The following is a 1065358-nucleotide window of genomic DNA, read 5'->3' on the forward strand; positions in this document are numbered from 1 at the left end:
CAAACTGAAAAGGATAAAGAACATAATGGAAATTCTATTTGCAGCAGACATGGGCATCATGAAAACAACCCAATAATTTTTAGCAATTCTATCAGCTGCAAAACTTTCCTTCTTTACCCAATATTTCCCTCCAATAAGAAATATTAATCTGCATGCCTACTTTGGATATTTTTAAATTTCTTTTTGTTGTTAACAAGTACATACTAATAAATGAAAAAATTAAGTGTTAAAATCCACATACACCATGATAATCAACAAAGGTGAAGAGAATCTGAACAGAGAACCAACTCTTCCTGATTCTTTAATTGGCTTTTTGTTTCTGTGTTAACACACATGGGGAAAAGGGAATGGCGCAGACTGGAACTTTTATTAAAAAAAGAAAAGATTTCAAAATAGAACCTATACATTTAATTAACTCTACATATTATATATGAAATAATACACATTATGATTTCCATATACATGGAATGTAAAGATAACTTTACAAGACATATACACAATCTCATTTTTACCAACATGTACTTTATAGGATACTGTGAATGCGAAGTGATTTTTATGTATACATTGTCTCAGTTTAAAGACTAAAATAATAAACCAGCAAAATGAAGACAAGAAATTTACCATTAAAGATTTCAATACCCAAATCAGCAAGTAACAAGGCACCAAAGTTTCCCTTTGTTAATGGATACAAAAATGACTATGCTCCCTTTCCTGATGCTTATATTTGGAAGGGAAAAGAAACTGCTAACAGGCAAACTGAACAAGCAGTATTTTTTGCTAGAGTTTATAAAGAAGTACTTGTGTTATGTAATGTGCTCTGGAAAGACATTTAGGGATTGATTACATAATAAACTTCTATAAAATAAGGCTTTTTTCCTTTTGAAAAACTTAAATACATGTGAAAGGCCAAAACTCATCAAACAGATTCAGGAGTAGGAGAAAGCATGAGATTTCTTATACAGCTTTCCCAACACCCCTCAATCTTAAATTGTGCCACCTGTGTTACTTCGATTTTGAGCATCTTAATTAGCTGAGGGTGGCAATTGTATGTGATCGTGCTTCCTTGAAGCGGTGAAATCAATCAGTAATAGTGGACAGCTGATAATTCAAACTATCTTTTCCACATCATGAGAAGGTACACACTTGTGAGAACCCTAACAGGTCCTAATTTTTGTGCTTAAACTACTACTCAAAATAAGGCATCCACCACTTGTTAGCAGCACAGTTTTGAAAACTGCTTTTCCCTTCTACTTGGAAAACATACAGTGATGATTCTATGAAGCATGTAAAGGCTAGGAATACGGGAGAATAAAGGAAAATTTTATTTTAGCTATGAATGCGTTCTTACTAAAACTTACTAAAGAAACCTTTCAAAATCTGTTCTTATTAAGTCTTTTCCTACTGTTTTCCCTCTTCTCATTAAAAAGAGAAGGAAAAAATATCCTATACACAAGTGAATTATTTTTTGAAAACCATGCTTTTCAGCAAAAAAACTAAGCTGCCTTTACCTCTTGTTTTATTGTTAAAAGTTTTTATTTTAACTCGAAGCTAGACAAGCCAAGAAGAGCAAAACACTGAGGGAGAAGGCCTTTTCTCAATGAAAGTCTATAATGTGCTTTTCGTTATTTCTTTAAAGAAGAAAATGTATTATAGGGCATTGTTTTTATTGTTTTGATCTTTATACCTCACACATTGTTACTAAAGGCAGAAAATTCACCACAGCAAGCTGATAATTCATGAAATGCAATAATTGATATATACAAGCCAGTCTTAAATATCCTGGCACATGCACTTGAAACCAATAATTTATAACATATAAATGCTCTAAAATGTTAATATAGAAAATAAGAGAAATGGAAGAATTTTTCAATTTTTACCAATTTTAGATTTAATGTATTTGTAATTCTTAAACTGCTCAGGCTATGAACTTCTTACAGTATTCTATATTTACATGGAAGTTCTTAAGAAAAAAACATGGCTCCCATTGCCCCTCACTCTCACAAAAAAGTACAGAGTGTGTGAGTGTGTGTGTGAGTGTGTGTGTGAGTGTGTGTGTGTGTGTGTGTGTGTGTGTGTGTTTTAGCTATGAAAATTAAAGGGGAAGGCAAAGTTAAAAACTTGTATTAAGGCCCTGTTCAGAATATTTAACATGGCACTTCAGCATTAAACATTAATAGTTGACAAATTCTGTAGGAATCTATTTTTGTGGACAAGTATATGTGTCACTTCAGTTGCAGAGTAAATAAAAGATCATTTTGTTGATTTTTCCCTCAATTAAAATTAAGGTTATTCATGTTCACAGGAACATAGGATCATCCAGCTATAATGAACATATACATCATAAACTAACATCAATTTTCAAGGCTACTGTGCAAACTGCATTTTTATTAATATCCCCCAAATACCTCTCATTTCTTTCTATCATAAATGTTATCCCTTCCTAAAAATGAAATCAGACTGAATTATTCCCCTCAAGAGAGTTATTTGCATGCTGTTCTACTCTAAAACCTAACATAAGATAAATTAGTTTTTGGTCATGCAATACAGACCATCCTTACAATAATCTATCTCTTGTATGTCAGTCTGTCCAAAAAGAAATATATTTCACTGTGATAATTAACAGGTCATCCTTGCTACTCCATACTCTAAACTGACAACTGCAGGTTCAGTTTTGGAAAACTCTTCTGCATATTCACTATAGCGATTGTCTGCTGTGTTGCTGCCCTCTATAGTTCGAATAGTATCATTCACAGGTAACAGGGTCTGCTCCTTCTTAAAACACACAGAAGGTTTGAGGGCTGAAGACTCAGCATGGAGAGAACGCAAAGACTCCTTGGTGAAAACCGTACCGGGGTGCCTGTTTTTCTGGTGTTTGATTTTCTAAAACAAATCCAAATTTTAAAAATTATGGTTAGTGAGAGTCTTTTAGGCTTATGTATTTATTATTAAATTAAAACCTTTTGTTAACATTAATAAAAACAAGTTCAAGTAAATAATATGTGGTTATAAATACCAGCTGTTTAAACGCATTTTCATTAAGTTACAGTTTTAAAGTTTCTTTTTAATCAATTCAGATGGAGAGGACATGAAGGAAATCACTTAATTTTACCCTCATTTATGATGCAGATATGCATCAATTACCCAGAAAAATGTGCCTCTCTACCTATATATTGTAGATATTACATTTCTCATACCTGATTTTTCATGGAAAAAAGTTTATAACAGAGAAATTAAGTTATTTATTAAATAATAAAAAATTCTCTGCAATGTTTCCTGATTTCTCCAACTGCTATTGCCCTCAATTACTTAGTCTCTCTCTCTCTATCCTACATATATCTACATATGTATGTATACCCACATACACATACACACACACACACACACACACACACACGTCCCTGTCTCCACTGTTAAAATACAATCTTCTTAAGAGTAGAGATTGTTTCATTCTCCATATTTGTATCCTCAGCAGCTGGCACACTGTCTGACAAATAGTAAGTGCTTAATAAACACCTGTTCATTGATTGATACTTCTTATGTAAAAAAGAATAAAAGAAAACATAAAAGCTGGTTGTGGTTTAATTTCAGTCAGTTTGGTTATGAACTATAATATAAAAGGTCATTTCTAACACTTATTCCAATACATATTTGATGGTACAAAATACATTCATCCCAAATCCATAACTCTCATGTGATATGACTTGATAAACATGTACTAAGTGCCAGGCACTAGGAATACAAAGATGAAAGCAGAACTGTCCTTCCCCTCAAAGAGTTTATGTTCTACTAGGGTAATGCAACATACACACAAAGTAAGTTCATACAAAATAGTTTAAGAGCAAGAGAGTAAGTATGAGAAAAAAGCTTAAGGTAGGAGCGGACACCCAAGCTGTACTTTGAAGGAAGCTGGACATGTTACAAGACAGAGGTGAGAATCTTTGGAAATATGCTTACCTAAATTATTCTTAATGTATATAAAGACTCAATCATGGCCTTTCCTATTACTGTTCACTGTGTTTACATATGATGGACTTAAAAGTCTTCAAAACTTAAGACCAATAAACTTGACTGATTCCTGACAAAACTCTGACAGCAAATCATTTGACAAAGAATATCATACTATTTTTGTAGAAAATGTAGAAAGAAATGGGCTAGACAATAACATAATTAGATAAATTTAGACTTGGCTGAATGTCTGGACTCAAACAGCAGACATTAGTGGTTCAATGTCACTTTAGGAGGAAGTCTCTGGTTCAGTCCACAACAGATCAGACTGTACAGCATTTTTATCTACAACCTAAAGAGATGACATGCTCATCAAATTTTCAGTTGATATAAAGCTGTAAGAGAGAGTTAATACATTCTATGAGAGAGTCAGGATCCAAAAAGATCATGACAGGCTAGAGCACTGGCTGAAACCAATAAATCTAAATTCACTAAGAACAGACATAACTTCTTGTTCTTGAGTTAAAAAAAAAATCACCTTCACATGTCCCAGGATGGGCAATATTAGAGAGTAGTCTGTCCGAAAGAGATCCTAGGATTTTAATGCCCAAATTCAATGATTCAACAACGGTACGTGGCAGCCAAAAGGAGAAGACAAAGAAACTAATATGCTCCAGGGCTGCATTAAGAAAAGTCTCGTTTCCAGAAATAAGGAAGTGATAGACCAAATTGGGACTATAGTCAGTGCTAGGTGACACAGTTTAAGAAGGAAATTGATAAAATGAAGAATGTCCCAGAGGAGAGAAATCAGAATAGTAAAGAGCCTAGAATCTGTGTCATATAGGAAAAGGCAAAGGAACTAGGAATATTTAGCCTGGATAAAACCGATAGGAGACATAATAGTTACTTCCCAGTATCTGCTGTCATGTGGACCAAGGACTGGATTTTTTCTGTTTGGCATCACAGAGCAAAACAAGGAAAAATGGATGGAAGCTTCTTGGAGGCAAATTTTGGCTTGTCCTCATGAAAAAGTTCCTGTAATACTTGGAACCTGTAAGAACTGGAATGAAATGCCTTTGGAGATTTGGATCCTCTCTTCATTAGAGGTCTTTAAACAGAGCCAATATAAGTGGATGATTTCTTTAAGATATATACATATACATACATATACATACAACCATATGTATATATATATATATGTATATATAGATACAGATATAAATATATAGATATATTCAGAGACTGGAACAGTTGGCCAATATGGGATCCCTTCCAATTAAAATTCTATGAACTTTTCTTAGAGTGGAATAAGGGAAGAGAAAAAAAATATTCCTCAGTAGATAAATTGTGCTTTTCAATGCCTTCAATTCCTCTCTAGACTCACCCTTTGTTGTACTGACATCTTCCCTTTGCTATCTTTTGATGCCCTCACACTGCGAATCATTAACTATCACTGTGGCATCATCCCCTGGGGAAAAATTTTAAGACTGGTATACAGACTAATCTATGTGCGATAGTCTCCTAAGGATACTGCCTGGGAAAAGTCCTCCTTGCTGAGTGGTAGGTCAAGTCCTAAAAGTTTTTTCTGATTTCAACAATCTACTTTCTCCTTTGGGATTATAGAAGGCACAAATGATAAAATAACTATAAAAATGATATACACTACTTTCTTTAAAGAAAGGAAATAGAGGTTGGTTTATAGTAATGCTACTGACTTAAAAGACTTGTTGCAATGATTGATTACAAGAATGAAGAACTGAAGTTACTTAACAGTTCAAACTAATACTTTGTATTTCAGAATACTCACAGATTCTAGTTCTTTAATTTCCTTTTCTAGTTGTTTATTTTGATCATTCATGTTCATAATCAGCTTAAACACAGACTGCCTAGGATGCATTGTTCGATCAAACTGATGGTACATATTTCTCCAAAACCTCAAAGGAAAGAAAACACAACTATTTTAATGGATCATCTTCATAGGAGAAGAATATGTAGATGCTTAGGTATATCTACTTACTTAAAGTTGAAAGGCACTGTATTAGGCTCCAGTACTGTAAATTTCTGAGAATTGGGACTGTAGAAAGGATTTAAGTACTTTTCTTGGTCATCCAAAAGAAAGGGCCATAAGGAGTAAGTCTTCTCTTTCAACCTTAACATAATCAGAATGAGAAAGTTCTCAAATGTAAGATATACCATTCAAACTCCCATTTTAGTTCAACATTGTGATTCCTGCCTTTTACTCTTCTTCTATGCTCATTACATATCATACACAAAGCAAACCCTATATATGTATGACTTAAATGCATTGACTGAAAATGAGAACCCTCTTAAACCCTGGGACTGAGATCTAACTAACTTGGTAGATTAGAAATCCTGGAGTTGAGATTCTGTCCTCTAGATCTCTATGAACCAATCTGTCATCAAATAATATAAATTACCTTTTAAATATTTTAGTTTCTATTTAAATATTTAACTTTCACCTTAATCTCCATTCCCACTGCCACAAACTTAGGTTTGTCATTTCACACCTAGATTTACTGCAGATTCCTTGCTAGCTATTGGTAACTGTTTTTTCCTTTCCTCCAATTATTCATTTAACAGACAGTAATTCAACATTTTTTATACGTGAATCACTGTGCTGAGCATAAAGAATGAGATGCTAGGATACTGCCACCAGACTAACCTTCCTTAAACTCTGCTTTCATCACAGTACTTCCCCACTCAAGAACTTCTAATCATTCCCTACTGCTTACATGGAGGTTAAAGTATTTCTGTATGATTTTCAAGGTTCTTCATTGGCCTCTTTGTATAACTCTCAGATTCTACCACTAACTTCATTAGTTAAGTTACTATACCTAAAATATTATTTAAGAACAGGCGATTTACACTGGAGAAGAAACAAGCTCCCAAAAGGTGACAAATTAAGGTGGTGAGAAAGAACTCAAGGTGGTGGAGTAAGAAAAGTGAATTAAAAAAACAAATTTCTAGTTTCAACTTTACCACTACGTAGGGGTATAAAAGTCTCTGTGCCTGTTTTCAAGTGAAAAATGTAAGAATCAAACTGGATAAACTGTCAGATCTAAAATTACATATTTCTACACAGAGTGACCCTGAACCAATCTGTGACTATTATGGTTAAACATCCTCAAACATTTCTAATTTTATTTATATTCAACGAAACTATTCATTTGAAACTATGAGAAATGTGCTTATTTCCTTATACTTTAAAGTACCCTATAGATCAATGCTGTATCAAATTTTTTTCCCCCTCAGTATAGTCCAGTGATTTCATCAACGTAGAGAACTCCCAGTAGGAAAACCCTACTGACTCATGAAGATCAGTGACTCATCTATATAAAGAAGATGCCTCAGACAGTTGAGAAATGACTTGCCCTTGGTCACTCAGAGAAAGGACTTGAAACCAGATCTTCACAAATCCAAATTCAGGGCTCTTTCCACTACCTCACAGCAACTTTATAGCTATTAGTTCTCAGTTTGTTAGAATTTTTTAAAAAACCCATTCTAAATACATCATCTTACTTGAGATCTTCTCTTTCTTTTTGACAATTCCCAAGGAAGTTTCCAAACTGGCATGAATGGACATGCTCATGGATCTGAAGAAGAAACGCTTCATTGTACTCAAAAGCTTGTGGAAATTGTTCTGTCAAATGCCACACACATTCCAAAAACTGAGTAAACACTGGTGAAATTTCCTTTGGATCACCATCCAAATGGCCACACCTATATATGTCCCCCCAAATGAAAAGTTTTTAAAATGTACGTGAAATTCATCAATTAAGTTTGTATAAATAAAATACATGCATGAAAAAAATCCAAACATTTTTTGTTATACTGGCATCTGAAAACTGGAATTAATTCACTTATATTTAATAGCCAGCCTTACAAATAAAATTCAACCATAACAGACCAAACTATCTGCTGCATTCAAATGCTAAATACTAAAACTTGTATTCAATAATCAAGTTACTTTTATTTACATATCATCCAACTAGCCATTAAAATAAAAACATCTAGAGACCTAAGAGCAATTTATTCTGACAGGAAAAAAATTAGCTTTCATGTAAATGATATAATTTATATTAGTACTGATACTTCAAGATATTAGTGCTCTCTGCCATTAGGCACAATTCAGATCAAATAAACTGTACAATGTTGTAAAAGACTAAGGTTGTCAATTATACAAATTTTACAACTATTCTGTACCTATCTGAAAATTTATGTCCAAAGGAGATCCAGTCCTTTTCTATCAAAACCTAGAAGAAAAATAAATTACCAAGTCATTTCAAAAAACTGCCTTTCAATTTACTCTGAATGATCAAAACACATTATCCTAAATAAAGCATTAAGCATTTTTCCTTAATAGCTATAAAAAACATCAAATTCTAGCATTTTCCTGTGACATTATCTTTTCCCATATTTTACAATCTTGTTAGCTTCATTTAACATAATATAAAAAAACATTGACAAGAAAGATAGTTGTTTCCTGTTGCTCTTTAATATAGCAGCTACCATGCACACCACAAAGGCAGCTTAGAAAATAAAGTTAAGAAATAATTTTAACAGTTAAACTGAAGTACAATTTAAAAATGAATCCAAATATCACTATCAACTAACTTATTGAGTTCCTATTGTGTTGACTATAGACCTAAAAAGATTTTACAGAATAAAAATAAAGTACAGTCTCTGCTTAAGGTATTTCTCAGATTAAAAAATGAATACAAAGAAGAAATTCAAGTTTATACAAAGTTGTATCAAAGTGGGTTTTTCTAACTATTATGAATAAGAGGTTTTTATCAGAGGATTCATTGAGCAGGTGGGTCTGAAACAGTTTTAAAGGATATAAGGAATGAGGATAGTAAAAGGACAATTTGCTTCCTTCAATGAATTCAAATCACTTGGCTGAGGTACACTACAAATTCTGATTCTGAAAAAATTGGCCAGTGTCACTGATGAATTACTGTTAGTGATATCTGAAAGACCATGAAAAATGGAAGCAAAATCACAAGACTGGAAAAATGCACATATTGTCCCAATTTTTAAAAAAAAGTAAGAATATATAACTGGTATATTATAAACCAGTAAGTCTGACTTTTGATTTCCTGGGTGAGAGAAAAGATTATTAATTACTGATACCCTGGAGAGATTTAGAACTCTTCCCACCTCCTTCCAAAGTCCTGAGTCTAAGTTCCGTTTTCTTGAAGGACTTTACTGATAATGAGATTGAATTAACTCTAAGATCTGATCTTAGTCACACCCCACTCAACCTCCAAAAATTAAATCTTGGGTGGGAAAGCCCGTTGGTTCTACTCAAGCTTGGGTGAACGCAGATTCTTTTGTTTAGATGGTCCAAGGCTGCAGGTGGTCAGAGTAGAGAAAATTTTTCTGTCCAAGGGTCATTCTCAGCCCCTCATTGAACACCAAAGGATATATAAACTATAAGCCCCACCACCATGGCTGTCTTTGGTCTACAAGAGACAGCCAAATGACCATTATTAAAAATATGCCAGCCTTACTAATAAAATGATTAAATTACCCAGAAACTATGTCTCTCTAACCTCTTTAATCATCACATGGGAAAATTCTGAAACAGATTATTAAAGACATGGTTGGTGAACATCTAAAAAGGAAAGTGGACAATTACAAAGAACCAAAAAGGCTTTATCAATAACAAACTGTGCCAGGCTCAACACATCTCTGTTTTGGACAATATTACTGAATTGATGGATGAAGATAATGGTGTTGACAGAGTTTACATAGATTTTAGTAAAGTTTTTTATAAAGTGTGGCATATTTATGGAGAAGATGGAGAGATAATGATTAGATGATAATACAATCAGATTCAGAACTGTTTGTATGGCATGGTTCAAAGAGTAGGTGGCAATGGTTCAGTGTTAACATGGTAGGTCCTTAAGGAATACCTTAGGCATCTGGGCTTGGGCCTGGGCTGTTCACCATTTTTATCAGTGACCTTGGATAAAGGCATAGATGGCATGCTCACCCAATCTGTGGATAACACAAAGTCTGGAGGGTGGAGGAGGAGATGGAGTATGACAGAAAGGATCTCAAAAGGTTAGCATTGGGCCAAATCTAGTAAGATGAAAGCAAGAGACTATTACTCTTGGGCAGAAAAAAAATCAACTTCTCAATGGATGGAAGAGAAATGGTCAGACAGAAATTGTTCTGAAAAATATATGGGGATTTTAGTGGACTGAAAATTCAGTATGTTAGCAGTGTGATGTATCAGTCAAAGAAGCTAAAAAGGCTTAAAACAACAGAGTTTATACTATCATTCTATTCTTCCCTCAGGAGAGCACATCTGGACTTTTGTGCTCAGATCTGGGCTCCACACTTTAAGAAGGACACCAATAAGCTGAGGAACACCCAGAAAGGACAACCATGACAGTGAAGGGCCTTGACCTATATACCATATGAGGATCAGTTGATGGAATGTGGGGTGCTTAACCTAGATTAAAAAAAAAAGACTTGGCAGCATGTGGAGATTGTTTTCAAGAATTTAAAGGTTATAGTCAAAGGACACGAACAGACAGTTTTCAAAGAAATCAAAGCTATCTTTATAATCATATAAGAAGGTGGTCTAAATCACAATTGATTAGAAGAATACAAATTGAAACAATTCTGAGGTACTACCTCATTCCTATTTAGATTGATTTAAGAGGAAAATGACAAATGTTAGAGGGGATGTGGGAAAAATGAAACAACGCACTATTGGTGGAGTTGTGAAGTGATTCAACTACTCTGGCAAGCAATTTAGAACTATGTCCAAGAGGTTATAAATGTATACCACTACTAGGTCTGTATCCCACTCCTAGGTCTGTATCCCAAAGAGATTTTTTTAAAAACGGAGTGGGTATATGTGTGTGTGTGAAGGATCTACAAAAATATTTATAGTAGCTCTTTCTGTGGTGGTGAAGAACTAGAAATGAGGGGATACCCATCAACTAGGAAATGGCTGAATAAGTTACAGTATATGACTGTGCTATAAGAAATGATGAGCAGGATGCTTTCAGAAAAACCTGGAAAGACTTACTTAACCTCATGCAGAGTGAACTGAGCAGAACCAGGAGAACAACAGAAACAGCAATATTGGATGATGATCGACTAAATGACTTAGCTATTCTGGCAATACAGTGATCAAAGGACATTTGATGAAAAATACTATCCACCACTAGACAAAGAACTGATGGAGTCTGAATGCAGATTGAAGTATACTATTTTTTATTTTCTTTATTTTTGTGTGTTTAGGGTTTTTTTTGTTTTGGTGTTTTCTTTCACAACATGACTAATATGGAAATATGTTTTGCATGACTGCAAATGTAAAACCCGTATCAAACTGCTTGCCATCTCAGGGAGGGGGGAGGAAGAAAGGGAAGGACAGAATTTGGAACTGAAAATTTTAAAAAACAAATGTTAAAAATTATTTTTAGATTAATTTGAAAAAAATAAAATATTTTTTTAAAAAAGGAATTTAAAGTACTGTCATGTCAAAGAGAGGTTTATATGTTCTGTTTAGCCCTAGAAAATGGAAGCACAAGTAAATAGGTGGAAGACCAATTTATCCTCAATGTCAGGAAAAAGTTTCTTCCAATTAGAACTCCAGCTCTAAAGTGAAATAGGCTGCCTTAGGAAACAGTGAGTTTCCCTCCTTGAAGGTCTTCAAGTAGACACTGTATAATGCTTTTGTGCATCACTTGCACTAGATTAGCTGCTGAGGACTGGACAGCTGGATGATACAGCAGATAAAATACTAGGTGGGGAGTCTACTCCCTAATAATCAGGGGAGTATCTAAAAAGTTCAAATTCCTTCTCAGATAATTCCTAGCTAGAGACCCTGGGCAAGTCACTTAATCTCTGTCTGCCTCAGTATCCTCACCTGTAAAATGGGGATAATAATAGTACCCACTTCAGAGAGTTGCTGTTTACAAAGCATTCAGAACACTGTTTTGCACATAGTAGGCACTTAATTAATGCTTATTCCCTTCCCTGCTGAAGTCCTCTTCAACTCTCAGATTCTATAATTTTTTAATTATTAGTGCAAGACAGATCGGCTAACTCTGAACAACGTAACTGTCACAAATTGTGAGGCTGAGACATTAAGACATTTATTTACTCAACATCACAAAGGAGGCAAGTAGCACAGCCAAGACTCAAACCCAAGTTTTCTACCACACAACTTTCTAAACAGTAGAACTTTCAAGTTAACCAGACACAAACCTGTCATGCCAAGAAACACCGGCTTCTGGAATTCTCAAGTATAAATGATGGGAGGCTCACTCTGAATTTTTTAGACAAATTTTTCAATGTCACATAATAATAACAGCTCATGTTTAAATAATTCAAGATCATAATGATATCTACAGAATCACAAAATCTCAGAGATACGAAAGACCCCAGAAGCCATTCAATCCATTTATACTTGAACAAGAATTGCCCTATGCCATACTTAACAGTGGGTCATCTAGGTTCCCAACGAACTCCTCAAGAAAGAAGGAACTCATTATCTCCTAGTGCAACCCATTTCATTTTTGGATAATTCTCATAATTAGGAAGTTTGTCTTTAAAGGGACCTCAAATCTGCTTTGAAGCTCCCACAATTTGCTCTAGTACCACTCTCTAGGCCAACCACAAAGTCCAATCGTCTTCCACATGACAGTCCTCCAAATACCTGAATGCAGTTTACATATCATCCCCTTCTTTTGTTTTTCTCCAGGAAAATAACCCCAGTTCCTTCAAACAATTTTCATATGGCATGATCTCAAGGTACTTAACTATCCTGACTTTCTTTCAACTTAATCAATTTAACTACTAAAATGTGGAACACAAAATGAAACACAATATTTGTGGTGTGATCTGACCAGGGCAAAGCACAACAGGACTATTACAATCTTATCTCACCTCCCTGACATGAAGCTAAGTATAGAAGATCACTAGACAAAAAAGTTACTTTAATTCGGGTCAGCTGTTGTCAGGTTTAATCATTTTTAGATGGCAATGTATGCAAGCAATTCTAACCTAATCTGGTATAAGAAAAATAATTTTCAAAATACAGTACTTTTAAAATATTCAAAAAGAAAATTCCAGTACACTTTCAATTAATTTTACAAAGTCACAAAATAGCATTTTGTATAGATTATGCTAGTAATTGAAAACCTTCAAACTGAATGTCAAATAAATCCTCACCACAAATCCTTTGATTGTTCTGTAATAGGAATCCAATAAGAGAGCACCAAGGGAACAAACTTGAGAGGTCCTGTCCCAACCATCAGAGCAATGGACCAGCACGCTTGCACTTTCAACCACTATTGCCTGAAAATAGAAAACATATATGTATACACCAGGGGAAAGCACTTTAGTTGAATCAGTAAGCTCTACTAATTATAAACCTATATAAACTCATTTAACAAGGTCAACTGAAAAGGTAATATCTTTCACAGTGTTCTATGTTGAATTTATTAAGAAAATGTCACTTGCTGGGAAAATATAAATTAAAGTCCTAAGAAAAGGTAATCTCTAGGTAACATACTATAATCTGTGCTTCTAAAAATGGAATAAAAGTGAATTTCCCTTTAAAAATGGGGCTTATTAAAAGCTATGCTAGAAAGAAAAGGAAGTACTGAAAAGGATAGCTAGTGAAATACAGGAGTCAAGTAACAGACATAACCCCACTTTCCAAAAATTAAAGTAATTCTGAAAACAAATACCTTCACATTTTCTGTTTATGACTATACTCCCAAAAGGCCAAAAATATTCAGGAAAGCTAATGAGTCATTTAACCAATGAATACTGATTAAATTGCTTATTATGTGGCATGAAATATGCTGAATGCTAGAGATACAAAGACAGAAGTGAAACAGTGCCTGACCTCAAGCAGCTTACAATCTAGCCAAGGAAGACACCGTGTACATACATAAAGTGGTGGGAGGAAGCACCATAGGGAGATGAAAGGATTCATGTGGAAGATGGTGCTTGAGCTATTTCTTGAAGGAAGCTGGAGATTTTAAGGCTTAGAGATGAGTACCATTACAAGTATGGAAGACAGGCATGGAAATGGGAGGTAGAATACTATGGAAGAGGAAAAGTAAGAAAGCCCAGCAGGAAGGCTGGGCAATAACATGCATGAAAGGAAGTAACGCACAATAAGGCTGGAAAGGTACATTGAAGGCCAGACTATGATGAGTTTTAAATGCCAAAAAGGAGTTTTTATTTGATGCTAGGGATATCAGGGAGCCAATGGACTTTATTAAAGTAGGGAATGATATGGTTTCATCTTGTTGTTCAGTTGTTTCAGTCATGTCTGATTCTTCTTGACCCCATTTAGGGTTTTCTTAGCAAAGTTACTGGAATGGTTTGCCATTTCCTTCTCCAGCTCATTTTACAGATGAAGAAACTGAGGCAAACAGGGTTAAGTGATTTGCCCAGGGTCACACAGCTAGTAAACATATGAGGCCATATTTGAACTTTGGAAGGTGAGTTTTTCTGATTCCAAGTCCAGTACTCTTTCCACTGCACCACCTAGCTGCCCATGTTATATGTCTACTTAAGGAAAACCATTCACAGCTGTATGGAAGATGAATTGGAATGCAGAGAAATGTGAGGCAGGGAGACCAATTAGCAAGCTATTAAAATAGTCCAGAGAACAGGTGAGGAGGACCAGAACTGGAGTGGTGGCTAGGTAAATTTTAAATACAAGCAATACTGTAGAGATAGAAACAAGATTGGAAACTGAAAGAAATAGGGGGTGAATAAAAATGAAGAATCAAAGTTGGTATTGAGGTTGGGAACCTGAGTATCTAGAAAGACAATACCATCAACAGAAATAGGGAATTTTGGAAGAAGAGTGGGATTAAGATGAAAAATAATGAGTTACCTTTTGCTTGAGACGTCTATAGGACATCCAGTTCAGAATTTCCAAAAGGTAATGCAGGACTAGAGCTCAGAAAGAGACTAGGTTTGAACATAGAGTGATCTCAGACCCATCAGCCTAGAGTTGATGATTAAACACCTAGGAAGTGATGAGTTATCAAGAAAGTACAGAGAAAAAGAAAAGGAGAGGGCCCAGGACAATGCCTTGAGATATATCCATATATGGCTTTTATTGTTCAGTCGTTTCCATTGTGACCCCATTTGAGGTGGTTTGCCATTTCCTTCTCCAGATCATTTTACAGTTGATGAAAGTGAGTCAAACAGGGTTAAGTGACTTCCCTAGGGTCACAGAGTAGGAAGCGTCTGAAGCTGGATTTGAACTCAGGTCTTCCTGACTCTAGGCCCAGTATTCTATCCACTGCACCACCCAGCTACCCTCTTATTTGGCTGAGAGGCTATAAAATGGATAACCCAGTTAAGGAAATCAAGACAGAGTAATAAAACTATGAAGGGGCAGTGTCACAAAAACCCAGAGAGAAAAGAGCATGCAGGAGAGAAAAACAGTGATCAGCATATGCTGCAGAGAGGTCGAGAAGTGTAATGATTAAGAGTACGTCATCAGCTCTGCTATTTAAGAGATTCTGTGGAAATATATAAAGAACAGTTTGAATGGAATTTACTAAGGGACAGCTGATGGTAAGTGGGCTGTTCTGGGCTCTAGGTACTAAGGGATGTTCCAGGAAAAGCCAGCCAATTGTAGAAAGGGCATAGAAGTCTAAGGAAAGTTATGATTAGAGCTAGGAGGAGAATGATTACATGTTAAACTAGCATTTGTAGCAGAGAGAGGAAAAGAAGAAAGCAAGTCTATGCTCCAAATTTATATGTTCAAAAAGAGATTTATTAGAAGACATTCCCTACAGTAACCTAGAGATGGATAGAGATGTGGAGTACAGCAATCTTCCAAACTGGCATCCATAACAGGGTGTATGGTATGATAACTGCAAAGATGAATTTTTGACTTTCCCTTTTTGTATGAGAAAAGTCCTAACTGGAGTGGTAGAGGGGCTTCCCACTTTTTGAGAGGTAGCATGGTGATAGGGCATAGGACTTGGAGTCAAGAAGACCTGGGTTCAAATTCAGTCTCCCCAGCTGTGTGATCCTGGGTTTACTTTGATGGGTCTTAGTTTTTCCTATATAAAATTAGGGAGTTGGACCTGATGACTTTTAAGGTCCCTTCCAAATTCCCCATTTTTTCCATTTCAAGAATTTACTTTGAGGGAATAACATCAAATTCTGTATGAAAGGGAAAAAAACCAACTAAGTATTAAACTTGGTATATTAAAAGGATACTTTCGCATACAAATTAACAAGAAGACTAGAGGATTTGTTTGGTTTTTTTAACATGGAATACATAAAACAGTTAAGGAAGATATCTATGACTATACAAAATATTACCTAAATAGTTATTAGATTTACATAAATAGGTTAAAAGGGTCAGCGACTAGTATAGCTCTTGATAAATACATGATACATTTATTCATTCATTTAATAGAATTACGGTGATGAAATTCTTTAGTTTTTGATTAAGTTTATATGAAGAGTAACTTTAGCCCAATGAATCTTTTCTTCACTATACCAGTATTTTAGGTCACTGAACATTTATATTAGCTAGTCTCATAAACCACCTTACTGAGCAAACTTCATTCTGGTCACTTTCAGCTATTTCTAAAAGTGAAATTCACCCTCATAACACACAGATCTGACACTATCAAGGATATTTTTTTTTAATGCCATAAGTTCTGAAGGCAATTAGCAATTATTGAAATAAGCAAATAACTTTACGAGGTAAATACTTTCTTAAGGACAACACTCATTTGAACATAAATATTCTGACATTTATTTTTAAAAATCAGCTTCATTCTTTAGAATCTCAATTTAGTATCTCAATCTTAATAAAGTTAGAAGGTAACTAGACTATCTAAAGTTTAAGTATTTAGTACAGTTTTACTCCAAGCAACTAAATGGTAATTAGATTATAAAAAGAAATCAGGTAGATATCAAAGCACCTTTATTATATACCCACAAAAACACAAAGTAAGGTAACAGCTCCCCTCCTTGTTTTAACGACAAAAGTAAAAAGTTACTTTGGCTAAGAAGATAGCAGCGTCCAAGACAGCTTTGATGTGGCGAAGCCATCCAGAGCTCTCCAAACCCGAAAAGAAATCGTTTACAGAAAGACCTTTTGTCCCGTTGACTGGAAAAAATAAAAGGCATTTTTATTAGAAAAATTATAGGATTTCTGCTTCTGGTAAGAAAGTAAAAAAACACAGTGGAAAATGCAAGATAATAGAGGCACAACTACAACACCAAATCATATCAAATAAACAGATAGGGTTTTCTGAGGAAAAAAGACAGTGTCATTCCTTTATTTCCATTTTAAAAACAAGCAAGATCATTGAATCACAGGTCTCTGAAGCTAAAAGTTCACAAGATTTGTAGTTAAAAGGGACTTAGAAATCATTTGGTCTAATCTCTCAGATACAGGTAAGGAAGCTACTTATAATTTTTTTTTAGAGTTTCTAATATTCCTTATTAACTGAAACATGCCTAACTTGATTTTCCTACCAATACATAATACTTATGAAAGTAGTCTAATATTAAAAAGGAATAAACTGTAATTACAGGTTTTTACTATGTTACACTGATTACTTTTAGCATAACTGTAGAAAAAGCTGTAAAAGAACATTACTGTAGAACAGTAATAAATCATACCTTCTAATAGTTTCTGCAAACTAGATCTCATTACATGAATATTTTCAATTCCAACAAACTGGAATCTAATGTTAGAATAATTGTCTTCATTTTCATAACCTTTTCCAGCTGCTCTGTTAGCCATAGCATTCAGCTAAAATATAAAAGAAAACAAAAAATTTTTGAACCAAAGTTTATTTTTAAGTTATTTCGTCTGCTTTCTTTTTAAAATTTTCTTAGTACAAATTTTCATGAAAAGATGTAAGTATGCCATTTTAACCTAGCTGATACTTAAACTATTCTATTGCTAAATTTAATATAATCGATCAATTAAAAAAACAAAGAACTTTTTTAAACAAATGGAAATTCATATAGTTTTTTTCTTAATAATGAAGAAAAATGATGCTAGAAAAATATAAATCTTTTTAACAGGAAATGCCAGTTAAATATCCCATATGTTAAAGAGAAAGCAAACACCTCATCACTGAGGACTGGAGTTCAGATTTGTGCTTTTGTGTTTGTCCTTCATTGCCAAAGAAGACCATGCCATCAGAGAAATAAGGACATGACTTGTACTTGACTTTGTTTAGAGTGAGGGAGGGCTGTGCAGGTCACCAGCCTCACTTCTCCAGAGCCATCTGAATCCAGTGACCAGATATTCATCAGGATGACTGGAGATGACCCAGGATGAGGCAATTGGGGTTAAGTGACTTGCCCAAGGTCACACAGCTAGTGAGTGTCAAGTGTCTGAGGAGAGATTTGAACTCAGGTCCTCCTGACTCTTGCACTGGTGCTCTATCCACTGCACCACCTAGCTGCCCCTCAGATTTGAGCTGCCCTATTGCTTAATATACCAATCAAATTTTTGTAATGCATAATTTTCATATATAGAACAATTTTCACTTATGAGAGTCAAATAATTAAATTGCTATACCTGAACACAAAGGCATAAATATATTTTTAACTCTTCCAAGTCTTTTGGATATTCCATGATACAAAAGAAAATAATATTATTAAATTTACCTATAATGTTTATAAGATGCAGTTTAATGGGCCAAAAAAAGAAGGTAGCTTAATCAATTATTTGATCTGGCCCATAGGCTGACAATCACTATTGTTATGTGTGGCAGAGCTACTCATTCACTAATTCACTGCATATGATAGCTACATTATTTTTAAAATGGAACCAAATACAAAAAATGCTTCCAAAATTATCACTACCTGACTTCAAGTCTGACTAGTAAAACATTCAAAGGAAAGTGTACTTTTTCTCTTTAAAAACAGACACACAAAGAAGAGAGAATTGATAAAGAAATTTACATGCATAATGAATAAATCATCCTCAAGCCTGCTTTTCTAAGTGTCTTACATTATCATCAATTGCTATATCTACTAACTAAATGAGAACTAGTTCTAACCAATGACTCCACCCCATTAAACTAAGCCAAAAGTATAAAAGACTTTCTTATTGGAAATGTCACTAACACTTTTGGTTCTAAAACAACAATTTTTAAAAGTCATGTTCACAAATTAGAAGCTTTATAAATGTATGCATTTTCTTCCCTTGAAATACTTCATAATATTAAGTCATTAAGTTCAACTCATCTTCCTTTACACCACTTCTTTTTCATATGCGACTGTAGGATGAGGTAAATTATGTCTAAAACAACTATCATTCCCCTCAAAAGCTGCCTAAGAATAAATAGTCTTGGGCTCTAGATCGCTCACTCGCGCTTTCTCATCGCTTTCTCTTATTTTCTCATCTCTCCAGATTTTTGAAGAAATCCTCACTACAATTCTGCCAATGTCCTTTTTTGAAGCCCACCAGCTCTGCATGCGATGCTATAATAAAAATTAAAAGTAATGTTAGGTATAACGATCTAATTGGAAAGTTAAAATTAGTTCAATGTTCAGCACCCTATGTGAATTGATTTTAATTTTGCTTATTATAATCAAGAAAAGTTATTTAGGTGCTGAGAATATGTATCAAAATTTAACCTTAAAAGTCAGCCAAATGAGAATTTACTGTACAATATTTTTATTCCTCATCTCAGTGTTTCCTAAAATAACTCTCAATCTTTTTTCCTAAGTCTTTTATACACACTTATTTTTCTCTAATTAAAGCTGACTATTCCATTAGGTTAGGGAATTTCTCCAATTAGCACCACCAAAATGGAAGACATGTAGATAGCCCCATCTTCCAAAAAGTGCTTTGTCCTGTATGGCAATACACTGAAATTACACAAATGCACATCATTAGCAAAATTCATCTTACATGGAAATTTAGCCTCTTAATTCAAATAAGCATAAATTTTTTTCATGTTGAAATATAACTTAATCATTACTGTGTAAATGTCTATGTTTGGACCAATCTATATTATTCAAACTGCCCTACAATTAAAAAAAATTAGATAAATATATCTGGTATTGTGGAAATTACTACCTAACAGAATAAATCGTTGCTTATATTGCTTAATAGATAAGGCAACTTTTTACAATGCATAATTTTTACACATCAGACAACTTTTACTTATCACAATCACAATTATTAAATTGCTACATCAATTAATCATACAAACGTACAAAATAGAGTTCCTGGAACCTCACAAACCAAATAATAACTCATCATACAAAATTTCCATGAAACACACAAAGAACACTGGAAATAACCAAGCTTTGAAGGTTCATTACATACACATACACCAAAATATACTAAAGATGATCATTGTGCACTGCTAGGCCAATTGTTTTTATCCTGTGGTGCTACTCTGGACTGATGTCCTGCAATAATATTTAATATACTGTGATGTATATAATTTTAGTCCTTATGAGGGGAAAAAGGAAATATAATTTGAAAGAGGATATGGTTACCCTCTTTTTATAATTCCAAAGGAAGTATACTGTCTGACTTTTCTTATTATCTGAAGTAAAAGAAAAAAATGCCTCACCACTTGTCAAAAAAAAGGATTAATGGGACTATGTTCTGAATTCAAGCAAATAAAAAGCCACAGATAGAATACCCTACTCTATGACACCTTTAAAAATCAAATAAACAGTTATTTTAAAAATTCTTAAGCTCTGATATGTGATTACTGCACCATTTTATAAGAATTACCCATTAATCCAATCAAGCAACCAGATAGCGCACTAAATTTGACACCTTTGATTGAATTTTCCATAATTTTTATTTTGTCATGCAAATAATTTTAGCTTAACCCTCCATGTAAGCTAAGACCTGAATCATAAAACCTTATGATAAGCTCCATCTCAAGCATATTCTAATTTTATGATGGATATATGCAATTAATATAGTATGTAATATAGTAAATGTAAGGTAGATTTAACAAATTTTTTAAACAAACAGAAAAATAGTTTTTAGAAGTTTGAAGACCTTATTTTTTTTTAACATGTCATAGTATAGTAATCCTAAATTCATACTCTCTAGTGAGATACTTAAGAAAGAGTTGAAAGTATTCAAAACTCTTAGAAATTTAATCAAGATTGCCTAATGGCAATTGTATTTCACAAAGAATCCCCAAAAGAAGAAAACAAATTATCTTTGCCCACTATAATAAACTTTACCTACAACTATGACAAAGACTACAATTAACATAGGTTATAGCCAATTCTGAATTTGATAAGGCTTCTTTACAGGTTTATTATGGGTCTCCACATTAGAGATATATACAATAAAAGAAGTGGCTTTGAATATTTCTCCATTTTGGACTGCTTCTATATTTTTTCCCGTTTTCAGAAAAAACATCTTTAAAATAAGAGAAGGTAAATGTCCCCTATATATGATAACAATGTAATACTGTCCTTTTGTAGCTAGTATCCACTCAAATGCCGGCTATGGGATCATAACCAGAAACAAGGCCAAAAGCTACAATTCACATTCAAGGAAGATTATAACAAGATTATAACAACTTTACTGGCACTACAAGTATGAGCTTTAAATTGAGATCTAAAGATAAAAATGTGCACCCTTGTCATAACTTAAAATAACAGTAATATTTTATTTAAAAAATAAATAGTACCCCACACTTTTAGACATACATACTTTAGGTCTTGTGTCCATGACATACATATACCGATTGCTTGGGTTGGATTTACTGATGGCTTGCAACATGTGTTCATCCTCCAGACACCTGGCACTGAAACCTGAGAGAGGTTGACTGCATCTGCAAATGGCAGCCTAGTTTAAAAAAAAAAAAAAAAAAGGAGGGAAAAAATACAAATTAATTTTAGAAATGCGGAAAAGGTAAAAGAAAAAAATTACTTAATTTAAAAATGAGTTTGTAATACCAACTGAATGACAGTTTCAAGATACTATCTCAAAGATAATTTCCAATATTTTGGCCTTCCCAGAGTCACTTTCTTAGGTGCCCAAAATATCCACTTCTCTATTTTTTATAAGACTTATCAAAGATCTGAAGAGTATATAAAAATAATATGTGCCCCAATCTAATGACCCTCTCTCATTTTGGAGATAATTCTACTTTATAGCATTCAATCAAATAAAATGATGCACATAAAATACCATTACAAACCTTCAAGTCCTATGTAAATGTGATCTGGTATCACTGTTTTTGTCATCGCTGTTATTATTATTCTCTAAGTGAAGTCTGCCATTTCAAATATGGGTAAAGGATTAACCAATGAATCAACAAACATTCATTAAGATCCTACTATGTGTGTTGACTAATATCCCTAGTGAATATCAACGCAAAAATTTTAAATAAAACATCAAGAAGGAAACTACAGCAACATATTACAAAGATTATACGCTGTGAATGAACTGGATTTATATCAGAAACATATTTATATCAGGACTGGTCCAACATTGGGAAACTATAAACATAAATGACCATATTAATAACAACAAAAATTATATGATTAACAGATGCATAAAAAACTTCTGACAAGATACAATACTCAATCCTGTTACAAACACAAGAAAGCATAGGAATAAGCAGATCTTCCTTTAACATGATTAGATCTATCTAAAACCAAGTATCAGCATTTTATGTAATGGGACAAACTAGAAGACTTTCCGTTATGATTAGGGATTAAAAAAGCAAGGTTGTCCATGTTCCCCATTATGATTCAATAAAGTATACTATATATAGATATGCTAGCTATAGCAGTAAGACAAGAAAGAAGAAATTGAAGCACAGGGACAGAGGAAATGAAGATGACAGTTTGCAGGTGATAGTTTATTTAGAGAACCCTAGAGAATCAACTAAAAAACTAAATGAAATAATTAACTTCAGCAAAGTCACAGGATTTAAAATAAACCAACAAAAATCATAAGCATTTCTGTATTACCAATAAAATCCAGCAGGAAGAGAAAGATAAAATATATTTAAAATAATTACAGACAACATAAAACACTTGGTAGTCCACCTGCCAAGATTATACACAGTAATTATATATGAAACTATATATGAACATAATAATAAAGCACCTTTTATTCAAATAACGACAACTCTAAATAATTGGAGAAATAATAATTGCTCATAGACAAGTCAATATAATAAAATGACAATTATACCTAAATTAATATACTTATTCAATGTCATACCAATCAAACTACCCAAAATTTATTTTATAGAGCTAGAAAAAAATCTGAACAAAATTCCTATGTTAGAACAAAAGGTCAAAACTATCAAGGGAATTAATGAAAAAAAAAAGTAAAGGAAGTGGCCTACCCCTATCAGATCTCAAACTTTATTATAAAGAAATAATCATCAAAACAATCTGGTACTGAGAAACAGAATGGCAGATCAGTGGACTATTTTAGGTACACAAGACACAGTAGTAAACAACCATAGAAATCTAATGTTTGATAAACCCAAAGACCCAAACTTTTGGTACAAGAACTCACTATCTGACAAAACTGCTGGGAAAACTAAAAAAGAGTATGGCAGAAACTAGGTATAAGCCAACACCTCACAGGTACACCAAGATAAGACCAAAATGTGTACATGACTTAAACATAAACAAGGATACTATAAGCAAACCAGGAAAGCAAAGAATAATTTACCTGTCGGGTCTAGGGAGAAGGGAAGAATTTATGACAAAGAAGACAAGGACAGCATTACTAGATGTAAAATGGATAATTACGATTCTGTTAAATAAAAAGATTTTGTACAAGTAAAATTAATGTAACCAAGATTAGAAGGAAAGTAAAAAGCTAGGAAACAATTTTTACAGGAAGTGTCTCTGATAAAGTCCTCGTTTCTCAAATAAAAAGAACTAAGTCAAATTTATAAGAATGTTTTGCATGTATAACTTATATCAAATTGTTTATCATCTCCAGAAGAGGAAGGTGAGGGAAAGAATTTGGAACACAAAATTGTTAAAAATGAATGTTAACAATTGTCTTTACATGCAAGTGGGAAAAAAATCATATAGTAATGTGATATAATATGTATATATATGTAACACACATATATGTATGTATGTATGTGTATATATATAGATATATATAAAGATCTATAAAATGATGAGGATGATTTCAGAGAAACACAGGAAGACTTGTATGAACTGATGGTGAGTGGAGAAAGCAGAACCAGCAGAAAAGTTTATATAATGACACCAATATTGTAAAGACAAATAACTGAAAAATTTGGGAACTCTGTCAACACAACTGCAGAAGATTCATGAAGAAACATGCTACTCACTTTCTGATAAAGAGGTGATAGATTCAGAGTACAGTTTGAGATATATAGATATAATGTAAAATTTTTCTGTACATAAGTCAATGCCAGAAATGTTTTGCCTGACTAGACATATTTGTGTCAGAGATTTGTCTTTTTTACTCTCTCAAGGGGGAAGAGAGGAGAAAAAGTACATGTTCATAGGAAGGATAAAACCTATTACGTGCCAGGCATTATGCTCGGAGCTTGTGATAAAAAGACAAAAACAAAAGTCCCTGTTCTCAAGGAACTTACATCATATTAGGGAAGATAAACATGTATAAATATAAGTAAATGCAAAATAAACAGAAAATAAACAGAAGACAGTTTAGAGATTACACTGGCAGCTAGGAAGAATAAGAAAGGCTTTTTGTAGGAGGAGTGCTTGGGCAAGGAAAGTATTCCAAACGTGGAGCATGACCAGCACTGGAAACAGGAGATTGGAATGCTGTATTTCAGAAACAGCAAGAGTGCCAGTTTGGGTGAACCACAGAATGGGATGAGTGGTAGTATAAAATTAGGCTGGAAAGGTAAGTTTGGGCCAAATTGTTAAGGATTTTAGAAGCCAAAAAGAGGAGTCGATATTTAATAGGAGTCATTGAAGTGTACTGAGTTAGGACATAGCCAGATCTACACTTAAGGAAAAATCACTTTGGCAGCACTGAAAAGAATGAATTGGACTAGGGGAGAGACTTGAAGCAGAAAATCTAGTTAAGAAGCTATTGCAATATTCCAGGAAAGAAATGATTAAGGGCCTGAACTAATGTGGTGGTTTGATTGAGTAGTGAAAAGGGAACAGATGAGAGATTTTGTGGAGGTAGCAAGATTTAGCAACTGATGAGATATCTGGGATGAGGGAGAGTGAGGAGCAGAATATGACAATGAGGATGTATATCTGGGCATTTCCTAGTTTGCCTCTTACCTATCTGACCACTCCTCACTTTTCTTTACTGGATCATCATCCATATAATGATATGGCTCCTAACTAGCTGCTGGTCCTCCTCAAGACTGAGCATTAGAGCTCTCCACTTTGCATCTGTTGCCCTACCTGGTTTCAACCCCAAGGAACAACATGCCCCTCTCAGAATAACCTCATCACTTCTAAACCCACAATCATGTTGCTAACTCAAGCCCTGATTGACCACAACTCCCTCAGTCTCCTCTCCCTTCATTTGGAGGGCAGAGTACCCAAATTCCTCTCCATTCCTTCCTTTATAGAGGCCAGAAACTGAATTATCAGATCAGATCACTCCACTTTGCATCTGCTGCCCTGCCTGCTTTCAACTCCAAGAACAAGATGCTCATGCACTGGGTACCCCCTGGTTCCCCATCCCATCTGCCCTTCTCCCCTCAACCCCCCTTTTCCTGTCTTCTTTTGTGTGTTGTCTTCCCTTTTAGAATGTAAACTTGTTGAAGGCAGGGACTGTTTTTCTTTTTATTAGATGCATTCCCAACGCTTAGCACAGTGCCTCATATGCCAAAGGCACTTTATGTTTATTGAACTGGATGAATTTATTGGAAAACCTCTTCTCCTCCCCCTCTACAATCTCTTGGTAACCTCATCAGTCCCCATTGATTTAACTATTATCTATGCAAATGACCCAGATGACTCTCAGATCGATCTATCTATCTATCTATATATCCAGACTTTTTCTCCCCCTTGAGCTTCAGTCCTGCATTATCAATCGTCTACTGGATGTTTCAAACTGTGTGTCCCAGAGATATAATATATTCAACATGTCCAAAGCTGAATTCACCATCTTTCCCCAAAAAGCTTTCCCTCTTATAAACTTCCCCTATGTCTGAAGAAGACATCACCACTTTCTAGTTATGGTTCCTAATGTTGCCATTTCTACTTCTACCACATCTCTCACATCCAATCCTTCTCTGTACTCAGTTACCATCTTAATTCAGGCTCTCATCACCTCTTGCCTAGATTATTGTGACAGTCTCTACATTGGTCTCCCTCTTCTGTTTAACCTGTACCTAACCTCTCTTTTCAGGTTTATCAGACATTACCTTTCCCTCTCTTATTCCTCAATACAGCCAAACTGACTTTGTCTCTGTTCCTCACTCACAGCACTCTGTCTCTCATCGCTGTTACTTTACAATGGCCATCCTACATGCACTGTCTCTTTACCTTCACCTTGGTTAATTCCTCTTATTTTAAGAAGCAGCTCAACATCTTCTGCATGAAGTAACCCTGTCCTGAGACCCCACAAAAGCTATTGCCCTCCTTCCAAAACTGCTTTGCATTTACTACTTTGTATATAATGAACTTTATGTTTATGCTGTATGTATATTTTTATAAATACCTATTGTCTCCCATATTAGAATATAAACTCCTTGAGAGTAGGAATTGTTTCATTCTTAGTATTTGTATCCACAGAACTTACCACAATATCTGACATATTATAAGTGCCTAATAAAGTACTTGTTTATTAAATGACTGGCAGAAATAGAAAAGTTTGGAAGAGATGTAAATTTGAGAGGAAAGATAATGAGTTCTAATGAGATGTTCCTGGGACAGTCAGTAAGAAATAACCAACTGGCAGTTGATATTGCAAAAGCATATGGACATTTCAAAATCTATAACTACTCAAAAGGGATATGTGAGCTCATTGATTTGCAAGTCCATCCAATGAAGCAGATAAAAACCCAGAAAGGCTTGCCTATCCTCGATATCTCTTGTCCATGTCCCCTCAGAAGTTCACCAGAGGGGGTCCTTAAATCTCCTCTGGAAACCTAAATTTCCTCACCTGTAAAATAAAAGGGTGAAACCACATGACCTTTGAGGTAACTCCCAGTTCTAAATTTATGATCTTAGACACTACAAATTACTAGATATCTAATCTGTCTGTTTTACTTAAAAGTTTTAAAAATTTAATAAAGATGAAACATGATTTCTCTTGCCAGCAAAGATAAAGTTTTTACACCTGGTTTCTGTCGCTTTAGGTCACTGAACTTTAAATACAGATTGTAATACAACCAAAAGAAAAGCAAAGAATTTGTACCTCTTTATCCTGATAATAATATGACAGTACTGGAAATCTTCCTTTGCTCCGGAACTTGGAACTACCAACAATGATTGGTTTACTTGCTATCCTAGGAACATAAAGGTCCCTAGGATAGGTTTCACAAATCTGTAATAGAGCAACTAAATTTAAACATTTAATTGATATTCCATAAATGATCTATATGAAAGCTACCAAAAGAAAACTCTGCACATAGATTTTACTTTTACAAGTTATCTAATATCCCCCGAAAAAATGTCCCAAAACACTAATGATCAGGAAAAAAAACATCAAAATACCCCAAGGCATCACTTTATATTTATCAAACTAGCAAAGTTCTAAAAAATAGAAAAACTTTTGGAAAAGCTGTGGAAAGATAGTTGTGCTAATTTACTCCCAGTAGAGGTATAAATTGGTTTAACTTTCCTGAAAAACAATTTGGAATTATGTAAGAAGTTACTAAATTGTTTATTCCCCTTATCCCAGAGATTCTACTGTTGGAACTATATTCCAAGAAGGTCACTCACAGCAAGCAAAGACCCATCTGTCCAAAAATGTTCCCAGCATTACATATGCCCAAACAAAATATGTGCCCCACAATTAAGGGAAGGCTGCACAAATGATAAATATGAAGAATTCCGAGAGACGTGGGAAGATTTCTATGAAGTGATGAGAAAAGCCACCCCCCAAAATCTCAATACATATAACTTACAATGATGTAAATAAAGTCAGCATAGAGATAATAACACTCCAAACAAATAAAATGATCCATCTCATTACCGTACTGTCAAAATTATAGAATATTTTCCTCCTTTTCTATTACTGATAAATTAATTTGGGGGTAGGAAGGCATCTTAGGAATGTATAATATTTTTAATTTTAAAAATAAAGATATTAGGTGAAGTGTTATAGGAGGCAGTTAGTTCCACAATGATAATATTAGGCTATAAATGGGTAATCAGTCAGACAGCCTTACAGTTAGGCTTCTTGATTTTACAGTGGAATTTTAGTTACAATACATTTACAATTTACAAAACGTTAAAAATACAATTGCATTTGCAATGTAATGCAAAAATGTGACTGGTGGAAACAATTCTACATAGTGGATGCAATACTTAAAACATCAACCTTACCATACCATTCACTGATCCTTTCCCCTCTCCCTCCCTAATCTCTGCCCTTCTCTCCCAAACACAGGTGACTTTGGATTCTCTCAGGGAAAGTGCCAAACCCAGATTTACCTTGTAGTCTCTATTTGCATCAGATAACTGCCAGTTTAAATTGGGAACTCCCATTCTTCTATATTCTTCAGCCAAGTCAATGAGTTGCCAACCCTGCACCCGTTCAGATTCATTTTGTTTGGGATTATAAGAAAATGCATAGAGGTCTTCATATTTTGCTATTTAAAAAAATAACACATAAATGTTTACTAGAACAATCTTCAGAAAAATAAATAGATTTTAAAATGAGTAAGATGGTTTTGAGGGGGTTCTCATATTTTAAAAATATCCAAAGATATATCCATTACCTGCAAACATTTAAACACAATCTTAAGTTTTTATTTGATTCAAGTATATTCATATAATTGACTATATATATAATTCATATATATGACAACTTATAAATTGTTTTAAAATATCATCTAACAATAAGATTTAGCAAACCAAAAAACTTTAGATAAATTAATACTGTAGTATATTGTAAGTTCAACTTCTCTACTAAAACATTTTAGAATTTAAAAATATTTTAAGCAACTAAGAGCACTGGCAGCTACTTATCTGCCCATCCATCATCTCTCCCAAATGAGGTAAAATGTATTCATGCAACAGGGACAGTAGGACTGTAAGCAAAAGAGCCTGCCCATCCAGTCAGCAGCCACTAAGTGCTACCAGAACCAGATTTAATATGAAATAAATGAGGCAATGTCATAGCTCCCATGACTTGTAGGGGAAAGGGAAAGGAAGGAAACAGATCAGAGAACATAGGCATATAAAACTGTTCCCAGCACATCCTGAAAAGTTAGATCTGATCAGTTTAAAAAGCAAAAAGTACCTGAGTACGGGACATCTTTCTCTGTTAAGTATATTATTACTTATAGTAAGATTCCTCCTTTCTTGATGTTCATCACATTTCAAAGAACCACTCCCTGTCTCTCTCCCCACACTTCCCCCAGCAGATACATACACAGCCAGAATAGCCCATTCCCTTTGCTATCAGGAACTGTCCACAAAGCATGCTAACTAACCCACCTTGCCCTAAGTTTCATGCCTTCTAATGTCAATCACGATGCTATTCACCCTAGTCATATAATGCCCATTTAAAATTTGTTATTGCTTTACTAGCTCCCCATATCCTCTCAAAACATTCAACAGAATCTGCAAAAAAGTGTTATTTCCCTATGTCTTGGTTATTTAGATCATTTCTTTGGGCTTTACTCTAACAATTCAGATTAGTACTTATCTGACCATCCCTACATTTTAATGATTTTCTAAGACAGAATATTAAGGAACCTGAACTTAAAGTTATTCATAAAGTCAAACTAGTAATAAATATCGAGAAATTAAATATCCTATTCCAAAAGTGACTCAGTAATGTCTTGGATGGAAGGAAGAATCATACCTTGTTTTGAGAGTTGTAGCAAAGAGTTATAAATATCATGGCAATCTCTTTCTCGTGGAACAATGAAGTGCACTATCCTGAAGTTCTTACACTGAATCACAAGGGGACATCCAGAAGTGGTCAAGGCAAGTTTCTCTACTGCAGCAATGTGATGATGCAATATCTACAGCATACAAGAAACATTTAGATTACCAGTGTGAAAAGGTCCAAGCAATCTATCTTTGTAATCATGTATAAATTAATATTGTTTAAAATGTTATCTTAAAATAAAAGGGTAAAAATATCATTTGATATATCATAATTCAAAAGCAAAAAAAGTAATATTTTAATCACTCAAATGCCATTTAAGTCAGTAACCATCAGAACTTTGTTTTGTAATTCTCTAATGTACTTAGCATTTCAGTTGTCAGTGTTTATATATTATCCCTTCCTATACAGTAAACCCTATAAGGGCAAGGGCCTTGCTTTATCTAACCTTTGCATCTCCTCCAGAGACTAGCACAGTGCTCTGCACACAGTGACTCCTTAAATGTCAGTTACATAACTGAATGCTGCTAACAAGTATAAATTAAATATAAGTACACAAGAGAAAAGTCTTATAGACAAAAGATACAAATGTGCATCAGACCCACTGCTTCTTGTTTGGATTCCTAGAACCAGGCAGGACAGGTCTAATTCTTTTGACACACGAGAGATGTTCTACTTGAACAAAAATAGCATGCTCTTCCTTTAATTTTGTCTTAAGGCTAAACATCCCCATTTATTTCAACCAACCCTTATGACATGCTCTCAAGACCCTTGCCCATTCTAGCTGACTTTAGAGGCTACTCAGTTTCACAATGTCCTTCTCAAGATGTGATATTCAGAATTCAACACAATATTCTAAATGTGGTCTGCTTAGGACAGCATATATTGATTTTGCACACTTCATCTCTCTTAATGCAAGCTACAATTAGCATTTTACATAAGTCATATAGAGGCTAAGTTATGAATAGTTAGAAAAAAAGGAAATAATGATCACTTTAGAGAAAATATAAATTTATTATAATATTATAAAATATTATACATATATATTTATATATAAGTATCAGTTCATAAAAAGGCAGTGTATTAGAAATTTACCCATCACCAGGAGATTTTTCAAATCAGAATAGCTAACTGAAATGAGTTAACCTGGACATATATTGTTATATGGTAAGATCAGAACTAAAAGGAAGCATTGCATAGTGGTCAGTGTTTTTAAACTCTTAAGTAAAAAAAAAGTGTTCAAATCAAGCCTCTGACACTAGCTAAATGGTAGTAGGCAGGTCACTTATACTCTCAGTAACTCGAACGTATCTATAAAATTATAAGTTACAGATGAGTTCTGACCTACAGTTCTCCACAATAGTAGTTTCTTCAAAAATAAAGTCACAGACCCAGATATAACCCAGTTCCCTAAAAAATGACCAGAAGCATCTAAGGGTTGAAAAATGACAGTCATAATGATAAGAGCAAACAAATATACTGTACTTTAGAGTTCACAACGTGTTCTTCTCACAACAACTTTACGAACTGGAAACAATTCCTAAAGCTTGATATATGCTTTATTTAGCTCTTTAAGTTTACAAAGAACAATCTTCAAAACAACCCAGTGAAGTTTTAACTTACACTTATAGAGACCTCAAATTTAGAAAGCACTTCCTTCATAACAACCTTAGGAAGTAAGTAGGTCATACAATTATTATTTTCACTTTACGTAGGATGAATCTGAGATTAAGTGACTTGCCTGTGTTCCCACAATTATTATTGGAGCCACAATCTGCAGCCAGAGCTCCTAAATGCAAGTCTAACACTTCTTCTACAATACATCCCTCTGCCTCCCACATGCTCCTCATAACACTAATATAGGTAGCAAAATTTATTAATATCTCTATTTTAGAGCTTAATGAAACTGAGTTTCAGGAGTGCTAAAGTGACTTTTCCACTGATACAATGCTGGTAAGAATCAGAGCAGGGAATGATATTTAAGTCTGGACTTCAAACATAGTTCTTTTTCCACTACAAAAAAAATCAACTAGCATTTATTAAGTTACTACCAAGCCCAGGTATGGTTCCAAGCAATAGAAATACAAAGACAAAAAAGCAAAGCAATTTGTATCCTTAAGGAGCTTATATTCTTATACGTATGCAAATGACATCTGTATACGTATAAGTAGATACAAAATACGTAGAAAGTAATTTACAGAACTAGATTTGCAAAGTGCTGTACATGTTACCTCATATGACCCTCGCAACAATCCTGTATCCCCACTTTTCAGATGAGGAAACTGAGGAAGTCAGAGGTTAAGTGACTTGCCAGGGCCACAGAGCTAGTAAGTGTCTGAGGCTAGATTTGAACTCAGGTTTTCAAGGCTCTAAGTCCAACACTCTACTGACCACAATGCCTACCGAGGCAATAAGAGCAAAGTAACATAAATTTGAGGGGAATCAAGAAAATTTCATGTAGAAGATGATCCCTGAGCTAATAATAATATTAGCTAACATTTAACATGCTTTTTATGTATCAGGCACTGTGCTAAGTACTTTATAATTATTACTGTATCTAATCCTCACAAGTCTGGGAAGAAGGTACAGTTATTATTGAGCTTTTCCTAATTCTAGTTCTGATGGTCTATCTACAGCATCACCTAGCAGCCCCCCAAAACTCCAAAATTAACTAACAATAACTCCAAGTCCAGCTTTCTTCCCACCATGTCACATGACAGAAGCTCTGGCTTTCCCACTGATGATGTTCAAGCAATATGTTCCTGCTCTTAATTACATTTTACATTGTGATAACCAGATTCTCCTTGAAGATGAGTTTCTGCATTGATAATAAGCTTTATGACAAAAACATAGTAAAGGAACTACACACAGAATCAGAAATTCTGATTCTAAGGAGACCTTAAAAATCACTAGATTTGAAGTCAGTACATGTGGGTTCAGATTCCTGCATCCACTCACTACATACTAGCAGAAAAAGTCATTCAGTTACAAAGGACTCATGATGGAAAATGCTCTTCACATCCAGATAAAGAATTGATGGACTCTGAATGCAGACAGAAGCATACTACTTTCAATTTTATTTTTTTCATGTTTTTTTTTCCTTTTGGTTTGTTTCTTCTTTTGTAACTATGGCTAATATGGAATTATGTTTTACATGATTGCCCACTGCCCATATATGAGCTATACCAAATTGCTTATTGTTTTAGGAAGAAGGGAAGAGAGAGAGGGGGAAGGGAGAAAAATGTAGAACTCAAAATTTTGTAAAAATGAATGAAAAAATTATTTTTACATATAATTTGGAAAAACCACCATTAGAAATGGGTAAGTCAAGACACAGACTGATTATCAAGACATTCCAAAGGAATTTAAATCATTTAAACCATAAACTACTTCAGTCATCAATTATAAATTCATTTATAAAACATTACAGAAAATGGTGAAATGAATTAATGTTAATTCAGCTTATTAAACTGTTTAGCAGTAGTTTTTATAATACATCTTAACAACTTTAAACATTTGATCTTTTTTCACGTTGCTGAAAAATTTTATAAATGAAATATCATAGCATATGCACTTTTAAACATGTACTTTGCTCACACAATTCACTTTTAAACATCATTTTATTAAAAAGTGCCATTATAAAATTCATCCAAAAAAAGTAATTTTCAATTCAATAAATTTAATTTAAAAAATATCTATTAAGTATCTACTATGTTTCAGGGACTGGGCTAAGCACTGGAGATACAATAAACAGTCAAAAGAGAGTCCCTGCCTAAAAGGAAGTCATGCCCACTTCTGTGGGTCTCTTTGCTCATCAGTAAAATAAGACAACTAGATTGTATTAAAACCCCTTCTAGCTCAAAATATGTGATAAGTAATAGAGAAAAACATTTTTCAAAAGACTGCTTCTATATACATGACATAAAATTTCCTGCTACAAGAAGTCCCATATTTATTATGAAATAAGCTAGAATTCCATATGCTATTAGTATATTTTTTATTATAAAAAGAAAAGTTTTTTTTAAGGAAAACATCAATCATTAAAATTTTCAAATAATCAAAGGACAAAATGATGTCAGGGCATGATGGTTGTTATTATTCAGCTAAACAGTACAACTAAAATTCTTACCCAAGTTTCTTTCTGAAGAGAATCTATAAATAATAGATGAGTCGCTGTAAGGTAGAGTGTTCCTGTTAATGACTTGTTGCTCGTGCTGAACCGGTCCAGTACTTTCACCTGTTCAACCTAAAAAGAAACACCATATAATTTTAATTTCAAAAATTATACAAACATTTTCCATTATTCAATTTAACAAACATTTTCTCATTTCAGTCAAGTGTTTGTTATAAGCACAGCATAGTACAGGGCTCAAAAAATATAAACATGACAAGAGTCCTCAATCTTCACAGGGAAAATATGACAGATACACACAAAAGTTTGATAAAATACAAAGTGTCTCCAAAGTCTTAAAGCATTAAGCTATTAACACTTCAAACTGCACTAAGATTCTGGGGACACACCATATTAAAATGTGATGGGGCAAAGAAGAATCACAGACAAAATGTTCCAAGAAAACTTCAGGAAAAAATAGTTTCAGCTGAGCTGATCAGGAAGGCTTCACTCACAAGGAAGAAGCTAATCTGGGCCCTAAAGTAAGAGAAAGATTTCAACAAATGAAGAAGAATAGGGTGTGTGGATCACAGTCATGCAGTTTGAAAAATACAAGCTGAGACTGGAATAATTAGTGCAATTTGCCAACATGTAAAGTAACTAAAATGAAGTTGGGAAGGAAGGTTTAAAACTAGGCTGTTGAGGTCAAGTGCTTGGCTAAGTAGTTTGGAATTTGCCCTATAATCAATTAATAAAGAACTACTAAAGGTTTTTTGAGCAAGTGAATGATGCATCTTACACACTAGAAAGATTATTTTAGCAACTGTACAACCAAAAATAGGAGAGGACGGAGCCAGGGAAACTTTTTGAGAGACTATTATAATAGCTGCTACAAGAGAAGATGAAATCTTGAATTATAGTGGCGGCAGTATAAGTGGATAGGAGAGAGAAGGATGGATTCTGTATGCATAGAATCACCAAAATTTGGCAAGTATTTAAACTTAGTGGAAAAAGAAGAGGGAGGAGTCAAGGATGACTCCAAGGCTTTGAACCCGGAAAGCTCAGAAGTCAATGTTACCTGCCATCAACAGAAATAGACAAATTAGGGTGAATAGTTAGTGAGGAAGTGGAAGCACCAAGTGTAGACCACTCTTTCTAGAGGTTTGTAAAGAGAAACACACACAAACATTAAATGATTCCTGTTGTGAGTTACTGGGAGAGATAACACAGTTTAGATAACACCCCATCAAAACCCCATTTAGATAACACCTACCTCATGGGATTTGTAGTAGGAACTTAATATATCATAGCTTTAATACACAATGTTACATGATAAACATACTACAGTGTTACCAAAAAAAAAAAGTACATTGTATAATCTGAGAGGTAAAGTTTTTATCAATTAGGGGAGCACAGGAAAGCTTCCTCAAAGAAATGACATTTGAGTTGAGATGAGGAGAAATTCAAGCAAAGAATAAGAGGGAAGTCATTCCAGTCACAGTAAATAACCTGAACTAATAATAATCCAAATTTAGACAGCACTTCTCGGTTTGCAAAGCACTTTACATATGTTACCTAATTTTGATCTTCTCAACAATTCTAAGAGGGTACTAAAGTTGTCATTCCCATTTCACAGAGAAGGAAGCTGAGGCAGAGAAAGGTTAAGTGACTCGTGCAAGACTTCAAAAGTAGGCATTTATGCAGGATTAAAATCCTGGTCTTTCTGACTCCAATTTCTGTAGGTACTCCACCCACTGTGCCATAATACCTCTCCAAAGACATGAGTGCACTACCAATTCAGGTCAAAAAGCCTCCTGGAGTAGGTGGAGCCAAGTCGGAGGAGAAAAGGCAATGAATGCCCTGAGCTTACCTCCAAATGCCTTTAAATAATGCCATAAAACAATCCCAGAAGCAGCAGAACCCACAAAAAGACAAGGTGAAATAATTTTCCAGCCAAAGACAACTTAGAAAATCAGCAGGAAAGGTCTGCTGCAACTGTATGAGAGTGGAGCACAGTCCAGCACAAGCCACACCAGCACAGGCTGGGCCCCAGCAAACCAGAAGCAGACTTTGGGAGCCACTGAATCCTATAGCAGCAGCAACTTCTTCCAGAGCTCTCAGTCCACAGATGGTAACGTGGTTCAACAACTAATCAGAAGGAGATTATAGGGGATTCTGCTGGCATTGGGGGCAGGACTCTATTGCTTTGCCCATACTCAGATCTGGGTCACAGTCCTGGGTGGCAGTCCCAGAGAGATGAAGAACACTAGCATATCAGAGCTTGTGTCAGTGGACCAGGGACCCTCATCACAGTTCCAGGGCAGAAAACAGTGCTTGTGGTCACTCAGAGCACAGGCCAGGAGAGTAGCAACACCTCTAAAGAGATCATACCACCTTGGAAGAACCGAAAATTTACAAGACCCTAGAAATATCTCTGGTAACAGCTGCATAAAACCCCTGAAGTTTGGAACTGTGCACCCTCCAATCTAGAAGCAGAGCCCCACTTTAACAAAGAGCTAAAAGTCAAGAAATAGACTGGGAAAATGAACAAACAACAGAAAAATGCTGACCGTAGAAAGTTACTATGGTGACAAGAAAGATCAAAACACACACTCAGAAGAAGGTAACAAAGTCAAAGCTGCAACATCCAAAGCCTCCAAGAAAACTATTAATTGGTCTCAAGCCATGAAAGAGCTCAAAAAGGATTTTGAAAATCAAGTAAGAAAGGTAGAAGAAAAATTGAGAAGAGAAATGAGAGTGATGCAAGAAAATTATGAAAAAAGAGGCAACAGCTTGGTAAAGGAGACAAAAAAATACTGAAGAAAATAGCACCTTAAAAAACAGACAAGGCCAAATAGTTAAAGAGGTACAAAAATTCACTGAATGAAAAAACTTCTTAAAAAGTAGAATTGACCAAATTGAAATAGAGATATAAAAGCTCACTGAAGAAAATAATTTCTTAAAAACTACAATTGAGCAAATGGAAATGAATAACTTTATGAAAAATTAAGAAACAAAAAAATAAAACTAAAAGAATGAAAAAAACAGAAAATGTGAAATATCTCATTGGAAAAACAACTGACCAGGAAAATAGATCCAGGAAAGACAATTTAAAAATCATTGGACTATATGAAAGCTATGATCAAAAAAGAGCCTAGGCATTATCTTTCAAGAAATTATCAAAGAAAACTGCCCTGACATTCTAGAAGCAGACAGCATAATAGAAAGGTATAAGACACTATAATGTCACATTATTCATAATGAACTCATAGTATCTTAAAAAAAACTCAGATCTATTTTACACAAACTGTTATCTGGCTCCCCTAATCTACACCTGTAAGTTGATTTTTTTTTAACCAAAGTATACATTTATTCCCTACTTAAATTTCATCTAATTAGATTAGACCTACCTTTCTGATCTGTTGAGATCTTTTTCAATCCTATCATCCAAACTGAAACCTGTTCCTCCTAATTTTGTATCATCTACAAATTTGATAGGTATGCCATCTATACTTTCATCAAGACATGAATAAAAATGTTAAATGGCTCAGGACCAAGAAAAGTTTCCTGAGGGGACACTCTACTAGACTTCCTCACAATAAGACATTCAATCAACAAGCATTTATTATGTACTTACTAGGTGCCAGGGAACGTGCTAAGTGTTGGGAGATACAAAAACAAAAAATAAAACAGTCCCTGCTCTCAAAGAGCTTACATTCTATCAGAAAGACTATTTGTAGAAATACATATGAAACAAAAATGAGGTTTAGGCAAAGAGGACCCCAGCATTTAGGGGAAAGAAGAATGTCTTAGAGGTTCTTGAATGAAAAGAAACCATGACGTAGAGGTGAAGAAAAAGAACTTTTCAAACATGGGGAACAGGCAATAAAAATGCACAGAGACAGTGGGGTAATGTGCAAGAAACAACAAGGAAGATAGTTTGGCTCAACTATGGCATGTACAAAGGATAGTGACATATAATAACCTTGGACAAACCAGTAGGGTCCAGGTTGTGAAGAGCTCTAAAAACCAAAGAGTAGAGTTTATATCTGATCTAATAGCAATCAGAAGCTGTTGGGTTTTACTAAGCAGAGGAGTAACAGGATCAACCTTACTTTAGGAAGATCTCTGACAGCTGTGTGGAGGACAGGCTGGCATGCGCATATTTACTCATAAATTATATACACCTACTACCATATATATCATTATTATTTAACACCTATACAAAAAATAGACATTAAAAAGAGTGAGGAAAAAGATGAAATAATATTTGATCCCAGAAACTACCTGTATCACTTACCAGCTAGGTAATCAGGAACAAATCACCACCTCTCTGAGCCTGTCTGCTGATCTCTAAAACTAGAATACTTGTATAAAACTGGAATACCTGTAGTATCTCAAGGGGTTCTTGAGAGAAGAAAAATAAATGTCTACTAAGAGCTCTGCAAGCCTTAAAGCACTACACAAATGAAGATGCTGTTAATAATAATAATACTATTGTCATCATTGAGGGGATTAAAGTGAATAAGGTTGACAGTGAATAAAGTCCCAAAATGTTAAATATCCTGTTAAATCTTTTAAGGGCAACAAGGTGGTGCAATGGTTAGAGTGCCAGGCCTGAAGTAAAGGATACGCAATTTCCTGAGTTCAAATCTGACCTCAGACAACTAGCTGTGTGACCCTGGGACTTAATCCTGTTTGTCTCAGTTTTCTCATCTGTAAAATGAGCTGGAAAAGGAAATGACAAGCTTTCCAGCATCTTTTGCCAAGAAAACCTCAAATGGGGTCACAAAGAGTGAGACAACCAAAAGACTGAACAACAAATAAATCTAAGATGAAATTTATCAGGAATAAATGTAAAGTCTTATGCTACAGTTAACAAATCAATTTCACCTGATTAAAAAATAGAAAAGTATATCAATGGAACAGAGTGGTCAAGGAAGAACCAAAAATAATGGAAGTCGATAACCCAGTGTTGAATAAACCTGAAAACAAATTACTTAGGAAAGAACACTTTACTTGACAAGAATTAATGGGAAAACCAGAAAGTCTGGTAGAAATTAAGCTAAAATCAACATTAAATGCCATATACCATAATAAATTCAAAATGGATACATGACCTGAATGGTAAAAATAATATCATAAAAAATTAGAAGGGAAGTAGATCATTTAACCTTTCACAGATATGTGTAAAAGAAGAATTACTAACTATACAAGATAAAGAGTCAATTACAAAGGATAAAATTGATTACATGAAATGGAAAAGTTTTTGCACAAACAAAACATATGCATCTAGAATAAAAAAAAAGCAGAAGAATGGGAAAATATAATAAATCACTGATAAGGGCTTGGTATCATATATAGACAGCTAACAGAAATACATAAAACCAAAATCCTTTCTTCAATAGACATGTGCATAGTCAAAGGAACTGAAAGAGTTCTCAAAAAAGAACTACAAAATATTAATAACCATACAAAAATTCTGTAAATCATTAATCATAAAAGAAATGAAAATCAAAACAACTATGAGGGTTCACCTCACACCTAGCAAATGGGTAGATGGGAATATTCAATGTTGGAGTATATTTTGAGAGACAAGAATTCTAATGCATAATTGGGGAAGCTATGAATTGATATAAGCATCCTGGAAAAAATTTGGAATTATGCAAATCAAAGTATCTGTATCTTCTGATCTAGAAATTCCACTGCTAGGCATATAAGAGAAAGTTTCCATATATATACCAAAAACATTTATAGCAGCATTTTTTATGCTGCTAAAGAACTGGAAAGGAATACATGCCAATTGACTGGAAAATGGCTCAATAAACTGTAGTACATGAATATAATGGAATATTACTAGGCTAGAAGAAATAGTATTTATAATAGATACAGAGAACCATGATAAGACTTAAATGAAAAAACAAAGTAAGCAGAGGTAGGAAAACAATATACATAATGTTAGCAATATGAATGGAAAGAATCACAAAGCAATTGAAACTGATTGTTGTGAAATTATAAACAAGGCTGCCTCCAAAGAAGAAATATGAGAAGATGCCTCCCACCAACTCCTTACTGAGATTGGGGATGAAGGGAGAATCCACAGGCATGGAACACAAGATAAGATATTACATTTTTTTTTGATGTATTGATCAGTTTTATCAAATTTTCTCCCTCCTCATCACTGCCTCTTCCTTGAAGAAGAAATTTCAAAAACCATGTGCTACATCAAGCTTCCCCTACCCCAACTATTATATTAATAATCTTGTTGTTATTTGAATTTTTTTAATTTACTCTCTATATACTTATAAATGTACTTGTCTCCCCAACAAAATGAAATTCCTTAAGAGTGGGGAGTTGTTTCATTCTTTTTATTTTTGTACCCAACATATAGTAGGGTTAATAAATGCTTGCAATTGATTCAATTAAATGTTCATTACACATGCTAATCCAGAGCATGTGTAATGCTACTTTTTGGATAGTATGATAAAGTGCATGATAGACTACTAAAGTAAATTTTTTAATACTATAGTAATTTTTTGGATACTTACAAGTAAGACAGATTTTTAGTGTAAGTAAGATGGATTTTCGTGAGTGTGAAGTGGATTTTTGTTAGGATCCATGGCCATAACAATCTCTTGTTCCCAGGTATTAGATATGAGTTCTCACAAAGATGGTTCAAAACCCCTCCACCACACTTGTGCAGCATTACATAATGATACAAACATTTGTGCTTAAATTGTAAACATACACTGCGAATGAGCAGTGAGATACAGGGATGAGGTGATGTAAACTTGTGAGGCTAATGCTGGCAATATGCCTTCTTGTTGCCCTATAAAGCAGGAACTGGTCAGTGAATGGGGAACCTTAGGGTTGAATGCACAAGCTGGAATGCTATGTGTGCTTTGACTGGCCTCCATCAAGGTGTGGGGGAAATCCGTGTTTGCCTCAACTAGCCCCCATTGAGGCCTGAGGGAATTTAGGGAAATTCACAAGCTGTGTCTCTCTCAACTGACCCCATGGAGATGTAGAGATTGTTGTTGCTCATCCTTCCTGTCAGCCTCTGCAAAACGGGTGATTAGGGAAGCTGTAAGAGTTTGTTCTCTCATTATCAGCACTCCTCTTATGAGAAAACTAGACTAGAATAAAGTAAAATTATTAACCCTTCTTAGTGTTTTTTTCCTCTCTGACAAGATCAAGAGTGAATCTGTGCTAACAAGCCCTCCTGTGTGCTGTTTATGTGTCTTACAATACTACAGAAAACTGCATTCCAAAGTGTTCAGGGCTAGGATGGAGTGCAGTGGCAAGTTCAGGACAGAACTTCAGGAAAGCCGTTCACTAAGACTGTGCTCATTATCATCCAGAATTGCTCTCCAGGTCCCCCTGGATGTTGCTGTCTCCTCGAGATAAAGAAGAGAACTATAGTATACAAGGGATATGTAAAATAGACGATGCCCTTTAGGCTAACATTCTTTAAGACAATAAGACTGGCCAAATTACTAGGACCGGGTCAACATAAGACTTGCAGTTTCTGTATTTAAGTACCCTGACCCTCGGATCAATAAATGGAGTTGCCCTATCTTCTCCCACCTGCCCCGGTGTCTTTCTTCTTCACCGCTGTCACCAAGTCACGTGGGGGCATTGGCCGACCGCCACACCAAAAGACATTTACTAATTCTTTCAAGTCCCTACAAAACCATAAGGCACTACAGAAATAATTCATTAAATCAACGACTGAGTGCATTATTTTATACAACTCAAAGTGCATAAAGGTCTAAAATTGCCCACAGGTATCATTAGCAGATCTAAGGCAAATGAGGAGAAAAACAGATAGAGAGGTTAAAGACAAAAAAGAAAACAAAGGAAAAAGGAAAAAGAAATGGAGATGAGGGAAAAGAAAGGTCATTATTTGGGAGAGGAGAAATTAACACAAGTACCACTTAATGACATTACTGTCATATGAGACTGGTTACATTACGTAATAACATAACAGTGAAAGATACATAATAATATAACAACACTAAGGGTCAAAGATCAAAATTTGGTCCTCCAAACAATCAAATACGGGGATGGGCTGATATGAGAAACAATCATCCAATGCCTTTTTTCAGAAACATCCTCCTGGAAGCTGGGTGGTAGTGTTTCAAGCTTCTCAACTCTCCAAATCATTTGATCTCAGTTTTCCTGTCCACCATTCCTCTCAATGAGATGTAGCTGCTGTTGACAGTGAGTAAAAAACTGCACTGTGGCAGTGACTATGGCTGGCTGCACTTCCCATAATTAGTCCCTGTATATTCAGGGCTGCCAGAATCACTACTCTGCACACTCCATCACCATAGCATCCCTCCTGAACAGGATGAAAAAAGTAATACATATAACAATCCCCTACAATAGACTATCAGCAACCTTCTAGTCATATTTTTTTTTCTACACAGTAAAAATCATAGAAGTTCAAAGAACTTCAAAGAAGAATAACTGGAAAGGATGGAAGCAAAAGACTGACCTAGGGACCTATTATATCTGTCACCATGTCCTAGTAGTTGCTGGTGCCCTGGCCTTTACTTTTCTAGCCCCCATCCTTTAGAGCTCCTTATTTCTGCAGGTCTCTCAAATTGCAGAACTTCTGGGAAAGCATTTTAAAATAATAGCATTTAAAATTATTTGTACAGTGCTTTACACGACACAAAACACTTTTAACATGTTTTTCTCATTTGATACCTATGGCAACCCTGAAAGGAAAGTAGAGTAGTGGTATTATTTCCATTTCACAAATTACAAAACTGAGTCTTAGGTTAACTTGCTCCAAATTCACAAAGCTATTTAAAAAAACAGGAGTACTCAGATCTTTTCACTGCAGGACCAGTGCTCTCTCTACTAGCCTTAATCACTGAATGGGCACTGCCTCAGTCAAACTGAGATCTGTTAAAAAAAAAAAAAACCTTAGCTTAAAAAGACTAAGGTCTCCCACTGCATCCAAGGCCATCTCTGGCTGTCCTAATCAATATCGGGCCACTGGACCCAGATGACTACAGAGGAGAAAGTCAGGCTGGTGACTTTGCACAGTTCTCCCTCACTTAAATCCAATTCACTTGCATGTCATGGCATCACCTCCCTGATGTCATGGTCCTCCTCAAGAAACAACAACAGTGTGTTCTCTATCCATACTGCTAGCACTAGGGAATGAGTCAGGAAATATAAAGCCTTTTATCATTTAAGTGACAACAACATCTCAGCAAAAATGTATCAAATGCATGCTATCAGTTAATAGATGTGATAGGAGGGAGGCCTCTCATTTATAATTCAGCATACTGGGCAAAGAGCTCTTAATCAATGCTTTTTCATGGTAATGCTTTTTTTTTGACCTACTACATGATCTCCAAAACCAGATAGGTGTACCCGGATCACTAAGTAAAATTATTCACCAGGTTGTAAGAAGAAATTGCTGGAACTATTAATATTTATCTTGTATCTAAAAAATAAACTTGGCTTTACTATTACCCTTGGTCTGTATATCAGCTGGTCGTGTATCCTGAGTCAAGCGCTGAATTCCACAGCGCAAGAAGGGTTGACAATAGCACCTCACTCATTTGTTTGCTTTCAGTGTATTGTTTAACAGTGCCCAGTTGGGTGAATTATATATGTTAACTAGTTTTAACTACAATTAATCCTCACAAATTGAACAAGTGGCTTAAAAAGAGTCTTTCAAACACACTTTAGATTCAAGTGGGTAGTAAGCACAAAAAGCCACAAGAAAATGGCAAAGCTAACACTTCTCTACTACTAAATATAACCTCTTCATCAGTCACATGACAATATAAAGATAATGACAATCTAATCAGATCTGACAAGTCAACCAAAAAATTCCATATGATTAAGCTTAGGTGAAATATAGCTAGATCCATTGCCATTAGTAATGAACCGCATCCTAAAATATTTATTGTTCTTTGAAATATTTTACTTAGTAAGGCATTTAAAAACTAAGCTTTGCTACTGAAAATTATGTCACCTAAAAAACACCTCATCTTCACGCCTCAAAAACTTGGGAAAAGAATTTTCTGACCCATATAAGTTTTCCAAATGAGAGGTTTCAGTGGGTCTCAAGTCCATTCTTCAAAAATATAAAAATGTAACATCTGAATTGCTTGCAAGAATAATTAATTAACATTAGGGAGATAAAAAATTACTAGCAGAATTTCAACAAAAATCCATTAAGTAGTGGATGGGATTGAAAAATGAAAAATTTTTCCCAATGGTTTTCTAAGGCAAAATGCCTTCCACACTCAGAGAAAGAACTATGGAATTCATTCACAGAATGTAGCAGATCATGTGTGTGTATGTGTATTATGTTTTGATTTGTTATATGATTTTTTCCATTTATTTTAGTTCGTGTACATAGCATGACTATAGTGAAAATGTATTCAACAGGAAAGTATACATAGATCTTATATAGAATTGTGTCGTCTTGGGGAGAGAAGGAGGTGGTGGGGGGTAAGTGTGCGGGGGGGGGGTAAAAATCTAAATTTTATGGTAGTGATTGTAGAACATTAAAAAAATAAATAAAATAAATGAAAAATTTGTCAGATATCTTTTTCACCCATGATAGTCACAAAAATCAAGTATCAAAATAAACAACTTAGAACTAGACTTTCAAAAGGCTGTATCTCAAAGTGTTACACCCAGATTTTCCCAAATAAAACATATAAGGAATTATATTGCTCTCACTAAGAAAATATTGCTAATTATGATTTTAGAGAGTAAAAAGATTTTTATTGTTGAAATGAAAAATTATTTTAAAAATTTTTGTTTCACCTTCATCTTATTATAAATTTCTATTTTCTATTTTACGATATAGTATATTAGTACAAGAAATAAGAGGCAAAAAATAAGAAAATTAGAGGGGAGAACAAGAAGTAGTGAGTGACAAAAGGAAGAACTAAAAGTAGGACAGAATACTAAATGAGAGACGAGTTAGAACTATAAAAACAGACACAGTAATTCAAGAGGTATTTTTATTATGTGGGTCTATTTTAGTATAGGACCAACAGGTGAATAGCGCCTTAAGTATTATATAATACTTGCATAGCATAATAACTGAAAATAAATATATAGTCCCCTAACCCTAAATTATATGAAGCATATTCTTTAAGAAGGCAGTTATGCACTCAACAGATTTTTAAAATTTTTCCATAGATAAAAAAAATCAAATTTTTTAAAAGCTTTGACCTTTAAAGAATAAGCTTCAATAGAAAATTCACTTTTGTGGAAGACCTCCTGAAGTAAATTCTAGATAAATGTGGTGTTATTTTAGTACTTCAAATCTGTGAAGTGTTTTCAGAAAAATGATCACAACAACCCAAATAAATCAACAGACCCATTTTCCAAAGAAAAAAGAGGGGAATGTTTTTATCAGATTCAAAGTTCATTAACTGTACTATCCTTTACAACTAAATAACTATATACAAAAATGAAGTTGTTTTATTATCTTCTTTAACTAGGCTTTGTTTCCCATTTTATTCGTAGTTGTCTATTTTTAAAAACAGAATAAGGGAAAAACTACAACTTAAAATTAATAAAACCCCAAGAAATGACAAAATAATAAATTATGCTCTGAATTACCAGCTAATATTACCATATCCTTACTCCTGAGGAGGTCTATGTGTCTTAGCTTCATATTCTCATTTAGTTGTCTAATGAAATGTGGCCTTATATTCTACTGGAAGAAAGAGAAAAAAAAGCTGAAGGACAAGCTATTGAACACTGCTTTTGGAATGTATACCTGTAATTGAAGGTTCAGATTTTGAAGGGAAAGAGAACATTCCTTAATGAATCCTAATGAGCAATATTTCACAAGGTTTGTAGAATTATATAATTATATTTGAAAGGAACCTTGGAGAAGTTCTTACTCTCTGCTATCACTACCATCACTATTTCTTCTATTAAATTCTACATAGATATCAGTTTAATTTGAAAATAGTATGGCAGGATCCATGTGTTAGAGAAGAAGAGAGTCTGTACAATGAAGAATTGTTTGCGTTTCTTGAATTTCTCATTGTTTCTCGGCATGATTACCTCACTAGGGCTAAATTAGGACTCAGTAAACAGAGATGGCTCTGAAAAGCATGTGTGTCTAGTTAAGCAAAGCTCTTTCGGAGATCTAATCAGGCTGTTATAGATTTCTGGATCTTGCATAGATACCAGAAACCACACCTGAAATAAGTTAGCATATTTATTCTTAAATGTATATAAGTATCTCATAATTAATCCTTTTAGAATAATTCAGCTTAAACGTATTTATAGTACCATCAATAAACAAAATAATAAACTAACAGTAAAAGTATATAGGGATGCCAGGAGATTTGGGAAACAGAAACAACTCTGAAAAACAATTATTAAGCTTTGCTGATGAATAAGCAAACCAAGCTAGAAGTGATGAAAACCATGCTGACTGCTTGGCCAAAAACACTAGGAGGAAAGGGAATGGTCTGAACAGTTCTACTACATTTCTGTTATATCACTTTCATTGTTGGGGTCCATTAGAATTTATTTCCGATATTTGTATTACTGGATCAAGTCTCTTAATAATCATTTTTATTTACTTGGAAAATAAATTTGACTGGTAAAATGATTACAACACCACAGAACTTGAGTTTGAAGGGACATCAGGAACAATCCAGTCCAACTCATACACAAAAGAAACTCCGATTGATGATAAAAACCTGTGATGTAGTCATCCAGTAGAGGCTGGAAACCTTGTGAGATATCAAAGAAATAATCTGAGAAACAGACCAAGAAATGAGATTAGAATCCAGAAGTCGGTAGGTTTAAATCCTAGGGACTTGACCACAAATCTCTTTCAACTTCTTCATCTATAAAATGGAGACAACAAATACTACCTGTTGTAAGGAAAGAGCATTTAAATAATTCATAGCCTTGTAGTACTTTTAAAAGATTTAAAAACTAAAAGTGTTAGGGAAATTAAATTTTTCTAAAGTAGTTTTGTATATTTAACAGTATTCCTTCACAGATGCCAAAGTGAACTTTCCTAAAGTAAATCTGACCATTTCACTCCCCTCTTTAAGAAGTTCCAGAAATTCCCTATAACCTCTAGGATGAATGCCTCTGTTTAGCATTTAAAACTCCAGGCTGCATTTTCAGACTTACAGCACATTACCCCACCACACACAATCAAATGAGAGCTTACTTACAGTTAACTGACAGGCAACCTTATCTCCTAAAACTGCCCCCACTCCCAGTTCCTAGAATGACTTCCCCCTCACCTATCTGCCCTAGGAATCACAATCTTCACTCAAGATAGAACTAAAGTGCCACTTACTACATAAAGCCTTTTCCAATCCTTTCCACCACTTTCTCCTCTCCCCACTCCTCTGAAAATTTCCTTTTATTTACTCTGTATATGTTCTGTATCAAATGACAGCTATACATGTTGTGTACCAAGATTCTACATTATTAGCTGTGTCCCTGAGGACGTCACTTAACCTTTGTCTGCTGGCTATTATTACTGTTTATAGAATCCAAGTTTCTTAAGAGCCAATTCTACCATAGCAATCAAAGATTACTTCAACATCTTAATAGTTCAGTTGTTTACTACGCCACCAAACACATTCAAATCTTAAATGCAAATTCTGATATAATGCTTCATTTAAAAATAAGAACTCCAGACAAAATCCGAACAAGTTCTAAAAACGGGAATTTATTATTGTTGATTTCATTATATATTTTATACACAACGACAAAATATTGATCATTTTGAAACCTACATAGACTTCAAAGATTTGCAAACTAGCTTGAAACAAAGTTGCACTTGAAAAACATGAAGGTAACAATGTTTATTACCACCACTTCCCTAAACGAATGGTACTTTTTAAATGGGCAGAGCTGGATTGATGATTTCAGCAAAACGTAGGAAGTTAGGAATCATGGGTGGATTTATCTTTCCTGATTGTGCATTCTATGATTTTGAGTCCGATACTTAAAAAAAAAAAGTGGATCAATCCCCACCCTTTTCTGTCTCCCCCTTTTTTCCCCCTCCCAGCACCGCGGCCCAATTTACAAGCATAAAAGAGGAAGATCAGATAGCACACGCCCGCATCCCGGGATGTTTCCGACGAGGAAGGAGCAGGTGTCTGGCGGCTCCAGGGCGTCCGGACTGCGAGGGCTGCAAATGTGAACTGCCCCAGTCCTACATCTCCCCACATCATCCCCGTCTCAAGGGCGGAAGGGAGGGTGCACGCAGAAGGCCTCCCTCCTGGGCCAAGGCCGGCGGCGGCCCCCTGGAGCCCCAATGGTAAGGTAGGCAAGACGCATCTGTCTCAGGAGCAGGGGATATCAGGACGACCCCCGCCCCCTCAAGCCAGTCGGAGACCTCAGGCGGCCGCCGGCCTGGCCCTCCCCCCGCCCGGAGCCAGGAGGGCGGCGGGGGCACCCCGCGGCTCGTCCGCGATCTACCTTGGTCGTGCGAATATGCTCCATCCCGAGGTCGCTTCGGAAGGAAGGCCCCAGAGCCGGCCTCACGGGCGCACCATGAACCTGAGAGAGAAGGGACGGCGGCAGCGACAGACGTGCAAGTCCCAGCGACCGAAGTTACGGCACCCGGCACGGCGCGACCCCGCCCATCAGTCGGCCCCGACCTAGCGTACCCGCGCAGCCGCGCCCGTCTCCTAGAAACCCTCCGAAACCGAGGCGAGGAGGGGCGAACGAGCGGGCCGAGAGTGCAAAACAGAAGAGAGCGGGGCCGGCTACGTTTCGCTAGGTCGCGCTCTTCACAGCGCCCCCTCTAGGTCGGAGGGAAGACAAGCTCACTTAGTATTGACTGGAAACCAGATGGGACTTTTTAAAGAAGGGGAGGGGTGGGAGCCGGGGCGGAGAGGGTTATTGAGATTGAATGCCTTGATCAGTGAGAACTCCCCTAAATTCTGGAACCCTTTTCCCTCAGGTCTATTATTAAGAAATAAACTGTAAAAACTGTAGGATCATGCGGAAAAGCATATTACATCACCTTTGAAAAATGTAAATCAGAATTTTAAAATATATCTTTATTTGAATATTATTTTAAGGTTTTAATTTTTTTCAGTTGAAATATACAAAAACTGCATCTCTAGTTTGATTTTAACTGAAGTATTGTGAATTTGGCTTTTTAATTATTCATTTTTAACTCTCTTTTTTATTTCTTTTACTTCCAAATTCTCATCCTCTCTCCAACTCTCCCCCACCCACTGAGAAGGCAAGCAATCTATCAAGAATACATATGAAATCATGTAAAACATTTCCATATTAGTCAAAAAAGCAAGAAAAGTAAGAAAATTATACTTCACTTTTCATTCAATTCATCAGTTCGCTTTCTGGAGATGGAGAGCTTTTTTTCATCATGAGTTCTTTGGAATTGTCTTGGACCATGGTATTAGTCAGAGTAGCTAAATCTTTCATAGTTGATCATCCTTAAAATATTGCTGTTACTGCATATAATGATCTGCTGGCTCTGCTTACTTCACTTTACATCAGTTCTTATATGTCTTCCCATGTTTTTCTGAAACCATTCTCCCCATCATTTCTTATAGCACAATAGTGCTCCATTACAATCATGTTCCATAACTTAATCAGTTCTTCCCCAAATGATTAGCATCCCATCCATTTCCAATTTTTTGTCGCAACAAAAAGAACTGCTATAGATATTTTTGTACAGATGGGTCCTTTTCCTTTTTCTTTGAGCTCTTTGGGGTACAAACCTAGTAGTGGTATTACTGAATGAAAGGACATGCACAGTTTTGTAGCCCTTTGGACATAGTTCCTGATTTTTTTCTAGAATTGTTGGATCAGTTCACAACTCCACCAACAATTCTTTAGTGTCCCAATTTTTCCTTCATTACCTCCAGGATTTGTCATTTCTGATAGGTGTAAGATAGTACCTCAGGGTTGTTTTAATTTACATTTCTCTAATCAATAGTGATTTAGAGCATTTTCCACATACTACAGAAAGCTTTAATATCTTCTGAAAACTCTGTTCATATCCTTTGACCATTTGTCAATTGGGGAATCATTTGAATTTGTTAAAGAAAAATAATTTAAAAAATACAAGTTATGCAAATAATAAGTTGAATGAAATTATAATAAATATAAAAATCAAAGAAAATAGGATAATTAATAGCACTAAGCAATTTCTCAGTGACAATACTGATGACCCTTCTTTTCAGTTCTGGGTCCAGCTTACTGCCCATTTGCAGTGTCAGTCCAAGATATTTATACTCAAAGACCAGTCCTATTAGTGGGCCATCCAAATGTATGTTATAGAATAGGGATTAGACCTATGATTTCATTGACATAGTAAATTCTCAGATCAAGTCGCTCCCCTTTGCCTATTGAGAAGGCAAGAAAAACAAAACTCATTATAAATAAGTACACTCATGCAAAATAAATTCCCTACTAGCCATGTCCAAAAACAAGACATGCTTCAATCGTTATGCCGAGTCCATCATTCTCTTTCTGGACATATACAGCATGTTTCATCATGAGTCCTTTGGTTGGTCATTATGTTCATCAGAGTTGCTAAGTCTTTCAAAATTGTTTATCTTCTATGTTGCTGTTAATGTATAAACTATTCTCCTGGTTCTGCTCACTTCATTTTGGATTAGTTCATACAAATCTTCCCAGGTTTTTCTGAAACTATCACCTTCATCAGCACAAGAGTATTTCATCACATTCATAACTTGCCTAGTCATTGTTCAATTTGTTAGGCACACTCTCAGTTTCCAATTCTTTGCCATACAAAAAAGAACAGCTATAAATGTTTGTGTATATATGGGTCCTTTTTTTCTTGATCTCTTTGGGGATATAGGTCTTGTAGTGGTTTTTCTGGGACAAAGAGTTTGCATAGCTTAATAACTTTGGGAGCATAATTCCAAATTGCTTTCCAGAATGGCTGACTTGTTCATAATGTGGGTGATTCATGTGTGGTGGTTCACACTTTCTTGGATTGTTTGAACCTAGCCTTGCAAGGCAAAGAGACCAAACCTGTTGCTTAGAGATCAGATTTATTTAATGTTTAACTCAGGACTTCTGTTATGCTGACTAGAAACCCTTGCAGGGGATTCAAACATTGATGCAAAGAATATGAGGAGTTTTCTCCTGATGTACCTCTCAAGAAACCCACATATCTTATGTGCTTTCATATTGGCCAATCAGATGTTTCCTTGATCCTTTATTTGAACTCTATATAAGGTAAAACTTACAGAGGCTCAAGGGTGGGCCTATTTCAGCTCTCCCTTCTGCCAGATGACATAATAAACTTTTTAATAAATGTTTCCAGTTTTGGGTTTTGTTCTCCACTGAAAATTAAGTGATGATAGGTCCACCAAGAGTTCATTAGTATACCTGTTGCCCCACAATCCCACCAGCATTTATCAATTTCCTTTTTTTTTTTTTGGTGAATTTTGCCAGTCTTATCAATGTGAGGCAGTACTTCAGAGTTGTTATAATTTGCATTTCGTTAATTATTAGTAATTTAGAGCATTTAAAAATATGGTTATTGACAACTTGGATTTCTTCCTCTGAAAATTGCCTATTTATATCCTTTAACTATTAATTGGAGAATGGCTCCTATTCTTGCAATTCTTGTAACTTCTAAAGTGAAACCTTTATCAGAAAAACGTATTACAATGATTTTTTCCTGTTTGCCTGCTTCCTTTCTAATTTTAGTTGCCTTTTAGTTTTGCTTTTGCAAAAACTTTTTTATTATAATCAAAATTATCTGTTTTAACCTTGTGAACCTCTGTATCTTTTGTTTGATCTTGAACTCTTCCCTTATCTATAGATTTGACAGGTAATTTGAATAAAGAAAACAACACAAATCCCACCTTGCTTGGGCTAATACCCTGTTCAGAGGACGACCAGAATGCAGCTGAGTGAACATGCAGTCAGTGCATGTACACAGCTCCTTCTCTCCCAGGAAAATGATAATAACTATAAGACTTAGCTCACCTCCTTCAGGTGACCTTTCCAGTCCCTTCTCTCCCTTCCCCCTCTAGTTGCTGGTATTATCCCATAAAGTTGCCTTCCCTCTACTTTGTATTTATCTTGTATGTACTGATTCACGTATGTTGTATCCTCTATTAGAATGTACACTTCTTTTTTTTTTTTTATGAACCTTTTTTTTTTATTTAACTTTTAACATTTATTTTCACAACATTTTGGGTTACAAATTTTCTCCCCTTTTATCCCCTCCCCCCCCCCCAAACCCAAGCATTCTAATTGCCCCTGTGACCAATCTGCTCTTTCTTCTATCCTCCCTCCCTGCCCTTGTCTCCGTCTTCTCTTTTATCCTATAGGGCCAGATAGCTTTCTTGACCCCTTAACCTGTATTTCTTATTTCCCAGTGGTAAGAACAATACTTTTGATCCTAACACTTTGAGTTCCAACTTCTTTAGCTCCCTCCCTCCCCACCCCTTCCCTTTGGAAGGCAAGCAATTCAATATAGGCCAAATCTGTGTAGTTTTGCAAAAGATTTCCATACTAGTTGTGTTGTATAGGACTAATTATATTTCCCTCCATCCTCTCCTGACCCCCATTACTTCTATTCTCTTATGATCCTTTCCCTCCCCATGAGTGTCGACCTTGGATTGCATTCTCCTCTCCATGCCCTCCCCTCCATCCTCCCCCCCACCCTGCTTGTGCCCCTGTCCCCCACTCTCCTGTATTGTGAGATAGGTTTTCCTGTCAAAATGAGTGTGAATTTTATTCTTTCCTTTAGTGGAATGTGATGAGAGTAGACCTCATGTTTTTCTCTTGCCTCCTCCCTTTATCCCTCCACTAATAAGTCTTTTGCTTGCCTCTTTTATGAGAGATAATTTGCCCCATTCAACTTCTCCCTTTCTCCTCCCAATACTTCTCTCTCACTGCTTGATTTCATTTTTTTTTTAAAGATATGATCCCATCCTCTTCAATTCACTCTGTGCACTCTGTCTCTATGTATGTGTGCATGTGTGCATGTGTGTGTGTGTGTGTGTGTGTACTCCCACCCAGTACCCAGATACTGAAATGTTTCAAGAGTTACAAATATTGTCTTTCCATGTAGGAATGTAAACAGTTCAACTTTAGTAAGTCCCTTATGACTTCTCTTTGCTGTTCACCTTTTCATGGTTCTCTTCATTCTTGTGTTAGAAAGTCAAATTTTCTTTTTAGCTCTGGTCTTTTCATCAAGAAAATTTGAAAATCCTCTATTTCATTGAAAGACCATTTTTTCTCCTGAAGTATTATACTCAGTTTTGCTGGGTAGGTGATTCTTGGTTTTAGTCCTAGTTCCTTTGACTTCTGGAATATCCTATTCCATTCCCTTCGATCCCTTAATGTAGAGGGTGCTAGATCTTGTGTTATCCTGATTGTATTTCCACAATACTTGAATTGTTTCTTTCTAGCTGCTTGCAATATTTTCTCTTTCATCTGGGAGTTCTGGAATTTGGCCACAATGTTCCTAGGAGTTTCCTTTTTGGATCTCTTTCATGCGGTGTTCTGCGGATTCCTTGAATATTTATTTTGCCCTCTGGTTCTAGAATCTCAGGGCAGTTTTCCTTGATAATTTCATGGAAGATGATGTCTAGGCTCTTCTCTTGATCATGGTTTTCAGGTAGTCCCAGAATTTTTACATTGTCTCTCCTGATTCTATTTTCCAGGTCAGTTGCTTTTCCAATAAGATATTTCACATTATCTTCCATTTTTCGAATCTTCACGCTATGTTCTGTGATATCTGTCTTTCTCATAAAGTCCTTAGCGTCCATCTGTACCATTCCAGTTTTGAAAGATCTATTTTCTTCAGTGAGCTTTTGAATCTCTTTTTCCATTTGGCTAATTCTGCTTTTGAAAGCATTCTTCTCCTCATTGGCCTTTTGAACCTCTTTTGCCAATTGAGTTAGGCTAGTTTTCAAGGTGTTAATTTCTTCAACATTTTTTTGATTCTCCTTTAGCAGGGAGCTGATCTGCCTTTCATGCTTCTCTTTCATCCCTCTCATTTCTCTTCCCAGTTTTTCCTCCACCTCTCCAACCTGACTTTCAAAATTCTTTTTGAGTTCTTCCATGGCCTGAGCCCATTGGGTGGGCTGGGACACAGAATCCTTGATTTCTGTGTCTTTGCCTGATGGTAAGCATTGTTCTTCCTCGTCAGAAAGGAAGGGAGGAGGTGTCTTTTCTCCGAGAAAGTACCCTTCAATAGTTTTATTTCTTTTCCCTTTTCTTGGCATTCTCCCCAGCCAGTGGCATGACCTCTGAATATTCTCCTCACACCCACCTCCAGAATGTACACTTCTTGAGGGCATATGGTAAATGCTTGATGATTGATAATGAGGGCATTAGCAGTTGGAAGGATAAAGACTTTTCATAGTAGGTGTTGGTTGAGCTGAGTTTAGGGAAGGTAGTAAGGAATTCATTTAATCACAGGTAAGCAGGGGATGCATTCAAAACATAGGAGACAGCCAGTGCTGTCCTTTGCACAATGGAAGAAGAATTGTCATGTGTTGAAAAACAGTAGTTGTGTCATTTTTCAGTCATGTCAGACTCTTTGTAAAGATACTGGAAGGGTTTGCCATTTCCTTCTCCGGCTCATTTTACTGATGAGGAAACTGAGGCAAACAGGGTTAAGTGTGACTTGCCCAGGTGTGCTAGCCACACAGCTAGCAAGTGTCTGAGGCCAGATTTGAAATCAGGAACATGAGTCGTCCTGACTCCAGGTCCAGCCTTCTATCCACTTCAACACATAAGCTGCTTGGTGAAAAACAAAGAGAAGGTCTTTTTTGGCTGGATGATTGTTTTTCCTTCTTTCTGGAAGACAACCATGACATCAGGGAGGTGATACCATGAGATGCAAGTGAACTGGATTTAAGTGAGGGAGGGCTGTACAAAGTCACAAGCCTCACTATCTCCTCCTGAGTCATCTGGGTCCAGTGACAAGATATAGATCAGGACTATTGGAGATGGCCCTGGATGAAGTGGGAGACCTTGACCTTTTTAAGCTAAGATCTTTCCCAGGTCTGTTTAACTAAGGCAACACCCATTCAGTGATTAAGGCTAGGTAAGAAATGAGGCAAAGAATGGCCTCTTTCATGTAATCAAAAAAAAAAAAATCTATCTTGGGAGGGGAAGACCCTGAGGTTTTCTGGCCAAAACAGAAACAATTACTATTTACATTCACTCTGAGACAATCAGGGTCCAAACAATAACCAAGTGGGGCTTGGCCTGGGACCTATTCCTTGACAATCAATGAGAGCCAGAGTGAATTACGTTTAAGGCATTGTCCTTAAGCAAGAATTCTAGCCCTTAAATCCCAAGATATCTTGCTAGGTTTCAACCATCAAAATTTACATACTTTGGGCAAAGCACTAGCATATAAGGATATGATAACCCTAAGTGGACAGAGGGAAGGGAAAAAGGAAGGGAAAGGTTTAGGGAAGAGTAGAGGGAAAGCAAGGTGTGGAGGGAATTCTGGTTTTTATAATAATCAATATATGTGTAATGAATACACCAATAGATTTGATTTTGCAGAATTACCTTTTCTAGCTTGTGGGTCATTCACAATGCAGTTTGAACTCATAAATCAAACCTTGACAAGACTCAATCACTGGCATCCTTCTGCCTTCAGACCAAGCCTGTAGAACCTGTGACCCACTAAGTAATGACCCCCTGTAGCGTGGGTGAGATACCTACAGCAGGATATGCATATGCAGGTGTATTTTGAGGGTAAATTCGCAAAATATAAACTCTCTTCCTCAAAGATGAAACAAAGATAATTTATTCAGATACCAGAAAGCCAATTCCACCATAGTAACAATGAACTTTATACACATTACCAATAGAGAGCACAGCCATCCCCAAGCATTCCCTTGGTCAGGCCTCCCCACAAACAAGGCCCCTTAGGCAAAATGCCCCTCTCCCACCTAGGCTAGCTGCTCTGCTCTGACTGTTGTTGCCTCTCAGCTCCACCTTCCTCTCTTCCTGCTGTATCCTTCTTGCTCCACCCATTCAGCAAGCTCCTTCCACCATCAGCTCTATGAGACTCAAATTGTGGACTGGGCCAAAGCTCAAAGCAGGTCACATGGGCCTATTAAGGGGCAGGGAAGATTTTCAAATTCCCTTACCATTACACTCCCAAGACTTGGGCAGTGTTGCTCTTATAGGACTCCAAAATTGTGGGTTTATCCTGGGAAACTACTCTGGCCCTGGGAATGACTGTAATCCACCTTCTACTCTTCTACTCTTCCATCCCATTGGTGTTTTATGTATAGAATTTCTGTCATCACTTCAGCAAGGTGGAATTCTGATCAGGAGAATTCCTGATTTGCAAATCTACTCCTCATAATGAAACTAATTAATTAAATGGCTACCTGATTACTTGCACTTTGTCTCTAGTCTGCAGTTGCATCATTCTCAGATTAAAAAATGACTCAGTAAAATCCTGCTAACAAGGGAAAGGATGAAAGAAGGAAGGAGTTGCATTGTCCAACTGGAACCGGCCAGTTGGATCCCCAGTGAAGCAGCTTGGACTACTCACAAGTCACTGTTTATCCTTCATTCTCAAAGAGAACCATGACATCAGGAAGATGATGCTAGGACATGCAAATGAACTGGATTTAAGGGCTGTGCAAGGTCACCAGTCTCACTTTCTCCTCTGGAGCCATCTAGCCAGTGGCAAGATATAATCAAAATGACTGGAGATAGCCCTGAGGCTGGATGGGATAGTACAACAAAGGAAGTAATGTATAATCAGAGTGGACTGGTAGGTTGGGGTCAGGTTGTGAAGGACTTTAAAAAACCAAACAGAAGAGTTTATATTTTATCCTACTTACAATAGGGACCACTTAAGTTTATTGAGTAAGGGAATTACATCATTAGCTCTGCACTTAAGGATGATCAGTGGCATCTGAGGGAAAGAGGAACTGGATGGGTAAAGACTTGAAGCAGGGATAGCAATAAGGCAGTTTTTGCAATTGTTTAGCTGAGTAGTGATGAGGGCTGTTGACCTGAAAACTTGGTTAAAGAAAGGCAGCAGGCTAAATGCATACATTTTATGATTTAATTAATTAATTAATCAATTCCCTATTAAAGAAAACAGTTACATAATGCATTATGGAGCCAGAAATGTTCTGGCTACCCAGTGCAGAAATCTTCTGGCTTATATACATTTTGCCGTGAGAAAGGAACTCTCCTAGTTGAACAAATCATAAATTTAGTAAGACAAGACAATTAACAAAGTAATGTCAATCAAATGTTGAGATTCCAAGCTGGGTAAACATATGTCTTGGTGACAAGGAAGGAAATCCCACCCCAGATAACTGACACAGGAAGGGGCAAACAATGTTCAATAGAAATTATGACCTAAGATGTCTATATTTTCTTTACCATTAATATGCCATAACATAGTATGTGTCTATAGATAATAAGATACAAAGGAAAGACCCATTATTCAAGATATGTCATAGGTTAAAGGTCTCCAAGGAATGCAGAGTCAGCTTTGGCTGGCTTTTGCTGACATAGGAAGAGGCATTCTCTGAGTTTGCTTCAGAGAGAACAAAGAGATTATTCCAAAATTTTATATTAAACATTATCAGGGCCTAGACTAAGGTGGTGATTAAGAGTAGAGAGAAAAGGTTAGATGTGAGAAAAATGTTATAAAGGTAGAAATGGAAAGATCAAGCAACTCAATGGATATATGGGATGTGGGAGAGTGAGAAGCATTTCAACAGAAACAGTGAAGTTTGGAAGAAAGGTTGGTTTGGGGGAAAAGAGAATGACTACTATTTGGCACTAGAATTTAAGATGCCTACAAGATGCCTACATTTAAGATGCCTATCCAAGTTCAAAATGTCTAACAGGTAGTTGGTGATGTGGGACTAGAGATCCAGAGACTGCCTAGGGCTAGAACAGGGAGTTATCTGCATGGATGTTAAGGCCACTTGAGGAGCAAGAAGCTCCCTTTTCAATGGCTGTCCTCCAGGCAAGTAATGCTCTTCTACTTGATGTCCTCTATTAACTTATAAGCTTTTTTCTAGTCCCGGCTGAAATCCCATTTTCTTCAGAATGGCTTTCCTCTCTTAATTATCTCCAATTTATCTTGTATGTATCTGTTGCATATATAGTTGTATATATAACGTATATGTATGTGTATATATACATACATACACATACATGTATGTGTATGTATGCATGCATATATACATTTATATGTGTGTGTATATATATATATATATATATATATATATATATATATATATATATATATGTATATGGTTGTCTCCTCTATTAGACTGTGAGCACCAATAAAGCAGAGAATTTAATTGGTTTTGCCTTTCTTTGTATTCCCTGCACTTAGCAAGTGCTTAATCAATGAGAATTTTTTTTCTGGCCGTCCCCCAGGCATGGAACTCTCTCCTTCCTCCCCTCCCCCAATGGCCTCCTTGGCCATTAAAAGCTCCTCTTTTGCTGGAAGTCCTCCCCAGCCCTTCTTAATTCTAGCCACTCCCTTCTGGTATTTCCCATTCCTAGGCTTTGGATTAAGGGTTATGGAGCACCTTTCATTTTAGAACTGTCAAAAGGAGGATTCAGAAGGGCCAGATCCATAACGGAGGCCAGGCTTTCTATCCTAGCGAGTTTTTAAATTACCATTACCTCGCTCCTCAAAATCTTGGTAATTGTGCAAAAGTTCACTTACAGCCATTTTGACTCACTTTGTCCCCTCCTTTTTTTGTTTTAATAGGGACTGAAGTGGGCAACACCCACTAATTTATGACTTTGCCTCTTTTACTATCCCTGGCCGTAACACAACGTCTGGCACAGTGGGCGCTTAATCTTGATCGATGATTGATTGATTGGACCGCTCTGGGTCACAGCTTCCTCATCCGTAAAATGAGGTTTGAGTCAATGACACATAAAGTCCCTTCTTGTCTCTAAACCTGTGGTCCAACATTCTACCTGGGGCCCCGATGCCACATGTGCCCACGAAATCAATCACATTAAGGCGAAGGACAGGGCACTCATCGGAAGGGTGGCTCCGGACCGGCCCCTGTCCCTTTAAGACGCGCGCTGCTGACGTCGCCCGGCTTCCATCCCATGGTGCACCGCGGTGGCTCGGCCGGCTCCCGCGCGGCGGCGTGCGCGGGCCCAGGGGTTGCGGCCGCTCGCTCGCTCCTCTTTCCCGCCCCCTGGTTTGGACCGAAGTTCCCGCCCGTCCGCTAGCCCGGCCGGCCACTGTAGGGGGGATGCTGCGGGTTCCCCTTCGGCGCTGAGACGAGACACGAGGCCCAGGCCGCGGCTGGCCGGCTTCAACCATGTCCACGGGCTTCTCCTTCGGGACGGGGACGCTGGGCTCCGTGGGTACCGCCACGGGGGGCACCGGGACCACAGGAGGAGGGTTCTCCTTCGGGACGGGCACCTCCAGGTAAGCTATCTCCTCCCCGCCGCAGCCGCGCGCCCCTCGGCCCCGGCCCAGCTCGAACGCGGGAGCGTCTCGCGGGCCGGCCTCCCCACCTCCTCGGCCTGACGTCCGGCTCCTTTCTCGCCCCTCCTCCCAGGGCGGAGCCGGCGCCGCCCCTCCTTCCCCTCCCCCCTCGGAGGAGCCGCACTGTCCCCGCAGGGTTCCGCATCACCCAGGGGAGCTTCGCTCTTCTTCCTCGGCGGTCTTCACCTTGGGCTCTGGCGGCGCAGTGTGAGACCTCTGCGGGCTGCCGAGGGCTTGCGGGCGTGGAGGCCTAGGGATGGGGGCGAGGGGACTGAGCGCCGGATTAGAACGGCGGCTCTTTGTGTTTGCTTTTCTTTGTGAGCCCAGCGTTTGGGTAACACTTAGCCCGGTGCCCGGCCCGGAGAGAGCGCTTCTTCATCGTGGGCAGCGCCGGGGATACCGAGAAAGGGCAAAAAGTGGTCCCCAGAGACAGGTTCTTGGTGGTTCCAGGGGCTAGGGCCAGGATGCGTAGCCTTTTTTGTGCCCTTGGGCAGACTGGGGAAAGCTGTCGATTTCTTCTCAGAATGGTTTTACATGTGTAAAGTAAAATACACAGGAATGAATTTTTTCCACTCTCCAAGTTCACTTACACTTTGAAATCTGTCCTCAGATCCCAGGTGAAAAGCCTCTTCACTAGCAGATTGGATAGGGATTTGAATCCAGACTCTTTGGTTCTATATCAGATTCTGAAATTCTTAATATTAATGAAACTATTCTCTTAGTGGGTTTCATCGATGACTTCCAGGGCCCAGGAGCTTAGACTTCTTATTTGTACGGTGATCTTTCTAATTTGATAGATGTGTATAGAGAACTTCAAGCTTTGGAATTTTGAATACTTGAGTCCCAAGACCTACTGCTGACAGAGACTGGCGTTTTGACAAGTCACTTAACATCTCAGTGCCCTAGGCAGCTCTCCAGGAGTTTAAATTGAAGGGTAGGGTCTGAGTTTCCTATACCAATGAAATCATAGGTCCAGTCCCTACCCCTATATTAGGTGTAAGACAAAAAATAAAAAGGTATTATAATAATGACAATAGTTATCATTTATGCAGCATCTACTTTGGGCCAGTCACTATACTAAGGACCTTACAATTATTGCTTCATTTGATCCCCACAACAACCTTGGGAGGTAGGGCTGTTATTATTATCATTTGCATTTTACGGGCAAATAGAGGCTAAATAACTTGCACAGAATCCTCAGGGCTAGATTTGAACTCAGGTGTTCCTGACTCCAGGCTCACTGCTTTATTCACTGCTCCACTCTAGCTGCCTCCCATGAATAAATTGTTTAATATTTATCATTCATATTTTGCATGGCATAATGTTAATTTTACAGCATTTGGTATTTGTGATCCTTCTTTGTTTTTTGATGTTGTTTATAATATGTCACCACTGTATTCACACTTAGCTCAAACCTTAGACTTTGGAGTCATCTTTCACTCCCTGTCCAATCCATGATTTCCTGCTTCCCCACCACCAGATCCCATGCCATACCTTGTATATGCTTCTTGTATATCACTTATATTCTGCTTTATATTACATTTTAGACATGATTCAGGATCAATTTATATGTTGTAAGGCCTTGTCTAAACCAGTTGATCTACTATATTACATTTATTTGTTTAGGTGTCTTAATATGCCCTGTGAGATTATAGTTAGTTCCTTGGGGCCAGAGACTTAATACAACTTCTTCCATGAAGCCATGAGGTCTTATCTGATCTACCAGCTAGAAGTAGCTCCTTCATTTCCAGCTTCCTTTCTCTCTGATCTTTACTATGTATAGAGATTTCATAGAATACTAGAGCAGGAAGGGAGCTTAGTGATCTTCTAGTCTATTCTCATCCCTCTCCATAAAAAAACAGGCTCATTGAGGTTAAGTGACTCTCCCAAAGAGGTCACATAACCAGCAAGTACAGAACAGGTTTCCACATGCTTAGGCTAGTGCTGTATCCATTTGGTCTCTTTATTACATTCTAACCTGTTTTAGAGTTATCCTCCACGATCAGAATCTTAAGAGGGCATAGATTCATTTTTTTTCTTCCTTGTATCTCCAGCATTTACTGCCATTACTATTCTACATTTTGTTGCTCCTTGTTTTCAGTCAGATCTGACTCTTTGTGACCCTATATGGAGTTTTCTTGGCAAAGATACTGGAGTGGTTTGCCATTTACTTCTCTAGTTCATTTTACAAATGAAGAAACTGAGGCCAACAAGGTTAGGTAACTTTCCCAGGGCCACACAGCTAATAAGTGTATGAGGCCAGATTTCAGCTTGGGAAGATGAGTTTTCCTGACTTCAAATAGAACTCTGAATGCCTAGGTGTCCTTTTCTACTATATTCTGCAGAGCAAGTGCATAATACGTGTTCTTGAATTATCCCCTTTTGTTTTCTCCATAATGATTTGCCCATAGATATTCACTGAATAGATTTTGGTTGAATAAATACTAGAATTTTACCCAAGTTTAGACTGGAATTATTTACATTGTCTTTAGAATGCAAAATGTAAATTATTGGTTTAGCACCTATATTGAGACCACAACTAGACCTATGATTTCACTGGTATAAAGAACTGTCAGATGAAGAAATACGTACCAATGTAGGTCAACATTTTCTTTGCAACTTACGGCCTTGAGAGAGTTACCTGGAGCAGGGCTTCTTAAATTTTTTCCACTCAAGACCCCTTCAGTGCTTCTTAAAGCGCATGATATGGGACCACAGTTTAAGAAACACTGGCCTAGAGCATTGAGAGGCCAAATGATTTATCAAAGGTCACACAGCCAGAGGCAGCATATAAACTCAGGTCTTCCTCTCCAATTACATCTGTGATGCCATCTATTTAATAATTTTGTTCAGTGAGTTCTGGTTGCTTCAGATAGAGAGCCAGAAAAGGACCATAGTCAACTGAAATCAAAGTGATGGTCCCTAAAGTTAGAATTCTGAATCCTAATAAGGTTTTGACAGAGAGGGCTATTGTATATAAAATAAGAAAGAATATATAGATTGGATGAACACTGATATTTATCAAGTCTAAATGTTTTGGAGAGCTTGGGAAGGTGAGAAGAAAGAGTTTGTATGTGACTATCTTTGATGGGAATCAGCTTGTTCTTAATTGTAGGTATATTATATGTAAATTGAGGAATTTTGGAGCCATATTTGAAGGAAACTGATTTAGTGCTATATTCTTATTGTACAGAGGTTTCATTATACACACACTCTCTCTCTGCGTGTATACACACACACATTCTCTTCAGTTGACTGAAGAGAATATATATATAATGAAATACATCAGTGAATATGTGTTCTCATCAATGTGAGTCCTCCACTACTGGGAATCATAACTTATCCAAGCCTTATCCTTATCCTGTATGATTCTTGTTTACATCCTCCCCTAAATTCTTCATAGCCCATCCAGCTTGAGTCTTTCTTGATTTTAGGTCTTGTGACAGCATGTAGCTGCAAGTATAGCAAGAGGGGACTGATGAACGGTAGATGCCTCATATACTATTAAAGAAAATTTGTGATGTAGAAAATTTGGGGTATCAACAACAAGGGCAATCATACTTTCCTACAGAACATCCTTTGGGTAACTATTGTCAGCAAGTACTGCACTAGGTGGTAGGTACTACGTAATCTAATTTAGTAGAATCTAATCCCTCTTCCTCTGAAGAATACTTAGATATTTGAAGACATCGATCACGTACCCTCCAAATGTCTTTTTCAGACTGACCATCTCAATAAATGACATGATTTCAAGTATTCTTGTCCTCTTTTTCTCCTCACTTTGGTCACTGTAGCTTAACTTACTTTATATGTTGTGCTCAGAGCTAGGCATCATATTCTAGATGTGACCTCTGAGTTTGTTTCAGAGTAAAGGAACTTCACTGAATGGTCTTTAAGGTCCCTTCCAGCCTTAAATCTTCACTGAAGACATAGTAGGGAAACTGATTCTAGGACTGTTCCATTATAATAATAGTTTACTTTTTTACGGTTCTTTAAAGTTTGCAAATCACTTTACACACTTTATCTTATACTGCTGAGAAAATGGAAAGAAATGAACATGATTGATTGGATTAAATGAAGTTGCATTTATTGTTTCTGCCCTATATGCCCCATTTTTTTCCCTGCTCCTGCTCCAAGCCCCTTATTCCAGTCCCTAAGTGGATTGCCCTCTCTACCTATAAAGCTCTGAAACTTTGAAATCTTGGTAAGAGTATTTTAATAAGTGTGAATATTGTTTACCTGTGCCTTGTCTGTCTAAAATAAATGGCAAAGTTTACCTCTTTAGCTCTTTGCTTTTAATAAGCTTGCAAAGAATACTGCTACTCATAATCATAACAACCTGATAGAATGATTAAACTTGGACCTTCATTCTTGGGATAGGAGAAATAATTATCACTGAGTTTCATTCTTGCTAAGACTGCTTAATTTAAATTAGGGGTTCATAGGGACTTGCAAAAGGGTTGCAGGGATGATAAGACTCGCCTGTTTACTTTCCTTGTCATTTATTAGCAAATATTTTCTAAATGGATACTTTTGTGGTAAGCCTTCTGCCATACCACAGAAGTGAAAGACCATCCATTCACAAATCTTAGGTATTTGGAGCCAGATTTATCAAAGGACATTTAGGGTTCCCTAATTCTTTTCCTTTTTGTTGTTCCCAGGTTTTAGGATAACTGCTGACTCCGCTCCCTTGAAGCACAATATGTGGCCCTAGCTCATAGGATGAAAGCAGCAAAATGGTTTTCCATCTTTCTCCTTTTATATATAAAAAAATTTCCTCAATGACTCAGGTGGTTGTTTTATTGCTTTATCCATTTTTAAAAATCTGTACCATATGTAGGGCTCAGAAGTCATAGGCCAAACTTTGGCCTATGAATCCACAGGCGTTGAGAAAAAGTGTTTTATTTGGACATTTAAAAGAAAAGGTATTAAATTCATCTAATAAAAGTAATTTCTAATCTTAAAGTAACAACATGTAAAAGAAATACAGAAGTTTGTTCACTCAAGATCTTTGCTAAGTTTCTGTATATACTTTCACATTTCCTTACTGAGTAGATCTTGAACAGAAAACAGGGCCTTTCCTTGTCCCTCATATTTAAAAAAATTATTTCATCAGGAAGAGAAGAAATGATACTTTGTACAAGTTATTTATCAACAGGAGTAAATAAAAGCAGTTCCAGAAAGTTAAAAGAATATATTTATATATGTATAAATATATACACACAAATAAATATAATTTCAGCCTACCACAGATGTCAAGTTCTAATGCCCCCATTTTGTCTTTTAAAAGCTAGTCACGAAGTAGACTTGTAAAACTTTGTTCTTTCAGGAAAGTGTCTTTTCCATGCGCGCCGCCCCCCCAAGCAGATATGTTCAAATATTCAAATCCCCTTCTTGTAATGAAGGGGAAGAGTGGTAATAGGGAGTGGCTTTAACAAAGTTTAAAAATCTGTTTCTGTAATAAGCTTGAGGACTTGTAATAAACTTGGGACTACTTGAGAAGGCAAAATATGTAGCTGTATATTGACTTAATAGCTTTTAGTAGTAACACTGTATGTAAGAAGGATATTGTTATCCTTCTTAGAGTTGGTTTCTTAGGATCCATGGCCATGGGAATGACTACTGGAATTCCAGGTGTTTGATAATAACCAGAATAGTTCTAAGGATTCTAAATAGTAGTTCTTAGAATTATAGTGACAGGCAGTCCTACTGAGGCTGTGCCATGAGATAAGAGAGTGACATAATTGATACTTATTAGGCTAGCACAGAATGATGATATTGCTAAAGTTAACCTATGAGCTTAATTGTTGGCAAGATGACTTTTTTTGTCTGTTGCACTGTAAAAGCAAATGGGCATTGGTCAGTGAGGGGCGGTTCCGTAAGGGAAACCATGGGGAACCCATCAGGGAAAACCACGGGGAACCCATAGGGGAATCTGTGTGTGCCTCAACCTGCTTGCATTGAAGCTTGAAGGGATTTAGGGGAGTTCACAAGTGTGCCTGTCATCAAGACATGAGGGTAGTTGTCCCCCCTTCCCCTGAGAGAAAGGTGATTAGGGAATTCTGTAAGAGTTAGTGCTTCCGTTATCAGTAACCTTTCTGAAAAGACTAGACTAGAATAAAGTAAGATTATTAATCTCTCTGAAACTGTCCTTCCTGTCTAAACAGATCAAGAGTGAACCGATTAGAGGCTGGAGACTGAAGCTTCCAGTGCCTCTTGTGTGTTATCTGTGAAGCAAACAAATAATATTTTGAGAACTTATTCCCTCTGTATGCAAGATCACAGAACTTAATCCTACATACAAGTCACAGCTGTAGAAACAAAGGCTTCATCATAGAACAGGGCATTGGAAATTTAGCAAATGATAAGATTTATATGGAATTATTGCTATACTTATTTCTTATAATGAAAAGGATACCTGACTAGAGTGCTCATTTGCATTATTTTCAGGTAGGAAATAGTATATATGTGTATACATCTACATATAGACACACATGAGAAGGCAGATACAAGATATAGGCTGCTGAAGTAAGATTTTTAGTCCAGTGGCCCCTTGAACAATGAGACCCTATCTATTACTTTCCTGGTCAGCATATTTGCCTTTGTCACTGATTCCCCTAAAATAATTTCTGAGCTTTGAGACATTTGGGAGCAAGCTTTATTCATTACTAGGAAGTATAATTTTTCACATTAAAGTACCTAGCATTTTAATGTGGATCAAGAAAACATAAAACAAGATCGATGGTTCAGTCAGGAAGGCCTGAGTTCAAATCTTGATGAAGGCATCTATTAGATGTGTGACCCTGGGCCAACAATAGGTCCCAGCCTAAGCCTCACTAGGTCATTATTTGGGTTCTCATGGCTTAGAGTTAGTGCAAATAGCAGTTGTTTCTGTTTTGGCCAGAAACTCTTAAAGAGTCTCCCCCTCCCAGATTGATTTTTTTTTTTTTAAACTAGGTAAAAGAGGCCGTTCTTTGCCTCATTTCTTATCCAGCCTTAAGCACTGAATGGATGTTGCCTCAGTCAAACTGAGACCTGTTCAGGACCTTAGCTTAAAAAGATCAAGGTCTTCCAGTGCATTCCCAGTTGTTCTGACCTATGTCTTACCACGGAACCCAGATGACTGGAGGAGAAACTGAGGCTATGACTTAGCACAGCCCTGCCTCACTTAAATCCAATTCATTTGCAAATCATGGCATCATGATGCTTCCTGATGTCATGGTCCTCTTTGAGAAGGAAGGACAGACAGTAATCCTGGGCAAAGCACTTAACGTGTTCCAACCTCAATTTGACCTCAGTTTTCTTATCTGTAAAATAATAATTAATAGTAGCTACCTTACAGGGTTATTGTAAGTCTTAAATGAGATTATATATGTAAAGTATTATATACATGCTGTTTTTAGTAACAGTATAAGGACCCTGATAAACAAAATTGCTACATGTATTTCCTCTCTATACTTTTTAGTAGAAAATCTTTCCCATCCTCCCTCCCCAAAGCATATATGTGGGTAGATTATAGGAATGAATATGATTATATAGCAATAGACAGAGAAGACAGTGTAGAAATTTGTTTCTGGCCTATCGTAAGAACCATTTTCTTTGTTTTTAATATAATGAAAGCTGACAAATTGAATGAAGGAACTAATAAGAGGATGAATATTTACATAATCAGTTCATACCATCTTCAGAAAAATTGATTCACAAAACTACCACGTAGGCTGTTATAAATGTGATTTTTCAATCAGAAAAAGAATTAGATGTAGGAAGAGTATTATGTGATAGGCACTTTTGTGATAACCTTCTTTGAAATCTGAAATCTTAATTGCTAGAGACATTTTCTTTTATTGAATATAACATTTGTACTGCCCTTCCCTCCATTGATTATATCTTACATTCATTCTTTCTTTTCCATTGTCACTGTTCGTAACCTAGTTCAGGCTATTTTCAGCCCTTTCATTTGGACTGCTTCAGTATTCTAATAAGTGGTTTCCCTGCTTTCTTTCTTATCCTGTTCTTGCTGATATTATAGCTGTTGGTGTAATCCTTGTTCAACCAGTCTTTGGCCAAAATGAAAGAACACATTGGAAATTACAAAGCTCAGTTTCCCTTTCATTTCTGATAGTTTGTTATTCTGTCCTGTTGTATTAACTAATCACCTTTCTTTTGTATTTTTGTTTTTTTTATTATTCAGCAGTAGCACCCCATCAGTAGGACTCAATTTTGGATCTCTTGGAAGCACAACAAATCCAACAACTACAACTGCTCCTTCTGTGGGTTTTGGAACTGGACTTTTTGGTTCAAAATCTGCCACAGGGTTCACTTTAGGAGGCACTAATACTGGTAGGGAATAATTAATTTTTAACTATATTAACTGTTGTATTATATATTAACTGTAAAATAAAAATTAAATTTCCAGCCTTTATGCATGCTAATTCTGATCCCCTTTCCCTACTCTGTAGTATGTATTTCGGTTCACAGATTTTGTGGTTGATTAATGATTGCTCTTATATACTGCACCAAGAGGTATATTGGGGGAATGGCATTAATAGTCTCTGGAGGTTGGGAGGGCTTGAAGCAAGAAAAGGGAAGAGGAAAAGAATCTGGTTAGCCTAGACCTGCTAAAAAGACCCAGATATTCGTGAGTGCTATCATAACAGTTAGTAAATTGTTGGAGTTAAAACCCAAGATTAGACAATTTATCCCTAATTTAAGATTAGGCACTGCACTGCAGTAGAGTTCAGAGGTCATTAGTCTCACTCACAGAAATAAATGACACACAAGATATGTCTATTCTTAGCTGGTAGATGTGGTAATTAATTGGTCATGATACCTCAACAATATTGGAAGTTACTACTGACATAGTTGTTCTCAATAATAGCATAAAGGGATGTCTTCTTGTACATCGAAGGATTATTGCCCATCCAGTAGATCAGAAGTGGAATTTTCTTTAGATCCTGGTATGCATGAGAGAGGTTTAACTTCTGACTTAAGATAAAAGTATCTTTTATAGTTAATGAAGTTTGTAAGTAGCTTTTTCCTTCTGTTATAGTGGTATTTATGGAAAACTAATGGGAAATTCTGGCACTACTTGGCTGGTTTAGTGCTTAATGTTTATATTGAATTTTACATTTCATCTCAACAGTTTGGTGAGGCTATTTTTTTTTTTTACTTATCTAGGTTTAACATCATATCACAATTTCTAAATAATTAAAGTCTCAAGAAATAGGTACAGAATACAAGACTATAGTGAAAGGGGACTTTAGTTCATTTTTGGGCTTTGACATGTTGGGGCTATTAGCTCGTGTGTGTGTGTGTGTGTGTGTGTGTGTGTGTGTGTGCGTGTGTGTGCGTGTGTGTGCGTGCGCATGTGTGTGTTCGTTCATCCTTCGTTGCCGAAAGAAGACCATGCCATCAGAGAAATAATGACATGACCTACACTTGACTTTTTTTGAGTGAGGGAGGGCTGTGCAGGTCACCAGCCTCACTTCTCCTCCAGAGCCATCTGAATCCAGGGACCAGATATTCATCAGAATGACTGAAGATGACCTAGGATGAGGCAATTGGGGTTAAGTGACTTGCCCAAGGTCACACAGCTAGTGAGTGTCAAGTGTCTGAGGTGAGATTTAAACTCAGGTCCTCCTGACTTCTGCACTGGTGCTCTATCCGCTGCACCACCTAGCTGCCCCTAGCTCATGACAGTGAAGGTGATTGAAGATCTGAACCCCAGAGTGTGAAGAGACTTATCCAAGGTCACGACAGTAAAACAGCAGAGCCTGAATTGGAACCAAAATTCCCCAACTTTTTCCAATTTAAAGCTGCCTACTCTTCCAGAACAAATGAGAATATTTATTTTGTCCTTTATGCTTTCAATTATTAATTTGGAATAAAATTTAATGCTACATATTTGAAATGTTCAGAAACTTGCAGTTAGTTTCTAACTATGGGTATACACTTCACTTCTCTTGCTGTACTTTCACGATAAACTTATTAGTCCTTTGTGTTTAATTATCCTCTCTATGCAGATGACTCCCAGATTCATAAATCCAGGCCTAATCTCTCCTGAATTCTAGGCATGTATCACCAGTGATCTTTTAGACATTTTAAATTGAATGTTCTTGTTAGCGTCTCAAACTCTTTCTGTTTCTCTCTTCTAAACATCTATATTTTTGTTAACTATCTTTGCAATTTAAAACCCCAGTTATCCTTGACGTCTGTCTCCTACCCCCTACATTCAGTAAGTTTTCAGATTCTAATTCTACCACCACAGTATCCCCCAAGTGTTTCCCCTTTTACTTCATATGGCCATGCTTAATTCAGACCCTCAGCCCCTTTGCCCGGATTATTGCAATAAATTCCTAATTAGTCTCTTTGCCCCAAGTCTCTTCTGTCATCTCCACACAACCACCAAAATGGTATTAAAACATGATTTGATAACATTTTTATCGTAACTATATGCTCTAGGTGCTTTTATCTTAAGGATAACCACACCTCCATTTTGTATCTAAATTCTTTTATAAACCATGAGCCTTTCTTAACTTTCCACCCTTATTAGACACTACTCCCCTCTTTTCAGTTTGTATTTATGCCAAATTGGCCTTTTTGAAGTTCCTTAAACATGCATAGCACTACATTTCCTGTCTCCGAGGCAGAAATGCCCCCTCTTAGACTTCAGAGCTTAGCTCAAGCTCTGCTTTTTTTACATGCAGCCTCAGCTTCTAGGGTCTTCCCTCCAAAATTACACAGTATACAAATTACCTTGTATGTTTTATAAATGCTTAGATGTGTATATGTTGTCTCCTCCAATTGAATGTAAGCCCCTGGAAGAGAACTATTTTACTTCTCTCTTTGTATCCCTAGTGCTTAGCACAGTGCCTGATTTGTAGTGAATACTTAAGAAGTACTTAGTGATTCCTGTTGATTCTGAGTCTGCTTAATGGTTGTAGTAAAGAAGGGTTTTGTATAATGTTCAGTCAGTATATATTCAAATCAAGCACTTTGCTAGTTACTGGGAATACAAATTTTTTAAAATGAGCAGTCTGTGCTCTTAAGGAGCTTACTTATGTTCCAGTCAGGAGATATTAGTAAGATACTATTTTTCTTGTAGATCATTCCAAATCTTTTACTGGAGCGTTATAAGTGGAGTGTGAGACTGACAGATAGAATTCCTGGGTTCTCATCCTTCTCAGACACTCCGAATTGTGTGGCTAGGCAACACATCACTCAGTCTTAGTTTACTCATCTGTAAAAGGAGGATAGCAATGTCTGTTGCACTAATGTCAAGGGTTGCCATGAAGCTCAAGGAAGATTAAAATGTTTCACAAGTTTTAAAACAGTGTGTAAATGTCACTAGTCATTATTACGGATAGTTGTTTAATTCTTTTTTTTTTTTTTTATCCCTAGGAACAGCAACGACTCTAGGTACAGGATTAACCCTGGGTAAGAGCATTTTGGCAGTAGATCTGAAATGACTGATTTTATTGCGTTTAATCCCTTGGGCATGATTGGCATGACTTTCCTGCAGCCCTGCTAACTGCCACTCTCAGAGCTGGGTGTGTCGAATGAAGAAAATGCAGAAATAACTGAACGTAATAAGTCTTTTGAATGTTCTGAGAATGTAAGGATTGTTTTTTCCTGTTTTAATTGCCTTTTGTAGTTTTTAAAGTGAAACATTTTTTAATATGCTACTGCTTTTCATGAGTTACTTCAGAGACATAACTTTAATGGGAAAAACTTCACTTCTAAAAATCACAAAACTTGGCACTGGCAACTAATTAGGGATGGTCATTTGAAGTTCATTTTCTCATTTGTAAAATAAATGTGCCTGATTTCTGACTTGCAACCCTCCCTCTTTCTACTAGGGGATTCAACTAGATGATTTCTAGGTTTGCTTGAGGAACCTGTGAATTTTCAAGTGTGGTCAGTTTTTAATTTAGTATCATTAGATATACTTTGGGAAATAATGTATAGTGGATATACATCTGGGTTTGATGATGATAATCTGAGTTCAGATCTCTGAAACTTATATTATTCTCTCTTGACCTTAGTTTCTCTATCTGTGAAATGGGATCGTAATACCTGTAGTTCTACCTTACAGGTTTGTTGAGAGGCTCAAATAAGATCAAGTATGTAAAGTGTTTTGCAAAATTTTAAATACTATGTAAGGATTAGCTGTTATTATTTTCCCCATGTTGCAGTCCAGTTTTTAGGTGTAGACATAAGCAGCATAGAGTTACTGTTTTGAGTGATAATTTGTGATAATTCAGGTAGACTCTTAGTGACATTTCTACTGTTCACCCATGAAAATAGACCTTTTCCTCCTCTCCCACCTATTTCTTAGACCTTTCAGTGTTACCTTTTCTTACCATAGCCCCCAGGACTGAAAAAGTTATTAAAACTTAGTTACAATATAGTCACAACTGTTTTGATCAACAGGAGCATTTGCGAAGATCCTTTTAAATAACAAGTCTGTTTCTTTCTATCTCAATCCATATTAATATATTTCTCTGATCTTTCTAACAAAACGCTTTGGACCTTTTCTTCCTGCTTACCATTTTCCTTGCTGGTTTTCACTAGACTTTCACTGGTCTTCTTAGTTAAAATTATTAGGTGACTACTGTTGAGGGAGTTTGATCTGATATACAAGTATGCTGCTTGTTGTGTATACATAGGTTGTTGATCTTTCAGTAATAATTGTTTGTTTATGTAGGACTTAAAGGTTCACAGAATGTTTTATGTGGCTAGATAGAATGGGTATAATTTCTCCCATTTTGCAGATAAGGAAAGAGGTTCATAGAAATAAAATGACTTTCTTCGAGGTCACTTAGCAATGAAGGTTAAAGCCAGCGTTCAGATTCAGATCTTCTGACTCCAAGATCCTTATTGTTTTGACTACCTTGCAGAGATAATGGCTGCAATAGTTGAGATTTCTGTTCTTTTTGAAAGCTTACAAAGCGCTTTGTATGCATTATCTCATTTAATGCCCGGCCCATGACTGGCACTTGATATGCTATTGGTCATATCAATCTATGAAGAAGTACTAGAGGTAGTATTGTTATATCCATTTTACAAATGAGAAAAATGACAGTTACAAATGTAAAATATTTATATAACATTATGAAATATTTTTATTACAGGAACACCTGCCACTACATCTGCAACAACAACAGGTTTCAGTTTAGGATTTAGTAAACCTGCAGCATCTGCTACACCATTTGCTTTACCTATTACTTCTACCTCAAGTGGTCCTCTCTCTCTTTCATCTGCCCTTACATCAACTCCAGCAGCAGGTAAACTCATGGTGGAAACATAAGTTGCATTAAATTAGAATGTTTTGTTTTTATTTGTTTGAGGACTATAAATACTCCTCATCTTAAGAAAATTATGTGAAAACTAGATTTTATGAAATATGTTAAGTAGGAGATAAATTTGGTCCTTAACATTGGTGTGTGTGTGTGTGTGTGTGTGTGCGTGTAAAAATATATATTTATGTATGTAAAATTTTGCATCTCTAAATTAACCTTTTTTGAAGAGGAAAAATCACCATTTAATTTTAAGTGGCGGTAGTAGACTTGAAAGTTTGTCTTTTGTTCCCAGGGACATGGATAGTAATTAGTGTGTGTATATGGCATATAAATTCACTAGTAACAAAAATGTTAATTACACAGCAGCGCTGGATAACTTTTCTGTATTTTGGATTTTATGGGCAACTTGTTATTCTAATCATTGTAGTATAAATACATAAGTGCTGATATTCTGAATGTTACCTACCAAGGAACAAATACTTTTTTTTTAGCTTAACTTGAAAACTATTTCCCAGAGAGAAATCTGTGGCCATTTTAATATGATTTTATTCATTTAGGTGTAGGTTACATTTGCATTCAAGAAAAATCTCTGGTTTATGAAGTAGAGTTTCTTTTTCGTTGCAGCTTCCACAGGCTTTTCTTTAAATTTGGGTGCAGCACCTACTACAACTACAACTTCATCAGCGGGGCTTTCTCTAGGAGGATCCTTACCTGGTTTGGGAACCTCTCTTTTCCAGAATACAAACACAGCTACGACAGGTGATTAGTTACTTTTGTTTAAAAATTTATTTCCTTTACAAATGTTAAAGATTCAGTATTGAAATAAATAATTTTTTTCTTGTCCTCAATTGCTGTTTTGAGCAGGTTTATTTTCTGAGAGCGTTAAGGTCTGTATTTACTTTTTAGTAAAAACCTTGAAAATAATTTTATTTGTAAATTTATTTTTATTTGTAGCATTTTTTATTATTGAGCAAATTGGCCTAATTTTTTAAAAGTATTTTTTTCTGTTTCTCAGCATTTGTTGAACAGCTAGTGGTATGCCAGCTACTAAATGGAGTACTGATCTATTAAAAACTCTGAGGTGATTCCTGACACCATAGAAAAGTGATGTTTAAGTCAAATGACTAAGCTCTAGTTTCACTTTAAATTGGGACATTGAATTTTAATGCTTTATGGCTTTTGTTACCTCATTCCATATTATTCTTAAAATCTCTCTAGTGTTAGAGAGCTGAATTCACTGGGCATTTGTGTGTGGGGTTTTTTGGATTTTTTTTAGTTTTTTGGTTTTTTTATTGATTATTATTTGAAATGGCCTCCTTTTGTAGGTTGACTATAAACCAATAACTGTAGACTTAGTACGTTTTGTAGAAGAAACACTTTGAAGTGGTGGTGATGCTGACCAAATCATTTTCGCGTTGTTCATATTGGTCTTGCAACAACTCCATTATCCTCACAAAACTTTCCTACCTATTCTTTTTTTTAAATTTAATTAATTTGTTTTTCACTTTTCAACAATCACTTCCATAAGTTTTAAATTTTCTCCCCCTCCTCTCCTCCCTCCTGTCTATTCTTAATAACATATACTCTACATCATTAAGACACACAAATCTGTTTGGTAGATAATTCATTCTAAAGTTATCTTAGATACATTTGAAAAAAATTCAGACAAAATAGGAATAGAAAAGATAGATAAATTATGCTTCATTCATTTCAGGTCTATTTCCTAATTTTTCTTCTGGTCTTTCCTAAGTTTTCTTGGATTCTTGAGTTTACCATTATGATTGTGCTAGTCTAGAGATACCCCTTAATCTTTTCAGTCAGTACTTGAAAGGTCTTGACAGTATTTGATCAGAAAGGGACGATAGCCATGTACCTTAGTGATGTAGCCTGGAATGTACTATATATATACACATGTATAACATGCATGTATATGTACAGCCTAGGTTTAAGTAGAGAGAGGTAAAAGTCAGCATAATGCCTTAAATTTTTTTCTATTTTGGTAGCAATTCTTCATTGATCTCAGTATTAAAAATAAAAAATACCAATTGTAAGAATTTGAACTTGGAGGTCTTAGGTTTCAATTCAGGTTCTGTCATTAACCACTTGTGTAATTTTGTCTCTGAACCTTGCTAGGCCTCAATTTCCTTATCTATAAGTTGATTGGGTTGGACTAGATGACCTTTAACATTTTCTTTAGCCACTAAAGCTATAATTTTATGATAAAGTGAATTAAATTTTCAGAAAATTATTTTAGAAGGTCCAGAATGCTATTTATAACATTGAAATATAGGCTTACTGAATTACTGTACATCATAAGAAAATTAAGTAAATTTTTTTTTGTCAATAACAAATGAAATAGTTTTATATTCATTGATTTGTGAACTTACTGATGGGGATATTACCTTCCACATTTTGCACTGTGCCTTGAAGTTGGGAAGACCCGTGTCAAAGTCCTGCTTATGACAAATCCTTGTGTTACCATAGCCAAGTTGTTTCTTCTCATTGCCCCAGGAAAAACTGAGAAAGTCATAGACAGTTGCTAATCTGCATACATGAAAGGAGTTTCCATGTAGACCATCCAGCACATTGAAGAAATCAATAGTCTGAAACAGACAAAAAATTTGAAGTAACTTCAGTTCTACAAGAAGTTGCTTCATTCCTTTGTAGTGAAATTGCTGGATAATTTAAACCTACTTTGTTGAAATTTCATTTTTCCTGAACATATTCTCTAAAGTGTTTATCTTACCCGTAATTGTAGCTGGTTTCTTTGTCTTTTGTTTGTTTCTCCTTAAAGTCAAGTGCAGAAAAATAATTCTTTGTTCAGGTTAATAAATGCTTTACTTTGCAATATTCATATGGTATTTTTAGGACATCTTTTCCTTTACATATCATTTTGTAGGACTTGGACAGAATGCGCTGGGCTTAACAGTGGGAACTACTGCAGCTCCTTCTACTACTGGTAATGAAGGTCTTGGTGGTATAGATTTTAGCAGCTCTTCAGATAAAAAGAGTAAGTCTTGTCTTCTTACGTCATTTGCATTCATATTAGGGGAAAGTAACATAATAAATTTGGAACCTAAATCACAAAACCAATCGGTGCAAGTGCTCTATAGGTATAAAGTAGACTATGAGTTACAATTTTAGGCTTAGTTATGCTATTTTTATTTTTTAAATTTTCCCCGATTTCATTATTATTGAAATTGATGTCACAGTTTTGAGTTTGAATGTACAATCAGTGAAAAAAATCAGATCTTAAATATTAGGAAAGTACTTTATTATACATTATAAGTTTAGTAATTAATGACCAAACTCAGAGCCTGAGACATAGAGGTAAATAAAGTCAGCATCTGACTAGATACTAGAGTGTATCACGTAAGGAGTTATAGTGTGGGATATTTTTTAATGGTATTTTTATAGTGAACATACTTTGATAGAAAATTTTACTTTCTGGGGTATACAAATTTCAGTTCTGTGATGAGTCACGTCACATGTATGCTATGGACATTGAGTCTTCATTATAACACTTATTTTGGAGGGTGGGACCAGAGTAAAGACAAGCAGATTTTCAAACCTTGCTTTGGACATGCCTTATCTCAGAAATAATCTAACCAAATTATTTAAATTCATAAAATCTAATAATATTGGGCATTTATAAATTTCAATGGTGTCAGGACTTTAGTTTCTTTACTTTAAAGTATTTATATTCAGATTGCTAGCATTTTTTAAAAGTTCTAATACTTGTGTTATTCTTACATAATCTTTAATTTTTTAGGTGATAAAGCAGGAACAAGACCAGAGTAAGTAGTTTTTTTCAGAAAGAAAAAAAAATCTAAAAAAAATTATTTCTTAAATTAAAAACAATTTAGCACTTAGATCATAAGGTTTGGAATAAGATGAATATTTTCCATTCACTTTGAAAAGTTATTTCACTTTCATTTTCTTTCTAAAACTGCATAATAATCAGAGCTGGCATAAACAAGCTTAATGCGATAATAAATTCTGTAATTATATGTTATTGCTCTCTTTAAGAATTTTCATTTGCTCTTCCTTGCCTTATGAATAAACTCCAAACTTAGTCTTTCTTTCAAGGTCCTTCATACTCTGTCTCCAGACTGTCTTTATGTACAAATTTATAGCTCCACCATCAAAGTATTAATGTGCCTGGCTTTTCACAATCCCTCCAACATTTACTATTCTTATGCTTTTTCTTTTTGCCAGTTCTCTTGGTCTGAGTTGAGATCTCAGAATTGTTTTGGTTTTCATTTTAGTAATTTGGAGCATTCTTTCATATAGTTATTAATAGTTTGCAATTCTTTTTTTTCCAGTTCTTCTTTTGAGAATTGTTTATCTCCTTTCTTTATTGGGCAATTGTCCTGCCTTTTATTGGTTCTTATGAACACCCCTTGCTCCACTTTTCTGCTCTTGCCCCCAAAATACATATATTTTAAGAGTTTAGATAACACATTATGTTTGTAATATAGCAGGATAGAAGATAAATCCATGAAAATCATCTACATTTCAATATTTTTGTTTTGTTTTAAAGGGGGTAAGGCAAGGCAACTGGGGTTAAGTGACTTGCCCAAGGTCACACAGCTAGTAGGTGTCAAGTGTCTGAGGCTTGATTTGAATTCAGGTCTTCCTGACTCCAGGGCTGGTGCCCTATTCACTGTGCTACCTAACTGTCCCCTGAATTTCAATATTATTACCAATAAAACAACAAACAAAGCAGGATAGAGAAAGAACATTACAATAGCAACACAGCATGTTAAATATTTGAGCTCTAATTTTAAAAAACTGCATGCATCCTACATATTACATGGCTGAGGCAAGGACCTGAGTTCAAAATCTAAATCTGTCGCTCAATATCATGTGAAAAATGAGACAGACCAAATGGCCTCCAAATCCCTTCTGACTAATAATCCCTCCAACATTGACCATTCTTATGTTTTTTCTTTTTGCCAATTCTTTTGATATGAGTTGAGACTTCATTTTTCAGTTTAGTAATTTGGAGCATTCTTTCATATGGTTGTTAATAGTTTCCATTTTTTTAAAAAATTCTTTTGAGAATGGTTTATCTCCTTTATTGGGGAATTGTTCTGTGGAAATGTCCAATCTTGTGGCTTACACAGTAAAAACCTTAAGATAATTTTGACGAAATTAGGAAAGAACTGAACAAATAGAGAATTTTTTTTCCCTGTATTGGTTATTTCAAGTGAATATATAATATCATTGCCAATGCTTTTCAAATTAAATTACAGCTTTAATGAAAATATCAATAGACTACTTTACAGAATTAGAGAAAAAAGCAAAATTCACGTAGAAGCGTAAATGAGCAGGTACGTCCAGAGGAATTTGAGGGGGAAAAAGCGATGGTTACCTTGCTAAATTTCAAAATAGTCTTTAGAATGGTAATAACAAATATTATAAAAACAGGAGAACAGTTTTCTGCAGTAGTATAGAGAATCCAGATATAGAACCATTGTATGTAAATAACTGGTGTTTAATCATCTCAGATCTGGGGAAAACAAAACATTGGGGAAAAGAATAAAAATTGTTGGAAAAATTGGATAGGGTGTTGAAAAACAGGTTTGGATTCACATTGTATTAAGTTCAACTTTGATCATTGATATAAATATGAAAAAAATGATATGTTTATTGCCAAAATTAGTTTGAGAAATTGGCCTATTAAGTTAAATCAGAACACTTTATCCTGGCATTCAAATGGTCCTCCCAAGCCTGGCTCTGCCTCATTTATTCAGCTTTATCTCCCTCAATATTCTTATTAGATATTTTATTCAAGCCTTGCTTATCTATTTCATATAAAAATAGATCATTTTTGATCATATCTTAAAAAAAAAATGAAATCAAGCAGTGAGAGAGAAATATTGGGAGGAGAAAGGGAGAAGTTGAATGCGGCAAATTATCTCTCATAAAAGAGGCAAGCAAAAGACTTATTAGTGGAGGGATAAAGAGGGGAGGCAAGAGAAAAACTTGAGGTCTACTCTCATCACATTCCACTAAAGGAAAGAATAAAATGCACACTCATTTTGATAGGAAAACCTATCTCATAATACAGGAGAGTGGGGGACAGGGGCACAAGCAGGGTGGGGGGGAGGATGGAGGGGAGGGCATGGGGAGGAGAATGCAATCCAAGGTCGACACTCATGGGGAGGGAAAGGATCATAAGAGAATAGAAGTAATGGGGGTCAGGATAGGATGGAGGGAAATATAATTAGTCCTATACAACACAACTAGTATGGAAATCATTTGCAAAACTACACAGATTTGTCCTGTATTGAATTGCTTGCCTTCCAAAGGGAAGGGGTGGGGAGGGAGGGAGCTAAAGAAGTTGGAACTCAAAGTGTTAGGATCAAAAGTAATGTTCTTACCACTGGGAAATAAGAAATACAGGTTAAGGGGTCAAGAAAGCTATCTGGCCCTATAGGATAAAAGAGAAGACGGAGACAAGGGCAGGGAGGAAGGATAGAGGAGAGAGCAGATTGGTCACAGGGGCAATTAGAATGCTTGGGTTTGGGGGGGGGGAGGGGATAAAAGGGGAGAAAAATTTGTAACCCAAAATGTTGTGAAAATAAATGTTAAAAGTTAAATAAAAAAAAAAAGATAAAAATAAAAGAATCTGAAATGTTAAAAAAAAATAGATCATTTTTATTTTGAAGCTTTAAAAAGTGTTTTCTCCTATAACCATTTTTGTGATTTTTTTTTTTTTTTTTTTTGCTAAGGGGCATCGAAAGAGCTATTGATACTCTTGCATGCCAACAACAAAGAACTTATTGATGAAATACTGATTTTAAAGTTATTTAAAATTCTTCCAGGAAAATTGAGTAGGTTTGTCCTAATTTTATGGCTGCTAATGGTTTAAATAGGGGATTAGCCAAGGGGACCCCCTTTTCCCAGGTTACACTACTTGCTGGGAACTGTCTTAACTGGCATACTTTTGTTAGGGTCCCTGTCATTCAAATGTTGTCAACCTAAAACCATATTAAAGCTTTTTAACTAGAAATGTAAAAGGATGTCATTTATACTCCCAATTCCTGAAATATTTGCACATATTAAAAACTTCACATACTAATGAAAAAAATTATTCTAGGAAAGGTACTATGTAAATGGAAAGTATTGTGATCATGAGCAATACATAAACTGTTCTCTTGCATTATATTTGCTATTGTTTTACTTGTTTTCAAAAAAATTTCAAGTTTTATTTATCTTTTGGGTTAAAATTAATATGTGTTGTTTTTCTTAGGGATAGTAAAGCACTGAAGGATGAAAATCTACCTCCCGTAATTTGCCAAGATGTTGAAAATCTCCAGTAAGTATCTAATAAAATTAAAAATGTTGAACTTCAAAGATAAGCATTCAAGTCCCAATTTTGAACATTATTATAAGTTGAATATATGTTTTTTCTGAAAATTTGCAGTTGAATAAAATCTTAAAACTTAAAAGAAATTTAAGCAATGGAGAATAGGAAGCAAAATATGCTTTGAGATTTTATGGCAACAGAGAGCTTTATATCCAGTTGCTCTAAATCTAGAGTTTATCAGTAATATACAAATTAGCCTCATAGATGAAAGTTATTGAGAATTCAAGCTCACTGGCTGCCTTACTGTTATCTGAGCTTCCATATTGGTTCCTGATCTGAAAAATGAAATAGCATAAACATTGGTCCTAACTTTTCATGCCACTAAATGGCTTGGGTTGTATTTTTAACTCCAGAGCACAAAAAAGAAGTGTCACTTTCACAAATGCTCTAATTTTGAGTAAGTAGATTCTAGCAACCTTGGAATACACTAGTAATGAATAAGTCAGAGTAGGTTAGATTTAGGAGTTGGTAAGGTTTGTTTTTTTCCTGGTGCCAGGGGCTGTATTTATCTGGTCATCCTATCTATCTTTCCCTCCACCTCTTTGGGGAAGTGGTCCAGATAGGTAGACTGCATTGTGTGTATTTCTGCAGTAGGACATATGCACTTTAGGTGAATCTTTTTAGTATATTTCTAGCACTTGGATTTTGACTTGGTAGTCATCCTCTTATTTCTGATTGTAAGTGGTTTAGAAAATGGTTTTTAAAATTGCATTTTCTTGAAACTTTTACAGGAAATTTGTGAAGGAACAAAAACAGGTTCAAGAAGAAATTAGTCGAATGTCTTCTAAAGCAATGCTTAAAGTTCAAGAGGATATTAAAGCCCTGAAACAACTTCTGTCATTGACTGCCAGTGGGTTACAGAGAAATACTCTCAATATTGACAAGTTGAAAATAGAAACTGCCCAGGTATTATATAGTCATTTTAAAATGATACTACTTAATTGAAACATTGTGAACTAGAATGCCATCTCTCTTCATTGATCAGAATAAGGACTACATAAAATGTTGAATCATAATAATAGAAAATAGAAAAATAAGTAGCCATAACCATAGTCTTCTTGGTAGCTCAAGTCTTCCAGAGTCATTTAATTTGCAGTTGATAAGGAGATACATTTTAACTGATGTATTTTCTGTATTTAGAATTGGATAAGACTTTAGAGGTCATCTTATCCAACACCTTCATTTTACTGATGAGAAAACTGAGACCCAAAGAGGTGATATAATTCAAGTTTGCATCAGCAAAAACAGGGATATTTGGTGCTAGAAATTGAGTTGTCTGCTCCCAAATCAGTGTGGTTTTTTTTTTTAAACTATGCCATGCTCCTTCACTTTACATTTTATGAAATAGAGATAGGATTTATTTAAATATGATTCAAAAATACCTACCTGGCCCCCGTATATATTGGCAGATTCCACATGAGTGGGAGAGAAGTTATAGGTGATTGTTGTTGTTCAGTAGTGTCTAACTCCTCATGACACTATGGACCATTTTGTCCGTGGAGTTTTCATGCAAAGATTCTGGAGTGGTTTGCTATTTCTTTCTCCAGTAAATAACTAAAGCAAACAGGGTTAAGTAACTTGCCCAGGGTCACACAAGTAAGTGTCTGAGGCAGGTTTTGAACTCAGGTCTTCCTGACTCCAGGCCTAGTCCTCTATGCACTAAGCCTTCTAGCTGCCTCCTGTGATAGATGATTGGTTTGACCTCTTATGTCAAGGTATTACAAGATGTATTTGTGGAATGTTGTCCATTCGTGGCAATCTAAATTCTTCCCAAAATGTTAAGTGGTTTTTTTGCTTAAGAAACTCATGTAATCTTATAAGGAAACTATGGTTTACTGGACAGAGTGCTGGATTTGGAGTCCTTAAGAACTGGGTTCAAAACTTACCTTGAACCCTAGGCAAATCACTTAATCTCTCTTGGGCCGATTTCCTCTTCTAATGAATGAAGGAGCATGACTTGATGACTACTAAAGTCCCTTACAGCTATAAATCTGTTACCCTATAAAATTAGCTCATATAAATATGATGCTGTTCATATTTGATCTATACTTTTAAATGTTCATATATGTCTTTAAGCCAGATAATTATCAAGCACTATTTGTGATAAGTCTATTAAAAATTAAAATCCTATATTAGGAACATAACATTTGGCTTCTAAAGTTTTAATGTGCCTTCAGGGGAATTATGGAATATGACATCCACTTCTAGGTTCTGTAATGCCCACTTCAGCTTCTATGATAGCTGCTAGTAAGCCACTTAGCACTACAAAAGTATCAGCACTCACCCTCCTGTTATTTTTCTCCCAGTCATACCTTCTCTGCCACCAGATACTGACTACCTAAATTTACAAGAAATGCTATTTATACTGAAGCTGAGAAGCCCATGTATTTGAGAAAAGTTTTCTGAATTCACTGGGAAAAGGACTTTGTGGATGGGGGTAGGAATAGTCCTAAGAAAGAGATATCTTAAGAGGCAAATTGGAAAGAGTTAGAGATAAGTAATTTATCAGTAGTAGAATCAAGTTTCTAATGCAGTTTAAATCCTCTTATAAATTTACAAGTCCATGGAAACGGCCCTGGTTTTTTGGGAATGGGACCTGAGAAAAATTGGTACATTGTTAGAATTATGATGGCAGTCTAAAATAATTTCAACAAAGTTTTGTAGCCTTTCACTTTAAGTGATGTAGGGAGGGTAGAATTTATTATAAGGCTGGCCCATATTTAACACATTGTAAGGAATTCAGAATACTGAAAAGGCCTTATTAAATTAGTGTTTTTTCCTATAAAGCATTCATATCATATGAACTTCTAAGGATTGCATTGTATTATGAAATAGTATAGTAAAAATGTATGTGGGGGAAAGAAATAATGTAAATAGGATTGTATATTATGCAGAAATCCATAAACTATAGATGGAAAAACATAGTAGTAGCAAGCATTTGAATGAAGATCAGTGAAGCCAAAGACATGGGTGATTGTCATTGGAGTAATTTGATCATCTGGGCAGAGAAAATAAATGAGTTGGGAAAGAGATCACAAGCTTTTTAGCACAGAGTCATGTTTTTGTAGTGATAGAAGATTTTAATTATCTGAGTATCCATAGCTTGATTTCTGTGCCAAAAGCCATAGAACTATTTATGTCTTGACTTGAATTGATGATAAGTTCACCTTTCAAAAGACAGAACTAAGAAAGGGCAATTTTATTCTGGATTTAACTCTTTCCAAGGAAGAACTGGCTGCTAGAATGGAAATGTTAGGAAGCTTTGGAGGAAATGATCACATCATCTTAGAATTTTGGGAAGTGAGAAAAGCTGATAATAATCTTATATACTTTATAGATTCAAGGAGAACGTATTTCAGAGTTTCTAAAGAAAGGCAAGGTAGTATCCTATGAACTAAAAATTTCTGAGGGAAGTCACCCTAAAAAAAATGGGAATTTCTCAAGAATTAAATTATTTAGATACAAAGAAACAATTCTCATAAAGAACAGAAAGATAAATTTTCTAAGGACATTGATATACATGCAAAGAGAATTGCTAATCTATATATCCTGCCTTCAAGGAATTACATTCTTACAGGGAGAGATACCAAATTTAGGAAGATGTACTTGTGGGTTAGATAAGAAGTCCTAGTGATATAGCAGCCTCAGTTGTAGAGTAAATGATAATAATGAACATTCAGACAAGGAAATGGTGAATCAGTAGTCATTCATCAAGTGCCTGCTCTGTATCAAGAGCTTAGTTTACTAGTAGAAAAGTAGATAGTCCCTTCTCTCAAGGTATTTGCATTAGATTCTATGGGATAGTTAGAAAGTGTTAGCAGAGCTTCATTAAGAGCAAATCTTGCTTGACTAGTCTAATTTACTTTTTTGATAGGGTTATTACACCGGGTAGTCATTGGGACAGCCAGCCAAATTAAAAAGTCAGTTTAGAACATAAATTATTTTGTGAAATCTTATTAAAAAAGGATGAAAGAAACCTATGAGCAACATCATATCATAAAACAGAAGCAGTGGAAAGTTAAACCAGTTTGAAAAAAGTTTAATGAAATATCCAGATAAGCAAAATAATTTTGAGACTATTTAAGGACAATAGCAAACAAAAGAAAAAATAGAAAAGTGGAAAAGATCTGTAAATATTTTAATAATAAACTATTTCCAGTTTTAAGGACAGTAGATCCACTGCACTTGGCATCTAACATTCATTCCCACCCACGCTTATTACAGGGGAGATAAAAATGCCACTAGACAGAACAGAGATGGGAAATGCAGCTGGATTGGACCAGGTATACAAGGATTTCCCTCCTGCATGTTACATAGTTGTGAGGGTATTGAGGGATAGTAGAGAGAGGGGAAGATACCAAAGGTTTGACAAAGAATCTCAACTTTTGCTAATACTCAAATAAAGTAGCTGAGATAGCATTGACAACCACTAGCCTATATGTCTTCTTTTCTAGCTAGGTAAGATTCTTGGGAGAATCATCTCCATGCAAGATAGAGGGCATCATTGAGGGAGTTATAATTAATAGGAAACAGACTTTCACAAGTGAACCCCTTCTTTACCATCACATATTTGACTGATAACTGTATTGAATACGTTCCCACTGCCTTTAATGTTTGATTTAGTAGAGCAAAACATTGCCTTCATGGCTCTCTTCTGATAAGGGGTTAGCACTTTCATGCTGTAATCTATTTGTAACAATCTATAAATCTTTTCCAAAAGGTTCTTTTGCTTAAGAAACTCATGTTTCTTTCATGAGGGATTAATGTGACATAGTACTGGACTTGGAGTCATCAAGACCCAAGTTTAAAACCTGCCTTGGACACTTAATTTTATATTATTAACCCTAGGCAAGTCTTTTAACCTTTTTGGGATTCATTTGTACATCACAGTCATTCAAGATTTCTTGAAAGTTATCAATTAGAGGTTGTACAACCTTGTACAATGACCTCCTGATCATGAATGTGATGAAGTATAAAATAGTGAGATATATTCTCCACTGTAAAGGAGAAATCCTTCAAAGACCGTAATTAGAAGAGGGATTCTCTGTGGATGCTTTTGTCCCCTGCATGTTCCAGTTTGTAGGTGACTACAGTGGTTGCATTAAGCTCCAGAACATTACAGAGCATCCCAGGTAAGATCCTTAACAATTCAAAAGATATACTCAGCCTCATAGGAAAACCAGGTGAATGAAGAATGTCCTGTGTAGATGATGACAGACTGTTGGATAGACAACTCATACAGATTGTCCATCATTTTGTATATCTGGGACACAGTACAAATGGACATCAAGTTGGGTCCAAAGAAAGAAAAGAAAAGTTTGAGTTGTATTGAGGAAGTTGCAAGGAACTTTAACGACCCCAAACTTCTTCCAGATGCAAAGGTGTTTTTTAATACTACTATAGCTATGAGGCATGCACCACAGTTTCTGAAAAAGTTCATAGTAAATACATAGAAACATTGGAGGGATGTGTGGTAATATAACCAATGGGGAACTTTGAAGAACAGGAGTAAAAAAATATCAAATAAATCTTTAACGGAAAAAGGTTACCTGGTCATGTGTGACAGAGAGGAATGACAGGTAGATAGTTCTGTTATACACTGGATGTCAGGAGGAAGGCCTCCAGCAGGTTGGGTAATGCACTCCCAAGGGGAAACTTATGGAAAGGCATGGAGAAGGGTAAATGTAAGTAGGTTATGATTTACAACGTTAGAAGGAGTATCCAAATTTATGATATGCTTTTGCTACTGGATTGGTAAATCAAGGGAGTGCTCTAGATACAGTTTATGTAGATATTAATAAAGACTTTGACAAAAATCTCTTCACACCAGTCTGATGGGAAAGATGGATAAACATGGGCTAAACAATAGTTTAATTAGATGAATTCATTGACTAGCCAGATTCAAAAAGTAATTACAAATTATTTCCTGTCAGTTTAGAAGGTCTTTGGTGAATTGTCCCAGAGTTCGTGCTTGGTCTTATGTTGTTGAACATTTTTCTTAATGCTGACATGTAGCTATTACATTGTATGACAAGATTCAAAAAGATCTTGACAAGCTAGTCTCTCTCCACAGCTTCAGTACTCTTATCACCAACTAATTATTAGACGTTTCGGACCGTATGTCCCAGAGACATCTAAAACTCAAAATGTCCAAAACCGAATCTTTCCCTATGAACCCACTTCTCTTTTGAATTTATTTCTATTGAGGGTACTACTATTATGCTTCATTTTTGCAGTTGTGTTGTTTTTCTCTGACTCTTCATTGTCTTTCATATCCAGGCAGTTGCCAATCTTGTTGCTTCTCCACATCTGTCTTTCATCCATCCTTTCCTCTCTACTCTTGTGACCACTCCCCCAATTGAATATCTCATTACTTCTGATGTAGTCCATCCTAATTGCAGCTTGCTAGCTCAGTGAAGAGTGTCTTGGCCTTGGAGTCAAGAAAAACTCAGTTTGAATTCTGCCTTGGACACTTATTAGGTCTGTCATCCTGGGCAATTTACTTATCTCACGCAGCCTCAGTTTCCTCATCTGTAAAATGAGGATGATAGTAGCCTCTGCCTCATAAACGGTCGAGAAGATCAAATAAGGTAGCGTGTAAAGTGCTTTGCGGACTTTAAAGTGCTATGTAAATGCTAAGGCTTGCCCACTCCCTTTTATTCTCTTCACAGCTGATAAAGTGACTTCACTAAAGTACGAATCTGAATATGTTACTCCCCTATTCAGTACCTATTACCTCTGAGATCAAATATGCACTCCTTTGGTTGGCAGTGAGAGCTATTTAAACCCTGAGTCTAACTTAACTTTTCCAGCCTTAATACACGTTGCTTCCTTTCACGTGTTCCCAGATTTAGCCAAATTGACCTTCTTAACATTCCTCATAAATGACTGTCCCTGTCCTCTGCATCTTTGCATGGCTCTCTCATATCTGGAGTGCTCATTCTCCTCATCTGCCCCTTCCTACTTTCCTTCAAGACTCACCTCAACAAAAGTAAGTTTAGAAAATAAAAGAACCAAGATTTACTAGAATTACCATAGCATATGTATTTTATACTTATGATTCATGGTTTCATGTACAATTCTCTTGTTTCTTTGTATGTGGAAATAAATCATTATGTTATTGATATCTGCCAAGTTCTATAAAATATGCTTTTAAAGATGCAACTCAATGTTGCCTTTTACATGAAGCTTTTCCTGATCATCCCTGTTCCTAGTACTTCCTTCTCCATCCAAATAGCAGTGTATCTGTTTTGGAAGTACCTATATGTACCATATGTTTGACTCCCCTTGTAGAATGTAAGCTTTTGAGGGCTTGTTTTGAGGGCTCAGTTCTTGTCATCCAATCTTCAGTAACTGGCAGATAGCAGAAGCTTAATAAATGCTTGTTTATTGATTGATAAAACCTTGGGTTCTGTCGAGTATGAAGAAGTTAAATAGGTATACATATAAAGTCTTATGTATGGGTTCACACTTCATAATTGTAATATGGAGAAGGCTTAGGTGGGTCTATAAGAAAAAGATCTAGGGTTTTTTTTTAAATAAAAGATAAATCATATACATATATATGTATGTGTGTGTGTGTGTGTGTGTGTGCATGTGTATGTGTATGTATATTGCCTGAATTTCCCCTTGTATCCTTCCTCCTTCTTACCAGAGAGCCATTCCACATAACAAGAAAAAGGAAGAAAGGAGGGGGAATGAATAAAACGAATCAATACCTAGGGAAAAAATTGAAAATATGTTGAGTTTCACACCTTGGGACCTTCTCCTTCTGCAAAGGAAGTGGAGAAGGTGTAAGGTGTCTTCTCATTTCTCTTGTCTGGGACCATGCTAATAATTTTGCAGCCTTCATTTTCAGTTGTTTTGTGGTGGTTCTTTCCAGTTGCATTTTGGGTAGTCCTTGTGAGTCCCATTTTCTTGGCTCTACTTTCTTTACTTTATATCAGACACCAAGTGAAGAAAGCTAAGGTTTAAGGAATCATAAAGAAGTCTGTAGTGTTCAGGACTGGAGAAATGACATATTTGGTGAACTTTGCCACGGTCATACTGTATCTTCAGTATTGTGGTCTATTCTAGCCACACATTTTAGGAAGAATATTTTGTTTTGGGAGGGGCGGAGCCAAGATGACAGAGTAGAAAGACGCACCTACTCTAGCTCTTCCTCCAGAGCCTACAAAATACCTGTAAAAAATGACTCTAAAAATATTCTAGACCAGCAGAAGCCACAAAACAACAGAATGAAAGAGATTTCCAGCCCACAGTAGCCTGGAAGGCTGACAAGAAAGGTCTGTTGCACAGGGTGCAGAGTGGAGCTCAGCCCATGGAGGAACACAACCGGAACAGGCCTCGGGGGCAGAATCCCAGGAGCAGCTGTGGTTCTCAGATCCCTCAATCCACAAAAGCCAAAGACAGCTTCAAGGATCAGTGAAAAAACTTTTCAGTGGAGGCGGCAGCAGCAACAGCATTCATTTTTGGAGCCCTCGGCCTAAAGCCCCTGGGGGAATTCAGACACTGATCTGAGTCTCAGCCCTGAGTGGTGGCCCTGGGGTGGGGAAAAGTGCTGGCTGGCATGGTGGAGCTGGTGGAGGCTCTGGAAAGGGAATTTTTCTTGAAGGTCCTGGGCAGAAAAGCTCTGGCAGCTCCCAAATCAGAGCTCAGGCCAGGAGAGGAATAAACTCCTCTCCCTTGATTGTGCCACCTTGGACGAACTGAGAACTTATTGGTCCCCAGAGTTTACCCCACTCTTGACAAAGGACTAAAAGTCAAATTAACTGACTGGAAAAATGCCTAAAAAGGGGGAAAAAAATAAGACTGTAGGTTACTTTCTTGGTGAACAGGCATTTTCTGCCATTCTTTCGGATGAGGAATAACAATGCTGACCATCAAAGGAAGACATAAAAGTCAAGGCTTCTTCATGCAAAATCTCCAAAATAAATATGCAGTGGTCTCAGGCCAAGGAAGAGCTCAAAAAGATTTTGAAAATCAAGTAACAGAGGTGGAGGATCTGGGAAGAGAAATGAGAGCGATGCAAGAAAATCATGAAAAGCAAGTCAACAGCTTGCTAAAGGAGACCCAAAAAAATACTGAAGAAAATAGCCCTTTTAAAAATAGGCTAGCTCAGTTGGCAAAAGAGGTTCAAAAAGCCAGTGAGGAGAAGAATGCTTTAAAAAGCAAAATTAGCCAAATGGAAAAGGAGGTTCAAAAGCTCCCTGAAGAAAATAGTTCTTTAAAAATTAGAATGGAGCAGATGGAAGCTAATGACTTTATGAGAAACCAAGAAATTACAAAACAAAACCAAAAGAATGATAAAATAGAAGATAATGTGAAATATCACATTGGAAAAACAACTGACCTGGAATATAGATCCAGGAGAGACAATTTAAAAATTATAGAACTGCTTGAAAGCCATGATCAAAGAAAGAGCCTAGACATCATCTTTCATGAAATTATCAAGGAAAATTGCTCATATTCTAGAACCACAGGGAAAAATAAATATTGAAAGCATCCACTAATCATCACCTCCTGACAGAGATCCAAAAAGAGAAACTCCTAGGAATATTGTAGCCAAATTCCAGAGTTCCCAGGTCAAGGACAAAATATTGCAAGCAGCTAAAACGAAACAATTCAAGTATTGTGGAAATACAATCAGGATAACACAAGATCTAGCAGCTTCTACATTAAGGGATCGAAGGGCATGGAATAGGATATTCCAGAAGTCAAAGGAACTAGGACTAATACCAAGAATCACCTACCCAGCAAAACTGAGTATAATACTTAAAGGGAATAAATGGTCATTCAGTGATATAGAGGACTTTCAAGCGTTCGTGATGAAAAGACCAGAGGTGAAAAGAAAATTTGACTTTCAAACACAAGAATCAAGAGAAGCATGAAAAGGTAAACAGCAAAGAGAAATCACAACTAAAGTTGAACTGTTTACATTCCTACATGGAAAGGCAATATTTGTAACTCTTGAAACTTTTCTCAGTATCTGGGTAGTTGGAGGAATCATACACACACACACACACACACACACACACACACTAACACACTAACACATATAGACAGAGAGCACAGAGTGAGTTGAATAGGAAGGTATATCTAAAAAAGTAAAATTAAGGGATGAGAGAGGAATATGTTTCTTCTCTTATTGCTAAAGCTACCATTTCTAATACAGCGTTGAATAATTGTTGTGATAATGGACATCCTTGTTTCACCCCTGATCTTATTGGAAATGCTTGCTATCCCCATTACATATAATTCTTGTGGGTAGGTGGTATTTATGATTTTAAGCATTTTTAATAGGAATGGGTGTTACTTTGTCAAAAAGCTTTTTCTGTATCTATGTAATATTTCTGTTAGTTTTGTTGGTGATATGTTTAATTACACTGATAGTTTTTCTAATATTGAAGCATCCCTGCATTCTTGGTATTAGTCCTACCTAGTCATAGTGTATTATCTTTGTGATAAGTTGCTAATATTTTATTTAAATTTTTTGTATCTATATTCATTAGGGAAATTGGTCTATATTCTTTCTGTTTTGGTTTTTCCCAGTTGAGGTATCAGCACCATATTTGTATCATAAAAAGAATTTGGTAGGACTCCTTCACCTATTTTTCCAATAGTTTGTATGGAATTAATTGCTCTTTAAATATTTGGTAGAATTAGCTTGTAAATCCAACTAGCCATGGAGGTTTTTTGTTAGGGGTTCATTGATGGCTTATACAGTTTGTTTTTCTGAAATGGTGTTATTTAAGCATTTTATTTCTTCTTCTGTTAATCTGGGCAATTTATGTTTTTGTAAATATTCATCTGTTTTACTAAGATTGTCAAATTATTGGCATACAGTTGGGCAAAAGATCTCCCAATTATTGTTTTAATTTCCTTTTCATTGGTGGTGAATTCACCTTTTTCATTTTTGATACTGATAATTTGGTGTTTTTTAAAAATTTATTTATTTAAGTTTTCAACATTCATTTCCACAAAATTTTGAGTTCCAAACCCTATCACCAATGTGCCCTCCCTTCTAACATCCCTCCCTTCCCTTATCCCCATCTTCTCTTTTGTCCTGTAGGGCAAGATAAATTTCTATACCCCATTACCAGTTTTTTTTCTTTCCTAGTTGTATGCAAGAACAATACTCAACAGTTGTTCCTAAAACTTTTGAGTTCCAACTTCTCTTCCTCCCTCCCTCTCCATCTATCCCCATTGGGAAGGCAAGCAATTCAATATAGACCATATCTCTGTAGTTTTGCAAATGACTTCCATAATAGTCGTGTTGTGTAAGACTAACTATATTTCCCTCCATCCTATCCTGCCGCCCCATTGCTTCCATTCTCTTTTTTGATCCTGTCCCTCCCCAAGAGTGTTGACTTCAAATTGCTCCCTCTTCCCACTGCGCTCCCTTCCATCCTCTCCCCCACCCTGCTTATCCCCTTCTCCCCCACTTTCCTGTATTGTAAGATAGGTTTTCATACCAAAATGAGTGTGCATTTTATTCCTTCCTTTAGTTGATTGTGATGAGAGTAAGTTTCATGTTTTTTCTTTTACCTCCCCTCTTTTTCCCTCCACTAAAAAGTCTTTTGCTTGCCTCTTTTCTGAGAGATAATTTGCCCCATTCCATTTCTCCCTTTCTCCTCCCAATATATTTCTCTCTCATCCCTTAATTTAATTTTTTTAAGATATGATTCCATCCTATTCAACTCACCTTGTGCTCTCTCTCTCTCTCTCTCTGTCATCTCACCAACTACCCAGATACTGAAAAAAGTTTCAAGAGTTACAAATATTGTTTTTCCATGTAGGAATGTAAACAGTTCAGCTTCAGTAAGTCCCTTATGATTTCTCTTTGTTGTTTGCCTTTTCATGCTTCTCGTGATTCTTGTGTTTGAAAGTCAAATTTTCTTTTCAGCTCTGGTCTTTTCATCAAGAATGCTTGAAAGTCCTCTATTTCATTGAAAGACCATTTTTTCCCCTGAGGTGTTATACTCAGTTTTGCTGGGTAGGTGATTCTTGGTTTTAGTCCTAGTTCCTTTGACTTGTGGAATATCATATTCCACACCCTTCGATCCCTTAATGTAGAAGCTGCTAGATCTTGTGTTATCCTGATTGTATTTCCACAATACTTGAATTGTTTCTTTCTAGCTGCTTACAATATTTTGTCCTTGACCTGGGAACTCTGGAATTTGGCCACAATGTTCCTAGAATCTTTTCTTGGATGTCTTTCAGGAGGTGATGATCAGTGAATTCTTCCAATATTTATTTTTCCCTGTGGTTCTAGAATATCAGGGTAGTTTTCCTTGATAATTTCATGAAATATGTTGTCTAGGCTCTTTTTTTTGATCATGGCTTTCAGGTAGTCCCAGAATTTTTAAATTGTCTCTCCTGGATCTATTTTCCAGGTCAGTTGTTTTTCCAATGAGATATTTCACATTATCTTCCATTTTTTCATTCTTGGGTTTTGTTTTGTGATTTCTTGGTTTCTCATAAAGTCATTAGCCTCCATCTGTTCCATTCTAATTTTTAAAGAACTATTTTCTTCAATGAGCTTTTGAACTTCCTTTTCCATTTGGCTAATTTTTAAAGCATTCTTCTCCTCATTGGCTTTTTGAACCTCTTTTGCCACTTGACTTAGCCTATTTTTCAAGGTGTTATTTTCTTCAGAATTTTTTTGGGTCTCCTTCAGCAAGGTGTTGACCTGCTTTTCATGCTTTTCTTGCATATCTCTCATTTCTCTTCCTAGTTTTTCCTCCACCTCTCTAACTTGATTTTCAAAATCCTTTTTGAGCTCTTCCATGGCCTGAGCCCATTGAATATTTATTTTTGATGTTTGGGATACAGAAGCCTTGACTTTTATGCCTTTCCCTGATAGGAAGCATTGTTCTTCCTCATCCAAAAGGATGGGAGAAGATATCTGTTCACCAAGAAAGTAACCTTCTGTAGTCTTATTTTTTTCCCCTTTTTTGTGCATTTTCCCAACCTGTTACTTGACTTTTGGGTCCGTTGTCAAGAGTAGAGTATACTCTGGGGATCTGTAAGGTCTCAGTTCCTCTAAGGTGGTACAATCACGTGTGTACACTGGTGTGGGAGGTGGAAGAGATTTTTGTGCCCAGAATCTTAGCAGTTTCCTCTTCACAACCACCTGGCCTCCAGTTCCACCCAGTCAGCCCTGAGGGCTGAGATTCAGAGAAGCTGCAGGGGCAGGGCCCCCATTCAGCATGAGAAAAAGATCAGCTTCTTCAGGGCCTCTACACTGGGCTGAGGTAAGAATCAGCTGCTCAGTGCCCCCAGGGGTTTTATAATCCAACAATGGATGCTGGCTACTGTAGGGGCTGCTGTGGGAACTGCTGCCACCTGCCCTCTGCTGGCCGCAGCCTGAGGTGGAGCTATGGGAAGGCACTTCTCCCTTCCTGGCCAGCTGAAAAAACCATCTCACTGACCTTTGGGGCCTGTGGGTTCAGGGATCTGCGAAGGGCTGCTACTGCGACTGGAGATTCCACTGCTGGGCCAAGGGTGGGCTGGGCTCTGCTACGAGTCCCGTGTGACAGACGTTTCCCATCGCCCTTTCAGGTTACCCTGGGCTGGAAATCTCCACTCTGTTGTTCTGTGGCTTCTGCTGCACTAGAATTTGTTGAGAGTCTTTCTTTATAGGTATTTTGTGGACTGTGGGGGGAAAGCTAGCATATGTGTGTCTTTCTACCCACCATCTTGGCCCTGCCCCCTGTTGTTTTTTTCAGTCAGATTAACCAAAGATTTATCTGTTTTATTGGTTTTTTTCCAGCTTTTAGTTTTAAAACCAGCTTTTAGTTTTATTTATTAGTTCAATAATTTTCTTAATTTCAGTTTTCTTAATTTTTCCTTTGGTTTTCTGAATTTCTAATTTGGTATTTAATTGGAGTTTTTTAATTTGTTCTTTTTCTAACTTTTTTAGTTGTATGCCCAATTCATTGATCTCTTCTTTCTATGTTTTTTTCATGTAAGCATTGAGAGGTATAAAATTTTCCCTAAGTACTGCTTTGGCTGCATCCCATAAGTTTTAGTATGTTGTCTCATTATTGTCATTCTCTGGATGAATTTATTGATGGAGTCTATGATTTGTTGTTTGACCTACTCATTAGTTAGGATTAAATTATTTATTTTCCAATTAATTTTTAGTTTGTTTTTCCATGGCTCTTTTTTACATGTAATTTTTATTGCATTGTGGTCTGAAAAGAACACATATAGTATTTCTGCCTTTCTGTATTGGATTGTGAGATTTTTATGCACTAGTACATTGTCAGTTTTTGCATAGATCCTATGTACTGTTGAGAAAAAGGTATATTCCTTTCTATCCCCATTCAGTTTTCTCCAGATGTCTACCATATCTAACTTTTCTAAGTTAGATTTCTAAGATTCTATTCAGCTCCTTAATTTCTTTCTTGTTTATTTTGTGGTTAGATTTATCTAATTCTGAGAGGGGGAGGTTAGGGTCTCCCATTAATACAGTTTTGCTCTCTATTTCTTCCTATAACTCCCAGTGATTCCTCTAAGAATTTGAATGCTATACCACTTGGTGCATATATATTTAGTATTGATATTACTTCATTGTGTATAGTTCCTTTTAGTGGGATGGAGTTTCCTTCCTTATCTCTTTTTTCAAATCTGTTATTGCTTTTGCTTTGTCGGAGATCAGAATTGCTGCCGCTGCTTTTTTTATTTCAGCTGAAGTATAATATGTTCTTCTCTAGCCTTTTATCTTTATTCTTTGTGTATCTCTCTGCTTCATGTTTCTTGTATATAACATATTATAAGATTCTAATTCTTAATCCACTCTGCTATCCACTTCTGTTTTATGGGAAAGTTCATCCTATTTACATCCAGGGTTATAGATTACTAACTGTGTTATTCTTTCCATCTTATTCCCCTCCCCCATTTATGTTTTTTCTCTCTTCTTTCTCTCCTTTTGTCCTCACCTGTGTTTGGCTTTTGACCACTGCCTCCTTCAGTCTACTCTCCCTTCTATCAGCCCCACCTCCTTGTTCTTTCCCTTTTTCCCTCCTCCTTCTTCCCTTTCATCTGTCTACCCCCTCCCTTTTTTTCCCCCTTTCCCTTTCTGTTTCCTGTAGGGTAAGATACTCAATACCCAATTGAGTGTGTATGGTATTCCCTCTTTGAGCCAAATCCAATGACAGTAAGGTTCAAACACTACTTGTCTCTGTCCTTTCTTTCCTGTAATAAGTCTTTGTACCATTTCTTGTGATGTAGTTTACCCTTTTCTGCCTCCTCCTTTCCTTTTCTCCTAACACAATCTTTTTTTATCCCTTATTTTTTTTTATTATCACATCAAAGTCCACTTATATCCACACCCTATGTATACCCCTTCTAAATGTCGTAATAAAGATACAGTTCTCAAGTGTTGGAAGTATTCTCTTCCTCTGTAAATATATAAACAGTTTAGCCTTATTGAATAACATGGTTTTTTTTTCCTTTTCCTGTTTACCTTTTTATGTTTTTCTTGTCTTGTATTTAAAGATCAAATTTTCTGTTCAGCTCTGGATTTTTCATCAGGAAAATTTGGAAGTCCCCTATTTCGTTGAATGTCCGTTTCTTCTCCTGAAAGATTACACTCAGTTTTGCTGGGTACTTGATCCTTAGTTGTATTCCAAGCTCCTTTGCCTTGCAGAATATCATTTTCCAAGCCTTCCAGTCTGTTAATGTAGAAGCTGCAAGGTCCTGCATAATCCTGACTATGGTTCCATGATATTTGCATTGTTTCTCTCTAGCTGCTTGCTGTATTTTCTCTTTGACCTGATGATTCTGGAATTTGGCTATAATATTCCTGGGAGTTTTCATTTTGGGATCTGTTTCAGGAGGTGATCAATGGATTCTTTTGATGACTGTATTACCCTATGGTTCTAGGACCTCTAGGCAGTTTTCCTTGATAATTTCTTGAAAGATGCTGTCCAGGCTCTTTTTTTTTTTTTTAATGGCTTTCAGGCAGACCAGTAATTCTTTAAATTCTCTCTCCTGGATCTATTTTCCAGGTCAGTTGTTTTTCCATTTAAGTATTATACATTTTCTTCTTGCCTGCTTGCTTGCCTTCTCTACCACCCTTGGGGCTCAGGATCTCTCACTAGTTTGCTGAGGTGGGACTCACCCCTGACTTGCTGGGATGCCTCCAGTCCTAGACTGTGCTGCCCTTCCACCAGAGCTAGAGGATCTTTCCTACAGATCCCCCAAGCCTCCTGGGCAAATAGAATGCTCCATCTTATTTTCTTGCTAGCTCAGCTACTGCAGGATTTTTCCTGGGGTAATATCTTCTGGGTTTTTGGAGATCAATAAAGGAGAGTGAGAGCGACTTACTGCTTACTCCTGGAAGTCCAGGAAGAATATTAATAAGCTGAAGATTGCTTAGGATAGGATGACTAGGATGCCTGAAGACCTCAGGTTCATACTATATCAAGAGAATTGGTTGGTGGAAGTAGGGATTGCCCTAGGGAAGAAAAACTTGATAGTTCTTTTTAAGTATTTGAAGGAATGTCACGTTGAAGAAAGTTTAGACTTATTTGTTTTAACAACAAAGGACAGAACTAGAAATAATAGTAGGGAACTGTAAAGGGGACAGTAGCTAGAAACTGTGGGTGGGAAAAGTGGCAGTGTAGGTTTGACATTAAGTATTTTCCAAGATTTGCAGCTATTCAAAATTATGGGCTACTTTGGGAGGCCATCAGGCAAATGGCAGATAAGAACATTAATGGTATTATTTAGAAAGGATTCTTGTTCAGTTAGGTTCCTTCCTGTCTGAGATTCTATGGAATAATTGAATAGAGTCTGTATTTTGTATAACTATATATAACTTTAACATATATTCTCCCCTCTTTCCCTACATCTTTAGGAGTTAAAGAATGCAGAAATTGCCTTAAGAACACAGAAAACTCCACCTGGACTTCAACATGAAAATACAGCTCCTGCAGAGTAAGTGAATTGGAGTTTGATACTAAAGCATTTCTCTCTTAGCCAGTGCCAGTGTTATTTGCTTAATTTGGCAGACATTTTTAGATACTTACTGTATGCAAGACATTATGTTCATTTGCCTTTTAATGTAAGATAACAATTCTTTTCACCTAAATGTATTTTCCAGATAATTGAAGCTTCTTCCTTCAGATGGTAGCAATGTAAAAATCATTGCAAGTTTTTCAGCATTACATATTTGTAACATGTTCATTGAAAATCTTTCTCTAGTATGTTATACTTCACATATTCATGTTTATATTTCTAGTACATTATTATACTTCATATACTTATTAAACAGAAGAGGCAACATAATTTCCTCCTTTTTTTGATAACTGAGGATCATAATTATGAATATCAATCTTATTGTGCTTGATGATTGTACAAGGCTGATATTTCTCACCCTTAGAGTAAATGGAGATGCCTGCTCTTGGTGGATATGGTATTCCCTTCACTATTCATATGTCAGTTTGTGAATCTTGTGGTACACCTTCTCTTTTAACAGCTGTTCACCTTCACCCTTCAAGTTTGTCATCTCTCTTTTGCTATGGACTCTGAAGTCATATGACCAAGGCTTGAGAAACTTTGTGTTCAGTAACTGGCTCTAAATCATTGTCATTCTGTTTGGGACACTCAGAAAATTGTTTTACTTGCTTCTCTTTGTGTAGAAGGTTGAGATACTTAGAATGCTGATTCTTAGAATTTGCTTTATTAAATAGCTTTTTAAATGCCAGTTGTTCTAATGCATTTAAAATATGGTTCAGTTGCCAAATTCTTTTGATTTTCCTTCAGTAGCATCTCACACCTTTTTGCTCTTCTATTTCTCCTTCTCCTATCTTGGGTACTGTAAGCCTCTTCCATCCTACCACTTCAGGTAGGACCTAGGACAGCTAGGTGGTACAGTGGACAAGAGTGCTAGTCAGAAAGACCTGAGTTCAAGCGTGGCCTCAGATACTTTCTAGCTGTGTGACTCTTTTCTCCAATTTATTTATTTTTAGTTTTCAACATGAAATCTATAAGTTTTAAATTTTTTCCCCCTCACTCCCCAAGATGGCATGCAGTCTAATGTGGGCTCTACACATATATTCCTATTAAACATATTTTCACATTAGTCATGTTGCATAGAAGAATTATAACGAATGGGAGAAACCCTGAGAAAGAAAAATAAAACAGAAAAGAAATATCTGCTTCTCTCTGTATTCAAACTCCATAGCTCTTTCTCTCAATGTGGATGGCATTTTCCATCATGAGTCCTTTGGAATTATTTTAGGTCTGTGAATTGCTGAGAAGGGCTAAGTCTGTCAAAATCAGTCATTGCACACTGTGCCTGTTACTTTGTACAATGTTCTCCTGGCTCTGCTCTTTTCACTTGGTATCAGTTCATATAATTCTTTGCAAATTTTTCTGAAGTCTACCTCATTTCTTATAGCACAGTAGTATTCCATTATATTCATGTACCACAACTTGTTCAGCCATTCTCCAGTTGACAGAATCCCCCCAATTTCCAATTCTTGGCCACCACGAAAAGAGCTGCTATAAGTATTTTTGTACATGTAGGTCCTTTTCTCTTTTTTATGATCTCTTTGGGATATAGCCCTAGAAGTATGACCCTGAGTCATAGGGTATGCACATTTTTATAACCCTTTAAGCATAGTTCCAAAGTGCCCTCCAGAATGGTTGGATCAGCTCCCAGCTCCACCAACAAAGAATTAATTTTCCAGCTTTCCCACATCTTCTCTAACATTGATCATTTCCTGTTTTGCCATATTAGCCAGTCTGATAGGTGTGATGTGATACCTCAGAGTTGTTTTGGTTTGCATCTCTCTAATCAGTAATGATTTAGAGCATCTTTTCCTATGACTAGATCAGCTGTATTACTCTTGCATAGTCACTTAACCTCTATGTGCCTTGGTTTCCTTAACTGGAAAATGGGAATAATAATAGCACTTACCTCCCAGGATTGTTGTAAGAATGAAATGAGATATTTGTTTTTATAAATTTTCCTTTTGTAAAATATATGAAAGCCCCTAGCATACTGTATACCTGGCACATAGTAGGTGCTTAATAAATGCTTGTTCTTTTCCCTTCCCATGAGACCAGGAACTATCTCTCCTAATTCTTAACACATACACATACAGTAAATATTTGATAATATGTCTTGAATAAATGAATGAATTATTAATATAGGCCATCCTGACTACCATCTTAGATTTGTAGCAACCTAACTGCTCTTTCTGCTTTGTTCCCTCTCCAACTCATCTGTCATATTTCTCTCACATTTTTCCACATGGAAATGTTAAACTAACTAAATGACCTCGTAGGTCTCTTCCAATGCTAAAAATTTTTGTAAGGTGTCAGTTTTTTACACAGAATCTTTCAGTAGTTTCCTTTTGATAAAGTTCATACGATAACAAATATTTATTAAGCATCTAATACTTTCCAGGTAATATGCAGGGCACTGGGGAAATAAAAAAATGAGAATAAGCTCAAGGAGGATGGGAGAGAAATGACGCATATGTAGAAAATTAAGTGTAAAATATCTCTGGGAGCAAAGCACTAACAACTGTATGAGCTGTCTGTAGGAGGTGGCACTTGAGTTCAGTTCATAAAGAAGCTGGGAGTCCTATGAGGAGGTGTAAGAGCACTTTATAGTTGGGAGAGGCAGCTTATACACAGACACAGAAACTAAAATGAAATATTGTAGGAAATGTAAGGAACAGCAAAAAGGCTAATTGTGTTGGACTGTAGTGTGTGTGTAAATCCTGTGTAGTGATCCTGGAAGGTGGACTGCAACCAGTTTATGAAGCTTAAGTGTCAAACTTAGTGTCAAAAACAAAGTGTCAAAAAGTTTTTGTTGTATCCTAGTGGTCACAGGCTACACTGCAGGGCATAAATGGAACAGTTAACCTTGGAAATAAGAAGAACTTCTTCCATTGTTACGGTGGGAAAGAGGGCTAGATAGTTAAAGATACAGAAGAAATGTTGCAGGAAAGAGGATTTAAGATAATGGTGCTCACATCAGATGACTTCAGTCTACAGGAAAGTTGGAATAAGTATCTGAGAGAATGAAAAGGGTGGGCATGCAGTTAGAAACTTGAGACCAAAATTCTGAAATCATCACCTAAGCATGGGTATCTATGAAAGGTGAATAAAAAGTCAACAGAATGCAGGCTAGATAATTAGAATTGGTAATGGAATCAGTTAGCAGGTTTCATGATTTTTTTCCAGTGACATATGGTACCCTAGAAACAGGAATAACAAAACTGGTTAGAAGGATTCTGTGAGACAGTCATTGAAATGTATAGCTAGTCATGGGATATAGGCTGGATAGAGAAGGAAATGAAGTAGATGGGAGCTTATAGTCTGGAGGAATAGAGAAGGTTTCAAGACTAGAGAGAGTGATATGGGAAAAGATCTTCTCTACACAAAGTGCAACATTTCTTAAATGTTTCATTTTCCAGTTGTTAGAATATGACAAAATCTAAGGTTTTTTTTTAACTATAAGAATTGGGGGAGGATGACAGATGTGTGACTTAATTGGGGTGGGGCACTACTAATATGACAGTTCCCTCCACTAATGTAGATCAGCAGATATGTAACATAAACACTTAACGGAGTTAAGTGAGGCACTGAGAGGGTAAGTGATTTGACAGTGAGGTGGCATAGAAGAAAAGGTCTGAGTTTAAATTGTGCCCTACACTAGCTGTGTGCCTGTGTGCAAGTTATTTAACCTCTCAACTTGTTTTCTAATGTAAAATGTGGATAGTAATAACACCTATTTTCCAGGGTTGTTGAAGATCAAATGAGATTTTTTTTAAAACTGTATAAATGGTAGCTCTCATAATTATTACTATTATTATTAGTCACACTAATAGTATGGGTATGAGGTAGAACAAGTCTTTTTGACGCCAAGGCTAGTTGACTATACATTAGCTACCTTCTGAATATAGGAATGCATCTTTCCTTTTTTCTATTTGATGTTTAGTATGTTATTGTTTTAAAATTAACCAGTACTTGGATAATGGTATAAGACTACTCATATTTGATGCTAATGCCTTTGTTATTGAGATGGAAAGAAATCTTAGAAATCATCTAGTACAATTCCTTTATTTTACAGATGAGAAAAGTGAAGGTCAGAGAGTATAGTGACATGCTTGAATCACATAGATATGTAGAGGCAGAGAGAGCTAGGACTTAAACCCACATCTAACTGAGTTCAGTGCTTTTTCACTGCACCTTTAAGCTTCTCATTTACTTTTAATTATTGTGCTTTAAGGGTTGTCATATAGAATCATCTCTTAATATTACTTAAGGTAGCATTTTTTTGTATGAACCTTCATTGATAAAGCCAACTCCCTTTACTAATGCAGATTGCCAACTTTTTGCAAATTGGAGTCTTAAAGAGTAGCTTAGGTCACCGAACATCACAGTTGGGACCTGAATTCACATCTTTCTCTTTCTGGTTATCTTTCCATTACCCCATAATACCATAGCATTATATATTTTCTGTTAACATATAGGAAAATAAATGTCTCCTTTACCCTTGCTCTTGCCCCAAGATAGTATAAGTGATCTGATAATTTTTAAATACATTCATATAGCTACTTCAGAATCTTGGTTGGACAATTTGAAGTACAGCTACAACAGTACAGACAACAGATCGAAGAACTGGAAAATCACCTTGCCACTCAAGCAAACAATTCACATATCACTCCACAAGGTAACATGCTCTCTATAATAATTCCTTAGTGTAATACTTTTTTAAAATTGGAAATTGAACTATACTATGTCAATAAAATACTAGATAGCAAAGTAGCTGTTTTTGAAATGCTAATGGAAATTTGCTTTCAAGGTTTTTGTTTGGATTTGATATAATTTTTCTGATTTGTTAAGTACAATGGATGGGAGAATTTGGTGGTAATAAAAAGTAGCTCGGTAACAAATGTGTTATTCTACTAGTTTTAGAAATTAGCCTGTTCGGGCACTTCTTTATACATAGTCTGGCATCTGATTCTTTGTTTTTGTTTATGGAAATGTTAATATGGTTTTCTCCTTACCACACAGTACTCAGATTCTATTTTGAAGAGTAAAGATAAATTGATCTTATTTCTTCTCCTGTTTTTGCAATTAGTAAATTTTTTGCTAATATAAATTTTGTCTTATAGATTTGTCAATGGCTATGCAGAAAATTTACCAAACATTTGTAGCTTTAGCTGCACAGCTTCAGTCTATCCATGAAAATGTAAAGGTATGTTTTAATCTACAGTATATATTTAATAAATATGGGATCCCATATATAAACCTTAGTTTTAACATCCATACTTGTAATATTGAGAACTGTTTGATTTTATCAGACTAGTTTAAATCACAGAGTAGTTTCTCACTTTTGTTTAGTTAAAAAGAATTTATTTTGATGATCAGTTTTCAAGTAAAATGACTAAGTTTAAGAAAGACAAACTTCATTAAATGAAGAAAAGTAAGCAAGTACTTTTAAGAAAATGTTCTAAATTCAAAAATTTTATTATTTTTGACATTCTTTTAAAAGTTTTTTTTATTCCAAATTCTTTCTCTCCATCCTACCCCTCACCCTACCCACAAGAAGGCAAACAATGTTAGTTATACATATGAAATCATGCTAAATATATTTCCCTATTAGCCATATCACAAGAAAAAATTAAAAGTAAAGGAAAATGAAGAAAATGAGAAAATTATACTTCACTTTGTACTCAAGTTCATCAGTTCTGTTTCTAGAAGTGGGTAGCATTTTTTTCATCATGAAGACCATCCTTTGGAATGGTCTTGAATCATTGTGTTGATCAGAACAGCTAAGTCTTTCCCAGTTGATCTTCCTTAAAATATTGCTGTTACTGTGTACAGTGATCTCCTGGTTCTGCTCACTTCACTTTATATAAATTCCTATAGGTCTTCCTAGGTTTTTCTGAAACCATTCCCTTCACCATTTCTTATAGCACAGTATTACTACCATTGCAATCATATGCCATAACTTGACCAGCTGTTCCCCAGTTGATGAATATCCTCTCAATTTCCAATTCTTTGCCAACACAGAAAAACTGCTTATAAATATTTTTGCATGTCCTTTTTCTTCAATCTCTTTGGGGTACAGACCTAGTAGTGTTATTACTGGATCAAAGGGTGTGCATAGCTCTGTATCCCTCTGGGCATAGTTCCAAATTGTTCTCCAGAGTAGTTGAATCAGTTCACAATTCCACCAACATTAGTGTACCTATCTTCCCTCCTCCCCACCAACATTTGTCATTAGATGTGAGGTGATATCTCACAGTTGTTTTAATTTGCATTTCTTTAATCAGTAGTGATATAGAGCATTTTTTTCCATATGACTATAGATGGCTTTGGATTATTCTTCTGAAAACTGCTTGTTCATCCCTTGGTCATTTATCAGTTGGAGAATGGCTTATTTTTATAAATTTGACTCATTTCTCTATTTATTTGAGGAATAAGGCCATTTTCAGAGAAAATAGCTGTAAAAATTTTTGATATTACTTCATTGTCTGTGGAACCATTTAGCAAAATGTAATTGCCTTGATTATCTCTTGTAATTAGGTTTGTTTTTGCTTTTGTCTAAGATCAAGATTGCTACTCATGCCTTTTTTTTACTTCCACTGAAACATAAGAGTTTCTGCTCCAGCCCCTTATTTTTAATTCTCTGTATTTTGTATTCAAGTGTGTCTCCTGAAAACAATATAGTATTGAATTCTAGTTTCTAATCCATTTTGCTATCTGCTTCCATTTTATGGACAAGCTCATCCTATTCACATTCACAGTTATGATTACTGTGTATTTTCCTCAGTCTTCTTTTCTTCTATTTATCTTTCTCTCTCTTTTTATCCTGTCCCTCCTCAGAAGTCTTTTGCTTATGACCACTGCTTCTGTTTATCTGCCCTCCCTTTTTATCATCCCTCCTCATCCCAAGCCCATTGCTGTTTCTGTTAGCCCATTTCTCTTTGGGTAAGATAGATTTCTGTACCCAAATAAGTGTGTGTAAATCTTCTTCACTCCAGTTCTGATGAAAGTGAGATTCGAGTGTTACCCACCAAATCCCTCCTCTCAATTTCCCCTCCTCTGTAAAAGTTTTTCCTTGAATGCCTTTTTTATGTAAGAAAATTATTCCCATTCTTCCCTTCTCTTCCCCCTTCTCCTAGAACATTGCTCTTTCACATTGTAGCACTAACGTGATATTCACAGCACCTATGGCACCCATGAATATCCTGGCACAATTCTGAATCATGAAGTACAGCAGACTCTCCACATGGAAGACAGAACCAAAACATTGATTCAGACACCAGAAAAACAAATCCATCATAGTAACAGAAATCTATACACAATAACAATAACACCATCCCCAAGCCTTCCCCCTGCTAGGGCCTTCCCACAAACAAAGGCTCAGGAGCCTAGCTGTCTGCCTCCTCTGTCTCCCTCAGTTCTAACTGCTTTGACCAATTTCCTCTTAGCTCTGCTCCAGCTCTGCCTCTTCCTGTTCCACCCTTCAGCATACTCCTCCCACCACCAGCTTCTTGGGACTCAAACTCATGTGACTTAGGCTTCCATGTGACTTAAGCAGATCCACGTGACTTAAGCAGGCCTATTAATGAATGAAAAAGATCTCCATTTAAATTACCATTACACATACTATTTTTTCTTTTTTTTTATTGAGATCATCCCAACAAATCAGCCTACACCACATACTTCTAACTTGATAAAGTTCTACGTCATCCTCCCATATAGGAATGTAAACAAAGTCCTTTATTGATTTCTCTTTCTTGTTTGCCTATTTATGCTTCCCTTAAGTCTTGTGTTTGAATATCAGTCACATTTTCTATTTAGCACTGGTATTTTCATCAGGAATGCTTGAAAATCCTCTATTTCATTAAACTTCCATTTTTTTCACCTGAAGGTTATACTCAGTTTTTCTGAGTAGATTATTCTTGATTGGAATCCTAGCTCTTTTGTCTTCTGGGATATCATATTCCAAGCCTTCCATTTTTCTAATGTGGCAACTGCTAATCTTGGGTGATCTTGAATGTAATTTCACAATAACTGAATTTTTTCTTTCTGTCTTCTTGCAATATTTTCTCCTTGACCTGGGAGCTCTGAAATTTGGCTATAATATTCCTGGGATTTTTTTTTGTTTTGTTTTGGGATCTCTTTTAGGAGGTGATCATTGGATTCTTTCAGTTTCTATTTTATCCTTTGGATCTAAGATATCAAGGCAGTTTTCCTTTATAGTGTCTTGAAATATTTTTTGATCATGGCTTTCAAGTAGTCTAGTAATTCTTAAATTGTCTTTTTTTCTGCTGTCCAAGTTAGTTGTTTTTATGATGAAATATTTCACATTTTCTTCTATTTTTTCATTCTATTTAACTTTGTTTTATTGTTTCTTGATGTCTCATGAAAACATTAGCTTCCACTTGCCCAATTCTAATTTTTAAGGAATTATTTTCTTTAGTGAGACCTGGAGTTAGGAAGACCTGAGTTAAAATCTGGCCTCACATCTTGTCTGTCTAACCTTGTGCAGGTTTCTTAATGTCCATTTGCCCTTGTTTACTCATCTGTAAAAAGCTGAGGCTTTAAAAAAATGTGATACCATGAATTTGACACAATAGTCCAAAAGTAGTCTAAGGGCAACATATAGTATAATGATGATCCTCTCCCTCAGGATAATTGCTATATCATTACATTCTAGGCTTATCAAGCTTGATGTAAATAGAAGATGGTTACTTCCCTTGAGTTTTGTTTCCCATTTTTGTTTTGTTTTTCCTGATCTGCAGACTATTCACTGTGGTAGAGAAAACAAGCAAAATGGGGGTTGAGTAGTTCTTTCTGTTGTCCATTATTATACAGGTCAGGACCCTCTTCCTTTCTGAGCTTTCTCTTGTCTTCAGCATTGAATTTTTTTAAGCCCTCTTTCAACCTTTAGCATCTATCTTAAAGCCTCAGTAGGGTAACAAAAGAGTGTTGGACTTAAACCCAGAAGACCTGGATTCATATTTCATCTCTGACATTATTATCCTGGGCAAGTAATTTAACATCTCTGAGATGATATACTTCACAATTTTTTAATGAGAAAATTGTTTTGTAAATCTTAAAGTACTACTTAAATACGAGTTATTATTCTGGATTTTAATCTTTCTAACATTCAATCAGCCAACATTTATTAACCACATACTATGTTCCAGGTATTGTGCTAAGTGCTAGAAATACAAAAAAGAGGCAAATGATAGTCCCTGAGCTCAAGGAGCTTGTAATCCAATGAGAGATAAAACATGCAAACAAAACACATCTTGTATAGAATAAATAGGAAGAAATTAATAAACAAAAGGCACTAGAATGAAGAGGAATTAGGAAGGGCTTCCTCTGAAAGATAGGATTTTAGTTGGGAATTAGAAGAAGCCAGTCAGGTCAGTAGTTGGAGTGGAAGAAGGAAAGCATTCCAGGGATGGGGGAAAGCCAGGCACCTCAAGAGCAGGATTAGCTGAAGGAATTGAGGGTGTTTAACATGAAGAAAAGAATACTTATAGGGGCCATAACAACCATCTTCAGTCAGGATACAAAGAAGGACAAAAACCAGTTCCTCTCTCAAGTAGCTTACATTCTAATTGAGGAGACAGTCTGTAAATAACAAGGTGTATAAAAAATTGTGCACAGTAGATGGAAGGTGATCTGAAATGCATTAGTAGCTATGTGGTTCAGGAAAGGCTTCCTGCAGAAGATGGATTTGGACTGAGTCAGGAAGAAACTAGGGAAAGGTAAGAAGGCAGAAAATTCAAGTGTGGGATCAACCATAGCAAAGCTGCAAAACCAGGAAAAGTGTCGTGGTTGAAGTCCTGCAAATAGCTCTTGAGGTATTCAGAGGGCTGTCGTGTAGTTGGGATATTGTACTTTGCCACAGGAAAAACTAGGAGCAATGAGTGGTTTTCTAAGAGGCAAATCTAGGCTTAATATTAGGAATAACTTAGCACTATTATCTTAAAATGTAATGGGCTGCTTTGAGAGGTAATCAGTTACCTCTTCCTAGAAGTCTTTAAGTCAGTGAAAAAATATCGAATGAAAGCTGATGGCTACTTTGCTGTCAGGTGTCTGAGACCCTTCCCACTGAGATTTTATGACTGACTTCTTCAAAGTTATACAGATAGTAAGTTATAGACTATGGTTTGAACTCAGATCTGAATCCAAATCTAGTGATCTTTTTGCTCCTATACCAAACGTTTTCCCTGGTCCATATCATTTCACTGCTTTAAAACCTTCAGTGGTTCCCTTATTTTCTATAGGATTAAATGTAATACTACTCCTATTTAACTTGCCTATAGTCACACACAGGTGGTAGGAGTTGATAATTGAACCCAGGACTCCTGACTCTAGCATTCTTCACATTGCATCATACTGTGTTTCATAAAAGATGATTACAGTCATGTGGAGCTGACATTGACATATCAGTGGCCACTTACTGATGCTTTTTCACTTACTGTTGGGATTGGAATCAAAAGTCTGAGTAGTGCAGGAGCACTATTTCGTGTTCCTTCTTTAGGTTTCACAGTGAGAGAGAGTAGTGGTAGAATTGAAAGATAAAAAGCCTGGTTTAGAGTAGAAATGGAGAGGGAAATGGGGTTTTGGTCTGGTGCTTTTGGTTGCTTTGTTGTCTGTAAATCTTTATTTGTAGTTGAAGAAACTATACAAGAAAATTTGACAGTTTTTCAGTAGTTACCATAACATGACGACTAATTGAAATTTTCATGTTAAAGTTTTTAAATTTTTAGGAATGTGGCAGATGCTTGATAGTTCAGCCAGAAATTTAGGACCCTCAAGTTTCTTTTTTGTTTCCTAATTATTTCCCTACAAGTATCACAGAATAGCTCAATTTCAAAAGATCTGATTTGAACAGATAATTTATAATAGGTGGAACTAGATATGACTTGTCAATAAGTATTTATTAAGCTCTTACTTACTGTGTGTCAGGCACCCTTTTCTCATTGTTCCTTGTTTAATGTTGCACATAGGGTATCTAATTATTGAAACAAGCTAAGTGACGTTATCCACCTAGGACCCACTGATAATTAACCAAGTTAGCAGAGCAGTTCTCAAAGGGCTAATGATTTCATCATTGTGTATGCTTTCCATGAATGTAGATCATCTCTCATCTAGTTTCTATGATTGTTTAATTTACAAAGGTTTCAAGCGCTTAGTAATAAATGTTGTTAATCTGAGATGTTTCCGGTTTTATCGACTCCTTTACGTTAAAAAAATGAAGTTTAAGGTGGGTGACTTAATAGTGATTTGTAATGCACCAAAAAAGGAAGTTTATAAAAGATGTGAATATTAAACTTTGTGCCTTAAGTCAGTATCTGTATCATTCCATATCTTGCTTCTAGGTCCCTGCACTTCTTCCGATTTCCAGCTTAGAAAAGGTTCCCTTCAGTTAGTTTCACAGGCAGCAGAAAGTTGAAACTGTTAAAGACCTGATCCTCTTTTATTCTTTCATTAAGAAAGACTATGTAACATGACTTATGAATATGTTTTGCACAACTTCACATGTATAGCCTACATGGAATTGCTTGCCTTCTCAGTGGGGAAGGAGAAAAGGAGAGAATTTGCAACTCATAAGTTTTAAAAACGAATGATAAAAATTGTTTTTACATGTAACTGGGGAAAATTTTTTAAAATACTAAATAAGATGTCTGTAGAAAATACACGAATTGTTCTTACATTTTAATTCTATTCTTAAAGGTAATAAAATCCTACTTGATTATACATTTTATTTACTGATGTCCTTAAAGCAGAAGTCATAATTTGCACAATTATTTCTAATAGTATATGGGCAAATACAATCATGATTTGATGGCAATTCAGCATTTTGCTTCTAGTACTTCTATTCGGTAGGCATGCATTCAAACTTATTTTTCATCTTTTCGATGAAAACTTTTCGTTCTGCTCTGAGCAGGAAATAAGGGTCTACCCCATTCCTCTACCAAAGAAGTTGACCAGTTGGGAAGGGACTTGCCAGGAAGAGAAGAATGTGTGAAGTAGGATTTAAAGTTTATATCTACTTATCCTAAAGTTTAGCTGGATTCTCTTAGATTTTATTTATATAACTGTTCACTGTACTCTGTTCACTTTCACTATGGCAAACATAGATAAGTAACATATAAAATGAATGAAGGTAAGTTTTAAAAAGAAATTCAGAAGAGTGCACCCTCATAAACACTATTTCCCTTTGCAAAAATTCATCTGTACTAACATTACCATCAGTTTAGAAGGAAGATGGTTAGTGGGTAGTAGCTATGGACTTTAGGATAATTTGTTGGTAATATAGTTCACAATTTATATTACTATAAAATACAGTATTGGAGCTTTTTGGGAAACTTTTTGTTGTTTATTCTTTTAGATGCTCAAAGAACAGTATCTTGGTTATAGAAAAATGTTCCTGGGAGATGCCATGGATGTTTTTGAGGCAAGACGAGCAGAAGCCAAGAAGTGGCAGAGTGCTCCAAGAGTTACTACTGGCCCCACCCCTTTCAGCAACATACCAAATGCAGCAGCCGTTGCGATGGCTGCAACACTCACACAGCAGCAACAGCCTGCTACAGGTCTGAATGCATTCAAGTTATAGCTTATTAGTGTTACAACTGCAGTCAGTTTGTGTACATTTTTATATAAGGTCTTACTTTGTGTTCTTAGTTTCTACGAGTAGCTGTTATCTAGAGAAATCTGATTATTGTGACAAAGTTATAAAAATATCTATGTTAGAAATGCAGGGTAGACTTAGCAATAATAATAAATCAGTTAGATATTTAATGTTGTCAGTATTCCTAATGGTATTTGCTGAATCACTCAGTACCTTATGGGACTTAATCTTTTGCTATTAAATTTCCCTAAAGAATATACTATTAAAATCTAAAATTGTAATTATGTAGTACATAACTTCAGAGTCAGAAATAAGCAGTCCAGCTACACATTATATTTTCCTATGTAAAGCAGTTGATTCATTTTCATCTTAAAACATTGTATTTGGCAACCCTCATGTACATCCAAATGAAGTTTGCTGTTACTGAAGGTATGTTAAAGGTTACGCAGGTGTTGTGTGTGTGTTTGTGTTGACTGGAAGGCATATGTACTGACTCACCAAACCAATTTCTGAAAAAGAAGTATATTAGACCAGCTTTTGGTCTAGTGCCTTGAAAATGAGTAGGAATGATGATGAAAGAAAAGAAAGCTGCATGTGTGTTGAAATTGCTTAGGTTAGGTTGAACATAAAAAGATACTTGAATAGGGGAAAACTAAACATTATAAAATAATGATTGAGAAGGATATAATCAGATTATTTTAAAATGTATTTCTAGGCAAATCTGCATTTTAGGGTCAAAATAAGTTTTGTTACGTTTACTCCAACCCTTATTTCTAGTCTTATTACTTGCCTGCTATCACAGACTTGTTTAATCTGTGATTGGCTGCACTAGATTTTGGTATGCAGAAGTCATGTACTTTATTTAAATGAAGGTATTTTTTTTTCATAGAAATAGATTTTTACACGTTAAAAAACTTGAGTTATTTCTTCCACAGCACCTTAGTTTGTTCTGGCATGTATACCAAGAGGCTAGGTCTAACAGTAAGTTAAAGTAGTGCAAGAAATCAAAAAAAAATGTCAAATGAAATCTTGACTTGTTCTATGGCCTTTCAATTTATATTTAGCCTCCATGCTAAGAATGACATGGATTAAACATTTAACACCTGCCCTGTGTAAGGCACCATGAGGAGTATAAGGATGAGTAATGTGATCCCTGCCTTCAATGAGCTTGCAGTCTTGTATGTTCTTTGGTGTTTGCTGCTTGGTAGGATTATTATTCTCACTTAACTTCGTAAATGAAAATGATACTGCTGACCACTGTCATTAGAGCACCTTGAATTTTTTCCATCAGTGGTGATGGATTTGCACTGACCCGTAGACACTTTCTACTTCCTGGTCCTTTTGTGACCAGTGGTATGTGTACATATACATAATAGATGACTGTTATTGATGTGTGATCTCTGGTCATGAAACAGAAGAATGCATTGGTCCCTACAGAAAGTAAACCCATAACTAGGGAATCATTAGCTCTCTGATCACTGAGTTAACTGAACTACAGAATTAGAATAGTACTAATTTCTCTCCTACTTATGAAAGCTCTTGTCAGTTTCTAAACGAAGCAGAAAAACTTGAGAAAAGTCTGAATTATTAAAGTGTCTTGCCAAAAATGAATTCCTCTGGTGTAGACAACCAAGATAAACTACAATAAGCTGCTCTGTCAGAGGGAATTAAAACTTCTAAATGAGACATAATATTACCATGAAAATTCTTCAGTTTTTCCTCTAGAGTTTTGATACTTTTCATATATATTAGAGGCTTAAATTAGAGTGCCTGTTAATTACCTTGAGAAATAGTTTTCCTGTTTGCCCATATGCTTTCATTTTAAGATGATTTCCTTAGACTTTGGGGAAAATCAACTGTACCTTACTTTTCATCACTGCAGAAACTCATCCTATAAGTTTATGAAGGACTTTTATGAAGTCTGTGACTTTCCACCTTGAGACAGGCATACCCCCAGCCTTGTCAGCCTTGTCAGTATTAAAAATAAATGGTAATGGGGCTCTCTTTTATAGAATGAGTTTTAACTTAGAGTTGTATGGGTGTCAGACCTGAGCAGCTGAGCAGTTTTGATAACCAAATTATTGTGTTAGAATTTTGCTGTGTCCTCTTCATTCTTTCCCTCCTGTAGCAGTACTCTGTGCCCATGATGCAGCCATTCTGTTGGGCCTCTGCTCAGTGGAAGCTTGAATGATCTTGGCATACTGATTGTCAGTATTAACATTTAACAGGAACAAGGTTTACGCATCCTTCTGAGTGCATGTACAGAGCAATATTCTGATGAGCCTGTTGACTGCTTGGCTGGAAACTGAGTTCATTATTGATTCGTTTACTCTGTTGTACATACTACAGAGGTAACTTATTCTTTTGTCCATGACTCTGTGGATCTGTTTTAAAGTGTTTTAAATAAAGAGGAAATTTTTCTCTAATAACATACCAGTGAAAAGTTTTAAAAATCATCTATGAGCAGCTAGGGTATTTTTTACTGTTTTCAGATGCCACTACTGACCTGTGCAAGATTTGAGCCAGTTTCTAAGTTGTCAGGTGCTTTTTTGGTTTTTAAGAATAGACCCACTCCTTGCCCATTGGTAATGTAAATATATGGGCACAGAGCTGACTTTTTAGACAACTATCTCTTGCAGGTGGTCCATATGTCTTTCCCAGAGACAGAAGAATCAAATAGATGATCTATTGAGGTCCTTTCTTAGTCTTGGTTTTTATTTTCTTTGTGTAGATATATATTTGTACTTCTTAGGCAAGTGTATACTATGGCTGCTGTTTTTCTGGAGGTTGAGGAGTTTTGGAGATGCCAGAGAGCTGCTTGTAAGTTAGCATATACATATGAGACAAATATGAGAAGAGTTCTTGGATAAGTTAAAGGACAATGGGAAAGGACTCTCAGTTTGCTCCTCAAGAGCTCCCTTAGCCTTTTCATAAATTGATGTGTAGTAATTTAAATGTAATGTTTGTGGTATATTTGTTGTTAACTGAATAGAAATGAAGAAAACCCTGAGTGTTTTGTTATTATCATTTGCTTTTTTGAAAGTATTTGATGTTTACATAATATGAGACTTTTTCTCATACTTGGCTGCTGTTCTTAAGGAGAGCTGAGACCATTTTGTTAGGGATTCATATTTTCTAGGTTTGGAAATCTTAGGCTTAGTGTTAACCAAGAAAAACTAAGTCTTCCATCCAGAAATTTTAGGAGTTTGTGATTTTATTATTATTTATTAACCAAAGGAACATTCCCCATTAAATCAGTAAGTATGAAAATTTACATCTGGGGGGGGGGGGGGTTGTATTTGATTTTTTTAAAAATAGAATTTGGTAACAGTAAAGTAGCATCTTTAGGTATTTTGGCTGATCCTTGAACATCTTAAAGAGGTTTTAAGCACTTGCCTTTTCCTGTAAACCAGCTGTAGATGGTAGAATTTATTGATAGAAAATAGGAATTATAATGCCAAGCTTGATTGTATTGTGTGTGAATGTTATGTGGTAACTTTGGTAAAATGTTCCTATAAGTAAAGTTTCTCTTTGGGCAATCATGATGACTTACTACTACTTAAATGGTTTCTCAGTGGAAAATAAATTTATTAAACTAACAGTCCTTCAGGTCATAACTATTAAGATTTTGAAGTATACTTTTAGACTTGTTAGAATAACTCTTGTCTGAAGGAGTTGTCTCTCACATCCTGAAAATGAAACCAATTTATGATAGTAGCCAAAGAATGCATTATTTGCTAGTACTTTGGCACAGGACAAAGTTTTCACTATTTGAAAATGATGTACATTTGCCTACTAGGTTATAAATGATGTTGCCTTCGGAATTTTATGTTAAAGTACAAAATGAACTGAAGTATCATATCTGTTGTACAGTGGAAAATCTTGTCAGCTTTAGGGATGGATTCTGAGTTTTTTCTATAGCTTGACTGTTGGTGTTTCGAATAACAATGTTCTGTTGGTCTTAAAATATACACACAAAACAACAAAAACAGCATGTTATATTTGATAAATATCTTGATTTGGAGGGCTGAGGGATGTGGTGTTTTTATTAATCTTCTTGGTCTTCCACCAGCAGTGCCTCCTATTAATGTGTAACTTGAGGCCTTCCCTTAAACTTGAAGAAACTGGACGTATGTTTTCTGCATATTTTGTTCAAATTATAAATTGTCTTTAGTTTATTTGTACTGTGATTAACAGTTTTTTAAAAGAACTACTAAGCAGATATTTGAATCTCAAAAATGGATGTAAAAATTAATTTTTTAACTTATTTTTAAAAAAAAAATAATAGTGTAAGGGCCCTGGCTGCTATCAGTTATGTTACTTTTTGTTTTATGTTTACAATCTATTTGGAAAATCCAATTTATCTCATTATTTAGACAGAACAAAGTTTCTCAGCTACGGTTACCCATAAGTACTTTATAATTTAACACTACTTTTTGAATACACAAAACCTTATTCTGCATTGGACAACTTGAAGATTTTGATTTCTTTTAAAAATTCAGTTTTTTAATGTGTGTTTTGCTTTGGTGACCCCCACCCCCACACTTTTCAGATGCACTGATCACTGTGTTTGAAAATGACAAGACAATGAAGATTGTACTGTGCAGAAAACCTGTCGAATCATTTTCATGAATCATTTATTAAAGAGAGATTTTTAGACTTTTGTATTCTGGGTCACTAACACTGTTCAAAGGAGAGGCGGTTAGTTTGTTTCTGTCCTCGCCACACTCAGCCTAAACTATAATCTCACAGATAGGAAAGGAGTTTCTGATGAATCTTGATCTGAGATATTTCCAAAATTATGGGGAAAAGTTTCTGAATTGAAATCTTGAATGTATTTATTGAATTGGTCAAGGTACACAGCTGTGCCTTTGTAAATGTTTATTAATCTATCATATTTATTAATCAGGTGATTTGAATAATTTATGGAATGGTGTAATGTAGCAGAACTTAACAACAGAACTCGGTTATCACTTTTTGTGAACAAGTTTGAATTGTCGTGTTACTTGTGTAATTGATTTGCTTTAAAATGACCAATAAATTTAATAAAATAAAATATTGTCTTGTTTTTTATCCATTTATTGTACATGCAAAATTTGATCTTTCAAATGCAAAATCGTACCAAGTTTTCAGTTTTCACTCTTAGTAAGTAACATGATGGTTTTACAGTGATAGCATTAGTCTGTTGACTAAAGTAAGAGCTGACACTAACAGGAATGAAAGTTTCTATAAGTAAGAAACAAAAACCATGAAATCCTACACTTCATTCACTGTTTAGTTTTACCAAAAGGTGAGTAAGAGAGTTAAGATTATTTAAGAAATAAACCAATAAGATTTGAATTGATAATACATTAAATATTTTTGTTATTTTGGTGTATAATTTGTTAGATTAGATGGCTTATATTTATATACTTTATAAGTTCCTTTCCATGTGGTAATACTGTCTTGATTTTCTAGTTTTGATTTTAAAATTTTCATCTTAGGTTTATCAAGGTGGAAAAGATAAGTTAGATATGGGAAAATTTTTGAGACTTAGGTTTTAAAATTTTTAATGAAATCTGTCTAAAATCAATTAATGTTCACTCTTAAAATAAAGAAATTTAAATATTGAAAGAGTAAGGCAAGCTTTTTTTTTCCCCATTTTCTTTTTTTTTTTGTACCAGGGCCACAGCCATCTCTGGGAGTTAGTTTTGGAACACCATTCGGCTCAGGTATTGGCACTGGCTTGCAATCAAGTGGCTTAGGTTCTTCAAATCTTGGAGGTACACTTTAACTTTTCTAATGTTTCCTTTAACCTTTATATATCTGAACTGGTAATAGCAAAAATTTTATAAGAGGATCTTCTGATGTTTCGGAACTTAAAATTAGCTCTGGCAAGCAAGATTCTCCAAACTTAATAATGCCTTATAGTGGCAGCTTCACAGAGAGCAAATAGATGATTATTAAGGCTATGAAAATTTAATACAAAAAAGTGAGAGGAGGCCAACATAAAGTAACACTTAAAATTATATTAATTTAATTAGTCTTATAGTGTTAATACCACTTTGGAGCCCTACCTATTTTCTCTTAGTATTAAGCTTTTAAAAAAATTCTCATTTGTAGAAAAGGGAACATTTTAAACAATGAAACACATTTTAGTACAGGAAGTAAGAACTGAACAGTTCATACAAACTCAATTATTTATTTATACTACACTGAGTAATTCCTGGTTACCAGCTTTGCAGATTATCTTTGGCCATTTTTGCATTGTAGCTTGACTTCTGCCCTTCCGTGAAGCACAGTTCTTTGCTTTTTGCCTGGTTATGCACCTGCATGCTTAAACATTGCAGTATAATTTTAATGTTGCCATAAGAAAATCCAGTGTAAAAAAAAAAAAAACAATGTATTTCAATACCTTTGGCATGGTGAGCTGAGAGAGTTGATTGTACTGTGAATAAACTGTGTTTCTGTATAGCATAGTTCCCTCATGTTATGGTTCACAAATTTTTCCTCAGGGAATGAAATTCTAAGTTGTAACTAATGAAAATACAGAATTTTTCTGATTTTGTATATTATTTCTGAAGCATTTAGCTGTACAAATTAATGTTTAACACTAAGCTTCAGAGTCAGTATTTGAAGAAAATTCTGTTCCAGAAAGTTTTGTGAACCAATAAAAGTTTTTTAAATACTGTAAAAATTTCAAATTGTTATGTAGTTGTTAGGTTTGTTGAACAACTAGTTTTCTCATATGTGGTCTTAAAGGAATCATCTATGATTCTATGTGCAATTTGTATGGTTTGGGAAAAAATAAAATTTGTTTTTGCATTTGTGAAAATAGTTTTACTGTATACATAGAAATACCCCTTTTCTATTTTGCATTTAGGTCTATTTAAACAGAACAGATGAAAGCTAATTGAATTTCATGAAGAAATGGGAATTATAGTACAGACTTCCTATTGTAATTTTTGAATATTGAAAGCAAAATAAAATGAGATTTTAATATATAAAAATATCTATAAGTACTGAATTCTTAATAGTGATATGTGCTATGCTTATGACATAGAGAATCTTCTTTCATTAAGTGAAATAATTTAACAGAAGGAGATACTTTTGTGCCTAGTAAGCTGGAGTTAGCCCATGGGATTCATTAAAAATCTCTGGCCCATTTGATAAATAAGCTAATGAATGACATGTTCTTGTTCCTGTTCTTGATCAGTTTTCTTATCTAAAATGTGAATGGATTATTAATATAAATTCTAAACAGGTGCATATTTGCTTAATTCAAAATTCGTTTCCTTATGACATCTTCTAATTAAAGTTTACATGTCTGTTCAGCACTGATTTGAGCAAATGATAACTCCTAGATTAACTCTTCATATGTGCTCATTTTAACAATTCCACACAGATTGCCAAAACAGGTTTTGAAATAAGCTTATATTTATTTAATTTATATTTATATACTTATACAAGATCATATTTGTAAAACTGACAATTTTAGATTTTATTTGGTAGCTTTTGACCTATCTTTTATGTGCCATTGTATGTTTCTCTACCACCCTTCCACTAGGATTTGGAACTAGCTCTGGTTTTGGAAGCAGCACCACAGGGGCCTCCACATTTGGATTTGGAACAACAAATAAACCCTCAGGAAGTCTTAGTGCAGGTTTGTTTGTGTCTGAATTTTAGAAAAATGTAAAGAATTTTATTTAAAAATATAAATATTGCTTTTGTTCCACATATCCAAAAAAACTCAGTTTCACCCTATATTATGGTATACAAAAATATATCGTATAGATCTTAATTTTTGTCCTACCTCTTCTAAATATGTCAGATTTTTCAGACTTCTTAATTTAATCCCCTAATTATGCTCATCTTTAATAATGGTAGCTGTAATAATAGTAGCTAGAATTTATGGTTTGCCAAGCATTATTTTATACATATTTATACATATTTTATATGTATTATCTCCTTTTAATCTCATAACAACCTTGGATGAGGAAACTGAAGCTAAAAGAAGTTTAGTGATTTGCCCATGGTCAAAAAAGATAGGAACTGGAACTCTAATGTCCCTGACACTAGATCTGGTCGTTCCTCCAGTATATTACATCCTGACCTCCTTACCTAAGCAGCCTCATCATCTAAATGTCTTTTGGACACTGGTAGCCTTTGTCATTTGAAACAGTTTAGCTTAGCTTAACAAATTTACCGTAAATTGCAGCCAAATACTTAATAATATTCACCCATGGAACATTCTGGAAAAGGCTTTCTATTCCAAAGATATGACATTTAGCAGCTTTTAGCAGTTCCATTCAGCTTTACTTCACATGAAACCATAAGTAGTCCATAAGTAATGCCTAAAAGAACAGAATTTCCCTCTGTTGACACTTAGCTATTTACTTTTGGAATATAAATTTTGACAGCCACTAATACAAGGCCTCAAGTTACGTGTAACTTTGAAACAATTTGATTTGTAACTAATAATTGATGTCATGTGATCCTTAATTGTTCAGTGTTTGATAAGAAATAACATGCCCCTAAAATAATTTGTACTGATACATGTTAACTTTGAAAGAAGTTTAGTGTGTGATTGGGTAATCTTTCCAATGTATATGTCCAGCTAGCTTACTAAGCTAGTCGTAATGCTTTTCACTTTTGAGGGCTGTGAGGATTGCTGTTCTGAAGATGATAGTGGTGGTATGATTAACTCATCTAGAATGTCATGTCATCTTAATTACCCAAAGGTAATTATATCAAGCCAGGCTTGCAAAATTATTTGTATTTTCAGTTTACTCCTTGAAGCTAGACATTGTGTGTGGTGGTGGGCTACTTGGTTGTAGAAGGGGAGGTGTGTGAGGATTGAATGGTTAAGATAAATTTCACTTCTTTCACACAGAGTCGAAATGGTTGTGGTAGGCCTTTTGAAACAAGGCCCTTGGCCTAGTCTGCATGCTTAAGCTCTGGTACTAGAAAGATTTTTCTTTCCTAATGCCACATGTTAGAAGTGTAGCCTGGGATTACTGAGCTATTTAAATTTCTCTCAGTTCTTTCAGATACCAATTGCTTTTTTCCAAGAAATATATGAAGTTGTTGTTGTGATTTAACTTCTGATATAAATATTTTCTCCCCTACACACAAGGCTTTGGCAGCTCAAGTACAACTGGGTTTAACTTCAGCAATCCCGGCATCACAGCATCAGCTGGCCTGACATTCGGGGTGTCCAATCCTGCCTCTGCAGGATTTGGAACAGGAGGACAACTCCTTCAGCTGAAGAAACCGCCAGCTGGAAACAAAAGAGGAAAAAGATAAACACTTGGGTGGGCGGGGCAGTAAAAGCTGCAGCCGCTCTATTCATTCTATAAATCTATTTTTCTAGAAACTGATGCAGCAATTAAATTGCATCCCAAGAGATTTATAAGGTTTTGATATTTTTCCCTACTCTGAAATTTAAATTGTATCCACACCGGTCATGATGAACAGCTATTTTCTTGTTAATATCAGCCCACTTGTGTGTTTTTATTATTTTACTTTCTAGCTTTAGAAATGTTTTGATGATATCACTGAGAAAACTTGTAAAACCATTTACTTAGCCTAATGTCAGCAGTGTTTTTGTTAGTATCACTTATTCATAGAAGTTGATGCATATTTGTTCCTTGTACATATATAAAGTATATTCTAGTATAGATATGAAAACGTTCATAATTTCTGTTCTTTGAAAAGGCCTTTTGGAATCTACTGCAGGGCATTTCTGTGAATATGTATGTAAATATATACACCATAATGCACACATGTGTGTACATATTAAAATATATATTTACACACGTTACAAACCTTGCCTCAATGTCATCTCTATCCCTTTTTGAGTATTTCCTTTTCCATGTTTTTGTCTTGAGAGCCTCACTGCTTGTTAGGATGTTATGTTGCAATCCATTGCTAACAAATCTTTGCCAGTCTGCTTCATTGCTGAGTTGTCTCTTCCCTCTCCGTTTCAGCCTTCATTTTCCATAGCCACTCCAAAGAAAGGACTCACAGCATCTGATCCTGTGGCATATGCAGATGGCTTTTAAAACCTTATCTGTTCCTATATGATCAGCATCCTGGGTAATAATGAGGTTTTAAAAGTTTTTTTTTCTTTCATTTTTTTCTAAGACTGACCTTCAGGAGAATATTTAAAATTCTAGACCATTGGTTTAGGGTCAAAGAACTGTGAAGCCAAAGTTCCCTATTCTATGCAGGTGATGGATGCACTGACTATTACTCTGATGGCTAGTGTTCTAACCATTCCAATATGGAGTTTTTTCACATAGGGCTATTGACATCAACACCAAAAGAAGTAGCTTTTTATCAGCCCTCAGTGTCTTAAGTAACTGCTTAATATGAAATAGAGAAATAGTATATTTTGAGAGTAAAAATTCGTTCTTGCCAGCATCTCTGAACTCCCCTTAGTCTTTCTAACATAGGGAACTCCATGTTATAAAATGCTAATAATGTCACTTCACATCTCTGTAGTTAATATTTCTAAAGTAAAATGGTGGAGGTTGGAGGGGAAACCCTTTTAAGGAGTGAGCTGCCTTATCTTAGATTTATTACAAAAATAATAGCTTCCACCACCAAACATTGAGTTATTTGTCTTGCAAGTACAGGTATCCGATGGAATGTGAGCATGGAACTTCATTGACAGTAATGTACCTTTTTTATATAGAGGGGTTTTGTATATAACATGCATCCAATCAAATATGTACAGAATCATTTTCAGCAAGGCAACTTTTTTTCTAAAACAAGTATCGCGTATATATATATTTTTTCTAGTATGACGTCAGTTGCTTCTGATTGTAGCAGTGTTGTCAAGTACCATTTTGTAGGTTTGGAATGGTTCCACATAGAATAATTAATCTTCATTAAATTGGAATATCTGTTCCTTGATACATTAAAAAAAGGATATATTTGGATTTTAGTACTAAAATGACTTTCACTTTTGTTACTGAATCTGAGGTTAAGGGGAAGGGAGATAAAGAAAAAGAGTGTGATTGTTTTTTGAATATTGGTCATAATTAAACATTACGTTCAAACCAAACTTTTCTTTAAAAGATATATTGCATTGGGCTGCAAAAAAAAATAATCTGGGTATTTGCATTGCTTTGTTACTGCTTCATTTATATTTTAAAAGTGTTAAATTTTAAAATGTTGAACCACTGGAATTCTTGTACCATTTGTGAAAATTTTAAATGTGCTGCCATTGTCCACATTGTCTGCACTTTGTCTGCAATCTACCATTGTGTAAACAATAAAATTTATTGCATCACTGCTTCAAACCCTTATAGCTATCACTTGCCCATTAATATGAAAATTTACTGGTGGTTTGTAGAATTTTAATCTCTTAGTTAGATGGATTGTCTTGATGTGTTTTATTAATTGGTTTGTATTCTTTTGAATCCCCTGGCAACATCTAGGTGAACTTCTCTTTTGTATTTTCCACATCTGTTTGTTGGTTGCTCATAATACAATGAGCACCATGTCAGTTTTTTTTTTTTCTGAGCATAAATGTTGCCTTTTTGTTGAAAAAAAATAAGTCCCATTACGTGAATACTATAATAGTGGGCCACATTTTGCTCTGTGGATATTCATTTTTAGAACAAGACAGATTTGTTCATTTGTACTTTTTAGTATGTGCATCAGAGAATGGCATCCTCAAATGGCATTTCCCAGATCACACAAATGCAAAATTGCTTGAACAAAAATGTCCCTCAGGCTTAAGAATCCAAAGTGTATTTTGGTCAGGAGGCTCCAGAACTTCCTTCCTCAGTGGCATATATTGCAGCTTTCCTTGGTTCAAGGAGGGATTCAGATAAACCTGCTACCACATTGATTTCGATATTCCTTGTTTTGGGCAGCATGACTGGCAATTGATTTCCTGTTGCTGTTCTAAAGCAAGAAACTTAGTACCCAGCTTTCATGTCCTATTACATTCTGTATTAGGGAAGTCTGTATCAAGGTGGGTAACAGGTTGTTCCTGGCTTATGCGCTTGGCTGATTGGGGGCCCCTTTGGCATAGTGAGCAGACAAAAGGTATAATACCACTGTAGACTGTTAGATTCCCTAATATACTAAATGTCAAATGTTTTACATATTTGTTCCAAAGGTGACCATTCCCCAGTGGAAGTAATACAGCTTTGAGGGGGTGGGGCAATGGACAGATTTTAATATGGTTTGCTCTCCAGGGGCTCTTTGTTTTCTTAGTAAGACCAAAAAAAATAATAACCAAAAGCTACTTAGACAATCATGTGACAAGGAAGTATTTTGTCATGAACTATATTTGCACTCTAGTTCATGGTTCCAGTTTTGCTTAAATTTTTCCTTTTCACCTTGTAGATTATCTTTTACCTGGAGGCCAATAATATATTAAGTTTGCCAGGAATTTTAAAACATTTGTCTGGTTGACTTTGAGAGTGCTTTAGTTAGGGATGGAGAACATGTAGATTCTGCAATGGTACCAGACTCTTAAACAACTACATCTGGGAGGTACTTAGATCTGTCATAGACATACCCAGTTAATTTGTTACATGTTAGAAGCCATCTGGAATCCAGCCATGGGAGAACTAGCAGGAAAAGGATTATGATCAACCGCTAGACACGACAATTGATAATTGAATTTGGCAAAAACATAAGCACTCTGTGCAAGTCCCTGAGATACAGGGGTATGTCATGAAAAATGGCAGTCCCTTGCCTTTTCAAGGCAGATATGTACACAAGTTAATACAGAGAATGTGACAGGGTCAAATTAAATGTGCTCTACTTTAGGACCCAAAGGGACCTTAGAAATTTTCTAGTTTACCACCTTCTTCATTTTACAGATGAACAAACCAGTTCCAGGTTAGGTGATTGGGCTAAGATCACACAGGTAGTAAATAGAAGAATTGAGATTCCAACTGGTATCCTCTGACTCCCAATACAAATACCTATATATTGCTCTGTTCAAGTAAGAATTTACTTACACTTTATTAGCTAAGGGAATTGGGACTTAGTGGAAGTGGTGGCACCTGAGTTAAGGCTTGCAGGATTTTAGCAGACATTGAGAGGAGCGTATTTCAAGCATGAGGGAGTATCATGCATTTGAGTATTGTTAGTATCAGGTAGTTGTACTGACACTGACAGTACCAGTGTGATGTTGGCCAGGTCATTTGTCATCAGGTTCCTTTTCTGTAAGATGAAAGAATTGGGAAATAGACAAGATGAGAATGGAAGCAGCTAATAGTCCAATTTGTCAATGTGTATATTCAAGCATACATGCTAAGGTGGTTTTGTTATTCATCTGAAACACTGTGGAAGAAAACAAGTCATTATCAGATGTGATAGAGTAGTCCCAAAGATTCTTAGATTTTGAAGATTTCACTTACTGGCCTAACCCTGTTTCAAATTTACATGAATTATCTGAAAATTACCTTGTTTTACTATGGTAGTATATCTGTGTATTCATAATGACTTGCATATAGTATTTAATAATTATTTATTGGATTGGATTTTCTGAAGTTCTAAGAGAATTGTAAATCTTAAATTGGCAGAAACTTGTGGTCCATGTGGTACAATGGGAAAGTGACTAAATTTAGACAGAAAATGATTCAGATTTCTACTCTCCCACTCAACTGTGTGACTTTGGGTAATTTAGCGTTTCTGAATATCAGTTTCCTCACCTGTAAAACAAAGGGAAAATTGAACTTGATGACCTCTATGTAAGGTCCTTCATCTGACCCTATGATCTTTTATGACTTCTTTGTTTTAGATGAGGAACCCCCGATTTCCACACAGGTAGGCATTCACAGTGGGAAAACCAGAATTTTTGCTCAGTTCCTCTGACTCCAGTCTATAGTGATTCCATTTTGAGTACTAGAATATTTCCTTATATAAGCCTGAATGATTTATGGTGTCGGAAAAAGAAGTAGATTTATAGTTTTAACAGTGTCAAGTATGATGACCACTTTTTAAAAATGAATAGTCCAGTATTTTTAATCAGTAAAAGCTTTTTTTTTACACTAGTGACCTCTTTACCCTTTTCTATTGAATAGTGCCATTGTGGAAAATATACCCAGATAAAAATAATTTGTAGATACTAACAAAAGTTAAATATTTTTAGATTGGATTTATTCATTTGGATGTGGTATTAGAATTATAGATGTAGTAGAAGAATCTGATACTTCTGCAAGTTCTCATAGCTCTAGCTTGGATTAACATCTTTACTTGCATGCAATTTGTATGTTTTTACATAGACTGGGGTCTACTCTCAGATAATTTTCAAGGTAATTTTTTCCGTAATCATTTCTTGATCTATTTTTTATTGTTGTTCCCAATCATTTATACTATTGACCCAGATCCGCAGAATCAGAATTATATAACAGAGATGAGTGTGGGGAGGAACACTAGGAGTTGAGATATCAAATGGCACCAGAAATCTTTGTTTCTTGTACACAGTTTGCTCTCAGAAAAAAAAATTCAGAGCTGGGGAGTAGCTCAAAGACTGTATGGTCTAACCCATGCCTATGAACAGTCCCCTTTACAATGCCTAAATTGTCATCCAGCCTTTGCCTGAAGATTTCTAGTGAGGAGAAAGCCATCCTCTCCCTGCCATTTCACCTCAGCACCATCACACTTACATTAGAATGGGCACCACTAATTAGAATTTTTTTTTCATAAATTGTAGCTTTCACCTATTGTTCATAGTTCTGACCTATGAGGGCAAGAAGAACAAATTTAATACTTTTATGTGATAGATTTTCCAAATACTTGAGACAGTTATCATGTCCTTCCTAAGTTTTTTTCTATACATTAATTTTCTTTTCCTGAGTAAATAACTCACTTTATACTCTAAAAAATACCCTAACACTTGCAAACAAAAAGTACATTATGCTCTGCCTCTGAGATTTCATTTTTAGAAAGCTATTAGAACTATAAACTAGATTATACACTAGTAGGTAGAGTGCTACGCCTAGAGTGAGGAAGACTCATCTTTCTGGATTCAAATATGGCCTCAGACACTTATGTGACTGAGCAAATTGCTTAACCCTCTTTGCCTCAGTCATCTGTAAAATGAGCTGGAGAAGGAAATGGCAAACCACTCCATTATCTTTGCCAAGAAAATTCCAAATGGGGTCATGAAGAGTTGGTCACAACCAAAAAAAAATTGAACAACACACTATTAAAAAATTAAGTTTGATGTATTTTGTTTTTATATCACAGATATTTCTGGATCTCTTTCCTCCTGGTCCTAGTAAGCCAGCCATCATAAAAATGAATAAAAAAGAAGGGAAAACAGTTCGGTATAAGTTAACCAATATATTGAAAATGATAGAACTTGGAATTTCATTGGTATAGGGAGTTGGCATTTGGCAGTTTCTAGTTTTAGAGCATTGCCCAGAGCACTGAGAAGTTATAACTGATTTGCCAATACACCTCAGAGGTAATACTTAAACCCAGGTATTCTTGGCTCTAAGATTTGCTCTGTCTGCTATACCAGGCTTCCTTGAAAAAGGCTTGACATTCTGCATTATTCCACACCTGTAACTCCCCACCCTTGCAAAGAAAGGAGAGGGGAGATGCCTTCTCATACATTTTCTTTGAGGTCAAACTTACTCATTATGTTTTTACTGCATTCTTTCTATTGATTCTTTTTTTTAATGTTGTAATTTTGTATATTGTTTTTTCTGGTTCTGTTTACTTTGCATCAGGTCATGAGTAGACATTTCTAAATTAGTTTGGGTTTTTTTTTTTCAGATTAATTTTACACATGGACACTTCTGGATCTTCCTTTTCTTTACTAATTGTTGTTTACTAATCAAATTTAGCTAATCAGTTGTTTTGCTGATTCTACCTCTGTAACCTCTCTTAGCTTTTGTTGGTTGAACTTACCATCTCTATGCAAATGACTCTCAAATCTGCCAAACCCTCATCTCTCTCGAGTGTCAATTCCCTAGGTCTAACTGACTGCCAGCCATCTTGTCTGAAACAGAACTCACTATCTTTCCTCACAAACCCTCCCTTCCACTTTATTTCTCTTAAGGGTGTCAACCATTCTTCCAATCATCCAGGTTTGAAATCTAGGAGTCATCTTCAACTCTTCACTGGGACAAGACCGCTCTTCTTCCATCCAGTCAATTTAGTGTTTAGAGTCCTTCATAAGCTGCCCCACTCCACTCCACTCCCCATCCAACCCCTGCATACTCTTCAATCCAGTGGCACTAGCCTCCTGACTGATCCGGGAAAAAGATGCTCAATCCCTTGGTTCCAGATTTTTCCTCTGGCTGTCCACCAAGTCTGGAACACTCATCATCTCTGCCACCTGGCTTCCTTTTAAGTCCCACTTAAAATCCTGTCTCTGAGAGGAAGCCTTTCCCAACCTTTCTTAATTCTAGTGCCTTCTCTCTGTCATTTATTTATTTGTTTGTTTGTCTTACATATAGTTTGTGCTGTCTGTTGTTTTCCCTCGTTTGGTGGTGAGCTCCTTGAGGACAGGCACTATCTTTTGCCTCTTCTTGTGTCAGTGTTTTGCACAGTGCCTTGCACACAGTAGGTGCTTAATAAATGTTTATTGACTGCCCCGTCTTACTGATTTTACCTCTACAATTTGTCTCTGTACTCACCTCTCCTCTCACACAGCTGCTACTCCAAGTCCTTTTTGTGATAACCTCCCAACTGAACTCCCTGCCCTTGGCCTCACCTCTCTGTTTTTCGTGTAGCTTCCATATGGAAACTCTAACAACTCATTTCTGATTGTATTATGCCCAAGAAGCAGATCAGTGTCTCACTACCTACCTCTAGGACAAAATACAAACTCCTTTATTTGTCATAACCTTTCATAATCTGATTCCAACCTATCTGGTAAGCCAGGCTGATTTCCAATAATTCTTAGGTCCTCCAAATTCGAGCCAAATTCACCTACTTGTCCTCAAATATGCCATTCCATCTCTAATGTATGTTCTTGTAGATGATGCCTGTCCCTCATGACTACAATGCTCTCCCTCCATAACTACAAGTCTTGTCTCAAGGGCTATCTCCTATGAGATCATTTCTGATTCCCCCAGTTATCAATGTTCCTCACCTCCCTGATCCCTTCCCCTAATTGCATTATATTTATTTTATACTTATCTATGTACATGCTATTTTCCTCCACTGTACAGTGTAAGATCCTTGGGTGCAGACACTTGTTTTTTCATTTGTATCTCTAGGATCTAGCCTGGTGCTTGATTTTTGTTACCTTTGGGTACAAATTAATGATATGTCTCCCTTGTCCTCTCCTCTCACCACATATATATTGTATCATTTGCAAATACAATAAGTAAAAGTTTCCATGTTTTTATCCAAGTCATAGGCAAAAGAAAATGTTGAATGGGACAAATTTAAGGTTAGCACTATAGTCCATTTTACCAGCGTTAACCTTCTTGAAACTTTGTACTTCATAGGCAGAGAGATAAGGACTGTGTACTTGCAAAGACCCAGTTGAATTCAATCGAACCCAATGTAGAGGTGACCTTTCTGGAGACGTAAATTCACATCTTGAGAGTTAAAGCTAGGCACCTTTTTCTTTTTTGGAATAAAATCTTCCCAGAGATGTCAAACTCAAGGCTGATGGACCAAATGCAGCTTACAAAACTAATAAAATGAATAGGGAAATGTTTAACAGAAATAAATTAAAATGCAATAAAACATAACGTTAATTTGTGAGGTTTTTTTTAATCAAAGTCAATAGTGGCTCTGTTTCTATCTGAGTTTGACACCACTCTTCTAGGCTGATTAAGCATTGATTCCCAGTGAATACAGTGATTTCCTTTCTTCTCTTTAAATCTATAGAGGTGCTACTGGGTACTACATAATATTGTGCCTCTTGATATTCCTGGAGGAGAGGTAGCGTATCATAGTGGCAATCCTTGGATTCAGGGAGAAGTCTTGCCTGCATTTACTCTGTAACCTTGGGCAAATCACAGCTTCTTGGCACCCCAGATAGCTCTCAGAGATTATAAGTGACTCCTGAATCACCTAGGCATATCCATGGGGCTTGGGAATTTCTGCACTGAAAGTATCCTACACTGCTGAACTCGTGGGTCTGCACCAAAAACCAGTATTAATCCACTGCAGTATTGTTGATGTGTGCTCTCTGATTTGTAGCCTAGCTGACCTAGTTACAAACATGTCCTTAAAATGCAGATGAATCATCTCAAGTAACTTATAATTGTAAGTCACTTTGAGCGTTATGCAAAACTGCATAGAGGTATTGGTTGGTTTTTACAAAAAGCATTTTGACAAGGAAATATTTGGCTGAGTTAACTGTGTTAAGTAGATAACTGCTTAAAAGGCTACCTTATATATATATGTATGTGGTATAAAGTATCTTAATTCAAATAAATTTGGATTTATTGTCTCAATTCTACTAAAAAGGTTTTATTAAAATTATTTTCTGGGTGTTATGTACAAATTACATTATGTACAAAAATCTGTTTTTTTAAAATTTCTGTTATTGATAGACTGTTAAAGAACTGAATTCCATTCATTTGGAAATACCCAATTTTAGAACTGCTAGCATTAAAGATAAGTGAGCATAAATATTGCTTTTAGTCCTTCCTTCACTTGGCTCCATTTATTTCTCATTTCCTTGTAAGTTGAAGATTTCCCATCCTAATTTTCTCAGTTATTTCACTATTTCAGAGAGGCACCTACCTTTTTGAGTGTCGTTTCTAAAATGGAACATGGGGCTGCCTTCATGGTGTAGTGAATAGAGAGCCATCCTTGACTCCTCAGGCACACATTGACTGGGTGACTCTGGGCTTAACCTCTCAGTGCTGTAAGTGACAGAATGGGCAGAGCGAACTTCCCAACCTAGGAGCCTCTTCTGCAAGTGATGGGTCCAGTCTCCGGTCCCTGTCACTACTCCCATAATACTTGAAATCTTCCTTACCTGGATTTGTTTTTCTAATATTCTATGAGATTATTTTACATTAGTTCTCCCTTATTTTCCATTTTTTTCTTTACCCTTTTTTCGTTCTGGCTCCTTTTCTGTGATTCCTATGAGAAAGAATCTACAGTTATGGTCTTTATAACTTCATATTTTCCTTCTTCTCAATCACTTTCTCTCATTACTACAGGAATACTTTCTATCCCCTGGATCTCCTAATATCTTTGCGTAGAAGAGAGAGGGAAATGCTATTCCCAATTAACAGATGGAGAAAGAGATGCAGAACTTTAGTGATTTACTCAAGACCATTAGGTGCTATACTGAGGTGTCCTGACTCTCATGCCTCCTTGTTTATCTATTTTTGAGATTTGTTGAGGCCTTTTGTCTTTTCGTATCACAGACGTTTCTAGTACCTTTCTCCTTCCCTTGAAATCTTGAAATCTTCCCTTGTCACAAAGAAAAACAGCTAAGCCAAAACCAACAAGACAAATTCATCCGACGGTCTATAACAACACTTCATTCTTATGATACCCCACCTCCCTATTGAAATAAGGCTACAGGGGTGGGGAACAAGTGGTCTTGATGCCACATGTGGCCCTCTAGGCCCTCAAGTGCAGCCCTTTTATTGAATCCAAACTTCACAGAACAAATCCCCTTAATTTATTCTATAAAACTTGGGCTCAGTCAAAGAGCTGCATTTGAGGACCTAGAGAACCACATATGGCCTTAAGGTCACAGGTTCCCCATCCCCAAATTAGAGGAAGATATTTCAGCATCTATTCCCTAGGACCAGGGGTGGTCATTGCCTGCTTTGTTATATTTAGATAGATATTTGAGTTATTAAAAAGTTAATTGGAAAAAGTAAAAAAAAAAAACAACCAAGGTTCAGATTTGAGAATTAATTCATAAACATGAAAATTAGAATACATTAAAGGAGAGCTAAGGACCATCTCTATCCCCTAACAGTGAACCAAAATTATTCTAATACCCTGCATGCAATTCTGCTGAGTTGTCACCAGATGGCAGGAGACACCATTCTTCATTCTGTAGAGTTGGTTAAGGGTTTCCTCCCTGAAAGTCATGAGGGAGCACTTTATTTTCAGTGTTGTGTGTGAGCTTCTCAGAATGTTGGGATTTTTTTTCTTTCCATTTTAATTCTGTTTTGTCAATTGTAGATCCTATTAGTTTTCTCCTGTAGACATGTGAATAGTCACAAAAATAGTGGGGAAAGCACTTTACAAACCTTATAACCTCTATTGGCAAGGGCTCTTACTGTCATTTTTATGGCAAGGTGGATTTGAGAGGAGGCTTTTCTCAAATGTATGTTTGCCTCTTCTGCTGAAGCTGAAAAAAGGGAACTGAATTTTTAAAGCAATACTATAGGAAAGGAATATCTGAGGCAGGGGGGGAGAACCTGTGGCCTTAAGGCCACATGTGGCCCTCTAGGTCCTCAAGCATAGCCCTTTGACTGAATCCAAACTTCACAGAACAAATCCCCTTAATAAAAGGATTTTTCCATAAAACTTGGACTCAGTCAAAAGGCTACACCTAAGGACCAAAAGGCCACATGTAGCCTTAAAGCCACCAGTTCCCCACCCCTGGACTCTGAGGATTTTCAAATGTTTTGTCAAAGAGCAAAGAGTAACTGTGGCTTGACTGTAAAGCAGTATTCTTTTCTCTGGCAGGATCTCTTCCAGCCCTAAGTTGTATGATTTTGGAGACAGACAACGATACACACGTATGTGTATATGTGTGCAAATATACACATATATGAAACTTATGATTCCAATCTCAGATCAAGTTTCACATGTGGCTTCTCAGGGACCTAAATAATCAGCCAGTCTCCAATGTATTTCTGGGAGGTGTGGAGAGACTAATATCCTGAAGAACTACTTAATTTTTACTTGGAATTGGATATTTTTTAAACTGTTATTTTCCTCTTTCTCTTAGATGTTCTCCCAGCAATAGCAACTGAAATTCATCAGCCCAGTGTCATAGAAAGTAATGAAGTTGGAAGAAAAATTCAGTTCTGAACAGTCATTTGCACCCAGGTCTACTTTGCAAAGAAGTTCTGACTCAATGTATTCCAAGCAAAATTTCTAGATGTGATTACCATGTTCTCTAGAGACTTTTCATCTTATCATGAAAACAATTGCACTGGAAAGTAGACTGACTGATGCAATGGTCTTTTTCTTAGTTTTATGATAGCTTGAGTAACTTTTTGATAAATTTGATAGCTTTCTACAGGCTTTAGGAAAAAGTTGCTCTAAATTATGAAATAAAATAATGCCATGTTTATTCATGTCCATATTCCCCCAGGATCTATCCTTCGCACCTATTTTGAGAATATAAAGAAAAATGTTCTCTTAATCACAACCACTCACTCCCCACTCTTCTTCAGCACAACATGCACACCTTGTTTTTCCCCCCTTTCCTATCCTGAAATAGCAATTACAGTTGCCTGCGGAGGCTCTTGGGGGCTTTCAGACCATTAATCAATTTCACAGCTGGAGGCAAAGTATTTTCCATAGGGAACACTTTTTACATGAAACATGAGCTGCTTTTACCTTTTCAGGGTAGACAGAGGGTTAAATTAAAGGAACAGTATGCGCCACCTGGCTATCTGACAATGACTGGGGTGGAAGGAGAGAAAGTCAATCACCTTCTACCTCAGCATAGCTGCCTCCTCTTCCTTTTCTTCTTCTATTTTCCTACCAGGACTATATCACTCTCACTACCTCCAACCCCATCAGAAGACACTGGAGCATTGCATTGGGAATGCAACAGCTGCCTGGTCCTTCTTCCCTTGAAGAAAGGACTTAGACCTATACCTGAAATGGGAAAAAAAAAAAAGGAACAGAAATCTTAGATAGAAATGACACATTCCATCACTTTAAAAATCAAGTTATATTCAAACAAATCATTTCTCCTTTCCCTCCTTTTGTGTGCTCTTATGGATGCATTAACATGCACACATGATAAATCTTCACAGATAAATTTGTGTGTACATATATGTGTAAAATTACATATGCACTACATATATAAATGTGCAATTATTATACACATTCATTATATGTACAAAATATGAACATATAAGTATTTTATATGCTACATATGTAGAATCTTACATATATTATTAATAAATGTATATGTATGATTATACAGATTAATTAAAAGTATTGGGACCGAAGCCTAAATGTTCAAATAATGTTAATGAATTTGGTTTAGAATGAAAATATTAAAGTGAAAATAGGGGAGGAATTATGCAGGTGATCATTTTAAGATAAGGGAACTACAGAAGCTCTCTTTCAACAGAGGCGATAGATATTATTGAACAGAAACATCAGTTGAATATAGCCTTCTTGCTGCTGACATTTCCCTTTGCCTGCATGAACAGATAATAAAAAATTGACTATGTATGTGTGTAGAAATATACATATATATTATACATGATGTGCATTTTTTTTAATGGAAGCACTATTCTTTAATTCTCAACCAGTACGGATGATTACTTATCTGTTTCTAAGGCTTATTTGTACACATATAGAGACATGTACTGGTAAATGTTAAGCAACCAGTTCTTAGAATGCACAACATACTTTGAAGCTTAATTTGCATTATTAATATTTTTCCCATCACTTTCTTTAGTCTGAACAATCAAAATAAATCAAGCACTGATTTGTAGCATTTGCTAATTTCAGAGGTATAAATCCACTGAAAATTTAATAATTGGTTCTTATTACTATGACTTCTTTAATAATTCAAAGATAAATAATCTTGTCAGTATGAGTATTGCCTCAGTCAATTCAGAGTATAAGCCTTCTATGACTTAGAAGACAGTCTTCAGGGATAGTTGTAGCCAAAGTATTCATCAGCCCAAGGCCAACTCTGTGATGGGCCTCACCATACTTAAATTGACTTGTCCTTGGAGGGCACAGTTGTTGCCTATCTAGACTTGAAGCTTTTCCAGCTGGGTGGGTCCTACCAGAGCATATATTGTATTAGGATAGCCCTTCAAGAACCACAGTTAACCACACCACAATTAGGCATCAAAGTAGGACCTTGGGGGAGGATTTTAAAATTTTCTTAATACTAATACCATCTGCAGCTTGATAACACACATCTAAAATCTCAGTTAACTAGGGAGGTTGAGTCTGCCAGACCTCTTGAGCTCAGGAGTTCTGAGCAGTGGTGGGCTAAGCCAATCCGGTATCTGCGCTAAGTTTGGCATTAATATGGTGAACAGGGGCCAGTGAGAACCAGCTTGCCAAAAGAGAGGTGAGCTAACTCAGATTGGAAATGGAGCATATTGAGTCTCCTGAGCCAATCACAGTGGGACCAAGCCCATGAGTTGTCCTTGTGGGATTGAGAGACCCACAGCAACAAGCTAGAAAGAAACATGAAAGTTGTTGGCAGCAATAATAACCTTCCACAGTTTTAAACATTAAAAATATTCTCCCTTTTAACCCATTTCATAGTAAACAATGCTTCACAACCACACTGGATGTGCAAGGAAACTGACTTCATTCACTATTTGATCACTAGGTGGTGGGGCTTGTCAATCACCTGATTCTAGTCACCACAAGAACTCTACCCTGGGAAGTTCTTAGTTTCCCTGGAGGTTTAGTACTTTGCCCTATTAGAAAGGTAGTTCTTAGGAAATGCCAAGCTCTGGCTTGTTCTCAGATATAGGGCCCAGTCTGTCCCTTAGTTCTGCCCCTCTCTGGGTAGTTGTACCATCTTGTTAGCCCAAGGCAGGAGTTCTTAACCTTTTTTTGTGTTGTGGACTCATTGGAAGTCTGGTGGAGCCTATGGACCCTTCTCAGAATAACATTTTTAAATGCATAAAATAAGCCAGAGTTCAAAAGAAATCAATTATATTTAATGCAATCATCAAACCATAAAAAAATAAAACCCCAGATTAGTAACCCCAGTTCTAAGGGTAATGGTCAATGTAGAAATTGTTCCCATCTCCTGGAAATCCTCCCTTTTCCCTGTATCTGTTATTACTTCTCAGAGCCCTAGTGATAGTGACCTTGCTATAAAAGAATCATCAGTCCCCCTTTCCCCTATGCAAACAGACAGACATGCCCAATTACTATATAAAATGCTTTATACTTTCGGCAGAGTCAACAAATGGGATTTAAAAAGATACACAAAATAACACGTACCATGCAGCTGCATACCAACGACTTGTGGATTAGTACATGCTCCAAACCCAGAGGTTTGAGGAAAGACACATTTTGTTCAATTGTTTTGTCCTCACCATGGTGGCTGGGAGTAGGCAAAGCCTAGGGCAGGGGTAGGGAACCTGCGGCCTCTAGACCTTCTAGGTCCTTGGGTGTAGCCTTTTGACTAAGTCCAAGTTTTACAGAACAAATCCTTTTATTATAGCGATTTATTTTGTGAAGTTTAGATTCAGTCAAAGGGCCAACCTTGAGGACCTAGAGGGACCCATATGGCCTCGAGGGTGTAGGTTCCCCACCCTTGGACTAGGAAATACAATGGAGGCCCCAAGTGTTATTAAATTCACAGTCTTCCTTCATGTTCTGGCACTGGGAAGAAGGATCTTCAAAGGCTCTCATTCTGTCACAAGGCAGCAATCTCCAGGACTATCTACATTTCTTCCTAGTTTGCTGTAGCTGGGCTGTATATATAGATCTACAGCTATACTCCCAACTCATTCTTCCTCACTAAGGAAACTGAATGTAGGTAAGGGCAGACCACACAGGAAAAAAGTCTCTCCACCCCAGACACCTGGCCTTATCTGTGCTTCTGTATCCTGGAACTTCCTTCCTGCCCAAAATGTATGTCACTGGCCTCTGGGACTCTTCCAACTGACACACTGAGGAGTAGTACCCCCCAAAAGCAAAGGGTGTTGTGCAATGAAAATTATGGTATGGGTCACTGAACAAGGTAAGAGAAGCAAAGTTAACTATAATTTAGCAACTTTGATAATAACTATAATTTAACAACATTTTATTATCTTTTTAAAAAAATGTTCTTATTCAGACCCATGATTTTACCAGCATCAGGAACTCCTGGTAAGAGATCTACCAAAATCCATTAGAAGCTATTTTGCATTTTATAGCCTGAGACATTGAAAAAGGAGTCACACACACACACACACACACACACACACACACACACACACTCCAAGGTAGCCCTTGATTCTAGATATTCTTGACTTCAAAACTAGATCTCTTTAACTTCTAAGCCAAGCTGCCTCTCAACAGTTTATTAGTAAAACAAACTACTTTTGCATCCAAAAGACTCATCTTTACCTAGTATAATTTTGTCACTTTATAGGTGAGGAAACTAAATCCCAAAGAAGTTTAGTGATTTATCCAAGGTCCCACAGCTTATTGGCCAGCAGTAGAGTCAAGTCCCAAGTGTCCTGGCTTTCACCCCAACATTTTTTCTGTCACACTGGTCTCCTTGTAGTTGATGCCCAGGAAAATCGCTTTTCAAAAGATCAATACTCAGTCCCAATCATAAACTAAGAAGAATCATGGTTCTAAAGTCAGTCCTCTCTGATCCAGTCCCACTCAGCAGGGACCAAGCAGGAGTTCACTATGTCTTCCCAGCATGTTACATGCCCCCACATCAAGGAGCCATAGGGAATGTTGACAGATGGGACGTCCCTCTTCCTGACAAAGATCCATACGTGGCCTGTAATCTCATCAAATGATCTCTGTGGAGAGAATCCTATTGATCGAACATTTTTCTGATGGACCCTTTACTCTCCTTAATTTCACTGAAATGGGTACTATTTCAGCCAACACAGAGAATTACCCTTCCACACCTCATTCTATGTGATTTTTATTCATGTTTTCCCATAAATCTCCCATAGAGTAGCTACCCAAATCTTTGCTATGTCTTCTTATTCTTAATAACAGCAGCAATGACAACAGTAATAGATATTTTCATCTCCGTTAGATTCTGAATCTCTTGAGGACAGGGACTGTCTTTTACCTTTCTGTGTATCCCTAGCACTTGGCATACTAGCTGCTGCGTTGAAGGCATTTAAAAATCTAACACTTATTGACAGATTGACTTTTGACTGATTTCAGCAAGAAGGCATTTTGGTGTATTAGGCATCGTCTATAACTAGGGCATTTAGACAATTTCTCCATCCAAAGGAAATCTTTCAGTGCTTGGAACTTAGCAAACACATCTTCCACAGACTAGAAAATTCCTTTTGCAGGCATGTTGAATACCTTGCTTGATGTCAATACTCAGGTATTTATTGAACAAAATTATCTTTGCATTCACTCCTGTCATGAGGTCCTACACGATTTTAATGTATTTGTCACAGAAAATAACTGAAAAACCTATGGTATATGAATGTCACTGAATGTTATTATGCAAGTAGAAATGACAGAAGGGTCAATGTGGATCACTGGAAGGAGATATCTGACCTCTAATTCAAGAAGACCTTAAATAAAATACTGCTTCTGACACATCCTGACAATGTAGCCTTGAGCAAATTGGGCTCCTCTTTTTAAAAATTTTATTTTATTTTTAATTTACGGAATAACACAAGCATTCCCATAACATGATACAACAAAAAAAGATGATTGCACACGAAACTGCAAATCTACTATGTACAAATTGCTATTCCTCTCAAATATACAGCAAAATTATCATTTAAAATAACTCAACGTTATAAAATACATGGGCATATACCTGCCAAAACAAACCCAGGAACTATATAAATAAGATTAGAAAAACCTTTTTATATAAATAAAGTGCGATTTAAATAACTGGAGAAATGTTCATTGTTCATGGGTAGGCAGGCTCCTCTTTAAAACTCTAACTTATGTCCCTGTCTCAGTTTTAAACAAATCTAATACAAAGATAATCAAAAGGGAAAATACAAAATTGAATGAGCTGCTGGAAAAACTAGTGCTAAAAGACATATCTATTTCTACTGAAGAATATATTTCTCGACACCACACAGGTTTGTTACAAAAACTGACCAAATTTTTACAACACTTTATAAAAATATTATATGTTAGAGACCATAATGCAATAAAACTAGCAGTAAGTTCAGGCAGTACATATAAGACATAGACCCAAATAGAGACATAACAATGAAATTCTTAATAATCAGTGAGTCAAATAGCAAATTATACAGCAATAAATAATTATGTGAAAGAATGATAATGAAAGAACATACCAAATTTTCTGAGATAGCAATCCTTAAGGGAAAATTATGTCCCTAAAATACACACATTAACAAGATAGAAAAGGGAAGGATTAATTAATTGAAGACGCATTTTTAAAACTAGAAAGTCAACAAATTGAAAAAAAACACAGAAGAGGAAATATGAAAATTAGAGGAAAAAATAGATATTTTAGAAACCAAAAGGATTATAAAAATGATAAATTAAACTAAGTGAATGATAAATAAAACTAAAAGTTTTGAAAAGACAAAAAGACTTGACAGAAAGGCAACCCAAAATTGATTAAAAAGAAAAGGAAATCCAAAAATAGCAAAGGAGATGAAATCACAATAAAACAAGATGAAATTTTAAAATCACTAGAACCTACTATGCACTGTTACATGCTGGAAAACTAAAAAGACAAAATAAATAAAAGAATCCCTTCAAAAATATTGTTGCTGAGTAGTTTCAGTCATGTCTAACTCTTTGTGACTCAATTAAGGGTTTTCTTGGCAAAGATACTGGAGTGGTTTTCTATTTCCTTTTTTGGCTTATCTTACAGATGAGGAAACTGAGGCGAACAGGGTTGAGTGACTTGTCCAAGGTCACAACGCTCCAGGCCCTGTGCTCTCTCTACTGCCCCATCTAACCTTCCTCTTTCAAAAATATAAAATACCCAAATTATCAAAATACCAAATAGAGATTAAATAACCCAAACTATCTGTAAAGAAACTTCCGAAGAAGGAAAATAAGTTCTGGTCCTGGTGGATTCACAGGAAAATTCTCCTAACAAACTTTTATAGAACTATTAGCACCAATACTGTGCAAATTATTCACCAAAATTAAGAAAAAGCACTCCAGACTTTTTATGAGACAAATATAGTCCCAATATCTAAATCAGAGAGGATTACAGACCAACATTATTAATGAATATTGATTCAAAAATTTTAAATAAAATCCTAATTATAGCAATTCATCCAAGAAATCATTCATTATGGTCAAATTGGATCAATATGAGGAAAACAATTAACATAATCAAATTAAAAACCAACACCAAAACCACATGATCATCTCAATAGATGCATAAAAGCTTATGCAAAAATACAGCTCTCATTTACACTAAACCCTCTAAAAATATAAGAATGAGGGAAACTTTTTGAAAAAAATCATACATGTATCTACTTAAAACCAAAAGCAAACATCATATTCATTGGGCATGCATTATAAGCTTTCCCAATAAATTCAGTGGTAAAGCATGTATGCCCACCTTCCCCACTATTATTTTATATGATTCTAAAATTGTCAGCAAAAGCAATAAGATAAGAAAATAATAGGAACAAGGAAAGAATAAGACAAGAAAAGGAGATTAAAGGTTTTTATAGGTAAAGAAGAGATCAAACTGTGCCTATTTGTTGATGATATGATGGTTTACTTAGAAAATCCTAGGGCATCAGCAAGGACACTAATGGAGACAATCACTAGCAAAACTGCAGGGTTCAAAATACATCCTCAAAATCAACATTTTTATAGAATGATAACAAAATCTAGGAGGAAAGAATAGAAATGGAAATATTCAAAATAACTACAAATGTATAAAATACTTGGGGATCAATCTAACAAAGGATACAAAATACTTAGATAGGTTCAATTATAAAAGTACTCCTTAAAAAATATTTTAGTGTATATGGGTACTTAACATTTGCAAAATTTCAAATTGCTTTCCAAAATGGCCATACTGATTCATAGTTCTCCCAACAGTATACTACTATGCCTATCTTCCCACAATTCCTTTGACATTAACTATGCCCATCTTTTATCATCTTTGCCAATTTCCAAGGTATGAAGTGAAACCTGGGGGTTCTTTTTATTTGAATTTCTCTTATTGTTAGAGATATGTAGCATTCTTTCACATGGTTGTCAAGAATTTGTGATTCTTTTTTTTAAGAAACATTTATTCATATCTTTTGACCAACTTATCTATTGGGAAAGGGCTTTTGTTGTTACATACACATGCATATACATGTGTGTGTATATATGTACGTATATATTTATATACACGTAGATAGCTTTTAAGTAGAGTGTGTATATATACGTGTATATATGTATATATATATATACACACATATGATATGAACCATTTACTGAGAAATTTCATAACAAAGACATGGAAACAAAGCAGATACCCATAAATTGGGGAATGACTAAACAAAATGTGGTACATGAATATAATGGAATATTTGCTGGGCTATAAGAAAGGATGAATATGATAAAACGGATAATTATAGAAACATTTGTATGCTCTAATACAGGCTAAAGTAAGCAGAGTCAAGAAAGTCATCCAGTTACACTTAGAGCTTAATTTGTATGGCTTGATTAAGTAATATCAACTGTAATTAACCAGTTTGCAAGCATTTATTAAGTACCTACTATGTACCAGTCACTGTTAAGCTCCGGTGACACAAAGACAAAAATTACAGTCCCTGCCCTCAAAATGCTTACATTTTAATGGTAATCTATTTACTCAGGTCAAGTAATCTATCACTTGGGTTAGTAGACAAGGCTTGGGCTAATGCCTGGAACAGCTGGATGGATCATGAACCCTATCCTAATGTATTTGGAGCCTGAAGTTAGAAATGTTAGTTTCTTATTTTGTGTCTGCACTGAAAGTTTGAATTAAAAGGGCTATTTTGACTGTTAAATGAATGCCACAGTCTAGGCTTGCTGCTGCTTTACAATGTGTTAATTTCATTAACCTAGAACCAAAGGAAGCTGCGTGGCCAATCCATTAAAATGTATCATAAACTTAATAACCACCAACAAGAACCTTCTGCTTATTACTTCTAAGGGAAAAGATTGTGGGGGAGGAGAAGCAGGAGCCAGAGGAGCATGCCAGCTGAAGGAGAAAGAAAAGTAGAGGTGACTAGGGAGGTTTTTGAATTGGGAAGAAGACCAGAGGTTGGATCTTGGGAGGAAGAACTTGGGAGAACTTGAGAAGAAATTGAAGGAGAAGGAAGTAAAAAAAAAAAAGAGAAAATCTAGAGCTGAAGGAAGAGAGAAAAAAGAGGCATCAGTTCACAAGATATCCTTTTAAAGAAAACCAAACGATCACATGTCCTTGCCTAGTCCTCTCCACCTACAGGGGATCTGGGATCTCACTGACTTTGGAGTTCTCCCCAGTGATGCAGGTTACAAATGATCTGTGCCTGGCCATCCTTGATGGCTTTCTTTCCTGTTCTCCATAAATTCAATGCAGGGTTTCCATTCAAGATTGTTGAATGAGACATTGATTCAATTTTGGAGGCCCTTCTCAATTTCTTCTGACATCACTTACCAATGGAACACTCTAGCTGCATATCTGTAATCCCAAATCCTCACCAAATAAATGGTCGGGCCATCTTCTCTACTTATTGTACAGAAAACTGATGACATCATTTACTCATCTTGATTGAAGATCCTCATTGGTTTTATGTTGCAAGCTGCTCATACCCACCCACCCTATACCTTTCCATTATTCTTTGGCTATTCCATGTCTTGCAGCAAAACTAGTAGAATGTTGGCATTAAAAAGAGTAGACGCTGGAGGGTATGCAATCATTAAAGAAGCTTTGTAATATTCAGAAGCAGTCCAGCTTTCTTTCCTTCTCCTGTTAAATTCTGGGCTTATTTTGTGGATCCATTTATATGTTCTATTCCAGATTTTATAGATACACACATACACACACACATATATGTATCTGGATGGTCATTCTCTTTTTAAAAATTTATTTATCTTATCCCAGTAATATGAAAAAACAATTTTATAACATTTGTTTATAAAACTTTGAGTTTCAAATTCTCTCCCTTGCTCCCCGCTCCATGTTGAGCAGGCAAACAGTTCAATATAGATTATACATGAGTGGTCATGCAAAACAGTGGATGGTCTCTATATTTACATAGGTATATGCATATATGTTATGTGTATTTATACACATACATACATACAACTCTTCTATAGGTTGTCTCCCAATGCACAATGTAATTTGGACAATAGATATTCTTCACCTATTTGGTCTTTCCTGTGTGGATGGCTAGGCCAAATTCTTTTGACTAATTAGAGATATTGTCCATGAAGCTCTGCAGTGATCCCAGTTTGATGCAACCAGTGTAATGTCATCCACAAACAAGGACATCTGAAGGACCTCACCAGCTACATGAAATCCCTCTTCAACTTGGTCTCTGTGCTGCGTCTCCTCCATCCATCACAATGATGCATGCCTTTGCTGGACCTAATAAGCCCTTTTTACCCCCCAACCATATGAAAATAAACATTTAGTTTCTTATTCTTTCATCATTTCTACCTGAAAGTATTTAACATTCTGCCTCTTTGGTCACTTTGCATGTTGCATATTAAATACCTATTTATTTTCTTTGATATTTTGGCTCATATTTGCAGGAGATATTATTTTTGGGGTATCAACTGAAGTCCTTTGCCAAAATATCATATTTCAATTTTTCCTTTGATTTCTTATAACCACTAAACAATGCTGTACTATTTTCATGCTTTCTTCTTGGAATGTAAAGTAGTTTTTCCTTGTTGAAAAGATGTGTTCTGTGATGTTTGTAGTTCTAAAATTAGATTACAATGTTTCTTGATAATTCAAATGTGGGGTGGACTTTCTATTGGTGTTCTATGGGTTTTCTTAATCTGAAATATCACCTGCTTCCAATATTTCTGGACAAATTTTCAGAAAAATTTCTTAGAGTTTGATGCTCAGTTTTCTTTTTTCATTATTCTTTTTTGTAAGGTCTATATTCCTTAGGTTATTTCTTATTGGCCCATCTTTAAGTTCAGTATTTTTGTTTTATAGAGCTCAGTCTCTTCCAGTTTTGCTTTTACTACATTATGTTTCTTCCTTTTTTCTGTATTTTCACATTCTACTTGCCATTGTCTTTTTCAATAAATCTTCTTATATGAAGAATGTTTTCTCTTTAATTTTGCCTCCTCTTATTGGCTAGAGATTGCTGGTTTGCTGATTTGTTACTTAAGAACTCTATTTTCTGTCTTTATTTTTATATTTTAAGTGAAAATTAGGTTAATTAAATTTGATTTTAGTTAAAGTCAAATTTAATCTAACTTTAATTATAAATTGAATTTTAATAAATAATTAAGCTAATTAGTTCTTTGCTCTTAAACATTCTGAATATTCCTGGAGTTTTCCATCTTTGTTTCAAGGGACTTTGAAAAATTTGTTTCATTATTCTCATATTCCCCAGTTAATTTTGGTTCTGTTTCCTTTGTTCTGAGGTACTCATCTTCTGGGGAAGAAGTAGGTAGTGCAGTAGATAGAGCACTGGACTTGGAGTCAGGAAAATCTGAGTTCAAATCTAGCCTCAATCATTTATTAACAAGGTGACCCTGGGCAAGTCACTTTACCCTCTTTTCTTCAGTTTCCTCATCTGTAAAATGAGCTGGAGAAAGAAATGGCAAACCACTGAAGTATCTTTGCCAAGAAAACCCCTCATGGAATCACAAAGAGTCAGACGCTACTGAAAACTATTTTTTTTTTGTCTTTTGCCTCTTTATTTTTGTATTTTTTTTAAAATTTAATTAATTTATTTCAGTTCTCAACATTAGTCATGTTGCATACAAGAATTATAACAAATGGGAGAAGTCATGGGAAAGAAAACAAAACAAAAGAGAAAAGAATCTGCTTCACTCCACAATCCAACTCCATAGCTCTTTCTCTGTTTGTGGATGCACTTTTCATCATGAGTCCTCTGGAAAAGTTTTAGGTCCTTGCCTTGCTGAGAAGGGCTAAGTCTATCACAGTCAGTCCTCACACACTGTGGCTGTTACTGTGTACAGTGTTCTCCTGGTTCTGCTCACTGCATTCAGCTCATATAAGTTTTTCCAGGTTTTCCCAAGGTCCATCATTTCTCACATTACAATAGTGTTCCATTACATTCATACACCACGACTTGTTCAGTCACTCCCCAAGGCATTCCCATGATTTCCAGTTCTTGGCCATCACAAAAAGAGCTGCTATAAATATTTTTGTACATGTGGGTCCTTTTCCCATTTTTATGATCTCTTTGGGATACAGTCCTAGTAGCTATATTGCTGGGTCAAAGAGTATGCACATTTTTGTAGCCCTTTGGGCATAGTTCCAAATTGCTCTCCAGAATGGTTGGATCAGCTCACAGTTTCACCAACAATGCATTAGTATTCCAACTTTCCCATATATTCTCCAACATTTATCATTTTCATGTTTTGTCATGTTAGCTAGTCTGATAGGTGTGATGTGGTACCTCAGAGTTGTTTTGATTTGTCTCTCTAATCAATAATGATGTAGAGCATTTTTTCATATGAGTATATAGCTTTAATTTCTTCCTCTGAAAACTGCCTGTTCATATCCTTTGACCACTGTTAATTGGGGAATTACTAAAAACTATTTAAGAAATAATAACTTATCTATTGTGGTGGATCTTATATTTGAATGCCTTTTCATTTCTTTTTCTTTGTCACTCTTTGTCTTTATTAATCAGTCACTGAGTTTTATTATTATTGCTGAAAATATACATATCACCTGTTCTCTCCCTTCAGAATGTCTAACATTATTACAACTCTTTTCTAGCCTTTGTTGTTTGTTTTCCAGTCTTTCAGTTTCCAGTATTCCAGTCTATTGTTGGATGAGATATATTCTACTCAGAAGGTAAGGGCAGCCACTTGGGACCACTGCTACTAAAGGGAATCACCAAGTACCTACTGAAGTAGGTTCTATTTTTCTCCTTAACCAGTTCCATTCTTTTGGGTTCCATGCCCTTCTCTTTATGCAGCTGGTTGTGAAGGTGGCAGGGGAATCTCTTAGGAAATAGCCATGAGGAGTGCTACAGTGCAGCCGGATTTCTTCTTCACCTTCCTCTCCTTCCCTTTCCGGGCTGCCACTTTCTTCCTGTGTTTTATTAATTGTTTTTAAAAAGGGTTTGTTTCTGGTTTGTTCCACTTTCTTATTTCTCTGGCTGAACACTCTACAACCACCTCCTTTCCTTCTTCTTGGACCTCAGGGATGGTCTGGTTCATGAGTTTCAACTTGTTCTAAGACGCTGATTTGGTTTAAACTAAAAAGCCTGGTGCCTCCCATTGCAACAAGTACTAGAGATAAGGAGAGAAGACTGAAGTAGCCTCCTGGGGGGAAATATTACCAGCTATTCTGGGAGCAGAGAACCTTCCCCCAGTCCTCCATCAGAGGCATGCTGAAGCCAGCTCATATTAAGAAAGCCAACTGTAAATTTTTTTTCTTTTTCTTCTCTCTCTCTCTTTTAGCATTTACACCTTGAAAAATAGGCAAACACTACAAATAAGGACTTGAAATAGTTGTGATGATTGTCTGGACTTAAGAAAATAATAGAAAAATACTAGTAATTCAGATTAAATTTAAAAAGACATGTAAAGGGATTAATTCTAAAATCTTTCCCAAAATCGAAATTGTTCAATTTTCCTGCGTTTCATTTTCCTGTAAGAATGACCTTGTGGCAAAGTATTTTACTTTTCTTTTTTCTTAACATAGATGATTTTTTTTTCAAACTGGGGGCTTTTATTTATATTATTTAGTGTGATGGGAGGAAGGTGCCACAGGAAACTTCTCATTCTGCCATCTTCTGAGGAGGAGAAATCAAGCTGAGAAAAAAGGAGCAGGGAAGGAAAAGAACCCAAAGAAAAAAGGAGCTTAATGTGGCAAGAAGGCATCTAAGAGACACAGTTGATAGGGTATTAGCCTTGGCATCAGAAAGACTCATTTTCATGAGTTCAAATCTGACCTCAGACACTTACTAGCTGTGTGACTCTGGTTAAACACTTCACCCTGTTTGCCTCAGTTGCCTCATTTATAAAATGAGCTGGGGAAGAAATGGTTACCACTCTAGTATCTTTGCCAAGAAAACCCCAAAATGAGGTCATGAAGAATCAGACACAACTGAAACTACTTAAAAACAAAGATGTGGCAAGACCAAATAAGTCAAGTTGGTAAGAAGTAAATGAGAGATGAGATGAGAAGTTGAATGTGATTGTCAGACTACTAAAGAGATGATAAACGGGAGAAACAAGTTCAGAGGTGAAGACTCCTACAAACACTTCACTGCAGTAGTTTTCTAGGAGAGTTACTGTGTGTGTTCGTCCTTCATTGCCAAAGAAGACCATGCCATCAGAGAAATAATGACATGACTTGCATTTGACTTTGTTTTGAGTGAGGGAAGGCTGTGCAGGTCACCAGCCTCAATTTTCCTCCAGAGCCATCTGAATCCAGTGACCAGATATTCATCAGGATGGCTGGTGATGACCCAGGATGAGGCAATTGGGGTTAAGTGACTTGCCCAAGGTCACATAGCTAGTGAATGTCAAGTGTCTGAGGTCAGATTTGAACTTGGGTCCTCCTGACTCCTGCACTGGTGCTCTATCCACTGCACCATCTAGCTGAGCAGGAGAGTTACTAGCAAGAAAGTCAAAGGCTGAGAGCCTTACTTCCAGTAATTATGGAGGTCAGGGTTTGCACTGATTGTCCTAAGCAGGCAATATTGATATTTTGGCAGCCAGGCAGCTAACATATCTGTTCACATTCAGGCTGATGTCCATCCTAGAAAGAAAGGAACATCTCTCCATGCTTCTAGAGATCAGAGGGAACTGATATTCCTTTAAAAGTGGGAAGAAGGGTCACAATGTTAAAAAATAATCATTCAGTAAGTAATTAGGTGTCAGGCACTGTGTTAAGTGTTAAAGAGAGGTACAAGCCTGTGCTCTTGAGGAGCTCACAATCTAATAGTGGTGACAGCAAGCAAACAAATATGTCTAAACAAGCTATAATGGGATAAATATGAAACAATTAATTGAGGGAAGGAACTAGAGTTCAGAGGGTTTGGGAAAGCCTTGGTGGGATTTTAGTTGAGTCTTGAAAGAAGCCAAAGAAACCAATAGGTAGAGATGAGAAACAAGAGCACTCCAGAGAAAATTCCTGGAGCATAGACATGGAGTGTCTTCTTTGAGGAGACCAGTGTCATTGGATCAAAAAGTACATGGGGGAGGAGTGTAAGGGGTGAGAAGGCTGGAAAGGGAGAGATAGGGAGGACTATGTTATGAAGGGCTTTAAATATCAGAGGAATTTTTTTATTTGATCCTGGAGATGATAGGGGGCTATTGAAGATTATTGAATAGGGAGGTGACATGGTTCAGGAAAATGACTGATGACTGAATGGAATGGAAAGAGATTTGAGTCAGACAGACCCACCAGTAGATTACTGCAATAGTCCAGGTGTGAGGGTCTGTACTAGAGGGATGGTAGTGTCAGAACAGGGAATGGAGAGAATACAAGAGATGTCACAGAGTTATCTGTGTTACTATCCAAAGGCTTTAGCAACAGATTGGCTAAGTGGGGTGAGATGCAGTGGGGGGTTGAGAATGACACCTGCTTTGACAGCCTGGGGCTCTGAGAGAGTTGTGGTGGCTTCAACAACAATAGGGAAGTTTGAGAGAAGGGAATGTTTAAGGGAAAATATAGCGAGCTCAGTTTTGGACATCTTTAAGATATCCACCAGACATCCATTCGAAGTGTCTGAAAGGTGACTGGGAAAAATAAGGAAATGAATTATAAGAAATGGAAGATAACAGAAGGTTGAAGAGTTAGAAAAATGTCACATAGAGAAGAAAGAGGAGAAGGACCTCTGAACACTGAAGCTAAGAGACAAATATCAAGCTCTTATCATACTATACAACTGTATATTCTGAAGAAGAGGCATTTGGTTTTCCCTCTAAGGAAAGATGTTTGTCGATCTATAGCTATCAAGTGAGAGATGAACAGCAAAAGAAGAAAAGGACAGAAATGATGCTCCCTTAAAGAATATGGATATTGGCTCTCCTGGGGAGGGGTAGGCTGTCTGGCCAATCTTTTGAGCTCAGGAATTCTGAGCTGCACTGGAGTGGTCTGCACTGAGTTTACCATGAATATGGTGAGTTTCTAGGAGCAGAAAGCCCCAGGTTTCCTATAGAATTATGCATATGTACAGTTACAGCCACATTGTGTGATGGCTAACTTTGATAGACTTGGCTCTTCTCAGCAATGTGAGGTTCTAAGGCAACTCCAGAAGGCTCATGATGGAAAATGCTATCCACGTCCTGAGAAAGAAGTACAGAATCTGAATGCAGATCGAAACATACTATTTGTTCTCTCTCTTTTTTGTTTTGTTTCTTCTTTCTCATGGTTCATTCCATTGGTTATAATTCTTCTTTACAACATGACTAATGTGAAAATATATTTACTATGAATGTAAATGTAGAATCTATATCAAATTGCACACCATTTTGGGGAGAGGGAATGGGAGGGAGGCAGAGAAAATTTAAAACTCTAAAGCTTATGGAACTGAATGTTGTACACTAAAAATAAATAAATAAATATTTTTAAAAAGAGTTATGAATAGACTCAGGTTAGAAATAGTAAGTCAAAATTTCTGTGCTAATCAAAGAAGGATCCAGCCTGTGCACTTCCAGCCTGACTGACGTAGGGAAACCTATTTCTTTAAAAAAGAATTCCTAAAGATCTTAAAGTTTGGGGTAAAAAACTAAAGACCTAAGGAACACACAGGTGGTGTTCCACTATTGCTGATTGAAGGAAAGGGCTTCACCAGAGAATGGCAGCTGGAAGAGGTCTTCATGACTCCAGACCAGTGTGCTTCCTCTAGCTGCCTCAGTGATGCAGGGTGATGGACCCTTCTACATGTCCTCCCATAATTTCACTAAAGAGCATCCACATGGTGTGCTGACTGCTCTCCTCAAGTAATCTCGATGCTGCAGAGACCCTCAAGGAGCACGTAGTGTCCATCACTATTCCTACTTCTTACTATGTGGCTACCCCCCGTTTTTTGTTATACATTTTCTTGATGAAATCCCTTACATCATGTTGTTTAGTTATGTTACTCTTCATGACCCTATTTAAGGTTTTCTTGGCAAAGATACTGGAGTGGTTTTCCATTTTCTTCTCCAGTTCATTTTACAGATGAGGAAACTGAGGCAAACAGGGTTAAGTGACTTGCCCAGAGTCACACAGTTAGTAAGCATCTGAGGCCAGATTTGAACTCAGGAAGAGGAGTCTTCCTGACTCCAGGCCCAGTTCTCTATGCGCTGTGCTACCAGCTATCCCCTTCATGTTATGCCACTTTTATGATTCCTCATTTATGATGTGTTATGGCTGGCTGAAACTTACTGTGTTCCTTTTCATTGACTTTTAGATAATCTTCAACTTCAGTTTATCATGGATTGTTGTTTTCAATGACTTGTAGTCAACACTAGGAAAACGTTGGCATTAAAACAATGGGCCTTGTGCATACCCTTAGACCCAGCAATAGCACTATTAAGTCTGTATCTCAAAGAGATCATAAAAATGGGAAAAGGATCCACATGTGCAAAAATATTTATAGAAGTTCTTTTGTGGTGGCAAAGAATTGGAAACTGAGGAAATGTCCATCAATTGGGGAATGACTGAACAAGCTGTGGTATATAAATGTAATGGAATTTGTGCTATAAGAAATGACAAGGAAGCAGATCGCAATGCAAAGTGAAGTGAGTAGAACCAGGAGAACATTGTACACAGTAACAGAAACTTTGTTCAACTTAGCTCTTCTTAGCAATATAATGATCCAAGATAGTTCCAAAAGACTCATGATAGACCATGCTATCCACATCCAGAGAAAGGACTGATGGAGTCTGAATGCAGATCAAAGCATACTATTTTCACTTTTTTTGGTGTGTTTTTTTCCTTTTGTAAATTGCAATTTTTCTTTTGCAAACTGTTTCTTCTTTCACAATATGAATAATATGAAAATATATTTTACATGATTGCAAATATAAATATATATACCTATACCATACCTATATTTACATACCTCTCTATATAAATATATGTACCTCTATCATATGTATGTATACACATATATGTATATATATACATCTATATTAAATTTCTTACTGATTTAGGGAGGGAAGAGGGGAGGAGTGAGGGACAAAATTTGGAACTCAAAATTTTATAAAAAGATAAATGTTAAAAGTTGTTTTTACATGGAATTAGGGAAAAAATGAAGTATTATTAAAAATAAATAAAAAGGTGGGCCTTTATTTAACCCTTGGGGGTAGCTAGGTGACATGGTGGGTAGAGATAACACCAACCTTGGAGTCAGGAGGACCCGAGTTCAAATCTGGCCTCAGACACTTACTAGCTGTGTGACTTTGGGCAAATGACTTAACCCCAGTTGCCTCTAAAAAAAAAAAAGATGGGCCTTTGTTCCAGGTAGAATCTCAAGATCATTAAGAGAACTTGATGATTTCTCAAAGGCAATCAAGCTCAATCTTCTACTAAATTCAGGGTCTAGATAACAGTTCATTTGCAATACTAATAGGTATTCTTCATCCATTTAGTTTTTTCTTTGTAGAAAATTAGGACACTCTTTTGAATGATTGTACTTCTCATTTGGGACACTGCAAAGTTCCAGAGACTCGACGAAATCATCATGATGTCATATAGTAATAGGAGTATATGGAGGATCTCATCACCTATAAAAAAATTCCTCTTCAGCTTGGAATCTGTGCTGGATAGCATCCATGACAATGTTAAGTACCTTTGGCAAACATATATATATCCCTGTTTTTTACCCAGAGAATTTTCAAATAAAGCTCTATCTGTTGTATGTCCACTAAAGAATCTTGTTTAATTTTGACATGTATATGGGGTGATACTTTATTTGAAGAACTTCTCTATTTGGACTTTCAATTTTACAAAGTTGAATGTTTTTATTGTAGCCAACAAATATTAAATACAGTAGGATTTTCTATTCTTTACTGCTGTAAATCACTTATATAATAATAAATATATGACTTATTAGGGAATAACTTTTGTGAAAGCCTGCCCATTCCTTTCCAGTATGGTCATCAAGGAAGCTTTCAATATACATATAGATTATTCTCAGAAAAATGTTTTATAGGTGGAAAAGTAGGGGCTTCATGTCCCCAAATTTTTTTTATATGAAATCTAGCTATACCTCACCCCCTATATGGTACTTGTGAAGTTGAATTTTTAAACCCCAAAATAAGACTTTATATTTATCTCTATTAGGTTTCATTTTATTTGATTCTACCTAATTGGAAACAAAGTAGGTGCCCATAAATTGAAGAATGGGTTAACATGAAACTAATAGAATATTACCATGATGTAAAAAAAATGACAAAGAAGATAAATACAGAAAAGTATGCAAAGATCTACATGAACTGATACAGAGTGAAGTAATCGTTCTTATTTCTCTCTGGACTACCTCGGGAAGAAATGAGTTCCCTGACCTTACAAGAACAAAGTATATTCAATAACTACAACTATACAAAATGTAAAGAACAACCATACATGCAAAATAAAGTGAAAGTTACAAAATTATAAAAAAGAAACATGGCTCCAAAGAAGAGATGTGGAAAATTCTCCCATTCCTTTGGGAAGGAGGGAAGGCCATAAATATTTTACATTGTACATATTTTTTAACGTTTTCAATGTATTGATTAGTTATATTGATTTTTCCCTCTTTTTTTCTTTATAAAATATTGTTTGTTGTATAGGATGGCTCTCTGGAAAGTGGAGGGAAAAATAGTAAGGGAGATTATGGTAATTTAAAAAAATCAATGAAAACTTCTTTTAATAAAAAACAGATTATATCTGCTTTCCACAGACCAATTTTTAGAGAGAATCCATTACCAGTAGGCTGACCACTTGATAAATTCTTAGCTAGTGCAATCCAAGAACCAAAGAAAAATGCAAAACAGCTAATCTTAGTGGTCTCCTTCCATTTCTACAGTGATAGTAGCGCAATGGAATAAAAGGGGGCAAAGAGTCCTAAGACCTGCACAAGTTATAGACCATGTTAGACATGCTCACTATAAACAAAACCAGAAGGTAAAAGGAAATTTCAAATAATAAGAATGGCTGACAGGGTCTCTTTGAAGAGAAGTTGGGAGAAATTATTGTTATCATGCATTCAAAGTTAACAAGATATACCTTCTTATGGGATGTTTGATCATCTCATGTTGAAGTGGTCATGATAAATATTGGCAAAAAAACCATTACGAAAATAATTGCATGTTATGAACAAATATATTCCATTACTGAGGATGAGAATGAAAAGTTCTGCGAAGAACTCAATAATGCCTTCAATTTAAAAAAAATATGTAATTTGATATTCAGTGCAAAGAGGGGTATTGAAGAGCATGGTAAAAAATATGTGGGAAAATATTGTTCAGAAGTAAGGAACAAAAGTGGCTAATTATTTCTAGCTTACATGGAAACCTTAAGCCTATGTGTTGTGAATTCTTTCTTTAAAAAAAAAAAGAATTAGGAAGTACTAGATATAGTGAGCAACAAATAATGTAACAAAAGTGGAATTGCCTACATTTTAAAGGACAGAAAATGACTAACCACTGATGTGAGGATTGTTACTGAAGCTTTATGCTTTCAGAATATCACTTTGAGTAAAAAGATCAAAATTAATATAAAATTGGAAGAAAAGATAAATGAAGAAAGAATAGAATGTGATGTGTTTTGATTTCATTCTATTCTTTTTTCATTTATGTCTTTTCTTCCAATTTTATATTTAATTTTGATTTTTTTTGCTCAAACAAGATGATGTACAGAAACCTCCAACCTGACCTATGTAAACAAGTGACTAATGCTAAAAACAGGGAAATGGATTGAGGAAAGGACATTGACACCAAATCATACCAATTTGATATAGAAGTTTAACCATTTGCCATAATAAGGAGACCAAAAAAACATTAAAAAACCATATTTATCAGAAAGTGCTCAACTTTGTCAAACAGAGGAAAATGGCTGCCTAAAACAACACCAGTTCACACTCTACAACCATCCATACAGTCTTACAGAGAAAGATGTTAAAATACTACTAGCAATATTAACTCATATAAAGAGCAAAAAGCACTTGAAGGAAAAACAACAAAAAAAAAATGTTAAAAAAAACTTAACAAGAACCCTAAGCAAAGTAATGTTGAAGGTAACTAAAAAATGAAACTGGAAGGACAAAAAAGCAATGAAAAATGGAAAACATCTGTAAAGATTGTTATAATCAGCCCTTTTTGATGTTAAGGAGAGTGGAGCCACCACAAAACATCTCAGATGTGCATTTTGAGGAAGTACAAGGATTCTAGACCAGTTAGATAGAGAGAAACATTGTGCTGGAGGCAACGCAGTGTGGATACACTGAATGCTCAGTTCTCAAGGTATCTGAAAGAAGGAAATATACCAAAGGCCTGGGGGGAAAAAAGTCTTTAATCTTATTACGGAAAAAAAGATGTTGACCGAGAGAACAATGACTACTTATCTATATGCCCATCTTTGAGTATTCGAAGGGCTATTGTGTATAAGATGGATTTGATATGTTCTTCTTGGATCCACAAGGGCAGAGCTAGAAGACATGGGTGGAAGTTACAAATCAAGGTCTGAAGTAAGGAAAAACTTCCTTCCATTTGGAACTATTCAAAAATGGAATGAGCTTCCTTGAGAGGAAATATGTTCCTCTCTCTCCCTCATATATAGAAACACAGAATTTCTTTACTTTTAAATTTTTTAAAATTTAAATTAAATTTTAATTTTTAATTCCACGTTCTCTTCCTCCCTTCACCCCTAACCAAAAAAAAAAAATGTGTTTGCTCTGTATCTCCAACTGAATTCACTTTGGCTTTATTTTACTTTGTAATATAGAGTTGTCATGTGTGTAGGTACCTTTCTGGTTCTGATGATTTGCATCTCTTGGTTAGTATCACTTCTCGTCAGAACCTTGAGGAGCAATTTTGATACCGAGAAGAACACCATAAAACCCACTCCAGGCATGTAACATCACTGGAATTAACAGTGACTTTGGAGTCAGAGAGCCTGAATTTGAATGCTACTACTACAGTTCACTACCCATGAGACCTTTAGCAAGTCACTTAATCACCATCAACCTCGGTTTCCTCATCTGTAAAATTAGAATATTGGATCAGATCCCACATGAAGTCCCTTCAAGCCTAGCCTTCTATGAAATCAACTTTTAAGGAAATATTCAGATAGTTGAAGGGAGAGATCTTAAATAGAAGACATTTTTGATCTTGGGATAGAAGGCTATCAAAGATGAGATATCCCAAGATACCATGTTTTGTTGAGGACATAGAGACCTTGGCAAGTACCCATGAAGAAGAGCAGGGTGGGTCCAGGCCATGGGAGAGCTCACCTAGAGTATGGCATTCCAGAGCAGGAAGAATATCATTTGGTATTTTCCAGCTAATCCATTCATGAAAACTGGGTGCTAAATTCAATTGCTAAGTTCAGTAGAAACCTGCTTTAGGAGTAAAAGTATTGCCAGTATCTTCTAAATTTTGGAGCCCTGGAAAAAAGCCCTAATCATCCCACCCTAGTTATATTTCTACATGCTTCCTTTCCATGTTTCCTTGTACTCTTTATATTTCTCATTTTTATACAATATTTTTAGTTATCCACTTTCTAATTATTGGTCGTTCCTGAGGAAAAATCAGCATAACTGATCTGTACTATGGTTTTGAATCTTAATGCAATTAACAATCCAGTTCTGCTCAGGAAGAGGTTGATGGCATAGGGAAAGAAGCCCTGGATTTGGAATTAGAAGACCTAAGGTGGGATACTATCTGCTACTTATTAGTCAGTCAATAAATATTTGTTGTTAGTTGGTATCCAACTCTTTGTGACTCCATTTGTGGTTTTCTTGTCAAAGATACTGGTTTGCCATTACGTTCTTCAGATCATTCTACAGGTAAGGAAACTGAGCCAAACAACTAAAGTGACTTGCTGCTCCCACTGGATTCCTTTAAGTCCCAGCAAAAATAGAACATTTCTAACCCCACTTAATTCTAGTGCCTTTCTCTCTTTTGATTATTTCCTATTTATTCTGTGAAAGAGGCCTATTCACTGAATGGACATTTCCTTACTTTAAGTGAGTACCTGTGAACACCTTAGCCTAAAAGGCCAATGTCTCCCATTTCATCTTGAGCTGTTTCCAGTCATCCTGATGAATATCTGGTCACTGGATCCAGATGGCTCAGGAGGAGAAAGTGAGGCTGGTGACCTTGTACAGCCCTCCCTCACTCAAAACAAAGTCAAGCACAAGTTATATCATTTCTCAGATGTCATGGTCCTCTTCGAAAATGAAAGGCAAACACAATTGGTCATTTCTAGTTTCTTTTCTTTTTTTTTTTAATCAGATTTTTTAAATTTTTTTAAAATTAATTTACTCATTTAACTTTTAACATTCATTTTCACAAAATTTTGGGTTCCACATTTTCTCCCCTTTTGTCCCCTCCCCCCACCCCAAAACACCAAGCATTCTAATTTCCCCTATCACCAATCTGCTCTCTCTTCTATCATCCCTCTCTGCCCTTGTCTCCATTTTCTCTTTTGTCCTGTAGCGCCAAATAACTTTCTATACCCCTTTACCTGTATTTATTTCCTATTAGCAAGAACAGTACTCAACAGTTGTTCCTAAAACTTTGAGTTCCAACTTCTCTTCCTCCCTCCCTCCCCACCCCTTCCCTTTGGAAGGTAAGCAATTCAATATAGGCCATATCTGTGTAGTTTTGCAAATGACTTCCATAATAGTCATGTTGTGTAAGACTAACTATATTTCCCTCCATCCTATCCTGTCCCCCATTACTTCTATTCTCTCTTTTGATCCTGTCCCTCCCCATGAGTGTTGACCTCAAATTGCTCCCTCCTCCCCATGCTCTCCCTTCCATCATCCCCTCCACCCTGCTTATCCCCTTCTCTCCCACTTTCCTGTATTGTAAGATAGGTTTTCATACCAAAATGAGTGTGCATTTTATTCCTTCTTTTAGTGGAATGTGATGAGAGATAATTTGTCCCATTCCATTTCTCCCTTTCTCCTCTCAGTATATTTCTCTCTCACTGCTTGATTTCATTTTTTTAAGATATGATCGCATCCTCTTCAATTCCTCTGTGCACTCTGTCTCTATGTGTGTGTGCATGTGCGTGTGCATGTGTGTGTGTGTGTGTAATCCCACCCAGTACCCAGATACTGAAAAGTTTCAAGAGTTACAAATATTGTCTTTCCATGTAAGAATGTAAACAGTTCAACTTTAGTAAGTCCCTTATGACTTCTCTTTGCTGTTTACCTTTTCACGCTTCGCTTCATTATAGTCATGTTGTGTAAGACTAACTATATTTCCCTCCATCCTATCCTGTCCCCCATTACTTCTATTCTCTCTTTTGATCCTGTCCCTCCCCATGAGTGTTGACCTCAAATTGCTCCCTCCTCCCCATGCTCTCCCTTCCATCATCCCCTCCACCCTGCTTATCCCCTTCTCTCCCACTTTCCTGTATTGTAAGATAGGTTTTCATACCAAAATGAGTGTGCATTTTATTCCTTCTTTTAGTGGAATGTGATGAGAGATAATTTGTCCCATTCCATTTCTCCCTTTCTCCTCTCAGTATATTTCTCTCTCACTGCTTGATTTCATTTTTTTAAGATATGATCGCATCCTCTTCAATTCCTCTGTGCACTCTGTCTCTATGTGTGTGTGCATGTGCGTGTGCATGTGTGTGTGTGTGTGTAATCCCACCCAGTACCCAGATACTGAAAAGTTTCAAGAGTTACAAATATTGTCTTTCCATGTAAGAATGTAAACAGTTCAACTTTAGTAAGTCCCTTATGAATTCTCTTTGCTGTTTACCTTTTCACGCTTCGCTTCATTCTTGTGTTTGAAAGTCAACTTTTCTTTTCAGCTCTGGTCTTTTCATCAAGAATGCTTGAAAATCCTCTATTTCATTGAAAGACCAATTTTTCCCCTGAAGTATTATACTCAGTTTTGCTGGGTAGGTGATTCTTGGTTTTAGTCCTAGTTCCTTTGACTTCTGGAATATCCTATTCCATGCCCTTTGATCCCTTAATGTAGAAGCTGCTAGGTCTTGTGTTATCCTGATTGTATTTCCACAATACTTGAATTGTTTCTTTCTAGCTGCTTGCAATATTTTCTCCTTGACCTGGGAACTCTGGAATTTGGCCACAATGTTCCTAGGAGTTTCTCTTTTTGGATCTCTTTCAGGTGGTGATCTGTGGATTCCTTGAATACTTATTTTGCCCTCTGGTTCTAGAATCTCAGGGCAGTTTTCCTTTATAATTTCATGAAAGATGATGTCTAGGCTTTTTTTTTTTGATCATGGCTTTCAGGTAGGCCCATAATTTTTAAATTGTCTCTCCTGGATCTATTTTCCAGGTCAGTTGTTTTTCCAATGAGATATTTCACGTTATCTTCCATTTTTTCATTCTTTTGGTTTTGTTTTATGATTTCTTGGTTTCTCATAAAGTCATTGGCCTCCATCTGTTCCATTCTAATTTTGAAAGAACTATTTTCTTCAGTGAGCTTTTGAACCTCCTTTTCCATTTGGCTAATTCTGCTTTTGAAAGCATTCTTCTCCTCATTGGCTTTTTGAACCTCTTTTGCCAATTTAGTTAGCCTATTTTTCAAGGTGTTATTTTCTTCAGCATTTTTTGGGGTCTCCTTTAGCAAGGTGTTGACCTGCTTTTCATGCTTTTCTTTCGTCTCTCTCATTTCTCTTCCCAGTTTTTCCTCCACCTCTCTAACTTGATTTTCAAAATCCTTTTTGAGCTCTTTCATGGCCTGAGCCCATTGAGTGGGCTGGGATACAGAAGCCTTGACTTCTGTGTCTTTGCCTGATGGTAAGCATTGTTCTTCCTCATCAGAAAGGAAGGGAGGAAATACTTGTTCATCAAGAAAGTAACCTTCTACAATCTTATTTTTTTTCCCTTTTCTGGGCATTTTCCCAGCCAGTGACTTGACTTCTGAATATTCTCTTCACACCCACTTTGCCTCCAGATCTGCCCAGCCAGCACTTGGGGTCTGAGATTCAAATACTGCACCCCAGCCTCAGGGCTTCTGTGGGGGCAGGGCTGCTATTCACTGTGAGATAAAGTTCAGGTGCTCAGGTGGGGGCAGGGCTGCCTCACGGGGCTCAGTTCCCTCAGGGGGCTTATGCAGAGACCTTCAACAATGGATCCGAGCTCCTGCCTGCTTGGGGAGCCTGGGTCTGCTCCCGCGGCTGCTGCCTCCCAAAGGGGCCTGAGTTATGAGGGTACCCCACTCCCCTCTTGGCAAGCCGAGAAGACCTTCTCACCAACCTTTAGGGCCTGTGGGTGGAGGGACCCACGTGGCGGCTGGAGATTCCGTCCCTGAAGCCTGCTCGGATCTGCTCCCCTCGGTGCAGCATGGCCAAGGCAAGGCTGGGCTCGGCTCTGGGTCCACAGTGCGACGGACCTTTGGTGTCTGTTTTCAGGGCTCTCTGGAACAGAAATATCGTCTGTTCCATTGTTCTGTGGCTTCTGCTGCTCCAGTATTTGTCGGGAGTTCTTTTTTACAGATATTTTTATGGGCTGTGGGTTTGGAGCTAGCATATGTGTGTCTTTCTACTCCACCATCTTGGCTCTGCCCCCATTTCTAGTTTCTTGCTAACCCAAACAAAAGAGTTATGAATATTTTTTACAGAGCCGTGAATATCTTTCCTCAGCTATGTCCTTTTTAATTTTCATGATATTTTTAGAATAATATTCTAACAAAGGTGAAAGTACATAGTTAATTTGGGGTCAATCCAATTTTTAAATTAATTTCATGGAAATCAACTGTACTAATTAATTCTGTTAGATATAACTTTGTCCTATAAAAAAATTGCTCATTGCCTGTCTGAAGCACTAATATCATCTCTTTAACTTTCTTCCTAAGAGATCAGTGAATTGAACTTCATAAAGAGCTTTGAGATCCACAGTTAAAGAAAATAGAACAAAAATTAATTTTTTTGATTTGGTAGAAGTATAAACTACATTTCAAAACTTTAGGAGACTTAGTAGTGATTCTAGAAAGTGAGCTGTTGCTAGAGGAATTTGCAAGGAAAACCATCCCATTGGCATATAACGTTCTCTCACTAATCCAGTCATGTCCAACTCTTAGTGACCCATTTCGGGTTTCCTTGGCAGAGATACAGAAGTGGTTTGCCATTTCCTTCTCCAGCTCATTTTACAGATGAGAAAATTGAGGCAAACAAGAGTTAAGCAACTTGCCCAGGGTCACACAGCCAGTGTCTGAGGTAATTTTTGAACTCACAAAAATGAATCTTCCTAACTGAAAAACAATTCAACAACACCACTAATCCAGAGGGCCTTGAGGAAAGATCTTCCTAGACTTTTTTTCTCTTTGGGAAGGAATCTTCTTGCTCCAGCTTCCCTGTGCCAAGATAGAATATTATATCTTATCAAAGCACACAGCTCTTTTTCTGAGTACTGAGCAATGAGAAGACTGCTTTTTCTAAATTTGGTAAGATAAATCTCCAGCACATTGACTTTAAATTAAGCCAGATCTTTGCTGTCCAGTTCATTTCCCCAGATTATCAAAATGAGTCCCTTGAACAATGATGAAAATAGCAGTTAGCCATGCCCTGGAGCTGCCTGCTCATCATGTATAACTTGGAATCTGGTTTAATCCCTCTCTTCCCACTAGGCAACATCTGGATTATATTTTCTCAAAAATGAGTCTAGGTTCAGCAGCTCAGCATAGAGCTTGGAAAAAACCTGAAGGAGTTCAAAAGGAAGTAGTTTGTTTCTCAGCACCTATTATCCATCCTCTACTGAGGGAATATTGAATATTTAGGCACATCTGAAATAGTATTATGGAGGCTGGGAGTTCTTTGAAGACGTATTCCTCTCTCTTTTTCCTGTGGTTTCAGCACTCAGTAGTGTGTCCAGTGCAGTCAGTCTCTCTCTAGACAGACCTTTCCAAGTGGAGTGAGAAATATTGGCTTTGCTACACCTCATAAATATAATTGCTCATTGGCCTCAGCATATTGATGTTACCGTTTATTCAGATTGTACTTAAATTATCCAGTTGGCTCAACTAAGACCATAAATGTAAATTGCCTAAGTCTGAAACTGATGGGGCCCAGAGGTTTTAGATGCAGAGTCAAGGTTAGACCACCTCTACCAGGTGTGTGAGAAGGGTTTCCAGGTGGCACAGGTCAGTTGCTGCTCTCTGCCCCCCATTTTGGAAGGAATGGGAGGATGTGGGGAGTGAGAGAAGACTTTATTTTCAAGTAAACTATAAGTGTAAATACTCAAGGAATATGCTATCCCCATCTCACACTACCTGAGCCCCAAACTCCTGTGGAATGTACAACCTGTGCTCTCAAGAAAGAGGAGGGAACGGGGGGGGAAGTAATCTGATTCCTTTTCTCTGGGTTCCCAATGAAAATGGGTTATAAGAGGGACCAAAAGACACAAGCTAAAGAAATCTAGGATCATCTTCATCATATTTATCTCTCGCTCTTGTCCAAGTTAAAGACCCTCCACAGGTCTCCACAGGACTTTAAGTGGGGGAGCAGACATGTAGAAAGATTGGAAGTTATAGACATCTAGGGGAAGCTGACTCCTGAAGACATCCAGCTTGCCTCTCTAGAGACTTTTCTTATGTGAGCTCCATGCTGCTGCTTGGATTTGAGTTGAGATTACATCTCATTTACTCTTGTGTATTTTCTACTATATTTCTATTTCTTTTTGCTCTGTTGCTTGGATAAATGAGTTTACTAGTTATTCACTATTTGTGATAGAGTCTTACATAGCTAGCATTTGGTTAAACTTATGTAAACTAAGCAAGGAGCTAAACTCATGTAAACTAATGACTAACAATAAGGTAAGCAGCTCTTATGGTCCACACTTAGACTCCAAGACCAGCAATATATAAGGGAAACAAACAAATATAATTCTAGTCCAAGGTTCCCCTTGGAGACTGGAGAAGAGCATGCCCAGTTCTTGGTACTCTTGGAAGTGGTTTTTCCTTCCCTCTTCCCCACCACAATCTCTATCCCACTATCATGGTGAAAGCTCTTTCCCAGGCTTTCTTCCTTTCCTTGGAGGCAGATGACACCTGTGGTCATATCTACCTAAGCCCCTGGTCATATCTATCCAAGAGGAGCATCTAGACAAACCATGTGGAATACACATCTTATATGAGTTTGAATATATCTTATACTTAAAAACTGGTGGTATTGGATGGAATGGTTTGGAATCAGTTATCTGATGGAGAAAAGGGGGAGAAAGAGGATGGGCTGGAATACCTTTGGAAAATTACAAAGTTATTTGCATAATTCCAGACTTCCCCCTGAAACAAAGACCTGGTAGACAGCCAACATGCTCCAATGGTAAACTCAAGCAGTCAAGGAGAAAGACCCTTCATCCATTAAGCAAACTCCCTATGGTGAATTATCGGAAGCTATGCATTAGAGTTGTGCAGGATGGGTGGGAATGGATGAGTTGTGATCTGCACTGTTGGAGAGAATACCCACATTGATGAGATCATGCATCCATTAGAGTATTGGTGTATCTGTTACATTAATAATCAACCACAGGAAAGGCAGTGTGCCACGAGGGATAGAAAACTTACTTTACAATCAATAAGGCCCGGATTTAAGTTCCATCCCTGACACATACTGACTGTGTGAACAAGTAACTTAACCTTTCAATATCCCAGGCAACTCTATAAGACTCTTAATTTGCAGAGCAGATGCTCACCTGCATTGGTAGAGGGAGTTTCCTTATTGGAGTTTCCCAATACCAAGAAATCACAACTTCTCACCAAAAAAAAAGCAATAATGTTGTCTGGTTTGAAAACAACCAACCAACCAACCAACATCGTTTAGAAAGTTTGGCCAGTGTTTACAGAACTAACATTGAATCTGTTCACAGTTTCCATCCAAGAATGTTAAAATGTTCTATATTTGTCTAGGGGTAGAAGGATTGGAAGAGAGTTGAGGATAGAAAGGAATCTCAAGAGGTCATCTAGTCCGGACCTCTGCCTCCAGGCATTAATACACTTAAACTATCCAAGACTGGAGATTACCTGGACTGTTTAACGGCTCTGGGGATGGGGATTTCATGACCTCTCTCAGTAACCTGTTTTAGTGCTTAATCATCCACAACGTTCGGAAATTCTTCCTTCTCTTTGGCTGCAATTTAAACCCATTTCCTCTAGATCTGTCTTCTGTAGAGCTGGACAGAAACTGTCTAATGCCCTCCTTAAAATTACCCTTTAAAGAGTGGAAGTCAGTTATTAAAGAGCTTGCAATATTTTGGCAGACTAAATATTTAACACTTTAATTTTTTCTTCACTGGATCTCTTTTCTATTTCTCTATTATTGTGACTGATTTTGTTCCCCTGCCCTTTCCCCTTTCTCTCCCCAGTCTCGTGTTACAGAAATGAGATGATTCTCCTTCTACAGGAAGTGTTTGTAATCAGAATTTTAAAAAAAGGATTGCCACCTTACAGAGTTAAGCCCCTTTGTACACAAAAACCATTGAGTGACTGAAGCTGGCATTCAACATGCCAATGAGTTATTTATATGATTTACTTTGGCAGGATGCCTGAAGTTATCTGCCCAGAATTATGAGCCAAGATAATCATTAACCTAGAAGAAGGAAATAGGAAAACAATATTAATTGACTTCCTTTGATAATGGAGAGATCTGACAACACACTACTACACCTTTTTCCTTACTTTATTAAGGAATGGATGGGAAAAAGGTACACTGATGAAACAAGTCATCACTCAGATTTAAATTACATTTCTTTCAATTTCATAACGCTTCAAGCCTACTTTGAAGTTAAAAGAAAAATTTTTTTTTCCTTCTCATCAAGTAATAAAGGTAACATATACCAAAGCTCTACAAATAGTTATGTTGCAAAGGGTGAAAATTTACTCTAAAGTTGAAAAATATCTTAACTTCTGTAATGAATCTAATTGTTAAAAAGTCTTTGGGCACTGCTACGGCACTGAAGGTTTCTGGATGAGTGATTTGTTATATAATTTAACCTCAAGTTTAATGTTTTCACTTTAATAAGTGCTACATGACATATAGAAGTCCCTCTTTCTCGTTCGATGGAGAGGTTTTGAAGTGACTCAGAGAAGTCGGGAGTATAATGATAACTATTACTTAGGTAGCACTTTTAAATTTGCAAATGTTACTTACAAATTAAATTTACAATTATTTTCTTGTTTTATCCTCCCAATAACCTGGGGAACTATGTGTCCGTTTTGCAAATGAGGAAACTGAGACTGAGAGAAGTTAAGTATCTTGCCCAAGCTAAAAAGTGTCTGAGGTTAGCTTGAAATTTAGGTCTTCCTAACTCCAGGTGCAACTAGAGGTCAAACCAGACTACTAAGCTTGTCCCAGACTTAATCTTTCTCTGGCCTGGTTGCATTCACATATTCTCTAGGCCCTGGATAGAGACAGCTTGCCTGGAGTCAAGAAGACCTGAGTTTAACATACCAGTTCAAGGGCTGATTCTTCGACTTGGAACTTATCTATGCTGTTTTATTCTTGCCTAGGCAGCTAGATGGTACGGTGGATAGAGTGCTGGCCTAAAGTCAAGAAGGCCTGAGTTCAAATCTGACCTCAGACACTAGCTGTGTGACCCTGGGCAAGTCACTTAACCCTATTTACCTCAGTTTTCTCATCTGTAAAATGAGCTGGAAAAGGAAATGAGAAACCATTCCAGTATCTTTGCCTAGAAAACCCCCAGTGGGGTCACAAAGAGTCAGAGATGATTAAACAACAGACCTTGAATGCAGTCTTTCTTATCTTTTACAATTCTTGTCTTTGTTCAAGGCTCAACTCAGGTACTTGCCTTCCAAGAAGTTTCCTCTTATTCCCCCAAGCATTAGTGTTCTCTCTCTGCCTCTGTCTCTCTGTCTCTGTCTCTGTCTCTGTCTCTCTCTTTTTTCTCTCTCTCTCAATATTCCTTATAAGGCACTTCTGGGCCTACATAATGGATTCTCTAAGAGGAATATAAGCTCTCTGAACTCAAGGAGGTTTTTAACTCTAGCAAGGTGCTTTCCAATGGAACCAGATAGGTGATTTTGTCAGTATTAGAAACCCTCAGATGAGAATTTCTGCATCTACCAATGCAGATATGCATCTGCTCTGAAGCTTTTATTCTGAGAGAGTTACCTAGGGCACTGAGATATTATATGACTTGCCCAGGGTCACATAGCCTATGTGTGTCATAGGCAGGGCTTGTACCCAAGACTTCCTGATTCTGAAGTTGACTTTCCATTCACTTGTCTCCTCTGTCATCCCTCCTCTCTCATTTATTTTTATTATCTTGTTGCTTCCCTACTGCCTGTATAAATGCCCCTGAGACCCTATCCTCAAGAAGTGCGACCCTATCCTCAAGAAGCTCGACCCATCCGTTGTGCTCTAGTTCCATATCTCTCCTACCTTTGGTGGCTACATTCCTTGGGAAGGAATTCTTTCTAGATTCCCTCTTCTTTTCCTATCAGTCTTCTGAAGTTGATAGCCTGGCTTCCAACCTCATCATTCAACCAAAACTGCCCTTTCCAAAATTACCATTGATGTCTTAATTGATAAATTGAATGACATTTTCTCAATTCTCATTGTTTGTGACCCTCCATAGTCTTTGACGCTGTGGATCACTCTCATCTCTTTGGTAATCTTGTCTCTGAGACTTTTGTGGCATTGCTTCCTCTTTGTTTTCTCCTGTCTGATAGCTCCTTCTCTATCTCCTTTGCTGGGTTCTCATCCACATCAATCCTGCTAATCAGGGTCTTTCCCTCAGGGCTTTGTTCTGGACCATCATCTCTTTTTATACTTTTCACCCAGCCTCTGTGCAGATCACTTTCAGATCTACTTGGTTAACCCTACCCTCTCTTCTGATCTCCAGTCTCTGCATTTCCTACTGCCTATTGTACATCTTAAACTAGAAAATCCTGTCCACAGATTTAACTCAATCTGTCCAAAATCAAGCTCATTATCTTTGTATCAAACCTCTCTCACCCCATCCACCCCTCTTTCTAACTTCCATATTACTGTTGAGTATACCACCATCCTCCTGGGTTTGCAGCCTCGGTGTCATCCTCACTCTTTCCTCATCACTCCTCAAATCTGATCTGTTGATTTTTACCTTTGTGACTTCTCTTGCATACACCCCTTTCTCTCCTCTGACATTGTTACCTACCTGATACAGGCCCTCATTATCTCATGCCTGATGCTGGTTCTGCCTGCCTCAAGTCTCTCTCCATTCCAGCCTACCTTCCACTCAGTTGTCAAAGTGATCTTCTGAAAACACAGGTCTGACCATATCACCTTTTACTTAATAACTTCTAGTGGCTGCCTGTCATCTCCATGGTCAAATGTAAGACCCTCTGTTTGGCTTTTAAAGCCCTTTGCTATCAATCTCCTCTCCCCTTTCAGTCTTTACACCTTCTTCTCCCCTCCGTCATGTACTCTGTGATCCAGTGATTTCATTCTCTTAGCTGTTCTTCACACAATAAACTCCTACTTGCTACACCTGATGCGCATCATGCCTAGAATGCTCTTCCTTCTCATCCCCACCTCCTGACTTCCCTGACTTTCTTCAAATGCTTGCCAAAAGCCTTTCTTCTACAGGAAGCCTTTCCCCACCCCCACCCCTTATTCTAGTGCCTTCCCTCTGTGGATCCCTTCTGATTTATGTAGGATATATGTTATTTTGAACATCATTGTTCACATGTTTTCTCTCCCATTATATTATGAGCTTCTTGAAAGCAATTGTCTTTTGTTTTTCTTTGAATCCTTATTGTTGACTGCATTGTTGACTTAATAAATGTTCATCAGTTGGATTCACCCTTCTGTCCCTATATTATGAACATGTGTTCTATTATCCAACTCTATATCTACATAACTGTATCCATAAGGTTGCACTGGTGAATCAGTCACTTAAGCATAGTTCACCTGAAAAAAGATTTGGGATTTTTAGTAGACTAGAAACTTGATACAAGCCAACATTGTAAAATCAATGCCAAAATGGTCTCAAGATTACCTGAGATCAGAATTTCTGAACTAAAGTGGGGTGAAGTCAATCTGGTGTTCACATTAAGTGTGACATCAATATGGTAAGTTCCCAGGAGAAGGCAGTCATCAGGCTGTCTAAGGAGGGACAAACAAGTCCAGGTGAGAAATGGAGCAGGTCAGAGTTTCTCTTTTGATCAGTAGTGGGGTCAGGCCCTCTGCTAGGTGGCATAGTGGATAAAGGTCTGGGCCTGGACTTAGGAAGACCTGAGTTCAAATTTAGCCCCAGATACTTATTACCTGTGTGACCTAGAGCAAGTTACTTAACCTCTATCTGCCTTATTTTCCTCAGCTGTTAAATGGGTACAATAATAGCACTTCTCATAGTGGCGGTAAGGTTCAAATGAGACAATACATGTAAAGTGCTTAGTGTAGTATCTGGCACATAGTAGGGGCTTCATAAAGTTTGTTTTCTTCTTACCAATTTGACATCTACAGTCTGGGTGAGAAAAGGAGACTCATTTTCTAAATGGGAGGAAGAAATGGAAGCCAAAAAAAGTCGTCCATTGAGGCAAGTATATTGTCTAGATTGGGATAGTCACCCTGTGCCTTGCCATGTTCAGACACTTTGGGAGTCTTGTGTTCACTTTGGGTCATCAAATTTTCAGAAGCTTCAGAGTGCACATTGACATTCTGGAGAATATTCAGAGGATGACCATTAAATTGATGAAAGAGCTTGAATTCCCTAGCCTCTGCATCTCCAAATATCCATGGTTGCAGGACCTGGGTATATTTAGAGAAGAGGAAGCTTAAGGAGGATAAGTATTTGAAGAGCTGTTAGGTGGAAGAGGGATTATACTCATTATACTTGACTTCAGAAGGCACGTCTACAAGCAATGGGTAGAAGATAGAGCAGGGCATATTTAGGCCTGAAATAAAGGCAAAAAAGATGTCCTACTAATAAGGAATATCTAACATTGAAAAGGTTATTTCAGGGGGTCATGGGGTCCCTCTGATTAGGGTTCTTTATTCAAATGTTGGACAAGCACTGACTGGAATCAGAGGGCATGGGATCAGATCTTGCTTCAGATGCTTACTAACCGTGCAGCCTCAGGCAAGTTGCTTATCCTCTCTGGGCCTTAGTTTTTTCATCTGTAAAATGGGGGACAGTTGTTGGACTAGATGGTCTCTGAAGTCCTTTCATCCATAGAGCCATGATCCTATGAATTCTTGTTTATGTATGGGTGGGGGTCTCTTTCAATTTGAAGATGCAGTGTTCCACATTCTCAAATTTGGACTTTCAGAAACAAGTTGCTTCCACTTCATACTCCCTGACCACTTTAAATATCCCTACGCTAGTTCATAGGTATAATTACTTGAGTAAAGGAGGAACATTTAAAGGAAAGGCCCTGCTAGGTACCTGCTCATGACATTTACAGGTCATATAGTACAATTTTTATTTAAAAATGGGAGGAGGAAAAAGGTATAAAATTTGGCCAGCCTTATTTCAACACTAGCTGGCACTGCTTTGACACTGGTGGGACCTGGCTACATTTCAGCACTTCCCAACTGATGATCAGGATGTCAGGTTCATAGAGTCTACTTGGCTTGAATGTGGGACTGGGTAAGGAAGTGGACTGGGACAATGTCCTGTGGGGGTGGGGATGGGGTAAGTCACAGCAGGAAACATATTTTGACCAACTGGAATGATATCTGGGAATGAAAAAGAAATTGTGACTGTAAACATTTATAACCTAATCAAGTGATTTATTTATAAGTGATATGCAACAGAGCATGATTTTTGTGTTATATTCAATCAGAGAGAATAAGGGTCACATTATCACTGCAGTTAGTTTCCAGAATCATAGAATGCCAGGTCATACACCCCACTCCCTTCTCTGTACAGATGAGGAAAATGAGGAACAGGAAAGTCACACAGATGGAAGGAAAGCCAAGGCTTGACTCCTTTCTATTCCACTACATAGTTTATTATCCACTCAGAAGTTGCATAGTGCTCAGGTTCATAACTGTAGGATTTAAAAGGGGAAACTCATGAATATCTAGGGTAGTCTCAAAAGGCATAGAAATATATGCGATCTGTCACTATCTGGTGGGTCCTAACAACCTAGACTTCAAGGATGGGCATGGTGATAGGCTCTCTCTGCTTTCTGAGACATACTTCTGCTAAGTTTAGGTTAGCCACATGGTGGGGATCAATTTTTCAACCAAACCAAGTCATAAAGACCAAATTAAACCCTCCAGTGTTAAGCACACAATGACTAAATCATAGATCCTTAAAACATCGATGTACAAGTAGTTTGTATGTGTTATTCTTCTCATGGTCTTCTCCTAGGGGTACCAAAAAATATCGTGTACCCTGGGCTTGTATTTAGAGATGAGGAAGATGAGGATGCAAGTTCCGCAATAGGTAGAGGGAAATCACCACCAACAGTACCACTACTGATTGAAAGGTTTTTTCCTAGGTGAGTGAGCATCTCCCAGAGAATTCCAAAAGCCTGGGGAGGGATCACAAACTACTAGTGCTCAGGCTTTTCCTTACCAAAGTTGTTGCACTGAAAGGACCTCCTAGGAGATTCTCATCTTCAGAAGAGGAGGGAAATGATGCCAACAAGAATTACAAGGTCCATAAGCCTGCAGTAGAGAGGTCCTTTCTGGGAGTATCTATCACCACTCTTCAGGAGAAGGCAATCCAGGACCATATGCTTTGGTCCTTTGCCTTCCCAAAGTCCAATACACATCAGACCACTTGATATTAAGTCTGGAGAGATCCCGACACTGTTAAGTCTACATAACAAGAAGGGCTTGATATTAGCAGTAGATACAAATGCCATGGTCATCTGGCTTTCATTTCGTGAATGTTAGTTTCAAGCTTCAGGCCTTGTTGAGACTACTAACAATTCTCAAGAAGATGGATCTTTAGAGAAACTAAGTTTTTGGTTTAAATTTTTTCACACTATGTGGTTGGTGAAAGAAAAGAAAATATGAACTGTGTAGGGATAGGAATAAAGTCTTTATTAAGTACTTGTTCTATGCAAAGCACCATGCTAAGTGCTTTGGGTAAGAGTAGAAAAATAATGGGTAAAGCAATAGATCAGTGGGGAAAAGTTGAGATATTTTATAATCAAATTTTATGATTAATTTTATAATCAAAATTTTATAATCAAATTTTATAATTTTAATAATCAATTTTATAATCAAAATTTTTTTATATTTTATAATCAAATTTTAAAATCAAAATCTAAGTCATTTCACAAAATATTTCACAAGTATTGAGATTTTGGGGGATCATAGTTTTAGAATTGGAATGGATCCTCTAGTCCACTTTGCCTTTTCAGTCCTGCTTGGTCTCAACTTTGAGGAAATTGAAGGAACCTGTATTTTATAGGTGTTAGCTAGGTTGCACAGTGAATAGAACACTGGGCCTGACATCAGGAAGACCTGAGTTCAAATCTAGCCTCCGACACTTACTAGTGATTCTGTGCAAGTCACTTAACCCTGTTTGCCTCAGTTTCCTCATCTGTAAAATGAACTGGAGAAAGAAATGGCAAGGTACTCCAATAGCTTTGCCAAGAAAACCTTAAATTTTGTCAGGAATGGTTGGACATGACTGAAACAACTGAACAACAGAAACATAGCCCCTGCCCCTGAGGGCTTTACAATCATGTTAGAGACACAGCTGGTCAGACCACATCTGGAGTATTGTGTTCAGTTTGGGACTTGACTGAGTCAAATAACACTTATTAATTATGTACTATGTGTCAGGTAATGTGTTCATCTCTGGGGATTCAAAGTAAAGTAAAACCCAGAGCCTGCTCTCAAAGAGCTCACTCACTCTCTAATGAGGAAACAGCATGTGAACAACTGTGTACAGATAAGATGGAGACAGGATACCTTGGAGGTAATCGACAAAGGGAAGGCAATAGCATTAAAGGGGACTGGGAAAGGTGGAACTTTGTAGAGACTTGAAGGAAGCCAGGAGGTGGAGATGAAGAGAGAGAACTTTCCAGGCTTGGGAGACAGGTAGGAAAAATGCTTGGAATGCCACACTTTAGGAAGGACATTGATAATGGAGGAGTATCAAGAGGACAGACAGGATGATAAGATAATTGGAGACCATGGCAAAAAGAAATGGGAAGATTTAGCCTGGAGAAGACTGGGGAGATCATGGTTAATTGTCTGCAAGCTGAAAACAGAGTTGAGGGGACAGAAGTAGGAGCAGTGGGTATAGAGCAGAAAATTTGTCTTGTCAAAAGGAAAAATCTCCCAACAAACTAGAATTATGTCAAAGCAATATGTGCTTCCTTCTCAGATCGGGAGTGATTTCTCTTTTGCTGGACATTCTCAAGTGGATGTAGTCCAGCCTCTTGGCAGTTATGTTGCAGAGGGAATTTTTGTTTAGTTGTGGGTTGTACTAGATCAGAGGTGGGGAACCTGCAGCTGCGAGGCCACATTTGACTCTCTAGGTCCTCGAGTGCAGCCCTTTGACTGAATCTAGACTTCACAGAACAAATTCCCTTAATAAAAGGATTTGTTCTGTAAAACTTGGACTCAGTCAAAAAGTTACATCCAATGACCTAGAAGGTTACATGTGGCCTCGAGGCTACAAGTTCCCCACCCCTGTACTAGATGTTCCCTGAGTTCCTTTCTATCTCTGAGATTTTTCTGATGTTCTTTCAGTGGCAGGCAGTGACAAATTTCAGCTCTGTATCTCCAGTAAGGAAATATATAATTAATAGAGATTGAAATCAATATAGTAAAGTTTCAGCAAGAGAGGCAGAGTGATGCAGAGGATAGAGAGCTGGCCTTGGGTCTGGAAGACCTGGGTTCAAATTCTACCCATGACACATACTTTGTGATCCTGGGCAAGTCACTTAACCTCTGTGTCCTCAGAGAACTCTCTAAGGCTACAAATTGTAAAATAGGTGTTGCTTCTCTGCTTAGGTAGGAGGAGTGTCCTATCCAAAGAAGCAAACCAAAAACTTCAGTGAAAGTAGAGGAGTGTGTGTGTGTGTGTGTGTGTGTGTGTGTGTGTGTTTGAGAGAATACACACAAATTCCATAAAGTTAAGGGTTAGATCAAAGAAACTGAATTTGAAAATGAAGAATGTAGGAGTAAATTACTTTCCTGGAAGTTACAGGATTAACTTCATTACAGGAACAAGAAATGAGGGAGAAAATTGAAAAACTCCAAAGAAACTAGAAAGATTTTTTGAATTTTTATAACCAGTTTTATTCAGATGAGGTTTGGGAACCACAAGACAAAAATCAAAAGAAATGTAAATTAACACATTTGTTTGGGTTTGAAGTTTCATTTGGCACTGAAAACATTTTAACTTAAAAGAAGTCTTCCTTGTAAACAAAATGTAAATTTGCAATAACTAGCTTATTTTTAAAGGAGAAAAAAAATGAATGAACAGTGAGGAAATCTGCTCTCTAACACACTAATGTCTGGTTTGGAGACGACAAGTACCTCTTAAATGTGCAGACATACCACAGTCCCTGAAAACTTTCTGAAAACTGAATGAAATAAGATTACTGCCATTTGATCTGTAAGAACAACCATTTAGCAAGCTCACAAGCAATTGTTTCATTATTTATATGTATTTCTCTACTCATACTACCAAGGATCTGTTAGGCACTTTTAAAAATTTTATAAATTTATATAATTTTACAAATTTATTAAAAAATGTAATTTTTAAAATTTATAGTCAGGCACCAGAGAGTATTTGGCACTGTGGATAGAGGGCCAGAGGCAACTGAGAAGTGAAGACCTTGATTCAGGTCCTACTTTTGACACTGACTGAATGACTTTGAGCAAGTCACTTAATATCTTAGTGCTCCCAGGCATCTCCCTAGTTAGAAGAGAGAATTTCCACACCGGAAATTTCTACCTAGTTAGAGAGAGACAGAGTGTTGTAGGGGAAGAAATGAACAGAATGCTAGACCTGGAGTCAGAGAGAACTGAGTTCAAATTCTGTCTCAGACACTAAGTTGCGTGACTCTGGGTCAGTCCCTTAACCTCCATCTGCCTCAGTTTCCTCAACTGGAAAACCATAGTAATAATAACAACACCTACCTCCCAGGATTGTTGTGAGGACCAAATGAGATAGCACTTGCATTGTGCTTCGCATAATGACTGGTATATAGTTGGTGCTTAATAAATACTTGTTTTCTTCCTTCTTGTGGCTCCCATTAGAATGTCAGCTCTTGACTGTTGTATTCTTGTATTTGTATCCCTAGCTCCTACCAAGATGCCTGACACTTAGTAAAGGTTTAATAAACCCTTTTTAATTGATTGATTGACCTTGGGTGCCATCTAGTCCAACCCAAACTTTAACAGGAATTCTTCTCCGTCACAACTGAAAAGCGGTCATCCTGACCTTGCTGGAAAACATCCAGTAAAGGAGAATCCACTACCTCCAGAGTTATTCCATTGACCTTTGAGTGGCTCTGATTGTTGGAAACAATTACAACGATCCTAAATCTGTCTCTTGTCAGCTTATTTCCATAGCTCCTAGTTCTTCTTTCTGCAAGACTAATTGCTGTCTACATAATGGGCCAGAAAATACTTAAAGATAGCTATCATATCTAAATGCTACATGCTTCTTAAATCATCTCCCTGTCCTCTCTGAGCCCCCCAGTCTTTTCTTCTCTAGGTTGTTGAGTTGCTTTTCAGTCATGTCTGATTCTTAGTGATCCCATTTGGGGTTTTCTTGGCAAAGATACTGGAATGGTTTGCCATTTCCTTTACCTGCTCATTTTACAGATGAGAAAACTGAGGCAAACAGGGTTAAGTGACTTGTTCAGGGTCACTCAATAAACATCTGATTTTTTTCTTTTGTGGGGTATTTACAGAGATACTACATTGTCTCTGTCTTCAGGGAACTTACACTCTGAAGGGATAAGAAGACACATAAATAAGGATGATAAGATTGAATGTAGTAAATGCAAAGTTTTAGACAATGTGCTATGAAAAAATCCAAGATTATGATGTTTCAATTGGGGGTGTCAGGGAAGGCCTCAAGGAAGAGGTTAAAGGTTCATGTAAATTGGACGAGTGTTGGGCTCCAAATTGTGGAGATGGGAGTAAGGGATAGAGAAACAGAATGGAGTCCAGTTTAACAAAAACAGAGAGTACATGAAAGGAAACTAATTAAGACTGAAAAGGTAGGTTGGTAACACTGGACAAGGCATTGAATGCCCCAAATTGGCATTTATATTATATTCAATAGGAAATGAAGAGCCATGGCTTTTTATACATTTAAATACTGATTTTCAAAAGAATTCAGTCTTGATTATAATAAATGTGTCAGTACACAGTGAATTTAGTTCACTTTTGTTCAAAGCATCCAATACTGTCATTTCTATTAAGTCAGCAGTAATTCCAAAGAGCATGGCACATGAGTAATCAATACAGCTCAACTTTTTCTTTCTTTCCTTCTTTCTTTCTTTCTTTCTTTCTTTCATTTATTTATTTAACTTTTAACATTCATTTTAACAAAATTTTGGGTTCCAAATTTTCTCCCCTTTTGTCCCCTCCCCCCACCCCAAAACACCGAGCATTCTAATTGCCCCTATCACCAATCTGCTCTCTCTTCTATCATCCCTCTCTGTCCTTGTCTCCATCTTCTCTTTTGTCTTGTAGGGCCAAATAACTTTCTATACCCCTTTACCTGTATGTCTTATTTCCTGGTGGCAAGAACAATACTTGACAGTTGTTCCTAAAACTTTGAGTTCCAACTTGTTTTCCTCCCTCCCTCCCCACCCCTTCCCTTTGGAAGGCAAGCAATTCAATATAGGCCAAATCTGTGTAGTTTTGCAAATGACTTCCATAATGGTCGTGTTGTATAAGACTAACTATATTTCCCTCCATCCTATCCTGCCCCCCATTACTTCTATTCTCTCTTTTGATCCTGTCCCTCCCCATGAGTGTTGACCTCAAATTGCTCCCTCCTCCCCATGCCCTCCCTTCCATCATCCCCCCCACCCTGCTTATCCCCTTATCCCCCGCTTTCCTGTATTGTAAGATAGGTTTTCATACCAAAATGAGTGTGCATTTTATTCCTTCCTTTAGTGGAATGTGATGAGAGTAAACTTCATGTTTTTCTCTCACCTCCCCTCTTTATCTCTCCACTAATAAGTCTTTTGCTTGCCTCTTTTATGAGAGATAATTTGCCCCATTCCATTTCTCCCTTTCTCCTCCCAATATATTTCTCTCTCACTGCTTGCTTTCATTTTTTTAAGATATCATCCCATCCTCTTCAATTCACTCTGTGCACTTTGTCTCTATGTGTGTGTGTGTAATCCCACCCAGTACCCAGACACTGAATAGTTTCAAGAGTTACAAATATTGTCTTTCCATGTAGGAATGTAAACAGTTCAACTTTAGTAAAGTCCCTTATAACTTCTCTTTGCTGTTTACCTTTTCATGCTTCTCTTGATTCTTGTGTTTGAAAGTCAAATTTTCTTTTCAGCTCTGGTCTTTTCATCAAGAATGCTTGAAAATCCTCTATTTCATTGAAAGACCATTTTTTCCCCTGAAGTATTATACTCAGTTTTGCTGGGTAGGTGATTCTTGGTTTTAGTTCTAGTTCCTTTGACTTCTGGAATATCCTATTCCATGCCCTTTGATCCCTTAATGTAGAAGCTGCTAGGTCTTGTGTTATCCTGATTGTATTTCCACAATACTTGAATTGTTTCTTTCTAGCTGCTTGCAATATTTTCTCCTTGACCTGGGAACTCTGGAATTTGGCCACAATGTTCCTAGGAGTTTCTCTTTTTGGATCTCTTTCAGGTGGTGTTCTGTGGATTCCTTGAATATTTATTTTGCCCTCTGGTTCTAGAATCTCAGGGCAGTTTTCCTTTATAATTTCATGAAAGATGATGTCTAGGCTCTTTTTTTGATCATGGCTGTCAGGTAGTCCCATAATTTTTAAATTGTCTCTCCTGGATCTATTTTCCAGGTCAGTTGTTTTTCCAATGAGATATTTCACATTATCTTCCATTTTCTCATTCTTTTGGTTTTGTTTTGTGATTTCTTGGTTTCTCATAAAGTCATTAGCCTCCATCTGTTCCATTCTAATTTTGAAAGAACTATTTTCTTCAGTGAGCTTTTGAACCTCTTTTTCCATTTGGCTAATTCTGCTTTTGAAAGCATTCTTCTCCTCATTGGCTTTTTGAACTTCTTTTGCCAATTGAGTTAGCCAATTTTCAAGGTGTTATTTTCTTCAGCATTTTTTGGGGTCTCCTTTAGCAAGGTGTTGACCTGCTTTTCATGCTTTTCTTTCGTCTCTCTCATTTCTCTTCCCAGTTTTTCCTCCACCTCTCTAACTTGATTTTCAAAATCCTTTTTGAGCTCTTCCATGGCCTGAGCCCATTGGGTGGGCTGGGATACAGAAGCCTTGACTTCTGTGTCTTTCCCTGATGGTAAACATTGTTCTTCCTCATCAGAAAGGAAGGGAGGAAATACCTGTTCACCAAGAAAGTAATCTTCTATAGTCTTATTTTTTTTCCCTTTTCTGGGCATTTTCCCAGCTAGTGACTTGACTTCTGAGTATTCTCTTCACTCCCACTTTGCCTCCAGATCTTCCCAGCCTGCACTTGGGGTCTGAGATTCAGATGCTGCTTCCCAGCCTCAGGGCTTTGGGAGGGGGTGGGGCTGCTATTCAATGTGAGATAAAGTTCAGGTGCTCAGGTGGGGGCAGGGCTGCCTCACAGGGCTCAGTTCCCTCAGGGGGTTTATGCAGAGACCTTCAATGGATCCAGGCTCCTGCTTGCTTGGGGAGCCCTGGTCTGCTCCCACCACTGCTGCCTCCCGAGGGAACCTGAGTTATGGGGGCACCCCACTCCCCTCTCAACCTGCCAAAGAGATCCTCTCACCAACCCTTGTCACCTGTGGGTGGAGGGACCTGGGCGTCCACTGGAGATTCCGTCCCTGAAGCCTGCTCAGATCCTCTCCTCTTGGCACCACGCTGCCAAGGCAGGGCTGGGCTCAGCTCCGCATCCACAGTGCGACGGACCTTTTGTGAGAGGTTTTCAGGTCCCTCTGGAACAGAAATCTTGTCCGCTCTGTTGTTCTGTGGCTTCTGCTTCTCCAGAATTTGTTGGTAGTTCTTTTTTACAGATATTTTATGGGCTGTGGGTTCAGAGCTAGCGTATGTGTGTCTTTCTACTCCGCCATCTTGGCTCCGCCCCCCTCAACTTTTTCATAAGGTTTCTAGATTGCAAGTGTAAAAGGGATGACTTAAAAACTGGTACAAATCCCACCTATTCTTGATTGGTAGAATTATATAAGGTTGTCCCAAAAAAAGAGTGACTGGTTTCTTTGAAGGGCTTATAGATTATAATAAAACTGGTTCTGCTGTTCAGTGGATCTTCTCTGGCCTTGTAATCAACAACAACAGTTCTGAAGATAAAATATAATAAATTAAAATAACCTGTGTTTAGAGGTAGCATGGGACACTTGACCTAGGGTCAGAAAGACCTAAGTTAGAACCCTGCGTCTAACACTTAACTAACTGCTTGGCCTTGGACAAGGGAATCATCCTCCTGGAACCCCAGTTTCCTCATTTGCAAAATGAAGATAACTTTTTAAAAAATAGCTCTTCCTTTTCCTTCCCTCCCTCAACCACCTGTCCCCCTTCCTAATTTCCCTATTATTATTATGAGTACCTCCATCCTCCCAATATATGGATCTGCAATCTAGTGGTCATCCTTGATTCTCTCACCCTTTTTATCCCATCTATCACCAAGTCCTATGGATTCTACCTTAAAAACATCTCACCTATATATCCCCTTTTCTCTTCTGATATCACCAACACCCTGTGCAGACCTTTGTCACCTCATGCCTGGACTATTAAAATAGACTCCAGCTTGGTCTTCTTGCTTCAAGTCTCTCCCCGCTCTAGTCCATCTTCGGTTCAACTATTAAAATGAACTTCCTAAAGTGGAGGCCCACCCATGTCACCCTCCTTCCTCCCATTCAATAAACTCTGGTGGCTCCTAATTACCTCTAGAGTCAAATATAAAATCATATTTGGTTTTTAGAACCCATTATAACCTAGCCCCATACTTCCTTTCCAGTCTTCTTACACCTTACTCACATTCCCATACTCTGTGAATCGGTAACACTGGGCCAAACTGTTCTTCGTACAGTCTCCTTTTTGGGGGCATTTTCACTGACTGTTCCCTGTGCCTGGAACATATCATGAGGGTTAGGGTTGCAGCACCCCCCCAGTCTGGAAAACCTTCATAAACAATTTTGGCCCTCCTTCCGTACCAGAGAAAGAGTCTGACTTTTTTCTTTGGTGGGATATTTACAGTACCTTATTGTAAAATTTGGGTTGATATCATACAATAGGATACATATATTTTATGCATTTCTGAGTTTCTAAACTGTTTCTGTGTCATCTGCTGGCCTTCAAGTGTCATCTGCAGTTTTCGCAAAACTCCCCCCAAATTCCCATTTAATTTCTTATACTGACTCTCTATCAAGATTGTGATGGGGAAAGTTGATGTGGAAGTGGTAGCTGTGCTCTCCCTCCTCATCTCTGCCTCATGGTTTTCCTGGCTTTCTTCAAGTCTCAACTAATATCTCACTTTTTATAAACAGCCTGTCCTTATTCTTAATTCTAGCACCTTCCCTCTGAGGTTATCTCCAATTTATCACCTATATCTATATGTCCATATCTTATTTGGACACAGTTATTCAAATGTTGTTTTCATCTTGAGAGACTGTTAATGCCTTTTTTTGTATCCCCTGGTCAGTGTTCAGCACACAGGTTGGTATACAGTGGGCACTCACATGCTTTTTGACCTGATTGGACTAGCATCTACCTCACTAGATTGTTTGAATATCAAATTATATATGTGTGTGTATATATATATGTATATATAAATGTTTTGCAAACTTTAAAACACTGAAGCATGCTATTTTTTACTTTCATTTTTCTGAGTCTTGTATAAAATGACCAATATGCACATGTATAAGCTATATTGGATTGCTTATCATCTCAGGGAGGGGGGCAGGAAGGAGAGAGGGAGGGATGAAATTTGGAATTTAAAACTTTAAAAAAAGTTTATAATTGTTTTAACATGAAATTGTGAGGAAGAGAAAATATATAAAAACTATATCCATATGACCTACTGTTATTATTTATGGTGACAGCCTCAGTTTCAAATTCAAGGAAGCAGACTGAACTTGCTAGGTAGGGTAAAATGAGTCTTTTATAGCTGAATTATCTGTGCGTGTGTTCATCCTTCGTTGCCAAAGAACACCATGCCATCAGAGAAACAATGACATGACTTGCACTTGACTTTGCTTTGAGTGAGGGAGGGCTGTGCAGGTCACCAGCCTCACTTCTCCTCCAGAGCCATCTGGATCCAGTGACCAGATACTCATCAGGATGCCTGGAGATGACCCAGGATGAGGCAGTTGGGGTGAAGTGACTTGCCCAAGGTCACACAGCTAAAAAGGTGAGATTTGAACTCAGGTCCTCCTGACTCCCGCGCTGGTGCTCTCTCCACTGCACCCCCTACTGTGACTGATAAAGAAGTGTCTGAATGGGCCCCTGAAAGACAATACCTTTTGCCTACAAATAAAATAGCCTTGCTTTCTAAGTAATACGGAATCAGGGAGCTAGAGGGGACATCTAAAAACGATCTCCAAGATGATCTAGTAGAGCCCCTTTACTTTACAGAGGAGGTAACTGAGGACCAGAGAGGTTAAGTGTCCAAGGTCTCTTAGCACAAGCGTGACTGTGACCGGACTGTCCAGCCTGACCTGGATAAACACAACGAGTTTTCGGAGCACCGGCACCTGCGCCTTCGGTTCCCCAAACAAGAACCGGCGTCTGAAGGAAGGCTGCCCCGACGGGGAGCGCTCGCCGAGGTGCCCAGCCCTCGGTCTCCGTTCTCCCCTGGTCCGTGGAGGCAAAGCCGCCGCGTTGGAGGCGGGTCCTTTCCGACCCTTCTCTCCTAGCCGGTGCGGCTCACGTCCTCCACACCAAGGCTACCCCAAGCGCCGGGGTGGCAGGAAGGGCCCCTCACTCTCTCCGTGTAGGGGGCCTCCTCCGAGGGGGGAGGGAGGGAGGCTCCGGAAGCGCATGCGCGCCTGGGCGAGCCGGGTGCCTATAATAAGAGAGCGAGCCAAGGGGCCGCGAAGGCGAGCCGGGCCGGCCGGAGGAGGAGGAGGCCGAGGGCAGCGCGCGAGCCGGGCCGGCCGTCTCCCCGCCTCGGCTTCCACCCTCCGCCACCCCTCTCCGGTGCCCGGCAGAGGACAAGAGGGAGATAGAAGGGGCAGGGTGGGGAGCCCGGGAAGGGGCCAGGAGGAGCAGACGGGCGGGAGAGGAGAGCGAGCAGAGTCCTGGAGCTGCTCCCAGCAGCAGCGGCAGCCCCGCCACCCCGGCCCCGGCCTCCGCGGCACCCAGGCTCGCCGAGACTCAGCGGCGGGAGGCGGCTGCGCCCCTCTCCTCCGGAGCCGGACGCGAGCTGCTCCCGAGGCGGGCCCGCGGGCCCGGCTTGGTCCCCGCACGGATCGCGCCGGAGGTCCCGGCACTTAGCATTTGCCTCCGCGAGACGGCCGGGGCTCCTGAGCGCCCCGGGGACAGCTTCCTCGCCCAGCGCGAGGCTCGCAGCGCGAGGCGCGGACGAAGTTTGGCGATGGGGAGGAGGGACTGAGCAGCGGCCGCACTTGCTGCTGCACTTGCCTCTAGCAGCGCTGCCCCCCGCCGGCCCCCTCCTCTCCTCTCCGTCCCCTGCGCTCTGTGGCCCGGGGGATTGAGGGGTCCTGCCTCGCCCGTCACCCTGGAATCGGACTGCTCGGGTCCCTCGGGAGCATAACTAATTGGCTCGGGGCAGAGGGCTCGGACTCGGGGAAGGGCTTTGGGGGCGCCTTGTGGGCGGGAGGCGCGTGGAGTGGACGCTTGCTTGGGAACACCTCGGAGAGCTCTCGCTGCCCGCCGTGGGGACGTCCCCGGCGTCCCTGCTCTCGGACCCGCGCCTCTACCCGGCTAGGGCGCCGAGAATGCGGGAGTGATGGCTTAGGGGCCGCCTTCTCCATCAGATCGCGGATCACCCCTGGACTGGAGGGGGAAGGAAAGGCGCTGACCGCATGGGAAGGGGCAGGCCCCGCCAGGACTCCTGAACCCGCCCGGGGCTGCCCCGTACTGAGCCCCGGGACCTCCGCCGAAGCCCCCGCGGGGCCCCTCCGCCCGCTGGCGCCCGCGCCGCCCCGCGCTCCGGGTGGTGCCATGTGGGGCGGCCGCCTGCGGGCCTCGTCGCCGTCCTCCCCCCCTCTCCTGCGGCTGCTGCTGGCGGCGCTGCTGGCGGCCGGGGCGCGGGCCAGCGGGGAGTACTGCCACGGCTGGCTGGACGCGCAGGGCGTCTGGCGGATCGGCTTCCAGTGTCCCGAGCGCTTCGACGGCGGCGATGCCACCATCTGCTGCGGCAGCTGCGCCCTGCGCTACTGCTGCTCCAGCGCCGACGCGCGCCTGGACCAGGGCGGCTGCGACAACGACCGCCAGCAGGGGGGCGGCGAGCCGGGCCGCTCGGACAAGGACAGCCCGGACGGCGCCGCAGGTACGCGGGGGCGGGCCGGGGCGGGGGAGGCCACCTGGCCGAGCGTCCGCAGCGCCTCGATGGGCACGGGCTAGAGGGGCCTCCCGCTAGCTGATCTGGGCAGGGGCGGAGTCAGGGGGGTGGCGGGCCGTGCCGGCCCTTGGCTCTGGCCTGGCCGCGGGCAGGAGCTGGATGGTGCTGGGCGCGTTGTCCTGAGTCGTCTCTGCTGCTAAGGGCGCTGTAACTCGGCCCTGACTCCTGTGCCCCGAGGCCCTCCTTCAGGAAATCCTGCCCCGGCCTTGCCCACGTCCTCCCTGACCTCTCCCCCACCTCCTCAGAAGGTCCCCAGAGCACGCTTGCTGGGATCACTCCCACCCTATTTGAGGCAAAGGGGTCAATTATCTTTTCAGATGTTTCAGGAAGAAGAATTCATCACCTTTCTTTTTTGCCACCGTCCGGATTCCAGGGCAGCTAGTTTTTCCCCCTTAGAGATTTGTTTTCCTCCTGCCTTCTTCTCTAATTAAATGAATTAAATATTGAGAGAACTTAGGAAAAGTGGGGGTGAATAGCAGTGAATCTAAACAGGGCCTTGACTCCTTTGCCAGCCTGGGCCATGTGCCTAACAAAGTCAGGTGCTGCCCCACCCCCACCTGTTAGGCATCCCCCCTCTCCCCCCAAGCCGGGCTGTTCCTCATCCGTGCAGTGAGTGGCTTGGATTAGGTAAACGCCAAACTTCCTTCCACCTCTTAGGACTTTCTCTAGTTCAGTAATGGGACCTGGACAGTTCAGTGGAAGAGAAATCTTAAATTTCTGGAGCAGGGATTGAATGGCCTTTGCTTCTCCCCTGCCCTGGCCTCAGGGCTCTAATGTTCTTCCATGTGTGCTGGCAAGCAGAGCTGGCACCTGCACCTGAAACTGAATTGTGTTGCATCAGATGCCTGGCCAACTTGTCTGAGACCCTGCAGAAGATAGTTAACTTTTTGTCTTTATAGCTTTGAAAAAACATTTCCTTTTAAAAGTTCCACTCTTCTGAGATATTCTCCCTCTTCTCCTCCACCTCATCCCAAGTTCACCTTCTTGAGTCTATCCTCCAGTGAGTAGGATATAGTTCTGTGGACAAAATATTCTAGAGGGCATCCTTTCACCAAGGTGAACTCTCCCTGCGTGAAGCTGGGAAGTTGGTTTTTGACAAGGGGACTTACAGCACCCTCCATTTCCTCCTGCCCTTCTGCCCCATCCTGTTTCTCTGCATCCTGAACCCACAGGAGGCCGAGGTGCCTGAAATGTTCTTGGAGGCAAGGAGTGTTTACAGAGCTGTCTCTTGTGACCCTGTAAGAGGAGAGCTCCTTTAAACCCGGCTGCTTTTTCAGTCAAGCATTGTATTACTCATGCTGCATTGTTCTGTCTCTGTCTGAAGGGAGGAGAGGAGAGGAGAGAGTATAACTCCGGAAAATGCCTGCGTTTAAGGTGCCAACTCAGCTTTGCAGTGTATGAGTATGAAATAAAGCGTTAAGGAATGTGCCAAAGCCATGGTGTCGTCTGATGGTTGCAAGTCTGCAGAGCTCAGTTTAATAGTAAAAGAAAAGAAAATATAAAGGAGATCTCTCTCGGGACAAATCCCTGCACAACAACTGCTTCGTGATTCAACACGAAATATGAAAACTTGTCAAAATCATAAAGATGCTGAGATGTGCATTTTGGGGATTTCCCTACATTTTACAAAGCTTTGTTCCAAAACAAAATTATGCTTCACTAAATTTATTTCACACCCATGCTGCCCTATCTTGTCTAATTAAATGGCACCAGGGCTCATGGGAGCACTGTATTAATTATCCCTACATGCCGGTATGCAAGTCCAATTAAAATTCCTTGAAAGTGAACAATTATTTTTTTTTTTTTAAGTAAGTAACTTTGCATTGCTTATGACAAGGCCTGAGGATAATGTGTGTGTGTGTGTGTGTGTGTGTGTGTGTGCGCGCGCATTTAAAGAATGCCTGATTTTAACCTTTGGTAATATGAAAGGCTAGATTTCTTTAGAGGAATACAAAAATTTATAGAACGGTTAAGAAAAAGCCCAGCATGTTGCTACAAAATCCTCTGGCTAACTCCAACAATTAGGGCAGGTTTACTCTTGGACAACTTTGGCGTAGCCAACTCTATACCACCTGTTGAACTTCCAGAAACCATCCTTCTTGGCTAAGCTTTTATCATGAAAATCAAACTTAAGTCTAGGTGATTCCACAAGGTGTTACATTTTCATAATTTTTACTAGGTGTTCAGAAATCATAAAGAACGTATTTAGAAGCGTTGCTCAATTTGAGAGAACTTGGTCTGTTCCCTCAGTGCCAAGGAATTTGGCTCATTCATTCATGTTTATTTAGCTCCTACTATACACAAGGTGTTGTAGAGGAATATAAATAAATATAATACAAATATAAAAGACAGTTCCCTGCCCTGTAGAACAGAGTGATGTCTGTAGAGGACTACAGTGTGAGATAAGTACATCGTGAGTGACTCAGATAAGCACTAGAGGAACTCAGTGGACTCAGCAAAAGCTTTTTTTCCCCTTCCTCTTCCCATTCGCATGCATCTCTTTTGAACATCTTGTGTTTTCTACGTGAAGAACAATTCATAAATAGTTCCAGTATTTCAGGATTTCCAAAAGATTGACTGTTTGTGAAAAGGATTAACAAGAAAACAAAAGGAAATACTCTGCTCCTTAATGCTTGTTTTAAACCCAATTCTTGGTGTTCAGAAGTTATTTTATGTACAGAATAGATCCAACTTGTCAGAATTCATACTGGTTGTTTTATGTTATAATACGTTTCTTTCATTTTCCGGGAGCTCCCTGTGATCCTCCAGTGTTTTAACTTTGGACTTAGCAGTCTTGGTATCAGTCCACTCTTAGGCTGCCTTGTAGCTTCTCCTGTTTCCATTTCTCTTAAACTATTTACTTTTCACTGTATAGGTTTTATTCCCATGCTTTTGCCTTTTGCCTGGAATAGACTGTCTCCTTCGTCAACATATCAGGTTATATCCCTCCCATAAATTTGGTTTATCAAGGAAGTCCCCTAAGATTGATCAAGAAGATTTGCTCTTTTTATTTCACCCATTTCTACTGCAGTAAAGGTTCCTAAATCTCAGTCTACTTATTCAGAAGTTTTAATGGTTGGCTCTGCACTGAAGTTGACTTTTGAATTGTCAATGAAAAAAGTTTGCGGTCCAAATAGTGTCAAAAGAAGATTGCAAGGGACATACTTAATCTATTAAGGAGAATGGAATTTTTAATAACTTAAATCCCCAGAACTACTGTTGTTTTCAGTCTTGTGCAATTCTCTGTGACCCCGTTTGGGGTTTTCTTGGCAGAGAAACCGAAGTGGTTCTGCCATTTCCTTCTCCATCTCATTTTACAGATGAGGAGACTGAGGCAAATGGAGTTAAGTGACTTGCCCAGGGTCACATAGCTAGCGTTCAAGATTGGATTTGAACTTGGTCCTGACTCACTTAGCAGTCCCAAACTGTGCATATCCCTCAGAGCTATGTAATACATATCCATTAAATTGGTTAGTCATGGGAATTCATTCACTTTGTATGCTTCAAAGTAATAACATTATATTTCTTTATTATTATTCTGTAATGCATATTTTTCATTAATCTGAAGAGATCTTTACACCCAGGTTGCTCACGTTTTAGGGAGTGGGAGATGTCTTTCTGAACTATTCTGATGTTTACTTGTTTTGTTTTCTTAAATTTGTCTTTGTTATAATCCCTAGTTCCATAGCCCCTAGTTCAGGCCCAGGCATCTTAGGGGGTCAGGAAGGAAAAAGACAGGATTGAATAGTTCTTAAGCTATCAAGCAATGAGCAAATCTTATCAGAACATTAGTATTAGAGTTGCATAAACATGCTTTAAGAGGAATCATAGTTTTCTGTCTGCATTCCTTTCCTTAGTGCCTATCTATGTGCCGTTCCTCATCGTGGGGTCAGTGTTCGTTGCCTTTATCATCTTGGGATCTTTAGTGGCCGCTTGCTGCTGCAGGTGTCTGCGGCCCAAGCAGGAGCCACAGCAGAGCAGAGCCCCTGGAGGCAATCGATTGATGGAAACCATTCCCATGATACCAAGTGCCAGCACATCTCGAGGATCCTCCTCCCGTCAATCGAGCACTGCTGCCAGCTCCAGTTCCAGTGCCAATTCAGGTGCCAGAGCTCCCCCTACGAGGTCACAGACCAACTGCTGCTTACCAGAAGGGACCATGAATAATGTATATGTCAACATGCCGACTAATTTCTCAGTGTTGAACTGTCAGCAGGCTACCCAGATTGTGCCCCACCAAGGACAATACCTGCACCCCCAGTATGTGGGCTACACGGTACAACATGACTCCATGCCCATGACACCTGTGCCACCCTTCCTGGATGGTCTGCAAACTGGGTACAGGCAGATCCAGTCTCCTTACCCCCATGCCAGTAGTGAACAGAAAATGTACCCAGCAGTGACTGTGTAAACTCATGGACCGCAAAACTGGCTCTCAGTACCTAAGATGGACAGGCAAGAAATAGTTTGGGAATGAATCCACAAACAGTCCATTTGTAAAGAATTCTCTAAATGGAAGTCCTTGAATGTTGGACAGCATTTTTTGGGAAAGCATTTCTTTTTGATGGGTTCATTTGCTTCAAACTCTATGAAAGTATCTCTCAATTAGCATTTCCAGATATGTTTCATTCCAGTGCATGATTTTTATTGGAAAAAAAAAGATTATGTTGAAGGTGTACATGCATTTTTTGATAGCTTTGTGTGGATGTATATGTGTGAGTGGGTGTGGGTGTGGGTGTGGGTGTGGGTGTGGGTGTGAGTGTGAAAGAGAAATGCTTGAGCCAACAAGTGCCCTTTAGGTACAATAGTCAAAAGAATTTTGTAAGTTGCTAGAGTAAGGCGGTTTCTTTTTCTCCCCCACTCCCACCCTTAACTGTCCAAGATCATATTTGTTACCTCTTTTCCCCTGACTGTTTTATAGACAATCAGATTGGCAGTGGAAGACAATAGGATGCAATCAAAAATGGAAAACCTGTTTTCTACCTGACACTGTCCATTGGATCTCAGCATTCTCAGACACATCTTAGTTTCAGTGTAAAATTATGTATTTTGTCTACTTTTGTGATTGTGAAAATCTCCTTTATTTATGTAGTAATCTTATGACAAAATGGTATTTTATGTACAAAAAAGAAATCACTCTTCACTGAAATATGATATAGAGGCTTTACCAAGGAAGACTGGAGTTACTTTTAATCTTGAAGAAAACTTAAGAAGGGTGGAATAGTAATAAAACCATGAACTCTTCCTGATTGTATTTTAATCTGACTTTACCATAGCATCTAATAAGGTGCAAGACTTGGTTATTCATTTTAATGATAATTTTTTGCTTTCAATGAAAAAAAATCAGTTCCTGCCACTCCTGGTTACTTTTTGCTGTGGAAAGTTAGCCATTTCAGCATTTCGTTCTGCTTGGGTTTTCAGAGGCTGGATTCCTGGACAGTAGCGAGTGCATTTCAGCTCTAGATGAAACAGAGGGTCGATATTTCTGCCTATATCTGATGAGCATGACTTACTATTTACATATGATCAACACAGATAAAATGATCTACACATTTACTTAATAGGATTTTTCTGCCATGATCCAAGTGTTGAGGGGAAAATTTATACCACAGACTTAATGACCTTTGGCCAAAATAGGAGTATCTAGCAGTTATAGGAGAATGGGCAGATATTTTATACAGTCTTTTCAATGAACCTTCTCTGACATGGCTTGCTATCTCCACCCCTACCCCCCACCTCCCCCTGGACATCAAGGACTCTTGTTATGTCAAGAGAAAGGTTTACAGATATGCTAGCTTTATTCAGTGAGGAAGTCAGGCATTTTTTGTTGTTTCCCTCTCTCAGTCTCTCTGCAGGAAGCACTCCATTCATTGCACATACTCAGATAAGGACCCCTGCTCTGATTTATGAAATTCAGGTGAATCTCTTTGTATATTGTTTACGTATAAGAAGAAAAATAAGTTAAGTATGTGGAAATTATTTTATTAGCTGGTGGAAATATAAGACTGTTAATTAAAGTTCTGTGAAGTGTGGTATTTTACATGTTTTATATATGTCATAGATAATGTAAGATTGTTGGCATCTGGTATGATTTTAAAATTTCAAAAAAAGGATTCCTAACTAAGATGTTTTTACAATTGAAAAAAAAAACCAAACATATTGTTTCTTAATAAATATTTTATGGTGTGAATTTATGGTGGTGTTTGGGTTCTTAAAATCTTATCTGCTCATTTTTCAAACAGTTCTCTGATTTGTTTTTTGAAGAAACATCTGTCAAACAATCTAGGAAAAGTTGCTGAACTAGTGGTATGTATTCCTGTCCCCTTGTTAAGAACCTATTTTAAATGTAATTTGTCGCAGTAAGTTTTTCCATCTATATTCTCAGAGGAAAGAAACTTTCTTTTTCCTATTCTGTGGGTCATACTGATACTGACAATTGTTTATGGCCTGTCAAATGACTAGCCTCTTAGTTGACCATCTTGAATGGAAAATTCCTTCCATGAGACTACATGGAAATCATAGCATTAGAGATGGAAGGGATTCTTGTTAGAGGTCATCTAATTCAGTCTCTAACCCAATTCAGGAATCTCCTCTATAAATCTTGTCTCTGCTTGAATTCTTCTAATGATGGGGAGTTCATTCTCTTACAAAAATCAGCCAATTTTGTTTCCAGTCATCATTTTCTCCTAGGAAAGGAACACCTATAGAAAGGGGAAAAAGAAAGCTGATATAATTTTGGTATCTGATCTAAGCAGTACTAAGGCAGTCCTACTCCAGGTAAACTGAGTTCAAGCTTAGTGAATGTTGTTTGAGATGCTGTGTGCATCTGAAAATAACAGGCTTTTGGCCTGTTGGTCTTCTAATATGTAAGAAAGTTGGGAGCAGCCCTACTTTGTGACAACAAATTTGCCTGTTTAGAAGAAGTGTAGGATGGGCAGAGTATTAAAAAAAAAACGAACCTAAAAACCTCACATACTTTTGGGAGGTGGAGCAGGGAGATTTGCAACTCCCTAGTCTGAAATACAGACTTACTCCTCCTCCATCCTTTCCAGTTTACAAATTCAGGATTCGATGTTCCAGATGTTCATGGTATGCTCTGTCAATCACAGGGTCAAGGGTCTCCTAGGTACTACCCCTCTTTCTCACTTACTGAAGTGGAAAGAAAACTGAATTTGGACTCCAGGAAGGTTGAGGTTCGATTTCTGGCTCTGATACTCACCAGCTGTTACTTTGGGCAAATCACTTAGTCTGTTTGAGCTGTCAGAGCTTCCTCACCTGCTAAATGGGGAAAACAACAGTTATGGGAATAATTATACAACTCCTACTTCTCACCTTCTCACCTTGATGTGAGGGACCTGAATGTGCAAGTTGTGGCTTTCAGATATACCCCAAATGTTAAATATTTCCCAATTACATTTTAATTTGGTTTCATGCTTTCTTTCTGGCTTGGAGGCTAGTGTTCTACTATGTGAAGAATCCTTTTATTAAAAGATATTCAATTTAATAAATGTTTGTTGTATGAACAAAATTTGCTATAGGCATTCTCTTTTTAGTAGGGAAGTCTCCTTAGGAAACCAAAATGAAGTCAGAAGGTTAGTTGGTGAAAACAGCGTCTAAGTAAAGGCTAAGCGTTTACAGTCGGAAGGGTCTGTAAAGGCTGTCCACTTAAACATCTTCATTCTTGTTGCTGAGTTATGTCTAACTCTTCCTGACCTCATTTGGGGTTTTCTTGGCAAAAATATGGGAGGGCTTTGCCATTTCTTTCTCCAGCTCATGAGGAAACTGAGGCAAACAGGGTTGCATGACTTGCCCAGGGTCACAGCTAGTATGTGTCTGAGACTGGATTTGAGCTCACAGAAGATTGTGCCTGGTGCTTTATCCACTGTGCCACCTAGCTGCTCTGACACAGCTTGGTCCTTTGAGATATCCTTAAATTCTGGTCCTTTGAGTGTTAAATGACTGCCCAGGTCACATAAACTAATGAAAATCTGAGACTTGAACTCAGGTCCTCAAATTCTAAGGCCAGTCCTCATAGAAATGAAAGATTATCGATCTGGAGCTAGATCTCATCTAGTCCAATCCCCTAATTTTACAAATGAGGAAACTGAGGTCCACGTACATGAGGAGACGCGCTTTGATGTCATATTGATAGTGTCAGGGAGATGCTGCCCAAACTGAGATCTGCCCAAGGTCATATAGGTCATGTGACACACCAAAGGTTTGCCACTCAAGCAGCAGAGGCAAGATTTGAACCTTAACTTTCTGACTCCAAAGCTGTTGCTCCAATGTGATGACCTTGAAGGAAGGTGCCATTAAGCTCCATTATAGGAATTTACCTTCCAAGAACGTTCACTAGTGTTGACCAGGTGGGGCACCTTCTCTTCTGGATACTTTTGGACGAACTCACCACTTCTTTCTTACACAACTTTCCTAATGTTTTGTTACACTATCCAAATCTTCTGTTGGAACATTATCTCATATATCTTGTAATTGGATTATAGTTTATTTTATATTAGCTAAGATTTTTGTTGAGAGGTGGGAACTCCCCTAGTTTCATTAGTTACACAGTCATCAATGCCAGTTTCTATAGTTACTTTCAATTTATTTTAGCAAGTATTTGTCAAACATCTACTGCTTTTAAAATTGTTTGAGAGTGAAGTTTAGGAAAGAAATGGTTTTTGCCTTCATAGGATGCGTTCTGAAAACTTCCACCTCCAAAGTCATTGATGTTTCCATTATGCTTATGACTTCAAGACTAATTGGAAATAAAATGTGCGAAAGGAAAAGTCAGAGATGAGATGAACCTTTCAAACACAGGAGACTGGTCTTAGTGACAACAAAAAGTTAGAAGGAGAATTAGGATTAGGGGAAAATTTAAGCCAAATTTCAATTGCAGAAACTGATTTTTTTAACTGTCCCCCCAAATTCTTGTGCTACATTTTGAGTTCTGTGATATAGTAGGGAGAGTACTGGATTTTGATCCCATCCCTGCATAGGATGTGTGACTTTGTCTTGTCATCTCTGTGGGCCTCAGTTTCCACATCAGTTAAAAGAGGAAGTTGGATTAGGTCTAAAACTCTGTGTGCTTGAAATTTTTCAGTCCTCTTTACAGAGTAGGAAACTTAGTCCTAGAGAAATGAAGGTGCTTGTGCAAGGTCAGCCCAGTAATAAATGTCAGAGCTGAGATACAAACCTCTGACTTCCTGGCCAATCTTGTTGCTAGAGTACAATATTCAGGACTTTCTCTGTTCTTGGATATCTCTAGAAGATATTTCCCTCAAAGGAGCGATATCTTAAATCTTTTGATCCTGAGGAAACAATTAGCTGCTTGTAGTTAAATGAGAATACTGAGCTATTAGTTTTCTGATTTTTGTTATTGGAAAAATAAGAGTTTAATAAAGATACCAGATGCCAAACACATGGAATGAATACATTTCAATTAAAAACTTTTTTTAAAAGCTGTTCTCCGCTTCTCTTTGGTTAAGCTAGCCTTCTATCCTAGTAGTTTGGGCTTTTGCAGAACCTTGCCAAATGCAACATTTCTCCTACAAGGTTAACTTGGATTGATCTTTTTAAAATTGGACACATTTGGTTGGATGATTTCCAGGATCCAGACATTTGGTGTCTTATTATTCAGGAAGTCTTTTCCCTAAGGGTAGGGGCTTAGCACCTGGGTCATTTTCAGAATTGGTCTCAAGATAGCATGAAAAGCAGAGTTTTTGTTGTTCAGTTGTTTTTTAGTGATGTCTGACTCTTCATGACCCCATTTGGGGTTTTCTTGGCAAAGATATTAGAATAGTTGGCCATTTCCTTCTCCAGCTCATTTTACAGATAAGGATGCTAAGGCAAATGGGGTTAAGTGACTTGCCCAGGGTCCCACAGCTAAGAAACGTCTGAGGCCAGGCCCAGAACTCTATCCACCACACCACCTAGCTGCCTGAAAAGCAGGATAGAGGTTGCTAATATTTGAGAGGAGAGGTAGAGCTGAGGCCCACAAAATGAGGACCAAAGCAGGATAGAAAAGGTGAAAATAATCCTGGGGTCAGGGAGTCGAAGGAACCAGGGATGTCAAATTCCCTTAGTTCTTAATAACACTTAAAACTGTTTCTCCTTTTCCTGTGTTTCTTAGTTACTTATTATATCTCAGCTATAAGCATTTGGCAGCAAAAACACACAATTCATGTATAAAATAACCAATGATAAGTAATATAGTATAAATTATATAAAGATATAATATAAAAATATAAATAAATAAAAATAGACTTGCCACTCTGTTAACTGTTTTTGTGACTGCTTCTATAGGAAAAGGATAACTGAATTTCTTTAATATCAGATCCTGTGTCAGACACTTAGCTTTATGACCCTAGGCAAGTCACTTAACCTCGCTCTGCCTCAGTTTCCTTATCTGTAAAATGGGGCTAATAATAGTACCTACCTCTACAGGGTTTTTTTTCAGGATCAAATGAAATAACAAATTATTATTAGGATGGTCTGTACTTGAAATTCTTCATTCATTTATACTGACCTCCCTACCAGGCTAGCCTGAAGTGGATTTTACTCTAAAGCCTACAAGGATAAGAATAGCTGACATTTATAGTTAGTATTTTAAGGGTTTACAAAGCACTTCACATACTTTATCTCCATCCAGTAATCCTGTAGTAAGCAGCGTAGGTATTCTCATTTTCATTTTATAGAGGAGAACCTCATTGAGATTAAGTAATTTAGTTAAGGTTATATTTGTAATCAGTGTCAGAGGCATAATTGAACTCCTATCTTTTTTAACTCCAAACCCAGGACACTTTCAGCTCTTATCATATAAGTATCATTCTTGCTCATGGTAGATTCTAGGTGAGCGACTCGACAGCTTTTAAAGAGAGGGAGGAAAAAAGAATAGGAATGGACATGGGCGGGGGTATATAATGGCAAAAAAAATGTCAAAGACATATGGAGTAGTTAAATTCAGTGATGTTGGGACGGGGAGTACATTCACTACCTCACATATTTATTCCCCCAAATGTTCTAAAGAGAAGAACTTATAAAGGGCAAAAGGTTTTATCTTCCTTATCATCCCCTTCCCCTGAACCCTTTGGCTATGGACAGTGAGCTGGTTGGGATCAGGCCTCACTTGAACTATTTCTTTTTTTGTCCTTGATGGTCCCTGGTATAATTAGTTCAGCATATAGTAGATGCCTAATACATTTTAATTGAGGTAAGGTCTAAGGAAGGGTGAATGCTGTCCCCATGATGTTGCCCAGTGGGGTCTCACTTTTTGTGATCCCATTTTCAGATCCCATCCTATTTTCAGAATTACTGCCTCAAGACAGGATGAAAAGCAGGATTTTTGTTGTTCACTTGTTTTTTAGTCATTTCTGACTCTTCATGATCCCATTTGGAGTTTTCTTGGCAAAGATATTAGAGTGGCTTGTCTGTTCCTTCTCCAGCTCATTTTACAGATGAGGAAACTGAGGCAAACAGGGTTAAGTGATTCTCCTGGGGTCACACAGCTGGTAAGTGTCTGAGGTCATATTTGAACTCAGCTCTGTCCATTGCTCTACCCAGCCGCCCTATGCTGCTCCTACCCTAACTTTGTCCTCACTGGCTTAATTGGGTCATACATGGGAGAGAGACGAAGAGTGTTCTGTTGAACTAAGGCAGAGATTATATCAGCAGCTTCAAAAAGGGGCTGCATGATGTTGTGGACTTGGACATTAGGTGTTTAAATCCTGGCCTTGTTGTTTACTGGGTAGCTGTGGGTCTGTCTAGAAGTTCCTTACCCTCTCTGTCTTCTTACCTTCCTGTAAGGCTGTTGTAAGGACCAAGTAAGTTGATGTATGCAAAGAACTTTTTAAAAGCAGAGTTTCCAAACCTTCTCATTGTTATAGTTCCCTTTGGTATGGACTATGGATCCTTTCTCAGAATAATTCCCGCCCCTCCCAATAATTGAAGGAAATGCTAAATTTCACTTACCGATTAGTGAAAATATAGATGTAATTTTTTCCCCATCCATTCACAGACCCCTAAAACTTATCTATATGATCCTGGGTTAAGAATCCTGCCTTGAATGGATACATTAATACAAACTCTTTTAAATAGTGTTTTTCAGGGGAGACAAAAGAAAGGAGGGGCTCTATTCTTTCTCCCAGTTCTGTCTTCTGAAGGACTTGGGGATATGTTTTTGTTAGGCATGCTTGTGACAAAGTAACATGAATTATCAAAGAAAGTAGAAGCTGCTGGGGTAGAGAGGAAGTCAGCAGTCTCATAGGATGGCATGCTAGGAATTTACTTCCTCACCAATGCCCAGAGCTACTGCCAGCTGTACTACATGTTAGTGAGTCTGTGGGACTGTCCACATACTTTGCTGGCATCCCAGATTTCCTGCAAGGGTCTTCCCCATCTTGGGCTGCCAATGGCTTTTTCTAATTTTTCTTCATCTTTACGGCAGATGCTCAATTTCATAGGATTTAGAGATGAGGATGGAGAAGTTTAGGTTAACTTTTATTAAATTCTGAGTTTCACTGGCCTTCCAAAATCCATCCCTCCCCTCCCCCTGTTTGTCCTCTTGGTCCAAGTGGAAATCAACACTAATGCCTGGCATTGGGTTAGAACTGGAGTGGACTGACATAAAAACACAGAAAATTCAGAACGATCATTAGCTTAAAAAAAAAATAAGGTCTTAATCTTGATATTCTTTTCCCCTCACCCCTTCTCCCCTTTTTTTAGTTAACTGAGAATATAAATACTACTGTGACTTAAGATCACAGAATTGAGTGATTCCGGGTGATGACAGAGGACAGAAATTGTCAAATGATGTTTTTCAGGAAAATTAGGTGGTAAGGTAGGTACGCATATTTCAGTTGATTTCCTTGGGCGTATTTCCAACTGCTCTCAATTCTGTCTAAGGAGCATTAAAATCCTACCAAGCTGCTCTCAGTTGTTCTGTTAAAAAATTTTAGGCATTTGTGTATATTAAATATAACTCTACCCTGCCAGGTCTGAATAACTTGGAGATAAAATTACAAAGCTTTGTGTAGGGCTGTGGCTGTGTGAGTCAGTGTACATTTCAGTTAAAACTTCAGCACCTCTAGAAATGTAGACCCAAACTGAGTAAAACCTGGGCTCATATCAAGAAAAAGAGAAATGTAAAATTAGACTTTTGTCTTTTAGTGCCAGAGTAAAGATACCACAATATGCAAAGAGTCATCAGTCTTAATGCAGGATTTTTTTTTTTAAATGTAAACTTGAGTCTTAATTTTAACTGCCCCGAAAGTGTGGGTTTTTCCATTTAGAAAAATCATAGGTTCCACAGTATGTTATTTATTCTACAGACATAACAGCTTAAGGAGACTGATTACCATCTGTACCATGTATATATAATTACCACATGTATGTATACATGTGTGTACATAATAATCACAGAAAAATCAAAAACAGAAAAATTTATTATAAAAGAACATCTCATCCAAGTCTGTCTTCTCTAGAATCTCCAGTGATTTAAAAAAAATTGTAATTAGGTTCCCTGCTCCTTCTCTTTCCACCCAATAGCCTTCAATGTGACTTTCCTATAGTTCACTCTTGCCTTGTTATTGTTTTATTAAGTTGGGTCAAACCACCTAAGTCCTTTCTTTCTATATAAAGGACATGCATCCTTTACTCATGATCTATCCTAGGAGGTCTCCTCCTCCTCCTTCTTCTTCTTTTCTCTCATAAATCTAGTGCTATAAGATCCTTTACTGGGCTATTTAGAATTCCTTCAGATCAGTAAAGATCACAGATAAGATCTGTGAAACCCAAGTGTCCAGTCGTGTTTAAATGGGAGCTTCCTCTCTGTAGAATTGAAGGCTTCTCTGAAAGGCATTACCTGGCTTACAAAACAGTACTCCATTTTCCAAAGTCTTGAGTTGCATGTCTTGAGAAGTCATACCTCTACCCCTATTGCCTCTTTGTAGGCACAGATGTTGTCTCCCACTCACTTTCGCTTGTAGGGTCTTTTTAGGAGTTGCATTTTCCAAAGGCCTTTCGTGGAACCACAGAACATCAATCCCTAGACTAATTTGTCATTTGGCATCATTCTAGGATGAAATTTTAAAATAGAGAGGCCTAATTCCCATCCATAGGACTTTTAACCAAAGTGAATCTCATTTGCCCCTCTGAGGCTACACTTCTAGTGGGGAAAGGGGGAAGCCAGCTTTATGCCAGTTATAATGCACTAGATTCTCTGTCAGCTTGCTCATCAAGGTAACCTCACTGTCTGGCCCTAAATGTCACTGGTCCTACAGCCCTTAGAACTTTCATCCATTTTTCTGTGACCTTAGCATCCAATGTTTTTATCTGCTCACGTTTCTTGCCAAGTCAACAAAGAACTGCTGGGAATCTAGGCAGGGATAGGGAACCTGTGGCCTTGAGGTCACATATGGCCTTCTAGGCCCTTGGGTGCAACCTTTTGACTGAGTCCAAGTTTTACAGAACAAATCCTTTTATTAAGAAAGTTTGTTCTGTATTGTTTGGACATATGTGGCCTCAAGGTCACAGGCTCCCCACTCCTGATTCTAAGTAATCTTCCTGTGATTTTGTGATTATTTTAAATTAAACCATTAAGTCTTTTCGGCTTGAATTGTGGAGTTAGGTGACACAGTGGATTTTCCTGGAGCCTGGAGGACCTGGGTTCAGATCCAGTTTTAGACATCTTTTAGCTGTGTGACCCTGGGCAAGTCACTTAACCTCTGCCTGCCTCAGTTTCCCCATCTCTAAAGCAAAGAAAATCACATCATCTACCTCTCAGGTTTGCTGTAAAGACAACAGGAGATAATATTTGTAAAGCTCTTTATTAACCTTTAAATGCTACTTATTCTCATGAATTACTACGTGATCTTGGACAAATCACAAACTCTCTGACCCCTTTTAAGTTCCTTCATCTGTAGAACAGTGATGATGGCATTAGCACTGGCTCTCTTACAAGGCTGTTGTGAGGAGAGTGCTGTGTGAACTAGTAAGTCCGGCCTATGTAAATGTAAGCTGTTATTATCTGCTTTTTACTGAGGAGATGGTGCAATTAGGAAGCCACTACCCCATCATTTATTAGCTTCTCTGGCACTGCCATCAGATCAATCTGGCATTTATTAAGTGCCTGCTAAAATGGGGTAGTGCACTGAGACTGACCTGTACTCCTGGGTGGGAATTTTACCTTTATCACATCCTGATTGTGTGACCTTGAACAAGTCACTTCATTTCTCAGTACTCTAAGCCAGATTGTCAGACTCAAATAGAACCAGGAACCACTAATCCATAAGAATCCCTGCAGGCTGCGTAGTGACTTAGTTTTAAAAAATGTAATGCTGTTCCATTTATAGTTTAATCTGGTTTGGGCTGTACAGGGCATCAGCACATTTGATACCTCTTCCATGGGCACCTTTCTAAGATTATGCATCGCAGAGGAGGTGCCCACTTGCATTGGCAAAGGACCTTTCCTTATCTGGGATTTCTCTATACCAATGAAACTACAGGCCCAGGTCCTATTGTTTTGTGCCAGGCACTCTGCTAGGTTCTGGACATACAAAGGAAAATACAAGGATCTTACATTCTGTTGAGGTGTGTCTGTGGGGTGCCTACACAGTAGACCATGTATACCTATGTAATCATATACAGAATTAATACAGAATAAATGCAAAGAAGTTAAGTAGAAGGTAGTTTGGAGGAGGGGATGCTGGAAGTTGGGGAGAATCATGGAGGGCTTCTTGCAGGAGGTGATCCTTGTACTGCATCAGAAAGGAGAGGAATTCTGTGAGGTGGAGGTCAGGGAAGTACATTCCAGGCTTGGGGGATGGTCAGTGCAAAGACAAAGAGCTGGAAGATAGAGTATTGTGTGTGAGGGGCAGAGAGAAGTGCACTTTGACTAGGTTGCAGCGTGTAGGATGAGAAGAAATAGCTAACCAAGGCTAGAAGGGTTGGTCAGAGGGAGGAAAGCTAAAGGAAACAGGTAGCTACTGGACGTTATTGTGTCGGGGAGGGACACAGTGAGCTCTGCAGGAAAATCACTTCACCATCTGGGAGGAGGATGTTGTTGTGGTTTGTCCTTCATTCTTGAAGAGGACCATGACATCAGGGAGGTGACACCATGACATGCAAATGAAGGAGGGCTGTGCAAAGTCATTTTTTCCTCCAGAGCCCTCTGGGTCCAGTAGCCAGATATCCATCAGGATGACTGGAGATGACCCAGGATGCAGTGGGAGACCTTGGCCCTTTTAAGCTAAGGTCTTTCGGAGTTCTCATTTTGAGTGAGGTCATTACCATTCCATGAATATATATACATATATATATGTATATATATATAATTCACATATTACATATATATGGGGCCCAAAAAAGTAACCATTAAGTGGTGCTTGGGCAGGAACCTATTGTCCAATCAGGTATGGTCTTTGAGAAAGAAATCTAGGCAATAAACTCCAAGATAACTAGTCATCAAAATTTACCTTCCTTTGGGCAATACACCCTCAGGTAAAGGTATGATGCCCCATTTTGAGAGGGAGGGGAGAGGAGAAGAGAGGACAAGTTGAGTTGTCCAACTAGAACTGGCCAGCTGGATCCCCATTCAGGCAACTTGGACTACTCACAGGTTGTGGTTTGTCCTCTGTTCTTGAAGAGGATCATGACATCAGGAAGATGATGACATGACTTGCACTGAATTGGATATGAATGAGGGAGGGCTGCGCAAAATCATCAGCCTCACTTTCTCCTCCAGAGCCATCTGGGTCCAGTGGCCAGATATGGATCAGGACAATTGGAGATGGCCCAGTTAAAGCCAGGTAAGAAGTGAGGTAAAGAGTGGCCTCTTTTACCTCATTAAAAAAAATTCATCTGGGAGGGGGGACCCTAAAACCAAAACAATTGCTGGATGGAAGATGTATTGGAATGACTGGAAGCAGAGACTCTGTTAGGAGGTCAAAGGACGAAGAGATTGAGGGAAAGAAAAAAAGGGAGAAAAAAGACACCCCCTGGAATCAGGTTAGCACATTTGGAGGCTCTGGGTCAAAGGCTTACAGAGGAACTAGGAGGTACAATGGGATGCTCAGGGGGAGCTACCTAGTGAGTGTGAATTTCTGAGCAAGAAGGTACTTTACAGGTAATTTTGTAAAAGCCTTCATTGCTAACACCCCAGTGTTGATCTGACCCGACAGTGGAGTCTAAATTCACTGACCCAGACATCTCCACTTTTTGCTGAGACGCTATTATCTTCTCATTTCAGATTTCACATCTGTTTTTCTTTTTATATACCACTGTCAGATAACCAAAGGGTTAACAACGCCTGCCTTTCCCAGATTTCTAGGAGGGCCAGTTGTGTCAAAGAAAGCTAGTTCTCTTTGCTTTGTTTTTATGAGAACATTTTTTATGGTGACCTTTATGAGCAGGGCTAACATTTGCTACTTCTTTCTAGGCTCTCTTTGATCATGGTTTGATTTGGAACTCTGGGTGCTGGCAGGACACAATGCATTTTATGTGAGAATCTGGGAAAGCTTGAAAGCACGCCAGTCATTTTAGCGACATCTTCCACAATCTTAAATTGGAAGGAGGGGAACAAAATTGAGTAGATATACTAGCCAAGGTTGGTATCTTGTGGGCATGCATTTGGCCAGTTTTACTCAGGAAAGAACCTTAAATAAATGCAGCACTGACCTATAAGTTTCAGTTTTAGGCAGTACTAATTTTTGGTAGGAGTCTTGGAGCAAAAAGGAAATCTGTCAAATGTAGCAATTTATTTCATAGGTGACGGGGGTGGTGCGGGAGAGGGAGCCTAATGTAATGCCTGGCAAAGAGAAAGTTAAATTATTCGCTTAAACTTTTTGAGTGGAGAATGAAGTGACTGACATTGGAAAGGTCTCTTGTTCTTACTGGCCAGGGAAATGGTGGGTGGGCCCAGCCTGACTTTTAACTTTTCTTTTCTGCTAGGTGATGGAAAGCCCTGGAAGAATTGTATAAGGGTAACGACAATGGAGGACCAGGTGTATTACGTAGTTTATATTCATCGAAATGACTATATTGGCTTCCTCAGTGGTAAAATTAAGAACAGTAATTGACAGACATTGTATTTTACATTTTACAAAGTCCTTTATGTATATTATTGCATTTAAACTGAAATCCTCTCAGGCAGGTATCTGCCTGTCAGGCACTATGTGTATTAGTGTTTCCATTTTACAGATGAGGAAACTTGCTTCTCAAAGAGCTGAAGTCACTTGCCCATGGTCTCACAGCTAGTATCAGAGACCAGATCTGAACTGTGATTTTCTAACTTAAGTCCACTGCTCTGTCCAGAATGATGCCTCTTCTCAAACCTTGTCATAGAGTGAGTTCTATACAAGGTAGGTCTACCTTGGGCATCACTCTAAGAAGTTTAATTACTGAAGGCCCTCATAATGCTTCACAAGAGGTTGCTACGGAACTCAAGAACAATGAAGGCCCAGGACATTTAATAATATGTGAGTCAACTCTGCTTTTCATTGTCTTTCTTTTAATAGCATTATCCCTGGGAAATGACAGCGAGAAACAGTCACAAAACTTCAATTCATTTCACCAACTATTTATCTAGTGCTTAGCATCATCCTGCATGTGTGTGTGTGTGTGTGTGTGTGGTGTGTGTGTGTGGTGTGTGTGTGTATGTGTGTATGTGTGTGTGTGTGTATGTGCGTGCACACAAAAGGCACATATGCCTTTGTCCTTCACCTCAGAAGACTTACAGTCTGATTGGAAAGTAAAGTTTACCCAGTAGAAACAGGAAATGCTATGTTGTTGGTTACATGCTACAAATAAATGGTATTGATAAAGCATATCGTAGGGATTCTGACATATCAGGCATCGATGTGGTCATGGCATATTGGAACCTGAATTGCCTTAAAGGATGGGGGAGGGTTTAGTCAGGAAGGGATGGCTAAGGGTTCGACAGAGAGAGGGCAGAAGGGAAGATCTAAGAGGGTCCTGTTTTTGGGGGATAGCAATAACTTACTATAAGAGTGTTGATGATATTGGAGTGTCATGGAAAATGAGAATGGAGAAGTTAGAGTTGGATCTGTGGTTTTCCCGCTTGTTAACATAGTCAACTTTTGGGAAAGGAAAATACCAGGAAAGTTTTAAGACTTTATATTTTTTTTTAATAAAAAGGGAGATTCAGTGATATCTACCAATTAATACCATCACAGTAGAGCCTTGAGAGAACCCTGCCTATTGTTGGGATCTGGGCTATGGGGTCACCTTAGAACAAATAGTTTTTTTGGTGTTGTGAAACAGAGCCTTATTCTTCATTTTCATTTTCACTTCCATGAGGGTCCTGGTGAGTTATTGGTGACAGGTTTGTTTTGGTTTTTTTGCTTCTGGTGAAAGAGATCTGTTGTTCCCACAGTTTTGCAAAAATGCTGATTTGGGCCACAGGACAGCTTAAGTTCTGGAAAGCAGTGAGGAGGAGGAGGAGTATTTTAGTGAAACCCAAGCTGGCTGGGCTTGTTCTGCATTAAGTTTTACCTCTGAGGATCCTTAGCAGGATTTGCTTCAGACATAACCACAGGCACAAGCTTTAACTTTAAAGCCTGGGCACAGTTCTGTTAATCCTTCAACTCCTGGTGTAGGCCCTGCTGGGGAGGGAGTGAGAAAGTTGGCTTTTTTTGGAATCTAGGAATCTAGTGAGTTGTCAGACAGAGGCTCCAGCTCTCCTCAGTCCATCTAGGAACACTGGACCTGGGAGAACCCTGGAACAGTTTCCCCTTGGTGCTCACAGCTGCCAGAAAGTGGGTTCTTGCTTGTCTCCAAAAATAAGAAATGGGTTAAGTCCTTGCAAACCTTTTCCTGCATCCATGAGCTGCTAAGCCAGATTCTCAAGGTTAAGAATGGGTTTTTTCCCTGTAGAGTAATGTGAGTTTTTGTCTACTTCATTTTTCTTCTGCAGGATTGTTATATATTTATACACACATATACACACATGTATGTTTAAACACAAAATACATTGTGGATTTGAATGGTTTTAAATCATTCATAAAGAGAGGCATTTCTGCTGAAGACTTACCAACACAGTCCTATGGTCTCTTCAATCAGCAGCATGCTGATATTGGGTCTCTTTCCCTAAATTAATTGAAAAATGGGATCACATTAAAATTTTTTCCAGCTAAAGTATTAAATTAATTTGCTCGAAGGTGGTTTCCTTTCAAGATGAGTGAGGGCTCCCACCCCCAACCCAGCCCAATTATAAATCCAATATGAAAAAAATCCAGTGCCTTTCCTCCAGTCGTCCTCCTCTAAGTGATTTGCAAGAGGCTTTACCCATGCCAGGAGAGAATGGTGAGTTTAACGGCTTTGTTCAGAGCTAATGAACTGCTCTCATTCAGCTGACAGCAACACCTCACACCCTCCATTCAAGGTGCATTCCGAGAACAACTCCAATACCTGCTACTCTGAGCCGACAGACAAGAGCACCAAGTGCAAAATGTGTTAGGTCTGCAAAAGAATTTTTAATCAAAGTTTAATTTATGCAGAAGCACTATTTTGAAACATGGGAGGAAATCCACTCCATGTCAGGGATGATTCAAGGCTTCCTGTCTACTCATTTACACAATTATTTTATGGTTCCTCAAATCCCAGCATCTCTTCTTTGAAAAAAGAGGGACAGTCTACCCATAACTCTCTTAACAAATGCTAGGCAGAAAGCTCCGGGGACTCATTGTTCCAAGACAGGCCAATACAATCACCTTGGGTCTTCTTTTGTAGTACCTAGCTGGATTCTAGGTGCATCCTAATCTCAGAAATGACTAACCTTTAAATGCCAGTACCTTCCCTCAGAGATTCTCTCCCATTTATCTGTACATATCTTATTTGTACAGAGTTGTTTTTATGTTGTCTCCATTAGACCGTGGGCTTCTTGAGGATGGGGACTGTTTTCCCTTTCTTTATATCCCCAGCACTTAAGTATCTGGCATGAGTAGTGTACTTAATATGGAAACAGAGACAAAATTGTTAGTGATGAAGCCTTTGGGACAACTTCCCTTGAGAATTAGAATACACAGAAATGATATCTGGATTTCTTTCATTCAGTCAGCAAACATTTAAGTTTCTTCTCTCTGCCAGGCACTGTGCTGAGTGCTTTCAGAAACTGGAATTTTCTGAGAAACTTTTTTTTAAAGGGCTGTTGTTTTTAATGTATCTGGGCTGAGCTGCAGGACAGAGGGGTCTGACTCTAGCAATTTTTTGGTATGAGAAGAAGTTGGGAACCCCAGCTGCAGACTGAGAAGTCCCTGGAGCAAATATTTGGCCTCAAAATGAAAATGTTGGAAAATTCTCTTTCATAGGATCATATGTGTCACAGGAGGCTGAGGGAAAGTTTCAGAAACAAGGTCTTCAGACCGCTCCTCCTCCTTGAGGAGGTCTACAGGTTTGTATGCATCCTCTGGGTTGATCCCTTCCCTATATATGTATAAATACACACACGCACACAGGCACACACACACATATATGCAATAACATTTTAAAATAAACAGCTTGGATGTGAATAATTTTCCAAACTCCTATGAATCTTTTCCAGGAAGAACATGCTAATGAAGACATTGCTTTAGACAGAAACCTAGTATTCACTAACCTCTCCGCAAGAGCAACAAGCCTTCATTCTACAGGGCACCAGTGAAGGATGATGTTTCCAAGCCATAGAAACAGGACCAGTAAAAGCCATGAGTTGCATCCCTCAGTTTGGCTTTCAATGACTTTTATTTAAACATTCAGGAGGGAATTTTCATGTCCAAAAATGTTGTGATGCAACCTATGAGGTTGCTGGTAGATGTATATGGGTGGATGTTTTCTACCCTGCCTAGGAGAGGAGTAGAACCTCAGGAGATTACAGGAGGAGATACAGATACAGGAGATACAGCTCTCCCCACTTATGTATCCCCCCAAAGGACTTCATCTGTAGTTTTGGGAGCTGAGAAGCAGACAAAACCTAAAAAGTGTTCTTTCTCTGCATCTGTGTTTCTGGGGCTATGGCCATAGCTGATAGGACTGGACCATGTTCACCAAGTTCATTTCATACATGCCACTAGAAAATGAAATTTGGGACTGAGAAAGCAAATGTAGCCACTGTGCACCAGGTTTAGATTTGAAGGGGGAGCAAAAAATTAATCACAAGCCAGCCCTTTCAGGTTCCAGAGTCTATCCCTGCATAGTTTGGTATTTCTTTAATGGGTTCTGTCTTTCCTCTCCTTGCTTTCTCTCTCTCTACCCCCCTCCCCACCCCTGCACCCCCAGAACAAGTACAATGCAACCCATGAGATGGAACATAGGATTTAGACCTAGGAGGGGACATTGGAGAATGTCTAGTCTAACATCTTAATTTTATAGAGGAGGAAACTGAGGCTTCTCCAAGATCACACAGGTTGTGAACATCAGAGGTGGAAATTAGACCCCATGTCTTCTCACCTCTGCTTTCCCAGTGGTACAGCAACTCTTCTTAAACATATGAGAATGTTTTACTATCGCAGGAGGAAGGGCAGGCTCTTAGGCACCCAGACCCCTTTCCTCCTATCTAAAAAATAACATTTGTTGGATCTATGACTTGAAAGACTGGAATGGACCCAGGGTGCTTACAGTGTTTCTCTTCCCAGGGAATGCCACAACAACATATTCTTGAGAATGGAATTTCAATCACACAAATGTGGGATGACCAATAATTTTGCACACTGTTAAAAACAGTATGGCCTGAGATGAGGGAGGGACGAACATCTCATATCTCCATGTGCAAAGAATCTCAAGTAAACCAGAGGAGGTTAAGTGACCAAGGCAGAACATTATCCTCATTCCTTTTTTTTTTAGTTTGTATATTAAAATAATATTCTAGTTTTCTACCACATTTTCTTTCTGATTTTCTGCTAAAACACTGCACTGGTGCCTTGTTGGCATATGGAGGGAACTTTGGGGCATCCAAAAGTAGGCCAGTAGCATACAAGTTATTGTAGGTTCTTCCAATTTGGAAAGACTTTGAGTACGGACGTAGAAACAGATTGTGTGGCAGTCATTCAGACTGTTCTAAGTTCTGAGAGACTCTTCACTAGTAAAACAGCATGGTACAGTGGAGAGAGTGCCATATTAAATCAAAAAGACCTGGATTCAAATTCCACTTCCGTTACTTATTAGCTGCATGACCTCGGAAAATTAGCCTCGTTCTTTAAGTTCTTTTTTTATTGTTGGCAAACCCAAGCTCAATGTCCCTTCTCCACATCTCTCTTTTTTTTGTTTTAAAATCTATCCTCGGTGCCCTGAAGCCAACCTCATCTGCAGTTCAGACTCCCCTGAACTCCTGCCATTTATATAACAATTTTCCTAAGCCACCAGGTTCATGAAACCCAGGATAGGCTGCACCTGCTGACAAAACCATTCTGTGTTTCAGTCTGGGGTCCTTGATGACTGCGACTGCTTATTAGTGGAGAAGAGAATTCTAAAAGAAAACAGAGTCCAATCATTTACTTTAACAAAAGGTTTATTTGAAACAGGTTTGTGCAGACATACACCAGTCAACAGGATTGATCAAAGCTACAAATCACTAAATTCTCCGAACCCTCTAAAAAAAAAAACGCAAGTAAATGACCTTCATTTGTATTCACTCCAGGAGGGAACCCAACTCCACTGTAATGTGCTCCTCTAATTTAACTACCAGAGGACATTAATAGGAAGTGAAAATGGCAACACTTCTAGGCGGAGGGAAAGAAAAAACCCCCCACACACCACTGAAGCTCCCGTCGCTCTGCTGGGAGCCAATTAAACATTCCCCTACAGCACTGCTTCACTCTGCATATCCAGATTAAAACCTCCCCATCTAAAACAATATTTAAGCAATCCAAGCACAGATATGACAGACAAGGGAGCACGTGACTTTACTTGCTGATGAAAAAGACACAATGATGATTTTGTCATTCAGACAGAAGAATATTTGACCTCCAAGAACAATGGGCCACACTCTAGTGAAATATCCAGGACCTAGACCATTCCCATCTGCGTCTACCAGCACTGAGTACGAAGACCATCTTTGTGTCTCTACATTTGCTTTTATTTGCTTGGCTTTCATATTTAGAAAGAGGCCATCCAGTATGAACTCTGGGCACATTCATAGCTGACAAAGTATGAAAGGGAGAGAATGAGATTTAGTATGTGCACTAACTTCCTGATAAGAGAAAATGTGCTTATTCCCAGCAGACGTGACTTAGCTTGGATTGCTTTTGTGAACCAGTAGAAGTTTTTTTTTTTAAAATTTCTGCCCAGTGACTAAGGAACCACAGCACGATATTCCATATCCTTCCAACTTGACCATCTCACCTTCTAAATGGGTTCATTCTATTCCTGAGGTTTATTTCCAGTTTCTTTTTCCCTCGCAAAGGATGACTAATCAAATTGATCTTGGCTTGACTCTCATGTTTTTTTTTTGGAATGATTAGTTGGAGATTTAACTCCAAGTTCAAATTTCTTTTCTCTTTTCCCTCAGTCATAGTGACCCAACACTACATAGTGTGAACACATGAAGTATTTAGTTGTCAATCTTTTTACTAAGTTGGCATCCCTTCCTTCACTGACCCAGTAGAAATGCCTTCTGGTTAATGTTGTGAGCCTATGTGATCTTCTTGGTCTGAAGCTATGATAGAAATACTAGGGTAGACATCTCACAGGTATCCAGGGCAAAGAATCTACATTTGAGAATAAGCTACCTTAATGCCTTGGGTATCAGATCATCCTCCCTGACTTGTATTTAGCCTGCTTCCTTTCTGTTAGTGCATAAAGTGGACACATTACTTCCATAGGTATTGTTCGTAATCATAATTACTTACAAATTAGGCCTCCTTTTCTCCAGTCTTCCTTTAAGGACTTAACATTCTAGCCAGCTATCCCTACTTTTTTTTTTCAGTAGCCCTTCTTGTCTTTAAGACTGCCTCTTAGATTCCCAAATCAAATGCAAATTAAGCATCCGATACTTTAAGTTGCTGATTTGGAGTGAATTAATATAAGATTAGAGAAAAGTGTTATGATGTTGGCCCATTCTGGCCCCAGAGGAAAACATGTAATGAGAACAAATCAGTCTCACCCATTATACAAGAAACAGAGCCAGAGAACACAATGGTTTGAGTCTGTCCAAATTTCTGAAGGAAGGTAAACCATTGTTGAATGGCCATGCTTATTTTGTAAGCATAGAGTTTTTAGTGGAGAAGTAGGGAAATGAGTAGAGGGATGGGGTCACTAAAGTTTTGGTCTTGAACCTGGAGAAGTCCTATAGATCCTTGCTCTCTCTCCTTTCATAAAACTTAAAACATTCGGCAATGTGGAAAACCCTTGAGATTGTCCTCGGACTCCTATTTCCATATCTTCTTCCTATCCGTTTAAGACAGAAAAATAACCAGTTATTTGGGATGGCATTAAATCATCTTCCCCAAGGCTACCTCACTTTAGGCCCCTGTAGTCCAAATGATAAAAATCCATTGGATAATGCCCAAATATTCATTCTTTTTTAATCCCTCCTACCCACACCTCTCATTTATTCATTTGCACCAAGCATTCTCTGCCTCTTAATGATTATGATGGGAGACACTGTCCTTTGGTCTGACCTGGTTAACTCATTTCTTTGATATGTTAGCATGTCAGACTTCACCCAGTTACCAACTCCCTGTTTGTATTTTTCTAAGGATCTCAGGAGATGAAGGATTCCTTACAAATGCTGAGGTTAAATTACTCCTTGAATTACTTGAGGACTAAGACCCTGGGCTGTAATTCAAACCTCAGCTGAAATGTGTGCAGTTGTTTTCTAAACAAGGAATAGATCCTTTGGAGCAAGGCTGTGGGAAGGATTCCAGGCAAACTTAGGGGCTGGGATCTGAAAACTTTAGAAACCAGGAAATCAGATGAGAATCCTTTCTTCATTATGGTTCCAAAAGCAAATTAAGGGGTCATTGTTATAATAAATGGAGATTTTTAGCTTCCTGAAAAATAGTCAAGCTTGGTGTCCATAATAGATACATCCAACACATTTCTCGACATTAGCAACTAACACTCTGATTTTTTCCTCACTATTTCTCCTTGACAAGTTATTACCGATTTCCACTGCCAGTTCCCTACAGCAAGACCTGAAGCCTTGTCAAGGAAAAAAAAAGTCAACAGACGTCTCAGCAGTGCTCTGCTAAAACCTTGGTTCACTTTTTAAAATATTACTCTAAAGGTGTTAAAGAAACAGTATCTTCTATCCACAATGTGCAGATATGGCACGGTACATTGATTTCAAACCAAAAAGTTTGTGTGTTTTCTTTCCTGGGAGGGATGGCAGGGTGGAGGAGGAAACTGGGAAGTGAAACCCTAAATATTTTAAACTGAAGAGAATGGTATAGATGCATCAATGGCTCCCCAGAATTTAGTTCCAGCATATTAGCCAAGAAAAAAGAAAGTCCTTTTTGATCAGAACTGAAGTGTTAATCCAGATTGCCAAGCAGAAAGCTTCAGTTTATTCTGCTCCACCACTCTGCCCAGTCAATCACCTTTTCATGGCATACTTTCAAAGGCTGTCTTTGCTGGCATAAGCGTCTCTGCAAATGAACCCAGAATTCAGTTTACACAGAGTGACCTGTCCTTTCTTTTTTGCCCAAATGGCCAGGAACGTGCTAAGTCATCATCTACGCCCAGCAACTATACAGAGTCAGTGGTATATACCACAATAGATTAAGGCTTGTAGTGGTTCCAGAGAACAAGAAGAATGCTAGGTCTTGACCTAGGGTGGGTTTTTGCAGGATTAAACCTGATCTAGATTAGGATCCTACAGTACTAATAAAGTTTGACCTTCCAGTCGCAATGTCACATACTGTATGGTCCAGTGACAGCTCCCATGTGGGATTTCTACTGAGCCAACATCCAGCACATGTGTCTTAGTACAATCTATTGCTTCACTCCAGGGAGGTTTTGTGCATGGCATTCTGACCTCAATTTAGAGATAGGGCAAAATGATACAGCCTCTAAGTCTGCACTAGCTAAATAAATTACATCAGATGACAGCTGCTCCTCCTAGGAAACTGGATCATTCATTTGGCTATAGGAAGGCTCTTTGGATTAAAGAAAAAAAGAAAGGCATCATCTCCCTCCATGTTTTCCTGCTGTATAGATTTTCTTAATCTTTCTAGAGCTTGGTCCTTCTTTTAAAATGGAAAATGTACTTAAAATCTCAGGAAAGGTGGTCTGTAGTGGAGTGGGAAAAAATGATTAATGGATCTGACTTGCTAAGACTGAAGAAGGTCTAGAAATAGAATTATTTCTTATTCCACCCTTTCCAAACAGGATTCATGAAAGAGTACTTAAGATTCTAGAATTATTGCCAAAGGTTAGAGCAAAGCTTTCTTTTCTCGCCCATACCTTAAGCACTCTCTTTCCCTAACACAAGTACAACGGCATTTGGATCTTTGCTACATGTCATTCCCTCATGGTCACCATTGGTACTGATTTTCCCAAGCGGTCAGCTTCGAAGAGCTGTCTTGAATTATGCTATGGAATGAAAGAGCACACTGCTCTCTTGATGTGTGGGGAAAGAGATTTTTCTGCCCCTTATAGTGATACTGGGAGAAAGATGACCCATACCTATTATCTCATCCTTCCTGTTGCCTTGTGTTCCTTTCCCAAATCTCATTTCCACTGAACTTAGTATAGCAGATCTTTTTTTGTGAATGCAAAGTATTCATGCCTGGTAAGCCATGAATGACCAGAAACTAAATGTCCCGAAAGCCAACAGTACTGCTCTTTCGTTGTGTGCATTTTTAAGAGTGCCCTGGTCCACAGAGAGACTGGGAAATGTCAATCATTAATAGGCTGCCCAACAGTATTTACTTCACACCAGTCAAGAATCTAGGTTGGCGACTCAAATGAAAGGGGATGTGCCTAGAGGCTGGTAGCTAACTAAGGTAGTTGACTGCTCTTGCTCATACCCCAAGGCATCCAGAGGTTAGTAGAATTTGGAAATGTGGCATTGCACATCATTGTGCATTCCAGAAAATGTAGTACTTGGGCCCATTCTTTTTCTTAGGATTCAGGATGCTCAGTTAATCCTGAGGAAGGTACAAGTGTTTTAAATGGTCAGAAATAAATGGATACCCTACCAGAATGCAGGAGTAGGTTTCCTTTCCAGACAATGTTTGGGATGTTGGTCAGCATTTTTCAATTAACACTTCATCTTTTAATTCTTTGTCCCCTCTCTTGGTACCCCTCCCCACTTAGTGGACTGATGGTATAAACATCCTGGGGTTCATTCTTTCAAAGGACAGTACTGTACAACAATGTTCAGTGCTATACATAGAAATCTTTTACCAAAAGGCTTCCTTCTTGACATACTCACTGCAGGATTAATGAAAGAAGAGCCCAGTTCCCAGGCTGGATTTTTATAGTTTGTTTTTCTAGAGATTAGCAAGAACTCTTCATGACTTGCTCCCCTACATTTCCCCCACCCCCAATCCACCATTCCAACCCTTACAATCCTTCCTTTTTCAGTCCTTCCTCTTTTCTACTTTCTTCCTTTTGTATACTTCTCCTATTCTGTGAAGAAGCACAGAAGGACAGGCTGGGATTGCTAGCCCTTTGTCCTTTTCAGAGAGAAACACTAGGACTCATCTGAAGTATAGCAGGTGAATATCCAGCAGGGGCTCTGAACTCCTGACAGCATGGGTGTGGATTCCAGCAGCAGCAGGGACTCCAAAGGCACCAACCTGCTGGGTGTAGCAATCAGGGGACAGGTAGTAAGGGAACTTCTTCTACCACTTCCTTATGTGCTGCAGATCCAAAGGCAGGTCCTGTGCACCAGCCACCAAGAGATTGCCTCGTGACAACAGAACTGATGTGTAGAGTATATGCAGGATGGTTATGTCTATTCTATGACAGTAGAGGTCAAGGAGAGAGGGGCCAGGAAAGGTATTTCTCATATCCAGATCAGGATTCCGTTGAGTTTGCAGGCCTAGAGGCCAGAAGCTGGGGAAACCATACGGTTGGGACAGCTGCAGCATTGGGTTACCATGCCACCAGCACACCTGGCCTGCCATGCAGAGGGTCTGAAGGGAAGAAATACTGTCTGTGCATATGGGGAAGAAAAAATAGCTAGAAGGGACCTAGAAAGAGCCCACAGGATGGCTGAAGAATACTTCATTAGAACACCTATGTGTTAGCACAGCTAGGAAGGTAGAAGGCTAAGAAGGTTAAGATAAATATTCTCAGATTTGTCATCCCATTACATATTTGTAATTTTGTTGCAATCAAGAAGTTTATGTCAACTTCATACAAACAAAATTTAAATCAAAGCAAGGGGAACAACCAGTCTGGCGTAAGGTTTACATGCTGCTGGCGCACTTAATCTGCAAGTTAACAAAACAGGAAGTTTCCATACCTCTATTCCAATTACAGTAAGATAGGTTTCTCACGGAACATAAAATTCTTTTACCTTTCTCCCAGAACAACTTGTACTGATGTTTAAATATTGGTGAAACATAATGTTTTTAATTTCACACCTCACAGAGCACAGTCGAATGCTTCATAACGACATAAACAAAAGTTAGGCAGAGGATTGCAGACAAACTGAACAACGATTTCCCCCACCGTGTGTACTCAGGGTTTGCAAAGGGGAGACAAAATTAATAAACTTGTTGGCTAAGGCCACAGAAATGAGTTTTCTTTCTGGTGTTTCAGCTGCTGTTGCTGCCAGCCTTAGTCTGGGATGCTGGATGCAATCATCTGATTCTCATCAATTTCCTGATATCCACTGAGGAAGGGAGTGTCCTACTGTACTCCAGCTCTCTGTTTGGTTGTGTCATAGGAGCGGACCACTTCTGACTGAGAGACCACTCCGTGTTCTTCTTGGGAAAAAGCATATCCATCTGAAAAAAGGGAGCACAGAGCAAGTTAGTTCATGAACACAATTCAGAACACTGGGGATGATAAGACTGTCTTTGTACCACAGAGATGGTTACCCCTGTAGCTGAAATACTGGTCAGAGAAATCTCAATCCAATTTGGCTAGCCTGGACTGGTTATCCCAAGGTGTCATGTGTCACAGAAGAGGAAGAAAGGGACACTGCTGCTTTGGCTTTTGAGTGGGATCATTCTCCCCTGCACCCCATCTCCAGCAAGGGTTCCTAACTTGAAATCCACAGAATAATACCCCCTGCCCCACCCTCACTCCTGCCCCAAGAGGTCCATGGATGGATTTGAAGGAGTCTGTAAACTTGGATAAGGAAACAAATTTCATCTATATGTACACTAACCTTTAGTTTCCTTTGTAATCTTATGTATTTGATTTTTATGCTTTTAAAAACATGATTCTGAGAAAGGGTCTGTGGACTTTACCAGACTGTCAAAGGGATTTCAGACACAAACAAGCTTTAGAACCCTTGCCCTGGTGACTGTGTCCATGCTAAGATCAGAGCAGACTCTTGTTCCATATGCCTAATCTGTTTCCCTTTCTTTCGACCCATCTGCTCATTGCTGAAAGGAGATCTAACTCTGGGATAGACAGGTTTCCTGGTTAGGAGACTCCTGCTGCCAACCTCAGACCTTATAAGATGTGTTAACAGGGAATGCATTGGTCCATATCTAGATTTTCCCAACACCAATCAAGAGATTTCTGTAGCGGAAATGCCAGACTCTGCCTGTAACTGAAGGCTTACAGAGTAATTTACAAAGTTGTAAACATGCTGAAGGAAAGAAAAAAATATTAATACTGAAAGCTGGCAAAGGTATTCCATGATGCCCTGAAGCATTCCTAGGTTTTTTTAAAAAATCAGATTGATTCAGACTGGCAATCAGATATTTAAAGTGGATTTCTTCCAGTTTGAATAAAAAAGGTAACATGTTGAACTTCTTAAGAGGAATTTATTGATCAGCAGTTCAGGCCACAGCAGGCTCATTTCTTGCATTGTGGTTCAAAGGAAGGATGGCATTCACAATCCAGGTTTGAGGAAAACTCTGGATTCCTCTTCCTTCTCCCTAACAGCAGGCTTCTCCCATATTAAGATGTCAAGGAAAGGACTTTTACATTGTTGGCTGGACTTTGTAAGTCAAGGGGTAAGAGAGCTATCACACTCAAACAATAAACACTGTAACTAAATGAAAGCATAATTAATAATAATGATAACAAAGAGGTGGATATTCTCATCCAGGTTCATTCGTTTAAGCTAGTCTTTGATTACGTGACTCATCACTGACAATAGGACAATTAATCAGCAATCATCCTTTAAAAGGAGAAAAGAAATATCAGTCATCCAAAGTTGGGATCAGGCAATGTCTACTGGATTCTAAATAAAGCAAGTGTGATTGTGTGGATGAACTGATTTGGTCTTTAGAGGAATGCCAAATCACATGTGTGTGAGTAGGTGGATCACTGTGAAAAGAAGCCTTGAGAAGAGGGAAAAAACAAAAACAAGAGGAGAATTTTCCTTCTTTAACATGGGATAGTGAAAGACCATTCTGAGTCATCATCAAGCCTCTTGTGTCCCAAAGCTCTGGGTGTCAAATACTTGGCCCTCCTAGAAAGGATAAGGAATAGACTCTCTTATGGTCCTCAAGCAGAAAAGCACAAAGAATGAACCAAGAATTAGCAAGTTTGGAGCAGTCATGCCCATCTGTCCCCAAGAGATGTGTTCACTGGGTTTGTTTGTGGACATCGAGGTGGAATTGAGCAACGCTGGAGGAGAATTAGGAAGATATAAAGGAGAGAATCAAAGGGACATGAAACAGAAGGGCATGAATAAGCTGGGAGAGAAAAGGGAAAGGAGTTTAAGAGGAAGAGTTCGTATCTGTAGAATCTTGGGGGAAGAAAGGAGGGAGAGAATCAAAGGTGCATTATAACTCTTCCCACCTCAGACTCAGTAAATTCAAGTAACTCCCCCCAGGATCCAACATAACAATCCTCTGTCGGTGTTCAAAGCCTAGCTCTCCCCACTGCCCACTCATGTACACAACAGCCTTCCTGCTTTTATTCCTCACTCACCAAGTTCCCTATCTGAACTCCCGAACGTTTTCTCTGGCCATCCTCCAGGCCTGAATGTTCTCTCTTTTCATCTCCATTTCCTGGCTTCCTTCGAGTTCCTGAACCCTCTTAATTCTATTGCCTTCCTTCTGCTGATCAGCTCCAATTTATCCTGAAAACATGTGTGTACCTACTTGTTTACATGTCACCTCCCTCATTAGACTGTGAGTTCCATGAGGGCTAGGGTTGTCTTTTCCCTTTCTTTGTATCCCTAGCCCTTCCTTTAGCACAATGCCTGGCACATAGTAGGTACTTAATACATGCTTGCTGATTGAGTGACTGAAGAGAAAAAACAGTGACAGAATGAAACAAGGGAGAGGTTTTGGAAACTCTTTTAATAAGGTGGGATCCCCCCCCTCAGTAATTGGATATGTGAGCCTGGGGTTCTTCCCTTGATCTGTGTCTGGAAATGCCAATGACCTCCTGGGTCAAGATGAGTCCCATGTGTAGGATGATCATGTGCTGGTCTGTTTCTCCTGTGCTCCCACTGAACAAGTTTATGTAAAATCTCTTTTAATTGGCTCCCACGAAAGGTTGTTGCATAACCCTTAGCTTTGATTCTGATTGCTTTAAGACTTATGGGTAAGCTGTTGGATATCACAGCCCTGACATGGTCTTCACTCTTCTTCAGTTTTCCTAGGGGCTTTTATATTCTCTTGGAGTTGCCTAACAGGATGGACATCACCACTGTTTTCAATCACCAACCTGGACAATGAAAACTTCCCTCTTCCATCTAGAACTGGGCTGTTCCAAACCTCCTTTTCCCCTCCAGCCTAACCTTTCAAACCACACCTCAGATTCCCCGCTCAGAACAAGGTACTCATTGTGAAGAGTCCTTACTTCAGTCCAAGTACGAAGTCTTTTCTCGGGAGTTTTCAAAGCTAAACCTAATGAATAATACCGCCTCCCAAAGTAGGTAAGCAGAAAGCAATCCTTTTGGGTTGGACTCCTTTGGCATTTTTTTTAAAAACAGAAAGTTTCTAGTAAACATCTGATGGTTTGCCAAGGTGTGCAAGAGTCAGCAATTTTGGGACATGATGAAGGCTAACATTTGCTGTGTGGCTTCTGTTAATACTTCCTTGCTGTGTACCTTTTCTCTAAGGTACATATCTGGAAAAATGGGGACTGATAAGAAGAATAGTTCTTGTGATGCAGAGTCATAGGATGTTTACCTCTGGAAGGGGCTATAGAGACCATTTGGCCTAGCCCACTCATTTTATAAATCTGGAAGCCACGGCCCAGAAAAGATGTATGGGAATCTCCACAGCATGAGTTCCATAGCAGGGGGCTCTTTTGGAAGAAAGCTGTCCACCCTGCTGGGCATGCTATGAGCTTTCCTTCAGAAAAGAGATCTTGGACTCATAACGTCTCCCACTGACCAAATTCTTTTTGTCCCCCTCAGTATTTAATACAACTTTTAGTATGTCAGGGACAGAATGCCTCTTCCAGTTTTGTTGTCCTTGTGAAGGAAGTGCTTCATCAGCTAGAAAGCCTTATGTCAATGTGAGCTCTCATCTTTATTCTCAGGTGGTCTCCTATCTCATCTCTCCAACTAGACTGTACATACACTTCTAGAAGTTCTGTATGCTGCAGGATTTCTGTAATACCTTCAGTGCTCAGCTGGCACCCTTCCCAACCTCAAGCCCTTGTTTAGTCAGAATAAATTCAAGGTCTTGTTCTGTTGATTATTTAAACTGGGGAAATACTGGGCAGTGAGGGTAGTTATCTTAAAAGGTACATGTTTCCATCACTATCTAGTAATGATATATTGGGAAATTAGTTGAATGCCTTTCGTTGTAGAAATTCATCTACTGGTGTGTGCATGTGTGTGTGTCTGTGTGCATGTGTGTGTATGGGTGTTGTTTATAGAGGTAGGGGGTAGTAGGAAGTAGGAGAGAGAAAAGGAAGGAACTATGCTGGGAAAATGAATTGCACATTTCCTTTGTAAAATTTTAAAGGGGTATATGTGTGTGAATGAGTAAATCCTATATATTTGTCAGTGCAAGAGGAGAGAAATGAATGACTTGACCTCACAGCTAACCATTAGAAGATTTCCTAAGCCTCAGTCCTCCCAGTCAGTAGTCCTCATGGTCTATGGCCAAAGAAAGGTGGCTATGCAAACAACCAGCCAATGAAGGAAACACAGACGCCTTTTTTTTTTTTTTTAAAGAAAAGAGTGTTTTCTTCAGGAAAAACTTGAATGGGCATAAAATTGATAGAATCAATCCTTTTTGTGTAGAAGCAATATGGGGGACAGAGAAAAGAATGTTGGATTTGGAAGGCTGGTACTAATTACTACCAGTGTAACCTTGGTAAATTCTGTATCTCAGTTTCTTCATCTGTGAAATGAGGGGTTGACCTATATGACCTCAAAGGTCCCTTTCCAGTCCAAGGTCCTATAACTGGCAATCTTATTTATTAGTTGTTGACCCTGAATAAGTAATTTCGCCTTTCTGGGCCTCATCTATAGAATCCTACTTGATTTACTAAACAGGCTCTAAACCTATGGTCCTATGATTTTGTGTTAGCACATCAAGCTGTCTAGTTTAAATGAAAGGATCAACTGTCTTCCTCCTCTGGGAGGTGCACCCAGAATCCTGGGCCCAAGCCCAGGAAAGAAGTACTATCAAATTCCTATCCTGTGTGCAGCACTTCCAGACATAGCCCTGAAAGACTTGAGTGTGCAGTGGGTTTCCTCTGCCCGAGAATCTGTGGGGCCCTTCCTGTGAGGGCCCAGCATTGGGCTTCCCACAAGCATTCTAAAGGGACTGCTCAGTCATGCAGTCATGGGAGGAAGTACAAGGATCAGGTGTGTGGCCATAAGCAAGAGCTTTTTCTTCCTACCAAACATGTCAATGCTACTGGGCAGACAAAAGCTAGAGAGGTCACCACCCTGGAAAAGCGATGAACAGGCAGCCAAACTCTTTCACCACCAGCTTCTCATAATGTAAAATGCCCGTCGGTGTTTGCAGAGGGCTGTGAGCCAAGTCTGCTTGGATGAGGCTGGCCACTCATCTCTTTAGGCAGAAAGGGAGGCAATGTCTTCACAGGAAACTGTTGAGAATACAGGGCATGATTTTCTACATAAGCCCCAGGTAGGAATCTAACCACCTGTGGGAGAACAGGTAGACAAAGCAACCTAACAGCCTAGGATTTCCTGCCCAGTCCCCTGATCATCAGCATGACAGAGATTCATGATGCTTGCACTAAGAGCTCTGGCTAATGAACTTTTAATTGCAGTTTGTGTCCAAATGCTTCAACTCACTGGAAATCTCTCTTTTTAATTTTCCACTTTCATAAATCTTGTAGGAATCCACTACAGTCTGAAAGTAATGATATGGACCTGAAGAGTTCACTCAGCAGAGTCAACTTGGGAGCTTTCTTTCTCTTTCTTGATGCAGATGCTTTCTAAATATCCAGCCACTACAAGAAACGGAAGGATACTGAAAGGAAAGACAGGGAATTTCCCAGCTATTTTCACCTCCATCTAGACTGGACATGCAATGAGGCCCAGAAATCAATCATGCCATTGTTTTTTTCATCAACTTAGTTTAAATGCCATTCTCTAGTGGACCTTTTAAATTCAACTGGGTTTTGGTGAAATCTTAATAAAGACCACAGCTTCCTGTTACTGAAGAGAGGAGATAGTCATAATGGTCAAGTTGCATAAACAGCTTTTCTGTGACTCTTGTTTTAGGAATCCACACTGCTGGTTGGTCCCAATGCTACAGGGCAAACTGAGGCTCAGAGAGGCGGAGGGGATTAATCACAGAATGTTAGAGCTGAAAGGTACCTTACTGATCCACTAATCCAACCCCCTCTTTTTGTAGATATGGAAACAAAGACTTGGATGTTTTCAAACAACTTCCCCAAATTACACAGAGAAGGAAGAGAGGCAGGATTAGAACTCAGGGTTTCTTGACTCCCAGACAGTGAATTTTTATTCTATTACACTATTTATGGCATCAATGAGCAAGAGAAGCTGCATAATGCCTCTTTTTCCAGTAAAAACTAACCACTAGATAACCATTTCTGTATCTAAAATGAAAAAAAAAATAACCAGCTTTCCATTGAGTTCCGAATTATTCCAGTAAAATAAGATTTTTTTAAAGTTAAAAAATATTGCTAAAAGGTGCTAACCCTCATCCGAGCCTTCAGCAAGTCCTAATCTTTTTGCTGGTGGAAGGACTTGCTTCTGTGTGGATGGCTCCTGACAGATCAGGGTGGTGGCTGCTGAAGGTTGAAGTGGTTATGGCAATTTCTTTTCCTTGTTTCTTTCTTTTTTTCTTTTTTTTAAATAAGATTCTGCAGAGGCAGCTAGGTGGTCCAGGGCATGGAGCTCAAATCCTGCCTCAGCTAATTTTGAGCTATGGGACTTTGGGCAAGTCACAGCCTCAGTTTCCTCATCTGTAAAATGGGGGAAATAATCGCATCTATCTCTTAGGGTTTTTGTGAGAATCAAATGCCATAGCATGTAAAGGACTTTTAAAATTTTAAAATACTATATCAGTGCTAGCTATAGTTATTGCTATTACAATTATAATGAAAATTAAGAGGGACTTTGTGTTCCCCCTGCTTTCTGGATTGCCTGTGGTATATTCCCTCACATTCCCCAGAGTCAGAAAATGTGTTGCAGTCATTAATGTTTAGGAAATGAAGTCTCTTTCCTAAGAGCACTGACTTAGGATCTGCGTTTCATGGGAATAACTAAGTTATGTACGACCCTGTATATTTGAGCTTTTATTCATTTATGGAGGGGGAGGGGAAGGTTTGAAAAAAATTGTCTTCTTTTGGTTTGCAAAGTATTTTGGAATCTTAGTGCACATAAGTCAGCTCAGATTGTTAACACAAATCCTTTCAATGTCTGTGCTATGTACACAATGATGTATTTTTACAACGATTTTACCGATTCATTTTCACCTTCTTGTTCTGCCAGCTATTTCCTCCTCAGCCTCCCTAGGGAGGGGGAGAAGTCAAAAGACTGAGGGAAGGCAGCAGTGGAGGAGGGGAGAGAGGGAGGCAGAGAGGGAAGAGAAGGACAAGGAGGGAGACAGAGGAGGGAGAAGGAGAACAAGGGAAGTGGAAGGGAGGAACAGGGAAACTGGGGGGAAAGACAGGAGTAGCACAGGGAGGGAGAGAAAAAATCAGGCATTCAAACAGCAAAGATCATCTGACATTAAGCGGAGTGAATAGGAAGTGCTGTGCTAGAGAGCATGGATAGAACAGTTCTGAAAGCCCTGTTAACTGCAAATGGTCGATACAAGTTTTATCGCATTTGCCAAGATTTCCCAAAGCCCCAAGACTGTTTCTTTGGGTACATTTCTGTGGGTTTCCAGGCCTCTCTTTAAAAGTTGGAGATACTCCACACTTCAGACTCTGATAAACCTTCAGTTCTCGGAGCATTCTCTTATATCAGAATTCTCCATCTCCCCCAGTCCTGGCAGGTCTGCCTCTAGATCTTTAGTAGAGGCCAAGGGGCTCTGCTGGCAGAGGGCTCCTCTGCAAAGGATCAATGACATGGTCAGTTGTGTGTGCTCCTACCAAGGTTAGGCATCTTTGCCAGGAGATTCCGAAGCAAAAAGGTGTGAAACTGCAACAGGAAGTGGGGGAGAGTGCTTACTGGGGAAAGGAATAGGGCCCAGATTAAACAATTTAGTAAACTTATGGACCATCACAAGAGTGTTGTTCTATTTATATAAACCAGAGTTTATACATTTTCTTTAAGAAAAAGAAGAATTCAAAACAAAGTATTTTAGCTTTTAAAAAAAAATCCTTTGGGGACCCTGAGAAGGGGATCTTGAAAACATCAGGATTTTACATATAAGGATTTTGTCATTCAGGAATTTGATTGGGTCCCAGGGAATTACCTACATTCAAGCTACTCTTGCCTGGGGCCATCTACACTAATTCCACTTCCAAATTTATGTCTCTGGGTTGGCAGCTCAGTCCTCTCTACCTATTAGCACTACCCACACTCTTCATTAAGCCTCCCTCTCTCTTTACCTGCTTGGCTTTCAGCCAGTTACTTACGTGATACACCTTGCTGGATAGAATTAGAACGGAAGAGACTCGGAGGAGTCTTTCTGCCCAGTCTCTTTAACAAGTGATCTCGCTCATTCAAGCTGCAAGGAAATGAAACAAGGGTCAGTCTCCAGCTCCTTTAAGTACATCTCAGAGGTACTTGCTGAATAACTTCAGGTTGTAAAATAAAACAAATGGGGGGGGGGCCCACATCAAGAAAAATGCCAGTTGTCTCCCTATTTACAATAGACACGATGGGGCCACAAAGTCAGTACATTTGGCGCTTTTCTTTAAAAAAAAACTTTTGTCTTATGCTTGTTGGCCTGACACACAACTGGGCTTCACCTTTCACTTCATTGATAGGTTCTACAAATGACTGTCTCATCACCATTCGCAGGACACCTTGGAGAGGAGGGAGGATGCATTTCTTTGCTCCCTGTTTTTAAAGCCGCCATTCCCACCTAAACACCACAGTCATAAAGGGCACCAGTTCAAGCCTCCTCATTGCTTGTCTTTTGGAAGGCTCAACTGTTCCCATGCTGAATCAAGAAAAATTTCTTTCTAAAGAACTCACTTCTTGTGTTCAGATCCATAACACCTGAAATCAAAGGGAGTTTCACAAAGATACGAATCATCATCATCATCATTTTTGAAAACAACCCCTTTAGGGGTGTCCTGACTTTGGACCAACACAAAAGCCACGCTCCAAGATGACTCCTGTTACCAACCTACTTCCTTAAAAACCCAAAAGACTTTGAAACAGCCCTATAGTCAAATGAGGTTTGTCTTCTTCCTTTTAGGATATGATTATCAGCCAAATGCCCCACCCTGAGATAGCAGGCTCTTGAGGGGCGATGGAATAGGAGGTTGGATGGTCCAGCAAGCTCCAAATACCTCTTGGGAACATGATCTCATTTGATCCTCACAACAGCTCTGCTGAGGTAGGTGCTATTGTCTCCATTTTTAAGATGAGACAATCAGGTTCAGGAAGTTCTGATATTAATATATCAGAGACAAGATTCAAATCCAGATCTCCCTGACTCCAGGTCCTTTAACTTAATCAAGCCTTCCCATAACTGGGCTAGGCATACCTGCCCTAGTCCTCTTGGTAAAGGCTTTATGTAGTCCTTCGTTTGCAAGTCTGAAGAGACCCAGACTGAGATTTCAGGCCTTGAAGGGCAAAGAGTCTCATAACTTATATACAAAAGGCCCATTGTTCTTTAGCCATGGAGGGGTGTGGAAGGGGGGGTCACGTGGGGTGAGAGTGGTGGTATGTCTTCAGTCAGTCTCTGGGGGTCCTGAACTGCCTCCATCCTCTTATAGCGAGGAATCCCAGTAACCAGGGCCTGCAGGTTCATGGCTGTGGTTCCTGGGTCAGGGTCTTTTTTTTTTTTTTACTCCCTTTTCTTCCCTTTCTTTCTCTTAAAGAATGGCTCAGATTCTGTCTGGTTTTGGATTTTTACCTTCCCTCCCATGATCAGGCAGTGAGGTGGGCGCTGTATATAGGTATCCAGAACAGATTGTTTTGTAGTTGTTGTCTTTGATAAGATCACAATATTTAATTCATCACCAATTAAAAGGAAGCCTGGGCTTAGTGGAGCCTGGCAAAATGTTGGAGGGCTGGTGAGGTGAAATGCCTGCTCCATGCCATCACACTGGCTCTGCCTTTTCTCTCAAAGGCTTTTTCCTTCTTCCACTGGCCAAATTAATTTCAGTGGACCCCGCTGAGCACCTGCCCCTGACCACAGATAGTTACCCTCAGATAAATGAGAAGTAAGCATGGTGAGGCTTTCCTGTCCCCATCCTACCCCTGGGCAGCCACGAACAGCTTCCAAAGCTTTCTGGTTTCAGGAAATTGAAAGTTTTATGAAGTGCCCGTCGCACTCCCTGCCTGACCCTGAATGAAGATGGCTCAGATCCACTCCCAGAACACAGGACAGATCCCAAGGAAACAAGGCAGCCTTGAGACTTTTTGTCCATACTTGAGGCTTCAGGGTTCCCAAGAGGTATTTGGAGCTTGCTGGACCATCCAACCTCCTATTCCATCACCCCTCAAGAGCCTGCTATCTCAGGGTGGGGCATTTGGCTGATAATCAAAGGCTTATCTTGTGCTCCTTTCTATCCTTGCCCCCGTTCCAACAGCTCACATCCCCAAAGCCCTCACCCACAGAAGCTCCTCCCTGTAGTGTGGCATCATGAAAATTTCATTTACTCTCAGGCAGAAAGTCATCTGACAGACTCCTTAGCCCTGTTTTTTTTCATACAAATGCCTCTTAACTTGGTTCCTCTGAAGAGTTGGCACTGTTCTTTCTCCCTCATGCCCACACTTGGAAAGTGCCACAGGCTGGGAGATGAAGCATCAGAATGAAACTGCACAAACTTATGATTTTTCCCAGGGCTCAGCATATCTTACAAACACCATTCCCTAAGGACTTTTTTAAGTAACTGTGGATTGAGGTGGGAGGGGAAGCTTTTGTTTTGGAAAAGGTTCTTAAATATTTCAATTTAAAGTTATGGAAGAAAAGCGAGTAAACCATCTGTACCTTTTGACCAGTGACCCCACTGCTGGGCATATATCACAAGCAAGTTGAATACAGGAACAAAGGTTCAATTGATGCCAAAACAGAGCAAGCAAGGAACCGGGAACAAATGGGTGCCTACTATGATAATTTAGCATTCATACAGTACAATGCTAAGCACTTTTACAAATATTATGTAGTCTGATCCTCACAACAACCCTGGGGGGTTGGTGCCATTATTATCCCCATTCTGTGGTTGAGGAAATTGAGGCAAACAGAGGTTAAGTGACTTGCCAAAGGACACAGCCAGTTAAGTACTGGAGTCTGAATTTGAACTCAGAACTTTCTGACTCTAAGCCTGAGGTTCTACTTATCCCATGAGTCACCAAAATGCTATTGATTGGGGAATGGCTGCAAAAATGATGGTATAGGAATATAGTAGAACATTATTGGACAGCAAGAAGTGAATATGAATTATTCAGAGAAACACACTGAAAGTATATAAGCAGAGCCATGACTACAGTAATGTAAAGGAGAAAATCATTAAAAGGATTCTGAACTCTAACTGAAAAATCCAATGATGACCTTGAAGACTAGATCATGAGCATATCTCCTCCCTCCTGGCAGAGGTGTGGGGGACTACCAGGACAGAATATTGTATACACTGTTGGATAGAATGACTATATTGTATGTTTTTTGCTTCATTTTCTTTCCCCCAAGCAAGGGCTTAATCTGAAGGGATAGGGGTTTGGAAATGACTTATAGAGAGCATCAATAAAACATTTTTAAATAAGTCTACAAGCAATTACACTATGTGCTAACTGTTGGCAATACAAAGACAAAATGAAACAGTCCCTGATCTCAAGGATCTTATGTTTTATAGAATATCAGGAAGGCTCTCAAAGTGTACAACAACATCATAATGGAGGTGTCAGAGGCACAGGTTTTTCCTATTTCCTCTGTGACCAACAGGCATGATTTGGCCATAGGTACCCATTATGAATCACCCACTGAAACAACTGGGAGCTCCTTGTGTGCCACAAAGGTAGAACTTGATTTTGTACAAATAAAGTATCCCATGTCTGAGGGACATGCATGCCAATGTGCCTTAGTGGTTATAGAGTCATGTGTGGTGTCCCTGATTGTCTCTCCAGAGGGGATGTGTCTGTATGTATACTTCCTCTGTTGGTGTGCTGGGATCCAATGGCATTACAAATATTCAAGACACATTAAATCACCCAGTGATGATCTTTGGTGCTCCTCTCAAGTAGTTATGCTAAAATCCAGCCGATGTTTTTCTACCAAAAGGTCTGTTTTGGTAGACACTGAGATACAGCTTGCAATTGTGGCATTGGAGGCAAGCCATTGGCATGGACAGGGATAGAATGCAAATCTCAGGAGGAGACCTTACACATGTCTCAGGAGGGGGAAGGGGCAGAAGAAGGGAGAGAACTCAGGCCACTTGCCCAGACTGCGGCATATCACAGCTACTGCTAGAAAGGCTGTTCTTAGAAAGAACCTGCCTTGTCCCAGCCCCTAAGAGAGAAGGCTTCCCATTTCTTCTGAGGAACTGAAGCAAATAGAGTTAAGTGATTTGCCCAGGGTCACAAAGCTACTAAGTGTCTAAGGCTGGATTTGAACTCATGTCTTCCTGACTCTAAGCCTGGTGCTCTATCCACTGCACCACCTTGTTGCCCATTCCTTCTGGTAACTTCCTTTAAAAAAATCTATTCTTGCTAACTAGGTGCTGAGCTCAGCATTGTTACATAATACCCTAGTTCATTTCTGGTTCTGAGCTGGCCTAGGGGTAACAATGTGCTTTCATTAGTGCCATCATTATAGAGGAAGGTGATGGAGTGTTTTGGTGGCATCACGGATTCTGAGTTGGGCGGGACCTACCAGGTCATTCTCGTCCAATCTACCAAAGACCTCTTTTTACAGAAGAGGAAAGTGAGTGACTTCTGTTGGCAAGCTGCCCTTAGGAAGTCACAAATGCCTAACTCACAGTGGGCAAGTCTGCTGAGCATGATGGCAATTATTACAATGGGACTCTGGGATTTTTGCACAGTAGCCATTCTTCTCTGACAGGAATCACAGCTGAAGCAGCAATGGAAGTTCAAACTACACCACCTCCATTTCTCAATTAACTCACAGAGACTGGGAATAAGGTGGCTTGGAAAGATTTCCTTGAGACCTCACTTAGCCTGATATCTCCTTACTTTCAAGAAAAGAAAAAGTCTCCTGTTTTTCAAAGCCTCCAGAGAATGATGTTTCACGGTGGCTCTGTGGTACGTCACTGTATCTATCCTATAACCAGGAAAACGAGTGGTTTCAACTGGGGGATGTCAAGAATGTGACTGGCATAATTACTTAGAAAGGAGACAGAAACCCCCCAGTAGGAACTCTATCTGTAACTTAATGTATTCAAAGAAGTTTCCATAAGTACTATCCTAATAAATAGCAATTAGTGCTTTGCTGCATTTTAAATCCTCTGAAGTCAGAAACTGTATCTTATTTATCTGTTTCCCCTGTTGCCTAGGAAGGCACCTTGTGGTCAACAAATATTTGCTAACTATGGCTAGCATTTATATATCACTTTAAAGTTTGCAAAAAGCTTTACAAATATCTCATTTTATCCTCACAACAACCCTGGGAGGGAGATACTATTATTATCCCCATTATACAGGTGAGGAAACCGAGGCAAGCAGGGTAAGGGTCACAAAGCCTGTGTCTGAGGTAGAAATTGGACTTGGGCCTTCCTGATTCCAATTCCAGTGCTCTATCCACTGTGCCATGTAGCTTCTGTTCTTTATGAAGGATTCTCTGCCAACCCACATATATTTCACCTTTCTTTCAAACCTAGTTTAACACTCATCTCCTCCAATATGCCTACCTTTCATCATGCGGCTCCCAGGCTTAAAAAACATCAATTGTCTTGTATTCCTATTATAATGAACCTAAATTTGTCTGCCCAAATCCATTCATTTCTACTGCTCCTCAACTACAACCTTGGACCTAGTTAAGCTAATCTTCTCACTGTCACACGAACACATTGTTTCTTCCAATCCCTTTTCCTTCCCTCATGTTTCTCCCACCACCCTTCAATGCCCTCCCTTTGACCTCTCCAAATCGTATTCATCCTCCAGAGTTGAGCTCAGTTATCACCACCTTCACGAAGCCTTTTCTGAAATTTCCAGTCCTCACTGATATTCTCCTTGGAATTTCTCCTTATCTCATGTTTAGAACTTGCTATCCTACTGTTTTGTAACCATTGCTGATTGTTTCATGTGTGTTAATCTGAAGGAACCCCATAGGACATAAAGTTGAATTCATGACAGAGTTAGAAACCCTTAATTGATACCCTTGAACAAGTGACATTCACAATCTCAGAGCTAGGACAGATATCAGAAGTCACCTACCAAAGTTGGCACCTAAAGAACTCCCTCTACAATATTTCTGATATGGGTCATCCAGCCTTCAATGGAAGCCTTCCAGGGATGGGAAACTCCTATTTCCCCATTTATTTAATCACCTCTACTTGTCAGGAAGTTGGTAGTGTTGTTGTTTTTCCCCATTTCTCTAAGCCACACACTAGTAGTTCCTTCAAAAGTTCCTTGTGTGCTATGGCTTCATGTTCCCCCGCAAGTCTGGTCATCTTTCTGTGGATGTACCTGTAACACTAATACCCAGGAGAGGCTATAACGCTCTGAATCTGGTCTCAGCAGGGTGGGGGTCACCGGAGGACTGTCACATCCCTTTTCTGGATGAGATCCTTTGCTCAATACAACCCAAGACATTTCAGTGGCTTCTTACCTGCTACGCAACATTGCTGCTGACTTTAATGGGGTTTATGCGACATTAGTATTTACAATTCTTTGTCAGATGAACCACTGTCTAGCCATTTCTTTTCCCACTCTATACTTAGGCAGTTAATGTTCTGAACTGAATTGTAGTACTTTACACTGATTGCTATTAAGGTTTATCTAATGAGATACGGCCCACTGCTCTACCCTTCCACTAGAAGCTCAGTTTTATGATCCAGCATATTAGCTATCTCTCTCTACTTGGCAACCATTATAGACTTGCTGTCTATGCCTTTACCCAAGGTACTGATAGGCTAAGGACAGAAGAACCTTTTGACATCTGGCCTAGAAATTACCCTTCAGACTAGCATCAAAACATTATTTATTACTTTTTGAGTCCAGTTCTTCAACCAGGTCCAAAGTAATCTGATCTAATCTCACTTAACCCATTTCCTTCCACAACACTATAACCATACTACCTCTTAGTAGGTAACTTTATGCTTTTCCCTTTGAAATCTATTTTTTTAAAGTTACGGGAACATAGGATTACAGATACAGAGCTGGAAGGGAACCCAAAGTCTATCTAGTTCAGTTCCTTCTGTTTACAATGGAGGATGAGGAGGCCTAGGGAAGCTAAGAATCTTGATCAAAATTACACACATAATAAATATTAATGGTGGGATTTGAATCCAAGTCCTATGGCTGTAGTCATTACTCTTTCCCCACTATAACATGAAGTCCAGAACATGTGTATTAAGGCTATACTCCATCTTTAGAAGTCGAGGAAATCCATTTCCCACATTTTGATCATACTGTATAGCTTGTTTATTGTAGCAAGAGGGAAGTTAAAAAAAAAGAGATTTCTTTTCCAAGAAGTTACCTCAGTGATATATTTAGGCAAAGCACATGAGAGGGAAAGTGCGAGTTCATAAGAACATATCCAAAGATGCAAGGAAATGCCTCCACCTCAAATTAAGAAAGGCTGGTATAGGAAGTAACGTGCCAGAGGACTGAGAACAAAGTCTCCAGGGATAGCCACACAAGACAAGTTCTTGCTTTGGATAGATATGAAAAAGAAAGTTGATAACATCCAGTAAAACAACAAGCCATCCTTCTGACCTACTAGCCAGGGTTGCAACTTAAACAATCAGTCAGGGTGTAGGTGCCTGGTAGGAAGTTAGGTCATAAAGGAATAACATAAGGCCAACCCCAAGGGACAGTGCTGTCCTGTCACTTCCCCTGAGACAGCAGTCCACCACAGATTTCTAAAGATGGTTGTTGCTGAAAAGCAGCCTTTTTCTGGGTTAAAGAAAAACCAGTAACTGTCCCCCCACCAAGATTTTCAACCCAGTTGGTTTCTATGAATTCCTTTTTTATTTGTTTCTGTATTGTTTTTTCCTTTTGAAATGGTGCTAATAAATGCTATCTAACTATTGCATTTAAGAGGGGTGGGTGGGAAAAAACTCAAATACATCTCTTCTGGAGGCACATTACCCAAGGGAGAAGAAGTATCTATTACAGGCAGTAGTGTTTCTGACCTCATTAGCTAGGCAGGCAAGGTAGAATTTGAATGGCAGCCCCAGTGCATATGGAAACCATTGCTTCATGAGTCTCAGAATGGGGCAGAGAGGCTCATCTTAAATGAGGAAAGTCAGGGTACTATGAGCCTGGGTAGTTGTGAAAAGGTCAGGCCCTAGTCATAAGATTATAAAGAAAAGAGTATGATATCTGAGCAAGGAGCAAGTGACCCAGAGATAAGATATTATGGAGGGAGGCAGGGGTCACAGTAGAAAACCTCCCATTATAACAGACACATTTGGGAATAACCTGAGAAACTAGAATCTCAAGGGAAGGAGACATATTTAAAAAACCAGTGGTGATGGCCCAAAGCCAGTCAATATGAGGTTACTCTAAAAGAAGGAGATGTGGTTGTACCAATGGAACACTATCTCCAGACTGTGATGAAAGTGCAGGAAGAGGGGCAGAGTGACCTTGTGGATAGGGTGCTGGACCTGGGAGTAAGAAGCACCTGAATTCAAATCCTGCTTTTGGCATTTATGAGCTTTGTGACTCTGTGTAGGTGCCTAACTTCTCATGCCTCAGTTTTCCTCATCTTTAAAATGAAGAGGTTGGATTCCATACCCTTAAAGGCCCCTTCCAATTCTAAATCTATGATCCTACAGGACAGCATAAACATGATGTCATTCCTTACCTTCTTCCCAGGCCTGACAACTTCTCTTCCTACCTTGGCAAGAAAGAATAAGCTGCACCTTATGGGGGGGGGGGGGGGAGCGGGTAGGAATATATTGCATCAACTATAGGTTGAGGAAGTTGTTTTTGATGAAGAGAAAGAAATCCCAGCTTTAGGAGGATAATAGGAATTTAGGATTGTATATAACAAAGGCTATTCCAGCTAAGAAACAGTTTTACACATGATAGAGGTAGTACCTATGATATACAGTACAGTGCAATGAGAACTTAAGCCCTCTTAGATTGAGACACAGAAGGAAGGAATTGAAGGATTTAGAATGCTTCAATCCACTTTTCCAAGGATGTGAAGGGTTTTGCCCACACTTCATTGGATCTGGGATTGAATCAGTGTGGGGACTTAATCTCTGTTAATCCCAATGTATCCATGCCTTCTCATCCTGTGAAATTCTAAACAAAGATCTTCCACCAAGGATCTGCCCAACATGGTAGAAGATTTCCTCTTGTCAAGGTGTTGCTGCATTTGGCACCAGTAGGCACTCAGGCTATCCTACTGTTCTCTCTGGCTCTCACTACATGAATGCAGTGAGTCACAAAATGTCAAAGCTGGGAGGAATCTCAAGGGTCTTCTGGTCCAATCTGCACATGAACAAGAATCCCAACTTTGACAAGATGACTGCTTACATGTATATATGCTTGCAGAACACTTTGTTCACACTATCTCTCTGGTTCCTATAACTGTGAGGGTATTGCTATCATGACCATTTTACAGATGAGGGCTCTTTCTCCTTGACAAAGCCTTGCAGAAACAGCCTAGTAAGTAGAATCTATCTGCCAACTTAGACCCATACACATTTCTTATGTCCTTCATGAGTTCCAGAAGGATCCTATCAATTGATAGTCATATAGAACTCAAAAGAGGCCTGTGCTAGTAGGAATGACATTTCTTCCTATTCAGTGACTTGCTTGTTGCGGCCAAGATAACATATAAACAAAAATCTTAAGAATAAAAAACAAAGTAAAACTGACAAATGAACAACGAACTGCATGGAGGAAGAGGATGAAGAAACTTTCACAACATGAAGTTATTCCTGTTAGGTTGAACCACATTCAGTCCTCTAAAACAAAAAGAAACGTAGCTATTTTTCCTCCAGAGATACACTGACCAAGAAGAGAAGAAAGACCATGCAAAGAGCATTAACCTAAAGATATCTTCTAAGGACACCAGGAATTGTGGGTATTGTGATGACACCACCAATACCAGGGATAAATGACTGAAAGACACCACCAGCTGTGGGTGAATTCTGTCAGAGAAGAAGCTCCACATTCACTTATTGGATGCAAATATCTTTATGGAATTAAAATGAGCTACTATTGAGAAACTGTCCTCCTGATACAGGGATTAAAGGGCTCCACATACCCTTTAGGCCTCTAGGAGTCCTTTATGGAGCAGGTATCTCCTAGGAGATGCAGGGCCATTTCACAATGAAGCCTAGCTACAAGGCTAGAGGAGTCAACAAGGAACTCAATTAGAGATGATGAAAGCCATCCCTATACCTCCTGACAGTACCAAACATCAAGAAAACGACTGGTCTTGAATTCTGCATCTTTGTGCGGTCCAACTGATGTAAATATCTGGTATTTGATTTGTTCATGTCTCATATATATAAGTATATATGTATAGATCTCTCTCTCTCTCTCTCTCTCTCTCTCTCTCTGTACATGTTGTCTCCTATATTAGGAGGAAAGTTCCCTGAGGGCAGATACTGCTTTGCTTTTATCTTTGTATTCCTAGGGTTTTTCACAGTATCAAGCACACAGCAAGAGCTTAATAGATGTTTGCCAAGAATCTCATCTTTATTTTTTTTTTAGATTATCAACAAACATTAATTATAGGTCTTCTATTAGGGAATCTTTATCCAATGACTTATGAGCTGATATGCTGTTAAAACAAATGAAGTCTATCAATATTGACATTCTGATGAGAGAAACCAGAAGACAAAAGGAAATTGTAGCAAAATGGAAATAGGGTTCAGGGGTTCTCCCAGGAGAGGTGAACAAAGGAACTGGGAGAGCTGATGTTACCTCGGGTTTACAGGAAACAAAAAACTGCATTCCTGAGATCCCTGACCATCTCATTTTGCAGCACAGCACTTGTAAGAAGCATAAGGTAAAAGATGCCCCTGTGATAGTGGCACTATGAATAGAGTGCAGGGCCTGGGGAGGATAGTGAAAGATGCATTGTAAAATATGGGTCAACTTTGAGACACACAAAAGAGGCCAAAGGCTTGCTGCAGACTACTCACAAGACTTGACTAGATATTATGAGTTCTTTATTATAGGAGAAAGTTAGAAGGTGCTGATGATATATATATCCAGGAACATCATAAAACAGTGCTTAGGTCATATCTATGGGCTACATTATAGTTTGGAAAGCATTTTCTTCCCAATGACATTGTATAGATCTAAAGTGTAGTCTGCCTCTGTTTTAGAGATGGGGAACTTGAGGTTCAGAGAGCTGAAGGGACTTATCCCTTGGTCAACATTCCTAGTAAGCCCTGGAGCAGCAACTTGAATCCAGGTTTTCTGATTTGAAAACTAGTGTTCTTTTTCATGATAGCACTTACGTATATGAGGTATAAAGAAGAGCTGTTGGGACAAATAAAGCCCTGAGCCTGGAGTCAGGAAGGCTTGAGTTTAAATCTGGCCATGCAAATTTATAACTGTGCGACCTTGGGAAAGTCACTTAACCTGTTTGCCTCAGTTTCCTTATCTGTAAAATGGGGATAATGTTGCACCTACCTTCCAGGGTTGTTGGGAGGATCAAATGAGAAAATATTTGTAAAAGTGAAAGTAAAAAAAAATATTTGCAAAATGTCTGGAAAATAGTAGGCACTATATACATGATAACAATTATTGTTATTGTTAGTGATATTATCATTATAACTAATTAATATGGTAGAATTGAGCAAGGAAAAGTTAAATTAAACTTAAGGACATATTTCTGAGCCATGGGGGAAACTCCTAAGGGAAGTGGTAAAAGTTTCATCATTGGAGGCACTGAAAATTAAACCAGACAGTGCACTGAATATGCATAGTCAAGAAAATGGGCTAAATGACCTAATAGGGTTGTATTTATTTTTTGCTAAAAAAAAAAAAAATTCACTGTGATTTTTTGAATGCTACCTTTCCTAAAGGCAAGCTACTTCCATCTTTTCTAGTTAAACTTAAGAAAATTCAAATCAAAGGGAAATTGATATTTTTCTGTGAGTTTAAGGATTTTTAGGGGAAAAAAATCATTTTTCAAGTTTCATTAAGGTCCCTCTTTCCTCCCCAAACCCTTTTGTCTTCTTCCCTTCCCTCCCCCACCAAAACAAACAGGCCTTAGGTCTGGACAACAAACATCTGTCTTTACAAATTCAAATGAGAAGCATCCAACAAAGAGAATAATTCAGAGCTGGCCACAATGTCCCTCGGGCTCATTTGTTCAAGTAATTAAAAAAAGATGAGCTTCACCACCAATTAACCTACTGAGCACTAATTAACGTTAATGAGGATTCCAGGTGCTTGGCAGAGCCTGACCTCAGTGTCCTGCTGGAGCTCACTGACAGTCTGAAGGCTCACCCAGAGGAGGAGCTGAAGGTGGGTGCAGGTGTGAGCTTCCGGCAGTACCCTGGGAATTATGGGCAGCGCTAAGCTGGGAGAGAATTCCATATAAATCGGTGAACCTATTATCACATAGACATTCACAGATGTGTCTGGATGTTGTCATACGTATGCACACAAGTACAGACAGACTGCATATGAAATTAGACTGTTTCAGCCACTGTTTGCCAGCAGCAAATATCCATGATGTCTGGTACCTAAAGCCTAGCCTGGCCCTGGAGTAGAACAGACGATGCCTTTTTGCTGTCCTCATCATTTTTACCCCCCTCAAGCAGACGCCCCTATTTATGTTCCTGAAATAGCACCACAAATATTTGAAATTATTTGCTTTCCCATCATCCCATATGAAGTAATGCAATATGGGCAGTCAAATCCTACTCAGAGTTGTTAAAAAAGCCCTCTGGCAGGATGATTTGTGGGCACCACGCCTGCCAGCCCATACCTTCCCCTGTCTGAATGTACAGCAAACATAAAATAGACACAGGTCTCAGCATCTTGGAGTTGTCCTAAAAGGCCCCAGTATCACAGGACGCAGGCCGAGCCAAGAGCTGAGGAAAATAAATGTATAACTGCTTTTCTCATTGCCTGCAAGACTCTTTCCCAGCACACTGACACCTTAGCTTTCTCCCACTCACTGGTGCTGCATTGCTGTGTCTTAAAAGTCCCTCCCTGCAGAGCTGCCACAAAGTCACGTCTAATTGATAGGACAGCTAAGGAACAGGAGTCCAGGCTGACATCCTCCCCAAAGCTGGATCGACTGTCACAGGCTGGACACTTAAGCATTTTGGCTTTGCTTTCTTGGTCATTAACTTGTGATGGATTCCCATTAACTTTGGAGGCAGTGCTACAATTTCACTCTCCATAATCCTGCACTCACTTTTTTTTTAAACTCATCTCTTTGTTTCTTACTGTCAGCCACCTGGGTTAAATCTCCAAAAGGCTTTTCTAGCAAATATGCTTGCACCATCCTTTTTTGAGAAAGTTACCTTCCTTCAAAAGAAAGTGATTTTAATCAATGGACTCTCAAACTTTCTATATGGGAAAAGGGCCTGCTGGGTGGTTATTTGTAGGTTAGTAATGACAGTGTTGGCACTGAAAAACTCTGGAGAATTTTTGAGAATCCATGGCATTGGCTTTATAACTCAAAAAAGATATATTCCCCACTGAGTAAGTGAATTAGAGGCATTTATAGAATCAGTTTTTGGAGGAGATTTAGCAACAGGACCAGAGAGGTGAAGGTTAGGCAGGAAAATAAAAGGAGATGGAGTATTAGAACCTGGGTCTCTGCATCCTAGACCATTTTTCTTGTTCCTATACTATGCTACGTTTTTAATAATTCAATACTTTATTGCCTAGTAATGACAGAAGATCTCAGGGGTGAGAAAAACTGGGTCCAAATCCCAATCCCTGCCTTGGTTCTGCATAAATCACTTCATTTCTCAGACTGTAAGACAGTTATGGCAACCCTCTAAGTCTATAAATTACAGAATGGTTGTTAATCTAGGTTGGTAGGGGGAGTTTCTTCACTGCAAGTTACATACAGTGAAAACATCATACAACTGGACCCCTCAAAATTGACTAGTATTAGTTGTTCTGTATTAATTCAAGAACCACACATCTGTAACATACAGTAGGCTCACATGGTGTCTCACTCACTTGATAGCTGGCTTGGGCCCATGGGCAGCCTCAGACAAGTCATGAATCTTCTTATGGCATAATGGAAAGAGCAATGAACATGGAGTTAGAAGAGCTGGATTCAGATTTCACCTTTATTACTCATTACCTTGGAAAAGTCACAACCTTTCTAACCCTCAGTCTGCCTCTCTGCCAAATGAGAGAGTCTGCCTAGGGGTTCTGGCTCTCACCTCACCTCCCGCTGGAAATCTTTCAATGCTCAGTTTCAATCAAGAATCCATGAGAGGGAGGTTTTGCCTGTATGACATAAATCCACAGAGTATCAAAGATGTGGATTCATTCAGGAGTCATAAACAGAGATGAGAGGTTTTGAGAGGTCATCCAGTTCATCTCTCTTGCTCTACACAGCACTTACACAATTTCTGGCAACAATTTTCTTAAAAATTTCCAGGGGAGTCAACTTTACTGCTCCCCAAGAAGCATCTCCTCCATTCTCCAGGTTTGTCCTGGTAGGCTCAGTTGAATCATTCTCTTCTCCCCCTCCAAGAGGTAGAAGGTAGAAAGGCTCACTGCAGTAGAGTCCACTACAGAGAAAGGAAAGGGATAGGGAAATGGAAGAATACGAGGAGAAAAAGTCTCTTTCCCTAGACTAGAATTATGTATATTGCAATTTTTTAGAGTAAGCTAGCGTCTGAGTTCTTACCCTAGCCTTTGCTCCTCACAAGTGATTAAAAAAACCAAACTATGAACTGTGAAAATGTAACACATAACTATTAAATCAGATTATAATACTTATTCTGTGCACTGAAGAAAAAAGACTAGTCCATCTTATAGATTCAGAAAGACAGTCTATTTGCATTCCTAAGCTGGGAATGGGGAACTGCCGTATTTTTTTTTTTTTAATAAAAGTAAAGAGAACAGCTTCTTTGCTTATGGGGCTTTTTCTGGTTGACTTTTGATCTCATGGCTGGCGAATATCTCAAATTTCACAGAATTTTAAAGCCCAAATATGTTTCTGTCTTACTTTCCCAGGCCTCAAAAGACTGAGAGTAGAATGAACACTGCCAGTAGCATCCATTTATTATTGTAAAGATTAGAAACAAAAGGCTTATTACCCTGCTTGCTCAAAGGGCTCAGGGACTAAGGAGTGAGTCTGTGGGTAAAGGTTTTCAAGTTGGAAGGAAGTCAGAACTCAGCTCTATGACTGAAATTCACAGGAAGCAGAAACTGATTTTCTTTATCAAAAGATAAGCATTTAACTTGATGTGATTTCAGAATATTCAACTACATTTTATCTGAACCAGCCTATTTTCATAGCCAATACAAATAATTCAATTCCTATCATATCAGTTCTATATGTTGCAGCAAAATGTCCTACCTGATCCTGGCAGTGCTGTGAGGCTTGAACACTGCTTATAATTAATTCTGAAGGATACCATTATAAGTGTATGTAACTTAGGGGGCACAGTAGATAGAACACTGGGCCTGGAGGTGAGGAAGACTCATCTTCTTGAGTTCAAATACAGCCTCCAACACTTAGTAGCTGTGTGACCCTGGCTAAGACTCTTAATCTGTTTGCCTCATCTTCCTCATCTGTAAAACGAGCTGGAGGAGGAAATGGCAAACCACTTCAGTATCTTTGCCAGGAAAACACCATATGGGATCAGGTTGAGTGGGGATAGAACTGGCAGGACTGAACAACAACAGCCACTCAATTACACTTTTCTGAGAAAAAAAAGCAGAGAGGTCAATTTCTAGCATGTGGACATTTTCCCATGCTGCAAATGCTATTTTGCTGATGCTAAACAACTATAGTGTGGCTTGAAAATACTACCAAATAATATACATGCTTCCAAATATCACTAGATACAAAATATCCTAGAGACATTAAAAATATCCTTCAGTGCATATGTTTGGGAGACCATGAAGGTTCAATAAAACATCTTTCCCATGTTCTCTCTCCAGGTGGGATCTTCCATCAGCCTCTGCTTCAGAAGGCTGACCAGTGAACACCCTGGAACGACCCACTATAGCCAACTAGGGGATGTGGATGACTGTCAAAGCTTTCATTTGCAGTCAGCATAAATTTGAATATGGAGACAGGGTAGGGGCTATGGGAAATGACCAAACTCCTGAAAATACAATTTCCTCTTTTGAAACATCACTATCAAAAGCTGAATATGCCAAATAGAAGGAAGTGTTTACTGTCCCAAATTATTGTACCATTTTTTGTCAAGCAGATATTCTTTGAGTAAGATTTTTTCCCCACTCCAAAATACTAAAGACTATTATAAACGCCAAGAAACAAAGCCCCATGTTTTGCAGCACTTACACAATCTCCAAATGGTAAGGGGTCTCAGCAGTTACTTTGTCCAAAGTACGTCTGAACAAGAATCCCCTCTGACATCTCAAACAAATTAGAGTCCAGCCTTTGCTGGGAGATTTCCAGGAAGCAGGTTTCAGTGGCAAGACTGTCCCTACATCGGGCTTCAATTTGCCCCTGCACCTTCAGCCCACTGGTTCTCTAGTCAACCTCACTCACTGCCACAACAGGTATCTTCAACAACTTGAGTAACAGTAGCAGCAACAACAGCTAGCATTGATAAAGTGCTTTAGAGTGTGCAAAGTGTCTTGTAAATATAAATACTCACCTAGCCCTGGGAGGTGAGGCACTATGACTATCCTCATTTTTCAGATGAGGAAACTGGGGCAAGCAGAGGTACAATGACTTGCTCAGGGTCCAACAGCCGGAAAGTATCTGAGATGGAATTTAATCTCAGGTCTTCCTGACTCCAAGTCCAGCAGCCTCTCTATTGTTCCACATGGCTTGTTGCTACAGAAGCCTTCTTCAGGTTCAACCTTTCTTGTTCCTTTGATTGATCCTCTAAGGCCTTCACCATTATGGTTGCTTTCTTCTAACATGTACCCTAGTTATGGTGGGTGGGACTGAATGAAATCCTCCAGACTGGTCTGGCTAGGGCAGAGGACCACAGGAGGGTTGCCCTCTCAGGTGCTGGAGATTCTGCCTCTTTCAATATAACTTAATCCATTAGGTGTTTTATCTCTTTTTCTTTTTGCTGCTATCTAATATTATAATTCGTATTGAGATTCTTTTCCAGGTGAGCTCTGTACAGTCACATGTTCCCCATCTTATATTTGTAGGACTGATTTTTTAAAAACCAAATGTAAGACTTTTACCTACAAAATTTTGGGCTCCTCTCTCTCCACTCTCCCTGCTCCTCTATAGTGTTAACGGTTCTAGAAATCTTGTGACAGTAGTCAGACGACTCAAACAATTTAAGGAGAATGTTCAAAGAGCTCACTTAATTCGGTTTACCTTTACAATAAGATATAGTAGCTTAGTGACTCCCAAGCTGGTTTGGGGGCTAGAAACACCTGAGATCAAGTGCACTCAGAACCTCTCTAAAACACTATTTTACAGAAAGAGTGCTGAGGGTTTTTGGATCTGGGAGTTTCCCATACCACTGAATTCCCTAATCTCTCTTTTTGGCCTCAATCATCCCCCTTAGTTATTTTCTGCCTGTCTCCTCATCTTCTAATTCTCCCCATTTTTATCTTCTAGCAGGTTCTTGATTCTACCATTCCACAAACTTAATTTGTACCTCTTGGCTTTAGTGGGGTTGCTTATTACTTATGTCTTTCATCTCATCAGTATAGGAGACTAAGGTTTTGACACAATTGTTCAAATTAACTTCTCAATATACCTTTTCCTTTCCTATCTCAACAGGCCCATTCCTAAAAGAAAGTTGTGAGGAGGCCTAAAGTTTAGCCTTCTCTTTTATCTGAGCTTTCACATTACGTTATGCTGCTCTGGTAAGTCCAACAGATCAAGGCAACAACGATGTCTATATTTTGGGTGAAGGTGCCCAAACTTGTGGCTCAGCACCTGTGTAAAAGTCTCTGGGCTGGGCATGGGAGGAAGCTATCTTAGAAGGCCATGAACTTTCCTCCTTTGCCCAGGCCCTGTCATTCATAAGACTGGCATTACCTACCTATAGCCCAATGCTTAATCACTATGGGGCTAGAGAATCAACTTGTTTCATTCTCCAGTCTAAGAAAGAACCCAAGGAGTTACTCATTAGTAACTGTGAATAATACACAAGTAGCATCACCTAAGGGGGTTTAAGCTGGGCAGAGGAGGAGTTATTACTTGAATAAACACTAGCATCATGAGCTCGATACAAAAGGAAGATTAGCTGAGCTCGCTCCACAGGCCATCTAAAACTCGAGGTCCTTCCATGAAGTATCAGCTCCTAGCCCTGCCTTGACATGGGAGCTCTGAGAAAGCAGGGACTGGTTTTTGCCTTTCATCGTATGTCCGGAGCTTAGCAAAGTAGCTGGCATGTAACAAGAAAGGAAACAAGCACTTCAAGACCTTGGGTGTGCCAGGCACTGTGCACACCTCATCTGGTTTCCATGACCACCCTGGGAGAGAGGTGCTATTATTATTCTCCTTTTACAGTTGAGGAAACAGAGGCAAACACAGGCTGTAACTTTCTTGGGTCACACAGCAAGCAAGCGTCTAAGGCAGAATCTGAATCTAGATCCTCCTGACTCCGGGTGTTCCAGGGCTCTGTCTCTTGTGCCCATTAACTGCTTCTATTACATGCTTGTTAACTAGATTTCCCCTTGCATTGTCAAGAGCTACAGGTTCTCTTTTCTCCCAATAAAGGAATCTCTCCCTGACAGGCAGATGTGTATGATACTGGCCAAGAGGCTATTTCTGGCCTGCATGGAGAGATTCACTGCGTAACAATGCCAACAACAGCCACATAGCACTTGTACCAAGTGCTTTACAACTGTCTTCTCATCTGATCCTCACAACAACCCTGGGAGGTAGGCGCTATCATTGTTGCATTTACAGATGAGGAAAATGAGGCAAATAGCAGGTAAGTGGCTTAACCAAGGTTACACAGCTAGTCTACAAGGCTGGATTTGTGCTCAGGTCTTCCTGATTCCAGGCCCAGAGCTCTATCCATGGAGTCACCTAGCTGCTACAAATAATAATAAAGGAGAAAAGAGGCAGCCTGGTTTAGTGGATAAAGAACTGATATCAAAACCAGGAAGCCCAGGGTCCAGATTCTGCTTTTGCCACAAACTTACCTTCTCAGTTACCTAGGCAGCTCTCTACAATTAAAAACTGCAGAGATGCCTTTGGTAGAGGGAGTTTCCTGCCTCCAGCCCTACTCTGGAAAGGAGGAGAACAATGGATTTCCAAGGCACCTAACCCACAACCACTGAAGAGAAGACCTAAAAATCTGCTCAGGGAGCTGTGGGTGTTCAAAAATTCAAATGTGAATTCAAAAGTACCCTAAGAATTTCCCTTAAATCCATTTTCTCTTCTTAAATTTGGTTAGTTCATTGTATTCAGTTATTATAGGAGGGAAAGTCTAATCAGCACCCAGCTTGCACTTGAAGAACACCAAATTGGTCTATTTTATCTCAAGTACTTTGGGATTGCCCACAAAACAATGATTATAGTCCGGTTTCTGTAGGATTATGTCCAAGTTGTAACTCAATTTTAGGAGGGGTTTCTGGTTATCAGTTACCAGCTAACTGGAATGTCTTACTTTCTGAGATCAATCAGAGCTGGAGGAGAGGGAGACCCTGAGGAGGGTCTTTAAACTGAAAAGCAAACAACCTACTGATAATGAAGCAGAAATGTAATCAACCAAGATCTTCTGAGAACCTCTTAAAGAAGTCATCTCTAACTGGAAAGTTTAATGCTGATATCTCTACTATGTAAACACCATAATGAAATAATCTTTGCCTTTGTAAAGCTGCCATCCACTGCTTCTATGTGGAGCATGTGGGGCAAACGAAATCAACATTTTACAAAAGGAGCCAAATGGTTCCTGGGTGCTTTCTGAAAGAATGCGACCAATCATCAGCACTAATCAATCCGTTGCTGAAGTCTGCTGTGGGATCCCACAGAAGTACATATTTGTCAGGAAAGATAGGTAATTTACATGTGATCATTGTTTTAAAAACAAAAGGCAAAAACAAATGTATTCTAGTCATCCTTGAAACACAGAGTTGGAGTCCAGAGTGCCCCTCTCATCTCAGCCCTTAGTGAACCTTAGGTCATTTTTATCTCTGTGAACTAGCTTCCCCTCTCGTTAAAAAGAGGGGGGGTTGAAACCACATGGAAACCTTGTCTCTCAAGTCTTTGTGAGAATGATGTAATTAAAAACCCCTACTGTAGCACTGGGCTTTAACAAAATTACTTTTCCCACTTAAACCAATCACAAAGACGTTTGTGTTAAAGTGAATTGAACCCTATTTTGCTGCATTTCACATGAGTGATAGTTTAAAACTGTTTATTTTATTCGTTTAAAAAAAAATGTACCCATGGGCCCAAAGACTTCTGATATCTTTAGCTGCATATTATAGTTCAGGCATGTTTTACTTCTTTAGGATTGACTTACTTCAACTCTAGTTCCTGCATCTTGAATGCAAATATGGTCACTAGGAAATCTTATTTAGATAATCCAGTGTCATTTCCTGGACCATTCATTCCCTTTGTTTCACTGATGCTTTCCCTTACCTGTTTCTGAGTTTTTATCAGTAATGATGGATATTTAAATCAACCTTCTACCTTTAAATGGTCAAATTCACTGTCCAATTGTTATTTAACTGAGAACTTTCTTTTATAATTAAAACTCTTCCTCCATCCCTAGACCCAACTCAATTTCACATTAAAGTCTGCATCAGAAATGTATCTTATTTCTTTCAAATATTCCATGGAAGGTATTTCATTCATATTTCCCAATAAAGCTCCTCTTTTCTGGACTATACCAATATAATTCTCTTTTGCCCTAATATCATATGACCTAGTTCCTGACTGCTGAGGGTGTCTCCTCGTATACTTTCTAAATTTCAGGGATTCATAAAGTAACAAAATGTCTTTCTAACTGTTGTACGTTTTTTCCTCATAACTCTATTTCTGCTGAAAACAGCCTCAATGTTTCTCATAGGATACTATACATAAGTTATTTTAAGAATGCCCGTCTCAGATTTATGATTTCTAGATAGTCATCTTTCAGCTTCTCTTCCTGCTTCCTGGCAGCATCGTATGTGCACCACCCCATTCTGAATGTGAAATAATGACTTGTGCCATTCAGTAGTTCCTGAGTCATTTATGCAATGCTGTTTGTTTTTTTAATCGACACCTTGTTTAGTTTCTTGGGTTTTAATTAACTTGAACATGCTTTAGCAATAGTTCTAAATTTTCCCTTTTTTTTCCTTCTTAGTTCATAGGATCATAGATCTGGAATTGAAAGGCACTAACTGGCCTCTAAGATCCAACTCCCTCATTTTACAAATGAAGAAACTGAGGCTGAGACAGATGAGGTAACTTACTCCAGTGTCATATTGATAGTGTCAGAAGCAGGATCTGAACCCAGGGCTTCTGATTCCTAAATTAGTACTTCTTCCACAGCACTGTGATTGTCTTCCTAAGCAAGGTTTAGAACTTGACCATGGTTACACAGTAAGAGGGTGGAATGAGTACTATACTAGCAGACAGGAGACCTGAGTTCAAGGTCCAGTTCTGCCAATAACTGTATGACCTTAAGCAAGTCATCTGATATCTATGGACCTCACTTCTCTCATTCATCAAATGGGGGAGGTTGGACTAGATGTTCTCTAAGGTTCTTGTGGTTCTGATATACCATAAAACCTGAATATGGAGTGAATCTATGACTGGAACCCTAGTCTGACTGTCCAAGAAGAGAGAAGTATGCTAGTTTTGAGACAGGCTTCTTTACTGAAATGGTAAGAACACCTCAAAAACATGGATTTAAAATTTAAGAAGCCCAAAATGATCATCCTAAAAAATTTGCCCCCCCCCCCCAACATTTCAAGACTATTTGTATACTAAAAGATTCACATTCTGTCTCAGTAGCAGAACAGTATCAAATGGTTTTTGGTTTTGGGAGATCAAGATTATTCTCTGTTTATACAAAATACCTTAAGGGATAGTTTTCTTCAGGTCAAGAACCCATTTAAAATATATTTGTTTGCTTTTAAATTTGTTTGTTTTTTTTTTAATCTTAGTACCAGACTAAGCTTGGAGTGGGAAGAAATGTCTTCTTTTTGTTTGAAAAGCTTGCTAATGGACTTCAGGCTCTGTCCCATATTACATCCCCACAAGATGCCACAGGAACACCATGGTGGAAGAGGGTTGGACCCAGGCCCTGGCTTTTCAGACCCAACCTGCAGGTGAGGAGTTTGTAGCACTAGGCTAGAGGGACCTCAGCAAATGCTGAATCAGACTTCTCTTACTCTGCTCTCAAGGGCTCTATTGAGTGAGCAGATCCTCCTTCATGTCTGCCTGTACCAGCTGGGGGTGGGGGAGAAAAAGGGGATCAACCAGTTGACCATGCATTCATTCGAAGATAACTGATCTAAGACGGCAAGGCTAGCCATGTAGTTACATTTACCAAATTTTACCAAAGCAAAAGAGTAAGTTACATTTGGTGAAAAGTACTTAAGTGAAAGAAAATTTCAGGGTCTTGCTGGTAAAAGACAAGAACAGGAACCCAGAACATTTGATATTTAAATTGGTCTGAAGCAAAGCTTAGAAAATTGTCCCTTCATTGTCCCGAGTCCCTCACCTCACAGTGATGATTAGAAAAGAGGGGGGAAATGACTTAGATTAGTACAAAATTTAGTTTGCAGATCTGAACTAGGTTTAAATGAGAGGCAAACTAAGTAAAACTGAGAAATGAGAGAAAATTTTCATCCACCAAAACTATTTTTCTTGTTTGTTATACTACCAATCTCCCTTCCTGCAAAAAAAAGAAAAAAAAACAACCCTGAAATAAAAATCACTGTTCATATTATTGAAAATAATCAAAACATCATTTTATGAAGTGTCTTAATTAAGCCATACTCTTTAAAGAAATTTCTAAAATTAAAACTTTCATTTACAAACTGAATTAGATAGTTCCCCCTACCCTTTCCCTAATGGGATATCCCCATGAGAGAGTAAAGGAAAACCAAAAATCAAACGTCCCAAAAGTTGGAGAAGAGGCCAATTTTGATTTCGTACAAACAGTACAAAGTACATCATTCATCTGTCTACCGGGCAACATGAAAGGAAGGCCTTGCTGCTTCACTGTTGTTGGATAGGATGATTTGTGAAAAAGATATTTAAAGCAAGGGAAAAATCATCTTGTTTAATAACCAAGCACTGCTCTCCTTCCTTATTCTTTATTTTAAAACTACTACATCATTAACAGGCAAACTAAAGATTCTTAGGTACTAGGATGAGTAAACCACTGACCCTGCCTAAAGTAGAACTCAAGCCTAGAGGCCCAATTGCTTTTCCTTCTCTTCTTTTTGTATTCCTACTGCCCAAACACAGAGCTCTCATGGGACTCCTGTCATAGGGTACATGCATTATCCTAGTACAATGTAAGCTCCTTGGGGACAGGAACTACAGCTCCCATTTTTCAGAACTGCTGAATTGAAACTTCCCCATCCAGACCCTGACAGCAAGACTTTACTGTTGCCTTACTTTAATTTCCTTCTACTTTTGCTCCTTCCTGTCCCATCCCTCAATCCCTAGTCAATAGCTACATTTCAATATGACAACTAATTTGATAAATTTATTGTTTAGATGTGTTAATGGGAGTAGAGCATGAGATCTTTTGACCGACCTACCTTCTGAACTTCCTATTCAAGGCAGAATTTACTAAGGAGTTCTTAGAGAACTTTCAGTTGCTTTGGGAGACCCTGCTCTGAGCACCTACAGTTGACTCACACTTAAGACAGGGTGCTTGCTTCTAATTCAGGCAGCCTTGGGCCTTTAAGAAGGACTAGCCCCCAACATGTTCATTCTTGTGCAGCTTCAAAGAGTTCACTCCCAAGGGAACTTTAACTCTCAAGGGCTTTAATTACACCTGTTCTCTCCACAAGAGACTAGATAACAGCTCCCCCAATCTAAAAGCCATGTGTAGTAGCCTGAGAGAACCCAAATGATGCCTGATGTCTCTTAGCTGCAGTTTTGCACAGATACTTCCAACTAGAGGAGAGGGCACTGGAAAGCCTATGGTTACCACAGATGTGTCCTTCCTCTCTCCACTGCCCTCCCTTTAGATACAAATAGACTCCAGTTACTTGTTTTTCTCCTTAGAAAGTATCTGGGTAAACATGAATATCAGAGGTGCCAGCAGGGGCCCTCAGCAGGTCTGAGTAGAGACAGCAGGGAAGCCATACCACCATAATGCAGCTCTTAGCAATTATATAGATTTTTAAACATTGTGTATGGTCATGGTCTCAGAAATTCCCCCTTCCCCATACTCTGTTTTCCCCTGCCCAAGGACAATCACACTAAGGGAAGCAGGTGTGTGAGAGTTGGGCTTTACACAAAGAAGATTAAAAAAGAATAATTCTAAGGCTAAGCCTGGGAGGCTACAACGTGAGCATAAAGCCACCACCTCTAGCAGACTGGAGTACTTCCCCATTTATCTCGTTTGCAGATGGACCACACAGAAAATCTGGGAGCAATTAGGAGAGAGGAAAAACAAACTCATTGGGAGGTGGGGTTGGGGGTGGAATCCTTACATCATCTTCATGCAAGCTATTGGAGCTGGGGATCTGTATGGATGAAGACAGATAAAAAAGCTTGCAGCATAAACTTAGGAAAACAAAGTCTATGAAAACAATGAGCACACACCAAAAAGAAAGCATGAGCTACAATGTTAAGTTTTTATGATAACTAGACAAGATGTAAACATGAATGAAGAAGGGGAGCAAAGTCTAGCCCGATGAACATATAACATAGGCTCTAACTTCCTCCTGATACAGTCAAACAGATTTCAATGTCTTAAAATTTTAAAAAAGCAATTATCATTGGTAAAAATTTGCTTCTTCAAAACAAGCCCTGCTAATAGCAGCCATATAATGCTAATATTATCATAAAAAAAGTTCTGAATAAATATGGAAATCCTTTCAAATTTCCCAAAATAACATCCTTGAAAAGAAATGAAATACTTCCCTTTCTGTTGTGTCTTGACAAATCATTTTGGGCTCTTTCCTTCTTTTCAAAAACTGCTTTTTCTCTCACTCTACCCCTAATAAACAAGAGGGGTAATGGTAAAAATTTAAATAGCCACTAATGAAAAGGATTGTCTAAAAGTCTCCAGGGCTTTTCAACATTTGTAGTTACAAAGACAGAACTCGGTCTCTGATAGCTAATGTTCTGCTGTGGACCATTTAACGAATGATCAACTGATAATTTACTATTCATCTTATCACGTGTGGCTATAATACAGAACATGTCTGTCCTTCCATTTATGAATTTTTGAGTTATGAACTCTTCTCTATAATAAACTAGGTACTATATTGCCTTGATATGTGAAGAAATTTTTCATTATAATGATAAAATCTTTACTTTGGAAAGTGGTTCAGCATCCTGAAATTTCTCACTTTACATCTCAATGAATACGCAACCAAGTGCATTGTAGGTTTCCATCTTATCACCCAATGACACAATCATATAGTTCTCAGATGTTTTATATATAAAGCTATTGAACAATTCCAGAATGACCATTCAACCAAACACTAATACCTATATCTCTTCATTGGGTCTTTTTTCTGAGTGGAAAGGGCAGTTTATTATAAATACAGTTTATTAACAATTCTTTATTAATAACTTCTTTTGATCTTACAAAATGGCTCCTTAAAACTCAACTTACTGTGTCACTTTTGTGGTAATAAATCAAGAAACAGTGGAACTTTTTCTTTGGGCACTGTACATCAATCAGAAGAAATTACATAAGAATTAGTCATGTCAAGCTCCTTGAGGGTAGAAACTACTTTGGTTTTTGTCTTTGTATACTCAGAGCTTAGTAGAGTACGCAGCAATAGTAGGTGTTTAATAAAATGCTTCTTCAGTTGTTAAAGAACTCTTTTCACTGAGGGCTGTGCAAAATTCCTTTATTTCCAAAAAGACATCCCAAACTGAAAGAATGTTGATCTTGTCTATTAGGATGCAAACTTTTCCCAGTTTGCATGGGACTCATTTGCATGACCTACTGTCAGAGATGTCTGGCCTGCTGGTGTACAGAAGGCAAAGGAGGTGAGAAGGTGTAATCATTTAAACATATACAGAGAGAGAGAGAGTAGCTCTAGCTCATGTGACAGGCATGCTGCCAACCAGGAAAAAAGAATGGATAAGCTCATCAGGCCCACTCCAAGTGGTATGGTAACAAGGGATGTGCAAGGCCCCTGAAGATCAGCAAGCTGAGGAATCCACATTGGCAACCCTGTACATTAGCAAGAAACCAAACAATGCATAAATTCTGAGCAGAGGATGACTGGGCCAGATACCAAAACAGACTGAGTTTTCTTCTGCTTTCCAATCCTCTTTGGTAATGTTGCTGAGCCTGATCTCATCTACTCTAAGTCAGAATGACTGCTTTTTCCCATTTTCCACACTGGACTCAGTTTGGTGATGACAGGCCACAATACAGAATCCAGTAAGTGGAGAAAGGGGACAGGCTTGGTGGTTAGGAAAGCCTGTGTTCCACACTGCCATACAAGGACAGAGCCTAAAGTCTCTGATTTGTTTACTTCCTGAGGTAAAAATGCTTTTTTTTGGGGGGGGGGGCAGAAGGGAGGGGAAAAGCATGAGTAAATCATGACTATTTTCAAAACTGGGAAGGTAAAGAGAGATCTGGGCAAAACGATAGGGAGAACTGATACTTTTTTTTTTTAATTAGGATGGAATTGCCCCACCTCTTTCCATTACTATCACGAAGCATAGTTTTTCCCAGCTCTTTGGACTTAGTTTCCAACTCCTGAACCTGCTCCAGCAAAGTTTTATGGTAGGCATGCTTGGCCCTGTATCATAAGGGAAAGACAAAAAGAGAAGACAACACATGAGGTTTACACAGCCACAAAAAGACCCCATATTCCCCTCTCTGAACAAAGATGTTCATCCATGGCCACAGGAAGGCTTGGGATATAATGAGGCATTCAAAGCCTCCATGCAATATATAGGAAAGCCTTACCAGGATGCTGGTGATCAGGGCTAGCTTCTGGTCTATGAAGAAAAGAATTATTCACCTACCTCATAGAAATCTTATGAAAACCCTAATGATCTGGGGTTGAATTGTGGAGCCCCAACAGGCAAACCATGGGACTGGCCCAGCCCTCTGCCATTCCAAGGAGAGACCTGATGATTCACTGAATATTCAGTGAGTCAAGCAAGACATGTTTCCAATCTGTTCTGAAAGACTTTTTCATTAAAGAGGACTGAAAATCTGATGCAAGGAGCTGATCATCTTGGTTCTTACAAACCTTATACAAATGGTCACACTTGTGGATACTGCTTCATTCCCTGAGTCTGAGACTGTGAAAGAAACGTGTGTGTGTGTCTGTGCGCGCGCGTGTTGGGGTCCATGCCAGGCATTTCTCTCCTGCTCCTTTCCACAGGCAGCTATTACATAAATTGTAACATGGTAGAGAGGTTAATCCTGGCAGAGCTCACCCCCTTGGAGTGAAGACTCTGACCCCAAACCTGGAAGGTAATGAAAGTATCATGACACACCCATGCTTCATCTTTCTCTGGCTAATCACTTTCCATTAGATTCTATGATTTTCATCTCCTGTGAAATGAGTTGGATATTAATAATGCTCATAAAAATAAAGTTTACAAACTAAAAGATAAATACGTACCTAAGAATTTCTCCTATTCCCCACAATCCATTTTATTCCACAATAACATATTGTGTCTGAATTCCAGACATTTTCTGAGCTGTTCTCTCAAGAAAAAGGCTTACCTCTTCTCCTCGAAGTTATCAGAACACCATAGTTTTTACCTATAATGACCTCTACATACTTAAAAAAAATCACTAAAACCTTTGTCATTATTTTCATGTAACTTGTTGACCACAGGATCGCTTCAAAGTAGAGAGACAAATCACTCTGGGCCTAGAAAGTTACCACTTGGTCAAAGAAAATGGAAGAGAAGGCATTCTGGGAAGATCTGGGCAAAGTAAAGCTGTAAGATGGCAGAGAATTGAGGTATTATCAACATGGGCTAGAATTCCCATTTATTAAAAAAACACAACCTTTATTATTAAACAAACCAGCCCTGTGGATCTGCTGTACCACAAAAGAGATTTATCTAAGGTAGGGAGAGAAGACTTAGCATATCTGGTCAAGAAATGAAAGAAGACAGGTAAGCAGTGGTAAAACCCTTAGATTCCAACACAAGTGAACAGAAGGCTTTCAGCCTCTAAAGCTGGCATTTGTAGAGCTTTTAGGTGATAATAAAATATTCAGAAATTTAATTAACATCTTGAAAATTTAAAAAAACTTATCTTCTTAACTTAAACATCAATTACTGCATTTATATATACATATAAAATTCTCTACATATACATGCATGCATATTTAAAAACTAACCTCTTATTATGTAATTTTAATAAGACATAATTTAGCTGTACAGACATTATTTTTTTATGTAACAATGTGTCCAAGAACTTTCAAATTATGACTGCATATGCATACATACCTATATTTAACTGGCATGAATTCTACTAAGATAAAACACAAACTCCTCACAGTCTATATCAATTTGTAGCTGATGAGTATTCCACATGCACTGTATATGCACAGTTTATCCTTCTCTCCCCAGAGTAACATATCAATAAAAAGCTTATCACATAATATTTAAATAAAGGAAATACCCTCATATCCATGAGACTATGATTACAGATAAATTCTGTGGTGTAAAGACAAAACCATGGCAATTTTATGGAAGCTAAATAGTATGTTTGTGATAGTAAGATATCCAAAACTCCATTGAGCAACATTACCACTTACTATAGCTAAAGGTCACTGGTTGCTTTGAGCATTTACTTTTCATTATGCCCATCTCCGATAGACTATCTGTAAGTCAGGCTAGTTTCATTTAAGGCTAAGCACGGGTACTACTTCCCCAACTTATGAACACCTGACTCACATTATCTCACATATTCAAATACCTGGCTGGCCTGTGCTATTTCTGGCAGGTTCCTCCCAGAGACAGAACTGGTTCTTCTGACCACATGTTAGATGGTGGGAGCTGAAGCACTGGCAAGATGTGGGAATAGAAAACATGTCTTTGGTGCCACCATCTTTCCTTTGGGGAGGGGGGTTTGAAGGAACTATGGCCTAGGTCTTGAGAGCTGTTCAAGGGTGAAAGCCTGAATGATAGGATTATTCTGGGTAATGGGGCCTTCCTATCACTCTAGCCCCTCTATCACTATACATTCGTTACTGTATCAGGTAAATCTGGATTTTTCTAAGAAGAGGGAGTGCTACATTGTCTAACTCTGGTCTCAATTCCTAAATTATGCATATTCACCTCCACCCCCTCCTTCAGCTTCTCAATGGGTCTTGAATATGTTTCTGGAACCTCTGTGTACTGGGCCTATGTTCCCTAGCTCAGCATACATTGTGGAATGCATTTCTCCCTGTAGAAATGATGTTATAAATAGTGTTTAGGTACTCAGACATGCTCATAAAAGCCCATTTATAGCCTACAAGGTATCTGGAATACTACAAATCTATAAAGGTATCTTTCTCCTTTAGTTTTCTTAGTAACTGTAGATGAACATTACTCCTAAGGCAGAATGTGCTCAGAATTCCACAATGACTTAGAGAAGAAATTTTAGAACACACCAGCGTTAGTGGCAGGGAACTCATGACTCATATTGTGCCTAGTATGGAGTGGTATTGATCATGATGATATATTATTCATAATAACTATGTTTATTTGTACAGCTCTCATTTGTTTGCATATTTTTATGGTCTCTTCTTTGATCATTGTAGAACCCTGTAAGATAGGTAGACAAGTTTAATTAGGCTCATTTGATGCATGAGTCAACTGTAAGTGATGTGCTCAATGTAACATACCTAATAAGTATGAAAACCAAGATGAAATCAAACCCAGGTCTCCTGATTTAAAGTCCTGTTCAAGTCTCAGTCCCCAACCCCACTTAAAAAAAAAGTCCTAAAATTAAACAAGTAACTCCAAAATCTTTGTTTGGTAATATTTACTTGTGGATTGGCTAAGTCCTTAACACTAAGAGGTCCAAAGACATTTTACAAATTAATCACTGGCATCTCACTGAGGCATGAATGTGAATCAGGATTTGGGTGTTTCTGAGACACGTTTTAAACGAAGTAAATTTGCTAGGGCTATTTTGATCAGCCCTCATCTACATTAAGATCTGTTTGTTGTTTGTAGTGGGTTGGGTCCTGGTGCAAATCTCTGTGTTTGTCTTAGGTATTAGAATCATCTCTGACTAGTGGGTACGTTTTAAGTTTTCAACTGTGTTAAAAATTTGAATATTAGAAATCTTGTATTTTCCATGGCTTTTCCATTATCTTAGTTTCTTTTCTTGTCTTAACACAGGTAACTGTTTCCTCTCCCTGAGATGTATAGGAGTTGAGAGTTAGCAGATCAAAAGAAAATGTTAAATCTTCTGAGTGCTCTCACATGGACAAAGATACTAGTTAAAAGGAAATGAGCTTAATTACATGGTTCAGAAGTTACCTGCCATTTATATGTTTAAACTATTTGCAGCTTTATGTTCTAAGTTAAGTATCTATAGGGGATTACAGCAAGGAAAAGAATGGTTGGATATAATACAAATTTAGGAAATGATAACTAAGTTCCTGAGAGAAATAAATTAAAATAAAAAGAAATCCTCTCAAATGGGTTCACTGTCTTTAAAGTTTTAACAGATGATTTTAAGACAAATAATGAATTTTCCATTGCTGAGAGGCAGGCTGGGAGATTATACATAAAAGTCATCACAGGCAAATAACTTGGAAGAATGTAAACTGAAGAATGTTAAATTTTTCTCAGGCAAGTTAAGATTTTTACTTCTATAACCAAATATCTTTCTGACTAGTCAGGGATCATATTTATCTGACAGAGCACTTTAAATCAAAGGTAATAATAACAGCTAGCATTGTATATAGCCCTTCATGGTTTGCAAAGCACTTTACAAATATTTTACTTTATTCTCACAACCCTGGAAGGAAGATGGTATTGTTATCCGCATTTTACTGGTGAATCTATTAGGGAAACTGAGAAACTGAGACAGACATTGGTTAAGTGGTCACACGACTAGTAAGTTGTCTGAGGCGGGATTTGAATTTTTTTTGACTCTAAGTCAAGGACTCTAGCCAACTACCCTTAGAAGTTAGGGTAGTCATATGTAAGGGGAGATAGAATGGATAGAAAACCAGCAGAAACCCAGGAGACTGGGATAGCAGATCTCTTCAAAGACTCTTGGCAATAGCTGAGAAAACCTAATCTTTGGGATGGGAAAGAATTTTTCAGCTTTCTCAGTATGACGAGACATTACCAATGAATGATATTTCTCTGTTCTTGGTTCAATCCAGGAAGCAAAGAAAAACCCTTCCAATAAAATCTCACAATACTGCTCTAATGGCTCATTATGTAGTTTATCACAAAACTTAACACTAAATTCTGCATTGTTACTTGATTTACATCAACTGTTCATTTATAATTATTTCCCCTAAATAATGAAGTTCAAAAATTGGGAACATGGAGGGCTTTCAGTCATCAGGGTGACTGTCTATTCAAAACAATATGGTAAGCAAGAAGGAAAAATACTGCATGGTTTCCAAAACTGAAATTTAGGAATCGAGACTAGAGTTAAACAATGTGGCACTAACTGAGCCAAATATTTAATAATAAGCTTCCTCTTCTCAGAAAAGGCGGGAAGACATTCCAGATTTACTTGACTCAATAGCAAATGTTTCAAGCTCAGGGCTGAAAGGAACATGGTATGAGATAAGTGGTGTGTATGATGATGGCTGGATTATTTGAACAAAAGAAAATTACAGAACTCAAGTTTGCCAAAACAAGAGTCCATTCTGCTTTGGGACTAAAATGCCTATTCCCAAACTGAATGTCTACATCTCCAAGGGTTCTCCTAGTGCTACAATACTTGCAGAATCTTTCCCAAATCACCCTTCCCTTCACTGCTGGCAGCATTTTCTGCATTAGGTGATGTCCTGTGTGTGGTTCATATGTGGACACAGAGGCTTGTTGCTGAAAAACAGACAACTGTGCACAAATATTGCAGTGCAACAGGCACAAACAAAAGTGACCTCTCTTCGTTTTCCCCTAAAATGTCTTTTTTTCGAAGGTTCTTGGTCTCAGCTCAAGTTTTGTCTGTCCAAGCCCTTGGAAAGGAAATGTATTTTTACTTCTTCCATATGGTGAGGTTGTAAGCTGTGTCATTTGACTTATCCTGGTTAAAATATAAATGGTACTAACTTTTACGATGATACCAGTCAAAAAAAAAATCTAGTTTGAGGGAACAGAATTACATGTCTTAATAGTGATAAGGGCCTCCTGTTTAAAACCCACTGGGAAAAAAATCCAGAAAATCAGACAATGAGGTATAGAGTTTTGGTCTAGTGAACTTTCTCATTCCTGAACATTCTGTCTTTAAAATGGAGATTGGTGGGAGTGGGGGGTGGGGATGGAGAATGAAAGGGGAGGGGGAGATACTGTTGTTGAAATCCCATTAGGCAGAAACTGAGGTTTAGCAACAGAATTTTCAGAAGACTAATTTTACATGATTAAATCTTAATCAATTGAGACCACTTTACAACAAAACCAATGGCTCTCATTCATTACCAGGAAGAGGTAGTCATGCATGCAGGTAAGTCTGAGGGCACACTTGTCAGAAGGCAATTTGTACTTGATTCTCTTGTTGGATATAGAAAACCTGGTGGACAATGATTACATTGTGCTACTTGGGGGCCATTTCCCCAAAGAGCAAATGTGGGGCATAGCATTCCCTTCAACTCTCAGTTAGATGCATATTATGTCTTTTCTGGCTATCCCTAAAATCACAGAGAATTCTGAGAGCCAGTTAATGGAAAATATAGCTTTGGCACTTAAGATGGTGGTGGTGGGGAGTCATTAAATCACTGTATCCATAAAACTGGACATAGGCTAAGAGCCCAAGAAGATAAGAACTATTGAATTTACCTCAACAGCTAAAAAACTTAGTGAATCGCTGACAATTTTATACAGCATATTTTGGGTTTTTATATATTTTTCATATTAGGTATCATCAGTTGTCAAGATAATGCCAAAATGAAAACTCCTTCAAAAGATATATCCTTAACTGTCAGGCAAGTACAATTCTCATTGAAGGTGAGAGGAAGGGAATGACAAAAATGAAACCTGATGTCTTTTCCTGGAAGCCTCAGATTAAAGCCATAATTCTCTACTTTTGGGATCCCCCCATTATGTTTTGTCCTAAATGTAGCCAGGTTAGGAAAACTATATCTTCAGGGAAACTGGCAAGTATTTGTGGGAAGGCTTGGGCACCCCTAAAATAAAAGCAAAAATTGTTCTCTTAAACCAATGAACTCCTTCGCTTATACAATAAGATATAATTTACAATGTTTTACAATTTATTTCATTGTTTCATAATATGTAACTATTTCAGAAACTGTACAAATCAAATTTTTAAAAAAATGGGATAATTTCCCTCAACCTCCCATATCATTATCTTGGAAATGCTTTGTCTTTATTTCTAATTAATCATAAGGTGTGAGGGGCTCCAAACACTTTCATTGTGTATCTTTGCCTCCCCCTGACCCTTGGTCATGGGTTTGGTTATCTGTAAGTCAATACTTAAATGAATCTGGGGAATTGCTATTTAAAGGAGTCCTGTCATGAATCCCTTTGATAAAGTGAAGAATCCTTTTAAAATTTGAGAACATATTATTTGCTTACTAGTGATAGAGGTACTTTTGTTTAAAGCCCATTAGGAAAACATCCAGAAAATTAGACAGTGAGGCTTTTGGTTTAGTGAACTTTGTAATCAATGCTCATTATTTCTCTAAAATGGCAGAAAGGTTTTGCTGCTGAAATCTCCACATTCAGGGTCAGTAAAGGGATTTTTAAGAGACTGATTTAAGATGACAGAATCTTACTTGACTGAGACCACTAAAAAAGAAAACAAAAACAAATGAACCAGTGCCATTCATTCACTACCAGGAACTAGGAGTCATCCAACCTATGCAGGCAAGTCTGAGAACACATCTAGGAGGAGATGGCTTTTATGTGATCCTCTGCTTGAGAATCTAGTAGACAATGATTGCATCATGCTACTCTTGGGCTAGAGAAGGAAATTTTGGAAATCATTGCCCTTTTTCCTTCCTCATTTCCATTTAATTTTAAGTGAGCTTGATAACCTATAATGCCTACAATAACTGAGCATCTAGTTTTGACTCCTTTAAAGCAGAAATAATATATAAGATTTGGGCTCCTGAGACCTAACTTATTGACTACCATTTTAAGAAAGAAAATAATTACATATGAGTGCTGGTAACCGCAAAATCAGCCAGGTAGAGAGTGAGGTAAAAAGAGGAAGGAACTTGAGGCCTGCAGATAATGAGAATGAAGAAAGGGTTCAAAAGGTATGAGGGAGTAAAGCCTGTATCTTTTGGATGCTGTTTCTTTTTTAGAATGGTGTTTGCATTACAACTTAACACTAGATTCTTATCGAGATATATGCAGGTAAGATAGCTCAACTGACTCGACAGAAAGTCTAACAAGAATTACCAGAGAATTTAATAATCTGATGAGATTATTAGCTTAATTTGAATAAAAATGCTGATACCAAGAGGGATTATGATCATCATTAATACATTTACATTGTTATTTCACTTTTTAACTTACGTTGTCCATGCTACATCTTTAAGTAAGCATGCCCCAGGCACCAGAAGCAAACCCAGCCAGAAGTATCCACAACTTAACACCATTCCTGCCTGGAAAGAAGAAGAAATGAATTCTTAGTGCCAGTACTTTTACCTGATCAGCCATAGCAGATTGTTTTCACAACTAGAAAGAATGGTGTAATATCCAATTCTACGGGAAGCAAAATATAGCCCCCAAGATCAATATATTCATGAGGGATTTTTACCAAAGCCCATATCCTATTATGTGACGTAGTTATGAGACCCACAAGCACATATTCGTAGTAATTAATTCATTAAAAATTTACTAATTACCTCTTTGCTTGGCATATGAAGATGAAAAAGACAACAATAAATAAGTTCCTGTTCCTCAAAGAACTTAAAATCTGGGATGGTAGTGATGCTGCTAGGTCACAAACATTAATAAAGTAAGGCTGACCACAGGCTTGGTAAAGTGGCAGCTGATCTGTGTGTGGGGTGACAGACTGGGAAAATAGGAGGGTCCACAGAACCAAAGGTTATGATATGAATGAAAAACAGATTCAAAACAAGTGAAGGAATGGGAGAAGTAGAAGGATAAGAAGCCATCATCAGATCAGCCAAATTTCTTGGTGCTCCTACAGGAGGAAAGGTTTTAAATGGTGTGGCTGCACCACTGGAACTCGGAAACAGAACAGAGATAGAGGTCATTGAGTATGTCACTGCTATGCAACTGTGAGGCACATGTGTTGGAAAAGTAATCCATAGAGATATTCAAACTTTCAAGAATGGTAGGTAGTAGATAGCCAGTTTGTGAAGTTTAAATTACTAAGGAAGGTGAGTGGACATCCTAGCAGTTTGTAGACAATGGTAATTAAGATGAGGACAGAGTGTTTTAACCCTGTGGTTCTCCAACTTTTTGATCTCAGGGCTCCCTCACATTCTTAAAAATTAAACAATTAAACAATTCTTAAAAAAGAAACAATTTGTTTATATGGGTTATAGCTACTAATATTTACCATATCAGAATTTAAAAAGAAAATATTTCTAAAATACTGACTTATTAATTCAGTAAAAGTAACAAAAATCAACATATTACATGTTAACATAGATTTTTAAAAATGAAAAAGAACTATATTTTTCAAAACCAAAAATTACTAGAAAGAGTACCAATGTTTTCCATATTTTAAAAAATCTTTTTAATATCTGGCTTAATAGAAGACATATGGATTCTCATATCTACTTTTACATTCCATCTACTGCAATATGCTATTTTGGTTGAAGTATACAAACAAATCTGGCCTCACATAGTCATATAGTTGGAAAGGGAAGGAGTATTTTAATAGGTAAATAACACCTTAGTATTATTATGAAAATAATTATGCTCCCACAGACTCCCTGAAAGGGTTTAATAGAGCTGTAGAGGTCCATGAACAATACTTTGGGAACCACCTATTTTTCCAAACTTACTTCCTAATTTTCCTTTACAAAAGTCTGATTAATCTACTTCTTATTCCCTCTGCAAACTTGGAAATCCTACATAATATTGCCTTGATCAACACAGCTCCACAATATCATCACTGATACATTATAAAAACATCCCACCTGATATCAATCTTTCAACTTATGCCAGTGATCCCATTCCCTTTGAGAGCATCTCCTCTCTCCCTAATTTTCAGCTTCTCTTATCTACTACTTATCTCCTTCCCTGCTGCCTACAAATATATCCAGATTTCTCCCATCCTTATAGACAAAAACAAAGTCCTTTTACTTGACTTCACCATCCCTTTGAGCTATTGCCCTATATCTCTCCTTTCATAGAAAAAAACTCCTTTAAAAAAACCAACAAGAAACGAAACCTGCCTCCATCTGCTGTCTTAATCTATTTGCCCAGACTTTTAACTTCTTGGACTTGGCTTTCACTCCCTTTCTCCCACCACTGTACTGAATGAAATCAATCTCCTGAAGGTTACTAATGAATCTCTTTGTTGCTAGAGCCAATGGCTTATTCTTTGGTCTTCATGTTTCTTTACATCTCTGTAGCATTTGACATTCATGATCATTTCCTCCTTCTAGAGAATCTTGTCTTCCTTGCATTTTTATAACTATTTTGTTGTGGTTCTGCCTTGTCTAACTGATCTTTCCCACTCTTAGCAGGATAATCATTAATATTCTGCCCCCATGCATAGGGTTCTGTCATAGGGCCTTTCTTCTTTCTCTACTCTATCTTTTAGTGGTCCTATCAGCTCCTCAAGTTTTAACTATGTAGATGACTCCCAAACCTATACATCCTATCCTCATCTCCAAAGCTCTCCTCCCAATTCTCCAAATGCTTGCTGGACAGCTCCACCTGAATGTTTCATAGACAACTGAAGCTCAGCAGTCCAAAACGAAACTCATCTTTCTTCTTAAACCCCTTTATCCTGCTAACTTTCCTGTTTCAGTTGAGTAATACCACCATTCTTTCAGCCATCCAGGTTGTTAGCAAAGATGCCTTTCTTAACTCTTTTCACTCAATCCCATTCTCTGCAAATTGTTAAAACTCATTGATTCTGCCTCAACTTCTCTTGAAATTGACCCCTTGTTTCCACTAACACCACACACATTCTACTTCAGGTCCTTACTCTTACCTGGACTACTGTAATGCCCTCCCAATTGGCCTCCCTGCCTCCCATCTGTGTCCCTTTCCTTTCCATCTTTCACATAGCTGCCAAGCTGACAACATTCTTCTCCTCTTCAAGAGGCTCAAGACTTCCTACCTTTAGAATAAAACATAAATAATATGTTTAGAATAAAACATGAATCCCCTCACATGGCATCTAAAACCCCTTATAATCTTGTTTCAGGTTACATTTCCAGGATAGCCACCAATTAGTCATCATAATGTACTCTACAGCCAAACTGTCTTAGATGTTGCTTCTTATTTGTATGTAATGTTAATTAGAGAGTTAAAGATCTTCCCCACACATTGATGCATCTGCCCTTTAAGGGGAAGCTTGATTAGGGGAGGCCCACACTTTTTGTTAACTTCTAATGAGGCACTGATTCTCAAGGGTTGTGATGCCCACTGATGCTCAAAAGTGTATAAATACTCTGAGGTAAGGTTTTACTTTGGGGCTTACTCATTGGAAGTGTTTGTTTAGCCAGAAGAGACTCTGGGCAACTGCTAAGGAGATCCCGTTTTGAAAAGCCAGATGTTGGTGCTTGTCTCTCTGGTAACTAAGTATGTATTACTTATGGTCAGACAGTCAGAAGCCCTGTCTGTTGATAGATATTTCTCTGAGTTCAGGGTGCTGATTTTCCCCCTGAACTAAGTGAATAATATTTGTGCTTGATTAAAGTAGATTGTTGACTCCCTCAAAAGTTGCTTTCCTTTTAGAAAAGTAGATCTAAGAACCTGTACAGCAGACCCTCCTGTGTGTGCCAGGGTCCTTACTGTTACAACATAACATTCTGCCTTAAGTTTCCATTCCCTTTGCACAAGTGGTCCCCCTACTTTGAATCTCTTTCTGCCTCATCTCTATTATTTGGAACTCCTGACTGTCTCACTTTTGAATTCGTATCCTCCGTGCTAATACAGGGGAGACACTTAAAGCCATACTGATCAATGTTTATGCCATCTACATTTCTAGCTCTTTATCTATGCTCATTTTTCCCTTCACTCCCATCACTCACAATTACTACCCTTCCACATATACCTTTTCCACAAATCCAAACCCTTTATTTCATTAACTCTTTAAACTAGTTTTTGTCTTATGTTTTTGTCAATTCTCCAACTACAACATAAATCCTTTGAAGAAATGGACTACATATTACATTTCCATGTTGAACACAAAGCCTAGTACTGATACTTCATGCATAATGAGCACCCAATAAATACCTATTGAAGACATGCTATTATTTTTCTATAGAAACAAGTAACACATGCCATGCAAATTCTGCCTCTTGTGGCAAAGAATGGCACAAATTTTAAACAACATTTGACAACATTTTATAAGAGAAATGAATAGTTTACGACCAACAATATCACAGTTTTAGGTGCCCATATAAACAATCCTGGAGAATTCTAGATGATCAGGCAGAAAACTTGGCCAAAGATAACTTACTTATCCAAAGAAGATGTGCGGAGGTTTGGAAGTGGTTTCACGATTTTTCACAACCAGTATCAGAATCTGCCTCATCACTGAACAGTAAAAACAGTGTCTCTAAGGTTTCTACCTGCTTGATTCTCATTTGGAAAATATGGAATTGAGTTTTTATAATAAAGGTTGATCCTCCTCCAAGTCCATCAAAAAGATAATTATTATGTTGGACAAAGTAACAAATGGTGAAATAATTTTATTTATTTTTGTTTCCAAAGCTAACCACTGGGTTTTTAACATTTCCCTGATGTGATAAGGGCACCTAATGAAGACTCCAATTGGGGTTGAGAAAATAAAGCATTAAGATGATAAGACGATTGCCAACCCAGGCATCATTTCTAAACTGTTCATCAGTAATAATTAATAATAACAGAAATAATAATGGCTGACATTGACATATCAATTTAAGGTTTGAAAACACTTGGCACACAGTATCTAATTTGACTGACATTAATAAGTGTGGTGGCCTTACTTGGAGACCATATAAGAACAGTAGCAGAATGGAAGAAATCTGAAGAAAACTGTTGGGATGAATGGTACTAGGGTGAGGCAAACTTACACATCTTGCTTAGGGGGAATTTTAAGTGGTATTTTAAAACAGGGCTTCTTAAACTTTTTCCACTCATGACCCCTTCAAGTACTTCTTAAACTGTGAGTTGCAACCTCATTTGGGGTCATCACCCCACAATTTAAAGGACAGGAGGGCCACAGTTTGATTGGGGGGAATAGAACCAGATTTTCTAGGTGTAGAAAATTATGTATGAGGGATTGGTTTCTCATCACCTACCTATCCCCTTTGGGCTTTTGGCTTGTTTATTTCTCAACAAGACTAATTTTAACGCATGATACTCTATCACTGTATAAAAGCAATGACATGAATTTAATTCTGGGCCGTGCCAGACCCTGGTATTGAGTGAGAGGAGGAAGAATACTTTTGGGAACATTTCGTTCTACTACAAGTATTTAGTCAACAATGACAGGGCTAAACAATTATAATCTCCCCTCTTCTCTTTTCTATGAAGGTTCTGGAGCCTTACCTACTTGGAACTACTGAGGCTCAAGTGTTATTTTTGAATTCTGGCACCCTGAATATTTTCTGTCCTGCTGAAGATGCTTTTGTTAATCACTTTCCCACCTTTATTTTGGGAAGGGTGACAGGGCAAGAACACAGTAATTTAGGGTGGTTGTGTCACAGTTCAGATATACTTAGAAGTAGTAACCTTCAGTATAGCTTTGGTTAAACAGCAGGTGCTCCCAGATGCTGCTATCACTTACAGAGTTCAAACCCTCATAGTGTTAGCAAAGTGACATATAATGCAGGATTTTTTTCCTCTTCAGTGGTAATCAAAATCCATGGCACGTTAAAATACTTCTAGATTCCATGCCACTTGTCAGGAGAGGAAGTAAACAAATTCCAGGAAGATATTAGGTTCCCAGTTTCCTACAACCACTCACACCCTCTCTTTACTATCCAAGATGTCTACAATGCTGCCAATTTTAAGTTTAGATTTACTGAACAGGGAGAAAGGAACATCAGAGCTGTGTTTTATAAAATATACTCAAGAATATTCTGCCACAGCTCTATTTCAGAATCCTAGCAAGCTGGCAATTAAACAGTTTGTACTGGAAAGCCACTCTTCCTCCAATGATGTGGTTCTTGAATGGGTTCCTGTGTGTCGCTTTTAGGAAAATGCTGATCCCCAGACTGGGATGGGGGTTAGAAGGGTAAAAACGGAAACCAGATCCAGCAGCATACGAAGAAAGCACTATCCTTTGGCTCTGCCAGGCATGTGAAGATACTAATAGGGCAAAATCTTCAGTCAGACAGCAGCACAGGATTACAGGGTCCAGAGGCAGAAGTGGGTTTTCACTTTGAGAGTGAAAAAAGCAAATGTTTCTGAGAGGTAGAGTTAATTAAGTCAAGTGTACCGTATAGAGCCCTAGTCTCAACTGTACAACCTACACTCGCTTGCTGGATACTTCTGACATTGTATCTACTTGAATGCCTCTTGGTTTATGGTTATTTTTCTTTCAAAATTTTGGTAGATATCTTCTGTTCCCTTCATTCCTGAATACACTGCCCTTTACCCTCCCACAAGGAGTCAAGCCTTATAGTAAAAAAAAAAATAGATTAAAAAAATTAGTAATGAACAAAGATTGAGTCTGACAGCATACTGCAATATTCTACACCTGAAGTTTTTCATTTCTTTTTTCATTTTCATTTTTTCATCTCTTTCCCAGGGCCAAACTTGGTAATTATAATTACAAAGCTTTTAGTTTTATATTTTTTTGGTCTTTTCATTCACATTATTGTAGTTTTTTTATACTGTTTTCCTAGTTCTGCTTACTTCATTCTGAATCAGTTCATATCTTCCCAAGTTTCTGTTTTCTTCATATTCATACTTTCTTACAATGCAATAATACTGAATTATATTCACACATCACAATTTATTTATCCATTTCCTAATCAGTGGGCATATAATTTGTTTTCAAATTATATTCCTCCTATTAAAAGTGCTAAGAATAATTCAGTGTACATAGGACCCTTCCTTCTGTCTTTTAACTCCTTCGGGTCTAGTATAGCAGTAGGATAGCTGATCCAAGGGTATGGAAATGTTAGTTACTTTACTGGCATAATTCCAAATTACCTTTCAGAAGAACTGGACCAGTTCACAGCTTTAGCAACTACGTATTAGTATGTCTGTCTCTCCAAAATTGATTTTTCCATCTTTTGTCATCTTTGTCAATTTGCTGGAATGTGAGCTATTGTGACTTGCATTTCTCTTATTATTGGTTTATTTGGAATCATTTTTTATATAGTTGCTAATAATTTACAAATTTTCTTTTGAGAACTGTTTCTTCATACTCTTTGATCATTTTGTCTGTGATTAAAGAATATGAAAAAAGAGTTCTCAAAAGAAGATTTGCAAACTATAAGCAATTACACACATATGTATAAGTGTATGTGTATATATGTATAAATATATGCATACACAAACACATATGCATATATTATATATTTTAACATATATCTCTCCATATAGGTACACACACATTAATGTAAATGTAACACACATGTTTTCTATCTAGCTCGGATATTAAGATCTAGGTAACATAGCAGATTGAGAACTGGACTTGGAGTCAGGAAGTTGCCTCAGACATTATGAGCTGTGTGAAACTGGGCAAGTCACATAACCTCTTTCAGTTTCAGTTTTCTTATTAACCAAATGCAAATACTAGTAGCAACTGCCTCACAGGGCTTTTGTGTTGATCAATCCAATGAAATATGTCTTGTGCTTTGCAATCCTTAAAGTGCTATATAAATATTAGCTAATATTATCAGAACCTCATCAGAGATATTCAATATGAAGATGAACCCTGCCCCTTCCCCTCCCCCCAGCTGCATCTTAGCCTAACTGCACTGGTTTTGGAAGCAAAAGGTTTCCAATTTCAAGCCCTGAAATGATCGATTTTATCAGTGTGGTATAATAGAAAAGGCACTGAATCTGTAGTCGGAGGACCTGAATTCCTTATTAAGTCACTTGCAGGGTCTGTTTCTTTATCTGCGAAGCAAAACACTAAATGACCTCTAGAGCTATGATTCTGTGATTTTTCTGGTGATTTCATCTATTTCTTGTTTCATTAAGAACTCTCTCACCAGCCAGACTTATGAACAGAACCTCATCTATTTCTATTTTTAAAATGTTTTAATTAATTAATTAATATTCTGGGCATGTATTTCTTCTGGATTCCAAAATTTTTCTATGAAGCCATATTTCAATAATCTCTCAAGGAAGATCCTTTTCATCACAGAATTAGAGTCACTGGAGTCATAATGACCTGAGTTCAAATTCTCACTTTGGCAATACTACTTATATAACCATGAGGAAGTAGCCTAAACTCAGTGCCCTAGGTAGTCCTTAAAGACTCTAAGTTATAGAGGAGTCACTGATCTACATCAGGGGAGGGACTTTTCATCCTGGGAGGTCCCCACATCAGAGAAGTCACAGGTACGGATTTTTAAGAGACATGGGAAATAACAGTATAAACTAATGTTTTTATCATTTTAAAATCATGGGAGGAATTATTAAAAACATTAAAAATTTTTTCATTTGTTAGAGTGTAAGCATATAGGTATCATGGACTATAGATGGAATATTAGTTCAAATTAACTAGAATGACTACAAAGCTGTGTTCATTGTAAATCTACATCTTATGCTACAATTATACCCTGATGGTACCCTGTAAGGGCCCTGCTGCTGAAGTAAATTAATCTCAGAAACATCAACTAAATCAATAAACATCCTGAAGTGGCACATACTTGTTGCTTTAACTATTCTAACTGCTTTAATGACGCACTGAACTAAAACAACTAAAGTTGTGGTTTTAACTGTTCTAAGATTCCCATTCACATCAGTTTTCAGAGAGCTTTTACTTTGGTTATCAGCTGTGGGAATGTATTATCCTTCCTGAAGTTAAAAGGCAACTAACTCTCTCAGAGCTGAGAAGTTAATCTTTACATTTACTTAGAAGAAACACCTAAAACTGCTGCATGTGCACATAATACAAACACTGTCCGTGGCAGTCTTTCAGCTTTTCTGCCTCTCCCTGAGTTGGTTAGAATTTGCTCATATTCTAGATTCATGGGATGAGATTTACAAATGAGAGGAACTTTGAGGGGAAGAAGTTTTTTTTTCTGGGAAGAACTATTTAAACCGAGCAAAGGCCTCAGCCTGTTTTTTACATGCTCAGAAAGCCCTTCAATCCATGTCAGATTTCCTTGCTAGTTGCGCATACAAGGTGGTGACAAACAACAGTGTGTGGTCTTCCTCTTGTGACTACTTAGAATAAGCTCACAGCAAAGAGATCTACATGCTACAGTAATATAGAAAGTCCTAGGACAAAGATTCCAGGGTGAAGAAGGTCTGAGATCCTCAAGAACAATATGCCCCACAAGTTTTTTTTAGTCTAGTTATCTGCCTGATGATCTCACCAGTAGAAAGGTAAGCTCTTCTATCAATAGAGATGGAAAGGAGCTTGCTACTGTTCTCCTTGGGAAATGAACATTTTGGAGGGGTGGGAATGGGGGGTTCTCTCCATCAGCAGCTCCCAATTCATTTGTGGTCTAGCTCATAAATCCTAGGGAGTTGCCTGAAATACTGCAGAAGTTAAATGAATCTCAGGGTCACCCAGCTAGTAAGTTCAGAAACAAAATTTAAACTCAAGCCCGCTGTTCTCCATTAGACCATGCTGTTGCTTCTACTTTTCCCCCATCTTACACACACATTTCAAACGGTGGGGCTCCAAACTGGTCTGCCCAATGTGAAACTCCATGGGAGGATTAATGACAGGGCTCCTTTGTGTGATGAACCTAATAACACATTGTGATGTTAAGTTCTTAGCTAAGAAGCTGGCTTTTAGACTCTACTAATGAAGGGAAAATGAGCCCATCCCAAGGCTCAGCTGTCAATCCTCTATTTTTCTCTAATAAACAAAACTTACATTTGGTTAGTGCCCTGTGAGGTAGGTAGTGCAAACACTATTATCCAATCAGTTGCCAAATCTTGTTTCTTCTTCCTTCATAACTTTTCTAATATCTGGCCTCTTCTCACTACTCATGTAGCAGCTACCTCTACTCACTCTAGGACTTTATAACTTCTCACTTAGATCACTGTGATGGTCTCCTGACTTCTTTCTCTCTTTCAAGGCTATTCCTGCACCAGTTCATCCTTCCAATGGCTGTCAAAGACATTTTCCTTAGAGTACATTTGACCATGTCACTCCCCTACTAAACAAACTTCAGTAGATCCCATTACCTCTAGGAGAAAATACACCTCTGTTCAACTTTTGAAGCCCTTCACAGTCTAGCCTCAATCTATCTTTCCAAATCATTGTATGTTATTATTTCCCCTCCCACACTCTGCAATCTAGCCATATGGGCCTTCTCTGTTCCTCACACATGACCCTTGTTCTCTGCCTCTGTACCTCTGTATTGGCTGTTCACCAGTCTCAAACACTGTCTTTTCTGGATCCTGTTAGGAATATATCTCTAAATACCTAATATTCCATAATTTGTATTTATTTGTATTGATTAAATAAAAATATGTATGTATAGACATATAATATTATATATATGTATGTACAATGTTTATTACCTATATATAGCTTCCTCTTTTTATTTAGAATTTTATTTTTCCCCAATTACATGTAAAAACAATTAAACATTCATTTTTAAAACTCTTGAGTTCCAAATTCCCTCCCTTCTTCTCTCTCCATCCCCCTTACTGAAAAGGCGAGCAATTTGATATAGATTATACACATGCAAAACATATTTCCATATTAGTCATATTGTGAAAGAAAAAAACAGATTAAAAAACCCTCAAGAAAAATATAGTAAAAAAAAAGTATGCTTCAATCTGTATTCAGACATCATCAGTTCCTTCTCTAGGGATGGATAGTATTTTTCATCACAAGTCCTTCAAAGTTGTCTTGGATCGTTGTATTGCTGAGAATAGCTAAGTCATGCATAGATACTGCTATTACTTTGTACACAGTACATTTCACTTTGCATCAGCTCATGTAAATCTTTCCAAGTTTTTCTGAGAACATCCTGCTCATCATTTCTTATAGCACAATAGTATTCCCTCACAATCACATACCACCTTTTGTTCAGCAATTCCCCAATTGAGTCTTTGCCACCAGAAAAGAGCTGTAATAAATATTTTTGTTCATATAGGTCCTTTTCCTTTTCTATTTTATCTCTTTTGGGATACAGCCATTGGAAATGCTTGGAACTGGGAGATGGAGTATTGTTTGGCTCTCTGACATTAATAAGGTCTCCTCCACCTGATTCTCTTTTCTGACTCCCAAGACTCTGACTCTCATTTAATTTAAGGTCTTACTATTGCATGCTAAGACTAGTGTTATGCTCTTTTAATTGGCATTCCTGACTCAGGTCTTCTCTCCATCTTCAACCCATTCTCCACAATGCCACCAGAATAACCACTTGTAATGGTAAGGGAATTTGAAGGTCACTCCTGCCCCTTAATAGGCCTAAGTGACCTGCTTTGAGCTCTGACCTAGCTCATAGCTTGAGTCACATGGAGCTGTTGGTAAGAGGAATTTGCCAAACAGGTGGAGCAGAAGAGAGAGTGAGGTGGGGCTGAGAGAGAGCTGAGGCCCAGCAGAGCAGCTATCCTGGGTGAGAGAGGGAGTGATTTTGTCTAAGGGAGCTTGTTTGTGGGGAAGGCCTGGGGAAGGCCATGCTCCCTGCATTGATGATATGTATAGATTTCTTTGTTACTATTATGGATTTGGCTTTCTGGTGTTTGAATAAGTGTCTTGGTTTCATCTTTCAGGAAAAGAATTTATATTTTGCAAATTTACCCTGGAAGTACTCATGCATATCTATAGCGGCTGCTGTGGGTATCTCATTGGCACTATACCACCTTAAAATATTACTTTGTATGCCATTCTCCAGGGTTCACAAATCTTCAAAGACTCCCCCACTGTGTATGGGATTAAAGTCTAAATTCCTTAGTTTGTCATTTAGGACTTTCCATAATCTGGCTTTATCCTACCTCTTCAACCTTGTCTTATCATATTCCTACTTGAGCTCCATCCATAATGATCTTTTCTCATTAATGATCCACTCTGAATGTGCCATAAGGATTTCCACCTCCACACCTCTGTTAAAAATGCAGCTCAAGTCCCATCCTGTGCCTCTGCCATTTGTTCCATCAATGACTTTTAAATAAACCATTTACTCTGTCTTAGTTTCCTCTTTTAAAAATTGAAGAGCTGGGTTAGATGGTCTCTCAAGTGTCTTCTAGTCCTACATCTATAATCCTGTCATAAGATCATAGGTATCTGTGAAACTGTCCCTGATAACTCTAGTCTTTGGTGATAATTTTATTCCATGGCCTCCTAGAGTAGTATCTGTACTGTTCACTTAGTTCTTACTGTCTGGCATTAAACTCTTATATGGCTGTGCTATTTCCTTAACTAGACAATAAGCTCTCTGAAGATGGAGACTATGTCTTACTCTTTTAAACAAATCCCCCGGATTTAGGCTATTGCTATATCCCTTTTGAATGATCAATAAATATTTGCAAAGGATGTTTGCAATGTGCATATTTTGAAGGATGCTTAACAAAAGCCTAAGTATACACTCTCACACATACTTCAAAACTTCAACACCTCAAGCTAAAGGGAGCATCTTGATTTAACCAACTACTTTCTGAACCATTGTCAAAATGACTACTGTGATAAATTTTAGTTCAAATCTTTATGGTGTCCAAGAAATCCATCATTTAAGAAAGGAGTGGAGACCACCAAGGTCCCCTCTAAGAAGCCATGAATACTTCTCCACAGAGAAATCAGATAGCTTAGTCCAATTGTTTTTTTTTTTTTTTTACTATAAAAATGATTTCTTGGAAAAGGGTATATTTCAAATAAGAGAATCTTATCATCCCTCTGCAATCAAAATAAATATATGTCCCTTTTCCTGAAAGGGTACTTTGCTTCTCACTCATCTTTCAAATGCTTAGAAAGTTAGGAGGAGGACGAGGTATAGCCTTAGCCTGTTGATTGATACTTCTTCAGTCTCATCTGCTAAGGGTCAGTGACCTGACTTACATATTTTATGCCAGTCACTCTCATCTGGTCAGACTGCCTTCCCTTGGGTAGATTTGCTAGAGTAGGAAAACTTAAGGGGAAATGTCTACAAGTGTTTTTTTCCCTGCTGTTTTTCTCTTTAACTCTGACAGTCATAACTGGGCCACAGCCAGCAGCCCCCAGGGATTCACTCCTCCTGACTTGGTCCTTTTTTTTTTTAACCAATACTCTTCTCTACCTGAAATCATTCCTTTTTTTCCCCTTCAGCATCTTTCTGTTTGAGAAATGACCTGTGCCAAATAGATATCTCATAATATCAAAATGAAATTTGTAAATGATCCATTTCTAGGTCTCAAATGCGAGAAATTTAAATAATAATGCTTTAGTCCTTATATGGTCCTTTTTCCAGGGATTTAAGGAAGCTTGACAGAAATACTCTCATTAATATCTATGATTCCAGAGTGCTGGTAAAAAAAAATATGATTTTGGAGGATGGGCTTTCTGGGACATTAATTGCTTACCCAAACAATTTACTAGCAAAATTGGTACTAGAACCTATCATTTCTGACTGCTATCCTGTAGGACAAGAGCAGCCTCTCTACCTGAGACTCACCAATAGATGTTAAAGACTATTGGTATAGCTCTTAACAAAGTGCCAAAGCCATGAGCTTTATCAGCAGTCTTTCAGACCTACTGGTCAGTCTCACTTGCTGGAGGCAAGGTGCCTTATAAAACCTTCATAGGATAGCAGTCAGGCATAAACTCCCTAGTATCAATTATAAGCCATTTAACATCTTAGAATGAACATGGATGATTAGCTGGTCAAACAACCACCAAAGCCCAAAGGAAATGAGTAGCTGACAATGTCTCTATCCTTCAAGGCCATTTCACATGCCACATCTTCCATGTAGCATTCTCTGATGTTACCTGAGTTTGTGGAGCTCATTCCCCTCCACTCATCTGGCACTGAGGAGGTTGCCTATATTTCCAAACTTTTAAGGTTTCATAGTATTTAGAAATGGAAGAGATATTACAGAACTTCTAGTCTGATCTGCCCATTTCTACCAAAGAGAAAGCTGAGGTTCAGAAACGAACTTGCACAAAGCCACACAGGCAACAAAACTGGGATTAATAACTAATACCCCAGAGCCTGAGTCCAACATTAAAGTCAGAATTCTGCACTGTCTATTCGTGCATGTCTTTTAAAAAGAGTTAAGCATATTTACTGACATCCTTTATTTTTATATCACCTTCATTTTCTAACATATTGCTCCCATTTTAAACACTCAAAGAGCCATTCCTTTTAATAAATATAAAAGAGAAAAAAAGTTCATTTAAACTAACCAATATATTAATCAAATCTGACAGTATATACTTTGATCCACTTTCATAGTTGCCCACCTCTGCCAAGAAGTAGGGGAGGGGACACCTTCTTATATCTCCTCCTTGGTCATTATCAGTCAATTTACATGGTTGCAATGATCATTTTGTGGTTCTACATGCTTTACAGCAGTTCATATTTTACATGCATTTTGTATTCACCCTGTTATTCAGTTGTGTCCAGCTCTTCATTTGGGGTTTTCTTGGCAGAGATACTAGAGTGATTTGCCATTTCTTTCTTCAGTTCCTTTCACAGATGAGGAAACTGAGGCAAACAGGGTCAAATGACTGTTCCAGGGTCACACAGCTAGTGTGTCTGGGGCTAGATTTGAACTTAGGTCTTTCTAATTCTAGGTCTGGCACTGTATCCACTGTGCCACCTAGCTGTTCTGTAGTTACCCTACTGGTTGGTAAAGCCAAAGACTGTGTATTACTTTGGTATTTCCTAAGCACCTAGCTCAGTGCTTAGCACATGGTAAGCTCAACAAATGCTTTTTTGGAATGAAATTATTTGAAATTTCTCCTTCTTAATTATTGATGTTGCCTGTGAGCACTATTTTCTTTTCTCTTCCCTCCTCTAACGCCTTTTCCCCTCTTCATAGATTGGAAGATTCTGAAGAAAGCAAAAGCAGATCCTGATCAGGAAAAGTATGAAATCCCCATCCTCCCACACTACTAAGTGAGAAGGATCAGGTAGAAAAAAACCTACATTCAGAAAATCTCTTTAGTGCCTGATTTCTAATTTCAGAATATCCAGTTCTGAGCACAGTGCCTTACACATATTTGCTGAATAGATTAATAAATATCTCACTATTTTTTAGTGAGTTGCTAATTGTGAAATTCTTTTAATTCTAGTCTTGTCAACATATCCGTATTTTTTCCTTCCTATTCATAAGGGTGAAGCATTGCCTATACACTTAGTTTTGATGAACTCCTGACCCTGGCTCTTTCTCATTTTTTTTCTGAAAGTCATATTAAAATATTAATTTTTATAATTGCAATGAAATAGACTTTAAGGAATGGGTATATCCCGTGACAAGGTACAGAAGCCATGACACTGTTTTGTGCTAAGAAAACCATCATGCATCATTACCCAATAAAACGAACATTTCTATGTCTTACTGCCCAATTAGTAAACAACATGACTCTTTTCTGTTATGAGAAAATGAAGAATATAAACATGCTGGGAAACTTTATTTGATTTTATGTTTCCTCAGCAGTGCTAAGCAACTATTACACATAGGATACCAAGTCTTATTAATCATTAAGACTGTTAAACAAAAATAATATTTCACTTTTCCAGTGATCCCACAGGGCACCAACAGGTTACGAAACAATGATTTCTGTGTATGCTATGTAAGTGTGTATGTGTGGGGAAGAGGGGGGGAGAAGAATCTGTATATAAATTGATGGCAGCAACAGCTCTTGAGGGATTTCAAGTTTGTGGCTTATTTGAAGCCTAACTATGTTGACTGTATTCCACTCTTGTGGAATGGTCTCTCCCTTTGGGGCCTAGGAATGACTAAGATGCTTCATAATCTGTAACATTCAAACTCTGGAACCAGGTGAACACCTCATGACATGATGGATAATAAGCTCTGTTCTGTTCAAGCTCTTCACCTAAGATGGTAATGACTGATATTCTTACTGCTCTGATCTTACGCAAATAATCAATCACACAAGACAACCTTCAGAAGACCCACAGTCAATATCTTCAGCACAAACATCCACTATGTGCTCGGCACTTGAGCTAAAGTTAAATATTCAGCAAATATGTATATGCTTTCATGGAACCTGCAACTTAGTGGAGAAGAGGAATATACCATCTACCCAAACCTTTGTGATACAAAGTACAGTGTGAGAGATGCAAACAGAATGAGTACTAAAAGTACATTTTGGAAGGGAAAGCTCGAAGATGGCTTCATGGAAGGGGGAGGTGGCATCTGAGCTCAGTCCGGAAGGAAAAGAAGACTTTCAGCATCTGGCAATGAGGAAACAACACATTCCAGGCGCAAGGACAGCTTGTGAAAATTCATGGAAATGGGATATGTTTGTTTTGTGTGTATGTGTGTGTGTGTCTATGTACTAATAATATCAGGAAAATAGTAGCCTAGTTTGGAGAGAATATGGAGTATGTGAAGGAAAATACAGTGAAATAAAGCTGTGGAGGTGGGGTGGAGTCAGATTTTGGACAGACATGAATGCTGGGTTAAGTAGACTTATCTTATGGATGATGGAAGCTATCAAAAGTTGTTTTAACTCTCTCTCTGTGTGTGTGTGTGTGTGTGTGTGTGTGTGTAAGAGAGAGAGAGAGTGAGAGAGAGACAGAGAGAGAGAGACAGAGACAGAGACAGAGACAGAGAGAGACAGAGAGAGACAGAGAGACAGTGACAGAGAAAAAGACAGATTCAGACCTTTGCTTTAGAAGGTTAATTAGGCAGGGGAATGAAGGATGAATTATAAAGGCAAGACACTGGCAGCAGGGAGCCTACTTCTGAGATACAGTAGATGGAGAATTGCTAGGACTTGGCAGCTGATTGAATATGGGACCAAAAGGAGAAGAAAACATCAGGGATCTAGATTTTCAGTCTGGGTGACAAGGGGCAAAACAAACGAGGAAATGGGAGATGGAAAGGTTTTGAGGAAAGAGTATATATTGTTTTGAATATACTAAATGTGCAGAACAAGTGGTATAAATGATTTGATATGTCTAGTAGGGAAGTTAAAGATTCAGGACTAGGTTTCAGGGGAGAGACTTCCAGTTCAGGGCTGAATTTTTAAGGTCCTTTGAGCATATGATCTAAGAAATTAGTCATCTGTATAGGTGATAATTGAAGGCATGAGACTAGATGAAATTGCCAAGGGAGAGTACACAGAGAGAACAGGGCCCAATTGGCAAGGGCATCTTGGTGGATAGCCACACTTCGGGCAAAGGAAGATGAATAAGGAGACTGGGAACAAGTGGTCCCACAGGTAGGTGGAGAACCAGAAGAGAGAAATGTCACAAAAGTCAAGGAAAGAGAGAGTAATTAGTATCAAATTCTGCAGAAATATCAAGAAAGATGGAACATTTAAAAAGTCATCGTTCTTGACAATTCAGAAGCCACTGGTGACCTCTGAGAAAGCAGTTTTTTTACTATGTCGTGGGGAAAAAAATCATATTGCAAGGCATTGAATGAGGAAGTGGTAGGGTGGTGAAGAGAGTGAAAGCAGGCTATACTTCCTAAAAATTTAGCAAAGAAGGGAATAAGGAGATAGAATTCAATGAAATAATGAATGTAAAACAGTTCACCAACCTTTATGCACTATATATGTAAATGGCAGCTATTATTATTGTCATTGAGTTAGCTTGGAGTTAAGGGATTTTTTTTTTTTTTTTGGTTTTGTTGAGGATAAGAACTGACCATGTGAATATGAATAAGGGAAGTAGTTAGAAGTGTGGACTGAAGGTGAGAGGGGAAGAAAAGGAATGATAAAAAGAGCAAGGTCCCACGAGTCAAGAGGTGAAATCAAGACACAAGGAAAACGGTTAGTACTGGCAAAGGAGCCTGCAGTGAGACTGGCATCACGAGAGAGAAAGACTGAGGCTAAAGGATGGGAGCCTAGAGAGCTTCATCTTCTTGGAAAAATAGGAGGTAAGGTAATCAATTTTACTATACTGGCACTATTCTGACCTATAAAGTTCATGAAGAGTCCAGGGATCCTTAGGTTGCAAAGTCCTGCGTACTCACAAAGTGATATTTCAGAGAAACATAGGAACACACGATGTCCCCAGACAGAAGGGGTACAAAGACAAATAGCTAGGGCGGCTGGCCAAGTGTTCTAAGAGGAAAACATCACAGTTTGGGGAAGGAGAAAGGGAGTAAGCATTTATATGGTGTCTACTACGTACCAGACGCTGTGCTAAGTGCTTTTACAAACATTATCTCATTTGATCCTCACAACCATGGGAGGTAGCTACTATTATTATCCTCCCCAGTTAGAGAAACTAAGGTAGAGGTTAAGTGACTTGCCCAGGTCACATAGCTAATAAGTATATAAGGTTAGATTTGAATGCAGGTCTTTCCGACTCCAGGGCCAGTGTTCTATCCACTGTGCCACCAGCTGCCATAGTGAGGGGTAGCATTTACAGAGTACTTATTATGTACCAGGTGCTTTACAAATATTATATCAAATATATATTTGTTCTTACAATGACTCAGGGAAGTAGGTGCTCTTATTGCTCACTTTACAGATGAGGAAACTGAAGCAAACAAAAGTGAAGCCACTTCCTCAAGGTTATATAGCTACTAACCTTAGCTTTTGTAAATCAGATCAACAAAAAGAAAGGTGGTATCTATCTATTTTTCTATCTATCCATCCATCCATCCATCCTCTATGTATCTATTTGTCTATCTGGCAGAAGTAGTAGATGTGGCAGACAAGAGAAGAAAAGTTCACGTCAAAGATGTTGGAGAACAAGAGGGAGGTTGAGGATGACATGGGAAGGTGGAAGATGAAGGAAAGTAGAAAAGGAAACTCAGGAAAAATGCAGACGGGAAGGTAGTCTCCACTTTCTCCAGTCTGATCCCCCCTAGTGTTCTCTCTTACCACTTGGCAGGGGATGTATCCTCACAGCTCCCTTGATCCACACACCTCCCTTGTAAACTACTACTTGTCACCTTGCACTACATACTTTCCATTTTGCCTGGAATCACTTGTTCTCTAAGGATAACCCAATGGTTTACGAAAAACGTAGGCGTAACTCACTTGCCCTGCTTGCACTTTTGTTCCCACTGCAATCATAACTCAGACACAGCACACATATCCACATTGAGGCGTGGAAGTTAACACCTTATACAGTAATATGAAATACTACATATGTGCAACAAGGTTAATTTACAGTTGTCACGGGATCCATAACTTTGCAATTTCCTGGCTTTGGTCTGGGTAGTATTTCAGACTCAACATTTCATTAGTATCATTTTTTTCATTGACTATCTGAACTTTTGATTAGTTTCCCCCAATGTATTAGTTTGCATATTTCTCGGCTGAATATCACATTGTAAAAGTCCATCTACTTCCTCTCATTTCTCTTGGTTCATCTATAGTTTTTATACCTATCCTCCTGGGTCTGTACCTTCTTTCTGCCCTTTAAATTAAAGCCCTTTTAACTTCCTCTTCCAGATCACTGTTGAAAATGTAAGTAAAACAGAACCAAACACTTTCATTGTATCCTAATAGAATTCCTTTGGATGTGTTTCCCCTTTCAAGATATTTCAATGTACCTTTTCAATATTATTTCTTCTTTAATTTTTCAACCCTTCTCAATGTAGTCCAACATGAACATACCTGATTAAGCTTTCTGCAGTCTGACAGTTGACCACATGTTCACATTCCTGGCAGTCCCTGAATCTACTTGTCTTGAAATAAGGTTAAATGTGTAAACAAAGATTTATGCAATATGTTCTTAATGAAACCATCCTGTCTTCTTTCATTCGTTACTCTCCTTCAGAGGCACTTCTCTATGTGTGCATTTTTAGATATTTATGGCCGTCTCTTCTGATATTTACTCCATTATTTTAACTAAAGTCATTGAGGTTACATAAAGATCAGACCACCTCTTTTCTTCCTTTCCATCATCTGTGACATCTTTTCAGCTTCTGACACTATAACTCAATACCCCTACCTCCTTCTGGAACATTTTCTCTCATCTTCTGTGATACTGCTCACTTGTGCTTCTCCTCCTATCTGCCAGACTTCTCCTTTTCAATCTTTGTTACTTTAAGTCCTGCTCCCTAAACATGGGTATTCCCTCAAGGTTCTGTCCTGGGTCTCCTGCTCTTTTCTCTCTGTAGACTCACTCTTGGTCTCATCTGCTCCCAAGGATGAAATGATTATTTTCATGCAAATGACTCCCAAATCTACTCATCCAATAGGAAGCTCTTTCCCAAACTCTAGCACATTAAAAAAAAAATGCATGCTAGATATCTTCAACAACATTTGAAACGCAACATGTCCAAAACTCATTTATCTTATCCCCTAAAGCCCAACCTTTTCCAAATCTCCTTATTTTTGTTGAGGTAGGGGTATTGCGTTATAGTGTCAGAAGCTGAAAAGATGTCACAGATGATGGAAAGGAAAAAAAGAGGTGATCTGATCTTTATGTAACCTCAATGACTTTAGTTAAAATAATGGAGTAAATATCAGAAGAGACGGCCATAAATATCTAAAAATGCACACATAGACAAGCGCCTTTTGATCATTCAAGTTAACAACCCAGAAGACACCCTCAACTATTCCCTTTCCTCCATCTACCATATCCAAATAGCTGTCATGTCTTCACATAGATCATAGATTTATAGTTAGAAACCAATGTAGAGGCCATTTAGGTCAATCCTTTCATTTTACAGATGGGAAACCGAGGGCCAGAATACTGAATTGCCCAAAGTCATACAAAAAGTAAGTGTCTGACCTGGAATCTGAACCCAGATTCCAAATTCTGTACTCTTCTCACTGTACCATGCTGCCTTAATTTTACCTCCATAGCACCTTTTGCATCTATCTCTTCTCTATGAAAGTGGCCACTCTTCTGGGTCTGCAGAACTTCCTTCTCTGAAGAGACTTCTGAGCACCTCTCACCAAGAAAATTCTGACAGCCTCTTTAGTTCATCTCTCTGCTTCCAATCTCTCCCCTCCATTTGTTCACATAGTTATTAAACACATTAGACCCTGAGATTCCCTGGATCCCTAACTTTTAATGGCTATCTACTTCTTATAGGATTAAATATATAAACTTTTCTACCTATCATTCAAGGTCCTCAGCAACCTGATTGATTCTTCCATACTTTTTCAGGCTGACATCATTAGATAAAATTTAATAATTGTTCAGAAAAAGTCTATTACTGTGTGTATGAGCAAAGGCAAAAATGAAATGGCTCTTGCTCTCTCAGGGATGTACATTCTACTGGTCATAGGTTAGGTGTAATCATCCATCCCTCAAACATGTCTGCTTTCCTTCAGAAACTCTTCCTTCTGGCCAGACAGGATGACTAGTTGTTTCCTGAAAACATTCCATCTCCTGCTTCCATGAATTCACACAAATCATCCCCAGACTGGTATGGATATAATCCCTCCTCATTTCTGTCTCTTAGAATCCCTGGCTTCCTTCAGGGCTCATATTAGATGCCACTTCTCTTGTAATGCCTTCCTTATTCCCAGCTAATGCTCTTGCCCTCAGTTTACTTTGCATTAAAAGCTCATTTGTGTAAATGTTGCATTCCCTGGTAGAATGTATGCTCCCTGGCTGAAAAAACATTTGTTGAATTGAATTTCTACATCATACTCTTGGCTGTTTTTTTTTTTTTAAACTCAATGAGTAAGTGATTGAGTTAGTCGCTTCTTTATCAATCCTTTTAAAATTGAGGTAGTAGAGATATAGTGCAGGACTCAAAGTCAGGAAGACCTGGGTTCAAATTCTGTGTCATATTATAAGCCATAAGACATTGTACAAGTCACTTCAACTCTCTTTACCTCAGATTCTTCACCTTTAAAATGGCAGTAAGAACTATAATACACCATAGGATTGCTATAACGTTCAAATGAGCTAATACATGTAAATGGATTTGCAAACTTTAAAGCACTATCTCACTGTTGGTGATTATTATCACTGAGGCTATATCTTATCACTGGAGGCTATATCTTATTCATACTTAAGGTCTGATCATACTTTTGGTAGCACCTGTCAAGCATTTGTTGAACTTAATGTTCCCACACGGACTTTTCGTTTCTGAACTCTATTTTTCCTGTTCAAAATTCATTAATAAACTATGTCAACATTTTCAGCTTATTCATGCTTATCAATGGACTTACTTTCTCCTTAGAAAAAATAAGCATATACCCCTAATCTGATAAAACAAGTATGCAAATTATTTTTCTCCAAATTTCTAAGGTAGCAACAGTGGAGTTTACATCTTAGTCTCTTATTGTATCTCTAGGAAATCCTTCATAGACTATAAATAGATCAACAATGGAGCAAATGGGGGGAGGTGGCAGGGAGAAACCATCTGAGAAACATGTTGCCTGAATTTTTTTCTGTATGCAATGATCATTGTGATTTTCTTATATGGCCATTATTGGCAAGGAATTTACTGTACAAAATTTCCCTTTCTTCTCATGATTCTTGAAACATTCTCAAGTTTTAAGAGAGAAGAGCATCTATTTCAAGTTGCAGAACAATAAATTAAGAGGTAAACCCGATGAGTTTTGTTCTCAAGCACCTGAGCACAAACCCAGGGCATCCTCAAGTTTACTTTCCACCAGGTACCCAGTCAGGTTTCATGAACCTGTGAGGCTTTATGGAACTCATCTGACCCAAAGGCAAAACATGAAGCCTCTCCTGGCAACTACAGACTGCTCTGCTCTCAACTAACCTGGAGCTCGCTGGATTTTGTACCTCTCCATCTTATGATGTCTTGAATCTGCCTAGCTGCGGGGGGAGTCTGTATGATCAATGGGGCAGCTGTACAAAGACTGCCAAGGGAAAACAGCAATGGCTAAGAATGTATTCCCCTGCTTCATGTGGCGAATAAAAAGGAGGGGAAATCAGACTTGCATTGAAGGAGCTTTCCCAGGTGGGCCATCAGCTTTCCAGCAAACATTCAGACACACTACAGAACTTTCCTTTCCCAATGGCTCACCAGTACACTGGAACAGGCAGAAAGACTATACTTTGAAGCCTGGGTGCCATGATGTCTCTAGCGAATGAACATTTTTAGACCTTGGGCTAAACTAAACTTTGTAGGAATACGATACCTTCCTGTTCCATTCAGTTTTCCTTTAACATGATGATTTACTGTTTTTCTTTTAATTAAAGGCCACCAGGAAAACATTTGTTTTGGGTCCAGAGATGCAGTCCCACTGAGGCTTATTTCATAGAACTGCTCACAGTGAAGGTTCAGGAAGCCCTGTCTGCATCTCCACAATGAATTACTTCCGCAGACACACAGACCTAAAGCCTCCTTGAATCCTTCCCCATAATCCCCAACATCTGTTCTATGTCCAATCGAGGCCAACTGTGGGAATCAGCAAGTATCTGCTGTCAGCGTTAGCACAGATGAGTAAACACACAAGCGCCCGAGTCAGCTTGCCATGTGATTTCAGCTGAAAATGCCGGACATAAAGTGGGGTTCTCATTTAAACCATTTGCAACATAAAGGAAGCACCTGTTTAGGACTCATCCAAAATAAATGCGCTCCAAGTCTTTTAAATGGGCCAGGATTGACAGTGGTGGTTCAATTTATGGCACTCTCTTTTTTAAGTGCAGTTTGGTCCATACATACAATGTATCCCAAATTCCTTTCCTCTTAATAGTCTGTGTGAGTAAGATCTTTTCCAATATTTCATTTGAGGTGGTTGGATTTAAAGTTGACTTGAATCTTAGTTTTTTTTGGAGATGATGTACAAATGTTCACAAAGTATTCATCTTCACCCCAAACTGAATCCCTAACTTTCCCCATTAATGAAAAGGAAATTCTTTTGGGATCCCTTACACCATTTATTCTGAAGAAGAGGAATAACACTTGAATTACAGACCAACAGTGTGATATCAGATTTTAACCACAACTTTTTTCTTTTGGGCCCAAATTTGTGATCTCCTTGGTACAGGGAATTCCTTGGTGAGGAAATGCTCTTAACCAATGCAGCTCAGCAGCTGTTGTGTTCTGCAATGTAAGGATTAGAACTGCTTCGGGACAGTGAAAAATTAAATAACTTGCCCAGGGTCTCTCAGCCAGTATGTCCCCTAGGTGGTAGGTACTTGAACCCAGGTAGTTCTGAGTTAGAGAAAAAGACTCTAATTGTTACACTCTGCTACTTCTTTAACCATTAATTAATAATAATTAAATAATAAATATATTTAAGGGAACAGGATATAACCTGGTGCCTATCTGAATCCATTTAACAAGGTTAACAACAATCTAACATTTACAATCACAATTCAAAATTTACAAAATGCTTTTTTTTTTGCAACAACCCTGTGAGATATGTACCTTGTAATTTTTTTATAACGTGCAAATTTAATAATCTTAAGAAAAGATGAGGGTAACTGACATGATTTTTAAGTTTAATAATAATTAGAAGGAGCAAAGATGAATACTTTAAAAGACTTTACCAAATAAGACCATTGAGGGTTCTAACACTACATTGCTGATCCAAGTCATAGTTTGGTACCAGCTGGTAATTTGCATATACTCTTACAAAATGTTACTGAAAGTATAATAGGAAAATATTCCCCAAATGGGGACATGGAGACTCAGGCACGATTGAAACAATTAAATAACAACAAAAAACTCCATGTCTTCTAAGGGTGGTCTGCCCTGTTCTGAATAGAAGCTCCAATTTCTTAAGTCTTTTGAAACTTTGAGTCATGTAAGTACAGTGTTCTTCATGCATAAGTGTTTGCTGAATAAAGGGAAATGTTTGGAAGTCGACAGATGAATAACAAATAGGTTATTCTTCATTGCCTTCGCAATATAAGAAAAAAAGATGCACATTCTGGAATTGGATTTGGTTTTCCTGACATCACTCAGGAGAACAAGGCAGCTCTTGCTCTCAATATACTACTTCAGATGAGGAATTTTTCAAAGCTTTCAAATTTATTTAATGGGTCTGCTGATTAAAATAAATCTAATTTCAATAAGAGATTAGTGTTATAGAATAATAGAGTTATAGAATTTAAGAGTTGAAAGGGACTATGTAGCAAACCTCTTACCCCATCTTTTCTATATCATTCATAGATATTTCCAGGAACAGGGACCTCCTAAGCAAGATTACTTCACTGTCAGACAGACCTGATTGTTACAAAATTCCTCCTTATATTAGTTGAAATATGCTTTCTATAATTTCTACCTTATTTAACCCTCATTAGCCAGAGAGAATATTAAATATCTTTCCTAAATGACAGTCCTTCAAGTATATGAAGACTGTAATAGATTCCTTAAATCTTTTCTTCTCCATGTTAAATAACCTCCAGTTTCTTCAATCATTCCTCATATGCCATAGTTCTGAGACATCTTAGCAAACTGGTTACCTTCTTCTGCGTACATAGCAGTTTGTCAATATCTTTCTTCAAATGTGGCCTCCAGACATGAATATGAGACTTTTGGTGTGATCTGACCAAAACATGTATAGTGGAACTGCTTGTTTAATAGTATGATTACAATTCCTGCTTTTTAAAAAAAATCATATACTGTGTAGTAAATTTTGTTTGAGACTCACTTTTACTCTGTATTCATATTTTAAGTAACAAACTGATGGGCAATATTGTCTTATCCATTCCATTTTTTTGTTTTATTAGATTCTCTAAATGATTCTCATTTAAGGTTATGATCACCATATTTTCATTTACTTTATTTCCTTTTTGATTTTTATTCCTTTCCGCTTTTAAGTCAGGACCTGGTCCTGTCATTAGTTTTAATTATACCACTCTATTACTGTTCTACTCCATACTTCTACAGGTGCTCATCCCCCATTTACTTGATATCCTGAGTTTCTTGAATTTATTTAAAATGTTAATTTCTGTATTTATTTCCCCTTCCCTCTTCTGACTCTTCTGTTGCTAGATGAGCATTCAATATATAGTTCAAAATCATACTCCTCTGTCTCCAATACCAAAGTCTTACCTTAGGTAACATTCGTGTTTTAACATCTTCCAAAGAATTTTCATTTATTTTGTCCTCCTTATTTCTATCCCTTTCTAGGCAATTCTGAATTCTATTCTCCTCTCTATAGGCCATACGCCCTCATTCATTTCCTCTTCATGCTCTCTTCATCCTTCATGAGAGAGAGTTTCTGTGATATCAAATCTGAGCTACCTCCTCTACCCCATTTCTATGTTACTGCATTTGTAGACATTCTCCTTCTCCCTTGAGCATTTATGTATATATTTATTTAATTTCTCTTATCTCTTTTGAGGACTTTTAGTTTTTAGAGCCTTTAGTCATGAAGGCACATATATTTTATTATGTCTTTCGAATTTGTTTAAAGTCTGTATGTATAGTTACATCCAGCATTTCTTTTATTGGAATTATGAATCCATGGTAATTTTCTCTCAAGGCTGTTATGTCCAATTCACTAATCAACTGTCCCTTGCTGGTCAGAATGGAAATGACCCTCACCATTGTCCTCAAGGCAAGTTGGTAATTTATCAAGCTCTCTACTTTTGGTAGAATGACACATCTAGAAGATGCTGGATATCTGAATCTCCCACATACATTACTTTTGTACCAGTTTTACATTAGCAGAGTATTATTCATATTCTTTATTTGCCCAAGTGGTCTGTATTATAGTCTTACAATGACATTACTTCTGTTTTTCTCTTTTTTTCTAACTGGTTGGAACGCTTTCTCTCCCATATGACCACTCTCATGCTCACAGCCTTCATTGCATAAGCATATCTTCTTAATATAATGCCATTCTTCTACTCCTACCAGATCCATTCTTGTGTATAGAGTACAGTCTTCCATCATAAGACATTCTGACATTTCTCTGTGACACCTATGAAACTGCATTTTTATTCCTTCAATTTACTTATTTAGTGCCTAATCTTTCTGGGTTAGCATAAGCTACTTGTTCTCCTGTATTATTATTCTTTACCTTCCCCATTGTTTCTCTCTCGCTGTCTCTCTCTATAAGATATCCCATGCCCTCCACAATAAAAAGTTTTACAGTTTTAGACAGGCATTTATTCACTCTTTATCTCAAGGATCAATAGACTCATTGGTATGAATGGGTACTCCCAAAATGATACACCATCTATATTCTCTATCTGGTCAGACGGCCTGTATTATAATCTTATATCATGTCTGTTTCTCTCTCATTTTACTAGCAGCTTGGAATACTTTCCATGTCATGCTTCTAACTTAAAGTTCATATTATCATGCATGTTTATATCTTCTTAGCAGACTACAATTCTTCTATTCCTACCAGATCATAAGCAAAGAACTTCCAAAGCCTCCATTCAAAGAAGTCTCCCATGCCAGCTGACTCATTTCCCACCCCCTTGCACTTCTGTATCAGGGCTTCATCATGCACACATGCAGGTCACCTTTCTTCCTGCCCTCTTCCCCAACTCCTCTTGTCAGATTCCTTTTCCATGCTGTCTCTACTCATTAGATTGTAAACTCCTTGAAGGAAGGACTGTCTTTCTTTTTTTCATATTTATATCCCCAGTCCTTAGCACAATGTCTAGCACATTGAAGGCACTTAGTAAATGTTTACTGAGTTTTTATTTAGTGTTTATTTATTTAGTGTTTATTAAAGGGGTATTTATTGACACCTTCTACCTCCCCCAATAACTTAGTAGATTATCTTTAAGAATTTCTGTGTCCAATATTTTTTTTTTTTTTTTACCACATTGTAGCCAACTTGGTAATGAGTTTCTCTGAACTTACTTAGACTGGTCCTCAGACAACAGACATATATAATAAATCAGTCACTTTGCCCATTTTCCCCCTCCTCAAATTTCAAATTAAAACACTCCTGATAAAGCTGCTAATTCTTCTTATCCCTAAGCACTGTTTATGAGAATGCTAAAATAATGTACTAAAACTGAAAAACGCATAACATATGTATACTTTCAGCCATTTCACAAAAGTAACTGCCTCAAAGAAACCAAAAGGACATATTTTTGTTAAAACTAAAAGTAATAAATCCACTAAATGGATGCTTTCACCTCTCAATTAAGAGGATAAAAATGTTTGTGGTCTCTAACTCTCAGATCTGAATTAATAATATCTTTAGTTTTCTAGCCTTATTTAGCAATTCCAGATCTGGCTTTACAGGCTGGTAACGTTTTCCATAGTGTTCCACATCTCCCCCTTTCCTTCTCCAGCTGGAAAGATCCTTCTCTACTTAGCTTACTTAGTCTTTGTGGCTTTCAGGCTTTTGGCCTTGATTTTGCAGTGAACTAATTTACCTGCATGGAAATTTCAGATTTACCACCTTTGGAAATTTCTGCTGTCCCTGAACTCTTGGACTTTTCTATCTTGGCTGGATTATCTGACACAAGTAGCTAGTTGCTAAGGTTGGTTATTCCTTAGGTGGAGCTTAGATTCTCTTTTAATTGCTCCAGATCACTACTTAAAAGTAATTCTGCCCCTAAAACTTCTGTGGTTCATCATCAGATCTGAGGTGCTGCTGTACCTCCCAGCAAATGTCCCTAGCAGACTCAACTTCCCTTCCTGTTTACAGCCATGTTCATGATTGTACTTCCAGGGGATTCCTCTGGACTCAGGGACTTCTCTCTACCTTTCAGCTCATTTGCAAAGCTAAGATGTTAGAAGGGCTCTGTGTTCAATGGATGATCACAGCTCAGAGAATTATCTTGACCCACTTCCCAAATAATTTTTTTATATTTCACTCTCCAATGCTCCTTCTCCTTTCTAACCTTATATCACTGGGAACGATCCTTTCTGGAATCCAGGCCCACAATGTCAAAATTATTTCAACATACAGTAATAACAGATAATTTCTATCACCAGTAAAAAAGAGGTCATTTTCCCATTAATTTAATTCCCTTAAATAGTGCAATTTCATTTACAAGAAGTTAAATAAAATAAATGACAAACAGAGTAGCTGCAGTGACATTGGCTAGTCCTTTGGAGATTTGCTTTTGAATGTATGTGTAAAAGCGGGACAATGCCAGAGAAAATAAGACCATCCAAGGCATGCCCCCCCGCCCCCAAGCAACAAAATGAATATTCTGGGCCTATTGCCCCTTCCCTCAATTTTCCAACTCCTGAATAATGTTCTTGTTTTGGCTAAGTGCTAGGGTGCAATTTTAGGTATTTACAATCTGTGTGACTGAGGGCATGTCTTAACTCCTCTGAAGCTCAGTTTCTTAATCTATAAATGGGAATAGTAATATTTCCACTATGGACTACACAGGGCTGTGTGGGGAAAAGTACTTTGTAAACCTAAAGAACCCTATAAATGTGATAATCCCAATGGCTACATTCTATGATAGGCCTTTGATAGTCAAGGAATATTTTGGCATCAACTGGACTGAGAGAGATGGTTCCCATTATTTGAACCTGCCCTGGTTTATAATACCAACAGTTTTATAAGTAAGGCAGAACTGGCTCATCCTTTAAGGAGGTGACTTCAGAAGGTGGGGGTGATGTGCCAAGCCGCTGCTCCTGACAGCTGGCTCTTTGTTGAATACCCACGTATTTATTAAAACTAAAGGACAGCTATAAAAAGGTTTTCCTCTTTTGGGAATCCTTGTATGTTACTTCACAGGAACTCTTTAGGGAATGGCCAGATGGGCAGAGAGGGATGAGAAGCATGCTTTTGCCCTGAGTAGTCGAAACACCCAGAACAAATTCTACAACCAATCATACATAATGGAACCATTCTGTTTATTCAGGTTTTAGGAGCATCAAAACAGCTCCTCCAAATGCTTGCTTTGGCTAGCTCAGAGTTTTAATTGGGGTTCCCTAAGGCTGACTGGCATTTTAAACCTGAGGGAAGAAAATCAGCAGCCTTTGATACCACTGACTTCTAGCATGCTTGGAATCTCTAACTGCATGGACCACTACCGATTTTTAGATGTAACCTAAAGAATGTTGTTTTACTTTTGTTTTTGGAGGACAAATAACTGATGACGTACTGAAAAAAATTTCTTTTTATTCTGCATCAAAGGTGGTCCAGGGTGGTCTTCAAACCAAAGATTCCCTAGCGTTTCAAAATTATGAGACCTTCCATAGCCAAGACCAAAGGAATGAAGCTAGAAGTAGGTAGATGGCTAGGGAAGCTTCTCATTGTATGTGGGGAGTTCATGTATTTAGTTTTAAATGAGTCTGGTTTTCTTGATTAGTGTGCTAGAATAATAGAACAGGATAACAGAATAGAATAGTAGAATAGAATAATCTATTTATATATCTGAGTGGCTCCAGAATTCCAGACCAGACAAGGATGCAGAGATTCACATTCCATCCAACTCTCTATCTTGCCATATACTCTGATGCCCAGATCATTACTCTCCTCTAACCTGTTTCTTCCCTTCCTTCTATCTTTCATCTGTCTGTACTACCATCCCTGGAAGGGCAACCAGAATGTGGGTGCCTATCACTGGCATGTCTTTGAACAAAGACTGGATGACCATTTTGGAGAGGTATTAAAAACTTCCATCTTCAATCCTCAGATCTTCCCTGTAATGGATTCTCTCAGCCTGTGAATCCACTTCCTACTTTACAGAGATGACTCACACCATGAGCCCTCTCATCTTTTCTCTTGTATATCTTAAAATTTCTCTAAAGTTTCACTTTTCCTTTTCTTCTCTGCCCCAGTCTTAGAGCCTGAGGTGTTTCCTTTTCACCAAAGTTAACTCCTCCTCTTGTACACTTCATCCCATCCTGTTTCCTTTCTGAGCTCTCCCTAATCATTCTTTTTTTCTTATTTCCAATCCTTCTTTATCTATTGGTGCTTTATCTACAGCTTTCGAATGTGCTCATCTTCCTTATTCTTAAAAACATATGCACTCATTCATATCTTTCATTGAATCTGCCATCTGCTCCATCTCCACTCTTTAACTTCTAGGACAAATAATCTATATTCAGTGTTTCCACTTTGCTCCCTTTTCATACATCAACTCCTTGCGATTTTACAAACTCATCATTCTACTTAAACTGTTCAAAAAATCTTAAAAAGTTCAAAAGTGATTGGAAAATCACTTAATTGGTAAATCTAATTGCTCCTACATATTTCTCGTCTGCCTTGACTTTTCTGTTGTATCCAATGACTTCCCATTCTCTTTTCCTTATTACCTCAGAATCACAAAATTTAAGAGTTGGAAGGGACTTCCAAACTCATCAAGTCCACCCTGTAACTGATCAAAAATCTCTACCAGAAAATACCCCTTTATACTCTTTTAGGCTTATTTCCACTTGTAGGCCTCAACTGAGAGGGAACTTACTATCTCCAAGACAGACCATTCTACTTTCAATAGCATGAACTGTTAGTGTTTTTCCTTATATAAAACCCAATCTACAACTCTCTACACCTTCCATTTATCATTTTAAATTTTGCTTTCCTCTTTTCTAATCACATTTGTGTTACTGGTCTCTCCTAATTCTCCTCTCACTTCTCTCCCTAATAATCTCTGAAGTCCTTCAAGAGTTCATTATCCCTTCCCATGACATGTGGCTAACCTGTATGTCTCTACCAGGTTCCCCTTTCTCTTTCTCTGTCTCTTTCTATCTCTCACATCTCCTTTGGTGATCTTATCTGTTTACTGGGGGCTTATCACATTTATGAAGATATTTTCCAAGCCTCTATATCAAGCCTGAATATTTACCCTAATCCAGCCCCATGTTTTCTATTGCTCATTGGACATCCCACTGTCATCTAAAATTCAACATGTCAAACACTCAACTTACAGTGCCCCTCCCAGTTTCTCTGTTTCCATCAATAATACCACCATCTTCCTAATCAGTCACAATTTTTACACTCTTTACTCTTCCCTCCCCCTTCCATTTTCAATTCCTGTTGATTCTACCTTCATAACATCTCTTAAATCTGTTTCCTTCTTCATTTGCCAGCAAGGACTGTGGGTTTGTAGAACTTACTGATTGTTCTCTCTAGGGTTCGAAAATATAACATTTCCATTCAGAGGAAACAGTTGAGGAGGTTTATTTTGTTTTAACTTCATGAATATTAAAAATGATATCATTGAAGCCAAAACCTAAGAAGCAAAATGAATCCAGCAATTCCCAATGTGGGTGTTCTGCTTCCAAGGCAATGTGTCTCTGTGTGAAATGTTGGAAGCCAAGGAAGACAAATAATGCAAACGTGACACTGAATCAAACATACATTTCAAATGGAAGTGACTCTCAACTCAATCTCAAGCCACACTCTACAAGAGAAGAAGGCATAGGAAAGACAAGCATCACCATACAGAGAAACCTCACGGCACAATGGAAGACCATTAATAGAGAGATTTCAAGTGCCAATTGCCTATTAAGGTTCAGATTCATTCACACTGGACAGGGCCTGGACCTCCAGGGATTTACATATTCCTGCCTCAATTTGAAGAATAATAACCAATGAGTGTTCTAGATAAGGCCTTATAAATATTTAAACATTTTAATCTGTCGAGAGCCAAGAATTAGATTTCTCAACATGTCCTCATCTTCCCTGCAACCACCAGCATGGTATTTCTCATCCAATTCTGCTGGCACCAATAAAAGTCTGTGGTTAGAGAAGTAGTGATCATTTGAGAAGGATGAAAAATATATCTAATTAATTCAGTTTTACTACTGATAGACATATGAACGTTTTTTAATGTGAAGATATGTAGTTCTCAGCATGTAAATTTATATTCTAGAACAATTGTTACTAGAAATGTACCTTGAGGGTTTAAATCCAAATAAAGTGAATTTAAATAATATCACCTTATATCTGTAGTGATAATGGATAGTTTTCAAAGCACTTCCATGAACTCTTCAGAACCTCACAAACAGGCGTTTAAGTTCTCATTTTTATAGAAGAAGAAACTGGAGGTCTGAGACTGTAAGGAACTAACCCAAGGTTAGTAAATAGTAGAACCAAGACTAGAACCCAAGTCTTGTGATTTAGTCCAGTGTTCTTTTCCTGATGCCTGCACTGCCTCTCAGAAGAAAGCAGTAACCAAAAACTTAGAAAAAGATTTTTGGTAGACTTGAAGATTTCTTCTCTTCTTTTGAAATTTACTGATCTTTAGACAAAACCCTTTTTGTTTCTCCCCACCCTGACTTCCCAAAGTAGAATTTTAAAGTTTTTGACTTTGCAGCTGACTATAGTTAGGAATGAGGGAAAAGAGCATAAAAAAAGCCACCAAAGACCCATGGAAAAAGTGGACTATACAAAAGTATGGACTCCACTATGGACTAGTGGACTATACAAAAGTAGAAACTCAAATACAATTTAGGAATGGAGGGTTTGGGGGAGGTGAGTAGGGAGAAAAACCAAGCACTGAACTAATTTTTGAAACCAGTAACAGGTAGCCATGGCAGAAATTACTTCAGGTCTAGTGAGAAAGAGTTAGGGATACAAAGAAAAGCAGAAGGTGAAAGAAACAGAGATAAGGAGGGAGAAAAGGAGCAATATAGAGGGAAAGGCTACAGGTTGACAGACAGACAGACATCCAGAAGGAGAGAACTGGAATGAGAAAGAGAGAGACTAAGTAGCCTGACTATGATGGCAGACAAAATTTTGTCACATCCTAATGATCTACTTAGATTGTGGTTATCAGAGTTAAGTTTTCTCTCCCTAGATGTTGAGTATCTACAATGTACAAAGTTGTGAAGCTCTCCATCAATTTAGATGGCTGCCTTCTGTACCTGTAAACTGCTTGTCTATTTTCAGGCTTTACATTTACTTTTGAAATAAATGTTTATTTTTTCAATGTAGAAAATGATAAAATAAGACTTTATAGGCATATAAAAGACTAAGTTAGGTTTTGGAAATTCCTTTAGGACCTGAAAGTCCTAAAGGAAATTTGTTAGTTTACCTGAAAAGTAAACTGAATATCCTTTAGCTATCACCTGAAAAGTGCTTTGACATTCAAAACCCAACAGACTGAACAACTTTCTCTTTGAGAGAGTAGTGTTGATTCATTTCCTAATGCCTGAAGACTACATTTGCAGTTGTCTTTATTCTGAGGCTATTTTTCCAAATATTACTAAGTTCTTTTTTGACTACTTGGGCTCTAGTTGGATCAACACATAATAATAACAAAAATCAAACTGAATGGTGGATCCAGAGGGATAATGCTTCATGAAAAATTGTATCTATTGTTTATACTTTAATTGACCAAATTAAAACAAACCTTTAGAGCTCATGTTCTTAATTGGACAGAGAAATTATTATGTTGGTTGCTATGCTAAGGCCAGAACAAATTTCTGCATTGCTTTCAAGGTGGCAAGTGAAATTTAAGCTGAGAATCAAATCTGACTGGCTAGAGGATCTTCATCCCCTGGTGGCTGTTCGGAAAGAAATTCTCTTTGTATAGCATTTCAGCCTCAATGTTAGATGATGTCTATGCAGTCATTTTTCATTGTGTTTTGTCCAAATAGAAAGTGACTTTATGGTTCATGGTGAACTGTCATATTCCTATCCAGGTTATAATCTGAGAATAAAGAAATTGGAATCCTCCAATACTTCAACTGCTCTGAGATTTCCTCAATGTGGGTATGCCTCCTAATTATGCAGATTATAACTTATCCACTCCATTCTTTTCTGTATGACTTTTGTATTTGGGAATTCCAATGATCTACTATAGAGGGTTTCCCACTATGTGCTGTGAATCTTCCTCTGATTCTCTTGATATTTTCCACACACCACTGGCAGATGTAAATTGTTCTTCACTTATCCTTCACCCTTGCTATGTGATGAGCCCATCTTTTTTTTTTCTCCCGGCTATAAATTTCTATGATACACTGTGAGATTCCTGAGAGGAGGAAATTTTATTGTTTTTTTTATCCTCAGCATCCAGGATAAAATCGGCACTTCATGGATGCTTACGGTTTGATGATGTCCTTTTATTCCATTGGAATAAATCCTGAAGTAACCTAAAAGCATGTTCTGGTCCAACTTTCTGAAACCCAGATTCTCCACCTAAGAGACAACCTACACTCTTCACTCTCTCACCCTGAACATCTAATCTGTTGCCAAGGCCGGTCAGTTTTACCTTTGTAACATCCTGTGAACACCCCTCTTTTCTCACCATCTCATACCTAAATTATTGTTAAGACCTGCTTGGTCTCCCTATATAAAGTCTGTCTCTACTATAGTCCACCCTCCACTCAGCTGTCAAAATGACCTTCTAAAAGTAATAAGCAACAGTGGTTCCCTATCACCTCCTGGATCAGATATAAAATTCTGTTTGGTGTAAAAGCCCTCCATAAGCTGCCTCCTCCCTTCCACGTTAGCAGTGTTCCTACATCTTCTATCTTCCCTCCTGTCCAAGTCATCCCTAAGTTCTCTGTGACTCAGTGATACTAATCTCCTCCTGAAACAGACATACTACTTCCCGATTCCTGGCATTTTCATTAGCTATCCTATCCCTGTATGTTTAGCATTCTCTCTTTCATCTCTACCTCCTGGCTTGCCTAGCTTCCTTCAAGTCCAAGCTAAATTTCACCTTCTACAGGAATCTCTTTTTTTAATTCTAATCCTTCTCTCTTGATTTTTTCCTATTTATCCTGGATATAACTTGTTTGGAAATATGTATGTCTTGTTTATATGCTGTCTTCCCCACTCTCCTTGAGAGCAAGTTCCCATCTTTTGCCTTGTTTCGAATCCACAGTGGCCTGGCCCACAGCAGGCATCTGACTAATATTTATTAACTGACTAATCAGCAGAATATCTTCTACCTTGAATTTATTTTACACTCTTTTTAGAGTTAAAATAATTTCATATCTTTTACTTCATTTTTGTTTTCGGCCTCACTGGGAGAACAGGAGGAAATGTTACTCCTCTCATTTTTATAGGAAAAGAAACTGAAACACAGAAAGGCCAAATGACTCATTTCAGCATTTCCAAACAAGTCAACACCCAAAGGGAACTCAAATCCAAGTTTTCTGACCCTGAAATCTCTGTCTTCTGAACAATGAATACCAATAGTATTAGTTATTACAACATAATAACGTATTTATACAGCTTTTTAAAGTTTGAAAAACACTTCTCTCATTTGAGTCACACAATGATCCAGTAAGGTAGGTACTGCAGATATTATTCCCATTTTAGAGATGAGGAAACAGTGGCTCAATGAGGTTCACTGACTCATCTATGTTCACCTAGTTGGTGCCAGGGGCAGGATTTGAACATAGATCTTCTGGATTCCCAGTTCAGTTCTCTATTGCTCTTAAGATTGCTTTAATTCCTAATCACAAAGAGGAATTTAAAGAGTGGAAACAAATATAACTATTGTGGATACTGTGTTTTGCTTAGATGAGATATATGTTAATTGGGCACTTAGGTGATTGTGACAAAATTCTTCCAGGGGATACTGCGTTAACTTGCACAATGCTAACTGCTACAATGTGGTAGATCCATGGTAGAGGCGTGTAGCCATACACCACCAAACCTGATTACTACTTGGGCTTTCCTTGTGTGATCCACAGAATTTTATTTTTATAGTTCTGATCTTTTACCATTTCCTTCAGGACCAACTTTTCATGCTATTTCATAGGCAATATAATTGAGGTGGTAGATTCTGGCTTTCCTTAATCTTACCTTGTCCCACACCAAAAAATGCATCCTGCCTCAGATTGAGGACCAAAAGGAAAGAAACCAAGAACAGGGTCCATGGCGGGTTCCTTATAAAATGTTTTCTCCAGGCATTTCCTTTGAGCCAGCTCTGCACACTGTTACGGGAGTTACAGCATAATTTTGTCTCGTCAGAAAATGCGTCTGGGCTACATTTCTTGTGATGGGTACAGAAGAACAACAAATGTGTGTAACAGACTAACCCCCCCCCCCCCCCCACTTCTTGGGAAACCATAGCCAGGAGGGATATTTGGAAGCATGCAGGCATATGAGATATGGCACAGTATTTCTAACAGCAAGCCAAAAAGTAACACTTCAAAGTCACTAACACTCTTGTTTAATGCTGTGCTTTCTGAGTAGGTCCCAGTCATCACTTATTTGTAAATTACAATTACTTTGTGGCCTTCTATGGAGGCACCTGGTTTATAGGCACCTAACTACTCTACCTCTTGACTAGAAAAATACACCATCTTTTTTCATCATTTAAAATAATTGCGATTCCATAATGTGATAGCTGTCAGCTTACTTCACTCTATTTTACTTGGTTCATTGAAACCTAGATATCTGAAGATCTCATCATCCTGTCATCAGCTATAGCTAGCACATAAAAAGGTAAAATAGAAAATCTTGGGGAAAACCAAGCTATTCTTCATCTGAGCCCTCATAAAGATGCACAGGATCCCAAGTAGGTGATTGTGTTTGCTCTTTGACTGATTTAGAAGTCAAAGATGTTACTGGGTATTATTAATTGACCACATGGAATTTGGTGCATTTTAACCTTAATATTTTGTAAGAGAGGATGTATATTAGAGAGACATGGTCACTAATGAGAGCCTGGATTTTTCCTACTTTGCTCCAGGGCTCAGGAATGCTTGTCACTTTTCCATCTCTATATGAGACTAGGAAAGATAATTAAGAGAAAAGAACTCTACCATATTCGTGGCAAACTTAATTTAAGCTAGTAGTATGGGAAAAGCAAACTTAAATATTGCTGTCCTAGATTTTAGCATACTTCCCACCCTCGGCCACATTTGATCAAATAGATGACAAAATATTTTCCACACTATAAATATAGCACATACTTCTGCTGCTTTAACATATCACATAATCAATCAAAACCATCACAGGCCAGCTTGTGGGAATAAGCCTTTCATGTTAACACAATGTTTTATGGATAAACAAATAAAACTACATCTTTGAATGGCCAATTTGCTTTTAATTCCATTTTTCTGAGATCTAGGCTGTTTTTTTTTAAAGATTCAATAATATGCTATCTTTAAAATTAGCTAGAACTAAAATATTCTTAAGAAATGTCATCACAGAGTAGATGCTCACTGACTGAAGAATGGTTAAACAAACTGTGGTACGTCTCTGTAATGGAATATAGTACTGTGCTTTAAGAAATGATGAATATGATAAATACATAAGCATGAAAACATGTGAACTGATGGAGAGTGAAGCAGATAAAAGAAAACAATATACGCAACGACTACAACAACGTAAATAGAATGAATAACCGCAAAGGAATCAAAATTGAATGCTGAAGAATTACAAAGAACATGCCTGGTCTCAAAGAAGAAGCACACTGTTCTTTGTAGAAGTGGGGAGGCCATAGGTATGGAACACTGCATATAGTTTCAGACTTTTTGGATGTACTGATTGATTTTGGTGACTTTTAAAAAAATCTTTTTCTTTAAAAAAGTATTCTTTGTTATTATGGGATGAAACTTTGTAATGAAAAACCAAAAGATATTAATAAAAATTTCTTTAAAAAATGATGAAAGGAATGTTGCTGGGTGTCGTAGCACACTATCTACCACTGGAGAGGCTGAGGCCAGTGGATTTTGGAATGCAGTAGTTCTGAGTCACAGTAGGCTAAGCCAAGTGAGTGTGCACGCTAGGTCCAACACTGATATGGTGAACCTCTGGGGGTAGGGGTGGAAACTACACTGCCTCAGGAGGGAAGAATCAGCCCAGGCTGGAAATGGAGCAAGTCAAAGACCTTGGTTAATTAATTAGTGGTGGGATTAAGCGTATGAATGGCCACTGTACTACCAGCCCAGGCAAGACTGAGACCTAGACTCTCCACCCTCCATTCCCCAAAGTGAATGTTGCATAATTACAAAGAATAAGCATAGTCCCAAGGAAGAGATATGAAAAGACACCTTCCCCCCTCATACCTTTGCAGAGGAGAGTGTGGAACACTGCATATTTTTTTTGACTTTTTCAGTGTACTAACTGGTTTTGCTAATTTTTTTCCTTTAGGGCTTGGAATAGTAGGAGAAATTTAGGTGATATAAAAACAAAACAAAAAAAGAATTAAAAAAAAAGTTTTCCTCGAACTTTGCTGTCAATTTTTTTTGTCTAGAATTCTTCTTATAGAATTCAGTGAACTAGTGGGAAATTTTGTGTGATAAAAAAGATTTGGATGTATTTAAAGAAAGGAATTATTACTAATTATTTAGAAATAATGCAGTTACTAGCTTTCAAAGAAAAAATGCAACACAAGTCTTACTTAATTACTACTTTGTTGTTTCTTTTATTCTTCTTTGTTGGGAGAAATTTGAGAGTCTTCTTTTTTTTTTTTTAATGATGGCTCTATTTTTGCCTGACAAGTGGAAAGGTTAGATGTTGAAAACCCTATCACTCAGATTCTTAAGGATAAGCTCAGATGAGAAATAAGGTACTAGTATAAAAGTGCAGCTAGGTGATGCAGCGGATAGAATGCTGCACCTGGAGTTAGGAAGACTCATCTTTCGAGTTCAAATCCAACTTCAAACTCGTACTAGCTGTGTGACCCTGGCAAGGCACTTAACCCTGTTTGCCTCAGTTCCTCATCTGTAAAAATTAGCTGGAGAAGAAAATGGCAAACTATTCCCGTATCCTGGCCAAGAAAACCCCAGATGGGGTCATGAAGAGTCATACATAACTGAACAACAAGGATATTGGCATAAGAATTTTTATTTTACATAACAGGAAAAAACCTCACTTTTTCAACATTTTCCCCTTTTCAGTTTGGAAACATATACTTGGCATGGGAATACCCTCTACTGGTCATCTTTGAACCTGACTGTGTCAAGGTCTTGGTTTCTTCACAGGGCAATATTTCAAAATCACATTGTGTGTGTGTGGTTTAAAGAGTCAAAGAACCAGAAATATTCTTAAATATCTGCAACTTGAAAAGGGATAACAGATATCTGTATATCTAGTAATAATAATAACATAACAAATAATGATAATAATGATAATAATTATACTTATAATTATATTATAATAATTATAATTCTAGAGCATTTTAAGACTTAAAAGATAATCTTCGTACAACAGTTTTGTGGGATAAGCTGTGCAATAAATATTATCCCTATCAGAGAGGTTAGGTGACTTGCCTTGGGTCCCTATCAGAGCTTGCACAACTGGACCTCATTCCAAATCATATTCTTATTCTAAATATTCCATTCTATCTTTCTGCGCACTCATATGACATGGAATCTTGGGGTAGGAAGAGATTTTTAGAGGCAAACTAGATTAATTTCCTGCTTAAAGTCAAATTAAATTAAGCCAACAAGATTTTATTAAGTGCTTACTGGTGCCAAGCACTGTAGTATGCACTATAGACACAAATGCAAGCAAAAAGAAAGATGGTACCTGACCTCAAGGAGCTTAGATTTTAATGGGAAAAATCACTACATAAAAGTGAGCTAAAAAGTAGGGTGGCATGAGAGGAAAAGGGACCTGCATGGGCAGAGAGGAGGAGTCTGAAGTTTGAGGAGAGCAGGGGAAGGAGTGAAGAGGAGAACACAATGGATGAGTTCACTCTACAACAGTCCTAATGAGGGGTCATCTCATCTCTGAATAAAGGCCTGCAATGTTAGGCAACCTATTACTTCCTGAGGCAGCAAAGTTCTATATTTAGACTGAAATGACTGTTTGTTCTTCCTCATGTGGAGCTGAAATTTGTTGCCCTGTACTTTTTATTAGTGGTTCCAGTTCTTTACTTTGGAGCCACAGAGAATGAGTCTAACCCCAATTCCATATGATTCTCATTCAACTAAATGAAGACAGTCATCACATCTCTCTTATCTATTTATTCTCTTGCCCAGGTAAAACAGAAGCAGTTCCTTCAATAAAATGATCATCAGTAACAACAGGAAGCTTATTACCCCTAGTCAGCTAATCAATAAATATTTACTAAGCATCTACTATGTGCAAAGTATTCGATTAAGTCCTGTGGATACTATGAAAAAAGAAAAGCCAGACCCTGTGCGAAAGGAGCTCACGGTCTAATAGCAGAGACAACATGCACACAACTATACACAAATAAGCTATATACAGGATAAATTGGAGATAATCAACAGCAGAAAGACATTAGAAATAAGAGGGATCAGGAAGGGTTTCCTGTAGAAGGTGGGATTTTAGATGAGACTTAAAGGAAGCCAGGAGGTAGAGATGAGGAGTGACAGCATCCTAGACATAGAGGTCAGAGTGTCTAGTTCAAACAACAAGGCCACTGTCATTGGGAAGCAAGTATGTAGGGTAGAGAGGATTTAGGAGAAGATGTAAGGTATAAGAAGACTGGAAAGGTAGGGAGGGGCAGGTTATGAAGGGCTTCAATGCCAGAGGATTTTAGAGTTGATCCTGGTGGTAACAGGGAACCACTGGATTTTACTGAGTCCTCATTCAATAAAATACACAGTCAGATCTCCCCTTGAGAAAGATCAATCTGACAGGTGAGTGGAAGATGGAATAAAGCAGGAACAGACCTAATGCAGGGAGACCAAACAAGCTGGCTATTGTAATAGTCCAGGTATGAGGTGAGAAAGGCGGGTGCTATCAGGAGGGTGGTAAGTGCCAGAGGGGAGAAGGTGTGTACATGAGAGATATTATGAAGTCATATGAACAATTACTATTCTGTCAAAACACCCCTTTTCAAAAATGGGAGAGGTCCTAGATACAATATGTCTTCAAGTCTTCATGCATCCTCTTCTTTCTCCTACTCTAACCTACTTTCAGGAAAAGACTGAAATCACTCAGTTATACCTTATTATGAATTTAAATCAATGGTTCCTTAAGGGCATTTGTTTTTTAGGTTTTTAAGGGTGAAAGGCTTTGTCCTCTACTACAGTAATTCCAAGCCTCAACCAAGAAGGTGGGGGAATATTCTGGAGAGGGAGCAATATAGATAACCCTCTTTATTGGTCATCTCTGCCTCTAAAAGTGACTACCATGCCTATGTCTTACTCTAGAGCAATAAACAGCATCAGCCACTCACATGTTTCTTGATCCTTTAAAAAAATATTCCAGCCAGATTTGGAACGTTCAACCACTTGTAAGATTGAATTGCACAAATTCATTATTATAATTTTAATATCACAAAGTATTTATGTAGTATTTTGGATTTTTCGTTTTAAGTAACTCTGAGCTCATGTTTCATGAGTTTCATGAAATCAGCATAAGAGATTGGAGTAGATCAACTTTCATAACTGTTGATACTTTATTCAAGTCGTTTTATCTTTTTCTTTCATGCACAACAATTGAGCAATTTCTTTTTACAGATAAGTCTGGAACACACATTCACCTGAACATTTCCCTCCCTGTTTGATGCATCTTGATTAGAACAGACTAGAAAAAGGAAGATCTGAGACTACAACATAGTAGGCTTTTTCTGCTTTTTCCCCCACTTCATCTTACATGTAGTAGGTTTCCAAAATGTAGAGATTTACCCTCAAAATTACTCTCAAAATTTTCAGAATTGTGGCTTACTTCCTCTTCCAATTCATTAGCTACATACAGTCTTAAGTACAATATTTTCCAATACTGATGCCTAAAGAGACCAACCCTATGTACAAATGCCTTTTAACTATGTGATATTCAGGGGCATATATAATGTCCCTATTACCTGGTGCATCACCTCTTTTCTCAAGTTAAACTAATGGGAAAGGAGCTTCTGTTTTCCTGAGTAAGCCTAGAAAGAGAAATACTCAGCTTTGGATGACATATCCATAGAAATTATACAAATTAGGCCATCTGTATGTAACTTTTAAGAAGTCTCTTTTTTTCTGGCAAATGAAGAATTTGTTTTGGATCTCTTAAAGTTTCTTCCAACTCTCAGTGGCTATGTTTTGATTTAATTAAAAATTGTCCACAGATTAGTATAGTACAGTCTTCCTTAAAAGATGCGGTACCATCAGCCCCTTGTTTCTGACCTTTGTACTTTTACTCACTTCTTTCAGAACTATAAGCCTCACTTTCTCTGGCTTAGCAATCTAATTTCTCTCTTTTGGTCCTATGGAAGCCAGACACTATTTCTAACAGTAAACTCTAGAAACAAATCCACATTTGTTGCAATTTGTGGTTTGTTGTGTACCCTGGAATTTGGTACCTTACACAACATATTAGTTTGCATCAAAAAAAAGTGAACTCTGAATACGAATTTGACAATTGTGCGAGCTTACATCTACTCATGAAAACAACAAATAAAGGTTTTTGGTTACCTTACTTCCTGTATTAAATTTCTATCCCCACTCTTTATTTTTCTGATGTCCTAGCTGAGAAGGCCTCTAATCATCTCTATACCTCTAGCATCTTGAAGTATTTTATTTTAATCTGAATGCTTCAAGAAACCTATCCTTCACATTGCCCTGCCGCCCTTTTATTTCCAAAATGCTCCTTATCTGGCAGTTGGTTCAATCTATTTATGTGGTTTGGCCAGGATGTCCAGTTAATAAAAGACGAATTCACTGAACCTAAAAACACATGTCCTTCTACACATAATCATTCTCCTCCCCTAAAAATTCGTCTCATCATTTTTTCTCTTCTTATTTTTCCTCTTACTGTATGCAAAGCTTTGGTGCTTCCTAATACTCAAAGATGGAAAACTGATTCTCAAGAATCTGCTCAGTTAAAAAAAGGTATTATCACCATGACATGTCTAGCAGTATGATTATATCAAACTACACTTGAATTTGTCATCTGCATGTCCATCTGAGTTTCTACTCAGAGCTGATTGCTTTATTTAGTGCATAACAGTTGAGTGAGAGTGAATTCTCACTTATAATTTCACCAGGATTGACTTAAATGACTCCTGCAATTTCATTGGTATTGGGAAATACCAGTGAGGAAATAAATACCTTTTGCAAATGTACATGATACATGTACTGCAACTGAAAGTCTTTTAGGCTGGTAGGCAATGGTAGGTTGGCTGATAGGCCAATATTGTCAGAAGCTGAAATTGAACCCAGGTCTTCCTGACTGAAAGGCTGTACTTCCATACACTATACCAGGACTTAACAAACTGTAGTTGGCTGTCTTTTTTGTATGGTCAGTGAGCTAAGAATAGTTTTTACATTTTAAAATAAAGTTGTATTGTATGTAAAAATGTAAGAAACAATTTTAGGCACACAAATTTCAAGCCAAATTGATGATGAATTGTGCAGTAATAATACTGACATGTACATGCAACACAGGATCTGCCAGAGATAATGATAATAAAGATAGCTAACTTCTATGTAGTACTTGCAAAGAGATCTACATCTATTATCTCACTTGGGTCTCACAAGGAACCCTGTCATGACATTACAGATATCATTTCCATTTTACAGAACAAAACAAAACTTATAAAAGTTGTGAATTGCCCATTATCACCATCTGCTCCACTGCTTTGGGACTTTGGAAATGTCCATCATGCCTTCCTTCCCCAGGAACTTTGTCAGGGTGAAATCTCATGATTCTCACATCTCATCAGTGCCCTCTGTGGCCTCTGATGGCCTGCAGGGTCCCATGGGCTCCATGACCTGTGGGGTTGGGCTGGGTAACCCCTAAGGTCCCTTCTAATGCTAAGATTTGAAGATTCTATGTCTTTGGAGAGGCATGGAGAGCTGGATTAAAACGTCAACAAGACCAGAATTCAAATCCCACTTTTGACCCTTGCTAGCTGTATAGCCATAGACAAGTCACTTAGCTTCCATGAGTCTTTGTTTCTTCTATAAAAGAAACATGATAAAATCTGTATCTCCTTTGTACAGTAATTATGAGGCTAAATGAGAAAATGTTTGTAAAGTATGTTGCAAAATTTAAAGTGCCCTATGTCAGGTATCATTACTGTCATTATTCTGTGTCCTCATCCTTCACTGAGATTGGTTGCCCAGAAGCAAATGTTTTGAGTTGGATATATGCTACTGACATGCAAAGAAGAAAAGAAAGAAATCAATGCACAAAGACTCATAAATGATAGGGGAAATTGTGGCCAAAAAAGGAGAGGAGACTATTGTATACAACACAGGGTAAAGCTAGAGCCTGAAGTTTTTGAGAAGCTACATACTGCAAAAGAGAAGGAAATGAAAAAGTACTTCAATAATGGCTACTGGAAAACAAAATGAAAGGACTTTTAAGAGAAATGGGTATGGAGAAGGAAGACAAAGTAAAAAGTAAACTCACATGCACTTATACAAATATCAAAACACATACTTACACAAATATATATGCACAAATGTATGTACGTATTCGTATGTGTATTTGTGAATATACATAAATACCTACCCACTCCCAATCCTTTCCTTTTTCTCCAATATCATTCAAAGCTAAGTTGAAAGAACTTTGGGAAATTAACACTGAATTATCAGTTGGTGGAGAGCTTCCAGGTGCCATGCTTACTCTACAGGAATTCATCCCTGTCAAATCCCTGCCAACAGCTACATGCCATAAATTCTGGTCCAAAGTAGGAAATCCATAGAATGTTTCTAGGGGGCCGGGTGACATCAGAAAAGGCATGCTGAAATATGACTCATAGGTAAGAAAGCAAAACTGCTGGAGATCCTGTGAGAAAGCCTGTGTACGGTGGTGGACCCCATGTGCAGTGGTGTGGTAAGAACCTTTCTTCTTATGAACATTTTCTCAGAGACAACATCAGGCTGGGTTTGGTTACATGGACTCCAGCCTCAGACATGCTGTGCTTTGCCCTGTGGAAGACCTAACTAAATGACAATTTTGTTTTTGATTTTTTGTTTGGTTTTGGAGTGGCACAAAATGGCAAAAGGGAGCAAATTCAAAGGGAACATTTCTAATGAGTTATGGAGAATTCATCCCTAACATTCTTTTTTTCTTCCTTCCCCACATTATTAGCATTTATTAAATCAAATGCTCTACTCTTCCCTTCCTGCATTTAATTTGACTTAATGCTGGCCAAACACACTTTAAAAAATAATACAAGGCTGAAAAATATCAGCTCAAAATTACCATATATCCCAGGGGCTCAAGGGAACCAAAAAACAGATTCATGTAAACAGTTATACGAACTGTATGAAAAACAAATTAACATGCCCTAACACATTCTACTTATTAGAAAGAAATAATTCACATTCTCACTCTAGTGATGAATGGAAGGAAGGCACTGAGCTAGGATTTTCAGAATAGAAGGGAACTCAGTCAAGCTGCCACACGTAACTCTCATTTTATGACTGAGAAAACTGAGGGACAGAGAAGTCAGGTACCCTAGTCCAAGGTCACATGGCTAGTTACTGGCTGAGCTGGGAGAAGAAACCAGGTCCCTGGCTTTGTCTGTACATACTCTATGCTACTTTCCAAATAAGAACTGAGGGTCTCAGACTGAGGAGTCAAAAGTGAGATGGAGCTCATACACCTCAAGCCACTTTTTTTTGGTATGGTAGATTTGTACCTTACATACTCATGAAATGGAAATAAAGGCTGGACACTGGCTAGGTATGTACTCAAGTTCCACCACTGATGTAAATTACTTTAGCCCTGCTACACTTAGACTTGCAGGATGACAAATTGCAACCTAAAAGATCTCACTCATTTTCCTAAAACTGAAGTAGGGAGAGAGTTGTTCTTTAGTGATGGTGTCTTCCATTTAAATGCCTCTAAGACAGAATACAATCTCCTCTGACTAATACCTAAAGACTTTACAATCTGGCTCTAACCTATATTCTCAGACTGATGGCACATTGCTTTTTCTCATGTACTTCATGTTCTAGTCAAATTGACCTGTTTAATAATCTCTGTTCACATCATTTTAGCTCCTGCCTCCAGGCCTTTCTATAGGTTGTGCCTCACACCTGGCATGCTCTTCCTCTGTCTTGTAGAATCCCTTCAAAGTATAGATCATGTACCATAACTCTTGGTTGAAACATCTCCTGACCTTCTGATTGCCAGTGTTCTATCCCACTCCCAAATTTACCTTCAGTTTACTCTATACAGAACGAACAATTTGTTTATATGTCATTTTCTCACAAGTAAATATAAACTCCTTGAGGGCAGTAACTTTTTTGTTTGTTTGTATATTTCCAGCACCTAGCACCCAGTAGGTACCTAGTTAATGCCTGTTAAATTCAGTTGAATATATTATCTGAAAACAAACCTCACAGTTACCTCAAGCAGCCTGTATCCTAGCGCTATAACTTCCTCTTTGGCCCCCAATAACAATACTAGAAGAGAATAAACTTAAATTCCATTTTTATGTGACACATTTTAATGGGATAATTTTTTATGGATAAATGTGATTCCTTGGTAAACAAAACCTAAATGCTACATGCTTGGAGGAAAGTCTCTATAGCTTAAATCTAATATGGTGAACTTTAATTATGATAATCCCAAAATCTCACAGTTGAGTTCAAAGTATTTTAAGAAGTATTTATTAAATGACTATTATTTGCCTTGGTAGATACGAAGGAAGGCAAAAAGAATCCCTACCCTCAAGAAGCTCACATTCACATTGGGGAGACAACATAAGAACAACTGTGCATACAAGATACTGACATGCACATATAAGATTTTGACAGGGTAAATTGTAGGTAATCTCAGAGGGATGGCACTAGTATTAAGGTAAGGTAAGATTTGAGCTGAATCTTATAGGAAGCCAAGGAAGCCAGAAGGGTTTACTCTACAGGAATTCATCATAGGGATCAAAAGACAGGCAGAGACAAGGCACAGAGTTGGAAGAGAGTATACACAGAGCAAGAAGCAGCAAAGTCTTTATTCTTGAATTGTCAGGTAAATAGAGGACAGTAAACTACAAGAAAAGCAGAAAGGTAGGAAGGGGCCAGGTTTTGAAGGGCTAGAGAAGTCATCCAGAGGAGATGATATTTGATTCTGGAAATAATAAGGAGACAGTGGAGTTTAGAGTAAAGGAGAGCTGCGTGTGTGAGACACAGTCAGACTTGTATTTTAGAAAGACCGGTCTGAGAGTTGAGAGAAGGGTGGATTTGAATGGAGGGACTTGAGGCAGGTAGAATAACCAGTAGACTATTGTAATAGTCCAGGCATTAAGTGATGAGGGCCTCCACCAAGGTGATGGCAATATCAGAGAAGAAGGTGTATATGAGAGGCATTCTGAGAACAGAAATCATATGACTCAGCTACTGATTTGTCACAGGGAGTCAGTGAGAGTGAAGAGTCAAGAAAGTGACTGGAAGGCTGCTGGTGCCTTAGACAGGAAGAGAGGAGAATATTTATGGGGAAAAATAATGAATTCTATTTAGGGCATGTTGAGTTTAAGATGTTTCTGGGATATCCACTATGAGATGTCTAGTAGGCAGTTGGAGACATGAGACAAGAAGCCTGGAGAGAGGTTAGGGCTGGATAAATAGCTCTAAGAATCCTCTGCATAGAGGTGACAGAGAGATCACCAAGTAAAATAATATAGAGGGAGAAGAGAGGAGAGCCCAGGAGAGAACTTTGAGAGATACTCACAGTTAGTGGGAATGACCTAGATGAAGATCCAACAAAGAAGGCTGAGAAAGAGCGGTTAGGAAGGAGAAATAGGCTAGAACACTATCATGAAAGCCCTGAGAGGAGAAACGATCATGGAGAAGAGGGGGGTTGACAAAGCCTGCAGAGAGGTCAAGAAGGATGAAGACTGAGAAAAGTTCATTATATTTAGCAATTTAGACATCACTGGTAACTTTGTAGAGAGCAGTTTAAGTTGAATGATGACGCTGGAAGTCAGACTGTTTCCAGAGAATTTAGAAAAGCGTGAGAAGAGAAGCAGCACTGATTAATCATGACTTTTTTTCAAATTTAGCCATCAAAAGAGAGAAGAGACAGGGGCTAGTTGCTATTGGGGACGGTCAGATCAAGTGAAGGTTTGACACTGGGTATTTGTGGGCAGCAGGGAAGCAGCCAGGACACAATGAGAGACTGAAGATTACTTCAAGGGTTGATAGAAGGGAGCAACCTTCTGGAGAAGATGGGATTGGAATGGGATCAAGAGGAGCATGTGGAAGGGTTTGCCTTGTCAAGGAGTAGGGTCATCTCTTCATGTGACGTGAAAGGAAAGAAGGTGATAATAAGAGAAGGCAACTGAGTGATAGGCGAGATGAAAAGAAGGGGAAAAAAGGGAGCTCTTGGCAAATGGCCTCATTTCTTTCAGGAAGTATGAGGTAAGGTTCTCAGCTGAGAGTCTGGGGGAGGGGATGATATGGGATGTTGGGGATGGGAACTGATTAGAGAGGTATAAGAGGTTTGCCTTGCTGCAGTGAGGACCTAGTTCAGATCATGTAACAAATCTGGAGTGGAACCAATCAGAAGAGTTTCCTATTTTTTCTAGTTCTTTCCAGCAGCCTGTGTTTAGGAGTGAATGTAGTAGATGGCAGGAGTAATCCAAGTTTGGGGTTTGTCAAGACACAATGAAATGAGAAGGGATCAAGGATGTCAAGGTTAGAGAATGGTGTAGAATTGAACTAGCTCATCAAGTGGTTGAGACAGGGCAGGGAAGACAGTGTCATCCGGGCAGGGGTGATGACCTGGAGAGAGCTGAGGACTGGGTGAGCGTTTGGAGTTTGTAGTGAAGAAGAATGGCAGGACTTGGGGTTGTAAGGAAAAGGGAGAGGGAGAATGACAGCAGAACTGACAAGTGGGGAAGTAGAACGTATGATGTTCCACAAGGCAGCAGTCATAGGCGAGAGTCACTGAGGGGAAGCTGAAGAGGAAGCAGAGGAGGAAACGGAGGAACTAGAAAGTTGAGACATTTGAGGAGAAAAAAATATACACATGTGTGTATAAACATATGTGTATATATGTATAGATATGTGTGCATACATATTTGTATATGATGTGTGTGTGTGTGTGTGTGTGTGTGTGTGTGTGTAGTCCCTTAGCATGAGGGAAGGAATTAGGGTACAGACAAAACCGTGAGCCTACGTGAGGCTACGAATTGATTGAGGAAGGCAGGAAAATATCTTGGAGGCAGGCAGAGAATAACTACCATAATCTTTACTAGATGATAAACATGGACTGTTTGAATAAACCTCAAAAGGAGGAAAAGTTAAGAGTGACAGGAACTGAGGAAGAATCTGTAAATAGCAATGAAATGTAACCAGTACAGTAAAGAGAGGCCAGAGAGACTGTGTCATCAGGAGGGAGCCAAGTCTCAGAGTGCCAGAAACTGTAAGGATTGAGAAAGCAAAATAACTGCAGAGTAGGTATTCCAGAGAGAACAGTGGAAGGGGTGGGTAGATCTTGAGTGAGACAATAGAAAGACATGATTGATGGGTATGGCAGCAAGGGAGTGGGCAGTGGAAGACAGGAACAGGATCTGTGCAATGGTTGCTGGAGTTTGGAATCACTGGGATGGGGAATGAGTTAGAGCAATGGTGTCAAACTCAAACACAAACTGATAGGATCCCTGCAGTCACATACTGACTTAGAAAACCACAAATTAACATGCTGCACTGTTACTTTTATCATTTTGTCAATTATTTCTAAATGTATTTTAATCTGGTTCAGGCAAGCACTAGGGAGTTTTGCACAGGCATGCCCACCAAGTTTGACATCTCTGGGTTAGAGGATGCTAACCTCTGAGGACTGAGTTAAGGCAGATTACAAGTGTCACAGAGAAGGCTCCTGAGGGAGGCAGGTGACTGCATTGTTCAGGGCCCTCTCTTAGATGTGTAACATCAGAACAGGTGATGATATTGACTGCCAGGAAGCCCAGAAAGCCCACCTTGTTGTGGGCAGGAACTTAGTGAAGTTATAACTTGGAGGAGTCTGAACAGGAGGCAGGAGCTGGTGATCCGAGGTGGGTCTAATTTACAGCTTTTGGAGCACAAGGAAAAGCCTTGAGACAGACTCAGGCCAGAGGTTTGGATCCAGGGTACCCTGGGAAGATAGGTTAGATCTAGAGCTGATATAGGGCTCCATGGGAAATCCCAGGGGTTAAGGCAGCAGGGATAAGCAGGCAGAATGCTCCTTGAGAAATACTAGAAACAAAGGAAGAGGCCATAAACTAGTGTGGTGCATCAAGGAGACTCAGAACTTTCATGAAATTCCTAGAGGTGAAGGCAACAGCCATAGGCTGGCAGGCTGGAACACTGCCTGGGAAGTCCTGTAGTTTATGTGAAAAAAGACCTGGGGGTTTCTAATGGATGGCACGCTCAATGTAAGTCAACAGCATAAAATCAAATCTAAAAACACCCCAGCATAATCTTAGGTTTCATTCATGGAAGCACAACATCCAGAAAAGGTGTGATAATTCCTTTGTAGTTGGCCTGGGCTATATTTTGAGTTTTGTGTTCGGTTCTGGGCATATCATTTTGGGAAAGACAATCGATCTAAAACCCATCAAGAAGAAGGTGACAAAGACAGTGAAAGGACAGGAAACCATATTATATAAAGATTGGTTGGAGGAACTTGGATATTTTGCTGGTAGAAGATTTAGGAGGGACATGAAAACCATCTTCAATTATGTGAAAAGCTGTCATGGGGAAGAAGAATGAGCTGTGTTCTGTTTGCCTTAGAGGAACAAGGAACAATGGATGGAAATTGCAAAGAAGTGAAGTTGAGCTTAATATAAGGAGAAAACTTCCTAAGAGAGTTGCTTATAACTGGCATGGGCTATCAGGGGAGGTGGTGGGATCTCCTTCACTGGAAATCTTCAAGGAGAGTTAGATGACTACTTGTCCAGGATGGAGTAGAAGGGATTCTTGTTCAGTTAGAAGTTAAACTATCTGAATTCTCTTTCAACTATGATATTTGGCATCTTCTTTCAGATTAAACTTTCTTTGTATCCTAAGCCCTTAGCATAGTGCCTGGCACATAATAAGCACTTAATAAACGCTTGACTTAACTGTGACATAAATGAAACAACTGTTAAATAGATCTTTATCAAAGTTTTGTGTCTAATTTTATTTAAGAAAAAAAAGCTGAACACTGGCATTTTAGTTAATATCATTTCAAACTGAATAGCACTTTTTTTCCAATTCAGTTCTCTGAGGTAAGCTGTCAGTTGCTGTCTTTCCATCACAGATATATGTACTTGCACACACACACACACAATTTATGGAGTAATTTTGATCTTGACCCTTTTTGAAAACCATAAAGTTTGGATTTTAAGTCAAAGTTGTCAAGTTGATAACCAATTGTTTCAAAGTTATATATATTTGCAAAAAAGAAAAATGAGGCATTACTTAATTTGCAAGACATGGTCAAACTTGAATTTGAAATAAAGTTATCCTCTGTAAAAAGTAATAGCTGAAAGAGATGTCAGAAATCCAGATTCGATTTTTACTCCTACAAGTGAAGCCTTCTGAATCTGCTTTCCTCTCTCCTCTTATGATGAGTCATACTCCATCATCTACTGTATAAGTAGTATCTCACTATTTGTTCTTAAGCTGCCAAACTACTAACTGAATCCTTTTTATGTACTTCTTTGTCATCCTGTGGATAAGTCTAAAACCTCTCAGTGTATTTCCTCCCAGTTAAGTTCAAATTAGTCCCCTCTGCTAGACCCCTACTAAGATGCCTTGGTACATTACAGAACCCTAACTGAGAAAATCTCTTTTTTAGTCCCAGCAAATCAGCACAGTACCTGCTACTCTGACTAGGCCTGTGCCATTATTTATTACATAATAAGCTCTTGCTGTTGAGGGTCACTTATTCCATTGACCAGGCATTACAATAATTCTTGGTAATTAAAAGAGGTACTTCTGTGAATCTGGATGCATATTGAAAGAAACATTAGTTCTTTTGTTGTCTTGGCAAGTCTATTGTCCTGAGCCAGGCCCAACCAATTAACATCTTTTGCCAATCCTTGTCAGCTGGGATTTGGAAAAGAGTGAAAAGAGGGTCAGTCAGATGCTAATTTAGATACAATTGTGGCAGCACAGTTTGGGGGGAGTCGCTCTAAAGAAGCCACCAGGGTTTAACGAAGCAAACAGCTTGGGTCCCTGTGACCCTGCAGGGGTCATTAAAAAAGGGCTGCTCTGTGTTCCCCTGCCAAATAGGAGAGTGGCATCATAAGCCTTTCCATTAAAAAAAAAAACTAAAACCAACAAAACACAACAAAACCCACAACCTTTTTAAGAGATATAATCATCCATTTAATCTGCTCATTAAACAAGTCTCTCATGCGGACTTAACACAAATTAGCACTACTCTGAAAAGGTAAAATGTGACATAAATCAGAGACTTTCCATAATTCCAAAGGTCACTATTCATTTTTTTTTAAATTGCAAGCTCAGTTACTGTTGATGTATTAATATTTTGGGGTGTCAACTTTTGAGGAAAGACTGTTGCCTTAATTCATTTTGAGTGACTAAGCCTCCAAAGCTTTCCAAATTCAAGAACCAGCCGCTTACATCTGTTGTTCTCCCCCAAGGATCTTAAGCACAACCAAAAGGGAGTTGACGTTCTTTTAGTTTTAAGTTCTCTGGGTCATAGCCTGTATTTTAACTCAAACCTCTGTCCAGTGTCTCCCTCACACTGTTCCTCCTTTCCCCCCAAATCTGCTAACACATGTGAGGAGAGTAATTCAACAGCTAGCTTGGTTTCAACTCAACAGCCTTGAGCTCCATAGGAAACCACAGAAACAATGTGTGTTCCTTCTGGGGGTTTTAAGCTACCATTTGGTCCAACAGAAACACAGTTTTGGATGCAGTTGCTTAAGTTGCTTCAAGCATCATGAAGATTTATGATTGACAGGGGACTGGTAACACAACTTCCTGGAAAACATTTTAAATCTTTGTTCGTAGGCACAAAACAAACATACACATAGGTCTTCCCCAGTTCCCTCAACCCAAATCTCTCAACCCTGGGAAAAACAGCAAGATTTGTTGTTACTTAACATTTACTCACTTATATTTCTTTCAGTGCCTCAAAATGTTCTGTTATTTTGTTTTCAGGGAAGCCTGATGCTATTAAGTGGTCATTTTGGCTGGACCTTCACAGTTTGGAGCTGTTTACTTGGAAAACAGTCAGATGGGGAATGAGTACCCACTAAAGAATCATTTCATCCTTAAAAGAGCAAAAAGTTCCATCTTGGATTAGTCTTTGCAAATGTAAACATGACTCCCTGGTCAAAAACCTTTTAGACCACAGAGAAAGTCATTCTACCTTGAAAAAGCAATGTCTGTTTTTCTCTGAAGTTTACACACACAAAAATTTTATCAAGTTTAATGGGTAGCTCATAAGGTTAATATGGATTACTAATTCTTAACCTTCTTTCATTTCTCCCCCAAACAAATTCAAAGTGGGCACACAAAAAATAGGTCATTTGTTAGTATAAAGCTGTCTTGGTACACCAAATCTCAATTAAATTACAGTACTAAAACAATTTGAAATCACATATATGATTAAAATAGTATTTGTCAAGAATATTCCTCCGTGAAGAACACTAGCTCATTTTGTCTTCTGAAGTGTTTGTCATCTTCATTGATTTGGCCTTTACAAGTTAAGTACCACATACCAGTATTATCCAAACTCTGTTGGTCGAACAAGCTTTCTGAGAAGTCCAGGAAGCTTTAAAATACTGCAGAGGCAAATGGGACAAGGATGATATCTGTCATGGAAGAATCACTCTCCAAATGTTTATTTCTCTTGAGCAAAACAGCGGTCAATTGGTATTTGAAATGTTTTCTTTATTTGGAGCTTGTCGCTTGAACAATAAGTCATGACAGCTCTGGCTCAGCCCCCTTGAGGCCTGAATCAAGCGAAGCCTGAAGTTACCATTCAGCAGCAGCAGCAGCAACCACGGGATGTCTGGAATTTGTTGTGTGCACTGAGCCTTAAAATGGAACAGCTGTTGTGAAAGGCTGTTACAAGACACCTACAGGGGCATAGGGCTTTGTGGACAGCCTTATCTACCCTGAATAGCAAGGGTAATTGTGGCCTCACTGCACTCTTGCCAAAGTTACAAAGACAAATGAACCCAAAGAAGAGCCTAAAATCAAATGTGGATGATGTCAGGACTTCTTTCTGTCTCATTAGGTATGGAAAAACTCCTGAATGGCTGAAACCATGTGCAAAAACTACTAATGTAAGTGTGCCGGCATTTGTACTTCTCAAAAAGTTGTTTTCTTAGGTGGTATGTTCACTTGCCCCTTGCACTAAGGTAAAGGCAAGAACAGTCTCTGATAATACTCTAAAAAGAAGGGGCAGGAGCTAAAATGACAGAGCTTCAGAAGTTTGAAGACCATTGGTAGGGTCTTGTGAACTACAGTCACGACTAGGGACATGCTGGAGAGGGACAATTTTTTAGCTTACACTTCTTTATCAGACAACTTTTTATCTGCTCAGGCATATTTCCAGCACATGGAAATACACCAGATTCTTAAAAACCAACCCAACCCACCAAAAACAATCTTAATCAAACAAGACAGAGTTAGAGTACCTAAATTAATGCAATGAGATAAATAAGAATCAGGAAATTACTGACCCAGTTTTCACTATAAAGCAGATCTCAAGAAGAAAAAAAAAAGCCAAATGCAAAGCCTAGGATTAGAAGGAATCCAAGACAGAGGCATGTGTGTTAAAAAAAGGCAGCTTGGGGTGGGAGGGGAGGGAAAACTTCTTAAGCCTTAGAAACAAATGGAAGAAGGTCTTTTTATAAAGGTCATAAAAGTTAGTCTAGGAAAAATAGGCATTTTGGTAGAAAATATGCCTAAAATACAATTTTAGAGTCGGGACAGACTTCAGAAAGTCACTAATTTCAGAAATATTAGTGACTTGCCTGGGTCATACAGCTAGTTAGCAAAGTATATATATATATAGTCTTTCTGTTGTTTGGTCGTTTGTGAGTTTTTGTGGCTCCATGTAGGGTTTTTTTTGGCAGAGATAGTGGAGTGGTTTGCCATTTCCTTCTCCATCTCATTTTTACAGTTGAGGAAACTGAGGCAAATGAGTTTAAATTACTTGCCCAAGGTCAAATAGCTAGTAAGTGTCTGAGACCAGATTTGAATTTAGGTCTTCCTGACTCCAGGCCCGGTTCTATCCTCTGCACCACCTCGCTGCTTCTATAGTGTCTATCAAAGTTTAGACTGAACTATTACAGCTTAAAATTGTACCAAGCCTTTTGAGACATCCTGTATATAATGGATTATGCTTGGTGTTGAGAATACCAAGATGAAAGCAAAACAAAACTCCAGGAGTTTCCATTCTCGTGGGAGGACATTCCATCGACACAGAACAATAGGTAGCACCCGGAGGAACAAGTAGACTCCAGATGGATACCTGAAGCTCAGAAAAGAAATCTTCAGTGTACTCTGACTCAAGAGTTAAAGGGGCTATGGCTATGTCTGAAAGAACAGGTTCCTTCCCTCCATCCCAAAGCAGAAATGGGAAAGAGGAAAACTCCCTATAGGGAAAGAAATGAACAAATGGAAGTGAAAGGAGGATATTAGGAATCTATGAAGGTGGGCCATGAGATGCTTTCAGCTTTGAGCAGATGAGAAAAGAAAGCATAACCCTTTTAGGACAGTAAAGCAGATTCTGCTGCCTTTCTCTTACCATAGCCTCTGCACCCAAGAAGCTTTAGTTGCGCTGCCATAGGGAGCCAGTGATGGTGATACTGGGATGGTGTGATTGAGGGTGAGTGCAAGTCAGTCAGGATGATGCTGGATTCTATACTCATTGGGCTGCTGAGTTAAAACCTGATGAATTCCAAACCTTTATCTCTTTTCCACCCTCCCACCTAAGCCTTCTCATTCTTTTTAAAGGAGAAATAAATCTATTTTTACTAATATGCCTTCCTTGAAAGTGTGTTTGCATTCTGTGTGCTTGGAAAGAAACTGGTTTCTCTAAGACAGTGATGACTTTACTATTATACTCTGTGTGTGTGTGTGTGTGTGTGTGTGTGTGTGTGTGTGTGTGTGTGTGTGTGTGTGTGTGTGTAAAGGGACATGATGGCAGCAGGCAAATGGGTATAAAGGAAAACTGAACCACCTATATGCTCTTTAAAAAGGGCAGTAACATGATCTGGAAGACCGCGACCAAAATCTAGATGGTATAACATAGCCAGATGGAGTGAATCTCAAAGGATGAGAGATGGTCTGTAAGTGGCAGCGGAGATTAAGGAGTCTGCTAACTCCTCGTCCTGGCCCGGTATGTCTCAGGGCATGATAGAACTGCTCAATACTGCAGTGGATGTGGCAAGGGATGAAAAGTATTCAGGAGGAAGCCACATTTTCATGAGCATCACAAGGTAGAAAGAATGCACCAGAAAAAGACTTAAGGAAAAGGAAAGTTTCTAAATAAATCAGGGATTACAGAGGTGAAGCATAAGAGGAGAGCAGAGAAAGACTGGGGAGGAGTAGAGATGAGGTATGTAGGGATTAGACTACAGGGAGAAGTTGGAGGGGGGGACAGATTTTTATAGCTGTAGAAAGTGACAACCACAGGGAACCAGAGGATCAGAAGGTGGAAATTTGCTCATGCTAGGACAAGTGTGAGAGATGAGAGGGTTGATAGTGATGGTGGCTAGAAACATTGGCAAAAAGCACTGATGGTTATGGTGCCTACAAGGGCCACCATTAGAAGAGAATGAGGCATGTGATGCTGGGTAACATATTATATGGGAGCCTTTTCTCCTTATCAGGGGCAGCCTTTACCTTCTCCTCTGATTGTGTTGAGAAGGATGGAGGAACAGGGGTGGAATTTCTGCATGCCAAGGCCCATTTTGTGTTGTTATTTCTCTTTCGGGGGCTAAGATGGCCAAAAAATTCATGACTTATTGGAAAGCTTCACAGTGAGGCTCATCTTTGGACAGCAGACATGGTCTACTGCTGGGAGTTTATTCCACAAAGAGTAACAAACATTTATTAAGTGCCTACAATGTTTAAAGCTTAATGCTACATGCTGGGGATTCATGACAGATCACAGTCCCTATTCTCAAGTAGTTTATAGCCCATTGGGAGAAGCTATATATGATGTACACAGTTAAGGACCAAGTAAGGTAAACTGTGATAGAGGAAAAATTAAACAAACAAACAAACAAACAAATAAAAAAAGCCAAACAAGCACAACACTCCCCCTCCCCCAAGGGCTATTGTAACAGAGGTTTGTGAACTTATTAGCATTCTAGGATTTGTAGTTCAGAAGGATAAGCATTCTCTTGGCTTCCAGAAGAAATGTGCACTATCACAATATTTGAGCCAGGAGACAAATGAGTTATTCCTCAGAATCATCCAAAAGATAGTCTGTAATACCTGTTGAGTCTACAGAGGTAATGGGAGAGGTAGAATCCTCAGTCTCCAACTGGGACTGAATGAACTGAATAGTCATGGGGGTGGCAGTTCCCCAACCCTAACTGTGTTTTAATTAGTGGAACTGCATAGAGAACTATTGCCCCTTCTGTCACAAGGAAGTGTTGGGTGAAGAAAGAAGAGAGCTGATCTGTGGCAGGGAGGCCAGCGAGGCCAGAGACCATGGGGGGCCACAGGAATTTTGGAACAAAAAACCTGGAGTGAAACTCTTTTCTTATTTCCTTTAACTAAGATACTTCCTTATCCTGATTTTGCTTTGTATTAAAACTAACAGTCACTCATGAAGCCTTACGTTGTACTTCTATACACTTAATCTATGTCAAGAACAGGGGAACAGAAGAAGCCAGTGGTTAGATGGGAATGCACAAAATTTAAGTTAGGGTAGAGGGTGAAACTTCTTTCCAAATATTAAGAATTTTTTAAAACGGTGACTGACCTACTATGATTTTGTTAATAACTTTACCTCTGATGATATACACTATGAAATAATAGAGAAAGCAACCATATGGATCTCTGAGGGCCGTTATTTGCCCCTAGGCTAGAAATGTGCTCAATTTTTGTAATAGGGTGTGGATGATTAGATTAACTCTCCAGCCAAGAAGAGAAGGCAAGCACCAAGGAAAAGGTCATACCCTGAAATGATCTCTGGGAAGGAGATAGGTAAGGCCTGAGAGGTTTTAGCTCCACCCCTTTCTAGAAGGGAACTGACCCATTCTATCCTGCAGAGTCACACCTGCTGGTGTTATGCTATAATAAAATTGAGGTGGGAGAGAGAGCCATTACACCTTGGAGCATCTGGGAAAGTTTCAAGGAATAAGTGAAATTTGATTTGAGCCTTGATTAAAGGGAAAATTTTCAGCAGGAGAGAAAGTTGAAGTAAAATGCCCAGAGACAAGAGATGGCAGGCTGAGAACAGAGAAAACAGCCCAAGTTGGCTGTAACGCAGGATGCATGAAGTGGGTTAAGGTGGATACAAGATAAAACTGGACAACAGGCTGAAGCCAGATTGAAAAGGTACTTGATTGCTAGGACCAGACATTTAAGTTTTGTTAAGTAAGAAATGGCAAGAATGATAGGCAAAAATGAAGACTAGTGGTCCTTCACCAACACCATACACTGATTACAAGATAACATAGTCTAGCTGTGAAGACAGTCTATTGAAGAGGAAATAGACATAGACTAAAAGTAGAAAGACCAGTTTAGAATGGAACAGTCTAGGTCAGAAAAGGGGAGGGTCCGAACTACAGCTGTAGCAGAAATAGAGAAGGGCCAGATGTGAGAGATTGTGAAGTTAGAAATGACAGGACATAGTGTGACACAAGTAAGAAAAGAGGCACAGTAACACACTGTTGGTATGAGTTGGTCTAAGCGTTCTGGATAGCAATTTAGATTTTTTCCAAAGTTCTAAGCCTGAATGGGTGGGAGGATGTTGTTAGCAGCAGGTAAAGCACTACCTTCTAAAAGAAGTCTTTTCTGATTCCCTTGTGCCTGTACATGTTGTCTCCTCTGTTAGAATGGAAACTTGAGAGTAAAGACTATTTAATTTATTGTCTTTATACTGTGTGTCTGAATATGCCTAAATGCTGTGTGGTCTCCTTCTGCTTCCTTAGAAATGGTGGAAGAATAGTGGGAAAGGGACGAGAGGGTGTTCAGAATCATAGTTTTTAGGCCCTCCATAAACCTAGAATGTTATAATTGTTTACATCAGTTGTTAATAAATGTCTGAGTAATGAGAAATTAAATTCAATACTAGATTGAAGAGACATAAAAGCTAAGCAGAAGAAATAAGAATTGAAAGAAAATGTAGGAAAGAATATTCCTAGGTTCTCAAGCAAGGAAACAGTATCATAATGATTTTTAAAAATAATATTCATATGGCAGCAGTGTTCAAGATGGATTTTAGGGGAAGAAGAATGTGGGAAGAAGATTGGAAACAAGAAGAAAAATGCAAATTATAATAACCCTAAGGTTCTCCCTCATATTCTGAGGATTGGCAAAGATGACCCAAACTGGTAACAGACAATGCTGGAGGGGCTAGAGGAAAAAAGGTACAGTAACATATTGTTTCTAGATGAAGTGGTCTAAGTGCTTAGAATTATGCAAGGAAAGTGTCTAAACTGTCTGTACTCTTGGACACAGTGGCACTCCTCCTAGGCACATACCCCAAGGACATCAATGACAGAAATGAAGGTACAATATACAATAAAATATTTATAGAAGCATTTCTTCTGGTACCAAAGAACTGGAAACAAATTGTAGCATAAGAGATAATGGAATATTACTGTGTATTAACAAGTGAAGACTATAAGGAATTCATAGGAACGTGGCAAGATTTGTATGAACTGATTCAGAATGAAATTAAGTAGAACCAGAAGAATACTATATACAATGGTTATAACAAGCACATAAAAATTTACTCTGAAATGAACTCTGAGTATTAAAAATATATATAAAAAACTAATAATGGTCCTGGGAAACAGATAATGGAAGACTGATACTTATCTCCCTTTCTTAGTAGAGAGGTGTAAGGACTACGATGGTAGAATGTTCTATACATTGTCAGACAAAGTCACTATATCAAGTGTTTTTGCTTAACTATTTGCTTTTGTTATTAGGGAAATTTCTGTTTCAAAACAGGGCAGGAAGTGAGGGTTATTTCTAGAAATAACTATGATGTAAAAGTGAAACACATTAATAAAATGTATTATTTTTAAAAAGGTCTTCAGATGACCTTCAGCATACTGGGTGGATCTTCTGCGGATTCTGCAGGATCTATGGGAAAAAGTGGATAAGGGGAAGGGAAAAAGCATTTATACGACATCTATTATGTGCCAAGCACTGTGCTAAGTGCTTTTTTACAAATACTATTTTGTTTCATCATCCACGATAGGAAGGTATGAAACTCACTGATGCCAGCAGGATGCATGTCAATGAGATCACACTGGATTGTAAAGAACTGGTGTAGGAATTTATGGACTGGGGTAAACAGTGTGAAAGCTTGAGAGAAGAAGATGTCTGGAACTGGTTTTGTGAGGAGTAAACTTAAGAATGCACAAACGATGAACAGAAGAACTGAAAAAAATCTAAGTTTTAGGTAATACATTTGGTGAGACCTAGAAGGTTGCTACAGGACACCTCCTACTCCCAGGCACAGAGGGAGGAGTATGAAAAGATGGTTCAAGCTGTTAGATATCTAAGGGGATGGATGCCTCCTTCCTCTATTCAACTAACTAAACAATCTGGAGATTATTCCAGTTTTGATACATTAAATTTTAAAATGCTACATATATCTAAATCATTTGGTCTTGTATGATTGTATGGAGAAAATCCTTGAATCTTTTCCTTGCACTAGTTTCTCTGGGATGAGCTCATTTTCAATGACTTAGAATATAATTATACCTTAATGAGAGGTATCTTTTCTCTCTCATTCGATTTTTGGACTCTTAAATTGTATCTCAATTGATAATCCCATAAGTAAAATTTTACTGTACATAGCAATCATTTGGGTGCAACTCTTCCCTTTTTGAAAGAAGCTGTCAGCAATCAATAACAGACTTTTCAAGAACAATTATTTTTCTTGACTGACCTCTGTTATAGTGGTGACCATGAGTTTCAAAAGAATAAATGCCATTTTCCCAAAAATTTGTGATCTAAAATGCACATGGTGTTTATAGTTGATTTCTTCTTTTCCAGAATAGCATGCTTTCTATATGAATAGGAAGAGGATATTATCTGAGAAATTCCTCTTATTCTGGCCAACAATATAGTTGGCCTGAGTAGCCTGAGCCATATTCTCTGGAATTTCTACAAATGTTACGCTTCCCCATGCCAGCTCAGAAAAAGAAACAGCTTAAGTATATTACATACCAGTAGATAATTTCTTCTTACTGGAATTTCTTACAATTATAGATACATGATGGGGTTCTATTTGCTTTCTGAAATTCAGAGATGAGAGTTGGGGGTTGGGATGATTTCCTGGAGATTTATTCAGTAATCATCATTTTTTTTTCCTGCTCAGTGAACTTTATAACTGGCCTATTAAAATCATAAGCTCTTGATTGACCAATATTTGTTTACTTATCTTTACCTTCTCCTATATTTGATATCTTAGTTTCATAGAGCCTCCAATCCATCTTAATATACTAAAATTACTGTGAATTAAATGTACTGCATCTGCAATTTTGATACATTAGCTAATACTGTACAGCTGATATTTCCATCTGAATCATCTGTACATGCATTATTAAACAGAAAAAAAAATCCCTCAAGAGGCCTAGCAATGATCTATTGTCATCCCCCCAAATGATCATTTACAAATAATCACCATATCTTATTTGGAGATAATTTCTTAGCCAGCAAGCCAGGAACATTCTCCACAAAATGATAGTAGTTTAGCTAATAAGCTCTAGAGTGAAATCTAATCTAACTTTAAAAACTAAGTCATCCACAGCAATTTTTATGTTATTTGTGCCATAATAAGGAATACTGACATAGACAACATTGCCACTGAAACTAGTGACTTCTAGTTTTAAAGATTTGAATTTGAGGGAAAAACTCAGGAAAACTTATGAACGTTTCCTTATTTCCATTAAAAATTATTTTCGTCCTTCCTATTCCCTCGTTTGATTTTCTCCTAACAATAGCTGGAATCTAAAAGATTTTTTTATTTGAAATTTAGTAATTCATTTATTAGAAGGAATGGAGTGTCAGAAATAATGCATTTTGAGCTGCCAGAGATCTTAGAGTTCATCTAGTCTGATTCCCTCACTTTACAAATGAGGTGACTGAGAGATTAAATGACTCACCCAAAATAACCTAGGTAGTAAACTGTAGAGGTCAACTACATAATACCTAGCATTTTTAGGTTTAAGATTCAAGATTTTATTAGTTTTTTCCTTCTCTTTCTTTTCTTTAAAAAAAAAAACAATTTATTTTTTAGTTTTAAACACTCATTTCCACAAGGTGTTGAGTTCCAAATTTTCTATTTCTCCCCTCTGCCCACCCCAAGACAGCGTGTATTCTGATTACCCCTTCCCCCAATCTGCCCTCCGTTCTATCACACCCCTCCCTTCTCTTATCCCCATCCCCTCTATTTTCTTGTAGGGCAAGATAGATTTCTATACCCCATTGCCTGTATATCTTACTTTCCAGTTGCATGTAAAAACAATTTTTAACATTCGTTTTAAAAATTTTTTGAGTTCCAACTTCTCTCCCTTCTTCCGTCCCCAACCATCCCTACTGAGAAGGTAAGCAATTCGATGTTATACATGTGTAGTTATGCAAAAGACTTCAATAAAAGTCAGGTTGTGAAAGACTAACTATATTTCCCTCCATCCTATCCTAGCCCTCATTTATTCTATTCTCTCTTTGGACTCTATCCCTCCCCAAAAGTGTTTACTTCTAATTATCCCTTCCTCCCATTTGCCCTACCTTCTATTATCCCCTCCCCCCTTCTCCACTTTTCCTCTACTTTCCTGAGGTGTAAGATAGATTTTCATAGCAAACTGAGTGTGCATGTTATTCCCTTCTTAAGCCAATTATGATGAAAGTAAGGTTCACTTTTTCCCTCTTACCTCCCCCTCTTCCCTTCCATTGAAAAAGCTTTTTCTTGTCTCTTTTATGTGAGAGATAATTTGCCCTATTCTATTTCTCCCTTTCTCTTTCCTGTTTACCTTTTCATGCTTCTCTTGATTCTTGTGTTTGAAAGTTAAATTTTCTATTCAGCACTGATCTTTTCATCAAGAATGCTTGAAATCCCTCTATTTCATTGAATGACTATTTTTTCCCCTGAAGTATTACACTCAGTTTTGCTAGGTAGGTGATTCTTGGTTTTAATCCTAGATCCTTTGACTTCTGGAATATCATATTTCAAGGCCTTCAATCCCTTAATGTAGAAGCTGCTAGATCTTGTGTTATCCTGATTGTATTTACACAATACTAAAATTGTTTCTTTCTGGATGCTTGCAATATTTTCTCCTTGACTGAGGAGCTCTGGAATTTGGCCACAATATTCCTAGAAGTTTTCCTTTTGGGACCTCTTTCAGGAGGCAATTGGTGGATTCTTTCAATATTTATTTTACCCTCTGGTTCTAGAATATCCAGGCAGTTTTCCTTGATAATTTCTTGAAAGATGATGTCTAGGCTCTTTTTTGATCTTGGCTTTCAGGTACTCTCATAATTTTAAAATTGTTTCTTCTGGAACTCCTTTCCAGATCAGTTATTTTTCCAATGAGATATTTCACAATGCTTGCTATTTTTTCATTCCTTTGGTTTTGTTTGATAATTTTTTGATTTTTCATAAAGTCATTAGCTACCATCTACTCCATTCTAATCTTTAAGAATTATTTTCTTCAGTGAGCTTTTAGAATTCCTTTTCCATCTGGCCAATTCTGCTTTTTAGGGCATTCTTCTCTTTGTTGGCTTTTTGGATCTCATTTGTCATTTGGGTTAGTCTATTTTTTACAGTGTTATTTTCTTCACTGTTTTTTGGGTCTCCTTTAGCAAGCAGTTGACTCGTTTTCATAATTTTTTTGCATTACTCTCATTTATCTTCCCAATTTTTGCTCTACTTCTCTTACTTGCTTTTCAAAATTCTTTTTCAGCTCTTCCATGACCTGAGACCAATCCACATTTTTCTGGGAGGCTTTGGATGGAGGAGCTTTGACTTTGTTTTCTTCTGTTTGTATGCTTTGGTCTTCCTTGTCACCAAAGTAAGAGTCTATATTCTGATTCAAAAACCAAAAAAGGTTTTTGTTCATTTCCCCAGTCATTTACTTGACTTTTGAGCTCTTTGTCAAGGTAGATCTCTGATTCCAGTGGGGGTGGGAGGTATACTGCTAGCCACTTGATTCCCCCCCAATTTGCGGGCCTAGAGCTCCAGAAACAGTCACTGCTGCTGTCCCTGCTGCTGCTATGGCTACTGTGGGTTCCTCCACCCCCTTCCCCCTCTGCTACCCTGGGGCTGGCGTCAGACCACTCCACTTTCCCACACGGGCTTTTTCCACTGACCTTCCAATCTATCCTCAGCATTTTGGGGTGCTGAAGTCTGGAAACCACCACAGGTACCCAAGATTCAGTCCCCTTGAGGCCTATTCTGGTCCTGTCTGGTATGGTCCACACTGGACTATGCCCTGCCCCCACCATGGCACGACAGATACTTCCTGGCAACCTTCCAGGCTGTCTTGGGCTGGGGATTTGCTTCACTCTGTCATTGTGTGCGTTCTGCAGCTCCAGATTTTGTTTAGATCCACTTTTTACAGATATTTGGCTGGGTTTGGGGAAGCGCTCTACAAAGTCCGTGCTATTACTCTGCCATCTTGGCTCTGCCCCCAAGATTCAAGATTTTCAAAGAGCTTTACAAATATTATTTTATTTTATCCTCGAAATAAAGCTGGAAGGTAGGTGCTATTATTAATCTCATTTTATAGCTGAGGGAACTAAGGCAGACAAAGGGTCAAATGATTTACCCAAGGTAACAAACAACTTAGTAAGTGTCTGAGGCTAGATCTGAACTCAGGTCTTCCTGAGTCCAAGTCCAGGACTCTATCCACCATTAACCAAAGTCAATCATTTGTGTCACTACATATGTGTACATATTTTCAAACATGCTTTAAATAAAATACGTTTTTTTCATTCTCTTATATGCTTAAGATTACATTTTTTGGGGGGGAAGGAAATGTTATTTGAACTCCCTTTTCTAGAAAAGTCCTTCAACCTAACAAAAGCTTCAGGCCTTCCTTGTCCCTTTACTTCCCTCTCCTCTTTTCTGTTCTCTTTGTGATTCAATTCTCAAACTCTCTCATTCCCATTCTGCTCATGAACCTTCAAACAACAGTCCAGTAATAATCTTCAAACCTGCTAATAATGTTCATTTCCTACTGATGGGGTGTTTGGGTACATGTGCTTGGACCACAATTCTAAAATCATATTTCTCTTTAAAAATCATATTTCTCCCTAGCCTCAAAACACTGTCTCAGGCAGTTTCTCCCAGCCCAAGGACACAGCCTGCCTTAGAAAAACTTTTATCTCTTTTCCTGCTACAGTAGCCAGCTGCACCTATAGAACTTATTAGTCTGAACCAGCTGTCTATGGCTGAATGGGCCATGTACTGGGTCATAACAACATTTAGTACTCATTGATCAATCATATGTATCCTAGACTTAGATATATGTATACTCTCTTACATTTATCTTGTCTGACATGACATTGATGAGAGTAGCCTGGTATTCCTTAGTCAGTCCTGACCATTAGCTGACTTAGTGACATTTCAGGCCTAAAACCATACCTCCATGTAGCCCCTCCCACCCCCTTGGGCTATTTCCTAATGAACTCTGGGTAAAATATCTGGACAGTTGATACTGAAAGTGTATGTTCATTTAAGAACTAACCACTCTTTAACCATTCCTTAATCCTGCCCTAAATCACCCAGTTAGCATATTTGGCACATGTTTTACTACAGAATATCCTATATAAACTTTAACTCTACCCCTCTATGGTTGCAGGTTCCCTAAGAACTCTTACCTGCTGAAAAGAGTAATAAATCTTTACCCCTTTGGCTTCAACAATGCTTAAGTCCATGAATTCTTTTCCAGACGTCCTATGCAGGGAACTCCAGTCTTGGAGTTCCTGTATCCCTATCTCTCCAGCCCTCATTACTAGCTGGGCTAACCTAGGTCTCTGGGTTTTTTCTGAGTATAGACATCCAAGTATGACTTTGACATTCTTCTCCTAGTGCTCCCTCAGCCCCAAACTAAACTAGCTATTAAAAACAACAACTCAGATTTACTGTTTCCTATAATCAAGGGAACTTCCTCTCTACTCCCAAATGCTCAAGGAGGGTTATAGTGGAATTTTCTACCTTCTCCACTGCCATCTCCTATCTTTAAATAGAGTCCAAAAGTGAGCACAGTGAGAGCATTTATGCCTCCTCTGAGAAAGCTAACCTCCTCCAGAATCAGACCTTTGCCTAGTCTGTCCAGTCTGCTTTGAGAAAGCAGGTCAACTTCCAGGCTTCTCTGATTCTAACCTCTGACACTTAACAGTTAAGGGTCAAGGCAATAACTTTACCATAATTTCCCTTAGGGTTCAATCTGGCACTTTATGCTACTAAAGGCAACCACAACCACCACTATTACCACCACCACCTAACAGCAACCACACTGCAATCAATGCCTAAGCCCAGATGAGACTTAGGTCACACTTACCATACTACTTCAAAACTTTTCTAGGGGATGAAAACTCCAAGAAAAGAATATAGCTTTTACTCCAGTACAGACCAACAGGTACAACTGTCAAAAGAAGGGGAGGGAGGAAAGAAGTGACAAGTTATAGGGACTGTGAGAAGAGAAAGAATGGAAAATTTAGGCAATGAATAAAGTCTATTAAAGTGTTGTCAAGTTAGGAAGCATTTATTAAACTCCTATTAAATGCTAAGCACTATGATAAAACCTGGGAATACAAAGAAAGATTCAAAACACAATAGGGGTGATTGGCTTTAAAGTAATTTATAATAAGAAATGAAGCTTCCAATAGTAAGTCACTGGCCAAGGAGCTACTTCCTAACTAAATTGCAATTTTATGTCTTAAATGTGACCTTCGATATTCATTTGAATGTACCTATAAGTATATGTAATTCTTTACCTTCATATCAACTTGTAAATTTTCTCTGTAAGCTAGATTCATTCACTGTATTTCACTAAATGTCTTAATTCCGATAAACATTTTACCCTCTAATTGCCTTTTACCATACGTATGTCAACAAATTGTCTTTCTTTAGATAATAAATACATGGAGCTGTGCTTGTTTTGAACTCATAGGATTATTATGTGGAATGCTCTATTCTCCTCTACCTTTCCTTTATGCCACTCTTCTGGTAAAGAAATAAGAAAAAAATCACCAGCAAATCAGATAATAGGCTCCTTACTTATATGTAGTTGAAAGGATTGCTCTCTATAGTTATCAACAAGGCCAATGTCTTTGAACAATAAACTAAGCTGAATGCTTCCATTATCAACTTCCTGAAATTGTACTTGGTCTCTATGATTTATACAGTAGTGTTCAGATGTCTCATTTTATCTGTACTAGTGCAAATGATTTGAATTTGAGAAAAGGCAATGGCTGATTTTTGTATCTAAAATACACTGGTTTTTTTCCCTAAAATCAAATCAAATTAATGTTTATTTGATTTAGTTTAGAATCCTCATAGATAAATTTAGTATTTACTAGTGACTTTTCTGCATGGTTTTATTTTATTTAGATTTTTGACGCATTAGCAAAATAACTTTGTTTACTCAGTTCTATGTTGCCCTCTCAGCAGTATAGACAGTATGGCATGCTATAGTCTGGCTAATAACTTCAGTATTGAAACAGATTTGGTTAGAGAGTACAAGGCAGCAGTGGGTCAGCCTTCAAAGGAGAACTAGAATCCACTCCCAGAGCTCAATCTCCTACCTGTCAGCCTTTCAAATGCTAATATTCTATAAAGGTGATTCCATCACTACTCCCTAACAGTAAATTGAGTTTTATCACATAGGAACTTTGCTTGGCACAATCACACCTAAAAAATACCATATGCATTGAAGAAAACCATGCATGGGCACTATGTGGTACAAAAAGCCTTAGATTTGGACTCATGAATTGAAAAAACCATGAATTTCAGCTCTTTGTCACTTACTACCAGTATGATCCTGAGCACTAACCTCTCTGGGAACCTGTTTCCTAACTTATATAAATGAAGGATTTGACTTAAACCATCTCTGAGTTCTCTTTCCAGCTTTACATCCCACAAGCCATTTTACAGATTAGGAAACTGAAGGTCAAAGACGTGAATAGGAAGCCAAAGGGCAGATGACTAAAAATGTCAGTGCCACAGAGTTCAGTCTTTCACAACGTCACATACTCTTAGGACAAAGCCTTTCATGGGATCGGATCTTCATCTAGAGGTATGTCACTGTATGTGAGAAAATGAGATAATAATTGTAAAGTGCTTAGTGCAGTACCTGGCACATAGGAAAGGCTATTACTTATTTTCTATTGTTGGGGAGCTATCCCTCCATATGTGGGCGATTTTAGTCAAATCGTCATTTTTTTAGGTTCACATCTGTAAAATGAAGGCACATATCAGTGACCCCAATATCTTTGAGTAAGAGGATCTGTCTTTTTTTTTAAGTTTTAAAAAAAATCTAACTCTCCTTCCTTCCCTTCATAGTTGTCACACTATTAATATCTCTTGATTGAGAAAAATATATAATGACAAAATGATGATACTTGGAATATGTGTAGATTTGGAAACTTGCTGAAATAACTTTATATACTCCCCCCAACTCCACTGGAATTTTTGCTCCACAAGAATCACTGGACTAAGTGATCTTCAAGGTCTTACCTCTAAATTATATGATCAATAATCTATTTCCATTTTCACTAATTGTACCAGACAAATACTGATGTTCAAGAGATGATCAATAGATAGTTTGAATGCTGTACTGCTATCCTTATAATGGTAAGAGAATGCAAGACAGGGACAGCTAGGTAGTACAGTGGATAGAGCACCAGTGCAGGAGTCAGGAGGACCTGAGTTAAAATATCACCTCAGACACTTGACACTCACTAGCTGTGTGACCTTGGGCAAGTTACTTAACCCCAATTGCCTCATCCTGGGTCATTTCCAGTCATCCTGATGAATATCTGGTCACTGGATTCAGATGGCTCTGGAGGAGAAGTGAGGCTGGTGACCTGCACGGTCCTCCCTCACTCAAAACAAAGTCAAGTGCAAGTCATGTCATCATTTCTCTGATGGCATGGTCTTCTTTGGCAATGAAGAACGAACACATAAGAGAATGCAACACAGGCTCCTAGTATGTTCAGTGGATCCATGTTGAACTTCTAGAGAGATGAGAAATGCACAGAATGAGCAGTCATGGGTGACTTACAATATGTGTTACTGGAGGGAATATCCCTTGATGAAATCATCAAGCATTGGAATTATTAGGGACCCATTCCCAAACTCAGCAACAGCATTGCAAGCTTGCTTAAATCAGATCTTAAACTTAAATATTGTTAAAAGTAATATTAATGAAGCAAAAAATCCTAATAAAGACCTTTGGAAATCTAAGTCAAATATTAAGAGATAAAAATAATTTTTTGAAAAAGACACAAGATATTTCATAATCCACCACCTGACAGAGAACACGTGGCATATCACACAATGGAAGCAGTTCTCTGTAGCTGCAGACCTTTATTTTTCCAAAGCTCTGCTGAGTTGTAAAAATTCATTCCAGGTTGCAACTTGGCAAACTAAATCTTGACCTGGGAGCAATACTTTAAAACAAATTTTCATAACATCTGTTGTGTCATTTTTAAGTGATACCTTCTGTTTCCATAGAATTCAAACACAGCTTTGTTTTTGAAAGTGAAATTTCTTAGGCTTCCCCTCCAACTGTATGGGATATTCATTTTTGGCAATAATAAAAGCTCCCATTAGGGACAACGGATCCAAATGTCTAAGTATTCCTACGCCACAGATCTATGTTCAATTCCAGTCTATTCCATAAAGACAAAATGAATTCTGAAAAGTCTAATTTCAATCCCCATAATGGGTTTCCCACAAAGTGTTATATATAAGGGAAGTTCCTGGTCAGGAAAGCCCAACATGAGAGTTACAGATAGTTATAACAGAAATGTTAGCTAAAGAGAAAAGGCGGCTTGCCAAAATGTCACCATTGTTCATGTCTTTCACTAAGCATAAAATCTTAACTAAAAAGAAAAGCATAAATTATGAGGGTAGCTTTTAAGGATGTGATGTCTCTACCTAGAAAGAGATGTTTCATATAAATTGCTAAATATAATAATAATAATATGCAGTTCATTGTTAACAAAAATATTTTAATGATTTACCATGGTTGATGTGGATGTCATTCATTATTTCATTGTTTTCTTCCTAATCATTTAAAGAGGGGATTCCACAAGGAACTGTCTTTGGCTTTTGGTCATTTCCTTATGCCATCTCATTTTGAAATTTTATTTACTTCTACAACTTTAACTAATGCCTCTCCAAGTATCTCTTTCTAGTCCATACCTCTCTACCAAGCTCCAAATTTACACCTTTTACTGCTAATAGGGTATTACTATCTAGATGAGATGCTACTCTTATCTCAACAAAATGTTTTTTTAACAAGATTATATTTTCATTCAGACCTATTCTGCCTTCTGACAAATATTTCTTTCAATAGCAACATTTTTCACTGTCTCTACCGTTATCTTTGAGGCTCCCTCATATCTCAAATCGATCGAGTTACCAAAGATTGACTTTTTTCCCCCCTGTATTACCTCTAATAGCTGTCTTTTAACGAATTGATACAACTTCTGAGTTGCATCAAGAAGAGTTAGCATCTTGAAATCTTGGCATTGTGTATTGATCCACTTAAATTCTTTGGTTCAGATTTCACATACATTTGTATCCATTCCTTGTTTCCCCTGGACTGTTAAATTCGATTAAGATGTCATCAGCCAATAGTTCTTGAAGATAGTTTCTGAGACCTTCTTTTACAGATAATCTTTTTAGACCATTTTCAAAATGACTAGGAATTACTGCAGTATAGTTCATAAAGCTCCTCAAGCATGTCCCACTTACCCAATGAGAATCTGTCTATTCTTTCATCTCATCCAATTCTTCCATTCTTCTGGCACTGGAGAGTCACTCAAATCAAACTTCTCAGGATCAATATCACAACATGACCAGATTTATCTTCTTTGTATGTAGGTTTGTTCATATCACTTTGCAGTACGAAACCCTTTAATGGCTTCCTACTGTAAAGCCAATGAATCTCAAACTTTTCAGCATGGTATCCAAGAGCTTCCACAATGTGATACAACAGTCCTTTCCAAATTCATCCCTTGACATGGCTTATGCTCCAGCCAAATGGAACTACTCACTTTCCTTCCTACCCATCCCATGCTTTCCCTTCTTCATGACTCCTCATGATTTTCCCTGTGTTCAAAATGCACATTCCTAACATTTACTTTACTCAAAGATCACTTTTTCAAAGAAATATCCTCCCAGTTGATTTTGACCTTTCCCATATTGAACTTCACACAATACTTCACATGGCCCTCTCTTCCACACTCAACATAAATTACCTTCAAATACAATGAACATGTCATTTATGTCTTCATCCAAGACAATGATAAAAAAAAATTGAACAAGATTAGGGCAAAGACTGTACCCAGTGCCATTTTACTACAGATTTCCCTTCAGGCTGACCTCTATCCATTAATCATCCCTCTTCATCTCTGGTTCTTTAACCAGTTTGAATCCACATAGCTATACTTATATTCAATCTGTATTTCTTCATTTTGTTCAAAGAGCTTAAGAGATTTTGCTAAATATCCTGTTGAAATCCAGGTAAAATATTCTTCTGGCTCATAAATCTCATAATCTGGTTTAAGAAAAGTTTAGTTTTATGATTTATTTTTGATTAACTCAACATTTTCCTTAATTAGTGGTCACTCTATAGTTTGAAAACTCCCATTTTCTTTTTCTTTTGGAAAATGAAAACTTTCCCCCATCTTTAATCCTCAAGTCACTCAGCCAATACGCATTTTTATTAAATACTACGTGCCAGGTATTATTTTAAGCACTGGGGGTACAAAAATGAATTAAAACAGGATTCCTGTCCTCAAGATGCTCACAGTCTAATTGAGGAGACAACATGTGAATGTGGGTGACTAAAAGGATGATGGTAAACTTGACAGTAAATGGGAAGTGCAAAGATTTGCTTGCTCCATCCTTCAAAGCTAAGCTTAAATCCCAGCCTTATCTAATTGCTCCAGTCAGATCAATCAATATGCATTTTTGGTGTCTACACTATGTGCTGGGCACTATGGCAGGTACTAAGAATACTAAGACAAAAATGAAAACTGTCTCTGGCCTCAGGGACACTCACTGGCACTTTTTATTTGCTGTTTTAAATTGTGGTAGTCTGTAAGATCCTTGAAGGCAGATCTCTTAGACAGACTAGTATCCCCCTGAGCACAGCCATGGTACATGAATACAGTAGGCACTTGTTACATTATTTTTGTCGATGCAAATCTTAAGTAACTTGCAAAAGTGAACAGACTGAGTTGGCAGAAGCAGAATAATTCAATACCAACATTCAGAGTCTAGACTAGCAAACAGACTGTTGACTACGCTGCTCCTCCTAACAATGCAAAGTATTTTTTTTTGATTGAATTTGATGATTAAATGCATGGTAATTAAAGAGTTGATATAAAGGCTATTCAAAAGTGTTGGATTACACCTTTAAATTCATTTAATAATAATTATTGGTCAGTTAAAGCACAAAAACTTTAAACAAAAGAAATTAAAATACTAAATGAAAAAAAAAACCCAACCAGTTACCATTGAAGTCAGACAAACAGAAACCATGGCTGAATGCTTTTCAATGGCATTAGGGTGAATTGAGGACAGCAGTTTTTCCTTAACTTTAAAAAGCCTTTCCATTATAGGTCTTAGGTCATACTTTTAATATTGCTTTTATGTAGACCATATAAATATATTACACAGTCAACTAGTATATGAAAAGGGGTCCTGGGTCTGCCAGCTGGACAGATATTATTAAACTTACCCAAGCTGCTTTATTAGTCTTTTTTTTTCCCTTGGAAAATTCAACTCTACAAAGTATAACCACCAACTCTATGTATATAGACCATCTTCCTGTTGAACACAGGAATTTCCTGGCCTTTCCTTTTGGCAAGTTAGGTTAGTGCTAGCAAAAAGGGTTAGATTGGCAGTATTATTCCAATCTGCCCAGATTTCTCCACCAATGGCTCCTAAATCCTAATCAGCCAGGGCTAGCCTATGGATATAAACGGGCCTCTTTCCACACTCACTTAAATTTGGACCATGCTGCCTTTTGTGATGCAGTCAAGGAGGAAAGAGGCTAAGCCTAGAAATGTTTTTCTCATAGACTACTGAACAGCTACCAGATGGCACAAGCATAATCTGGGCTGATTCCAACTGAATGACCCAGGGGTGATGAGACTCCAGGAGGTCTGATCCCCAGAGCTCTTCATTTCCCAGTAGTTGGTGTCCAACATACATGCCTGAAAGCTATTTAACATGGCCATGCAAGGTGTCAGAGGCGTTTCATGCCACTAGGTTAGATTTAGTGACCTGCCTTCAAAAGACAGACCATGCCTGCAGATGTGACATACAAAAGTGGAAAAGGGGTTAGGGGAAGAAAGGAAGAGAACAGATACAAAAGGAATTTGATATAAAATCGAAACATACGAACTCTTCCAGCTATGAAAAACCACAAAGCAATGTTCAAACTAAATGCTTTCCCCAAATGCCACCATGTCTATATTTACTACCTTCTAGAATGAAAAAAAAAAGGCCATTTGGATTCATTATGCAAACCCACAACAAATCTTATCCTGCCCCCATAACCCCACCCCTTTCGTTGTTATTATTGTTTTGTGGTTAATAATAATTTGGCAAACTTTTCGGTCAATCCTGAGTAGTTACAGATGTGTAAAGATGCACACCACAGACCACTTCATCAAGGGACTGACATAGTCCTGCATGCCAATTTCCTAAGTAGCTAATATGAGCCTGCATCTGAAGCAAAGACAGCTTCAAAACCATGTGTACAACTTTTAAACCATGGGATAACAGGCAGCATCTGGCAGCATCCTGTTCCAAGAGATCACACTGTTAATCCAGTCTTTATTTCCCTCTACTCCTTTTGTAGGTATTTGATCCAGAATCTCTCTTTGGGATTCTGAGATAGCAATCCCACTGGATTTTCCCTCCTTTACAATATATTATTTAATCACTGTCCCTGGACAGGTAATCAAGAATCTAGGCTATTATAAGTTAATAATTAATTATCTAGAGCAACAGAGAACACAGATAATCCAGATAAACTGATTCATAGACACATATAATTCCAAAATCATTATCAAGGACTGAAGGTTAAAATAATTTTGTAGATTGAATAGAGATCCAGAAAAGAAGAGGTAACTTATATATCCATAAAAGTCCTGCTGTGGTCAAACTCTTCCTAGCATCTGATTGTGATTTCTAGTTCTAATGACACGCAAAGCTGCAGAACCTGTGAAGAGGAGTGGGCAAAAGGTACAAACATAAAAAAGGGAGTTGGAAGGAATGTGCACTTATACTGATGGGCAGACCTTGGGGTTTGTTCTGCTTTCGATATCTGTTTATTTGACCGTTAGGAAACTACTTCTTTGCTCTTGTGACCATAGCACAGTGGAAAAAATGCTGCACTAGAAGTCAGGTTCTACTCCCAGATCAGCTACTAACTCACTGTGTGACCCTGGGTAAGTTACTATATTTCTCTGTGGCTCAGTTTCGTCATATGTCAAAGAAGTCTGACATAGGAGATCTCCAAACTTTCCTCTGGCTCAAAAACTCCATGAATCTAGAACTAGGCACAGTCAATCTCTGTCAGTGAGATTAAAGGATGGCACAGGCAATTCAGATAATTTTTAAACAGGTTTTTTTAGCTCTTATATTCAACCTAACCTTACTATCCATTTTAAATAGAAGCTGTTCTTGTTTTTTTTTTTTTTTGGAAGCAGGAAGGGGAGAAACAGTAGTAAGAACAAAGCACTTGCTAATTTGTATTTTGTTCAACTTATCAGTCAACAACCATCAAACATTTATTAAAGTATAAATGGGATGACAGGACAAGGGGGCAAGGGATTCAACAGCAGAAGACAGTGTATAACTTTAAAGTCATTAACTATTGAGTCATTATTGGAAATGGAAGAAACTAAAGTAATGGCCTGAATATACTGAATAATGGAGAGAAAGAGGTAATGGTTATGGTAAGTGAGTTTAGGAGAAGTGAGGCTTATGGAGAAATGGAATGGAGCTTATGGCTAGATAAAGAAATTTCAAAATTCTTGATCATGGGCCCCAGGAAACATACACGCTGGTTAGGCCCTTACATCTGGTCATGCTTGCTGCTACTGCAGCAAGCAGAAAACTTAAATGGCAGAGGATAAAAGAGCAATGGTAAACAAGATGAACTGGCAGAGCAGCCACAGCACTATGGCAACAGGAGAAGCCCTGAAGGAAAGCCAAAGGTTTATTCAGGGGGAAAGAGATAAGCAGAAGGAAAGATCTAGAAGCCTGAGTTCAAGGGCTAGAGGAACATTAGGAACAACAAGAAAACCAAGAATTCAGAAATGCCTTTAGTGAGCAGTGACTGCAGTTTCATTCCCTTAGACATTCTTCCATTCCCCTCCCAAGTGTGCTAATTCTCTGCACTTGTGCATCAAGCCGTCTTCTCATCACCCTAAACTTCCCTCAGTACTAGAGCCTTTTTGTCCAAGAATATCTCCCTCCTTTCCAGTTCCCTTCTCCCACTGGTGAGTTCTTTTGGGGTCTCCATTTTGGAAAGGGACCCCAGTAGGCAATCTTCATTTCCTGCTGGCTTTGCTTTTGACTTGTAAGACTTTGCCCCTGTGTTGCAAAGCAGGTACCTGCCCTCATCCTGCATCAGCATCTTCTTCTGTTCCACTCTCCTCTACCAATGATCTAGCTGGGAACCAGAAAAAAACATTCTTTTCTGTCCCTTTCCTCTTCCTATTTTGAAGGGTCTGAAGCCTCCTTTTAACCCTGTCCCATAGGCTTCCAGTGATCATCTACCTGCCCTTCTCAATCTGCTACTCATCAGTGGGTTCCTGGCTCCTGGGCAGGGCAGAGGAGGGATCTACAGCTCCAGTAACTCCCCTCCCTCCTCAGGCTTCTGACTCTAGAGGACAATACTTTTTAGACAGAAGAGGAAGGGCTCAAGATAACCTCAGTAAGGCCTCTTCATTTTGCTCTTTGAATTTTCAAAATAAGCAACAGGCATCTTACAGGACAGGGTTAGGAGTGACCTACCCCATTCTCAGAGTAATCCTGCCTAGTTAGATTTAAGGGAAAGTCAAAAGGCAGAAAAATAAATGCAAATTAAACATACAAGATTTTGAGGAGGCAGATATCTATCTAGTTTTTCTCTCAGCCATGTTCTGAGGTCCAGAGAAATATTCTAAAGTTGCTACACTCTACTCTTTTCCACTAAAACTTTTACCCAAATGACTAAAGTGGTAAAACTGTTCCTCCTTTCCCTTCCACAACCCACCTTTTGAAAGACTGCTAATGAAAAGGGAAATTCCCAAGAGGCAGGCAGGAAAGGGGAGTAGGAGGAGAAGCGAGGGAGCTGGATAATCCACAAATGAATCAGTCTCTGAAGATTTGGGAATTGGCTGCTGGAGTGGATGACTGACAGGGGAGAATGAAATTCTGAAGCTGTCTCCTTTCTCCAAATATCGTATAACAGATCCTATCAATCCCAGGGATTTGTATGAATGTGCAGAATCTCATTGCAGTACTGCCCGGAGGAAGAAGTGGGTAAAGAATGATTAAAATTCAAGTTACCCTAGATTGCTAAAGCCAGCCAGAGGCTACTGACCCAGAGGCAGATATTGAAAGACAGCAGAGGGGAGAAAACCTTACAGTTGCTCTGCTGCTAAAATCTCCCATTAGATGTTGTTACAAGTTAGTAATATTGATGGCACATGCTGGGGAGGAAAGACAAAAGAGATGCAACTTCTCCTTCCCCCATCTCTGAAAAGTGGAAAGGGAGCAAAAGGGGGATGACATAGCTAGAAATGTAAGCAGCTTGCTCCGCTTTCTGTCACTCACAGCTGGGTTTTAAACCTCTCCTCCGATGGTAAAAGCAATGGATATGCCAAAGTTGTCAATCAAGCCTCTCAATGGTCTGTAAATGTTACCTGGTGTATTCTCTTGATACACACTTGCAGGGCCCATCAATGTTAATGGGAGTTCCATATAGGCACAGGCAACTGCAACTTACTGAATCTTTTTTCAGTTTTAATCTGAGTAGCCTGTGTGGAAGTATTATTCTCTAGTGGTTTAGAAAAGCAGGGGAAAGGTCAGACCTGGATTCTCCTTTTCTATGAAACAGCCACAAGTCATACTAGTCACTTAGGGTTACAGCCATAATCAAACATCAGCTCAGACACAGTCAAGTCATTTCACTTTTATAGAATCTTCTTTTCCATTAATTAGACCTAGAGGAAAAGAGCAGCTAAGATGTGAGGTTAAGGTTCTTGCATAAAACAGAAAAGGGATTTTTCTTTTTTGGACTTGTTATTTTAATCAATCAATCAAATAGCATTTATTATACAACATGGTACCCTGGTAGGCACTGGGTGTACAAAGATGAAAGTGAAACGGTACCTGTCCTTGAGGAGCTTGTAATCTAGTAAGGGGAGATAACATGTATATGTGTGTATATGTTTGTCTATTTATGTGTGTGTACATATATATGTATGTATATAGTGAAGGGAGACAACATGTATATATGTATATGTGTGTGTATATATATTTGCATAGGCATACATATTTAAAATAGATGCAAGATAATTTGGGGACAAGGTACTAATAGCTGGAAGTATTCAGAATGGATCTGTGTTGAAGGTGGCTCTTGAATTAAGCCTTGGAGGAATCCAGGGATTCTGCAAGGCAGTGGTGAGGCAAGAGTGCCTTCTGGGCATGGAAGACAGCTGATACAAAGGTATGGAGAGAAGAGATGGATTGCTGTGTGTAAGGAATAATAAGAAGGCCTGTTGGGTTGGATTGTAGTATTCATGAAAAGGAGTAATATGTAATAAGTAGAATGGTAGGTTAGGGTCAGGTTCTAAAGGGCTTTAAATGGCAAACAGAAGAATTTATATTTGATCCTACAGAGAACAGGGAGACATTGGATTTTATCGAATAAAGGCGTGACATGGTCAGATCTGAGTTTTGGGAAGACCACACTGGCAGCTGCATGGAAGATAGATTGGAAAGTGGAAAGAGTGGAAGCAGAGAGAAAGATTAGGAAGCCATTGCAATAGTCCAGGTGAAAGGTGATGAGGGTCTGTGAATGAGGGACAGGAGACTTGCCCAGGGTTATTGTGCCAATGTGTCAAAGGCTGGACGATAGCCCAGGCCTTTCTGACTCTGCTTTCTTTATGTAATACCATGCTACCTATTAAAGCAGAAAAGCATCATTATTATGCTAAATAAACATCCTTTCCTGGTCCACTAAGGATAACTGATCTATCTGTGCTTCAATCCCATACTGAGAAATTTAGTTCAATCCAAACTTTTATTAAATGCTTTCTAGAGGAGGCTAGGTGATGTAATGGACATAGCATGGGACTTAGAGTCAGGAACATGTGAATTAAAAATTTTTTCTTCAGACCCTTAAGAGCTGTATGACCCTGGGCAAGTCCCTTAACCTTTTGAAATCTCAGTTTCCTAACCTGGAAAATACCAGCAACTATCTTGCATGGTTGTTGCGAGGATTAAATGAGATGAAGAGCTCTGCAAACCTTAAAGCATTCTATAAATGCTACCTATGGTGATGATGATGCAGCTCCCCCTCCCTCCTGCTAAACACAATCGTACACACTTTTCTAGATGCTGAGGAAACGTAGATGAAGGAGATAATCTCTGGCCTCAAGGACCTTATAGTTTAATAGCAGAAACAAAATACATTCTTTCATTTCTGAGCATTTTATTTCTTTAGCACAAGAACTTTCAAATTCATATGTGTCTTTTATAAAGTTATGAAATATAGGCAAATGACTTCTCTTGATGTTAATATCAATTTTAGCAAGACCATCTTAAAGGGCAAGGGTCATTCAAAATATCTTAATGGACCTACTATTGTGACTAAATCCTAACTATTGATACTATCCCCTAAAGTTTAGGGGCCAACTTTCCCTGTAGCACAGTGTCTTTCCTGTCAAAGAAAAACACTGGTTAAGACAAACTGGTTTCTAGTTCTCTAACAGGATTTCTTAAAGTTGGCAGAACAGGGTCATTTCTCAATTTTCTGCATGACATCACAGAATCTTAAAGTACAAAATGACATGTAACGTCATCTAGTCAAACCCTAATACTGTTGATTTAACCCAAGAAGTTTGAGGGTTTTCTTGGGGTTTAGTAATTTCCTTTGGTTCTTCTTCCTATAGAGTGTTCTCTAGAGCATTACTAGCATTCTCCAGTATGGGTTTCCCCAGTGTGGGGCACAAAAAGTTTGGTAATAAAGAACAAAGTCAAACTTTGACATGAAATACAGTCTCTTCAAGTATCACTGTTGGTTCCATATGAGACGGTTTCATAATATGTTGCACTCTACTGACAGCTGCCCTTGGGAGCTGCTAGTGAAACCACAGCAACACAAAGCACACCAATGAGTCAATATCTAAACTATATTTGGGGCAAGCAGGTGCCCTGACTAAACCTGTTCCTATTTATCCCAAAGTAGTAGTCCACATTCTTCTCTACGCCAACCATTTAGGCATGGCAAAAACTGTAAGCCCCTTAAGGTCAGAGATCATGACTTATCCCTCTTTGCCTTCCCCCGTTCATAGCCTGATTCACAGTACACAGTCCTCAGTGATGATGATGATAATGAAAATGGATGCCTGTAGAGTTCTCTTATATGTGATTCATTTGGATCCAATAAGAGAAACATATCTATCAAAACAGAGTTTGCATATAACAATTAAAAGGCTATTTTCTTGAAAATATTAAAAGATGCATTACCTATTGTGAATTAATAACAGCATTTTATGAAAACGAAAGTTATTTTTTGTTTATGGAAGAATAAGAAGCACCATATGCCCCCATTTTTTTCAAACAATAATGTTTTGGTTTTTAAAAATAAGCTATAAACATTATATTTGAGGATTGAACTTCATTTTCCCACAATAATGGAATTTCAAAACTAGAAAAATCCTTCAAAGATCACCTAGTCCAACTCTCTCAATTTATAGACAAGGAAACTGAGGCCTTGGGAGGGTTAAGTGATTTACTCAAGGTCGTATAATTCAGAAGAGGCAAGGCCAGGATTCAAATACAGACTTTCTGACTTCAAAAGTCATTTTCTTTCCACTACGGTATGGAAGATCTCAAATTGCTCTTGTAAAACTTCAAGTTTCTTGTGGATTTTAATATTGATCTAAAAGTCCTTTTTAAGTCAAATAAAATTTCCCAGTTCTCATAAATTTTATTACACTCAATTAAAAGATGATGAAAAATTGACTTTTTTTTTTTTTTTGCCAAGATACCTTCTCATAGACTTACAGAACCACAATGGACATCAGAGATTATTTCATCCTATCACTTTATGAACAAACCAAAGCCCAGAGATGGGGAATGACTTGCCAAAGTCACATGGCAAGCTTGGGACAAAGATGAAAAGAACCCAGGTCACCTAGTACTCAGTCCACTGCTCTTTACAAATTAATGCTCTGTCTTTTATTTGCTTAGTACCAGGATACCATTGCCTCTCAACCTAAACAAAACTGTCACTTTCTCCAACAAAACTACTTCTTAAATTAGGAAAAATCATGTCCTTGCTCATAAATAATTACTATCAATGACTGCCAGGCTAACAATAAAGAGGTGAGTTAGGTGGACAAAGAGAGCTAGGACTTTTAAGCTTGTAATGAAACAAGCTGCCCCAAACTTATCAAACTCTACCTTTCCCAAGGCCCAAATTCCAAGTAGAATAAATGAATGTAATCAAGTTATGAACCCAGTGAGCTGAAGTTTACTATGGAAATGCTGACAGTCTGTGGGCTACAATGGTGCTGACATATTCATTTTAAGCCTCCAGGACTCCCCTCCTCCCAACTTGAGCTGTGTTTGTAAAAACACAGAGGGAAATCAGGTAAGTCCAATGCTTTCCAATGATTAAGATCTTGCCTATGAAAAGAAGCCTCTAGTTTCCTTTGGCTTGGCACTTAGCAGCTCTTTTTCAGTCTTCTTAAAATGATAACTACCTCTTTTCAGTAAATATCTTCATTATTGTTTCCTCTCCTGGCTGCAGAACTGTCTTGCCTGATATTTCTCAAAGACAGCCAGGTTTTCTTGTCCATTGGCCCCTGCATTCCTGCCAAAGCCCTGCAGAAACGAGAGCTGCTGCAGCTGCCGGGGTTTATTTACACACATTCCTCTCACAAATTGAATTAATGAACATAATTTAACTCAGACGATGTCCTCCAAGGCTCTTGTTTCTTTTTGCCTCATTCAACGTTTCTTTCTTCTTCCCCCCTCATAACTACTCCTGAAGTCCTTCCAGCAGTAGGCTTATGTAGCTCAGTAGAATGGCCCACTGGAGTGGAAACTGGTAAATAAATGTCTAACTGAGCAACCAGAGGGAGATTTCTGGTTCAAGCTTCTTTCATCATCCATAGAACCACGGAATCTTAGAGCTGGATAGGACCTCAGAGGTCATCCTGTCCAACCTGTAGCTAAGCAGGAATTCCCAACCAATGATCAGATAGCATCTGCTTGAGACCTTCAATGGGTGGGTGGGGGGGAGGGGCACTACCCCCTGAGACAATTCAAAATTATTAGGCTGATTTATCAGTCCAAGGATATCAGATCCCACTGCCTTCTGTGGGAACCTATATCAGTTGATTCCACCTACTCAGCATAATTGATAAAACTCCAGGGCAGAGCTAAGCCAAGCCAAAATTCCTATTACTTCCTAACACAATCCAAGTCTCCTCTCCAAATTAGAATCTGAAACCATGGAACAGGAATTCTGGGATCCTTAACTTTTACATGAAAAGTAAAAATAGCCCCCTATGAATGGCTTCAGTAAAGTATGGGTATTTGCAGGAGGTCTGTTTATTGCATTGGACAAACCAATGAGGAATTTCCTGCATGTTATGCCAAAGGCAGAGCACGAGAAAATTTCTCTGATGTCTGTACAATGAAATCAACAGATCTCCCGTGTATTAACACATTATAGAGCTTTGCTTGCAATCCGTGGCAAAAACCTTCATAATTCAACTAAGAGAGGAAGAGAAGGAAAAGGAGGTGGAAAACATTGGAAAGTGAAGAAACAAAAGGAAGGAAGGAAGAAGGTAAATTACTATCACTTTGCAAACAAGTGTCATTGTACTAGATTTCATTCTTCCTGGATCTGAATACACGTAATGCCTCCAGCAATAAATACCCTTAACCTTGGACCTGGAAACTGTTTGCTCAAGCCCCTATTAACTCAATATTTGGCTGCCTCTATAGAGAATGCCTTTCATGTTGAATTATATGTGAAGGTGGGATTGGGGTGGGACTTTAAAGGGTAGCTTTAATTTATCTTTTAAGCCCATTTCACTGAAGATCCAGTAAAAAAGAACAACATCTAATTTAATACCCAAACCACAAAGACAGCAAATTCCTTTTGAAAAGTTTTGACTCCTGCTGCTGGAAAGAATCCTCTCTTCAGCTGAAAAACTTCTGAGGCAGTCAGGGTGGATATGATCACATTTCCCATTTCTGGGTACAAAATTTATAACAATAAGTACTCTCCTTATGGGTGGAGAAAAAGTAACTCACCAACAGTAGGTCTTCACTGTATGGGTTATTCCACCATCTTTTTAAAGTTAAGACTTATTTTTTCACAATGGAAATGGCTGAGTTTGAACTAAGTAGGTAGAAGAAAGGCTGAAAATATCTATGTTTTCCTGGGAATAAGCTTGTCTTCAAGCAGTTGTCATCCCCCATCCTTATTCTAAGAAGGAATTTCTCAGAGAGGGGGGAAATTTGCTTTGATTGCAGTAACTGATATATTCAATTTGGAGTGCAGTCCATCTGCCATTCTACTCATGTGATGTGTTATCTAGCATAGTAAAGGATGCTAATTAGTCTTCCTTTTCTGTTGTTTGTTTTTTGCTTGATCAACACCGATAGAGCACCAAGGTAATTATTCTTTTTTTTTCAGCAAAAATATCATATTTTGTTTTTGGAACATCAGACTATTTCTCATTGAGCATTAATGTGTGTGTTATCACCCTATGGATCAGTAAGTGAATTTCCTTGAAGCACAAATTTTAGATAATTACTTACTGTTAATTCAAGATCAATCAACTAGTCCCCTGACATCTAATCAACTCTGTGTCTTTGTACAACTCCATTTTAACCCCTCTGTGCCAGCCAACTCATTCTAAGCAGCTTGGTAAAGTGCAAAGTGCACGGGATTTGATCAGAAGGCCCACTTCTTCCATGTCTGACACTGGTAAAGTCAGTGAACCTCTTTGGGACTTAGTTTCCTCAACTATAAAACGAGCTGGTTCTTAGGACCTCACTACACCTGGTGTCCCTGCCTCAAGTATCTCCCACTCTAATCCAGGTCTCCATTCAGCTGACAGAGTTTTTTCTCTCAATTGTGTCACCTCTCCCACTTAACAAATTCCAGGAGTCTCCATTACTTCCAAAATCGAGTATAAAATATTCTCTTTGACATTTAAGGCTCCTCTTGAGCTGGTCCCTCCCTTCCTGTCCAGTTTTCTTCTGTCTTCTTTTACTCCCAGTACTCCCACCATGCAGCTACATGAACCGTCTCAATGCTTCTCACATTACATTCTCTCTTCTGCCCAACTCCTGTGGCTGGAATACTTGCCCTTTTCATTTCTGCTCCTGGCTTCCTTCAAGACTCAGCTCAGGCCCTCATTCTGTTCCCCCCTCCCCCAACTCCTCTCCCTTACCCCCTCTCTGATCCTCTCAGTGTCTTTTCTATGAGATTACTTTCCATTTATACTTTATGTACTTATGTTTTATGTACACTGTATATTTATGTGTCTTCCACATGCATAGTTGTTTACACGTCTCCCCATCAGACTGTGAACTTCTTAAGGGTGGAGATTATTTTTGCCTTTTTTTGTGTTCCCACTTTGCAAGGGGCCTGGCACACAGTCATATGCTTTTTAAATAAATGCTTTTTAACCTACTGATTCTAAAGGTCCTACGAGCTCTAGGTCTATGATTCTATCATCCTTCATGCCCACATGTTGCTTGTTTCCACATCTATAAATCTACTCATGCTACTGATCCTGCCTATACTGCCCTCTCATTTTTTCTGTACTAAATATTTCCTTTAAGAACTGTGTACCTCACATAAATCCAAGGTCACTGACAAAACAAAGTTCCATATAAGCCAAAATATTTATAACAGTACTTTTTGTGGCAGCAAAGAACTGGAAACAGAGTAGATGCCCCTCTAGTGGGGTATGGCTAACCAAGTGGTATATATGATGGAATATTTCTGTCCTCTATGAAATAGCAAACATGAAGAATACAGAGAAATATTAAAAGATTTATATAAACTGATGGAAATTAAGCAGAGACAGGAGAACAATATACACAACCCTAAAATTGTAAATGGAAAGAACCACCATCGACAGAAACTATTGAACAAAATATAAACTGAATAAGAACAAATAATAGAAACTGAATATTGTGAAATTTGAATGACCAATTCAGTAAAGGAGTCTAGAAAAATTGTGAGGGGGAAAAGAAGAAAACATCAGTTTGAACACATAAATAAGAGCTATGGAAGACATGACTGGGACTAAATCAGGCTGATCTGGTGAGGTGCATGTATGTAGTAATAATAATTATATAATGCCTGCCTAATGAATGCATATGTTCCCTCATAAGAGAAGTCACTTAACAGGCTATGAAAGAGGCACATATTACTGAGAATACACCATACTTGTTTACTGAAGAACAGGAAGTGTCAGGTGAAATAACACTTAAAATAAGAAGTGCTGACAAGTGGTTTGGAAGGTCTGATGTCTTGAAAGAAACTCAACAATCTAGGCATTAACTTCCCCTTTGTATTCTTTTTCAGTAATTAAGAAAGAAACATTTCAAAAGAGTGCTGATGGGACACTTCTCTTACTACTACTATTGTTAATTCCCGTTACCTCCCATGGCCAAAATGGACTCCCTCAAACCAGGAACAATAAATCTGACAAAAGGAGTTTTAAAGCAAATAAAAGGAAAATGCTCGTTTATTTCTGTAGATACTAAATGTAGCACTTTCACCTGGAAAGGTCGCATGTGATGAAAATACTTCAATAAGGTTCAAGTTCAGGAGGGTCTTAGATATAGTCTTGGATGATGAAGCTAAAATGGGCTATTAACAATCACTTGCATGTTCAAAGGAACAAGCCATCTTCATCTCTTGAAGCTAATGCTCTGGAGAACAACCAAAAACTGTCACTCTGAGTCACAGTCGGAGAGCAATTATCTTCTGTTGGCCTATCGGCATCCCTGAGGGAAGCATGAAGAGAATGAGGGGTGAAATGGTGGCATCTGTCTTTCTGAAGGATGGAAACTATATAGAAAATTAAAACTAGCCCAGTGTTAATGTTTCTGCTCAAGCTGTCATGGCCTCTGCCTCTCCTAGAATAATGATGATGATGACAAAAATTAAATTAATAATAGCAATTCACATTGACACAGTGTATAGAGAAGACCATCCTTGGAGTGAGGAAGATCTGGCTTAAGGTCCCTATCTCTGACACAACCTAGCCAGTGCCCATGGGCAAATCACTTAACTTCTCAATTGGTCAAGTAACTCTGTAAGTCTGTTTACAGATGCGCTCAGCGGGAGGAGGATGTTTCTATATAGGTTTCTTATGTGGGAAAAGAAAGCATAGGTCTGGATAAAAAACATCTCTCAACTTCTCAACTCCCCCATCACATTCAGAGAGACTTTCAAGAAATGCCTCCCCTCCAGTTCCCCTGGCTTCCTTCAAGGTTTGGCTTAAATATTACCTTCTAAAAGTGGCCTACCTCCTCTCCCCTTTTTCCCCTTTCCTCTCTCCACTATCCCCCCTCCCCTGGCCCTGCAAAACTGCTAATTTCTTCCCCTTTCAGACAACCAGGTTACTTTTTTTCACTCTGCATCATTAAGCAATTATTAAACCCCTTCTTGGTGCTAGGACTATTGCCAGTCTGGGGGGTACACAAAGATAAAAATGCCACAGGTGCTGCCCTTAAAGAGCTTACATTTGCCTGTAGAAGACAACATGTACAAATATAAAGGTATATACAAATAAGGACAGGACAAATGAAGGGAGGGTTATCACTAGCACCTGGGGGGTTTCAGGAAAGATCTCACACAGGAGATGACATTTGAACCAAGTTTAAAGGTAGAAACAATTCTATTGACCAGCGCAAAACCAGTCCAAACCCCATTATCAGCTTTTTACCTAGAGTATTCAGCAACATGGTGCCTATACCTCTGCAAAGGAACAAATTACGACCTTATTCTAAAATTAAAAAAAAAAAACATTTGAAAAGGTATTTGTTCATGTTCTCGAGACAAGACATAAGACAATGAAAGTAAGCAAAGTTTATCTTCAGTGCCTAGCCTTTCTCCTCAGGATATCCACTCTCTCCCACTTCAGGTGCTCTTATTAAAACCTACTGGCAGGCAAAGGATCTGACACTAATAATTTACACGTCACTGTGAACTGTTAGTGTTTTACCCCTCTTAGAGATATATGTTATCTTAAGCCTTAATGAAGGAAAGGCTTTGCTTCTTGCTAAAGAAATTTCGGATAGTAGCAAGAAAGTGGGAAGGATCACACAATCACAACAACTTGGAGTTAACACAGACCTCAGCGACTACTGAGTCCAGCCCATACCTGAAGAAGAATCCTTTCTGCAACTCATCCAGTGAGTAATCATTCAGCCTCTGCCTGAAGACCTTCAGCTTGGGGAACTCACTGCTTTTAATGCAACTAACTACTCATGTATAACAACTTTTCCCCTTATGTCAAGCCTAAATTTCCTTCTTTTCAGTTCTAATTCATTGCTTCCAGTTCTGTCCTGTGAGGCCAATTAGGCCAATAAGCCTAATTCCTTTTAGCCCTTCAAATGCCTGAAAACAATTTTCATGTTCTGGACAAATCTAGTTATTGTTTTTCTCCACAAGCCTAAATATTCTCAATTTTCATTTGATATGAATTTGACACCCTCCACCATCACTGTGATCTTCCTTTCAACACACTCCAGTTTACCAAAGACCTTTTGAGATTGTCACCCCTAAATGGTCACAATACTCTAGATAAGATCTGACCCAGGCAAAGTGCCATCACTTCTCTAGCCTGGACATAAGGTCTTTCTGAAAAAAACCTTCTTGTCTGTCACATTACAGAGTTGACACATAATGAGTTTTCAGTCTTTCCAAATCCCCAGATCTCTTACGGACGAGCCTCCTAGTTATACTCCCCCTATCTTAAACTTATGAGTTTCATTTTATGAAACCAGAACTTTAAGTTAATCACTGATATTTTATGGAGAAGTAGATGGCCCTGAAGTCATAGCTTCTAGGTGACTCTTGTTGGGAGAATTTTCTAAAGGGCTCTTTATTTCTAACCATGGAATGAAAGGCAGCAGTACCCTTTGTTAAAGAAATTTCAGGCACAAGTAAGCAACTGGGGAGATAACAGAATCTTAGAGATGGCAAGAACCAGGGGGTCTACTACTTCCACCTCTACCTCAACAAGAGGATTCTGGATCACATTTTGTACTCAAATCAACAGAGCTGTTTTCCAAAATTTCCCCCAATAAGTTTAGCGGCAGACTTTTAAATATAAACTCAGATATTATTTTTCTTGGAAAAAAACCCACAATGCCAACATCATGTAGACTCCAGGCTTGCCTCAGACACTGATGAGCTAGCAGTGTAATCACGAGAAAATCAAATTAACCTTTCAGTATCTCAGTTTTCTTAACTAAAATGGGCATAATACTTGAGTTGTTGTCTTTATGAAACTATGGCAAGGAGAGTGCTTTGCAAATGTTAAAGTTTACATAAGAATGAGTACTTCTTGGAAAAAAGAAACATTTCTCATAATGCAACAAATCAAAATATTTGACTGATTATACAATGTCACATCCAACACTAGTGATGATTGTACACAATGAATTGTCAGGCACATCTTGTCAGTGCTGGCCTGGCTAGTTCTTTGTCCAAGCACTCATCTTTAGAGATTTCTCATTTGGGATTAACAAGTTTATTTTTCTAAAATCTAGTCATGATACCCAGATGAAGTATTTAAGTTTGACATTTACTTTTCTTTAGCTGGGAGAAGAATTTATTTAAAGTAGTTACATGGTTTGAGAGATAGTATGAAAGGGTACTAATTTTTCCCTTAAAGTTTTAAAAATTTTTATTAAATTTCCATGTTGCTGGCAGAAAATTCAAGAATTCTGAGCTATTATGATAGAAGGGAAATGCCTGTGGTCAATCTTCAGAAGAGAAATAAAACATTCTTAATGTTATAACCAATGTTTCCCATCAACTTTATGCTCTTTCTCCAGTTAAACTGTTAAATTCCTTCCTTTCAGATTTAATGGCTCCACCTGGCCTTCTCTATCAAATTAAAAGATGGTCTGATCTCCCATGTATCAATTCTCTACTCCCTTCTATCCCCATTTCAGTCTTTCGGCTTTCTACAATACTCTCCATGGCACCTTGATTTTTCTGTTAACTCAGTCTCATTAGTTTGTATGCCAGGATTTTTTTACGTGCAGCCTTATAAACTTCCCAAACTTTGAATTCCATCAGGCTATGATTTTCTTTCAGTTATTAAGTCTTGTGTCCCTCTCCATATCCTCTATCCACCTTAGCACTCTCAGGTCATGTGTCTAACTCAGGCTTCTGGGCAACTTCTACAGAGGTATGGAATGGTTATTTCTTTTCCTATCTAGTTCGTGAAATAGCTTTTTTTCTAAACTGTGAAGTTCCACATTGCCCAGATTGATTATAGGCCAGCAGACCTCGTTTCCCTGCAACCCCCATCAGTAGTTTGATCAGAAATTTCCACAGCTAACTCAGTCTACCCCAGTTATACACTGCAGCTTGCTACTTGAAAAATATACTTACTTAGCCTTGCCATGTGCATCTTACTTAGTTGAACCATCCCCTTCCTTTCTCAAGGAGTTCACGATATAGTTCTCAGACTTCCTACCCAGGAAGGCTTGGAACCTGCCCATATCTTTATTGATATCCCCTGGGACACCCTGGCCTTCCATTTCAACTACCACCTCACTTCCAAAGACCTCCATCTCCATTCTGCCACAGATACCCACAATGCTAGTTACTAGATTTCACTATGATCCCATTTTCTTGCCTTTTTTTGAAAATTATGCCACCCCCATGATCTTGAAGCATTTACAACATTCCTAGAGAGAAAACCAGACCAGAAGAAATTATGTCATTCTCTCTTCCTTCTAGACATAGCTCAAGAATTACCTTCTAAGGCACGTGCTTTGCCAATGTCCCAACCTCTAGTGCACTCCATCATCTTGTATATTTCACTGTTTTGCATAAACTTGCATTTTCATTTTTATTCTCTCTCTGTGCATATATACATTTTATGCCTAGAACATATTTTGACATATTGATTAATTCTGGATCAGGTTTTTTTTCTCCAACAATAACTATGTCTCATTCCACATGTCATTTCCCTAGTCAGCCATTTTATGGATACATAACACTATGCAAAACTGTTGACACCATTAGAAAAAATACTTTCCAAGCTTAGACCTCAGTGGTGGTGGGTCAATAATGCCATCTTCATGCTCAAATGATACCATGTTCATTTAATGTATAAATATCTAAAATATAATATATAAGTTATTGGAGAAAATATTAAGGTACAAGAGAGCTATCTTATTTATACCGTTTACAAGTAGACTTGTGAAGGCTGCATGTTTGAAAATGGTCACATTCACACATATGTAGAGCCCAGACAATTTCAGTTTTAAAAATATTTTCAAAGGAGTTACTCATTCTCCCAATTTTTCCACTATTTCATTCTCCATCATCCTTCTTTCAGTAAACCAGGTAATTTGCATCCCACTCCCAGCAAGTATACAAAGAGAAGGAATAGAATAATGCAGATATGGCTGACTCATTTGCCATGAAGTGGACTTGGAACCTTCCTCTGTCAGTATTCAAAATAAAATCAATGCTAGAAAGGTTTGGGAAGAATGGGTCATGGAGCATGATAAATGTATACTTGGCTATATGTCTCTGGATATATCTACAAACCACATTTAAATAAATGATCATTTTTTTAGGCTAATGCAGTTGCCAGAGGAAGAGGTTGGTTGGTTTTTTTATGCTAATGCAGTTGCCAGAGGAAGAATTTGGTTTGGTTGAATTTTGGAAACTACACAATATTTTCAATGATCTTGAATTGCTTGCTACTACAAAACCTCACATTTTAACATGAGTATTCTACCCATGATGCCATACAGCTGCAAATACTGAAATACAACAGAAGAACTGAAATTACAAATACTCAAAGGGCAATAAAAGAAGAATTCTGGGTACAGGTAGCATGCATGTATTCCCAATGAGAGAGTGCATGCAGGACATTTCATTAAAGAATGAGAATACACATGACCAAAATCTTCCATTAAAGTCCTACTTTGATGCCTTGTTGGGTTGTAAAGTTGACCTTGAATTTTCAAAAAAACACGGAGCTGGACAGAATCTTATTGGTGGTCATCTCATCAGTTTGTAGATGAGGAAACTGAGGTCTGGAGAGATTAGGTGATTTGCCTAAGGTCACAGAGGTAGTAAGTAGCAGATCTGAATAGGAAATCATAGAGATCATCTTTCAGGATTCTAAAAACCATGCAAAAGCCTTTTGTGCCATTTTGTCTAACCCTTCATTTCACTGAAGGGGAAAGTGAGACCCAGCAAGATTAGTGATTTGTCCATCAGAACATGATCACATGTAGGTCCTATTAAGCCATGAAGGTCTGTACAGTTCTGGAAGCTGATTGTTTACTGTAGGGTTAGCCTAGTTAAGTTCAAGAGAGGTCCATCACTAAATGGCTAGCTAACATGTAATACTTTTTAATACTTTTTTTTGGCATAGCAACCCAGAAAATCATCTTTCGAGGTATGCAGATATTGTAATCTGCATTGATGGTGAGACTACCACACTAATGAAATCACCAATCTTTTGAAGTCTTTAAGTAATACCAGAAAAGTAAATGGGCTGATTATGTAGCCAGAATGAAAGACAATAAATGGATGACTTCATTAGTATTCTGGTTCTCCTGATAGAAAAGTAATAGGATGACTTCTGGAATGAAGATGATCTAGGGGAGATTTTTAGGCAGACTATGGAAAAATATATGTAAAAATCATATATGAAGAAGACAGGCTGAGAAAACAGAGGGCTGGCCTCTAAGATTGATACAGTCCAGCTGTGCGAAGCTAGCAAATCAATTACTTAATGTCTTAGTGCTCTAAACAACTCTCTAAGGCAGGTGTGAGGAACTGAGGCATCTAGGTCACATGTGGCCCTCTAGGTGCTCAAGTGTGGCCCTCTGACTGAATCCAAACTTAACACAACAAATGCTCTTAATAAAAGGATTTGTTCTATAAAACTTGGACTCGTCAAAAGGCTGCACCCAAGAACCTAGAAGGCCACAGATTCCCCACTCCTACTCTAAGCTATAAGTGACAAGGAAGGTGCAAATCTATACTAGCAGGGAGATGTTCCTCATCTAGAAGATCCTTATATCAATTAAATGACAAGTCTAGCCCTTATTTCCATCCCAACAGGGCAAAAAAGCCCAGAGTGGGAGGCCTGGGGTGAGGGTGGGAGGGTACAGACTAATTTGTATCAGTGGATAGAATACTACTTTATCAATGACATCATATATTTTTTTAAATTTTTCAAAGTATGTTAAAGTAGAATCAACTGCACTTCTTTTATTCAAATATTAGCACTTTCCTTAACCCTCTAAAATTCAGAAAGAAATGTACGGGATACTACCCAAGCTGCTAAAAGTCCTAATCTACTATGTAGAGTCAACTGCATTGGATAATAGGTGACCTGTCGATACCTGTCCCTTCCCTTCCCCCTTACGCCCCCAGTATGAACTTTTAGCAATCCCTCTTATCCTCTTGCTCTGCCCCTGGCTAACTGTGGCCTTGGGTCACTTGGCCTCTCTAGGACTCAGTTTCCCCATAAACCGAATAATTTAGCCTTGATGATCTCTGAAGTCACTTTCAATTGCTATATAACATGGTTCTATGATTTCAAGTAACTTACATCACTGCAATATCCAAGAATATTAGGATCATAGATTTAAAAGCTGGATGGGATCTTAGTGGTCATCTCACAGATGAGGAAACTGAGGCCTTAGTAAAGTTAAGTGATTTACCCAAGGACACAGAAGTATAAGTAGTAGATTTTAACCAGAGTTCATAGAGTTGTTGTTTATGAACATGGAGATCACAGAAGAGCTTCACAGAGCATTTAGTCCAACCTTTCATTTTGCCAAAGAAGAAACTGAGACTAAAGGGGGACAAAGTGATTTGTACAAAGATTTACAGGTACTAAGGTCAGAGGTGGGATTTTAATCTAGAGACTCTGAACCTAGAAGCCAACTGTACTTAGAACAGTGACCAGCAATAGTAGGTGTCTAATAAACATTTATCGACTTGAACTGAATTTCCACTCTATCATCCTGTCACCTTACCAGGGCCCTCTGACTCCAACTGTGGTATTATTTTCATTGTACCATACTATACATGTGACTGATCATTATTCTGAGCTATTTTCCAAATAGGTCCACATTCTGGACCTATTTTCCAAAGGCAGGACTAGATAGCTGGAAATGATCTTAGCGCTCAAGTCCAACTTGTTTATTTTGCAGATGAGGGCTCTGGGGCCTCAAGAAGGAGGGCAAATTGCCTAATGTCACAAGCCAGTCAGTGGCAGAACTGGGAACCCCTTGTCTCCTGAACCTCAGAGCAGAACTCTTGCCACACCATCATGGTGACTCGATTATTTTTGTAGCTCTTCTCTGGAGCACCTCCAATTTCTCCACATCCCTTTGAAGATGGAAGAACTAACAATGAGAAGTACGTTTGTTCAGGATGGAAGAAGTGTGGTTTAATTACGGGCAAAGCGATATAGTGGAAAGGGTGTGCCCTTCAGACTGGGAGAATTCTCAGTTCCGTTTCCATCTCTGACACTTAATAGCTGTGTGAGTCAGGAGGCATGTAATTTCACTCTTCTAAACCTTTCCTCATCATAAAATGGGGACAAGAATACCTATGGCACCTACCTCACAGAGTTATTGTGAGGATCAAATGAAGACGAGTAGATCAAATGGCCTGCAAACCTTAAAAAAGCTCCATGAATGTCTATTGTAATTACTGTTATCATGGTAGGGAGCATTGGCTGGCACAAACGTGATGATGCCTTTCTCTTGGCAGATGTCAGAGAAGTAAAGTGTATAGCACCACTTGAACATGAGTGCTCCATATGCATATATTTTCATATGCTGTGAGAATGGAAAGATTCCAAAGCCACATCAAGTATACTCTGCAATGAATGGGCATAAATAAGGAAAGCAAACAAAATCAGCATGTCCCATGAACATCAATTTGCAGACAGATTTCTTTGACTAACTTCAGAATGAACAAACAAGAGCCAGCCCCACAACCTAATATGCAAACGATCAGATATATAACCCATAACGAAGGCAGCCAATCGAGTTAATCAGTATGAAGAGTTTTTGAAATGAGAGGCCAGACTATAATAATTTAAAAACACACCCACTACCCCTAAATTGAAAATGATGGCTGGGCTGTGGGGTCCAGGAGGCAGAATAGTAGAAAGGAGGGGGAGGAAAGACCTCAAGAAATGCTAAGACTTTCCACAACATACTAAGTCAGAGATGAGAACAATAATTTGAAATCTGCTCGACAGAAGCAGTTAGTCGGTTGGTCATTATAGATAAAGGCCTCTCAAACCTGCTGCTCTTAGAACAAAGTTTGATTGTATTTCCTAGCTCCTTTTCCATCAATCACTGTGCTCCAGTTCAGGGACATTCACCTAATTAAGATCAGTCAGAAACAGAGAACGGCTGAGGGGGACACAATTATGGCTGGCAGATGTGCACATGACACCTCACTTTCCTTTTCCCTTCCTGATAGTTTGACATTGAGAAAAGCTCATCTGGGTTAATTTTACCTTTCAGCTATGCTGATGGCCAGTTTGGTTATGGCCCAGGAGGTCTCGCAGTGAGAATTTAGATTGAGACCTGTCTAGAAGAGGGATTGGTCTAATCAGGGTCAATTCAATTCAATGTAGTCCCAAGAGACTAAGAGCAAATCAGGGTTTATGACTTTGGCTTATTATAATATACTGATTCACATTTCTTCATAAGTTACTTAATAAAAATACTGCTTGATTTCACATAGTATCCCCTCAGTTGGACTATGTGCTCAAAGATAAGAACTGTGTTTTTCCTTTATCCTTGTGAATGAAATATAGGCAGTGCTTGATATACAGCAGGGATTTAACTGATGCTTAACTGACCATAGGTTCTGGAGCCAATAAAGTGGCCAGGGATCTCTGGTAGGCAGGCTTGGATGTAAAAAGCTTATTCAGTGGTAGACATGAATCCTTGAACCAACGCTCTTAGGAGTCCTTCAAAGTGAACTATATGAACTTCTCTAAAGATTGGAATTGGACTGGTCCTCTGGGTTGAGGACTTTTTAAGTGAATCTTTTTCAGTACTGGTATTTCAGTCCTTTTCTTATTTAAAATATGACTAACATTTAGAGAGAAACTTAGGGTAAGTGTTGGGGTTAGGATTTGAACCTAGAGAGAATATATCCTTTTCATTACACTGTACCACCTTTACAGAACAGGCCTGCAACTATGCCAATAGAAATGTTACATTTTCTTTTCAGTAGAGGATGCTAGGGTCCTTCATTTACCCACAAATACGCTGGGTCTTTTCTACTCCTTCTCAAGGAAACAGCTATCAGAGGCACCAGGGAGAGGCCTAAGCCTAGCAGAGAGAGAAGATATGTGTGAGGACAGGAATAGGGTGCAGACACATAAGGATGAGGAGTGCATTTTAAAAGGGTATTTCCATCTGAAGAAGAGGCCTTGAGAGAAATGGAAGAAAGGCAACACAATGCAGCAGAAAGAACAGTGGATTAGGAAAGGACCTAGACTTGTGCTTTTGTTTCACCACTTTATCACCCATTTGATCTTGAATAGGTCACCTCAATTTCTCAGTTTCTTCACCTGTCAAAAGGTGGAGGGGCAGGAGAATAGACTACATGACCTCTGAGGTCCCTTTCAGCTCCAAATGATATTGTTCCTATGGTCTTATGAACCCAATGGAGGATATATGTCCATATTAAAATTTTGTAAGCAGCCAAAACTTAATACTGACAGTAAACTTCCTCTTCAGATGCTGCAGATATAGACATTCCATCTCTCACCTCTATACTTTTGTACAAGCTGATCCTCATCCCTAGGATTCATACTTGCATCACCTCCTTATATTCTGTGTACATTTTATCTTTCCAGCAGAAGACAGAAAACAAGCGTGCCTATGTGCCAGACACTATGCTAAGTTCTTTACAATGATTTTACTTGATCCTCATAACAACCTTGGAAAGTGGATGCTATTATAATTTCTATTTTACAGTTGAGAAAACTGTGGCAAACAGAGATTAAATGACTTGTCCAGGGTTACACAGATTGTAAGTATCTGAAGCTAGATTTGAACTTGGGGTCTTCCTAATTCCAGCAATTAGATTGGTACAGCAAAATAATTCCATTAGTATAGTAATGCAATACACTCACACATACCTGAATATGCATATATTTCATTACTGTAGTAAGTATACATATATATGTCGTGTGTGTATGAATTTATGAAAGTTACAGCAACAGGAAACAGCCCCTGTTTGAGAAAGCCTTCTGCAGCCAAGTACCCTATGTTGAAATCAAGTTAATCAAAAGAGGAGGGGAAAGTACGCTAAACAAAACATGGGAAGAAATGTACTTAAAGTCAGGTCACTTTGTGCCTGAAGGCAATAATGGGGGAGAGCTGTAATTGACTCTCATTATTTGCAGAAAGTACTACTGTGTCATTGTGAAAAAGGCTTGGCTGCGGTCCTTGGACTATGGGCAGCCCTGATATCTTTTGAGCTGGTAGCAATTGCGACAGAAAATGTAACAGCAGACTCTGCATCTCTGCATGTGTGCACAAGACAATGGGGGTCTAAAATAACAATGTCACCCCAAACAATAAAAATATAGGTTATTCATGACCAAGAAAATATAGAGACAAAAATATTTATTTGCTGGAAATATTAAAAAAAAGGACTGAATTTAAGTGCATAATTATTTCTTACAGATTACCTTTCATTCTGTGGCCCACTCCAGGTTTGTGAAAAACATTACATTGTTTTCTCTTTTTCAGCCTTGAGAAACGTCCAATCATTTGTACATTCAAGCAGAGGACGGATTTCATTAGTCCATTCTTTATTGATAACACTGGGAGAGGAAGCACATGAAAATGTATCTGCCCACAGAATCTGTAGTGAAGATTCTAGTAAGAGGTAGATTTGTAGACTGAGAGATGGAGGAGAGCTCAGATGTTATCTAGCTCGATCCCGACACCTAAAGCATGAATCACCGCTATATTTGTGCCACCTACATGTTGGTGCTTAATGTTCTCATATTCTAAATATGATCGAGTTAAAGCAGAGTATCTCCTTTGTCTACATGTTCTATTTCAATTAATATGAACTTATATTTATATGTGCTATTACAAGCTTATAGCACCGCAGACTATTTACAAAGGGGCTTGCAGAAGAAACTTATGAGGACCCCAAACTCTGCTTGTCTCGCAATTTACCCCTTGAAGAAAGTGTTGATGATTTCATTTAAAACTGTGGAATATTTACCAGAAGCTATTAGTACTCAGGAGGCATTAAAGATTGCTAACAATATTATGATCCTAAGGGAAGTATTTATGATCAAAAAAGAGATAGAGAAGATCATGGGAAGTAAAATGAATAATTAGGATTACATGAAATTAAAAAGGTTTGGCACAAACAAAACTAATGCAGTCAAAATTAGAAGGAAAATAGTAAACTGGAAAAAAAATTTACAGCCAGTTTCTCTGATGAAGGCCTCATTTTTCAAATATATAGAGAACTGAGTCAAATTTATAAAAATATGGACCATTTCCCAATTGATAAATGGTCAAATGATATGAACAGGCAGTTTTCAGAAGAAATCAAAGCTATCAATAGTCACATGAAAAAATGCTCTAAATCACCATTTTTTAGAGAAAATGCAAATTGAAATAACTTTAAGTACCACTTTACATCTATCAGATTGGCTAACATGAAAGAAAAAGAAAATGACAAATGCTACAGGGGAGGTAGAAAAATTGGGACACTAATGCATGGTTAGTGGAGTTATCAACCAGTGCAACCATTCTGAAGAACAATTTGGAACTATGACCTAAGGCAGGGGTGGAGAACCTGCTGCTTTGAGACCACACGTAGTCTTCTAAGTCCTTGGGTGTGGTCTTTTGACCGAGTCCAAATTTTACATAACAAATCCTTTTATTAAAGGGATTTGTTCTTTGAAATTTGGACTTAGTCAAAGTCCAAACTTGAGGACTTAGAGGGCCATATGTGGCCTCAAGGACACAGGTTCCCTACCCCATATCTAAGGGCTCTAAAACTGTGCATACTCTTTGACCCAGCAATACCACTGGGTCTCTATCCCAAAAAGGTCAAAGAAAAGTAAAAAAAGGGCCTATTTGTATAGAAATATTTATAGCAACTTTTTTTTTTGTGTGTGGTGGCAAAGAAATGGAAATCAAGGTGTTGCCTATCAAATGGGGGATGGCTGAACAAGTTGTGGTATATGATTGTGATGGAACACTACTGTACACTAAGAAATGACAAGTAAGGATGGTTTCCAGAAAAACCTGGGAAGACTTCTATGAACTGATGCAAAGTGAAGAACCAAGAGTACCACTGGTACACAGTAATATATGGATAATCATTTGTGAAAGACTTACCTACTCTGATAAAGACAATGACCCTAGACAATTCCAAAGGACCCATAGGAAAAATGCTATCCACCTCCAGAGAGAGAACTGACAAACTGAGTGCAGACTGAAACATGCTTTTAAAATTTCCTTTCTTTTTGTGTGTGTTTTCTTCTGTGACACGTCTGATACAGAAATCTTTTTTGCATTACTTCTCATGTATAACCTAAATCATACTGCTTACCCTCTCAAGGGGTGGGGAGCAATAGAAAGGAGGAAAAGAATTGACAACTCAAAATTTTAAAAAATGGATATTAAAAATGGTTTTTTACATGAAACTGGGAAATATTTAACAAAGTAAATAAAATATATTTAAAAAACCAATATGTTGATTCTTACTGTTTCAGAGTTCAGGTCTCTCAGAATGAGACATGAGCGTACAACTACACTGCTCTCTATGGCATTTGTTGAAAGCAATCGAGCTTGCTGTTTGATAAAAGTTCAAAGTTCCAAATGGAGTGAGAACTACACGGGTTCCAACTAGACTAAGAGTGAAAAATCATAACACCATGAATGGGTTCAAGACAGTGTGGGGAATTCTTTCCCCAACGAGGGAAGATGTTGAGATTTCTTTGTTAACATAATATACCAATGATAGTAAAATGGCCAAAACATTTCTTTGCTCCTTATGAGATCAGAGACTTACACTGTGCATGTACATGTGCAAATGTAAATTCTAAGTGAACTTTATCTTGTATTTTACACAAATGACTTTCATGGCCATGGACCGGCTGGAGATGTGAGCTTGGCTCTGAAGATGAAGTTAGTAATTTTTAGCCTTTGAAGTGAAAGTGGTTTCTTTTATCCCCCCTTCTCCTTTTACTAGCAATGAAAAGGAGTTTAAAGAAAAACAAGAAAGTTGGTGAGAAAGATTTTTCCACAGTGCACAATGTGATGTTATTTGGTATAACTGCCTATTCAGAAAGTTTAGCTCCCTTAAGGGGATAACTACCATTACTTGAATGCATCTTATTTTCTCTGGCTGGTTGGTTATATAAGTCCACTGTGAAGAATTTAAGTATACTATTCTCTGTTGTAATAATACTAAGCACTAACTGAAACAGAGATGGTCAGAAGGTAAACGGCTCACATACAACAGAATGGCAGAAAAAGTTTTGAGACTACTCTGAAAACTACATAAAGTCAAAGATATTTTGCAAAGACAATAGTGACTTTTATGCCAAACTACATTTCCTTTCAAGAATGAATGAATGAAGCATTTATTAAGTGCTTATTAGGAGGGTTTAAAAAGCTAATCCAATTAATCTCCTACACTGCAGAAGGACACAGCTCCTCTGACTTGAACAAAACTGTTAAGGAAGATTCTTAGGAAGTGGAATAAATACATGTTAAAATAACTATAAGGTAGTTCTTTGACCTCGGTTTATGACTAAAGGATCATATAGGTCTAGAGCTGGAAAGGAGCTCAGAGGCCATTTGTTCAACACTTCACTGTGCAGATGAGTAAAGTTAAGCGATTTGCTCAAGATCACACAGGTAGTAACTATCACTGATGAGATTTGAAGACAAATCCCCAGATTTCAGAAACATTCCTCTTTTAAGATCACATTTCCTTTATCTGTAGTCATGCCAAAATCCCACCTCTTTACTTTTGCATTAATGCCTTTTAATTTATGAAAATAGTAATTATTAAAGACAATCTTTATTTTTCCCAGCGTTGGAGGGGGGGACATCTAAAAGTGGATATATTTGTTGACTGATGAGTCCAGTAGTCATATAATTGATAGGAATGGTATGATTCTCTGTGGCAAAATTCACCCCATTTTCCTAGTCTATTTCAGATTTGTTGAGCCAGTGCTATCCTTGATTCTTGTCAAAAGTTCTCAGTAGTCCTAGGCCTTTCATCACTTTCATGCCTATTTAGGCTCAGAAAATAGAAGAGCAAGAGGCTTGCTCCCTTCTCCCATTTCTCATTTCCAGTTGCTGAAACTCAACCCATCCTTAAAGTCCCAGATGAAATACTCCCTTCTCTATGAAGAAGTCTTCCCTGATTCATTCTCTAATCTCTCCCTTTCCATCCCTCTGGATTCATGACAGCAGAGAAGTGATTTCTCCCTTCCAAATCCTACAAAGTAATTTGTTGTACTTCTCTTACATACTCCTTAGAGCCTATTTTATATTATAATTATCATGTAATTCTTATTCCTCTATTAGATGGAAACATTCTTGAGATCTGATATCTTCATATTTTCCTCAATGCCTATACCACAGTTATCTGCAAATGTTTGTGGAATAGATGAACAAACGTTTTAAGTTTCAGGCAAAAAAAGAAGACAGATAGCTTTTTTGATTTAAAAATTTTCCCCTGGGACTTCCTGGCTGATTTGTCTTATGTTTTGATATTCTGTATTGGAAGGTGCTTTAAGAAAGAGCCTTTGACAACAGAGAAACACTTGACTGTTGTTTCTTCCTTTTGCCCTCAAGGACAAAACCTGTATTTTCTCCCCGTGAGAAAGCCTCCAAGTATAAGGGACAAGATAAAGAAATATTTAGTCAAAATGGTTTCGTAAACTCCATCAGAAGCAACAGTAACTTTTTCAAAGGATTTTCATCTGAACTACTGAGAATCCTATATATCTTCTGAGTGCCCCAAAACACTGCTAACCCTGGCAAGAAATGTTGACCACTGTAGGACAAAAGAATGGAATCAGTCTGGCACATCGCACTTAGAGGACTTAAAAGAATTCATTCACAAAATGCCTGAAAACATAGTTAAAGATGAAAATAAATTTTAAGAAATGCTTTATTTACCAGAACCCTCTAAGTACTTTTCAATTGCCTAGAACCACACAAGCAAAAATGGCCTGTACAAAGCCTAAGACTTGTCTCAGGGCAAAAAAGAGAGGTAATTCATTTCATTAACTAGTGCCAAGCCCAGCTGCAGTTTACTTGACCATCAGCCAGTTTTATAACAGCATTTAATTCCTCTTTTGTGTCTACAGAAAGCCTTCCTGAAATCTAATGCCAGTTTTATGAACACTTGCTACCTGAATGATCTTTCAGCATTTTCAATAGATGATCAAAATGACTTTAAAAAAAAAATCACCTTCTTACACTCTCCAAAGAAGTGGCAAATCAATGAGTCCAAATAAAGACCGGATGGCATTAGGACAGGAGGGCATTATTCAAAATAACTCTTAAACTACAAAGAGACACTGTATTATGATGCCCTTTTCCCAAGAGTTCTCCTCTGGTAAAAGAATGAAAATGATGATCAGCTCTTTAATGCCTCAGACTGCAGAATTCCAATACGGGAAGATGACTACATGAGTGTTTGACTCCATTAATGATCTCATTCAATCACTCAGGGTAAAGCGTGTGCACTCCAGGAGCCTAACTCCACAGTATTGTTTTACTCACAGTTAGATATTAATGTCACATCTCAAGACATCAATCAGAGGAGGTAAACAGAAAATGGTAAAATAATATGGGCTAAGTAGAAAAAACACTTTGGAGACAATATTCAAGCAAAAATGAAATGCTAATTAACATTTAATTTGCTTTGTTTTGGGACCTATGGGTCTACACATCAGAGCAGATGTTAAGTCACAAAGCAAGGCACTAATGTGTATCCTACCTCCATTCTGATTAAAAAAAGAAATTTATCCTATTTAACTTTTTAATATATGTCCATCCTCTAGTTAAACACTGGAAATCTCTGCACAGTTATGACTGCATCATGAGCGCTCTGTTCTCCACTGAAATCTTTCAGGGCAGGCAAGAGTCGATCAAATTTCAACTTAATTTATGGATATGTAAAGTAGAGTCAGTAACTGGATGATGCAAGAGTGCATTAGTACCTAGCATGGAAATCCACAGGCAAGACACTGATGTCCTTTCAAAGGAATTAACTGGCTTTTGTCTCAGTCAATGTGCTGATTCCTTCTTGTGTCCTGTCACTCTCATTCTCTAGGTCAGAAAGCTGTCCATGGCAATTGACTGAAGCCCCACCAAGTGTTTTTCATTCAAAAGCCCAGAAAATTTTACATATATATGTATACCTAATACATATACAGATACATACACATATAAACATATAGACATATATATATTAGATTAGACTTGGCATTAAAAATCAGAGGAATGACATATAAAACAAATACAGTAAGCACCAATGCCTTACAGAGTAGATGTTATTGTAATATACGCTTTCCTTCCCTCCCTTTTTTGATCAAATTGCATGTAATACTTTTAAGTAAATTTGATGTGTTTCATTTCACAAAGTACACTTGTCAGGAAAGCTCTTTTCACTACTTAGTCCAATGTCTTTATTAGTGAGTAAGATATTTTTATGTACTAAGCTATTTCTTTGATCCTTAGGGTTTGGTAAAAACCTGGAATACATTTTGATCTCTTGTTTTCTCATTTAATTTCACAGTGCAAAGATACACTCCAAAGGTAAGGAACCCAAGTACTACTGGCAAGTCTCAACTTCATTCCTGTACCCAGAAAGATACAATATCCTCTTATCCAGAGGATGTCAGAAAATCCTGAAGTATAAAACTGACTGCTAAATGCTGAAAAAAGCAGCCGTTCACAGTGGGGTACATGTAGCAGTCCTGTTCCTCAGCTTTGCCAGGCCATGATTGATACTTGGCCCACATCCTTTGGAGCAGCTCCAGGAATGTGAGTTTGGACCAAGGCAGTCTCAGGGGCTGCTTCTAGTTATCACCATTCTAGGACTTCAGTGCCAAAGATGATCAGGCAGGCAGGGAAGAGTTATCGAAAATCTCAAATATGTTTGCAAAAGAATGTCTTAAAAATCCCATCTCTAAGAGCAAACTATGTAATTTTTAAACTAGTCGGAAATTTTATATAGCAAATGCTCCATTCCACAATGATATGGGATAAGAATTTTGGTTAATATTCTGGTTTTTAGCCCTGACATATATGCCATATACAGATTGACAAATTTCAAACAAATAAATCCAGTAAGTAGCTCATATTTACTGTCTCCTTCATGATTCAGAAAACCACTCCAGACTTCAGAGTGTTTTGCCATAATCACGACGAACCCTCAGCTCCCATGGTTCAGAACCTTAGCTATGTGGCAGGGCTGGCTGAGGAACAGTTTCAATTTCAGTTGGATGGATATGTTTTTATTATAAATATCAAACACTTCATATAACATTCAGCTGGCTCAGACAAACTCTGAGGGTTCTTTTGATTCTTGGCCTTTGCTTTTTTTCCACTCTCTTGATGTAGGCAGGTAACAATAGCTGTAGTTGCTGTCAAAGATGGTAAGGAACAAAGAGCACACTCTGGAAAGCACATTCACCCACAAAGAGGAAGCACTAACCTGCCCAACCATGTCTGGTGCGAGGGGGATGACGGGCCAGAAGGTCGAGTAGACTCCAAAAAATGCCAGCCACAGCACTATGCTTCCCCAAACAGCGAGGTGACTAAACTAGGGAAGAAGAAAAAATTCAGAAAAAAATAAGTCAGTCCTTTTGACTCCAAAAGGTTTGGCTTATTTACACAGCTCCTTCAACTCTAGCATTCCTCTCCCTGCAAGTGAATTTCTCTGCTCCCGTATAACTTTCCATTCCATTTCCAAAACAACAAAGATTTTTAGCTATGGATTCAAGTGACAGCTGGCAAAAGCAGTAACAATAATGGTCTTGTACACATAACATTTTCGTTACAACAGTCTTTCAAGGATGGTACTTTCTCATTAAGTGCTAAGTGGAGGTGTATGGCCAGAGCTGTCTTTGGGCTTTAGGATAAGTAATATAGTTTGTATCAAAAACTACCAAGATAAGAAGAGAAAAATATCTGGCAGAAACAAACTTTATATTATCACTGGATGAAGGAAGAAACCTTTTCCAGAAAGATATTTTTCTCCATTTCTTAGCAAGAAATGTTAGTTTTGTTTTTATTAATAATACTCACTTGTAATAGAGCTCTAAGATTCATAAAGTACTTTCCATCATAAGCCCATGAAAAAGGTAGTGCACCTATTATTATCTTCAGTTCTACAGATTAACAAACTGAGACTCAGAAGGTTTTAATAGCTTGGCCCAGGTCACAAATCAAAGCTGGAATTTGAGCGTGAGTCTCTTCTGAGCTGGGGACAGAGCTTGAATGCTTTTTAAAAAAAATAACACCACAAGGAAAAAAAAGGTCAAAGGATCCATATGCAAAATTCAATTAGCTAAATGTTAGGAAAGTACACAAATTTAAGAATGGATGAGAGAGAGAACAGAGTCACTAGTGGAAACGCAAATGACATTCACTAGGTGGGTAATGTCACCATGGCCAACTCATTCTTTGCTATGTACCTCAGTCTCCTTATTTGTAAAAATGGAGCCTGGACAGTTTTTAAGTACCTATGTGTAACAGGGTTGCTATGAAGGAAGCACTTTAAAAACTTTCAAGTACCTCAATAATGTGATTTTAATGTTGAGGGGTTTCAGTTGTGTCCAATCTTTGTGACCCCATTTGGGGTTTTCTTGACAAAGAGATTAGAGTGCCCAGGGTCACACAGCTACTAAATGACTGAGGCTGAATTTGAACTCGGGTCCTCTTGAGACCAGGACTGACATTCTATCCTTTGCATGACCTAACTTTTCTGTGATTTTAATAGCTGCACCTGACTGCATCTGATCATGGCAAAAATTAACCACTCCATCAACAAGGGCTCATTAAGGGCAAATGATATATCAGGCGCTGTGCTCAGTTCTGGGGAAACAAAGGTGGTAAAGTCCCTGTCCTCAAGAAGCTTCAATTCTATCAGAAGAAATAATTTGTACATATACTAGTATATTTAATACATATGCAAAAGAAATGCAAAGTAATTTGACAGGAGCCACACTAAGAATTGAGGGGCAAGAATCATGAAAGGTCTTATGCAGAAGGGGACATTTAAGCTGAGTCATGAAAGGAGCAAGGCATTCCAAGAGGCAGAAGTGAAGAGGGAGTGCAATCCAAGTCTGGGGGACCGACTGGACAAAGGCACGGAGGCTAGAGATACAGTATCACATATGACAAGTAACAAGAAGGCATTCCTGGTCTCCTCTGTTAACTGAGCCTTTTAATCTAAGGCTACCTTTCTTTTACTCTGTATATATCTCATGTGTTCCCATTTATTTACTTATATTCTCTTCCATGTAAGCTTCCTGAAGGTAGGGATGTGGGGGTGTATGTGTGTGCTTGCCTTTCTTTGTATCCCTGGCACTCAGAATAGCACCTACCACACAGTAGGTGTTTAATAAATGTTTACTGATTGTACCTAAGTTCATGAGAAGGGGAGTAATGTATAATAAGGGTAGAAAGGTAGGCTGAGGCTAGCTCATGGAGGGCTCTAAATGCCAAACAGAGGTGTTTGTCTCTGATCCTAGAGGTAACAGGGAGTCCATGGACTTTTCTGAGCAGGGGAGTAACATGCTCAGACCTGTGCTTTAGAAATATCATATTTTTATAGCTGTGTGGAGGATAAATTGTAAGGTGGTCAGACAGACTAGCGATAGGGAGAAGACAGAAAATGATGTTTGTAAAAATGCAAAGAATCTCTGTAAAAAATACATAAACAGGAGGGAGAAGATAATCTGCTGCTGCAACACGACTGAAACCACTTATGGATATTTCAATGTAAGGCGTGTCCAGGGGGTTTTCAATAGAGCACTTTTCAAAAAATTCCCCCATTCCTCCTCAAGCTGACTTCCCATTTCTAGAGCTGCTGAGTTGAGAGTCTTGGTCTCCTGGGGATGTGTGCCATGTAACCAATCTACCTGATGATGGAGATGAACATCAGCCCAAAGCTGTAAACTTAATACTTTTAAAATAATGTGAGGGTCTTCACTTGCTGACTCTCTTGCAGCTGAAATAATAAGTGCTTTGCAGTTCTAGGCCAGCAGGTCAGACCTTGGCACTGCATTTTAGGTGAACACTGTCCAGGCGGTGGATAGGAGAGATCTGCCACATGGACAATTCAGCTGCCCTCCCCAAGAAAACATATCCTCACACCCATATAAGATGGAAGAGACTCAAGAGTCATCCTAATTCTCAGGGAGGCTTGAGACCATAGACATATCTTTTTCAAAAACAGGAAGTGACCAGGAACTACAAAAACAGCTAGGGGTGACTTATAAACTGAAGAAACTCTAACTGATCTTTATCTGGATCAGTGAACAATGTTTTCAACTAAAGGGAGACAATAATACCTATTGTCATATGTTCATAGTTCTGGGGGAGAATTTAAAGCTATTCAACCATAGTAAATGCAGCAGATCCCCACAGTCAGCAATGGGACATTCTGGCTACCCTAAGGATCGTGACTCTCTCCCTACACCAAATAAAAGAAGTGCTAGGAGTCCCTGATTCCCTAGACCCTGCAAGGTGGACAACGACATTCACAGGGCTGGAGAAAGCAATAATGGGAAGGGCTAGAACCTATTTTCTCTCTTGATTGACTTAGTCCCATGTCCTATATTTGGCCCCTAAGTTTTGGAGGGGGAGCAGGGGACAGTAAATTAGGCATACTCCAGAACACAGTCCATAGGTGAATATTCCCAAATGGATTCAGAGAATCCCAGTGACAGGGGTTAGTCCAACAAGTCCTGAATAGGAATTCCCACTGAGGTGTGCCCAAAAGGTGGTTATCAAGCCTTTGCTTGAAGATCTCAATGAACAGAGACTCCACCACCTTCTGAGATAGCTTGTTCTACTCTTGGATGGCTGTTTGGTGGTTTCTCCTCACATGAATCCTGTTTGCCTCTTCAGCTTCCACCTTTTGCTCCTAAGTTATGTCTTTGAGGCCAAGATGAACAAATCTAATCCATTCACATAGCAGTCCTTCCTTCAAACAGGTGAAGAGAGTCATGTTGCACCCCTCTGCAGAGCCTTCTCCAATAAACAGCCTTCTTTCCTTCACCTGAACCTCATACAGCATAATTCTGAGGCTCTTTACAATCCTGGTTTTCTTCTCCAGGCTATCAAAGACCTTCTTAAGATTTAGTACCTGAATCTTATCTTCCTTTTGTTGTTTCATTTATTTATTTTATTATATTATTATTATTTATTATTACTATATAGTATCTAACATAATTTACCAATCAATAACTTATCTAACTTATCCAGTTTATCAATAACTTATCTCCAGTATATCAATGTACTTAAAATTTGGTGACCTGAACATGTTACCAATATGACCTGACCAGGGTAGTGAACTGCTGGACTACCAGTTCCCAAATATTTTGTTTTCTTTAGATAACTGCTATCTAGCGTTTCTTGCAACCCTTGTATAATTTTATCACACTATGTATAATTTACATTTATCCCTACCAAATTTAATTTTAGATTCAGTCTGATGCTCTGGCCTACTCATAATTTTTCTGCATTGTTTCTGTCTCCAGTACATTAGCTAACGTTCCCAGCTTGGGCTTACTTACCAAATTTCTTTGGTAAAACAACTTGGGAAATTTATGATGATAATTTTAGAAGTATAAGGCAGTGTGACACTGTGGACAGAGAGTCATCTCAATTAGAAAGGCCTAGGCTTTACTGCCACTCCTGACACTACTAGCTGTGTGATCCTGGGCAAGCTACTTAACTTCCCCAGGGCTTGGCAAAACTTTCCCTGTATCAATGAAATCATAAGATCTGTCCCAAAATAACTGGAAAGCATACAAATTAAAGTGTAAATATTTCTTTCTTTGCTACTCTATTTTACCAGCTTTGGGAGTAGGGTCCTGGACCTCTGAATTCATCTTTTTTAGGACCTCTATAGTGTGGAAAGTTCTTATATTCAATAATTTCCTTCTATACTATGATATATGTGGTCCTCTAAGAAGCTGATTTATGAAGGCCTAAGGAGTGTCCAGAAATGTGTAGTTGAAAATTTTTTTTACCCATTCTCTTTACTAAGTTAATGTTCATCTTGGAGTCTAGCATGTTATTTCACAGGATATAGATAAAAGAAAAGTGACCACATATCTGAAGACTATGTTAGACTTTAGGAAATGAAGCAGAAACGGGAAATAAAGAAGAGAAAAAAAGTAAGAGAAATGAATGCAAATAGTTGAATAAACGTAAAGGTGTGAAGGTATCAACCTTATTAGTTGCTTCTGGAATACCCACAGCCATATTATTCCCTGATAAGTGAGGCCATAGATGAGTCAGTACTCTTGCTACATTATTAATTGCTTCAGGGAAAGAATATGTGGTAAGCTATATAATCTAACTGTTCATAGGTGACAAGCTTGTAAAACCTGATTTTCTTCCCTCACAATATTCAGAGTATACCTTGGCACACAGTGATGCCATGTTAAATTTCATTATATACATGTTGGGTCATTTAACACAGGTCTCAGTTAATGCAATGCTAATTGAAGTCTATTTCAAATGCCAGGCATGCAAACTGAACAGATGGAAAACTTCAGATCGGAAATTAGCTGTGATCTAAATCAACCCACAACATGAAAATGCAAAATAGAAGTTTTATTTGTTACCCAACCTTTCCTGATTCTCAATGAGAAATCACAGCACATACAGTGATAATGGCATTGGATGGTGTAGGTACTAAGATATACCATAAAAAAGAAACACTTACCTTTGTCCAAGCTCTTGTCTCTAAACCAGCTTTCAGACAAACAGTAACAACAACATACTGTGGAGAGAGGAATGGAATCCAAATATATTCTTGTGCTGACACATTTTCCCCTTAGAAATCATCTTGCCTCCATATTCCTTCATGGCAGTCTCAATGATGGAGCTACTTCAAAAACTTTGGCTGCTGAGGAAACACAGGGGCATATTTCCCCCACCCTAACCCAAAGGTTTTCACCTTGACTGGTCCCCTTCTTTTCTGATCAAGTTACTGTGTCAAGGCTCAGGAAACCTGAGGTCATATCAAATCTGCTTATTTTATTTCTACCCATTCTAAGAAACATCCAAGGTTCTTATTTCTTTGGATATAAATATACACACACGTATATGCAGATATGTGGGTACATATTTATGTCCTCAGATCTTGACCGTTTACAAATAAATGGTCAAAACCACTACCCAGTAATGTCTGTTATTCAGGAACATACATCAAATATTAGATACACAATAAATTAAATTTAAAGAATCAGTATTGCTCTTAAAAAGAGTAAGCTATAAACCAATAAGAACACCTTAAACACTACATAAAAAGGAAGCATATTGAAAGACTTACTGTATAAACAATGTTTCCAACAAATAAATAGTCTACAACATGACCATTTGCGAGCAATGCATCTGAAAAATGAAAAAGTCGTTATTATGTCCAATGATATAAATGTAATTTTAAGAAGAAAATTCAGGATTGTAAAAGTTGAGAACAGATATTTTCATACATATAATACCAGAGATCACACATTCCAATGAGGAGAGGAGGCATTTGAATCTGATTTTATCCAGGGAACATCATACTCAAGAGAGTATGATGGCTATATTTTAAAGTGGTCATATTGCAATGTTGCATTATCTGTGATACTCCATTCTTCTCCTGATGCCTCTAGCTTCTTCCATTACAAATCCTTTCCAAAAAACTACTGTTAAATGTACATATGAGTTTTTTTAAAAAGTTAAAATAAAAATGGAACATCTCAGTCCTTTTTCACATTTTTAGTATGATCCTTGACTAGTGCTCTAATTCTAACACCTGCTGTTTCTGCAATAAAAAAATAAGCTGTAGAGTGAGTATCTTTAGAAGGTACCAATTTTGGCAGTTTTGCAAGTGTCCATTTCTAATTCTTGCTGGGCTGAAACAGAAACTCTACATAAGAAGATGACAACTACATACATGCACAGTGAATTTATGATTAGACTCAGAGAATTCTCAAGCCATGTTTATTAGTCATGTTTTCACATGCTACTAAATTGGGAGCACTTACACTGCTTTGAGAGAATCCTGGGCAACAGGAGTGGGATTTTATGGATTCAGACTTAAATTTTTTTCCATTTGTCCTTTCCAGAGTAATAAGCACAATGTACCACAATAATTCCAATAGTTACATAATTCATTTCTACTAATACTCAAGCTGTTACAAAAAAGTCCAAGTTGCATTTCTATTGGTAAATTGCCTATTCTTTAGATCATGAAGGGTTTCTTCAGATGAATTCTTCCTTCATCTTCAAAACCAGACTTGTGGCCTGTGGCTCTGGCTTACGTTTACAGACTCAACTTCATTTTTACCTTAGGAGTCTCAATAGTCACTCTCATAAATTCTCCTGTTCTTAATAAAATTGAGGGTCAGCCAAGCTCTGGTTTCACAGTTGAGTCTACATTCCTCTGTACCTAAACCTAAGGAGGCCACCATGGGCAACTAGGTGTTGGAACCTGCTGTAGGCCTGGATTCAGAAACAAGGATGAAGATTCATGGGCCCATATTTTCACTATCTGCTTCTCTCACTCTCCACAAACCAAGAGGGTTGGAGAAAACTGAACTGAATAAAATTTATTTAGCCATTTTCCTGGTTCTAACCAATTAGGTCACAGTTACCATACTGTCCGAAATGAAATTTATTTAACGATTATCCTCTTGCTGGATATTTAGGTATATTTCAACTTTTTGCTATTACAAATAATGTTGCTATGAGAATTTTTGAAGAGGTGGATATTTGTTATTTTTGAAAATACATTTATGCTACATCCCCAGCCTGAAATTAGTGTGTCATTGGTAAAGGACTGTTTTCTTTCATTGTGTACTGTGCCAGACTGTTTCTCAAAAAAATTCTACAAGTTTGAAATTCTATCAGTGATATATGAGTGCATCTGTTTCTCCACACCAGCCAACACTAAATTTCATTGCTTTTATTTTTTTGTGTGTGGATAATCTGATAGGTATGAAGGGACCGATTATTCTTATTACAGTAGTTGAAAAAGCAATAATTTGAAACTTATAGTGGCGACCATCTGGTCACTAGTATACATTCACAGTTGTGAGGAATTAAAATTTTCGAAAAAGAGACTTTAAAAAAATATATATCATAGTTAGCCAGGAATTTAATGGTTAAAAAATTACAGTATTAGCTCTCCTATTCATCCATCTTAAGGTACATCTCCTGGTCTCATATCTCATTATCTGTGAACAAAAGGGTATAAGAAGTTTCAATCTTCATAAGAATAGCGTAAGTCTACTTTGAAAGACTATGAGGTTCTATGTATAGTCAGCCCTAATCAGAGCTAGAAAAATCATAGTATAGATAAGAACTTCAAAATAAACACAATAGATGCAAAATACAAAATGAAAAGCCGTGTTTGGACAATTATTTGACATGTCATAGAAGGCTCACAGAAATAAAATACCTATGAGATATGAATTGATTCAAGGAGTAAATGACACAGGGCAGTTGATTTGGGAGAATTCTGGCGTATGTTCTATGCCTATGCAATATAAGAAAAAATAAACACCAGATCTAGGAGATTCTACGTTTACAAAGAAATGAGAAGAATTTGTAAATGGAAAAATACCTTTCATCAGCAGAGGTAGAAAAATGAGTACTAAACAATAAAAGAAAGCAACTTAGGGGGAAAAGGGAAAAGAAATAATGTGGAATGCAGCAACTTAAAGGTGATATTTCTAGAAAAGAGTAAACAGCAAATTAGGTACACTATGGCAAAAAAATTAAACTAAGATCCCTGTGCTTTGAATAAAATAAAATAAACCACAAAAATCAGGGATGTGGGGAGAATTCTGTAAAGGCTACAGTTCTTATACTGTGTTTACTTTAGGGTACTTCATTATTAGAAAGAAAAAAGATGAGTGGGGGGAGTTCAGAGAAACAGAACTTAGATAAGTATGAGAAAGAGAAAAAACATGAAGAAAGAACTAGAATAATGTACTGTTTGGATGAGGGAAAAATGTATGAGACATACTGTCTACAAATAGTTGGGAATTACACATAGGAGAAAAGAAATATGTGGCTTTGGTTTAAATAAAAGGTGTTCTGAAAATAAAAATAACTTGATGGAATCAAAGTTTGGAGGGTTTGATATCCAGAAAAATTTTCTTTCTGTGAGGTCTGTTGGAATGAAGACTAATTCATTATAAGAAATAAAGAAATTTCTGGGGGACATTTAGTAATAGGTTGACCAAAAGAAATAAAAATGTTTATGAGATGATTTGGCATCAAAAAAGTAAAGGGATAAAGTAACCTAAGACATCTATTCCATCTCTACTTTCTGAGGTTTTTACCAGATATGTTTTTCCTATCTATGATTATCAGTGTCACTGACTTCAATCCTGCAGATACTACTATTTAACCAGAATTTCTTTTTCTACATATAAAATTAAATTAAGACAGGATGATTCTGTGTTGCAATCAAAAGTATGCTGGATTTGAAATCAGGGAACTGGGGTTCAAATCTTGGCACCATCACTCACCAATGGGACCCAATGTCTTCCCATGCCTCAGTATCCCCAACTTTAAAAATGGAAAAATTATAGTATGATGACTTTCAATGTCCCTTTCAGCTCTCTGTGCATGTATGGTCCTACAGTTCTCAAAGTAACAAATCATCTTTCTGGAATTAAAGGCAAGCACCATACCAGGACGTGAAGTCCAGAAAAGTAGAATTTCTTTACAAGTCAGATCTAATGCCATCTTGAAATAATATTCTCTTATTCACTTGAAAGGAGAGGCAACATAAAATAGTGGACAACTTTGGAGTCAGGAAAACCTGGGTTCAAGCCCTCCATCTGACACATACTCTCTGTGGGACTATGGACAAGAGGCTAAAGGAACTCTTGAAGACTGTAATATATAGATCAGGATTTGCCAAGTGCCTTTGAAAACATCAGCGTTCAGGTAGTTATTCCATGTACCCTCCCCTCCCCCCACAACATGCTTTTTCACTGACTGCAATTGAACTGCTTTAGTGACAAGTAGCTATGGACTCTATTTTCTACTTTTAACCTGCCAAAAAGTTAGCCTTGCAGAACATAAGTTCTAAAGAATTTTCTGTGGATAAAAACAACCATAGGCCAGAGTCCACTGAGAATTCAAGGTTATAAAACACCAATTAGGTTATTCCATTTATTCTTGAGGCAAACTATCTACCACACATTTCTGCCTTCTTTGTCTAGCCTAAGTATAACGTTGGGATTCCACCATTTCCCTCAGGGAAATTTCTTTCCCGTAGTTTAGCTGATGTCATTGTTAGTCAGTAGTTCCTGATTTTAAGTTATTTTCTAAGGCTCACATTTGACCTCCCCTCTCCTTGATTATTCCTGCCAATTCTTTCATTTGGATCCTTCAAGTATTTCCAAATGTTCACTTTTGCCTCTCCTTTGATTAATTTATAAATTATCTGAGTGCCCCAAACATGCAACCTGGGAAATGACTTCTGGGAAGTTTTCAATGTAAGGCTCTAAGAAAACCAATTTTAAAGTATGTTATACACCTCAGCAATATAATTCCCAAAACACATTTATAATTCCTAGACTTGATCATATGTGGATTATTTTTTCCCTATAATTTTCTCTGCCCTCTTCTGGATTCTTCTCTAGTTTACTGAATTTGTTCTCGACCTAACTTCACTGATGATGCAGTCTGTGGATGACACACCCAGCTGGGTGATATAAGGAAGTCAGGAAGACTTGAGTTTGAATCCTTGCTCAGAAGTTGTATGACCCTGGGCAAAACACTTAAGATCTCTAAGCCTCAGTTGCCTCATCTGTAAAAATAGGGATAATAAACTTAGTTCACAGGGCTCTTATAAGGATCAAATGAGATAACATAAGTAAAAACTTAAAACACTTTATAAATGCTAATAATTATTATTACAGGCCAATGGAAAGGCAACAGGAAGACAAAAAACTTACATTACCAATTTTGTTAAATATATGGGATGTATGATGGCAATTTGGGTGAAAAGTTGGGTCAAAGAAGAAAATAAGTTTGCAGTGAATGTAATTTTCCATACTATCCCTGCCCCTTATCATCAGTGACAAGTGAGAGCTTGTTTTATCAGTCCAAGGTTTTAGAAACAACTTCTGCTCTTTTGTAAAACAAAGTTTCACCTCCAAAAACAAACAGAAATTCCTTTTGCTACTCCATAGAGAAAACATTTTACTCAACACTAAAACAAATCTGAAGCTGGGAAAGATCTTAAATAGCCATCCATTTCCCTCCTTTCCCTCTTCCCCACCAGAATCACACCTTCATCAATCAAGACCTATGGTGGCCTCCCCTAATCTCAAGGTTCATCAGTCAAAGAAAGACAATGATTTCCCTCAATGATCAGCTTCAGCCTCAATGATCAACTATCAAGGAGTTTTCTGATGCCTGACCCAAGTCTCATGCTTTAATTTCAGCCCATTTCCTCTCATTGATCTTGTCAACACTAAGAAGCTCTGAAATCCACATATCAGATGGTTGCAGGACTGGAAGGCTTAGTCATCTTCGCTGTATCGCTTTAAAAAAAGACATTTCGCTTTCATTAATGGCTAAACTTAAAATTCTAATGTCAAATCATGGCATAAAACATGGTTTGACTAGTCTTTTGTTTTTAACCTGGCACCATATTTTATGTGAAAATATGATATAAATAAATCACAGTTAAATGGCTGGAAAATGGGCATAACCTGCTGCCCAGGAAGAGGGAACCAAATTGCAGGGGGGAGACATTTATTTTACTGTTGAAGATTCTATATATTTAACATGTATTTCTTTCAAATATTAAACTTTTCAACATATACATAATATATTCAATATATTTCAACATATAGTGTGTTATCATAGCTAAAGAGCTATCTGAAGAGACAGAAAGACCAAAGTTCAAGTCCTCCTTCTGAAAGATCCTGGCTGCATTAACTTGGACAGGTCATTTTATCCTGTCAGTGTCCCCAGGCAACTTCTAAGAGTATAAATTGTACACAATGGAACCAGCCACATTTCCAAAGACCTTATGATGAAACATGCTAGCCACCTTCAGATAAAGAAATGATGGATTCAGAGTGTAGATTAAAGCCTATTTTCTTTCTTTTACTTTTTTGTGACATGGCTAACGTGGGAATCTTTTATGCCTGGCATATATATATATATATATATATATACGTATATATATATATATATATATATACATATACATACATACATATTATATGCTTGGCTATATTATATGTGTGTGTTTATATATGTGTGTATATATATTTGCAACTGATTTTATTTTTCTTACTTTCTCAATGGGTGGGAGGTTGGAAAGAGAGAATTTGGAAATGAAAAGAAAAGTGAATCTACATTTTTTAAAAAGTAAATTTTAGAGGGATTTCCTTACATGGGCAAAGTCATAGGTCCAGTAAAAAATTGTATATATATATATATGTCACAGGTCCAGTAAAAAATTATATATACACACATATACACACATACATAAACAAAGTGTCCCAAAAGGCTTAGTGCAGTTTTAAGCTACTACAGCTTAAAAAATAATAATAAAGTTTGGGATATCCCAGAAGTTTTAGTGCAATTTTCAACTTTATTAGCTTAAAACTGCACTGTCTTTTAGTCTACCCTGTATACACACACAAGCACATTAATTTATTTTAAAGTAAAATATGCATAAAGTTTCAAATGCTATTTATAATCAATTTTAAAAGTTTTTTCTCAACTCTTGTATACCTATATTAAAAAAAGCAAGGGGCTAAGTATTTCTCAGGTACCTATTACCAATAAATAAATAATAATCTGAAAAGTTTATAAACCAAAAGACAAGGCAAGCTTCTCTCTATCCTCTTTGTATTATGGGAATGATGACAGTATTTAGCTAGATGAAGTCAAGATTCTGAAATTCAGTGTTACAGAATCAGCATTTCTGGAAATCTTGGATTAGAGATGGGATTGGTATTTATTTCTTACCAAATGCCATGTTATAAGACTAGAAGATACAGACATTGAGACCAATATGTCTCATCTTAGGGTCTTTAACTAAGAAAAATCCTCCCTCTGGTTCAAGTCTAAGTATTACCACAAAAGAGGATATTCTCATATAGAGCAGGTTTACCTACTTGATATTGTCTTGGCAGGCTTTCTCGTGTGTGTATAAAAATACATACATATATGTATATCTTTGATGGGCCAACATGGCACAGAGGAAGAAGCATGGTAAGAGGGCTCAGATTATTAAGAGCCAGCTCACATTTATTTAGCACTTTAAGCTTTATACGATGTTTCATCTCACAATCACCCTGTGAGTTGGATGGCACAGGTATTATTAGGCCCATTTTATAGATGAGGAAACAGATGTAGAAGGATAAAGTGATCTGTCCATGGTCAGATGCTAGCATGCTCAGAGCTGCTGTGTAAACTTATGTTTCCTGACTCCAGCACTCTATATTCTTTCCACCACACTATGATTTCTCTCAGAAGGTGAGTTCTGGTTCTACCACATAACAGCTTCATGAAATAGAAAGTATACAATTTCTGTAAGACTGAGCTTCCTCATCTGTAAAAAAGGGACACTAATACTTGCATTAGGTACCATTAATTAAATGAAATTAATATACACAAAAGTATGCCATAGACTTCAAGTGCTTTATGTATGTATGTGTGTGTGTGTGTGTGTGTGTGTGTGTGTGTGTATGATATAAATGATATATCAGTAAAATTGTTTAAAGTGAAACAAAGAAGACCACAGTCTAGGATGTTGAACATATTCTTTGGGAGTCTGATAGGCACAATAGTGCCAATATGAAGGTAAGGACAAAAACAATGGAGATGGAGTGGCTGCATCCAAGAGAGTTGCCTTCACGGTGAGACTTGGACATGGCTCAAGTCATGGCTCTCACCCAGTTATGTGAATGAGATTAACTCAAAGGAGACATACTGTACTCAAAAGTATGGAGTGTAAGCAGTGTCTGCCCTCAGATACTTCAACATCTGGAGTGACTGAAAGACAGATGCGTACTGAAGGTCTTTTGAAAATATTTGTGGGGCAAAAACTGAACATAGGCAGTCAGTGGCATTCCAAAACTTTAAAACAACACATGAGTAACATATTTCAACATACTCAGAGGTGTTAGTTTTATAACACATAGTTGTTAGTAAATGTTAATTAAAAACAAGTAATTTCTGTGTTTTACTCTTAAATAGTAAAAAATAAACAAACCCTAAAACTATAAATTTTGCCCTGAGAAAATTTCTCTTTTTAAAAACAAAGTTATTGTGGGCCACTATAATTTTTCTGAGATGACCTTAAAAACAGAAGGGATACAATAATTTTAAGACAATTGATTTCAGGTAAAATTGTTTATATTCATTTCAGTAAGAAATGGCAGCATGGCAGAATCAAAACGACAAACACATGAAAGGCTGTGTCCACCGTGCCAAGGATATACCCACTTTGCCAGGATCATTTCTCTGGGAGCCATTGAAAGTCCCACTCAGCCCCCAATCCCACTGCCCTGATGTCCATACTACTCCTCTGCTGCCATAGCTTTTCTTTTGAGATGCTGCTATGGAAATGTCCCAGCTGCTGGAGATTTTGCCTAAACTTCCTTCTTCTTTTAGTATTCCCTTCCTCTCTAGGCTTCAAAGGGACTTGCAGCAAAAGTGAACCAGGGCTTCAGGCCTCCAGATGGCTCAGAGAGAGTCAACAACCATCAGGGCTACTTCTTATATTCTATTGACTGAGTACCAAACATGCATTTGTGAGGTGCCTGGAAACATAACTGCTATGTTTAATGCTATTTCTAGGAAGAGATTCTGCTTAGAAATGAACTTTTGGAAAACAATTTCTTAGTAAATTAGAAATTGCCTCTAATATGATCAAGTCTGTTTTAAACCAAGAAGAACTGTAGAATGTAAGCTCTGTTTTCCCGTTTTTCTATATATCTCCTGTGTTACTTAATAAATGAACATTGCATTGGTAGGGAAGGTTTTTTTTCTTTCACTCAGCAGTCATGATAAGTCTTAAAGTCACCTCTCTATTCTCTAAAGCCAAGAGCCTAAGTCTGTGGGTTACCCAGGCTCCTAATTCCTCTCTTCCTCTTATTAGCAAACCTGGCCAGAGAACAGTAAAAGAATCATAGGATTTAGAGCTGGAAAGGATCTTAGAGATGAAATCAGAATCTCAATTGTTCTCTATAAGAGCAATTTTAGTAATAGGCGGATGGGGAGGAGATTGAAGTTCAGGCAAACAATTTAGTTTGAGACCACAAAATAGGGCAGTTCAGGAGGTCTCTTCTTCCGAGCAGAAGCTGGAAGCCCTACTTACCCCTGACAGTGGGTACTTTCTTAAAAAAAAAAAAGTGAGGTTTTAAGGTTATCTTCATAGGATCAATTTGTTCAACTAATTTGTGCTCCAAATTAATATAGTTAAGGGGAATGAAAAAAGTATTTATAGAAAAGCACATACTATAAGTTAGGTACTGTGTTAAATTCTTTACAAATATCTAATTTGATCTTCACAACAACCCTGGGAATTAGGTGTTATTTATTATCCCCATTTTACAGTTGAAGAAAATGGTAGACAAAAGGTAAGTGACTTCCTCAGGGTCACACAGCGCTTAAGTGTCTGAGGCCACATTTGAACTCAGGTCTTCCTGACCCTAGGCCTAGTACTACACTATTTAGCTGCCTTAGTTAACATTTGACAGGGAATGTGAGGCTTTTTTTTTTAATGAAAAGTGTGGAATGGTTGAGTTTATTTGTGGGAACCAAAGAAAAAGGAAAGGTAATCTTAAATATGAAATAAATTCACTTAGCAAAACAGCTCTCTCAAATCATGTCAGTTCTAGCCTTACACAATCTTGCTATATATGCCTACCTTTGGATTTTTCTAGATCAAAAATATATCTGTCAAAAATTATCAAATGCTTTGTTTGCTGTTAACAATTCTTCATCCACAGAAATGCTTATATCATTTCGGTATCCTTGAAAAAAATATTTCTCCCAGTACAATAGAAAGTTAGAAGTGTGAAATTTGAGCAAAGTTTTTTTGTAAGACAAAATAAATTATGACCATTGAGTCTCCTTTGACTACATGTTATTTACTTGTATCAAGCAACTACGGCAAATTATTGTGGCACCAATCAATTAGATTTTGGCAGACACACCTATCAGAGAGTCCTTTTCTATCCAGATTCAGCTTAACATGAAATAATGGAGCCCTTTGGGATTCAGATGCAGAACACCTCAACAATTTCATTCTGACAAGAAACAGGAGCTCAAGTACCACTACAGAGGATGGCCCAGGGCTCCCTCAACAGTGGGAAGAAGTCCATGTTCTGTGATATACATACAGAGAGAGCAATACTTCAAAGTTTTTAACAAGAGACTCATGGACTGGTCAGAGAATAGAATATGTCTAACCCAAGGGGGGACTCAATAGTACTGAAACACACTAACTCTCCAATAGGATTATTTCAGGCAGTATTATTTGATATCCTTTCTCTTTTAAAAATGGGGTTATAGGAATGGATGAAAATATTTAAAGTTAAAACTCTATTTTTACTGGTAATACTGTTTTTTCCTCCTTTGTTTTTTTGGAAACTTGATCAAGAGAAATATGAAAGTGTGTGTGTGTGTGTGTGTGTGTGTGTGTGTGTGTGTGTGTGTGTGTGTGTGTGTAAGCTGATTCAATATTCTTTTGTCAGTAACCACTTTCCAGTTCTAGGAGGAATGGTTAACAATTCATTTAGACTCATGAGTAGAAAACATGGGAATGGTCAACCTGTCAATAAAACTTGGTTGACAGGTTATATCTGACGTTCAAAGTTGAAAATCAAATTTACTTTCCAGATTAAAGGATGGGTATGGCTGACAGATTATGGGAGCAAATTAGATGGGCATATGAGAGGTCATGGGGGCACATGATTTACATGACTTGCCTGAGTGAAAAACACATTTTAAATTTCAAGCAGATCTGACGCTGCTCCCAATATTAACCAAAGGGGAGAGCTAGGAAGCATTCTAACTAACAGGCAACATGCCTACACTTGTTTAAGGCAGTGTCTCTCTAACAAGCAGACTACAGTAAGCGGCATTGTAACATCGAGAAAAGTGCTTTCGCTCCAGGGATTCTGAAGATCCATACCTCCCAAAATGATTTACACATTTCTCTGGTAATGACACAACCCATATTAGAATAAAAAACTTAGGATTTGCCCAGTGGTCAGGGCAAAGCAGAGTGCCTGGGCACTCTTTTAACTTTTTTGACTTGCAAGTTCTAGATTTAGGAGCGTTTGGGCAGGGGATAAATAGGGTACATGGCAATGTCAGCAAGAAAATGTTGGTGGATGCAAACGGAACAGCTAGGAGGCTATATTTTCTTAGTTGAGCAGTTTCCAAAAAGGCATAACAGCAGAGTAGATTGAGAACTGGGCTAGGAACAAGGAAGACCTGGGTTGTGATGCCTCTGACCATACTGACTGTATGATACCAGGCAAGTCAGAGGCCCTGCTGTGCCCTCTGCAAAACTCTGTGACTATCAGATCTTACAGGAAAGACTAAGCTGCAGCGGTATATGGAATTTCTTCACTGAGGTGCTCCTTCTACTAGTGAGATAACACTAGTATCCATATCTGGTAACTTCTATTTCTTGTCCATTTCCCCAATTCAAACTGTCTCTTCATGCTTTACTTTTGGCATAATCCTAATTTGCACTGGCGATTATCAAACAAAATGGATTTTATTTGTAGGTATCTGTATACTTACAAATAAAATACATTTGGGTGGGCAGCTAGTCAGTACAGTGGGTAGGGTGGCTGGCTTAGAACCAGGTAGACTCATCTTAATGAGTCCAAATCAGGTCTCAGACACTTAGTAGCTGTATGACCAAGGGCAAGTCACTTAACCTGGTTTGCCTCAGTTTCCCCATCTGTAAAATAAGCTGGAGAAGGAAATGGCAAATCATTCTCAGTATCTCTGCCAAGAAAAGCCCAAATGGGGTCATGGAGAGTCAGACATGACTGAAATTACTGAACAATATACACCTGACCAGGAATGCTGATTGGTATTAATTTAATGATCATTTTCTTTCTTATTAATTTGAGTTGCAGAAATTGATTCTAGAACATTAATTTATTTTGTTAAATCTGCCTGAAGAAGGTTGCTAAATGTCAAAATCTGTATCATGGAAAGAGCACCAGATATGTAATAAGGAGACCAGAGTTCATCTCCTAGTTATCAGCTAGTAACCAGCCATATGACTTTGGGATAAGGTACTTGGAATCTGTTATGTTCCTCATCTTTAAAAATTAATAAAAACTTTTGATTCCTGCCATATCTACCCTGTGGAATTGTTGAGAGGTCAACTGAAAATACATGCACAGTGTTTTGTAACCCATAATTTTAAGGTTATTATGATTATTACTATGCTATTCTCACCTTGTTCAATGGAGGCAGGACAGAAATCCCATGACAAATCCCATGATATATATATATATATATCCTAGAATCTGATATGATGGTTATTTTAAAAATTACTCTTAAAATTGTAGGGTTCAAGGTTATATATCCTGTAGGCAACAGTATGGTTTGTTACAATGGTCTAGTTCCAGTTTATTCATTGAATTCTTGGGAGTACTGTACATCTATACTTCTAGGACAGGGACTCTCATCTGTTTATGAAGGATAGTGAACTGTTGGCCGTCTAATGGAAACGTTCTAGATGTTGAATAGGTTCCAGTTTTAGGAACCAGCAGTAGTATGATGTACATTTTCTATTATTTCCTTGTATAATCTGTCTTGATAACTTAGCCAGAATTCCTTAAGTTAGCTTTTAATAATTTCTGGGGCTGAGGAGTTCCTGAATTGCCACCTAGGACATTTAAGTGGCACTATGGTGCACAAGGCACCACGTCTAGAGTCAGAAAGACTTATGATAAAATGTGACATCAGACACTCACTAGCTGTGTGCCCCTGGACAAGCCACTTAACTTTCTGTCTGCTTCAGTTTCCTCACCCTACCTTCAGGGCTATTGGGAAAATGAAATGAGTCAGTAAGTATAAAGTACATAGTACAGTAACTGGCTTACAGTACGCACTATATAAATGTTAAGTTGTGGTTATTATCTTAATTCTCCCAGTTTCCATAAACAAATTTTGCCCTTGCATTTGTTTGATTCTTTTTTATTTATATGTTATTGATTGAGCTCATGAGGATTTCATTCTTGGACAGCCTTTCGATTCTTATCTTTAGGCATTTGCGCCGGACATCCCCTACGCCAGGAAGTGCATTCCCTTTTAATTTTTGTGGCATAAAATCTCTCTCTTCCTTTCAGACACTGCTCAAACATCACCTTCTATATAAAGCCTTTCTTGTTCCTCATAATTACTAGTATCCTCCTTATCTTTTTTTAAACTTCTTTGTATTTATTTAAATTTACTCTACACATACTTACATATGTATTTGTCTCCCCGGTTGGAATATCTGCAAGTAGAGATTGTTTTATTTAATGTATTTGCATCCTCATCACCCATCATGGTGCCTGGCTCACAGGAGTCACTGAATATATACTATTTGACTGTTAATATCATATGAATTTTTGTTGGGATACTTTTCAAATTTACGGTCCATTTTACAGTCCAGAAGGTTAATGCTGATGGGTTAATCGCTGTAATTGTATTTTCCTCATTGAGCTTGAATTTTAGGATTCCACACTCAGGCACAATTTTCTCCTTACTAATACCTACTCAGTGCTCACTTTGTGCCAGGCTACTAAGTTCTTTACAAACATTATTTCATTTGATCCTCAACAACCTAGGAGGTGAGTGCTAGCCCTATGACCCTAAAGAAGTCATTCACTCTGTTTTTCTCAGTTTTCTCACCTGCAAAATGGACACAATAACAGCATCAACTTAAGGGCAATCGTAAAGTGTTTAGGACAGTGCCTATCATATAGGAAATAATATACAAACATTAGTTATTATTACTCTCATTTTAGTGATTAGGAAACAGACAAACAGAGCTTCAGTGACATGCCCAGAGTCACACATCTGGCAAAGTATCTGAGGTTAGATTGGAACTCAGGTCTTCTTGACTCCAGGTTTGGTGCTTTATCCACAAAAATGCCCCAAGGAGTTGCCCTCCTTAATAGCTTTATATTTAGTGTGTCTTGCCTGATAGAGAACATGGCATTTTTAAATATGAAGCATTCCCTGTTGGCTCAATTCCACCTCTAAACTCAAGTCTAAAAGCTCCAGTCTCTGTCCTTTCCAGGCATCCACTAAAAGTTATAAACTCAAGTCCAAATGACATTTTTATATAATTGGAGAAAGATACTATGAGATGGAGGAGCTATTGTGTGTGTGTGTGTGTGTGTATGTATGTAGTCATATAGCTTTTAAAAAAAGATACTATGGTCTGCTTCCCTCTCTGCTTTGGAAGCCATACATAATTCTATTTGGTACAGATGATGATTGATTTAGGGCTAGGCACAACCACAACAGGCTTCAACTAGCTCCTTGAAAAATGTTACATCTTATAAAAATTATTCTTGACATATTTGTGTTGGTGGTATGTATTTAGCAGAGAAGTTTCCTGTGTGGTTATCAAATACTCTAAATCTCATTTTCTGTGGATCAATTTTATACACTTGTAGTACATGACCAAGCTATGAGTGCAGAACAGAGGCAGGGGCTCTGACACATCAAGAAAAGCCTTCATCTCATGGTATAAGTGTTATGTCACTTTGGACTATTTGTTTAATAATTATTGAAATGACAAGTTATCCTTCATTATACCTGGGGTTTTTTTGGGTATATCTTTCTCATTTTTCTGTCAACATAATATTTTCTTATCAGTTTTATAGATTTTCTTTAGTAATATAAGCTGTGAATACTTTTTATAAAGTACACGAATCTGTAATTGGTCCACATTTCTATGGGCCACTGGCATTAACTTTTGGTAGTGTGATTTCTTATTAAGGAAGGGTTAAGAGGAAAAGTATTTTGGTGGGAATTCTTGTGTAACTCAGAAGTATTTAAGCTGATAATTATTGTATCTGACCCCACTACTTTCTAGTTTGGCAAAGAAGTGAGAGTTTCAGTTATCCCCCTTGATGTAACTGTTTTTCTTGTTGTTTAGTTGTTTCAGTCACGTCTGACTCTTCATGACCTCATTTAGTATTTTCTTGGCAAAGATACTAGAGGGTTTGCCATTTCCTTCTCCAGCTCATTTTACAGATGAGGAAACTAAGGCAAACAGAGTTATATGACTAGCCCAGGGTCATATGGCTAGTAAGTGTCTGAGGCCAGATTTGAACTCAAGAATATGAGATTTCCTGATTACAGGCCCAGCACTCTATCTATTACTCTACCTAATTGCCCTATTAACTGTTTGCCTGTGCATTATTCACTTTTCATGCTTTCTCTTTCTCATCTGCACCAGCTTGTGTTTTTGCTGGGATCACAGAAATGACCCAAATTGATAAGGATAAGGACAAGAATGATGGTGGTCATAGTGGAATGTTTGAAGTGGAGGATGATTTGTCATGAGGACATCAAATATATTATCAATAATATCATTACTCAAAATGTACTGAGCTTAGAATGAAAAGATTCGAATTTGAATCCCGGCATTGGGCAAGCCACATAAAGATAAATGATTAAAAATACAATAGTTCCTTCTCTCAAGAAATTTATATTATATTGGAGAGAATACAACATCTATACAGAAAAAAACAAAAATAATTTAAAATATACAAAGTGATTTCAAGAAGAAGAGAATGCTGACACCTGGGATGGGGATGAGAGGATGAAGAAGCTATAGCAGATGGTTCCACAGTCATGCTTTGAGGGAAGGTAAGGATTCTAAGAGGCAAAAATGAGAAGTATATTCTAGACATGGGGAACCAAAGAGACAGAGGCAAAGAAATGGGTATTGAAATTTAGTGCAATGGGAACAGTTAATAGGAGAGTTTGACTGGAATAGTGAGTGTGTAAAGGCAAGGGTGTGCCTTCTTTTTTTCCAAGGTTTTTGACAAAGCCTTGAAGGATACCCATTTATCATGGACAGGAGAAGGATAATGAGGCAGCAAAGTGGCACAGTGAATAGAATGTGGGACAGAGAGTCAGAGAGATCTGAGCTTGAATCCTATCTCTGGTACATACCAGCTGGGCAAGTGGGCAAGCCACTTAAACTCTCTCAGCCTCAGTTCCTACATTTGCATCATTGCTTATTCCTCACAGTATTTTTAAAAAGCAAAGCTACTCCCCTCTTCTCCATTTGGCAAAGATAACCTAATGTATTAATGAAAATGGTTAGATGAGGAGGAGGATGACACAAATTTGGAAAAAACATTCAAATGGCTGGTTGCCACTTTCAGGTCACTGGGGATAGGGAAAGATAGAGGCTGGTCTGGCTGAGTTCCAGTTCTAGTATGTTCCATTTCACGCCAGTAGCATACTAAGGTTCAAAAGAAAAGACACAGATGGGTTCCATCTCTAGGCAGAATGTCATAGCTGCCAGCATTATGCTGGTCTCTGTACATTTTTAGCTTAGATGACTCACATGGAGAACCTGAAAACACAAAGTTAAGTGATTTTCCGAAAGTCATCCAATCTGTCATGACCAAAGGGATAGAACTTTAGTATCTAAATGCTAAGAGAGGGCAAGATCAGTACCCCCAAGAAAGCCCAGCCAAATGACCTATTTGTTGGTCAGTGGTGGAGTTTCCATGGGACAGGACTTTGAAGGGGTTAAGAATGCGCTACATAATGTCGCTAAATGTGTCCTGGAGCCAGAGCGCAGCATACAATCACTACAGCTCTCCTACTAGTCTATAAAAATTTTTGTTTGTGTCCAGAGACAAGAAGGCAAATTTAACATTTTTCCTGGTTGTATTCACTTCTGTTCTGTGATGGATTCTCTTGTCACTAAAGATGCTAGTTCTTTCAAAATGAAAATTATACATAAGTCCTCAAACACCAAAAATAATTTTTAACTTCATTTAAGAATCCATTGGTTGACTTTAAGCTTTTGACCTTTAAAGAAAATGGCTCTGATAATTCCACATTGCTTCATGACTTAAGGATGTTCAGATCTATTGTTATGCTACTTAATGATCTGAAAGGGAAAGTGGGCCTGATGGGGACAGGAACAGTCAGCTGGCACAGTGAATTGGCAAGGCATGTACATTCAACATCCTTAAGCATTTAATGGGTTAAAGAATATCTCCGAAGAATTAATCATTTCTGTTAGAAGCTGAAAAAGCTTTTACACAGAAACACAATGAAGGATGGAAACTTTATATTCTTTGGTTCCTTGGACAATAAAAGACCTTGTCTAGTCAAGACTTGGAATAATTTTTCCCAGGGGGATTATTGCTATTTGAGGGGGATGAACAGTATACTCTAGTATACTCTTTCATCTGTTGAAACTAAAGACCTCTGTCTTTTTAAGAAGGCATTATTCTGGACTACATTTTGGGATAGGTCAAGAAGTTCAAAAAACATACAAATAATACACTTCCTCAACTCCCACCTTCTAGCTCCAGTGAGAATAGACTAAAGCCAACTCGGTGAATTGGTCCTCACCCAGGATTCAATTTGAAATGCTACATGCCAGGGGGAGGCGGGGGAAGGAAATGTCTGGCCTGATAGTCAGCTGAAAACCTAAACTCGTACCAGGACTTGAGAGCTGCTGTGTGAATTAGAGCATGGGCCTTGGGAAATAGAAAACCAGAACCAAAAAGGAAAAAAACCTAAACTCACTGACAAGAAGACTCTAAGTTTCATAACAGAAGTGTGCCTTTCATCAAAATTTGTGACTCAAACACTTATTAAAGATTAGGTGTGAAAGACCTTGTACTCCAAATCTACAAGCCAGATATAAAGAAAGCTACTTCTGAAGGTCAGAACTGATAAATAAATGTCTGAGTCAGAAATCTGTAAGCCAGGGGATTGCCTATTATCATTAGATTTAAGGGAAGTACTCCCCCCCCCCCGAATCTGTTGTGACCTCCATTTCTGTAGGAAAAGAAAAAAAAAGATTGCAAACACATTGGCACCAGTAAGACTGAAATGTTACTTGCTGACATTTGAAATAATGAAGCCATTACCATGCTCCAGTATTTTCATTGGACCCCAGAAGAGAATGATGGAGTGGATCAAGGCGTTGATGCAGTGACCCCAGAAAACCTAAGGGAAAACAAACCAAGGGAGTCAGGAGGCTGCCCCAAACTCTTGACCTCTGTCTAACTCTCAACAAATGCCTCATTGTGAAGTTTACTGGCAGTGTGTCATAATTTTCCAAAGCCAGAATATTATTCTTCAAAGTTTTCTAAAATGCATTTCCTCATTCACCTTTAAAAATCAAATAACTCTGCTTCTGCAGGATAACACTATTTCACCTTAAAAAATACATATAAGTCTGAGGCGTTAATAGCCAGCCCAAATCTAAGCAGTTAGTTGGAATTAGACTCCTTTCAATTACTCAAGAAGGATAATAAAAGTTTTTTTTTAAAATCATTTTAAAACAAAACATTTCCCTATTAGGTCATTTCTATAAATGCTCCATTTTGTGTGCATTTTCTCACAAAACATAACTTTATAAGGCATATCCTTCAGTTTTATTCCTTAATATTTGAGAATTGCTCAGCTAAAAAATCCAGAACTTTTCATACTTTCAATATTAAATGCATACATTTTAAAAAACGAATTTCAATATTTTATTACTTCAGAGGTTAGTCAAACAATGGAACTGGAAAGTCAGATTATTTTCCAAACCATGAAAAGAAAACACATTATAACTTCATTAGTGTATCTCAAACATCTTTTCTAACCACAGAGATGACAGAAAAACTAAAACCATATTAGTTTTATTTTAAAAATTCACCACAGAGACATGCTTAAAATAGTCAAGCTTACATGATACAGTCTAACTATGCTGGAAGAAGTGAGTCTTACAGATAAACATCTCATAGTTTCTCTTCTCAGCTTTGTTTTTTTAATGGGTAGTAGTTGGAAAGTAAGAATCTTGAAGGAACTTCTATACTTTCTAATATGTTTAAGAGGGGGAAAAATCAACAGCCACATGCCCAGAGTATGGTCATTTCACCTACATCTATAGGTCTCAGGAGTGGCAAAGAAAATACTTTTTCTTACCGTATGATATAACAATCATTTTGGAAAGGAGGTAGGTACCAAAGGACTTAGAAGAGGCAGCATGTCGTGGACCCAGAAAGATCTGCCTCCCTGCCCCTAGCTCTTAGTTTCATGCCCTCTAAGGTGACTTTCTATATGCTCTCAAGTAGTGCCAACTACTATTTCTCTTGTGTACACAAGTAGTCTCCCACATTAGAACGTAAGCTCCTTGAGAGCAAAGGCAGTTTTTGCTTTTTTCTTTGTATCCCTAGAATCTGGCACAGTACCTAGCACACAGTAAGTGCTTAATAGATGTTTTCATTGACTGATGAGTTGAGACCTTATTTCTGTGGCATAAAAGCTGTGTGACCAAGGACAAATTTCTTTATCTGTCAGTGAGCTTTTAAGGTTACAGTTAAATTGCTGATGTGCACTGGTGAATGAAGTTTTTACAGTAGGAGTTTATTACACAGATGAAGTCACAGATGAAGTCTGTGCCCCCCTCTTTGCAATAAAACAAGGTTCAAGTTTCAAAGAGGCAATATGGAGGGAAAAACAACGATCTACAAATGGGGAAATTAACAAACTGTTCCATTTACATAATTACAAATCAAAGTCAATTTACCAATATTATTTCTCACATGTTACAGCTCTCCCCACTTTCATTGTTACATTAGGGACTTCCCCTAATGAAATTTGGTATATGCCACATTCAGCTAACTGATTCTTGAGAGAAAATTACAAGTGTAATCACTGTTGATACTTCAGAATAAATACCAATATATGAGATCTAAATTAAAAAATGAATCAGAGTTAAAAAACAATTTTTAGAAATTTTATCTGTAGTTTTGTCTCCATCCAAGTAATGAGATCAATATATGTTTGGACTGTGATTTGAGACTGAATGTTTCCTTCATGAGTGTGTCTATTCAGTGATGTACACCAGGAATGGTGGTATTAATAGCTTTCCCATTGGGAAACAGTATTAATCAGATAGATGGTTCAGAGTTGCTTAATATATGTTTTTATTCTTAGCCTAACAGTAGTCTTTGGTGAGCTAGGAAAATCATGGCATTTTTCAGACTCTGGGATGTTTGAGCATACTAAAAGATGAAAAACTGATTATGTCTGTTCTAGATTATATCTTCAATCTACTACAGCAGAAGCATCTGCTCCCGATACAACTCTTTGTTCTTTGATGTTAGAAGCCACAAAGACAAGGTCTTCATTATCTTCTTAGGGTTTTCCTTACAATGTATTAGCTACTCTCTAGACTTTGGAAATATGGTGGGATGTGAGTGATAAGGCACAATATCTATTCTACTCACTTTTTCCCAAAAGAAATCTTGTCCTATGGGGGGGAGGAGGGAGAGGGAATGGCAAAGTTGAAAAGAAGCACCACAAGTTCTTTTGATAACTGATGCAAGGATTTTTGGTGACTGGAGAGAATAGTTCCACTACAAAACTTTTGCTCTATCACAAGAAAGTAGCATTTTTCTGGTTTTAAAAGTCCCTCTTCCTCCTTAGTTTCTGTGTCTGACTAAGATTTCCACTGGGTATGCAGAAACAAGTCCCCAGATGGTTGTTTTTTCTATTGTATAACCTTTGAAATTATACTCCAGTCCATTTTTGTTGCCTACCTCTCATTCCTTTTAAATGTTTGGGTTTGGGAACCAGCGTCACCAAGAAATTTGACCATTTGAAACAAAGTGGGAATAGGGTAGGGAGGGGAACAGTACAGGATAGATAGAAAAATAAACCACTTAAAATTACTGTGTATAAAGCTAGTTCTATAGAAGCTGGAATAGCCAAAGGACAAGTTACCCAAAGGGAAAAAAACAACAAAGAACAGAAATATCATGAAAATAAATGATTCTAGCTTATTGTCCAGTATTTGAAGCTTTTGGAGGTTCATTAATTCTTGTTAAAAAAATAATGCTACAGAAAAAGGCACAAAATTTGTGCTAGTAACTGAGACACAAATAACTGGATGCATGGAAATCACGAATTAGGGTAGATACAATTAGGAAATGGAGATCTACTCTGCATCTGAGGTAACAGAATCAAAATGGCAATTTTCACTGTTTCCAATCCCCAACATGTTAGAATCTGTACCATACTTACGATGAGACCTTGGAGAAAGGGGGCTAAGGGAGGTATTTGTTAGAACGAACAGGGAATTGCTACTGGAATTTCACTGGATCAGGGGAGCTCTCATGAAATAAATAATAGCTAGTCTAAAATAGTCCTCAGTAACTGATTGAGAGCCTGGGTTTTGCTCCTATATGACATGTAAACAAGAAAGGATTCCATGAATCCAAAAATCAAGCATCAATTTAAGCATATGATTTGGTCAGCTGAATTTATATATATTCTTCTAATCCCCTTGTAGGCAAACTTCCGCAACACAGATTCAGCTTACATCTTTGTCTCCTTTGATTGGCAGCCTCTGTTAATCTCGAGACTTCCAGGCTTACTCACAACTGGCAAGGAATATGACAGATTTTCAGCTGTAGCAACCCACAGACACCCTTCTTATGTGTATCCCAGGGAACCCCTATTTTCTCTTTGGATATTTTCCTACACATTGGATATGACAGTTTTGGAACACACTTGTGAAGGATTCTATCTTTGTGCTCATTGTTTCCCAACTGCCATGGGGCTTTTGAGCCATACCAAAAAACTAGAGGCCACTCTGAGGGAGTGGGCAGGATTTTACAGCTTCTCAAACACAAAAATAAAGGGTTTTGTAGTCCAAGGCTCATGGAGCTTTATTTGGAGTTGACCCTCAAGTTTTTCACTTTCCACCCCAAATTGGGAAGTGAAGGAAAAGATGAACAGAGCTTAGCAATCAAATGGATACAATACTTTCCCCATTCCCCTCCAAATTGTCTTCTTCTCCCATGTTTCCTATTTATATGTAATAATTGTACTTTCTATACTCCCTTCTACCCCTCAATCCCAGACCATCCATAATATTCCACTGGCTACATTATGTGGGGAGGAAATGAGCTCAGTGTTCCAATCTACTGTGGTTCAGTTTCTTAGGATAAACTATTATGTACAACTCAAAGTCGACCAGGGCTAGGATACAGTGAGCTAGAAAGGGGGGAGAAGGGAGTGGGATAGCTATGACATCTTAGAACGAATTACCTTCAATAACATTGTTTTTGCTCACCTTTGTGTTAAACCCTTCAGCATTCTGGGTAATTCTGTAGAGCTGTGGAAACCTGAGCATGCTCTCCTGAGTACAAATCCGCTCAAAGATTCCCAGAGTGAAGGGTGGCAATGCAGTGAAAATCTATACAGAAAGAACAATGATCCATTAAAATGTCCTGTTTGTTTTGCACACTTTCAAAGTGTTTCAGGTTTACAGAACGATGACTTAATTTTCCTGTCAAGCCCCAACGTGAGAATCCCCGTGATTCATAACTCTCTAAGCACCTCCAGCACAAAGGAAGGGAATCAAAGGATAATTTCTTAATCTTATTGTTCCTTCATTGGCCTAAAAACGAATAAATTGAGCCTCTTATAATTACAGGATACATAATAATGATTAGCTAACAAGTCCAGATAGATTAGCATCCATTTTCCTCTTCAGTACAAGCTGAAGACAGTGCAACACACCCCAGTCAATGTTATGGAACTGCATCCAGTTCCAAAGGAACTCAAGTTATGAGGGTGTTTTTCTGAAGCTTGCTAAGGCAAAATTTACAACTCTAATCATAAATTCCAGTCCAGGAAATTCTGAACCTTAAATGTCAGGAAAATAAATTAGGTTTATTCAAAACAAGCAAAAACCTAAATAGGCTGCTTGAAAATTATTAGGATGTAAACATTTACATTTTAGTCACAATCGTCTTCCTTCATGTTATCTGGTATAAAGACACCGTAATCTTTATTGGTTAAACACCCTATCCATGTGTGTTTGCTTTTATTATTCAGTCACTACTGTCCTTCCTCCCTCCATTCCCACATCAATATAGATGCCCTGACCCTCAACTAACGTACACAGTGAAGTGAGAGACAAGCAAATGATTTCTAGGAAGTCTCTAGCCCATACAAGTTAGATGGAGATTGAGTATTTGTGCCAGGGAAAGAAAACATTTTTTTTAGTAAAAACCCAACAGTTTAAAGCAAATAGAGATGAGGTGACTAAGATTAATAAAAACCTCAGCCTCATCATACTTAAGTCCTGGTTCCTATCCAGGGAACTGTTTCTCTAGTCTGTCTTTCAGGTACTCAGCCCAGAGTGATTTAGTTAGGAGCTTCCTGTAGCTTCAGCATAATGAGCTTCATAGTACTCCTGGATACCTTCCCTATGTCCTAGTGAGAGTTGAAAGGTCTAGGCAGGGAGCAAGAAACTCTCAAGCCTAATAGAGAAGACCCCTGAGAAGCTATATCCTCGATAGTAATCATTATCCAAAGGAGAAATAGTTTATACAGTCTGTCTATAAAGACTGTGTCCAAAACACAAAAAAGCTATTGAGTGGCAGCATGACATAGTGTATAGAGTATTGGCACAGGAGTCAGAAAGCCCTAGGTATAAAGACCATCTCTAACATTTATTAGTCTGTGACCAAAGTAAGTCATTTAAGCTTTTGGAGACTGAATGGCGTCCTCTGTAAATAGGCAGATCATAGAATCATCTGGGTCAAATGACTTGAGATCTTCAAAGACAGCTTAATAATAATAAATGATACCTTTAGTACCTACTTTATAGGGCTATGAAGATTTAATGTTATATAGAGCATGCTATAAATCTCAGTGTTATATAAATGCCAGCCATTATATTTTAATAGCTATAAAATGTGAATTTAAGTGCACTCTACAATCACAATTTTGGGTACCATTTTAAAATTTGTCATATGGGGAAATATTCAAAGAGGGCCAGATGGTTTGGGTTCAAATCTAAATTTGTGTAACAAACTAGTTACATGACCTCATGCAAATTCATGGCTCTAGACCCTGATTTCCTCATCTGCAAAATGGGAGGGTTAGAGCTAGTGATCTCCAATGTCCCTTACAGAAGGAAAGTCCTATGACTCTTACATCAAAGATGATAAACTTGGAGTACAGAGGGCAGTGCAGAGACAACCTGCTGAAATCAATGACGTTCAAATTTTGAGATGCTATAGAAACTTTGGATGGGTCAAAAGAAGGTTGTGGACCAACTCAATACATTTCTTAACTGGGTACACACTAAAAAGGTCACCTTAGTAGAATGGTAATCAGAATGGCACTATTTTCAATGACAAACCAGGGAGGGATGATATAAATAACTTATTTGCCCCAGGAACCTAATGGAGGGAAATGTTACAGTATAAACATTACTGCAGGACACTGGCCTGTAGATCACCTGAAGGTTCATAAGTAACTTCTCCGGCCATCTTGGAAAAGCCATTAGCTTAAATGCAAATGGGAGCTAATCTGATTTGTAATTATTGTTAAATTTATGCTTATAGTGTTTAACCTCCATTCTAGGCAGCATTTTAAAGTCCATTGAAGAATGTCCCTGAAGCCTTTTAAATTGTTTCCAAGTATCCTAATAAGGTGAAGGGAGGACAGTGTGAGAAGGAATGTGCTTGACTTCACATACTTTGACATGTTTGCAAGTGCTACATGTTGCTCTAATAAACATTTAAAAAAACAGCAAAGTGGGGTTTATTATGTTTGAAAACATACACCCATATGAACTATTCAAGGTTCTAGATTTAATCTTAAATCTCACCATGAATGGAGTCACTGGTTTGCTGTAAATTATTCAGTACCATCTTCTTGATATCCTTTTAGTTTCACTTCAAAAATGTCCTTATGTTGTATTTGATTTAATTATAACTACATATACATGTACATTTTATATATAACTACATATACATATACAATTTTTTAAAAAGTTGGAATGGGCCTCATTTTTTTAAAAAGTAATCCTGTTCATTTTAAGGATAAAGACTGAAGATAATTCACCACATTTTATATATTCTATCTTTCCCAATATAAGTTCATTTGAGAATATGGATTATTTCAAATCTGTCTTGGCATCCTGAACCCTTACCACATTTAATACAATGCTTGGTGAACAAGCAAACAGTGGTCCAAATAACTTGTGCAAGGTCACATACAGCTAATAAGTACACAAACTAGGCCCAGAATCCAAGTATGGTTTTTTTTCCCCATTCTATCATGCTATCTCTGCAAACAGTATGAAAATTATGTAAAATTCAAACAAAGAAGAATTAGCAGAGAATTATTAAATTGAAATATTTTTTCCTAAACTGTTACATCATTTTAAGCTAATCATAGCAATTTCATTCAATGCTTATGTATCATTCTGTCCTTAATATAAGAAGAGATTATTGATCCAGTAACATAAGGATATAGATTCTAAACCAATATCTGGCAGAGATCAAATTCACACTGATTCACTTCAGCTCATTTCCAAATCTCACTTGCTTCCAGTTGAACAAATCTGCACGTCAGTTGGTTAGGGGGTATAGTTGATTAGGATTCATGGAACACAGCACAGGTAACTGGTAGACACAGAGTTTAAACTTATAATGTCCACTGGACTTCACTGGCACAGTTGTCTAACCAACTATATTCACCAACTATAGATTCATATACATTATATAAGTATTGCTAACATTTTATCTAGTGGTATTTCTGTGTGTCCGAAGACACAGCCTTAGAAGACTGACTACACAGACGCATGCAGAAAACAAACTCCCAGAGTCCACAAAGCAACTTGGACAGAATTGTCAGTATAGGATGCCTCTGTGTCAATGATGCATCTGTAGAGACAATCATAGGATCTGAGGGTTGGAAAAGACCTTAAAAAGTCATCCAGTATCAACCCCTCATTTTATAGATGAGCAGTTGAATGAAGCCTAGAGAGGGAAAGTACCTTGTCTAAAATCCCATAGAGACAGCAAGTGGTACAACTAGGGGCTTGAAGCTTGAAGTTCTCTGGCTCACTGTTTTCACAATGGCATCCCACTGTCTGGTCAGTATTTTTGAAATACTACAGTACAAGCTAGATTTCCTTTAATAATTACTTCTCGTATTTACCACAAATCAAAACTGTTGCTTCTGAATTCAGAAACTGTACAATCATCAAATAACTTTAAAATCATTATAAAAGTGGAACATTTTAGATGATTAATTTAGCCTTGATAGGACCCAAAAACGTGAATTCATCTGTTAATCTAACTTAAGTAGGGAAACAGGCTTCTGCAAATCAGTGTGGGACAAAAAGAAAGACAATGATTATACATTTTACATGTATCCCCGTGTTTGTGAATTCAGAAACAATTTTTTGAAATGGAATATGTCTAGGTAAATTTCAGAAATTTTCATTTGGCCTAAAGAAATATTAAAATGTCACACAGCCAATTGTTAAAGAGGTTGCAATAGTATTTTATCAAGATATATGGAGTAATAATTTCATGGGGTGATTCCAGAATGATCTGCCATGATTGAAAACACATGTGTAGGGTTAGTGCTTCTGCAGGATGTGTCGTGGCCACAAAGGCCCTAAAGATGTATTTGTAGTGCATGATATGTATACAGATGATTGACTTAGATACACTTCCTAGATATAAACAACAATGGAATGTCACTGAAGTTCTGCAGGCTCTGTATGAAATGGAGATGGGGAATGCTTACCACATTGTACAAGCCGATGCACCAGCGTTCAAATAAAATCTGTCCAGAAAATCCATTAACGAAGGCAAACCAAAGCTGAAAGAGAAGAAAGTTGTATGAAGCTTTATATCAATATTGACCTAAATGTTTCCATACACTGAAAAGAAGTAGTATGGAATGTGGACCACCAGCTGGACACAGCTGCAAAGGAATAATTAGCCATAGGACCATAACAGTTGTTCTGTCATAAAATATATTTTTTCAAAGGATCATACTATCAATATTTTGAAGAAACTGTCTGAGGTACTCTAATATTTCACTGTATATTATGCTGAAAAACGACATAAAAGTAATACTCTAAATGATCACATTCAAATAAAAACCAATGAAGTATTAATTATTACAAACATTTATAGCATGCCCATAGGTTTATAATCTAAGGGAGAAGATAAAACCAAGACATTTACACTGTACTGTGTTTTCACCTTTCCTATGCAACCTCACATTTTTGTTTTTCTAAGCAATCTGTGTATGTGTCTGATGTACCTCACTGACTGTAAGCTCCTCACAGGTAGATTTCATGTCTTCCTCATCTCTGTATTCTACTCTGTCCCAAAGAGAGTGTCTCATATAAAACAAGAAGTTAAAATTAATTGAATGAATAGTGGGAACACAAAATAAAGAGCAGAACTAAAGAAAGTATCCAACTGACTAAGTAGTGAGGTTCAGACTAGAGAATCAAGCTCACTGCAGGGTCAGAACAACTGTAGCAAGCTTTGTGTAGATGAGACTTTAGGGTAGGCTTCAAAAGAAAGGCAGATTTTTGACAGGCAGGAAGAGAGGGCAAAGTATCTAGAAGATAATCTGATTAATAAGTGAAGAAATCTTGAAGACTATCAGGAAAACAAATACAATTACTCAGCATTTATTAAGTACCTACTGAGTATCAGGCACTTTGCTATAGCTAGCTAGACTCTTCCTACAAGTCCATGATATAGTAGTATGCAAACATCACTTTTAAGAATCTTATCACAAAAAAGGATAATTTTAAGAGTGTTTTTGTTTTTTATTTGATAAAGATTTCAGTTTACAACATATGAAAAAATAAAAGTATTAGAGTTTTTAGTCTTGTTACTATAGCATATGCCAAAACATTTAGGCATCTTGTTATAATGAATATTTCTCAAAAAAAAGTATTTTAAGTTTGCATATCTTTTCTCACTAAGCAAGATGTCACACTCCTTGAAGGAATGGGATTATCTATTCCGCAACTTTTGTGCTCCTCAATGTGCCTAACGTAGTACTAGTCACATAATCAGTGTGCCCGTTGAATCAAATTAAATGATTGAATGTTGGGTCACAGAATGATAGAATTCTAGATTTTCAAGAGCCCTCAGTGCCTTACCTGAAAAAGAATTCCTCCTATAACATAGATGGCAGAGGGTGATCTAGTCATCTAGGTTTGGTTTAAGGGTCTTCAAAGAGGGAGGAATCTATAACCATATGGGCAGCCCAGGCCATTTTTGGACAGTTCAAACTATAAGGAAGTTTTCCCTGATATTATATTCTAACTTTCCTCTGCAACTTTTACCCAGTGTTGTTAATTCTGCCCTGGTTCTGACTCTTACCAGGCTAATCTTTATAGATTAGCCTGGTACTTATCATGCCCTTTTACTACTCAAAGTTTATAATGGCTCCCAACTGCCTATTACATCAAATTTAATTCTTCTGCCTAGTGTTCAAAACCCTCTCTAAGCTGACCTCATCCAACCCAAAGCAACTTTATTTCCTCATTAATCTCCAACAAGTACCTTTACTGCCTGATAAAGCCAGTCCCATTTTCCTCACAAAAAATACCATGTGTCTGTTTCCATTCTCCCCCCCCCCCAGCCTGGAATCCTAGTCAAATATTAATTCCATTTCACATGGAATTTATTAAGTCAGGCCAAATTTCTACCTCATCTGTGAAGTTTTATTATCGCATTAATTAAAATATCTCAGACCTTCTATAAGAACAATAGCTTATACTAAAACACTTTTTGATGTTATTACTGGTTTATATTTGCTAATATTTCATGTTCATTTGTCTTGTAACCTAAGAAGATTACCATTTCTGTTAGTACAGTGACCATGAATATACAGTTCCTAATAGGGCTGAGGAGAGCTGGGCCAAACCTACTGACCAACTACATTTGGCACTTTCACAAACATTTATTAAATATCTACTGTTTGCTAAGAATACAAAGATGAAAATCTAAGAAAATTACACTCTGCTGGGGAGGGAGGATATGCTGTTTATACAAATAAGTATGTTACAGGGTAAACTGAAGAGAGAAAGAATACTAATAACTGGGAGGATTTAGAGAAGATTTGGTCACTGAAATGGATGTTGAAGGCAACATCTTCTGAGATGTGGAGATGAAGATAAACATTAGAGGAAGTGGTAGATGGTCTATGGCAGGGGTGGGGAACCTGTGGCCTTGGGCATCCTTTTGACTGAGTCCAAGCTGTACAAAACAAATCCTTTTATTAAGGGGATTTGTTCTGTGAAGTTTGGATTCATCAAAGGGCCGCACTTGAGGACCTAGCAGGTCACAGGTGACCTTGAGGCTGCAGGTTCCCCACCCCTGGCCTATGGTAACAAACAGAGGGTAGGACAGGAAATATCAAGTCTAGACTAGCAGTCTAGTTTTTCTAGATTACACAGTCTGTGAAGGGAATTAATATAAAACAAGATTGGAAAAGCGAGTAGGAACCAGGGCCTTAATCGCCAACATGAAGAGTTTGCATTTTATCCTTGAGATTACAGAAGATCACAAAAGCTTTTTGAGAAGAGGAGTCATATGGTCAGATTTGAGCCTCAGATATGGTGGGGGTGTAGAGTATGGATTAGAAAGGGGAGCTAAAAAGCAATGAGCCCAGAACTAAAAGAGGGATGTGAACCGGTATCTTCGGTCAGAGATCACTAGAACCACTTAACATCAGCTCATTTTACCCCGGGAGTAATCCAGGTCCAAAGCAAGGAAAAGCCTGGCCCAGACATGTGAGTAATGGAGCCAGGATTCAAATCTGGATCTTCTGGCTCTATGTCTTCATACCATACAGGATGAAGGACAGAGAAGGGAGAAGGGGAGAAGAGAGGAACTGAAGTGGTAGAGTAGAAGGACTAAGTTTATATCTCAGCTCTGTCACTTATTCCCTACTGGTGGCTTGTTTACCCTCACTGAGTCTTAACTGGCTCTCTATAAAACAAGATCTAGACTACTGGTAAATGACCTCTAAGATCCTTTCCAGTGCTAAGTCTCTGTTCTATGATCATTTTCTCACCACCAGATGCATTCCCTCCTCATCTTGTAGAATCCTTAGCTTTCTCCAAGGCTCAGTTCCAGGAAGGTCTCTAAAGGGAAGCTTTTCTTGGTAACTCCAGCTATCAGCATTCTCTTCCTCCTTCCATTTTCCTAGGGCATTTTGGCTTTGCCCCTATCCCATCACTACTCATCTTATATTTCCTTCTCCGCTATATTGCCTAGAAGAATGCAAGTTCCTTGAGGGCAGGAATTTCCATTTTTTGTAGGATTTCCCAGTGGCCAGCACATAATAGATACTCAATAAATGTTTCCTCAATGGAATGAATTGAGCTAATTACAATGATTGTAGAAATTTTATTACATAGATTTTTTGTAGTAGTGGTATTTACTTTCAAGGGTCTGTACCATGAAGGTAAATGGTTGTAGCGTAAATCCTTAGAACCTAAGTCATGTACATTTTTAAGTAATAGAGGCTCACATAGCATATACCATGTAAGACTACTTATTTGACATAACTGACATAACTTTGTAGAATGTAATTAGTGCCATAAGATTATATAATATATAATAAATAATGCCATAAGATTATCAAAGGAAGGCATTTTTAAGCAGCTAAAATGCGGACTGTGACAAAAGTTAAAACTTTGCCATCACGGAGATTTGAGACAAGAGCCTGCACTGGGATCAAGAAGAGAGTCCGATGGAGCAATGAAGGAGATGTGATCTGGGATCAGGTTTCAAGGAGTCAGAACTGAGCTAGCAAGGGTAGAAATGCCAGTTTCATTAATTTGCTTCAGTTAACCTTCTTTGGACTGTATGCACATTTTAAAAAATGCTTAAAATTGTAAAGCTTGCCTCATACTCCTGTCTTCCTCTAAATCCATTACATCTGGATAGCTTGGCTCATTTCCATTTTTTTCCCCATTTAATTAAATTTATTTTAAAAATAAAAGCCCTTATAATATGCAAGTAATGGGTTGTGATAGTTATATAAAGATTTTAAAAAACAAACTGCCTCTGCCCTCAGAGAGCTTATATTTACATAAGTAAATACAAAGTAATTTCAAAAGATCAAGAAGAACTTTGCGCCATTAATCAACAAGCACTTATTTTACTCTTGTTCAGTAGCGTCTGACCCTTTGTGACCCTGTGCATCATAATCTCTACGGGTTTTCTTGGCAAAGAACCACTGCCATTTTCTTTTCTTATGGAGTAAGGTAAACAAAGGTTAACTGACTTGCCCAGGGTCATAGGGCTAATTAGTGCCTGAGGCCAGATTTGAAACTCAGGTCTTTCTGACTCCAGGTCTAGTACTCTATCCATTACCGTAATAGCAAGTAAAATAGAATCAAATGAGGTAATGTATGTAAGGTGCTTTGCAAGCTATAAAGTGCTATATAAATGTTAGCACTTGTTATTACTAAGATGCAAATTAAATATGACCACTAAACACTATTCATGACACAATTAACAGAAAGACCCTATAAAATGGATATACCTATTTCCCAGCACTTCTGATAACCACTAATAACTCAGTACCAAATAAACGTGAATCATGTCAAATTTCTCCAACTCCTCACTCATGCTAGAATTGTTAATCAGCTGATCCATGAAGCCAATGCTTGTGAAATAATAACAATTCCTATAATTCTGTGGTCTCCAAACTTTTTGGATTACTCATCTCCTATGCAAAAATTTGGGAGGTATATATGCTCAATATGTATCTCTCTCTCTTTCTCTCTCTATATGTATGTATGTATATGTATGTACATATTCATCATATGTTTATATGTATATAAATTTATTTATAAATCATATAATGTCCTACTCTTTGATTAAACTTACACAGAATGAGAATTAGAAAGAAGACATAATATTGATAACAGAATCAATAAGAAGTTACCGAAGTTTGTGAGTAGGGGAGTGACACAGTTAAACACACGCTTGAGAAAAACCACTATTAGGGTTGAAGCCAAGATGGCAGAGTAGAAGCAGGTACCTGCTAGAGCTCCCCCCCAAACCCCTCAAAAAACCTGTAAAAATGACTCCATAAACAAATTCTAGAGCAGCAGAAGTCACAAAATGACAGACTGAAGCAAACTTCCAGCCCAAGACAATGTGGGAAGGTGACAGGAAGGGTATATCACACCCAGCTGGGAGTGGAGTACAGTTTGGTGTGCACCAGCACTGGGAGCTGGAGTGGGCCTTAGGGGACTGAATCACTGGCAGATGCAGTTTCTAGCCTTCTCAACCCACAAACACTAGACAGTTTCAAAGGTCAGTGGGAAGGGTCTCTTTTCTAGCTGGGAGAGGAGCTTGGTCTGACCCCGCCCCAGAGCTGCCCCAGGGAAATGGCAGCCACTGCAGAAGGCAAGGCTGCTTCTGGAGTCCCTCACTTAACAAAGAGCTCAAAAGTTGAGTAAATGGCTGAGAAAATGAGCAAAAGGGGGAAAAAGAAATAAACTACAGATTCTTACTTTTTCAGTGAAGAGGTATTTTCTTACATCATTGGTGACAAGGAAGATGAAAACATACAACCAGAAGAAGAAAACAGACCAAAGCCCATGTATTCAAAGCCTCCAAATGGTCTCAGGTCTTGGAGAAGCTCAAAAAAGATTTTGAAAATCAAATAAGTGGAGGAAAAATTGGGAAGGAAAATGAGAACGATGAAAGAAAATCATGAAAAATGAGTCAACAGCTTGCTAAAGGAAACCACTCAAAATACTGAAGAAAATAACACCTTTAAAATTAGTCTAACTCAAATGGCAAACAAGGTCTAAAAAGCCAATGAGGAGAAGAATGCCTTAAAAAGCAGAATAGGCCAAATGGAAAAAGAGGTCCAAAACTCACTGAAGAAAATAATTCTTTAAAAATTAAAATGGAGCAAATGGAAGCTAATGACTTTATGAGAAATCAAGAAATTATAAAACAAAGCCAAAAGAATGAAAAAATAGAAGATAATGTGAAGTATCTCACTGGGAAAACAGCTGACCTGGAAAATAGATCCAGGAGAGACAATTGAAAAATTATGAGACTACCTGAAAGCCACGATCAAAAAAACAGACTAGACATCACCTTTCAAGAAATTATTAAGGAAAATTGACCTGATAGCCTAGAACCAGAGGGGAAAATAGAAATGGAAAGAACTCCACCAATCAGCTCCTGAAAGAAATTCCAAAAGGAAAACTCCTAGAAATATTGTAGCCAAATTACAGAGTTCCTCAGAATTCAGAGTTCAGGGTCAAGGAGAAAATATAACAAGCAGCCAGAGAAACAATTCAAGTATTGTGGAAACACAATCAGGATAACACAAGATTTATCAGCTTCTACACTAAGGAATAGAAGGACTTGGAATATAATATTTCAGAGGGCAAAGGAGCTAGGATTAAAACCAAGAATCATCTACCCAGCAAAACTGAGTATACTTTAGGGCAACAAATGAAACTTCAATGAAATAGAGAACTTCCAAGCATTCTTATTGAAAAAACCAGAGCTGAATGGAAAATTTGACTTTCAAATACAAGAATCAAGAGAAGCATGAAAAGGTAAACAGGAAAAAAAACCATAAGGGACTTATTACATTCCTACATGGAAAAATGATATCTGTAACTCATGAAACCTTTCTCAATAATAGGATAGTTGGAGGGAATATATATGTGTGTATGTATATACATATACATACATATATATGTGCATGTATGTATGTGTATATGTGTATGGAGAAAGAGGGAGGGCAAAGAGGGAGCTGAATATGAAGGAATGATATCTAAAAAAGAAAATTAAGGGTTAAGAAGAACGTACTAGGAGAAAGAGAAAGGGAGAGGTAGAATGTGGTAAATTATCTCACATAAAAAAAGTCAAGAAAGAGCTTTTACAATGGAGGGGAAGAAAGGGAAAATGATAGGGAATAAGTGAGCCTTCCTTTCATTGGATTTGGCTTCAGGAAGGAAAAACATACATATTCAACTGGATATGGAAGTTTACCTTACCCAACAGGAAAGCAGGGAGGAAGGGGATAAGAGAGGTTGGATAATAGAAGGGACAGCAGACTAGGGGAAAGAATAATTGTAAGCAAACACTTTGATAGAGGTACAGGTCAAAGGAGAGAACAGAATAAATAAAGGGCAGGACAGGATAGAGGGAAATATAGTTAGATTTTCAGAACATGGCTGCTGTGGAAGTGTTTTGCATAACTACACATGTATAACCTATATTGAATTGTTTGCCTTCTCAATGAGGGGGGGAGGGAAGGGAGAGAATATGGAACTCAATTATCTAAAAGTTAATGTTAAAATTGTTTTTACATGCAACTAGGAAATAAGATATACAGGCAATGGGATACAGAAATCTATTTTGCTCTGCAGGAAAATAGAAAGGAAGGGGATGGGGCAGGCATAGAAGGGAGGGCAGATTGGAGGGAAGAGTAATCAGAATACATGCTGTCAAGGGGTGGGGTGAGGGGGGAGATGGGGAGAAAATCTGAAATTCAAAATTATGTGTAAGTGAATGTTGAAAACTGAAAATAAATTTAAAAATTAAATTAAAAAAAGAAAAATCATTTTGGTAGTTGTGTGAAAGATGAGAGAGGAAAGAGCACTAACACAGCAAGAACAATTAGGAGATAATTGCAATGGTCCTGACAAGAGGCGATAAGGGCCTGAACTAAGGTGGCAGAAGTGTGAGTGGAGAGAAGAGGGCAGATTTGTGAGATGTTGTGAAGGTAGAAACATGATTTGACAACCATTGAGATATGGGGTAAGGAAGAACAAGGAAGACATAAATTTGGAGGCTATCCCCAGTAGCCAATACCCCACCAAGCCACAAGAGGCAGTGGGTGGTATGGTGAACTGCTGAGTAATAATGGTTGAAGTGGGACAATTAGGTGGTGCAGCAAATAGATCATCAGGCCTGAAGTCAGGAAGATCTGAATACAAATGTGGTCTCAGACACTTACTAACTGTGTGACCCTGGGCAAATCACTTAACCTACATTTGTCTCAGTTCCTCATTGGTAAAAAGGCAACACACTAGAGAAGGAAATGGCAAACTGCTCTAGCATCTTTGACAAGAAAATCCCATGGACTTTCACACAGACTCAGACACAACTGAATGACTAAACAATAACAATAACAGGTGAAGTGGACAATGCAGTTGTGCTAGAGGGTGGGATGTGAATCATCATCCCATCTTTTAATTAGTCTACTACATACTACTTTGGGGCCATGCCATGGTATTGGCTTCAGAGACCAACACCTTAAGTAACAGTCACGTCTCATTTCTCATCAAAACTGATGTTAGTTTTCTCATGTGAGTACTTTGTGAAGAATTTTGATATGTTTGTACTAAATTATCAATTGCAGGTGTAGCAGGCTTTGAAGAGTGTAACAAAAATCATGCACAACCTTCCTCAATTCCATATTTTTAATGCTTCAGTGAAAAAAGCCATCATTCACCTCAACTTAAACACTGACTGAGAACCTCCTACGTTCAAGGCCAGTGTTAGGTGCTACAGGAGAGGACAGATTTGATGTCTTTTACCCCCAGAATGTCACAATATAGTAGGGCATAATTATAACTATTGGCTTCATTGGAACCAAAAAAAAGGAAAGAAACAACAAACACGGGCTGGGTTTGGTATTTGCTTTGCTTTTACAAGATGTTTGAAAAGTAAAACTTGATTTCATTTTCATTTTGGGATGATCCCGCCAGGTGAAATTTGAGGAGAATGAGAACACACTATATTTTTAGTATCTTCACAAACTGATTTGCCTTCTCTTTTACCTACTTGTGGGAGAGGTTTGTTCAAGTTGCGTGACATGCTGTGCCATAAAATCAGTCTTTCACACTAGCAAACGCCAACCTACACAGAAAGTATGAGTGCAGTCCAGTTTGTAAACACATGCATGTCATTTTTAATGGAAACATAAGTTACAAAGCAACATGCTTATGTGCATACAACTGGACACACCACGCTATCAGAACAGATGGACAAAAATCCCCAAGTGATTGTATGTCATTTCTTAAACTGTGGTTGTAGAGAGGCTATATTTTGTTGTCTGAGGTTAGTGGAAAAAAGTCCTGCGCCACAACCTTCTTGTTAATAAGGAATATTAAATACATATAAAGCTTAGTGAGCCAGAGTCTGGCTCAGTTTGACTCCGACTTAGTACGTTGGTAGGAAAACCTGCCAAGTCCTACTGGCTTGCCAAGCTCCTGGGGTTTTCAGATCTCAAGCACGGTACTGCTATGAGCAAACTGGTCCAAAGTTATTAAATGGATTTTCCTTCTTGGAAAAAAAGATTCCTTTTCATTTTAACTATTGCCTGACTGTCAAAAATACTATAACAGTATTACCTAATTGATTATACTTATGTCTCAGTGAATGTCCATCAAGCAACATCAAATTTTTTTTTGACTATGCTGACAACCTGGATTCTCACCCTACTTAGTTGGTTATTTAACTGGTGGTTGTTGTCATCATCCTAGGCTGTTTGTACATGAAAATGGTGCTAAGTTTGGCAGTGATATGTTACGCTTATATTTAGACTGTTTTTTGTTTTTTTTTTTTTTTTTTTACAAAGGTGTGGTGGTAGTTTTCTTATACATTTTTTGAAAGAACACACAAACACTTCTCTGATGTCTTAATGAGAAGAGTTACAAGTAAGGATCAATTTTGTAGCTTATATATGAACTGGTCTGAGAGATATCATAAATATTGAAAATTAGTAAGCTGAATTAGTAAAACACCATTATGATAGTGACCCATTCATACTTAAATGACATGAAAGGTAGTGATAAAATTCATAATTAACTCTGAAAGTCTATGTCACCCATGATTATTAATTACTCCATCAATTAACAACTCATTAAGCATTTACCATATGCAAGGCACTAAGTTAGGCCCTAGAGATACACAGACAAAATTAAATAGTTTCCAACCTCAACAAGCATATGTTCTATCAGGCTATGAGTAACCATGAGATTTGATATTCTATACACTTGACTTAACCATCATATGCCCATAGGCACTTGGGTGGTGCAGTGGAGAGTGCTGTACCTGGAGTCTGGAAGATGAGTTCAAATACAGCCTCAGACACTTATACTAGGTGTGTGACTCTGGGCAAATCACTTAACTTTTTTTTTTGCCTCAGTTCCTTCAACTGTAAAATGGGGATAATAATAACACCTCTTCCAAGGTTATTGTGAGGATCAAGTGAGTTACTATTTGGAAAACATTTAACACAATGCCTGGGATACTGCAAGCACTATATAAATGTTAGCTATTACTATTATTATTATTATTATTATTAAACAAAGAATAAGTCCACATTTTCAGACTTTAATAGAGATAGACCTTTACAGAGACCCTAAATTAGCAAAGACTCTTACACTTAAGTGTGGTTACAAAACAGTTAAGAAAGTATACAACAAATGTTGGCTTCATTAAAAATAAATCCCTATGATTTAAAGCATATTTCTTTAGCATTGTGAATAGAAACATGGTTCACTTTTCCTAATGGAGATGAAACCAGAAGGTATAAGTTAGTGAAAATAGAAAATGTTCACTTTTCAGTTCTCAAGCTTCCTGAATTTTTTTTTTAAAGCAAACTAAAAATATCAACAGGGAAATCCAGTTGTGTCTCTAAAATGGATTCATTTCAATTAAGGAAAGCAGGAAAAGGAAAATTTAAATGATTATATGCAAATACATGTAACATTACATTCATATATTCCTTGAACTTAGACTTCTCTTGGCCCATTCAAATGATAAATACTGCATGAAGTTTAATTTTATGGCTGAATATGAAATAAAAAAGGGGAGCCTGGTAAATGTTAAGAAATTTCCTTCAGATATTTATTTTCTCAGCACTACAGAATGTTTCTATTATAAAAAAATTCATGTTACAATATAGGACATCAGGTAAATACAAAATTAGGAGTTTTAAAAATGAGTTTAATTCTGACCAGATGGGGTATGCACAATTAAATTGATTTTTTTAAATAAAGGCTTCTTGGCGCAATAGATTTTAATAGCTCCAAATTGTGTCAAGGACTACTTAGATTTTTATAGTTCAAGGATTAGATTCTTCAGACCAAATATAGTACTAGGTGACCAAATAGCTCGAGAGACTAGTAATGGAATAATAAACCTTTCATCTAGAGGTCACTAATCAGAATCTTTTCATTTATTAATGGCGAGGTTATTACCAACTTTTTGATGGTCAAATAGTGGTAGGGGGGTTTATTTTTTAAAGGAATGGCAGCAATATGTATGACATGAGTTCAATTTATAAAAGTATGTGATTACAAATTCTATTACTTATAAAACAAGGTTTTCAAGTAATTGTCAAGTCAGGGTAAGCAGACTGAGCAGCAGTCAATGAGCAAAAGTACCAGAAGTCTGATCCCCATGCAGATGACTTCTGGTGGAGCCATATTTTTTGTATACTTTTTTCTTACCTACTACCTCACAAGATGTTGCAAAGAGAAATCTAAAGACACACTTCTCAAACTTTTTGGTCTCTTATGTTTAAAAATGATTGAAGATCCCAAAGAGCTTTTATTTATATGGATTATATCTATCAATATTTATCATATTAGAAATTAAAATTAATCATTTAAAATATTTAATTCACTAAAATAACTTCAGCAAAGCTACTACATGTTAATATAAATGTTTTCATAAAAATAACCATAGTTTAAAAACTTTTAATAAGAAAAGTGGCAGTTTTATATATTTTAATAAATCTATTATCTGGCTTAATAGAAGGTAGCTAGATTCTCATGCTTGCTTCTGCATTTGTAATCTGCTGAGATTTTGCTTTGGTTGGAGTATAGGAAGAAAATTCAGGCTCACAAAGATATGCAGCTGGAAAATGGAGGAATATTTTAATAGGCAGATAATGTCTAAGAATTACTATGAAAACAGTTTTGAACTTGTGGACCTCCTGAAAAGGTTGAGGGACTCACAGGGATCCATGTACTGCATTTTGAGAAGCACATTCTTAAAGCCCTTATGGAACCTTGCAACACAGAATTAAATGAAAATAATAATATATTTTCAGTTGGAGGGGGGCAGAGATAAGATGGCAGAGTAGAAGGACAGACCTGCTCTAGCTCTACCTCCATAGCCCATAAAATACCTGTAAAAAATGATTCTAAACAAATTCTAGAACACCAGAAGCCACAAAACGACAGAGTGAAAGAGATTTCCAGCCCAAGATAGCCTGGAAAGTCAACAGGAAAGGTCTATTGCACCAAGGTTTGGAGCAGAGTGCAGCCCCACGTTGGCCATGCAGCTTGGCAGGGACAGGACTGCAGCAGGCTTCCGGGCACAGAATCATGGGTAGCAGCTGTGGTTCCCAGACTTGTCACCCCACAAATGCCAAAGTCAGCTTCAAATGTCAGTAGAAAGCTCTTTCACCTGGGTGAAAGGGGAGTGGCTTCTGGCCCCAACCCCTGCTCCAGGGCAGCAGCAGCCACTGTAGTAGCACTGTCCACTTTTGAAGACCCTGGGGGAAATGAGTAGACCTTAGGGTCTCAGTTCTGAGTGGAAGTCCTGGGGTGAGGAGGAGCCCTGGCATGGTGGAACTGGTAGAGGCTCTGGAGAGGTAATCCTCCTCACAGATCCTGGGCAGAAAGGAGTACTGGTGGTTGCTCATAGACCAGAGCACTGGCCAGGAGAGGATGAAACTCCTCCCCCTTGATTGTGCCACCTTGGAGGAATTGAAAACTTACAAGTCCCTAGAATATACCCTCAACTTGACAAAGGACTCAAAAGTCAAGTAACTGTTTGGGAAAATAACCCCAAAAGGGGAAAAAAAATAGAAGGTTACTTTCTTGGTGGACAGGTTTTCTTCTATCCTTTTGGATGAGGAAGAAAAAAGCATACCATCAGAGAAAGACATAGAAGTCAAGGCTTTTACATCCAAAAATCTCCAAAAGAATATTCAATGGTCTCAGGCCATGGAAGAGCTCACAAAGGATTTTGAAAATCAAGTAAGAGAGATGGAGAAAAAATTGGGAAGAGAAATGAGAGTGATGCAAGAAAATCATGAAAAGTGAGTCAACAGCTTGCTAAAGGAGACCCCAAAACGCTGAAGAAGTTAACACCTTTAAAAGTAAACTAACCTAAATGGCAAAAGAGGTCCAAAAAGCTAATGAGTAGAAGAATGCTTTAAAAAGCAGAATGGGTCAAATGGAAAAGGAGGTTCAAAAGCTCACTGAAGAAAACAGTTCTTTAAAAATTAGAATGGAACATATGAAAGCTAATGACTTTATGAAAAACCAAGAAATTACAAAATAAAGCCAAAAGAATGAAAAAATAGAAGACAGTGTGAAATATCTCATTGGAAAAACAGCTGATCTGGAAAAGAGATCCAGGAGAGACAATTTAAAAATTATGAGACTACCTGAAAGTCATGATCAAAAAAAGAGCCTAGATATCATGTTTCATGAAATTATCAAGGAAAACTGCCCTGATATTCTAGAACCAGAGAATAAAATAAATATTGAAGGAATCCAACGATCACCACCTGAAATAGATCCAAAAAGAAAAACTCCTAGGAATACTGTAGCCAAATTCCAGAGTTCCCAGGTCAAGGAGAAAATATTACAAGCAGCCAGAAAGAAACAATTGGAGTATTGTGGAAATACAATCAGGATAACACAAGATCTAGCAGCTTCTACATTAATGGACTGAAGTGCTTGGAATATGATATTCCAGAAGTCAAAGGAACTAGGATTAAAACCAAGAATCACCTACCTAGCAAAATTGAGTATAATACTTCAGGGGAAAAATGGTCATTCAATGACATAGAGAATTTTCAAGCATTCTTGATGAAAAGACCAGAGCTGAATAGAAAATTTTGACTTTCAAACACAAGAGTCAAGAAAAGCATGTAAAGGCAGACAGAAAAGAGAAATCATAAGGGACTTAGTAAAGTTGAACTGTTTACATTCCTACATGGAAAGATAATATTTGTAACTTGAGCCTTTTCTCAGTATTTGAGTATTGAGTTGGAGGGATTATATACATAAAGAGAGCAGGCACAAGGTGAGTTGAACAGGAAGGGATGATATCTAAAAAAAAAAAATTAAGGGGGGAGCGGAGCCAAGATGGCTGAGTAGAAAGACACACTTACATAATGTGTCCCCATGCAGCCCACAAAATATCTGTAAAGAGGGACTCAACAAATTCTGGAGCAGCAGAAGTGGAGGACAACAGAGTGGAGGAGATTTCCAGCCCACAGTGACCTGAAAGGCCCATGGAAACATTGGTTGCACCAGACGCAGAGCAGAGCGTGGAGCCCAGCCTAGCCTTGGCCATGGCGTGGCGACAAGACTCTGGGAGGAGGACACCTTGGGACAGAATTCCCAGTCCCAGCAGCAAGGCCTCAGATCCCTCAACCCACAGGTGCCAAAGGTCAGTGAAAGGGTTTTATCAGCTGGCCAGGAAGGGAGAAAGGCCTCCCCATAGCTCCAGCAGCAGGCAGCAGCCAGAGAGGGTGCACAGCAGCCCATACAGACTGCTCCTTGTTGGAGCGTAAAAACCCCTGGGGGCACTGAAGAGCTGAGTCTTACCTCAGCCCTGGGTGGAGGACCTGGCCAAGATGGTCTTTGTCTTACACTGAATGGCGGCCCTGCCCATCCAACTTATCTGAAAATCAACCCCCAGGGCTGACTTGGCAGAGCTGGAGGCTAGGTGGCTGTGCAGAGGCAATTGCTAAGATTCTGGACATAAAAATCCCTTTCTGCATCCAGATCCACACTTGATTGTGCCACCTTGGAGGAACTGAGATCTCACAGATTCCCAGAGTATACCCTACTCTTGACAAAGGACCCAAAAGTCCAGTAACTGGTTGGGAAAATACCCCCAAAAGGGTAAAAAATAAAACCATAGAAGGTTACTTTCTTGGTGAACAGATATCTCCTCCCATCCTTTCTGATGAGGAAGAACAATGCTTACCATCAGGGAAAGACATAGAAGTCAAGGCTTCTGTATCCCAAACACCCAAAATAAATATTCAATGGGCTCAGGCCATGGAAGAGCTCAAAAAGGATTTTGAAAATCAAGGAAGAGAGGTAGAGGAAAAACTGGGAAGAGAAATGAGAGAGATGCAAGAAAAGTATGAAAAGCAGGTCAACACCTTGCTGAAGGAGACCCAAAAAAATGCTGAAGAAAATAACACCTTGAAAAATAGGCTAACTCAATTGGCAAAAGAGGTTCAAAAAGCCAATGAGGAGAAGAATGCTTTAAAAATTAGCCAAATGGAAAAGGAGGTCCAAAAGCTCACTGAAGAAAATAGTTCTTTCAAAATTAGAATGGAACAGATGGAGGCTAACGACTTTATGAGAAACCAAGAAATCACAAATTAAAACCAAAAGAATGAAAAAATGGAAAATAATGTGAAATATCTCATTGGAAAAACAATTGACCTGGAAAAGAGATCCAGGAGAGACAATTTAAAAATTATGGGACTACCTGAAAGCCATGATCAAAAAAGAGCCTAGACAACATATTTCATGAAATTATCAAGGAAAACTGCCCTGATATTCTAGAACCAGAGGGCAAAATAAATATTGAAAGAATCCACTGATCATCACCTCCTGAAAGAGATCCAAAAAGAGAAACTCCTAGGAACATTGTGGTCAAATTCCAGAGTTCTCTGGTCAAGGAGAAAATATTGCAAGCAGCTAGAAAGAAACAATTCAAATATTGTGGAAATACAATCAGGATAACACAAGATCTAGCAGCTTCTACATTAAGGGATCAAAGGGCATGGAATATGATATTCCAGAAGTCAAAGGATCTAGGTCTACAACCAAGAATCACCTACCCAGCAAAACTGAGTATAATATTCAGGGGAAAAAATTGTCTTTCAATGAAATGAGGACTTTCAAACATTCTTGATGAAAAGGCCAGAGCTGAAAAGAAAATTTGACTTTCAAACACAAGAATGAAGAGAAGCATGAAAAACTAAACAGCAAAGAGAAGTCATAAGGGACTTACTAAAGTTGAACTGTTTACATTCCTACATGGAAAGACAATATTTGTAACTCTTGAAACTTTTCAGTATTTGGGTAGTTGGTAAGATTACACACACACACACACACACACACACACACACACACAGAGCACAGAGTGAACTGAATAGGATGGGATCATATCTTAAAAAAATGAAATTAAGTGGTGAGAAAGAAATATATTGGGAGAAGAAAGGGAGAAATGAAATGGGGCAAATTATCTCTCATAAAAGAGGCAAGCAAAAGATGTTTTAGTGGAGGGAAAAAGAGGGGAGGTGAGAGAAAAACATGAAGCTTACTCTCATCACATTTGATTAAAGGAAGGAATAAAATGCACACTCATTTTGGTATGAAAACCTATCTTACAATACCGGAAAGTGGGGGAGAAGGGGATAAGCAGGCTGGGGGGGGGGATGATGGAAGGGAGGGCAGTGGGAGGAGGGAGCAATTTGAAGTCAACACACTTGGGGACGGACAGGATCAAAAGAGAGAACAGAAGCAATGGGGGGCAGGATAGGATGGAAGGAAATAAAATTAGTCTTTCATAACATGACTATTATGGAAGTAATTTGCAAAACTACACAGATATGGCCTATGTTGAATTGCTTGCCTTCCCAAAGGGAATGGATGGGGAGGAAGGGATGAAGAGAAGTTGGAAGTCAAAGTTTTAGGAACAACTGTCAAGTATTGTTCTTGCTACTAGGAAATAAGAAATACAGATAATGGGGTATAGAAAGTTATCTGGCCCTACAGGACAAAAGAGAAGATGGGGACAAGGGAAGGGAGGAATGTTAGAAAAGAGGGCAGATTGGTGATAGGGGCAATTAGAATGCTTGGTGTTTTGGGGTGGGGGGGAGGGGAGAAATGGGGAGAAAATTTGGAACCCAAAATTTTGTGAAAATAAACGTTAAAAGTTAAATAAATAAATAAATTAAGGGTGGAATAGGGCAAATTATCTCTCATTAAAGAGGCAAAATAAAGCTTTTTCAATGGAGGGGGAAAAGGGGAGGTGGGAGGGAAAAAGTGAAGCTTACTCTAATCACATTTGGCTTAAGGAGGGAACAACATGCATACTCAATTTGGTATGAAAATCTATCTTACACTACAGGAAAGTAGGGAAGAAGGTGATAAGTGGGGTGTGTGGGGGGAATGATAGAAGGAAGGGCAAATGAGAGGAGGGAGTAATTAGATGTAAACACTTTTGAGGAGGGACAAGGTCAAAAGAGAAAATAGAAGAAATGGGGGTGCAGATAGGATGGAGGGAAATATAGCTAGCCTTTCACAACATGACTGTTATGGAGGTCTTTTTCATAACTTCGCATGTATAGCCTATATTGAATTGCTTGCCTTCTCAGTGGGAATGGGTGGGGAGGGAGGGAGGGAGAGAAGTGGGAACTCAAAGTTTTAGGAACTAATATTGTGAATTGTTGTTTGTATGCAAGTGGGAAATAAGAAATACAGGTAATGGGGTACAGAAATCTATCTTGCCCTACAAGAAAAGAGAGAAGATGGGGATAAGGGAAGGGAGGAGTATGATAGAAGGGAGGGAAGATTGGTGAAAGGCGTAATCAAACTGCATGGTGTCTTGGGACCGGGGGAGGGGAGAGATGGGGAGAAAATTTGGAACTCAAAATCTTGTGGAAATGAATGTTGAAAACTAAAAATAAATAAATATTTTTAAATGCCAAAAAAATTTCAGTTGGATAAATAGAATAGGATAATAAAAGAACAATTTTTTTTCTTTGGCAAATCCGCTAAAAGGAAGTAGGATATTTTTGAGGATGTTCAAGGAAGAAGCGTGAAGTTGTCTGGTTTCTAATACATGTGGATTATTAGCAACACAGGTGAGGGTTTCATTTAAACTAAGTTTAAGGCTAAGTGATAAAGGTCAACAGATTTAGATTTTGTCACATCCCAAGAAAACAGATAGAATCTAAAAGTAGCTCAGAAGAAAATATCTTAAATGTTCTCTTTATACTGGGAACAGTCTTATGATGAAATTTTAAAATAGTAAAGGCATACACATGTGTGTCACATAAACACACATATAAACCCACACCACACAATGCATTAGGCTCATGCCCAGTACCAAAGTAGATGAAGATAGAAGGTTGAATCAATCTATACATTTTAATAACCCCCGACTTACTTTTTTAAAAATTTTATTTGTTTTCAGTGTTCTACAATCACTTCCATATATCTTAGATTTTTTTCCCTTCCTCCCCACTTTCCCACTTTCTTCCTGAGATAGCATACAGTTTTATATAGGTTCTACACATCTATTCCTATTAAATACATTTTTACCTTAGTCATGTTGCATAGAAGAATTAAAATGAATGGGAGAAATCACAAAACAAACCACAACATAATACAAAAGAAAAATGATCTGCTTTATTCTGTGATCAAATTCCATAGTTCTTTCTCTGGATGTGGAAGGCATTTTGCCTTAAGAGACCACTGGGAATTATTTAAATCCCTGCATTGCAATAAAATACTAAGTGTACCGGAAAAATTCCTTGTATACTGCGGTTGATGCTGTGTACCAAGTTCTCCTGGTTCTGCTCCTTTCACCCAACATCAGTTCACATAAGTCCTTCCAAGTCTCTCAGAAGTCTTCCTGTTCATCATTTCTTATAGCACAGTAGTATTCCATTACATTCATATACCACAATTTATTCAGCCATTCCCCAATTGATGCGCATCCCCTTGATCTCCAGCTTTTGGCCACCACAAAGAGTGCTGCTATAAATATTTTTGTACATGCGGAACCCTTTCCCATTTTTATGATCTCTTGCGGATACAGTTCTAGAAGTGGTATTCCTGGGTCAAAGGGTATGCACATTTTTATAGCCCTTTGGGCACAGTTCCAAATTGCTCTCCAGAATGGTGGGATCAGCTCACAGATCCATCAACAATGAATTAGTGTTCCAACTCTCCCACATCTTCTCCAATATTTATCATCTTCCCCAACTTACTTGTTCATCAGTCTAGCTATCTGCATAAATTCATGGCATGATTTTACATAAAATTAAAGTCTTATATTTGGATTAAAAAATTAACTCTATAAATACAGGAGAGAAGAGATGTTGCTAGAAAGCAATTTATATGAAAAAAGATATAAGGGATCCTAGTGAACTGAAAACTTAATATGAAAGTGAATGAATGAATTAAAAAGCATTTAGTAAGGGGGAAGGGAACAAGCATTTATTAAGCACCTATTATTTGCCAGGCAGTGTCCTATGTGCTTTAGAAATATCATCTCATTTGATCCTCACAGCAAACCTGGGAGATAGGTGCTATTGTCCTCAATTTATAGATGAAGAAACTGAGGAAGACCAAGGCTACTGACTTATCTGAGCTTTTACAGATAGTATCTGAGGTTAGATTTGAACTTATATCTTTAGGCCTGGTACTCTTAGTCACTCTGTGCAAAGTTCAGTGGCAAGTACAGAGTTTATAAAAAGAAAAGCAAGAGAGTCTCTTTCCTCAAGGACCTCCAATTTTAATGAGGGTGATGACACATATGGATGATTATAGATGCAAATCAATGGAAAGGTCCCACAGTCCTTAGGGAGCAATGGTAAAGCAGACAGGAACATGGTAGCTCAATAGTGCAAAGCAACCTTAGGTTGCCTAGAGCTGAAGGTGAAGGAGTTGAGAGTCCCACTCCCCATTATCCCAATCAAAGTACCTGTCCTGTTCTTGGTGCTCCACTTTAGGAAAGACATGGACAAGTTTGAGCATATCCTGAAGTGGACAATCAAGATAGGGAAATTTGAAACTATGCCTAAGGAAGAAAAAATGTAGGCAGACATAACAACAATCTTCTAAAAAAGGCTGTCATGTAGGGGAAAAGGGGGAGTTTGATCTGTTTGACCCCAGAGATCATAACCAAGATCAGTAGGTGAAAGTTAAAGGGAGTAGAATTTTATCTCAATATTAAGGAAAAATTATAATTAGAGTTACGTAAAAATGGATGGGCTGTCTTAGAAAACAGTGAAAGCCCTGGCACTGGAAAGGTTTAAGATGAGCCTGGATAATCATTTAGTTGTTTGTAAAAGATTTGTGATTTAGGTTGTGTGGCTCAGGATCACACTCACTGGATGACCTGTGAAGGACCTTTCAACTCTAAAATATTATGATTCTTATAAACGAAAAGTAATTAGAAACCTATTATGGTTTGTTGTCATTTTTAGAATAAAATTTTGAAAAACTGTAATAGAAAAAGGGAGCAGTGAATTAGGTTTTGCTTTTCTTTATGGTGCAGAGGAGATCAGGGATTTGGGAAGGAAGCTACTGTCCTATTTTCTTTATGCTCCGCCTTCCTTTATGCTCCTCTTCTGACTTTGAAAGGGCTCAGATAGAGAGATTGGGGTTTACTCTGACCACTGAACTTACTATAACCAGTAGCAAGCTGGGAAGCAAGGTAAGAGTGCTGCCCATTTGGGAGTTCATGTTCAGCTTCTGGCAGTGGTCACAAAATATCCTCATACCATCAACTTCTGGGGACTTACCAGCAAACTCCTCAAACTCACAAGTATGAGGGTTGTTCCAGGTGGTTTGGTCACAAAAAAGGATGGGAAGAAAATAAGAAAGAAAAAATAATAGGTACAAATGATTTTCTTTGTCCTGGGTATATATTAGCCCCAAAACTTAGGACCTTGTAATGTTATTTAATGCTAATCCAGGAGAAGTTACTTCCCCCGCCACCATTTTCTCCAGTCCAACAGTGTGAAGCTTTATTTTAACTCTTCATTATAGCATCTATAATACTAACTTGTAGGGATTTCTTGTGGGGTGGAAAAAGCAGAGTATTTGCTTTCTTCATGCTCAGGCATGAGCTTATCCACTGTGACTGCCAACAAAGGTGCCAATTAGTAGCAATGTTCATATAGACATCTATTCTGTGTGCCACATTCAGGATATCATCTCAACTCGCAAACAGAGATGGCAAAAAATAGAAATAATTTTAATGTTAGTACTGACCTGGTATAGATTTATACTGGTGACCTAGAAATGGAGAGTTTAGTATTCTGTAGCACTCCTGCATCCCCCTAGTCACTGAATATTCTTTTCCCAGCCCCTTCCTTTCATTTTTTTCACTTGTATTTTCAGAAGGAGTAAGTAATATTTTCTTAATACATTCTTCCCCCTCAAACAACTGTGAAGGCCACTTTAATTGCATGTTATTGCTTTATGCATAATTATGGCAATATTAATTCTTGGAATAGTAGAAAATAATTTATTTAAAAGGGCTTGAAGGCATTGGAACAGCAAATCATCCATTCTAAATGAGTATATTTATGATGTCATGATAATAGACAGCTTAAGAAGGACCAGAAATATTTTCCAATCCTGTTAAAGGGCATAGAAAGCTAATATAGTCAGGGCATCAACAATTGCCAGTCATCAATTCCAGCTACAGTAGATGCCTTTGTGATATAGAGAGGCTAAATTCTCACAATGTCCTTTCTTACAACATACATTTTTATTTTATCCTTTTACTAAAAAGGCTAATTTATAGTTTAACTACAAAATGAGATTTACATATCCTGTTTGATGTCATGAATGCCCCGATTAAATTCCTCTCTTACAGAAAACACTCCATGAAGGTCCTGAATCCTCTGTGTACACAGATACTGTAATCCTCAATGCTACAACAGAACACACACATAAGTGCCAATTCTGTAATATACAGTTTGTTACCCGGATTTAACAAGGCACTTATTTCTTGTGTTGCTGTTGCAATGGGGGTTTGGCCCATGCAGAGCGTATCAGCTTCACTATCTGATGGAATACTCCTGTGTGGAGAAGCTGAGTAAGTTTGCTTCTGGGACAGTTATGATGTCATGGAATAGAAGTACCTTGGAGAGAATGTGGAGTATGTGTAGACATTCAATAAGTAGTTCTGATCTACTCATCATGTGGTGAATGGCAGGCTCTGCATCCAAAAGGCCTTCCACCACCTCTCTTGCCTCAGTATTTTTGGCTGCTCTGTTCACTGTTGGACTTCTTCTGTTTAGTGTCTGGTAGAAGTGTACGATGTAAAGGGGGAGATCTTGGGGCCCTCTCCTTTCTGAAGTCATGTGGCCCTGAAAAATGGGCGTCATTAGCCTCTGCATTTATTCTGTTCTCTTTTCAGAAAAGGAAATTCATCTGGAGGTTGGAAGAGCGAGACACAAGAATCTTGGAGATAGCACCCATGTTGAATTTTGCAGCCAGCCCAATTGTAATGTCCCAAGGAGCACAGAGTAACCTTAGGGAGGGGCTTTTGAGAGCTAGAGTAGGTCAGCTATGACAAGCACTTACCAAGCAGCAGTTTTGGAACTTGGTAAGGCCAAGGTTATGTAGGAATTGTGCTAAGAGAGAGCCACTCTCCTCAGAGACTGAAGTAGTGTAGGAAAGTATGCTCCTGAGATTTGGGGGAAATATTTGTATATTTGTTATTGCTATATCTACAAAGTAAATATTCCTTTATAAAAGCTAAGAGATATTGTGTTTAAATAAAACTGGAGTGCTGGTCACTGGCCCTCAAAGGTATATAGAAGGGGTTCAAAGCAATGGCAGGAGATATCACCAAGAGGCACGTGAAATCTGGCTCTGGAGACAGTGAGCCAGAGCACACTTTTTTTTTTTTAAAGAGTCATTAAAGGCAAGGCAAGCAACTTTAATTTGTAGTAGTGGTTGACACCTTTTCCTGCTTTACTGTCAGTTTCCAACCAAGTCCATCTAACATTTTCTTTACTTAACAATTCAATATTTCAATTTACTTGCCTTTCGTATAATTATGTTGCAAGTCTTTTAACAAGTATCAAATAGGATAATTGATATGATAAAGAAACCACAGATCCATTATGTGTTTCCAAAGAGGTTACAATATTTTATTAAAATGGTGAGAAAAAAGCCCTCTTCTTACTGCTGTTTTCATTATAACAATATAACAATAATTATGACAATAATAATTATGCAACACAGGGGAATGGTTAATGGAGTGCAGATCTCAGAGAACTCACAGGAGTCTCTGTCTGCTACCAGCCGATGTGTGGGGTGGGCAGACTGAGTGGGTCTGATTCTAGAAGCGAGCATGATGATGTTAAAATGGAAGGGCCATGCCTTCAGTTCAGAGCACACACTGGTATACCATGACTGTTTCCAGTTCACTTCTTGAAGAGTACATGAAGAGTAGACTTTTAATTGGCTGCTGAGTAAGAATTTAAAGTGAATAAAAAGGACCCAGTGGAGAAATTCAAACTCTTTCTTCTCTGATGGTCAGTGAGGTAAGAACTGCAGGGGGCCTTTGGGTAGGGGGTGGGGCCCTTCTTACCCAGGTTAATATATCACCTTGTTAAATGGGGTGACTGGTTTTCCTTCTATTGTGTTTCATTCTTAGGTGAATCCGTGGAGAAGACCAATTAGATTAGTCTATGACCCTGTGAGTTTCCAAAGGTTGAAGAGCCAAGAACTGTTTTCCAGAGACCAAAACTGAATGAGGGAGTAGGGGGAAAGTGTGCTCAAGTTTGACAGGAGGGAGGGAATGTATTTGTACTTCTGTTCCAATCCAGCAGTTGATTAAAAGTATTTCCCCCTCCCCCCACTATGTAATAATCAGACAACAGGCAGAAGACACCGCACATGCTCTGAAGACTAATAATTTGGATTGTAAAAGGCTTCACATATTATCTCATTTGAGACACAGAGCAATGCTGTGAGGTCACTGCTACAGCTACAAACCCCATTTTTCCTGTGGGGAACTTGTGGATCAGAGAGATCAAGTGGACTTGCCCAGATGTACACAGCTGGTAACAGTAAAAGTTAAGACTGGAATCCAGGTCTTCCTGCCTGCCATTTTAATATTCAACCCATTATACCTTGCTGGGATCATATTCAGTATTTGTCTATAGCCACTCATTTCAGCTGATCTGGCTAATCCAATGTTACTGCTAGACATTACGCTGTCGTCCACACAATACAGTCAATTAAATTCTGTCATTATTCTTCTAGGGATAATCTACATCATTCTAGAGAGAACTCATCAAGAAAGTTTTTATCTCGTTTCTCTGCCTCAAGTCTCCCTCTACTCCAGTCCATCTTCCATTAAGCTAGTCGACCAATTTTCCTATAATGTAGGGGTATCCATATATCCCTGCTAACCCAGTAAATTCCACTAGCTCCAGATCACCTTCAGGAACAAATACAAAATGCTTTGCTTGGCATTCAAAGCCTTTAACAATGGGATTTCCTCCTATCTTTGCCATCTACATATTCTGTGATCCAGCAACACTGGCCTCATGGCTATTTTGCTTTTCCTTGCATGGGACAATTCATTGCTTGACTCTGGGCATTTTCACTGGCTGTCTCCCATGTTTGGAATGCATTCCCTCCTTGTCTCCATCTCCTGGCTTCCTAGCTTCTACAGGAAGCCTTTCCTGATCCCTCTGAATGTATGTACCTTCCCTCTGTTAATTACCACAAATTTTTCCTGTTTCCAGCTTATGTGAAGATAGTTTTTTACATGTGGTCTCTTCCAGTAGACTGTGAGCCTCTTGAGAGCAGGGACTGTCTCTTCTCTTTCCTTGTATTCCCTTTAGCACAATGGCTGGCACACAGGAGATGCTAAATAAATACTAGCTATTATTATTGTTAGACAGTTTTTGGCAAGGAGGAGAATGGTAAAATAATGCCACCCAACAAAGTATGTGAAAATCATTTAAGCTGAAGTTTCTGATGTTCATCACTAATCACTATATTAACATTTTAAACAAGGTTTACCTACCAAATTAGACACAGCAATGAGCATGAGACCTTATACAATGAAACCTTAAGAAATACATGCTGTTTTGACTAGAAATTTTAACCTCCACTGAAGGCTCCCTAACTCCTCAGCTTTCTTCCTTAATAGAGCCCAGGAATTCCTAGTGAAGGAAAGGGCTGCAACCACCATGGGAAGCAATCCTCTCCCTCCCCTTGTAGTTTTGGCCATGTCCCTCCTCCCCTGCCCAGGCTGTCCCAGAACCCATTTTGATGGTCAGGCATCAGGAAAAGCCAGCATCGCAGATGGACCCTATCTTTTGCCTTTCCCCTTCTACCAGCCTGGGCTATCCCAGACCCCACTCAGTTTGGCCTGGCAATAAAGAAGACCACTACTGTGGGGGTTCGGGATATCCCAAACATATTTCCTTGTATGAACTTTTTGACTAATCACAGAGTTTGAAAGAAAAGACAGTCAACAATCCCTTTCTTTCTGAGGAGTTGGGGGGGAACCACACTAGACCTTATCATAAGGCCTCTCCTAAAATCTTCTAGGCCTCACCATCTGCATTCCCTGATCATCCTAACTATTTAAGCAATTTAAGGTCTTGGGGCCTTTTCCATCTTCCCTTTTGTTGAGCCCTTGAGACTTTCTGGCCTTTTCATATGCCCCATAGCTGAACTTTCTTTTATATACTATCTCCTCTAATACCCACAGATGCTCTTTGGGAGCAGAGATTTTCTTTTTTTTCTATTTTTATCTTCAGTGTATATAGCTAACAAATGCTTTTTAATTCATTTACTTCATTCATTACAGGCCCTGTGACCATTAAAATATCAATTCTATACCCACTAGAACTATAAAATTAAATATACTTTTTTCCTGCCACTTGAAAGTCACCCCATGAGATGTCTATTTCCTGACCTGAAATGCCAATGCAATTTTCAATCATGGGAGAGGTGGCAGCTTTGCATAGTGAATAGAGAATTGATCTTGGAGTCCAAAAAACCTGGGATCAAGTCCCGGCTGTGTGACCCTGGGCAAATCACCACCTTTCAGTACTCTCAGGAAACTCTAAGACTAAAAGTTATATAAGAGCTGCATAGCTTTTGAGTTATAGATTTTTCCTATTCAGGGAATTCTTTATACTGCTAATATCATAGGTCCAAACAATCATACAATAAGTAATGCGTGTAATAAGACTCCACATGTAATAAACTTGGATAAAGTTCTAAAGGGAGACATATGTTCTAAGGAGACATATGTTCATGATCTACAGAATAAGGCATCCTTACTAGGATGTTTATGGTAGATAACAAATTGACTTCAACTCTGAATTCCAGTGTCAAAAAAACTCAATCATCTGATTCCAAACATGGTCCCTTTAAATTCAACTGATGAGAAACATTTTCTGTGTATGAAAAGAAATAACCAATAACAACTCCCATCTTTCTAATTTACCTGTTTTTTTAAAATGCTATTAAGTAAATCACCATAAGTACCTGGACCGAAAATGTGGAACAAAGAAGAAAATGTTTACTTAGAAATAGTTCCACATTTACAATGCATATTATGGACTTTGTCCAAACTAAGTAATTTGAATCTGCTGGAAAAATACTGACAAATCAGAGAGCAGAAGAATGTAGTTGCTTAGCCCTTTATTCTTCCCAAACTAAATTCAAACTTCAGGTCTCTCTGACTTTGTAAGAATGTGTGGATGTGTACTCACTCCTGCAATTGCCTCCTATAAAAGCTATAAACTCAAGTTCACAGAATCCTTTTTTTGTCTTCCTTTCTTTTTTCCTTTTTTCCTTTCTTGCCATCAAATAAAGAGGTCATTCAGCAGTTCCACTGAATAGTAAGGTTATTTTAGGTCCCAAATGTCTGTCTTCTCAGGATTCTCTATATAGCAGAGTGGGCTAACACTTTTATTTGAATTTATTTCTAACAAATAAACAATATCCTTTATTTTTAGACTCCTCTACTTTGGAATGTTTAACTGATAGCATATATGTGGAACCTAATAAAAGTAGTACAATTAGCTACTCCTTAGCAGTCGTATAAATTAAGCAATACCTATTCTCTTTCTTGATACTCAACACATTTTTAGCTACAAAATTCTATGTAATCATAAAATTCACTACCTCTGACTATGTCATTATCACTAATTACTAAAACAAAGCCACAGGGACACCTATTTCAGAGTTTAAATTTGTTCAATCCATCCTTTTTTTCTTATACTAAAAGGTAGAGATCATGGCTTTTCAAGTGTCCATTCTTTTTCTCTATAAACATTTCACTCTAGTAGCAGTTTTCACTGACCATTCCAGCATACTGCTGTACTAAGATCGCTCTTCCTCATCTCAGCCCCAGAAAAGATGACATCAACCAAATGATATTCTCTACCTACTCTGGCAAAAACTGGAAGGCTTGCTAAATTCAAATGAAACAATTGCGAAAAGATACAGAAGACTAAAAACACATTCAGTTACGTTGCAGTGAAAAATATTTATTAATGTACTTGTCTGTTTGAACTGCTTTTGAATAATTATTGTTCTTTATTTGAAAATGTACATAGAAGCTTACTGTCCATATACTGGAGGAATAAAAGAATGAAACTTCAAGACAGTAGACTAGAAAAAAAGGGGAAAAGGACTTTTTTGATATGTACATTCATATATATGCAGACATACATCTTACATGCTTCTCTGACTATAAGAATCACTGTGATTAAGAAAAATTCTAAACAGAAAAAATGGCCAGCAGGGAAGGGAAAGGAATAATCATCTACTAAGATAGCACCTACTATATGCCACATACTGCAGAAAGTGTTTTATAATCTATCAATCAGCAAGTTTGGTGAGTCAAAAAAAAAAAAAACCAAACCACAAAAAACAAACCCACTAAGCATGTTAATTCGATATTTCCTTGAGCCTTTAAAAATGTTTATAATTTCCTCTTGTAAAGTGATTTCTGTCTCACAGTAAATCCCTCTTTAGAGGGAAGAGCCTACATTTCATTCTGTTTTTGCACACTCAGCACATATCACAGTACATTGCACACAGTTGGGACTTAATAAATGTCGCGTACATTTTATTTAAATGATGTCGACAAACTGGCAGCAAGTTGGGCGGCTTGTCGCTTCTGTGAGCCACAGATGTTTTAGGAATTCATAAGAATGACTGAATGTGCACTGCAAAACAATTCAACAGAAGCAAGACATTTTTTACACACATAGCTATAAGGAATTTTATGTAATTTATGACAGGTTTACTATTACTAAAAAGAATTCCTTTTCAACAAAAACCATTTTGGATTTAAGAATTACAAAGTACTTCCCACTTACTTTAGGCAGTTTTCAATATAACAAAATTGTAATTTAATAAAAACATGAAGTAGTCCAGAAGTATTATATATTGCTATAATACTATAAATGAAAAGATCAGTAAAAAGATGTTGAACTTTAAAATAACAACAAACCAGTAAGTGCCAAGTTAAAAAGTAATAAAATATTCCTCCCTGTTCTCAGAAGATCAGGGGGCAAACTACAAGAGGAGAACTTCACATATGTTTTCAGAAATAGCTACTCCTTTGATTGTTTGTGTTTACTTTTTTTCCTTTGTTATATGGAGGGCTTAATTCTGGGAGCAACTGTTGCTGGTGGTTCTGGTGGTGATAATATCCAGAAATGGCTGCATTGTAAAAATAAAATCATTGATAAAATTTATTTTTAAAAAAAATCATGGCAATAGATGTGACCTGTATGACACCAGAGACCTGCTTTGGGAGTGGTAACTTGCTCTAAAAAAGCACTAGAACAACCTAATATTGAGTTTCAGAAATAGCTATTTGTGGGTAAAAACATAATTTCCCACAAAGAGAATTTTAAGAAGAATATCTAAAAGATAATGACATAAAAATAAGACAAACGATCATTTGTATATTTTATGTCATATTAGACATGATATTATATATAATATTTATTTTTTGCATATTTCATAAATTACACCTATCTAATTAGTTTGGCATTCAAGGTTCTCCTCAAAAAATTTGTCCCAAGCTAGTTCTCCAGACTTATTCTTTTTACACATATATTCGATGTTACAGATAAATCAAATCAATTTCTGATTCCCATTTCATGACTAGCACACTCCTGCCTGAGTGTCCTTGCTTATGTACTTCATTCCATTTGGATTTTCCTCCAGGCCTGTTGAAATCCTACCCATCTTTCTCGGCCCAAATGATCAATTTCTCCATGAAATATTTCTTGATCATTCTGGCCAGAGGCAATCTCTCCCACCAACTGAGGTAGCTAGGTGGCAGAGTGGATAGAGAGCTTGAATTTGGAGTAAATAAGATCTGAGTTCAAATTCTACAAGAGAAAATTATTAGCTGTGTGACCCTGAGCAAGAATGTTTGCCTCAATTTCCTCATTTGTAAATATGGGGACAATAATAACACCTCTCTCCAAAAGCTATTGTGAGGATCAAAGAGATGACTGTAAAGTGCTTTTATAAACCTTAAAATTATTGCCAAAAAACTCCTATAACTCTTCATTGGTTCTACTCTTATATGAGTCACATATTACTTCTTACTATAGAAATTTATACACAAAAATATCTCCCTAAGCTGGATTATAAACTTTCCTCATGTGAGAATAATATCTCACCTTCTTAATCCCGTTCTCTCTCCAGCACAGTGCTTCATATAGAGTGGCTTTCCTACAATATTTAAGTAGCTATAATTCTTTTTTTGACTCTCAATCCAAGTGCTTAAAAGTACTGTTCAATTACTAACACATGTACTGTAGCTAGGTAGAACAGCGGAATGAGCAATGGGCCTAGCGTCAGAAAGACCCCAATTCAAATCCAGCCTTAGACACTTACTGTCTTCGTAATCCTGGGCCACGTAGGTAACCTCTGCTTGACTCTGTTTCCTCAACTGTAAAACAGGGATAATAACAGCATCTACCTCCCAGGGTGTTGTGAGAATCCAACTAGAGAATATTTGTAATGTGTTTGGTAAGTCTGAAAACACTATATAAATGCTATTCATTCTTATATCTTGGCCTGCTGACACAGACTGTACTAGTAACTTCAAAAAAAAATACACACACACATATTTTTTTCCGTTCTTCTATTAAGGGAATAAAGAAGGAAACAAGCCTATATTAAGCATTGTGTAAGTAAGAACTTTACAGAATCTCATTTGATCCTCATGACATCCTTGGGAAGTAGGTACAAGTATTATCCCTATTTCATAGTTGAAGAGACTGAGACAAACAGAGGTTAAATGACTTGCCCTGCTCAGCAGCCAGTAAGTATCTGAGGCCAGATATGAACTCAAGTTTTCTTCACTCCAGGCCCAGAACTCTCTACTATGCCATCTAGCTGCCTTTATTAAACATATTAAAATATACTGTAGCTTTCACTTAATAGTAGTTTGAATAGTTAAGAAAATGCCATGTATTTATAATTATGCTATTCAATTCCAATAAATCACATTTAAAATGAACTTAGACTTCATTTACTAGTGGTACCTACATTATTAGCTGCTATAAAAGTCATGAATCCTTGTGAAATGAAGGTTTTAAAAATGAGAATCACATTTAAATAGAAAATAACTGTACAATAATTCATGCCATATTTAGCAGCAACACAATTCAATAGGAACAACTTGGGCCTGGGAGTTCAGAGACATAGGTTATGGTTATGGGCTACCAATGACAGGTGTGAAAGATTCATCAGTGAAAGTATAGTTGGAGTACTCCCCAAATCACACAGGACAAGTTCCCATGATACCAGGCTTCTGGAACACAGTTGAAAGAAACTGCAGTTAATGGTTGCTCTTGTTACCAGCTGGAAAAAGGTCAAATAATCTATACAAATCACATTATAAAGGTAAAATATTATGAATTGTTATATGACTATGTTACAGAAAGTTATGTAACATATGTTAGCTATAAGGATTATACAGCTTTATCCCCAAATAATAATCATAATTTATACAGTTAACAAAATCTTTTGATTAGATATTATAAATCAAGATTACTTTTTGAAATTTTAATTGATACCTTTTTTTAATAGCTCTTCCATTTCTGATCATATCAGCTCTGCCTAATGAAAATTTTTAAAAGGAGAAAGCAGTTCAGCAAAACTAACCACTATGTCAACCAAGTCTGAAAAAATACACCATGTTCACCATCCATTATCTTCCATTTCAGCAAAGAAAGCGTCTTTTTTCTCATCCCTCCTTCAGGGTCGAGCTTGGTCACTATAATCACATAGCACTGTTTTCTGTAAACTGTTCTTTCCAATAATAACAGTGTTGTTATTGTGTCTACTGTTTCCCTTATTCAGCTCATTTCACTCTCTTTCAGTTCATGTCTTCCTATGCTTCTCCAGATTCTTCATATTCAAGTGAGAAAAATTTTAGACACATGGTAGAATATATCCATCCAAAATAACGTTATCCTTCAAAGTAGTGACCTTTCACTTATTCAAATGATGCTCTCATTACTCAAAACATTCTTAAATTCCTCTAACTCAGAGTTGTCTTCAGAGTTAGTTCATGAGTTAAATCAGAAAGTTAGTTTCATACTCACCCTTGTTAGTGAACAAGCTTTATCACCCAAAATTCATTGAGGCGGTATGGATCCAAATGACTTTTGATTGTTTCCAAAAATTCAATCCACCCTCAAAAGATAAAAATTTTCTACCACTGAAGAGATTTTAAAGAAATTACTATGTACTCTGAAGACAATACTGAGAGTTCTCTAAGACTACAATTGTCCATGATAACTAGTTGGACAGGATGTACAGATCCTTATGATTGTTAATAAATGTCATCTTTTTATAGCAATCATATACCTATGCCATTTTAAATTCACTGAATGTCTCAAATATTGTTTTTATTTTTATAACCTCTTCAAAATCTCCCTGCTCCCCCAAAGTACAGAGTTAATTATAAAAGCTGGAGAATACCAAGAATTAACCAAATATATACATACCTATAAAATAAATGTATGCATATATGTGTACACATGCACACATATAGTTGTGGCTTTGTAGCATTTTATAACATCAGAACAAATTAAACTCTTTTGACATTTTAGCACTCAGGAAAAAAACTCTCTTCATAGATAGATCACTATGAGTATTCCTACATATTAGGGTCTTCTGGCCTAGAAGTGGATATTCTACCAAACTCATCTAGTAAGGAGGTGACAAAGCACTGGGCAAAAGACTCCATAGGTACCCCGTGACCTTGCTATATCCATCCCACTTAAAAGGCCAAATCATGAATTTCAAGTTCATCGACAATGGAGTCAATTATTTAAAAGAAGGCCAAGAAAAAAAGGTTTCCATAAGCATGGCAGAACACATCCACAACAGATAAGTGACCCTGAAGTACAAGAGACCTATTAACCCAGAGAAATATAGTTTTAAAAGGTGCTAAGTGCACTTCACTTAAATTTAAGAACTTGTTTTATACAAAAGGTTATACTCTGTGTTATAGGGGATACAAAAATGGGTAAAGGAATTATCTGCTCTCCAGAAGCTTAAACCCTAAGAGAGTAAGACAAGTATACAAATTCCTACTCTGACCATGACTATGATGCATGCAAAAAGGGAGGGACATGTTAAGTGTAATGGGATTTATAGGAGGGATAGATTATATAGGTTACAATAGCTACGTGGGCAGATTAAATAAGGCACTGAGGAAGTTTAATTTGAGATGAGCCTTGAAGTGTGGAAGAGATGGGCAAGGAGATTCCAGGTAGATGAAATAACATGATAAAAAACTGAGAGGATGACATGCAAGGCATATGTGGGGGACTTTCAAGACCTTATGTGGCATAATGAAGAGTCAATTTGGATCCAAAAGAACAGGATGTGAATCTTGGCTCCATTACAACAGTCCAATGAACACAGGCAAGTCATTTACCCTCAATCTCCTCACTGGTAAAATGAAGATAATACCATCTCCTACGTCACAGGGTTGTTATGAGGAAAGCACTTTGTAAACAATGACCTGCTGTTGTTAAAGTATTAGATCAGGGAGGAAAGAAATATTAGGGTCACACTGTAGAGGGTGCCAATATTCAGGCTGAGGAATTCAGAACTGGTGCGATTCCTTTAAAAACAATGTGGGAAAATGGTCAGGAAAAAGCCTGAACTATCAACTGGAGTAATTCACATTTTGAAATAAACATTTTAAAAGACATCTTTTATGTCTTCAAGTTTTTCATAGACAACTTATAGACTAATGTTTAATTTTAATTTGCCATCCTGCTCTACTTGTGCTTACTAATTAAGAATTTAAGCACACACAGATCATAAGAGCTCCTGGTGTTCTTGATGGACAAATACACTAACAGTACTTCCTGACCTTAACATGTGAATCCACTTGACGTGATGCCATTTCAAATTCTAAATTTGAGAAAGGTAGTTGTTGCTTCATGCAATTAATACTTATTATTACTTTATATATGACTAGAGATCACGTATATAAATTGAGAAACGAATTAATTCTTGGCTAATTTTAAAGAGCTGACTAATACTAATACACATGTGGTATTTTGTCACACCAGATTTTCTTCTTCTAGTGATAAACAACATGGAGTGTATGATTTCCAATTTTCTGGTTTCTGTATAAACATCATTTGTTAGTCCTTTGTTCCAAACTTGGAATTGTCTTTGGATATAATACTTGTCATTCCAATAATAATTCCATAATAATTCAAGTTGTCTTTGAATTTTTGGGGGGTGGGGTGGGGAATTAATTACCTTCCTTTGGATTCTGGATATCCTTGAACATGGAGACAGTTTAAGTTGCTTTTTCTTTGGCACATAATTTCTGTTTTGAAGAAGTCTGAGAGGTCATTGGGATCAGAGAAAATGTCTAGTTTTCCTTGTTGCTCACATCTTTGCTGCCTCAAAAGTTCCTCTTGGATTGCTAAACTATGACCACTTTCTCAGCTTATTCTAATTTAGTTAGTATTCATCTTGAACGTTCTTTTAAGAACATATTATAAAATCAATGTTTATAATTAACATAACAGTAATTGGCTACCATTCAAAGCATCGCTCTCCAATTAATGGAAACTATATCTCCTTATTGTGTAATGTTTAAACATTACATTAATTAGGATTTGCCTGCCAAGTTTTCTAACCTTCAGATCTTCTTCAGGATTTAAGCCCTGTCCCAATACTTCCAGATCCCAAGTTAAAAGACTCTGATAAGGTGGCAAGAAGAAACAAAGAAGTCCCTCTTTGATCAATTTGAAACCACTTTTTTTTCTATCTCCTCAAAACTTGAGCCTGGGAAGCAGACAGATCCTGAAAGTAATAGCAGTTATGGGAGGTAGTCACAGAGGGTTCAAGTGGAACTACTTAGTCAATCAGTTAGAACTGGAGTCAAAATAGAACAGGACTGAACTCTTGGGGAAGATATAGATCAAACTATAAGAGGTAGGAATTATACTCTGTACTACAAGTGTATTTCAGCTAAACAGATCCTACTAACTGCTAGATATGCAGAAACCCTGCAGTTGTCTAATCCCTAAAACAGGGATAATTCTTGTCCAATACACCACAAAACTGAATCAGTCTACCAAGCAAGAAGCATCTCTTTGTGTCAACCCTGTGGCTACAAAGGTAAAAATGATATAATTCTTGCCTACAACAAGTTCATATTCTCTGGTAGGAAACACAAACATAAAAGTTTACACAAAATAAACACAAGACAAGAGAATTTTGCAAACTATTATGACAGGGAGAGGGACTGAAACTATGATTTAATTACTATAGTAAACTCTCATTTAAGGAAACTCCTACTCATGCAGGTGGGCCCCTGATCTGCAGGTGACAGTCAGAGATACCTGAGGTGCTGAAAGGTTTACATGTCATTCTCAGGGTTATAAAGCCAACATGAATCAGAGATGGTATTTGAGCCCAGGTCTTCTTGGCTCCAATGCCAGCTATCTATCCACTTCTACACACTATCTCTCTATGATTACCACTATAAATTCTATTTGTCATCTCCAAAGCCATCACTGAATGATAAGCACAACTTTGGAGGAAACCTGATCAAAACTGGGTAGTTAGAAAAGGCAGAGATTCAAGATTGAAGATGGGTTAAACTCTAGAAGTATGAAGAGCTCCCAGAAAAATCAAACCATCTTCTTCTGGTTGTCATTTATACATACCTCACTCAGAGAGGAGAAGAAGATAAGAAGCCCAGGAGGAGGACTAAGAGGTATCTTAGGCACACTAGCCATAGGGATTCTGCTTGAAGGAGGAGACTGCTGTTGAGAAGAAGTTCTAAGATTTGACAGCCATTCTTGATTCTTTTAAAATTTCATTATGACTGTTTTATATTTAATGCCAATGGACACATAAGGGTTAGTCTACTAATATCCATTAGAAATTCCCATGTGGGAATATACTCATTTCTTTGCTTTTGCTTCTTAGAATTCCTGGTTTTCTTTATGCTCCAGCTCCTGTGCCAGTTCCCAGGACAAGTCTTTCCTGATTCCTTTAATTGTTTTTGTTGTTTTTTTTACAAGTGATTTTTACAAGCACTTATCTTTCCTTCCCACTCCACTCCACCTTAAGAAAAGCAGACACTTGGGGGCAGAGCCAAAATGGCAGAGTAACAGCACACGCTCTCCAGAGTGCTGTCCCCAAGCCTAGTCAAATACCTGTAAAAAATGGCTTTAAACAAATTCTGGAACTGCAGAACCCAGAGAATGACAGAGTAAAGCAAATCTCCAGTCCAAGACAGCCTGGAAGGTCACTGGAAAGTGTCTGTCACACCATGCAGGGAACAGAGCACAGTCCAGTGTGGGACGCAAGTGCACAGGGGGGACCTGAGCAGGTCTTGGGGAGACTGAATCTCGTGTATCTGTGGCAATTTCTGGACTCCAGGACCCCAAAATGCCAAGGACAAATTGGAAGGTCAGTGGGAAAAGCTTGTGGGACCACTGCAGGAGAGTGGAGTGATCTAGCACCAACCCCAGGGTGGCAGAGGGGAAGGGGGCAGAGGAACCCACACCAGCCACAGCAGCAGCAGGGGCAGAAGACAGCATTGTTTCTGGAGCTCTAGGTCCACAGATTGTGGGGGAATCGAGCACCTGACTGTACCCCCCCCCCCCCCCCCAGAAGCAGAGATTTACCTTGACAAAGAGTTCAAAAGTCAAGAAAATGGCTGGGGAAATGAGCAAAAACTGAAAAAAGAATCAGACTTCAGAATCTTACTTCAGTGACAAGGAAGACCAAAACAAGCAAACAGAAGACAACAAAGTCAAAGCTCCTCCAAGAAAATAAAGAAGACCCAAAAAATGCTGAAGAAAATAACACTGTAAAAAACAGACTAACCCAAATGACAAAAGAGATCCAAAAAGCCAATGAAGAGAAGAATGCCCTACAAAGCAGAATTGGCCAGATGGAAAAGGAGATCCAAAAGCTCACTGAAGAAAATAATTCCTTAAAGATTAGAACACAGCAGATGGAAGCTAATGACTTTATGGAAAATCAAGAAATTATAAAGCAAAATCAAAGGAATGAAAAAATAGCAGACAATGTGAAATATCTCATTAAAAAAGCAAATGACCTGGAAAATAGATCCAGGAGAGACAATTTAAAAATTATGAGACTACCTGAAAGCCATGATCAAAAAAAGAGCCTAGACATCATCTTTCAAGAAATTATCAAGGAAAACTGCCCTGATATTCTAGAACCAGAGGATAAAATAAATATTGAAAGAATCCACTGATCACCTCCTGAAAGAAATTCCAAAAGAAAAACTCCTAGGAATATTGTAGCCAAATTCCAGGTCAAGGAGGAAATATCATAAGCAGCCAGAAAGAAACAATTTGAGTATTGTGGAAATACAATCAGGATAACACAAGATCTAGCAACTTCTACATTAAGGGATTGAAGGGCTTGGAATACGATATTCCAGAAGTCAAAGGAACTAGGATTAAAACTAACAATCACTTTCCTAGCAAAACTGAGTACAATACTTCAGGGGGAAAAATGGTCATTCAATGAAATAGAGGACTTTCAAATATTCTTGATGAAAAGACTAGAACTGAATAGAAAATTTGATTTTCAAACACAAGAATCAAGAGAAGCATGAAAAGGTAAACAGGAAAGAGAAATCATAAGGGACTTAGTCAAGTTGAACTGTTTACATTCCTACATGGAAAGATAATATTTATAACTCTTGAGACTTTTCTCAGTATTCAGGTAGTTGGAGGGATTATATACATGTAGACAGAGGGCACAGGGTGAGCTGAATAGGAAGGAATGATATCTAAAAAAAATAAAATTAAGGTGTGAGAGAGGAATATATTGGGTGGAGAAAGGAAAAAACTGAATGGGGCAAACTATCTCTCACATAAAAAAGACAAAAAAAAGCTTTTTCAATGGAAGGGAAGGGAGGGGAGGTAAAAAGGAAAAAATGAACTTTACTCTCATCATATTTGGCTTAAGGAGGGAATAACACGCACACTCAATTTGCTATGAAAATCTATCTTACACTGCAAGAAAGAAGGGGAAAAAGGAATAAGTGTGGTGGAAGACGATAGAAGGGAGGGCGAATGGGAAGATGGAATAATTCGATTTAAATAACTTTTGTAGAGAGACAGGGTCAAAAGAGAGAACAGAATAAATGGGGGGCAGAGTAGGATGGAGGGAAATATAGTTAGTCTTTCACAACATGACTTTTATGGAAGTTTTTTGCATAACTCCACATGTATAACATATCGAATTGCTTGCCTTTTCAGTGGGGATGGGTGGGGAGGGAGGAAGGGAGAGAAGTTGGAACTCAAAGTTTTAAAAATGAATGTTAAAAACTGTTCTTACATGCAACTGGGAAACAGGATATACAGGCAATGGGGTATAGAAATCTATCTTACCCTCCAAAATAGAGGGGATGGGGATAAGAGAAGGGACGGGTGAAATAGAAGGGAGGGTAGGATTGAGGAAAGTAGTAATCAGAATGCATGCTGTCTTGGGGTGAGAGGAGGGGACAGATGGGGAGAAAATTTAGAACTCAAAATCTTGTGAAAATGAATGTTGATAACTAAAAATAAATAAATAAATTAGAATTTTTAAAAAAACAGACACTTAATAACAATTCCTTGAACTGAACTGAATTGACATTTACACTGTGTGTTTGTTTGCAAAGCATATTTTTCACGATAACTGTGTAAATTAGGTAGTGTAAGAAGATTATACCCATTTTGTAGATAAGAAAGCTAAGGTTCAGAGTTTAAGCAATCAGTACTCCTTGTCCCCAGGCCCCATTCCCTCTGATTAGAGAGGCTGGATATTGAAGAGCTACTGATTTCTGTTTAAGGAGGGCACCCAGGCCAACCATATTTCCCACCTGGTTCTACTTTTCTGAACATCAGTATGCTCCCTCCCTTAGTACCACTCCCTCTTTAAGTTCTCTTTTGTGTTGGCTTCTCCCATTTAAATTATAAATTCCTGGGGGGGTTCAGGAGCAGACTGTCTGTCTTTTTTTTTTTTTTGTATTCCCAGAGCTCAGCACAGTGCTTGCCGCATATATAGTAGGTTCTTAATAAATGTTTATTAACTGGCTGACTAATTTGGCAATAGTTAAACAGAAATTTGTGTCAGAACCAAGATTCAAATACAGATCTCCTGCTTCCTTCTTTGCACTACATCATAATGCCTATTCTGGTCTATTGTCATCACTTGAAAGAGGCTAGTTCCCAAGAGGAAAAAGTAGATCTAACTGAACATCAGGGAGGCAGATGATGCTAGGTGATATTTCCTACTATCCTTGAGGAGCAAAGAGTAAAGGCTAGGAGATCTAGTGAGGATAGCACTGTGAGGGTCAAGCTTCAAGAAAAGGTAGACAGTTCATAAACTATATGGCTGGGGTCCAAACTGAACATACTCTGTCTGGGTCAGAGCCTCCCCTTAGTCTACATTCATTATTTTTCATGTCCCAGGGACTTCTAGAAACAGACCAGATAACACTGCTACACAGACCAGGCTCTGCTCCTTGAGTTGCCCTAAGGAAAACAAATATCCCAACAGTTATTTCCATATGGGATCTTGTTTTTTAGCCTCCTGTTTCCTAAACTAAGGAAAGGATAGCATGGTCTGGGAAACACATAGGCCAGGGATGAGGCAAAAAGAAGTATTTATAATTCTATGGAAATGATTAGGAGCTGCAAAGGGAATGGTGCTTGCAGAGAAGAAAAAAAAATCACAAAGCTATGGAATAATGGCTATTTTGAAACTAGAGTTCTTTGAAATTATTATAACTGTTTGAATTTGTCATTCTACATGGAGGATTGCAACCTCAGCAGTGGAAGCAACCCTAAGAAAAATGTACCATTTTACATTGTATAGGCCAGGTGGACTAAACAGAGAATTAAATCAAAGTGTATAATTTCCTCAGCTAATGCTGAAGGTCGTCTGCATCAAATGTAGCTCCACAAGACAAAGCTGAGGGATTTCTAAGAGTGCTGGGTGACATTTTTCACAAATAATGGATGCTTCCCTGAGGGATTTTTGAGTTATGTGGTGCCTGCTCATTCTACAGTAAGTATCTTCAGAATAGAAAAACTACTGTTTCTTGCAGAGCAAATGAAACAGACCTAGCATGTTTTCAGTCAGGAAGCTCATTATGGGACACGTGGTGGTCATTACTAACCCTTAAATCAGCCCGTGAATACTCTCAAGGGCAAACTACCCATATGTTATAGGACTCATCAACTAGGTAAAATAAAATCAGGGAAATTATCTGGCTGTTAAAGAATGCAATTTCCATCCTGAAATCAAATTAATGAAAAAAAATAAGAGAATTATTTTATCAGTGTTTACAAATCCAAGTCATGGTACATACTAGAAAGCTAAGACCAATTCATCTTTCAAAAGGTCACATTTAACCCACTATCAGTGTTATTTCTGGTTCACACTCTTTTGATGCCAATCATTCATGTTTTTCACAAAAATAATGCCTGAAGTCAAGTCAAAGCATTTATTAAATGACTAATATGTATTGAACACAGCACCAAGTAGTTATTCTACTCCATATTTCCTTCTCCTCAATACTTTAAAATTATTTTCTGCAACATTAAAATGTTCTATAAGTGTGCACAACTACTTGAACACAAGCATTAATTGTATGTCTGGGCAGAAGTAGGGGTTATGGAGAGGTCACAATCTCTTCTCATAATGGGAGTTCTTTCCCAGTAACTATTTGTTGGCCACCCATGCATTTACATGCTCCATACTAAAAGTACTGCAAGGCATCCATCATGGGACCAAGACACAATCTGACCCTGATCATCAAAATAATCACAACTATACTCAGAGTTCCAGCAGTTCAAGAATGAATCCCACTTGGCCTTCCACCATGTAACCTGCTTAATGCCCACAAAATTTTCAAGTTATTCTCAAGGTTTACAGAACTGTAATTTCATTGGCATTGGGAACTCCAGAGAAAGGAAACTTCCTCTACCCATTCAGATTACCATCTGTTTTGCAATTTACAATTTTAAGAGAGTTGCCTACACTTCTGAAAAGTTAAGTAATTTTCCCAGATTCAGACAGCTAAGATGTGCTAGAGATTGGACTTGAACCCTGGTTTTCCTTACAAGATTCCTATTCACTATATAAAAGGATGCTGGAAAAAAAGCTTGTTTTTTTGCAAGACGTAGCCATAAAGGCAAATTGTCACCATGCCAAGTGCTGATCCTTTAAGGACTACTTATGTCTATTTACTGAAGGATTATGTATGCCATCTTAGACTCAAAAGTCAGAAAACATTACAGGACCAAGGTATTCTCAAGGGGCAAAAATAAGGCAGATGAATGAACAACTCATTCTCTTTTTTTCTATGTAATTTTTCAAAAATTCCCCCAAAGACATTTTCTCTAATATATTTGGCTTAACTGACTGATAGACACCATTACTGATGGTAGAGAAAGTTCATAGCCCAGAAAAAACTATACCTTTACTATTTTGGAACATAGTTGTAGCTTCTTCAATGTAGATATTCACACCTAACCATGAGATGTAGAAAAATGCCTTTAGGAAATGTAACATTAGACTTTTAAGAGAAAGTCATGACAGTTCAATACTTCTCCATCATTCTTATATTAGACGTCCATTGTTTGCCAGAGATATTAGACAACCCTTGGGCACAAGTGTACAAAATTCTGTTGACAAAATCAAGGCAAAATACAGGGTCACATAAGGAGAGCTCGGAACTGAAGCAAAGCCCCCAAATCATGGGGTTGTCCTTTCTCAATCCCCCTTAATTTGAGTGCCTTCCCTCTCTTAATTATTTCCAGTTATTCTATGTGTACATAGTTATTTGCATGTTATCTCCCTCATTAGACTATCAGCTCCTTGAGAACAGAGACTTGTCTTTTGCCTTGCTATGCTTCTCCAGCACTTAGCACAGAGCTTGGCACATAGGAGGCAATTAATAAATATTCAATGACAGAACAACTGAAAATGAACTCTAATCAGTACAATGATTCCAGAGGACTGATAATGAAACACACTTTCTACCTCCTGAAAGATAGGTGATGAGTTAAATGTACAAAATGAAATATATGGCCAATATTGTTTTGCTTAACTATACATATTTGCTACAAGTCTGCTTACTCTTCCCTCTGTCCTTTCCCTGAACCATTAAGAGGAGTAGGAGGTGAGAGGGAGAGCAAATAAATGCCTGTTAATTGGGGAAAAAAGAATTTAAAACAATGGCCAGCCTTGGATTCCGGAAGAACTAGATTTGAGTTTTGTCTCTAGCACATACTAGCCATTACTGAACCTTTCAGTGTCCTAGGCAATGCTTTAAGACCATAAGTTGCAGAGCAGTGCAGATCTGAACTGGTCTGGTACAGTGTTCTATTTCAAAGAAATCACAGGTCTGGTCACACATACACACACACACACAAACACACACACACGCACATACACTCACAAGATTTCTTGCTCTAGTCTTCACAGATAAAGTGGTCCCATTCTTGCCAAGGTCAACCTTTCACTTGCATCCTTGATTCCATTACTTATTATGTCCATGCGGAAAATGAAAAAGCAAAGTACTCTAGTATCTCTGTCAAGAAAACCCCAAATGGGGTCAAGTCAGACATGACTGGAATGACTGAACAACAACAACTATGTCCATAAATCATTTCCATAGTGTATAGCTCTAAAATCTTCTGCACCACTCCTTCAATGCTATATTTGCTCAGTCATTCCTTTTGCTAGAAATTATTTCCCCTGATCTAGCCTCCCTTTCAAAGAACTGATGTCATTCTCTCCCTCAGTTCCTCTCCCTCTCCTTTACTTCTAAACCTCTGAAAAGGGTAATCTGCACTCAATGACTCTACTCCCTTACGACCACTCTTAAATCCTCTCCAATCTGACTTCTGTCCTTGTCTCTATTGTCTCTTTAACAGACAAACTCATTTTTGGTACCAAACTTCTTAACATTTCTGAAATAAAAGATACAGCTGATCACCACTCCTCCTTGGCATGCACTCCTCTCCCTTAGCTTCCATGACACTGCTTTCTGGTGATTCTCCTATTTTTCTGACCACTCCTTACTCTCCTTTGTCTCATACCCTAAGTCTGTGTTGCTCAAAGGCTCTGTCCTTGGCCCACTTGACTTCTTTCCCTACACTCTTTCTCATGGGATCTCATTAACTTCCATGTATTCAATGACCTCCTCTGTTCTGATGACTCCCAACCTACATACCCAATCGGAACCTGTCCCCTGACTTCCACTATTGCATCTCCAGCTGCCCAGATGGATGCTTCCAAATAGATATCATATCTGTACCATCAATTCAATGTATTTTATCCCCCCCACTCCCCAACCTGATCCTTCATACAATTCCACTCTTTCTGTTGTGAATCCACCATCTTCCCCATTCAGACTTAATACCTAGGACTCTTCTTTGCTTCTTGTTCATGTAACAGTTTCCAACTTATTTCAAATTTACCTTCACATTCTCTTGAATCCTTTCCTCCCTCATATTGCCACCACAGTGGCTCCTAATATCATACTAATTTCTCTTCTGGACTATTACAACAAAGACTCCTAATCTGGTGTCCCTGCTTCAACTGTCCTCCCTTTCCTTTTTTTCATGTTTCACTCAGCTACTCACTGAACTGATGGTATATGGAAGCTTGACAATACTCTCTTCCTTGTCAAAACCCTTCAAAGGTTCCCTGTTACCCTGGATAAAATGTGAGCTCCTTAATCTGGCATTTGCAGCCCTCCCCAATGTAGCTCCACTTACTTTTTCTTATTTCACATCACTTATTATTTCTTGACAAAATGGACTCCTAGAAATTCCCTGGTCTGATTTTATGTTCTCCCAGACCATTCTCCATTCTTGAAACACACTCCTTCCACATCCCTGCCTAGTGAAGGCATGGCTTTGGTACTACCTCTTCCGCAAAGCCTTCTCTGATCCTGCCAGATAAAAGAAATTACCCTCTCCTCAAATTTTCTTACAAATCACTTTGAATTTCTCTCTTGATCATCACATTCTGTCTGGTAGGATATTTATTTGTATATATGTCATATTTCACATATTAGTTTATCAGTTCCTTGAGGTCAAGGATGGTTTAGTTTTCTACCTCTTTAGCCTTGGGGCCTTCATACTGTGTCTTATGCTTTTCTTAATGGGAGGTGGTAAGTAGAAGGGACATATTTAATAAAGATATTTGCTACTTTAAAAATTAAAAAAAAAACATTAAATCTTAAAAATGAAAAACTCCCTCTATCAACATGGAACAACAATGGCTCTACAATGAATATTCTTAGAGAATTGCCTGGGAGTGCTAAGACGTTAAATGACTTGCCTAGATTCAGATATTCTGTATCTATCAGAGGTAGTATTTGAACTTATGTCTTCCAGACTCTTTAAGCTGTCTCCCTATTGTCTTCTCTACACTAATTCTTTGCCTTGAACATAGATGCCACTTAATATTTGTTTGTTGATTTTGTTAAGTGAGATAACCTATAAATCAAATCCTTAGAAAATATGCTTGTATGTTAGATGTTAATTTTATTCAAATGAAGTAACTTCTTTTAAATAAAGTTACCAGCTACAGAAAAGCTTAATTTGAATTAAAATTTGACTTCTGTATATGTCACTCACTGTGCCCAATTACAATTTGCTATATAAGCCTTTAATATACCCAAACAACTACATGATTAAGACAAACAGGAAGTAGCTATATAAGAATTCAATAACATAAAATGCAGCCAACTCCTACGGTTGCCAAGTTATGGTTAAAAAAATGTTTTCAATGAGTCTGAGGAAGAAGCTGAAAAAAATAAAATGAGACATCTGAAAGTAAGACACTGTGTAAAAGAATGATTCTTTGTTTCTCAGGTTTTGAGGTATGGGATTCTTTCATCCTTGTTATTTATGCTCCTCAACTCCCTCTGTGAAGATCTAGGGCAGGAAGTAAAGATAACAAAGGAGAAGATAACAGGCCTACTAGAGTCACACTTACTTTCATTGGAAGAAATACAGAAGATGGGGCATGGCACTCTAGGCTTCCATAGAAACATGGTTGAAAACACCCACTAAAAATCTGTTGGTCTTCAGATGATCCTATGTAAACAAATATGCAAAGGATCAAAAGTATTTTGTAACTTAGGATTCCTTAAAGCACACCCACTGCCTCCAAGTCACTTTCAGGTACAATATCAAACAACAGACCAAACCCCACTGAACTTATGGGTCACTTTTTGCCCTGTCCCTTTTTTCCCTACCCAGCTTCTATCCAGCTAGACATTCCTACCAGAGCTGATCTTGGTAAAGTCTCCACTGTCTTCCTCTTCCACAAAGGTCATTCCTATAGACTGTGAGACCTCAATGTGAACCTGTTGGTGACACTGTAACAATTACACAGCAGTCATATAAAATATACCTCCAAGGAATATACTCCTTAAGCCCTGGATGCTGAGGGGTCAGAAGACTTTTTACTCCCTTGGGGAACACCTAGTTTACATTGCTAGCATCAGCTGAATTTTAACTGGTTGATTCTTTCGCTAATTTTAACCTCTAGGAGGGCAGTTTTGTTGACCTCTGAGAGATTTAAGGATGAGAGCATGTGGGAGATACTTCTGGCTTACATCCTAATCTTATCCTCTAACAGGCTGAGATAGTTCTCAGTGAGAAGGTAGGGTAAGGACAGGCAAAAGGGAACAACCAACATTGCAGGTGAGATTTCTTGTCTCCCCAGGGTATCAAGAACATTTTGATTATTAACCTTTTGACTCTACTCCTGTAGATTCACATCTAATCCTGATAAATCACGCTCTAAGAAGGCCCATTCAGGAGAGGATCCTGGGTATCTGCTAACCACTCTGGCAATATGGTGAAGCCGATGGACCTCTTTTCTGTATGATGTTTGTTTCCTATATTCATAATTGAAATACATGTCAAATTTCAGTTGAGAGATTAGGAAAAAATAGTAATTTTTTTTCCATTCAAGTTTACAGACTCCTGAAAGGTATCCACTTTGGGAATCCATGTTTACATGTGAGTAAAAATTATAGGGGAAAAATACTATTCCTGTTTGAACAGTTTTCCAGAACATAATTTAGCCTTGTATATAAATGTAAAGCATTTGACAACTAATATTAATGGTTAACATCTGTATAACAATTCCAATTATACAATTACATAACAATTTCAATTATAACACAATTTAGATATATTTCATCGATTCTCATAATAACCCTGGGAGGTGAATAGTACAATTACCATTACACTTATTTTACAAATGAGGAAACTGATGCTCAACGAGGTTGTGAGGTGTTTAGCATCATATATTTGAGAAATGGTCGACCTTTATCCCAAGTTCATAGTTCAGGGGCTCTTTCCACTATTGCCCTTCCCACAGACTATACATATTGTGAATTACAAATGATGAAATTTGCATGTCTTACTCCTTTCCCAGCATAAATCTTTAATTATTCTGAGTTGGTTGCTACTTATAAGAGTGTTCCTAAGAAACCTATTTTCTGTCAACATAGCCATATTCTCCAGATTACTAAAGGTAATACATGTTTTAATAATTAGAAAAATAACTAAGCTGACCACCACCCAAACTGTGAAAATATATAACATTCTTCTAGTTTTTAAGCCACAATGACAACTTCTTTTCATTTCCTTTGCATTTCTTAAGAATTCTCAGCTCAAAAGGCACTTATTTCAACTAAAAATATACATCCAGTATATTCTCTGACAGTGTGCTGACAATCTGTCAACCTAAAGACATTCCATTAACTGTCAGTTTAGAGTGGTGTTGCAAAGTTGGCTAAATACCTTCTGAGCAAGGGCTTTTCCTATTTAAGTTAATTAGGGCTTATAATTCTTACCATAAAAAGTTTTACTCAAAGGTCTAAAATGAAAAATGGCATAGAACTAGATAAATAGTTTATTTTTCCTTCTAATCAATTCTCACCTCCACAATTCCAAGCCAATAAAGGAGATGTTTGAAATTTTGATGGGTCTGTGTCATATTTAGAGAAATTTCTGTCTAGTTTGCCTTGGAGGTCCACTGGGCTTCCAGAAGAGAAGTACAAAATGGAAGTCTCCATGTGACAATTCAAAACTGGGGATGCCATATAAGTAAGTTTCCTCACAATCCTCCCCCTTGTTGGCTAAGTTACAGATCCATAATCTCTTTCATAGTCCTCTTGCTTGAGAAAGAGCTCAGTAGTCTCTCTTTTGTCCTGGCCCTTAGGGAGACTCAAAGAGGTATTTCTAATTTAGGCTTGGATTAATAACTTATTAACAGCAAATCTCATGACAAAGAAGGGCTTTATATACAAGTTGTTTCCATGTTCTGTTGGAGGGCTCATAGAACTAGTATTTTGTTGACATGATTATATTATTAATTTGTCCATTCAAATACCCTCTCTGATCTCCGTCCCTGTAATCAGCACTGTCTACAATGAAAATACTGAAGTTCCTTGTTCCTTGTACTACAGGTGGGTAAAGGAAGAGAACTGAGCTCTTCACAGCTCTTAGGTTCTGCTAAACAGCAGATATCCTTGACTTCCTTTCCTACTTCAAATATTCAAACATCCACATTAGAACACCTGCTTTAACTCCCAGACAGGTCATAAAAACCTAAGCAAGTAAAATGATCAAGGAACTTAAAAGAAAGGAATGGGAGGGAGTTATATATAGATCATATCTTCCTTTTCCCAGTTGTGTTTCAAAGTATTTTTGGCTGGTCATATTGAGCCAATGAATTACACTGGAATCAGGAGAGTCTAGTCACTAGTTACCTGACCTTGGGCAAGGCATTTGACAATGACAGCAGCTGCCATTTCTACAGCTCTCCTTCGAGTTTTATACAACCACCCTGTGAGGGGTGGTAAGTATAATTATCCTTGTTCATTAGGTGAAGGAGCTAAGGCCTATGCCCTGAATCAGAGACAGGAAGAGGCCAACCCTCTCATGACCTGAAATTGAGCAGTCTTTCCTCTCTCTCATGCCACTGTTTCACTCCTCTAGGCCTTGGATTAACCTTAAACTAAGGGTATTTATTAAGAGACTGACTGAAATTATCTGAAGAGAAGGGCAGATGACACATGCTAGGTGACCAAGAAAACATAAGCATCTACTAAGCAATATTCCTAACTCTCCCAGTGCTACAAAATCTTAATGAGAATAACCAACACATGGATCTGGGTTATTTGTCATAAAGGTATGAGAAGGAAACAGAAGGAATGTGCTCTACATCAGACCATGTCTTCAAAGTCATACAATAAACTGAATGGTACAATGAATACCAGATCCCATTGTGCTTGTTGATTGCTGACTCTTTAAAAAATTGATCAACTATGACAAAATGTTGGCTTGCATAATCTTCTCTAATGGCTTATCTCCCCTGCACACAGCAAAATTATGTAAGACTCTATGAAAGATGGAACAATGAGGAATTCTGATTACTCTCAACCACACCAGCCTTCCTATCCTCTGGCTATTATCATTATTCTCCCCCATTCAGAAACTTCAGACTCTATCTCTGTGACACCTGGCTCTAGAGGGTAGGTGAGCTTTTGCTTTATATTGCCCAGAAATAGGACTTGCCACCATTTACTGGTCATCTTCACAGTATTCTGCCTATGTTCAGGCCATCATTCTCATCTGTCTTCCAATCGGAACCTTGAACTCTGGGCTCTGATAGGTGAGGGTTCATTTTTGTCCTGCCAACTTCCTGGCTACCTCCACATCATGCTTCAATATCAGCCCCTCCTTTCCTCACCCTCTGTCATCTTTCTCTTAGAATGTGAGCCACCTGAAGGTAGTGATTATTTGCTTGTTTGCCTTTGTATTCAGCCAGCACTTCCCATGGCATCTGTGAGACAGTAAGCACTTACTAAATGCTATATCTACCTGTCTGTCTATCTTTTCATGTTAAGTGAGGCTTAAAACACACATATACACACTTGTTTAAAGCTATTTGCTACTGTCATTGAAGATATGTTGTGCAGAATCCAAATGGAAAAGGGATTCCCTAAAGAAAGTATGGTCCTCCCAAATGATCTTTGTATATAGTGTTGTGCTGACATTGTGAAGCCTTCTAAATGAGATCCATAATAAAAAATTCTGGTTAAACTGTTCACACAGAAAAAACTGAGTGGTTAACAAATACCTATTAACCATGTATGATATACAGGTCGATGGACAACCCTAGAGCTGGTCCATTAGGATATTTGTGGGTAAATATATTATATCCTAGACAGACACTAAGTATGGACAAGAAACTGTGTCTAGAATTGAATAGGAGAGGAAAAATGGGGTGGATTTCCTTGAGGAAATTGTGCAATGCTTTAATAATCCCCAAGCTTCTCTCTGAAACAAAGGCTCATCTTTTTATCACAAATATTCTTCCAGTGATATTGTATAACTGTGAGTCATGGAATACCACAGTCTCTGAATAATTCAAATTGTAGGTCACCCAAAGGACAACAGAGAAGTGTAGAATGGGTGTGACTAAGCTCCAACATATCACCAATGAACAACAGCCTAAACATTTACAGACGTGGTCAGTGGGCTGACATGTTTTGCTCACTATACTTATTGGTAACAAGGGAAAAGGTTTTTCTATTTGTGAAGGGGAGGGGGACCAGAGAGTGGGAGAGTCAGTCAAGAGTGATAGTGATACAAAAAAAGAATAAAGAAAAGAATGTCAATGAAACAGGAAAATGCATAGAAGAAAAAAGAAAGAAGTTCAGAGAGAGAAAGACAAACTGGATAATTTTGTTATTACTATGTTAAACTTAATATACACTTAAAATATGAAACAGAAACTTACAATTTTGTATGCTAAAATTACAGAAACTTTCTGTTTTGGATACTAAATATGTATGAACTAAAATATTTATTTACAATATATTATTTTGAACTAAAATAAACTAAATATTTATGTTTGAAGTCTCAAGTTTATACTAAAAATCATAAAAGAAAAGAAGAGCCTAAGAGTAGGGGCATAAAGAAACACATCAAAAAGATGTATGATTAAAAAAGAAGGTGGGCTTTGTGAAGGCAAGATTTAGAGCTGGAAGGCCATAGAGTTAGTGGCCACAGAATCCAACCCCTTAACTTGACAGATGATGAAACTGTGGCTCAGAAGAGCTGAGTGACTTCTCCAGAGTTACACAGCTACTAAGCCTCCCTGACTCCAGGCTCTGTGCCCTATGCACTATGCTGTGGTAGAAAATCTAAATGCTTTTCTTTTATCTGCTGAATGTCTAGAGTTTGGCAGCAAGTCCACCAGCACCTTGTGTGGACCAAGGCAAGGACTTATGGAAGGAAAGTATGAGGTGGTATGGACTGGTGATCTCCACCACTGGAGAAAGTCACAGATTGACTAGAATATCAAAATTCAGAGAAAAGCTAGGCTGGAGGATTAAAAACTTTTAAAAAATTAATGTCTCTACTGAGCTAAAAGAAAGTAGAACTCCCCCCCCCAGGTTTAAACTCAAGAAATGATTAATTTCATTGTATTACAACTCAGTTCATAAATACAATAAGTTTTGTTAAAATATCACTTCTTCCACATCTTAGAGAGAAGACTCATGTATATGGCAGTCCCTTTCAGTTGTGAGATTCCATCATTCAGTGATTTAAGGTGCTAAGTTGTGTTTCACCAACTGTAAGTAAAAGGAGTTCAGGGGTGGGGGCAGGAGATCATGTGTCACAGATTTAGAGTTGGAAAGAACTCTTGGGGTCATCTTCTTCAACCTCATCACTTTACAGATGAGGAAACTGAAGTCTAGAGAGAAAAAGTGCCTTGTCAAAGGTCAGATAGTAAGGGGCAGACCTGAGACCTGAACCCAGATTCTCAGACTCTAAAGCCAGTGAGTATGCTTTCTGCTATACCATGCTGAAAGCTAAGAGATCTCAAGCTCTTGCCCACAGAAGTTATTTTGGGGAATATCTATCACAGTGACGATGATGACGATGATGACGATGATGATCAAAATGAATAACCAACATTTACATGGTAATTTAAAATTTACAAAGCATCTTATATACATTCTGTCACAGATTCCTTTAGACTAGCCAGGAAAAGAAAGACATAGCATAATTTTTTGGGTCCTGGTTAGGCAGTGAAGTAGTATAACTCTCCTCCTTCCCTCTTTTGTAGCACAGACATAGCATAAAACAAAACCAATCAACACAATAAATGCAAGTGACAGTATATGCAAAATTCTTCTTCCATATTCCCCTCTCCCACTAGAATATACATTTCTTTTTTTAAAAATTATTTATTATTTTATTTTTCCCAATTGCATGTAAAAAACAATTTTTAACATTTATTTTAAAAAGTTTGATTTCCAAATTTTCTGTCTTCCCTGCTCCTTGCTGAGAAAGTGAGCAATTTGATAAAGGTTATACTTGTGTAGTCACACAAAACATATTTCTGTATAAGTCATGTCATGAAAGAAAACATAACTCCTCAAAACTGAAGAAAAATTAAAAAGGTAAAAGAAGTATGCTTCAATCTGTATTCAGACCATCAGAGTTCTTTATCTGGAGATGGATAGCATTTTTCATAAGTCTTTCAGAGTTGTCATGGATCACTGCATTGCTGAGAATAGCCAAGTCATTCACAGCTGATCAATATTGCTGTTACTTTGTACACAGTACATTTCACTTTGCATCAGCTCATGTAAGTCTTTTCAGGTTTTTCTGAGAGTATCCTGCTCATTATTTCTTTTAGTACAATAGTATTCCATCACAATCACATAGCACAATTTGTTCATCCATTTCCCACTTGATGGGCATAGGATATGCATTTCCTTATCTCTTTTCTGGAGTCCAGCTGACTTTCAAACATTTTTAACAACTCAGAGCAAACTATTCTTAAAGGGGCTGGTGCTCCATACTATTTTTACTCTGTTTCTCAAAGAGAAGAGATTGACTAAACCAAATAATTGGTCAATAGATATTTTCGTCCCATTGGCAAAGGAAACTTTTTTGAGATGACATTATTTTAGAGTTTGACCTTTTTAAAAAAATCAGGGGATGCAATTGCTCAAAACAAGGATAAAGGTGATAGCAGAGATTACATGTAGGGTCAGAAGGCAACTCATTCAATGGTTTTGTCAAGTATTTAAATCAATCAACCAACAGGTATTCACTGTAGGCTCAATCTCAGGCAAAGTGGGCAATATAGAGGAAACAACTGACACAATCTTTGCCCTCAAGGCACTTAAGGTCCGAGGAGCCATAAGTAAACAATCACACATGAATTACCAGAGATCATTTAAATGCTAAGACACTTTCAGTTTTTTGCCACCACAAATATTTTGTGTATCTATATGACCTCTTTCTCTTTAATCTCTTTCAGAAATAAACCTATCAGTGATATGGATGGGCCAAAAGGCATGCACTGCTTTCCAGACTGGTCAGGCAAATTCACAGGTCCACCAACAGTGCATTCTGTGCCCAATTTTCCACAGACTCTCCAACATTTGTCATTTTCCTGTTGTTTTTGGTCATTTTTGTCAATCTGATGGGTGCAAAGTGGATTGACGGATGCCCATCAGTTGGGGAATGGCTGAAAGAACTGTGGTGTATGCATGGGATACTGTGAGAAATGAGGGAAAAGATGATTTCAAAGACACATGGAATGTGTCTGATATAATCTGATGTTGAATGAAATAAGCAGAAGCAGAAAAACAATTTATACTATGAAATCACTATTATAAAATGAATTTGAAGATTTTTATAAACTGATCATGAATGAAAGAACCAGAACCAGAAGAATAATTTATATAACAATCCTGAAAAGACAACTTTGAAAGCTGTAAGACCTATGATCAATGACCATCTATGATTCCAGAGGGCCAATGATAAAATATACTATCCTATCTCCTGGTAGAGAGGTGATAAGATTCAGGCTTCAGAATAAAACATGTATTTCTTTTTTCTAATCACAGCCAATGAGGGAATTTGTTTTGCCTGACTATGTATATTTGTTACAAAAATTTTTTTTTCCCAATGAGATGGAGGTGAGAGAAAATATCTTTGTAAATTACAAGAACATATAAATATGTATGGTAGTGGCCATAAATACATGATGTAGTCAGAAACAAATGAAGGTTATTAAGTAAGGAAGTTTTCATGGAAGAGATGGATTTCTTGCTAGACCTTTTAAGTTGGTTAAAAAAAAAAACCAACTCCAGAACTCAAAGTTTTCGTAACAACTGTTGAGTATTGTTCTTGCAACCAGGAAATAAGAAATACAAGTAATGAGGTACAGAAAGTTATCTTGCCCTACAGGACAAATAGAGAAGATGGGGATAAGGGAAGGGAGGGATGTTAGGAGGGAGGGCAGACTGGTGATAGGGGTAATTAGAATGCTCAGCGTTTTGGGGTGAGGGAGGGAAGAAATGGGGGGAAAATTTGGAACCCAAAATTTTGTGGAAATGAATGCTGAAAACTTAAATAAATAAATTTAAATACAAAAAAAAAAAACTCCACAAATGAAAAATACCTTCGGTCTTGGTATGAAAATATGGCCATACCAAAATGAAATGACTAAAAAAAAAATTATCTGTCTGCATGGTAATTAGTTGATAGACCACCAGAATTGTTCCCTTAAGGAGAAGGGAGCAGTGTGGTATAAGGGAAAGAGTCCTGGACCCAGAATTATCTTCATTTCCCATCTATGTGACTTAGGGCAATTCATTTCAATTGTCTAGTTCATCATCTGTAACACGAGGGGATTAGTTGAGATGACTGCCAATATCCCATATCCAGCTCTAAATTTATGTTTTTTGGAAATGCCATGTGCAGATGGTTGGCAGAGACTACTGTGAAGCAGCCATATCATTCTGTTATTTCATAATTTGAGCTGAAGAATGACCTTAGGGTATGAAAGCTGTTCCTGGATCATAACCACAGCATAATTATAGTGTTATGGTTTTGTGTGTTTTTTGATTTGCAACTTTTAGAACTAGAAAATAAAAGCTGCTTTGTTACTTTTCATGGTTCTTGATGATGGACCTTATCAGCTGGTCATGAATACAGATGGTTAGAACACTAGAAGTTGTTTAAAGATATATCAGACTGTAGCAGTTTGGTACACTAGCTAACACGGATTGGCAATTTCTTTCAACAAATAAGCAATGCCTGGGTTAACTTCTCACCAGAGTCCTCCCACACATACAAATGAGAGAGTAGAACATGCAACAATCAGTCATTTGGGTGCACTGATTTAAATTCTCTTCAGTAATAAGATCAGTCATTAAACTACAGTATATTTTCCATTTCCAGATTAGCACACATTGGGGGTGTAGTCCATTGCTGCCTGGTACCTGTACAGAACCCATTCTACAAGTGTGATCTTAGAACCCTAAGGGGAAGTGATGACTGAGAACACATACTTTAAGTCTACAGTTAGGCCTGCTGGGAAATGCCAGCGATCATCACAGGATTCTATTCACCTGAAGGCCATGACATCCTCATTATCTACATGACAGTGGCTTAAAGCTTTAAACTGAAGGCAATGAAGTGGTGTTTTCAGTCAATTAGCATATATCTTAAGGCAATGTCCTACTTGGCTTAGAGAAGGCAGATTTCTTGCTCTGGTACATACTGATGAACTGGTATCAATCAACATGAGATGGTTTAGCTTGGAAAGAAACCAAGAGTTCTCAGGTGTCAGGGACACAAGAAGGCAGCCTCTTTTACATGGATTCCTGCCAGGTCTATTTCATTCAAAGCCCACACTGATGGTTTAAAGTCTGGGAATTTTAGGGGCCAGCACTTCAGCTTTAATGGTTAATGTTGAATTTCACTGTTATTGATGTAATTCAGGAAAAGTTGTCACAGCTGCGAGTGCTAAGGACTGTTTGGTTAAGTCATCAGCTCACTAGAGGAGCTGGAAAAACCTTCTATAAGTTACCTGGAAAGAACACTGGCTTTGGAGTTAGAGGATCTGAGTTCAAATTCCCACTTCTGATGTTTACTACCTATGTGACCTTGGGCAAGTTATTTCACCTTTCTGGGCCTCTGTTTCTCTCATTTATAAAGTGAGAGAATTACACTAAATGGCCTCTGAGATTCCTTCTACTTCTAAATCTATGATCCTGTAAGGCAATGAGTACTAGCCTTAGAATAAGAAGGTCTGAGTAAGAGTCCTAGATCTTCACTGGCTATATAACCTTCGGCAGGTCAATAAAAATATGGGTCTAAATTTTTTTTCTTGACCATCAAATAAGAAGTTGTGCATTGATGTTCTCTATAGTCCCTTTCAAATCTAAAATTCCATGAGTTCATTCATCATCATCATCATCATCATCATCATCATCATCATCACCTCCAACAAACGTTTGTTGGAGAACCTTTTGTGGGAATGGAATGGTTCTCCTATGTTGTCAATTTGCTACTGCCCCTAACAAATAATGAATCTGATATTTAACAAATGCTACACATAATACTATACTTCATAGTAGTTAGATATGAGAGGAAAAAGAGTTTGCATAAGTGATTAAAACAAATATTTAGGAAATCAGTTGGAAGAGAAGGTATGATCCTATAAAGGCAGCAACCAAATGTTGATCATTATCCCATGGATTGTTTGCCCTTCTGGCATGTATTGGGATAGGTACTTAAGTGCTTAAGGGGAAGAAATTTAATTTCTCCCAGTTTGGAAACACAGGCATAGGTGGAAATATTCTGTATCAACCATATTCTTGGGCCTTTTAAAAATAGTTTACCAGTTCTTCCAATGAACAAAACATAGATTTGATAGATGGAACCCTCTTGGACACTGTCAGAAAAAAATGCAGCCAAATGTGTTGCTAGAATGGACTGCAAATAATTTACAATTGAAAAAGGCAGAGAAATGGACTACAGAGGATCTTCTTGCTTTGATACTTGTAAAAAGGAAGGAGTTCATTGAATGAAGTCTTCAATATTGTTTGAAATGTATATTTTGCCAAGTTTAGTTCTATAAGCTGTTATGTCTCGCTGAAAAAGTATTTTATAGATAACTTTTAAAGAGTCTAACAACAGCGTCTTTTCTATGGTTTATTGGTTATTAAAATCTAGTAAGGAAAATTTTATATACTATATCTCCTATGGTAATGTTGATTAGTTTTATACTTTTTTGTGAGTTTAGATATGTTTTTATATGGGTCATAAATACTACTAAACGAAATGTTTTGTATCTTTCATATGTTTATCAAATAAAGTATATTTATTTATTTTTAAGTGACCTTGAGGGAAAATATCTTTAAACTAAAATCAGGATTTCAATAGAAAGGGAAAAGAAAAGAGGAAGAAAAAAAGAAAGAGAGAAAGCACCAAGGACAAAAATATAAGTAAGAGAATGCCTGACCTCCAGAAGCTTAAATTTTATTGGGAGGAGACAATACATACTGGGGAGGTGGAGGCAGGGCCTACCTGGGGTGACATGATTTGGAGCTAGTTGTTGGGAAGTAAGGTAGAAGCCTTGTTGCAGGCAAGATAAGGTAAAAGCTCACCTATTAGTCAGAATCTAGGGTGCTCAAAAGTTTCTGAGGGGAGAAGAGAAGGATGGCCAGCGTAAGGGTAGAATGGTCTGGAGCTAGTGACAGAGAAGTATAATAATGGAAATTATACTAAAACTGTTTTTCAAATAGTAGTCTACATTGTGATATAGTGTAAAGAGTTCTGGAATTGGAGTCAGAGGACTGGGATTGAGATGCCAGCTCTGCTATGTACTACTTATGTGACCCTAAATGGTTCACTTCAACTCTGTATGCTTCAGTTTCTGGAGAGGGTGGGGATTAGGTTACCTCGAAGATCCCTTTCTGCTTGCAATCTTTTGATTTTGGTTTGGTAATCAATTAATTCCCATTAGTTTATTAAAGAAAGAACTTTAATAAGCTCTTTGAGGGCAAAAGCTTGTCTTATAGATTTGTATATCTGCCTCAGGGCCCAGCAAAATTAATAACCATAATAATGATGATAATAATAACATATTTATATAGTGTCTACTGTATGCCAGGCACTATGCTAACCACTCTTACAAATATTATTTCATTTGGGCCTCATAGCAACTCTGGAAGGTAGGTGTTACTATTATTATCATTTTACAGATGAAGAAACTGAGGCAAACAGAGGTTAAAGTAACTTGACCCAAGGTCACACCACTAATAAATGTCTGAGGCTGGATTTGAATTCAGGCATTCCTGACCTCAGGCTCAATGTACTGAAAATAACAGGTAACTAAACTATTTTATGATATGATGGGCATCACTTTTCTATTTTTGCATCTCTCATAAAGAGGCTACTAGAGCAATGTTCTCATCTGTGGAATGAAGGGACTAGATTTGGTCATCTCATCATTCATCAAAACATTTTCTTTTAACAAACAAAAAATCCCTAATACAATATTAAGTCTCTAAAGACAGTGCCCTTTTCTTTCTTCATTCTCCCTGGGGCTTTTTCAACATACTTTCTCCATTCCAAAAGCCATCAAAATGGCTAGAATGTCCCTGTTCAGTTAGAATGTTCATGTTTTATGTGTAGAAATAATAAGAAGAGTGACCAGAGAGACATGATAAAGTCAATTCAACAAACGTTTATTAAACAACTACCATTTAGGCATTGTTCCAAGAGCATGAGATGTAAAGACAAAACCAAACCTGTGGGTCTCATAATAAGGAGGAAGATGAAACATTCACGCTAATATGGTTAGTACAAAGAATACTGAGGAGAGAGAGCACTGTAGTTGTTGGGGAAAGGCCTCATGAAGGACAACAAGGATCATGAGATGCAGAAAAGTGTATGAATGGACTCCAAGTACTACGGAAAGCTTGTGATCATGCAGGGAACCAAGAAAACAGGACTGACTGTGGAAAAATAGTTAGTAGTTCAATTTGGGTGGAAGGTGGAATGTGTAAAGGACAGCACTGTGCAATGCTGGGAGAGGCAGGCTGGTGTCAGATTGTGGTGGGCTTAAATGCTAAATTAATGACTTTGTATTTTATTCTACACAAAATGGGGAGTCATCAAAGGTTTTTGAGCAGAAAAGTCCTAGGGGTTTTTGGTACAAAATGAGTTAAACAACAATAGAAAGCCCATTTTGAAGGGAAAAGTACAGATTTCAAAAGACCCAGGGAACTGTTACAACTGTTACAAGGTGAAAAAGTTATGTCAGAAGGAAAAAGAAATACTATAAATAACTGGAGGTAACACAGGGGTTAACTGGTGAACAAAAATTGAAGAAAGGAAAGTTTAAAAGCTAATTGGCACAGTCTAATCCTTAAACACAGACAGCCATGGGTATACCTGTGAGAGTGGAAATGAGAGGAGAGTGCCAATGAGTGCTAACAGGACAAGCCTCTACACACTCTACCTTAACCTGGAGTCCATAGGTACTTCAGAGGGACTATGAACTTGGATAGAGAAAAAAACTTACATCTCCACCTTCACTAGCTTTTAACTGAAATTTAATATTTCCTTTAATTATTGAAAAAAAACCATTACTCTGAGTTTGGGGGGAGGAAAAACATTAGTAGGCTAAGAACTTACAAATATCCCATTTTATTTATGGGGTATCCACAGGAGTTGATAATGGACTTTATCAGATTGCCAAAGGAATTGAAAGACAGAAAAAAGGTTAAGAACGTCTCCCTTAGACAAGAAAAACTTTAGTAATATAACTGCATATTGAAGGAATCTTTTCTTAGTATTTAAAAATATTTCTATTAATCCTTATCTATTGAAAGACTCTAAACTGATCAATGAGATCAAAAATTGAAAGCCTACTGTGTGCCTAACACTGGTGGAGTGGAGGACAGATAACTCCAAGGTAAGGCATTCATTGGAGTGCAGCTTTTATTCTAAAACTAGCTTTATTGTTTCTGGCACGACTACTTTTCCAATCACTCAGTCATTTTGACTGTCCTTCCCCACAATAGCCCACTGTTCCATCTCCATCAAATTGGCTGACAATTGCTGTCAACTCTCTCTCTACATCATCCCTTCCTTTCTACTCCCATTGCAATCTTTCTAGTTCAGGTTCTTATTATTTTTTGCCTAGATTAATCTAATGGTTTTCTATCCAGTCCTCCTGCCTCTGATTTATCCATTCCCCAACCTATCTTTCACACAATGCTGTCCAAGTAATCTTTCTGCCTATAGTTTATCCTGTCTCAATCCACCCATCTGTCACACAAATATGATTATACTACCCCAGTAGTCAGCAGAAAGTCAGCAGCTCTCCATTGTCTGTCTCATCTAGGCCTTCACTGTCTGGATATCATTCCTATCTCACATTACAGCCTTTCTTTCCTGCCAAACGCAGAGTGGAGCTTCCTCGCAACCATCTCTAAGTTCTCTTTATCTTAAATAATACCTACTGGTAGCTAGTATTTGTATAGCACTTTACAAATATTATCTCCCTTAATCTTCACAACAACTCTGGGAGGTAGGTGCTATTACTATCCCTGCTTTACAGATGAAGAAACTGAAGTGATGTACTCAGAGTCACACTACTACTAAAGTGTCAGAGAGTGGATTTGAATTCATGGCCCATCTCTTTGATAAAGCCTTTTCTCACCCAGTAGGGGAAAGTGAGATTTTCCTCTTTCACATATTTTATGGAATTTTTCTGGAGCCTCCTCTGTGCACTAATTATAGTCTCCCTCATATCATAGTTATTCACAAACATCAAATAATCAATCAATATACATTTATTAAATGTATACTATGTGTCAGGCCCCACAATAGTGATACAGAGAAAAAGGCCAACAGTCCCTGTCCTGCACTTGGTATCCTATCAGGGAGACAACTCACACACACATATATGTGTATGCATATATAGATATTTAAACAATGTAATTTTGGGAGGGAGGGCATTATATGCTAACGGGCTTAAATAATTTGTAAATGTTTTGCATGATAGTACATGCATAGCCTGTGTTGAATTGTTTACCACCTCAGGGAAGGAGAAGGAAAAGGAAGGAAGGAGAGATTTTGTAACTAACAGTTAAAAGGATGTTAAAAATTGTTTTTACATCTAATTGGTAAAAAATGAAGTATTATTCAATAAAAAAGAGGCCAGGAAAAGCTTTATGTCACAGGTGGTGCTTTAGCTAAGTTCTGAAAGAAAGATGGGATCCTAAAAGAAGTGAGGGAGCACATATTCTAGTCATTCAAGGCAAACAGCGCATAGATAAAAAGACAGGAGGTTGAGAATCATGTGTGAATGACGGAAAGAAGATCCTGCAGATATGAGAATAACATCTAAGAAAGCTGGAAAGGCAAGTCTGGTCTCAGTGAGGTTGCTAGAGGCTTAAATACACCAAACAGGAGCTTACAGAGGATATCCTAGAGGATAGGAAATTACTGGAGTTTGAGAAGAAGAGTGACATGGTCAGACATGTCTGCCCACTCTTTTCTCCACCTCTCTCAGTTCCCATTAGATGTTATTTAGTCATTTCAGTGGTGTCTGACTCTTCATGATCTCGTTTTGGGGCTTTCTTAGATAACGAAGTGGTTTGCCTTTTCCTTCTCCAGCTCATTTTACAGATAAGGAAACTGAGGCATACAAGGTTAAGTGACTTGTGCAAGGTCACACACGTAATAAGTATCTGAGACCAAATCTGAACTCAGGTCTTGCTGACTCTAGGCCAGGCACTCTATCCACTGTGCCACCTAGCTGCCCCCATTAGATTATAAACACCTAATCAAGAAGCAGAGTATATTTTATAATTACCTTTGGATCACTAGTACTTAGAACAAGGTGAGATACATACTTCAAAGATTTGAGATTTCATTGATATGGCTCTGCTTTCACTAATGCAGTTAGCAACTCCACTTTGCCTAAATCAATAGTCTGAAATTTGATGGCTAAAAATTTTAAAACCCTAGAGCCAGTCACTCAATGAGTTTTTCCACATTCAGCTAGGCTAAGCCTTGGTTAACAGTCATGTAGTTAGTTGTGCGACCCAGCAGGTAGCTGAGATGTATGAAGGGGCAGGTCATAGGAGATGAGCAGACTGAGACACGGTATCAGAGGGAATGTCAACGTGTACATATTGAAGTCCCTTAGTATAAGGACAGGAGTCAGAAGACTGTGAGCCAGGTACTGAACTCCTTGAGAGAATGAGCTAGGGGCCAGTAGATAACAGGATCTGTGTTAGTAATAAACCTGGACAATGTAAACCTCAAAGAGACTGGGAGAGTAATACTGGAAGGATCAGAGTCTAAAAGTAGAAATATGGAGGAAGGAGCATTCTGTCTCCCCTTCAAAGCTTATGCCTGGAGGTATGAGAAAAGTTTCCAAGAGTACTGGTTCACATTCCCTCTGTTGATTATCTCCAATTTATCCTGTTTAGGTCTGGCTAGTTATGGAGTTGTTGGCATGTTGTCTCCCATATTAGAATGCTTTTCACCATTCCAGTTTGGTATACCTAGCATTTAGCACAATGCACTAATTTAAGTAGGCACTCAAATGTTTGACTGACTGACAATGTCACTATCAATTAATTATTCCCTAAATGAAAGAAAAATAGCATTTATTAAGAGTTAGTACTGTGTGATAAACACTCTGGATAGACTTAGAAAGGGAAGCCAGAGCCTGCCCTCAGACAATATATATTCTAATAGGGGGAGATCACACATATAAGGGAATGGTGTTGTGATTTGACAAGTTATAGGAATGGGGACAGGTGCCACAGCAGAGTTAACATGCTTCTTCTAGGAACACTGGTATGACTGTCAATTGCAATTCCAGAACTGGAAAGAGGGGAAGGAGGAGAAGGACAAGAGGCAGGGCAAAGGGTGACAAGGTGAGGTGGATGGCTCTGTGAGCTTAGTGAGCATCTATCTCACTCTCCTGTTAGAATTCTTGATGAACATGTTGTGACTGACACCTTTGTCTTTTCCCTTGCACAACAGTGTTTTGTTGCCTGAAGATGACATTCAACTATTTATAACAACTCTGAGGAAAGCATCATAGCAGGTGTTTGGGGCTCCAGACCATGTTTTCCTCTGCTTACTGGTGAGAATGTCACTTGAGACAGAATTGAAAGTCTTGTATATGTTCTCTCTACCTTCAATTATGTTGCACATCTCTCAGACTGAAGTAGGGAAGACATCACCTCTTCATTGTAAGTAAAAAAACCCTCAGTTGTAAGGATGAGTGTCAAACCACTCAAATAACATCAATGGCAGCTTTGCTGGTTTACCATCTGCCCCTAAAAAGTCAGTGAAAACTTACTAATGAGGATGTAGAATGGGAAATGTGACTTTTACTGGAATATTCAGGGTTTTGGAGATGAAGTAATGCTTTCTATCAGACTGAAAATGTGAACTGATAAAAAAAAAACAGTTATTAACATAAGGTTGTTCTGATGAAATATTACCAAATCTATACCTTTGTATTCAACCTCTAATCATTTATTTAATTTTAAAATATGACTAAATCTAAACTACCTTTATTTAAAAGCAGGTTCATTTTAAATAATGTAAAAGTACTTAATGAGAGCTCACCATATGTGTCTAGCCCTGTTAGAATCTACAAAAGTAGATGTTGACATAGTATCTCCTCAAAATGTGTTTATATCCCTTCTATATTTTTAACATGTAGAATAGATTCATTTCGGCCAAATTGGTCATATGGTAAACTTTAAAAAATTATTCTCTGCTAATTCTCACTTTAAAAGAGATGATGGATTCTAGCAATGGTAGACTTGTCAAAGCAGCTGGGTTCTAGGGAATCCTTATCCTAGGTTACTGAACTCACTCCAAGGAGAAGCCCATAACAACTGGTCTAGTAATGGTTATGAAGCCTTTTGTGAAATGGTAGAGAAAGTTAGTGTAAGCTAATCAAAGTAGTGGGGATGATGAGACTGGTTCCTTGTCAACATCTGTCAATGTCCCTTGCACAGAGAAGGTGATTAATAAATGCCTACTGTAAAGGTCCCCAACCTGTATGCTACAAACTTTTTTGTAGGTGCAGAGCTATTCCAAGATGCCCACAAGTCCATATGTGAACCCATAAATTGACAAAAAAAATTTCTGTAGACCACATAATGTTCCTTTCAAATATATTTTATAGTTTTCAAATGTATATATCTACTACTATAGTGCATAAAACACATTCATTTAAATGCATGGTTGAACTCAGAGTGGCTTTCTGCCACTATGTATTTTCCTAAGCCACAGGTATAAATGAGAGTACAACTAGTTCCTATGGCAGTTTGGCAGATACTCCAAAATATTGTGAACGACTGGTCTGTTGAATTGGTCTAGTCCTTTAAGAATAATATGAATATTATTCCACAAAGAGCTGAGGACAACAGAAAGGGCTCCTCTTGAAGCTGCCTATGGGATAGGGGAGGACCACGGACTAGATGATGGCCCCTGAGGTTCTTTCCAACTCTCAGAATTCTTGAATTGCAACTGGACCATTATAGCTACCCAAAACATATTCTGAGGTTTAGGTTACATTAAGGAATTTTGATCTTACATAGTTGACAGAGGAATTAATTTATTATTCTCTAATTATCAGCTTTCAGGTAAAAGACCGGCAAAACTTTCCCTGCTTTATGATTTCCGTAAGTAAATAAGGGCTGTAAACTAAACAGTTTTCACAAACTACTTTTTTGCTGGTTTCCAATATACACTTTATGATAAAGTAAATCCATTTTAAATTTAGAATTGCTGCTATTATGAACACTTTAGAAAGACCCAAATTTTCTGTTGGCCAGAGTCACTAAACCAGTTGCTGCGGGCTCTTGTTCAGGGGCATCCTCCATACCCTAGGGCGGAGTTTTCTGGTATTCTCCAAATCCAAGACTATCTCAAGATGGAAAACGTATAAACTAAAGGCCAAAATTACTGCATGTGTGCAGACAGAACTGTTACATAAATATATTTACTTTTTTCATAATAACAAAGTTAAAGTCAAAGTCATCAAAAATCAAGACTAATATAGTGAATTTGTTCCAACTAGGGAGTGATGGAAGAAGTATTGTTATTTATAAACTACATACATGTGCCAACATGCTAATAATTACATACATATAAAACTTACATAAAATAAAAATTTTTAAAGGATAAGATTTAAAAGATGAAATACTATTCTATCCTAGAACTAAGAGGAAGCTACTGGAGTTTATGGAGTAGGACAGAGCAAGCTATACATTAGAAAAACCACTGGCTGTTCTTGGATTGAGGAGAGACTTGAGGCGGGAAGGCCAATTAGGAGTTATTTCAATAGTCCAGACAAGAGGTGTTGAGGTTCCGAACTTGGGTAGTTTCTATGTGAGTAGAGAGAAGGGGCAAGATGTGCTAGATTTGGCAACTGGCTGGTTATGGGGGAGGATGGTGAGGGAGTGAGGCTCAGCCTCAGAATCCACCCACAGAGTGATGCCTGCTATAGTTATTGGGTGATTGGGGAGTTTTGTACTGGCTGATGGGGACATTTCCAATGATATTAGTCCAGTTGCTGTTGCAGATGTCCTGGTAGCTTTTCGGGTTATAAGACTTGCACAGGAGGAAGGAATGGAATTGGGAAATGCTGGGGTAAGGACAGGTATGATCATGTTACAGATTTAACTTTTCAACTGCTAACATGGGGAAGATGGGATATGGTTCCTCTTCCAATGTTCTGATTCAATATTTACACCCCCTTGGTATTATTCCAGAGTCCCAAAGTTTCATGTTGGAAATCACTAAATGAGATACATTTCAAAGGTCCTGTCTATCTCTAAGTCTGTATTCCTAAAATCTTATGACAATAAATGCAATGAAGTGATTATTTTTACTTTGTTTTTGCTGTATGTTTAATATTTTTGTGTTATAAAGTTGTAATAAAATTTTAATTTCATTTGAGTAATTTTTTGCATAGATTATTTTATGAAAAAAAGGTATGACAATTTTTTTGGTTAAAAAAACAGTAGAGGGCTTGGAGGAACTAGAGGCCAGGTAGCTGTGGAGAGGAAACTCTGCTAAGATTCTGAGGAACGAAAATCTCTCCCTGCTCCCAGACCAGTATACACACTTGATTGTGCCACCTTAGAGGAAGTGAGATCATACAGATTTCCAGAGTATACCCTACTCTTCACAAAGGACCCAAAAGTCAAGTAACTGGTTGGGAAAATGCCCCAAAAAGGGGAAAAAAATAAGACCACAGAAGGTAACTTTCTTGGTGAACAGATATCTTCTCCCATCCTTTCTGATGAGGAAGAACAATGCTTACTATCAGGGAAAGACGTAAAAGTCAAGGCTTCTGTATCCCAAACATCCAAAATAAATATTCAATGGGCTCAAGCCATGGAAGAGCTCAAAAAGGATTTTGAAAATCAAGTTAGAGAGGTGGAGGAAAAACTGGGAAGAGAAATGACAGAGATGCAAGAAAAGCATGAAAAGTGGGTCAACAGCTTGCTAAAGGAGACCCCAAAAAATGCTGAAGAAAATAACACCTTGAAAAATAGGCTAACTCAATTGGCAAAAGAGGTTCACAAAGCCAATGAGGAGAAGAATGCTTTAAAAATTAGCCAAATGGAAAAGGAGGTCCAAAAGCTCACTGAAGAAAATAGTTCTTTCAAAATTAGAATGGAACAGATGGAGGCTAATGACTTTATAAGAAACCAAGAAATCACAAAATAAAACCCAAAGAAGGAAAAAATGGAAGATAATGTGAAATATCTCATTGGAAAAACAACTGACCTGGAAAAGAGATCCAGGAGAGACAGTTTAAAAATTATGGGATTACCTGAAAGCCATGATCAAAAAAAGAGCCTAGACATTATTTTTCATAAAATTATCAAAGAAAACTGCTCTGATATTCTAGAACCAGGGGGCAAAATAAATATTGAAAGAAACCACCGATCCCCTCCTGAAAGAGATCTAAAGAGAGAAACTCCTAGGAACATTGTGGCCAAATTCCAGAGTTCCCAGGTCAAGGAGAAAACATTGCAAGCAGCTAGAAAGAAACAATTCAAGTATTGTGGAAATACAATCAGGATAACACAAGATCTAGCAGCTTCTACATTAAGGGATCAAAGGGCATAGAATATTATGTTCCAGAAGTAAAAGGAACTAGGACTAAAACCAAGAATCACCTACCCAGCAAAACTGAGTAAAATACTTGAGGGGAAAAAATTGTCTTTCAATGAAATAGAGGACTTTCAAGCATTCTTGATGAAAAGACCAGAGCTGAAAAGAAAATCAGACCGTCAAACACAAGAGTCAAGAGAAGCATGAAAAGGTAAACAGAAAAGAGAAATCATAAGGGACCTACTGAAGTTGAACTATTTACATGCCTACATGGAAAGACAATATTTGTAACTCTTGAAACTTTTCAGTATCTGGGTAGTTGGTGGGATTACACACACACACACACACACACACACACACACACACACACACACAGATAGAGAGCACAGGATGAATTGAATAGGATGGGATCATATCTTAAAAAAATGAAATTAAGTGGTGAGAGAGAAATATATTGGGAGGAGAAAGGGAGAAATGGAATGGGGCAAATTATCTCTCATAAAAGAGGCAAGTAAAAGACTTTTCAGTGGAGGGAAAAAAGAGGGGAGGTGAGAGAAAAAAACATGAAGCTTACTCTCATCACATTTGACTAAAGGAAGGAATAAAATGCACACTCATTTTTGTATGAAAACCTATCTTACAATACAGGAAAGTGGGGGAGAAGGGGATAAGCAGGGTGGGGGGAATGATGTAAGGGAGGGCAGTGGTGGAGGGAGCAATTTGAAGTCAACACTTCAAATCTGAAGTCCCTCTTGGGGAGGGACAAGATCAAAAGAGAGAATAGAAGCAATGCGGGGCAGGATAGGATGGAGGAAAATATAGTTAGTCTTATACAACATGACTATTATGGAAGTCATTTGCAAAACTACACATATATGGCCCATATTGAATTGCTTGCCTTCCCAAAGGGAATGGGTGGGGAGGGAGGGATGAAGAGAAGTTGGAACTCAAAGTTTTAGGAACAACTGTTGAGTATTATTCTTGCAACTAGGAAATAAGTAATACAGGTAATGGAGTATAGAAAATTATCTGGCCCTACAGGACAAAAGACAAGACAGGGATAAGGGAAGGAAGGGATGTTAGAAGGAAGGGCAGATTGGTCACAGGGGCAATTATCATGCTTGGTGTTATGAGGTGGGGGAAAAGGAGAAATTGGGAGAAAATTTGGAACCCAAAATTTTGTGGAAATGAATGTTGAAAACTTAAATAAATAAATTTAAATTTAAAAAAATGGATTTTGAATTATAGATTTTTCTCCCTTCCTCTCCCCCCTCTCTCCAAGATGGCATGCAATCTAGTACAGGCTATATATGTATGATCATAGAATAACATATTTAGGTGCACAAAATAAAATAACTAGGTTTACAAAGGAACCCAAATAATATTGTTTAATAATATAATATAATTATATTACATTACATTAACACATATTTTTTAAAACAAGCCCATAACTTGAATCCTTGAATTCTTTAGAATCCTTGCTTTAAACTGAAAAAGAGAAAAAGGCAAAATCTCCCCACATATATCTGCCATACCAGATATCACAGAGGATACTAGTCGTAGATCCACTTAGGAAGAAAATCAGTAGAGAGAACCAGTAATTGACAGAAGATAATGTCCTTCACTAAGTTTGTCTTCTGATCGTTCCTCACAGCAGAGAGCTGCCTCCAGGGCCTTGATAGATCGGCCACTATTGACACATGCTGGCATTATGCAAATGTAAATCCTAAAGTACTACACAAATGTAAATTATTATTATTTACTACTGTCCTACACCTGTGTTATATGATAATGAACATCGTGATAATTATGCTGACAATACGTTTATGTGGTATTTTTAGGTTTTGTAAGTTTTAGCAAGTACTTTATAGAGAACTTTCCCTATTAAAAAAAAACCAAAAACAGTAGAGACAATACAGTATAATGTTTGGGAACTACTATTCAAAGGGGATTCCGCTGCTTGGCTAAGTCTGCCATGTAATTATGAATCATGGAATTACATGTAAAGAATTATACACAAAAATGAAACCGTTGGTAAAATTAAAACAAGAATATTCTGCTCCTATAATACTAGGTCCTATCAAGATTTCTCAGAGTTTATTTGAGAACCATAATATATTCTTTCTTCAGTATTAAAGTGAATATGTATTGATGAGAATTATGAACAGGCTAGAGCTATGAATTTCTTTGTATATTTTTGAAGAAACTCAGTATTAAAGAGATTACTAAATGATCCATAGAATTATCAAAAGGACAGAAAATCACCATCACTGTTTCCCTCTTAAAAATCTTCAAGTCAATGAGTGTAGTGTATACTTGGAACCAGCATGAAACATAAGACTACATGTCAGGGCAATGGGACTAGACCTGATGACCTCTGTGATCTCTTTAGACCCTGAGATTCTCAAATTCTTGTCTTGAATGGGCTACTGGATACGTGATATTGGCTATAGTCACTTGATTCTTCTGGACCTTAGCTTTCTTATCTCTAAAATGAGTGTACTGGATAAAATAATCTCAAAGGCTTTGTTTTACTTTAATTACTCTATGAGCTGCTCCATATCCCAGATAGCAACCAAACTTAAGCAAGTCTAATCCTTCCAACCTGGTCACTCAAATGAAAAACAAAGTACTTCCATGAACAGTGAAACAATCTTTTGTAGCATCCCTATAAAACTCATCAGATTAAGACTATAGCATTCAGCCATGGATACAATTTTCCATTTATTATAAAATGTTAACTATTTGTCTCTTCACCTCCAGTCTCATTGCTCCCTGGTTTTCCCTACCTTCTACAGAAAACCTTTCTCCATCCTGCATAAAGCTAATGCCTTCCTGCTGCTGATTATCTCCAATTTATCACTGTATATATCTTATTTGTACATAGCAGTTTGCATGTTTTCTCCCTTGTTAGACTGCAAGTTTCTGGAGGGCAGGAACAGTTTTTTTTCCTCTCTTTCTGTCCCCCCCCACCTCGCCCCGCCCCAATGCACAGTGCTTGGTCCAGGACAGAAGTTTAATATATGCTTTTTTGAATGACTATTAGTACTGATGTGAAACTGCATCCTCTGTTGTACTCATGTTAAGCATTAAATTCAGGAGAAATAAAAGATATTTTGATGAACCCATGTTGACTACTCTCCTTACATAGTATGTCTCCAGCAAGATTTAAGGCACAATTCTTTAAGAAGGATGGGGCTACCTTAACCAATTCACTGTGCAATCTGCATTATTTTAGGGAAATGGAAACTAGTTTGGATTTATCTCTGTAACTGACTCCTCAGCAACTCTGGGGATTAACATACTAAATGAAGACTCCCCAAACAAAAAGTCAATGGTGGATTAACGCTGAGGAAGGGGCAAGCCCACAAGCCATTTCCTGAGAATTATTTTATTTTTTAACACAACAGGGAACTGAAATGCAAGGGGAACAAAACCATTAGAACCCTAACAGAAAAATTGGAGTCGTAAAACAGTCAAAGGGAATGTGAATGTTTTCAGAAAAAGAAAAATCAAAGAATACAGACATCTTTGAGACTTCTTTGGATTAAGTTGAGAAGATATGAATAAAGTATACTCCATCATACTTTTTAGAGAGATACAGAAAATGAAAATTTGGCAAGTATTGCCTAGTATTCAATTCACTTCTTGAAATGTTATATTTTCTTGGTTTTCTTTTCTCTTTTTTTTTTAGCTGTTTTATGTTGGTCCAGATTTCCATGAGTAATCTTAGGTGGTTCTCCACATTAAAAACTACATAACAGCAAGGCTTTGTTTTCCCCTGATTTTCATGTGGTTTTAAAAATCTAAATTTTTTCATACAAATGAATTTCTACTTTTATCAACATGAATTAGATTCCAGACAATGCATGTTTCTAGGCCTACTAAAGCTTGCTAAGCAATCAATGTGGGTAGTGTTTTAGAGCAGAGGGCATCTTTATGCTCATGTGTAGAGGCAAGCACTATGCCCATGCATACCACCACATACTAGTCTCCAGGTGCTAGTTTAGTGAACTAAGGGACAGGTCAAATCCCAACAGCCATTTGTCACTGTCACCTTTGAGTAAACAGGTTCATAGTCTGGTATACAACTGTCAATGTGTTTAATTGGCACTCTGGTTTTCTGAAAGGGAAATTACGTTACCGGCCATGTCCAACCAACCTAGCCGCCAAGTCTTGATTTCCATGACAACTATGGAATTTGTTCTCTTTTCTCTACTTCTAAGGCCACGCTCTAGTTAAGATTCTCATCGTTTCCTGACTGACTGAATGGCTGTAGTAGTGATCTCCCTTCTCCTATTCTCTTCTTTCTTCAATCCGTTCTCTCCATGGCCACCCAACAGATGTTAATAAAGCACCGTCCTCCCTTGTTCAAGGAGCTTCCTTTTGCACAGGGAGAGTCTACAGAATCTACAGGCTCCCTTTAGCCTCTGGGTAAAATACAGACTCTAGTTTGGCACCTGAAATCCTTTAAAATCAGACTCTCAGCTATTCAAAGAGATCCACTGAACTTGCTCTTCCATGTATATGACCTTCTCTATCATTCCTGTACCTCTGTGCTATTCCTGTGTCCTCATACAAAGAATGTTCTACCCTTTTTGCCCACTGCCCCTTGTAATCCCTAATTCTATTCAAGGCTTAGCTCACATGCTGTCTCCTACATAAGGCCTTTCCTCATTTCCTTAGAAGCTGGTTTTCTTCCAACTCCTCAAATTCCTTTGTATTTACTTCTCTTCTTTGCTCTGTCCCCTTCCCCCCCAAACCCCACAGCCCAGAACATAAACTTGATGAAGGAATAAACCATTTTGCTTTGTCTTCACATCCCCCTTTCCAGTACAGTGCTGGGCACAATAGGGGATACTTTTAAAATGTTGGTTGAAATAAATCTAAACTCAATCTGTGGGAAAGGTTATTCTTCTTCTTTTTTCTCTAAAAGCCTTTCTAATGTTTCCATATACTTTTATCTTCCTCTTCTACAAAACTGCAAGAACAGCATACAAAGTGTTTTTATAAGTCACATACTAAAGTTATTCTTCAATATCCTTCTATGGTATCAATCAACAAGTATTTGTGAAGTGCTTAATATGGTGTGCTAAGCACTGGAGATACACAAAAAGGCATAAGTAAAGTCTCTGCCCTGAAAGAGTTTATACTTTAATGGAAATGGGAGGTAACCCTGGGTTCTGGAAGGCCGTATCAATGAAGTATATAAGCCCCGGCATGCCTTATTCCAAGCTGAAAAGGATTTGGTGATGGGCACAGTAATGCGTTGCCTATCCAGATTTTAGAAGCTAATCTAAAGTTGACTTCAGAGTGTGATCAATTTTTTCATCTCAGGAACTCAGAAAAAATTATCTGCCAAGTTAGAGTGGGGTTGTGATCTGTATCCATGGAAGAAATGTCCATACCAACTATTACTGGTCTAATAATTACTGATCTATCAAGTACTCATAATTACTTTAGGCTAATTATTTGTGCTTCTGAGTCTTGGTTTCCCCATGTATAAAATGAGGGAAGTGGATAGAATTCTACAGTCCCTTTCCCTTCTAAGGTCTATGGCTTTAGAAAATGTTGCTAATTGGTAATTTATTTTTTGGATATAATGGAAGATCTGTTCAAAAGGTGTATAGAAGTGTTAGCATAGAATGGTTAGGTTCAAAGGGCATTAACATGGAGCACTTTGGTTATGTTTTCTCATTTCCCCTACCTGTTATTGCCTAATAATATGTAAGAGTCAATAACTAAGATAAATTTAAACCCATTTTTAGAACTATTAAGTCCCTTAACGAAGGGATAGTTTCATTTTTGTCTTTGTCCTAGTTGTTTGGTACGATGCTTTGAACATAGTATGCACTTAATAAAGTAGGCACAAGTTGATTTCAGGAATACCAACAAAAATATTTGTTAATGTTATATCACAGAATCTCTAAATATATGTGCAGACTAATGTGATATGTTATATCACAGAATCTCTAAATATATGTGAGCTGCTCCTAAATTCAGGGCCTGAATTTGTTAAGGTCGAGTTAATGAGGCTGAGAGCAAAAAACAAAGAAACAAAACAAAAACTCTTACAAGGACGAATATTGCACTAAATAGCATAGTTCTCTATAAGTCCAAGTTAGCAACAAGAGTAGACTGGACTGAATCCTATAATGAGTCTGTTAGGTCTAAAGAGCTATACCTCCTTCTCAGCTTTGGCTCTTTTAGGTGTTCATCATGGCTTCAAAGACCTTCGTCAGTTTAGCCAATTAGTAAAATGGGCTGAGTTATACTGAAGGGGCTACATATCTCTAAAGAATAATGATCTACTATGGTGCCACCTGTTTCTTTGTTCCAGGTAGCTATTTTATGGTTATGAAGAAAAAAAAAGCATCAGGTGATATGTAAAACAAGGAGATATACATATGCCAAAAGTATGTGCTTCTCTGATGACCCAGAAGAGAGTCTAGGTTGAGAAGGGATTTCTGATGAATGGTCAGATATTCCAGTTTGGGAATGACACCGTGTCAATTGGCATAGAGCCTTTTGGGAGAGATTTATAATCACTTAAAGCAGTTTAGTCTATCCATCTAACAGGAAAAGACCAAATGAATGGATGAAGAATGTCTACTGTCAATATTCCAGCATGCATCTGAATGGATATCTAACAGAGCTGATCAACAGGATGTCTATCTGGAACAGATAATACATATAGACATTCAGTTGGATACAGAGATGAAAAGAAGGAAAACAGGATGGATTGCTTTCAAGAAACTGCAAAGCTTATCTTCTGATTCTAAGTGTCCTATCATAAGAGTTGCTCAAAAGATAGGCAGATGTGTTTATTTTTGGAGGAAATTGAGATTAAGTGATTTGCCTATGGTCACACAGCTAGAAAGTTTCTGAGTCATGATTTGAAATCAGGTCCTCCTGACTCCAAGGACATCCACTGTGCTACCAAGCTACTCCCAAAAGTGATTTTTTGATACAAACGTTTTGTGGACCACTGTCTATGGAAGTCAAGATATGGGTACTACACAGAGGGTAATACCATAGGTATACAACCTATAATCTGTAACATAACAACAAAAGAACTCCAAATGAGAATGAAAGGTATCATCAAAGAATGGTATGGCAGAAAGAGAAAACAGGCTTGATTAAGTGGGACAAGAATGAGTGAGGGTATCAAGCAGACAGCCAGCCAGAGTGCTTTCACTGATAACCTCAAGAAGTCAAGAAAGAATAAGGAAGTCCTCCAGCAAGTTAGGTAGCCCACCTAACAGTAAATTCTTAGGTGGATGTGAGTAAGAGGTCAACAGGATGGAAAGACACAGATGGGTTACAATCTGTATCACTGCAAGAATTCCTAAATGAATGAGACTGCACATTCATTTGAGATATCATGCAGCTTAATCAGGCCGTTAGGACTCAAAGCCTAGGGAAATCGTTTGATATATATTACACAGACATAATAATGAGAGTGACAGCAATGTGTATGCTGCGGATGCTCTGGAAAAATGAAAATTCATCTTTGTTGATGTTGCTTTGTATGTAGTTTAAAAGTAAAGGGAAATGCTGAAGATACTAGGTGAATAGCTCATTTTCTTTTTTTTTTTAATCTTACATTTGACTTTAAACAAATACTTGATCTTTTTGTTGTTGTGGTATCACTTCCTTTTCATCTCCAACACTACCACCATAGTTTAGGCCCTCTCTACCCACCCCATGGATGATAGGAAATCCTCAATTTATAAAAATTCCAAAAGTTTGTTTCTAATTTTGTAACTCAGAATGCATTTTTCTCATAGAAACATTATTATAATGGTGGTCCAATTCCCAGCCTAGACCATAAATGCCTAGTTAGCCCTTAATGAAGCTTAAAAATCATAGAATAAATTATGCCATAGAAACTAGTTAGGACATTCTAAACAATTAACTCCTATTTTAGTGGCAATGCCATAGTCTTTTCCATAATATTTTTTTTTGTTTCCTTTTAGAAGATTTGTTTAAAGAATAGATTTTTTGGGAGTTTTTTTTTTATATCTACAGGAAAGTAACTCTATAATGAGCATACAAATAGACAGAGATTTAGGCAAGTAAAAAAGGCTATGTTCAATTTACTTACTTCAATTATGTTTAATAACTAAATAGCAGTGAGGGTTTTTTTCCCCTGGAGGATAAGGAAAGAAAAAACTTTTGTTTTAGAGATGATATCACATTTGGCAAAGAGCAAATCACCATAGAAGTCTGTTTCATTCACTCTGTTAAGGGATGTGGGTGAAGAATAAAGTTAAAACTACTTTATGAAAATGAGCTATTTATTATTAATAATAATCTCTATATGAAATATTGTCTCAAGTCACTAATAAGAAGTAAATACCAAAACAACTCTGATGTTTCACCTCTTTGTAAATTGGCAAAGATAACAAGAGAGAATGGGTTGGGAAAGAAAGATACCTTAACTCATTGATGGTGGAATTGTGAACTGGGTTAATCATTCTGGAAAGATAATTCAGAATTACATCATTATGATTATCATCATCACTGTCAGTATTTATATGCCATTTTAAGATTTGCAAACCATTGTATGTAGTTATGTAATTTCATCCTTACAATATCTCTAAGGTAACAAACAAACAAACACAATAACCCTGAGGGGTAGGCACTATCACTATCTTAATTTTACAGTCAAGGAAACTGAGGCAGACAGAGGTTAAAAGACTTGTCCAGCCTAACACAGATAATAACTGTCTGGGGCTACGTGAGGTGTTCGTGACTCAAGGTCAGCACTCTTACCCACTGTATCACCAATGCGACTCCAGTTACATGAAGAAAGTGACTGACATGTTTCTACCCTCTGACACAGAGTTTCTACTGATAGGCACATGTACCCCAGGAGATAAAATGACTAAAAGAAAGGCCCCATAGCCACCAAAATGTTATAGTACCACTTTCTGTAGTAGCAAAGAACTAGAAATAAAGCATATGCCTGCTCAATTCACTGGAAAATAGATAAACAAAAGTTATATGTGAATTTAATGGAATATTACTGTGCTATAAAATATGATGAGAAATGAATGTAGAGAAGTATAAGAAGACGCCTATGAACTGATACAATATGAAATAAGCAGAAAGAGGAAAACACTATTATACGACTATAACAGTATAAACATAATTAAAACTTCAGGCTAAGAAGTTACAATGGTCAATCTTGGAGTCAAAGGAAAAAGATGGAAAGGTACTCCCTTCCCCCTTCTTTGCAGAGATAGAAAACTACAGGTGTGGAACATTATATATGACAGACTTTCTCAACATATGAATTAGTTTTCCTAAACTATTTTTTCCATCTTTTAAAATTCTGTTATAAGGGTTTGCTTTGGAAGGAGCAGGAGTATGGGTATTTTGGAAAACATAAGTGATGTAAAAATAAATAATATGAATTAAAAATTAAATTTAAAAACATTATGGAAGCAAACATTTTATCTTAAAACAAGCAATCTATGGCTAGTCACAGATTTTTCTTTTTGGGTTTCAAAGCAATATCTTTTGGAAACACCAATATGAAGCTAAATATCAAGGTGACAGTGAAATCTAATTAGCTTTTTTCTTAATTTCTTGTGTTGTTTTAAAGTGTTTTTTAAAGTAAGTTTTAAGCAAATGTTATTTGGCAACAGATTTCTGAACTGAAAGTACTTCTATGGTACTCTTGGGATCTCAAATTCCATTTGCATTTTAAGTCAGAGCAGACTTTGGTTCTTAACCCTTACAGCCTCATCTTCATCACCCAATTAGAGCCACAAAGCATGAGCAAGATAGGAGGTGTAAATGAGTAGGAAGGAACCCATGGAGAGTAGGAGGCTTAATGGGGAATGTCTAGATAAGGAGTCTAGACCATCTGTAATTGGTTGATAATGGGAAACACCAGATAAATAAGGAACTTCCCAAAGCCAACAGCTATGACAGCTTAAAATATACATGAAATTTGGGATGAAGTGTGGGGGTGGACACTGGGAGTCTCTTAAATTATGTCAATCTAATTACGTACTACCCTAAGTGATATATGACGAGTCAGTCACTCCTATCACAGATGCAAAGGCAGAGAAGAAAACATTTTCTAGGGGCTCAAAAGAGGCTACAAATAGGAGGAAAGAAATAAAAAGATCAAGCCTGTGAGAGCAAGATTAGATGACCTCTAAGGTTCCTACCAGCTTTAACTCTATGATCCTTTGATCCATGTCCCTATAAAAATTTATCATTTCAAGTAAGAATGGATGTGAGAAATATGGACAAATCAATAACATATTTCTTTTTATCTTTCATCTTAAACTTGAGGCTTTTTATACATTGACTAAAAGCTCTCATCCCAAATTTCATTTACAATTTTTCCCATGGAGCACTTATCATATATTTGCATAAAAGAGGAAAGCAAAAGACCTTAAACAAAAGGAATTCTCTTAAAGAAGTACAACCAACTTAATTTCCAGGGCTTTAATCATTTATTTTTAAAGTAACACGTAACATTCTTTAATGATAACAAATCCTATTCTATTTACATATAAATTTCTATTTAGATAGAATTGCCATATCCTGGCACTCACCTTACCAGAGAATCATCAAGCTGAAATACTGCAGTTAAGATAAGGGAAACATCAACCAATGATCTAATATTTGGCTTCATATAACCTTATCAGGAGACAATGAAAACAGTTGGATCACATCACATAATATCACAGTTGTTTTTGCAAAGCTTTTGTTTATTATCTACATCTACCATTTTCAGAAAACCATTTAGGGCCATAAAATAATAGATGCCCTAATTATTAAGGCTAAGAAGATTATTAGTTGGCTGCTAAAAAGATCAGCAAATCTTCTACTCCATGGTCATCTAAACTCATAGAACACTACACTTGGATTCAGGGAGACCTGTGTTCAATGTGACCTCTGGTCACATTTAATAGCTATGAGATGTGGGCAAATGATGAACCTTTCTGCACCTCAGTTTTTCATTTGTAAAATGAACTGCTTTGAAGAGCAAGTAAAATAACATTTGTAGAGTGTTTTGTGAACCTTGGGGCAGCTAGGTGGTGCAGTGGATAGAGGGCTGGGCCTAGAGTTGGGAAGACCTGAGTTCAAATCAAATCAAATACTAGCTATGTGACCCTGGGCAATTCATTTAACCTCATCTGTCTCAGTTTCCTCATCTGTAAAATGAGCTGGAGGACATGACAAACCACTCCATTATCTTTGACAAGAAAACCCCAAATGGTGTCACAAAGAGTTGGACACGACTAAAAAAGGACTGACTGACTTGTGAACCTTAAAGCATGTTGAAAATCTTAGTCATTATTGTTAATGCTGACTGCCCAGCCTGGAATCATACACACACCAGAGTTCAAATCTGGCCTTAGGTACTTGATAGCTGTGAGATGCTGGGCAAATCACTTAACCACTATATGCTTCAGTTTTCTCGTCTATAAAATGGGGAAAATAATAGCACCTACCTCCCAGGGCTGTTGTGAGGATTAAATGAGATAATAATTATAAAAATGCTTAGTACAGTGCCTGGCACACAGTAAGAGCTATATAAATGTTGGCTATTATTTTTATTATTAAGAAATCTAATAGAATCAGCTTTGTTCCCATTGCTACCACCTCTCTAAAAATGAATTGCTTGTTTCCCTCCTTTTTTTCCTCAGGAGAAAGAACTCTTGGATTGATTTTTGTCACTGTTTTCTCAAAAGCAATGGCAGGTATTTTCAAGATTCATTTACTTCAGCTTTAGTAGGGGTAAGAAAGGGGGACATTCCTTTTTCTAAACAAGGCAAGGGCAAGGATATGCATATCTCACTATAGGTACAAAACTACATTTCTATGCATATGGAACATGTACTTATAAATGAGGGATCTTCACAGGAGCAGGAAATCCAACTTGACTTTTTGTGGTTGTGAGAACTGTCACTTTGCTTAGTTTCAAAATAGGTTGGCTTCAGGGAGTTATTAGCAACTGTCAATGATTTCAGCATTGGCAGAGTTTGCCTCCAATCATATTTAGTAGCTAAGGGGAAAGAGTGGCTTTGCCACAGAAATTGATCCATGAATGGACCCCAGGCCTGGTACTTTTATAGCCTTTGATCTTCAATGAGCTTACCACCCTATCAGCATCCTGGAATCAGTTTGACAACAAAATTTGAGCTCATTTGGATAGATTTAAGTAAACTTGTTGACCACAACAAACACATTCTCAGGACACAATCCAAAACAGTGACTGCACAGAAAAATGGCAAGTCCAATGACACAAATGGAAAACCAGACTCTCCTTATTCAAAGACAGCATGGAAGCAAAGACGTGGACTGACACAAGCTTAATTGTGGCCACGAGGGGTGCCACCTGCAGGTGTGAGCCTCTGCCACTCACTCACTGTTCAGGGCTCACCTGGCTCCAGCCACCTTTGGGAACTAGAAGGCATGGATACATTTACTAGATGTCCCTGCCTTTTGGTCTGGAATGAATTATTTTTTTTCCTCCTCTCTCTACGCAGGTGATGAAGGGAAGAGGATAGCACAGGCACTAAGGAAAAAGGTCTGTCCTGCAACCTATTAGTTGAACGCTTAGAATGGTCTCTAATGGCAGTTTGGGGTAAGAAGCTTTTCTTCTCCAAAAATGATAGCGACACACAGATTGCTGATTCCCATAGACATCCATAATTAGCGCAGGGGCACATCATGACTCCAAAACAAGTTACTTATGTCTCACATTATTTCAACATATCAGAACGACATCTTTTCTAGAAATATTTTCATATCAACAAGTTATTTCACTGAGATTAATTTAAACCTATAAATACCCCCTTTCCCTGTGGTTTAAATCATTCTCCAGTTATTAAGCCCTCTGCCAAAGTTTCATCTCTTCACAGAAGATCATGTCTCCAACCTTACCTCAATAATATAAAGCACCACATTCTTGTAGAAGCAATATAAGATGCATTTGGTCACTCGATTGTAACTCCAGGCTCCATGCACCAATAGAAGCTTCTCCAAGTAGGCAAACTGAGGGAGAGAAGTAACAGTCAATTCAAGAAGCTAAGTGCTCACCATTTCATAATATAAATCATTCATTGGTAGTCTGAAAGGTCTCAGACCTCTCATTGCTATGTTCCAGGTTTTCCTTTTGCGCAGAAGGTTCAAAGGTCCATATATTAGGCCTGAACCTACAAGATTAGCAAATTGCATTTAAGTTCAGGATAAGGGAGAGGGTGCAGGGTCCAACCCAGGAGACAATAACTTGCCCAGTTAAACCACTTCTTAAATCTCCATTTTATTAGACCACTTAAGCATTGAACATCTTTGCCTTAAAGCTGCTACAGAAAATTTGGGCTATCATTTAAATAGTTTAAATCACAGGGCTTGGGAACCTTCATCACTGGAAGAGGGATTAAGTCCTCAGCCTTTAAGAAGAGCATTTTGGAGGGAATGGAAAGTTCCAGTTTAACCACTAACTTTCTGTTCAACCAGGGACAAAGGAAAACAATTCTGCCTTCGTTTTCCTACCCAGTGAAACAGATTCCTCCATCTTGTAGGACTAAACCTTCAAAGAAGCTAAATGTCAATAAATAAACGAATGAATAAATTAAAAATAAATAAATAAATGATTATCCCCAATATCCATTTTCTGCACTTTAGCATGAAGCCAGAGGTCTAGCCAATTAGGGAAGTGATGTGGATTAACTAATTTACAATAAGGTGACTGGGCAGCAGTGACAACTCAATTATCTTTGTCAGGGGCTCTAGCACTTTGGAAGAGGACTATAGGGAAAGAGTAATGTTTAACACAAAAGAGTAAAATTGCACTTTGGCACCGGGGCCTTTTTTGGCATTCCTACCTTGACCCCTCCCACATGAACAAATCACCTATTCCTAACTGTCAGGCTTGCTCCTTTCCTTTTTATTTTATAGAAAAACCTTAACGGTGAGCACTAGAAAGAAACATCACTTTGGGATTCTTAGGTTCTTAGAATGTTCTAGCATGAATACATTAAGGCTAACTAGCCTCATTCTCCCTATCACACTTTTGGAATATTAAATATATTTTACATAGGGTACTCCAATGCCCCTTTTAGGTTCCTTGAAGTCAAACCTTAATCCCCCTACTTCTGGGCTGAGGGTCAAGAGGACTCTGTCTCAGTCAATTGCTGCAGGCAGTACAGGGGCACAGTACAGTCAAGTCCCCATTGTGTACCTAGAAGTGGCAATCGGGCTATATTTGATAGTCTACGAATATTAAAAAATTCATTAGATATAGTGAACCTTTTATTAGTTTGGGCTTACTGCTAAAATGCAATTGCCTTTTTTTTTTAACTGTAAAGAAGTTATGGACTCAAAATAATACAAGTAGGAGGAAGAAGCATACAGTCTATGATGTGTTCCCCAAGGATAACATGCAAGGAGAGGGGCTTCTAGCATACGATCATATTCTCATTGCCAAATATCAATATAATGAACATCACCTTAGTATCTTACTCTGAAACAGAAAGTCTTGGTGCAGAAATGCCATGAGTAGGCACATATGGAAAAATGAAACTCTCCATAAAGGCTCATTAAGGATTCCAGGGGAGAATAGGGAATCATAAAATAACCAACTAAAACAAATATAAAGGAAGTCTGCGTTTGACCCAGACCCCTGACATTAAACATCAATGAGCACAGAGAACATCTGCTTGAGTCATCTCTAATGTCACAATTTTTAGCTTTGCCATGATTTACCTTCAGGAAAAAATCCTAAATCAAAATTCTACTTTTCTTGAGTGCTTTGAAAACATTACGAAAGTAGAGAGTCAAAGAGATCAAAGTAAAGGGGAAAGGACCTATTTGTATAAAAATATTTACAGCAGCTCTTTTTGTGGTGGCAAAGAATTGGAAATTGAGGGGATGCCCATCAACTGGGGAATGGCTGAACAAGTTGTGGTGTATGATTGTGTTGGAATACTATTGTATTATAAGAAATGATGAGCAGGATGTTTTCAGAAAAGCCCGGGAAGACTTATATGAACTCATGTGAAGGGAAGTGATCAGAACTGAGAACATTTTACATAGTGACAGCAATACTACTGATCAACTGTGAATGATTTAGCTACTCTGATGAAGACAACGACCCAAGATAATTTTAAAGGACTCATGCTGGAAAATGCTATCCACCTCCAGGGAGAGAACTGATGAACTCTGAATGCAGACTTAAACATACTTTGTAAAAAAAAAATCCTCTATTTTTATTGTTTTATTTTGCTTGTTCTTTTGCAATACGGCTAATATGGAAACATTTTGCATGATTAAAAAAAGGGATGATTCTCTCTAGGCAGGGATGTCTCTCTCTCTAGCGGAAAACATGAAGGCATAGGCTGGGGTACAATATTACTCTCATTTATTTAGAAATAAAGACAGCAAAAAAAGATGTGTGCCCCTGGAAGAGAGGTTGGAAAGGAAAGAGGTGCTATCATTCCAGGGGTGGTAGCAGTGGTCAGAGTGTAGATTAAGGAAGGTTAGAAAAGGCAGTATATCTACCTATGGAACAACATAGATATATTGGGAGATAAAGACAAAGTCAGTCCCTGGCAAAACTGTAAAACAGACAAAGGCTATCTTCAAGGTCTTTCCATCCCTTCCTTTCTTGTATTGAAACAGTATAGGTTCTCCTTAAACTCCCATTATTTAACAGTTGCTCTTAGGAAAGATGTTAAAAACTCATCCACATTAAATTCACATTCACAAGAAAGTTAAAAGTGTTTTCTTTCTCAGGTATCTTTTCTATTTTAAAAGTGGATCAAAGGAATTAATCTCCAATAGAAGACAGTAGAATTTCATGGGATCAAAAAGTTAGAAATGAAAGGAACCTTAGAGATCATCTACTCCAACCCACTCATTGTCCTAATGAAGCAACTGAGGCCCAAAGAAACTACATGACTTGGCCAAGGTCACAGATAGAAGAAAAAGAGCTGCAATTTGAAATACAATCTTATAACTCCTGGTTCAGGACTTTTTCTACTCTATCAAGCAACCTGGAAGTTTGAGGACAGAAAGAATATGCCTATTTATAAGGCTAGTGCTAACATTAGGATGAGATGGAAACAGGGAGGGTCTGCATAAGAGGCCCCTCACCTTTTTCACAAGTCCTTTCAATTAGAAGCAGTTGGTTGTAACTACAGCAAGAAAATCAAAAAGCAATGTTGCAGAACACTGCTCACAACACCCCTCTACTGCACTCAGTATTTTAGTCTAAAGCAAGAACTGCTCAAAAGTCCAGTCCTTCTTCTCATTAGTATTTCATTTTCTGAAAGAAGATTACTGAACCTACTTTCCTAGACATTCTTAAGTAATGGATAGATAATTGCCCAGAATGTTCAGGAATCTTACAAGGTTCCCTTTCAGCCCCACGGTACTATAACTCAAATATTTCATAACTCCACAGTCCTTCACATTTAGTCTCTGATATATTCTAGGAAAGCAAGACTTCCACACAGTTTGGGTTTTTTTTGGTTAACCTAGGAAAGTTTGCATGTTATAGGGTATATGTAATATTGCTGTCTCCCTGTCCATGTACATAACTGTTGTTCTCTAGGATGGCTGCTATACTCTGCCCTCAGGCAGACCACCTAATGCTTTTGGGCCCAAGTTCCAAGTCTGCAAAATCAGAGCATTAATTCAGAGAAGGACCTGAGGATTTATCTTCAGTAAAGATGAAGACTTTTTTCTATGTTGCTCAAGACCATAAGGATTTCCTTATGTTTAGTTAAAGAAGCACAAAACTATGTGAGGCCTCAAGACATCACCTAATCTCAGGGTAGATGAATGTATAAAGCAGGGGTGCTATAGGACTGCTTCTGACTTTTCACTGCATCATGCATGCCCTTTAAGAATGAAAAGGGGTGGAGGAGGAATGATTTTATTGAATATATTGATGCTGAATAAAAATGTTATGTCTTCTGAAAGACTTTCATCACTAAATGAAGGTGCTATCTAACATTTACATAGAGCTTATTATATTCTAGGCATTGTAGTAAGCTCTTCACAATTACTATCTTACTGGACAGTCACAATAACCCTGGGAAGTAGGTACTGTTATTATCTCTGTTTTACAGTTGGGGAAACTGAGGCAAACAAAGGTTAAGTGATTTTAACAGGGTCCACAGCTAATAAGTGAGTGAGGTTGGATTTGAACTCAAGGCTTCCTGATGCCAGGCCTGGAACTCTGTATACTATGAAGACACCTAGCTGCCTAATTAACTAATAGTAGAAGAAAAAAATATTTCTTTACAGCAATATATTATATTGTCTAGGATAAAATAGAAACTCCAACCTACTTTTGCAACTTCATTTCCATCTTACTTATCATCACTCACTTCATGGTTGGGCCAATGTGGCCTTCTTAATGTTCCTTCTGCATGACCTCATACTTTCTACCTTTGTTCCTTTATGCTGGGATACTACTCCCCATGACTGGGGTGCATACATACTTTTGCCTCTTAAAATCTCTAGATTTCTTTGGGACTCATCTGTAGTGCAATCTTCTGCTTGAGACCTTTCCTGATTCCCCCCACGTGCTGGGGCCTTTACTCCCCCAGGCATTTTGGGGAAATGTTATAGAAAGATCTGTACATAAATATATTATATGTCTCCCTAGAAATTCCTTGAAGGCAAGGATGTTGTCTTCATATTCCAGTGCCTATCCCATAATAGGTACTTAATAAAATACCTGCTGAAGATGGATGGTTTAAAATATGGTCTAAACTATTAGGAGTAATGTTTGATTCTTTTTGTCTCTTGGACACTATCAAGTAAGAGATGAAAGCATTTCTTTCTAGTCCAACTTGGTACTGACCACATTAAACATGTTGGATGTTTTCAGTACGGAGCTTTTGGTTTAGAGAGGAATATACAGGATAGTCTTGGCTTGTGTGTATGCTTATAAATGTTGCTGCTGAGCATGGAGTCATTAAAATCCAAATGAAATAGATGATCCCACAGAAAATAACTCATGAAGACAGCAGCTAAACTAAAAGTTACCCCTGGTTACTTATATTGAAAATGATGAAATGACCATATTAAACTACCCTTGAATGACTGGGAAGAAACAGTTAGACAGTGGAGTGGTAGCCTGGGGGTATGGAACAAACAAACCAAGAAGTACCACAGTTAACTGGGAGAATATAGCTATTGTGGATACAAAAGCTCTTTACCAAGAGACACTAGCTAACCTAAACTGCAAACGTGGGTGGGAGAAGGATTATTATTAGCAGGGCTGTAGACTTAGCTGTCATGAATGGCGCCTCTCCCAGAAGACAGAACAATGTGGGCAAGACCCACAGCTGGCCAAGAGAAACTTAAGCTCTAGGAAAGGGTGCTTCAAACTATGTTAAGATCAAAACCAAAGAGAAACCCAGATACCCTGGTGGTATCGTTTTTAGCTGGCAAGCCTCAAAAGAGGCAGTAGAAATTCTACAGGATGCAACCAATGGCGTCTGCACAGCTGACATCTCTTTCAGCAGGCCCCAGCAGCTGCTCTTTATGCTTCTGACCTGTGCAATGGCGTAATCGGAGGAGTTTGTGGCCTGCATGCCCTCATTCCCACTGATCCCTACGCCAACATGAGCAGTCTGGATCATCCCCACGTCGTTGGCACCGTCCCCGATGGCAAGGGTGATGGCTTTCACATGCTTCTTAACCATGTCAACAACTTCAGACTTCTGCAAGGGAGATACTCTGGAAAGGAGGACAGAAAGAAAATTCTGGTCAGCCCTCAGCACATTACTGCACGCATCTTTCCAAAAGAGACAGCTGTAATCTACATTTAGTTGCATGAAGAGGGCAGTTATTGGAAAGTTTCCTAATTCGATACTTAAGCTTTAGTGCTCATGCCAAAAGAGGCTTTAAAAAAGACACTGGTAACTTGTGGCTTTCAAGTGTTCTCTAACTTCACAGAGAAAGCACACAACACCAGACTGAGTCAACACAGGCTGATTTGTAATCATGCTTCCCAGGTGCCTGGGTGAAGTCCTAGGTTATGAAGGTAGTTAGAATACAGTCAGTTGCAAAGGTCTTAGGGGAACGTCTTTCCAATCAATCAGAAGACCAGCACTGACAGAACTTTTGAAAGTTGTGGGCCATAGACACATTCCTTATGCAAGGGAGAGAAGGATACATAGAAATCTGCTCCCCATTACAGAAGGAAGACAGAGTTGGCAGAGCAAGGGGAAGTGGGAGATGCCCAGAGAAAAGGGAAAGGGGAAAGGAAAAGGGGGAAGTCTCTTCACCTTATTTTTAAAAGGAGACTGGGTGTTAAAAGAGCCAGGATAGATTTACGGAGACAGATGAGGGAACACAAGATCTACTCCTGCAGAAACGCAGCTTGAAGGATGGATGGGAGAACATTATAAGAGCCTTCATAAATCCAAGTTTTCTACTTGGTTTACTGAAGTACAAAACATTTCTACATAACCTAGGAAGCTGACACCACACTTTGGTCAAGTTACTGGAATTCTTGGCTCCAACTAGTTTTCAACTGTGCATATGTCTGTATTCAGATGGGGGGGTGGGGTGGAAACTGGTAAATCAAACACCTGAATCACTCTTTGAAAGAAGGAAACTCAAGTGGGTGGCCTCTCTGAATTACTCAGAGCGTATCCTGGCAGCACTGGCAAGTAAACAGTCTTGGCATTTTATCGCCTTAGTTTCACAAACAGGTTGGAGTCTTGTTAAAAAAAATTTAGGCAGACTCTATTCCTCCACCAAACCCAGCAAAAACACAAGCAAAAGAAAAATTAACATTTACAAAAATCTCTAATGAATTTTTAGAGAAGTTACACAACACCCTCCCATGAGTATTATCAGGTATCATTCTCCACCCCCAAGAGCATGGCTCCCAGCAAATTAAGTTAAATGTAATCTTTTTCAAACATCTAGCAATATTAAAGGCATGGAATCCTAGGACTTCAGAAGTGAAAGGGAACTTAGATGTTGATCCATTCCAACGTCTTCATTACTAACTCTGATAAGTAATAGTTGACAAATATTGAAGAATGATTTGAAAACTGCTTTTAAACAAATTAGAACTTAATGAAGTGTACAACTGCTTCACTTTCTACCTGACCATGCCTAGGGGTTAATAAGCAAGGAGGTCTACGTAACAACTCAAGGGGCCTCAGGGTCTACTTTTGTTAGAAGTGAGCTCTTGGGGCAGCAAGATAGAAGGGGAATAATGGGGTACTAAAAGAGTGGAGTGGGTAGGGGGTTTTCCAGAATATGAGTAACTATTTAGCTGGACTGGGGTGGCTCACTGGAATCTAAACCAAAATGGGAATCTTTGGATCTAAAGCAAAATGACAAAAGAACTTCAGGAACCTAGAGCCAAGCTCAGCCAGCCCTAGCCATATTCTGCCACTGACTGTTAAGTGAAGCAAATCAAAGACCCTTATCAACAGAAGCAAGCTCAGATTCTCAGATGAGAGGTTTCTATTATGATTGTTCCAAGCCTGGGCACCAAGATAACATAATAAACTAAGAAAACTGTCTAATTTCTAGCATTTGATTATCTTACTATATTTATCTGAGAAGTGAGAGACTCTGGGAAGGTCCATCTGCTGGCCCAAGCCATAGGAGGGGGCAACAGATGTCTGCTCCCAAAGGCCAAAAGTAAAGGGGAAAGAATCTAACTGGGCTATAAAAAATGATTCCCAGTGTTTTTAAGCATGAAATTCACATCAAGGATTTATTATACTCTCAGCTGTAATGCACTGGAACAACATAATTCTAGTACACTCTAGGGGTTCAAAACAGACTTCAAACTGCTAATTTCTACAGAAGAGAATAGATGTCATTGCTCTTCAACCCTCTATACTTAAGTATTGAAGAAGGTTACCAATTCTCTTTTTCAATCTTAACTTGTGATCTGTATTCAAATGGCATGTTCAATACATATTCCTACCAGGTAATGACTAGATACTGGCTTTCAATTTATTATAGTAAGTTTGAGGACACAAACTAGGTATTTTTTGCCCTTTCATTAAATGTTTTGGTTGATAGTGAATAAAGATACAAAATGAAAAATACTTAAATATGTATTTCTTTAATGAATATCCTATAAGCTTCCTTTCTGACCTGTGAAATGACAAAGAAAGTTCTCACTATTTTTAAAAATGATAATAATTCACTATAGAGGTACATCTATATTACAGATACTTTTCTACAGGCATATGTAATACCTATTTTTATAAATTGAATCACTGTATTTAAAGCAACTAAGTTCAACCAACCTCTTGTTGATGAGAAATTCTCACAGTAAGGCATGCTTCTATTTTCATTATGTGTATGGTAAGTATTTCAAGTACTATTTGCCCCATCAAAGAAGCTAATTGGTATAGTGGGCCTGGAGTCAGGAAGACCTGAGTTCATATCTGGCCTCAGGCCACACAGGCAGGGACTACAAAAGAAAATACTGCTGGCATCTATAAGATATTATAAAATGGGCTGTTCTGTTCACTTAAAAATAAATTTCAAGCAACTGAATAGTTTTCCCTTGAAAGTTATCATTGCCACATCAAATGTATTTTTTTTCGCATGGACAGTGGTTTTCAACTTTTTAGAAACTATAAAATATGTATATTATATAAATATATATTACATATAATATAAATTATATATAAAATTATAAAATATAAAACTATAAAACTTGTAAAAATCATTCGCATTTTAAATCAAGTATATAAGCTATATCATGAATCTAAAATCTAGCACTTCTACTATGCCATACTTACAAAAACATACTTGAAGGCATTTCTGTGGTCTAGAGCACAGCAACTTAGTTTTTATTTGTTCAAAATTAATTTCAGATTTTCAGAAAAATGGAAAAGATAAGCAGCAGCTCTAGATGAGTGCTAGGGGGTTGGGTCTAGAGCACTCCTCGTACAATGAGGCATAGCAGGATAGCAGAGGAGTTAATACAATGAGTAGGGTAAACATGAAAATTGGGTTGATCCTTGAGATGAACATTTATTATTAGAGGGAATGTATAATATTGGGAGGTCTTGCATAATAGAAGACTTTAGAGATGATTGGGCTTCAGGATCAATATAGAGCATATTTAGAAGCAATAACAGCATATATATAGTCATAGGAAGCACTATATTTTTAACACCATAAGACATCTCATGAGTTAAAGTGGTTGAGCGCCACATGAAAGGATAAAAATGCTGGAAAAGTTAAGGTTGATCAGATGCCTTGGTTGCCAACTAGACCCTGAACTGAAGTAATAAATTTTCACCTCCACAAGCACTGAAAATTATTGCATTAAATTTTACATGCAAAGGAGAAATTACCCATGTAAAGAATGCAAATACAAGGAAGGGCACATATGAGAAATAAGGCAAAAAATACGAGTGATAGTACTTGGAGTAGAATATGGTCAGTGATAATAGGATTATAGAACCATAGATTTAGAGCTTAAAGAGATCTCAAAAGTAATTCTATCTACCCTATCATTTTATAGATGATGCAACTAAGCCTCAGAGAGATTAAACGATTTTCACTTTAAAGTCACAGAGAAATGATCACGATCTGAATCCTGGTTTTCTGACTCCAAATCAAGTGCTCTTCTCATGGGGTATCACATTGGCTCTCACTAGGGTCGTTATTTTAGTTATGATTTCATAAAACAAAGAACAGGCATTTAACCAAGAGACTTAGGCAGAAATGGCTAAGAAACTTGGCTAAGATCACAAAGCTACCTAGTGGCAGAACAAGGACTAGTGATGAATTTTATGTCTGTTGCCTAAGAATCAGACTCATTAAGTTCTGAGAGATATCATATGATTGACAAAGGGGTGAAGAATTTTCAGTAAGTATTTAATAAATGCTAATTGATTAGATTGATTTTTCAGTCAAAACAACTCTGGAAGACCATCTACCAAGACATAAAAGGGCTGCAATCTGTGTTCATGGAGGGAGTATGCATGCCAATGAAATCACACATTCCTGATGTATTGACATATTTACAGAAAAAAGGAAAACCACTTAATAGTATGTATATTTATATCTCTATATCCATATATAATCACCTAACCCATGATTCATCTGTATAGGTGCTCCTTCTACCGACACTGATCACAGTCTTTCTCCTACCTTATTGTTTAATGAGTAGCTGTTCATCAGTCCACAGCCTGGTGATGAGCTTTTCTGAACTTTGTACATCTAGTGTCTGAGGACCAGCCTATTCATAATGTTGCCAACCCTCCACCTGAAGCTTTTATTTCTGTTACTGCCTTGTCATTTAAAAGAACAGTACCATGGAAACACCTCTGGGGATGAATCTTGTTTCCTTCAGTTGTATTGTGAAAATGAGTTGTATCCTATAGATTTATACTGTTATGTTCTCTCTCTACTTCTGGAAGACTATATCAACCTCAATAAAACATTCCAGAGATTGTACTCTTATTTAAATGTGAAACATGGGCATTTCTCACCAAATGCCATGCTATCTAAATGCTGACCATGAGTAACAACTGGACCAGGACCACAAAGTAACAGAGTACTGACAAGACTCAGAATTATTCATTATCAGCCAGTAATCAGTCGAAAAGCACTTATTACATATTTACTAATTGCCAATTGATACCTATATTTATTACTACATTTATCCAATCCCAAAGATGGAATGTTTAATTTTCCTTCTATAAGTATATCTCCAAAGCCCTACTCCACCTCATAGAGACAGGGAGGTGACACTTCTCTGATTGTAATGGCTATATCATCATGGTATAAGCTTTTAAGGGTCCTATAAAACTGTAAAAACTTTGACTAAGGGTCCAGGATTTGAAAAGGAGCAACTAGGTAGCAGAGCAAATAGAACTCTGGGTCTGAAGTCAGTAAAACTTAAGTTCAAATGTGACCTCAGACAACTGCCAGATGTGTGACCCTGGGGATTGGACTTAACTTCTATTTGCCTCAGTTTCCACATCTGTAAAATGGTGATAAAAGCACCTACTCTGCATGGTTGTTGTGAGGATCAAATGAGATAATAATTGTAAAGCTTTTAGCACAGTGCCTGGCATACATCAAGTGCTCTATAAATATTAGCTATTATTAAGAACACAGAGCTTCAGAATGGTGGGTTTTTGGCAACAATCGGACTTAAGGGACCTATAATCAATATTTAATCCCCAGTGAAATCATTGAATTCTTGAAGCAGTGAAGTACACTAAGGCTCATTTAATAAAGGATAAGAGACTAGTCTGTAACTGAGCCAAGATAAAAAATTTCCATGTTCTCAAATCAATTCTCCTATACACAAATGTCTATGTCTTCCATATTCCAGGATGAAAGATTAAATGCTGTACTCGAAAGTGAAAAACAAAGAAAAATAACATTTTACTGCTATTTTTCATATAACCACTCTACACATTTACACGACAGAAGAATACCTTTTAAATTCATTTGACCTTGCTAGAAATGGTGGTGTACTCCTATAATCCCTGCTACTGGTGAACTGAGGCTGGTGAATTCCTTGAGTTGGGGAGCTGAGCTACAACAGGACTGAAGCTGACTGGGTATCTATGCTAAGTCTAGTGCCAATAAGGTGAGCCCCAGGGAGGAGAGCACCACTAGGCTTCTTTGGTTACTTATTTTAATCAGAATCATAGTTTATTTTTCACTTTGCATGAACTATATTTACATATAAATGAATATTTTTAAATAAATAAGCATACTGATACATAAATTCATGAATAATTTCACCTCTGGTACTCTACTCATCTGAAGTTATCCTCAGGTAATATCAAAATCCTTTTCCCAAACTATGAAATTCTTCCATTATTACAGAAATTTTTAAAGCTGGGATCATTTTGAGAATTGATTTTAGAGAAAAAGAAAAGAGTGAAATACCACTGGACCTTGGCTACCATGAAATACTGAATACTTATTCTTATCTCCTAAGAATTCCTTTCTACTAACAAGCAAATCATAGGCTTTGAGGACAGTCTAAGGTTCTTTGAGATGAATGTAGAAACCTCTTTCATGAAGGAGTTGTAAGATGGTCTCTGAGGTTCCTTCCATCTCTAATTAGAGCACTAGTCCTGTGACACAGGGACATAGTCATACATACAGCCAAAGCAGCCCATGCTTTTGGAGGTACTTTCTGAAAATGAGGTCTTTGTCAGTAGAAGGTTAATGATTTCACAATCAAGGGTTGGCTGCAAAAATATTGTTTTATTCAATATTCTCTTTTGGAGAGCATGTGAGGTATAAAATTGATGCTATTTTATAGAAGATTATAAAATAGTCCCTCTTTTTAGGGAGCAAAACAATTAAGACTGTATTCAAGGAGTAGTCCTGCATTCCAATAGCAAAATACCTTAGCAAATCAGACCTCCTCTAAAAATTGTTGAAAAAAAGGTGAACCACACATTGCGTAAAAACTTAATAGATTCATTGTCATGAATTATATACTGTTTTCTGTTCAGTGGAATTGACTTGCTACAGTGTGTTTCTATTTGGGCTTGGGGATAAGCAGAATGGGAGAGCAGATTTGGAAGACTGGGATTTAAATAAGAGACATTAGATCCTTCTGTTCCCAGGCTGCAACAGGGCATAAAATAGCACATTTAAATACCTTAATGTCTTTAACACAAAACATATTCATTTGATACTCTACTTCCTTGAAATGCTTTATTAATGTACTCTAGGCACTTCTAGGAGCTTGTCTTTCTGGAAGTGAACATACCCTTCCTCAGTTCTACCACCAGCTTCACTAGCATTTCAACATTTCATGCCTGACCTCTTCTGTGAGGAAGATGAATGATCAGAAATAGCATAAAAATAAAGAAGCCGAGAAAAGTCAGATTTTTGACATCTCAGAGTCATCTTACATCACCTAAAGACCAGGCCATTATAGTTCATGTGTCCCTGAAAATGACCACCAAGATATTTAGTAAAATGGTTTTAATTAGGACCGTGCTTCACCTGTTACCTGTGTCTGAAGCAAAATGAACAAAAGATCATTGGATTAGGAATTCCCTACCTGGCTGGGGTTGCATCTTAAGCCGTACTGTACACAAAGTACCATGGCCTATCAACCTGACCCTTTGTCAGGTTCCAGTTCAAATCAAAATATGACAGAGGCATAGTGAAACACACATGAGGGCTGCCAGCATGGCAAAATACTTCACACCTAGTTTCCTTGGCTCAGGGTCTATCTCCACTACTTCATCTGAGGGATAAATTGTGGTCAAAAATGTGTATGAAAAACAGGCAAAAAGTATAAGCCTGTCTGCCGTAACTTCCAACAAAGATAACAAGAATAATAATAGACTCATGCATTAATTAGACACTACATAGGCTTTTGTTTTCTATTTTCCTCTCCCCTCCTCACATACAAGGTATGTGCACCTAACACAGGTGTAGATACCCCATCTCCTTTATGTGTCCCCTTACTAACTCTCTGAGCTCATTTCCCCTTAATCTGAACCCACATTGACAGATTTAGGCTTCTCAAGGAAGGCATTTGTTATAACTACTCAGAGAGGAAATAGGAGAGAATGGTGACATGTTAGGACCCAGAAAAAAAAACCATCCTCCTGAAACATCCTATTTAAGCTGTAACAAAAAGAAACCCAAAGAAAAATAGGTGTAAATCCAAGACTTCACAAAAAGACAATCAGAATCCTACGGAAGCTTTGAGGACAGGTAAGGCAGAGTAGATAGGAGACAAGGTGCAAAAGGAACGCCAGTCCAACAGCAGGAAACAGCCTGACCAGCAGCTGAAGGAGCCATCAAAGGAGAGAGTGCCAGACTTCTGCTCAGTGCAGCCTATGCTCCAGCCATAGCAGGAAAAAGGGCCAGTGTAGCAAACTCGTGGAGTAAAAGCATCTTCTAAGGTCTTTACAGGAGGCTTTCCAGAATAATCAGCAACATCTGATTGGGCCCTGCCAAGATTATCACCAGATTACAAAACTCTGGGTTTGGAGCCATGAAAGGAGGAGTCCGAACTAGTAAGAGATAAAACCATAATTATGTCCTTGGGAGGATGAACCCAAACCAGCAATTCCTGTAGAAGATGAGACCTAGTCTTAGCCATTTCATCCAAGACTAAACAGTATCTACACACACCACCCACAGGTACAGAAGGAGTAGAGAAACTGACCTGGAAATAGAAGTAAACAGAAGAAAATGAAGAAATATGAACTGAGAGAAGTTCATGGGGGAGAACTCAAAAGAAGAGAGTAACTCTACAAGTATAAGTAGAACCTCGGGGAAAAAGGATATCTTAGACAAGGGTTATAAAAGCAGATAAAATAAATGAAATAAGGGATACAAAATATAGTGTTAAAGGGAACAATAGCTGGGGAAGAAAAAGTAGCATGGAGAACTTATAGCTTAGGACAGAGGTAAATATTACCCAAGAACTGAACTCCCTGAAAATTAAAGTGGGCCAAACAAAAAGCAGTGATTCTACAACAAACAAGAAATACTAAAAACAAAAACAAAAGGCTGAAGGAAAAAAAAAAGAAAATCAAAGGTATCTCCTGTCAAAACAAAGAACCTAGAAAATAAATCAAAGAGAAACAAATCTGAAAATCATCGGGGAAAACCCCCCAAACAAAACAAGACCTAGATAGCGCAGTTGAAGAAAATATGAATGAAAACTCTCCAGACCATTAGAACCAAAAGACAAAGTTTAATAAGAAAAGAATCTACTGTTCTCCTGACTCTCAGGGACATCATAGTCAAAATCCAGAGGTTCCAAGTCAGAGAAAAATACCACAAGTAACCATAATAAAAAAGGTTAAATACTGAGCAGACATAGTCAGGATCACACAAGACTTGACTACTAAAACTATACAGAGAAAAACTTGTAACATGATATTTCAAAAGACACTGAACCAAGATTATCCTTCCTAGTAAAAGGAAGTATAATCCTAGTGGAGTAAATGGATTTGTAATGAAATAAAGAACTTTAAATGTCCTTGAGAAAAGACCCCAACAGAATAAAAACTCTGAAATGAAAATTTAGGAGTAAAGTGAAACAAAGAAAGGCAAATATATTTGACCAATTGTCAGGGGTCATATTGAATTGTTCACATTCTAACAGAGGCAAAAGAAAGTGTCCTCCCTCATGGAGAAAGGTGGAGAGGACTTGAGAGTATTTTTATTTTGATGGCCTTTAAAGGAGAGCGGAAAGGGAATATATGGAGGAGGAAAAGAAGATGAAGGAGAGAGAACTTCCCATGTTACATAAAGGAGTGCAGGAGGTAAAATGATACACACAAGGAAGGTGTAGGAGGGAGCAGGCATGCCTACAATCTCATTTTTATTTGAGCTGAATAAAAAGATGGTTGAAAATACACACACACACACACACACACACACACACTCACACAGAGTTTCATGTAGAAATACATTATTGTTAACAGGGAGAAGGGAGGGGACAGAGAAGCCAGAATAAGTGAGGAGTCATAGGAAAACAAACTGTATTGTCAGAGGGTGGATCTTTAAAGGGGAATTAAAAGGAAGGAACCAAAAACTAAAAACCTGTGATAAGAGGCAGAGCCAAGAAGAAATGAAGAAAAGCAATGGAGAAGCAGATCACTTCCATTTTATATTACTATTGTTAAGAAAACTCCCTTTTTCCTTCACTTTTTCTTTCCTTACAAATAGTGCAAGGAGCAAAGACAGAAGGTATGAGAACAGAATAGAGGTAAATATACAATTAAAAATCACAACAGTGAGAGTGCCTGAGTTGAATTCATCCATAAAATGGAGGGCAGAAGAATGGATTAAAAAGCCAATGTCAAAAAATATGTGGTTTATAAGAAATACACTTGAAATTTTTCACACAGAGTTAAAAATAAGGGGCTGATGTAAAATCAATTAAAATCAATTACAAATCAGCTGAATTCAGAAAAAGCAAGGGAAGCTTTAGATGAGGAGACAGTAAGAGTAGCCACAATAAAGTGACAAGAAGGGAAGCTACATTTAGCAAAAAGGTACCATACAGAGATGATGAGTTTTTATTGATACATACACACACACACACACACACACACACACACAAACACACGCACGCACACACACGCACATTTATACCGAACAGCATAGAATCCAAATAGAAGAAAATGTAATTGAATTGCGGGGAGGTGGGGAGGGAAGGGGTAAGACACACAACTATAATAAGAAAATGCAATATATTCTGTTGAAACCAATCTAACAAAAAGATGAATAAGAAAGACGATAAGGACTTTAAAACTTTTAAAATGTTAGATATGATAGATCTCTGGCAAAAACTATATGGGACCACACTGAAGTTTGCACTTTTCTCAGAACTGCATATCACCTTCACAGAAAAAAAAAAAAAGCTATAATACAGAAGTACTGAGTTAGATACCAAATAGTGGGGTATAAAAACTTCAGGGGAGCGGAGCCAAGATGATGGAGTAGAAACACACAAATACGCAAGCTTTGAACCCACAGCCCATGAAATATCTGTAGAAAAGAGCTGCCAATAAATTCGGGAGCAGGAGAAGCCACAGAACAGCGGAACGGACGAGATTTCTGTTCCAGAGAGCCTGAAAACCTCTCGCAAAAGGTTCTTCACGCTGTGGACGCAGAGCAGAGGCCAGCCCTGTGGTGGCCACCCAGCGCTGAGAGGAGCAGATCTGAGCAGGCTTCAGGGACAGAATCTCCAGCAGCTGCGCGGGTCCCTCCACCCACAGGTGACAAGGGTCTATGAGAGGGTCTCTTTGGCGGGTCAAGAGGGGAGTGGGGAGCCCCCATGACTCAGGCCCCTTCGGGAGACACCAGTGGAGGTGGGAGCAGACAGGCCTGCCCAGATCCATTGTTGAAGGTCTCTGAATAAACCCCCTGAGGGAACTGAGCCCGTGAGGCGGCCCTGCCCCGACCCGGGCAGCTGAACTTGATCTCACACTGAATAGCAGCCTTGCCCCCCCCAAAGCCCTGAGGCCAGGAAGCAGCATTTGAGTCTCAGACCCCAAGCGCTGTCTGGGAGGATCCAGAGGCGAGGTGGGTGTGAGGAGAATATTCAGAGGTCAAGTCACTGGCTGGGAAAATGCCCAGAAAAGGGAAAAAAACCAAGACTATAGAGGGTTACTTTCTTGGTGAGCAGGTTTCTCCTCCCCTCCTTTCTGATGAGGAAGAACAATGCTTACTATCAGGGAAAGACATGGAAGTCAGGGCTTCTGTATCCCAGCGCACTCAATGGGATCAGACCATGGAAAAGCTCAAAAAGAGCTCAGAAAATTTTGAAAATTATGTTAGAGAGGTGGAGGAAAAACTGGGAAGAGCAATGAAAGACATGCAAGCAAAGTATGAACAGCAGGTCAGCACCCTGTTAAAGGAGACCCAAAAAAATGCTGAAGAAAATACCACCCTGAAAAATAGGCTAACTCAATTGGCAAAGGAGGTTCAAGAAGCCAATGAGGAGAAGAATGTTCTCAAAAGCAGAATTAGCCAAATGGAAAAGGAGATTCAAAAGCTCACTGAAGAAAATAGTTCTTTCAAAATTAGAATGGAACAGATGGAGGCTAATGACTTTATGAGAAACCAAGAAATCACAAAACAAAACCAAAAGAATGAAAAAATGGAAGATAATGTGAAATATCTCATTGGAAAAACAACTGACCTGGAAAATAGATCCAGGAGAGACAATTTAAAAATTATGGGCCTACCTGAAAGCCATGATCAAAAAAAAGAGCCTAGACATCATCTTTCATGAAATTAGCAAGGAAAACTGCCCTGAGATTCTAGAACCAGAGGGCAAATTAAGTATTCAAGGAATCCATAGATCACCACCTGAAAGAGATCCAAAAAGAGAAACTCCTAGGAATATTGTGGCCAAATTCCAGAGTTCCCAGGTCAAGGAGAAAATATTGCAAGCAGCTAGAAAGAAACAATTCAAGTATTGTGGAAATACAATCAGGATAACACAAGATCTAGCAGCTTCTACATTAAGGGATCGAAGGGCATGGAACAGGATATTCCAGAAGTCAAAGGAACTAGGACTAAAACCAAGAATCACCTACCCAGCAAAACTGAGTATAATACTTCAGGGGAAAAATTGGTCTTTCAATGAAATAGAGGACTTTCAAGCATTCTTGATGAAAAGACCAGAGCTAAAAAGAAAATTTGACTTTCAAACACAAGAATGAAGAGAAGCATGAAAAGGTAAACAGCAAAGAGAAGTCATAAGGGACTTATAAAAGTAGAACTGTTTACATTCCTACATGGAAAGACAACATTAATAACTCTTGAAACTATTCAGTATCTGGGTACTGGGTTGGATTACACACACACACATGCACACGCACACACACATAGAGACAGAGTGCGCAGAGTGAATTGAATAGGATGGGATCATATCTTAAAAAAAATGAAATCAAGCAGTGAGAGAGAAATATATGGGAGGAGAAAGGGAGAAATGGAATGGGGCAAATTATCTCTCATAAAAGAGGCAAGCAAAAGACTTTTTTTAGTTTGGGGAAAAAGAGGGGAGGTGAGAGAAAAACATGAAGTTTACTCTGATCACATTCCACTAAAGGAAGGAATAAAATGCACACTCATTTTGGTATGAAAACCTATCTTACAATACAGGAAAGCGGGGGATAAGGGGATAAACAGGGTGGGGGGGACGATGGAAGGGAGGGCATGGGGAGGAGGGTGCAATTTGAGGTCGACACTCACGGGGAGGGACAGGATCAAAAGAGAGAATAGAAGTAATTGGGGGCAGGATAGGATGGAGGGAAATATAGTTAGTCTTATGCAACACGACTATTATGGAAGTCATTTGCAAAACTACACAGATTTGGCCTATATTGAATTGCTTGCCTTCCAAAGGGAGGGGGTGGGGAGGGAGGGAGGAAAAAGAAGTTGGAACTCAAAGTTTTAGGAACAACTGTCGAGTACTGTTCTTGCTGCTAGGAAATAAGAAATACAGGTAAAGGGATATAGAAAGTTATTTGGCCCAACAGGACAGAGGAGAGGATGGAGACAAGGGCAGAGAGGAATGATGGAGGAGAGAGCAGATTGGTGATGGGGGCAATTGGAATCCTCGGTGTTTTGGGGTGGGGGGAGGGGACAAGGGAGGAGAAAATTTGGAGCCCAAAATTCTGTGAAAATGAATGTTAAAAGTTAAATAAACAAATAAATTTTAAAAAAAACCCACAAAAATTCAGAAAAGCAAAAATACTCACTATATGATTTACTAACCATAATGCAATAAAATTTACACACGATAAAGAACCTCAGAAGAAAAGATTAAATTTAACTGGAGACTGAATATGTGTAGGGAGGGGGGGTAGTCAGAAAAATAATAGAAATAAAATAGTAAAACTTTTGGGATGCAGCTAAAAGGGGGGATTTATCTCTCTAAACATATTTATAAAGAAAAAAAGAAAGAGAATAGATCAATGAATTGGTCTTACAACTAGAAAAAAACCTAGAAAAGTAGTAAATAAAAATTCAACTAAACATCGTAATAGTAATTCTGAAAATCAAAGAAAAGAATAACAAAAATCAAAGCAAACAACACACTGAATTGATAACTGAGATCTTGATTTTTTTGTGGGGGAGGGGATCTGTTAAAATACATAAATAGTAAGTCTGGTTTTAAAAAACTATAGAAAAATCTTATTGTTTATAACACAAATGAAAAAAGAATTCATAGCAAGTGAAGATGAAATAAAGTTATCAGAAATTATTTTGCCCAATTATATGCTCACAAAAGAGACAGCATATGTAAAATGGATGAATATTTACAAAAATATAAACTATGCTGATTAAAGGAACAAGACATATTATTTAAATAGTCCAGTATCAGGAAAAGATTGGACATGCCATAAAATGAAATCCTCAAGGAAAAAAAAAAAGAACCAGATGGACTTACAAGTGAATTCTATCAAAAAGTAACAGAAAATTCCAATATTACATAAACTGAAATAAGAAAAGTAGGAACTATTCCAAAATTTATCTATGATACAAATATGGTCTTTACAGGGACCGAGAAGAGACAAAGCAGAGAAAGAAACCTATAGGCCAATATCCCTAATGAATATCGACACAATTTTTGCTAATATTAACAAAGAAATGACAACATGTTAGAAAGATAATATAGTATTATCATGTTGGATTTCTCTCAAGAAAATAAGAGTGGTTCAATATAAACAAAACTCTAAATATATGTTTCACTGGCATAGCATTAAATCTATAAATGAACTTTAATGCTATTGTTACTTTTATTGTATTGGCATGCCCTAGCCACAAGCACTGCATGTTTCTCCAACTATTTAAGATACTCTTTATTATTTTAAGGACCATTTTTAATTGAATCTGTAGAATTACCGAGTGTGTTCAGGTAGATTGCCTATAATATCTTATTGTATATATTTTGCAGCTATTTTGAATGAGGTTTTCCCTATTTTCTGCCCCTGGAATTTTGTTTTTATATATGATGCTACTGATTTTTGTGGGTTGTCTTTTATTTTCTTTGTTTATTTATTCTACGGGGCAACACAGTTTTGGTGTATTGTTGGAACCAGGTTAAAACGTAACTGATAAGTTTAACAAAATACCTTAGATAATGATAATTTGTCTTTTTCTAAATCAATATGCCAGCACCTTTGGTGGCACAGTGAATATAGCGCTAGGCCTAAAGTCAGGAAGATCTGAGTTCCCATCTGGCCTCAGAAACTTACAAGGTATGTGACCCTGAGCAAATCATTTAGCCCTCTTTGCCACAGTTTCCTCATCTATAAAATAAGCTGGAGAAGGAAATGGTAAAACGTTTCAGTGTCTTTGCCAAGAAAACCCCAAATGTTACCCATGAAGGGACAGATGTGACTGATATGACTGAAAACAAATACCAAAGGCCAATATGCATCTCTTAGGAATCGACCTGTATTTGAGTTTGACACCATCGTCCTGATTTCTTAAGTAGCTAGTCAGTAAACTAGCATTTATTAAACATCCTACTATGTAGCAGGCACAGCACTAAGCACTGAGGATACAAAGGCAAAAAGACAAACAAAAAAAGAAAAAAAAAACCCAGATCTGATCTCAAGGCGTGGCAAACAATTGTCAACTAGTACAAACAAGATATACATGGGATAAATTGGGTATAGTCTCAGAAAAACTGAGAAAGGCTTGTTGTATGAAGTATGACTTTTAGCTGAGATTTAAGGAAACAAAGAGGTGGAAAGAGGAGAGGGCTGCAGAAACGGGGGCTTCCCACCAAGCATGGTTGGAGTTTGGAGACTGAATGCTGTGCTCAAGGAATAGCAAGAAAGTCAGTATAACTATACTGCACTGTATCTGGAGGGGAGTAAGGTAGAGGAAGACTGGCTATGTAGAAAGGGGCCAAGGGATGAAGCATTTTGTATTTGATCTTGGAGGTAATAATTATAGCCACCACTTTAGAACACTTTAAGTTTACCAGTGTTTTCCATATATTAATTCAACAGATCCTCCCAATAACTTTCCAAGGTAGGTGCTATTATTATCCTCTGTATTACAGATGAGGACACTGGAGGCTGAGAGCCTTAAGTTACTTGCCCAGGGTCACACAGCTAGGAAGTGGTCTGAGACAGGATTTGAATTTAGGTCTTCCTGACTCAAGTCCTGGTATCTATTCACTGTTCCTATTAGTTACTGGAATTTACTGAATGATATTGAGGGAGGGGAGAGTTTGTAGAGAAGGAGGTGATTTGGTCAGAAGAGAAAAGGAACAAGAATTTGTTAAAGTGCTTACCATGTGCCAGGCACCTTACAAATGTAATCTTATTTGATTCTCACAACTACTCTGTGAGGTAGCTGCTATTATGACCCCCACTCCATGGTTAAACAGGAAGAGAGAGAATAAATGACTTACCATGGTCACACAGCTAATAAGTGTCTGAGGCTAGATTTGAACTTGTCTCCCCATCTCCAGGCTTAGGTACCCTATATACTGCATCACCTCTTTGTCTACTATCACATTAGAAAGACTCCTATTTCTACACTTTGAATGATCTTTCCCATAAATGACTACCCTTTTGTTCAGTCATTTTTGAGTTGTGTCTGACTATTCATGACCCTATTTGGGTTTTCTTGGCAAAGATACTGGAGTGTTTTGCCATTTCTTTCTCCAGTTCATTTTACAGATGAGGAAACTGAAGCAAGTAGTTTAAGTGATTTGCCCAGGGTCACACAGCTAATATGTGCCTGAACTCAGGAAGGACAAGTCTTTCTGACTCCAGGTCCAGTGCTCTATCCACTAAACCACCTACCTCACCTTAAGAGCCCTATTGATGTCTTTCTCTTTCTCCTTTTGTATTTAAATCTTAGTAGTGTTGAGAAACGAAAATTTATTTCATTGTTTATTCCTTCCTTGGTAGTTTTATTTGGTGTTCTTTATACTTATACACCGAATGCTATGATCACATCTTTCTTAATTTTTTTTTTATTTTTGCAAGAGTGCTTCATATACCTCTCTTTCATTGAACATCTCATCATTTTTCCATGACAATTAGGCTCAAATTTGCAGAGTTTATCATTTGGGGTAGGATTTTGAGTTTCTTTTTCAGAATATATTATTTCAAACCTTTCTGTGCTTTGTGGTAAGCAGAATATTATTCTTTGAATTTTTTATGTTTCATAGACTTTCTCCTGACCATTTGCAGAATTTATTGTTTGTCAATGCAACTGTTAAAGAAAATAGTCTTGGAATTTTAAGCACAGTATTTTTTCTTTTCCTGAAGGTGACCCATTGATTCCTTCTATTGGTGCTTTATTGGTTTTCTGTTTTCAGTAGTTCTGGGCAATTTTCTTGTACTTTCCTGCATTACCTCATTCAGGTCTTTTTCAACTTGTCATGTTCTTCTGGGAGACCTAGGATCCTCAGATCTCCTGTAATGCACTTGGTTTTCAAGATCAATGTTTTTTGTTTTGGGTTTTTTTTTGTTGTTGTTGCTTGTATAAGCGTAAGCCTTATGAATCAGTTTTTGAGCCCTATCAGAGTGTTGAGACTGGTGGGGGAGGAGTGCTAAGTAAGTATGTTAAGGATTCACATTCTCCACTATTTACAATGCTGTTATATTTGGAACTTTTTGCTTTCTTAGAGAATAGATTGAGCTGCAATTGCTCTACCTCTGATGTTCACCAATTCCTTTTTTTTCTTGTAGGGAACAGGGGACTGGATAGAACGTCTACTTCTCCATCTTGATCATCATTTAACCAGAAATCTAAATCAACTTTTGACCTAACACTGACAAGACAAAATAAGAAAATAATTATTTAAATTCCATCCTTCCATCCATAAATCTGAAGTGCATTCTATCACTGATGTACACATTGTGTAGATATAAATTTAAAGTTTAATGGTAGTGAGACAAATGTAGGGAATACACATAGCCAGGACAATACACAGCATTATAACTATGGGCCTTGATGTCCTTTTCTCTTTCTTGGGGACTCTCTCTACAGAGTTCAGTAAAGGTTCTGTATTCTGTGTCTGACGATCCACCAAACTTCTAGCCTGGGTTGACTTGTAGCTGTGCTCTCACAGGAAGCAGCATCTCAGCTAGATGGGCTGCTCTTCTGGACTGCTCCAATGCAACTATCCTGAACTGTTGGTGCCTTTATTTCCCAGAGCTTGATTACCGATGACAATATAGTTTCTAGCAATTCCAGTTCAGACCACAGTAATACTCTCCACTGATAGTGTAATGCTTTTTTTTTTTTTTTAAAATAAGAAAGGGCAGTGATCCTTAGTTTAGGATGATAAGGTGACTCTTCAATTCTACTCTCTTGCTGAGTCCTGAGATTATTCTTCTTTACATGCCAGGCAGCAAGTGATAGTGCAGAGATAGGGTCTCTCTCTTTTGCCAAGCAACTCTCAGTTACAGGTGATAATGAAGACAGCTAGAGTCTTCCTTATGCACAGTTCTAAGGTCTTATTTTTCCCCAACACTTTCTGGTTCATGAATAGGTCCTCCTGGTGAAAAATCTGGTTCTTATTTATAGAAAGTAAAGTCTCCTTTGTTGGATAAGCCATAATCAAGCAATGAACAATTGTCTGATTGTCACCTAAAAATTCTAGGGTTCAGGGTTCAACAGTTATTATGCCACAGTTCTCTAGCTGGTCAAATGCAATGAGCAACCTTAAAAGAATTCTGAAGTATATTTTGTTCCAGCAAATGAGTGATCGCTGCAGTTATTTTATTGTGTTTTTCATAAACAAGTCTTAACATTTATTTTTAGGAAAATGCATTTTTATTGCTAAGAAATGTTTTTAATACTTTTAAAAAATTTTGAATTTCAAATTTTCTCCCTCCCTCTAGTCACTTCCCCATCAATTGAGAGGGCAAGCACTATGATATCAAATTACACACATGAAATCATGCGAAACATTTCCATATTAGTCATGCTGCAAGAGAAATAAAGCGAAAAAACTATTAGCACTTAGAGTTCATCAATTCTCTCTCTGGAGGTGCACAGTATTTTTCATCATGAGTCCTTCAGAATTGTCCTGGATCACTTAAACAAGTCTTATACTAAAAAGGGCAAAGACTACAAAGATGAAAAGTCAAATTCTGAAGAAAGAAGGAAAAGGAGAAGGAAAAGGCAGGGAATGTTTCATTTTCATCATAGCCCAACACCTGGTAGATTACCTGGCACATAATAGGTACCTACCAAATTGCTTGTTGATTGATTGGCAACTGTTGTTGATTGCTGATATGGCAATTAGCAGAGATGAAGTCTTATATGAATTTATGAAAAGCATATTTTAAAATGAAGGTCATTGTGCTGACCTCATTGTTATATGCTTGTGAAACATGGACAGTCTACCAGCACCATGCCAGGAAACTGAATTGCTTCCATTTGAACTGTCTTAGGAAGACTCTGAGGATCACCTGGCAGGATAAGGTACCAGACACTGAAGTCCTTGCTCAAGCTGAACTGCTAAGTATTCAAACTATGCTTCAGAGAGCATGACTGATGGGCTGGCCACGCTGATCAAATGCCAAATGTACGCTTGCCAAAAAGACTAATTTATGGAGAACTTGCTTGGGGCAGGCGATCACATGGTGGCCAGAAGAAACGCTACAAGGACACTCTCAAGGTCTCTCTCAAGAACTTTGGATTTGACTGTGCAACATGAGAGACACCGGCACAGGACTGCTCAGCATAGCATGCCCACATAAGAAAAGGTGCTGTGCTCTTTGAGCAAAGCAGAATTGAGTCAGCACAAAGTAAAAAAGGCTGCGCAAATTTGGGATATCCATCCCAAATATTCAGATGGACTATCTGCGCCCAACCTGTGGTAGAGCATTCCGAGCTTGTATTGGTCTGACCAGCCACAGTTAGACACACTGAAATTTCACTTTACAATGGTGATGTCATTTTGGTCCTCTTCGAAGATGAAGGACAACAACCATTATTTAAATTAATGACTATCAAACACAAAACAAAAATAACTCCACTCCTAATATAGTAATGGGAGGGAAAGATAGAGACTCTGATCAAGTCACTTAACTTCTCAATGCCCTAGGCAATTCTCTAAGACTATAAACCTGCAAAGAAGTTGAATGATAATTTGTAGGGGAAGAGGGAGTTCCTCACCTGGTGTTCCCTAGTTCAACAAAATCACAGGTGGTCCAGTCCCTATTTCTAATAACAATACAAAGGAAATACACATATCAGGCAGGCAAAGAAAAAAATGACAATTGTTGATATGTATTAAGTACACCAAAGTACTCTTGGCTGAATTCTGAATTGGCCTAACTGGTCTGGAAACCAATCTGTATATGCTGAAAAAGTCATTCAATGGTACCTTTGGTCCAGCAGGTATCTGCTCCAAAAATATCAAAGAAAGAGGGAAAGTACGATATATACACAAATATTCATAGCAGCACTTTTTGTAGTAACAAAGTACTGGAAACAAAGTCAGTGTTCACCGGTAGGGGAATGGAAGAACAAATTATGGTATATAGTTGTCATAGTATATTACTGAACCATGAGAAATGATGGAAGGGATGGATGGACAGAAAGAAAACTTCTAAGACTCATATGAATTTATAAAGAGTGAAATAAGCAGATCGAGGAGAGCAATCTGTACCATGACTACAATAATATAAAGGAAAAGAACTTTGAGACTTAAGAACTCTTCTCAATGCAATGTCTAATCATGACTCCAAGACTGATGATGAAATCTGCTTCCCACTTTCTGACAGAGAAACAATCAAATAGAGGTGCAGAAATGAGACACATTTTTAGACATGACCAACATATACATTTGATTATTTGAGTATATAGATATTTGTTATAAGAGAGGAACTTTTTTGTTGGATGGGGAAAGTGGTGGCAGAGAATACAAGGGCAGTGATAACAATTCAAAAAAAAGTCAAAAAATAAAGAATGTCAGTGAAACATTTAAAAAATACATAGAAAAGAAAGGAGTTCTTCACAAGGGACACAAGCAAAGCAGTGTGAGTACTATTATGTTAAATTTAACATACACTTAAAAACTAACCTACAGATTTGAAACTCATGGTTTCAAATACAGTTTTTTCCCCTCCTATTTGTATATGGAAGTGTCTGTCTATTAAGATTACAATTAAAACATCAGGCAGCTGGGTGGGGCAGTACAGAAGAGTTCTGGACTAAGAAAGAGAGGATCTAGGTTCAACTTCTGCCTCAGATTGGTTGTGTAACTCCAGGCTAGTTATTTCACCTCTAAGTCTCAGTTTCCTCATCTGCAAAACAGCACCTACCTCACAAGGTTGTTGAGAAGACAAAATGCAACAGCATATGAAAAGTGCCTGGTAAACCTTAAAACATCACACAAATGCTAGCAACTATTATTATTTTTTAAAAAATAAAATAAAGAAGATATAGACTCATGTAGAAACAATTAAACATAAAAGCAGAATGAATTAAGTGCCTATGAGAAAGCGGTACAAAGTTCTATAAAAATCCAGAGGAGGGAGATATGGTCTCTCCAGTTTTTCCATTTTAAAATTCTGCAATCCTTTTTGGTTAAAAACAAGAAATGACAACCCCTCTCTGAGAAAAACAAAACAAAACTTCCTCCAAACATGACTTTAGTCAAGACTATATATCAGCATAAGCACATATGATTCAGAAGTTTTATATAGAAAAAAAGAGCAAGTAGTTGAACTGATAGGCACTGACTTAGCTAAGTCTATGTATATGTACATTAATAGTCTATTATCCCAACATTATCCTGAAGAATACAATAAAATTTAGCAAGGGAGTCTTTGGGCTTTAGTCTACATTCTTATTAACTTAGAGTAGCTCTTCCCTTGGATAAAGCTGGAGACTAAAATGGAACAACTATGATGAATGCCCTCCCCCTGGAGTCTGTCTATATATCATCATCACAGTTTCTACCAAATAATTAGAACAGTGTAATGAATGTACTGCACAATCTATGCCACCCCCAATCCTAAAGAAAACTCTGTCAGCTGTGCTTGAAAACAAATTACAAACACATGAATCACTTGCTGACAAGAATTAGCCCCTCTACACACAAACCCTAACTTTAAATAGAAGGCATTCTCTTTCATACATGGGCTGGAAATGGTTTTTCTACACTTGCTTAATTCTCCAACCAAAAAAGAAAAAAAAAATCCTGCCTAGGTAAAAATAATGGAAGTTTCTTTGACAATGGGAAAAGCCTCCATTAATTCAAAACAGATTCCAACAAGGGACCGCCAATGGAAAATGGTACTAGACAAGACAAAATGATAAACAGAACTATTCACTTTAAGATCACAAAGATCATTTTAAATTAATCAAACATCCTAAGTACCAAAAAGCTAGGAAATTTGTTGCCTGAAGTAATGAATGGGCTGGCTGCCTGTTGCTCTGTTAAAATAGAATTAAAGCTGAAATCTACTTCAACTATACAATTCAAATTAAATATCTGAATTGGGGTAGGGGAAATTAATTTTAAAAATCTCTAGTTTTGTTTGGATATCCAAATTTGGTTTGGATAATTAGAAAAGTCAAATCATCTTGTCATTTTTTGACATTTGACGATTTTCAAGAGATGTAGTATTTGCTTGGAGTTTTATTTGATCTACAAACTCCCAATCTGTGTCCTTCTTAAATTGGAAACACTAATTTCCACTGTCATAAAAGAAAATATGTTTCAGCATTAAGAAAAAAATGTGTCTTGGATGGTTTCCAAGAAACTAGCTGCAGCCCAATTAAGCCATATCAGTAAAAACTCAGCTTATATATAGGCTTTTAAAAAAAATTCATAATTTTTTTAAAGCTAACATTCCCCCTCCCCAGTAGCCAGGCAAAAGGACACTGCCTAAAGGATCCTGTTTTCTAGAGAAAAAATGACTTTGAAAAGTTTGGGGAGCCAGCATGGTAATGAGTCCATTTCTATTGAGTTGTTACCTTCAAAGGTGAACTCTTGGGCAACAGAAAAGTGGTAGACAGAACCAGCTTGTTACTAAGAAAAAAGTATTTCTTGTCCATTTTCCTTAGCCATTTTAAAGATGTAGTATTAGCCCGATTTAAAACATGACCGCTCAAGCTTTCAGTGTCTGATGGTTTTTTTTAAAATGAGGAAGTTAAGACCATTAGTGCTAACGGACTGAAAATGAGAGAAAACCCAAGTTTTCTAGACTGAAATGCCCTAAACCAATATAAATGAATGGTATAAAGAAACTTAAAAAATTTCTGTTACATATCTCTAAACTTTTGATGTGCTATTACAAAAAAAGCAAAGCTTAGTTGAGTAGTACCCTAATAAATGTCCTATAAGCATGTTTAATTAGGTATACCAACAATACCTGAATAATGCAGGTTGATTACTTTCATCTCAATACTATATTCAAGTTGACTAGAATAAAGGCAGTAAAATGTACAGAGATGTTGGACTAAAGTGTTCTCATGCTCCCAGGAGATACACCAAAAAATATTTTTTGAATTAATTTGAGATTTTAGATAAAATAACTAATCTGGGTTGTTAGATGAGGTTTGGGGACTACATATTCACTTTGGAGACCTAATTTGAGGTCAATGGGTTCTCCCTTAGACACAGAAGGATGCATCAGACACATGGGAAAAGGAGTTGTTGTTGTACCACCAGTTAAATAGGATCTATGCTGTATCTTGAGATAATATTTGTATAGCTGAAAGTTTGGCCATCATCCCTATTTCCATTCAATTCTATCAAATTCAATGAAACAGAATTCAGTAACATTTAAATATATTTATTATATCTGAGGCTCTGAGAATTAAAAAAATATATACTATACAGATCATGATCTAGTGATGCAACAAATATGGGACAAAAACTTTATCTCAGGGCATCAACATTAGAATAAACCTTTTTCCTTTCTTGTCTCTCAACCTCTCTAGTGGCTTTATATCAGAGTGAACTGTATCTGCTGTGGGGCTATCCTTTAAACTACAGTGCCAGTCCTCAAATGGACTGCCCTGTCCTCTGTAATCTCCTCATCTACAAACTGAATGTTTACAGGGGCAGTTAAGATTCTGCCCTGGTCTCAAGGGGCTTCCAATCTGATGGGAGAAAGCATGGGTGCACACATAATTATGGTAAGTACAGATGAAGAATCCAAAGAACTGCTATAGAAATTTGAGGAAAAAAAACATTAATTTCGCCTGGAGAATGGGGTGGGGAAAGCATCAACGAAAGCTTTGTGAAGGTATACCACAATTCTAGATGTCCTAAGTGTAAAACAAAACTCAGCACTCCCTCTACTCATATCAGTTTCTCACCTTCCATTAATGGCTCCATCATTCCCTTAGTCACCTGTGCTTGTAACCTTAGACATGTATTTGACTATTTCCTTTTTCCATTTCTGTTTATCAAATCTTATTCATTCTCCCTTCAAAATCTTTTGTATTTATCCTTTTCCCTCTTTTAGTTACCATCATTCCCATTCCCTCCCCCCTACCATTCAGATGTTTACTATCTACCTTAAACTTGTAAATCAACCTGTTAAGTGAAACTCCAACTTCAACTTTCAATCAAATGCATCCTTCCCTCTAATCCATCTAACAAGCTATTTTATTTATTTGCTTTGGATTTATTTGTTTGGAACACCACTCCAGTCCTGTCACTGTGGAGAAAACTCCAACAGCTCCTGGTTTCTTAAAGGATAAAGTACAAACTTCTTAACCTGACATTTCAGACCCTTTATGATCTGGCTGTAATCTATCTTTTCAGTTTCTGCCCCCTTCCCCATTATACTTCTCTTGAAGAAGCTCTATCCTAGACCATTTAACTCATTTATTGTTCCCTGAACACCTCATAGGCTTTCCACCTCTGAAGCTTTGTTAAAGTGTCAAAGAGCATGTGCACAACATCTATTAAACGCTTACTACATGCAGGACACTGCTGGGGGGTGGGGCAATGAGGGAGTATAATACAAAAATGAACAAGATTTGATAAATTCCATGAAAGAAAAGATGATCTGGAATATCTTCCCTTACCAAAATACCCATCCTTCAAAGCTCAACCCAAGTATAACACCTTCTCAGTAAACCTCCCCTAAGCACTGGTCTATCATTGAAATCATACAGACAAAAGAAATCAAAAGGCACTTATTAAATGTCTACTGTGAAATAGGCACAGTGCTAAGCACTTGGGATACAAAGACAGGCCCCCCAATTTTTTTAAAGTTCTCATTCTCAAGGCTCATAGCATAACGGGGTATATGTATACTTATTTTAACATTTATTTGGCACTTATGCTATGATGTCCTATTTTAATTCCTGCTGATTTTATTTTCCTGATTAGACTGTAAACTCCAGGGGTAAAAACAATTTAGCACACAGTTAAGTGCTTAATATTTACTACCACTGATTTCACTATGAATTATTTTGAGGAAAAACACCGAAAGGATGTCAACAAATAAATAATCCGCTGTGATAAACTTAGCATTGTTTTAAGTAGACAAAGTGCTAACCAGAAACAGAAGACTAAGAGGTAATAAGTTTTATTACACTGTTAACCTCATTTATTATTATAAAGTGAACATGGACACATACATAATCAATGCTATTAATTGAACTGGTTGTTTTAGAGGTAAATCCTATATGACTTTTGTCACATGTGATTGGTGCTGCAGAACTTTCTTGTTTTATTATTATTTACAATTAATAACATCAATTCCAAGAAAGAAGTCAGTTTCAGGAAACGGACAAAGACATGGGCAAATTCATAGATTCTTTAAAAAAATAATTACCTATAAAGGAACATATCTGTTATTTTCTGTTTAAAATGCAACTTCCCTTGGGAAAGTTATCAAAAATTATTGTAAGTCTATATAAATCAGACTGTTTTCCTGACTGTTTCCTAGGTGATAGTAACCTCAATGGTACTGAGGGAATTCAAGTCTTCATAGGAAGATAACAAACAAAATGGAGAATATGGTGCATTTTGAATAATGATAAACCTGGATCTGGCGTGAAATTATGGGATTTGGAATGAAATTACGGAATTTGGTAAAAAAAAAAAATTGTGGGAAATCACAATTACAATGATAAAGGCAAAGAGAAAGGATTAAAAAAAGAGGATGGAATATTAATGACAAATTTCATCAATTTATTAACTAAAAGACTATATATCTATATCTATCTATATCTATCTATCTATCTATATATATATATCTATATATATCTATATATCTATATATCTATACAGAGAGAGAGAGAGAGAGAGAGAGAGAGAGAGAGAGAGAGAGAGAGAGAGAGAGAGAGAGAGCAGACTGTGTAAAATCTGGCTGTCACCTCTAAGGAAGGCTCTTTAAAAATTTCTTTTTCTGTCACAATTTGTCAGTTTATTAAAACTCAGGCAATAAATCTGGTGGTAACACAGGTACTGTACTATAAAAGAAATGCTTCTTCAGATTTATAATGCAATATAACCGAAAAGGAGTGTCAACAATTGACTCTGTAATGATGAAACTGAAAATTAGTGTACTTCCATTAGCTCAACTTCAACAAATACATAGGATAACGGAAAGCTGGAGAACACAGGTTTCAGTTCCTGCCTCTGTGATGTCAGGCAAGACACTGCACTTCACTGGACCTCAGTTTCCTTATCTGTAAACTAAAAGATGTGGACAAGATGGCCTCAGTTGTTCTGTCCAGCTCTGGATCTGTGATTCAATGATCATATGTGACCTCATCAATGTGGACACTCCCTTCAACAGCACAAATCATGAACCATTCATGATTTTGTGTTCTGTGTAGTTCTTATTCAGGTCCTCCTGTAAATCCTTGACAAAGTATCTACCTATCATGCTGCAGGTTTTCCTCAAGGTTTCTTAACAATGCAGCACAGGGGATGACCAACTGTGATACTCTCTCTGACCACGTGATGAGCTCATCTCCTCTTTGGTCACAGCTCTTTGATAACATCTTTTATGCCCTTTGTGTCTTATTCTTTACTTGTTAAAAGCTATAGTCAATTTATACCCACTATGCATTTCGCTCTTTTATTTTGGGACACTGACAATTGATTCTTTAGAGAACGTGATACTGGGGGATTCACAGATATATAGCTGAGCTGAAAGTGTGTAGATAATATAAAAATATGTCTTAGTTTCAGGGAGAAGACTGGAGTCATGAAAGGCATGTGTCATCTCCCAAATGCAATACCATTCATATTATTTCTCTAATTCAGTGATACTCAAAGTGTGGATTCCTGGGGTCCTGATATGTTTTCAGGTGGTCAGTAAAGTGGAAACTATTTTCATACTAATACTAAGAAATTTGCCTGTTAAAATGTTCATCTCTTTTCCAACTACATAGTTATGTGAGCTCTTATACTTCAATCAAAAAGTCTTATCACAATGTATTAAATACAGAACAGATAAGACGCCAATTGTCTTCAGACATTAAAAATACTTGCAGAAATATGAAGAATGATGCCACTCTTCTAACTAAATGCTTTGTTTTGGAAATATATATAATAAAATTCATGCATTTATATATTTCATAAGATATGTTAACTTGCAATAGATTCATTATCATTATAGAGGCAGTTATGGTGATCCCATGGATAGTGTGCTAGATCTGGAATCAAGAAGACTTTAAGTTTATAACCAGTCTCAGACAAGTGCTAGCTGTGTGATCCTGAGCAAGCCACTTAACCTCTGTTTGTCTTATTTTCCTCATCTGTAAAATGATGATAATACAAGCTCCTATTGTTGGGAAGATAAAATGAGATGCTTTGCAAACCTAAAAGACAATATAAATAATAGCTATTATTTTAAATGAATTAATAAATATTTTAAATGATCAGTTTTGAATTCTAATATAGTGAGTATTGATAGATATATAGCCCATATTAACAAAAACTCTTTAGGATCATCAATAGTTTTGAAGAGTATAAAGCGAGAATTCAATAATTTTTAAGAATATAAAAGGATTCTGAGACTAAAAAGTTTGAGAAAAAATACTCTATATTCATGGTGGGCCCAGTTCATTGTGAATGTGTAATATCAGGTTGTCTATAAAGATATATTAATATTCCGGGCATTACATATTCCTCAATCCTTTGGTTTATTTCCTGTGTTTATGGTTAAGTCCCTCTCTTCTTGTACAGCTGGCACAGTGGATAGAGTGCTCCTAGAATTAGAAGGACCTGAGTTCAAATGTGACCCTACATATTTTTTAGCTTTGTGACCTTGGACAAGTCACTTAACCTGTGTATGCCTTTTACTGTAAAATAGGGATAATCAGAGCACTTACTTCCCAGGATTGTTGTGACAATCAAATAAGATATTTGCAAAGCATATAGTACAGTGCCTGGCACAAAGTAGATACTTAATAAATGCAAAGAGCAACTAGGCGGCTGGGCCTGGGGCCAGAAAGACTCAAAGATTCATCTCTCTGAGTTCAAATCTGGCCTTAGACCCTTACAAGCTGTGTGACCCTGGGCAAGTCCCTTGATCCTTTTTGCCTCAGTTTCCTCATATGGAAAATGAAATGGAGAAAGAACTATCAAACCACTCCACTAAGTGGTTTGCTAAGAAAACCCCAAATGGGATCACAAAGAGTCAGAAATGACTGAAATGAACAACAACAATAAATATGTGTTGCCTTCCATACACAGTTTAGGAACACCTGCAATATTCAGGTGCTTCACGCAATGAAGACAACGTCATTAGCAAATAGGACCATTTAGAGGACCTTACCATCTACAGGGAACACTTCTATTTAGATTCTATGCTGTCACCATCCATAATTGTGGCAAACTCTTTGGTGAACACATTACTCCCCATTCAATAAACTCCATTGGGTCCGTATCAAAAGTATGAAAGAATGAAGTGATCTCAGTGATCATCTAGTCCAATACAGAACCAAAGGTATTCCTACTATCACATACCTTCCAGGCAGCCTTCTGGCCTCTGCTTGGAGACCTCCAATTATAGGGGGAAAAAACCATCTTTCATGGCATCCCATTACAACTTTTGGACAGCTTTACTTATTAGGAAGTTTTCAGCATCCCTAGGTTCAAACACAAACTCATATCTGCAATTCAAAGTCCTTCATAAGCTATCTCCAACCTACTTTCCAGCCTTATGACACACACCTCCCCTTCATGTATGTGATAGTCTACGTACGGCCTTGCTATTCCTCAAACAAAGTGCTCCATCTCTTACCTGTGCAATTTATACAAGTTCTCTCCCCATACCTACGTCACACACAAGCCTCGACACCTTCAAAGTTCCAGTCAGGTTTTACCTTCTCCAAGTTCTAGGGTTGATCCTTCTAAGTTTATCTTAATTTTTTTTGTATATATCACATGTTGGAGAAGGAAATGGCAAACCACTCTAGAATCTTTGCCAAGAAAACCCCAAATGGAGTAACAAAGAGTCTGACACAATTGAAACAGCTGAACAACAACATATATATGTGTGTGTCTATATAGACACACACATATATATGCCTATATTTTTATATATTATATATACTCAATATTTATTGTTGAGTCATTTTTCAGTTGTGTCTGACTTTTCATGATCCCATTTGGGGATATTTTGGCAGAGATATTAGAGTGGTTTACCATTTCCTTCTCTAGCTCATTTTACAGATGAGGAACTGAAGCAAACAGGATTAAGTGATTTGCCCAGGGTCACATAGCTCGTAAGTGTCTGATGCTGGATTTGAACTCAGAAAGATGAATCTTCCTGACTTCAGGCCTTAGCTGATATTGTACTCAATTCAGCTCACCTATGTATTCAACACACATACACATATGTATATGTCATCTTTCTGATAGAATGTTGGCTCCTTTAGAGCAGGAAAAAGTTTCATTTCTGTTTGTATCCTAGAGGCCCAGCACAGAGTCTAGTACATACTACAAGGGGTACTGAAAAGAATGAATGTTGAGTGAATGATTAATTGCCAGTCTTAACCTGACAATGCCCTCTCCTCACTTGTTTATGATGAAGTGAGCTACTGAGAAGATTTCTGCAGATTCAATCATACTTATCATTATTATGACATGTAGTAAGTGGTATGTTTTTAATAACTCTATTATATACAAAATTCTAAATGCTATTATGTGCAAAATTGCCTTGTTTGAAACACATTATTTTTATATTGAAAGTATATTAGCAAAACAGAAGCTAGGAACTGAGGTGATCATTTTTAGTGAGATTTTTAGCAAATACATTGATAGAACTTTTTTAGTATTTTATTTTTCCCCAGTTGTATGTACAAACAATTTTAACTATAATTTTTGATAGTCCACAATAATCTGAGATTTAAAACTATTTTCACAATATTTTGCAGAACATCTAAGGGAATAGAACATTTTGCACTATTTAAAATTTTTAATACATGAATGCACATATGCATGTGCACACACAGAGAGAAGGCCTGAACTTGGATTTAGAAGATCTGGCTCTGGCACTTACCAAATAGTCAGGTTATTTCACTCTCACAAACTTCAAGTTCTTCATCCATTAAATGAGGGAGTTGAACTAGATGATTTCTAGGGTCCCTTCTAGATTTAATATTTTGTTATATTCTTAACACTTCTGCCACTTCTGCTAGTTTGATGGAAGAAATCGTTATGCTTCAATTTATACTTCAATCTAAACTGTCTTTTCTAACCATTACCTCCAATTATAAGAATGTTTCAGTCTTAAAGTTATATAAATAAGAATTTTACATTGGTATCAACTTCATTTTTGCATTTTAACCTTCACTTATCCTAACAAAGTTAATAAAGTTCTAAAATCAAAGAATTTAAAATTATTCAACAGAGTAGATTAAAATGAAAAGGTTGGGATTTAGGTGAGAAAAAAGATTTCTCAAGTTATGTAAACTAAACCAGAATAATTGCTAACACAAACACGCTCATTTCCCAATGTATATGGGTCATAAGGAACTGCCCACCTCAAAGTAGTAGCAACAATACTGTTTACTCTCCATTTTAGACTTAAAAGCATTTTGGTTAGTGAGCAGACCCTGAAGCAGAAACATCTAAACCTATGCTAATGCCCAGCAGAGCAATAACTCCTTTTGATTGATCCAACAGTTCTGAAAATGCAAGGGGGAAAAAGATCAAAACCAAGCACTGTATTAAACAAATAACCAGTGTATTGCTTCAGTCTCCTACCATTAAGATGAAAGCTGGATGAGGTTGAATGAAAGAGCAACAAAATAACTCGCCATGATCAATGCTTAAAAGTAACACCCCATCGCCCTGCCTTGTCCCCCACCCCCTTCCCTCAATGTTTTACATTTCCTTCTATGGTCAGAGTAAAGTGCTACAATTTTCATAACAGAGAGACTTTCTAACAATTGAGGAAAAACCAGCGGTGAAGTGGACAGACCTCTGGGCAGTTTAACACCATATGGTGGCTGGTCTCATGGCAAAGAATAGTTTGGTGAAAGATCTCTACCATTAAGGAGAAGAAATACATTCAATGAAAATGCTTTTTCCACCTAATATGGGGAAATGCTTTTTCCCACCACTACAAGGTTTTCCTTCCCACATCCATTTCATGGCTGTATCTTCTTTGCTTAAGTCATTTAGTCTTTCAACAGCTTTCAATGCTTTTCAATAGGTTGGCCTTAATATAGAAAGCTGAAACGAGCAGATTTATATAAAGTTCTCTCCATGCTTACTTTAAAATTAGGGACTTGAACTGATTATGAACTTCAAACCAATATTAGCTATAACAATTTGCTGAACCTTGAAGTCCGATTAGTATATACATACAGGGTATCCCAAAAACTTCACAAACACCTTTGAGACACCCCGTATTTGTGAATGCAATCAAAATGCCATCGTCATTATTGTTAACTAACATATCACTTTGAAACCAGACCAAACATCTGAATTTTCTAAAAAATATTCAAGCAGAACAAAGTCAGATGAAAACATTCTCCAAAATCGAATATGAAACAATAGAGAAGTGCAAGGTGCCTTGTTAATGGTTAACTTTAGCACTGGATCTTGGGACATGTCAGAGAATATGCTAAGTCCAGGGTAAGAAGGCTTGTGCTTAATTGAAGACAAGTTAGCAGTCAAAAATACATTTTGAATGAAAGAGAAGATCAGAAATAGAGCCTTCTATCAGGAATCAGATGGAGAATAAGAACAACAAGAAGAGCTACTATTAATGTAACACTTACCAGTTTTGTAAAGCGCTTTTTGTATGTCTCAGATATAGCCTATGACCTGAATACTTCAAATATTACTACTATCTCCATTTTTGAGATGAGGAAACTGAGGCTCTCAGACACTTACTGATACAATTTGCCCACAATGATACAACTAGTGGGTATTAAAGGCAAGATTCAAACCCTGACTCCAAGTCCAGGACTTTTCCCACCACGTTATTCTGCCTCTCAAACTTTGGTAGATGCAGAGCAATTAGTGAGGTTGCCAGGCATTTCCCCACATCTCTGTCACCTGCTTTTCACAATGGGAGAGTACCAGTTGGCTTTGCCATCTCTTGTGTCTATGAGGGGCATGTTTATTGAGGTTTGGGAAGTAGGTATAAAGTGAACTTTATTCAAACTACAACTTTATTATTTTGAGCTGCTGCTTCAAATTTTACAATATAAATGCAATATAATTATTTACAATTTCCTTTTTCCTCCCCTCCTTAACTTGTTTTATATAAAATTTCCTTCTCATTCCCTTGCTGTTAATATAATTGAAAACTACTTCTACAAGGTATGACTTTGATAGGATCTGTTTTGCTAATGCTCTTCCAGATGTTAAGAAATTATCTAGAGAACAAACTTGGTCTTTAAGATTTTCTACTTAGCTATAGATTAGTTTCTTTTTCAGATTTTTGAAAAGTTATTTTGTGTTCCTCACCCAGACTCCTCAATATCAGAGTCAGAAAATACAAAAACATTTTAAATACGAACTAGAATCTAAAAATAGAAGAAATGTGTATCCCATGAGACTGAAAAAAACAGGAGTGATTGTTGCCATATGGAATTTATTAAGTTTCTTTTAAGGAAAAAGATTAATAGAAGCCTACCTGGTCAACCATAACAATAATAAAAAAGAAGTTACCCCCTTAGGGAATAAAACAAATCAGAAAAAAAATAACTTAGTAATACTAGGACCATGAGCCTAACGATAGTTAACAAGCATCATTCTAGGGGCGGAGCCAAGATGGTGGACTAGAAAGACACACTTACGCAGGGTCCTCCCCACAGCCTATAAAATACCTGTAGAGAGGGACTCTCAACAAATTCTGGAGCAGCAGAAGTGGAGAACAACAGAGTGGAGGAGATTTCCAGCCCACAGTGACCTGAAAGGCCCACGGAAATACTGGTTGTGCTGGACGCAGAGCCAAGCCCAGAGCCCAGCCCAGCTTTGGCCAAGTGGCAGCGCGATGAGACTCTGGGAGGAGGACACTTTGGGGGCAGAATATCCAGTCGCAGTAGCTGGGCCCCAGATCCCTTGGCCCACAGGTGCCAAAGGTCAGTGACAGGGTTTAATCAGCAGGCCAGGAAAGGAGAAGGCTTTCCGATAGCTCCAGCAGCAGGCAGCAGCCACAGAGCCTACACAGCAGCCCGAACAGAAGCTCCATTGTTGGAGCATAAAAAATCCTGGGGGCATTTAAGAGCTCAGTTTTGCCTCTGCCCTGGGTGGAGGTCCTGGCTGAGCTGGTCTTTGTCTCACACTGAATGGCAGCCCTGTCCATCCAGCTTATCTGAAAATCAGCCCCCAGTGCTGACTTGGGAACTGGAGGCCAAGTGGCTGTTGGGAGGTATCTGCTAAGATCCTGGGCATAAAAATCCCTCTCTGCATCCAGACCAGTACACACTTGATTGTGCCACTTTGGAGGAACTGAGATCTCACAGATTCCCAGAGTATACTCTATTCTTGACAAAGGACCCAAAAGTCAAGTAACTGGTTGGGAAAATGCACAAAAAAGGGGAAAAAAATAAGACTATAGAAGGTTCCTTTCTTGGTGAACAGATATCTCCTCCCATCCTTTCTGATGAGGAAGAACAATGCTTACCATCAGGGAAAGACATAAAAGTCAAGGCTTCTGTATCCCAAACATCCAAAATAGATATTCAATGGGCTTAGGCCATGGAAGAGCTCAAAAACGATTTTGAAAATCAAGTTAGAGAGGTGGAGGAAAAACTGGAAAGAGAAATGAAAGAGATGAAAGAAAAGCATGAAAAGCAGGTCAACACCTTGCTAAAGGAGACCCAAAGAAGTGCTGAAGAAAATAACACCTTGAAAAATAGGCTAACTCAATTGGCAAAAGAGGTTCAAAAAGCCAATGAGGAGAAGAAGGCTTTAAAAAGCAGAATTAGCCAAATGGAAAAGGAGGTCTAAAAGCTCACTGAAGAAAAATAGTTCTTTCAAAATTAGAATGGAACAGATGGAGGCTAATGACTTTATGAGAAACCAAGAAATCACAAAACAAAACCAAAAGAATGAAAAAATGGAAGATAATGTGAAATATCTCACTGGAAAAACAACTGACCTGGAAAAGAGATCCAGGAGAGACAATTTAAAAATTATGGGATTACCTGAAAGCCATGATCAAAAAAAGAGCCTAGACATCATCTTTCATGAAATTAGCAAGGAAAACTGCCCTGAGATTCTAGAACCAGAGGGCAAAATAAATATTGAAAGAATCCACTGATCCCCTCCTGAAACAGATCCAAAAAGAGAAACTCCTAGGAACACTGTGGCCAAATTCCAGAATTCCCAGGTCAAGGAGAAAATATTGCAAGCAGCTAGAAAGAAACAATTCAAGTATTGTGGAAACACAATCAGGATAACACAAGATCTAGCAGCTTCTACATTAAGGGATCGAAGGGCATGGAATATGATATTCCAGAAGACAAAGGAACTAGAACTAAAACCAAGAATCACCTACCCAGCAAAACTGAGTATAATACTTCAGGGGAAAAAAATGGTCTTTCAATGAAAGAGAGGACTTTCAAGTATTCTTGATGGAAAGGCCAGAGATGAAAAGAAAATTTGATTTTCAAACACAAGAATCAAGGGAAGCATGAAAAGGTAAATAGCGAAGAAAAGTCATAAGGGATTTACCAAAGTTGAACTGTTTACATTCCTACATGGAAAGATAATATTTGTAACTCTTGAAACTTTTCAGTATCTGGGTAGTTGGTGGGATTACACACACACACACACACACACACACACACACACACACACACACAGATGAAGAGCACAGAGTGAATTGAATAGGATGGGATCAAATCTTAAAAAAATGAAATTAAGCGGTGAGAGAAATATACTGGGAGAAGAAAGGGAGAAATGGAATGGGGCAAATTATCTCTCATAAAAGAGGCAAGCAAAAGACTTTTCAGAAGAGGGAAAAAGAGGGGAGGTAAGGGAAAACATGAAGCTTACTCTCATCACATTCAACTAAAGGAAGGAATAAAATGCACACTCATTTTGGTATGAAAACCTATCTTACAATACAGGAAAGTGGGTGAGAAGGGGATAAGCAGGGTGGGGGGGATGATGGAAAGGAGGGCAGTGGGAGGAGGGAGCAATTTGAAGCCAACACTCTTGGGGAGGGACAGGATCAAAAGAGAGAACAGAAGCAATGGGGGGCAGGATAGGATGGAGGGAAATATAGTTAGTCTTACGCAACATGACTATTATGGAAGTCATTTGCAAAACTATGCAGATATGGCCTATATTGAATTGCTTGCTTTCCAAAGGGAATGGGTGGGGAGGAAGGGATGAAGAGAAGTTGGAAGTCAAAGTTCTAGGAAGAACTGTCGAGTATTGTTCTTGCTACTAGGAAATAAGAAATACAGGTAATGGGGTATAGAAAGTTATCTGGCCCTACAGGACAAAAGAGAAGATGGGGACTAGGGAAGGGAGGGATGTTAGAAAAGAGGCCAGATTGGTGATAGGGGCAATTAGAATGCTTGGCGTTTTGGGGTGGGGGGGAGGGGAGAAATGGGGAGAAAATTTGGAACCCAAAATTTTGTGAAAATGAATGTTAAAAGTTAAATAAATAAATTTTAAAAAAACCCAAAAAAACAAGCATCATTCTATTTGTCTACCAAGAAAAACAAACATTTGAGGTTTCTATATATTCTAATATATGGCATTAGAATACTTGGCACTAGAAAGATACTAGTGCAGTGATATGGATATTACTATCAGAGGGTCGAAATCAGGGAAAGGGAGGAAACCACACCAATCTACTTGCACACAATATAACATACCTGAACCAGAAATTATAAAACCAATAATGAGGTGATTATTCACATAGCACCACAATGCTATATTTTTCCAAAAGAGATTCCCCTGAAAATTTCTTTGCAGAGCAAGCTTATTTCACCATTTTAATGATCCTTGATTAAATCTTCATTGAATACCCTCTATCTGATTCAAATGTCAATTCTTCCATGACTGTTGAATTCCATTTGTTTTAATGCTCTGCTTACCTTCATTCTCCTGCAGGCTGCAGACTTTCTCTACAATGCCAAAAAGAAACCCCCTCATCACTCTACCCCTGTATTTCTCAAATGAAAACACCCTCTATCCTGAAAGCTCTTTCCTTTAATTTGCCGGTTCTTCCCAGACTTCCATTTTACAGATACATCAACCAATGTTCTACATGCACATCACTACCACAAAGGAAGTAGGAAGGTGCATATTCTTATCTCTTTCTCAGAACCAACTTTGGTCATTAGTTACAGTACATTTTATGTTGTTTTTATTCTTTCTACTCACATTGTTACAGTCACTTTGTATACTATTTTCCTGGCTTTTCATACTTTACTCTGAATCAGTTCATGTTTCCAATGTTTCTCTGAATACTTCATATTCATAATTTCATATGGAACAGTGATAGTCCTTTACATGGGCATACCACACTTTGTTTATCCATTCCCTATTTGAAAGATGGCTATTTTGTTTCTAAGTTCTTCGCTAGTATTGTAAAGGTTACTAACATATTTTGGTGTATTTGTGATCTTTCTGTCTTTTATCTCCTTTGGGGCATATTTCTAGCAGTGGAGTTTTGGGGGCAAGGGTAAAGAAATTTTAGTCACTTTCTTGGTTTAATTCCAAATGCAAAGCTATTCCAATTGCCTAATAAAGTGAATTCACTATTCTCATTTTCTAATTTAAACAATCAACAAAATGCCTACAAGTCATCCTTTTAGGTAAACCCTAACTTATTAGGGGTGGTGGAAGAGGATCTCAAGATTCTTGAAAAAAGATGTATCCCTTATTGACAGTAAAGTTTTGATCAATTTATATGTGTTTCTTTGTCATCTCACTGGAAAGGACAATTTCAACAGGAAAAAATTCCATCAATGTAAATTACACGTATCTGGATTTTCTAGTGTTTGCAGTGGAGGTTCCTTAAGTATTCAATAGCATTTTCACACAGGTTCACTGCAAAAGAATGAGAAGTCTTTCCCAAATCTCCCAGGGCAGCAGGGTTCAGTGAGAATGACCTAGACAGCAAACACATTAAGATGCAGTCAACTTCCTGCTTAGCATCCAGTCAATACCACAGGGGTCAGGTCTTATTTCATTTCTGTATGACTGAAAATTTCTGACTAAGTAATAATGCATTACAGATTTTTCAATTGAATTAGAAAAACAACATTCAGTATAGTCAAGCTTCTATAGTCAGTGGCAAGAGGAAAATCTACAAATGGATATATTATCATTTTTCCTATACAATATTCACTTAATTCATTAGGTATCATGTTACTTCTGTGAGAATGATGTGCTTTGCTCCACCCATTTCACACTTAAGTTATGAATGCATAGAGAATATCCTCAATGAAATGACAAAGGTATTCAAAGGTTTTCAAAGACAACACTCTAGATTAGAAAATGTCTGTACAGTTGATCAAAATTAAAATTTAAGATTTCACTATATTTATTGTTTTGAAGGGGAGGAAAGGAAGGAATAAGGATTTATATAACATCTACAATATACTAAATATACTAGGCCCTGTTACAAATGTTATCTCATTTGATCCTCACAACTACCCTGCAAGGTAGGTGCTATTATTATCCCTATTTTACAGTTGAAGAAACAGAGGCAGAGAAATCAAGTGCCTTGCCTAAGGTCACACAGCTAATAAACATCTGGGGCCATATTTTAACTCAGATCTTCCTGACTCTCTACCTCCTCTACCCCCTGAGAAGAAAGAGGCTGAATCACCAGCACCAAGACAGGATTAAGGGCTTTCCTCAGACTAGGAAACTCCCATGAAAATATCAAGGCATGGATAGCTAGGGCAGATGTGACTGTAGAGATAACTTCAATGGTATACTCAGAAATAATGCCCATCAAAAGAGGTATCAGAAATTCACCTAAAGTATTCACCAGTGTCATGGAAGATAACCTGTGTAAGATTCAAACAAAATAATACTTCTTTATTAATGGTATTTCCAAATACTTCAATTTGCAGTTATTATATGAATAAGGATGCTACAGTATACAGAGTATACAGAGTACAGTACAGTGAAATCAGTGAGAACACCAAAGTACACCAATCATCCATATGAGAAAAGAAAAGTGGATGAAAACTATATATCCCAGACTAAAAGAGTCAGCTAGATTTCCAGCCCATTGGATTAGTTTAGCACCATATCTATTTATTACAGGTACTATAGATAGACAATTATACTGGGGCCAGATCAGGCTGGATCACATTTGAGAAGACTCACAGTGCTTTTAAAGATTTTCAAACTGCACAATGCTACAAAAGTCCATTCATCTTTTTAGCATTAATATTTTAACAGTGATGATGGACAACTAAAATTTCATGCAACATTATGATTCACAACAATTAAATTTTTAAATATTCCAAAAAGCAATGAAAAGATATAGGTTGCACAATGATATGCTGTACTGTGTTACAAGCAATGGCTTCATTTCAAGAAGCAGAGTGAAAGGCATTGTCAAGAATGTGTATGGTTAGAAGGCAAGATAAGTTGGCTGTCAAGTAAATATGAGAGGCAGTAGATGGAGAGTCAGAATGGTACTAGAATTATTAACAAGACACCAAAGGAACAAGAGGAAGGTTTCTGGTATATTGAATAGATTTTCTATAGAGAATTTATGAGAAAAATATGAACAAAAAGTATACAGGATGAGCTATGGACAACCAAAAAATGACAACACCAATAAAAATCATAGAGGCAAAAGACTAGAACGTATATTAAATTTCCCTGCTTAATGGTAGCATCACAGTATTTATAGTGCTGATGTCAACTTTTCCATGAAATGAAGGTGAAGATGGAGTTGGCTTTAGTGCTTTCAGGACTCTTGTGAAATGACTCAGTGAACTGTGCTATACTATGACAAACTGGATACAACATCTGCTCTTAATGCTCTGTGGATGAGGTGCAAATTTTAAATTCTACATGTACTTTATCTTGGTAGCAAACATGTCACTTTCCCCTACCATCATTTGGTTAAAAATTATGCAATGCAAAATAACTTTCATAATAAAGGAACCAATCCTGGGAAGGTAAACTGTTGCCTTCCCACAAAACACTCCAAAATCCAAGGACTTGTGGGGTATGCATCCCCAAGATCCTTTGCAGTAATTCAATTGAAGAGCCTTCTCAACCAATGTATAAATATGCATATCTTTTAACTTCTATATAGCTTCTTCTAAAGTGGTATAATGAAATCTAAAGATGAAGGGTATACATTTAGTGAGCTCATCCCCCATATCATTCTAAATTCTTGTACAAAAAAAGAGAATTACTAGCCAGGACCAGCAATTTCTAATATTTCTCTCAGATATAAGAGGCATTCTGAAAAATTAGAGTAACACCTTTTCTATGAGCTTCCTATTGTGTTGTTACTATTCTGTGAGTTACGTTACTATTTCCAATTCCTACCAAGTCAAAAGTAGTACACTGAGATTTGACAAGGTCACATAGTGAATTGGTGGCAGAAAAGGAATCAGAGTTGACAATCCTGTTTCTCATTTATTTCTTAACCCATTGAGCCATACAGTTTTTGATTTCTAAGATGGTCCAAAAAAAATTATCAGCTTTCCAAAATATGAAGTTGAGTATCTTTAAAACAAGGTATCCCCTTTCCCATTCCTTTTGGGATTGATTTAAACTGTGAATTAATGAATTTTAAAAGTCTTTTGAAAGATAGCTATGGTTTTCCACTTCCTGAGAGAAACTTTGGCCACCAAATACATATGTTTAGACAGCAGGATTAGATTCAATATATCCTGCTAAACATGATTCCCTGGAACAATGATTTATCCAGCAAATGCCACAGCACTGGTCTCCGCTAAAGATGAAATTAAGCATGCGCAGCATGGAGATTACCTAAGAGAAGAAAGTGAATTACAAAATGTTAATGGTAGTTTCACCAATACTAAATTTTAAACTACATGTACATATATATGTACATACACATGTGAGGGGAGTGCAGCCCTATAAATTTAAAAGAAACTATAAACTAAGGAAATAAAAGAAAACAGGTAGCAGTTAAGAAAAATAAGATTGGTTAAATGGATTTCAGTATCTTCCTTTCCAAAAGAATGAAACATATGGTGAAGGTAGACATTTTCCAAAGATTACTAAAACAGAAGATAACAAATGGCTTTAATCTTTTATAGCATGGTAAGAGACAACAGCTTATACTTGATGTGCCTTAAGTAATAGGCACAGTCTCTAGACAGGATTAATTCATATCCCACAGAATACTCAAGTATTTTTCTTGAAACTTGAAATACCATGCCCTGGATCAGCCTAACACTGAATAAAGCAACAGTTAACCAATAGCATGGTCCTTCACAGCGCACTTCAGTTCATTCATCAATATAGGTTTTCATAACAAATTAATTTTGTGGCAAAGGTTAAAAAAAGATTCAGCAAAAGGTGAAATGGTTGAAATTGATCAACATGTTGTAAGCTTCCTAGCAAATCACTTGTGCAAATATTTCTCAAAGGCTCCACTTACTGCTTTACATTTATCCAACATTTTTCTCCACAAGCCTGCTTAGCCAAACATATGCCAAGTACTGATTTATGAATGGCCCCTGTTAATGAGAAGGGTGAATGATAAACTTTAGTTTAGAGGGAGCCTAATTAACCAATTCTTCTCATAGCCACAAAGTTGGAGCTGAGGTAGCCTTCTCTTGGTAAGGTATGTAATATCACCAAAGAAGCCTTCAAGAATTAGCTCAAATCCTATCTTCTGCAAGAGTTCTTTTACAATCTTTTCCCTATCCCCTAAAACTGCTGTCTTCCCTCTAAGATCACCTTCCATTTCTCTGTATGTATCCTGCACATACATCATCATCTGCAGATCATCTTCGTTAGAATCTAAGCTTTTTAAGGGCAGGGACCATGTTTTTGCTTTTTTTTGTATCCCCAGTGCTCAGCACAGTACCTGGCACACAGTAAGCACTTAATAAATGCTTATTGATTTACTGACTGGTTGACAAACCAGTATTTAAATGGTTATAGAAAAATTTCTCCTTCTGAGTATCTCCTTACTCACACATGACCCAAATATTTAATTCCTAGGCTGTATGATTTAAAAAGAAACCCTGAATTTCATATTCATAATACTAAGAGTCTTAAGAAAACAACATTGACTGAGCTCCTATGTTTACTACATGTACAGTATAGAGAACTTCAGGAGATAAAGATAATGCGCTGCACTGTCCTTCCTTTCAACAGCTAACAAACTAATTTAGAGATAAGACCTATACAGAAAATGTTATTTACTTCTTTATATCAACTGAAGATTAACAAATAATTTCCACAGACAATAATTTTAACAGGCAGTTAAAGGAGGAAGAAAACACTCCTGGGCGAGACAGTGAGAGAAGGTTATGTGACAGAGATTAGTCAGTTAAGAAACATTTATTAATCATCTACTATGTCCCAAGTACTGTGCTAAGTGCTGGAGATACAAAAAAAGGCAAAAGACAATCCCTATTATCAAGGAGCTCACAGTCTAATGAGAGAGCCAACAATCAAAAAAGTCACAGATGAGCTATACAAACCATCAGCTTAAAACAGTCGACAGCAAGATGGTGAAGGATGAGCAAAATAAGAACAGATGGATATGTCTAAAGAGATTACTGGTGGTGGGGAGAATGATGTAAATAGAGGCACCAAAGTGGGAAAATACAATCCATTGTTAGGAAATGGGAAGTAGACCAATTTGGCTTCTGTGGCAATTTCATACAGAAAGTAGTAGAGAGAAATCCTGAAATCTGGGTTGGGGACATACTGTAAGGTAACTTTAATGTGATTAACTATGACTCTAGGGTAAAATACAGATGTTGCATTTAAAATCTTATGCAATCTGGCCCCTATGCTTTCCAAGTTCCAGCCAAATCTGCCTACTAGCAATTCCCCAAACTGGACGTCTCATCTCTCTTATTCAAGCTTTTGGACAAGCTTCCTCCACACACACCTCTCTTAAGAGTTTCTAACTACCTCTACAATTCAGTTCATGTTCTATGTCCAACTTAAAAAGTCCAACAGCTTTTCCTAAGTTGTGAGTGTCTTCTCAGTTCTGAAATTACTTTGCATTTACTTAGCTACATATGCTTATATCTCCCAACAGACTATATATGTTCCTTGGAGAAGATAGAGATGATTGGTTTTTGTCTTTATAACTTCCAGGCTCCAAGCCTACTTATTATGTGCATGTTTGTTTGTTTTTCTGTACTAGACATATGATTTTGTTGGTATAAAAAACTACCAATGAGAAAAATCCCTCTACAATATAGATTAGCTACTAACTTAATGCTAATGCCTTCTCTCAGAGCATTATCTCCAATTTATCTTGTTACCTCTTTCTTGGGGTAAACAGTAGTTTCCATGTTGTTTCCCCCCATTAAGTTGGATGCTCTTTGAGAGGAAGGGCTATCTTTTGCCCTTTTTTTTGGCAGTCTTAACACAGCACAGAGCTTGATGTGTATATTCTGGCTAACTTGACTTAGCATAAATACTTGCTTAGCAATGAAAAGTTTTAGAGGGAGGCTAAGGCACCAAGAGAGAAAGTGTCTTGCCCAGAGGACCTAAATTTGGGTCTTCCTGACTCCAAAGCCAGCTTTTTATCCACTGCACCACAATGCCTATTACATACAGTAGGTGTTTAGTAAATGGCTGTTGAACTGAAGTCCTAAGTTAGGACTTTATCTTATATGTAATTGGGAGTGGGTGTTTATAGGTCTTAGGTATTAAAGGTTTTAGAACGGACAAATGTCATATGATGAAAGTAGGCTTATGGACAAATTAGTCTGGTAGCTATACCCTGGCTAAGTAAGGTTATGCAGAAGCTAAAGAAAGGGTGGCTAACTAGAAGGCTATTGCAGTAGCCTAGGTAAAGTGATAAACATGAAATACTCTAATTTTTATCTACTTAGCATCAAAACCATCATGTTAAACTTACTAGCTCCCTTTCCCCTATAATTTCTGTTGTAGGTAGTGAAGATAAATTTTAGATAAATCACATTAAACCTAGTTAAAATACTTCTCTTTAAATGGCTTTTATATGTATTGGCTATAGGAACTTCACAAAAGATTCCTGTATGAGAAACAGAGGATGTAATAGAAAGAAAGACTGAAGAATAAGGTGACCTGAGTCATGCTCCTAATTATATTGCTAACTAGCTGTATGACCATGGGCCAATCACATGGCCTCTTTGAGGTCTTAGTTTTTTCATCTTATAAAATGTTGGATAAAACCAGAAGTTCTCCAAGATCCCTTCCAGTGCTATAATTATGTGATTTCTAGAGTAAACAATTAAACCTTTCTTTCAATTTTATATCTCAATTCTTGTTAACTAACAGTTTCTTCATGCCACAGAAAACCATTAAATGAATTGCTATAAAGCAGAATGAGCATGTGGAGAGAGAGCAATATTTAGAACTGGAGAACCTGGATTTGAATCCTCGTCCTACCCATGTGACCCTGAATAACCTCTCTGGATCTCAATTCTTCACGTATAAAACGAAAGCATTAGACTAGATGACTTTAAGATCCCTTAGAGCTGTAAATCTATTATCATATGAACCACAATTCATTTTTCCCATGAAAATAAACTTGAATGGTGTCTTTTTGTTGGGCACAAGTCATGTTCTATGACTACCCTCTGCAACACATATATTGCACCTTCCTGAGGAGAGGAGCAGAGAGGAGAGACAAAGTAAAGAAGATGATTTATGCCAGAAGGGACAGAAGAGAGAAATAGTGAATGTGAAAGAGGAATATTTTTGTTATAAAACTGTTTTCACTAGTTCCCTGATAATGCACTATGGTGATTCATTATTTTTTCACCTCTAAGTCTAACATAAATCTGAAAGTTCTTCTAATTAACACCTCTGGACAAAAGCAAAACAGATGTTTTCTGCTAGACCCATTTCTACTTTCATATAAAATGAATTTAAATATTTGTTAGATCCAGCCTTCTAATGTGACATCTCGTGTCATTATGTTGCTGCCTTAATTAAAGTCACAAACTATAGCTTCAGTGCACCTGAGAGAGGATCTCCTCACAGCAATGGCATCTACTCAACACAAGGCTTCCAATTCAGGCACTTCCCATTTAGGATCTAGCTCCTTTCCTTAGCCAGGAGTGGTAGATAATCTTTTTTTTTATGCCAGGCTAGAGGAAAACCAAGTAAACAAGACAGAACAACAACATAAAGTCAGTGCTAAAGTTGTAGGTGGAGCGAAGAGTAAAATATCACAAGTCTTACTGACTTTCTACCTCTTTTGTAGAGGACAGGGAGGGTTCTGAATTTTTTTGTTTTGCTCCTTAGCAATCTCAAACTATCCTAAATTATACTTTAACTTTCTTCCTATTCCTTCTCTCACCTTTGATTCCCACAGAAAAGGTGCTATGGGCAGGCAAAGAGTATGTATGTGTATTGTATATACAATACACATCCATATATACATATACATATGTATATACATATACATAAAACTCAAGCCATCCCAATTCACTTTTGATGAATTCTATTCCTCAAAATGAACATGTTGTCATTGTGATTAAATATATTTTGCCCATGTACATAGGTTCATACTTTTCTTCATGTGGAGCAAAGAGCACAGACCAGGACCAGAGGGACAAGGAGAAAACTTGAGACCCTGGGCCTTTACTGCTGTATGGTCAATGATTTATTTCTTATTGACACTAGCAAATAACAGTCAGAAGGGACCTTATAGGCCATTTTACAAATGAAGAAACTGAAGGACTGAGGAGCTAAATGATTTTCCCAGGGTCATCTGGCTAGTAAATGGATGTGATTTGAACCCAGATCCTCCTGATCTCAAGTAGATAGAGCATGCTATCATCTGCTCCATGCTGCCTCTCTCTTATTACTTTCTCCACAGAGACTATTCTAAACCATCTCCATTCTCAAACTTCCAACAATAATGGTTCCATTTATCTCTCAGCACTTTGGCTGATGTGCTACTTTACTGATAAGACTATAGTAAAGCAAAAAAAAAAAATTGTGAGCTTCCTCATGTCCTCTGATTTCTCACCTCATCTTCCAACCTCTTATCATCCACCTGCTTTCAGGGAATAAAGTGGCCTTCCTGCTGGCCAAAGCTAAGCCATAAACTTTTCATTTCATCCCTCCTGTCTTCTCTATGATTTTGCTTCACTGATATTACCTCTTCCCCCTATTTTACAGAAACAGTGAATTTGAGAGTTGGAAGGGACTCTGGGGACTTTAGTCCAAAGCACAAGTGAGCAGAAATACTCTCTGAACAGAACCTCCTACATTTCAGAGGCAAGCCATCTGACTTTTGAATAGTTCATTGTCAAAAGCTTTTATTTTTTTTTCTGATGATTTCAATGCTTTGTATATTTCTTGGTATGGAAACTCCACTGATTCAAATCAGCAACTCATCTACAACTACTTGCAACATCTGAGAATTAGTTGCCTGGGCCACCAGATGGTTAGGAACCCCTGCCAGTGGTCACACTCATTGAGCTGTATCAGAGGCAATATATAAAATGAGGTTTTCCTGGTTCTAGGGCATGATGTTCCTTTACAGAGAATAAGTAGCTTTCCAAATACTCTAAAAACTTATAGAGATTCCCTGTTGGCTACACACAATATACACACTGCTCAGATCTGTGTTTAAGTTCATAGACTTACAGATTTAGAGCTAGCAAGGACTTTGGAAGTCATTGAATCAAATTCTCTTTTTACCAATGAGGAAACTGAGTCTCAGGTTGGTGAAGTGATTTCCCCAAGGTTATAGAGGTTGGAAGTGACAAAACTTGGAGATGAACTCAAGTTCAAACACCCAATTCCACGTGACTCAAAATTTCATGCCCTTTCCAATTTTATTTTTATTTCATATTCTTCTCCTTTATGCATTTAATGCTCTATTCTAAGCGAAATACCAGCTATTCTCCAATCTTTTCCTGCCCCTTTTTACTTCCTGTGTTTTCAAAACAATTTGAAAGCAAAGGAATTTCTCAATTCCTGGGCTGTACTTTCTCCATCTCTCCATTTATTGAAATCCTTCTCATCCTTAAAGGCCTAGCTGAGGGTTTATTGCCACCATGATGTTTTTTCTCTGATTCCTTGGGCTAGAAATAATCATTCTTTTAAATTCTAATGCTGCTCTATTTCACTTTTCCAATTCACTTAATCATATTTTAACATCTATTATTTGTTGTTTATCTATGTAAGTAACTCATTTTCCCTAATGCACCATAAGATTCTTGAGGATAGGAACAAAAAAGTTTTCACCTTTTATATTACCAATATTTGGCACAAAAGAACTGCTACTTAAAACATTTGCTGAATTGAACTAATATTTAGAGATAAGAAAAAGAGAAATATATATGTGTCAAAAGAGAACTAGTGAAATTAAGTATTTGGGGAAGTCCCAAGGAAGGAGTGCTCTCATCACTAGAAGAAGAACTCTGGGCAATACTGTACAAAGATTTCATGCTTCAGGTAGGAGGTGGACTAAATGTCCGCTATTGTTCTAGATATATTCCAGGATTCATTGTTTCTGTGAGGCCAGACAGAAGCATCACCTTCCAAATGTGAGAAAAGGGAGAAGCTGGGCAGATATGGAAAGTCAGTCTCAAATGAAAAAGAATAAGAGGACAAAGAGTAACAAGAATCCCACAAGCCCCATGTGAGGGAACAACTAACATAACCACCGAAGAGGAGAAAGGGACAAACACATTAGTCAGCAGAAAGAACTAGGAAGGATAAAAGTGACCCAAACACACAGCTGACATGTATACCAAAAAATGGAAAGCAGATTTAAAGAAATAAAGTATAACAAAAAGCATCTATCGTGTCCCATAAGGAATAGGTCACTAATATCTTCTCGTCCACACACTTAATATATACACCAAGCACTGATTGTAAATTAAAATGCTGCCATAAATTTTATAACATTTTCAACTACTATTGCCCCAGCACTCAAGAATTAAAAGGTATGAGCATATCTCACTTCGTGCAATTAATGTGTTTCTGCATGAATTTTATAAAATAAATTGAATTTTATGGGCAGCAGGGGAATTCACTCTTTAAAAGCCACCTATATCACATTCTTTGGTAATGAAAATAACTACTCTCCATTGTATCAGCTTTATAAGTACGTGTAACAAACAGAGCACTCAACTAAGTATCAATAGTGGGTCAAAAGACCTTACTCCATCACTCAAAAAGTTGTGTGACCCTGCACACTTTGCTTAAACTCTCTGGATGCTAGTGTCTTTGGACACTACGCTGGAATAGTTGTGACTGCACTTACCCAGTATCTAACTGATCCCAAGCTCCTTCCTGCCAACAAAGCCCATTTTTTTTTGTTTTTAATCACCATTATTCTTCTGTAGCTGTATGTCCACAAATCATAAAAGACCATGAATTTGGAAGAATTAAAGTTGTAGGTTACTAAAAGGAAAATAGTGGGGTAAAGAGCCATTAACATATTATAAATGACTGCATGCAAGAAGTTACACAGAATACATCACCAAGGACATGTATGCTCATAAAAAAGCAGTCAGATGACATCATCATCATAGCAACAAGCATTTATACAGCACTTTAATATTTGCAAAGCACTTTACAGATGTCATCTTGTTTTATCTTCGCAATGACCCTGGAAGGTCGGTTTCATTATTTTTCCCATTTTTCAGATGAGAGAACTGAGGCAGACAGATGTTGAGTGGCTTGCCAAGAATCACACAGCTAATAATGTGTGAGGCTATATTTGGACTCCTGTCTTTCTGATCCAAGATTCAGTGCTCAATCCCAATGTGCCACTTAGCTACTTCATGACAACACTAAAGCATAATCCTCAGAATATGAAAGGACCTAGCTATCGTGTTGGGTAGATCCTCTTTGGGGAACTTATGGAAGGGTATGGATATGAAATAACGCAACCTAAGAAAACACGAGGGCATTACCTGCATTAATAAGATCTGGGAGCCACAGAAGTCTTGTCATAAGCATGGTATAAATACTAGAGTCAGGGAAGGGCTAGAAATGATTAAGTCTCTCAATCGAAAGTCCAGGGACCCAGAGTAGAAGTATTAGGTTGAAGATGTACGTTGGAACAGGGGAGCATGGCACAAAGGAGGCTGGGGAAAAACTGCGTGAGGGTTTGGGTTGATGACTTTCACCTGGGAAGATAAGCAATGACTTCAGGGAAAAGGTGATGTGAAAGATTTTAGCAGATCAAAATAGAGTGTATTCTGGGCATGAGGGGCATTGTGTGCAAATATACAAAGATAGGATAGAGGATAACACTAGTGAAGGTTAATAATTCCATTTGTCTCAGATATTAGAGTTCATGAAGGGGAGTGGTATAAAATAGATAGAAATTGTAGAAGGGCAGGACAGTGACTTTTCTTTGGTTAAAATTAAAATTGTCTCACTGTTCCTTATTAAGTACAGAGGACCCCCTAGCTATAGGCTGAATATAGGCTAGATGAACATTTTATAGGATTATACAGAAGGAATTCCTGTTCAGGTATAGGTCTGACTAAATGACTCCTAAAATCCCTTCCAAGTCTGAGTTTTTGTGATGAGCCTCATTTTTCTAACATTTCATCACAAATGTTACCTAAATGCTATTATCGCAAATAACTATTATTACTTTGGTTTTTTAATATCTATAGTTCTTTCCCATTGAAATGGAGAACTATATACTAACCAACATGCCTGGAGTATGACACTGCAAAGAAGACTAGAATCTACTCATTTAAGCATAGAATCATCTCCGTAGATGTCTCTTACTCATCTATAAAAAGCCCATTTGCAATCCTACTGCAAAGCAGGATTTCTACTTTCTAAAAAGGGTCTGTGTTGGCATTTTGACTTGCCAACTTTCTCCCACTCAGGTCTGTATTTTGTATTATTTTGTCTCAGGTGTACATTACATTTTGTTATTTTGTTATTTCATGTCCAGATTTTTAATCTTGTTACCTCTATTTACAGAATTCCTGTTTTTCCACATTTCTTGAATCATTCTTTGATTTAGGATCATCTACAAATTCCATTAAATGCTGCTAATTTCCCCTTCCAGCTTATAACATTAAGTTGTTGAATATATCTAGATGCATCATAACCCCAAGGCACTCAGTTACAAGTTGTTTATTATACTGTCATTTATCATTCATTTATTATGTTTCAGCTAATTAGTATCTGTATTTCTCTTATTCAAGACAAGAATTTATTATGGAACTATGAAGTTAAAGACTATTGTCAAATTTTTTTAAAGGATTCCCATTAGCACCACTATTATTCAATATAGAAATAATTAATAACAAGAGTTGTTTCCTTTTTTACCTTTTTATTTTCAGCAATTAGCATGGTGCCCAGTATTTAGGAGTTGCTTATTAAATAGTTGTTAAATGAATGAATATAATTATCAAATTGCCGGCTACTGTGCAGCTGGGTCAGATTATATTTGTGGTGGCAAAATTTGGTGTCAGTGATATCAGATGGCTGAACTAAAGGGCCAACTTAAAGATCAAATTTAATAGGGATAAACAGTAATATCTTGCATTTAAGTTTCTTTTTCAATCTATTGCATGAGTACAAGGGAGACCTGGCTTAGCAGCTGTTCAAGTGAGAAAGACTTGTGGTTTTAGTATTCATAAAGCTCAGTATGAATCAATGTGATATGTTTGCCAAGAAAGCTGATGCAACCTTGGGCTGCATTAACAGAAGTAAAATGAGAGGGCTGGACTAGATGATCTTGATTCTAAGATTCTAAGTATAGCATCCAGAACAAGGGATGCGATAGTCCCATAGAACTCTGTGGTCAGACCACACATGAGGTATTCTGTTTAGTTCTGGATGCCACATTTTAAGAGGGACTCTGACAAAATGGCATGTGTCCAAAGGAGTACATGGCAAGGAGACTAGAAACCACATCCTTTCAGGAATGGCTGAAGGAAATGGGGATGTTTCATCTAGCAAACAGAAAACTTAGCAGGGCGATTATTGCTTTCATGTATTAGAAGAAGAGGTAGTATCCTCATTATCTATAGCTCTGGGGAATGAATGAGGACAACAGTTTTAAGTGAGAGGGTGGTTGATCTGGGAGAGTTTCTGAACAATTAAAAGTGTTAAAAAAAATGGATGGGGTGTTTCATGAGTTAGTGAGTTTCCCATTACTGGAGATGTTCAAGGAAGGAAGATAAACACCTTGGTCATGTAGAGTATTTTTGTGAAGGATTGGACTATGACTCTAAAATCTCTTTCAATTCTAAGATTTTATGATTCTATGTTCTTCAGCTCTGGTGTTAGAAAGGACAGATTAGGGAGCAAATTTATGTCTCCACTTGTCAATTATCTGTAAGCTTTCTGTCTTCTTTCATTTTAGCAGATATTTCTTAATTAAAAGCTCATACATGATTTAGATGGTAAATATTTAACTGTTAAGATCTTTAGAAACTTTATGATTCCATTTATAAAAATGTTTCAGAGATAATATGAAACTGACTAAAATGCTGAAAACAATGTTAACAGATAGAGTCTCCTCAAAAGGAGCCAGCATTGAAAAGAAAAAAAACAACTTTGTATCAAATCCAGAAAGTTGTTGGTTTGGAATAATGGTTGGCAAGGCTCCAAAAGGCATGTGACTTTGTTTCAAAGTCCCTTTGCCTGTAGTTTCTGAAAATGTAAAATGACAATCTGTTAGCAGAAGCAAACCAGTAAAAACTAGCTATTTTTAGGAGACCCTCCAATTCTTTCTCTTTCACATTCTATTCCAAATTCCAATTCCCCAAAATAAATTGCCCTGTCAAACTTTCTTGCTGACTGCTGGCCGGGGCTGGCATTAGAATTCACAGCCGAAACAGAGGATTACACTAGAACGCTATGGGGCAAAGTCCTAGAGCATCTTTTCATAGACTCAGACTGTAAACACTGAAAGGGACTTCAGATTGTTTGATCCAACCCCCTCTACTTTATATATGAAGATATCAAGACCCAGAGATGTAAAATGATTGCTTAGAATCACAAACAGTTGGCAAACGTCAGCCAGGGCTCAAACCTAGGCCTTTGATTCTAACTGTAGGTCCTTTCCATTATACCATATTGCTTTTATAAAAACTGAAATTATTAAATAATAATGCTATTTAGGTGGGAGAGAGGTAAATGTGGTCAGCATCTTGATGGACAGGACTGTCATACAAAACCAAAAACAAAACAAAAAACCTTGAGAAGTGGGTGGAATGCCCATCAATATGAAGCCAAAATGTGAAGCTGTCTGTATCTCCCAACTCCCAAAAGTCAGCATAATATTACAGTGATTTTCATCAAATTCCCTTGTACATCCCTGGCCCACATATTTTGGGCACCAAGGTGAGGATGGGCATCACTAAACTGATCATCAAAAGGAAGGTAGTCAGAATGGCAAAGACCCTCAGGAACATGCCATGTGAAGATTAGTTGAAGGAACTGGGAATATCTAGCCTGGATAATAGAAAATTTGGGACAGAATGATATCTGTCTTCAAATACTCGCAAGGCTCTTGTGTGGAAAGTGGATGACTCTGTTTGTCCCTATGGGGCAGGCACAAGAGTACTGGGTGATAGGTCTGAAGAGATAAATTTAGGCATGATGATAGGAAATGCCACTTCACAATTAGAGATAACAAAAAGAGAAATGAGATGAAGGGAAGTAATAGAAAGATTCCTCTCACTGGAGTTTTTCAAGCAAAGATTAGATGACCACCTACCTTGCAGAAGGTTGTTATTTGTTTGTTTGTTTTGCATGGTTGGATTAAATAGTCATTTATTTAAGCCCCTTTCATTTCTGAAATTTGGTTGAGTTTAGGATTAAGCGATTTGCTACATGTTACATATTGTCTGGGGCAGAATCTGAACTGACAGACTCCAAGTACAGGACTCTGTGAACTGATTTTCCTTTTACAGAGACTAACCCTGACTGACTCACTTTTGGAGAACCATTCTATGCACCTATACTATGCAACTAAAAAAGCACACAGAAAATGTAAAGGGTGCTCATATTGAAACAAGGTAATTAAAAGGTTGAAAGGTAAGGCCTTTGGGAAAACATTAAATGAACCAGTACTACTCTAGAGAAGTTTAAGCAAGATTTCATAGCCTTTAAATGTTTGGAAGTCTAACAGAATCGTGACAGCTCCATTACGCAAAGAACAAAAGGAAAATAGGTTTAAATTGTAGCCAAGAAAAAAGTATGGTAAAACAAAAGAGTTTCAGGTAGGAAAGATTGTTAAACACAAGGAAGAGTTACTGAAAGAAGCTATGCAATCCTCTTTTCTAGAGGTCTTTCCGGCAGGTTTGAATGTCATCAGGATTGGATGATTTTAAACATAGTTCTGAGTCAATAAAAGAGGTAGAAGAGAAGAATTCTAAAAATTCTTTTTTATTCCATTCATATCCCTTATATTTCTTATGTTATCTTATTCCTGTGTACCCCTCAACAAGCAACAGGTCAATTAACTGCAATTAGTACTTGCCAAACTTATCATTTTGAATCAAAGATGAGAAATAACACTAGATCTCAAAAATGGCACAAACTACTTACAACTTCCTTCATAAAAATAAACACCTGGACTTTCTTTTAACATTTTGTTTCATTAAAACAACGACCTACAGGCAAAGACTCACATCTTTTGGAAAAGTATTCTACTCCACTGCCAGTCCTTTTAATCATAACATGAGCTAATGTCTCCGTTAATCAAAATCCCTGCTGCCAGTCTGATTATTTCCTGATTAGCTATTCAAGGCTCACATGACAGCTCACATTTTACCATCTCCTAAATTTCAACAAAAAATAAGATTACTTTACTGCTGTTTAACATGTGCATTATTTTTTTCCAAGACTATGTCCAATTTTGTTACTTGTTTAGAAACTGCACCACTGAGACCTAAGAAAAACCTTAGCCAACCATTATGTACATATGGAGGGAGGGCACAGGGGAAAGTTTCTTACTAAATTTTCAATAAATTTTCCAATAACTTCCAAATGTTTCTGCTTTCCTGCTTTTATTCACACCTGCTGAACAATAACAGCAACAGGATGGGGGTGATGGATTTTCTCAGCAATAACCTAGTTCCTTTACTGGGATAAACTACTTACACTTTGTCATCATTTTTTTTATCCACATGGGACCTGAATTATTACTTCATAAAACACTGTGTCTGCTCTATTATCACTTAATCAACATTGTGTAAACATAACCCAAAGCCATGCTGAATACATTAAAAAAACCTGTTCATTGGTAAAGATATTCACATTTAGGTTTTTGTTTTTCTTTCGGTACAGTGCACTTTTAAAATAAGCTGTAATTCCACAGGAATTCTGGAAAAATTAGTTTTTAGATGATTCTTATATAAGCCTGATTATGGAACACAGTCTTTTTAAAAAAAATATCAGAATTCTATGTTTGATTTCTGCTGACATAAGCTTCATTCAAATTTATAATTTTACAGGATTTTTTAGAATTCTATCATTTGAGAGCCAGAAGAGTCATTACAGATTATATAGTCTAACACCACGATCATTTTTTCATCTTCACAAACAGGGAGTTCCAGTGGCTAAGCTAAGGAAATATCAATAATAAGTAAGTGGCAGAGGTAGGGCTAAAATCTAGGTCTCTCTACTCATAGAATCCTAGATTTTTATCTGGAAAGGACCTTAGATCATATAGTCTACCCACTTCATTTTAGAGATGAAGAAGCAGTGGAAATGGTAGTAATTTGTCCAAGGTGTATAAATAGGAGGTAGCATATCTGGGATTCAGAGATAAGCCATGTGACTCAGAATCTATCATTTTTTCTGTTGTACCAAACCACCCTGTATACCACAATTCATCTCTACTCTAAGGGAAGTGACTGGGGAATCCTGATCAATTTGATTATTCTCTGTCAATAAACTTGATGAGATTAGATGGTCTGAAGGGCAAACCCTTCCCTTGCTAAAAGGACTAATAGGACTCCTTTGATTATTCCGTTTCAACTGTGGATTCCCCCAAGATAACTGGGACTGAGAATCAGGAAGGATGGACAGATGGGCTTTGGTCACAGCACCTACCTTTTCACTTTTTAATTTAATTCACTTTTCACTTGTTAATTTAATATTAACTGTGATAAGCTATCAAATAGGCTGGAAAAACAATAAAAAAAAGAACTTGACCATAAAAAGCTACTAAGGTGGCAGGGTAAATTTGTGCAAGACACAAATTCAGAAGAAAACAACAAAAGGTCAAAACAGAAGCAAAATCTCAAAGAAAAAAGTGTGAATCGGACACAAGTTCAAGAATTATGGTAAGAGCTAAAAATGATTAAAAATCAAACAAAATGGCAGAGGAAAAATTGAGAAAAAATGAGAGCTATGCAAGAACATTATGAAAAGATAATTAACACTTTGATAAAAGAGGTACAAAAGAAAACCACAGAAGAAAATTTAACACTTTAAAAAACAGAACTGGTCAAATGGTAAAAGAGATAAAAAATTTCATTTATGAAAAGAAAAACTATTGGCCAAATGAGAAAGAGTGGTACAAAAGCTCACTGAAGAAAATAATTCCTTAAAATTAGAACTGGGCAAGCGATAGTTAATCACTCCATAAGACATTAAGAAACAAAACAAAAAAGTCAAAAGAATGAAAAAATAGAAGAAAATTTTAAATACTTCATCAGAAAAACAAGTGACCTGAAAAATAGATGGAGGAGAGATAATTTAAGAATTATTGAAGTATCTGAAGGCCATTATCAGGGAAATTATAAAGGAAAACTGCCCTGACTTCCTAGAACTAGAGGGTAAAATAGAAATGGAAAGAATAAATTGATCATCTTCTGAAAGAGTTCTCAAAATGAAAACTCCCTGGAATATTATAGACCAATTCCAGAGCTCCCAGGTCAAACAGAAAATACTTAAAATAGCCAGAAAAAAAAACCCCACCACACATTCAGATTCAATGGAGTCACAGACAGTATCACACAAGATTTAGCAGCTACCATGTTAAAGAAGCAGAGGGCCTGGGATATGATATTCTGGAAGGCAAAGGAGCTAGGATTACAATCAAGAATAACCTACTCAAAAAACTGAGTATAATCCTTCAGAGGAAAAAATGGATATTTATTGAATTAAAGGACCTTCAAGAATTCCTGGGGAAAAGACCAGAGCTGAACAAAAGCTCTGACTTTAGAATACAAGACTCAGAAGAAGCATAGAAATGTAAATATTAAAGAGAAAGCATAAGGGACTCAAGGCTAAACTGTTTACATTCCTATGTGGCAAGATGACACATTAATTCCTATAAATATTAATATTATTATTAGGGCAGTTAGAAGGACTCTGCATGGAAGGCATGTAAATGAGTTGATTATGTTAGGATGATCTCAAAAAACAATGAAGGAGTAAGAAAGGGGAATGTCTTGGGAGAAGAAAGAAGGGAGAGAAAGAACGGGGGAAATTATCTCTCATAAAAGAGGTGCTCAAGGAAGAGCTTTTACAGTGGAGGGGATGATGGAAGGGGAAAGGCAATTCTTGAAGCTCATTCTCATCTGAAGTAATTTAAAAAAGGAAGAATACACTGGGTATAGATATCTATCTTATCTAACAGGGAAGTAGGTGGGAAAAGAGATTAGAAAAATGAGAGATAACAAAAGGGAAGGCTGATTTAGGCAGGTAGTAGTCAGAAGTAAAAAAGACTTTTGAAGGGGGAATGGGGTAAAAAGAGGGAAAGAGAAGGATAAATAAAAAATAGGCTGGAGGGAAATACACAATAATCATAACTGTGAATATGAATGGATTAAATTCACTCATAAAATGGAAGTGGACAGCAGAATCAATTAGAAACCAGAATCCAACAATACGTTGGTTACAGGAAACACAGCTGAGAAAGAGAAAGATACAAAGAGTTAAAATAAGGGGTTGAACAAGAGTCTTTTATGCTTCAGCTGAAGTAAAAAAGATAGGGGTAGCAATCATGATCTCAGACAAAGAAAAAGCAAAAATAGACCTATTTAAAATTGTTAAGTAGGAAACTACATTTTGCTAAAAAGTACCATAGACAATGAAATAATAGCAGTACTAAGAATATATGCACTAAAAGCATAGCATTCAAATTCTTAAAGGAAGTTAAATGAATTATAAAAAAAGCAATAATAAAATTATAATAGTAGGGGATACCTTTCCCCTCTCAGAGCTAGATAAACTGAATCATAAAATAAATAAGAATGAAGTTGGGGAGACAGAATTTTAGATAAGTTAGGTATGATAGATTTCTGGGAAAAAATGAATGAGAATAGAAAGGAGTATATTTTTTATCTTAGCTGCAGATGGAACTTTCACAAAAACTGACCATGTATTAGGGCATAAAAACCTCACAAACAAATTCAGAAAAACAGAAATATTAAGTGCATCCTTTCAGATCACAGTGCAATAAAAATTACATTAAAAAAGGGCCATGGAAGCAATTACAAATCAATTGGAAACTAAATAATCTAATCCTAAAGAATGAATGGATCAAAGAACAAATCATAGAAACAATAATTTCATTAAAAATAATGACAACAATGAGACAACATACCAAAATTTATGGGCAGCCACAGTAGTACTTAGGGGAAAATTTATATCTCTAAGTGTTTACATCGATAAAAAAGAGAAAGATCAGATCAATGAATTGGGCATGCCAAAAAACAAAAACAAAAAACTAGAAAAACAAATTTAAAATCTCCAATTAAATATAAAAATGAAAATCATGAAAATCAAAGGAGATATTAATAAGAGTGAAAGCTTAAAAATGAACTAATACATTAAACTTGGAGATGATTTAAAAAAAAATAAACCATTCATTTGATTAAAAAAACCCTAAAGTATCAGTTATGAAAAATGAAAAGGGTGGACATACCACCAATGAAGATGAAATTGAAATAATTATTACAAGTTATTTTTCCTAATTATTTGCCAGTAAAATTAAAAATCTAGGTGAATTGGATATTTACCAAAATATAAATTGCCCAGATTAGCAGAAGAAGAAATAGAATATTTAAACAACCTGATCTTAGAAATAAAAATTAAGCCATAAATTATCTTCCTAAGAAAAAATTCCCAGGATCAAATGGATTTAAAAGTGAATTCTGCCAAACACTTAAGAAACAATTAATTCCAACATTACATAAAGTACATTTTTAAAAATAGCTAAAGGAGTCTTGCTGAATTTCTTTCATGACACAAATACAGTTTTGAGACCTATACCAGGGAGAGTAAAAATTGAGAAACTAGAGGTTAATTTCCTTAATGACTACTGATGCAAAAATTTTAAAGAAAATACTAGCAAGGAGATTACAACAATATATAACAAGGATCACACCTATGACCAGGTAAGGTTTATATCAGGAATGTAAGGCTGGTTCAATATTAGGAAAACTATAAGCGTAACTGATCATATCAATAATAATGACAACAAAATCATGTGATTATATAGATACAGAAAAATATTTTCATAAAATGTAACACATTCCTATTAAAAATACTAGAAAGCACAGGAATAAATGGAACCTTTCTTAAAATGATAAGTCTCAAATCAAGAACAACAATTACCCGTAAGGAAAATAAACTAGAAATCTTCCATTAAGATCAGGGGTGAAGCAAAGATGTCCATCATTGCCATTATTATTATTATGTTAAAAATGCCATCTGTAGCATTTTACAGACAAGGAAACTGAACTTCAATGAAGGGCAGTAGAAAATCAGGGAAGAATATAAAGGAGGAAAAAAATGACTCAAAGATGAACTTTCTATAATAGGTCTAAAATTAAGGGTTAAAATAAATGAGATAGTTTTCTGTGTTAGCTATATCAGTTAACAGTTTGGCATATAAAAACTAAAGGAACATGTCTTATTCTTCACAAGGCACCATTATGAATTTCTCAATTATCCATGTTTACAAACTCAGATGTATCAGTGACTCCTTTCCTATTCAAGTTCTGATGTTCAGTCAGTTATTAAATGCTATCAATTCTTCTTTGGTATCTGCCTCTTCCAAAAACATTTTAATATAAAAATACACTTATCTATTTATTTATTTACAAATAAAACAAATACCTGTTCATCTCATCTACATGAATATTTCTTTAACAAGAATGAGGCTATAATTTGTTTTCATACTACTTATAAAAAAATTACACAGTTAATTAATAAGTTAACCTACAAGGAAAAATTTTATTCTCCTTAAAGTAACACAGTTTTCAGATCTAACTTAAAAATAAATGTTTATACTAATTATAGATTCATATTAATTAAACTGACCTTGTAAGAACAACTGAAAAGCTTAATTTGAATGACTACATACACTGGAGGTAAGAAAAATGTTTAAAAATACTGTCTACTGCATATTTGAGACTATTTCAAAGTAAACAATGTTAAGCAAATTAAACAATACCAAAGAAAATGCCTAAGATATCCAAATATGAGTGTCTGGATTTAAAGTGCTCAAGAGTATCTAATTTGTAAAAATTATCCAAGTTTCTTCACAAATACACAGATCAAGTACTGATCCTTTTTGTCAAGAGGACTCAGCATTGGAAAAATATTAAGAATTCTTACTCAGTGTTCATCCTATATCTACCTTCCCAAAAAAGAAAATAAATCAATAAAAATAACTCTGCCTCAACTACAAAGATGACAAACTACAACTTACAAAGATGACTCATCTATAAATACTGAGTTTGTAAACCTGGGTGATAACTGATAATAAGTGTAGACAAATAAAGAATGAAAACATTCTTTTTCTTCAAGATACATATTTAGAAACAAAGTGTATTTGTTTCAGATTGCCCCCTCCATTATTTTCCATTTACCTTTAAAAGAAGGAAGGAATAAAAATTTGGAAAAGATTTTTTTGCAAGAATAAAAATACAAAGTTGTGTAATAATAATGAATAATCTTGGTCATGCAGAAAAGAAAGAATGTAATTCTCCCTTTTTGGCAGAGGTGGAAAACTATAGTTATAGTGTCAGTCAATAAGCACCTGCTATGTTCCAGGCATTTTTTTCTAAGTCTTGAGAGAAAAAGACAAAAGTCAAATAATTCCTGCCCTCTAAAAGCTTATAATCTAAACATTCTGTCAGACCTGACATGTTAGTTTTGCTGAACTGTTTTTGTATTTGTATCCCAGTGTTTAATATGTCTGGCACACAGAAAATATGTAATAAAGGCTTTTTCATTATTCATTGATTACACTGTTGCCCTATGTTTAGTTTGTAGTCCACTGTAGGCTCTAGACCTTTTTTTCAGATAAACTGGAAAATGGCCACAGTTTCCCCCATCTTGTACTTACTGAGTAGATTTCTTGAATTATAGTGTAAGACTTTATTTGTATCCTCATTAAATTGTATCTTAACTCTGGCCTAATTGCTAGATTATGGCTCAGTCTTCCTATCCTATAAGTCAGCTATACCTCTTGCATGTATGTCATGTGTAGATAGGATAAACATGCCATTTTTGCTTTTATAAAAGCCATTTATAAAAATGGTAAGCAGCACAGTGCCAAGCACAGCTCCCTGATACTCTGAATAATTTCTTATAAATTGACAAGAAAACTCTGATTAACTTAATAAATATTCTTTGCAAGTCCAGCCTTTTCAATCAGTTTCAAATCCACCCAATGCACTGCTGTTCAGACCCTACATCTTTTTTTTTTAAGGACAGTATGAAAAACTTGTCAAGTCATTTGCTAAAATCTAGATTGAATGGATCTATAGCATTCCTCTGGTCTAACAATCTAGTAGGGATAGGGACAGAACCTGGGATTTCATTGATATAAGGAACTTCCTGATGAACAAAAAGGTTGATACCTTTTCTGCCACTTGTAAAGAGCTGCCTAGTAGAATGAGAAGTTAAGTGAGTTGCTCAAAGTCATCGAGCCATATACCAGAGGCTCCATAACTGCCTCTGTAGCAGCCTACTAGAAAGCGTATCAAAACTGGATAGATATGAAATTAGTCTGTATAACCCATTCTTTTTAAAAAAAATTTTTTTTGTTTTCAATATTCGTTTCCACAAGATTTTGAGTTCCAAATTTCCTCCCCATCTCTCCCCTGTCTCACCCCAAGAGATCATGCTTTCCAATTACCCTTTCCCCCAATCTGCCCTCCCTTCTATCACACCCCTCCCTTCTCTCATCCCCATCCCTTCTATTTTCTTGTAGGGCAAGATAGATTTCTGTACCCCATTGCCTGTATATCACATAACTCATTCTTGACATCATACTCCTTCTTTCTGATCACCTCTTTTTTCTAATGCCCCTTCAGCATCCTTTCAATAATATGTTTCAGAATGTGGCTAGGAATTACAGTTAAGCTCAGTGGTCTGTAATTTGCAGGTTCTATTATTTTCTCTTTTTGTGAAAATTGATAAACTTGACCTACTTCAATCCTGTACTTACTATTCACACTCTGCACTATCATTCTAACACTGCCGATAGCAATCACAATCATGTTATCATTTGTGTGCATGTGAACCACTATTATTATATAACTCATTTATATAGTATTTTAAAGTTTGCAAAGAGATTTACAAACACTATCTCACTTGGTCTTCACAACAACCCTATGAGATAGGTACTATTATTATTTCCTTTAGGCAGCTTGGTGGCACAATAAATAAAGCCCTGGTCCTGGAATCAGGAAGATCTGAATTAAAATTCAGTTTTAGACCGTTAATAACTATGTGATACTGGGTCAAATTACTTAACTTCTGCCTGTCTCAGGCTCAACTGTAAAATGGGATAATAAGAACACCTACCTTCCAGGGTTACTGTGAGGATCAAATGAGATAATATTTGTAAAAGGCACAGTGTCTGGCACACATTAAGTACTTAATTTGGATTTGAATTCAACTTTTTCTCATTCCAAATGCAGCATCGAACCTACCATGCCCCATTGCTTGCGTAGCCAGGAGTTAGTAGTAGTTACCTGGTTTGACAAGTTCTCTCTATTATGGCTTGGATATATGTCCTAGGAAATCAGTGGAACTTTCTATGCAATCATCTGCTAGACAAATCATTGCCTCAGTATTCCTAAGTGGGGAATCACCAAACATTCCACCCTTATCTTCATCTGACTTTTGTTGGATAATCTTTGAATATGAAGATCCATATCATCACCTTAGAGTACAAGCAGCTGACATGAGAAATGGAATGGACAAGTCAAAGGCAAACTGGAAGCTGTAAACCTGAGCCACTGAAAGATAATGGAATCCTTGGTAATAATAACCATCTATATAAATGAATAAATATAATAAATAAATACATAATAGCCATTTATATAAATGATTGCTGATATTATCAATTCCTTGCACCTAACACACAAAATTAATATGTCCTTTATCCTTTAATCATAAGACCTATTACCAAAAAAACTGTTCTTCTGTATTCTTTTCCACATCTCTATAGCCCTTTTCCAGACCTCGGTTTCCTCACTTATTCCGACTGCTATCTAGGAGTGACTAAGGACAAGAATCTAGAGAATTGCATTGCCCTCCCTCCCACCTCTCATTTTAGCCCTTATTACTAGCCATTATTCAGGGGAGCAAACTGTGGAAAAGTTATCCACCATCGCTGTCACAACCAACATCACCTACCAACCTAATGCCACCAGTGTGGCAGGGAAGCTAATCTAGTTGAAGAACCAAACACCCTGAGGGAAGAGATGGATGTATCAGGTGAGTTAAATCACCATCATCTCTACTCCCACCTCAATTCCTGGAAAAGATGGAACAGCATCCTGCTCAAGGCTCCCAGGAAGCGCTGCACCACCTCGCTACCCTTGGTTACACACTGTTTGATTTTTTTAAAAAACATCACATATTAGAGTTGCTTCCTTTTCAGGGCACCTCCCTCTTCTTTGAAAAGAACCCCAGATCTTTGGAGTACAGGTGCACTAAGAGGGAACTGACTAGTCCCTAAGAGTGATGAACAATGGAATTATCCTAAAGAAGACTTTTAATTATTTTTCAAATCTCCATGGTGGTATGGCAGCAAAACAATGATAAAAGAGTGAGGTCATCTGGGTTCTCGTTTCAGCTCTGCCAGGTACAGGCTGTGTAATATTAGGCAAGTTACTTAACTTTTCTATGACTGTTTCTGTAATATGAAGGGTGTGGACTACATTATCTCTAAGACCCTTACCAGTGCAAATTCTCTAATTCACCAATTTTATAGCTTAAAAAAAATCATGGTACCATCATTACAAGGTACTACTGTACAAAAAAATTAAAAAACAAATTCCTTCATGAGGGTTTTTTATTTTTGTAACATGGTTCAAATTTTCTAGGTTTTCTCTAAATTCAAGACAACTGCCAAATACATACACTAAAGATGCAAGGGTATATACAGATAAATAGTAGGTTTAAAATGCCAAGTTCTAATATTTTTCCCATCTCGGTACTCTTGTCAAATCTATTCTCTCTCAAACGTATTTGATATTCCAAATATTAGAAATATGGTACATAGAAGTCTCAATTTAAGATGGTACATAATTCTTTGATAGATTATCTATATTCTGCAGCAAGGATTCTTAAACATGGATGTATACACTTTTAAAAATATTTTGATAATTGTATTTCAATATCATTGGTTTTCTTTGTAATCCTATTTGATTTTATGCACTTAAAACAGTCTATGAATGGGAATATAGGCTTCAGATTGCCAAAAGAGTACATGACACAAAAAGAGGTTAAGAACTCCAGATTTAGATGATAGACTTTAAGTTTTCTTTCTGTGGGCAGTTTTCAATATAGGGACCCTGCCAGACTTAATGTTTTGCCCATAACTGAGGCAGCTTGGTAGGAAATTAAGTAAGAGCATATTTTCACTGTTTTTGTCATACTTGAGGAAATGAAAGGATTTGAATCTATCTAGCTTGGATAAATGTTTTCTTTATAAAAGTTGATCTACAATTACATTTAATGTGAAATATTATACAGAAAAATATCCCACATGTTTTTGTTGCTTGAGGAGACTTAATGCTTCTTACTTATTATGGGTCCCCTGTGTTAACCTGAAAAATTTCCCCTTTGGGAAGCCTATTCCAGATGATGGCTTACTTAAGCAGTGAGTATTTCCAATTAATTTAGAATATGATTGCTTGTGGCTAGTGAGAATAGGCTGGTTCATTTTTGGAGCAGGGCTGCTAGGATTTGTTTAACACTATAAGCATTACACAAAACAAATCTTTGTTTCTTCAGTTCTAACAACAATAGAAAAATTAACAATAAGGCCAGGTTAGACTTCATGACAACACACTTCACAAGAATGTCTAAGATACTTGTTCATGCTTCACAAAATATTGTAGGGACATTAGCAAATTTCCACAACATTTCTGCTGTAGTATTCTAATATGGTAAGACACTTAAAAAGCCCAAGTAGGGTAAAAGCAGACTATTATGATGAGGAAAAGAGCGTGCATTATTGTTCCTTATCTACCTGATCTTGGCTGTATATACATAATCCCAAACCATGATGCACAGCTAGTTCCTTGATTCACTGTGTAGTAGGTGCTCATTCTTGGCCATGATTTAGGAAAAATATAAACTGTTGTAAAGTAAAGCAATGAAAGTTTAAGAAAGAGTTTTTGCATCTTTTAAAAGCCTGTCGTCTCATGATAAGACTTTCTAACTCAATTCCTATCTCTCCTTCCTTGCCCTCAAAGGGTACTCATATGTGTGAGCATACATACCAAACCTATGGCTCAACTGTCTGCAGTGGGGACTACCCATGCCATTCTTTTCTAATTACGGTGTATATTGCTTTAAGGAAACTCCTGTATGTGATTTATACAAATAAGTTAGGATTCACTGTATGATTCCTTTAAATATCAAAAAACCCTGGCGCACTTTAAGAATGAGGAAGTTTACAAAAATTAGATCAGGAAAAACAGGTTCACATGCAACTTCTCAAGAACTTTTTGTAAATGTGCTGAGTGCAGGCGTACTTTATTTCTTCATAAGTGGCTCTCATTTATTTGTTGGCCTGTCTTCAGGTGTATATATGGTATGAATATAAAGCAATGATACTGATTCCCCATTTGGCTTATGGAAATCAGTCTCATTACCTTGGAGTCACACCTGGTATTCTCTTGCTTGTTTCTTACATCAAGCAGTCATTTCCTTACAAGATTCACTCTCTCCTCAGGACTAGAGCTGAGCACTAGGAAGAGGAACCTATGATGGCCACCCTACAGGCAGCAATGGAGAAGAAACCTCAGGACCAAGGCCAGGAATCAGAAGCTGACTTAGGTAAGAGAGCATATTTAGGGCTGAAATTCATAGACAAGTTAATTGAGACAGAGTCAGAGCTAATAAGCCAAAAAAAGTGTGAAGCTTGGAAAAGTAGAATGTCTAAGTTAGAACACCATAATAACCCAGCCAGGTAGGAATCTTGGATCATGAGTTCATAGAATTTAGAACAGAAAATCATCTTCCTGACTATCTAGTCCAATCCCCTCATTTTTAGTAAAGCTAAAGCTCAAGTAAATCACCCAAGATTAGATTGGCAATAATTAGCAGAGCTGATCACTTGAATCCAAGTTTTGTGACCTCAAATCCAAATGCTTTATTAGACCAGGGATTCTAAACCTTCGTTTAAATTTATAGACCCCTTTGGCAGTTCTGTGAAGTCTATGTACTCCTTATCAGAAATGTGCATAAAAGGAATACAGAGGACTTCAAAGAAAACTAATTATATTGAAATTAGTTACAAAAAGAAAAAAGTCCATAGATCCCAGGTAAGAATGCTTGTACTAGTGTATAATGCCTCTTTGTGGTCTTTTTTAGGAAGAAAGCATTTTTGTGGTTTCCTAGAAGCACAGGGTTTAGATATTCAGTTATTCTGCCCTTCTTAGTCATGCCCAGCAACATGACCAAATCTGTCGGATCTTACAGTTTTAAGTAACGACAACAGTAAGCTGACCAGTTCTCAAAGATATTGATGGCTATATCACCACTTCCAACTCTTACTCCAATCTCTGAAGTCTTCTAAATTGTTGAAGTTCTTTTCAACTGATATTACAGACAACAAGTCTCATGATATTGACTTTCCCACAAAAGATGGGAGTAAAGACCATAAGATTTCAGTATTTTAAGAGACTCAAAGTATGTAGAAATATAGTATGAATCCTGGACATATGTCCATAGAAGACAAGAAGAAAACCAAACAATAAAAGATATATTACCTACTAAAGTAGATGCTTTGCATGAACTATGTTCATTGAATTATCTTGACTATTTGATTTCTATCCTAAGATCCCAGAAACTAATATCAAGTCTAGAAGTTAACCTGTGTTTAGTTTCCTGGTACAGGAAGGAAGAGTGCAAAGAAAGAAAAAGAAGAGCCTGAGGAAGGCACAATTAATTTTAAACTTTGCAAGCTAGTGAGTTTTGAAAGCATGAACGCTTTTTTTCAACCTACATTTTTCCAGTCTATCTTTTATTGAGAACCTACTATATGTCTTATACTATGCTATACCCTGTTATCTCAAGAAGTGACTAAGTTATGAAACCTATCCATTAAAGAATCTGTCCCCTAATTTATAAAAGTCAAAACTGATACAGGTGAAATAATTAGAGAATAAGTGGAATAAAAAGACTAGTTTAAATTCCCTTTCTATGACTTTAAGTGAGTCTCAGAACAAATCACTTAACATCTTTGGACCTCATTTATAACATGATGGGGTTGAATTAAACAAGTTATAAGGTCTCTTTCACCTCTCAATCTCATATTAAACAAATGACAGAGTACTAAGAAAAGGCACAATCCAAAGCCAATACTTTATACACTTGCATGAATGGGATGGAAAGGGGAGAACACTTAGAAGTATACAATTCCACACAGAACAACAAAACCTATATTTTAACTAATGAATTCACATGTTGGGATTTGTATATGTCCCCAGCAGCTAGCACAGTGCTTTGAACAGAGTAAGCACTTAATAAAAGGCTGAACAAATGAAGCTGGATCCAAATACTTGACTGAGAAAACTCAAGAGGAAAACAACTCAGAGGCACATATGTGATCCTAATTCAAGGTCTAATTCAAAGAGGCTAAACAGGTCAGAAAATGCCTTTTTAAAAAAATCGACACCAAAATGTACAGGAAAAGAAATTTTTTTTTTTTAATCCCTGGACAAGTTTATTGAATGGAAGCCCATTTCCCCCACTCTTTTTTACACAAACTCATTTCTATGTTTAACCGGTGCCAAGAGTCAATTAGAACAGAAGAAAGACTTATTAATTTCATTCATCACTACATAAAACACTACATGTTGTCTTATGTAGGCAGGATTTTGCTTCTAACTATTTTTAAGCAAATAAATTTAAAATAATTTACTAGAGTTCTAATATTTCATTGTTACTCCTGGGCCAAAAAATTATTTCCATTTTATTGTTTTCCAGATTTAATCTTGGAAGGCTGAGCCTGCATGCTGGTCAAGTTGGCTGGCCTTCCATGTATTGCTGCTGATTCTTTAGTGCTATACTGGCTAGTAAAATATTGATCTTTACAACACACACTGAAGGAGAAAAAAAAATCAATATTCCCTAGACATAGCAGATTGACAACAAAATAACTGAGATCGATCTGACAACCTTGTAAGTAAAACCAGCAACTAAGACTATAGAGAAGGGGCTGAAAGGGCCACAGAGAAGGCAGTCTATTGTTCTTTAAAGGAAGCAGCACAGAAAATGGCAAACAACACAGAGAGCCAAGGAAAAGCTCTATTTTTATATCAAGATGTTCCATAATAACTCTGAGTTTTTAGAGGCTACTTTCGTTATTCCAGAATTGTAGAGTTTACAAAAGCTTAGCATGTTTGTAATAGTCCGTTTTCCATTTGAACTCTAACAATACAAACCACAGCTCAGACAGATGTAACATGGACAATATTGTACTTGATGCATTTCTAGTGACAAATTTAGTCCTTCTGTTTCTAGGATCATGACATCAAGTCCATTCTTATTTTTAAAGATGAAAGGCAGTGAGAGATTAAGTGATTTGTCCGAAGTTTGAGCTTATAATTATTCTGATAAGTAGTTTAAACTTTTCTCTGGACCTCAGTTGTCTCATCCCATTACATTTGTAAGTTTCTTCAAACAACCAAAAAACAACAATGCTATCACTGAGTATTACACTCCTTAACACCATCCTCTTCTCCCCTCCCTATCCCCCACCCCCACCATCCTTGTCTACTTCCCTGTTGAGTGTGATGTATTTCTACCCAAAACATAAACGTATGTGTGTTTCTCTCTTTCACCTCTTCCTCCACATGTGTTCTTGTTCTCAAGCACTCCATTTATGAGAAACAGCAGGTTCCATTCCCTTCTGCCTCCTTTCTATACTACTAGTATTTCTATTTCTACTTTTACTCACTCTTCTCTTTTTCAGAACCCTCAAAAAAGAAGCAATTTACCCTTTAGGACCTCTGTTTTTCTTAACTCCTTTAGTGCTCGTTTTTGAAGACATTAAGGATCTAAAATTTTTTTTCCTTATAAGAATGTTAGCATTACATCATCACACATCTTCCAGTTGTTTTAATAAATTTACCTTTCTGGGCTTTGTTGTACTATTACATTTGTTTTTCAAAGTTCCTGTTCAGCTTTGGCCTTTTCATCAGAAGTACTAGAAAGTCTACTTTCATTATAGATCTATTTTCCTCCTACCTGAAAGAGCCGCCTAAAAAGGTCAAGATCTCCCACTGCATCCTGGGCCATCTCCAGTCCTCCTGATGAATATCTGGCCACTGGACCCAGATGGTTCGAGAGGAGAAAGACAGGCTGGGGACCTTGCACAGCCCTCACTCAAAACAAAGTTAAGTGCAAGTCATGTCATGGTCTTATTCAGCAATGAAGGACAAACACAACACAACAACAACAAGTTTCTTGAGAGTAAGGACTATGTTTTGCCTTTTTTGTATTCTGAACACTTAGCAAAGTGCCTGGCATATAGTAGGTGCTTATAAAATTTTTACTGATTGACTGACCTTCTGATTAGGGAAGAAAAAAATCACTGCTCTACTGATCACAGGGGTGTAGGAGAGGCTCAAGTGAAAAAAAGTAATGATTAAACACGCGGCATTTCAGATGCTGACGAAATATACTGATAGTGTCAGAATATAATTCAGGAGGAATTTGGAGTTGGTGAGAAGTAGAAAGAAGAACGGCACAGAAAGCAAAGCTTAAGGACTGAGTCAGTGGAATATAGCAGAGAGATGCTTGGACTTGGAAGTTTTAGGGCATGGGTTTGAATACCATTTGTGCCACTAGCTTGACTTATCTGACATTGAGCTTCTCCATCTGTAAATTAGGAGTTTGGCCTAGATGGTCTCTAATACTCTTTCAGCTCTAAATCTGAGTCAGATAGGTGAACAGATAGTCAGATAGTCCAACAATATGAAGCCAAGGAAGAAGGGATTTCAGGAGATGATTCTGAAAAAGAGATAGATTTTGGAACTGTACCACCAAAATTGTGCTATTTTCTTCATATTTTTATACATTGGGCTACTTAAAGTAGGAATATATGTATGACACAGGGAAAAGTGTGCTCAACTTGGGGTGTCAAGACCCAAGTTCAAATTCTGGGTGCTGGTGAATACTAGTAGTTGGATGACTTTGAACAAGTCACTTAAGCAGGAAGATCCATTCCTCAAATTGATTGATTAATGGTTAAAGGATTTGAAGAGGTTGTTCTTAAAGGAAGAAAATTCAAGCTATCAAACAAACCAAATTAAAAAAACCAGACCATTCCAAGGTTCTACCTCAAACACATCAGATTGGCAAAGCTGACCAAAAAGGCAAATGTCAAATGTTGGAAGGGTTGCGGGAAATCAGACACACTGATGCAAAGTTGATGGAAATATGAATAGGGTGGGCCATTCTGAAAAGCAGCTTGGAACAGTGCTCTAAACATTGCTATACTGTGCATACATATCTTCTGATCCAAGGATACTATTACTAGGCTGATACTGAAATCAAAGAAAGAGGAGATAGAGTCATGTATAAAAATGTTTATAGTAGTTAGTGATGGCAAAGAACTGGAAACTAAAGAGGTACCCCTCAACTGGGGAATGGCTGAAAAAATAATAGTACATAAATGGAATGGAACACTATTGTGCTGTAGGGAATGATAAAAGGGACAGTTTTGGAGAAACCTAGATGACTTGCATAAATTAATGCACTGAAGTGAGCAGAACCAGGAGAATAATTTATATTTTAACATTTTAAAAAGGAACTTTGAAAAAATTAAAAAGTCTGATCAATGTAATGATCTCCCATAATTCCAGAGGGCTGGTGATAAAGAATGCTTTCTACTTCCTGAAAGACAAAAGTGATTTACTATGTAATGAAGCAAATTTTTAGACATGATTAATATGGGAATTTGTTTTTGCTTAACTGTGTATATTTCAAGGGTTTGTTTTTGTTTTTTCAGCAGGTGAGTAGAAAGAAGAAAACAGATTGTTAATTTAAAAGATCTGAAAATCCACTAAACCCTTCTGTTTCCTCACATATAAAATGAGGGGGCTGAACCAGATGACCTCTAAGCTCTTCTGCAGATCTAGATCATGGATTCCAAAATACTTCTTAGACATCTACATATATCATTTAGCTTTTACTTTATGTTAAAGAAATATTCTCCTTTGTGATAGCAAAAGCTGCTGGGTTTTAAATATTTTTAAGCAATTCTGATATGCATTTTTATAGAACTTGGTGATATAAAGATTACTTTTAGTGACGACTATGATGCCAACAGCTCATGTCTCTGTAGCACTTTTGCACTAAAGCACTTTCCTCAATACCCCACTGTGAAGCAGGGAATGAAAGTAGTATCCTCATTTTTGAGATGTGGAAACAAAATAGATTCTGGAACCAGAGTTTTCTGTGTGTTAAGTCCACTTGTCTTCCCACTGTGCCAGATGGTCTCCGAATAAATATGAATGGATTCAAGTCATCCAAAACAAGCAGACCTTAATACAGCAAAGTGCCAAGCTGTATAGTAACAGGGTCCTCAGCAGGACCATACCCTGTTATCAAAGGAAGAAAGCTTTGAGGTTTGTTACACAATTTAAGAACACACTTATGCAGCAAACCTGAGGGACCTGCTGCCATCTGGTCTATCAACTACTAGGTCCATTAGATCTTGTTTCCTTTTCCTTTTTAATCTTGATTTTCAATGTGACCATAAAAAAAATACCAGGGCAATGGGAAGGAAATTAAAATACCAAAGACAGAAGGTTTAACCTTAGCTCTTAAATTCAAGCTGAATCCATTAGGGACCTGTCACACAGTAGGTGATTGCAAAGCTGCACAAGTGCTATATGGCTAAGATGAGTTGGAAAACTATAGTTTTCATTTTAAATTTCCTCACTCAGTGTATAAAACTGACTCATAGATACAGAAATCAGGGAAGTAAAGGGTGGAAGCAGGAGAGAAACATCTGTTAATATAAATTTGTTACCTACAAACTGAAGCCAAGTTCACCTCCTCCTAAAGAGAGATGGGTGGAGGGGACACAAGGGAGGAAGAAAGTACAGATGCTGACTCTCTAAGGAGGGATCTAATCAAATTACCTTAAACATTTTATTCCAACATTGTTAGACTATCTGAACACCGGCAAAAAAACAGAGGCTCAAAAACATATTACATAGCAGGATATGCATATTATAGCTAGAAGACCAGGTAAAGGTCATCAGGCCCTCTCATTTGACAGATAAAGAAACTGAGGCCCACAACCTATGAGCTGTTATTTATTACACATGATGTCTCTAAGTCATTATTCAACATCCTTCTGAGATATCTTAAATTCTCTAAAATACAAAAGCCCAAAATCTTTATGGCATTCTCCCCCTACCCCTAGACCTGTGATGTCATCCATGAAGTTAAATTCTATTGTGGAAAATCCTTTCACAGAGGCAGAATAGCAACATGTCCTCAATGTATAGTCTTAGTTGTATGGGAGCACGGAGAAGGCAATGGTAACACTGATGATCTGAGTCAGGATCAGATTTAAACCTAGGTTTCCTTAACTTCAAGGTCAGCTCTCTTTTCCACTGTGCCTAGGAGTCTCTTAAATGCCATACTATAATGAAAACAAATTGCATGGCTCTTCTTTTCCTGGTAAATTACCATTTTGTGATCTCCTGCCTCTGCACGTTTGATCAGGCTAGCCCATAGGCTGGGGATGCACTCCTTCATCTCAACCTGTTGAAATCTTTCTCTTCTTAAAAAAGTCAGCTTAGGTGATCCCTCTACCAGAAAACATTTTTTCAATATTCAAATTTCCTTTGAACCTCTTGGAAGTCTCACTTCCATTAAGCATGTGTTCTTTGGCCCATCATATAGGAATGTAAACAGTTTAATTTTATTGAGTCTCATGCTTCTTTTGAGTCTTTTGTTTGAATGTCAGGGTTTTTTTTTTATTGAGCTCTGGTCTTTTCATCAGGAATTCTTCTATTTCATTAAATGTCCACTTTTTCCCCCTGAAGGATTATTATCATTTTGCTTGTTAGGTTAATGCTGGTTGTAATCCTAGCTCCTTTGCATTCTGGAATATTGTATTCTAAGCCCTCTACTCCTTTAACATGGAAGCTATTAAATCTTGTGTGAGCTTGACTACAGTTCTATAATATCTGAATTGGGTTTTTTTTTTTGATTGCTTGCAATATTTTCTCCTTGACCTGGGAGCTCTGGAATTTTTCCATTTGATTTATTCTGCTTTTTAATGAAAGTGGTCTTCAAGCCAGTAAAATCCTAACTCTTTGAAGCAATGAAGTAAGCTAAATTTTGTGATACAAAATAACATTTTCTAGGGAAAAACGATCAGAATAATCAGGAAATGTTTCATTTAAGAGGTGGGCCTTACCATAGTACTCAGAAGACAGGTAGGATTTGAATAAGCAGAAGGGAAATAAGGAAAAAGAACTTAGAGAATCTCAGAGGTAATAATCTATACCCAACACTACATTCATATGTGAATGATAAGCTTCAGTTTAGGATAAGTACAAACTGGGTATGAACACTGACTATAAGTAGTTTTCTAAAGGAATAAAGAGTCTGATGAAGAAAACATAAATTACTGGAGCCTGAAGAAAGAAAGCTGTGGGAGAACAGGTGAAGATATCCATGTAGGGGTAAGAAGGAGCAAGAGAGATTTATTTTTCTACGCTTCCCCTGTCTAAATTAATATGAATTTGTACCATTCGGTATGCTCCTGGACTATCTCCCAGTATCATTATATGTATACCTGTCAATGTCCTCTGATTGACTGTAGTAAGCTGCATAAGGGAGTAACTATGGCTTGAAATATTTTTACCCTAGAACACCAAGCACAATGCCCCATTAGCAGAGGCTCAGTAAATATTTTTTAATGAATGCTAAATCTATTTATACAGCATCTCTCACAGATACTCCTTTCTTTCTGCTCATGATGGCTGGTCTGGGCCCTTCCTCAAAACTGAAATTGCAAAACAAAAAGAACTTGATAATGGGAGAAAGGGCCTGATAGTCTATATCAGGGGTGGAGAACCCCTTAATAAAAGGATTTGTTCTGTAAAACTTGGACTGTCAAACAACTGCATGTTGAGGACCTAGAGGGCCAATGTGGCCTTGAGGCCACAGGTTCCCTACCCCTTGTCTATGTCAAAAAGATAATCTTGCCATTCAGAGAGGTAGGTAGTTCCCCCTCTTGTCACTGGGGAAACTAAAGCTCTAGAAAAGGAAACCCCTTGCCCATGATCACAGAACTAATGTGAGATCTCAGGTGTGATTCAAATATTGGTCTCATGACTCCAGGTCTAGTGTTCTCCCTTCTATATCATGATGCCTCTCTGGTACCAAGACCAGATTTCTAAGTCACACAATATAATTCATATGATCATAGCAAAGCACAAAGGAAAGAAACTTGAATTGAAGTCAAAGGATTGAGTTCAAATTCTGGCTTTGCCACATACTGCCTGAATAAACCTGCACACTTTATTTAAGCTTTCTGCGCCTCAGATCCCTCATTTGTACATTGAAGCAGTTAAGCTGGATGATGTTCCATGTCCCTTCTGGCTTTAAATCCAGGATTCTAAATATCTGTATAGGGAAGAAAATATTAGGAATAGAGATTGTCGTCACTGTGAATATTTTTGCTTACCAGCAATTCCACTTACCATGTTGTAAGTGGATTGCATACAAATACCATTTTATCCCACTCCACCATGTTGCCTCTATTCAGATTATCACTTCCATCACTTTTCCACCATTAGTAACCTGAATTCTGTCTTCAGGCTCCTTAGCTCTGATAGTTCAGCTTTTTGTTCATCTTGCCAGAGGCCAACTCTCCATGTAACTTCACTACTCCCAAACTGTCTTCAGCTCCTCTTTTTGTGTTGTCTTCTCCCATTAGAATGTGAGCTCTGAGGGCAAGGACTTGCTTGCTTTCTTGTGTGCTTATCCTTAACACTTAGAATAGCACTTATAAATTTTACATCTATAAAACACTATGACAGACTAATTTTTATGCAAAATTATGTCACAAGGCTTTGAGTAACTTCATTTAATTGAAGTTAAATAAAAATTCTAGTAAAACTAAGTGGCAAACCCTACATCTAGGTCACTATATTACATATTGATAAAGATACAAATTAAACCTGCAATTTCGTTGAGATATGGCTATCTAGGGTGAGAAACTCCTTCTACCAATGTAGTTTAGTATTCTCTTTATAATTTTAGAGTTGCCTCAAGCACTGAGATGAAGGTCACACAGCCTCTAGTGCCAGATGGTTTAGTGGAAAGTATGCTAGATTCAGAGTCAGAAAGACATGAATTCAATTCCAACCTCTCATACTTCCCAGTTGTGTAACCCTAGGCAAGTTATTTAACCACTGTCTTTTTCAGTTTCCTATACTTTAAAATGGGGATAGTAATAGCACTTACTTCCCAGCATTGCTGTGAGGACCAAATTAAGGAATAGTTAAAAAGTGCTTTGTAAGCCTTGTGCTATATTATACATTGTGCTATATTATACATTATGCTATATATTATTACCTTCCTGGCTTCAAGGAAGCCTATATCAATTAGGTTATGATGTCTCATACACTAATAAGCTAAATTAAACAAAACAAAATTTAATTTTGATAACTTGATTCACAAGCCTTGTGCTTCCCAAAAGTATATCTGGTTCTTTTATTTCTCCTCACTAACTTGTCTTTCCTGGAGTTCTTCACCTCATTTGTTAATTTGCAGATCAACTTTGATGTTTGCTTTTGTTTTGGGGTTTTTTTTGAAGCAGCCTCTTCTTTTTCAGACTTTAAGACATTTTTCCAATTCTGCATGACAAATTCACATCATCGTGGCTCACTTCAGATAGGAATTGGAGGGAGACTTTTTCTTGATACAGAAATATTCATGGATTTTCTAAGCATTAGTGCAATCATGCTCACAACATACTGTGTATGTACATAAAGGGATTTGGACTTAGAACAAATTTACATGATTAGTCTGCTTTCTAGCAGATCTCTAGCTAAGCACATTATTCTTAGTGCTGCAATGGCAAACTCAGGCTCCTTTTATAGCCAGAGGCCCTAGAACAGAGCACTTAATCAAGGCTCCCAAGACCAGCCCGAAGCCTAAGTCTAAGTAGCTGCCATCCATTCTTTCTGTCAACACTTGATCATTTTTCTCTGTAGTTTCCCTAACAAGAGCTTGTGTCCCCTGCTGAGGATCATGACTCAAGTGTTCATACTGTAATTCTTGAGATGTTAGGAATGTATCTCTGTACCTACCAAATGAAATGTTTTGATGATAAAAACTGGTAAGGGCATGCTGGATTCATAATCAAATATACCAAATTTTTAAATTTTTTTGTAATAGTAATAATGATGGGCATTTATGCAGGATATCTCAATGAGTCTTAGTTCAATTTTGAGTTATTAAAGCTTAAAACTACACTAAGATTTTTGGGATACCCCCCAAAAAATTTTAAAGTTTGTGAGGAGCTCTATGAACATTATCTCACTTGAGCATAACCACTACACTCTAAGTCCTAAAAGTGGTATTATTTTTAATTGAAAGATGAGGATAGGTAGGGCCAGCTAAACTAATAAGCAGAAGGGGCAGCCCCTGCTTAACACAAAGATGATGAAAGGCTGGTCTACCATAAAATATCACACAAACCCACCCCACAGAGGGTCCAGAGAAGACAACTCTTACAAATAATTTCACTCTGTCTTCCCAGTCTGTGAAAAGTCTTATTTTCCAGGCTGGTCTGCATAAGCCTCCTTCCCTAGAGAGAGGTACAACATTCAAGTAGAAGAAGCTGACACAGTACTTTTTTCATTAAGAGATGATGAGTTTTAAGAAAAAGACAACATAGGGAATGATGGGTTGACTGCTTTCCTTTTAAATTACATCCTAATACAGACAATACAACTTTATATCACACTCCACAGAAGGGCCATGGCTTTCATCATCATCTTCAGTGAAGGTAAGTGCCACCTTTGGTCTCATAGGAGTCTTCAACTGCATAGACTATATCTCTTATTAAAATGTTGGCCTGATGAAATTCAATCTATTATTTGTTCTTTGTGGGAAGCCCTACCCCTCTGTACTGCTAAGCTATGAGCATTATTGCTTTCAAGACTCACATGAAAACTCATCTCCTACAGTATAGCCTTGTATGATTAATTTATGCTACTCAAACTACTCCTTTAATCTGTGTCCTTACAGCATCTAATTTTTCCACTTATGATGTTCCTTGATAGTTCACAGGATCATATAATTCTATTGCAAGAAGGAATCTTTCAGATTGTTTAATCCACAGATTCCTAACATTTTTTGTGTATGTCATGGATACCTCTGGCAGTCTAGTGAAAGCTACAGAATAATTTTATTTTCAGAATAATGCTTTAAAATGCATAAAATAAAACAGAGGATTTGTGGCCTACTGGTTATCCTCAATTTGGTTTAGCTTCTCTGCTGGGATGGTTTTACTGGGGTGTGACCACTGCACATGCCACACCTTCTTGGAACCATAAGTGAGAGCTGGGAGACCAGTTGGACACCAAAGGTGGACAAGCAGTTCTGAACAAGGTTCTGAAAGCCCTCACACCAGAGGTGCTAGTCCTAAGGCAATAACCTTAAGTGTATCTACCATCTTTAAACTATGGAATGATGACAGGGAGAATGACTTGAGAAAGTGAAAACTGAATAAAGCACTGCATTATTCTGGGACTAAATCAAATATGTATGAATAAGTTCTGTTTCTCCTTCTTCCTGTATTCTTGCTGATCATGGAAAAAGGGCATTAAGAGCAGGAAAAGAGCTGCAGATCCTGACTTACCTCATGGGAATACTATAAACAAGGATTTGGTAATAGGTTTGGTAATTCTGACTCTGCTGCTGGTTCCATAAATGGTTGGTAATAATACTTCAATTTTATAAAATACATTGCATTAAAGACTTCAAAATGTCAGAATCAAATTGTCTAACTTAATTTTACCCAGGTCTACACAGGGGTACTGAATTATCCTTGGGTCTCTTGAGTAGGAGATTCCTAATGGCAAACAAACTTACATTACAGCAGAGGTGTCAAACTCACTTCTGCAAAATTCCTCAAAACACAATACAAGCAGGACAATATTAATTTGTGGCTTATCTAAGTCAATATGTACTGGCAGGAATATGTTTCTACTTGAGTTTGACAAGTCATTACAATATGGATTACATTATAATGTGGACTTTTTGATAATTACTTTACCTTTCCAGACCTTGATACCCTAAAAATAAGTTAAATATATTCAATTTAACTTAAACTTTGGGTTTGAATTAACTCATTTAAAGGCTACTGACAGCATAAAAATTATTCTTAAAATATAAAATACCATTAAGTGATAGCTTAAACTTAGAGTCATGACAATGTCATAAAATTTCAAGGACAAAGAGGGCCTTCAATTTCATCGAGTTCTCCCTCCTCATTGTAAAAGTGAGCAAAGAGATGGCCAAAAAGTTGGTCAAATCACTTGCCTAAGGTCACATATCTAGCTAGAGGCAAAGCTAGAACTAAAGAGGCCAAATTTTCAGTGACAATTCTCATTCTCTCATATAAGAGTTAGTTATTGGGGCAGTGTATAAATATATTCCACTTTTCCTTCTCTTGTTCCATTTGCTTCACAAAGAGGTGGAAGGCAATGGTCAGAGTTGGGAAGATACCAATAATGCGAAGGAAACAACTGGGTTTTTTTTTCTTCCAGTCAACTTCAGGTCCTATTCTAAAATAAACATAGCAACATGACAGTGCCATGAATAACAGCATAATTATACAAACATAATGGGATGAGCTTACATCAGAATAGGTAAAATCTAGCTATATTAAAATACAATGTAAACAGGATTTCCTGTTGTGAATTAAATCCAATAACTGTTTTTTTTTATTGTTGTTTTTTTAGAAATTCAAGGCTTGAAGAAGGAAGGAAAGAATCAAGCATTTATTATGTGCCAAGCCCTGTGCTAAATTCTGGGGATACGAATATGAGCAAAAATACAGATAGTTCATGACCACAAGGAGCTTACATTCTAATGGGGAAAGACAATTCATTAAAAGGGAGATGAAAGGGGAGTGGGGAGAAGTGAAGGTATACAGGTAAGGGGACATGACTGTGAATTTCATAAAAGTCTGGAAGTAAAACCAGAAGGAGAATGAAGGCAGGCAGGCCTGGTCTCCTCCATGAAATGAAAGCTCCAGGAGGAGCTCAGAGAAGGGGGCAGGTTTTGCAAAGAGATATATGTATATATACAAAGATAAGAGGGTTACAGGAGGTGGCAGGTTATTCCAGGGTGAAGAGGCCCGAAGTGACCAGGGAAGTTCCAGGATGAGCAAGCAATAGAGAGGGCATGGTTTTGAAGTCCAGAGAAAGTCAGGAATGGGAAAAAAAAGAATCCTGGTTTTTGTTCTTTTGAAAACTAACAGAATGAGGCACTGCACTGAGAGGTTCCATGGTACCATAGAAAAAGCATCAGTTTTTTGGAGTTAAAAAATCTGAGTATGAATCCTAGCTCTGCCACTTCAATATCACATCATTCTCCTCTTTGAGCTCTGTTTTCTATGTGTAAAATGAGATGCTTGTACTAGGTAACTTCTGAGGTCGTGTCTAATCTTAAATCTACAACTATAAATATCATTTTGCTAAATCTAGCAAAAATATAGGCTACATGCATATGTTCACAAATCATATTCTATACGAAATGAAACAGCTCAATACAAAGGGTTTTTTTAGAAAGATTTTTTAAAATGACTTTCCTAACCCCTTTTCTTTTACATTATGGCAACTAAGTTCATCTGATCCTTAAGCACAATATAAGCTCTTAAATGTTTACCATTATTAAGTAGAAATTCAAACATTTCACAGAATTTTCAGTCTACAAGGTACCTTGGAGATCATGCAATGCAATTTTAAAGGTGAGGCAAATAATATATCTTAGAGAACTAAAGTGACTTAACAAAAGCCACTGGGGTAACTTGTAGCAGAACTGAGATTAGAACCTAGGCCTCCTCACTTCTAGATCAGTAAGAGCTCTTTCTTCTTCGCTATCACTGAACAGTGTGCATATAAGAATCCTAGAAAAGCTTTAAAAAGCAAGACCACAAAACTATTGGTAACCAACTACTTTTTTTTTTCATTTTGCAGTGACATGAAAACTTCAGTCAATGACAGATCTACTAGCTTAATGGTTCATAGACTCCCTCGGATAATTACCCAATTTAGTATGCAACTGCCCTTACTTAAAGACCCAAATTTAATCCCCTGAACTCAGTGTCTGAATTAACATCATTCTATATTTTTGCTTTTTTCCAGGCACCTTGATATCTTTTCCTGTCTTCATAAACAGGTTTTCCTTTCACATTAATATGTTTTTCTCCTATAACATAGACATCACGTGTTTCATGAACAAGATGACTTTCTTTATCAGACTTTTTTAAAAGCCTTATTCTCTTATGGTATGCACATTCCCATTTTAGGGAGTACTACACATTCATCTTTCACATCTGATATATGACTCAGAAATGACTGAATTAAAAAAAACAAAAAACACACTGCCTAACTATATAGTTAGACCAGATCATCTATAAGTACTGCATACAATACAGACATAACAAGTACTTGGAATTATATTATTTTGATATTTTCAAACATTCAACACTAAAACAAATTTTAGGAAATGTACAAAAATATGAGAAATTTTTTTTAACCTTGACAACCATGTGTGTATAACAGGATTATCTTTAAACCAGGATATTTACTTTGGTCTCTTAGTAATTAGTTTGTCTAAAGGGTGAAAAAACACCTTTGATATGTCATTTAATAAAAGAGTAAGTACTTGCTTTCCATTCCTCAGTTAACTTAAGCAACAGAGATTTATGATATTTGTTGCCTGCCACCATTTCTACTTTGCAGTCCCCGCTCTTTTTAAAAGCCTCAGCTATTACCAGAATGAACTAAATCATTGGAGACAGAGAGGCTAAGGAACCCTGCCACAGCTCAGAAAACTGATTAACAAGAAGGAACAGAAGCCAGCTCATTCAGCAGAAGCCCACATTCTGCTGACCTAAGCAACCTTTGCAATGACAAGGGTAATAAAGCTTTAAAATTACCAATCATAAAATTCAAACAAAACATAGAGTGCTCCAAAACTTAGTCCATTTGGACTTACTCTGTCAACTTGCCCTATCTTAAGTTTACAAGTTTACCTGGCCCTGAAAAGTACTAACGAGAATTCCAAAAAGAAAAGAAAAACCCTGAACTATAACAAATGAAATGCTAGGATGCCCTTGTCTTCCATTTTCCTCCCTCAGTAACTACACTGGAAGACAGAGGGCCAAGACAGTCATGATAAGTACATAAGTGTGAGTGGGTGTGGTTGTGCTAAGCCTAACTGAAATTCCAACACTCCCCACTTATGAAGTGAGAAATCACATGCTTATAGAACGGTGCTTCCCTTCTGGTTTCAAAGCCATGAGAGGAGTACTGGCTGTCATGAGTTGTCAAAGTCAGAAAAAGGGGAGTAAGCATCGATAATTCAGGAGGTGATAAATGATGGAAAATGTCAGCTCCATATACAGACAAGTGGCATACATATATAATTTTCTTTGGGACCAATCAATATAGGAACTGCTTGACATATTTTCAATTTAAAATGTGTTGAAATTTTCTTAGAAGTAGGCTTTTTTAAAGGAAAGTTAATATGACATTTTCTTCTTTTGATAAAATACACTCTGAATTACCCCACAGGAAGAAAAAGAAATCTACTTTATCAAGTGTGAATACCATCAACAATGCAAGACTTAAATGTATAAATATTCAGGACATGCTCCAGATGTGTATGTTTTGTGTGCCATATTTTTCATGTTTTATTTTTTTATTGTTGTACTGGTGGGAAAGACATCACCAATTAAGAGTTCTGCTCCAGGATTTTGGCCCACATTCTGCTGCTGAATCACCCTTCCATCCGTTGTACAAGCAGTGACTTGTCAAAGTGTCATGCTGCCTTGAATAATCAGTGAAAGAAGTAGAGGCATAGAAGAATCTGAAAACTCATGGCTCTAACATTTTGAATAGATTTTCATCTACTAAAAAGCAGTACAGGCAAATGGGTTTGATATTATATAACTTCTGTTACCACAGTAATCATGTCACTACTTAAGGAAAATTAAGGCTTCATGCAGTTGTTGTGAATAAGGAATCATGAATAGAAGCATTAAGGTGAAAATAACCCCTGCAATAAAATGACAAGATAGGGTAGTTTAAGATTACTATTACATAAAAACAGTCGTCAGGATTTTAATGATGTTAGCAGGGCTTTTAGAACAAGAATGACATAGCTCCAGTTTTACCTATAAACCAGACATCTATTTATGGGAGAGATAGCTCTCACTAATAAAGGTGTTCTGTAAGAGGTATGAAAACAGAATTTTGCAAACCAATTTTTATTTCCAATGCCCTGTGGGAGCTTCTAACTTTAAGAAACCCTGTGGTGAATTCTTTTAAAATGCTACAGGACAGAGCATTAATGAAGCACTGACTGTGGAGACAGGGGCCTTGGGTTCAAATCTCTACTCTATTACTTGCTATAATAACCCCTCTGAGTTAAAATATAAAACATAAAATAGACAGATGAATGATATAAATATATTGAACATATATAACTTCTCTGGGCCTTAAGTTCATCATCTGTAAAATGAAAGGTTGAAATTTATTATGTCTAATGTTCCTTTCAATTCTTAATCTATGACCCTATATAGGAACAATGAAATAAGTACTTTTTAAAATCTGACTTTTCATATACAGGTTTTATTATTGGTTTTCTTTTCTTTTTTTTCTTAAAAAGACAACCTGTCTACTCTATTAACCTTAAAATAGCTAAGACTATTTCTTGGGAAAAGAAGACAGAATTATTTATTTCTGACTCTGCTTTTATTTTCTCTGCCAGGCACACTGCTTTTCTACTAAAAATGGCAGAACAAAAATGGCTAATAAGGAGATGACAGTCGAGATAAATAAGAGGATAACAAGAAAGTATTGAGCTGTTCTTCATGAATACAAGCCACTTCATAGGTAGGTACTGAAAGAACTGGACAATATGATTACTGAGTCACTATCAGAGATCTCTGAAAGATTATAGAAGCCATTAGAGATAAAACAGGATTAGAGAACAGAAATGTCTACATTCGAAAAGAAAAGTGAATAGAACACAGAAACTATAGACCAGTGAGAGCTTGACTTTGGATTCTAGCCATGCCTCCCCCAGTGCATATTTGGGGCTAGAATTCTAGACCGTACTATAATCAAAGGAATATTTAGAGAATCTATAGAAAACTAAATAGTGATTAAAAAAAGAGTCCATATCTCTTCATCAAGAATAGGTCATAGGATGTCAGCCATAGTGGTGCATTCTATAATCCCTGCTCCCCAGGAAGTCAGCTAGCAGATCTCTTAAGCTCAGGAATTCTGAGTTGCAATGGTATAAGCCAATGGGGTACCCACACTAAGTTCAGCATCAATATGATGAACCCCCAGGAGCAAGGAGCTACTAGGTTTCCCAAGGAGGGATAAACCTTCTAGGCTTATGAGATGCGAGACTTTGACCATAAATAGCCACTACAATTCCAACCTGGATGAAACAGTGCTCAAACCCAGTGCTCAAACAAAGGCCATGCTAGACCAAACTGGTAGAGCAGGAGATTGTTGAAGAAATAGCTCGCTGATACAATTCAACACAAACAAAATTTTTAAAAGCCTACTATATGCCATGCATTGCAGTAGAAATCAAGCATACCCCGTTAAGTGTTGTTTTCCTATATCAGACTGTAGCTCCATAAAGGTAAGGGCTGTCATGTTTGCTTGTATTTGTATCTCCAGTACTTACACCACATTGTCTGGTGCATAGTAAACAATAAATGCTTTATTTATTTGTCTATCTATGGAGATAGGAGTTTTAGTAAAGCATCTGAGAAAGGTATGTGGTTCTTTTGGAAAAGATAGAAGAGGCAGACTACGGGACAGTACAATTAGTTGGATTCAGAGAACTGGTTGAATAGCCAGACCCACAGAATAGTCACTACTGGCTTGGTGACCTCTTGGGAGGTCTCCAGAACAATGACTAAAGGATCTGTGCTTGCTTGGTGTTGCTTAACATTTTAATCAATGCCTTTGATTAAAGAAAAGGCAGAGATCTCATCCTTAGAAACTTTGCAAATGATGGATTGCTAACATACTGGAAGAGAGAGCAGATTCAAAAAGATCTTAACAAGCTATAACACTGAGCCATAAGATGAAATTTTTGTTTCACAATACAATGAAATTTAGTGACAGACTTCAAGTTTGACATGTCTATTCCCAGCACTTTACAAAATAGCTCAAAAACAGTAGGTAAATAATTGTCTGAGTCATTAGGTTAGAAATCAACTACCTAAGTAGGAGGTCTGGTAAGCTGTAGCTACCCAATAGTTTATCTGGAAAAAGATCTGGGATGCTTAAGGAGTCAATACTTTATGCTGCAAAATAGCAAAGATCTTAGGCTGCATTAAGGAAAGGCTCATGATGGCTGTTGAAGACTTGTGCATCAGAGGGGTGATCATGTCCTTAGCACTGATTTGGAGTTTACTGAGTTTCATTCTGACCTCTGACACTTTAAGAAGGGCATCGGTCAACTTGAGGGTGTCAAGAGAAATGATGGTGTTAAAGTATTGAGAAGCTAGAGGGCATCCAGACACAAGCAACAAGGATGATAAAGGGCTTCAATTTCATGCCATGAGGATCAAAAAGAACTGCAAGTGTTTAGCTTAAAGAGGAGGAGAGGTGTCACATGGTACCTGTGTGTTCAAGAGTTGGAATGGCTGCTGTGTGGAAGATTAATTAGAATTGTTCTGCTTAGTGCCATTGGGCAGAACAAAAAACAACAGGTGGAAACTACAAAGATGATATTTTAGGCTAAGGGTAAGGAAATTTTCCTAAGAATTAAAGCTATCTAAAAGTGGAAGCGGTTGAAGTAGAAGATGGAGGGAAGGGAACAAGAATTTATTAAGCACTTACAGCGAGCCAGACATTGCAATATTTTCTGATTTGGTCCTCATATAAACTTTATACGGCAGATACTAGTATTGTCCCCATTTTACATTTTAGGAAACTGAGGCACACAGGGGCCTAAGTGACTTAACCAAAGTCACACAGCTAATTAGGCCAGATTTGACTCAGGTTTTTATGACTCAAGCCCCACATTGGACATCCTCAAAGAAAGGAGGACAGCTCTAGATACAAGAGAACTTAGGCTGTGTCCCCCATGGAACACACCATAGTTTTGACCACAGCCCTACCCCAATTTGGGGAAGAAGTAAATGGGATATGGCATTGGAGCAAAAGGAGCCCTGTGAGAGAGAGTTGTATGGTTTCAGTTGTGTCTGACTCCACATGACCCCTTTCTGGGGGTTTTCTTGGCAAAGCTACTAAAGTGGTTTGTCATTTCCTTCTTCAGTTCATTTTACAGATGAGAAAACTGAGGCTAACTAGGTTAAGTGGCTTGCCCAGGGTCATACAGTTAGTGAGTACCTGAGGCTAGATTTGAAGTCATGGAAATGAGTCTTCCTGATTCCAAGCCCAATGCACCACCTAGCTGACCCTGGGAGAGAGGCAATGGAACAAAGCACCCCTCCTGTCTAATTTCTCACCTTAACTTTTTGATTCAATATTCCAAACTTCCATCTAAAAGTGATCTCTAACCAGGTCCTAAGAATGGGCCCAATACCTGGTGGGTCTTTTCTTTTTTAAATCAAGGAAAATAAAATCCACACCAATTTATTTGTCAGCTATAGAAATGTACTCACTGTGGTTTCTCCCTTTTTTTCTAACTCTTCTTTCACAACATGATTAATGTGGAAATATATATATGTATATATATATATATGTATTTCACATACTTGTACATGTATAACCCTATATTAGATTGCTTGCTGTCTTGGGTGGTGGGGGGGAAAAAAATCTGGAAATCAAAATCTTATAAAAGTGAATGCTGAAAACTATCTTTGCATTTAATTAGAAAAAATAAAATATTATTAACTGGGAAAAAAACTATAGAAAGAAATTGTAAAAGTAAGTTTTAGTGAAAATTCAGAAGTCTTTGCAAATGCTCTCTGATCATAAAGTCCTTCAAATCCTTGCTACATCCAATCAGACATCTACTATATCTTTAACAAGTTGACAATGACTAACAACCATAAACTGGCTGTGCTCAAACAAAATTAACCAAGAAATAATATTCCTACTGGAAGCCAAAGGAAAAGTAATTAATTCTATATTAACAGCATTCAAGCAATATGACTGACATATCCTCAAGTGTATGCTAAGCCACAACACAAATAGTCCAAGGATAAGTTTTAATAACCAGACAACCTGATGCCGTAATCCTGGAACAAAATGCCATGGTAGAAGAATCGGTAAGAACTAAACAAATCTAACACTGAGTATTCATCATTTTGAAAGAAAATTTAAAGAATGATCCCATTTATGTCAAGTAGACAGATATATTGGATCCTTACCAATATAGAGGCCAACCAAAATGTAATTACAGTTCTAATTACTATGTTTCAATTAAGTTTTAACATACTGAGTAGCAAGTATAGCTCATGTTGAAAGATATAACCAACAGAGGGTACTAAGTTTAATTCTTTTCTAGGACCAACAAAGCCCCTCAAATATAAGAGAGAGTTATACATGGCTAAAGAGGTGAAGTTGTGTGTGCGTGTGTGTGTGTGTGTGTGTGTGTGTGTATCTCAGACACATTTTTTCCCTTTTTCAATCAATTAACAAGTATTTATAAAGAACTTACTAAATTCCAGGCACTGCTAGGTGCTTGGATAAAAGCACAATGAATGAAACAATTCTAACTTGCAAAGGTCTTACAGTCTAATGGAAGAGACAATAGTAAGCATATGGTAAACAAATACAAATATCCACCAAAGTTATACTTGAGGCAGTTTGGGAGGGAGGAAAGAAATCAAGAAAGGCTTCATGTCTTAAATGGTCTTAAGGCAACAGAATGATCTTAGGGGAGGAGGTCAGGAGGAAGGGCATTCAACGAATGAGGGATGGCCAGTACAAGGACATGAAGATAAGAAATGATATAGTGTTGTATGTGAGGAACAAAGAAAAGGTCAATTTGGATGGACTGTAAAGTGCAGGAGTTTGAGTAAGGTACCATGTGGTTGGAAAGACAAATTGAGGCTAGGCTGTAAATTGCTTTAAAAACTAAACAAAAGAGTTTGTATTTAATCCCAGAAGCAATGGGCAGCCACTGGAGTTTACTGAGTAGGGAAGTGACATGGGCAGAATTATGCCTAAGAAAAGTTCCTTTGGCAGCAGAATGGACCAGAGTGGAGAGACTTCAAGCAGGAAAATAGAGCTCCTTATGAAGGGAAATAGACATTGTAACACACTGGATATATGACAATCACCAAAAAAATTTTAAAATGGGTATAAGACTCAGACAGCTACAGTGGTAATTGATGTTATCCCAGAGGTTCTCAAACTTATTTGGCCTACCACTCCTTTTTTAAAAAAATTATTCAGCACCCTCTGGGAATCTTTAACCCTTTGACTTTTTTTGGGGGGGGGAAATGTGTCATCTCAAAAAATATATTTTTAAAAAATGACATCTTAAATTTAATAATTTATTGTAAATTTGTGGGTTTTTCTGCATTGAACCTTTGATGAAGCAATACTGCATCATGTAACTGTACCGTAGTATCATATTGTAAACAAGTCATTACAAGCACATATTCCTGCCAATCCATGCTGCACTTCCCAACAATGTGTGACATGCTCACCTGCCAATGCTTAACTTGTTAAGACCTATCAGCAGATTTGACTACTGATGGGTTATAACTTCCATTTTATGTATTTATTTGGAAAATAATGTAATCACTACAACTTTAACTGTTTCACAACAAATGAAACATGTACAAATGGTTTTTCAAAATTTTCTTCCCTTTTGTCTTATGCTTCCTCCCCTCCTCCTTTATTTTTATTCAACACCCCTCCAGTTGTCCCAGAGGTTACTACCACTACTCTGGATTGTACCAGCACCCTCCAGGGGGCAGTATTGCCCACTTCAGAGACCTCTGAAATATCCCTTTATTCCAAGTCATAGCCTTTGTAAGTTGCTAGCTTTGTAGTCACTATTCCAATGACTCCAACAGGACATGCTGTTGAATCACTTCACTGTTAGCAATTATGAGTTTGTAATACTCTCTTTCTTGGTCTGTTTTATCTGGGGATAGGAATATAATAGTCAGTGCCTAGTTAACAAAGCCAAACTAACTGACCCATTTGTAAGATGGGCTCAAGACCAATGTTCCACACTTTGACCAACTCTGCTAATCCAAGTGTTTTAAGTTTCTATACTTAAAGAACAGACTCCCTTCTTCTTAAATTTGTATTTTATTAGTAGCTTGAACAACGTTTTAGGGAAAAAGAACCTCCAATACATTTTTATATCATGAGAATTAGTGCATAAACATTAATGTTCTTTTAAGAAAATCTTACTTCATATGCAGATTTTCTTATAACAATGTAGCTCATATAGTTAAAATTTTTTATACAAATACAATGTGTGGTTATGGTTTTGCCTTTTATGAATTATATGACCTTGGCTAGGTCCCTTCATCTCTCACAGTCCCTACTGCCTCATCTGGAAAATAAGTGGAGGGGCGGATTAGATAATCTCTAAGGTCCCTTCTGGTCCTAGAGCTCTATTATTCTAATAAAACACATTTTGCTATGCTATTCCCATATTGTCAGACATTTGGGATGCAATGTAATAGACTAAAATGCATAGTACTTTTTCAAAATGGAAATTATCTAACAAAGATAAAGCAACTATAGTTGTCTCCATGGTCTAGGTACCCAGAATTGAAAAAGTTAAAAAAAAACAAAACAAAAACAACCCATGAACTGATGCTCACTGACCTTGAGCTCACTGAGTAACCTTCCCCTACCTACCATATTACTGACAATGATGCTACATTAGCAGACTCAAGGATCTAACATATGGGTCACAGTTGGCAACAAAACCCAACTCCATATCTCACCTCACACCTTTCTTTCCAGTGCCATAGAGACCGCAGCTCTGGGCGGTCGGCATAGTAGCCCTTCAGGAACAAAAACTTGCTGGGAGTCACAACCCCATAGCACTATCACTGAAAAGCACTACATTGCAGGTCCCAGGCCAAAGAACTAAGAAACACAGAGAGTGGGACAAGTCACTAGAATAGGACACTATTCATGAGGGGAGCTATGCAGCATTCTACTAAGCCTGAGGAAAAGAGCATAGTATCCAGCTGGGGCCAGTTTTGACTACCTAAAATTCAACTGAGGCAGAGATCTAGGCTGTGGAACCATAAAAGCCTGGTGTGAGAGAAGGCTGAAATACTCTGAGATTCAGCCCCTAAAGAAACCACAATTAAAGGGGAGGAGTCAGGAAGTGAATGATAGGGAAAATAAGAGGGGGAGGCTGAAATTACCAAAGATTTTAGGAAGAAAAAAAATTTAAAGACTTTGAATATAAATAAATAAATAGGGAGAAAAACAGTAAAAAGAGAAGGAAATATGGCTTCCAGATGCAGTAAATGAGATCAGGCACCTTTGAAAATATACTGTGAAGCAAAGGAAAACGAGACAACATGATGAGACAGAGAACCTTGTAGAATTTAGAAAGAATATGGAACCACAACACAGTTCCTGAGTTCACATTTCTCAAAAGAGAAATGAGAATTATGAAAGCAGAATATATGGCCCATACAACAAAAATAAGGGGCAAAAAAGAAAAAAACAGGAATCTGCAATGGTGATCCTCATGAAGAAAACAAAAAGAATAATCGATTAGGAATGCAAACACACAGAAGCAAATGGCAATCTAGAAAAAGAAATAAACAACATTACAAGAAAATATGCTTACTATAAAAGCAAAACCCACTGATTAAAAAGAGTGCACAGACAATCTAGGGATCACATGGTTCACAGAACACATCATAACACAACTTAAACCATAATGAAGGAAATAACAGAAGACAACCACCCACAACTTCTGAACATGGCAAATGAAATTCTAATTGAAAGAATTCGGATTGTGTCCAGAAAAAACAAACAAACCAAGTCTGCAAACTTCAAGACACACAATAGCTAAATTTAGCAATTCAATTCAGAGACAAGTTCAGAAAGCCATCAGAAGAAAGACCTTCAACAAAAGAAAAAATATTTGAATAATTTAGGAAGGAATAGAAAAATATATTTTAAAGAGCAAAGGAGTTGAAGGAGAGAAGAGAGAAACAATCTACTTGTCTAACTGAGAAGGGGGAAAAGGGAGAAAGAATTTTATAACCAGATAAAAGAGAGAAAAATGAATATGCAAAACCACAAAGGGAAATAGGTAACAAATGAGAGGAGTGAATCAGAAGTGAAAAGAACCAGTAGGAATGAGGCAAATTCAAAATAAAGATTAAGGTAAAGTAACGAACTAAACACAGTACTGTGTTTATGCTAGAAAAGGGGAAAAATCGTAACTTGAAAAGAAACTCATAATCAGAGACAGGTGGAGGAAATTATAACCCTAAATCTCATAGCTTTAAATGTAATGGATTAAACAATCCAATAAAATGAAAAAGAGTGACAGACTGGATAAGAAAACAAAACCCTACATTCTATTCCTTACAAGAAACACATTTAAAAAACAAACACATACACAAAAGAAAACTGAGGGTATTGAAAAATAAATGATTATGCATCAGCTGAATCCAAAAAAGCAGGAGTTGAAATCATGCTATCTGAGAAAGCAAAACAAACATTTTAAAAATAAAGAGACTAACAGGGAAACTATATTATGCTGAAAGGAATCATAAATAACAAACTAATATCAGTAATAAACTTATATGCTTCAAAAACCTTAGCATCCAAATTCATAAAGGAAATGTTATCTGAGCTACAAGAAGACAGACAGTAACACAACAGTTATGAAACACTTCAATAGTCCTAGCCCTCAGTTTTGGATAAGTCTAACAGAAAGATAAACAAAAGGAAAAATGTAGAACTGAACATATTCCCAGAGAAATCAGAGTTTAGACTTATGTCATCTTTTAAATGGGAAAGCAAAAGAATATAACTATTTCTCAACAGTGAATAGAACTTTGACAAAAACTGACTACATACTAGGATGGAGATACTGCAAACAAATGTAAAAAGACAGAAGTTTTTAATAATCCTTTACAGATCACAACACACACACACACACACACATACACAAATAATAATTGGTTCAGGTACCACAAACAAAAGACAAGAAATGGAGACAACAAAATTCTAAATGATGAATGAGTCAGAGAAGAACTCAGAAACAATCAATAACTATGTAAAAGAAAATTATAATGGTTATACAACATATCAAAATGTCTGGGATGCAGATAAGGCAGTCTTCAGGGGGAAAATAATATCCTTACAGACAGACTTTAAGAAAATGAAAACAAATGAGTAAAGAAATGAATATGTATTTTTTAAAAAACCCAGAAAGTCAACAAATAAATAAAACTTAAATAAGTACAAAAGATATTAAAAATTAGAAGGGAAATAGATTAACTGGAAAAACCTTCAGAGGAATGATAAATAAAACAAAAAGTTGCTTCTTCTAAATTACCAGTAAAATTTATAAACCATTAGCGAATAGTCAGAAAGACCTGATTACAAATCCAACCTCACACTCTTGCTAGCTATGTGATCTTGGGCAAGTCATTTAACCAATGTTTGTCTCAGTTTCCTCAACTGAAAAATGAGGATAATAGCACCTACCTTCCAGGGTGTTGTGGGGATGAAGACAGATAAAAACTGTAAAGTGCTTAACACTGAGTCTGCCACAGTGTAAGCACTATATAATAATGTTAGCTCTGGTTTTTCCCAGTAGCAATATAAATCTGTGAGAGTTGGACTATAAGGAAAACTGAGTGCCACAGAATTGATGCTTTTGATTTGTGGTGCTAGAGAAGACGTCTGAGAGTACCTTGGACAGCAAGGAGATCAAATTGGTCAGTACTTAAATGAATTCATGCTATTCACTGGAGGGTCAATACTGAAGCTGAAGTCTAAATACATTAGCTATACAATGAGAAGATTAGGCTCAATGGAAAAGATCCTGAGGTTGGTAATGACTTAAGAAAAAAAGAGAAGGGGATGAAAGAGGATGAGATGGTATCATGGAAACAACAAACATGAATTTGGACAGACTTTGAGAGATAGTGGAGGATTTAAGGACCTGACATACAAAGCTTCATGGGGTCACGAAGAGTCAGACACAACTGAATGACTGAATGACAACAAGAAAATGGTTGTTGCAAAAAGAGATCTTTGTAGAGCATAGGCAGTTATTTTGAAAATAAGCTTTTTATGATTTCTGATTGCATGCTAATAAAGTAGTATGGTGATTTTTTAATAAATTACTTTTGGGGGGTTATTGCCTTGAGGTATATTCCCCAAAGAGAAATTACTGGGTCAAAGTATATGAATGCTCTTACAACTCTTGTTATATTATGTTAGACTGTGCTGAAAAAAGATCATTTCACAGTATCAGCAGTAACATATAACTACCAAGCAAAACAATTGTTTTTAGCCTCATTTTCAAAGATTTTAACATGGGTAATTAGTTTGTAATGGTATTTTAAAGCTGTTTAATTTGTACTTCTTTAATTGCCAAAGAGGTTGTGAATTCTTTGGATTCCTTTCCTAAAAATTCTGTGCTGCCCATATCTCCTTCACAGTGCTGCTTGTTTTTGAGGTATCTGAGTGTGTTTATAAGTGTTTATCTTTGGATCTACCCTGAAAGGCAGAAATCTAAACACATCCTAGGAAATAAATGATGACTTTTCAAACTCTTAATTGGTACATCAAGTTGAAATGTCTAGCACAGTGCTCTCCTTCCCCATCCACCTCCAATCCCATGGACACCAAAAACCATAAATCACGATTGCTGAGGCCAATCTCTTGGGCCCCATTAACATCACCTTTGAGAAAATATAACCTTTATTTGCTTTGAACTTGTGGTGGGGCCACACAATTTCAAGTGACTTTGATGTGTGGTGGAAAAGTGATCATTCTTTAAAGGTTATCATATGTTTTATCAATAGTACAGTTATTTTTCAAAAGCACAGACCAAAATCATGCCCATAACTCCAAAATAAATATACACTTTCATAAAAAGGGAGGGCTTCTGTCATGAAAAAATCCAGAGTAAGGAGAAGGTTCATACTTATAACCGCATAAATTAGAGTGGTGAGAGTAAAGAACTGTTTACTGAACATGCTTGTGATTGTTTTACATACTTCCTGTGGGCCTTCTATCTTCTCAGTAAATGATGAATTCTATTAAACATTAACTGAATGACAAATATCCTTTAAAATACAGGACTTATTTCTTAATCCAAAAAATAACAATAAGGCCTAGTCAATGCAGCAACTCTAACAAACATTCATGTTTACATGACTAAAAAAAAGAGATCAGACAGCCATGTAGCAAGAATGAGAGACAACAGATGAAAAAGCCAAGTGGTACAGAGATTCCTCCTGGAAAATGAAAGAACAAGAGAAAGGCTACAAACATGTTGGACAGATAGTCAATGGGAGATACATAGGAAAACAGTGAAGACTCTTGCAGGATGCATTGGAGAAGGAATACCTATCCTGAAATCCTACATCTTTTTACATTATTCAAGAAAAAATATGTGTACTCTCAGCAAATTAATAGGTTTTATGCATGCTAACACTTCTGTTCTCAACCTAATAATCTGTACATTGAATTCAAGGCTGAAGTATTCACTAATTAAACTTAGCAAATAAGAAATCATGTTTGCACTTCGGAGAAGAACTTTCTCCCTACCCCCAACTCTGACTCCCTGCCTGCTCCTCCCAGCAACTATTTCTGAGTCCAACACCTTCCATTCCCTAAGTGGATCAACTGAAACATATAAAAGGTTCAGAAGCTGGCTGAGGGGAAAAAACATGGGAGAAGCCTAGAAGCCACAAAAATAGGACACAGTAAAAAAAGAAAAGAAAACAGTACCATGACAGGAAAGACAAGAAAAGAGAACTTGAGGTTTGAGAACTGCCAAGCTTTTCTATGATAAACACGTCATCCATAGTAAAAAATGCACCTATTACCAAAATGCATATCCTAAAGGGGATTTCTTTTTTTATTATTGTATTTTATTCTTCCCACAGTTGCAAGTAAAGGCAAATTTTTAAAATTCCTTAAAAAATTTTTTTTTTATTTCCAAATTTCTTCTCTCCCTCTCTTGTCCCTTTCCTGAGAGGGTAGTAATTTGATACAGGTTATACATGTTCAATCCTGCAAAACATATTGCCATATTAATCATGCTGTGAAGAAAGACACAGATGCAAAGGAAAAAACACACATGAATACAAAAAGTGAAAAATAGTATGCTTCAAAATGCATTCAGAATCTATCAGTTTTTTGCATGGAGGCAGACAGCATTTTTCATCATAAGTTTGTCAGAATTGTCTTGGATCACTGTACTGGTGAAAACAAACAGGTAAATCATTCACAGCTGATCATCATACAGTATTACTGTTACTGTGTACAAAAATCTCCTGGTTCTGTTCAATTTACTTTGCATCAATTCATATAAGTCTTTCCAGGTTTTTTAAAACTCTGCCTGCTCCTCATGTCTTATAGCACAAGAGTATTTCATTACATTCATATATCACATCTTGTTCAGCCATTCCACAGTTGAGGGGAATCCCTTCAATTTCCAATCCTTTGCCATCACAAAAAGAGCTGTCATAAATATTTTTGTGCAGATAGGTCCTTTCCCCAGTAAAGGAAATTTCTTAAGGAATGACCTTGTCCTTTTACATAATATTTTTAAATATACAGAATAGGGCAATTCTTTCTAAACAGATGCGCATTAATTTCTTGATACCTCATCCTAAGCCACACTCATGCTGCTCACTTCCCTCCCAGCTCTGCTGCTTCCTGGTTGCCTTCCCCCTGCCCCTAATCTTCCTTTATCGTGTTACCTTCTCCTATCAGACTTTAGAATAGCTCCAGCACAGATAATACCAAAGTAACACATCCCTCAAAGTAAGTGGCAGCATTTCTTCAAATGTGCTTTCGCAATGGTTCAAAAGTCTGTGAGCAAAAAAGAAAAGTTGTGAGCAGCTTAAATTATTAACACATTTCTTTTTTATGGATTAAAGGTTTTATTTTTTTTAATGTTGTAGCAACTTGTTTAGCTGTTTTTCAGTTGTGTCTGACTCTTTGTGACCCCATTTGGGTTTTTTTTTTTTGGCAGATGCTGGACTAGTTTGCCACTTCCTTCTCCAGCTCATTTTACAAAGGAGGAACTTTTGACAATAACAGGGTTAAATGACTTGCCCAGGGTCACATAGCTAGTAATTATCTGAGGCCGTGTTTGAACTCAGGTCCTCCTGACTCTAGGCCCAGTGCTCTATCCATTACACTATTAGCAACTACAATACATGGAAACTCTTATTCACATGTATAAGTATTTTCAGAAAAGCAAAAAACATATGATGCTGCTAACATAATAAGTTCTCACCTTGTAGACTATGTTTTGTGCAACATGTGTGCATGACATATACATTTAATTTAGGCCATCCTACAGGAAGAGACTCAACTGCTAGAGGACAGAGGGCTAGGTGCTTTGTTTAGAAATGCCCACCAATTTCACAAATAGGAATCTTGATATGCAGTCTTAGTAAATGCTCAATAACTCTTATGTGGTCTCTGGAGCTGATGAGGAAGCTAATACTGAGAAGGGAGCTAGAATATTCTGCCCTTGGGAGATGACTTTAATAATTGCATGAAACCTTAAGTCCAAAATATTTATTAGTTTATTTTATATATTATCAACATTGTGAATATTAACAACTAAAAATAATCTGCCTAGTTTAGTACTTTCCTTTTATTTTATGCTTTCCATCTATTTACAACTTCTCCCTTCTAGTCCCTGAAATGTATACAATCAAATGGAGAATTTTACTGCAATGTTCATTCAGGTCATCAAAATGTTATTAGGTTTGCAAAATTTGTTTAATCTTAAACTCATTTAGCACTGCCATTCATTTATAATCTGACTACTCTCAACAATTCAAATTTGATAAATATTTATTAAGCAACTACTATATACAATGAGCTATGCTCATACACATATCACTAAGTGTTTGATTTTTTAAAAATATAGGCATCTGCCTATAAGAAATGGCCTATTTTCTCCTAACAAAAAAATCTCAGAAAAAGAAAAGGAAAGGTGTTGGAAGTTCAAATTTATTTAAGTACTGACAATTGAAGTATCAATTTTCAGATTCTCTACCCAATTCTCATAAATTTTTCCCCAATTTCACACCACAGTAATATTGACCAGAACTGATTTTTAAAGCTAATTTCACATTATTGCTATGAATTATAAATTCTAACTTGCAGTTTTGGTATCTGTGTATCTGAATTTAAGCACGAGATGTTCTTTTTTAAAAAATGCATGTAAGTTAAATTATTTTATAAATACTAGGGGAGATTGCTGTTTAAAGGCATACCAGAGCAAATTCTTTTATAAACTGAAGGATTCTTTATTAAAAGAATGCCCTGACTTCTGTAGTGGAAGAGTGGTACACGTGGATTCCAAAGACCAAGGCTTGAATGTCACTGCTTATACCTTGAACAAGTCACTTTCTCCCTGTAAGCCTCAGGTTTCTCATTTCTAAGGTGTAGGGACTGCAGAAGATAACCTCTAAAGTTTCTTCTGATTCAAAATCAACGATCATATGATTTATAATTTTTGTAAATTTGTATTTTTGTACACTGGGTTTGCCAATGTGAGACATACCTATTTTATGACTAACATTTCAAGTAGTTTGTAACCTAATTACATACTAATCATGCAAAATGGTGATAACTACTAGAAAAAAAAAAGATGAAGGAAATGGGACCATTAGGCCAAAGAAAAGAAGACTTGATGGGAATGGAAGACAAGATAGTAATCTTCAGGAATTTAAAGAGTGACAATCAAATAGAGGTTTTAGATGATGCAGTTATACCTCATGGTGCTAAACAGAAACAATGGTTGGAAGTGGCACAGTCAAATTTAGGTTTACTTAAAGGAAAAATTTCCTAAGAATTCTATCAATCCAAAAATGAAATGAGCTGCTTCCAGAAGTAGTGGATTCCTCTTTATCTTAAGGTTTTTAAGCAGGGGATGGATGACTACTTGTCTAGGATTTTGTAAAGGGGAACTGAATACATTGTCAAAATGGCCACAAATCTCTATCAACTTCAAGACTCAAATACTCTGTATTTTTATAAGTAGCCGTTAACAGTAAATGACAGTAACTGACATTAGAGAAAACAATAGTTTTTATGTTAATGATATTTTACTACCAAAACTCCATCATAAAAAAATATATTATGAGAAATCAGACAATTGTAATGAGGCAAGAAGGATTTTGAACCATGACAGAAATATCAAGTACGGTTAATAGATCACAGATCTAGTACAGTAGATCAACAGATCAAATACAGTAATAGAACATTATCCTAGATGGCAAAAACATCAAAAAAGTCGGACATGTCCACCCACCTGAACAGGGCTTTGCTAACTAGTAAGGAAAGAAAACAAAACAAAACAAAAAAATTACTCCTAGCAACATAACAAACAGAAATCTGACTCAACTTGATCGTTAGGGCATTGCTGTTAAACATCACCTACAATTGGTAAGGTTTTCCAGATGCTCATATTTGTGGATGACATTGTACTGACTACATCAAGTTCCCAAATACAGGGCCTAACTACAGAGTCACAGGCACTAAAAAAATAATCTAGGAAAAATGAAATACACAAAAAATGCTTCTTTCCTAAGGACATTCAACTGAATGAACAAATATATTGTAGACATGTAAAAAAAAGGTGAGTAGACTGGGCTCAGTGGGAAGAGAATGAACTGAATCACTTTTAAGAAACAAATGTTGTTATCAATGATCTCAGGCTGTTCCCTGACACAACTACTTTTTTTTAAACACCCATATTCTCTTAACAGTGCTATAAATCATAAATCACCACAATCTCTTAGGAATCAAAAATGAGGGACTTGAATGATAATAAAGACACGTGTTATTCATAAGTAGTCTTAAGGATAGTATCAAATGATGATATCTAAAAAGATACTGTACGTATCCAACAGATGTCTGGCTGGGTTCACAGTTGGGTTAATCATTGGATGAGAACAAAGAACAACAAATCAATGGTGTGGGTATTGGACAGATATTCTGGAAATGTGTAAAGGCCTAGAGTCAAACCACTGTTCTGTTTAGTAGATCTTTTATAGAGGGTTTACTAGAGAACATGGTCAATAATTTCATAGATGAAAAAGTGTGAATGGGTTGGAATCAGTACCACTGAAGGCAAAACCTACATCAAGAAAATCATAAAACCATTGAAGTGTTGAAGCATAAACTACCACTGAAATAAAACAGCTTTCACCTCAAATGGCCATCAACTCCACACAAATGTAGGCTAGGAATTTACATGCCATGGAATGTACCAGACTATTCAAAATTAAAAAAAAAAAAGTAAAAATGGAAGCAAGAAATGACAGTTTTTCCTTAGCCAGAAGCCAAATAGGTGGATTAAGAACAATATGGGGACATTGTATCTGCATATAACTTAATATTTTACTAAATTGTTTCTCCTCCATTAACTCAAAAACCTTGATTTAGGCAGGGGAATTTTTAATCTCTATTTTTAAAGTGAAGAAAGTGAGATTTAGGAAGATGATTTGACCAACGTGTGAGAGATGAACTGAAAAAAGAAGAGACTGGGGCCAGAGAGAAGTTAACAACTATTATAACAGTCTAAGGAGTGACTTGTGAGGTACTTCCTTGACCAGGATGACAACTCCAGAACGTGGTGTAGGTAGGCCTGAACCTTGGTCTTTGTAAGCCTGAGGCCATCTCTCTATCTCATCTCCAAGATGACTCTCTGGCACAATATATAATACAAATTAACTCACTATATAAAGAATCTGATGTTCAGTAAATCCATCAACAAGCATTTATTAAATATTTACTATGTACACATACACAGAATGGCAAAGACAGTGCTGCTTTTAAGGGCTCACAGTTTAATGGGCAAAACAACATGCAAATAGCTATATATAAATAAGCTATATACAGATAAATTGGAGGGAATCAAGAGAAAGGAGGCACCAGGGTTACCAAGGATAAGGAAAGGCTTCTTGTAGAAGGTGCAATTTAATTTTTTAAAATAATTTACTGGCTCAGATTCAATCCAGCTCAGACTCTGTCTAGCTGGGATTCTATCTGGCCTGCTTGTGAATACAAGCATTACAAATGCTTAGGCTCCTTAAGGGGCAACCCAGTTTGGCGAATCTTTAATAAACTTTGTTTTCTTTGGCTTTAAGAAGGCTTGAGTCAAATTCATTCAAGCACGACCCGGACTGTCGGTATTTTGGGGTCCCCCATCACCCCTGAATCTCTTCATTTATGGTTCTCTGATCCAGAAAAGCTGCTAATCTCAAGTTCTTCTGCTAAAACTGGAAGGTATGTAAACCTCCCCCTCTCCCTATCCCCTACTTGCTCTCCAAGCACCTTGGAATCGGATTTTCAGACCTGGCTTCAGGTCCCAGTATCATGCAGAGTCCTGAACTTTCTGGGCGCTAGAGAGTTAGAGATTCAGGTTGTTGGTCCATTGGTTAGGCAGTGGACCTGGGCATAAAGTGGGTGCCCAATTCTCTGGATTTCCTGGGTGCAAGGAAATCAGGGAAAACTCAGTTACTTTTTTAGTGTGTGCCTAAGTCTCTGAGCTTTCTGGGCGCTAGAGAGTTAGAGACTCAGGCTGTTGGTCCGGTGGCTGTGTTTGAGGCCACGGACCTGGGCATACCCCTCCAAAGCACAATTCTCTGAACTTTCTGGGCGCTAGAAGGTTAGAGAAACATCAGTTAAGTGGGTGTCCAATTCTCTGGGTTTCCTGGACACAAAGAAATCAGGAAAAGCTCGGTTATTTTTGTCCTCATGTTTTTTTTTTTTTCCTCAAGGCTTACTTCCATGTCCTCCTTTAAGGAGGTGGGGGACTTCCAGCCCCACACCAAGAAATGGGTCAAAATTCATCAATTCCAAGGAATTCATCTTTGGGCTGTCTTCTACAAAACTGGAAAAAATTTAGCTTCTCTAAACAACTTAAAAAGAAAAAGCTGATATTCTTTTGCAACACACTTTGGTCTCAGTATCACCTGGAGGACAACAAAGTGTGGCCCATGTTTGGGACCTTACAATGTAATATCCTTTTACAGTTACAATTATATTGTCTCCAAAAGGAAAAATGGATAGAAATACCTTACACAAGGGCCTTTGTCAAACTCTGTCAGGATCCCATTCTCAGAAAAGATTGTAAGATGCTTGTACCTCCTTGCCAGGTTTGTCTTTTGTAGAGTGCAAGCCATCAACTTCCAGATGACAGCCCATGCTGCATACCAACTTCCGTCTGAATCCAAGGTCTCCAGCCCACTGGACCTGGCACCACCCAGGTTCTGAAGTCTGACCCCTTGAACAGGACCCATCAAGGCAGGGACAGCTCTACACCCCTTGCCAGCAGGAATAAGTTTCAGAAGCTGAGACCTTCACTCTTTACCCCAAAAGAACTTGGGTTCAATGTGTTTGAGGGGGAATGATGAGGTTCAGACTCTGGGAACTTCCTTGAGCTCCCCTGGAATCTCCTCATTTAACCTGGCTTTTCATACTCAAATTGAGCTCTCCTTGTACCTCCTCACAGAATCTGGCCTTTCATACTCAAATTGAGCTCCCCTTGTATCTCTCCACAGAACCTGGCTTTTCATACTCAAATCTGTGACCATTGTCTGTTATATCTTGATTGCCCTACCTGTTTCCCACCTAGGCACCCCCTAGTCTGAAGTTTGTTGATTCTCCTCAAGACCTTTCCAAAACCCCTCCTCCCATCACCCTGGACTACCAGACCACCCCCCACCCCCCCCAGATCCCTCCTATAGTCTTTTCTGTATTTAAGTTCCATCTTGCCTCCATGAAGGCGCTCAGATTCAATCCAGCTCAGACTCTGTCCAGCTGGGATTCTATCTGGCCTGCTTGTGAATATAAGCGTTGCAAATGCTTAGGCTCCTTAAGAGGCAACCTAAGATGGCGAATCTTTAATAAACTTTGTTTTCTTTGGCTTTAAAAAAGAAAATAATTTACTAAGCATCATTTTATCTATTTTTACTTATTTTTAAATTTTTATTTATTTTTAGTTTCCAAAATTCATTTTCACAAGACTGAGTTTCAGATTTTCTCACGATCTCCCTCCCACCCCAAAACACTGTGCATTCTGATTACCCTTTCCCCCAATCTGCCCTCCCTTCTATCACACCCCTCCCTTCCCTTATCCGCATTTTCTCTCTTTTCTTGTAAGGCAAGATAGATTTCTATACCGCATTACCTGTATTTCTTATTTCTCAGTTGCATGCAAAAACAATTCTCAACATTCATTCCTAAAACTTTGAGTTCCAACTTCTCTCCCTTCCTCTCTCCCCACCCATCCCCACTGAGAAGGCAAGCAATTCAATATAGGCTATATATGTGTAGTTTTGCAAAAGGCTTTCATAATAGTCATATTGTGAAAGACTAACTATATTTCCCTTCATCCTATTCTGCTCCCCCAATTTATCTATTCTTTCTTTTGACCTTGTCCCTCCCCTAAAGTGTTTACTTCTGATTACTTCCTCCTCCCATTATCCCTCCCTTCTATCATCCCCCCCATACCCCACTTATCCCTTTCTCCCCTACTTTCCTGTAGTGTAAGATAAATTGTTATACCAAATTGAGTGTGCATGTTATTTCCTCTTTACGCCAAATGTGATGAGAGTAAGCTTCACTTTTTCCCTCTCACCTCCCCACTTTTTCTCTCCATTGAAAAAGCTTCTTCTTGCCTCTTTTATGAGAGATAATGTGCCCCATTCTGTGTAACCCTTTCTCCTCCCAATATATTCCTCTCTCACCCCTGAACTTTATTTTTTTAGATATCATCCCTTCCTATTCAACTCACCCTGTGCCCTTGGTCTATGTATATGTATTATAATCCCTCCAACTATCCAAACACTGAGAAAAGTTTCAAGAGTTACAAATATTATCTTTACATATAGGAATGCAAAAAGTTCAACTTTACTAAGTCCCTCATGATTTCTCTTTCCTGTTTACCTTTTCATGCTTCTCTTGATTTTTGTGTTTGAAAGTCAAATTTTCTATTCAGCTCTGGTCTTTTCATCAGGAATGCTTGAAAGTCCTCTGTTTCACTGAATGACCATTTTTCCCCCTGAAGTATTATACTCAGTTTGGCTGGATAGGTGATTCTTGCTTTTTAATTCCAGTTCCTTTGACTTCTGGAATATCACATTCCAAGCCCTTCAATCCCTTAATGTAGTAGCTGCTGGATCTTGTGTTATCTTGATTGTATTTCCATAATACTCAAATTATTTCTTTCTGGTTGCTTCCAATATTTTCTCCTTGAGTTGGGAACCCTGGAGTTTTGCTACAATATTCCTAGGAGCTATTCTTTTCAGATCCCATTCAGGAGATGATTGTTGGATTCTATTAATATTTATTTTACTCTCTGGTTCCAGAATATCAGGGCAATTTTCCTTGATAATTTCATGAAACATGATGTCTAGCCTCTTTTTTTCATCATGGCTTTCAGGTAGTCCCATAATTTTAAAATTGTCTCTCCTGTATCTATTTTCCAAGTCAGCTGTTTTTCAAATGAGGTATTTCACACTGTCTTCCATTTTTTCATTCTTTTGGTTTTGTTTTGTAATTTCTTGGTTTCTCATAAAGTCATTAGCTTCATCTGCTCCATTTTAATTTTTTAAGGAACTATATTTTCTTCAGTGAGCTTTTGAACCTCCTTTTCCATTTGGCTAATTTGGCTTTTTAAAGCATTCTTCTCCTCTTTGACTTTTTTGGATCTCTTTTCCCATTTGAATTAGTCTATTTTTAAAGGTGTTATTTTCTTCAGCATTTTTTGAGTCTCCTTTAGCAAGCTGTTGACTCGCTTTTCAAGATTTCTTGCATCACTCTCATTTCTCTTCCCAATTTTTCCTCCACCTTTCCTAACTTGATTTTCAAAATCCTTTTTGAGTTCTTTCATAGCTTGAGACCATTGCATATTTATTTTGTAGGTTTTGGATGCAGAAGCCTTGACTTTTATGTCTTCTTCTAATGATATGTATTGTTCTTCCTCATCAGAAAGAATGGAAGAAAATATCTGTTCACCATAGTTTTATTTTTTTCCCCTTTTTTGGCCATTTTCTCAGCCAGTTACTTGACTTTTGAGTCCTTTGTCAAGAGGAGGGTATACTCTAGGGACCTGTAAGTTCTCATTTCCTCCAAGGTGGCACAATCAAGGGAGAGGAGTTTATTCCTCTCCTCTCCTGGCCTGTGCTTTGGTCTGGGAGCAACCATAAACACTCTTCTGCCCAGGATCTGTGAGTAGGATTCCCTCTCCAGGGCCTCCACCAGCTCCACCACACCAGAGAGTGCTTTCCTCACCCCAGGACCTTCACTCAGGGCTGAAACCCAGATCAGTGGCTCAATTCCCCCAGGGGCTTTAGGCCGAGGGCTACAAAAATGAGGGCTGCCACTGCCTGGGACCAGGGCTAGATTGTGTTCCACTCTCACCCAGCTGAAAGAGCTTTCTCACTGACCTTTGAAGCTGTCTCTGGCATTTGTTGGTTGAGGAATCTGGGAACTGTAGCTGCTGCAGGGGAGTCCACCCCCTGAGGCCTGCTCCCATCCTGTTCCTGTCACGCTGTGCAGCCAAGGCTGATCTGGGCCCTGTGGGCTGTGCTCTGCTCCGAGTCTGGTGCAATAGACCTTTCCTATCAACCTTCCAGGCTGTGTTGGACTGGAAATCTCTTTCACTCTGTTGTTTTGTGGCTTCTGCTGCTCTAGAATTTGTTTAGAGTCATTTTTACAAGTATTTTATGGGTTGTGGGAAGAGAGCTTTTACAGGTCCGTCCTACTCCGCCATCTTGGCTCCACCCCCCAGAAAATGGTATTTTAACGAAGACTGAAGAAAGGAAGGCAAACCAAGAGACAGAGTTGAGGAGGGTTCAGAGAGAATAAGACAGCTAGTTTCAGAGGTGGCCTTCAAAGGCCAAATTCAGGTCCCTTTTCATTATACCACATAGTCCCTAGTCCAGAACTGTTAAATCTGACTTTTACATAAAATTAATCAGACTTTGAACTAAATCTATGAGAAACAGTCTGTTATACTTTTATGGGACTACCAAGGTTTTTTGCTGTTGTTGTTGTTGTTGTTATTTTTAATTTTCCTCCAGAAGGAACCAGCTCCTTCTCTTGTTTCAGAAATGGATACAATTTATTAGAATTGCCTTTTGAAAGAACACTGCTGTGAATCCATTTTGCCTACAGTTTCTGTGGCCAAGGAAATAAACAGAATTTAAGTATTTTTAAAACTGTGACTGAGTAGTAAACATATCTTTTTAAAAGGTACATCCTGTACTCATATAGAGTTCTAGGACTCTAAGAATACCTTTAAAAAAAAGACCTTTCTGGAGAATAAAATGGTGCACCATCATACCTAAAGAAATGAAAGAAAACAAAACAGAACAAAAAAACAACCCAAAGAATCAGATTCCCCTCCTCAATTAATGTTTGTTTGAAGACTGCAATATATTTAATTTGCAATTTCCTCCAGTTGTGCCAAATTAGGGGTTGAGCTCCTTCCTGTGGAGTTTTAGAGTGTACAGTCTTATGTGACACACAAAATACTGTTAAAACAGTTGAGAGTAGGAATTTTTAAAAAATGTTTTTCTTTCTTCAGTATCATGCACCTGGCAAGAAAAGAGACTGTTCTTGTAAAGCCTTAAAGGCATTCCTCACTCTCTCCTGAGACTCAAACCTACTTACTTTTATTTCCCTTTGTAAACTTATGAAGTTACATCACTTTTTTTTTTTTGGCTTGGCTTTACAATTTTCAGTACTTTTCCGTGTACATTGTTCCTTGTTCCTTTCCTCCTTGCCTCCCCTTCTACCCCAATAACTGAAAAAGTTGGTTACTTGAGCATGAGGGGGCATCTGGAAAGGAACTGGCTCACTTCCGATTCCTTCTGGCCTCAGGGAAAAGCACCAACAGTTTGTAGTGTCATATTTATTTAGCTCAAAATCAATGAGCCAGCCACACAATCAGGCATATGCTTACTCAGTTACTTTACAACATAAACACAAAGAAAAGGTTGTAAGGGAGAAGTCCTCCCCCAAACTCCTTCCACACTTCGTATCTCTCCCATTCTTAGTGTTCACTCAAATCAAACAGAGCTAAGGTCTCTTCCTTAAACTGAGAATCGGGATGTCTTCCTGGTATAAGACCGTAGAGATCATTTAGAAACAAAATAACCACGTTTCAGAGTGGTAAAGCATCTCCTTAGCCCTTCAGTTCATCTCATGAAAGAACTGGACTTACCTGAACCTACAAGATACCTGACAAGAGGTTAATGTGGCTTTTGTTTGAACACCTCCATGCAGGGGAGTCCACTACCTCCCCAGTTAGCACATTTCGCTTTTAAACAGATCTAATTGTTAGGAAGTTTTTTTCAGGGGTCAAACCTAAATTCCCCTCCAGGCCACTTTCACCATTGCTCCAGTCTCAGCCCTGGTGCGCCAAACAAAACAATCTGAATCCCTCTTCCACATCACTAATTTTAAGTACTTAAAGATAGCTATCTTGCCACTGAACAAAGGGCTGGAATTATACAGATGGAATCAATCAAGTCTGGTCTAGAGTTTGGAGCAAATGAGAAGAGCCCTTCTGGGTTTAGAGAAATAGGTTAAACTGGGCCAAGTTATCGTATCTTGTGGTAGAGGTGTAATAGGACAAGGGTTTCCCATTTTCTTGCAACAAGGATTAGTTTTTCCTAAAAGATAATATAAGCTGTCTTCAGGACTTGATTGACGTCTACCTCCCTTAGCAGCTTCTTGGTCACATTAGGGCATAAAATGTACCAACTATATGGAGTCTGGACTCCTCCGAAGCCCACTAGAGTTGCCATATCTTACTTTACTGACAAGATACATTTCCCGTTAGGCAGTTCTCTAAGAGGTACAGTGGACGGAGCATTGGGTCTGGGGTCAGGAAGACCTATGTTCCAATTCATTCTCAGATACTTACCAGCTGTGTGACTCTGGCTGAGTCACTCAATTTCTATTTGCCTGAAATTCTTCATCTTTAAAATAGAGATTATAATGCCATCTACCTCCCAGGTGGATGTGATAATTCTTGTGAATAACTGTGAAGTACTCCACACCGTGTGTGGAACTTACCGCTATGCAAATGTTTATTATTATTATTGTCAGAGTTGTATTGCAGAGCTGAGCAAGGCCAAATGTCACTGTATGCTCACAGTTTTACTTTTTTTAATTTGCAAACAAAGTAAATTTCCTTCTGTTAACTTTTCAATATCTTGTGAATGCCTCATTTTGTCCCAACATTGAACCTTAAATAACAGGGTCCTGGGGTCAGAACCACTTTTAACAGAACCTTATGGATTTAAAAAAATAGGGCACTCTTGACCAAAGGACCATATTTCAAGTTGGAGGAGGCAGGGACCATTATAACAAACTGACTTGAGTCAGCAGTCTTTACAACTCAGTCTGCGTTGAGCTATGAAGCATCCCTGCCAGCCTTTTTTGTTTCTTTTGAAGGATGATCCCCTGTTGGTCTATGATAGTGTATAAGGTGAACCCCCTTCCCTCAGTCATTGGTGGGGTCTCCACTTGTTAGGACACTGGTGTGGGGCTAGGAATGAAAGGCCAGTCCAGGAAAGCAGATCCTGGAACTTTGAGAACAGCAATGGTGGTTCTGAAAGGGCAAGAGAGCATGATGATCCAGGCTTCTTTCCTGCTCACCAGCTCCCTGCCAACCACCACTCCCTGCTGCTCTTCAAGCCCAACTGTTCACAAGTGGCTCCTTGTTGTGTTCTTCTCACCCCACTTCCCACCTCAATTCCATCACCAGCACTATCACGCATAGACCCTCCTGGCAGTCAGGACAAAGTCTTGTGCTTTGTTTCTATTGACACCTATATAATCTCTGTGATTTTATTTGTATAGAGGGCACAGAATTGCCTGAGAGTACCATAAGGTTAAGCGACAAGTCAAACATGAGGCAGCTAGGTGTTTTAACAGAGAGAGTATGGACTACATTTAGGAAGACCTGAGGTAGGTATTACAAGCTGCAAGACTCTGAGTAAGTCATTTAACCTCTATTTTAGTTTTTTCATCTGTAATATGAGGATAGTAATAGCAACTACCTTCCAGAGTTGATGGGGGGACAAAAGGAGATATTTGTCAAATATTCTGTGACACTTAAAGCACTATAGAAATGCTAGCTATTATTAATATCATTTTTAGATGCTTATGAGATTTGAAGTCATACAACTAGTATATCAGAAGGAATTTGAACTAAGACCTTCAGAGCCTAAGGCAGCTCTCTGTTTTGTTCCAAGCTGTCTCTAAGTCCATATTTATAACTGTCATTTTATTTATAACACTTTAGAGGGAAAATATATTACCATAAAATTATATTCACATCATACAACACTAGAATTCTGTGGAAAATAATTTAGGAAATGATGCTTTAATCTGATCTCCTAATTTTATAGATAAGGAAAGTGAGTCCTAGAAAAGTTAAGTGAATCGCCCAAGATCATACAGCTAGTAACAGAGCAAATTCTTGAACCACATCTTCATCTGAAAATAAATAGTCTACCACTTGGTTTCTATCACTTAATCCCTTACTATTGTCCACCAATAGAAGAAGGCTGAGCCTTATAAAAAGTTCAGTACAAACAATTTCATCTGCATCCAAAACAAGGAAGTAAAAAAAAGTCAACTCACAATTAAAAAAAAAAAGGTGGTCAAAATACAACCAAAAAAGTTCATTCATTCAAGATAAACTGAAAAGCCAGATTACTATCAGTCCAATATGTCCTAAGAATGACTGCCAATATATTATTCCTGTCTATGTTATATTATCTTTCCAAGTACATCATTTTGCTCATCTATCTTAAAAAAATTAGTCAAACCTGTAGTCAGGGTCACTATGAAATATGAGATATTATATGAAGCACTAGTAATAGAAAGATGAAAAATTTCATAGCTCCTACTTTCTAGTGGTTTAAAATTTAGCGGGTTTAGGATGAGATTGTACATGTATATACATATGGATATATACATACACACACATGTATGTGGTTGTCAATATATACACATATATGTATATATGAATATATGTATAAATATACAAATGTTTACATATATATGGTATGGATGTGTTATATGTAAGTATGTGCATATATACACATGTGTGCATACATACCTATGCACACACAAAAAAACTCACCACTAGGTTTTAAGCTGCTTGAAGGCAGGTGCTACATACATTTTCACCTTTGTGTGTGTATACATATATGTATATATGTGTCAACATGGGAATCATGTGTGTATTAAATATTATGTAATTCTTGTAATATTTGTAATTTAAGTATTATATAGTACAAATTCCAATATTCTGTGTGTTGTGTTCATTACATGTATGTGTTATATCTTTATATATAGACTCTATATTATGTATTACATTTTCAATATAGATACATATTGGTGTGTGCGTGTGCGTGTGTATTCTTGAATTCCCTCACAACTACATCAGTCCACAAGCATTTATTAAGTGTCTGTGAGGTGCTAGGCACTATGCTGGTGCTCAGGATACAGATAAGGCAAGGAATATGAATGACTATGAATAAGTAAATAGGGATCATTGGAGTAGAGAGAGAGATTTAAGGGGGGAGGGGTAATTACTAGTTGAAAGGAGGTAGATCATCAACAGAGGTACTCCGTGGAAGAAGTGGAACCTGAAATGGGCCTTAAAGGATGATATTTAAATAGGTAAAGGTGCCTCTTTTCAGACACAGAAAACTATGTAAAAAAGCACAGATTAGAGAGTGCAGGAAAACCTAAAAGTATATCTAAGATTCTAGTAACACATGAAAGAAATTTGTATGAAAGTCAGGCTGGGGCAAAATTGTCAAGAGTCTTGAATGGCAGCATAAAAATGTGGATTTTACTGAGTAGGCAGGGGAGCCCTACTCAAGATTTCTGAGCAGACCAATGGTGTGATAAACTATGCATTAGAAGGACTATTTGGGAGACAGGATGAACGATAGCCTGGAAATGAGAAAAAGTGGTGCCAGGACAACTAACCGAAAGCAATAATGATAATAATGATGCAACTACTCACATTTAAATAGCTTTTTAAAGCTTACAAGGTGCTTTCTTTACGACAGTCTTGTGAGGTAAATAATATAGGCATTATTATTACCATTATTCCCATTTTATAAATGCTGAAACAAACTCAGAAAGGTTAAGCCATTCTTGCAAGGTTAGTAAATATCACAGATAGCATTCAAACCTTGGAGTCTCCCAACTTCAAAGTCAGTGCTTTTACCAATGTAGCACAGGGGTCATTTCCCAATGTTTAAATCCTCAAAGAATATTAACAATTAGTTCTCAAGAGAAAAAAAGTGCATACTACTAACAATCACTGAGAAAAATGCCAATCAATACAGGTCTAAGAATTTACCTCATTATCAGCAAATAGGGACAAAAAATGACAGTCAGAAATAGTTAAAGTTGGAAGGGCACCCAAAGATTAGGCAAATTGATTAAGGAAGTTAAAGATAGAAAGGTCCCACATAGAGCAACATATTCATTTGTGGCAAAACTTTTTGTGATAGCAGGTAATGGGAAACAGCTGATGAGCCATTGAATGTGAAATACCTAAACAGAATGTGTTCTGAATATAACAGATCATGGTTGCACTATAAACAAAGAATTAACAACAGCTTAAGACTGCAGAAAAGCAGGGGAAGATATTTCAACTGATGCAAAATAGTATAAGCAGAATCAAGAAAACAATACAAATATCAGTAACATCAACAGAAATGAAAAAGTTGAAATTAAACGTCATAATTATAATGATCAAAGTTGGTTTCAAAAAGTAGCTAAAAATACATATTCCCTCAGCGTTTTGCAGAGGTGAGATACAGATATAAATAATACATATTCTGCACAGTAGACATGATTGATGTGCTAGTTAGTTTTGCTGAATTGCCTTTTCCTCTTCTTTTGCATTTTTTAAAAGCAAGGTTGGAGCTTGCTGAGTATTCTAAGACACTGCCCTGGCAATCAGGTGTCTTTAAGGGGTTTTAGGAGCATATGAATGATTCAGAGTTCTGGCAGAAGAAGTAGATAGCTAAGGGTCATGCAACGGTCTGACATAGGCATGAATAAGATTAGTAGCTACAAGCAACACAGGACCACTGGACAGTGGTGACATCAAGTAAGTGCCACATTTGCCCAGCCCAGGGTTGACACAGAGCTTGGGGTCCAAGGAGACAAGATAACTGTGTACACTTTTAGAGTAATCATCAGATGAGTTTCAAATATGGTCATACTATTTTCATGAATCTAGACTGTCAGGATGATTTGAGGACTGGTACACTTAGGTCTTTATCTTGAGAGGCAAACCTTTTTCACCTTATTTATTTATATTTATTCATTCATTCATTTTATTACTGATGGAGTCCCCTTTGCTGGTTTATTAAGAATTCATTTCCTCCCATCTAATTTTCCCTTCTTTGCAAACAGCTTTGCTTTCTTCTCATCATAACATCTAGTTATCAACAGAATGTGATGCCACCCACCTTTATTAACCCTGAAAGATTAACATGAAGAAATATACACAGACTATCCATACCTCTACTGATTAGATTTCAACAGAAAAATACACATAATAAAAACCAGACCAAAGCTCCTTGTTGTCTGAAAGGAACTCAACCACAAAGCTTGAGAAAGAAGCTGACCTATGACAAGAGACACATAAATAAACAAACACCACACTTTTGGAAGTTGGGCTCTTGCCCAGACATTCAGAATTAGAGGAGCTAATCGACAGAATGTATGGGAAGCTCCCATCCTAATGGTAATCAGACTCTTCTCTGTTTTGTTCTGCACTATCAGCACATGATTACAGCTATAATGTCATACTATATGGAGGATTTTAATTTAAATCCTTCATCATGCTAGTAGGCACAGATCTATGATTTAACAATGATATAATGGCTCCTGAAAATGTTTAACTTAACAACTAAAAGATACATTTGGACCTTGCAGATAGTATGGAATCTCTGCATTTACATGAAAAAAGTCACTCTGATACAACATCCACACAAAGTGGGTGAATACTGAATATCCTCCTACCTGCAACAGATGACTGCTTTACATGAAAGGGCCAAATCCAGGAAGATCTGTCTGACTTCGAATGAGAGGGCATACTTCAATGTGTGGCCATCAATGATCAAGGCAATGTCATTTTCTTTGCCCAGAGAATTTCCAAGGCAGACACAGTGCTGAGTGAGGGCTTCTCTTGTTGCCTGAAATAAGAAAGGTATAGGAGAGTAAGAACTAAATCTAAATTCTTCCATCAAAAAGTTCTGAAATTTCAGTACAACCCTTCAAAAAATGCAATATCACTGTTCATCTTATCCTTATATACTAACACTTCACATTAATGTCATCAAGAGTCTACTGTCCTGGTCAACATGCCTTATACTGAGGTCTTTTTGGTACTTCAATGAGTAAATTCATCTAAGTTTGAATTAGTACTGGATTTCAACCATTCAAATCCTAGTCTGATTAAAAGAGGTTATTGTGTATTTTGTTTGTGCCTTCTCTTTCACATTTTTCTGTGACCCTTGGTCTTTTAATACAAATGGAAAGGGAAACTCCATACGAGTATTTATTCCTAATATGCACTTCAAAGGTAGTAAGGTCATCTTCATCATCAGGTAATTTGGCAGACAATTAGCTTTCTCAATGTGGCACCAGATGTGTTTTAAATGTTATGCGATTTTTGTCAAGTTTCCTATCAACAATAAGTGGAAAAATAACATTTATAAGTCTGTATTCTCAGACTTTTCAGAGGCCTTTAGGTCATATTCTTAATGTGTTTTTATGAAAAGAAATTTACTTCTCATAACAGGAAACATACATGAAACACCATTTCCAGACTACAGGGACTTATCTAGGCTTGATGTTTGTTTCCAGTTGGAATTAGAATGTGGGATTATATTAAGGTAGCAAATTTGATCCCTGAACAGTTACTCAAATCAATGAGGTTTGTAATTCTAAACTAAAGCCCTGAAAAAAGAAATACAAGGTCAGAATAGGGGTGGTAACAGCAGCTAGGTGCCATACACGGTCAACTTAAGAGTGGATGTGGCTCAGTTTTAAATGGCACTATTAAGTTAATTAGGATTCTATAAAGGGTAGTTCTAATCAGTGTGTGTGTGTGTGTGTGTGTGTGTGTGTGTGTGTGTGTGTGTGTGTGTGTGTGTGAGGAGGGGAGAGAGGGAGAGGGAGGGAGAGGGAAAGAGAGGGAGAGAGACAGATAGACATTGAATATACTGCATATGCTGCAAATACTCTGCATATTTAATTAAATGCAAAAAATCAGCGAAGACTCTCTCCCTCTGTAGAGTTTAATTTTAGACTCAGCTACCACTGTAAAACTGGAACCTCTCATCTTACTGAATCATTTTTCATTCTCAACAACGACTTTGGGGCTTATTAGAAGGGGATGCATTTAGAACTTCCCATGCCCTTAACCAAAAATAACATTTGATATTTCTACTACTGGAAAGAATAAATAAAGTAGTGCTGTAGGAATGCAATGTTAATGGATGGTAGATGTGTTCAGAAGGAAAGGTAACTGATATGTTAAACGGATTTTTATTAAAAGGGCAGATGTATAGAAGGTATCCCTATACTATTTATTGTTTCTTAAGATCAGTCTGTTGCTGAGTCAGGATGCTAAAACAGAAAAACATAAAGATCTTGATTCTTGCCACTAATTTGCTATATAATGTTAGGCAAATCACTGAATATCTAGGGGCCAATTTGCTTTGTAAAGTAGGGTTAAAACCACCTGTCCCATATGTCTACTGGGGATGTTAAATGGCTGTTTTGATCCTAAGAAAATATATGGTATTATTTTTGTAGGAGGTACCCATTTATGGAATCATCTAGCAGAAACTAGTAACCTACTACTATGTTCTTGAGACAATGTAGAACTACAGTGTTTCAGAGCTGGAAGGAAACTTAGAAGTCATATAGAATTAGAAAAAGCCTTCAACTCAGAGTCAGGGGGACTGGATAATTCTGCTACTGCTTTCTGGGTGACTTTAGCAAGAAACTTCCCTTCCCTACTTCTAAATTTCTTTGACTATGAAATGAGGGTGTTGGATCTCTAAGGTCCATTTCTCTGATAAAAAATTCTATAAAATTCTATGTGTTATATAATTCTTTAAAATTATAAGATTCCTGCCTGCAAACAGCCTGCTTTGCTGTCAATTTAGTTCAAAGGCTAATCCTTTTTTCTGTCTTGGATCCACTGGGCAGCCTAGTAACACAAATCTACCATTTAACAATGTTATTCTGGCTCAAGTATACATGTTTTAAGGGCATAAATAAAATACAGAGGATAAAGAAATCAATTAAAACATTTGTCACTATATTTAAAAAACATAAGTTCATAGGCTCCTCCTTGAAATTTATGCATAGACCCCTAGGTTAAGAACCCCTGAGTTAACTTTCAATTCTTATTGTGGTTGGCATATGAATTCGAGTTCTTGTTGATTCCTCCTCTCTTGTTCATCACCCTGTATGATTTCATTTACTTTTCTTTTATTGAAAGTCCTACCTCCCATCTCATTTCCTTAATATGTTATCTCTTTGCTGTCAGTACAGTGATCTAAGGGAATTCGGAGTCTTCGATTCTTGCCATCTGGTCCAACTCTTGGGACCTAGGTCCTCACAGGAAATGTATTTCTTAACCAGATGGCCCTCCCATCATTGGATCCCTGTAACTTATATTTACATATGCACATATTTTTCTTCCTGGTTGTGATTAACCATAAATATGTACCTTGCTTTTTGCAATACTAGTGAACAGCTGGATTGTATTTTGTAAAAATTGGCTTATAACTAGTTTATATGTTCCAAGGGGAAGCTGCCATGTAAAAGAATACTAAGGTGAATACTTTCATGAAACAATTCACTACTCCCTAATTTACTTGTTTTAAAAACCCAGATTTTCATATAATGGCTATACACAAGGATATAAACCTATCTTATTAGTGAAATATTTAATAAAATGTAATTTCTTTGAAGAATTAAGGTACATAACAGATATAGCTACAAAAATTTCAAGAAAAAAACCTAAGACTACAAAAGTCAAAAGCACAAAATTATAACTCTTATTACTTCCTTTCACTGTAACAAATGTTTTTCCAGATGATCACTGAATCTCCAGTCATCTAGTACAACCCATGCTTGAAATATGTAACATGACTTACAAGTGGTCACTCTATCTCTGGTAGAAGATCCCTAGTAACATGGACCTTAGGTCTCTGGAGTGTCTTTCTTTCTCAGATAATTATAATTACTTTCCTCAAATTGAGTCAAAATCTGTTTCTCTATAACTTCTTCCCATCACTACCAGCTCTATTCTATGGGGACAATCTCTTTTCTACATGATAGACCCTAAAATACTTGAAGACAGCTATTCCATAGTCCCTCTAAATCTCCTCTTCTCTAGGGTATATGCCCCTAGCTCTTTCAACCAATTCTTTTGTTTCTTAAAAAGTAAATGAAGGTATACACACACACATAGTATGTGTGTATATACATATGTGTATACGTATATGCACATATACATATATGCATGTGTAACTTAGGTCTACGAAAGAATATTTAAACCTCTAGATCCAGTCTACTTGAAAGTTACTCTTACAAAGAAATTCAACAAATCTTTATTGCTAGTTGTTATTATCTTAACAAATTTTTATGTTTACATGAGCACTTACCTGTACCTCTCATTTCCCCCTCACCACAAAATGAGGAAAGTTTAAAAAGAGAATGAAAAAGGGGGCAGAGCCAAGATGGTGGAGCAGGGGGACAGACCTCTTCTAGCTCTCCCCTATAGCCCATAAAATACTTGTAAAAAATGACTCTCAAACAAACTAAAGAGCAGCAGAAGCCACAAAATAACGGAGTGAAACAGATTTCCAGCCCAAGAGAGCCTGGAAGGCTGACAGGAGAGGTTTATCACCCCAGGCTCAGAACGGAGCAGAACATAGCCCAGCCTGGGCCACACTTCACTGATAGGACTGGAGCAGGCTCCAGGGCACAGAATCACGGGTAGCAGCTGTGGCTCCCGGATTTCTCAAACCACAAATGCCAAAGACAGCTTCAAAGGTCAGTAAGAAAACTCTTCCACCTGGGTGAGAGGGGAGCCAGGTCTGGCCACAGGGCAGTGGCAGCCACTGCTGCAGCAGTTTACACTTTTGGGGCCCTCAGCCAAAAGACCCTGGGGGAACCATGTGGCTGATCTGGTTCTCAGTCCTGAATGATGGTCCTGGGGCAAGGAAGAGTGTTGGCGTGGCAGAGCTGGTGGTTACTCTGGAGAGGGAATCCTACTCACAGTTTCAGTGCAGAAAAGAGTGCTTTTGGTTATTCACAGACCAGAGTACAGGACAGGAGAGGAGTAAATTCCTTTCCCTTGATTGTGCCACCTTGAAGTAACTGAGAATTTACAGGTCCCTAGATATATCTCAGAGAACAGTTGCACACAACTTCTGAATTCTAGGGTAATATACCCTCCACTTGACAAAAGACTTAAAAGTCAAGTACCTGGTTGGGAAAATGCCCAAAGGGGTGGGGGAGAAATAAGACTACAGAAGGTTACTTTCTTAGGAAAAAGGTATTTTCTACCATCCTTTTGGATGAGGAAGAGTAAGGCATAATATCAGAGGAAGATAGTAAGGTAAAGGCGTCTGCATCCAAAGCCTCCGAAAAAAAATACAATGGTCTCAAGACATTGGAGAGCTCAAAAAGGAGTTTGAAAATCAAGTAGGATAGGTGGAAGAAAAATTGGGAAGAGAAATGAGAGTGATGCAATAAAATAATGAAAAACAAGTCAACAACTTGCTAAAGGAACCCCAAAAAATGCTGAAGAAAATAATACCTTTAGAAATAGACTAACCCAAATGGCAAAAGAGGTCCAAAAAGCTAATGAAAAAAACTTTAAAAAGCAGAATTCGCCAACACATGATCTATTATATTCAGAACACATTCTGTTTAGGTATTTCACATTCAATGGCTCATCAGCTGTTTCCCATTACCTGCTATCACAAAAAGTTTTGCCACAAATGAATATGTTGCTCTATGTGGGACCTTTCTATCTTTAACTTCCTTAATCAATTTGCCTAATCTTTGGGTGCCCTTCCAACTTTAACTATTTCTGACTGTCATTTTTTGTCCCTATTTGCTGATAATGAGGTAAATTCTTAGACCTGTATTGATTGGCATTTTTCTCAGTGACTGTTAGTAGTATGCACTTTTTTTCTCTTGAGAACTAATTGTTAATATTCTTTGAGGATTTAAACACTGGGAAATGACCCCTGTGCTACACTGGTAAAAGCACTGACTTTGAAGTTGGGAGACTCCAAGGTTTGAATGCTATCTGTGATATTTACTAACCTTGCAAGAATGGCTTAACCTTTCTGAGTTTGTTTCAGCATTTATAAAATGGGAATTCAAATTCTTGTGGAAGTGAATGTTGAAAAGTGAAAAATGAATTATATATTCAAAAAAGAAAATCCAGAATCCCCCCAAAAAAGAGAATGAAAAGTAAAACCTTAATAAAAACATATAGTCTAGCAAAACAAATTCCTTAACCTTGCCTGAAAATGTGTGTCTTTCTCTACAATTTAAGTTTATAATTTTTTCTGGCAGGACCTATATAGTATGTTTCATCTTCAGTCTTCTGAATTTAGGTTTATCACTGCATATTAGAATGTAAAGTTTTTCAAAATTGTTTTTCTTTATATTGTATATGTCATTGCATAAATTGTTCTGCTCGTTCTGCTCACTTCACTCTGCATCATTTCCCAAAGTTTCCTCTAAAATTGTCCATTTCATCATGTCTTGTGACACAATAATATTTTATCACAGCCATGTACTATGATTTGTTTACTCATTCCCAATAGGAAGTCTGAGTGTGTGTGTGTGTGTGTGTGTGTGTGTGTGTGTGTGTGTGTATAAGTCCTCTTCCTCTCTTTTTGATTTCATTGGAGCATGGGCTTAGTAGTGATGAAGTTGGGTCAAAAGGTATGTACAGTTTAGGAACTCTTTGGGGATCCTTCCAAAATGCTTTCCAGAATGCCTGGAGACCAATTTAAGTTCAACAAACAGGGCACTGTCATATTTGTTTTCCCAAAGTCTCTCTAATAGCTTTTTTTTCTTTTTGTCATCTTTGACAGACTGATAGGTGTTAAGGTGGAATCTCAAAGTTGCTTTAATTTGCATCTCTCTAATTATTTGTAGTTTGGAGCATTTTTTTCCCACGTAGTAATGATGGCATGGTCATTTATTTATTGGGAAATGACTCAATCTTATAAATTTGGTGAGAGGAACTTGCTTCAAAGATTGTTCCCCTATTTACCTGTTTCCTTTTCAATTTTAACTACATTAGAGTTGTTTGAGAAAAGACATTTTTATTTATTGAAACTGCCTGTTTTATCTTGTAGCATCTTCTCCATCACTTTAGTCATGAACTCTCTTCTCCTATGCATCTATTTGATAGGAAATTTCTTCCTTGTTTCTTTCATTTGTTTATGATATGATTTTATCATCTAAGTCACATATCCATTTGAACAAGATGTAAGTTAGTTTAAACCTAATTTTTGCCGAATTGTTGGTCTATTTCCAACAGATCAGTTCCCCAGATCAACTTTTCTATTTTTTAACCAGTACCAAATCATTTTAATGAGTTTTTTTGTAGAATAGTTTATGATATAGTATTAATAGACCCCACCCCTTCCTTCCTGATTTTGCAAATTAACTTTGAGATTCTTGAGATTCTTTAACACACACATTTTGTTTGTACACAGTTGTTTACAAGCTGTCTCCCTTATTAGATTGTGAATTCCCTGAGAGCAGAAGCTGTCTTTTACTGTTCTCTCTATACCCAGAGCTTAGTAAAGTGACTGAAACATAGTAGGTACTTAATAAATAACGACTGACAAATGGCTTAGCATCTAAATATTTAAAAGAAAACATAAATAAGTTAAAGGGAAAAATAGTGAAACTCTTAATAGTGGAGGACCTTAATATATTCCCTTCAGAGAGAGACAAATCTCACTAACTAAATGAAAATATTACTAAGAAGGTATAACAACATAATTCAAGAGATTATACACTATAACCAGGCTAGATTTATACCAAAAATCTATCGTTGGTTCAATTTTAGGAAAAGTATCAACAAAACTGGTCATGTTATTAATGATAACAAAAATAATGATTATATTAATAGATATAGGGAAAAAAGCTTTTGAGAACATACACCACCCACTTCTACTAAAAAAAAAAATAAATCAAACTAGAAGACACAGGAATAAACGAACCTTTCCTTAGCATGCTAACTGTTATTCCTCTAAAACCAAGAGCCAAAAAGGATGAACTAGAGGCTTTTCCCATAAGAACAGGGGTAAAGCAGTGATATCCACTATTACTATCACTATTTGAAAGGGTGCTAGAAATGTTATCTATAGTAATAAGACCAGAAACAGAAGTGGTGGGAATAAGTATAAAGAAAGAAGAAAAACATCACTCCTTGCTGGTAACACACACACACACACACACACACACACACACACACACACACACACACACACACTTAGATAACCCTAGAGTGTCAACTGAAAGCTAACAGAAATAACTTTATTTCAAGTTGCAAGACAGAAAACGTAGTCACATAAATGACTAATATGTCTGTATGTTACTAATAAATTCCTGATGGTAAGAGTAATTCCATTTAAAATAGCTATGACACTCATAAAATACTCTGAAGTCTACATACCAAGATATGCACAGGGACCATATAAATACAACTAAAAAAAACAATCTTTGCATAAATCTACATTGATCTAAATAACTGAAGAAATATCAATACTCATAGTCAGAGCCAATTTAATAAAAATGACAGTCCTGTCTAAATTAATTTATTTCAGTGCCATATGCATCAAACTACCAAAGGATTACTTTATAGATCAAGAAAGAATAATAAAATTCATCTAGAGAACAAGAAGTTAAGAATTTCAAGGAAAAAAACAAACAAAAAGTGGGAAAGAGACCTATCAAATCTCAAACTGTACTACAATGCAATAATGGACAAAATGCTTCTATATTAGCTAAGAGAGAAGTCAATCATGGCAATAGATTAGGTACAGCACATACAGAAGGAAACAGCATAGTACTTTATAGTTGGATAAACAAAGGGAGCCCAAATACTGAGAGAAGGAGTTAATATTTGACAAAAACTGATTGGAAAATTGGAAATTAGTCTGGCAGAAAAGAGATTTAGACTAGCACTTCATACCATTTGCCAAGATAAGCTCTAAATGGATTTGTCATTTATGCATAAAAGGTGACACCATAAAAAATATTAAAGAAGTTTGGTAGAAATATGGTTTCAAATCTATGAACAGGGGAACAGTTCATGACCACACAAGATACAGAGAAAATCACAGGAAAAATGGGCAATTTTGATTATATAAAATTTTAAAGTTTTTGCATGCAGAAAACCAATGTAGTTAAAACTAGAAGGGAAAACAGGGAAAAAATCTTGGAAGCAAGCTTCTCTGATGATAATGACAGCTGAAGTTTTTATATAATGCTCTAAGGTTTGCAAATTACTTTACAAACATCTGGTTGTTGGTATTATTATTTTACAGTTAAGGAAATTGAGGTACAGAAAGGTTGTGTGACTTGTCTGGGGCAAGCTGGTAAGTGTCTAAGACTGGATTTGAACTCAGGTCTTCCTGACTCTGGGTCCAGTGTTCTATCTCTGCATTATCAAGTTTCCTCTTAAAAAGGTCTCATATTCAAAATATCTAAGGAACTGATTCATACCCATAAGACTAAATGCCACACTCATAGTCACAGGACGTAGAGGCAGTTTTCAAAGGAAGAAATTCAAACTTACCAACAACCATGTGAAAAATGCTGGGAATAGCTAAAAAAAAAAAAAAAAGTAGGGAATTGCTAAGTATAGCAACACTGATTTTCTACTTCATACCCATAAGACTGGCAAAGTGGACAAATAAGGAAAGTAAGTGTTGATGAGGCTTCAGGAAAAGAGGCATATTAATGCATAGATTGGACTAGTCATTCTAGAAAAAAATTTGAAACTGTGATCAAAGTTACTAAAATGAGTATATTCTTTGACTCAATGATAAAACTACTAGGCGTGTAACCCCAGGAGATCAAAGAAGAAGGAAACCTGAGAAGTCTTCTATGAACTGATACAAATCCAAGTGAGAACCAGAAGAACAGTTTATACTATAACAACAACACTTAAAACTTGAACAAGTTTGAAAGACTGTGGAACTGAAGCTGATCAATGTCCTGACCAAGCATGATTACTAAGGACAGATGAGGAAGCATGCAACTCAACAGCTGATATGGAGGTGATGGACTAAACATGCACAATGGAACAGGCATTTTTGCATATGTCCATTGTGGGAATTTGTTCTACTTGAGTATGTATATTTGTTACAGGAGTCCTGATTTTCTTTTCAATGGAGGAAGAGTGAGAGGGCAAGGAAGAGAAAACAAAAGCTTAATTTAAAAAAATTCATAAAGAAAACTTAAAGACCTGTGGGCTCCTTGAGCACAGGATCTATCATAGCTTTCTATTTTTGTCCCTTACACTTTGCACATATTAAATGCTTAATCAATGTTTTTTAATTCCTTCATTTACAATCTCCGAGTCATTCATGACTTTCTCTCTCATTTGCCATATCTAGTCAATTGCCAAATGTTGTCCTCCGTTCCATCTCTTTCTTTCTATCTACTCACACAGTTACTACTCCCGTTCAAACCCTCATCACTTCACTCTTGCACTACTGCAAACGCCTCCTCATTGGACTTTTAGTCCTTTCCCTTGTCAATCTATCTTCCTTCATGCCTGCCAAAATAATCTTCCTAAAGCACAAGTTTACAATGCTCAAAGACCTTCAGGGACCTGCTGTTGCCTCTGGGATAACTAGTTATCCTGGCATTATAATGTAGCTCCAGCCTACCCTTCCAAGCTTATATTGCATATATTTCCTCTGCATGAGTCAAACTGGGCTGGCTTTATGTTCCTGAACTTGGCACTCTATCTCCAGTCTTCATGCCTTTGCATACTTCAAATTAATACCCATCATGTGACATATACATGGATAAAAGAACATATACAAGGAATAAAAGAACCAAAAAAGAAACAGTACTTTGTGCCCAAGGAGATTACATTTTATCCCTTCTCACCTCTGACTCTTAGAATCCCTACTCCCTTCAAGCCTTAGCTCATGTACCATGTCTTTAAAAAAAATTCTTTCCCAATCCCCTTAAGATTAGTGCTTTCCTGCCTTCTCAAATTACCATGTACATTCTTATCAGTGTATGTGTTATATCCCAGCAGCAGAATATAAGCTCACTGAGAATGGGACCTGTCTTCTGTTTTGCTTTACTTTATATTCCTAGCATCTAGGACACTACTACACGTATTTAATAGATTCTTGTAGGACTGGATTTACTATTTTGTGGTAACACACTGGACAGGGGCAGAGGAGTTGTTTCAGTATATGACATTTGTTAGTTTCGTCAAAATAAGTAATATCAGTTTTATAAAATAAAAAATAATATGTAAGAGAAAGAGGATCTGCAGCCCAAGTGAAAAGGCCAGTATGGGCTATCTCTCAAGTAATAATCATAATATCAATAACTAACATTTATACAGTTCTTATGTGTCAGACTGTGTGTGCTAAGTTCTTTGAAATTAACATCTCATTTGTTCCTCACAACAAATCTAGTAGGTAGATTCTATTATCATTCCCATTTTACAGTTGAGGAAACTGAGGTAAACAGAGGTTAAGTGTCTTGTCTGGGATCACACAGCTAGTAAGTCGTGAGGGGACTTACCTAGTAGTTTTCCAGAAGGTCACATGTACTAAACATCTGGACACAGCAAGCTCTCATTATGATAAAAAGGCAATCTGCTCACACAAGATATCTATGCAGTCTCTCTTTGAGAGGTTCCTAGGCCATTTGATGTGGGCACTGTACCACAGCTTTATTCAATCTATCTAGATAATGTAGATTATTCAGTAAAACTTAAACCACTTAGTTGATAAAATTATGGATTTTCCCATATGCATATTTTCTCTACATAGATATGAATATATTTGTATATATACATACATAGATGTACATTTTAGAAACATAAATTTCCTAAAGAATCCCAAATTTCATTCTACAAGGATTTAGTTTTGCAAAACACATGCACATATATCACATCTGTCAAGATGTTGGTAAAACTCCACAGAGAACAAAAAATATCTGCTTTGCAATATAAACATTTTAAGTAAAAAGAGAATGCCTGAGTGATAGCTTTTAGTGGAGCCTGTGATGGATTTTTTCTCTTTTTGGTTTTGGATTCATTTACTTCTAGGCCTCCTCAATTCTGAGAAGCTTAAAAGAACAGAAGAAATGTTACTTGCAAAAGCAATTTAAAATAGGAGTCTTTCTGTGTAACTTAAGAGATGAAATCTTCTCCATGAAGAGCTCAAGAACAGCTGTTAAACTGTCCAAACTACTCCTGTCTAGGTTTAATGAACCCAGAAGAATCTTCAGGGTGGTCAAGTTTATCTTATGTCATAGATGCTGCAAGTCACATTCCATTACAAGGAAAACGTTCAATATTTCAGAAATATTTAGATAACAGTAATAACGATTCACAGAAGAGTATGCTGGCTATAGTGTGTGTGACAATATATTGAGAGTAGTAAAGATATAGCCCCAACTTTCTTATATTAAATGTAATATAATTGGAATCTAGCACCATAAATGAAACTTTGACCTTTTCCTTAAAAAGTTTTTCTCACAGACAAGGAGCAAAAAGCATTGATCTATTCACTTAAAGACTCCTGAACAAACTTACTGTTCATGTTAGTTGAAATAAAGTCTGCTTTAAATCAGAATTCTTGAGACACAGAAATAAATAGACCAAGAGGTTTCTAATTCTGTGCTTTCACCAACTGATTATTTTCATTCACAACAGTAGAAGAACTTGATACGGTCAATCCAGAGGAAAGCCCAAGACCACAGTGCACACAGCAGAAGCAATCAGATCAATGCTGTCTTGAACTTCACCTTGTCTCATGATAAACACTTACAATAAAACTAATAAAAGATAAGTGAAGCAAAACAGAGATCGCTTCTCAGAAGCTTTCATGGCCAGTGTCAATTTGGTAACATTGTTTTTCTGGGCCCATGAGCCTGAAAAAATAAACATTGGCAGAATGATGGTAGGATGTTGAGCCAGAAGCATCTCAATACCAGGATTGTTCTCTCAGGCAACTCAGAGCACACGAGCTTCGTCCTGCGCTGGATCCAGTCATCATTAATATCAGTGCAGAGTAGGGGAAAGAATGCTGGACGGGAGCAGAAGGGCCTGGACTCAAGTCCTGGCCATGCTACTGACTAGCTGGTGACCTGGGGTAAGTCAACACTAAGCCTCACTCTCCTCACTTGAAAAGAAGAGATAATACTTTACACTACTTGACAGAGTTAAACAAAAATAAAATGAAGTCAACTATGGCACTTTGCACACTATCAGGTCCTCAATAAATCTAAGTCAAAATTATTGCAATCATTTGGTGTAGCAGATAGTCAGCCTCAAAACCAGGGTTCAAATCCTTCAACTTTTTTCTATGAGATCCTGGGAAACTCAGGGCTCAGTGTTCTAGGTAATTCTTGAGGATCATTAGTTGGAGAGAAAGCAGTAGTAATCTTTATCTGGAGAGGGAGTTCCCTATACACAGATCTAGTCCTCATCCCTATATAATCTGACTATAATAAATTTTCATTTGAAGGCAATCCAAGTCCTAAGTTTTGTGTTAATCTCCTTAAAAATTTTTTTAAAACTTCTTAGCTATCTATTTAGCTGAATTTGCCCAAGAAAACAGATGAGAACAATAAAAGGAAATGAAATCTTAAATTACTATATCTTGTGATTTACAACAAGTTCCATTTGAGAAAAAAATTTAACTGACGGTTAAAATGGGGCTTGAGAACCACATCAAGTTTTCTATCCTATAATTTTTTTTCCTATGATCAAGGATGACAGTGAAAAAACAAAACAAATAGGAAAAAAAGAATACTTTACCCAGAGTATAGCACCTTCAAGAATTTCTTAGTCAAAATATTAAAAATGGTTTAGAATGCTCTAAGAAGAGTCATAGATAGGAATTCATTTAAGTATTTATTGCTGTGCACTGCTGCTAGACATTTCAAAACAAAAATGAAAACAAGTCTGGTTGCCAAGGAACCTACATTCTATCAAAAAGTAGGTATTATTCTCATTTTCAAGATGTGAACATGGAAGTGGGACTAGATATAGTATAGATAAGTAATGCAATTAAAAACGGAATGCACATTTTTTTTTTTTTTTTTTATTATTAAATTTATTTATTTAACTTTTAACATTCATTTTCACAAAATTTTGGGTTACAAATTTTCTCCCCTTTTATCCCCTCCCCCCCCAAACCCCAAGCATTCTAATTGCCCCTATGACCAATCTGCTCTCTCTTCTATCATCTCTCTCTGCCCTTGTCTCCATCTTCTCTTTTGTCCTGTAGGGGCAGATAGCTTTCTATACCCCTTTACCTGTTTTTCTTATTTCCTAGTGGCAAGCACATTACTCGACAGTTGATCCTAACACTTTGAGTTCCAACTTCTCTTCCTCCCTCCCTCCCCACCCCTTCCCTTTGGAAGGCAAGCAATTCAATATAGGCCATATCTGTGTAGTTTTGCAAATGACTTCCATAATAGTTGTGTTGTATAGGACTAACTATATTTCCCTCCATCCTATCCTGTCCCCCATTACTTCTATTCTCTTTTGATCCTATCCCTCCCCATGAGTGTCGACCTCGAATTGCACTCTCCTCCTCATGCCCTGCCTTCTATCATCCCCCCCACCCTGCTTGTCCCCTTATCCCCCACTTTCCTGTATTGTGAGATAGGTTTTCCTACCAAAATGAGTGTGCACTTTATTCTTTTCTTTAGTGGAATGTGATGAGAGTAGACTTCATGTTTTTCTCTCACCTCCCCTCTTTATCCCTCCACTAATGAGTCTTTTGAGTGCCTCTTTTATGAGAGATAATTTGCCCCATTCAATTTCTCCCTTTCTCTTCCCAATATATTTCTCTCTCACTGCTTGATTTCATTTTGTTTTAAAGATATGATCCCAACCTATTCAATTCACTCTGTGCACTCTGTCTCTATGTATGTGAGCGTGTGTGCATGTGTAATCCCACCCAGTACCCAGATACTGAAATGTTTCAAGAGTTACAAATATTGTCTTTCCATGTAGGAATGTAAACAGTTCAGCTTTAGTAAGTCCCTTATGACTTCACTTTGCTGTTCACCTTTTCATGGTTCTCTTCATTCTTGTGTTTGAAAGTCAAATTTTCTTTTCAGCTCTGGTCTTTTCATCAAGAATACTTGAAAATCCTCTATTTCATTGAAAGACCATTTTTTCCCCTGAAGTATTATAGTCAGTTTTGCTGGGTAGGTGATTCTTGGTTTTAGTCCTAGTTCCTTTGACTTCTGGAATATACTGCTCCATGCCCTTCGATCCCTTAATGTAGAGGCTGCTAGATCTTGTGTTATCCTGATTGTATTTCCACAATACTTGAATTGTTTCTTTCTAGCTGCCTGCAGTATTTTCTCCTTGACCTGGGAACTCTGGAATTTGGCCACAATGTTCCTAGGAGTTTCTCTTTTTGGATCTCTTTCAGGCGGTGTTCTGTGGATTCCTTGAATATTTATTTTGCCCTCTGGTTCTAGAATCTCAGGGCAGTTTTCCTTAATAATTTCATGAAGGATGATGTCTAGGCTCTTCTTTTGATCATGGCTTTCAGGTAGTCCCATAATTTTTAAATTGTCTCTCCTGGATCTATTTTCCAGGTCTGTTGTTTTTCCAATGAGATATTTCACATTATCTTCCATTTTTCCATTCTTCTCTCTTTGTTCTGTGATTTCTTGGTTTTGCATAAAGTCATTAGCCTCCATCTGTGCCATTCTAATTTTGAGAGAACTATTTTCTTCAGTGAGCTTTTGAATCTCCTTTTCCATTTGGCTAATTCTGCTTTTGAAAGCATTCTTCTCCTCATTGGCTTTTTGAACCTCTTTTGCCAATTGAGTTAGGCTAGTTTTTAAGGTGGTAATTTCTTCAACATTTTTTTGGGTCTCCCTTAGCAGGGAGCTGATCTGCTGTTCATGCTTTGACTTCATGTCTCTCATTTCTCTTCCCAGCTTTTCCTCTACCTCTCTAACTTGATTTTCAAAATTCTTTTTGAGCTCTTCCATGGCCTGAGCCCATTGGGTGGGCTGGGACACAGAAGCCTTGATTTCTGTGTCTTTGCCTGATGGTAAGCATTGTTCTTCCTCATCAGAAAGGAAGGGAGGAAATGCCTGTTCCCCAAGAAAGTAACCTTCTATAGTCTTATTTCTTTTCCCTTTTCTGGGCATTTTCCCAGCCAGTGACTTGACCTCTGAATATTTTCCTCACACCCACCTCACCTCCTGATCCTCCCAGCCCGTGTTTGTGGTCTGAGATTCAAATGCTGCTTCCAGCCTCAGGGCTTTTGGCGGGGGCAGGGCTGCTATTCAGTATGAGATTATGATCTGGTGCTGAGATCGGGGCAGGGCCACCTCTCAGGCTCAGTTCCCTCAGGGGGTTTATGTGCAGACCTTCCGCAATGGATTCAGGCTCCCGCCCGCTTGGGGAGCCCCTGTCTGCAGCCGCCTCTCAGCTTCTACCTCCCGGGGGGGGCCTGAATTATGGGGGCACCCCACTCCCCTCTCGACCCGCCAAAGAGACTCTCTCACCCACCCCTGTCACCTGTGGGTGGAGGGACTTGTGCGGCCGCTGGAGATCCCGTCCCTGAAGCCTGCTCGGATCTGTTTCTCTCGGTGCCGCAGCTGTGGCCGCAGCAGGTCTGGGCTGGGTTTTGTGTCTGCAGCGCGACGGACCTTTTGCGAGAGGTTTGCAGATCCCTCTGTGGGTGGAGGGACCCGTGTGGCCGCTGGAGATCCTGTCTGTGAAGCCTGCTCGGATCTTTTCCTCTCGGTGCCGCGGCTGCGGCAGGGCTGCGCTCAGCTCCCAGTCCTGGCGCCCAGTCCGCAGCGCGAAGGACCCCCCGGCGAGAGGTTTGCAGGTCTCTCTGGGACAGAAATCTCCCTCGCTCCAATGTTCTGTGGCCTCTGGGTGCGGAATTCGCCGTGAGTTACTTCCCTGTAGCCATTCTATGGGTTGTGGGTTCAGAGCTATGTGTATGTGCGTCTTTCTACTCCGCCATCTTGGCTCCGCCCCCGCACATTTTTGAACTACAATTGAAAACTCCATTCATAAATTCAAGAAACTCAACCACCTTTTAAGTGGAAACCAGAATATTCCTGCATCTATACAATTCTTCTGCTAATTAATCAATCAATATTTCTTGAGTGCCTACTATATGAACTAGCACAGTGTCAAATGTAGAAGGGGGAAGGCGGGAGAAAGTGAGGGAAGAAGGAAGGGAGGGAGGAATGAAAGGAGAGGTGAGGGAATGGAGAAGGGAGAGGAGGGAAGGGGAGAGGAAGGAAAGGGGAAGGGAAAGAGAGGGTAAGAAAAGAAGGGAAAAAGGAAAGATATGAACACACATTTATTAATCCCCTACTATGTGTCAGGAATTGTGCTCAGTGCTGGGTATACAAAAATAAGAAGAAAGGTAGGAAGGTGGAAGAAGAGAAGAAAGGAAAAGAATGGGAGCAGGCAACACTGCAGTTTTACGCATGTTCCACCTCCAAATTTGATGAAGTCTTCTTTAATCACGTTGGTCACATTGCTCTTCAAGCACTCTTTACTCACAGCCTGGCGGCATTCTACATCGCAAGCTCATCTCAAACTTCACCCCTCTTCATACTGTACACTGCAGCCAACACGCACTTACTTTCTGTTGCCCTCAAACTCACTGTACTACGTCTCCTTCCCCCAATACCATGACTGTAATGTCCTTTCTACTCACTTTGATCTACTCCAAAGACCATTCCTACTTGGCCCAGCTGCTAATGTCTTCCTCTTTCTGATTTACCTTAATGTCTTCTGTATGCAGCTAGTATATAGTTATTTACATGCTATCTCTTTCACTGGAATGTGAGTTTCTTGAGTGTAGGGATTGTTTTTGGCTTTCCTTGTATCCCCAATGCTTATTACCTTGCAGATATTAAGTATTTAAATGCTTGTTGGCTGAATATATTCCTGCTCATTCTTTATACTCAACTCCATGAAGTCTTCCTTCCCTGATCTGCAACACTGGTCATAACCTTCTGCCTTGGCTTTCACAGAACACATGGCTTGACATGCATCATGTAATATTTGTTGTCTATTTATTTCTATGTTCATTTTATCCTCCTACCAGGTTATAAGATCCATGAGAATGAGAACCAAATCTTTAAACTTAGCATTTCCCCAAGGGCTTAGCACTGAACTCAGCACAAGGTGTTTTTAAATGAATATTTGTTCAGTTTAATACATTTGAATTCCACCAGTAGAATTCCTAAACTCCACAGTAAACTCCCAACTTGGAAAAAGTCCTGGATATGACCACAGGTCTGCTGCTGATTTTGTTCAATCAATTTTCATTACATGTCTACTCCTTGCAAGGAATACCTAGATGCTGGGGATATAAATATAAAAACATCCCCTGACCTCAAAGAGCTTACAGTCTAAGAGAAGAAAAGACATATTCACAAATAAATATGATATAAAGTAGAATGCAACAAAGGCTAAATGGAAGTCTAGATAGTGTTATAAGAAACACACAAATGAAGGGATGGCAGGAAGGAAGATGTGGAAGGTCTGAAGCTAGCATCTAACCTAGAGAAGTTTGTAGCCCGAATACTTGACAGATGAATCTTGCTCAACTGTGAGTCGTTACCCTACATCAAATAAATAATGACAATTATTTTCATGAAAAGTGGGGCTTCCACACTGACTGAAAAATAGGAGTGTTGTCTCCTCCCAAAAGTCTTATTTACTTCAGGGATTGCTGCATTTAAATTCTAGAATTCAGCATAATAGTTAAATATGAAATATAGATGTAAATTTTTTGGAAGATGACAAGTATGTATTCTAACTTATGATCTTGTTCATCTACTGTGAGAGAAAATGGTCAACACTAATTAAAGCTAATACTATGCTCAGTAGAACTGGAGAGAAATCCAAAAACATTTTTGGAAAAGACACCATGCAGTTGATAACAAGATCCAACACTCTGAGTAGAACAATCAATTAGCCTAAGGAAATACTTGGCCCCTAGAGAAAATGAAGAGTAAACTCACAGAGGGCATGGGGGTCTGACCACTAGAAGCACAGGCAATAGAAGGAAAATACAGAACAACAAAATGAGGTAGAACAGGATTCTGGAATATATTTTAAGGGTTTTTGATGGCAGATGTAGAAAATGGTAGCCAATTAAAGCAAAAACTCAACTGAAAAAACCCACCAATGCCAAAAGGAATGCCAGGTCACTGCAATCTTTCAGTCTACCGCCGGACTGAGGATCTCTTTGTAGAGTTCAGATTAAAATCTCCCGAAGTCAAAAGGTACTTAGGAGGGGAAGAGGAAAGAGGCAAAGATGGAGGGAGGACTGACTCAGTTAATAAGTAATAAATACACAGGTAACACTGGAAAGTTGAGAAGGAAGTCTTTGATTGGTGTTACAGAGTATGGCAACAAAATCTTTTCTGGAGTCTCTTGACAGCCTATATTTAAAGAAGTTTAAGTTACTATGGATGACTTGTAAGATATTTTCAATTCTTAGTGCCTTAAAAGATAAAATTCTGAGACAATTTTTCAAGGATTGGCTTTGTTGGGAGGAGGATGAAAACAGTCTTTAAAAAAACACACTTTTTTTTAAAGAAGAAAAAAATGAAAACTCTGGGTTCTCCAACTACAAATTTATATTGGCTTTAATGCTCTTGCTACTTTGGGAAGAAACTGTTATTCTTGTTCCAAGTTGTCATGAAATTATAGTCCTATGCTTCCTTAAACCCAATGCATAAAAAAGTGGTGTGGGAGAGTAAGAAACACCCCAGCTCCTACAATGGTTACAATTCAAGTAGTTCTATCACAACAAGAAAAGCATTATATAAAAAGTCTCAATGTCCTGAAAAATTAATCATCACAGCAAATTATAGTGAACTCCTGAAAAGGTATATAAACATTTACTGGTGGTCTCAACATGTGAAAAATCATGCAAAAATATTGGCACAAATTCCAAATTCATTTTAAAATATGGTTTGTTTTAATAATATTCATATATTCCTAAATCAGAGAGAGGATGTAGGATTCTAGTTTATGTGAGGCTATTTGTTTTTACCGTGGCCAAGTGGTCTTGAACAAAGGTACAGGCAATCACATAGGGTAATTTGCCACTCCTTTTACCCTGGCACAAACATTAATAATTACTGCCAGCCTACAGTTTACCCACTGCCAGCTCCTATATAATTTCTAGCATTCAAGACCCCTCTGGCCATACTCCAAAAGGCAAGTTGGGAACTTTCAGGTTTAATTTTGATCCAAATCAACTGTAGACGGCCTCTTCTCCTAAAGGGATGGATTATTTCAAGCAAAATTTGTTACAACCTTCTTCGGGTAATATAGTCAAGTTCTTCAGTTTAACCAAGCCTTCTCCCATTCCCTGCTTTAGTTGTTTAAAAAAAATGGCAGGGATAATAGAAATAACTCTCCAAGAAGGTCTGTGGACCTCAGGGATTCTACGGTAGATACAGAGCATTAATAATCCCAGAATTACCATGATCCAAATCCCTAATACTAAGGAAGAGATCTGCCAACGATTTGGCAGTATTCATAAAATAAGAAAAAGAGAAAACTTTTATCAGTCCAACCCTGATATTAAAGTGAGGAAACCAATGCTCAAAATGATATATTTGACATGCATAATGATGATGACAGTGATAGAGCTGGTATTTAAATGTAGGCCTTCCAACTCCAAATTCTGAGCTCTTTCTACTACATAACATATTAACCCATTGAACAGCTTGTCAAATCAATGAGAAAGTATTTATGAAAAGCTTACTGTGTAATCAGCACTTTGACACTGTAGATGATGCCAATCCAATTATCTCTGCCTTCAAAAAGTCTTCAAAGTAGTTAGGGAGACAAAAACAGATGACAGAAGACAACACATGCTAAAATTCTGTAATAATTGTGATGTGTCCCCAAGTCAAGACAAGGTAACAGGTCATATTCCAAAGGAAAAGAAATAGGATTACTGGACCCACCAATTCACCCAAAAGACATTGCTGTTTTGATTAAATTAAACAACTTTTCAAACTGCTATCAAGTTCCTGCTACAGTTAAGTCTGGCTGCTAATAAAAGGCTTTACACTTCACTGAAATCAAATCAACACTTTCAGGAGGTCAAGCAGGAGCCAAACTGTCTTTTTATTTTAAAGGTATGTAAAACATTACACCTATCTGAATCACTTAACTTGCTATCCAGTCCTTAAATCCAGTTTGTTTTTACAAAGTTAAAATTTCCTTTGTTTTGGCATTGGTAAGGTAGATGCTAACAGGTAATGGAGGGTATGAAAAGTTGGATAAAACTAAATAAAGTATAATCTGTTGACTAGCAAATAAATTCCTGTGTGGTCTCTCTTAGATCTTATCTTACATTTCTGCTAAAAGTCTTGAACTAACTTGTTTGTATTCTCCTTACCTTCTACCTTAAAGAATGAATTATGCTGAATCAATACAACTAACTAGCTGATGGAAAATGCAGTTCATTGTAGCACTTGCAAAAACATTTTCTGAAATGGATATTGAAAAAAAATCAGTAAAGGCATACCTCCCACCATGTGTACCTATGAAATCTGAGCTTGCTTTCTAGTCTGAAGCTTAGATTTTGTCTTCAACCTGTATTACTCACCAGATTCCTAACCTATACAGTTCCATTCTGATTAACACCCCAATCAATATCATCAAAACAGAACTAGAACATAAGTGAAACATACTGGAAGGGGGGCAGTCTGAGGAGGAAGAAAGAGGAGGTAGTTTGTTCTGTATCTATGTAAACTGAAGTGCATTCCTTGGCAACTCACAGTCAGGCTATAAAAACATAAATTTGGTCTTTACAGAGACATAAACCTATAATAGGATTGGGGCTCTTAGATTCAATGGCCTTACACATCATTTCCAGCTCCACAGCTAGGATCCTAAAATAATCAGCTTTATGATGGAGTTTGGTTAAAATGACATTGATGACATTATTATAAAACCATTGGTTAGGGGCAAACTTCATGCGGTCAAGGATTATCCACAGTAGAGACAATACGACACTTAACTCCAAATCTTCTAAATCCAGGCCCCAACCCAGTGTACACTGTGCAACTTTGACAGAGTCATTTCATCTTAGAATCTGGCTTATATGTAAAATGGAGAATTCTTTTATTAGCTCAAATGTCATCACAACTGTCATCAAAAGGTTGTTATAAGGATCAAATGAGATAGTGCTTTCTAACTGTAACATCTTATGAAAAGTATTACCACTGAACTTCTACATAATCATGACCCTTTGCTAGATTATTAAATAGCAATAAATGATATAAATTTAATAACTTATGACAAGACATTTTATTTTGTTTATTATGCTTAGACATTAAATTTTGGGTTTAGCCTACACAATAAACTTGTGATGGGGAGAGGGAGGAGGAGGTAAAATTAGAGCCATGGAGACCCATTAGGAGAGTATTACAATAAATTGGGGCTGGAGGAAATAAGAGTCAGAAGTAGGATGATAGTATTTATTCCATATGAAATTCAGTGGGGATAAATGTAAAATCTTTCACTCAAGTACAAAAAAAATGAAGGGGAGGCATGAGTTATTCTGAGAAGGATGGGGGCATACTTTCAGTAGACTACATAGCCTGATATGAGTGAGCAATGGAAAGTAGAAGCCTCCCCCCACCAAAAAAATAAAAAAAGTACTAACATCACCTGATTTCTGTTAAAAGAATCATGGCTTTCAGGAACAGGGAAGTGATAATCCCCTATTAGTCTGCCCTCAGGAGGCATTATCTGGAGTATGTTCAATATTGGGCACTATCGTTTGAGAGAGTCACTATTCAGCAGGAGAGTGTAGGAGAAAGTGAAAGGAATAGTGAAGGGACTTGGGGAAAGAGAAGATTCAGAGGGGACATGAGAGCTACCTTCATGGATCTGAATGGCTGTCCCACGGAAGACAGAATTGTTCTTTTTGGTCCTGAAGGGAAGAATCAGGGGGAAAGTTACTCAAAAAGTCAATTTAGACTTGATGTCAATAAAAAACTTCCTGAGAAAAGAGCACTCCAAAGGTGGAATAAGCTGCCTTGAGAGGTGGTAAGCTTCCTTTTCCTGGAGGTGTTTAAACAGAGGCAAAATGACCAAGTACTTGTGGGACTCAATGTTATAATAATGATTCCTTTCACATATGGGTTGGCCTAGAATGACCTAGAATGATCCCTGAAGTCCATTCCAACTTTCAAATTCTGTGATTCACACAGTGGGAACAGAGAGAAGGGAATGGACTCATGACAGGCTGGGATGGCATGGAAGGAGAAAAAAAAACAGCTCAGCAACTAACTGCTGAATGGAATTAGGTGGAAGCCACAAAAACTGACTGGGGTGGGGTGGAGGGAGAGAGATATGATGAAGGACACCTTGGACATTTGGAGTTTGATGTGCCAGCAGGACATTCATTTGGAAATGCCCCAGAAGACAGCTGGAAATGTAGATCTACAGCTTTTGAGAAACACTTCCCCCTCTAAAAAAAACCCCATGTGTTCCTCTGTAGCCATGCACTCATGCATTCCCTACTTTCACAAGCCACTCTGCTCTTCTTGGGAGGAAGGAATGTTAGACATTTTAAAGCAGAAGATGATTGACAGCTGCTCAGCAGTGGCAACAGAGGAACACAAATGGCATCTGCTTGGTACCACCTGCTACGGTGAGCCAGGAGAATAGAACCCTTGGGACAACAACTACATTATACACACTCAGGTCAAAACGATTCCATATATTCGGAGCTGCTGTGCCCTCTCTGTCCTCATAAAGCTGTATCACTTTTACATCACAATGTTCATTTTCCAAGCAAGGATTATAGTCTGTGAATGTTAATCTGTCAGCATATACCCAGTAGTATGATACAACTCAATCCCATTTTTTGAGTCAAATTAAATTGTAAAAACTCTTACCTAATCTGGCCCAGACCTAACTTTCCAGCTTTACTGGATATTACCTTTCCTTTTAATACAGCCAAACTGGCTTCCTCTATCTCACTCATGACCATCCATTTTTGTGTCTGGGGCTCTGCACTGGCCCCCTCCATCCAATACTTGGAATGCATACCTTCCTTGCCATTACCTCAGATCTTTTCCATTAAGATGTAGTCCAAGAACTATCTTCTGCATGAAGCTTTTCTTGACCTCTTCTTTCCCAAAATACTTTATATTTAATTATTTTGTATGTATTGTATTATTACCTTTAGGTATGTGCTGTATATATTTTTAGATGTATTTATCTCCCTCTAAAGGAATGTAAGATAATTGTGAGCAGGGACTGTTTCATCCTTTGTACTTGTATCTCTAGTACTGAGCATAGTGCCTGGTATGAAGTTGGTGCTTAAAAAATACTAGGTGACTGATGAAATATAAAATAGCTGGAAAGACATGAGAAAAACAAATTTTATTCTTGATTTTCAAGATTACCCCCATGAAAAGATATCAAGTTCACAGGATTTAGAATAGGAAGAGATATAACTATTTTTAATAAATGAGAAAACTAAGATTCTGAAAGGGAAGGTGACCCAGGGTCACACAGGGAATATACAGGTCCACTGACTTTCCAGGAAGGTAAAAAATCAAGGCTCTTCTCCAGTTGCTTTGTTCTGTGAGTGTCCCTCCCTCAGCTTCAGGTCACTCTTTATGTACCTGCCTGCTCCTGGAATCTTCTACTGACACCCCTCCTCTATATTTTTCACAATAAGGAAGCAACTGAAATTCAAAGTAGAACCATTTTAAAACAATTTTACTGGAGACAGGTGGGGGGTGGGAGAGAAAATGCATTGTCATTGATTGAAAAAACAAAGTTTTATAATTAAAAATTATGCCATCTATCTGGGGAGGTAGAACGAGGGTGGAAATAGCTGTACTAACACATTCTTTGATTCAGGGATCTCAAGTAAGGACAATGGGTATAGATCTAAAAGGGGCATTAGAGGCCATCAAGGCCTTTAACAGAGGAGGAAACAAGCCTAGAGAAGCTCAAAAACCTCTATGTCCAGACTGTCTTTGGTCACTGCCTAATATATTCAGAAACTCTGGGTAGTCCTAGGTTTAGAAGAGCTAAAAACTGCTTCAGAAAAGAAATACTACCGAGTATATAATCTGCATGCAAGCTCCCAATAGCTAATAGGAGCAAAAGAATACCTTAGAGGTTCTTGTATAACCAAGATTTTGTTTCCTATGAGCCACCCCCCCAACCTAATTTATGTCACTGATGCAGTCATGTGGGATCAGGCCATTACAGAAGTCTTCTCTTCTAGAAACCTCTTATGATTTTGCTAAAAAGGGGTGGGAAGGGAAGTCTGTGAAGCTAGCTTATTAATGATTAAGAAAAATATCATTATGGATAGAATGAAAGGTCAACAATAAGAAATGTCAATGCCTTTGGAATAAAGAGTTATGTGGGACACTCCATCAAGACTGAGATCCAGCAGGACACTATATAGCCCCACTCTGGTGAACTGTGAATGAGAGGCTGTTCACAACCTGGACTTTTCCTTTCCAATAATTCAGGTTCACTGGCTTATTTGCTGATCTTCGTATACAATACCATCTCCAGAATCCAGACCTTTTCAAATGGCTGACCCTGCTAGTCCCCCTAATCCCTCTGGGAATGTTCTTGTTTCCCTGGCCTTCTATTTAAGACAGTTCACATTCTACCTCTTGCAAAAGGCTTTTACTAGTACTCTACCGCCTCCACTGTGATTGCTTTTTCTGAGATATAATATTATATGCATAATGTATAATATACATATATTTTATATAACATACATAATATATATCTAATGTATAATAGATAGATATAACATGATATATAATCTGTATGTAATATGTAAAAATTAATTTATGTTTTTTCATCTGAATGTGAGCTCCGTGAAGACAAAAATCATGTTTTTGCCTTTTCTTGTATATCCAGAGTTGAGCACAGTGTCTGGAACATGATAAATTCTAGACAAATATTCTTGACTAAGATTAATCATTTGAAAAGTTGCTATTTATGGCTACTATTATAGTTAAGCAAAGTGCCAATTAAATACTTATGAATGTAGCCAGTGTTACTTCAACAAGACACTCCACCTCCTGACTATTTCCTCTGGCACTTTCCTATTCCTGGAATGCTCTTGCTCCTCATCTCTACCTTTGTATTTCCCTGGCCTCCTTCAAGTCCCACCTACAATCTTACCTTGGGGACAATTAGGAGGTGCAGTGGATAGAGCACCAGCACAGGAGTCAAGAGGACCTCGGTTCAAATGTCACCTCAGACACTTGACACTCACTAGCTGTGTGACCTTGGGCAACTCACTTAACCCCAATTGCCTCATCCTGAGTCATCTCCAGTCATCCTGATGAATATCTGGTCACTGGATTCAGATGGCTCCAGAGGAGACGTGAGGCTGGTGACCTGCACAGTCCTCCCTCACTCAAAGTCAAGTGCAAGTCATGTCATCATTTCTCTGATGGCGTGGTGTTCTTCGGCCACCATCTCACCTTCTACAAGAAGTCTCTCCCAAGCCCTCTTAAGTCTAGCATTTTCCTTGTGTTGATCACTTCTGATTTATCCTGTATACAGTTCATTTCTATCTAGTTATTTGCACATTGCTTTTCCTGTGAGATGCTGAGCTCTTTGAGGACAGGGACTGTGATTTGCCTTTCTTTGTATCTCCAAGCACTTAACACAGTGCATGTGACGTAGCATGTGCCTAATAAATGTTTATGTCAATTTATGTAATTCCTCATTTCAAACCTACTTGACCCCCTATCAAGGTACAGGAATTAATGCCTGTTAATTGGATCCGCTCACTAGAACTTGCTACACATCTCCATAAAATAGCAAAGGTAGGACAGAAGATCTTTAGAAACAAATAATGCAAAAACACCACAAATCAAATCTGGTAGAATATAAGCTCTTGGAGGATAGGCACCTTTTTCTGTTGTTGCTGTTCAGTCTTTGTGTCTCCCTATGGGTTTGCACAAAGGAGCAATTAATACAGTGCCTGGCACATAGTAGGCACTTAACCAATGTTTATAGACTGATTGGGAGGAGGCATTTAACACCTGCTTGTTAAATTGACTTGAATCTTGTTATAACTCATTTTAAGGGACCTCTGAAACTCAGGTTTTATTAGAATTTAATTGTGTTGAGAGTATTATGTAAAGCACATGGACTATCAGCTGGGACTTGGAAATTTCTGTGTTATGTGGATATTTTCATTACACTCCCCTCTTGCTGTAATGGGATTTCACTCATGTCCAATGATTAAAGTAAATTAATGAGATCTATTGTGTGGCAGATGGAAGTTTCAAAAGCACCCCTAGGTTAATCACCCTTTTCTATTTAATATGCCCTGATCCATCACTAATCTATCAGCTTTTGCACCATGTGTCTGCTTCAGACTTAGAGCTGGAAAAGATTCTCATTCATCAACATGTGAAGCTGTGTTCCAATGGGCATTCTGATAAACTATAAAAATGCTAGACTGAACAGTTCAGTTATAAGGACTTAGAGAGAGTAAACAGGAGACCAGGAAGATCATAGGGAATCAACAAGTCTGCTGTTTGTTAACAGAGTGAATATGAAACACTAGCTAAGGAGTTCAATAGGTTCTCATGAAAACCTTTGAATACTCTACCAGTAATAGCTGAATAGTGGAATAAGGATGGTGGGGCAAAACAGACAAATCATCACCTGTCAATCCTTTTGTATACTTTTTCTTTTCCTCCTGAGGAGAAAGAGAGGCATTGAACAGAGTAAATAAATCAGACTGGAGAGCTGGGTAGTGACCAGTGAAGACTGAGCTTACCTGGAAGAACCTGAGATCTGAAGCTTTCCAAACTAATACCAGTGTGTTCACCTAGATACTGGCAATGAGCAAGATACAGAACAAGGCATATGGCAGAGTAGGTAAGGCAATGTTTGTTGATGGTACCCCCCCCCACTTCCTTCTCTGAGTCTTTTCTCTCTCTCCTTCAGTCTCTTCTCTCTTACCACTTATGATCCAGTCCTGTCAGGCTACCCTCTGGTTGTCCAAAATCTTTGTAATGCTCCTGGGTCCTTCCAAAGATCTTGCCTGCCTCCTAGTTCCAATCAAAATTTCTATTCCCAGGGTACTGTCATCAGCCTGGTACTGACTGGGTTGGACATCACATTCGAGTGTGAACTAGGATAAATTTAACTCTCAGGAGAGATAGCTGCATTTTTAAAAGAAGAACTGGTTACCCCAGGTGGATCTCAAATTGGTTGAATGTATGGAGGAGATTGTTTATAAGTATGTGACTCACATGAAATCAGAATGAACTTGAAGGTTAAAGCTATTTATTTTGTATCCCTATTGCTTAGCCTTGTACAGTAAGTGGACACTTAATAAATGCTGATCAAGATGAAGTTGAAGTTTCACTGATATTAGTATTTTATGGATTGAATTCCAGGGGCTCAAAGGGCCTGTTACCAGAGACAATGAGTTTAGCATGGAATGAACCATAGATGTTAGAATATCTCATATAATGTTGGAGCAGATAGCACCTTTGGGGGATCTGACTAACCCCCTTCTTTTTACAGATGAGAACTAAGGCCCAGAGAAACAAAATCACTTGTTCAAGGTCATATCACTAACTACTGAAAGACTGAGGACCAAACCTAAAATCTCTTGGCTCCTTATTCAATGTCCTTTACACTATTCTACATCTTCTACAAATCATACATGGGTTTGAAAATGCTTTCTTGGTGGCTAATTAGACTCATTGTTCTCACTCCCAAACATTCAGACAGACCTTATACTTTTGCCATTTCCTTCCTATACCCAAGGTAGTATGAAATAATAATTTTCAGCTTGTGAGGTTATTTCTAAAATTTACTATTTAAAAAAAAATCTTCCTTGAAGTCACTTCGAAGAGAATGTAAAGGCAGAAATACACTTTGCTTGACACTTTTCAGCCAGGTTTGGAGGAAAAAACTTTCCACTGCTACCTTCACGGTGAACTAGAGGAATCTGCTGGGGGAAGAGCAATATGCTTGAAGCTGTGTAACTCCTATGCTCTGGGGATCAGTAAAAGCATCTAAGAGGGCACTTCTAGTGGAGAAAGGATAATGAGAATAACAAAAGGAAGACCCACACTACTTGGAAGAGAATTTGTGTCAACAGAAGACTTGTTCCATAACAAATTCAAAGAAAACATTCTAACAAAAACCTCCACATCCCAATATACTTTAAATAACAATTTTGGGGTAAATATTTTAACTAAATGTAAAAGGACTTTAAAAAAGAGGGAGTCACATTGGAATAGTTTGTTTATTCTATGTTATCTGTAGCAGATAAAATTTTTAAGGTAGGCATGAGGCAGTATGGCCTGAAAATGTTAAGGATAATTCCTTTTATATAAGAAAATCGATCATATTATACAGACATTTTATAATAATAGCATTTACATGATACTTTAAGTTTTGTAAGCTGTTTTACTTATGTTATCTCATTTGATCTTCACAACAACCTTGGGATTGCTATTACTATCCTCATTTTAGGGATAAGAAAATTGAGAAAGATAGAGGTTAAGTGATATGCCCAGGGTCACACAGCTAGCAAGTGTCAGAGGCTATATTTGAACTCAGACTTTCTGCCTGTAAGTCCAACACAGTTCAATAATACTAATGCTCTTTAGTAAAAATCAAAGTATGAAACACCTGGGATATAGTGTTAGTACTGACATGCAGCAGTAATGGGAAAGCAATACTACATTTGCAGTCATAAAATGTGGGTTAAAATCACTACTCTTCTACTTACCTGTGTGACTCTAAACAAATCAATTAATTTTCTGAGTTTCAGTTTTCACAAGTATAAAATGAGAAGATTGTATTAAATGAACTATGGCCCTTCAAACTCTGAAACCTCTGAATTAGATGAGGAGAATGTAGGAAACCAATTACAGTTAACTGAAAAAAATTATGCTTCTTATGCATAAGACTAACCAATATCATGAGAAGTTGAGCAAGTCAATAATGATGGAGCTGTGGAGAGACAGGTACACTCATTCATTACTGATAGAATTGAAAATCTTTGGAAGAGGATGGAAGCAGTGTCATATTTTATATTCTTGCACTCAAAGATCACTGCAGACAGTGACTAAAGCCATGAAATTAAAAGATGCTTGCTTCTTGGAAGAAAAGCTGTGGCAAATCTGGATAGCATACTACAAAGCAGAGATATCAACTTGTTGACAAAGGTCTATACAGTCAAAGCCATAGTTTTTCTAGTAGTTTTTCCACATATGGCTGTGAGAGCTGGACTATAAAGAAAACTGAGTGCCACAGAACTGATGCTTTTGAATTGAACTAGAGAAGTCCTTTGAGAGTCCTTTGGACTGCAAACAGTTCAAAGTAGTCACTACTTACAGAAATTAATTCAGACTTTTCACTGGAAGGTCAAATACTAAAGCTGAAACTTAAATACTTTGGCCACATAATGAAAAGATGGGAAAGATCCTGGTGTCAGGAAATACCGAAGGAAAAAGGGATGGCAGAGGATGAAATGGATAGATAGTGTCATGGAAACAATGAACATGAACTTGGACCTATTTAGAAAGATAGTAGAGGATAGAAGGGTCTGGCATGCTATGGTCCATGGGGTCATGTAGACTCAGACATGACTGAATGACAGGAACAACAACAACAAAACCAAAAACACACAGTCAAAGCTACAGTTTTTCCAGTAGTAATGTATGGCTGTGAGAGTTGGACTGTAAGGAAAGCTGAATGCTGTAGAATCAATACTTCTGAATTGTGATACTACAGAAGACTTTTGAGAGTCATCTGGACATTAAGACCAAATCAGTCAATACTTAGAGAACTTAATTCAGACTATTCACTCGAAGGACAAATATTGAAGGTGAATCTTAAGTACTCTGGCCACATAATGAAAAGGCAGGACTTGGTGGAAAAGACACTTCTGTTGGGAACGATTAAAGAAAAAAGGAGAAGAGGAAGGCAGGGGTTGTGATAGATAGTCTCAGAGAAACAACAAACATGAGCTTGGACAGACTTTGGGAGACAGTGGAGGATAGAAGGGTCTAGAGTGCTATGGTCCATAGGGTCACAAAGAGCCAGACATGACACTAATTAACAACAACAGATTCCAAAGGAAGAAAAGAAAAAAAAGGAAAAGGACCTATACGTACAAAGATATTTATAGCACCTCTTTTTGTGGTGGCAAAGAATTGGAAACTGAGGGGGATGTGCATCATTTGGGGAATGGCTGAATAAGTTGTGATGTATGATTGCAATGGAATACTTTATGCTATAAGAAATGACAAGCAGGATGTTTTCAGAAAATCCTGGAAAGACTTACATAAACTGATGCAAAGTAAGCAGAACCAAAAGAATAGTGTACACAGTAACTACAATATTATATGGTGATCAACTGTGAATGAATTAGCTATTCTCAACAATACAATGATGGAAGACGGTTCTGAAGGACTTATGATGAAAGATGTTACCTACCTCCAGATGGATCTGAATGCAGATTGAAGCATACTTTTTTTTACTTTTTTTATGTTTCTTACTTTTTTTCGGTCTGTTTTTTCTTTTAAAACTTAACTAACACAGAAATATGTTTTGCATGTCTGCATATGTATAACCTGTATAAAACTGCTTGCCTTCTCAATGAGGGCTGGAGAGAATTTTTAAGCTCAAAATTTTTTTAAAAGTTTCAAAAATTGTTTTTACATATAACTGGAAAAATATTTTTAAAAAAACCAACAAAACACAATTATTATTTTTCCTTCAAGGTCTGTACCATCAGTTTATTTTTATTTTTATTTTTTACAACAACTAATGTATTCCTGTATTTAACAGCAGCACAGAGCATCCCAATCTAGGGATTAGAATATTTCAGAATACTTATCTTTCTCCTAATTCACATTCTCATTTCAGACCTTCACAAGTGGTTAGTTATTTGTTCAGATGACTACTAATCCAAGTTCTAATATTTAAATAAGTAACTGTCCAACTAAGCTGTAATAGCAAAATTCAAATCCTACCTCCAATCTATTCTGGACCTATTATTTCTACATAAAACTTCTGCTCTAGTCTCTCTTTATCTTTGTGTACTTGCATTCTTAATTCCCTGATTTGAAAGTATCTTTCAAATTCAATAATGACTTCCATGACTGAAACAGAACAACCAAGATGGTTTAAAAACACTTTTTAATGCATGGTTTGTTGTGTTTTTGTCTTTTTTTTTAAGGTGGGGCAATTCCCCCTCTTAAGGTTGCTTTTGAGGATTAAATTTCTTTATGAGAATCAGCAAAAGAGGTATGATTATGGCTATGTATGAATAGACAAAAAGGTAAATGAGTCATGGCCTAAAAATAGGAGATAAAAGATGAATAGCCTGAGAAATACAGGGGGACCCTGGAAAAAGTAAAAGAGCAAAAGGGAGGGTTCTCCCACGTTGGGTGGATCTACTGAGGAAGATTTATAAGAGGACACAGACAAAAATTATGCGAGATAAAGAATTATGGAAGTATTGTGATCAGCAATGATTTAGGGAGAACCTTCAATGATGAAATTGCAGATCACTAAAAGCAATTAATATTGACAAACACTAAGTATTTTTTGAGGCACTCCTCCAAGTCTTTGGGCAGGGTCTTCATTGTTTCTTATGTTGAATGTCTGAGTTAGGCCTAGTAACAAATCAAACTTACACTGCCATTTGCACATGATAATGTTATCTCTCCATCACCGACAGGGTGTTACCTCACCCTAAGTGAGTACCTGCAAAGACCTTGGCCTAAAGGGTCCAAGGTCTCCCAGTGCATCCTGGGTCACCTCCAGCCATCCTGATGAATATCTGGTCACTGGATTCAGACAGCTCTGGAGGAGAAGTGAGGCTGGTGACCTGCACAGCCCTTCCTCACTCAAAACAAAGTCAAGCGCAAGTCATGTCATCATTTCTCTGATAGCATGGTCTTCTTTGGCAACAAACGAACACACAACACAAGTTCTTTTCAATATCAATGAGAGTCATCATTCACCAATATCCTTTCTGAAAGAGTCTGTTTTCTATAAAATTTGATTTCATCACCTTGATTTTCCCCTGGTCTGTAAAAAACATATCTTGCCAAAGTTCTATTATTTTTTTAAATTGTAACAATCTTCAAATATCATTGTTATATTTAGTAACTAATTTTCTCCCTTGTAGAGCTTAATATATTATAAAGGTTCAAGATTACTAACTGTATATAAGAGAATGGAATCATTTTATTTTTATCAGTATTCTCTTCAGCTACTAAGCAAACATTAAATTTTTGGTTTACTCTACACTATCTCCTGCGGGTTTCTTTCCTGATGGTAGTTCAGAAAGTCCTTTTTTCAGCAGTGCTCCCAAATTTTTTTCCCAAAGGCAGCAAATAAAATTGAAATCAAATTCATACTTGTATACATTACTAGCTTCTTGAAGCCTTGTTGTCCAAGTTTTAAACTGATTTAAATTGGATAAGAATACCTAATGCTTCTAAATCTCTAAATATGAGGTGTCTAGAAGGATGTGTTGATGGTATACATTATATGTTTAGCAAAAGTAAATAGTTAATTATCCTTGAAATAGAGACCTTTGAATGCATATTGTCTGGGTTAGGAAATACTATCAATGATAATATCAATATCCTGAGCCAACTCTGAGAAAATAAAAAAATAAATTGGAATCCAGCAACCCAGGAGAGATAAATATAGGGTATGATATAGAATCAAGTGTAATTTTATTTCAACATATATATCAAGTCCCATATACAAAATATCACCCATCAACAGTCATTTTGGACAGACAATAATTCCAGGCTTATTTTTTTAATGTACTTAAACTATTAAGTTGTATATGCACTAAATAATCAAGTTAATATTTATGTAAAAGAAATTAAACATTTATTGCATTAAATTAACTTAAGAAAAATAAACATGTATTTTTCAATTTTTACTTTTATACAAGTTCTATCTATCAATTAGATAATAGGTTGTCTGCTTGTGAATGAAATGATTTCTACATGTGGTCCTAAAGATATACTGCTTCTTCCTTAATAAGAGAAGGATGACACTGATGACATATAAGTGTGTGGCATGGCAAAGGTGACCAACACTTCTAATACGAACTTGCAGATAGCTGTTCTTGATTTAAGCTTGTCAGTACTCTCTGCCTTGATTCCATCCTGTCATCAGGATTTTGGTAGAAACATCAGCAGTCTGAAGAAGCACTGTATCAGTACTGTCAAGCACATATTAAATGAAAAATTCTGAGTTGCTGAGGGCCCAATTTATTTCAGGTCTGGTTTAATTCCTTTTAGGTCTGTGGCTTGTAGGCTTATCCTTATCCAGCATGGCTATTTAAGTCTGCAACGGTTTATGTTAACCTCAGGTCATGTGACTGATCTGAAGCTTTGTCAGTCACACCGAAAACATTAAGGGTATTCATTCATTTTCACATTGAAGACCCTGCAGACAAATGATCCTTCCTTCATTCTTCAAATGCTACAAAATTAAGGAAGGATTATTCAAAGTATAACAATGATTATACTGGGAGTCACAATCATAGCATAATTTTGGGTTAAACTCCATGTTTAACATGTAAATTAATTATGACCAAACACAGAGACTCTTGGAAAGGCAGCAACCATATCAGCCTTGAATAATATCCAACAAAAGTGTGTAGTCACAGAAGCATCCATCTTAATACCAGTAGCAACTTTCTCTCCTATGCCCTAAGCTTCCTTCAGGCCCTAGTTAACCTTTGCTCATGAAACATGATATGACAGAGATGGTTAATGGAAAGGACTTGCCACAGTCATCTCTTAGTATCCCCAATGCCTTAGACGGAGCCTCGTAAAACTACATTGCTTTTTATTTTTCAGACTATATGGTGCTGAAGCATTTTTGTCATGATACTCATTTTTAAATCTGTGGCTGTTTTTTCATCTTTGAAATGTCTTGGTTTTTATGGCAGACTTACTTGTGACTTAATAAGAATGTGCTATTTAGTCAGAAACTAATGCCTGCCAGTCATTTAAAATAGATACTGGATACATAATACTAGTGCTTCAGAATTTACATCCTACACATTTCCACTTTTATTTTGCATAGGTGGTATTTTGACAGTTGGCAATATTTCAGAGCCCCTTGGAAAACTATGCAAATTGGCTTTATACTATTTATATTATCACTTGTTAGAAGTCAGCTTTTAATCCATTCTTTCAGCAAGAAATGTATTTCAATATTTGCACTTCTTTGTGTCTGATTAGGCTATAAATTCCAACCATTACTCACTTAAAAAAAACCCCCAAACAACCTTTTAGACAAAAGCAAATTAATTTCATTACTTTGTCCTTTCTTGATAATTGTATTCATTCACCTTATGCTTCTAAGTGTGCCTGTGCATTGAAAAATTCGCTTTCTTATATTGTTTACGCTGTTTTCTACAGGAATGCTTCAAATACCTCTCTTTGGCTGAATGTCCATCTTTTTTTCATTTGCGATTAAGCTCTCCTTTGCAGGTTATCTTATTTGGAGATGTACCTTGAATCCAATTCCTCTCTGGATAATATTCTACTCTCCTGTAGTTTTTTATGAATGTAGAATATATGTAAATGGCCATTCTTTCATATCTGAAAGGATATTGGATCTGAATTTCATTTTTTTCTTTGTCATTTCAGTCGTATCTGACCCTTCATGACCCCATTTGGGGTTTTCTTGGCAAAGGTGCTGGAGTGGTTTGCCATTTTCTTCTCCAGCTCATTTTACAGATGAGGAAACTGAGGCAAATAGGGTCACACAGCTAATAAGGACAGATCTGAACTCAGGAAGTCTCCAGGTCTAATACTTTTATCCATTCTACTATTCACTGTTCCAGTTTTTCTCATAACTACTTGCCAAATGTGTTGTTTGTTATTGAAATTTTAAAATTTAAAACTACATAATGTGCAATTTTAAGCACAGAGTTGTTTTTTTTCTTTTCTAATAGTTATTTGTAGATTCTCTTAATTGATGATTTTTATCTATATTCGGAAGATCTGGACAATTATCTTGCATCATTTCCTGCATTACGGTACTCGGGATTTTTGATTTGGCAGGTTCTTCTGGGAGCAACAGGATTCTTGGTTTATTTCTGTGTTTCCTCATTTAAGATCAGTTTCTTTGACTAGTATAAAGTTCCTGTGTTTATAAAGTAATGTTGCCTTTTGTTCTATTCTGCCAAATCCTTAGTTTCAATAATTTTTTTATGTGTTCCAAGTAAATTACTTCATTCGGAGCTTCTACTTCTTTTGGAAACACTCCATAACTTAATCAACTTTCCCCCCTAAACTGTTCACATTTAATTCTGCATTGCAAGCTTTCATTTTGGTCCTAAGTTAATTCTGAATTTCTCCTTTTATAAGTTTTCTTTCTTTTTACAATTGTACTATAGTTTCTCATTTTTTCTCCATAGTCCCTAGGGAGTTTACAAGATCCTCTCTTTCTTCAGGTAATATTGGTTCATTATTCTTCATATTGTAATAACTTGCTCAACGTGCTTTGTATTTTTATTGAGTTTTTACTCATTCTTCCTTCAGCCTTTACAATCATGATTCTCCTCTATTGGTTTATCTGTGGTAGCCTGGGTTTTTATTTAGATTCTCTTCATCTTAGGCTGTTTTAGTTTTCCTCCTGTATTTTTCTCCCCCTCTCCCTCACCATTCCTCTTGAAAACTCTTTTCACTATTAGTCCTTCTTTCACTACTGTGCAGACCTAAACATGTACTGTTAGCATCCTCAGAATACTGATGTTAGAGAAGATACAGGGGCTGGCTAATCCCAGGTTACTCTCTCAAGGGAGAGAAGACTTGCCCCCACAGGATTTTTAATACACTTTTCTTTGGCTCACTGTTTAGTTCCCTTTTAGCCTATGCCTCTAAGTGTAGTATATGAGAAAACTGGGGTTCACAGAGATTAAACAACTTGTTTCAGTCGTTTTTCAGTCACATCTGACTTTTCAGGACTCCACTTGGGGTATTCTTGACAAAGATACTGGTGTGGTTTCCCATTTCCTTTTCCAGCTCATTTTACAACTAAGAAACTGAGGCAGACAAGGTTAAGTGACTTGCCTAGGGTCACAAAGCTAGTAAATATGAGGACAAATCTGATCTCACAAAGATGAGTCTGGCCCTCTATTCACTCTCTAAATAGCTTGCCCAAAATAATATACGTAGAAAGTCATGCAGGAGGCATTGAGTAATGCAGGGTGCAGAGTCTGGATTAATTTCTATTTCTACCACACCATACAGATGTTTGATCCTGCCCAAGTGCTTCTATTCTGCCTCCTTTACATCAAGCAAAACTTCTGTGCCTTCCTCTATTGGGGAAAGAGGCAGACTTGGGAGAGTACCTACCATGGGATTTTCCTGCTGGTTCCCAACTCACAAGTCTGAAAGCTTCCTAGCGTTTCCTGCAGTAGGCACATAACATTGGTTGAGAATATGGAGAGTGAATGAAAGTTTTAAATATCAAAGTCCTCTGGTGCAAATTCACAAGGTTTTTAACCTTGCACATGGGTTCTAGCTTCTTAGCTGGAAGCCTCCATACTTCATACTTAGGGTCTTCACTGAGTTCAGCTTTCTCCACCAATACTTAGCATCTCTCTGGCCATTACAGAGATAGAAAACCAACCAAATGTACTTGAGAGAACACTGTTCCCTCTCTATAAAATCTGTGATTATCAGGTACCTTACTGTGCTAGCCTGTCATAAAGACTATTATGACCCAGGTACACAATGTGCCAACTAAAACGAATAACTGAGAGCTTGATGCAACTGGCGGTGCAATGGTACAGAATGGTGTCTCCAAAAAGCTACTGTTGACTTCCTTTCTCTTCCTGCAATTACCTAAAGACTATTCAGCCCAACGTTCCAGCAACAAAGACCCTACTGCATTCTTTCCCCTAAAGTTCTTCCCTTCTTTTCCCTCATCTCCCATGTTCCTTCCCCTGAACATTTTGTTTGAGATTTTAAATCTCCACTTTTGAGTTAAAACATGACCTGCTTTATGATTTTCTGTTTTAATTCCTTTTGTGAATCCTATAGCTTTTTTAAGGACTAGCAGAGAAACAAGAATGAGAGAGAAGAAAGGGCATTTCTATCAGGAGATACAAAAGCAGAGAGAGAGAAATGAAGCTGGTTGTTTTCAGGGCCACCAGACCTCCAGGAAACATCAATTATGTTGTGATACAGGTATTTCATCAAAATGAAATTTTATTTTCATGAAACAAATATTTCTGGACTTTAAACCTAGTCAACTGATAAATTCTTAAAAATAATCTCTACCCAATAGATGTGCTAATGAAGATTGTTTAATTCCTTGTGCCACAGACTAAGAAGGGCATTGATGAACTAAAGCTAGTTTAAACAAAAAAAGAAAGCCCGGTAATGACTAGGGAAACCTAGTATAGAGTCTGAGGAATTTCATATGTTTTCTTCTGAAAAAGAGAGGATTTAGTAGGAACACAATAGTTATTCTCATGTATTGGAAAAAATATAACAGGGAAGCAGAACTAGATTTAGGCTATGTTATGTCATAGAAAACAATTTAGGATTCATGGTAAACACTAGTGAGCAGTAAATAAAAGCCATTGTAATTGCCCAAATATAGAATGGGCTGCCTTTCAAAGTAGCAATCTTTCCATTATCAGAAGCAGAGGCTGAATGATCACTTTCAGAGTATGCTGTAAAGAAAATTTTTGCATCTGCAGGCAGGCAGCTATACTATAGAACCAATACTTTTTAACTCAATTGTATACTCAATTTTGTGGAAAAAAAGTTGTGATGTAGAAGATAGATGCCATGATACCATATTTAGAAGAGCTAAACTGGACTACTTCACTTTTCTAACATAAATCAAATATAAAAGCCATCCATTCATTTTCCTTTTCACAACAAAATGTTCAAAAACTCAGAGTTCCAGGTAACTACTTTTAACTAGTTCACAAAAAAGTGAGCAAAGGCCTAGTTACAATTTCAAGAGGCTGATTTTGCTCACAATAAGCTAATTCTACATGCAATGACATGCTTATTAAAAAGAAGGTCACTTTTCCAAATGTCTTACCCAAAGGCAGAACTGCCAAATTGACTGCTGATCTATTCTTTAAAACCTATCATTTATTCAGTGTCATCCTGAAGGCTAACAAGGGAAAGCTTTTGCAGTGCCACTTTTAAAAAGGAGATGGCGTCTTACAAGGTAGGACTTAAATATTTCTTTTTAAAATGATTCACCACGATTGCACATTTGGGGAAATAACAACCTTACTTTTTGACACTGACCTAACAATCGATTAGAACGCTCGTCTTTTCTTGCATGCTGAAAAGCCCAACTAAACTGAGTTCACCCTTGCACAATCCCATGTGATCCTGCTTTGCTTTCATGCATCAGCAGGGAAGCATTTCATATCCAGTAGCACATGGACAGCTTATCTGGAGACAGGCCCCTGGGATTCAGTCTAGCCACATGAAGATGGGCTGGAAAATAGGAATAGCATCCTGGCATGCTACTCCATACCTCCAGATTGGCAATTGTTGAAAGGTTCCATTACATGGAAGTCTGCCTCCAAACCATGACTTGGCAGTAAACTCTCATTAAGTGAAACTTGAGTACAATAGCTTGTTGATGGTAACTTGTCTAAATTTCCAGACTTGGAAAGCAGGTTGAAACCTGCTATGTCAATAATTCAGCAGCCATAATCTACAGCTTTTACAAAGAGCTGCTACAGCTTTCAAGAGGTCACCACTTCCTATTATCTTCAAGACAATCAAGTTACATTCTAAAAACTGCATATGCTGACTTACTAGAATTCCTAGCAGCACAAAAAATGGCTACATACAAATTGACCTATAAACAAAGAATCTGATAATCAGCTTTCAAAGAACCAAGTAACACCCCTCCCCAACTTCCTTATAATCTAAGCTTTCCTTGATAATATCTCCTGTTACTTCTAACATCTCAAATGAAAGAAATTAAATCATTCCTCTGAAGCTCACAGAATTTTATTAGGGTACACTGGACATATCAAAAAGTATAGCTTACAAGTTCTAGCTTAATTTCTTAGTCACACAGTTTAAGTCAAGCAAGCTGCTGGCTGAGATGGCCATCCAGTGGTACAGTCAATAATATTTGTAACATGCCTAGAAAATGCAAGGATAGCATTGTATGACATGCTAAGTCACCTAACACTCCTAGGAATTTGAAATAGTTTCTAAAATCTTAAATGAAATTATAACTTGAGATCGCATAAACACACAGGTAATTGATAACTGATCTAATGGAAACCCCCAACTAGCCATACAGTTTTATTAGCCTACTGAACTTAAACTTTTTTTAATAGCTTCAACTCTGTGTTTGCTACAGGGATCCATATTTTTTTTCTTCAAAAAGCGCAATTCATTGCCTTTGGGCCTAATTCCTGTTGGAAGTCATCTCTCCCTGATGTTATTCTTACTGGAAAATGCAGACCAAATTCTCTATCAGCTTAACACAGCAAGAGTGCCCTGGGTCATAGCCCGGGGCATGCATGACATTATAATCATTCATACTCTGTGCCTTTATTTAAAGGAATTTGGGTACACTGGATTATTAGTTCTTGTCAATATTCCTAGGAAGTACTAAGGTAGCCGGTATTCTTCTTTCTCCTCCATGGTAAGGGAAACTGAGGTTTAGGGGTTACAAAACAGATCCACCCCTGAAACCACAGGGGACAGAGTCCTCAACTTACTATAAAATGCTTTCTGAAACATATTGTCATATATTCCCAACTAAACAGCATGCCAAAGTTTTGTAATCACAGAATTTAGATTAAATAATCATTTCCTGCTTATGCCTTCACACACTTTTACTTCCTGACCCTCAACTCCAAAGAGGGATCTCCAACTCATTTTATTTAGATTTCCAGAGAGCAGCTTCAAATCCCTGAGCTCCTCTCAATCCCAAATGGAAAGTTTTATATCCTGAATTAATGAGGAAAATTGTACCTTAAATAAGGACTATGAATCTCATTGATCTGACTCCACAGGGTCTTTTATAAAAAAATACCAAAATTCTAGGCAAGTAACAGCAGAATTCATCAGAGAGCAGTTTGATGCAGTAAACATTTGGGTCCTTAAAGCTGTATTTTATAAACTACTTAGGGAATGAATGCTGAAACTAAAGTGCTTCTGAACTTTGCCAGCCTACTGTTGATGTGTGTGTGTGTGTGTGTGTGTGAGCGCATGTGTGTATATTTAGACCCTTCTTTCAAATGATGTTGTCACTTAGTGAAATGTAACAAACAAAGCATTAAGAAAATAGTCACAAACACGTAAATTTATACTGTACAATGCATATATATCCCATTATCTATAAAGTCTTTGTAATGGTTCATTTAAAATAAAGAAAAATGAGAAGGCATGATTGCAGTAGAGCAAACAACTGTTCTAAATTTGTAGAGAACAAATTAATGCATCATTAGATTTCTACACAGGTTTAGTCTGGCACAATTAGCCAGAGAGCAGACTGGGCATGCTGAAGGTCAGCCCTAAGGGGTCAAAGAGGCCTCTGTTCCAGAAAGAAACCTTTTGCAGCTGCTCACCCACATAAACTCCATGGGCTTCCTTTACATCACAGCTGTAGAAACTAATCACAGTTTGGGGGTGAGGGTGGGAAATCCCATGGCCAACAGCTGCAACATGTCATTCCGTATCTGCTTCCATCTCCAGAAGAACTCCCTGAATGCATTAAACCACAAGAGCAATAATGTACTTCATGATGAGGCTAGGGGACTCCGCGGAGGAAACTGGGAAATTATACCACCCACGGGAGATGAAGTGATCTCCGATATCATCCACGTGGAATTAAAGGACATTCCATCTCCTGCCCTGGAGGCCATTTCCAAAAACTCCAGGTTCACTCAGAGGTTAGTCTAGCAATTCCTAAACCAAGGATCAATTCCTTCCATACAGGAGTCCTTAGAAATTGTGTAGTCCCAAAATTTCAGGGTCCTATTTGAACACACTCATATGCCTAATTTTACTGCTCACTAATACTCTTCATAGTTAGATGCAATTATTCCACTGGCCAGGATGTTTATTAAGCCACTCATCCTAACAACCTCAAATCAAACCTCACCACACAAATCATGGCACTCCCACCAGGAAAACTCTGCTTTACAGCATTGGGGGAACATCTGAGTTACAAATACCAAGAGCAGACAGCGAGGCAAATGGAGTGAAAGGGACCTTATAACATGACTGTCATGAGGCTAGCAACAGCTGCATCCTTGACATAACACAGGGGAGAGGAATCAAAGGACGACAGAAGATGACACTCCTTCAAAGCAGTGATCTTATTGCCTCCTAAACTGTATGTCGAAAGAGCTAGGAGCTTCACCTAACCTTTTCATCAGAAGAGTTAGACTACCTCTCCCAAAAAAAACCCCAAAGCAAATGGACATCTAGTGCCTGAGAGGTTAAGAGAAGGACATTGGCTCAGTAGCCTGGAATCTATCATTGTGTCCAACCATTGTGGGGAGGGTATTGGGTCAAATATATTAAACAGAAGTGAATAACCTAAAGGGAAAAACTTTTAGTTCTTTTCCTGAAACAAAGGACCAATTTAAGGGATGTCAGCAGTCATTTAACCTGACTACACTTAACAAAATATTCTGCCTTCAACATCCCTGACAATGGTCACTTAATCTTTGTTGAGAGATCTATAATGAGGAGAAACCCACTACCTTCCAAAATTGCCCATTCCACTTTTAACTCTGTTAGCAAATAGGATGTTGTTTTCTTTTAAATCAATCGCCAATTTACCACATTGCAATTTCCATTTCTATTTCTTCTCTCTTGAGCCAAGGAGAAAATGCCTAATTCCTCCTCTACATGATGACCATTCAAATACTTGAAGACAACTATTAATGAATTATTTACTCTTCAATCCTTATGCACCATGAACTTGAGGCTCTTCACCATCCTGGGTTGATTTCCAATGGATGGTCTCCAATTTGTTGATCTGTTTCCTAAAATATAGTAACTCAAGTATTCCAGGTATGGATTTACCTGGGTAAGATTTAATGGAATTGTCACCCCTTTATTACAAGAGGTAATACTGTTACAAGCCTAAATTAATATTAGCTGTCTTACCTGCCTTATCACACTATTAACTCACACTGAACTTTACAGGCCACTAACGCCTTCCGATCTATTTGAAATTGCTTCCTAGCTTTACTTCCCCACTTTAAACTTGGCAAGTATAAGATATGGTTCTGCCTTTTATAATGCATTTTGTCCAAATCATCAAGTGAGACAATATTTGTAAAGCACGTAGCACAGTGCTTGCCACATAGCAGACATTATATAAATGCTTATTTGCTCCCTCCCTCTGCTAAACAGGAATACACAAATCCCCCCTACAGCATACTTCACATGGGGCCAACTAAATTTCTTCTCTTAGTTATGCTTCAGCCTCTAGGAAACAATGTAAACCCGCTTCTTCCCAAGTGGGTCCATTTCATTATTCTTCTTCTTGTGCAGAAGTCTTCCCTTATATGGAGCAAAAACATTCCTGTTTGCCTTCTACTCATCTGTTCACCTAAGGGCTCCTCTGGACCCTCTAGCTTCAGAGTGATTATCAGTAGTAACTGTTGCTGTTTCCCTCCCGGCCTGATGTCTTTCTTTATCTTGACCTCATTAAAGGGGCAATGCCCTGGCGACTTCTTAAACAGGCCTATTCAATGAATGGGTGTTGCCTCACCCTAAGTTAGTGCCTGCAAAGACCTTGGCCTAAAGGGTCCAAGGTCTCCCAGTACATCCTGGGTCATCTCCAGTCATCCTGAGGAATTTCAGGTCACTGGATTCAGATGACTCTGGAGGAGAAGTGAGGCTGGTGACCTGCATAGACCTCCTTCACTCAAAACAAAGTGCAAGTCATGTCATCATTTCTCTGATGGCATAGTCTTCTTCCTTCATCAAGGAAGGATGAACACAATCTTCCTCGGTAAAACCATGTCTGACTCCTCAGGCTTATAAGGATTCTTCCCTCCCTTTGCACTGTCATTATTAATAAATAATTAAGTGACTACTAAGTGCCAAATATTGTACAAAGCTTTGGGGTACAAAAGACAGTCCCTGCCCTCAAGGAGCTCACAATCTAATGGGAGAGACAACACACAAACAAATATATACAAAGCAAGCTATATCCAAAATAGATAGGAAATAAGAAGAAAGGCACTGGAATTAAGAGGTGTTAGGGTTTCCCTGTAAAAAATGGGATTTTAGTTGCACTAAAAGTCACTTCATTTCCCTGAGCCTCAAGTTTCTTATCTAGAAAATGGAGGGGCTGGAATCTCTAAGGTCCCCATCAGCCCTAAGCATTTTATTTGTACTGTTCAGGTAGCTCTTACTACCTACTACCATTATAAGCATACCTCTGACTACTTGTGTAATAAAATCATCTGTGATGCTCCCAGTCCCATCCCTTATCTTTTCTCCTAGCTCCACCTCAAAGAAATCCAGTTCCAGTTTTGGTAATATATCCAGGGTATAAGACCTTTGGTGTTCATTTGAATTGTTGGTAACTTCTCAGTCCCATGGCACCTATACTGAACTTTCTTTCATTATAGGTGAAAGGGGGGAAAATGGAAGAGGGTCACAAAGGAGAGCTTTTTAGGCAGTTGCTCATTTAATGGAAATAATAATAGCTGCAGTAATTTATACTTTAGTCTATAAGATTTTCTCCCTCCCCATGAGACAGGTAGAGCAAATAATATTGCACAAGTTTTACAGATGAGTTAACTAAGAGTCAGAAATTTTAAGTGAATTGCTTAAAGCCAGAGCTAAATAAATAGTAGATGATGGGAATCAATCTCAGGAGACAAAGTCCAATGTGATTTCTACAACATCATGGTCTTCCTTTTTTATCAAAAAGCCCTAAAACCAATTTCCAACTGATACATGTCTGTTGCAGAGGCAGGAAAGAAGGGTTGAAACCAAGAGGTTATATTTTGTTCTACAATGAGCCAGGGAATGAGAGAAACTTGATCGGGTGCAACAGGTGGTAGATGTGGAAAAGGAAAAGGAGAGGGGCCAAACTCCGTGGCATGCATGAATACACATGCTCACACATGCACGCGTGCACACACACACAGAAATGACTAAATAACCAGTACTGATAAATATACTCATCGGCAGAAGGCTTCCCTACTTGACCAGAGTTTCTTACCCCAACTCCTTCTGGGACTCATTTCACCCCCAAACATTTACCATCTAGGAAACATTTGCTCCAGGTAGGAACTACCTAGACTCCATGACATCCTTGTTAGTACAGACAGCCCTCACTGCCACTGCAATAGGAAATGTATTAGTTGTGTTCCAGGTAGAGTTTCATATCTGTAGTCATTTAAATATAGTACAAAATTTTATCTACATTATTGCTTTTTTAGATTTTTGTGGACTAACTAGTGAATCTAACCACCACAATATTTTTCTAGGAAAATGTTTTACACTTATATGTTATAAATAGCCTCGTAGGACACAAACTGTTTAAAAATGGGGCACTGCTTATACTGGAGAGAAAGGAAAAAATGATAAGTTGGTCCGACTATATGAAAGTAATGCTTTTATGTGTACTCCTTATCATTTACACCTAAAAAGCATGTAACACAATCATTATGTAGATCATTAACTGTGCCAGATAAATTGTGTTTCAAGCTTAATCACAACATGAAAGTCTACACATATATTTGGTTCTCAGTTAGCTGTTCATGCAATATGATCATCTATTCAGGCTGAAAAAAAAAACACTTAGGATACTTACTGTCTTAGTAGTCTATTGAGAGATGTTTTCCAAATTCCTTTTTAAAAGCCCTTGCTAATGACTTGGTAATCTATTTATAATTTTCCAATGAAGTGTGAAGTGTTGACAATTGTCAAACTCAAGACTTAAAAGAAGTTATTGTTTATTCATGACCTCTATTTCATCTATGCTGAACTGCTGCAATAAGAGAAAAAAAATGAAGATAGGAGAAATACTAGACCAGTCCTTGCTTTAAAAATTACTTTCAAGGAAAGAATCAAACATATTATAGCAAATATTAGTCATTTAAAAACTAAGGTTAACTGAATGATTTCAAAAGCCTCCAAACTGCTATAAGAAATAGCAGTATCAATGAGCTTAAATAAGCACTAAGAAAACACATGAAATTGCTGCTAATTAAATATATACTTAGTTTAAAATTTTAAATTTGGTCAGATTTATATTTTATAGTTATAGTAATATACTGTATATATACTTTACATAACCAATGAGTATAGTATTTTTCTCACCTTTTCTTTAAAAAAAAGGTTTATTAATGCCTTTCGTTTTCTTCCGGATGCATATCATAAATAATCATACTCACATAATGCACACACACTTACTGAACATTCCTTTCTAAGAAAAACAGTTAACTGAAAATAATTAACATGGTGATGCCTGATAATGTATGTCAATGGTGTCAAACTCAAATTGACAGGGAGCTTGTAGCACTGACTTAGAAAACCACAAGTTAACATTATCTGTGTTTTACTGTATCTTTATTTCTTTAAATATTTCCCAATTACGTTCTAATCTGGTTCAGGCTACCATCAGAAGTGCTATAGGTCACTTGAAGCCCTGAAATTTACATTTCTGATATATGTGATATTCTGTCCCCAGTATCCTGCCTTTCTGATGTCAAGGAGAAGAAAGTTCATGGCTTGTTTTTGAGGCTCAATACTAGGTTTTTTAAGTACTCCTAGTTAAACCTCCTTTTATTAGGTTATTTCTTTTTATCGTCTTTGTAGTCATTTTTGCCATCATCATCTTACATCTAATCTATTTTATTCTGGCGTCTGGACCTGTGACTTCATTGCTATAGGGAACTCACACTGAGGAAATTCCATCACCAAAGTCAAGGAGATTGCTCAGCAATTTATAGCTTCAGATAATTGCCTGGCCCTTGAGAGGTTAAATGATTTGCTGTGAGTCACAAAGACATTATATATTGGAGAGAATACTTTAACTCAATTGCCTCTCTATTTTGAGATCAATTAACAAACATTTATTAAGCTCCTACTATACAAAATGAACTGTGCTATCCAACGAGAATACACAAAGAAAAGTCAACCACAGCCCTTACCGTCAAGGAGACAACATACATACATAAAAGTACAGAGAGAATTTATTCTAAATGAATACAAGAGATTTTCAGTAGGGGGTACAGCTGGAGGGACCAGGGAAGGCTTTGTCATGAAGCCAGGCTTGAGCTGAGTCTTGAAGGAAAGAGGAATTTCAAGAAGTGGAGGCAAGGAGGGACTGACTTTGTATTTGCAGAACAGCAAATAAGGCCATTATGGTCAGAATGCAAAGTGAAAGAGGGGAGCAAAGTATAACAAGACCAGGATGATGACAAGTGACTCATTTATGAAGAAGGGTAAAGGTTCAACAAAGAAGTTTATGCTGATACCCAAGGCAATAGGGAGTCATTGTAGTTTCTTGAATGGTCAGATTGGCATTTATGGAAAATCACTTTGACAGCTATGTGAAGGATGAATTAGAATGGAGAGACGTTTTAGGCAGGAACAAAACAATAATGTACTATAGTATCCTGCTGGGTGAAGGTGATAAGAGCCTGAACTAAGGTGGTGGCTCTCTGAGTAAAATGAATCAATTATTTATCAAGCACTTACTAGGTACATACTAGGTACAAAGCATAGAGCTAAGTGCTGGGTTATTAGGGAAGAATTTGGGACATCTTGTCACAGTTCAAAGAGTTCTCAGTTTCTTGGCCAGAGGTACAGTACAAATGATAAAGGCTGATAAGAATGTATTTGCCAGGGGTCTTGAAAACTTCATTTTAAAAAAATTTAAAGGATGGAGGAGACAAAAGAAAGTCTATGGATATCCCTAAGTCAGATGTCATAAAGAGTAGCCACAAAAAATTAAGAATAACAGTTAAGATATGCAAAGATTCACAGGAGACAAAATTCAAGAAAGGATACATCTCACGTCAGACACTTGACATTCACTAGCTGTGTGACCTTGGGCAAGTCACTTAACCCAACTGCCTCATCCTGGGTCATCTCCAGTCATCCTGATGAATATCTGGTCACTGGATTAAGATGGCTCCGGAGGAGAAGTGAGGCTGGTGACCTGCCTAGCCCTCCCTCACTCAAAAAAACAAAAGTCAAGTGCAAGTCATGTCATTATTTCTCTGATAGCAGGGTTTTATTTGGCAACGAAGGACGAACACACACACACACACACACACACACACACGCACACACACGCACACACACGCCCAAAGTTTAGATAACAAACAAGAGGACTTGAAAACTAGAAGAAAGAAACCCATAACTGAACTTTGGTTTTGGGTTGGTATACTTTATTCAAATTTTAAAAAGGTAAGCAAAAATGGGCAAGGTGGAGTAGAATTATATATTAAAAGTATACTCATATGAGCAAATCCAGGAACCACAGAGGGGAAGTGTGATAGACAGTATTCAGGGGAAGGTCAAAGGAAGCAGAAACCATAATTACTTTTTCCATTAGAGAGCCAGACCATCTAGATAGAAGAAATTATGAGAAGTTTGAAAAAAAGATCACAAACCTAGTACACAGAAGCATCATATACTAATAATGAGAGACTTTAATTATCAAGATATCTACTAGAGCTCTTACTTTGCTAAAAGCAAAGCAACTAGTAACTATTCTAAGAAGATAAAAATATTCTTAATTTTTCTTAGAGATAACAGTATCCTTTTAAAAAGAAGAGGAATCAACATGAAGAAATTCTATTCTGAATCTGATTTTCACTAGCAGTGAGGAATTGGATTCTTGAGTGAATGATGAGAAACTTGGAGAAAAGTGATCACTCAATTCTAAAGACTGCAACAAGAGAAGAAAGAGTAATCTGTAATCTGGGTAGAGCCTGATATGTACCCTAGATTTTGGGAAAAAAGATTTCAAAGAGTTCAGAAAAGAATATTTAATACCCCATGAACAAAAATACTTCAGAGGGAAGTCAGCCCTGGAGGGATAGGAGATGCTCAAAGTGAAATTCTGAAGAAACAAAGTGTAACAATTTCAATGAATAGTAAAAATAAGATTTGTCTGAGAAAGCCTGATGCTACTGCACAAGGAATGGGCCAACCAACTTAGATTTTTAAAAAGAAATTTAGAGAAAATGGAAATAAGTCTCTAAAACAGAAGATAAAAATTAGAATTAGAATCAAAAGAGCATCAAAATTACTAAAGTTCAGAATGAACTAAAACTAGTGTGGAAAGCTAACAATAAGTGGGTTTAGCTATATTATGAGAAAAATGAAAATCACAGAAGTGACAAGGGCTCTTGTTGCGGTAAACAGGGCATTAGTAACTAACAATAGAGAAAAAGCAGAGCTTCTCACCTTTTATCATTTCCATTTTCTCTACATTTGGAGAATGATTATACTGCTAATGACAGAACAGGAATGATGATCAGGAAGTTGATATACAGGATAAGTAAGGGGCTAATAAGAGTACCTAAGCTTCTGCTGGATGAGTTCGAGTCACCCAAAAAAGATGAACTATATCTTCAGGTCCTGAAAGCAGAGGCAGAGGTGATTCCTGAGCCATCTTTAGGGATGATCATGGAAAATTGTCATCAAGAAGTATCAGGCAAAACAGGAGAAGAACCACAAGATTGGAGAAATTTTATCCTAATTTTATCAAAGGGAAAAAGGACAGCAAATTCTTGTCTAGTATGTTTGACTTCAATTCCAGATTCTAGTAAGGATCATTATAGAGATAGGATGTGTTCATTTAGAGATAGAAACAATTATTACAAGTAGTCAGTGTGGTCTTCCGTAAGCACAGGTCATGTCAGGGTAAGCTTATTTCTTTTTCATAGGGTGAACAAACATACAGATGAGGGGGATGCAGGGGATATCTAGATTTCAGACAAGCTCATGATGAAATATCTCATTCTATTTTTGCAGAAAACACAAAAGGATATGAGTTAGACAATAATACAAAGAAATCTGGAGGAATGGCTAAACTCAAAGACAAGTTGTTAATGGTTCGGTATCAATGTGGTAAGAGATCTCCTGAATAATCTATGACCTTGGCTCAATATGCTATTAAACAGTTTTATCAATAGTCTGGATGAAGGCATAGATGACATGCTCATCCAATTTGCTGATAACACAAAGCTGGGTGAGAGACTTAATACAGTGAATGACAAACTTAGGATGTCAGGATGTGACAGGCTAGAAAAGTAGGCTGAATATAAGATAAAATTCGATAGGGCTAAGTGCAAAGCCTTACATCTGTGCACTAAAAAAAACCCCAAAACATAACACAACTTCATGAACACATGATGTTTGAGGCACGGCTAGGCAAACAATTATTTTGAAAAAAAAAACTGGGGGTTTTTGTAGACTACAAACTCAATTTAGGTAATCAGTGTGCTCTAGCAACTAAAACAATACAAAACAAAAGCCAATGTGATCTTGGACTGCATTTAGAGAGGCACAGCTTGCAGGAATATGGAGGAGATAAATCCATTGTATTTTGCCATCATCTGGAGTATTATGCTCGTTTCTGGGGTCTACAGTTTAAGAAGGATATTAAGAAGTTGAAGAGTATGTACAGAAAAAGGTAACCAGGAAGGTGAAGGGCCAGTAGCTCATAACATATAAGGAAGAGTTTAAGCAACTGAGTATGCTTAAGTCAGGAGAAAAGAAGATTTGGGGAGAACATGGGAGCCATCTTTAAGAATCTGAAGGGTGCTCTAGTGTAGCACAAATTAGACTTGTTCCATTTGACTCTACAAGTTTAGAGTCAGGAACTGGGGAGGAAGGGAAGGCAGTCATAAATAATCAATTTTAGCACCCATTTCTTTTAAAAACACCAGAGAGCACAGGAAAAAATGGTTTTTCTTAAAATGACAAGCAGTATCTCTTTAAAACCATCAGTAAGCATTATCTGTAATGGGAATAATCTAGAAGCCCTCCCAATAAGATCAGGGGTGAAACAAGGATGCCCATTATCATCACTATTATTCAATATTCTACTAGAAATGTTAGCTTTAGCAATAAGAGAAGAAAAAGAAATTGAAAGAATTAGAATAGATAATGGAGACAAAACTATCACTCTCTGAAGATGATATGGTATACTTAGACAAAGCTAAAAAAATCAACTAAAAAAATACCTGAAACAGTTAACTTTAGTAAAGTTGAAGGATATAAAATAAACCCACATAAATCATCGGCATTTCTATATATTATCAACAAATCCTAGCAGCAAGAGACAGAAAGAGAAATTCCACTTAAAATAATTGGAGACAATATAAAATATTTGAGAGTCTACCTACCAAGATTATCAGGAACACAATTACAAAACACTTTTCACACAAATAAAGTCAGATTCAAACAACTGGAAAGGTATCAACAGTTCATGGGTAGGCTGAGCTAACATAATAAGAATGACAATTCTACCTAAATTAATTTACTTATTCAGTACCATGCCAATCAAACTACCAAAAAATTATTTTACAGAGCCAGAAAAAATAATAACAAAATTCATCTGAAGAACAAAAGGTCAAGAATATAAAGGTAATTAATGGGAAAAAATGTAAAGGAAGGTGGTTGAGCCATACCAGATCTAGAATTACATTATAAAGCAACAATCATCAAAACTATTTGGTACTGGCTAAGAAATAAAGTGGTGAATCAGTGGAATAGGTTAGGTACACAACATGCAGTAGTAAATAATTATAGTAATCTAATGTTTGATAAATCCAAAGACTCCACTTCTGAGATAAAAACTTGCTATTTTACAAAAACTACCGGGGAAAATTTGAAAATAGGATGGCAGAAACTAGGCACAGACAAACATTTCATATCTTAAACCAAAACAAGGTTGAAATGGATACATGATTTAGATATAAGGGATGATACCATAAACAAATTGGGAGAGCAAGGAATAGCTTACCTGTCTGCTCTATGGAGAAGGGAAGAATTTATGAGCAAACAAGGGGCAGAGAACATTATGAAATGCAAAATGGAGAATTTTGGTTACACTAAATTAAAAAGGCTTTGTGTAAACAAAACTAGTGAAATCAAGATTAGAAGAAAAGCAGAAAACTGGGAAACAATTTTTATACCTCATTTCTAAAGCATATATAGAACTGAGTGAAATCTATAGGATACAGTTATTCCACAACTATAAATGATCAAAGGATATGAACAAGCAGTTTTCAGATGAAGAAATTAAAGCTATCTATAGTCACACAAAAAAATGCTCTAAATCAGTATTGATTAGAGAAATGCAAATTAAAACAACTCTGAGGTACCACCTTGCACCTATCAGACTAGCTAATATGACAGAAAAGGAAAATGATAAATATTGGAGAAAATGTGAGAAAATTGGAATACTAATGCATTGCTGATGGAGTTGTGAACTGATTAAACCATTCTAGAGAGCAATTTGGAACTATGCCTAATGGGCAACCAAAATGTGCATATACTTTGATCTAGCAATATCACTATTTTACTAACCTACTAATCCCAAAGAGATCATAAAAAAGAGAAAAGGACCTACATGTACAAACTTATTTATAGCAGTTCTTTTTGTGGTGGCAAAGAACAGGAAACTGAGGGAATGCCCATCAGTTGGGGAATGGATGAACAAGTTGTGGTATATAAATGTAATGGCATACAACGTTCTATAAGAAATGATGCTCAGGAGGATTTCAGAAAAATCTGGGAAGACTTACATGAACTGATATTGTGAGCAGAACCAGAAGAATGTTGTATACAGTAACAGCAACACTGTGCAATGATTAGCTATGACTGACTTAACTCCTCTCAGCAATACAATGCTCCAAGACAATCCAAAAGACTTGTGATAGAAAATGCTATCCACTTCCAGAGAAAGAACTATGGAGTCTGAATGCAGACAGAAGCACACTATTTTCACTTTTTTTGTTTTTTTTCTTTATTGTGGTTTTTCCCTTTTGTTCTGATTCTTCTTTTACAACATGACTAATGTGGGAATATTTACACGATTTTACATGTATAACCTATATCAGATTGCATGCTGTCTTGGGGAGGTAGGAAGCTAAGGAGGGAGGGAGAAAAATGTGGAACTCAAAATTTTACAAAAATGAATGTTAAAAACTATCTTTAATTGGAAACAATAAAGTACTAAGTGCAGAAAACAAAACAAATTTATGTTTCATGTCAGAAAAAACTTCCTAACAATTTTTAGCTGTCCCAAAGTGGAGCAGGCTGTTCTGAGAGGTGGTGGATTCCCCCTCCTTAGAGATCTTCAAGCAGAGGGTAAAAGATAACTTGCCAGTTATGTTATAGTAAGATTTCTTTTGCGTCATCAAATAAAGGTAGCCAGAAATGAAATAAGTTATTAATTAGACATAAGGGAAAATCTCTGAAAAGGAAGGACTGTCTGAACTATCTCATTTTGCAAGCTGAGCACTAAAGTATGATTAATAAGTCAGAGTCAGGAATGGGGGTGGTCTAAAGATAATGATCCATTCCAAAGACCAAACCAGCAATTCATGAGATACCAGATTCAATATACCTGACAAAGAAATGTGGTCTGAGGAGAGTCAAGGCATGTTTTTCTTTTTGCTGCTCACAGATACGAAGAAGAGGAACTTAAGTTCAGAAATGAGTTAAGAGTAAGCATTATTATGGTGGATTACTCTGTTTCAGGGTTGGTATTTCAAAAGTGCCTAAAACACAGCATTGTTATAGAATGCATCAATACACTTCTCTATGACCAATAATCATATAGCTAGTGTAGAAACCAAGTTGGATCTTCTAAATATACTTTCAGTAACTTTTCTCACTTAAATAGAATGGTTAGGTCATCACAAAGTTCCACTTCTGTTTCTATTTTTAAAAAAATATGGCTTTTATAGTAAATTTTAACAGTAATCAGACTGGTAAAATGATTAGTTTGTGTATATGCTGATTCAAATGAAGATTCAGCTTTGCTTTTTCACCTTTAAACCAAAGCACTTTTTTTGTGCTAAGAACTTCTAAAACAAATTTAAAGTACTGTTAAGCTGGTGGTCAAAGAGTTAATGGGGTGACCCACTACCCTAAACTGTGTCACACTATCAGGCAGGAGTATGTGTTTGGATTAAAGAATCCAAATCCCAAAGCCTAGCTTTTCTAGATCACCCTAGGTCCATAATACACATGCAAAATCAAAGACAGATTTTAGCCTTTTCTCATGTAATGAACAATTCATCTGGGAAAAATCTATTCATTTCATTGGTGAGTTCATGAGTGTATGTGAATATTTGTATATGGATATTGATACCTATATATGCACACATATGTACAAATTACTACAGTTAAGGTTCAATGAAAATCTCTGGAAACTACAGGCAGCAGACAGATGCAAATATTGTAATAAAGCATTGACTATCCTGGTGCCCAGGCATTTCCTGGGAGAAGCTGATGGCCTGGGGCACAGCCAAAGGCCATGAATTTGAGCCAGTCCTTCCTTAGTCCCCAGGAGATACTATAAAGTCACAGAAGCAGTTACTGCTCTTGTAAATGAAAAAGGAGAAGCTGGAAAAGAGGCATTTTATATACACACACACACACACCACCACCACCACCACCAATAACCCTTTCTTAACAACAGTTGGCCTCAGTATGCCCAAACCATTCATAGGGAATAAACATTCTGCTCATTAACCAATCAGCTTACTCAAGTTATCTTTCAGCACTCCATTCATCTGATAAATCATGGACATGTATTATTAAGGAACATATTTTGTATGTATGTATGTGTATATATATATATATATATATATATATATATATATATATATATATATATATATATATATATATATATATATATATATATATATATATATATATATATATATATCTCACCACAAAAGCTTTCTAAAGATTTTCTTTAGAGCATCACCCTCAAGGAAATGCTTGGAAGATCTTTCTATTCCTACCAGCCCCTAAGAGTTGGCTACATCCAGCAGCTAGTGGTATTTATCAATCTGAACTTCTGTCATCTAGAAGAGAGTTAGCCTGAAGCCAGTTTTATCAATGATGGGATAAATTCAGATGCATGTGAAATGAGGATCAAGGTAGGACTAGACTGTCAGGGGAAATTGCCTAATACCAAAAAAAAAAAAAAAAAAAAAAAAATCCATGTCAGGAGATAAGTGTTGTCATGTTAAAAGTTTAGTCTCACTCATTCATCACTTCTATGCAGTTCATGCTGCTACTTCTCTTTGGACATACTGACATACCAAGTCTAGGTAGCCTGTCAGTGAGCACAATCATGTTAGTTCTTAATTGTCCTAGGGATGTATTATTTGTATTGACTGAAAAGGGAATCATTGCCATCTGAAGGCCAGGCAATTAAGTTCCCCAATGACCTAGCTACCCCATATTCTCATGCTGATTATTTACTGAGAACCAAACTTTAGCAACTGTTCATCATATCAAATACTGCCCCTAGTCTCCCTTTCTAAACTTCCTTTGGAAAAAACATAATATAAGCCAACCAAAGGAAAGCAGATATCAAATCAGAGATCAGGATATTGAACTCTTCTGAAGTATAACAGGAAACAGTCTTTTCTTTCAGAGAAATTCTGTCAAAACAAAATCTCAAATAATATTAATACTTATTTCTAAAAAATTTGTGGCTAGTAGAATTATCTCAACTATTTTCCCATAGATCTGAAGCTCTCTCTCTCTCTCTCTCAACTATCTTAAGGTAGTCATAGACACATTCTCATAGATCTGTCAGACACAACATTAGGACAAGCAGAACAAAACAGTTTACATATAAAACTTGGATTACAGCCTCAGCAGCTCATATGTTTGTATTACATAAGAATGAATTAGCCTGCCCCAAATAAAAAAAAAAAGGATATTAAAGAGTGAAAATAAACAGAAAAGTTGGGCTTCAAACACACTCACCTCGTTTGCATTTGTTATTCCTAGATTTCAACATATTACATTATTAAAGAACATGTTATTCATATATTGACCTAAGAGTTTTCTAAAGGTGTTCTGTAGAACTTCCCCCCTCAAGGTATGCTTGGAAGAGCTTTCTAGTCATTATTTCTATTATCTTAGGCTCTCTAAACTACAGAGATTTATCAGATATGTGCATGAGCTGCATTACCACTGACAAAGTATTTGCAAAGTCATTTCAAGAAAGCTAAATATTAAAGTTTGTTCAAAAAGCAAGTTAAAAAATCTGGGGAAATAGTTACAGAGCTGAAAGGCACACAATTCCCTAAGAAGATTGTTAGGAATGAAATTATCAGGACTACATACTCTCAAAGATTAAATGACTTTTTAATTAACTCTCTGAAGAAAATTCCCCTTAAGATTGTTTCTCATTTTCTAACACTGAAAGTAATTAAGTTCTTAAATTTATATATTAATTTATGCTTTACTCTTTTCTAGGTTTCAATCCTAGCAAATTAAATTTTATACTAAAAATAAATTCCACATTTTTACAAGTTTGCTTTTCTGGTCTCTCATTACCACTTGTTTAAAAACTGCATTATTTGTAGATAGTCTAACTACTTTATAGTCAGTTATTTGCACTTTCAAATGTATTTGAGAAACTAGCTTAGATGTAAACCTATTTGGCCTTTACTTTAGAGAACAGTACACTTAATGATGTTGGGCACTCCCTGCAAAGGCAACTCACCCACACTCTCTCATCTTATGTAACTTTGCCTGTGATATCCTACAAATCCAGCACAGAGGGTACAATGAACATAATGGAGGCCTGCCCATCATTTTCTTAGTTTTGCATGGATATCAATAGAGCTCAAAAGTTTTCTCACGACCTTCTAAGTATTTTCTAGTCTATGGGTTTTCATGACACTGCCCTCTCTTGCTTCTTCTCCTCCTTGTCTGATCACACATTCTAAATCTCTTCTCTGTGGGGAACCTGCAGCCTCAAAGCCAATGGATTTGTTCTGTGAAGTTTGGATTCAGTCAAAAGCCACACTTAAGATCCTAGAGGGCCACGTGTGGCCTCAAATTTGCAGGTTCCCCACCCCTGTGTTAGAACATCATCTATATTCTAGCCCCAACTAATCCAGTACACCAGGTCTCTGTTCTGGGTCTTTTCTCAATGTACTCTCAGTGACCTCACTAGCCTCCATGACTTTAATTTTCTTTATGTAGCTGAGTCCTAGATATACCCAATTCTATCAACTGTCTCATAAATGTTTTCAACTGAATGTTCTATAAGCAATTTAAGGTCAACATGTCCAAAACAGAACTCATAATTTCCCCCCCAAACCATCTGTTGTTGTTGTAGTTAGTCGTTTCAGTCATGTCCAACACTTTGTGAGCCCATTTAGGGTTTTCTTGGCAAAGATACTGGAGTGGTTTGCCATTTCCTTCTCCAGATCCTTTTACAGATGAGGAAACTGAGGCAAACGAGGTGGAGTGAGTTGTCCAGGGTCACACAGATGGTAAGCATCTGAAGCTAGACTTGAACTAAGATGAGTCTTCCTGAGGGCAGACCCGGCATTCTATCCACTGTATCACCTAGCTGCACCCAAACCATCTCTATTCCTAACTTCCCAGCTTCTGTCAATACCACCATCCTTTCCAGTTACCTAGGTTTACAACCTGAGAGACATTCACTACTCCTTGATCTTTCTCACTTCACATATCTAATCAGTTGCTCAACTAAAAAAACTTTTTTCTCCCAAACACTACTTGCCATCTGTCTTATCTTTCTATACAAATAGTCAATTATCATTTTGCCTCAAATTTCTCTCCTTTCTAAATCACCCTCAACAGTGCTACCAGAGTAACTCATTTCATTCCTCCAGATAGGACTTTCTAAATCATGTGCATATGCACAAAAACACACTGCAAGTCATATCATCATCTTCCTGATGTCTTGGTTCTCTTCGAGAACAAAGGACAAACACAACCTGTGAGTAGTCCAAGCTGCCTAAATGGGGACCCAGTCAGTTGGGTAACTCAGCTCTCCTCCTTCTCTTTTGATGGCTGAAAGCTAACTAGTTAACCTGGAATTTACTGGCTAGACTGCTTTCTCAAACCACTTCACTCTGGAGCTCATGGAGTAGACAACAGGTACTGTCAAGTGTACTGTCCATCAAGTAAAGGCCAAATAGGTTTTCATCTAAGCTATTTTGGGGGCCCTCCTGGCTTAAACTGAATGTAAATAGTAACTGTTTCTCTTTTGGCCAGGAAGTCTTCCCTTCCAGTTTAAATTTATTTTTTTAATTATTAAAGGGGCCTTCCCTTGACTATCTTCTTAAAGAGGCCTATTCTCTGAATGGGCATTACCTCATTCAAAGTGAGAACCTGAAAAGACCTTAGTCTAAAAAGGCCAGGGTCTCCCATCGTATCTTGGGCCATCTCCAGTCGTCCTGATCTGGCCACTGGACCCAGATGGCTCTGGAGGAGAAAGCGAGGCTAGTGACCTTGCACAGCCCTCCCTCACTCAAATCAAAAGTCAACTGCAAGTCATGTCATCATCTCCTTGATGTCATAGTCCTCTTCAAGAATGAAAGACAAACATAACCCATGTTTCACAAACACCAGTCACAAAGAATTTGCATTCTAATGGGGTTAGCAACAAGTATATATAAAATTTTATATAGCACAAATATGAAGTTAATGAATGCAAATATATCACGGTAGTAAAATACAAGGTTTTTGGGAGAAAGGGTACTAGGAGTTGTGGGTGACACAGAGGTCAGAAAAGGGGTCATGCAGAAGATGGGAACTGAGTGGCAACTTATAGTAAGAGTAGTGCATTTCAAGCCTGGGGATAACCAATGCAAAGACACAGAGATGGAAAATGGAGTGGAAGGAACAGAGAGAGAGGTCACTTGAGCTATAATGCACAAAGTATAGGACAGGTTTCATGTCCAATGAGTCTCAAAAGTTGGATGTGCAAAGGTTGTATCAGGCTTTAAAAGGTCAATAGAAAAGTTGTTATTTTATCCTAGAGACAACAGGAAGGCACTAGAGAGTCATTATTCCTCTTCACGCATTATGTGATCCAAATTTGCTATCTCTCTTCCAAGTTGTTCCACTGTGTATCTCTGTACCTTTGCACAATCTGCTTCTCAGGCCTAACATGTGCTTGTTCCTTACTTCTGCCTCTAAGAATCTCTAGTTTTCTACAAAGTTCAGCTAAGTGATGCCCTGTACACAGTAAATAAATGAATCTATTAAGACTTTATTAAGTGCTTCTATGTGCCAGGCACTGCCTCTCCTAATTTCCTTAGCTGCTTGTGTTGCCAATTTTCTCATTATTTGTTTGTTTTGGTATGCACTTATAGATATATGTTATCTCCCCTGATAGAATGTAAGACCTTTAATGGCAGGGGCTATTTCATTTTTGTCTTCATTTATATCACCCAGTATAGGGTTTACTGCCTATTATGTCTATTGACTTGTTCAATTGTTCAGTAGTATCTGACTCTGTGACCTTGTAGACTATACTATCTATGGAATTTTCTTGGCAAAATTATTGGAGTGGTTTCCCATTTCCTTCTCCATGGATTAAGGCAAACAGACAGTGTTAAGTGACTTGCTTAGGGTCAGTAGGGTCACACAGCTAGTAAGTTATCTGAGGCCAGATTTAAATTAAGGCCTTTCTGACTCCAGGCCCAGCACTCTATCCACTGAGCCACTTAGCTGTCTCCTAATCTGTTGACTGATCAATCTTAATAAGTAGAAAATTGAAAAAAGTTATTTTTGTTACAACTAAGGAATATTTTACTATATCTTAATCTATATCATGGGAGAAGTCCTGACAAATAAGGTTCTTAAGGTAGTGTTTTCCTCTATTAAAATAAAAATCTTTCTATAGTCAAAAAAACATATAAGCATCTTGTCAATCATATGACTACAAAGACTACTGCTTTAGAAAACTGTTTACAAAAAAACAGCTTTTCCTTTTTCAACTTGTCATGGATTTCCTTAACACGTGCACATATTGCTTTCATAAAAGTTCGGTAAAGATGCAAAATTAAGCATATGAATCCAGAATCACTGATATTCTTTCAATTTGCCTTGGAGAGTTGTGAGGGAATAAGTTCCATGAACTCTTTCAAGTATTTGGTACTTCCAAAGTACTTCCTTGTAGATATCTTAAAAGTCAATACCGCAAAGCTTTCAAAATTCTGATGTCTTCAGCACAATCTTCAGCAGAGTTTCTTATCTATGATCTTTTTATTCTCATTTTCATTTCTCACAAAGCACAGAGACTGTGATGTTAAAGTCCAAATATAAGGAGTTCCATTATTATTGATGAAGAGTTTGTTGCAAAAAAAAAAAAAAATTCTTTGCAGATCTTTTCCATTTTTTTGCCTGCTGATTTTCCTCTCTTAGGTTTCATCCTTAAATGTCCTTGGGATGACTTCATTTGGTTAAATCTCTTGATTACCTTCCTTTAAACTGATCCTCCCACACTCAGTTTCCCGATGTTTTATGGCTGGTGGTTGCTGTCCTTCATCTTCGAAGAAGACCAAAATGAAATCACCATTGTAAAATGAAATTTCAATGTGTCCGACTGTGGCTGATCAGATCAATACAAGCTTAGAATGCTCTACCACAGGTTGGGCACAGATAGTCTGTGTGAATATTTGGGGCGAATATCCCAAATTTCCGCATTCTGCATTTACTTTGTGCTTTCTCAATTCTGCTTTGCTCAAAGAGCACAGCACCCTTTCTTATGTGGGCATGCCATGCTGAGCAGTCCTGTGCCAGTGTCTCCCATGTTGCACAGTCAAATCCAAAGTTCTTGAGAGAGACCTTGAGAGTTTCCTTATATCATTTCTTCTGGCCACCATGTGATCGCCTGCCCCATGTAAGTTCTCCACAAAATAGTCTTTTTGGCAAGTGCACATTTTGCATTCGAACAATGTGGTCAGCCCATCAGAGTTGCGCTCTCTGAAACATAGTTTGAATACTTGGCAGTTCAGCTTGAGCAAGGACTTCAGTGTCTGGTACCTTATCCTGCCAGGTGATCCTCAGAATCTTCCTAAGATATTTCAAATGTAAGCAATTCAGTTTCCTGGCGTGGCTGCCCATGTTTCACAGGCATACAACAATAAGGTCAGCACAACAGCTCTGTAGACCTTCAATTTGGTAGTCAGTCTAATACCTCTCCTCTCCCAAACTTTCCTTCAGAGCCTCCCAAACACTGAGATAGCTCTGGCAATGTGTGCATCAACCTCACTGTCAATGTGTACATCCCTGGAAAGTAAACTACCAAGGTAAGTGAACTTATCCACAGCATTCAAAACTGCTCCATTTGTTGTAAACGATGGTTCCACATATGGATGGTGTTGTGGTGGTTGATGGAGCACCTGTGTTTTTTTGGTGTTAATTATTAGGCCAAAATTAGCACAGGCAGAAGAGAATTGATCCATACTTTGTTGCATCTCAGCTTCAAAGGCTGCACTGAGTGCACAGTCATCTGCAAACAGAAAATCATGCACCAACACTCCCTCCACTTTGGTCTTGGCTTGTAGCCTTTTCAGATTGAAGAACTTACCATACTGTTGTAGTTGACCTTGATGTAGTTCATCCTCGTTGAAAGCATTTGTCAACATGGCTGAAAACATCAAGCTAAAAAGCATGGGAGCAAGGACACAGCCTGACACTCCACTGATGACTGGGAAGGCATGAGAGCTTTGTCCATTATTCAGAACCCGGGCAAACATGCCATCATGAAATTGATGTACAATATGGATGAACTTCTCTGAGCAACCAAATTTTGACATAAATTTCCATAAGCCCTCACTACTAACAGTGTCAAAGGCCTTGGTCAGATCTACAAACATTGTGTACAGACCTCTGCTCTGCTCCAGACATTTCTCCTGAAGTTGTTGGGCAGCAACACAATATCGACTGTTACACAGCCTTTTCTGAAGCCACACTGGCTCTCAGGTATATGATCATCTTCCAAGTGAAGGATCAGTCTATTAAGAAGGACTGTAGCAAGAATTTTGCCAGCAATGACTAAGAGAGATTGTTGCAGGACAATCTATTCTTATAGAGATGGACAATGGAGGCATCCTTGAACTCCTGGGGGATAACCTCCTCTTGCCATATAACCTGAAAAATTTCAGTCAGCTTCTGTATGAACAATGGTCCCCCTACCTTGTAAATCTCAGCTTGAATAGAATCAGTACCAGGTGCTTTGCCACATGAAAGGAGACTAATGGCCCTCAAAACCTCTTCCTCAGTTGGAAGTTCAGCTAAGGAGGGAATGACTTCAACCTGAGGTAAACGGTCAATGGCCTCAGCATTGATTGATGATGGTCTGTTGAGAACACTATGAAAGTGTTCAGCCCATCTCTCCAGGATCATGTCCTTATCACTAATCAATGTGGCTCCATCAGCACTGAGTAGTTGTGATGCACCATAGGTTTTTGGTCCATAAATAGCTTTCAAGGAATCATAAAAGTGCTTTGGATTGTTACTATCAGCATAAAATTGAATTTCATCTGCCTTCTTACTGAGCCAGGAATCCTGAATCTCTCTAAGCTTTGCTTGCACTTTGCTTTTGATGGAATTAAATGCTGCCTTCTTAGAGGTGGATGAACTATTCCTGCTGGTAAATCCTGTGGAGTTCTTGTATTTCATTTAGCAGCTTCTGAATTTCCCCATCATTTTCATCAAACTAGTCTTGGTGTTTGTGAGTGTTCTGACCCAGATGAGCAAATGCAGTGCTGTACAGCAAATCTCTGAACGCTGCCCACTCCTTTTCTGCTCCACTGTTGCCAACTGTGTTGGTTCAACTTTCCTTCCCAGTCAGCAGTAAGCTGTTCACACTCAGAGAAGAGCTCTAATTTGTTGACATTAATTCTTTGAGTAGTCATTTTGCCTTGAGTGTGGCACTTTAAATGAATGCGAATATTTAGCTTGGAAAGGATAAGTCTATAATCAGTCCAGCACTCTGCACCACACATTGCCTTTGTCACTTTTACATCTTGTGTGTTTCTTTTCCTTACAATCACATAATCTACCAGATGCCAGTGTTTGCTGTGAGGGTTTTATTGCATTTAGGTAAACAGAAGACAGTATTGATGACGAGAAGGTCATGTGATGCACAAGTCTTCAACAGTAAATGACCACTGCTGTTGCTGTTTCTAACTTCATTCCTCCCTAGGACTCCCTGCCAAGTCTGGTAGTCTGAGCCTACTCTAGCACTAAAGTCACCCAGAATTATAAGCTTGTCCTCTTTTGGCACATTGATGATAAGGGTCTCTAGGTCTTCATAAAATTTTTCTTTGACTTCATCAGGGTTTGTCATGGTGGGAGCATAGGCACTGATGACGGTGGCATGGCATCTTCCTGCAAGTGGCAATCACATTGTCATGAGTCTGTCACTCACTCCTTTTGGCAGGCATGCCAGCTTGCTGATTAGATTGATTTTAATTAAAAAACCCATACCAACTTCATACCACTCCCCTTCACTGTGCTCACTCCAGAAAAAGGTGTATCCAGCTCCAATTTCAGTAAGCTGGCCTTCATTTGCCATCCTTGTTTCACTCAGGGCTGTTATTTGGATACGATACCTGTTGAGTTCTCTTGCTACAAGAGCAGTTCTTCTTTCAGGTCTACTGAATTTTGTGTTGTCTATTAGTATATGCACGTTCCATGAGTCAATGATGAGTGGAATCATCTTTGCAGATGTTTTTGTACATTTTTTATAATATAATGCTGATCATAAATGTACATTATTCAATCTTGTGTTGCCCTTAGTTGTCACCTTCCTTATTTTCTAAGTCTTGTTGACTGAAGTGATTTCCTGTCTCTTTTCATGTATTTGTTGTGGTGAATAATTTTTATTAGCTAAATCTGTTTAGGAAATGGTGATAGAGAGTTCTAATGCCTGGTTGTTGTTTTTTTTTTTTTTAATCAATTTAAATTTTTAGATGTCAGGTTGTTTAAGAAGACCAGGTTGTAATTAGCTTAATTATATGTCAACTTTCATGTTTATTCAATTTTCTAATTTGGTGATAATTTTCATCTTTGATATAATCAGTCAATGATTTGACTACACAGATCAATAATTTTGCAATGAGTCCCATATCGGTAACTTATCTGTATGTGTCTGATGGATGTATTTTTTTGTGATGTAGTTTAGCATGTTATGTATAATGTTTTTTAACTCTCTTAAAGAAAACATTCATGAAATATAGGTAAAAGGTGTCTTTATATTCTACATGCTTTTGACAGCTTATTTTTTTATCCTGAAGTATATTTCCCTAACATACTCTTGTGGCATTGTCCCTTACCGTCTACCTTTGCACTGAAGTGAAAAAGTATGTTGATTTATTTCTTTACCTTCACATTTTCTGCAACAGATGTTGGCACATAAGCTACAATTATCTTCATTTCAGTTTTTTTTGGCAAATGAGTAGCATGAACAATGTAACATGAGATGATCAAATATCCCATGAAATGAGATTTCTTGTTGCCTTTGGGAATACAATAAGAACAATTTAAATGAGAAACCATGGGTCATCCTTCCATTCAGCTGTAACTTTCTATTTCCTTCTAATTTTAGTTATAGCAAGAATGTCAAATTGACAGGATGTTGTTTCTCCAAAAAGTCTACCTACTTTGCTCAGTTAATCAGGTTCTCACATTTAGAGCACAAATAACTGAGTTAAAGCTTATAGAAGGGACCAAAAAAGGAATTTTTTTAAGCACTTTTTTGTCTCCTTTGTCACTCTTCTACCGTTAATGCAGAAATGGAAGAAGTCCACAAGGGAATGAAAACTAACATGCCTTTTGTTTCCTGGTTTGCTGGGGCCAAAGAATTCCTCAAGAAGTGTAAAACCTACCGATTCAGAGTTTTTGCACAGTCAGCTAGGCTGGTCCTTGGGAAGCAGTTGGTATTTCCTAGAATCATTACCTGAAGTTTGTTTCTGAATGGCAGAACCTGACAGAGTGTGTACTCTATTGGCACAGTCTTGGACAACTCCAGGGTGACCTCCATGCCATGATGAAGTATTGCAACAGAACTCTGGGGAGCTTAAACCCTCTAAATCTCAGTGTCATCTGCCAAATGAGGATTAATCCTGTACCACCTGCCTTATGGGGACTGTTAGAATCAAATAAGATAACATATGTAAGAATAACTTAAATTAACAATGTCTCAAATATAGTTATCTACATTTAAAAAAATCATATTAGGCACAATGCAGAATAGAATTAAATGCAGTATATCCCTTGCTTTCCAGAACATTTTTGCTTAATCATGTGGAAATTGTCCTTGCCTTGTAGGTTATTTCTACAAATCACAATGTCTTTGAATATGTAAAAGGTGACAGAATTTAACAAGTTAAGCAAGCACTTATGGAAGGAAACCTATACTTACATTTGGGTTTTTGGGGGACCAGAGAAAGTCAATTTTTTAAAGTTGGAATGTGACAAAAAAGGAAAACTGAAGAGTGTATCTAATGTTATCAGAGTTTTGACAAAATTTTAAAAATTATCCCACATTCTGCAATCAGAGAAGATTTCTTCAAAGAAGAAGAAAACTCCCAAAAGGTAAACTATTCATACAGAATTACAACTGACTTTGGGAGGCTGCTTGCAGTTAGACAGTTATTCAGGTGAGATGTTCGACTTCTTTTGAAAATCCAGATGGATGAAAATAAAAAAGAATAACATCAAAAATTCTAATTTAATCTTCTTATAAGTCTGACCAGATCCAGTACACATTTCTTTGATTCAGTCTACTAGTAAAAATCAAGGCACTCATGTCAGCTTCCACTTTAGCTTTGAACTTGAAAATGATAATCAAATCCAGCAGTAAACACCATGAGCATTCTGTTTTCCTAAAGGATTTCTGTACAACTAGTATACACATACAAGTAAAGGCAAGAGAATTGCTTATTCATATGAAGTTACAGGAAAGGCCACAAAACAGTGAGAAAACTCCTGTAACCAGAATCAAAATACATAGGTTCAAACCTCAGCTTAGTTACCACCAATACAAGTCTTAAGTTGGTTTTTTAGCTTCTCTGGGCCTCAAATTCTTCCTCTGTGAAAAGAGGGTTGGACTAGATGACCTTTAAGGTCTCTTTCAGCTCTAAATATAAGATCCTATTAAATAAACTTAGTTAAACCCTCTCTTTCTCTTTCCTAAAATAGCAGCTCCTGAAGAAGGTTATGAGACAGTAGTTACATAATGGCTACTTTTTTTTGATATTACAATTATCCATTATCCTAATGACTACTCATTATGGCAAATACCATCAAAGTAATTCAATGATTATGAAAAGAAGCTCAGTCTTCAGCTCATGATTATTTTTATTTAGCTGTAATCCCCAAACAAACTTGAAATGACTTTCAAGTGGATTTAAATGGCCTTGGCTCTCTCCTAACAACCAAAAATGTGTTAGCAAATTCTAAACTCTTCCATCACCTTCCATAACGTCTTCCAAAATTCTACAATGAAATACTCAGTCCCCTTATACTCCTTAAAGCCTCTTTGAAACCCTTAGCTCAAAACTCTCAGCATTATTTCCTGAAAAGATAATTTGACAATCCTTGATTGTATCAGAACTGCATATAATTAAACTTGAAGGTCTAATTAGCAGCTGGAATTCCATTATTGTACCAGCATTTGTAATTGCAGACAATGACCACACTGGACAGAGACTTTTCATGTAGAACACTACATATTTTATGTCACATTGGAACTACTGCTTTTATATACACTTGGCTGAACGTCCAATTAATGCTCTGAAAGCCCGCATTTGTTCTGTTCCAATAAAAGGAAGTGGCAAAATAAAGGTTTTTCTCTTAGTTAACAACACTTCTCAGATTTCATTTGATTACAGGACACAAATCTTTGTGTCAACCTTAAATAACCTGTTGTACACAATTTTCTACACCTTTACAAAACCCAAAGTCTTAGAGTTGAAATGGATTGTTCTAATCTTTAATTTTCTTTCTCCCACCCTCAATTTCTTCTACAACTCCACCTGCTTCATCAGCAAACTGCTGCTGTCAACTTCACCAGTAACTAACATGATTCCCTTGACTCAAGTTGCCTGATCCAGAATGACTTCCTGTGTACTTTTTATGTAACTCATTTCCCAAAACTCATTCCCCTTGTGAAGTTTTTCTTCTAAAAGTTTTAAAAGAAAAACAGAAAATCAAATTACTGTCCTTTGATGAGCTGAAACACTTTATGTGGAAAAGTTAGATCATACACTTCAACTAAAAAAAACGCACAAATTGGTATTAATACCCTACTTAGGGTTTTTTTAAAATAATACAAACAATAAACTTCTAAGAACTGAAAATATAACTGACAAGCTTGATAAGGGAGAATTAGTAAACTACACATCACACTATAAGACAGTTTTTTATTTTTGGTGTGTTTTTTTTAATAGGTTGTATAGACACCACCAGTCACTAACCAAACTTAATTCACACAACTATTATCAAACAACTTACTAACTTTAAAAGTATATAATTGGACATGTTCTTCAAAAGCCTTTTATAACTCAGCATTTTGTGAAATTAAAAAAAACCCTACAATATGTACTTTGGGAACACATTTTTCAGTACACACATAACACATAATAATGTCCCAAGTACTTTATAAATATTCAGGAAAACTGTATTGAATTTCAAACTCCTAGGGGCCTTATTATTGTATTTCTGCACTGCCAATAAAATATCAACTCAACTGAGGAGCAGAAGGTAAAGGACTTGCCTAGAATCAGCTCAAGTTAGGAAAAAACCCCCATAAATCAAGCCTTCAAACTTGAGCATTATTTTTTTTCAAACACCCTGCATAGTCATTTAAGTTTAACAGACCTCCTGATTACTTTCATATATATATATATATACATACATACACATGTGTGCACACAAGTATATATATGTATGTGTGTGTATGGATATATGTATGTATATGTAACCAATGTGTTAATATTAAACAGCTGGTATGTCAGAAGTCAGAGGTAAAGCTTGTTTAAGCTGTTAGGAGGCAGACCAAGGGACTTCCACAGAAGCTATAAAGTCATTCACTTATATAATAAGTGTTTTGGAGGATTGTAAAAGATATAAAGACCTAATATTTTGATCTTCAAGAAGCTTATGGTCTAGTTGACTAGACAGGGCAGGCAGGTGCACACACACACATACACACATGCACACACTGCTAGTCTAAATCCTTGATCTGTCTGTCACACTATGTGACCTTGGATATGGCACATAACTTTTGTGATCCTCACTTACTTCAGGTATAAAATGACAGGGTAGGACTAGATGACTTCTGTGATCTTTTAAAGCTCTAAGACAATGCAATCCTATGACACAAAAGTATTTTTGGGAGTAGGATGATGGATAGACAATGAGAAGGAAGACGAGGAGAAGAGGAGCCTGAGGCTAAGTCCTTGCCCACATCCACCATTGGCTAGTGACCTTGCCCAGCCCTCCCTCACTCAAATCAAAGTCAACTGCAAGTATTGTCATCATTTTCCTGATGTCATGGTCCTCTTCAGGGACAAAGGACAAACACAACCTGTGAGTGAGTAGCAGCTCCTCTCCTCTTCTTCTCCCTTGTTACCTGGGGGTGCTCTGCCCACGGGAAGGTATGCTTCCATGGCCAAAAGCTGCCTTTTCCCTTTGTGTTTAGTGGCTAGATTTCTTTTTCAAAGACCAAACCTTAAGCTCCATTCACTCTGGAGCTCATAAAACTGGACAATAAGTCCCTACCCTCCTAGCACAGAGTAAATATAAATACTAATTGGTATATGTTTCTCTTTTGGCCAGGAACCTTGAAGGTCTTCCCCTCCCAGTTTGATTTTTTCTTTTTTATTGAAAGGGCCATCCCTTGAGGAACTACTTAAAGAGAGGCCTGTTCACTGAATGGGAGTTATCTCACTCAAAGTGAGAATCTGAAAAGACTTTAGCCTAAAAGGGCCAGGGTCACGCATAGCATCCTGGACCACCTCCAGTAGTCCTGATGAATATGTGGCCATTGGACCCAGATGGCCCTGGAGGAGAAAGTAAGGCTGGTGATCTTGCACAGCCCTCTCTCACACAAATCAAAGTCAACTGCAAGTCATGTCATCATCTCCCTGATGTCATGGTCCTCTTCAAGAAGGAAGGACAAACACATATCATCTGGAGTACCAGCCATGTTCCTCATTTTCCCCAGCACACTATCCCGTCTGCTTCAACCCTACACTGATTACCTTCCACTTCATATGCACCCAACTTTCAATCTTCCCATTACATCATTATTCTACCAAATGAATGTTAAGTTCCTTGTCAGTAGGGATAATCTTGTTTTCCTGATCATGCATTGCCAGTGCTCAACATTTCCTGACACTCAGAAACACTCAAGTGGTTTTATCTAATCTTATGTTGCTCAATTTATATAGAACTTTAAGCAAAGTGAATTACATATATTCTCTCATTTGATTAGAATGACCATGACTCCTGATAAAAATGTTTTTGGTTACCCCAACTAGAGTTATAACAGCAACAAACAAAAACTGATACTCATTCCTAGCAAAGATCAGCCCTATAACCTCATGAAGTAAAATGAGGGCATGGTAGATGTAAACGGGAATGATGCTACAGTTGGGCCCAAGGATGCTAGGATTCTGATAAGCATCTATCTTGGTAGTGACATTGGACTGGTGGTGATAATTATTAACATTTATATAAGCATTTTAAGATTTTCAAAGCACTTTACATATATCTCATTTGATCCTCACAACAATCCTTGGAGGTAGGTGCCATTAGTATCCTCATTTGACAGATGAGGAAATTGAGGTAGAGGTTAAGTGACTTGATTAGGGTCACACAACTAGTAATTTAAATTAAAAATAAAGATTTTAAATTTAATTAAAGTTGTATTTAAATTTTAAATTACAAATAGGAATCCAAAACGCAGGATGTTATAAATTCTAATAATTTAATTTTTGAGGCCGGATCTGAACTCATGTGCTTCTGATGTTAGGCCCAGCCAGCCACCAAGCTGCCTCTGAATGACATTAACTCTTCTTTTTCCTCTCACTTCAAATTCCTCTTTTTTTCCTAATGGCAGTGTGTCAAAGAAAAAATGATGTGTTTCAAAACCCACATTCAATCAGTAAACAAACTAACACATTAAAGGGTAGAGAAACTTGCTTCAATCTAAGTGAAGCTTTGGTTTTCAGAAATTCTTGAACAGAAAGAAAACTGGTGCTAACAAAGTTAGAGTTTCATAAGAGTAAATGACTTTAAGGGAATTTATCTTCTCTTTTCAAATTATTTTTTTAAATAAAATAGTTCTGTAGTAGCTTGAGCCTGAAGATACAGGAATCATTGCTTTTGTCTCTTATTGTCAGTTTTATAAGATCAGAGATTTGAAGCTGAAGGGACCTTTGATATCAATCAGTCCAACTCCCTAATTTTTCATGAGGAAACTCAAGTCCAGGGAAACTAAGTTAAATTAAATCTGCCCAAAGTTACACAAGGACTAAGTAACAAAGTCTGGATTTGAACCTAAATCCACTCCAAATCTGACACTAAATACAATGTTCTTTTCACTGTGTCAATATTATCCAAATTTCTGACTGTTTCAAAATTCAAATAATTCAGGGGTATTAATAACATTCTGCCTGTTGTTTTTACCTATAACCTAACTTTTGTGTCTAAATTAGGAAATGCATACAATTACCTCCTGAAACTATACCCCTAAATTTAATATCTCAAATAGGATCCCTTAATTGAAGAATTTGTTACATATAGTATGTGCCTGTATATGTGTGTGTGTATACATATATATATAAGCAACTTCAGACACAGAGTTTGAAAATGAGTTTCACATATACTATTTAGTTTTGAGAGACAGACACCACTCAGGTCATAACAACAGTTTCTGGAAATCTGAAACCTTTACAGTCAAAATTATGATGAGGCAGAACTGAGTCCAAAGCTGTATATACAAACAAATGTCACCTTAACCTTTCTGAATCTTACCCTCTTTATTGGTAATATGGGAATAATACTGTTTGTTTTGCCTTCCTCATGAGATTGTTGTGAGGAAAGTACTTTTTAAACCATAAGGTACCAATGTAAGCAAATATTTTTATAATATTACATTTCCTTCTCTACTTTTAAAAATATTTTTGACTATGGAAGGTAAAGAATTGATTAAAGGGAAAAGAAAAGTGATAACTTCTTCCTATTTGACGATTCCACCCTTCTCATTTCTATTACAATGTACCCTTTTCTTCCCTTTTATCAATTCTTTGCCTTCGCCAAACATGAAGTATAATAAAAAAGGGAAAGTGAGTGGAATAAGAAATCTCATTATGATCTGCAGAGACTTTTCTTTTTTTAGTGTCTCTTCTTACCACTTATCTCACCACTTAAACACCTCAAAAGAAGGTCACAATTTTTTCTTTTCACAATGTAAAGCTGAGGACACAACAGATAGACTTTACAATGACATATAATGTGGGTCTGAAAGGTATAAGCTAGCTTTTTCGGAAGTTCTTTTAGCAAATTCCTTCCAGATTTATGGCATATCTATCCTCTACTGTTTTTAATGTCTGTTTATTCATTGTAGATTATTCCCGTGAATAAAAGAATAAAATTTTCTACCCATCCCCAGGTAATATCTGGACCATCCAATTCTTACCTTTTTCATTTTCCTAGGAGCTGAAATCTTATCTCTTTGTCAGGACAGAAAACAGAGTATGGCAAATATCAACATTAGCCAGAATAAAGAACAATGAACTCATATGAAGGGGTAAGATTGTTATCTTTCCAGTGCTGAGAAATTCTTTGAAGAGAATGAGGGAGGGACCTAAAATGCCAAATAGTTTTAAATCAAAATCAGGGGTCAGGAAAAGACTGTTAGAAAAGAACTGAGAAGGCTGGAATTGGTGAGGGAAGTTGAAAGGAAAGACAAATAGATTTCTGTTCTACTTCGGGTTCCCTATATAAGTAAATTCAGTTCTGTAGGTAATTTTGGCTTTTCTCTTGTTGATGCTATCAGCGTATAGCCCAGAAGTCAAGGCAGATGTTACCTGGTGTTTGATTATCCAATATTAATCAATGGAATATAATCTTACCTGTTTTTTTCAAGACTCTTCTATAATTAGAAGAAAAATACCTAAAACTCAGCAGTAGCAAGTAAATAATCTTATTACTGGTTATGAACCTTGGCAGAAAACACCCTAAAAGGGTATGCAATGGTGAAGTTGACCATTTCAGCAACTTAGAAAACGCAAAGGACCTTCTTTTAAGATGCCTTCTGAGGTAATACCTAAGTTAATAACTTGCCCATGGTCACAACACTAAAAGTATGTAAAGACAGATTTGAACTCAGATCTTTAGGACTTCAAGTCCAACATTCTATTGTCTGTTCCACTAAGTTGTCATTAAAACAAAAAGATATTTTCGTAATAAAAACCACAGGAACTAGAAAAAAAACAGTTATAAACACTGGAATAAGTGAACCTATATTATGGTTCCTGAAACACACAAGACTTCAATTTCTTTTTCTTGGGCTCTTTTCTTCTTGTATCTCCAGCTTCTTCTAACACCACAGGAAAGGCATTTATGCATTGCCCTCAATATGAAAATGAAGCTATTTAGCAAGATGCTGAATGTTTCCCTGAATGGGAGAGGGCGAGATGCCCATGCTCTTCCTAGGTGGTAAACAATAACTTGTATAATTCTGTGCCACCACTACTTCCATCCTTTTTCCCTCGCTCTCTCTCCATCTCTGATTCATCTTACAAATTACTAATGCTTTATGTAGTTTGACACTGTCTAGTTTCCCACTGTTGCCAACTGTGTGTTGGCTCAACTTTCCCTTCAAGTTAGCAGCAAACTGTTCACGCTCAGAGAAGAGCTCTAAGTTGTTGACATTAATTCTTCTGGTAGTTATTTTGCCTTGGGGGAGGCACTTTTGATGAATGCAAATATTTAACTTGGAAAGGATAAGTCTATGATCAGTCCAGCACTCTGCACCACACATTGCCTTTGTCACTCTCACATCTTGTCTGTCTCTTTTCCTTACAATCACAGTCTATTAGATGCCAATGTTTGCTGCAAGGGTGCATCTGTGAAGTTTTATTATGTTAGGTAAACAGAATACAGTACTGGTGATGAGAAGGTCAAGTGATGCACAAGTCTTCAGCAGTAAATGACCATTGCTGTTGCTGTTTCCAACTCCATTCCTCCCTTGGACTCCCTGCCAAGTCTGGTAGTCTGGGCCTACTTTAGCATTAAAGTCACTTAGAAGTATAAGCTTGTCCTCTTTTGGCACACTGATAATAAGGGTTTCTAGGTTTTCATAAAATTTTTCTTTGACCTCATCAGAGTTCGTCATAGTGGGTGCATAGGCACTGATGATGGTGGCATTGCGTTTTACTGCAAGTGGCAATCACATTGTCATGAGCTCATCAATTCACTCCTTTTGGGAGGCATATCAGCTTGCTGACTACATCAGTTTTCATTGCAAAACCTATGCCAGCTTCACAGCGAGGAACAGTCAATATGGTGTTTGCTGCCCAATAACTCTATACAAGCAGAACAGGTCTGTATACAAAGTTTGAAGATCTGACCAGGCCTTTGCACTGTTAGTCATGAGGGTTTATGGAATATTATGTCAAAATTTGGTTGCCCAGAGAAGTTCATCAGCATTGTACATCAATTTCACGATGGCATGTTTGCCTGGGTTCTGGATAGTGGACAATGCTCTCATGCCTTTCCAGTCACCAATGGAGTGAAACAGGGCTGTGTGCTTGCTCCCATGCTTTTTAGCATGATGTTTTCAGCCATGCTGACAAATGCTTTTAATGAAGATGAACAAGGCATCAAGATCAAGTACCATACTGATGGTAAGTTCTTCAATTTGAAAAGGCTACAAGACAAGACCAAAGTGGAGGGAGTGTTGGTGTATGATTTTCTGTTTGCAGATGACTGTGCACTCAATGCAGCCTCTGAAGCTGAGATGTAACAAAGTATGGATCAATTCTCTGCTGCCTCTGCTACTTCTGGTCTAATAATTAACACCAAGGACACACAGGTGCTCCATCAGCCACCACTACACCATCCATATGTGGAACCATCGTTTACAACAAATGGAGAAGTTTTGAATACTTACCTTGGTAGTGTACTTTCCAGGGATGTACACACTGACAATGAGGTTGCCAGAGCTAGCTCAGTGTTTGGGAGGCTCTGAAGAAAAGTTTGGGAGAGAAGAGGTATTAGACTAGCTACCAAACTGAAGGTCTACTGAGCCATTGTGCTGACCTCATTGTTGTATGTCTGCAAAACATGGACAGTCTACCATCACTGTGCCAGGAAACTAAATCTCTTCCATTTTAACTGTCTTAGGAAGATTCTGAAGATCACCTGGCAGGATAAGGTACCAGACACTGAGGTCTTTGCTCAAACTAAACTGCCAAGCATTCAAACTATGCTTCAGAGAGCTCAACTCTGATGGGATGGTCACACTGTTCAAATACAAAATGTACACTTGCCAAAAAGACTATTTTATGGAGAACTCACACATGGCAGGTGATCACATGGTGGTCAGAAGAAGTGATATAAGGAAACTCTCAAGGTCTTTCTCAAGAACTTTGGATTTGATTGTGGGATGTGGGAGACATTGGCACAGGACTTCTCAGCATGACATGCCCACATCAGAAAAGATACTGTGCTCTATGAGCAAAGCAAAACTGAAACAGCACAAAAGAAATGTAGGATGAGCAAATTTGGAGTATCCACCCAAAATGTTCACACAGACTATCTGTGCCCAATCTGTGGTAGAGCATTCTGAGCTCATATTGGTCTGATCAACCACAGTCATACACATTGAAACTTCACTTTATCATGGTGATGTCATTTTGGTCCTCTTCAAGAACGAAGGACAACAACCAACCAACCAGTTTTCCACTATGTGATCACTGGCACTCATATTTAGATGCTTGGCCTTTCTGGTAATGGAATTAAGGTATAAAACACTGAATCATCTTCATACTATCCATGGTACACAGTGCTCTGTGCTAGGCACAAAGGACAGGAAATTACCTACAGAACTGGTGTATTGATAAGAGTGAAACAACAAAGTGGAAAAGAGCAATAGACTCAGGCTCCAAAACAGAGGTTACTTCTAAGTCTATGAACAGACTGTGTGACCTTGGAGAAACTGCTTACTTTCTCTGAGGTTGTTTCCTCACACACACTAGGAAGTGGTAGAGTAACACTGAGGTACACTTCTAGCTCTTATTCAACTGAAACTGGGATAGTTAATAAAACCCCCACACATCTCCAACTCCAAAAGAGATTCTAGCATCTTCCTTGCTTTTCCACTCAGCTGGCCACTCAAGTGATGCATACTCTCCATTGTACATTTCTCTCCCATGGAATCAAAGAATTTGAGTGACACAAGACCTAAGCAGCAAGGGGAGAAACATTTATATTGGGAAAGGCTTCCTGCAGAAGATGGGATTTCATTTGGTACTTGAAGGAGGTCAGAAGTCAGAGAAAGGGAAGAAGAGCATTCTAGGAATGGGGGAGAGCCAATCAGAATGCTCAGTTTCAATATAAAGATCCAAGACAATTCTGAAGGACTCATGATGAAAAATTCTGTCTACCTCTAGAGAGAGAACTGATGAACTCTTATTGCACATTGATTTTTTTCTACTCTTTATTTTTCTTGCTTTTTTGTAACAAAACTAATTAGGAAATGTGTTCTGTATGATTTCACATGTATAATTGATATATTGTTTGCTTTCTCATTGGGTGTGGGAAGGTCTAAAAGGAGGAAGATAATTTGGAACTCAATTTTTTAAAAAAGAATGTTAAAAATATAGCATTTCTTAACAGAATTAGGCTTACTCTTAGACAATAAGCAATAGTTCAAATAAATCATGTAATATGAAAAAAATATTCTAATGAATGAATATATTCTATATATTCCCTTTTGTGCTCTGTCAAACTGAGGATATTTAACCTAGAGAAAAAATACTTCAGTGGGGACTTGATTCCTATCTATAAATAAATGGCTATTAGGTTTAAAAAATGATTTAAATTTATGCTACTAAGTCAATAAGAAAAGTAAGAGCAATGATAGAGGCAGAGGGAACCAAAAGGAGGGTCAGCTCAGTATGAGAAGATATTTCCTTCTATTTGACCTGTGGAATAATGAAAAGAGTTGAGACAATGAGCTTACCACCTATTGGCTTTTGTGTCACTTGCAACTGTGATTTTTTTTCTGAAATCATGGTCTTCCACAATTACATATTATCCCTACTTTTAATGTCTGATAACAAAATGCATTTTTGTGGTAGCGATACTGGAATTATTGAAAGCACTACACACTTTTCTGAAGGCCTCTTAGGTAGCTTGGTTCCTTCCATTAAATTTTGGTCCCAGTTTATTGGCATCTGTCTGAAATATATGTACTACTGAAGGAATTCACTGAATCAATTAAACCTTTCAATGAATGTTGAAAAAAAATGTTAGGCATTTCTTGTTAGAGGAACAGCAAGAAAGCCAATGTGGATAGGATTAAAGAGTACATGAGGTGATATAAATTGTATGAAGAGTGGAAAGGACAGTGGTGGTTATGAAGGATTTTAAATGCCAAACAGAAGATTTTATATTTGATTTTGGAGTTTATTGAGTAGGAAAATGACATGGTAAGACTTAAGTAATAGGCAGATCAATTTGATGGTTGAGTGGAAGATAAGATTCAAACAGGGAGAGACTTGTAACAGGCAGACCAACCAACCAGCAGGCTGTGTCTTTCCACCTTCTCCACAAATATTGTATTCTCCACATACTATTGTATGAGAGATTTTACCAAAGGCACTTGTAAAATCTAGGTAACCTATAGCCACAGCATTTCCTTCATCTAATAGTTTAGTCATCTTGTCAAAAAAAGAAATGAACTAGGTATGACATAACCTGCCCTGGATGAAGCCATTCTAGTTCTTTGTAATCACTACTTACATTTCTATGTATTTGCCAATCATCTCTTTAATGATCCATTCTAAAGTTGTCCAAGGAATCAAGGTCAAGCTCAATGGCCAAGAAAAGACTGTTTTCTTTTTTTAAAAAAAAATTCATACATTTATTTGCCTTCTCTATCTTGTGGTACCCCTCCTCTTTCCCCATGATCTTTCATGTATCACTGACAGCAGCTCAGGAGGCTCACCTGCCTGTCTTCAGCAATGGACGGAATGGAATTCATCAAGGAAAGCAAGGTGCTCTCTTACTACCTCCCTGCTTATCTTGGGTATCACATTCCCATTATAAGCCTTTTTATTGTCATCTCCAATAGAAGGATCATTCCCCTTGGTGGAGAAAAAGAAACAAAACAGAACTGAACAACTCGGCCTTCCCTGTTTCAGCACCCCATTCACTCCAAGCAGAGATCTCTTCTTTAATCTCTTTTTTTCCTTCCAATATAATGGAGAAGGGGAGGGAGGAAGAAAGGGAAAAAAAAGAAAATCTCCCCATTGTCTATAGTTTCATTTGCTAGTCTCATTTTATTCTGATACTGTTTTTATAGCACTGTGGCATGCTCCATCCTCTCTTACCCAACCATGCTTGTATCTTCTAAACAGCTTTTTCAAGTCTGAGTTGGTCTGGCCAGTTCCCTGTATATCTGCATCCATGTTTCCAGACAAATAGAATTTTTCTCCTTATTTGGACTTCAGAATTTTATTCTGGAGCATTTCTTATCACTTCCGGCCTGACTCCCATAGGATCCCACCTGTTTTTCCTCTGAAGCTTTTGAAATCTGATTTCCCCAAACCTAGGATATATATCAAACTAAGCCCAGATTTCTTTCTTTCCCTCTCCAGACTCTAGGAGTAAATAATCATTTTTCTCACCATGATCTCCATCATTTCTACCTCATGACTAAGTGTCTAGGGGAAGAAATAAATGACAAGTCACTGTACTCTATTGAGCTAATAACTTTACTTACGCTAAAAAAGATGCAATTCATTTACCCCAAATGCTCTTAATTTTGTCAGCTATTGCCTTTCATTAGAGCACTTCATTTGCCCCCTTCTCCTCTTGTAATGCTGGGAATCTGGTTACTGTTGTTCAGTCATTTCAGTTGTGTCTGTCTCTTCATGACCTCATTTGAGGTTTTCTTGGCAAAGATACACGAGTGGCTTGCCATTTCCTTTTCCAGTGGATTAAGTCAAACAGAAGTTGTGACTTACCCAGTCACATATCTAGTGTGAGGGCCAGATTTGAACTCAGGTCTTCCTGACTTCAGGCCTGTCCATTGTGCCACCTAGCTGCCCAAGAGAATCTGGTTGACAAACATTTCAAAGTGTTTTCTTTCTGATCAGAGAATTTATTTGGTCTGAGAATACTTTATCTTGGGACACATTTTCCAACCAAGACCAAATAACCTCCAAGACCAACTAAAAAACTTTCTTAGTGAAGTCAGAAAGACTTGAGACATGGCTTTCTTTTACCCTAGCAAAAAAAGGTGTTTAATTAGTTATTGGTTTAATTCTTTCTATCCCTAGTTGTTCAAACAGGTTATTATTATAGCTATGCCAGCAATTATCCAGAATGAGGTCTGGTGAGATTGTGAATATGGAAAAAAGGATCAGGGAGAGAAAGGAAGAGAAGATATTCCAGATAACATAAGTTTCCAGGTAACTACAACTTTACAACTTGAACTGCTGCAAATTTATTTTGTGATGATTTTTATGGAAATCCTAATTACTACTACACACTTATCTACTTTTTTGAGTTTCAAAAAAAGACTTTAATAAAGAACAGTCTTATGTTATTGATATACCTTGTGATAAACCACCTAGAGGTTCTGGGCTTTTATTTTTTCATGAGTAAAGCAGGATCTTTAGGATAAAATAAGTAGCTCCCAAGTTTTTAAGAGATAAAACCATCAGATGCCTGGACACCACAATATGAATCTGGATGGAATGAACCTTTGATTTTAATTTCACAGTTAAGAAAACTGAAATGAGAGCAATGAAGGGACTTGTCCAAGATCACACAAACAGTATACAAAAAAATTACATGTGAACACAGATCTTTTTACTTGGAGGCCAATGCTGGTTTTTTTATACATGATGCTGATCCCTGAAGTACGGACATTTCCTTTTCAATAGCAGAATTTTAAAATACACTTGTCTGATTGATCAAGTACTGAATTACCAGACAGAAATGGGTAAAAATACAGTAACATTCCACCTGCTTGATGTTCAGTTGATTCTCGAACCACTGAAGAAACCTTAGAATTCTCCCAGCCAATCTACCCAAAAAGTAAAAAAGGTGAACATAAAAAGACTAATGACAAAGAAAGATCAGTCTTTTAACCATCAGAAACTAAAACAAAACATTTTTATTACTTGGTAAGAACTCTATAAACCTTGTCACTAGCAAGGCCAAGGGGAGCAAGGCACAGCAACACACAGAGATGGATAAGATATAGGGCAAGAAATATAGATTAGAATAGCACAGAAGTCTGGGAGCATTTAGAGTAAGGACAATCACTTCCTTTTTTTTTTTTTTTTTAAATAGTACAGAACAATAATGGAAGCTCAAGTTGAGTCATCAAGAATTCCCAGCCCAGTATATTTACTAATAACAGAATTTCACCATGTAGAAGGGACCTCAGAAAGCTGTATAGTTCAACCCACACCTGAAAGATCCCCTCTACCACACAGCCAATCTTTGCTCAAACCTGACATTTTCCAGAGCATCTTACATTTTTGGAACCTTCTTCCTCCCGTACATCAAAACTAACTTGTCCCTTTGCAACTTTCCCCCATCATTTCCAGTTTTACACTTTAGGGGAAAGTAGGACAAGCTTTTCCCACCTTCTATGCTTCAGCTTTTTAAACACTTAAAGGCAACCATCTTCCCTTCAGGCTCAATATCTACCCTTCTTTCAACTGATTCTCATATAGCAAAAGCTGATCACCATCCTGGTTGCTCTCCTCAGGGTTCTTTCTAGCTCAAATACCTTCTTAAAATATGGCACTCAAATTCAACACAACACCCCAGATGGGGTCCAATCAGGATAGAGTACAGCATGACAACATTCCTTAGTCTTAGAGGCTAGGGTACTCCTAAATTCAAAGATTTGATTAATTTGTCACACTGTTGACAAATTGTTGGCTACACAACAAACAAACAAACAAAACCCACAAATTCTGTTTTTCTAAAGGACTAAAAACACAAAACAAAACCAAAAGTTACATTATCCCCATCTGGTACTTTTGAAGGTAACTTTTTGAACACCAGCATGACTAGTGTCATGCTTATTAAATTTCATCTCATTAGGGTCAGCCTTATGTTCTAGTCTATCTAGCTCTTTTAAATTTTGACTATCATTAAATGCATTAACTACCTTTCCAACTTTTTGCCATTGGTGGCTCTTGACTTCCTCTCCTTTCTGCTGCTCAGCTATCTTCATACCATGCTTTGTTTACCCTTCTCACTCAACCCCTCCTTCAACATTTTACTCTCCCTAGACATAGCAATGACACACTATCACTCTGGAAAATGGATGGTTCACCATCCCTTCAAATTCCCTCACCAAAACACCCTTCTCTGGCCACTATTACATCATACACGTTCACTTTTTGAACACTAAAAGGAGAATTAACAACTACAATGGAAAACACCATTTCATTATGCAGGCTGTTTGAAATAACTTACAAAAACTGAGTGTGCTTCTAGAGGCCATACAACAAAGCATCTGTGAAATACATGAACTGTCCCATAATGCTCAGAAGGATAAGAAAAATAGTTCCATTATATAGAGTTCAGTTGATCTTGTGCTATGTTGATTTTGTTACAAACAGAATTATCCCCAATACAAATTCCTCTTTTAAAATCTTCTTTATAACTAAGTTCCCAGGCTGCCATAGCATTGGTCTCATAATAGTTCTTAGCAAAAAGGGGAGACATCAGTCCCATATCAACCATACCTTGATTCTAAGCATGATACTACTAAAGGATTCCCAATCTGTTGTTTGAAGGATACTGAATATAACATATGAAAATATATTCTAAAATATTAAATATATAACATATAAACAGAGGATATTAAATATTAATCATTCCCTCCTCTAACATAAAATGTTAGGGACTTATATTCCTGACAATTTAGATGTAGGTCCTACAGAAGAATAAAGTTATAGGAAAGGAATAGAATTAAATAATTTCAAATTTAGGAAATGTGACAGTTCTGTCATGGTAGCAGATTAAAGGGTACGAGGCTAACACTATATGGATAAATTAACACTTCCCTAAAGGCACTAATCCTACACTCTGGATAGCTGCCTACAAGTAAATAGTGGTACCTGTTTAGATTAGCTTGCTCTCAAAGCATTCAATCACCTTTGAGGCTTGAAAAATAGAGAAGTAAGAACAGAACTGAATATTGATCTCTCACTTGCATTTTTCCCCACAAAATTTAGCATGTTATTCAGATTATAGCATTAATATGTATTTACTTTTAATTTCTCCTTGTAAATGATAGCATACCTCAAAGCTAAAGTTGAAAAGAAAACTCCTAGGTCCAAAATAAATAATTTCCTTACTACTTAACTGTCAGGTGTATCACTTAGGAACTAGAGCAAACAAATATTTAAACAGTAAGACTATTATCATCCTTGCTACCAAGGCAACTCAGCACCTTTTTAACATGTTCCAGAGGAAAGAAATTATGGTGATTAACACTTGTGCTATTTATTGTTAGTGCTAATTATTCTTACTGCCTTTCTAACTCAGCATTCTGAACTACCCTTTTCAAAAGTTATGTAGAGTTTCTACTCACACAATTCCTTGCTAACTCAGACCTCCTCCCTCTTGGTAAATGATTCATTCACTTTACAACTTAACTTCATAAAAGGGAGAAAAGAATAAAAACCTTAGAATTTCAAAGTAAATTCTGAATAATTTAAAACCACAAAATAAGAAAACATCCTCTCCTCCCCAGGATGTGGTCACAGGCTAAATGAATGTAGACATAGAACATTAGACTTTAAGGTGCCAAGAGGCAAAAACTGTGTCATTTAATCTATTTTGTACAAGCAATTTAACAGCAAGAATTATTAAACACTCATGTAGAGTATATTGTGCCAGGTTTGGGGGGGGACATGCAAAGTTTAGGTAAGAAAAGGAGCCTAGTAGTGAAGATCATCTATAATCAACTTGAAACACATGCCCACACCCTTCTTCTTGCCATCCACCCTATTTGCAAGCGCACTCCTCAAAGCACTGGACCTTGCTATTTATTCTGCCCATGCTCCCTGGGGAGCCCATTGTGGGCCCCAGACTGTCTGGGCTGGTGAGTATATCACATGGCCCACTCTATTTAGGCAGCCCAGCCATGCTTCACATTCCAGCCTGGTCACCATCTTGTCAACAGTCGCCCTCATAACTTTACAGTTCTGGAACTGTAACTTAGTCAGCACTGCTATTGTTACTGGCAAGGCCTCACTGGTCAACTCCTTGATGGCTCTATACATTACCCCTATGGCTTCCCAAATCAGTACACTCTTCCCTAGCCATCACCCCCTGATGTATGTTGTCTCCCTCTATTGGAATGTAAGCTCTCTGGTTATCAGACTTGGGTATCCATGGCACTCAGCATAATGCCTGCCACATTGTAACTGCTTAATAAATTCCTGCTGACTAATTCATACACTAACTGGTGACCCCCATCTCATTGGCATTGCTACTCCTTCCAATATCAATCACAAGTGTAGCTGTAAGAACCCTGGCATACACAGGAGGGCCTGCTGCACAGGTCTCTCCTTTTCTAAAAGGAAAGCAACTTTTGAAGGGTTAACAATCATTTTAATCAAACACATATACCAACAGACAGGGTTCCCAACTGTCTGACCACAGGCATACATCACTATCAGAAAGAAAAGCACCAACATCTGGGTTTCCAAAGCCAGGGGCTTCTTAAAACAGCTGCTCAGAGTGTCATCTGACACACGAACCTTTTTCCAAAAACTAAGCCAAAAAGCAAAACCTCACCTCAGAGTATATATAGTCTTTTCAGAGTCAGAGGGCATCACCCCTCGTGACCCAGGGCCTCATTAGGAATCAGCAAAAGGTGTGGACCTTCATAGGAAAAAAGCCTCCCCCCTCCCCCAATGGCCCCACCTGAGGCCTAACAAGGGGCAGGGAAGAGTTTTAACTCCGATTATAACAATTCATCCATATTTTTTCCTCAAATGTGACTCTTTCTATACCCTTCCAGAAATCCTCCACAGATGAACCATATATAAAACTGGAAGTCTTCTTTTGGATTTCTTGATATCTCATGGATGGCTGCCACTGCATCCAGGATCATCTCCAGCTGTCCTGATCTACATCTTGCCACTGGACCCAGACAGCTCTGGAGAAGAAGGTGAGGCTGGTGACCTTACACAGCCCTACCTCACTTAAATCCAATTCATTTGCATGTCATGCATCCCATGATCAGGGAAGGCATCACCTCCCTGGTGTCATGGTTCTCTTTGAGAAGGAAGGATAAACAACCACCTCTGTGACTAGCAGTAGGAGCTACCCAGTCAGGGACCCAACTGAAACTGGCCAGTTGAGCAATACAATTCATTTCTTTCCTTCTTTCTTTTTTTCGTTTTTCTTTCCCTTCCCTTCCCTCCCCTTCCCTCTGTCCACATAGGATATTTAAAAGTGGATTAAACACTAATTTTTGCTATTTGCTATATACCTAGTATAAAGATATATATATGTATATATATATATATACACATACCTTTATACCCAGTATATACACACATATATACATTGTGTGTATACATATTCATATATATATAAACTCATATAGACACACATATATACCCACACACTGGACCCAGATGACTTCAGAGGAAAAAGTGAGGCTGGTGACTTTGCACAGTCCTACAGTCCTCACTCACTTAAATCCAGTTCACTTGCATGTCATGGCATCACCTCCCTGATGTCATGGTCCTCTTCAAGATCGAAGGATGTACTACAATAAGCTCATGAGGGGATACTGAAGCAACACTTAGACTGTTTTTTATCTTCTCCTACCCTCAATACATGACTGACTTAGTTTTTCTGAAAAATACATATGATGGAAAATGTCTCTCATGTCACCTCTCTACATCTTCCTGTTTATCTAATTTTGGGGTTTTTTTTTTCCATTTTTGGTTTAATAAGTGAATTGACTGACTCAAAGATCCCAGTGTCCCAGGACTTAATGCATTTGACATAATGCCTTTTGGAAACAAGAGCATTTAGAAAACCTCAGCATCTGTGGGGAATCTCTCCTCTACTGAAGTCCTGGTCCAATACTTCTTCATGCAAGTGATCTTGGCTGCCTAAAGCGTATACCAGACAGTTCTAGTTCTGGCATATTGTCCAGAGTTGAAAAGGCCAGGAGTATAGCATTGGCAAGCAAATGACTCAATAGGTGAGAATCAACCTAGATAAGTAAAAAGGCCTGCTGCTAGCAGTTTGGCCATAAGTGATTATTTAGCCATGATGATCCATTAAACACCAATACAGATAGCCATAGAATACAATATTACATATGTAATTCTATAAATCAAATACTACATGAACTTTGAGCAGAAAGTTTGTTACCAACCAATGAGGAAATCAAAGGCTTTCTCAAGGAAGTGATGCCTATTTTTAAGACCTTGAGAAGCTCACAGCAGTATCATCAATATATTAAATGCCTACTGTGTGTAGAATACATAGCTCCACATGTATCACAGAAATTGAGATAGAAGAGGTCTTACAGAATATCTGTTCCAATCCCTTTACAAACATATGCAAACATATGAAAACACAGGCCCAGAGCCTCTTGCTCAAGGTTACCCAGTTAGTTAAGGATCAATGATGGGACTTGAACTAAGGTCCTCTGACTCCAAAGACACCATTTGTTCCCTGGTATCATTCTGCCTCTCCATTTTCAGAGTGCCAAGTAAGAGACTATCCTTTAGAAAGACTACACATATACATACACACACATCCATACATATAAATGTATGTATGTATGTATGTTATGTATCTTTCCCTACATTCCACCATCCCCCCCTCCACAGGATATAGGTCAAAAGCTAAATAAACCCAAAAATGTACCAGTAGTTTCTTTAAAGTGCTAGAAGGCAAAAAACTATTGTTTAATTCACTTTTAAAATGTAGCTCAACAGCAATTATTAAATATCTATATACATCATACTGTTTTAGTTTCCAGAAGAACTAAAAAGGCAGATGAATGCTATGTACTTTATACAGCAAATTTATCCTTACTATTAATAATTTATTGACTATAGTGTTACCTCTATTAATAATTGATGCCTTCTGTTTAAGATGCATGCATATATAGAAAGTCCTCTAGTTTATACCAAACACTGGTTTCTCCAAGCACTAAAATTATGTTTATTAATCTCACAAATTACAATAAATCTTTTCTCAATAAAAACTGTCCCATATTGACTATTGTACAACATCACAGTTTAATAAGAGATGATATCTTTTTCTCTCAGTGGCCCAGGGAAGTGTTCAAATTCTTGGAGCTAATTTTCATTGTAATTATAAAGCAAAAAAAAGTATATTGCAATATTAAATTGTATTGAATCTATTGAAATTTGTAGAGTAGGGGAGTGACATGGTCAGATATGTACTTCAGAAATATAATTCGGGCAGCTGGCTGGAATGTGGAGAAATTTGAGACAAGGTGCCCAATTAGGAGGCTACTATGGTAGTCCAGATTACAGATGATGAGACCTGAACTAAGATAATGCCTGTGAGCAGGGAAAAAGATGCAGAGGATATGTGAGAGATAGTGTGGGGACAGAAATGGTAAGATTTAGCAACTGACTTGGATATATGGGATAAGGGAGAGTGAGCAGCCAAGTATGACACCAAGACTTCCAACCTATAGAGGATGTTGGTATGCTTGACAGAAATTGTCAAGTTCAGAAGAAAGGTGGATTTGGAGAAAAAACAATGAATTCTGTTTTGGACATGTTGAGTTTAAGATACCTATAGGATATATAACTGGAAATGTCAGTGAACTCAGGAGATAGACTAGAGCAACTATACAGAACAAAGAGTCATCTGCATAAAAATAATCATGAAAGACATAATGGAGCTCATAAGGACACCACAATAAAATAACAAAGAGAAAAGGACCCAGGACGGAACCGTGCAATGCACCGAAATATAAATGATGATCCAGCAAAGGAGATCAATAAGGATCACACAAGTAGAAGGAAATAAAAATATCCAATAGTCAACTACTGTCTATATTCTTTTCCTGGATGCATTTACTTCATTCTGCATCTGTTCAGGCAAGCCTCACGTTTCCTGATTTCCTCTTACTTGTTGTTTCTTATGGTATGATGATATTTCATTACATTTATACATATATATTTAGATGTCTGTATACATATATACACAGATATCCAGATATGTGAATATATTCAATATTTCATTACATATATAGATATATTTAGTATCTGAATACATATTTATATGTATTCAGATACTAGATACATAGCTATAATTTTAATGAAATATCATTTTGTAAGAATTATATATATATATAAACACAGATATAAAAATATATTACATATCAAAATATCTGGATAGTTATCTCTATCTTTTGTTCAGTTGTATCCAATTCTATGTGTCTCCGCAGACCATATTGTTTATAGGGTTTTCTTGCAAAGATACTGAAGTGGTTCGCCATTTACTTCTCCAGTGGGTTAAGGCAAACCAGGGTTGCTGATAAGTGTCTGAGGTCACATTTGAACTCAGGTCTTCCTGACTCCAGGCCCAGAATTCTATCCACTGAATCTTCTAGCTGCCCTATCTCTGTTCAGTCATTCCCAAATCCGTTGGCACTTAATGTACCACCACCTCTTATTTACTATCAGAGAAAGTGCTATGTATATTTTGGCACATACAGAATCCGTCTCTGAACTCCTTGGCATCCAAATTATTTTGTAGAATGGTTAGACCAATCTATAGCTCCACCAGCAGCCTTATAAGACTCCTGTCTTCTTGTACTCCTTCCAACATAGAAATTTTCTATATTTTGTCATATTTCTCAATTTGTTGGTTATGAGGTGAAACTAGGAGTCCATATCTTTAATTAAGGAATTCTGTAAAACATTAATAAAAGACTTTATGAGAAAATTAATATTACCATAAATGAAATGAAGGCACCAAGGTCACAGAAAACAAAACACAGATCCAGGCATTTTGACATTGATTCCTCTGTTCTGCTGCTGTCATGAGCGTGAGCGAGGGAGATGGTTCATAGTCAATAAGCCCATTTGTTCAACAAAACATTTAATTAAGTATGTCTCATTAAGTCAGTCTGCCACTGGGGACAGAAATCACACACTGAAACCTGATTAGGAGACTTCAAGTCAAAAATATAAATGAACCACCCAGAAATTTAAATCAGCTGAAATATGAAAATGTTCAGCAGCCAAAACCAACAAAACTAATATCCTGTTTCAATCAAGGTTACTTGGTAACTTAACAAAAATACCCCCAAAATGAATTCATTAAGCAACTGCAAAGGAACGGTATGGAGCCATTAAAGAATAAAACCCTGCAACAAACTAAATTCAAACAAAATTAACTTCAAGAAAAATAGCCCCCTTTTACATTCAGTTTGGCATCAAGGCCTTCATTGTTTCCATACAAGAACAGCAAGTTTTTCAATCATATTATAAATATCATCTTAGGGCTTTATCTCATCAAGTTTACATAAATGGAGTTATATCTACTACCCAAGCCATGATTCAACTCTACAGTAAGCCATTTTTATGCCTGCTATAATTTTCTTTTCATGATATTCTAGCCTTCTGTATCATTCTGCAAAATCATTTTCAATTATATATTTAATCTTTAGGTTATAGCTTAAATTACACCCATAATGCACTCTGGATGAAATCCTGCTTGTAAAAAATAGGCATGTGGCTGCCATTGCCTTCAAAAGGTTAACAGCTTCAATAGAAGATATGTGTGCCAATCTGCCACCAGGATGGGCCAACTTCAACCTATCACTTTCCTTTAAAAAAATCTGTGGGATTTTTTTTAAAGATAAAATGCAGAGTTCACATGATACTCATGACTCAAAGAGGTGATGAATAAAAAAAGCATTTCAACTCAAAATCTGAACCAACTTTCACATACTGAAAAGTGTTCCCAGCATCATTACTTTCTTTGCTTTCCAAAGACTAATAACTATTTCAGGGACCTAGACAACCTGGAAAACTATGCTAAACTACATCTTAATTGTTAAACTTAGGCCTAAGTCTTTGATAAAAACATAAGTCTAGGGAGGCATCATCTACCAGGACTGCTAGAAAAGGATCTCTTTACATCATTCACTCTATTCCTGGAGCACAGACAATGGGACATCATAAAGGTATATTCTATGGTGCTCATAAACGAACACCACTGGACTAAGAGCCTTGGGCAGGAAAAAAATGACTCCAACCCCTAATACATGAGTAAAGACATACTTAATACATGCTCAGGAAAGCAATGCTGACTTAAACAAATTAAGTAACTAAAATGTCCACTTGACCCAGAAATTCTATTGCTAGGCATATAGTCCCAAGCTGACTATGTGAAAAAGAAAGCCTTGGGCGGAGCCAAGATAGCGGACTAGAAAGACACACTTTCACAGGGTCCTCTCCACAGCCCATAAAATACCTGTAGAGAGGGACTCTCAACAAATTCTGGAGTAGCAGAAGTGGAGAACAACAGAGTGGAGGAGATTTCCAGCCCACAGTGACCTGAAAGGCCCACGGAAACATCAGTTGCGCTGGATGCAGAGCCAAGCACAGAACCCAGCCCAGCCTTGGCCAAGCGGCTCGGCGCGATGAGACTCTGGGAGGAGGACACCTTGGGGGCAGAATATCCAGTCGAAGTAGTGGGTCCTTAGATCCCTTGGCCCACAGGCGCCAAAGGTCAGTGACGGGGTTTTATCAGCAGGCCAGGAAGGGAGAAGTGCCTTCCCATAGCTCCAGCAGCAAAGTTGGTCAGAGAGTATTGGTCTATCACCACTTGGGTATGAGGGGAGACAGTGGAAGGGGGTTGATCCACCTGCTCCCTCAGGAGGCCCTGCTGCTTCAGCTAGCCAGGTGTGCCTGACACTGTGATGTCTGTTGACTGGCAGCTGACAGTGGTGCTAGTGAGCACAAAGGCTCCTTTCTCCACAGGAGTTATTTCCCTGAATGATGGCCAGAGGGGCCAGACTCAAGTAGGACTGGTGGTTTCTATACCTCCAGGGGAGGAGGATGAACTATAATCCTACAAAATAGTCTGCCTCTTTACTGTCCTTTATTACTGGTCTCCTGTTCAGTGGGCACCCTTGGGAGGGAAAAAGTGAGAAAAATTGGTTCAGAAGGGAAATGCTGAGTATGCAATTTCTAAGAATTTCCAAGAGTGAAGCTCTCAAGACTCTTCCATCCACTGTTTTGAGTCATACAAGTAGCCCCCTCCTAAGAAAAAAGCAGGCTCTCAAGGCATGAATTTTGTGGCAGACTAGACCTCCTACAACAGATATTCCAGCTTAGAGAATACCCAAGCAAAGAATAGCTAACAATTAAAAATCTATTATTGCTAATGATAGATCCCAGATTTACAGTTTTACATAGAATCCTCTTTTTGTATTGTTCTATGTTAATGGAAATGCTTTTTTTGGTTTGTTTTAGAGGGGGAGAGGCAAGGCAATTGGGGTTGGGTGACTTGCTCAAAGTCACACAGCTTGTGTCAAGTGTCTGAGGAAGAATTCGAACTCAGGTCCTCCTGATTCCAGAGTCACTGTTCTAGTCACTGTATCATGTAGCTGTTCTGGGAAAGGCTCTTTTAATGGATGTGTAAGTTTACAAATTTTTAAAATGTCTTTTCCCAAAGCTACAATGATAGATTCTACCAACTGAGACCTACAGGTTAATTGAAAGGATTAAGAAAAGCTTCTTGACATGTGCACATCTGCATCAGCAAGGGTTTTCACATTGTTTGAAAAATATATGACATCCTAAAATGGTTTGAATATATACGCAAACTCCTCAGAAGCAGCTAGGTGGCACAATGGATAGAAAACTGGATTTGGAGTAAGGAAGACCTATTCAAATCGGGGAACTACATCTACTTCCAAAAACTTGGCCACAACTGCTGAAAAATTCTTTTGTTGCTACTTAGCTTTCATGCATGAAATACATGAAGTTATTTCAACTCAGAGGGCTTTACCCAAGGTAACTCATGAAACAAATTCATTTAAGGAGATAACTAAGAAAACATCTAATAGTTTCCATCATCTAACCAATTCATGCAAAAACATAATGATCACAGGACCATAGATTTTGAGCTAGAAGGGACCTTCTGTCTGCTTTCTGCTGAGTGTAAAAAATAACAAAGTAAAACTTCTTAGACAATCAGGATTCCATACTGCAAGAAAGGAAGGAAATAATCTAATTTATTTTAAAAGGCACACACAATTATAACTGTCATGTGAAACACGTAAGCTATATAAAAGGCTGCACACAAGATACTACATAGAAGTCCTTCCAAACAAAACACACCCAGGTCTATGGGAAGTTATCTTATCTTCAGTCCTTACCCAGAGACTGTTAACAGTGCTTGGAAACCTGAGAGTAGAATGAACTTCATCAAAGAAGTCATCTGACAGAATAAGCCTCTGATGTAATGATAATACACCTGATCTACTGCCTCTATAATAATAAGGGTTATCTTGTTATCCACGGTCAAGCATCACCATCACTGATGATATTCCTCATTTCTCATGACGTAGATTGAGGACATATCATGTAATCACCAATTTTCTTCAGTGAGGAGGCCAACGACCATAAGTTTGGAAGCTCTGGCACAAGCTAACAGAGTACAATGCTGCCACTTTCATTACCTCTATGCTTTTAACACTTTCAAGGCTTCCATTCATTCTGAGGTTGGCCGAAATCAATTGATGCTGTGAACTTCTTTTTCCCTGCCTCACTGTACATAGTTGAATTCTACAATCACCCCAAAGCTATCCTACTTAGACTCCCTAGATAGCAACCAGTCATTTTTATACTCATCCTTAAAAGTAGAAAACTTGACCAGTACAGACTCTGTTTTGTGATCATGTATTTGAACAAGGAAATGATGGCAAGTCTATATCATGAACAATCACAGTATTGTAATCATAATATTAAGTTTAATATGGTGAACCGTTAATTTACAACATGTCCACTTTACTCAAGCAAAAGCATTTATTACAATAAAGGTGGATATCAAACTTATTTTTGATGCTTGGACTTGCATTTAAAAAAGAAACAAACCACTGCTGGAAACTACAAATTAAGTAGTCAAAAAGTCTTATTCTTTATTGCTTAACCTCCATCATCCATCCCACCTTCAATTATTCTGAAAGCAATAATGGCCTTCTTCTTCAGACGCCAAGGTTTGTTGGATTTTGTATGTTTTGCGTGTTTCCTCTGCCCCTCCCCCAAAACAATCTTTAATGGTTATCCCAATGAAAATTAATCAATGAGCTTAAAAAGTTATTTTTTAGTACTTGCAAAAGATGAGGAGGGGAAAAGATTTTTTTGGCTCCCCACTGTTTAAATACACAATAACATGTAAAATTTCAAGTTTGAACTCACTACTAATTTGCATCTGCCCAGCACTGCCAGGCAATGATGAAGGAAGACGATATAAGACAAATTTCTAGAAAAGTCAAGAAAACAGAAAGTGTGTATAAACTTGTATGAATGTTTGATTTTAATATTGGGATCATAAAACAACTAGATAAATTCATGAATCTGAGATGCATAACCAATTATTATGGGAAGCAATGCTATGTACCTCTAACCTTTTGGTTTCCTGAAAAAGATCCATCAGGATCTGTCAAAAACAGGATACTGGATCAACAGAACAAGGAAATGATACAGAATTATTCATAATATCTTACACTGTGATGCAATTATACATAGCTTTCCCCATCTCTAAGGAATCTTTAGTATGTGTAAAAATCCTATTCAAGAGGAAGCATGGTATAGTGAAATTGAGGCAATCCTACTCTCAACAAGACAGAAGACAAAAGAACATTTCTAAGCCTCAGTTTCCTTATCTATAAAAGGGAGATAATTCTTGCCTAATCTCCTCTGTGGGGTTACCAGGAGACATAAATCATTTACAACATGTGTAAGCTGCAAAGCATTCCATAAATGTATAAGGTTTATGCATTAGAGTGTTATTTTTACTAAATTATTTGCAAAGTAGTAGGGCTAAGCTACCTTAGAATTAGATTGATATTTATTTCCTACTATCTAAATTTTAAACACAACTCTTAAGAATGTTAGGACGTAATACTATTTAGAAGGCAGACCCATATGTAAGGCAGACACAATAAGTAAGAGTGGATAGGACTCAGTACCTTAGCAACAAAAACAGAAAACTCAACGCTTCAGCATCAGAAACTTCTTATGAACATGCTACTCTAATCTTTCTTTATTGCTTCAAGTAAAATCACATACTCAAACTACTAGAGATTTAATGCTAGATTTCTCCAACTACTTAAATAATTAAAACAAAGCCTTGTAAATAAGAGTCAACCCTTAGGCTTATTTTGATCTTCAAGGTTTGTGATTGTGAGGTGTCCTTACCATAAATCTAAATTAGTACAAATAAACAGGGAAATATTGTTTAATCTTTATTTACCCCACCCATCCATTTGAGTCATCATAAGAAGTTAAGAACCTCAAAGTTTAAGAATATCCGACTTATTCAATTAAATGTACTTATGAGGAAAATTTACTTACATCCAAAGAATGTTCATTCACCAAAATGAGAGACATGTTTTGTGACACCAGTCTGCAGGCATAGCCTGTTAAGAAAGTGAAATAGAAAACAATGTTACACATTTGCAATGACACTCCCTTCAATAAGTTCTTGATTTTTAAAGATTGATTGGCTAGTTTGTCAATTATCCAGAATCCTTGCTCCTCTCTTCCTTTAACTTCCTTCTACCTTTAAACCATTTCACAGTCCATTAGCTCATCCACATAGGTTAGGAAGAAAAAACCTCAACTCTATCCATTCTGCTTCTTGAGCAGAAGTGCCTGGAAAAAAGGTCATTACAGACAGTCCTGCACTGCGGAATGAGAAATGGGCAAGTTCATGAAACCCAGGAAGGTGGTGCTGGTCCTGGCTGGGCAGTACTCCAGGTGCAAAGCCATCACCATCAAGAACATTGATGATGGGACCTTTGACAGGCCCTACAGCCATGCCTTTGTGGCTGGTATCGACTGACACCCTCGAAAAGTGACTACAGCAATGGGCAGAAAGAAGATTGCCAAGAGCTCAAAAATCAAGTCCTTCATGAAAGTTTATAACTACAGCCACCTCATGCCCACCAAATACTCTGTGGATATCCCATTGGACAAAACAGTTGTCAACAAGGATGTGTTCCATGATCCTGCACTAAAACATAAGGCGAGGAGGGAGGCCAAGGTCAAGTTTGAGGAAAGGTACAGGACAGGCAAAAACAAGTGGTTCTTCCAGAAGCTACGGTTTTAGAACTACTGTGTTGATCAGTAAATAAAATGTTTACCAGAAAAAAAAGAAAAAGGTCATTACTAACAATTTAAATAAGTACTCTCAGAATTTCTATGATTTTTCCCTTATCCCTACTATCCTTATCTCATTAGCTTCAATGGAGACACATTGTTTCTGTTTGTCCTTCATTCCTGAAGAAGACCATGACACTAAGATGATAAAATGACTTGCAGTTGACTTTGATTTGAGTGTGAGAGGGCTGTGCAAGGTCACCAATGTCACTTTCTTCTCCTGAACCATCTGGGTCCAGTGACCTGATATTCATCAGGGCGACTGGAGATGGCCAAGGATGCAATATAAAAGAGTAGAAGGAAGTATCTTCTCACATCTTCAATGGAGACAACCTTGGTCTTTATAATTTTATAACATTTGGTTGCAATTATTTGGGGACTGAGGTTGTTGTGCTTATTTATACTGGTATAGTCATTGTATATGTTGTCTTCCTGTCTACTTCTTTCATTTTGAATCTAAGTCATTTTTATGCTTTATCCTCCATCATATACCATCATTCCTTATAGCACAGTAATATTTCATTACATTTATGTACCATAATTTGTGTAGCTGCTCCAGCTGTTAAAGACAAATTAGTCTGGAAGGGAGGGTACTGGAATGTGAAGGTACAGGAAAGGATTCATGCAGGGATTATCTGATTGAGGATGGAAGAGAATTTGTTGTTCAGTTGTTTTAGTCATGATTGACTCTTCATGACCCCATTGGGGTTTTCTTGGTAAAGATATGTGAATGGTTTTACATTTCCTTCAGCATCTCATTTTACAAAAACTAAGGCAAACTGAGTTAAGTAACTTGCCCGGGGTCACCCAGCTTGTCTAAAGCCAAATTTGAACTCAGGAGGATGAGTCTTCCTGACCCCGGGCCTAGCACCATATCCACTACACAACCTAGCTGCCCAAAAGAGACCTTGCAGGTCGTCTATTCCAAACCTCTCATTCGACTAATGAAAACTATCCCTCCTGAAAGTCCTTTGAGAGTGAACATTTTTTAAAGTGTTTTTAACCTTGGTGTTCATCATCCTCTACTTTTTTTCTTGAATACAGGGTCAATGTAAAAGAACTTTCTCATTGAAAAATAATCCAGTTGCCTACTGTTCTATAGACATGAAGAAATATGGTCCCATCAAATCATAACAAGAGCAAAGAGAACTCCTTCCTTACATTCACTCTAAGGAATCTAATACAATGGACCTACAGGTCCCAATACCTGTTTGGATACAAGCTGTCAGAAATGTTAAGATTTCAGTACTAGTCTTAACCAATGAATATCCATTCCACCTTCACATAATCAGCCATTCCATCCATAATGATGCAGGAGAAAGAAACTTCTTATAATCAAAAAAACTGAGCTCCAATTTCAGCTCTGATGTTCTGTGTATGAGTAAGGACATGTCACAAGCTCTCAGTCTCAGTTTCCTCATCCATAAAATGGGTATTATACTAAATCTATGACCTACCTTACAGGGTTATTATGGAGAAAGGAATTTTGTACATGAAATACTTCTATAAGTCCATCATCAACAAGAATTTTTAAGCAAATATTATGTTCCTAGCACTGAACTGGACAATGGGGATAAGAATACAAAAAAAGCAAAATGATTTCTACGCTCAGGAGAGGCAACATGGACATATGTAAGTATAATATTGAATAAATACAAACAAAATAAAAATTTAATACTATGTAGATATTAAATGCAAGTGACTGAGAAAGCTAAATTTAAAAGCCAATTCTTTGAAGTTGACATTTAACTATCACTGTTCCAAACAATTTAGAGGGCAAATTTTCAGAGCAAGACACTTAACAAGTTTTATTCTCTACTCCCTAAACATTATATTTCCATGAAGACCCCTTCAGAAGTGCCCAAAGTCCACCTCAGAAAAAAAGCGAAGTCAATGTAGAGAAAATAATACCTACTTTATGATTGTATAACATGCCTGGAGAGGCAGCTAGGTGGTACAGTGGACAGGCCTGAATCAGGAAGACTTGAGTTCAGATGTGAACTCAGACACTTACTAGCTGGGTGACTGCAAATCATTGCCTGGCTCAGGCTCCTCAACTGTAAAACAGGGATAATAAAAGCATCTATCACTGAGGAAGTTGTGAGGATCAAAAGAGATAATATCAGCAAAGTGCTTTAAACAGTGCCTAACACATAGTAGGTGCTTAATAAATGTTTGTTCTCACCACCTACCCCATCCTTAAATTACATTACTTTTTAAATGTCAAACATTTTCCACAGACTCTTTACTTGATTGGCAAGCAATGCTAACAATATTTTAAAAGTGTACCTCCAATGATATAAAATCATCTCAGGATAATTTTTTAAAGTATACAACTATGATTCTACGATCCCAATATGGTTGCACTATGCTCAGACCAATCATATAGGTAGGTCACAAGTATATGTGTCAAGGATTTTTTGTAAAGGACAAATCACATGCTCAGAAAATTTGTATTTCATGTACAAAATTTCTTTCTCCATAATAACCCTGAAAGGTAGGTCATAGATTTGGTATAATACCCATTTTATGGATGAGGAAACTGAGACTGAGCATTTCTTATATTTTTGTCAAAAGTAGCTTCCAATGAGGAGTAATTAAGACTTAGGGCAAGCAGTAACAAACGAAGCAGGTTATTACAGCATTTGACTACTAGGGAGATAGTTCAAACCATTTGTATCCTTTTGTATCCTCAAGTATTTGTATCCTTTTTTTTTTTTCCATTTCCAAGTTCCAGAAGTTGATTTTCCCCCTCTAAAGTCTGAACCTTTAGATCAGGTCCAAAAGGAAGGTGGTACACTTTATTTTCATTTAAAAGGGGAGGAGGATATTGCAACTTTAATCATTTTCCTCTCTGTTGGGCTTACTCCTCCCCTGGAGGACACTAGCAGCTTTAAGCAGCAGACTGTTACAAATTCAGTATAACTAATTCCAAAGGATTTTCTAGTAGTTTTTGATTGGAACAACAGCTGCAGCAGTCAGTGAGCAGTAATTTTTAAATACCAGCTTACTGCTTAATTTCACATCTTCCACTCAAGCAAGACGCTATTTGACAAGTGAACCTGGACAAAGATATTCTAGAGAAAATGTTTTAAGTATTTCCTGGTCAGAGTGTCAGAGGAAGGGCACCCCCAAGGCAACTGCTGCATATTTAAATATGCAGTGAGTCAAAGCTCTAAGACCAAGCAAAAAGCATTTTCTAAAATGGTAGGATGAAGGTAATTTCCTTAGAAAGTCACCACACAGCACAGATGTAATTACAAAAGCCACGGCTATTATGTGGAGTAAATTTGGGCTTAGCTAATGTGGCAAATTAAATTAAGTCTGCTCCAATTCTGGTGCAGTTGATTTCTGATGTTTGTGGATAAAATGAGATCAGCTCCTGGGTCAAAGCCAGGTATGAAATGTCAATCCACACTTGTAAATTGAGTTCTAGATCTTTAATCTAGCCATCTAACAAGAGGATCATAAAGTGGCTGGGGAGAAAACCTTTGGGAGCTTATGTTTTCTGCCTCAGAAATTAACAGTGCTGCAAAACTATTTGTTTTTCATATTACTTCAGTGTAATCGAGGTTCAAAAAAACCAAAATGTAACATGTGGTTTGTTTTACTCTAGTTCTCAGAAATGGGGCTTTTTTTTTAATAAAAAAATACATTGGCAATCATCCAACACAAATCAAATATATCGACCCTTTGAAACTCTCTCACTGATTCTGCTTTTCTTTTCATTATATTCTTTGTTAAGATAAAATCATTATAAGCAAGTCTTTAATGCCAATCTCTTCTGAACACATCAAAGATATCTCACCTACACCAAGAAAAGCTAAGTTCTCCCATGAATTAGAATGTACTGTGATTCTGAATTTAGCCCAGGCTCACAAAAGATGTACTCGTGGGAAACCCCGAGTTAAGTAAGCAAAGTCTCTTCCATATTTTCCCTAAACCTCACTTACCTTTCCATTGTGTTCCCCTTGCCCATGACTTTTCAATCTTCCTACCCATGGCATGCTTACCCTTGACTCCTGGCAAGGTTCAATTCATGGGCCCCCTCCCACTCCAAAGACTTTTCCCAAATCCCCCAAGGCTCTTACTTCTTCATTATGAATATATGATATGTCCCCAGTAGAAGGTAAACAACTCAGGGTCAAAACTGTCTCAAGAGTACAGTGTCTGGTATGTAGTAGGTATATGCATGTTTGCTGATTAACTGTTATGTATTATGGATTTACTTATCCGTGTATTCTTTGTTTCCCCTCAACAGAATATAAGGTCCTTGAGGACAAGAAATATCTAATTTTTATGTGTATCCCTAGGACAGTGCCTATCATATGGAAAACAAGACAAAATTAACTGAGTGCTAGGCATATTTGCAAAAGAAGTTCAGAGACTGGAAATCTAATGCCACTGACCTGACTAGAATTCCATGCTATAATTCTAGTTCTTCCCTTTGTCTAAAATGACCCAGCTTTCCCCACATGCTTCTTCACAGCATCAGCCATCTTTGAGTCCCAAATTTTCATCCCTCCTCTGACATGGAGCCTTCCCTAACCTGTTTAGCTCAGCAGATAAGATTGTCCATCTCCGAACTTCTTTTGTGTTTATCTCTAACAATTATATTTTGTCTTGTTCTCTGTTTTGTTTCAAGTTTAGGTTTCATCTTCTCAACTAAATGACAAGCTCCTTGGGGTCAACTTCTTCTATTTCTTTCCCACCCTGTTTCCTTTAACCCCCTACATTATTTCCTTTCTGTGACAGGCATTGATCCAAGGCTCAATACATAAGATCAAAAATTTAGAACTGTAAAGGACTTCTGAGGACATCTAGTCCAGCCCCATCTCTTTACACATGAGGAACCTAAGGAATTTAAATGACTTGTCCATGGTCACCCTGGTGGTAACAGGTCGATTATAGTTACGTGATTTACCTTTTTCAGGGGAGGGAGAAATTCACAAGCTCAGAATCCATGCCAACTATATTATAAACTTCATGACTGAACCAGACTGAACCAGTAATGACAACAGTACCTTTCAAAAGGCCAGGCCAGTGAGTAGACTGCTGTCTATTTGGCAAGCCCACCATTGAGTAATTCATGCCTTTCTTCAAACTTTCAATATTCCCCTCATAAGTGATGAAAAAAGCATTAAATGAAGGTAAATAATACCTGCTGATGGAAAAGTTGCACAGTACACAATGATTTTAGGATAAAGTCAATTCACAACCTAAATTATTTTTTCAAATGTTACATATTCACTAAAAGACTTTTGCTCTTAACCTATTTCCATTTTTAAAAAGGCTCAAAAAATTATCTGTCCAATCCATTTGTATCACTACCTACACAAAGCACAGATATTATCTTCAACAATAAGAGAAACCATGACTGTATGAATCCCAGTGCTGGTCACATCTAAAATTTCACTTTAGACTAACAGATGCCATATTTTTAAGCTAAATAGAACTGCCAACTCCCTGGAACATGGCTAGTTAGCATAAGTTCAAGCACAGAAAACCAAAATTCTGGCTTCATGCCAGGACCATGCTTCCTAAAAACCACAGGACCTATGCAAACCTTGCTAGGTAAGCCTCAATGGTCAGTTTGGCTCACAAAACCACAAATTACCTTGAAATTAGGTTAAATTTAAATCAGCATTTTTATTTTAGCAAGTAAACTAAGAGAAAAAAATGCATATTTCCATTAAAAATAAATTCTAAAGTGGTAGAGATGACTTTTAAAAATCAGTGAGCCCTGAGCTAGCAAGCCTCTCATTATAAAGATGTCAAATACAGCCTAACTCATTTTGTAGAACTAGTTTGTTGTTAAGTGTCACAAGGCACCAAGGGATAATCCTAACAGTTCTGATCTAGAAGTCAGGAGGCTGGGGCTCTAACAGCAATTCTGCTGCTAACTTATTATGATTTCTGTGTCTCCTCATCTGTAAAATGAGTGGATGGATTAAATGATCTCTAAGGTCCTTCTGAGTTCTGAAACATGATGGTTTCAGATGAAAAATGTCAAGTAGTTTCATAAATTGCAACTATATCCATAAATTTAGCAACTACTTGATATTCCCCAAAATACACGCAGTCCACCTACCCAAAAATGCTTAGTAAATCACAAAAGTGATCGCAAAAACCTGGATGTTGAGCTCAAAAAATCTGAAAGATACAGCCTGTCATAAATCATAGTACCAAACTTTCCCAAACTGCACATTCAAAATAAGTGTCCTCCTCTTTCCTATGCCTTGTTTGAAAGAAAATCAGCAGGATTTTCTAAATCCTAAATGAAGGTTGAAAAGCCCACCTGTTTGGGAAGGCAAAACCATTTCAAGAATTGAGAAATATATTGAGTCACTAGTCGATACCTAGCACTGTTAGATACAATGGAGAACAGAGAAGGTATATCAAATAAGGACCTGATGATCTCAGAATCACATTTAGAGAGCTGCAAGGTTGTTGTATCTTCCTCACAGGTTTGTAAGTTTGTCCTTTGTTCTCAAAGAGGACTATGACATCATGGAGCTGATACCATGACATGCAAGTAAATTGGATTTAAATTGAGGGAGAGGTGTACAAAGTCACCAACCTCACTTTCTCCTCTGTAGCCATCTGGGTCCAGTAGTCAGATACACATCAGGATGAGTACAGATGAGGTGTAAGACCTTGGCCTTTTAAACCTAAGGTCTTTGGCAGGCCTGTTTGACCATTCATTGATTAAGGCTTAGAAAAAAAAATATAAGCCAAAGAATAAAAGGCCTTGAAACTGAGAGAAGACCCTCAGGGTTTCTGGTCAAAACAGAAATAAATTCTATTTACTTTTGGCCCAAACAATGACAAAGTGGGGTTTGGCCTACGACCTACTGTTGGCCAATCAGTGAGAGACAGAGAGGGAAGGAGAGAGGGAGGGAGGGAGGGAGGGAGGGAGGGAGGGAGGGAGGGAGGGAGGGAGGGAGGGAGGGAGGAAGGAAGGAAGGAAGGAAGGAAGGAAGGAAGGAAGGAAGGAAGGAAGGAAGGAAGGGAGGAAGGGAGGAAGGAAGGAAGGGAGGAAAGAAGGAAAGAAGGAAGGAAGGAAGGAAGGAAGGAAGGAAGGGAGGGAGGGAGGGAGGGAGGGAGGGAGCTATATTGCCAAAGTGGCCAGTTTCATTTGAGAGAAGGATTCTTCTCTAATGCTCCAGGGATGCCCAAGTCTCAGCATCATGAAGCCATTTCTTTCTCAGTGCCCCAAGTAGAGATCCTGAAACCTCAGTAAACCCTAAAGGAAGGGACATGTAAATCACTTATAAATTCTTTCCTGATTAGTATTATAAAAATACTCTTGGGAGCTGAGCATTTGGGCAAATGCACAGCATTAAAAAAAAGTGAACAATGAAAAAAATCAGGGGAGAGGATAACAACAACCCTGAATTACAAGAGTCACCAAGTTTGTTGCATATTTATGTATTTCTCTGTCCTTCTTTATATTCAGAAGTAGCCTTGCTGATGACATCTCCACAGGTGTGGAGTGCCTCCCTATTATCTCAAGTCCTGAATCAGAAAGAGTAAATTCATATATATCCTGAGAGTCTTTTCCATCTTTTGGGTCCCTTTGCTCAGGAATCATGACTAAAGGAACCATCCAAACCACACTATGCCTCTGGAAGCAAGGAAGCAGTCAGTAAGCCTGAGGGGGGTGTCAAGTCAAGTTGGCAGAGTAAAAGCAGGGACTTGCTTGAGCTCTCTGCCAAACTCCTTCAAATATCTGTAAAAAATGACTCTAAACAAATTTTGGAGCTGCAGAACCCACAAAATGACAGAGTGAAACAAGTCTCCAGCCCAAGAAAGCCTGGAAGATCAATGGGAAGGGTCTGTCATGCTGGGTTGGGAGTGGAGTGCAGTCCAACATGGGTCACACCAGTACACATAGTCTGAAGCAGGCCTCAGGGGACTTAATCACTGGCAGTTGTGGAGGTTTCCAGACTTTCCAGCCCACAAACACCAAAGACAGCACAGAAGGTCAGAGGGAAAACTTTACTGGACTTGAGTGGGGGAGGGGTGTGGTCCAGCCCCAGTCTGGGATTGAGGAGGTGATGATGGCAGCAACAGCAGCTGCTTCTGTAGTGCCCAAGATGATTGCAGGGATCCCTTTCTGGCATGAGGCAGGATTCTCTTTCTTTGCCCTGCTTGACTCTGGGTCACAGTCCTGGGGCAAGGAGGAGCACTGTGGTGGAGCTTGGATAAAACAGAACCAAAAGAATGAAAAAATAGAAGACAACATGAAATATCTCACTGGAAAAACCACTGAACTGGAAAATAGATTCAGGAGAGACAATTTAAAAATTATTAGACTACCTGAAAGCCATGATCAAAAAAAGAGCCTAGACATCATCTTTCAAGAAATTATCAAGAAAAACTACCCTGATATTCTAGAACCAGAGAGTAAAATAGAAATTGAAAGAATCTGTCAATCATCTCCTGAAAGAGGGCCCAAAAGGAAAACTCTTAGGAATATTGTAGCCAAATTCCAGAGTTCCCAGTCAAGAAGCAAATATTTCAAGCAGCCAGAAAGAAACAATTCCAGTACTGTGGAAACAAAACCAAGATAACACAAGATTTAACAGCTTCTACATTAAGGAATCGAAGGGCTTGAAATATGATATTCCAGAGGTCAAAGGAGGAAGGATTAAAACTAAGAATCATCTACTCACCAAAACTGAGTATAATACTTCAGGGGGAAAAATGGACATAAAATGAAATAGAAGACTTTCAAGCATTCTTGATTAAAAGACCAGAGCTGAATAGAAAATATGACTTTCAAATACAAGAATCAAGAGAAGCATGAAAATGTAAACAGAAAGGAGAAATCATAAGGGATTTATTAAAGGTGAACTGCTTAGACTCCCACGTGGAAAGATGATATTTGTAACTCAGGAGACGTTTCTCAGTATTAGGATAGTTGTAGGGAAGATACATATTTAATAGTGCATCTTACCTTACAGGAAAGTAGGGGGAAGGTAATAAGAGGGAGGGGTGATAGAGGGAAAGACAGATTAGAGGAGGGAGAAGTCAGAAGCAAACACTTTTGAAAAGGAACAGGGTCAAAGGAGAGAACAGAACAAATGGGGGGTGGGATAGGATGGAAGAAAGTATAGTTCGTTTTTCACAACATGACTATTATAGAAGTATTTTGCATCACTACACATGTGTAACCTATATTGAATTGCTTGCCTTCTCAATGAAGGTGAGTGGGGAGGGAAGAAGGGAGAGAATTTGGAACCCCAAATTTTAAAAACAAATGTTAAAAATTGTTTTTACATGCAACTTGGTAATAAGATGTACAGGCAATGGGGTACAGAAATCTATCTTGCCCTACAAGAAAGTGAGGGGAAGGGGATAGGAGGGACAGGTGGGGTCATAGAGGGGAGGGCATACTAAGATAAAGGGTAATCAGAATGCAAGGGAGGGGGAAGGGAGAGATGGGGAGAAAAATTGGGAACTCAACATCTTGTGGAAATGAATGTTGACTAAAATAAATAAATAAATAATGTTTACTATACTGAAAATTTAAAAAAAAAAAGTGCTCTGAGGCCTAGCCTCAAGGTTGGGTCCAGGTTTGAACGATCCCAGAAGCAAAAGAAACCTAAGCAGTGTAGGCTATGATAGCAATGAGAAGCAACTAGGTGATCAAGCCGTAGAGAAACTGAGTCTGTGTTTAGGCTTTCTCCACAACCACAACTCTCCAAGTGTCTTCTCAAAATTGAAAGGTACTATGGTATGATAGCTAGAGCACTGGACTTGCCATCACTGAGGCCTTGCTTGTATTCCTCCTCCAACATTTATTAGTTATTTGACCTTTAAGAAGACTCAGAACCTCTCTGTGCCTCAGTTTCTTTATCTGTAAAACAAAGAGGTAGAACTTGATGGCCTCAAAAGTTCTTGTTCTAAATCTATAGCCCTATGAAGAGTGATTAAGAAGCTTTCACACAGGGCCATCTCCAATTGTCCTGATGTGTGTCTGGCCACTGGACTCAGATGGCTCTGGAGGAGAAAGTGAGACTGCTGACTTCACATAGACCTCCCTCCCTTAAATCCAATTCACATGCATGTCATGGCATCACCTCCATGATGTCACGGTCCTCTTCCAGAATGAAGGACAAACAACAAACCCGTGAGGAAGGTACTTTAGGAGTTATCTATTACAATCCATTCACATTTCACAGAGGACAAAACTGAAAAGTGATATGCCCAAGGTCACATAGAAACTAAAAGGAATGGCCAATATATGAACCCAGGACCACTGACACCACATCTCAATCTCTTTCTAACATACCAGGCAGCCCTGGCATGTTAGAAAGAAGCTGAATAACTGGTGGAGGGAAGGGAAGGAGAAGGAAACAGAACAAGTCCACACGTACTATACATATATATGTGATGTATTCAAGAGCCCAAGGTATAGTAGGGCCAATCAGTGCTATGTCTGTCCAGGAAGAAGACAGCAATATTGGTTTAATTATCAGAAGAAAGCTCTTGTGTACAAAGTAGGAATAGATATAAGCCTTGAAAAATCAATAGCCCTCATTTGTTGCCACTCTCTGCAACTTAACATCAATAAATCATTTATAACATTTTATTTAACCTCAAATACATCCTTTGTTATTCAGCAAGGTAGCACAGTGGGTAGAGTGCTGGGCCTAATGTCACAAAGATTCACCTTCCTGAGTTCAGATCTGAGCTCAGATACTTAGTAGCTGTGTGACCTTGGGTAAGTCCTTTAACCCTGTTTGCCTTAGTCTTCTCATCTGTAAAATGAGCTGGAGAAGGAAATGGCAAACCATAGTATCTTTGCCAAGAAAATCCCAAATGGGGCCACAAAGAGTAGGACATGACTGAAAAACAACAACATATCCATTGCTAGGTCATTTAGGACATTTATATAAGCTATTACGCTAGTATTTCAAGGGCTCTGCAGATGCAGAGCAGCAGAGATGCTGCTCTGACACCCACTATCCATATGGTCTTAGGTAAGTCAGTTTCTTGGTTTCTTTATCTGTAAAATGAGGTGGTTAGACTAAATGACAGTTAGGGTCCCTCTTCAAGGAGTTTTGTTCTGTGAAATTTGGATTCAGTCAAAGGACCACACTTGAGGACCTAGGGGGCCACATGAAGCCTCAAGGCTGTAGGTTCCCCACTCCTGGAAGGTGAAAGGAAGTTCATAACAGAGCAAGGAATTCAGAGAAGAGAATGGAATTAGAAAATAGAGGAAGGGGACTATGGAGGAGTGGATATAGATGAGAGTTCAAGGAAAATTAGGAGGGGTAATTTTTCCTCAATAAATCATATGGTTACCCAATCACAGGGATTAAAGAGAACAGGATGGTGGCACTAGAAAGCCACAGAAAAGATCAATCAGATAATCAGAGCCCTCTATCCACTGCGCCACCTAGATACCCTTTTTGTTCAGTCCTTTCAGTCATGTTCAACTCTGACCCAATTTGGGGTTTTCTCAGCAAAAATACCAGAATGGTTTGCCATTTCCTTCTCCAGCTCATTTTGCAGAGAAGAAACTGAGGCAAACAGGGTTAAGTGACTTGCTCAGGGTCATGAAGCTAAGAAGTATCTGAGGCTGGATTTGAACTCAGGAAGATGAGTCTTTCGGACTTGAGGCCCAATACTCTATCCACTGTGTCATATAGCTGTCCTCTTCATCCTTATAGGCCTCAGTTTTTTCATATGTAAAATGAGGAGCCTGACTAGATGTTTTCTAAGGATCTTTTCCAGGTTTAACATTGTGTAGTGGCACAAAATAAGGCTAATCTTAAAAAACACTTTGAGGCATGATGGATCAGAAACCACTCTTGACTCTATCTATAACCAGGCAAGTTAAGATCAACTTCATCTTGAGCCTCAGTTTTCTTCCATGTAAAATGGGGATAATATCTGCACTCTGTACTTCTTAAAACTCAAATAAGAATTTTTATAAAGCATATAAAGATAAAGTTATTGCTGTTTCTCAAAGGTATCAATTCTATAGATATTCAGACCAAGAAACACAGGCGCTGTGTGTGGTAGGGGCAAGGAGCAAGGTGGAGATGGGGAGAAAATAAGGGCAGAAAAAAACTGTAAGATAAGGTAATATTACTTTGGCAAAGACTTCAGTTTTCAAGGAGGTGGGATTCAGAATTGGTCATACTTTTCAGATAGCTTTTATTAGCCAATTAAATAGATTCTGAGAGGTGTAAGCAGCATGAATTAAGACTTTGGTACTAAGCTTTCATTGATAAGGAGTCAATATAACACAGACACACTCTGAGAAGTCACTGTGAATCAAGAAATATCACTGAATTACACTGGAAGCCTTTGAGGATGAAGGATAAAGAAAGCCTTATTCAGCAAGCTGGTAAAAATTCCTTACCTAAGCAGCAACACATCTGTCTTATCTAGATTGAGCTTCAGCCAGTACATTCTCATGTATTTTCCTAACTTGGCCAGACTTTGGTTGGCTCAGGCAAAAAACAAAAACAAAAACAAAAACAAAAACAAAAACAAAAACAAAAACTCTCTCTCTCTCTCTCTCTCTCTCTCTCTCGAGCAGTAGAGAAAAAAGGCAATTATCTCCTCATCCCCATTCAGTAGCACATCAGCACTATCCAACCCAATTTTTTCACCATTTCCACAACAAGACAATTCATGGAGGATAAATCTGAGTTTACAAAGAGTATAGAGATTGAAAAAAACTTGCATAAGTCCCATTTCAAGGAGAAAAATAGAGAAGATCTGAAACAAAGGGAGGAAGGTGTAGGAGATCACATACACATTTTAATTTGCATCAGAGAAAAGAAAATTCAGGGTTTTTTGCTTGCAGTAAATTTAAAAAATCACAAAGAATAGTTCCTTCTCAAAATTAATAGCTTCTACAAGCAATACTAACTTCCTCTACCCAAAACATCTACAAAATATTTCCACACAAAAAGTAACTGGATGTCATAAACTCATCATTTTATCCATCCCCATACTTCAGTGTCTTGTTATTAAAAATAATGGGAGTCAGGAACTGAAGGCTCTATCTCGGCTTTGGAGTCAAAGATCTGTAATTTTATGGGTATGCATAAAGCCTCCACAGATACAAACTGAGACCCCTCTGTCATTTAGAAGAGAATGTCCAAGAATTTGCCATGGCTACAAAATCTATAATCCTAAGGCCAAGCAGGGAAGGGACTGTTTGAAAGATTTACAATCCATCACCCAGCTAGTACCTGAGTGTTTACTGCTCATTAGGAATTTCTGAAGCCTGGGGCTCAGTCTCTGAGAGTCCAAGCTTACCTCTACCACATTAAGACACTAGAAGATTATTCTTGGAAATTTATCATGCACAATCTCTCCAAATATCATACTACAACAAGACCATCCTTTCTTTACAATGCTGATGTCATGATATCAGTAGAGTATCAACTTTCAGTGGTATTTCCGGTAACAGGGATAGGATTGTATTAAATCACCTTAGCCCTCATCATAAACCAATGATATTCACTGGCAAGATACCCACAAGAATTCTAGAATTCAAGGTATATTGTACAACCAGGACTTCTGAGCAAGTTGAGTATATACGAGTATATACACCATCCATTCTCTCTCTCTCTCTCTCTCTCTCTCTCTCACACACACACACACACACACACACACACACAGAGACATTCTTTTCACTTTATAGTCATGCTTTTTTAAAGGCCTGCAAGCAGTAATAATTTATATCGCCACCTTATTTCCTACCCTTGACTATAAATAATTTGTTTCCAAAAGTCAAATATTTCCTCTAAAGACATTTGGCATGACTGAGGATATTCAAGAGTAAGTTTAATAGGGGCCTCAAAACTAACTTCAAAGGAGTTGAACAAGTGCTCTGACCAATGGTGACATAACTTCAAGTAACTAGTGTTAGAAGAGGATTACTCTGATGAGGTTAAGAGTCAGTCGTATACATATAAGTACTAGTACATCAATTTTAAGTCATACAAATGTACAAATACATCAGGTAAAAATTTGCTGATCAATAATGTTTTGCAACACCATTAGCAAATCACAACTAAGCCTCACTGTAAAGTTGTAAAACTCTATCATAACACTGTTAGGCTAATCGCCCATTGATATCATTGTTCTTATAGAGTTAACTGCTCCCATGATGTTTTTTTATTTAACATAATGAATTACAGGAAAACACATAAGACATTAGCTAAGCTATGCCTGTAAACCATCATGTGTAACCAAGCTTCAATATTCCTTAATAATGGTTTTAGGAAAATCACATGTGATTTAATTCCAAAGATAATCCTCAAACCTAATTTTGGTTAGCAATACAATTCTTCCACACCTAAATCTTTCATTTGATCTGCTAACAAAAGCAGTTGGACTGATTTCTAGTTCACCATCCCTTTCTGGTCTCTCTTTCTGAGACTCATTAGCACTAATAAGTCTAAGGTATAGACTGAAGAAGCACAAAGTCTGGAAAACCCATGAACTGGATGTGTCCCTAAATAATCAAAACTGGTTATAAACATACATAAAGATAACTTCAAAGTTATGCATCCATAATGAGTTATATGTCCAGAATGAGAAACTGGTATAGAATGATATCAAGTTCTGAGAGGGGAAAAGGTATTTTTATATAAAAGCACACATTTATGCCAATACCTTGCATTTTATAATATCTTGCTAGGAAAGTATATTGTAGGTCTTCACTCACAGTGGCTAAGTTTGAGTTTACAAAGAGCACAGGGAATGAAGAAAAACTCACGTAAGTCATATTTCAAGCAGAAAAATAGGGAAGAGCTGAAGCAAAAAAAAAAGGAAGGTATAGACCACATACAGAAGAGAACTTTACCTTAGAAAATCAGAATAATAACATAAGCTTTTTATCTCATCATCTTTTCACTCAGATGCATTCCCTTTAGTTAAAGCAAGTGTTCTCAATCAAGGGATGCTCAAGGGATCTATAGACTAATTTTGGAGAATCCATGAAGTTGCATGGGAACAAAGTTCTATCTTTATTTTCACTAACGTATGACTCAAATTTAGTATTTCCTTCAATAGTGTGAGAAGGCGTCCACAGGCTTCCTCAGACTACCAAAGGGATTCGTGGCACATAAAAAATGTTCAGAACCTCCTGTTTTCAAGGGGCCTTTCTCTTGCTTCATGATAGGAAAATCTTACTTTTCAATTAAAGTTGAAATAATTCCAGGATATTAACTACCTATCCTTAACACCAGAACACATTTGTTATCATTATAACTAGCTTCAACATATTACCTCTTTAAAAATCTATTACCTATGTTGATTGCTGTTTCCTGCTTATCCCCAGTTAGGATCCATATTTTAATTTCTGCTTTCATTAGTGTTGATATTGTTTCTGGAACACCTGCCTGAAGACGATCCTCAATGGCCGTAGCTCCAAGAAGCAGGAGATCCTAATTTTTTTTTTTTAACAACAACAACAAAAAAATTTTAATCAGTTACAGGTCTGAATATACTCAAAGGTAGCATCAACAATAGCAAACCCTGATGAAGTGTATCATCTAAATTCATTCTTACTTCAGTAGCTAATGTATCCATTCCACTGATCAATGGTACATAAATGGTTTGGATCTCATGGGTGTCAATGTTTCAAAATCAATTAAGTAATGTTAAAGCTATCCAAACACAATGGCCATGTCAGAAAGAACGGATATAATCTGATGAGCAAAACCTATGTCTTTTTAAGACCTATTTAAACTAGGGATTTAAGTACTAGCGAGGGATAAAGAATCCCATTTATTATTCCATAATGTACATTCACTGGGATCAACTATGAGATGTAACCAAATTTTCACACTTTGGATATATATTTGGCAAGACAAATACCAAAAAATCCTACAGCACTAGTGTTGCTCTAGATCATAGAATTGAGAAAAACATATGTATGAAATTCAGTAAAATATTGCCCAAGACAATCTTTAGTACCTCAATAAGGACCCAGCTACAAGTTTTTCTCAACTGAGGGAAGTTAGAGATAGTGAGATAGTGAATATAAAACACTCTTCAAAGAAAGTGCCAGGGAAGTGTGAGACATTATTATAATTACCATCATTATTATTGAGAGGCATCCAGAAGAGTGGATCTGGAAATGGTCTCAGAGTTAGGAGGGTTCAAGTACAGCCTGGATACAGTGTGTGACCTTAGATAATACATTTTAATGTCTCATGGCTCCAGGCAACTCTAATTCTACAAGGAGCTAAATAGCAATTCACCAGAATTGGTAAGAATTCTTTACTGAGAGCACCCAACCCCAATGAAATCACTGATCAAAAAATGCTGACCAATTAGTATGGCTCACATACTGATGCCTCCAAATAGAAGAACTGAATCGTTATTTCTCAATTAACAAACAAACATTTGTTAAGTGTCTACTATGTGCCAGGTGCTAGGAACATTAAAACACAAAGAATGAAGTAACTGCTACTCACTATAAGCCTATATCTGAAAGGGGGGAACAACAAGTATAAAAACATATACAGAATAAGTAAAAAGTTAATAAATACAAATACACACAAAATAGTTAAAAAACAGAGTAGTACATGGGAGGGAGCACACTAGTAGTTTGCAGGGATCAGGAAAGGCTTCAGGGGGAACATGGTGCATGCAGATGATCTTAAAGGAAGAAAGTAACTCTGAGGCAGAGGTAAGCAGAGAGTGTGCATCAAGCATAGGTTCACCTAGGGCAAAGGCACTGACGTGGCAGATGTGGTGTTGTATGTGAGAAAAAGAAAGAAGGATACCTTGACCGAATTGAGGAGTACAGGAGGGAGTAGTCAAGTTCAATGAGGCTGGAAAGATCAGCTGGGGTCAGGTTGTGCAAGGGTTTAAAAAGCTAAACAGAGGAGTTTATATTCCATCATAGAGACAGTCAGTAGGAAGTCACTGGAGATTGAGTAGGGGAGGCACATGGTCAGATCTACAGTTAAGAAAAATTATTTTGGCAGCAGTGTGTAAGATATGTTGGAGGGAGGATAGACTTAAGGCTAAGAGATCAATTAGGAGACTGTAGTAATGATCTAGACAAGAGGTGATGAGAGCTTGAAGCTAGGTGGTAGTGATATGAGTAAGGAGTCACATAAGAGATACTGTAGAGGTAGAAGTGGCAAGATTTGGCAATTAGTTATTGGATAGGTGGGGTATGAGGAGTCCAGGGTAACAAATACCATGATTACAAACTTGAGACAATGGAAAGATGGAGGTTCCTCCAATAGAAACAAGGATGCTTTGGTAGAAGGTTTATGGAAAAAGATAATGAGTTCCATTTTAGACATGTTAAGTTCAAGATCTCCATGACAATCCCATTTGAAATGTCCACTAGGCAGTAATGGTCAAAGCAGAAGGGCTAGATATATAAATCTGTATGTCATCTGCATAGAGATGATAGTTAAACCCACAGGAGTTGATGAGATTACCAAGTGAGAAAGAGGCAGGAAAAGAGGCCTTTAGGGCAGAACCTTGGTAAACATGCACAGACTGGATGATCAGTTAGCAAAGGATACTGAAAGGACCTCAGGCATATCACATCCTACTTTACTGTGATAGACTAGCAAAGACTGAGAATTCTTGACTTAGATAGGAACTTTCTAGGTCATCTAGTATACCCCCCTGATGAGGGCTGGAGGGGGTGGTGGTGCAGGAACTTTAAGGCTGGAGTGCCCTGCATGGGCCATCTGGAGAATTCAGAGACTCAAGCATTGTTGAGGTCAAGGTAAAGATTTATTACACTTTTTAGCCAGCAAGAGCTCTTAGGGAACCTGCAACCTTAGAGGGGTACAGGTAAAATTTATATACTATATTCTATAGTGAAATATGTGCAAATTTTGCTAAGTAGGTGATTAGGGAGGGATTAGGGAGTGGTTAGTTCTTAAAGGAACATACACTTTTGGTATCTACCGTGCAGGTATTTTACCCATAGGGGGCAGCTAGGTGGTACAGTGGATAGAGCACCAGTGCAGGAGTCAGGAGGACTTGAGTTCAAATATCACCTCAGACACTTGACACTCACTAGCTGTGTGACCCTGGGCAAGTCACCTAACCCCAAGTGCCTCATCCTGGGTCATCTCCAGTCATCCTGATGAATATCTGGTCACTGGATTCAGATGGCTCTAGAGGAGAAGTGAGGCTGATGACCTGCACAGTCCTCTCTCACTCAAAAAAACAAAACAAAACAAAACAGTGAAGGGCAAGTCATGTCATCATTTCTCTGATGGCATGGTCTTATTTGGCAACGAAGGACGAACACACATTTTATCCAGAGTTCATTGGGAAACAGCTCAAGGAGGGGGGGCTATGTGGAGGTGTGGTTTTAGGCCTGAAACATCACTAAGTCAACTAATGGTCAGGGCTGCCTAAGAAATAATGGGCTGCTCTCATCAATGTCTTGTTAGATAAGATAAATATAAGGCAGTGTACGTATGTCTAAGTCTTATACATATGATTGGTCAGTGAGTAATAAATGTCATTATAACCCAGCTTAGCCAGTACACAGATGGTTCAGACTAAAAAATTCTATAGGTACAGCTGGCTACTATAGCTCAAAAAGAGGTAATGGTTGTTGCTAGGGCAGGCTGTATCCTTAGGCTGGGGAGAAACTGCTTGGGATAGTATTTTGAGGCTAGGGAGAAATGTAATTTTTAAAGAGAAATGTGATTTTAGAATTGGGGTCCAAGCCCATGCACCCAAGCACCCCCTCACCCCCTCTTCCTCACTGGCAGATGATCCCAACACTATTTCCAACAAATAGTCAGCAGGTCTATACTTGAACACTTCCAGCAATGCTCATACCATTAGAACATTGGTTCATTTCTAGACGGAATTACAGTTGTAATTACAACAATTACAGTTGTAATTGTTAGTAAATTCCTTCTGCTCAGTCAGAATCTATATTCCTATCACTTTCATTTGCTAATTCTAATTTGACCACCTGGAAACAGAATAGATGTCTAATCACTCTAAAACAGATGAAAATACTTGAAAAGTGACTATCTTTTCCCTGTGAAGTTAAAACATACCCTTCTTCTTTAATTGACCTTCATATGCCATAGTTTCAAGTCCCCTTAGCACCCCAGTATTCCCCCCACTAGGCTTGCAGCAGTTTGTCCATAAGTTAATCCAGTTTTTTTCCCTCACAAGTCTATTGATGCTTCCAGAAGTCTAAGGGCTTTGCTACATTATAGCATCACTATTATCTTCTTAGGTGAAACTATCATGCAACAGATCATAGTCAGAATGCCAACATTTTACACATAAGGACCTTTGCCCCAAGGTCACACGGGCAATAAGTGGCAGAGCTAGGATTTAAACCTAGCTTGTCTGGCTTCAAATCCAGGATTGCTTCAGTTTCTTCAACTATAAAATGGGGATAATTACCTCCCAGGGTTGTCATACATATCAAATGAGATAATATTTGTAAAAAGCACTAAACGTGGAGGCTGGCAATTAATCAAACATTTATGAAGTAATTACTATGTGCTGAGCATTGTATAAGCCCTAGGGATACAAAAAGAGGCAAAAGACAATCCCTGCCCTCAAGAAGCTTATAATCGAATAGGAAGACAAAATGAAAACAAAAGCACATAAAGCAAGCTGCATACAGGACAACTAGGCAATAATTAACAGCAGTACTACATAGATGCTTATTCTATTCCCCTCCTTCCCCCGATGTACTCTAATGCTAAATATGCAATATTGAAAGAATGGTTTTCAACATACTGGGTGGACCTCCTAGTGGTACACTTATGTGCAGACAAAGAGAAGAGCTGAACAGGGCAGGAAACCATGGAATGGTTGCAACCTGAATTACTGGAAAGAGTGTCTTCATTAAAAGAGATCACAGTTTCATTACAACATGAGAATAAATAGGATGAGAGGAGAAACCAATTTTCAAATTAGTAATAATAATCATCAAAATAATGAAATTCTGAGGTCTGGAGATAGTGTTAGTAGAAAACGTTCTCAGTCACCCACATGATGGTGCTTAGACAAAAGCATTCTAATTGTGGCAGGAAGCCACGGCTCCCACAGCTTTATACTATTTACAGAAGCAATTGAAGTTTACAGCCAATCACAGACATGAAGATTCTGGTGACATAGCAGTCAGGAGAATGGCTCTCAGGTGGGCTGTGGTCTCTGATGTTACGCACCCTAGAATGGATGGTTACTGCTTTATCCACAGTTTCCTGTGTTATACTTTATGACTTTAAAAGAATACCACAGGGCTTTGACAAGCATTATTTCATTGAAATCATATACAGCTTATCCTTTTGCCATCTGTATGTTTATCTTAGACAAATTCTGTTCCTTTTGGGGGAAAGAGACATAAGAGAAATGACTGCAAAGGCTATTTTATTTCAATGCTAGAAAATACATGAACTAACAGAATATTTTACATGAGGAAGAGGCAAAAGATGACACATGGTAAACGAAAGCTCACGTTAACTTACACATCTAAACACCACATTTCACTTACATATATGTATATCAAAATTATGGACTAAAGAATAACAATTGCCTGGCATGCCTTCATCTAACAGAATGTAAAAATGCAGTCTGAAAGCGAGATTTCCCCAGGGTAAGGAAAACTGGAAAACTATCTTACACAGGGCCTGCTGCTAGATGAGGAGATGGATTCAGAACTGAACAAAAAAAGAGTGAGAGAATGTGCAGTTGGAACATTCTGTGGTACTGTCAACAACTCCAAACTTCTCTATGAAACAAAAACCAAGCTTCTTTTTAATTCCAGTATCCTTTCAGTGATGTTATATGTTTTTTAATAATGAAATAGAAGCATCAAAACTGCAGATGACCTAAGAACAATAGAAAAACCCATGGGTGGGCATGAACAGGCAGTAGCATATGGCCAACAGTAAATAGAATATGCACAAAACAGCATAAAATATATCAAACAGATCATGAGTGGAAAAGGACAGTTCCTAACCATGTAATAGGTCAGCTAGGTAGCACAGTGGATAGAGTACTGGTCCTGGAGTCAGGAAGACTCATCTTCCTGGGTTCAAATCTGACCTCAGACACTTACTAGCTGCATGACCCTGGCCAAGTCACTTAACCATGTTTGCCTCAGTTCCCTCACTCATAAAATGAGCTGAAGAGGGAAATGGCAAAATGCTCCAGTATTTTTGCCAAGAAAACCCCAAAACAGGGTCATGCAAAGTCAGACATGACTGAAATGACTGAATAACAACAAAGCCATGTAGCAAGAGCTAAGGGATAACACAGAAAACCCTAATGCTTACTTGGTTCTCTAAGGTCTAGAGAAAGGTTCTCCCACACATCTGGTAGGCTTCCTGTGGAATACTTGGGAAGGGAAATGGATAATAGTTACAGAGGATAAGAAAGAGTGGGTAGTTTACCATCTGCACTATGGGAGTGACTATCCACATCAGTGAGACCACATGTTCACTGAAGTATTAGGAAAGTAAAAGTATAAGGAAAATGTACAAAAATAAGGGAAAGTGATTCAAGTCTACACAAAGTCCTACCTCTCATCTTATTATGGTATGGAACTGACCCTGGTTTCTCAGCAGATTACAACCTAACAGAAAGAATAAGACACTTATGCACATTACTACGATGTAATTTATTACATACAGTGTGACATACAATGTACATATATGACAAGTACAAAGCAGCACAAAAATTCATACTAAGAGTTATGAAAAATTTGAAAAGAGAGGAAGTCATTTGAGCAAGATGAGATATCAAGAAAACAGTTCCCATCCCATTGCACAGAACTCCTTGTGCTAGATTCATGTGCAGAAATAGGGAAGAGCTGAATGAGACAGGAAGACATGGAAGAGTTGCAATATGAACAACTGGAAGAAGTACCCTCATTGAAAGGTATCAGTTTTACTACAGGATTGAAAAAAAAAGTGAGAGGAGAAGCCTATCAAATCAGCAATAATAATCGTAATAAAATCACATCTGAGAGGTCTGTAGATCATGTTAATAGAAAACATTCCCATTCACCCACCAGCAGGTCCATGATGGTGCTTACATCAGAACACTCTTATTGCACTCTACCAGGCTCCCACAAAACACAACTTCATATTATCCATGAAGACACCTGAAGTTTACAGTTAATCACAGACATGAAGATTCTGGTGACCTGTTAGTCAGGAGAATGATTCTCAAGTAGGCTGTGGTGTCTGATGTTGTACCCTAGAACAGATGGTATACCTGAATTGGAACTTAAGGGAAGGGATGATGGCAAGATTCTCTCCACCAAAAGAAAGATGAATTAACTTAAAGTCAAAGGTACTGGAAAGGACAGAATGAGGAAAGGATAGAATGTAGAATATGAGAAGGGAAGTCATATATGAAAAGGCTAGTTAGAATCACATTGTAGAGAGCCTTAAACTCAAAGACCGGCAGTTGATACTCTATCTGGGCTCAAAGTTATTTAGTAGGTGAATGACCAAGAATATCAGGAATATGCTGTGGGCCCCATTGTTAAAGACAGGCTAAAAGGGAGAGAGTATGGAAGCAGGAAGACCTAGTTAGGAGATAGTCACAAAAGGAAAGGCAAGAATCAAACTAGGATGACTACAATGAGAATGAGAAAGAAAATGGGGAAACGCAAGGAATTTTACTGAAAGACAATCAACAGGGCTTGTCAACTGATTGCATGTGAAGGTTAAAGGAGAGGGTAAGCTCAAAGACAAGATCAAAGGTTCAAACCTTGATGGCTTGGAGAATATGAGTGGTACCATCAGCAAAAATGAAGAGGTTAGAAGATTCATTAGATTTTTAAGAAAAGTAAGTCTAGTTTTTTTGCATGGAGACTTTGAAGTATCAATAGGACATCTAAGTGGAAACAAATATCAGATAAAAGCAAATTCCAGACTGGAGTCTGGAGCAGGGGGTATGAAGGAATAAGTCAAGTCTGAAGGTAGAAATCTGGAATCTCCTACAAAAAAAGTATAATAACACCAAAGGAGAAAAATATAAAGAGAGAAAGGGGTGAAGAACATAGTACTGGGGGAGAGGGGACACTTTCATTTAGGAGATGGGAGACCTGAGGACCAAACAGACAAGGAAAAGCCAGAATCGTAACCATAAAAGCATAGTCCCACTGGCCGCAAAGTTTGTCAACAGTGCTAAATGTTGCAGAGCCTGAAGAAACTGAGGACTGAGAAAAAGGTATTGTATTTAGTGATGAAGTAATCAGGAACATTTGGAGAAAGAATACTTTCCATAGAATAGGGAGGACTGAAGTTGAATGGCATCTAAAACCTTCTTCAAATCCAAGACAGCACCACTATTTCAGGCCAGAAGCCCTGGAACCTCTTGCCTCAAGAAAAGGTAGAACTTACTCTCTTCTGGGTCACTGGAATAACATAACAGCCCTTCTTTATCACCCTAAGCATCCAGGCAGATAAACACTCTATTCATACCAAGATTTCTGCCTAATATTAAACCAATCTAACTGACAAGAATCTAAGAAGCACGTTTCTTTTGGGCCAGGAACGATGCTACATACTGGAGATACAAAGACAAAAGTGAAAGGGTCCCTGCTTTCAAGAAGTTCACATTCTAACAGAGCAGTGCATCCATACCTATCTGGCACTAGAAGAAAGGACCTTATGCAGAAGATGATGATGCTTGAGTTGAATCTTGAAGCCCATGATTCCATAAAGTGACAGTGAGAAAGGAATGCGTTCCAGAAGTGGTGGACAGCAGATGCAAAGGCACTGAGAAGGGAGGCCGAGGGTTGTGTGTGAGGGACAATTTTTGAGTATGTAAAGGGGAACAATGTATATATAATTAGACTAGAAAGGTAAGATGGAGCCAGGTTTTGAAGAGCTCTAAATGCCCAGAGAAGTTTTACTTGATCCTAGGGGTAACAGAGAGCCATTAGACTTTATTGAGTGTGGAAGGTCAGGGAGGAATACATTCAGAACTGCCCTCTAGGAAAATCACTTTGATGACTGTGGAAGATGGAGTGGAGTCAGAGAAGACTTGAGCCAGGGAAACCAATGTGGAGGTCCAATCAATAGGTGATTAGGGATGGTTGTGTGAGTTAGACATTATAAGACTAGAAACAACAAGATTTTGCATATCATTGCATTCAATGGGGAGGGAGAGTGAAGAGACTCCAATAACTTCAAGGTTAAAAATCTGGGTGACTGAAAAGATGATATGGTGCCCTTGGCAGAAATCAAGAAGTTGGGGGGAAAAGGAGATAATGTGTTCCATTTCAGACATGTTAGATCCACAAGGTTTAATTCAAACCCATAGGAGTTAATGAGAACACAAAGTGATAAAAGAAGGATCAGGACAGAGTTTTGAAATACACCCTCAGCTAGAGGATATGGCATGGATAATAATCCAGTAAAGGAGAATGAAAGGAAGCTATTGTACAGGCAGGCAGAAAACCAAAAAAGGAGTAGTGTCACAAAAACCCAGAGAGAACAGAGAATCCAGGGGGAGATGATGGTTGGCAGCATCCAGTTCGGCAGAGATGGAGAAATATGAAAATTGAGGCAATGTCATTTGATGTGTGAATTAAGAGATTATGAGTAACTTTGAAGAGAGATATTTCAACTGAGTGATGAGGCTACCAGCCTGAGTGAAGAGGGTTTAGAAAAGAAAAAGGGCAGAGAACAGGGAGGTAATGAGCATAGGTGGCTCCTTCAAGGAGCTGGCTGAGCAAGTGAAGAGAGACAAAGAACTTGGGGGATGGAAGGGTCTAATGAGGTTTCTTTTTTTAAGAATGGAAAAAACTTAGGCATGCTTGTAGGCAGTAAGAAAGGAACCAGTAGCTAGGGAAACCCTAAAGACTACAGTTAGGTAAGGAATGATTGTGGGGGAAATCTGCTGGAGAAAATGAGAGGTGATGAGATCAACGATAAACGTAGAAGGTTTGGCCTTGGGGAAAAAAGCTACTACTTCACCAGAGACCAGAAAAAGAAGATACTGGTGAAAGTGATCAAGCAGGGGAGCAGGATATATGACACTAGGGGGTGTGAGATGAGAAGGTAAGAAGTGGTTGGCAAAAAGTAGTCTCAATTTTCTCAGTTTGAAGAGAAAAGAAAGTTTTGTAGCAGTTGCTGTAGAAAGAAAAAGGCTTAATTTTATTGTTTAATTGTGTCTGACTCTGTGTGACCCATTTGGGATTTTCTTGGCAAAGGTTCATTTTACAGATGAAGAAACTGAGGCAAACAGAGTTAACTGACTTGCCCAGGATCACAAAGTTAATGTCTGAGGCCAAATCTGCACTCAGGTCTTCCTGGTTCCAGGTCCAGTACTCTATCCACTGAGCTGCCTCAGCTCAATTAGGCAAGAGTAAAACTACTGTTTTGCTGCAGTGAGGCACCAGCTGAAGTCAAATGACACTGATAGTAGACCTAGTCAGCATGGTTATATGACTATATGCTGTCCTCTACTCTTGAATTGCTTGACCTCCAGTTCTATCACTACTCACACCAGGTTACTTAAATATTCTATTTCCTCTTCTGTTAATCTGTGCCATTTATATTTTCTAGAATATTCATCTATTTCATTTAGATTGTCAGTTTTACTGACGTATAGTTGAGCAAAATATCTCCCAATAATTGTTTTAATTTCACCTTCATTGTGCATTTGTGTTTTTCATTTTTGATGCTAGTTTCTTTCTTTTTATAATCAAATTAGCCAACGTATAACTATTGAATTTATTGCTTAAAAAAAACAGCTCCTGTTTTAATTTATTAGGTCCACTTTTTTTCAGCTTTCAATTTTATAAAACTTTGATTTTTCAGGATTTCTGTTTTGGTGTTAAACTGAGAGTTTTAATTTTGTTCTTTATCTACTTTTTTAAACTGAATGCCCAATTCATTGATTAGCTCTCTCTTTTATTAATGTACATGTTTAGAGATATAAATTTTCCATTAAGTATGGCTTTGGTTGCATCCCACAAATTTTGGTATGTTGTTTTATTGTCATTATCTTAATGAAATCAATTGTTTCTATGACTTGTTTTCTGACCCACTAATTCTATAGGATTAGATTAGTTTCCAATTAATTTTTATTCTATGCTGCAAAAGCCATTTATTGAATGCAATTTTTATTGCATCATGATCAAAAAAGGCTTAGTATTTCTGCTTTTCTACACTTGAGGATTTTATGCTCTAATACACAGTTAATTTTTTGTGAATATCTTGAGAGCTAAGAAATAGGTATGTACCTTTATATTTCCAAACAATAATTTCTAGGAATCTATCATATTTAACATTCCTAAAATTATATTTATCTCCTTAATTTCCTTATTATTTATTTCGTGATTAGATTTATCTAGGTCTAAGAGGGGTAAATTGTGATCTCTCACTAATATAATTTTGTTTATTGCCTCTTGCGACTCATTTAATTTTTCCATCAAAAATCTGGATGCTATGCCATATATAGTGCATATATGCTCAGTATTGATATTAATTCATTGGCTGTTTCTGTCTCCCTCTCTCTATGTAGCTCTTAGCAAAATGTAGTTTTCCTGACTATCTCTTTTTAATCAGATCTTTCTTTGCTTTGTCTGAGATCATGATTGTTACCGTTGCTTTTTTTTTTAGTCCAGCTAAAGCAAAATAGATTGTGCTCCAGTTTCTTCTCTTAATTCTGTGTTTCTATTTCAAGTGTCTCTTTTAAATAACATATTGTTACATTCTAATTCCTAATCCATTCAGCTATCCAATTCTGTTTTAGGATGATTTCATCCCATTCACATTTACAAGTATGACTGCTACTGGGTATTTCCTCCATTCTATTCTCTTATAATTAGCCTTCTCTTTTTTACACTGTCCCCTTCTAAAGAGTCTGTTTTGCTTCTGACCACTGTCTCCTTTAATTGTCTCTTCTTCTCATTCTACTCTCTACTTTCAGCCCTTTCCCCTTCTACTTCCTTGTTTGGTATTACAGATTCTATCCCTGACTGAGTGTGTATATACATTCTTTCCTCCTTGAATGAGATGAGGTAGAAGTGAGGTTCAAGCATTGCCCACTCCATACCCCACATTTTCCCTTCCATTGTATAATCTCTTCTTTGCATACCTTTTTTATATGAAATAATCTTGCCCATTCTCCCTTTCCCATTCCTTTTTCTCAGCCTTCCATTCTTCTTTTGAGGTCAATCCAACATAACAGATTCGCACCTATGCCCTCTGTCTGAGTAGACACTTTTTAATTGCCCTAATGATGATACAATTTGTAGGGGTTACATGTATCCTCTACCCATAAAGAAATGTAACCCAAGGTAGTCAGCCATCCTTTGGGAACTCAACCTACCAGTACAAATTTAGGCTGGGAGAATAAATAGCCTCAGAGATCATACACACGGTTATCTGATTACATATTCGGTGTTTCTCAGTGATCTGATTTGACCTTTTCAGTCCTTCCTGCATATAGCATCCTGACTGTAACTGGCTCATGAATACCCTAATCTTATTTTCCTAAACCCATCTGTCTAGCCCATTTTGTCAAGTTAGTCAACCTAAGCAATTCAGGGTAAGCTCCTGTACCGTTCTGTACTACACTCAATTAAGAAAAACCAATCACCAACTATCCCATTCCCTCCCAATGAAGAGTTCCTTCACTTAACACCCATGAAGACATCTCTCATTGCTCCTTGAAGGTGCGTAAGCCTGCCTGAACCTCCCTTCACATCCTCAGGGCTTCTTGGCATGTAATTGTCATTATGTTTTTTCTGCTCACCAGCTGTCAGTTGTAGACAGGAAGCATACAGGTTCCCAGGGCGTAAGAATTCTGGTAAGATCAAAGAAGCTAAGTATGGGGATAAGAAAGGTGGCCTTTGCAAGTCAGGCATTCTCTGTAATGCCCTCTTTCCCATGCCGAATACATGATTCAATGGAATATTTACTTGTTTTCGTTCAGTGATTCACAGACTTAATAGGGGAGCTCTCCCCTTACAGAACTAGATGGGCATGTCTTTTTTCCTCTACTCCCATTTTTTTCAAATGAAAGGCTCACAGGAGAGTTGGAACACTAATACATTGCTGGTGGAGCTGTGAGCTGATCCAACCATTCTGGAGAGCAATTTGGAACTATGCCCAAAGGACTAAAAAAAATGCATATACCCTTTGACCCAGCAATACTGCTTCTAGGACTGTATCCCCAAGAGATCATAAAAATGGGAAAGAGTCCCACATGTACAAAAATATTTATAGCAGCACTCTTTGTGGTGGCCAAAAACTGGAAATCAAGGGGATGCCCATCAATTGGGGAATGGCTGAATAAATTATGGTATATGAATGTAATGGAATACTACTGTGCTATAAGAAATGATGAATGGGAAGACTTCAGAGAGGCCTGGAAAGACTTATAAGAACTGATGCTGAGCGAAAAGAACCCAGGAGAACCCTGTGCACAGCAATGACCACAGTGTGCGAGAGCTTTTTCTGGTAGACTTGGATCTTCGTAGCAATGCAAGGACTTAAAAAAATTTCCAATGGTCTTTTAAGGCAAAATGTCTTCAACATCCAGAGAAAGAATTATGGAATTAGATCACAGAATATAACAGATCATTTTTTTGTGTGTATTACGTTTGGGTTTGTTATAAGATTTCTCCCATTCATTATAATTCTTCTACATAGCATGACTATAATGAAAATGTATTTAGTAGAAATGTATATGTAGAACCTATATAAAACTGTATGCTATCTTGGGGAGGAAGGTGGAAGGTAGGGGAAACAAAATCTATGTTATATGGTACTGATTGTAGAACACTGAAAATAAACAAAATTAATATTAAAAAAAAATTCAAGGCTCACAAGGTTTCCAAGTCATCAACTTCAGACCCTACTTACTATATAATGAGGCAGAGATATCCCTTTACTTATGGCAGACAAGACTTAAAACTGGTAACATTAACCTACAGTAGAGAACACTTGAAATTGGCAACATCAACATCCCAAACCAATGGAAAGGAGGAGTTTAATAATTTCAAATACCACTTACCCTAACCCATACATAGAAGACAAATAAATGGTGACATCAGCAAAATATTACTTTGAAGCCTCCCCTAAAATAGTATCTGAAGCTTACTAACTGTGCAAACATGGTTAAGTCACTTCAACTCTCTAAGCCTCAATTTTCTCACCTGTCAAATGGGGGTAACAATACCTCTAGTACCTATCTTACAGAGTTTTTGTACAGTTCAAATGGAAATCCACGTAAAAAAATTTAGAAATGTTAGTGGGATACACAAATGCCAACTATTGTTTTTATCTGTGTGTGCAGATGTATACGTATGTGAATATATGTAAAACATGCTTTTAAATACACACATACACATATATTTTCCCAAAAAAATTCTTCCCTCTAGGTTACCTAACACAAAAGTCATCAATAATGGAGTAACATGTCCATTCTGTTTCAAGAATCACTAGCCAGCCTTTGAACCACTTAGACTTTTAAAATGCATCACAGGATTTCTTCTCTTCTCTGGGAGGTGTTTTATGAACTATGTGTACACGTAAGCAGTCAGGCAAAGAGGTGGGGGTGGGAAGACAACAGGGGAGAGTGTCTGATCTGGCTGTGCAGGACCCGAAATTATCAAGACCTCAAAGGAGGAAAGTACAGGAGCAGAGGCCTAGTGCAATCTTGCCCCTCACACTAAAGCAAGCACCCTAGATTCAGGTCCACCCTGGTCAGTGATAAAAAAGAGAGTTGCAGCAATATTGTAATCAACAGATTCTTTCACCCCTTGTTCTTCTCCAGATTATCCTGACTTTGCTGATACATGTTGACCCTGACCATCCCAAATCACCTTTAACCAATGTTCAGTTATTTACCTACGCCACAGTTGAAGCCACATGAAAATAAGTTTTCTGTAAGTATTGGAAAAGTATTATTCCAGATGATGTTGAGATGGACAATGAGTAAAGTGGGTTTATCAGAATAGAGTATTAATGGTTCCCAAAATTTAACAAAGAGACACAAGGCTTGCAAGCTTCCTTTCCTTTGAAATGTCATTTCTACATTTCAACAGTCCAACACAGGTTTTGATTCCCTCGCTTTCTGGTATATCCAACAGAATTGGACAGTGAGTAGAAGGAACACCAAGGATAACACTATTCTCATCTATTTTCCTAATATGGGATCCTACAATAGTTGCTACAAAAAAACCTTAAGCCTGAGAAAGCTGAACCCTCTGACAGCTTCCCACCATTAAAAATCGCTAAAAAACTGCCATTCCTCACTTATATATGACCATTTTGGCAGATGCCAACTAGAACTCCCTTATCACCTTTCTAATGTACCCCAAGAAAATCAGCTGAGGGGAATGGTTTTCTTGGATTTTCTCAGGGAAAAAAAAAATGAATGGAAGAATCACTAGCTCTTAGAATCCTGACAGCTATGTTTCAAGAAAATTTTATGGCCTAAAGATCCAATCTAAAGTTTCAACCATGTGTTTTTGCTCTGCTTTGCTTTTTTTTTTGGGGGGGGGGGTAGGGCTTGGCTCCTTATTACTCAAGTCTACAGAGAAGATGCTGACCTGTACTAGTAGAAAGAGTTCCCTCTCCTTGGGGCACTTCTCTACCAATGAAATCACACGTCCAGTTTCTATTCCTTTCTTTGGTCTAAAATTCAGGAAAGCTGAAGGATTCAGGAAGAGTATCATCTTAGTAACATTAAAAAGTTTTGCAGAAATATTGCCCCCTAGTGGCACTAAATCAAATAAGAACTTATTCAGGAGGAAAAAGTCAAAATACTGAAAGAACAAGAAAATGTTCTTTTTCGTTTTTCTTTTTTTTCTACATTTAGTTTATGAACAACTCATGAGGTTTTCTTCTACTATCAAAGCCACATGGTATAAAGCCAATTTTAAGATACGTTGAGTCAGATCTGCCAAGTAAATAATACAAGTTGTGCCCAATTTTCACCTGGGGAAATTCCACCTCTCTCACACCATAGTATAATTAGTTTACTACTCTGCTGTACTAAAAGATACAAAACCAAAAGGTTCATCTTCCCTACAGTACTCAAATCACAGGAGTATAGGCCTTACACCTAAAAGTGGACATTCTACAGTCCAGCTCTCTTATTAACATATTCCAAATTTGAGGCCTAGAAGATGTTAAATGATTCGCCAAAGGTCACACCCCTAAGAAGCGTTAGGTCAGAACACAGACTGATATTCCAGACTCCAGGTCCCTCTTTTCATGAAGGGATGCCTGGTCTGCACAGACTTGAGTTTGTAATTAATTGTATACCTTTGAGCTTACCAAACTCAAGACTAACAAAACATAACTTCAGACTCCACTGAATTTTAATCAGAGGAAATATCTGACAAACTCAGTCATGAATTGGTGTCACACACTTACAGAGAAGGCATAACAAACCTAATCTAAGGCACAGCATAGTGAAGCTGTCTAACAAGCCACCCCAGAGTCTTGAAAGGCTGAACTACAACTTGGAACTTGGATTACTCACCAAAACATTCTAACCCCTAGTCAAGCCTAATGTCTTCTTTCATGGAAAGATGTCTAGGAATGAAGTACACAAAAAGAAGGCAGCAAAAGGACAGAAACACTATAGCTTAAGCCTTGTCTCTTTTAAATTAGTCCAAAAGAAGTGGGTTTCCTTTCAAAGGAAACAAAACCTAATACTTAATATAAAACCATGGAAAAATTAAAAAAAGGTAAATGCTAATTTAACATGGTTTTATTTTTGCTTTTGTTTTCAGGGATTTTTGTGCTCATGAAAACAATCTATTCAAAGGGAAGCTGATTTGGTAGGAGAGAGTCCATCTGTTCTGGTTACCTTTTCAATGATTTCATAGCACTCTTCCAACTTCTCAGTTCTTTCTTTCAAACTTGTATTGGCCTTATGATAAATAACCGACCATTCCCGGTACACATCCTCAGAGATGTCAGCATAGGCAATACAGAGTGTCCTCAAACCTGAAGAACAGCAAATAATATAGAAATGTCATGCTCTTTGTCAGTTTAGAGAAACTTGCCACCTGAAAATAAAAACCAAAGGTCTTCTCTCATGCTCCAAGTTTTATGAGGTCTTTCAATGGTTCCTGCTACTTTTTCAATGGTTAGAATTTCCATTTTTCCTTCTTTTGGGGGGAGAGGAGACACAGAGTTGAAATTTTACAGGCATAATGAACTCCTCTACCACTACAGATGGCTACTCATCTATAACTTACAGGCTTGGAGACTTTCCTGGGGCTCCAAGAAGTTAAATGTCTTGCCCAGAGCCACAAAAGTCAGTATGTAACAGAAACATGACTTAAACCCAGGTCTTCCTGACTCTAAGGCCAGCCCTCTATCCATGTTGTCCCATTCCCTCTTTATTTCCCAACTTAACCAAGTAGTAATTCATCAGCACAGCACTAGGAGACTTGAGAACCTTCTTTCTCTTGAGAGGGGAAGAGTAAGTCCTCTTCTAAGAAGGAAGGCTTTTTGTTGTAACACAGTCCAGAAATTCAAAGTCAAATCTCCACTTTAGAAGAGTTGCTGTCTCATATTTCATTCTAAAGCACTTCCTGTAACTACCTTCTGATACCTGCCTGGAACACACTTATGTTTATTAAGACAAAACTCAAAGGTGCCAGGTGGAGAAATCCATGCTTTCACGTCAGAGGCATAAGCATGTGAGAAGCTGGAGCTCACAAGCTCAAATACAATCTTGGATAAGACAGTCTATGACTTCTGTCATCTTCAAAAACAAGGAAGACGGAAACCAGAAGCCAGGTTCAAAGCCTCTCAGAGAATGCTTGAAGTCAGTCACTGTGAGTTCAGTGTCCATAATCATGGGATGAAAAGTCAGTGCTAACATAGCTAACAAAAGGTTAGACCCATTAACTATAGGGGCTGATTCAACTATATACTTAGTGAACAAAATCCAGGGTTCTCTGAGAGAGAAAATGAAAAGATCTCAGACAAAGCATGCCACCCACAAGGCCATCTTCTACTCCCAAGTTCTTATTACCACTGGAGAGCCTTTGACACCAAACCCAAATGGACTGTGCATAATGGACTACAGAGTCCCTACAGGAATGAGGGAAGCACAGAATAACGATGAACACGTTTTCTTGCTAGAATGAACACAGAACATGATGAAGTTTAAAAAGCTTCAAGGAGATCTAGCTTTGGAAATATTCACATTTATTTATCAGTGTTATGGACACAAAACATGCAAATGTGTGTATGTATATGTGCATATATATGTATATGTGTGTATCTATATATATACATACATATATATATACACATTTTTATGTACACATAGATACATAGGTATGTGTGTTACAAAGCATGAATCACATGCATTCAGAATTACTAATATTTCAACACAGCAGTGTGAGAGTACTAGCTAAATAAAAGAAATGCTATATAAGTGTAAGGTATTATTGCTGATATTAATTTTACTATTAATCATAATAATATAAAAATAGTTTAAGGTAACTTACCTTCTGTAGCAAAATATTCAAGATGACACAAAGTTTGTTCTGTGAACTCAGAATTCTCTGACAGTCTCTCAAAAATCACATTATCCTATCAAAGAGGAAGTCATCATGACTAGCAAATTCACATATAAAATTACAATTCAATCTTTTGTTCTTCTAGATACTTTTTTTTTTTTAGAACTTTATATATTTTCTGCCTAATGGACAAAAAATATTTGAGGAGCCCTGAAACAGTAGTTGAATTCCAATCCATAAGCAATGATGAACTTTGAACATCACAGTGCGGCGGATTCCTTAGAATCATTCCTTAAGAAACATCTCAGAGAACAGGCTGTCCAACCTTTTCATTTTACAGATGTGGAAATGACTTATCTAAAGTCATCCAGGTAGAAAAGAGCCAATCTAGGATTCAAATCCAGCTCTTATAACTCCAATTCCAGCACTTCACCCCACCTAGTCTGGGAACTAGGAAACAAAGAATATACATTTTCTGATACAATGATGTTTGTTTTTACATTACAGAGCACTTTTTTTCTGACTGTTTTGTGGCACTAGAACAAAGACCCATTTAGATTTTCTGGTTTCTATGTGAATAAGGATAGAGAGAGAAGTCTAAATCTTCCAAAATGTGATTTTCACCCTTCTTTCAAAATCTGTCTTGCCTATGGTGTTTGGACTAAATCAAGTGTTCTTAACTCAGTGTCCATGAACTTGTTTTAAATACACATGTGCCCACGCACACACGCACGCGCACACACACACACACACACACACACATTGTTGACTGAATTTGAATATAATTGATTTCCTTTATAATTCTATATATTTTATTTTGTGTATTTAAAAATACTCTTCTGAGGAATCTGGATGCTTTACCAGATTGCCAAAGGGGAGGAGGGGGTCTTTTACAAAAAAAAAGGTGAAGACCCCCTAACCTAGATGATTTCTAATGTCCTTTCCCACTCAGTCTATAGTTTTGCACAAGTCCAACTTTTCTTAACCCTCTCAAGTTCTCTTTTTGTGACGGCTGTGATACTCGAATAACTGACCTGTTGACAGATCTAGGAAGAAATTTTTCAAAAATAGCAATATGAAAACATGAGCAATGAAATGAGCACAAAAAAACCCTGCATGAATGCATGAAGACACATGAGATTTAATCTTTTTCCTCCAGTCAGATAAGACTATATGCCAGTTTCCCACAAGTAAGAGAAGTGCCTTTTTTTCAGACCAGGAACTGAAAATAGCAGACCTCCATAGACCCCTTATTTTTGTGCTACAGGATCAGGAGCAGTCCAGCACATTACCACCACACAGTAACCAGGAGACTAACTTTGGATCACTTTCCAAGTCAAATAAAAGAGAACTATAACCTTCGAGTCTCTTTAAGTCTTAGCTATTAGATTTAGGCACAGAATCTCAAGAGCTAGATGGAGCCTCTGAATTGATCTAGTCAAATCCATGTTTGAAACAGTGCCTCTGATGTACCATCCTCCAAAAGTAGCCATTTAGGCTTCACGTGAAGACTTCCAGTTCCTGAGTGTTCACCATCTCCCAAAGCCACCCCTAAGACTTCTGTACAGTTCTTATCGTTAGCAAGTTTCCTGTGCTTCTATTCAACTGAAATCAGCCTTTCTACAACTTATCCTAGTTCTACCCTCTGGGGCTAAGTCAAACAAGTCTCATCACTCTTCAACATGACAGCCATCACATCTTTCCCCCTCCCTCGTGAAAGTTTCTAAAAACTAATCAACACCACTTTTTTTTTTACCTCTCTTTATATGGCATGACTCCAAGTCTCAGCACCATCCATTCTAGCTGTCCTCCCTGGGTTATAACCCCAGTTCATCAACTTGCTTCCTAAACTGTGGTGCCCCATATGTAACATGATTCTCCCAACAATTAAGTGGTACAGTGGGTAGAGCACAGGACCTGAAGCTGGGAAGACCTGAGTGTCCAAATCCTGTATCACAAACTTATTAGCTGTGTGACCCTTCACTTAAGTTCTCTCAGCCTGTTTCCTCATTTTCAAAAAGGGATGATAATTCCACCACCTACCTCACTGGGTGATTGTGTGGATCAAAGGAGATAACACAGAGAAAGTGTTGAGAACTTTAATGTGATATATAATACCAGCTATCATTGTTCTTATTCACATGCTCTGACCAGGACAGAGATACAAAGGCCTTTGTATGCTAAAAGCCTCTTTTTCTATTTGGCTCATACTGAGCTTGCAGTCTACTGAAGTCTCTATCTAAGTCTTTTTGACATAAATTGATAACTAGCCCATCTCCCCAATCCTGTGCTTGTATGTCATTTCCTTGTTGAGCACTAGGATGACTTACTCAGGATCACAGGACCTCAGTGTTGGAAGGGATGGAAACCATCTAATCCAAATCATAACTAAACAAGAGCCCTTTCCCACAACATATCCAAGAAATGGTCATCTCAACTTTGTTTGAGGACCTATGGGAAGGGAGGAGATTTCATTTGTGAAGTGAGTGCTCCAGCCCACCCTGGAATAGCTCTGAATATAAGAAACCATTTCCTAAAATCAAATCTAAATTTGCCTCCTTGGTACTTCCACCAGTGACTCCTAGTCCTACCCTATGGACTCAGCAAAATAAGTCTAATCCATTCTCCATGTGAGAGCTCTCAAATACCTGAAGACAGCTATCATACTGCCCTCCCTTGAACTTTCTATTGTAAACACTAAATATCCAAGGTTGTCATAGGACTTAGACATTTTCTCCCACTTCACTGGAAAGGTTAGTATGGAAAAGTGGATGGACTCTAATAGTGGATAGCCAGGAAGGGGCTTCTCTTTATCAAGCTAAACCTCACACAAAAATGTACCCCTTCCATTTTATCCATGTCCTTCTGAAGCTATGACTCACAGAAAAAGAGTTCTTCAAATGGGTTCTAACCAGAGGAAAAGAGAGTCCTAGTCCCTAGGCTAAAATCTTTAATGAAATTTAATGATTGCATTAATTTTTGTGACAACTGTATTTAACAGACAATTCATAATGAGCTTGATGTTTACTTAAACTCCCACACTTTTTCTTAAAAACAAACTATTCTCTGATCATACTTCCCCATCTTGTATCTGTAAAGTTGATTTTTAAAATACAAATATAAAACTTTACATTTCTATTATCTTATCCATCTTATTAGATGTGGCCCTTTACTCTAGCTTGTCAAGTTCTTTCTGGATCTGGACTCTGTCATCCAGTGTGTTAGTTATCCCTCCCTTCCCACTTTGTGTTATCTCCTAATTTGGTATGACCTCCACGCCATCATTGATGACAAGAGTCATCAATCATGACTGGCATTTCCCCCCCGTGGAATCAATATAAAATTGGTCATCCACATGTGAGATACAGAACATGAAAAGGAATACTACAAAAGAATTTGTAGCATACTCTGGTAGGCAAAAGTCATCAAATTCATACTACAAATGCCCAATACGGTACTTACAGCTCCTTTGCAGTAGAGGCGAATTTGTCCTGATGGTGTTCTAACAATTACTGACATCCTTTTTCTCTCACTATAAGGAAAAAGAAATTGTCACTGGTCTCTCTTCCTGGTCAAATTACTAAATGACTAAACTAAGATCCTGAGCAACTTAAGAAGGTTTTGATTTGTTCAGGAGATGGGAGGAAGCAGGGAGTAGGTAGATAACTTTAACAAGGTTTCAAACATCAGCTTGCTGCTAAAAAATAATGATGGACTGGCCACCATGCTGCCTCCATGGCCAAGTCCATTCATTTTCTCCTTTATAGCCCCCAGGAATTCAACATCATTGCATGATTCACTAAAACTTTTTTTAAAGACAGTCAAATGAGAAAAAAAGATGCAAACCATGGATTTCACAGAATAATCGGTTGATAACTTTCTAGTATAATTAGGTAATTCACTGATAATAATGGAGAGAAAGCAAGAATTTCCTTCATTTAAAATGTTTATTTTACATTTAGGTATATTTCCATATATGTACATATGTACATATATGTATATATATTTACATATATACCCTACTCTAACTTCTTTAATAGATGCCTACTGAATGTTGAATTAAAGTTTGCTGAATTACTTGTGACAGTGGGGAACAGAATTAAGTAAATAAAATCTAAATTAACCTCTAACTTTGTGTTGTGCAAGTGTACAACATAGCTGATGGATGGATGGAGCGTTGGAATCAGCACAATCTGGATTCAAGTCTCATTTCTGACACATATTAGTTTTGTGACCATAGACAAGTCAATTAATCAATGTCTCAGTGCTCTAGGTAATTCTCTGAGACTTTAAGTTACAGAGGAGTTGCTGCTCTGTATCAATGGAAGGTGTCTCCATAGGAGGAATTCCTTACACTTTGGAAATCAAGGGTATAGGCTGAATTTGACCCTCTTTTTCACTGCCTTTTTTTAATTCCCCCACCATTTTTAAATCCCTAATTAATTTTTAAAAATCAAAATTATAAGCCACTAATGAGATGCACAATTTTTCCCTTTTTCTTTTCACTCTCTAAGAGCTGTAAAAGAACAAGATAACAATCGACTAATACTTGAAAAGTATCTTTTAAAGTAAAAAGCTCATCATGCTGTCTGCTCTTCTGTAGCCAAAAAGCATCACCAAGAGAGAAAATGGTTTCTGGAAACAGTTTTTTCCCAAACTTTTAGTTACCAAAGCCATCAGGATAGAAATATATCATTTGGAGTTTACTGATCTCATGAGAGAGAAGGTATTTCTTTTTTAAATTTTATTTTAATTTACAGAATAAAACAAGAAAGTATTCCTACCATGTTTATTTTAACTGATCAACAAAGACTACAAGAAGAGCTGGATTTTTCACTTTCAGAAGTGCAAATACTTTCACAGAAGGGGCTTGCAAAATTTTAAAATGGAAGCAAAGGAGGCAGAAAACATTCTAGAGGGGATAAAGGAGAATCTTTTAGATAGTATTAGACTGATCTAAGCACAAGTATATGGATTGTGGTATATACAACTAGAAAGAAATATACCCCAAATATGATCAAAATGCATTCATTTTATCCCCTCAGTTTTGATATTTCCTCTTTTCTGTCTTCCTCATCTTCACTGAATCTTAGAGCTAGAAGGACCCTTAGAGGTTTCCTTTATAGTTCATCTTTTTCCCTTCTTCAGATGAATTAATCCATGTTGAGGAGCTCAAGGGCTTCTGAATGAATAATCTCCAGCAAGTGAGCATTTGTTTCTTCTTTCTTGTTGGATGCTTGTCCATAACGGAGATGGGCCAAGGCAGTTCATTCCATTCTTGGAAAGCTCTGTTGGGAAGTGCTACCTTAGGCAAATTTTTCTCAATCTATGGCACTGTAGCCACTAACTCTAGGCCCACAAAGAATAAGTCCTCCTTTAATATGACAGCCCTTGGAATATTTGAAGACAGTGAGCATGCCTTGCTTAAGTTTTTCTCATTTCCTCAACTGTTCCTCAAAGGAAATGGATTTGAGTCCCCTCATTATCCTCGTCATCTTCTAGATGGCTCCAGGAGAGAAGGTGTTCCAGCTTGTCAGTGTCTCTCATAAAACACAGCCCACTGATCTGACTCCCCTTGCCCCTTCTTTCTTCTCAAACTTCTGTCACTTTGCACTTGTCCTTACCCTGCAGAGAGCCCAAGTTCAGCGGAGAAGCAAGTAGACAACTAGTCAAATAATTCTTCTAGGACATCAGGGATTAGATGGCTGTGGGCAGAAGCTTCTCGTGCTATCTTCATACTTTCCACCTATCTAGCTTCCTCAATCCCATCCATTATTGGCATGCTAAGCTACTAAGGAGATCCTTTGTACACACACAGAATGCTAAGAGGCAATGACTAAGACTAAGAAATCATAAAGGCTTGATATGATTTTAAAATATCTTTCCAAAACCAGTTCATGCAATTAGCTTGAATAATGGTTAAGTAAACAGAACAATGTCATCATGCAACTTTTATTGACTGAAGACTGAATAAAACATTGGCATGGGCATTCTGATGATGGAGAGGAAATTGTGCAGGATAGAATATGGGTGTGCTGCTAAAAGCAACAGCCAGATGTTAAGAAGAGAAAAATCTCTACTAGATATTAGGAAATATTTTCTTATGACAGTCTTATTGGAACAAAAAACTTTCCAGGGGAAAGAACAAACATCCCCAGGCCCTGAAACACTTTAAAATGGAGCCATCCTACACTGACCCTCCAGTAGGATGAACTGATGATCTCATCAGTCAGTCTTTTCCGTTTCCAATTTCTCAGCTCCCACATTAACAGTGCTCAGATGGTGCAAGAGGTATGACTTCACAAGACCTGGGGAAACTCCAATGAAAATAATACCATCATCAACATACCCTGAACTATTCAGACATGTCTGTTGCTGCCCTGGTGGGAATTCTGCCCCAGCTGCTAGAGCACTGGGGCCTTTGAAATGGAAAAGGAGAGTAGGATATGGAGATGTATTGAGTTTCTTTAGAAAAGACATTTTAGGAAGAAAAACAGATGATTTCATTGTCCATCTCTAAAGAAAAAAAAAAGTTAATACTTCAGGTTCAACTGGGCTTCTGGATATCAGCCATTTTCATCACATTTACAATGATGACAATATATTAACTCCTAAAGTCTTTTCCAGTTCTAAAATCCTTAAGATACCCTAAGGTAGGGTTTCTTAACCTGAGAGTCCACAGACAACCACAGGGTCTACAAATAGATTTTTGAGAGTCCATAAACTTGGACAGAAAAATAATGCATCCATATGTTCATTCAACCCTAACTAAAATTTAGCATTTGCTCAAGTTATTTAAAAATATTATTCTGAGAAGAAGCCCAAGGGTTCAACAGACTACCAAGGAGGTCTATGACTAAAAAAAAAAATGTTCAGAACTCCTACCCTAGAGCAACATTTTTTCCTGAGGGGATGAAGGTGCTTGGCAATTTTTATTCCATGTAAAGTCTCTCTATAGGCACATTGATAGTGGAGAAAAATGTCATCTTGGGTAAAATGAAGATATGTTGTTAGAAGCAACAGTCAAATATTAAAAAAAAAAAAGACATTTACATAAATGCATTCCTTTGCTGCTGTTTAAGTTTGTGGAAAAGTTAACATACCTTGAAAACTCTAAGACGTTAAGAATTTCAAATGTTTCTTCTTGACCCAACTGCAAGAAGATAAAACAATCAACTTTTATAAATAACCAAAACTTAAATTTTTCCCCACAATATCCAAACCTCCATACCATATATGTACTGCACACAAACTACCTAAACCATATATGTACTCCACCTCTAGCCCCAAGACATCACTTCCAAAAAAATTATTGTACGAAACTTGTGTGACAGCTCCCTCTTCTGGTAAAAACAAGTCCTAATTTGCCAGCTGAGCACTCTTCTTGAAAAAAGGCCATCAGACTCACACAATGTACCTGGCTAACAAAGCATTAGGGTGGAAGGACAAGCCAACTGAAGACTAGACAACTGAAACTTGTGCTCAAAAATGGAGGAAAAAGTTATAGGGATGGTAGAACATCCAATTAAGGGAACAGAAATGATATATCCAAATAAAAATGTAAATCAAGATGTCATCACAATATACAAGGATAAACAAACTAACAAAAAAATCAGACTCTTGGGTAGGTGGGTGAAGGAAGACTTTCAGTTAATATGGTATAGACTTTTCTACTTGATTTTTTGTATTACAAAAAATAAAATCACGAATGTAGAGTAGCAGAAAATACATTGGACAGTGCCAGGAACCCTGGGTTTTACTTAGATATCAATTAGTTGTGTGACCTTTGGAAAGCCCTTTAAACTTTCAGAGACTATTTTCTCATCCTTAAAATGAAGGGGTTCGATCTGATCATCTCTAAAGAGCTTCACTACTACATCTTTAAACATTCTTTGAAGTTTCAATGATTGGATGGATTTCCTTGATGTGGATTCTCCCACCAAAGTCGCAGATAATAAGCCATGCACACAGTGTCCTCCTGTATGAGTATTAATCATGTTCTCCCATGACTCCTTCACAAAGGGTACACCTAACATGCTGGATGCCCTTCTCTAGTTCTCTTGATATTGAGTGGGTACCAATTGTACACAGTCTTTGCAGTCATTTTCCCTTGCTGTCCCTACTACATGACTAGCTCACTCCCTTTTCAGGGCATTTATTAACCTACACTGGCTCACTTCTGTGTGGTTATTCACTGAACTACTCACACCTATCATGAGTCTATCTCTTCTTTACCCTTTGGGTGACCTAAAACTTAATTCTCTAGAGTCTTTGGTATCTTATTCTTAAATAGTCACATGAAGCATAGCCAGAAGAATTCTGGTATTAAAATAATTGGTCTTTGTTTCAGAGAGAAGTTTGAGGATCACTACAACCACCAAACATTTTTCTTAATGTAATTCAGCTAGTTCTCCCATTTCATTCTGTGTCTAGTTCCCTGCTCACATGCAGTGTTTATCCAAGGATACAGGCATAGTAATGGACCACCTCCAATTGCACATACACATTCTTCATTCACTTAGTTTTACCTATGTAGCTATTAAGGCTAAACTCTCCTGAATACTTATGGATCCCATTTAGGAGGCTCTGTAACGTCTCAGGGCTTGAAGTCATCTGCTAAAAGGATTTTAACCTCTATAAGGAATCCTTTTTCCATTTGGACATTAAGCTGGACACAATCCCTAAAAGTGATAAATAACTATGACGAGTATGCAACATCCTCTGAAGCTTCCAATCCAAATTTATCTTTGGCTCTTTGTACTATTCTGACTTAGTCCTGTCTGTCTAATCAAATGTTCCAACCCATCACTGGCATCTCCTGACCTGACCTCTGACTTGGCTCTGATGTTCTCTTACCTCTGAGCCCTGGCTGTGACCGAACTTAATGCTTCCTGACCTGAATTGAATCTCTGTTCCCAGCTCTCAAGTCCACAAGGCAGGGAGACATGATAATTTGCTCCTATCCACAACCTTTTATTCCTGCTGCCTTCTCTCCATTCTACTTTGTTATGCCTTTTACTTATCTAGCCCCAAACAGATACACTACAGTCCAGGGGAGAAAATGAAATTAGGACATTTGTTCAAAGCACAAAGATTGTCCCAAACTGCTTAAGGATGGAATATTACACTGTTTTCATGTACAAAGTCACTCCAAGAGAACAAAACACCAAAGACTTATCATGAGCTTTCAGGCTAGGTGACGTCTACTAAAGCAATGTGTATAATACAAAGAATTAACAAACATGTCCACAAAACATACTTAAATACTATAATAGTTTTATTTCCTAATTATAATCTAGAGGAATCTGGGTTTGTGGCTAGAGTGCTGGATGTGGAGTCAGGAAGACAAGGGGTCCAAGTTTCTGTCAAGTATTTTTATCAACTTGGACAAGTCACATATACTTACCCTCTGAACCTCAGTTTCCTCATTTGTAAAAATGGAAATAAGACCTAGCTCACAGGGGTGTACAGTAAAGCTCAAGGACGATTATTCACATTTTACACTTTGAATCACTACTGTATATCTGTTACTGGGGGAAAACCTTCCTCCTGAAGGCACAGTAATTGAGATTTGTCTGATACAATGCCAAGTTCACAAACATCCTACTTACAGCTTCTATGATAACCGAGTCAGGAGTTCTTACAGTAAAGACAAAGCCAAGTTTTTTTGCTCCTTTCACTAATGCCCCTTCATCTGTTGAAAAAAAAATAGTCCATATTAATGAGGGTTAAAGAAATAATATCCATTACCAAGATGAAACTATAGTACAGGTACGTTTTGATGCTAAGACTCTCATACCATTTTAAGATAATTGGCTTTATTTGATCGGTGGAAAAGGGATCCAAAGACTTTTCCAACCAGTGCATAACGTTCTTATCACTGGTGGTAAAGCCCTGTTATCAGCTGTCATGTAGAAAGGATCTTTTTTCAGGCATAGGTTTTTTGAGATCCCTCCCAAAAGCACCGTACCAGGAAAAGCGACAAAAGCCAAGGTGAAAGAGAAGAGATCATTTTCTCTCTATCTAATAGAAGAACAGGGTCTCACACTTAAAATCCACTGACAAAGCTAGAAATCACATCATTCTTCATCACTGTGGTTCATTTTTTCTCTCAGGGGACAGATGAGGGTTTAACAACTGCTGCTGGGAAACCAGGATGAAGAGACAACTTTTCGGGCATTCTTGAGGCTCCACATGTCAGGTTTCTACAGCTAAAGTGTTATCAAGCTGGGACTAGGCAGTGCCACTTTTCCATAGCACTGACACCTTTCCCATACAACTGCCTTTAATGCATGGAAAATGTTGATGGCCCCAGCAAAGCCAAATAAACAAGTAAGGTTGTTTTGCTTTGTTTTGTTTTCAGACACAACCTATAGATACCACACTCTCTCTCAACAGAGCCACCATGAGCCTCAAAGGCAGAACACATCCAGTGATCTAAAAGGTAAAAAGCAGAATATTTCAAGTACAGCACACTCACCTGGGGAAGAGGCCTGGTAGTTGATAGTTTTGCCGTCATTCTCTGGAACAACAGTGTGACAAACAGCCAGCAATGTGAGGAACTCCTGTATACATGCAGCAGTGGGCTACAAAGTATTTTACTGTATTAAAGTCTGAACACCAGATGGTCATTATTTTAAGTTTAAATATGCGGGTGGCCTGCAATTTGGGCCTCAGATGCACACAGTCAATATCCATCTTTTACTGAAACCTCTTTATCATGTGGCCCCCTGGCTGTCCTGGCTGCCAGTTCTCTCTAATCCTGATCTTATCCCCTGCTCTACCTCACTCTGTGACACCCTAGCTACATGGTATCAACACCCTAATCCAACTCCAGAGGTTCTGTCTTACTCTTGCATCAAATATGAAGTCCTCCATTTGGTATTTGAAGCCCTTCATATCCTACCCCCTCCCTCAACTCCCTTAGCTTTCCAGTGTCCTTACACTTTACTCCCCTCCACACACTCTAGTACCTAGCAACAGAACATCATCTCCCATCTATCTCTGTACCTTTGCTCAAGCTATCCCTCAAGCCTGGAATTCTCTCCTTCCTCACATCAGATTCTGAAATTCCCTGGTTTCCTTCAAAACTGAGTTCACATCCCACCTCCCACAACCAGCCTTTCTTGTTCTCTCCCCGTTTCATCCCCCATAGCCTCTAGGTGCCATCCTCAGAGTGGATGCCATCCCATTTATACTACATGCACCTTGAATGTGCATGGTTATTCACATGTTATCTTTCCCATTAGACTGCGAACCCTTTGAGGGCACAGATCATATTTTTGCTTTTCTTTATAACCTCAGAGCTTATTAGCAAGGTGTCTGGGTACACAATAATTTTTAGGGAAAAGAAGAAAAAGAAAAAGAAGGAAAGAAACAAGTAAAACTTTCAAGAATAATAAAACCTGACAATTCTTTAAGGCTAATTATGAGAACTCGCCAGAAGAGACACTGTGGCAAAACAGAAGCCTGGTATAGTGGAGAGAGCTCTGGATTTGGACTCAAAACCTGGGTCTAAGTTCTATCTACCACTTACTATCTGTGTGATGCCAGGACAATTATTTAATCTCTCAGGGCTTCAGTTCTGTCTTTAAACTAGGGTTCTTTCTAGCTCCAACATGCTTTGTTTCCAGAAATAAATGGAAAGGCTTTGGTGAACAGGTTTGTATCAAACACAACATCTCTGCAAACATTAATCACTGTTACTCAGATTTTTCCTATCCCTTCTTCCCCACCAAAGGGCATAATTATGTCAGACACTGGTTGAATAGTTGCATTTCTGGCCAAAAATGAAACTCTGTTTCTCAAATCATAATTTCACCACACATGCCTATGTCCAGTTATGGTTGCCCTGAAGTAAGAGGTTCTGTGTAAGAAATTCAAGAAAACAGTCTGGCAGCAGGGAGAGGGATAGGGATATTTATATTTATGTAGCATTTATATAGTACCTACTATATACCAGGAACTGTGCTAAGCATTTTTTTGAACTAATATTATCTCATTTGATCCTTTCAATAACCCTGGGAGGTAGGTGCTGTTATTATCCTCATTTTACAGTTGTAGTAAACAGTGGTCAAGTGACTTGCCCAGTATCATCCAGCTAGTAAGTACCTGAGGGCACATTTGAACTCAGGTCTCCCTAATTCCAGGCCCAGTGCTCTATCCACTGAACCACCAGGTGTCTCTGGAAAGTTATAATAACATACAGGAGACTATAAGATACTTACAAATCTGTAAAACCCCACCACATGTGGGGCCTTGTTTCAAGCGAACCTATTCCCACCCCATTCCAAAGACCACCAAATTATGAACCAGTTACAAAGTTAAAATGATTATACAAAATGACCTTTAGAAATACTGAAAAAAAAAAAAAGCTGGGGGCGGAGCCAAGATGGCGGAGTAGAAAGACGCACATACACATAGCTCCGAACCCACAACCCATAGAACAACTACAAAGAAGTAACTCACGGCGAATTCTGCACCCAGAGGCCACAGAACATTGGAGCGAGGGAGATTTCTGTTCCGGAGAGACCTGCAAACCTCTCGCAAAAGGTCCTTCACGCTACGGACTGGGCGCCGGGACTGGGAGCTGAGTACAGCCCTGCCGCGGCCGCGGCACCGAGAGGAACAGATCCGAGCGGGCTTCAGGGACGGGATCTCCAGCGGCCGCACAAGTCCCTCCACCCACAGGTGACGGGGGTCGGTGAGAGAGTCTCTTTGGCAGGTCGAGGGGGGAGTGGGGTGCCCCCATGGCTCGGGCCCCCTCGGGAGACAGAAGCTGAGGGGCGGCTGCAGACCAGGGCTCCCCAAGCAGGCAGGAGCCTGGATCCATTGTTGAAGGTCTGTGCATAAACTCCCTGAGGGAACTGAGCCTGAGAGGTGGCCCTGCCCCGCCCTGACCACCTGAACTTAATCTCACACTGAATAGCAGCCCTGCCCTTGCCGAAGCCCAGAGGCTGGAAGCAGCATTTGAATCTCAGACCCCAAACGCTGCCTGGGAGGATCAGGAGGCGAGGTGGGTGTGAGGAGAATATTCAGAGGTCAAGTCACTGGCTGGGAAAATGCCCAGAAAAGGGAAAAGAAATAAGACTATAGAAGGTTACTTTCTTGGGGAACAGGCATTTCCTCCCTTCCTTTCTGATGGGGAAGAACAATGCTTACCATCAGGCAAAGACACAGAAATCAAGGCTTCTGTGTCCCAGCCCACCCAATGGGCTCAGGCCATGGAAGAGCTCAAAAAGAATTTTGAAAATCAAGTTAGAGAGGTGGAGGAAAAGCTGGGAAGAGAAATGAGAGACATGAAGTCAAAGCATGAACAGCAAATCAGCTCCCAGCTAAAGGAGACCCAAAAAAATGTTGAAGAAAATAACACCTTGAAAACTAGCCTAACTCAATTGGCAAAAGAGGTTCAAAAAGCCAATGAGGAGAAGAATGCTTTCAAAGGCAGAATTAGCCAAATGGAAAAGGAGATTCAAAAGCTCACTGAAGAAAATAGTTCTTTCAAAATTAGAATGGAACAGATGGAGGCTAAGGTCTTCATGAGAAAGCAAGAAATCACAGAACAAAGCCAGAAGAATGGAAAAATGGAAGATAATGTGAAATATCTCATTGGAAAAACAACTGACCTGGAAAAGAGATCCAGGAGAGACAATTTAAAAATTATGGGACTACCTGAAAGCCATGATCAAAAGAAGAGCCTAGACATCATCTTTCATGAAATTATCAAGGAAAACTGCCCTGAGATTCTAGAACCAGAGGGCAAAATAAATATTCAAGGAATCCACAGAACACCGCCTAAAAGAGATCCAAAAAGAGAAACTCCTAGGAACATTATGGCCAAATTCCAGAGTTCCCAGGTCAAGGAGAAAATATTGCAAGCAGCTAGAAGGAAACAATTCAAGTATTGTGGAAATACAATCAGGATAACACAAGACCTAGCAGCTTCTACATTAAGGGATCGAAGGGCATGGAATAGGATATTCTAGAAGTCAAAGGAACTAGGACTAAAACCAAGAATCACCTACCCAGCAAAACTGAGTATAATACTTCAGGGGAAAAATTGGTCTTTCAATGAAATAGAGGATTTTCAAGCATTCTTGATGAAAAGACCAGAGCTGAAAAGAAAATTTGACTTCCAAACACAAGAATGAAGAGAACCATGAAAAGGTGAACAGCAAGGAGAAGTCATAAGGGACTTACTAAAGTTGAACTGTTTACATTCCTACATGGAAAGACAATATTTGTAACTCTTGAAACATTTCAGTATCTGGGTACTGGGTGGGATTACACACACACACATGCACACACACACACATACACAGAGACAGAGTGCACAGAGTGAATTGAATAGGATGGGATCATATCTTAAAAAAAAAATGAAATCAAGCAGTGAGAGAGAAATATATTGGGAGGAGAAAGGGAGAAATGGAATGGGGCAAATTATCTCTCATAAAAGAGGCAAGCAAAAGACTCATTAGTGGAGGGATAAAGAGGGGAGGTGAGAGAAAAACATGAAGTCTACTCGCATCACATTCCACTAAAGGAAAGAATAAAATGCACACTCATTTTGGTATGAAAACCTATCTTACAATACAGGAAAGTGGGGGATAAGGGGATAAGCAGGGTGGGGGGGATGATGGAAGGGAGGGCATGGGGAGGAGAGTGCAATTTGAGGTCGACACTCATGGGGAGGGATAGGATCAAAAGAGAATAGAAGTAATGGGGGACAGGATAGGATGGAGAGAAATATAGTTAGTCCTATACAACACAACTATTATGGAAGTCATTTGCAAAACTACACAGATTTGGCCTATATTGAATTGCTTGCCTTCCAACGGGAAGGGGTGGAGAGGGAGGGAGGTAAAGAAGTTGGAACTCAAAGTGTTAGGATCAACTGTCGAGTAATGTTCTTGCCACTAGGAAATAAGAAATACAGGTAAAGGGGTATAGAAAGCTATCTGGCCCTACAGGACAAAAGAGAAGACGGAGACAAGGGCAGAGAGGGATGATAGAAGAGAGAGCAGATTGGTCATAGGGGCAATTAGAATGCTTGGTGTTTGGGGGGGGGAGGGGATAAAAGGGGAGAAAATTTATAACCCAAAATTTTGTGAAAATGAATGTTAAAAGTTAAATAAAAAAAAATATAAAAGCTGCTAAAAAAAAAAAAAAAGAAATACTGAAGAAGTTGCCCCAAGAAGGTGATTGTCATCACCATTCTCCCTTTCCCCTTCAAACAAAAATCTGGAACAGTATTTCATAAAGTTACTTTACCAAATAATGTATACTGAGAACACATTGCTATTGGAAAATCAAGGACAGACTCCATAAATGTGAAAGGAAAGGCACACTGATGTAAACCAAAATCTATAAAAATCTAATTTGGCGGACAAAAAGTGTTTGACAATTAGATTTTTGCCAGGATGTTGCTTCCACCTGTTGTATTTTTCCCTCCTACTTTAGATGCTGATAGAAAAATGATTTGATTTCCACATACACATAGTACGTGAGATTCACATTTCAACATCTGTTACTACAAGACTTGGGAGTTAGAGTTTGATATCACCTCGCCACTTGTGCAATGGCATTCAAACTGGGGCAATACTTTGAACTTCTTTGGACTTCTCCCAAATATCCCAGTTTTCACACCCTTCCCTCAACCTTTCAAAGGGAGATCAAGAGAGCCTGCAGCTGAATTTGTTCCTACTCTTTTCATAATTTGATAGATTACTTGACAGTTATGCAGCTAGAGATCACAGAACACCAAGGCCTTGCTTATCACTGCCATTCTCTCTCCAAGCTGTCATGTGTCGGCTTTTATTCTTCTAACACAAAACACCTGCTACCTTAATGAATACAAAGGGAGAAGAAGATAAATGGCCAATGCCTGGGGAAAAAAATAGGATGTTCTACTCTACCTGAAGGTCGTTAGGGTGAAACACAGAAGGAGGGAGAGTTGGCCAAAGAATACGTGGAGGTCAAATCAATTAACAATCATTTATTTAGGATCTATTATATTACAAGAATATACGGGGATATAAAGACAAAAATGAAACAGTCCATGCCCTCAGAAAGCTTACATTCTCTTGGGGGAGAAAAATATATATAAATAGTTCAGAAAAGCAAAAAGTTTTTGTTGTTTTTTTAAGCATTCACTAACTACCTTCACTAAATTAAGCTATACACAAAATACCTAAACAAAATTCTTGCTAAATGTTGGTAAGAAGAGGGATCCAGTAACTGGGAAAGGAATCAGGGAAGGTTTCATATGAAGGTGTAGCCTAAGCAGAGTGCTGCAAGACACACGGAGTTGTAAGAGGTAGGAGGTCCAAAGGAACAAAGGAGTGCGTTTGAGGCTTAAGGAGAGCCAGTAGTAAAGGACAGAGACAGAAGATGGCATGTCATATGTGAAGATCAGTAAGAAGGTAAGCTTGTTTGGAGCTCAAAGTAGAGAAGAATAACACATGATAAAGCTGTAAAGGTAGGCTGAAGCCAGGCTAGCCAAGGGTGGAGAAGTCAATGACAAGGCAACTAGGTAGCACAGTAGATAGAACACAGGGTCAGGATGGTCTAACTGAGCTCAAATCAGACACTTAGTAGCTCTGTGACTGATGGACTTCACCTTTGTCTGCTTCACTTTGCTCAACTGTAAAGTGAGGATAATAATATAACATTTATTTCCCAGGGCTGTTATAAGGATTGAGATGATATTTGTCAAGCATTTAGCCTGCACATAGTGGGAATGTAGTAATGCTTGTTCCCTTCCTTGACCTTCCCTTTCTCTCAAGTAAAGCCAATAGGACTGAGAAGCAGGATATAATGGGAGGAAGTGCTGACTGTTCATCTAGTCAATATAGATCAGAAATAAGTACACCAAGAGTAAAAAAAAAATACAAGTAGGTCAATATTGGGTTTAAACTATAAAGGGAAACTGAAAAATATTAAATAAATGCATTCCTAAAAACAGGCAAGGTAGTCATGTCACAAGAACAAAGAAAGGCCCATGGACAGGTCATGGACTGCATAACCCAAGCAATGTTGTCAAGATACCCAAAGCAAAACTCTTGGCAAAGTAGGTAGATTCCCTAGATGATTTTAGAGGGTGATGTAGACAATTGTCACAAAGAATAGAAAATCATGAGTGAATTGTTCCACATTAATGAGATCACAAAATCTATTCAAGTATCTGAAAAAGAACATCCTTAATTTATAGATTCTGTAGGTAAAACAGCATTACTGGATTGTAGATTGAGGGCCAAAAGGGATTACAGTGATCATTTACTTTAGCTCATCATTTTATAGATAAGGGGAAGCAACCTGCTCAAGGTCACCAAGGAAGTTACCAACGGAACCTAGTCATAATAGCATCATAGGTCTAGAGATGGAGAAGACCTTAGAGGATCTAATCTATCATCCTCATTTTAGGAATGAGGAAACTGAAGTTCAGGGAATGAAACAACGTTGCCCAATATTACCAAGGCAGTAAGTGGTAGACCCAGGATTTATATCCATTTCCTCTTTCCTCTAATGCCAAATCTCATGCTTCTTCCACAAAATCAGAGGGCATTTTTAAACAAATATTTACCTGTATTTGATTGCGTTTTGCATTAAAATGCCCTTCTTTCCCTCCTCTTCCTCTCAATTTCCCAAGAGGGACAGTGGTCCCTTAGCAATTTAAGGGGGAGCAATGCTACTATTAAAAAAATGAATAAATACCCTTTGAAAATTACACAGGGGCACCAGATGACACATATGTAAAGAATATTAACCTTGTAATTTAATAAATAATCTAAAAATTCACTAAGAGAAATAGGATTGCCTAAGTCATGGCTATTCAAGGGGAAGTAGATGACCAAATCAGACAGAGGGGACTGATATATTCCAAAGCTTCAAATTCAGTGCTAGGTGGTACCAGGCAGGATATTATGTATCTTCCTAGAAGTCTAAAAATTTTTTAGCAGATAGACATTTCCTGTTAACAACTAAGAATCCTCTGGGAAGATATGAGTTTTCATCTGCTGCATAAACCTGTTTACCCAATGAGTCATTTTCAATTTAGTTGATGGCTTCCATAATGATGGGAGAAATGCAAGAGTCTAGAGTTTTCTTGCAAAGTCAAATGACTTCAATAAAACAGGCTTTGATAAATAACATAAAAGTTAAAATGTAGTGTGAATACATGATCTTTTTCAGAGGGATCCAGACTTGAGAGTCCTCTGGGGACCACAACAGAAACAGTAACTTTACAAATACAAATTCTGCTCTTTGTAGGTTTCATCCACATATAGAAAGTCATTGCTTAGGAATGTTATCAAGGGACGAGGGAGTTATTTTCCATGGACATTTTCTGCGGAGTGACTGAAAGCCTGATTCAGCTTTGGCCATCAGCCCACATTTAAAAGTTTAAATATAAATCTAAAGAGACCCAAGAAGATGACCCAAGGCAGAATAAAATTCTACAGTAGATGGGAAATGTTTCCTCGGGAGAGAATAGGGATTTTTCTTAGTTTAAGTATTTAAAATTTTGTCAATGATAGGATAATCCTTTACCCTACAATCATTTCCACTGATACTTTAACAAATTTGAGGTTCTCTAATTTGCAGAACCTGACCACTGCAAGGTATTTTGCTTGTGATTCTTGCTCATATCTTTTCATGAATCCTTCACTGAGGATTCAGGATCCTAAAAAAAGGATAGCCAGCAAAGAGGCGAAAGACAGTTCCTACCCTCAAGTAGATTATGATCAATGACTTAAAATCATTTAATATTGGTACTAAAGACATGGGTGGCGTTTGGTATGACTGAAAACCACGCACAATTTTCCAACTATAATTCAGCCTGCTTTCTTCCTCCTGCTCAATTCCAGTGCCTTACTCAATTGTAGAGCCTACCCAAGATTGTGTATGAATCTGTAAATGGTTATAAAGTTGGAGGGGGAGGGTTGGACCTAGGATTCTGATTGCATTATTGTATGAGACTCCCCTTGAAGAAATCCCTTCTACCAAAGCAAATCAGTAGCAACTCTATAACTTATCCTCTTAGTTGCATAAGACAACTGAGACATTAAAATGACTTGTCTAGGATAACACATTCAATTAGCATCAGATACATAACTTTTCACCCTAGGTTTTCTCTATCCATTAATTCTCTCACCCCTTCATACACTAATTCAATAGGTTGCTTATCCAGAGCTTCAATATCTGATCTAGGTAACAGTTGTATCTCATATATCTTGGCTCTCCAATATGGATGTTTAGACCAGAGGTGTCAAACATATGGCCCAAAGGGACCAACACTCCGGTGTAGCCAAAATCAGATAAAATATAACTGGAAATATTTAGCAAAATAAATAAAGTACAACAGAATAAAGATAATGTTAATATGTGGTTTTCTAAGTCAATATGCACCTGCAGAGATCCTTACATGTGATTTAGTTCGCCTCCTTTCTAACTGAGTTTAACATTTGGTTTAGACCAACGTCTTCTACATAGTTTTCTCTAAGGATGTTTTGTAGTGTTCTGGATCACAATGTAATTAGTACAATTTTATCAACGAATAAAAGTAAATTGAACTTTATCATAAAGAGACCTTTTTGAAAAGGCTTTGTCTATCCTTTGACATAAGTGAGTATACATCTCTGACAACATTTTTTTCAGAAAAATCAGACACAAGGGGATCTTATATTTTCCTCATACCTCAGTCAGCTGTGTGACAATTAAGATGGTGACCCATTATTGGAAATAGTGCACCTGCCTATTCCTGTCTCTTGTAGTAATCTCTAATCCCTGTCACCTTTTTCCATGTGCCTTCTGGAAGCCAAGCTCTAACATTAACAAGCTTTCTAGATTCCTTCTCCTATTTTTGCAATTTTCTTATACTCACAAAAAACAGTGTCTTTGTTTAGAAGACTCTGAATTCTAGGCTACCCTTCAGAAATGCTGGCTGCTCTTTCTCTCATGTCTCCAGACACAGGAGAATAGGAAGAAAGTCACCCCCTACTCCTCATTCTTCACTGTCCCTTCTAGACCCTTCTCAGCCAACACACAGCAACTTGGAGGTTCATTCCATCCAGCTCCTCATTGCTGTGTTCTACTAAACAAGGAGGTCAGTAGCTGGTTTTATAGTGTTCTCCCCTGCAACAAGTCCTGTTCTCATACTTGGGAGACTGCAGAATACAAACTGATGTCCCCATGCAAAGTCCATCAATCTGTTCCTTTTCACCATATTTGTTGCTATTTTTTTAAAGCTTCATCATTGTGGTAATTATTCTATATTGGTTAAATTGATTTAAGAAATGGGGACAGAGTCAACATCTTTACTTTTGCTCCACTTCTATCTTCAACGTTGATAGCTTATTTAATCAGGCTGGTTTACAACTCCTACAAGTTCACACAGTGCCCATCTTCCAATCTTTATCTTTTTCTTCCAATTCAGTATTTACTTTGAACTCTGCCCCAGAGTAGTCAATAATCTGATCTCATCCAAACAGCTGATTTTGTAACCAGAAACAACATGAGAGTCAACTCTTCCAATAATGTGTCAACCCATTGTTTGGGGTTGTTGTGTAACACTACAAGAGAAAAAGAGCCCAGATTCAGAGTACTGATAGCTAAATTCATGCCTGTCAATGTATTTAAGAACCATGATTCTTAGTATGCTCTCCCATTATCATTACCAGGAGGCAGTTAAATGATATAGTAGAAAGATGGACTTGAAGTCAAGAAGCTGTTATTTATTCAGTCATTCTTCTGTTGTGTCTGACTCTCTGTGACTCCACGTGGAGTGTTCTTAGCAAAGGTACTGGAGTGATTTGTCATTTCCTTCCCCATCTCATTTTACAGATGAGGAAACTAAGGCAAGCAGGGTTAAGTGACTTGCCCAGGATCCCACAGCAAGACAATGTCTGAGGCTGGATTTGAACTCAGAGGCCTAGAACTCTATCTACTGCAACTCAAGTTTAAATCCCATCTCAGACATTTCCTAGCTGTATGACCCTTAGCAAGTCCCTTAAGCTCTCTCAGACTCAGTTTTCTCATCTGCAAAGTGGAGACAATAGTAGCATGTACTTACAGGGTTGTTGTGAGGATTAAGTGAGATAACCTATGTAAAGTGCTTTGCAAATCTTAAAGGTTATATAAATGTTTCTAATTGTTGTTACTACTGCTACTACTGCTGCTACTACTACTACTACTACTGTCGCTAGAAGAGAAAGAGGGCCCCATAAGACAAGGGACCATCTTGTATTTTTACATATTTCACTACCTGGTAGACAAACTTCTGAGTTCTAAACATAAAAAACGATAACTTATTATTTGGAAGAGCTCAATGCTCTAATAACCCACGTTTTTCTTCTTATGCTCCGAAGATTCTTTTCCCCTAATTCAACTGAATAAGCATTTATTAAACGTCTATTGTGCGTCAGGCACTGGAGATGGATACAAAGACAAAATCAAACAGTCTCTGCCTTAAGGATCTCGCCTAAGCAGAGGAAACATGAACTTTTTCTTATGATAACTGTAGTAACAGTGCATTTATATAGTGCTTTACGATTTGCAGAACACTTTACACATATAAGCTAACTTGATCTCCATGATGCTACTAGGCAGTAGGTACTTCTTTTATACTCATTTTATTGGTGAGGAAGCTAAGGCTAAGAGAGGTTATGTTACATGACCAGCATACACAGATTACAAAGTAGGATCTGAACTCAAGTCCTCCTGACCCCAAAGCCAGAACTTTATTCAACGTACCATTTACTTTATTGTAATCCTTTTGGCTCACATGCTATGAGTTAATAGCTTTCTCTGCAGTACTGCTGTTTGTAACCTCGTAGTTTCCATTCTAAAATTCAAGGTCTTTCTCCCCTTTCATAACATTTGCAAATAGGCTATGTCAGATTCAGTCTAAGGTAACAACAGCAGCTTCTTTCAAACTCATCCTCAGTGTAAGTACAGCATGTCCATTGCCAGCTTGCCCACCCTGACACAATAACTATCTCTTTATACTAATTACAAGGAACTATCTTTTATAAATAGGTCTCCCCTCCGAACAATAAACATCCATGTCTGAAGCAGTTGAGGGTGTTGAATATAAGCCAAGGTAAAATTGTTCAAAAGATCAAGCATGAATCCATAAAAGACTGTCCTATAATTCAGTTGAGTGTACCCTGGCCAGTCAGTGCTCCCAGACTCTTAAGACCAGATCATGATGCAAGAATTTATTATACCATCAGAAGCAATTTTTTTCTCTACATAAGCAAGAATAATCCAGCCTCAAATTACTCTGCAGCTAAAAGTCATTCTGTGACCCTGACAAAAATGATGGTATTTATATCAGGGCATTGAAGCTCTACAAGCTCTACAAGCCCCCACAAATCAGACCTCCCTCAAATGAAGGCACCTGAAAAAGCTGACAACTTTCATCCTTTCTTTATTCTCTATTTAGCCATACTATGGCTGGACTATATGTGAACTGGGCACTGAGTTTTGCTTTCACTTTTTGGTGCTATGATATATAGCTATCCATTTAGAAAGCGTATGTTGTTAAACAGGGAAATGGATGGAAGATGCTATCTCTGATCGAGCCTTTGGAATCAGCCCCTTGAACACAGGGCAAAATCTTTAGCCAATTTCATCTATCTCCACCCCAAAGACCAAAAACTAACCTCATTTATATCTGTGGTTGTGAAAATCATATCCAGTACTGAAGACTCTAAATTATAAATAGTAGGGGAAAACAGTAGATGAAAAATCAGAAAACAAACCCCTCTACCCTTCCTCCCTCCACTTCCACTCTAGACTGTCACTAATTTGCTGAATAAGTCACTTGACTATTCTGGGCCTCAATATTTGAATCTATAAATTAGGCTGGAGAGAAGATGAACCATAAGGATCTTATGTCTTTCCCAGTTCTACACATTTCATGATTATGAATAAATGTCACATTCTAGATGCAAAGAAATTTATAGCAGCAATGACTATTTCTACCACCCAAAAATAACTACAAAAAATGCCTTTTTATTTTATTCCCCCTAGGTTACGTAGTCTAAGCAGAAGCAAATCTCAGTACATACTTTGGGAGGAAATATTCTCTTTTAGTATTCGGAGGGGAGAGAGGAAGGGAAGAGAGAAAAAAAGTATTTTCTTAGAATGTCCAGGATGAATACTCAAGAGAAACTACTAAATTGTCAATTCCATTGATAAGAGTGACATTAGGTATTAGGTATTTTAATTTTGAAGGAATTTTTACAGATATATTGAGTTTTCACAGGATTACATATACATCCGATACAAAAATCTCAGAGATAAAACTTCTGTTTTAAGTACACTGCTATAACCCAAGGAACAAGTTTCTCCCTTGGTGGGCTTCTGTGATGATCCTCTTCAGAATACCATGAAGCTTTGATAAGAATAGCTGTCATAAAATCATATCATCATGGAGAGAGAGCTAAAAAGACTTTAGAGGTCACTGAATCCAACTCTTTCACTTTATAGATAAGGAAACTGGGATTCAAAGAGTTCACACAGATAATAAATTGAAGACACATGGTTCTAACCAAGGTCGTTTGACTATGAATCTATCCTTCTTTCCACTGTAAACTGAAAAGATATGAATGGTATTTAAAAAGTGAATGGTGAAGTGTTTCCCTCTTATATACATATACCTAGAAGAAAATCACTAAATTAATTTTATGTAATCCAAGGCTGATTTGTAGAATCAAAGATCATATATTTGGGAATACTGATGATAATTTCTCCACATCACCTAGTCATCTTATCAAGAATGAAACTGAAGCCCAGAAAAACAAAGTCACTTGTCAAAGGTCACACTGATCATAAGAATGAAGCAGAACTGGTATTTGAAATCAGGCTCTCTGACTTTCCATGTAGTGTTTCCATGTACTGGACCAAGCTGTCTCTCAGTTCTTCTATGGAGTAGTCCTCTCACTCTCAACCTCTCTATTTATCCTCAGACTATCACCTCTATACTGGCAAGATATTCCATATCTCAGCAATGTGCATTTTAAAGAATATATTTTTAGTTATTGAATATTTTCAAATTAAACGTAAAATAAATTTTAACAATCATTTCTTTTTAAATTTTGAGTTCCAAATTCTATCCCTCCCCACTCCTTGAGAAGAGAAGCCATTTGATTTCAGTTATACATGTGAAGTCATGCAAAATCTATTTCCATACTGGTCATGCTACAAAAAAAACATAAAGCAAGAAAAATAAAGAATTATTAAAAAGTATGCTTCAATCTGCATTCAGAGTTTATTGGTTTTCTCTCTGGGGGTAGAGAGCATTTTTCATCAGGAGTTTTTCGGAACTGTCTTGGTCATGTTGTTACTGTGTACAATGCTCTCCTGGTTCTGCTCAGGTCACTTTGCATGACTCCATATAAGTTTGGCCAGGGTTTTCTGAAACTATCCTGTTCATCATTTCATACAACACAATAGTATTCCATCATACATATACCATAACTTGTTTAGCAGTTCCCCAATTGATTGCCACCACAAAAATGAGCTACTACAAATATTTTTGTACGTAAGGGTCCTTTTTCCCTTCTCTTTGATCTCTCTGGGATTCAAACCTAATAACAGTACTGCTGGGTCACAGGATATACATTGTTTTCTAGCCCTCTAGGCATAGTTTCAAATTGCTCCCTAGAATGGCTGGACTAGTTCACAACTTCACCAACAGTGTATTAGTGTCAATTTTTCTACGTCCTCTCCGGCATTTGTCATTTTCCTTTTGTGTCATCTTAGCCAATCTGACAAGTGTGAGGTGATATTTCAGGGTTGTTTTAATTTTCATTTCTCTAATCAGTAGTCATTTAGAGCATATTTTCATGTGACTACTGATAGCTTTGATTTCTTCTGAAAACTGCCTATTCATATTTTTTGACCATTCATTAATTAAGGAATGGCCCTTATTTTTATAAATTTGGCTCAGTTCCCTATATATTTGAGAAATAAAACCTTTATCAGAGAAACTTGCTGTAAACCCCACCCAGTTTTCTGCTTTCCTTCTAATATTGACTGTATTGATTTTGTTTGAGCAAAATCTTTTAAATTTAATGTAGCTAAAATTATCCATTTCATATGCATGCTCTCTCTCTTTCTCTCATAAATTCTTCCCTTGTCTACAGATCTGACAAATTATTCCATGCTCCCCTAGTTTGCTTATGCTAGCACCTTTTATGTCTAAATCACATACCCATTTTGACCTTATCTTGGTATAAGGTGTGAGATGTTGGTCTATACTTAGTATCTTCCAAACTGCTTTCTGATTTTCCCAGCAGTTTTGTCAAATAGTGAGTTCCCATATCAGGAGTTTGGATCTTTGCATTTATCAAACATGAAATTACTATGGTCGTTTCCTACTGTGTATTGTGTACTTAATCTATTCTACTGATTCACCACTATATTTTTTTTAGCCAGTACCAGTACCTTGTTTTATTTTCTCATTAATTCCCTTGACAGTCTTGACTTTTTGTTCTTCCAAGTGAATTTTGTGCTTTTTTCTAGTTCTGCAAAATATTTTTTGGTAGTTTGGTATAGCACTAAATAAATATACTAATTCAGGCAGAACTGTCATTTTTATTATACTGGCTCACCCTACTCATGAGTAATGAATATTTTTCCAATTATTTGGATCCAACTTTATTTCTGTGAAAAGTATTTTGTAATTGTGTTTATATAGTTCCTCTGTCTTGTCGGGTAGACTCTCTCAAGTATTTTATAATGTGTGCAGTTATTTTAAATGGAGACCTTTGTCAGAGAAACTTGCTGCAAAAATATTTCCCACTTTCCTATTTTCCTTCTAATTTTTGCTGCATTAGTTTTGTTTGTGCAAAAGCTTTTTTTAATTTTATATAATCAAAATTAGCTATTTTATTTCCCATGACCCAATCTATCTTTTGTTTGGTCATAAACTCTTCCCTTTATCCACAGATCAGACAGATATGTTTTTCCATGCTCCCCTAATTCACTTATGATTTCACCCCTTATGCCTAAATAGTTTATCCATTTTTATCTTATCTTGGTATACAGTGTGAGGTTAGTCTGCCTAGTTTCTGCCAACTGCTTTCTAGTTTTTCTAGAAATTTTTGTCAAATGTTGAACTCTTACGCCAAAAGCTTGGATCTTTGGGTTTATCAAATAATAGATTACTATGGTCATTTACTACTATGCTGAGCAACGAAAATGGCAGGGAGGAGGAGAAAGGAATAATATGTACAAATAGATAAATAAACATAAACACAAAATAAATACAATGTAATTGGAGGTAGTGGAAATAAACAACTTGAGACTCAGGAAAAGTATCTTTGGAGGTGAGGGCATTAGATAAACTTTGAAAAGAATTACACATTCCAAGAAACAGAAGGGAAAAAGGAAAATACACTAGGCATCTTGGAGGCAGAGGCTAGTAAGAAAGACATCCCACACAAAGGCACAGAAACATCACTTCAACCCTCATTCTTCTCTCCTGCAATACAAAAAGGTTGGACTATGGGATCTCTATGTTCCTTCCAGTTTTGATACTAATTTCTATGAAATTATCCAAGGAAATCAAAGCAAGATGGTTAATTTTTTTAAAGAAAATTCTTTCTTGGGGGAGAGTCAAGATGGGGGAGTAGAAAGACTCATATACTCTAGCATTTCCCCCACAGCCCACAAAATACCAGTAAAAAATGACTCTTAACAAATTCTAGAGCAGCAGAAGCCACAGAACAACAGAGTGAAAGAGGTTTCCAGTCAAAGGTAACCTGGAAAGCTGAGAGGAAAGGTCTATCTCACGGGACACTGAGCCGAGCTAAGCCCAGACCTGGCTGCACAGAATGCGGAGGAACAGGACCTGAACAGACCTCTGGGGCAGATTTCCCAGCAGGGAGGGTCCCAGATCCCTCAACCCACAAGCACAAAGAAAGCTCCAAAGGTCAGTGTGGGAGGGCTTTCCCAGCTGTGCAAAAGGGGTGTAGGGTCCCCCCAGCACTGACCCTAGGCAGCAGACACGGTAGCAGAGGCAGCAGCAGCAGAGGGTGTTGGGTGGTTACAGTGGCCATGGAAGCAGCCTGGGTCCATTGTCCAGGCAGCTCAGCTTAAAGCCTCTGGGGGAATTGAGCAGCTGATCTGCACTTCAGACTTCAGCACAGTACTGGGGGGAGGAAGAGCTCTAGGACCCTCCTCCCGACAAAGGATTCAGAAGTCAAGTAACTGGCTGGCAAAATGCCCTAAAAAGGGAAAAAATAAGACCAAAGAAGGTTACTTTCTTGGTGAACAGGTGTCTCCTTCCATCCTTTCAGATGAGGAAGAATAAGGCATACTGTCAGAGGAAGTCAAGGCTTCTGCCTCCACTACCTCCAAAATGACTATGAAATGGGTTCAAGCCATAGATGAGCTTGAAAAGCAAGTCAGCAGCTTGCTAAAAGAGAACCAAAAAAATGCTGAGGAAAATAACCCCTTTAAAAATAGGTTAACTCAATTGGTAAAAGTGGTCCCAAAAGCCAATGAGGAGAAGGAGGCTTTAAAAAACAGAATTAGCCAAATGGAAAAGAAGGTTCAAAAGCTCACTGAACAAAACAGTTCTTTAAAAGAGAGACTGGAGTTCAGAGAAGCTACTGACCATGAGATAAATCAAGAAGTTAAAAAACAAAACCAAAAGACTGAAAAAAATAAAAGATAATGTGAAGCATCTCATTGGAAAAAGTATTTACCTGGAAAATAGATCCAGGAGAGACAGAAAAATTATGGGACTATCTGAAAGTCATGATCAAAAAAAGAGCCTAGACATTGTCTTTCATGAAATTATCAAGGAAAACTGCCCTAACATTCTAGAACTACAGAGCAAAATAAACAGTGAAAGAATCCATTGATACCTCCTGAAAGAGACCGAAACAGATAAACTCCCGGGAATATTGTGGCCAAATTTCAGAGTTCCCAAGTCAAGGAGAAAATATTGCAAGCATCTAGAAAGAAATAATTCGAGTGTTGTGGAAATACAATCAGGATAACACAGGATCTGGCAGCTTCTACATTAAAGGATCAAAGGGCTTAGAATAGGATATTCCAGAAATCAAAGGAACTGGGATTAAAACCAAGATTAAAACCACCTACCCAGCAAAACTGAGTATAATACTTCAAGGGAATAAATGATCATTCAATGATATAGAGGACTTTCAAGCATTCATGACGAAAAGACCAGAACTGAACAGCAAATCTGACTTTCAAACGTAAGAATCGAGAGAAGCATGAAAAAGTAAACAGGAAAGAGAAATCATAAAGGACTTTTTAAAGCTGAACTGTTTATATTCCTACATGGAAAGATACTATTCATAACTCTTGAAACTTTTCTCAGTATTTGGGTAGGTGGAGGGATTACACACACACACACACACACACACACACACACACACACACACACACAGAGTACAGGTTGAGTTGAATCAGAAGGGATGATATCCATTAAAAAAATTAAATTAAATTAAGAAGTGAGAGAGGAAAATATTGGGAGGAGAAAGGGAAAAATGAAATGGGACAGGCTATCACTCGTAAAAGAGATAAGAAAAATCTTGTTCAATGGAGGAGAAAAGGGAGGAGGTGAAAGGAAAAGTGAAGCTTACTCTCTTCACATATGGCTTAAGGAGGGAATAACATGCTCACTAAATTTGATATGAAAATCTATCTTACACTACAGAAAAGTGGGGGAGAGGGGGACAAGTGGGGTGAGGGGGATGACAGAAGGAAGGGCAAATGGGAGAAGAGAGTAACTAGAAGTAAACACTTTTGGGAAGGGACAAGGTCAAATGAGAGAATAGAAAAAAAGGGGGGACAGGGTAGGATGGAGGGCAATACAGTTAGTCTTACACAACATGACTATTATGGAAGTCTTTTGCAAAATGACACATATGTAGCCTGTATGGAATTGCTTACCTTTTCAGTGGGGATGGGTAGCGAGAGAGGGAGAGAGAGAAGTTGGAATTCAAAGTATTAGAAACGAATGTTGACAATTGTTATTGCATATAACTGGGAAATAAGAAATACAGGTAATAGGGTATAGAAATTTATCTTGCCCTACAAGAAAAGAGAGAAGATGGGGATAAGGTAAGGGTTGGATGTGACAGAAGGGAGGATACATTGAGAGAAAGGGTAATCAGAATGCGAGGTATTATGGGGCAGGGGAGGGGAGAGATGGGGAGAAAAATTGGAACCCACAATTTTGTGGAAATCAATATCGAAAACTAAAAATAAATTTAAAAAAAGAAAAGAAAATTCTTTCTTCTATGAATGCATAGGAAAGGAACATAAAAGCTCACCCTTTCCCCAAAAGCAAAAGTATTTCTTAACTAAATGGAATACTCAGGGAAGGACTGCTACTAATACAGGACCAAAGATTAAATGCTTCAACCCTTGTGAAAATTTGAAATGTGTTAATCTACTTTCTATAGAATAGAAATATTCTAATACAACCAGGATATGTTGTTGTACACTGGAAATTACACAGTGTGTCCAAGTCATTCTGAACACTATTAATCATCATATATAATTAATTTATCATCATGTCCTGTTATTTATTCCTTAAAAGGTCTCTTGGACTCCATCTCATCAATTTCTACTGTAATCATCTGATTCTCATTACTCCATACCTGTATTCCTCAACAGCTTCTAAATTATTCTCTTTGAGCCTAATTCTCTTTCTAATCCATCCTGCATATTAGAGATTAGTTCATAAAAAACCTGTTCTTCTGCTCAAAAAACTATAATTGGTACCTTTTCAATCAATCCAAATTTCTTTGCCTGGCCTTCAAAATCTACTGTAATCTAGCTATAGCCTACCTGTCAGATCTTATTTTCCTGTCTCTTCAGTTGTCTATTGGACATTTGCAACTAGATGTCCCAGGAATAACAAACTCAATATACCCCCAAACAAAACTCAATATTCTTTCCCACTAAATACTCTCCTCTTTTAAAGTTCTGCTTAGGGAACCACCATTCTCCTTATCTCTCAGGGTAAAACATTACATTATCCTCAACTCATGTTTCCCTGCATCACATATCTAATCAGTTTCCAAATCTTGCTTCTTTTCCCTGCACACCATCTGCACATATGACCCCTTCGCTCCACTCACAGTTACCCCCTTAATTTAGGCCTTTATCACTGTTCTCCCAAAATTGTTGTAAGAGCCTCCTAACTGGCCTCCCTCTCTTGTCTCAGCATTACAGTTCAACTCACACTTTGCTGCCAAAGTTATTTTCCTTTTGAAAAATTTTATTATATTATTTTCATTTAACAAGTAGTTATTTTCCCTCCCTCTCCTGCCCTCCCCAAACTGAACACTACCAAAAGAAAAAGGAAACCCTTGTAACAAATATACATAGTCAACTGAGGCAAATTCCCTCATTTGCCACGTCAAAAAATGTATGTCTCATTCAGTGTATGTATATCATCCTTAATCCTCAGTCTTCTGAAGTAGATGTGATAATGTGACTCCCTACTCAAGTAACCCCAGTGGCTCCCTATTGAGGAAATAAATTATGCTCTTTAGCATTTAAAGTCCTTTTGCAACCTAATTCCAACTTATCTTTCTCAGCCTCATTACACTTTATTCCTAGGGCACTCTGCAATTCAGTCAAAGTTGACATCTATATTCTTCACACAAGATACTCTTAGTTCCCATTTCTGCACCTTTGCACTTTTTCTGCCTTACTTCTGCCTCAGAGTCCCCGTTTTCCTGTAAAATGCAACTAAAGCACCATTTTCTGAGGCATTTCCTAATCCCTTCAACTGCTACCACCTCAACTACTTTATATTTAGCTACTTTGTATTTATTAATAATATTTATGCTGATTATTATTATTACATGCAGCTTATATATATATACATATATATCTAGGCTTCTCTAGTAATATTTATAAGCTTCTTGTGAAAAGACAGTATTTCATTCTTTGTATTTGAATAGTACAAATAGTACAAATAGCTCCTAGTACAGTTCTATACCTACAGTGGCACTTAATTAATACTCATTGACTATTCTTACATGTTTTCCCCTTTCACATCCAAATTCCTAGAAGAAGTCATCTACAATTGTTTCCTCCACATCATCCCTCCTTCTCAGTTTCCAATCTGGTTTGAGTTCAGTCAACTGAAACTATTCTGATCAAAGTCAGAAAGGCTATCTTTATTGCTAAAGTCAATAGTTTTCTCAGTACTTTTTCTTTTTAATTCTCTCTGCAATATTTGATAGTGTTGACCTACCCTCTTCATTCTCCTGGATATTCTCCCCTGAATTTTCCAAAGAGGACTCTTCTGGTTCTCCTCTATGTCTCATCACTCCTTCCCATGCTCCTTAGTGGGCTCATAATCCATATTTTTTCAATGGAGATTAAGTTGATTATATATCATTTTTATTGACCCTATTTAAATTACTTGATTTTGTCTGATAACCAAGTCATGCTTTTTTGTCTCTGAACTTAGTTCAGAAATTCTTCTGGCCTGTAATGAGTTTAGAAATCCATTTCTCCTGCTAATCCCTATTCTATTCTTGCCTCAAGGAAATCCGGTATCCTTGAGGGGTAAGGGTGGATATCAGGGAGTCTGGTGTGTTATCTTTACCCCACCAAGCTATCCTTCAAAGATGTCTAGTTTGCTGTCCTAAGAAGTCTGGTCTGCTACCTCTAACCTTGCAGGTGGACTTGAGCAATGAGCATAGGAGGGAAGGAGGAAGTTGTTGCCAGCCCCTCATTCCCAACCTGCAACTGATCATACATTGTTTCCCATGCCTCAGCTATACAACCAATCATAATTCCTCACCCCTGTGATGCTATCAACCCTTTAACCAATTGTATTATTTTCTCACCAATCCTGCTGTGATCTTTGTTTTATGCTTATAAAAGGGATCTGTGCCTCCAATTCAGGATCTTTGCCTAAACCGAGGTAGCCATTCACCTACTTTATTGCCAGGTTCAAATCTTGCTAATAAACTATTATCTTGCTCAGAGAAAACATGTCTCAGTCTTCCTTTTGCTGAATTTTACTTGTGACATTCTCATATGGGTCTACCACAGGGCTCTATTTCAAAAACCCATCTCTTTCTGTATAGTTTGTCAGTGATCTCCTCAGACCCCTCAGGTTCAGTTATCTCTAGGTAAATGATTCCTAAATCTGCATATATTCCCTGCATCCCTCTCCTGAGCTCCAGGACCACATTTCCAAGTGACTGCTGGACCTCTCCACCTGGCTTTCCCACAGACATCTCAAACTCAACATGTCCAAAATGGAATTATGTTTTCAACTACACTGAACCTTCCTAAACTCGCTATTTTTCTTGAGGATATTACCATTCATTTAGTCTCATAAACTAGGAGTAATCCTTAACTCCTCCTTCCTATCTTCCTCCCCATAGGTAATGATTTGTCAAGTCCTGTTGATTTTACCTCCTTCATATGTCTTATATTCATCTCCTCCTCTCAGTCACACATCTACCACACCAGTTCAGGGTCTCACCATTTCTTCCCTATACAACTGCAAAGGGCTTCTAATTAGTTTTCCTGCATCCTGTCACTATCCTCTCTATTCTGTACTCCCTGATGATACTTCTGAAGCACCATGTCACTATCCTGTGCAAAAAGCTCCAGTGGCTCCATTTCCTCAAGGATAAAATATTCCTCTAACATTTCAAATCTTTCAGAAGCTGGCTGTAGCCCATCCTTCCAGACTAACTGCTTGTTTCTCATCTTCATGCACTTTACATTCTAGCCAAACTGGAATGCTTCCTATTTTCTCCATAAATCATCATCTCTCTTCCTTTGCAAAAGTTATCTCTTTCAAGACCAAAATACTCTCCCCTTCAACCTTATTTCTGATGCCTCAAATTCTAGTCAAGGCTTAAATCAAATACCAACTCCAACAAAAGGTTTTTCCTGATTCCTGTAGTTTTTTAAATCACTTCTCCAAAAAAGTTATTCTGTATTTATTTTGTATAAACTTTTAATTTCTTTATTTGCATTCATGTTCCTCTCCCCTCTCAACAGAATATAAACTTCTGAAAGTTAGGGCTTATTTCATTTTTGTGTCTACAAAAAACCCTCAATGCCTGGAATATACTAGATGCTTAATAAATATTTGCATACTCGCAGGGGAGTAATATAAAATAAGACTGTAAAGATAAGTATGTAACTAAGATGTGGAAAGCCTCTTATACCAGAACAAGGGTTAAGCATTTTATCCCCAAAGTAACAAAAAACCATTAAATTTTTTTTTGAGGAGAACACATGTGATCAGACCTATGTATCTGGAAGATAATTTTGCCAGCCTTTAAATATTTAAAAATTATCTTTATATACCCAGGACTTAGCACCATCCCTGGCACATAGTAAGGACTTAATAAATGCTAGTTTACTGACTGAATATACCCCATTCTTCTTGCACATTTTTTTTAAAATCTAGTTTAAGATGCCTCTTAAATGAGAATTCTTCAGGACCCCTACAAGTGATAAAAATAGAACATAACTGACATATCCCTGCCCCTACACCAATTACTTCACTGTACAACATTTACATTCAAGGGCATACTACCATATTTAATGTTCCAAGCTGAATGTTATTAACATAAAGTCTCTTACCTGAGGAGCTGATAAAATTATAAAATTATAAAATTTCAGAATCCCACCCCATCACTATGTTTAGGATTCACAAATGTTAAAAAAAAAAAAAAAGTACATCCCTTTAGAGATGCACAGCATCAGCAATTAACTTGGCACCAAACCAAAAACTTACATGATCATTTTCAATGTTCTGTAACAATCTTGGGTCATCGAATATACATGAATCACTAGTGGGAGGAGGCAACTGACTACAAGGAAGAACAGAAAAACATTTTATGTAATAGAAATATATTCTTCTTAGCATGTGTGTGTTTATGTAAAATCAGAGCTCATAGCTAGAAAGAATCTGAAGGCAACATCTGTGCATCCTTTTGCTACTCAAGAGAACTGAAATTTAAGCACCACCAGGTAAAATACAAGGGTGTAGACAAGCATACAAAACACTACTACAGCCCTCACAGAGGTAACAAGGCAAGGCACTTGCCTTGCACTCAAACAACTTGCACATACATAGAAACAAGACTAGGGATCAGGAGAGGGGAAAGGGGATTAGAGCAGCATAACGAGATAGTTCAAATCAACTATAGCAAAGGATAAAACACAAGAGAATGAAAAATCACAGAGATGATGAGAAAGTAAAGGCTATTAACTGGGTTGAAAAGGAAGTAAGAGCAAACATGTGGAATGATGCTAGCAAAACCAAAAATGACATTCCCCTATTTTCCATTTAATGTCTCAATCTCAATTTAAGAAAAAGTATCAATCCATCAATATTTCTCAGCCCACACTGGCATTCTTTTATACCTCCACCATTATTGAAGCCACAGTTCATCAAGCATTATGACTCTATGGTATTCTTAAGCTACAACATAAATACAATCTTAAAACTGTGTCCACAGACACGCAAGTGAGAAATACAAACAGGAGCCACCATAAATAAATGAACAAATGAATGGATAAATAAATGGACAAATAAGTAAAACTACATGCATAAATTCACATTAGTTCTGCAGATATTCACCTGAAGTCTTCTGAAGAACGTTCTCTTTCCAACTCTGGAAAATGGCTGTCCGTTAATATGGGAGAGAAATGCAAACATTATAGAATAGTGTAAGCACAACAACATAGTATAACAGAGACTGAGTCAACAAAGGGTTTATAAATTTGTTGTCTACTGCATTAAACACGAAGTGGTAATTATACTAATAGCTAATATATGTCTATATTATATATATATATAAAATTAAGATTTGCAAACTGCTTTTTATTACCTCATTTGATGCTCACAACAACCCTGAGAGTTAAGTGTCATTGTTATAGCCACTTTACAGATAAAGAAACTGAGGCAGATAGTGGTTAAGTGACTTGCCCAAGGTCATACAACTAGCAAGTATATGAGTATAGATTTGAACTCTGGTCTTCCTGATTCGAGGAAGTCTACAAACTCCTTTAGGCTCCTCACTACCAATTTTTCATACATACATACACATACACTACACATACATACATGCTTGCATGTATATGCATATATATGTATGTATATATGTGTGTATATATATATACACACATATATATGTGAAATAAACTAAGGTTTTCTATCACCAATTGTTGTATTAAAATTCCATTAAGTGCTAGTTAAACATCCCTAAGAATGTCTCTATATAAATATGTATACTTCACATGCTAGCATGTAAAGAATCTATAATTTTGTTAGTTTAGGGAATTCTTTCCACCAATACTGATTACAACCTGCCTATGACTGTAGATAAGATGTAAGGAGTTGCCTCAATCACAGGGAAATTAAACAACTTTGCCCAAGATAATACACTGAGTAAAATAACAGTAATTGGATCTGAATCCAGACCATCTGGATTCCAAGTTTCCTTTATCCATTATCCTCAAGCTACCTACCACATGATGTGTAAACACTTCATGAATAACTTTTCTTTTTTCAGAAGAGAAAATAGAATTTCCAGATATCTTTCAAAGCAACTAAAGGTGAATTCTGTTTTTTTGAGTAAACCCAATGGAAATAGGCAATGTGGTACAGAGATATGACACTAACCCGTAGGTTATTCCTGCAATGCTACACTTCTTGAAGGTCATGATATTGCATGTAAGGGTTCCTGTTTTGTCAGAAAATAGGTATTTAACCTATAAGGAAAGAACACAGAACAGGAAGGGAGGTCATTATTATTCAAAAGCTATGTACTAAAATCTATTTCTTCTTGAACAAAGGCTGTATAAGTTCAAAATCTATAGCCTGCTATAAGTAGATGCCTTAGTCTAGACAAGTCAAATGCCCTCACCTTTTATACATGATCACGACCAACATGAGACTGATTCATACAGTAATGTGCCAAAAAGGAAGTGAATATCAGTCCTAAAACCACCACAGAAGCATAAGACTAGCAAGCAACTCCATTCATCATCCCCTTATTCCTGGACGTCTTAACTGAAAGATATTATTGTATATTTCCAAACACAGAGATTCTATAGCCTCCTTCCAGAACCATGGAATAGATAGTCTAAAAATACTAAGAATCTCCTTTTTCAGCCATGTGTAAAAAGCAGACAATTCCATGGCCATTTCAATCCTAAGTCCTCCTCCAAGGCTCAGTTCTGAAAGCCTGTAAAGGCTTCCTGGTCTGGGGCACGGGACGAGGAAAGTAGCTGTTCATTCAGCAATGTTCCGTCTAACTAAATAAGGTGAGAAAAAAAGCAGTACTATAGGAGTCATCAAGGTGGGGATCTTCTCCCACAACAGGATATAATAATGATGATGATGATGATTATAATAATGGCTAGCATTTATACAGCATTTACTACATGCCAGACACTGTGCTAAGCTCTTTACAAATACTACTTCATTTGATTCTCACTATCACCCTGGGAGGCAGATGAAGAAACTGAGGTCAACAGTGGTTAAGTCATTTGCCCAAGGTCACATGGCTAGTGAAGTGTCTGAATTTGAACTCAAATCTTCCCATTTCCATGCCCAGCACTTTCCCCTGTGTTCCTTAACAGCCTAATGGGATAATAGGGATACATATGATGTGTTTTAAGAACAACTTTGATGGGAAATATTTTTAGAATAGCAATGAGAGAAGCAGAAAGGTTCATAGTGTAGTGGAAAATCTGAATGACTCTTATAACATAAAAATATGCAGACATGTTCAGCAGTAAGGAAACTAAGGTTAGAGAGGGGAAGTGTAGAGGTACTGTTTCCAAAGATGAAAAAGAAAAGGCTTTGCTCAGTTCAGTGCTTCAGTAAAGGGCTTCCAAAGTATCACCCCTTTGAACTCTTACACTCATTACAATGGAGCAATCAGCATTTATTAAGTACCTACAAGGAGTAGGTACTTAAAAGCACTGTGCTAGGTGCTGAGGATACATTGGAAAAGTAAAAATAGCACTTGTTCTGACTGGCTCCAGAGTCAGAGAAGTTGGATACGAATCCCACCCTGATCTTACTACCATCTTCTGTGTGACCTTGGGCAAATTCTTCAGCCTACTCAGCCATCGATTTAGTCATCTCTAAAATGAAGGGATGAAACTGGGTGACCTCTGAAAGCTGTTCCAATTCCAACCCGAGGATGCTGGGACTAAAAGGCAACCAAAAGTGACTGTTGGAAAATTACAAAGAATAAGCATAGCTCCAAAGGAGACATATGAGAAAATATCCCCAGCTTAGTCTTTGGAAGATGTGGGAGGTCTATGGGATACATTGTGGCATTTATTGAAAAATTTAGGTGATTTTTTTCTCTTTAAAATATATTTTTAGTTATATGTATATGTATATATATATACATATACATACATACATATATATATAAAATATATACATATAACAAATAGGATAATGTCGGAAAGGAAGAAGACAGACAAAACACTATAAGAAGTACAAGGAGGGAGAGATCACTTTTAGCTTGGGGCAGTGGAAATCAAAAATTTCATGGAGAAGCTAATATGAAGTGGACCCTCACCAAACACAGACCAAAGACTGAGCTTAATACAAGCACTAGTGACAGCCGGGGCTAATACTGGGGCCAAAGAAGGTAGGCTAAGTCTGATTTGGCTGCAATGTTGAAACCATGAAGATTTGAATGAAGTATGGCTAGAAACAGAGTCTGGCAAGCAACTGCACTACTTTAAATATCAAGCTAAGGAGGCTGTATTGTACCCTATCAGCAATTGGGGAAAAACCTGAACATTCTGGAATGAGGAGAAGGGGGAAATATAGTCAGATCCATCCATAAAAAAAATCATTAAAAGGAGATGACAATAGTTTAGGCTATTACAATGCTACAGAAAAGAGATGGTATGGTATGAGTGGAGATGAGATAGATGTAATAAATGCTCCTGAAGTAGATTAAACAGGGTTTATTATTGATACCAATAATTTGTACTTGTTAACTATTAATACTAATAATAATGCCAGCAAAGACTACTCAAATTTATATAACGGCTTGAGGTTTAACAATGAGCTTTCTTTCAGAACAACTGTAAAGTGAGCAGGGCAAATGTTATACTATCCTCATTTTACAGATGGGGATACTGAGGGTTAGAACTCAAACACAGGTCTTATGACTAAATCCAGGGCTTCTTCAACTAGACCACATTGCATCTCACTAAGAGATGCAGTGGATTAGAAATCCTCATCCACATGCCCACAGAATGTGATTTTTAATCTCTTATGTGTGCTGATCGATATGCTAACACTTATACATATCAGGGTCTATACCTCTGCCTTAACATGAACATTTAGAGAGAGTAAAAATCCATCTCCTAATGTAATCATTTTTTCAGAGGGCTACATTCTAGCTCCAGCTGGCATCCAGAGGAATCACCTTCTGTAGCTACGTTTAGCCCTTCCCCTTTGTTCAAGTTTCCCCTTTTGTCTTCCTCAGATATTCCTCCTTAATTCCCCACACTTAACTTCCCTCCTGTGATTCTAAAAGAAAGTTCTCACCTGACCAAGCTCTTCATTAAGGTTTGATGTCCGGGCCATTGCAGGGGTGTCATTTTCGATATAATACATATCCAGGTCCTGGAAAGTCAGGGAACAAGTCAAGAAGTGCCCAACTGGGGAAGATCTCACAATTCTTTTCGGAAGCCTACATCTATATGTCATGCCTTTCGCACTGGTGTGACCATCACAGGGAAGTGGGGGTACAGTCCTCATACAAGGGGAATAATGGCCATGGATTGTGCTTGAAGATCCAACATGACACCAAGATCTCAATGTCATAACACTGTCCCTCTACTAGGTACTCAGCTAAAATGAACTAAAGAATTTTAGTTTAGGAGGTATAACTTAACAAAAACACTACCCTCAAGTCTAATACATTAGATCTTCTCTCAGTTCAATTACACCTCATGGGATCTTGTATCTACAGCTCAAAGGAAACTTAAAGATCAAGTCCAACCCTTATTTTGCATTTCATTATATTTAATGAAGCGGAGCTATAGAGAGTGTAAGTGATTTCCTGACGGAAAAGTGTCTGGGGCATTATGTGAATTCAGTCTTCCTGACTCCAAATGCAGCACTTCATCCACCTTCAATTTTCCATCACAAAAGTTTTCCATCAGAAAGAACAAAGTTGATTTTTTTTACAGAGATGAATCATCTTTTTTTCAATTGCAAAACTCAGACCAGTATTCTACCAAAGTACAGAGATAGTTGCTATCAACCTTTTTTAGCCTGAGACAGAATATAAAATGAACACCAAAGCCATCATCTGAGAAAATGTGCCCCAGGTTCTGAATCAATTCTACGACTGCTACATAAGATTCCCTTCTCATATGCCTCTCCCTACTCCTCTGCAGAAGTAGAAGGTCTATGGGGTTCAAATACTGCATATATAATTAAAATTCTTTAATATATTGATAAGTTTTGATGATATATTTCAATATATTCCTCTTCTTTTTCTTTAAAAAGAAGCTTTTGTTTTATGTGATGGTTCTCCAGGAGGGATGCTGGAAGAAATTTAAGTAACTTAAAGACAAATATGCAAATTAAATTAATTTTTTAAAAAAAACTTCCTTCTCAAATCTTTAAATCTCTTCTGCAACTCCACTGGACACTCAGTCCTCTTCCATACATACTGAATTCCCAGTGCCTTACTAATGTTTTGACATTTGTAACCCATACTTGATATTCTTCACTTGGCTAGGGAAAACTCTCTACAGAATGATACTAGGTTAATAAAAGATAAACACTTCATAACCACTGAAGAACAAACTTGCTTAGAACTTACAACCCAAAACGCTATTTGCTAAGGTGGCTACAGACACTTTTTTATGACTCAGTTAACTTCCAAAATTCTCAATGTGAAAGTAAAATTATTATGGCAGATTGACACATCATGTTCCTGTAGCTGAAAAAGCGTATCTGAATTATTTCTGCTTTGAATACTTACCCAGTTTATAAAAAGGGCCTGAATAAATTTTACAACTTCAAGGGTGACCAGAAGACTAATGGGAATGAGATTGTTATACAAGATGATAAATGTCAACAGGTTATATCCAAAATTGTTGGAAACTCCCTCTGTGAAAGAAAGCCAATAAGAGAAAATCATATAGTTTGAGCTAAAGTTTCTGTTCAGTTTCATATATTTTCACATTATCTTAATGCATCACTTGTGGATTTTTTTCACTCTTCTGTGGATTGTTTCACTGATTTTTTTGTCACTGGTTCTGTCAATCTACCCTAGCTTGTCAATGTCTTTCCTAAAGTGCACCTCTCAGACTTAACACAATATACTTAACACACTTAACACAAAAAGACTATGTAAAAGAACTAATACTTATTCATTCTGGACACTGTGATTCTACTATACACAAAAGAGGACTTTCCATTTATGGATCATGCTTTATAGCACTAACCTACATTATCTCCTTAGAACAGGGGTTCTTAATGTAGGATTCATGAAATATCTTTTTTTTAATTTGATAACTATTACAATGTAATCAGTTTCCTTCATAATCCTATGAATTTTATTTTATGAACTTAAAAACATTATTTTGAGAAGGGTCCATTGGTTTCATAAGACTGCTCAAGGGATCCAGGCTGTCAAAAATTTAAAATTCCTGCCTTGGAACAATCCTGTGAGGTAATCAGGTCAGCTATTATTGTCCTCAATTTACAAGTGAGGAAACAGAGGCTTGAAGAGCATCATTCAGCTAGCTAGTGAAGGACATTACTAAGGCTCACGTTCCTTTTTCTAACTCCGAACACCAGCAGACTTTCCTACTATGCCAGGCAGTACTGCACATGATCTGTTCTATAAATTCAGATCAGGATTCTTGGTTCTGTGATGCTAGTAGAAAAGCAAAGGGAAGATGAGTTGGGGGGACACTGGAGAAGTGATGTGAGGTTGGAAGTGAGCAGAAAACACAAATGGAAATAACTGATTTAATAATGCCATTTCAAGTCAGTTTTCTTTATGAAAACCAACAATCAAGAGGTTAAATGAGTCAAACAACTAGTCTAAAGAGTAGAAAAAGAAATTGCATTAATGTAATCCTCTGCACTTTGCTGGGCTCTCTCCAAGTTGCCATGATTAAAAAACTTATCATCTTAGAGCCAAACTGATGATGTGCCTCTTCAAACTAGGCTAGTCTTTCCATGAGAAATGTAATAACACTGACCACAACCACAATAATAAGCATTTATATAGTGCCTTAAGATTTGAGAAACATTTTAAAGATATCTCCTTTTTGCCTCACAAGAACCCTGGAAGATAGGTTCTATTATTTTCCCCATTTTACACCTGAGGAAACTAAGGTGGAGGAGAAGTGATTTTTCCAAACTCGCATTGCTTATAAGTGTCTAAGGCTGGGTTTGGATTCTAGTCTTCCCAACTCCAGTTCCAGTGCTCTAACTACTGTGCCACCTGGCTACCCCAGAAGGATTTAGTGGAGGAAACCTAAACTTGTCTTGGGGAGGGTAAAGGGAGTAGGGAGGAACAGCATGCACCTCTTTCTCCAGCCTATCATTTTTCTGGCACAATGGACCCTTTCCTGCATTCCCTACTCCCATTAATTTAATTCCAAAAAAAGAAATCTATCGACAGAACAGAAAGAACAATAATTTGAAAGGACAAAGTACCAAGAACTGAAGTTAAAGGCAAGTCAATGAAAAATAGGAATTTGGAGCTTTACTGTTTTCTATCAGAGCAACTGCAGCCCTCACCATAAAGATAACATCTCTGTTAATAAGACAGAGTGCATTAAGTGGGACAGCAGAGGACAGTTCTTACACAGTAAATCATACAGCTACTAGAGATTATCCAAACAATTTCATCGCCATTTATTTATTTTCCCAAGGTCTGTATCCCAAGATAGTGTCAATGTTATACATTACCCAGAACCTAACGTATTTTACAGCTAGCTACATATGTATAAACAAAACCGCCAAAAGAATCTACAGAGTGACTTTTCTATACACTTATTCCTGTTTCAAACTAGAATGGTCTCTTCTTTTTAGCCACATTAAATTATACAAAGGACACCATTTTATTTTTGTCTTTGTTTTACAGAACAGTTTTGCATTTTAAACACAGAGACTGACAAACTGAAATCAGGACTAGAGAAGTAATGAGGTTTAAGAAACCAAATTATCGGAATCTGAAACCCTGTATTCTGATTCAAGTTGCAACCAATGTCCTCCTGAAACTTGGAAATGGCAACCTAACAAATGCACCCTTTGAGGGCTGTTTAAACAGTTTGAGCTTCTCAGATGAAAGGACAGAGACAAGCAAAAGAACAGTTTAACAGTTAATCCTGCAAACAACGGAAGGACTGTACAAAAGAAAACCAATTTTTAATTCAAGAGTTTATCTTAAAAAGTTTTTATCGACAGGACATTAATCTGACTATTGAACAACCTCATCTTCATCAGCTTTTGATCTTACTCTTTCATCCTTCCCCTGGAATGTGAGCAGGTTTTGTTACTGCCAAAGGGAGAACACCAACAGGAACACAAGTTACCAAGAAAACTTTCAAAACTTATGTGCTCTATTTTCAAACATTTATTAGCTAGAGACAATTCCTTTAAAATAAAGCCTTCAACTCAATGAAAATGGTCATGAGTTTAGAGAAACCGTGCTTCTATGCCCCATTCACTGAAACTTACCTATTTCGCTAAAATACCAGCTCACGTTATCATGGGTTCGGTTCCATAGCAATGCGCCCACAGAACTCACCAGGGCCATGACCAGTAGGATGCAAAACAAAACCAGAATTTGCACATTGGTCACTTTCTCAACATTGGATCTCTTGAGAGGTGCTTTAGTTGAATTCTGGATAATAACACAAAAAGTCAGTGTTCACATAGCATACAGGTATAGTGTGACAGGGGAGAAAATCCTGAATAGAGGTCTATCATTAGATTGTAAGCTCCTTGAGGGCAGGGATATCTTTTGTCTCTTTTTGCATCTCCAGCACTTAACCCAGTGACTAGAAGGTGCTTAGTAAATGTTTATTGCGTTCAACTGGGTATTATGACACTTTTTGGCTCAGTAATCTGATACACTGGTCCTCAACCTAATATTGTCTTTCCCACCTCCCTCTCAAACCTGAAGGTCGCTCTCCAACCACCTTTTGGTCAGGGCATATTCCCTCCCCCACTAAATTTCAACCCTATTTTTCAATGTTAAATTTTGTGATACAAAAAGAGTCATCGTGGAAACACAACAACAGTTCTTGAAAGATTGAATCTAAAAGACATCGTGGGCTGACTATGTGAATATCAGAGGCTTCATTTTCCCCCATATAACAAGTACTTCAAGTGTCTATATGTACAATTCTCTACTGAGTCTGAGGGGAACAATAACTGTTCACCGCTTCTTCCCTCCCCAAAGGCCCTCCCTTCTCCTAATGCTAATCTAAGTGGAAAAAAAGACATAAACACAACACAGGTAACAGATGTGGGGCTGTAAGTGACCAAATGAATGAGACAATAGGTACTCAAGAGTGCAATATGAGCAGGGAGGAAGAAGCTCTTACACAAGAGGGGGTACTTGGGCTCAGTCAAGAGTGATAAGTATAAAAATCTAATAAGCAGAAATAAGGGACAAAACAACAGTATGAAGAAAGGATTAGAACTTATAAAAAGCATGGGCAGGTTTGTGAACACTGAAGATACCAAACTTGTTTTTTAAAATCTTACTGACTGATTTGTTTAAGGAGGTAGACTTTCAAGTAGATTGAAGATAGACTGAGGATAGATTAGAGTTGTTCTGAGTGCCAGTTACAAGTTTCACACATGTACACATATACACGTAAACATATACATGTATGTGTGTGTGCACATGTGTAGGCATATAATTTGTGTAAGGCTAGGTCAAAAGCATTCTAGGGCTTCAAATTCTTACAAAGATGGTTTCAATTGGGTGGGTGCAAATCAGCTCTTTCCTTTGTTATTACACTCTTATCTGTCTTAATTGTTCCAGTGGAAGAGACAAATACAAGAGACTGGAAAAAATAAAAAAAGATAAAGTCATCAAACGTGAAAATCAGCTAGGATGAGAATGAAGGAGAAATTCATTTGCAAATAGCATGAGATCTGCTTATACTCTACAGCCACAAGATGTGTATCTGAGCTCATTCAGTGGAAGTATAAATGCTGCTCTTTGTATTTGGCTTTTTCAAGCGCCAGGATAACAATTCCCTCTGGAATTAAAAGTCCATGCAATGAAAGTACACTATAGCCACATTTCCCGTTTTCTAGAGACTTTTCACATTTCACTTCCCTAAGAGTGTAGCCTCTCAAACCCTAGCATTTACCTTTTATTTAGAAAAAAATTAAAAAGGCCCCAGGGACAAGAAAAGGAAATTCATTAGAAGGAGCAGATCTGTGATTACTCCATTTCCCACTCCCCCCACACTCCTAACTCTATAGTAATGCACATCCACATCTGGTCTCACAGCAGTATCCTTCACACGAGGGCTCCATTTTTTTTTAAACAAATGCTGTAAATTTGCCTTATCAAAATTTTAATAAACACTCAGTGAATGGATAGGCAGGGAAAATAAATATACTTTGGCAATGAGCTCATTTCCATGATCCCATTAATTTACTGACTTTTGATCTTTTCCAGTGGTTGGATTCTTTCCAGTTAAAAGGGTTATGCAAAGCTATCTTTCACCTGGGCTGCTGGAAAAAATCCACCTAAGAATACTGTAATAATTACCCCCACCCGCAAAAAAACCTCTGGCTTTAATAACATCTGCATTTCATGGAAACAAAAACTCTGGAGTATATCAGCAATATCGAGGAATGAGCTTTTAATGTGAAATTCCCATCAGCATTATAGAAACTGCTATAAAGCTCTTTACAGAAAGGAAAAAAAAACCTATACTTTCTGTGTAATTGAGTTCTAATTTTAGGGAACTTTCTTCCAAAGAAAAGAGGTTAAGTATTCTATACCCACAGAACTGGATGATATTTGCAGAATCTGTACAGTTATAAGAACGAAGGTCCATCAGACATTATAAAGAATTTAGAGGACTGCTTTAAGAAAAAATAATCTTATTAACTCAGTCTACCTACTAACTCAATTAAAAGAAAGTTCAGTCTAAAGAAAAAGTCTAGGCTTAACATGCCACAAGAGAAGTTCTAGGAGGGCAGGGAGCCAGCAGCATAAAGGCAAAAGGAATATAAAATAAGCATCCCAAAGCAGTCATAGTGCCTCTGTGGTCAAGTAGCATAAGTACTTACTATAAATATTATTTCATAAGCAGGATGGCCTTTAGCTAATAAGTGTGATCCTTTATCTTTCTTTAATGAACTCTATTTCTTGTCTTTTTTGCTCTTAAGACACAGAGAATTCTGTGTACAGATGTTTTGGGGATTTTCCACAATTATAGTCTGAAACCATGAAAACCAGCAACGGCCTTGCAAAAAGCTATACAAATAGACCCCAAAACAATACATAACAAAATGTATATCCTTTATTACTGAACTATGTACAATAGGGCAGATAATTAGATTAGATTAAATGTAAAATACTTAAGCTAGTTTTTTTTTTCATTTATTGCTACAGAAGTGCAAGCTGTTGCCTACAAAATTACCTACATATTGCTGCATCAGTAGCTTGTGGGCATTTTTTAATAGCATCAAACCTTGTCCAATTATTGGAGTTAGAAGAACATGGAGAACACAGCAAATATTGCTCTAACTCATGCAGTTTTCAATGACTGACACAAATTCTTTATAATTTACTCCAAGAGGGGAGGGGCCCAAATCTGAGCTAGTGAGCTACAATCTGAGGTCAGGGGATGATAGGTTCTCCTACACGAGGATAAGCAAAGGTATCCAATAAACATTGGTCCTAGGCTGTGCCTATAATTTCAGATGAACCAACAAAGGATGAACTAGAGTAGAGATGTCTAGCATGTAGCCCTTGGGATGCATGCTGATCCCAACACTCTTCAGGGTGGCTTGAATCATAATAAAATGTAATTGGAAAACATTTTACAAAATAAATAAATGATGTTAACAAACAGTTTTCTAAGTCAATATGTGACCCAGAGGGATCCTTACATAGTTTCCATTTCTATTTGAGTTTGACACTACTCAACTAGAGCCTCACCTCAAGAAGTTTAAAACTAGAGATCAATTTTGGTTTGGGAGTCAGAAAATCAAAGAGGTAAGTTGGCACTGTACCCCAGGCTCAGAAAGGTCTGTGGGTCTGGGTCACAGAATCCAAAGTTCTTGTGTCATAGAAGTAGAAAAGACAATTTAAACATCACTAACTAAGCCAGCCAAGAAAGACCAGATCAGAGAATGATGCTTCAGGTTGACTAACCATGAGATGGTAAAATAAGAATAAACAACGTTCTGACAACCAGAACATAGAGAAAGGGGAAAAAACGGAAGGACAGATGGCTTTGAGGGTTCAGGGATGGAAAAATCTCTCCTAGGAATTAACGGAAGGAAACTTTCCCAAAATATGGTAGGCAGGTGTCAGAGTGAAGAATCTGGAAAATGACTAAGTTGGACAGTGACTGAGGGAAAGGAAGAGTTAAAGGATGGATGCAAATGCAACAATAAGCATAGTTGAGGACAGACATGGAGCAACCATGGGTAGCCAAATCACAGAACGAAAATTTCATGCTTTTTCACTGGCTGTTTCTCCCCACCCCACATGCCTGGAATGTGCTCCCTCCCCCTCCTCACTTCCAGAAGTAGTTCAATTACCACCTCCTACAAGAAGTCTTTCCTGATTCTCCCAAGTGCTACTGCACTCCCACATCCCAAAAATATCTTGTATGTATCTACTTTGTATTTATTTTATTCTGTCTATATTTATGTGATATGTAGTTAAGTGCTCTTGTCTCCCATTAGAATCTATGTTCCTTGTGATCAGGGTTTGTTTCATTTATTATTTATTTCTCCAGTAAAACACACAGCACATGACACTAGTAAGCACTGACTTTTTGATCAACTGACTGAATTAATTAATATCAAGGGAAAGACCAGGCAAAAAAATAAACAAGAAGGAACTAAGATCAGGTAAGCACCATGGACTAAGATTTTGCCCTAAGAATCCTTGTAACTCATAGAAATAGAACTCATGGGTGTAAGTTGAGTAGGTACATGTTGACTCATAATGCCTTGTAGTAAATGTTTCAAAAACTTGAGGGCAACCTGAGATGTTGGTGGCCTCTTAGTATGGAATAGAGAGGAAAAAAGGAAAACAAAGAAAATCTACAGCCTTCTTCAAAAACCTGCATTGGCAGACAACCCAGGAAGTCTAAAGAAAACGGTGGCGGCCAAATTTCATAAGATGCTGGCAGAATGCACATCTAAGAGATAAGGAGACCTCATAAGGCTAAGGTAGATTGGAGGTGCTGCAAGGAGAAGTAGGATCCTTTAGGGGATAGCCACTTAGTTCTACAATACAAAAATTCCAAGATGAAAATGTTTAGGGAACTCCATAAATATAAGCTGTTGCTAACTTAGTTTGACAATGGTTCAGTTTGAGTTCAGAAGAATGATCAAGTCATAATCACTTGAATATGAAACTTCAAACCTGGCTGTCCTACCCAAACTCTATTCAATCAGTCATCAATCAACAAGCATTTAAGTGCTTAATATGGAAAAACTAAAACAAAATAGTGAAGGCTAAATCAGACCAAGATTATAGTTTATCACCCCTCCATTCTAACTGGCTGAGTGAGTGCTCCTTGATTAACATTCCACTGCAGCTACAAAGAGCACTCAAGAAAGATTAAGCCAAAATATTCATGGTTTGATGGAAAACACAAAGTGACCCCTCAGGACCTAAGGAAGTGGTGTGGCATTGTGAAACGAGTGTTTGATTTGAAGTCAAAGGGCCCAGATTCAAATTTTGTGTGACTTTAGACAATCCACTAGACCTCTCTGGGCCTCAGTTTCCTCATTTGAAGAAGGTGAAGATTGCTCAACGTAACAATTAAAGTCTCTTCCAGCTTTCAATCTATCGTCTTTTATGCATAAACAACCTACTCTGATCCTGTCAATTTAAGTACTGTATAAAAAGTAGAGAATGGCTGATACATTTCCATAAGATTAAGACTATTGAGCAAAATATATCTTTATTTTAAAATTGCTATGAATTTCTCAAGCGTAATAAAAAAATATTGTGCCAGAGAAAAGGACAGAAATATCTTGGAGAGGGCAGAGTCTCTCTCCAAGGAAAGAGGGCCTTCGAGTATTCTCAAAAGGGAGCAGCTCTGAAGAACAGTGAAAGGTACTGATTCAATTAGAATTCAGAAAGTCCCCTGGCAAAAGTGAACCATAAATGTCTACACACACTAAAAAAACCAAGACCAATTTAAGTTAAGACAGACTGAAGAGTTTATTAAGGGAAGGCTTCTGATGTTTTCTTTTTGACATGTAATGAAAGCTGCTCACTAAACAATAATTAAAATGTCTTTCAAAATGTGCATTTATTCTAAAACTCAAACAAATGGGTGAGGATGGGAAGAGACAAAAAGGGAGTTGATATCAATCACTACCCTTTGTCCCAAAGCTCAGAATATGGAGGGCAATTATATTTCATGTGAAATCCTTTTTGTTCTTTTTTAACAGTAAAAGACCAAAGAGAACGAATTTTATGTACCCACAAAAGAGGGATGGAAAGGTTAACTACAGGTAGCTAAACAGGCATCATCTAGATTCTATACTTGCCTCTTCCCCTCGTGGACAGACAGAGAGAAAAAGGAAACAATGACAAAGAACAGCAGCATACTGCCACAGAAAGGCTTTACCTGCATGAGCTTGGTGTCGTGTCCAGTGTATACAACTATGCCAAAGACCCACTGAGTATTTCTAAGCTGGGCACCTCTTAGTAAGATCTGGTCAGGCCCAATAGAAACTGAACTAAAAATAAGAAAAAATAAAATTTATATTTAATGACATATTGGCAAAAGTGTTTTCCACTGTTTTCACAATATGATGGTATAAATTTTCTCCTTGAATAAATACACATCAATATTTTTTTGAGTCTAGTTTAACCATTTCATAGAAAAAACAAAACTTCCCTTTAGATAGCTTTTTGCCAAGATTCCTTATTCTTAAAAAAATGAAAAAATAAAGTTAATTTTTTAAATCATCAACTTTCATTATAGTAGTGGTGAATTCTTATGAATCTATGAATTTGGGAAGGAAGGATGCTTCTTAGTAGAGGCTGTGCTGCAATCCATACTAAAAGTGTCATTGCTAAGTCAATAAGTAAGACCTTTTTTTGTTCATTTAGGAATAACTTCCCATTTCAGAAAATGTATAATAACATTGCAAGGGTGACAAAGGAGCCACATAACAACCCCATTCCTAATTTATCTATATTTATATATTTATCTTGCTATACAGCAAGTCGAGTTACCCAAAAGAAGACAATTTCAGCCCCTCAAGTTAACATTAGTGTTGCTTCTCCTAGCTGCCTCCTTTACAGCACTGGTTCAGCTGAACAATATAAAAGGTGGTCCCACAGAAGGCATACGCAGCAGATACATGAACAGGCAAGGCAGAGGAGAGAAGACAAGAGCACCAGACACCAAACACCATCCTTAAACAAACGATGGAAATGCCACCAAAACACAACAATGAAAACACAATGCAGACAAAGAGTACTAAAAGGAAAAAACAAATTGTCTCCCATTCCTTAATCTAAAATTTTACTGTTAATTAACAAATCACTGCTTTGAAAAAGAAATTCTGTCAGTACTAACTAGCCACTTCACTAACCATCTAATTTGTTCCTATATGCCTTCAAAACTATAATTTTCCAAGAATACCAAGAAATGCTTGTATCATAACCATTTCTCTGTCCCAGTGCTTTCCTCTACTTCCTATGATGAATAGTTCCTAATTAACTTCTTCCACTGTACAAAATATCCACACTAACTGTTCCATTACTCCTTTGGCATTAAAGCTAACATTTTACTTGATTTTCAAAGATTTATTTGTCCTCTTCATTTAAAAGTTGGCACTTACTACATGGAAAATAATGTGTAGCCATATATATATAACCTATGTATGTATCAACTAGACTCAAGATACACTAATATTTTCTCAGTCAGTCAACAGAGCCCATTCTCCACCACCCAACCTCCTGTCTTCCAAACTTCCCTATTTTCAGTCAAGGGTACCACCATCCTCCCCATCACCTAGGCTCACATCCTCATTGTTATCTTTTCACTTGTATTCATCCCACAATCCAATCTGCCAAGTTCATCCTTTTCACTTTCATAATATCTCTATTGTTATTTTTAAAATAATCATTCTCACATGAATTTTGCATACATGCCCTTCTATCTACTCAATACAGCCACTATTTTAGTGTATACCCTCATCACTTTACACCTGATACTTCAAAAGCCTTCTGCTATGTCTCCCTGTCCCAAGTCTCTCCTCACTCCAGGCCAACCCCCATTTTTAAACCCCACTTTTAAAGTGTTTTTGCTAAAGCAAAGGTTTGATTATGTCACTTCCCTCACCCTAGAGGGGTGTGACTCCCTATTACTTATACGATGAACAAATATAAAATCCTCTGTTTGGCTTTTAAAATCTTTCCAAACCTGGCCCCTTTTCCTACCTCTTTTCTTACACTTCATTCCCTTCCATACATTCTTCAATCCATCACCACTGGTCTCCTTACTGCTTCTTCTTACAGTTCCCACCCTCTGCTGATGCCTTGCCTTTTCACTAGCTTTTCCTCCCATCTAGAATGCTTTCCTTCTTCATCTCCAGTTCCTGGCTGCCCTTTCTTCAGGACTCAGCTCAAATACCACTTTTCACAGGATCATTCCCACTGTTCCTACCTTCTCTCTAAGATTACCTCCCATTGACATTGTGCATATCTTCTATGTACAATATTCCATGTCTCCCTTATTTGAATGTAAGCTCCTTGAGGACAGACTGTGTTTCTTGCCTTTCTTTGTATACTATAATCAGTGCATTGCGTCTGAAATATACTAAGCACTTAATAAATGTTTGTTGACCAACTAAGCAAAATGACAAATGTTTGGGCTTATGTTTTCTGACCCTACTATTCTGGGGAGGAAGGGTACAAGTTATTTTTTAAAGGCAAGGCAGCATTTTAAACTTACATTAAAAAATTAGCATATTCCCTATCAAGAAGAATTCCCTCAAAATACATGTTTTAGAAGTGGTAGTAATTCTACCCTTTTTAGAATCATGCTACACTAATATTTTCTCAAATAATATTATGCTGAATAAATTCTTAAATTTTATAGTTGTTTTTGATTATGAGGTTTATAGACAAAAGCCATCTGTAACAACTACACTAGCCAAAACAATTTTTGCCCCCTGCTCTAAGATCCAGGATTACCACCATGCATAAAGGGAAAAACTCCTAAAGAAGAAAAAGTGATACCTGTTACCATCTAAATACAAGTTTCCAGAAAAGTCATAAAGATGGCGGTTTGGACCTTCACATTCTATTCTTCCAGATACTTTTATCAACTGTTCCCTTGAAGTCAGTTTAGCTGTCTGAATCAAACTCTGGAAATCAGAACCAAAAAGATAATGAATCAAAATCAAAAGTCAATGAATCTAGCAAATCAGAGCATTTCTAATTCACATTAAAAAAGATCAACAAGCAAAAGCATAAGCATATGATTTTAGCACTTTTTTACACACCAAGATAAACATATACAAACACATACACACATATTTCTGTTACCGAATGGGTAAATCTTGTTACTATCTTTTTAAATAAATCTTGTTGCTATCTTTTTTAACTTAGAAAATTACAGAAATTTGTAATCTCTTCTACAATCCTCTTTCCTGTTCTCTGTATAGTTAAGAGAGTATGACTAGGAATACCTTTGAAAAAAAATCACAGAAAATCCTCTTCTATTTCATCACCTCAATTCTCTCTTTAGAACCACAGACTAAGAAAACAGAGGAGATGAAGCCCCTTGGAGCCCATTATCTTCCTCCTGTGGATCTCCTCACTGATCTGCCATATTGCCACAGCTTCCAGACAAGTTCCCAGACAAGGACCCAGGAAGAACACCCAGAAAAGTGTCTGTGTATATATGCTTAAAAAGCAGAGAGAACTGCTAACTAATACTTAATAGGACAATTACTTATGAGTTGTATTTTGTTTTCCCCTTTAGCAGCTGTGGTGAATGTCTTTTTTTTTTAATTTATTTTTAGTTCTCAACATTCACTTCCATAAGTTTTAAATTCTCTCCCCCTCTCTCCCTTCCCCTCCCCAAGACGGCATGCAATCTGATATAGGCTCTACATATACATTCTTGTTAAACATATTTTCCCATTAGTCATGTTGTATAGAAGAATTAGAAAGAATAGGAGAAACCATGAGAATAAAAAAAAAAACAAAGCAAAAAAAGAAAGTAGTTTGTTTCTCTTTGCATTCAGACTCCATAGTTCTTTCTCTACATGTGGATGGCATTTTCCATCATGAGTCCCCTTGGAATTGTTTTAGGTCATTGCATTGCTGAGAAGGGCTAAGTCTATCAAAGTCAGTCATCACACACTGTGACTGTTGCTGTGTATAAGGTTCTCCTGGTTCTGCTCATTTCAGTTAGCAATGGTTCATATAAGTCTTTCCAGTTTTTCAGAAGTCTGCCTGTTCATCACTTCTTATAGTGCAATAGTATTCCATTACATTCATATACAACTACTTATTCAGTCATTCCCCAATTAATGGGCATCCCCTCGATTTCCAGTTCTTGGCCACCACAAAAAGAGTTGCTAAAAATATTCTTGTACATGTGGGTCCTTTCCCCATTTTATGATCTCTTTGGGATACAGTCCTAGAAGTGGTATTGCTGGATCAGAGGGTAAGAACAGTTTTATAGTCCTTTCGGCATAGTTCCAAACTGCTCTCCAGAATGGTTGGATCAGTTCACAACTCCATGTTCACAACCACACCCTCACCCAATTCCCTATGTTATCTAAAGTATGTATTTTTTCAAAATGTCTGAGTAGGGTCAGGACACAGTCTGGAAGAGTTTCAGACTTTTCAAAGCTAAGTAGTTCACCTGCATATTGGATCTGAACATGTGGACTCAAAGAGAATACTAAAACTTAAAAAGTGACTTTACCTGTCGAACTTTAAGATTGGTCTCCCCATCCAGATTAGATGTTTCAACGTAGCACATTGCCTGAGGTTCACTAAAAAAAGCAAAGAAAATCAATATCAAATAAATATCTCCATATAATCTATATACTCTTCCAAAACTACAACTACTAACACATCTGTATGGAAATATCCATGTGTAAATTTTCTTCACACTCAATATCTACCAACATTCAAGAGTTATCATCATATTATAAAATATCCCTTGCCAAACCATTTTAATTTGCAGCCCACAAAACATCTATGTGTATGTGGGTGTATACATATATATTTAATTGTAAGGAACTCAAAACAAAGTCTTTTTTTTCTGCCAATTCATCTTTCAGAGCAACTACTCACTTCACAATTTTGCAGGCATACAGTCAAAAAACTACTCAAAATTGGGTCAGCCCACCATCACACTCACTTAACTTTTTTCTAGTATGATATTTCTTTCCCCATTTCAATCTATAAGACCTTAAAAATCTTACTTTTCTCCTTGATTCCTAGGTCCAAAGATAAGACATTACAGCATACAAACACAGGAAGAACCCATATTCAAGAAAGAATAAATCTTAAGTAGTAATAATAGTCTTTATTAAACTTATGATCTGCATCATTAGGAACAGCTGCCAATGCTGTTCTACACTATTACAACAAGACAATGGGACACCAATGTTGATGTCGTGGGCTCCTTTCTGAATAACCTGTCTCCAGGAAAGAATTAATATTGTGAGAGAGGGGAGGAGGACTTAATCATAAGGAATAAGGTAAGAAGAAGAAACTAAGTAGCCATGGTTCACAATGACAGACAAAAATCACAAACTCTCTAACATTCAATAATCGAGTCTTATCGTTCCCCAGTTGTTTTTTTTAACTTTATTCTTGATGCTTTTTTATTCCAAAATGCCTCTCAAGAGAACACAAGCACTGTTCTTTTCATCCTTCACAACTAATCAAGATTACTTCAAAAAAAAAAAAAAAAGCTCTTCTAAGATCTTCTTTTTTTATTTGTTAAAAGCCATTTTACAACACTGAGACTTTCTCTCCTGTAAACAGAAATCACATAACTCGTTTCCTGAAATCATAAGACTCAGTTACAAACCTCAGTCTTTTACTCTGATAATGACACTTGAGAAGTCACCCTACAGGATGCAGGCATTGGCCCCTGATGACTTCAAAGAGAACCACAAAAAGGACCTTGCAGGGGCCTAGTGTTTAAGAAATTAGCATGCTCAGATAACAAGAAAAATACTTTAAAACTTGTCCCTCACACAGTAACCATTGTGCACAGTGCTGGACAAGCCCAAATCACCATCACTGTACTATTTATTACTGCTAATTTTACTTTCAAAGTGCTTTTATACCTATTTCCTAATTTTGTCCTAAAAACCACCTCTGAGGTACATAAGGCCAACAGTATTATTATTTTAGAGATGAAGAAACTAAGGTACAGAGAGACTGAAGTGATCTATCTACCACACTTCTTAAGGTCTCTGACATGCTTTCCAATAAAGTAGTGCCTCTCAATCTTTTTTGCAATGTCTCTGAGACATATCTGATTTTCAACCTAAATGGGAATACAGGTGGTATCTATTATTATTTTTATATAATCACTCTTATATGAATTTTGTTATCAGAATACAAAAATAGCTCTCTTAATCGTCAGACTGTAAGTAGAGTAATGTATATGCCATATGCCCTAGATGTCCCTTTGTATTTCTCCCCAAACTAGGAAGTAGCTATTTCTTCAAAATTATTACTGGTAGGAGACGGCCCCACCCTCTCCCCTTCATACTGTTGTGTTTGGTTGGGGAAGGGATTAGTCTTGAAGTCATCCCAGAGGTATTCCCATTCCAAGAGATTGGGGAACACATTTTTCCTGACCCTTCCATAGATTCTTGGAAATCATAAGCTGGGACACTACTTCTCAACCAATCTTTATTGTATACTGATTCATATGGGGGATGAACAGTTGTCATTGACCCTTCCCCAGCAAGAGGGGTAGAGCCTAAGATGATCAAAGGCATCCCCTGTGACACTTTGGAAGGGCAAAAAGCATACGGCTAATGATGGAATCCTATCTCCATGAGGCCATGTCTAAACCCCAGATAGGACTCAGGATGAAACTAACTTGGATTAGGGCATTTAACCATATGAATCTACTCACTAGGTCCAGTGGATTAGACCCTAGTTCAATTGGTGAGAAAAGTTTTGAGCATGCTGAGGGATACTTTAGTGGGGTTTTTCCCTAAAGAAAGATTCAAATTCTATCATTTGTAGATAGATAAGCCCTTGTTTACGTCAAGACTGACTAGAAGTTATAGAGGAACAAAGGGATGAACAGCTAGAGTTGTTCTCATGCTGGCAAAAGCTTGGGCCTCTGGAGAGATACAGCCCCGTACTGATCCAAAATTTTCAGCACCTCAGATTATCTGGGCATATAGGGAAGAGATCCTTTTGTCTGGAACAGAGTAAAATCAAAATCCCCCAAAACACAATGAAGTTAGCTCTAATGCATGCATTCTTTCCCAAGTGGGACAGGAAGAGACCTACATCCTGAAGGTCCTAGCTTTGTCACTAACTTGCTGTATAACTTTAAGCAAGTCAACTTCACCTCTCTCCATGATTCAGTTTAAGAATTCTCATCTGCACTCTATCCATAATACTTTCAAACACAGTTAAAGTGTACTATGAAAATTAAGGAAATAAGATGACACAATGGAGATAAACCAAAATCAAAGAAAGAAAGAACAAAAAAATAGGTGGTGTAGCTATGAGATCCAGGTAGAAGGAGAGTGAAAGAAAAGTCACAAAATGAAGACAGAGGAAAGTAGTGAGTGATATTATGCATTTAAGTTTAACTTTCAAGATCTTCTGAAATTTTAATTGAGCATAAAAATGTCATTTCACACTGACCTGGAAGAGATAAGGATCAAGTCTGCTGGAAGATATTGGCCGTTGGTGACCTTCACAACATCTCCAACAGCCACCTATTTAATGAGGAGCAGAGATGCAACAGGATGAAAAAAGAAAAAAAAGAGGTTAATTGTACCAAAAAATGACACAAAATCACCTCCAAAAAGCTTTTGAAGAGATGGCAAAGACTTAAATTAGAGGCATTTCTATGTTCGCAAGCAGGGACCTTTACCTCCTGCAGAGGTAGGTTTTATGGACACTCAGCCAAAATTTTGATATAGCAATCAAGGCAAATGCTACCTACAATCATTTTGTAAAACTAGGTTTAAAAAGGCATTACAGCATGACAGGGCAACCAGATGCACAGAGAAAATTATAAATAGGCAGCTAGCCAACTGATGCCACAGTGAAGCTTCATTATAATATATTAATGATCCCACCAAATGACACTGGCCAACTTTTGAATATGTTTGTGCACTGCCAAGAAACAAATCTGTTAGAACTGAGTAACCAAAAGCACTGTAGTATCTAACATCGTAGTCAGTCTCCTACATGAGACATTTTTTTAAATGTTTGGGGTGAGGGAGACATTCCCTAAAATTCCAAGTTGTTCTTATAGAGATGCAAATGGAGGAGGGGATGAATATTTTTAATATTTTGCAGTTATTACATCTTGATCAGAGAGCGTAGTTAGTTCTCTAATTCATGACAGAAATGTGTTTTGAAGGTATATTTATTTAAAAGCTATAAAATTATTTTAATCATCCTTGATAACTTTTTCCTTTTGAAAGTGAGCTAAGCACCACATTTAAAAATTTTTGCTACAAAAGAAAAGGAGGTTCAGCTAAACAATAAGTTCTATAGGTAGACAAATGGGTTACAAAGTAGACCTTAGGCACCGCATTGTCCCTCTTTAGTAATAATCCTGACAGACAAAAAAAACCCCCAAAACATTACTGTAACCCTTCAATCTAGTTGCCAAGAGACTTTCTCTAAACTTCTTAAGATGATGAATGACAGCAATCTTTTCAGACTTAGTCCTGCCTTGGGTCAGAAAATAGATAACTTCCAACCTGTTTTTTTCATGTTCAGTGTTTACATTATCCCAAAAAACTGAGGTTAAAAAGTCATTTAGAAATAAAAGAAAGAATTAGGAGGACTGTGTATACATTTAGAAGAGATCAAATTTATTCTTGAAGGTTTTGGTGAATAGGTAAGGAAGAGAAGAAGGGAGAAAGAAAGAGAATCTTTTTACTTGGTATCTAAATATGAAGTTGCTCACACAGAAAGCTCTGTTCTGATCTACGTTCAAGTACATAGTATGCTACATTATTCCATGTTATCATAGAATATTCTAGAAAATGGTATATATATTCAATCTATTTTTTCCTCCCATTTCCATTGGTAATTCAAAGCATGAGTACAGCTAATGATCACAGATATTATCAACATTTAAGACAATAAACTTTTGTTTTGCAATGAACAATCCTTGCCGAAAATGAACAATCCCCAAACAATAATTGCTACATCATCTTTAAATTAGTGTTTACCTCTTTCCAAGTAATGTTCTGCCACATACCATTTCTTAACACTGAAAAGAAAATAGTTTTCTATTAATTTTCCATAATATGGATGGTAATGCTCCAAGTAAACAATGAGCATTTCTTCAAAAACTAATTAAATTCATGTTTAATTAATTATCTTTGGAGTATTTTAACCTTCTGTGTATCATTTAGAAATAAAAGAAAGAATTAAGAGAACTTTGTATACATTTAGAAGAAATCAAATTTATTCTCTAGGGATTTAGTGAACAGGTAAGGAAAAGAAGAAGGGAGAAACAAAGACAGAACCTTTTTACTTGGTATCTAAATATGAAGTTGCTCACATGGCTCAAAGACCAGATTATACACTTAGAAACATGACAAAAATATTACATCCAAATTGAGGGGGAAAAAAAGCAGTGGTCCTACAGAGGCATGGAAAACCTATATTCTTCACTTTCAGCCTTAAAAAGAAAAAAAATTCAGACAGAAAAACACATAGAGTGGAAAACCAGGCTAATATCCTGAGAATAACAAGAAACACATTTCAAACTACAGGATAGGTGAGGGCACATTTTAAAGACAATAAAGATACGGCAGGCATCTGGTATTTTTGCTTTTTAAACTACTTCCTGAAAATTGTACTCCTCCTTGCTTTTTCACTATCCTATTATTCTAATAAGAATAAATCAAATACTAAAAGAACAGAATAATTAGCATAATTATATTTTTATTTGTTTTTTATTATTAATTGTTTCAGTCATGTCCAACTCTCTGTGACCCCATTTGGAGTTTTCTTGGCAAAGATAACGGAGTGGGTTTGCCATTTCCTTCTCCAGCTTATAGATGACGAAACTGGTGCAAACAGGGTTAAGTGACTTGCCCAGAGTCACACAGCTAGTAAGTATCTGAGACCAGATTTGAACTCAAGGAGATGAATCTTCCTGACTCAAGGCTCAGGACTCTTGCCACTACACCACCTAGCTACCCCTTTGTTTTCAATTACATTCTTTTATCTTATCAAACATATGCCAGTTTTTTCCCTACTATAAAATACCAAAATATCAGCCAATAATTCATTTCTTAAATCCTTCTGGTAATTTTGTATATGAATATTCCTACTGGGAATTTTAGAGCAGAAAAGTTAGCTTACCTATTGTTTTCTTTCGGTTAACTGTGTTGTCAGCTTTGTGACGTTTCTGTTATAGAATAATCCAAAGAAAAATATATCAAAAATATGCTAAATTCTAAAATATAAATGTACTGAATAATTTTTACAAGCTATTCCAGTAGAAGCTCTGGAATTCAGTTCTACCAAACTGAAAAAACTTGGAATACAGGCCCAACACTGATCTGTGTCCACCAGAGGTCCAGTTTTGCTTAAGTTCTAAGAGGTTCATCAGAGAGTTTACAACCCTATATATAAAGTCACAACGGATTTTAGAAGTCATTAAGTTCACCTCCCTCCTCCCCATCTCACAGATGAGGAATATGAAGCAAAGAGACATTAAAAATGACTTGTCAAGGATACATAAGTAATAAATATCAGAGCCAGGATTCATACTCTGATTCTCAAACTACAAATTCAGAACTCTTCCCTGTTCACCAGGAGGTCAGACCTGTTTGCTACTAGATGATTTTTTTTTACCCCCATGATGTCATTAAATGATTTACTAAGGCACGAAAATGTTCTACGTCTATAAAAGAATATCAGCATGGATAAATCATGAATTCTTGAAGTACTGACCTAAATTAGAAGCAGTAAATACTACAAAATGTGAGAATTGTGTGATACAGTAAGTAGCCAGGATTCTAAATGACAACGGGCTTTCTTTTCCAATTTTTGTGAATGTGGTCAAAAATATACCCCTGTTGTAATAAAACTTGTCCATAAGGAAAAAAAATGTGGATAACATCTGATAATACACATATATAAAAATGAGGTATGTGAAAAGCAAGAATCAGGCTCCTAGTAGAAAACAAGGTAAAAGAAGGGAAAATAGGGCCTTACAAAATGATACCAGGCACAAAGGAAAGCAAGCAAAATATGGGAGAAAAATGAAATAATCATATTGGGTATTTCCTATTCACAAAGCTAGTGGCAAGGAACAAGTGAACTAAGATTAAAGTTGTAACCTCCACTCTCATACGTACTTAGTTGGTATTCATTTATCTGTTCCTTTTCATGGGTTTTAAGGTTCTCACATGTACGTATTATCTCCTACGCTGTCACACAATTTCTTCTGCGGAAGGTGATTTAGTTCAAATGCTTTTCTATATATATAAAAATGTTATATATTTCAATTTCTTTAGCTATCAGATATTTAATTTTATCAGCTGCAAACATAACTATATTAATTCCAAACAATTTCATACATAGTCTTAAAAAATATATCAAGTATTCTAAAGGTCTTACTACAGCCAATTCAGTGATCTGAAAACATGCTTCTTTCTGTGATCAAAAGCTAACTTACATAATCTTCTATAATCTCTTTGATGCCTGCAACTGTTAGGATAAATATCAATGGCACCAGGGTAGTATATCTTCCTGTTGGAGAAACATCTGGAATTTGCTGCAAAATAGTAAGAAATGCAAGATTAATACAGATACCAAGATATTGGTTTAAATCCCTAACACACTGGGCATACAGCATGCCAAGGAAATGACAACTTGTACAGAAGGGTTTTGTTGTTAGTGGGTCAAGCCCCGCTTCCTGGAACACTCCAAAAACCACTATACTATTGCAGGGTTGTAGAGGGAGACAATTACCAACAACCACTTTCCAAAGCCTTTCAAAGGCTTCAGGTTTTGTTTAATTTTTAATTTCAAATATTTCATACTCACTAAGAGAAGTTTACAGAAACTCTCCTCTCTCTTAAAAATGCTTCAGAATGTTTATTCTTCAAAACAGTCAAGTTTAGAGTCTATTCACACTTGGGGTCTGTTCTCCCTGTACAAACCTTCTCTCCATTATTGGATACACTGCTCTAACCCTAACATACTCTCCCTGTTAGCTATGCTTCTTTTCTCTAAGCTTTTGTTCATGCTGCTTCTCATGCTTAGGGTACTATACCACTTCTTCAAATCCTGTCGATTCCTTCAAGATTCAGCTCTAAGGCCTATCCCAGTTCCTGACCCACATTGTTTTTTATGACTCAATAGTACTTAAGTACCTATCCTTCTGATACAATATCATACATAGCCTTGAACTGCTGCATTTTAAAATCTTTTCTCCACAGTTAGGCAATGAAAATTCCTTGAGAAGGCAAGGATTCTTGTGGTGGTGATTGTTGTCTGAACACCTAGTATAATGATGAGCAAAAAGGAAGGGCATGGATTGTCCTGACTTCACAAAATGAACATGCTATGGGCTATTCAAGATTTCCTTAGTGTAAAAAGAATCCATTTTTCCCATTTCACTGCTATTTCAAATCTATGTGAAACAACTTGAAAAAACAATAGAGCACTTTAAATGTGCTTCCTGACATTTAATTCTTTAATATACTACTTTACTGAACTTGCTGTGCTACATAAAAAGGGGAAAGAATTGTGTTTCAAAAGAGAATAAAGCAATCACGCACCTGGCTCTAGAAATACCTGAAAAGATTATCTGCCATAACTGCAGAAACCAGAGGGGCGGCAATACTCAAAGTCTCAGCCCCTCTTGTGTTTGCAAGAAAGTTATACCCTTGATTCCATTCTCCCAGCATCTTCAATACTATGGCTCTGAAAATGAGATTAAATGCTAAAGTACTATCCATCCAAAAACAATATTGACCATCATGTGGACATCATATCCTTTTAATACTGGAGTTCACTTAAAAGACCTAGTGGAGAGAAAGGAACTGTCCAGAGAAGGGTCAATGATGGCTAAATCAGTTCAATGAAAAAAGTCTCTCAGATCATCATTGGAACTCAGTCAACTGAGCTTTCCTTCTAATCAAGATCCCAGTAATTTAAAGACTCATTTATACTTCATTAGGACATCTGTGACCTAACACAGTTTTAATGAACTTCTGGTTACGCATAGAATAGATCAAAAATCCAATTACTGGGCTCCAATAATCATACATACAGTGTCAATGTGACTTTTTTTTTTATTAACTAGGATTTTCCTTACTAAACTCAATTTGAAATAAAAATTTTTCAAACTAAAATATCTTACAAAATCAGGGTTTTAGCTGTTTATTATTGTTTCCAAGGACACAGCTGTATCTGCACCCAAAATAACAAAACAAAAACAAACAAAAAAAATTACCTGCAATAAGGCAATGAAGAGGAAGAAGGCATTGGCAGCTCTTCTAATCTGCTCATACAAGAATCGAGGTAGAAATGTAACCACGCTGTACTTTGCTGTGCTGTAGGTAAAACAATAACATCATTCATTAATAACACTACTAATGTGGGGGAAGAAGAAGGCAAACATCTTTTAAAAATATAGTTTTGTTAAAAATCCAAAGGTAGCTTTTGAAAAAGCCAACATAATTAAAGAACGGTGGCTTTAAATAATTAAAGGCGGCTGCAGCAGGCACAAGCTTACAGCTTGGTCACATACTCCCAGGTCATCCTGACTTTTGTCCTGCCACTGGACTTTGATGCTGGAAGACAGAGTGAGGCTGACAACTTTGCATAACCCTGCCTCACTTAAATCCAATTCACATGCCAGTCAAGATATAACCCATCATCCACTATTTTACCCCAACATTGTGACATCATTGGTTCTCTTAAAAAATGATCAACAGCAACTAAAAGCAGTCAGGCCCGAATCTTCTGTAGATCATCTGTCTAGAAAAAGAACCTATCGCTATTCAGAATTTCTATTCTGACTTTGTATTGACTCATTGTTGCTGAGCTGATTTCTTACAAGTAAGGGACACAAAAGAAAAGGTTACAACTTAGAACTTAAGATTGCATGAATTGAAACCAAGCAGCAAAGAGCACAGTATTTATCATTAACATCAGGTACAAAATAGGCAGAAATTGCATTCAACATTTGGCAGGGTATTACTGTTTATTACAAACCTACAGTCTATGAATCATGCTCTGGATAAAAAGATAACACAAGCTTATCAATTAATGTAAAATAATTTGTTTTATTATCAGAAACTAAGAGATGTTATGAATGATCTTTTCAAATCACTTTTTTCTTTTCTCCACAAACCTGGAAAAGGTATTATGGGATTTGATACATCATTATTTCATAAATGTGTATTATATGTACATATGTGTACATACTACATACACACATGCATGTCCTTCACTTTCCCCCTCTCACATATTTAGTGTTCTAATTTCAGAAACAAAGTATTCCTGACAGTAGAGTTGCTAAAAGACTCTCAAAAGAAAATAATTTCTTTTCATTCAAAAAGACTAACAAGTCCTGCCAAAGGAGAAGATGAGCAAGAAAATACGCCTACATCCAAATTCTGCCACTTTTCCATGTAGTGCATTAAGACAAGGTACAAATAAAATATGGTACAAAAACATCCCATTCCAATCTGTTCTGCACAAGCTGACTTCATCAGTACAATTATTCCTAACTAGCAATTTGAACCACACAATTACAGTCATACCCTATCTAACATCATTAATTGATTCCTAGAAAACACTTCACTCTTACAAAGAGGCAATGCATGTCACAGAAACCACACTTACACACATTCAGTAAGCAACATAGCTCTGGAAAATACCTTAAATGCAGGACTCAAGTACTAACTCACATCTATCACTAAATATACAACTGCATCTTGGGCAATGGGCTGAGATCAGGTTTTATCATGTTATGAGTAGGGGAAAAAAACCAAACCACTCACTGATTAAGACATTATTATGGGTATACTTATGATTGTTCATTAACTTGTTGGTTTGGTACAATTTCTTTTGAGTTTCCCAAAGTTCCCTTTTAGTTTGTCCCACTGATTTTTCTAATATAGTAATACCACCAGAATGTGTACTCCTTGAAATCAGAGACTTGCTTTTCTTTGTATCCCTAGAGTTCAGCAAAGGGTCAAACATAACAAGTGATTAATAAATTCTTCACTTGTCTTCTCATAACAACTCTCCAGAATACAGCCAAAAACCAGACAAAGAGCAAAAACAGTTTCTTAACATCCAAAAGATATGTCCCAGTCTATAATTCTGAAGCACATATCCTTTTATTTTAAGGGTTATCCTAGAAGTTCAGTTATTTGGTTTATAAGCTGACAGCCAACTAGAAGCATCAAATTTTTAAAATGGGATTGAGGTTGGTTAGGAGATGGTGTACAAAAAGAGCTGGGAAAAGACATGTCAAGAAGGAGGTTTGCTAAAAAACAGACACTAATAGCAATATGAGGTGATACATGAGGAAAAAAAAGAAAAAGAAAAGCAGACTGAAAAAACACAGCTGTCTGGAGTCCAAATATGCAAAACTGTACTACAGTCCAGTAGAACAATTGCTTTCTAATTACCATAAGGTAAGAAAAAGTAAAATCATATTCAAATGCTCTGCTTAATAAGGCATGGAAATATTTTAGAAAGAATTCTGACAACAAAAGAAATAGTTAAAATGAAATTATTTTCTTATTCAAACTAGTAAGTTTTAGTTATTTGGAAAATCCATTTTTGGAAATTATTCCCCAAAGAGCACGGATAAAATGTGCATTTATAAATGTATATATATTACTAATTTCCCCATGTTGATAATTCATTAAAGACTCATGGAAAAACTCAAGGCCTTTATTTCTACAATATCACAAACATATACAGAGCATCCTTCCATTAGAGCTTAGAGGATAATGGAACTAATGATAAAACAAGGTGAGATGACACATCATTCATTCTTTGGGGATTGTATGTTATTTGTAGCACCAATCATTTAAAAAAATTATTAGTTAAAACAGCAAACAAAAAGCTCAAAAACACTTAGAGAAAAGATAAATCACACTAGAAAGTGATTTTCAGAAATACCTTTTCTGCTGTCTTTTTAATTTAAGGAGATCCATTTCTTCAAAATAGTTATAAAAATAATGAATACTAGCTATCATGTATACAGCGATTTAAGGCTACAAAGAATTTTATGCATGTTATCCCATTTAATCCTTATACATACTATGTAAGATAAGTACTATTACTACCCTTGTTTTATAGATGGAGAAACTGAGGCAGAGAGAGTTTAAGTGACTTGCCCAGGGTGACACAACTAATAGATGTCTAAGGCAGGGATTTGAACTCAGGTATTCCCAGCCCAGAGTTTCCTAGGTTCTTCCTTGGATTTTGGGGGGGGGGCATTTCCTGCTTCAGCAGGACAGTAACATAGGCTTTAAAAACCTACAGGCTTCACAGTTCTACTTGAAAAGTTGGGGTAGGGAGAAAAAAAAAAAAGGTGGGAACTATCTCATTTATCCCTATTGAGGAAAATACTTGCACTATTCCTGTCTGTTGGAAATCCATGGTAGTGTTGTCTGTTGTTGTTCAATCATTTCAGTCCTGTCTGACTCTTTGTGACCCCATTTGGGGTTTTCTTGCTACTGGAGTGGTTTGCCATTTCCTTCTCCAGCTCATTCTGTAGATGAGGAAACGGAGGCAAGCAGGATGAAGTGAGCTGCCCAGGGTCATGCAGCTGGTAAGTGCCTGAGGCCAGATCTGAACTCAGGAAGATGAGTCTTCTTGACCCTAGGCCCAGTGCTCTGTGCACTATGGTGCCACCTAGCTTCCCCATGTTAATGTAGAACAGTACAAAGAATACCAGACATCCGTGTTTGAATTCCTGCTCTGCTATTTGCTATGTGACTCCAGGCAAGTCACTGAACTTCCCAGGGCCACATTTCTTCCTATTTAAAATGAGGGGGATGGATTAAATGACCTCTATGTCTTCATCAACAAAAAAATAAGCTCCAAGGGCAGACTCTCATTTTTGTCTTTAGAGCCCTAGTAAAATGGCTGACAAATAGTAGGCACTTAATAAATATTTCTGGATCCTCTTCTCTTAAAAAACTAATTGTCCATACTCTAAATAATTTTTAACTCCCTTCTACTTAATCTAAGCACTGAAAAATATTCTCTCCCTTCACACTCAATTATCAACAATCAATACAGTCAAGTAAACTGAGTTTCTGTAAGTTGTGAACAAGAAAAGAGTGCTAACTCACTAAGAGACCACTGATGTCTCTATATCAGTCTAATTAATCTATTCCCAGCATCCCTCTAAACCATCTCCAAAAGCCAGTCTCCCACTGGCCTTTTTGTCACTAGCAAATGGACACACACACACACACACACACACACACACACACACACACACACACACACATACACACACACACCTCTCCAACAACTCCACTAACAGCCAACACTCAGAGCCTCCAATTTAAAGGAAATTAGGTTATCCCCTAATACTTGACAATGATTCTACCAATGTTTTGCCAACAGTTCTTCCCAAATTATATTGTGAAATGCTCATCTCTGAAAATAAGCATTACTACCACTCTCAATTATTCAAGCCCTTTGATCAATTTTCTCCATTTAGTTCCTCCTACTAACTACAGATTCATATGCACAGAACTACAGACCTAAGTGACTTTAGGAATCATCAAGTCCAATCCTATCACTTTACCAATCATGAAGCTCAGGGGAGAAATTTGCCTGATGATCACAAAAATAATGTAATGGCAAAGCTAGGCCTACTAGAAGTCAAAATTATTAGCTATTTCACTGGTCTGCCAACATATCTCTATCAGAAGGTGAGCATAGGAAAAGTGATCAGTTAAAACTCACATCTGTCTATATTAACTACTCTTTTTTAAATTCATTTTAATTTATCATTTATTTTTATCACTTTTCTTTTTAAATTCTGAGTTCCAAATTCTCTTCCTCCCACCCTTCCCCTGCTCACTGAGAAGACAAACAACATATCAATTAATTATACAAAAAGACTTGAAACTATTAGGTTCCTTTGGAGTTTAGATTCACAAGCAGAGAAAGCAAAGAAAGTGTGAAAATCAGGAACAGCAAAGTGGCCACTGGGTTGGCAATCTGTCTGAGATAGCCTGCCTACATGGTAATTTCCCCTAAGCAGTCATCATTTTTCCCATGATTCCTGAAATATGCCACTTCACATTTTTTTTACTTCCTGAAATTCTACCAGATAACTTTTCAACAAATGACCTCTTTTAAAATGTAATTCCTCCAGGAGGATTAAGGGCACTATTCTGTGTGTGTGTGTGTGTGTGTGTGTGTGTGTGTGTGTGTGTGTGTGTGTGTGTGTAACTTTATCTTATTGTGAATTAGCTCAATTTTTCTAATGTTTATGAATCAATAGTCCAAAGAAGTTTCTGATATACTGAGGGAATGGGTAGGGAAAAGAGTCACTTAAGAGGTTAAATAACTTTAGGAAAGTTGGACAGGATCTACTGAATCCTACTATTCAAAGTAAAGGGGCAATAGTACAGAGCTCACAATAGGAATCAAGAGATAGGACAGAAGGGCAAGAGAAAATAGGGTTACAAAGCCAAACTCAATCTTTTAAAGTTTTAGCCAGAGGTCAACTCTACACTAATCAATCCAGAAAAAATTTTCTCCCTATTATATCACATGTTGCTCTATATTTTGGGAGCCATAGAATGCAAGATTATATTTAAAATACATTCCCCCATTAAAAAAATGCCACAAATCAAAAAGTTTATCCCATATCACTCACAAAATTCTTTTTTATACCATTGTGTAGCTCTTTAGTAAAAATAAGGCCTAGATAGTGATTAAAAATGAATTTTTAAAACAAACTATTAGCAAATTAGGCACTGTTCATGATTCCTATTAAAAACTAGAGTCTATTGGGGATCTCTTCTAATTTTAAATTCCTTAAGAAAAAGGATCTCATTTATTGTGACTAATAATTCAGAGTTCATTGTTTTTAAACATGAAATGGTTGTCAGCAGAAATATCATAATGTGTTGTAGTGTGAACCTCGGAAAATAAGAGACGCGCAAGAAAACATTTTGATCCCAGAGTACAAAACTCTAAGTATGGGAACTTTAAAACAAAGCAAATGTCTGTCACACACACACACACACACACACACACACACACACACACACACACACACACACACACACACCCATGTGCAATGTTTGTAACCAGTTTCTAAATGTGTGTGAGAATTCTGAAAAATAGATAGATTTCCTATCAACTACTCTGAATGAACAAGCATGACGTGTAAACTGTATGCACTGGCAGTGATCTCTGCTATCTAAAACCCTCATTATCTGAAATTCAACTTTTAGCTCTTCAGGTGAGACTGAGACAAAAGTATGATGTCAACAGTTGGCAAAAGTTCATAAGATCCTTGGCCATCATCTACTCTAACCCTCATACTACAGATGAGGAAACTGAGAACCAGGCAATCAAGCAACTTTTCCATGACTACACAGATGGCAAATGGTGGAGTTGAGATTTGAATAAAGGTCCTTTCAATCCACATTATTTGCCATATTCCCATTATTGTCCTTGAGGGGAGAGGAGGGGAAGAGTATAAGGGAAACTAAGTACTAACAATTTCATGAGCTCAATAATTCCACAGAAACATAAAATCAAGATATACAGGATAACCTGGAAGCAGTATCAAATCTAAACACCGTAGTGATTTTCATCATACACCTCACCACTTTTAGCCTTTATTTAAAAATTAAATTTGTGCACTTCCAATTAGCTGGGAAATAAATTTACAAATAACATAGTAGAGTGTAGGAGCTGTCCATGGTCCTATCAGACTGAAATGAAAACTTTTAAAATGTAATAGGACTCACATGCTTAAAAGTAAACAAAAAATATATTTAAATGCAAATGATGTTTTAATGGACTATTAAATATCTTAAAATGAAGATATACATGTTAGATATTTTCTTCATTCAACAATAAGATTTATAAAATACCTGGAAACCTAGTAACCTGTTGAATTTCTTAGTAGCCAACTTAAAAACATAATTGTCCAATTAAACATTAGCAATAGAACATACCATGCAGCTACCACAAACATACCTATGCCATAAATGAAAGGGACTGATGGTATCGCTGGTTGTAGGGAACAAGTCAGGAAAGACACTTCTCTAGCAGGAAAAAAAAAAGGCAGAGACTACAGTGATTAGTCTATCTTCAAAAGAAGCCTGGATTGATGGAGGATCAAGGTAGAAAAGGGAGAAACCAACAGATTTTTCAGGAACTAGAATAGGTGATACTTAAAATTCATCATGAGAAAAAAAGCATCTGAATCTAGAGTTAAAGAAAAGCTCATTTGTGTGTGTGTGTGTGTGTGTGTGTGCATGCGCACACACACACATTTACTTTACTTCTGTAGATGTTAAAAATCCTCTGAATTAGAAAATGAAATTATTTTTTAAAATCCAGAAAATAAAAATGAGCTACTTTGACTTAAGAAATCTGTTATTCTGAATTTCTTCCATAATTTTATCACCAGACTTTATTAAAACATCTTCTGGATCATTTTAAATCCCGATTTGGAATTGATTTTGTAAAAATAAGGAGGGAAAAATGATATTTCACAACAATACTGCAAGGAAATCACAGTAGAAACATAACCCAAATATAACCAAGAGAAGCTTATCAAGCCACATATAATGTCAAGTGTCCAAAAACAGCTGTCACACCCAGGAAGTTAGTCACAAGGGAAAAAACTACCACAACAACTTAGCAACCACACTCACAATACAACTTACTCCCCAAATTCACTTCTTATTCGTAAGAAGAAAGACTCTAAGATCACTCTCTGATCTAATAAAAGGATTTAAGTGGGGATCTAGGAGGTTGTGCTGGTGTAGTGAAAAGTACACTGGCTCTAAAGTTAGAGTACCTGGGCTCAAATCTCACCTTTGCTGCATACTATCTATGAGACCTTGAAAAGTCAGTTATCTCCCTTCATGTCCTCATCTGTAAAGCAAAGGGATTGATCGAGACGGTCTCTGAGATCCCTTCTATGCCATTATCAGAAAAAGCTCCTAATTTATACCTTTGTGCAAAGTTGCTCCCAACCTTGTGTAAGTCAGGAATAAATCAATCAATAAACATTTATTAAGCAATATTAAAATGCAGTGCACTGTGAAAGATGTTGTGTAGGACACAAGGACACATGTGAAAAGGTCCCTTTCCTCGAGGAGCTTCTTTTCTATGTGGGGAAACAATACATATATATCTAAAAGTATACAAGGTATCCAAATATATAGAAAATAAATAAAAAAATATAAGAAACACAAAGAATAAATCCTAAACAGTGTTAAAAGTGTTTTCTTTAACTTCATATGTATATATTCATATGTATAATCTGTTATTCAGATGTTTCAGTCATGTCTAACTCTTCATAACTCTTTGTGATCCCATTTGGGGTTTCCTTTGCAAAGATACTCAAGTGGTTTGTCATTTCCTTTTTGAGCTCATTTTACAGACAAAGAAATTGAGGCAAACAGGGTTAAGTGACTTGTCCAGGGAAACACAGATAGGAAGTATCTAAGGTGGGATTTGAGTCTTCCTGATCCAGGCCCAGTGCTCTATTCACTTTGTCACCTAGCTGCCCCAAAGTGCATATGAGTAAGCATACATTCATATAAATATATAATGTACACATATTTTATATTGCACACATACCAAGCTTCTCCACTCTTAACAATAGCAATGATACATCTAATGCTAATGCAAGTCATCTGAAAGATCTTTAAGTATATAACCCAGAATCATGGACCACTTTCACAGCAATATAAACAAAAATGGGATTTATTTCAGTCCAGGACCTGTGATCCTGAGAGACAGCATGTGTGCATGTGTGTGTTCATGCATATCTATCCTATAGCTAAGTAAGGAGTATAAACACCAATGCCCACATTCCTAAAAAAAAAAAAAAAAAAAGGTTCATTTTCAAATTGGTCTCGTGATTTTTCTTCTTTATGTAGTCTTCTCTTTTTTCCTCACCATTTTGTGTGGATGTTTGTCAGCATGCATGAAAAATAAGGGCTTAAAATGATCCTAAAGTGCACCAGGCTACCTTGGAAGAAGGAAAGGTCTCTCAGGCAAAGCCTAGAGGATCACCTGTTACTCAGATCCAGGTTAGACAAGGTTGCCTCTGAGGTCCCGTCCAACTCCAAGACTGTGTTGAGGTTACAGGTATGTAAACACTTCTACGACTCACTGGAAGAGAAGCATCAATAGGATTTATGCCAGCAGGAAATGAACACATGGTTTCTGCATTGGTACAAAGTAAGCTATTTGTAGCCTGTGACATTTTTCACAATTGTACCCATGGGAGCAAACATCTACTGTTCAACATAAGCTACTGAGAAAGACGTTCCTAAGATCGTGACAGGGCAATGAAACCTTAGAAACTCAGAAGAATGAAGTTTCATAAAAGTGAGGAGGTTGGACTAGATGGATTCTAAGTCCTAGGTCTCAGTCTACGATCTTTTTAATGTCTCCTGCCCCCAAGCCTGGATGAATAATTAAAAAAGAAAGAAAATGAAAATCCTCATAAAATATGCAAGATCCAACAAAATGACCTTGGCAGCATCTAAAAATGAATGTCTTATTCTCCATTTTCGTTTTTTTATTCAATTACATAAGTATTTATTAAGCACCTGCCACATGCAAAGTAAATTATAGTTAAAAGAAGCAGTCACAGAGAGGATTTGGTATTTAGAAGGAAAATACATTTAAATCTACCTGGATTTTTTTTTGAGTATTTGCATTTATTTATTTAGTTATTTTCAGTGTTCCCCAATCACTACCATAACAATCTAGATTTTTCTTTCCCTCCCACCCCCTCCCTCTCTCCCCCACCTCCACACTCCCTCCCCAAGACGGCACACCATTTTATATAGATTCTACACATATACTCCTATTAAATACATTTTCACCATAGTCATGTTGTATAGAAGAATTAAAAATGAATGGGAGAAATCATATAACAAACCAAAACGCAATACAAAAGAAAATTATCTGCTACAATCTGCGATTGAATTGCATAGTTCTTTCTCTGGATGTGGAAGGCATTTTGCCTTAAAAGACCATTGGGTATCTTTTAAGTCCCTTCAATTGCAATGAAGTTCTAAGTCTACCAGAAAAAGTCCTTGCACACTGTGCTTGTTACTGTGTAAAGTTCTCCTGGTTCTGCTCCTTTCGCTCAGCCTCAGATCTTTCCAGGCCTCTCTGAAGTCTTCTTGTTCATCATTTCTTATGGCACAATAGTACTCCATTACATTCATATACCATAATTTATTCAGTCATTCCCCAGTTGATGGGTATTCCCTTGATTTCCAGTTTTTCGCCACCACAAAGAGGGATGCTATAAATATTTTTGTACATGTGGGACTCTTTCTCATTTTTATGATCTTTTGGGGATACAGTCCTAGAAGTGGTATTGCTGGATCAAAGAGTATGCACATTTTTTTAGCCCTTTGGGCATAGTTCCAAATTGCTCTCCAGATCAGCTCATAGCGCCACCAACAATGAATTAGTGTTCCAACTCTCCCACATCTTCTCCAACATTTATCATCTTCCTGTTCTGTTATATTAGCCAGTCTGATAGGTGTGATGTGGTATCTCAGAGTTGCTTTGATTTGCATCTCTCAAATCAATAGTGATTTAGAGCATTTTTTCATACAACTATAGATATCTTTAATCTGTTCCTCTGAAAACTTCCTGTTCGTATCCTTTGACCCTTTATCAATTAGGGAACGATTTGTATTTTTGTACATTTGACTCAGTTCTCTATATGTTTTAGAAATGAGGCCTTTTATTTTCCATTTTCAGCACCATCTATCCCATAGGAGGTGAGGGGGTATATGTCATCTTCATTATTCTGGACTTGTGAGTTTATGACTCCAAAATTTTTCAAAATTATTTTTCTTTATAGTGTTGTTGGAACTAAATGGAAGCCTAACCCATCAGATAACTCCTTAGTAAAAGATGTATTGAAATACATGCAAAAGAACATTTGCATTTGGAAAAGTGGGCTTATGGGGCATAGCAAAGAGAAGGCTGGGGAAATAAGGATACTGGCATGACTTGTAGGAGTGAAGATTTAAGGGGTGATTTGGTACAGTATCAAGGTCTGCCTTATTCCAAGACAACTGCACACATTCAAATCACAAGGAAAGCAAAAACAAAACAAACAAAAAAAATCTGTTAGTATCTGGAATCAGGATTAATTTCAGTCAATCATATCTTCACCAAGTAAGCTATGGTTACAAACACATGGGCTTCTGACAACAAGAAGCTTATTAATTGTGTGTTCATCCTTCATTGCTGAAGAAGACCATGCCATCAGAGAAAGGATGACATGACTTGAACTTGACTTTGTTTTTTTGAGTTAGGGAGGGCTGTGCAGGTTACCAGCCTCACTTTTCCTCTAGAGCCATCTAAATCCAGTGACCAGATATTCATCAGGATGACTGGAGATGACCCAGGATGAGGCAGTTGGGTTAAGTGACTTGCCCAAGGTCACACTGCTAGTGAGTGTCAAGTGTCTGAGGTGAGATTTTGAACTCAGGTCCTCCTGACTCCTGCACTGGTGTTCTATCCACTGCACCAACTAGCTGCCCCACAAGAAGTTTACTATTCAACAACATTTATGAAGTGCTTAAGCATCATGCTAGGTACTGGGGACCAACACTGAATGATCCCTTTCCTCAAGGAACTGCTGCATTCTCCTGGGATATAAAACATATAACTAGTAAGAAAGTATCTTTTAAAAATTAAAACAAAACCTTTTTTGTTCAACAGAAAATATTAATTTCTTTGGTTTAAGAACCCTTTCCAGACATTTCCCATCAGGAAAGTGGATAGAAAAAAATAATAAACAGGTCTTTTCATAAGGAAATTACGACCATTTAAGATGCTTGCTCCTAAACCCCAGAAGACACTGTGGCCCACCTAGAGGCAAGGCATTCTTTTGCATTCAAGATTAAGATATTGATCAAAGAGAAGAAAGCATTTTCAGTCCTTAAGGAGAATGGTACAGGAAGGAAGTGAATGATGACTAATCTGCAATGTTAAGCCCAAATTAGATTTAACATATTATGATCTTTTCCTTGTTCAAGATTCCAATAAATGTTACCTCAAATTGTCTTGGATTAGAGTCATGTCTAATGGTATAGAGGGACTGGATGATATATGGTCAGTCAGCTCACTAGGCTAAAAATGTTTAAATATTAGATTAGTAATAAAATAAAATTTCTTCTGGCAGACTTGTGCCTGCTACACTACCTAAGTACAAAGTAATGGAAAATGATTTCAAGGAGAGAGTACAAAAAGAAGAGAGAGAAGGAAACAATCAGAAAAGTTTTCTTACAGGAATAATAATCATAATGCCAATAATAGTAGTTAGCATTTATATAAAACTGTTTGCAAACACTTTATAAACATTATCTCATTTTATCCTCACAATTCTGATATTATTATTCCCATTTTACAGATAAGGTACTTGAGGCAAGCAGGAGTTAAATGATTTGCCAAGCTAGTAGGTGTCTGAGGTCGGATTTGAACTATGAAAGATGATTCTTCTGGACTCCACTGAGCCACCTAGCTGCCCAATTTTTTCCTCCAGAACTATCTGATTCTCCATGACCCGTTTATGGGACTTTCTTCGCAAAAATACCGGAGTGGTTTACTATTTCTTTCTCCAGTGGATTAAAGCAAAGAGAGGTTAAGCAACTTGCCCAGGATCAGCTAGTATCTGAGGCTATATTTGAACTCAAGTCTTCCTTACTCCAGGCTAATGCTCTTATCTATGGTGCCACCAAGAGAGCTAAGAAAGAGCTACTACTTAAATTGTGCTCTGGAGAAAGCCAAGGCTTCCCATAAAGCAGGTGATGGCAATTCAGTCCCGATATGAAGACTACTAGTGAGGAAGCACAGGTGGGGACAGCTGAATGTCATATACAGTCTAGCAGGTCAGTTTGACTATGGAGAGTGCAGGAAAAGGGATGATATGCAATGAACCTAGAAGTGTAGGGAGACATCTAGATTGAGGGTGGGGTGGGGTGGGGTTAGAGGTGGCTTAAGTGCCTAAGGATTTTGTATTAGCCTTAAAAGCAATAGGTGTTCATTGGAGATTTTTTGTGTTAAGAGACAAGATACGGTGTGAGACAGAGAGTCAGACACAAAGACAGAGAGAGACACACACAGACAGACACAGAGGGAGTAGGGAGAAGGACAGAGTGAGAGGGAAAGAAAGACAGAGACAGGAATGTTGAGATTTAGGTTTCAGGAATATTCATGTAGCATCTTTGTGGAAGATGCTTTAGACAGAGAAGCAAGGAACCTTAATGGGAAGTTATTGTAATATTCAGCATGAGAGCTGAAGACAACCTCGGTAGAGACTGTATGAATATAAAAAAGAAATCAGAAGAAAAGGACACCATAGATTATGAAACTGCTATTTCATTTGTCACAGGTATTAGCACTGGAAGAGACCCTGGAATATTTTGTCCAACTGCTTCATTTTACAGTTGAGAAAAAGAAGGGTCCTCCAGGCCATGATTTCCCTTGCATTGTGCAGCTACTAAGCTATGAAAACAGAATTTGAAGCCACGCCTTCTGATTCTACATTTAGCAGTTACTCTATCAAACCATGCTGGTTTGTGTCTGAACATGAGAGAGTCTTTTCCAGATTAAAAAGGAGGAAAAAAAGCAATGATTTTTCTTAATGATGCTGACCAAGAGCATCAGAGTAGCCCTGATCCCTGTGGCAATTGCTTATTTTATGGATATACTTTAAGCACTTAGACCTGTCTAAATACAGGAAATTACTTTTCCCACAACACTTAAAATCACCATACTAATCTGAAGGAAGTAATGTTAAAATTGATTTCTTTCAGTGCTATTCCTAAATCTAATCAGGTAAATAGAAACTGTATTTTGTTAATGACCACTAGGTGGCACTGTGGGTTGAGCGCAGAACATGAAGTCAGGAAGATGAGCTCCTTTAGATACCATATGGACATGGACCAATTACATTATTTTTCTCCACCTCAGTTCCCCCAGCTGTAAAACAGAGATAGCACCAACTTCAAAGGGTTGTTGTGAGACCCATAAAGGAAACCCCAATATGTAAAGAATTCAAACCTTAAATGCTATGCAAATGACAGCTGTTGCTGCTATTACTATCATTTGGTGATGTTCCCTACTCCAAACCCCAAGATTAGTTCATGATTTTTATTTTTATTTCTTTCTCCCAGATTTGTGGTATGACAGAATCATAGATCCAGTACTGTGGAGGATCTCAAAATCCATCTAATCCAACTAAGTCATTTCACAAAAAACAGATCCAGAGGAGTTAATATCCAATGTTAAACTGACAGTATCAGATCTAAAATTTGAAACCAGGTGTTCTGAGTCCCCAGCTAGAGTTCTTTCCTTTCTATCATGCTGCCTCCTAGTTTCACTGATCTAGACAACTCCTGGTGAGTAAATTCTCTCTACTAATATAAACTAGTAAGTATGCTGCAGCTTACATTCTCAAAGGTTAGGTGACTTGTTCAAGGTCACAGAGCCAATCTGTGGCAGAGGTGGAACTTGAAACCAGGTTTTATTGAATCCAAAGTTGGCTGGTTCATCCACCAATCACTACAACGAGGAGGCATAAAGAACCCAAAACTCCTTTGCCAAATTTTATCTTCTCGCCAAACAGAAAAACAAGCAACAAAAGCAACACTGTTTTAAAATTCTAAGTTTACTCGTAACAACACCAAAGAAGAAAACTGAAGACTGTGGGCAGTCACTTCCCAAACCCTCCACCCTCCATCCCCCACGCCCGTCAAAAGAAAAAATGCACCTGCAGAGAGACTGGCCTGAGATATAACTATGCCAAACCATACTGGAAGCATTTGTAGGTGCAACTAGAAAAGGGACAACAAAGAGACTTGAAATAGATCTGCCAAAGTTTCTATAGTGATCTTGTCAGCACTGACAATGGAACCACTGCATTTAGATTCTGCTATCTATCCTCCTTTCTCACCTGGCTGCACTACTTTGGGACTTCTCTGACAGTCTTACCCATTATTCCCCCAGGAAGTTCATTATTGGGATAACCCTATCATCCTCTAAGATCTCATCATTATCCTGTATCTCTCGGTTTGGAGAGTGGGACCATGGACTCCAAATCTTGATTTCAGGTGAGAGCTCAACTCAGACATCTTTTCATTTCCCACCTGAATCCACACCCCTCCCTCAATCTCCACTTTTATACTTCCTTTTTGTGTGTTGTCTTCTTTTATTAATTATATCCTCAGTACATGGTAGGCACTTAATATTTATCAACTGATCAGTGCCCAATGAATGTACTTTATGAGAAAGTGGTACTGTCATTTATGAAGTTGGTAAGTAAAGCTAGATCTTACCAAACATACACAAAAGAAATTCAACCTGCATGTAAAAGAGTTAAAAAACATTTAATTATCAATACTAAATACCTCAAAGAAGCACAAATTTCAAGAGAATGTAAAATATCATGACCAATATTATTTTTTAAAAGGTAACCAAGAAGGCATTAGCAACAATCAGTATCATAGACCTATTTTTATCTTCTTTAAAAAAATATTAACCCCAAGAGATCATAAAAATGGGAAAGGGTCCCATATGTGCAAAAATATTTATAGCAGCACTCTTTGTGGTGACCAAAACTGGAAATCAAGGGGATGCCCATCAATTGGGGAATGGCTGAATAAATTATGGTATATGAATGTAATGGAGTACTATTGCGCCATAAGAAATGATGAACAAGAAGACTTCAGAGAGGCCTGGAAAGACTTATATGATCTGATGCTGAGTGCAAGGAGCAGAACCAGGAGAACTTTGTGCACAGCAACGACCACAGTGTGTGAGAGTTTTTTCTGGTAGACTTGGAACTTCGTAATAACGCAAGAACTTATTAAAAAAAAAATACCAGTGGTGGTTTTCTAAGGCAAAATGCCTTCCATACTCAGAGGAAGAAATATGGAAGTCATTCGCAGAATGTAGCAGATCATGTTTGTGTGTGTGTGTGTTTTTGTGTATCATGTTTTGATTTGTTATATGATTTCTTCCATTTATTTTAGTTCGACTACATAACATGACTGTAGTGAAAACGTACTCAATAGGAAAGTATATGTAGAACTTATACAGAATTGTATGCTGTCGTGGGGAGGGAGAGAGGTAGTGGGGGGTAGATGTGGGGGGGATAAAATCTTAATTTTATGGTAGTGATTGTAGAACATTAAAAAATAATAAAATTAAATTTAAAAAATAAAAATAAAAAAATATTAAGAATAGTCTATACATGAATTGAGGGTATCCTTGATTTTAAAAATATGAGAACAGAAAAGTATGGCTTCTGCAGAATATTTTCTATAGCAAATCACATCTTCTCAGCCCCATGAATGAATATTTACCAAAAAAAAAAAAGCTACTGCCATTATTTCTTTTGATTAATTACAAAAATCTGAGTAGGTAGGGTGAAATGTAGTATTTGAGGCCCTCTTCATAGTTTCTCTCATATGTAGATAAACTTGTAGCAAAATGATTAAATATTACTATGAAGCCAAGCATTAGAAGGGCAGATATGTTTACTAAGATGTCCAGTGTCCCAGAAGAGAAACTACACAAATTTCTCTATCAACAATTTCTACGATGCTCTTCTGTGAGGATGAGAATGTGTACCAATATACAGGATAGGATTAAGTCCTCCATAATGAGTTCATGATTACTCAGTAAATCAGCCTAGCAACAGACATTGGAAAAACAAAGTGGATAAAAAAAATACTATCCAAATTATAACATGAGGCTGAGTTAGTTTACCATTACTTAAAACAGGCACTGAAGATGGACAATAAGGGTGTCCCCATATTTAGTAGTGAGTGATCAAATTTAGGCACATACACAGGGTTTTCAACGATCTACATTAATCCCTGTTGCAAAGGCTAGCCTTTTGACAGGAATGCTATGAGGTTACGAGTCTCAAATACCATGAACTCAGATGAAGTAAGAGCACAGAGAGCCCAAAAGTCAAAGAAACGCATTAGGCAGGTAAAAACTGGCAACAATGTATCATCAAAAATGACTTGGATAAAATTACGAGAAATAAGCTTTTGCCTATCAAAGAAGACATGAAAAGACTGTCATTCCTCTGCAGAGAACAAGAGGAATGTCTGTTACCAGATAGTTCATATATTGATCAATTTTGCTCACTTAAACTGTTATATAGGATGATGGCTTTGGGGAGTGAGGATAAGCAGGGTTACAAATGGAAATTTAGAAAATGTAAGTAAAAATATATTTTAAAAGGCTTTAAAAACAGATAATGATAAGCAGAGGTATCAAACCCAGCCTGGCAACATTCCCTAATGGAGGCTGAACCAGATTAAAACATAATTGTGAAATATTTAGAAAAATAAAAATACAATAAAATATAATGTTAATATGTAGTTTTCTAAGTCAATAGGCATCCAGTGACTGCTTCTGTGGCCTTATTTCTATTTGATATTACTGGTGTAGAGGACATGATCAAAGACATGGATGACCAGAAATGGAGAGAAGCCCATCATGTAGTGAGAAAAGTGGCAAGTGGATGAACAGCCCTAAAGTTCAGAATATCTGCAAAATATTCAAATGATCAGAGGAAGGTCTCCATGGAGTACTCCGAATACAAATACTATAACAGCTTGATGGAAAGGAACCAGACAATAATAATAGCCATGGATGAAATGTGTTATAATCTGTAATAATGATTAGAGAGCACCCAAACCAATGACTAAGCATCCATTAAAATACGAAAGAATTCAAAATGAGGCACCAATTCTCACCCTGCTCCACACACTTTATTTTTCTATGAAATGATCAGAAATAAATGAAAATTCAAAAGTGAATACTACTATACTACTATAAAGGGAGGGTTAGGAAACAAAGAAAAAATGAATAAATTCAATATGCAGCAACAATCTATTCAACACATGCCATGTGTACAGTCTGGTATAAGCTATAAAAACTACATCAGTTCACACTTACAGATCAATGGGGAGAATACATGGTACAGAAAGATATTGCTACATTTAACAAATACTAAGTATTAATTTTATGCAAGGCATCTTATTAGAAACATAGGATAAATAACCAAAAATAGTGGGGAAGATCCTTTTGTTGTTGGGGAGCTTACAGTCTACAACTAACTATAATATAAGGTAGAATATGGAAGAATAAGAGGTACAGTACTGAGAGGGTTAATCAGAGAAAGATCACTTCTGACCAAGGTGGAGAGACATTAGCAAAGACTTCATAGGAGATGGAACTGGAACTGAAATGTGAAGCATAGGCGGATGGACTGCAAAACAAATATCCCTGCTTCTGATAGACAATATAAACATGTATATGCTCTAACTAGTTTCCCTTTTAGTATCTGAGCATTTCATAGTAAGTAGTATGATTGAGTTATGAAACATTTCAAACACTGCAGGTGGCAGCTTGGTCGCACAATGGAGAGAGCTCTGGGTCTGGAGTAAGGAAGACCTAAGTTCAAATATGGCCTCAGACACTTAGTAGCTGTGTGACCCCGTGCAAGTCACTTAACCCTATTTGCCTCAGTTTGCTCATCTGTAAAATAAGTGAAGAAGGAAATGGCAAACCACACTAGTTTCTCTGACAATTAAACCTCAAATGGGATCATGAAGAGTTGGACATGACTGAATGACAAAATCAGTCTCAACAGTATCCATCTGTCTTTTTGTAAGGCATCTGAAAACTGTGCTTTATATCATAAGCCATCATACATTAGATCATGTGCTACATGTGTGCTGCTGAATATCTTTATTCCTAAACATAATATTTACAGAATGCTGGCAGCATGCTCAAAGGGGCATGAAATCCTGAATCTTACAGTCATTACTCATTCCTTTGTACTCTTGAAGTAAATTTTATCCCAAAACGTACACAGTCTTTAAAAATTACAAAGGTACCACTCTTTTCAACACCATGTAGTGGGAAAGACCCAGAAAAATAAAAGAAGACAATCTGGGTATATTTTCTTCTTTTCTCAACTTTTTTTTTATTTGTCCTTCTTTCTCCAATAGAAAATAATTTATTTCTTTTTCCTGTGGTGGAATGAAGCCTTTTCTTAACTACCCTATTAAATGGATACTCTCTTCCTAAAGATAGAGGTCCTCTTAAGAGAACAGGCTTCCTTCTCCCACTGGTGAGTTAAGTGGAGTAGGTTCCCTTTTCTCACTGGCAAATACCTCCTAAAGCCTTCATTCTATGGAAGGGCCCAGGGCAGACTTCATTCCCTTCCTAGCCTTATTTCTTGCTTTCAAATCTCAAAACCATGCCTCTACCACTATCCTGGGTCTTTCCACAGTACCCAGGGCCTCCTTATGCTGGGAACATCCAATTGCCTTCTCAACCCAGACTATCCCTCTATAAGGGCTGCCCCATTCTCAAGTGAGTTCCTCCTGGAGCCTCTGTTTTATAGGTGAGCCCAGAGCAGCCTGCATTCCCCCTCCCAGTTCTGTTCCTGACTTCCAGAAATAAAAAACAGGCCTCTGTTCTGGGTACTTTCATCTCTGCCCACCCTCATTCCATTCCCACCTCTAAACTGATGTTAAAAGTATACCATATTCTGGGCCCATCCTGCCTATGTTAGCTTCACTGTCTTCCAAACCTACCTTCATCATTTCATGCTCTTCCCAGGCCCTAAAATGCATTCCTCATCCTTTAACTTTACCTAATTCTTGCCCAATCTTAAAAGCTCAGATCAGGTCTCATTCCCAGGACATTCTCTGACCATTCATGGGACCATCCAGGTAAACTAAACCAAACTTCTCCTTTTACAGAAGAGGAAACTGTGAAACAGAAGGATGAAGCTACTTTCTAGAATATTTACTATATAACTTTTCATTCACTTTGACATTTAATCACATATAGCCTTGCATTGCTAATTAACTGTCACAGTCATCTTGTCTCCTAGACTATACTCCTCCAAAAGGAGGAGCTGGAAGGCAAAACCAAGAATAATTATTAATCACAGTGGAGCAGATTTGAACATAATTTAAAGAAAAGCTTTTCAACAACGAGAGCTGCTCAAAGGTACAAAAGGCTTGCCTCCTGGCATAGAGGGTTTCCTCTTACTAAAGGCCCCTAAAACAACAACAACAAAAAAAGCTAGCTGAATATTTGTTGGAGATAGCAAGAAAGGATTTTTATTCAAATATGGATACGACTAGATGGTCAGTCAGACAAGCATTTATGATATGCCCTGCATTGTGCTCAGTGCTTTACATACAAGATATAAACAGTATAAAAGGAAGACAATCTTGGTGGGTGGGAGGGGGGGGGATGACAGGAGGACCAAGAAAGGCCTCCTAACAAAAGAAACTATTTGAACTGGGTCTTGAAGGAAATCAAGGAAGCTAAAATGTGTAAGGAGGAAGGCGAGCATTCCAGGCATAGTAGGTGATGAGAAACACAGGAAGTGGAGCATCATCTGTCATGAACAGTGAGCAGGCCAGTATACATCACAGAGGGTGAGGAAGGGAAGAAAATGTAAGAAGACTGGTAAAGTAGGAAGGAGTCAGATAGTGAAGGGCTTTATTTGCAAAACTAAGTAGTTTATATTCAGTCATAAAGTAAGTAATAAGCAGCTTCTCGAGTTTAATGAAAAGAGGAGTAACACAGTCAGACCTGCATTTGAGCAAAATCTTTCTGGCAACTGAGTTGAGGCTGGCCAAGAGTAGATAAAGACCTGAGAAAGAGAGCCCAATGAAAAAGCAGTAGTCCAGAGGAGAAGTGATAAGGGATCAGAGCAGTGGTTAGGCAAATGGAGAGAAGGGGAATATACAGGGGCTATGGAGGCAGAAACAAGAAGTTACAATAGATTGGATATGTAAGGTGAGTGCAGGTGAAGAGACAAGCTGTTATCAAGGTTGCAAACATGAGTGATTAGATGAATGCTGGTACCCTTGACAGGACTAGGAGTTGTGGGAAAGAAGACAGGGTTTGAGGAGAAAGATAATGCTTTCCATGTCCAGAATGAAGATATGGAATAACAGTGAAGGATGTCTAAAAGGTGGTTTATGATGTAGAAATGCTGACTAGAAGAGGGTAGGAATGGATATATAGATCTAGGGATTATTTGTAAAGAAATGAAAATGAAATCTATGATAACTAATGAGATCACCAAATGAGGTTGTATAGAGGAAAAAGAAAAGAAAGCCTATGACAGAGCCTTGGGGGTGGGGGGACACATAGAATTAACAAGTTTGTCTGTAGATCAAGAATCAGAAAAGGCTACTGAGGAAAAATAATTAAACAGGTAGAAGGAACACCCAGAGAAAAAAAAGTTTGCAAGAGGAGATATGATTGATAGTATCAAGTGCTCCAGTGAAGTCAAGAAGAATGAAGATAAAATATTAAATGGTCATTGATAAATTGGCAATTAAATGATCATTGATAACTTTGGAGAAAGTAGCTTCAGATGAATGAGGGTTTAAAAGTAAGATTGCAGAGGGTTTAAAAGGAAGATTGCAGAGGGTTTAAAAGGATGTGGAAGAGGATGTGGAGGCACCTCGTGTATATGGCTTTCTCAATAAATTACCAGGCTGTCCACATGCTATGTATTGAACTGTTTTGAATACTGAATTCATTCTTTTTTGTTTATTAACCCTCTCTTTATAATAGCATTCACTCCTACCTTTGGAATTTTCATTTGTTTGCATCCATTACTATCACCTACACATACACCCCTTCCTTAACAAATCTCTAGCCCATCAACTTCTTCACCATTTAATCAAGCTGACCTCACTTACTATAAATACAAAGTACACAGAGCTTACTGCTGCTAGATAATCCTGCCAATTTAGTCTTAACTCCTCATCTAGTTCTCCACAGCAACTCTTCTAAGCCTTCTCCTCTCTCCTCTGGCCCCCCACAACACCCCTGTACCCCACATTTAAATCAGATGACATTTTCTCCTACTCAACTAAAAAGACTAAAAACACCTAACATTAATTACCTTGGTTTTCTACCTCTGCTTTTCACAACCTCAAAATCATTCATGCTTTTTTACTCTCCCTTTCCTTCTTCCTTTTCTCCCAGACACAGGAGACAACCATACAACTCACAAACACTAATCCTCTACCTACACACTTCATCCCATTTTTTCCCACCCTTTCCAAAGACCTGAATCTCCTGGTCATCAATTCTCACAAGCATAATCAGTCTCTACTTCTTCAGTGACTTATCTGCCTACAAAAATGTTTTCCTAGTCCCTTAAAAAGGTGCACTTTCCCTTGATCTTTCTCCTCTCCTTAACAGCTCCAATTTTTAAAAAAATTTGTCTACATCTGATACCTGCAACTCCTCACTACCTACTCTCTCCCCAACCTTTTACAATCTAATCTCGCTTCTGCCCCCAACTTACTGAAAATGCTCTAAAGTTAGCAATAACATCCTCATCCTAAATTTAGTTGTCTTTTTTTCAATATCCTTGGATTTCTCTAGTTTTGACTATTATTTGACTACTATTTTTGAATACTCTTCCTACCGGATTTTCTCTGATCCACCTGCTTGAAAATCAGCAGGTTTTCCTGGCTCTCTTACTACTACTCTCATCATTCCTCTGGTCCTTCATTAGCTGTTCATCCTCTTTTCTGGTTCCCATGATTGTCTTTAGCCCTCCTCTCTCTAGTCAAGTTTGTTATTTTACCTCTAAGCCTCCTTTAAATGTTAATATTTGTACTACTACGTACAGAACTTTGGGGATACTCAATTTTTACTTCTCCCTCCCTTCTCATACCTAATTAATTTCCATGGCCTATCACTTCCCCTTCTAACATCTCTAGAATTCTCCTCCACCTATCTATACCTACCTTTACCACCCAGGCCCTCATGACCATCTTTCTGTTCTACAACCTGAAATCAACTTACCTTTCCAGATTTTTCATAGTATTCCCTCCCATGTACTCCATACTCCAGTATTATTTTCAGTCACTTTCCTTCCCTGCCGACATGTATTACCTTCTCACACCTTCATTTACATTGTTGCCTATGCCTATGCACTTAATTAAGTGTTTTATTCCTACTCTTTTCCTGAAGCCTATTTCAAATGCTAGCTCTTCTGGAAAGTTCCCTTGTCCCACCCCCCACCCTGGTATTGACTTTCTCCCTCACATAGCATTCAGATTTCCCACTACTGGAACGTACTGCATACATAAATGGTGTGTGTATTACTACCAGTGTTGGTATCCCATCTCCCTAATAGACTGAAAACTTCTTTGAGGTAGGGACCAAATCTTACATAAACTTCCCCTGAGGGTTAATACAGTTCTTTCCATTCAACACGCAATTTATCAATATCTATTATATGTACTGTATTAAATAATAAAGCTAGATTTAACTATTTTGAAGCTTAATTCCATAAACAAATTCAAGACACCTTGACACCCTGAGCACAGACATTTCATTCTTTTGGCTCCCCCCTTCTGAAGGTCAGCACCTAAAAACTCAGGCTTTTTGGGGGGTATGGGGGTAGGGTTGGAGGAAGACAATTACATATGCCACTTTAAAAAATCAATGTGACCATAACAATTAAGGATGAAATAAAACCTTCTCCATTATAAGGTTTAAGACAAAAATAAACGGGGGAAATGGTACATGAGCTAAACAGTTTTATGAAGATATCAAGACACAAATCAATATTTATCTTTAACTTTTTATATTTTATTAAACAAAACCGTGGTATGGGTAGGAGACCAAGGTTAGCCTAAAAATATAAATCTCACACACACACACACACACACACACACACACACACACACACACACACACACACAAAACGGAGTTTCTAATCACTTCCTGCTTTTCACTATTTTTGTTCTTCTCCCTCCTTACAGGAGGACAAGTTTTCAGAGCCCTTTGCAGTGTGATTTTGCTCTTAAGAAGCTTTATATTTATGAGTGTTTTAATATTAGGAGAAAGTTCTCTGCAGTGATAGGAAGGTCAGGCCTGACTCTCCAAACTTCACATGGAGATTAAGAGAATATGTAACTATACAGTAAAGTGTATATGGCAGTTCTAGGCCAACCTTATTTTAGGTATTTTAATCACTGGGTCCAAAAGGTTATCTTCCTGCTGTAAAATAGAAATAACTCCAGATTCCTGGTTGCATTAGCATTTCCAAAGCATTCATCTTAAATATGGCTCTAACAACTTTGATAATTTCTTAACTTTCAATGGTCCAAGGATTCTTAAAATGATTGCTCTATTTGTGCCTTATGCTAAGTGAGGAAGGTTAACTATACACAACTTGGGTTTAGCCATATTATGATATCACAGAAGCCCTGAGATGAAAAGGACCTCAAATAGGTGATCAGTGCCTGAATGGGAATCCCTTAAAAAACAAACAAACAAACAAACAAACCTGTGACAAGTGCTCATTCTTTTCCCAACATTGAATCTAGATTCAAATATATTAACTTCATGTGTTAACAATTATTTCCCTTATTAACTGTATACCTGAAAGCCCTATGAATAGCTACGGAATAAGTTAATTTACGTCCTTTTTTTTATTTAATGGAATGGCACTTCTTATTACTCCAAAGTAAATTTCCTTACAAATAGGAAAAAGAAAGCCGCAACAGGACACTAAGAGAAATAAGTCCCTGTCGTTATCCTAGAAGTTTTTTCCTTTGGGGTACTAGGTCTGCAAGTACTATAAACTGCCACTAAGTGAATGGTGGTATCTGGGCTCTAGCTTCATGGTTTGATTGCTGATGTTTCCTTCCCACTGGCTTGGTTAACTGGGCTACTAAGAAGGCATTTTTCCATTCAGTTATGTTTGCCCTTTCAAAAAATTGAAACTCTGTTAAAATGGAGAAAAGAGACAATTGCTACATACAAAGAAATGATATGAAAGGCAATATAGCAGACAGAGAATATAAATTAATTTGAGGGTTCTTAACCTGGGGTTCATGGACCAAGGAGTCTATGATATAATTCATTTTCCTTGTACATCTATGTATTTCATGTTGTGCATTTAAAAACATTACTCTGAAAAGGGCTTCAGCAGACTGTCAAAAGGGACCATGACATAAAAAAGGTTAAGAACCCCTGTTCTACCTGAATTAGATGCCTAAATGCTTTTCTGAACTTAAAAAATCTTTAACATATGTATGTCACAGTGGGCATTTAAGGAATGTTTGCTGGACTGGACTCAATTTATCATCGAAGCAGAATATAATTTTTAAACATTTGGGTTTTTTGAGAGAAGTATATATTAAAATGTAACATTTCCTATATCATATTAACCACTTCTTTACCCAAAAAAATTTCAGTAATGCCACTTATACCACACTGAAAACTTTTTAGCCCTAACAATCCTTCCACATACAAACGTCTTCAACACTATTCACCATTCAAATACACATTAGATTTTCATAGGCGTCTAGGCATTCTGCGACAGCTAAGTGGTACAATGGATAGAGCACTGGACTTGGAATCAAGAAGACTAATCTTCATAAATTCAAATTCAGTCTCAGTCACTCACTACCTCTGTGACCCTGGGCAAGTTATTTAACCCTGTTTGCCTCAGTTCCTCATCTGCAAAATGAGCTGAAGAAGAAAATGGCAAACCACTCCAGTGTCTTCTCCAAGAAAAATCCAAGTGGGGTACAGAGTCAGACACGACCAAAAAAACAACTACTACAACATAATAAAGTATTCTACTATTTACTTTTTACTCTCTGAGAACTTCAAAAGCCTAGATAATTGACAAAACCCTCTCATTTTCGGAACATTTTTGAGTTTAAAGAAAAAACAAAAAACCTCATATATCCCTCCCCATGAAGCCCTGAAATGTAACAGACTTTGCTCCAGTCCTTTATTTCAACTCTTTGTGCCTTTCTGTCCTAAGTGTCTCTTACTTGTTGGATTCTGATTTCCCATTCATTGCGATAACCACTTCCATTCTATGGTTTAGCTTATCTCATTAACATTCACAGTTATGATCACTATCTGAATTTCCCTCCATCTCATTTCCCCCGCCTCAAAATCTTGCTTCTAATCAGTAAGTACCTCCCCCAATCTGCCCTCCCTTTTATCATCTCCTCCCCACCATATCACTTAGCTCTTTCTTCTATTATCTCCCTACAATCTTTTTTTGGAGATCATCCCAACATAATCAACTCACCTGTACCATTGTCTATGCAAACTCCTAAGTGTTCTAATAATGATAAAGTTCTTAGGAGTTACAAGCATCTTCCCATACAGGGATGAAAAGAGTTTAACCTTATTGAATTCCTTATAATTTCACTTGCATGTTTACCTTTTTATACTTCTCTTGAGTGTTCTGTCTGAATGTTTACTTTTCCATTTAGCTCTGGTCTTTTCAACAGGAAAGCTTGAAAATCCTGTATTTCATTAGATACCCATTTTTCCCCAGAAGGATTATATTCAGTTTTGTTGAGTAGGTGATTCTTGGTTGTAGTCCTAGCTCCTTTGCCTATTGGAATATCATATTCAAGCTACTGTATCTTATGTTAACTTGACTGTGGCTCCATAATATTTGAATTTTTCTTTCTGGTTGCTTGCAACATTTTATCCTTAACCCTGGAGTTCTGGAATTTGGCTATAATATTCTTGGGAATTTTCATTTGGGGATTTCTTTCAGGAGGTGATTGGTGGGTTCTTTCAAATTCTACTGTACCATCTGGTTCTAGAATATGAAAGCAGTTGTCTTGATAATTTCTTGAGGATGATGTCTAGGTCCTTTTTTTTTTTTTTTGATCATAGCTTTCAGGTAGCCCAATAATTCTTGCTGTCCTTATCTCTCCTCAAGCTATTTTCCAGGTCAGTTGTTTTTCCAATTACGTATTTCACATTTTCTTCTATTTTTTCGTTCTTTTTAACTGTTTCTTGAAGTCTCAAAGAATCTTTAGCTTCCACTTACCTAATTCTAATTTTTAAGAAATTGTTTTCTTCAGTGGATTTTTGGGCCTCTTTTATCATTAGGCCAATTCTGTTTTTTAAGATGTTGCTTTCTTCAGTATTTTTTGTGCTTCTTTTACTAATCTGTTAATTCATTTTTTCATATTTTTCTTGCATTACTCATTTCTTTTCTCAATTTTACTATCACTCCTCTCTTTTTTTTAACTTTTCCAGGAATTCTTACTGGGCTTAGGTCCAAGTAACATTTTTCTTTGAAACTTTGCTTGTAGTTGTTTTCACATTGTTTTCTTCTAAGTCTATATCTTTGTCTTCCCTGCCACCATAATCTCTTTTTCTGGTCAAGTTATTTTTGTTGTTGTTTGCTTATTTTCACAGTCTATTTTTTGATTTTGAACTTTATTTTAAAGTTGGGCTCTGCAAACCTCAAGTGAGGAGGCACTGTTCCAAACTTTAGACTATTTTGTGCTGATGTTTTCAGAGCTAGTTCTGAGGGTGTTTTTGGAGTTTCCAATATGGTATGATCTGGGGAAGTGTGGTCACTTGATCTCCTGGTCTATACTCTGGTCTTTATCCAGGAAAGGTTCTTGTTTCCTTGCAGTCCTAAGTGCTAGCACACTTCTTGGCCCTGGAACTGTCACCAGGGCCCCTACTTTTTTGACTGACCAGAAGCACTCCTTTCTATCCTAGGACCGTGACCCAGAACTACTTATGGGCAATAGAGTTGCCAATCAGCATATCAATTACACTTCAGCAATCTCTTATTATTAGTCACCTGACTCCTTTACCATCTCCAGGTTGAGAGCTCCCAAAACTGCTGCTATAACTGTTGCTATGTGACCATGTCCAAGGCCCTCTGCTGGTGGTCCTGGCCTGCACTCACTCCAGTGTTACAGACCATTGCTGCAGATCTCTTAAAATTGTCTCTGGCTAGAAAAATGTCTCCCTCTGACCTTTTGTTGACTCTGAACTACAAAATTTGAATTGAGGTATTATTTTAAAGTTGCTGGGTCCTGGCCTCTGCCATCTTCAGGACCAGAGTTCCTTAGGCCCTATATTTTCACTGGATATTCCCTTCCTGCCTTCAATGTTTTCTCTCTGTACTTCCACCTCTTGGCTTCCTCCAAGACTCAGCTCAAATCCGACCTTCATTCCAGGTCTCCTTCATTTTGCTTCCCTCTGAGATTACCTCCCATTTACACTATACATAACTTGTTTGTAGTATACAACTTTTTGCTGTCTCCTTCATTAAAATGTGATCTCCTTGAGGGCAAGAACTGGGGTTTTGCCATTCTCTGTCAAGTCAAACAGGTTTATTTGTGCCAGGTACTATACTAAGCACCAGGAACATAAATACAAGTAGAAAGACAGTACCTGACCTCAAGGAGGTCACACTTCAATGGAGTAAAGCAACACATAAAAGAATACTAAAAATGAAGGGTGTGGGAGGACTGGATACACATACAGGAAAGTCCAGAGAGACAAGAGTGCAGCCTGGAGAGAAATGAAGACATGGCTGACCTGGGTATCCCCCTGAAAATGAAGGTTCTGACAGGAACTAGGCAATTGGAGGAAGAGACCACAGGAGGGAAGGATGCTTGCAATGTGAAAAGTCTAGGGATGGTGTGAACTTACAGAATGAAAAGATTTCTGTAACATGGGAGACCAGAACCAGTGAGTCAGATATACAGCCTGAAGGGTAATGAAGACCTAGTCAGCCCGGGTGTCCTGCTTAAAATGGGTGTTTAGGGAAAGGCAAGCCTCAGAGCAAGAGGCTGTAGAGGTTAGCACAGTGCCTGGCACACAGTAAGTGTTCCATACATCCTTTCTGACTGTCAAAGGAAATCTCACTAGTCCAAAGAACAGGTAACACATTCTATAGTCACTTTTAGCAATTTTGTATCATAGCAACCAAAATCTTAAGGGAAGGGGTGAGGTATGGGGAGATGGAAAAAACATAGGCATTAAATACTCAACTTGACTTTACCTAAACTGCTGCCAGCTGCTGAGCAGTTCTATAATCCTTAAAGTTACCAGTGTGTGAGCAAGTGTCCTTCCATGACCAGATGTTTTCTCCCCAATATTTGCTACCTAATTTTGTGGTCACAGGCCCAGGCTATGTATTATAATATATACAAATATCCCCTTTCATGCTTTCTTAGTATATGCTGAAGAGTGACCCTCTATTATGTGCATGAACATGGTGTCCAAACTTCTATTTTTTAAAAAATATACCTCAGGTTTGCTATCTTTATTCAAGCATATAATGTCTTTTGGAGAGCAAATCTATTTCTTAGCTAACTACACAACTTTAAAATGTATTATCTATACCCTCTTTGATATGTCTCTCCAAGGAAATTCCTCTTATACCTGATTATTTTTATAAGAATGTCATTTTATTAGAATGTCATTTTATAAGAATGTCATGTGCTACGTTAGTATCCTGTTTTCTTCCCATTTTACTTTACATGCTCAAAGGAAAATAGGGGTTTTCTTTAAAAAGTTAGCTATTTCTCCTGTTAATTCAATATCTTCACATTTACAGCAAATCTTTCAGTTGAGGAAAAAAAAAACTCTTCTAACTGAAGTGTAAAATGGTTAGCAATGGAAAATGACAGGACAGGAATCCATCCTTACAATATATAAAACATTTTCACCAGAGAGAGGCATTTAATAAATAAAACAATGCATCAAAAAAAGTCCACTGGGAGCAGGCACCAGAGGGTCACTTGCATCCCTGAGCACTAAATGTGTTAAGAAAAGGCCTGATTCAAAAAGTTTGCTGTCAAGATATATGCAAGCCCAACGTTTATGGATGGTAAATAATCTATAATAGGTTTTCCTCTCTTGTGTCCATGAGAAGTGATTGCAAAGAGCCTAATGGGAGAAGCCTTCTTTAATCTAGGTCTTTTACTCATGGCAGATCTCACCTGTGAAGTCTGAGCACTTGGCGTTACCTCCCAAATCTTTTGTTAAGCTCTTTTCATCTTTAATTGTCACAAAGCAGGCGGTCTCGATCTTTGCTGCATAGTTATGCATCTGCAAGTGCCCAAGTATCATCATAGCACTCAGAAGCAGGGAAGTGGGATTGGCCATGTCCTTCCCAGCAATGTCTGGGGCTGTTCCATGAACCGATTCAAAGATCTCCATTCCATTAGCACCAATGTTTCCACTTGGTGTGACACCAAGACCCCCTATCAGGCCAGCATATAAATCACTAAGGATGTCCCCAAACAAGTTTGGTATCACAAGAACATCAAACTGGGATGACTCTTGCACCATAATTAAATATACAAGGTACATCTCATTAAACTGAATATCTTTACAGTTTTCTGCAACTTCTTTGCACTTTTGGAGAAAAAGCCCATCTGATATTCACATGATATTTGCTTTGTCCACAGCAGTCACATTGGTTCCTGGCACACTTAAAGGCAAATTCGGCAATACTCGCTTCTTTGGTGATGACTTTGATACTCTGTACGGCACCATCAACAATCACATGCTCAATGCCTCTGTATTCACCTTTGGTGTTCTCCCTAATCGTGACAATATTTACATCTGCGTAAAGGGTTTTGTAGCCTTCAGTGGAGACACATGGGCAGACGTTTGTGTAAACATCAAATGTTTTATGAAGCAGTAGATTCACAGAAGGATGTCCAGCTGCTGTTGGTGTCTTTAAAGGGCCTCTCAGTCCCATCTTGTTTTTGTCCATGGATTCTTTGGTTTCAGGAGGAATCATCTACTTCCCACGAAGTCCTTTAATTGCAGAGACATTCCTCTCTTCCAAATGAGTGCTTTGGCAGCATCAAAAATCTTCCTAACAGAAGCTGAGATTTCTAGTCCAATACCATCTCCTGGGATTAACAGAACACTGTCTGTACACCACCAGCAAAACCTCAGGTCATCTGTTTTGGGTTGCTGAAGGCCCCTAGCATCCAATCCTTGCGGATCTATGCAGGACTGGCCATCGTGGCTGCTCCTCAGGCCCTGGCAGCTGCAGCTATGTGCAGACTTCCTCAGGGGCCCAGGCCCCGCATTGTTCACAGGCCCCACTCATTGTACCCACTGCAGAAAGTCCCGCCCCTAGAAAAGTGTGTCCAAACTTTAAATAATTTTCATAATATATTTCAAAAACCCAAGGAATGTAAAACAAATCATAAAGGAACTACCGGTAAATGAGAAGATGGCTCTCAAATTCCCCTTCAAGAGTCAAATTAAAGAGCTGACTTCATTCTGCTCCTATCAGCAACAAGAAAGATGTCATGGGACCATTGATCATTCTGCCTGACTCAGCCTGAGCCAACAGATAGATAACTAATTATGGCTTAGGTACCAAAAACTACTTCATAGGATGTAGCAGTGCAAAAAATGTTTAAGAAGGACTTGACAAGACCTACCAAGTCAAGTTTCAAACTTCATACCTTGGGAATTCTTTGCAGGTAGAGGGAATAGGGGATGAGGAAGCAATCTCACAAGGGACATGGAAGGATTATGATGAATGAACAAGGACAGCAAAGAATGTTGAACAATATGGTTTAGGAGGAAACATTTTAAACAAAAAAAAAAACGATAAATGCATTTTTACTCCAGGAAGTCAGGAGTACAAGCTAGAAAAGAATGAATACATCACTGACCTAGGTGTCCTCCTTAAAATGGATGTTCTGGGAGAAACAAGCCAATAAAAAGAGGCCACAGAGGCTAGCACATAGTAAGTGCTTAATAAACCCTTGTAAATCATGTTGTCTTATGCATATTAGAGTGAAAGCTCCAGGGGCCATCTTATTTGTAAGTGTTTAATAAGTAATTTTTCATTCATTTGTTCTTTAAGAAGACAGTCAGAATATCCTGATCAATGCACATACACACACAAACTATCTTAACAGACAGTAAACAATTGGTTAATGAAGATGAAATCATTTAAGAATCAGCTGCTCATGTGTGCAGAGATCACCAGTTCATTAGACCAGACCTGCACAACCTGGCAGCAGCTAGGGGCCAAAATTAAAATAGGTTAAACTTTTTCAGGCTGCAGATAGATGAGACTAGAGACAGATGACAACGGTTGTTTGCTGTAGGTCACATGACAAACAGGAGAGAGTCACACCGTGGCAACCCTACATTTTTCAAGAGCCACCAAAAACCCTTTGGCGAGCAACAAGCAGCTTGACAGTCATATGTTGTGCAAGTCTGCATTAGACCAAAGGTCAAAATCAACAGCAAATTAGTATAAAAATGGGGAAAAAAGGCCACTGCTTGCAAGAACAGAAGTTCTAACTAGGCCTTTTAAATAAGCTGCTGCAAACTGTGGGGGAAAAAATATAGGAAACTGATTTTTACTATTTCTCTGCTTTTCTAGTTCTTTCTATTTCCTTAACTATTAAAGAATTTTAACCAATAAAAACGAAGAGGTAAAAAGCCTCCAAAAGCTTTCTCTAATACCAGTATGATGTCCTTGATAAACGAGCATCTGTGATATCCAAACTGTAACATAACTGACTGAATACCTCACTTAGTTTATCAATAAATCTATCTCGGCCAAGTGCTGCAGATGCACAATAGGCAAGCTCAGGGTACAACAGGAAGAAAATGTTCTAGATTACACTTGGGAAACTGTACATCATTTGAACTGCTACCAAGCTGCCTGGGCATTCTCTAAGGCAGAGATTCTCATCCAGGGGTCTCTGAACTTAGCAAATTATTTTGATAATTACATTTCAATATAATTGGTTTCCTTTGAAATCCTATTTTATTTTATGCACTTAAAACATTCCGGAAAGGGGACCATTGGCTTCAAATACCGCAAAGGGTACCATGACACAAAAAAAAAAGATTGATATGTCACCTTCTTCATAATACTCCTATATGGCAACTACAATATTACCTCCATTTTACTACTACTACTAATCTACATAGTGCTTTAATGTTTATAAAATCCTTAAGATACATATCTAATTTTATCTTTACAACAGTTCCATCACCTAGGTACTACTGTTGTTTTACAGGCCAGAAAAGTCAAATGATTTACCCATGATTACAAAGCCTTATCTGAGCTGGGATGAACTGATATCTGAGTCCAGCAAAACTGTAAGATGATCAGCTGTGAATGACTTAATTATTCTCAGTAATACAATAATCTAAGACAACTCTGAAGGACTTATGATGAAAAATGCTATTTATACTCAGAGAAAGAACTGATTAAAGTATTTTTTACTTTATTGTTTACTTTACTTTTCTTGAGGCATTTTTGTCTGTTTTCTTTCACAACATAAGTAATATGGAAACATTCTTCATGACTACACATGTATAATCTACCTCGAATTCTTGCCATCTTAATGGGGGAGAGGAGGAGGAGGGAGGAAGAGAGAGAATTTGGAATTCTAAGTTTTAACAACAAATGTTAAAATCTGTTCTTACATGTAATTGGGGAAAAATCAAATTTTTTAAAAGGCAAAAAATATATTCAAATTTATTTCACTTCAAAAATATGTGCCAAGTGCCACTGTTCTACCTTAGATTCCATTACCTCTTTCTTGTCTAAACTATTTTAATAGCCTCCTAACTATTCTCTCCATCTCTAATATCTCCTCATTCTAATGAATTTTGATCAAAAATTAGTCAGTGATCAAAAATCACTAATTTTCCTGATATTGAGTTTTGATCATATTACCCCAAACTCAAAAAGAAAACAAAACATGCAATAGGGAATCCAATTGCCTTCTAAATAGACTATCAACTCTTCATCCTGGAATTCAAGGTTCTCCATATGCAGGTTCCAACCTACTTTTCTGGTCATATTTACATTATTCCCAATCACATACTCGGACTAAATAGGACTGTCTCTCAGATTTTGTATTTCTTACTTCCTCACTTAGTCTATGATATTTTCTCTTACACAGGTCTATATGCTGAGGTCTTTGAGATGCTTGAAAGATCAGCTGAAATATGTCCTCCCAGCAAGAAGAGAGCTCTTCCCTCCTATGAACTCTCACCTTTCCCTTGTATTTTTCTTACTCTATATCAGTTCTATATTCATTTTGTCTCTCCTACTAATATGGTAAGCTCCCTTGAGTTCAAAGATTTCCTTTGTAACTCCCCTAAGCCCATAATCATTGCTTTATTCAGATTAAGAACTTAATAAATGTTTGTGGAATGAATGCAGAACTTTTTCTAGAAAAGGAGTAATGAAGACATTAGTGACAAAAGTATACTAAAATTCCAAGAAAGTCAAGTCATTCAACAAGCATTTACTATATGCCAAGCACAGTTCTAAGCAAGAGATAACAAAGGCAAAAATATAGTCACTGTTCTTGAGGTGTTCACATTATGATGGAGGGACAACACACAAACAAGACACATATAGGATAAAGTATAATCTCAGAGAACAGGCACTGAGATTAAGGAGGATCTGGGAAGGCTTCATGCAGAAAAGAGAATTTTATCTGAGACCTTAAGGAAGCTAGGGAAGCCAGGAGGCAGGGATAAGGAAGGGGAGAATTCCAGGCAATTCCACGGAGTCAAGGAATGAAGTGTTATATAATAGGACCAGCAAAGGGGCTAGTGTCACTTGATCACCAAGAATGTGGGAGTTAATAAAGCATAAAAAAGCTAGAAAGTTAGGAAGGGGGCAGATCATGGAGTGCTCTAAAATTCAAACAGAGGATTTTGTATCTGGTCATAGAAGCGAGAGGGAGCTGCTAGAATTTATTAACTGGAATTGGGAGTGGGGGAGAACAGTATGAGATGGTCAGACGAACTAAGGAAGATAAATTTTTGTGGAAGATGGAGTGGAGTGGGGGAAAATGTCTGGTAGATCAATCAAAAGGCTATTGCAACTGTCCAAGTGTGAAATGTCACCAGACAAAAATGCAGTATTCAGAGGAGAGAGGAGAGTATATAGGAAAGTTGCTGAGAAGGTCAAAACTACAGTACTTAATATCTGACTGGATATGGGCATGGGAATGAGGACTTAAGGATAATACCTAGGTTCTGAGTCTGGGTAACTGAGAAAATAATTGTACTCAAAATAGTAAAAAGGGAAGTTAGGAAGTTGGAGAGAACGAAGTCAGTTTTGGCCATGTTGAGTTTAAGATGTCGAAAGGACAATCAGTTTGAGGATGTACAAGAGACAATTAGAGATATGAGACTGGAGGTCGGGAGAGAGGTCCGGCTGGATAAATAGGTCTCAGAATCATCTGCATAAAGATGATAGTTTAATCCATGGAAGCTGATGAGATCAAGTGAAATAGCATAGAAGTAGAAAGAAAAAAAAAGAGGGCCCAAGATATAGCCTTGGGAGACACTGACGGTTAGCATGACTTAGAAAAAGATCCAGCAAAGGAAACTGAGGTCTGATCAGTGGGAGGAGGAGGAGAATCATGAATCTAGAGAAAGGACAGTATCAAGGAGAAGATGTTTATACTGTCAAAGACTAAGGAGTGGTCAGGAAGGATGAGAACTAAGAAAAGAACATTAGATTTAGCAATTACAAGGTCACTGGTAAATTTGGAGAAAGGAGTTTTGGCTGAATGATGAGGTCAAAAGTGAGACTGCAAAAAGAGTTAAGAAGAGGAAAGGAAAGGAAAGGAAAGGAAGTGGAAGCACCAATTAGATGCCTCCTCAGGCAATAGGCCTGGATAAAGAAGAAGATGGCCTTTTCAAGGAGTTTAGCTAGGAAAGGGAGAAGCACAGAACAGTTGGTGGTATTAGATATACCAGGTCTTACAAAATTGGATACTTCATCAGTGTTTCCTCATATAACCATTTAGAACATATAGAATAATACTTGATTTAAGTTCATGCTTCAGTATCATGGCTTATTGGAAAGAGAAAATTCCTACAGTATATCCCTCAAAATTTACCATGCAAAGAGAGTAAGCAATCAAAGTTTCTGCTATCTACATTCAAGATTTGACAATTTTTGTAAGACTGTTCAAGGTACCTATTCTTTGTGCTGGAAGCACTGTCTTCAAGTATGTGCTTGAAGCAAACTCACAACTGGATATGTTTTATAAGGAATTGTAGAATCTGTTCTTCATTTTTTAAATTAAGTTTGTTAAAAAGACATGGCTTGCAGGGAAACTTCTCCAGTGTGAACACCAAGGCATTCATCTTCAGAGAAACGGGAAAAAATATGTTAACATCAGATAAATCAAGAATTACAAACACTTCCTACTGCTGAGCTCTTACTAAAAATAACTTAATGAAGAACAGAAAGCCATAATAAGATTTTTAGCTTATCTCAAAACCATCAACACAAACTCAAAAAGAAGCTTGTCTACATTTTAACTATGCTCAATTTGAACTGTCTTAAAAAAAATAGAACCAAGAAACCCCCAAGAGTTCCTCATAAAAACAAGCTTAATGTATTTATCAGTTCACCCATATCCACAATTAATTGCGGTGCCCAGGTTGTATTATACAACATAACTACACTGGTTAACAAAAAGAAAAAGAATCATGCCAGGGTAAGGTAAGAGATGTGCCAGGTTAAGCAAATGGAGCAAACGATTTTGGGTTAATCGCTACACCAGTTTCAGTCAGCATATCTATTATCCTTGTCAGGAGATCTCAGCTACAGTTTCATAGATCTGGAGCTAGAAGGAATCTCAAAAAGAGTCTTTAGTCCAATCCTTTCATTTTACACCTGAGAATATATAAGGGCCAGAGAAGTCACTGAATTGTCCAAGGTCACACAGGCAAAAATACAGAACAGGGATTTAAATGCTGGCCCTCTAACTCCTAATACAGTACAATTCCCACACTTCTTCCCACTGATACATGCCAACTTTTCCATTAACATTAGTACAAATAAACCACAAAACATGCTATGAATTAAGGGAATGTTCCAGTATTCCCCCTGACTATTCCTTTTTCAAAACTTCTCTATTTCTGTCAAGTCACTGCCATCCTTCTGATCTGGGTTTGTCATCTTAGTGTTATCTAGGACTCCTCACTCTCTCTTCACCTAACATATCCAATCAGTTGCTGAATCTTGACGTTTCTACTTTCTTGACATTTCTCACATGTGGCCCCTTTCTCCACCCCCATACAGCTACCACCTTAGCTCAGGCCCTTGGTGACAGCCTCTCACTTGGTCTCCCTACCTCAAATCTCTACCCACTCCAGTCCATCCCACCCACTGCTGCAAAAGTATAGACTGAATCATGTGACTCCTTAACTCAAGTCAACTCCAGGGGCTCCCTGAATCTAGGATCCAACAGAAATTCTTTTGTTTAGCTTTTAAGGCCCTGTTCAACCTGCCCCTAATTTATCTTTTCAGACTTATTGGATATTACTTTTCCTCTCACACTATGTAGTTCAGTCAAACCAGCCTTCTCTCTGTTCTTCATATGCTATATTCCATCCATCTCCATGCCTTTGCAATGGCCATCCCCCATACCTAGAATATACTCCCTCCTCTCTTAACTTCATAGAATCTCTCTTTTTTAAAAAACAGCACAAACATAATCTTCCACACCAAGCTTTCCCTGATCCTCACCCCCTAAATGCTAGTACCCTTCTTTCCCTGGATTTACGGTGTGTATGTATGTACCTATGCATGTATGTTCATACTTCTTGTCTCCTTCATTTTAATATTATAACACTTAAGAGCAGACATTGTTTTATATCAGTATTTATATTCCCAGCACCAAACAAAGAGTTTGGCAAATAGCAGGACCTTAATACTTACTGATTCAAATTTATGATAAAATTGAAGAGTAAATATACATATTTTTATTCCATTTCTCTTCTTTATTGAATTCCCTCATACTTTTCAAACCTAACACTTCATATACTAGCTAGAGAGAGAAAAAAATGAAGCGCTTTTTTCTGGATCCTTACACAAATAATGTTCTAGGTGAAATTTTTATATAGTAACCTTAATAAACTTCAAAAAATTCAATAACAAGAATGCTCCAAATCACATATAGCTACTCACACATTCTTTACTTCTATATAATGAGGTATCATAGAATTACATTCTAGCTTATCCCTTAGTAAAAGCATTTACACAATGACATTGTGAAGAATCATTGTAATATAGACTCCTATGTGATAAAACATGCAAGGCTATGAATTTTTTTTAAAAAAAGGTACATTAATGCAAAATGTTTAATGAGCATTATGGTTGGAATGGAAAATGGCTAACCATTCTGGAAATCCAACTGGTGAAAAGCAAAATAAATTCTTGAGGACCCACTCCACTGATATCTATAAATACTTTAAATACCCTATGATTTCATTTGATTAACTTTCCATAAACCCAGTTTACAACACCTCAATACCTTAGTAGGCAATGGTCACAAGTTACAATTTAAATTTATAAAAAATACTTTTTTTTTCTAAACTACCAGAACACCCTCAGTAGGGCATACAGTTAGCAGTAACAAAATATTACAATAGTATATTAGTGTTTCTTGTTTGTTTTTTCCCCAACCTACCTGAGATCAACTCAGTTAACAGACATGACAGTGGTTTATAAAACAGAAGAAATCAATCCAATTCAACAAACATTTCAGATTTATTCAGTGTCTATTATGTGCAAGGTACAGTGCTAAGTGATGAGGAAATGAGTAATTTAAAAAAAGACAATCCCTGCCCTTAAGGAGCTTACAGTCTAATTGGGAGTGAAGTGTGTCAAAAAGTCCAGTGTACTTTATGAAGGTTTTGAAAGGAGTTGGCATCCCACCCCTCAGAGGGAAGAAGAGGCTGAGAGAGGTGATGTCAGTCAAGACTGAGTTAGTAGCATGGTGGTGAGATTAGAAGTGATGAGTTTATTCTGGGAGAGGCATTTGAGACTTAAGGACTGACCCAGGAAGCATCTCACTAGAACTGATGTAAAAGACTCAGCAATAGAATTTAAGAATATTTGTTTCTTCCTCCAACTCCTGAGCATTGCTCAGTCTTGGTATCCTGTGTTTTTTATAGCTATTGATCATAGACTTGCTCATTTTGGGGGGACTCAGAGCTATAGTGCTATGAAGTTGACGACTGTTATAACAGGGATTGTGACAATAACTACACTACCAATGGCAATTCCTTTAGTGGACCACAGAAAACTTAGTATTACTAATGGGTTAAAACTGGAGGAATATGGGATGGGCACATGACTAAATGCACAGGAGGTGACCATGTTTGTGAATTTTTTTCTCACTTTTTTCCAATTACATGTAAAACTGTTTAACATTCATTCATCTCCCTCCCCCTCATTGGGAAGGCAAGCAATGGTATAAGTTATATATATGTGCAGTCATGCAAAACATATTTGCATATTCATCATTCTGTGAAACAAAACAAGAAAAAAGTAAAAAATAGTATGCTTTGATCTGCATTCAGATTTTATCAGTTTTTTCTCTGGAAGTAGAAAGCATTTTCTATCAAATCCTTCAAAATTGTCTTAGATCATTGCATTGCTGAGAACAGCAAAATCATTCAAAGTTGTTCAGTGTACAATACTGCTGTTACTGTGTACAATGTTCTCCTTTTTCTGCTCACTTCACTTTGCATTAGTTCATGTAAGTCCTTCCAAGTTTTTCTGACACTCTCCTGCTCATCATTTCCCATAGCACAATAGTATTCCACTACAATCATGTGCCACAACTTGTTCAGCCATTCCCCAATTGAAGGGCATGCCCTCAACTTCCAATTTTGTGCTACTACAAAAAGAGCTACCATAATTTTTCTTTTGTACACGTGGGTCCTTTTCCTTTCCTTTTTTCTTTTTAATTTCTTTGGGATATAGATATACTAAATATTACTTATATATTACTGGGTCAAAGGATATGCACAAATTTATAGCCTTTTGGACATAGTTCTAAATTGCTCTCCAGAACTGCTAGGTCAATTCACAATTCCATCAACAATGCATGTCTGTGAAATTGTAAGGAGCTACCAAAGCTGACTGGGTACAAAACCATGCATGTCTGAGTAAGTCAGTCATTACTGGTTAACTATTAGGCTACTGCTAGGTATATCAAGAGTTATTCTCTTAGGGTCTTTCCCTCTACTATGTACATCTACTATGTACAGCCAAGGCCATCTGCTGACCACTTCTCCTATCAAGGACTGGACACCCCAAATACTCAATAACAAGAGTACATTCATATGCTTGAAAGAGTCAAATGGAGGTTTTTATAAATCATTATTCCACATCCACTGACTTTTCTCCTAATTTCTCTCTGTTTCTGCCTCTACTTTGACTATTTGATAGCACTGCTTCCAGAGCCTATCACAATACCTAGAAATAGAATGCATTCAGAAAATGTCTGTTGAAAGAATAGATTTAACAACATAGCTAAGCAAGGAATAGGCTGGTCACTACCGGATCAACAAATTTCCGATTATGATTGAGAAAATCAAAGCAGGAATTAAGCAGCTACACCTATCTTGACAAATCTCAAAAACTGCCATGTTCTCCAGTTTCAAAGAAAGCTGGAAAGACTTGTATGAAATGATACAAAGTGAAATGTACAGAACCAACAAATTAACTTACACTATAATAACAATGTTATCAAAACAATTTTTAAAGATTTAAGAACTCTGATCGATCATGAGTCCAAAGGATAATGAAAATAAAGAACACTACCCACCTCCTATCAGAGAGGAGATAAACTAAATATGCACATAATCAATACATAATTTGCTTGGCTTACCTATTCATTATTTGTTTCAAGGGTTTTGTTTTTCTTTCCCTCACCCCCAGTGGTGAGGGGCCTGAAGGAGGAGAAAAAATATCTGATAAGTGAAGAAAAATATTTAATTTGAAGAAAATAAATATCCTGTGCCCTAAAAAGACCTTTGTACAAAAGATCAAATTCAGCATATCAGTGGCAGATGTAGTCAGTTGACATCAGAGCTCTAACGATAGGAAGAAAAGAGAAAATAGGCAGAACATTTCACCCATCTGGGCTGTAGGCAGTTGGCGCTACCCCAGGTAGGCATATCTGGTATCACAGAGATCTGGTGTTAGTGCTAATGAGGACTAAATCATGGGAACTAAGGTACAGGTCAGGACTCTGAGTCTCTGAAAGCACTGGTGTCAAAAATGTGGGACCCAGTTCCACAGGAAATGCTGTGCACTGAATGGAATCCAGAAAAGCTTTCCAATTCAATACAGACCACTACATGGTACAGAGGATTGAATGTTGAACTTAGAGTTAAGAACACCTCAGTTCAAATCCTATCTCAGACACTTACTTAGCTATGATCTTGACCAAAGTATAATGTCTCAATTTCATCATCTGTAAAACAAATAATGAACGTAAAGGGTTTTGCAAACTCTTAAAGGGTTAAATAAATGCTAGCTATTATATTCATTATTCAATCACTAAGTGACTCTGTGCTAGGCTGTGGGGATACAAAGACAAAACAACAGTAAACTTCAGGGATCCTACATTCTAATGGAGTGGGCAAGGGGAAGGCAGAAACACTCAACATAATGAGTATTTCAGGAAGAGAATAAAACAACTGAGGTGATTATGAAAGGGATCCTACCAGAAGCACAAAAGCTGCAGCGTAAAAGAAGGTAGGAATTTTAAGAAGCAGAGGCAGGGCTTACTCTTGGCCCACAACACCCAAGTTTTGGGTTTACGTGAGCAGAAAGAAAACAGCAGCCTAAAGGCTGAGACCAGGGCATACAGTGACTTAATCACAAATGCCAAAAAATAAAGATTTCAACATGAGCTAATTTGCAAGGATATTGTCAGAATAGGTCAGGAAACTACTTGGGATATATCAACAAAAACAACCCACTTGAGGAGAGACCTTGGGATAGCCTTCTGAAATGACACAGCCAGTTCTGGGGAAGAAAAGTCAGCTCCTCCCTTAAATACTTCCACCCCCTTGTGATGTCCTCTCCCATCTGTTCTCCTGGCCCTCTGCCAAATCTGAAGTACAAAGGACAGGTATGCCTGCGATTGAGAGAACCCTGCAATGTCACAAGTTGACCCAAACTACAGTGTTCCGTCATCTTTGTCACTCCACATTTTACAGGATTTTGTTTTTCAGCAACTGACTTAGCAAAAAAAATTTCATTATTTCTATTCCTCATTTATTGTGACATGCAGTGGCTAGGATCTTGAAGGTTATCTAATCCAAATCAGACTCCTCCCCCCTCATCGACACTGACACCCACAGAGGTTAAATTGTGAGCAAAGTAACTAATGTCAAAGTAAGACCTAGATTCTCTGCCTCCAGAGTAGAGCTCTTCCAGGGTACAAGGCCATGCCAGAGGGGCGCAAAAAAGTGATAGGCCCAACACCAAGGGAGAAAGGCTGGAGATACAAGCTCAGCAAAAGCCTGCATCTTTGTAAAGGTTTGTCATCAAAGAACTGGTCCAGTGAAGTTTGGAAGTGGGCTTCAAAGACTAGCTACCAGGCAACAAGGGAGATTTTGCTGTGTCTGGGCCATGGCCTCCAATAAAGGCTGAGGGACTGCAGTCTTCATCAGTGCAGAGAGTATTCATATCTCCTTGATGGAGTCAAGTAAGATGTAACAATACAATCATGTTACCTCCTATCATGCTTATAAAAAACTCAGCACTGCCTTCCTTAGCTCCTTCCATGAAGAAAAGGGTCAAAATTCCTCTTCTCACCCTCACCCTTGAAGTCTAATAAACTTGGATCTCCTGACTCCAGGACTAGCACTCTTTCCACTGCACTACCTAGTTGCCTCCAGAGACAGAGTTCTATGACTAAGCCTCCTGGAACCACAGGAGAAGTTACAATCCAGAGTTCCTAGACCAAGAGAAACTTAGACTTAGTCCTAGACTTGAGGGGTAGCAAGCAAAGCCAGAAACATCGAAACAAATCTCAATCTTATCCTTCACTGACATAACTGGTTATATGACTTTCCCCACACAGACCTTTTTCCAGACAAACAGGCTTACTTTATGATGTTCCATTTCCAGCCTCCATGTCTTTTCAAATTCCATACCTAGAATGTTCTGCCTCTTTATCTATGCCTCTTAGTATATCCCTAATTCCCTTCAAAGCTTAGCTCAAATACTGCTTCTTACATGAAGCCTTTCCCAATATCCCCTACTGACTACTAGTGCCCCTTCAATTACTTTATAATTATTCTGCATATATATTTTTAATTACTTATATGTACACATACTGTTTTCCCCAATAAAATGTAAGCTCTGTGCAGACAAAGATCTTTTTTCTTTATATCCCCAGCACCTGTCTGATTCATAGTACATAATGAAATATTGATTGTCATCTTGTGAAAAGGCAATGTCGATGTGCATGGTGGCAGGAAAGAAATTTCATCATATTATCTTTACAATTTCTGAGAAACATAAAACAATTTGGTGAGGACACCAGAAAGAAATAATCATTCAATCTAATATTCACTTAATCTGGAAATTACAAAATTTGTCTCTAAGCCTTAAGAGTATCACTTTTAACACCTATTCATATTTTAAAAACAAAACAAAACCTTCAGTTCAGTTTCTGGATTTTTTTAAATAAATCAACTTCTCTTGAATTTGAAAATTATTTTCCCCTTAATGAGAACATAAAGTGAAACAACAACTTCATTTAAGACAGATGTGCTTACCAACCCTTCAGGACAGCTGGCAGGAAATATTACAATACAAAAGTTAATGTTTCTACCTGCCTTTGGCAAAGCCATTCATATAAAGTAATTAGATTTACTCTGATACATCATGACTGAAATGATTAAAGAACTCTAATTTTGTAAAGGTAACACATTAAATATTAATATAAATCAGCATTAAACAAAATAAGACTGAGCACCATGGAAGTAATTATGGTACTAGTCAGCATCAGTCTTTTTGTTTCAAAGGAGAGAGTTCTATTTTAAGGACTGTCAAATAAAACATGGTAAGTTTCATTTCACAGACTAGACAACAATATTTATCATAACACCTTTGCTGCACATCAAGCTTATTAGAAAAGAAAAATATTCTTCCCAGTATTGTAATTTAAAGTTGACTACTACTCTATCATATAGGCACTGATCATTAAGTATTCTATATTTAACAATAGATACCCTCAATGCTAAATATTATAGTGAATATTTTAAAAGCACAGTTCCTCATCTTGCAAGTTTCAAAGACCAAGAAAATAAAGTAAGAAAATGAAACAGCCATTGAAAAGTGCAACATAATCCCCATTCCACCAAAAAAATGTCAATTTTAATTAAATTATTTAAAATACCAGCTATGGTTCACTGTCAATCAATGGTAACTCCCAAATTGTCTCAGTCCATACAGAAGCTGCCATGCACTTACATCCAAGCTTGACCAAATTAAAAAATAAGTATCTATTAAGCAAAGTACTGTATGTATTAAACACTGGGACAGACCAAGATTGTATGTATTTAAGATTTTTTATATTAATCCTCATTAAATTTCATCTTATTAGAATTAATAAGATATTTTATATTAACAAGATCTTTTTTTAAAAATCCAAGCATTCCAGTGTGTTAGCTATCCCTCCCAGATTTATGTTGTCTACAAGTATGATAAGCATGCCATCTATCTAAGCAACTGATAGTGATGGTCATTATAACAACAATGATAATAGCAACTAACATTTATATAGTGTTTTAAAGTCTGCAAAGGGCTTTATAAATATTTCCGACAGCACAGGAGCAAGCACAGATCCCTGGGGCACCCCATTATTGACTTCTGCCCAAGAAGAGATGAGGTCATTAATGACTACTCTTTAAGTATGTCCATTTAACCAGTTCTGAACCCATCTAATTGACCTATTAATTCTCCTAAATCTGATCTTCATGAGAACAGCATGAGGTCTTTGGTCAAATGCATGTCTTATAGCTCTTAGAAATGTAGAACATGTAAACAAGGAATTACACTAGAGCCATTAGAGATGACATGTGACACCATGACAAGGTATCAGTTATATCACTGTAGCTTTTATAATCTAACTCCAATTGTGGGTCCAGATAAATATTGAGATCTATCAAAATGAGCCTTTATAAAAATTAGTATGTCTTAATCTAAAGACACTAGTTTGTTTGAAAAGTCAGTAACTAAGGTTTATAGAATTAGCTATTATTTAAAAAGAAGAAATAGAAAGGGATTAATCAGCATTTAATACCAGATCTAACCTTGCATGTTCTGGAAATTACTTTGCATACATTCTACCATTCCCACAATGAAAGAGCTGATGCTTCTTTTGTTCTCTTTATTCACAGAATCCCTCTTGGAAGAGACAGGCTGCTGATTAGTGTTTTTAATTATGGATTTGCTGTTGGCTGAAGTGGTTCACAAATAAGCGCAGCTATGAGTAACATGGACAAATTATCTTCACTCTCTGGAGTAAGATCACAGATAGCAATGCCCCCTGAGCGTCCGACCCTCCCAAATCTGTTTTTTTTTTAAAGAGACTGTTCTTTGTGTCATTTCTTATATAGACTTAATCACTGAATGAATGAATGGTACCTCAGTCAAACTGAGACCTGTTAAAAACCTTAGCTTAAAAAGGTCAAGGCCATCTCCAGTCATTCTGATCTATATCTGGCCACTGGCCCCACAAATGGCTCCAGAGGAGAAAGTGAGGCTGTTGACTCTGCACAGCCCTCCCTCACTTAAATCCAATCCACTTGCATGTCCTGATGTAGCCTCCCTGATAGCACGGTCCTCTTAAGAGAATGAAGGACAAACAACAGTAACAACAAGGTCAAGTTCTCAGACACTGTCAAGTTTCCCACCTGCCCTCCCAACCAAAATTGAATATGAATTCCTCTGAAATCAGGTGGCTAGATCATTTAGGATTTACATTCTAACACTTTTTCCTTCTCTCCCCCAAATGCACTGAGTAAAGTCTATATATCTGCAAATACGAGACAGCAACAGTAGTCAGAAACTCCATACTCACAATGAGCTTACATTCTAAGGGGTTATGTACATATAAAAAAATATATGGCATAAATATAAAGTGCAAAAATATATAAATTAGTTAAACACAAGGTATTTTGAGAGGAAGGTGCTAGCAGTTGAGGGGATTAGGAAAGATTTTATGCTGCAGAAAGTGTGGAGCTGCATCTTAAAAGAAAAAAGGTACTCTGAGGCAGAGAGAAGCAGGGAGTGCATTCCAAGCATGAAGGATGGCAAGTGCAAGGGAATGAAGATAGGGAAGGGAGTGTAATATAGGAGGAACATAGGGAAGGCCCGTTTGGCTAGATCACAGAATGCAAAAAGAATAAGGTCCAATGAGGCTGGAAAGATAGTTTGTTGACAGGTGTGTAAAACTTTAAAAGCTAAACAGAGGAGTTTATATTTTATCCTTGAGACAATAGAAAGCCACTGGAGTTAATAGGGTAGAGGTATTACATGGTCAGGTCTGCATCTATGGAAAATTTCTTTGGCAGTGATATGTAGGATGGACTGGAGTAGTAAGAGACTTGAGGGAGGGAGAACAATTGCAATAACTAAGGCAAGAAGTACTGAGAGTCTCAACTAAAGTGACAGCTGTGTGAGGGTAGAGAAGGGGTCAGATGTGAGATATGACAAACGAGGAAGCTGATTCCAAAGAGAGGAAATGACTTGGCCAAGGTCACACAGGTAGTAAGTAGCAGAGCTGAGTTTCAAACCCAGATTCTGTAATTCTAAAGGCAGCACCCTCTACATTGTACCATGCTGTTATCCCTTAATTACCCTGCAAGACTGCTAAATAAACAATGCTCCTTGACCTCAGACCCCAGGATGGGGCTATCTGTAATTTAGTTATGTCTTTTCTCAACTGTTGGAATTTGGAAAGAGATTTTTTTTTTGCATTTAACTAAGCTAGCTAGACCTAATCACTAGGGTTTTAAGTAGCAATAACACTGAACTTTTCACTCTTCCACTGACTGCTTTTCTGAGCCTGAAGAACACATATCAACATGGAAACTGAAGATGAAACTAGATATTTCCTAGGTGTCACATTTAGGACATTGGTTCTGAGATACTTGCTTTTCTGGTATCAAGTCAATCCATAAGGTGGTTGGTCAATTCGCATTAACAGCTGTTACAGAGGGTATTCTGAGAAGAGGACTGTCTAGTATAAATAAACTTAGAGCTTAGATAGCAAAGCCTCAGGAATAATAACAAACAGAAATGGAAAGCATGTAAGTATAAGCAAGTCACTGAACCTCTCAGAGCCTCACCTTTTTCAGCTATAAAATGGAATATTTGCATTTACTCTTTTAATGTATTAGGAGTATTATAACAACTTCACTAACTACAAAGTACTGTGAGCTTCTATTTAGTAAAGAATTGTTTCAGGATTAACAGTCTCCTGGGTCTTAGTTTCCTTATGTGTAAAGTAGAAGAGTTGTATTAGATGGCTCCTGGTGTTCCTTTTACCTCTAGATCTATGAATGATATAAGAACATATTTAAAAATCCCTAGTTTAATCCCAGATTCTAACAAAAGTTCTTTTTTGATCCCAAAATTATCCTATCACAATGTTATATACAAATATTTCCTACTGTCAGAAGAGCTCAAATACGACACAGGAGACTTATTTGAATGTAGTCTAGAAGTAAGATCTTGGCAGAAGATCCATCTGGAGAGGCCATATCTCTCCCAAGGCTACACAGTCCTGGCTCTCAAGAGAACTCTATTTTTCTCTTACTAGCTCCTGCCAGGGTTTGGAGAAGCAAAGAAGAGTTGGGTGAGAGATCATTCACCATCATACCTATCTAGCACCTTACAGGATTTTTACATCTACCATTTGTGGCTAATGGGGAATGCAATCATTTGAGATGTCCAGAAAAAAAACAAACACAAAGAGTTCACTCTACAGTTGAGAGCTGAAAATGTAACCCTCATTTAGGATATCTCAAGACTGCACAAAGCCCACCTTCATCTTATTACCCTACTGTTACCTAGACAGCTACAACTTCTGCTTTCCCAAATCCCTCCTGCATGGTTTCCTTAGCTCTGACTCTCTGCATAGGAACACAAAACCCACACCTTCAGATACCTCATACATTCCTTCTTTAATTCTTTCTGTCCTAAACAAGGTGCCCTATCAACACCAGAAACCAGGGACAAGTATCCTATGTGATCTCAAAACCTAACAGGCTCCAGACTGATGACTCCTCCTCTCTGCTGCTTCAGTCATGAGCTAGCATGGAAGAGTAAAGACCATGACACAATCTCAGCCCACACAACTGCTGTTACTCCTCCTGAAGGCAACATCTCTGAGAGACCTGAGATGCCTAAGAGTACACCTCCTCTACTGAGATCAGCCTAGCTGATTCCAGATGACCTTCTAAATGGTGATTGAGGTTGTTCAGAGGAAATGGATACCAGCAGTTAAGGCAAAGGATAGAAGACAAAGACTGAGCACTGCAGTAGTCGGACCAGTTGATTCTTTTATCTAAGGGAAAGGAATAAGAGGGTTTATTAAATTCCTTGTAAGTACTCAGTAGTGTACCAGGAACAAAGCTAAGTGCTTCATAAATGTTCTCACTCAATTCTCACAACCCACGGGAGGTATTTCTCCATTTTACACTAGCGGAAACTGAAGCAGAGAGGGGTTAAATGACTTGACCAGTGTCATATAGTCAATAGTGTCTGTGTCAGAATTTGAACTCAGAAAGTTTTCCTAACTGCAAGCTCTGCACTCTACTATGCCAACTAGCTAACTTATTACTTACACTAAAGAATACAGGAAAAGATCCATGTGTACAAAAATGTTTATGACAGCTCTTTTTGTGGTGGCCAAAAACTGGAAAGATAACACCCATTATTTTGGGAATTAACAAATTATGGTACAGGAATGGAATGAATAACAATTCTGCTTTAAGAATGGTGAAAGGGATTGTTTAAAAAACAAACAAACAAGAAAAGATTCATTAATTGATATGTAGTGAACAAAACTAGAAGAACAGTATTATACAATAATAACATTAAAGAAAAAAGAACACTGACCAGAGCAATGAACAACCATGCTCCAGATGAATGATGATGAAATATGCTGACTGTTTCCTGGCAGAAGCGATACGCACAAAATGCATAATGAGACCTATTTTTGGATGTGGCCAATGTAGGAAATTTATTTTTCTTGACTACACATAATTTTACAATGGTTTTAGTTTTGTTTTGTTTTTTGTTAAGATTTGAGGAGACAGAGAGGGTGGAGTTCAGTGGGAGGAAGAGAAAATAAATGCTTGTTAATTCAAAAAAATTTTTAAACTGAATTCTCACAGCTGTTAGTAGGACTAGTGTACTTGGATAGCATCAACATACATTTACTACTACAGCCTCTGAGGGCAATTAAAGATAAGCAAACATCATTTAAACGGCCCTCTTTCTAATTTCTTAGAACTCTATCCTTTCCTTACAAGCAGTAGGAAGACAAAACTGGCTAATGCCTGACATAAAACATTGGCTGACTTACTTTTTAGCTTCGAAGAATAAAACTCAATGAGTACAAGTGCAGAGTGGATGACTGAACTAGAAAAATCCATGTGACAGCTCTTCCTCTTGGAGGTCAGTAGCCTAGTAAATCAGCGGTGTTCTAGCCCAGTAATCTCTCTGCACTGGTGAAAAATGTTATTTACAGGATTTCCAAATGGGTTTGGATTTGTTCTCTGACATTTGTTGGTATTTATATAAAAACGAATGTGACAATGATCTCACTGCATTCACTTTCATTGAGTGCTCAGTGCTTGAGCTGCAAATATAATGAACATGACTGCCTAAGAAGCCAAACTGTCTACAAGAGAGTGAAAATCTGTGGGCTGTTTCATAAGACAGAGATCATTATAAATAATGTTTTGAAAATGATATATAAAAGTTTTCATTTGAAATTTAAAAAATCATACCAAATCTACAAACCTTTGTTAAGCACCTATATGCATGATAATGGTCGCTAGGGATATGAGGTGCTTAAAGTCTATATTTATCTTGTTTTGTATCATGGGAATCTGTTTCACACTCAGAGACATGTGGGACTTCCACACTTTGCCCAAAATGATACTACTCTAAAGCTTTTACTTGCATTTAGATGATGGCAGAGTATCAGTCTTATCACAGTTGGATTCTGATTCTTCTTCCAATTCTACCTCTCCTCTGCTCCCAAACACCTGGGGGGGTGCTTACAAAGTAACTACATTCTGTAGGTGGTAATGATCACTAAATACTGCTTGACTTGCAATGATCAAAGCATTAAATCATATATCCCAATAGCCCCTTTCTGCTAAAATCTTTCTTCTACAAGGTCTCTACTTCAATGTTTCAGGGTCACAAGCAGAACCAATGAAGGCTCTCTACCAAGTTGAAAAGAATGTGAGTAAAGATCCCGAAAATGAACTATGTGTGCACATCTCATCTGACACCCAACTAAGTTAAATGTTGGGGCTCATAGATAGAAGGTTAACTATAAAGTCATAATTTGAGGATAGGGGTGCATGGAAAGTCAGAATCACCCTTTAAGTCATGAAGGGGTCTGTGTGGTTGGAAGGAATAGCCGGATGGATGAAGCTACAGGTTCTTCAAGTGTAAAATAAGCTGACATAATTCCCATCCAAGATGGGATTTTCTCCCCTTTCCTTTTTTATAGACAAAAATCTTATTTTAACAATATCATTCAAAAAACAGACTCTTAGCATGTGAACCACCTGTACAAACACTAAAATAAAAATCCTGTATAACATTAATACAGAGCTAATAAATGGGCATTACTTCAAAGAGGAAAACAACTATTATTTAAAGTCAGTGAATTCAAGACAACCTTTTACTGACAATCACAACCTTACATCAGTTATATATAAGTACCTGAGAAAGTAAGCTATTGTATCCTTCAGAATTAAAATCCTATCGTTGCTATCTGGCTGCTGCTCTAGTAACTGGCTGCTTGAACTCTTGAATTATTTTTGCCAGAAAAAACTCCCACTTGAAATGGATAATGCACTAAATACCTGGGAATATGGCTACATTCCCATCTTGCTTTTAAGAATTCAATCTCAAAAGAGCTGTGAAAACGACTTGTTATAGCTTTAAAGCCCCATTTCAAGAATTAGATGTTTACAACCACACAGAAAGGCCACATCTAGGCACAAGGCCCAGTTCCTGATTATATAAATACTGATTTCTCAACGTATGAGTTGTGGGGTTTTTTAACTTGATTTTGAACACAGGTATATCCTTCTCTGAGTAATTCTGGGTGAAACTAGTTTTATAAATCAAATTAACATATGGTTATTCACAAAACAAAAAAGGTTCACTGGCTTTTAAAAAAAAAACAGCAAGTTCCCATAGGGCATTTAAAGAACAATCCAAACAACCACAATTTGACTTTCACTCAACTTTGTAGAAAGGCATTTGCTACGTAAAATGAGGCACGTTATCCTATGTTGAGTTATGTAACATCATTTTTTTAAGTACTTCCAACTACCATTCCCAAATGATGTATGTCAAGGGGATTCTATGATTCTGTCATTTCGCCAATGGAAGGAACTCCTTCCATGGAGATCATCTGTTACACAGTTTTTCAGAGCTTCTCAGAGTTTTGAGAGTAACATAATCACATCGTTAGTTTGGGTCAGAAGCATGAACTCAGGTCTTCCTGACTCTTTATCCATGATGCCATGCTGCCTAGGAGAAAGAGGCATATTTGTAGCTCACCAGCATGAATCAAAATCGAATCAAAATCAAATCAAAATGGATTATTTTAAGTAAATGATCAACTACAAGAAACTACAGATTTGAGATGAAACACCAACACTATTTCTAGCTTAAATATTTTGGAGCTTAGTTTTGGTTGTTGTTCAGTTGTTTCAGTCACTTCTGACTCTCTGTTACTCTATTTGGAGTTTTCTTGGCAAAGATACTAATGTCGTTTGCCATTTGCTTCTCCAGCTCATTTTACAGATAACGAACCTGAGGCAAACAGGGTTAAAAGACCTGACCAGGGTCAAACAGCTAAGTGTCTGAGGCCAAATATGAACTTTGGAAGATGAGTCTTCCTGACTCCAGGCCCTGCTGCTATCCACTGCACCATCTAGCTGCCCCTAGGGGACTTGACTACTGACTGTAAAATGACAAGAGGCTATTGAAAAGAAAATTGCTTAGGGTAAAGCTCTACATATTTCAATGCAATCAAACAAAGACAGTATGTATAGTAAGTCTAGTTCACAAAGGGGTTTAGGGAAACCTCCTTCCTGCTTCCCAGAACTCCTAAGATGAGGATATTATTCCTTATTCCTAGGATAAGGTCAGAATCAACCCCCATCCCCTTTCCCCTGTTTTCTGAAAACTTTGCTTCTTTTCCTCCATCTGATACTTTCTGTCCCGACTTCACAGTCACCTGAGCAAACATCCCCAACTCTGATTCTTTTCTAAGTTTTTTGGCTGCCCATAGTTGATGGGAACAAAAAAGTAGCCTCCCGGCAAGAACATGCCACGTAAGTAAAGAGGGGTGAGAAACCAAGAACCATGCTTAGGCAAGGTCCAACAAAATTGTAGGTTCTTTATATAATTGTGACCCATCTCAAATAATTTATTTGGTACTGATCTCTAGAAAAAAAAAGTTATGATATTTTTTATCATACTTAGGGGAAAACACTAGTGATCTAAAATCTGGGACTCTGGGATTCTCTATGGTAATTTGTCCTTTCTCATAGTGATGTGATTTTCCTAAATAATGCCTTAGAAGATAAAAACAAAGTACTAAAATCATGAGGTTTAATTTTGTTATAAAAATACATTTTTTTCTGTTTTAGACCCTAACAAAAACCTTTGTGGCCAAAAAGAAGAGTCTTGACAATTACAAGTGACTAACTGAAATCTTTAACCAAAAAAAGGCAAGCTTCAAAGTCACTATGATGGCAGTATACCTCTGATTAAGAGTCCAAGCAAGTTTTGCAAGTAATTCTTGATGAAATCATTTACTATTATGATAAGCCTCTTAAGGCCAAAGTTACATGATTAGTCTTGGTTATCATTCCTACTGACAGATATGTTGTACATCAAGAATGCTTGGGCTCCCAGAACGTAAAGCAAGTTACATTTAAATGTTCAAGATCCTAACTATTCAATTTTAAGTCAATTTAGCTGACAGTACATGCTATGAAACTTGAATATATACAGACAATATTTTAATAATTAATAAGTACAAAGTTCAGCTAATTTGATTCTAACTTAGAATGCTTATACAGGGTTTTAATCCTGAGGCACAGCGGGGAAAGGGGAGGGCGAAGGACTACATTTCTGTAATTTTTTCTCACTGTTAGCACTCTATGGTTTACATGCACACCGTACTAGATCTGAAACCATGCAACACACTATCCTCTTAAAATTTTACTATTAAACTGCAATGAGACTCAAAAAACAAGCAATTTTGTCCTAATATAGACTACATGAATTAAAATTCCTCTGCTACAGTCATTCTATAGAAGTTAAGAAAGGGACTAGACCCTTTTTCCACAGTCAAGATGTAGAAAGACAGACGACCTTCTCCTATCACATTTTCTTCTGCAGCATTTGAAGATGAAAATAAATAAGAATACAAGTAAGGACTAAACTCAAATAGAAAAGACACCTGTCAGAACACTGAACTCTTGAAAGAAAAATATCCTAACTGTTCAATTCAATGCAAAATATTTATGATTTTTTTTACTTTATTTAGACAAGTTTCAGCAAAAGGTATGAATTAATACAGGTACACAGATATATCAGCACAGGCCAGGTCCAGGTTAGCCCAGAAAGAAAGCCTTTCTTCTAAGTGGAAGCTGGGAATATGAACAACTTAGAAACTACTGAATGATTAGAGTAAATTACCCCACGATAAAGAAACCCGAATGTCAGTCCATCAATGGCCAGAGTGCAAGTCTGAAAACAGTGGTAAGAAAAGCATGTACTTTTTCTAACAGTAATATTAAACTATCTATCCTTTCAGTAGAGACAATGCCAATCATTCTATTTAACTGATCAAAGGTAATGCTCTTCTTCATCAAGAAAGAAGTCACTCCATATGTTAGTACCACTTCTCATTCTAATTAAGTCACTTATGATAGTTGCTGAAATAATCTTTAACAGAACTGTTAAAATATTTTTTCTTATCTTAATAAAAGAAAAATCTTAGAATATTTTATACAGACTCTTCAAGGAAGTATGTTTTACTAGAAGTCAAAGAGACCAAGATTCTAGTACTAAGTTCCTACTAACTTGTAGTGTGACCTAAGACAAATCACTTCACACTCTCCAGGCTCAGTTTCCTTATCTGTAAAAGGAGAGGATTGGATATTACCTCTAAGGCACCTGCTAGTGCTAACACTCTACAGTTTAAATACTAATGATGTCAGAGAAGCTGGGCAAAGTTAAGTCCTCGTTACTCTAAGCTCAAATGAGTGAAAATCAGGTGTTTCTTATGACTGGCTGTCTAATTAATTGCCAGGTACAATGCTTGAACAATAAAGCTTTATGACATGTGTCATTTCTTTTTTAAAAAAGGATGCCTGTGCAATCTGTCAACAAGAAATGTCATCTAGCAGTTGGCTACACAGTATTGCTCACCAATAGGTTCAAGGGGATCCCCTGGGAGAGGGCTTTGGGATGAGAAAGGATCCTTCTCAGAAGTGGGGGGGGACAGCCTTTGCCCAGGGTTCCAGGAATTATGAGGGCTTGGGGCAAAGGATTACTTGAGCAAAAGAGGAAATGGATGAGAGTGTTACCAGGGCAAGCACTTCAAACCCGAGGGGTCAGTGGAGGACAATTGTTTTTTGTAGGAATGTTTGTTGTTGTTTGAGGGAGTCATTGGAAGAACCTGCACCAGCATCCTAACTGTGCATGCACGAAGGGTTTCCTCCTCGATCCTCCTCCCAACTGTGAGATTTTCTTACCTGACCCGGTTGTCGTGGAACTTGGTCTGCTGGGGCTGGTTGAAGTAAATGGTACGAGTGGGCGCTTCCTCCAGGTCCGCAACCGACGTGGTCCCGGACATCTCATCATCCGCTTTCTTGTAGCTTGAGGAGGTATAAACAGGTCCTGCAGCAATCGACAGAGACAGGGCAGGAAAGAGAGCACAAAAGAAGTCAGGAACCAAGCAAGAGGCGAGCAAACACTGGCAGCTGCTGGGGACCAAGCTGGGGGAAGGATGCTCGCAGCACGATGCCCAGGTCCCGCCTATGTACCTATAGCCTCCCTGGAGACTACTGGGGCTGCTGCTGCTGCTCTCAGCTCCTCCTCTCCCTCCTCTTTCCTCCCCCCTCCCCCTCCTCTCCTCCGTCTCCCCAGGCTTAGACTCCAGCCTGACAGCAGAGCAGCGGGGCAGCGGAGGTGGCGGCAGTGGTGGCCGTCCCCTCCTCCCGCCCCTAAGCCTGCCCGAGCCGCGACTGGCGCAGGCACTCGTTCCACTAGTTCCCACCTCCCCGGAGCCCTGGCAGTGCTGCATTTGGGCACTGGAGCGGAGCTCACCGCGGAGGAGCAGAGGGCAGGGCAGCAGGCCCCGACGCCTGCAGGAGCTTCAGACAGCTTCTGCGTGGTGCAGGGAAAGCACCAAGTCCAAGGCCAAGCCTGGGCTGGGCTGGGCTGAGCTAAGGGAAGGGAGGACAGCTGAGCACCAAGGCTATTGTTCTTTGGCAACCCCCAGTCACAGCAGCAACACAGAACCCTCTTTGGTAACAAGGAGGAAAAATACAAATTCTCACCGTCGGGATTTGGGGACAATGGGGGATGCAGCTGGCTGTATCCGAGGGGCGGACGCTGGGGAGGGGTGGAGTAGTGGTGTTTGATTTTGATGGAGAGATGCAAAAAGATTTTGCTTGCAAGCGACGGATGGCACAAATCAATTTTCAGCAGCCCTAGTGCATAATGCAAGCAGCTCTAGAGCAAAAAGGATCTCCGACAAGTGTGCTACGGTTTGCACATCCCCCGCAACGGGGAGGATTCCCCATTCCATGGTCCTAAGGACAGTCTCTTCTGAGTTTGCCTGGCAACGTGAAACAATCCAGCTCATGTCCAGATTCAGGACGTTGCATTGTGTTAATTAGGGTTTCTTTGGATACTACACAAACCTGACCCTCTCTTTAGGATTCTTTTTCCATCCCTATAAAACCTGTTTCAGAATTAACATTTGTGTGAGGGTAAACTCACCCCACCTGTTTGGTAAGAAAGCAAATCAATAGCAGGTCTTATCTATCTCTAATCTGAAAAACCTAAAAATTCTGGGTGTCACAAAGAAGACATCTGTTTACCTTAACTGTTCCCCAGCCCCAGTCCCCAGCTGTACCCCCCCCACACACATAGAAACATCTCTCATCAACTAACTTAAGAATTGCCTACAAGAGATGAAATATTTTTACGATAATAAAACCATAGGCCAAAGGAAGACAACTACAGCATCTTGCATGAAGACTCTCATTTTAGTTTCCTTAGGTATTTAAAAATAATAATTTACACCTGATGGCAGCCAACCATGTTTATTTACCATTTTTGAGGTAATAAAAGGCAAATTCTCTGACCTTAACCTGTCTTACCTCATTTAAGAAACTGACAAGTCCTTGGGAAGACAAATTATCTGTTCCTATAACCGCACTTAAAAGTGTATCCTGGATATGTGGAAACATTAAGTTTTGAGAAGTGATGAGGAACTACTGTGGAGAAGGTAGTAAGTACACTGTTAATTTAGGGAAAACATCTTCTCCCCAGAATAAGTAACCTTAGAAATCAAAGAAAAAGCTACAAAGGTTACAGAGACTCTGAGACTGGCAAGGGCAAAGATTTCTATTTTGAAGGAGGCTTCCGCTGTCTTAATAGATTTTCTGCCCCTTCCAAGATATTCTGTTTAGAACTAATCTCAAAGAAATTCAATATCCCACTGGAACAAACCTGACCTGTGTTACTTTTGAGACCAAGGTTAACACATTCTTCCCCAAATCACCCAATGTCCTATGCCTATTATTCCATCTCCCCAGTGGCTAGGTGACCTTACCTGTACTGTCACCCAAAGGCTGTATAAAACCCTGTAGATTTCCTGTGTATTTCCCTTTGTTCTGGGCATTGCTATCTGCCTGAAAACTGTCCATCACCTGACACTAAACTCTTTATCTTCTAGCTTTGTCTCTTAATTTATTGACCTTCAGTCAAAATTGGGTCCATGATGGGGATAATTAATCTCCAGAAGAACCGAAGACCTTTTATCTGAGGAATTCCTCAACACTCTTACCTTTAGAGTAATAAAAAAATCTGAAAATTTAGCTAGGTTGTTAACCTTTACTGAAAATCCACTTGGTGCATAGTACTTTACTAAAAAATCATTCTTAAAATATATACATCAAAGACAAGTAATAAAATGAAGCCAATGGAAACCATGACCTTTTAGCAATATTTTCACTCAGTCAAGTGGATCTGAGCACTCCCTTCCAATTCTAAGAAAAGTAAAAATTTGCATAAGGAAACTACCTGCACTTTAATCTTCAAACAACAGCCTCTATTAGCAATAAACAAATCCTGATTACCTACTATATGTCAGTCACAAGAGCTACAAGCTACAAGCCCCCGAAGATGTTCAACAGCAGTACCTTCTGATGCTTTCTTCTCCGGTTTGGAATACTAACTCTGCGGGAGGAGAAAGTGAGGCTGGTGACCTTGCACATCCCTCACTCACTCAAAACAGAGTCAAGTGCAAGTCATGTCATCATTTCTCTAATAGCATGGTCTTCTTCGAAAGATGAACACAACAATCTGTGAGTAGACCCAGCTGCTTGAATGGGGACCCAGTTAGCTAGATAATTCAGCTCTTCCTCTCCTGTCTCTCTCCCTGTCCCCTTCCTACTCCTTTCCAAAGGAAGGTAAATTTGGATGGCTAGAGGATGCCCAGTTAACTTTGGGTTTACTGGCTAGATCTCCCTTCTTTTCCCTTCCCTTCCTTTCAACCTTAAACCTACTGCACTCTGAAGTCCACAGATTGTACAACACTCAACCTCTGCCCAAGCTCCACTTAAGGGATATTTTCTGGACCCTCCTGGCTTAAGAGTGATTATCAATGGTAACTGTTGCTGTTTGCCTCTCAGCTTGATTTAGTTATTTTTCTTTGCCTCATTAAAGAGGCCATCCCCTGACTACTTCTTAAACAAGCTTATTCACTGAATGGGCATTACCTCAACCTGAGTACCTGAATAGGCCCTGGCCTCAAGGGGCCAAGGTCTCCCACTGCATCCTGGGCCATCTCCAGTCATCCTGACGAATATCTGATCACTGGATCCAGAAGGCTCCTGAGGAGAAAGTGAGGCTAGTGACCTTGCACAGCCTTCCCTCACTCAAAACAAAGTCAAGTGAAAGTCATGTCATCATTTCTCTGATGGCATGGTCTTTGGCAACGAAGGATGAACACAATGAAGGACAGAATAACTCTGTCATTTACTCCCTGTGAGAGTTTGAACATGGCATTCTACCTTCTATAGATATGATGAAGAAATTGAGGGCCAATTTCTTCATCATGTTTATAAAAGGAGATGAGTAGACTGGGATGATTCAAGATCCTTCTAGCTCTCAAGTCTATTATAGTCTTTCAGATCACTCAGCTGATTTCTTCCCCTTATTACTGGGGAAGAAATTCTAGAATTTCTTATTCTATGATATCTTTATATTATAAGAAAAATTGTATAAGAATATCTATTTGTAAGAATAATTATAAGAAATAAAATATATTATAGGAAAAACTTTTTAATTATTCTTATTCTTTAATCTTTATATTAGAGATATTTTATAAGAATATTTTTTATAAAAATATATTATTTATTTATAAGAATATAAGAAATATTTTATAAGGATATTTATATTATAAGAAATAAATATTATTCTTATTCTAGAATATTCTAGAATATTACAGCCCCGAGCCTTTACTAGAAGTCCTGAGATAGGAACAGAACAAGCTATGTCAGAATTATCTTTTTTCCGTCAAGACATAAATCAGCTTATTAACTCAGAGCCATTCTTCCCTACTTATTCAAGAAATCAAAGTTGTGTTTTCAAACACAACTTATTCATTTTTCTATCTTATCTTTGGTTAAAGAGAGCCTAACATAAATATAATACCCCTTCTCGCTCATAACGCTAGCACAACGTGGCTGTTAAGGTATAATTTTCACAGGCTTTACCACAACAAGTGAGAAATCTCTACATTGTACCCATGGACAATGCTTTTGCTTTGTCTGCATGTATTAGTTGGTTTTACGTTGATCTGCATTTACAGTGAGAATGTATACACAACACACACACACACACACACACACACAGGCCTACAGAAGAGAAAGGTAAAATTAGTTTTCATCTCTTTCATAAAAAGAAAGTAAATGTGCATCCATGAGTTCCTTTCCATTCCTTTTTTCCTCCTGCCAACAGGTTCCAAATAGTGTGGTGGACAGTATTAGGTAGTATGAAAAAAGAAAAGGATACTTGGAAGTCTTACCATCATTAACAGATCAGGGAAATAGCTCAGAAGCAACAACTCAAACCAAACATATTTCTTCTGCCTGTGCCCCCAAACCATCTCTACTTTCCAATTTCCACCCTGCATTTGGTCAACAACCATTACCATTCTTCCAATTGTAAGTGTGAAACTGTCAAATCAACTCTGCAGTCATTTTCCTCCTTCATCCTCTAAATCAAATCAGGCACCAAATCTACCTTGTAAAGACATTCACAACTTAGCTCCAATCAATCTCCAATCTACCTTTCCATATTTATTTTTCTTATGTTCCAGTCAAACTGGCTGATTCCGTGCTGTTCTTCAGTCAGTTGGCATTTATTAAGTGTGCTACAATATGCTAGGCACTGTCCTAAGAGCTGAAGATACAAAGAAAGGCAAAAGACGGTCTACGTATTCAAAGAGCTCACAGGGTAAGGGGGAAAACAACACATAGCTATGTACAAAATCAAGCAAACAACTATGTACAAAGTACGCATATGAGACTATCAGTATGTCTTCTAAGGAAAAAAAGTTACATTGTAGTAAGATGTCCTAGTGAAACTTTGACAAGAGTTAAAGGTCTGCAGAGGCTAAAAAACAATGAACAGTAAAGAAAAAATCTTTCCCAAAATACATATTTTCTATGCCAGAAGTATAGGGGGTTTAAATACCATAATTACATAGGAAGAGGCCAGCAAGACAAAGAAGGCACCTCTTTAGGCGAAGACTACATTGAAGCTCCAAGCCACTTTTCTACCTACATAAGATTCTCAGAGGAGTCTGGGAAGCAAAAATAAAAAACAAAACCAACCTGAACACTAAAAAAACATGGAATGATTTACTGAAGTGGTTCCTAAGTTGAGAAAAATTTGTAGAAAGAAAGAACAAAGCCCTCTCCCTTCCCCAGCCTGGAGATTAATAGTTTCAGAAGTAAGGTAATTACAGGAGATCAGCAGAGCAAACAACCCTAAAGAGACACCTGCATGGCCCCATCTGTCCACCAGCAGCTGCCCAGAAGCAAAGCATCATTCCCTACCCAGTCTTGCAATCAGGAACGCAGTAAGAAGTCAGTTTAGCCACCAAGTGACTACCTGGTCTAGCTTAGTGGATTAGTCCATCCAGATAAGACATCTAATTTTAAGATGAAGTCCAGCTAAGTTTCTAGGACAACAGGTAGTGACAAACCAAAGTTCATGAAAATTCTCTGGAGAAAGGGCTTCAAGGTCCATGATTCAAACTATCTCTTACACTTATGCCTATACCAAGTTCATGTCCATTCTTCCCTCTTTTGTATTCTGAATGTATTTATAGGAAAATATACCCCTTGGGGTTAAAGGAAATTATTTGTAATTACTGGGGCTGCTAAATCATTTGAGTAAATACCTTTGTCAGAACTCTAAGTCCACAAGCTTTTTTGTTTGCTTGTTTTTATTTAGTTTAGAGACTGGGTCTTCCTGTCTCACCCAGTCTGGAAGTTGTATATAAGGAGGATTGTGTTATCCTTTTTAGAGTTCAGTTTCCCAGGATCCATGGCCATGACAATGTCTAGTTTCCAGGTTTTAGATAATAACTCCCAGAATAGCCCCAAGAATTCTAGATAGCAATTCCTAGAATCATAAGTGATGTCGTGATGATGCTGAATTGTGGATAAGGGGTGATATAATGTAATATTTACTATGCTTGTGCAGAATGACAATATTGCTAAAGTTAATTTGTTGGTGAGATGCCGGCCCTATAAAGCAAGTAGGCACTGGTCAGTGAGGGGGGAAACCACAGGTAATGCATAGAGGAATGCATGTACCTACCTCAACTGGCTCCCATTGAGGCTTGAGGGGATTTAGGAGAGTGCCTGTCTTGACTGATCCCATCCAGATGTACGAGTAGTTGCACCACCACCCCTCCTTCCTGCCAGCTTACCAAGAGTGATTAGGGAAAGCTGTAGGAGTTAGTGCTTCCATTATCAGCAATCTTTCTGAGAACAGACTAGAATAAAGTAAGATTATTAACCCCTCCAAAGGTGTCTGCCTAGAATAAAGTAAGATTATTAACCCCTCCGAAGGTATCTGCCTTTCTAACCAGATCAAGAGTGAACTTGTTAGAGTCTGGAGTCCCCAAACTCCAGTGTTTCCTGCGTGTTATCTGTGAAACAGAAGTACAGTGGCTATTGACAGTCTGATCAACTAATAAATAAAATTTTATTTTTTGTTATCATTATTCAGTTGTGTCTGACTCTTCGGCAGATTTGAGGTTTTCTTGGCAAAGATACTGAAGTAGTTTGCCATTTTCTTCTCTAGATCATTTTACAGATGAGAAAACTGAGGCAAGAAGGTCTAAATGATTTGCCCAGGGTCACATAGCTTACTTATTAAGTGTCTAAGGTCACATCTGAACTCAGGTCTTCCTGACTCTAAGTCTGATGCTCTATCACCTGTGCCACCTAGCTGCCATTACTGGGCACTTATTATGTGACAGGCATTGTGTTCAAGTACTAGTCATCCAAATCTGAAAAAACAAAGGTAGTTCCTGGCCTGGAAGAATTTACAAAGTAATGAGGGAAGGATCTTATATCAGTGAATGAAATACAGTAATTATTTATGTTCTTTTATGTTGAAGATAGTGAGCTATGAAAGCTGTAATAAATTGTTAATTTTATTTAAATACAAGCTAAGGAAAATATTTGGGTGGATTGTATGTAAATGAAATTAATGATTTATTATCGTTTTCATAATTGAGTCCCAAAAACTGAAAAATGAGTGGCATTTTCTTTTGTTAAAAAAGGGAGGGGGCAAGGACTGTCACCATATAAAATTTGAAAAAACAATGAAGTAAAAGCTTGATAAATGTGTTTATTGGTATATGAAAAATATCAAAAAGAAAGAGAAAATCATATTAAGAGAGAAGAGAAAAATAATCACAGAAGAAGATCTGAGAAAGAGCACATGGACTGCCAATGATCATTATATTCGGGAGCATAAAATATAAGCACATTGCACTAGCATTCCTTTCCCTTCTGTCACATGAATATTTAATGTACTTCTCTTCCTCTTCCCATACCCCCATGCCAGGGCAGGTAGCAAGGTCGGGCAGGCAAAGCAACCCATTCCTCAGTAACCACTACCAGAGCACCAAGGTCCTAGAGTTACATTGAAGAACAGGTGCCATTGCTCACTTTAAAAGAAAAAGAAAACTCCTTTAGAAGGATTATATCCCTGGAGACTAGCAGGATGTCTTGCAGACAGTCAGAATTCAGGTAGTCAATAAATATTTCTTGTTAAGTGAAATGGAACAAAACATGAAAGACTGTATTTATTCAGTTGACCACTCTCTCCCTTCTGGATTCAAAAAACTTCCCATTTCCCTGGCTCTCTCTACTCACACTCCAAGTGTGTCTGGCTGTTCTTTCTGCTTCTCCTTTACTTGTTTATCATCTTTTTGCTGCTTCTTAAGTATTTTCCAAGCCTGCTCTGGGTCCTCTTCATCCTCTATAATCTCTGGTGACCTCGGGTTCCATTTTGTTCAGTTATCATCTCTACACATAAGACTCCTATGTAACCAGCCTAATATCTAATCTATGTAGTTAACTATATTCTCTCTCCTAAAACTCTTATTTCCGTACCTCCCAAAGTCTACTTGGCAGTTCCACCTGAATGTCCCTCAAACTCAACATCTACAAAATTGAAATTCTTTTCCTCATAAAATTGTACCTCCTCTTAAAGTTCTAGTTTCAGTTAATGTGTATTACTATCATCCTAGTTGTCTAATCTCAAGACCTAACCCTGTCCTTCCTCAAAAGTGTTTTGCTTCTGACTACTGACTCCCTCCGTTGTCCCTCCCTCCCTATCAGCACTTTTCCCCTTCTCCTTTCCTGTAGGGTAAGATAGATTTCTATGCCCAACTGAATTTGTATATTATTCTCTCACTGAGCCATTTCTAATGAGAGTAAGATTCAAGTTCTCCCTCCCTACTTCCCCCATCTTCCCCTCTACTATAAAACTTCTTTCACACCTCTTTTATGTGAGATAATTTATCCCATTCTACCTCTCCCTTTTACCTTCTCCCAGTGTACTCCTCTTTCCTCATCTCTTAATTTTATTTTTTTAAGATATCATCCTATCATATTCACCTCATACCCATGGCCCATTATGTATACTTCTTTCTACTGCCCTAATAATGAGTAAGTTCTTGGGAACTTATGGGAAGTATCATCTTCCCATTCAGGAATGCAAATAGTTTTAACCTTTTCAAATCCCTTATAATTTCTCTTTCCTGTTTACCTTTTTTAAGCTTCTCTTCAGTCTTGTATTTGGAAGTCAAATTTTCTATTCAGCTCTGATCTTTTCACTGTAAATGCTTAGAAGTCTTCTATGTCATTGAAAATCACCACCTTCCCCCATCCTCCAAAGATTATACTCAGTTTTGCTGGGTGATATTTGGTTGTAATGCTAGCTCCTCTGCCCTCTGGAGTATCATATTCCAAGCCCTCTACTCCCTTTATTGTGGAAGCTGCTAAATCTTGTGTGATCCTGATTTATCCATAATAATCCCAAGAGCCAATCAGTCATTTAGTCCTAATAATTCTACTTCTACAACATCTTTGCATCTATTCCATTCTCTCTAACCAACACTGCCATAAATCTAGTTCAAGTCTTCATTATCCATTAGTTGGACTATTGTAATAACTGACTAAATGGTCTATCTCCCTGCCTATAAATCTATTCTCTAAACCATGCTTCACATAATTATCCAAGAAATCTAACAAACAGGGGATGGAATTTAGAACTGAAAGAGATTTTAAAAAGACATCTTTTTCAAAATCTTCTTTTTACATCAAATTTAAGTCCTAAGAGGCTGACTTACCTAAGGTCACACAGCTGGTAGTGACAAAGCCAGGACTCAAATCCTGGTCCTACTGCTGTAAATCTAACACTCTTTCCTAATACTTTGTGCCCTTTAAGTCTTACCATATTGTTTCACAGCTCCAAAACCTTCTGTGGTTCCCTGCTGCCTATAAGGAAAAATATCAACTCCTTAGTCTCGTATTTAAGGCCCTCTACAATCAGAATACAACCTTATTTTTAAAATTTATGTAACATTATTCCCTTTTACAAATACTATACTCCACCCCAACTGCATAACTGTGGGCCATTCCCCAAACCTAAATTCCATCTCCTGCCTTTGTTCATTCATGCAGCTTGTTTCTCATATAAATGTACTCTCTCCTGATCTCCAGCTTTCAGAATTTTCTTTAATACTCCATTTAATACTCCATACCCCCTCCATAAGGCCTTCCCTGATCTCCCCAAATGAAAGTACTCTCACTCCTCCAATCTTCCTAGAGCACTGGTCAACCTTTTTCCTACCCCATAGCACTCTACTTTTCATGACATTTACTTGTGAATAAATTATCCTCTCTCGTAAAAACATGAGCTTCTGGAAGGGGTGGATGGGCACTTTTATATTTGTGCCTCTAAGGACTAGTAAAATAACTCTTACACAGTAGGTACTTAATAAATGTATGCTGATATGAATATTTATTCATTCTTTTGGTTTAGAGTTGTGATTTCATTGGTGAAGGGAACTCCCAGAGTAGGCTCCCTCTACCAATAAAACTGGTTCTTGATCTGAAATTTATAGTCAGAGAATTGTCTAGACTGAGAGATTAAACAATTTACCCAGGTCACACTCAATATAGGTTACAAGCATGAGTGTGCTGGAACCAGTTCTAAGCAGCTCAGAAGGATTGTTAAGTTTTCAGTGTTATATAATTTACACCATGAAGATGCTTAATTTATTGTTTTGTTGATCATTTAATTTAATAAATGATAAAAAAACTGTTAGTAATGTCTCTGATGGAATTGCAATATTAAATCAAATCAATCCTAAAAGTATATCTTATATAGTTTTCCCCCCTTAGAGAGTCAAATGTTAGTCATTTACCAGTATACTCCAGGTTACAAGGGAAACTGGAACCCATGTGTTTCTAATTCAAAGAACAGCTTGCTGTCCTATGCCATACTGCCCCCATTTACATACCAGTTCCTAAATGATTTGTTTTGAAAGGAATGTAAATTTAGTAAATTCAGAAATTTCAGTTTATAAATCTCAAACTATCAACTATAGTTCAGAAACTATCCAAAAAGAAAACCAACATTTGTTTCAAAGTTCAGGGATCATTCGTTAAGAAAGCCAGTAACTAGCTAAACTAACTGTTGCATGCAAATATAACAAAATATTACTGAGCTATATAACGAGAGAAAAAGGAACAAGCATTTACATAATGCTGACTATGCTCTAAGCACTTTATTAAGCATCATTTGATACTCACAACTCTTCAGGATAAGTGCTATTATTATCCCTACTTTATAGTTGAGGAAAATGAGGTAAGCAGAGGTTAGGTGACTTGCCCAAGGTCACACAACTAGGAAATATCTGAGACCAAATCTGAACGCAAGTCTTCCTGACTCCAAGTCCAGCATCCTATTCAATGTGCAGAACACAGTATTAAATTTTTTTTTCTTCAACATTTCCTATACTTACAGGTCTCTTCCCAAAAACAGAATCTGGAGCAGAGGACAAAAATTTTAGAGGTAAATTTTGGCTAGAGATAGAGAAAATTTTCCTAACCACTAGAGCTCTCCAAAAGTAAAATGAGATCACTATTCTTGGAGGTCCCTAAGGCAGAGAAGGCTGACCACTTGTCAGGTCTATGGTAGAGAGGGCCCTTCTCCTGTATGGGTTAAATTACTGCCCCATGGTTAATTTTTCCCTTGTGTTTACCTTGTTTCTTTTACTTAGTTAAAATCTCCTCATTAAACCCATATCTCCTTTGAATGCCTCACTGTTCTTAGAACAGTAATGAGTCAAAGAGTAGGCATTAAATCTCCAGGGAATAAAAGTTTTCCTCAGCAACCCATTCAAATGTTCACATCTAACAGAATTACTTATAGCTAACCTCAGTCTCTCTTCCTCAAGCCAGGACTAATTTCTCTTTTTTCTCCTTGAACTCCACAAAAGAGATGGTCTCTATGTTCTATGCCCCTGAAGGCTGGACATCCCTTAGAATCTATTGAAGCTGGGTCCCAAGACGTGGGAGGCAGCTATCCTGACATCTTTGGAAAGAAAGCAATAGAGACCCTGACATTTCCAAAACAGTTCCCCCAGCTTCTCCCTGACTTCTCCCACATCCTCAACCAATGAAAGTTGCTGTTTCTCTGACCTTAAAAGAGCACTTAGAGAAGAGTCAGGATGAATGTTTTTCCTTAATCTAGCAAGCACAATAAAAGTGCTGTGCACTAGTGCTATGCTTGTGTTCTAGCTTTAGTATGAAAAGAAAGTTCTAAGACCCTAGCATACTTCAATTTCCCAAAACTCAACTTCTCCAGATATTGCATCTGTGCTGTTTTTACCCCACCATTCTAAGGAAATAATAATTGGCGAAGCAAAAAGGTGATACTGATGGGACAGGATTTCATTTTGCTGCAGAAATGACAAAGTTTCTCTCTCATCCTTTTTTTGGGTCATGGTGAGACAGAGTAGAGAGACAAGAGACAGATGAGGTATTCAAAATACCATTTCCTTGCATACTGTAGGTATCCAAATATACATTGATGGGCTCCTATTTTTTTAAAAAATTAAACTTTGAGGATGGATTTTAGTCATTGAAGCCAGATCCTTAAACATCTAAGCATCAAAACTAATAGATTTCCATGGTTCCATGAATGTCAGTGGTGCTAGGGTTACCAGTAAGATGCCAGTATCAGTAGAACCTGATAATTACATGAGACATTCATTTACCAGAGCAGAGATGAGGTCAGGTGTATGGGGGACTAAGAATTAATAAGCACATGCAATTTCCAAAAGTCAGGTCTAGGCAGAAAGACAGGAATTCAGCTAAGCAGATCTCAGTTTAACAGGCAAACAGTTACTAAATGCAAGACAGGATAAAAAAAAAGTTCCAAATCCAAACTGATAGAAGGTAAAACAGGAAAAGGTACCAACAGTCAGTCAGTATGGTAACATGTACACTTTTTTGGTGAAATAAGGACTGGTTCAGTCACAAGCTTTCTTACTTTGAGCTACCAGGACAGGAATACATAAGCTATACTAGGAGGAAGAAAGAGCAAGACTTCAGGGGTTCTGACACATAATAAAGGAGTTAACAAATATAGAAGTAAGTCAAGGCACTAAGGATATATACCTTAGGATAGCAACCTAGGATATTATTCTGGGATTGATTATTGGGGTTTTATTATGAGCCCCACACAGAGTGTTGGTAGAGGTTATGACACAGTTACAGAAACAAAGTAAACACACTTGAAAAGATAACCATAGAGGTCAATGGCCACTGACCCACTAGAGAGGCTCCCTATACTACACACCTGACAAGTTGTCACTCATTCTCTGCCCAGAGACCTCCAAGAACAGAGAAGTTCTCCACTTCGTCAGGAAATTTCATTTCACTTTTGGAGAGCTCTGGTGGTTAGGAAGTCTTCCTTTATGTCTAGCCAAAAACTATCTCAGTAATCTTCATCTATTGCTCCAATTTCTGCTATCAGGAGTCAAGTAGAACAGTTTTCCTCCCTTTTTCTACATGATGGTCCTTACAAAACCTGAAAAGAGCTATCATATCTTCTGTGCCTCACCACCAACCACAACCCCAGTCATCTCTTTTCTAGGTTAAATATTCCCATTGTTATCAATGTCCATAGGAGTAGATTCTTTCCAGTCTAAATACAGATGCTAGGATAAGTTCCTGGAGGGCAGGAACTATCTTGTGTCTCTTTTTTGTATCCCTAGAACTTAACACAGTGCCTGGTACACTTTTTCCACATAGCAGGCACTAAGTAAATGTTTATTAATTGATGGGAAGATTTTATAGACAAGGTAGGATTTGATCGATAAAGGATTTAAATAGATGGAGGGGAAGAACAGGACTAAATATGAGTAAAAGGTAAAGGAACCAACATAAGCAAAAGAAGAGAGAGAAAAACTACACAGCAGATCACAAAATAGTGAATATCCTCATCTGCTGAAGTGATGAATTAGTACTACTGGGAAGTAGTGGAAAATAAGACTGAAAATGAAGCTTGAAAAAAAGTTTGGTAGGTTAAGCAAATCAGATGTTACCTTGTAAATGAAACAAAGAGATATGAAAGTGCCCTATGTATTTGTTTTTACCATCATTGAACCAATATTTCAGTGCCTCCTCTAAGCCAAATATTTTGCTGGGGGGCAGAGGTAGGGAAAGCTATAAACATGTATCATATTTCCTCTGCCCTCAAGGAGCTCTCAGCATGGTAGGGAAAAGGATGCTCATGAATGCCCATAATTCAAGGAATTACATGCTACAGAAGTTCAGAGTAAACAGATTATTCCTAGAGAGGGCAATCAGGGAGGCTTCATGCAAAGAGAAGGTGGCCCTGAGCTATTCTTTGCAGGATACATTAACAGAAGTGAAAAGAAGAGAAAGCAGGCAGAGGAAATGGCTATCTCAATGTAGGTTTGCAAAGCCATGACTCCATGAAATTTCAAATATTTGTACTTGCATAAAAATGGTGGGAAATACCCATGTGTCTGAAGATCATTGCAACCAATTACTTGAAAAACCAAACTTTCTCTATTTTGCATGTCAAGTGGATGAAGCAACAGAAGTAATTCAAGAAGCTCATTTCATTACATATGTACAATACTTCACTGAAGATGATGTTAAGGGAAGTGGGGATATTTTGTAAACAAATTTTATTGCCATTCATAACACCTTTTTGTGAAATGGGTTTTCTGACATTGGTATAAAAACAAAATATCTATTCTATCAATGGCTGACAGTTATGAGTGACAATATTAACAGTACCACATTGAGATTTCTTTGACCATAAAAAGCCTACTCATCACATTAACATTGTGGTTATTTCTTAAGCTAAAAATATGAAAATTGCAAGTGATTAAAGCTATGAGTAACAGTTGACATGCTACATATCAGAGTCAGAGTAGTAGAAGACTGATTTCAATACTACAGTTAGAATGACAGTTTGAACTTAATAAGATTGCATTTATCCCTCTTAAATTCCAAACCCTACACTTTGATATACAGTAAAGGGGGGATGATGTACAACAAAACAACATTTATATTCAAAAAATGTGGGCACTTTAGTAAATTCTGACAAAATCTTTGGTTCCATTAACTGAAATATAACATCTAGAACAAGGGAGGTGAAATTTCTTATGCTACATACGTTGGCCTGGTCAAACCACATCTAAAGTACTGGTTCAGCACTAGGCACCACATTTTTGGAGGGTCACTGATCAGCTGGACCATGTCTAATGGCTGGTAAACATGGCCTATAATCATGCCTTGCAAGGATGAGTTGAAAGGACTAGGATTATGTAGCAAGGAGGAAAAAAGATTTAGAAGTAACATAATAGCAGTCTTTAATTTGTGAAGGGCTGTCCAGTGAAAGACAGATTAGACTTATTTTATTGAATGACTCCTCGCCAGGATGTTACAGAGTGCATCCTTGCTCAAATATTCAATTCAATTAACACTTATTAAATGCTTACTTTGTGTCAGGTACTGGGATACAAAGAGAAAAAGAGCCCCTGCCTTCAAAGAGCTTACTTTCTAATGAATACAACAGGTAAATAACGGTAAAGCTGAGAAAATCTGACAAGGGGAGAACACTAACTAGGGGAATGAAGAAAAGTTCAGGCATAAGAAAAGGCCCTGAGACAGCTGAAATTTGTGGAAAAGAAAGCAGGCCATTTGGTTTGTAATGATGAGTCCTTGAGGGGGTTGGTTAGATATGAACTGATTCTGGAAATTTATACTAGAGCAAGCCTGAACAACATATGGCCCATGGGCCGCTTGTGGCACACCAATGGATTTTGGGCTGCCCATGAAAAATGTAGGGTTGCCACTGTGCACTCTCCTGTTTGTCATGTGACCTGTGGCAATCAACCATGGTCAAGCTATCTCTAGTCTAACCTATCTGCAGCCCAAAGAAGTTTAGCCTATTTTAACTTTGGCTCCTACCTATTGCCAAGTTGTGCAGGTCTGTATTAGAGCCAGATTTAAATGCCAAACTGAGAAATTCTCCCATAGATTTTAGGATAAAATACAGTAACTCAACATATAGGTTGCACCAGATGACTCCTGAGGCCACTCCCAATTCTGAGATTTTATGACTCTTTGACAAAGATCATCTCCCATTTTCCTTCATTTATAGACAAAAAATACTCCAATAGCTTTGTATCAGAATTATTTTGCTACAGTTATGAATAATAGCATGACCTCAAATATTCTGAAACAGTTTTCACTAGAAGCCAGAGAAAAAAAACACAAACAAACCAAACATGTGAAGGAATTGTATAAGAAAACTACACAGCATATTTTTCATATGAACTAGTTCCATTGCTATTATAGCAGAGAAAGGTCCAAGTAATAAAAGCACTAATACAACACTCATTTGGGAAAAAAAGACTGAAACTAAATCTAAATATTCTATTAATGGTATTACTGCCTAATGCTCAATCCATTAGTGATCACTACTCAACTTCCGCCAAGCTTATTGCTATGATTAGGCTTTCAAATTGTCCCCATACGGTGATGGGATACAGTCTCAGAAGTGCTAAGTCAGGGCTATCTCTTAAAGGCTGCATCATCACAGATTCGGCCTTTATCAGAAAACTGAACCTCTGCCATGGGGCACAAAACACCCTGGAAAAGGACTTGCAATGACACATTTAATGATCTGCTTCCCTGTAGGTCAACAAATACCATGGAATAGATTTGCCTTCATCAGGAAATTCCTTCCCAGGAGATCCAGACAAGGAAGAAAGCAGCACCCTTCCCAAGCCTTAGAGATTCACCAGTCACTTAGTAGTTCCCCTCCTCAAATATGCTGGCTAATTCAACCCCTGGAGTGGTGCAAGTAAACAGTGACTTGCTCTACTTTTTCTCCAAATTTAGCATTGACTGAGCCAGCCACCAACTCCTATCATGCTTTTCGCTTGCTTCTCTAATAATTCTAACACTTCAAATGATATTTTGCATCTTGAGTATGCCACAGGAATTTATTGGACTATATTAACTCTGTGTCAATAAGATGGTTTAAAAAAATGGAAAAGGTAGAAGGGTGCAAAATGGTCCTGAAAATCTTCAATTTTCATATGAGAAATTCCTCCTGTTGCTTCTTCCTCACCTACTAGTCTAGCCCATCACACACAGAATACTATGATCCAATTGATACTGACAGAAGAGAGAAAATAAAGGTCAATGCAGCTTTCAAATATATCCTTCTCCTCAAAAAAACATACTACATCTTAACTACCTGTTTTTCTTAGAAAAGAAAAGTTGAAAATACAGGTATTGACATCTTAGACCAGTTATCTTCTGTCCAAACCAAAGTAAATCAAGCCTACCTCTCTGTAGATCCTGCCTTTACTCACAGTATTATATTTACTATCAATTACTCCAATGCTCACAGACTGCTATCCTGTCCCAAAGGCTAATCCTTTGGGTTTTTCTCCAGTAGGCAAGTGAAGACATGAAGGGAACACAGTGAAACAAAGACTGAACATGGAACCAAAAAAGATCTGGGTTTGAATTCTCCATTCAATTTTGAATTCAGTTCTGGAGTATATAAAGAATTCTAAATAGTCAAGTAAACATTAACTGAAACAATAACTTTATCAAACTTGAAGGACAAAAAAAAATCCACCCAAGTCATTAGCTAGTAAAAAGAAGGAAAATATAGAAAAAGAAATTTCAATTTTTTAATTAGTACTACAGAAAGTATAAAATATTTAGAAATCTATCTTCTAAAAATACACGAGAACTATAGAAATACACCTATAAATAACTGCTTACTGAAATACAAACCTAAGTAACTGAGAAAAAATTGTTGCTCATGGATAAGATGAGACAATATAATAAAAATGATAAATACTACTTTAATTATCTAATGCCATACCAATCAAATTACCAAAGGCTTATTTTATAAAAATAGAAAAAATAATAAAAAACACATGGAAGAAAAAAAGGTCCAATATCTCAAGAGAAATAACTGTAAAGGCAAAAGAAAAGGAACCTGGTAGTACCAGATAGATCTCAAACTATACTACAAAGTAATTATTGAAACAATTTGACACTAGTTACAAAATAGAGAAATCAGTTAATGGTATACAATAGACAGATACACAGACAGATGGACACAGACAGAACTTTAGTATTCTACCCTAGTGACAGTAGAATACTATCACTACTGTGATAAAAACTCACTATTTGACAAGAACTTCTGGGAAAATTGGATAATAGTATAGAAAAAAATCAGATTTAGACCAGCACCTTACACTACACAAAGTACAATGAACATTCATGATTTTAGAAGACGAATAAGTTTTCCATCACAGAAAAGGGATGGATTTATCATGTAGAATGAAGCACTTTCTATATTACAGCCATTAGAAGAATTTGTTTTGCTTTACTATGTATATTTATTACAATAAATTTATCTTTTCTTTTTCAATGTAGATGGGGAAGTGAGAGAAAATAGATTTCTATTCATTTAAAAAACAGGTGTAGGTAACAGCCACAGCGTGCAATGGCTGTTTTTGATAGGCTTAATCCTCCATTGCAAGACGAGAACCTAAAAAATTTCCAAAGGACTCATGTTGCAAAATGCTATCCACATCCAGAGAAAGAACTATGGAATTGGAACACAGAATGAAGCAGACTATTTTCTATTTTGTTAAGTTTGGTTCTGTTTAGTTTTACTTATGCTTTCTCCCATTCATTTTAATTCTTCTAGGCAACATGAGTAATGTGAAAATCTATGTGTAGATTACATATCATCTTGGGAAGGGAGGAGGGAAGAAAGGGGTGAAAATTTAAAACTTATGGAAGTGAGAGTTGAAACTGAAAACAAATAAATAAATAAATTTGAAAAAAAGAAAAAAATTAGATGTGGGGGGGAGAACAGACATGGAATGTTACATGCACTTTTGAATGTGCTCACTGAATTGTAAATGTTGCCTGTTTTAGTTTGTTACAAGAGAACACTTGCAAAGTGGAATTAATCTGTAAATTTTTTTAATGTAAAAACAAAATATATAAAGAAAAAATTTCTAAAAGTAAATTCTGCATCCATCACTTATTAATTTAACTCCAGGAAAACTTATAAAGCACTTCTCTTTCTTCATTTGTAAAATGGAGGTTATAACATTTTCTAACATGCTTGATAAGGTTGTTGAGAAGTTCAAAAAAGAATATGTATAAAACCCTTTGTAAACCTTAAAGCACTGCATAAATTTCAGCTATTACTATTATCTAATACTACCATGGCCATAATCAAATAGCCACAAATTAAAACACAGAATATATATATATAATTCAGTGAGCACATTCAAAATGTTGGTCATCTCCACAAACACGTATTTCATCTCCTAAGAAACATGCACTGGGCACATCTCCCCTCTAGTTCCAGCTTGCTCTTTTAATCTTAGAAAAAAATCCTAGTATTGTCAAAATAAAAAGATGATCCAGGGAGTGGAGTCAAGAAGGCAGAATAAAGGCAAGGATTTGCCTGAGCTCTCCCAAATTCCCCTTCAAACAATTTAAAGTAACATCTCAAAATTAATTCTGGAGTAGCAGAATCAACCAAAAGATGGAGTGAGACAATTTTCCAACCCAAAACAACTTAGAAGGTCAGTTGGAAAAGTCTGTTGCACTAAGGTGAGAGTGGAGCACAGTTCAGCACAGGCAACTCACAGGAAAGCGAACAGTAGGCCTTTGAGGCAACTGAATCAGCAGCATGGTTTCTGTCCCTCTCAGCCCACAGATGGTAAGAGGGTCAGACAACTGATCAGAAGGTTATAGGGGTCCTTCTGCTGGCAATGGATGCAGGACTGTGTTACATTATCCATACTCGTATCTGAGTTGCAGTCCCAGGGCGAGGAGTACTAGCATACCAGAGTAGGGACCCTGACCACGTGCTTGCAGTTGCTCACTCAACAGAGCATAGACCAGGAAAGTAGTAAACACACCTCTCATTAGATCATACCATCTTGGAAGAACTGAAAATTCACAGGACCTGAGAACTAGCTCTAAAAAAAGTTGCACAAAAAATCCTGAAGCTTGGGACAATGCCCCCTCCACCCTGGGAGCAAAGCCCAATTTAAACATCAAATTAAAAATCAAGAAAAGTGGCTTGGAAAATGAGCAAACAACAACAACAAAAAGAACCTGACCATAAAAAGTTACTATGATGACAGGGAAAATCAAAATATAAACTCAGAAGAAGACAACAAAGCCAAAACAGCTATATTTAAAGTACCAAAAAAAAAAAAAGAATTGCTTTCAGGCCCATAAAGAATTCCTGGAAGGCTTCAAAAAGGATTTAAAAACTCAAATAAGAAAGGGTGAGGAAAAAATGGGAAAAGAAATGATAGTGATAAAAGAAAATCATGAAAAAGGAGTCAACAGGTTGGTAAAGAAGGCACAAAAATACTGAAGAAAATAAAACCTTAAAAAAATTAAATTTGCCTCATTAATGGTAAGAAGCACAAAAATCCACAGAAAAGAAGAACTCCTTCAAAAACAAAATTGGCCACATGAAAAAAACCATACAAAAAAATTCATTGAAAAGAACTTTTTAAAAAGTAGAATTAGCCAAATGAAAGAGGAGGTACAAATGGTCACTGAAGAAAATAATCCCTTAAAAATTAGAATTGGGAAAGTAGAAGCTAATGACTGAGTGATACATCAAGAAACAATAAAACAAATCAAAAAAATGAAAAAATACAAGAAAATGTGAAATATCTAACTGACCTTGAAAACAGATTGAGGAGAGAAAATGTAATAATTATTGGACTACCCGAAATCCATAATCAAAAAAAGAACCTAGGCATCTTTCAAGAAATTATCAAGAAAAACTTCCCTGATATCTCAGAATCAGACAACATAATAAAAATTCAAAGAACCCACCAATCACCTCCTGAAGGAGATCCCAAAATGAAAACTCCAAGGAATATTATGGCCTGAAATTTCAGAGTTCCCACTTTAAGGAGAAAACATTGCAAGCAGCAAGAAAGAATTCAAATCTCATGGAGCCACAGTCAGGATCACACAAGACTAAGCAGCATTCACATTAAAGAGCAGAGGGCTCAGAATATATTTCAGAGAGCAAAGGAGCTAGGATTACAACCAAGAATTACCTATCTAACAAAACTGAGTATGGTCCTTTGGGAGAGAAAGTGGGTATTCAAGAAATAGAGGACTTCCAAGCATTCCTGATGAAAAGACAAGAACTGAACAGAAAATATGACTTTCAAATTCAAGATGCAAGAGAAAAATAAAAAGGTAAGCAGAAAAGTTATAAGAGATTCAACAAGGTTAAACTATTTACATTCCCACAGGAGAAGACAATACTTGTGGCAACTCCTAAGAACTTTCTCATTATTAAGGAAATGAGAAGGAGTATAGATAAAGGACATGTGTGTGAATTGAATATGATGGGATGATATCTAAAAAAATAAAATGGTATGGAAAGAAGGTGGAAAGAGAAAAGGTAAAAAGAGGAAGAAGGTGAAAGGGAGAGGCAGAATGGGGTAAATTATCTCACATAAAAGAGGTGCAAAAGAGATTTTATAGTGGAGAGGAAGATGGAGGAAGTAGGGTGGGAGACTTGAACCTTACTCTCATTGGAATTGGCTCAGAGAGGAAAAATACATACTCAGTTGGGTATAGAACTCTATCTACAGGAAAGTAGGAGGGGAAGGTGATAAGAGAAGTAGAGGGTGGTGCTAACAGAAAGGAGGGCCAGCTGGGGAAGGCAGTAGTCAAAATAAAATACTTTTGAGGGAGGACAGTGTGAAAGGAGAAAGAAGGATAAACAGAGGGGAAATAGGATGAGGGGAAATACACAGTAATTGTAACTTGAAAATATTTTTACATGAACAGGTAATTTTCAGATGAAGTAAATTTGACCCAAATTTACTGACCTGAGTCAAATTTATAAAAATAAAATTCATCCCTGCCGTTCCTAGACTTAAATTTATATTATGGAATCACTCATAGAATTGAAAGAAAATTTAGAGGTTCTCTAATGTAACCCTAACTCTAAGCTAGGTGGTGCACTGGATGAAGTACCAGACCTGAAAGTTGAGAAGATTCATCTTTCTGAGTTCAAATCTGGTCTCAGATACTTAACTAGCTCTGTAACTCTAAGCAAGTCACTTAACCTTGTTTTCCTCAGTTTCTTCTTTTGTAAAATAAACTGAAAGAGGAAATGCAAACCACTCCAGTATCTTTGTCAAGAAAACCACAAATGGAGTTGCTAAAAGTCAGACAAGACTGGAAAACGACTGGACAACAACAAATCCAACTTTCTCCTGAAATATGAATTACATCTCTAACATTCCCAGCAAGTAAACCATTCAATCTTTGACCGAACATCTCCAGGGATAGGGACATCAACTACCTTACAAAACCACTTAATATTTTTTTTGACAGTCCCTAGAGGGAGGAAATCCTTCCTTACATTTGAGCTAAAAGTTACCTGCCTATAATTTTCACCTAGTCCCAGTTCTGTCACTTGGGACAAAGAAAACTAATTTTCTTCCACCTGACTTAACTTGCTACCACAACACACATTAGGAAATTTCAATGTGGGTTACCTTCTTGAGTTAAGACCACTAATTATAGCAATTTGAATGAAAATTCTCTGTTAGACTGAGTTCTTAAATAAGAACCGTCCATTTCTATTTCTATATATCCTAGCAAGGAGCTCTTCAAATGAATAATCATTTGATAATCATCATCTAAATTACAGAAGGGAAAGGGACTCAAGCACAAGATGCATGTTTCCAAGGAAAATTTACTAAAGGATATTTGGCATAGAAGAAGGTCCCAGGATTATGTAATCCTCCAAATCTTTGTAAAAAATGAGGTAATTCTTCCCCCCCCCATTTCCTCAAGGTCAGCTAACAAGAGGAACATGCCCATCTATAATACAATGAGAGCTGCTAGGGGTGGATGGGGCAGGGCAAAGTGGGTCCTTAGACCTAAATATATACTTATTTATGAAGTTATTCAGCAGACCTCAGCTGATTTGAGGTTAAAAAAAAAAGACAAGCAATTAAAACTATATAAGTATACAGGCCAATAGCTAATTAATAAGGGCACAAGTCACATATTGTTTTTAGCGTACTTCAGCTAATCAGTGTGCCTCCTCCCATAATATATGCAAAGAACTGAGCACAACATCCTACTTGTCTGATGAGGGCATTTCCTAGGAAAACCACTGTCCTTATTCTATATAACTGTGTAATGCAGTTTTACTAAAACAGCCAAAATTGTATTAGTTTTTTAGCTAACATCACACTGAGTCATCTTGCAGTCCACGAAAATCTCCAAGGTCTCTCCTGTGTTTTAAACATAGTTCCCCAAAACTGAACTTACATAGTCAATTTTTTTGACCTAAAATAAATTTATTTCATTAGATGGCCCAGGGTTCCAATACTTTTGGATACTAATTCTGTAACTTAATATATTGGTTACCATTCTTAGTGTCATCTATAAATTTGAGAAGTCTATCTTTATCCAGGTAACTGATTAAAAATAAGCTAAACAAAACAGGCCAGAGAAGAAAGACCTTTAGCATGTTACTATAGAGCCAGGTTGGCAATTAATTACCCTCTTTGGGAGTCCAGGAAAACAAGTTCTCAATCAACTTAACTGTACTATCACCTAGTATATATGCCTCTATCTTGTCAATAGAGATATCATGAGAGACCTTTTCAAATGTCTTACTAAAACACAGGTATAGTATATTATATATGTTCTGCTGATCAACCATCAAAAAAAAAAACAACAGTTCGTCCTTAATGAACCCAAGCTGGCTCACTGATTCCCAAAGAGCTCATAGACCAAATGTTTAATAATCCAGTCTAGAATTTTTACAGGAAGTTACATCAAACAAGAAGGCAAAGCTACAGTATTAAGTATTTCATGTTGCTGGGAAATTTTTTAATTCAAATTTTAAAAACTCTTTTTAAACTGAAAAAGTAAATATCTTATTTTGGCCAAATGAATATTACATTTATTGAAGAAAAAAAACACCCTGTGGTTTTAAATTTTAAAAATGTTTCCTGTGACTGTAGCATTTTATAAACCTTAAAGCAGTATATCCAATCCAAGATCAGCAAGAAGCAGGTACAAACGGAAGCCCTTGACCCCCAACCTTCCAGTGAATTCCCCCTTTTCCTTCTACCTCCTCACTAAATAGATACTGACCCAACCCTCCCGCCTCCCCAACATACACACACATTCAGCAAGAAGCAAGAAACGAGAGACTCAAAACTGGGGGGAGGAGGTCTGTCTCTATCTCTGTCTCTCTCTGTCTCTCTTGAAAAGGCCACTGGATGCCACTACCCTGGCTCCCCTTGGCAGGCAGCGTACCCACCAACAAAGCTCCGAGGAGGAGCCTAGTGCAGGAGTCAGGAGGACCTGAGTTCAAATCTCCCCTCACACACTTAACATTCACTAGCTGTGTGACCTTGGGGGCAAGTCACTTAACCCCAATTGCCTCATCTTGGGTCATCTCCAGTCATCCTGATGATGAAGCTCATTGGATTCAGATGGCTCTGGAGGAGAAGTGAAGCTGCTGGCCTGCACAGCCCTCCCTCATTCAAAACAAAATCAAGAGCAAGTCATGTCATTATTTCTCTGATGGCATGGTCTTCTTCGGCAATGAAGGACAAACACACACACAGCTGGCTGGGAGGTAGGAATGGGTCCCTATACCTTTCTCCTCTTGCTGGATAGACATGGTTAGTCATACCACTTGAATGAGCAGTGAGTCACCTATTAGAAATCCTTCCTGTAATACAGAAGGCCACCAGGCCTTACCATCTGCCCTGCAAATGCACCCTAACAACCCTTAAGCCTTGCCATCTGCTCACTAGTTGATCCCTCCTCTATGTGCTGTCACCATTATTTAGAATGGAGCTCACTGTGAGCAGGGACTTGCCTCATTTTTCTATCTGTATTAGATGACTAATCCCCAGGGTGAGGAGGCATATAGTCTCTGCACAGAAAACAAAACCAAACTATCTACCTTCTGGAAGGCTCAAAATGAGCCTTGGTTTCATTAGCATCATGTTCAAACCAATGGGCCTAACTGATCCTATAATGCACCGAACTTTGGTTTTAACCCAGAATTCTAATCTTGAGTCTTCTAATAAACTTTCTATAGTACAGACTCAGATCCTGAACGCTACTGTATTCCAGATGGATTTTACAAATAGCCAAGAATCAAATTCATTGAAAAGTATGAAGTTATTTATTGCAAATTTTTTAAAGTAGCATAAACTGTAGGCATTTATGTAATGATTATGCACATCAGGGGCTCACTGATAGGCTAATTCAATCAACATACATCAGATTTTTTTTTTTTTAATCCGTTGTCCTGTTTCAGGATTTCTGAAGAATGTTATTTCCCTTCTCTACAATCTTCCCTGTCTTCCTGCAGTGCTGTCTTTCACTCATTTTATACTTGTTCGAATTCTATCCTTAATAAATCCATTTAAAATTGTCTCTCTCCTACATCAAGACACTAACTAGATTATACCCTGTGTTTACTACTGCTGGTCAAACTTCATGTTTTTGTCATATAAGACAACTGTGAACTGAGCCCCCAAAAGCTTTTGCTAGCAAAACAATAAAAGCCATAGCAATGGATAAAAGGAATTCAATGAATTCAATAAATTCAATAAATCAATTCAATAAAATCAATTCACCTTTTCCCAAAGAAACACGCTAATAAGACTGTCTTTATAAAATGCTTTAGAGGGGAAGAGCCAAGATGGTGGAGTAGAAAAATACACATATGCTAGCTCCGAACCCACAGCCCATAAAATATCTGTAAAGAAGAACTCCCAACAAATTCTGGAGCAGCGGAAGCCACAGAACAATGGAGTGGAGGAGATTTCTGTTCCAGAGAGCCCTGAAAAACTGGACCCAGAGGAGAGCCCAGCCCTGCCTTGGCCACATGGCACCGAGAAGAGCAGATCCCAGCAGGCTTCAGGGACAGAATCTCCAGCAGCTGGGCAAGTCCCTCTACCCACAGGTGCCAGGGGTGAGTGAGAGAGCCTTTTTGGCTCGCTGGGAGGGGAGCAGGGTGTCTCCATGGCTCAGGCCCCCTCAGGAGGCAGCAGCAGACAGGGGCTCCCAAAGCAGGCAGAAGGTCAGATCCATTGTTGAAGGTCTCCCCATAAACCCCCTGAGGGAACTGAGCCCTGTGTGCTGGCCCTGCCCCCACCTGAGCACCTGAACTTAATCTCACACTGAATAGCAGCCCCACCCCCGCCCAAAGCCCTGAAGCTGGGAAGCAGCATTTGAATCTCAGACCCCAAGTGCTGGCTGGGTGAATCTGGATGCAAGGTGGGTGTGGAGAGGACACTCGGAAGTCAAGTCACTGGCTGGGAAAATGCCCAGAAAAGGGAAAAAAAATAAAACCATAGAAGGTTACTTTCTTGGTGAACAGATATCTCCTCCCTTCCTTTCAGATGAGGAAGAACAAGGCTTACCATCAGAGAAAGACATAGAAGTCAAAACTTCTGTATCCCAAACATCCAGAATAAATATTCAGTGGGCTCAGGCCATGGAAGAGCTCAAAAAGGATTTTGAAAATCAAGTTAGAGAGGTGGAGGAAAAACTGGGAAGAGAAATGAGAGAGATGCAAAAAAAGCATGAAAAGCAGGTCAACACCTTGCTAAAGGAGACCCAAAAAAATGCTGAAGAAAATAACACCTTGAAAAATAGGCTAACTCAATTGGCAAAGGAGGGTCAAAAAGCCAATGAGGAGAAGAATGCTTTCAAAAGCAGAATTAGCCAAATGGAAAAGGAGGTTCAAAAGCTCACTGAAGAAAATAGTTCTTTCAAAATTAGAATGGAACAGATGGAGGCTAAGGACTTTATGAGAAACCAAGACATCACAAAACAAAACCAAAAGAATGAAAAAATGGAAGATAATGTGAAATATCTCATTGGAAAAACAACTGACCCAGAAAAGAGATCCAGGAGAGACAATTTAAAAATTATGGGCCTACCTGAAATCCATGATCAAAAAAAGAGCCTAGACATCATCTTTCATGAACTTATCAAGGAAAACTGCCCTGAGATTCTAGAACCAGAGGGCAAATTAAGTATTCAAGAAATCCACAGATCACCTCCTGAAAGAGATCCAAAAAGAGAAACTCCTAGGAACATTGTGGCCAAATTCCAAAGTTCCCTGGTCAAGGAGAAAATATTGCAAGCAGCTAGAAAGAAACAATTCAAGTATTGTGGAAATACAATCAGGATAACACAAGATCTAGCAGCTTCTACATTAAGGGATCGAAGGGCGTGGAATATCGTATTCCAGAAGTCAAAGGAACTAGGACTAAAACCAAGAATCACCTACCCAACAAAACTGAGTATAATACTTCAGGGGAAAAAATGGTCTTTCAGTGAAACAGAGGACTTTCAAGCATTCTTGATGAAAAGACCAGAGCTGAAAAGAAAATTTGACTTTCAAACACAAGAATGAAGAGAAGCGTGAAAAGGTAAACAGCAAAGAGAAGTCATAAGGGACTTACTAAAGTTGAACTGTTTACATTCCTACATGGAAAGACAATATTTGTAACTCTTGAAACTTTTCAGTATCTGGGTAGTTGGTGGGATTACACACACACACACACACACACACACACACACACCACAGAGTGAATTGAATAGGATGGGATCATATCTTTAAAAAATGAAATTAAGCAGTGAGAGAGAAATATATTGGGAGGAGAAAGGGAGAAATGGAATGGGGCAAATTATCTCTCATAAAAGAGGCAAGCAAAAGACTTTTCAGTGGAGGGAAAAAGAGGGGAGGTGATAGAAAAACATGAAGTTTACTCTCATCACATTCCACTAAAGGAAGGAATAAAATGCACACTCATTCTGGTATGAAAACCTATCTTACAATACAGGAAAGCAGGGAAGAAGGGGATAAGCAGGGTAGGGGGGATGATGGAAGGGAGGGAAATGCGAGGAGGGAGCAATTTTAAGTCAGCGCTTGGGGAGGGACAGGATCAAAAGACAGAATAGAAGCAATGGGGGGGCAGGACAGGATGGAGGGAAATATAGTTAGTCTTACACAATACGACTATTATGGAAGTCATTTGCAAAACTACACCGATATGGCCTATATTGAATTGCTTGCCTTTCCAAAGGGAATGGGTAGGGAGGGAGGGATGAAGAGAAGTTGGAACTCCAAGTTTTAGGAACAACTGTTGAGTACTGTTCTTGCTACTAGGAAATAAGAAATACAGGCAATGGGGTATAGAAAGTTATCTGGCCCTACAGGACAAAAGAGAAAATAGGGACAAGGGAAGGGAGGGATGATAGAAGAGATGGCAGATTGGTGATGGGGGCAATTAGAATGCTCAGTGTTTTGGGGTGGGGGGAGGGGACAAGTGGGGAGAAAATTTGGAACCCAACATTTTGTGAAAATGAATGTTAAAAGTTAAATAAATAAATTTTAAAAAATTTATTCACTTGGGGATATGAAAAAAAAATGCTTTAGAACATACAAATCACTCCACTCTCCTACCTAGAATGTAGAACGAACAGGGAAATTCATAACTAGAATGACCTGGTAAGCAAGTTTTGTTGTTTGGGGTTTGGGATTGTTTAATTTTTTTTAAGTTTAACAACAAAAAAAAATGATCAAGTTAATATGTTTAAATTCAAGCTCTTTTTCTTTCTTTCTTTCTTTTTTAAGGAGAAACCTCTGGCTTGCACTCAACCTCCTCTCACCCTTACTTTAAACAGACCCCTAACAAGCTCAGTTACTGAAACAGCAAATTAAAACAAAAAGAGCAGTGGGGAGTAAAGGGCCAGTATAGCAGGTAGGATATCACCAGGAAAGGGAACGTTCTAAGAAAGAGAGGAAACAACAAGATTATAGACAAAACAACTCAAAAAAAAAAAAAAAAACCCAGAATATGGGGCTAACAGGAAGGTAGTTACATACACCTCCATAGGTTCTAGATGTTATCACTTTTTTTCAATCCAATCTAGAATGAGTATTCTATCCTGGAGACAAGATTAACATATTCAGCATTTCTATAATAAATTGAGTGTAGCAAGTATTGTACTCAGCTCATTACAAATATATTTCTAGCCAAAATGTTTTAAGTTTTACTATTTAAAGTAAACATCAAGTTATGCAGAAAACCTTGCTATCAAGAATGGCATGCTCCTAAGGTTCCAAATGGCCCAGTTCGCTTTTGTTTCACTATTTCTGGAATCATTGGGGCTTCTCTGAAATCCTACACCTACTAAATCTTCAGCCTGCTTGCCATGTTGGTCATCCTCCTCTAGCTATACTGCAGTTTTTCAAGTTCCATCTTAGGTGAGGGATCCAGAACTAGACACCCCAGAAGAGCCAAACCAAGACCAAGGACAAAAATATCACCTCCCTCACTTTGGACACTGGACATTCCTCTCCAAATAACTTCAGCTCACATTTTTGGATAGCCATGTCACTGCTACCTTTTGAGGAGTTTATAATAAACTAAGATCCTCAGATTTTTTTTGCACAAAATAGACATTTCTAGACATATCCCTTTCTCCCCTTATATCTGAAGTTTATTTTTTGAAAGGTCTTTATATTTATCCATATTAAATCCCATTATATTAGATGTGATCTATAGTTCTTGGACATATTTATGGGCTCTAATTCCAAGTCTACCACCCAAGAGGAATAATGAATTAAAAAACAATTATTAAGTGTTTATTATATGTAAAGCACTGGAGGTACAAATAGAAATGCAAGTCAGTCCCAGCTCCAAGGAAAATCACCTTCTAATGTATATTCCTCTTATATAGGAGGAAAAATCTAATGGACCTTAGAGATACAACAAAAAACTGCTCATTTTAATGTGTCTACCTTAATGTCATTTCCGTTCATAAAAATGAGTTAATTGTGGATATTAAACCATGTGATAGTGCTAAAAACCTTGGCGGTAAGAACTTTCTTTTTTAGTTCTTTAGTAACTGGGGCTCTCAAGGAAGAAGGGGCTAGGCCACCCGCAGAGGGAGTTACCAAACTGCACCTGTACAAAGCTTCTTGCCTTCTATAAAAGGTATGGGGCCCAAGAGAGAAGCAGGACTGGTGGAATGGGGAACACTGCTATTCCCAAGGCTCTTGGGCTATCTTCACTAAGGTCCATAGGAAGGCAATGGGGGTATGACTCACCTCTCTCACCCTCAGAATGTTGTTGGCTATACATCATCTTGAAGTTATCTTCAAGATAATGATGATTATGAATAAGCCATATATCATCTATTACTTCATTCAAGTCACTGATGAATTCTGAATCAGGACAGACCCAAGGGCAGAGTCCTGGGTCACTTTATTAAAAACCTCTCTCCAAATTCATAGCAAACCATCAAGGCCTGTGGTTTCAACCAGTGGATTCAACCAGTTCTGAATCAACCTAACTATATTATAACCTAGTCCACCTTTCTTGATGTCCATAGGAATGTCACAAGAGATGTCAAACACTTTGCTGAAATCTAAATATCCTGAGTGTACAAAATGGCATACACACATATATTTATATAGAGTTTTATCAGGAATAATTCATGCCATACTAAAATCATTCCCTAGATTTTGAAGTTCTATACCCTCTGACAGATGCCCATGTGATTCAGAGGCCATTTGAATTACCTCTAGTTTCTTAAATACCCTTGCACCTCACAAAGTACTGTGGCAACTCTAATGTTCTTATCATATGTTGTAGTTCTCTTTGCTCTTACCTATTTCTCCATCTAGAAACAGCAAGGCTTTGTGGTAAATAAAGTATGCTGGGCCTGTAGTCAGGAAGACTTGATTTCAAATCCAGTCTCAGATACTTCCTATTTGACCTTAGGCATTTAATCTATCTGCCTCAGTTTCCTCAATTATAAAATGAGGATGATGATGATAGCAACCACTTTCCAGGGTTGTTCTGAGGATCAAATGAGATATTTGTATAAAGTGCTTAGAACAGTGTCTGGCATGTTGTAGGTTCTTATGTATGTTTCCATCCAACAATACTCTACATACCTGCAACTTAAGGAGCTTGTGAATGAACAATGAAACTATTCTTAAAATGTCATTGTTTAGGTTTTCCATGTGATTTAAGGAAAACATTTGATTCTAGTTTATTTTACTGCAATAAAATCAGAGGTGATTAACTTAGGAATCTCAAAATATTTCTAAAAATTTGAGACATCAAGGAATTTTCTGAGTTAAAGAGGCTTCCAACACCATGTAGTTTCCACAAGAAGCCCCTCTACGATATCTAAATGGCATCATGCAGTGTCTCCTTTCAAGGACTGGGAACACAATATTGCATGTGGAATCCTATCCTACTGTCTGGATATTAGTTTTAAACCAAGGCAAGATAGAGGCAAGGAGAATTCTCCAAAGGAAAGTACCTAATATTCTAAAGAGTATCATGCCATAAGATACTTTTATTGCAGAAATAGGCTAAATTTCAATTTCCTAAAAGTCAAGTTTCAATCAAACATTTCACTCTCCATTCATGCCAGTGGTTACAGTACATTTAATTTACCTTTCAAAGCCAGTGATTCTCAATATCTTGCATCTACGTACCTGCACCTTAGCAGCTTAGTGAGCAATGGCTGGGTTTTTGCCAAGTGTGTAGGCCAACAGACATGCTCCTGATGTCACTGGTCTTCTTTGAGAATAAAGGACAAACAACAACAAGGTCAATGGAATACCCAGGTAGGAAGGCAGTCGCTAGAGCCTTTCAGCTATCCAAGAGAATGCTGTTTTACAGAACAGTGTGTGTTCGTCCTTACAGAACAGCGTGTGTTCCTCCTTCATTGCCAAAGAAGACCATGCCATCAGAGAAACGATGACATGACTTGCACTTGACTTTGTTTTGAGTGAGGGAGGGCTGTGCAAGTCAACAGCCTCACTTCTCCTCCAGATCCAGCTGAATCCAGTGACCAGATTTTCATGAGGGTCACTGGAGATGACCCAGGATGAGGCAATTGGGGTTAAATGACTTACTCAAGGTCACACAGCTAGTATGTGTCAAGTGTCTTAGGTGAGATTTAAACTCAGGTCCTCCTGACTCCTGCACTGATGCTCTATCCATTGCACCACCAAGAGCCCTCCCTCACTCAAAAAACAAAAACAAAGTCAAGTGCACGTCATGTCATTATTTCTCCGATGGCATGGTCTTCTTCGTCAACAAAGGACGAAGACACACTTTACAGAACAAAAGAATACACAGGGACAGCTATCAGAATTAGATTTTAAATGCAATGACCAACATTGAAAGATTGACTATTATTGACTACAGATGCAGAATGCTATCTGATCAAATGTACTTGTGTATTTTTCCATTACAAGGCTCTATGGAGATGACAGGGTTTTTGATAAATGACTATGATGTAAAAGATAAAGTGTTTTTTTTTTAAATAAAATAAGTTGGGTGGAAGAAATGTTACTTTAGTGGAAGCCTAGGGAGCATCTGAACAAAATATGTTACATGGCTGAGTGGGGGCCACACACCACCAAATTGAAGGCTAGATCTCAGTTTTCAATTGGGCCTTTCCTGATCTAAGCTAAATTATTATCATGGCAAGTATAATACTAGTATTCCATGAATATTTAATAGTATTGATAAGGAGATGCTTTTATAACATGCTGGACAGTCTATAAAAGCACTCAAGGTGAGTGGTGAGCATCTCTTTAAATGCTAAAAACAATTGTCCTTCAAAAATTGTACCTTAAGCAGAAAGTTTAGACGGCATCCAAGTGACATGTAAGCAGTCATCCCAAGTCTAAAAATGTGGTTAAAACTGCCAAAGAGCACTTCACGGAAAAAAGCCCACATAATTTGCTTTCAGCCAGCCACCAATATTTCAAAAGCACCTCAATAGACACCAAAAGTGCAATTTCTGTTAAAAAAAAATTAACTAAAGAAACTAGGATCATTAGGTATTTAACTTTAAAAAGAATCTCTAGTTCAAATTACTGTTGTTATTAACAGAAAAAGAAACATTCCCAGAGGGGCAAACCGACTTATTGAAAGTGCCATAAAAAATGGCAGAGCCATGTCTCAAACCCAGGGCTTCTGACTCCAAGTCATACGCTCTCTCCAATGAACTACGCTAACTCTCATTGGTTTGGGGGAAAAGGAAGAGAAGTTATGCCATATTATTTTCTTCATTGTCCTTACCTTAGCCATCATTCACACAACTAACAAACACTTAGTAAGTACCAGAAGACATGTATAAATAAAAGGTAATTTGAGGGGTGAGGTGGGATAGCACTACAATTGAGGGAAATCAAGAAAGGCTTCTTGTAGAAAGTTGCATTTAAGCAGTTTTTAAGGAAATAAGGAATTTTAAGAGGCAGAAAAAAGTAGGAAGGGCACTCTTAGGGTACAGCCAGCGCAGAGGAATAGCAAAGGGAAGTCAGGCAACAAAAGGCCAGTATCCTAGAAGAGGGGTAGAAGATTTGGGGCCAAGTTGTAAAGCTCTCTAAAAGCCAAACATTTGATCCTAGAGACAATAAAGAGGTGTTGGCATTGACTAACTACAACAGTGATGTGCACTTAAAGAAGTCACTTTGGCAGCTATGTGGATAGATTGGAGAGGGGGGGAAAAGGCAGAAAATCAATTAGGAGATTACTGCACTAGTCCAGGTAAAAGGTAATAAGATCTTGAACCAAGATGGTGGACGTATGAGTAGAGGGAAAGGGACATGTGCAAGAGATGTTGCAGAGGTAGAAATGTCAAGATCCAGCAACTCATTGGAAATATGAGGTAAAGATGAGAAGTGCAAGATAACATCAAGATTATGAATCTAATTAACTCAAACCCTCATCCTTGAGAGCAATAGGTAAGTTCGTAAAGAGGTGTAGGTTTGAACAGGAAAATAATGTGCTTTAGGTATGTAAAGTTTGAAACATCACTGGTAAATTCAGTTTCAGATGTCCAGAAAGCAGTCAGACATGCACAATTAGAGCTCAAGAGAGACTAGTTAGGTGGACAGTTAACAAGCATTTATTGATTATATCCTGGGCATAATGTGCTATGTTAAATGGAGGAGATACAAAGAAAGGAAGATTAGAGCTGGATATAGTAATCTGGAAGGTATCAGCATTGAGATAACTAAACCACAATCTAAAGAATGTAGAGAAAACAGAAAAGTACTCAGGACACACACAGTTAGGTACATGGATGATAAAACAGCAAAGGAGACTGAGAGAAACAAGCCATATAGGTGGGAGAAGAACCAAGAAAAAGCAGAGTGTCACAAAGAATAAAGGATACCATACTGCAGCAAGGTTAAGAAGGATGTAGATTCAAAAAAGGCCAACAGATCTGGTGATTAAGAGATTATTAGCAACTTTGGAGAGACTTGTTTCAGAGGAGTTCAGAAGTCAAAAGCCTGATTGCAAAAGGCTGAGAAAAGAGGAAGTGGAGACAATGACATAGAGGACTTATTAAAGCTTTAAATGAATGGCTAATAATCCACCATCATTTAATCCAATCTGCTCTTCTAAGCAAAAGGACTTACTTAAATTGCCTTATGTTAACAATACTACATAGAACTATATTTGTCTATATGGTTTATCCTATTGGATATAAGTTCCTTGAGAGCAAGAACTATACCATTTTTGGCTTTGGATCTTGAACACCAAACATGATGCCTGACACATGGCAAGTACTTCATCAATACGTATTGATTGATTGAATATGGGATTTCTGAAGTGTTTTTAATTTCAAATAATCTTGCATATTTGCCTAGGAATTCTGGCTAAAGGTCCATTTTATGTGTTAATAGGCTTAATAATGGCTGGAGGTAATAGCAGCTACAATAACTAGCATTTATATAATTCTTTAATTTTTATGAAGTGCTTTACATATGTTAACTCATTTCATCCTCATAACAACCATGAGAAAACTGAGGCTGAGAAAGGTTAAGTGACTTGCCCATGGTCACACAACTAGTGTGTGTCTGTGACAGGCTTTGTACTCGGTTCTTCCATACTCTAAATCTAGAATCTTACCCTCTACCACCTAGCTGCCTAGATCTTAAATAGTTAACATTAAAATAAGTTAAATGACTGGAATCTCTCACATGGGGAATTATTCATTGGTTTATCAAGTAGTTACTTAACAGACAAACCATAAGTAGCTGTTTTTTCTGACCCTAATAAATATGTACAAGGCATATAAATTTAATTTTCAAATCCAGTTAGACTTGCAATTATTTCCTTCATATTGATCATTTCCCTCCATAAACAATCATTTCATTCACATTTTAATCATACTATCTGCAATAATAGCTGCTTATATGTCTTCAACATTATCTTTGCTTAGATTCTGTTTCTCATCCTTGTTTTGACCTAGTTTAAATATTTTTCTAACTTCATACGCTGTGCCTCCCCACCATAGCCTCCCAAGTCTACCCCCACCCAACTCCACCACCACCAAAAAAAGCCTTCTTAGCTTTTAAGATACCAGGATACTAATCACAAAGACAGACCAATCATATAAGTAAGGGTTAAAGGGTACTTGGGCAGTCATATATCTATGCTGATCTTCACAACTGACCGAAGCTTAATCTTTGATGGGGCAGCTAGGTAACACAGTAGATAGAGTGTAGACCTGGAATCAAGAAGGCTCATCTTCCTGAGTTAGAATCTAGACTCAGACACTTACTAGCTATATGTGTGACCCTGGGCAAGTCACTTAACTCTGCTAGCTTCCATTTCCTATCTGTAAAATGAGCTCGAGAGGGAAATGGCAAACCACTCCAGCCTCTTTGTCAAGAAAACTCCAAATGGGGGTCATGAAGAGTTTGGCACAACTAGAAACAACTGAACAACAACAATCTTTGAAAACCAATATATCCTAATTCCCTTTTCACAAATTTACTAACACAATATGGGGAGGGGGCAGAAAGGATACTAACTTACTTTGTAGGCATTATGGGGATAAAACTGAAGTGATAATAAAATTAAATTCAATTTAAAGGGTCTTTAAATGGTAAAGCATAATTATACAGGGTATATCTACATTCTTAGTGCAATTTTAAACTTTAGTAGCTTAAAACAACACAAAGATTTTTAGGATAATCTGCATATCTATAAAGTATTTAGCATTTCATCCTTGGGACTAGTCAGTTCCCCGGATCATCCCAGCAGTGCAACAAGTCTATGTAAGGAAGAAAAAAAAAAAGAAGACATCAGCTATTAACAACCATCATGTATATTTACAAATGAGGTTTGGAGTTTTTGTTTCTTTTTATTTTAAGAATTAAAACGGGGATCCCCAGTGTGACTAGTGTCTCCAAGACAACCAAATAGGTTATAAAAATGTGACACACCTCTCAAAACATCTTTCCACCTAGATTTGCCATATATCACAGTTGATTATTCCATGCTAACCTGAGACCCCGGTTTTATGCCAGGAAGCAGTAATATAGTTGGGCAACTCCTGGCTTTAAAGGGTTTCTTCTACCCCCACATCTCTCAGGAGTTGATTCATTGCCCAAATTGATCAAAAGTGCTCATCAATCCACATTTCTTGGATCACTACATTTCCTAAGTAGTGATTATGGGCTAATAGAGGCCTCATATCACTTGAGGCATTATTCTCAGTAGCCTTAAACCACAAGGACAAAAAAAGAAAATGAACTTTCATCCATGATTCAGCATGACACTTCAACTCGATGAAAAATACACATTCCTATAAAATCAGTGCCTATTTTTACATTGTCAATGGTATACTATCACTAATGGCAACCTGCAAATGTACTATGAATAAACATTTCCTAGAAGCAGCTGAGAAATTGTAAGGTTTTGAGTTGGTAAACTGGTTTCTAAAACTATAGTTTCCTTACCCTCACCCTCTCCAATTTTTCATTTTGACAACAGCAGGGGCTGACAATATCATCTTAAATTGACGTCTTAAAATTAATATTCTGGCATAAAACTGCCAGTCTTCTTACTACAATATGTCTGTATACTGTCTAATTTATCTTTATGGCTCCATCTAAATGTTTCAGTTTAGCAGATGCCCATTTAAGGGACCTGCATTATTGTTAGAAACATACTAATATTTCTACTTGAAAAATAGTCTGTATCCACACAATTTTATGCCCAATCAACATAAAATCTATAACCATATCCAATATCCACACAATTGTTGCTCCACTTTAGAGGATCACAGTCCCAGATTCTGGATTATATGCGATTAGAGAATTACTGAGCACACAAAGAGCATCTGCTCAAAAAACAAAATAATTGATCTTGTTACAGTCCTTATTCTTTACATCAGCCTTAAATCCCATACCCAAGACAGCAGAGTGATCCATTCTCACCTATAGAGCAGCATCTTCCCCATCTGTGGGACGTAGGAGGCATGGTGGTCTGGCTTTTACCCTGGCTATATGCAGGGCAGAGCAGTAGAAGTCTTTCAAAAGGATTAACAAAGCTAATTAGGGCTGATGATCCCCATGATAATCTATGCTGACAATAGCATTCTATTCATTATTTGCCTAGCCAAAAAACAAAAACAAACAAACAAAAAAACGTAGTTTCTCCTCTGGGAAGGAGGGTGACCAAGACATCAGGTGTGATTTCCAATATTCCACAAAATAAAGCAAGCAGGGCTTCTAATCCTCACAGACTATATTTACCCTCATTCCTGGATTTAACAGAGCAGCGTTTATTAAGAAAAGACCAAGGCGGAATTCTCAAACACATATGCTCTAATCCAAACCCCTAACTTTTCAACCCTCCAGAATAAAAAGGAAGGAAGAAGTAGGTAAATAACTGAGTCCCTTTAAAGTAGGGATTCTTAACCTTTTCAGTGTCTAGGGACCCTTTTGGCAGTCTGGTGAATTCTCTGGATCCCTTCTTAGAATAAAGTTTTTAAACACATAAAATTAAATTAATCAGATTACAAAGGAAATCAATTACACTGAAACAGCAAAAAAAAAAAAATTTTTTTTAAAGGTCCCAGGTAACAGCCCCAACAAAAAGTTTCCTTGCCCAAGAAGATATTCAATCTATGATTATAATTATAACACAACACATTTTCATAGCAACCCTGTAAAGTAGGAAATGATGCAAAGTATTAACTGAATTGCATTAAGAAGGGAACTGAGGCTCATAGATGAAGGCACAATCATGACGTAGCAGTCAAAATTTGAACCCGAAGCTTCACACTACAAATCCAGCACTTTTCCACACTGTATTAACTATATATCAGTCTTACAAAAAGTCACTAACAAAGCAGGAAAAAAAAAAGTCTAATTCATTTCAACCTGAAGACTGTCTGCAAGTTATAGTGAGTTAAGTTTTGGTAATCGTTTACAGAACTCCATTCTGTTGGCACGGGAAAGATTTTCACAAATAATTCTTAAGTGCTAGCAGCACAGATCACTGATGTTGTAGGAGTCACTTGAGAAGAAACCAGGAGAGAAGAAACTGAGTTAAGGCATGGCCCCTGTCTTCATGGCACTCTGTTAGGGACATGCCAACACACTGGAGTGATAAAGGGTAAGAGTCTATGTAGCTTACTTGATCCAGGCTGATCCACCAGAGAGCAGAGTTGTCCTGAACCCGTATTTGCCTCAGGACTCCAAAGTCCCCTGGTGATGCCAGGCTGTCACCAAGTAGGTCCATCACATTATGGTAACTGGAAGTGAAATATCTAGAAAAGAAAATGGGCTATACAGGAAGGGCTCAACCATGAGTTCTTTAGGTGTTTGTTACAGTCTTAAATAAATCTGTTTTATATTCATGCATTGCTATTTCTACCTCTATGACACTTCTCACATGCGACCTCTTGTTTCTACTCACACCTGCCATCCTGCTTCAGGCTTTGATCACCTTTCATTTTAACTATTCCAACATACTACTCTCCATCTCTAATCTCTACCTACTAACTATGGAAGTAATTTTCCTTCAGCATAGCTCTGATCATGTCATTCTCCTATTCAATAAATTCCAGTGGTTCCCAATTGCCTCCAGGATCAAATATAAACTCCCCTATTTGGTTTTAAAGTCCTTCACAACCTGACCCTAACCTATCTTTCAAACTCATTACACAACAACAATCCTTTCTACACTCTGTGAAAACCAAAAAAAGCCTTCTCTCTATGCTTCACAGAGTCCCTATCTCTTGTTTCGGTTTAAATCACAGAAAAATCACTATGAGCCTGTCTGTAGAGACAGAAAAAGATAAAGGGGGAAGGATAAAGAATGTATGGGGAGTTAGCCAAAGTTAACTGGAAAAAAATGAGAAAGAAAAAAAAAGAGTGACACAAGACTGGACTTGTCTAGGCACCAATCAGAGCATCCAACACAACTCCAGGACTTAGGATGCACTACTGGATGTGCTGAAACTCCTGGCTGAGAGAGAGGCCACTTTAGTTATACAATAACTACCCAAATGGTAACAAGGAAAAACCCATAAGGAGGATCTTTGCAAAAACTTTGAGAGAGTCCATCAGAACTAAGACTGAAGTCACGTATACTCACAGACAACACCTCTCTTTGATCACCCTCTCCAAAAATGCATCACTATCCAGCTGAGAATGTGGCTGAAAGTACTGTAATATATCCAAGCCAAAGTAAATTAAATTCTAATGACTCTTCCATCAATAGAATCATATGTCTTTTAAAGTTTTCCCTTAAGTTAAATCTTCCTTCTTCACGTCGTAGACTGAAAATTTAGCACAAATGTAGTAAGGTAGCATATATCTCCAGTAAAAAAAAAATCACATCTTACAGGACAGGCAACATTTATATTGTGCTTTGAAGTTTGCAAAGCATTTTATAAATATTAACTCATTGGATCTTCACAAGAACCCTGTGAAATAGGTATATTATTAACCCCATGTTATGGATGAGGAAACTGAAAGGCAGAACTTAAGTGAGTTGCTGAGGATCACACAGCTAGTAAGTGTCTGAGGTTGGATCTGAACTCAAATCTTCTTGACAACAGGTCCAGTGCTCTATCCACTGCCCCATCCAGATGGTTAATAAATGCTATCCAGATTTGACTGTTTACAGCAAACAGACCTATCTAGCTACTATAGCAATACTAGGACCTGGAAGGGAAGCAGCTTGGGACCAGATTATAGATGGGCTCTCAAATGCTAGTTTTTAAAGTAACATGATGGCACTAAAAGTTTGTGATGGGAATTAACAGTGAAAATGTTTTAGATGGCTTCAGAACAAACTGGCAGGAACAAGGCCCAGAAATAAAAAATTGAGTTATAAGACTATTGCAATAATCTAGGCATAAACTTTCTGTTAGATGTTTGAAATGAAGTGAGTACCCATCAACTGGCCGAACCAATGGTGGCATATGGATGCAATCGTGTATTAGTAAGCCGTGAGAAACAGCAAACAAGGGATTCACAGAAACATGGGAAGAATAAAAATAAGTAGAGCCAGAACAATGTACACAACTGATGCAATGACATACATAAGAAGAACACTCAAACGAAGTAAAGGCTATATAATTGCAAAGGGAGGAAAAAACACCTCTCCTTTTGGTAGAGAGGTGGGGGGCTAGGAGTGAAGAATGCTAGATACAGCTTTAGATGCCACCATCATGTCTCTTGGGTTATACTTAACTGTTTCTTTGCTACAAGGAAAGATCCAGGTAGGGGTGGGAGGGAGGCACATGTTGGGGAGGACTTAAATAAAAATACAAGGCATCAATAAATTTTTAAAGCCAGGTATGAGGTAATTATTACCTAATTTGGGTGGTAATCATAAGAATTGAAGATAGACAGGTTGACAATGGCACATGGGAAGCAAGTAGAGCTACTGAAACTTTGACCTTGAAAAGTAGGGGGAGGACAGAAAAGAGGGAAAGATTCTGATGGCACCAAAAATCTAACAACTCTAGAAAATTTATCTCATTTTGCTAAGAAGTCACATGAAAGAGATGGCTAAAGGATTCAAGCATGCCTCATGGAAATGAACATGTGCCTGTAATTAGGTTCAACACTGCTATGTTATCCCTAATTAAAATCATGAAATATTATAGTTGGAAAAGATCTTAAGGGATCACTTAGACCAATCCCCTCGATTCATAGAGAGGAAAACCAATGCCCACAGAAATAAAGTGATAACCAAGATGGCATCTCTAAAGAGACGTCACTAGATCCTAGGACTCCTAACCTTTCACTTTACCTACTTTGGTAGGCATCTAGATGATCAGGTGAAACAGTTTGAATTCTGCCTCAGGCACTTACCAGCTGTGTAACCCTAGGTAAGTCATTTAGGCTCTTATCCTTAGTTTCCTCATCTATATGATAGGCTAATAATCGTACCTACTTCATAGGATTGTGTGAGAATCAAATGAACTAATATGTTAAGAATTTTTCAAACCTTAAATCACTACAAATGTAAGCTATAATTATTCTATAGCTTTCACCTTGAGATTTGCTCTTCCTGTAGAGAGAACTATTATGTCTCAACATGTTATTGGTAACTTATCAATCATAGAATTCTAGGGTTCAGAGGTATCTTAAATGTCATCAGTCTAACCTTGATTCAAAGAAAAAATTTCCTCTACAATAGCCCTTAAAAAGTAGTCATCTAACCAATTCAACAAGCATTTAAGTATTTCTGTACCAGGCACTGAGACAAAAGAGACTATCCCTGGGAGACTGGTCTGTCTCCATACATATATGTATGCATGCAATGTATATGTATGTGTCTATGTATACGTACATACATATATATATATCATGATATACATATATTTGGATATAAGAAAATAGAATTAAATGAACACAAAATAATTTTGGGGAAGGTACTACCAGTTGAAAGGGGGGAGAAATCAGGAAAGGCTTCTCAACCTCCATTTGAAGACCTCTAGTTATGGAAAACTTGGCACTTCCAAAGGAAGTCCATTCCAATTTTCTGTTCTGAAGTTTTCCTATTTCAAGACTGAATCTGCCTAACCACTGGTCCGAGTTGTATATGCAAAGAAAACCAGAATAAATCTAATCCTCCTTCGAGAGACTTTGCAAATATTTGGATGTGATCCCATCCTTTCAAAAGACTTTCATTCTCCAGGCTAAACCCAATAACTTGAACTAATCTTTCTATGGCATGGTTGCCAGTTCCCTTGACAACCTAGTCACCCTCCCTCTAACCATGTCCCAAATTGTAAACATCCTCTTGAAAATGTGACCCTTAAAACTGGGTATAATACTATTGACATGGTCTAACTAAGTCAGATCAATGTTTCCACACGTTGCCCTCATCTAATTATTATAACCCCTGAACAGAGAAACTGTAAGAACAGCTGATGACTGTTCTTTCAGCATGCCCCCTCCCTCATTTCCACCCCTCCACTGGTGGTATGAGGAAGTGCATGCCAACACCAGGAACAAAACCATGTGAGAAGATCAAGGGAAAGACACTGATGTCCAGGATTGACTAACTTTCTCTTCCTTCCACTGACCTTGAGATCTGGACTAGCTGATCATCATGCAGGGAGTGGCAGTTGACTCTGGGACCAGAACTTCCAGGCTGCCATGCAGGCCATGGAAAAAATCTGCAGCAAAACACCACAAGACAGACTTCCAGGCTTCCATGAGCCAGGACCACTGCTATGGCTGTATCCAGAGACTCAAGTAGCCACACACTTGAACTGCAGAGGGCATCTAGAATTCTAGATCAATCCCAAGTCATGAGAGCAGTTACTGTGATTCCCAGGAAGCTGATGAGCTGGAAAGTCAGCTTCTCTCAATGCTCTCCCCAAATAAAGTCCACAATCAAGAACTGGGACATCTGGACACATACCTTCCTTGTATTCCATTGTATGTGGCTTGACAATTTTCCAGATACTCATGAAGAACGTGGAGGACAAGCAAGAGAAGATTTAGAGAGATGGCTAGAGATGGCACAAGGATCCATGTATGAGGACTTAATTTTTTCCTTCTGTTTTTCCCATGTTCAATCAACTACGTAGTCACAAATAGAGTATTGAAGCCTTGCAAAACTGGGGAGTTACAACTATGGAGAAGAAAAGTCAAGCATGACCTAGACGCTCTCTCACACTACTTACAGACTATGTGCTGTTGTTGTTCAGTACTTTTCAGTAATATCTGACTCTTCATGACCCCATTTGGGATTTTCTTGGCAGAGATACTGGAGTGGTTTGCCATTTCCTTCATCAGCTCACTTTACAGATGAGGAAACTGAGGCAAATAGAGTTAAGTGACTTGCCCAGAGTCACACAGCTAGTAAGTGCCCAAAGTCACATTTGAATTTAGGAAGATGACTCTTCCTGATTCTAGGCCTGGCACTCTATCCACTGAGCCACTTAGCTGCCCTTGCTTTTAATCTACAGGTTCTATATTTTTGATTTGTTAAGTAACATTCCATTTCATCTCTAGGGACCAGATCGTGACTCTCGCCAGTTTAGCTCTTTGAAGTCAAAGTTGGTGAGGGATGAAGTGGGGAATGAAGATGGAGTGTTTCAGCTATCTTTAGAGTACCCTCTGGTGGACAGCTGTGATACCACAGGTGTTTGAAAGGCTGTCCTACGTAAGCATGGAACTGTAGCTACCAGGCTGGTGGCTTAATGACAGCACCACTTGCTAAGCAAGTCAGATATTGCACTCTGTCACAGGACAGTTCATACAGTGATACTCCTTTCTGTAGGCTTAAGACATGTAACACATAAACCAGTTTGAACTGCTTACCCTTAGGGGTGCCACTAGAAATCAAGCTTATTCTACGAAGTGGTTCACAATTTGTCATCTAGTCTACAAGTATATCATTAGAGATTGTCAAATGCCCTAATGAAATCCAGGTATTCTATGTCCAAAGCAATCCAAAGATCTATCATTCTAGCAAACATCAAAAAATTGTAGAAGCTTGGTCAAGAATAATGTTTTTAATTTGATCTAGAACCAACATGGGGAAGCTGGGGATTTTCTACAGGGAACCCACATCGAGGAGGAATATTTCTTCCACATATGCCTTCTATAACATACCAGTCATGTGACCATGCCTATTCCTTCATGTTCCTCACCTGACAGACCTGTCCCAATACACTACCCATCTTAAGTACCTATACCATGTTAAGAGATACATGATTATGGTTTACTTAGAAAATCTTAGTCAACTAAAAAACTAATTGAAACAATTAACAACTCCAGCAAAGATGTAGGATATAAAATAAACCCACAGAAATTATCAATACCTCTATATATTACCAACAAAATCCATCAAGAAGAGATGGAAAGAAAAATGCCATTTAAAATAACTACAGATGCAAAATAAACCTTATTATCTTTATTCATAACCCACTCCTCATCCAAACTTCTTTATTGTTATCCAAGGTATCACCCTTCTCCCCAGTATTGTGGGTCTATAACCTGAGTGTTACCCTTGATGTCTCAATCTACTTTACATATTCATTCAATTGCTAAATCTTGCCATTTCTACCTCAACAAAATCTGTCACATCCAACCTTTTCTCTATCTTCATATAGCCACCATCTCAGGTTAGACCCTTACCACCTCTCACCTCATAGCAATGGCTTCCTTACTGGTCTTCCTGCCTCAAGTCTCTTCCCACAGTGGTCAATCATTTTCCTTAAGTCACACCTGACTATATGACTCCCCTATCCAACCAACTCCAGTGGCTTGCTCTTTCTTACCTTTAAGATCAAATATAAATTCCTTTGTTTGGCTTTTAAAATCCTTCAAAAGTTGGTCTCAACCTATCTTTCCAATCTTGTTATTTAACCAGTCCCTATCTCATACTTTACAATTCAGATTACAGTACTAGATTACTGTTTTTAACACTTAGCACCTTTTCAGTTAGTGCCTTTACACTGTCCATCTCAGGTAGCTGGAATGTACTCCATCCTCACCTCCAACTCACTGAATTCACCACTTCCTTCAAAACTCAACTCAAAAACTCCCTTCTACACAAAGTACCTTGGTTCCCTAACTATCTTGCATTTATATTTATTTTACATCATATTTATGTAAGTACATGTTGCTGTGTGCTCAGTATCTGGTAATGAATGTTTGTTGATTGATTCATGACTCTTTGCTTCCCTTCATCACCCTCATATGCAATCAATCATCAATTCTATCTTTAGAAACTCTTTCACACAAGTCCCCTTCTCTTAACATCACCCTTCACCTAGACTATTTCAATAGCTTCCTAATTGATCTCCCTGCATCCAGTTTCTCCTTTCTCTAATCCATGCTCCAAGCAACTACCACACTAATATCCCTGAAATACAGATCTCTCTGACTCTCCTGATATGACTCTCCTGATCGTGAAGCTTCTGTAGCTCCCTGTTGCCTCCAGGATAGGCTAGAAATGCCTTGTATAAGATTTGAAGTATTTCATAATCTGACTTCAACATATTATTCTGGCCACATTACTGCCCTCCACGTACTCTGCATCTTTGCAAACAGCCCTACTTGTTTCCTGCACAAGACATTTATCTCCAATATCAAGGCCTTTATATAGGACATTCCCAGGTCTTAAATGTTCTTCTTCCTCCCCTCTACCCTGAAAATTCCCCAGGTAATTTCAAAGTCCAGCTCAGGTGCAACTAAGAGGCTTCTACAGGAAACCTCTCCCATCCCCTACTCCTTTGTTAGAGCTCCCTTTACCCTTTAAAATGAATTATTTTGCATTACTTATCAGTATACACGTTTTATGCCCTACCCTGCTCTCCATCAGAATGCATGCTCCTTGAGACTAAGTACCTTCTTACTCTTCTCTGTATCCTTAGCAATTAGCATGGTCATGCCTGAGAAACTGTTACCCTTCCCCTTAGAATCACTGCCTTCCAAGATTCCTAAAACTAGAATGGCAATTCTTTTCACCATCTCTTCTGTCACATATGAAATTAGCTGGAAAATAAGGCAAAAACTTAGTGGCTGTTCTCCTTTTAGCAAAAACTTGTAACAGATTCCTGAAGGTATGAAGTCCCCCCTAGGACAAGTATATGCTGCTCCTGTGGAAGTTCTATCTTTTGTGTAGAGAACTCATCCATTCTCTCTCTGACTGGCCTGGAAGGTTATGCCAACACACTTTTACCCCTTCAAGTTTGCAACTTCCAAATAAGGCATATTTATGTACAAGGCTATTCCACTGTCTCTTTTATCTACATTTTTTTCTTCTGAATGAAATATCTTTGCACTGCCATATTCCAGCTGTGGCCTACATTGTACTTAATTTAGGTTATTCCCATGAGGTCATCTTTATCTTCCCACTTTAAGATCTCCAGTTTAATTCTGTTTAATGCTCATTCCCCACAGACTGAAACATGGGAATCTAAGACTTTTGGCATCATTTCTGCTCTTCTTCTTGGTGATTTCTCCTATGAATTACTGAGCACCTCTATGACAGCTGCTTTAAAATCCATAGCTGGGCACTTTATTCTCTTCCCAAGTTAAGGCCATGCTGAAGTGTATCCTCCAGGTAAGCGCATTCATCCTATCCCTCATTAAATGCACTTTATTCTTGGCCAAAGTCCATTATCCCTGTATTTTAAACCATAGTTTAGTCATTTAAGTGTCTTCAGCAGCTATTCACTTTCCACAAGCTATTTTCTTCTCTCAAGCCCCTACCAAGAATTGGCAACAACCACAAAAGCCCTGTGGCCCCTAGTCTTAAGCTTCCTGTATAGTTCTCCAGATTCTCTGGATTCTTTTCCCAAGTTACTCCATTTATTTTCACATCTAACCATATCACACCCTTATTCAAAAATCTCTATTAGGCCCTTTTTGGTTCTAGGGTCAAAATAATAACTTCTCTGTTTGCTCCTTAAACTTCTTCACATTTTGCCTCTAGTCTGCCCATTCAAGCACAGTGCATAATATTCCCCTTCACAAACTTTATATTCTAGTCAAATTGCTTTATTTCATGTTGCCTACAAAGGATCTGCTCTCTCTCATCTCTGTGCCTTCACACAAGCTATCCCCCATACCCAGAAGACATTTCTTCCTCACCTCTACCTCTTGAAATTCTGAGCTTCCTTCAAGGTTCAGATCAGACGCTACCTCCAACATGAAGTATAACCTGACCCTCCCAATTCCTGGTACACACTTCAAATATTTTTTGTATATTTTTGTATTTATCCGCCTAACAATGTTAATCTCCCAAGGAGAAATTAAGTTCCTTGAGGAAAGGATTCTTTTTCATTTTTTGTATCACCAGTGCCTAATAGCCAGACACACAGTAAGTGCCTAATAAAATGACTGTTAAATAAATTGATCATCACTATTTGGTGCCAGATTTAATGCAGGTATCCAATCAGTATGATGCTATTGCCATTCAAAACACCCAAACACCAATAATGTCCAATAATGGACTAGCCTCAGTATCCATGGAAGCTGGGATTACAGGTATATGCCATCATGCCCAGCTAGGTTCATATTCTACAGTATGAGACTTATGCTTGTTTTCTTTCAGAGCAAAAACTCAAGCAATCTTTCTTCACATTTTTCTATATTCTAACTTTTTGACCCCAAGACCAGATTTGCTCCCTGAATTCTGGTTTATTTTTGCTTTTTCACTTTCTTTCTGGATTCTTTATTTTACCCTACTGAAAACAACAAAAACAACAAAAAAAACCAATTCTGCCCTCCCTCATAAGCCAGAGGGTCCTTTTCCCATCTCATTCAGCAAGGAAAACAGTTTGCACTTCATGCATACCACACTGTTGGCTGTCTGTGAAAAAAAAAGCTTAAACATGGTGAAAATGCTTCTGGAACAAATGTGCTCAAGATACTGCTTAAGGAGGGAGCCAGAAAGGACTTTTTTTCCTTGGATATGGTCCAATGAGGAAAGAAAACAAAACAATAAAAAACTCCTTGTTAGTACCTTTGATGGTGGTGGTAGCAATTCCTAGAAGGAAAACAAGGAGTCTCCTGTTTGAGGAGCACCCTAGAATTTCATCATACTCTATTAGATGAGGAAGACTTGCATTTCACCTGCAGGGCAGCTGAGGAAAATAAAAGTGCAGGCATACAAAAAATGACTAAGGTCACACCACTAATAAAGCAACTACTTACCATGCACCAGGCATTGTGCTAAGTGCAGGGAATACAAAGCCAAAAAAATAATCCTTGCTTTCAAAGCCCACAGTCTAAATGTAGGAGACAACATGCAAACAACTACTTGCACAGATAGGATATATACAGGACAAAATGGGTTACTCTCAGAAGGAAGGTTCTAAGATTAAGGAGGAGGACTGGGGAAAGTTTCTTGGAGAAGGTGGACCTTTAGCTGAGACCTCAAAGAAGCAAAGAGACAAAGGTGAGGAGTGAAAACATTGAAGGTGGAGTGTCAGCTGTGAGGAACAGAAAGACAGTCAGGGTCACTGGATCACAGAATAAGATTTAAGAAGTGTGGAAAATAGGAAGGGGACATGTTATGAAGGGCTTTAAAAGACAGAGGATGTTATATTTGATCTTGGATGTTACAGAGAGCCTCTGGAATTTATAAAGGGAAGTGGGGGAGGGATTGAGGAGAAAAGGAGAGAAATGACCAGACCTGCACTGGAGGAAAATCAGTCTGACAGCTAAGTGGGGGATGGATTGAATGAAGTAAAGAGAAACTTGAGGCAGGCAGATCCATCAGCATATTATTGCAATGTAGGAGGTGATGAGGGCCTGCACCGAAGGGGTGCCAGTGTCAAAGGAGAATAAAGGGCATCTAGGAGAGATTACTAAAGGTAAGAATGACAAGAGCTGGACTAGAACCTAGGCCTCTTTGCTTGTAGCTTCTGGCTTTTTTTCCCTGCTAAAGCACTGTTTTTAAACCACATGTTACAGCTGTGAATCTGCTTGGTCACCTGTAACACTGACAACAGATGCCAGGCAAAGGACAGACTCCCATAGAACTCAATTAGGAGAAATGATCTTTGTACCTTTGTGTCACTCATACACACCTGCACAAGGCGTGCAAAGCTCACAATGCCACAGGAAGCAATACATGCAGATAGGAACAAAGAACAATAAGCTATTTCAAGATGTGGCAACAAGCTAAGGGGCAGAAACTGTTCAACAAACCAGGCAAAGAAAGATGACAAGCCAATTTTTATCTTTCTCTATGACCCCTAGGATTTTTGGTGGCTTTGTCAAGAAAGAAATTCCCAAGAGACTATTCCTTTCTTTGGCCATAGCCCCCTACTTTGGGGGAAGGCTGCACCTAGTAAACAGGGATTGCTTCAGTCATTGTATTTATATCCCCAGCACCTGGCACATAGTGGGCCACTAAGAAATACTTGCTGATTGATTAAATAGGAGAGGAATAACAGGCATCTCCAACGGAATCTCTCAGTGTTTAATATCTCTCTGCTAAAAAGCAAGGATTCCAGTGGCTAATCTCCCTAAGAAAGACACCATTTCTTGGTCCTCATCCACAGATGACTTGCTAAACACTATAAATTATTCTGCTACCTATTTCACCTGCAATTTAGTTTCACAAAACTAATCGGTGTTTTGCACAAAGCCAGTACTTAATAAATGACTGCTTAACTGATGAGACAAATACAGTCAGTGAACCCACCATATCTCACCCACACATAGGATGCAAATAGTCCTGAAACAAAGTTAATCAATTTTTCTAGGCCTTCTGTCTGGTTAGTCCTGTAGTAAAAAACCAGGATTGTCCCAACCCAACCAGAACATCACACTGTCTTTGACACACACAAAGAACTATATAGATCTGCATTAGTGCTATGACTGATCTTTGAGGGGCTGTGATTTCATTAGTATAGAAAATCCCAGGGATGAATCCTTCTACCAATGCAAATTGGCCATTGCTCTGCAACTTATAGTCAGAGTTGCCCGGGGCCATAAAAGGCTAAGTGACTTGTCCAGGGTCACACAGCTAGTTTGTGTCAGAAGCAGGATTTGAACCCGTCACCTCATCTCCAAGGTCTGCACTCAATCCACCATGCTAATTCTGCCTTTCACAACTATGGTTATGTTTGGATTCTCTCTCATATTCTTATACTTTGGGTACTTGTCTGACATTCTTTTCCTACAAAATCTGAATGGAGCTAATCCCAGCAGAACAATTTTTGTCATTAAATATAGGAAGCTTCCAACTTCAGTTTAGGCTGAAAATATCTCTGTGTCACCACTTTCCAATCTGGTCACAAAAGGAAAATTGGTGACCAGTGAAAAATTCAAAGTGAAATCTAATATTCTGAACCTCTAAGGAATTTAGAATTTAAGGATCTCCCCTAGTTCAAATCACCTTCTTTTTTGTTGTTAGTAGGTCAAATCACCCTTCAAATAGATCTCACAGACCATTTATATACCAGGGTGTGTGGACTGTTTGGTTTAGCAGTGCTGAGTTAGTGACAACTTCCGCACTGAAATAGTAGAAGACACTGTGGCAAAAGACCACTTATCCAAAATAGATGAAAGATGTGACACTGTGGTTCATTTAGAAGCACTTCATATGGGTTACCAGTTTCAAACTCAATACATCTTTATCGACTATCTCTAATTCATCCAGCATATAAACTGTTTGTAGTTGTTTTCATTCTGTCTCCCTTCCCTCCCCATTAGAATGTCTGCTTTTTGGAAGCAGGGGTTTTTTTTTGTTGTTGTAGTTTTTAAACTTTCTTTGTATCTCCAGTGATCAGCATGTTACCAGGCTCATAGTAGGCTCTTGATAAATATTTGTTGGCTTACTATACAGCAAGGACCTGTGATTCTGTTGGCATGGGAAGTCAACCCATTTACAAATTATAGTATTCAATGACCCACTGGACATCTCAAACCAAATATCCCAAAGATATCATAATCACATGTCCAAAACTAAAATCATTATCTTTCCCCTCAAATGCTATCCTCTTCTAATGTTCTATTTCCGATCAAGGGGACAACCATGCTCCAAGCTCACAATCTAGGTGTCATTCTCAACTCCTCCCTCCATAGTGTTGCCAAGCCCTATCAATTCTACTTTCATAACATTTTTTGTATACACTCCCTTCTTTTCTCTGACTCTGATGCAGGACCTCATCTCCTCATAACTAGACACTTCAACAGCACTAGTTAAAAGTCTCCCTGCCTCAAGTTTTTCCCAACGCCAGTGGAGCCATTAAACTGATCTTCCCAAAGCCCAGATCTGATCATGTCAGACTCCTCCAGGATCAAATATACCATCTGACTTTTAAAGCACTTCATAACCAACGCTCTCCTTTTACCTTGCCAATCTACCTACACCCTACTCTCCTCTATGATCCAATAACATGGACCTCCTTGCTGTTCCTTGCACAAAACACTTAATCTCCCAATTCTGTGCATTTTCACTGTCTCCACTATGAAACTGTCTCTCTTCATTTCCATCTCCTAGCTTCTTCAGCTTCCTTCAAATTTCAGTTAAAAAAAAAAAAACCACACCTTCTTAATGCTAGAGCCTTCCCTCTAAGATTATCCAATTTATCCTGTACATAACTTGTCCATACTTAGTTGTTTGCATGCTGTCTCCCCCATTAGAATGGGAACCCCATTAGGGCAAGGATGGTTTTTACCTTTCTTTGTATTCCTATTGCTTAGCAAAGTATCTGGTACACAGTAGGTGTTTAATACCAGCTGACTTGGCTTGTTCACTTAGTTGCCCAAGGTTCAAAAAAGTTAGGTGATTTGACCATGGACGAATAACAAAACTACTAATATTAACTCTGTTTTGCTGTATTTTTATTCATTTTTCTTAAATATTTCCCAATTGCATTTTAATTTGGTTCTGGTCAAATTCTGGCAGCAGGTAACACAGTTGACATCTCTGGTTTAAGGCAGTAAGAGGTCAGGTGACTTGCCTGGGGTACACAATCAGTATGTATCAGGTGAGATTTGAACCAAGGCCTTCTTAACTCTGCTTCCAGTATTCTGGTCGCTATACCCACACTGCTCCTCCAATAGTTTTCAAAGAATAAGCACGCAATATATTTAACACTAGAACTACCCTTCTTTCAGTACTTCAATTCACACAATTTACCTCAACTAGAAACCCAAAGATTTTAAAAGATTCCTTCCACCTGAAGACTTTTCTTCTACAGGAGACCTTCACACCTCAAAAGAAGCTATGGACAAAAAATACACATTACCTGGTTGCAAACATTCTCATAATAGGTCTTTCTGAACTTTCTTAGGTTCACCTTTAAACCAAAGAAAGCCCATTCCAACCTAGCAGAATCTACCAGGACTTACTACATTCCATTAATATAGTAACTCAGAGCCCAGAATTGCCTCCACACCATGAAAAGTTATTGATGGCCCCCATTTCTATTTGAGTGTGATACCACTGCCCTAGAAAATTCTCTGAAGATATAAGTTCCCAAGAAGATGCTGATCTGCATTGACAGAAAGACTTACCTCATTAGGATTCCATCAATGAAATCACAGGTCTGATCTAAAAATAAAATTACTAATTATCAGCTTCTTATTTCTCTCTCTCTCAAAAGTGGAGAGAAATAAAACATTCCCAGGGTTTTACTATCTATCTAGGATGCAAATATTTTCCTATATATAGCCATGGCTTAAATGAGACTTCCTATGTAATATGACTTCTTTACAATGCACTTGGAGATCAGAGTCTAAGGAGTCTAATCAAATTCTGTGTGGTAATTTAAAGTTTCCACAGTCAAGAATGTTCTTAAAATGTCAAATACAACCTCTGATTGTATAACAAAGGCCTCATTTGCTTTAAAGCAGCTGCTGCTAAAAATAAAGAACAGCAGCCTGTGTTTATGTCACATTTTATGATTACGAATCACTTCACAGGATTCTCCCATTTATTCTCACAATGGCCCTATGAAGTAGATAGTAAAATGTTTATAGTCATAAAATCATAGCTCCAGAAATGGAAGGAACCTCAGAGACCATTCGGTCCAACTGCCTCAATTTACAGATGAGGAAACTGAGGCCCAGGGTTTAAAGGCCTCTCCCAAGGTCACACAAAGTAATATGATGGAGTATTTGAACCCAAGTCCCCTAACTCCAGGGGCTGACTTTTTTCCATTGCATCACCAACAAAGCTCAAGCTGAGAAGTTAAGGGATAGCTAGTAGCAAACAGTTGAGCAGGGACTCCAATTAAAGGCTATTGATGGCTATTCCTCCCAGATCAGCACTAGCTAAATCTATTGATTTAGGAGTTCTGCTTATCTCATTTATAACAATATTCACAAGCCTGTCAGTTTCATAAAGTAATTTTACTGTTGTAGCAAGTGACAGATATTTTGCCCAGAGAAAGGGCCTTTGGGAGACAACGGGGACAGCCATGGCGAGTGGACTGTCAGATTCATCTTGCATGGAAGTGAATAATGCAGAATGATAAGACTCACCTGACTTGAGAAACAGGAGGACTAGCTGACAGTGTAACTGGGTTATCATACTAACATGTGTTGGTATGGCTATCATGTACCATAAAATGTAGGCAGAACTTGGAGACAATTTTTTAAAACATGCCTTCCTAACCCCACCATACCAACACATGTTGTTCAGTAATGTCTGACTCTTAGTGACCCTATTTGGGGTTTTCTTGGCAGTGATACTGCAGCAGTTTACCATTTTCTTCTCCAGCTCATTTTACAGATGAGGAAATTGAGGCAAACAGGGTTAAGTGACTTGCCCAGGATCACACAACTAGTAAGTATCTGAGGCTGCATTTAAATTCAAGATGAGTCTTCTGATTCTAAACCCAGCGCTCTATTCACTGTGCCACCTAGTTGCCCAACATATATAGGTATGACCAACACATACAGACATACCTTCTGTCACAAAGTCAACTAAGACAGGTGTCAAGACTAGCCAAACTGTCCAAAACTCTAGACAGTTTTTGACAAATATCTTGGACTGATGATTGGTCATTCAAGGATTTGTTTTCTTCTTCTTCTTAGGGTGAAATTTTCTTCAGTAATAATTATTTGAAAAACTACATGCTTACAAGTGGGTATTATTCATCATAAGTATTCAGGGAGTTGGTGTGGCAGAGTACTATGCGTATATTTTCCCAGGTTTTCTGGGTGAGGACTAAAAGTCAAGAACGTGGAAAATTACCCAAAGTGTCCTCAGGACCTAGATGACAAAAACATTTGTGACATAAGGATTACACTCTATATCTGAATATTAGTTTTGTAAGCATATAAATGCCTAGGATACATATTTCAAAATCAAATCATGAAGGCAGGAAATCTTAACCTTTCGTGTGTCATGGATTCCTCTAGCAGTCTGGTGGCGCCTAAGGTTTCCTCCTCAGAAGAATGTTTTTTAAATATGTAAAATGAAGTCTATAGGATGAGAAAGGAAACCAATGATACTGAAGCAGAGTTATCCAAATATTTTTTCAAAACAAGTTAACACACTCAGGCTAAAAGCCTCTACATTAAGGGAAAGTCTCTAACATGGTACTTAGATCCTCTTGGAGGGATTTATGGGAAAACTTGATCAAGAATCACACAAGATGAAAAGATATAGATGAGTTTACAGTATGTACACGGATAATCTCACAGAACAAAAATTATGAAAGTACATGTGCTTTTATAAGCTCAGTTTAAGACTATTGGGTTCTTCATGCCTTCAATTAACAGATCTTTGATCCAGAAGCTTTTGCATAAAATACTACCATTCCTGTCCAAATGAATTTCTTCAATCAGTAGACTTCCAACATTTATAATATTATTCCCTCAGTAAAGTTGCTCTTCTCAGCATGTTTTCATGGAACTAATTAATGTCCTACTGTACAGAATCAGGAATGAGGAGACCTAGGGTTCTAGTCCTGACACATACACAGTCACTTCTCTCTAGGCCTCTGTTTCCTTGTCTAGAAAAGGAAGGTGTCGTTGGAGTAGGTGATCTGCAAAGTTCCTTCTGGCTCCAAGGGCTTATTATGATTCTAAAACTTTTGGTGGGTCTATTGCAGGCCTGCACAATCTGCAGCTTGCCAGCACTTATGCTTGTGGCATGCCAAAGGATTTCTGGTGGCCCCAGAAAAATGAAGAGGAAAACATCGTGAAATCCTTTGGCATGCCTGTGGGTTGTAAAGGCATGGGCCACAGGTTATGAAGGCCTGGTTTGTTGAAACATTTACCAAGTTAAATTTAAGTTAAAAAAATATACCAAAAGATGAAATGTTTTAAATAGATCTTGGCACAAAAAAAAAATACAAAAAAAAAGAGTAAAATAGACTGTCAATAACATTAGCAAGGTTAATTTAACTGCATAATCTTAGAATTGGGCAGGTCCTCAGAAGTCACTTAGTCATTGCACCATAAGAAATAATGAAAGATGATATCAAAGAATCATGGATAGCATGAACTGCAGCAGAGGGAAATGAACAGAACCAGGAGAACCATTTATACATGAGCAACACTGTAAGGAAAAACAACTCTTGAAGGACTTAAGAACCACAATCACATCAATGACCAACCATAACTCCAGGGGCCCCATGGTGAAGAATGTCACCTCCTGATAGAGAAGTGATAGAAACAAGGTATAGACATACATTTTTGGATATGGTCACCACGTGGATTCATTTGGCTTAAATGGCTTATTTGTTAAAAGATATTTCCCCTCTTATTTCATTGGAAAGAGTTTGGAGGAGTGTGGTTAGCAAAAGTGATCCTCTCATTCCCTAGCTCCGCCTCCCCCCAAAAAGGGCATAACTTTTAAAAATATATAGAAGTGATTAAAAGGAAGCAGAGACAAGCAGAAAAGTTTTGAAAGTAATTGTTGAATGTATCAGATACTTTCATTTCAACTGAAATGGAGATTCACACTTCTACATACAATCATCTTTTTGTGTTCTGTTGCATATGGAAACAAACTTTTTTGCTATTTAAGTTCATATTTTTTTAATAGAATTTAAAAATTTGTCCCAAGGATAAATTCTCTCAACAACATCCCTGGCAAATCTGGCTTTTCTTCAAGCACTTTTAGTGACAAGGAACTATAGCCCAATCTGTTTTCAGGCTGCTTTAAGTGTCCAGAAGTTGTCCCTTTTATTACGCTAAAATGTGTTTCCTTTCATTTTTCTTATCGGTCCTAATTCTGTTCTCTGTGTAGGTCTAGAACAAGTAAAACCTCCCTTCCACATAACAGCCCTTCAAATATTAGAAGGCAATGTTCATATTCTATTAATTTTTCCCTCTCCCCCAGGACTTCTCTCCTACAGACTAACCTCCAGATCCTTTAGCCAAGGCTCACACATAAATAGAATACAACACATATGAAGGAGACAGTAATATATACAGAGGAGCAAACACACAATTAGGCCTTAAATATAAAGAGAGAAATTTCAGTGAAAAGTACTAGACTGAATTGAGAGCAAGCAGGATAGTGAAGGGCTTCCAGATTATTTAACCAGTAATCACTTATTAAGTACCTAGTATGTGCCAGGCACAAGTCCTAGGAACAGAGATAAAAATGAAATAGTTCCTACACTTACAGAGTTTATGTTCTATTGAAGGAAACAACAAAGAAGAGCCAAGGAGATAGGTGGTACATTGGATAGAGCTCCCAACCTGGAATAAGGAAGACCCAAATTAAAATCCAGATTCAGACACTAGCTGTGTGACCTTGGGCAAGTCAATTAATACTCTCTTGGCTTCAGCTTCCTCATCTGTAAAATGGGAACAGTAACGGTACTTACCTTCCAGAGTGGTTGTGAAGATCATATGAGACGATATTTGTAAAGCACTTAGTATAGTATAGTGCCTGACATATAGTAAATGCTATATAAATATTGGTTATTTTAATATTATCATTGTTATTATTCCAATATGGAACTCCCAGGTGAGGAAGTAACTCTACCAGTATGGGCTGGCAACCTCTTTACAAACTGAGAGTGGCCTAGAACATAGAAAAGTTTACTGAGGGGGAACAGCCAGCGTTCATCAATCAGGACCTACATCCAAATCTTCCTGGCTATGAGTTGGGCTCTCTATCCACAACTATACCATATTGCCTCTTTGTATTTGGTCCTAGGGGGAAAAAGGAGGCACAAGAGTTTACTGAGCAGGGCAGTGACATGGCCAGAGCTGTGCTTTTGTAAAATCACTTTGGCAGTGTGGAGAGGAAGGCTTCCTTATCAATTAAAGGAAGTAGAGTCATTTGGCCAGAAGAGAAGACTTAAGAGAAACATAACAGCTATCATTAAATTATTTTAAAGGCTATCTTAAGGAAGAGGGTTTAGAGTTGTTCCATGTGGGGCAGCTAGGTGGAACTTCAGATAGAGCCCTGGACCTGGAGTCAAGAAGAGCTATTACCTTTGTGACCTTGGGCAAAACAACTAATTCTGTTTGCCTCAGTTTCCTCATCTGTCAAACGGGGATAAAAAAAATAGGGCTGTTGTGATGATCAAATGGGATAACAAATGTAAAGTGCTTAGCACAGTGCCTGGCACATGTTGGTTGTTGTTACGAATTGAGATAATGTGCCTGGCACACGGTAGGCCCTACACTGGCTGTTTTTACAAACTGAGATGATATTTGTAAGGCGCTTAGCACGTCCGAACACACGTGTTGTTTGGCCATGCCCTTGTGTCTGATTCTTTGTGACCTTGTGAACCACAGGATTACAACGCTGCCGTGGAGTTTTCTTGGCAAAAATACTGGAGCAGTCTGACCATTTCCTTCTCCAGTTAAGGCAGAGAGAGGTAAAGTGACTTGCCTAGGACCCTGTCCTCCTGACTCCAAGCCCGGGGCTTTGCCCCGAAGCCGCCTGGCTGCCCTGTCCCACAGCGGGCACTACCCCAGGCCTTGGTCTGTTATTTTTGTACACACAGATGTTTGTAAAGCGCTTGGCACAGAGGCTGGCCCCTAGCCAACACAACAGACGGGTTACTGGTATGGTGAACACAGGCCTCTCCACCGGAGGGTGGGTGCCGTGGGCCTGTCTTCCTCCTCTTGGCACCGTCCACAAGCCAAGGCTAGGTGCCACTGACTGCCACCACGGGGCACGTTCTGGTTACACGGGAGCCGCTGGCACCCAAACCAGCCTTTTGGAGCTCTCACTGGATCCTGGGCAGGGCGCGGCGCTTTGAACAAGGCCGGGGCTTTTACGAGATGTTTGTCCTCTTACGCTCAATTTGGGGGGGCCCTCGGACCTTCAGAATGGGGGCTCCGTATCCCACTTTGGGACAGCCCTCCCTCCCTCCCTCTTGACCTCACGGTCCTCTCGGAGCACGACGATCACCACCCGCTACATCCGGGGCTCCAGGCCGCATTTCCTGCGGGCAGAGAGGGCCGGCCGAGGCCTGCTCCCCAGCCCCTCCGGGGGCGCCGCCCAGGGGGCCCAAGGGTGTTGGGGGGCCTGTGGTCAGGTACCCCGAGAGGGAGGGGAAGGGGAGCAACTGAGTGAATGAGGGTGGGCAGGCGGGGGTGCCCCGAGATAGGAGGGCCAGGCAGCCGCAGGACCCCCGGGGGGGGGGCTGTTCCCCAGGATCCTCACCGCAGAAGGAGGAGTGGGAGCCCCGGCACTTGGGCTGGTGGAATTCTTCGTGTTTGCCCCATTTCCAAAAAGAGCTGCTGGGCTTGCAAAGGCCGCACGTGCGCTTCCCCTGGGACCCCCTCGGGGACGCCATCTTCGCAGCCTCTAGGCCCTGGGATGTGCTTCTCCCCCTCCCCCACCCGCCTAGGGCAAGGGTCAGAGGTCCTACCCCAAGGTCCCCCGGGCCGGGCCCTCAGCACTTCACCTGGCGCCCCCTGCGGCAGGCTCGGGTAGTTGATGCTGCTGGGGCCCACTTAGGGGGAGGGCAGGCTTCAGAGCTGGGGCAACTGGCCACGCCCCCTCTGGCGCACAGCCACTCTTCCTCTGCAAGGTCACACCTCCCGCTCAAGGTCATGCCCCACTCAAGGTCACGCCCCACTCAAGGTCACGCCTCCCGCTCAAGGTCACGCCTCCCGCTCAAGGTCACGCCTCCCACTCAAGGTCATGGCCAGAATCAGACAGACACACGCTTTTCAAGGAGGTTTTTCAAGCAGACCTTTGGCATGGCCGTTTCTTCTTACCCTTCCTTGGTTTCTCCACCCCCACCGCCCCATGAAAGAAAGTACACAGAATTGCTATTGCTCTAATGGCCATCCCTGGGCCAGAAGCTGCTAGGGGAGTTCTGACCTCAGAGAGGTTCAAGGGGCATATTTCCAGGCAACATGGGCCAGCCTGCACTGGAAACTTGGGGATGGCTTTAGAGATCCCAAGGCTGCCCCACCCCCAGCCCACCTGCAGGCCCCCACCACCATGAGCAGGGGGAATGTACAGAGGCTACAGAATTGGAGTGTGAGTCCTGGTTTGGCCCTGTACTATACCTGTGACCTTGAGCAAATGTCCTCTTCTGTGAGTTGAAGAGGTTGGAATAAATGTTCCTTAACATCCCTTCTAAGTATAGACCTACATCCATGTGAAGATCCTCTGGGCAGGATCACAGAGACAGACTCGTTGGCATTTCTGAGTTGTTTAGACATTGTAAAAGCAAGGCCCCGGCATACACAGGAGGGCCCGCTGTACAGGTTCTTAGATCTGCTTTTTTAAAAGGAAAGCAGCTTTTTTTAAGGGTCAACAATCACTTTAATAAAGCACATATATCATTCACTTAGTTCAGGGGAAAAAGTCAGCACCCTGAACTTCAGAGAAAATACAGAGGAAATAAAGACCAACAGACAGGACTTCCAACTGTTTGACCATAAGCAATGCATACAACACAGATCAACAGACAGGTCCAACTGTCTGACCGTTACATACATACACAGTTACCAGAGAGGCACCAACATCTGGGTTTTCAAAGCCAGGGGGCTGCTTAGCAGCTTACAAAATTAACAAAAGGTACTTGGGACCTGTTAACTGGGGGAGAGGAAGGAGGGAGATTTAATTAACATTACAGACATGGCCCTAGAAATAGCCTATTCTTTGTGGAGGCCAGAGAAGGCTGCTTAGGGCACTTTGGGGGGCCCTGAAACCAAGTATTACCAGGTGGTCAAAAACAAAAGTGCCTCTGAAACATCAGATTCTGAACAGGTAATCCTTGTGGGGCAGAATAAGTAGCCATCACTATCAACTTTTTGGAGCTATTTATGCCAGGGGTCTCATTAGCTAGATCCTGAGCAGAACAGGAGCTTTAAAAAGAGTAGGTGCTTTTAAATGGATGTTTGTTGTAAAAAGAGAAAATTAGAGTCAGAGGACCAGAGTTCAAATTCTACCTCTTATAAAAGTATAAAACCATACTTATGTGATCTTAGGCATGTCACTTGCCCATTCTTGGTTCCAGTTTCTTTGTCTGTTAAATGAGTGTTATATTATATATCTTTTAATGTTCCTTCCAGCTCTAAATTATGATTCTCTGAAGCTGTGGTTTGTACTTGACCATTTGTTTTGTACACTGGGTTAGCTCCCTTGCAGTGACAGCATGGTTATATATCCATCATTACTATACACTACCTGCTGATCTCCTAGTCCTAAGGCAGACCAGGCTCCTAAAGATGCCTACTAAAGCTCTGTCCACACAAAAACTCAATTAGTTTAAAATTCTGAAATGAAAATCAAAAATATTCAGCTCACATTCCACCAAGGAATAATTTACATTAAAAGCAAGAAACCCATGGTTCTATTTGCATTTCAAAGAAAAAAATTAATTGGGTTGCTGTTGTTTTTAGTGCTTAGTAACATTATTCCTTATAGAAATAAAAACTTTTATTGAAAGTAGAGCTCTGATAAAGTTCACTCAGAAATAATTAGTAAACAGAAATTCTGTTCATGGAAAATACACCTAATTAACAAATTCTAGTCCTCTCTGTGTACCAAAGTTACACTGCTCTCACAAATAAAATCAAATTTATCACAGTCATTAGACATATAATATTCTCTTTTTTCACTCATGAGATATTTATTAAACAGCTATTAGATAGAAAACACTGTAGGATACAGAGGTAAATAAGTCGTCTGCCTTCATGGACCTTATAATCTAGTGGATGAAATAAAACTGTTAGACATCTTTATTTCTTCTGCTGGTACCAGAATCAAGAACTAAGTGTGAGCAGTACAAAGATGAATCAATAAGACTGTGGAATGCTTCAAAAATAGGCACATCTCTATACCAGCAACAGGATTTGCTAGCAATTTTACGAAGGAAATTCCTTTCTCTTTACCACCATCCTTTATCATCCCTTGTTAGTCACATCAACATGATCTGATGAACCCCCCAAAAAAGCTAACTTGATCTTAGGTTTTATTAAGACAATTGCAGTGTCCAGAATGAGGAAGTACCTATGTACTCTGGGGTCTATACTGGTCAGCTCACATCTATAGCATGATGTTCAATTGTGGAAATTAAATTTTAAAGAAGATATTGACAAGCAACCAAAGCTATCTGAAATCATGTCACATAGAAGACTCATTGAAGAAACTGGGTTGTTTAGTCTGAAGAAGAGAACTGAGGAGGAGGAAAAAATACATGGAATACAATAGCTATGTCTTCAAATATTTCGACAAGTATATAAGAAAGGTATAGTCCTGAAGGGAAAAAAAAATCAAGAATAACTGGAGAAAATTGCAACGAGGCAGGTTTACATTTGGTCTGGGGGAAGGGGCTTCTAAACAATTGGAGTTAACCAAAAGTTGGATTTATGAGAGATCTAGTAGGGATTGGATATTCATTTATCTGGAAAGCTATAGACAGAACTGTTCCAACATAGGTTAAATTAAATGGTTCCTTCCCATGACAAGATCCCATAATTTCTTTTTCTCCCCCTCCCTTGTGTTTTCTCCAGTCTTATTATCACCAGCTAGATTGAGGCTAAAGATCCAAAATGTCCATCAAATTTTGAAACATTATACAAATGCAATGGAGGACAGCTCTAAGAAAACTCTTTGGTCTCTTAAGTACCACCAGTCCACATGGAATAAGTGAATACCAGATAGAGTCTAGAAAGCAATTTTTCCACTGACAAACAAAAGGAGAGAAGGGGGAATGTAAACTCTGGAAACACATACACCATAATAAAGAAGTTTGTAGTAAAACAGTACCCAAGAACAACCACAAAATTAGCCATTTTTACACTTAGTACAACAATTTAAGTCACTAAAAAAGAAAAGTAACTCTGCCATCGAGTTCCAACAACTTTATTCAGTTTTTCTCAAGCCTTCTTCCTTCTCACAGAAGGCACAGAAACATTCAGAAAAAGGTTTACATAGTATAAGGTGCTACTCCTTGGCATTTCATGGAAAGGAAAGTGGCTTTTAAACAGAGCAGTCTGATGTGGGCTGAAGACAGGAGGAGATCCAGACAAAAGGCAGAGACAAAATGCCAATTCCAAATACAGCAAGAGCTGAATAAAGAATAAGCAGCTTATTAAACAACTGCGCATGAGGTCATAGAGAAACATTTATGGATGCTGCTGAGAGGACCTGAACATTAGAGTAACTGAATCTTTAAATAACTTATGCCAAACCAGTTTCCTAATTTTTTCAAGGCTTTGCAGAACATTAATATACCCTCCTATAGTTGTAGTGTTTGGGAAAAAAAAGAATGATCATGATGCAACCAAATCAATACTCATTTTGGAGTCAGAACACCTAAGCTATGATCTTGGCTTTGCTACTGACCATATCCCTTTGAATATGTCAGGGGCAACCAGATAGTGCAATATACAGACAGATGTACCTCGAGTCAGGAAGACCCAAGGTCAAATCCAGCCTCAGATGCTTATTAGCTGTGTAAGGGAAAGGAGAAGCAAAGATAACAAATAAGCATACATTCAGCACCGATTATGTGAAATGCATTACAAATACTATCTCATTTGATCTTCACAATCCTATAAGGGTGGGCACTCTTATTATCCTCATTCTACAGTTGAGGAAACTGAGGCAGATTGGGTTTAAGTCACTTGCCTAGGGTCATGCAGCTAGTAAATGCCTAAAGCCAAATTTGAATTTAGCTCTTTCTGATTTATGGCCCAGTGCTCTCTCCATTGTGTAACACTGGACAAAAGAGTTAATCTGTCAACTTCAGTTTCCTTACCTGTAAAATGGGAATAAAAACAGCATCTACTTCCCAGGGTTACTCTGAGGATCAAATGAGCTTATATTTGTAGTGTTTCACAAACCTTAAAGTGCTGAATAAATTCTAGCTATGGTGGTGCTGATGAGAATGTCACTCCTCCAAGCTTTTTCTTTCTACACCTGTAAAATAGGGAATAACTGTACTACCAACCTCACAGGCCTATTGTGGCTATGCTTTTATATTTAAAAGCATAAATATGAATAATGTGAAATTTGGGCTGGAGCCATTAGAGCTTTAATAGCTTCTTTAGAAAAGCCCCAAAGATTTTAACTAGATAAGAAGATACCTTTGACCTATGGCCACTTCCAGAGTTTTTAAACTTTTTATCATAGCAGTCAGGATGAAACATAGGAATCCCTTATCAAAATAATGTTTTTAAATAAATAAAATATATAGGATTATAAAGGAAACCCATTAAATTGAAATATTTATCAGAGTACTTATTTTTTTTATAATTCATAGACCCCACCTTAAATACCCTGGTGAAGGAAACACTTCTAGAATGATTCTCTCTGTGCATTTATTGAATGGTTGTTCCCTAAGTTTAATTTCTACCTGTTCCACTGAATTACTGTCATACAAAATCATATTTTCAATACTTACAGGATCATAGATTTAAACCTGGAAGGGAATATTCAAAGCCATCAATTTTAGCCCTCCTCCCAATTTTTAAAATGAGGAAACTGAGTCACAGAAATTAAGTTAATTGAACAAAGTAACCTACATAGTAAGTACCTAAGATATGATTTGAACTTAGGTCTTTCTAACTCCAAATCCAGTCCTCTGTCCATTATTCCAAGCTGATATGCACAACTATGAAGGCTCAAGGAGTAATTTACTCCTAAAGCTTTCATAGATATGCCTGGATATGTGTGAGTTTAGAAACTGAAAGAGAATAATAGCTAACACTTTAAGTGATGGCAAGATTGGAATAGCAGCTAAAATTCAAAGTAAGCCTGGAATTAAAGAGGACAAGGGTCAACTTGGAAGGGTTACCCAGCATGAAAATATAAGGTGAATGGGGGCAGCTAGATGGTGCAGTGGATAGAGCACCAGTGCAGCAGTCAAGAGGACCTGAGTTCAAATGTCACCTCAGACACTTGACACTCACTAGCTGTGTGACCTTGGGCAAGTCACTTAACCCCAATTGCCTCCTCCTGGGTCATCTCCAGTCATCCTGATGAATATCTGGTCACTGGATTCAGATGGCTCTGGAGGAGAAGTGAGGCTGTTGACTTGCACAGCCCTCCCTCACTCAAAACAAAGTCAAGTGCAAGTCATGTCATCATTTCTCTGATGGCATGGTCTTCTTTGGCAACGAAGGAGGAACACACACACCATAAGGTGAATGAATAAACACTTCAGTGGCATGTTAAATATCCCATCCCTCGTGGATTATCTGTAGTGAACAATATTTAGAATAAAAAAAGCTAAATGAAAAGTGTTATATTTTAGAAATGTCAAAATCAAAAAAAAATTAATCTTCCTTTAGAAAAATGTAGTTATCAAAAATCTACATTAAAGGACAAGTCCATAGCATCATAGACTTAGAGCTAGAAAGGACCTTAGAGGCCATTGAGTACAATTCCCTCATTTTACAGAAGAGAAAATGGAAACAGGTTAAGTGACTTGTCCAAGGTCACACAGGATTTGAAATAAGATATTGTTAACTCAAGTCCAGAGTCCTATTGGGTTAAATTGTGCAGTGGATAGAGTGTAGGAAGACATAAGTTAAAATCAGGTCTCAGACACTTGCTGGCTGTGTGATCCTGGGCAAGTCATTTAATTTCTGCTTTCCTCAGTTTCCTCATCTGTAAAATGGGGATAATAATAGCACCTACTACCCAGGCTTCTTGTGAGAATCAAATAAGATAATAATTGTAAAACACTTAGCGCAGCAAATGCTTATTCTCTTCTCTTTACTAAGTCAAGCATATGTGTCAGCTAAGGGAATGAGGTATCTCTCTTTCTCATCAGATCATAACATGTTTACAATTATTGAGATAAGTTCAAGGGTGTTGCTTGAGGTTAAAAGGATATGTGACTTGCTCAAGGCAATCACATTGAGGATCTTCTTGACTCTAACCACACAGACACAACACAGAGCTCTCCTGTATTCTACACTGCCTCTACTAATAATCACAGAGTAAGAGATTGGGTCCACACTGGGTAGACTAGCAGGGTGGACCTTATAGGGCGACCATGAATGAAAAGTGCACAGGATATACAAACAAGGTTAAGCTATGATCTACACCGTGAAAGGGAATTCCATCATCCACAATATCACAAATCCAATTGGGATACTGAAGTTCTAACTTGGACAAAATGTAAACACATTTTTCTTTTGGCTTCCTTGTTATTCAGAGTTATGTGCAGAGAAATTTGATGGTCTGTTTCCAAAAGTAATTAAGGTCTTTACAGATTGACAGATTTTCTACCAGGAGATAGACCCCCAAGGTCAAAAACTGATCTGGATTAAACAATTAGTCTTGTATTTTAAAACACATTTAATACATTTGTCTATTCTTATAGTTATGCTACAGATTATGATTCTGTTGATGTGTGACTCACCCCCAGTTTTAATAAAGGGAGATTTCAAGGTAACCACAACTGGGTTTACAACCTATAAGTTAAGACTCTTTAGTCATAATATATATGAGTTTATCATGTGAAAATGCAATCAAATATCACATATGCCCCAAAGGGCAGAGTCAAAATGCTTTTAAAAACAAGTTTTCTTACACTCTAAGGGTCAGGGATGCATGCCAAAATATGCTATCACTGGGATAAATAATACATGTTTTTTAAAATATTTTGTTATTTATTTAGTCTTTAAGATTTTATTTATTTCTCTTAACATTTCATGTCTGTTCCTTTTTTAAAAGCTTTCTAATATAGTAGTTAGATAAATAACCCAGGAAAGGAACACGGATGGCTCCGTGATCTTTTCTGAGAACTAAAAACTCAAAACATTTGCCTTTCCCTTCTTTGATCACTCACCACTACTGATTGTATGGTGGAAGTTAAATGACTACAAAAGTGTTGGACTGGGCATCAAAAAACTTGAGTTTGTGTCTGCCATTTGCTAGCTTATAACGCCGAGCAGGTCAGTCTCTCTGGGCTTTAATTTCCTTTTCTGAAAAATGAAAGAATTGGATTGACTGGTCTCTCTGGTCCCTTCAGGTCCTCACTTTCTATGATTCTCTGGGCAAAATAACTGAAAAGAAGAAAAGAAAAGAAAAAGGAGAGACACGAGATATTGGGATTGAGGAAAACTTTAGGCGGACCTAGCACTTGCTGACTGCCCCATGTGCCAAGCCAATAAAGAACTGTGCCCATAATATCAACTATCGTCTTGTTACGCCAAAGGAGCATGACTTAAAGAAGGTCTCTTGTTGATGATTATATATTTCCTTGGTTCTGGCTCCTTACTTCTTCTAAGTTCCAACTAAAATCCCATCTTCTACAGGAAACCTTCCCCAACCTCTCTTAATTCTAGTGCCTTCCTTCTTTTACTTCTTTTCCTATTTGTCCTGTATATTCCTTGTTTGAACATATTTGCTTGCTCCCATTAGATGATGAGTTCCTTAAAGGAGCTTTTTGCTTCTTTTGGTATCCCTAATGCTTTACAACACAATGCCTGGCACACAGTAGACATATAATAAATGTTTGCCGAGTCTGCTCATATGAATTAAAATATAATCTATTTAAAATTAAATTTAAAATCTGATATATTTAAAGATTCCACTACTTACGCCAAAAGGAAATACAGGGAGAAAATAATCAACTATTACTCATACCTAACAACATTTAGCTAATAATACAATGTTCTAGATAAGACCAAAGAACAACCAAACTCCAAAGGGAAAGATGATTTAAGTTAGAATGTCTTATTTAGTAAAGTAACATTAAATTGGATGTATTCTCTATTAACTAGTTTCACTTAACTTTTTCCATAGGAAGGCAGTTTAGAATGGATTGTGTGTTTTAAAGTAACTGATGTTAAAACAAAATTTATTAATGAAAACTAAGTTGAACATGTAGCTGAAACTATGCCCTTTATGAGGCAGTGGCAGAGTAGATCGAGTATCAGGCCTGCAGTCAGAAAGGACTGGGTTCAAATTCAATCTCAGATGCTTACTAGACTCTGGACAATCACTTAACCTTGTTTGCCTTAGTTACCTCATCTGTAAAATGAGCTGGAGAAGGAAATGGAAACCCTCCAGTATCTTTGCCAAGAAAACTCGTCAAAAAAGGGGTCACAAAGAGTCAGAAAGGATGGTACGACAACAAAATGCTTTCCATACCCTTTTAACTTGAACAAACATTTGGTAAATGCCTATCATGTACAAGGCATACAAGGCATGAGGAATATAAAGACAAATTGTAATCCTTAACCTTAAAGAGCTTACATTCTCCTAGATATAAGTAACATGTTAAATCCCTTTATAAAGGCTATCACCACAACTATCTCTGTGCAGGGATATGACCATTTGACAATATTTGTGCTCATAAAATAGTGTGTAAAATGTTTCTGTAATTTGAATCTCTTTAAACATACATCAAAGGCCAAAGAGAAATTAATCCTTTTTTAAAACAGTCCCCTGCTTTGCCTGCTTACTCTGGCTCCTCCAAGATCAACTTTGTATAAAGAAAGTACATCTGAATGACAGAATCCCAAACCCAAGCTGATGGCATATATCAATAAATATTAGAAACAAGCTCTAGGATAAATACTAGTTTTTAGGTAAATGCTTTTTTTAAAAAAGTAGAAAAATGATTAGCAAGCTTAAGTCATATTTTTTGAAAGAGCTTTTGCAAAAACCTTTCTTTTCCAAAGCTTCAAAAGGTTTAGAAATATACCTAAGCTAGTTAGAAACTTTGTTCTCCCCCAAACAAGAAGACTCCAAATAATCCAGCCATTGAAAGACCAATCTTCTTAGTAGATTGAAATGTCTTATTTCCAATGATTTCAGGTCCATTTCTGCCTAAACTATTTTTACCCCCTTCTGAGATAAACTGCTCTATTCACTAAGCCCATCAAAACTTGGCCATTTAAACTCACTAAGTCAAATATCCAAGGGTTCTTTTCATTACTTTCATTAATTATTGTAGCTCATACTTTATACTAGTATAATCTAGGCTACACTAGCATCTTCCCATCTGAAAGCATTGTAAATTGTAAGATATGTGTAAGGCTGATTCAGTGTCACTAAGGACAAAAGGGTAAAGAATGGGGGTAGGCATATCTGCAGACACTTTTCTACATTATAGAGTTGCAGGATTGTGGAAAACATTCATTTATTTGTCCCAATAAGAAACTGCATAAGAATGCAACGAGGAGGTCATATTCTTCAAAAAACGCTCACCTTTTATTCTGGCCATAACCACCAACACGTCTCTACCCCCAATTTCTTGTACTGCAGCTTTTCCTCTGTCGTGGCAATTTGGTTGTCATTTGGTCTCAGGTGTATGGTTTTCTCTATTTCCACTGATTTCCTTCCTGCCAATATCCCCTCCCCAACAGGAAATTAATTCGGAAACTGAGTATTCCTGAAAGGTGAGAAATCTAGTAATCCACCTGGACCCCTCCCCTTATGAATTGAGATTCTTTAGAGATGACTGAAAAACAGTGATTAAGTGACTCGAGGATCTTGTATTTTCACTTTAATTACATAGACAGTTACAGGAGAACACACACATTTTAAGACTAAAAATGTAAAAACAAAAAATCCATAAAATAAATTTAAACCAATGCTATGAACCCACTCCCATCTCCAATGAAGCACAACAGCAACTTCCACCACCACCTTCTAATTATATTAGCAATTGGCAACTAATGGGAGTGCTGGCAAGCAGTCATCAACAAAATTCGGGCCTGATTCAATGGGCCTGCAGAGCTCTGGGAGATAAAGTAGCCATGAGAGCTCATGAAAATGGCTGTTATGCACACACAGCTTTCAATTACTTAAAATCTTTTTTTATTTTCAAAACTGGCCAAGGAAGCTCCTCTCAACAGGAAGTTTAGGCTTTTCAGTATCTCATCCTGCTTCATCTTGTTCTAACGCAACATAATAGGTGCTATTTGGGTTTTTTGTTGTGCTTTGTTTTTCATTCTATTCAGTCTGGTACAAAAAAAAGCTCATAGAAAAGTCTCAATACTTTCAAGAGCCAAACCCTAAATGCCCCTTCTTGTTAGGAATTTAAATGCTTAAGAGAATAATCTTTCCAGAAGTTATAAGGGTGTTAAAATGGAAACCCATATGTAATCCTAAAGTGAAAATGTCAGAGTAATCCAGACTTTGCTGGGGAAAAAGAAGCTGAAAAATAATAAAGCTTTAAAGATACTAACACCATAAGAGAAAAAGATGATTTTTTTTTTATTACTGAGGACCCACAGCAATCAAAAGAAAACACTGAGTGAAGGCTATACTAAAAAACTGGAATTTTCCCAAGCACCTAAATGTTTCTGTCATTTCCTAGAGAACAGTAAAGAAAAATAATCCAATAATTTTGTTAGGAGACAGAAGCAAAACTTTATTCTAAATTAATTTAAGAAGAATTAATAAATTAAGAAAATAAAATAAGAAATTAAGAAAATGGTAATAGAAAAGGGTTTGTTAATAACTCTGAAAAACCATTCATATTATGATTTGATGCAAAGAGAAAAAAAGCTATAAATGTTACTTCATTATTGTATTATATATGACCAAATGGTAAATTTTACTTTTTTCTACTATATAGATGGATACCACAAGGATATTCCTGAATATTAAGACTAGATATACAGATTCTTTGGTATTCCTATACAACACAAAACAGAGAATTGAGGCAATTGTCTAGATAACTCTCTCCCTTTCACACACACTTATGGCAAGTCAAGTTTCCTTTGCTTCAATTAATCATATATATGTCCTCAGTTTGGGAATTCACTATTTTGTCACATCACTGGGCCAGGAGAATTCTAGTCCAATTCTGTATCAGAAACCAAAAAGACAGGAGTCATACATTCACTCTGACTCCTCCTTGTTATCATAGAATTACAGAAATTTTGTCCTTGAACACATCTTAGATGTCAGCTACCCTAGTGGTTCTCAAACATTTTTGGACTCAGAATCTGCAATACTCTTAAAAATAACTGAGGACCTCACTGTCTCCATACTCCCCATTACCTCTACCCCCAACCCCATCAATTCCCCTTCTCCAGGTGGTGCTTTTATTGTGGGTATATTTATTGGTATTTTGAAATTAAATGTTAGAAATTAAAATATCTTACTACTATTATGAAAACAATTTTGACCTCATAGAACCCCTAAAAATGTCTGGGGGAATACCCCAGGGTTTCTAGCCCATACTTTGAGAACCACTGACCTTAACTTAACATCCTTGTTTTAGAAATAAGTAGACCAACACCCTTGAAGAAGATATAATTTGTCATAGTCACATCCCATATCTTCCCACCTCTCACATTATGTTACACAACAAGCCTAAAAGGCAAATAGCATGTATGTTATTGTCCTCAATTTACAGATGAGGACACTGATGTTCAAAGAACTAAAATAATTGTTGAAAATCACACAGGTAGAAAATGTCTAAGCTGGGACTCAAACCCAACTGTTCAGAAGGCAAGCATGGGGCTCTTACCATACCATGTTGCCACTCTCACATCATGATTTGTCTACCAAGCTTAAAAAAAAAAAGCTGCACCCTTTACATTATGTACCTGTATATGAGTAATACCTTTGTAAATCTTCACTCAAGTAGTAAAGCCGTTTCTGCTGCATTAAAGACTAATGTCCATGATAATACTGAGAAAGAGTATGGGAGTATGGGTTGAGTTCCTAGAATTGGAGCTCTGGGAAAGAATGCCTTCAGTCATAGTGGTGAGACAAGATAATAGTAACTGTTACAAGTCTGAACTCTCATGAAGATAGGAATATGATGGACTGGTTATCCACTGCTCATCTAACCCTAAATTTATACTTCAAAATTCAAGTCTTTGAGTTAGCATGGTATGAAATTTCTAACCTGAACAGTCACCCATCTTTTGACCCCCATCTCATGCCTGTAGGAACACAGTGTACAATTACAAATGTTTTTCTTTCTTCTGTAGCTTGTTATTTTCTGGCTCGATTAAATTATGTCATTTCATTTATGCTGACAGTGATAATGGCAGCCTAAAAGGAAAACAAAATATCCACAAAAATGCAAAATTACCAATAACAAAGATACTTCCTGCATCTTCTGTGGGTATAAAAGGGAGGGGGGAAATGATAAAAGGAATCATTTGGACAAGAGTCATAAATATTAACAACAGTAATGTCATTCTAGCTGGATTACTTCAAGAGGTCTGTAGCCACCAGGGCTATTTATGCTTCTCTTAATGTATCATACTAGTCAAATAATAATAGCAAGAGTGCAAAGCTAATGATTTGGAGTCTGGGTTTGTTTGGGGATTTTTTTTTCTGGTGTGTTCATTTTTGTTGCTGTTTTCTTAAGATAAATTCTAAGGTTTCCGTAAAAAATATAAACACTTAAGATAACAAAGGCTGTCCAGAATCAATGATGAGCTGTCTATGCTTACTGTCTGACAGATCCATCCTACAGAAAAGCAAGGGCCCACCTCTTGACCCTGGCGCCAGGACTGAAACTGGAGTCCCCCAAGAGGCTTGCACAAAAAAAAAATGTCTCTCTCTGGTCAAAAATTTTATCAAATAAATGGAAAATAAATGCTAGTGTATATGAGATGGGCGAAATTGAAAAACAGAACAGAACCAGGGGACTGGGAGAGTGCCATTTGGGCACTTCCAATGTTCTTGCTCAGCATCGTTGCTCCGTCATGGATATTTGGTATTTCACTGAAATTTCTACTGATTGCAACATGGGTCTCAGAAAACACCAATCAAGTCCAACACATTTACAGACAAATGCATAAAAAATGATCATACTGTTCTCTTAAGGAAGCATCGAGTCTAGGTGAGAAAAGCCACAGTTGCCATGGTTATACTCAGTCAATAGTAGATTCTGAACTTTCTCAGAAACCAGGTGTGACCATTCTGCAGAGGGATCTGTTTCCCCTTTTGTTTCTTCAAAAAAAAAAAGAAAGAAAGTATTTTTACATGCATTACAGGAAAAAAAATTTCATATTGGCCATACCCCAAATATATGCCTCTTCATTTTCAGTTCATCATCTCTCTAGCAAGAGATAAATGACCTGCTTCATCTTCAGTCCGCTGGACTCATGACTTATCATTACATTGATCAGAGTCCTAAAGCCCCTCAAAGTTGTTTTTCTTTATGTGCTGTTTATCTTTATGTGCTTCTACCCAGTCCAATAATGAGGAGGAGGGGAGGCCCACTGATAGATAAATTATTCACACAACATCTGTTCCCCATGACCCTCCTCCTTCGGGAGCTGGTACAAGAAGTAAAGAATGGATGAAGTGACACTCCTATGAAGAAGAAAGAAGAAAACACTACATAAGTACTAACCATTAGGCCACGGTACCATTTCCTGGGTGACTTTAAGAGAGCAATTCCCAACTACTGCTCTGAAGTGAATCAGGCTGCAATGCTCTGGTTAGATCAGGGACTGTGAGTAAGATGGCAAAATCCAGCATCTTACAGAAGCTGATGGCTTTGTAGTGACAGAAAAATATTCAGTCACATTATTACTATACAGTATAACCTCCACTCACTCCAACTCAGCTAGTCAGTCAAACTGGCCTGGAGGGCATTCAACTTTTATGAGACAGAGGCAAATGATTAATAAGTGAATTAGAGGTAGTGTAGGTTAATAGACAAAAGGATCGGGGACATCCAGGTATACCCATACTGTGTGATACTGGGCAAGTCACTTCCCCCACTATAGGACCTCAGTTTCCTCATCTGTGAAATGAGGAGGATGAACTAGATGGTCGGTTTTTAAGTCCTGACTCTAATTTTAAGAACTTAAAAAACTACAGTATAGTGGAAAGAGCTCTGGTTCAGGAGTCAGAAGACGTAAGTTCAAATCCCTTCTCTGCTACTTTCTGGTTATATGACCTTAGATGAGTCACAACCTTTCCGTCCTCAGTGTCCTCATCTACAAAATTAAAGGTTTGGACTAAATAGTTTTTTAGGTCCTATCCAACTCTTTTGCTATCATAGTATAACCCAACATCAAATCCTACCTCTACATCAATTAACTATATGACCTTGGACAAGTCCAAGCAATGCTTTGGCATCCATGAAATAATAAAAGACTCAGAGGGAAGACTTCTGGCACATTGATTAATCTTCTCTGGAGGATTTATACAAGTACATGAACAAGATTTACACAGTCTATAAAAGCACAAATGTATTGCTAGTTGCGTTGCTGGAGGATGATGAAAACAACGGAATTTTACAGTACTTACTAAGGCAGGAAAGTTTTATTAACAAACACATGGAAAATAATGTTAGTATAGATGAACCACGAAATTGAAAACAAGATAAGAAGGCTGGGAGGATGCCATCTGGGCACTGCCAATGTTCAAATTTAGCACTGATGCTACTCTTTAAAAAAATTAATTTTCAACAAGATCTGAAACTAAAGAATCTTCTATTTGACCTGTAAATGAAAAAAAATTAAAAACCTCCCTACAGCATTACCCTAATAATGGTGAATAATTGAGGCTTAAAAAAATTTTTTTTCACACCAACTAGAAGGAATTTTATGTACTGAACAATCATTAAGCAAAAAGCCAGGAAAATCCTGACAGTGTAATGAAGTTGGTCTAGAAAGGGAGGTTTTACCAAAGTGAGTGAATGGGCTGCTATTCTTTCAGGGAATTCAACTGAAAAAGAGGTTAGGACCTCAATTTTTCAGATAACTACCTGGATTCCCTTTTTTTCCTTTGGCATTGTATAATAAGGCAGAAAGGAGAGAGAGAGAAAGAGAGAGAGAGAGTATTCAAAAATGAAAGCAACTTTAAGAAGGTATAAAGAAGACTTCCATTCTGTAAGACAACCAAACATTTTAAAGTGAATAACCCTTGGAATGCTCATAGGGCCATCAGTGGCTATAGGTATTATAGTAAATATGCCACAATCACAATCTAAAAATTATTTCAGGTCCATCATAGATCATGCAAAGGACTTAAAGTATTTGAGTCACTGAATGATACAATTTTAGAGTGAGATGAGATGTTAGGGTGGAGAATTCTGGGAAGATGGCAGAGAAAGTCAGAAAACTTTAAACTTCCCAAATTTCCTCCAAAAAAAAAAAGACAGAACATTGCCTCTGAGAAGCAGAAATAAACACAGGGTGAAACTCTTGTCCTCCTAAGACAATTTGAGAAGATCCCAGGAAGGACCCGACCTCGATGAGAGGAGGTTTGGAATGAGTGATGTGCAAACACTTCCAGGTAGACTCTGCAGAATAAGCCCTGGGGACAGTTGGGTTGAGAGGCAGCCTCACCCTTAGAAACTTTCATCGCTCAGACAGTGTGGCTATGTAGGAGAAGATGAGGGATGCCAAGCACATCTGTGCTAACCAAATACATCCTGGGCTGTGGCTGTCCGGAGGACCTGGCGTACCTCAGGTGAGTGCAGTAGTTAGGGGCAAGGATTCTCTTGGCTGTGGGCACTTGCAGGAAAGCAGAGTCCCTGGTTTCAGTTCTGGAGCAAAGAGAGCAGTTACAGTTTTCACCCACCAGAGGGACAGCAGGGAGCAAAATCATTTTTGGGACAGTGTGATTGGGGGCCCTAGCTGTGGCTTAGAAGTGGAGATGAGACTCCAAGGTTCGCTCCCAAGATAGACCTCAGAAAATAATAGTAAAAAGGATTTGAGACTTGGGTCATCATTCCTCACACCTCAGGGCCACTACTCAATTACACTAATAACTGCTAAAAACAAACTAAACCAAAAAAATGAGCAAGGAAAGGAGAAAGAACTCAAACGTAAATAGTTACTATGGGGATAGAGAAGATCTGGGTTCTTATTCAGAGGAAGATAATAGAGCTAAAAAAAAGCCACTTCTTTTTCAATGGGAAACATCAAATGGTCCCAAGCACAAAAAGAGTTCTTGGAAGAATTTTAAAAGGACTTTAAAAAACAAATAGGAGAGTTGCGGAAAAATTGGAAAAAACAAAATAAGAGCTATCCAAGAAAATCAAGGGAATTATGAAAAGAAATAAAGAATTAAAAACTTATGGAAGAGAATAATTCCTTGAAAACTAGAATTGGGCAAGGGGAAGGTAATGATGTTCTGAGACACCAAGAAATCATAAAACAAATTGAAAAGAATGAAAAAATAGAAGAGAAAGTGAAACAACTCATCAGAAAAGCAACTGATCTGCAGAATAGATCAAAGAAAAATAACATAAGCATAGTCAGACTACCTGAAAATTACAACAAAAAAAAATCTTGATACAATATTACAAGAAATTAGAAATAGAAAAAAAAATCTACCAGTTACCACCTCAAAGAGATTCCAGGAGGAAAATTTATAGGGATGTCATAGCCAAATTTCAAAGCTCCTAGGTTAAGGAGAAAATATTGGAAGCAGCAAGAAAAAAAACAATTTAAATATTATGGAACTATAAAAAGGATTACATAAGACCTAGGAACTACTACATTGAAGGATCATTGGTCTTGGAATACTATATTCCATAGAGCAAAAGAGCTGGGGTTACAACCAAAGGCAATTTACCCAGCAAAAGTATAATTGTGAATGAAAAAAAAAAGGATATTTAACAAACTCAAAGACTTGCAGGTTTTTGTGACAAAAACCCCAGAACTTAAGGGAAAATTCGATATATAATATCCAGGAGAAATAAAAAGTAAACATTAAAGACCAATTATAAGGGACTGAATAAGGTCAAATTATTTACTTCTTATATGTGAAAATATTAGCTGTACTCATGACTGTCATCATTTTTGGGTAGTTTAAAAGAAAGGCTTGGGCTGAGCTGAGTATAATGGAGTGATTCTAAAAAAATAAAACTGTCAGGGAGAGAGAAAAGGAGTAATTATTTCATACAAATGAAGAATAAAAGCATAAACTGATACAGAAGAAGCTAGTGGGGGCGGAGGGCAAGTAGTGCTGAAACCTTACTCTCACCAGGAATGGGTTAAAAAGGGAACCACATATATATCTAGAAGGATATGTCTTCTAAATTCAGAAAGAAATAAGGGGTTGAAGGGACTTTGGGAGAGAGGATAAGGGAGGGACTCTTAGAGGGGTGGATAGGTTAAGGAATAGGAGGGCAAAGTAGTGGATAGAAACAAAGCAGAGGAGTGAGGGGGGATAGGGTCAGTAGAGTGAGAAGGATAGTGAGGAAAAACAGGAAGGAGGAAAATGCACAAGTAATTGTAACTTAGAATGTGAATGGGATTAATTTAGCCAAAAAATGGAAACAGATAAGCAGATTAAAAATTCAAGAATATGTTGCTTTCAGGAAACACTATAAAAATGAGAGATATATACCCAGATAAAATAAAGGGCAGGAGTAGAATTTATTATGTAAAAAAGGCAGGGGTAGTAATCATGACCTCAAAGTTGAAGTTAAAATAGATATAATCAAAAGAGAAAAACAGAGAAACTACACTGTCAGCAATATAATGCAATGTTGTTTAAGACCATTTAAAATAACTAGGCAGTATAAAATACCTGAACATATACCTGCCAAAACAGACACAGGAACTGTATGAACATAAACATAAAATACTTCTTATACAAATAAAGTCAGAACTAAATAACTGAAGTAACATTTACTGTTTATGGGTAGGTAAAGCCAATATAATTTTTTAAATGACCATTTTACTTTATTTATTCAATGTCATCCTCATTAAATTACTAAAAAAATTATTTTAATGAGCTAGAAAAAAACCATAAAGTTCATTCAGAAGAACAAAAGGTCAGGGACTTCTAAGAAACCAAGGGAAAAAGAGGTAAAGGAAGTAAATTCAGTAGTACTACAGCTTAAACTATATTATAAAGTGAGAGCGTTGTTGAAATGTAAAAAGGATAATTTCAATTATTTTAAATTAAAATTTTCTTGTATAAATAAAACCTATGTAGCCAAGAATAAAAGGAATGCAGAAAATTGGAGGAAAAACTTTCATAGGCAATATCTCGGATAGGATATGATTTGGTTGGAATATTGCAGTGGTGTAGGAAATGATGAGTTGGTTGATTTAGAAAAACATGAGAAGAATTGGACTTATAAAAGATGATGCTATCCACCTTCAGAGAAACAGATGATAGGAGGAAATAGACATAGTATGGTCTGTGAATGAATGTTTATATGTATACATGTGTATATTTATAGGTATCTATGTATATGTATATACATCCATGCTTAATTGTAGCCTTCTTTAGAGGCAGTGGGGGGAAAGGATGGGGGAAATAAAAGTAAAAAGTCACAGCAGAGAACCTTTGAAAACAACGTATAGTATTTATTATATAGGTCTTCTTGAAATGGAAATTAATTATTTTACATTGAATCCTCTCTTATGGTCTGCTGTGTACATGGCAATTTTTCTTCTTTTCTTATTTTGTATTTAAGTTTAAAATAAAAAAATTACCAAAAAAGATGTTAGAAGTCATATGCTAGAGGAAAAAAAGCCTTCTAAAGTTTTTTTTTCCCTGACAAATGGTCATTTAGCCTCTTTTTAAATGTTTCCATCAAAAATATGGTATACTGAAGAGGTCATGGCCCTAGAAGGCTAAAGACTCAAGCTCTAGTCCATCCTGTACCATTTACTCATGTGTGACCTTGAATAGGTCACTTAAATATCTCTATGACTCAGCAGTCTTTGTTATAAAGTGAAAAAAATCTCACTTGCCCCAAATAGGAGGATTAATCAGGTGATTTCTTGAGGACACTTGTAACTGTTATTTCTATGATTCTGCCTCTTGAGATAGCCCACCTCTAATCATTACAGAGTTTTTCCTTATATCCAGTCAGAATCTTATTATTTGTTTACTCTTCTCAGAAGCTCTAGTCTGCCAAGCCTACTTGACAGGACAGCATGTTAAGGACTTCATCTTTTTAAGAAGTATTGATCACTGAAATCACCTCTTGACACCATCATCCCTCCTGATACCTAATGTATCCATTTAGGGCCAATATTGAAAAAGAACTAATTTTAAATGCATTAACTCCTGTTCTAGCCAGCACAAATCTAAAATTTTATAACATTATACCCATAGTAGGAACTCGATATTTATTTTGTTTTATTTTATTCCCAAGTTTAATCCCCAAGTTCTCTTGAGCCTTTTTGACTTGGTTTTGAGACACAAGTTATATTGTCTTTCTATCATCAGAGACTAGGGAAGTGCCTTGCACAGGTGTAATATAACCTTAAGAAATGCTTGTTAGATGAGAGAGGGGTGGTCTGGAATGCTGGAGAGACAGACAACTAGAACTATCAAAGTATAAGAGTTGGATGGAGACTTTGGAAATTACCCACCCAGTCCAACCTTGTCATTCTGTAAATGTGAGAAGAGGTCTAATGGATCCCTTTCAGTGGTGAACAGAAATCTATCTGTATGTAGGATTTAGATTTTTTTAAAAAATCTTTTAACTGTCTTTGTTGCTGCACTGGCATTTGTCACCTCTAGAAGAAACTAAATGCATTTAGCTGCTTTTAACACTTTTAGGAAGACCTCATGGCTAATATAGCCACTGCACATATTTTTCCTAAAGTTCTGTGTGTTCTTATATCCCCCACAACCAAAGTGGGAAAAGGATCCAAAGGAGGTAACTAAACAGCTAGAAATTGAGATCTATATTCTGATTCAAATAAAAAAAAATTTAGCATCACATTTAACTATATACAGTGTCCCAAAAGTCTCTAAGGAGACTGCATTGTTATCAGTTCAATATGTATTTTTTTAATCAACTTGTTTTTTTTAAGGGGATAAGAGACTATTCTAAGGTCATTTAAGTGGAATATTGGATAGAGCCCAAGGTTTGGAATCAGGAAAACTCATCTTCATAAGTTCAAATTTGGCCTCAGACACTTACTAGCTGTGAGACCCTGGGCAAGGAGTCACTTAACTCTATTTGTCTCAGTTTCCTCATCTGTAAATGAGCCACTCCGGTATCCTTGCAAGAAAACCCAAATGGGGTCATGAAGAGTCAGACACAACTGAAACAACTCAACAACAACAACAAAGCTGTTCTAGGCACTATGAATGATACATATAACTAAATAACACCACAGCCTTGCCTTCAAAGAACTGTAATGAAAGTTTAGGCACTGAGGATTACTTGGCTTTGAAATATTAACTGCCACACACAGGGGAAGTGAAATAAACTAGTGGAAGCATCTGGGCACCATATGCTAGGCAAATCAAACCACCACCACCACATTGTCAACCATCTCCCTTCAGACCCTGATGGAGACAGCCTCTGAACCCAAGAGATTTGGGAATAGAAATGCCTGCAGCCATCATCCTGGGAAGCAATCTCTGTCCCTGTGGAGAGGGAGCTTGGCAACAGCTCCTACAGGCACTGCAGCCAGAACTACTAAAGATCCAGAAAAGAACATTCTTGCCACCAAAGTCCTTGGCACTGCCAAACAGGATGTCAGAAATTTACATGATTTTATCAGTGGCAATGACATTCAAGAGGAAGCATTCCCATCTGTTTTACTGCTGCACCGTAAGGACCATAAGACATGTCTTTCAGACTCACAGCTGAAAACTTCCATTCATGTTGTATACATATACCCCCATTAGAATGTGAGCTTCTGGGGGGCTCCTGTCTTACTCTTCTAATTATATCCCAGCTCTTAGCCAGTGCTTAAAAATGCTTAAATAAATGCTTTTATCATCCATTCATTCAAAAGAAAGCCAGGGATTGATTTCATATCAGTTCAAGTCTTCAAGAAGATGGAAAGCTTATGTTCAGAGAATGACAAACATCTGGTCTCTAGTCTAGGTAACATGGAACAGAAAAAGTACTCAAGCATGATTCTGTTGGGAGCCTGTGTGGTCAGCAACATTCCTGGAGAATATAAGGACCTCCAAGAGAATGTTAAGTTCTTTGAGGACTGAGTTTCTTTATTTTCTAATCATGCCTTTGTATCTCCCTCCAAAAAGCATTTACTATGTGCTAGATGCTGTGCTAAGCTATATTGATAATGCATTTTTGCTTATTGTTAATGTAATTTTGCTTCTTAATGAGAAGATCTTTCCCATCAATTAATAGGCCCATGTGACCTGCTGAAGTCACATGGAAGCCTGAGTCACATGAGCCAACTCATACTGAACAGGAAGGGGTAGAACAAAAAAGGTGGAACAGGAAGAAGCAGAGCTAGAACTGGGAGGAAGTGAGTCAGAGAGCAGTCAGAGCTGGGAAAGGCAGCAATTAGCGTGAGTGAGAGGGCTTGCATGTGATCTGTTTAAGGGAGCTGGTTTGTGGGAAGCCTCACAGAGGAAAGCCCTGGGATGGCACTGCCCTTTGCATTGCTATAGTGTAGAGATTTATTTGTTGCTATGACGGATTTGGCTTTCTGGTGCTGGGATTCAGCTTTCTGGCGTTTGAATAAATGTTTTGGCTCTGTGTTCTATGCGGAGAGTCTGTTGTATTTTGCGATTCAGAATTGTGCTAGTGTATTTATGGCTGCCATAGGCACTGTGAATATTGTGTTGGCGCTACATACGCATTAGAGGTACAAAGAAAGGCAAAAACACTGACCCTTCCCTCAAGGAGCTCATGTTCTAATGGAGGAGATAGATACATTGAAGATATAAATATATACAAAGTAAATTGGAGAAAAACTCAGAGGGTAGGCACTCACACTGGGGCAGCTAGGTGGTGCTGTGGATAGAGTGCCAGGCCTAGAGTCAGGAAGACTTATCTCTCTTAGTTCAAATCTGGCCTCAGATAAGTACCTACTAGCTATGTGACTCTGGGCAAGTCACTCAACCCTGTTGGCCTCAGTTTCCTCATCTGAAAATGAGCTGAAGAAGCAAATGGCAAGCCATTCCAATATTTTTGCCAAGAAAATCCCAAATGGGGTCATAAAGAGTCAGATGCCACAGAAAAGCAACTGAACAAAATGTACTAGCAACTGGAGAGAGAGAGGAGGGTGGGAAAAGTAGAATTTGAATCAAGACTTAAAGGAATCCAGGTAAGACAGGAGGTGGAGATAAAGATGGGGAGGATCCCAAGCATGGAGGACAGCTAATAAAATGCCCACAGTGGGAAGATTCTGCTGAGTAAATAAAGTGACAAAAAATGGAAAGATAGGAAGGGACCAAGTTGTAAAGGATTTAAAAATCCATACAGGATTTCATTTGATCACCGTAGAGGTACCTGGGGACCACTGAAGTTTTTTGAGTAGAGGAGTGATATGGTTAAACATGCTCTTAAGAAGTTCCTTTTGGCTGCTGACTGGAATATCGACTAGAAAGAGGAGAGAGAGACTTGAGGCAGGCAGACCCACAGCAGGCTATTGTAATAATCTAGGCAGGAGATGATGAAGGCTGGCACTAGGGTGGTGGCAATGTCAGAGAGGAGAAGGAGTATATTTGTTAGATGTTATGAAAGTAGACATAATAGTTCCTAGAAATGGATGTAATGTATATGGTGAGTGAGAGGGAGAAGAGGAGCCTGATCCTTAGGTTTTGAGTGTAGGTGACTGGAATGACGGTGGTACAATCTACATCAATAGGGAAGTTAGGAAGAGGGGAGGGTTTGAGGGGAAAGATAATGAGTTGAGTTTTGGATATGGTATGTTTAAGATGTCTACAGGAAATCTAGTTTGGGATATCTAATAGAAAGTCGCCCTTAGTGGATGCTATTAATGAATAAATGCTGCTGCTTCTTAGTTATCCTTAGCACTGTCACCTCCTGACCTCTGTCTTCAAGATGCTTACAATCTAGAGGGAGAGAACACACAAAAAGTTACATACAAAGCAAACTATATGTAGAATGAATAGAAAATATTTAACAGAGAGAAAGTATTGAGGGAAGATATTAAGAGACATACCTTGACAATGGGAATAGGGTAGGATTCTTTGGGATATGCTTACCAACTGCCTGAACTGAGTGGTAAATTCAAGTCAAATGTAGTTTTACTTTTTACCAAATTGGTCACTGGCTGGCTAACTTCTAGGTAGGCAGAACAGTGACAAGAGCATTGGAACTAGAATCAGTAAGACTTACATTCAAATCGAGCCTCAGATACTTAATGGCTATATGGACAACTTTTTCCTGACTCAGTTTCCTCAACTGTAAAATGGAGTCAAAAATAACACCTACCTTAGAGAGTTGTTGTGAGGATCACATGAGATAATAGCACAGTGCCTGGCCATAGTAGATGCTTAATAAATGTGGGTTCCCTTCTTCCTATGCCCCCTCCCCTAAATTGACTAATATTTTTGATATTATGTAGGCACTACTAAGCATCACTTGCCTGAAGTTTGAGAAAGGGAGAAAGGACACCTTTTCCAGTTCTCTTTTTGGCTTTTTTTCCTGCCTCCAAATAAAAACTCTTTATTCAGCCATTCAGACTTCTATAGCATTCTGAATCCCTATCTGCAGGAACTGAACAGAGTATAATATGGCAGTAATAATAGTAACTTACACATGTAGCATTTGACAGATATAATCTCATTTGAACTTCATGACAACCCAATGAGTTAAGTGCTAAAGGTATTATTGTCCCCATTTTGTAGATGAGTAAACTGAGGCTAAGTTTAAGTTAAAGGGCAGCTAAGTGATATAGTGGATAGAGTGCTGGGAGTGGTCAGGAAGACTCATCTTCCTGAGTTCAAATACAGCCTCAGACACTTACTTGCTGTGTGACCCTGGGCAAGTCACTTAACCCTGTTTCCTTCAGTTTCCTCATCTGTAAAATGAGCTGAAGAAGGAAATGGCAAACCACTCCACTATCTCTACCAAGAAAACCCCAAATAAGGCCATAAAGGACAGGACATGACTGATTAATAAGTTTAAATTATTTGTTCAGGACCACCCAGGTCCTCCTGACTCCAGATCCAGTTCTCTACTTGTTATGTCAGGCAGTCTCTCTAATCTGGATAATAGAAGACATGAATGCTAAATTTATTTTTCCCCCAGACTAGCTGCATGACCTCAGGTTATGTTGTTTAATCTCTTAATGTTTCCATTTTCACATCTATAATGTATTATTTATACATGTATATATTTATAAAATAAAAAGCCTTCCTACTGCATTGAGTTATTACAAAAATAATAAAGTTTATGCTTCTCAAAGGGAAGAAAAGGCTCTATCTATATCTGAGATCAGCAGTTTTTAAAAATCGAGTTACTAATTACTGGGAAATTAGGATGAGGAGCATGCTGACTCTAGGGCAGCAGCAGAAATGGTTACATATCATCTCTTGAAAAGAGTGTCAGAGCATGGTTACTCATAGCAGCAGGAGCCAGCAGGTGCAGCCATAGCAGGCAGCTTAAGGACTGGTGTTGTTAGCTTTGGTACATGAGCCATCTCCTGGCTGGATCACCACCTTCAGCAATAACAGATAGTGATATGTGGACCACAATTTACTGAGCACTGTATTTACTGCTTTGGGGATTTATATAGAAGAGTGATACTGTCCTTACTTCAAGGATTCTGAAATCCAATACAGAGTGGCATTTCCTCTTGATTCCTAAGCCATTTATCCACCCCCATCTTCTAGGTCATTTAGACCAAATGACCTTTCCCCTCCTGTAGGGTGTATGGATTACTGGGTTCCAGTGTTGACCTTAAATTATAGAAGTCACAGGGGCCATACTTCCTTGTGGAAAGTTATATCTCCTATAAAAGTACCAGCAATTAATTATATTTAATTACAACCATATAAGCAAAAATATTTAAAGGGGGGGTGGGGATCTTCTCCAGCTCATTATCTCTAGAATATTTTGCTATATAGTCTAGGACAGGGATGGGGAACCTGTGGCCATGAGGCCATATGTGGCTTTCGAGGTCCTCAAATGTAACCCTTTAACTGAAAACTTCACAGAACAAATCCTTTCATTAAGGGAACTCTAGACTCTAGACTTTAAGCGGACTAGACTCTAGGAGAGCCTTCTTTCATGGTCCCACAAACTCGACAGGAACTACCTACAGTCTTAGTTACAGGCAATGCATTTAACCTTCCTTAAACAGATGGAAAAAGCACTACTTGGCTGGAGAGCCAGTGACCTTGGGAAAATCACTTATCTGGACCTTAATTTCTTCATCTGCGGATGTGTGTGGATTGTGGACTAGATAAAATGTGGAGTGTTGGGCTAGATAACTCCTAAGGACACTTCTAAGGATTCTATCATATCTTATAAATAGCCCAGGGCCTTGTTAGACAGTTAATCTACAATCTACCAAATGCATCTTTCTCTTAGAATTGTTACCAAATAACAATTAATTAGCAATTATTAATTATGTGTTATAAGGCACTTTACTAAAAACTGAGAATACAATCAAAAAGCAAAAACAGCCCCTTCTCTGAAGGAATTTAAATTCTAACAGGGGAGACAACATGTATATAAATAAGCATATACTAGATACATACAGCATAGATAAAAGACAACCTTAGAGCAAAAAGCAAAGGGAGCTGGAGGAACTAGGAAAGGTTTCTTGGTGTTTGAGTTGTCTTGAAGGAAGTTAGAAATTCTAAGAGCTCCCATGCTCATCAGAGTTAACTCCTGTGTTTCTAGTCTGTGTGACATAGGAGAACCCAGGTTTTTTTTAAATAATAAAGGTGATGAGGGAGAGCATTCTAGGCAGGGCAGACCAGCCACTGCAAAGCCTTAGAGATGGAAAATAGAGCACAAGGCTTGGAAACTTTGATCTTTTAAGGAAGAAACTTTTAAATACTGATTATTTGATCAGGGTTTCATTTATATCTATCTGATTCTCTCTTTCTAGCTCATGGGGCACAGTAGAACCACTCCTGAAGTTGCAGAGAAATAGAATTCCACTCTTTCTCCTTTCAAGTGGATTTTTGAGTATCCCCAGTCTGGCAAGAGTCAGAAGTGATGTGGAATCAAGATGTAGATATGCTGTTAGTTTATGCTAATGTTGTCTGAGAAGTTGAATAAGAATCTGTTGGTATTCCTAGCCTAATCCCTAGCATAATGCCTAGGGCATAGTAAGTTCTTAAAAATGCTTGTTGGTCCATAGATATGATCCATTGCATATGTATTCCTACTTTTTTTAATGTAGTGATCAGTTTTAATGATTTTTTAAAATTCCCTCTGGTAGGGAAAAAGAGGAGGACACTAGAAGAAACTCCAGCGATGTGAAAAGCAAAAGATGGCAATAAAAATTTATTTTAAAAATGCTTGTTGGTTGGACAATTGATCGACAGTCATCTGGCTATTGGGACACTGACAGAAGGATTCAGTGGTTACAGCCTCACATGGTGATATTAGAGAAGCAGAGTGGCAAAACAGCTTGGGTAGGATTTAGAACAGAGAAGAGGAGATGAGAAGGACCCCAGGAACCTCCGATTAAGAATGGAGGAAATGGCAGATGGACTGAGCTTCAGAGATCTGAGTTGCAATGGGATGTCAGAGTATCAGCTCCAAGTGTGGCAGACATTAATATGTTGAGCCCCAGAGAGTGGGGATGAGGTTTTCAGATTGCCTAAGGAAGGGTGACCTAGTCCATTAGGAAACAGACTGGTAAAAGCTATAGTCAAAAGATCCCATGTAGATTAGAGAAACTTCTGTATTTTCAGCCTGGGTAAGATAAGGAAACCCAGTCTTTAAAAAAAAAAAAATAACAATAACAATGATTGTCAATGTTATTGTTATTAAATAATTGTTGAATTGTTGTTAAATTGTTATATAAAAATTATGAATAAAAAAATAAATAGTGAAAATCAGGTGCAAGTGAAAAAAAGATGATAGGGATACAGTCAAGAATGGTTGAAAGTAGGTTGTATTATCCAAGGAAAAGAGAACTTGCTTTAGGAAATTTTTAAAGGTGGCCTCCAGCATATACAACATTTTGCATGGCTACTAAGGTTAGGTTAGGCTACTAATGGGTGGAGTTCTAGACCTAAAGTCAAGAAGACCTGAATTCAAATCTTGCCTTGAAAACTTACTGCGGCAAGTCACTTAGTCTGTGCTTCAGTTTCCTCATCTTTAAAAAGAGGATAATAATAGCACCTACCTGACAGGATTTTTGTGAGGATAAAATGAGATAATGTTTGTAAAATGCTTAGCAAACGTTTATTGCCACTTATTAGTTTAGCTGCCTGGAAAGCAATTTTTGAAGTAGAGGGGTATACCCAGAGTTCAGACAAAAAAATGAAGGATCTAATATGATGCATCTAGCACAATCCCTTGTACGTAATAAGCTCTCAAAAATATTTATTAATATTGTGATATAGTAAAAAAAGAGCCCTAGACTGGGAGTTAGAATCCTTAAGACTTTTAAGGGCTTCCTTTTTGAATTGCTATCCTCAGCATCCTAGCTGAACTGGAAGCATATAATTAAGCCATCTTGAATGGAATTGAACAGTTTTACTAACTCTGAAACCTATGACCAAGTCACTTAAGCTCTCATATGTCCTTTTTCTTATCTATAAAATCAGAATAGGCCTCTTTAAAAAGTGGATCAAGGGATGGGTCCTTTAATAAAAAAATAATCAAACTGGGAAGGGAAGACCCCCAGGGTTGCTGGCCAAGAGAAACAGTTACAGTTTATTATGTACTTTCATTCTGTACTAGGAGGGCAGGGACCTATTGTTGACCAATCTATGAGCACCCAACTGAATTGGGTTTAAGTTTCACTTTCTCCTCTTGAGGTTTCTGAAAGGACCTTAGCCTTTTAGGCCCAGGGTCTACCACTGCATTCTGGGACATCTCCAGTCATCCTGATGAATATTTGGTCACTGGATTCAGATGGCTCTGGAGAAGTGAGGCTGGTGACCTGCACAGCCCTCCCTCACTCAAAACAAAGTCAAGTGCAAGTCATGTCATCGTTCCCTGATGACACGGTCCTCTTCAAGAACGAAGGACAAATACCATAAAAACAGAACAACAAAATCAGAATAAGGATACTTACATTATCTGCCTAAAAGGGTTTTTTTGAATCAAGCACTTTGTAAACTGCAAAGCCCTCAATAAATGTGAATTAGTATTATTGATTTGTGGGCAAAGGGAACTGAAAGAAATAAGCTTTGGACCATGATGTGGTATGGAGAATGTAAAGAGAGTGACCCATAGATTAGTTCTTTTACCTTGTTTATCCTCACAAAGTAAAAAGTGATGAGGTTTCTTATGTTAAAAGATTTTCAAAGCAGTATTATGCATAATTGCAGAAAGCTGGAAACAATCTCAATGTCTCACAGCCGGGAAATGTTTAAATAAATTGTGGTACATTAATGTAATGGAATTCCATTAAGATCGACAAGTATGAGGAAAACATATCTAGAAAGACCTTTATGAAATAAATGCAAAACCAAAAAAAAAAAAAACCAGAAGAATGAATTACACACTGACTTATGACCACATACGAGAAAAATTGAGTAAGAATGAATGGATGAGGAATCTTGATGGGAACTTGGAGGATGGGAACTTGAAAAATTATAATATTACTCTATGCGCTGAAATTAATTAGATGTAGATAGCTACATTGACTTCTGGATCACATGAGCAACAAGATGGAGGGCTAGACATTTTCTCTGATCCTTGCAACCTCTCAAGTCTCTCCAAAACAGAAATTATATGCCAAAGATAAAGCAAATTCAGTTTTCTCCATGGTCTAGGAGACCCAGAATCCAAAAGAAAGTTAAAAATAAAACAACCATGAACTGAGACTCAATGATCCTGAGCTCACTCAGTTCTTCTTTCTCACCTCCCACACTATCAGCAACAAGGTTGCACTAGCAGACCCAAGGACTAGACACGTGGAGGCTCTGGCTCCAGACTGCAGCAATAGACAGATGTCATAGCAGGCAACAACTCTTTGGAAGCAAAACTGTACTGGGGACCACAGTGGTATAGCTCCAGCTCTGCAAAGCTCTAAACTGCCAGTGCCAGGGTGCAAAAGTTTGTAGCACCAGCATAGCAGTTCTGCTAATGCAAGGATGGACAACTCCAAAGCACCAATATAGCAGCTCTCTGACCTGCCTAGTGAGCCAGAACACCAATATAAGACACTACGTGTGGGTGGAGCTGTGAACCATTCTACTAAGAGTACATCAAACAGGTAGGACCAGTTCTGATGGCCCAAAAGTCACTCAAGGAAAAGACCTGAGCTAGCGAAGGATAAATTGCCTGGCATAGGAAGAATCTAGAAATCCAGCCCACAAGGAAATCATCATCAGAAGCAGTACCACCATTTTGGAAAGCAATTTGGAAATATGTAAACAAAATGATTAAAATGTCCATATTCTTTGAACCTGAGACTCCATTACTGGGCTTATACTCCAGGGAAACCATTGTTGAGACGTCCTCTATGCTAAAATATTTATAGCAACATCTTTTGTGACAGCTAAAAATTAGAAACAAAGTAGATGTTCATCAATTGGGGAATGATGAAATAAATTCTGGTACATAAGTGAAATGGAATATTACTGTGCTATAAGAAATGATATGCATGATAAATAGAGAGGTGTGGAAAAATCTGTATGAACTAATACAGTGAAATAAGCAGAGGAGCCAAGAAAATGATATTCACGGTAATTGCAACAAAGTAAATGGAAAAAACAAATAAACCCTCCCCCAAAAAATCAAAAGTAAGTATAATGAAATTATAAAGATCAAACAGTACTTGATTGGAAAGACATGAGAGGACACCTCCAACTGACCTTTTCATGGAGATGGGAGGTCCACAGGTATTATACTCTTCACATGTTTTTAGACTTATTCAATATATTGATCAGTTGTGCAGATTATTTTTTTCCCTCTCTAAAAATACTATTAGTTATAGCTGGAGGAATACTTGGGATAACAATGACAATATAAGAAATAGAAGAAATCCATAAAAACTAAAAATGTACATAGTTCCTAAGCTGAGTTTTAAGTTTTTAACAAAACATTTAATTGTTTTAATTGATGACCTTTCTGCATAGTAATCAAAGGTTCCTATACATTTCAGTGATTAAAGAAGGCTAATATTATATAAGAAGGACATGATTTTACCCAAAGTGAGAACCAGACTTCTGTACAATCAATGTTACATTGAAACTATGTTAAAAGTAGAATTTCACTAAGCTGATTACTATGCCATCAATTAGGGTCAGCCTCCTCCACTGTCACTTATACCTCTGATCCTTGGCAAACACATTGAAATACCTTCCATTGAATACCAGAAAATCTGAGTAAGTGAGAAAGTGGACAAATCGGTGCAAACTCATCTATTGGAAAAAGAGTTCAAAAATTCCACGTCCTTTCACTGATAGTAGGTCAGTTAGTATGGCATATTACTAAATTGTTTACATGGCTACACGGATATAATGGAAAGGGCACTGACTCTAGAGTCAGAAGACCTGGGTCCAAAGCCAGCTTCTGTCACATTTATCTCCCTAGGCCTCTGTTTCCATACTTTTAAAATTAAGGAGTCAAACCAGATGGTCTTCTAGCTCTAAATCTATTATCCTTTCTGGTCCCTATACCACCTCCACCCCAAACTGTAATCTCCTTCAAGGCAGAGATCACATTCAGTTGTTCATTCAATAAACTTATATTAAGGGCTTACTATCTGTTAGGCCTTGATGAAACAAAGACAAAAACAAAACAATTCTCAACCTCAAGGAACTTTACATTCCATTGCAGAGAAATAATATGTACATCAAAACATAAATACAAAATATATACAAATGACTGAGTAGGGGTATCCCAAGGGAGGACCAGCCTAGATATTGAGTAGGGGGTGGCACTTGGGCTAAGCTGGGAAGGAAACAAGGGATTCTACAAAGCCAACATGAAGAGAGAGTATATTCCAGGCATGGAGGGCAGCATATGAAAAGACTTGGAAGTAGGAGATGGAATGTCATGTATAGGAAAGAGCAAGAAAGCAGTAAAATAGGGGCTTGACTGAGATCAGTTGTAAGCTGGAAACAGACTGTGACAGGCTCTAAATGCCAAACAGAGGAGGTAATAAGGAAGACTGGAGTTTCTTGAATAAGGGAAGGCCATGGAGTGACCTCTGCTACAGGAATTTCAACTTAGCAAATTATAAGAACTCTGAAGTACCACTTCATACCTGTCAGATTGGCTAAGATGAAAGAAAAGGAAAATAAGTATTGGAGGGGATATGGAAAAATAAGGACACTAATGCACAGCTGGTGGAACTATGAATTACTCCAACCATACTGGAGAACAATTTTGAACTGTGCCCAAAGAGCTGTAAAACTGTGCATACCCTCTGATCCAACAATAATGCTACTAGGTCTGCATCCCAGAGAGATTTAAAAAAAAAGAAAAGAAAAGAATCTACATGTTCAAAAATATTTATAGCAGCTCTTTTTGTGCTGGCAAAGAACTGGAAATTGCCCATTAATTGGGAAATGCTAGACAGCTTGTAGTATATGATTGTAATGGAATATTATTGTACTATAAAAAACGATGAAGGGGATGGTTTCAGAGAAACCTGGGAAGACTTGTATGAATTGATGTAAAGTGAAGTGAGCAGAACTAGGAAAACATTGTACACAGTAACAATATGATAATGATGATTAACTGTGAAAAACTTAGTTACTGGGATTGCTGCAATGATATATGACAATTCCAAATAACTCATGATGAAAAATTCTATCCACTTCCAGAAAGAGAACTAATGAACTCTGAGGGCAGACTGAAGCATTTTTTTTCACTTTTTTCTCACAACATGGTTAATGTGGGAATATGCTTTGCATTAATTCATATGTATAATCAGTATCCTATTTCTTGCCTTCTCAATTGGGTGCAAGAAGAGATGGTGGGAGGGAGAAAATTTGGAACCAAATATGAAAATTTTTAAATTAAAGAAAAGGAATATCAATTTTGCATCTGTAGAGAATGAATTGGAAAGGAAAGAGGCTAAGAAGCAGGGAGGCTAATGTAATAGCCTAGTCAAGAGACTATTCAGGGGATTGGAGCAGCAAGTGGTGGTGGAAATTGATTGAACCATACTGACTCCATGTTGTGACTCAGTTCTGGAGCTAGCTCAGTTCACTTTTTATTCATTATGTGTCTAATACTAATTCTGTCTTGTAAGAAAACTTTATCTAGTTGTGGGAATTGGAAAAGAATCTTACTGAATTATTTGAACTGAGTCCTGCATGGCTTGAAAGCTGAAACACCTCTATTACGTAGAGACCTTTAACTAAGTACCTGGGTTATGCTGACCAGAGACCTGGTCAGATGCAAAGATTGATGCAAGGAGTTTTCTCCCAATTATATATCTCAAGTATCCCATATGTCTTGCTGGAAAATTGGCCCTATACTGATTAATCAGTTTTTGTTTCTGTGTTCCTTTGATTTTTTGCAGACACAGTGAATGGGACACCTCTCTTTCTGATTTCAGGGAATTACATCTGTTCACTCTCTCTCTCTTGATTTGGCAAGTCTGTAATCTCTTACCTAAATATAAATCAGATTACCTTATACTGTATTGTCTCCTTTTAATTAATTGGTCTTATTTGATCATTTTTTAGTTTATAAAAATCTGTCTCCCCATGTATTCTGGGTCCAGGGCCAAAGCTGAGGAAGATGACTGGTCTCAAGTTCTTGGGCAAGTGCCATGCATTACTTGATATTAAATCAATAAATAAATTTGATAAATAAATCAAAATTAATAAATCAATATATCTGGAAGATTGAATCTTTGTTTCCCCAGTCTTTTCATCTTTTACCCACCTCACTATATGGATGTGAACTTGGGAATTTAACCTAAAGTCATTAAAATTCATAGTTTCATTATGAGAAATGTGGTACATTAGACTAAGGAGGTAGGAAACCTAAGTTTGGGTCCAAGCTCTGCCACGTAGTCACTATATGTAACCTCTATGGGCTTCTTCAACTGTAAAATGAAAAGGATTATAGGATCTCCAAAGGCTCTTCCAGCTTTAAAGTTCTATATCTATGAAATAATGTTATTTCTGCCATAGACGTTCACAATTAGCATATCTCAAATGAAATTATCACTCATTTGAATCTTTTTTTCCGTTTATTCTTCCAGTTTATCTGCTTCATTATTTCTACTCATTTCAACTTGGCAGATTCTGCATACAGCTTTTGGTGTCCCTCTTCCAGTTTAGATGTTGGGTCTCTGGATGTCAAGGACTTTATCTTTTTTTTTTTTCAATGTTTTCCATGTTTCATGGAGATAATAATCACAACTTCAGGGCTCTGGGAAATGTAAAACATGCCACGAACAACATCAAGCAATAAGGGAATGGAAAGGAAACAAAGCTTTGGCAAGTTTCTGTACAAAACAGGACAACTCTTATTTCTGAGAGTTCAGACTTGATGTCAATATTTTAGCAGACAGAGAAGGCAGAAGGGTGGTGAGAACTAGTCTGCTAGTCTCGTCTAGCCAGAAGTGCTGATTTCCAGAAATTGCTGTTTGAGGGGGAAGAGGACTTTACAGGAAGAATATGAAAGGGGAAATGAGTATAGGTGAATATAAACAGGAGGAGGAAAGGGATAAACAAATACTGCCTAAAGCTAGGAACAGAGCAACATCAGCACAGAGCATGCAGAATTCAGAAAGGTATATTCAGAAGGAATCAAAAGCAAAACCTTATCAGATATTTTATTTTTATTCTACACATTATGAATAAGGTTATTGTTACATCTACACAGCTGTTTGTATGTTTATGGTATATTTTCTCTGAGGAATTCCTGAAGGATGATGGCATTGTAAATTCTGAACTTTATCTGAATTGGAGATTGTCACATGCCAAATTTGAGGAACTACAGGATAAAAGTTAGGTGGTTTAGTGGACAGAGCACTGGATGTAGCATTAGGAAGATCCTGCTTCAGACATTTACTAGCAATATGACTTAACCTCTCTCTGCCTCAGTTTATTCATCTGTAAAATGGAGAAAATAGTAGCATCTGTTAAGATGATAGAGTAGCAGGAAGAAGTGTTTGCTCTCCCTGTCCCCAATTGCTTCAAACACATCAAGAAACTACACCAGACCAAATCCCAATGGAGAAATCCAGGAAAAGGTGACAGGAAGTCATTTTTCCAGCCCAGATCAACATAGGGAAACAGATATAGAGATCTGTAGATACTGGGAATGGAGTCAGGCCTGTTTCATACCCTAAGTGGCTCTCGTCACCCAAGGAGAGTCTATGTAGCAGGGCAAGAGGAGAACCCCAGATTCATACTGGCACAAACTGATAGCTTTATTGCCAACTACCTAGTCCTTGGATTCAGATACAGTTCTTGGTGGACTGAGGACAGAAAGACAAATGTGAAAGTCCCTGTTCTTAAAGAAGTTACATCGTAATGGAGGAGACAACATGTCCATTTATGTGAATGACAAGACATGCACAGAGCAACTTGGCTTTTTCCTAGCTGACCACACATGTGACTCATGATGAAAGACTTGCTCTTTGGGGATGATGAAGTAAATCTCCTTACTGGCCACTGAGCAAGAAGAGCTGCTGATCAGTCCATCTTTGAAAAGGGCATGCTTTTATCCTCTGTCTCTTCCAGATGCCATCATATACCTTTGGGATTTCCCATGATGACTGGCTGCGGGGTAACCCTTCTCCATCACAGATGCCTGGGAACTGCTTCCACATGGGAACAAGAGCAAGAGGGTTCAGATAGGCAAGACTGAGTCTGGACTTCTATCAATCTCTTCTGCTTTGTTTTTCTTTGCCCATTTTCCTGATCCTAAGTGACCAAATATCCATATCTATATCTTCCAACTTGAGGTGGAGGTATCCAGGTATGGCGGCACCCTTGAAAATTCAAGAGGTCCAGAGATGAAAGATCTTTCGTCTTTGGAGCCTGCATTTCAGAGGAGTCTCTGGCAGCTACTCTGGCAACTTTTCAGAGAAGATGGCCACCAGCTAGAAGACCCCAAAGCCCTAGCCTGACTTGCCAGAAGGCATGGACCCAGAGAGAGCTGCTTAGACAGTGCAACTGGCCCCACATGAGAGCCTCTCAAATTCACAGTCACCTCCAAGCCTGGATACATCCATCTCAATCAAGAGTGACATCTGTCACCTAGGATAAGATAGAGAAGCAAAGAAATAGAGAGCAGAAGTGGCCTCAGGCTCAGTCTCTCACTTGCCTAGTTGAGTTCCACTTATCACATGGAAGCAGTTCAAAAATGGGCTGTTTTGGTGGGAAAGTGCCACTCCTCTCAGGAAATCCCAGAATTGCATGATGCTACCTACAGGATGAAAGGAATGGTGAGACAGGGGTGGCATTGCTCCCTTTTAAAAAGTTCGTAGTCATTGGCTCTTCCTGCTCAGTGGCCAATAAACTTTGTCATCCCAAAACTTGCAGAGTGCTTCACTGCTGGGCTAGAAGCAGACAGGGAAGTTCTGTGAATGCCCTGATACATAGGTATATTCAGAATGTAAAAAACAAACAAAGGAAGGCATGGTACTGGCAGATCTAGTACTGGCAGGGTACTAGATCAAGAACTTCTTTGTAGAAGGTGGTATTTGAACTGAGCCTTGAAGGAAATAAAAAATTCCATGAGGTGGAGGTGAAGATGGGGGGGAACAGGACCCTTTTCTGAGGGACCTCAGATGGACTGACTCTCCAAAACGAATTTGTTTATCTTAGTGATACCAGCAGGGCTTTGAAGCGGCGGAACTTTGGAAGAGGAAGGGCATGTCTGTTGAACGAATGCATAAATGAATGAATTCCCTGGGAGAATGGATGGTCAGATAGCTCTCTTTTGTCCTACATTATCCTCCTTATATCGTTAATTTTATAAGATCCTAGTTCAGAATATTCACACAGTATTATAAGTGATTTAAATTACACTTGTCAAATACATATGGTATGGAGGCCTCAATTTTTCAAATTGTTCTTATCCTTTCTTTAATAATTAATTAATTTTCAACATTTAATAATATACAGTGGTGTCATGCTTTATAGGCAGAGTGGAAATCAGTCAGCTTTCTCTTGCTATCAAGTCTGTGAGAAGAGTGTTTGGTCATCAAAGCCAAAGAACCTAGAATCAGGCTTCACCCTGTGAATAGGTCATAAAAGAAGTTGCCCATAAAGTGTGCCTTAAGGGGCTAAAAAGCCTGATGGCCCAAAAGTGTCATTCCTTACCCTGCCCTTAAGGCATGATCTATAGAATGTCATTATTAAAAATAATTAGCATGGTTACTATCACCCCAACATCAGTTTTAGCAACTCTGTGACAGAGAGAGATCCTAAAGGGATAGGACACAGGATAGCTATACTTGATGAAGAGACAAAGATTAAAGCCTCAGGGAGGTGGAAGGAGCATCCGGGAGTGTGTTGGGAGGCTAAAGGTAGGGAGGGACCAAAGAGAGGGTACCTTAAGGGGAACTGAGTAGCAGAAGATAACCCATCTTTATATAATTTTACTCAGAAGTGAATCCTTTCAGGCTCTCTTGAGATATAGAGCATCTTCAGACTTAAAAAAAAATGCTGGGTAGGTTAGATGTGGTGGTAGACACCTGTCTTCTCTGCTACTGGGAGGCTGAGGCTGGTGGTTTGCTTGAGTCAGGCAGTTCTGATCTGCAATAGGGTTAAAGCTGATTGCGTGTCCCTACTAAGACTGGCACCAACATGGTGAGCTCTAAAGAGCAGGGGACCCATTAGGCTACCTAAGGATAGGCAAACTGCCCTGGGTCAGAAATAGAGTGGGTCAAGCTTTCATTCTGACCAGCATGGGGTCAGACCCATGAGTGGGCCACTAGACTTCCAGCCTGGGTAACACAGGGAGACCTAGTCTCAAAAAGAAAAAAAAACAATTAAACAACAGCAACCTTATGGTAAATTGACTAATTAGTGCTTGGTCATAATTTCCTTATAATATGAGATTATTCTTATGATTATCTCACATTTACCATAAATTCTTATCTGACAAGGTATAGCACAATTTTGACAGCTACCTGCATTTAACAGGCAAGACCAGAGACTATGCTTACATTTTAGGGAAGATAGAGGGCTAATGGGCTGTAGACTGAATGTTATTTTTTTATTAACCCTTGATAGGTCACTTTCAGGGAGCTAGGACCCAGCACAATTGAATAGACTGCTAAAGTATAGGAGGATATGATATGGTCAGTTGCACAAATGGTAGGATTTTTTTTGGAGGGGTATTGGATGACATGAGCAAATGAGGATATGGGTGTAAAAAACAAGTAGAGATGGAGGAAAGGTGAGCATGTTTGATAAAATCCGATATGCCTTTAATTTCTTCTTTAGAGAATCAAGTAGGACTGGGCCCAAGGCAAAACAATGAATCAGGCAAAGTTCATTTTTTGTAACATAGTGTTTGTGTTTTCCTTCATAATTGAAGAGGACCAAAATGGCATCACAATGTCAGGGTCAATGTAGAGTGTGTCCAGCTGAGGCTGGTCAAACCACTATGAGCATAGTCCTTATGAACGTTTGGGAGGGAGACATCTCTAAATTTGCACATCTCATGTTTCTTTTGAGCTACACAGCCTGGCATAGACAGTAAGAGTGCTACACTTGAACTGAAGTCAGAAGACCAACTTCAATTTCTGATTTCAATATCTACTATTCTTGTGACCATCAGCAAAACACTTAACTTTTCCAAACCTTGGTTTCCCAATCAGCAAGAAGTAGATAACAATATTTGCACAATACGGTTGTTGTGGGGAACATACGCTCTAGATGGTGAAGGGTTATGCAATGTGAACAGTTCCCACTCACATCCTCCCACCTCTTGCCTCCAGTGATTACATGCTTCTCACTCTTCTATAGGGTGGAAAGCGGTTTGATAGATTCATTCCCACTCTGGGGTTGGAGGTATATGTGTTATCCTTCCCTAGAATATTAGAAGATGACTCGTAAAGAGATGTTTCACAGGAAGGAATGAATGCTAATAAGTGAATTGTCATGCCTCAGAGGAGGAGGTATTTTGGGATGGGTAACCTTCCCATCAGAGTAACCTACTCTATCTATGCATAATGCTGGCTTTGAATGAGGAATCAGGAGCATAAAAAGGTTAAACTTCTTCAAGGTGATTTAGAAGTCAGTCTAGGGTTCTAACTCAATGCTTATTGTCTGTACATCCCATTGACAAACACAGGGCCATCTTTAGTCTCAAGAACCATAGAATTTCAGAGCTATAAGGAATTTAGATATCATTTTGTTTAAGTATCTCATTTCACAGATGAAGAAACTGAGGCTTAGGGATGCTAGGTGATCTGCCCAAGGTCATGCACCGAACTTCAGACAATCAGTATTTGAATGTAGGTCTTCCAACTCCTTGCCCAGCATTCTTTCTTCCTTATACAGCCTTCATGGCCCTCTCTTGATAATTCTCTCCTTCCTGACTCAAGAAGGTTTATTAACACAATAGCAATGAGGTTATCCTGGACCACTAAATAAGAAACTACATGCCCAGAGAGGGTTTTCTTGTGGTTTAGAAGAGGTTAAGAGTTTAGAGGCCCTTACTGAGAAGTAGACCATAGTACCACTATTTTATTGGTGCTCAGACTGATGCAGCTAAATGCTGCTGATTTGGCAAAGAAGGAACTGGATGTAACTGAAATGTTATCATTGTCTTCCAGTGTTGACTGAGAAGGCAGGCTATCATGGCAAAAAAGCATGGTAGATAAAGAGAAAAAAAATGTTGAAAGGGTCCTTATTCAATGTCATCATTTCTATTCATGCTGAAAAATACATTCACACAAAAACACTGGGATGCAATGACCATCCAGCCTGCTGTGGCATACTCACACGCATACATTATCTATTTTGCTTGTGGGGGAGGGAGGGTTTTCCCCCTGAACTAACAGATGCTGACATTTGTCCATCCCAATCCAATATAATATATATTCATTGTCAAAGAAAGATAAGCCAAAGCAGGAGAAAAACAATGTGAAAATCGTTACTCTGAGACAAAAAAAAACAAACTCTAGGGCTACTTTTATAGGAAATGAGTCTGCTTACCCTATTCACTTCAACAATATTCATTGCACATGTTGATTAAGCCACTCTGTTGCTGTCATCTCTTTCAGCTTTAATCTCTTAACGTGGCATATACAAGCATTTGTGGCTTTCATTTATGTCTAATTTGGTAGATATTAACCAGAAAGGGAAATACTTGATATCTCCTCTATTAAAGTAACATCTGACTCATGTGTAAATTTGATAGCATGGAACAATGGAAAGAACACAGGATTTGTAGTCAGAGAACCTGAGTTAAATCCTGACTCTGCTTCTTTAGAGAGGTAACATGAATTTCACTGGCCTCAGTTTTCATCGTCTGGGACATGAAAGGCATGGACAGTGATTTCTAAGGTCTTTTCCAATTCTAAATCTTACAGTCTCTGTGAACCTTAATTCTTTGACATATAATCATAGGCTCACAGTAAACAAAAACAAACTGTCCTGGTAGAAAAAGATATCACAGAGAAATGCATTTTGTTCTTTGGGATATATTCTCAGGCTTTCACTTTCACTAAGGAACTATTTACTCTTATTTAACATACAATTTTAACAAACTTGGTTATCTGGTTTCCTAGCCCATGACAGACTAGAAGAAACAAATTATAAAGAGAGCAGTGGGCTGAGAAAGACAAGAGAGGTACAAGTAAGGCATACTAATTAGCAGTGGACTGTCTGACAGCTGTAGAGGGTATGAAAAAACTAGAAAGAAGACATGTAAATGTACTACATCATAGCTGGCTACTGTATTGAATATTCATAACAATGATCCTCAGTCATCAATAAAATCTTAAATTAGATTCATCAGCCTCTGTTTAACAGGCAAGAAAATATATAATACATTTTAGAAAGATTTCCATCAAAATGGTTAAAGGAAACAAAGGTCTGGTTCACGTAGGGGTGTTTCAGTTATCTAGAAAGTTAACTGATGGGGAACATCTTATTCTCTGACTATGTCAGATGAATAAGGTCCTTCTATATACTATAGGTTTTGGGCAGGGATGAACAAATTTTAAAAAGCATGCGTGAAAGTCACTATTCCAAAAGGTCCCTGTCACAAGTTTTATATATATATATATATGTATATATATGTATATACATATGTATATATATGTATATGTATGTATGTATGACCCTTGTTCATGAGGTCACACTCTTACTTAATAGGTTCACTTCATTTTACTGTGTCTAGATAATCCCTACTTCCCAGAATTCTTCTACAAAATCCTTCCAGTGGGGTCCTCTGGGGATATCAGATTTGCTGCTCTTTGTTGCCATCCATATTTGACTTGTGTCCACATTTTCTTAAGGATGAAGCACATTTTCAAAAGTATGGGACACATACATCAGATGTAGGGCAACAGACAAAAATGCCATAGGGAAACAGGCATCAGAAAGTCTGTTTTGGACAGAATGGAAAGGGGACAATAATGAAATCATTTGTCTCCCATTTGCTCTTTACTCATTCAGTCATTTCTATCTATGCCAGGTAATATAAAGGAAAGAGCTCTGAACAGGGAGTCAGGAAGGACCAACCTGGAACTTGCCTGAAATAGCACTAGCAGTGAGATCCTGGGTAAGTCACTTAATCCGTTTGTGCCTCAGTTTTCTCCTCTGTAAAATGAGAACAATAAAAACACCCACCTTACCTGGTGTAAGGATGAAATGAGGTTGGGGGTAATAAATGGAAAGTACTACATAAATGATGGCTCTTATAATTATTGTTAAATGCTAAGAGTTTTACGTAAGATTGGACTCTTCATTTTACATTTGATTATAGTATTTGCTTTTGTGTGCTATTACATTTACAACAGAAAAATTCAGTCTATTTTGAGACTACTGCTTCCCCTCATTCTGAATAGTATCTTTATTCCAACTTTTATAAACCTTCATGATTTAGAAAGGAATTTATTTTCTGAGAGATGATGACTATGTGATGACTTGCTTTGCAACTTCCCTATCACACCCTTACCAGCACAACTCCAAGGAGTTTGGGTTAGAGCCATATTCAGATGCAGTCTCTAAAATGGACCATATAAGACTTAACCATCCACATGTATCAGCTTTATAAGTCACACAGATAGCCACAGCCATGCTAAATACTCAGCTATCTGTGCTACTGCTAAGTAGCACCAGAAATGATTCATAGAGTTTGCAACTAGCCACTCTATTCAGTTTCATCAGGTGCAGACATGGCAGACATTACGCTACCAGTTGCTTGGTTTTTGCCTGTAGCCTGGATGAGCACTTGAACCAGACTTCACAGGCATGATCTCACTCCATACTTTTGGCATCAGAAAACTGGGACATAATGGTTGCAGCCAAGAGCCATTCTGGCTGTTAACCTTTTTTCATCTTTTGCTTAGTATAATTTAATGGTATTATGTCTTTTTTTCATGAGTCCCTTTTTTGTTGTTAATGACATCAGGAAGATGATGTCTTGATTTGCAAGTGAATTGGATTTAAGTGAGGCAGAGCATGCAAAGTCACCAGTCTCATTCTCTCCTCCAGAGCCATCTAGGTTCAGGGGCACGATATAGATCAGGATGTGTGGAGATGGCCCCAATGCAATGGGAGTTCTTGATCTTTTTAAGCTAAGGTCTTTCCCAGGTCTCAGGTAAAAGGTACATGTACATCTTGGACATCTCAGTAGAGCATGGCCCCAGTAGAGGTAGGAGGAGAGAAGAAGGTAGCTGTATATAGAACTTCTATCTCTTTTCAGGATCCCTAGTTTGCAACATTAACTCTGTTGGTTGATGAGCCCTTTATAAGTCCAAGAATCTTATAAGTGCTAACATATGATCAAAGTATCTCAAACATTCTTTTTCCTTCCTAGTCCTCTGCTCCTTGGGAGTTTCCTATGCCAGAGCAGTGGGGAAAAGATTAGTAGAGGTGTAGGGTGGAGTTGGTTGCCTAATAATGAATTCCCCAAATACTGGTAACTATCTTCCTTAGAGTATCCATCATTCCCCAGTTACCCTCCCACCACCACTCCCAGGAAACCAGTCATCCAGAAATTCTCTTTCTTCTTGGGAAGGAGTAGGGAGTAGTAATGCAGGGTATAAGGAAGCACCCTTCCAGGAAGAGTGGGGAAACAGGGGAATGACATATTCTTTTCCATTAATGTTTCACCTTTTCTTTCAATTTCATCATCTTTTCCAGATAGCTTCATCTATTTTCTCTACCCCATTCCTTAGAAAACTTCTCCTTCTCCTTCTATACCCTTGCACAATCTTAGAGGTACCTACAATCCTTTTGCTTCCAGTGACTTGATTTCAAAAATTCCTTCGGATAGGTTACTTTATTCAAATAGATGATCCTCCATCTGACCACTGCCAAGGTCCTATGTATACCCATTTCAGGAATGACAAAGGGAGACTAGTCTTCTGAGTGTGAGATCTGTTGGAAGCATACTGGGTTGGTCATATTTGTTAACTGTCTCCTCTAGAAGAGTCCTTGAAGTTAACTTTGACTATCTGGATCCAAAGACTGCAGGTGACAACCAGCCCAAATACCTCTTATTCAGAATTTAATTCATTTAGATTCCCCTTCCAGAGCTGGTGTAGTGGAAGCAACTATGGGGAGGCTTAATTAGGTAGGACCTATTACCTGCTTAGAAGCTGCCACTTTTCCATACATAGTTCAGCTTTGCCTCAAGTCCATAAGAGGAAGCTCCTCTTCCTTGCCATGATTATTGGGTTGAGAAAAGTCAGGAGATAGAAACTATCTCGATTTAATGAGAAGTTCATTGTCACGTGCAGTAGCTTGAATACAGTCATGGAGGTTGAACAAGTGCATGAGGTAGCCTTCAGGAGACTATAAAATTCCTCTAAAGTGCCCCAGTTCTTATACCCTTGATCAAACTACTCTAGAGCCTTTTCTTCCCCCAGTTCATATAATATTGATGCAAGTCCTTTTTCTTATCCTGAAAGCATTTTATTTTTGAAAACATTTAGAGGTCTCCTGTCACAAAACCCTAGAGTTTATCAGCAACTCTATTGCCTCTTTTTTCTGTTTCGCAAACTTGTGAGTTGTCATAAATAATTTTCCCTTATTTCAGCATTCTATAATAGTCATACACAAAATTTAACCCTTCAAGGTATAGTTGTAATTCAAGACATGATTGTTAGGAGAAGGATGGGGATGGATAGATAGGATAAAGAGAATAAGAATGGATAAACAGGATGATGGGAATGAAGATTTGGATGAAGAGATGGCTGGATGGAAAGCATAGATGGAATGGTGAGGGTGGGGTGAATGAAAGAATGGATGAGATGGTGTAGATGAGAATGGAGATGAAAATGGGGATAGATAGAATGGAATGCAGGCATAGAATAATGAGGATGGATTGATGGGATGATGAGGATAAGAATAATCATGGGGCTGAGAATGGGGATAAGGATTGGCATAAGGATGGAAAGCACAGGCAGGATACTGAGGACAAAAATGGATAGAAAGGTGGGCAAGAGGATGGAAATCATGGGTGAGACACTGAGGATGAGGATGGATAGAGGAGATGATGTGGATAGATAGGTGGGATGGATAGATGGCAAGAGGATGAACTGAGAAAATAAAGATAAGGATGGAGAGATGAGATGAGGATGGATTTGAGAGGAGGAGGATTATAGTGGTTAGCATTTATATTGTGTCTACTATGAATTAGGCACTGTGCTGATTACTTTACAAATATTATTTCATTTGATCCTTACGACAACCCTGGGAGAAGGTGTTATTATTACTATTCCTACTGTAGAGTTAAAGAAACCAAGGTAAAAAGAGATTAAATGGTTTACCCAGCATCACCCAAATAGTGTCAGAGGTCTGACTGGAACGCAGGTCTTCCTGATTTCAGGCCTAGCACTCTATCTGCTGGGCTACTTAAGCTAATTAAATAATAATAACTTGTATTATATTTATATAAGTTTTGCAGAGTACTTTACAAATATAGTATTTGATCCTCCAGGATCTCTGGGAGTCAGATATTATTATGTTCATTTTACATTAAAGAAACCAAGGCTCATAGAATTTTGGCAGCTTGTCCAGTCTCTCACAGCTTACGGGGATATTTAGTGAGAAGACAGAGCAAGAACCTAAATACTAATATTTGCCTGAATTGGGGGGCATATTCCTCCTTATACTATCATGATCTCTGTAGTCAGTGGTTTCAAACTTAAAGTTTCCTACAAAACATTAATCCCACTAAGTTCACTTCCAAATTCTGCATATTCAATGAATACAATAGCTCCAGGAGACAGCACCCTGGGGGATTTGTTGGTAGCCTGGGCCCTCCAGGTCCTTCCTCAGGCTTCACAGCTGGGTTGGTACTTGTGAACCAGCTCTAGGTTCCAGGAAGTACCTCACCTTTTGATGGGCAAAAGCTACTTAGTTAAGTTGGGATTTACTGGCTAGATTTCTTTCTCAAAGACCAAGCCTTAAACCCAATTCACTCTAGATCTCATAGATTGTGCCCAAGCACCACTTAATGGCTATTTTTGAGTCAGTGAAAGTAAATAGTCACTGTTTTCCTTTTGGTCAGCCATCTGAGGGTCTTCCCCTCCCAGTTTGATTTTTTTTTTTTATTAAAGGGGCCATGCCTTGACTCAGAGTAAGAACCTGAAAAGGCCAAGATCTCCCATTGCATCCTAGGCCATCTCCAGTCGTCCTAATCAATATCTGGCCACTGGACCCAGATGGCTCTGGAGGAGAAAGTGAGACTGTTGGCTTTCCAAAGCCCTCTCTTACTCAAACAAAAGTCAATTGCAAATCATGTCATCATTTCCCTGATATCATAGTTCTCTTTGAGAGTCACACATACACCCCACCACACACATACCCCTGCCCAGTTTCCCCAGCCCCATGTGAAACACACATTCACAGATCAGATTTAATCACTAGCAACTTGAAATAGCAAAAAAAACCAAACCAACCAACTAACAAAAAAACAATCAAACTTCCTATGTGGGAAGGAAAGCTTTATCCCTACAGTAATCTGAGAATAAATGAGACTCTCCCGACAGGGTTTAAAAACCTTCGGGTGAGCAAATAAACTGTCCTGGATAAAAATTCTTTTATGATACCCCCAGTGCATAGGGCAATCCTAAATGAGGTCTAGACAGTTTCTGCATAGCCATCTTTACATAGAGTATACCAAAATTTTTTCTAGGATTCCCTATACCTTTGGAAATTCCTTTGGAGGTCCAGGAAAATTTCCTCTGAATTCCTATACAAAGGGATATCCGAAATGTGCACCAATGGATCTCTGCCACCACAAGGGAAATCCTGCTGAAATTCCCAGCTTATCCAATAACAGAGAAATTGAATCAGTCAGAGACAAAAGAAAACAAGGGCTGAGTAACTTGAGTAACAAGTCTGAGGCTTCAAAAAAGGGATTTAATCATTTTGTGTTGAGCAGTTGGGGTTTCTAGGCAAACAAAGTTTACCCTCAAAACAAGGAAAGCATATCTATCTAAAAGTAATATACAAATAGAAACATTTATAAGCTAGGCATCAGATTTCAGTGAAACAAAATTCATATATCTCATATTAGCCAGAATATTAATACCTGTAAAGGAGTCAATAACACAGCTGGTATCAGTACTGAAACATTAAACTGTATTTAAAAAAATTAAATTAAACTATATTTTAAAAAATTAACTTAAAAGGAATTGGTCTGACTAAAGGAAACATACTGGAAAGCTGACTAATGGTCCAAGTGGGGGGATAAAGGTCCACGGCATCTCTCTACTTGGAGGCTTACAGCTTACTCAAACAGAAACAGGAAACAAAGCCGAAATCATCCATAAGTAACTTTCTATAAGCTCTTTTCAGTTCTTGTTTAACAACTGAAAGGCTCGTCTTCACATGGTAAGCAGACCAGAAACAAGAAGCAAACCAATGAGGATTCTCTAACATTCATATGAGACTTAAGTCAAGCATAGCATATTTCAGGAGCTATAAAGGACTGAGCTCTCATTGGTCAGTTTCAATTCCTAGTACAAATATACCATGGTTCCACTAGCTCAGGGAAGGGTGGAAGGAAGAGAGAAAAGATTCATCTTTTTCCCCTACTTCTCAAATGATATATTCTGGCCAACCTGGCCTACTTTGTTATTCCTTCAACTCGGAATTCCATGTTGTCTTCAATGCCATTCATGACTGTCCCGTGTGCCTGTGTGCACACTTGCATGTGTGCCTGTGTATCCCATGTCCAGAATGAACTCCCTCTATACTTCTCCCTCTTAAAATTCCTGGTTTCAAATAAAGTTCAACTCATATGCTACCTAAAAAGAAAAAAAAAGTTTTCTTGCCCATCCCTACCCCTGGCCAATTATTAGTGCTCTCTTTCTACTTAAATTATTACATATATACTTCTCTGTATCCTGTTTCTCTGAGGGCTAGGACTATTGGTTACTGGGTATTTTTGTTTTGTTTTGACTTGTTTTGTTGTTCCCAGGAGAAACCTCTGCTCAGAGGCCCTGTTTTTCTATTGATGACTGCCTCCAAGACCACTTCTGAATCCCTTAGACATTAAACAAAAACAAAGATCTTCCCTTTTGATAAATTATCCTCAGAACAACTTTATGATGGTCCTAAAAACAGAGCTGTCAGAGTATGGCCAATTAGGGCAGTTTCTTTGGGACCCAGGAAAAGGAGCAGAATGTTGAAGGCAGTAAATCCAACAGGCTATAGCCAAGAGGCATGGAGGTGGGTGGGACTGACAGTTGGTGCTACAAGAGACTTGGGGTATTCGTATGCATATAGTAAAATCTATCTCCATAAAATCCATCTCCCCAGACAGGACTGCTTTGACTACTTGACAATAATACTCTCCTGTCAGATAAGGAATATATTCTTCATGTCCTATACCATTTTTTTGGTTTTTTCACCATATTTGTCAGGGGGAGGGAGGATGAAGGAATACAGATATTTTAGCCATGCAGCTCCCTAAGAATTGTCCTCCTGATGAGACCCCACCTGTTGCCATGGACCAAAGCTTTAATTCTGAAGGACCTGTAATTTCTTCTGTCTCTACCAACTTAGAGGGTTACTTAAGACTCAGAGGAGTTGTGACTTATCCATAGTCACATAACTAACTAGTTACATAACTAACAGTTAACTAGTTAGGAGCAGTAGATAGCTGGGGCAGCAGAAAACTTGCTGAATTTGGACCTCAGTTCAAATCTTGTTGATGGGGTACTTGGGTGCATGTGCTTAGACCCCAATTCTAAAATCACATTTCTCTTTAAAAATCACATTTCTCCCTAGCCTCCAAACACTATCCCAGGCAGTTTCCCCCCAGCCCAAGAACACAGCCTGCCCCAGCAACAACCATTATCTCCCTTCCTGATACAGTAACCAGCTGTACCTATAGAACTCATTAGTCTGAACCAGCTGTGTACTGGCTGAGCTGGCTGTGTACTGGGTCATAACAACATTTACTACTTACTGACATTGTCTAGCAAGACATTGATGAGAGCAGCCTGGTATTCCTTAGTCAGTCCTGACTAAGTTTGACTTAGTTTCAGGCCAAAAACCACACCTCCATATAGGCTCCCTTTAGGCTATTTCCTGATGAATTCTGGGTAAAATACCTGTGCAGTATATACTAAAAGTGCATGTTAAAGAACTAACCACTCCCTAATCCCACCCTGAATCACCTATTTAGCATATTTGGCACATGTTTTACTATTAAGTATCCTATATAAACTTTACCTATACCCCTCTAAGGTTGCAGGTTTCCTAAGAATTCTTGCCCACTGAAAAGTGTAATAAGTCTTTACCTTGACTTCAAGAATGCTTGAGTCCACAAATTCATTCCAGGCTACCTGCCCCTGATACTCCAGTCTTTGCAGGGGTCTCACCCCCATTCCAGCCTTCATTACTGTTTCTGCTACTTATAGCTTGCCTGACTTTAGGAAAGTCACCACCTCTCTGGGCTTCAGTTTCCTTATCAGTAAAATGAAAGGGTTGATCAACACAGCCTCTGAAATCCCTTCTACCCCTAGTTCTATCATACCTCTTAGTTCTATCATCCCTCTTCTAAATCCATCACTGAATGAGCTCAGGTCTAAATTTTATGTCAACAGCTGCTCTTCTCATCTATTTCCCATAAACCTGTAGTTTGTCTCTGACTCACTCACTGAGCTGTGTACTTCTCGCCTTGATTCTGTCCTCATGCCTGGGTATTACTTTCTTACCTACCTGCCTCTTGATACTGAACTAGTATCTGCTTGCCTGCCATAATCTCAGAATTCTACCAACCCTTTAAGACTTAGCTGAAATGCCACCTTCCCCGATTCATAGTACCCTGAAATGATGTCTCCCAATTTCCAAAATCATTGCCTTGTGATCATCTTTTCTTTCATTGTCTTGACCTTTAGGTGAATATTTTGTTGTTATTCAACTTTTCCTTTGTCTATAGATTGCCTTACTAACTACAGTGTAAGCATCAGAAGGTAAGGAATACTCTACTTCTTTGTATCCCTTCACCATCTCTCATGGTTTCTGCTATAGTAGGTATTCCATAAATATTTCTTGACTTGACTGGTAAAACACCCAAATCAAGCTCTATACTTTGATTTCTATGTTTCAGCACAAAATAGAATAAGATAAACAGGTTTGCATTAATCCTTACTCATAGTCTGTCACTTCTAGCTTCCCAAAACCACCTGTATTAATCTAATCATAGACTGTCCCCTCCCTGTAAGCTGCCCAGTCATACTGAATGCTGACATATGATGGCAAGTGCCTGAGAGTCTCCAACTACACCTAGATCAGGTCATCAGCTTCATTGTCTACTAAACAGAAAAAGGGAAGATTGTATCCAGTGACAGATACTCTCATTTGAAGCCTTAACTCACGTAAAAGATGTTGCAAAATCCATCAATTCTTATTTGATTCCATCTTGGGTTCAGGAAGACCTGAATTCCAAAGTGGTCTCAGACACTTATTTGCTATTTGACCCTGGGTAAGTCACTTAACTCTGTTTACCTCACTTTCTTTATCTGTAAAATCATTTGGAAAAGGAAATGGCAAACCACTCCAGCACCTTTGCCAAGAAAACTGCAAATATGGTTATGAAGTCAGACAGGATTGAAATGACTGAACAATATTCAAACCGTAAGGATGATTTCCTATTTTCTACCCCACCACAAATCACTTTATCTCTGAGAAGATCTATTCTCTTTATTTGTAAAATGAAAAGTGTTTGGATTAGAATGACTTTGCCTTAAACATCATCAAATCTGTTGGTTTGAATTACCTCTCATAAACCCACTTCTACGATAATTACTGTATTCTTTGTTTATTTTCACAAAGATGTGTTAATTCCAGGATTTGAGATCCCTGGGCTATCTGACTTCTAAGTTCCCTCTCAGCTCTAACAGTTTATGATTCTAAAGTATTCCACAAACAGATGCTTAAAATTTTAAAAAAAATTTAAAAATCAACTTGAGGGGTTTTCCTGAGTACATTAATTGTAATTTTCTTAAACAAGTTAGTGTTTTCCTTTTCCTATCCTTTTAAAAGGAAAGAGTACTATATATGAAATGAGGGGAATGAGATTCCGATTGAACTCTGTCATAATTACCTGTGTAACTTTGGGCAATACTTTCTTCTTTCTACTTCTTTCTTTTCTTTCTACTACTTTTTTTCTTTCTACTTTTTTTTTTTTTGCTTCCTTCTACTTTCTTCACTTATTGGACTAGATTGGACTAGAATGGGGTTCTCTACATATATGTGCGCATGTGTATGTATGTATATATGTATATGTCATGAATCCCTTTGGCTGTCTGATGATGCCTATAGATCCCTTCTCAGAATAATGTTTTTAAGTGCATAAAACAAAATACATAGTTACAAAGGAAACCAATTATGTTGAAATATAGTGTGATACACACACGTACACATATTTAAAATAAATCCAGAGATTCCACATTTAGAACCCCTGGACTAGGATATTACCTCTGAGTGCCTCACAGGTCCTATGAATAAAGTTGTTCTTGTCCTTCCTTTATAATTTTAGTTTATTTTTTCAGCTTAGTGCTATACAGTTTGTCCCATCTCAACTTTAATAATGCTCTAACATTTCACAGGTGGCCTTTAATCTTTTATTTATTTTCACACCCTTTGGACCCTCTCACCTTTCATTCTCTGAAATCATCTAGGAGGTAGATAATTATTTTCTTTTTCTTTTCTTCACATGTTAGCCCTCATGCCATTTCCCCCTCTTATCCACCTGGATATCTATTGCTAAGACTGAGCTCTCCCCTACTGAAGGAAGACTTCCTTGACTTCTTTGGCTGAAACATCCATGTCCTTGAGTTTCTCCTCCAGCAGTTTTCTAAAACAATCCTTCATCTTGTCAGCCTCTTGTTCATTGGTGCAAGACTAATCTCCTTTCCTGACTATGTCAATAAAAATAACATGTAATAAAACAATGACATGTCTACCACCATAATGAAATCAGGAACTTCCAAAATAGAAAGAGAGTAGCTCCAAAGGGACATCAAAACAAGTTTATAGAAAACTTAAGAGAACAAAAATAACTAACACAAAGAAAAAAATAAATAAAAGCTGTTGAATTATCTAATCCATAATTATCATTGCTATTAGTGTAATAATATTATCTATGTAGAACTTTTATAACTAACATTTTTAAAGGAATTTAGCTTTACTTCCAAACTTAGTCCTCCCATATGTATCCTGGGGTAATAACAAAGATTTTTATTTGCATCCTTTTTAGAGACTAAGATGCTGAAATTCACATCCCTATTCCAGAAGCTAATAGTAGACCACATTAAGGCTAATTTTATATGAGGCAAGTCTGTGGCCTATCACATTTCTCTTTCTTTTGTGTTTTAGATCTTATTTGGACTGGACAGGCACTAAAGGGGATTGTAAATGTGACCCACTGGCAATCAGGCTTTGTCTGTCTGGAAAATTCCCCTCAAGATAGGATATTTCAGCAGCAGAGACAAATGTTTGAAATAAAAATATGAAAATAAGGTAAAAAATCTGGAAACAGTTTGAACACTTCTACCTACAGACAACTGTGCTATTTTATTCCCTACCAAAAAGTAATCTGGTTTACAAAATCACACACCCCTGCCTAGGAAGAGCTTTGGAGCCAGAGTTAATTAAGAACTATTTTCTTGGTTGTTAGGTCATCTCCATTTGCCTTAGTCTCAAACTGTGAAAGATCTTCTCTTTATTTCCAGGGATAGAGGACTGAGAATATCATTACTATCTAATACTTCAAAAGGATGATGTTCCCAGTTCTGTACTTGCAGCACTAAATGAGCAGCTAGGATGTCTCTGAAAGAAATGCACTGGGAAATTAAAAGCAGAAAAGTGACGTTAAGATGAGACATGAATCTTGGTGATGGGAGGAAACTGCTGATTGTGATCCCAAGAGGAAGAAAAAAGGGAATCTGACTCCATTTACATCACTCTACAACTCAAGCCATCAGATGGTTTAGCATAATGCAGCATAACTTACAGGATCTGTGCCAAATGGGTGCAGGACTTTCAATGGCTGCTAACTCCACTCTTTTCTAATTTACCTTTTAGTGATCTCACATTCTCTTTCAAGGTAAGTCACAAAGACAGTTTGTGACTAAATGTCTGCCCCTCAAGACTTCTCCATGACATCAGATATTCTTTTCCCCCCCAAGTCTGAGGAAACATCAGTCACATGGAGAACTGTTTTGCTGTCATACAGTGACAATCATTTTTTCCTACCCCTTTAAAAATCTTCAGGTGACTTCTTTCATAGGGCATCCTTCTTTCCTTTTCTATCTTTTGAACTACTCAAACTGAATGATTGGCCAGTTCTTTATATAGGTATCTGGGAAGTACCACCTGTTGCAAAACAAGATGAAACAAACAAAATATCTTTTGGGAATTAAAAATAAGCTGTCATTGGTAAAATGATGGGAATTGACTAGATAGTCACTGAGACCTCTCTCAGTTTTAAATATTAGGCTGGAATGACTGAGATAATGATTTCTTTTTAGAGATGGTAAGGTTTCTGTAATTATTTATATTGAGAAGACACGATAGGCCCAGAAATGAATGTCGGGGAAATATTAATCATTGATGATACAAGCAACAAGGAGGGCTAGGTGGGCATCGTAGGATATTGGAGTTTATAGAAGAACTATATACAGAAAAGGGAAAAGTTTAAAAAAAGAGACTGAGTGGTAGGGTTGGGAAAAATCCTGAGACTGTATGCCAAGAAAAGATAACTCAGTTCAGGAGCAACATGGGAAGACTATAGGAGAGACAACCAAGCAAGGTTTCAAGTGACCTCAAAGAGAAAACTTTCAACCTGAGGCCCAGAAAGGACCAATGATTTACCTGATTTGCTTATAGTGTATACTCTGAGATTCCCTTGTATTGTGATTTTAAAAAAAGTTTGTTCATACTTAAGAGCTGATTGAGACTTATATAGGAGAGGTCATGGTACAGGGAATCAAAAACACTGCCAGGGAAAGGGCATAAGTGTCTGAAGGGGAAAACTCTGATTCTCTAAGGACAGCAGAAAATTATTTAAGCATTTATCTATTGTTATCTATTAATAATAGATAATATTATCTAAAAATTGTCTAACTGGCTATTCAATTCCAATGACTGACCCTTCCAATCCACCTCACTTACTATGAGTTGGGTATACCTGTGACTTGGATGTCACCTATAAGTGTTTCACTTCCATGTTCACAGATGCTAAAATTCTATTATTTGATCAAAATATTTTATTATTTCATTTTTCTCTATTCCCTTTGACCCCTAACCTTATTCTTCATTCTCAAGATGACCTCCATTCTTCCGTTCTTTTACAGAACTGTACTGGTCACTCTCTCTTGCCTTCCTTATCTTGATCCCTTGATAAAACAACTCAATACTACATCATCTCCTGCTCTCAAATCCTTGTCTGCCTTTTATATCACCGATGTCTTGCTAAACATTGGTGCTGGATTACTCTTACTACCTGCCTCCATGGTTCCTGTTTATGTTGGAATTGAAGGATACCATGAAACTACAAATTGGATCTACTATGTGATCTAATTCCAAATGGGTCCCTCCCTGCAGCAAAGCATCACTCTACCCTTTCCTCAATTAGTTTGCTACCCTGCTCTGCACAGTAGCTGTACCAAACTTTTTTGTTTCTCTTTAAGTCTCCCATGGCACCCCCTGCTGTTCTCTCTACTGAGGCTCTTTTCTCAAATTTCACTAACAATTAAAATCATTCTCCATAAATCTCTTCTTTCTCCCTCCTCATCTTATATCACAAATTCCCCTACAATTTCCTTCTTTACCCCTTCTGGCCCTTTTCTTCCCAGAGCAAACCTCTCTCAATGTGCCTTTAATCCCATCCTCCCCTCCCTTCACCAGTATATAGTTGCCACTAACATTCCCACATTCTCTTATCTTCAACCTTTCCCTATTAGCTCCTTCCTTCTTGTCTTCAAATATTCCCATGTCTTCCTTATTCTTTAAAAGTCCTCATTTGAGTCTGTATCCCAAAGGGATCAAAAAAAGGGGAAAGGGCTTATTTGTATAAAAATATTTATAGCAGTTCTTTTTGTGGCGAAGAATCGGAAATCAAAGGGATGCCCATCAATTGGGGGATGGCTAAACAAATTATGGTGTCTAATTGTGATGGAATATTATTGTGCTATAAAAAATGATAAGCAGAATGATTTCAGAAAAATCTGGAAAGGCTTACGTGAACTGATGGAAAGTGAAGTGAACAGAACCAGGAAAACATTTTACATAACAGCAGCAATATTATACAATGAAGAACTGTGAATGACTTAGCTATTCTCAGCAATATAATGATTAAAGACAAGCCCAAAGGACTCATAATGAAACATGCTATCTGCCTCCAAAGAAAGAATAGATATTGTCTGAATACAGACTGAAACATGCTATCATTTCTTTTTCTTTCATTTTTCTGTCTGAGTCTTCTTATACAAAATGACTAATGTGGAAATGTTTTATATGATTCTACATGTATAACCTATATTGGATTGCTTGCCATCTCAGGGTGAAGGGAAGGGTGGAAAGGATAGAATTTAGTACTCAAAACTTTAAAAAAATGCAAAAAAATGTTTTAATGTAATTGGAAGAAATATATATAATTTTTTAAATCCTCATTTAAACTTACTCTCCCTGCTAGTTATCATCCTATATCTCTCCATTCCTTTGCAACTAATAACCCTAAGAAAGCCACCTATATTCAATTCTTCCACTTGTTCCCCTGTCACTCACTTCTAAACCCTCTACAACCTGGCTTCTGACATCATTGTACAACTGAGATTTATCACTGCAAAGTAAACAATGATTTTCTTATTGTCAAATCTAATGACCTTTTCTCAACTCTTATTCTACTTGACCTCACTGCATCCTTTTATACTTTTGACCAACAGCTACTCTCTATGATTTTGTGACACTATTCTCCTGGTTCTCAGCTTGCTTGTTTGACCACTCCTTCCCAGTCTCCTTTGCAATGCCATGCCCATGTCTCCATGCCTTGCCAGTCTCCATGCCATGCCCATTAACAATGAGGGATGGAGGGAGAAATGGCCCAAGACTCTGTCCTGGTCACTATTCTCTTCTCCCTGTATATTATCTCACTTGGCGATACCATCAGCTACAATGGGTTTGCCTATATCACCTATGCAGATGATTTCCCAGATCTATATGTCTGTCTTTATCTATCTATCTATCTATCTATCTATCTATCTATCTATCTATCTATCTATCTATCTCTCTAGTCTCTGTCCTAAGCTATATTCTCCTATCACCAATTGGATGATCTCCAACTGGATGCATAAAATTTATGCCAGTAGGTAGAAATGAAGGAGAAAAGGTACTTTTAGACAAAGTACCTTTTGTCTCCAATTGGATGTCTTCTAGGTATCTCACACTCAACATATTCAAAATTGAGATCATTATCTTCTTCCAAAGTCTTCTCTTCCAAACTTCCCTATTATTGCCTAGGGTACCATCATCCTTCCAGCCACTCAGGCTCACAAACTTGGTGTCATCCTCAACTCCTCATTCTCACTCAAACCACATATCTGATCCGTTGCCAAATCTTGCCATTTCTGCCTTTGCAACATCTCTTGTATATATCCCTTTTTCTTTACTCATATAATCACAAGTCTAGTTCAAGACCTCATCACCTCTTGTCAGGACTATTACAATAGCTTCAATTCTTTCCTCACTCCAATCCATCTTCCAACTTAGCTGCCAAAGTTACTCCTTCTAAAGTATAGGTCTGATCACACACACACACACACACACACACACACCCCACACACACACACTAAATGCCAGTGGCTCCTTATTACCTTCAGGATCAAATAGAAAGTCCTCTCTTGTTCTGTAAAGCTCCTCATAACTTGACCCCTTCCTACCCTTCCAGTTTTCTTACACATAACTCCATTCTACAAACTCTACACACTCAATTCAGCTGCGTTGGCCTTTTCCTTATTCCCTGCACACAACATTCACATTCTCTTTGCCTTTACATTGACTGTCCCTTATGCCTGGGACTCTGTAATCTCTCTCTCTCCTCCACCTCTTAGCTTCCTAGCACTCACAAAATCCTGCCTTCTACCGGAAGCCATTTTTGGTCTCCTCAGCTACCAGTGCTTTTCCCTCCCATAATAACTTTCATCCATTCTCCATCTGGGGACAGGTAGGGGATGCAGTGTATAGAGCTCTAGGTATGGAGTCAACAAGACTCATCTTCATGAGTTCAAATCCAGCCTCAGACAATTATTAGCTGTGTGACCCTGGGCAAGTTATTTAACCCTGTTTGCCTCAGTTTCCTCATCTGTAAAATGAACTGGAGAAGGAAATGGCAAACCATTCTAGTATCTTTGCCAAGAAAACCTCAAATGGGGTCATCAAGAGTCAGACAAGATTGAAATGAATGAACAACAAAAATTCTCTATCTTTCTATCAATCCATCTATCATCTAGCTAACTAGCTGCATGTATGTGTGTGTGAGACACATAGTCAGCACTTAATATGTGCTAGTGATCCACATTATATCACATCACTAGAATTGCATTACAATTTTGTCTTAAAAGTACCTTTTCTGCTTTGTTTCTACCTACTGGCATAAATTTTAATTATAGGCCCTCAAATTAAACAAACCAATTTGAAAAGACTCCTTAATACTTAATGAATGTAAAGTGAATAGATGTCCCTCAGAGTTGGGCCTGCTCCTTCCATGGACTCCCTACAATGCAAGGATGCTTAAATGACATTTATACCAATGACTTCTCTAGTCTTGACTTCCTAGTTTAATGCTTATTCACCAAACATACAATCTGGCTTACTGCTTTTGGTAATATGCTATTCACTGCTTTACATTATCGAACTTCTTTAAAAATACTCCAAGGTGTGGTTTGTCTGAAAGATACCAAAATAAAGATCTCTAAGGCTGTCCTGTAGGGAATTTGCTTATCTGTGGTTTCATATCTTTAGATTGATTATTGCCTCAATAAAAGTTCTATTTTTATTTTTAATTCTTTTCTTGGTCAGCCTCCCAGAAAATGATTTAAGGCAACTCTACTAATCAACTATATAACTTTTGGCTGAATTTCAAAAGTCAAGGATATTAATTCTTTTTGTATTACATTTGTTTTCCTTTGATGTTGAGAGTTGTTTAGAACTTCCAAGAGGCTTGGAACAAATACATTTCACAGAAATATGTATCTGTTCAATTTTTAGAGGGAAACAATTGCGGGGGGAGTCTTTCAGTTGACATAGGAAGAAAGAGCCCCTGACACTTTACAACGTATGTAGATAATTGAAAGTACATTGTGACAAGAAATAGAAGATGGTATATATCATTGAAATTGGAAAATAATCCCCAAACCACTTTTTTAACTAAGAATTTAAACTGTTTTCCCCAACAAACATTTTGTCAGAATTACCAATAAGAAATAAAATTAAGTGATGTTTGTTTCTCCTTCTGTCCCTTTCCTTGGCCCTGTTTGGGATTTGATAGAAGTGGAAGAGAATAATTTAGCCTCCCCAAAAAGCAGGCAAAAGGAGGATAAGCAATATGCCTAAACCCTCAAAATGGATGAGCATAAGAAAATGAATAAAGAGTCAAATCTCACTATTTTGAACTAATTAGGGTAATACTAACATGAATGACTGAATGAAAAATCTGAATTATAAAATATTTTAAAAGAAATATAATTTCTTCACTTTCAAATATATGCAATAACTAGGACCAGGTTAAAAGGCAGGGGGCAGAGGACAAAAATAACTATGAATCTTTGTAGTTAGTTATCAATTATTTGTATTTATGAATGTAGAAAAATTTATATTCTCAAAGTGCTTTCAATATTCTTAACAACAATAGTGTGCATCTGATTTGCTGGCTTAAAATGCAAACTCCCCCTGCCCATCCCTCTCTCCCAGCCTTTTTTTCACACAGAACAGAATTAACCTTTAGACCTACCCCTGTTCCAAAGTTCCTATGACCTCAGGAGTCAAATTTGTTTTCGTACCTTTTGGGCTGAGACAATATTTTATTTCTATCAGACTCAAAATGTTCTCCCTATATCTTTTCTCCTTGGGTTATACCTGTATTTTCAACTTGTGGTTATCTTCCATGATGGCCTTTGGCCATGTGCCTTCCATCATTCTCTTTGCATAATCTTACCATTTTTCTCTATATGTAATAGAAGAGAAGAAAAAACTTCCAGGAGACATGATCACTTTCTTCACATTTCTGAAGAACTTTCATGTAGAAGAGGAATTGAATTTGTTCTTTCTATAACCTCCTTGAGGGCAAATAATATTTCACTTCTATCTGTAAGTGCCTAACATACAGTATATGTCTAATAAATACATATTAATAGATCGATTGCACCTTTGGTTCTCTTTTCTGCTTTAAGACAATTAAAATCAACTGTCCTTTTCCCATTTAAATATTTTCAGTTCTTGGTGCTCCCACCTCTACTCCTGACAAAATAAGTTATTTATCATCCTCTTCACCTTTCTTGTGTCTCATTCTAAAATAGATGCTATAAAGCTGGAAGTGATATTACCCCTAATAACACTTACATTACCTTTACATTAATTTTAGTAACCTTTACATTTTAGAAACCAAGCAAATGAGGCTAGGACAAGTTAAGGCGAGCTGCCCAAATATGGCAGAGAAAGGATTTGAATACCAGTTTTCTGACTCCAAATCCCGTGTGCTAAATTGTACTCCTTTTCCTCCTCTACACTGATTGAGATATTCATTATAAAAGCACATCTAAAACTGGGCCTTTAAGAAAGCTGCTGTACAGAAGATTCATATGATAAATTTGAGTAAAATTATGAAAGTAATATTTCACTATTTGAACATATATAACTCTTAAGTGCTGGACATTGTAACCCTTTAATATGCAAAATTAAGCAGCACCAGAAATTATTCATGCTGAGTGGTCAGCTTGGAGAGCCATTAAACACCTTGGCTAGTCAGAGAATTAGAGACTCAGTCATTGGCTGGAATCACTATCTGAAGCATCTCCTCTATATCCCTGAACACTGGTCATCCAACTTTCACTTGATCACCTCCAGTGCCGGGAATTTCATTGTCAAGGCAGTCCACTCCATTTTGAGACAGCTTTGGTTAAGAAATTCCTCCCCATGTTAAGCCAAAATCTATCTCCCTACTACTATCTCCCTACAATTCTGACTTGCGAAGCCGAGCGGAGCAAACCTAATGCCTCTTTTACTTGATAATGATTCAAATAATTGAAGGATGCTTTCATGGCCCTCTGGTTAATCTATATTCCCGTAATATGAATTTGAGAACTGACTGAAATCTAAGGATTTATGGTTCAGAGGGATAAGCATTCCCCTCTCAGCTCAAACAGTGATTTGTGTCCACTGTAATCTTTGCACCAGAAGCTAAAACTGAGTTATGCAAACTCTGTGTTCTTAAAGACACACACACACACACACACACACACACACACACACACACAGAGTCTATGAAAGATAGAGAGCAGCAGTGGAGTTCTGCCTATCCAACAACAAGCTGATCTGGAAAGATTCAGCAGCAAGGGGGAAACAGGAAAAGAAGAAAGGAAAGGAGGGCCCTCAGCCCCCTCCCTCAGATACTTCAGAGTACAAGGTTAGGGCTGAAGCTCCCGCTTTTACCTTTCTCTTCAAGGACAGAATAAAGTTCTAACAGAAGGTCTCCTCTCGCCTGAACAGCGCCATGTAAAAGACAAGGATAAACATGATTTAAATTAGGGGATGGAACCAAACCTCTACTTGAAGGTTAAAGATTTTGCTAACTGGGAGGTCTGACCTACTGTGATTTGTTAATAATTTTTCATTTGTTATAAACCCATAAAGCAGCAAAGTATGCAGGAACTGTTTTTTCAAGTGAGCTAATTATTATAGCACAGTGTGCTCATTAAATCTTCAAAGATAAGGGAGGCTGGGAAAGACAGGATGCGTCATCAGCTGGTCATCTGAGTAAGATCCAGTGTCATCCATGCACAATGATGTTACACCCCTGTGTACCCTCTTCAACCTGTTTACCTCCCAGTGCACGAGCTTTAGCTTATCTAGATCTGAGGACCTGAATCTGAATCTTGGCACTGTTATTTTAAAGTTGTGTGATTTGGGGCAAATCATTTAATTTCTCTACGCCTCAGTTTACATGATGCCATTAAACTATAAGATGGGACCTATAAGGTTCCTTGTAACTCAATACCTATGCCACGATGAGCTCTAGGGAGCCAGATGGTACAATGGATAGAGCATTGGCCCTGAAAGTCAGGAAAACCTGAGTTAGTGTAACATTACACCGGCTGTGTAACATTAGGCAAGTCCCTTCACCTCTGCCTACCTCAGTTTCTTCAGCTGTGAAATGGAGACAATAATAATACCTATCTCTAGAGTTGCTATGAGGATCGAATGAGATAATATTTGTTATACGCTTAGCACAAAGCCTGGCACACAGTAGGTACTTAATGAAAATCTTTCCAAAAAATGGGACCTATTGGAAGAAATCAAAATCATAGAGGAACAGAATGAAATATTTATCATCTGCATCATCCTACATGCTATCAGAGTTGTATTGAAAATGCTCTTGTGAACCCACAGAACATAGCTTATGTATAGGGCATATTTATGATAAAACGGTTATCCAACTACGAAAAGCAGCTATTCTGTAGAAAGAATATTCCACATTTGTGGAAAGAATAAATAGCAACATAGCAACTTGTCCCAGGGCTATTTCTATCTGCACGCTATCAAACAAAATGAGAATGAGAGAATTCATAGCAATTTCAATTGGCATCTATTTGGGCTTTGGCAGCCATGTGACACTGTAGTGTTATGAATGTTTTCAGTATCAGGGTTCTCAAAGATTAAGTCAGAAAAGGATAAGCTCTGACAAGTCGTTTCAGTTCAATCATTCTCAGCTGTGTCTGACCCTTTGGCAACCCACTGCGGGTTTTCTTGGCAAAGATGCCAGAGTGGTTTGCCATTTCCTTCTCTAGCTCATTTTACAGATGGGGAAACTGAGGCAGACAGGGTTAAGTGACTTGCCCTACTCACACAGCTAGTAAGTATCTGAGGCCAGATTTGAAGTCAGTTAGATGAGTCTCTCTGACTCCAGACCTGGTGCTCTATCCACTGTACCTCCTAGCTGCCCCCAACAGACACAATCTGCTTGACAACTTGTAATCCTTCCTCTTAGGAAGACTTCCAGTATGGAGGAAACATATCGCCTCCCCAAACAGCCCATTCCACTTTGGGATGGTTCTAATATTTTGGAAGATTTTCCACATCAACACCTAACTTTACCCTTTCACAACCTCATTACCTCTCCCCAATTGTTCAGAGCATTCCCTGCTATTACCAGGTAGAATAAACCTAATGACCCTCTTCCAGGTGGAAGAGCTTCAAATATTTGAAGATAGCTATCCTATCCCCAGTAAATCTCCTCTTTTTCTGGCTAAATATATATAGTTCCTTCAAAAGATGATCATTTGGCATGAGCTTTAGGCATTTCACCATCTCTATAAATATTCTCTCAATACTTTTCAGCTTAGTGTTGTATCTAAAGTGAAAAATGCAGAATGGAAAACAGGATTCCAGAGGTGGTTTGATTCCTCTAGAGTATGAGGACACTGCCACATCTCCAATCCTAGGCACCATGTCTCTCAATGCAGGCTAGAATTGCAGTAGTTTCCTCGGCTATAGACCTTTACTTGTAATCCATTAAAAATTCCCAGATCTTTTTCGGACAAACAATTATCTAGACCCATTGGCCCCACATTTGAGGTTAATTTGACTGAAAAGGAAAGTGGAATGTAGGAAAGGGAGTAATTTATAATGAGGCTGGAAAGTCGACATTAAACCATTAATGGGCCCTCTCATTGGGTTCAGTCAAACAAATCCTAAATATTCTTAACTGCACTGTACTCTGAGTATAACAATCCACATCTCTCCATCTTGTGCAAAAGAAAGGCATGAGAAATTCTGTCAAATGTTTTGCAAAAAATCTAGATAAACTATATCTAGTATATCCTTTCCCTGATCTACCAGACTACTAACTTGGTCAAAATAAGGTTAGTCTGGCATGACTTTTTCTTTATAAAGACATACTTCCTCTTAGTGATCACCATTTCCTTTTCCAGATGTTCACTAATCATCTCTTCAATAACAAGCTTTCTAGAATTTTTGCCAGGAATTGAAGGTAAGCTGCCTGGCTTGTAATTTGCAAAGTCCATTCTCTTCCCTTTTATGAAAATCAAGACATTTATCCTTTATTTATCTTAAAATATGCTTATAGTTCTCCTTTCAAAGGTCACTTGATAGTATGCCTTAGGCAGCTAAGTGACAGAGGTATAGACTTGACATCAGAAAGACCTGAACTTACATCTGGCCTGACACTGATTAGCTTATTACCTCAGTCTACCTCATTTTCTCCATCTGTAAAATAGAAATAACAATAGCACCTATCTCTGAGGGTTGTTCTGAGGATAAAACAAGATGTTTGTAAAACGCTTTGCCAATAGTCAAGAAACATTTATTAAATGCCTACATATTATATCAGGCACTATGCTAAACACTGGTGATACAAATAAGAAAAAGACAGTCCCTGGCCTCAAAGAGTTTACAATTTAATGGGGGAAGACAATACACAAAAGAAAGCTGAAAAGGGAGAGGGACAACTAGAGCATATCCAGAAAGAATTGAAACCAATTAAAGCAACAGAATAGATAATGAAGTTATTTGAGACATTTTGAGCCTTCTATAAAGGTAGCCTTTAGAAGGAGTTTATTGCTTCACTCTCAGCCCTGCAATCAGTGGAGAGAGGCAACTGAACTTTGCAAACCTTAAAGTACAAATAGCCAGCTATCACTATAATAATAATTATTATTTTGAAACACACCTTCCAATTATTTCCAATTATATCCCTGTGGATATGGTTCATTAAAGGAAATTTTTTTTCTTATCAAAGGATCATGTCCAGTTTAGCCCTTATTTAAGATCAATTTGTACCACCACATATACCAAAGCCATTTCAGCTTCATGCCAAATCTGTATCAGTAGAAGACAATGAATTTTTGTCACCAGCCTCCTTAGAGTGGACAAGTCCCACAGAGTGGATTTAAATACTAAATAGTAATTGTTTCTGTTTTACCCAGAAACCCTGAGGATCTTCTCCTAGTTTGATTTTTTTTTTTATTAGAAGGGCCATCTCTTGAGCAACTACTTATAGAAGCCTATTCATTGAATGAGTGTATTTCACTCAAAATCAGAATGCTCTAAGACCTTAGCCTGAAAGGGCCAGGGTCTCATATTCATCCTGCCTGGGTCATCTCTAGCAGTCCTGATGAATATCAGGCCACTGGATCCAGATGGCTCAGGATAAGTAAGTGAGATTGGTGACCTTGCACAGCCCTCCCTCACTCAAAGTCAACTGCATGTCATGTCATCATCCTGATGTCATGGTCCTCTTTGAGAACAAAGGACAAACACAACAACCTTAGGGTAGAATGAGGCTATAGTGATGGCACTGGCATTACATCATCATGTTCATTATATCTGCATGGCCATTCTCTCAAGGCCAACCTAGTGATGCTGGTACTGACAGCCATATCTAGTGTGCCCATGCTTCTAGGCAGTGGGTAGAAGACACCATCTAAGCCAGATAGGACATTATTTTTCCAGATAATGTGGTCAAGGACTGGGCAAAAGATCCTGGAGGGATAGACCCAGCAGAAATAGTCACAGTAGGTTTGTGGGCCATAATTGACATGGGCATAAATAAGACTATAAAAATCTCTTTATATATATATTTGAAGATTCAAATATATTGTAGTCTAAATTCTATCCCCTAGGATTTTGTTTAGCCTGATGTACCAGACTAGCCTACTATGTTGTCACTAATGCTTTAGAAGAGGTAGAGTTATTGCTCTCCAAATTCATATATCATAGTAGGGGAAAAGACTGAATTTGTGAATTTATTGCCATAGGGAACTCCAGGAAGAGAAAACTCCTTTTTACCAGTGCAAGTCAGCACCTTCTTTGGAACTTCTAGTCTTGGAGAACTGCCTAAAGCACGGGGAGGCTAAGTGATTTAACCTCTAGGTCATACAAATAGCATGTGGCAGAGGTCTGGCTTGATCTCACATCTTCCTGGATCTGAGAAAAGTTCTCTATTCACTATATCACTGTTACCTCTACAGAATCATATCATCAATGGAAAGCTGCAGTTAGAAATTCTTATAAACTCTGAATAGTGAACAATCAAATGACTCTAATGTTAGCACTGAGTGGCTTCCAACCAAAAACTACCTTTGTTCTTTCTCAAACACTCAATCATATCGCTTGAGGGGATTGAGGGTGGTAGGGTGGAACTGAAGAGCTGGAGGCATCTAGCTCACCACCGCAGGATGGTAGGAAGTGGGTCCAAGAACTGGAGTGGAACAGGGTCTCTGTGTTCTCTTTCCCAGAGGTAAGAATGAGGATTCAGTATGCAGCCAGGAAGGAAAAAGGACAAGGGAGAATTGGGAGGAAGGTTTAGGAGTAAGGGGAATGCTTCTTATGGTGACTGTTTCCAACAGGATCTAAAGGCTTGACAAACATCCTTGCAGCTTAGGATCTTGGAACCATCCTTCCCTTCCACCTATACCATTTTCATTTAGAATGTGAATTCCTTGAAAGCAGGGGTCATCTCACTCTTCTATCTGTATCCCCAGCACTTAGCACTGTGCTTGGCACACAGTAAGAACTTAATAAATTTTTTTTTAATTCATTCAGTGCCAATGGCCTGAAGAGATGGTGTCCATTTCTCCATTTAACATTCCATTTGGCGCTTTTCTATACACACATATGCTCTTTATTGCCTGCATTTCCACCGGGAGGCTTATTTGAGAATGTATGAACTATGGAATAAATCTAGACTAAGAGGAATTTCTGAAATATGTTGTTTAAAAGAATAGGTCAAATCTAATTAATGACTGGCTTCTGGGAAAAGAAAACTGTGGCTGAGATGTCCTACTCACTTTTTAGCGCTGATAATATATGGGCCACTCAGCTTTTACCAGCTGTTGTACCTATGTTTGCTTCATGTGCTCAATGCCCTCATTAAGCAGTTTAAAATTGGTCAGTAAAATGAATTCTGTAGAAGTTCTCTGTGTCTCTGCCTATCCCCTGACTTCTATGGTGTTGATAGAAGCTGTTTTATTCAAAGGTTCAAAGAGCTAAATTGTGCTACAGATAAACTGGAGACTCACTATAACACTAACATTCAGTGTGAGGGAGGTCAACCTTAGCTCTTAGATCAATCAATCAGCATTTTTAAATCACTTACTATGTGTCAGGCACCATGTTAAATGCTGGAAATAAGAAAGATAAAAATATCCTCTCCAACAGTATTTATTCCTGAATTTATGTAAGTTCTATGTCATTAACTCACTATGTGACCTTACATACGCAGCTAGGTGGTACAGAGGATAGAGTCCTGAAGTCAGGAAGACTCATCTTCCTGAGTTCAAATCTGACCTCAGACACTTACTAGCTGCATGCAAGTCACTTAATCCTGTTTGTCTCAGTTTTCTCATCTGCAAAATGAACTTGAGAAGGAAATGGCAAACCACTCCAGTAATTTTGCCAAGAAAACCCCCAGTGAGGTCACAAAGAATAGGACACAACTGAAACAAATGACTAAAACAAGAATGATCACTTAATTTCCAGAGTAAGTTTTCTCATGAGTAAAATAAGGGAATGAGACTTCTTCAGCTTATTTTAGTTCTAAAATACTATGATTCTATGACCATTGTTCATTTGTCATTCGTATAACAAATACTGAGTATTAGTTTGGATTTAAAAGTAATATTAGATATAGTGCCTGTCTTCAAGGACCCTAACCTAGAAGGACATAGCAAACAAAATAGAGATGTCATATGTAAAGTGCTTTGCAAAGCCTACACTTTGTACTTCTATAAATATCAGTTATCATTATCATTATTACAAAGCTTCAAAGGGTTATGAGATCAGCAATGAAGAGGAGGCAGTGAAGTAGAGAAAAGGGGACCCAGGACAAAGTTTTAGGGGATACCCATAATTAGTACACAGGAAATAAAAGATGACTCCCCCCAAAAATGAGAAGAAGCAGTCATTGCTTAGGTTTGATAGAATATTTTCTGTAGAGAAGTAGACACTGAAGCCAGATACAGAGGAGGAAGTTGGATGGTGAGGAAGTAGATATTGAACATAGAACCATCTTTCAAGAAGACTGGTAGTGAAGTGGAAGAGAAAGACAGGACAGTAACATGAAGGTGTATCAGGATAAGAGAAATTATCATGGGATAGGACAGATCTGAGCATATTTGTAGGTAAAGGGGAAGAAACTAGTTGGGGAAGAGAGATGAATGAGAGAAATGAGATAATTGATTAACCAAAGTCTTGGAGGAAACAGGAGAAAAATGGATCCTGAATCTCATTCTCTACTGACTCAGATGAAGAAATTAGCCTTAAGAAGGACAAAGGATATCTTTTCCTCTGAGACACAAGTGAAGGATGGTGAAGAAAAGTTTTGAAATGAGGAAAAATATTGACAAGCAGAATGGGAAGATGATTGTGAAGTTCATAGTAAGTCTTGATCTGGTGTCCCTATCGTGGAAAGCAAAGTTATTTGCTGAGAGTGTGGGAAGTTTAGTGGTTTGATGGTTGAGGAGTAAAGGAAATATTTGAAACAGAGTTAACAGAGAATTTGATGGGAAGTAAACCAATGAAAAGATGTCTGAGTTGCAGTAAAGGCCCAATTTGAGTTGAAATGATCAACTCTTCATAACTCTGACATGCTCTAGCAAGTCTTAGCAGATGAGTCAGGAGGAAAGAGAAAACAGATGCTGGAGATGACACCAGAGTGGGGAGTGGCATGGTGGGATAACTGATATCACAGAAGCATCTGAAATGGAGACTTGGAAGCTTGATCAGGTTAATTTAACAGACCAGTCAGTTGCTGTGTGGAAGCTAATCAGGGAGCCAGAAGAGCAATTCTTCAGTTTCTTTGGTAGGCACCCTTGAGTGCCAATCCATTAGGGTCATCAACATTCAGTAGGAGGTCAGTAGCTTTTAAATTCAAGGTGAAATTTCACTGACATGATTGAGTAAAGAAGACTCAAAGAAAGACCAAGTGAAAGAGTCTTAAAGGAAGATAATCGTGTGTTTAAAAATATCTGGGCAGAAGGCTGATCCTGTAGTTACCTAAGAGAAATAAACTCCTCTCAGATAGAGTTATACACTGCTCTCCTCTTTGAAGGTGAATTAACTCTTTTAGGACAGAAGTGTTTCATTTAGTACCAGAAAGAAGCAGCTTACTAGATAGCACCCTGGACAGTAGTTTGATGACCCTAGTTCTCCAAATAATTAGACTTGGTAATATCACTTAAAGCACTCGTTATGGCCTGGGGTCCTCAGTGCAAGTTGTTGATGTGACAGCAACTCTTAAAAAAAAGAAAGAACTTGAGTGAAAAAAAGTATCTGAGCTAGTCACTCAAAACTTAACATGTTAATTACTTGTTATTTTGGATATATCTGCATAGGATCAATGCAGATAATATTTGTAAAGTGCCTTCACATGACGTATAGCAAATGCTTAATAAATATTTGTCCCTTTCTCCCTCTCCTCCTAAGAATCTCCAGAATCTCAGTAATCTCTACCTCTAAACACATCGTATGTGAAATATACTACATGTAATTACATAATATATTACAGATAATACATTATCATGAATTGAAATTAGCACAATTTACTGTTCTTTCTTCAAAACAACTACTGGAGACAATAAGAGTATGGCAAGAGATATCAGTGAGATATATTGACTGCTAGCTCAAAATTCAATAACCCAAAACACAGACTCTTAGAATTGGGAGGAACTCAAGGGACCATCTAGTCCAACCCTTACCCTACTCACAAAGAATCTTGTCTACAACATTCCTGACAGGAGTTCCTCTGGTCTTTATTTAAAGATCTCCAGTGATAAGGAACTCTTTACCCCTTCAGTCAAGCTGCTGCATTTTTGACAGCTCTAATTGTTAGGGAGTTTTGTTGTTCTCCCCTCCCCGCCCCCTCCATGATATGTTGAGTCAAAAATCTATTTATCAGTACCGTTCACCCATTGGCATTAGTTCCATCCACTGGGGCTGGAGTTTTCTACCTTTTCTGACACTGTATTCACTTCCATGCTGCCCCTTATCCTTGTTTGAATTTCACCTTAACTTCAGCACATTATTCTAGCCTCCCAGTTCTGCTATCCAATATATTAATTATCCCTCCAAGCTTTATGTCATCTGCAATTTGCTAAGTATGCCTTGTTTGCTTCTGTCTAAATCACTGAGAAGAAAACAGGCCCAGAGACACAGTCCAGGGCTCTCCAGTAGAGGTCTCCCTCCACAATAGCTTTGATCAATACTCCATGTCCCATCAGTCCATTAAATATCCAATGTCCTAGGAGGAAATATAATGTCATCCCTTATTAGGAGTGAGAGATAAGAAACAAAGGGGAAAGAAAAATGTATAAACCAATGTAGGCAAACATAAACCAAGAGAAAGCACCAACAGGAGACTTCCACACTTGCAGAGAAACGCCTATGCAGCTAGAGACAGGGATTAACGTGGCTTGGCTGTCCTGCTTATCTGTCCTTAATGTAAAGAAACAGATAGATACCTCTTGTCCAGACTAGCTGTCAGAATGACTGCATGAATATTATTTTGGTCCATCCTGCTGCCGCTGCTATGTAACCCAACAAGAGAGACCTCTTCCCTGTATACTCTGCCATTTGCCCTATCTCTGTGGTTTCTTCTGATGCTTATAGAGAAAAACCACAATGGAGAGCAGTGAGCTCACTTTTATTTTTAACTCATCTTAATGGTTGTTAACATTTGTTCTGTGTACTTTTACTAGCCTAAATGGATGTAAATAACATCTTGTACCTAGTGTGGTATTGACCATGGTTTATTTTTAGTGAACATAAAGATCCAGGAAGGAAAGGTAGAGACCCAGCTTTGATGGTTCCACATCCTCCCAGACATGATTGGAAGCTTCTTAGAGAATAATTTTAATCTAATGCATTTGTCTGGACAAGCACCTTGGTAAGGGGAAGGTTTAAGATAAAAGACATTGTCCCTAAAGCAAAATAAATCAATAATTAAATAAACAATGATCATTAACCACCTTCATAAAAGAAAGTGGTAAGCACTCAGGCAGGAAGTACTTTAATACAAGATGATAGAAGGGAGTGGTGACACACTTGTGATCCCTGCTATTGGGGAGACTGAGGCTGGTGGATTGTTTGAGCTTGAGAGTTCTAAACTGTGCTGGGCTGAAGCCAGTCAGGTGTCTGCACTAAGTCTAGCGGAAGGAAAAGAAAGAGGGAGGGAAAAAGGAAGGAAGGAAGAAAGGAAGGAAGGAAGGTAGGGAAAAGGAAAGGAAAGGAAAGAAAAGAAAAGATAAGAAAAGAAAAGAAAAGAGAAGAAAGAAAGAAAGAAAGAAAGAAAGAAAGAAAGAAAGAAAGAAAGAAAGAAAGAAAGAAAATACCAGTTGATACCAGTTTTGAAACCTCCATGTACAATTAGTGTGCTCTTTGACTGGCTCTTTTGTTCAATTAAACAAATATTTATCCACTATTTACTGTGTACCAAAGGCTGTGCCAGCTGCTGAGGGAGATGCAAAGTTTAGATAAGACACAGTCACTTCCTTATGGAGCTAAAATCTACATCTGTCATTTCCTAAAATTGTCTAATGGGAGTGAAGGATGTTCTGAATTGCATTTTTCTTTGTTCTTTACAGAGCACCTATCATAGCATACTGTCTTGCATGTAGTAGGTACTTAATATATATTTGCTAATGAATGAACGTAAATTCCATAAAGTTTTGCCTCTAGTCAGGTCTCTTCATACAAAGAGCAATCAAGGGAAATTTCGAAATAATTAGGGATTTCAATTCATTTCTTTTGTGAGTGCTGTTGTCCAGGGTAAATCTTTAGTGATAAAATCATTAGAATAATGGTGGAAAAGTATAAGACTTTTTAAATATGCTGAAAATGATGAAAACAATAATTTAACGCTGTCATGTATGTCATCTAGCTTCCATGATGAAAGTACTTCTAAACCATTTCCTATGACTTGTTCAAAGTGAATATATGACAGAGGACATCATCAGTCAATCAAATAATATCTTAGTACCTGTAGTACAAGAAGGATGACAATAAAAACTTGAGGAATGGAGAATAAAACCCACTTTCTCCCTTCCCAGGGAAGGGCATAAATACCAATTAAATGGGCTGGTCAATTTGTGTGAAATATGAAGAGAGACAGTGGTCTAGGAAGCAAAAGACCTGGGTTCTAGCTTTGACTCTTCTACCAAATGAAACCTTGAGCAAATAAATTGAACTTTCTTGACTTTATTTTTCTTGTCCATATAAGCATAGGGTGGTCTCTTAAAGCCCTTCCAACTCTACCTCTATAATCTAAATCTATAATTCTAAAAATCACCTGGTATTTTTAAAGGACCTTCATTCACCCTATTAGGTAAGACTCTCAGAATTGGAAGGTACCTGGGAAATGATTTAGTTAGTTCAGTTCAACTAGAAGAAGAGCCCCTTAACTGGCTTACCTAACTTCTTACTTCACTGAAGAAATTAAGGTTATTCACCATAAGGTCCCTTTACTCCCTTTTCTTCATCTCAGAATCCTTTGACATCATCTCTGCTTCCTCCTTTTTCTCCAGCCCCTGAAAGAGAGAGAACCTTTCTCCTTGAAGGTAAACTCCTTTATAGATGCCCGTGATCCTGTCCCTTCCTATCTTCTCCAGCATCTTTCCCTTTCTCTCTCTCTTTTAAACTCTCTCTTCCCCTACATCTACTGGTTCTTTGTCTGCTGCTCAAATATGCTCAAGTCTATCTTATCCTTATAAAAAAATCTTCACTAGACCCTAACATTCCCTCAATTAATTGTTCTATATCTCTCCTCCTTTCCTCAGCCAAACTCCCAGAAAAAAAAAAAAAGCTTTTATTCTTCTTACCTCTCCTCCCCTTTGCACTCACTCTACAAACCATTGCAATCTGGCTTACAACCTCATCAGTCAACTCAAACTACTTTCTTCAAATGGCCAATGATCTAATTGTCGAATCTGATAAAATATTAAGATCAAGCTTCTCAGTCTTCATCTTTTTGACCTATTTGCTACATTTGATACTCTGGTCACCCTCTTTTCCTAGACACTCTTTCCTCTTTGGTTTTCATTATGCTGTTCTCCCTGGTTCTCCTCCTACCTGTCTAGTTACTCCTTAATTTCCTTTGCTATTACATTCCCTAACTGTGGTTTCTTAAGACTCTGTCCTGGGCTCTCATTTATATTTTCTTTCCTGATGACTTCACCAGCATTCATAGGAGTTAATTTTTATTTCAATGCTGATAACTCACAGGTTCATGTATGCAGATCCAATCTCCTCCTGAGATTCAGTTTCATATCACCAACTGCCTACTGATATTTCAAAATTGATGTTCTTGAGACTTCTCAAAACTCAACATGTTCAAGGAAGACTTTATTATCTTTCCCACTAAAGCTCCCCCTCTTTCAAACTTCTCTATTTCTGTCAAAGGTGCCAGCATTCTTCTAGTGTCCCAGGTTCATAACCTTAGCATTATTATTGACTTCACTCTCCTTCTTCCTAAATATCTAATCTATTGCCACATTTCATCATTTAAAGTTGTTGAGACAACAGGCCTTCATTAAGTACTTAGTATCTGCCAGGAATTATTCTACCCACTGAAGAAACAAATAAAGGGGAAACAAAAAACAGTCCCTGCTCTCAAGGGGTTTACAGTACAAAGAGGGAGATAACATGAGCAATTACGTACAAAAAGATATATATGGTAAATCGGGGATAATCTCAAAGGGAAAGTACCAAGAGGACTGTGATAGCCAGGGAAGGAACTGAGGAGAAGAGTGATTGGAGGTCAGGGAGAGGACGAAGAAGAGTGTATGGGGTTGCAAGGCAAAGGAAAAGATAGAATGATAGCAGAATGGAATCACATAAAAGAATTTCAGAGTTCATGAACATGGAAGTGGAACACTTGTGAGTGATGGCAAGATCAAGGGTATAATTATCTCTGTGCGTAGCTAAGACAGGGTGGAAGAGTAGTTGATTTCTACTTACATACCATCTCCTGCATCAGACCTCTATCCACTACTCACACAGCAACCACTTTAGTTCAGACCTCTCTACCTCTCATTTGGACTATTGCAAGGACTTCCTAATTGGTCTCCCAGCTCTAAAACTCTCCCCTCTCCAATCTATTGCAAAACTCCCAAAATAATTTTCCTTAAGCACAGTTCTGAAAATTTCACTCCCATACTCCATAATTTTCATTAGCTTCCTCTTGCCTCTAAAATGAATATAATCTCTTTGACTTTAAAGCACTTTACGACTTAGATCAAAACAAACTTTCCATCCTCATTATACATTATTTTTTTTCCCACAATCTATTGTTTGACCAAACTGAACTTTCCTCTATTCCTCACAGATGTTACTCTACCCTCAGTTTCCCTGTCTTTCCATTGGCTAATATTTATGCTTGGCAATCACCTCCTTTTCATTGAATCCTCCAGTTCTTTCAATACAAGGCTCAAGCATGCAATCTTTCTTGTTTGCCCTAAGTGCAAATAGCTTTTTCTTCTATTTTATTTTTAACCAGTTTATATTTATTCTTAATAAATATATCACCTCCATGCTGTAAAGATAATAACTATGAAGATATTGTACAATCAACATACAGGATATTTGAAGGAGGGAAAGAAACCAAAGGCATGCAAAAAAACTTGAACTTTGTTAATTCCCCCAAAAGATGATTAAGAAAACATCTACTGACTTCTATGTCTGCTGTCCCATTCATATGAAATCTTTATGAGGATAATCTATACATGAATTAAGGGTACACTGGGTAAGAGTATACACAAAGGTAAGTAGTCTTTCACAAGTAATACTGAACAATGGTCCACATCTTTACCACTGGTCATTCCACATACTTGGATTGTACCTGCTCCTTATCTCTGCTTCACAAAGGAAGTCCCTTGGTTTCCTTTAAGATGAAACTGAAGTATCATCTTCCACATTAGGCTTATCCTGATCCCCACAACAGCTAGTGACCTCCCTCCCAAACCACTCCCATTTAACTACTTTGAATATATCTGTGCTTATCACTTTATACTTATGCTGTATGTATTTATGTATGTATTTGTAGTTTCCCCTATTAGAATATAATATCCTTGGGAATTGGAATTATTTCTTTCTTTGTACATATATTCCCAGTGCCTGGCACATAATAGGCACTTAGTAAATACTTCTTGATTGATTGATCTAACAATTGCCTGAAAGATTTAGAAGACAGAAGATCTTATTTTTTTAATTGTTTCTTGATGAATAAAACAGCAAATACAACTCTCTAGAATAAAACATTACCTATCTTTCAGCCTCTTTTATTATGAAAAGTTTTCTCCTTCCCATATCAAGATCATTTAGTACTTTTTAGAAGATGTAACAGCAGAAATAAATCTATTCAATTACCCTTTGATAATAAACATCAATTGAAGAATAAAACAGGGAAATACCAAAAGTATTTCTAAAAGAGGAGATCCAGGCCTAAGTGAGATTCCCTGTAGAATGATGACGTCCTACAGATGCTCCTGTTTGTAGATGACATTGAGTTAATTTCACCTAATCCCAAGATAATGCAGAGCCTCCTTGAAGAGTTCCTTGATCACTAAAAGGCCTGACCATTCACACTGGAAAGACCAAGTGGATGAAGAATCTGTGTTGTCCAGATTTCAACATGCATTTGAATGGATACCTGAACTTTCCAACAATATTCATCTTGGAGACAGTCAGTATAGACGAACAACAACCTGAGCCAAGAATTGAAAATGAGAAGATATAGCTGCATGACTTTTAGGAAGTAGAAAATTCACCAAAGTTTCCCTCAACAGCAAAGGCCCATCTTTTCGATAGAAACATTTTACTAATGTTTCTACTTAGCAGTGACACATGGAACACCATTGCCTCTGAAGAACTAATTATGAGTATCAGAGTGACAATAGAAAGGTACGTGGTTGATGTGAGGAAGTTGTAACATACAACGAACAAGGAATTCCAAAGAAGAACATGAGAAGAGGATTTCATCAAGGGATTGATTGACAGAGAAAATGGTATGAGAAAGGAATGACAGGTGAATGGCCAGAGAGCTCTAGCCCTTCTCTAAATGTTGGGAGAAAGTGAGGAAAGTTCCCAGCACATTGGGTGGACCCTCTGTACTGAACTTTTAAGAGGACATCACATAAAATAATCAGGGTTGGATGGATTATGATTTGCATTATTGGAGGGCTTACCAAATCAATGAGATCATAGTTTCATTTAAGTATTGGGAGCATTTACTTTGCATTTATTCAGAATATACTTATTTAAGTACTTGTTAGCCTCCCTTTGCTCTATCCTTGGTAGAATATAAGCTCTTTGAGAGCAGGGATTGTTTCATTATTTTTAATCATTGCATCCCCAATGTACATTTGTTGTTTTTCAGTTGTATCTGACTCTTTGTGACCCCATCTGGAGTTTTCTTGGCAAAGATACTAGAATGGTTTTCTATTTCCTTCTCCAGCTCATTTTACAGATGAGGAAACTGAGGCAAACAGGGTGAAGTAACTTGCCCTGGGTCACAGATCTAGTAAGTATTTAAGGTTGGATTTGAACTCAGGTCTTTCTGACTCCAGACCTGGTACTCTATCCACTGTATCACCTAGCTGCTCCATGCCTGGTACATATCAAGCACTTAATAAAAACTTAATGATTGTGCTCTTCACCCAAAATATCTAGGTCTTGACTGCCACATCAGCAATTAGGTCAAGGTGAGCTGAACCTTAACACAATAGTTGTCATACCTCTATTTAGGCTTTTCATTCTGCTTAGAATAGTTTCCCTCTGTCTAAGAAGTCTGACTTTTTTTTTATTTTTTAACATATTTATTAGTGATGAAGCAGATATGATACTTGTCCCCAAAGAATTTATAATCCAGTAAGAAAAATAGGATATGTATATAATTATATGTACAGAACCATACACATATAACTATAATACAAAAAAGTTATACATATATAAAATAGGTACAAAGGGCTGTGAGAATTCAAAGAAGGCAAATATAATTTCTAGGTAGGAGGATTAGGGGACACTTAATGTAGCAGGAAGATTGAAAAAACACTGGCTCTGGAATTAGACTTGGATCTGGGTTCAAATCCTGCCTCTAATGCTTATTACCTTTGTGACCTTGGGAAAAGTCACTTAACCTTTCTGGGCCTCAGTCTCCTTTATATAATGAGAGAGTTGTACCAAGCAGCCTCTAAGCTCCCTTTATGGCAGGGATTCTGAATACTTTTTTGTTTTATGGATCTTTTCTACAATCTGATGAAGCCTACAATCTGATGAACCCTTTTTCAGAAAGTTTTTAAATGCTTAAAATACAAAGGATGAGAAGGCAACAAAAGATTAGTGGAAAAAATATACTTGTTTTTTTCTCCTTGTCCAGCGCCATAGACCTTCTGAAAGCTATCCAAGGATGTCTTTGGGTTCTGTGAACCTCAGATTAAGAACCCATGCTTTCTATTCTCTATCAACCTTTGAACTTAAGCCTTGATAATTGGGTAGAATTTCAGAAAGTAGAGATGCAGAGAGAGAGAGAGAGAGAGAGAGAGAGAGAGAGAGAGAGAGAGAGAGAGAGAGACAGAGACAGAGACAGAGACAGAGACAGAGACAGAGACAGAGACAGAGACAGAGACCATGTAGATATAGTAAATATAGGAGCCAATGCACAAAGACAGAAGTTTAGGGGAATATATTTCCATTTCAGTGGAGTGTGAAGTATATATAGGCTAGAACCAGACTACAGAGGGCTCATTATCACACAGGGAATTTAGACTGTATTCACTAGACAAACATGGAAGGATTCTGAGCACTGGGACAGCATGGTCAGAGTTACTCTTGGAAAATCAGCAAGGTCAGCAGTGTGAAGGATGGGTTAGAGATCGAAAGAAATTAAAGTTAGGTAAGCCAGTTAAGGGGCTCTTCTTCTAGTTGAACTAAACTGACCAAATCACTTCCAAGGTACCTTCCAATTCTGAGAGTCCATGTCAGATGGATTATGATATAAAAAAGGAGGCAATCATCTGTCTATTTTTTTGGAGCAGTAGCTATGAGGAATAGGATAGTAAATAAGAGATTAAATCCTTTTCAAGTTCCTCCCTGAAGATTTCCTTTACGAATCCTATCATTAATAATTGTTTCATGTCTTCTTGATCATATTACTCCCTTCCCCTCCTCCCACTGGAATCAGATGGAAAAATATCTGCAAGGTAAATTTTGTTTCATAATGTTGTCTAAGGAAAGCAACTGTATATAAATAATAAGTATACAGCTACATTCTGCAACTGAAGCAAGACAGAGTGGCAAGGTGTTTGGTGGAGTCCTTGGCACATATTGCTGGATTCCAAATCTTCCACAGAGACTTTTGAACATACAGACAGGAGAGAAATGACAACAGACATGCTATGCTTTCTGCCATGGAGCTCACGGGTCTGTAAGATCTAATCCTTTCACCTTTCTCAGTGAAAATGAGGCTTCAAAGATGATGATGATGATGATTTTTGCTAACCTTTACATAGCAAAGCAATTCACAAAATTGTTTCCTCTGATCCTCACAACAACCCTGTGAAGTAGGTGCTATTACTATTCCCATTTTACAAATAAACTGAAGTTAAGAGACCTGCCCAGAGTCAAGTCTGAGGCAAAATTCAAAATCAGATCTTCCTGATTCCAGGCATAGCTTTCTACCCCCAAGCAAAGCTCTTGGTGAACACTATGAGCTTTCAAGAAGTGACAGAGACAAACACTGGGGAGGGCTAACGCAACAGAAACTCTTTCTGGAACCTGAGAAGGGCTGAGAATAGCTAGCCCTTTGGTCAGTCAGTAAACAAGTATTTAGTAAATGCTTACTCCATGCCAGTCACTGTACTAAGTGCTGGGGATACAAGGAAAGGCACACTGTCCCTGTTCTAAAGAAGCTCATATTTTAAAGGGGGGGTCGGGCAGAGCTCTGAGGCCAGGGGCCTTCTCCTCAGCAAGAGTGTTAAGGGGCTTTCACACTTTATACCTCCATGCCTATTGCGTGTATGGACTACTGTCTTATACCCTGGGCTGGAACTAGGAGATGAGAGATTGATTCCTCTAGTTCTGTGACCCACACCTTGGCTGGGCAGACTGTGACTGGGGTAGAATTGGGGATGCAGAGAGTCAATAGTCCTTTATAGGGATAGACCTGGGACTGAATGGAATGTTAGAGTATATTGATGCTAGTAAGGCATTTATCTTTTTATTACCATTTTACTTAAAACTATTAGACTATGTACTAAAATAATGATTCTTTGAACAGAGACTTTTAATGGATGGCTGTGAGAGGGAAAGGCATTGGCTAAGCAGGTGAGAGCACAAGTTGGTAGAATTGATTGATGGACACACATACATATACACCACTCTCCCACAAATGAACAACAGAACTCTGCTGTGAAGATGCAATTCATTGGATGAACCAATAGATTAGTGCCCTTAAGGTCTTAACTGAGAGGTGGAGGCAGTTGACTGGACTAATACCCACAGCACTCCCTCATGGCTACACATATACTTACATATATACATATGTATCAGAAAACTATATAATCATGCAACCCAGTACATAATTCTGCTGCTAGATCTAGTCTGTAAAGTGCTTTTTTTTCAATAGAAACGTCACTCCTCTTTCAGATGAGGTACAGCAGACAACTGGAATTTATGCATTTAACTTACGCTATTGTCAGCTTCTCTTAAAAAACATTCCAAATAAGGACATTTGTCCAAGCAATGAATTGCCCAAGTCACGGAAGTAATGCTGGTTTTAGAAAGCAGTCTGTGCTATTGATCTAAATCACCATATTGCATAGAACTGTCAATATCTACTAATAAAATCATGCAATTGTCTTCCACAAGAGTAATTATAAGTTAACTAAAAACAAGTTAACTGAGTCTTGTCCTTTTATTAATACCTAGGGTGATATTATACTAATAATATAAAAATAGCTTCAGTTATTTATAGTATAAAAATAAACCTTAGGGAATGCAAAGAGCCAGAGATACCTAGCTTTGATGGTTCCATATTCCCTCTTAAATGTTTAACTATTTTCTCAGTTTATCATGATTATTTGAGAGAGGCACATAACTCAAATGCCAATATTCTTTTAAAATGAACCTAGTTTTTAAAAATGCCATTGTCTTACATTTCTCACTAAGTTAAAAAAATGTAAATTATGAACACTGGAAAAGTCTGGATCGCAAATAGTTTATTAAATATTAAGAGGACTTCTAGGTTTGCAGGCTTTGATGCCTGAGACAAACATCCTTAGTGGTAGTATCAATAGTAGAGGGCAGCTCATATTCATGACATTCAATACCTGCAGTCTGAAAGTCAATTATATTTAGACATGTCTCTTCTCTATAAGAAGCCTGAAATCAAAAGACTAACCCTTTCCAAATGTAAACAAGGTGTCTTCCTCTGATCAAGTCTCCTCACCAGCCTTCAGGAAATTATTAGCAATAGATGTATATCTAATTCACTGAGTGAAGGTCACATTTCTATTTTCATCATAGTAAAACTGAGATTTCCCAAGGTCACAGGAAGCAGGCCAATTTATTATGCTTAATCACACAAGACATCAAAGAAGGAACGTCTCAATAACTAATGAAATAAAAGCAAACTATCTGTTTACAGAGATGTATAAGATTATGAATGCTGAACTTAAGGCACTAATGTGTTATCTCTAAATTATGATCGTAAAAATAACAATATTCATAACAATAAGAGTAAGTCACTTACTCAGTTCTTGGCCATATATACAAAGCTTCGAGGAAGGTCACACACTTATTATTATAAAGGAACTGAGACTAATTGACTTGCCCAAGGTCGCGTTGCTAATTGTATGTGAGCCCAAACTCCTCAGGTTTTGACAAGTCCAGTGTTTTTTCCATCATATCATATCTTAAATCGCCAGAAGTTACACATACTCACAGTGTATACATTATAAGGATGTAGTATCTGGTATGTGTTTTGACTGTCCTTCTAAATTTGGGGCTTGAGTAGGTGCATTTTGTTCAAGAGACTGGTTTTTTGTGTGTTTTGTTGTTGTTTGTTGTTGTTGTTTTGAGAGAACCTGATCTGCCCATAAACATTTTCACCCCTCTGGCTCTTTCAGCCCTGCTCCCTTTCTCTCCCGCAGCAAGACAGGGCAAAACAAATCAAACAAAACCTAGGAGAACAGATAGGCTCCAAATGCAGCTCCTGGAGGGCACCGGGTTCGAATCGATTCTAAATTTGCGGATTCCAGCAATGCCCACCCTGACCTCAGGAGCCTGGGCGCTCCTCTCTCCCTGACAGCAACACATGGCACTGAATTTTAAGGAGCAGGCACATACACACACACGCAAACTTCACTCCTCCACCCTAATCTCCCCCGTCTCCAGCCTTCCCCCCTCCCCTCCCCCCAGTCCCTTTCCCCATCTTTGCCCAGCCTGGGAGGTAGAGGCAAAAAGAAGAGTTCTGATCAGGCTCGTTTCCCCTGTCACCACCCCCCACCATTAGAGGGGCAGCAGCTGTTATCTTCCGCTGCCTGGGTGAAGGGCGGCAAGGATATCTCCCAAACACACGCGGACCTTTGGCCTGCTTGGTGGAGAAAGCAAACGCCCAAGAACCTACAGGTCCAGGGGAGGGGCAAGGGTGTGTCAGATAACAGCCTGGAGCTGGAGGCCCAGTCCCGCCCACCCCTCCCGGCTGGCTGGCGGCGAGCTCTCCTCCCGTGCAGCCCCCTCCCCTCGCTCGGCCCTGCCCGCTGGTCCTTTCTTCTCCTCCCTCCTCCCCTAACCCTCCCAATCCGGCACCCCAATCTCCTCCCCGCCCTCCGCCCCCCGCTCCCCCTCCCCCGGACCGGGACCACCACCACCACCACCACCACCACCACCACCTCCCAGCCCTACCTGCTGAGGAGTGGATCTTCGATTTCCTCTGCAGAGACATTTTCAGAGCTTTGTCCAGGCCCGATGTGTTCGGCATCTTGCTCCGGGTCAGGATCGGCCCTCGGCCTGGATGGCATGCAGGGGCTGGAGGAGGAAAGCAGCGGCTGCGGCTGCTGCTGCGCGGGCTGCGGCGGCTGCTGCGGGGGCTGCGGCGGCTGCTGCGGGGGCTGCGGCGGCTGCTGCGGCGGCTGCTGCGGCGGCTGCTGCGGCTGCTGGGCCGGACTCCTGGCCATGGGCTCGCGCCGCCGCCGGCTGGGCTGCAACAGTTCTCAGTGCAGCTCCTGCGGCCGCCCGCCCCGCTGCGGCTACTGCGGACTCCGCTGGCCTCTGCGCAGCGGGCGGGGGTGGGGAGCGGCTCTGGCGGCACTCCGCTCCCGACCTTCCGCCCGAGCTAGGGGGAAGGAGAGAGGGGACGAAAGCAGGAAGATGATAAGAGGCTGGGCAGCAGAGCCAGGGCAGGCACAGTGGGGCCCAAGGTTTCCTTCGGTGCTGGGCCGTGGACTAGGATGGGAGGGCCTGGGGACGTGGGGACTGGCTGTGGACTTTGCCAAAGCTTCAGAGAGCTTAGTTTCACACCCACCCTGCACACCCATAGACACACGTCCCCGAGATGTGTCCGCCTGCCTGCGTGTCTCCCTGTCTGTCCGCCTGCCTGTCTTACTGTCTGCCTGTTTGTTTTACTAATCTGCCAGCTTTTGTCTGCCTACCTGTCTGGCAATCTGTCTTACAGTCTGCCTACCTGCCTGTCTTTCTGCTTGTTTGTCTGTCTTACTGCCTGTCTTCTTGTCTCTCCGTCAGTCTGTCTTCCCTACTGGATATCTGTTTGCCTTCCTATCCGCCTGCCTGACAGTCTGTCTCTTTTGTCATTTATTCAGTATGGCAGAATGTCCCTCAACCCTTTATTCATTCTCTTCTTCTACACCAAATGCATGTTCTGCTGGGGCATCTGTGTGGATTTTCTGGTGGTATCTTTGTGTGAGTTCTGGAGGCTTTGTGTTCCTAGTATGTGTTCCTAGTATACCTATGTTCCTGGGAAACCTGGAAGTCACACGGATCTCCAGCTTTCCTCACTTAACTTCAGCTAGACTGCACTCCATTTCTCCTGTTGCAGGAGACGTTTTGTTTGTCTTTATGGATTAAAGTATTAGGATTGCTGGTTGCCTCAGCTGGTAGGCTTTATTTAATGGTAAATAAAGCCCATACTGCTTGGTGCTATTATTACATTATTAGTTTGCATCTATCAAGCCTCAGTGACCTTCAGAACAGAGCACAAAAGGAAAAAAAAAGACAGCCTTCCCATCAGTCCCCTCTTCCCACACTTGTGCCTGGTTTGTCCTTTATTCTTGAAGAGGACTATGACATCAGGGAGGTGATGAGGTGACTTGCAAATGAATTGATTTGAGGAAGAAAGGCTATCCAGTCACTAACCTCACTTTCTCCTCCTGGGCCATCTGGGTCCAGAGGTTAGATATAGATCAGGATGCCTAGAGATGGTCCAGGATGCAGTGGAAGACCTTGGCCTTTTTAAGCTAAGATCTTTGAGTGATGGAATGCCCATTCAGTGAATAGGCCCTTTAAAGCAATGGCCCCTTTAAAAAAAAGAAAAAAATCAAACCTGGAAGGGAAGACCCTCAGGGTTGCAGAACCAAAGAGAAACAGTTACTGTTTATATTCCCTCTGAGACTGGAGGGCCGGAAAACTATTCTTTGGTGCTTGGACTGAGCAGGAACCTATTGTTGTTCAAGCAGGGAAATCCAGAATGAATTTGGTTTTAAGGCTCTCTGTCTTTAAGGAAAAAAATCTAGCCAATAAACCCCAAGTTAACCAGGAATGATTCAGGCCCTCCAAATTTACCTTCCTTTGGACAGAACACCCTCAGGTAAGAGCATGCTGCCAGAGGAGAGGAGAGGTGAGGGGAGGGGAGCGGAGAAGAGGAGAGGACAAGCAGAGTTGCCCAACCAGAACTGGCCAGCTGGGTCCCCAGTCAGGCAACTCAGACTATTCACAGGTTGTGATTTGTCCTTCATTCCAGAAGAGAACCATGACATCAGGGAGGTCATGATATGACTTACACCCTTCCCACCCCTAGACTGACAGACAAGGAACAGAGAAAAAAAATGAAAACAAAATTATCCTCCCACAAGAGGTCCCTTGGGCTACTATGGAAGATGGAAAACTAGGTAAATAAGATGGATCCTGAACAAGTCTGGTTGTTTGCATTATTATTCATCCTGCAGAAAATTTTTCTTGACGTCAGAAAATATTTACTATTTTAATTAAAGCATGTAGAGCCATAGGCTGTTAAATTTAGAAGGAACTTAAAGGTCATCCTGTTTGAATAAACTCCTTGATACATAAGGAAACTGAGGCCCAGAGAACTTAAGTGATTTACACAGTCAGAACAATAATTGGAATCCTAGATTTCTCCATGCAGTGAATTTTCTGTTAATATCTAATTGCCTCTGTTATGTAATATTGTTCAGTCTTTTAGGGCTATGAAGCCTCATCCCCAAAATAATATGGAAAAGCCCTATGATTCCATCAGCTTTGAGATCCCCCTTCACCAATGGACACAACTCACTTAAGATTTAGTAAATGAGTCCTGGAGAGTTGTCTGAATCATGTAGAGGTTAAAATTGCTTGCCCAGGGCCACACACCTAATAAATATGAGAGGAAGTATCAGAACCTAGATATTCCTGACTCCTGACCCAGCATCTTATTTATTATTTGATTTGAAGCTGAAACTGTCCATATATGTTGTCTCCCTCATTAGAATATGAGCTCCTTAAGATCAGGAATTGTCTTATTTTTCTATTTGTATCCTAAACACAGTGCTTTGCAGGTAGTGCTTCATAAGTACTTCATTCATTCATTCATCTTTATAATAACCTCATAAAGTTCCAGCACTTAGCACAGTGCTTGGCACATAGTAGGTCCTTAATAGATTTAGGCACAACATGGTAGAGTGGTAGATGAGTGCAATAATATAATATATATTATATAATACTGCAATAATATATATACAACACATTATTGCATACATGCTTATATTATACATGTGCAAGAATAGAATATATTTTATAATAATGATAAACATTTATATAGCACTATTTCCTTTGCCAAGCATTTTATGACTATTTCATTTGATCACATGAAAAGCCCTTTTAGAGTGATACAACTATTGTTTTTATCCCTATCTTAAAGATGAGGAAACAGGCTAAGGAGTGATTTGTCCACCTAATAAGTGCCTGAGGTGGGATTTGAACAGTCTGACCCTCAGGTCTTGTGCTCCAGAAGTGTCAAACAGGGCTACCTGATCCAGATTAAAATAATTAGAAAATTTTTAGCAAAATAAAGTAAAATGCAATAGATAATGTTAATAATGTGTTCTAATTCAATATGAGGCAGCCAGAATCCTTATGAACCATTTAATGGCCCCCTTTCCTATTTGAATTTGACAGCAGTGCTAGACTGCCTGTATGAGGAATTACTGCCTACTAAAGTATTTTTTCCTTTCATTGTGATGCTAAGAGCCCATTAATTCTGATACCAAAATAAATGACTTTGTAGCCATTAAAGTTTTTAAAAATTGCATTGTTATCACTATTAAAGTCACAATCATATAGTACCCCCAACTGTCCCCCTTTTTGTACTGCTACAGCAACATCTCCAAAAAGAAATAAATTATCCTTTTAAGAGGTAAAATTATGTTCTTGCTTTTATTGAGGGTGGAAAATATAAAGCTTTCACACTTTGTCTTGGAAGTACAAATCCCTTAAAGTGGAAGTACCCTTGGTCCCATAGTCTCCTATCTCCTTCAGGGTCTTTCTTCATTCATCTATAATTCCAGGTAAGAAGTTTGCCTCATATTTTATTGAAAACAAGTGAGGCCATTCACAGAGAGCTATCTCTTTTCCTCTCCTCATTTCATATCACCCAGATGCCTTCTGCCACTATTTCCTCCTTCACCTATATCATATGAAAAGATGACCCTTCTTGTTGCCAAGACCTGCTGATTTTACCTTTGTAACACCTCTCCTCTGACACTGCCACAACCCTGTTACATACAGGTCCTTATTACCTCATGCCTGGACAATTATAGTAGTTTACTACACAGTGTGCTTACCACAAGTCTTCCCCCTCCCCAGTCCATCCTCTACTCAGCTGTTAGTGACCTTCTTAAAGTATGGAACTGTCAGCCCCTCTTAAAAGTATAGAACCATGTTACCTCTTTACTCCCAATAAACTCCACTGGCTCCTTATCACTTCCAGAATAAAATATAAAATCTGTTTGGCATTCAAAGCCTTTCATAAAGCTCCCTGTTCTCACCTTTCCAGTCTTTTTACATCTTACACCTCCACCTCCATGTACTCTTTGATCCAGTGACATTGGCCTCCTTTCTGTTCCTTGCTATATCTCCCAACTCCAGACATTTTCACTGGTTGTCCCTTATGCCTGGAAAACCCTCCCTTCTCATATCTGACTCCTGGTTTCTCTAGTTTCCTTCATGTCATAACTAAAATCCAAGCTTCTGCAGGAAGCCTTTCCTAGCTCCTTTTAATTCCAATGCCTTCCCTCTGATGATTTTTCCCCCCAATTTATTCTGCGTATATACATACATAATAAACATATATATATCATGTATTTGTCACCTCCTTAATCTCAGGAGCAGGGCCTCCTTTTTACTTTCCTTTGTTTCCCCTGTGCTTAGCCCAATGTTTGGCACTTAATAAGCATTTATTAATCACCTACTATATGCCCGGCACTGTGCTAAGACAAAAGAAAAATGTCTAATGACTGAATGAATCTGTCATCCATCTTCAATTTCTCCTTCTGCACTAGCTCCTTTCCATTCACTTACCAACAACAAACAACAAACTGTCCTGTAAACAAATTTACAAAAACTTTCTTTTCCCAGTTTCAATTCCCAGTTGAAATGACTGATTTAGGCATATTAGTTGTCAATGTATTTGAAGGGCTTTCTTGTGGATTAGATTTGTCCACCTTGACCCCAGAGGGTAGAACTGGGAGGATTAGGTGGAAGTTGCAAAAAAGCTAAAGGTTTGATATAAGGAAAATTTTTCTAACAATTGGACTTGTCCCAAAGTGGAATGCGTGGCTTGATGAATTAGTTGATTCCTCCTCACTAAAGGTCTTTAAGAGGAGGCTTCATGTGTAATCATCTTTTTTTAAAAATTATACTATGTTATGCAAATATTTGTTTTATTCAATAAATTAAAAAAAATAAATAAATGTGAAAAAAATTTTTAAAAAGAAAAGGTTGCATGACCCCGTGGGAATTTTGGAGAGTAAATTCTACCTCAGCTACAAATTTGACTAGATAGCATCTAAGGGTCCTTTTTAATTCCTTGAGGCCTCTGCGTTCCCATCAACCACTTATTCCTCAGACCTTGTAATCTGATCTCAGTCACCATCTCACTGAAACCTCCCTCTGAAATTCCCCGCTGATCTCCTAACTGATAAGGCCAAAGATGTTTTTTTTCCTCAGCTTTCATCCTCTTTGATCTTTCACCAGCATTAAAACTATTGACCACTCCCCCTTCCCTTCATATTCATTCTTTCCCAGGAGTCTGTGACATAACACTCTTTTGGTTCTTTTCTTATTTCTTCAGCCACTTCTTGTCTGACATTTTCCATATTAACTCCTTTTCCTTCCATTTCCTTAATGTAGGTACTCCCTCATGGCATGGTCCTCAGCCCTCTCTCTTTGCACTTTCTCTTCATGATCTCATATACTGGCACATCTTCAACTATCACCTTTATGTGGAGGACATCCACATTTATAGACGATCATAGGATAAAAGGATCATAGTTCTGGACGGGCCAGCAAATCCAAATGTTTTATGAACACATCAAGAAACTGAGTCACAAAGAGGCTAAGTGACTTGCCCAGGATTATATGGCTAATAAATGTCTGGGGCAGGATTATGAATCCAGGTCTTCCTGACTCCAGTTATAATGCCCTAGCAATGACATCAACCTGTCTCTTTGATGAATTCAAGTATTGCATTTCTAATTACCTACTGGATATCTCCACCTGGCTGTCTGAGCTCTCAAATTCATCAGGCCCAAAGTATAAATCAGAGTATTTACTTCCAAAACTGAACTTTGCCCTGACTTTTCTGTTTCTGTTAATAAGAACTACATTCTCCTCAGTCACCTTGAAGCAGACCAAAGTCCCAAATGCCAATGAAAGTATAGACATCATTTTGTTGTTCTTAAAAGAGCAGTTTGGAAGGTATTGAATAGATGAAATTGTAAACAATCTTAGTTATATGTTGTGGTTAGTTTATAATAACTGAGGAAATAATCTGAGCAAAAATAATTTATTAGTTAGGCAGTTAGAATAAATGGATCAGTGAACTCCCCAGTCAGTCCAAAGACCCTGAATATAGAGTGAAGCAGATTTTCATAAACAAAAAACAATAAAATAAGGCCAATTATTAATAATAAATGCAATGAACCAGGAAAAAAATTAGAATACAAAATTAGGTAATCTAATTTCTAACTGGAGGAAAGATTAGGGGTTTTCCAAGGTGGGAGGAGGATGAGTAGGTTTCAAAATCCTCTATTCATAAAAGAAAAAGATGTTGATTAATTGCATTCACCTGCATTTATGAAACAATAGGTTATTTATACAATCTTGTTTTCCATGGATGAATAACAGAAAAATAACAAGATGGAGAAGAATACATGTGGCAGCACAAGATGGAGTCAATGTTCATAAAATAACATCTGTTTGGTTCCCTTTATTCTCACATTAAATCAACTCCATTTTCTAACTGGTCTTCATTATATTTCATCATATGTAAAATTACAAACCTCTTGTACACATAAAATCAATGCAGGAGAGAATTCAAAGAAAAGATATTGATCTCGAAAATATCTTTGCATTTAACATCTCTGATAAAAGTCTGACACATAAAATTTACAGAGAATTAACAGAAATAGAACTTAGTTATTTCCTGATAGACAAGTTTTCAAAATATAGAAATAAAAGTTCAAAAGAAAAAAATATGAACAACATAGGAAAAAGTATTAGAAATTGTTAATGAACAGTGAAGGGGACATTAAAAGAACTCTAAGGTTTCATTTCCACTGAATTAACACAGTTGTCAAAAGATCAGAAAATTCAATGTTAGAGGGACCGTAGGAAGAGAAGTATGTTAATTCATTGCTGGTTATTGTTGTTTTTATTCAGTCATTTCCGTTGTGTCAGACTCTTTGGGACCCCATTTGGGTTTTTCTTGGCAAAAATACCAGAATGATTTACCATTATCTTCCCCATCTCATTTTACAAATGAGGAACTGAGGTAAACAGGGTTTAGTGACTAGCCCAGGGGCACACAGCTAGTGTCTGAGGGCAGATTTGAACTCAGGAAATCTTTCTGACTTCAAGCCTGGTACTCTATCCATTGTACCACTCAGCTGCCTCTACTTTACCGCTACAACTGCAAATCAGAACTATGCAAGAAAAGTTACAACATTGTTCATACCCATTGACTCAGAAATCCCCAAATAGAGATTTTGCCCCAAGGAGTTAGGAACAGCGAACAAAAATATTCATAGCAGCATTATTGTAATAATAAAAAATTAGGAATAAATCAGGAATAAAATGGGTGCCCAGTGTTTGGAACATCCCCGAACAAACTACCATTTGAATATAATAGAAGATTAGTAGACATTATAATGTTTATGTGCATATAAGATTTACACAAAGAGATACAGAGAGAAGAAAGGTCCAAAGTAATAATATACCCAGTGATTAAAACAATGTAAAAGCAACACTAAATGGGAAAAAAAACTCAAACCAGGTCAAATACAGTGGACACTGTTGGTAAGAAACTATTAAAATTCAAAGGCACAATCTTCCTCCCAGTTAATAATCAGTAAACCGCAAATGGGAAAACTGGATGTTCTATCAGTCATCTTAGGCAACTTTGCCAAACTGCTTGGAGGAAATGTACTTGGGGGGTGATCTATTTGGAGAGGTACTTTTTATTTCAAAACAAAATGTACACTCAAAAAAGAGAGTTTGTTTCCATCTCTAAGTACAACAGTAGCAGAGCAATAAAAGTAACTAAGCACAATTAGGACATGGTACAATTGCAAGTTTAATTATTATAATGTAGCTTTTATTACTCTAATGGATACAGTCACTGATATGACCAAAACCGGTGGTTTTACACCTTCATTCTAATGAACACATACTTCTTCATCTGTAACAAAATAGATGCATATGTGCCAGAATTTTCTGGCATTCAAAATACTTGCATTTATTTTTTTAAAAATATGAAAAAGGAGCAACGGGATGGTTAGAGGTAGTATTGCACTTGGATTCCAAAAGAAGCCCTGATTCAAATCCTGCCTCTGAGATTTTTTGGACAAGTAATTTATAGGTAAGTTACTTCACCTGTTTGGGCCTAAAGCAACTATCTAAGACTCCCAAGTTATAAATGGATTTTGATCTGTTATTATGGATGGAGTTCCCACACCAAGAAACCCCCACACCCATGAAATTGTAGGTCCTTGATGTATAAAAAGATTATTTGTCTTATGATCCCATGAATGTTACACCCAGAGTCATTGCCTTTCTTTTCTGATCCTAATGCTGTTGTACGTGTGTGTGTGTGTAAGTGTATGTTCTGTGTTGCCTGTGTAAGTTATGAGTATCCACATGGGTCATTCTAAGTGACTTTTCAGGGAGGCAAGAATAGGTATCTCCAGAATGTCCTCCCCTCACTCTTCTCCAAGAGAGACTTGGATTCCTGCCAGGAGGGGAAACAGGAGGTTGGAGTCAGGGGCTGGCCATTCTGCTTGTCTCAGAAAGATGGAATATTAGGCTAGGTTTATATCGCTCCCTTTAAATATTATTAGTCTAGGGCAAATGATTTTTAGATTCAAGCTGTGCCCCTAATGACTGTTCCTTAACAAGAAAGGAGTATCTCAAACTACATATCTAGTTCCACAATGAACACACATAGAAAAATAGTGAATAAACCAATTTATCCAAGTTGATAACAAAACAGAAATCAGAAAAAGTATACAAAGGAAAATATATAATAGACAATAGAGAGAGTAAATGACATCATATTGGAAGTGAGATGATTTGGTTCAACAAAGAGGAAGAATCTTAGATCTCAACCTAGGAAAAGTTTTCTAACACATCTGCCATAATAAGCTGGGGATGGGAACATGATTGAAGTTCAGGCTTCTCTACAAGTTGTTTTCTTCCTAACGTCTTTCTCCCCCTTCAAAAACCTGAAGAGAATCTGGAATGGCATGATTTTTCTCTTGAAGTTTGAAGCCAGAAGACCAGGATATCTCTTTTTCTCAAGCTCTCACCTACTCCATCCTTCAAGTAATCCAAAGCATTGAGTATTTAATCTTCACCAGTTAGAAAAGTCCCATACAAATGGGTTTTGAGGGTCTAGTTATACTGGTTCTGATTAAGGGTATACAAATATAAAAAGGTTGCTTTTAACCAGGGAGAGAGGTACTCTAAGGGACACTTTTTAAGGGTATGGACTCACTGTGGAGAAACAGCATTAAGAAAGCGAGTGCCTGATGACCTCAGTCTTCTCAATAAGGTTAAGATAATTTGCTCTAAATGTGGACCAGTGGTAGAATCAGAACCTTTAAGTCAAAGGAACGATTTGGAATAATCTCAGTGGGGAATGTGAGAGGAAGTCATCTCTTCATTTTTATAATTTCTTTCACATCAGTCCCTTCTCCTACCCCTTTCTCACTGCTATCACCAGGTTTTCATTACTATTCATCTAAACTATTGTAGTAGTCTCTAATAGTTCTTCACACTTCCCCCCTTCAATTTATTGTTTACACCACTGCCAGAATAATCTTCCTCAAGCACAGAGCTAATCGTGTTGTTCTTACCACATGAAAAGCTTCAATAATTCCCTATTTGCCTGCCAAATAAGTTTCAGATTTCTTCACCCAGCATTCAAGGCTATATGTAATCTGGTGCCACCCTTTCCTTTCCAACCTCATCTCTTATAAAGCCAGTACATGTACTCTGTCTTTCAGCCAAATTAGGAAACTTTTCTCCCCACCTGAATATTCCCTGTATTTCCCCCCTCCCAAGCCTTTGTAATTCTATATATCTGGAGTGCCATCTCTCCATCTCTGTGTATTGAATTATTCTCTGTAATTTACAATACAGTTCAAATGCTACCTCTTCCTAGAAGCCTTTTATAATATCACCTCTTAGAAATGACCTTTCCAAGTTTATGATCAAACAAGAGACAGAGAACATTATGAAATGCAAAATGGATAGTTTTGAGTACATTAAATTTAAAAAAGTTTTTGCACAAGCAGAGCCAATACAACCAAGATTAGAAGGAAAACAGAAAGCTGGGAAACAATTTTTTACTGCCAGTGTTTCTGATATAGGCCTCATTTCTTAAATATATAAAGAACTTAGTCAAATTTATAAGCATACAAGTCATTTCTCAATTGATAAATGGTCAAAGGATATCTATAGTCATACGAAAAATGCTTTAAATCACCATTTATGAGAGAAATGTAAACTAAAATAACTCTGAGGTGGCACCACCTTACACCTATCAGGTTGGCTAATATGACACAAAAAGAAAATAACAAATTTTGGATATGGTGTGGGAAAATTTGAACATTAATGCATTGTCTGTGGAGTTGTAAACTGATCCAACCATTCTGGAGAGCAATTTGGAACTATGCCCAAAGGGCCATAAAACTGTGTGTGTACTCAGCAAAGCAATTAACTAGGTTTGTATCCCAAAGAGATCATAAAAAATGGAAAAGAACCTAACTGTACAAAAATATTTGTAGCAGCTCTTTTTGTGGTGGCAAAGAATTGGAAATTGAGGGAACGCCCATCAACTGGAGAACGGTTGAACAAGCTGTGGGTATATGAATGTAATGAAATATTATTGTGCTATAAGAAATGATGAGCAGGTGGATTTCAAAAAAACCTGGAAAGACTTACAAATAAACTGATGCTGAGTGAAGTGAGCAGAAGCAGGAAAACATTGTACATGGTAACAGCAACATTGTGAGATGATCAACATTAATAGACTTGACTCTTCTCAGTAATACAATAATCTAAGAAAATTCCAAAAGACTCATGATGGAAAATGCTATCCACATTCGGAGAAAGAACTGTGGAGTCTGAATGAAGATCAAAGAATACTATTTTCACTTTTTTCCCCTTTCTCATAGTTTTCCTCTTTTGTTCACAACATGACTAATGTAGAAATATGTTTAATATGATTGTAGATATCAGATTGCTTGCCATCTTAAGGAGGAGGGAGAGGAAGATGGGGAGGAGAGGAAGGGAGAAAAAATTTTGGAACTCAGAATCTTATAAAAGTGAATGTTGAAAACTATCTTTACATGTAATTGGAAAAAATAAAATACTGTATTTCACTGCATAATCTCCATAGATTTTATGTAAAATATTTTTGGGAAAAAGTGGGGTGCAATCATTACCTGAAACTTTTTTAAAAAAATTTTATGCCAGTATTACTTAAAAATCATTTGTTGCTAAACTGTCTTTGGTTCTTTGGTGCAAGATTAGGAAGCATGGAATACTTGTAAATACACAATAAAATTGGGAAGATGGAAGTCTCACCATATCATATGACTTACTCATGGCAGCTTTGCCTGTTTCCCCCCTCCCCTTACCCCTACGGCTCTTCATTGGCTTGAGTGACAAAACAGTTAGTGCTGCAACACTCTAAACAAACCAAGCAATTTGTTTTTTTAGAAATATACTGACAATGCACATGCCTGAGAGTTCTAGGCTCTTGGCTAGCAATGAATGAAAGATAAATGTGTATCCATATGCCACTAGTGAATACATTGCTACTCTGTTTACCTTTTAAGCAGCATGAGGAATAGAATTATGCCATGCGATGACTATGCAATGAAAGGTTATAAATCAATTTTTGGATTGTAAAAAAGGTGCTACAATTACGCTGTAAAATATGGTACTGTGAAGTGGGGGGGGGAAAGAAATGACCTTCCTTCTTAGACCTGACATAGAGCTTTGTTTTGCTTCTCTTTAAGGCATTTATTATAAGAATATGTATTGTAGTCATTTATATTTATGCCTTATCACTCTGCTAGAATACAAGGGACTGTATCTTGTCTAAATTTTGTATCTTTCACACAGTTAACGAGATGCAGAATAAATACTTAATGAATATTTTATGAACCAAATTAGACTAAATAACAGTTGAATTTGACTTGCAGAGTGTAATGTTTTCCCTGCTGATACTTTTACTGTTAGACACAGATGGGAGTCTTAGAACATCCTTTGAGAGTTCAGGTCAGCTCTGATCAGCTGGCCTGTTTAAATAGATCAATCTGAGAACTGTCTCTGAATCTCTTCCAGAAGTTCACAGACACAGAGACAAACAGCAATCCGCCAAGAAACTGTGTTCTTTTAGGACCAGATCCACTTCTTCTGGACCACAACTAAAGGTGATTAATGGAGTTCATTAGATGTTATCTTTAAAAAGGGACACCTAGAAGTGATTCTGTTTGGTCAGTTTATGACAAATTCCATTGCAAAACCTATATAGGAAAGATCATTTCTTGGTTCTATCCCTAGGCCATGAAGCTCTCATGAAGCCTCACTCACCCTACTTAGGGCAGAAACCAATTGTGCTGATAGCAGTACAATGTCTGAATCAATAGATATAGCAGCAGGGATTTTGAAAAGGAATGCTGGGAAAGAAAAAGATGGGAGTGATGGACTGACATGACTGTGTCCATATGTAGGATCTGATTTTCTGGATAGGTAGTGATTCCTCCCTTTCTTGTGAGATAGTGACTGGTGCAGCTAGGTGGATAATCATTCTTGTGCTGCTTAATGGAGCAATTTGTGCAGGTCAGGGTAGGTGCAGGTAGAGTAGTCAACATTCCCACAGCAATCTGGGCTATGTGGAAAAGCATAGACACCAACCTCTGCTCTGGCACATTTCTATGTATAACCAAGATATCTCTGTCTGCTTCTACATTATGTGACAAAAGCATTGACCTGCTTTCCTCTTTCCCATGGTAAAGAAAAAGCCTAAGGAGGAGAGGGAGAGTTTGGTCTCACAACCTTCCATCCATGGGGAACTGGAAGGAGAAAAAATGATTTTCTTAGGATCATAGGTACGCAATGGTAATTTAAATGGAAAATCCCATTCATTAATAGGCCCATGTGACCTTCCTTAGTCAAATGGAAGTCTGAGTCACATAGAGCTTGTGGTGGGAACCTGTGGTGCTGAATGGGTGGAACAGAAAGAGACAGAGCTAGAGCAGAGCTGAGAGGATTGGTCAGAGTCTAGTCAGAGTTAGGAATGATGGAGGCAAGCAGGCAGCTGGCTAGCATGAATGATAGAATTTGTTTGTGATTTTGTGTAAGGGAGCCTGCTTGTGATTTATTTAATGGAGCTGGTTTGTAGGAAGCCTCGCAGGGGGAAGGCATGGGGATGGTATCATTCTCTACATTGTTATTGCATATAGATTTTTGTTACTATAATGGATTTGACTTTCTGGTATCTGAATAAATGTTTTAGTTCTGTCTTCCACATGGAGAGTCTGTTGTATTTCACGATTCAGAAATGCTCCAGGATATTTACGGCCACTGTAGGCACTATGAATATTACACTGGCACTACAAGGCATTAGAAGAGCACATTGAGGATTTATTTCCTTGATGTCATAATGCTTCATATTTTAAGGTAAATTGTTTTTGTTCTTTTTTTTAATGGAAGTTTAAATGATTCATTATCAACAGCCTAGATCTAAAACAAATTGGGAAGTTTTTAATATAGGGCATATTCAGGTAGGGGAAAATAGTTGTATGATTTGGCTAAAAGACAGAGTATATGTACTAGCATTATATGAGATGAGATTGGGAAGGAAGGGTAGCATCAGATTATGAATAGCCTTGAATGCCAAGTAAAGAAATTTGAAAGTTACTTGGTAGGCAAATAGGGAACTACTGGAGAAATGGGATGAGGGATGGGAGTGGGGAAGGAGTCAATGAGAATATCTAAAATCTAATAGTAACAGGAAAGGGATGATTGTCCATAAATGCCTTTGAAGAAACTATTACACTTACACATGATCAATGTGCTTTGACTCAAATGGTCAAATAACACTGGCTAGCACAGAAATGCTTACCCTAAATGATGCCCTGATGAAGACGATGAGAATTTGAGAGAAAGGAATTACTATAATTGGACTAGGACCTCAGATGATTATATATTCTGGTCTTTTACAAAGATCATCAGGCAAGACTTTTAACTGGTGAAAAAATAAGATGATTCCCTGAGAATAGCTTCAGAATTTCTTGATGCTTTTGTTTTGTCTTTCCAGTGCTGCTGAATAATCTATAGCTTGATGAGCCCATATTCTTACTTTGTGTTATTCTATCATATCTCAGTGATGTCAATAAAGTGTTAGACATAATAGTCAAGCAAGACTTTAGTTTCTTTTATTTCTCCTACTCTGAATTTTTTATTGTCTTATCATAATTTCATACTTCAACTCATGGTCAGACCCAACTGACCTGATTCAGACGTTTCCTAGATCAAACAGTTTTTTCTAAAGGTTAGCTTTTTCCTTTTAGCAGATGAGCCCTGCTGGGCCATCCTTGAGCTATGACATCCTATGAAAATACATACTGATAAGACAAAGATACTTCTGAGTTAGGAAATTACTAACTCTTAACTGAGCCCTCTGGAGAAGCCCAGCACTCCTGCTTTGATCATGCCTTCCAGAATTAAAATATGTATGTATATATATATGTGTGTACACATATATATTCTAAACTGAAAAAACCTCTTGTGTGTGTGAAAAAACAACACAAGTCTAAATCAAAACTCTGTCAGTGTTTGAGGTGGAGTATTTTACAGTAAGCAAGACCTATTCATCTCCATAGGTTTGTACATATGCCAAATCATTGGTGCTAACAATTTACCTCATATGTATGTTCAAAAAACTGTCAGCAGAGGTCAGTACCCAGTAAAGGAACTAATTCTTGTATGACTTAAAAGATGCATATTGTCCACTTTTACATCTGAAAAAAGAAATAGGTTGAATGTACTATTCCTCATGTTATAAGCCTCCTATAATATTACCTTAGGGCAGCTAGGTGGAGCAGTGGATAAAATATAGGGCTTGAAGTCAGGAAAACTCATCTCCTTGAGTTCAAATTTGGTCTCAAATACTTATAAGCTATGTGACCTTGGGCAAGTCACTTAAGCCTGTTAACACAGTTTCCTCATCTGTAAAATGAGCTGGAGAAGGAAATGACAAACCACTCCAGTATCTTTGCCAAAAAAATCCCAAATAGGGATATGAAGAGTAGGACACAAGTGGAAATGACTGAACAACAACATTGCCTTATTTTCTTCAGGAGTTTAGGCATTTGTGAGTTTGTCATTATGGATACTTCTTAACAGAGCAACATGAGAAAGAGAAACAGGAGGCTGAATGTGCCAGGGAAGTCAGACCACCAACCTTGATCATACTTTTCCCCTTGGACTTTGTAGAAGATAGTCTAAGACCTTTAACCCAATAGTCTTGGAACTAACAGTGTCTCCAAAACCAGTAGACCTGCTTCCAGTCCAGCTACTATAACTATCATTAAAGGGAAAAATCATCAATAGAGGAATCTACCTTCCTTATCATTATCAACATCAATGGCTAACCAATTGCCACCAATAGGTAGATAGAGACAGGAGCCCTGATACTGGTAGTCCCCTCCCTCAACACTATTGGTCCTGCTTCTAGCTCTCACAGCATTCATCCCAGGAAGTGACTCCAATGGAGATGGGCCAGCTGTCCCTACTTACTACAATTCACAAGGCAAGCAAACCAACTTGGATAAAGTGGCAAAGCACCCCAAAGGAAAGAGAGGAGGCAGTTTGACAAGCAAGTCGAATCACTACGATCTTTGACCACCATCTTTTTTCAGACATTGATGGACACAGCCCAGGGCACTGAACCTGTGTGACCTTGGGCACATAATTTAATTTCCATTTGTCTGTTTCCTCATCTGCAAAATGGGAATAATAATAGCACCTATCTCCCAGGGTTGTGAGGATCAGATGAGATTATGTTTGCAAAGTGTTTGGCACAGTGCCTAGAACATAGTAGACATTAAGTAAATGCTAGCTGTTGTTATTTTTTATTTTGTTATTAACCCAAGAGCCTTTGGGATAGCAATGCCAACATCTGTAGTATTCATTCTGGGAAGCCAGGAAAACCCTGACAAATGTTCTTGTAGCTGCTTATAGCCATGAAAATGCAGAAAATAAAGTTTTTGTTGCCAAAGTCCTTGGCACTGGTCAAATGGCTCAGCACTAGAAACTGATATGATTTTATGATTTATATTAGAAAAAAGGCATTAGCATCTGTTTTGCCACTGCATCCTAAGGGCCGTGGGACCTTTCCGTCTGACTTACAGCCAGAAACTTCAACATATGTTGTCTCTCCCATTAGAATGTGAGCTCTTTGAGGTCAAAGACTCTTACTTTCCTATTTGTATCCCCAGTGCTTAATATGCACTGAAGAAATACTTTATTTATTCATTTACCAATAAAAATTACAAGCCATAGATATATAGGCTCATAGCTGGAAGGTGCCTCAGAACCCTCTCGTCCAATGACCTCATTTTCCTGAAGGCACATAGGTAGAAAACACCAGAAATGGAATACAAATTCAAACCCTTGACTCCACAGTCAGGGTTCTTTCTACTATACTATACTGTAATGTAGAAAATTATTTTGGCCAAAAATTTCATTACTCTGTGGCAAGATTATTGATAAGCCTCTGAGTTGAGTTAAGCTGATCTTCAGACAACACACATGCAATCTGTCACTGGGTTTCTCTTCACCACCAGAAATTACAAGTCATAATTTCATAGGCTTATAGCTAGAAACCTTTCCCTCTTGAATCAGGAACTGACTTTTAGCATGGCCTTCTAGAATTCTGGGTGTCCTCCCATGTCGTGATAACGTATCAGATGATAGGGGAACCTTAGTTGGAAGAATACTATTTTGGAAAATGAAATACTAGTACATTAATTTAATAATGATATTTATTTCTGTGCATCCTTTACCTGTTGGCATAATCCATATAGCAAATTCAGGAGGTCTATGAGCACAGAAATGAAGTTACAAAACCATTATATCCAGTAGGACTTTGTGAAAAGGATGGATGATGACAAACTATTAAAGTATTTTTTTGCATTTTTTTGTACTATAGAGAACAGGGTTCCAGAGAAACACTGTATTCAGTTTTCATTGTAACTTTAAAAGGCAACTCACAAAATTCTGATCCTTAGATATCTTGAAGATGAAGGAGAAAGATGCCCTCAAACCCCTTGCTACTATTTTGGTAGAATCAACCTGGGCTTCCAACTGGAACAGTAGATTTGAAACTGTATACATCATAAATCTGAAGACAACTTGGGAAATGGCTTCTCATAGGAGCTTGCACCATTGTTGCTATTGAGAATCCAACTAACGTGAGTATCTTCTAATCTAGAAATACTATACAGTAAACTTATTTTTTAAAAAAATAGCTTATTACCTGGAAATATTTATATGAACTGATGCTGAGTGAAATGAGCAGAACCAGGAGAACATAATACACAGTAAGAGCCACAGTGTGCAAGGACTGTATCTGATAAACTTAGCCCTTCACAGCAATGCAAGAACCTAAAACATTTCCAAAGGACTTATGATATAAAATGCCATCCACATCCAGAGGAAGAACTATAGAGTCAGAACACAGAATGAAGCAGACTGTTTTCTCTTTTGTTATGTTTTGTTTTGTTTTTTTTTTTCTCATGGTTTCTCCCATTCATAATAATTCTTCTATGCAACATGACTAAAGTGAAAATGTGTTTAATAAGAATGTATGTGTAGAACCCATATAAGACTGGTTGCCATCTTGGGAAGGGAGTGGGAGGGTGAGAGAAAGTTTAAAACTTATGGAAGTGATATTGAAAAGTGAAAACAAATAAATTAATTATTTAAAAAACCCAACTTATTATATCTGTTACCATCTGACACCTTCACTAACCAGATTCAGACAGCTTTCTGGGAGTCTTATCTCTTGGTGATTACTGATCCTAGAGCTGATCACCACCAATTTATGATGAAATCCTCTTAAATTTCCCTCTCAACCCCTCAAATTTTACTTCCCAAATATTTTAAGCACTATGGGACACAGAACTCCCACTTTGATATGAGGATATTGCCATTGCATGCACCAATAAAGGAGATTACTCAGTGGTTCTAATGTGATAGATATGTGTGGTGTTCTCTCCTCTGAGCAACCAAGGGAGGCCATGCTGGACATTTATTTCTATGGGAATCCAGGGGATAATGAAAAGGAGGAGAAAGCAGCAGCTGGAAAGGTAGGGGCAAAGGAAGAGTTTCAAGGTGTATGAACTGCCTCAGCACCAGAACTCACTGCGATTCCATCTGAGGTTGCAGATTGATCTGAAGGAATTTAATTGCCATCTGTGTCCATTCAGCAGTTCCCTAATGACTGGAATGTTCAGTCTACTCCTGAACACTGGTCTGCAACTCCTACTGCTTAGGTCACTGAGTGAGTAAGAATTAAGCTTTATCCCATATGTTTTTTACTTGTGATGAAATACACTGAAGGAAAATAAGCGCCAGTTTCTTACTACAACAACAACAAAAAAAATCAAATTATGCTGGATAGACTACAGTGGGAAAGAATGCTCTAAGAATGTCCTGAAAAACAACTCCAGGAAATGTAGCACAGCTGTAGAATGCTGAGAAACATATCTGCCAAAAGAGAACTCTATAGCTGGCAGACCAAATTAGATCAGATGGACTGACTTGTTTTGAGCAAAGGTGTCTGACAACAAAGAATTGGAGCTATGCAAATAGGGGAAAAATCAGTTCCTACAAGTGATAATAATGACTGCAAAACAAAGAATAATGTTTACATAGAAACAAGGTAGCAAGATCTTGATCTGACATCTGTTTTTCAGTCACATCTTCTGACCAATAGCTAATATTAACAGTGACCTTTGAACACATAACTTATTTGAATTGGTATATTCTGATTTCTATTGTAAGAATTCTATCAAGGTAGATTGAATTTCATGATCAGAAAGAATTCCTAGAGAGTTGAAAATTTTCCTAGTTTTGCATCATTCTATTTATAAAATTCTAGATATTAAGAAGAATAGTTTTCAAAAGCATAATTCTGATAACTATCCTACCTCACAAACTGTCTCAATTTCTTTCCTTTCTCAAGCAAGCTTTATTTTGAAGAATATTTTTCTGCACCGATTTTCTAAGTATATCAAAGGATGAAATTTCAAAGAGGATTTAGCTACATGGTTTCCATTACATCAGTTTGCTTAATCTTAACCCACTTATTATGCTGATGAGGATGAAAATAACCTTCTACTTAATATTAAACATCTATTTGGTAGCTACTGACTACTATGTGCTAAATGATGAAAAAATAAAACTATATCCCTGCCCTGAAAAAGTTTACATTCAACTGAAATGACATAGAATGTTCCAAGTGAGCATGGATGGACTTGCTTTCATTTCCACATAGCCAACCAGCAAGGCAACCTAATCCTAACCCTAAATGTTTATTGAATTGAATTATTTAAAAACAAACAAACAATTTATTGGGTTTCTAAAATAATAAAAGTTCTAAAACTAATTCTATTTTAGGTGAAAGATGTTGATTCTATATATTCAAATTAGATGGCAATTGTAGAAGCATAATCAGTTAAGGGGTTGTTAAATTCCCTCAACTAAGAATAGCAATATCCACTTACTGTCCACACCAAAGTGCTACCATGGACAGTTCTCAGATAAGAAACCACCTCTTCCACACTGCCTTTTCAAGGCGCCCCTCCCCCCAGTTGTTAGTGCTTCCTCCCTGCTTAAATAACCCTTGTTTTATACATGCATTTAGTTATATACTATGTCTTTCTCTTTCCTTTCATGTTTTTATTTTTGCAACCCCAGTGCCTAGCATATGGTAGGCACTTGTTCAAAGCTTGTTAAGTAGAAAGAGGACTAGAGGAAGACCAAGAAAGAGGGGAAAAGGAGTAGTGTAGAATAAATGGGAAAAGAAATAGAGAACTAGCCTTTATTTTTCTGCCAGACCATTTTTCTGCCAGAAACAAAGGCAGACTTTGTTTCAAAAGAAAAAACTTCAAAACAATTAGGACCATTCAAGAGTAGAATTGCCACCTCTTCCCCAGAGTTGCTATAGTTTTGAAGGCCTCAGCTCCAGCCAAATCCAAGAAATAAAGACTCAAATATATACATATACCTCTCTCTCTCTTGCTCTCTCTCTTTCTCAGACACACACACACACACTCACATAAATTATCACGCTGTGACCTCCATCTCCATACACATTCTTAAAAGTAATGTGTGGTAATGAATACTATACCTGGAGTCAGGAAAACATAAGTTCAAATCCTTCCTTAGACACTTGCTATTTATGAGAACCTTGGCAAGTCATTTAACTGCTCTGAAACTCAGTTTCCTTTTATTTAAAATGGAGATAAAAATAATACCTACCTCACAGGGTTCTTGTGAGACTCAAATGAGATGGCATATGTAAAGTATTTTTCAGACCTTAAGATGCTACACAGTTATTATTATAAGATATTCACAGTGAAATATTAACACACATAGACATACACAGTGGCTCATGTTTACATATATGTATCTATATATGTGTATATATGTATGTATATATATATGTATGTGTGTGTGTGAGTGTGTGTATGTACTTACAAAGACATACCCAAAGTGCTTTCTTACATTAATTTTCTGGCACCTCATGCAGAAATTTAGTACTGAAGTGATCCTAAAAATGTTTATGGGCCTCATAAAAATGTAAGTAATTATGATGTGGGAGAGGAGAGATAGACTTCTACCCAGGATCTGGGTATCAAAGCCAAGGCTCTGGGGATATAGCTATCTATGATAAGATGATGAAGTAGCAAAAGGAAGAGTTCTTTTTAATATTAATTTTTACAAATATACATGTTTTAATTCCAGAAACATCATCTTATATCATCTCTTATTCAGAGAAACATGCCAAGGCTGCCATGAACAGTGGCAGAAGCATGAGAGGGATCTTTGAAGAGAAAAGGTGTGAAGGAGAGTAGAAAGGCCATGGAATGTTGGTGGGCAGGGAGAGTCCAGGACTAGGGAGAAAAGTAAAGGGATGTTTCTCCTGTAAGCTGGACTTGGAGGCAAGTGGAGCTCTCTGAGTTGGTGTCAAAGGATTTGGCACAGGACATCTACATAATGTATGACTATTAATATGGATTTGATACCATTGATGGAGTGATTGTCACACATTTAACATTAGTTGAGCCTGTTCTAAAATAATGGTTATAATTTGGCACTCTATAGTTTAAGATATGTGGAAAACTTTAAAAAACTTAATGAAAATATATGAACAGTCTCCAATAGACCCAAGGGTCAAAAGGGTCAAAGGATAAGAAAAAGCTGAAGGAATCAGCATTATCAAAGATAACATGTCAATGAGATTTAGAAAATACATTTGGCAGGTTGTTCTGACAATAGGACAGCCTGATTTAGATGCTACCACTGGACTTTTAATGAGGCATGATTTCTTTGTTCATATTAATGGGATGAGCAGGTGAACCGGAAAATCTAAGATAGTGACTATTTTAGCAATTCAGTGTCTTGACTTATTAACTGTTACGTTTTCTGATATCCAATACAACAAGTGAATTAGCCTTTGACTTCCAAAAGCACTGATTAAAACATCAAAGAGCTATAGTAAAGTGACAATACTGTCTGAAAATTTATGTGATACAACACATTAGAAACATAGTAAAGATATCATTTGTGATATTATAAAGTGGAAGTCCTTGAATCTTACATGATTGTCTCAGCTGAGATTCCTACATAATTTTCCCAACTCCAGGCTGCCCATCCTTGTAAGCACAATCTACTTTCAATTAGTCAGATTCAAATCCAGGCATAATACAGACCAGTGACCTCTGACCAAATGATTGCACAGATCTGTTTTGGAGTTAAGTTTTATAGTCATCATAGTGGCTCAGTAAACACTCAGTTGATCCTTTAAAACAATTTATGTATTTATTGATTCAATTCATGGGGAAGAGCTATCTTCCTTGACAGAGTTCCTCTTCCTTGAAGAGTTAGCTGAGTAAACTTCATCCAGCCATCTGTTAGGACATTAGGTTACTCAGCATGGGCATCTTGCCATCATTCTTTCCTCTCTAGGAACAATGACCTTTGAATACTCAAGAGTCCAAGAGAAGGAGCCAAGATGGTACAGTAGCAGGGAGAAGTAAGCTGAGCTTCTTCTCCTACCTCTTACAACATCTTTAAATAGTACTAGTACTGATCAAGAAATGAAAGAAAAACAAATCACAGTAAGTCTTACTTATAGTCCAGGACAGCATAGGAAGAAAGACAAAGAGGTCTGTGGACTCTGCAGACAGGGCAGCCAGGAATGACCACTCAGAGCATTACAGTACAATGTGAAGGCTGTGTACCTAAGCAAGAATAAGTATCTGAACAGATCTAGCAAAGAAAGACCCAACATTGTTCCGTGTATAGGAATAACTGCTAACTGGCAATTCTATTGCTTATTATTCAATGCCACGTCATAGATTCAGGGCTGACTGAGATGGGGACCTTCACTTAGGGGTTAAGTCCTAAGGAAAAGAAACTCTAACAAATGAAGGGAAGAAAGGGAATGAGCATTTCATTTTTTCCCTTATTCAAACAACATTTAATGTAACAATGTAACAAAATCATGAATGATAAGGTAGTAATGAATATACCCAAATAGTTAATAATTCAGTTTTCCATCACAAGACTTCAATTGTAATTTAAGTAAAAGTATTCATACCACCTGAAATAAATTATCTTTATCTTTCATTCCTTCCCTCCTACTAATTTTGATTTTAATAAATGACCAATTCGGAAAGCAGAATGGCATATCAGAAAGATTAGACTAGAAGTCTCAAGATTTGGATTTGATTCTGTCAGTAAGTTTTCTTTTTTTAAAATTTTTAAAAAATTTGTTTATTTATTTTTAGTTTTCACAAGATTTTAAGTTCCAAATTTTCTCCCCATCCCTCCCCTCCCCTGCCCCAAGACACCATGCATTCTGATTACCCCTTCCTCCAATCTCCCCTCCCTTCTATCACACCCCTTCCTTCCCTTATCCTCATCTCCTCTATTTTATTGTAGGGCAAGATATATATCTATGCCCCATTACCTGTATATCTTATTTCCCAGTTCCACATAAAACAAATTTTACCATTAGTTTTTAAAACTTTGAGTTCCAACTTCTCTCCCTTCCTTCCTCCCCACCCCTCCTCACTGAGAAGGCAAGTAATTCAATATTGGTTATACATGTGTAGTTATGCAAAAGACTTACACAAAAGTCATGTTGTGAAAGACTAACTGTATTTCCCTCCTTCCTATCCTGCCCCCCATTTATTCTGTTCTCTCTTTTGAACTTGTCCCTCCCCAAAATTACCCCCTCCTCCCTTTTGCCCTCCCTTCTATCATCCCTTGCACAGCCCACTTATCCCCTTCTCCCCTACTTTCCTGTAGTGTAAGATAGATTTTCATACCAAATTGAGTGTACATGTTATTACCTCCTTAAGCCAAATGTGATGAGAATAAGCTTTACCTTTTCCCTCTCATCTGCCCTTTTCCCCCTCCCTTGAAAAAGCTTTTTCTTGCCTCTTTTATGTGAGACATAATTTGCCCCATTCCATTTCTCCCTTTCTCTTCCCAATATATTCCTCTCTCAAACCTTAATTTTATTTTTTTAGATATCATCCCTTCGTATTCAACTCGCCCATGAACCCTCTGTCTACATGTATATAATTCCTACAACTATCCAGATACTGAGAAAAGTCTCAAGAGTTACAAATATTATCTTTCCATGTAGGAATGTGAGCAGTTCAACTTTAGGAAGTCCCTTATGATTACTCTTTCCTGTTTACCTTTCCATGCTTCTCTTGATTCTTGTGCTTGAAAGTCAGATTTTCTATTCAGCTCTGGTCTTCTCATCAAGAATGCTTGAAAGTTCTCTATTTCATTGAATGACCATTGTTTCCCCTGAAGCATTATATTCAGTTTTGCTGGGTAGGTGATGCTTGGTTTTAATCCTAGCTACTTTGATTTCTGGAATATCATATTCCAAGTCCTGCAATCCCTTAAGGTAGAAGCTGCTAGATCTTGTGTTATCCTGATTGTATTTCCCCAATACTGGAATTGTTTCTTTCTGGCTGCTTGCAATATTTTTTCCTTGACTTGGGAGCTCTGAAATTTGGCTACCATGTTCCTAGGAGTTTCTCTTTTCATATCTCTTTCAGGAGGTGATCTGTGGATTCTTTCACTACTTATCTTGCCCTCTGGTTCTAGAATAACAGGACAGTTTTCCTTGATAAATTTCATGGAAGATGATGTCTAGGCTCTTTTTTTGATCATGGCTTTCAGGTAATCCCATAATTTTTAAATTTTCTCTCCTGGATCTATTTTCCCGATCAGTTGTTTTTCCAATGAGATATTTCACATTGTCTATCACTTTTTCATTCCTTTGGTTTTGTTTGTTAATTTCCTGATTTTTCATGAAGTCATTAGCTTCCATCTGCTCCATTCTAACCTTGAAGGAATTATTTTCTTCAGTGAACTTTTGGATCTCCTTTTCCATCTGGCCAGTTCTGCTTTGTAGGGCATTCTTTTCCTCATTGGCTTTTTGGATCTCTTTTGCCATTTGGGTTAGTCTATTTTTTAAAATGTTATTTTCTTCAGCATTTTTTTTTGGATCTCATTTAGCAAGCAGTTGACTCATTTTTCACAATTTTCTTGCATCACTCTCATTTCTCTTCCCAGTTTTTGCTCTACTTCTCTTACTTGATTTTCAAAATCCTTTTTGAGCTCTTCCATGGCTTGAGACCAATTCATATTTTTCTTGGAGGCTTTTGATGGAGGAACTTTGACTTTTTTCTTCTGTTTGCATTCTTTGGTTCTCCTTGTCACCAAAGTAAGATTCTATAGTCTGATTCTTTTTCCAGTTTTTGCTCATTTCCCAAGTCATCTACTTGACTTTTGAGCTCTTTGTCAAGGTAGTTCTCTGCTTCCAGTGGGGGTGGGAAGTGTACTGTCAGCCACTCAATTCCCCCACAATCTGTGGGCCTAGAGCTCCAGAAACAGTCGCTGTCTCTACCCCTGCAGCTGCTGTGGCTGCTATGGATTCCTCCACCCCTTCCCCCCTTTGCCACCTTAGGGTTGGGGCAGGAACACTCCACTCTTCTGTACTGGTCCTACAGGTTTTTTTCACCAAGCTTCCAATTTGTTCTCAGAGTTTTGGTGTCATGAAGTCTACACTGCATTCTGCTTCCAGCATGGCAAGATAGATACTTCCCAGTGACCTTCCAGGTTGTCTTGGGCTGGAGATTTGCTTCACTTTGTCATTCAGTGGGTTCTGCAGCCCCAGAATTTGGTTAGAGCCATTTTTACAGATATTTGGCTGGGCTTGGAGGGAATGCTCTAGAAACTGCATGTTATTACTTTGCCATCTTGGCTCCACTGGGATAAGCATTTCTATAACACCTGTTATCAAGCACTTTACACTTTATTCTCTCATTTTATCCTTACAACAACTCTATGAAATAAGTGCTTTTGTTAATCACTATTCAGCTTTGAGGATTTGCCCTGAGGCTGAACTGTCTTGATTGGTGGGTGAATGAGTGGAAATTCCCCCAAGCCAGTATATAGTTAGCCACAAATTTAATGAAAATGAAGACTGTTGCTAGAAGTTGACAGACTGGCCACTGTCATAGAAACCTATAGCATTCCTCTGATCTAGGTAAGCCTCTGAAACTTGCAAAGAGTAGGGCCTCATTGTTTAGGAACTCTTGGAACCTTCCTTTTAAATAGTAGTGTATTTCTGTATGTCTCTTACAGTATGTCAACATTTCAGATGGCATGTGGAAAAGTCCTATGTGGTATCTACGTTTCCTCTCTCCCTGGACTCCTCACTCTAGATATATTCTGTTCTATGTATATGTTTGCTACCTCCCCATTGTCTTGGTGTTATTTTTTTTTGTTCTTGATGAACCTGTGATGGTAAGGCCTTCTAAGAAAGCCTTGGCCCGATTTCTGCTGGAGTACCTCTCTGAGACTGCTCTAACTGCTTACGGATATCTTTAAGAGCCTCAGATACAAGGCCAATCCTAGTCTTGTCTATGGATTGAAGGCAGCACTCTCAAGCTGATACAAATTATTCCAGTAGGTGAGATGACGAATGTAAGTCATTGCTGATCTGTCTTAGCATAGACTTACCTTGAAAATCTGAGCTTGCCATCTTGGTCTGATAAGGGGAAACCATCATGTTCATACAATCGATTAGTACAGATATGAAACTCCTAAACACACACAAATACCAAAGGCAAACTGACCCCTGTAATGTTGCTTGAGGTGATTAGCAACCACACTTAGTCCCCCACTGACTAGTGGAGACCATTGCTATAGAAAGCAATAAAGGCAAGACAAAGTCAAAACAAATTCAGAGGAAGCTGGAAAACAGACCCAGCCACTTGTGCCTGGACATTGAAACTTCAGAACTTCAATTACATCAATTGGAGAAAACTGCCATACCTGACCTCCTATTGTTTGCTTCAGCATCAGACTTCTGCCACCTGATTCTAGATCCTGCCTTCCCCATCACCTGCCTCATCTATTGTTTTGATGTTGGTTTTTGACCTTGCTTTTGCTCCAGACTCCAGTTTCCACTTCTGGCCCCAAAGCTCAATGATCTGAAGGCTAGATTGGTTTAACCCATGAAGTTTTCAGTTCCTACCTACTCAGGATTCTCCTGAGGCATTCCTTTTGACATATCATTGCTGCTCAACCCAGAAAGTTTTAGCCAATATAATTGAATCCATAAAGCCACCGTCCATAATGGGTAGTCTGGACCTTGGGGAATAATACACCATTGACCACAGACAAGTCACTTTAGTCATAGAATGATAGAACCTCACTGATCATATAATTCAGCCTATACCTGAACAGTAATTCTCTCTACAGGATTCTTGACAACTGATCACCCAGCCCCATTATAAGAATTTCAGGGGGATGGAGCCAAGGTGGCAGAGTAGAAAGATGCATATACTCTAGTGCTTCCCCCACAGCCCACAAAATACCTGTAAAAATGACTCTCAACAAATTCTAGAGCAGGGGATACAGGAGGGATCATTGCACTGCAGAGCATCCCAAACTAATACCTGTGATTGCCAAGTGATGTGCTTTTATTACTGGCAGCATCCTCAGACAAGAGTCTAAGGGAGAAAAGAAAGGTCATGATTTCACTGTGAGGGTCCTGTTGACAGAATAAAATCTGCTACCTTGCTCCACCAGCCCTGCCAAACATCCAGAAAACTGGCTCTCCTATTTCACCCTCTGGACTTAAATCTGGACTCTAACTCTGGGATTTGGTGAGCTCAGAAGCTTCTTCCATCTTCTTAGAAATAAAACTGACCCAGAGGGAGCAAGGACTGTTCTATCTTTAGATATGGTTGGGGCAATGTAGAGCACCCTTTATCTTTTCAGTCAAGTCTAATGACTCATGCTTCATGATCCCCTGTGGAAAAAGAAAGGGAGTACCTCACCTTAGATGTCTTCCAGCTCACCTGTATTTCCTATGGTCCCGAGGAGTCCAAGTGAATGTCTTCAGCCAGTTACAGATAAACTGGGCACTTTTCTTCATCAGTCTCTGAAGTTTTAATCAGAGAGTTCAAGATATTCCCCACCCATTAATGGGCCTGCCCTTTAAGGGAAGTTTGATTAGGGGAAGCCCACACCTTTTGTAAATTTTTTAATGAGGTACTGGTTCTCAAGGGTTGTGACACCCTCTGGCTCTGAACAGTGTATAAGTACCCTGAGGTGAGGTTTTACTTTGGGGCTTAGTTTTTGAAAGAAGGTTCATGTGCCAGATGAGACTCTGGGAAGCCCCTAAGAAGCCCCCCAGCTCTGAAAACTCAGATGTTGGTGCTTCTCTCTCTGGTAACTATGTGTGTATGGTCAGACAGTTGAATATGTTTGTTGATCTGTGATATATGCAGCTGGAAGTCCTGTCTGTTGATTTTAATTTCTCTGTATTTTCTCTTAAGTTCAGGGTGCTGACTTTTTCCCCTAAACTAAGTGAATGATATATATGTGCTTGATTAAAGTGATTATTGGCCCCTCAAAAGTTGCTTTCCTTTTAGAAATGCAGATCTAAGAACTTGTGATAGCAGGCCCTCCTGTGTAAGTTGAGGTCCTTGCTTCTAGAGTCTCCCATGCCTAAAAGTTTTCCTTCCTTAACTCTACTTACTGATTTCCCTGGCTTCAAGTCCCAACTAAAACCCCATTTTTCAGGAAGTCTTTCCTCATCTTCTTAATTCTAGTATCTTCCCTCTGATAACTATTTCCAATTTATCCTATATAGTTTGCTTTGTATGTATTTTTTTCACATTGTCTCTCCCATTAGATTGTAAACTCCTTGAGGTCAGGGACTGACTTTTGCCTCTTTTGGTATCTCCAGCACTCAGCACAGTGCCTGGTACATATTAGGCTCTTAATAAATGTTTGCTCATTAATTGCTTCTTTTCCCATAATATGTTAGCAGTTAGCAATCTGACACCCTGCCATAGAAGTTAGACCATAACCTTCTTAACCCTGCCTTTTCTGAAAATGATATTATATTTGGGGAATCTGGCAGCTGAAAAAGTTTTCCTAGATCTCATCAAGATTACTGAACAATAACAGGTGTAGAATTCCTACTCTCAGTCCAACTGTCTACTATCTAACAGGAAAAATCTTCCAGGAAAAAGAACAGTATTTGATGGACAGCTCCATTTCTGATCAAGGGGATACATTACCTTTTGGGTAGACCCATAGGGTGATATTGAGTTTATGCCACAACACACTGGAAGCAGACTACTCAATGCTGCTACTCAAGGCCCTTCATGAGGTCACATAAGAATTCTGTTGATCTATCTATGGCATGATGTTAGCCAGTACATTTGGGCTGTGTAGTATGTGTCCAAACAAGGACTCACCGGCCTTGTTGAACTATTATAACAACTTCCACCTGTCCTGGAAACCTGGGTAGCAGTACTGATGGCTTTAATAAATGAGTTCTCATCCCCACAAACCTGTGATTTCTTAAGTGTGCGAACTCCCTGCACCAATATAGATGACAGCCTAACTATAATTTATAATCATAGGGCATTTCTTATGACTCAGAAATGCTGAATGTCTTGTTTCTTTTCAATGGTGGTTGGTTTTGTTGTTCAGTGATTCCATCATATCCAATTCTTTGTGACTCTGTGGACCACTGAACATCAATACTATCCATGAGGTTTTGTTGGCAAAGACTCAAGAGTGATTTGCCATTTTCTTCTTTAGTAAATCAGGACAAATAGAGGTTAAGTGACTTGCTCAGGGTCACATAGCTAGTAAGTGTCTGAGGATGGATTTAAACTCAGGTCTTCCTCATTCCAGGGGGAGTGAGGAGCACTATATCCCCTGAACTATCTACTTGCTTCCTAAGCAAACAGAGGATAAGTGACTTGCCCAAGGTCATAAAGTTAATAAGTGTCTGAGGCTAGATTTGAACTGGAGTCTTCCTGACTCCAGGCCCAGTGGTCAATTCACTGCGGACAGTGGACAATTCACTGTGTCATCTAGCTGCCTTATTTCAATGGAGGACAACCCCACAAAAAGTAACTTGCTTCATATGACCGTGTAACTCCCCTACTCAATCAACTCCCATGGTTCCCTGTTGCTTCTAGGGCGAAAACAAATTGCTTTGTATAGTTTTAAAAGTCCTATACAACCTGATCCCAGTCTATCCTTCCAGCCTCACTGGATATTACTTTCCCTTTCGCGTTCTTCAATCCAGCAAAACTAGCCTTCTCTTAGTTCCTTACTAGACATGATATTTCCCATCTCCATACCTTTGCATTACTGATCCCATATGCCATGAATTCAAGGAATTCTTCATCAGCTCTGGCCCCGAGTCCCTCACTTTCTTTTTGACATAGCTTAAGCACTGTCTTCTACATGAAGTCTTTCTGATTTACCCAATCCCCAGTACCCTCCCAGACTGTTATGTATTCAATATATATTATTAATAATTATTATTATCATATTATACCACAATATAATACATAATAAACATTAATTATTAATATATTGATGATTATAATATTATATATAAATAAAATATTTTTATTTATTAACTTTACATTCATGCTGTACATATGTACTTGTACCTTTTACATGTAAGCTACTTGGGAGCAGGGATTGAATTATTCTTTGTACTTGTATCATTAACATCTAGAACAATGCCTGGCAAATAGTATCTCCTTAATAAAATACTTATTGATCAATTGCTTGAACCCTTGCTCCAGATTCCTTGAAGTAGCCAACACCATTTAGTTAATTCTCAAGGAAACCTTCAGCACACAAGACCTCCCTTTCACCTCACAATATTCGTCTATTGTCTTTACCTTTCCACTACTTATCACCTTCAATCCAATGGCTAGTGAGAAAGAACCAACAAGAAATTACAACACTCTTCTGATAAACTATTGGTTAACCCTTTGGCTTTACTACAGAGTTCTAGAATTCCCTGCCTTAACTTTTCCACTCTGAACATACTCTTAAACTATGACTTTCATCCTTAGTTCTTCTCTAAAATCACTCCCCATCCTGACATAGGTAAATCCCCTGGGGAGATCGAGGTAACATAGGCAAATGGCAGGCCCATGAGATGAAAGTGGAGATTGATAGAACCTCAGGGAGGTCTTTCTACTGACTCCTCCTCTGCCTCTGTCTCTTGGAATCCTTACCTTTTTTTAAGGCTGAGTTCAGTTGCCACTTTTCATAGAAGGCATTTCCTGATACCCCTAGCTGTTAATTATCTCTCTTTTTTGAAAACCATGATAGTTGGACTATAAAAATTATATTAGGCTATCATCTAATGTTGATTTAGGAAGTTGCCACAATTAAGAAATCATAGGTCTTTGACATATAGTCTGTATATGCCAACTACTTCCAACAGAATGGCATTGTTTAGTTTTCTATAAGCTTGGTATTCACTTTTCTGTGGGCACTTTGTATCTCCAAGGAGAATACAAGCTCCTTCCTTTAGGGAAGGGATTGTTTTGTTTTTGTCTTTGTATCACCAATACTTTCAATATTGCCTTGTACTTAGAGTGTATAATTTGAAGAACTAAATTGAATTTGCTTCTTGAACCTATCTTACCTCTTGATAATCTTACTTTTCAGACTTCATTATGTTTCTTGGTTCTGACCCTGCTTCAACTTCAGACATCACTTCTAACATCTGACCTTTCCAGGTCTTCTATGGTGACATTTGTCACCCAGTTCTTATCCACCCAGCTTTCCCTATCTCCAAAGTAAGGTAGAGAAAAGTGAGAGATATTCAGAAAATACTATGAGCACTGAAAAATATGCTTCTAAGGATATTTACTCTAGAGAAGAGAAGACATGAAAGGATATAATACCTGTCTTAGGACGTTTCATGGAAGAGGAATTAGATTATGGGTGGCTCAGAGGGCAGAGCTAGGAATAATGGGTAGAAGAATTTGTTGATTACCCTTTGTTTAGCTAGACCCTTTAAAACCCAGAATTGGATTTTTATTTTGCAAACTCCACCTTGGCTCCTGCTAGTACCCCTTATCAGTCTTATTGAAACTCTGGTTTCTATCCTATGATACCACCTCCCATCTCGTTGACTTGCTTGCCATGTTCCTGATATTGTCAGAGTACACCACTAGGAAGAATTCCATCTTCACCATGGACACATTCAGCCATGTTCCTGCAGAGCTAATTCACCTACTATTGGATAAAATAGTACACCAAATTCACTTTAGTGTACTGTCATCAAGCTCACATATCCACATCCTATTCACAAGAATACTTTGTTTCACACCAAAATGAAGTCATTTCCTAATTTGCAGATCTACTAACCTTGTTATATAATAAAATGAAATTTATCTAGTGTGATGTTTTTTAAGAATCTGCACTACTTTGTGATCACTTCTTCCCCTTTCCAAGTATTCAGTGAGGAGCTGGTTGGCTCAATCAATAGGGAACTGGGCTTAGAGTCAGGAAGACATATGTTTATAATCCTTCAAATACCTGGACAAGCCACTTAATTTCTGTTTCCTCCACTTCATATCAGGATAATAATAATACCTATCTCCCAAGGCTGTTGTAAGGATCAAATGTGATAATATTTGTAAAGTGCCTAGCATATAATTGGTGCTTAATAAATTCTTCCTTCATGAATCATTCCTTTATTTATGGGTTCTAGGAATTTTTCCATGAATAGAAGTCAAGCTCATCATCCTATAGTTTGAGGAATATAACTTTTTCCCATTTTTGAAAATCAAGATAGCATTTACCCTTCTCCAGCCCTGTGGTACTTCTCCTGTTTTCTGTGATCCTTTCCAAAAAGCTGGTTCACTCATCTTGAACTTTCAGTCCATTAAAATTTCCTCTTCTTTTTTAAGTGACCCTTCAACCAGCCATATCATCTTAGATGAGTGAAACTGACATTGGAATTCAAATGCAAGACTTCTCATTTATACCTAGTGATTTTGTAAAAATTATTTGGCCCATTATTTTTTAGTTTGTTAAGGTATTTTTAGATCCTATTGTTCCAAGTGTCCACTATGAGATAATAATCAAAGAAATAAACAAATGGAGATTTTATTTTAGTGTCCACTTGCAGAGTGAGTACACACAATTGTATTGGTGAATCTATAAACGCCCAAGACTTGCCTGTCTACCGTCTTTAAAGCACCAAATGTATATAGAGAGAGGGGCAGAGATTAGGGATTTTTGAGATAACAGTGGAAAGTGGATAACCCAGTATAGAGGCCACAGCACTTGGAGTTATCTTTGGGTAAACTATTTCATCCTTTTTCTCTGGGTGATTATATCTGAGTTGGAAACTCTGTTTATTTTCCTTTTGATGGATACTCCTCAAGATATGCCACCTTGACTTTATTTGGGGGAAATTGGAGCCATCCTTCCATCTACAGGAACATAGATCTACAGCTAGAAGTGACCTTAGAGAATATTTAGCCTGACCCCTTTGTTTTACACATGAGGAAACTGAGGCCCAGGAATTTTCATTGATTTGTTGAAGTTCACACAGGTGGTAAGAATTCAGTCAGTCAACAAGCATTAAATATTTACTATGGGTCAAATACAATGCTAAGCACTGAAAATACAAAGAAAACATGGTCCTTGAACTCCAGAAGCCTCTCTTTTGATGGAACTCACACAAAACCCAAGTTCTCTGCCTCTAGAATCAATGCTCTTTCTACTGTTGTCAGCTAACTGAAACTCTACATATCATTTCCAGTTCTTGCAAAGCCAAAAGGAGCCACTAGATAGAAGCAGAGGACAAATTAAGAACCGAGAAAGTCAATCTTCTGGATCCAAGGCTGCTTTCACTGTAGTAGGGTCTAAGGAGGCATTAGTATCACACATGTCTTCTAAATTCTTCTTAAAGAATGAAATTTGGAATACACCATGAGCAGCCTCCTTCCCTACAGATCCGTAAAAAGTGTGGCTTATTTAGGATATGGCTTATCTAGGACTTCATAAAATATCCTTTCAGAGGACCAACTGATTCTGAAGCTTCAGAATTTCTATCTCCTCAACTCCAGATGAATATATCCGGACTGCACAAAAGCCCCAGGCTTAGAATAAACTCACCTGCTACTTGGCAATGGGTAAATAAAACCTAAAAAATCTAGTGCACCATTTTAGAAGCATAATATGTGATAAGTTTCCAGCCTAGCTTCCTGTTAATCTAGTTACAATGTATCCCCTCATTTGGTTCCTATTTTTAATTTACCAAATTTACAATTTAATTTACAAAATCCTTATTTCTTTCATTTTTTTTGAGCTCTAATTTCAGTCTCTCCATTCACAGTCCCTCCATTTGCATTCTGGGCAGCTGTTTTCAGAAATGCAATGGCAACTGAAATGATGCAAATAACCTTTGCCATTTTAAGGAAGGCTAGAATGAACTTATCTGGATCCTCTAAATTAATTTACATTTATACTTCCTACTGCAATAGATAGTTTTGAAAGGTCTGTTGTTTACTGGTTGGCTGGCTGGCAATTGAAATTCAGCTCTTCTCCAAGACTCTGTCACAGACGTGATCAAGTTGAAAAGTCATCTGCTGTTTGAATTAATTGGTGACCCTCTCAGTTGTTGAGAGTGATGGATTTATTCATTATTATTTCAAATCCTGTCATTATTTCTGCTTGAATAGCAGGCTGAAGGGCAAAGCTGTAGGAATATCATCATAAATATCATTTTAGAAATGACTTTAATGATTCAATGTGAATTTTAAATGTATTTCAGCACTATAACCATGGTAAGGGTCTGGGAGCAGCTCATATACAATTTTTCAGTCTTTCCTCCTGTGAGTGCCTCTCTACTCTAAATTCCCCAGGCACATTTCCCCCTGCCCCAATTCTAGAACACGCATAAGGAGATGATATCAGTTTAAATACAGTCTCAGAAGTGGGCAGGTAGGAACTGGGATTAAGGGGCTATATGAGAAGGGGGAATTATCTTGTCAGAAAGTTATATGTCATGGTTTGGGTTCAAGATTCCTATCATCCTTGGTAAGGCATCTGTCTCATCTACATATGAATTAGAGTATAGTTTAGGGAAAGGGCAGCCCTTTGTGGAAAGAATTGGTTGTAAATTATTCACAGGATCAAAGAAAATATGGTATTATAATCTGAGTTAGATCTCAGTGTACAGCATGAAATGGAGTTCAGTCATATAAGTGACTGATTAATCTTTGAAATGGTGGTATTATCATCTACAGTCATATAAAAATGCTCTAAGTCACTATTAATTAGAGAAATGCAAATCAAAACAAATCTGAGGTATGGCCGTTGGTACTGGCTAACGTGACAGAAAAGGAAAATGACAAATGCTAGAGAGGATGTAGAAAAGCAGGGATAATAATGCACTACTGGTGAAGTTGTGAACTGGTCCAACCATTCTGGAGAACAGTTTGGAACTATGACCAAAGGACTAGAAAACTGGATACCCTTTGACCAGCAACCACTACTAGTCCTGTATCCCAGAAATATCAAAGGAAAATGAAAAGGATCTATATGTACAAAACTATTTATAGGAGCTCTTTTTATAGGTGGCAAATAATTAGAAATTGAGGGGATGCCCATCAATTGGGGAATGACTAAATAAGTTGTGATATATGATTGTGATGGAATATTATTGTGTTATTAGAAATGACAAGCAAAATAGCTTCAGAAAAACCTTAGAAGAACTATGTGAATTGATGAAGAATGAAGTTAATAGAATTAGGAGACCACTGTACACAGTTAACTGAAATATTGTAATAATGATTAACTGTGAAAGATTTAGTTATTCTAATCAATATAATGATCCAACACAGTTCCAAAGAGCTCATGATGAAAAATGCTATCCATCTCCAGAGAGAGAACTGATGAACTCTGCATGAAACTTGAAGTATAATTTTTTCACCTTATTTTTCTTGCTTTTTTTGCAACATGGCTTATATGGAAATGTGTTTTGTATAATTTCACATGTATAATTGATATGTTGCTTGCCTTCTAAATGAGTAGGAGGGAAAGAGAGAATTTGGAATTCAATTTCTTTAAACAAGAACGTTAAAAGTAAATAAAAATTACTAAAAAAGAAATGATGAGATTATCAACAGTTTGATGGAGGAATAAGAAAATAAAGGACCAAATTAGATTCCTATACTCAAGGACCTTCACCATTTTAGATGTCCTTTTGGGTGGTGCAGTGGATAGAACTCTTGAATTATAGCCATGAAGACCTGAGTTCAAATACTGTCTCCAAAATTTATTATATGCATGACCCTAGGCAAATCATTTAACTTCTGCCTTCATTTCCTCATCTGTAAAATGAAGATGGTAATAACACCTACATCCCAGGGTTGTCGTGAGGAATAAGTGGGATAATATTTATAAAGTCCTTTACAAACCTTAAAGCATTATATAAATGCTAAATATTATTATTGTTGTTGTTATTAGTATTAGTATTTTCTGGATACTCTAGCTTATTAGCCAGCTTGCTAAACTGCAGCACCCAGAACTGAACACAATTCACTTCCTTACTCTTGAAAGCCATGCCTCTCCTAAGAAGTAATAGACTTTTTTCTTTTCTTTTTTTTTGCTTGGACCTGTAAGTTAGAGCTAGCATCATAGGGTGTGTGGTGATTTTAATGAGGCTTGATGTAAAGAACAACTTCTAGAACAACTTTCTGTTGAAAAGTGGAATAGGTTGCCTCAGGAGGTAGTGGGAACCCACTCACTTGAGGTCATCAAAGCAAAAACTGGGTGGCTGCTTGTCAAGTATGTTATAGAGGGTTTTTTCTGAGTATAGATTGGTTTAGATGGCCTTTGAAATCCCATCCATCTTTTAGATTAAATGATTCTGTGACATTCTTGAATGATTTACATGAAACATGCATCAGGCTCTTGATTCAACAATTATAATGTTAATGTTATCCTAGTGTCTCAAACTCTGTTTGCCTCAGTTTCCTCATCTATAAAATGAGCTGGAGAAGGAAATAACTCCAGTGTCTCTGACAAGAAAACTCCAAAGGGATCATGAAAAGTTGGACACTACTGAAAACACTGAACAGCAGTATCTCAATAGTGATCCTTCTTTATGTACCTGTCACAGGATGAACTAGATAACCATGGGTCTTTCTAGTTTTTAAAAAGATTTTAATTTTTAAATCATACTTAGTAAAAAGATCAGTGAAGTAGGAATCAAAAGATCTGATCTCAGGTCCTGTGTCATTAACCTGTTATATGACCATAATCAAATGAATTCATTTTTCAAATCATCCTTTCCATGAAATGAAACAAAGTGGACAGTCCTATTTTTAAAAAATAAGGAAAAGAAAAAAGAAAAGAAAATGAGGGGAAATGGCTGGAATATGAAGACAATAAAAGTAAGAGAACTCAGAAGTGCATGAAACAAGGAATCTAAGAATAAAATGACTAGGATAAGGATTCCTTTTCCTGGATAAATTGCAAGAAAAACTTCTAAGCAGTTGGGTACAAAGTAGGTTTAGAAATCTATCATGCATAAGTTCAAAAGGGGTACATGATTTACACCTAAATGGTGATACCATAAGCCAATTAAGAGAGCATGAAATAGTTTACCTGTCAGAACTATGGATAAGGGAAGAACTTAACAAAATATGGAGAGTATTACAAAATATAATATGGATAATTTTGGTTACATAAAATGAAAAAGTGCTTGCACAAACAAAACCAGTGCAACCAAATTTAGAAGGCAAGCAGAAAACCAGAAGGAAAGTTTACAGCAAGTATCTCTGATAAAGACCTCATTTCTTAAATATGTAGAGAACTAAGGTAGATTGATAAGAATACAAGTCATTACCGAACTGATAAATAGTCAAAGAATATCAAGAGGCAGTTTTCAGACAGAGAAGTCAAAAGCTATTTATAATCATGAAAAAATGCTCTAACTCCCTATTGATTAGAAAAATTGAAATAAAAACAACTGTGAGGTACTCACCTTAAACCTATCAGATTGCCTAACATGAGAAAAAAGAAAATGACAAATATTGGAGGGGTTGTGGGAAAACTGGGACACTAATGTACTGCTGGTAGAGGTGTGAACTAATCCAACCATTCTAGGGAGCAATTTGGAACTAAGCCCAAAGGGTTATAACACTGTGCGTAATCATTCATCCAGCAATACCACTGCTTAGTCTTTATCCCAGAGATGAGAAAAAAGAAAAGAACCTATCTATACAAAAAAACGTTTATAGCAGCTCTTTCTGTGATGGCGAAGAATTGGGAATTGAGAGGATACCTACCAACTGGGGAATGGCTGAACAAGTGCAATGGTAATTTAAATGGGATGATCTTTCGTATTCATTAATAGAGCCATGTGACCTGCTTGGGTCACATGGAAGTCTGAGTACCATGGAGCCTATGGTGGGAGAAGTTTGCTGAACTGTGGAGCAGGAAGTGAATCTGAGCAGTCAGAGCTGGGAAAGAGAAAGCAGACAGCAACTAGCTTGAGTGGGAGAGTTTGTTGTGATTTTGTTTAAGGGAGCCTGTTTGTGATTTGTTTAAGGGAGCTGGTTTGTGGGAAGCCTAACAGAGGGAAGATTTGGGGATGGCAGTGGGCCCTGCCTTGTTATTGTGTATGAATTTCTTTGTTGCTATGATGGATTTGGCTTTCTGGTATTGGGATTTGGCTTTCTGGTGTTTGAATAAATGTTTTTGGTTCTGTCTTATATGTGGAGAGTCTGTTAGATTTTGTGATTCAGAACTGAGCTGGCATATTCATAGCCACAGTAGGCTCTGTGAATATCACATTGGCACTACCACAAATTGTGGTGTAGGATTGACATAGGGTATTATTGTGGTATGAAAAGTAGGATGATTTTTTTAAAAAACTTGGGAAGATTTACATGAGCTGATGCAAAATGAAGTGAGCAGAAGCAGAACATTGTACGCAGGATCAGCAAATATTGTACAATAATGACTTAACTATTCATAGCAAGACAACAACCCAAGATGATCCCAAAGGATTTGTGATGAAACATGTACTCGACCTCCAAAGAACATAGACCAAACATACTATTATTTTCTCTTTCTTTCTTTATCTTTCTTCCTTTTTGTTCAAGTATTCTTATACAAAATGACTAATATGAAAATATTTTACATGATTGCATATGTATAACCTTTATCAGTTTGCCTACTATCTCAAAACAAGGGTAGAGAAGGGAAGGAGGGATGAAATTTGGAACTCAGAAATTTTTTTTTAAAACCACAAATATTAAAAATTGTTTTTTCATGTAATTTGGGGAAAATAACATTATTTTTTTAAAAAAAGAATTGTATGCCACACAATTTAACAGGGGCAGCTCAAGTAAAATAGAAGGAAGTTCCTTATGATGAAATAGGTATGAAGAAAATTTACAACTAAACAAGGGTCAGAGCTCATAGTAAAAGAAAAATAGGTAATACTAACTACATTACCACATCAAACCTTTGTATGAACAGTATCAATACACCTTAAAAGCAGAAAAACTCTCAAGTGAGGAAAGTCTTCTAATTCATAAATATCCACCATTCTATTGACTGTCTTGAACCAATCTGTTTGTTTCCTGGTGAAATAAGGTTTCATGAGATTTCATATGGCATGAACTTAGCTATCCTGGTTGCTTTGCTCCATATAACCTCCAGCTACTCATAGTCCTTACTAAAATGTGACCCAGAACTGCATACCATCCTCCAGATATGTTCTGACTGGGTGAAGGAATATTTCATATCCCTGGAATAAAGTAAGTTCACTCTGTCCTTTTGGTGACCTCTCAAGGAACATAACATGTGTGAGTTCGCCATGCCTTAATGTTTTGGGAACTAGTCACTCCTGGAATACATAGATAATACTTGGAGGATCTGGCTAGTCCTCCCAGTATATGATTAATTAGCTTATATCTTGTGGCCCCCGTATGATATGTCCTTGATGAACAAACACCTGCATTCCCATGGCCATGTGCCTGACCAGCTTGGAACAGTGTGTGGAGCCGTTGGCAAAAAGCTTTCTTTGTCTAGGTCCCTATAAACTCCCCTCGCTTAGTGCAAGTCCTCAGAATCTCACCCATGGAGAGGATGCTCTGCCTGGGACCCTTGTGCTCCCAATTCGGACCCTGAACGCTGTATCCCGGGATTCCCCAGCTGATGTAATTCAGGTGTTGGTGGTCCCCGAATTGGTGATGTTTTTCTATTTCCTCTTACATCTATATTAATATTGCTATAATTATATTAGTATTAGGCTATATTAATTATTTCTGCTGTAGCTCTAAACTGTTCATGCATTTGCCTTTTCTGTAAATCAATAAAATATCCAGCTTCTTCTTCTCAAATGTGTCTTATTGTAGGTGCGAATCTGAACCATAAATTTCCTTAATCATACATAATTGGATGAATCTGAACCCCTTTTGAAATCACAATACACTGGGTGAACATACAATGGGGCCATCATCTCTTTATTCCTGGAACTTTTTCCTCTAGAAATTCCCCCAAAATATACAGGGGAATCTGCTATCACAGGTTCTTAGATCTGCATTCATAGAAGGAAAGCAACTTTCAAGGGGTTAGCAATCACTTTAATTAAGTACAGGTATCAGAGAAAATCAAAATCAAAATCAAAATTTCAGAGAAAATACAGAGAAATAAAAAGTCAACAGACATGCTTCCAAAACATCTGACCATTACATGCATACACAGTTGTGAGAGAGGGAAGCATCAACTTCTGGGTTTTGAGGTGGGGAGGGGTGTGTGGGGGTGTGTTTGGGGGGGTTCCCTTAATGGCTTCCCAGAGTCTCTCTGGCCAAAGAAACATTTCCAGTCAGTAAGCCCCAAAGTAAAACTTCACCCTCAAAGTATTTATACACTTTTAAGAGCGAGAGAGCATAGTGTCTCAACAGAAAAAAAAAAACAAAAACCCAAAAGGTACTTGGAACTCTCCTACAAAACAACTTCCCTAATCAAGCTTCCCACAGTGGGCAGGCCCATCAATGAGTGGGAAAGAACCTCCTTAATCACATTAGTCAATCAGAGGCACTTTTAGTAAAACAAAAGCAGTAAAAGATCCTGTTTTACTTGTCATTACAGAAATGTAACTTAAGATGAAATTTGCTTTCTTGGATATCATATCCCATTCAACTCATGCTGAACTTGCAGTACAATAAAATCCTCAACAATCTAGAATTCTCACTGCGTCACTTCACCACCCCAAAGTCCTTACTTTGGCATTCAAAGCCTTTGACAACCTCCCTCCCAACTGCCTTCGTGGCCTATCTCACATGACTCCTTAATTTTCTACAATTTAGCCAAAGGGGACAACTCACTGTATCTCAAATATATTTCATGCATTAATGCCTCAGAGCAGTGTTCTCAGCCTCTTAGCATCCTACCCATAATTAAAGCCCATTCCAAATATTACTTTCTTCATAACTGTTCTCTAATTTCCCCAACTAAAAGTAATCTTATATCATTCTGCATTTCTCTTATGCAATTATTGTGTTATAATTGGTATTGTATTTATATCTAAGTATAAATTATCATTCTTTCCAGATTGTAAGCAACTTAAAGGCAAGGGTGATGTCATAGCTATTTCTGCATTTCCTCCCAGTGCTCAAAATACTGATATACTAGGTAATTTATCCATTGAGAAGATATTTGTTTGTTCATAAATTATAGATTTCTTTTCTGGAAAAAGAATGATGCCAGGAGTTGACCCATGTAGTTATGATTTCATACTTTTGCCAAATCATGTAACTATAGTAGCTCTTTGTTTTCTTAGAAATACTCCCCATTCCACATATTCCACATAGACTTCCACAAGACATTGATGTCATAATTTCTATTAAAACTTACATGAAGAAAAAACAATATGTTCTTTTTCTCCACTAATCAATAATCTCACTAAATTTCTTTCCTATGCATATTTTTCCCAGGACACCAGGCAGACTAGCTAATAGTTCAGCACATCCATGGATTAGAGAAGAGTCATTGGTGTTCTGGGCTTGGTCCTGTACTGTTAAGCACCTTTATGAATGACTTGGATAATGACCTAGAGGCCATGCTTCTCACATTTCTAGATGATACAAAGCTAGAAGAGATAGATAAAATATATGATGATAAGTCAAGATACAAAAAGCCCTCAAGAGGCTTAAACATTGGGCCAGAGGATTGAATTCCATAGGGACAAATGGAAATTATTATATCTGGATTAAAATTTTTAAGACATGAGTCTAAAATGTGGGAAGGGGTGGCTAGATAACAATTCCTAGGAAAAAAATGGAAAGCTTTGGTAGATTTCAAGCTCAATAAGAGTTGATGGTAAGGGCAGAGTCAAGATGGCAGAGAGAACCAGGAAGTTGTCTGAGATCTCCCCAGTTTCCTTTGGAAGCAACATTAAATCAAGCCTCTAAATGGAATCTGGAGTGACAGAACCCACAAAAAGATAGAGTGAAACAATTTTCCAGCTTAGAATAACTTAGAAGGACTTCAGGAAAGGTCTGTTTCACTTGGGTAAAAGTGCCAATGTATGGGCTAGCCAGTGGGAGGCTCTTAGCCACAGCACAAATCAGCAACTGAGGTCCCCTGATCCTGGATCATCAGGCCAGTGACACAGCAAGTTGTCTGTGAGGCCTCCATCCCCAGCACAGAAGCCAAATTTCCATCCCCAGAACCCTGGCTCAAGAGGCAAGACTAGGCTGGGCCACCCCAGGACAGTGGGCAAGCCACCAGCACCCAAGGTCATGGCATAGATAGCCAATGACCAGACTCCTGGCCCCTAGTATAAGAAGCTTGGGACAGTGCCCTCTGTCCCCCAAGAGTAGAGCTCAACTTTAAAAATCATGAAATAGGCTCAAAAATCAATAAAAAACAGAAAAGACCTGTGACCATAGAAAGCTACTATAGTGACAGGGAAATTCAAAACACAAACTCAGAAGAGGACAACAATGTCAAATAGCTTACATGTGAACCTTCAAAAGGGAATATGAATTGGTCTCAAGTTCAAAAAGAATTGAAAGAGCTCAAAAAGGATTTTAAATAACAGGTAGAAGAAAAATTGGGAAAGCAAATGAGAATTTGCAAGAGTGATTCAATAGACTGAAAAAGAAAGGACAAAAATTGGCTTAAAAAAATTCCTTAAAAAAATACAATTGGAGAAATGGGGATAAAAAGTCACTGAAGAAAACAACTCCGTAAAAAGTAGAATTGGCCAAATGGGAAAGAAGGTATAAAAACTAACTGAAGAAATTTTTATATTACACAACAAAACCCAACAGCAAGAGATAGAGAAATTCCATTTAAAATAACTATAGATAATATAAAATATTTGGGAGTCTACTTGCCAAGAGAAATCCAGGAACTATATCAACATAATTACAATACACTTTTCACACAAAAAAAGTCAGATCCAAACAACTGAGAATAATTTCAATTGCTCATGGGTAGGCTGAGCTAATATTATAAAAATGATAATTTGGCCTAAATTAATTTACTTGCTCAGTGCCATATCAAACTACACCAAAAATTATTTATACAAGTGGAAAAATAATAGCAGAATTCATCTGGATGAAAAAAGAGTCAAGAATATCAAGGGAATTAATGAAAAAAATGCAAAGGAAGGTTTCCTAACCATACCAGTTTGATAATTGTATTATAAAACAACAATCATCAAAATCAATTTGGTACTAGCTAAGAAACAGAGTGGTGGATCAGTGGAATAGGTTAAGTACATAACCAGTAGTTTATAACTACAGTAATCTATAGTTTGATAAATCCAAAGACTTCAACTTCTGGGATAAGAACTCACTATTTGACAAAAAACTGCTGGGAAATCTGGAAAATAGTATGACAGGAACTAGGCATAGACCATCATCTCACACCATATACCAATATAAGTGCAAAATCAGTACATGATTTAATAAAGGGTGATACCATAAGGAAATTAGGAGAGCAAGGAATAGTTTACCTGACAGCTCTATGGAGAAAGAAGAGTTTATGATTAAACAAGAGATAGAGAACATTATGAATTACAAATTGGATAATTTTGATTACATCAATTTTAAAAAGTTTTTGCATAAACAATAGCAGTGCAACCAAGATTAGAAGAAAAGCAGAAAGCTGGGAAACAATTTTTATAGCCACTGCTTTTGATAAAGGCTTCATTTCTCAAATATATAGAGAACTGAGTCAAATTTATAAGAATATAAGCCATTCCTCAATGGATAAATGGTCAAAGATTATGAACACGCAGCTTTCAGATGAAAAAATTAAAGCTACTTATAGTCATATAAAATGTTCTAAATCTATTGATTAGAGAAATGCAATTAAAACAATTCTAAGGTACCACCTCACATCTATCAGATTAGCTAATATAACAGAAAAAGAAAAGATAAATGTTGGAGAAGACGTATGAAAATAGTAACAGTAATGCATTGTTGGTGAAGTTGTGAACTGATCTAACCATTCTGGACAGCAGTTTGGAACTATTCCCAAAGGGCTGTGAAACTGTGCATACATTTTGATCCTACAATACCACTACTAGGTCTGTATCCCAAAGAGATCATAAAAAAGGGGAAAAAAGGCCATCATATATAAAAATATTTATAGCAATTCTTTTTGTGGTGGCAAAGAACAAGAAATTGAGGGAATACCCTTCAATTGGAGAATGGCTGAACAAGTTGTCATATATGAATGTAAAGGAATATTATTGTACTAGAAGAAATGATGAGCAGGTGGATTTCAGAAAAACCTGGAAAGATTTACATGAATTTATGCTGAGTGAGTTGAGCAGAACCAGGAGAACACTGTACACAGTAATAGCAACACTGTGCAACAATCAACTATGACAGACTAAGCTCTTGTCAGCAATAAAATGATCCAAGACCATTCCAAAAGATTCACAATGGAAAATACTACCTACATCCAGAGAAAGAACTATGGAGTCTGAATGCAGATCAAAGCATACCATTTTCACTTTTGTTTTTTGTTTTTCTCTTTTGTTCTTATTCTTCTTTCACAATGACTGATATGGAAATGTGTTTAATTTGATTGTACAGGTATAACCTATATCAGATTGCCTGATGTCTTGTGGAAAGTGGAGGGAAGGGAGGGAGGGAGAAATTCAAAATCTTCTAAAAATGAATGTTGAAAACTATCTTTACATGTAATTGGGAAAAAATAAAATATTGGTTGTTGTCCTTCGTTCTCAAAGAGGACCAAAATGACATCACTGTGTTAGAGTCAAGTTTCAATGTGGCCAACTGTGGTTGATCAGACCAATACCAAATCAGAATGCTCTATCACAGGTCAGACACAAATAGTCTATGTGAAAATTTGTGCATCCTGCATTTCCTTTGAGCTGTTTCAATTCTGATTTGCACATAGAGCACAGCACCTTCTCTGACGTGGGCACGCCATGCTGAGCAGTCCTGTGCCAATGTCTCCCATTTCACACAATCAATTCCAAAATTCTTAATCGAGACCTTGGGAGTGTCCTTGTATTTCTTCTTCTTGCCACCATGTGAATGTTTGCCTTGTATGAGTTCTCCATAGAACAGTCTTTTTAGCAAGCGTACATTTTGCATTTGAACAACATGACCAGCCCATTGGAGTTGTGCTCTCTGAAGCAAAGTTGGAATGCTTGGCAGTTTAGTATGAGTAAGGCCCATAGTGTCTGGTACCTTATCTGGCCAGGTGATCCTCAGAATCTTGCTAAGACAATTCAAATAGAAGTGATTCAGTTTTCTGGCATGGCACTGGTACACTATCGATGTTTCACAGGCATACAACAATGAGGTCAGCACAATGGCTCTGTAGACCTTCAGTTTGGTAGTCAGTATAATTCTTCTTCTTTCCCATGTTTTCCTTTGGCACCTCTCAAACACTGAGCTAGTTCTGACAATGTGAGACTTAACCTCATTATCATTATCAATGCGTACATCCCTGGAAGTACACTACCAAGGTAAGTGAACTTATCCACAGCATTCAAAACTTCTCCATTTGTTGTAGCTGATGGTTCCATGTATGAATGGTGTGGTGGTGGCTGATGGAGCACCTGTGTTTCCTTGGTGTTAATTGTTAGACCAAAATTAGCACAAGCTGCAGAGAATTGATCCATTCCTTGTTGCATTTCAGCTTCAGAGGGTGCATTGAGTGCACAATCATCTACAAACAGAAAACCATGTACCAACACTCCCTCCACTTTGGTCTTTGCTTGTAGCCTTTTCAAGTTGAAGAATTTACCATCAGTATGGTAGCTGACCTTGACTCTGTGTCCATCCTCATTGAAAGTATTTGACAACATGGCTGACAACATCATGCTAAAAAGCATGAAAGCAAGCACACAGCCTTGTTTCATTCCATTGGTGACTAGGAAGGCACAAGAGCCTTGTCCATTATCTAGAACCTGGGCAAACATGCCATCATGAAATTGACATACAATACTGATGGACTCCAGGCAATCAAATTTTGACATAATTTTCCATAAGCCCTCACAACTAACAGTTTCAAAGGCCTTGGTCAGATATACAAATGTGTACAGACTTCTGTTCTGCTCCTGGCATTTCTCCTGAGGTTTTCGGGCAGCAAACACCGTATCAACTGTTCTTTGACCTTTTCTGAAGTCACACTGTTTTTCAGGTAGATGAGCATCTTTCAGGTGAAGGATCAACCTATTAAGGAGACATTCAGCAAGAATCTTGCCAGGAATGACTAAGAGAGAGACCCTCCCTCCCTGTGGTTGTCACAGGACAATCTATTTCCTTTACCTTTATAGAGAAGGACAATGAAGGCATCCTTGAACTCCTGGGGTATAACATTATCTTTCCATATAACCCAAAAGATTTCAGTCAACTTTTGTATGAGCAACCTACCTTGTAAATATCAGTTGGAATAGAATCAGTGCCAGGTGCTTCGCCACATGAAAGGAGCCTAATGGCATTCAAAACCTCTTCTTCAGTTGGAGCTTCATCTAGGGAGGGATTGACTTCAATGTGAGGTAAAGGATCAGTTTCTTCAACATTGACTGATGATGGTGAAAGTGTTCAGCCCATTTCTCTAGGATCATATCCTTATCACTAATCAATGTGGCTCCATCAGAACCTACTAGCCAAGATGCACCATAGGTCTTTGGCCCATAAGTAGCCTTCAGGACATCATAGAAGTTCTTTGGATTGTTACTATCAGTGTAAAATTGAATTTCATCTGCTTTCTTACATAGTCAAAAATCCTGCATCCCTCTAAGCTTTGCTTGTAGTATACTTTTGATGGAATTAAATGCTGCCTTCTTAGATATGGATGAACTATCCTGCTGGTAAGCCCTGTGGAGTTCTCGTTTTTCATTTAGCAGCTTCTGGATTTCCCCATCATTTACATCAAACCAGTCTTGGTGTTTGTGAGTGTTTTGACCCAGATGAGCAAATGCAGTATCCTACATCAAATCTCTGAAAACTGCCCACTCCTTTTCTGCTCCACTGTTGCCAAGTTTCCCTCCAAGTTAGCAACAAACTGTTTCCATTCAGAGAAGAGCTCTAATTTGCTGACATTAATTCTCCTGGTAATCATTTTGCCTTGGGGACACCGTTTTTGTTGAATGTAAATATTTAGCTTGGAGAGGATAAGTCTATGATCAGTCTAGCACTCTGCACCACACATTGCCTTTGTCACTCTCACATCTTGTCTGCCTCTTCTCCGTACATCACATAGTCTATTGAACGCCAATGTTTGCTGTGAGATTGCATCCATGAAGTTTTATTCCATTTAGGTAAATGGAAGACAGTGTTGGTGATGAGAAGGTCATGTGATGCACAAGCCTTCAGTAGCAAGTTACCATTACTGTTGCTGTTTCCAACTCCATTCCTCCCGTGGACTCCCTGCCGAGTCTGGTAGTCTGGGCCTACTCTAGCATTAAAGTCACCCAGAATTATAAGCTTGTCTTCCTTCGGCACATTGATGATAAGGGTCTCCATGTCTTCATAAAATTTTTATTTGACCTCAAAAGGGTTCACCAGGGTGACAGCATAGGCAATCACAATGCTGGCGTGATATTTTCCTGTAAGTGGCAATAGCATTGTCATGAGACTGTCATTCACTCCATTTGTCAGGCATACAAGCTTGTTGACTAGATTGGTTTTGATTACAAAACCTGCACCAGCTTCATGGTGTTCCTCTTCACTTTGACCACTCCAGAAAAACATGTAACTCCAGCTTCAGTAAACTGGCCTTCATTTGCTTGCCTTGTTTCACACAGGGCTGCTATTTGGATGTGATATTTTCTAAGTTCTCTTGCAACAAGAGATGTTTGTCTTTCAGGTCTACTGGATTTTGTGTTGTCTATAGGTTTGTGTACATCCCATGTGCCAATTTTGAGTGCAATCATCTTTGCAGACATTTTTGTACATTTTTTTGTTGTGACCACAGAGTGGGATTTCCCTGACTGCCGAGGTACTCAGATTTTTAGGCCACCTTTTCTAGCCCCTTCTTCACACCAGGAGGTGAGCAGTGTGATCCTTAAAAGACTGCTCAGATACCAGAGGGCTGCCAAATCCCACTGCAGCTTCCAGTGAGAGAAACAACCCTATGGTCTGGGCTGCCTGTGTGCAGGATTGTGACTACAGCTCTCAGTGTACCTACTGCCTTTGTCACTTGCGTGTCACCACAGGACTTTGAGATAGGCATAATGGTAAAAATGGTATGGGTGATGTCTTTTGATTCCTGTGTAAATTGGATTTAAGTAAAGCAGAGCTGTATGAAATCATTGGCCTCACTTTCTCCTCCAAAGTCATCATGGTCTAGTGGCAGGACAGAATCAAGATGACTGGAGATAGCTTTGATATCTAACCAAGCTCTAAGCACTCCACTTCGCCTGCTTCAGTTGCCTTCATGACCATTGGAACAAATTACTCTCATCCATTCATTCCACCAGGGGAAGTCTTCAAATGCTGGGGCAGACCACCCCCCCAACTCACCAGTGAGTTTGAGACCTCTTGGATACCCTCAACCTGGTTTGACCCGTCTGCCGAAATGGTTTACCTGGGTGTGACCACTGTGCATGCTGCAACTTCTTGGAGTCACAGGTTAGAGTTGGGTAGAACACCAGAGGTGGAAACCATTCCTGAAAGGGACTTGGCAGCCATCACACCAGAGGTACTGGTCTTCCCTGAGCATACCCTATACCCCACTTACACATGTAATTGGGAAAAAATAAAATACTATGAAGTGGGGGGGAGGGAGACTGTAAGCTGGAACAGTCAACCAGGCTAGAAATGAAATGGAAGAAAAAAATGAGTTGATAACATAACAAGGGACTAAATAAAGAAACAATCCAGGGAAGGAGGGAGTGACAGATTCGAAATCAGAGATCCCTGAAATCAAATTCCACCTCTGACCCTGCTCAGTGCCCCAGTTCCCTTACCTGTAAAATATGGATAATAATTCCTGCCTCCCAACTGTGAGGAAAATCAAATGAGAGAGTGTTTTTATTAGGTGTTTGACAAACTATAAATGTTTATAGTTGAAAGTACCTTATAAATACTAGGCATTTGTATTTTATGGTAGCCGAGAGAGCAAATGAGATCATAGAATCAGAGTGTCCAGGACCTGCTGTCTTGCTTTTGTAGACTTGTTTCTGGGCATCCCATCTTAAACAAAATAAAACAAAACAAAAATTCATAAGAAGAACATTCAGAGAAGGGAAACCTTGAAAGGGCCCCAAGACTAAATCATAGCAAGAATGATTGAATGAATTAGAGATGTTAACTAGTCAGGATAGCTATTTTCCCCTTATTTGAAAGGCTATCATGGGAAATACACTTTTTTCTTGTTTTTTTTTTTTTTCATTCTGTCTCTCACGGATCATCTCCCATGGCAAAGAAGTGCTTGATAAGATTTTGAAATGGAGTTGAAGATAGTTACCCAAATTCAGTGGACTAACCCTGCAGTTCAGAAGAAATTCTATGGGTTTAGTTTGATACCAGAAAGTTGTTGTTTGTCCTAGTTGAAGAGAGCCAATGACATCAAGATACTTGGGTTAAGGTACAGTGTGTTCTACTGTGACTGATTAGTCCAATATGAGCTTGGAAGGATCTATCACGGGTTGGTACAAATAGTTCATTTGAAAATCTCAGATGGAGATATCTCCAGATCTGCACATCTCATGTTTCCTTTGTGCTACTGTGATTCTGCTCTGATCATAGAATACGGTGCCTTTTTTGATGAGAGTACACCATGCTGTGTGGTCCTGTGCCAGTGTCTCCCATATCTCACAATCAATACTAACGATCTTCAGAGAGATTTTGAGAGCATCCTTGTATGGATTCTTCTTGCTTCCTTGTGAGCACTTGCCTTATACGAGTTCTCTGTAAAATAATCTTTTAGTAAATGTAGATTTAGCATTCAGGCTACATGAATAGCCCATCAGATTTGTACTCTGCAACAGAATTTGAATGTGTTTGAATGCTCAGCTTGAGAGAGGACCTCAATGCCCAGTACCTTATCTTGTCAGGTAATCTTCAGACTCTTCTTAAGATAATTCAAATGGAAGGGATTCAGTTTCTTGGCATGGTTTCACAGGCATATAACAATGAGGTCAGCACAATAGCTATGTAGATCTTCAGTTTGGTAGGCAGTCTAACACCTCTAGTCTCCTACACTTTCCTTTGGAGTTTCCCAAACACTGAGCTAACTCTAGCAATATGTACATTAACCTCATCATCTACGTGTATTCCTGGGAAGTATACTGCCGAGGTAAATGAACTTATCCATAGCATTCAACATTTCTCCATTTGCTATAACTAATGGTTTCATATATAAATAGTGTAGTGCCGCCTGGTGAAGGGTCCAGCCAAAATTAGCACAAACAGTGGAGAATTGATTCATACCTTGTTGCATCTCAGCCTTAGAGGCTGCATTGAATCCACAATCATCTGCAAACAAAACATCACATACCAGCTCTCCCTTCACATTAGTCCTGGCTTGTAGTCTTTTTAAGTTAAATAATTTACAATCAGTGTGGTAGCTAACCTTGATTCCATTTTCATCCTCATTGAAAGCATATGACATTACATAAAACATCATACTAAAAAACATGGGAACAAATACACAGCCCTGATTTACTCCCTTGATGACTGGAAAAGCTTGAGAGCATTGTTCTTTATCCAAAACCCAATGCAAGAATGCCATCAGGAAAATGGCATACAATACTGATGAATGTCTCTAACCAAATTTTGCCGTGATCTTTTATAAGCCTTCATTATTGATAGTATCAAAGGTCTTAGCCAGGTCAATAGACACTGTCTTGCAGACTTCTGTTTTGCTCTTAGTATTTCTCCCGGAGTTACTGGGCAACTAACAACATATCAACTGTTCCTTAGACCTTTCTGAAGCCACAGTAGCTCTCAAGTAGATGGCCATATTGCAGGTGAAGGATCATCCTATTAAGGAGGACTCTGACAAGAATCTTGCCAGCAATGGCTAAGAGAGAGAAACACACCCCACCCCGTGAATGTCACAAGACAATTTATTTCCTTTACCATTATAGAGATGGACAATGGAGGCATCCTTGATGTTCTGGAGGACAACCTTTTCTTCCCATAGAACCCAGAAGATTTCAGTCAGTTTCTGTATGAACATTGGTCTCCTGATTTGTGGTTCTCTGCTGGGATAGAAACAGCACCAGGAGCTTTGCCACATGAAAGGAACCTAATGCATTCAAAACCTCTTTTTCAGTTGGGAGTTCAGCTAGAAAGGGATTGACTTCAATCTGAGGCATATAAGTCAATGACTTCAACATTGATTGATGATGGTCTGTGGAGAACACTGTGGAAGTGTTCAGCCCATCTTTCCAGAATCATATTCTTATCACTGATCACTGACTCCATCTATACTGAGTAGTTGAAATGCATCATTAGTCTTTGCCCCCCAAATAGTCTTCAAGGTCTTGTAGAAGTGCTTCAGATTGTTGCCATTGGCATAAACTGAATCTCATCTGCATTCTTATGGAGTCAAGAATCCTGCATCTCTTTAGGATTCATTTGCACTTTATTTTTGATGAGTTAAGTGCTGCCTTCTTAGAAATGCATAAACTTCTGCTGGTAAATCCCGAGGAGTTCTCATTTTTCATTTATCAGCTTCTGAATTTCCCCATCATTTTCATCAAACTTATTCTGATGTTTGTGAGTGTTCTGGCCCAGATGAGCAAATGTGGTGCTGCATGACAAGTCTTTGAAAGTTGCCCACTCCTTTTGTGCTCCACCATTGCTAACTGTGTGCTCACTCAGCTTTCCCCACAGGTCAGCAATAAATTGTTCACATGTGGAGAAGAACTCTAGGCTGTTGACCTTGAGTCTTCTGACAGTCATTTTGCCTTAGGGCCTCCACTTTTGTTGAATGTGTTGGTTTAGCTTGGAAAAGATAAGCTGATGATTGGTCCTGTACTCTGTGCCTCACATCCTGCCTATCTCTTCTCCTTATGGTGATGTAGGCTATTAAATGCCAATGTTTGCTGTGAGGATGCATCCACTAAGTTTTATATTTCAACAAATGGAAGACGGTGCTGGTGATGAGAAGGTCTTGAGATGTGCAAGTTTTCAGCAGTAGGAAACCATTCCTGTTGCTGTTTCCAACTCTGTTCCTCCCAAGAACTTGCTGCCATGTCTCATAGTCTGTGCCCGTGTCACCCAGAATTACAAAATTGTCGACTAGATTAGATCTGATTGTGAAATCGATACTAGCTTTATGGTGCTCTTCATCATAGTAGCCACTCCAGAAAAATGTGTATCTAGCTCCAATGTGGGTAAATCGACCTTCATTTGCCAGCCTTGTTTCACTTGGGGCTGCTGTTTTGATGTAGTACCTTCTGAGTTCTCTTGTAATAAGAGTTGTTTGTCTTTCAGGGCTGCTGGAGTTCATATTGTCCAGGAGCTTGCACATATTCTATGTACCAATGGCAAGTGGAATTATCTTCACAAAAATGTTTGTACATTTGTGTGTGTGTGTGTGTGTGTGTGTGTGTGTGTGTGTGTGTGTGCTTTGATTGCAGAGTAGGATTCTTACTTGGTGCAGTGAGCAGGCCTGGGTTGTTTGAAGCATACAATTTTTAGGCCACCTGTTTTAGCCCCTTCATTATGCCAGAAAGTGAGCAGTATGGTCCTTAAAAAAGATTGCTCAGACACTTGGGGGGGTTTCCAAATCCCACTGTTGCTTCAGTCCAGTGAGAAGATGACCCAATGGTCTGGGCCACCTTTGTTCAGGGTTGTGACTACAGCTTCCAGTTTATCCACACCTGCTATTTCATCACCTGCCTGTTGCCACAGGACTTCAAGGTAGGTAAAATAATAATATAGTAAGATAGTAAAATAATAGCATACTTAAATAGCAAAACAAGGAAATAGTAAAACAATAGTTGATGGGTGAAGTTTTGACTTACACATGAATTGGATTTAAGTGAGACAGAGTTGCACAAAGTTGTCAGCCTCACTCTCTCTTCCAGAGTCTTCAAAGTCCAATGGCAAGGCAAAAGTCAAGATGACTGGCGATCGCTCAGGAGTCAGTGGATGACCTTGGTGTCCTTGGTGTCTGACCAAACTCTAAGTGCTTCATAGCTCCTACTTCTGCTACCTTCGTGACCTATTAGAAAAAATTGGTCTCATTTCCCCAGCTCCTCAGGGGAAGTCATCACCTGCTTGGGGTAGACATCTCCCTAACTCACCAGTGGGTCTGAGACCCATCAATTAACCTCAAGCTGGTTTAGTGCTTCTGCCAAAGTGGTTTTACTGAGGTGTAGCTGCCCACATGTTACAGCATATTGGAACCACAGGTGAGAGTTAGGTAAATGGTGCATGAACAGCCCTGAAAAGGATTCAGCAAGCTCTCATCCTAGGGTGGCTAGTCTTCCCTGAACACTCCATATACCCCATAAAGCAGTCTTAGGAGAAATGGGTGAAAATAACAAAGGAGCAAATTTAAGCTCAACATAAGGGAAACTTTTTGGCAATTAGAGCTATCAAGGCTTTGAACAGGCTACCTCAGCAGGTAGTGCATTCTCTCTAATGGGAGACTTCTAAGCAACAGTGTTAGGACTCAGTATTTGTTCTAGGATTGATTCAGTTAGAGTTTGAACTAGATCTAGAATCTCTTCCAGCTCTGAGATTGTGGAATTCACTTTGTTTCTTTTGGATTCTAAAAGGTAATTGTAATAGTGACAAGTGGATGCACTTGAACATTGTCTGACATAATTTTTTTGAGGATTCCTGGAAAAAATATGGGTATTGAAAAATTAGAAGGGATGGTGTAAGTAGAATTAGTACTGATGGTGGAAATGTGAATGGATCAGAAGAAAAGAGACCTCTTTGTCTATATTGTCCTTAACTTTGCACCTTTCTTCCAGGGATCCAATTAAGCAACCCTTTTACATTATCAGTTACATTCTGGGAATTGTGTAAGAGACTATGATAATTTAAGTATAAGTTCAAGGAATGGACCTGAGACTTCATTAGTTTATAGATAATTCTTGAATGAGGAAATTATCACTATTATTGCAGATTGGCACTGTATCTGTAGTTTATAGTATTAGAGAGCTGTCTAAAACACTGAGAAGTCAAGTGACTTGGCCAGCTTCATAGAGTCAACAGGTGTCAGTCAGGACTTGAAACCAGGACATTCTGGCTTTGAGGTCAATTCCTTATCCCCTCCCCCATGCTACTCTGTTCTGAAAAGAATCTAATCTAATGGAACTCTGTCTCTCTCTTTCTCTCTCTCTCTCTCTTTCTCTCTGTCTCCTTTCTGTTTCTGAGTTAAAAGAAAATGAAATGATTCTTCCTTAAGAAGGTGGTACATTTATTGGGGGAGACAAAGCATATCCACATGAAACAGATGTCGACATATTATGAAATAACAAGGTGGAGAGATGTGGCTAGATTATAGTATAATTAGTTAATTCAGAACAAATTGAATGCCTGAATCTAAAAAGCAGATATTAAAGGCTCACTTGGATGGTGATTGTTAATAGAGTATCTCAGGGATCTTTCCTTGGCCTCTGCTATTTAAATTTTTATCAGTGACTTGGGTAAGGGCATAGATGGCATGCTTATCAGATTAGAAAATGATATGAAGTTAGTAGGGATGACTAACACGTTTGATGATGGAGTCAAGATACAAAAATCTTTAAAGAACAGAATATTAGGCCAAGTTAATTAAGATGTAATTTAATAGAAATAGTATAAAACATTTTACTTAGGTTAAAAAATCAAGAAGTATAATATGGGATAGGCATCTCATTTTTTGTCTGAATAAAGCTCTGGGAATTTTATTTTAATGCAAGGTCAATATGCATCAGCAGTGTTCTGTGGTTACCAAGATAGATAATGGAAACTTATTTCTTTAACAAAGAATAATGATGAGGAAGCAGATAGTCCCATTTTACTTTACCCCAATCAAACCACAAGTACAATTTTGTGTTCAATCCTTGGTATAGCATTTTAGGGAGAAAATTTTCAAGCTTACAAAAGAAGGTGACTATGATGGTAAAGAGTCATAGGATCATGACATGGGAGGATGGGCTGAATGAAAAAAACAGATAAAATAGATGGAGAACATTCAAACCAAATCCATGATAATTTCAGGATGTTATTTTACCATATGGTCTGCAGAGTATGCATTTCTGCAGAGAGAGATACCACACATAGATTTCCCTTCATATGCCCCAGTTGATTCCCTACTGGGAATTTGAACATTGACATTAGCTTTGATATACAAATGCTGCAATTAGTGCTATTTTTTTTAAAAAATTAATTTTTAGTTTTCAACATTCACTTCCACAAGAATTTGAGTTTCAAATTTTCTCCCATTTCTTCTCCCACCTCCCCAAGATGATATACAATCTGATATAGGCTTTACTTATATATTCATATTAAATATATTTTCATATTAGTCATGATGTAAAGAAGAATTAGAACTGATGGGAGGAACCATGAGAAAGAAGCAGCAAAACAAAACAAAAGAAAAGGAGAGCAAATAGTCTGCTTCCATCTTCATTCAGACTCCAAAGTTCTTTCTCTGGATGTGGACGGCATTTTCCATCACGAGTCTTTTGGAATTGTCCTAGATCCTTGCATTGCTGAGAAGAGCAAAGTCTGTCCAAGTCAGTGATCACACAATGTGACTGTTACTTTGTACAGTGTTCTCATGGTTTTGCTCATTTCAGTTAGAGCTACTTTCAAAGGAAAAAAACAAAGTTTTTTAGACATTTCAACCAACCAGAGGTGGAGAACCTGTATCCTCGAGGCCACACGCGGTCTTCTAGGTCCTCAAGTGCAGCCTTTTGCCCGAGTTCAAATTTTATTAAGGGGATTTGTTCTGTGAAGTTTGGTTCAGTCAAAGAGTTGCACCTGAGGGCCTAGAGGGCTATGTGTGGCCTCCAGGCTGCGGATTCCCACCCCTGCACAATATTTATGACCTTACAGATGGTAAAAGAATTTTCTTACACATTAAATAACTTCTGAACAATTGTATAAAAAGCACCAGACTATTCTTGGTGTGTGACCTAGACTCCTAAACCGTACATTGAAAATGAAGAGTATGGAATAGCGCTAGTAAAAAGTTTAAACTATGTGGTCATTCTCCAGAAAACATACATTAAAATATATTCTATACAACAAGAAAAAAACCATCAAGAACCTGATAGTGCTCCTCTTAGGACATGCTGGGTCCAGATGTTTAGAGAAAAGAAGACGGAGGCATGGTGACTGACTTCAGGTATTTGGAGGACTCTTTTGTGCATGAAGAAGATTTATTTTGCTTGGGCTTGGAAGGCAGAGCTAAAACCAATGAGTAGATATTGCAAAGAGGCTTGATGAGAAGAAACTTCCAAGCAATTAAAGTTGTCCAAAGCTGAATAAAATAGCTCAGGAGATAATGGGTTTTCCCTCACAAGGCGGCTTCAAGTGAAGTCTCTGTTATTACTTTTGGAAACATCCAATATTCTAATTCAGGCACAGGCTGGACTGGCTAAAGAATTGCTACTCATTCTAATAAAGTCAATAATTCTGTCTCTTCTAATTACATGGCGGACCATCAAAAGCCTTGTTATCTGCCTTGTCACTGACTCCTGATATCATCCACATCTTACCATCTGCAAATAGCCCTGACAGTGTCATCTGACCTACCAGCATAGCCTACCTGATAAGCGTGGCAGTAGTTGTTACAAAACTAGCCTCGTGTATATGGAATAGATATTTCTCCTCACACAACCTTCATTGCATAAAGCTGCCTAGCAGCATGTCCTGATCATTTTTTCTCCTACAAATACCTTTACAAATGACTTCTGCTCCAGTACTTTTAAAAGTGGGAGTTTGCATGATGCATGATGGATGCTTAGGACCTTATGAAAATGAAAGATTGTTGGGCCTTGCCATCTACCCCAGCTGAGGTTCTTGTAAGATTTCTGGACCTTTCCACTTGTCCTGCAGCTGTCCTTTCTTTATATGTATCTCACCCAATTAGAGTCTAAACTTGAGGACTTATCGCACTTGTTCTGTTTGTATAGTAGTAATAATAACACTTATAATGTTTACTTTGTGCCAGGAGCTGTGCTTTACAATTATTATCTTATTTGATCCTCACAACAATCCTGGGAGATAGGTGTTATTATCATTTTACAGATGAGAAAACTGAGGCAAATAGAGGTTAAGTAACTTGCCCAGGTTCACACAGTTAATGTTTCCAAGGCTGGATTTGAACTCAGGTCTTCCTGATTTCTGGCCCAGCACTCTAACCACTTTGCCAATTACCTGTATCAGAGACTAATACGATTGGCACATAATAAGTGTTTAATATTTATTCATTCGTCTTTTAAAGCCCCAATAAAATGACACCTCTTTCATGCAACCTTCTATTGATGAGGTCTGGAAAGGGGGGGATTGAGACCCCTGCCAAGACCAGAGTATCAGAGGCAAGTCTCTTGGAATAAATTCACAGACTCAAGCATTTTTGAGGTCAAGGTAAAGATTTATTACACTTTTCAGCAGGCAACAGTTCATAGGGAACCTACAACCTTAGAGGGTACAGGTGAAGTTTCTGTAGTATATTCTGTAGTGAAACATGTACCAAATATGCTAACTAGGTGATTTAGGGTGAGATTAGGGAGTGGTTAAGGAGTAGTTAGTTCTTAAACAAACATGCACTTCTGGTATCTACTGTGCAGGTATTTTACCTAGAGTTCATTGGGAAATAGCCCAATGGGGGAGGTATATGGAGGTATGGTTTTAGACCTGCAACATCACTAAGTCAACTAACAGTCAGGATTGACTAAGGAATAACAGGCTGCTCTCATCAATGACAATCAATACAATGACAAGATAATTGTAAAGGAGTATATGTATGTCTAAGTCTAGGATACATATGATTGGTCAATGAGTAGCAAATGTCATTATGACCCAGCATGTGGACAGTTCAGCCAGTACAAAACTGGTTCAGACTATTAAGTTCTATAGGTGCAGCTGGCTGCTGCATCAGGAAGGGAGATAATGGTTGTTGCTGGGACAGGCTGTGTCCTTGGGTTAGGGAGAAACTGCCTGGGACAGTGTTTGGAGGCTAGGGAGAAATGTGATTTTTAAAGAGAAATGTGATTTTAGAATTGGGGCTCAAGTATATGCACCCAAGCACCCCATCACTATGACCCATCCTCGTTCCCTCCTTGTACTCACATAACATTGTATTTTGTACCTCTCCATTGCTGGATTTATTATACATCATTACATTCAATTCAAAAGACATTTGTTAAATGCCTCTTTTTGCATTGTACTCTAAATTTAAAAATTTTTTATAAATATATTTTGTTTTTACATCATTTTCATTTTCAAATACATCCTTCCCATCATCCCTACTCAGTGAGCCATCCTTTGTAACAAGATAGGGGGAGGGGGAAGATGGCAAAAGAAAACAGTTTTACAAAACTAACCTATACTTCAATTGATACTATGCAGAGTTCTACAACTTGAGTCCTGGAGTGTAAAGAGAGAAGAGGAGATTAATTCTCAAGCTGCAGAAGAAAAAATCAAAGAAATGATAATCATATATTATGCAAAGAAAGTGCATCAAAAACTAGGATCTTTTTAGTTTGAACTTTTTAAAATTCTAGAACAGGGATTATTAGCAAAGTTATTTATAGGAAAAAAATGAATATGATGACAGTTTTATTCAATGAAAGTCTTGATAAGAGTGACATCTATTCCATACACTTTAGGTTAGTGTGGCAATGGCTACTAAACTAGTAGGCTAAGCCAGTTCCCACCCTCCAGTAAAGACAACAAAGCATCCTTAGGCTTAGCTGCCCTTTTCAGAGAACTTCCAATTTCCTATATCATAAAAAGTTCAGAACAGGAGGTGCTGGACCTCCTCGTGCTTGGTGGGATCCCTGATGTGAAAATCATCTGTCTCTCAAATGGAGGTGCCTCACCGTGAGGGAAAGAGAGCTGTACCTAGTTGGTCTCTGAGTGTCTCATTTCCAGTACAGAGCCTAGATCACCAGGCTGGCCTAGGTTAGACTTGGCCAAGAATAGAAGTATTTTAGAAAGCTACCAAAAAAAAAAAAACCCAACCAAACAAAAAACTCAGAACTTGATATCTCAGTAGAAATTAGTCATGCAGCTATTGTTAGATTACATTATATTTTTCAAACAGAAGAGAAGTTTTATCTTGTTTTGGATTTATTTAGGGGAGGAGCTTTGTTTACTCACTTATCCTCTACAAAGAAGATAGGGAAGTACGTTTTCTCATATTTTCTTGGGCTATTATACAGAATTACAGAATATTCAGTCTTTTCTTACCTTATGCTTTGTAGTAATTGTACATATTGCTTATCTGGTTATACTTACTCCTTTCTACCTCAGCTCGTATGAATCTTCCTCAGTTGCTGTGACTTCTTCATATTCAAATTATCTTATACCACAGTAATATTCCATTTTTCATGAATCACAGTTTGTTTAGTCACTCACCCTTTGATGGGCATACTTTTTGTTTCCAGTTCTTTGCTGCTACAAAACTGGTTGCTATGAATACATTGCTTTATCTGTAAGCTTTCTTTCTTTGACTGCCTTCAGAGGGTGAGGGGCAAATAAATATCTAGCAGAGTGATCTTTAGGTAAGAGGGCATGGACATTTTTAGTCACTTTTTTAAAACATAATTTCAAATTGCTTTCCAGAATGATTGAACCAATTCACAGTTCTACCAATAGTCTATTAGTGTCACATTCCTTCCAACACCGAGGATTCCAGTTTTTGTCTGTGCCATTTTGATAATTTTGATTGTTTGATAATTTTTTGATATTTGATAAACTTTTGATATTTTGCCTGGTGTCATGGAAAGCCTAAATCATTTTGATGAACATTTCTCTATCATTAATCATTTGCAGTCATGTTTATATTGCTGTTAAGAGTTAGCAATTCTTTTGAGAACTATTTGTTCATGTTCTTCATTTATCTGTCCATTAGCAAATAGCTCTTAAGTCTCATGCATTAGTGTTATTTTCTAAAATTTCTTGAATATCAGAGCCTGGCACTTTGTGTCTTATCAGTTGATAGACTATGAGTTCCATGAGAGCAAATGCTGTGGCTTATTAACTTTATTTTTCTCCTAGAACCTATACAAAAATAAACAGCAGGAACTCAATAAAATATTTTCTGAAATTAACTTGAGTCAAAGGGTTTTGAAAAATAGATTTTTGCAGGATTTCCAGGGTTTCCAAAACTTTTTCTGCAAACATTAAAATAAAGGTAATAAAAATGTTATTCCCAGAATTTTAAAAATATGACTGAATCCAAACTTCACAGAATAAATCCCTTTAATAAAAGGATTTGTTGTGTAAAACTTGGACTCATTCAAAAGGCTATACCTGAGGACCTAGAAGGCCACATGTGGCCTCAAGGCAGAAGGTTCCCCACCCCTGTCCTAAATATTTACTTATATTCAATGAAATATGGTGAAATCATATTTCATTGGTGTGCTGACAAATTATATCTCTTCACCTTAGCAAACAATTTAATGAATTGCTGTAGATTAAAAAAATTCATTACCTGGTAGGCAAATCTTTGGTGAGAATTCTCTTCTAACTTAGCTTGACTGATTCTCAAATAATAGACACAGAATCTCTCAAAGCTTTTCCAGTCACTGACAAAACCCAAATCACTCCTCGAAATGATGAAATAATGAGATATCAACATGTTGTGCTGGGAGACATTCTGTGAACTTTTGAATGTAGCTATGTTACATTGATGACATATATTAAGCACTCATGGTCAGCAAAAGAAAAAAGAAAAAAAAGCCCTAAGTGTTTTTAATTAAACTTCTGTTAAATCAGATCTCACTCATGATTTTTTTAAAACCCATGTTGTAATGTTGTTGTTCAGTTGTTTCAATTATGTTTGACTCTTCAAGACTTCATTTGGGGTTTTTTTGGCAAAGATACTAGAGTAGGTTGCCATTTTCTTCTCCAGCTCACTTTACAAATGAGGAAATTGAGGCAAACAGGGTTAAATGACTTGCCCAGGGTCATATTGCTAGTATCTGAGGCCAGATTTAAACTTGGGTCTTCCTGACTCTGGGCTTGATGCTCTATCCACTGCATACTACCTTGCTGTCCAACCTAAATGTAGAACTTTACTTTTTGTCTTTCATGTTCAATTTCACCTCATTGGTTTTGTCTCAGCATGCTATACCACTGAGATGATTTTTAATTTTGATTCTGAAATCCATGGCTAGCTATCTTTCCCTATTCCCATGTTTATAGCCATAACCTATGATCATCTTCATCCATTTAAGTCATTGGAATTTTTTTTTAATGTTGACAAGCATAAGACTAAAGTTACCAATATGAGTAACCATAAAAACCTGTTAGTTTCTGTAGTGCCAGGTATTGATTTTGGTGTCTGAGTATATATAAATTGTATAGTGAGAGAAGTGTGTATGTGTGTGGTGTGTTAGTATCCTTTATTTTGGGGAATCTGTTTTTATTTGTGTGTATTTTGGGTCAGTCTGTTTCATATTTGAATGACCCTTTTGTCTTTTTGTCCCTGACTTATATGTCTTTACTTCTATACGCCCAGTGGCCTTCTGTTGGAATTCCAATTGTTATGCATGTCCATAATCTATTACTTTCTAACTTTAAGTCTCTCTGTTTTCATGTCTGGATTCTCTTTAGAATAACAAATGATCCCTAAGTTTCAGATCCTCTCACTACCTTCATTTTTGGGTTCCAGTCTCCACTCTCTATTGTTCCAAAAACATTAAACCTAACTTCCACAAACCCCAAACTATTTCCAGAGGCCTGTCCATACTCACATTCCATCATGAACTTGAAAGATTTAAGTACATCTGCCCTTCTCTTCTCCTCATGGCCACAATTCCTCCTTGGGATCTCAAAAATCATTATTTTGGAAGAGTATAGTCTATCCCCAGCTCATAGCATTACACTTAATTTTTCTTGATATCAAAATTTCTGGGGACAACGATCTTGTGGTTAGATTACCATGCTAAGTAGTAGGAGACTTAGTTTTTATTCTTACCTTTGCTTAATACCTTTCCCCATATGGCAGAGCTATAAGAACCAAAAAGGTTGATGTCTTTGGAAGAAAGATGCAAGGTAAATTCCTCTTTTTATGATTCTGATCATTTTCTTAATCATTAAGCTCATCAAGCATGGAACTAAGACACAACTTTGAATCTCTTAGATGTTATATTCTGTTGGCTAAATATTAACAAGTAATATTTTCAACTACAACATTTTTCTTAACTAAAACAGAAGTTGTTTTAACCCCTTTGTGGTAGATTCCTACTTCATAAGACTTTAAAATAAAGAAAATAAAAGCACCCACATTTTTCTCCATCTGTACTATATTAAACACCATTTTAAACAATTTTAGGTTTCAATAAGGAATTTATACTTACACAATACATGTATACATGTATGCATATGGATCTTATGCATATATACATATATACACATTTGTGTGCATATGAATGTATGTATGTATAATCTCTAAGCCCAGAAATGCAATTGGGTTGACATGGATTAGACATGGACTGGATTCAATCCTGGGGGCTTCTCACTAATCATTCAATTTCCCCTCTTCTTAAATAGAATTTGATTTTTGTCTAGATGTCTAGAAAAAGAATAATGGATATTAGGCTCCCATGCAAACACTAAAAAAAAATACGTCCAATCAACTGAGCTCATGAATAGTCATAATAACTCTTTCTGCCTCTCAGATGAGTTTCTCTGTATCTCAAGGTATATGATCTATAATTCTTAATACTTATAGAATTACCCTAGAGTTGAGACTGCCTGCAGTAGATTTACCAAAGAATAAAACAACTCATTGTCATGATGAGTCAGACCTTCCCCAGCAATCTATATGATCCTCTATGTTCTAAATTTATAATAAAACTTAAGGTTCAAGTTATTTGCTAAGAGTAAAGCATTTGGGATCGTCCAAGAGACTGTCACCTCCCACTACAGTGAACCCTCTATTCCCCCCTCTTCCCATAGTACTACTCTGGAAACAATATTTAAAGGGGAAAAACTTGAGGATCATCAGCGAGTCTGTCCCTGTCCCCATCTCTGCAGAGTCCAAAGAACACAGTGCTAGTAAGAACAAGGTCTGGGTTTAGCCCTCAGTGTTGGGTCTCTGATCTTTGTTACTCCTTGATTCTATTTCTTCTTTGGTTCATGAATTTCTCCATTAAATCCCCAAACTAGATATTGTTTAGAACTTAACTCCTGTTCTGGATTCAAGAATCTCTCTCCAATTACTCTGCCATTCATGGTCCACTGTATGGGTTTCGTGACGCTATGGCTTTAACTAGGCTCAGAAATTCCTCCTTGCTAATCTGCTGCTTTAATTGAATTACTTTCAATTCAACAAACATTTATTCATTACCGGCTATATGCCAAGCTCTGTGCTAAGTACTGGGGACACAAATAATAAAAATAAAGATGATGCCTTCCCCCAAGGTGCTTATAATCTATTGGAGGCAATGGAGGTGGGAGGATAAGGGTAGATAACAAAAAAAGAAGCTGAAAAGCTGGAAGGAGGGACCAGTAGCTATCTGCCCTTGGGACATGATTTTCCATGGAATCAAAACCAAGCTGAGATGATAATAGAAAATGAAAGATTGCCTAGAAAGTTCTGAAAGTTCAAAGCCCTCTATAAAGAAAGACTTTGGGAGGAATTTATTGCTTCCCTCAATCCAGCACCTCAGTCAAAGCATGGATACAATTGAGAAAAATGAAAAAGTGTTGAGTATAAAAAACTGGATCAAATCTCATAGTGATGAGATTTCAGGTCATCAGCTTGTCCTGGGTGAGGCTTGATGTTCCCTGGAGTCAGAACCACATAGAGTTACTGATGGAAAATGGAGAGTTAGCTTCTAACTGTTGCTCTGGGCTGGTTCCACAGTTCCATAGCTCTGTCTGGGAACTACAATCTGTACGTGTCTAGACAACTTCTTGGCTGCTTCAACTCTTTCTTTCTGTTGTCTTCCTGTTAGTTAAAGGCTTAGTTAAAGGCTAAATCTAGGGGCATAACTCAGGTATGTGATTAGCCATGGCTCAATCAGTCTTAGTGTCCTGTTAATAGGACCAATGAATACTCAGGCTATACGGTTTATTAAGAAGTCATCCAAGAGCTCACACTTGTTGATCTTGAAAAGAAATTAATTTTTTCAGGGAAATCTCATAGGAAAACTTTGCCACCATTTACAAATGTGCATATTTTCTTCCCTCTCCCCCAGTAACTTCTTGCTTCCAAAGTACAGGCCAAGTCATCAAGAAGCAAGCTTGCAATAAAATGAAATTTAAAGTCTGATAAAAAATAGGCAAAATTATCATGGAAGATAGAAATCAACTCTCAATTAAATACAAGTTTATTACTTAGTCTGTGGTTTAATATATATAATGATTATGTTTAATATGTAGATGATTATCTACATATATGTAGATGGATTATCTATATATCTTTGTACTTTCTGGTAGGGAATTACAGATAAGGGAGAAGCAGGGAAGGAGGGGAGATCCTTTACAATCTACTGTCTTCATTCACCTTCTTAACTCCTTACTTTGGAACCACCAAATGCTACCAGAAGTCACAAAAAAATCAATTAAGTTTACCACATAGTTCTATTAACCTCAATCAGCCCCCCATGGCTTCAAAGTCATCATCTTCTTCATTTTGAATTGTTTTATCACATTTTTCACAGCGACTATTAGAAATATTCTCAAGCTCTCACCTACGCAATCCCATAAACACATGGTCTTGTCATCTAAACTCTTCTTTTAATGAGCAGGTTGAGGTAATCTCTCTCTTGAGCTCTTTTTTTTTTCTTTCATCCTCAATCTCAAAATCTCTTTATTTTTTTGTCCAGCCTTTCAACCTTTGTTCTAATCTCAAGGGTGGGAAACCTTTGGCTCTGAGGCCACATGTGGCCCTGTTAAGTCCTCAACTGTGATCCTTTAACTGAATCCAAACTTCACAGAATAGAGCCCCTTAATAAAAGGATTTGTTCTATTAAATTTGAACTCAGTCAAAAGTCTGTACCCAGGAACCTAGAAGGCCACATATGACTTCAAGGCCATAGGTTCCCCACCCCTATTCTAATCTCAGGGGATTTACTGGCCCTTTTCTGTGCCAAGGTTATTAACCCACTCACTTGTGTATCCTTTATGTAATTTCCTCCTGGAATTTACTTCCTCAATCATTCCCTCTCCCTAGACCCAGGTCATCTTCAACCTCTTCTTTCAAATAGCTTCCTCCACATTTACAGATCTTGCTTTCCCCACCCTCCCCCCACCCAAAAAAAAAAATGAAAAGAAAGGAAACATGAAAGGAGGAAAAGAATAACAAAAAAATCTATTCTCTTGCCTAAAGTTATTGTGTTATGTCTCTCCTCTTCTTCACCATTAAACTTCTCAAAGGAATGATCTACACTTGGTGCCTTCAGTTCCTTACTGTTCAATTCCTTATGTATTCATTTTTCACCTTCCTACAATCTGGCTTTCCACCTCTACTCTCTACTGAAACTACTCCAACAAAGGTAAGCCATGTCTTCTGACTGGTTAAATCAAATAATTGCCTTTCCTTGGTTTTTATACATCATGAACTTTTGGCAGCATTCCACTCTGATGACTTGCCCCCACCTCCCTTGGTTTCCTCCAGCTTGTTTGGCAGTTACTTCTTTGGCTCCTTTTCTGGGTCATCGTTCTGTTCTTGTCCATTGAGGATTAGAATTTCCCAAGACTACTGTAGATTTCTTGCTTAGAATAGACTTCTTTTTGGTCATCTCATCTGCTCCCATGCTTTTTTTTTTTTTAATTTAACTTTTAACATTTATTTTCACAACATTTTGGGTTACAAATTTTCTCCCCTTTTATCCCCTCCCCCCCCCAAACCCAAGCATTTTAATGGCCCCTGTGACCAATCTGCTCTCTCTTCTATCCTCCCTCTCTGCCCTTGTCTCCGTCTTCTCTTTTGTCCTGTAGGGCCAGATAGCTTTCTTGACCCCTTAACCTGTACTTCTTATTTCCCAGTGGTAAGAACATTACATTTGATCCTAACGCTTTGAGTTCCAACTTCTTTAGCTCCCTCCCTCCCCACCCCTTCCCTTTGGAAGGCAAGCAATTCAATATAGGCCAAATCTGTGTAGTTTTGCAAAAGATTTCCATACTAGTTGTGTTGTATAGGACTAATTATATTTCCCTCCATCCTATCCTGACCCCCATTACTTCTATTCTCTTATGATCCTTTCCCTCCCCATGAGTGTCGACCTCGGATTGCATTCTCCTCCCTATGCCCTCCCCTCCATCCTACCCCCCACCCTGCTTGTGCCCCTGTCCCCCACTCTCCTGTATTATGAGATAGATTTTCCTATCAAAATGAGTGTGCATTTTATTCTTTCCTTTAGTGGAATGTGATGAGAGTAGACCTCATGTTTTTCTCTTGCCTCCCCTCTTTATCCCTCCACTAATAAGTCTTTTGCTTACCTCTTTTATGAGAGATAATTTGCCCCATTCAACTTCTCCCTTTCTCCTCCCAATATTTCTCTCTCACTGCTTGATTTCATTTTTCTTTTTTTTTTAAGATATGATCCCATCCTCTTCAATTCACTCTGTGCACTCTGTCTCTATGTATGTGTGCGTGTGTGCATGTGTGTGTGTGTGTACTCCCACCCAGTACCCAGATACTGAAATGTTTCAAGAGTTACAAATATTGTCTTTCCATGTAGGAATGTAAACAGTTCAACTTTAGTAAGTCCCTTATGACTTCTCTTTGCTGTTCACCTTTTCATGGTTCTCTTCATTCTTGTGTTAGAAAGTCAAATTTTCTTTTCAGCTCTGGTCTTTTCATCAAGAAAATTTGAAAATCCTCTATTTCATTGAAAGACCATTTTTTCTCCTGAAGTATTATACTCAGTTTTGCTGGGTAGGTGACTCCCATGCTTTTGATCATTACCTCAATGTAGGTGGCTTCCAAAACTTCACTTTAAGGTACCATGTCTTTCCTGAACTCCAGTCTCCAGTTGCCTGCTGGACATTATCTGAATGCCTGGCTAGCAACTAACTTAAAAATCAAAACTAAACTCTTCAACTCCCCCGTAACCATTCTTCTCCTTCCAAGTTTCCTTTTCTACTGTTGATAACACTACCATCCTTCTGATCACCCTTCTCTAACATCCCAGAATCATCTTCGAGTTCTCACTTCTCTTTACCTGCCCACAACTAATTACTTAGCAATTCTACTTCTTCAGTATTTCTGGCTTCCATTCCTGCCTGCCTACTCATACCTTAGTTCAAGCCTCAATTACTTTTCATCCATTCAAAACCGGTCTCCATCCAGACAGCTTAAATCTTCTCCTTCACACAGTTGGCAAAAATAATTCTTCCTAATGCATAGTCGGTCTGAGTATTTCACATTCTTGCTCAATAACTCTTTAGGCTGGCATTTAAGACCCTACCCAAACTGGCTCCAGTCTTCCTTTCTAGATTTATTTTAACCCCTTCCTCTTCTTGAAATGTATATTCTGGTCAAACTGGGGTAATAGCTGTTCCTTTATCTTATTTGTCCATTCCTATATATTTGAATAGAGCCTAGAAAAAAATACTCTTTTCTCACCCCAGCTTGTTAAAATTTCTTTTTCTTCAAAGCCCAACTCAGGTGTTATTCCTTCATGAAGCCTCCCTTGATTTCTCCAGTTGAAAATGTTTTCTCCCCTTCTGAATTTTTCTAAAACTTTGGACTTCTTCTCTCTGCATTATACCCTATCTTATGTGTTTATACACACATTTGTACATGTATTTACACACACATACATAGGATACCTTTACAAGTCTGCAAACTCCTTGAAAGGAAAGATATCAATTTTTGTTTTTTAACCTCAAATGAGCAGAGGTGGGCATCCATGGGAACAGGTCTGCAGGAGCTTCTAGGAGAGCTTTGCCTGAATGTTCCCAAGACCATGTTGGTTTTAACATAATTTTATGAAACTATAAAGGCAGTGAAATACTCTGAAAATTTAAATTCTACTGCCAAAATGCTCTTATGTTTCTTATTACAGGATTATTATACTTATATTAATCCCTAAGGCACACTATTTCACTTAGACTTTTCTGACACAGGTGAAAGCTTTTTTCAAGATTTTTAAATATTTTTTTCAATTAATCTTCATAATTTTGTGTTTATAATTTCTTCGTCTTAGTTCACAAGGCAGAAAATAGGCCACTTACAAACTGACACATGCACATATTAAATAGGGGAATCTAATTAAATAACCTCACTGAGTTCCAAATATGGAAAAGAGCAACATAATTTAAATTAAAACATTTACTAATTTAATAGTGAGATTAAAATAAAATTAATTTAAAACCCATATTGCTTTAGAATCATGAGATTTTTTTAAAATAATTTAATTGGTTGAGGACTTACTATTTTATTCTATACTTGGGCAGTTCCTATCAGTCAATTTGCAAATGATGTTCTCTCCATTATACCCTAGGAACCTCATCATCCTGAAAGATCACATCAGTCTTGGTATTCCTACCTCATCAGTGTCCTCTGCCCCAGGACCTCTCTGAATAGAGGGTAGAGTGAAGAGCTCCTCTCCAAAATTCCTTTCAAGGAGGACCCCCCAGGCCAGCCATCTTTTCATTTCCTATCAAGCTACACTCCTTTGGACTTCTTCATCCTACCCTCCAGTCAGACACCTTTCCTTTCCACCCTCAATCCCCCAGTTCCCAACTAAGAGAGCAGGGACTGTCTTTGTTTTTTTGTATTTGTATCCCCAGATCTTTGCACAGTATCTGGCATGCTTGAGGTGCTTAATAAGTGTTTATTCACTGACTGTATATGATATGTAAGAGGTCAACTATTTCTTAAAATACATTTTTTAAAATTATGTTGCTTTTTAAAGTCTTCAAATTCTTCCTAGCATTACTTCCTTTTGGTATCTCTGTCGCCTTTTTAAAATTATTTTTATCACCTTGGTTCTTACTGCCCATTTTCAATATACACTAAGGTATGAACAGTTCAGTTGCAGTGTACCTAATAGGTTCAAATTGTTTTCATATCTAGTTTCCCTCTTTTAGACTTACTCCCATAGCGTGGGATAGCTACAAAAATCTTTATGCTATTTTATATCTCTTCAAGGCCAATGCTTGTGCAAAATATAAGGCATGAGATCTTTTCTCAGTCTTTGAAGTGTTTATTATTTTTAATATATTATTAATATATAATTATTACCAAAAGAAAGAACAATGCTTGCAAAATGTTTCTGGCAACATTGTAACTTCTAATTAGCAGATGTTCCAGGATTTGTGAATTTTTATTTAATGAAATGAGTTTATTTGATTAAAAAAAAGTGTCTATAAGGCATCCCAAGAGAGACTGCCTGATATAGTTGGAAGAGACCAAGACTTAATCAGAAGAATGATGTTTGATTTCGTCGGTACTATGACTGACTATACATACATGTAAAAATAGCAACAGCAGTAACAATAAGAATGACAAATAGCACTTACATATCACTTTAAGGCTTACAAAGTACTTTACAAATATTATTCTTTTATCTTCACAACTGTAGGGGGGTGGGCATTATTATTATCCCCATTTTTCAGCTAAAGAAACTGAGGCAGAAATTAAGTGATTTGCCAAAGGTCACAAAGCTAGCAAATGTCTGAGGCTGAATTTGAACTCAGGTCTTCCTGACTCCTGCTCGGTCTCACCGAGCTGATCATGAGAGTCTTGCAAATCAGTTATTTTTCTGAGCTCTCCTTTTCCAGTGTAACGCCAAAACTAGGAGGTGGTAGTAATTACAGTAGAGGGGAGATCTCAAACACGCACACAATATAATGTGGAATATAGAAGTTCCTATTTACAACAGTCATTCTGTCATTCCAGTTGCTGTTTCACATGTGTTAGTCTCCCCTCCCCAAGTAGAAAATAAACTCTTGAGGATGGAAACAATTCATCTTAAAAAAACAACAAAACAACCTTTGTGGTGCCTGGAAGAGCCAGGGGGTGAGCTGTGTCTCCCAGTACAGGTTTTGTGTCATTCCTCTGTATCTTAGCTAGCACATTCACTACATAACAGCTGTCCAAATCATTTCTTCTTTACTGAAGACCCCCTTTCACGTGGATTCCTTTCCACCTCATAGCAATAGCAGGCATGGGGAACTTGTGACCTTGAGGACATATGTGGCCCTCAAGGCAGCCCTCTGACTGAGTCCAAACTTCACAGAACAAATCCCCTTAGTAAAAGGATTTTTCTGTAAAACTTGGGCTGCAATCAAAAGGCCACACCCCAGGACCTAGAAGGCCACCTGTGGCCTTGAGGCTGCAGGCTCCTCATCCAGGCACTAGGGCATTGTTTGGTCTTCTTTCATCCTTCCCTTGGTTTCAGGAAGTTCTGATTCCCGCTTCTTTTTAAGGATAACCTGACTCTTTTACTTACCCTCTCAATCCCCAATATCCCCTTATTTCTTCCATAGGATCTAGATCCATCCATTATTCCTTTGCTTTATACTTTTATACTGGCTCCCTTCTCACTGCTTACAAACATGTAGATATCTATTCTCTTTAGAAAAGTGGTTCTTAAAGTTTTTGTCTCCAAGAGTCCTTTGTTCTCCTAAGAATGATTGAGGATCCTTCCTCCAAAGGGCTTCTGTTTACGTGGGTTATATCTACCAAGAGTTGTTGCTGTTGGTCAGTTGTTTTTGACTCTTCATGACCCCATTTGGGGTTTTCTTGGCAAAGATACCAGAGTGGTTTGCCATTTCCTTCTCCAGCTCATTTTACAAATGAAGAAACTGAGGCAAAAAGGTTAAGTGACTTAGCAGAGTCAAACAGAGCAGAACTCAGAAAGATGAGCCTTCCTGACTCCAGGCCCAGCCTTATCCACTGAGCCACCTCGCTGTCCTTTTCTACACCTTGACTTTCCTTTGCATTTTTTACTCTCTTAACATTTTTTTGCCCTTGGCATTATTAACTTTTCTTCTTTCTGTTGACTATTTGTGTTGTTAAGGTCTCTCTTTTCTTTAACAAACTCTATCACACATTACTTCATCAGAAATATTACAAACACTGCTTGACTTCTTATGTAAATCATCTAAAATCTAATCCTCTCTTTATCTCAGATCTTTTCAGAAATGGATAATAAACTGTGTCAAAGGCTGAACCTTCCCCTCCCAGCTTCTGCATATTGGATAGATAATTTTGCTAGGTATTTAATGAATTTTAACAAATATATTGAGGTAAAGTAATATAGTGCACACTGAGTCAGCCGTGGAACCAGGAAGACCTAGATTTGAAGCCTGCCTCAGATACATATTGTGTGACCTGGGCAAGTCATTACAGGGTTAATGGAATATAAGATATTTCCTGTCCCTATGTGACTATGTGTTCATTTTTTCCCTTAGAAGAGGAGCCATGTTCCCAGGCATTTCCATCACAAATGTCTTGCTGCTTTTAACTTTGGCTCAGTTCACAGCTGTGATACATCCTGAGTCACATAGATGATTCAGGAAGATTTATATTGCCTTGAGGAAGGAACTTGCCTAAGGGGAAACTTGCTTCTGGGGAGGCTTGCTTACAGCAAAGCTTTCACATCTGTTGACACTGAGCCAATTAGGAACTGAATTACATGGGTTGTGATGCCTTCAGGCTTTGAGCCCATTAGTTGAAAACTATGTATCCTGGAAAGTTGGTATTTTACTTTGGGCTCCTTCGTGGGAAGAATGTGTCTTTGTGATTTAGCCAGACAAGACTCTGGGTAGCCATTGTTAAGGAGCCTGCCCCCCCCTTTATGAACCCAGATGTTGGTGCTCCTGGTCTGGTGATTATGTATCAATTTCTCTGTTCAGACAGTTGGAGCCCTGTCTGTTGAATTCTTTCTTGGATACTCACTTCTTTCTACTTATCTGTCATAATTGGTTAATTAAAGTAAGATTGTTGACCCCTTTGAAACTGTCTTTCCTTTAGAAAAGCAGATCAAAGAACCTGTACTAGCAGCCCACCCTGTGTGCTAGTGTGGTTGCTAATACAGCCATTTAACCTCTCATTTCTCTAAAGTTAACTCTTTTAAAGAAAGTCCTGAGCTACATTGATAAAAGGTGTTTTCTCACCTAGGAGTTCCCAATACCAAAGAATTCATAGATCCAGCCCATATCCTCAATCAATATGTGGAAATTTCCCTGAAAGTCATTTTAAAACTCCTCAAAATGCTTCTGTAAATAAACTTCTTTCTCTTAATTTTTCTTGGAAGAAAAAGGTTCTTCTGACTTCTGCACTGGTGCTCTATCCACTGCACCTGAGTTCAAATCTCACCTCAGACACTTGACACTCACTAGCTGTGTGACCTTGAGCAAGTCACTTGAGCAAGCCTCATCCAGGGTCATAAATGACCTAATGACCCAGAAATAGATGACACAAGGACCCAGAAATGCCTTTGTTTGCAGGGACTGTGCAGCAGAGGCCATGCCCTCACAAACCATCAGCCAGCCTTGAGGACAACTGGACTGATGGTGGGACTTTTAGAGTTTTCAGTCCACAGTCTGTAAAGGGGTTTTACAACTGGTCAGAAGGTGAAATTACAGAAGGTGCTTTGGTGGCACTGGATGTGGGACCCCATTACATTGCCCATACGCAGTTCTTGGTTTCTGTCCCAGGGTAAAAAGGAGCCCTAGCCCTTAAGGCTTCAAGGGAGTGAGGACCCTGGTCACAGCTCCAGGGCAGAGAAGAGTGCTTTTGGTGACTCACTGGGAAGCAGGGGGACTGGGAAGTAAGAAAACCACTGAATTAATAAACAAAACTAGGAGCTGGTTTAAGGGAAAAAGTCAATAAAATAGATCAATTGTTTGGTCAATTTGATTTTATTAAAAGAAGAAAACAAAATCACCAGTATCAAAAATGAAAAGATTAATTTACTACCAATGAAGATAAAATTAAAGCAATTATTAGGAACCATTTTGTCCAGTCATATGCCAATAAATCTGACAACCCCAATGAAATGAATGAATGTTTACAAAATTATAAATTGCCCAGATTAATGGAAGAGGAAATAGAATACATTAATAGCCCCATCTTAGAAAAAGAAATTGAACAAGCTATCAATGAACTCCCTAAGAAAAAAACCTTCAGGACTAGATGAATTCACAGGTGAATTCTACCAAACATTCAAAGAACAATTCATTCCAATACTATGTAAACTATTTGGAAAAATAGGCAAAGGGGGAGTTCTACCAAATTCCTTCTATGACACAAATATGGTGCTGAAATCTAAACCAGTTAGAGCAAAAACAGAAAAAGAAAACTATAGGCCAATTTCCCTCATGAATATTAAAACAAAAATTTTAAAATAAATCCAGCAAGGAGAATATAGCATTATATCACAAAGATATTGGAGGATTAGTTCAATATTAGGAAAATTATCAGCACAATCACCATATAAACAACAAAGAACAATAAAAATAATATGGTTATCTCAATAGTAAAAGCTTTTGATAAATTACAACACTCATTCCCATTAAAAATAGAAAACATAACCCAGAAAGCATAAGAACACATGGAGTTTTCCTTAAAATGATAAACAGTATCTGTCTACCCATCCTGGATCTTTACCTTTTCATGGTGGAGGGGCTTGTGTAGCTCAATGAAACTATGAGTTATGTTGTGGAGGATCATAGATGAGCAGGACATAATGGAGAATTCTGGCAAAAGGTTGATCTTTTGGAAAAGGAAGTGGCAAGCCACTCCAGTACCTTTGCCAAGAAAACCACATGTACATTATTAAAAATGATAAAAGGCATAATGCCAGAAGATAAGTTCCTCAGGTCAAAAGGCATCCAACATGCTACTGGGAAAGAGCAGAGGGCAACTATAAGTAGCTGCAGAACTAACGAAGATGCTAGGTCAAAGCCAAAAGGAAGTTCAGCTGCTGATGTGTCTGGTAACAAAAGGAAAGTCTTATGCTTTAAAGACAATATTGCATGGGAACCTGGAGTATAAGATGTATGGACCAAGATAAGCTAGATATGATCAAATAGGAGATGGAAAGATGAAACATCAACATCTTGAGTGTCAGAAACTTACATGGATGGGAATAGGTGAATTTAATTCAGGTGATCATTACGTATACTATAATGGACAAAAATCCCTCAGAAGAAATAAAGTAGCCCTCATAGTCAATAAAAAAGTGAGAAAAGTAGCACTGGGGTATAATCTCAAAAATGAAATGAATTGGTTTGAATCAATGCAAACCATCCCACATTACAGTAATACAAATATATGCTCCAACCACTGATGCCAGAGACAAAAGTTGCTTAATTCTTTTAAGACCTACAACATCTTTCAGAAAAAACACCAAGGATATATGCTACATTCATCCTAGGGGACTGGAATGCTAAATAGGAAACCAAAAGATAATTGGTTTGTACTCCAAGTTTGGCCTTAGAGTACAAAATAGATCAGAGCAAAGACTGATAAAATTTTGTCAGGAAAACCACTGGTTATGGAAAACATTCTTTTTCCACAGCCCAAAAAGTAACTCTACACATGGATGTCACCAGATGGTCAATATCAAAATCAGGTTGATTACATAGTTTGCTACCTAAAGTGGGGAAATTCTATATAGTCAATTAAAGCAAGACCTGAAGCTAACTTTGGCTCAGATCATAAGCTTCTTATTGCAAAATTTGGACTTAAGTTGAAGGAAGTAGGGAAAACTGTTAGATCACAGATGTATGATCTAAATAGCATCCCTTAAGAATATGAAATGGAGGTGATTATATCAATTTAAGGAATTAGATCTGGTAGTAGGGTACTTGAGGAACTATGGACAGAGGTTCACAGTATTTTGTACAGCAACAACAAAAAAAACATTCCAAAGAAAAAGAAGAGCAGGAAATAAAAATGGCTGTCTGATGAGGCTTTTCAAATAGCTGAGGAAAGAAGGAAAGTGAAACTAAAGGAGAAATGGAAAGATATAGCCAACTGAATGCAGAGTTCTAAAGAACAGCAAGGACAGATAAGGTTTTCTTAAATGAGCAGTGCAAAGAAATGGAAGAAGATGAGGACAGAGATCTCTTCAAGAAAATGTTTCATGCAAAAATGGACATGGTGAAAGATAAAAATGGCTGGGACTTAATAGAAATAGAAGAAATGACTAGAATATATAGAAGAACTATATAAGAAAGATCTTAGCATCACTGATAAATTATTTAGTCACTGACTTAGAGATAGACATTCTGTAGAACGAAGTCAGGTGGGTCTTAGGAAGCAGGCTAAATCACTGTTGGTGGAGTTGTGAACTGATATAACTATCGTGGAAAGAAATTTGGAACTATGACTAAAGGGCTATCAAACTGAGCATACCATTTGACCTAGCATTACCATTAGTAGGTCTGTGCCCCAAAAAAGATTTTTAGAAAATGAAAAAAGACCTATGTGAACAAAAATATTTATAGCAGTTCTTTTTTTTTGTGGTGTCAAAGAATTGAAAATTGCGGGGATACTCAACTGGTGAATGATTGAACACATTGTGTCACGTGATTGTGATGGAATTCTATTGTGTAATAAGAAATGATGAGCAAGGTGCTTTCAGAAAAACCTGGAGAAGACCTATATGAACTGATGCAAAGTGAAGTAAGCAGAACCAGGAGAACAGTGTACACAATAATAGAAATATTGTACAATGAACAACTGTGAATGACTTAGCTATTCTCAGCAATACAACTACTCAAGACAGTTTTGAAGGACTTATCAAGAAAAACGCTATCCACTCCCAGAGAAAGAACTGATAGAGCCTGAATGGAGATTGGAGCATACTTCTTTTACATTTATTTTTCTTACCTGTATTTTCTTTCATACTATGGCTAATATGCAATTATGTTTTGTATAACTGCAAAAGTACAATCTATATCAAATTACTTGCCTTTTCAGGAAGTGGGCAAAATAGGAAGGGAAGGATGGAGATACTTTGGAACTTGAAATTTTAAAAAAAACAATGTCAGAAATGGTTTTTCATGTAATTGGGAGAAAAAACATTTAAAAATAGTACCTGCCTCCCCAGAGTTGTTTGTGAGGGCCAACTGAGTTAACATCTGTAAAGTACTTTGGAAATCTTAAAGAGCTCTGTAAATGCTAGTTATTATTATAGAAGCAGAATAGGGAGTCATAATTAAGCTAATGAAAAGTTATGGGTTATGGATATTAGACGAATAAAGAGATTAAAAAAAATAGTACAAAAGAGAACCTAAAGGATCCGAGTAAGGTGATAGAAAACAATAGAAAAGTTCAGATGGTTACAAGTCAATGAGCATTTAGCCCTAAACCATATTCCATAAAGAGACTGAAAACAATGTTCCACTAGGCACCAAACCAGTGAAATTGTTCTCATTTAAGTAAATAATCTATGGCAATGATAGAAGATTTGATTCTGTAATCTTATGTTTTTGAGATGAAACTCATGCAAGATATGTCAGATACTGGCCATCTTTTACAACTTAGCATTGAATCATTAATGGGTAACCAGCAAATGGTAAAGGAACAGATTTGGGCTTGGCGGCGGGGAACACAACTCCCTCTCCTTTCAGGGCCCCTACTTTGTGTCCCATTTTAGCAAGCTGTTACTCTCAGATGGTTGTTATATAGTAGGTGGGGAAATTAGAAAGAACTCATAAATTCATCCCCATGCAAATTTTAGTTTATAAGCTCCTGACATTTTCCCTTTCTAGAGCATTTATTTGCGTTGTTTTTTTAATAAAGAATTTTTGATGACTGAAGGGGCTTAAAGGCTGAAAAGAATGCATTGCGAATGAAATAATTCAGGCACTTGTGACGACTGGTCTAGATGGTGAGATTAGGGATCAACAGATATATTTTTCCACTTTGGTGAATAACCTAATCCAGATTGGATCAAAAAAAGTCTCTTTTACCCAGGAAATAATTGATCCCAGGAAGACCAAAGGGGTATAGGCTTAAGTTTTACATTGGCAAGCTTGCTTGTACATCAGAGACATTTAGAGAAAGAACAAAAATTCAACAGGTCTCACTTTAAGACTATAGACATTCAGCTGCAAAAATACATTAAATCATTACAGACTCCCTATAAAACTATGTTCTGTTTATCTTTTTGAGCATAGCTTTGACTGTAAACACCTTCCTTGTTTATAGTGTGTTTGTTCTCCTAGGTGCCCCTCAAATCACACCAGGAAGAGTTGTCTCCTCTACTTGCTTTAATAAGTCAATTGAAACCCTGACTAAGTACTTACTTTCTGCCAGGCGTAGTGCTGGAATCTGGGGATAAAAGATCAAAACAAAACAGTCCCTTCCTCCAAGGAATTTATGATCCTGTGTAATGGGTATCATATGGCTTGTCTACTCAATAGGTGAAGGAGAGGCAGAAAGGATGGAGAGAATTTGGGACTCAAAATTTTTTTTAAAAAAAGTTTAAAATGAATGAATATTTTAAAAAAGGAATTTATGTTCTTCTGGGTGAATACAGCACATATCCAGAGTATTGGATTTTTAAGCAAGAAAACTTTGGCTTTAATTCCACCTCTGTTAGCCATGTCACTTTGGTCACATTTCTTAATCTCTCTGGGCCTTAGTCTCCTCTTCTATAAAGTACTGGGGATGGGCAACATCTTAATCCATTAGAATATAATCTCCTTGAGGGCAGTGTTCCGCTGTGGCACAGTGCATAGAATGCTGGACTTGGAATCAAAGTCTTGATTTTGATAGTTTCAGAAAAACCTGTGAAGAAAGATATATATGAACTGATATAAAGTCTAGTGTGCAGAACCAGGAGAACATTGCACACAGTAACAACAACATTGTACAATGATCAACTGGGAAAGGGAAAGACTTAGCTATTCTAATCAAGGCAATGATTCAAGACAGCTAATGTTCATCTTCTGCAAGAAGTCTTTGGTCACAAAATCTCACAATCACAGTGTTAGATGACCTCAACATCCAACCTGTGATTGATAATTTTATCAGCATCATATAGTTGACAAATGATCATCTATGCTCTGACTAAAAATTCTCCAGGAAAGAGGAACCTACTACTCTCCCAAGTTTCCCTTCAGCCTACCTCTAATTGTTAGAAAGATTTTCCCAAACTGGCCATTCATTCTCTGTGTGGCCCACCTTTGTGGGCATCAGTTTCTTCGTCTTTCGAAGGAGAAGGGAGGAGGTGGCATCAGAGGGTAACACTTGTCACTGAAGCTCTTGGCCAAAGAAATCAATTCTCTCTCCCAGCAACCAAGAACGACTCAGCTGAAACCTACTGTGAGTTGTCTGCTTCTAACTGCTAGAACATGAGCAGCTTTGAAGTCCTCTCTTCAGTTCTCCTCCTAGGTCAGGTTTTTCTCCCCTTCACTTCTTCTTCCTAGTTCTCAGACATTAAATGAGAGCCTCCTGACTCTCAGAGATTCCTGTTTCCCTTACAAATTCACAACTCCCTAAACTTTTCCTATCACATCAATGGTCCTTTAAAAATATCATACCTCGATCTCCAAATGTTCATATGGTTTATTTCTTTGTTGTTGCTGAAGTTTACCCTTAAAGGAAAAAAAAGTCACAAATGAACTGAAGTACACATCATGTTTGTATCTGTGAAGGTTTTACCATCAGCATCCATCACTTTGAAACTGTATTCCTATACATTCAATTTTCTAGTTTTTGATAAATGAAAGATCTTTGCCTACTTAAAATATTAAACTGTTCCAACACAAGTGAGGCATCATCTTACATTATTCACAAAGGGATTTGAATCTTTATATCATATACCACAGATTTTTTTTGTCCAAATCTTATTATTATTTGAAAGCTATATATGTGTGTAGCCCTTGAGCCAGGAGGTCTCTGTCTCTGTCTCTATTTCTGTCTCTCTCTCCTCTCTCTCTCTCTGTACATATATAATGTGTTTGTGTATATATGTATATATGTGTATATGTATGTATATATGTGTATGTATCTATACATATATAGTTTAAAACAAGATTCTTTTATTACTCTTTAGCTATTGGTGATCATCTTTAATAGCCGCAGTATCTTATATCATCTAGTAATTAACATCAATCCTTTACACAAAAATATTTTCTGCCCTTTTTTTCATCTACTCTAAGAATGGGCTTCTAAATACCACATGAGACCACCTGGATCAACCTATTGGTCTACATCCACAGAAGAAGCACCTGGAAGACGGGATAACTAAACATTTACACTTTGCCCACCCAAGACTCCCCATTCTTGGTTTAGGACAAAGAAACTTTTGTTTCAAGAACTCCTTTTTTAATTAGATTTGTGAATTTTTAAATTAATTCTTCATGGAAACCACTAAATTCCTTAAAGGATAAGCTCAAGTGCAACCTATATAAAAATCTTTCTTGATTTTCCCTAGTTGTCAGTGGCCCTGTCTCTCTGTCAACACAAACTTGAGAAAGTTTTCAGATATCAGTAGTTCAGTATATGGGGTTGAAACATAGGGCTCAAAAAAAGAAAATAAAAACAAGCCAGTTTTACTGAGCCTTCCTCTGGCCTCCTAGCAAGTTAGTGAGATTACTGTATTTTGTACCCACCTCAAATTATGTTTATTTTCTACATACATATGATATGTGTCATAGAAGTTTGCATTTTTGTGTTGTTTTTCCTTAACATGTTTAGGAATGTTTTAGCATGTTGTTTCCCATATATTCTATAGCATGTTTCCCTTTAGTATATTTAGGTATGTTTTAGCATATTGTGTTTGTCACAATTTTGGCACATGCTTTCCCTTAGCATGTTTTGATGTGATTTTATTATGTTTTGGTTTTGGCATGGGTTTCCCTTACAGTATCTATGCGCATTTTAGCAGGTTTTGTTTTAACTAGTTTTCCCTTAGTGTGTTTAGACATGTTTTAGCATGTTGTGATTTCTGAGATTGTTTTTACTATGTACTTTCCTTTGGCATGTTTTAGTGTGTTATGTTTTTCACAGTTTTCATTGTGTTTCCCTTCATGGTGTGTTTTCCATGGTTTTTGTAGTGTTTTCTCTTAGTGCATTTTGGCATGTAATTGGTGCATTGTTGGCTTTGACATTGTGATGTCAGCTTTGTGTATGGAATTTTCCCTTCTTTTTTTTTCTCACATCTTCAAAGCTTGTTCACTTGAGGCAGAACAATTGTTTCCTTAGATTGAGACATACTGTCTCAAAATGTATTTCTTTTTCAGAATATTTAGCATTTATCTGTGTTTTGATGTGTAGTGGGGAGATATGCAACTGTACAAAAGTACAAAAAAATCCCTTCAGCACATCCTTTGGCATCTGAGGTAGCAGTGGGCAACATGATACACATTACAACTATGCTGTGTACTTTTTTTAAGCTGGAGTTTTTAAATGTAAGTTTTATATATACATACAAACTTATATATACATATGTGTCTATACACATGGGTATATATTACATATGTGTGCTATGTCATATACATTCATGAACATATAAAAAGGTAATGCTTTTGGCCAGAGGACTATCAATGTCATTGGTAGACTTGGGGAATGTAGTAGATTTTTCAGCCAAAACAAATCTTAAAGATCATCTCCTAAGTTGTGCTTTGTATACCTTCACCACTGAAATTATAGATCTCTGAATTATTGAGATAGATATATTATATCACATGTAATAATATGATATATAATAAAATATATAATATATATGTGTGCAAAACATGCAGATTTATATTTTTATAAATGGTATCCCACTGCTAGATTTCAGGTGCAGCGTTAGCATACTGTTGGAGTGCAATTCCTGTTACTGTTTCTGGTGACCATGAATATATATGGATATATATGAAATATATATGTGAAATATACGTAAACATATAGGTAGATACAGGTTGTCAAGTCTGTGGTGAGAGTAGCACGTTCTCTGTACTATGAGCTCTATTGCTCACCTCTCAAGCAAACTAACACAAAATAGAAGATAGAGGGATAGAGTGGGGATAGAGCCGAGAGGTGTGGCAGAGGGGGAAGCAACAAAGGACTCAAGATGAAAAATGCTCTCCACTTCCAGAGAGAGAACTGATGAACTGAGCATAGATTGAAACAGAAAGCATCAGCTGGCTTTGGTAGGAGTTTCCTCACCTGGGAATTTCCTTTATCAATGAAACCACAAATCCATTCTTGATCCCTATAGAAAATGTGTATGTATGTATACACACACACACACATATATATGTATATATGTGTGTGTGTGTGTATACACATATATACACATCCACTCACCGAGATAATTTGGAGGGAATAAAAGCTACTTAGGCTTAGAAAATATCTATATGACAACTGACAAATATGGCCAAGGGCGCAGGCCTCTTCGTCCTATACCATGTCAAACAATATTTACTATGTCTTTAGGCTTTCAACTAAGTCATCTTTAACAATCAACTTCATCAGCACAAGACAGGAGTGGTATGGGTTGTCCTTTGAAAAAGATCTAAGACTTCAATGGATGGAAAGTACAGGATGAGTCAACAATTAAATATAACACCTCCCAAAAAAGTTAATGTGATCTTAGGGAGCATTAAGAGGAACATTTGTTGTTGTTGTTTAGTCATGTCTGAACAAATCTGACCCCACTGGGGTTTCTTTGGCAAAGACGCTCGGGTGGTTTATCATTTCCTTCTCCAGCTCATTTTTTATAGATAGGAAAACTGAGACAAACAGTGACTTGCCCAGAGTCACACAGCTAGTAAATGTCTCAGATTGGATTTGAATTTAGTTCCTCTTGACTCCAGGGTCAGCAGTCTATTCCTTGTTCTACCTGGCTTCCCCAAGAGGTGCATAGCATCAAGAATGAGGGAAGAAATATTCTCACTGTATTCTTCCCTATCCAAACCATATATAGAATTTTGTGTTTAGTATAGGGACCACATTTTAAGAAATACAATGACAAGATAGAGACTGTCCAGAAGAGGACAACTTTTGAAGATACTATATGATCACAGATTTTAAGCTGAAAGGGGCCATAGAAGTGATCTGGTCCAACTTCCTCTTTTTTTTTCCAACCAGCTAATGAAGAAACTGAGGTCTAGAGAAACTAAATGACTGATCCAAGGCCACTTGGACAGTCATTGACAATGCATGTCCTCTGATGCGAAATCTAGACCCTTTTACTTTACCACATTCGGGATGGAAGTCATACTATTTGAGGATTTGTTAAAGGAACCAGGAATGTTTATACTGGAAGAAAGCAAGCAAGTATTTGAAAGGCTATTGTATGTCTGTCAGTAAGCATTTATTAATCAGTTACTACACACCAGGTATTTTATTAAATGCTAAGAAAGGTAAAAAGCGTTCCTGAACTCAAGGAGTTTGTAAGGCAAACACAATACGCAAATAAATAAGCACATACAAGACTCATACAGCGTAAATGGAGGTCTGTAGACTTGTTCTGCTTGGTCTTAGGAACAAAAAATGTCATTTGCAGAGGAGCAGAGTAGACTGGGCTGCCTCAGTAGATATAAATTTGATCCTCATTATTGGTATAACAAAAAAGTTACAAACACCAAGAATTCCCATATGCAGCAATTAAGAAATGAGACTTTGGAAGTCATTCAGCAAATGTTCCATATAATCTATGTAGTCAGTATTGTTTGACATGGTATAGGACAAAGAGGCCTGGGTCCTTGACTACATTTGTCAGTTGTCACATGGATATTTTCTAAACCTAAGTACCTTTTATTCCCTCCAAGTTATCTCAGTGAGTGGATGTGTATATAATGTGTTCTATATAAATCTATAATCTAGATTTCTATGTTGTTGTTATAGAGCACCAATGGAAGGTGTTACTGATGTTGTATCAATCGGTATAATCTTCACATATGAAGGAGAACAAGGTAAAGAGAATACATTCCCAATCCTAGCCCCTTTTTCATATTCACACTTAATTCCCTGCTGGAGGAAGACATGTTGATGAGTCTTCTCCTCTTTGAGCATACCTAAAAGGGTGGCAGACATAGTCCTAAGATACTTTGCTCTCTTTGCAAAAAAAAAAAATCATATGCTGCTACTGCTGTGCTGCACCTGCTTCTCCTTCTTGTGGCCTGTTGCTGGCTTTCTGGCAAAATATTAGCATGTTGTTGGAGTACAATTTCTGCTGCTGCTGCTGCTGCTGGTGATGCTGCTGCTGGTGATGCTGCTGCTGGTGGTGGTGATCCTGCTGCTGCTGTTGGCCTGTGCTGGTGCAAGTGGCCTTTTCCTGGCTTTCAGGTAAAATGTTAGTTTGCTGTTGGAGTATAATCGCTGGTGCTGTTCTTGCTGGTGCTGGTAGCTTGTCGCTGGCTTTCGCTGTCTAGTGTTGGGGTTTAATTGGCTTGAAGTTGGCTTTCAGGTAAAGTGCTAGTATGTTGGTTAGTAATTGCTGCTGCTGGTGCTGCTGGTTGTGGTGTTGCTGCTGTAGCCACCACAACCAGCAGTAGCAGGAGAAACAGGAGCACCACCAGCACCATCCAACGCACCAACTGCAAAGACAGTAACACATCAGTTACATGACAACATGTCAATTACAGATATCGTGTCAAAATCATCAGCATGATAATGGAATGCCAATTACACACCAACAGCAGTATACTGTGAAAGCTAGCTAATTGCATGCTAATTATATGCCAACAACATGAGAACATATTACTGTGAAAGCCACCAGCACTAACTCAAGCACCAACTCCACCATCTATACCACCGCCAGCAGCAACTGTAGCACTGCCATCACCACCAACAACTCCAGAACCAACAGCTCTAGCACCAAAACCACCACAAATAGAGCAAGAGCAGGAAAAGCAGCAGCAGCAGCAACAAAAGTAGCAAAGTCAGCAGCACCATCACCATCACCTTCAACTCCACCACCATCAGCAACTCTAGTCCCACCAAGACCACCAGCAGCTCGACTGCCAGAAGTTCCACCAGCAGCACCAGCTTCAAAGATAGTAACATAGAATAATATGCTAACAACATGTCAATTCCTCACAGACATCACTGTGGGAAAATCAACACAATAATGACATTCCAATTAGATGTCAATAGCTTGCTATCACCTTAATGTGAAAGCCAACAATGTGCTTATTACATGCCAACAACATAAGACATTACAGCACCACCAGCAGCACAAACTCAAACACCAACTCCATCACCCACTCTACTCTCACCAGCAGCAGCTCCTGAACCAACACTATCACAAATACAGCAGTGGCAGGAAAAGGAACAGCAGAAGGAGCCAGGTAAGCAGAAGCACCACCACCAACCACTCCACCAGGAGCAGCAGTTTGGCACCAGCTCCAAAGCAAAAGCAGTAAGGTGGGCAACACCAGTACCAACAACACTGGCACCACCACCACCTTCAACTCCACCACCAACTACACTATCATCAGCAGCTTTAGCGGTACCAGCAACACCAGAACCACCAAGACCACCCACCATCAGCTGCTCTAGCACCAGCAGCTACAGCTCCCATACAAGCAGCTCCAGTAGCACCACCACCACTAATACAATAACAGTAGGAAAAGCAGCAGCAGCAGCAGAAGCAAGGCCACCAGCACCAATTCAAGCACCAAACTCATCACATCAACTCTACCCCCCATTCTAATTCCAGCCACAGCTGTAGCACTAAGACCACCAGCAAGAGCTCCAGCACCAAAACACCACAAATACTGCAGATGCAGGAAAAATGGCAGTACCAACAACGACAACAGGAGTACACCATCACCTCCAACTATACCACCATCTGCAACTTTTGCACTACTACCAGCAGCAGAAGCAACAGTACCAGCAAGAACATCAGCATCAGGTAGAGCACTACAGCTCCAGCACTAAAACCACCACAAGAACAACAGTAGTAGAAAAAACAGCAGCAGCACCAACAAGAGAAGGGAAAAGATCAGAAGCAACACCAGTACCAAGCAGACCATCAGCAACAACTCTAACACCAGAAGCTCTAACACCAGAAGCTCCAACACCAAAACCAACACAAATAGAGCAACAGCAGGAGAAACAGCAGTACCACCACAACTAGCAGCAGAAGCAGCAAGGTCAGCAACACCAGCACCACCATCCTTCAACACCACTACCAACTCCCCCACCACCACCAGCTCAGCACCAGTTCCAGCAACACCAGTAGAACCAAGACCACCACCAGAAGCTCCAGCAACAAAACCACCACAAAGGTGACAGCACTAGGAAATAGAGCAGCAGCCACAGCAGCAGAAGCATCAAGGTCAGCAGCTACACCAGCACCAGCACCACCTCCACCTTCAACTCTACCACCACCAGCAGCTCCAGCACTACCACCAAAGTTAACAATGAACCACTTACATGCCAACATGCCAATTACACACCAATTTTACATTGTCAAAGCCAACAACACACTAACTAAATGCTGCAAAAGCACCACCACCACCAGCAAAGCAGTAGCAGCAGCAGCAGCAGGAGCAACATCAGCAGCACCATCACTACCAAAAGTAGCAACTCTAGCACCAGCAGCAGCAGTACCACCAGTTGCAACAGCAACATTACCACCATTAACACATCAATTATATGCCAACATTCCAATTGCATATTGGATATAAAAGTATATAAATGCATATTGGCATATAAAAGCCAATAACATGCTCATTATATATTGCTAAAACAACAGTAACACCACTACCACTAGAAAACCAGCAGCACCAACATCACACCAACATAAACATACCAATTACAAGCTACAAGTTTATGACAGATAGAAACCCTGCCAACTACACATCAACACTTTCATGGGAAAAGTCAACAGACAACAACATGCTAACATGTTACCATAAAAACAACATGCCAACTATATGGCAACTACATGACAACATTTTCCCACAACATAACCTGCCAATTGCACTGCAGCATGCTAACACTTAACTATTAAATAGACAACATACAAATTACATGTCAAGGAACATAACATTACCACTAAATGACAACATACTAATTACACAGTAAGTATATGCTTACATTTTACCACAAAATCAATAACACACCAATTTTATGACAACAGCATGCTAACAATTTAACCATGAAAATCTCACACCAATTACAAAAAAATTGCAAACAACATATAACAGTTCTGTTTCATAGAGAAAAGCAGCAGTTGTTCTCACTAAGAGATATGTGAGAGAAAAGGAATCATTTAACGCTGCAGGCCCTACTGGGCCACCTAATTAAGTGAAAAATTCTTCACTGGCTATTGTTGTTATTGCAACTTAGGACCTGCAACTTAAGAGCCTAGAGTGACAGGGAACCTACATTCTTCTATGAGGATTCAACTCATTCACAGAGCACACATAGGGTGTGTAGAAAATTAATAAATATAATTTGGGATTGTAAGGAATATAGTAATTTCAGTGACTTTCTAGAAGGCCAGAGGGAGCCTCAGTAAAGCTGCCTTGCTTTATTTTCTTGTTTTGAGCCCTATGATTTCTCATACTGATATCTGAAAATCTTCTTGAGTCCATATTGACAGGGAGACAAGGCCATTGACAACTAGGGAAAATGGAGAAAGCTCTTAACATAGGTGGCACTTGAGCTGATCCTTTAAAGGACTCAGTGGTTTCAATAAAGAATTAATTTTAAAATTCATGAATCTAATTTAAAAAGGAGTTTTTGAAACAAAAATGTCTTTTTCCTAAACCAGGAACATTAGAGCAATAGGGAGTCATGGGTGGGCAAAGTATGAATGCTTAGTTATCCCATATTCCAGGTTTTCCTTTTGTGGGTGCAGACCAAAGGTTTGAACCAGGTGGTTTCATGTGATATTTAGAAGCTCGTTCATATTGTAAAGTACGCTGCAATTTGGTGATAGAAATGGCAGAAAATATTTTTGTGTAAAGGAAAAGATGTTAATTATTAAATGTTACAAGATGTTGTAGCAGTTAAAGATGATGATTAATAGGTAAAGAGTAATCAAAGAACCTTGTTTTAAAATATGCTACTAATACACACACACACACACACATCCTGCGTGCAGTTTTCAAATAAGATTTGGACCAAAAAGAATCTGTGGCATATGATATAAAGTTTCAAAACCCTTTGTGAATGATGGAAGATGATGCTTCACTTGTGTGAGAACAGTTTAATACTTTAAGATAATTCATTTATTAAATAATTCAGTTTAATTTTTAAAGATAGTTCATTTTTAATTAATTTATCAAAAACTAGACAAATGAATGTATAGGAACAGAGTTTCAAAGTGATGGATGCTGATGGTGAAACCTTCACAGATACAAACATGATGTGTACTTCATGGGTTTTTTTGACTGAAGGTAAAACTTCAACAACAAAGAAATAAACCATATGAACATTTGGAGATCGAGGTATGATATTTTTAAAGGACCATTGATGTGATAGGAAAAGTTTAGGGAGTTGTGAATTTGTAAGGGAAACAGGAATCTCTGAGAGTCAGGAGGCTCTCATTTAATGTCTGAGAACTAGGAAGAAGAAGTGAAGGGGAGAAAAACCTGACCTAGGAGGAGAACTGAAGAGAGGACTTCAAAGCTGCTCATGTTCTAGCAGTTAGAAGCAGACAACTCACAGTAGATTTCAGCTGAGTCGTTCTTGGTTGCTGGGAGAGAGAATTGATTTCTTTGGCCAAGAGCTTCAGTGACAACTGTTACCCTGTGATGCCACCTCCTCCCTTCTCATTCGAAAGACGAAGAAACTGATGCCCACAAAGGTGGGCCACGCAGAGAATGAATGACCAGTTTGGGAAAATCTTTCTAACAATTAGAGGTAGGCTGAAGGGAAACCTGAGAAAGTAGTAAGTTCCTCCTTCCTGGAGAATTTTTAATCAGAGCATAGATGATCATTTGTCAACTATGTGATGTTGATAAAATTATCAGTCACAGGTTGGATGCTGAGGTCATCTAACACTGTGATTGTGAGATTTTGTGACCAAAGATTTCTTTCTTGCAGAAGATGAACATTAGCTGTCTTGGATCATTGCCTTGATTAGAATAGCTAAGTCTTTCCCTTTCCCAGTTGATCATTGTACAATGTTGTTGTTACTGTGTGCAATGTTCTCCTGGTTCTGCACACTAGACTTTATATCAGTTCATATTTATCTTCCCAGGTTTTTCTGAAACCATCCCTCTCATCATTTCTTATAGCAGAATAGTATTTCATCAAATTTATGTAGCCATAGACATGATGTCATTTGAGCCTTATAACAGTCCTGTGAGGTAGTTACTACAGGTGTTCTTCCCATTTTACAGTTAGGAAACTGAGGTTCAGAGGGATGAACTGCCACATCGAGCAATTAAATGCCATTCACTGAGGAAATAACAGAGGCAGGATTTGAACCCAAGTCTTCCTGACTCTGGGACTACTATGCTATCCACTACTCTTCTGTGCCTCTCCATGCCGTTAGAGACAGTATGGTGCAGTGCAAAGGGCTATGCATTTAGAGTCCAAGGAACTTGATTTGATTTCCAGACTCTTCCCCCACTTGTCACTTTTGGTGATCTTCAGCTTCCTCAGTTGTAAAATAATGGGGTTATTCAAGGTCTCTTTCAACTCTAGATCAAGAAGTTATGACCTCAAGATCAAATGAGTCACATTTGCCAGCATTGTTCTCAAAGATGTGAAGTGTGAAAACCTTTCAGTGAAGAGTCTCAAAACAGGAAGATATCCAAGTGCCTTTAAAGCTTGTTACTATGGTTGTTTGTTGTCTCTACCCTTTGCAGCCAGCCCTTGCAGCTGTCATCAAAAGGAACAATCCTTGTGGAGATGGGACCTGCCACACCACCACCAACTCCAAGCACCAACCAAATGCCACCAATGAGAAGGAAAGCCCAAATGGGTCATGCAACTGCAGTGCCTTCTAGACCATGGACCCTGCTTCGATCTGGGCACCTGAAGGCACAGTGCAGGGAATCAACTTTTGTGGAGTGATGACCTGCCAACTTGTCTCTGTACTTGCTGCAACCTCCACCTCCATAGTACCCCGAGCTACTGGAGACCTGGAAAAGAATGTTCTGGCCACCAAAGTCTTTGGTCATATGGTTCACTTCAACATCAGGAATTAGCATGCTTTTGTTACTGGAGATGCAGTATCATCTGCTTTACAGGTGCACCCTAAGAATCATGGGACCTTTCCATCTTACTTGCAGCTGACACCTTCTATGTGTTGTCTCTCTCACTAAAATGTGAGCTCCTTGAGGACAGGAACGATCTTGCTTTTCTCTATATAGTCTCAGCGCTTTTCATACAGTAACTTCTTAATAAACGCCTTTTCATTCTTCTGTTCTTTCTTTCATTGAACCCTAGAGGTGGAGTTAAATCTCTTCAGCATGGTTGCCTTCACTTTGTTGGGAAATTTAGTCTCATTTTTCAGTCACAGAATCATAAATGCATAGCTAGAAGTTAATTGAAATGTTATCTAGTTCAACTCTCTCATTTTACAGATAAAAAAACTGAGCTCAGAGAGGCAAAGGGACTATCGAAGGCCACACAAGTGGAAATGGCAGGATTTGCATTCAAAACCCAGTCCTCTTATTCCAAATCCGATGTTATTTACATTGTACACCCACTACCTCCCATTCATTTCAGTTCAAATTCAGCAAGCATACATTAAGTGACCATTATATACTCAGAGTACCGTGTTAGGTACTGGAAGAATTACAAAATTTTAGATTAGACCTGGTCCCTGCTCCCATGTGTGTATGTTCGTCCTTCATTGCCAAAGAAGATCATGCCATCAGAGAAATGATGACATGACTTGCACTTGACTTTGTTTTGAGTGAGGGAGGGCTGTGCAGGTCACCAGCCTCACTTCTCCAGAGCCATCTGAATCCAGTGACCAGATATTCAGCAGGATGACTGGAGATGACGCAGATGAGGCAATTGGGGTTAGGTGACTTGCCCAAGGTCACATAGCTAGTGAGTGTCAAGTGTCTGAGGTGAGATTTGAACTCAGATCCTTCTGACTCCTGCACTGGTGCTCTATCCACTGCACCACCTAGCTGCCCATGAAGCTTCTATACAAGAGTTAAAGTGGATGATTTTAACTATTTAACATTTGAATTTAGTGATCACATCCCCCAAATCTTCTCTTCTCCATTTTCATGGGGCACATTCTCAAGGCTCTTCACCATCCTGTGAAGGCTTCTCTGGATTCAGCTTATTTACATTCTTCTTAAGATGTGGTAAACAAAATGGAATACAATACTCCAGATTTAGGACAGAGTCAAGCAAGAAATACTCACCTCCCTGGTTTCTCTCTCTCTCTCTCTCTCCTTCTCCTCTCTCCCTCTCTTTCTCTTTCTCTCCCTCTCTCCCACTCTTTTTGCATATATATGTGTGTATGTATATATACATATGCATAAATATACATACACACAAAAAAAAACCGTATGTGTGTGTATCCATTTCTTATATATTTTGGGTATTAGACCTTTTTTTGAGAAGTTTGCTGCACAGATTTGTCCCGGTAACTATTACCCTTCTAATTTTAATTGCATTGATTTAATTTTCATTTTTAGTCTAATTATTCATTTTTGTTGTTTAGTAATTTTTTCAGTTGTATTCAATTTTTTTTGTGACTTTATGTGGGATTTTCTTGGCAAAGAGACTGGAGTAGTTTGCCATTTCCTTCTCCAGCTCATTTTATAGATGAGGAACTGAGGCCAACAGATTAAGTAACTTGCCACGGTCACTCAACCAGTATCTGAGGCCAAGTTTGAACTCAGGAAAATGAGTCTTTCTGACTCCAGGCCCAGCACTTTTATCCACTGTGTGACCTAGTTCACCACTCTGTAGTTTACAGGTCTTACATCTTTGCAAAAATCTAGATATTTGCTAGTCCCAAGTATGATGGTACTATTTAAGTTCTCTGTATTTCCTCAAAGACTACTTTTAGTAGTTCAGCAATAATAATGGTGAGTTCTTGCAATAATGTGAAAATTCTCCTAATGTCTTCAATCATTCCCTCCAAGTCTTCTTTCCATGTCATGCCCACAAAACATGGATTAGTACACTAGCTTTCTCACATGAATGGAATATTCTTCTGCCTCATCTTTACCACTTAACTCCCCTGGTTTTTTTCAGGACTCAGCTCAAATCTTATATTCAGCAAGAGGCCTTTCTCATTCTACCTTCAACCTCCATTACTGCCTTCCCTCTATCATGGCCCTCCCATCTTTTCTCTCTTTCTTTCTCTCTCTCTACACACATACACATAAACACATGTACATATATATACACATATTACATGACATATGTAATATACTAAGAAGATTCTGAAGATCATATGGCAAGATAAGATGACAGACGCTGAGGTCCTTTCTCAAGCTAAACTGCCCATCATTCAAACTCCTGCAAAGTGTGTAACTCTGATGGGTCAGCCAAGTTGTTTAAATGTCAAATGTATGTTTGCCTAAAAGACTATTTTATGGCGAGCTCATGAATGGTAGGCATTCATATGCCAGTCAGAAGAAGTGATATCAGAACACTCTCAAGGTGTCTCTGATTGTGAGACATGGAAGATACTGGCACAAGATTGCCTGCATCAAAGAAGGCTCTGTGCTCTGTAAGTGAAGCAGAATTATAGTGGCTCAAAAAAAATACGAGACACAAAGTTAAAGACATCTCCACTCCAAATGTTCATATGGACTATTTGTGCCTGACCTATGGTAGAGCCTTCCAAGCTTGTATTGGTCTGTACCTTGACTTGAATATAGTGATGTCATTTGGGTCCTCTTCAAGAACTAAGGACAACAACCAATGAGCCAACATTATATATGTATGCATGTGTGTATGTATGTAAGAATGTGAGGGCAAAGGTAGTATTTTCGCTTTTCTTTGAATCTCCAGTGCTTCACACAATGCCTGGCACACAGTAAGTGCCTAATAAATGTTTGTTCACTGATTCCTACTAACCTCTTTATCTTGGGTTTCCATTCTTTAACCTTCCCTCCACCCTCATTCTTTTCAATATGAAAATGATTCTTCTTGACAGTGAAACTGAAGTGAAATAATTCTTTCTCTCATCTGTTAATATTATTCCATCCACTCTGAAAAAACAGGCCTATCTCTTCCTTGTTCTTTTTTAAAATTGTCCTTGCTAGGCCCTTTTTGTCATGCTTGGCAAATTTTGCAAGCTTCAACTCATTCCAGGCTTTTGCTTTCCTAACACACCCTAACCTGACATATCAATGTCACTCTTGAAATTGTACTAAATTACGTGTCCTTGAGTGAATCTTTTGCATATAGCATAGATCCTATATGATTCAGAAACACCTTACTATGCCAGCTTCAATATGGGCTGTCTGAATGTTAAAAGCACTCTTGGAATAATGAGGAAAGTATTCTGATCCCATGTAGACAAAATCGACACAAATGTGTGAAGTTCCTCTAAAAACAGACCTGGTCATATCATCCCTCTAATAAAAAAACTCTATCGCCATTGAACTTCTCTACTACTATTTAAGGCTCTCCACAATCTGATACCAGCCTTTCCTTTGCCACTCTCCTTTATGACAGTGCCTTTCAATTCACTGACTACACCAAACAAATGGGCCTATTCTCCGTTCTTCCAGTGTCCCATTTACTCTGCATGCCTTTTTGTTCATGCCATTCTCTATGCCACTACTCCTCCCCTTCACTTTCGATATGAACACATCCTGTAAGCACATCTCAAAAGCCCTGCACCACGAACGCCTCAGGTTACCTATCTGAGGATGACTTTCCCCGTCCACTGTCACCTTGCACCATGCTCTGCAATCCCACTGTAATGCATTTCTTATTGGGTGGGTGTGTATTATGTTTATCTGTTTTTGTTTTTCCTTTACCAGACTGCAAGCTACATGAAGGCAGGATGAGGTGTCTTATCTCAACTTTTATAGGAACTTGGAGTTGTAAGTCCAAGCCACACATGAACATGAATCTCCTTAACAGCATATACAGCAAGAGGGCAAGCTGTGCATGAAGACCTCTAGGGATGGGAAGTCCACTGCCTGTGATTAATAGGAAATTTGCTCTTAAATCCAGCATGCTCCCACAAAATTTATTGAGAACAATTACATGATAAACACAATAAATATTTATTGAATTACTGAAGAGATTTTTTTTTCCCATTGAGAAGGTAGGAGCCCTCCCTCCCCTCCCCCACCATAGGTCTCTTAGGATAAAACCCTGACAGAGTTGGAGTTACTTCTTCCATGGATCTGTGCAGTTTGCTGGACTACTTCCACATAATAATGCCCTTCTGACCCAGGTGACTAGAATCTTCTTTTTCTTCTCCCTCCCTCCCTCCCTCTCTGTCTCTCTCTCCTCTCTCCTGTTGGCTTTGCCTTGAACTTTGACCATAGGGCATAGACTATTGTTGCATGTTGAAAATCCTGTCTAACTTGACTTGCATACTCTGCTAGGGACTGGCAGTCTAATTATAAGTAATTACTATGTTTCAAATTCCTAAGAAGAGATACAATTTGTTATAATGGCAAAAGAGATTAAAATACTCTAAAAATTGGTTTGGTACAATTGACTTAAATTAGGTTAGAGCTGGGAGCTCATTCAGACCTACTAGTACTATTTGTAAATAAACTCTCTGACTTTCTTTTAAGAAAGCATTGTAATAAAATGGCAGCTAGGTGGTACAATGGATAGAGTGTCAGCCCTAGAGTCAGGAAGACTCTTTTTCCTGAGTTCAAATCTGGCTTCAAAACACTAGCTGTGTGACCTGGTTAAATCACTTAACCCTATTTGCCTTGGTTTCCTCATCTGTAAAATGAACTGGAGAAGGAAATGGCAAACCACTCCAGTATCTTCACCAAGAAAACCCCAAATGATATCATGAAGAGTCAAACATGATTGAAAACGACCCAACAACAACCAAATTGTAAGAAAGAGACCTTTGTTCAAGTTTGATACCTCCAGGCTGGGTGACTCTGGACAACTGTATTCAACCTCTCACTGCCCTCAGGCAACTCTTTAAGGGAATACAGGGCAGAGCAGGTGATGGTCTGAATTGATAAGACTTCCTCCTGGGAGATCCTTTAACCAATGAAGTCACAGGCCACCCTCTCCTATCACAAAAATAAAGATACAAGATGGACGGAAAAGGCCGACCCCTGGCATAAGCCAGAAGGAGCAGAAGGATGATCCCAGGAACGCAGAAACAGTACAAATTAGCTCAAGATAACTAGAGGATTTACTGAAGTAATCAATTAATAAATTTTTATTAAGCACCTACAATGTGCCCAACACTGTGTTAAACTGAAATACCAATATGGAAACACAGCAGTACTTCACCAGAGTAACAGAGGAATGTCCTCTCTGGACTTTGGACTGGGCATGTAAAAGATTTTGTCGGAGTATGTCAATGATATGATAATTAGGATGAATACCAACACTAGAAATGAGGTATAGAACTAGGGTCTGAAATTTGGGAAACAACAAGGGAGTAGTCATGCTTGGTAATGTGACTGGAGTGGAAAGAGAGAGGGAAAAGGCTTAATGAATATGAGTCCTATGTTATTAAGAAAAAAGGGGAAAGGGAGGAAAGGGAGGAGCTCAGACCTCACATGCACAGGGCATGTGTACCCCATAGCACCTAGGTAGAGCTTTGTGGCTCAGTAAAGTACCCAGAGAATTTTAGGTTTCTTCTATATTACTCCTGATCTAGGAAAGCCACAATAAGGGTGGAATGGAGAGTAACACCATTCATGGCAAGCTTGAGAGAACTCTAAACATCCAGACGTGTTCAGTGCCTCCTACAATTAAACTTCAATAATTGTCTACTTTGATTAGCATGAGCTGGGTTTCCTTTTTTGTATACTTACGTAGCTTTAGGCCTGTTCTCAGCTCCCCTTGTTACTTCTTTTGGTTTTCTGCACTTGGCACGTAGTAGGTGCTTGATAAATATTTATTGGTTGATTCTGCTGGGTGAGCAGCTTTGAAAGCTAATGATTCTATCTGTTCTCAGCTCTTCCTTGGACAGTTAGAAGGAAGGCATCAAGTAGAGGTTCCTTACCTAGAGACGTACCCACATAGATTTCAAGGAGTCCGTAAACTTGAATAGGGAAAAAAAATCATATCTTTACCTTCGAATGTTCATCCCAGACTCCTACTTTCTGGTTTCTGCTCTAAGGAGGTTAGTGAAAGAAAGGACCCATCTGTATATAAATATTCATGGAAGTACTACTGGTAATAGCAAAACAAAACAAACCATGAAAAAAAATGAAAATAATCCATGTGCCCCGCAAATAGGGAAATGACTGACTAATGCGATTGTGGTACATAAATATAATGGAATAATGTTGTGCTATAAGGAATGATGAAGATGAAGAATTATGGTTAAGAAAAGGGAATGGAAATGGTATATTAGAGGGAACAGGGAAACGTACATGGAGAGGAAAAGAGCAATATATACACTGACTCCACTTACCGGAAAGGAAGATAACACCAAAAACCCCACAAAATTCATGGAAGATACAATGGACAATGTTGGTGCTATCTTATTAAAGTTAGTTCATTTGTCCTTCATTTTGATTGCTTGTTGCCCAAGTGCCAAATAGTACTAGCCTAAGTCAGTGATCAGCAAAATGTTGGGAAAGAGGAGTTTCTACCTAAAAATCTCATGAGGAAAAATATAAGAAATATGGAGTTATTAAAACAGAAACCACTTCTGAAATGATAATCAAGGGTTATATTAAGGGGGCAAAAGCCTCATGAAATAATTATAATAGTAAAGTGTAAATATTTAAAGCTTACATTCACTGCCCTAAAGGGAGTATAGTCATCAAAACAGCTTCTTCATAGGATTGAGCATCATGGTCTGACCATGGCAGGGCTTGGGGGGTGGGGTGGGAGGAGAGGGGCAGGGGACAGAGAGAAAATGCTGCCTGGTTCTGAAAATACACTGACTCATCAGGCTTTCATTAAGAGAAAGAAGACATTGAGTCTACCCAACCATAAAAATATAGGCATCTAGGTGGCACAGCAGAGTGCCAGGCCTAGAATTAGGAAGACTCGTCTTTCTGAGTTCAAATCTGGTCTCAGACACTTACTAGCTGTGTGACTCTGGGTCAGTCTCCTTTGCCTCGGTTTTCTCATCTGCCAAATGAGCTGGAGCACAAAATGGCAAATCACTCCAGTATCTTTGCCAAGGAAACCCCAAAATGGATCACGAAGAATCAGATGCAACTAGAATGACTGAACAACACCCATAAGAAGGAAAAGGGAAGAGATGGGGTGAAGAACATAGACCTATGAGCACAAAGTCAGCTGGAAGGAAAATTTTTTCCATGCCCAATGAAATGGGGACTAGAAAGTCAACTGGAATTGGTCCTCTCCCTGGTCAACTTCTCCTACACCTCAACTTAAGGAGGGCTAACTTCTGGGTTTCTGAGGGAGAAAGTGTGCCTTAGTAATGGAGGACTGAGGGGCCAGGACTTGTGAGAAAGGAATCCAAAGACAAGCTACTCATAATAGAAGAAAATGACATGATCACAATGAGACAAAAAGTCCAAAGGGGATAAGCTGGATAAAAGCATAGACATGGTACATAAACCAAAAGTGAGAATCATAAAAAAAAAAAAAAAACAGAAAGAAAAATTAGTAAAAGAAATTTTAAATGTTTTGTATGCATATACATTTTAATATTTTAGTCAGAAAAAATCTTGACTTGCAATGGAGGTATATGTAAATAAAATCAGACAACGAAGTAAATATACAAAAAACATACAAACCCATATATCTCCATTATAATACGAGATTTTTGTGTTTGTTTTTACACACGCACACACATCAGTGAAAAGAATACTGACCTTTTTTTGGGGTGGGGAGACCATCGGGATTAAGTGCCCAGAGTCACATAGCTTATAAGTATCTGAGGATTTGGACTCAGGGAACACTGGCTTCAGAGCAAAGGTGTCAAATTTGGAGGAACCAAGCAAGCTGAGTGCTGCCCAAACCGGATTAAAATGTAATTGCAAAATATTCAACAAACTAAATTAAAAAACAGTAACACATAAATGTTAATTTGTGGTTTTCTAAGTCGTAATGCAGTCCACAGGGATCCATTTCTGTTAGAGTCAGAAGTCCCTGAGGAATTCACTTGATGTCTCTGGGTCTCAGTTTTTACATATACAAAATGAAGGGGTTGGACTATTTGTCCTTTAAGGTCCCTTCTAGTTCTAAATCCATGATATCATGATCGTGTGTGTGTGTGTATACACACACGTATATGTATGTATACATTTACATACATACACATATAATATATGTACATATATGTGTATTTATTTTGACACACACACAGAAGTATGTCATAGTGGATGAAGAGGTGACCTTAGATACAGGAAGACCTAGTGCCAAGTACTACTCCTGAGTTAAACTGGCTATGTGAACCTGGGTAAATCATGCAACTTTAGTGTCCTACACAATCGTCCAAGACTGTAAATTGAAGAGAATGTGTCAACGTGCCAGTCTTCATTGGGAAAGGGCATTTCCTCACCAGGGAATTCTGTGCATAATGAAATCATAAGTCCAGTCACTGTTCTCTCCCCCCACTCCCTCACTACATACATTATATATGTGGTAGACCACAAGTGGCATGGATAGATTTCAAATCAGATGTCTGGTCCACCTCCATCTTCAATGGAGGTCACAATTTCCCTCTTTGGGGAGAGCAGGAAGTGGGCCATGGGGTAGGGGGAGGGATAGAAAGGATCCTGGACTATCAAGGTTGGGTGATCTCTCTTCTACTCTACAAGAGTACCATCTAGCTGTCTGCTGTCTCCAAGAGCATTGTCTAGCTAGAATTTTATCCATCTGCCATACATCAAATACCCATAGTCTAGGAGAGATATAATAAAGGGTTCAGAATAAAGGCTACTTTCCCTGATGGCTCTCAAGGGAAAAGTAACAGTTAAATTTGTCTTGCCAATTTAGTCCCTCCCACCAACTCTGATTACACACATGACAGGAAGTGAATAGCTAGTAAACCTCTTTATCAAAATAAACAATAAAAAGAAATCAGAGAAGTTATACAGATTTAAGGTAAACAATAGAATACACCAGAGAGAATGAATTTTTTGACTCAGAAGGAGATAACAGGTCAGTTCAACCAAGAAGAAAGTCTCTCTGGAGGAGCGTCTGCTTTTAGCAGTCCCTAAAGTTGCAGGTGCTGAGAATTAAGGGACATTAGGGACTTTCCCCACATGTCTACAACATCAAGAAGTTCTCCAGACCATCAATCAAAAGTTCACACTTGTCTCTCTCAATGGCCTCTCTCAAACTCTTCTAAAGCATCGGTCTTTTATGTAGGTGGGAAGCTTCATTCCACCAGAGGTCTTACAGCCATTGAGAAGCATTCAGCATCCCAGGGATGTTCCTTAAGAAAAGTACTCAGGCTTGGGCAGAAGTAGGGTTACACATATGTACTGAACACATCCCCAAGCGGGCTCTGGGGCCCCATAGCAGTCACATCCCTGCACACTTGAGACCTGGATCAGCACCCAAATTTCACTCCAATAAACTTTATTTCAGTAATTTTTTTCACTGTTTTGAGTGTAGCATTTTTTAAAATTTTCTGATATGGCCACAGGCCTAATTTATAAAGTATTTGCTATAAGCTTCCTAAAGGCTATATACTGATAACTAATCATTCATTCACAATGGACCTTGGTGAGGTCTTTGAAAGGGCCTATTTTAAGTAAAGGTTTGTTCATGTGTTTTTAAGTGATATTTCTGTGATCAGCATTTCAATTAGTTATATAAAAATGGTATATCAAAAGAGCTTGAAAACAGTTCAAAGCTTTTAATATTTTAAACACTATATGTGAAATCTATTAATTTGTACTAAGAAGGATTTGCTGAGCAAAGAAGACTTTCACTATCTTCTAATTGGAGTCAAAGTGGATGTCGTTTTATTTTGTGTCATTGTGCCACTGACATTGCTTTTTGTTCTGAAATTTTTTTCCATGCAAGGTGACTTTAATGGATGGTCCTTCCTCCCATCCCTTTGCATTTCCTGCACATAGCCTTTACATCAAGAAATCTCATTTATTCCTATTGCTCAACTATCATCTCTACCTATCATATTTAAATCTCTGGCTCTGGCTTCTCCCTTTACCTCCAGCCTGGCTGGCACCTCAAACACAATAAATCTAAGGCTGGATGCACCATTTTCCTTGCTCCAAACCAATTCTTCCTCTTGATTTACCTATGGTGGTGCCATTTTTTCTAGTCATCCAGGGTCAGAATTTTGGTATTTATTTTAAAATCCTCCATCTCTCTGGATCTCCATATACAGGCAGTTGCTAATTAGTATCAAATCTTCATTGCCAATCTCTCACACCTGTTCCTTTGTTCAGTTCCTGGTGCCATTATTTAGTTCCATCTCTTATCTCACGCCTGGATGATTCCAAGTTTCCTGGTTGCTCTTCCTGACTCTTAATTTTTTTCCCTCTCAAATGCCTTATACACTGAAACCATATTAATTTTCCTAAAACATACTTTCATCATTCACTGTCTTGTTCAAAAATCTAATGGAGTTCTCCTTTGTTGACAGGACCAAATCTATCACTCCAACTTTCCTCTTCAGTCTTATCTTCTATGTTCCCTCACACGAATCCTATTCCAATCAAAGTGGCTTACTTGTCTCTGAAAACATCTGCATTTCCCTAGCTCCACACATTTGCTCCTGCCATTCTAACCTTATACTCTCTTTGTAGCCATTTGTCTCAACAGAGCAAAATTCCACCCAGTTTAAGGAGTCAAGGCCCAACTTAAATCATATCTCCTCCATGAAGCTTTCTCTGAATAACTCAGCTAAAACTCATCTCTCACTGCACGTAACTTCTTATAGCACTTAATATCCAAACTACTTATAATAGGTTGATTATACACATCAGGCTCTTGGAGGAAAGGATATCTTTTGCTTCTTTGTATCCACCTCATACCCTCACTACATTACTTTGTACATAGTAGGCATTCAGCATGGTAAAACCTAAAAGTCAAGAAACCTGCTTGGTGAAATTCTAGGTAAGTTACTTCTCGAATTCAGTTTCCTCATTTATGAAATGCATAGGTTGGATTAAATAACCTTTAAGTTTCTTACAGGTCTAAAGGATTAAATAATCTTTAAGTCTCTTCTAGGTCTAAAATCATTATTCCTATTTTCTTAATATACTACCAAGATGGTAAACACCTTGAGGTGAGTGCTTTATACTATACCTCACTTGAATCTACAAATAAGTCACTGAGTTAATAACTGATAATTGTTATTGACGTGCACTGAGGGTTGAGGCTCTTAGAGGTCATTGAGTTCAATCTTTATTTTTACAGATGAAGAAAATGAGACCCAAAAAGGTTGATTTCTCCAGGGTCACACAGGTAATAATTACTACAGACAGACT

The 1065358-nt window shown here is 37.8% G+C and overlaps 4 protein-coding genes, 1 long non-coding RNA gene and 2 pseudogenes across 17 annotated transcripts; 4 read left to right on the forward strand and 3 right to left on the reverse strand.

The window, feature by feature from the left end:
* Positions 1 to 272: 272 nt before the first annotated feature.
* On the reverse strand, positions 273 to 48806 carry MTMR6 (myotubularin related protein 6). Of its 4 annotated transcripts, XM_072611743.1 has the most exons (15): positions 48534 to 48806; positions 34089 to 34205; positions 29933 to 30095; positions 28555 to 28712; positions 27314 to 27442; positions 21659 to 21793; positions 19327 to 19440; positions 17620 to 17752; positions 16992 to 17101; positions 13165 to 13290; positions 8170 to 8219; positions 7486 to 7686; positions 5963 to 6094; positions 5753 to 5879; positions 273 to 2880 (listed from the first exon to the last, which is right to left on the reverse strand). In XM_072611743.1, the coding sequence occupies exons 1-15, from the start codon at positions 48555 to 48557 to the stop codon at positions 2617 to 2619; spliced, it is 1983 nt and encodes a 660-aa protein (XP_072467844.1). In that variant the 5' UTR covers positions 48558 to 48806; the 3' UTR covers positions 273 to 2616. The 4 variants fall into 4 exon arrangements, with proteins under 4 accessions (XP_072467844.1, XP_072467845.1, XP_072467846.1 ...); XM_072611744.1 differs by lacking the exon at positions 19327 to 19440; XM_072611745.1 differs by lacking the exon at positions 27314 to 27442 and having other exon boundaries at positions 48534 to 48798.
* Positions 48807 to 59146: 10340 nt separating this feature from the next.
* On the forward strand, positions 59147 to 131094 carry NUP58 (nucleoporin 58). 3 transcript variants are annotated; one of them, XM_072611750.1, is made up of 16 exons: positions 59147 to 59496; positions 67748 to 67896; positions 70957 to 70992; positions 72690 to 72842; positions 73482 to 73616; positions 75757 to 75867; positions 76630 to 76654; positions 80119 to 80184; positions 80967 to 81141; positions 97103 to 97182; positions 101820 to 101938; positions 102384 to 102466; positions 109637 to 109838; positions 115540 to 115638; positions 117423 to 117518; positions 130737 to 131094. In XM_072611750.1, the coding sequence occupies exons 1-16, from the start codon at positions 59387 to 59389 to the stop codon at positions 130817 to 130819; spliced, it is 1722 nt and encodes a 573-aa protein (XP_072467851.1). In that variant the 5' UTR covers positions 59147 to 59386; the 3' UTR covers positions 130820 to 131094. The 3 variants fall into 3 exon arrangements, with proteins under 3 accessions (XP_072467851.1, XP_072467849.1, XP_072467850.1); XM_072611748.1 differs by lacking the exon at positions 130737 to 131094 and adding an exon at positions 118992 to 121164; XM_072611749.1 differs by lacking the exon at positions 130737 to 131094 and adding an exon at positions 118992 to 121164 and having other exon boundaries at positions 59189 to 59496; positions 67751 to 67896.
* Positions 131095 to 178077: 46983 nt separating this feature from the next.
* Positions 178078 to 185747, forward strand: SHISA2 (shisa family member 2). The gene is made up of 2 exons (XM_072611760.1): positions 178078 to 179485; positions 183415 to 185747. The coding sequence occupies exons 1-2, from the start codon at positions 179158 to 179160 to the stop codon at positions 183966 to 183968; spliced, it is 882 nt and encodes a 293-aa protein (XP_072467861.1). The 5' UTR covers positions 178078 to 179157; the 3' UTR covers positions 183969 to 185747.
* A 17286-nt stretch (positions 185748 to 203033) lies between these two features.
* On the reverse strand, positions 203034 to 964790 carry ATP8A2 (ATPase phospholipid transporting 8A2). Of its 8 annotated transcripts, none has more exons than XM_072611751.1 (37): positions 964593 to 964790; positions 826165 to 826309; positions 771662 to 771761; positions 769877 to 769975; positions 768556 to 768601; positions 767412 to 767452; positions 765862 to 765935; positions 762929 to 762998; positions 761227 to 761354; positions 758600 to 758711; positions 752478 to 752643; positions 749761 to 749888; positions 748311 to 748388; positions 745404 to 745492; positions 744360 to 744404; positions 743511 to 743586; positions 720216 to 720321; positions 719347 to 719429; positions 716839 to 716888; positions 713198 to 713267; positions 709724 to 709808; positions 708064 to 708203; positions 691547 to 691685; positions 675451 to 675515; positions 583235 to 583407; positions 472798 to 472981; positions 467168 to 467278; positions 388622 to 388696; positions 384135 to 384257; positions 379933 to 380011; positions 362121 to 362182; positions 361512 to 361568; positions 356262 to 356369; positions 252214 to 252302; positions 244215 to 244319; positions 217625 to 217716; positions 203034 to 209445 (listed from the first exon to the last, which is right to left on the reverse strand). In XM_072611751.1, the coding sequence occupies exons 1-37, from the start codon at positions 964666 to 964668 to the stop codon at positions 209348 to 209350; spliced, it is 3567 nt and encodes a 1188-aa protein (XP_072467852.1). In that variant the 5' UTR covers positions 964669 to 964790; the 3' UTR covers positions 203034 to 209347. The 8 variants fall into 8 exon arrangements, with proteins under 8 accessions (XP_072467852.1, XP_072467857.1, XP_072467855.1 ...); XM_072611756.1 differs by lacking the exon at positions 964593 to 964790 and adding an exon at positions 944115 to 950056; XM_072611754.1 differs by lacking the exon at positions 964593 to 964790 and adding an exon at positions 894255 to 895553.
* LOC140505610 (uncharacterized) lies at positions 550889 to 572972 on the forward strand. The gene is made up of 4 exons (XR_011967575.1): positions 550889 to 553638; positions 554748 to 554872; positions 571297 to 571435; positions 572308 to 572972. It is a non-coding gene; the product is annotated as an uncharacterized lncRNA (long non-coding RNA).
* LOC140505609 (large ribosomal subunit protein eL27-like) lies at positions 675797 to 676252 on the forward strand (annotated as a pseudogene).
* Positions 801236 to 826158, reverse strand: LOC140505607 (isocitrate dehydrogenase [NAD] subunit alpha, mitochondrial pseudogene; annotated as a pseudogene).
* Positions 964791 to 1065358: the final 100568 nt, after the last annotated feature.

Source organism: Notamacropus eugenii, chromosome 5 (assembly GCF_028372415.1).
Source record: "Notamacropus eugenii isolate mMacEug1 chromosome 5, mMacEug1.pri_v2, whole genome shotgun sequence".
NCBI classification, from domain to species: Eukaryota; Metazoa; Chordata; class Mammalia; order Diprotodontia; family Macropodidae; genus Notamacropus; species Notamacropus eugenii.

Excerpts from the sequence above, each read along its gene's own strand:
- ATP8A2 (XM_072611752.1), bottom strand. The coding sequence starts at position 884,415 with ATGGCGTCCCCGAGGGGGTCCCAGGGGAAGCGCACGTGCGGCCTTTGC. Across the intron at positions 361,569-362,120 it reads TTGGAAACATTGTTTATACA|TATGTTGTTGTTACTGTTTG; the intron begins GTAAGTCTTTCA and ends CTCTCTCCACAG. Across the intron at positions 356,370-361,511 it reads AGACAAGAGCTTGGACAAAG|TTTAGTCACCTCGCTGTTTG; the intron begins GTAAGTGTTTCT and ends CTTCTTCCCTAG.
- MTMR6 (XM_072611743.1), bottom strand. The coding sequence starts at position 48,557 with ATGGAGCATATTCGCACGACCAAG. Across the intron at positions 27,443-28,554 it reads ATGCAAATAGAGACTACAAG|ATTTGTGAAACCTATCCTAG; the intron begins GTAAATCTGGGT and ends GCTCTATTACAG. Across the intron at positions 19,441-21,658 it reads TCATGGACACAAGACCTAAA|CATCGCATGCAGAGCTGGTG; the intron begins GTATGTATGTCT and ends TTTTTATTATAG.
- NUP58 (XM_072611748.1), top strand. The coding sequence starts at position 59,387 with ATGTCCACGGGCTTCTCCTTCGGGACGGGGACGCTGGGCTCCGTGGGT. Across the intron at positions 101,939-102,383 it reads TTCACATATCACTCCACAAG|ATTTGTCAATGGCTATGCAG; the intron begins GTAACATGCTCT and ends TTTGTCTTATAG. Across the intron at positions 102,467-109,636 it reads CTATCCATGAAAATGTAAAG|ATGCTCAAAGAACAGTATCT; the intron begins GTATGTTTTAAT and ends TTATTCTTTTAG.
- SHISA2 (XM_072611760.1), top strand. The coding sequence starts at position 179,158 with ATGTGGGGCGGCCGCCTGCGGGCCTCGTCGCCGTCCTCCCCCCCTCTC. Across the intron at positions 179,486-183,414 it reads CAGCCCGGACGGCGCCGCAG|TGCCTATCTATGTGCCGTTC; the intron begins GTACGCGGGGGC and ends TCCTTTCCTTAG.